Source organism: Rhamphochromis longiceps, linkage group LG10 (genome assembly GCF_057381845.1).
Source record: "Rhamphochromis longiceps isolate RC_006_pf linkage group LG10, R_longiceps_female_GT1.1, whole genome shotgun sequence".
Taxonomy (NCBI): Eukaryota; Metazoa; Chordata; class Actinopteri; order Cichliformes; family Cichlidae; genus Rhamphochromis; species Rhamphochromis longiceps.
Window position 1 is genome coordinate 31,718,708 of NC_140566.1, and position 1,153,433 is coordinate 32,872,140.

At 40.0% G+C, this 1,153,433-nt stretch overlaps 11 protein-coding genes, 6 long non-coding RNA genes and 2 pseudogenes across 25 annotated transcripts; 11 read left to right on the forward strand and 8 right to left on the reverse strand.

The window, feature by feature from the left end:
• Positions 1-962: 962 nt before the first annotated feature.
• On the forward strand, positions 963-4,058 carry LOC146661220 (heart- and neural crest derivatives-expressed protein 1-like). The gene is made up of 2 exons (XM_085421319.1): positions 963-1,785; positions 2,763-4,058. Exons 1-2 carry the CDS (start codon positions 1,306-1,308, stop codon positions 2,856-2,858), a joined length of 576 nt encoding a protein of 191 aa, XP_085277445.1. The 5' UTR covers positions 963-1,305; the 3' UTR covers positions 2,859-4,058.
• A 958-nt stretch (positions 4,059-5,016) lies between these two features.
• On the reverse strand, positions 5,017-13,017 carry sap30l (sap30-like). The gene is made up of 4 exons (XM_085421320.1): positions 12,274-13,017; positions 10,091-10,213; positions 8,676-8,774; positions 5,017-7,273 (listed from the first exon to the last, which is right to left on the reverse strand). The coding sequence occupies exons 1-4, from the start codon at positions 12,457-12,459 to the stop codon at positions 7,145-7,147; spliced, it is 537 nt and encodes a 178-aa protein (XP_085277446.1). The 5' UTR covers positions 12,460-13,017; the 3' UTR covers positions 5,017-7,144.
• A 9-nt stretch (positions 13,018-13,026) lies between these two features.
• Positions 13,027-22,032, forward strand: LOC146661222 (uncharacterized). 2 transcript variants are annotated; one of them, XR_014913583.1, is made up of 2 exons: positions 13,027-13,311; positions 17,525-20,454. XR_014913583.1 is itself a non-coding variant. In XM_085421317.1 (2 exons), exon 2 carries the CDS (start codon positions 20,503-20,505, stop codon positions 21,109-21,111), a length of 609 nt encoding a protein of 202 aa, XP_085277443.1. In that variant the 5' UTR covers positions 13,131-13,311; positions 20,466-20,502; the 3' UTR covers positions 21,112-22,032. The 2 variants fall into 2 exon arrangements, 1 of the variants encoding a protein (XP_085277443.1); XM_085421317.1 differs by lacking the exon at positions 17,525-20,454 and adding an exon at positions 20,466-22,032 and having other exon boundaries at positions 13,131-13,311.
• A 72,579-nt stretch (positions 22,033-94,611) lies between these two features.
• LOC146661223 (uncharacterized) lies at positions 94,612-608,402 on the forward strand. 3 transcript variants are annotated; one of them, XR_014913585.1, is made up of 5 exons: positions 94,612-94,702; positions 97,184-97,256; positions 99,351-99,543; positions 113,925-117,365; positions 608,385-608,402. It is a non-coding gene; the product is annotated as an uncharacterized LOC146661223 (long non-coding RNA). The 3 variants fall into 3 exon arrangements; XR_014913584.1 differs by lacking the exon at positions 608,385-608,402 and having other exon boundaries at positions 113,925-125,939; XR_014913586.1 differs by lacking the exons at positions 97,184-97,256; positions 608,385-608,402 and having other exon boundaries at positions 94,626-94,702; positions 113,925-125,939.
• Positions 211,670-344,814, reverse strand: LOC146661224 (polypeptide N-acetylgalactosaminyltransferase 10-like). Its single transcript, XM_085421321.1, has 12 exons — positions 344,516-344,814; positions 310,909-311,011; positions 309,722-309,860; positions 297,769-297,935; positions 255,460-255,645; positions 250,401-250,584; positions 240,434-240,551; positions 232,531-232,638; positions 223,755-223,976; positions 223,002-223,118; positions 218,038-218,187; positions 211,670-217,296 (listed from the first exon to the last, which is right to left on the reverse strand). The coding sequence occupies exons 1-12, from the start codon at positions 344,672-344,674 to the stop codon at positions 217,132-217,134; spliced, it is 1,818 nt and encodes a 605-aa protein (XP_085277447.1). The 5' UTR covers positions 344,675-344,814; the 3' UTR covers positions 211,670-217,131.
• On the forward strand, positions 518,103-520,868 carry LOC146661225 (uncharacterized). Its single transcript, XR_014913474.1, has 5 exons — positions 518,103-518,361; positions 518,777-518,840; positions 519,217-519,369; positions 519,731-519,820; positions 520,400-520,868. It is a non-coding gene; the product is annotated as an uncharacterized LOC146661225 (long non-coding RNA).
• LOC146661226 (polypeptide N-acetylgalactosaminyltransferase 10-like) lies at positions 577,636-673,635 on the reverse strand. The gene is made up of 14 exons (XM_085421322.1): positions 673,430-673,635; positions 647,645-647,747; positions 642,982-643,120; positions 638,741-638,907; positions 605,913-606,098; positions 602,619-602,802; positions 595,945-596,062; positions 586,934-587,041; positions 584,719-584,940; positions 582,986-583,102; positions 581,353-581,502; positions 580,674-580,908; positions 579,556-579,771; positions 577,636-579,471 (listed from the first exon to the last, which is right to left on the reverse strand). The coding sequence occupies exons 1-12, from the start codon at positions 673,571-673,573 to the stop codon at positions 580,744-580,746; spliced, it is 1,803 nt and encodes a 600-aa protein (XP_085277448.1). The 5' UTR covers positions 673,574-673,635; the 3' UTR covers positions 577,636-579,471; positions 579,556-579,771; positions 580,674-580,743.
• A 5,824-nt stretch (positions 673,636-679,459) lies between these two features.
• Positions 679,460-679,549, forward strand: LOC146661227 (U6 spliceosomal RNA; annotated as a pseudogene).
• A 25,098-nt stretch (positions 679,550-704,647) lies between these two features.
• LOC146661228 (uncharacterized) lies at positions 704,648-713,942 on the forward strand. Its single transcript, XR_014913587.1, has 3 exons — positions 704,648-705,358; positions 707,679-712,756; positions 712,994-713,942. It is a non-coding gene; the product is annotated as an uncharacterized LOC146661228 (long non-coding RNA).
• A 65,168-nt stretch (positions 713,943-779,110) lies between these two features.
• Positions 779,111-784,002, reverse strand: LOC146661229 (microfibrillar-associated protein 3-like; annotated as a pseudogene). Its single transcript, XR_014913475.1, has 3 exons — positions 783,926-784,002; positions 782,690-782,975; positions 779,111-781,327 (listed from the first exon to the last, which is right to left on the reverse strand). The product of XR_014913475.1 is annotated as a microfibrillar-associated protein 3-like (transcript).
• A 629-nt stretch (positions 784,003-784,631) lies between these two features.
• fam114a2 (family with sequence similarity 114 member A2) lies at positions 784,632-793,073 on the forward strand. 2 transcript variants are annotated; one of them, XM_085421323.1, is made up of 14 exons: positions 784,632-784,881; positions 786,408-786,650; positions 787,148-787,247; positions 787,418-787,519; positions 788,053-788,168; positions 788,292-788,426; positions 788,604-788,768; positions 788,892-789,015; positions 789,098-789,183; positions 789,428-789,523; positions 789,658-789,782; positions 789,882-789,954; positions 790,404-790,457; positions 791,390-793,073. In XM_085421323.1, exons 2-14 carry the CDS (start codon positions 786,432-786,434, stop codon positions 791,489-791,491), a joined length of 1,497 nt encoding a protein of 498 aa, XP_085277449.1. In that variant the 5' UTR covers positions 784,632-784,881; positions 786,408-786,431; the 3' UTR covers positions 791,492-793,073. The 2 variants fall into 2 exon arrangements, with proteins under 2 accessions (XP_085277449.1, XP_085277451.1); XM_085421325.1 differs by having other exon boundaries at positions 788,068-788,168.
• Positions 793,074-793,669: 596 nt separating this feature from the next.
• On the forward strand, positions 793,670-800,949 carry cnot8 (CCR4-NOT transcription complex, subunit 8). 2 transcript variants are annotated; one of them, XM_085421327.1, is made up of 7 exons: positions 793,670-793,754; positions 797,176-797,402; positions 797,801-797,994; positions 798,581-798,742; positions 799,361-799,505; positions 799,653-799,763; positions 800,132-800,949. In XM_085421327.1, the coding sequence occupies exons 2-7, from the start codon at positions 797,286-797,288 to the stop codon at positions 800,258-800,260; spliced, it is 858 nt and encodes a 285-aa protein (XP_085277453.1). In that variant the 5' UTR covers positions 793,670-793,754; positions 797,176-797,285; the 3' UTR covers positions 800,261-800,949. The 2 variants fall into 2 exon arrangements, with proteins under 2 accessions (XP_085277453.1, XP_085277454.1); XM_085421328.1 differs by having other exon boundaries at positions 793,693-793,733.
• Positions 800,950-801,865: 916 nt separating this feature from the next.
• Positions 801,866-819,879, reverse strand: gemin5 (gem (nuclear organelle) associated protein 5). The gene is made up of 28 exons (XM_085421326.1): positions 819,607-819,879; positions 817,947-818,101; positions 817,088-817,269; positions 816,482-816,633; positions 816,194-816,286; positions 815,729-815,861; positions 815,018-815,183; positions 814,362-814,574; positions 813,834-813,919; positions 812,516-812,598; positions 811,421-811,557; positions 810,136-810,209; positions 809,111-809,292; positions 808,801-808,940; positions 808,472-808,643; positions 808,177-808,395; positions 808,036-808,092; positions 807,836-807,961; positions 807,556-807,651; positions 807,273-807,410; positions 805,601-805,748; positions 805,370-805,489; positions 805,053-805,263; positions 804,723-804,977; positions 804,349-804,511; positions 803,156-803,660; positions 802,827-802,914; positions 801,866-802,272 (listed from the first exon to the last, which is right to left on the reverse strand). Exons 1-28 carry the CDS (start codon positions 819,746-819,748, stop codon positions 802,108-802,110), a joined length of 4,401 nt encoding a protein of 1,466 aa, XP_085277452.1. The 5' UTR covers positions 819,749-819,879; the 3' UTR covers positions 801,866-802,107.
• Positions 819,880-820,071: 192 nt separating this feature from the next.
• Positions 820,072-826,559, forward strand: mrpl22 (mitochondrial ribosomal protein L22). Its single transcript, XM_085421329.1, has 7 exons — positions 820,072-820,154; positions 820,257-820,299; positions 824,597-824,729; positions 824,810-824,875; positions 825,341-825,418; positions 825,634-825,703; positions 826,263-826,559. Exons 1-7 carry the CDS (start codon positions 820,130-820,132, stop codon positions 826,469-826,471), a joined length of 624 nt encoding a protein of 207 aa, XP_085277455.1. The 5' UTR covers positions 820,072-820,129; the 3' UTR covers positions 826,472-826,559.
• A 16,516-nt stretch (positions 826,560-843,075) lies between these two features.
• LOC146661234 (uncharacterized) lies at positions 843,076-845,405 on the reverse strand. Its single transcript, XR_014913476.1, has 2 exons — positions 844,327-845,405; positions 843,076-843,657 (listed from the first exon to the last, which is right to left on the reverse strand). It is a non-coding gene; the product is annotated as an uncharacterized LOC146661234 (long non-coding RNA).
• A 128,442-nt stretch (positions 845,406-973,847) lies between these two features.
• Positions 973,848-979,954, reverse strand: LOC146661235 (uncharacterized). Its single transcript, XM_085421330.1, has 9 exons — positions 978,426-979,954; positions 977,950-978,068; positions 977,431-977,847; positions 977,122-977,347; positions 976,793-976,942; positions 975,882-976,099; positions 975,640-975,793; positions 975,449-975,558; positions 973,848-974,886 (listed from the first exon to the last, which is right to left on the reverse strand). The coding sequence occupies exons 1-9, from the start codon at positions 978,463-978,465 to the stop codon at positions 974,575-974,577; spliced, it is 1,746 nt and encodes a 581-aa protein (XP_085277456.1). The 5' UTR covers positions 978,466-979,954; the 3' UTR covers positions 973,848-974,574.
• Positions 979,955-1,007,513: 27,559 nt separating this feature from the next.
• LOC146661236 (uncharacterized) lies at positions 1,007,514-1,010,538 on the forward strand. Of its 3 annotated transcripts, XR_014913590.1 has the most exons (6): positions 1,007,514-1,007,553; positions 1,007,675-1,007,807; positions 1,008,227-1,008,290; positions 1,008,667-1,008,819; positions 1,009,181-1,009,268; positions 1,009,853-1,010,538. It is a non-coding gene; the product is annotated as an uncharacterized LOC146661236 (long non-coding RNA). The 3 variants fall into 3 exon arrangements; XR_014913589.1 differs by having other exon boundaries at positions 1,007,520-1,007,807; XR_014913588.1 differs by lacking the exons at positions 1,007,514-1,007,553; positions 1,007,675-1,007,807 and having other exon boundaries at positions 1,007,917-1,008,290.
• Positions 1,010,539-1,029,366: 18,828 nt separating this feature from the next.
• On the forward strand, positions 1,029,367-1,030,123 carry LOC146661237 (uncharacterized). The gene has a single exon (XM_085419742.1). The coding sequence runs from the start codon at positions 1,029,367-1,029,369 to the stop codon at positions 1,030,102-1,030,104; it is 738 nt and encodes a 245-aa protein (XP_085275868.1). The 3' UTR covers positions 1,030,105-1,030,123.
• A 15,960-nt stretch (positions 1,030,124-1,046,083) lies between these two features.
• On the reverse strand, positions 1,046,084-1,073,838 carry LOC146661238 (uncharacterized). The gene is made up of 4 exons (XR_014913591.1): positions 1,072,976-1,073,838; positions 1,069,956-1,070,053; positions 1,050,325-1,050,501; positions 1,046,084-1,050,239 (listed from the first exon to the last, which is right to left on the reverse strand). It is a non-coding gene; the product is annotated as an uncharacterized LOC146661238 (long non-coding RNA).
• Between the last annotated feature and the right edge of the window lie 79,595 nt (positions 1,073,839-1,153,433).

Genomic DNA, 1,153,433 nt, shown 5'->3' on the forward strand with positions numbered 1-1,153,433 from the left:
AAAGCCAGTGCAGGCCTTCTCCTTCAGGTATGACGCGGACAGGCCGCTGATTCTGTGCGCCAAACGTAGCACAAAAAAAAAATTCCTCAAACGGGTCATTTACACTTCTCATTACTCTCTGACATTCACGTCATGTTATTATTGGAAAATAAGACGTGGATAAAAATCTGGTCAGGCCTTTTCACTCTGATAAAAATAGTTCTAAACTTTGACATGTGGCATAAGAAAATGGCCATTACGCCTTAAAGAAAATATTTTTAAAACCCTTAGATAATCTTTAAAGAAGGACCGAAAAAGAAAAATAATTTCATGTTTTTAAAGCAACTAAATTGGTGAGCACACCGGGGTAAAAACGGATAAAATGATGTCAATTTTACATTTTAGGCATAGTTCTACCTTTTTTATTCGCCCATTCTTTTAAATGTTTAGCTGAACAAAAAGATAAAGTCTGCTTTGGATTATTTGGGATTATCATTAAAAACAGTCGAATTGTCTGAATTTCTGAGTTGGCAAATCTTATTTATTTTTATTTTTGAAATTTATACACACGTCTTTAAAAATTTACATTTTATATATATATATTTATTTAAATATCTGACTCCATGTATTCCAACCTGCAGTTGTTAATTCAAATATAAATGTAGATAATACAGTGCTGCTGCAAATCAGTGGCAGAAATGATTAAGCGTGTATGCCCTAAGAGATGTCAGTGCGTAAAGTTCGTGCGTAAACGCTTTCCAAAAGTAAAACAAGACTTTGAATCCTACAAAGATTTACAGATTTACAAAGTACTTTCTGCTGCAACATTTTCGGATAGCCGATAGTTGCTCCTTGTGCAGGGTCTTGAAATTATGGTGCATGTTTTCAGAAGCCTATCCAGACTCTCCTCCCATCCTGGGCGCTGCCCTCCATTGGCTGACTCCTTTTCACGCAGATATCCAAGTCATATAAACCTGGGGCCTCACACCTTCACCAGGGTCAAATTTCTTGGTCAAGTCAGAGCTGCCTCGTTTGGAAACGATTTCAAGAAGGAAACGCAAGTGGAGCCCTGCTCATCGCCGACATTTCTTCTGTGGAATTTAAAACGTTTTTCTCGGCCTGGGCTGAAGCCGCGTTCAGAATGAATACGATGTGAAGGCGGTGGTTGTTTTTGTTTGACTTGTTAATAAATCCAGAGGAAGACGTATTTAAATCTTGAATGATTTCTTTTGGCTGCGGATCCCCGAGCAAAGATCGTTTTGGGGCGGCAGCAGAGAGAGGCCGAAGGGAAACACGGCAACGACCATATTTGCAATCCCGCTCAGCATGAACCTCATCGGGGGTTACCAGCATCACCACCACCTGATGCACGAACCCTTCCCTTTCGTCCAGCGGTGTCACCAGGATGCACCGTACTTCCAGAGCTGGGTGGTGAACCACGGCGAAGTGCCCCCTGATTTCCAGATTCAGGCGCCCTACCCAGCTGCGGAGCTGGGAGCGCCCGGAACGACGCACGATGCCCGGCTGGAAGGGCTCCAGGCCGGGATGGGAAAGAGGAGAGCGTCGGGGCCGAAGAAGGAACGCCGGAGGACGGAAAGCATCAACACAGCTTTCGCCGAACTCAGGGAGTGCATCCCCAACGTGCCGGCGGACACAAAACTGTCAAAAATCAAAACTTTACGCCTGGCGACCAGTTACATCGCTTATCTGATGGACGTCCTGGCCAAAGACTCCGGGGAGACGGAGGGCTTTAAGGCCGAAATTAAGAAATTTGAAAACCGGGATTTGAAACGAAAACGGGAGCTGGTAAGTTACGAGTGTCGAAGTGAAATGCAACCCAACCCAAAGCATTTTTCTGGGATTCGGTAACATGTTAGTCAGTGTAAAAGCAGCTGTAGGCCTGAAAATGATGAATGCTTCAGCATGACCTTTCGGATTGAAGTACCGTTAATGTTTAACCTGCAACCAAAGCCTTTATATCGCTTTATAATTATATCATTTTATTTAATCTCATTTTTCCTTCAAATAATTCCCAGTTATGAGTCCCAGTTGAAATATCGGCCAAATTATATTTTAAACTAACCTAACAAACAATAAAAAAAAACAACATTTAACAGTTTGTGCCTGTAAACATTTATGACGTGTTAAATATAGTGAATGCATAATGTTTTCTAACAGTTTCTAATTGTAGATTTAGACTCAGATATTTAGGCTTGAATATGTGCAGGCCTAAAATATTGACATGAATAACAAGCTATTATTAATTATTAATAACAGTTATTATTATTTGTTATTAATTATATAGCTCCTAATCATAGCCGACGAAAAGTAAATGTCCTTTCCTTATTAGATATACAATAAAATGCTGTTTTAGACAAATGATAAAGTCTTTATCGTTTCTATGTATTTAAAAGATTACTAGTCAATATTGGGGTACGTGACAGGCAATGCCTGATGCTCCGACCCAGGAGCTGACTTACTGTCAATTAGTGAAATCCTGTTATGTCATCGCCCTGAATGCGTCACTAAAACCTCCAGTTTTCTTCAGATTACACGAGGACAAACTTAGACTCCAAATCCAGATTTATTTATAAAGCACATCTAAAAACAGAGTGCATCACATGACACAAAGATTGGAATACAGATAAATATGATGTGCGAAATAGCGCAAAAAGCTCAAATAAAGTAAAAGCAAAGTGGCCCTCAGCTCTCTGTCCTGCTGATTATGTTGTGGTGTTTTGGTCTCCATCCTCATTCTCATCCTCCTCCCCCTCCTCCCACAGACCGACGGCCTGCCGGAGTCCTTAGGAGCCGAGAAGAAGGTGAAAGGCCGGACTGGGTGGCCGCAGCAGGTCTGGGCTCTGGAGCTGAACCAGTGACCTCCACTTCTCAACCCGAAAAAAACTCCTCAGAGACTCTGGATTCAAATCAGATTTAAAATAAAACAAACCACTGAGTGAACCTAAGCACGTCGCTGTGGCCGTGCGGCGATGCGCAAAAAAGAGCGAACTAAAGGACAACACGGGCATAAAAGGTGGAGGGACGGTGGAGAGCTCCAGGAGAGACGTCTTCTTCTCTCGTGCCGTGGTTTCTAAGCCGATTCACAGATCCGATTGTAGGTGTTTGATATTTGTGGTATTTCTGCTTTGTTGATGTTTTCCACCCCTGCGGACCAGATGTCGCGATGGAAGGTGTCAAAAACACATCTGTCTCCCCTTAAATGTGTGTTTACCTGACGTTGTCTTCCCAGTTAAAGGAAATGAAGCAAAAAATAAATAAATTATAAGAAGGTGGAAGAAGTCTTCAGTATGAAGCCATTTAAATTTAGATATGTTTTTTTCAGATCAGAGACACCGGTTTATTTCTCAGTGTTAATAATTTATAGAGTTTTGTTAAACCAGGAAGCAGTTATAAATTTCAGTTTTGTGCGTGTTGGCGTATTTTTTCTTCCTTTTTTCTTAAAAAATTAATATTTCATTTCTTACCCTAAACTTACTGTACTTAATTTACTTAATGCTGACACAAAAACGTGTACAAAATAGGAATAATTTACATGTCAAAAATAAAATTAAAATGTTAACTTTTAAATCATGGATCGAGTAAGTACTAAAAAAAACCGGACGATTTTTATAGATGTCTGGCTTCTAAAGATACAATCAAATAAACGGAAGCCGGAAGAAACACATCATGAAAGGGGGGACACGTTTTTGTTTATCACTGTTCCATCCCGCTGTATTATTTCATTTTCAGGTATTTTCGTCCACAGTAGGTTTTCCCAGCTCAATTATCTCCCAACAGACCCTCTGTGTGTGTGCGCGTGAACTCTCCGGGCTGTTGTTTCGCGTAGGAATCGTATTGAATTTACTGAATCTACCTCAAATACTCTACACGATGTCACTGCTGGGAGAAGTTACCGCAACTTTATTCACTCCGTCATGTAAAACTTAAAAAACAAAACAAAATCAAAAGACCCAATAGGATAAAAGTTTATTAATGTGCGCAGTGGTGATGGAAATGTGCATTAGATGTGAAATTATATATATATAGTTCCGTAAATAAATGATTATTTTAAGACACTAGCTGTGTTTGGTGAAAGTGTTTTTTTCCCCATCATGTTTAAAATTATTATTATTATCATTATTATTATTGTTGTTACGTAATTTTTTTAGCCATGTAGGTGTTGGTCCCAAGTAAGAAAAAAAAAAACAACGAAAAACCAAAGAAACCTAAATCTTGATATGGACAATAAAGTTTTTTTTTTCGAACAGCAGGAATTTTTTTTTTCCTTTATTTAAAATTTAATATTTCTAATTCCTTTTTTAAATTCTTACTTTTACTCATTTTCTTCCCAACTGAGTTTGTTTCACCAACACAAGTTATATGTAGACCCACATCTAAATGATCCATTTGTTAATAGTTTTCTGGTATGTTTTAAATCTACATATAATTTGAAATAACATAAAAAGCGCTATCGTGTTAACCGGATGCTGTTCAACAAATTCATTACTTTGAAAATGTAACGCTGTCCTTATCCTTTAAATAATTTCCACAGGTTGACAGTCTGCTGTTCTCCACAGTTCCCTTCATATTATTTATTTATTTATCATTCTTTTGCAAAAAGCTAAATAAAAGAACAGCGTGAAGTAAGTGTTGTTTCCAAATGTAAGAAAAAAAAAAAATCAATGGACTGCAGTCGCGCTACAGTAGCAACAGTGACGCCTTGTGGTCGATGGGCGTCATTGTAAAAATACAGCATGAGGAAACTGCAACTTTCAACCAAGTAAAAGAAAACGTTTTCTTCATCTTTAAATATAGTGTGGAGGAAAACATGTAGGACAAAGTCAAGGCCTCTGAATCTCCAGTGTATTTCGTTTAAAAAAATAAAAAATAAAAATACAGTGCCAATCTGTTAGAAAGCATTAAATGAAGAGCTCCAATACAGTTTAAACATCAGTCCTAATAAACTTAAAATACTTTGATGCTAAAGTACTATAAGAACTTATCATATAGGATCATACATTAAACCACTGAAGCATAATGTGTATATAACTTTATTTAAAAATATTATCTCCAGCTGTCCAGCGATGCATTACTTACATGTTCTGCTTCATCTTTAGTGACAGAGCATAAGGTATTTCTAGATTGTACTTTTTAAAATAAGTGGCATGGAGTACAAAGTATAATCTTTACATAGAAAACACTTAAAGCACATCGCTGGTTCTATTGTATAATTAGTCTGGTGTTATTGACCTCTGGTCACAACATGTTAAAAGAGCAGAGATGAGGCTTTTTCTTCTTCCTGTACAATACATTTATTTATATTAATAGGAGCAACAAGCAGTCATACTTAAATATGTTTCTTTTTCCTAATACAACAATTAGGTTAACGTGGCATGACCTACACATTAATAAAGATGGATGTTACCTACATGACACTAACAAACCTACAAGCAAAATTTAAAATGTGACACTTAAAAAAAGAGAGCGAGGGAGAGAGAAAAGGACAAATCTGACACAAATCGTGCGCACAATTATCCAAAGTGCACGTACGATCCGTGCCTCCGCCACCATAAAAGACAAAGAGGATGTGTCTGTAAAACAGCAAAGATGTCCGTCACCTGGAGGTTGCAGCAGTGCTTTAAAAATTTTTAAATAAACTTATAGGTCGTCAGCAGCGCGTTTGCTTTATCACATTAAGTGTTTTTAAACACATCAACAGGTGGTTAACGGTGGCTAGCAACCCAACAGCTCCCACTCATTTCCCATCACTTCAGGCAGCTTAAAAAAAAAAAAAAAAAAAACAGAAGGGAAAAAAAGGAACTGAACAAAAGTTAAAAAAATTAAACAAAAAGCCAAACGTATTATTTCTTCTGCTTTAAATGTAAATAACTGAGTCTATACAGAGAAAAAACATGTTGCTGTTTGATGCCGTTTTACTGCCAAATGAATCGTGCTGGACTGAAGCAGCAGCAGCAGGTTCACCACTATGAAAAGGTTTGTTTTAAGTTTTTAAAATTTTAAATCTCACCCGCCGATACGGAAGAAGGGCATCCACATGTAACACATATTCAAAATTGTGAATAAAAGAAGAACATTAATTTTTTTCTCCCACTTTCACCAGGCTAACCTGTCAGCCCACTTTGGAGGAATGAAATTAAGAGCAGAGATTTTATCCGCTGTAAACACCGTCGGATGGCAGCACAATACAGCCCGACCATTCATGCGAAACAGCTTTCACTTAATGTGGAAGGAAAAAAGAAAATAGAAATGATATATGCAACCAGACACAACCTTTGAACAACTTGTGGAATTAAGGCTGAACTAAAGCTTACTTAAACTTAAACTGGGTTACAGAAATAAAGAAATCAGCATGTGTATGTTCACAGGTTCAAAAGAAAAAGAAAAAAAAGAAACCACTAACAAATAGAAGACTGAGTCACAACGTATCACATCCTTACTCGGTTCTTCTTCCTTTAATGTTTTACACAACATTTATAATCATTATCTTCACCATTTGCAGCTTTTAAAGAGTGAACCTGAGCCTTAATGTTCTGGATGTGACTTCAGACCAGGGTGGCATTTCTTTTCCAACAGTCACGTATGAAGAAAGAGGGAAAAATCCCACTTATCATCGCATCATTCAGCTCCATCTCGCAGTCCCGTTTGGCACAAGCATTCCTCACTGTGAGCGTGTTTAACAGTCAACTTGGCAAAGAAAACCAAAATTACCAAAAGTTGTTTTGTTATTTTTTTGACTCTTAAGGCAGGATACTGCATTCAGCTGAGTCGCTTGAGTCGGACGCTGTTCTTTTGTACATATAGACACAGTTGTGTTACAGTATGACGACATAAAACTCTGCAGAGTGAGTCCTTGTAATCAGCAGTCTTTATGGTCCTGGCTTTCGTAAATCAGGGAATACCTTGGAGAGGGCAAAGTCAAAAGGGAGAGACTGGATTTCTGTGAAGAGGGCCAAAAAGCCAAAATGAACTCATCTCACCCTGGATTTCTGTTTTGAGTCCTTTAAGGACAACAGCAGTTCGTGTCCTGTTCTCAGAGGGGAGCAGGAGGGTGCAGAGGAGCCGTTACTGAAGTCCAGGTTTTGTCTGTAGCTACAGTTGTTGTTGTTGTGGTTGTAGCTGCCGCTGTGATTGTTGTGGGGGAAGTTTAGTCCAGGGGTTTTCCACCATCCCCTTTCTGGTCCAAGCGGCTCTTGCTGCTCTTCACCATGTAAATAAAGTAGGTCAGCGTCTCCTTCTCGTTCACTGGAATATTCCGGAAGTGACGGCTCACCGTCTGCAGAAGGGAGAGAAAGAGGGAAGCGGTTAAAAGAAAAGCGATATACATCGTTTGTTTCAGGGTTGGTAAGCGAAAAGACTGAGACTGCATACCTGACTGCTGAAATCTTCCTTCACACCATTAAATTAAATCCCCAGAAAGAAATCTGGATCCAGATTAGTTTGCGATATTTGTAAATGAGAACATGGCGACACGGTTTCTCATTTTTCTGCAATTGTGAAAAATTTAACTTTTCCATATCTCGCACTGGTTTCCCTAGAGCCAGATTTGGAGAAACTTTAAAAGTTGATCACTTCTAAGTTGGCCCCTCCTCTGATATGATGTTTATATGAGTCAGTCACATGATAATGAGCAGCTTTTTTGGGAGTTATTATTTGAGAAATGCTCCATTGTTGTCCAAAAAATGAGAGCGACTTTCATACTTCTTTAAAAAGCAACCCCGTGATTCCTCTTAATCAGCTTTGACTAATAAGTTGTTTAAAACTATGTAAACACACCTCTTACAAACATTGTAGGTGCCCTCTGGACACCTACAATCCTTGCTTTAAGAAGAGTTGGTGCTTTTAACCTCTTCTTGGTTATTCATTTGCACAGAGGGCCAAGTGAAGCATCAATCAAAAGCAAATGGAGTTGAATTTATAGCTCAGGGAACAAAAACATTTTACAGAGTGAAAACAACACTACAGTACAAAGCTGGCTCCAGTGAATTTATAATTACTGGAAATAGTCCTTGCGGTGTCTGCACTGAAAGTGTCGATCACCAAAAGCACCGGGCCTAAACTAAACACTGAAAAATAGCCATTTGTGTTCTTTACCTCGACTTTTACAGAGCCAAACATCCTCTGCACAGCCTCTCACATTGCTATGGTTCTCCTGAACACGGCTGAACACAGGACAGCTGTAACTGGTTGTGGGGCTGTTGACTGGTGTTTTATTAATGATGTGGTAGGCTCATTAATAGGAGGGTTTGAATGTGACTAAAAGCCTGGGGAAACATCCAACTTACAGCCCAGTTTGATTTCATTCATTCCCACTGTTAGCCCAACACCACATGCGACCCCAGCTGACCCCATCTCAGGATGACCGGGAGCGCAAAGCACAGAAGGTAATTATAAGGACGAGGGCGGAGCTGGCTGCACCGAGTCCACCTGTCGATTTGGGAAATCAGTCTAACAATTTGCCATTACAGCTGAATGGGAGCGCCAACACTTCCTATATCACAGCAGCATACACTAATGAGAGCAGCTCAGTGATCAACATTCCCAAAGAAAAGAAAAAAAAAAGAAAAATTAGTGAGATGTACTGGATTAAAAAACACAAATCCACTCTCACGGTAGTCTCCCTGATGAAAGAGTTAGGGTACACAACACCCTAAATGAAAAGCAGCATCTGCTGTTACCTCTGCCAGCTGGGCCTTGTTGAGGCCGGGCCTGGTCTGGAGCTTGTAGTGTCGCTTGTAGCGTCTCAACGTGTTCACTTGCAGCTGGAAAAGGTCCACCTGAAATCACCAAGAGAAGCAGGGACTCAGTGAGTGGGTTCAAAGTGATGAGCTTTTTGGGGTTTTTTTTTAATCTTGCTTTCCATGGTTTATGCAAGGCTCCCAGTGGCTTCTGCCTCTTTTTCAGCTTTTAAAGGAGCTGAAACTTTAATGATGCACAGAGAGAAAGTGGGTCAATGCAGCATGAAAATACATGAAAACAAGTAAATCCAGAACAGATTTATTTTTCTTAAAGAAGGAAATTGTGGCAATCCAAACGTGGTCTGAGCTTAGTGCTGCCTTCTCAAATATGGCTGGACTGGGGAACAGAGAAACATCCACTGTGGGGTTTCAAGCAGTTTAAATGTATCATTACAGGCCACGAGGAGTGCTGTTGAGCACAATGAGAGGGGACTAACTGTGAACCCACAGCTCTCATTACACAACCCAAAAGTTAATACAGGATAAATATTACCCATCCACACCAAGAAAGCTCCACCCACACAGTGACATGGAATCAGGTGAGGCAAAGAAAAAGACTTAGGTGTTTTTACCCAGAGAGAAATAACGTTTGTTTAAAGGTTCACTTTAAATCTGCTGCACAAACATTAACGAGCCATATGTAAGCATTTAATTTTGCTTAACAGAAGTGATTCTTTTTTCAATTATAACTTTAAAAAGTTACTATATATTGTATGTGCTTCTGACAAAAAGTAACACATTGTAAACAATATAGTGACATACACAAAGCCACTTGAATCTTAATGAAAACAGTGATACTAATTTGTAGTCACACCATCCAGTCTTATGTGAGTGATTAACACATTCACCTTAGATGGCAATCTTTGGTTTGAGAGACAAACAGAGGCTCAGGGGAGCTAGCATACTCCTGCCAATCCCTTCCACTCTCTAACTGATGCCTAAAAAACTGGGAGTTTATAAACAATATTAAAGGGCTGCCTGCTTGCAAAGCAGGAAGAATTGCTGCAAACACAGAGGGCAATGTTCCTAAAGTATGCAAAGCAACATCTCTGGAGACGAATGTTGATGTGGATAAATTATAACTGAGGGTTTTTTTTTTTTTTTTAAATCAAGCTTAGAATGTTTACGATGTATACATCAGTTCTGCAAAGTCAGTAAAGAAAGTGAAAACTAGTGCAGGGAAATCATCCAAAGCATTCCTCAAAGTTCACCATGGACTGCTTAGAGAAACAAAACAAGCCAAGCTTTTAAACATGAGGTATGTGGAAAACATCGAAAGCAAGGAAAGAAACTTGAATACTTGGACAACAGAGCTTCAGCATCATTATAATGATTAACGTTTCACTCCCTGTTACCTCGGGCACCTCCACATCATGATCTGGGGATTCCCCTCCATCATCGCTGGTCTTCCTCTTCCTCTTGTTGCGAACACTCTGAATGAAATTCTTGTGAAAGTCACAGATGTAGAGATGTCGCACCTGTGGGAACAGATGGGAGAATTCCATTAATGCAAAGCTTTAGGTTCACCAGTCTCACTGGTCATTTCCAGATTGTTTAATACAGTTTTTCAAAATCATTCTCAAGCTTCTGCTTTAATGTCAACCAAAACAACACTTCTGTTTTTGCTGTTCTACTTTAAACCTCTTGTTTGCAGCCACGCAGAAATCATCCAAAATGTGTCACTCAAAACAGGAAGTGTCTCATTAAAGACCTCCACACTGAAACTGTGACTCTACGCTCTGCTCGTCTTCCATGTGTTGTCTCAGCTGAAAGCCTCTAATGCAACAATCCCTGTATCTCTGTGTGATCATAAGCACGTAACTCCTCAAGGCCACACTTTCACTGTATGACGTGTCACTCGAGTCCCTGCATGTCATGAATAAACTAGGAGAGTTAACACACGAACACAAACGAATAGAAGCTCATTCCCTGAGCTGACACGTGGGTGTAACAAATCACCAACATGCCCACGGCCACCACTTTGTAGGAAACACACAGGACACAAACGAGAGTGGACACAATGAGGAGCAAAGCATGCAGAGTGGCTTAATGCAGCAACAACAGACACCTGTACACTCGTGGATATGACACTGCTGTGCATAACGGGGCAAAACTGGGGCCCGTAGGTTCTTCTTAATCTTTCTCAGTGTTGTGGACAAACTGCACAGCAGATCACACAAGGACGCTATGTAAACCTGCCATATGTTTGTGTTATTCAGCAGCTGCTGTAATGCGAACACTATTCATGAGCTGCTCATTCGCCAACTGTTTGAACCAAAGTGTTTCTCAAAGCGTGAGGGAATCTGACTAAAAGGAAGAATATACACAATCTCATTTCTGTAATGAAAATAAAAGAGTTTGCCATTGTTATTACTGGAATTTCGCTTTGATCCAGATTTGCTGTTTTTGTTAATAACTGATAAAACTTTCTCCAGCTTTTAAAGTGGGGCATACTCAAAAGCTTGACTGTGTTCTCTTCAAATGTGCCAATCTGCTGATTTTCTCCGTTTTGTCACTCTGTTAGATAACCCTTTTTTGTTTTGTTTAAAAATGTGGCTCTGGGCTAATGAATGCTTTTGTTTTTGTTCCCAGACACAGTAAACAAAACCAGTGTTTGTGGAACTACAAGGCAGCCTGTCAGCCCCAACAATATTGAGTTTCAGTGGTCTTATTCCCAGACATCTTTGTGCAAACAATTGACAAAACTGGGGCTGGGAACAGTTGCTGTCTCAAAGTATGAGGCCCTCACTATGGCCTGAGGCACTTTTACTTTAACATGGACCCTACAATTTTTATTGATTATCCTGGTGCTGTAACAACAATTTCCCAATAATTCCAATAAAGTATCTTCCTATAATGTCTGCTCACTCCGAGTAAAGTGCTGTCTGTTGCTAAATATAAGCAAAATATGAAAAGAGAACTTCTAAGAAAAGTCTCTGCTTCACGTCTCAACAAGTGTCTCTCTCACTGTGGGCTCACACAGACCACGTGATAACTGCTGGCACAATCAGCTGTAATAAATGCGTATCAGACAGCGCGTGCCATTAAATAACTGCCATAAAAGAAGCCAAGTCGCTGCAAAGCTCTTCAGCAGAAACACGGTAGCGATGCGGTGTGGAGTTTAACTTTAACAATTGTCGACAGCCGGCATTAAAACTCGACTGTTGCTATAACTGGACTGACATTTAGCAACTCGTTAAGCTTCCCTGGCAACAGCCATTTTATGAGCAGCGGCGGGGGCGTGTTGGAGAAAACTGTTGCGACGACAGAAAGCTCTGAGTTCGGGACACTGCTATCCCACACGACGCTCAAGTAACGAGCACAGCTAACGTTAGCATGACAGCTAAATCTCTCAGCAAGCAGGACCACCAGTCTGCTAACTTTACCTCCAGCAGGACCGGAAAGCTCTGTGGTCACAATAACTGACGCTAACCGGCTAACTAGCATTAGCTGACAGCTGTTCAGATTCCACTAACTTTCAGCCACCCCCGCACTCTGCTCAAGACTTTAAAATACGCAATAACATGCTTTGTCTTACACTCTTGTCGATGTCCAGTTTGAGCTTCTTCTGTGATATGCTCTTCTGGATTCTCTTGCTGAAGGAGGCGTTTCCAGCAGACCGGCCGCAGCGTTCTCCGTCCTCGATCAGGCAGCAGCTCTGACCGTAAAACGGCGGAGCAGGCGGTCCGTCGTGGCTATCTTCCTCTGTGCTGAACCCATTCATTCTGTACTTGTGACGATGTGCCTGCTTTAACCTCAACAATTTAAAAAAAAGGAGCGCCAACAAAAAACAAACAGCGTCAGGTGGGACACTTAGTCTCCTGTTCACCCGTTGCCCTTTTATGAAAGACAATTCTGGCAACGTTAGCTAGCGAGCTACCTTGGCTAAGTGGCTACAATGTAAATTTAACAGCCCCTGATGTTTTGATGCCGACTTGTAAGTTATTTAAAAACACGATCGCTGCCATAGGTTGAAGACATATTCGTATATATCTCCGGCAGACTGGCGCCGTCAGTCTCTGCTTACACTGGCTAGCTCCTGTGCTAGCGGTGCAGCAAGGTGGATGAGCTGCCGCTGATGCAGGAATTCCTTCGGTGAGAGCGCCGCAGTTCGTCCCTGTAACCAGCCGTCGCTTCTGCGCGTACGACAACAACTCCGAGCTATAAAAACACTGGCGGCTACAGCTTTCTAACCAACTTTGACTAAATTACACATTTAACGACGTGCACCTCTAACGATTACGGCACTCTTTCGAGGAGATCCTACAATGGAACATGCTCTGTCTATGGGGCGGAAGTTCCCATACTGAGCGCCCATTGGCTCATTTCGTACAAAGGCGGGCTTAATGTACAAAAAGTGACATTTCCATTGGCTCTGACCAACTTCAATTTTGCAGCCCAGTTCTTCCTGTATCGTTCGGCGTCAGATGTTTTCTACTATGAATCGGAGTTAAAGGTGGCGTTGCTGCCAGTTAAAGGGGCTTTTGACGACACGTCACACTTTCGAAATCAGTTTTTCTTTCGTAATGTTAAAGTTTTATTGATTTTTGACGAGTCACCACTTCTATCACACGAAGTAAGTGTATGCGAAATTGAAGGGGGAACCCCACTTTCGTTAAGTCTGGCTTTGAATCGTTTGCGTTCTTTGGATTCGTGATACGAAGGAGACATTGTTACTAATTTGCATATCGTCACAGTTACTCGTTTACCTCTTCAAACAAACCATCAAAGGTCAATATTAAAAGACTGGTTTGTAGCGGCGTGCTCTCGGGAGCTTAAACAGCATTTAAGCTACATGAGGACAGAGTGAGGACAGAATTGTTCGCATCAACACGGTGCAGTTCCACATTTGACCGCTGGAGGGAGACAAAACCTCACAAATGAATAAAAACCTGAGGAACAACAGACTCCTTCACATGCCGTGCCTTGATTTGGACTACATAGGCCAAAGGTTTTGACTGCTCATCATTCATCATTTTGGTAACATCTCAAGTAATATAACTCCGACTTGACTGTCAAGGATATAAAGCCATTTTAGTGACTAAAAATGTTGGGTTTTATAGTTCAATGGGCAATGGTGTTTTCTTTATTTCTAGCCATCCATTTTTCTTCGTGGGGTACTGGAGCCTAACCCTGCTGTCACAGGGTGAAAGCCAAGGTACACCCTGGAGAGGTCGCCAGTCTGTCACAGGGCTAACACAGAGAGTCAGGCGTTCACGTTCATATTCAGATCTATTTAGAATCACCAATTAATCTAACCTATTCAGCCAAACCACATACATGTTTGTATGGAAAGAGGCTGGAGTAACTGGTGATGACACATGCAAATACTTGAAAGGCCCCAGCTGACAGGTGAATTGCAGCCCACAATTTTTTTTGCTGTGAGGCATCAGTGCTGCCCACCATTCTTTATCTGTAACTGATATCCTTAAATGTTCAAATGCAATTCATTGTGGTTTTCTTTTGCAAAAAGGGGTTGTGTCAAGCGTGGGCTAGTTTCAATTCAGCTTTATTTATATAGTACCAAATCACAGCAACAGTCACTTCAAGTTACTTTCTAAGGTATACTGACTTTTTGTTCAAGTACAGGTCATTCCCAGATCCTAACTTTATCCTAACTTTTAATCCAACTCTGTCATGACATCTGTTGTGCCATATTGCCATCATTTTCCAAATGCCACACCACATTTTGTTTTGTCACAGCAGGAAGTGGACAGTGCAAAAGTTATGACGCAAAAATTAGAATACAATAAGAATAAATACAGTACACAGTACAGTACAGATTAGCTTGACAGACTGGTGGGTGGAGGTGCAGCAGTTGGTGTACAGGGAGAAGAGCAGAGGAGAAAGAACACAGCCCTGAGGGGAGCTGGTGCTGATGGTCCGGGAGTCCGAGACATTCTTTCCCAGCCTCACATGCTGCTTCCTGTCCGTCAGGAAGTCAGTGATCCACCGGCAGATGGGATCAGGCACATTCATCTGGGAAAGCTTGCCTTGGAGATGGTCTGGAAGGATGGTGTTGAAGGCAGAGCTGAAGTCCACAAACAGGATCCTGGCGTAGGTTCCTGGGGAGTCCAGATGCTGCAGGATGAAGTGTAGGGCCATGTTGATCAGAATCAGAATCAGAATCAGAATACTTTATTGATCCCTGGGGGAAATTATTTTTTGTTACAGTGCTCCATTTTAAACCAACATTAAGACAAGACAGACAATACGCTAACTAAGAATAGTACAATATATACATATATATACATACATACATACATAAGTCACTTATAAATAAATATTTGGAAAAGAAACATGTGTAGTTGTAGCAGCAAACAGTGTGTTAAGTGGATGCGTTGTACAGGGAGATGGCCACAGGCAGGAATGATTTCCTGTGTCGTTCAGTGGTGCTTTTCGGTAATCTCAGTCTCTCACTGAACGAGCTCCTGTGACTGACCAACATGTCATGGAGTGGGTGGGAGGTGTTATCCAACATTGTCTTTATCTTGGACAGCATCCGCCTCTCCGACACCACCTTGAGGGAGTCCAGCTCCATCCCCACAACATTGCTGGCCTTACGGATCAGTTTATTAAGTCTGTTGGCATCTGCGACCCTCAGCCTGCTCCCCCAGCATGCAACAGCATAGAGGATCGCACTGGCCACCACAGACTCATAGAAAATCCTCAGCATTTTCTGGCAGATGTTGAAGGACCTCAGTCGCCTCAAAAAATGGCGTCATCTACAGACCTGTTGGCTCTGTATGCAAACTGCAGGGGGTCCAGGAGGGGGGCCGTGAGGGTCTTGAGATAGGAGAGAACCAGGCACTCAAATGACTTCGTGACCACAGATGTCAGAGCCACGGGTCTGTAGTCATTTAGTCCAGTGATCCTAGGTTTCTTGGGGACAGGGATTATGGTAGAGGACTTGAAGCAGGCAGGCACATGACATGCCTGCAGTGAGGAGTTGAAAATGCCAGAAAACACTGGGGCCAGCTCGTTTGCACAGTGTCTGAGGGTGGCAGGAGACACACCGTCTGGGCCGGGAGCTTTTCGAGCATTCAGACTCTTAAACTGCTTCCTCATATCTGCTTCATGAATATGAAGAGTTGTGGTGGGAGGAGGTGGTGTGAAATCCTCTTTTGTGTGGGGTGAGGAGGGGGGTGTTGTAGGTGAAGTGTTTGAAGGTGGTGATGGCTCTATGGAGGGGGGAGAGGTGGGGGAATGAGTGTCCAAAGTGTCTCTATTGTTGGGGCCGTTGGAGGTGTGAAGGCTGCCTGATGGCTCGTCAAAACGGCAGTAAAAGTCGTTGAGGGTGTTGGCTAAGAGCAAGTCATCAGTGGAGTGGGGGGTTTTAGGCTTGTAGTTGGTGATATTCCTAAAACCTTTCCACACAGAGGCCGAGTCATTCTCTGAGATCTGCTGCTGCATCTTCTCAGAGTGCTGGTGTTTAGCAATGTCCACTTCTTTAGTGAACCTGTACTTGGCCTCTCTGTAGCAGTCCCTGTCTCCGCTTCTGAACGCCTTTCTCTTTTCCAGCCACAGCTTTTTGAGTTTAGGAGTAAACCAGGGTTTGTCATTGTTATAACTCACCCTGGTGTGTGATGGCACAATGCTGTCCTCACAGAAGTGGATATAGGAGGTGACAGTGTCCGTAAACTCGTCCAAGCTGTTAGAAGCAGCCTTCATTGTGTCCCAGTCTGTAGACTCCAAACACGTGCGAAGCTCCTCCACAGCCTCGTTGCTCCAGTTTTTTGGTCCTCACGACAGGTTTGGAGAGCTTCAGCCTCTGTACGCGGGGATTAGGTGGATCATGACGTGGTCAGAAAGTCCGAGTGAAGCGCGGGGCACTGCACGATAGGCCCCGCTGATCGTGCTGTAACAGTGGTCTAATGTCCTCTCCTCTCTGGTCGGGCATGCTTGTATTTGGGAAGCTCATGGCTCAGATTGGCTTTGTTAAAGTCCCCAAGAGCAATGATGAGAGAGTTCGGGAATGTCCGCTCCATGTGCAGTATCTGCTCCGCGAGTGCGCACTGAGCTGCCTGCGCATCCGCATCTGGCGGGATGTAAACAGCGGCCAGGATGAATGAAGCAAACTCCCACGGAGAATAAAACGGTTTGCAGTGAATAAAAAGGTATTCCAGAGAGGAAGGGCAGTGCTTGAGCAATCACTGTTACATCTGTGCACCAGCCACTATTAATGTAGATGCAGACACCTCCACCTTTGGTCTTACCAGAGAGAGAGGCCTGCCGGTCCGCGCGCAGCAGATGAAAGCCATCCAGCTTGAGCGCGCTGTCCGGGATGTCCTCACAGAGCCACGACTCCGTAAAACATAAGACACAGGAGGAGGCAAAGTCTCTGTTCATGCTTCTCATCGGGGCCAGCTCGTCTATCTTATTCCTGAGTGAGCGTACATTGGAAAGGAAGATCCCAGGAAGAGCAGTTCGCAGTCCGCGTCTCCTCAGACGCACGAGTGCGCCGGCTCGCTTACCTCTCTTTCGGCGTCTCACTTTCCTGATCAGAGTCTGCAGTAAATCTGCCGCAGATGCGACAAATATTGGAAGTAAATCCACAGGTGTTGTAGTCCTGTAGTTAAGAAGCTCTTCTCTGGTGTAAGAATATCCAGAGGAGTGCCCAGACACAGAAGTTATGCACAAAAACAAAACAGAAGTAACGTACTGAAGCACCAGGGCATCCATACGCGGCGCCATGGATATATATGTATACATATATACATACATACATACACAAGAACTTTACTTACCTGCACAGAGCCTCTGATCACAACCTTATTCATCACCTTCAGGTTAAACTGGAACAACAACCATGAGCCAGACCTTGCTACCAACAAGAGCTGCAGACCTGACTAATGGTGCTGTAGCTGAGCGTGGACAAATAACTGCAGCTGGTTCCCAAAATGATAACAGGCTGGGCTGGCCACACTGGGAGCTGTTAATGCTGTAAATGTGAATCTGTTTGTACTCTGTTGCTTTGCTGATGATGTTCTTTGTTGTCATATGTCTAATGTGATATTTACTCTCATGTGCAAACATCCCGCATGAAGAGGTAGGAAATGACTGAGAGAAGGGGTGCCATATCTAAAATATGAAAAGGATTAAAAACAACTGAATTTCCTCTTTTGTTAGAAAAGCGGCAGATGACAGAGCGCCAAAACATTAGCAGCTTTTTCACTTTGCAACTTAGAGGTTTATATCATCAGGGAACTGGCTCTCGGAGGCAATAACATGTAAAGTGGTCTCTCAGTGTATTCAACGTTGTCCCGACACCTCTCTATCCAAGCCGGTGTGACAAATTGAGCGTTATATGACATCCCATGAGACGCGTGAAAGTGGGCACGCCGTGGAGCAGCGTTCAGTGAATAACTACTGCCTAAAAGCCATCCCAGCTTCTGCGTTGACAGATGAAATGATTATGAAGTAGATGTGCTAGTTTGATTATGAAGTTAAGATTTTGTGTGTGTTTTAACACCATCAGTCACAGAGATGATTAAAGCCATTAAAGAAGAAAAAAAAGCACGGTAAGAGAGGCAAAACACAAAAGCTCAGGGCCGGGGAAGATACCCAGCAATTTATTTAGAGAGGAGATGATTATGGTTTGAATGAGTCACTTCTCCTTGAGTTAAGCAAATACAGGGATTACAAAGAAAGAGAAAAATCTGTGCCAAATCCATTCAGGATTTGGAGTTGGAAGTAGGTAAAGTTTGATATACAGACTGAAAGGTATTACCAAAGAGTTCAGTAAAGATCGGGTAAATTAAAACATCTGTCTTTAAAAGCAAAAAAATAGTTTTTTTCAAGTGCTGTTTGAAGATGGAGGAAACTAGCACATCTACTCAGATTTTTCAATATCACTGTAGGTGCAAGGGCAAATTTCAAAACTCTTTTTAAACATCTATCAAAGAAGATTGGATTTTATCGATTCCACAAGAAGGAAAATTAATGCTGCTGACATCCACAAGCCATCTATAAATGTCAAATATGCTTACACCCCGACATCTATTTACTTTAATATCGGCTCAGCCTCATAACAAAATGTGAAACAGGCACAAAAAGACATATTTACTTTGTTTGTGCACAGAAACACGAGCTTCTGCTTTTTGTTTTTGCCTAGATTTAACAAGTAGCTTTATTTTATTGAACCCCAACCCCAGCTACAGCTGCTTAGCAGATCTGCATGTTGTAATGCCACTAGAGGGCAGTGTCAAAAATATGTGGAAAGTCAGTTATGTGGGCTACTTTTGTTTGTGTTTGTGCTATTGCTGCTCCTTTAGGTTAGTAAAAGGCAAAAATGATAACATACAAAGAATTTCTTTGTAATGAAGCGAAACAGTGGAAATCTCCCACTGCAGCCACTCGATGCTTCTCATCTGTGCTTCTTCAGGTGTTTGTCTTTTCAGCCAATCAGCATTCTACCAAGTCAAACAGATCTACATTGCTACACAGATTGCTACAAAGGATACAAATGCATTACCAGTAGTATTGATGAATAAACCCAACCAGACAGCAAGTGTAAATACCATGACATATTAGTACTGTCATTTCTTGTTTACTGTTACTACAGCTAATATTAGCAAAGAAAGTAGCATCAAGCTGCACAGGGATAAATTTGCTCACTGTGATTCACTTTGGGATCTGCCTACTTCAAGTCAGTAGTGGGGGTTTTTTTCTTGTTCTTTGCTCATAATCACTTGAAGTCTCCAAATGTGCTTGACTTTCTATGGTCTCAGGTCAGTGTTGCTGCAAATCGCTTCCTTTGAGGATGGAGCTTTACTCCCAGGACTAGTGTTTCTAGTAAATCAAGACCAATAAATTGTATTTATCAAGTTATTAAGTTCTGTATGGCATGCTAATGTCTATTGTAGACAGTGCTGTAAAATTATCACCATGAATCCAGGTTGTTTCTGATTTAACCTTGATGAAAGCAATGTCAAAAGAAAACTATGGAAGGACAAGCTGTTTTACTCTGCCCTGTAATAACTAATCTTTAGTCCATATGTGGACACAGTAATGAAGAGAAATAAATGAAGAGAGAATGCATTTGCTTTCTCCTAATGTGGTCTTTAATGCTCTATTAATTTCAAAGTACTACATAAAACACTAAATTAAATTAATTATATACAAAATAAAAAAAAATTGAGGGAGACACTGAAAACTCGTCAGATCTCATTGGCTCAATGTGAAAGAAATCATGCTGAACATCTATGCTGGTATGGACTGGGTAATGTGTTCAGTTTGTATGGCCGCCATATATGATGTTCCCAATGAATGATGGATGTTTTCCAGGGGGATTTCTTCCCAGATCTGGACCAGGGAATCACTGAGTTCCTGGACAGTCTGAAGTGCAGCCTGCAGTGTTGGATGGGCCAAAACATAATGTCCCAGATATAACCCAGATATATGTTCTATTGGATTTAAGTCAAGGCAAGCATGGGGACCAGTCAGTGGTATAAATTCCTTTATCCAAAAAGTCATAATGAATGACAGACAGCATAACATTCTTAATGGCTTCTCCAAACCCTTTCACGTCTGTGACACATGCTCAGGTTGAACCTGCTCTTATCTGTGAAAAGCACAGGACACCAGTGGTGGATCTGCCTATTCTGGTATTCTAGGGCAAATGCCAATTTTCTATCTTGGCTCTCAGCGAAGGTGGTCGCACTTTTTTCCTCTCCTCCTTACCCTTTATGTCCTTGTCTTGTCTCGTGTGCATTACTTTCCCTGGAACAGTCTCTCGCTGTCGTTCTCTAAAACCTAAACGAGAATTATGGATTTGATCAACTGGTCTCTGAATGCTATTGACACCCTCTTCTCAACGAGAAGTCTGGGCTTGGGAGAGCCTGAGTGCCCTGGAGGGACTTTCCCTGCCGGATACACGATGGATGGGTGGCAGACATGGAGGGTCGTGTGCCTGGCGGGACTGTCGATCGAGGACGCTGAAGATATCTATCTATTCGGAACCGTGATAACAGGGTTCTTGCTGATCGGAGTTGGCTTAGCCCTGGTTTATCGGAGAAATAAGAGAGCGGAACCGGCTGTTCAAACCCCCCCAAGGCTGCCCGCTGGAATCAAAGCGATGGTACGAGGCACGACCTCTCACAACGAACGCAGCATGGTTAACACCTTGGAGACGCTTACAGCTGCTGTGAAGGCTCAAAATAACACCATTGAGCGTATGAGGGGATACATCAGAGAGAGGCCTGCTCAAAATGAGACCCTTGAGCGACAGTTGGAACACATCGCGGAACGGATCACTGCAGTTGTGAGGTCTCAGAATCAAAAGAATGACAACACCACGGAACGGAAGTTTGATACCATCATGGGGAGGCTCGCAGCTCTCCAACGGGAGATTGAGAGACCAGCGTCAGAGTGTTAAAGAGCAGCCTGAAAATTCTCCTGGGCTGCTCGCATGGAAATTTACAAAATCAATATCGAAATTGCGGACCCCCATCACGGCGCCAGCTGCAGGCCCAAGGCTGGAGCCGAACAATCACTCCCTGATAATGACTGTGTTATGGCTGTTCTTCCCATCCCATGCAAGGACACCTGGATTGGCTGGAGGACTGTTTACTTAGCCTGATAGGGTGAAGGACACTGTCTCAGCTGAACTATGGACACGCACACACACACACTTACACTGATAAGCACTCACTCATCCCCCTTCCCCTTCCAACACCTTCGATGCTTACCTGTCCCATGATGTGGACGTCGGGTCAGCTGGCGGCGCAGTCGAAAGATTGCAGCAGTTCCCAGATCAGATGTACACACTGTGTTTATTGTGTTATGATATCCCCTACCCAACCCTGTGGCTTGTCATGTCTTTCACTATGTGGTGATGTGTCCATTCTTATGGTCTTTTATTTGGTGCAGAGGAGTTTTTTTGTTTCCTGCTCTCGTGCTGTCCTGCAATGGAAGCGCAGCATGAGTGGGGGTCTCTTTTTTTCCTCTTGTACCATCCCGTTGTTGTGTATATTTCAGTGTTTTTTTTCCTTCTGTAACGCTGCCAATCTCCGACTTGTAACCCCATGTGATGTCTGTGTTATGTGTGTAATGTCGGGGGGGGGGGTCCCATTTTCGCTGCAGGGCAACCTGCTTGCGACAAATAAAGCTTGATGATACTGATACTGATACTGAATTGGACCCAATGGTACTGGCCAGTCAGCACAAGGCCCACTAGAGTCTGTTTCTTAGTCAGAGAGTGTAGGTCACTGTCGGTCATTTTCTTGGTCTCTACCAGTACTTAACCTGTTCCTCTTTGAACAAAGGTGCAGATACCAGTAATTCAGATAAGTTAAGAGTGTTCTATGGCCCTCTCCTAGAGAAATTGTCTCCTGGAACTTCCCCCATGCTCTTAAGGTTGTGCTCCAAGACACAGCAAACCATCTGGCAAATGCAGATACAGATGTGCTATCCTGGAGAAGTTGGACTACCTGTGCAACCTCGGTAGGGTCCAAGTATCACCTCATGCTACCAGCAGTGACACTGATTCTAGCCAAATGGAAAACTAGTGAAAAGTCAGAAAAGATAAAGAAGGAAACAAATTTCAGTGTCCTCCACCTGTTTTTTTTTGTTGCCCCTCTACTGCACCTGTTGTTAATTTCATTAACGCCAAAGCAGCTTAAACTAATTAACAACCCTGTCTGCTACTTAAATGACCAGATCAGTATCCCAGAAGTTTAATCGACTTCATCTTATACCCTGATTAAAACGTGTTCCTTTAATTTTTTGGAGCAGTGTATTTCTGTTCCTATTCCTGAACTGCGTAGACAGTTTTGAAAGAGCATTACGAAACCTCATACTGTATGAAAGGAGAACACAGATCAGTAGATTACATGACTGCTTCACCAATTTTGCTGCTAATGCATGACCTGTTATCAAATCAAACATGCTCTTAGGGGTATTGGGAACTGCAAGATTTACATATAAGATTGAATTATTCAATTAAGATTATCCTACAGATAATACAGTGTTTATGCCTCAGGTGCTCTTCTGGATGTTTTTGTCACAAAGATTTATATTTCTTTCTCCGGTGTCTGCTATGGAGCGGTGAATGGACAACATAAATCATTTGAACTACATCACGTTGGGAAAAGCAGGTTCCTTCAGGTGGTAACAGGTTGCTGACAAAATGAACAAATGGGCAAGTTGTTGGCACAATTTTGAACAATCTTGGTTTTCATTCAGGCTCAAGGTTTTATCTGTCTGTTGCTCTTCACTCATCCGCTTGTATTTGGGGGGAAAAATCCAACCAGTCAGTGGTGACTCACAGAAACACCTTCCTGAGTCAGATGTTCTCTCAGAGCAGCTGCAGTCATATCTCACTCTTGTGGCTACAGGAGGGTAAATTATTTAAATCGGAAAAAGATTGGAAAAAAGGTGCATTTTCTCTCCTCATATTTTCTAATACTATCTGTTTTCAAGAATTAATTTGTCTACATGCATGAACTCGTAGATGTCCATACATGGCAATAAAATGATGCGTCAGAAAGTCATGGGCTTTAAAAAAAATAGTTGCGGCATCTTTTATACATGACTGTTTTCCCCCTATACCTTTGCATTCCCTTTAGCAGATGTAGCACAGTACTTTATGAAAACCACAGCCCAGAAAAGCACCTGCTTCTCCAGCAGATGTGACTGAAAGCCAATTATCCCGCCTGTCACAGAGGGGAATGGAAAATTTCCACCACTGTCTCATTTTCTGACACTCTGTGGAATGTGAAAGGACAAACAGGACTGCTCTGTGTAGACACTATTTCTAGATGGGGATCTGATTAACTGTCTCCGTATTATGACTCGGTGCTTATAAAAACCTGGAACACAGTCTGCATTTGTTTCAGTTGTGTCTCCTGAATTAAAAAAAATATTTTAGAGAACTGCACATCTGGAACTTCTACATAAAGCAAGAAAAAAGACATATTAAACACATTATGTTACAGCATTTGTCCTTAAAGTCTACGTAATTCATTACAAATTGCTTTTTAAATAACACTGCTGACTTGGTCGGGCACAAATAAAAGCTTACACATCAATATACACATTTTCTTGTTACCACTTACTTACAAGTAGCATTTATTTACAAAACTTGAAAATTCTACTTGGTTACTTACAGATCAGTATAGAAGACAAAAATTCAGAGCCCAACACATAAAATCTTGCTAGTTTTTGTGACGAAAGTACTAGCAATAAAGTTGTTCAACATGCTGCAAGTGTTTGAGTTTTTCCTACCTGGATCTGGCAGAGTAATGCCGTAAATAACTACTCACTGACTAAAATCTGCACTTAGTATAATTTGGTAAGGCTTACAGATGAATAAATTTGGGCACATCTAACTTGCTGGACGGTTTGTTACACAGAACCCTCTGAGAAGTCGTGCTCTGAAACCAGTTAGAAAAGAGCAGTCATACATACAGAAACATATCTTACAGGCTGCTACCTGAATCATGCATCACATAAATTTCAACCAGTCAGATAAGAATCAATAAGATCACTGATAGCAGAGGGCTCCAAAGAAAAGAACAACCTACAGTCTGTGCCAGAAAATCACTGCCTCAAATTGCATACTTACACAGCCAAATAACAGGATAAGTTATTAGTGCTAATTGTGATTTCAGTGCTAACTAGCTAGCAGTGGTAGCTTTAGGTTATGTGCCAGTGCTATTTATGCTTATATAAACTTTCATCTTCAGTGCAGTCAGATGACTAACAAGTTGCAGTCAAATGTGATTACCACTTCTGTTAACAACTGCTTCGGTCCAGTACAGGATAACTACCCTATCAAAATTCATGCACTGTGTGCATAATATTCACAGTACAGCACATTAACGTGAGCATCCAAATTGACACACAGCTGGTTAAAAGGGTAAGCATCTGTCTGTTGTTTCACCCTAAACCCACCACGTTGATTCTCAAAGGACGTTAAAGCATGTATGGTTTGGCTACAGAGCTTGAAGGATGATCAGATGGATTTGCTCAGATAGCGTTTGTACAGAGTCATTCTCAGTGGATGGTTGAAGACTGCTTTGGTTTATTGTCCTTTTGTAAAAACCAGACATTTTGAAGTTATCTGAATGCAAACCTTTCTCCTATTTTGTGGAATCCTTCCTATCTTGGTGATGCTTTCTGTGCAATCATGTTCTCTTTTTGTTTGTGGCTTTAGTGATTATGGCCAGAGAGCTTAACTTTTAGTCTGTGTACAAAATGACTGGCTTATGCAGCTGTTGCTTTATGTACTCTATGAACAAACATTTAGACCCTGTTTTTAGGTGGACCAGTTCAAACTACATGTTTGAACTGTGGGTTTAGCTTTGGCTTGACAGCGAGCAGATGTGCACTTTCATCAGATGTGCAAGGTTTTCATCTTGGCTTTCCAGATTCTGTTTTGTAAGCATAATGAACTTTCTTCTTAAATCCTTAATATGTTGAATCTGTGGTTGGGTAATGAGTCAGGGAAATTATCAAACTTGTGGTCATCAGCTTGCAGTTTCTATTCACACTCTGAGTGTTATGTTTTATGCTTTGCCAAAGGTTTTGTGCTCCAACAAACATTTTCCCTTATTCTGGCAGATTAGACATCCACTCAAGTTGAAGTTCAATGAAACTGCAACTGAACTATTTAATCATGGTAGTAAAGACAGAGAAACCCTGACAAGCAAACAAAATAAAATAAATAAATAAAATTAACACCGAGTCAGTGCAGCTGCACTCATGGTTAAGGACAGCTTCTTTATTATTACATTGGCAAAAGGGAAAAAAAACCCCTTTGACTTATTTAGATTCCAGTAATCATGAAAATAAGAGAAAAAAAACTCTTGGAAGTTTGAAACCTTGACAAATAATAATGATGATAATACTTTGGGCCCTAAACTCTTTGCTTTGAATGGTATTGAAAATACCTTTCAATAATGTATGAATAAAATAAGTATACAAAACAGAGAGAAAAGTGGCAACATTAAAGAAAGAACACAATTATTTCCTTAGAAAAACTAAGGAAATACAAGGACGGGTGAATCCATTAACAGTTGGTGACTGCAGAAATAAACTTGTCAAAATTCATTTTCTTCAACTGAAATCATCACATCTCAGTCATAATGTGTCGTCTAAACCTGCTGACATTTCGCTCTTTTGTCAAATGAAATTATTGCGATTGTGACCATAACGAATAAAGAAGCCTCTAGTTTGTGTCATTAATTAGTGCAGATTCTGACAGCTGACAGCGTGTCTGCATGCAGACTTTATGGATTAGAGGATGCCAATTTATTTAATTTTTACATTGATAGAAAAGACCAGGAGATAAATGACAATTAAGGATATTTCATATCTGCGTGGCTATGAGTGAGACCAAACAATTTCATGTGAACTTGCTGTGTCCAGACCGTATCCTGGTCTTTCAGATCATTTCAAGGCACCTGCAGAGTGAGGCTGATAAATCTGGGTACAACATCAAGTTTGACATGTAATCTTGCTGCTGCAATGCGGGACTGAATTTCTTGTTTCACTGCTGTCCTCTTGGCTTGTCATGATAACAGCTGAAGGATCCATCATACAAACGTTTCAGTGCCACAACTCGGCAAGATTTTCTTCTCCACGCTACAATATTTTATGTTCTTGGGTTTGTTGTGTTTTTTCAAAAATTATGTTGATCAATTTGTCATTTCATGCTTTACCACTACTGGTTGGCTCTGTGGAACTGTGAAAAATGAAACCATTAAGGAAATGTCAAAACTTGAATTTGCTTGAATGGCCACCTGAGACTGGTTCCCAAAGTGAAAAAATCACCATAGACTGTCAGCGTTACAGCAGAAATAAATAGGTTTACAACCCAGTAGAAAGAAAAGACCTTTTCTCTATAACTAATTCCATCTATGTAATAGATACTTGAATAATTAATTCTATTAAGGCTGAAAGTAATGGATTTTAGATGTGTGCCTGCCATACAAGCAGCTTTTACTGGTGACTGTTTATTAGCTAATTAGAGTCATCGAGCTGGACTTCTTGGCTCTGATGTTGGCCCATCCAAAAGTTTATGCTCTGATTTTGGTGAATTAAATTTTTGTGTTTCATAATTGTTATCCCTAATCAGCAGCTATATATATTTTCCATGCCACCTGTTAATAAAGTTTGTTAGCTGTTTTTAAACCCCTTGTATTTTACATTAGAAGAGCAGTTTTGGAGCTAAGGGTATGACCATGATTCTTCCACACAGCCCGAAATCACACAGATTGTGCTTACTTTAACTAAAGAACATAAACTTCTGAGATTTGGAATGTAATAAAAAAGACTAAGATCAGTTCTAATGATCATATTACTGCCAGATACCACACTTAACTGCTTTCTCAGTTTAGGATGAAAATAGGTTGGTGAAATTTGGCAGTATCACCATCATCAGAGAGAACTCATTAATGAGAGAGCCATGTCCTTTTCTAATATCTCTGCCACAGTCATTTGTTTTCTTGAGATCCAGTGACTAGAGTCAACAGAAAAGTAAATAATCTTTCCATTTCCACATTGATGCTTTCAGGTTATATCTGCAGTTAACATACATTTTGGAATATTCTCAAACCATGAAGGAATGCAAGTTACTCAGGAAATAAATATTTATTTGCTTTTGGAATAAAAATGTTCTGATATGTTTTCCAGCAGCGGCCTTCAGTTTGAGTTGTGATACTTTAAGAAAAAGAAATTTTGCTCTGACTGTTAGCTTTATCACTCATAAGGATATACAGGCCCTGTATTGATTCATATACTGAGCATCAATATTGGTTTGGAACTTGCCGACCCCTGTGCTGCTCAAAATGCCAGGCATAATAAAGTATAAATTTCAATAAACATCAAGTTTTGCCGGAGCAGCACAGGTCGGGGCTCTTCAATCAAATGAGTGCCAGACTCAGTAGACTCAATAATTAATTCTAGGTCTCTTTCTGTTATCCTTACTGTTTACTATTTTCTGCTAAACTAAAGAATGATGCATACAACCTGTGAAATCAGACACCCTTGCCAAGCAGAGCGGCACTTTGACTTATTGCTTTCTGACCTTTCATGGCATTTGGAAAGGGCAACTGCAGACATGTGACGCATACACATATGCAAATTGATAATGTTAGCTGATGGCAGCAGCAGGCTGTATCAGTGATTCCAGTAGCTTCCTCTGTGCCTTCATCGTGCTCCTCAATGTTTGAACTATAATCAGAACTCCATCAGCATGGTCTGAGTGAAAAGACACAGAAGTCCCAGCGCTCTTTAGGGGAAAAAAAAGACCAGCTGCATTTTTTATGTGACTGAAATTTTAATGGCTTAGACCTCCGACCCCCCCTCATTAAACATTTGTCTCCAGTCAAAGTTAATTTCAGATGCTAAATCACTGAATCCCCCATTGCATATATGCTAATTTCTAAGAGCATCACCCTTGACCTCCACTAACATTTTCATTGCATAAGCAGACATGAAGGGCATTAGAGAGATTCCAATAAATATTAAGTGCTCTTCTGTACTTACATACACACTACACAAGCAGTGTAAATGCCCAGACCTCCCCCACCCCAACCAACTCCCCCGGCTCTTCTGGGAGGCCCATATAGGAGTTCCTAAACTAGGTGAGACAACCTCTCTCCAGTAGGTACTGGGTCTGCTTTGCAGCCTTCTCCCAGTAAGATGTGCCTGAAACACTCAACTGAGGAGGTGCCCAGGAGACATCCTAGTCAGATGACCAAACTACCTCAGATGTCTCCTTTTGATGCGATGAAGTAGCCATTCTTTCAGTCAGTACCTACAGCTCCTGACCATAAATGTGCTTGGAAATCAAGCTAACCAGTAAAACGACATCCTTACTTTCATGTTCCATTCTCCACTGAGACAAGAGACAGGTACTGTGTCTGTCAGACACTGCTTCAGGCTTGGAGGTGCTAATTCTTATCCTAGTACTCGGCTTCAAATCAAATCAAACCAAACCTGACACCCTTCACCCCATTGCTGAAATTCTGTCCATGCAAATTATGAGTCAGTAAATAAAATGGTAAATGGCCTGTATTTATATAGCGCTTTACTAGTCCCTAAGGACCCCAAAGCGCTTTACATATCCAGTCATCCACCCATTCACACACACATTCAGTGACAAAGAGTAGGCCCTATGAAGTCCAGAAAACACAGAATGAGTCCGACATTGTTCCTTCTGAATCTGAGGTTTGACTAATGAATGGACTTTAACATCACAATTAAGCAATAATTTCTTATTAAAAAAAAATAAAAAGACTTAAATGTAACTATAGAGCAGTAAGAGTTTTGGAAAAAGGCTATTCCAATTAATTTGCCATTTCAGTGTCAAGTTGTATGAGATTTTTCCCTTTTGAAGAGAAGAAACATGCTGCTTTTGTACAGGTGTCATATTAAAAGAGTGTGTCAGAGATGGTATTATTGGATTAATAACACTGAAAGTTTGACTCTAAACACTGAGTGACTGAAAACATGAGAGAAAACATGTTTACTTCATTAACAATGTTCCAAAAATGATCTTTTTCCAACATAAGCAAGTGTACTTTCTGCATGTACCCAGCCACACATGGAGCTCAGAATGAGAACCCAGTCTCTGCCCCAGTGTGCAAACCCTGTAGCATTTTGTACGCTTCCTGTGTCTTCCTCAGTCAGGGTCAGATCACCCTCCTGTTTCCCTGCTGTCTGACATCTAAGAGCATCTTTTCACTCATTTCTCAGCCAGTCTATTCCTGCTCTTCATGGACAACTCCTCCTACTCATGTCACAGCTTTAGCATCAATTTGAAAGATGAAGACTAAAAAAAAAAAAAAAATCTAAGTAATTAGCAGGATGTCTCACAAGAGGAAATGTGCCATCATCCACTCAGATCTCACATTATTTTCATTTGTTCTATTTTAGTGGAGGAGAGCTTGTGCTTTAAATGTCTGATTTTCTTTAAATATGTACAAGTGAAGTATGCACATCTATTGACAAAGTTAATGCTGAATGAATTAATGCAGATGCAATCTTTGACCTTTTGTTATAGTCATTGTTTTAAAAAAAACAATAGATTTTTTTTGCTATATGTTAATGTTTTTTTCTTTTTTTTTAGTTAGCCATTTTTTGTTTAGCATCATTAAATTAACTATGTAAAAAAAAGAAAAGAAAAAAAAATTATTTGGACAGCAGATACTTGCATGTGCCTTCAGTCTGGAGCTGGTTTTTATGTGCTGGGCCTCACAACAGTTAAGCCTTGATTGGCTGCACAAAGCTCAGATCTCAACCCCATCCACCCATCCAAACACCTCTGGGATGAACTGGATTGTCGACTGTAAGCCAAGCCTTATCGCACACTGTTGGATCTCACTAATGCTGTTTTGGCTGAATAAGAGCAAATCCCTGCAGCCAGTTTCCAAAATCTGGTGGAAAGCCTGAAACCAAAAGTGCAGAGGCTTAGAGTAGCAGAACAAAGCCCACAGTATTAGAATGACATGTTCAGTAATCACATGTGGATGTACAGTTCAAGCATTCGCATACTGTTGGTCATACTGATAAAAACTGTGATGAGTCCTATAACCAGGGCATGACTTTAAAAAAAAGGGAAGCTGAGTCATGAAGCAGTTTGGATCTACTGCCAGATACAACAGTGGGCTCAGCTGTGACAGCCCTGCCGCTCTGAGACACCTGCAGCTACAACAGAAACAAAAGAAGAAATATTCCATCAGAAACATTCTAGTGCTTAAATTATTAAAGCAGTGCTATCCAACTATACCTAAACATAATAAAAATGTAGGTTTCAAAACTGGAAAAGCAGAAATAAATGTATTTTTATAACAGTCTGCTGGTACAAGAAGTAGGCAGCTACTTTCTCATAGTCAGGGCCCTGGGAAATGGTTGAAATGATTAGGCGAGCCACACGGTGGTCATCTGTAACTGTGGATCTTGCCCTGATGAGTTATACTCAACATAAAAAAGAGTTGCACAAATAATTTGGTCCAAATGGCGCTGCATATCTTTGAAGTTTCTGTCAGAGCTCTCCACTCATGCCAGGTGATGCCATGGATATAATCTCAATATACTGGTGATTGAGAATTAGTCAGCACAACAGAGGTAGAATAATGCATGATGCAACCCATGTTAATATCAGTACGGAGGCTGTGAACAGGCTCAATAGATGCAAAGTCAGTATTGAAATTGTAAGATGTGCTCAGTTTCACAAAACCTCCACAGGTGGCAGCATTGCATCACTTTTATCTTGTTTTTCACTGTAGTCACTCAACTGGGGATGTTGGTTTCATATTTATCCTTACTCTGCAACTCTAATTTAAACATAATGGGTGGGTTGGTGCAATCTGTCAGGAACACCAAATCCACAATCCAGAGATAGTCATCTAGCTGTGTTTGCTGCTTGCTTGTTTCAATTGAGTGTAGAATACCCATCTAAGCAGACTGTTGGCACAAACAGAACAAGTAATCCCAGAATTCTGTCCCAGATGAGCAGAATCAACTTTTTGAGATTCCTTACCTGAATGATTGGACATGCATCAAGACAGAACAAGTCATGTTCAGTAGAAAATCCATCACTCCTTTGTTAACCCACACAATGCCTGCTGGGTAACTGATATTTTCTCCTTTTTCTCCCAGTCTCTTTACAACAAGTTTGTATTTTCTCTGGCAAAATCATCTCCAAAAACCCGATGAAAACACTTTAATCACATCAGTCAACTCAGTAAACTGGAGAAAGCAATACTCACATTTTACAATGTTCCCTTAGGTCCGCCAATCAGCAGCTCCTTAAGGTACCGAAAACTAAGTATAAATTTAAAGGTGATTGTGCTTTTGCTGTAGTTGCTCCAAAGTTGTGGAATGATCTACCCTTGCATGTTAGGCAGGCCTCTTCTCTCTCTGAATTTAAAAGTCTTCTTAAAACATATTTATTCGCTGAAGCCTTTGGCATTGATTAGAGGGGTTGACTCAATTTGTTTTAACATGTTTCAATTTATTTTATTTTTTTTAGTTATTTATTTTATCTTATCTCATTTTAATTTTCTTTACTTATGCTATTAGCATGTACAGCACTTTGTGAACTCGGTTTTATGTTAAAGTGCTTTATAAATAAAGGTGGTGGTGGTATGACTGGCCACACTTGTTATAAATTGACCACATAATTTAGCTTAGCTCAGGTAAACTCTGTTTCGTCTGTCAGATAGTATATCTGGGTAGCTCTAAAAAACAAACATCTATAATTTAGCCAAATATATCAAGTATGAGAAATTGTTTAGAAGTCATTCCAACACGTCTCATTCAAGTCTTAACCAAAGGTGTGAAATAATGGTGTCAGATTTACAAAAAGGTGTCCTTTGGTGTTTGCTGGTTAACACACTGGCTGAGAGACAACTGTCCTCTTTTAAAGGACTGTAGTAGTCAGTTAGAGGCAGAGGGGAGGTGGAAGTGACTACCCAGGGCCCCAGAGGAAAGGACGAGCCCTTCCAAATCTTTTGTTTACATTCTTAAAATTTCTACCTAATAAGTGTTATAATTTAATTGCCTGAATAAATCAGTTGGCTGCCTGAACTTATTATCATTAGAAATAGTAGCGGACGCTCTCCGATGCCGCTTTCACCCCTTACAAATCAAGCAAATTGGTTTAGTCCGCCTCACACTGGGACTTCCCTTTACAACACAGCTAATTTATTTTATCAAGGTGACTGCTAATGTGAACTGTGATCCATTTGTTTCCCCAAGAAAGAAAAATCGGGGGCATCAAAAAAGAAAAGAAAGAATGGAGAGGGGGCAAAAGCCAACTATTAAGTAATTTCTTTTAAAAGAAAGGTGAGCAGTGCACAACTAACATGCTAAGAATGGTTTAGATCAGCAGCTGTTAAAAATATTAAGCTAATGCCAGATGTAACACTACAGCCCCTTTTTCCATTAGTAACTATCGGCTCGAATCGAGGCGGTAGTCTCATCGATTTAAGGATCGATTTAAAGTCTCACACACAACCCGTCGAAAGGGGAGGGGGCGGCTGCTTCCAAACAGAGCACATTTCATTCATGATGTAAATCCAAGGCCATCATGTATTCATGATTTGAATCCTGGGTTTTTGTGAAATCCCATAAATAAACCCTAGACAAAGTGAATCTGTGAACTAAGGTGTAGGTCTATTAGGTTATGTTGTGGCGATTCTCGAGTTGGGGGATCTGTGTTCATACTGGAGTGCAAAATTAAAACCAATGTAAGTTCATCAGGTGCTCAGTTTAGAAAAAATAGAAAAGAAGAGGAAGAGAAACGAGCAAAAGATACAGGTAAGCAGATGTGTCATTGGATAATGGCAGGTCATCCTGAAACAATCAGTCAGAATCAGAATACTTTATTAATCCCTAAGGATTCAGATTCGGGGAACATTGTTGTTTTCTGTGGCCATTTCCTCATCACTAGGTTTAAAAAAATGGCAGTTTTTATTTTTGCGAAGGAGACGCTCTCATGACTCATCGAGTGACGCCTTAACTTAGTACCTTAGTAGGTACTAATAAAGTAGCAGGTACCAGGGTTTTTTTTAGGGTTTTAACCTAATGGAAAACCCTGAAAACCAAGGTGAGCCATGGGGTGCCAACCTGAGTAGGTAATAATGGAAAAAGGGCTTATATGCCTCAGCCAGAGAAGAAGCAGCAGGTTCCCCAGATGATCGGACTGACTTCTGATCTGCCTTAGCATCAAAAGAGTTAGAATGTAATTAGGAGCTTGTATGTGTAGCAGATAGAAAGCAGGAAGATATAATAGAGGATGATAGAAGCGAAGATGGGGAGAAAAATGAAGTTTACCCTGAGGGTGGTGGGAAGAATGAGGAGAGGACAGAACGTGTTAGAAAACTCAGATTGCTGTTTTAAGCTTTATACCACAGTAATCATAAATAATTAACTGAAAAAGAAGAAAACAATGCACTCTTAACCTTGATACTTCAAGTTAAAAACATTAACCATAAATTATTGCAGACAACAGGTTGAGAAATGAAGGGTGAAATGTGAAAAGATTTCACACTGTGAAGACTTCTTGACATATCACAGATTTTATTAAATGTGGTATATGAACACTTCTGTAGTGGTCATTAGGGTAGTCAGTAATGATTGTTCTATACAGCTGTTGGCTCAATTATTTGTTCAGAGTTAGTGGACTAAATCACAAGTGTTCCAGCCAGGAGACCATAGTTCATGTCCCATTTGGAAGCTTTGTGTTTTGCACTCTATTTTGTTTGTTTCCTTTTCACTTGCAGTTTACATTTGCATTCACACACCTGGTTAGGTCTAGGCACCAAAGATTACTTGGATAGATTTAGAAACGGATCAAGGTTTGGTTTAAAATATGCCCTTTCATGCAATTAACCCTCCATATTTAAACCTAACTGTGGCCGTGTCCATACTAATATGTATCCTTTTCTCTCCGTTCTGACCTTCGTCCACACTGAGACGGCGTTTTTAGTCAAGGAAAACAGAGCTTTTTGAAAATGTTCTCCAAAGCAGATACATTTGAAAACGCTGTTTTTGTGGTGCAGTGTAGACTGCGTAAATGGAGACTTTTTAAAACGATGACGCATTTTAGTCATATGATGTAGTCATGTGACCAATTAACCTAAGATAGCGGAGCAGTTTTGTTTGCTCTCAATTTTGACAGCCCTATTAAAGATTATTATCAGTTTGTACATGCTCCAGATAGCTTTTCTTCAAATTCTTTAACTCTCACTCGCTTTTGCAACTTTGTACGTTTGTGTTACTCGCAGCAACAACTCCACCTCATTGTCGGTTCATTTGAAAAACTTGGTGCTTTTCCTCGACATTTTGCTGTGATGTTTCAAAGAGCCGGAAAGTAAAGAAACAGCACACAGAAATGACGTAGGTCGAATCGTCTTATGTGTCACACATGCGCAATACAGCAACGTAAGCATTTTCAGTCGTTTCCGTGTGGATGAACAACTGTTTGGAAATGATTGAAAATGCTAGTGTGGATGTGGAGCGTTTTTAGACAAAAAAGTCATTTTCAAATTTATTCGGATTAGTGTAGACGTAGCCTGTGATTAAAGCTGATACAAAAGGGGTCGTTCACAAGTGTCCCTGTGTAAAGTGTTGGGAGTGACAGGTCATCTCATCTTTGTCAGAAACCTGGTGTGTGATGACACCTTAAACAGTGTATTTTTGAGAGGCCAGGGGCTTTGATAAAAGAACGTTTGACAGCCTGGATTGAGAATGGGATGATTATACTCACATTTCCAAATTTCTTTGAATATAACTTTGTCTGAGCTTGAAACCATAACTTCCTTCTGTCTCACTGCTGATGCTTGATGATATTCAAATAAGCAACATGGGTGAATAAGAGTTCATTTCTCAAACTGGTTTCTTTAACACGACAAGTTCACTGCACTCAAATGGCCTCCGCAGCCACCGGATCTCATCCAATAAAGCACCTTTGGGTTGTGTTAGAGATTCACATGATGGATGTGCAGGTGACAAAACTGCAGCAACTCTTAATGTGGTGCTGGTAAGGAGTAACTAATAAAGTGTCCAGTGGGTATAAATCGAATACACTGGAGGTGTAGAACCAGTGACAAAAACTAAAAACGCCGCTCAATAAAAACAGGGAAGTAATGACATGGAGGGCAAATGTTAATGTAGTGGTATGTATAAGTCAAATTTTATATATTATTTCATTTCTAAATGTATTTCTTTAATTCTGCCAGTGGAGTCCTCCAAACATATTTCCTTTTAAAATAACAAATATGAAACTAATTTCTAACATTATCTTCATATCTACTATCTGTATGTAAAATTTATTTAATTGCCCTAAATTATACCAATTTGGACCAAAAATAAACAAGATGAGACCTTTCTCATAGTTTTATTGTTTGGAGTGGAGTTCCTCAATACATAACATGTCTAATGAATCCCCCCCCTCTCTCTTTGTGTGTGTGTGTGTGTGTGTGTGTATGTGTGTGTGTGTGCGTGCGCAGAATGGAAAATTACACCAAGTCTCTTGAGGTTTAGTAAGAAAAGTCAGTCACAATAAGAGGCTCAGTCAGTCATTTAAAAAAAGCCAAATATTGCATTTCATCTACTGAGAGAAAGCGAGCTGGGGATAAAACACACCTCAGGAGAAGAGAGAATAGGAATTCAGACTTTGTTGGAAGCAATTTCTTTCCTTGGTTTCTGCTTTGTGCGCCTGCTAGGAATCCGGTGAGATCAAAGCTGGGACAGATACTGGGCCAGGATCCCAGTCGATTGTTTGCGAGTCCCTTCAAATGACCCATGCAGCTGTTCCAAAAACAAGCTGCAAGTACTTTTGATTGCTTTCCCTGTGTGAAACTACACAAGCAAAAATGGTTGGCTGTTAATCACATGGAGACAAATGTTTTAATATGAACCTTAAGAAAGAGGGATTTATTCAGAAAATGAGAACAACTGAAGGAAAGGCAGAAGACGGATGTGAATATGAATTTGGCCACTGATCCAGGGTATGCCCTGCTTCTTGCCCTGTGACACGTGGGAACACCTGCGACCTCTCTGCGACCCTGAACTGGAAAAGCAAAAGAAGATGGATGGATGGATTGTTTGTCCCTTAACTGGCAGTACAATCTGCAGTGCTCACTTTATTCTGCTCTGATCATCAGCATTTTCGTTCGCTTGGTGCTTCTACTGACTCTTGCTATGTGGACTCTTTCTTATGAAAGAAGCATAGTTGTGTGCTGTTAATATCTGTTTAGGATAAAGTTTGCATTTGTCTTTTGCTAGATGTGGATGTGCAGGATACATCACTCATTAACTAAATGCAGTCACACAATAAGACCAACCTGCAAACTTGATTTTAATAGAAGTTTACATATCATTTTATTTGGTGGTTACCAATCTGTAACCACCACTCCCACACACCTTGTGAGATGCAGTTCTTGCAACCGTCAACCACCACATGAAAGACCATTAATGAGATGAAAATATTTTTGTTTTCTTTCCTTTGACATATTTTTGAGTTGCTTCATTAAAGCAGAGGCTTTATTATCGTAGCATCAAATGTGCCAGAAGTCACAAGGGTCTTTAGTTTGTGATTGCTGGCTAATGGCAACAAGCCCACTCCATGTGGTTCATTTGATGTCCCATCAGGATGCCTTTTGCCATGCCTTGAATATTAACCAGACTGAAAAGGGCCCAGTGATTGAGCCTGCCTTGTAACGGTGATGATGATGATGATGATGATGATGATGATGAATATAGCAAAGGAGAGGCAGGCATTTTAAGCTGTCCCCAGTCAGAATATTTTCAGTTCAGTTGGACATTAATGTTCACTACAACAAGCATTTGTTCTTTTTATTCACTGTCATAATGTCAGTTATCCACATCATTTTGTCAGAACAACGAACAACGCCTTTTGTTTAAATTAAACACGAAACCCTCATCTCTACACAACCTTCACATTCCAAAGACTTTAGTTGTTCTCCTCTGAGTCCATAAAGAAGGAAACACACAACCACAACATTATCATTCAGACCTCACAAATGCTCATGATCTTGAGTCCACCTCCTGTAGCTCAACCTGTAGCTGGACAGGTTGAGGGCTGTGTCCGACTGGAATGCTCCATGTGCCATTAGAACTAATGTGGTAATTTGACAGAGAGGAACTGGATGTTCCACTGCAGTGCTGGGCTAATGTGGTGTCCAGTTTCATTTCCTGGTTATTAGTGTTGAATGATTATGGCAGCTTTTTGGGGAGTTAAATCACACTGCTGTTTGTTCTCTCCTGCTATGTGAAGCCTCTCAAGAAGTGCCCCCCATGTCTTTCTCTCTTCAATAGTTTTCATTGTCGGAGAGGAAAAACTATATACTATGAACAGTTAAAGGTGGCATTTACAATATAACACATTTCACAATATAACACAAAAATATTGCAACTGTTACCACTGGCTTTATGTTGTCCTATAAGGTAACTGGGCAAAAATATATTACACTGGAACATTTTCTATCTTAAATTGAGAACATAAGCTCAATTTAGTTTTTTGTAGGTGCAAAATAGGAAAATATACATGTAGAGATAGAAAGAACTTTTTTCTCGTTATGTTCTTCAGTAAGCCAAGACATGACATCAGAAGAGTTTCTGGAAATGGGGCGCCAATGATTTTGATGTTTTAATCAAGTTGCAAAAGGTCAACTGGTGTCAAATAGTGACTTCAGACCAAAGGTGAAGCTGTTCTATTGGGGCACAGTTAGATAACAATATTGAAAAATGCAAATAAGCACCAATAGATGGGACTACATATCTGCACAAGTTCAAAATATTAAACATTTCAAATTTATTTTTGCAGTTTGAGATGTCCACTTAGGGGTTTAATCAGGCTGAGGTTTGGTGATGAGAAGCTAACAACATTCACAAACTCAAACTGTTCGGGATCCCATCCCTTTGGGTGGATCAATAATTTATTTATTTTTTTTGTGTCCCGTTTGGATCTTTAGCCATCAGAATTGTTGTCTTAAGGCCAAGAAAGATGCCAAGCGGATTTATTTTACCAAGTGGATCATCATGGCCTTGCCATATTGGTCCATTTGATTGACCTTTATTATAATTATGAATTTATTTTATTTTCGGTTGCTACAAACGGGACAGACATGACTGGGGGATAGGACAGGGAGAAAGAATGAAAGAAAGAGAGGGAGAGAAAGAAAACCAAAGGGGAGAAGAGACGGTGAGAAGGGGGGGAAGAAAGAAAGAAAGAAAAACAAACAAAACACCTGGATCACCTGTATGGAGAAAAAAAAAAGACGAGAAAGCAAACAACAAAGAGCAACAGAATAAAAAAACAGCACCATCACAATAAACTAGCTAGCAGTAGATAACAGTAGATACTAAATATTAAACGATATTGTGCAGCACACAAGATAGACAGCGCACAATGTGCTTTGAGGCAGCAGCCAAGAAAGCTGTAGTCCGCGTCTCTGAACGATCAATAATTCTAAAGAAGATGATGTCCATCTGAATGGATGGGCGGATTTCAATATCCTTTTCTCAAAGGAAACAGCAAAGGCACCCCAACTCCGTAACAGAGGTTCCAAATGCCCTCACTGTAGGAGTCAAGAGTTTAGTTTTCCCCCTTTAATTAATCACATGAGTGTGGTTTCATATATCTTCCTGTTAGACAAACATCTCTTTACACTTATGTTCAGTGTAAATGTTGACTAGATTCCATGATTTGCTCATTTTTTTCCTGCATTCAGTCTGCTTAATAATTTATTTCATGTGGTCACAGGTGTCAGTTTAGAGTGTTTCACTAATTGTCTCCCATGGAGCTTATTATTCCACTATTATTAAACAAGGCTGAGTCCATAAAAGCCACTCAGTGTGTAAAATGTCTAAGTGGAAGAAATTCTAGTGTGGAAGCCTTATAAGACAAAGAGACTGAATTTTACCAAGTAAAGATATTCCTTTATTTTCAGGTGACAAAAACCATCTGCTGGATAGAATAACAGCAACAAATTGTATAAACTTTTTACATCGTAGGCTGCACTTTGGTTTTTGGATTCCTGCATTTGTTGAGAGTGGCGTTCACCAAAGTGGATCACAAATCAAACATCAATGCATAACTTGTCACCAGTCACATACTTTTTTGTCAGACTCTTTGAAGTGGTTAGAATGATGCTCTGTGATCTTTGCTTATCATCATGACACACTGTGACATAAAGTCACTGGTATGTTTTTGCTGTAAGATCTCAAGAAACACCTCACTCATTTTCAGTCAACACATAAACCGCTGGCTGTAAAATATATCACAAATGAGGCAACAAATTATCGCTTCATTTTGAAAGACTCAAAAATGAATATGAGGAACTCACCAGACTAGAAACAGCAGTTTTTATAATGACTCATAAAGCAATTCTTTATAGAAGCTGGTGTCGTAGGTCTGCTGGAATAGATCTGATTCCCATAAACACACCTGAACAACTATTGCAACATCTTTGAGTGAATTAATATCTTCAGGATGTTCATTTTGTATATGTGTGAACTGGAGATATGTTTGTAAAGTTCTGTGGATCACACATGAGACTTCTGTTAAAACATTTAAGGCAGGTTAAAAAGATCAGAATATGGCCATTGATAGTTCGAGGATAGAGTTTGGAATCACACTCTCTTCTAATACTAGCATTAATTAATTTGATTTGTAGTTGATGCAGTTTAGAAGGTATTTGTAATATATTTGTACAAATAACAGGTAATAGAAACTGTGTCTTCAGGCATCTGATTGGCACCATCATCATGAAGCCAAATCAGCATTTCATGTAAATGAGCAAGAATTAAGCTACTTCTTTAATTTTAATAGGTTCCTTCTTCACGTACCTCATAAACATATCTTGCTTGAGGTGTTTATTTTTATGTATGATAGCTGAACATTTTACTCCAGGCTTTATTAACACAGTTCAATTCTTTTTGGATAATTATAATCTGCTGGTGTGCAGAGGCCTCGTTAGCTTGTGTCTGAACTATTGTGCCAATCAATGTTATGTCACTGAAAAACAGTGCTATGGTTTTAATTTGTTTAGTTTGTCAGGCGAGCTAAACATGGTGTTGGAAGAGGAGCAAAACTGTAATGAAACAAAACAACAAAAGAATTATGGCTGCACATGACTCACCCTAAAAGTGATACAAATTTACAAATAAAAAAAACTTCCGCAGCCAAATTAAACTTCTTAATAACTTGCACTTGTTGCAGCTGTCAGACATATGTGGAAGATCTGGATCTTGATGATAGTAGTCTGTTGTTGACCATGCAGTGTTTTTGTCCTTTGACTTGATGGCTTTTCTTCATCTGAAGTGAACTTTGTGGATTTTGTTTGTAGAGGTCAAGATTACCTCAAGACTATGTGGATACATTTTTGGTCTTTGTCAAAACAAAAGTTTTTGTCTCCACTGTGTTTAAAGGCAAAGTTAAAAAAAATCTGTTGCTTTGTTGTTTTATTCATTTTATTTAACTTCATAAAACCATCACTTGGATCTCTGTGCCTCTCCCTACTTGCTCTAGGCTAAGGCCACTTTTCAGCCACAGCAGATGGCTGTGGAAGCCAGCAGCAGCAGTGCTGTCAGAGCATTGAGATTCATGTTGCCAAAATTTATTGTACTTGTCGTATAAACCTGACTCTCGTCCAATTCCATAGCTGCAGCAACACTTGAATTGTATTTAATGACCTTGTAAAGACTCCAACCTAAATTAGAAAGCAAGTTTAAGAATGATACTGTCTTTGTTACTAAACATGCTTTTGATCTGGTCACTTCATTACTGAAGGACAAAGTGTTTGCTATGAAGCCATAAAAGCTGATAATGGTAGAACACAAAGTTGTAGCTATGATAATATGGGCATCGCTAATTCTAAAACGTGTCTCTTTCACACCGTTTCAGCCCCACAACGCCACAAATTTGAAGGCGGACACATCAGACGGCACAACAAACTTATTATCTGACCAAAATGTCATGTTGTAAAAAATGTCTCTCTGTAGAACATCACAATGATGCTGACATCTTGTTTTTATAACTTATTGACTACGATATTCTTGTGTTGGGGCCAAAGATGTGCTTTCTGTGATGAGTGACCTTGACATTTTGATCGCCAGAATTGAATCTGTTCGTTGAATCCAAGTGAATTTAATTAGAATTCCCCTCGGGGTTTTCTTGAGAGATTTGAGACAATTGGATTTACAATCCAAAAAAAACATGGTATAATAAAGATCGGAAATTGTTTGTCTGTGCAGCCTTGCTTGTATCGCTTCGAGTGACGCTGCTTCCACGGTGTATATTTCCCATAAACCTCCCTGGAGTAGCTAATTGATGGCTGCTTGTCTTGCTTGATGCTGTAGCTTCATTCCTTCACACCTCTGTTTCCTTTTCTCTTATATTTACAGTGTAAGCTGTTACTGCCATATTAGCATCGCCACCAGAAAGCTAAAGACCTTTTAAATTTCTTTTTTAATTGCTTTTATTGATAATTATTATTGCTATTTATCTATCAAGCTTAGTTTCTTAGGTGTCTTCTTGGAATCCTGGTTGTTTGGCCCAAAAGACCACTTATAGTTGTGATTACAGAGTTCCTTTTTTAATGTTGTGGCATTTAGACCATCTGGTATATAAATGCACTTGATATCAACATCAGTGCCACAGTCCAACCAACTCCATAAACTGCTTTAGCAGCTGTCAGTCTTCCTGTCTCTCCTGATCGCAGCCATCAGTCTCCTCCCTCATTTCCTGACATTAGTTATCTGAGTCTCGTACACCCTCTCCCTCCTCGACTTTGATACGTTTGTCTCCTCATCTCCTGCCACCTGTGAGTAGCCGATTTAAATTTAAAAGAGCCCAGAGGACTCTCAGCCACAGTTTGTAGGACTCTCAGCTGCCCTGACCTGGATAATATGCAACTCTTTTAATGGCGGGTAATGAAACTTACCACCTTGCCACTTAACACTTCTGCCCTTTTAAAAAAAATTCTCCACTTTTATTATATTCTTTCAAATTGTTCATTTTTAATTCTCTTCTTTCAATTTATGCACATCCTTCTCTTAGTCTCTGTCTCTCTCTAAGGGATCTGATGGTAATTATGTCTCTCTGGCCTGTCTGCCTGTGTGACACGCTCTCACCACTATCATTTTATTCCATCACTGAATGACACTGGGTGAATCAGCACTGCCCTGTATGGACTGATTTGACATGGGTAACACCCAGCCGTCAGAAACGCATCACTCTCCCTTCACTCTTACCAATCTGACCCCCATGTCACCACCCTCCACCCCCTCAGCTGTCAGTGTGTGCTCTTTAGGTAGCATCACGCTCATGGTGACAGGCTTGTCAGGAGCCCTCAGTTCTGGTCAGGACATGTTTCATTTTGCTGCAGCTCCAAGAAAAGAAAAAAATCCCGCTGTTGTCATATTAAGGCTCTGCTCTGACTCAGAGGAACCAAAGGACAGTGCTGACTGAACGGCTTGTTGTGATTACAAAAATAATTCAGAGTTTGCAGTGTTGTCTCACTGTTTTTTTTTTGTTTTTGTTTTTTTAGAGCCTGGTGTTACCTGACATAACACTTTCAAACAGATTCAGTCTCATTTAAATGGCATTTGGTAAACTGTAATTAGAGTGGTACTTGTATACACAGTTACTAAAAGCATTTGAAGTGCTTTTATACAAGATGTGGAATGGTTGATCCAAATATTGATACCAGCACTGGTATTGATGCTAACACTGGCACGACATCATCAATACTTTGTTTCCAGCCTCTAATTCTGTATGTTGCCCACTAAAGTGTGTGTTAAATCATATTTTTGGAAATGAAAACATGCACTACAAAAACTTCCCCAAAAAAACATCTGTTTTTGTGTGGACATTCACATCTTTTTAACTTCTAGACTTATAGTCTATATCACATTTAAACAGAGGTTGACCCATAGTGCTTTAGGGACAGGCACATTTATGAAATGAAAAGCTAAGTGTGTTGTGTTGTGTTTTGTTGATTAATTATTGTGGTAAAGTAAAAATCAGTGATGAAGTGGTCATTAAAATGTATTCAGGATTTAAAAACTGATGATCCATCAGATAAATCTTGACATACTGCTCTCCCATACATACAGTAAGCTGCTTTTTATAAATTAAACGTTTCAGTTTTGGTATGCTTGCCCCGCATTTACTTGGTATTGGATCATATAAAATGCACTGAATCACACATGACTGTTTTTATACTATTAGCTGTATTCCCCCATCATGGACATGCTTTTTAGCTCTAATGCACATACGCTCAACTTTTTGGATACACCATGTACACGTTGACATGTGGACTGCAGTAAATGGAGAACTTCAGCTAGATGTTCTACCTCCTGAGCTACAAAGGCCCACCATGATTGGCCTTCAGGACACTGGTTCACTTTTTGTATGAACACATTCAAACAGAATTTGTGTGCACCATTATTTATATGAACACCTCCAGCAGATCCTTTTCCATCACCTTTTGAGAACAGCTACTAAAATTTAGCATTATAAAGTCTCAGCTGTTCTTGTTTTAAAGACATAATGATTGATTGTTAAGCACAGCCACTAACCCACTTGATTGAAGTAGATAAACCAACTTTGACAGCACATTGTGGTGTGCTGGGGACAACTGCAGACATTCTTCTGTTTTATAGCTAGCAGAGATCTGTTTTAAAATGCATTTTAGAAGGGGGGAGCAGTGCACACTTAGTATTGTTGTTGTTGTTGTTGTTGTTGTTATTATTGTTATTATTATAAATTGTATGAGTATATGTAAAATGGGTTGTGTATCATAAAACAACCTCAGCTTGAATTCACTCTGAAGCTCCAACAAGAGGGAGATTGAATTGGTAAGAGATGCACACTTGACTGTGCACTTTCTCCCTGACCTCTCAGGCTGAATTTCCATCATTGAGGATATCTCCATGACCATTGTGAACAGAACAACTACAAGGACCAGTACCTCCTGTCCAATTAAATCTGAAACTACCTTTTGAGCGCATGGTCAGCCCACCAAATTGACTTTGTAATACAGGCTACGATCAAGCATAAGCTTTCAGCCTGGCTTTGTAGAGGCCAGTAGTCCACATCTACATGTGTTTGCAAATGTGATGGGAAGCTATATTCAAGAGGTACTAATTTCAGTATCGCCAGGCCGTTCTCATCCCTGGAGCAACAATTAGTGACATTTCGTCAGAGTCACTGCTGTTGCTCATTTACACATAAGGATTTCTTTGAGCCCTGATGTACTGGACTATGACAGCAGTGAGAGGGCTCTGTCACATCCCATTCATCTGTCAGCAATTAGGATTACTGTTAACAGGCATATATTAATCCAAGCCAAGATCCTTTATTTTTTTTTTCTTAAACCTAACCAAGTAATCCCTGCTGCCAAAATGTAATTTAAGCAAAAATAAAGGACAAACAAAACAAATCAGAAATTGGAGAATATAAAGTTGTTCCATTAGAACCATCTGCAGTTTATGGTATCATTATCCCAGTAACCTAACCTTAATCCTTAAAATGGGAACATTATCACGTGGCAGCCATTATTACAACGTCTGGTCTTTCACGGGCACTGGTGGCACAGGAAACATGTGGCATGTGACTACTCTGCAACATTTCAGCAAAACTTGTTCCTTTATTTAACCACTCGGTGGTGGTACTGACACCTTTTCAGCGCTTCCACTCCATCGCATGCTTTTCCATGTCTGAAGAGCAGCTGACAGGGTTGTACTGCGTAACTTTTAAAAGGGCATCAGTGCATAATTTATGTAGCCTGTGTGTTTTTAGATGATGGCACCCTTGGAGAAACATGTGGAGCCTCATGTCCTATCAGACCTTCAAACAACCTCTTAAATTTTAAATGTACCCACATTAGCTTTCAGTTGGGTTACAAATGACAGACAACTAATTCATGAATTAAAATCATAGCCCAAAGTTGAGAAGACACATTGAGTCCTGTACACAACACAATTCTTGTCACTGACGAGTGATGGAATGTTAATAATAAACATTATTTATAAGCAACAGTCATTTCCAGTTTGCATTCGTAACCTTGAATTAACAAGGCCGTACTGTTTTCTTACTGTACAATTTCCTTTTTGTTTTTCTCTGCCTGTGTGGGAGTGGGCAGGTCATGCATATTTTATGGATCTACGCCTTTTTCAGTAGGAAATTATATTTGGAAAATGAATAAACAAAAGGGAATTGATGATGCAAGCTGAACTCCAACATAGATCTGTAAAACTTTATTAAGACACTACTCGCCTGCAGGGACTGTGTAGACAGTGAAAGGGTGTCTGTCTGTGTCCTTGTTGTTGTACATGGCAGATTATATTGTGTTCTTGTGTTAAACTGGGGTAGCAGATACACAGGAATCAAAGTAATTAAACAAACGTAGATGTCCATTTTCAATGACTGTTGTAAACAAACAGTTTTCAGGGATCTGGACAATATTAAGAGAAAATGCAATTACCACCTCTAAGATGAATTTTTTTATAACAAATATTGCACACCTGAACATGTGTGGTAATGATGATGCAGGGTGAGAGGAAGTTAATGCAAGCGCACACATCTATGCATGAAGTAGATATCTGACAATATCATTTAGAGTCCTAATATTGGTCCCCTTTGATACAACCTGTTTTTCCACCAAAATTCTGCCTTTTCAAAGCCAGATGGCCATTTGGATTGAGTGGCTTGTTCTTCAAATTGAAGCTTGTCAGCTGCTGTTGTCTGAAGCCCACTTTGAAAAGTCTGTGAAGCATCAGTAAAGGCTCACTGATGTATATTGCCTGAACTTTGATCAAATTATTAAAACAAAAACTGAAAAAAGTAAAGCCAGATGTTCAAAAACCTGCATCTAATACAAAGATCAGTGTGTTTATAGGTTTATTTTATTAAATGAATGGTTTAGGACCAAAATACATCAATGACCTCCTGACCCAGTATGAACCTTCCAGATCCCTCAGGTCATCTGGATCCGGTCTTTTATCAGTTCCCAGAGTCAGAACCAGACACGGAGAAGCTGCATTCAGCTTTTATGCTCCTTATATCTGGAACAAACTCCCAGAAAGCCTCAGATCAGCTGAAACACTCAGTTTATTTAAATCCAGGTTGAAGACTCACCTGTTCTCAGCTGCATTTGAATAAAGCACCAAATCCACACTTTTAAGCTTAAATTTCAAAACTTACATTTAACTACAGATTTTATCTACTGTTCTGATTTTATCTGTTTTGATTTTATATACTGTTTTGTTTGTTTGTTTGTTTGTTTGTTTGTTTGTTAATTAGTTAGTTAGTTTATTTGCTTGTTTTAATCAATTTTAAATCATGCTTTTTATTTGTTCTTGTTTCTAATGTCTCTGTAAAGCACTTTGAATCACCTTGTTGTTGAATTGTGCTATACAAATAAACTTGCCTTGCCTTGCCTAAATCTGTTTTCACAGATTGATTCGTACTCTTAGTTCTCAAAAAGCGTGGACAAAAAAAGCTAATGTAAACAAACCACGTGTGTCTGTGGTGTTTTCTGTTCTCACTCATATCTGTATCGTTGCTTGATCTCTACTCTGTCATCATGCAGCTGCTCCAACCCTGTGGTTAAAAGTGCATCACAGGAGACGCCTTATGTCTAGAAGAACTTGTAAGATGAAGGTGTAAAGAAGGGAACTGGAAAACAAATGGAATAAGAGAGGGAAATGGAGGAATGCCTGGGGTCAGTATCTTAGCAGATATGATCATTAGAGGTGATGACGTGGAACAAGAAAGTGAAGATTTTGATCTAGTTTTGGACTCAGTCTCAGTCTGAGTCGACTGCACTTGCAAGATGCTGCTGTTAGCCGAACAGAAGGTGAAGGTGTGTTTGGAGGCAGCGAGAGAAGGAAGGGCAGGAATGAGAACTTGAGTGGGGACTTGACACCACCATATCTTGACACCAGGTTGAAGGGAAGGAAGGTCAGGTCTAGAAGCTAACAGATTAGCCAGCTAGGTACTTAGAAAACGTACCTTGCAGAGATGCATACCTTAGGTTTGTGTTGTAGTCCTCACTACATTCTTTAGCTTCATTAAACGCTTCTAGTTGCTGCCTTTTCTTACTGTCTGCTTAAGTGGACCAAAATAATCTTGTTTCATTTTGTCTGATTATAAATCTACTGAAGTAAATATTTCCTTAGAAAAATGTTTAAAATCTCATCAGTAATCTCTTTTCATCTCTATTTTCAGATAACCTGACACATGTGACGTTTAATTGACCTCATATTGCATATGAGGTGTTTTCTATAAATGGGTTTGGTTGATGCAGCTGTACATCCTGAAATGCTCTTTTCCCCCTGGCTGCTGAACACAAAAGAGCTGGGGATGGGGGTTAGGGGGGAGGAGCGTGTACTTTATTTGTAAAGTTAGTGAGGGTACACAGGCCCTCCTCCACCACCGCCAGTAACCTATTTTTTCGTTGACATTATACTTTTCTGTTTGCATGCATAGAAATTTGTTTTGCATTTCACACTCCAGCAAACGCACAAAAACAACCAACACTTTCTCTCCCCTTGTGTTTCCTCCTGTTCTCACTATATTTTTATACACCCTTGTCTTTTTATCCCTCTTCTTCCTCTACCTCCTCTTGTCCTTTCATCCGTCTCTCCAAGCTCCTTCCTCCTTTTCTGTAAAAGTAAAAAAATCTAAGTCTGCTTTTTTTTCCTTCTTTTTTTTTTTTTTTTTTTTTTTTTTTTTTAACATTCTGGCTGCAAAACCTTCAGCACATTTGTTATCTCTTATTGCTGCCTCAGTGACTATTTTTTCCTTGTGAGCAGCATTGTCTATTTTGTATATTCAGTGCCTGCACTGGCTGAGGGGTGAACTAAACCCCTGAGGGTAGATGAGGAACCTTTTCAACACCCCAGGGCTATCATGTCATCTTCAGGGTCCGACCCTCAACAAGTTTTGTAGTAAGACTTGTGAACAGAAAAGAAAAACATGTTAAAATCATTGTAAGATGGCCTAGAGGGGAACACAGAGTTATGATGAATTTTGAAAATGATCAATTTTGTTGGTAATGAGCAAACTTGTGAGGTGTGGATCACATCTTGATATAAAACTCTGATGCTAATTCAATGTTAATTATTCTGCTGTTCTCATTATAAATATAACATAATACAACATGTCAACTAGGTTGAATGTGTAGACACTACTCATATTTCAAGAGTACTTCTTCTTTCTATTTAAATGCAAATAACAAATCTGAATCATTAAGTGACTGTCTGGTTCCCGCAGTGAAATGTTTTCAACTGAATAATTGATGCCCATGTCATTAAAAAGCCAGACAACATGCAGCACATCCCTCGAGTACTTTAGAATTACCAGTAAACCATAAAGTCCATTTACAAATGTAACCCATCGCTGAAAGCAGTAACTTCAGACTTGCATGTTCAGTCACTCAAAAAAGAATATAATTAGCCAACATGTTGTGTCCACAATGAGTTGAAGTAGGGACATTAGAAAGCAAAATTACAATCCATGTGTTTCCTCTTAAAAGGATTTAAATATGAAAAGACATTAAATATTAATCCTTACAGCACTGTGAGGCTGTTTGAGTTGCTTTTCCTAAATACGAGCAGGTGTCTGCCAGAAACTTGTTTAACCATTAAAGAAGTGTTGGTGTAAAACTATTATGCACTTTGATCATCCTGTATACTGAAGACTTGATGACTTCTGTTTTAATGCATTCAGATATATTATGTAAAAGTCATCTGCTTATTGATGATTTGTTAGATTAAAATCATAATTTTAATATAGGCAGCTTAAGATTTTTGAGTCGGTGTGCAATGACTTGGCCACATGCCTAGTTTCCACTTGGTGCTCTGTGACCTTATGGTCCCCTTTTTAAAGTTCATTACATTAAAATATGTGGCCTATAATACCTATTGTCATGGAAACGGAGTGATGCACTGAAAAGAAATAACATTTAACAAAGGCGGCACCATGCTTTTGGTTGTCTCATAGTGACAAACATCACAAAATTGTTTATTTCTGGGTCACAATAATTTATTCCAATTACATTTAAACAAACAACATGCTGCTGTGACAACACTGTCAAGTATTTATAGATTCACAATGAATTAAAAAACTTGAGGAAAACAATAGTAGAAGGTGATTAAAATAAATATGCCAAAGAATTAAATTTAATTAAATGGGAACTTATCTGGTGATGTAGAGTCTCAGCTCGGCACACTGGTTTTTCATGTGCACAAGCTGACAAACTAATAATGTTTGGGAGTTAAAGGTTTGAAGATGGTTATTTTTAGCCCTTGTCCATTAGTACCTACTTGTGTCGACTCGGCATGGCTCATGGTTTCTAGGGTTTTCCATTAAGTGATAAAACCTGGTTGTTAGGATGCCTGGGTCGTCGACCCAGGGTTTTTGAGTTTATTATTATTATTATTATTTATAATTTCTAGTCTTTGGTTTCTTAGAGTTCTGTCTTTTGGTTTATGTCTCTGTCGTCTCTAGTTGCTCTGTCCCCCCTGTCAGCTGTATCCCCTTGTCTAGTTCACGTCTCTGTGTATCCTTAGTTGCTATATCCCCGTGTCCAGTCAGTGTCTGTGTCTGCCCTGGTCCCACGTCTCTGTTCCCTCTGTTGTAGTGACTGCATGTGAGTCTGTGTCTTTTGTTCAGTCTCTGTTATGTTTCCTGTTTTACTTTGAAAGTCCATGTCTGATGTTAATGTGTCTGGTTTTGCTTTCTTTGTCTCGTTAGGCCTGATTTGCCCCAGCTGTGTTTCCCTCCTGTTACCCATTCCCTGATTGCTCCCTCTGTGTATTTTAGCCCTGTGTTTCTTTGTGTCTGTGTCGCGATCTACCGTTTACCTAGCTGTGTGTTCTGTCAGTCCTCCGGTTTAAGTTTATTTTGATTTTTCCCCCAGTTATGTTATATTTTGAGTTTTACATTAAAGCTGTTTTGAGTTCACGACTGTCTCCGGAGTCTGCACCTTGGGTCCTATTCCTGTCTGCACACAGCCACTCATAACACTGGTACCAGATAATTGTTTGGTAACTTCTCAACCAGGGTTTCAAACCATCTGAAAATGTGATGTCAGACCATATGCCACGATTGGTTAGTCAGTGGCATCACTGAGTCATGAGAGCGTCCTTTTTTTTTTTTTTTTTTTTTAAAAAACCCGGGAATGAGGGAAATGGTTACACAGAAAAAAAGCATCATGGTCCCAGAGTCTGACGAAAAGCCACAGTCCAAGCAGCAGGTGTACCATTGCCTCAACATCAACCTGTGTTGGTTCCTACCAATGATGTCGCGGGACGTTTGGCTGTGTTGCTATGTTGACCCTGCACACATTACGTGGTACTTGATTCTAACAGTAAATTAGCTGAGCTAAGTTGTGCTGCCTCAAGTCGCATCGAGCCGATCCGAGTAGGTACTAATGGAAAAAGGGCTATTGTAAGCTTCCAAAGATACTGGCATCCAAACATGTGGTATGGCTGTTAAATTAACTGGGAGTTATGTGCAGTACAGCATTTTGCAATTGCTGTGGTGGTTGTTAAAGATGAGCACGCCAAACTGAAGCAGGAAAAAAAGAGCAGTGAAACAGTGAGAGTCAGTTCTTCTTTTCAGTTGGTCTGCTCTTTTCCAATGAAATGACCTTCATCAGTGCAAAACCAATTTGAGTCAAAGATTTTTCATTTCGTCTGACAGACTGATGCACATACCATTGATATTTCAGTTTATTCAGCAATAACGCAGCCACAGTGATATGCTAGGACAGAAAAATGAAATCAAACTATCACTGCACTCTGTCTCATTCTCTTCAGTGGCTTACTCTTAAAGTCAATCTCTGTCTACATATGCCAATTCTTTACAAGAATCACATCGATTCAAATAATGTCACCAACTTTTTTTTTTTTTTTTTTTTTTTTTTTTAACTATTATTAAATTGACAGATTGTGTAAAAAGGATTAGGCAAGAGTGGCAGAGTAATGGTGCGCTCTGTACTTCAGATGTCCAGTAAATTCAGAAGGTAAATCAGTCGTGATGGAGTGTATAAGCTAATGTTTTGACTGAACTGGCCCGTGTGATATCCAAAGTCTTGAGCCCCTGACCACAAACACTCTTTCTCCCTTTGTTTTCAACAACTGCCTGAGGATATGAGGCTACATAGTGCCTGATATGGCACAAGAAAGACAGCAATGGAACTGGAAGACTGGAAGAGCTTTAAATAAAACATAAACTGCTACTCAAGACACGAGTGACATGGTCATACTCCTCAGTTCAAAGCATGGCAGCAGAGCTGTGTTTGCAATCTTCCCTTTTCTACAGTGTAACTAGATTACTATTACTTTTACTACGTTAAAAAAACATTTTTATTTTTTTTTACAGTTCTTGAATCTGATTTTTACAGGTAGACACATTGACAAAAACCATTTGATAAACCTCCAAAAATGCTAATGTTTAATCCCCAAATCAATTTTTTCACACTTGTGCCTTTACACAGTAACAGATGGCTGAATATTTTTTTGGCCCATGCAGATCTCAGAATAAACACAACATGCAGAATAACACGAACTCCCGGGGGAAATGAATCATCATTAAATGTATAAACTGTGTAAACTCAACCATCACTATAACCCCTCCGATCTCTTTGCTGTGAAATGAAAGACATAATCAAAGGTCTTTTCACATATTAAATCTGCACACTCTCCCAACCTTATTCTGCCAACTTTGTCTCATGCACAGCACACTGCAGGACACAGGAGTAACTCTGGCTAGGTGGGATTTTGGATTCCATGTGAGAGTAGGTAGTCAGAATTTCTGCTTTTCCTTTGCACGTTGAGCTGGCATGTTGAAGACTCTAATGTCCAATCTGTTTGGACTACATTTGCATTTAAACCTCCCAAGTGATGCATTTAAAATAAATAAATAAAAAACTAATTCAGGCTTGCAGAGTTTGTGTGAAAATGAGTGTAAGCACTACTTCCATATTTCACTTATTTAAAAAATAAGCAAGGAGAGTATCACGGTTACAATCAGAATTTCTGAAAAATGAATATTGACTGTTTGAGTAATCTCCTTAGTTGTAAAATCCATTAATATTGAGACAGATGTGTCCAAAAACTTTATTATAGATTTATTTTTATTGCACAATCAGCATGTTTTTTTTTGACTAACAAACGAGCAACAAGTAGTCAACTTGAAAGATCAAACAAACTGCATCGTCTATGCCACATTTGACAGGACAGCAGCAAACACATGTTTAAAGAAATCTTTAATTCATCCATGAGCTCTTTACGTCCTAAAAGTGTAATTTTGCAGAGGACAGCTTATTTATGTACTTATGTATTTTCTCTTGAGTCGGTGAATTTTGTTGCATTTTCATGTCGTCTGACTGTTTTCTTCTTCTTTTGCTTCCTGTTTTCTGCAGATAGCTCATTAAGGGTACTTTACTGTTTTTTTCCTGTTTTCTCAGTGGAGTCCAAAAATGACAAGACATATTTTTGTCCAGATTTCTTTTCATGCCTGTGCACTCCTAATATGTTTGTCATCGTTATTCTGTTAAAGGTCTCGTTCAGAGACTTCCTCACCTAAAGAGATAAAAGCATACAGGTAAAAACAGTTGTGAAAATGTGAAAACAAGCTGGGTTGCCCAACTCATTTCACTCCCTAGACACCAGTAATTGTACTTTATTGGTATTGTATCATTTCTACCGAATGTTCAGTGTTTTTCTAAATGTTCTCATATTTTCTATTAAATCTGTAGCTGAGAGCTGCTCCACCATATCATGTGTGTGATTCAGCACAGTGCCATTTACACCACGCTGTAATGCTACTTGGAGCAAAGCTTACATTCAACATCATGAATTCCAGCTTTTCATCTTCTGACCTTACACATTATGTGTGTCTAATGGAAATAGTCACAGTGGCTGCAGTAGCTTAGACTTTGCCCATTTTACTTTATGAATGACCAGTTCTGGGGCGATGGATCTTTATGTGGCTTAGTCCCTGTGTGACTTTGATCAGGTTTTCAGTAAACTGACACAACTTGTGTCTAAATTATGAAATTTCCCCTTGTGGGACTAATAAAGGCATATCAAATAAATCAGATGTGGCAGACGAGTGCAGTTGTCTTTGCAGTTGAGTCAGATGGAAAGCCAGACCCTCTAAAGCCACAATTCAATTATTTTGAGAGCTTTCCAAACTCCTCAGAGATAGAAGTGGCTGAGTCGTAGATGGGACTCGTCCTCTACATGCAGGTCCAGTTAGATAATGAATAACTCATTGAATAATTCATACTGAGGCACAAGTGAAAAACACAAGATAATGCTTTTTTCTTGAGTATGATGGATGAGTAGGGTCTTCAGTGCAGAGAATATTTAGTCTCAGTGGCTGAAACATGAGATCACTGTAGAGCCTTGGTCAACACTCAGGTCTTCAGTTTTGGTTAGAAATGTTGGATTTGCCTTTTGCATGTTGGCCTAATCGTTAAATTGTTGGAGGATCTTTTCGCAGGCGGGTATACCATCTTTTGGCGCATTTCTGGACACCAAAAAATACAGCAACATCAAGTGTAAAATGGCTTACAGGAATCTCCATCTATTTTTAGATCCATTCATTTAACAGTATGTGCAGTTTGGCATTTGAATGCAAGAGATCACAACCAGAAACCAGTACTACGAGAGGAGCCTGAACATTTCTACTAGGGGTGCAACGATATTCGTATCGATATTGAACCGTTCGATACAGTGCTTTCGGTTCGGTACGCATATGTATCGAACAATACAACATTTGTAATTTATTTTATCAATTTTCCTTCTGACGATGCTGTCTGTGTGGAGCGCTCAGTGAATCTGTGTTCGACTACTCCGCCTAGGCTGCACTGTCGAGCGCAGATCCACTGAGCGCTCCACACAGACAGCATAGTCAGAAGGAAGAGCGCAGGGCAAGCTAGCGAGACAGAAGTTAAGCTCTCCTTGCAACAGGCAAATTGACCCTCATTCAGATCTGGCGTTTGGAATTATTTTGGTTTTCATGTGACGTATGACCCTGAAGGTAAGCGAGTCATGGACTAAAGTAAAACAGTATGTTGGATGTGCCATGCAATGCTCAATTACATTGGTGTGAACTAGTGTGTTAGCGCAGTTAGCTCGTTAACGTGTTGGCCGTCTAGCCCCATGCACGGAGCGATCGGCGGTAGCTCGTTAACGGAGATTTGCCGTGTTTTGGCGTTAAGGTCATTTCAACGAGATTAACCTGAAAGCACTAGTGGGAACACAACGAATATGACTGCACATTTACACCGACATCATCCTAGTGCAAAGACAAAAACAACAAGCATGCTACTAACTTTAGCCGAGTCATTTAGACAGCTGTTAGCACATGATTCTCCTTATGCTGCTGAGAATATAGCCCAGAAGAAGCGGATAGTATAGCTTTTATTTTGGAAAGAGCCATTTCTCTGTAATAAACTCTCTTTTCCAAAGATGAGTGATTCCTCAATCAGATACAGGGCTTGCAATATCGCTAGCCCGACGTCCTGGAGCTAGCGATTTTTTCAGTCGGGCTACCAAAATCTATCTCTTCCCTGCCCGTCGGGCTATTGTAGGAAAAATATATGTCAATGCTTTTGCATTCTTTCAGAAATGTAGCTGGGTAATTATGTCATTGGCATCGGTGAGCCACTGTCAATATGTGACATATTGAAGTCGCGTTTGAATTTGCGCTTGTTTTTTTGCTTTCACTTTGCAATCGTGCGAACTGTGTATAGAGAGCGACAGCACTGATCTGTGAGTGATGATAATTTGTGCACCAATTCCTCTGACATCGTCTTATTAATCGTTAGCTTACTATGCAAACATGACAAGTGAAATCTCCCGCAGCAAGCTTAAACATGTGAGAGGTTGATCGTGCAGAGAATCGCTGAGCTTATGTGAGTGAGTGTGTAAAAGCATTTCAGTTCTGCTGAGCCAAATAAGACAGGTCAGGGTGAAGAAGTGACAGCCAAATAAAAGCTTACCACAAAACGGAGAAGTTATGACAAATCAGACTATAAGGCAAAAAGAAAGTGCAGCTTTATGGTTTCATGGACAAAAGAATTTCTGTGGCTGCAATATGACGAGCTATATAACCAGGGCTGCACATAAGTGGTCCGCAGGTGCGCATTCGCTGTCAAAATAAAAAACGCGCACAAGGGTTAGGGTTAAATTTAAAAACTGTACTTTTGAGTTAAAATATATATTTATAATTTTAATAAATGACAAATTAAAAATGCATGAACATTTTTTTGTATCGAAAAAATATCGAACCGTGACACCAAAGTATCGAACCGAACCGTGAATTTTGTGTATCGTTGCACCCCTAATTTCTACTGCTAAAAAACAATCTGGCAGATGGAAATGCTGGTCCTGATATACTGTCCAGTTAGCCAGACGTGGGTGCGTGCCAGAGATCTGCAAGAAACCAATGAGTAGCAGCACCTCCAAGAATCCACAAAAACCTAAAGATACATGCATAAACAGAGGAAGAGGGGCAACAGACAGAATGACAAGAAGAAAGTGGCCGCTTGACACCGGAGGCATAATGGGACAATTATGGCATCTGACAATAAAAAATTAAATCAGACTACACTGTTGAATCTGTTACCAGTTCATCATGGTATCCATATAATCAGACATAAAGCCTTGTTATACTGGAAGGTTAATAATCTTTTTTTCCCTTTCAAAGGGTTTAAGTCAAGTTTATTTATAAAGCACATTTAAAAACAACCAAGGCTGACCAAAGTTCTGTACAATAAAATACAAATATAAAATACAATAAAACACAAGTACATAAAACACCTCACTGATAAAACAATAAATTAAAACAATAAGTTAAACCTTGCTAAAAGCCAATGAGAAGAGGTGAGTTTTAAGAGCAGTTTTAAAAGTTCCTAGGCTTGTGGAGAATCTGATGTGAGGAGGTAAACTGTTCCACAGTCTGGGTGCAGCCACAGCAAAAGCCCTCTCTCCCCTAGTCTTTAATCTGTACCTGGGAACATCTAAAAGCATCAGGTCTGCTGACCTCAAAGATCTCCTGGGGCGGTAAATGCTAAGAAGCTCTGCCAGGTAAGGAGGTGCAGTACCGTTAAGAACCTTAAAAACCAGCAGTAAAATTTTAAAATCAATCCTAAAAGCAACTGGGAGCCAGTGGAGAGAGCAGAGGACCAGAGTGATGTGGTCTCTCTTTTTGGAACCGGTCAGCATGCGAGCTGCAGCGTTCTGTTTAAATATCACTGTTTGCAGAAAAGCTTGTTAGAAATTCTGAAAACTGTCAAACCTGAGGTAACATCTACAGGATTCTAGCTACAATCTGTCACTAAACGGAATTTTAAATCAAGCTTAAACATTAAAAATGCATATGGTAAGTAATCATGCCATTTGTCATTTAATAGTTGTGGAACACACAAGAGAAATTGTGTTACAGAAGCATGACAAAGAATAAAAATAGTACAGTCTATTATTATAATAATAATAAACAGATAAACAACACACTTAAAAAAATGTCACAGGCTCCTGGTAAGGACCTTATTAGGGATGGGAACTGGTAGAAATTCAGTGATTCCAATCCCATTATCGATATCACTTATAAATTAGATTCCTTAAGGGGTTGGTTGATGGGGTCAGCATTCCCTCAGCTTTCTCTATGGGTTCTTGGCTAACTTAGAGTTAGCAGCAAAGTTGTGTTGTGTTAGCAGCATAATGGAGTATTTCTGTCTTTGATGCAGTTTTCCACTTTATTTTTATTGCACAAAAGGATGAGATAAATGGTAAAATAAATCTCCATATCCATGGCCTAAACTGCATCACCATTTGGACTACTGGGAACCAGTTTTCAAAAAGAACTGGTCCTAGATTCCCATCACTAGGCCTTAGACTATGAGAGAGTGCAGGATTTTATTTATATGCACAACAGTGATTTAAAAAAAAGATGTTATCTAAAAAAGTAAGACTACATTTTGTAAGAGAGAAGATAAAATTGCGTTAATACTTGATATGTGCACTATTTTAAACAGAGTAGCCTGCAAAGTGTTACATTTCAAAGGTAACCTTTCCAACACCACCTTTAAAGGTGAATTTTTTCGATCTACTTTCATTTAATTTTTTTATTTCTACTTTTATTGCATACTATATAAATTAACGAGCGATTGTGGCTCAAGAGTTGGGAGTTCACCTTGTAATTTGAAGGTTGCCGGTTCGAGCCCCGGCTTGGACAGTCTCGGTCGTTGTGTCCTTGGGCAAGACACTTCACCCGTTGCCTACTGGTGGTGGTCAGAGGGCCCGGTGGCGCCAGTATCCGGCAGCCTCTCCTCTGTCAGTGCGCCCCAGGGTGGCTGTGGCTACAATGTAGCTTGCCATCACCAGTGTGTGAATGTGTGTGTGAATGGGTGGATGACTGGATATGTAAAGCGCTTTGGGGTCCTTAGGGACTAGTAAAGCGCTATCCAAATACAGGCCATTTACCATTTACCATAATGACTCTAACTGGGAGTTCAACCTAGCACAACAGCAATTTAACCCTTTCTCAGTGCTGTGATATTTTTTGCTTCCGTGTATTCTCAGCTCATCTTCCACTGGAAGGACAGAAGCCTTGTTCTAAAACAAAACCATTCAAAGTGTGCCAAAGTAATGGGTTCAAAATGAATTCAGAACAGGCCAAGATGTGCTGTACTCGCATTTATGTTCCAAATATCCTATAATGCTGCTAAGCTCTGTTTCTCAGACAGTTCCTCTCTGGTAACCTCCTGTGTCTTCACTGACAAAAAAGAACTTGATACTTGACCAATGAATTTAAGCTTCCAAATCAAATTGGCTAAAAAAAACATTTCAACCAGCACAGTTCTCATCCAAGATTGATCCTGTGTGAATCTGCCTTTTACAGTCAGTCATTTATTCGGTTCTGTACCATTGTTTTCTTCCTCCTGTGAAAAAAGGCTGTATGTGGCTGAAATTTAGTGGACGCTGCGGACAGCTTCACAGCATGGAAATTAATTTTCAGAAGTAGCGAGTCGACATCTATTTAAAGAGAGAAACTGTGACAGACTTTTGTTTTTTGTATCAACAGGTGCAGTAACAAAACTTTTTGCCAGATTTTTAGCCTACTGTGCTTAAATTGTTGTATTTCCACTGCCACGTTGCCAGTAATGTATTTACTCATGGATGAGTTTACGGGGTGAGTCATCAGTCTGATGACTCACCCCGGTGAGAGCAACTCCTGCAAAGAAGACTAAAAGAATATCTAAATATTTCTGTGATTATGAGTTTTTAAAATGAATGAAATATAATTCATTAGATTTTAATTAGAAATTGAACATTTTAAAAGGTAAAGCGTGGATATAGTGAGATGGGGATTCAACCAACTTGATTTGGAGTGAAACCTCTGTTTTGGGGCACAGTGGACAGTTTTAGCTTGAATACTTTATTATATTATATTGCTACAACAGATGTTATTGATAAATGTGTGTTTTAAGTTCTAAATCCTTAATTTGTGGTCATAGAAACCAGTACTAATGCAAACCTGAAGAGGAACCTCAGCTTTCTTTAACTTTACTGTGGGATTTCCCTTATAATGAGTAATAAGACCTGAGAGGGTTGTTAGGGACGTTGTTGCTCCTAGTCTTATTTGGAAACAGTTTAGACTGTAAGCACTCTTAATGGCACAGAACTAATTAACCCATCTGCACTACTACGACTCTGCCATTTGTGATGTGCTCTGTGGTGCTGAGCCACATAATGGTCCTCGGGTAAGGATGTAGCGTAAGCTCCAGTCTGGACAGCTCATCAGGCACAGAGGACACACAGCTGGTGAGCGACAGGAAGAACATGACGTGGGAAGCAAAGCAAGTTGCTGAGGTTGTTGGCTACTGAATGGTGGCTGAGAGATTACATGGCATTGCAGATTGGCTGCTGCATGCCTGAGGCAGAGCACTCGGCACAGCAAGGTGCATTGTTTGTGTCACTCGCAAACATGTGCTCTGAAGGAGAACATAATAACCTCATTGTTGGAGCTACATTGCAAAGGGGAAAGTCAAATAATTGTAATTTCCTCAAAGCTGCAATTTAGATTTTGACAAAAGAGGAACTTTGTCATAGTTTTTAAACCAGCGGCACTTTTAGGACTTCCTCTGATTAGTTGATTTCACTGAAAGTCTGCTACAAGAATGACAATACTCATTCGTGGGAGGACGGTGTCTCAGAAAACAAATGTTTGTGGTGCTGCAGGGATATAAGCTTCTCCGTTGCCTTTTTATTCTGTCACATTCAGCAGCCTGCAGAATATTGCTTAAAAACAAATTGGTAATTGTTGTTGGCAATATTTCTTCATGTGAATCTGGAAATGATCTAATTAACCTGTGCAAAGATCAGCAGCCTTGACATACATTCCTGCTTTCAGCTGGAAATTAGTTTTTTAAAGATCTCGCTACTGATTGCATATCTGTGCATATCCAAAATGTATTTTATAATCTGCTGCACCCATACTGCTTATAAAAGTAAGATAATCTCTCTGTGTGGCTTCATTATCTAAGTTTTCTTGTTGATGGTCACAGAGTGTAGACTACTGCTTCAATACTTTGTTTACTATCAGATTTTTCAGCAAAACGAGACTTTGGATATTTTGAGAGTTCTACATCGTCATTACTTTCCTGGAAAACTTGTAGACATTGTAAACAGTCGACATGTCTTCTGCGCTCTAGAGATGGGACTAGCATTTATACAGTCTAACTGGCCACACAAAGTCACATGTAAACACAATGCAAGCACTTTGGCTGCTTGACATTCATGCTCAATTTCTAGAATTGCCAGCTGACCCCAAGTGTAAACCACACAGAGAGAAGTGGAACCAGCAATCTTCTTGCCATGAGCCAAGAAGCCATCCACTGAAATGGATTTTTTTTTTTTTTTTTTTTTTTAAAACCCCGCTGTATTGAAAACTGTTCCCTCCACCGAATAAATGGCTTTTGGAAATCCTGCCCATTTTCTTCCTTCCCACATTGTCTATCTTCAGTTGCCTGAAAGTACCTAACCAGACATGCGAGTGGGAAATGAGGAAAAGTATTAAACAAAAGACATCCTGCGTTGGACCTGTCATTTTAAAGAAAAGTCATTATAATACTGTGTACAATGTGTGGCACAGCTGCTAACCGGACAAAGTTTGCTCCAGGAGCTGATCAGCTTTATAACTAAACCAGCATATGAAAAGTAAGCCCATGATTTGCATGCCAGTGGTGGTGACATGTGGTCATTTAAATGGATAAGGATAAAAACACCACACACAAAGAACACAATTGTGCATCCTTGATTACAGCTCAGTGTCAAAAAGTAAATCTTTCTCCAGTGTTTAATAAGATAAACTGGATCAGAGCGCAGTGTCTTGCTGGACTCTTCCCTGAAGTCTTCAACTTTCTGCATTATATCATGGCTGAAGATTTATAAAATATTATTACTTAGTAACATTTAATATCATCTAAATATATACACCTAATAGGGTTTTTAAAAAACAAAGAAACAAACAAAAAACACACAATTCCTTTAGAGAGGTTTGTGGGTACAGAAGTAAACCATGAACACCTCAGTACACATAAAGCAGCTTCATGGTCAGGTGAAGGCCATTTTCTTATTTTGTGACAAATGGAGCAGACACACTATAAATCTGCTTTCCACTGTAATTTTAAAAATGAAGCTCAAAGAGATGTTGGTGCAAGTGGGAGAGGAAACCATTAGGCTCGAAGAACAACAACAAAAAAAATCTATAAGAAAGAGCAAAAACTTTAGGAGTGGCCAAACGAATAATGCTCAGCTTTACAGCAACAGAATTATTTTCATTGCTTATGAAAAATGATTTCACAACATCTAACAGAGTGAAGAACACTCTTGAGAAAGCAGGTTTATCTTGTCAAAGTCTCCAATCAAGAGATTCCTTCATGAATGTGAATAAAGAGTTTACAGCAACGTGCAAACTAGACAAGATAAACTGCAGTGACCCCATCCGGGGTCACGGTTTTGTTTCTGTTAAAAGGAGGTTTTTTCTTCCTGCTGTTGCCAAAGTGCTTACTCATAGGGGTTCATATGATTGTTGGGGTTTTCTCTGTGTTCTTTGTATTATTATAAAGTCTTTACTTTAAACTCTAAAGCACCTTGAGGCAACTTTTAAAACTGAATAAAGTCTGCGCACAAAGCTGGCACATGATCCAAAACACACCACATCATCTGTCAGACATGGTGGAGGCAATGTTACAGCATTAGTATGTACAAGTGGGTCAGTAGTGTTTGATAGAAGTAGCAGGAAGACTTCTGTAGAGTGTGGAGGGCTATTGTCTGCTCAGATACTAATACTCCAGAACTAGCTGGGCAGAACTTCACAGTATTAATACATAATGACCCAAAGAATTTCTTAAAAGCAACCAAGGAGTTTCTCAAGGCAAAGAAATGGGAAATTCTTCAATGGTCAAGTCAATCACCCAATCTCAACCCAACAGAGCATGCTTTCCACTTAATAGTGGAGGTAGAAGGGCTGATGTGACAGAGGAGGGATGGAGTAAGATGGAGTCAGACCATTGTGGCCTCCCCTGTGGGGAGCAGCTGTAAGAAGAACCCATGTGACCTTGTGGCTACTGCAAAGTCCATGAATAATTCTTTTGTATAATTCCTGCAGTACAAACCTACTCTCACTGACTGTTTATTAATCTGTGCACACTAAACAGTTCTTATCAACATTACACCAAGAAACTATGGAGTGTCCAGTCCCATGTATTAAGATTTATATCAATAACCTCATGCAGGTCATGCTTGATAGATGGCAAGTTACTGAATACACAAAAATGTGCAAACATCTCACTTATTTGGCTTGCAGTACCCACACACATAAAAGTCGTGATGTATATTTCATGCTTGGTTGGCCCTCTCCGCACACTCTACCTCAGCCAAGCGTCGATGAAACATTCATACAGCAAGTCCCATTTACATATCAAGCAAACCACCCTCGGCTAAATTTGGTGGGTGAAAATGCCTGTTTTGCTCCACATCTTAGTTTACCTTGTTTTCCTGTTTTCCTGCTCTCTCTGTGTGACACATTGTGCATATTCTTATGTCGCTGCTGTTTAGCAAAAATTTAAAAAAAGGAAGACCTTTTTATATTTATACACAGAATATACCACAAGTAAGGAAGACGGCAGGTGAAACACTAGGCTTTGAACTTTAAGTCTAATCCCCAAAGAGGTGTCACACAAGATGCAAAAAGATGCAGGTCATTATAGTAAGGTCACAAGCCCTGAACAGGGCCCTGAATAGGCCACCAAACGGGTGTGTTTGCAGCATACTTAGACTTAACTGTAACTTTTTATGTGTCTGTCTTGGAGATCATTTTTAGGGAGTCAACTATTTTGTTGATTTGGCTAATTTGTTTCATTTAAAGCCAGTGTGAGATGATCAGCTTAACTAAACCAGCTTACTACAAACAACTTATTACAAACACATATTCCTGTCCTTTGCATAAGTTAAGATTTGTGACATTTTGCATGTTTGGAGTCTGTAGTTAGTGTGTTGTCTTGTGTAGCTGGTGTGTAGTGTAGTCGATTGTTTCGTTGTTGTCGTAATGTTGTCTGATATGCAAATTTGAATGTGCAGGTGCCTCTCCGTGATTGGTGCATCCAGGGGACGGATCATGTGGATTGGCTAACTTCATGGAGACAACGTATATGATCACACTGCCATTGACGGCCAGTCATTCATCCTCAGCTCACCTCAACCGGGAGACTTTGTGTTACGTGTCCAGCGCTGTTTCTTTATACGGGAGCATGTAGGGGTGGACTGCGTTTTTATTTGATTACCCTTTTCTCATGTTTTTGTTAGTTAGGGAGATAATTCATTGTCATTTGGTTTGATTCCTTTCGTAGCTAAGTTTGGCACATCCTTTAGAAAGGCTCCCTTTTTTTGTTGTTTTGGTGTTAGGTCCACCCGACGCTATAGTCTGCTCCTTTCCTTTGTTAAAATTCACTCACTGTAAACAAATCACCATCAAAAATTGTACTCGTTGTGTGATGTGCTGCTTTGGGTCAGAGGGGGATGGATCACCTTTATGTTATGGTCTGGCCACCCCTAGACGCAGTGTCTAATGCCTAAGTTTACTCTTAGATGGTGCTATACAATCGCACACACATGGGTGAGGGTAACTGCGATAGAGATGTGGACTCCGAACAAGAGCATTGCCACTGCCACACAGCCCTTTTATCATGAGATAATGAGACTTTAATTTCACAGGCCTACATTCATTTTTATACCTTTGCTTATCTTTTGTTTTTTAAGCTGACATTTCAATAACCATACAGCTGAAGTACAGTTTAAGCAGCCTGTAATTAGAATAAAAGAGAAGCAGATATTAAAATCCTGGTCAGACTTTCACTATTATTGGAGCCATCACAGATATAAGTGCACTAAGGTGTCCTAATGAACTGTGAGCTGATAACAAGATAGGATGCATGTTTCCTCTTTAACTGAGCAAAGGCAAAATCCACAATTTCATTTTCTGAATCTATTGTGAATCTTTTTTTTCTGTTGACTCAGAACTACTGGTTCCATTTAGCTGTTCTTTTATTTAGCTGCTTCTTTTTGTGTGGAACCTCTTTAAAAAAGACACACTGACTGTGTCCTCTGTCTTTTGTGTAATTTTCAATTTAAAAAATGTGAAAACATTGCATTTTGCTGTGTTTTTGAATATTTGTTTTGTGCAATATTCACAGTACACTAAAGAAGAGATCATTTGTACTTTTCTGTACTTGAGGCTTTTGGATAAAGAAGCTTAAAATATCTAACACTCTTGAAAGGATGAGCATACACGGTTCATCTTTACTGAAAATAGCTCCGTACCCGTCAGTCAAAGCTATTTGTGATTAACAGGTTTGTTCCTCAGCACTTGATGTTCCTAGAAATGCATTTCTTCTTATTGAAACCATGAATCATAGAAGCAAATTCAGGATCATGTTTTGTGAGTAAATTATCAACTGCACTGAACAGCATCAGCCCGTGCAACGTCGTAGTCTCTCTCTCTCTCTCTCTCTCTCTCTCTCTCTCTCTCTCTCTCTCTCTCTCTCTCTCTCTCTCTCTCTCTCTCTCTTTAAGACCAAATTTCCGAACAGAAAGACACACTTGGAATAACACAGGTGAAGAGTAGTGTCTTGTGGTTCACAGTAAATCTGTCACCTCTACTTCTTGGTTCTTCTTCTTTTTTTTTAAAGAAGGCATATATCATTGTTTTTTAATTCTATACATAAAATAATACCGAAGATCTGCTCGTTTTAACTCTTCTAAGAACATGTTTTTTTAATATTTCATTTTTAACAGAGATTCAAACTTTGCCACAAGCATACAACCCCCATTCACAAAATGTGTCAAATCCATGACCCCAAAACATGGACTTATTACACTCAGGCCAGAAGTGCAAGACCATTTCAATAAAGGCAGCCTGACTAAGATTGTTCAGTCATCATGTTCATGGCCACAAGCATAGTCTTCACTTGTGAAAAATGTGGTGCAGCTAATTTCTCGAGGCACCTTAGGTCCTCTGTGGGTCCTGTGTTAGTTTTTATAAGGCACAAACTTTAGTATAATTTGTTAACATCGTCTCAACTCTTGTATTCCTCAGTTTTGTATTTGTATGCCCAACCCATTTAGGCATCCTGAAACAACTATCCATTTTTCATAAGTAGGTTGTTTTGCATGGTGTTGGAGCTCGTCAGACTTGCTCCAACTTTGATTGCAAATGTTGTTATCCAGCGTCACTGCTGGGACACAGGGTACGGTGTAAAATTTAGGCTTTCAAATCAAATAAGACATTTGGATCTTTTTGCACTTTGGGAAAATAAAATATTATTTTTCAGATATTTTGAGAACTTAACAAGAACCTGAAATGAATATTTTAATTCAGATTTTGCATTAAGGGCACATTAACTTTCTTTGCTTTGTAATCAGAAAACTGTCCAGCAGCTAATGACCATTAAACTATGATCCAACAAATCCTACAACCGTTTTAGTCACAATCCTTGCAGGATCATAATTTTTTTAATCTGTGGAGCCGGTCATGTATTTTTCGTAGTTTGATTGCATGTGAAGCAGGAAATCATTAAGTCTTTAATTTATTTCATATTCACAACAGCAGAATTTCTTAAAGTATTTGCTAACAAAATAATGAGGGCCACACTGTTTTCAACAGACACTTACGTCTAGTGATTTTCATTTAAATGACACACTTTTTACAGCATTACATAGTTTTGAATAAAAATTAGTTTAGAGCTCTCAAAAAGGTGAGAAGCCAAGGACTCAGAGTGTTAGGATGCGTAAATAAAAATTACTAAAAAGAAAAAAGTGTAAATATTTCAAAAATCAAGTGTTTAAAACATAGTGGCTCACAGACATTCAGAACAGCCCAGTTATGAGAAATATGCCATTATTAACCTGCATTAGTCCAAATATATCTCTTCTGAAACTTTTTCCTGAAGTGGAATTTGTATTCTGCAGGTTTAATAAACATTTCTGACTTCAACTCTGAGCTCCATGTAGTTTCCCCCTCTCTCATCCACTCAAACTCTCTTGTAGAGCTAAACAAACAAGGGTGAGATGAGAAACTAAAGTGTTAATCAGTAATTATGTTTTGGAAAAACTGGCAGATCATTTTATTATGGTTTGGGAACAAAGAAACCATTTGGCAGAGCTGCTGTAAATACTGTGTCAGGAAAGATGCTGAGGGCACTGACGTTAAAATGCAAAACTTGGTTATACTTACCTTCAATATCCTATAATATCACCAAACCTAACCATGAAGGTCAAAAACAGAGAGTACAAAAATTCTAAAGCAAATGGGGAAGTAAGCAGGAACACTCTTTACATACAGATTATACATACTCACATGGGGATTAGAGACAGCTGGGAGAAAATGAGATGCACACAATCACAATGGAGTAAGTAAAATTAAATACAGGACACAAGAAGACAACTAGCAAAGGAAAACTAGAAGTAACATTAATGAAACACGGACAGTTGGACACTTAATCTGAGGAGCTGACTCAGATACAAGAAATGGTGGGAAATATTGTTTGTGTATTTCAGGAGTAACAGACGTTTCTAGTTAAGGTTTGAGATCCAGGGCCTGACAGAAATACCACCAGAATAATGCAGAATCCTGTGTGCTACAGAGAACTATTGTTAATCACAAATATTGTTGTCTGAAAAGCGCAAAGCTGTTTTCTGTAAAGGTGAACTGTGTGTTGCTCACTTGCTGAAGTCACACAGGAGTGTTGCAAATCATGTAACAGAATAAAATAAAGTCTAACGAGTTGTATAAAATGATCAAAGTGCATGATAGTTTTACACCAATATATCTTTAATAGTTAAAGACCTTTCTTTGTGAGATGCCTGTTTGTGTTTAGAAAAGCGACTAATCAACCATGCATGAGAATATCATAGGAATCCTACATGTTGTTAAGGAACTGATAGCTCTGCCTGTCTGATAGTGAGCGATTTCTCATTGAATATGTTTCACTGAAAATTAAATGAAAGGCAACACAGGAAGCTGTCAGTGTCAAGGAAATTTCTCACACAAAAAGGAATCAAAATAAATTAAAAAACACTGCAAAACAGAATCAGTGATTCTTCATACCGTGAAACTATGGGAAAGAGTTCTTGAAACTAGGTTAAGGAGAGAGGTGACAATGAGTGAGCAGCAGTGTGTCTTCATGCCAAGAAAGAGCACAACAGGGGTGATGTTTGCTTTAAGAGTGTTGATGGAGAAGTATAGAGAAAGTCAAAGGTGCTGTCACTATATCTTTGTGGATCTAGAGACAGCATATGATAGGAGACCAAGAGAGGAGCTGTGTACTGTGTGAGGAAGTCAGGAGTGGCAGAGAAGAATGGATGTATGGTACTTCTCTGCTGGTGCTAGGAGAGCTGGACGGGGTATCTGCTGGTTGTGCAAAAAGCAGTCCTCCATGAATGAGGACAGTGAAACAGTGGTGAGGTGACCTGTTGACTAATGAGGCCAGGCAGGAGTCTCTGTGGACTCTGGTGTTTGCAGATGACCTTATGATCTGTAGGGAGCATGTGGAATCAAGCCTGGAGAGGTGGAGGTATGCTCTGGAGAGAAAAGGAATTAAAGTCATAAATGTGTGTGAATGAAACCAAGACAGATGTAAGGTCAACATGCAAGGAGTGGAGGAATTTAAATACCTGCATATATCCAAAGAAATGACGAGTGCACATGAGACATGATGTAGAGAGCAAAAGGAAGGGTGGATTTGGTGGTGATGAGTGTCAGAGGTGACATGTGAAAAAGAAAGCTTTGATAGAACTCTGTGCAGTTGTGTGGACAAAAACTGGTGTTATCCTTCCATCACATGTCTGTCGTGTATGTCCTCCATTTAAGCAGCTTTAGCAAGCTCACAGTAACTGTTAAAATGCAAACTGCTTTCCATCAGACCCTAACCTCCTCTTAATAATCAAACATGATCAGTGCTATGTGTGCTAACATTGCATGCTCTTTTTCTGCATATTCATTATAAGGGACTAGGAATTACCAGAACAAAGCCACACAGCAAATCGAAATGACCACTGGTGGAAATACCATTTTATAGCATTTTAGAGCTATAGCATTTCTGACTGAGCTGCTGCAAACTATTAACTTCTGCAGACACATCTCTAAATCTCCTGATCCACTGCTTAAGCTGTGACCGCTGAGAAGGCATATCTTAAAAAACAAAACAAACAAACAAACCAACCCCCAACACACAAAATGTCCAAAAGGTATTTAATATGACATGCAACAGCTCTTTGTAAACTGCAGAAATCAGAAAAAAGACTGAAAATGCTACAGTAAAAGAAACTCCAACATAATTAACTGTGAGTAAATTAATTTAGCCTCATCTAACTGTAAATGACTTTAGTCTAAACAGAAAAATATTTGATTACAGTGCAGCATTTATGTGCGTATGTGTGTTATTCCATTTTCTCCCCTCTTAATTTAGTAGTGTGACAGTGTGGGGTATGCAGTTATGACCTCATCACATGGTGGTTTCAGAGACAACAGCCAAGGTTCTGTGACAAGTCCTCCATTTGGTATTGTTGGGGTTTGCCTAAAATGCTTTTCCTAATCCTAAACTCATTTCACATTACTTTTCTAAATATTTTCTTGAACGCAGTACCAGTTCCATGCAGACCCTTGTCTTACCTGACCTTACTGCAAGCTAGCAAAGTTTTCCCTTACCCAGAACTCAGCGTTTTAATGTCTTTGTTTCCTCCCCACACATTCCACAGTTTAAGCAGATTCTCCTTTAGTTCTGATGGTATAATTGTTTTTATTCTAGTGCAGGAACACAGAAGGATCAGTGATCCTTCAGTATGTCTGGGGTTGTCTAACATGACTGAATTCAGACAGCAGGCGCTCTGTAATTATAGATGTTGTCATTCAGTATGTGCTGCAAGTTGGTGCAAATTAATTTCCCCTTTGTCGTGGTTCCATAGTGTAGGGGTTAAGTGAGGGGAAAATCCCTGTTTTGAGACCAGGAAGAGCGACAAAACCCTGTGAGCGTTGTCAGGAATGGTATTAAAAATCTGCCAGATCAAACACACAGATCCATCCCCGGTGGTGACCCGTTGTGAATAAGGGAACAGTTGTAAGAAGCTGTACATATACTTGAGTGAAATAAATTTTACACTGTGTGTGTGTGTGTGTGTGTGTGTGTGTGTGTGTGTGTGTGTGTGTGTGTGTGTGTGTGTGTGTGTGTGTGTGTGTGCTGGCACCAAAACGTCACATAGAGCAATCCTGTCCTGTGGTTGAAAGGAGGAAATGTAATGGTGTATTTTCAGGAATCTGTGATTTTATTCTGTGTAACCATTTTTCTTTAAATCAAAGAAAATTAAAATTAGATTTGTTATGTGCCTCCATTCTGTGATTGAGCAATTTTGAAACTTAATGAGCTACTGATGGTGACATTTTTTATTTTAATGGATTTCTTCAGGAAGCCACTTAGAGTATATTTGCTACTTTTGCAAAGATGTTAAAACTCCCACAGTAAGAGTTATTTAAATGTTGTGTTTGGTGTTACAATGTGCGTCCTGCAGTGACAGAGTGTGAACCATCAGAACGCATCATCTTCCTGCTTTAACACAAGGGTGAAGCACAGGTTGCAAATAAAATGTGAACATAATCACTGTGACATCATCACTCATTGGTTCTGGATGGGCCATCAAAATATTTCATGGCCAGAAAGCTTGCAGTGTCTCCCAGCACAGTGTCAAGAACATGGAGGAGAATCCAGGAGACAGACAGTTACTCTAGGAGAGCAAAGCTGTAGATTGTCCTTAACCCATCACCAGGACCCACATTTGCTTCTTTGTGCAAGGAGGATGGGATGAAAACTGCCAGAGCTACAAAATGACCAAAAGCGGGCCACTGATATGAATGTGTTTGATTAAACAATCAGACTTAATGAGGGTGGCCTGAGGGCCCGATATCTTCCAGTGGGCCTCGTGCTCACTGTCCAGCACTGTGGAGGCTAATTGGCATTTGCCATAGAATACCAGACTTAGCAGGTCCACCATTGGTGCCCTGTGCTTTTCACAGATGAAAGCAGCTTCACGCTGAGCACATGTGACAAAGGTGAAAGGGTCTGGAAAATCTGTGAAGATTGTTATGCTGCCTCTAACACTGGCTGGGTTGTTGTGTTTCAGGGATGGTCTGGGGAGGCATATCTATCGAGGGTCGCACAGACCTCTCTAGGTTAGGCAACAACACACATAATGCCATTAGGTATTGGAATGAATGCAAACTACAGAGTACCATTTATACTTCCTGCACTTAATTTTCTTGACATTTATTTTCCAGATATCTTTGATGGAAGTGAAAGTCATCAACCTACAGAAGACTGAGTGGCATCCTGTTATTCCTAACCCATGACCCAGTCCATATCAGTGTAGCTATCAGCATGATTTTTGTTCCCAGTAAAATTTAATCTAATTTAGTGTTTCTTTATTTTTTGAGCAGTGTACAGTTTTGAATGATGCATTACACCTAAAAGAACCAAAGTATTTACATAAAAAGAAACATTGCATAGCTAAGTAAATGTGTACTGACCAGTGAACTTGTCTTTCATCGTTGTGTTTGTAGCTAACTGGCATGTTTTTTTGTTTTTGTATGCATAGCTGGAGGCTTTTTCCCACTACATCTGCACCTCCAAACGCTGGAGGATTTGAATTTATTCTTTCCTGGGAGGCTCACTGAACCTGTATTCTCATTCATTTCCCCATCCATACCTCCAAGGCTGCTACCATCTGTATTACCAGACATGCATCCGTACCTCAGAGGCTGACAGGCTCAGGTTGGTTTTTTTTTCTCCCTTATTCCTCTACACCTCAAAGGCTTCAGATGGATGGATTTCCCATTGCTTGGGTGTAAATCTTTCATGTGTGAAATTGTCTGTGCTTAAAGAAGCCATTGGCTGTGCTGAAGAAGCTGTCTGTGCTGCAGTTGTTGGTGGCGACAGCCTGTAGTGTCAAACTATGGCAGAGATCAGTCAAATCAGGGTTTTTCTTTAATTCAATAAACAAATAATGGAAGCTGTAAAAGCTGTCTATACACATATCCCCATGTCTGATGAATCAGAGTTTTATGCAACATCACAGAATGGCTTGTCTTCCTAGAATTACAACACAAATCATTATTGAAAATATCAAAGTTTTATTACCCTGCATTACCTTTGCTTCTCTAAACGGCAGTAAAGCTCAACTTTAAATCTGTTTTTTTCATTTGGTTTTTGTGAAATGGAGAAAAAAAATTCAGCTGCATGAATATTATTGTCAACACTGCCTTCACCAGCAAAACAAAACTATTGGCAATCTGTCTAAACACTTTTAACAGCGTGCATTTGTGTTTAGTACTGCAAGTACTAAAGAAGTACTACACCACTGTTACAAAGCCACACAACCTCTATTAGTTTAATGTGAAACCACATTTGCCAATCAGCCTACTACTAGGAGTCATCTCTAATTTTTTTCTTTTCTGTTTTTTTTTTTTTTTTTTGCAGACATGGTTCTTTAACTATAACCAAATAACACTGCTTCCATAAACACAATCAGTCCTAATCAGTTGCATCAGTCATTTTTTTTGAGAGGCACTGATTAAAAACCTATTTGTTTCTTAATAGCAACTTATCATTGAGTGGCATTTTCTAGCTTTTTAGTGTAGCGCAGGCTACATACTTTAATTCTGTAAAGTTTTACCTTGAAAACATCAATTCAGTCAATTTATAGAGGCAACAACAACTACAGATGCAATTTAATCCTCCGTGGGTAGTTCCAAACAGGACCTTGACACATGCAGTGTGATGGTGTTGGTAGCGTAAAAGGGTCTATAATTCACTGTCAAGATGTATGAGTGGACACATAGATACCTACCTTTATTTAGTCAGGTGGAAAAACTATAAAATGAATAGATATGCACACATGTACACAAACATTGATCCTCATAAAAAAAAAATACAATAAAAATGAAATTAAAGTAAACATTCAGTAGTTTCATTGCTCATGGACAAACAGATTAAAAAGACTACAGAGCATTTGTTATACAAAACATCAGCCAATAGAAGCTTAAACTGTTCTAGGATATCACACTCGTCTAACCTAAGAGTTCTAAGCCTGTTCTCCCTGTGAGCTGCTCAATAGGAGAACACAGAATTTTCCTGTTCTGTAGTCTTAGATTGATATCAAAGGTAATGCATTCTTGTGAACATACGCCATTTTGCTAAGTCTTGAACGTGATGATAAATTACGTGGAAATTTATCAAGAACTGATTTTAAATGGGGGGTGAGGGGGAGACATTGATGTTCTCCAAGTTCTCCGTGTTCTCATTCGTCCTTCTGGCAGAGTATACAATGATGGGTGCTGGAATTGTCATCAGCAATAAATCTAAAAAATACAGCATCAAGGGGCTAAAGTACACCAGCAGCATCATGCATGTAAATTACATCTGCATAGTCAAGGACTGGTAAAAATGTTGCGTGTACAGTCTTCAGCCGGCTGCTAAATGAGACACTGATTGCTTGAGCTTCCTCATCACTTCCTCAACGTGAGTAGCAGAATTTTTCCTTTGTGATCAGATGAAAAGCATGTAGCAATCTCAGTTGTATTTTGCAAAAGCTTAAGTCTACTTGGTGCGTTCTGAATTACACAGAAAAATCTAATTTTAAGTTAAATGTGATTTTGTCAATCAAGAAACGAGCAACAGCGTGTTTGGCTGCACTACCCTAGCTGGCTGTTTTAACCTGTTAACATGTAAAAAGTACACGGTTGATTCCCAGCCTAATGGTGTGCGCCTACAATGAACACAAAGCGATATCTTTGCACTGTGATATTCAAGTTTGTCAAATCTTAAAATTGGACATGGCAGCAAATAAAAGTGGCAATGATATCTCTCACTGTCTCTGATGATGATGTCTCTCAGACAGTAGGAAACTGTGTTCAGCTGGTTTTCTAGTACACTACCTAAATTTTTCATTAATATCTTCAATCCCTCTGTAGATACTGTCAGATAACATGTTCAAGCATTTTTATGATATATTTTCATATACTTGTTTGATTTAAAAATAAGTGTGCTGGCCTGTTTCTGTTTCCGAGCTCTTAAAGAGCATTAAAAATGTGGTCCTCCCAGTACAGACACATATGTGATCTTGTAGAATATGATACATTACTGTAGTTTAAAGAGCATTTAGACTTAGCTCAGTCTTGAAGATCTGCAGCAGTAATATAGATCCAAACAATACTGATGGGGAACATTTTCGCAGTATTTTTACTTGCCAATAACATCATTTTGTGTCATGAGGTGTTTTCTACTTTCTGCAAATTTCCTCCAGCACTCGTCTTTGTCAGTGGCAAATCATTTGATAGATGTCAAAGTAATTTACACTTTTTTAAATGAAGAGGTGCATTTTTTTATTCCATTTTTCTAGCACAGTTATGAAATGGTATGTTTTAATATGATATGCTCCAATTTTCTTTGTGATAAATGAAGAAAAGAAAGAAAAAAGCAAACAAAAAATTTAAATAACGTAAACAAAAAAAATTGCTTCATACAATGTTGTGAAAGCCTGTCAGCTGTGACTCACCGGGTAAATTTTGGGCTCACCAGATGCTAAGAAATGAAGAGCTAGCTTATTATTACCATTTGAAGGTAGCTAGAGCTGTATGATTCAACTTCTTTATATGGACCCAGAAAAAAGAAGAGTGCTTGGACAAAAGTGAGAAACTGTAGGAGTTTCTGATTCTGTACTTACAGCAAGCATTTATTGCTCTGGTCGTTGGGTGAGGAGGATAATGTAGAGCAGGGGAGGGCAACTCCAGGCCTCGAGGGCTGGTGTCCTGCAGGTTTTAGCTCTCACCCTGGGTCAACACACCTGACTCAAATGATTAGTTCATTGCCAGGCCTCTGGAGAACTTCAAAACATGTTGAGGAGGTAATTTAGCCATTTAAATCAGCTGTGTTGGGTCAAAGACACATCTAAAACCTGCAGGACACCGGCCCTTGAGGCCTGGAGTTCCACACCCCTACAAAAATGTGCTTCATGTTTGATCAGTGTTGTTTCACTGGTCCTGTGTTTCACATGCTGTTCCTGGTGATTATAAGACACTGCTCCATTAAACAAGTCTGTAAGTGGTAATAAATTGTAATAGGTTAAGGCTATACAGTGTGTAAGGAATACCCAACGGCCAATCCCACTGAAAAACTGATCCTCAGTGAAATGACAACCAAATAAGACCTTCTGCCATCAATAAATTACTAGACTAAGAACAGTTTGTGTGTTTGTTTGTTTTTTGTAGTGTTTACTATTAAAGAAACAAATATTCTACTTTGCTTCTATATTGCAGCCAAGTTTATCAGCTCTCATGGGGCTGCTGGGCTCAGCACAATATGTGGAACTGTGCAAAAAAAGGTGGAGGTTTCAGAACTTTCAGTGAAATATTGATTGATTTTTTTTTTTTTTTTTGCAACTCTTCCTCAAAAGCTTTAATAGCGTAGCACTTGCGGGAGGAACACAACAAATCAAAGCTGCGTTTGCACACACTGCCGACCTACAACACACACCTGATGTGTCTACTTGGACAGAAAACTGTTTCTGTAAGTGTTTTTCTTTAACCTTGTGCTGTATGACTTAATTCAGACTCATGCTATCAAGTCATCCAAGTCATTCCTGTCCTGCTGTCAGCTGGATGTCTGTTTTATTCCCTGTGTAGGCGGCCGTCACGTCTGTCAAAAATTTTGTTTTGTTGAACTTTTGACCGCAGTTCCCAAAAGAGCTCCCTAGCTGCACTTGTGCCTTGTGGAGCAACAAACTGTCGTTGTGTGGTGCAAACTGTTGAAAATACTGGGTTTCAAAGTGCAGTCTGTGCAGGTTTCTCAGACATTAGACTGTCGATTACAGTCTTTGGTTTTTATTTTTTCTCCATTCACTGTTTCTTAAATTTTCTGTCACTTGCATGACTCCCACTCCAGCCATCCATCCTATCATAGGTACACCCTGGATAGGTTGCCAGTCTGGAGGAGGGCTAACACAGAGAGACAGAGAACCATTCACACCTATAGGCAATTTGGAATCTCCAGTTAACCTAATCCCACTAACTGCATGTCTTTGACTGTGGGACGAAGCCGAATACCCACACGGACAGAACATGCAAACTCCTGACTGAACGTTCTACGTTCTCATATGAAAACAAAGGGGCACTGTGCATTCCAGATTTTAGTCAAAATTATGTAACAGCTGAACTCTCTCTCTTCACGCCCTTGAATCTTTGGTACCCATTTAAAAACAGCTGAAAAACATCTGTTCGCAGAGGCATTTGGGTAACGATTCTGCATTTTCTGTTTTTTTATTCATGTGTGTTTATTTGACTGTTTTCAAAAACTTTGTAAAGCACTTTGCGACAGGTTCTTGTCTTGAAAAGCACTAAATAAATAACCTCAACCTACTTAAGCCTTTGTTTGTTAGAAATTCGAGCAAATTTACAGTTTAAAACTGGCTTTGTCAGAAATGAAAAATGAAGCCAGTGTGAAAGTGCCAAAAACTGGAGTTTCTCTAGGCACCACTTGAGACTGGCTCCAAAACACAACCAATCCCCAAAGACTCCCGAGTTAAAATAGTCAATTTTATAGCACTAAAATACAGTAAAATCCACAAAAAACAAAAAAACAAAAACTGTTTTGGCATTTATAGATAGCCATGCCTTCGTAACAACATGTCTGGGGTAATTAAAGTTTAAAACTCACTCATCTGAATACTATAGGTGGGGACGCAGCCACTTTGACCTGACACAGGCAGCTGAAGTCAATCAGCATCTTCACCTCATCCATTCTGAGTCATTAAACTGGACATCTTCACTGAGTCTTTGCTGTCTGTGCTTTCAGAATCATTTTAATAGATGCTCTGTCTGAGTAAAATTATAACTTGAACTGTGATTCAGACCACCAAAATCTTTGTGCTTAGTTTTAGTGAGTGACTTTCTAAATTTTTGTTGATTACTTTTCCATAATTGTGTCTGTGCATTGCATGATTTGGTTTATGCTTCAACTTTGGACTCCACCCTTCCACCCAACATGTGCCCAACACGCTGCAGAGTTCAAAACCAATGGGTGATGTCATCCATGTATTATGCTGTACATGGTCAGAATGAGTTGATTATGGTTTCGACAGCACAGTTCTGCACTTTCTTGGGTTCCCATCAGTTCCCATCTACCAAACATAAAGTTCATCAGAAGAACAGACAACAGGCACACAAGCAACTACTTCATGCATGATAATATAACTCTGTGTATAACATGTAGTGTCATACCCACCAGTATCGACATGGTGGATGCAGCTCCAGAGCATTTGACCCACCAGCTGCAACAGCAGCTGGCTGACTGACATTTTCCTTAATAATTTATAAGTGGTCCATAAGCAGATGTGTGCCAGCTGCTGCCTCAGGGCTCCTCCTTATTCTCCTCCAGCGTGTTGAGACAGCAGGCTTAGCTTTATTTGGATATTATGATATTTATACTCCAGACATTTGGCGGATGTTCTTAGACAAAGAGAGCTGCTGTGGATAAATGCAAGCTAGTTTACCTTTAAAACCATAAGCATGATAGTAAAGATGTTCACAACAAATGAAAAGGACCTAAACTGATGTTTTTCTTCACCTAAAGATTCCGGAGATTCTGGTCTTAATATTCAAAACACGCCATGCCATTCATTGTGTGTGTGTGTGTGTGTGTGTGTGTGTGTGTGTGTGTGTGTGTGTGTGCGTGTGTGTGCAGCTTCAGGCTTTCTTGTGCTCACAATACAGCTTCGTTAAATTTGTGTTGTTTTAATGAAGCCTGTTTTGTTCCAGATGTCACCCTAAAGATGTTTAAAGTGAAATCATAACGCAGCATTGATGAATTGCATGTTTCCACAGTTGAAATATTGCAGCTCTGAGCTCTGACAGTTTAATTACTGTAATTTAAAGACGAATTGTAGCTTAATCTCTGTCATGGTTTGCAATCAGTATTCGGTGCCAGAAGGAAATGGCATTGCTGCAAATCACATGAAGCCCTCTGGCAGCTGTCCTTGTCAGGGCCTTTTGATTTGGTACAAGTGGACCAGAGGCACTCATTCAAAAACTAATGGAGAAAAGTGAGAAGCGCTGGGGTGTTACTCATCATGATTTAAAGTGCTGCGCTTGTCCTTCTACAAAGTAGCACGGAGAACAATCTGTGAGTCTGTTTTTCTATAAAGAAAAAGATTTGTTTTAGAGCTGCCGTTACTTTATTGAGCGAGAAAAGTAAATGCACGTTAATTTCTTTTTCAGAAAGTGGTGCAGAAACACTTTTGTGTGTAAATTTACTAGGGATATGGCACAAAATGTATTGCCTCCTTCAGAATAAATTGTAATAATTTGTTCCTTATTCTGAGCTGCTGGGAGAGTTGTTGCCCAGTTCAGGTTCTCAGCCGTCACCTGGTGAAAGGTGAACTATACTCTGTGCAGGTCCACAGTCTATCAGGGTCAGGGTTCAGGTTGTGATATTGTTCATGTTGATTAGTATGAAATGGAGGGATGGAGGGCAGTCTGAGCAGATACGTGGAGTTGTACCTGTGCTCCTTATTTATATATAGTGACCATAAGAAATCACAGATAGGGTGCTGAAATTAGTTTCCTCTAGACGACTGCAGAGCTCAGTCTCTTTCAGGTGCAGAGGGGCAGCTGAGGTACTTTGGTTAATTTGAATAGAATGCATCATTGTGTTCATCTGACTGGGAAGAAACCCAAAGGTAAAACTGCAGGTCATTGGGGAGATTACATATTTCATGTAACTCACCTTGTAATCTCTGAGGAGAAAACTGATATCTATAGAGGAGACGAACATTAGGAATACTGTTTTGATTAGCGTTGGTTGGGTGGAAGTATTTCCTTTATTGACAACAACTGTAAACCAATGACTCAAGTGCACTTTGTCTCTCATGCTGATATAAATGCCAACCATTGTTAATATCCTCCATTAAAATTGTCATGTTAGCAATATCAGCACAAACTTTTACGTTTACTTCATGAAAGGTATTGATGAAAAGGAAATTTTAGCCTGTCTTTGCTGTACAGTGAGTATTATTGCAGAGCTCTAGAGCCTTTCAGCTTTGTGCAAAGCCAGAGTAGCTGTAGCTTAGGAGGCAGAGCAGGTCATCTGCTGATAGGAATGGTGGTTGATGGTTCGATCCCCCTAGTCTGCATGCCAAATAACCTTGGGCAAGATATTAACCCCAAGTTGCTCTCCGATGCATCCATCGGGGTAGGAATGTTAGTTAGGAAGCACCTAAAAGCACAGAATAATGATAATAGAATGTATTTGTGGCCTAAGTGGCTGTGTCCTTAAACCACTTGGCCTGAGCGTCCTCACCTTTGGCCTCATAAGTCACAGTTCTGAGTACTTATCATTTTGGAGATTAAAGACACTTCCTGTTTCTTGTTCATCTCTATACTTTACCTTGCATTAAAAACTTTATACAGCCTAAATAGTATAATGTCAGCAGGTCTAATAATAAATATTATACAACTACACTCTGCATGTGTAATTAGTCTAGATCTTGATTAATGCATCATGCACAATGATGGTAATTGTGCTGGTTACACGAGGAAAATGGACTGAAAGCGCTTTTGGTTTGATGGATAAGAAATTGGATTTCCAACAGAAAGGAGGGGCTGGTGTAGCCTTTATGATGAATAAGTCTGCCTTTAAAGTGAATGCTTTCTGCAACAGGGACCTTCGATTTCAGAATTCTCTCCCAACCTAATGATGTGAAGCTCAGTAAACATATGAAACTGATGCTGTTTAAGCAGTTTGTATGTACTGCACTTTTGATTCATTCCAAGGTGCTCACTTTATGCCATTAGAATTGTAAATGATTTTTAGGTTGTTCAGACCCTTTAGCTTTTTTTGGGTGGGGGGTGGGAATCTCACACCTTTTCAGTGGATTCACAGGAAGAAATAAAATGCAGTGTTACTGTAAAGTTGATAAAAGCTTAATATATTCATGAGGGTTTGTTTTCCTTTTAATGAGAACAGCATGTTTCCAAGGCAGCATAAAAACCTACAGCTGTTCTAATGAAGTGTTTTCTTGCATAAGTGAAGAAAGACAATTTAAATTAGTGCAACTATCTCTGTAACCGAACAAATATTTTGCCTGATGAAACTTTGGTGTGCCAATGCATAATTTCACAGATCTTGTTATTCTGCATTATCATGCTCTGCTCATGAGTGGCACCCTGCAAAGTCAAAAACGCATCTTCATATTATGCATTTTGCCCAGTTAAAGTGGTCATTGTGTTTCCGCCTATTTCTGTTTTCTTCTGTCAAAAGCCACTCTGTTGCTCTGCTGCTGATATCAGCCAGTGAGGTACGGCTAGTTCTTTTCAAAATGAGACGTGACAATCTAAAAGAAACGACAGAGTCTCAAAAGTGAATTCAAATGAAAAGTAAATTGCATCCTGTCATGAAAAGAAAAAATATCTTCTTTAAGCAAGCTTTTGAGTTTTACTGAAAAGGTGTCCCCAAAATAAGTTGGGATAAAGAGCTGCTTATTGCATGTGAGTGAACTAGTTTAATGGAGATTTTAGTCAAACATATGGAGTGGGAGATAAAGTCTGACTGGTTATCACATAAGCACAGGCCTGTGAGTCTGGAGCTGAATTAAATGCCTACAGAAAGCATGTAATCCCTGAGCACTAATACTGCCTTTCTTTCCCTCTCAGGGGAGATGCTTGATACTGATGTGACTAATATCCAAACGCTCCTCCTGCCTTCTGATTCCTTCAGACCAGGGAGTCAGGAGAGGTGTGACAGGCCTGCTCTGCTCAGTTGAATAATTACCGGTAACCTGCTTTTCCACAGAGCTTTGGAGCTATAAATGACCACGCTGTCACACACTAATGGAAAATCATGGCCGTGGCAGTGTGGCAGCGGCAGGCTCCGGTCATCAGGGACCTTGGTGGCTGTATTCAGGTCAAATCCTTTAGTTAATGTGCAGGCCTTCCTGGAGTAAAAGCTTTAGTTTGCCCAGTAATACGGTGAAGCTGTTTAAGGTTACCTCAGGATCTGCAAAAGGCAGCTTTGCAAGTGTGGTGGTGCTGCTGCTGCTCCAGGTCACCTGACCAGAAGAAAATCTGCTTGCCATGCTATTATGGAGATATAATAATCCAAAGAAGATTAATTCTATATTTTATTACAAATACAAATACAGTGTGTGTGAGAACATCTTCTCAGCATCACATGTAGTGCATGTGCACTTTACAGCAAGCCAACCCTACTTGTCTACATGCCATACTACTCACAGAATGAGGTGTGAGTGCTTGGATTTGAAATGCTCTTTTTTTGTGAAATAGCTGAGAGGGAGCATCGCATCACTGTTGGCATCATTTCATGTGGTTCGTATCTTGGTAATGCTAGAAATCTTCTACAGCTCTAGAGATTTTCATATGACTGTCCCGCTGATACAGAACAGTGAGTGTGAGTCCGGCTTGAATGTAGCAGACATCTCACCAAGTGAGATAGAGATGAGATCCACCAGCATCGATTTAACAGTGAAAAAAAGAAAAACATGAGTCACTGATTTATCCAGTCCAAATCTTGCATCTTGTCATATGCAGGATTTATAGTTTTTACTGTACCCTGACACCTAATCCTAAAGCACCACAATATGTAAGTGTTAGCTTTTGAACACTGTTCTCTCATTTCTTGGCAATTTACAAAAAAAGACACAAAATCCATCCATCTGTTTATCTTTGTCAGGGTCGTGGGAAGAAGCTTCTTTTTAAGTGTGCCTATGCGAAGGCACACTTATTACTATTGCTCGGATTTATTATTATTATTATTCTTTTTCCGCCTGAAATTTTGGACCTTAACTCGCCCCACAGTTTTGAGACAAGGTTCACATATGATATATCATTGTGTGCAGCTGGAGCTGGAATGAGTTGCTATGACTTTTGGTGTTTATTACTTCTATAGTTTTTTAAATATGAATATTTTAATGCAAGTTTTTTCCCATTGAAATGAATGGAGAACAAGAAAACTTCATTTGTGGTGTGCTGGCTCACTCTAGTGGTATGTCGGGAGTAATGCGAGGCGGCCGCTGTGTCCCTGTGGACGCTTTTATTTTGTATAACTACCGGAAGTAGTTCCTGTGTACTGACGCTAGCTGGGTAGCTAGCGCCGCGTCGCTTAAAAAGCAGCCGGGCTTGTCTTAAACTTAAGAGGCTGACACTCGCTAAACCACCCGATCGCTCGCCAAGCGACTGTTTCACACTGGACTTATTTTTCGTTTATATGGGCCGATGATGCTGGTCGATGAGGAAAAACTAACTGAGTTGTTTGGTGGTGGCTAACGCGGAGCTAGCTAGCCACCGGTATGTGTCTCTTTCCCCTCATATGTGGGGAAAGAAACATGTGAGGCGGCCGCCGATCGACCGGTTTTCAGGTGAGAATGTAGGTGTGTAAACGTCAAATATCTGCTCGTTTTGTCAAAACATCCCATATTAGCAACAGATTTCTCACGATGTTGCTGCTAGCCGGCTAGCTAGTTTGGCCGGCCGGCTAGCTAGCTCGGCTAGCTAGCGCCGCTTCGCTCAAAAGCACCCAGGCTTGGCTTTCAGTGAGGCGTCTCTAACTCCTTTCACCCCCGATCGCTCCGCAAACAGTCTTTGTCTTAGCTGGACTTATTTTTCGTTTATATGGGCCGATGATGCTGGTCGATGTGGAAAAAATAACTGAGTTGTTCATATACCGGTGGCTAGCTAGCTCCGCGTTAGCCACCGGTATATGTCTCTTCCCCTCGTATGCGGGGAAAGAAACACCGATCGACCGGTGGTGGCTAACGCGGAGCTCAATCGTGGATAAGGGAAACCCAATGCAGGAGAAGCAGGCAGCTGGTGAACTGAATTTCAGGTAAGACGTTATTAACTGCACTCTATTTGGGTCAGATATAAACCGAGTTTAGGTGTAGTTTATTTTCGTTGTGCTGACAGTTACAATAACTGTACTGCGTGCTAGCTAGCACGACGGAGTTTCTATACAGCTGTGCGCGCTAAGTTACTGATGTTGAACTTTATGACAGCCTCCCCTATTTTCAGGCGAGAATGTAGGGGTGTAAACTTCAAATATCTGCTCGTTTTATCAAGAAGTCCCATATTTTATCAAGAAGTCCCATATCTCTCACGATGTTACTGCTAGCGCCGCATGGCAGCTAGCTGGCTAGGGCGGCTTGGCTGACACCTAGGCCGGGCTGACTGATACCCAGGCCGGCTCACGCTCTCGTTTCACCGCCGCATGACGGCTAGCTGGCTAGCGCGGCTTGGCTGCCACCCAGGTCGGGCTGGCTGACACCCAGGCTGGGCTGGCTGACACCCAGGCCCGCTCACGCTGTCGTGTCACCCCTAGTCTTTCGTGATGACTCTTGGTTGGCTGCTGGACTTATTTTTCATTTATATGGGCTGGTGATTCAGTATGAGTGTCCGGTGAACTGAATGTCAGGTAAGACGTTATGTATATGTAAGGTAGTGACTGGAATAAGTCACAAGGTGTCGCTGTTGAGCTGCATATATGTTGTAAATTTTAGCAATTTTGACCATTTGTCCTCTGCAGGACACCGTAGTTCAGATTTCTCGTTCGCGTGGGCGCCATCTTGGTTCAGTGTTTACTGTGATGTGCAAAGGTAAGCACTGTCAGTGGCGAACTGCATTGGTTTTGTTTAAAAATAAGTGTTCCACTGTGTAAAATAGCGGTTTGTCATTTAAGCCGAGCAAATATTTTGTTTATTGAGAGGTTCATGTATTGTCTGATGAGAGTATGAGACAAAGATATACTTTTCTTTCTTACTCTCATATAAAATATTTAGCTTTTATTAAATAGTTATCTGAATCTTACAACCAAAGTTTGTATAATAATACACAAGATTGGCTGTAGACCATTGTTAATCATTCAGAACACTGTGTAAAAATAACAAAAAACAAAAAGTGAATGAAAAGTGCATAAATATTTATTTTACGTGTTTGATGTGTGTGGCAGGGCGTGGTCTGCAGTGCCGCTGCAGGGGAGGTGGACCCACCTCAGCGGCATCTGCAATCACGCCTCTCAGGTGTAAAGTCTGTGCTCTCTCTGCTTTTTTTTTTTTTTTTTTTTTTTTTTGTGTATGTGTCGGGCTATGAGATGAAAAGCTACAGCCGGCTGTGTGGGTACAGCATCTATGTGTGAAAAGTGGTCCATAACGTAATGCTTCAAAGTGTGTTCATGCAAACATTGTCGGGTCTGCTTATGAACCTCTGCGCACAGCGTCTACAAATTGGGGCTGTACGAAGTCACCTCATCTTTACACAAAACTGTAAGCTGTCATCTGTGAGGCGCGAGCGGTGTTTGGTTTTACCATAGTTCATGGTGGAGAATGGCTGCTCCGGTGAGTTTTGCTCTCTGTAGCCGTTTGAATGGCAAACTATACTGATTAGCGGCGGCATAGGCACACTTAAAATTTCTTCAGAAATTTTCGCTTTCTAGTTTTATCTAAAATATTGTGTTTGGGTCACTTCTTACCAATTTGCATCACCGAAATCTCACAGTACAGCCTGTTCTCACATCAAGACATAGCACATTGATATTTTGTGAGGACCCCTCCAAGGCATCACGTTGTGATGCACTGGGTATCCTTTGCCTTTTTTCAACATGCAGGGTTCAACATGATACAGTTTAGTATTTCTTCAGTGTCTACAAAAAAGACACAAAAAAAGTTGGCAAAGTTATGTAATTTTGTACATTTTGTACTCAACCTGCTTCATAAACTTTAGCAGTTTTTTGTTCTTCATCAAGTAAGAAAAAAACACTAAACTTACGATATGACCAAGCATCATGTGCAACCTAATCCCATTATTTGAGATTAGGTTTTATATGAACTGCCTGAGCAGTGTAAGCCTCTAAATAATTCTGTATGCTTGAACAAACTCTATGACTGAATTTGCTTTGGAGAAAATGTGCAACATCATTTGTTGTCACACACCAGTTTTTGTAGGAGGAGTTTGAAGCCTGAAGCTGTGCCACTTGCCATAACCTTGAAACTTTCAGGAATATCCGATGTAATCTGATTTACACCAGGCCTATTCCACAGTGTACTGTAAGAACTGCAGGAGGCCTAACCTACTATGACACAAAGATTTTTAATAACTAATGTTATTTAAGACCTTGCTGTAGGGTTGTTGGGTTAGATGTTGGAAACCTCTCCCACCAGTTGAAAAGAGCCAAGCTTGTTAGCCTGCTTGGTTGCTACTTTGTTCACCAGTAAACTTATTTTTGGCCAAGAAAAAACATTTGGCTGGGATCGGCTGTGAATGTGCCAAGCCTGGAGAGCATTAGAATAGTCAAAATCTCCTCAGAGGAATAAGTTAAACTCAGCACAGACACACAGAATTTTATGAGCTACTGTAGAAAAATCTTTAAAAGGGATTTTTCACATTATACACTTCATCAAGATTTACAAGTGAAACAAAATAAAACAGGTTTAAAATAAGATACAAAAGTACAGCTTAGTGTGTAAAAATCAGCACTGTGTTGTAAAAGGTAAAGAAGTCATAACTGCTGACTCAGGGTTTTGAGTCCTTGAGTTCATGATTCCATTTAGTTTTTGTTCCTTGATTTCATAATTTAGGTTGTACTGTTCATATTTTTCATTACCTCCCCAGGTTATCTTTTGGCTTCTAGTTTGGTGCTTAGTTTTCTATTTGTTGTTGTTTCTTTCTTGTATGAAATAGTTCAGAAATCTTTATTTTTTGTTGTGTTTAAGTTCTTCAATGTTTATTTTCTAGCCTTGTTATTTAAGTTTTATCTTCATCTGTTTTTTTTATTATCTCTTGAGTCTTTAATTATTAGTTTTGTTACTGTGTCTACTTTAAGTTTGTACTGTACTCTTACAAAAAACTCCCAACAATACAACATGTCTGAATGTTAACGATGCCTCTTATGTAGATAGCTTTGACTTGTTGACTAAATCAAACCAGTGAAACATGCTGTGGAGCTCTTTTCAAAGCTTCAAGTGTCATTCATCACATGACAGTGGTGTTTTGTTACACTTCGGGACACCTGGCACAAGCTTTGAATGTTCGGTATCATTGGCCCATCTTTAGTTGTGTGGATGCCTTAATAGGCATCCACACTATTGAGTTCCTGTTTCTCTTTATTCTTTATTATTCCGGGTGTTTCCGTACACTTTTCGCCGTGGATCTACTTCCACAATTTTTGTGCTATTTTCACCGTTCAAACTCTAAACTGTTCTGCTCTTTCTGCTAATGCCGGCTATGACTTTTGGTGTTTATTACTATTATACTTTTTAAAATATTACACTTTTTTCCTTTAATTTGTCCCATTGAAATGAATGGGAAACTTCCACAATTCTGCTAAAACTTTCTTGTCTTTGAAACTTAACTACTTCCTCATACTTTCACCTAGAAACTCCATTCAAACTTTAAAACGTTCTCAAATGATTTGGCTATTCCTGTGTGATTCAGCTTTTTCAGATCTTCTACCGTTTTCATCTTATCTCTCTTTAAGTCTTCAGTTGCAAAATTGTGATTTTTCAGAAAATACATGCGTTGCTATGGTTGCTATGCAATTAACTCAGAGGGGACAGTGAAACTGTTTGAATTTTCTCTTCATGTCCAAACAACTTCTTGCTACTCGCTCAATTTCCACTCAAGCCCCACAAATTATACATCAAGACGTAGGTATTTTTGCTGGCTTTCAGAAAATGTCACTATCATTGTTGTGGGACTTATAGATACTTTGCAAATCTCCTCAGAGTAACACAAAGTCAGAAAACTCTCCATATAAACTCAATGGAGAGTTTGTTCAAAATCACCGCTGGATTTCTCTGATGAGAGGCATTTTCAAATTGTCATATCTCCTTAACGAAGCAAAGTTAAGACATGATGCTTGTCCCCGTATATCTTCAGACACTCCTGACGCTCACAATTCAAGAATTTCTTTCTCACCTATTACCGTTCTGAAATGAGTTGGACTTGTTTGAGGGTAGGAAATTTGTCCCTCGCTCAGATTTCATCAGATTTCAAATTCTGGAAATGAGTCACTTTTTTCTCTCGTCATATCTTTTTGATGGATTTCCACAGAGCCCTGAAAATTTCCATGACTGTTCACCAAAGCCTGCTGTTTCTTACGGTGAAAGAATGATTTTGATGCTCCATATAGATTTAGAGTTACCAAAGGTTGTTTGAGAGCAAGTCAAGGCAGTTTTTGCTTCGCCTCTACTCAGTTACAGTGTATTACAAGTCATATATCTTTAATAATTTATATTTTATCTCTGAATTATGAAGACCTGAAGATTCCCCCATCTCTTCTGAATAAAACGATGCCTGAATGACCGTTCTAGCCTCTACGGTTAGGAAATTATGGCCATTTGTTCGAGGGGAATCCTGAATGTCAGAAATACACTGAAGAAAAGTCACACCTCTCTCTGTCTCTGTGTGTGTAAGGGCTGACTACAGCAGGTGCAGCTAATTTAACTGACCTACATATACCAAGCCCAGACTCTCCACAGCTCCTGTTCCCTTTACTGTCTGTGTATGTGTGTCTGTGTATCAATATTTCTCCTATGTTTAGGTATTACTCCTCAATCATAGTATTTCTGCTAAAACAAAGTACTTCTGCTACATCTTAGTACTTCTGCTAAATCATAGTATTTTTGAAAAATCATAGTATTTTTGCAAAATCATGGTATTTGTGCAAAATCATGGTTTTGGGGCCAATCATAATATTTCTGTTATTTTATAATATATGTGCTGAATATATTATATGTGCCAAATCATAGTATTTATCCAAAATTATAGTATTTATGCCAAATTACAGTATTTCTGCTTAAAAGCAGAAATAGTACCTTTTAGCAGGAATTTCTACCAAAAGATAGTACTTCTGCTAAATCAGAGTATTTCTGCCAAATCAGAGTATTCCTGCCAAATCATAGTATTTGTACTGAAACATAGTACTTGTGCCAAATCATAGTATTTGTGCCAAAGCATCGTATTTGTATGGAGTCATAGTATTTCTTCTAAATCATAGTATTTCAATCAAATCTCAGTAGTTGTTGTTAAAACGCAGTATTATTGCCAAATCATAGTATTTGTATCCAATCATAGTATTTCTGCTAAATCATAGCATTTGTGCCAAATCATGGTATTTGTGCAAAAACATAGTATGTCTGCAAAACCACAGTATATCTCTTATGTTATAGTATTACTACTAAGGCATAGTATTTATGCCAAATCATAATATTTAAGCCAAATTACAGTATTTCTGCTAAAACGCAGAAATACTACCTTTTAGCAGGAATTTCTACCAAAAGATAGTACTTCTGCCAAATCATAGTATTTGTACTAAATCATAGTACTTGTGCCAAATCATAGTATTTGTTGCACATCATAGTATTGGAACCAAAACATAGTATTTGTCCCAAAGCATCGTATTTGTATGGAGTAATAGTATTTCTTCAAAATCATAGTATTTCAATCAAATCTCAGTAGTTGTGTTAAAATGCAGTATTATTGCCAAATCATAGTATTTGTACCCAATCATAGTATTTTTGCCAAATTGTGGTATTTGTGCCCAATTAATAATTCTGTTATGTTATAGTATTACTACTAAGTTGTAGAATATCTGTTATGTTATAGTGTATCTGCGGAATATAGTATTTGTGCCAAATCGTAGTATTTATACCAAATCACAGTATTTGTGCTAAAACATAGTATTTCTGCCATATTGTGGCATTTGTGCAAGAACATTGAACTGTTATGTTATAGTATTACTACTAAGTCATAGTATTTCTGCGTTGTTATAGTATTTGTACTAAAACGTAGTATCTCTGCCAAGTCATAGAATTACTGCAATTTCATAGTTTTTTTTAGGAAATCTGTTATGTTATAGTATTACTACTAAGTCATAGTATTTCTGCCAAATCATAGTATTTGTGCCAAAGCATCGTATTTGTATGGAGTCATAGTATTTCAATCAAATCTCAGTAGTTGTTGTTAAAACGCAGTATTATTGCCAAATCATAGTATTTGTACCCAATCTTAGTATTTCTGCTAAATCATAGCATTTGTTCCAAATCATGGTATTTGTGCAGAAAACTTGGTTTGTCTGCAAAACCATAGTATATCTCTTATGTTATAGTATTACTACTAAGGCATAGTATTTCTGCCAAATCATAGTATTTGTACTAAATCATAGTACTTGTGCCAAATCATAGTATTTGTTGCACATCATAGTATTGGAACCCAAACATAGTATTTGTCCCAAAGCATCGTATTTGTATGGAGTAATAGTATTTCTTCAAAATCATAGTATTTCAATCAAATCTCAGTAGTTGTGTTAAAATGCAGTATTATTGCCAAATCATAGTATTTGTACCCAATCATAGTATTTTTGCCAAATTGTGGTATTTGTGCCCAATTAATAATTCTGTTATGTTATAGTATTACTACTAAGTCGTAGAATATCTGTTATGTTATAGTGTATCTGCGGAATATAGTATGTGTGCCAAATCGTAGTATTTATACCAAATCACAGTATTTATGCTAAAACATAGTATTTCTGCCATAGTGTGGTATTTGTGCAAGAACATTGAACTGTTATGTTATAGTATTACTACTAAGTCATAGTATTTCTGCCAAATCATAGTATTTGTGTGAATTTGTATACTGTAATATCACTGTAGTATGTAGTGGCTAAGTAGGGGGTGTTTACAGTGTAAATAGGTCATCTCTTGTGTTGGAGTGCCCTCTTGTGGCGCCTTTTGGGTAGTGCCTTAGTAAACGTGAACCCTGTAAGAAGTGGTATCAGACTGATTTGTAGTGGAGGAATTTGTTGCCAGTGTTCTTAATCATAGAAACCACACCATATCACCTCTCCACATCCTCCTACTGTATGCCATGCCTCCCTGTACCATCCATCTGACCGCCAATAAACTCCACCTGTGGTAATCTAATCCCTGGATGTCAGCCTCTCCTTCTGACCGAGGATAGTTACTATTGCAGCACCACCCAGCATTAAACTGACGTACACCATTCTGTACAATAGTATTTGTGCTAAAAAGTAGTATTTCTGCCAAATCATAGTATTACTGCTATTTCATACTATTTAAGCGAAATTACAGTGTTTCTGCAAAAACATGTTTGAGGGGTGGAAATCTGTCCTCCTCTCATTTTTCAAACTCCGAAAATTAAGCCATTTCTTCTCTCGTCATGTCTCCGCGACGGAGATACAAAGAGCTATGTAAATCGTAGTCAAAGTACACCAAAGTCCGCTGATTCACCCAGTGCAAGAATTATGCTTCTATCCCACCTAGTTTTTGAGTACAAATTTATACACTATCACAGACAGGTAATTCATATTGATAATTTATTACAATTCTGCAAAGTTTTATGATTTTAGCAGCTTTTCTAATATGGACCTCACATTCTTGTTAACAGTCTATGGCAGAAATACATACAAGTACACAGCCTGATGAAGCAGACAGAAGCAGTACCTCTGATTGGTTCAGCATTTTCACCTCTTATCAGCACAAATCTCAGCCTCTTCTGCTGTTTTCATTAGAATTGTAAGCTTTTCCACCGTTTTTCAGTTACGTGAGAACCAGTTTGGCTCAATGAGTAGCTGAAAAATGTCAGCCTCTTCTGCTGTTTTAGCAGGATTTCAGAGTTCAGCTTTTTCACTTGTTTTAAGCACAAATTTCAGTTTCTTTACCTCATTTCACAACAAAGTTCTTCCTCTTCACCTCTTTTCTGCTAATTTGAGCTTCTGCTCCACAGTGCACATTGTCCCTCTCATCATATCTTTGCTTGTGACCAGAACTCATTTGGCTCAGAGGGTAGGGCATCTGCCGTGAGACCCGGTGGCAGAGGTTTGAATCCTACCTGTGACAGTTGCTACACATGTTCCCTGCTTGCATGCGCTCTGCTTTCTTGTGTGTCACTGCTCTCCAGTGTGTCATTACACATACAGCCATCTTCAGCAAGTACTTCTGCTTCTACACCTCTTTTCAGCTCATCTTTTTGCTTCTTTGCCTCTTTTCAGCAGAAATTCTTCTGATTCACCTCTTTTCTGCCAAATGTTTAGCTTTTTCACCTCTTATCAGCACAATTCTAAGCAGCTTCTGCTAATTTCACCACAATTGTCACTCTCTCCACCTCTTCTTTGTGTGAATGAGTTTGGTGCAGTGAGGTGAATTGCCGCCTTTAGACCAGAAGGGCCAGGTTCGAATCCTGCTCAGGGCAATGGTTTTTGTTTTTTTTTTTTTTCAGCTTTTTTCAGCAGACATCTTCAGCGTTAAGGCATCCACACAGCATTTTCGCAGGAAATGCAAATTTTTCTAGTTGCATTTGGGTCTGCTAAAATCAACAATCCACACAGCACATTATAAGAGCTGAATTTGATCATCAGGAAGATTGCTTCTTAGCCTCTGGGCTCTAACTGGAAATACCTGGAAACACATCTCTGTCTAATTTAGAGGTCAGTAGAGGCACATCTTTGATCATGTTAGATCTTTAGAACCTGTAAAATTGAAATAAAGTTTTTTATTTATGTATTAATGTTCAGATTAAATATATTCAGTGGGGTCAAACTTACTGTATCGTAAAAAAAAAAAAGGAAATTGAATAAAAAAAAAATGCACAAGCTAAAAAAACCAACCAAACAATAAAACAAATCACAAAACAAAACCGTCACAAAAACGTGACTGAACAGCTGCAGAGATGACTTGTTAACAGTAAAGGGCTAATAGCAAACACGTATCTACTATATTATATGAATTATGTGGTTAGAACAGATATTACCTGCAGCTCTCTTGCAGCTCTCTTCGGTCCTAGTCTAAGGAGCTTGGAAAGAAAAGCAACTGGACGTCTTTAAGTGTCTTGAAGAATGTCTCCTTTCATCCTAGAAGCTTCTTCAGCTCGAAAACCGAGTGGCTTTTGGTTTTAAAACTTTGTTATCAGCAGTATCAGCTGGTAATGACCCACGCCTTTTTCCAGACATTGATTTCATACCGTGGTGTGAAAAAATGTGTTACACACAAAGGCTTTTAACAAGTTACCAAATTGTAACGTGCAAACATGTAAAACTACACAACTAAACGACCAGTATCAGCTGGTTGGTAGAGTGACCATGTGACACCTACAATTGTATGGTCATGAATGTAATATTTTCTAATACATTTATTGACTTAAAAGGCCTTGTTTCGTAGCGGGGTTGCACTTTTCAGTTGAGGTTATGAGGACGTAATTGCGTGGTATAGCCACAAGGGGGAAGTAGCTGTGAGTATGATAGGCCTTTGCAACTCTACCGTACCTCAGACGAGGAAGAGCCATGCAGACCAAACTCTTGTCTCCTGTCTCTACTTTTCTGTATAAAACAGGTCAGTAGTTCAAGTTAGCTAACTGTGATGCACGTATAAAGGCAAGAAACCGTTTTCTGTCTTAGTTTAAAGACTGGAAGTGTTGTAAGAAAGTATGTTTTCATAGATTTTATAGATTGAGAGAAAGCAAAATTTCCTCCCAGTTGTAATGGAAGTCGCGATTCCACCTGTAGTGTAAAGAAGTAGCTGGTCTTATTACATATGTTTCATTTTGTGGCAAATGTAGACACATCTTTTATCCTGATGTTACTGGAAAGTTTACAGTTGATTAAGATGACTTCAACAAAATGCAGTTCTTACTCATTATGTTGTTAAATGTAAATAGTGTGGTTTAAACTAATTTGTAGGCAATTGCAGAATGTCTGTTTGTTGTTTTTAAATGTAATATATTGTTGAATCTGTTAAGGCAAAGAATTGACAACAGTAATGATAAGCAGGTTAATTGCAGTGTTAACATTACTGCACAGAAATATCGTCGACGCTGGACAGCAGCACAATTTAGTTACAGATTTATTGTAAATAAGGAGGCTGATATAAGAAGATTTATACTTGCGAAATAAACAAGGTAACCAAGCGGGTCTCACATGTGAACCTGATGGAATGTGTTTTTTTGTTACAAGACGAATGTGTGTGTAAACAAACAGAAAAGAATGGTGAAAAAACAGACGCCATAGAAGGCCTGTAACAACCACAATGATTATATTCAGGGGTGCACATAAGTGGTCCGCAGGTGTGCATTTGCTGTCAAAATAAAAGACGCACACCAGATATAAAGTTGCAACGCGTGTTTGCATACATATAGAAGCACTGATTTTGTCCGCCAGAGTGGGATTTTCACGGCTTATTCTGCACCACATCTCTGTGCGTTCATCATTTGTTTGAAGCCAGCTCACCTCCTGCAACCACTTTTCCGAGAATACGCGCTTCTTTTGCGGTTCGGACTCCTTCTTACATTTCTTTGGAGGTGGAGGAACACCAAAGTAATTGCTTAAAGGAGCTTGCTTGTTCGACATCTTTAAGAGTTCTAAACAAATGTCTCTCCTCCTCCAGAAAATCTTATGTACGCACCCCTGATTATATTGAGCCATCAGTGCTGTTAGCCTCTCCCTGAGTATCATGCTGCCCTAACCAATCACAGCATGATATCCAGTACCAGTATAGCCCTAACACTCAGTGTTCTATTAGAAATTAAAATTCTTTAATGTTCTGGTTTGTTTTGAATATGATTGTGCCTGAGGAAGATATATTGATATGGTATTAAACATTTTAATGATTACATTAAATTATTTGTTATGAGAAAGCAAGATCAAATTAGTATGCATTTCTTAACATGTCACTTGTGTTACTTTAACATTTGTATATGATGGTAAGCGCACACATCCTTGTGTTTTAATATCCTTTTCCTATTTCCATTTAATGTCCTAAAACCATCCAACTTGTCGGAGAAATTTTCTCCACTTGAAATTAGCTTCTCCTAATGAAAATTTAATTTGTTATTATGAGTGCAGTTGTTGCCTGAAGCGCTGCCTGTGAGCCTAAGATTTAAAAGCCTTGAATGCACTCAACCTGAAAACAAATGGATTCCAGGCTGGAAGAAATTGGATGTATCCATTAAAGTGACGTTACCCAGGCTGAAAATGGAATTTGACCATTTGTCTCCAGTCAGTGACATCAGTTCAGTCCGGCATGGAGTACCTAATGGCTGATGGTGCATGCAGTATTGGGACAGAGTAATTCCCACTTGACAATAATCATGGGATCCTATCAAGTCAATGACTGCATTTACCACAAACGCCTTCACAAAGACTGGGCAATTTTCTGTCTAGCAGCTCCTCCTGTTATGTCCATGAAATCGATTTTTCTAAAGCTGATGCGAGTTTTGGTGACAGTTTAAACTTTACTAGGAAGAGAAGTTTATACGGTGAATGAAACTTGGGGACCAGGGAGAATGGTCTTATTAATAATGTACAATTTGTCTCCACAGCTTCACATGTTGTGATTTGAAAAATGTTTTTCTCTGCTAAATAAAATGCTTTTTGTACATCATCCAACAATTTTGACCATGAAATTGTTTTGAAATCCCATATAATAAGAGTCATTTTTTTTAGATAGGTAATCGCTGTGCAATGTGAGGGAGGTTGCTCAAAGAGATGAACCCACAGAGATTTATTAAGGTTGCAGCTCTACAGAGCTATTTGACCTATTTATTGTATTTGTTTAGATTTTATGGCACATTTGATTTGTATTCTGCTTCATCGCTTTTATCAACCTCCAGTGGCAGCAGGGATTGAAGCAAATAAGCAATCAGTGTTTTCACTACACACACACATGTGCATGTACACACAGTATATATGTGAGTTAATTGTATTTAATAGATATCTTGTATTCCAAAGATACCACAGTTTGACAGACATAGTGTGGTATTTGTGCACCAACAAGGTGATTTCCAAAGAGCTGTTTACTGAAAATAGGTTTCAATAGCTCTTTGGAAATCACCTTGTAAACAGTGTCATCAAAGTAAACTGCAACATATCCCGCCATGGTGTGCAGGCCACAAGAAGTGTCAGGCCTAAACTATCTAAGCGGAACATTATCTGAAAGTCACATCGATAACAAGTTTTTAAAAAATTCAACCCATTGTGACCTCCCTCATGTATGAAGGAGGTCAGGAGAAAGTTAGAACAGGAAGTGTCTACATTCATCTACACAGTGGAGACTCTGTATCGTTGTATTTCAGATGTTGCTAACATTGATGGAATTATGAACACCAAAAATGATCCACCATGATCAACCATGCAATACCATCTGGAAAGCTTCTCAGCAGCATTATCACAATGATCTCAAACACACTGCCAGCACAGTAAAATCATGCTATGATTGAAAAACATGCAATGGAACACATCAGTCATGGATTAGAGAACAGAACAAAGAGCAGCCAACTTCTAAATAAAGTACAAACTCTGTTTTGCTTTATATACTGTTTCCATTTGTTTTTATGTTTAAATAAATTGCTACAACTATTTCTGATTTTCCTAGAGAAATACACAGTGTTCTCTTTCGCTGTGTGTGTTCTTTCTTTGTCTGTTTTCTGCCCCCTGGTGGCCATCGGTACATTGATGCAACTTTAACAATAGCTTGTTCTTATAAATCATGCATATGTGGCACCCCTGTGAGGGAATGACCACATTAATGTTATTTTGTGTAAAACACTCATGTAACGGGACATTTTTCATTGCTATATGTATTTATTTTCAGTTCTTTAAGAGGATAGAAAATCCATGTAATAGGGATTCATTTTATGTTAGAAAGCAGTGAGGGCGGAACTTTGGTGCTTGCTCCGGGGTTTGGGGGTGCAGTAAGTGGAGCCCACCTTCCGCTGCTTCCTCAGACACGTTCTGGAGGAAAGCAGAGACGCATCGTGTCTTCCTTACTCCGCCCTTCACCTGCTTTTACAGGTCGGTAAATGGTGCTCGCACCGAAAATTTTGTTTATTGTTACCATGGTTACCCACTAGGGTTGCCAACCGTCCCTTAAAATACGGAATCGTCCCGTATTTCGAAACAAAAGTACACGTCCCGTATTGAGCTAATAAGGGACGCACTTTGTCCCGTAATACAGTGAGAATCAAAAGTAGTCTATAAATGTTTATGGAATTAACACTTTGTTTGAAAACATAATTCCCAGCCCCTCTCCTGCTTTGTGACCAATGAGCTGACACCACACTTATGACAATTCGAGTATGACAATTCAGATTACCGCTCATCTCATTGGTCGAGGAAAGGTCGCTTGCGGAGAAAATACCGGAAGACAACAGATGACCACAACAAGAAGCATGGCCAACAGGGGAACAAACGCCGACTCTGCGGTGCAAGTCTCGGATGACAGTACACCTAAAGCTGGGCAAACACTGTGCGATTTTTTTCAGTCACGTTATTCAGCTCCTGCTCAAACTGCACGATTGACTCGCAGGGGTTAGAAGTTCGTATGTCACGATGTACTCTCACACTATACCGCCCGATGCTCTGATGCGACCTGAGTGCTCACACTGTGCCTCCATAACATGAAGGTTATAACAGAAAATCTGTCGCTCGCTCTCTCTGTCTTTCACTCACACACACACACCACCACCATCAACTTTGCTAAATTGCTAATGAAAAACATTGCTCAGGCAGCTGTGATTGAGCAGCAATGTAAATCCAACTGTTTTCACGGTTGTTGTGGTCGTGATAATTTTGTGATGCCACATCGAAAAGGCTCGGATGAGCTTTTCAAAGTTCTACAAGTTGTGCCTCCATTGCTTGTGTCCAGATCACACGCTGCACAGCCGTGCTGCGCCGTCTTTTTCACCAACGTTTACGTTTGCGCGTGAGCAGTGTGAGCACCTGTGGTGACACCCTCACGAGCGATTGATGATCGGGAGCTGGTCGTGAGGTGTTAATCACTTCTCGTTACCCCACGTATACTACACGACGCACGATGAAGGCCAAAATCGGGCCGATCACTCAAAAATCGGCTCAAAATGGGCCAAAAATCGCACAGTGTGAGCCCAGCGTTAGAGCAGCAATGTTTGTTTCCCTCAGAGAAAGGGAAGAATGGGAAAAGGAAAACACCTGGCTGGAAAACGTTAATATGGGCATGTGCAGTGAATATCAGCGCTATGTGGCCAGAAGTGTGATAATATAATTTATTTTGTGTAATAAACAACTGCAAGGATAGATGATTACAACAAATTGATGACTAATACATAAAAGTAATACATAGATGAATAATGATGATGAGTTATGATGCGTAATCATGGGAACAAGCGGGTTTACAAACAGGAGCAGCTGATTAGCATTAGAAAAGCTGAAATAATACCTCAACTGAAGCCAATTGTACTAAATGCACTAAATGTGCACTGTTACAAGAATATTTTTCTTTCTATTGTTTTCTATTATTTTAAGTTAAGCAGGACAGAGTTCTTTTAAAGAAAGATTTACTTATATTCTCAAAAGTTAAGCATGACAGGCTTCTGTTTAAGAAAGAGACCTGTTTTATGTGTTAATGTTGTCATTTTGAGCTAAAAATAAATGGCTAAATGATCATTTGTTTCACATGTGTTCATATCACAAAGAATAGAATATGCATCTACTTAAATCAACTTCAAGTCAAATGGTTAAAAAAATAATTTCACACACAAAAAAAGAGCTAGAAAATTCACCACACTGGGAAGGGTGAAGACAACTGGGTCGCCCGGCCCTGGCCACGAGGTGTCCCTTATTTATTTTTCAGGGAGTTGGCAACCCTATTACCCACGTTAATGTGAATGAGAGAGTTAAGGCGGTCCGCCCGAGTTAATTACATGTAAACGCGGGAGAAAACCAGAGGAGTGTCCCGTGCGACCGCACCGCGAGCCCGCTCGTTAGGTGGAGCGCTCGTGAAGCAGAGTCAGTGCGCTCCTATGCTCGGTGCAAACGTGTTGTAATGCTCCAATCGAATCAGTTCTGTGAGATGTGAATGTTAATAGTTATGTTGAAAGTGACTGAGTAGATTAGCTAGTGTAACACAAGCACTCTGAGCAACTCTGTGTAGCTAACAGAGGCATTCACGGGTTAATTAAACAAGCTGTGTTTCATGATGCACTAAATAGTGATTTTGCCAGTAAATTACTGGAGGGAACAAATGTAATGTATTTACCAATGCTGTTATTGAATAGAACTGTTTAGCCAGTAAGACACTGCAGAAGACAATGTGATGTGTTTATTGATATGATAAAAGGATGTAGTTGTTATGGAAAGAAGTGTGAACTTAAGAAACTGAACCAGTTAAAAAGAGTATATTTCACTGATGTTGTGAAATAAGTAAATGTAATTGATGTGAATGAGGAACCAGCTGAACAGTATATTGAAAGCTCATGTTTAGTGTTTTATAGCATTTATTTGTGTGAAATAAATCAGACTCAGACACGTTCTGGAGGAAAGCAGAGACGCATCGTGTCTTCCTTACTCCGCTCTTCACCTGCTTTTACAGGTAACATATTTGTCATCGTGGTCTTCATCCTTGGGACCCGTAACACATACGAGTTATGTTTTGCTTCAAAAATGTCCCTATTCCTCCCTTTAGGAGCCATATGTCTGTCGTTGTGTGATTCTGCATGTATGTCAGCCTTTTTTTATGTGTGTACATACTTTATCCCTCTTTGAGCTCTGTGCCAGACATCCAGAATCTTAAGTAATGGGATGATGAACAGAATGTTTCGCGTTGCAGAATGGGACACATTTAGATATTCTTTTGATGTTACAAATTGCATTTTCGACACTCAGGCCCATCCAAATGATAAGCATTTGCTCCTGCAATTCACTTTGATACCTTCCTGGCAAGCTCGCTGGTACTGCGAGAAGGCTGGTCAGGTGCCAATGTTGAGAATTGGAGTGACACCATTTTGTTTCACTGGCTGTAAAAGGACAGAAAAATGTAAATGATCTGCAATTCATTCTTCCCTCAAACCACCTCACTGCACGGCGAACAGGTGTTCCACTTTATTTCGGAACTGCACAGTAATATTTTTGCCTTGTCCCCCATCCCCATAACATCTCACTATATTGACTAGTTCTGTGGGACATGTGCTTCATATAGTCAGAATAAGGCTAGCTTGTCTAATGCCATACTCATCAGTGAAAGCACCAAGTAATCAAAAAGTCACAGGCTTTGCAGATTTTTTGAACTATAATGAAATGTAGAAAGAAGTTGCAGTATACTTGATGTGTGCCGTAATTAGTTATGATAAAAATAGCCCAAAACATTCAGATATGGCTCAAAAAAGGTATCCCACTCTATGAATATGTTCAATACGATACCAAACCATTCTAATCAGACAGAAGAGCAGCTGAAATAACTGTGAAATAGAAGAGAATTAGTGAATATATAAGTCTGTCACATGAAACCAGAAGAACAAACTCCATCCATCCATCCATCCATCCATCCATCCATCCATTCGCTTCCGCTTATCCTTTTCAGGGTCGCGGGGGGCGCTGGAGCCTATCCCAGCTGTCATAGGGCGAGAGGCGGGGTACACCCTGGACAGGTCGCCAGTCTGTCGCAGGGCCAACACACAGGGACAGACAACCATTCGCACTCACATTCACTCGCACATTCACACCTAATGGCAATTTGGATTTTCCAATTAACCTATCCCCACAAGCTGCATGTCTTTGGACGGTGGGAGGAAGCCAAACAAACTCAAGCTTCATTTTATCCTTATTGAATTTACTGAACAAGAGAATTGGGAAAATATTTTTCATACACATACTAAATGACAATCTGGCAACATGCACATTAGCAATTTCTTCTGTTTTAATTCTCAAGTTAGTTGTGGAAATTTCAAATTACCTCTCAGCATCACTGACGTGTCTGACTCCTACCTACCTGGCTATGAAATTGAATGTATAGTCATCTAAAAAAAGGCATTGCTAAATGCATTTTACATGATACTAGTCCCTATAAATATCTCTGACTCAAAAGAGACTGATATTTTCAGATAAAACACATTCATTTCCTCTTATATTTAGAAATTCTGGAAACACTGACAGTCACTTTGCACACGAAGAGCTTGTACTGCACATCATTTGAACAGCTGCAACAGAGTAATTATCATATGGGATAATAGTTTGAGTGCTTTCAAAATCAGTTGTTGACACTTTGCATTATAGTGTGTTTGTTGAAGTTGTTAGATTTGAATTGCTAAATCTAGAAATAATGCACAAATGCACTTTTACGATAATGGATTGTGCCTTTGGTACAGGTGAGGAGAGGCATTAGGTTTGAGCAATTTTATTTAGTTCTAAAAAAAAAACAAAAAAACAGTCAAAAGTCAAAACCCACAAAAGAATCATGAATTTCAGTCAATTTGTAAGTAACCAAGGAAATCAGTTAATCTGGGAGTTCATTTAGGAAAAAAAACCTTGTGTTTTTCATGGAAATAAATCAAAACAAGGATGAATCCCCTGCATTTCCACCAAAAGAATCAAAGTTCATGAAATCAAAGTATAAAATCAATAAAGAAAATAACGGAAGCTTGAAGGACAGTCCTGTAGTTTTGCTAGTTTCTGTTTCTGTTTCTCCCAGCTGAGCAACCTGATTCAAGGTTAATCTACATGCTGCCTTACTACTTACAAGGAGGGGAGAAATGCCAGGGGTAGGCCAAGATGCCAGTGATGTGGAGGACTCAAATTCAGTCTGCTTTCTTCTCACGCTGAGTGTTAGGTCTGCAAAAAGAAATGATGGGCTGGACAAGTGGCAAAACTGAGTAACCCCACAGGTAAGATGAATGAAAAATACTCATACAAACAGGCATACTTACATGAACAACAGAACAGTTTCGTAATCACTACAAGGTATTAACCTGTAACTGTCATACTGATTAACCGGTATCCTGTCTAAAGTTGAAATTAAAATTGTACATTAGGAATTGATTGGCAAAGTCTACTTTCTTTTAATGTAATTTCCCCTGTTGTTCACTTGTGTTTATTTTAGGACGTCTTGCATTCCTCACATAGAAACCGTTGCACTCAAGTAAAATACCGTTTTACACATACAAAAAAAGGTTCTTATGTAGCAACCTCCAGGTGGCTAAACCTTCTTCAGCAGCACTGTTAGGGCCCCAGGTTACCCATCGTGTTGGTTGGTTTGCTGCATTTATGCTCACCATGACAGTGCAGGTAGCTGTTTCAGTATTCTTTTGAACAATAGGCACTTAGACAATACTTCCACATCTCCTGCTGTAGAAGGAGAAGAAGTCAAACCTGGAAGAAAAAAACTGCAGCTTTTCTAACTTTTGCAACATCTCCTTCTACATAATCTGTGAATCTCTGAGCGTGTTGGTTAGTATATCATTAAAGTGGTGGTAAAAATCAATGATTGTACATTCAAAAATGTCTTCAACCCAGCAGCAGCAGGGACACAACATACCGTGCTACAAACCTCGAGACTGTGGCTTGTAACAGCAGATGTGAGTCACTTTGATGTCAGTTTTGTGTATGCTGCTTTTCATGAGGCACCATATGATGTATGGACAATGCTGCTGGTAGATGACATAATAAAAAACAGAACAACATAGAACTGAAATCAGGAGAAACAAGCATTGTGACTGATCCAACTCTGAGTCAGGGCTATATATTTCAGAATATAAACAGTTTCTGTCATTTCATTGGCTTGTGATTTTCAGCAGTAAAATGCTAATCATTTTAATATGATTAGCACTTAAATTGAAACTGAGAGCCATTATGGTTTGGTCCTGTCCATGCCAGGTGGAATTTAAGCATTAGAATACCCTTTCAAATGGAAGCAACCTGTTGAGTGTAAAATTCCCAGATGGCTCAGTTTTCTTTTCACTGCTCATAAAAGCACAGTTAAAAAGTTTTCTAACATCCCAGTTTATTTACCTCACCCATTTTCCTTCCGTGCAGTCATAATGCGTGAAGAAGTGATCCGTAAGAACATTTTCTATTCCGCTTATAGTAGTGCTGTCCTGGAAAGCTGCCAGTCGCCGCATTGTTTTAAGCGAGATCCACCCTCAACAAAAATGCAAACCAAAAAGCCTTCGCTGTGTTGAACAGAATCATTGTTTATGTCGGCAACATAAAGAGTTGGCCATGCTGGCGGAGGCTCTAAGCCAAGTCAGTCTGCTGCTGGTAATGAAGCCGTGTTTGTTTATAGTTTGTTTTAGATCATCTTGCTGGTCAGGTAAGACACCATGGGAGGGATGTGTGGTTGATTCAACAAACACACACACACCCACACACATAGACACACAGTAGTCATCTGGTAGTAGGCTGAAAACACATTTGTATACTCTGTATGTCAAGAACATCTGTTTATGCACAGACTCTTGCAGTTTTACATGGGCAAACTCCAATTTAAAAGTGACACGCATCCACAATATAAATAAAACAAACTGCAGCATATCAATAAAACTCCAAGAGGGCAAGAGCAGGGAAAGCCTGAATAATTTATCACAAGAAATTACCTTAAATGGTAAATGGTCTGCACTGATATAGCACCAACCCTGCTAGTGCTGCACAAGCCGCATTACCACATTGCTCACAGCCATCCCGAACTTTAGTTTTTTTTGGAAATGTGTGAAATTGTAAAGCCACAGTAATGTAGAAAAGAAATGTGTTTGGTAGATTGATCACAGTTAGTTTGATCTCAGCACGAACTGTTTAAAAACAAAAAAAAACATGGTTTAAAAATGACTTTGACAGATAAACAAAAGCAGAATACTAAATTAAAACAGCTGTGATGACAAAATCACTGTCACTGATATTATTCAGCAAAGACAAAGTTATCATCTGCAATTAGCCCAACCTGATTCTCCTGAGAATTGCTCAAAGGACTTTTCCCGGAAAAATTTAATGGTATATGATTTTTGATACATGTCAGTCTGAATTTCTTTTTTCTTTTTTTTGTCCCTTGGGTTAAAACTCATAAATTAGTGTTAGTTTGATCACAGGTAGCAAAAGTACAGGCATTCTTTACAGTACAGATAATAATGATAAAAAAAAAATACCCTGGTAAAGATATTTGAATCTCTTAGTATATACATATAAAAAGCAATTCATTAAATAATGATAATTTATAAATTATAATATATAATAGCATTAGCACATGGATTTTTTTTTTACTTTGACTTTAACCCCTGACTACCCATTTTTCTGTTTAAGGGTGGAGGCAAAGTGGGATTTGGGAGGTGGATAATCTTAAAGCTTGATTTAGACTTCTTGCGGGAAACTTACATAGTAAATGGAAACTCCTTTTATCCCTACACTGCACACCATTTAATCCGTTGTGATATGCAGCGTGTGGTTACATTTCATTTTACCCCAAAGTTCGTATTGGGTTAAAATGGGGTTCCAGTTATGACATACATGTAAGTTATGACGTAGATCTGACACAGAAATTACATGTCAGATCAGTTGGATTGGCTCTGTGTGGGAAAAAGTATCACAACTCAAAATCATTTCTATTGTGAGCTTTAGTAGATTTTCTTTGTGTGTAGGCTGTGATCAGCTGACCTGCTCCTCTTTGTGGATTTACACAAATGAATTCAGCAGGATGTAACCCAAGTAATCTTGGTTGACTTCCATCTGCTACCCTGACAGTATACCGTTTATACTGTTTACAGTGAATGAATTCAAATTCGTCTCATTTTCATGTAACTTTTAAAATAACAAAAAAGAAAAATATACACCTCACTTTGTTCTATAGAATGTTTCACAATAACATCACTGACGCCTCACATTGTCATTCGATTGGATGTATAATATCTAATCACATGCACAGTAAGGCCTCAAAGTATCTTTTGCATGGAAACTTGTTGCTGTTTTTGCAATCACAAATGTTCTAAATTTCTGATTGCAGCCACATGTAGGTGCAGTTATCTTTCCAAGCTCCATATTTGTGTCTATTTCTGATGTAGCTTTACCTTTATGTTTTAGACACATAAGCTCTACCAGCAGAATCCTTTTTGCTGCTTTGATTCCTTGTTCAAAGAGCAGAGGCTTCACTGCCAAATCTAACTGTATAATCATTTGACACAAATGGTAAATTCATTGACATAAATCCCCCCACCACCACCACACACACACACACACACACACCCTGCATTATGTAATACTGCCACAAATGCTTTTGATATAGATTACCGAAAGTCCCTGCCAAATTTCACACTGAGAGCAGTTTCACTCTCTCTTGATGGATGTTGGGTGCACAGGAACAAAATTCTTAGGTGCAGAAATGAGACACATTAAAAGTGTCTGGAAAAACTAGTGGAATTATGCAGAACCGAATCGAGCCAAGCCAACCGTTAAGAGATAATTGGCGTAAAACGGTAAAAAGAGAAGCACATGTGAACAGAGAATGAGCCAAATTAAAAGACCACTTCACTCAGATGTGTCCATGACATGTGCGTTTGTTGTCATCTGGGAGCAGGACCCGGGTTTCACTACAGTGCATTCAGCAACAAGTTGAGAGTTCTAAGATGGAATGAAGCAATTCATTTACTAAAACTCCACTAAAGACACAAAATCTGTTTCCTCTTGAGCGGCTTATTAATACGTGCCTAAGAGTGCAAGAGAGAAAAAGCCAATCTGCCCTCCTGTACAAGCCTGATGTCACTACGGTTTGGTAGGCTGGAAGTGACATCTCATTGACCCATCAATGTGTGTGTTGGGTTAACATTGTGAACATATTCTAGCAGAAAGTATTTCCATGTGGGAAGTGAAATTTAAACCACAATAAACAATTAAAACAGCAAAAATAGTAAACTAAAACTTGTTGGCTAATGCTGGGTTAATGTTGTAAATGTTGTTTTAAACCAAACCATGATAGTTTCCAAAACCTTACCAAATAGTATAATGAACCTAATCAAAGAGCATATGGAAATGACACCCTATAATGAACCACATCTAAGTGATGAGTGAAAACAATACAAAACAAAGCTTCCATGCAGGAGACATAACTGTAGGAGACATGCAGGAGACACTAGTCTTATGATTTACAGCACTGCCATCCCTCATACCTCCTTATGCAGGCTTTGTCACTGCGGTGTTAAGCGCGTCAGCTTTGAGCCCTTCAGGCATTTTCTGCAATGACCCTCACAGCGCCACAAGAATTTAAGTTTTAAGATAAAAATAATCCTTTCTGCAGTATTTTAGGTATGTTATAACCTTTACGAATATTTGTTTAAAATTCATGTGGATTTTTTCTTTTGATTAAATATGATTAGGGCTCTGCAAAAGTTTTTGGTTTTTAAAGTCCATGCATATGAAAATCAAATAAACATCTCAAAAATCCTCAATTTTGAATCCAGTCTTACACTTGATCCTTGTCAAGATATATTCAATTAAATCTGAAAAGTGTTCACTTATGAATGGAGCATTCAACTGTAAAACCCTTAGGTTAAGTTAATCAGCCCAGTGGATTTGTTTGTGTCGGTAATGGAAAATTTAAATTATGCAAAAATGCCTTTAAGAAAATATTATTTTATCATCATTATAGCTTAAAGACATTAATAATGTGAGTCTGTCAGTGCCTTTATTTGCAATTATTTGCTCAGGAAGAGAGCAGGCATGACTCACTCGCAAATTTGACTTTGTCTACAAACAATCCACTACAGTAGTAACGAAGGGCATAGCTTAATTTTTGGTAAATTGTAAATCGGTAGGTTCTTATGTAAGCACACCCGCTTCCCTGATATATATGTGTGTATATATATGTGTGTGTATATATATATATATATATATATATACACACACACAGGCAGCATTGGACCCGCAATATAGTCTCATTTTACTATAAATTAAGATCTACAAAGCCTACATTGTAAGGTTGGGTTCCCGTACTGGCAAAAGTTGCAGGTTTGTTAGTCCATAAACATCCTGTTGGTGCCTTTTATGTGTTTTGCACTTTGCCTTTTACACCTTTTTTTGTTTTCCAATTCACTCTTTGCAATCAGTTTCACAAGCTGCAAATAAAAGAAGTTAATAAAATAAAAATACTTGTGTAGTTTAAAAGACAGGGGCTTAGGTGAAAATACAGCCCTTGACGACAGTAACCCTGTATGCTGAACCTGACGAGTGGGGACTGATACACCCTCTCACTGAGGCCATAGCTGATTGCATTAATCCCCTCCCTGGGAACGGGCTGCATGTTTATAATAAGCTCTAAGCAAGCAACACTCTTTGGAGCTGGAAAAAACACGGCAATGTGGATGTGCTGACTTCATAACATCTCTAAGCAGGTTGTGAATTTTTTTAATACCTCATCCATCTGGATGCTGGAGTTAGGGGCATGACCTCTATGATTGATAGGTACTCCTTCACAGGCAGCTCTGGCCGACAGCTCTCTGCTTCAGCTTTTGTAATAAGAGTCACTGAACTGGACCTCACTGCCATGTTTCTAATGTTGGTGCCTCTGGAGCATTTTTATGGATTTAGGTGAAAAATACTATGGCATATTGTGAGATTCAGTTTTAACCCTTTCGTCCACATAAGGTAACTCGCGGCTTCAAAAAAGAACGTGTTAGTTGGAAAAATAGAAAAACATGAAGGCTTCAAAATATAGGACCAAACTATATGAATGACAACCCATATGGAAAAGAAATAGTAAAAACATATATGATTTACTCATGAAAGTGGCCACTTTCTCATTACTTTCATATATTTTTTTAGTAAGTATACAAAACATACAAGTTTCATTATATAATTTTTCAAGGGATCTTATATGTGCTTTCACTCTTGTATGCTTTTCATACAAGTTTCATACAAGACAGATAATAACTTTATAAGATTTATATAAATCTTTTCCATATGGGAACACATGGTTACGCCCATAATTAACACAATCATTCTGACCCTGTAAGTTTGGATTCATTGTTCTGTATGCTGACAAAAATGCACATTTTTAGATTTTGTTTTCTTGTATAAAACAACCATTTAAAAAAAGAAAACAGAAATTGTGTACATTTAAAAAAAAAAAAAGCCTCCATGTAAACAAAGGGAGTGCCTTGTCGTTGATGTTGTTTAGACACGCCAGGGCGCTGTACTGTAGCTGCCAAAGCAAATTACAGGTCTGGTGTTATGCAGGATTAAATGCACTGTCACTAAATGCAGGTGGACTCTTGCTGCAGCCTTGATCAGGAATTTCCACTGCCAGGCTGAGCTTTCCAGGTGAGCAGCTGCAGACAGAGCGATGGACTCCAGATGGCGGACGCTGTTGGTGTCCTTCCTCAGGGTCATTCCACACGACCTCTGCTCCATCACTGTTTTTCTGCCTCATTAGAAACCTCTCTTCTGTTTTTCCTTCATCATCTCACCTCACAGGCTGCTCGACAGATGGCAGCCAAGGCGACAACTACGGTAGATTTATACGCATGGGGAGAGCCAGTGTTGACAGACAGTGTGTTTCTGTATTGATTTTACTTATTTCATTAGGTAATTGGCCCATATCATGATGTGACACCACTTTTCATCAAAGTTGTGAGACTTATATCTGTGTGAGTAATGAATGACTCTGCCTGTGTGTGACTGTGTTCAGGTTTATGCAATTGTGATAGCTGGGGGAAGAAAGAAAAACAGTTTATTTTATAATGAATGGAGCTGAACTCTAGAGTAGCATTTTGAAACAATCCTTATTTATCTTATAGAAGGTCTTGGTGCAACCCATCGCTTAATTGTCTGTCTGAAACAAGCAATTTTGGTTCAGTTCTCCATCTTTTAAGCCACCTTTCATCTAATTGGCTGTCCTTTGTAAAGAAAAGATTTGAACCAGAGCTGTGTACCCAAGATAACTATATCAGAAATATCCTAACATGTGGAAATCAAAGAGTGGGTGAAATTGTGTGAGCAATCTGTTCAATAGGAGCTTCAAATGCTGTAACTTTATATAAAGTCATATGGCTCTATGCAGAGATGCTACTAATTTAATCCACTTGATTAACTGATCATCAGCAGGTGTGACCTCTGCAACAGTGAGTAAGTAAACTGTATTTAAATACAGGGTGGGCCATTTATATGGATACACCGTAAAAACATGGGAATGGTTGGTGATATTAAAGTCCTGTTTGTGGCACTTTAGTATATGTGAGGGGGCAAACTCCTCAAGATGGGTGGTGGCCATTTAGAAGTCGGCCATCTTGGATACAACTTTTGTTTTTTCAATAGGAAGAGGGTCATGTGACACATCAAACTTATTGGTAATGTCACAAGAAAAACAATGGTGTGCTTGGTTTCAACGTAACTTTTTTCTTTCATGAGTTATTTACAAGTTTCTGACCACTTATAAAATGTGTTCAATGTGCTGCCCATTGTGTTGGATTGTCAATGCAACCCTCTTCTCCCACTCTTCACACACTGATAGCAACACCGCAGGAGAAATGCCAGCACAGGCGTCAAGTATCCGTAGTTTCAGGTGCTGCACATCTCGTATCTTCACACCACAGACAACTGCCTTCAGATGACCCCAAAGATAAAAGTCTAAGGGGGTCAGATCGGGAGACCTTGAGGGCCATTCAACTGGCCCACGACGACCAATCCACTTTCCAGGAAACTGTTCATCTAGGAATGCTCGGACCTGGCACCCATAATGTGGTGGTGCACCATCTTGCTGGAAAAACTCAGGGAACGTGCCAGCTTCAAAGAGGGAAACACATCATCATGTAGCAATTTCAAATATCCAGTGGCCTTAAGGTTTCCATTGATGAAGAATGGACCCACTATCGTTGTACCCCATATACCACACCAAACCATCACTTTTGTTGGTCCAACAGTCTTGGAGGGATCCATCCAATGTGGGTTAGTGTCAGACCAAAGCGGTGGTTTTGTTTGTTAACTTCACCATTCACATAAAAGTTTGCCTCATCACTGAACAAAATCTTCTGCGTGAACTGAGGGTCCTGTTCCAATTTTTGTTTTGCCCATTCTGCAAATTCTGTGCGCCGATCTGGGTCATCCTCGTTGACATGCTGCAGTAGCTGGAGTTTGTAAGGGTGCCATTTGTGAGTAGCTAATATCCGCCGAAGGGATGTTCGACTAATGCCACTCTCCAGTGACATGCGGCGAGTGCTACGCTGTGGGCTCTTGCTGAATGAAGCTGGGACAGCCACTGATGTTTCTTCATTAGTGACAGTTTTCTTGCATCCACATTTTGGCAAATCCAACACTGAACCAGTTTCACGAAATTTAGCAAGCAGTTTGCTGACTGTAGCATGGGAGATGGGTGGTCTTGTAGGGTGTCTTGCATTGAAATCTGCTGCAATTACCTGGTTACTGCGTTCACCAGATATCAACACAATTTCGATCCGCTCCTCACGTGTTAACCTCTTCGACATGCCAATGGTTGTGAACAAAGAGAAACTTGTAAATAACTCATGAAAAAATAAAGTTACGTTGAAACCAAGCACACCATTGTTTTTCTTGTGACATTACCAATAAGTTTGATGTGTCACATGACCCTCTTCTTATTGAAAAAACAAAAGTTGTATCCAAGATGGCCGACTTCTAAATGGCCACCATGGTCACCACCCATCTTGAGGAGTTTGCCCCCTCACATATACTAATGTGCCACAAACAGGACTTTAATATCACCAACCATTCCCATGTTTTTACGGTGTATCCATATAAATGGCCCACCCTGTACTCAACCAGACCATGACAAAAACGACTGCTAGAGTCATACAGAAAATGATTGCTTCTAGGTACTGCTGCTTTAGCTGGTTCTTTAAGCTACTGAATCATGGTGGGTACTTTAGTAGCGAATGAACAGAATCAGTGTTTTGATCAGTTGCCTTATAAGCTTTGTTTGCATTATGAAACTCACAAATTCTCACAAATATCTAAATGCTGAAGGGTGGAACAACTCTTCCAAAGAGAGCTTGTTTTTATGGACATGTCTCCACCACTCTTCTTTTAATAAAATACAAACAGACAGTGCTTACATAAAAAATATTTAGGCCATACTTTTTACATCTGAGACAAATTCAGATATAGCCTACACACTAAAACTATACTAAAAGCTGTCGGTTATCTAACATTGCTGGTACAACGTTAATGTGACTATCAGAACATCTTTTTACCATTTATTTTTGGAACAATTAGGTGGGACACATACTCTCTGGATGATGCAAAGCTGCACCCACGAGTGAGCCTATCATGAGTCACACAGTCTGTGTGGCTGCTTTAACCTGTTAACACAGGAGCTGAAATAAAAAGCTACAGGTTCTGGAAAGTTTCATGCACAAGTATGTTAAATTGTTCCTGAGCTCAGCCATCCTAACAAGATGTTTTAAAATTGAAAGCTGGAGTGGTGATGGTAGTGATGCTTGCAAATTGGCCTATTACTGCTTTAAATCTGGCTTTAAAGATAATATCCTGCAGTGGTTTAGAATCTAATATTGCTGCAACGATGTAGCAATTCACTCCAAGGTGCATGAGAGCACAGTGACATCACAGCTGGGTGGTGTTACAGGTACAAAAAGTACCTGTGGTTAGAAACAAAAGCACTTATGCAGGGCCTTGGAGTGGGGGTATGTCACCAGGGTGCAGAGGAGGCTACCCCCCCCCCCCTGTCCCCTTCTGGCTGCCTCTGCCTCAATTTTATCCCACATCTTAGACATTCACATTATTCACACTCTCATTACACATACATATAGGATCTTGGGGGTGGGCACAATCACGGAGTCCAAATCACCATCAGGGTGTATACCTCACCCCTGACGTCGTTGCCCACCTCTCAATTTTAAATACACTTAGTCATTGAGGGTTAGCAGGAGGGACTATGCGCTTACCTGCTGCTCCTTGGCAGGTAGCTCCATGCCCTCCTGGGTTTTAATTGCACCTTAGAACACATATGCATCAACACTACAATGAGCGGGTGGAGGGAGGTTTGGAGTCTTCTCCCACCCCCATTCTCTGCGGCCTGCTAGAGCGGGAGGGCTAGTAGGAGGAGTTGGCCGTCCGACTGCGGTCTGGGGTGTGGGGCCTCCCTGCTGCTGCGGAGTCGGGGTGGTCTGCCTCTCCCCACCGCAGGGAAAAGGGTAACACCACCTGGGTCTGGGTGCAATTCCCCCCTCCAGGGGCAAGGGTACCTAGACCCGGATTGTAGAGTACGCTTGGGGAGTGTGATTGTGTGTACAGCGTCTCTTTATGTCTGTCTCCACGTTGGTTGAGTGTGGAGTGAGTGCATATGAGAGCATGAGGGTGGGAATGGATGTTTGTGTCTGTGTGTGCCTGTATGTCTGTGTCTATATGTCAGGTTGGGTATCAGACGCCACCTCTCTGGGGACACCTCAGGCCCTCCAAGGTTTGGAGGCCTATCTCCACCCACCACCACTTCCCCTGCCGGTGGCGGACTCCCTCAGGTGTCGGTGTGTTGGTGGTTCTTTGTGTCTGGGGGTGGGCGTCCGGGTACACACCGGCTCACTCCTTGGCGGCCGCTTGTCGGGGCCTGGGGCCTGGGGCTCGCTCGGGCCCCCTTTGGAGGTGGGGTGCCCCCGGCCTCTCGGCCTAGGGCTCGGTCACTCAGGCGCAGCTGGGGGCCGGCGGAGCTCACGGGCGCGTCACTGCAACCCCCCCTGGCTTCTGCTCCGCGGCTGCTGAGTGAGCCCTCATCTGGGACTCTCCTAAGCTCTTACTGGAACAGTGGCGCGGCTGCCCCTCTGTTGGTCTTCCATGGTCTTTTGTGTTCTGGGGGCCTCTGGATGTCTGGAGTTTTGATCTCCTCCATACCCGCTTCACACCCTGGAGGACGGGGCTGAGGCCCCCCCACACTCCCTAGCAGATCATTACATGGAGAAACCTTTGGAATGCAAGCATGCTGATCCACACAGGTATGCACACATGGGTATTCACAGACGCGGACTAAAGCTTTCTTGGCTGCTGCCTCAAAGCACACTGTGCGCTGTCTATCTTGCGTGCTGCACAATATCGTTTATTACTTAGTAAATACTGATATCTATGACTAGCTAGTTTATTGTGATGGTGCTTTGTTTTCTCTATTATTATGTTGCTCTTTGTTGTTTGCTATCTCCTCTGTTTGTTTGTTTGTTTGTTTGTTTTTTTTTCTCCATACAGGTGACCCAGGAGTTTTTTTTTTTTTTTTTTTTTTTTTTTTGTGTCTCTCTTCCCCCCCCTTCTCACCGTCTCTTCTCCCCTTTGGTTTTCTTTCTTTCTCTCCCCCTCTCTCTCTCATTCATTCCCCCTGTCCTATTTATTAAAAAAAAAAAAAAAAAAAAAAAAAAAAAAAAAATGACAAAGGATGAACTGAAGCTCTGCAATCACGTAATGTCGCATACTGCTGTTTCTGATGTCATTTGGAAAAAAAAAAAAAAAAAAAAAAAAAAAAAAAAAAGAAACAAAAGCACTTCTGACCGCATTAAACCAGAACAGGAATTAGAAGTGGTGAAAAAAGGCTCATAAATTTAAAGCAGAAAGGATTATGAAAGAATAGTTTTCAATCTGATATTAAATTATGAGTCAATGACAAATTTAACCCACAACATGTTGCACTGGTTACTAGCGCTCCACCATTAAAGAAGTGTCAGTATACCCCTAAAACTGCTATGCTTCCATCTTATTTATCAAGTACACAAATTGTGCAACATTTTAATGGAAATCTGTCAGCAGTAAAAGGTGTAGTGAGATTTGGTTAGGTTCTAATTACAGTGTGTGGTGTAGTAAGGCTTCTATTATCTAAAACATAATGTAGGGAATAAAAATCACTGAAGGGTCAAAGATGTTTCTTTTATAAATGCAGATTTCTCATTTTTTTTAAATAACACCCTTCATGTTGTTCGCAATTGTTTTCTTGCTGTCTTAGTGATGAAATTTGCAGAATCCCATTCGTATTTGTGAAGTCTTATTTTATTTACTTTTTTTCTTGCCACTAGCTGCCATCAGTTGATCCATTGTTGTGTTTGTGCTGAGTGCAGAAATGAGATGAGCAACTTTTTTTTTTTTAAAAAGTCACATTTTGGTATCTGTTTTATTCTTTGTCTTTTGGTGATGATGGGTGAATTATCAATCTCTCCACTCAGTGTTCATTTTGTGTGATGTATTGGAAAGAAAGCTGGTATAATTTACAACCCTTGTCCCACAGTGTAGGTGAACCTCGGATTGGTTAATTGGAAAATGAACAGGGGGAAATGAAACAGGGTGAAAATCAAAGGATCTGTCTGTGCCTGTCAGCACCCAGACTGAATTATTACCCCGAAGGTACAGATTTAAACCTGCACTGCACAGCTGGGGACTAAAAATTAAACCTATTCATCCATCTGTCTGAATACAATTGGCATTTCATAAATATAACCAATGACGTGGTTCATAAAAAACAAGTTTATTAAAAAGGACTGTTCTGTGTCATTAAATTTCAAACGACTGGACTTGAGTATTTCTCTCAGAAAAACAATTCTCATACCACGAGTTTGAACAGACAACTATTTCATCAGCGTGTGTACGTGTATGTCGTTTTAATTCCCCATCCAGAATTGGTAATGAAAAACCCGTTGATAGAACAGCAGTATTTTATGAGAGCAGGTTGCTATTTCTCAAAGTTGCTGGCATGCAGTCAATATGTACAAAGTCTGCTTTGGTGAAGTGGAACACTATTTCACATTAGCAAGACTTGTTTCACGCCCAATCATGAAATAAAATATAATGATGCCTTTTAAAGGAGCTATTTGTTATTATAATTTCCTAAATCTTAAAGTGAATCGATGAATTTTTTTTTCCTTACCTGTCCCAGTTCTAGTGCAGCTGTAGTTCAGATTATGATCCATTACAGCTGTACTATAATGGCCACAGCCAGCAATACTGAGGTATGCACTGCTGTTAGTGGGTGTTAGCCAGCGCTGGTGAAACTTTCTTTGAAGTGAATCTAACATGTCAGACACTTAACAAATAAACTCTCATACAAGGTGAAAATCTAATCAAACTGTTTATCAGAGGGAAAGTGAAATTTTTAGGATACGTGAGTCAAATTTTAGCTGGAATACTGTTAGCTTATAACCAGCTTTTGTTTAGCTGGCCTTAGCCCATGAGTTCTCACCTCCTCCTCGGCCACTGTATTTAAGATGCTTTACTCTTCACAAAGGTTATTGATTGCAGTTATAAAAAAAATAACATTATTATTATTTTTTTGTTGAATTTTAACCAGGTTAAAACCCAAAAAGTGCTCGGTCAGTTTCTTACAGTTTTAGTAAAACCTGATCAATCACTCTGACGATGATAGTCTGACATGGCCTAAGAGAAAATGGTGCAAATTTAACAATAGGTGGGTTTTTTCCCTTTTTTTCACACAATATAAACAAAATGCTGCTGTTGTAAATTAAAGAAACACATTAGCACGGCTCCTTGGGCAGAAATCTGTAATGTTTACAAATACAGAAAGCTACAGGAAAATAATACCACACTTTAGCAGGACATAGGTGGTGACTTTGTCAACTTATTCAGACCTTTGGCTCTGAATAAATTAACAAACTCTCATGATGTGATCCATTCTTAAGGACAAACTACACTCATATTTATGCCCTCTTCCTTTCCAATTTTCACATTATGCAAAGCCATCCAGTGAGCCAGATTGGTTCTGGCCCCCCAAGCCCAGATATTTCCCCATTTTTAAGTCAAGCCAAAGATTGAAATGAATGATTTGTGCTTGCAATTGTAAGCTTCATTTATGCTCACAGGTCTGTGTTTGAATCCCCCTTTAACCTTTTAAATTTAACTTTTTGGGTTAATTGCAAATTGCGAAATACACAGAAAAAAAGGAGTTTATTTTTTAAAGAAGGTTTACATATTTTACTGTTTTATTTTTGTTATGTTCTTTTTAAAACAGAAAATGGTATATAATCTATCTAGTGAGTGGAAAATTGGCACAGCTGTGACCTGAAGCTGGAAAGACCGCCAGATTTAAGGTGCATGTGAGACCAGCTTATCAGCTCATGGATAGATAGCACTTGTCTTGGGGGGATTAGGGTGAAACCTTATGGCCCTACAGAACAGTATGCCAGGACTTGTAATAAAACACATCAGATTCAATCACCCCACAGCTGGAGGACACATTGTTTCATCTTGACTACCTTCCATCGAGTTATTGATTCCCCAGCAGCACCTTGTGATACTTATTAACCCTGTGGATTGTCTCTTGCAGAAAAGGGGAAAATGCTGGAATTATCAAAGAAGAGGACCAGAGGTATGAAGAGAGGGGAAGCAAAGAGACGCAGTGAAGCATAAAACCTGTGTCACAATTGGATTTCCGGAAAAAATGTCAAATTATCTCAGAGCGTGGCATACAAATATGACAAATTTAAAGTTACTCATGTCTGACAAATTATGTTCAGTTACAATGACTGTACTTCTGTATCATCATTTGACAAAACATCAAATTCTGCTTTCCAGATAAATTCTAAAAACCGAAGGAACCAGAAAATTACATCTTCAAACATGGCCAGAATATCATGCCCGGTTTATTGTGGGGAGGATGTGTGTGTGTGTGTGCACACGTGCACTTATGGGGTGAGGGGGTTTAGCGTGACCACCAAAGCTAAAAATGAGTCCACTGATGTTTCTTTGAGGCCCTTTGGATAAAGCCTTCAGCCCAGTTGCTTACATTAATTTGCATGTTCTGTCACAGTAGAGCCAGATGGCGAAGGGAGACCAGTTTGAACTTTCAATGAGAAAATCACAAATTCTGTGGCCTTGCTCCCGCATATAGTGAGTCCTTGAACATCTGCGAGTGCAACCCAACTGCTAACTACCAAGTCACAGCTTGTGAGTGAAATGTGACACTGAACTCAGTATGTCTCCATCTTACATCTGTAACTTCTTTGAAGACGACACACTAGGGGCAAAAAACAAGTTTGTTTATTTTCATATGATGGAAAATTTTAAGATTTGGGGTTAGCCACATTGATAATTGTTATCTACTGGGCATTTATTGAAATTAATCTCTGTGTGTATAAGGTATCAATTAGAAAATGTTATGATGCAAACTATTATATGACAACAAAAAACACAAATTAAAAAGAAAAACGTGATTTCCATAGCCATTTACTCAAACAAGTTTGCCTTCAGACACTGGATCAGAAATCTTTACATCAGTAATGTTAGATTATAATATTATTTTATGCCATGTTATACCCCTAATTAAAGATTGTGAATTATTATGTAGTTTTAGTTTGCATTATTCTCCTGAATTAGAAGAAGCTGATAACTATTGCATTAGTTAAACTGATTTGCATTACATTAAACTGCTGACTTGTTGTGAATGAATGATATTGTTTTATGATGCATTATACTGCTGAGTTATAAGAAATCTAATTTGTCTGAGTAGAAGAGAACAGAGTGTGCTGGAGTTTTCTGCCCCATTTCAGCAGGAGCAGATAAACAGGGAGCCAAGGTCGTAGCTTAGGCGCTGTGTGAGAGAAAGCATGTGAATGTTTAGGCTTTGTATGATAAGGTGGAGGCACCAGAGGCTATAAAAGTTTGAGCAATGCTCCACCATTTTGAGATTTTGAGGCTGTCTGCATCAGTGTCCATCTCCCACGTGTGTGATCATTAAATCATCGTTTGACTCAACCCGACCGGACCAGTGTTGTTATTGTGGTTTTTCTCTTGTCTCCATCCCCAATATTTTGAACCTTAACATTTTGGGGGCTCGTCCTGTGGTATTGGGGTGGAATTTAAAAGTTTGGACGGTCCGAGGTTGTCGAACGGACAGGCATGAGCCAGTGGTCTGATTTGAGTGGACAAAAGCCGGCTTATCTAAAGGTAAGGCACTACCTGTTGAATTATTTCCAAAATGTGCCAAATTGGATATGACTAAATTAAAGTCTACTCACTGAAATCACTGGTAGAGTGTCTGTTTTGATTTTGATGAGAATCACCGTGTGTTATGCAGTTAAAGTTGCTTAAGAGTATTTAATGAAGTTGAAGAAATATGAAACTGTTCCCAGAAGTAACAGAGAATGTTGGGTTTGAGTCCCTGGATATTGAGCTGAAGGCTCAGGTAGTTTGGTAGGGAAATTAGGACAGAAACTGTTCCCAGAAGTAACAGAGACTGGTTAATAGTTTTACAAATTAGGTCAGAAACTGTTCCCAGAAGTAACAGAGACTGTTTAATTGGTCGTAAAAAAGTTATCTTTCTTCGGTGAGACCCGTTATTTTAAATTTGTCGAAATTGTATAGGCGCTCTTTAGAAGTTAGGTCAGAAACTGTTCCCAGAAGTAACAGATACTGTTTGATTGACTACAAAAAAGTTGGACTTTCTTCGGTGAGACCCGTTATTTTAAATTTGTCGAAATTTGTTAGGTGCTGAATCTGTCAGGCCTGTCAGTGATTGTAAATACAAGACGTCTTTTGTAATATAAAATAATAGAGTTTTGCCTGAGCTTGGTGTGAGACTCTGTGTGACGTGCAGCTGCAGCGCTGCGAGCTATTTTTAGACGGTGTGTGAACATGCAAATGAGCGGTGACACGCACAGAGGACTTTTGTTGCTGTTTAGCGTGTTTTTGAGTTTTATAATTTTGATTTGCAAACAATGATACATGCCTGTAATTAAAACGCTGATTTTGCTGATTATGATACTACAAATAAGGTTTTGAATGACTAGGGTGTGAATGAGGTTGGGTTTTAAAGCTGAAACTCAGAGAGGAGTGTGTTGGGAGACTGGCATGTAGTCTGCAGTGCAAAGGTGGGCGTCTTGCCTGCTAGTCTATTTAACAGTGATGAAAATGATATTAAATAAATCTCTCAGTGTGTTGATACAGGTGGCTACGGGGCTGGACCAACTGCCCCCACAAGCACAGCGGCCGAAGCAAAATTATAGTAATGGAAACCAAACTCAGCAAAAATCAGCAGCTGTGGAAAAGACAGCAGCTAGCAGAGAATTAAAGGAGAAGTTAAGAGAAGTTTTTACACATAAAATTGCGGCCAACAGACTTGTGGAGGTTGGGAAGGCGCCTGGAGCATCACAACAAAAAGGTGAAATAAAAACACACACAAGCAGAGAAATGTGAGAGAGAGGCACGTGCTAGAGAAATGCCTCGTTTGAGAAAAAACGTTAAATTAGCCCATGTACAAACGCACATACACGCAATGAAGAAACAGCTTACACCCATGAACATGTGAAGATTTTCCAGCAACTTTAAAGCAGTGAAGCTTAACATACACCCGCCGTTACACAATAAAGTTTATCCACTACTAACAAATAAACCCTCTGGGTTGCAGGACAACAACTTAACTTCAAAAAAAAAAAAAAAAAAATCACAACCAGTGATAACACGACAAATTTAGTGGTTAATAAAAGTCAAATTGTGACATGTTTTCTTCTGATTGATTAATACAAGTGATTACTGAATGAAAGAAAATTCCATGTTTGTGCTTTAAACATGATCTTAAGAATTTTAACATGTACCTGTGTTGTCCTGTCAGCTTGGTGGGTTATGAGAGGATTATATGGTGAGAAAAAACAAAAAAAGGGGGAGAGAAGGCTGACACAGGGCCTGGTCCCGTTGTTTTTCCCCTCTCTGAGTAACACAGCCAATACAACATGATTTTCCTGTTCGTTTGTTTTTGTTTTTGTTTTGTTTTGTTTTTTCTCTTTATGCTTGATTACAGGCTGCTTTGTCGGCCCGGAAAAGCCGAGGCTGACCCTGGACTCCTGCTCTCCCCTCTACCATCGTTGCTCTCTCCTTTACCATCTTCGATGTGACTCTGACCAAATGCTAAAGCAGCTGGACCCACAACAACTTGAAACTGTCAACAGTGCTGCAGGAAAACGATCTCAGGCAGCAGAGACGGAGAGAGTTAAATCCAAGGCCCGTTTCACTACACGGGGAGATTTCCGTCAGCGTCTTTTCTTTCTGAGAAGACTGAGAAAGGCCCGGCTCCCACCACCGATTCTGACCACCTTATATAAAGGAACTATTGAGAGCATCCTGAGCAGCTATATCACTGTCTGGTTCGGGAACAGCACCATGCCGGACAGACAAGCTCTACAGAGGGTTGTGCAATCAGCTGAGCGCATCATTCGCTCCGAGCACCCTGACCTGCACTCAATCTACAGCAGGCGGTGCTGGACCAAGACCAGGAAGATCGTGAAAGACCTCAGCCATCCCAACAACAGACTGTTCTCTCTGTTGCTGTGTACGTGACAAATAAACATCTGGATTTGGAAAACGAGGCACTCGCAAAGTCACCAGCATTGTGCCTGATCGGACACACCCCTCTCACACACTCTTCACACTCTTGCCATATGGAAAAAGACAGCTTCAGCTGACAGAGCTGTGACGAGACGCCCATTAAGCCCAGATGAAAAGTGAGGCCGAGCAAAACCATGCTGACCTTAACCACTCTGCATTAAAACTGTGCAGGACAGTGACGGACCAACAATGACCATCGGGCAGCAAAAAGGGCGTGCCAGAGACAGGAGGAGTAACTGAGGTCAGGAGGCACCTCAGAATGGACAAAACACCAGGAGAAAATAAGCTGAAGGCACAGGTGTCGGGGCTCGGCCAGGAGCTGACCTCTGAGAAGAGCCGAACAGCAGAGCCGCAAAAGGACGTGGAGCAAAGCAAGGAAAACATCGATGTACTTCAATCTGAAGTGGACGGAAAAGATTGTGAGGTTTCTGCCCCTCAGTAAGAACTCAAGACATCAGAGCAGAAACTGAGCATGGCTCAAGAGGAGCTGGCTGATAATGGAACCCATCAGACTTGCAGTCCCAGACGCTGGACGTGAAATCAGGCCGGAGCATCCTGGAGCTAGATGAGCAGTGTGATTTGTCCGGTCTGCTATGGAGCAAACGTTAGGGGGATGGCTTCCTGTCGCCTCTGCCGTCCTCCGATCGCTCAGCGTCCTGGGCTGCCCAGCTCCGGACTGAACGCTCGGGCCGAGACACCCAAACAACCATGGACTCCTTTCCCCTGGAATGGGACCACGACTACGACCTGAGCCGTGGGCTTGAAAGTGCAAGCAGGGATCCCAGAGAGCCTTGAGGCCTGTGTTAAACTAACAGAACAAAGATTGAGGTCTTCCACTGGGGAGGTGGAAGCTGCAGACTCTCCTATACACCTTCTGGATGTCAGCCGTTCCACCTGCAAACAAACGGACAGCAGTCGCACTTCTGCAAGCAACAAACGGACATCCAGACAATTGAGCTGCGTATCAAAACCCTGAAGGAAGACCGAAGCAAAAGGGTCAAGTTAAGGAGGAGCGAAATAAGGAGAAGATGCTGGACACTGGAGAAAAGGACTGCCTCAATTGGGGCCAGAACCAGTATGGACAGAACTCTGAGCAGCAGCACCAATGGATGCAAACAGACTGAAAAGGAGGAGGGCAGGACCCAGGGCACGCTTCAGGCCGTGGTTTACCCAGAACACCAGAACAGGAAAGTGATGAACACAAACACCCACACAAACACACACATCTACATGCATTGACTCAGAATGAAGAGAAACACATACGAACATATGCACTCGTTGATTGAGTGAGAAATGACACACACACCCGCAAAAAATCAAAATGCTAATTCAATTCACTGAGAAGTGATCCACACACACACACATCTACAAGCTTGTGCAATAAAGAGTGATACACACACACACGCTGATGCAACGAAGAATGCTTTACTAACAAATGCTGCACACAAACATCCGAATATGGAGTCGGGTACAACAATAAGAAGCCATTGATTGTTTATGGGTTAAATGCATTTCATGCCACACAGAGGGCATCTGTGTAGATTTAGGGGACACGGTTTAAAGTAGTTTGGTTGTGAAAACAATGTCTGTGCGTGATGTCTGTTTATGGCTTGAGGCCTCCACTGAATTGTGTACTGTGCTTCACACACCCTGATAAGGAGCAGTGGTACAGAGTGAAAATGATGAGTGAATGATGTGAGTTTTATTTCGGAGAGAATATCAAAAGGTTGTGTTGATTTGACTCAGTTGTTTAAGTTTCCGCCAAAGCAAAACATTTGTGTGTAACCAGTGTCTACTATTGAATCAAGTCAATCCAACATGTCTTTGTCAGTGAAAAAAAAGGAGTTACGGTGCCTGTAGGCCTACACAATACAGTGTGTGAAGTTTTGGTTGATTTTTGGGTTTTGTTTGACACTAGGTTGATTCTATCAGTGAGGTTTGGATTGTTCTCTTTCTCTAAGAGAGAGAAAGATGGTTTGAACTTTGGACATGTTTGCAATGGGCCCCAGTATCTGTAATTATATGAGTGTTTTATTGTTTACGTTTGTTTTTGCTTTTGTTACAGTGCACTGAGATAAGAACATCTGAGAGGTGTGATCCACCGGTGGTGATATTTTGGTATTTTGTGAGTTCCTGATTTAACAAATCAGCTCTTTAATCCAGGCCTGAGAGATTGAACTTTAAAGCGCTATAAAATATTCTTATTGAAAACAGTCGCAAAGTATTTTTTCTCCATGATTATAATGAGCTTGGGAGAAAATTCACTTATATGGGACACTGATCCTGAAGCCTAAAAGGATTGCAGCGAGTCAATCCAGTCCAAAGAAGGAAAAACAAACAAGGAGCTGTTTCCTTTAAAATGATGACGTCATCTTGCTGGTGATGGAGCCTCGAATAGGTTGCGCGTGAGACACCATTATCAGCAATATCTGGTATGAATGTGTGTGAATGTATGCATGTGACTGGACTGTGACGGACTGACGACTAAAAGTTTTAACTGACTTGGTACTGAGACAAAAACGGTGCTGACTTTAGGATTATTAAATGTCCACAGACAATTCACCCAGCCTGTAAAAGAAGGGTGGATGTTTTGTTTTGCTTTGTTTTGTCTGCAAGAACAGAAGAATGACAGAGACTAAAGAGCTGTAGCTTCACAGTAGTGTGAACTGCAGACTGAACCCTTTGGTTGCTAATTTTGAGCTACTGATGTTTGCATTAAGGAAATTGTGTTTTAGTAGCTGTGTTTTAATTAAGGTATTACATTATATTGTTGGGAATATTAAATGCTAAAGTGAAGAAAAGGTTTGATCCCACTCATGACTGAGCATGTTATTATTAACCATAGTGGGTCACTATAGAGAGTCAATTAATTTTAGAAAAAAACAAACAAACAAAAAACCCTCCACCGAGGTCTATGAATAATAGGGGAATGATAGACAGCCACACTCAAAATGGAGATATGTAATGATAAACACTGGTCCCCGTCTTTTGGGCGCTTTCTTGAAGTAGTCAACATTTTAAAAGTAAGATAAAATAACAGGGGCATGTGCTGAGGGGTGGTGCTGCACAAGAACAAGAGTAAAATAAAGAAAATATTGTTTTTAGTTTTGAGAAGTGCAAATTAAAATGTACCATTACACTCAGAGGATCAATATGAAGCTTGATATTTGTTAATTTTGAATGAAGTACATGACTGGTGACTGTTCTGTCCTGAGCTTTTGTTTTTACAGCACCCGCTTGATCACACCAACAGTTTCTCGCCACCGAAGAGGGGTACTTGCAAAAAATAAAGAACGGGGAGGAATATCATCAAAACTGGAAAAAGGTAATCCCCAAAGGGGGTGATAACGCCATAACTTTCACTATGGTCAAATTCTCAAAGTTTGACCCTCAAAAATTCTTCAAACATTTAGACACAAAGTGGAGATTTAGATAAATATAATGTCGTAAACCACATAAGCATGAAGTATTTGATTCAATAAGATGGTGAAAAAACAAGCAGCAAAAGGTTGATCATGTTAATGGTGTTTATTCAAGGGTGCAGAGGAGATTATTATTATTAAAGACAACAAATGAAATAACGAAAAGTAGAAGTGGAAAGAATTTGCGTTAACGGTAATAAAATCAAAACAAAAAGGAATACTAACTAAAACTGTACTGAATGTTCACAAAACTAACTAAAATTAACTGGATTTATAGCAAAATGTGTTTGGTTGCATTGATGTGTGCGTGCCCTGCTGTAGTGAAATTAAGGTAGTACGTTAGTCGAGTCGTCTGTGTTGCTGCTCCGTCCACGCGCAGAATCAGGTCAGGAAAAGTCGGGAGACAGCGCCAGAATAGAATTGAGGATGATTTTAATATGACTGTTTTGTAGACATAACAAGAGTCTTGTAGTGGAGAGGGACGTAATGTCCTCCTGAGACCCAGAGAATAAGAAAAAACAGGGAGAAAATATTTTCTTTTTTTCTTTTTTTTCTTTTTTTTCTTTTTTCTTTTAAATGAATCAAGTGTTATTAAAATAACAATCTCATAAGATGAAGATCAGGGACCAACCCAGAAGTCACTGACACTTCACTAGCTGTAAACTATTGGTTCAGGAATAAGTGATGGCACTGAACTTTCTACTTCACAAAAGTCAATTTATTTAGGAAATCTGAGGAAGTACTGATTTTATTTGGAGACACAAAGGAACATTTGGCACTTCCCTCATCTTACATCTGTTTCATTGTTGCACCCAATCATTCTACAACTGAAATGCCTTGGACTGCTAACCATTTCAGGCAAGTGGAGTGAACTATATTTTGCTAGACTCTCATCAGATTGGGGCTTCCCTTTATTGATCTTTGGAGAGAAGTCTTCATTACTGGTATTATTCAGGTCTTGTTCATATGTTTGTCCCAGGTTTCTCAGCCAAGAGGAGCTTAAACTCCAGATACTGTGAGTTCCTTTCACACATTGAGATCACTGATAACTTTCAGCAACGACGTGATCTTGTAGAAACAATTAGGTGTTATGGATTCAACTATAATTGCGACTCTTATTTTTTACTTTATTGGAAAACATTCCTGCATTTTACCCATATTTTATTTTTAACTCAAAATCAAAATTCCAGATTCTACTACATGTTGGTTTTGCACCAGATAGGACGACAGATTTCAGGTGGCCCTGTGTCTTTCTCTATTACATCTGCCACTGCATCTCGATAATCTTTGTGTGGCTTTTAGTGGGTCCTGACCCTCTCATATTTTGAAAAATCTATGTTTGAATCTCCCTTAATAATTCTGTTAAGAATTCTCTCCGCCTTTGTCAAAAGTTGGGTATTAGGAAAAAGTGAAATAAATATAAATATAAAGTCCCAATGTGTAGAGCACACATTAATAAATTAGTCATGTTCCCTGTGAAAGTAAATGAGCCTAATTCTTAAAGACCACTGAAATTATTTACTAGATGTTTATTTTTTGAATAAAATAAAAATCTGAGTTTAACAAAACATTTTAATTGTAAATATCAAGCTTACCTTTCTTTCTTCCATAAAATGTGCTGGTGGGCACGCCAGCCATTTTGAAAAGGTGGGAAAAACAATTGGCAAGGCCACACCCCCACACATGTGACATAATTTTAAAGGTACTGTTGTCCTCTCTAAGAAACATCAGGACTTAGAGGAGTGGCAAGTAGAGTAGGAGAGCTACAAGCAAAAACTAAATGTGTACTACAGTGCGCAAAAAATGAATTACTGGGTCATCAGGGGGTCTTGAGGGACATTTATAAAACAAAAAATCCCACAAACCTTAAAAGTGCACTTGAAAAGCTCACACAAGAAGGTTAACCTAGCTTACCTAGAAGACCTCATCAGGGGGAGCACACTCCCCCTCTTTGAAGAGCTCACCCACTTAACTCGCATTCCAAGAAAATAGCTAACCCCAGATAAGGCAGCGTGATGTATCCCGAGATAACAGGACTGGGACATCTAAATAAAGGTGTGAAACAATCGCATGGAAAAGGTTATCAATTGACTTCAACCAAAATTAGGACCACTCGGTGCGGCAAGAGTTAATAGTCTCAATACCCAAAGATAACCAGAAGAGCATGATTGATATGATGGAACTGGGATTTTGTTACACTTAATTTTTGTAAAACACAAATAAAATTAAACTGAAACTAAGGATTTTCAGAAAATAAAAAATAAAACCTAATGAAAATGGCAAAACGTTTAAAACCCTGGTGCAGAGATTGGCAAATCTGACCAGGAAACGTTATAAAATGGATTGTCAGGACAGTCAGCGTTAAAGCCACTTTTGACAGTCCATACTAGGATGGCATTGGACATCTTCGGGGCGGAGGAGGGTTGGTGTGACCAAGGTGTGGTTTGGCTTGTTGTATGTATATTTGAGATCATATGGCCATGGATGGACCAGTTACCAGGGCATGGAAGGAGGACAGACTCATTAAAGGAGGAGAAGGAATTTCCTGGGATTGGAGATCCTCTGGGTGAGTGGTTGATTAAAAGCATGCATAAAATAGAAGTTATCTGTTGTTATTGATTGGTAATAGATTGATAATTGGCCACATTTACAGCTGTATTGACTTGTTGTGGACGTAGTCGACTTCAGGTTTAAACACTCTAATTAACAGGTTGAAAATAGTGACATTAAAGGAAGAGTATGCAGCACCACCCTGTCAGACGCCAGTGATGGTGGAGCTCACTGATGAATCAGGTGAGCTGGATTCATGGCTGATTCAAAACTAAGATCCCCCTGCTGTGGTCAGTAAGGGGAGAAAAGGGGGAAATAAAATCAAGAATAAAAGAGGCATTTATAAACGTTTAGGTGTCAAGTGAAACGGGACAAAAGGGGGTGTTATACTGTTATTTTCAATGTCAGCATTATTATTGTATGAGAATCATGCAACAAACATTGCATCGATGATCATTTATTGAAGCTTTTGACCTTATACTAACATCTGTGTTCCTGTGATTGTTATAACCTCTGATGAATCTTCTATTTACAGGTGTTAGGATAATGATATACTTTTTCATTGCAGGTGTAACCATGATCATTTTCATACATATTGCAACTTGTTGCTCATTGTGGAGTTGTGCTCAAGTTATTAAGGGTTAAAAGCTACAGTCAGCGCGAATGTCTGACTGATCTATTGAGGGGAAAGGCTTCGAGCATAGAAGGCCGCACGCGCTTACAAAACACTGATATCATGTTATTCTTTGTGATCTTTTCTTAAATTATGTCTTTAAAGTTAGTTTAAATAGTGGCAGTTAATTAAACGAGATTTATTAAAATATTAAATACCTGAGTCAGAACGTTACACGCGGATCACCTTAAGAGTCTGGGAAACTTTGTAGCTGCCTAACTTTTTTTTTTTAATGTTCTAGCTCCGTTGATTTGACACATTGGAATGTGTCAAAAGAGGGGGGGAAGGTTGAGCTTTAACATCAAACAAGGATTATTTGAACATTTTATAACTTCATTTGTGTCTTTAATACCTTAGGAATGGTAAAGCTTAAGCTAATAGCGGTCCGAGAAGACGGACCTTTTAGAGAATCAGTGAAAAAGCATAAACTATCACTTTCATGTTTAATCATTACTCATTGAAATGAACTGAATAGCGCTTAGAAGATTTGTTAATTTTTTGTCTTTTGTTAAAAAGAGGGGTTTCAATAATTTTCAGACACACCTTGCAAATGTGCTTATAACGAGTTGGCACTCGGCCTTTTGAAGGTCAGAAGCTTCGTTCGGCGTGACTGTCCGGACTGATAAAGTGTAGGAAACGCCTTGAGTGCAGAGGGCTAAATGCAAACACGCTTACACACACATAAGATATGATTAGAATAAGTCCCTGGGACATTCTGAATGTTTTAGACCAATTTTGAATCACTAGAAGGTCAGTAGATAACAACATTAGATTATTAGGGTTAGGAAGAGAGGTGTTTTGGTTTTCTGTCTCTTACAGAGAAAGGAACAGACACCAGACGAGGCCACAGAGATACGAGGGTCCTTCGCAGCAGAGACAGATACAGTGACTGCCGAGACATCAACTGGGTCCAAGGGTCATGGCGTTTGGGCTCCAGCTAGTCACTTCAAAAGGATGAATCCCATAAATACAGCAATAACCATGAAGGGGTTGACGGAAATCCGGAAACACCAGACCAACGAGGTTCGAGAGGCTCTTGGGCAAAAGGGGGACGCCTTCCTGTTCTTTTCTGGAGGATACACGGGAGACACAGGACCCGAGGATACACAGATCGTTGTTTGAAATAGGGGCAGAATAATCCCCTGATCTGTGTCACGACTGAAGGGTTGTCTAACCCCTGAGGTTGAAGTAAGAAGAACAGAGGATCACGCAACTGGACGACACTGGTAGCTGCAGCAATAAAATAAAGGTTAAGAGCTCTTCGGACAGAGGTTCTAGTCTACGTCTGAATGGTATAAGGGAACACCAAATAAAGCTGTGGGAGTGTCATCTGGACCTGCTATCCTTGTAGTAATAGTTTGTCTTGCACCTGACTTGCGCAAACACAGAGGTCATCTTACATATGGTTTGCCCGTCAGGGGGACAAAGGACCTCAGGAGTGAGAAGAGATGAACCCGGCCACACTGGGCTACAGGGTGTTTGTGAGGTCATTATTCTAATGACCTCATCAGGGGGAATTGTTAGATTATAATATTATTTTATGCCATGTTATACCCCTAATTAAAGATTGTGAATTATTATGTAGTTTTAGTTTGCATTATTCTCCTGAATTAGAAGAAGCTGATAACTATTGCATTAGTTAAACTGATTTGCATTACATTAAACTGCTGACTTGTTGTGAATGAATGATATTGTTTTATGATGCATTATACTGCTGAGTTATAAGAAATCTAATTTGTCTGAGTAGAAGAGAACAGAGTGTGCTGGAGTTTTCTGCCCCATTTCAGCAGGAGCAGATAAACAGGGAGCCAAGGTCGTAGCTTAGGCGCTGTGTGAGAGAAAGCATGTGAATGTTTAGGCTTTGTATGATAAGGTGGAGGCACCAGAGGCTATAAAAGTTTGAGCAATGCTCCACCATTTTGAGATTTTGAGGCTGTCTGCATCAGTGTCCATCTCCCACGTGTGTGATCATTAAATCATCGTTTGACTCAACCCGACCGGACCAGTGTTGTTATTGTGGTTTTTCTCTTGTCTCCATCCCCAATATTTTGAACCTTAACAGTAACTATTTTTATTTCTATCTCTGTAGTTTAAAGGTTTATGAATGAACGTTTTGCCCCCAAAACACAGTGAAAATCATTTATGAAGAAAACCTAATAAAGCAAGGGTTTAAAGCTTTTCTTTATCTGAGGGGGCGATTGTGGCTCAAGAGTTGTCAGTTCGAGCCCCGGCTCCGACAGTCTTGGTTGTTGTGTCCTTCACCCGTTGCCTACTGGTGGTGCCAGTGGCACACTGCCTCTGTCAGTGCGCCCCAGGGCAGCTGTGGCTACAATGTAGCTTGCCATCACCAGTGTGTGAATGTGTTGACTGAACGTGTAAAGCGCTTTGGGGTCCTTAGGGACTAAGTAAAGCGCTATACAAATACAGGCCATTTACAGTGGGGCAAAAAAGTATTTAGTCAGCCACCGATTGTGCAAGTTCCCCCACTTAAAATGATGACAGAGGTCAGTAATTTGCACCAGAGGTACACTTCAACTGTGAGAGACAGAATGTGAAAAAAAAATCCATGAATTCACATGGTAGGATTTGTAAAGAATTTATTCGTAAATTAGGGTGGAAAATAAGTATTTGGTCACCTCAAACAAGGAAAATCTCTGGCTCTCACAGACCTGTAACGTCTTCTGTGAGAAGCTTTTCTGTCCCCCACTCGTTACCTGTATGAATGGCACCTGTTTGAACTCATCATCTGTATAAAAGACACCTGTCCACAGCCTCAAACAGTCAGACTCCAAACTCCGCCATGGCCAAGACCAAAGAGCTTTCGAAGGACACCAGGAAAAGTATTGTAGACCTGCACCAGACTGGGAAGAGTGAATCTACAATAGGCAAGCAGCTTGGTGTGAAAAAATCAACTGTGGGAGCAATCATCAGAAAAGGGAAGACATACAAGACCACTGATAATCTCCCTCGATCTGGGGCTCCACGCAAGATCTCATCCCGTGGGGTCAAAATGATCATGAGAACGGTGAGCAAAGATCCCAGAACCACACGGGGGGACCTGGTGAATGACCTGCAGAGAGCTGGGACCAAAGTAACAAAGGTCACCATCAGTAACACACTACAACGGCAGGGAATCAAATCCCGCAGTGCCAGACGTGTTCCACTGCTGAAGCCAGTGCATGTCCAGGCCCGTCTGAAGTTTGCCAGAGAGCACATGGATGATACAGCAGAGGATTGGGAGAATGTCATGTGGTCAGATGAAACCAAAGTAGAACTTTTTGGTATAAACTCAACTCGTCGTGTTTGGAGGAAGAAGAATACTGAGTTGCATCCCAAGAACACCATACCTACTGTGAAGCATGGGGGTGGAAACATCATGCTATGGGGCTGTTTTTCTGCCAAGGGGACAGGACGACTGATCCGTGTTAAGGACAGAATGAATGGGGCCATGTATCGTGAGATTTTGAGCCAAAACCTCCTTCCATCAGTGAGAACTTTGAAGATGAAACGAGGCTGGGTCTTCCAACATGACAATGATCCAAAACACACCGCCCGGGCAACAAAGGAGTGGCTCCGTAAGAAGCATTTGAAAGTCCTGGAGTGGCCTAGCCAGTCTCCAGACCTCAACCCCATAGAAAATCTGTGGAGGGAGTTGAAAGTCCGTGTTGCTCGGCAACAGCCCCAAAACATCACTGCTCTCGAGAAGATCTGCATGGAGGAATGGGCCAAGATACCAGCTACTGTGTGTGCAAACCTGGTAAAGACCTATAGTAAACGTTTGACCTCTGTTATTGCCAACAAAGGTTATGTTACAAAGTATTGAGTTGTATTTTTGTTATTGACCAAATACTTATTTTCCACCCTGGTTAACGAATAAATTCTTTACAAATCCTACCATGTGGATTCATGGATATTTTTTTTTTCACATTCTGTCTCTCACAGTTGAAGTGTACCTCTGGTGCAAATTACTGACCTCTGTCACCATTTTAGGTGGGGGAACTTGCACAATCGGTGGCTGACTAAATACTTTTTTGCCCCACTGTACCATTTATCTCATATGCAGACTTCTTGTGTTTATGTATCTGCCCGATTTCCACATTCAAACATGAAATTACGTAAAATCTATAATTATGTGCATAATCATGCTGATATCTATTACACCGATAAAGTAATTTATATACAGCAGTTGTGTTTTTATTAGCAAACACCTATATGTGCATGGGTAGTCTTTATCTTTAAACCTTGGGGTCTCTACAAGAGGTCTGTGAGCTTGAGAATCCTGTGTAGTATCCATCTGCATGTTGTTCCCGGGATCTGCTGGACCTACTCGCCCGGTTTTGGGTTACTGCTCATGGCGACCACTGCTGTGATAGCAATGTCTTCCTGATGTTTCTATGACTTGCTATAGCTACATCTATCACTACGGCCGTCTTCCTCTGGTTGTCCACCACTATGTCCAGTTGGTTAGCCAGCACTGGTTTATCTGTCTGTATCTGGAGGTCCAGGTTTGTCCAGCCACCGTTAGGATTTCTCAATGTCAGCGACTTCTTCAGTCTGCTACTGGTATAAACCCTGCAGGGAATTTCAGCATTAAGTACAGAATTTCATTTGCCTACCTAAAGTAGTGCTCTTGTGTAAGTAATACAATAAAATTAAATTAAATCATGAAAATATTTGACAATTTGGACAGCTTTTGAGATTTACAGGTCAGGGCTATCTCCTACCAAATCAAATCAAATACTGTGCAGCCCCACGCACGCGGCGATCCGCGCTAACTCGCTAACAGAGATTTGAGTTCAGATCAGATTTAATGTGGTTATGGCATTAACGTCATTTTAATGAGATTAACACTGACAGCACTAGTATATATGTATGTCAGCTGATTAATATTGTGCAAAAATGGCATTTATGTACAATATGGAGTGCATAAAGTTTCAAACTTTCGATAATTGACAGTGAAGTGTCTGTGAAGTGTTAGTGTTAGTGTTAGTGGTCAGTGTTCAGCAGACTGATGGCCTGATGGAAAAAGCTGTCCCTCAGTCTGCTGGTTCGGGACCAGATACTGCAGTATCTCTGCCTGACGGAAGTAGTTTTAACCAGTACCAGTATGGTCTCCCCTTAAATCTCTTGAGTCACATGCTCATGAGCTTTATTTAGAGGCTTGATGTCTGAGGTAAGGAAGCCTGACTAACTTCATATAATATCTCTTTTAAAACAGAAAATGCAGCTAAAAAGCAGCTTCTTCTCTGCATTGATTAGAACCACTGCAGATGTTTCATGAATATCATGTCGAAATCTCATCCCGCTTGTTGCAGACCCTTAAGCGAGAAGATACCATGTGGTCTGGCTTGGGAAAGTTCTGCATTTCTCCAGGAGAAACTTGAAAACAATGTACTTTTAACTAAGAATTATAAATGTGTGAGCAGAGTAGACAAAATCTTGGATGTGCAAAATTAGAATTCATTCAACATTGTCATTTGCATCTCCAGAAATATAGCAAATCAAAACTAGAAAGGTAGCAGTCCATTTTACATTTTAACATTCAATTCCAAAGCTGTTTAAACAGCTTCCAGTCTTAGAGGGCTTTCCAAAACCTTTTGATACCACACTGAAAGGATTTGCTCCCATTAAGTCACAAGAGCAATAGTGTTAGACTACTGATGTAGGAAGAGTAAGGCCCGTCTAACAGTCAGTTCTTCCCAAAGGTGTTCATCACACGGCTTTGCACATGGGAACTTTGCAGCATTGTCATGTTCGAGCATATTCATATCATAAATACTTGTGATTTTCCAGCTGTCCAGTATTTCACATTCAGAGGCTCAGAACAGCACTCCGCTGAGAAGAAGAAAAAAACCCCTCATCATTTCAAAATGTAAAATCAAACTCGGTCTGAGAAAATGTGCTTTCTGAGTCCATTTGACTGTACGGCACACATGCTGTACATCAGACACTCGAGACTAAAAGCCTTGTTACGCTTGTGTGTGAGCACTGATTCATGCCTGCAGACTGTGAATGCATTCCCACTAATGAGAGCACACTCCAAAGGGATTCTTCAAAGGCCTGCCTGAGCCTAAAGAGCCTCCTCTTGTAATTCACCTGCACAAACTGAGTTCTGTTCCTCTGAGTGCTCTGCTTTTCGAACGAGACATGTTTGCCTCAGTGCATAGCCAGTGGTAATCAGCGATGTGAAAAGGTGCATAGAAAGCCAAAGAAAACTGTGATTTCCTGCCAGAAATGAAAGGAAATTTTATATCACAAATGTCTTTAGGAAATACAACGTGGGGGATAAATTTTTACCAGCCATGAAAGCAAATGCTAACATTTTTACCTTGTGCCTCTGTCTGTTTCTGTACATGTGAGTCATCGGGGGAAAATCCAACGGTTCTAGCAGGAACAATCGGCAAAGATGCAGTCTTAAAAAAAAAAGCAGAGACGTGTAGTTTGAAGATAGGTGTAGTCAGACCAAACGGAAACCTCATACGCTGAAAGTGCCAAAACTGCAGTTCCCCCATTCCCCACATAAAGATCAATACTGTTTAGTACATCTTGATGCATGCTCAATCATCCAGGTAAGTAAATCATCAGCTGCTTATCCCAGCTGGAATTTTGTCAAAGCTGTGAAGGCACTTGAAGAAACCTCCAGCCGTTCCAGGAGAGAAGGACAACTGCTGCCTAAGCGAAAACCCATAGTGATCCCATATGTGTCAGGAGTATCGGAATTTTTTCTAAACCACCGAGTCTCTGTGGCCTTTAAACCCCAAAACACGCTGCAACAAAAACTGGTCCACCCTAAGGATCAGGTCCCCCGACACAAACAGACTAATATAGTGTACGCTGTAAAGTGCCAGGAGGATTGCCAGAATTTAAACATCGGGGAAACCAAACAACCTCTGGCAAAGCGGATGGCACAACACAGAAGAGCTACCTCGTCAGGCCAGGACTCTGCAGTCTATTTACATCTAAAGGCCAGTGGACACTCTTTCAATGATGAGGATGTACACATCTTGGACAGGGAAGAGCGCTGGTTTGAGGGCAGAGTCAAGGAGGCCATTTACGTGAAAAGGAAAAGACCATCTCTGAATCGAGAAGGGGGTCTTAGGGTACATCTTTCACCATCTTATAATGATGTGATTGCAGCCATTCCCCAACTCTCTGTGAATGGTACTCATGGCCATTGATCAGTGGCTTTGATCAGTGGTTGTTGATCAATGGTTATGAGAATTTCCATATTAATGATTAAGGAACTGACCTCCCAGCCCAGTGTTCCTCAGTGGTGCTGGTTTCAGTCATTATGCAAATGTACTGTTTAGAAGATTGGGGAAACCTGCAGTCAGCTGAGACTGAAGAAGTCACCTGGATGAGTGACGAAACGTTTCTCCCTCTGAAAATGCTACGTCCAGATGAACAGAATCAAACTTTGGGGACTGTTTAGTACATACACGTTGTTTCTCTCTGTAGCTTTTACCCATTTATTATAACGATAGATGGTCATCTGACTAAACTGGACCATGTTTGCGGTTTTTCTAGTCTTTTTCAATTCAATTACCGGCAAATGACACAGCCTGCTGTGCCAGTAATTGCAGTAGCACCCGTCCAATAAGTCACTGCTCCAGTTTTGGTTTGTGCAATGGTGACATCACAGTGGCTGTTTTGTATTTTCCTCCTCCTTCTTCTTAAGATAAGATAAGATAAGATAAGATAAGATAACCTTTATTAGTCCCACACGTGGGAAATTTGTTTTGTCACAGCAGGAAGTGGACAGTGCAAAAGTTATGAGGCAAAAATTAGAATACAATAAGAATAAATACAGTACACAACTGTACAGAATAGAATAAAATAAAATACTATATACAGTAGAATAAAATAAAATAAATATACAATAAGATAAAAATAGAATACAAATACAAATACTATATACAACTGAGTAAAAATACAACGATGACAGAAAGGATTATTGCACTTAGTATTATTGCATATGTATGGATGTGTGTGCTTGATCAGTTAAAGTCTTTATTATGGAGTCTGACAGCAGTGGGGAGGAAAGACCTGCGAAATCTCTCCGTCCCACACCGTGGGTGCCGCAGTCTCCCACTGAAGGAGCTGCTCAGTGCTGTCACAGTCTGCTGCATGGGGTGGGAGATGTTGTCCATCAGGGATGACAGCTTAGCCGCCGTTCTCCTGTCACTTACCACCTCCACTGGGTCCAGAGGGCATCCTAGAACAGAGCTGGCCCTTCGGATCACCCTGTTCAGTCTCTTCCTGTCCCCAGCAGAGATGCTGCCGCCCCAGCAGACCAGACTTACTACTTAGTACTAAAACTGCTTTTGTGCTAGCTTCTGCTATGCCCAACAATGTGCCTCTTTCAGGTGTTCACTAAAAGCCCTTGACACCTAAATATGTTTCCACAGCATAAAGTTTGGACTAAAGCGATGTGAGGAAGCAAGATGAATTGGTGAAGCACATTTTGCCATGGTAACTGGGAAAGAATTCGTGCTCTTATTGTTGTTGTATACCAGTATAAGCATGAAATACGTTTCCTCTCTTTTTGAACATACAGGCTGCTAACTCCTGTCATCTGTGCCAAGTAAACTTTAATTTATTATATAATGATGATGCTCATTACAGCTTACCCCAACATGTTTAAGATAACATACACAGAGCTTAAAGGGTAGGCAAATTCAGCAACAAACAGTCAACCACAAAAAGATAAATGAAGTTGCTCTCAGGTTTCTCTCTGCCTCTCTGAAGCACACATAAACACACACTCCTTTGGTGTGTTTGATGTGCGCTCTATAATCCTCTTCAGTAATAGGAAGGAGCTGTTTTGTGCCACAGGGAAAAGCCATCATGTAGAACAGCTGCTCTGAGCTCAGGCTGATCAAATTATTACCTGGCTAATCTGACCCGCTTGCTGCTTTGTAGTTTACCAGCTACTCGGCATAAACAAATCCCAGGAAAACAACCTCTGCTCCCGGAGTGCCCCGTCAGAAGTTTTGATGCCATTTTGGCATAAAGCTTCTTCACCTGCATTTGGATAATCAATCAAGCATGTGGAGGTCCCTTAGTCACGTCCTCAGGCTGAGCTTCATGAATGATATTTAGTTTAGTATTTTTCTAACCTCCAGCAAACCAAAACAGCTGATAGAGAAGCTGCAGTAGCAGGGTTATTATACTGTTTTCCCCATTGGTCAAAAAGGAAATATGTTTTTGTTCTTATTTTCATCTCTCTCTCTCTATTTAGATGAATCGATAGATAATAGATATTCCTCTAACAAGAGCTAAGCTAGTTTAAGAGTGTAAGATAAAGACCGTATCCTAATTAAATTAATACAGGGCTTTGATGCAAGTTCATCAGCTGGCAGAAAAAACAAGTTTTCTCTCCATCCACCCCCCTTTCAGCCAGCTTACTGATTGGCTGCTCCTCAGAATAGTTTAACAGCATGTAGGTGAGGATTTTCTGCTTACCATAAAAGCTGCGTTCCTGAGATAGTAACATTTTTGCAATTTTTCTCTTGCCCAGTTTTGAAGCGTCTGTGTGAAATGTAGCATCGGTTTCCTATTCTTAGCTGACAGCAGCGTCACCCGATGCGGTCTTCTGCTGCTGCAGCCCATCTGCCTCAAGTTTTGACATGTTGTGCATTCAAAGATGCTCTTCTGCATGTTGCTCGCTGGATATTATCTCTTTTTCAGACCATTGTCTGTAAACCCTAGAAATGGATGTATGGGAAAATCCCAGGAAATCAGCACATCTCAGCAGGAGATCGTGTTTTTGGAACCAGCACTTTGGGGTTTGGACTTTTAATTCTTTATTAAACGCTCCTTTAGCTTCTTAGTTTGTTTATTCTTGACCCTTTTTGGGGGGCTTTAGTAGGAGTTTTGGTTTTAGTAAGTGGGTTTCAGTTAGTATGTTGCTTAGGGATTAGTTTGTATTAGTTTTTCTTTATGTTGTTTTTTTCTTAAACGTCCCTTCTGTGTCAAGTCTGTGTGTTTGTGTCACTGTCTCAGTGTTTGTTATTTGCTGTTTTATTTTGCTAGTCTCATCTTGTGTGCATTGTTTTTAGTTTTGGTTCCCCTTGTTTCATTTGTTAGATTCTGTTCACCTCTGTCTTGTTTTCCCCAGCTGTGTCCTCTCCTCTTAATTACCTTACGTGTGTTACTATAGCCCTTAGTTTTTCCCAGCACAAATAACGTCATGTTCAAAATCACTTGAATCCCTCTCCACCCCAAATTCTAACACTCTGAGCCTCAGCAAGTTGTCATGAGCATTGTCTTCTTAGATATGTGTTAAACATGCATACTTAATAAAGTGGCTGGTGAGTGTGTATGATAGAAAATAAGGAAAACCATGAGAGGTCCACTTCAGATCAACTTAATTATGGTGTTAACAGAATTCTGACTTCTTTCTCCTGCCCTCTTATTGTTATGTTGCGCAGTAGCCTTCCCTAAAATCTAGGACTTGATTCTGTCATCATACTTCTCCTTCTGCTAAAGATGAAACACAGCATGGTGTAGTTTACACATGCACGCACGCACACACAAAAACAATCAAAAGAATTGAATTAACTGCACCTAATACGCATTTCTCCAACAATAACATTGCAGTGAGGTGGAGGGTTTCCATTGCTGCTGATCAAACTCAGATTTTTGTCTTTCGTGTTTCTGTTTGCTTGCTTGATTGTGAGGTTTTTTTTTTTGGGGGGGGGGGGGGGGGTTTACCCATCACAGCTATGCATTTCCAATGAATGGTGGTGTGATTGAAGCAAGACATCTTGTGAGCACAGTGGGTAGTCGGCTGCATTTGTCTAGAACTGACAACACTTGTGTTTTTCATTTGTCAAGGCCATAGTGGCACAGGCAGGAAAATGTGGAGTAAATAACTTTGGCTCTCAAAAGACAATTGGAAATCCTGTCATCACAAACTCTGTCTTTGTTGATTCAGTGCAGAGACACCTGACAAAAATATGCAGCCTGTGGTTCATGCCTGTGTGGAATCCTCAAGTCTTTGCTATGCTCAGCCATTTATTTATTTATTTATTTATTTATTTATTTATTGCCTGTCCCATTTGGTTCTTTTGCCATCAAAATTGTTGTCTAAAGGCAAAGAAAGATGCCCAATGGATTTACTTTACCAAATGGACCATCCCAGCCTTGCACTATTGGTCTATTTGATTCACCTTTGCTTTTATTGTTTATTTTATTTTCATTTGCTGAACACGGGACAGACTTGACTGGGGAAAAGAAAAGGGAGAAAGAAAGAAAGAAAGAAAGAAAGAAAGAAAGAAAGAAAGAAAGAAAGAAAGAAAGAAAGAAAGAAAGAGGGAAAGAAAAACAGCGGGGAAGAGGGACGGTGATAAAGGGCAAAAAACAACAAAACAAACAGACAGAAAATACATATATCAATCAGCTGGATCACCTGTTGAGAAAGAAAAAAGAGAAAACAAGCAAAGAAAAAGAGAGCAATATAATAAACAACATCATCACGATGATTTATGTGAATATAACAGTAAATACTAAATATTAAATATTATTGTGCAGCACGTAAGATTGACAGCGCACAGTGTGCTTTGCGGTAGCAGCCAAAAAGGGTGTAGTTTGTGTGTGTGAGCACCCATGTGTACACCTGTGAGCATGAGCGCGGTTGTATTTAAAAGGTTCCTTCATGTAATGATCTGCTAGAGGGTGTGGGCGGGCCACAGCCCCGTCCTCCAGGGCATGAAGCAGGTATGGAGGAGATCAAGGCTCCAGACATCCAGAGGCCCCAAGAGCAAAGGAGACCAAGGAAGACCAACGGATACATGCTCAGCCATTTCTTCTTTCTCAGTATACATTAGTGGTATTTCTCTGTATGCCTGTAAAGACTGTATTTTCAGCTCTTCCAAATCAGCAAGCAGATTCTTTTCTACTCTAAATATATCAAATGATAGTCCTGCTTACAGCTGCAGGCTTCTGTTCTACTAAAGCTGATGCTGCTAAAATAAACATGTTTAATAATGCAACTACAAAATAATGCTGGAAAGTTTTATCTAACAAAGTCAGAGTAAAGAGCCTAATCAAGACTTTATAATCTCAGTGTTATGGTCTGCTTTATGGCTGTGTCAACTTACCTTGGCAATTAGTGACATCAGCTCAGGGACATCAAATACAGTGTCGCTTGAGATTAATGATCTCAGGAATGTTTTTCCCAGCTGGGAGCTGACTGCAGGAGGCTGTAGTCACTGCAACCAGTGGACAACTTGACAGCAGCTCTTCCGAGTGAGGGAGTATTCATTTGTTTAATCCATCTGGGAGGCTCTGCTGATTGGAAATTACTACCTAGGGATCCTAAGATTTTCATTAAGTCTGCAATAAACGCGTCACTGTTTCTCTATAGTTTCATCTTATTTTTGACATCATTGGGTAATTTGACACTACTCAGATTGACATCTGGTGTTTCCAGCAGGTGCATCTGGCATCTCCATCATAGTGTTTAAATTGCTTACACCCTGGATGTGCATGGTGATGTCAGTCAGTCCTCACAAGAGTGCTCAGAAGTAATTTTCCAATTTTCTTTGTGCTTATGCCATTGCACAGTATGTTCCCAGGACATCACAGGCTTGTTTTTGGGTAGATATTAAGTGTTTAGTTTGTCCGTGCTTAAATATTGCCCATGTTGAAGTGTAGTGGTGGTGAGACTAAAACTTTAACTTTAACTTTAAACATCTGCTGGAGCAAAGATGCACTTTGGCATTGTTTCAATTTGACGTGTACCTTTGTTTTTGTAATCTCACACTGGTACTGAATGCTGCCACCTAGTCGAAGACACGAGTCACATGACCCTGTCAGTTTTTAAGTACAATAGACACTCATCCAGGTCTCATCAAGAAATGTGAACCACCATTGCTTTGCCACCACCAATATTTCCTTTTTTTTTTTTTTATCCGTGTGAGTTTTCATTAGACCCTACCATTTTAGCAACCCCTTGACTTTTAAGGAGGACGAAAGCATTCTGACACATTTTATTGACACAGTATTCCTTTTTGATCTTCTCCTAAACAGAGTTATGGTTATGATTGACACCTCACAGGAATAAAATATTGTTACTTTCCTTGTTCTATTATAACTTTGTCTTTATCTACATCTGAGATCTGCCCCCTTTTTTCCAATTAATTCTTTGTGCGTTAGAGACTGGCTTTGATGTTTGATAGCAAACTAGAAAAAAAAAAAGAGTCCTCATAAATTACTGCAGGGAAAACAGGAAGGAGATGGAATTATTCACAATATGAATACAGAAATGAAAAAATGATGAAAATTGAACTTTTTTCAATTTATTAAAATATCTAACAGTTTATAGGACTAGCTGAAATTGCTGATGTGAATCATGTGAAATTAAAGATTTCCTTTTCATGATAAATGTCATCTGGTTAAATGGAATTAGTATGGAAAACACAACTTGTGAGCTTCTTGTTACAAACCCTCTGAGCCTCCACCTTTGTTGCTCTGAAGCATCTGTCTCTGGACCATTTGGAATAACTCTGAGCTCAACAGTGACTTTTTCTTTCAAAATCAACAACACATCCAAGGTGGCCCTGCATTATGGCAACAAATTTAAATCGAAAGTGTTCAGAGTAGAAATGAAGAAATTGTGTTCCTGGAGGGCTACAGCACCAACCAACCTCATTCGCTACAAATTACAGCAGATGTTCTGGTTATTTTGTGTCTTTCATTTTGTCCAGTTTTGGAAGTGTCAGAGAGAAGGAAAGCTGAACATATAATTTAAAGTTGGTTTGGAAAACTGTGGACTGCAAGAAAAACTCAGAAGCAGAAACAGGCCAGGCTGCTATGCCATCAACTTGTCACCTTGCATCAAGTCCGATATTTGTCTACCGTTTTACTCCCAGGTTTAAAAAAAAAAAAAAAAAAAAAAAAAAAGAAAATCTAGTTAGTGCTCAGTTCTCTTTTAAAATATCTTTGTCACTTTATATTTGGAAACTTGAGATACTTGCAGTAAAATGTTACACACAGGAATGTTTTTTTTTTTGCATGTTTGTTTGTACCACTGTAACACTGACCTGTGAATCATGCAAGCACTAAAAAGGCACCCAAATTTAGGGACAAACAATTGTTATTTATACAAAACACACTACTTACTTACCACGTGTTTCATTATTCACTTTCTTACCAGCAGGCCGTCACAAACATAATGTATTCCCATCTGATTTCAAAATGCCAGTTTCATTACAGTAAAATCATTTTTTGAATTTTTTTTTTTTTTTTTTTGGAATTCCTAAAGAGCGATTAACTGAAATCTGTCATCTGTCAGCATGGTGTTAAGGAATCGAAAGACCTGGACCTAAAATTTGCTTCTGATCATTCAGATGATTTATCTACTGCTCACCAAATCTTCATCAGAAATGGTCTCAGTGAAGTGTGGCTATCAAACTAAGCCAACCAAAAGGCTGATTTATCAACGCCTTTTGGTTGGCTGGGCTAAAAATCAGTGGCACAGGTCCTATGAAGTGATGAATCCAACCTTCATATTTCTGTTTCAAATCATCATGTAAGGAAGAGGTCAGGAGAGAGGCTCTGTCATGGCTTTGGTTTGCTTTTCAGCCCTTGCTAGTGGTCAAAAGTTATGAACTTATGAACAGAGAAAAATACTCTAATATTTTGATCAACCGTGCAATACAACCTGGAAAGTATCTGACTGGCAAGAGCTACATTTGTCAGCATGACAATGATCCCAAATGCTGTAAAAGCATACTTGATTAGGAAAACGCACAATGGAACACCATCTGTCATGGATTGGCTTCAAAGCAATGTGGGATCATCGTGACACAGAATGGAGCAAAAGCCAGACTTCCAAAGAAGAGGTTTGAAAAATGTCTCAAGAAGCCTGGATAACTTCTCCTTAACACTGCTTAAGGACTAGTTCAGCTGCGTTTAAGGAGAGTGGTGGTCATACCAACTACTGACTTTCGTGGTTGTTGGCAAAATATAAAGAAATTGTGTAAAGGTCAAGACTTTTGAACAGGACAACATTAGCTTGAGGAATTTCCTCAGATTCCTTTCATTTGAGAAATTTTATGACCAAGATCTGAAGAGAAAGAAAGAGCAAAGGTCAAGGCATAATATGAGGCAAAAGGACTCCAAGAAAATCTTTTAGGGTTCATGAAATCTAAAAATAAATCCAACTGCACTCGACTCGGATGTTTAAGAGTAGTGCAGCAGTGCTGCCATCATTTCAGTGCTTCTAATTCATTTTATGTAACCAGCTGTGCACCACATTCTGGAGGCACGACATTGCATGTAAGGAACACAGTCGATGAGGTCAAGACTCTTTTATCCACATTAGGGCATCCAGTATGGAAAATATGCCTCTGGGAATTCCCCACAAAAACAAACCACTAAACTAAAGTGAAGACACATTCAGCATCTGCATTGTTTGTCTCAAAATAAGTAAAATGTGATTTTGGTGGTTCATATGTGTGCTTGTCTCTTGTAATGACCACTAATCTGTGAGCTAATTCTTCTTTATGACTGGCTGACATGTGCTGCTGGCTCTGTCTGTTGGTCTTTGCTGTTTTAGACATCATGCATTATGCTATGTAAGTGTTACATAAACTATTATAGCTGCTCAGCCATGGCCAGTAGTTTAAAGGTGGAATTTGGTGATTGTTTCTAAACAAGAGGCCAGTCCAAGGTGTGGGATTCCAGGGCACGCTCTATAATAGAGCGTGCTTTTGGAATGATGAAGGCGAGATTCCAGGCCCTCTTCCTTTAAGCGCTGGAGGTGCACCACATCTTCGTACCACATGAAAGTAATTAGATCACATTGCAGGGCTGCTGTAAAACAATGACAAACCCAAGTGATAGATGATGTGGTGGACAGTGGAAATGAGCATCTCTAAACAACTTCTGGAGACCACCCTGTATGATGCTCCACTTAGTAGCTGGAAACACAAACCAAAGTCTCACTTGTGGCACCTCCTTCATCTCTTTGGTCTTGGTCCTGATTCAGCAGCACTATCAAAGACTTCCTGCTCCACCAAAGATCAGGCCTGGTTCAAAGTGCTTGTGCATACTGGGCCACTGAGGTTAATCCTGGACTTTAATAATAACTTTTAATAATTAATAATTTTGTTGCATTTTTTTCACTGTTGTGATTTTCTCAGTTTAGACAATTTACAGTTTTTTACAGTCGCTAACAAGCGTTTGTCCAAACAGTTGTCACATTTGCAAAACTCTAAACACAATTAGCACAGCATCGGTCTGTTGTGGCCATACCATTCACACATTTCATGTCGTGTTCACCCAATATGCAGTCAGTGAACACATTTCCACAATGCTTACATTTTCTTAACAGACAAGTTATACCTCCCAACAAAACTATGGACTGTTCTTGTAGTATCTACGAATGTTAACACACAACATCCCACAATCGCAAAAACAATATTCCAAACCTTAGATACAGTATAAAAACCTCTGCTTCTGCAATGATATGTCGGTGGATCCGACATACCAGGCGGTTTTATCCCAGGTGCATCGACTTGGATAACATCAGATGTGATGTTGATGAAAACATGTGGCCTAACCCTGAAGATCGCAGAGATTAGATGCAAATCTTTTGCCTTTTTTTAGCCCCCCTCCCCCCCTTTTTATCTTGGCTTTTTGCTGTTGTTTTTTTGTTCAGAATGCTCTTGTGTGTTTCATGGATATTTTGTTCACTGTAAGCAATACTGTAAAACTTTCTCTGTCCTATCATACCGTGTTTCTACTGTACCTCCTGTGGTAAACAGTAAAGAAACAAAAACTTGTTTGCTTTTTACTGGAATGCTTTTGAATGTGAACATTACTGTACATGTGGACATACAGTTACCAACCAAGACATTTCTGGTGTCAATATGGTGGATTGCATGTTTCGCATGCAAATACCTGTGAAACTGAAACATAAAAGTCTATGCAGTTTTTGTAATGTCAATAATAGCCAGTATTTTGAAACCTGGTGTACTTTGATTGACTGCATGTACCTTGTGAAGTGAAAACAAGTGTTATTCTTTGACAGACTAATTTCATTTTGAGTCAGATTTATAGTGTTTTTGTACAGTTAGTGTGTGCAGAGAACGATGTGTTCTAATTTTGAAATGAGGAGTTAGTATATATTTAACAAAGTGTATTTTTGGGAAGGATATTATCCATTTGGCCAATTGTGTTTTGTAGGTGTGGGTCTGTGTTAAGAGTTTAGAAAAAGTATCTGAAGTATGGGTAGGCGCTTGTTAGCGACTGTAAAAAACTGTAATAATTCAGTTACAAATAAATTGTTACGTTGTACATAGTTTGAGAAAATAATTAAAATACAGTTGAAGTATTTACAATGTTGTTTATTTAGAGAACTTTTAACTATGTACAACATAAACAAAATGTATAAATTTTATTTGAATTATTTTTTTCAAACTATGTACAATTATTTATTTATTTATGTATTTATTTATTTATATTAATAATTATGTATTCATTTTTTCTAGCAAACCAAACAGCCTGTCCATTCTCTCTGCTCTTCTTTCCTCCATTTTTTATTGTAAAGCACTTTGGTGTACCGCTGGTCTTTTAAACGTGCTATACAAATAAAGTTGTATTGTATTGTATTCCCTTTGCATTCTCATGTCCTCTCTTTTTAAATCCAAAAATTCATCCTCCCTGTCTTCCTTTCTTTTTTCCACTCTTGACTCCAGCTGGCCCTCATTTTGCTGCTCTTCCTGATCCTGCACTTGGTTGCCCACTGCAGTGTCCTCCTGGATGGAGGCAATTAGGACTGGAGGCCTTCTACCAGGCCTCTGCCCTGGCTTGCCCTTATGGATGAGGTGTTAGGACAATGTAGCAACTCCCCCTGGCTTCTGCTCCGCGGCTGCTGAGTGAACCCTCATCTGGGACTCTCCTCAGCTCTTACTGGAACAGTGGCGCGGCTGCCCCTCTGTTGGTCTTCCTTGGTCTCTTGTGTTCTGGGGGCCTCTGGATGTCTGGAGTTTTGATCTCCTCCATACCCGCTTCACACCCCGGAGGACGGGGCTGTGGCCCCCCCACACTCCCTAGCAGATCGTTACATGGAGAAACCTTTGGAATACAAGCGCGCTGATCCACACAGGTATGCACACGGGTGTTCACTGCTCGTAGACCCAAATTACACCTTTCTTGGCTGCTACTTCGAAGCACATCTGTCCTGCGTGCTGCACAACAACATTGAATATTTAGTATTTACTGCTGTTTACACTTAGCTAGATTAATGCGATGGTGTTGTGTTTAGTATGTTGCTTTGTTTTTTTTGCTTGTTTTCTATTCTTCTCTCAACAGGTGATCCAGGAGATTTTTTTTTTTTTCTCCCCCCCTTTCTCACTGTCCCTCTCCCCTTCTGTTTTTCCTTTCCTTCCTCTTTCTTTCTCCCTTTCCTATCCCTCACTCATGTCTGTCCCGTCTGTAACATCTGAAAATAAAATATAATAAATAATAAAAACAAAGATCGACCAAATGGACCAATACGGCAATGCCACAATGATCCATTTGGCAAAGTAAATCCATTGGGTATCCTTGTTGGTCTTCAGACAACAATTCTGATGGCTAAAGAACCAAATGGGACAGGCAAAAAAAAAAAAAAAAAAAAGGACAATGTAGCAGCAGTGCTCTTCCCACTCACTCCCTCACCTGACGCTGGATACCTGCAATCCTAAAGGCAGAGGAAATCAGAAGTGACAGTTGACAAAAAAGGCAACACTACAGGTTTACATGAGTAAGTTCAACAGATTATAGTTAACAATATTAACATATTTCAATACTACTGTACATACTTTGCAGGCCCCCCAAAAATGGGACAATTAAAAAAAATACACACACACAAGGGTGATTTTGTCCTCCAGGCCCATCTTCTCAAAATTTGCTCTCCAACCCACAGCAGCTGAGTTTTTAGCACTGGTGAAAAGGTATTTGTTGTCTCGGCGGAGTTTAATGAACTCAGCCTTCTGCTACTTTCTCCCTAAAATATAACAGGACATCAGAGTAAATTCTCTAACAGTAAAGGGACCTCTGGCTAATACGTCGGTTCCGTGTCGGGCTTGTAACCAAAAACTAGCTTTAATTTGTTGTCTGGGTCAGCTTTGCTAGCGAGAGGCAGAGAGGCGTTGAAAGGCTGCTCCAACAGAACTTATTGTTTCAGAGAAAAACACGAACAGAGTACAGTCGAGTCTTAATAGCTAACTTACAAATGGGCTACAGTGGCCATGAGGCTACATTCCTTAGGACTATGCCTGTAACACTCTGCCTATTGCCTTCATATTGAATAACTTTTTGAATAATAATTTAAAAAAATATTTCTTCACGTCATTTTGCGGCTGCAAGTAGAGGTTTGAGACACAGGCATTAGAGCTTCTTAATGCGCGTCTTGTTTGGGTTTCCACCGACATGGAATTACCAAAAATAGAGAGGGCATTGCCTAACATATGAAACAGGAAAAGACCGCCATGTAACCCCTTTATGTCAGCCACGTAACTGTATTCTAAATACCACCTTTTTAAACGGTAACTGTAACGGAATACAGTTACTCATATTTTGTTTTTTAAATACTTAACGCTGGTACATGTATTCCGTTACTCCCCAAAACTGCTTATATATCATGTTTAACATGATTAGCGAAAGACTTCAGGGTATGAAAACTATACGCCGGGAGTCTGGTGTTCTCACGGGCTCAGTCAGCTTTCAAGCTGGTGAGTAACAGACGTCTCCAAAAATGTCAGAGCACTTTTAACCCTTATGTTAAAAAACAGCGTGACTGTGCATTTACAGTTATGCAAGTTTAACGACTGCAAAAAAAACCCCAAACAAAACAAACAAACAAATAACTTCACCTTAACATTTAATCTGGGGAAATGAAGGATGCATTTGTCGGCTGCATTTGGGGCAGCCTTCGTAGTTTTCATGTTAGTGTTAGCTTAGGTTCTAGTTTAGTTTTACCCCAGCTCGCTCTGCCTGTGTGTTTTGTTTTGTTTTTTTGCCAACAGCCTAAATAAACTGTTCACTTTTTGTTACACTTCTTTTCATTTCTCCCGTTTCTGCTTTTAAGTCCACACCATAAACACACTGGCTGCTCAGCCATGACACTAACATGGTGTAGCCTGGATTAATTTGGTATATTCACCCAGCCTTTGAATAAAACTGTTATCATTTAGTTCATTGTAAAATATATTTTATAATTTGCAAAAACCAGATAACCTCAGCAACCCATCATGTAGAAATCCAATATCTGAAACGTATCAAATGTAACTGGTAATAAAAGCATGTCCTGTTTATCACATGTCAACTGCTGATCCTACCTTCTGAACATCTCTCATTGTCTGCTTCTGTACTCATCTACCTTCAGTAATGAAGTTATCACACATTAAGGTTTCTTGCTTTACTTAATGGTAATTGTGCTGATGGAATGTCACCAAATGAAAATTTAAGTTGCTTGATATTATTAGTATGCATGTATGTAGAGTATGTAATGGTGGGCTGGAACACTGGCTAGTTCAGGCTCATTTTATCCCTCTCACCTGTCAATCATCTTCTTTGCATCACTGCCTACTGGCTCATCCGTCAAGCATCCAATGGTGGGAAACAGCGCGATCATGCTCACGCAAAACCACCATGAATAGTCACACTTCCTGTCTGACTGTCGCTCCATTTGAAGAAGACATTTTCCACGCCTGAACACCTGCCTGTCTGCCTCCTTTGTAAGACTGGAATAAACAGGAATGAGACAATTTCAATAGAAGGAAAAATTCAAAAGGAGGAAACATGGAAAATGATTTATTTTCTTTTTATAACAAAATGTATTATTGATACACAACGCAACAACTTCAACATTATTCAACATAATTTCTGCATGTTAGAATAAGACAAGGCTTACTGTTTTGTTTAAAGACAGTGTGTGTTCACCAAGAATTCAATTAGACAGCCAAAAACTGAAAAGAACATTAAAGTCTTTAGAATTTCTTTGCCAGCCTCAGATTAGCAAAGGTAATAGCCTAAGAAGTTCCAGATTTTAATTAATCTGTAGTAAACCACATCTTCAATTGTGTTCCACTGCTGCAACGACTCATTGGGGGAAATCAATTTTCTTTCTCTCTCTGTTGTTAATTGGAACGAATGGCATTTGGCTGATTAATTGAAAAGAGGGGCGAAAATGGGCATATGTGCTTTGCCTTGTAATTTGCTACTACTCTTGTTTCATGAAAACTATGAGTAATGATAATGGATAGTATATAATTGCTTGTGTGGGATTGAACAATTGCTACACAAACTCACCTTTGGCTGCAATGATTAATAAAATGGTCAGCTGCAGCATGCAGAGCCAGAGCTAGATCTAAATGCATGTGTCAAAATTTGATTAAGTCAAGTAAGGAAGTGTAGGACTGCAAATTTTTACCCCCAACTTCTTTCTGCATTCAAAGAAATGTGGTCCAATCCATACAGCTGTGCTTTAAAATAATGGTTTGCTGCTTCCCCCCCAAAGTTCATGCAGGTTGGTTCACATTACAGTAACTTTCCAGTCATTTCCAGCCTATTTTGGGGACCTGGGGGAAAAAAGCATTCGTTACACATCACTGTTGCTTCAAACTGCATGAAAATTGATGAGCATTGCGCAGTGTCCCAGGCCCGGAAGAGGAGTTACTCTTTATGATAACACACTGATATGCACACTGATAAGAAATCTGTGTTAAGGAACAAAGCAAAGGGAAAAAAGTGGATTCAACTTTACTCAGTCATGCAGCTAAAGCGATTATTCTGGGTCACAGGTTCAAACAGCTACTGTAGTTCTTTGATATTGTGTTGAGTTGTGTTGTGCCTGAAACTTCAGGTTTGCTTGTTCGCTCCTTTCTTTTTTCCCCATCTCATTCTTTCGCTGTGTTCATACCTCGTAGGAAAGTGACACACTGACACTTCCAAAAACTCTTTTACGACCAGCCTTGGAAGAAACTATGGGAAAGTATTCAGCATTATATAATTACTCCTCTTCAGAAAAAAATGATGTGCTCAGTGGATGAATGAATGCACTGAAAAGACCTTTCTTACTGTAATTCTCTGTACAATCATTATTTGAAATGTTTCTTGCCAAGTTATCAGCAGTTTGCCATGTTAGCAAGCTTGGTTGTGCTGCTAGTTACTGTTAAATAAGAAGCTAATAAAAATACTAGAATTTCACCCACCAAAACTCAAGTATGTGGCTTTGCTAATGAGAAATGTACAAACATAAAATTACTGCCTAAATGACTGCTTAAATTAATCAAGTCTTCACTTACAGCGTCCCCATTCCCACATGATCCCTCAGATCTTTGTGCACAGACAGTTGTGCCTAATTTATTTTTCTTTCCCCATAATGACCATCAGTAAGAGATACTTTTGTTTTTCTTTTTTTACAAATTTTTTTTCTTGAAGTTTGTCATGGAAGGGTTCAGGAAAACTTTAAAGTTGTGTGTGCTTTATGCTTTATTCCTGTGCTAATTTTAGTTTGTACAGGATATTACTTTTATCCAATTATGCTGCTAACACAACTTCTGCTCTTTGCAAAGATCTGCAGACACAGCATGCTAACACTAAGCTAGCCAAGAAACCAAGAATGTTTTAAAGCTGAACCAATCCCGACTGCAGCGCAACAGCCAGACCCTGAACCGGAACAGATGAGCTGTTAGGTGGCTTTTTAAATCGTGCCCAAAAAATACTTAAGGGAGGCCCTGCAGAAAAGCTTGGGCAATACTGTGTTGGACAGCAAAAGCTGAAATAGAGTTGAACTTGTAATCGTTGCTGCAGAAACACTAAGGTGGATATCATGTGGATAGATGGATTCTGATGTATTAGAGACTGCTCACGTTTCTGTGTGAAAGAACGTGTCTCTCAAGTCATGACTGACAATCTTTCTTTAGACAAATAGATGCAGCTGCTTAAAACGTTACATAATATTTAATGGAGGTAGGAAATCATTAAAATGGTTAAATGAATAATTTTTGTAAGTGTTTCAGAGGAACTTATAAAACCAGCAATTCTGATTCTAGGATATGAGTCATTTTAGAGGACAATGACTAATTTGTTCCGATGGTGAAAGCCTGTGTTACACATAGGATGACTTTCTGACATGGTAGACAGAAATATATTGTACAGTTCTGTGCAAAAAGTTGAGCCGCATCTCATTTCTTAATATTTTGCTTGGAAAATATTTGCAGTGATTTGTTGAAATGTCCAAACATAAATGGAAAAAGTATCTCACGCCCTTTTTATTCCTGCTTCGCTTCCTTAAGAGTTGCTTCCTGATAGTCACCCTCCCACTCAGGCCATTTCTGATGAGGCTTCTGTGAACAGCCAATGGATCAGCTGAAGAGCCAGAAGCATCTCTCAGGTTCTGTATCAGGTCTTTGCTAAATTTAAGGACATGACTTTTAGATATCCTTCATGTGCTTTAGATGGTTTTTCAGGCCCGCCACTTCTTTTCTTTCCCCCCACTTGTCTGGTGCATTTTTTCTCCCTCTTCTTTTCTTTGAAGGACAAAGACACCATACCAAGATATTTCAAGTTTTTGCTCTTATTATCTTGTTGCTGCAAAAACACTATTTTATACCTGTCAAACTGAGCCTTGGAAGAAATGATGTGGTTATTTTCCTTTTTGTTAAGCTGCTATTAACAAAATGCCCAAAGATACAATTGAACACTAGTTCTGAGTTCGCTGGTGTGTAGACACAGCATTGATTCATCCCTTAAATTATGTGCCATTTTCATGTTTGAATGATTCGTGGGTTAGAGTGAAGTGGCCTAACCATACATTATAATTGTAGTGTTTAAGGCTCGTCAGTAAACACTCGCAGGGTCTTTACCTTACAATATAAACCACCTTAAGGTGACCCTTGTTGTGATTTGGTGCAATATAAATAAAACAATTTAAACTGAAAAGGTCATGTTTAAGGACTGGACTGAAAATAAGTGAAAAAAAAATCGGCCAATACTCAAAGAAAAACTTTGAAAGACCTTCAGAAAAAGTGGAGAGCTATTTCTAAAGACTACTTTACAAATAGACTAATAACTTTGGCTCCTTGAAAAGCAAATGAGGAGTGAGTCAAGCATATGTAACTCAGGAAAACCAACATATGAAAGGCGTATACCATGACATGTTCTGTGTCTTAACTGGCTGAATTTGCAGTTTGTCTGCAAATCCACTTGCATTTCTTTCTTTATCCATGTCCTCTCTGCCTTAGGGAGGCTCATCAGACATTTTTAGCTGCTTTGTGACTTTCAGAGGCCTTGACAGTCACTGAGCACTGGCCTTCAACTGTGATCTCCTGAGACGGAGTCAAGCAGAGTTTCAGATGTAGAAAATTCACTTTCACTAGAGCAGCAATGGTGTTGGGATCCAGTCTGCTGTGCTGTGCACAACTAGTCTATTTTATGTCTGATAAGTATTTAAAACAACTATGGTGTGTGTCTGTGACAGTTTTGTTTTCAATTTGGGTTTTAAAGACCACAGTCTGTACACTAACTGTTAAATGGTTGTGCAAGGTTCTCTGTTTCATTGTAGGAGTGTCTGTCTCATCAAGACCTTTAAAAATCATATATAATAAATAAAGATGCTTAGAGCTGGGCTGGTCTTTGAGGGTTTAGCATGTTGTAAAATTAGAAAAACAGAAATGTTTTTAGGGTTAAAACACAATCAAAATGCTGATCATTGTTTTGAGTTTTCAGTAGCTTTAAAAGTCTCTGCTTTTGCTGTTTTAAACCATATTAAATGCTTGGCCTGCACAGAGATCAAACCAAAATCAAATTAACAGTAAGTCTAATCATCATGTCTACAACACATAGGCAGTTATTGTCTTTTTCTTTCTTTTTTCCATTTGGCAAAACCCCTAATATTTATCTCTTGCACCCAAGCGTTCAGCAAGGAAACTAGACTGAAGCTCCTGTTGTTCCGTTTTCAGGGTTTAGAAAAATGACAACATGACAGGCATAACATGACAGGCTATTTTAGCATTTTCACAGAGAGGGCGTTCCCTACTGGCTGGTCTTCTATTGCAAGTATGACTGCAGGACCCTTACGATTGGGTTATGCTTGGTGCAATGGCAGAAAGCTCTGCAGAAAATGGTGCTGTTGCAGTGCTGGCAACAACACAAACTACAAAACAAGGTAACAAAAGGAAATTGAACTAAATGGCGACCGTGGCTCAGGGGGTTGGGAATCGCATCTGTAACCGGAAGGTCGCCGGTGCGATCCCTGGGCTCTCTGTCCTGGTCGTTGTGTCCCTGGGCAAGACACTTTACCCTACTTGCCTACTGGTGTTGGCCAGAGGGGCCGATGGCACGATATGGCAGCCTCGCTTCTGTCAGTCTGCCCCAGGGCAGCTGTGGCTACAACTGTAGCTTGCCTCCACCAGTGTATGAATGTGAGAGTGAATGAATAGTGGTATTGTAAAGCGCTTTGGGTGCCTTGAAAAGCGCTATATAAATCCAATCCATTATTATTATAAAAGAGAGTCTGAGTATGGCTTCCTGATTTAATGCATTTTATGTCAGAGTCTGATTGAAAGTGAGTAACTACATTGCATTAGAAGAAACATTTCTCTCCAACATGTAAATATCTGAATATTGCAAATAGTTTAACTACGTTTAGCGGAAGTCCAAAGTGTCACAACGGTGGCTCTAAGTCTTATTAAACTTTAGGTTTCTATATTGCCTGGCAGGCTCCCCTTCCACCAAATAAATATAGGCAAGCATATTCTTTAGTTCTTTTCCTTCTTAAACAGTTTTTGGTCTCCTGCAGCTTAAAATTGGTGCCACCTAGTTTAATATCTCCTGTACTTTTATTATACCACGAGTGCAAATGGAACATAAAAGATGGGGAAACAACACAGCTCTGTTTCCTTCCTCTTTCTCAGAGCTGAGCAGAAATGTCACATGAACAAACAACGAATTTTTGACTGACACAGGTTGCTTCTGAAGCTGACTATGTTTTTAAGAGCTATGAAGAAAAAATAAATCACAATAGCAAATCCTGATGATTCCCTCAGAAATTACTCTGAACAGTGAATTTAATCTTTTGTTACTACAGCTTGCTATTCAAAGCCGCTGTTGCACTTTTACCTTTGCGGTGTGCCTTCTGATCTTCCTGTTTTTGAACTCCGTCTCTGTCTGTCTCCTGTAAAAACAAGCATTGTTATTAGCCCTGCTGCTCCCACATTCCATGAATCTGCTGTAATTGAGACCTTGATCATCCCACACAAGACGACGCATCGATGGAAGGAGAGGGAGAAAGTTGAGGTCCAATTAGCAACTCTGCAGCAGCCCCACTCCCGGGACTTCCAGGTGGTCCCATGGATCTAATTTGGAGAAGACTTTGAGAACGCCAAAGTTATCTCAGCCAGTTTATGCAGAAGAATGTTCTCGCTGAAGAATGGTTTCCACATATTATTCATGCACTGAATACCTGCTCCTGCCAATCATTAGTTATTACTATTCTAGTGAGGTCCCAAAGTACAGTACTGCCAGAAGAATGCCAGAAATTTTACTGTTGAAAATCTTTTCTTTTCTTTTAAACTTGCACATTCATTTTATTGCATTTTTATCTAAAAAGGAAATAAGGCCTTGTCACTGGTAACATCGCCTGACTCTGTATCTGGTCCAATTCTGTCAGTTTGAGTGTATCTGCACTGTAATTTTCAGTAAATGTCTAAAAAAGTTGGAACAGAAGTAACTGTTGTCAGTGAGGCAGAATTATATAGTATTTATCAAGCAAGTCCAGGCACATTTTGCCCAATCTGCCATTTCTCTAAGAAAGTGCCAACTTAATTGTATATCCCTAAGCAACAATCACATTGGCTCATAATGGGAATATCTCTTGTGAAAATATACAGATATGCAGAAAAAAAATCTGTAGAAAATGTCCGTTTCAACTTACAGAGTGCCAGAGCCTTTTTGTGTGTGTGTGTTTCATTGTATGATAACTAAATTTCAAGGAGGAATTGTTTGGGGAAAAAATAGAGAAATATTTAAAAGGAAAGAGTATTAAAGTCTTAATTGAGGGTAGATGGCAAAGTGAAAGTCTTGCTTTCCAAGTTCTAAATAAGTTCATATTACTCCTTATAGCTATTAGTTTTATTTTTGATGCGCCCCGAGGTCATAGCAAATTAGAACAAACATCCTAACGAGTGATTTTGCAGAACTACATTCTATTTATAGAGTTGCTAATTATTTGGCATTATTGCAGGCAAACCAGCCAATGAAATGGATGAAACTAATCCTGACTGGGTTCCAACACTACACATGAGTTCTGTTTTTCCAGCAGTGTATCTAATAGCGGTGACAACTCCAGACTAGTAGGTGGAACTTTTCTTTTTTGAGGACGGCTTCTTTTGCCTTTCACTACAGATGGTCTGTTTATGTTTTGATCGAGAGACTTTTTGGAGGCAGCTACCTTGTCAGATGACCGAACCACCTCAGCTGGCTCCTTTCAATTCGAAGGAGCTGCGGCTCTACTCTGAGCCCCTCCCGAACTTCTCAACCTATCTCTAAGGGAGAGGCCAGCCACCCTTCGGAGGAAGCCCATTTGCGCCGCTTGTATCCGCGGTGTCATTCTTTCGGTCACTACCCACAGCTCGTGACCATAGGTGAGGGTGGGGACGTAGATCGACCGGTGAATTGAGAGCTTCGCTTTTACACTCAGCTCTCTCTTCACCACAACAGACCAATACAGCATCCACATCACTGCAGCCGCAGCACCAATGCGTCTTTAAGTACTTTCAAATCTATTTATCACAATTTGAACAACGAACACGTTTAAAAAGTTAACACATACATGTCATTTTTATTTTTTATATATCCAGCTATAGAACGCTGCATGTTATGTTCTAAATCTGCCTGTTCTCTCTCAGAAACCTGCCTGCAGAAAATGAACCTAAAGTATGTAATGCAAGGATGTCATCACTTTCAAGATGGAATAAGCATGAAGTTCAACTTTAAGTGACAATTATGGACACCTAATATGATAAGGAGATTCTGCAGTTCATTAATCAATGTATAAAACTACTATAGAACATATTTCTAGTGACACAGGACACAAACACAGAAGCAAGATATATAATTAGGATTATTTATAATAAATATGAATAAAACATTGCAATTTCTTTAACCAGAGAGAATAACTAAATCCTTCAGGACAATGTCACTTTAATGCACCGAACAAGCTATGTTATGTCATCCATCATGTGTTCTCCCACATGTTCTCACTGTAATTTCCCCCTCACCAATTTATGCTTGCACTAATCAATCTGAATGTTTGGGGGGAGTGGGGAAATCAAACGCATTTTACTTGCAGTACTCAAGCTGTACTCACAACGTGGAGGCTTAAAAATAGCAGACAAGGTGCAAAAATACATCAGGGTAAGTAAATGGTGGTCGGTCTTTGGGGTTTTGTCCCGATTTGTGATTGAGGTGTGAGACAAACGACCACTGGTCCAAGTGCGTCAAAACAATGATTTATTAAACACATGTGTGGGAAGATACACATCACTACATTGTCAACACAGATCTCCCGTCAAAGCATGCTTTCAGAATAGTTTTATTATGTCAGGGTTCACGCCTCTTCTCACGTCAGAAAGAATATCACATGCATAGGTTATAATTAATGACAGTTAAACAAGTTTCCGTGTTCAACAACATTCTGTCCTGTATAGTTGTCTGACTTCTCCAGATGTTTCCTGTAGACTTATTCATGGCATGCTTATCTTTAACACCTTCCGCATCACTAGTTGCTAAGCAGAGACAAAGCAAGATGTGTTTTCACCTTTACCCTAGAAAGTTTACTTAATGTCTGTGTGTGTGTAAGCGTGTTGTGCATTCATTCACAGCACTCCAAGTCATTCCTACAATATATCAGTTCAGACCATCACGCTGAACGAAGCTTCTGACCTTCTGAGGACTGAGTGCTTAACAACTCTTTCATGAGCACTTATGCAATGTGTGTAATAACATGATAAAAACTATATGTTTAATAAATGGAATAAATGTTTTCATCAAATGCCGCTGCTCAAAGTGTAATAAAAAGGATATAAAAGAATAAACATGAAAGTACCACCTCTTTCCATCCAGACGCTATCTGTCTCTATACCATCCTTTTTCTTTTGAGCTGCTTTTAAGCATGGTTCGTAGCAATCTTCCTTCCAACACAATTTGTTTTGATTGGTGGCCTTCAAAAATGGCGCCGTGCTCCCACAATACATTGTGCCATTATGTCACTTCCAAAGCCCTATACAATTGCTTATCCCAGCTGAGAGGCAGGGTGTTCCCTGTTTAGGCTGCCACCGTCACAGGGCTAAGAAACAGAAGGCAGATGTGAGAATCACCAATTCACCTAACCAGTACAACATGCAAACTCCACAGAAAGGTAAAAAGTTCCAGCCCACATCCATTTTGCAGCAAAGTTGGAGTGCTAGCATTTGCACCACTCTGATCTTAGACTAGTATATACTGCAATCACTTCTTATTGCAGAGGTAACTCATGTACATTAAAGGTTTATGGTAAAACAATGTGATCTACTATATAACAACAATGGTTTTCCAACCACAGAGTCAGTCACGTGACTCTTTTTTCTTTTCTTCTTAGTGGGGGGGTGTCCTTACAATAAACGCTCACTGTCTCCCTAAAATTCTTTCCCTTGCAGCGTCACTTCTTTTCACTAGGCTTCCTAAAATATATCTTTATCAGTAAAGCAGTTAAGGAAATCTGCCTCATCTGAAGTTTTATTTTTTAGAGAATTAAAAGCACCCCTTGAGCTACGCTAATCTCAACTCTGGCAGTGCAAGCATCGTCTCATCAAATGAACTAAAAAGGATTTACAATTTCCCCATTTGAAATAGTGTATGAGTCAGACTCGGTCTGCTGCTTTACAGAAATGCAATACAGATTGAAAGCTCGTCTCACTTTGTAGCTTAAGTAGTTCAAGTTTAATAAGTAGTGTCTTTCTTCAGATCAAAGCCGTAGGTTGTGCCTTAGCCTCAGCTTGTACTCAGACCTTTTCTTCGTGTCTTTTCGTGCTCTTTTTATTCTATGTAATGCTTTCTTTATGACAACAGCTTGCATCACACTCACATGTTTTTCCAGTTGCGCAAATGGTTCACCTTATTGTTTCTCACCTTTCCTTTGTCCTTGGGTGTTTTTTCACCTTCACATAAAAATTCACAAAAAAGAAAACAGAAACTGATATTCTTCCTTTTAAAAAAAACAACAGCTCTTCATCATGTGCTGAGTGAGCTCCTTTCCACCTTTTATCCATGTCAGATTTCTCTTTCTGCTAATTCACTGCCTTCATTAACATTCACTGTGTTCAACCTAGATCATCTATGACTCCCCCCGCCCCCTGTCCTTCTTTCTCCCCAACCAAAGCAGATCTTTTTACTTTTAAGAATAACACAAAGAATGTGCTCCTCTGAGGTCTGCTTCTATCTTTCATTGAAAGTAGCTTCCTTTTCTCCTTGTCTGCACTTTGACTGGATGAAAATTGTAAAAAAAAATAAATAAATAGAACCGTTGCTCTTGCAATCTCCCTTTCCCCCTGAAATCCCTGACCTACTAAAGTGGGCCCATTGGAGCCAAGTCTATAATATATACTTAAAGCAGGAAATTGGATTATATGATTGCAGGACTGTATCCTGAGCTATGTCTCCTTCTTTCAGCTGCTCCTTCTCTGTAGTGAGTTACATGAGAAACTCGAGAGTCCCCAGTGGAAGACATGGAAGTCCTTCAGTCAGACACACAGCAAGCAGATCAGCTCAGTGCTGCTCGGGGAGGGTTCATCATCCTCTGCTGCTGGACATGCTTGACAGGATCAGAGGGGAGCATCTCCCTGGGTCTCATCACAGACATCAGGAACTGTGCTACTCTTTAGTGTTTGCAGGGTTTCAGCTGTTTGATACTGCTTGAGCTTTCATGCATATGGCAAAAAAATGGACTTTCTGTAGCGCTCATGCTGTATCCCAGTGTCACATGATATGCAAACTGTGCAGAACGTATTGCATACTGGTACTTTTTCTGCTTAGGATACATGAAATCTGTTCATTACTGCCTAAACAGGCAGTAACAAGATACTTTTAAATTCAGGTAAAACTGAGGTTTTTTTGCCTGGTCCTAAAAATCTTAAAAGATGGTGTCTACCCGATGCTTAGTCTGGATGGCATTACCTTGGCTGTAAGTCATTTTTGACCAGAATAAGTCCTTAATATAAGGTAAGAGATAAGACAAACCGTCCATTAGTCCCACATGTGGGAAATGGATTGTGTTAAATCAGAAAGTGGACATTGCAAAGTTACAGCAGCAAAACTTAAGAAAAACAATGTAATAAGATAAGATAAGATAAGATAGAACTTTATTAATCCCTCGGGTGGGTTCCTCTGGGAAATTCGATTTCCAAAAAAGCACAGCACCGACAGAAGTTACAGAGTTACAGAATATTATATATATATATATATACACACACACACACACACACACACACACACACACACACACACACACACACACACACATATAAATACAGAGACAATATAAATAAAATATACGAAGGGGATAAATAGAATAAATAGGAATAAAAAAAAAATAGGATAAAATAAAAAGAATAACATACTTTATGCAATAGAATAAAATACTACGTGGTCAATAAATAAATAAAATTACACTTAGTGTTATTGCACATGCGTGGTTGTGTGTCTGGTCAGCTGCAAAGTCTTTGTTGTGGAGTCTGACAGCAGGAAGGAAAGACCTGTGGAATCTCTCCGTCCCACATCATGGGTGCCATAAACTGCCGCTGAAGGAGCTGCTCAGTGCTGTCAGTCTCCTGCATGGGGTGGGAGATGTTTTCCAGCAGTGATGACAGCTTAGCCTCCATTCTCCTGTCACTCACCACCTCCACTGGGTCCGTAGGGCATCCTAGAAGAGAGCCAGCCCTCCGGATCAGCATGTTCAGTCTCTTCCTGTCCCCAGCAGAGATGCTGCTGCCTCAGCAGACCACACTGTAAGGCCACCACAGAGTCATAGGTCTTCAGGAGTGGGCCCTTCACTCCAAAAGACCCGAGCCTCTGCAGCAGGTACAGCCTGCGCTTCCCTTTTCTGTAGAGAGCATCTGAATTGTGAGTCCAGTCCAGTTTATTTTTTTAGAATAACACCAAGGTACCTGTAGCTATTCACAGCCTCAATGGCCATACCTTGGATGTTTAGTGGTTGCAGTGATGTTGCGCCTGCGTAAGACTACCACAAGCTCCTTGGTTTTTCCAGTGTTGCTCTTGTGACCCGTAGGAGGTACCTATTTCAATAGGATGGAGTCGTAGGCATACAGTCCACAAGGGTTTAATGTTGATACAAAAATAAAATTGAACATGTAACAGTATGTAACCCAGTAGAGAAAACCACTTTTGTTGTTATTCTTTCTTGGTTTCTTTTTATTTGTATAAATGTATTTCCATTCTTTTATTTTGAAAAGAAACATTTATTTTGAAAAAAGGAAGTGTGATCCTCCAGCAAACTTTACTTTTCTATTGCCGGATCACAAGGGGTAAATGCCTTTTTCATTGGTTGAAAGTAGTTTTAGCCCCCTCTTCTAAAACACCAGACTATCATTTCACATGAGCTAGGTCTTTTCTCACGTGGAAGTAGATGAGACAGGCCACGGATAGCTCGTGCGGAATTTTCCTTTTTTGTCCTTTTTTTTTTTCTCTCTCATGCGGAATTTTTTTTTTTTTCTTTTTTTTTTTCTCTCTCGTGCGGAATTTTCTAACATTTTGGCTAGGTTTTTTTTCCTTGTTCGTGTGGAAGGAACTACGATTTTGGATTACGTTGGATTCTCTCCGGATGGAGATGGCGAGCCTGAGCCCGGACTGAACTTTGCAGAGGAACTTACTGTTCTTCCTCGATGGAGACTTTGAAGTGGTAACACACAAACGAAAGAGAAAAAGAACTAGACTAAGAATTTTTGACATGACGAATGACCAAAGACAAAAAGACAATTGAACATTGAGCTCAAAGGGACTATTTTTGTTTTGCCAGCTTATTCTTATAATTGTTATTATTACCATTACTACTGTCAATGTGGAATTTGTGTCTTATTTCATTTTTGTGCAAAATAATAACCGTTGCTGCTCAAATTCCTGTCTCCAGCCATTTCACATTCTGTATTCGCCTCACTTTCTATTGTAGCCCTGCCGAACCTAGCAACTCGTCCGTAGTTTGGCTGTCTTAAACTATTTAAAATGAGTCAGTGGTTACAAGTAGCACCAAAAACTATTAATAACTCTACATTATTAAATATGGTTAACACTGTAAAATTGTATGATTGTAAGTGGGGAGACAGGATAAGTGCTGCGGGCACCCGTGCTTATAAAAAAAACAAAAACAAAAAAACAGGCTCCCCTATCAGGGGCAGGTCCCAGTCTCAGGTCTCACCTGTCACAATCTGGAGGTAGTTCTGCTGGCACCAGTCCACAACGCCTTGGGTCAATTCTGTGTACTCCTTGTCGTCCCCATTAGTGATGAGGCCGACTATTTCAGAGTCATCAGAGAACTTCTACCACAACTCCACCCAGTGCTTCCTGCAGAAGTCTGCAGTGTAGATGGTGAAGAGGAACGAAGCCAGAACCATTCCCTGTGGGGCCCCTGTACTGCAGACGACCCTGTCGGACACACAGCCCTGAGTTCTCACATACTGTTGTCGGTCGGTGAGGTAGTCCAGTGTCCATATTGTCAGGTGATGGTCCACTCCTGAGTTCTCCAGCTTGTCAAAGGCCTGGAGTTCGACACCCATGTTGTAGGATCTTTACTTTAGAACAGGGGTGGGCAACTCCAGGCCTCAAGGGTCCTCCAGGTCTTAGATATCACCCTGGGTCAACACACCTGAATCAAATCATTAGTTCATTACCAGGCCTCTGGAGAACTACAAGACATGTTGAGGGGGTAATTTCGCCATTTAAATCAGCTGTGTTGGGTCAAGGACACATCTAAAACCTGCAGGACACCGGCCCTGGAGTTGCCCACACCTGCCTTACGATATAAAGCACTTTGAGGTGACTCTTGTTTTGATTTGACACTATATAAATAAAACTAAACTGAGTTTAAATTGAATTGAACAGAATGAGATGTCAACCTGTAGGATTATTTGCCCTGGGTTAACATTTAAAATAATGGTTTTGAATTCGCAGCTCTTCTAAAACGTGTACACAAGTACACACAGAAAAAGTACACACTGAAACCAGAGGAGACTAAAGTGAAGATTAGATTAGGAACTGAGAGGATAATGAATACATGTGGAATCATGTAGGATCTGCACACATTTCTAAAGAGTTTTCCAGGAATTAACAAAATTAGATTTTTTTTCTGACTGAATTAAATTTGCGATGCTCTGTTGCTAGACTGCACCAGATGTGCGTAGTCTAACATGAAATTGCTCATGATCTTAAAGCCTGCTATTGAAAGTATTTCAGTCAATTAACTTGTCTAAGAACCTAAATACTCAGTTCCTGTGTAACCTTTTATCTTTTCAGATCTTGACACTGTTTTGTTTCTGTTTTTTGTTTTTAATTAACCTGGCTGTGTTGAACATCTGTTGTAGTATCTGGTTATCTTTGCTTGTATCACTTGACAAACCCTAAAACCCCACAGAGATAAATAAGAGACATTATAGATCGTCATCACGCGGTCATCTGATAAAGACCAAAAAACTATAAATCACTAATCTTCAGAAACCTTGATCATCACAACAACCCCAAGCATTTTTAAAAAAGTGATGTATTATTTAAAATTGTCTCAGTCCTGGTTCAGTGACCGAGTGTTTTGTGTAATAATTAATCTTTGATTTCATCATGGTTTATCATTACTAGTCTTTTGGTTTATGATTCTGTATTTCTAGCTCTCTAGTTCTTGGGTTTTGTTCCTGTTCCTCTTGTGTTTAGTGTAGGTTTAGTTCTGTCTTCATGTTTATTTTCTTGTTCTTCAGTCAGTCGTGTCTCATGTTGTTGCTCGTGTCCCTGTGCTTCATGTGCTTCCTGTTTTATTCTGATATTCCCTGTCCTGAGTGCAGTGTATTTAGTATGCTTCCCTTTGTCTGGTTATGTTTGATTACTCCCAGCTGTGCTGTCCTGCTGTGTCTCATTCCCTCATCCCTCCCGTGTGTATTTATGCCTTGTGTTGTCCTCTGCCCTTTGTTGATCGTACTCTCAGTATGCTGTGTGGGGTTGTTTTGTTTGTTTTTCTTACACGCGCCTCATAGTTTTCTAGCTCTGTTTCCCAGTTTAGTTCCTTAGCTTCCCAGTGTCTTTGTGTTTTGATTTTAACTCGTATTTTTAGTTCCTCGCTTTCGGTGTTGTTTTCTGTATGTTTGCTGCTGCAACCTTTAGTTCACCCTTGCATTTATGAGTCCTGCATTTGGGTCCTACGGTCCTGCCTGCCACACAGCAAACCATGACACAAATGGTATTCATTTTACCGTTCTGTGTGCTCTCCGAGCTGTGCATCATACGGTGGTGTTTGTTAAGCAGCTGCATATATCAAATATTTCTGTTTTAGCAGATATTTCTTGAGCTACATCACACGTAAAGCATTAAGTAAATAAAAGCATTTGTGAAAATATCAAACTTCCATCCCATTTGAAATCAAACCTTTGGACACAACCTTCTTTCGTTCAGAATGAGTTGCCATGGTGATTTCACCTGACTGAAAGAGAACCACCTGTGTGACACTGAAACTCTGACCCAAAGCTCAACATTGCTCATAACCCATTAATCTTGCTTTGTGGTACAACCCTCAGATCAAGTATACTCCACTTAAATGAATCTTTTGTATGTCTCTACTACAGTAAAGCCTGCAGTTCTTCAATATTCTTGTAGCATCCAGAGTGAACATGTCTGTTCTGGGTTGCAGGAGTAAATTATGGATGATAAAATTTAATGCAAAAAAAACACACAATGCGAAGCTCAAAATGTCAGAATTAATGTTTTGTTTTGTTTCTTTTATATTCACTTATGTTTATAGATTTGCTGGTTTGGTTGTGTTTTATTTCCCTTCAGGTTTCATTTCAATACCAAAGCTGCAATAACAAATACCAACTGGGTAACCTGGTTTTTGACTCTTTGTGGTAACAGACGGTAGTGTAGAGTGTTGCTGTCCTTGCTGTAAACAAAGGGAAGATTTTAAGGTACATTTTTTAGCAGCATTTTTAGCCTTAACAAGAGAAGCTAATCACTGTATATGGAAAAACGGCAGCAATAAATAAATTTGTTTAAAATCATTAAATGGAAACAGGGATGTCTTATTATAAAATAGCAGAATTACAGTGCTACGCATTTTCAGTATTTTTCTATATTATTTATTTTGTTTATTATGCGTTTATATATATCACTTTAGCTGAAAATATTTGCATGTTTGAGACTTCAAAAGCCCCTGATCTAAAATCAAATAATATGTCATAGAATATTTTCAGAATTCAAATGTATTAATTTTAAGTTTGTCAGTCAAAAAAAATCTGTTCTGTCACATTTTGTCAGACTTACTGCATAGCTGTGACCAAGGCAGAGACTATTGACATGGTCAGGATTTCCAAAACATAAGCAAGCAACACAAGTGAATCCATATGGTGATTTCAAATATCCACTAAATTAAAGAATTACATGTTTCTTCATAGTCTAAATAATTCCTCATGCTTCAGAAGTTCAAAATAATTTAAAAAAGTAGGGTAGCTGAAAAATTCATTTTCACAAAGCTAAAAATATGGCAGCTCATTAAAAGTGCATGTTTTCATATGTGGAGTTTGTTTTCCCCAAACGGGGAGGACATACAGTAATATGCTTCACATACGGTGAATGAAAATATCTGTAGGTTTGCTTTAACACACTGACGTTACGCTCTTCTCGTCATCACACGTTTCATTATTTAGAACATCTGTGTGGCCAGTTATAACAGTTGCAGTGAATTCCAGTGACGGTTCAAAAAAAGACCCCAAATTTAACCAAAACATCCAAAAAAATATCAAAACTTCAGTCAAATCCCGCTTCTGTGCACTTGTCTTGTTCGCCCCACTACAAACACATTTTTCACTTCTGTTTTTTTCTAGAACCGAGGACTTTGACATCCACATAACCTCATGGCATATGTTGTCATCTCAATGTGACAAAATCAAATCTGGCTGTATGAGATACTGAAATCACTACAGACAAGCTAAAGGCTTCCCTTAGACCTTGTTGTTCACAAGGTGAGCTTACCCATGGGTGCTACAGGCTGTACACGCTTATTAGTCCGACGCTGCTTCTTTCAAACCTACAGTGCAGCAAGTGCACTCCTGAGTCAGCGGAAGCAGTCACACTGTGTCCCCGCCGACTTATCTTACCCACTGGCACTGCCAGCTGCCAGAATTTAACAAGCAGACAGAGACAAGTTTGGATGTGGTTTGGGACCATTTACCCTCCTGGTGCTTTACACAACTAGGTCAGTGAACTAAAGACTGCTAGAGCTCCTTCAGCAAATAACACCCTGTGGAGGAAAGAATGACTGAATCCATCCAAACGCATGAAAACAAGCTAGATATGAAAAAAAAAATAGATTGCCCAAAAACTGCCATTAACAGCTTCATACCAAATGAAAAGAGGTAGCCTATATTGTCTCCACTGTCTATCCAGCATTAGAATTTGAAAGGTATTAACATCTTAGTGTGTGTGTGTGTGTGTGTGTGTGTGTGTGTGTGTGTGTGTGTGTGTGTGTGTGTGTGTGTGTGTGTGTGTGTGTGTGTGTGTGTGTGTGTGTGTGTGTGTGTGTGTCTCTGACATAAAAATTTCATGCTAGTTTTTCATGTTACTAGCAAGTAACTTGACCCCTTGAGTGAAAGTGACATGTTTTCATAAGTTATAACAAGTTAACACGCCAGGCCAGAGGCTACAGTTTGGGGAAGGCCTCATTACGGATCAGCAGCAGCTGAACCAGAGGGAACAAAACAAAGGGCAGGTGTGGCACAGGAAAGAGAGTGTATGGGGTGTGGTCTGCATCCTGACCTTCACAAAAATGATCTCCAGTAAGAAATTATCCTGAGATTTTAAAAGTACAATGGGTGGCAGAGGCTTCCGCTAGCATGTATTGGTCCCTGCTCTTGGAAACAGCTTCCAGTCTGTGTTTGAGAGACTGACCTCCATTCTACTTTCCTTCTTGACAAAATTTAGTTAGACATGGTCCTGTGGCCTTGAACTATCCCTTCATTATGCATCTATTATCTCACACTGCTTAATGACCAGCCATGATGCAGTTGCACCTTCTGTTTAGTCCCCTCTCTTCAGCTCTCTATGCATTTATATGTCACTATTACATGCTATTAACCTTGTCTTTATTTTTTGTCCTGTAGTGCTGCTTTGACCCCTCTGTCTCCCCGTTCCTTTCTGTAGGTAAGCGTTTATTATGCTGGCTGTCATCTCTCTGTGCTCATCTTCGCTCCCTTTGTCTCCCAAAACCAGCTGCTGCATTGGTTTTGTCCTTGTACCTAAAAAAAGAGAGAAATGCAAACAAAATCAAAAACCAAACATGCACAGCTCGGACCAAATGTCATGATTAACTTTGGGTTAGTCAAAGTCAGCTTTATTGTCAAAAACCATATCAGGAAATTGAAATTGCAATGCTCCCACGGCCCTCAGTGTACACCAAAACAATATAAAGATAAAAATAAAATAAAAGTATTTTATATACAACGCGATACATTACAATACAAGCTTACATAAACAACAGTGTCTAACACAATAAGAGTGCTTGTGGGTGAGAGTTCGTGTGCAAGTAGGGGTGGGTGGGGCAGTCAGTGAAAAGACAATGGTGGAGGTTTGTATGTTTTGTATGTGTTGAGGGGTGGGGGTTCAGAGGGAACAGGCAATGCAGGTCTGGAGTTTGCGTGTGAGAGTCGAGGGGGACAGAACAGGGAGTGAATTCAGCATCCTGACAGCCTGATGGACGAAGCTGTCTCTCAGTCTGATGTCATCAGGAAGGAGACTAAAGATGTCCTGGTTAGAACCAGCAAACTGAAAAAGCTGTTGGACGGATGAGTGGAGTCAACTGTAATGCAGAGGCCTTTTTGGTGAGGCGGGTGCCGTAGATGTTCTAGAGGGAGGGAATTGAAGTATCCACGATCATCTCCAGTTCTGTCACTACTCGAAACGTTTTCTGGCAGGAGCCACAGACACAGTGATGCAGCTGGTGAGGATACTCTCGACAGTGTCTCTGTAGAAGGTGCTCATAATGGGGTTTGAGGCTCTTTCTCTCTTCAGTTTCTGGAGGTAGAAGTGGAGTCTTTGTTGGGCTTTCATAGAGAAAAAACACCGCATCACTGGCCAGTAGAGATCTTCTGAGATGTGCACACCCAGGAACCTGGTGCTGCTTACTCTCTCCACAGCAGCACCATTAATGGTTAGTGGGGTGCGAGTTCTCCTGAAGTCTATGATGATCTCCTTAGTCTTCTCTAGAGTCAAGGACAGGTTGCTGCAACACTTGGCCAGATCTTCTTCACTCCTGTAGTAGGTCTCATCTCAAAAACATGTTCAAAAATGTTTCCCCTTGTAGGAAATTTAATGTGTTTATGCAGTTTGGGAAGCACAGTCTTTGGGTCTCCATGATTGATATCACCCGCCAGGACGAGAAAAGCATCTGGGTGGGCTGTCTGCTGCTCACTGACATGCTGATGAAGTTCAGCCATACTGTTTGCTGCTGTCTATATCCCTCCCTCCTCCAATAACAACAACAGGAGTGAGACACTGAATGAAAATTCCCTCAGTAGGTAGGACGGTCTGCACTTGATGATCATAAGCTCCAGCAGAAATGAACAGTGTTTCTGTTTGCATCAACGATGCCTGGTGTTGTGATGCTGTTGTGGCTTGCAGAGTCCCAATTCACGAGTCTTGCCTCCTTGTGCGAGCTCTCTGTCTGCCCAAAAGCATGTTAGCCAGTCAAGTTGAATGGCGCTGTCGGGAATGTTATTGTTAAGCCATGTTTCCAGAAACACAAAGACACAACATCCGGCTTGTCCAGGGAGCGCACGTTGGACAGTACGATGGTGGAGATAACGGGTTTGTGTGGATTAGCCACACAAACTCCGACTCAGAGGTACAAATATGAGCAGGGAGGTTATTCCAGAGTCTAGGTGCTACGGTTGGAAAGGCCCGATCACCTCTGGAATTCAGTCGACACCTGATTGGAAGATCTTAGTGCTCTATTGGGATTGTACCTCTCTCTCTCTCTCTCTCTTTCTCTCTCTCTCTCTCTCTCTCTCTCTCTCTGGAACAATGTCCATACAAATACTGTGTTTGCGCTACGTTTGGCAAACACCAAACACGTCAAAGCCCTGACCTCAATCTGATTGAAATGCTGTGGTGAGACCTTAAAAACGCTGCACATAACTGAACGGCTGCAAACCTCAACGAACTGAAGCAACGCTGTGAAGAAGCGTGGACCAAAGTCCTCCACAAAGAAGTGAGAGACTGTCACACAGAAAACAATTACTTCAAGTTCTTGCTGCTAAAGGTGGTTCTGAGAGGTAAAGGACCCTGAGGGATACTTCGGTTTTCACACACTGCTCCTGTATTGTGTCTTTGTAAAATAATAACAGAGTCATATTTCATATTTTGCCATTCACTTGGTTGTATTTACCTAATCGCCTAATCATTTTTAATGTCCTATTATATCCTGATATGTAAATCCTTAGAACCAAAAGAAACTTTATTTGAAGGACTTTTTAGTTTCTTTAATTTTCATAGTGAAAAAAGTAAACACTGACAATGGCTACGTGGAAACATAAACCCACAACAAACCAGCTTATCTCATGGCATTAAAAGTCATGTAGACGTGAATTCACTGCCGACTGAAATGTGCTTTATACCAGCAGGAAAACTGTGAAATTTCACTAGATCACCAAACCTTCCATTTTAATTAGTGCGACACCCACTGGTGTCACTAAAAACACACATTTTAATGAACTTCCTGCTGTTGTAAGAAAATACTGAAGCATACTTACTGTACAAGACATGGAACTGCTGCTGAATAACTTCTTTGTGTTGCTCGAGCTTCAGATAGATTGCAGCACCGATTTAAAAGCTTCTGATACTTTTCTTTTAATTCTTTGGTGACATATCACTCACAATAAATCATTTCCAACTGTGTTTTGCAGAAATATCAAGAAAAACCCTTATTGTTATATGAAAATTAAAAAAGATACCGAAAAGTAACAGCGACAAAGCTTGCTGTATCACACAAAAGGCCTCATCTCAGGTTTCTTTCAAACTGCTTGACAATTTATAACCGAGGACACAAACAGCATGACACTTCGGCTGCTGTGACAAATGCTTCAGGTTAAATGCTCCTTCTCTCACCAGAACTGGACTGCACCATGCCAATATGGCCCAGTTTCTTTCAAACTGCTAAGCCATTTTTAACAGAGACATGTCTCTCACTCCCAACTAAGAGGCTGGAAAAATGAGGCCACAAACTGAAGTTCCTGTAAGCGCCACTTGAAGTGGGTTTCCAAGTCTGTGGATCTTTCTCCTTTCCAAACTGTAACCAGCTAGCTTGGTCTCTAGGCCACTCCTCTACTAACTGAAGTCACAGAACTGGATCTCTCCATCTTTCTGTGGCAGCACGAGGTGGTGGAGAATGGATATGGAGGGGAGAACCAGTAATGTCAGCGGCACGGCAACTGGAAGCTTAAAGCTTTTATAATTTAATGTTGAAAAATAGCACATAAAAAGAGGCAATGAAACAGTTGCACATGTTGCAGTAAAATTCAGAGCTGTGGCTTACCAGTGGGGGAATGAGATGCCAGATAAGGACAGGTCCAGAAAGAAAAATCGCCAATGAATACCAGTCAGTCAGTCACTCTATGGTGCAGCTCAAAGCAAGGGTGCATGGCACACGTAAGGTTCCATCACGAAGGCGCCCCAGTCACCTTCACTTCAGGCCTTCTGTGTCTGTATAAAAGAAAAGTTGTAATGTACTCCAACAAAGAAAACCTAACTACACCCTCTGTGGTTAGCCCTACTGCAGAAACACACTGGTGATCCGCAGCTACATAAAGGGCCTCCTTCCAGTGGTGTAACACAAGAGAATGCAAATTAGTGATGGGAATTCCGGCTCTTTCTAGAGAACCGGCTCTTTCTGCTCGGCTCACTAAAAAGAGCCGGCTCTTTCGGCTCCCAACCGGCTCTTCAGGTTGTTTTGTTGCTTTAATTTATTATCAACAACAATATAAAATTATGCACAAAAGGAATTACTAATGTAAAAAAAAAATGTGGTTTTATTTATATATGTTTATATATAAATATATACAGTGGCCTCTAAAGACAAAGCACATACAAACTCCAACCGTGTTGGGAAGGTTACTTTTAAAATGTATTCCATTACAGATTACCAAATACATGCTCCAAAATGTATTCTGTAACGTATTCCGTTACGTTACTCAATGACTGTAACGTATTCTGAATACTTTAGATTACTCAATATATTATCATGCTTTTTACAACTACGTGAATGTACTATTGCTGTGTGATTTATTACTGTTGTTGAAGGTCCGCGGCTCTGAGCCGTAATAAAGGGACCTCTGGCTAATACGTAAAATAGCCGAAAAATAGCTTTACTTTGTTGTGTGGGTCAACTTTGCTTGCGAGAGACAGAGAGAGGCGTTGAAAGGCTGCTCCAACGGAACTTATTGTTTTCGGAGGAAAACATGAACACAGTGTACAGTTGAGTCTTAATAGCTCACTTACAACTGGGCTCGTCAGGCACTCTTCTTGGCTGAAGTGGTTATTATTATATTTACATGCTTCCAGCTCCCGTTTTTGCTCGGTGACAGCTCGTACTTTTCTTTTTTCTCCCTCCCTCGCTCACAGACACATAACGTGTATGGCAGTCCATTCTCCCTGCAGCACGGACTACATTGCCCATGAGGCTACATTCTTTAGAGCAATGCCTGTAGCTCTCTCACCCAGGAAACAGTCAGAGAGAGAGAGCGTCGCCCTTTAACCATGGCAACCATAATGCTGCCGCCTGGAACAACAGAACGTAGCTGTCAAACAAATCCCAAACAGTCCTGACCCACCACAATATGAAACAGGAAAGTACCACCGTGTAATCCATTTATTTTAACAAAGTAACTGTATTCTAAATACTACCTTTTTAAACGGTAACTGTAACGGAATACTCATATTTTGTATTTTAAATACGTAACGGCGGTACATGTATTCCGTTACTCCCCAACACTGAACTCCAAGATTTTTAAGCCCTATTGGGAGTGTCCCTAAGAGGGTTGTGGACACGCCATAGTTCCTTTGACTAATCACACGAGCCAAGGTGTGAAAACAGGTGTGAGTCACAATCAGCCAAGGTTTCAGGTGAACCCATTGTGAGACCTAAACCCACCCTATTATGTGATTTCCTGAGTGAGCATTAAGGCGTCTAGGAAGGGATCTCAAAACTGGATTATAGATGGCAGACAATGGGTATCGTAAACCCACCCACTCTGTTCAAAGATGGTCGTTCACAGTGGACATAGATGGTTTGAAATAGGAGTGAAAGAAGCCATCTGTCTTCCCTGTCCAAAATGTGAACATTGGCATCCTCGAAAGAGTGACCTTTGTCCTTTAGAATCAGAATCAGAATCAGAATACTTTATTGATCCCTGGGGGAAATTATTTTTTGTTACAGTGCTCCATTTTAAACCAACATTAAGACAAGACAGACAATACGCTAACTAAGAATAGTACAATATATACATATACATACATACATACATACATACATACATACATACATACATACATACATACATACATACATACATACATACATACATAAGTCACTTATAAATAAATATTTGGAAAAGAAACATGTGTAGTTGTAGCAGCAAACAGTGTGTTAAGTGGATGCGTTGTACAGGGAGATGGCCACAGGCAGGAATGATTTCCTGTGTCGTTCAGTGGTGCTTTTCGGTAATCTCAGTCTCTCACTGAACGAGCTCCTGTGACTGACCAACATGTCATGGAGTGGGTGGGAGGTGTTATCCAACATTGTCTTTATCTTGGACAGCATCCGCCTCTCCGACACCACCTTGAGGGAGTCCAGCTCCATCCCCACAACATTGCTGGCCTTACGGATCAGTTTATTAAGTCTGTTGGCATCTGCGACCCTCAGCCTGCTCCCCCAGCATGCAACAGCATAGAGGATCGCACTGGCCACAACAGACTCATAGAAAATCCTCAGCATTTTCTGGCAGATGTTGAAGGACCTCAGTCGCCTCAAAAAATAGAGACAACTCTGGCCCTTCCTGTAAAGTGCTGTGGTGTTTTTAGCCCAGTCCAGTTTATTGTCAATGTGCGGGTTGGACAGCAGAGTCTTGTCTCGTTCAACTGTCTCTTCTATGTTGTGCCATGAATTTATGAAGAGACTGTTTGGTTTCTCTAATGTAGAGGTCTGAACACTCCTCGCTGCACTGCATAACTTATACCACATTGTTAAGTTTGTGTTTGGGAGTTTTGTCTTTAGGATGAGCCAATTTTTGTCTGAGTGTTCAGAATCAGAGAGACTTTATTTATCCCCAAAGGGGTAATTAAGATACAACAGAGCAGCATGACGTTAGAGATAAGGACGGGGCATAAACAGGCAATTAGAATTAGATAATAAATACACCGAATATACAGTTTTAAAATTAAAGTGACTGAATAAGTAACTGTAAGTGAATAAAGTGAATACAGTGCCGGTGGTATAAAAAAAGTGTGTATAGTAGTATAGTGTTTCTCAGAAAAACTCAGAAGAGTCTTCTCCAAGCATGACATCCCAGTGTACTTCAGACACAGCCAAACCTGCTACATAAGGGATGACAATATTGGTCTGTTTGTCCTTGTTTTTAGGCTTTCTGAAAATATTGAGGTGTCACCAAAAAAGAGTGACTGACCCTGAAGTAATTCTACAACTGGCTCCCAGTTTGTAGTGAGGAGGGTTATTAAAAAGAAAGAAAATACAAACAGTTACCATACAGCACTGTAGCACTGAGGCTATGTAGACAGTTCTTTTTAGTTTATTATGAAGATCAAGTCATTTTCTTTCTTTTTTTTCTATTTTTCTTTAATTTGCATTTTTCACAAAAAGAAACAGACAGAATTTCACCAATTTAATCCCCCGACCAAGAAGGTCACTGAGATTAAAATAAAAAAAAATTTTGCTCGTTGCCAGGCAACAGTAGAACCCAGTGACACTATGCTATGAAGATAGTAGTTCTGTAATTGCCACTAGATTGGCGTTATCAAAATTTGAATCTAGTGGTCTGTTAAATTTTTAAAAATATCCATAAATAAACTAAGCATAAAGAAAAACAGCAAAAAAGTGATGACGAAACCCTTCAGTCCAACATTATCCTAACATAAACTTCAAACTAATCCATAAAACTGAGGGATTTACTTCTTGGGGGAGATTATCAGACTTTGACATATAATTTAAATGAATCCATGTCATCCACACAATTCAGTTTCACTTCAGTACACTTGAGGAAGCAGGACACAATCAAAATTGCCATTTCATGTTGCCTCTAGCTGAGCTGTTTTAGTTTGTTTGCAGTAACTTTGAACTATTTGGTCACTGTCTCTGTATTGCTGCTACTTTGTTAGGATGTCATAAAATTAGATCTACAATGTGTATCTTACAAATATGTCAGATATTGGGGAGGGGGGGGGTTGTTTTCCCTGTGTTGAATTTCAAAGTGCTGATCAAAGCAGAGAGACTTTTCACTAAATTAAATGGAGAGAGAGAAAAAAAACCTGTCAGTATCCACAGCTGGAGCTCTTTATTGATTTTCATAGCTCGTGTTTCAGGCTCATTACTCATAGAGCTACAGTAAAACTGCAGCAGGAAACTTCAGAGGAGATGCTGCTGCCCACATGAAATTGCCAAAAGCACCAGAGGAAAGCACCAAATCCCAAACCTAATTGAGGGCTGATCAGTTTCAATTACAAAGGTTTTCCATTCAGTGTGGCATAGCCGCTGTGAATGCTGCTAATGGCGGGAGAGATGCCCACTTACACCCACTCACAATATGTTATTGTGCCATTTTTACACAGAGTTGTGGGGTTGGAGACAATTCTAGAGATAAAAAAAAACAACAACTGAAGCTGTGAAGGACCATTGCCAAGTTAGATGTTCAATCCACAGTTGGACAATTGGAGGCTTTCTCTGTCTTTTTTCTTCATAGATTCCTGTAATTATTGCTTTGGCTTATTGCTGTTTATTTGGCTTGTAAGATGGTTGGCGATGTCTTTGGGTAAAATGGAATTCATCCTTGAAATTTCATTGAATTTGCTGGATGACTGACATGATAAGCAACTTTACTCGTATCCACCAGCTCAGCTGAGCATGGACTGCTTCCTCTAGTTTGTCCAAGAGATGTTGCCCCAAATGATGGATTTTAAAACTTCAGGATCTCGTTCGCTAATGATGGGAAGGTGGCACGTGAGACTGGTGCGGTGTCAGCAGTAATGTAGACGCCTTACCTGACCATCACGGTGAAGAGAGAGCTGAGCCAGAAGGCGAAGCTTTTGATTTACCACTCCATCTACTTTCCAGTCCTCACCTGATTTATCGGGCAGTGACTGAAAGAATGAGGCAAACTGGTTCCTACGTAAGACAGCTGGGCTCAATCTTAGAGATACTGAAAGGAGCTCAGACATCTCTGTTGGTATTATGCAGCGCTATGGTGACAGCGTGTTTTAACACAAAGTTTGACAGACATAAATCCTTGCTGAGCTTGCTGAGAAATCTCAAGCTGAAATTTCCCATACGAGTTCATAAATTCACATTTTTTACCAGTTTTCAAGACATCATGTTGGAAACATAGCCCTCTTCCCACCATTATTAAATTAAATCACTTTTTTGCACATCATCAGCTAAAGTGTCATGCTGATGTTTATTTGGAATAAAATACAAAACATGGAGTTTGGAATGGGTGTACCATTACCTTGGAACCATTTGTTAAGTTTACTAGAAATACTGGAGGTCAGCCCAGAGAGATCTGCAGCACTTAATCTCTTGGGTTTTTTTTCCTTTCTTTCTTTTTTATTACTCATGAAGTACTTTTATACTTTTGGATGCCCTCATATAGCTGTTATGAAAAGAATGAGAATATCTTTATTGATCCCAAAGGGGAACGCCATTTGAATGAGAATTGTGAAGCCTGGTGTCTGCTTGGTTAGGGTTGGTGTTGGTCCATAAAGATAAAGTGAAAGAAAATGTTTTCTTCTTTTTTGAGGTGTACTTTTTGAAAATATTGTAGATTAGTGCAGAGACCTCACTCCTAACCAGTCACAGCAGACGGCTGCACCTCCCAGAGTCTGGTTCTGTTGGAGATTTCTTCCTCTTGAAGGGGAGATTTTCCTTGCCACCATCACCAAGTGCTTGTTCACGGGGATCATCTAATTATGGGGGGTTTCACCTTACAATATAAAGTGCCCTGACGTGACTGCAGTTGTGATTTGTTGCTATAAAAATAAAATACAATTGAACTGAACTGATTTATCTTCAGGTCATCTGCAATGTTTTTTCTGGGTGCTGAAAAACAAGCCAGTATCTCCGCTTACCAGTGTCTTTCTGTATCTGATTAATTAATAATATCAGTATGCTTTGAATGTTGCTTAGTGCAGGTACACTAACAGGCTGTCCAGGCTCAGGCACATAAGAGACTACTCTCTGGAGATGATAAGAACCTATTTCTGTCCCATCTTTTCAAATTTTGAGATATAAGCTGCATTTTTCTACCTTTTCTCTGTTGTACCATCCTTCAGTCTTTGCCAATACAGCGTGATGAAGAAGATGCTGAAGCAGGAGATGAGAGAAAAGTCTAAAACAGGAAGTCAACTCAGCCAACTGATGTTCCCAGAAACTGCAGGTCTAATTTAAAAAAAAATACTAGTTAAAAGGTTTGGTGGTTTGTCTGAGCAATTCTTAGACAACATACTTACCCCAAGTTGGCCTCTGTGTGTGAATGTTAGAAACCACTTAAGTATTAAAAAAGTGCTTGTATGAATGGGTGAATGAGGCATGTTGTATAAAGTGTTTGGAGTGCTCAGGTGCTGTATAAGAACCAGTCCATATATCATTTAACTTTACAAGAGCTGAAGTTATTGGATTACTGTACAGGTACACAGGTCCTTGTAGTTCTCATACGAGTGTTGCAAGGTCAAAAAGGTGTTGCAGTTTTTCCTCAAACCAGAGTAGCCCACTAATGGCAAAGGTACAAGCACTGGAGAGAAAAGGCAGATCGTATCTAAAGATCTTTAAAAACCCTGGGAACTATTGCTCCGAACTGTTTTAAAGTAAATGTAGCTCCTTGGAATCGAAATTTGAAGAAATGAGAGGCAATGCAAGACTTTTGCTGTATGTTACAGTACTGTTTTGATAACTTTTATTTTTACTTTTGACTCAGGACCATTGTTGTGGTTGAAAAGAAGAAAAAAGACATAGTTGTGACGGGGCGTGGTCTGTGGTGCCGCTGCAGGAGAGGCAGCACCTGAGTGGCATCCGCAATCACGCCTCACCACATAAAATGGGAACTGGGTTCTATCATTATGTTGTTGTTGTTGGTATGTGTCTGGCTGCGAGCTGCAAAGCTGCTGCTGAGTGTTTGTAACAGCAACCGGTGAATAAAGAAAGATGCTGCAAAGCATGAATATGTCGTCGGGTCTTCCGTGGTTCTTTCACAATAGTTTGCTAGGCTGGCTAGACACAAGTTATTGCATCAACGGTGACTTTCTAGATGTACCAAAAGGAAACCGATACATGCAGATGGAAATATGGTCAAACAGTAAAGCCTGTGGTAGCTGGAAAGGCCATGGGAGACCAAGCTTCTGTTGTCATCACTCAATAAATATTATTTTCACTGCCGAAGCTAATATAATAAAGCAGACACACACTCTCCAGTTGACTAAACAAAAAGCATGAAATAAACATAAAATAGGAGTTGAATAAAACAAACAAGTTAAAAGTTAAATGATGCATCCAGCAGTTTCATAAATGTGTTTTCCTGCCTCTCCCTCGTACCCAAAAAGCTTGTAGCTGATCAAACAGCTTTTTTTTTTGTTTTTTCTGTCTGTTTTGGATCGTGTAGGACCGAGTCTTCCCCTTTCATCTATTTCTTAATAGTGTTCATTCTGAATTACTGGACCACTAACAGCAGGAGTTTAAATTACAACAGTCTCCCAGCTAATAAAGAGAGAAGTATTGGTAGGGTGATGGATAGCTTGCTGCTTAGTGGCACATCCATCAACTGACAGCATTTCCACGAGGCTGCTTTTGCCCCCCTTTCCTTGGGGGTGACCTATGTTCTTGGATTTAGATCTTGCAAATTAGATAAGAGAAGTTTGTGTTACTAAAGAAAAGGTTCTTCCACTTCCTTTTTTTTTTTTCAAACCCAGATGGGTTGCACTCAGCCTGTTATCTACCACAGATATACCAAAAATGTCATAAAGGGAACCCAGCTGTGGGCTGAAATGCCAAGCAATGACAAATGCTTGTGTTATCATATGTTGTTGGAAAGTAAGAGTTCATGCTTTTCTGACTTCCAGCACATATAATTTCCCACATGTTCATCAGACATTAAAAACATCATGTAAGCTGCGTTTCCCCAGGAACTTAATGTCTTTTACTGCACAGGCATGTTTTAAAGGCAGGCTAATAAACTTACATTGCTGAGAGCAGAGTACTGTGGGTCAGAAATGGTCAGAAAAGCACCAGCTTTATTTTCTATCCCACCAAAAAAAGTGCTGTGACAGATCATCCTGATATGTGCGGCTTCCTGTATTGAGAGACCGTGTATTTAGGCAGGTTTCTGCCCCACCATATTGAATGTCACCTGGATATTAAGGAGCAACTCATGTCACATACGCTAACTGCTTATTATTTTTCACCTGTGACCTAGGCCAGTAGTCTCATTGGTTTTTGTGGGGGGGTTTTTTTTAATCAGGGAACCAATCACTAACCAGAGCCCCTGAGGCAAGAGGAAAGGTCACACACATCAGTTTCTTTCTGCTTTAGACATTGAGCTGAAATGTGAATTTATCTGGTGGCGGCTCTGAGATACCAAGATTCTACCTCAGCAGTCCATTTCAGCTATACCGACTCCAATGCAAAGGAGCTAAAGGGAGGGCAGCAGGTCAAAGCATCTTCAGCAGGCTGACTGAACAAATAAAATAAAAATAGTTTTCATGCAGAGTTAGATATACTAGATAAAAATATTAAAGGCTTCGTTTGAAGGCGCAAAGGGTAAGACAGAGTGTCCTCTTCCTGTTAGGTTGTCTCCTTCCAAACATGCACAACAACCTACAGCTGCAACTAAACAAACCAAAAGGTCCTGTTTGCCACCATGTGTTTGATTTGTCTGTGTTAGGCTACTGTAGAAACATGGCTGTGGAACATTGTGTGGTTAAACAGCTGTCTCTGGAGATTATGCTTCAGTATGAATGCCAGAGGAATGCTTAGTGGAGAGGATTTAAGCTTCAGTGGTAATTTTGAGACCATCCAGTGACATAAAACATGACGACAAGCTACAGATTGTATGTTGTGTTGTGGTTTCTGCACTGCTAATTAAAAAAAATCTATATGTAATTAAGTAAAATAAACTTGCAGCTTATGTCAGTTTCATATCTTTACAGGGATCGCATAACATGAAATGATCCAAAACATTTAAAACATCAGATTCTCTAGAATACCATTGTGAAGTCCCCATTCTAATATTTATATGTTTTTATTACTTATATTGCCCTACTCAACCGTTTAATGACATGCTAAATCAACAATTAATTAACTGATTAAAAATAAATAAATATATAAATAAAACTGAAATCAAAAACATTGTATGAACAACAAAGAAAGGTGAGAATTTCATGTGCTCCTAAACATTTTAAGGCTATTCCAGATAAGAGACATCTAAAACTTGAATGAACAATTTTTACATGCAACACTGCCTGGTTTGGTTTTAGGTTTTGTTTTGTTTTTTTGTGCCCAGACATTGTTTTCTAGGCGAGAATAAATCGGAGGCAAACAGCCATTCAAGGCGAGGGCAGAAGTCTGAAGAAGTTAGATGGCAAAAACTTTGCTTTTAAAAACTTCACACCATCTGATCTGATGCAGCAGCACACAGATGTGAACACAGACCGGGTGAAACACGCAACACAGCAGGTTCACACCTTTACTGCCTCGGAGTCTCAAAGCAGCTGAATAAATGGAACAATAACAGGGCAAGAACAGCCTGCCGACAGAAAAGTTTAAACCGGGGAGCCTGTGGTTCTTTGCTATAAAGCAGAAGGTAGCATAAATCGAAGAGAGACCTGCAAATTTAATTTGGGATGAAGCTGCCTTTAAAACCGAGCGCTGCCTCATTGAGGCACCAATGTGGTTGCAGCACATAACACACAATGGAACACATTAGAGTAAGGCCCCTCACAGACTTATGGATGGGAAATAAACTGCAGTGAGTTTCTGTCAGGAAAATCAAGGTCAGCCACACTTTGTGTCCATCACATTGAAAATTACATCTAGGTCACTTCTTTCATCTGCTGACCCCAAGCAGGTACGTTCCCTTAATCTACACGTGTGGTGTACACACGTTTTGGTTGTTTACTGCATGAATGGTATTCAGTACTGTTGTTTGATGCGACCTCTGAGCTAAAACTAGAACTACCCTCTTGTCCGTGTGCATCAGCCAAAAAAGACCCACTTTAAAGAGTTTAGGAGAATAAACAGACTCATTTAGATAACTGTTGTTATTCTAAGAGTGACTGGATTAAAAATAAAATCCATCACTGAGCATCTTTCCTTCATGCTTTTGGATTATGTTTATTGCTTCTGCCATTTCTTCAGTTTTTAATTTTAATTACTTTCCTTGTTTTGACCTTTAATACTTCCAGTCTTTCTTCAGTTTCCATCCAATTTTTGGCCTCATGATCTCAAATCAGCTTAGACTCTCCTGTGCATATAAGTACTTCTGGGTTTTCTTTCTTTGTACAACTCTGTAAAGTGTTCAGTCTCTACCTCTTTAAGGTTATTTTTCCTGCTTGCTTTATGGTTTTCCTTTCCTGTATTGTTCCTTCTGTCTGTCTGTGCTTTGTTTGCTCAGACTATATTTTTATATCATCTCACTGTAGGGAAAACTTGCACGTTGCGTTACTATAGGCTGTATATTAAAATGAACATAGTTATTGTTACGTCTGTGTTTACTGACGTCCTGTTCTTCTGTTATACACAGCTCTGCATTTAATTAAGAGTTATTATTATTTCTGTCTCTCTACCACACAATGTCTTTTGTTCTGTTTCCCTACCCTCACCCAAACCATATGGCAGATGGCTGCCTCCCTTGCTTCTTCCTCTTATAAGAGAGTTTTTCCTTTCCACTGTCGCCAAAGTGCGGCGGGGGGTCTGATTGTTGGGGTTTCTCTGTATTATTGTAGGTCTTTACCTTACAATATTAAGTTATTTTAGGCAGCTGTTGCTATGCATTTGCGCTATATAAATAAAATTGAAATGAACTGAAATTGTGACACTAAAATGGGTTTTTTGCCATTGCAGGGTGGAGCTCTACAGCATTTTACAATATTAACTTTTTATCCATATATGATAGCATTTGGACCTCTGGAGTTTATAAATGTTAGTGACTGAGCTTATGTTAGCTCATAATTCACCCTTTTGGTACCCTTTAATCTGGTATCCTCTGTTTACAAAAATAACCCAACCTGGCGGTGTTCAAAATGCCAATGACTTTGCTTAAAACTTTGGTATGCAAAACCACTCAGTGATGTCACAGTGGTGGCTACATCCATCTTTTAAATACAGTCTATGGGAATAGCCCAGCAGTGAAGCTTTATAGTACATCTTTTTGTTTGTTTGTTTTTCGCACACTAATTAGTGCATTCATAATTCTGCGAACCATTCAAAAGTCATAGCACTGGTCTTTCCATAATCTTTGTCAGATCATAATTGCTATGTATGGATACTGCAGTTAGAAGTTGCAACAAAGCACACAAAAAACCTCTGCATTGGATGAATGTTGTCACTGAACAATAAGCAAGTACTTGTAGAATCGGTGAGTATGTAATTTTCTCGTCTAATAATAGGCTTTTTATTGCAACAAAGTGTTAGAGTGCTCTTGTTCTGAATGGAGATATTTCTATTGGAAGGACACTTTTTTTTCTTCAGGTGACATTCTCTCTGAGTAAACATGATAATGAAATGCAGAGCAAACACTGAAAACAACAAAGAGTGTGGAATTACTAAAAGCCTTTAAAAAAAAACACGTAATTTAACTTGGTCGTGGCGTGTATGTCCACACGCTGTATTGACTTGTTCTCATTGGTGAATTACTCTCCAATCACGTGCACATGGCATGTAATCATAAATTCAACTGCCATTTGTCTTTGGGAGCAAAGTCTAAACCAAGGGTTCTCAGAGTTCTGCCCGCAGGTGCGATAAGGCAGGAAAAATGAACAATTGTACATTTTCCTATTTCCTTTATTCGCTTCATCTTTCCTTTCAGCTTCACTATGATAAAGCAGCTCACAATGACATCATGAGTGCATTTCTCTTCAACTCTTTTATTCTCTCAACAATGAAAGTATTTCCACTAAAAAGAAATATGACGACGCCAACATTCAGCATAACTAACATTAAATATGTTGTGGATATTATTCTTGTGCAGCCTTCATTAATATCTGGTCTAGACTAAGCTCAAAAATCACATGTAATGTTTCCTCAACTCGACAGTGCTGGTGTGGTATCAATGTGAAGCATGCTGCAAAGTCTGGCAAATAAGCAGTTTAAACATCTGTGTAGATTTTTGAAAGCACAGTTGAACCACATTTTCCCCTCAACCAGATGGTTTCAAATTTCCATTCAACTGCTCCCAAACACGACAGGTGCAGAAGCACCTTCATTCTACAGGGAAAAGGATTAGAACAGTCAGCCTCACAAAGAAAACGTGCCTGCTCATTGAAAAGGCTTGCAGATTGTTGGGATTTTATCTGTTCTGCTTCCAATCTCATTTGGCCGTATTGATTCAGACTGGTGGTGGTAAGTATTTTGTTATCAAAATAGTTTAATATTGTGGCACAGGAAGATTATAGCTTTGTTTGGAGAAATGGGACAATCCTTTCCGCACAAACATTCTTAACGAGCAGTAGGTTGGCTGGAAAATAAAGAAAATACAAATACAGGCTGTGATTGCATGGCTATACATCAGCGGAGGATTGGAGAGGATCCCGAGGAAAACAAAAACCTAAGAGCACTTTTTCTTCCCAGTGTCCTGCTGTCAGTCAGGATTGGGGGACCCTGTGGAGAAGCTTGTTTAGAGCTCTAGAGTGTTTCCTGAGCAAATGATGGTGGACGCAATGTAATAAAGAAAAATAAATCCTGGAGCCCTCTGCTGCTTTGCTCTCCTACTCTGTCTCCTCTACGCTCTACTTCTTTCTCCTTATCTTTAACTTTCCTTTTGTGTCCATCCTGCTCTCCTTTTATTCATCGTCCCAATTCAAAGCTCTTTGTCTTACCTGCCGTACGGTGGGTTGTGGTGCGTTTCTGCTCTCAGAGCCTTCTCTGGCTTTCAGTTATCAGTCATTTATTCTCTAATCTCTCCGTCCAGGAGCAGCCTTGGTCTGACTCCATATGGCAGAGAGCAGAGGCAGCAGATGGCCTTTTATCAGAAAACAGAGACTGACCAGGTTACATGCACAAAAAAAGCACATCTCTAAATGCAAAACCCAGAGAAGCACACACAGACAAACATGTGCAGGTACAGTTGCTCATGCAGAGTTGCCAATGTACAAACAGCTGAAATTTGTAGCCTGTTCTCTTTTCCCAGTGTGTCAGTATCAAAAATAGGCACAAGGTGTCTGGTCACACAGAGTGCAATCAATCCTTAAGGGCCTACTATAACATGAGAATAATAAGCTTTTAATGAGCTGTGTTGAATTTAAAGCCAAACTTTATGTCACAAAGGTAGCTCTGTTTTGACCTGGCTACATAACCTGGCTCTGTTTAGAGTTTGGGTTTAAAATCATCTGTAAGCTCCACGTGTCTGATTCTTTTGATGACAGTATGCTCAAATATCACTATAGAGCCACAGCAGGGAGAAGATAGTATACAGCCTGTTCAAATTCACTTTAGTAACTCAGCCAAATGAAGTTGGGCAGTAAAGTTACAGCAACACATTACCCTGAGAATTAACATGTATTCAGTTCATGATGCAGAGAATGTTTACATTTGCTTTTATGTTTAGTCCTGATGTACTTTTAACACTGCTGATATTTCAGCAAAATGAACATAAATGGGGAAAACTGATTATTATTTTATTATGTTTGAAATATAGGGCAGTACTGAGACAGAAAGAAAAACGATTCAAACACAAAAGTCTTTTGTGAAACAAAAAGGAAATTATGAATTTTCAGTTTCCACAGTTTTAACCATGAGGCCTTGCTGTCTGTTCTCTTTGGCCGAAAAACCCTGAAGACAAGTGTCTATGTGCAGATTTTATTTTATTTTTTTCTGCTGAAAATATGCTTGTTTACTTCCAGTGTTGACCCTGAAGCCATAGTGATTATGAACTTGCAGAGGCAGTACCAACAAGCTGGTATCAATTTGTGTATTCTCTTGCCTTATTTGTAGCACCTGTGTTATATTTTGCTATTTTTTTTAATCTATATTCTTCAGATCTCTCCTCTGGCTGAAAGCAGGTGGCACTCAATCAGTGCATTTTATGCAGAAGAAGAGTCAAATCATGTGGTAAATGCCCCTTTTGTGTAGGAGCCTGAAGCAGAAAGCCTGGGTTAACAAAGAGAGCTGATAACTACCATCATGATATCATCATCTCTGCCTGCATTCGCTGCCTTGACAAAAACCTAAAACCCTTAAGAAAGCTTTTATTAAACTGTAAACTTGCATCATTGTGTCCCCTTATATACAGCCTTATAGAGAGTCTCTGTACAGAGGCAGAAGATATTATAAATCACCTGAGCCGGTGAAGTGCTGTTACTGCTGCAGGTGTCAAGTAACTTCATTGAACTGAGTGACTCGCTGACTCAGAATTAATCATCAGTGTGACTCGCAGGTTCACCGTGCAGATAAAACAATGTGTTGCAGTGTTCTAGGCGTGATGCATGGAAACTATCTGTTGCACAAGTGTTTACATTCACCAGGATATTAAAGATAATTGCTTGTGTTTGGTTCAGAAGACAAAGGGGCAAGAAGAACATCCTGTACAGCCCCGTCTCCTTAATATTACTGCAATCCACCTTTTCATATCAAAATATTAAGTTTGCTATTTTGAAAAAAGAAACTGTAGACTTGGCTTTAGAGTAATGAATATTATAGCCTTAGTTTTTAAGTTGTAATCCTCTTCAGATACTGTTGTGTCTGACTGCACTGTAAGTGCCGTGGATTTACGGTTTCTTGTGGAGCTTTTTAAAACTGTAATATTTTATTGTCAAGTCTTTTAAACCTGCCTTGCAAAGCACTTTGTTCTGCATTTTTGTAAGGCAGGTTCTGCAGTGTATGTAAATCAAGTCTGAGCTGGGGAATCCTGCAGTCAGCTCAGACTGAAGACTGAAGAACCGTTTCTCCCACAGAAAATGCACAGTCCAAATGAACAGAATCAGTCTTTTGGGAACTGAGAACAGTCGTTAGTTTCATTTTCAAAAACTACAAAAAATTGACTTGATATCATTTCAGGGATATCCATTCCCCGAATGTTTTTTAATTTCCCCCAACCCCTAAAAGTCACAGAAGAACAGCTTATAGAAGTATTTCACACACAATGTTGCAAGAAGACAGGTCTGGCTTTGTGTGTGATGATGCCAGAAAATATAGGCTATGGTGCAACAACTAAATCTAGAATTATTGGGAAAACTTTCATGTCACTCCCTAAGGTGGTAGTTCTCAAACAGCGGGCGGGCTCACTGGTAAGGGGCGGGTCCACTGCAGGTGACGTAAACTTTTTTTCTTTTTTTTTTATGCTGTTTTTGTTTCCTCTGTTGCCTTTGTTTTTGAGCAAGAGATCCAGGAATATCCACGAGCAGCTGCTTCGTAGACCCTTGGGCTTTGGCCATCCTACGTAACTGAACTTTTACAGCCCCACACTCCTACCAAACCACTGAAACTCTTAAAAACAAGATATAAAATTTTAAACTGGAGCCAGCGTAGGGAGGTCAATACAGGAGTGATACTATGTCTTTCCTGCCAAACGGCGAACTGCAACATTTTGTACAGCCTGCAGGCAGTGCAGTAATAACTGATCAATGACATCTTTCAAATCTATAGTCGAGCTTATTTAAAGAAATTTGCCTCTGGTACAGTTATGATCATGGACGAAGTACAAGCTCCTCAGGGTTAAGAGCAGTTTTACAAAGATGATAAGAAGGACAGTTGTATATATGCATGATGTTTCTGCCATGAACAATGTAACACTGATTCTTACTTAACACATCACCCGCACTGTTATTCAAAACATATGCGAATTCAAAACATGTGCAACATATGGTCAGCTGCAATGATATCGAATACAAATCTGTTTCTTAGCAGCATGCTAGTAGTATGACTGCACTTAAGCCAGCCAGCATATGATATAACAATGACCTTAAAGTTAACATGGAAGGTTAAATTCAGTTGAAGAACTACAGGAACACATCCATCAGTTACTGATATGTGAAACAGCTAAGAACCACTGGTTTATGGAGACTTTCAGCACCAGAGAAAGCAGCAGCCGCACCCCAACACATGCAATGAAAAATTCAGGACCACGGACAGCGACCAAAACCACAGCGCCTGACGCAACTTTACAGCTGTTTTGTTTGACCTGTAAACAATGCAAACTACTTCAGGTAAATAGCCGAATTCAAGGGAGTTACTGGCAGTAACATACAGAGTTATTAAAGTTTTGTATTTTTAATTAGCTTTTATTTTTATTTCGTTTTGACTTTGTTTTTAATTCAGTTTAGATTGCAGAGGGGATTTTCGTGTTTCACTTTAGTTTTTATTGTTTGAAAATGTTTGTTTTTTATTTTAGTTTTATTAGTTTCAGTCTTTCTAATGCTGTACTGGAGGGAGGGCATGTGTCAGAGGCAAGATTTAGAGAAATTAAGATACCAAAATAAAAACACATGATTTTTTAAAATCTGTTGACTTATAGTGTGTCATAGTGCTTCTATAAACATGTCTTTCAGTGACCCATTGGGCAAGCTGTAATGTTTGTTTTATTTAATATTATATTTTATTTAGTTAGTTTGGTAATAAATAAATAAATATCAGACACTTAGTCTAGTTTTTGTTTTTATTTTAGTTAACGCCAAAGTGTTTGTTTGTTTGTTTGTTTTCACATCAGCCAGAATACTTTATTAAGGAGATGATGTGGTTACAGTTGCTCCAAGACAATAAGAACAATAACAGACTGTATTAATTAAATAAGACAATGTATTCCAAAGTTTACAAAATATAAGAGATAGCTGTAATATATACAAATAATTCGATTATAAATATCCAGAATATTACAGAGGTGAAATATATACATAAATGACATTTTACACTGTGTGTACAGTTATTACAAGTGAGTAGTTTGGCCATATCATCATTTTTATGCATATTTTCCAACTGCAAGCTGTATAGACTCGAGTACTTATTGGATGTAAGCATGTCAGCTGATGTGTATTTGAATAATGAGTGAGAGTGTGGCCTAAGGAGCTCAACACTCTATATAAAGGTGGGCATAATTTTTAGCAGCTTCCCTTCCTCTGGGAAAATGGGCCAAAAGAGATTTAAAGGACTCTGAAAAGTCGGAAATTGTAAAAAGTCTTTCAGAGGAATGCAGCACTGTTGAACTTGCCAAGATGTTGGGGCGTGACCACAGAACCATCAAACATTTTGTTGCAAATAGCAAACAGGGTTTCAAGAACATATTGAGAAAAAAAAGACATATATTAAATACCAAAGATTTGAGAAGAACCAAACATTACATTTTCAATTGACAAAGAGCACTGGAACCTGCCTAATAATTGTGCACATAGTGTACTCTAAACTGTAAAATTATTTTTACTGTAGAGGATGTGCAAAAGACTGTAAATATTGCAGTGTGTACTGTGCATTAGATGGAGGAGTTGTACAGAGATATCCACAGGCGGGAATATTTTCCTGTGTTGTTTAGTGGTGCATTTGGGTAATCTCAGTCTCTCCCTGAGTGTGCTCTTGGGACTGGCCAGCACGTCATGGAGTGGGTGGGAGGTATTGTCCTTATCTTGGACAACATCTGTCTCTCCACCTCCATCCCCACAACATTACTGGCGTGGCAGATCAGTTTATTGGGTCTATTGGCATCTGTGACCCTCAACCATATAACAGTGATGTAATACCTGAACTGCCTTTTTTTTTAGATTACTGTGGCAACAAAGGATCTGCTGTGATTGTGTTTGCTCTGTCCTACTTCTGTTATTGATATTAGAAAAAAACACTGGATAAATCTCTTTTATATTATATGTTTACTGATGAACTTGCTGCCTCAGCAGAGACTATGAAATATTTGCCTGGCTTGTTTAACCCGTGTCTCTTGTCTAAAGTTTCTTATCACCTGGTACCATTCACATTTTTTTTATGTGTGTGATTTTTCATTAAAAATTTTCATTAAAAAAGAGAGGATCTTACCCCCAATTACAGCATTGATAATAATGGTAGCACACCTCATCCTTTGCTCAGTGGAGAATTACGTGCTCAGAACAATGCAGCTCACATCTGTTCTTCATTACGCCTCTATTCAAAGGTGCCTCTCATTATCCCTCCGCCAGAAATAGCATGAAAATAAATACACAAAATTAACCAACAATATGTTCTCACACAAAGAACAAAATTAGGGGGTAAATTAGTTGAAAATAATTACTTGAATCACTGAGTCATCATACAGTCAACACTGAATTCAGCACTGCACAACAGCACTCGCATTTTATTTGTTTAAAATGTGCAGGGAAGCACTAAAGAATTTCCAATAACATTTGACTTGTTCAGTTGTGTGAAATTGTTATACATCTTGCACCAGATTCTCCATCTTATCACAGATGTAATTTCAAAATCAGCAAAATCCAAGCAAATCCATTTCCCCAGCAGTCGGAACCAGAGACAGATGTTTTCCCAATGTGGGGGCAACATTCAGCTGCCTCTTGCTTATCATGTGTGGTTAAATGTCCAGTGGTGTGGGAGACGGAAACATCTGTTTACTCTGAGGGAACTGCTGTTTTACAACTAAAACCATGGTGGAATATCTTTCATGTGAAAGAGCAGATTTTCAGTGAGAAAGAACAAATTAAACTCTGATGCAGTTGTAGAAAAGCTGGAGGATTTACACAACGTACAATCAAAGTTCTGTTACTGTGCCTCTCCAAAAGTCCAAAACTTTACTTCATTAAAGTGTTGCTGCTACTACCACCTTTGTTAGTATGCCTGGGTTTTGGACCCAGTGTCTTACGTGATTACATTTTACTTTTCATTGACTAGTCCTTTAGTGTTTAGTATTTTTCCCCCCAGTTCTTCCTAGTTTAGTTATCTGTATTTCTATGTCTTAGTCTGTTGTTTAATTTAGTCAGTTCACTTTTATTTCCAGTCTGCCTTGGTCTCGTCTCTGTGCATCCTCCCTAGCATCTCCTGTATTTAGTCTTTCATTGTCTCCATGTTGGCTTACCTTAGTCTGTGTCTAGTTTATAGCTTCATGTCAAGTTCATAGTCTCTAATCTGTTTATATTTTGATCTATCTTCTTGCTTTGTAATATTTAATTGTCTTAGCCTGTGACCCTTGTCCTGTCTCCATGTCTATTCTCTCTGTACCCTGTCTCTATGGTTGTCTGCTCTCCAGATTATTTTTTTCTCTTTTCAGTGATGTCTTTGTGTTTGTTGTGTTGACCTTTAGCTTTTATGTCTTGAGTCTGGGTCTCTTGTCCACTGTGCTCTGTGTTCAGGCTTCCCCTGTCTCATTAGTCAGATTTAGTTCACCTGTGACCCTGGTGTATTCCATCTCCTTGATTACCTCATGTGTGTATTTAAGCCCTTAGCTTTCTTCTGTTCTTGGTTGTGATTTCCCTCTAAGCTGTGTGTCCTGTTTGTTTTGTGGTTCCTATGTAGTTTCCTAGCTAGTGTTCCGGTTCCTGCAAGTCCAGCAATAAAGCTGTCTTTGAGTTCAGTTCTGCGTCTGAGTCCTGCATTTGGGGCCACAACTCTGCCTGCCTCACAATATATTGTTACACCACCCAGATGTAATATTAGCTGTACCCTTTTCACTCTGTCAAGTAAACAAACTTTCAATATGGATTTTATTTTGTAGTGATAACGTTTCAGGCAGCAGCACAGTAAATTATGATTTCCTGTTTGTGCCGCCGACGTGAAGCACACCCTTAGACCTGTCCACTGAAAATTGCTGTTTGGTCTGAGTCATAACCAGATATCCAGCTCTCATTACTGGTAATAATCTTTGACATGAAAGTTGGGTTGCTTTGACACAGAGGTGGATGTTTTGCGCTGCACAATTTCAGGTCTGTGCCAAAACTGCTGTTGATGAGTCATCAGGACAAAATCTTAATATGGAGGTACACAGCCAAAGCCAAATTAAAATCTGGTATGGGTTCTGCTTTCTTTAGGCTTAATAGGCAACATCTTTTTATATCCCATAACTGTAGCGTTAGTGGCCACTTAGCCAAAATCCCAGGCTTCAGACTTCTATAAACAGAAGTGGAATCCTGGGGGAGTCTCTAGGATTCGGGCCCCAGGAGCTCAAAGGCAAGTGTCTAGTGGCAACATCTGTGTGCACGGGGTTTGGTTAGGCCTAAGGCACAGCCTGAAAAAATAACATACAATCCTGTAAGTGAATCCTCTAAAGCACAAGTGTCAAACTTCAGTCCTCAAGGGCTGGTGTCCTGAAACTTTTCCATGTGTCCCTGCAGCAACACTCCTGAATAAAATTAATAAAACTGATCAAGACTATAGAACTTGGCTGCATGCTGACATGGTAATTCAGTCATTTGATTCAACAGCTCATGAGTGAATGAACATGGTGCAATAAAAGTACTTTCAGAAGTACATTTTTTTCAAACACTTATAGTTTTGTACTTGAGTAGGGTTAGAGGTTGCCACCTCAGCATGCATTCAAGTTCTATATAGTCTTGCTAATGACCTACTCATTTTATTCAGGTGTGTTGCAGCAGTGACACATTTAAAAGTTTCTGGACTCCGGCCCTCGAGGACTGGAGTTTGATACACCTGCTCTAAATCTAGTTTGATAGATTCCAAGAATATTGAGTCTGTCCAGTGTCTTGGATCTGCCTGGAGTCTTCTCACATGCCCACCTCCTCTTCCTCCAAGAAGATGCCTAAAAGTCCTCACCTAGCAGGCACTCTGTCTACTGTGACCCCTCCCAAACAACCACGTTACTCACCCCATCTCTAGGTGACAGCCCAGACACCCCACAGAGGAAGCTAGTTTCTGCTTGTATCCACTCAATTTTTTCACTCACTACCCAGAGCTTGTGACCATTTGTGAGGTTCAGAATTTAGAGCAACCTTTAAATGGGCTCTGCTCTACAACAAGCAGGATTCCACGTTACTGCAGATGCTGCTTAAATCCGTCTGTCTTTTTCCTGCTCCCCTCTCCCTTCACTTATGAACAAGACCCAATGCATTTCACCTGAGGCAGCATCTCGTCCTTGACCTGAAGTGGGTACTCCAACCTTTTCCTACTAATTCTCATCCGACTCACTCGACTGCAAACCGCCTCAATTGCAACTTGGAGGTCATCTCTCCATGAAGCCCAGAGAAGCGCATCCTCTTCAGGAAGTAGAGATGAGATTGAGACCAATGGGGGTGGTTTGCAGCTAAGTGGGAAGCAGATGGGATGAGAATTAGCATCTCTGAGCCTGAAGCCGAAAGCCCTAAACCCCCCACACTGTGGCTGTATTTAGAAATTCTGTCCATAAATATTATGAACAGATTCTGTGAAAAAAAGGGAAGGCTTGTCTGCTGTATCTGACTTATTGCTGGCAATGTGAACCAAGTTCTCTCTGTGGCTGTACAAGAAACAACTGAGGATAATCAAACGCAACAGGCAGCTATAGCACTGAATTTGCCTCCTGCTAGGCTCGGAGCATGCTGCCCTGTTACAGGAGGAACAAACAGTTGTTACCTTCCTGTCTGTGATTCAGGAGCAAATGCAACTTCTTTTGAGTCATCAGCAGGTGAATTTTTAATCCCAAGAGAGTCATTGCTGCTCAGATTGGGGCTCGTTATGTCACAGCTCTCTCAGGTACAGTAGATCAAGAGACCTCTTCAACATATTAAATTCCAGTCTGGAAAGTCCCCCATCCAGACGATGAAGGCAGCAAACACAATAATCAAAGCAGCAATGTAACACTCCATTAGGAACACATTTGTCTTAAAGTCCTAAAAATTAAGAATGACAAAACAAAAAAACAGTGGGCAGGATGAGGGTTAAACTAGCTGTTTCATTGGTTGGCTAATTTGTCCTGTGCCCAGATGTCATCCATAAATGCCAACAGCTGTCCATCCATTTAGTTCTATAATCACAGGACTGATGGTTGGATTTGGTCATTCAGGAGAAGCACAGACATCAGAAAGTAACCACAGTTGGTGAGCAATAGCAGGGGGTAAATTGAGGATAATGGAAAGTCTGGCTCATGCAGCCTGCTGTGTTCAGGCTTGACCAACAGCTGTGAGGGACAAAGACCAACAAAACACAATGGAAAACACAGAATCTTTCGTATCCATTATAATTGTCCTTGTTCAGGACAGCTGTGTATGCATCAATTTGAGGAGCACCTGGCAGACTGACCTGAACTGCACAAATAGATTTGACAAAATGTGGTTTAAATGATGGTGATGATGATTCTGCAGCTGGCAGGATTACCTGTTCTGTCACCTCTGTGGCTGAGAGGCATTTAAAAAAAGATTATTTATTTGTTTTAATGTGGAAATAAAAACATTTCCCAGTGTGTTCAACATGAATTTGTATTTGCCATTAAAACTTTCATATGTTTCTAACCTCAAACAAAGTGTATATGTTGCCTAAATCTAACCACCCAGCATAAAAACCTCCTGTATCAGTGCTTCCTACACACACACAAAAACGCTGCCAGTGGTCCATAATCAAGTGTGACTATATTTAGAAAAAACGATTAGTAGTGCATGAATTTCTAGGAGAAAAAACCTCTGTAAATTATTCAACAATATTATCATCTAGAGTGTACATATGAGAGCTCTTAATTCTGATATCCTCCTCCTGGATGACGTTTGAGTGACAGTCTTCATGTACTTTCCAAAAGTATCACCAGAGTGATAAATATTGAGTGATTGGTAAGACCGCTGGGAAGATCCTAGAGTCAGTTACAGTAAGTACAGCTGTTTACAAACACTCACCATGGGCATGTACGTCACTGTAACGATGTTTAATGATTTCTTTGAACTGTTCTGTTTTTTCCGAACACAGTTGTTTGCACCTTGACTGGATGCTTTTGGTAGCCATCAACAAGCTTCTGGCAAATTCTGACTGGATGTTTGACCAACCTTCTTGGAGTTCATTTAAATTGGTTGGTTTCTTGGCACAGACCTGGCTTTCAAGCGTAGTCCATACATTTTCAATGGAGTTATGATCAAGACTTTGGGAAGGCCTTGATCGTAATAAGGAAATCCCAAAAAGATGATTCTCTTCATCTGGTCATGGTGTTTTCTGTGTGAGAAATGTTTCGTTACTCATCCGAGTGAGTTTTTTGGTCTTGAACTGAAGAAGTCACTTGGATGACTCACTTTGGGCGGAAGCTGGAGTATCTGGGAGAACACACGCAAACATGGGGGGAACATGTAAAAGTCCACACAGAAAGGTCCCGGCAGGTGGTGGAATCAAACTCAGGACCTTTTTGCTGTGAGGCAACAGCATTAAGCCTTGCCCACTTTGATCTATCCGTGAGAAAAAAACTAAAATCACTTGAAATGTTTTCAGAGGCATTTCAGAATGAGAGCCTTCCATGTTCTTCTAATTATTACCTCCAAAATCAGAAAATATGGGGCCAACAAGACTGAACTCCAATATTACCTTAAAATATAACAGATTTCATACTTTGCATAAAAGGAATTGTTGATAATGAGCTGAATATAATTCATAATCTAGAAGGTTTTTTTTCATTTGTTATTACATTATGATAATGCTGCAACTTTATACAAAATTACAAAAAAACATGCTCAAAATACGGGATTATCGACGAGGTTATTCTTGGAGGGAAAACATCACTAATGGCAGAGTGTTACCTGTAACTCCTGAGGGAGTCCCTGGGAAGAGGTCATTTCTCATGAATAGTAGAGCATTTCACTGCAAGGTGATTCTTGGTGTGAACCTCCTGGTTGGCTGGAGCCTTCTTGTGTGGGGATTGCATGTTCTCCTCATGCCTCTGTGGGTTTTCCAGTTTCCTCTCACAGTCCAAAACACATGTCGTTAGGTTAACTGGATGAAAGTGCAGACGTCCAGAGAGTAGGGGAGACCGGGGATAGTTGTAACATTTTTGACATTTCTGTCTGTAAATTGGAGCTCTTTTAAGGTAGTGGATTCAAAATGTAATGCAAAGTATTTACATGTCTCTGCTATTAAATAGTGCAGCTATTTTCTCTGCAGCACAATTACCCATTGCCTGGTATGGTCTCAAACACAAAGAGTGAAATGTTACAATTAACCCCATAGTCTGGGTTAGTTGTAACATATCCTGGGGTGAAATGTAACACAATGAAATAAGGGTACTGACAAAATATTAACATGTAATCTTTGTTTATTCAACACATGGATGCACTTACATCCATTTATGTAGCTGTGTGTGTGTGTGACAGAATGCAGAAATCTAGCTTTTGAACATATTCCAACCCCCCAAAAAAGACAAATTATGGAATTTTCTGTTTTCTGCAACTGAATATTTCATTAATTTTGGTTGGTCTTCCTTGAGTTTGGCCTCATTGGCTCAGTGGGCATTATAACCTACAACTCTTGCACCAATTTTGAACATAACAATGAAGCTGAAAAAATGTAGTTGTTCACCAGCATCGCAATTCCATTACTTTTTATCATGGCTTACCTTGGTGTGGTTTGCAAAGTGCTTCAGAAAGATGAGGAAATCTGTTTCTTGCACCCATCCTGATTTATTTCCACTACCAATACTTCCTACTGGTCCATCTCTGACACAGTGTGGGAATGTGTATGTGTGGGAACACAAACAGTGGAGGAATTGTGTTGCCAATGGCATTAACCACATATACAAAGGTGACCAGTGAACCTCTCTCTGCTGATGTCGTTGCCCCAACTTGTTTAATATAAGTTAAAGTAATAGTGTGGTAAGTTGTAACATCTGCATTGTTGTTACAACTAACCCAGACTGTTGCTGTTACAACTGACCCAGACTCCTATAGCCATGAACTAGCTAACATTACAGCCAACGGCTAAAACATTAGCACTAAAGACCTACACAGAATATATCCCCATAGACATACAAATAACATAATTTAAGTTTGATGAGTTTAACTGCAAAGCAGATAATGCTATTACAAATTGAAATAAAGTAGAAAAACTTACTTTTTGGCATACAAATTACTTTTTTTCATGTTAAATTGTCTGTGTTTGACAAAATGTGCTGATTTTTCACATGTGATAGCAGAACTGAGTTGGGCATGCACAGGATGAGTCACATCATTTGAAACTTAGCCCTGATTGGAGAAATTGGAAGTGTTACAACTGACCCACGTTACAACTATCCCCGGTCTCCCCTACCTCAGCTGGGACAAGCCCCTTCCCCCGGTGTTGCATTGCAAAGATTGAAAACACTGGACAACAACTTTAACATTTCATCTAGCCCTTGGCACTGATTGGCTAATCACTAACCTTTGCATTAATTAAACCTTCTGGATAAAAATAAATAGTCACTCATCCGCTTTAGCTTTTCTTCTCTCATGGATTTTTTCCCCTTTACATTTTTCCTCACATCCTTTTTGAACAAGAGCAAGAAAAATCTCCCCACATAACACGTTCATTATAACAGAAACTTTTCCTAATTTTACTAAGTAGCACACAGTTTTGCATCTCTTAAGGCAGTGACAGTGATGGTGTGGTGTTTTGAAATATCTGTCATCTTTTTTTCCCTCTTTTTAAATCCGTTTCTTCTCTCTGTTTATGATGCTGTGACATTTAGAGGCAAAACCTATCATGATATCATTTCGAGACATCTGTTAGTATTCATCTTTGATTTTTCTCTATCTCTCCCCCACACACGCGTGAGCGCGCACACACACCGCACGCAGTCATGCACTACAGAGGCTGCCATTGTGAATCCAGAGCACAGCATGGCAATCCGTTAATTACACAGCTCCCAAAGTTCAATGTTTCAGAGGCCATAACTACAAAGGAAAGAATGGAAATGTATAAATAATGAATTCGGCATTCTCTGTGATTAAAGCTGAATATCAAACCAATCAGACAGTCGTTGCAGCCGCTATCTGATTATCATTCTCTGGCTTTTTTTTTTCTTTCTCTGGCTGGAGTGATGCTCACTTTCCTCAGCTTTCATGCAACACCAGGGAAAACAGAAAAGGCGAAAAACAAAATAAGCATGAAATATTTGTTATTCATGAGTTCATTTTATTCAGATTTCCCTCTGTGTGATAGTTCATATCTCGCCCTAATATGGTTTCATGCAGCCGAAGTCTCCAGTGTGGCTCCGTAGATGGTTTTTGTCTCGAGGAGAGACAAAGAGATGACTTTGAACTGTTTGCACAGAAAGTGTGAGAACACAAAACTCTTCCACTCTCACTCTGACTCACAAGGTCATGCACACAACGAGGAGTGTCACATGTGGGCCTGCATCGCTTGACTCAGATGAATGATATATTGCAGCTCAATTTAAAACACTTTCTCGTTGCACTGCAGCACCTTCCAACCTCAGTCCTCCCACAGCACATGACTGTTTTTTGCATTGAACAAAAAATATATTTCAATCAATAAAACTTCAGGCAGTAGCCTTTTTTCCCATTCCATTCCTTGTTCTTACAACCTCTCCTTTTTACCTTTTCCCCCTCTTCTCTGGTCATGTTTATCTTTTTCCATCATTCCCTGCACTCTTGTTTCTTCCGCTGTTCCTCACTTTCTTTCTCAAAATATGACTAGGTAGAAATATTTAAACTTGTTGTGGAAGATTTTTGGACCAGAGTGATGGACAGCTTCTCCATCGCTATTATCAAAGCAAAATGAGGAAATATCTTTTGGAGAGAACCATCCCATTTCTCCAGTAGAATTCCAGACGATATAATAAGGTGCAGTGTACAGTAGCTAATGGCAGTTCAGTGGCCTAATATTCACCAATACCATTTTCTATTGGTCTGTATTTGTACAGTTTTCAAATAGAAATCCATTTTCTGGTCTGGTTGTAATCAGACTTTGATTAGGATGGGGTTTGACAGAGTCCCTAATTAAAATCATAGTGTTGCCAAATTTACATTTTTTTTAAGGGGTTTGGTTTAGTATTGTGTCAGTTGGTGTTTGGCCCTGCAACATATTGGCAATCTTTCCACAATGTGTGATTACTCAGACAGTGAGGATAGGTGCGAGCATCCCCTCTGGGATGGATGGATGTTAGCCCTCCATGAGCAACCCCCATTTAGACAAAAATCCTGAAAACACGGGTATTATGGATAGATATTGGATGCAGGTTTCATTTATCATCTGTTGCCAATTTAAAGGGTAAAAAAAGCAAATTCATGCTCATGCCTTGAAATAGTTGTTTTTGGTACTAGATCGCATTTATGGATCCCGCAGAAAATAAGCAATTGTGTTGCTATATCATAATTCAACAGTAAAAAGTTGACATCTAAAGTGGGGTTGGCTGTTGTTTCCACCAGTGTTTTCCCAGTTCATGTTTTTTGCATTTTAAACAATAAAATTTATTGTAACAATAGTTTTGTGCTATGCCCACTGGTTGTAATTAATTCAACTTTATTTCTTAGATATTTTTTCTCTCATTTTGGCATAGCAATTTTATATAAATACCCATGAGCCTTTGCTTTGTTTGTTATGGAAAAGTGCAAGGGAAGTGAATCAAAATTGTAGGGAGAATTCAATACGGTTCTAAGTCAATTAGAATAAGCTGCAGACTGTTTTTCCCCAGTAGTATAATGTTGGTCCTCTTGAGTTTAAAGCCCAGTGATTGGAAGTTACTTGCCAAAAGTTACCTTGAGTTGTAATTAGTTTGCGAGAGTGCACTAATAAGTGTTAAATTGGTTTCTGTTGGTAGGACACAGGATCAGCATCGTTCTAAATCAAACCCTCTCTCAGTGGTCATATATAATACCATCGCTATTCCTTAATATTCTCTCTGCTTAAAGTGATCAGAATTCCTCACAGGGCTACAGGGCTCTGTTACCAGAGTCAAAGGAATTGCTATTACAGGGCATTTACTGGAATGATCAACGTTGTCTTTGTGAGAAGGATGAGAACGATGAGAGTGGCGTAAACACTTTGTACTTTCTCCAGAAATTGTCTAGTTTTGCAGAGACCAAGTGGAAGCTTAAAGGTGAGTTCTGAAACCTTGTACATGTCCCATTAATGTGGAGTGTTGCAATTCACTCCCTTTTTTGTGCGGTCTTTAATGGTTATACAACGATGCAGCCGACTACATTTGCCTTTAAATGTATTAACCTTAAGTGACTGCATAGCAAATTTATTTTTTCAAGCTCAAAGATACAAAGTACAAAGATTGAGCTATTTGGCCACAATGATGAGGTAGTAGAGTAGTAAAAGTGAGCCTTTCCACCCTAAAAATATACCAACTGTCAAGCATGATGGTGGTAGGTATACTCTCATGCTGCTTTGTTCCCAGTGGTGCTGGTACATTGTTTTTCCCCATTCACTGTGCAAAGGAGGAAGACTACCTCCAAATTCTTCAACTTCCCCTCAAACCAAAGGAAGCTTATGCATAAGTTCGATAAGAAAGATCTGTAGTCACACATCTGTCTGCTTCCCAGGTGTTGGCAGTTAATCTAAGCTTTATAGATTAGCTGCCAACTAACTTCCACTTTCCAACAGTGTCAAGCGGATTGTGACATCACTGGTCTAGTCCAATCATCTTTCTGCCACCCTTCTTCAGGCCAATCGGCCTTCACTCAGCGTACTTTAAATCTCACTACTTATCTGTCATTCTTCCTTGCAGATGGCTTTGTGCAGCCCACATCCTCCACATCTCCACCTCTCCCTCACCACTCAGGCTCCATTTAAGCCTCCATCTTCATCTCCAGCACCACTTGTGCAAAACTTGTGCACGCAGTTCAAGCTACTAACAAATACTACAGATGCAATGCACATAAACCTGCATTTGCTAATAGTGCTAAGTAACTGACTAATAATATATAAACATTTCCTACACCTAAACTGAAACATAAGCTTCTTAGATGCCAAATTATTATAAGCCATGTTGTTATAAGCCAAATTATTAATTAGAAAACGCATTTAAACTGCACTAAACACACGAAGCGTTCCAACAGTTCCAGTTCAGTGGAACGGATTTGAAGCAGTGCATCAGAGTAGACTGGCGGCTGGCTACAACTCCAGGATTGAGCCATATAGGCTATAAGCTTTTTTTTGTTTGCTTTTTATAAATTCCCATAAATGAATATGAAGGCTCAATTCATTTTGAAGAAAGTGGCTATTACCTTATTTGTTCTATGGGTGGTATGAGGATCTATGGTGCTGTTGCATGCTGTGTGAAGAACTAACTTTAACTCAAAACTCCTACAGAGCTGTTTGATTTAATTTTTTTTCATAAGCTGAAAAAAAACCTGTCGAAAATGGACTACACAGGTCTGTATTGTCAACAACCCAGATCCAAAGTCATTTTCTTATTTACCTCATACTTGTGCTGAGATAATCGAGTAAAATTTGGAGTCACAAACGTCCTCCTCCATTTCCTCCTCCGTGTGTCTGAAACCATCAACTGAACGTGGGACACTGATTACCTTAAAGCTACAGCTTGTGATTCCATTACCTCACATCAACTCCAGTTCATCAGGGTTTTTTAAAAAAAAAAATCTTTATATATATGTATTATGATTAGCTCAGGCATTTTCATTACAATGAATGTCTGTTTTGTAAATGAAACTATGTGCTCACCAGTGCAAGCTTGTTTCGTCTCATTTTATTTCATCTAAAATTTGAAAAGACAAACTGATACTTACATCGTTGCAGTTGCATGATGACAGTGGCAGTACACATTTAGATTAACAGAAAAAGGGTTCTGCACTCCACGACACTCCTACATGGGAAAGTAACAGCGTGGTCAGATCCTGAGGGGAAAGATGACACAGCAGCAGGACTAAAGAAAAACCTCTGCAACGGCAGCATTCAACACCCTGGGATGAAAACACATTAGGCATGCTAAGATATGCACAAGGGATCCTTTGGTGTTGCCATCTTGATGCACTGTCTACCTTAAGATAACAGTTCTTTTATTTAAAGTGCAATAAAGTCCACATTAGGAAGTTGTGAGATGGCAGGCTGAAAAATGACACTCACCACAGTGCAGTTAAAAGTAACACCATGATGAGATGGGAGTGACAGATGACTGCCGTGACTTGATATGTCTCATATCTCTGATGGCAGTGGCTGTAGCAAAACAATATGTGTAATATGTGACTCCTTGGAGCACTAACAAAGTTGTGACTGCAAGGTACTAACTTGCCTTGGTGCTGAAATGATGGTGTAACCCATTTATTGAACAACAAAGCCAAGAGCCTGCAGCCACACTAGCCCGCTTAGTGCTAATTTGAAGTTTTAACAGTTCTATTCATCATGTTTGTCTTGTGTTATCATGCTACCATGGTGATGTTCACCCATTAGAGACAAGATGCAGCTAACGTGGATTAGTCAGATCACTGAATGGTACATGAATAACATCAATTATTTTGTTCATTTTTGATTTTCAGTGACATTTTACTTTAACTCTTATTTCATGGCATCAACATAGAGAAAGGTTCGGCTTAAAGTTGGGGTAAACCCTAAAACATAAAAGCCTGAACTACTGATGTCAATGGTTTGGTAGCAATGCTCTTAAATGGAGAAATGGGATATGGAAAATCTATAGGGATATAAAAAAGTAACATAAGTAACTTGTAATGAATTAATCTGGCCTCATTTTATTACCACTCACTGCCAGTTACTATAACAGAGTTGCCATATATTTTGTACCATTGATTGTGCTATAAGATGATGTGATGGCCCTCATGCCTGGGCTAGAATTGCTGTCTGTTTTTCCCTTTGTGTTGATTTGCAGGTTCTTGCTAGGCAGATTTAACCAAGCGTGCCTGGCCAGTCCTCCTGCATCATGTAAGAGCTGTCAGTCTTTGCCCTTACTCATTCATGTTGTTTCTTTTTGTCTAATAAATTCAGGACCCTGACAGTGACCACATCCTGTAATGAAACATCAGTGAGGTATTTGGTGTTTATTCAGACTGTTTATGATGTTTTGTGAAGTAATGATTGCTGAATATAAAGTCTCTCTCTCTCTCTCTCTCTCCCAGCCAAAGCAGCTGCCTGTTGTTTGCCACTTTGTATTTTGCTCCTAAAATGTGATCTGTGGCTTCCCTGGCAGAGAATAATCCTTCCAGTGCCCAGCTAGCATGAGGTTTCAATTTAGGCTCTGAACCCCAATTAGCGGTGATGTGATGCCCCTCAGCTTGTGATTTAGGCTGTTAAGATAGGTGTACTCTTACATAAACATCAAGCCTTCGGTCTGATCCAATAAAAACAAAGGGCTGTGAGGCTGACAGCCACCTTCTCTGCTGTCAGAGAGCGAGCCACCTCACACTGTGCCTGTAATCACTGAGCAGGATCCCTCCACAGTGGCAATCTGACACAGAGCTTATTCACTCTGAAGCTTTCGTTTCTCCTTCAGTCTCCAAGGCTCTTTCACTCCATCTGTGATCAAGCAGGAACTGAATGCTGAAGTCGATACAAATGTAGGTTAACCTGGAGAAAATCTGCCTCTATACGCTAACACTTTTCCTAGTTAAGTATTTTAATACACTATGATTCCCAGCTGGACAAACGGAAATAAATGTAAATTGACCTTAGAAGTCCCAAGAATATTTGGACCAGACGGTCCTTGTTGGCTCATTACAAGCTTCTGCGACTTGGCTCTGCTGCATTTTTAGGCATGGCCAGTGGAAAAAATTCCAAAAGCTGCCTTGAGATGGACTCCTCTTGGAAAGCAAAAGACGGGCAGGCTTCAGGCCACCTGGTGTAGGGACGTTCATGGGGTGACGCAAATGCTCAAACCCAAGTCGGTGACAAGTAGAGAAAACTTATTGCAGCCTTGTGTCACACTAGAGACAGTGTGCAAAAGATGAATATAGTCCTTTTTGGCTCCTCTGTGTTGTTGTGTGTATCCACAGCAGTGTTCTGAGCTAAATGCTCAATTATACGACTGACAGAGGCACAGTTACCATCTTAATCCTGGTTTAAACACGAGTTTAAACCTGGAAAAGTCAAAACACTACCAGTAGTCCTGGTGTGACTGAAGTTCTTGATTGGGATCAAAACCCAGGTGGTATATGTGAGGAGGGAACCTGTGACCACCAGGACTGTTAGGAGGTGGTCAGAGGAGGCAATAGCGGAACTACAGGGCTGTTTCGAGGTGACCGACTGGGAAACACTCTGTGAGCCTCACGCCGAGGACATCAATGGGCTTACTGAGTGTATCACAGGCTACATAACTTTCTGCACCGACTCCATTGTTCCAGCTCAGACTGTTCATTGTTACCCAAATAACAAGCCGTGGGTGACTAAGGACATCAAAGCTCTCCTCAACAACAAGAAGAGGGCTTTCAGAGGGGGCAACAAAGAGGAGGTGAGGAAGATCCAGGTGTTACTAAAGGACAAGATCAGAGAGGCTAAGGACAATTACAGGAGGAAGCTGGAGTGGAAACTCCAGCAGAACAGCATGAGAGAGGTGTGGAGGGGCATGAAGACCATCACTGGATTCAGGCCAACCAACAGCAGGGGAGGTGAGGGAGGTGAGAATAGAGCCGACGAGTTGAATCTGTTTTTCAATAGATTCGACACCACAGTGTCTGCTCCTACCCCCACAACCTCACCTGCAGTCAGCCTGGAATCCAGAACCACACCACTGTGCCAGCCTCTCTCTTCACATGTTGCCTCCTGTGAGATTCCTGACACCCCTCCCCCACCCATCACCTTCACTCAATACCAGGTTGAGATGCAAATGAGGAGACTTCACTCAGGCAAGTCTGCTGGACCAGACGGAGTGAGTCCCCTTGTCCTCAAGACCTGTGCCCCCCAGCTGTGTGGAGTCTTTCATAAACTGTTTATGCTGAGTCTGAGTCTGCAGAGGGTCCCGGTGATGTGGAAGACATCATGCCTCGTCCCTGTACCAAAGACGCCTCGTCCCAGTGGCCCCCAGGATTACAGGCCCGTGGCACTGACCTCCCACATCATGAAGACCCTGGAAAGGCTCATCCTGGACCAGCTGCGACCCATAGTAAGACCACATCTGGTCTTACTATGGACCATTGAGCAGCAGCATCAATAACAGCCTGGTAGCACACCCGGACAGTGTCTTTATTGCGGCTGGGGATTTTAACCACGCGGACCTGAAATCTGTACTTCACAATTTCCACCGTAATGTGAAGTGTGCTACCAGAGGAGATAGAACGTTGGACCAGGTGTACACCAACATGGCGAATGCGTACAGAGCCCAGGCTTATCCCCACCTGGGTCTGTCAGACCATCTCTCCCTTCTGCTACACCCAATATACACACAAAAGATCAAGAGCACTGGGATTACAACCAAAACCGTGAGAACATGGCCGCAGGATGCTATTCCGATGCTTCAGGACTGTTTCCACTGCACAGACTGGGATGTATTCAAGGTGCAGGACACTGACAATCGTGTCGCATTGGACAGTTACACCTCCACTGTCTTGGACTACATCTGTTTCTGTGTGGACAATGTAACAACTTGGAAACGATTCCGTGTGTTCCCTAATAATCCACCCTGGATGACACACGGAGTTCAACAACTTATTCGAACAAGGAACAACGCTTTCAAATCCGGGGACCAGGAGGCATACAGTGCTGCCAGGGCCAACCTGAGAAGAGGCATCAAGACTGCCAAGCAGCAGCACAGGAGGCGTATCGAGGCCAGGTTTGAGAACAACACAAACCCAAGGCAGGTCTGGGAGGGCATCAGGGCTATCACGGACTACAAAAGAAGAACACCATCACCCTCAGCCGACAGTTCTACTCTGGCTGAGGATCTAAATCTCTTTTATGCCCGTTTTGACAGGGAGAACACCGACCCTGTCCTGTCCCCTCTCCCCTCAACTGACCCTGCTCCGGTCCTGAGCACTCATGAGCTGAGGCGTGTGTTCCGGAGCATTAACACCAGGAAGGCGGCCGGGCCGGATGGAGTGCTGGGCCGGGTGCTAAAAGACTGTGCTGCGGACCTGGCGGACGTCTTCACCTCTATATATAACACCTCGTTGTCCTGTTCACTGGTACCATCCTGTTTCAAAGCAGCAACCATCGTTCCCATCCCAAAACAGTCAAATGTCACATGTCTGAACGATTTCAGACCTGTGGCACTCACCCCCATTCCCGCCAAATGCCTGGAGAGACTGGTCATTAAACACATCAGAGCTGCTTTTCCACCATCCCTGGACTCGCACCAGTTTGCATACAGGGAGAACCGGTCAACCGAGGATGCGATCGCCACAGTGCTGCACACATTACTGAAGCACTTGGAACACAGGAACACCTATGCACGGCTCCTCTTTGTAGACTACAGCTCGGCTTTTAATACCATCCGGCCATACAAACTACGTCCCAAACTCCACCAACTGGGACTTAACTCCTCTCTGTGCAACTGGATTGTGGACTTCCTCACTAACCGTAGACAGAGTGTCAGAGTGGGTAAGAACACCTCTTCCACCCTTGTGGTCAACACCGGTGCCCCTCAGGGGTGTGTTCTGAGCCCTCTGCTATACACTCTCTTCACCCATGACTGTATTTCCTCCTGCGCGTCCAATCTCATTGTTAAGTTTGCAGATGACACTACAGTGCTCGGACTTATATCCAACAACGATGAGACAAACTACAGGACAGAGGTGCAACAACTAGAGTCATGGTGCCACGACAATAACTTGGTCTTAAACACCAAAAAGACCAAGGAGATCATTGTAGATTTCCGGAAGAGGGGCCATAACAACCATCTGCCTCTCTTCATTGGCAGTGAGGCGGTGGAGAGGGTGAGCAGTTTTAAATTCTTGGGGGTAACTGTGACCGAGGACCTGTCCTGGGGCAACCATATCACCTCAGTTGTACGGAAGGCCCAACAGCGCCTCTACTACCTGAGGAGACTGCGGAGCGCACACATTCCCAGATCTCTGATGTTGAACTTCTACAACTGTGCCATCAGCAGCGTTCTGACGTATGGATTTCTAGTGTGGTTCCCCAGCTGCACCAAGGCCGATCAGCAAGCACTCCAGCGGGTGGTGAAGGAAGCTGGCAGAATTATTGGAACAAGTCTGCCAGAGATCAGTAATATCTTCCCCACTCGCTGTCTGAGGAGGGTGCACAGTATCCTGCGGGACCAACATCACCCTGCGCGCCACCTTTTCCATCTGCTGCCCTCAGGGAGAAGGTACAGGTCTATACAGGCCAGAACATCCAGACTGGCCAACAGCCTGTATCCACAGGCTGTGAGGCTCCTGAACTCTCTGCCCCCCTCTCACGGACAATAACCATATCCAACTTCTTAATAGCAATGAACTGGTCTGCATTGGTGCATCATATCTTTATTCTCTTCCCCCTCCTGCCCCCCCCCCCCTCTTTCTTAAATAGATAACTATCATATCTGATATCATATCTCACAGTACAATAATATTGAATGGGTTGCATTGTTGTATTTTGTCATGTTTCTCAGGTCTTTGTCTGAATTTCTACGAACATTATTGCTAAGGATTGTCTTATTGCATTGGAGTCACACTGGGTTAAATATGTACACTTGGGTTTTAAGGGGTATTTATTATTTTCTTCTTTTTTTTGGGTTGTATGGAAGCCCCAAACGCAATTTCATTGTTCTTGACAATGACAATAAATAAATAAATAAATACTAAAAAAAATACTTCAGTTCGCTTATCAGCCTCGTCTCGGAACAGAGGACACCATCATCTACCTGCTCAATCGTGTCTACACCCATCTGGACCAGCCGGCGAGCACTGTGAGGGTCATGTTTTTTGACTTTTCCAGTGCTTTCAACACCATCAGGCCGACCCTCCTGGGTGATAAGTTAGCAGCGATGCAGGTGGATGCTTCTCTGGTGTCCTGGATTGTTGATTACCTGACAGGAAGACCACAATATGTACGTCTCCCACAGTGTGTGTCTGACAAGGTGATTAGCAACACAGGGGCACCACAGGGGACTGTCCTCTCCCCCTTCCTCTTCACCCTCTACACCACAGACTTCAGCCACTGCACAGAGACCTCCATCTTCAGAAGTTTTCTGATGACTCTGCGGTGGTTGGATGCATCAGCAGGGATGATGAGACAGAGTACCGGGCTGTGGTCGACTCCTTTGTCACGTGGTGTGAGCAGAATCATCTGCAGCTCAACGTGGCAAAGACCAAGGAACTGATCGTGGACTTCAGGAAGACCAGGAAACACTTGAACCCTGTTTCAATCCAGGGGGTCAGTGTTGACATTGTGGAGGACTATAAATACCTTGGAGTACACATTGACAATAAACTGGACTGGGCTAAAAACACCACAGCACTTTACAGGAAGGGCCAGAGTCGTCTCTATTTTTTGAGGCGACTGAGGTCCTTCAACATCTGCCAGAAAATGCTGAGGATTTTCTATGAGTCTGTTGTGGCCAGTGCGATCCTCTATGCTGTTGCATGCTGGGGGAGCAGGCTGAGGGTCGCAGATGCCAACAGACTTAATAAACTAATCCGTAAGGCCAGCAATGTTGTGGGGATGGAGCTGGACTCCCTCAAGGTGGTGTCGGAGAGGCGGATGCTGTCCAAGATAAAGACAATGTTGGATAACACCTCCCACCCACTCCATGACATGCTGGTCAGTCACAGGAGCTCGTTCAGTGAGAGACTGAGATTACCGAAAAGCACCACTGAACGACACAGGAAATCATTCCTGCCTGTGGCCATCTCCCTGTACAACGCATCCACTTAACACACTGTTTGCTGCTACAACTACACATGTTTCTTTTCCAACTATTTATTTATAAGTGACTTATGTATGTATGTATATATATGTATATATTGTACTATTCTTAGTTAGCGTATTGTCTGTCTTGTCTTAATGTTGGTTTAAAATGGAGCACTGTAACAAAAAATAATTTCCCCCAGGGATCAATAAAGTATTCTGATTCTGATTCTGATTCTGATATAAAAGACAACTGCAGCAATCCTGGTCTGTGGATTAGCATTAGCATTAGCAAACCCAATCTTTCACATTTTAGTTGTTGGCCTGTTTATTGTTTAGTGTAGCCAGAAGTCATCATGTTTAAACTAGAGGATGGAGAGATATATAAGGTATTTCTAGCTAGCACCGTTAGCTAGGTGCATCATACAGGTAGGTACATAATAAATTCTAGTAGTTTATATTTTACAATTTAAATTACTCTCTGGGTTAAGCACAGACCTCTTGGAAGATCCTTTAGCACATAACAGCAAAGCTCAGATACCAGAACTGAAATGCATTCGAGCGCAGGCCGGGGGAAGCGATGGTAGAAAAACAAATGTGACATCTTGTGTTATTGTTGCTGTGCCCACACGTGTCGCTGTCAGTTTATGTCAGGGCTGAAAAACCGACTGCAGAAATTAGATATGAGTGGTTACTCTGAATTGAGCACGAAAGGCGGCAGTGGAAATGAGGCTGTACACGTCTTCAGCCCAGAAATATTTGCACTGTCTGCTTGTCTTTTATCTGTTTTATATTTTATCCACCTGTGTTCCTGTGCCTCCTAGTCACTGTCCAAACTCCACTTGCTTTCACAGTCTTTCTGCCTTTATTTCTTTCTCTGGTGTCTGGATCCTTTTTATGGTACATATGCTCCATTCTCTTTTTACTTTCTCCTGTTTTTTGCTTTCCTTTTCATTTAGAGTCCTTATGTTGGCCGGATGAATTCATTGGCTCAGTTAAATATAGATTACAGTGTTTTGAATCTGAAACACAGATCATTCCTCCTTCCTGTTTTCTATAGGTTTCTATTCATGCACTGGACTATTTTAGTGGTCTACCCATTTTTTTCTATTTGCTGGAATACATTTCAAAAGGCTTTTTCTTGTCATATCACTTATGATCTGTTACAAATTCTGCAGCAAAGTATTCGAATTCCCTGAACATAAACCTGGAAAAAGTGTGAGTGATTGTGGGGATTATTAAAGTGCATCACTTCACCTTTTTATCTCCCCTTCTCCTCCCCACATCTAATTTTCTCTGCTGTTCATTATTATCTCTCTTCTCATCACCTCAGCTCAGCAATCTGACCATGTGCTCATCGCTCACTTTTCTTTTTTTGCCACTTTAATCTCTTGTCTATTTGTACTTGATTTAATAGCTTCTATCTGACTTTGTACCCTCAAAGATAGGAAAGATTAGGAATGAGTATAGAATTTTAAACGGAACCTCATGGAGTTAAAATAGTCTTTGAATACTGAGTAAACAGCTTGGCATTCACACATTAACACGACAGATATGAGCTGCTGATATTTGTACACAGAATCTGTATTTTCTCTTCAGCGCAAATTGAGGTAAAACATTTGGAGCTCATTCACACATCCACACACACAGATGCTCACACACACAGTGAGCTACCATGCAAGGTTTTGGCCCAACCATCAGGAGCAGCACGGAGCTCAGAAGCTTGGTTAAAATAACTGCTGCTAAGCATCAGTGCTCATGGAAGGGACTACAGGCAACAGATGATCGGCACACAAAGTAGGTGATTTAAACATTATTTTCTGTCTCCAGAGTTGACCAGATTTACGGCGTGTGATGCTACGTATTGTTCGGTTTTTAAAAAAAATGCGAGCTGGCAATGAAAAGCTCCAAACTCACACTCATGAGTGAAAACAAGGTAAGACTTTAGCATGTTGGCAAAAGGAGTCCAACCAATAACTGTATGTTAGTCAACAGCTACTGTAGCTGCTAGCTTTTGTTTTAATATGGGCCGACTGACTCTCTCTATTAAAGAATTACTTAACCCAAACCCCTAGGCTTAACCTTAACCCTCATCCTAAGAGATTCTAAAAGAGAGAGAGAGAGATGAATGATTGTATTTGGGGTCTAACTCCAATGACCCTCCATGGCAGAATGGAATCCAGCAGGGACAGGACCCCCAAGAGTCTGGACGCTGGTGGTGACAAAGATGAAAATTTGAGCCTTGGATGGAGCTCTGAGTGACTTGGGTGAGCGTGCATGAGTCAGTTTCTGGAAGGGAGAATGATTTAAACCACGCAGAGTGGCATGTGTGTATACATGTATGTGTGTGTGTATTTATACATACTATACAGTTATCTTGGTCTCCTGCCCTCCTGCTTTCTTTTTGTCAGACAAATTAACATGACAACTTGAAAAACTTGCTAAAAGTATGATAATAATGCAAGAAAGTCAGTAAAAGCTCGAAGATTAGGCAACTAAATTTGCTCTATTGCCAAAGCTGCTCTTAGAATAAATCTTCATCCTCTTACTTTCCAGGCTCTTCAAATGTCAAAACTCTTCCTACCTGTTTCTCGTTGTGTAATCCTTTCATGCTGGGGAAAAAGGATTAGTCACCTCTCGAGTCATTAACATATGTAGACGTCATGCCCCTTTCCCAGTATTTCACCAGACTCTGCTCGGTGTGCTCATCCAGACTTGGACACAATAATGATCTTGCGCTTCTAAAACTTTTTCTCATCTCTGTTCTTTAAAGCAGCAAAGACGATGATGAATGTTGTTGTCATTTCTCTACATAGCTCAAGTTTTAGTAGAAGACAAATCGATGCAAAATCCGTGCAGCCTAGTCTGGCTCCATGTATCCCTGCAACGGCACACGACCCGCATGAGAATCACCAATGGGCCCCATTCATCAATCAGAACCAGCTGAAAACAACCAAAATCAATTCAGCATCAGTATTTTAGAGTGTGTAATGATTCTAAAAATAAATGTTCTGACCTTTATTTAATCAATGCAGGGAGATAAAACTCACTTTTCTTGTCATTGTCACCTTGGCGCTGCACAGTCCTCAGAGCCCACACTACAGCATCGGGGACCATTTGAGGAAACTATGAGGAATCTCAATGAGGAGGAATCTCAATGCATTCTTGATGTGAAAATGTTCCTTTTACACATGTACGTGTTTTCACAGATCTGGTTAGAAGCATTCAAAGTCAACAAATTGTTGCACCTGAAAACGGTCTTTTTTCCTTTTGGTTCTAGTCTGTGTTTTCATTCTTTATTTCATCGCTATTTGAAGTATGTCTTAGAAAACCTTCCTGAAAGACTTTTGCTACAAAAGTTGACCATGGTTAAATTCTTAAATGATCAAAGACATCATACGCTCATCGGAAGAACCACCTGGAGGCATTGGTTATGTTTTTTTTTTTAACCAAACTGTCTGACGCAACAGTTGTTAAATTCAAAGTATGTCAGTAATGTCTCAATAAAGCCCTCACCCGGTCCAAAAAAATGTTTTTATACCTTATAACTAGGGCTGGGCCATATTATACCGTTCACGGTAATACCGGTATAATGTTAGGCAACGATAGGAAAATGAAATATCGCGATAGAATGGGAGTAAAACGCGCATGCGCAGTGCCTTTGTTTTCATACGCACATGGCCGATTGTTGAGTGAAACAGATGAACCAGAATTGGTTTGTAAAAATGGTGCAACTTCCGTGATGTGGAACTGGTTTGGTGTTTGTCCATCAGATACACAACAAAGCAAATTTTTTTGCAGAACATGCAAGCGGCCGTTGTTATTGTCATATTTGTCGGACTAAGATGCTCTTAAATCTGGGAGTAATCTGGGTCCTAAACTCCGTATGCTTCAGGTCAAACAACACTGCAGCATCACTTAGAGTTAAAAACTGTCCCAATTCTTTCATCTTTAATAAAACGATCAGCATTGCTGCTTTACCAGGTGTAACTATAAAGTTTAACTTCCAGGCATCCATGAAAACAAAAGTTATTACATTTAACGGAGTTAGAAGTTAGCAGGAAGCTAGCGGAAGTTAGCTCGCTAGTTTCGCTAGTTACCTAAGCATGATATTGCATGTTCTGACTGAGAGATTTCTGAAAAAAAAAATCAAACGTACAGCTCTGCTATCACTTCCAACATAAATGAAGACAGGAAACTAAACAGCAGTGACGTTTGTAGGGTTACTGAAGTTGGGCTAGCTGGTATATAATGATGTGCTACGTGATCGCTAGCGACACAGCTATGTTAGCATAACATAAACAGTGAAGCTGGAGGACGAACACTAACACTTTTCCACTTATAAAAGTTAACGTGAAGGTTCTTCATGGTTAGAGACAAATGCAATCGCATGGCAGGATGCTGTAAACGGACCAAACTTCAGTCAGGAGAACAACTGAGACAATCCATCCACAATACGAGGTTAGTCATTAATATACTGCAGCAACATGGGAATAGAGCAGCTGCCAGAGAATTCAACATTAATGAATCAATGGTACAGAAGTGGAGGAAGCAAGAAGAATGAGTTTAATAAAGTTTGATTTATCTGACTGCTTTGTTTCACTTAATGTGCCTTATAATCCCGTGCACCTTATGGTCCGAAAAATGCGTACTGCACACTGCAGTTTAATGTTGCAAAGCACCTCTTTTTAACTTCAGTGGATATTATACATGGTTATGCTCAGGATATGTCAGCCCATTTCTACTGGAAATGCCTTTTGGTTAAACTTTCAGCAAGGAATTTGCATTTGCACTGTTACATTTTTATAAAGCTTTAATGTACATAAAAACCAGCTTCTTGTTTAAGTGAAAATAAATGGAAGGTTGTCTTTTTGCGCTAGTAATGTTGTGGAGTTGTATTTTGTCTCGCATCAATTATATCGTCGGTTATATCGTTATCGCAAATTTTCAAATATATATCGTGATAAATATTTTTGGCCATATCGCCCTGCTCTACTTATAACACTTAGTTTTAGATAAAGACTATTTGATGTAAAATCAAAGGATAAAGTTTCATTTAAAACAGAGAAAAGCAAAACACCCGTGTTCATGTTTGCCAGGATCATACATCGCCTTCATTCATCCACGAGTCTGGCCGCACATAAAAATGTAACTTGCCGTTACAGCTCCATCACCTCGAGTTTGGTGTCAGAGAAAGACATTTTGTTGTACTTGCACACCTCTTTTTGATTCAGTGACTTTCTGAAATCTCTAGCAATCTCTCCTTACCAGCAAAGGTAAGAAGTTGTGATTGAAAAGAGAAACTTTGTGCTATTTATGTTTGATTCCCTTTCTAAGTAATCTTTGAAAAGAGAAACTTCCTCCTGGCAGACGCATGCATGGGTCTCACTATATACTCATGCATCTGTCTACTGTATTTAACTGGGCTTAAGCAGAAGATGTGGACAACTTAACCAAAATAGTAGCTTACTGAGGTGTGGCTGCTGCTGTGCACAAGCAACATCTTGGAACCACAAGTGAGAGTTGATCTAGCGGTCCCAGAGGTTTATCCATGGGACGTGGCTGACCCCCTACCACCAAGCCCAAACTCCCCGTGCATTGCAGCACTTATATAAGCAGACATCTACCAGCGACAGCTACTGACATGATGTATTCTTCTACAAATTTATAGCTTATTTTTCATTGAAGATGTTTCTAATAATGTTCAGAATCGAGACATGAGGGAAGGGTTAAGCTGGTGTCACCAAAGCAACACCAAAGACTTGTAGAGCACAGAGAAATGGACACATTTCACAGTATGCTGTTGTTGTTTTTACTGTAGTCTATAGGCCGAACTAAGAAAATATAAGGAAAGAAGCTGCTTTAAGCAAATGTCTGAGAACTGAGAAGAAAAGCAAAAACGGAGAGCTGGAGAGTACTAAAAAGCTTTGCTCTGATGTTCAACATCCAAAACAGCACCTGCATAACAGCTAGCATCAGTTACTCTCTACTCTTAGGAACACACACAGATGTTAGTGGTTTGGAGTTAAGCAGAACTACATTGTGGCGAAGTGTTAAGTCTGCACTATTGTTCTTCATTTGCTTTTTGTTTGAGTTGTGGAGAAGGAGAGCACAGGCAAGAACCCTATCCCACATTTAAGTTCCTTCTGCCTCCCGACCGTGAATTTGCACCTCTGTTTTCTCCCCACAGACGCTCCCACTAACAGTGAATCAATCGATGACGGGCGCCGCTTCAGCCCAAGCTCTGTATCGTTTTGAATTTCATGGACCAGCTAAGTGTGTCTGTCTGTGGAGCTTGTTAGTTTGCTTTGAAGTGAGGTCTGACCGGAGATGTATTATCTCTCAGGCTGGAGTTGTATTATCCTTCACTGACCCAAGACCGAGATAATAAGACTGAGGGGCAAAGGGCTGATAGCTGAGAGAGAGAAGAAGGGCGACGCCATGGGAAACAAACACAATGTTATTTAGTCCCTTGTTCTTCCTTTTTATTATATTTGTTCATGCGGTGGCGTGTGTACGTTTTGCTTTTGTTTTTTTCGTTTCTTCCCATCTCTTATATTATTTTATGTGAGGCGATGATGCCTTCTTCACATTTTGCTGCAGGGAAAAATGTGTTATGATAGGCATGACCAAAGACTTTGTCAACATGTTTTTTTCCCCCCATTTTCCTACAGGAATAACAGATTTATTGGCAGATGTGTAGATGTGCGTGGGTGTGTCTCTTTTTCAACAGCTGTGTAACTTTCCCATTAGCAAGGACGCCCCATGTTCATATGCATAAAACTATGCTTTGAGAACTATGAAACCTGGGTGTAATTGATGCTGCAGGTTATACGCCTGTGATACAGAACAAAATGCTGTGGATGAAGAGGGATGCTACACATACATAATGCAGTTTGTACAGATATTACAGAATTTGCATTACCAAAGGTTCAAATTTACTTACAAAGTTTTAATGCAATTTCTTAAATGGCTGTCCATTTGTATTCCCAGGGCATCAAATGAAGTACATTATATATTTGATATGACATTTAGTTTATTTTGCGAACCCATACTTGGCTAAGCCTTAAGACCACATGGCATCACTGTCATTACAACTCAGTATGTATTTGGACTATGTTGTCATCTGCATTTAGATGAATTAATGAGATAACCCAGCACTGCTTCACAGCAATGCCAGATGCAATATGATGTGGCCACCCTTGCATTGCTGTATTTAAAGGTAGTTGCAATTTAAGCCTTCATGTGTGAGACAGCCTTCCTCCTCCATCCGAAACTTTTCTTGTCAGCGTGGGATGGAACAAAATGACGTGAGACAAGAAATTGCAAAACAAAAGGCAACCATATTCCCCACACCCCCATATAATTGTGCAGTTCAATGTGACAAACCCTCTGTACTCTTTGAAGATGCGTGGAATCAAAACCGTGACACTCTGTCATTGAAACGTCTTCCCATTTTGTTGTGTAATCTGAAGGAGCTGTTGGCCCAGAGAGCAAGCAGCACAGAGAGAGGGTATTAGTGAATTATGGGAGACAATTGGATTGTGTTTTTCTTTTTATAATGGTGCTGAGCCCAATAAAGAAACTTAATGGATATCTTTAGAGGAACACTGTGCTAATGTAATAGCCTGATCTGTCCCAGTTACAGCTCCCGAGTCTCAGGGAATGTTGATTATTTGCTAATTAACTGGAAATAAATATGAATATGAAAACAATTAGTATGCAGATAACATCAGTCTGGTTTGCACACCCTGAATACATTGCATCATCACTGAAACTTTTTTTTTCTCTTTTTTTACTCTCAGAAACCTAAAACCAGTCCTTTGATCAGCATGTTGCTGCTCGAGTGTTGTGACTGTGCAATTACATGAAAGCTCCCATAACACGGACACTAAGTGTTCTTACCAAACCAGAACGTTCTCAGTCCTTCTCAGCCAACATGAAAAGTTTTGAGTTACGACACATCCCAGGAGACTCTGGGAGAAATGGGCCAACTTGCAAAAGCAATATCACTCCAGCCACGGATAAATCACTGAAACCTGAAAGCTATCAGAGTTAGCGGGTTGCTGGGGGAAATGATTATGGGATTAACGCATGTGGAAAGTGTGTTTTTGCACCATCAGTCAGAGAAACTATTAAAGCCATACAGAACCTACAACAAGAAGTGACAAGGGGAGGAAATTAGAAAGCTGTGAGCACCAGACGTTTACGCTGAAGTTATTTAGGGAAGACGATCGCAACTAGAATGAGCAGCCTTTTCGCCCACCTGGTGCTCTGTCATCTCTGACGCTGATTGGTCACTGCCTCACACAGACTGAGAATGTCTTCGTCTCATCTGAGGGCAAAACTGAGAAAGCTATATGGATTGGATGTTAGGAAAGGGGGGGGGGGGGGGTAAAAAAGATGCATGCTACAGCAAGGGGGAGTCAGGACGATGCTGGGGGGAGACATCGTCACCCCAACCCAAGAGATTGGACCAAGCCCCAAGTGCCCTGGGTGGAGGATCGCAGTGACACTCCCGGCTTAAAGAGGTGGTTAGAGGCGAGAGGCTTCTAGTATAAGTCCCCCCCCATTATAAAACTATATAAAAAGACTTGATTTGATGATAACTTCATTTGTGTGTGATAACTGATTTGATGATAACTATTTTATTCAACTATGGAGAATTTTTTTTTTAAAAAATTAAGTCCCAGAAGCACAGACAGACGTTCATCCAAATATAGAAACCTTTTTATTTTACAATTTTCAGAAAAAAATATCATACAATTCCAGTTTAATTGTACAGTTTGTTAAATACCTAAATACACCTTTACAGTTGCAATGTCAGTAGAAAAAAAATATTGGATATTTTTGAGATACAAAATGTACACTTCCCTACACATCAAAGCTCACACACCTACACAACATTGTGTGATGGGCCACGTTGGCCACTGACATTAAAAACATTTGCTCCTGTAAATTACGATTATTCTGCCCAACAGACTTTCGACTGAACATGTGAAGGTGGGAAAAAAAAAAAAACGTAAAAATGCATTTGGATCTTAACGTTATAAAACGTTTCAGCACATTTACGATTGCTCTATCCCAGCAGCTGTGGAAAAGTATTACATTTGAAGTGTTTGTGTACTTGAACTGTGGTTTATACCATTATATGGGTGCCAGCTAGGGACAGGAATTGAGGATCGGGTCTTGTAGGGAACAGTTCCCAGTAGTTCAATTCCTTTCCTTTGATATGTTTCTTAGTGATGGTGTCGACTCTTAAAACCGGTGCCAATGAGAACCGATCTATGTTAAGTGCTAGTGAAATCGATTTGCTAAATTCGTATCCCTAGTGTCTGCAAGGAAGTTTTTCTTTACTTAAATACTTTACCACAGTGGATAAAAGCTGAAATAAAGCAGTGCCTGAAAGTCTTCGACCCAAGTTATCCTTTGATGTAATAAAACAAACTTTACATGTGCAATGGAAAGGTACATATTACTCTGATTGAAAAAAAACCCAAACTTTTAAAAGCTTATTCAATTAAACATAATTGAAGGGATACAGTTGGCAACATCCTGTGAAATTTCCCCAGAGACACAGATCCATTTAAGTTCATTTTTAATTTAATGCACTTTGTACAAAACACAGTAAAGATGAAGAGCATGAACGCAATTTTGCCATCATCTCGTTTCCTCCCCCATCCTTTCCTGCAGAACAGCTGATTATCATTGCTATCATCCTATCTGCAGAATGCAGTTCCCATCATTTTGTGACGACTCACTAAACTGTCAAAAAAAAATTCACAAAAGGTGCTCCTCGTCTTCCTGCCCTCGAGGCAAACATGCCAAGCTTGGGATTATTCTTTCAACAACAGGGACAGAGAGCTGAGTTTAGACTGTAGTGAGATAGCTTAATTTGTTATACTGATAATGTTATTTTAACCTCAGATTTATTAGTGATAGCACCAACATCTCAATCATGGTGGATCCAGGCCTGTGTGACTGGGGCTTTACCAAACATTTTCCTGAAGGGAAAAAAAAAGAAGTCATGTTAATGACGATTCTGGTTGTGAGACCCAAAAGACTCAACTCTAAATACCAGCAATGACCTCTGCTTCTTTTCTGCGCAGCTGAGGCAAGGGGAACATGAAGATTACTCTGCAGGGAAGATTAGGACATCTAAATAAGTCTTTTGCTGTAATTTTGTATTTTATATTTTGTTACTTAAAAATAGGACTTTGGCTATTCTATAAAGCATTTTAGCACGTTCCAGGTCAAATTATATCATGATTTACTGTCAATAAACTGTCAGATACCTGTTTAAACACTGGCCTTCCAGTTGACTAATCATGGCGTTCTATTTGACAGCTAAGTTCTACATTTTCTCTAAAATCAGCTCGTCCTACTGCATTTGATCCTGCTGCCCCTGATGTTTTATTGGAATAAGGGATTTTCTGGCCCTACTACAGCTCTTCATGCCTAAAACATCTTTGAAAAAGCACAAGCTAACACATCAGCTACCTAAAACACTTTTCTTACTAATTCTATACAACACAGCCAAAAGTCTGTAATGATGATAATCTTCTTCTTTTTATCCAAGATTTATGTGACAGTTGGGCTTGGCAGACTCAAGGAAAAACAGATGCAATAAACTGTTCTGCAGGATAAATGTGAGAGAAGAAAAACAAGATGAAATATTAAAGAATAGTACACTTTCTCAGAGAGAACTATAAAGTAACTTTTAGTACTTCGACAGTCTCATTTGAACCAAAAATGTTGCCTTATGTACCCACCTTCTATAAAACTTCCACAAAGAGTGTTCGTATTGACAATTCTTTAGAAAAAACAAACAAACAAACAATCCCAGCAACAGCCCAGCCCATTATCAATTCTAGTATGATGTCAAAGAAAAGAAATTCAAAGAAATCATATCTGGATATACAGTGGATAACAAATTGTTCCTGTTGGATCATCTGCTGGTAATCTTACTCGGTGGTCTGAAACAATAATTCTAAGTCATCTTTTAACAATTTGACAGTGTACAGTGTACAACAAAAAGGTTTACATTTAGTACGCTCCTGCTGCTAATAAATAACAGTTACATGCTGGTAAATGAACCATTTACTGTAACTCAAGAAGGGTTTTTTGAAAAGTAGATCAGGTTTTAACAACTTAACAGTCGAACAGGTTAGAAAACACTTGTGATAGTTATTTATCTTCACCTCTCAATAATCTCATTGCAAATCTACCAGCTCTGCTATCTAAATATGGGTTCTTGGTTAGCATTTGTGTGAACAATTTATGTGATAAGACAGAATTGGAAACAACAAATCATTGTTTGCACTGATTGTGATAAAATCCGTTTTGCATTTGTGTTGGAAAAGGTTTTAATCTGCATACAACAAGGAGCTCAATATATATTTTTCCCCAACATTTTCTAATATCTGACTTAAATACTGAAATATTGTGATATATAGTGAATATTACCATTTCTTTTGGTCTACTACTGCATGTTAATATCTTCCAGAGCCCAATACCTGGATCTGATGATTAAAATGGCACACACTGAACATTGTTCTGCTTCACAAAATGGGATTAGAGAATGTGCGCAGGCGACAGACCAGAACATCCCAAAACATAGTGTCAAACAGGGATTCAAGCAAAATCACCATCAGCTAAACCACAGGATCAAAGAAAGGATGAAAGCACATTTGATTAAAAACAGAATGAAGAAAAGGATTTATAAAGGCGGATGGCGACACTGGTAAACAAAGACAGCAATTTCCTCTCTCATTATAATATTCTGGATTGAACAAGTGGGAAAACAACACAGCATCATATCATGATTTCAATACAACAAAAGGTCTTCTTAGGGTTGTGGTTTACTTTTGACAGCAGGAGCAAATATGCTGGGAAAACAACAAAAAACAGTCTTTTTAGCTCTATTCACAGCCAGCAGTTACACGTGTGTTCACAAAGCCAGTGGTGCGTTCAAGGTCCTGCACCAGAAGTCAATTCATGATCAGTTCAAAGACTTGAGGAGTCTTTTACAGCATAAAAAAAATCCAAGCAAAGTCACTTCCTGAATTGAGGAATTGTTCCCTATTTTCATCTGGACATTTCAGGCCACACACATTTTCTGCAAATACACACAGCAACATCTAGTCCTCTTCTAACAAGGCACTAAGATTTCATTCAAGTTTATCATTCCATAAGTGCTTAATGCATTTTAAACCCCCCTCTCACACTCACACACACACACACGTTAGTCTCAATCCCAGCGCTACCTTGGCGAGGCTATCCTGGATAATTTCCCCTTTTGGTCTCTACTCCCGCTCACACTGTACTCTAAAGTGATGTGTCAGCATGGCGGCCGGCCAATCAGGCAGCCCTGCTGAGAATCAGCTGGCCTGTCAGTCACACGGCCAGCCATCCGGGCGCGCAGGGGTCTATTTGTGGTGCTGCCTGCTGCTCCGCACCTTGACGAGACCCCTTGCTTGGCCGTCTGTGACCGGGTTGCTTTAGTGACTGAGTGGAAAGCGGCAAATAGCGCACAGAAAGCAAAGGAGAAACTCAAAGAGGTGTGACAGCTACTCCCACTCCCACTGTCACCACAATAATGACAAAGAAGCTCTCGTGGTGCAGTCAGACAGAAGTTTGGCTTGGGAAAACTTACAGTGCATATTATAATTATTATTATTATAATAATTGCATATTGTTTTCTCCATTTGCTTTTGGTACAGCCCCAACAAAGTACACACTGTTGAATGTAGCAGGCAAATGAGCCCCAAACTTTAAACATCTTGCTGTGTGCGTAGTGCCAAAAAAGCACACTTGCTTGTATACTGCAAATCCTATGAGATGTAGTATGAATAATGAGTCGTCATCGTAGTGATGCGAAGTAGCACGGCTATTTAGCTAACAAACCGCAGTAACCACGCAACCTTAAAACTAAATTCTGAACAAATACCTCCTGATTTAGTGGTCACTGCTTTGAGGAGCTTTTCTCAAAGCATTCTCAAATAAATGGACCCACTCCAGGGTGAGATCTCACAGGAAGCACTTGTTGGAGCCTTGTTGCAGTGCGATGACCTTACCTTGGATCTTCTGTTTGCCATTGTCGCTTTTATCTCTGCGTAGGCCTCAGACAGCCTGCATTCTTATTGGCTATTTTAAGAGATGCAGGACCTCTATGAAGAAAGCAAAATCTAGTCTGACTGCACCAATACCCAGCAGGAGTCAGCCTGCACATACCCTGGCATCGGATAGCGCTCGCCTCTGAGGAATATAAGAAGAACGTGGCACAGTGACAAATCTGTGAAGGACTAATCAATAAATACAGACAGGAAAGCAGAGAATAAGGAACAAATAAGTGAGGCACGTGCAAAAGGTCTTATCTCCTTGGACCGTCTTTGTCAACTTTCACCCACTACATTCAATGCAGCTCTGCCCGCAAACCAGGAGTTACACACATGAGGGGAAGGATGAGGGAGGGAACAGAAGGTTGTAAAGGAGAATCACTTCACCAGGTGATTTTCAGAGTGGTTCTGCCTGGCTTCACCCAGGTGTCAGTACGACTTTGGCTCAGCAAGAGCCCCTCCCCCCCTTCATCTACCCCCAGGGAGGTTGTCAGAGCTGGAGAGACATAAGGATATTTGAGAGGGAGAATGAAAAAGGTGGGCAAAGGTGCAGTCATGCAGGCAGATAGAGACGGACATGCAGGCAGTGGCAGACCGGGAGAGAAACGAGGGAGGAGAGATTGGAGGATAAAAGGTAGATGGACAGAAAGAGAGGGAGAGAGAACTGCAAACAACAAACCCCCAGAGAGGAAACAGTACAGGGGAAGAGAGGGAGATTTGAAACAGGCAAAAGAAATAAAGAGGAATGGCAGACGATAAAAAAATTAAATAAAAATCAGGAAGTGAGACAGACCTACTGCCACAGCAGCACCCCGACAGAACACACCCATCTCTCACAGAGTAACTTTTACACAAATCCCATCAATCAAACTCAAACCCAATCTTCCCTCACACTAATGCGTTTAACTAACCCCCTCTGCGTGCCGTCCTGCCTCACTCCCAGCACCCCAAAGAGAAACAGCTGTCACCTCATTGCGAGGTAAATGGGAAATACCCCAGTTCGCAATAGCAGCAGCAGCAGCTCCACTTCTGCGTGAGTCCTTCCTCGTGGATGCTGCAGGACTTCACTTGGCGCCCTGATTGAAGTGCTCCAGCACGGTGGCGTTGGTTTTCTCAAATAGCCACTGCTGAGTGGGCGAGGACGGGTCACACGTGTTCATGAAGACACGCCGCTCGTTCAGGCTGCTGTCGATACAGCTGTTGCTGACGGGGTGATACAGACTCTTATCCTGGAGGGAGAAACAAGGGAGATGACGGGCTGCGTCAAAGAGAAACTCTTTGGAAGCTCATTTGAAACATGGACAGTGTTTGAAACAATGACTCCCTGACAGCTATTGCTCTAAATGCTCAACATTTTCATGTCTCGTCTGTTTTATGTCAGCGAGAGGGGATATCTCGACTGTTCAAACCTTCTGTTTGTGAGGGACGGCCAATGAGAATAATCTTGGGTTAAGGGTGGAGGACAGGAACTATAATGGCTTGTTTGTGGTGGAGGATAAAGACTGCACTAAAACTCAGCTCATGTTAAACAGTAACTCATGCAAAGATATTCTAATAGAATCAAATAATGAATATACAGAGCTGGGAATGGGTATAACAGGTCCACTTTAAACCAATGTTTGCAAGTAACGCTTTCAACTTGTGTTGTTTACTGCTGCCAGCATGTTTCTTTGTGGCTACATTAAATCCCACAATGGTTACAAAAATAGAAACGTGGCCCTTTGTAATAGCCGAGCATAAAAGCACAACAACATAATGAGCCCCGTAGATTCGGTTAAAAAGTGCAAAGCTTTGGGAACTGATTAAGCATTCTTGAAGTCATTCATTCTGAAGCAATTACATTTGCAATTTTGCTGTTTTGTACTGTAAGAGGAAAACAAAAAGGCTCAGAGAAAGAGCTCACCACACAAACATTACACATAACCACGCCGAAGGCTCCGACTCTGATCTCCGCTTCATCTCTGTCATACCTTTCTGTAGCGCCACAGCTGGTTGCCTTTCATGCCGTGGCAGTCGTACAGGGTGACGGGGCTGTTGTGGGAAATGGCATCGAAGCAAACTTTTTTCGTGTGCATGGGGTCGCCCACCCGAATGTCCTCTCTCCAGCCAAACGTAAACACCTGCAGGAGATATAACGTAATGATTTTTTCCTTTTTTGAAGTGCGATGATCTTTACGCGACATGAAAAATTCTCAGCACAGGGTGAAGGGACTTGCAGGGGACTTGAAATGAATCGTTTGTTTTGTAGGTCAGAACTTTTGAAAAGAGCGATACAGGGTTAAAATATCAATGTGGGAGAAATCGTTTTTATAACCTACTGTAAGAAACTTTCACTTTCCTATTAAGCTGCTTTTGCTCCTTTGTGCTGTTTTGCTTCTGTAGAGTTCAGAATTGAATTTTATAAAAATCTAAAAGTTTATCATAGTTGTGGCCTTTGATTATTGATGGGAACTTCTGACCTGTTTTATACAGGAGGAGACTTGAACACCTCGGTTTCTGGAGTTTTCTGTATGAAACCTGTGTTCTCCTCTCTCCTGGTTACTCTGGCTTCCTCCCAAAACCCAACAACATGCATGTTAGGTTAATTTGTGATTCTCTGATTGGCTGTAGGTGTGAAGTGCTATGGGTGAAATTGGCTTGCAGTGCAAAGTGCTCTGAATGGTCAGTAAGAGAAGAAAAGTGCGATACAAATGCCAGTCTGTGTCCATTCAGTGTGAATCAGACTTTCAGGGAGCAATCTAAAAATAGCAGCCGTACTGGAAGCAGTGCAGCACTGACAGGAGAGTTCACTACACTTTAGTCACCATTTTTCCCCCATATCCAGTGAGGGTAACACATCTGACTGATGACCGAAAGGTAGCTGGTTCAATTCCAGCCGGAGACACAAATGTCAGGAAACGCATCTGGTGTAAGACTGCCAAATCCAACACGTGGAGTTACCTGCTGTGGTGCCCGTTTGTGAAAAGGGAGCAGCTTTTAAATAGGCAGATTTTTTCAACTCGCACTGCATTTTGTATATATCTATCTATCTATATATCTATATATATATCTATATATATATATATATATATATATATATATATATATATATATTTACTAACCAAATGAAAGAGTTATGTACACAGCAGATATTTTTTTAACCGTTTACTGAAAATGTTTATCCTTTGTCCTCATGTCAACCAGCCCATAAACATGTCTGCATGCAGAAAAATGTCCTAATATAATACACTACACTGGGTGCATTTTAGTGCATGTGGTCTGAAAGAAGACCACAGTTTTGTAAAAGAAGAGTCAGGTTCAGTCTATGACCACAATATAATCAAATCGCTACAAAACCCTCCTCTCTGGACTGCTGGTGTCATAGAAGGTGCTTAAGCAAGGTATCATGTTTTTGACAGATGAGCAATAGTGTACCTTTTGTTATTATGATTCCCCGTCATTCTTCACAGACGCAGACATATTACTAGATTTTGACAGACTGTTTCCATCTTTCTCTGCAAAGGTTATTTTAATGTGTGCAGCCTTTTCCTTTGTCTTTACTATAGTCACGTATATGTACAAAGGAAACACAGACCCAACTGTGGGCTTTGTAACTCTCTAAGCAGTCAATCAAATCTTTTATTCAGAGCACACGTGAAAACAGGAAACAGAGGACGAGCTGCAGAAGTCTGAAGAGGAGAAACAGGTGGCGGGGAAAGGAGGCTTAAAGAAAATTTAGTTCAGAACAATGAAGAAAAGGGGAAACCCCAACTAAACCTGTTCATTATTTTAAATTAAACACTATTTGAAGACAAGCTATTATTATTTTTAAGGAGAAGCCTTATTTTACTTGAAATGAGAACAACACTTTACTACTTTATTATTAGAGTAGCCTTTAGGTCATTGGGAAAATTAGTAATAATTTTTAAAATACTGCTGAATTTTACTGTGTTTTATTTGATAGCCGACACTCATTTCTGTTCATTCTGTACACAAATGAGTGTCGCAGTAATTTCACGAACAGATACATCCTGAAGTTTGCTGACGACACAGTGATCGTCAGTCTTCTAGTGGGGGACGAGTCAGGCCATGGACAGGTTGTAGATGATTTTGTAAATTGGTGTGATGAGTCCTTCTTTTCACTTAATGTGTCTAAAACTAAACTAAAGGAGGGGAAAAAACTATGATTATTGATTTTAGGAAGTCCTCTGATAGCTCATCACATATTATCATTAAAGCTGGGATAGTTGAGAGTTATAAATATCTAGGTGTGGTACTTGACCATAAACTGTGTTTTCAATCTCATGCTGATGCCACTACTAAAAAAGTTCAACAAAGACTTTTCTTTTTAAGGAAAACGAGATCTTTTAATGTCTCATCTGAGATGTTGTCTTTGTTTTATAGAAGTTTTATTGAATCTGTGATGTTCTTTTGTATCGCTGCCTGGTTTGGCAACCTGACGGTGAAGAATAAGAATCGGTTGGGACTTCTGGTAAAAACTGCTTTATTTTTGATTCAATAATTTTGTATTTATCTTATATCTATGAATACAGAGTATATCCATAATTACATACAGTTTTTATTCATGGTTCTAAACCTAAAAAACAAAGACCAACGTGTGCTGTATCAATTGTTCTTTTTCTTGACCCTTAGTTTGTTTTCTGTGACAGTGATGGATTAACGCAGCTTCTTATGATCCTTATCCATTTGTCTACATGTCGATGAGTTCATCAGAATGATTGATATCATAATCTGCTGATATCAAAGCTGCCTTAGCCGTGAAATCAACGATTATGATAAATCTTGATATGTACAATGAATTGAAACGTCTCAGCTAACAACTCATATTAGATTTTTGCATTTAGTTTCATTAAAACCAGCAAATGACTCATTTTGATTTGGTAAATGTAGAAGTATTTCTGGATTCCAGACATATCCAGACCAAAAAAAAAAAAAAAAAAGTCTAATTCGCTCTTACTTAAAACCAAACATACAAAATGAAACTTTTAATCTCCATCTGTGTCCAGGTGACTGTCGCCCCTCTGGCTCCCAAACACTGTCTGAATGATTTGCTCCACTCCTCCTGTACAGGATCGAAAAGCCCCGACAAGGACAGCTGCCAGAGAGGCCACCTGTGAGCTGCAGCGAATGCATTTCGTGCTGGCTCTGAATACAGATTGAGACTGTGACACAAATTAAACTACAATGCATCTTCAGATTAAAGCAATTAAACTGTCAGAGCTCTGAGGCGCAGTATTTTGGCTGTGGAAACAAAAGGGGACATTCAATCCATTAAGTTTGTATTATGAGCTGTGCTTTAAGATCTACGCTGTGACGTGTGAGTGCAGAGTCCTTTTAGAACAATGCAGAGATAATGAAGAAGCTTTTCCATCTATGCGGGCACTATTTTTTTTGACATTTATGTCTCGTTAGCTGACAAAATCCAATTACTTAAGCGATTTCATAAATGTGCCCTTAGGAAAAACCTAAAATCGCTCAACTTTGTAGTTGAAAGGCACATTTGTGGACCACCAGACTACGCTTTCCTTTAGATTTCTTTTTAAATCTACATTGTGGAGTATAGGTGATCGCTATAATGCTTATTACATCCTGGACAGCCTGATGACACAGCAAGAAAATAGCCGTTATAATAAATCACTCCTACCTGTACACCTGCCACCTTCAGCAATGTAAGGACTGGCCCACACTATCGAAGCTAACAGAAAACTCCCAATGCAGGGAATGCTGGGAAATCTGACCACAGTATAATGAATCTTCTGAGTAAGTACGGGGCGGAGAGTGAAACACATCACTGACAAAATGACAAAATTAAAGAGCAACTTCTTTTAATAAAGCGTGCCAGGATCCTGATGAAATCAAGGGTGCAATTACATCAACTATTAAAATTATATGGGGAAAATTAAACCATTAAAAACTTCTAAAATAACGACTTTTGGCCCGGGTATCAAAAGAAGATCAAAGTATGGTTTCTGCATGCCTAATGTTGAATTAATGTATGAAAAAGGAGGCAGTTAAAAGTTTCAAAAACAGGCTTTAAAAATAAAAAGGGAACTGTGTGTGCAAGGGTTTCAAATATTTAAGGGCAGGTCCACAAGAAAAAAAGTAAAATAAAGTAGAACGCAAGTCTTTGATGAAAACAAAACAAAACAAAAAAACCTGAACAAAAACACGAAAGAAAAAAAAACATTATGATGGATGAACCAAAACTCCCATGGAAATAGAAAAAGATAAGATAAGATAACCTTTATTAGTCCCACACGTGGGAAATTTGAAAAATATAAAGAAAAACAACAAAAAACAAAAAGGCCGTTTCTGTTGCAAAATCCTTGGAATCATAACATCCTCTGGGACTCACGGATTGGCAAAACCTGCAGTTTCTCCACCGGCCACTTGGGCTTGTCTTTAAAAAGTCAAACCATGTTGACGCCTATAAATCTGTACGCAAAGGCCACATTTTTTGAGCTTTGTACTGCAAGTTCAGCTTGGTCAGTAGAAAGATCTGACAACATGGCAGACACACTCCAGGTTACCAACGCGAGCAGCACAGGCAGCGATGATGCTGTGCCGAGTTTGCCTAATACAGTTACGCTGCAGCTTACGCTTCCCCTCAGGATATGTCTGGATTCTATTTTGAGATTTTAATTTAATGAAGATGCACATTTTGTTATGATCTGGACAATGTCAGCGCATTAATTCTCTGGATTTGCAGGTTTTCTTTATTGACGCCTACAGTGATTGTATCAATGGGACCGTGTTAGGCGTGCTCACTGTGAGCACACAGGTTGACTTCTTTCTCACCACTCTCCCTGTATACAGAAGAACTTGGGTTAAATGAGTAATAATTAGACGTTAAAGGTGAACTAATAACATGACCTTAATCAGGCTCCATTCAAGCTACACTGATTAATAACTGACTTCAGTGACTTTTTCGTACCTGTCCATGTCTCCAGCTCACATCGCCTTGTCCCTTCACACAACTCTCCAGGCGGATAGGACTCCCCGACACAAAATGTTTACTCTCCATACACATGCTGCTACCCACGTTACGGATCTTCACCAAAAAACACACATAAGAGCAGAGTCACATAAGCATGAAAGACGGCAGAAAGACGGTATTCAGGCAATAAGAGTTGTACATCTTCAACAGAGATCAGAGGTTTTCTTAACTACCAAAATCACAAAGAATATAATGCAAAAAAAAAATCATCAGGGAGCTTCAAGTAGTATTACACCATTAGTTTGGGTTATTTCAGGAGGCAAGAACACTGCAATTAAGCTCTAATTAAATTCATGCACTGAGTGTAACCGGTCCACAGCTCCAGACAGCAGTCTGGTATGACAGACAGATAGGAATATTAGAGCCAAATGGAGAGAATTTCTGACAGCTTCTTGAGTTATTTTAGAGGAAACCGCTGGTAATTACTCTTATCTTTTGGCCTGCCATACCAAAGGAGAAAAGGAAGAATTTGCTTAAGACACCAGTAACAAGACCAACTATCTTTAGACTGAACCTCTGGCACACAAAGTGGCATTTTAAAACTAAACTACATGAAGCTGAGAAAAAAATAGCTTCACATTACATATTCAAAGTACTCACTGTCATGACTTTCTAACACACATTTCTTGGTAGCTCTAGTTCCATCTTTCAATTAGGCTGCCTTTAATTAGAGGATAAGAGCAACTGTACCTCTCCCCATGCAGCAGCAGGAGGCTCCACAGGTGGGTAGTGCTTGGGCAGATCCCAGGCCACCTCACTCATGAACCACTTGAAGTTCTTGCAGTTGAGCCGGTTCCTCAGCTCCTTCTGCACAGTCATGTCTCCTGCCGACAGGTGGCGGTACTCAGGCCTGCGCTGGTAGATGTACTCAGCGTACTCGTCCATCCACACTTCTGCTACTCGCTTCAGGTTCTGAGATCAGAATGGTTTCTCAGTTAACTCTACAGTTACAGACCACATTTCACACTGTTAACTGTCAGAACAACAGACATCAAGTTTTCACACCAATCAAATAAATGACTATATTTATAAAAATGTTGTTGGTTCATTTATTGGCAAAAGCCGAGGCTCACAGAATAACTTTGCTACCATCAGGTTAGTTCTTTGTATATGCAGTAAATTCTTCTTTCAAATTCTGCTTCTTACACAACTACATGATCAAGTTCTGCACGAACTGGACCAACAAATACCCCAATTTGCTAAGCTGTCACAAACTGACTGACAGCAGTGATTTGTGTATGTAGTGCCTGAATTGGCTCATCAGACAGCAGCCTCTTTGGTTGACAATCAAGTAATGCAGGAAATGCAGTTAAAAGTAAAAAAAAATAATAATAAAAACATATATAGCACCTTTCAAGAAAAAAAAAAAACCCAAAACAAAGTGCTTCACAGAAGCTAAAACATAAAAACAAAAATCAACCAAAGGCAAGTTTAAAAAGATACGTTTTTAGCTGTTTTTAAAAGAGACCACCGAATCCACATATCTCAGGCTCAAAGGGAGAGAGTTCCACAGTCTAGGGGCCACAGTTACAAAAGCTCTGTTGCCTTTAGTTTTCAGCCTCGTGTGTTGGACAACCAGCAAGCCCTAATCACATGACCTCAGGGACCTGCTGGGAATGTATGGATGTAAAGGTTCCCTGATATATGTTGGTGCTTGTCCACGCAGAGCCTCGAATGTCAAGGTCAAAACCTTGAAGTGGATTCTGAATTTATTAGGGAGCCAGTGCAGCTGAATCAGCAGGGGTGTGACATGGGAGTACTTGGAGGACTTGGTCAGAAGCTTTGCAGCAGCGTTCTGAACAACTTACAGATGCTCCAAAGAGGCTTTATATAAACAAGCAAACAAAGAATTACAATAATCCAGACGAGATGAAACAAATGCATGAATGACAATTTATAATTCAAAAGTCAAAAGTTACACCGAGGTTCCTGATAGAAGGTTTGGCAAATGTAGCAAGTGGACCCAAGTTTTCCATAACACTAGATGCAAATCCTTTAGGAGCACAAACAAGGACTTCAGTCTTCCCCTCATTTAGTTGAACGAAGTTTTCAGCCATCCAACCTCTAATGGAGTCTAGGCACTTATGCAAAATCTGTAGCATGGAAACATCTTGGGCTTAAAGGAGATATATAAATGAATATCATCTGCATAGCAGTGATAAGAAATGTCCTTAAAAGTGCTCAATAAGTGCTGAAGAGGAAGTAAATACAACAAAAACAATAAAGGCCCCAAAACGGAACCTTGTGGCACACCATAGGCAAGAAAAGTAGAAGAGAAACTGTACTCAGAGGTAGCCACAGAAAAGGATCGTTCATGCAAATAAGATTCAAACCACTCCAAAGCAGACCCTGATATACCCAGCCAGTGTCTTAGCCTATCTAGCAGAACATGATGGTTCACAGTATCAAAGGCGGAGGTCCAACATCAACAAAATGGAGCATTTTCCTGCATCACATCTCATCAAAATGTTGTGGGAGACTAAGAGTTTTACTTCAAAGACGCCCAAGTTAACTTTACAACAACTTTCAGGTAGAGAAAGTTGTTTTTGTCTTTAAAGCCTTTATAGCCAATATTTCCTCTTTTTTCTTAATAACGTGGCTGTTTCAGTGTATTACAATTTGGGCTATTGGCTGCAACAAGTGTCCACATGCACATTACATTCCTTTGTGGCTACTAGTTGGTTACTAATGGATATTCCAGGCTTTGTTTGTGCAGGTAACCCTCTAATATATTTACCATCTTACCATATGTAAATCAATAATATATTTTGTTCCATAAAAGAGCCATGAAAGATTTCACAAAAGCTGCAAATAGGTGAAGAAATCTAATGAATTTTCTTTATGATAAATGCATTGATAAAAAGTCATGAAATATGTTAGAAATTTAAATATTTGTGAAGTTTCAGTTTTTCAAAGTCATCTAATGAGAAACTGGACCAATTGTACTTGCGTCTATTCCCTAACCAACCACCAGTTTGATCATCAAAGTGGTGAAATTCCCTTTAGATTAATTCCAGACTCGTAATCTGCAGAACAGCTATCTGAGATTCTGTGTTAGTTTTGTCACGCTGTGCAGCACATTTAATATTCTCCCCTATGCCTTTTTTTTTCTGCTTTTGCTGTCTGAAAATATTTGTAATAAATATATAAATAAATAAAATCTGCTTTAATGTCTTACAGTTAGCTGGCCTGTTAGCTAAATTCCTGCCTTTCTGGGCATCGTGTCTTCACTGCAACAAACAAAGCCATCATTTGTACATCCTGCCACCCTTGAAGTTTTGATTGATTTGACATGACAAAATGATCAAAGCCGCTCAGTAGAAAGGAGGCCAGTCATCATACAGGACCTGTCATCGTGCCCCGGGAGGCGAGAGATGAAAAAAGTACCTTGTCTCTAGTCACGAAAGCAGATATAACACTGAACTGAATTATGTGCTAATTTACAAGGTGCCTTTATAAAGGATGAAAAACTGTCTGTTTCTTTTCTTTTTTTCTATATACTTGGTGTTGGGAAGCTGTTACGCCTAATTAGGTCTCTAATGACATTACACATGGATCTGAAACATTCTTTGTAGCTTTATGAAATAAGAAAATCTGAAATCAGCTGTGAGACTGGCTTGGCTTTAACAGAAGAAAAGGAGCAATATGCATAATGTGAGTTGATGTTGTGAATCCACACTTAAGTATTACTGCTTTGTCAATTCAACTTGTTTTTATTTTATATTTATATACTGATGACATTATTCACTAAAGATTGAAAAGATGAATTATCAGGAAAGAAAAACCCAAATGCCAACTGCATTCATTCTTCCTCTTTACTCAGAGGGGGGGCATCTTCTTTTGATGCACTACAGTGGCTCCACCTTTTCTCCTCCCCTAAAGAAACCCAAAGGTCAAAGTCACCACTCCAACCAGATTTAAGGGCTAATATGCCTTGGGAATAACCATTTCGATAACCCCAACCTTAAGGTGAAATTCTTAGAAAAAGTGGTAATTTTAAGACTTTTCTTGGTATTTCATCACTAAGAGCTACTCTTAGTGCAAGGAAGTATTGGAGAATAAAAAATAAGGATTACGAAACAAGAAGCCCTTCTGAAAAAGTGAAACACGTAAAGGTCTGATTTAATGTCTTTTTACAAGATCACATCTTGAAAAAATAATTGCTAAAATCATGAGGAAAAACAATTTTTTTTTTTAAACCATCAGATACTGATAGAAAACCAAGGAGGAAAAAAAAATAGAATATGGACTTACTGCAAGCTACATAAACAAAACAAATAAACAGAATATATCCATGTAGGTTGTTTGGGCAAACAAGATGCTTCTTTAGTTTTTATAAGCCGACAGAGTTCCAGATATTTAACTGCTAGCGGAGTTGTGTTGGTTGCTTCATGTGGTGCTGGTAATATCATTGCACAACCACATCCATTACGTTATTCGCCTGAACGATAGGTGCATGGCACGATTGTGCACGGCACGATTGTGCACTCGGCAAACGCACCGTTGGCACAACCTGCCAGGTTATAAAAATCAAGATGTGCACGACCCGTTGAAAACAGCAGCTAACGACAGTAGCGGTGTCGTCAATTTCATGTCAAATTTGTCATATGGTGCTGGTTGCAAGGCACTGAGATTTCCTGACCTACCATATCTTAAGATGTTGGTCATTATGTGAATCATTTGAGAGACACTGTAGAATCTACACATGTCAAGATGCGAGTAGAGCTCGAATCACCCGAGAAGACTTCCAGGACTTCTTGGTACAACATTGAACACTCGGATCCTCAAAAGAGTTTCCCTTCTCTGTGTAGGTGGAGTAAGTGCACAGGACAATAGAAGTCTTGAGAATTTGAGAGAGGAGTAAAGGACTCCATCAATGTCCACTGTGAACCGTCGCTCAACAGAGATTGTTATAAGATCTAATGAGAGCAACTTAAAATGAACAAGAACACCCAAATATAAGACATCAGCTACAAAGAATGCATTATTTATTGTACATTTAGGCCACTAAATTATACATGTAGTGACATAAGCTCACAGAAAAAGCCCCACCCTTTTTGTCTCATTATAAGAGCATTAATATTCATGACTAAGAGGCATAAAACAGGTGAGGAGGAGAGAAATCCGATGCAAAATGAGCGACAGTAATGGCAGCACAGACAACATCTGACACAGGTTCTTTAAGCCTGCTTTGAGTTGCAAACATAAAAGCCTGAGCAATGCGAAATCCATCCATCTGAAGCCTTTGAGGCGTCAGCCTCTGGGGTGCGCACGCATGCCTGGGAGTATAGATGGTAGCAGCCTTGGAGGCAGGGATGGTGAAAGGAATGAGAATACAAGTTCAGCAATCCTCCCAGGAAGGAATAAATACAAATCCTCCAACCCTCGGAGGTACAGATGTAGTGAAGAAAAGCTTCCAGCCACACACACACAGGCACACATAAAATCCCTGTAGCAAAGCTCATCGCCTGCAGCAAAACTCAAGCTCTGTGCTCCCTAGGTGAAGTGCAGTTCAGTGGTTCTATCTTCCTGTGTGCCGACTGGACTTAGCGGGGGCTGAGATTCCCTGATGTGCACACACATACGTGCACACAAAACTCTATAAATATGTCTGGAGATCCTTTGTTCTCTTTATCTGTACCTGCTGAAATGCTTCTCTCACCACGATACTTAAAAAAAAATCAACATAAATGAAAAAAAAAAAAAAAGTCTTGAAGGTTTAATTCTTTCCTGAGGCAAAAGATTTTTAGAGCACGGGAGAAGTGTCTCTTAGTGAGCCATGACTAAATCCTTACACAAACCAAAGTCTTTATTGAGTCCTGTTAAGGGAATTCTTCAGTCCGTTAGTTCTGCATGTCTAGATATACATTCTGGATTTTGTGCAGCAGATCTCTACTATTAAAACTGAAACAGTTAAGGCACTCTGATGGACTGGTGACTGCTCCAGGGTGTATCCGCCTCGCACACTATGGGAGCTGGGACAGACTCTGGCCTCCCTGCAACCCTAAGTTTGATAAAAGTGGCGGGGGGGAAAAGGGTGGATGTTTAGAATGATAAGCTTTTTACTGGGAAAACTCTTTTTACTCAGTTGGGGTTGGTTCAGTTGCTTTGAAGTGAGAGCCACAAACAGTGTGTCATCAACAGCAGGTGGTGTCAAGCTGCCAAGCAGACGGGAGCATTGACCGGCACCGGAACTAAAGTCATGGACTGTTGACGACACAGTCAGCAACAAAATGGATTTTAGCCACCTAAGGGAAATCAATAGTGGTTTAAGTTTATGCCCTATTTACCCACAAAGCCAGAGCACATCATCAGATTGACAACCCCGCCCCCCCAGCAATTTTACCACACAAAATCTTAAACTTTTTCCACCTCCTGCTGTTTTGATTGGTTATTTTATATTATGGTGTCACATTGTGACATTTAACATTTTGGGGTTATGAATTGTTAGCCGTCTGCTGTCTTCCTGCATGTTGCAGGAGAACTTTATGCTTCAGTGAGCAGAGGGATAGAGGGGTGGATTTGCACAAGTCGAATGTTTGCGAAATAGTCGAAGCTCTAATCCAGCGCTATCAAACTCATTTTACATGGTGGGGTACATAAAGTCCAAATATGATCTTAAATAAGAAATGTCTGTTAGTAAGACGACTGTGAAACTGCCAAAAACACAGCTAAAAATGCAAATTTATGCCCTCCTTGGCAGTTTTCACACTTTGCAAAGTCATGCAATGGGCTGTTTGATTACGTGATTATGTTTGCTGTGTTTGACACCCCTGCACTAATCTATTGATTTGTGTTCCTCACACAACATTATACTTGTGCTGCTAAATGAAATTTTCCATCATTTTGCTGATCATACTAGAGCTCGAGTTGACTTGATTTATTTTGATATGATATATAGAAATAAATATCTAGCTCCATCTCTCTGAATGTTTTGTTGGAGGATATATTTGAAGTTATGTTTTCCAAAACAACTGACACATTCTCATAAATTTAGAACTTCTAAATTTATCTTCATAAATTTAGAACTAATCCATTATAAAATATACAGAAGCAGTTCTTTGTAGTTGTTGTTGTTTTTTCCCCCCCAGTCCCTACTGAAGAGTCTGGACAACACAAATGATCCAAAATACGCTCAGTGATTGTTACTGTCATTTGGAGGGGGTCATGTCTGTGGAAGTGAACATGTATATATATAGTAATGAGACTTGGGCACTCTCAAATTTGCCAGCCATGTACAGTAAGTATTTACTTATATAAGGATGTTATTCAGTGTCTATTAAACACTGGTCAGTGTTTTTCACACCAATGTTTAAAAAAAGAAAAATCACAAATAAAAAGTAAACAAAACAAAACAAAAAATAACAGCTTAAGAGCACTTTGTAAATTGTGCTAACCAACCTTATGCTTTTAGAGCTGAACTGATAACTAAGGTCCACAAAACAGAGGTAAATCTTAAAGTGCTGTTTGTGTGTGACAGCGCTTTGTGTCATTATCATGTAAGTCATTTTAAAAATGACTTACATGATAATGACATGTGGAGAAAAAAAATATACTAAAAAACAAAACAAGAAAATGCCAATCTTTTCTCCCCCCAAGCTGACATACAAAAAAAGCTCTGTAGATCTCTCTCTCTCACACACACACACACACACACACACACACACACACACACACACACACACACACACACACACACACACACACACACAAAAACACCTTCCACTCTTCCTAACATTTTTTCCGTCAGATCTTCTATCAGGTGTGTTTGAAAACAGATATAAATGAAGAGCCATACATGCCGAACATGAAGATTTTTTGTTATATTATTTACATTTTTACAATAAGCCATGGCCAAAATAAAATATACCAGCTAATACCAAAATTAAAAATTAAAATGAAATACAACAGTTGGTCAGTGACTTCAGCCATCACTGTGTGGTACAAAAAGAGCCTTTGGTGTTCAGAGTTATCTTGACCTAAGATCGCGCTAATTCATCTAGTCTAATGGGGCAAGTCAGTAGTAAATAAAAACCTGTATTATTATTTGATTCTTTGTAAACTAGTAGAGAAATCAACAAAAACCAGATTCATAACAGCCCCAGGTACAGTCAATACTTTTATACTGTTAAAACCAGCCTGTTTGTTTGCTATCAGTATTCAATACAGCCTCACTGTGGGGCTAATGGTCAGACCAAGAAGGCAAAAACCGAGGCCAAAGGGATTAATTACATATTCATCTGAGCCAAACAGAGCCAGGTGTCAGAATGAGGCTGAGTCATGCATAATGAATAATGTTCAGCTACAGGCCAGAAAGCCATTTTTAACACTTCTCATACTGTTTCACAGTGTTAAAGCTGCCATGGAATAAAGAAAGAATTTTCTCATAATTAGCTCCCCTAAGTTGTATGCTGTGTGTGTAGGTGACAACTTTTAGAAATGCAAAGTAAAGGAAACAAAAGCTGCTAAAAGCCTGCATCACACTCACAGCGGCTTGCAATTCAGTGGTCTTTTCATGTAATGCTAGCCTTCAGTATTGAGTAGATGGTAGATTTTGGATAGTAATCGGGTTTTTACGCCCAGTCACAGATAGGAGTTGTTAATGCTAATGCTTCTGCAACCTCCCAGGAAGGGTTGAGCGATGTGTTAAAAGTATCCAACTGCCACCATCAGTGCAGTAATCACAGGCTGCTGATGTTTGTGTGTGCATGGCAACGATCATTCCCCCATTTCACTGAGAGACTTAAATGAAGAACTTTGAGATGATGGAGTTAAATGAAGAAACAGGTGGAGGTCATGCATGTCAACCGAGTTCGAAAGCAGGGTTTGTGAAATAGCTGCAACTTTTAATACATTCATGCACAAAAACACAAATCAGTGTAACAGTTTTTATACGATGGCCCAACATTTAATGTCCCTGATCACGATTTTTGTCTGTCTGTTGTTTACCGAGTTGTGTCCAAATACACATCAATATTGCGCGTAGACGGAGACGTGAAGAAATCCACTTTTGGAGGTTGGAAGGAGTTTAACACTCACACTAGAGACCAAAGTTGAAGTCATACACATTATAGATTTTCACACAACATCTGTAGAGCCCAACCAATGCAGCATTATTAAGACTGATACTGATATTTAGTTATTTAAACCTGATTCGGATTTTGTTTCCTTTCATATTAAAGAAACTAATGGATTTCCTTTGCATTTACTTTGTGTAGTTATTCATTACACTCTGCTCAGCACCACCTAGACTGACTGGTTATTATGTTTGTGGCGCTCCAAAGCGCATTGGCTTTTGTTGTTTGGACAGTAAAGAGAAGAAAGGGTTTTTGAGGTGAGAAATTCCTAACCGACACCTCTGCACAAGGCAAGACATTTCACCATGAGGTCACTGAACAAATACAAGGCACCAGAAATGGAAAACATCAAGCTTTCCCATAATGCTTAAGACAGATCTGAGACTTACCCTGGCAAGGCTGACACCACCAGGAACTTTGTAGGGGACATACTTCCTGTAGATGTGCCCAACCCTGGAGCAAGGAATGTCCTCCATCCGACCACCACACATCCACACCTACAGAGAGAGAGACGGGGACTCAGCAGTGATAAAGATCATATCTGAGAGTGAATTTGTGTAACTGAACAGCCTGGAATTGAGAGGGGCAGATGAGGTTAACATTTCCGAGATGAAACAAACTATGTGAGAAAGACAAAATGTGGGAAGACACGACCAGGAAAAAGCAACTGAGAGTAGACAAGGTCAAAACATAAAAGGAAAAAAAAGGATAAATGGGAGAAGTAGGAGAGGGACCTTTAAACTGAAGAAGGGTAGGGACTGTATAGGGTACGCACAGGGGTGCAAGGTATGCTGACTTGGTCATGAAATCCTGGAGAGAGGAACAAAAGCAGCAGGTTCAAGTAGCACAAAGAGAGTTGAAAACTTCAAATAACTACAGATATGGATCCTATTTTATAAAGGACTGCAGAGGTGATAGAACTTTGTGCAATCTAGAAACACATGAACTTTTTTCAGAGACCAAAGAGAGGAAATTACACCGAAGAGAATGAGACAAGTCAATCATGCTTAGCTAAATGACAAAGACTCAAATTGGATTTGGTATGCTACTTAGCAAAAGCAGAGCTACCTTTCAAGTCTACAGGGTGTGAAAATCTAGTAATTTAAAACTAGAATTTAAGTGATTAGACACTTTAAATTAATGAGAAGACTTTGGGGTCAAAAGTTTGACTATATGAACTTTTGACCCCAAAGAGTTCGGGATTATCTTTTTTACATTACAAGCTTTGAATTTATTCTCTCAGTGTGCTGTTGATGTCAACCCGTTTTTTATTTAGCTGAATGATGCAGACGTGTAACAGTTGAAAGAAATTAATTATTACCACCTATTAATTAATTACCACCTAATTATCAGAGTTTTGGTATCAACCATAAAATGTAGTCTGATCTTAATCTAAGTCTCAATTATGCACAAACACAATCTGACTAACAGATAAACGTGTCGATAAAATATGCAAGAAAAAAAACTAATAAAGATTCAGCTGAAACATTAACACAGTGTGCTGCACAATAACGATCAAACTAATATCCAATACAGATGTGTTTAGGCTACAACATGTTACTTAGAAATGTGTGCTGCTGACTTCTCCACAAGCTACTGGGAATTAGATGTTCCAGTTAAGGAGATCGGATGGGACATGTGGGTTGTAGAGGTGTTCTCGTCTATATATAGACATGCAAAAATCTGCTCTTCCAAACAAACTAGTGTAACTCATTTTCATAGCACCTTAGAAAACTAACATCAATACCAGTGAATGAAATACCAATAAATATTTGGCCCGTTTAGCCAGTTTAAGGCTTACATACTAGTTGATTATGAATATTATGGACAAAGCATTTCAGGAGATTAGGGAAGAAGATCAAAATCTGTCTAAAAGCCAGATTAAAATACATCTACTTTAAATCAGGATTTAAGATTTATGTAAGATTTTATTGAGTGTACTTTATATGAGATCTCCACCAAAACCTCCCATGACCTTTACAGCACACTGTCCTCCATATCCGCCTAAATCTTGCATTCCTCCTACTTCTGTCGTGACTTGAACCTCTGAAGCCTGAACGTCTGATGATATAACAGTCATAATATGCTGTCTTTATACAATTTGAAATTCAGACACTTTAATCTAGAAAAGTCTTCCTTGCCTTCGGCTGAAGGTCAAGACATTTTCTGAAAGAAACCTCTCTGGTGATGAAGATAGAGGCTGTATTTAAGCTCAGGCATATAGTAACGAGAGCAAAATTATAATTTCCCACCTGAATGTTGTTATACTCTCATTCCCCTCCCGATTCTCCAGAGTGGACATCAGCTGGCTGCTATTTCAATTCAATTACTCCTTGTCAAGTTTGTTGCATCGCTCCAGCTTGGACAAACAGAATCGGGGGAAATAAGAGATTGAATCTACCCTCTCCACACTGTGCTGTAGGGGGGAAAAGTCTGACCTGCTGCACTGGTGCCTTCCATCCCCTTTATCCCTGCACTGAAGCACTTGAGCTTAATAACAGGGGCGCCCCACCGCAGGAGGGATCAAGAGCTCGGGTTCAGTGGCAGTCAGATTAAATTAAAAGTCTTATCACTCACCTCTAACACCTCAACCTCTACAATCTGCTCGCCTCAAAACATGAACACCAGAAACCACAGCACGGCGGCCCAGAGCAGCTTTAAAAGCTGTGTCCTTTTAAAGTACCATCTTGTTTATATAGCTCCTTTCAAAAACAAATTATAGAATGCAATTACACTGGCATAATGCTGAAGGCCCCAACACCTCAATAATATAATTCCATACACATAATCAATCTGATTATACCTGACTTTTGGCACTAACTTACATCTGAAAAGTAAAGTGAGGAATGGTTACCTTAATGAGAGAAAGGGAATCCTTCTTAATGTATTAAGAAGATATTTTGGCTCTGCACTCCAACTGCAGTGGTGCTACGGATCGATGTTTTTTAGGAGAAGATGCCAAGAAATCTAGCATGCCAAGAAATCTAGCATACCAACAAAAAGGACCCGGGAAAAGAATGCAAACGAGTAAACATGGATGAAAGCAATGTAGCTCTTAAATTATTTTTAACAAATCAGCATTGCAAATGTCTCTTGAAGGGCTTTGATGTCTTTTCATTTAAAAGGACAAAGAGGGAAGGAAACGCTATAGCAACAACAGTATGATGGAAGAATGAGTCTCTTTTTTTAGTCCAAATAAAACTAATCTCACCCAAGAATCTCTCAATCTTCCTGTTACCAACTCAAAGCTTTAGTCACTAAATCCATTAACCTTTCATGCAGAGTTTGCTTGCCCAATTAAGCAAAAAATGAACGGCGCATTTATTTAAAGATGAATGGTGTCTGCTAGTAAAGCCTGATGCACAGAAAATGTGTGTGTGGTTCATAAAACTCCTTTCAAGCTTTCACAGCTGTCAGCCGGGCAGCAGTGTTCATCAGCCAGCAAATGGTTTAAAGTTGTGAGTTCATATATTTTTTCCTCCTACATTTGTTTTTAGACCACCTCTAAACTGAAAACTGAACCACAGCTCTTCATCTGCTGATCAGCAGCAAGTTTTGATGCTGCTGATGTCAGAATTCAAATGAACTGTGTTTTTTTAAAATGAACCAAGGCACAACAGCCACACCTAGACCCATGTACAGAACTGGGAGGGCAACAACGACAAGAGTCAAGCTTGAAAAGAACAAAGAGAAACTGAGGTGAAAAAGATAACCGACGGCTAGGATAGCAGTCAGAAGAACGAAACAACAACAGCATTTTGTAAGAAACGTGGCAGTTATCTTGGCTGTAGCTACATGGTAGCATAGCTAGAATCAAACAAAGTCTTTATGATTTTGTTTGTTTAAAAACAGGTTTTGTAATACAACCATGTGATCCGACTGATTGCGGTTGTTACAAGCCTCTGACCGGTATCAAGAACAATGAGGCTGCAGTCTCCTGCATGCAGCGGCTCTAAAACATGGAGCGCTGTAATGTAATAGTAACAAAAGACTAAACCCACTTTATCTTTGAAGGATTTTTATTTTTAACTAGTGCTGTCAACATTAATCTCGTTAACATGACGTTAATGCCATAACCGCATTAATGCGGCAAATCTCTGTTAGAGAGTTACTGCAGATCGCCCCGCGTGTGGGGCTGCACGGTGTCAACGCGTTAGCGCAGTTAGCTCATAAACGTCATTTTAATGAGATGACAGCACTATTTTTAACATTTGACCTTTCTTAGTGTTCATATGGATCAACCACTCCTAAGAGCAACCCTTTGCCTTATTGTTTAGCTTCTCCCTGTATATTATTATTGTGCTTTTGAATTTGCTCGTGCGTCATTTAGCTGGAGTATTTTTCTTGTCATTCCGTAGTGACGTCCAATAGATAAAAGGTAAGTGTTGAACTTGCATTTGATAGCATTTAACTGCAACTACAAATTTATAGTCAAAGAGATGTTGATGCAAGTGAAAGAACCCATGATTAGGCTCTGTATGATGACATTAAGTTGTTAGGCCTCCATCACTCAGGCCCAGAGATCTGCAAGTGATCATGGCGACCAAGTTTGCATCTAGTTGCATGAAAGACACCAGCTTGTTTGCGAACACTGACCAGAGTGATTTCAAGTGTTTCTCATGTTCCACTGCTGCTTGGCCAGTAGTTGGTGAGTGTTTGCAGACAAGTTGAGGTCTGCAAAGTAACTACGGACAACCGGAGCAACTGGGCAAATAAGTCAAAGAGATTATTGATGCAAAATTATAGTATCAGCTTATGTTTAGCACTGAAAGAAATTCAGGAACCTAACCAAAAACTTGTGGAGATGTGGAAAAAATGGTTATTTATTTGACTGAACTAATGCTAATATAATAATGTAAATATATATTCTACCAACAGAATTAAAGTCTTAGAGATAAATCAATGCATGCTTTGACTACAGGGCAGGGCAGCACGGTGGCACGGTGGTTAGCACTGTTGCCGCACAGCAAGAAGGTCCTGAGTTCAATTCCACCATCAGGCTGGGGTCTTTCTGTGTGTTTGTGTGGGTTCCCTCCGGGTACTCCGGCTTCCTCCCACCGTCCAAAGACATGCAGCTTGTGGGGATAGGTTAATTGGAAAATCCAAATTGCCATTGTGTGAATGTGCGAGTGAATGTGAGTGCGAATGGTTGTCTGTCCCTGTGTGTTAGCCCTGCGACAGACTGGCGACCTGTCCAGGGTGTACCCCGCCTCTCGCCCTATGACAGCTGGGATAGGCTCCAGCGCCCCCCCGCGACCCTGAAAAGGAAAAGCGGAAGCGAATGGATGGATGGATGGATGCTTTGACTATTTTTTTATTTTTTTTTTTTGGGCATTTGTCAAGGAGTTTTTGCGTTTACAACAGCGGTCCCCAACCCCTGGGCCTCGGACCGGTACCGGTCCGTGAGTCATTTGGTACCGGGCCGCGAGAGTTGAGGCTCAGGTGTGAAATGTATAATTTTCAGGGTTTTTATCGGTTTTCAGTGTTATTGTTATCGTTTTTATCGTTAGCTCTGTTTTCCTGGGTCTTTTCACGTGTGTTATGAATAAATCTTCTTTTTTTCGGTACCGGTACTAGTTTTATTTTGTTGTATTTATCCGCGACACCTTAAAGGCCGGTCCATGAAAATATTGTCGGACATAAACCGGTCCGTGCCACAAAAAAGGTTGGGGACCGCTGGTTTACAAAATTATTACCACCATCTAAAATGTATGCCACGGTTGTCCTAAACTAACAATATTGCTCTTTACTAATCCAGCAGTTTGCAAAAGCTCAAAATTGTTGTTATCCATGAATTTGACCAGATTAGTTATTTACTCATCTAAAAATCAGTTTTAGTAGATTACGCTTGATTAATTTCCAACTTCTCAGAGACATCCAGTATGCTGGCTCAAGTTTAGTTATAAGAATATGAACTCAGTTGGTTTTATATAATAAATAGTAACAATTTTAGTCTTAAACATGTTTGAAATATTTCTGTATAGTATACTAACTAATAGTGTTCCCTTGTTTTTATGACAGATGCTCTAATAAATTTGTAAATCTATGTATATAATGATGTAAAAAATATATATTTTTTTCCCTTTGGTCATAAATGTTGCCTATGTGAAAGTAAAACTTTTCACATAGGCAACATTTCATGCAAGGCATACGTTAAAATTTCTCTTATTCCGTATCAATAGCAAAATGGCATTATGTTAATATGAAGAGGCAGTCACAAGTAAAACTGTTTTGATGGAAAATTAGATTTAAGTGTTCAATTTGTATAAACAACAATGCCTCTGTGCTGGAAATTTCACTCTAAGGAACAATCGCAGTACTATCACACAGGAGCATATGTCCAATTTCATCAAACTACACAGCAGTGGCCTTTGTGTCTAATTGAGTGAGACGACAAAAGTCCTTACTCATTCAAACCAGAATTCAATTATTGTGACGGGCCGTTTTGTCTGTCCGGCGCACACAGAGAGGAGGGGGAGACCACTGCTTAACATACTGGCCAAGTCGCAAGCAGTTATGGCTGTGTTGTAGAATAATTCATGGTGAAGTACCAGACAAAAACATAATCTAATAGGGACTTCTGAGTATGATTAATGTGGAGAGTTGTAGATGCAACAGATTATATTTGGCTCATGAGTTGAAACCACAATGAGGGAAGCACCATTTGCTTTACAAGTCTTTTAGCTGCTTAGTTAAAGAGATACGGGGAAAACCAAAGAGAGGGAAGCACATGGGACCAAAATTCTTTAAAAGCTGTTTAATGTCAAAATATAGTAATGCTGAGCATATGAGCATTAAAATCAGTAAGCGCTTATTAAGAAGGAGGTGGTTCAGGAAAAATGAAAAATGTTTCATTTACTCCTGCACTTAGCAACAAGACCTCTTTTCTTAATAGCTTTACAGCAATTTAAGTTGTGCAACTATCTTCTTCTCATCCAGGTCTGCCCATTTCTATTGCAGTCTTTATTTAGTCCAGTTGCTTTCTAATGCATTCTAACCTGTTCTCGCCTCTTTTCTCTTCACAAGCTCTCTCCTTCGTCTCTTTTCCTGACATTGACATCTCTTGAAGTGACTGTAACCAATTCTCAATTTAGTGACAATGACGTGGTCTTTCCTGTTGATTCTGATATTATCCCCCCCACCCTCTCCTTTTGTTGCACCTTGCCATTACTGTTCCCATTTCCTCTGAACACTCTGCTCTCTGATTTTCATCAAATTTGACAATATCTCCATGAACACGTATTCTCTCCTGACAGCCTCTTTTTTCCAGTGTGTCTGCTTTCTGAGTATGTCAGTACTCACATGAACTTCAAATTTTTCCCCTTCACAGGCTAACCTTGAATCAGTAAACAGTATTTCATATACTTGTTGGTGATTTTGGGCTTATTCGGCTTTAATCTTTGACAGCAACACTGAGTCACTGCAGATGACTATACTTTCTACCACTTCCTCTGCCCACTCTCAGTGCTAGAGGATGTGCAAAAAGCTAGACAGCATACAGTCTAACTGTTGTTTTCTTACTGACCCCAGTCTCCTGAATCACCACTGCTTCCTGCTAATGGATGATTTGACTTGTCTGTTAAAAACTGGCAGGTCAAAGGAATTCCACAAGAAAACCATAAAAGTTCTGAGGCGCTCTGACAGCAAGCATTTTGGGTCCTCTTAGAAGCGTGATCATCTTTATCCTATGACGAAACAGGACACAGGTAATCCGAGGGCACCAGGGCTCACTGGATGGCTTGAGGTTTATGAAATGATGTGAATTATGCAATTTGACCTTCATGGTCTCTAAATCTCAACCCAGCTGAATGCATAAGGGAGATTTTGCACCAAAATACTAGAGAATGATTCAACACTGTAATCTCAATTTCAAATGAATTTCTTTGCCAAGAATGATGTCATCACTTCTATACAGTTTTATTATGACTTATTAGTCATGTGACTTTTGGATACAAATTTTTAAATAATAGGAAAAAAGCAATTTTTACAAGATCATGAGTCAGTGACAAGCATGACTGAGGTTTCAGTGCTGTCATTTTCTGCTCTCACAGACACACACACACACACACACACACACACACACACACACACAGTTCATAACCCTGGGTTTAGTATATTCAGTACCAAACTGAAATGCCTGAATCCAAACATTAAACCAGGACCAACACGTCTTGGGAATCAAGTCAGCTTTCTTCACGGACGTCAAAGTGATTTTATTGATTATTTTCGACGCTACACTGCACTTGTGTGCACTCTTCTCTTTTTAAATTGTTTTTTTTTTTTTTTTTTTACCTTGAAGGATATCTCGTACTGCTCCCCTCCCCAAATCTCTAGACCGGTGTCGTATCCCCCGAGCTCCCAGAACCACTTCCTGTCGACAGCAAACAGTCCACCTGCCATCACTGGAGACCTAAAAGACACAAAGGCACAGTTGAGCATATATTGGAATACAACAGGAAGTATTAAAATGACTTCAAATCTTCCAGGCTAGCCACACACATAAAGTGCCAGGTTTGAACATCCCGTGACTTGCTAAATGCACACAGGATTAAATAAACAGAAAAGTGTGTTAGAGAATTCCGGCTCTATCCCACTCCAGAGCTGTGTTTTTCACATCCCCACGTGTGTGTGGCAACCCAGTGACACTCTTCACAGCACAAAACCAATTAACCCATCTGAACCAGTGAGAATACTGACTGGGATGACAAGCTCAGCAGTGCCAAACAACATAATAGTCCTCAGCTCAGAGTGCAGTGGGAGCTTCTCCCTGCAGCAAAACTGAACGTAAAATATCGAACAGCTTCTCATCAGGACACCGACAACAACAAGAGGAAAACGGGAGGAGCAGGCGGGCAGAGAAAGAAAAGTTTTATCCACGGGGAATATTCTGTATTGAACTATTAAATAATGCAAGACAGGTGAGAACATAACCTCACAGAGAGCATTATAAATCCAAGAAAAGCCTCGTTTCCTTCTATTTCCTGAAACATTACAAGGCATTTGTGCCCAGAGTTATTATCTAGTGATACACTAGTGCTCAGAATTTCAGAGCTTTATTTTTATTTTAATCCAAATTGTAGCAGTATGGGAATTAATAGCAAAGGGTATAAAAGGAAAATAAATTTGAGGACTACAGAATTAATTTTCCAATCATTCTCATGTTGAAACACCACGTTTGTCTTTGTTGCAACCAAGGTGGATACTATTGTTAGTGAATTATGAGTCTAGAGCGGTTAGCATGGACGATATGATGGGCTTGGACCATAATCTCAGGTCCCATCAGTGTTCAGAGAGATCGCTTGCCAACTTTGGCTTTTTTCCCCTTAAATTAATCATTAAATCAAAGAAATTTCACATGGAAGTTAATCTGCCTCTTACCAGCAGCACTTTTCCATTTTTTTTACCGTTAGTCCAAGTATGTATTATGGTGGTAACGGTGAATATAAACCGTAATGCGTAACTGCTCCTTAACAACCAGCTTTGTGATCGTAGTGATAAAAACTAAAATGGAAACGAGACTGAGCCTAAATCACACATTAAGCGTCGTAAAGGCCATAAAATGCACCAGACAGACTTTCATCACAGGACAAAGGGTGAACAACAGTAGCTGCAGGGGCACAGAGAAACAGTGCTGCATGTCTGTGTGTGAGTGCTGATGGTGGGTATGGTCAGCAGACTGTGAGTTTAGCAAAGAGAGCGTAGACACTGCGTGGGCACTGATTTATGGGGTGGTGATTGTTAGCTCTTGTTCACCGGAGGGAGAAAACACAAACACTCTTCCCAGAGTTGCGTGGAAGGAAACCCAGCGGCTTTTGGGAATGACAGCACTGACATCTCGCAAGCTAGTCAATATGAAGATCGCTTAACCACAAGTTAAAGTTTAATCTGGCAGGGTAACAACCACATGTATGTTCAACTATACTGCTAACAAGCATAAAACATAATAAAACAATTATTGATTTTGCCTGGGAGCCAGTTGCACTCCACTGTACGCCAGGCCAGGCGACATCATCTCAGGTGCAGATGCTTTAAAATGCTTCAGGTGATGGAAACAAACCATGTCCCATTCAAGATAGTCTCATCTATTCCATTCGTATCAATTAGCTTGACTAGGTCAATGGATCAGCAGCTTTTGATTGTTTCAATTGCAGCCTCCCCCTCAAGAACTGGTCATTGACTTCACAGTCAATTATAATTTGTAGTGTATGGTAGGACTGGGCGATATATAGAGGTTTTTTAAAAAAATATCGATATATGAATTTTGGGTCATATTGCCCAGCCCTAGTGTATGGTATTAATGACTGCACCTGTACAGCCTCTAATGTTTGGAATTGAGTTTTAATGGCTTGATTTGTTTAGATTTTGTCCAATGTCATGGTGGACTGACTTGACAGTACATTGTCTTTGTCTATGAGATCAAAAAGCTGTTTTTGGACTGTAGGATATTATTATACATTGCTAAATCTTTGATTCATATAAAATTAAATTGAAAACAAAATCCACATTTGGTTAGCATCATCAGATATACTGCACACCAAAGAAAAACAGGGCATTTCACTTAATTCTATATGCAATTTTGAATACATCTGACATATTATTCTATGCATGAATGTCCAATTAATACCTGTATTATAAAACTGAATTCAGCTTCCGTATCTGTCAGATTCTGTGGAACCTCTAATTCATCATTTCGTGGTCATTTGTCGTGTTTGTTTCTCACAAATGCCTGAACACACACGTGAACATTCACAAAGACCTCTTGAAAACAATGAATTCCATTCTCTTTCAAACAGGGAGCCACTACTCAAAGCCAGAAAAAACCCTGTTGCTGCAAAACACTTAATTTAAAATGATAATGAGTTGACCCAGTCACTACTCACACTGCTGCTCCTGAGTTGCTTAGCAACTACTTTGTTTTGCCGCTGTGCAGAAAAAAAAATCTGTTTGTGGAAGGAAAAAAAAACCGTTTTGGGAGGACATATTTAATTCATTTTATTCAGGCATATAATTTAATCAGCGTTTCGTATACACAGTACTGTGCAAAAGTCTTGAGATGCCCCTCATTTCTTTATATTTTGCTAGAGAAATGAAAAATGCATGCAGTGATTAACTGAAACATAAATCACTTCAGTAACACAGTATATTGGGCAAACAGGACTTTTTCAGTTCTTATGAGCTTTAAAGTCAACACAATACTCTAGCAGCCCATCATGGCTGAGGGCTGAAAAATGAAGTCAGTGACAGTTACTGGTTGGTCTCCAAATGGTATTACATGGAGTATTCACATTTCCATCAGCTTTGACAAGACCCCCAACACCAGTGGCTGAAATGAATTTATGAATTTATGACTGACTTTGGCGTTCCCGAATTAGTTCCTCTATTCAGCACCACCTGTGTCAAAGTTATCTGTATCTCTAAAGCCAAACTAAACATCTCATTCATTGAAACATGGGATTAACAATTGTGGGTTTACAGTTAGGTGCCTTGACTATTTGGCAGTGTTGGGCAAGTTACTTTGAAAAAGTACCGTATTTCCTGGACTACAGAGCGCACCTGAATATTAGCCGCACAAGCTAAAATCAGGGGAAAATCCTGTTTTGTACATACATTAGCCGCACCTGACTAAAAGCCGCAGGTGTTTCAATGTTGACTTATCATATGTAAGAGAATATGCACAAAGCGAATTGTCAGGAAAGAGATGGCTGTTTGGAGACACCCCTTTTATTAATATTTTGAAAATCAAGTTATGGGTACATATTTGCATAACTTTTCAGGTATATGTACAAGTAGCAGTAATTACAAGTACGAAACATGTACTGTGCTTCATGAATGAGTAACAAATGTAGTACATAACAATAACCTACAGCACACCAGAAAAATAGATTGGACTACCTTTTAGGCTCAGTTGCAGTGACACAGCTTTAACAAGAAGAAAAGTCAGTCATTCACCATCATCTTCCTGCCCACTAAAACCACCAAAGTCCTCTTCTCCAGTGTTGGATATGAACAGGCTCAGGGTGGCTTCGTCATCCACACTCAGATTCTTTCCTTCGTTGTCACTTTCAAAACCAAAGAAATCCTCGTTGTCAGTGTCAGAGTCGAACACCCTCTGAAGGGCCGTGGCGGTGTCCTCCTCTCCATCATGCAGCAGTCCAGCCCTTCGAAATCCGTTGGTGATCGTGGATGTTTTCACACTTTTCCACGCTGTCAGATTCCACCGGTGGAGTTGGGCATAACTTGCTTTTTGCAAGTTTATCGCGCTACTTGTACGGCACTATGTTGGCTGGCGGATGGACATGTGACCAACATACCTCTCTTGAACCCGATACTGTGTGTCTGATCACATGCCCTTCCGCCAGGCAACGTAGTGCCGTACAACAGCGGAACAAACAAAACAAGTCGTCTTACGATATGACAAAAATCATGGATAATCCATAGAAAAGCCACACCTGACTAAAAGCCGCAGGGTTCAAAGCTTGTGCAAAAAGTAGCGGCTTATAGCCCGACAATTACGGTAATTAATTATAGTTACTTCTTCAAGAAAAGTAACGTTTGCGTTACTTAAAAAAAATCTCTCTCTCTCTCTCTCTCTCTCTCTCTGATTTTCCCTCTACATTTCACCTTTAAAAACTATTTACTTTCCCTTGTTTGGTATCATTCTTTTCAGCACAACCTCACGTGTCTGAATTTACAGTTATGTTTTCATTTTGACAAACTGTATTAACACAATTGATCTAGAAATCACACAAAAAACATAAAATCCGAGTAGAAAAAGTTATATTTTTTACTCTGACAACCACAAACATGTTTAATGGATCATATTTCATAACTTTAAATGCAAATATAAATTGTCAATTTCAAAATCCTATGCACAAGTTTTGCAAACAACAAAGTTATTTGCAGCCATTTACCTTTGACCTTTTTTTTTATAACCATTTCAAACCATTTACAGAACAATCAGCTGTTCTGCATTCAATAAGATGCCACACAAATTATTTGTGCCACTTCAAAAAAATAATTTGTCCACTATAAAGGAGAACATCACAGCCTGTTACCTGCAGGTCTGACAGCAGCAGGTGTATCACTCCTGTTTCTACCTGCAGACAGCAGTCGCCTCATTGTTCTGACGCAACACAAAACTATCCACAACACTACAAGACATCACAGTAACTACACACTCCAAACACGCTGAACATCACAAATCTCTCACATCTCAAAACTCGCTCTCTCTCTTTTTCTGCTGTCTTTATCTCTCTCTCTCTCTCTCTCTCTCACCTTGTTGCTTTGTCATCTTAAAGTGGTCATGTGATTGGCTTACCACGACTACTTTATTCTTCCTCAGACAAACAGCAGCACTCATGCGATTGTTTTGCCCCTTTAGCCCCAGGTGTTGTGCCAAAAAGTGATCGTCTACCAGACAGTGATTGCCGCCCGCGGGAGCGCGCACAGCTGCTTAAAGCTGTAGCGCCCAGATTACTTACAGCTACTTCCGTGCAACTGATATAAACTGCAGTAAGCTGAACACAGCTTCAACCGTCTGTTTGTTGAAAAATAGTAACGCGACCGCACCGCATTTTCTTGTTAGTAACTGTAACGGCGTTGTAACAACAGGAATAGTAATTCTTTAGATTACTCCTTACTGAAAAAAAGCAACACCGTTAATCCCATCACTGCTCTTAGTACTGTGGTTTTTAGAGGAGTAGCAACTGTGCAGAACCACAGTTAACGTCATTATTTTTGGGTCAATGTGTCTCTCCATAACATGGTTCTTCTATAGTGAGGATAAAGTACAAGAAAGGGGGGACAAAAATACCCCAATCTCTTGATAATAACCACAAAATAAACAAAAATATATTCTGATCCATTTCCAGATCAATCACTACCTGAAAGGTCTTTAAGTATCTCATGCTTTACCTGACTCGGTCAACCTTTTAAGATGGATGAAGTGGATAGCCAGCACTACCGAAGATCCTCTTTGCTTTTGTAATGTGGGTCCATCTTCGCCTTGTCAACGTAATTCAGTGTTGTAGCACACTAAAAACAATCTGTCCAGAGCGTGGGTCCCAGTCTCATGTGCAGACAGCACAGTCTATTTACTTTAAAAATGTCATTACTTTATATTGAACAGACACAAACACAGTGAAAGTCTGCAGACCATCTGCTAGTACCAGGACCCCATACAGACTCTTTTTGATTACCTGTTCACCCACACTGTGAAGTGCAAGCTGAACATCGACCGGTGTGATGGTGGCCACAAATTTGTCCAGCCGGGTTTGCGAAACACTGCTGTAGTGTTTAAAGACGAGAACGGAAATTCCACCACTCTGAATGCCTGTAATTACCTTCCTACGCATGTCAACATTAAACTTTATTTCTTTTCAATAAAAGAAAATCACAATAGAAATGGAAATGGCAAATTGGATTTGCACAGTACAGACTTCAGCCCTCCGCCACAGAGCAGCTCTACTGAATTAATATTGACCGGCATCGACTAAAGTGACCTTAACAGGCCAGAAGCAGCAAGAAAATGCAATACCATAAGTAAAGTACTGGGCTCAACATGTACATTTGCCAGAATATAAAATCTCTGTACCCATTTGACTGCTGTCAGAGTAAATCAGATTGATGATACCACAACAATTATGTTTAAATTAAATCATGATTTCATAACCTTTAAGTTACATTTGATTTTGGCAAAGTTGTTAACAGCATTTGTCAGACCTGTGAAAATTATATTTATTGTCCTGTTAGTTTTGTACTTTTATTTATTGTTTTAACTGCAACTGATGAATGGTAAGTTTGCTCGTTTTAGACCATCTTCTCAGACAAAGTATCAATTCCTACAAAGGAACAGAATCTCTGGGTGTATTTGAGGTAAAGGACAGCATGGTCCAGGTCTTTCTAACAAACAACTGAGATTAAACTACAAATGCTCAAGTTGATATTCTCCATTTCAGTCTACTGACCTTGTTAGCCTGAGCTAACTGCTAAATGAAACTTAAAGAAGCAGAGAGAGAGAGAGAGACAGAGACAGAGAGCGGGGGGGGGGGGGGGGGGGGGGGGAGAGACAAATGAAGGGAGTGTTGATGGCATTAACAAAAGGGACAGGGACAGTGACAGAGGCATGAGGACGGAGATAAAAATCATACTCCATTACCCTCAAACACACACGCACGCACACCTCCGAGATGGATTTTGCCAGCCCACCATGCCTCGTTCTCCACTGCTGCAATGTCAGAGTGAAAATGAAAATCTTTGCGACTCAAATTGGATTTGCACTGATGAAGGTCATTTCATTGGGTAAGAAGAGCAGACTAATTCACGAAATGAGGATTGATTCTGATTGTTCTGCAGCTCATTTCTTCTTTAGTTTCTTATCCTCCTGCATCACCGCCTGATCATGCCTACAGCATTTCCCCAGGATAGTCAAATATTCTCTGGCATCCAAACATAGACAAATGTCTAACTAATCCCTCAAAGCTCACAAATGGAGTGTTTGGCATCCCATGCAGTTATTTGGTTATTTATTTATTTATTTCAGCGTCCATTACTTAAAAGGTACAGAAAGGGGAAGAAAGTATGGCAAAAACCTATTAGGCTTCTTTGCAGAGAGGCAGTGTTGCCGGGGAATCAATTCAACAAAAGTGACCTCAAGGCACTTTATATTGTAAGGTCAAAACATTCCAATAATATCCAATGACACTGTAAACACATTAATCTGTGACTGATCTTTGTTTAAAAGAAACTTTATAGACAACACTCAAATGGTTAACTACATGTGCAGCCAATCATTTAAACAAGAGACTCACAAATTATCAAAAAATAACAACACACACACAAAAATGTCTCAGCTCATTCTGTCCAACCAACAGCTTGAAACGTCAACATAAACAATTTAAAAAAACTCCATATGAGGGACAACTGTAGTCACAATGATGTCACTCATTGGGTTGTGATGTTCACTTTCAGCATCGTGGTCATCACCAATATGTTTTTTGTTTGTTTTTTTAGGATCCTGCTTTTAAGGGAGAGGGTCGAGTGTAGAGCAGGGCGATATGACCAAAAATATTTATCACGATATACATTTGAAAATTTGCGATAACGATATAACTGACGACATAATTCACACTAGACAAAATACTTTACAACTCCTCAACTTTATTGGTGCAAAAAACAAAAACAAAACAAAAAACATCAATGTATTTTCACTTAAACAAGCAGCTGTTTTTTTTTTTATGTGCATTAAAGTTATATAAAAATGTAACAGTGCAAATGCAAATTCCTTGCTGACAGTTTAACCAAAAGGCGTTTCCAGTGGAAACTGGCCGACATATCCTCAGCATAACCATGTGTAATATGCACAAAACTTAAAAAGAGGTTATACACACACAATACGGTAACATTATGTTGAAGCACAGTACGTATCACTCCGCGAGGCGCCTGCCTATGACAGCCGTAATGCTCCGACAATTACGCCGCGGTGTGGCTTCGTAGCTCAGCAAAGTCGTACTGAAACATTTGACAGATTTTTGAGCGCCGTGTACATAAAATCGTTTCGAGGTCAGTAAACACAACCAGAAGTCATACATAAGGCACACGGGATTATAAGGGGCACTGTCGATTTTCAGAAAAATTAAAGGATTGATTTTAAGTGCGCCGTATTTTCCAAAAAAAATACGGTAACAACAACGGCCCGCTAGCATGCTCTACCAAAAATAGTGCTTTGTTGTGTATCTGACGGACGAAAGCTAAACCAGTTCCACACCACTGAAGTTGGAGCATTTTTACAAACCAATTCTGGTTCATCCGTTTCATTCAACGATCCACTTTCGCCCTTCTCATTCTCCATCGCCGCCATGCTTTTTCCGCCATGTGCGTATGAAAACAAAGGCACTGCGCCTGCGCGTTTTACCCATATTCTATCGCGATATTTCATTTTCTTATCTTTGCCCAACATTATACCGGTATTACCGTGAACAGTATGATATGGCCCAGCCCTAGTCGAGTGCCAGTTATCATCTAAGCTAGCAATGTCAATTAGTGCAAAGAGCACCCAGGCACCACATGGGTCCAACACAGACACCAATACCTGCTAATTACTGCAGGTACAAATAATTGGGTAGAATTTCACTCACCAAACCTGAAGCATAGACATTTTCAGTGGGTTTTTAGTACAATTAACCACACAGTGGGCCACATGATTTGCCAGACAACTGCATTACAAATGCTCCAAATAGCACAAACACAGTTGGAAGGTCCACTTCCAACTGTGTTTGTTGGAAGTGGACCTAATGACTTGAATAAGCTGAGCTGCAGCCCAGCGAAGGCACCCGTCTCTCAATATCTCTATATGGCTGAGTTAGAAAAATAAATAAATGAATCACTTCCCATTTCATTTTTATAAAGTTTCGTCTTATTAGCTAGAGTTTGACTTAGTTTGAGGCCATTTGACAAACTGCATTTTTTGGAATTGTCATGCTGTATAAAACATGAGGTGACTGTGAAATGACCTAAATATCCACCGATCTCTAAATTGTTTTAACTCTAGAACTCACAGATCTACATAGATCTGTTTTTAAGCTATTGCTGCATAAAAGCTAATACAATAGCAGCTAAAAGTAAAGGTTAAGTAATTCCTTGAAGAGCTCTGCCCTAACTGAAGTAGCAAAATAATATAAAAATAGCTGAATGTCGCTCTTTTCCCACTCATAAACCCTACCTGACAAGAAAAACCAAGTAAGTCATAGTTCAGTGCTGCAACATAATCAGTCTTTTATAATGACATAGCTTTTGATATAGATATTGTACTGGCATTAAAAATCAGAGACAACATTTAAGACAGCGAGCTGGCAGCTTCACTTCACCGCCACACTCGTTCATTGAAATCCGAGAAAGCTTCCATTTCTCTGTACACTCTGGAATGTAAGACTGGGATTTTGGCATTTATCCACTTTGGAAATGGAATTCATTTTCATGTTTTGCAGCTTAATGGGGCAGTAGTCGAGTGCTTTAGTATCCATCCTATGCAACACTCAGGTGTAAACGCGTGTATGAGCATAGCAGTGCCGACAAAGACCTTCAGTGAATAAACACGGTGTGGTGTAAATCATTCAGAGGTGCACAGCTCAGACAAACCCAGTTGAAAAGCTTTAAGTCCCACTGGGGTCACCCATGGAACAGATGCATGCATTTAGTCATGGCACAATCAGATAATGGGTATAAAAAAAAAAATCCCTAACCAAGTATCAGAGTCACTCACTCAAAGGGTTCACTGGGGTCGTCCTTCTGCAGCTCTGTGGGGATCGGGATCCGCTTGTAATACATTTCCCAGTCAAACGCCCCTCGCATGGCGTCGCCCGCCTGTGTTTCATAGCCAAAGTTGTCGTGGTCGATGACATCAATCATCGGGCATACGATAGTCTTCCTGTTCTGGGCGATTCGGTCTGAGAGGGACAGAAGGAGGCACACACGATGGCGAGCAGGTTATGACAACAGATGGTGCAGAAAAGTCGTTTCCAAGCTTTGTGGCTTTAGACCTTTTACAGCCAAGCAAAGCCTACTCACCCTCCTGTCCACAGACTGCAGGTTATGAGGGGTCGGTGGGCTGTTTAAACAACTGGTGAAACTGTGTGTGTGTGTGTGTGTGTGTGTGTGTGTGTGTGTGTGTGTGTGTGTGTGTGTGTGTGTGTGTGTGTGTGTGTGTGTGTGTGTGTGTGTACAAAATGAAAATTTGCTCCTGTGTTACAAACTGAAATGTATCAATCCTGACCATTTTTACCATGATTTATCTTTTACCATTGGTAAAAAAACATGTTTTTAGGAACAAATAAAATGATTGATAATTTTTTACAAAATATTAATTTATTTTTCTACCATTTACTTTTACAGGAAAAAAGGTTAAAAGGTTTCAGTATAAATCAGTAACCATCGCCTCATATCTCTCAGCTCCATCTAGCTTAGATTTATTGCTTTGTGACTGGCTGAAATCTAATGGATGAATTATAACGCTCACTTATTTTACATGTGTCATTGTGTTGTCATTAGTTGTGTGCGCATAATCGAAGCAGCGTACAGATGTAAAAATGTCGTAAACCTGCGGTTTTTCTAGTCGTCAGTAAGGGAGCCACTCCTCTGACTACAGCAGGTTAGATCCCACAGGAGTCAGAAAATGACCCTACTTCTCATTTGAATGATATCAAACACTTTTCTGATAAGCACATTTACCATTTTAGCTCACACACCTCGGGTAGTTATAACAAACAGACCTGCCCTTCAGACAGCAATACACAGAGTAGAGGCACCTTAGATCAAATGCTGCTGGTCACATGATCACATTACATGGAAACCATATGCAGTCCAAGCCCATAGAATGAGTATTCTTTACTCATTCTAACTCATATCCTGGATTTCAAAATGTGATATGTATGCTTAAATGTCTGTGTGGGCTGGCATAAACATCGAGTGCTACAAGAAAGCATGATCAGGAAAGTTCAGCTGCTAATCACCAAGCGTATGAATCACACTGTGGCTTGCTTGAGTTATGCTGGCACTGAGCATGTACATCTCCCAAGGAGAGAACACTTTACTCTAACAATAAGAACACTTCTGGATTTACACTTTGGCTCCTAAAGGTCTCAATCAATAAATTGATGTTATTTTAGTTTTTTTTATGATCCCTTGTATTTTTATGTCTGGCTGGTTCAGCTTCTGGCTGTCTGTATACAATGATACAACCTTCATTTTTTATTTCATTTTTCATTTATTTTTTAGTGCTTTCCCCCCCAAGTGTTACATTTTTCTTTCTTGGATGAATTTATTTATTTACTTATTCAGAGATTCAATAATATTTCAGACAGTTAACAGTGTGTAATGCACCACCCACACATGACTTTGAGATGTTATTTATCTAGCAACTATGTAATATATGGGCTCTGAATGGACATCTTCACGTGATGAGCTCACATGACCAACAACATTCATTATCTGATGAAGAGCAGATGTGCTTGAAACATTAAAACAAACATGATGGTTGTTGTAATGAGGCAATGAAGAGTGAGAGCTGTTGTCTAATTTTTTGGCCCAGCAAATTTCCCACTTTTTGGTATATTTTATTCTATTTTTTAAAATCGTATTTAATAGATTTTTGGACACTTTTACACTTGTACAGCTGCTGTTATTGTGTATATACCGTATTTCCCGGACTACAAAGCGCACCTAAATATTAGCTGCACAAGCTAAAATCAGGGGAAAATCCTGTTTTGTACATACATTAGCCGCACCTGACTAAAAGCCGCAGGTGTTTCAATGTTGACTTATCATATGTAAGAGAATATGCACAAAGCGAATTGTCAGGAAAGAGATGGCTGTTTGGAGACATCACTTTTATTAATATTTTGAAAAACAAGTTATGGGTACATATTTGCACATGTAGTACATAACAGTAGCCTACAGCACACCAGAAAAATAGATTCGGACTACCTTTTAGGCTCAGGTGCAGTGACACGGCTTTAACAAGAAGAAAAGTCAGTCATTCACCACCATCTTCCTGCGCACTAAAACCACCAAAGTCCTCTTCTCCAATGTCGGATACAAACAGGCTCAGGATGGCTTCATCATCCACTCTCCGCTTCTCTCCTTCGTTGTCACTTTCAAAACCAAAGAAATCCTCATTGTCAGTGTCAGAGTCGAACACCCTCAGAAGGGCCGTGGCGGTGTCCTCCTCTCCATCATGCAGGAGTCCAGCCCTTCAAAATCCGTTGGTGATCGTGGATGTTTTCACACTTTTCCACGCTGTCAGAATCCACCGGTGGAGTTGGGCATAACTTGCTTTTTGGGCATAACTTGCAAGTTTATCGCCGCTCATCATCCACAACTCCCGCTGAACGCGTACCGCTACTTTGAAGTTTGTTTTTCGCGCTACTTCGTACGGCACTACGTTGCCTGGCGGACGGACATGTGACTAACATACCACTCTTGAACCCCGATCCTTCCGCCAGGCAACGTAGTGCCGTACAACAGCGGAACACACAAAACAAATCGTCTTACGATATGACAAAAATCATGGACAATCCATAGAAAAGCCGCACCTGACTAAAAGCCGCAGGGTTCAAAGCTTGTGCAAAAAGTAGCGGCTTATAGCCCGACAATTACGGTACAGTGGGGCAAAAAAGTATTTAGTCAGCCACCGATTGTGCAAGTTCCCCCACCTAAAATGATGACAGAGGTCAGTAATTTGCACCAGAGGTACACTTCAACTGTGAGAGACAGAATGTGAAAAAAAAATCCATGAATCCACATGGTAGGATTTGTAAAGAATTTATTCGTAAATCAGGGTGGAAAATAAGTATTTGGTCAATAACAAAAATACAACTCAATACTTTGTAACATAACCTTTGTTGGCAATAACAGAGGTCAAACGTTTACTATAGGTCTTTACCAGGTTTGCACACACAGTAGCTGGTATTTTGGCCCATTCCTCCATGCAGATCTTCTCGAGAGCAGTGATGTTTTGGGGCTGTCGCCGAGCAACACGGACTTTCAACTCCCGCCACAGATTTTCTATGGGGTTGAGGTCTGGAGACTGGCTAGGCCACTCCAGGACTTTCAAATGCTTCTTACGGAGCCACTCCTTTGTTGCCCGGGCGGTGTGTTTTGGATCATTGTCATGTTGGAAGACCCAGCCTCGTTTCATCTTCAAAGTTCTCACTGATGGAAGGAGGTTTTGGCTCAAAATCTCACGATACATGGCCCCATTCATTCTGTCCTTAACACGGATCAGTCGTCCTGTCCCCTTGGCAGAAAAACAGCCCCATAGCATGATGTTTCCACCCCCATGCTTCACAGTAGGTATGGTGTTCTTGGGATGCAACTCCGTATTCTTCTTCCTCCAAACACGACGAGTTGAGTTTATACCAAAAAGTTCTACTTTGGTTTCATCTGACCACATGACATTCTCCCAATCCTCTGCTGTATCATCCATGTGCTCTCTGGCAAACTTCAGACGGGCCTGGACATGCACTGGCTTCAGCAGCGGAACACGTCTGGCACTGCGGGATTTGATTCCCTGCCGTTGTAGTGTGTTACTGATGGTGACCTTTGTTACTTTGGTCCCAGCTCTCTGCAGGTCATTCACCAGGTCCCCCCGTGTGGTTCTGGGATCTTTGCTCACCGTTCTCATGATCATTTTGACCCCACGGGATGAGATCTTGCGTGGAGCCCCAGATCGAGGGAGATTATCAGTGGTCTTGTATGTCTTCCATTTTCTGATGATTGCTCCCACAGTTGATTTTTTCACACCAAGCTGCTTGCCTATTGTAGATTCACTCTTCCCAGTCTGGTGCAGGTCTACAATACTTTTCCTGGTGTCCTTCGAAAGCTCTTTGGTCTTGGCCATGGCGGAGTTTGGAGTCTGACTGTTTGAGGCTGTGGACAGGTGTCTTTTATACAGATGATGAGTTCAAACAGGTGCCATTCATACAGGTAACGAGTGGGGGACAGAAAAGCTTCTTACAGAAGACGTTACAGGTCTGTGAGAGCCAGAGATTTTCCTTGTTTGAGGTGACCAAATACTTATTTTCCACCCTGATTTACGAATAAATTCTTTACAAATCCTACCATGTGAATTCATGGATTTTTTTTTTCACATTCTGTCTCTCACAGTTGAAGTGTACCTCTGGTGCAAATTACTGACCTCTGTCATCATTTTAAGTGGGGGAACTTGCACAATCGGTGGCTGACTAAATACTTTTTTGCCCCACTGTGTGTGTGTGTGTGTGTGTGTGTGTGTGTGTGTGTGTGTGTGTGTATATATATATATATATATATATATATTTTTTTTATATTTATTTATTTATATTTCTTCATACATTCTTATATAGTTCTATGCTGTGTATTGTGTATTTTGTTGTACAGTTATTTTTTTTTTCAACTTTAATTTATATATTTTATCTTATTCTTTCCCAGTTAAATTTACCCTTCATTCTAAATTGTGTTGTACAGTTATTTCATTTTTAACCTTAATTTATATTTTATTCCTTCCTAGTTAAATTTACCCTTTTTAATTTTTCATATTTATTTCCTCTTATTCATAGCCTTTTCTTTTTTTTAGGTCACGGGCAGTTGTCTAAGCATTTCACTGCATATCGTACTGTGTACGTGACAAATAAAATTTGAATTTGAATTTTTATTTTTCCCCAAAATGAGTTTAACGTCACACGTAAAGAGCAGCCATCACTAAGGTTATGACCTAGGCACACAGTGCAGGCCGGTTGAGGATCGGGCTCATGTTAAGGGTCATGGCTCAATAATGAAGTCCTCACCCAGCAGTGGAGGCAGCCAGTTCACATTGGCTTCACAGTGCGAGTCTAGGAAGGTGAGGACTTCTCCTTTAGCAGCAGCTGCTCCAAGCAGGCGAGTCCGGATCAGACCCTCCCTCTTCTTGGTCCTCAGGATGCGAACCTTTGGCAGCCGTACCATGTACTCCTCTAGTGCCACCTTAAGGTGTTCTGAAGAGACAACATGAGAGAGAGCATAATTTAAAGAGTGGAAAAAAAATGCCATAATGGTATAGAGAGGATCAATATCATACCTTGTTAATGCGTGCAGGTAAATACGGATCTACTGGCATGAACTGCTTCAGAAAACTGTCCACAAATAGGAAACCCTCACAACAAAAATGCTCTTCAAAAAACATGAAAAGAAAACTAACCCATTAGCTGTCACCATCAAACACGACATCTGCTGCTGCCACATGCTCCACACTGAAATGTCCCCCTTAAGGCCTCTACATCATAACGTACTTTCACCCATACAGAGAAAAACTTTATATTACTTACTTTTCTACACTCACTGACTTTTTTTCCCCCTTTTTTTTATATCTGCAGTCATTAGACAGAATGTTACCCTCAAGAGGAAGAAACCAACTGCGAGGAATGAAAAAGGAATTAAATCAGCCCCTCTAATGTGCGGTCATAAAGGCTTTTGGCAAGAAATAAAAAAAAACAAAAACAAAAAACACAAAACAAAAAGAAAAACAGTGCTGCTGCCAAAATTGTGATGATGTTCATTCTACCCAAAACTCATAATGTCCCATTATGGACCCTTTTCCCAACAACAATCCCTTCACTGAGTAAATTACACGATCAAAGTGTTTTATTAAAGTTCATGTCTGAGCCACTGGTCCTATGCATGGCAGCTGTGCCATTTTCCCGTGTTTCTCTAGCAGCAGTGACAGTAAATCTCAACCCAGAGTGAGGTGTCAGTCAAATGGTCAGTTCCATCGCCTAAAATGGCAAATACACTGGAACAGGGTGGATGGTGTGTGTGTGTGTGTGTGTGTGTGTGTGTGTGTGTGTGTGTGTCGGGGGGGGGGGGGGGGGGGGGGGGGGAGATCTATATATATGGAGATATATATAAAGACAGGGCAACTTGAAAGCGTCAATCAATCAGAGACTGGGCTTATACATGCACATTTTCTCCAATCTTTCATCACAGCTCGTCTTTGACAGAAATCAATCCTGCTCTAAATGGAGCCTTTAAGTCTTTCTGCTCAAACGCCCAGTCAGCTGTGACAGGTCAATAAATATAAAAATAAGTCACACTTAAAGCCATGTTTCAATGGCCATCTGTCTAGTGTTAATGTTTCTAAAGCTGTCAACCATTGCAGAGAAAAACCCAGAAAGTCCAGTGTTGTAGTAGAAAACTGAATGTACTCCACCTCAATCCATCCATCCATCGCTTTTCACTTTCTGTTTAAATATTCAGTAACCACCAAAAAAATCATTTGCACTTAACACCACCTCAAAAGGGGAACATCTTGATAAGACGCTATATGTTACAAACCAACTGGACGTGAATGGTCGCAGTTATAATGTTATCCACTGTGAGCAAAGACAAAACAGATGCACTGGAAAAGCAAACCACACAAATTGTGCTTCCTAAATAGTCTCCAACAGACAGACATGACTCAGCACTGTCTTTTAATCCATCTGTCTACTGTTAGACAAATGATTTAATTGCCTCCAAATCTGACGTCTACAGTGACTCTGCAGAGGATCATGTTCCAGCTCACCAAACAGTCAAACTACAGCGCCAGAAAACAAAAACGCAACAAATGTCACATCAAGTCTCTTTGAGCACATGGTTTGAGGTCAAAAATCATTTGCAGAGGCTTGGGTTTTTTGAAGAAGAAGAAAGACGTCATGATCAAAGTGTGCCTTCACCATTCTAAGGTACTGACCAACTCAATTAAAAATGTATTTATTTAGTGCTAACTCACAATATATTAGGACACATTACATTATAAAGTTAAGACCTTGCAAACCCAACAAACTCTGCTTTCATTGAACAATATCCATGCTGCAATCTCTGGGGCTAAAAAAAAGAAGCCTGCACAGAAGTATCAAACACAGCAAAGATGGGTTGTGTTTCCATTCTGTTAAGTTAGAGTCTACCATTTTATTAGCACTAATAGTTTCTCAACACCAATTAACAGAGTAAAACATGTGTTTCTGTGAATTGTTCATACAAGTTTCATGTGCAAATACCTATCCAAGCTCATCATTTTGGTACTTCACCCTCTTGTCCAAACATGGTAGCTTCCAGCTCCCCAAAAAGCTAACACAGAACTAACATAGAAGGGACACCATTGAGGCTTCAAGCAAAGTTTTTGCAGGCACATCACAAGCCCATCACTATATCGCCTCTATTTAAAGAAGTCTAAATCATTCATAGTAATACACGAATGAGGTCCAGTGTGACTCAGACAAATAAATGTGCCTCATTGTACCATTTTTTCTTCTCTTTTGCACCTCTTCTCTGCATCAACATCAAAAATGTGAACAAGAACATTTCTCAGGACTACAAAAAGAGAACATTATATACATAATAAAGGAAGATACGCTTTACATTAAAATATTACCTCTGTCAGTGTTCCTCCTTACAAATGGCCCACTGTCACAAAGGAGCTCCCTCTAACACGTCCACTAATTGGATTTTGAATATCAGAAGGGTAGAAGGAGGAAAGGCGGCAGTCCTTTTACACCTTCAAACTGTAATCTGCAGCTGCTCAAATGACTGACAGTGTCTTTATCTCTGCACTCAGTTGTTTCTTTCCAGCTGTAATTCTTTCACTTTTTGTTCTACCTTTGTTGCTTCACTTCCCAACCTTCATCCCTCATTCCGCTCGTCTCTGTTCTGATGCTGCTTGGCAGCCATTGCCTCTTGTAGAGGTACTCCTAATCCCAACAGACATCAGAGGCACTGAAAATGGGAGAACTGGCCAAAACCAACAAACCAGACGCCAGCTGGTCCTCCGATTTGTCTCCATCCTCACACTTTCCCTTCATCCTTTTTTTTTTTTTAACTTTCATTAACTTTTTAATGAAACTGAGGCTAAGAAGATGACAGCTCATCACTTGAAGCCTAACACCAAAATTCACCATCATTTCCCAGCTAGTCCAAAAAGACAGGACCTGGTCCAAACACTCCCCAATCAGACATTATTAAAGCAAAGCAAAGCGAATTAGACAACAGCAGTAATCAAGACCAGAGTGAGAGGTGCTGTCTATCAAACTGTCACAGAGGTCTCCGCTACGTAATCCTGAAGACCTCAATTGAGATGCAGCCCGCCTCAAGTGGTCTGGCTCTAATTAGCCCTATCCAATTTGAAATATTAAAAAAAATACTTTAAAGCCAGGAAATAATTTATTTAGCAAAGTGATAATGAAATCCAACTTTCTGTCTCTCCCTGTTGGTCCTGTGATAGACCGACAACCCGACGTGCCCCACTTCTCAATCCAATTAAAACTGGCATAAGTTCTGATAGTTGGAAAAGTTCTGAAAGCACTTGCCTAACATTGGGTTGTTTCCTTATACGCCACCAAAATGCCTCTGACCTGTCTGGGGCATTACAACAGGACCTTTGGGGATATCCTGTGGTGTTTGTAACCAAAATGCTGGCAGTAGCTCCTGTGGGACATGTGGGCTGTGGGCTGCAGCCTCTATGGAGGAGGCTAGGTCCACTGAATGCTGCCAATTCTAGATTGGATTGGGATCTGGGGAGGCGGGAGGCTGGAGGTTGGGTCAGTGCCTTGGGCTCATTGTCATGTTTCTTCAGCTGTTCCCGGGCAGTTTGTTTTGTGGCAGAACATAATGTCCTGCTGGGGGAAGCCAATGACACTGAGGAGTGTACAATAGCCTTTAGCTAGGTTGTACATGCCTAGGTAACCTCAAAATGCATGACATATCACAGCCCAAAGACTCACAGGAGGCTATTGCATGATCAATGTTATTCACTTCACCTGTCAGAGGTTTTAATGTTGTGGCTGACAAATATGTATGTAGTGAGATAAAATATAAGCACTGTTGTTCTCCCTCCTGATGACTTATGTGCCTTTAACATAATCTTGTGACACAGATATACATACATCTCCATGGATGTATCACCAGTTACTGGTGGTTGGACGGATTATGGTTGGTTGGAAATTTTTTTGAGGGGGAAGAAAAAAAAAATAAAAAAAAAAAAAAAAAAAAAAATCACCCAACCTTAATACAAAATGTTTCTGTGTGTGTGTTTCAGGTCTCATTATATAATAAAAAAATCAATATAATGTAACAGATTTCAGAATACTTGCCAATTCTGTACTTGTAAAATCTTTCAAATAATTCCTACAGCCAAGTAGAGTAATTGGAGATTAGTAAGTTTATAGGTGATATACTTTATATTAAAATGAGTCATTGCAGCAATAATATAAGCTACACAGTTTTGACATTGGAATAATGGCTGAGGGGCTCCATAGGGTCAATGCCACCATTAGAGAAAAGAAGGCCTTCACCTTCATTACATGGCAATAAATCGGCCCATTAGCTATTAAGCATTAGGAGATTGATTCAGGCTAAACTTTTTCCCTGCATGGGGAGATTCTTACATAGCCTCCCTAATGACAAGCAGGGAGATTAAACAATGAACATTTGCATTTCATGTAAAGCGCATTCAGACTAGGAAAGGAAAGCGGGAAAGGTTATGGTGTCTAATTATGAATGGTTAATTTGACCTGAATAAATTGGAATACGGCTCCTCTGGTTTACTGAAAACTGCCAGGGCTATAAATCACTCTAATGAGAGCAGGCTGACATCGGCAAACACATTAGTCATTATTAGAATGTGAAATCCAGGACATGAAGAGGGCTCGGACATCGTCGATGCCGGGGTCAGTTCTGTAGACCCCATTTACCGAACTAACAAACAATCGCTGCCTTCAATCTCTTTCTGTTCCAGGAATGCATCTTCCTCTTAGTCATTTATTAGAATTAAACCACAAACAATAAAACTAAGAGGGAAAAAAAAGAAGAGGTCAGGGTGAAACGTGGGCACCAGAGCAAGTATTTAACTGGTACAGTGGTTCCCAAGATCTTTCAGCCCCAGAACCACCAGATCACAGAAAAGATTAATATGAATTTGACCAAGATACTGTACATGCAATAAATACCAGTTTTAGTAGCACCTCAAAAGTAATCATGAAGACCACCTTCCAAACACATTATAGCAAAGAAACTATGCTAAACAAGAAAAAAAACTCACTTACAAAAAAAAAAAAAAAAAAAAAAAAAAAAAAAAAAAAAATCACAATATCAACTATAAAAATATTTAATCACATCAACTTAACTTTATCCACAACTTCAACGCGCCTCATTTTGCTTAACAAAAATGTTTTGCAAATTTGCAAAGATTGGAACAAACTACCTTTCAACATTTAAAAAGTGTACAGGGTCTTATGGTGCAATATCTTTTGTTTAATATAAAGATGAAAAATCCCCTGTATTATAACCATGAGAAACCTGGGGTTGGGGGAAATCACAAAAGTTTTGTCATGAAAATTATGCATGAGGGTAAATATTCCGCCTTCAATGGCATATTTACCCATTTTAATGGATAAAAATCCTTAAACATTTGCTGATGTGGATATGACGTGGCAAATGTGTTAATTTAAATTCAGTTTAAACCGTATGTCGACGTTTACAACTCATCATTTACTGATGCATTGCTTTCAGGTTACCGTTTAACAGGTATGGTTTCTGTCTTAACCGGTGTTTAATTGTTGCCTTAGTATTTCATCTTCTTTAAATAGCTACTATCCCACTTGCTAGTTTTTCATTATGTCAAGCTAAAACGTTTGAGAGTTAATCTAGGTTGTTAGCTAGCTATTTCAACTGTTAGCCTAAAATGTCAATATTTAAAAAAAAAAAAAAGTAACCCAAGTGCAGCTAGCCATCAACTGCTGGCCATACTTTAAAATATAACTTTACAACTAGTTTCATAACAATTTAAGCTATCCATTTTATTTATTGATTTTGCTAAAACATATTTATCCACCTTGGTAGGTAAAAAGAAAAAAAAAAAAAAAAAGAACAAACTGCTAACCATAATTAACTATTAACTAAGATGATTATGATGATGGTAGCCATTTCAACTTTGGACATTATACTAGCTAGGAATGTCCTATGTTAACCATATTTTTTTACTATAAATTTCAGTCTTCTTGTTTTATAATTTTAGCTATTTTACCCATTGATGGACTAAATTAGCTACCAATTTGGTTGATTGTTGATCCTCTAGCTAACAATTAACATTGCTATTTTACCAAAATTCTAATTTGTTTTTAAACATATGACAAATTTTTTTCTTGTCTGTTACATATATGAATTCATTCATTTTGACTCTTATTTGGAAACTTTTTCTACATTACTTGTAGCTATTCGGCAACCTGTTTAAAAAAAAGTTTTAAGAGACCCCCTTAGAGTAAGAAGAAAAAACAAAGACTAAAAAGCTGAAGCATCTGTAATCCTGATCAATAATCCAGATTTGTTGAATATTTTGAGGGGTTCAGAAACGCCAGCTGTATAAAATAACCAACACACCCATAACACAGTTCATCATTCCTTCCTGTATATGTTGTGTTGGTAGAAGCTGGGGGGATTTTCAATTCAATTAACCTCAAATTAGAGTGAATCCAATGTGTCATCCAAATCTCATCTTTCCAACGTGCTGGATTACTTCCCAGAAGTCTTGGCACAGCACCAAAGAACCAAGCTGCTAATTTATTCCTCCAAAATATTCGGCTGCTTCTGTGAACTCTATCACACATCCTCTCTTTGAGCCAAAGCTGAAAACATCTGAAGCAGCTTTTTTTTTTTTTTTTGGCAACAGTCATAAAAAAAGAAGGATGCTGACGGAAAGTCCGTGATGACATAAGCCAGTCTGAGGGATTTTTTTCCCCTTCTTTTTCAAGAACACTCCCCCTCATCTTCCCCAGTCACACAAAATATACACTGCTTAAATATCTACTGAGCCAATGATAAGAGATGTATTACAGATGTGCACTTTGCTGTCACATCATAAAATGATGAAAGCAATATTTTGAAAAGCAAGGAGAGGACGGACAATTTCATGTTTCTGCCTTCAAGCACTGTCAAACATTTAGAGCACAGGCACACAAGCTCCTGCTTCACAGCAAACACTACCGCCTCTATGGGGCTGCCTCAGTTCTCCTGCATATTTCAATTCTTTGGTTTTTCCATGTTTCTTCCATTTCCCTTAAATAGGACACTAGAAGTAAGATGTGTTTTATACATGTAGGACCATGTACATGGAAAATGTTGCCTTAAAAAGGAGGATACTAGATCCAAGCAGGAGGTAATTACACTTGTTGGAGACTTCTTTTAGTACAGAAAATGACCTTATTGCCACTTAATCAGTAACCCCCTAGAAAATACTTTGTCGTATTGCCCTCTGTGACTCAGTTCCACCCATTGCTCTAATTCATTTTTAAAACACCAAGATAGCCCAGATGTTCACCTTGAAGCCTGAAGAAGGGACTTCACTAATGGTTGATACCACTTTGGTTTTATTACAGCTAATGGTTGGTTTTCTCTTTTATTTGGATTTTATATCGGTGGACCGCATTTAGAGCGTAGTTATTTCAGACCCACTCTAAATAATATCCTTCACAGTCAAACATATTTCTTCATCCAACCAACAAGCAAGCTCAGAATCTGGATTTAAAGAGACTAAAGGCTAAAAGTTCATCCGTGCTTTCCAGTTGTTTTCTAGGTTATAGGTGGTAATGTTTCAAGGACAATTTCCTGTCTCTGTATTCCTTTTTTTTTTTTTTTTTTTTTTTTAAAGAAAATTTGTTCTTGCATTCCATTTCTTCTGGTCTACGAGTGAAATTGACCTCTTATATGTCTGCAAAAAAATTCAGTCAGTGCGTCTAAGAGGGAATCCATTAAAAGCGAGGCATTAGCAGAGAGCATGCTCTTCTGATCAGGTCAGTCTGCCCTGATTCAGACCATGTTTTGCTTTTCTATCCACAGAAACAGCAGAAAGGAGCCAAATGGCAAAACTGGTTAAAAAATAGTTTCCATGTTGGCCCAGAAGGAATCACAAATGCTTCACATATTGATTCACTGAATTTATAAATTTCTCCAACTAGCTACAAGCAAAAATCAAACATTTTATAATTCAAACCAAGCTCATATTATTGGGGTGTGAAGAGCTTTCTGGGAAGATTGGACCAGTGAGAAAGGAATATGCATGCATTGACGCATTTGACTGTTTTCCATGTTTACTCTCTGAAATACACCAACTCTCTAAATGCTTACGCATTGCGCTTAAAGCTGTAGAAGTAGTCTGCAAAAAACAAAAATAAATGTAAACAATGAAAAAAGATGAAACTGGGCAGAAGTGGGAGCATTTGATATGACAGAGGAAGCCAGTGGCCAAACAGACAGAACAGCAACAGCTACAAAGACAGAGTCACTGCTAACGTGGCAGCACTGATGCTGTGCTCACTCTAAATCTCCAAACCTCATCCTGTCAAGCAGCCCCGTACTGCTGCTGTCGACTGCTATAAAAATATCCCTGTGGGGATTGTTAGTCCTTGAGAGTCATTTCCATGGTCTGAACAGACTGCCAGCTTGGACCTGAGAATTTAAGTTTTGTCACAGATACTATCATCCAGGTTCTGTTGACAATGGAATAGCAAAAAAATATTTTATTGAAAATATAAGCTTTTGGTTCCCAATGTGATTTTTTAAATCAATTAAACTCGATGGCTCAACTACATTTAGCTTTTTCATAACCCAACCTTTGTTTCAGGCCAAGCGAAGAAGAATTCAGAAAGGAAACAAATGCTTTTTTCCTTTGGCATAAGCAATATTTTTCATACTATCAATTCTCAAAACTATGCTTCAGTTCTTTAGTCTTTGTATGATGTGCTTTATTATTTGTTAAGCAACAACAGCCATCAAACTGCTCACTTTGTATTCTTCTATGTACCGTTTAGGAATAAAGGAAAGAAATGGCACGCTGGATGTTTGGATCAATAAGTCATTTTTCAATAACACTTATCATGTGTGCTTAAACACCTTCATGCCAACAAATGTACATGATGCAAACTAAAACACAAACACTTCTCTTTTGAGTGTCAATGGAGGGGTTTTATATACTTATTGGTTTGGTTTGTGATTTTAAGCCTTCCTTAATTGTCTGTTTTGAAGAAGTGTTATGTGGGATTAAAGATACGTCAGCTGCCTCCTGTTGTCACATAATTTGACTGTCTAGTTCTTGATCTGCCAAAAAAATATTTATAGTTATAATCTTGTTTCTCTAGTCTCTTCTTTAATTCCCTCCTAGCAGTTACTTCCTATTATAAAAGGATTGAACTCCCCCCTCCCCGCCTCCAACCAGGTGAACATGCCGAAAACACCAAACCTAGGAGGTGTCCAGGAGATCAGAAGCAACTTAACTGGATTCTTCCAATGTGGAAGGAGCACCAGCTCAAATCTGAGTCCCTCACAAATATCCAAGTTCCTCACCCTCGCTGAAACCATATACCCTTTACAGCAGGAGTGTCCAACTCCAGGCCTCAAGGGCCGGTGTCCTGCAGGTTTTTGATGTGTCCTTGATCCACAGCTGATTTAAATGGCTAAATTACCGCCTCAACATGTCTTGAAGTTCTCCAGAGGCCTGTTAATGAGCTAATCATTTGATTCAGTTGTGCTGACCCAGGGTGAGATCTAAAACCTGCAAGACATCAGCCCTTGGGGCCTGGAGTTGGACACCCCTGCTTCACAGGGAAGCAGTTCTACTGCTCATCTTATTCTGTTAGTCACTTCCCTAAGTTTGCAGGTCAGGTTAGTAACATAAAGCGGCCAGTAAACAATAGCTCTGCCCTGAAGAAAACAGAGGGAACATTTGCTGTAGCAAGGAGTGATCACGTGACTTGGTGTGCATTAAAGGTAAGTTCTATTTATCAAGACAGTCTCAGACCGCAGCAAATGTTACACCAATATGCATGGGAGTAGGGATGGGTATCGAAAACTGCCGTTCCCACTGTTCCAATTCCTTGGAATTGTTTGCCATTTTTGTAAATGATTCCCTTATTGATTCCAGTCGCCCCGAATGACGTCACCACATTGCGGAGCGTCATTTATCTGGCAGGAAACACGGCGCCTAAGCGGCTTAAACGCTCAAAAGTTTGATTATACTTTACGAGAACGGATGACAACAGGGCAACTTGCAATACTTGCAAAGTAGATATTTCATTTAAGGGAGGAAACACTACGAATATGCAAAAGTATTTGTTCACAAAACACATGATGACCTTAAATGAATGTCGTGTTTTTAATTCCGCTCGACTCGTGAATCTCAACCCAGCAGCAGCGGTAACGTTTGCACGTCCTCTCCTGTTAATGCGGCAGGTAAATAATCAACTAACAGTGCATATTATGTTAGCGCGATCTGCCTTATTACAAAACCTGCCATTACTGTGCATTTAGGCGACCACGATGAGACAGACAGAGTCTGGCTGGCTCAGATGCTGGCAGTTGTCGCTGCAGTCTACCGGTAGAGTCTCCTTTCAGGCCAGGACAGACAAGTTTGTGGTCAAAGAAGAAGCTGGGAAAAATCCAAGGCACTTGGACGACGAACTGCAAAATATTCATCAAACTAAACGGATCACCAGAGGAAGCCAAAGTTCTGACCATTAAAAATATGGCGGATCTCGAAAAATATCAGTGAGCAACACGATCTGGACGGCAAACAAGGTAACAGACAACCACACACTCACTTATGACACACACTGGAAGGAAGAACTCAGATACATCTGGAAGAATCAGCTGCATCAGTCAGACAGTTGCAGAATATGATCAATTGGAACTGAAAACATTTAACTATATGGATCACAATACACACGACTTGGAATATGAAATAGATCCAGACAACAACTTTTTCTCATCTAACAATAACAATTGCTGCTACTATACAAATAAAGACTACAATCAGAGGATTAAAACTGAGAATAAATTATCAATTATCCACTTTAACTGTAGAAGTCTCTATGCTAATTTTAGTCATATCAAAGAATATCTTAACCAGTTTTCACATCCATTTAGTGTCATTGCCTTATCAGAAACTTGGATCAATATGGAAAAAGGAACAGACTTTGAACTGGAGGGTTATGAATTCACATTTATAACTAGGCGAAACAAAGGAGGAGGAGGAGGAGTGGCCTTGTATGTGGACAAATCCTTGAAATTTAATGTGGTGGAAAAGATGACGATGGTGATTGATAATGTACTAGAATGTATTACAGTTGAAATTTGTAAAGAAAAAAGTAAAAATGTAATCATTAGCTGTATATACAGAGCTCCAGGTAGTAGTATTGAGACATTTAAAGACTGGATAGAAGAAACATTTATTGAAATAGCTCGCAAAAAAGTTTTCATTTGTGGAGACTTCAATATTGATTTGCTAAACCCAAATAAACATAAAACCACTGAGGAATTTATAAACACAATGCACTGTATGAATCTATTCCCTAAAATTACTAGACCTACCAGGATTACATCACATTGTGCAACTCTCATAGACAACATTTTTGCAAATGACATTGAAAATAAGACTGTAAGTGGACTCCTGATTAACGACATAAGTGACCATCTTCCAATTTTTACAATCTATGATAGGAATTACAAGATCAATAAAATGGACAGTAAAAAAAAGAGTACAGACGAGTAAGAACAGAAGAAAGAATGAATGCATTTAAAAAAGATTTATTGAAGGAAAACTGGGGTGAAGTATATCAGGAACAGGACGTTAATAGTGCTTATAATAAATTCCTTAGAATATTTACATTACTGTACAATACCAACTGTCCAATAAAGCAATATAGTAGGAAACAGAAATATATGGACTGTCCATGGATAACAAAAGGTCTGCAAAATGCATGTATAAAGAAAAATGCTCTATACAGAGAGTTCTTAAGAACGAGAACTAAAGATGCTGAAATCAGATACAAAAGATATAAAAATAGGTTAACTAATATACTTAGATTTAGTAAAAAGGAATACTATAAGAAGCAATTAGATATAAATAGAAATAATAATAAAAGATTATGGGAAATCCTGAACAGTGTTATAAAATGTGGGACTGGACAAAAGAACTATCCCAAGTATTTCATTTGTAATGACCATGAAGAATACAATATGGATGTTGTGGCAAATAGTCTCAATGAATTCTTTGTAACTGCTGGACCAAATTTAGCAAGAACAATCACTCATCCTGGGAAAGCACAGGAAAAACCCGATACACTGATTGACAGAAATCCATATTCTATGTTTCTCACAGCCGTTGATGAAAATGAAGTTCTTGAAATTGTCAAAAAATGTAAAAATCACAAATCTTTGGATTGTAATGATATTGATATGATAGTGGTTAAAAGAGTCATTGAGGCTATTATAAAACCATTTACATACATCTGTAATTTATCATTTCAAACTGGTCGATTTCCAGACAGAATGAAAATAGCAAAAGTTATACCTCTATACAAATCTGGAAACAAACACCATTTCACAAACTACAGGCCTGTCTCTTTACTACCTCAATTCTCAAAAGTTCTTGAAAAACTGTTTAAAAACAGACTGGAAAAATTTATAGATAAACATAAACTACTCACTGAGAGTCAGTACGGATTCAGATCAAGCAGATCAACATCATCGGCACTATTAGATTCAATAGAATACATCACAATTTCCATAGACAAAAAGCAATATGTGGCTGGGTTATTCATAGACTTGACAAAGGCATTTGACACTATAGATCATGATATATTAATAAGAAAACTGGAACGTTATGGTGTCAGAGGGGTAGTTTTAGATTGGGTCCGGAGTTATTTAAGTGACAGAAAGCAGTTTGTGAAAATAAATGGTGGTTGCTCCTTATGTATGGACATTGCTTGTGGTGTACCCCAAGGGTCAGTTTTGGGTCCAAAATTCTTCAACTTGTACATTAACGACATCTGTAAAGTGTCCAAAGTATTAAAAATGGTTCTCTTTGCTGACGATACAAACATTTTTTGCTCTGGTGATGATCTGCAGAATTTATTGGAGGATATGACTAATGAAATAAGTAAAGTGAAGTTCTGGCTTGATAAAAACAAATTATCATTAAATTTGAATAAATCTAAACTTATGTTATTTGGAAATAGTAGTTTAAATACAAATGCAAAGATTCAAATAAATGGTGTTGATATTGAAAGAGTCAGTGAAAATAAATTTCTGGGGGTAATAATAGATGAAAAACTTAACTGGAGAGCTCACGTAAGATATATTCATTCCAAAGTATCACGAAGCATTGCAGTACTAAACAAGGCAAAACAGGTATTCGACAGAACATCACTTCATATTCTCTACTGTTCACTGGTTTCACCATACTTAAGCTATTGTGCAGAGGTCTGGGGCAATAACTATAAAACCACATTACATTCACTTTTTACTCTTCAAAAGAAAGCAATTCGAATCATCCACAATGCAGGTTATAGGGAACATACAAACTCACTATTTTTGCAGTCTGAAATATTGAAAATTGACGATATAGTGAAATTCCAAACAGCACAAATTCTATTCAAAGCAAAAAATAAAGAACTGCCAGGTAATATTCAGAGTATGTTTTTTTTGAAAGAAGGAAGTTATAATTTAAGGGGTTTTTGTAACTTCAAAACAATGAAGGTACGTACTACAAGAAAAGGCTTTTGTGTTTCTGTTCAAGGAGTGAAACTATGGAACAAACTGAATATGGAATTAAAGCAATGTCCAAACATAAAACTGTTCAAAAAGAGTTATAAAAATATGATCTTCTCGATCTATAAAGAAAAGGAAAATATTTAAATTAAGTGAATGTCTCTATTTAAAAACAAACAAACAAAAAATTCATGATGTGATATTATAGTATATAGTATATCAGAAATCTGTTCACTATTTTTATTACAAATTATATCAGTAAGGAAGCTGACTAAATATTCACTGATAATTTATGGGACAGGGGTGGGATTAAATAAGTGTATACTTCTTCCCACTCCCTTTCAACATGTAAATTAATCAGAATGTTTTTTTGTATGTAATTTGTATAGTATATTTTTTTTTCTCTCATTTCTTTTCTAAATGTACTTGTATATTGTTCACATGTTGAAATAAATTACCAATCAATCAATCAATCAATCAAAGGCTTGCACCCATTTGCCACAGCAGATGCCCTCGATTTTCGGTAAGTGAATGTGTTTAATTGTAGGCAGGGACATTACTGGATATTCTTGTGTAATTGCTACAGAATAATTTATGTTATACTTTGTTATTGCTACAGAAGAGTATTCATTTTATTAATTTATATTTACAAATTTTTTTCCTGGGGACCCTGTGACACCCCATGGAAGAACCGTAGGCTGGATCTCTTAAGATCTCACAGTTGGGTTTGTAAGGCCATGTTACCTCTAAATTTCTATCTTGTTCAAAGAGAAGATATAAAACAAAGTTCTAAGCTAATCTTCTTTTTAAAAAAGAATTGATAAGAGAATCGATAAAGAATCGAATCGTTAAACAGAATCGAAAATGGAATCGGAATCGTGAAAATCTTATAAATACCCATCCCTACATAGGAGGTAATAAAACACGTCTCAGATTTGGTGAAAAGCTGAACATTCAGCTAGCGTACAGCCACTAATTGTTCCAGGTGCTTACTTTGGAGTTTCTTCCTTCTCCAAATTGCACAGCAGACAAATGGGCTCTGTTCTCCAGAGAAGGCCATTAAAGCACAGTAACAGCTCTCCAGCTCAAACTATCCCCTGTATTATTGACCATTTTTCATATCATTGTACATTTCTCTCCCCTGTTCCTCCCCTTCTCTTTTGTTTTGTGCTCAACTGTTAACCTATATGGATAATTATTTTGATACTAAGATTGTCTCCTTTACACTGGCAGAGTGCCAGACATTTGCACTAATATACATGCAAATGATCCCTTGCACAGCAGTGTTATTCTCAATTAAAATTTTAATAAGACATAACTGGAGTAACAACCTCTTTGGAAACGACCCCCCCCCCCCCCCCAAAAAAAAAAAAAAAAAAAAAAGAAACACGCAAAATATTTCACTTTTGTGTGGTGGTGTTCATCCTGTAAGTCACAGCTGGGTACAGAACACTGGACACGTTTTGAATCGAAATCTTTTGTGGCAAGAATTTTTGGAAAACAAAGATCTTTATGTGCCGCTCTCTGTCTCGCTCAATTTTTCACTTTTCTCCAACATATCTGGATGCTTACAGGTGCTAATGAAGTCAGCCTCCCCAGAGAACAGCTCTCATCTCTAAAGCATACGCCAATTAAAAAGGCAAACACTTGATAAAACATAACATGCTCCACTACTTCGCACAGCCTCTCCTGTAACATAAAAAAAATATATAAAAAAAATACAAAAAGCACCGCCTTTTACCCCCTGGCCCTCAAAACGGCTTTATTAGAGAAACAACATTAGCTCCCCCAAATTAAACATGACATGACAGGTGAGCAATGCAGACAAGAACACTGAGAACGACTGGGGTCACCTTCTCAGAAGCACATGCTGTACACCATTTATATGGATTTTAAAGTATAGTCTCCATTCCTTGAGGCTACTGCCTGCAGCTCTTCTTTGCACTGGCTGAAACAATAGCGACCACAGAGAGGTAATGTGCCCATCGTAGGGATCTAGTCAGGACACTGAAATAGACTGGTGGCATAGCTTCCAGTTCTGTAGGGTTAGCAGCCAGGAGACATTTGCCTGTGTCCCACTGGACCTTCATGTTTTAAAACATTATTTAGCACTTTTTCATTCATTTAATCTGCCATAGTCCATACCATAGTCTACCACCAGTGAAAAACAAAGACAAAGATTGCAGAGGTTTATGAAGTTCTATTTTGCACATTATCAATGAATACAAAAAAGAAAATACAAAAATACAAAATTTACACCAACTCTCTTTTATAACTGTTCAAAGTCACTTGAGGATTTAGACACAGGCCACCTACAGACTCATTTTTGGAGTCTGTGAACAGCTTTAACAATAAGACACTGCTGAGTCCTCTGAGTCAGGACAGAGGTGGCCTTCTGCACTCCTAGTAAAGCTGCTCCATATCATATCTTCTATGATTATTTCACAATGAACTTTTATATAATATAAAAATGTCATCGTAATGGCAATAATATTGCTATAGCAACACCATGCCTTTCCTGGTGCGCACAACAATAAGACCAGGCCGGGCGTGTCAGCCTCCGATAGTGATTTAGTGCCAGGAAAGCGAGTTACTTCAACAACCTCCAACAAAACAGTACTTTGCACGAAAATGATCCTCTAAAAGTGGAAACAAACTTTTTGACTACTTTAGGAACTTTTGCAACCCAAATCTAAAATGACTCCACCAGTCGTTGGAGCACTCAGTAGATGCGCTCCATATGACATGAGGTGGATGGAAATGACTGACGTAAAGGAGGGCGTTAAAGCAAATGGTTAAAAGGCTCAAACCAAGATCTGTACAAAATGTATGTTTTATTATGTGACAGTTATGGATAAACTTGTGTTAAGCAGTTATTTTACAGTTTGTGCTTACATTTGATTTCTGCTGCTTCACCATTATTACATTATAATGCTGCTGGTGCATCTTGTTTCAATAGATTCTCATTTCAAATTCGGAAGAATGTCATCAGTGACAGTAGCTCACTGGAAAAGAATAATGGAAAATGCCTTTACTTAATGCATCTACTTATGTTGCTGTCTGCATGCTGTGAGCATCAATAAAACGCTGTTCAGCTTTTTATATCATTTCAGAAATTTTGTTAGTGTAAATTCTCAAAATTCTGTGATATTAATTTTAGGGCTATTTTGCCCACCCCTACTGTATTCTTTCTCTAGTAACCACAGCATCACATAATGGAGTGTGCACCTACTCGCCTACATGGTCAGACATGCAGATGACAGATGGTGAGCAGAAAAATCCATGGAGAAACTAGCCCGTTAGCTGAGCTAACCTTGAAAGTACTGGGGAGGTTGGGAAGCTGGAGCAAGCCAACAGTCCCCTGCAGGGAGAGCGAGAGCTGAACATCCTCCCTGCACGGGCTGTGGAAATTCAATTACAGCCTAATGAAGAGTGAGCTGACCTCCCCGCACCGCCACCCCTCCTCCTTCATCCCTCTCTCCTCTCACCAAGCTGAAGCTCATCATTTACTGTAGCTGGGCAGGTTGGCAGGTCTAACTGGTTTCACTGAGACCGCAGGCATCTTTGTCCACAGAATATCCATGTCTCCTGACATTACACTGTTTGTGTACAATGGATTCCTGCCCTATTGTGTTATTTCTGTCCTTCTAAATCCTTCTCTTTTTGCCATCTGTCTTCTTTTTCCTTTACTAAGTTGAGGGCTAACAGGCTACTCAATTTTGTCACAATCATTGTCACAGAAGCTCTCAGCGCTAGCCCACTAATACTGATACAGAACGAATAACCTCCTGTCCAATCAATCTTTTATTTTTCCCTCACATCCTGGTCTTTGTTTTGATTTTGTTTCTATTCTTCCCCTATTTGTTCAAAGGTAACAAGGAAGTATTTACAGAAATAACAGGCTACTTTTAAAGTTCTTCAGGTATCACAAATGAAATAAATGATGAATAATAGTCAGTGTGCCAATAATAGTCAGCAGGGTCATGTTGATACCTATATTTGTACATCAATTGGCTCATTATTTTGGTCAGTACTTGGAGCAATTGTTTCCTAGTTTCTTCAAGCCAATTATCTTTACCACAAAATATCAGAATTGGAAACTGTGCCATTCTCATTTACTCACATGCATATTTGTAAAACTACCAATGACTAAACAAAGCAAATCCTGTGCTCTGCTATTCTGTGTTAAAATGTCAAAAAACAGGAATGAAAAACACATCTGAAAAGCCAGTTTCAATAAACGCAGAGTTTAAGGAGTTACTAAAGCATACAGTAGGAAACGACAACAGGCAGCTTTTCAGCAAGCACTGAAGAAGCCAAAGAAAACGTCCAGAGACGACTCCCAGCCTGTGAAAATAACAAGCTCTTCCCCAATACACTGACCAGCTGTTGTCAGTTGGAGATAATATGAGTTTTTGTGCTCTCATCAAAGTAGTAGAACCCAGGCATGAGATGCACCACATCATAGTAACTGTAAAAAGAAAGCTCCAAGACTTTTGCAGGACCGTCAACCTTTATTAATGATATATAGAGTAGCTGTGTCAGCCCAATGTTGCTCTCAACTGTGCAGTGAATTAGTGGCAATTTTGCTCTGCAGAGAGAGCAGTTCAACATGCAAAGCAGCTCTGGAGTTTTTGAAGCTAGGTTAAGGAGAGAGGTGAGCAGCAGTGTGGCTTCATGCTGAAAAAGAGCACTACAGATGTGATGTTTGCTTTGAGAGTGCTGATGGAGAAGTACAGAGCAGGTCAGAAGGCGCTACTACTGAGTCTCTGTGGATCTAGAGAAGTGTGTGACGGTGATACAGGACATGTATGAGGACAGTGAGGCAGTGGTGAGGTATGTGGAAGGAGTGACAGATTGAATCGAGCTGGGGGTGGGATTCCATCTGAGATTGGCTCCGAGCCCCTTTTTGTTTGTAGTGTGATGGACAGGTTGACAGACGAGGTCAGGGAGGAGTCTCGATGGACTGATGTTTGCAGATGACATTTTGATCTGTAGTGAGAGCTGGGAACAGATGCTGGGAACCTGCAGAGGTGGAGGTATGCACTGGAGAGAAGAGGAATAAAACTTAAAGCAACACAGAACAGATGTAACGGTAAAATAAGGAGTAGAGGTAGTAAATGTAGATGAGTGGGAGGAGTGGGAGATGAGTCCGGGGTGACAGCAGAGGTTATGGAGTTATGAGAAAAAGTAAGAGAGGCAAAGCTAACATGGTCTGGACATGTGCAGACAGTGGATAGACTGGAAAGGATACTTGAAACACCAGGTAAGAGAAAAAGAAACCACCGAAGACTCTTGAGTGTCGGTAAGGGGCCATACAGAGGGCTGGTGTAACAAAGGTGGATGTTAGGAATAGTGTGAGGGAGCCACATAATGTGGAGACTCCTCAAAGTAAGAAGAAGATGGTAGCCAAACAGTAAGAGATGTGTTTAATGATATGCTTTAGATGTGTGTTTCATCCAGTTCACAATGTGCCACAAAACAATAGCAAGAACACCAAAACCAATTCTGAAGGTGGACTTTCTAGCCTGCTGAATAAAGAGGAAAACAGATTATAGTTGGACATTCTGGAAATTTCTCTTTCTCTAACCCTCCTAAGACAATATTTACATGCAGCACAACCAACCTATTGAAAGATCCCTGCAACACTTGACCCAGTAGAACAGCACATAATTCATGCTATAGTCTCTTATAAGCATAAGTAGGTTCTCATTGGTAAAACTGACATCGTATAATCAAGTACTCATTCAGTGCTTAGAACAACCAAGTACCCCAAAGTAACTAAGTGGTTTATCCGCAGCCCTGCTTCACACTATACATTTCTGGCTCTTTGTTGTCTGGGGAGTGTTCAAAGGTTCCCATCAGCAGCACAAACTGTCAGGGTTCAATAAAAATCAAATCAAATGGAATGAAATAATTTCACTGCATTTTCTAATCTATGTTCCTGTGATGAATCCTGTCAGATAATATGCTCGACTTCCAGAGACTTAAAAAAAAGCTGCGGTGATTCTCCCAGTAATGTTCTATAAAACTAAAAGTATGCCATCTATCTAAAAACACAGCAGGTATTAAAATCAGGAAATAAAAAGACACAAAATTGATTGTTTCAAACTATCCACTCAAATGGAAATGCCATTATGAAATTCTAGGACTAATTGACACCAATGACTCAAAGCATTTACTAAGGCAGAGGAACAGTTCATGCATTTAAATGACTGACAGTAACCACCGAAAAGGTTTAGTTTTCTTACCTTTTATGGTGCGAGGAAAAGGGAATGTGTATGATGACTATAATAACTGTAACCCCCAAAAGAGGGGGACTATTTTCCCAAATTTAAAGTTCTCAATTGATATCCGGTTGTTCAGTCTGACGTCACTAGCCGTGTCTGGGCCTAAACTCCGCTGCAGGTCCATATATCAAACGATCACTATGGCATTAGTGAGAGTTGAAAAACTGTCTAAAGTCTTTCATCTTTAATAAAATGATCAGCGTTCTGCTCTACCAGGTGTAACAATTGAGTTTAACATCCAGGCATCCATGAAAACGGAATTTATGACATTTAACGGAGTTAGAAGTTAGCAGGGAGTTAGCTCGCTAGCTTCTATCTAAATACAATATAGCATGTCCTGACTGCGGGGTTTTGGAAACAAATTAAAACGTACAGCTCTGCTATCACTTCCAGCATAAATGAAGACAGAAAACTAAACAGCAGTGACGTTTGTAGGGTTACTGAAGTTGGGCTAGCTGGTATATAATGATGTGCTAGCGACACAGCTATGTTAGCATAATATAAACAAGCTAACTTTTTTTCCACTCGATAAAAGTTAACGTGAGTGTTCTCGGTGGTCAGGAACAAATGTAATCGCATGGCAGGATGCTGTAAAAGGACCAAACTTCAGCCAGGAGAACAACTGAGATAATCCATCCACAATACGAGGTTAGTCATTCATGTACTGCTGCATGGGCTGGGCTGTAGTTACATCCTAAGGTTTTAAAAACTGAGCTTAAATAAATGATTAGCGGTAATAAAAGCCGAGGGAGGTCAACAGTGATCACTGACTGTTTTAGGAGCTTTTTGAGATCAAATAGAAGAAAATACATAACATTAAACATGTTATCAACACAAAAGCCATATTAAACGCAGACTACTTTAGGCCCGGAAGTAGGATTCGTCGCATCATCACTGAACAACCGGATTGCAGTGTCAGTAAAGTACTCTGATCAAAGTGGCCAATGTTTGCCAGGCACTAGCATTTAATTGCTCCCTTTTCAGGTCCTGATGTTCTCAGATGTCCTTGCAAATATAAAGTCAACACTGATCTCACACTAAAAAGTGGAAAAAAAATAAAATAATTATGCATACTGAAAAAAGGCCTCTTCTATACATATTTCTCTTAAACCTCTGTTCTAATTATCCATTGTATTCATTCAAATGTGAAGGTGCCTTTTACAGTCCAATCTATCAACCATGGTCAACCATCAGGTGTGCCAGAGACGACCTAATGTCCAAGGTATTCACTAATATGGTCTGATGAAAGTCATAAATCGCTTCATTCTTCTACAAAGCACCAAGCTCACATCTCTGACATTGTCATTCCCATTAACTCTCACCCATCTTCCCCTCTTTGAATGTTGTTTCACACCTCTTGATTGTCTCACTCTGTGAGTAAATGTATTTCCCATGCCCATTTATCACCTGCCTCTACACAGCACTTTCATTTTCCTGCCAAAACACGATAACTATCATTTAGGACGTGTCATGCCATCTCAAATTGCTGGCAACAAATTTCCTACCAAGGATATAGAACTAATTACATGTTTGGAAACAATTAGAGCCGTTCACTAAACATTTGAGAATACAAATCAGTGTCAAGTTTAATACTTTCGTTCTACCATACCGATTTTTTTCCTCCCTTCATTAAAATTCAGTGTTATCAAATGTTATGTTTGTTGTCTAATTGATCCCATCAGGCAGCGGAGGGAATAATCCAACTATCAATCTCAAGTCAGTGACAGGCTTCCAGTGAATACTGCAGTGTGGCTCGGTGGTCCTGCTGAGCGGGACCGTCACTGTCACAGAACACAGTTAACAGTGATGGATACATCTGGATTCACATGGTGCCTGGTTTAATGAAACTGTGCTACGACGATGTCTGAGCACAATAATATGCCAGAGATAAGACGCCAAAGAGAAAGAATGGAGCTGCAAAATCAAAATCCTTTGGGTTTTTCTTTTTTATCTTTAACAACACAGCAAAAAAAAATATTTTATTTTCTAAATTTAGTTTTTCATTAAGAGGAGAAAAATCATTAAAGTGATAATTGACAACTTTTAGAGCTGACAAATCAGACATTAACGACTCGTTCGAACCAGAGATAAGGCTGCTGAAGTGCCTACCACCGTTTCATGGTTCAATCATTGTAGAGTAAAACAAGACAGGGAAGGGAAAGAGACAAAAAGAAAAAAAAGTCGGTGGCTGCTTGGTTGTTTTATTACATTTGCAGTTGCGATCACCAACTGGTCGACGGTTAAGGGTGCAACACCCTCAACATTCAACAACCACTTTCAATTGCAAGGTGGATGGAAATCTGTCACCAAACAGCCGCGGTGTAATGTCAGACAGACTGATAAAGGATTGCATACAAGTGTCGTCCAATGTATAAACACAAGCAGACTCCCAACATCTTGTAGTCAATCTGAGAGAATCTTTGCAGATCTCTTTGCACTAGGGCAGCGGTCCCCAACCCCCGGGCAGAGTCGTTTAGTACCGGGCTGCCAGAGTTGAGGCTCAGGTGTGAAATTTATGGTTTTCAGGGTTTTTAGCGTTAACTCTGTTTCCCTGGGTCTTTTCCCGTGTTGTAGTTGTGTCTCTTATTTTGATAGAAATATTTACGTGTTACCATAGCGATCAGAGAGCATTAAGGGGCAGAGGGGAGGATGTTACTCTCAGTGTTGTTGGCGCATTTCAGGAGGACGCTGATAATAAAGTTACACAATTACACATGAATTCGTGTTTATTATTATATTTACAAAACACCATCGTTTTTGTCTTGGTCGTATCATTTTATTTTGTAGTATTTATCCGTGAAACCTTAAAGGCCGGTCCGTGAAAATATTGTCTGACATTAAACTGGTCCGTGGCACAAAAAACGTTGGGGACGGTTGTACTAGGGGACCCAAGTCAGCTAGTAGGTAACGGTTGTGTTCAGGTCATGTTCTTATGTCAGAGCAAGGCTGACAACTGCCTACGCCATTTGGCGGTTAAACTGCTTGACATCCATGTACATTTTTGCCAATTTATCAGTTAAAGACAAAGACCTGATCTTAGATTCATAGCAACAATTTCAAGGTCAATGACATCACTGCAGAGAGTTTGGTGGCGCTACGGTCTTCAACCACGGTTTTCTCTAGTGTAGCAACTGTGATTGTTAAAAGTGCAAAGTTGAAATACTGACATGTTTGGAGGTGTTATTGGTTCTGATGGATAAAGTTCTTTGAAAAATCTCAGTACAGCTTTTTATAAGTATCCTTCAACAATGACCTTTCTCAGCTTTCTAATACGGAATTGGGAAAAAAAAAACCAAACATTTCTTTGTTTGCCATTGAACGCCCCATTATGCTCACCAACTAGTTACAAACTTTGTCTGCCATCATTCTCATTTGGTTCAAAGCTTAGTAGAAGCAATGGGCGTGAAACAAAGTAAAATGAAGGGCTGAAATGGCAAAGCAAACAGCTGGAAAACCAACTCTTTCAGGGAACCTGCAGGATCAGGTGAGAATGCACCGTGGGTTAATCACTTTATGCAATGCCAATCAAATTACCTGCAGTAATATCATCTATTGTAGGAAAGGAAGTGTTGATTAGTGCAATTTTAAGGATAAGGGGAGCCTATGTCATGGTGTTTTTAATCATTTACTATACGTACACAGTAGATAAGGTAATCCTCTTTTCTTCATCTGATAATGATTTAGGTTATTACCAAATAAAAGTGCTTTATGTGTTCTTTTAACGATAACGTGTGCGTGGTACTCTGCTGAGTAATCAACCTCAGGCATGCCATGACAGATCATATGATGAGATTCCCTCTCATCTACAGAAGGAAAAAGAAAGGGGGCTGATTTTGGACCAGAAGCAGAATTCTTTCTTTCAGTCGTAGGCTTTAATCAAAACCCAGCAGGTGCTGAGGGTACATCATATCATTTTCTACTGAGACCATTGTAGGAGGGGAAATTGGTCCCTCTTGCTTTTCTATGATGAATTTCTTACTTTATGACTGTTGAATGTCAGTGGCAATCAAAAAAAAAAAGTAAGAAAAAAAAAAAGAGCAACACTTGTTCTTTGATTGAAATACAATGAAAACTGATATTTACTGCCAATCATTTTCTAATGATTAAAGTTTTTCCATGTCGGCAGCAAAAGAGATTAGAAGAGAGCAGAATTGAGGTTAGTAATGTCGCAGCCAACAATCCCAGCAGCCAATCAGGCTCAAGGCTCCACCAGAGTCAGATTTAGGAGCTTTGTTGATCTGATGCCTGGAAGAGAAGGAGATCACTCCCACAGATTACACATATCACAGTCCCAAAAAAGAGGAGAAGAAGAAACAAGCAGAAAACATTACGATGACAACTCAGGATCATTTTAAGACTCACACCAATGCATCACCGTGGCCAGTTTTATATTCCTTTAGCTTCTCACAGGCGTGCACAGCACTGAGTGTACACATATCATGACTAACAGTGGTGGTAATTTAGAAAAGATCCACCAATCCACTCTGTCAGATCAATGTACATTGACTGAGACCTTAACCAGCAAGCTGTGTGTTGATTAGATGCCTGATCTGCACTAAACTCAGCTTTGCTCTTCACCTAATGTAATTTGCTGTACTGAGCTAATATTGATACATAAAGCTATTCATGCTCACATGTATCATACTGCAAAAAAAGCCGTGACAATGTGTAAATTAACATGATGTAGTGATTTATAGGTTTCATTAACCCATATTTCATTTACAAAAGAAAACCTGGTTTAAACTGGGGGGAAAATGACCTCTTTGGAATTTGATGGCTGTCCTTTTGAAACCGTTGCATAAAAAAATTAATTAAAAATAAAATTTTATGATTTTATATATGATGACTTTTCATGAAATGTGTTCATGAAAAGAAGGAAGAAGAGAGAAGAAGAACAATGGAAGAGAAGAAGAAGGCAAAGATGGATGAGGAAGACAGAAGGATGGAGAAAGGAATGGAAGGAGGGAAGGAAGGCAAGAAAAAAAATGAAAGAACGTTTTATCCTAAATTTGAAAAATTATTGAGAAACAGCAGCTGAAGGCAACAGTAAAAAAATACCGTAAAAAAAAAAAATACAGCAATTAAAATACTCAAAATAACAAAAAAACAAATGAAAAGTGATTATAAACTACTTGTTAACTAAATACTCCAAGATTTTACTGCAACACAGCAGACTTGATACAAAGAAATTTATTTCCATTTAGCTCACAAAGGGAATCTGTTTCAGGAAGTCATTTGAAAAGGGAGACTGCTCAGAACTGCTGTTACTACATTACTGACAACATCGAGCAATTAGACAGGAAACATGTTGGTTTAGATCTAAAAAGGGGAAAAAGCACTACAGGAACTACTCTCTGAATGTCAGGTTTGTGTGTTCCAATAAGATCCATTACATAGTTTGCCCATTGGCGGGTTTTGTTCTTTGTCTGCAACTGCAAAATGTCACAGCCGTGAGGTAAAAGACCACAAGAAAACTAATTAAAAAAAAAATAAATGTAAATAAAAAGGACAACAATGCATTAATGTGAGATGACAAATGAACGACGCTGGAAAGTTTTGCAACAGTCAGGGCAAATAAAACAAGCAAGCAAGAGTCAACAGAAATAACCAAGAATTGAAATATGAAGAAATGTCAAAGTCAGATAACATATGATATTAAACCACTAAAAAAAAAAAAAAAAAAAAAAAAAAAAAAAAAAAAAAAAAAAATGTAAACCCACCACACTGAAATGGATTCAAAGCCACATAATGCAGTCATAGCTTGAGCTAAATTTGTGCATTTAACTTCATTTAAAGAAGAGCGTAGTTGCCTACACTCAGCTTTGTAGGTGTGTTCCCATATAGTCCTGATCAAAAGTTTAAGCCCACTTGAAAAAAATGGCACCAAAAATAAAATGAAAGAAAAGAAGAAAAAAAATTCATACTTTGCATGGTTGGATCTTAACAAGGTTCCAAAGTAGAGCTTCAACATGCAACAAGAAGAAGTGGGACTGAGACAAAACATTTTTTGAGCATGCAATTTACTGAAAACAACACTTAAAATGAAACAAGCAGTTTCACAGCTGATCAAAAGTTTAAGACCACATGCCTTTAAAAGGCCAAATCTGTGCAAAAATGTGTCATTTTCTGTCAGGTAGTCACACTGTCATGATGTTCTGATGGCAAAGGGGAAAGGGTTGCTGAATGTGTGCCATCGCTGCTGAGGTGGGATGCAGTAAGACAGGTTTTTGGGATTTCTTAAATGATCCTGATGGTTATGGAACAAAAAAAAGTCAAGTGGAAGACCCCCAAAAAAAATGTAACCAGCACTGCGCTGATGGTTCCAATTGGCCGTCCGTCAAGACACTGGACGATCGTCGACCCAAATTAAGGGTGTTACTGGTGTCGACTGCAGACCCATAACCATCAGAATCTGAGACTGAAGAGCTTCAAAAACAAAGGCCTTGTCTTCTTGAACTAGAGTTTTTTTTGGAGGTGTGGTCCTAAACTTTTAAGTGGTCTTAAACTTTGGATCGGGACTGTATTTTTTTCCCCAATAACTTATGTTGTGTACCGTGTCACTGTACTTCTGCAGTGTGTGGAATAGGGCTGTGCGATATGACCAAAATCTCATATCCCAATATAAGACATCTATCATCCCGATAACGATATAAATCACAAAATTTTTACATTTTCTGTAAATTCTGTGAATCTTGAGCAGCTCGACTTGCATGAAGTGTGTTCAGCTGGGTGCTGTGTACCTAAAGTTGAGACTTTTAGCTATACATTTTTAGACATAAGTTGTAACGGACGCCGTTTTCTTTGCGAGTATTTATTACACGGCGTGCTCTAGAAAGCCTGTTCTAATGTTTGAGTCTAAGGTTTATTTTTTAGCACCTAACGCCTCTTTTTTGTTTCTCATCCGTAAAACTCCGCATACTCTTTCACGATTTAGTTTATTTTGAAAAGCCTCAACAGGATCTTGAGCTTTATTGTGAAAGGTTTATTTGCAAAACAAACAAGCGGAAGGCGGAGCAACGCCATTGTTTTACCATCGTGGTTGCTAACGACAACGCGTAAAAACAGTTGCTTGTCTGTCCGTAGTGTTGTCATATTAAATATAAGAGAGAACTTTAACAAATTAATATAGCCACTATAATGACCATCAAAACGATGAAAAATATTTCCGTAAACAGTTTATTTTGCGACACCATGAAACAAACGATAGCGTAAAATGAAACGATAGATGTTTTTATATTATCATCCGATAAATATCCTTATATTGAACAGCCTTAGTGTGGAATATAGTGCAAACATTAACTAAAAAAAAATAGCATTAAGTGCATTAAACTTGCAAATAAGCAGAGCTGACTTAAAACACAGGATGAGCCACACAAATTTCACATACTGTGCTGGATTAACTTTACTATTTAATTTAGTAACAGCTGTGTTAAAATAAGTTACATTAACTCATCTTATTTTTTATTTTTGGTACAGTTGAAAAGTAAGAAAGGAGAAGCACAAACAAGATGAGACGTCAAAGAGATGAAACAGGGCAGACATGTCTTATCCTAAAGATAAGACAAAACAAATGACAAAACAGAAACGTGAACACTCAAAGAAAAGATTAGAGACATGCAGGGAAAATGCAGAGAAGGAGAACAGCAAAAAGAAGAAGAACGGGAGGGAAGACAGGAGATAAAAGAAGACAGAAGACAAAAACAGCAGGTTTCAGTGTTTTGCGTGTTACCTATGAGTCAGTGTTCTGCCTGAATGAACTTCTCCAGCAGCTCAGAGGTAAGCGTGGGCGAGCGTGTGTGAGAAGGGTACAGCGAGGTAGGGATCACGTTACCCTGACAAGGTGCAACGTATTGAAAAACAGATGAATGTGGATGCAAATATTGCTAAATGTAATATTTTTCTTCCACGCCGGTGGGTGGCAACAGCCAAATCAATCATCACTTTGAAATTACAGCAGAGATTTTACACAAACATTACTTGGCAGCGAACATTTTGTACAGAAAAGTGTGAACGTTTCTTTTTTTTTGTATTTTCCCAAACAGGTTGCATAATTAAAGATGACATTTAAAAGGACAACTTCAAATGTATATTTTAATCTGCTGCTTTGGAGTCTGGCTGTGTTGACCGCATTGGCTTCGGATACACTAAATAGCTTACTTTTTTGTGGGGTTGGTTTACATTGGGCTTTGGTTTAAAGAGAGATTATGTTGTGCAAGTTAGTTTTTTGTTTTGTTTAAAGGTAAACAGTAACGATGAGAATCAAAGAACAAAGGAGTAGCAAAAAGCTTTCCTGTAGCTTAGGCTTGTTCATGAGTCTAGGATCATAACACTCAAGGCAGGGGTCAGATGGGTTTTGTGGGAAGTCTATATATATTTCCCACGGTGCTCAGAGTGCAGATTATTTTAAAAGTTACCTGTGCTGTCCTTGGTGCAGCTGGTTCCCACTGCAGAAGGACAAACCAATGTGGACAAATGTTCACCCTGCTAAGATGTCAAGTTCACACAATGTCTGGAATTAACAAATGTTTTCTCATTAGCTAAAAATAAGTATGAATAATTTGTTTTGTTTAGTACTTGTGATGACATCTATAGACTTAAAATGAGATTAATAAATCTAAAAGAAGGCTTCAAAGTTAAGTAATTTCTTCTTATAAAAGACACAAGATGAATACATAACTAATTCTTCTGCACTGAAGATGCCACTTAAGACAGAACAACACCACATGCAAGTTTATCAGGCAATGCCTGTAAAACATTTTCTTTTTTTTTTTTCTTTTTTTTTCTTAAATGACATCAGAAACAGCAGTATGCGACATTACGTGATGGCAGAGCTTCAGTTCATCCTTTGTCCTTTTTTTTTTTTTTTTTTTTTAATAAATAGGACAGGGGGAATGAATGAGAGAAAGAGGGGGAGAGAAAGAAAGAAAACCAAAGGGGAGAAGAGACGGTGAGAAGGGGGGGGAAGAGAGAGAAAAAAAAAAAAAAAAAGAACTCCTGGGTCACCTGTATGGAGAAAAAAAAAAACAAACAAACAGAGGAGACAGCAAACAACAAAGAGCAACATAATAATAGAGAAAACAAAGCACCATCACAATAAACTAGCTAGTCATAGATATCAATATTTACTAAATAATAAACGATATTGTGCAGCACGCAAGATAGACAGCGCACAGTGTGTTTTGAGGTAGCAGCCAAGAAAGCTTTAGTCCGCGTCTGTGAATACCCATGTGTGCATACCTGTGTGGATCAGCATGCTTGCATTCCAAGGGTTTCTCCATGTAATGATCTGCTAGGGAGTGTGGGGGGGCCACAGCCCCGTCCTCCAGGGTGTGAAGCGGGTATGGAGGAGATCAAAACTCCAGACATCCAGAGGCCCCCAGAACACAAGAGACCATGGAAGACCAACAGAGGGGCAGCCGCGCCACTGTTCTAGTAAGAGCTGAGGAGAGTCCCAGATGAGAGCTCGCCCAGCAGCCGCGGAGCAGAAGTCAGGGGGAGTTGCAGTGACGCGCCCGTGAGCTCCGCCGGCCCCCAGCTGTGCCTGAGTGACCGAGCCCCAGGCCGAGAGGCCGGGGGCACCCCACCTCCAAAGGGGCCCGAGCGAGCCCCAGGCCCCAGGCCCCGACAAGCGGCCGCCAAGGAGTGAGCCGGTGTGTACCCGGACGCCCACCCCCAGACACAAAGAACCACCAACACACCGACACCTGAGGGAGTCCGCCACCGGCAGGGGAAGTGGTGGTGGGTGGAGATAGGCCTCCAAACCTTGGAGGGCCTGAGGTGTCCCCAGAGAGGTGGCGTCTGATACCCAACCTGACATATAGACACAGACATACAGGCACACACAGACACAAACATCCATTCCCACCCTCATGCTCTCATATGCACTCACTCCACACTCAACCAACGTGGAGACAGACATAAAGAGACGCTGTACACACAATCACACTCCCCAAGCGTACTCTACAAACCGGGTCTAGGTACCCTTGCCCCTGGAGGGGGGAATTGCACCCAGACCCAGGTGGTGTTACCCTTTTCCCTGCGGTGGGGAGAGGCAGACCACCCCGACTCCGCAGCAGCAGGGAGGCCCCACACCCCAGACCGCAGTCGGACGGCCAACTCCTCCTACTAGCCCTCCCGCTCCAGCAGGCCGCAGAGAATGGGGGTGGGAGAAGACTCCAAACCTCCCTCCACCCGCTCATTGTAGTGTTGATGCATATGTGTTCTAAGGTGCAATTAAAACCCAGGAGGGCATGGAGCTACCTGCCAAGGAGCAGCAGGTAAGCGCATAGTCCCTCCTGCTAGCCCTCAATGACTAAGTGTATTTAAAATTGAGAGGTGGGCAACGACGTCAGGTGTGAGGTGTACACCCTGATGGTAATTTGGACTCCGTGATTGTGCCCACCCCCAAGATCCTATATGTATGTGTAATGAGAGTGTGAATAATGTGAATGTCTAAGTTGTGGGATAAGATTGAGGCAGAGGCAGCCAGAAAGGGGGGGGGGGGGGGGGGTAGCCTCCTCTGCACCCTGGTGACATACCCCCACTCCAAGGCCCTGCATGTGTGGGTGGCTGTGGAGGAGCGGGAAGAGGGAGGCAGCTGGAGATGGGGAGGGAAGGAAGGGAGGGGCAGGTAACCCCTCCCTGGGGCCAGCTCCCCCGCTGACCCCAGTAGGCACTCCCACCCTCCGCGACCCGCCAGGGAAGGGGGGCCCAGGCCCATCAGACCGGGGCCCAGTGCAGTAGCGCCCTCCGGCTCCACAGAGCCCTGGACAGTCCACCCAACCCCACCACAGAGAAAACTGCACCCACCCCACCATCCACTCATCTTCCAGACTACATAAGACGGTAAACGCCCAGGCTGAGATCTTCCTCCACCTCTCCTGTATCTCCCCCTCCTGCAGAGAGTTCCTGAAGAGAAGAAAGCTCCTGCAAGATGTGACCATCCCCCCCACCAGTTGAAGAGCCCCCCAGGCGGCTCGACGCACCGGCGGCACCCTGCTCCAGGGCCGGGCCCCCATGCACCCACCCGCCCACAACCCCGGCAACACACCAACCAGGACCCAAGACCCCGAGGCCCGGCCCGGGCCCCAGCCCAGAGACGGAGCGCCCCCAGAACCTCACGCCCATCCCGGACCCACCCAGGGGCAGCCAGGTTGCCAGGTCAGTAACCCACGTCCGTCAGCACAGACCCTCCCCTAGCCCCGCTGCACGCAGCCGCGAGGAAACAGTCACCTGAGAGCCAACAGAGCCCCCAACCGGACGTGACCGCTACCCCGGTTGAGCCCCCCAAGGAAGATGCCTCCGGGGAACCCCCCGACGCCCTAAGCCTGTCCCTACCCCCTCACCAATCACAACAGTGAAGGCGGGACCAAACTATGACCCCCCACCCCCACTAGGTGATGGAGCTGATAAAAGGGGCCCAGAGCAATTGATCTAATGTGGTGGCAGAGGCTGTGTCAAGACTAATGTAATCTAATAGATAATTTCTATATTGGTTAGAATTAAGATTATTTTTATTTTTCCAGTTCATGAGGACTGTTTTCTTGGCTATGCATAGGGCAGTGAAGATCATATGGGCTATATTCTTTTCTGAAGTGACATTATCTAAGCTGCCCAGTAAACACACTAAAGGGGAAGTTGGAATGTTACATTTCAGACACTTTGATAAGTCTTCACATATCTCGCGCCAAAACTTTTGCACTGGTGGACAGAACCAAAGAGCGTGGATGTAATTGTCTGGTGTATTGCCTTGACAGTGTGAGCAGTTGTTGGAAGATGTAAAGCCCATCTTGAACATCCGATGACCTGTATAGTGCACTCTATGAAGTATTTTGTATTGTATTAATTGCAGACTGGGATTTTTAATTAATTTAAAAGTTTTTAAGCAAATCTGAGACCAGAAGTTTTGGTCTAGGTTGACTGATAAATCTGCTTCCCACTTTGCAGTAGGAAGGGATATTGATTCATCTAATTTAGAAAGTGTTCTGTATATTTTAGATAATAATTTGGGGGATTTAAGAGTAAGAAAATGTGCCGCACTTAGTGGTGTTTGTAATTCAACTTGACTGAGGTTAAATTTCTTTTTTACTATGGATTTAATTTGTTGATATTCTAAAAACCTTGTCTTGTTGATCCCATATTGTTCAACTAGTCTGTCAAATGGAATAAATTCTGTTCCCTCTAATATATGTTCTAAGTATTTAATTCCTTTACAACTCCATTCTGGGAAATTAATCATATTATTGTTTTGTAATATGTCAGGGTTATTCCAGATAGGTGTACGTTTGCATGGGATTAATGAAGACTCCGTTATTTTTAGAAACTCCCACCATGCTGTTAGAGAAAAGCTGATGTTGATACTTTTAAAGCATTCATGTCTTTTGATGTTTGAGCTAATAAATGGTAGGTCTGAAATCTCTAGATCCTTGCATAGTGCCTGTTCAACATCTAGCCAGGGCTCAACTAAGAAGGTATGTTTTAACCATTCTGAGATGAACTGAAGCCTGTTGGCTAAGAAGTATTGGTGAAAATTAGGCAGATCTAATCCTCCTCCATCCTTGGTTCTTTGTAGCGTTTTTAAGCTGATACGCGGGGGTTTATCTTTCCAAAGGAATTTGGAAATATATGAATCCAGAGATCTGAACCAATCTTGTGATGGTTTGTTAGGGATCATCAAAAATAAGTAATTTATTTTTGGCAAGATCATCATTTTTATAGTGGCGACCCTTCCCATGAGTGATATGGGTAAAGATTTCCATCTAGTCAGATCGCCTTCTACTTTCTTTAGAAGTGGGATGTGGTTTAGTTTAGTTAAGTCTGAAAGCTTAGGAGAGACATTAATACCTAAATATTTAATATTTCCGGATTGCAGTGGGGCAGAGGAAGAATTATGGAAGGAGCAGTTAATGGGGAGAACTGTAGATTTTGGCCAGTTAATTGAATAATCTGAAACTCTTGAAAACCAGTTTATTAAAGTAATTACCTCAGAGAGGTTGGTTTGTGTGTTTTGCAGAAAAAGCAACACATCATCCGCATAGAGACTGATTTTATGTTCTATGTTCTTACATTTTATGCCCTTAATTGTTGTAGCCTGTCTAAATGCTGCTGCTAGAGGTTCGATAAAAATTGCAAAAAGTGAAGGGGAGAGTGGGCATCCCTGTCTGGTGCCCCTCAGGAGACAGAAGCTGGAGGATGTCTGGTCATTTGTTCTGATACGAGCCGTTGGGGAATTGTATAATATTCTTATCCAGTTTATGAAAGAGTTTCCAAAACCAAATTTGTGTAAAGTTGCGAATAAAAATTTCCAATTAACTCTGTCAAATGCTTTTTCTGCATCTAGAGATAATATTATGGTTTCGATGTTTTTATCGTATGAGTAGTCTATTAAATTAAGTAATCTACGAGTGTTTGTTGAGGAGTGCCGACCTTTTATGAAACCAGTTTGGTCAGGATGAATTAAGAGGGGGGTCATTTTCTCTAATCTCTTTGAGAGAGCTTTGCAGATTATTTTAAGGTCTACATTTAAAAGAGAAATTGGACGATAGCTTGAGGGAAATAAAGGGTCTTTGCCTGGTTTTAGCAGGAGACTAATGTTGGCAGAATTCATATTTGGTGGTAGTCTGCCATTTTCCTCGATTTCCTGCAATATGCTGTGGAATACTGGTGCCAAAATTGTCCAGAATTCTTTGTAGAATTCTGCAGGGAAGCCGTCTGGACCTGGAGCCTTATTATTGGGCATACTTATCAGGGCTTCCTGGAGTTCACTTGGCGTCAGTGGCGAATCCAGTTCCATTGCTTGACTGTCTAGTAATTTTGGAAGAGTTACGTTGTCAAGAAACAGATCAATTTCATTTTTAGATGGGTTTATTTGTGGTGAGTATAAAGTTTCATAGAAATCCCTAAAAATGTTGTTTATTCTTCCAGGATCATATATTGTGTTCCCCGATAAATCTTTAGCAGCACATATAGTTATTTTTTCTTTATTTATTTTTAGCTGGTTAGCTAGAAATCGACCTGATTTGTTACTGTGTTCAAAATTCTGCAAGCGAAGTCTTTGTATAAGGAATTGTGTTTTTTTATTAATAGTTTCATTTAATTCTAGTTTTGTTTTGCATATTTTGTTCAATGTTTCCTGATCTTGGTGGGACGCGTAGGCTTCTTCTAGTGATTTGATGTTTTTTTCTAATTCCTGAATATTTTTGTTTTCTTCTTTCTTTTTGTGTGATGAGAAAGAAATTATTTTACCTCTCATCACAGCTTTCCCTGCTTCCCATAGAACAGAAGCAGATATTCCGGGAGTGTCATTAAAGTCTAAGTATGAAGTCCATTCCTTTTTAAAATATTTAATAAAGTCTTCATCTTTAAGTAGTGATATATTAAATCTCCAGTTTTTACTTGGCGTAGTATTATTCTTGTGCATTAGTGTTAAAGATACAGGAGCATGATCGCTGACAGCTATAGGATGAATCTCAGTGTCTGAAATGTCACACAGCAGTGAGCTGCTGACCAAAAAATAATCCAGACGAGAGTAAGAGTGATGAACATGCGAGAAAAAAGTATATTCCTTACTGGTGGGGTGAAGAGAGCGCCATGCATCGCAAAGACCAAAGTCGTTCATATACTGTTTGATTATATTTGTGGACTGCCAATTACGCTGAGTTCCTGTTGTGTTGAGCCTATCCATTTCTTCATTTAGTCCAAGGTTGAGGTCACCGCCAAGAATGAGTGTGCAATCAAGGTGTTCAGAGAGTGCACTAAAAAAAACCGTGGAAGAATGAGGGTTCATCAACATTTGGACCATATATACTAACAATACATAGTTTAATAATTAGAAATCTACCCTCTGGATCTATAACTGTATCGAGTACTGTAAAATTAACATTTTTATGTATTAAAATTGCTACTCCCCGTTGTCTAGAATTATAACCGGCTGCAAACACGTTAGGAAACTCAGGTGTTTTAAGTTCATTTAAACCTGTGACAGGTTTGTGAGTTTCTTGTAATAAAACAACATCTGCCTGTAGTTTTTTAAGCTGGTTAAATATTTTTAACCTCTTTCCTCTGGTGCCAGCTCCATTTACATTCCATGTGACAAACCTCAGCATGCCCTTAATTGTGCGTGTATGTCTAATGATGTATGCTGGGTGTTTCGTTTAGACAGGTGGAGAGAATATGGAAACATCCCTTGTTTATAAATAGAAAGAGAAAAAGAAGTGTGGTGAGAGACTCCATAAGTCTGACTATGTGTGTGAATATTCACTAATATGAACAAGCGTGGCTTGCTTGTGTGTCCTGCAAGACTGTGCGTGCTGTGAGGCTGTTGTGAATGTGCTGCCGTTGAGCTGATGTGTTTGCGTGATCGTGTTGTGAAAATATGGAGAAATAGAGGGTGTTGTTTGTAGGTGAGTGGGGAAGTAGGTGACCACAGCAGTGAAAGACAAGAGAAAGAAAGAAATGTAAAACATTTTCAGCCGCTAGCCCGCTAACAAGGTGACACAAGCACAGCACAACCTGTAATATCCCAAACCTAAACCCCTGAAGATCAACAAGCTATTATTGGCAGTTTGAATTCAATTTTACAATCAAATGCTAACATCAGTAGAAATTTACATGATTATAGACACAAAGATGATTTTGCTCATCTGACTGCAGTGTTTTTATCAACTGCGTGATAAATATGTTGTGTTCAGATGAGCAGAATCAACCTGGGATGTTCTTACCTGGATTACAGCATAGGGACCTGACACCCCTTCTATAGTTTGAACAAAAAAAACTTTTCTTCCTGAACTCTCTGCCCCCCTCTCACGGACAATAACCATATCCAACTTCTTAATAGCAATGAACTGGTCTGCATTGGTGCATCATATCTTTATTCTCTTCCCCCTCCTGCCCCCCCTCTTTCTTAAATAGATAACTATCATATCTGATATCATATCTCACAGTACAATAATATTGAATGGGTTGCATTGTTGTATTTTGTCATGTTTCTCAGGTCTTTGTCTGAATTTCTACGAACATTATTGCTAAGGATTGTCTTATTGCATTGGAGTCACACTGGGTTAAATATGTACACTTGGGTTTTAAGGGGTATTTATTATTTTCTTCTTTTTTTTGGGTTGTATGGAAGCCCCAAACGCAATTTCATTGTTCTTGACAATGACAATAAATAAATAAATACTAAATACTAAATAATAAATGATCACCTCAAGCTGCCATGGTAACTGATGGCCTGCTGAACTGCTCAGATATATTCATGACTTTTTGTAACATTATTTGGCATTTAGAAATGAAGACATAAATGCATGAGCATAATAAATAATGTGGGAAACAAAAAAAAATAAAAAATAAAAAGTGCTCTTATTTTATAATCCACTTTGATGTGTTCTAGTTCAGAGCTACAACAGAAGTTCTCTCCTCCAGCTTGTTCTGATGAGTTTATCCATATCTCTCCATCCTCCATCTCATCCAAATTAAATTCCCCTTTCCCCCCCATTATAATTATTTCCCATTTCATCACAGAGCGATGCATAAATTTGCACATCAACCTCTTGATAAACGCCCATGTCTGCTTTGCAGTGGAACTGAATTTATGTTCTTGTGCACTTTTGTTCGGTTGCCTGAGGACACCACTGTAATCATACCCCATCTATCCCAGTGTGCTGTCTCTGTAATAACTGATTCACTCAGTATGTGTTTTTTTGCGCCTGATAAACTGAAAAAAGAAACATCTGTGAATGTTACATTGCTTATTCAGTTTGGGAGGAGCAGTCTTTGCTGGTTTTGAGAAGCTTCAAGTCACAGTCCCAGCTTTATTGAACTGCTGCCTGTACAAGCAAAATGTACAATACGAGGTTACCACAGTGCACTTCTCTTGTATATAGAACTTTAGACTGTGTCTCCCCAACACTACTTATTTAAGTGGTGTTTTTTTAAACACAATAAATTAACTCTGGAAATAGATTTTCTGCATTTTTACTGCACTGTAACAAACTGTTGTACAATTATAGGACATTTTGACAACAATGTAGCGCATTTTAACACATCTAAACACTGTAAATACTGATGCCTATGGAGAAATTATGTATATACAGCTACAGCTATACCGTAAACCATTCATTCTATATTATACGACATTATTTTCTATATACTAAGACGTTGTTTATGTACATTACAGTACTTTACTTGCCCAGTAGTGGCATAACTCACTTATGAAGTTATTAATTGCTTTAACATACAAAAATCTAAAAGTTTACCGTTTGAATCCACACCTGTAAATGGTATTACAAAAATGTAATGTAATAAGTGTTTTTTCTGTTTTTGGTATTGCTATGACATTATCCTCACTTCATCTCCCATTGGTTAAAATTCATGAATGATCCTGGATTGAACACAGTTGAGAACTGAAGATACTACAAAGATTGTATTTAATATTCCACAATTTGGTTGTATATGTATGATGACAATACAGAGTCTAGTCTAACTTTTTTTTTTTTTTTTTTTAACAGTAAGAAATTATAAAAATAAAATCTTACCAAATCATCAGAAATTGTGCACATTTCCATTTACCCAGTTTCTTCCTTCAATTTTATTTGAATTTTTTATGATAATATGCTCAGAATAAAACTTCTTTAACATATTAGAGGGTAAATAAAGTCTGCTTTTTTTTTTCTTTTTTTTATAAAATGTTGACACCTGGAAATGCCATATGGTACTGCAAAAACAACTGAACAGTGACCTTTGTGTGGTCATAGGCATGAGTCATCACAACAACCTTTGCAATACTCAGTTAGATAATTCACACTATAAAGCCACATTATTGTCACACTTCTAGGTCTCATCATTGATCGTCCTCTGGGCTTCATTTTATAATGACACTGATTTATTTCTCTTCAGATTACTTGTGGATATTCAAGTCTCTTTCAACTAAATACCACTAGGCATCAGAACCCATTAAGGTATTCCTGAAATCATCTATAGGTGTGAATGCTCAGCAGCCACAGTCAATTATTCTGTGTGGCTTTGTTCTTTGTGTTAGGAGGCAGGCTGTGCTTTGCAATCAGTCAATATACAAAAAAGTATAACTGACTGAGTCACTCAAAAAAAAGAAAAGAAATAACCTACAATAAGCTTGTATTAGATTTCACAGTTCTTCCATAGCTGGAGTGAAGAAGTTCAAACCCTCAAATTAGAAAGAGCACAAGGAAAGAGTGGATTTTGAAACTTTACAACACTGCATGAGACAGATTTAATTTGTCAGTTTCTCAGAATCACAAAACAAAAACGTGCTTGTTTATTTGTCATCTAGAGGCAGAATTACAGTGGTGGACCAGCTGCAATAATAATGATTTGGAGTACTGAGTGACCTGAATGTTTTAAAGCTTCAACCAAACCGGGACTCAAATATGTAAATTTATCTATTCTTTTCACAATACATGCATTACCACACAAATTCAAAACAGCTGATGAATTAAGAAACAATAATTCGGCATTATTCATTGGACATCTACATTATTTAGGATTCTCTGATGCTACCAACCCCCCCCCCAAAAAAAACACAAAAAAAAACAAAACAAAAAGTCACGTCAGGAATAACTTCAAAATTTTCAAAGATGCCCCAAACCAGAGTGCCACAGTTTGACAAATTACCAAAAAGACCTGTAAGTAACGCATCTTACACCTATGCATCCCAACAAGGCAGCCACAGTTTAACGATTAAAATATTGACAGTTATAATCTTTTTTTTTTTTTTTTTTTAAAGTATCTCTTCCTAGTGCCTTTTTTCCCCTCAACTTTCATCATCCTTCTTTCCCACCTCCTTTTGCAGCCTTCTGTTACAAAGCAATAACCCTCACTCTCACTAACCTGTCACAGTGCTTGTACTAATTCGACTTGTTTTTAAGTATCTTAAGTCAATGTCTGGTCCCATTTTTTAAAATAATGCATTAGAATAAAAAAAGAAAAAGAAAAAAAGAAAAAAAAAAACAGAAAATCTCCTACCCAAAACTCCCTTCTTAGTATTTACAATAATGATGACTTCCACGTACAGCTCCAGCAACCGCTTCCCTTTCCTTTTTGGTTGACCAAAGAAAGTGAAAATCTATAGCAACACATTAAACTTAAATAAACAATGTTATCTTCAAAAGACGCAAGAAAATGATTTTCAGGGGAGGATTTAATCGAGTATATAACTTTAGAGCTACATCTTTCATCTGCATATTCATTAAACATGATGTTCGGTTCCAATAATAGTCTTTTGAATTCTAACTTTTGAGCACAAGAACTGATCTGAAGCTGACACACACCTACACGCACATTACAAAATTGCAATTTATGTAAACTGGGAACAACAGTACTCTAATTTCACATTTAATTTAATCTATTTTAAGATTCTTACACTTTTAACATCTAAAAATAACATCACAAGAAGTTAAATTAGCTTGAAATGAGCAGAAGTTCACAATCCACTTAAAACTTTCCTGAACCCAAAGAGAAAAGTTCTGTTGCGTCAATACAACACAAAGCTGAGCACAGCAAGCACAGAGATAATATAAATCATCAGGTATCCTCTAAGTCAAACAGGAATAGTTGCATTAATTATGATATTAAAAGGAGAGAAGAGGCTGTTCCTGAAACGCCGCTCTGCAACAAGGCTATAATTACACAACATATAAACCTGGTACTAATTAGCACCTCAGAAAATATAACTGCACTGACAAAAACATCTCATCAATTGTTTATCTTCCTCATGTCAGCAGTGAGGCACCAAAACAAAACAGCGCCAATTAATATAACAGGCCATCAGTAACTCTGCGGGCTAGCCTGCTGCCATGGAGCACGGAGATTGTTAATCAGCCTGAAAGAAAGTGACAGGGTTTGATAAAATGTGAGCGGTTACCTGTCTCCTTAACAACCGACAAGAGCAGTTCACCTCTGAAAGTCGAGTAAAAATCCTCCTTCATGCCAGTTTCTTCTTCTTTTTTCTCCATAAATTATTTAATATCTAAGGAGCTGGAAAAGTGAACCTGAAATTATGCATCACACGGTGGCTTTGCAGCAGGCTTCGTGATTAATATCGTGTTCTCACCTCCATTGAGGCCTTGCTGATAACATTGCACTTGTCCCCCCGATTTATTATGTAAGGGTTCAAAGCTGTACATTAATTCCAGAGTTCAAACTGATTAAGCTGTCTGTGTGAGAATACCGGTTCACACCAGAAAGTAGATTATTCTGCTGCTAACCTCGCTAACACTAGCCGGGCCACAGAACCCCCTCATCATCAGCATCTGTTCAGAGACGGCTGCAGGCAGCAGCTCCGAACACATTAACAATATAAATTCTTTTTATGCAGACAGGGAAGCTTTAGGCTTTGCTTTGAAAACTAACCCACGGTGTCGATTTTAGAAGGAAAATACACAAACAGCCATGACAAACATCTAGCATTAGCTGCTTAAGCTAAACATTTGCCCTGGCATTATTACAATGATACAAAAAAGCTCAGCTGATGTTACGAGCTCGCACATAGAGCTTGGTTAGGACTTGCATTTAATATAACCAAGTGTAATATTAGTTTGGGCCACCACCAAATTAGCTGAACCACACCAACTCCTCTAAGTTGCTGCGCCACTGCAAGCCTCTTTGAAACCCAGCTGTCCCTTTCCTGCTGTTTCTGCCTTATTCAGTATCATAGCTGTTCTAAGTGGTCTGTGTTGGGTTTTTGCTACAGCTGCCTGCGTAAAGTAAGTTGAAACGAGGATAGGAAGTAGAGCAGGGCAATATGACCAAAAATATTTAATCACGATTTACATTTGAAAATTTGTGATAACGATATAACTGACGATATAATTGACACTAGACAAAATACTTTACAACTCCACAACTTTATTAGGGGAAAAAAAAACATCAATGCATTTTCACTTAAACAAGCAGCTGTTTTTTATCTGCATTAAAGTTATATAAAAATTTAACAGTGCAAATGCAAATTCCTTGCTGACAGTTTAACTAAAAGGCATTTCCAGTGGAAACTGGCCGACACATCCTCAGCATAACCATGTATAATATCCACAAAACCTAAAAAGAGGTTATACACACACACAATACAGTAACATTATGTTGAAGCACAGTACGTATCACTCCGCGAGGCGCCTGCCTACGATAGCTGTAATGCTCCGACAATCCATCAAGCGGTGCGGCTTCGTAGCTCAGCAAAGTCGTACTGAAACATTTGACAGATTTTCGAGCGCCGTGTACATAAAATCGTTTCGAGGTCAGTAAACACAACCAGAATTCATACATAAGGCACACAGGATTATAAGGGGCACTGTCGACTTTCAGAAAAATCAAAGGATTGATTTTAAGTGTGCCGTATTTTCCAAAAAACAGTAATAATGACGGCCCGCTAGCATGCTCTACCAAAGATAGTGTTTTGTTGTGTATCTGACGGACGAAAGCCAAACCAGTTCCACACCACTGAAGTTGCAGCATTTTTACAAACCAATCCGCTTTCGCTCTTCTCATTCTCCGTCGCCGCTATGTGCGTATGAAAACATAGGCACTGCGCATGTGCGTTTTACCCATATTCTAGCGCGATATTTCATTTTCTTATCGTTGCCCAACATTATACCGGTATTACCATGAATGGTATGATATGGCCCAGCTTAATAGGAAGGACCTAGAAAACAGCCTTGACCCCAAGTATTACTACTGCAGATAGAAATAATATTCTTGGAATTATACTGAATGGGTTACAAATAAGATTTCTGCAGTATGCATTATGTTTCTTATTTTATTGTACTTTTACTGACCATACTGGCAAGAACAACCAACCAAATGCTCAGAAGTGAATTTAGGCAAGGCTCTCAGCAACAAGACTCTAGTCTTGTTAAGAAATGGCCGACAGGCCCAGTGAGATACATTTCTGAAATCCTGACTCACCACTATGAGAGAGAGTGTCTCCATTTCTCTCCCGGTCTGTTTATAATATACATACGCATGAGTGTCTTGGGATCACTTTCGGGCCTCCGCAGAAGCTGGCCGCCACGTTTACTTCTGAGCAGCTCGGTATTTGTGCAACAGTCAACATTACTAGCAAACAAATGATTCAGTGGTTTGTGTTTGTGCATGGAAAGGAGCAGGGGAGGACAGAACAGCAGAAATAGTTCACCTAAAGTTCAGTTATCTGTAGCAAGCCACACAGACTGTGCGTATGTACACGAACGCAGGTGTTTTCTCCTCAGTAGTGATGAGCGTGTGTGCGCTGTGTACCTTTGTCGCTGAAGTCGTCGACCAGGATGATCTCGGCTATGAGCTGTGGGGGAGAGCGATTCAGCACGCTGTGAACCGTCCTGAGCAGCGACGACCAGCCCTCGTTGTGGAACGGGATGATGATTGTGGTGTTGGGCAGCTTCTCTGCATACAGCTTGTGTTTACAGCTACACAAACACATGGAAGACACAAATAAGAGGGGAAATAGACAAAAGGGAAATATGTAATAATATATTTTTAGCCAGTGTGAAGTATCTCATTAACTACTGGACAAAGTTTGATGACTTCGATGCCCAATTACTGTTAGTAATACTAACAACCACGAACAATCTCGACACACACTTCTTTCTAGGAAAAATCAATCCAAAGCTCAGTGGTATTCTGAAATCGGTTGTTGCTACTGCGGTTCCCGCCTTCTGCTTTCTGTGTAGTACATGCAAAGGGGTGGGGGGCGGGGGATCCTAGAAGGGAACCTTGCCACCAAGTAAACACTGGATGGTACCAGTAATGACAAACCAATCCAATGCTCAGTAGTACTCTGAAATCTCATCTAGAAAATGACAGACAATAGTGAAAAATAGCTATAATTCAAGGCGTGATAACAAAGGCCTCCAACTCCATAAAGGATTATAGGCCTTTTCGTTTGGCCCCAACAGAAATGTAATTTTGGATTGCTCCCTGGAATTGGTCACTATTGGTCTGTTCTGATCAAAGTTGTCCCTATTACAGTATTCACATGGGTAATACATCTACAGGAGATAAATCTTGGAACAAGTGGTTGATGAGCAACGACTGTGTTGGTGTGACCAGTAATGGCCTGCATTTTCCATCCACTTTGTGCCAAAACACTATGGTAGATACACACCATAGTTCAGTTTGTTAAAGCAGAACACTGCATTGACAGTCTGAACATCAAGTTTCACAGCAAAACCCTGTGAACGCTGGAAAAACAAACACGTTACTGGTCACCTGACCGTTGCTTTCAAGCTTGGATGCTGCGAGCTGAAAACTGTTGTTTGGTCTCTGGATTGGAGTTTGAGATCCAGCTCTCATCACCAGTGAAGGTCCTTGACTTGAAAAGGCCAGCTTAAAACAGATTAACAGTTTAAATACTTTCTGTGTACAAGTGCAAGTTTGAAGCACACAATGACATGACCTATGAGCACTGATTGGCCAAATTTAAATCAGGGACAGTTTTTGACTTTTGTGAAGACGACATTTTCAGATGTCTTATTCTGTTGAGCTACAGTCTAACATTCAAGGACATTCAATGAGCTGTTGTGTTACAAGAAGAGGAAGAAATCTTTATTTTTAGAAGTTAGGAGGAAGATTTGCACATTTTTCCTAATAATCTTTTAATATTTTTAATGACCAAAAAAGTTGCAAAAATAGCTTTATTCCTTTTCAACCTGCTCGATGAAGTGTAACCTAAATAAATTGCAGATGGACTGGAGATATACAGTGGGGCAAAAAAGTATTTAGTCAGCCACCGATTGTGCAAGTTCCCCCACTTAAAATGATGACAGAGGTCAGTAATTTGCACCAGAGGTACACTTCAACTGTGAGAGACAGAATGTGAAAAAAAAAAAATCCATGAATTCACATGGTAGGATTTGTAAAGAATTTATTCGTAAATTAGGGTGGAAAATAAGTATTTGGTCACCTCAAACAAGGAAAATCTCTGGCTCTCACAGACCTGTAACGTCTTCTGTGAGAAGCTTTTCTGTCCCCCACTCGTTACCTGTATGAATGGCACCTGTTTGAACTCATCATCTGTATAAAAGACACCTGTCCACAGCCTCAAACAGTCAGACTCCAAACTCCGCCATGGCCAAGACCAAAGAGCTTTCGAAGGACACCAGGAAAAGTATTGTAGACCTGCACCAGACTGGGAAGAGTGAATCTACAATAGGCAAGCAGCTTGGTGTGAAAAAATCAACTGTGGGCGCAATCATCAGAAAATGGAAGACATACAAGACCACTGATAATCTCCCTCAATCTGAGGCTCCACGCAAGATCTCATCCCGTGGGGTCAAAATGATCATGAGAACGGTGAGCAAAGATCCCAGAACCACACGGGGGGACCTGGTGAATGACCTGCAGAGAGCTGGGACCAAAGTAACAAAGGTCACCATCAGTAACACACTACAACGGCAGGGAATCAAATCCCGCAGTGCCAGACGTGTTCCGCTGCTGAAGCCAGTGCATGTCCAGGCCCGTCTGAAGTTTGCCAGAGAGCACATGGATGATACAGCAGAGGATTGGGAGAATGTCATGTCGTTTGACCTCTGTTATTGCCAACAAAGGTTATGTTACAAAGTATTGAGTTGTATTTTTGTTATTGACCAAATACTTATTTTCCACCCTGATTTACGAATAAATTCTTTACAAATCCTACCATGTGGATTCATGGATTTTTTTTTTCACATTCTGTCTCTCACAGTTGAAGTGTACCTCTGGTGCAAATTACTGACCTCTGTCATCATTTTAGGTGGGGGAACTTGCACAATCGGTGGCTGACTAAATACTTTTTTGCCCCACTGTATAATGTAGCATACTAGCGTACTATAGTATTGTGTTAGCAACAGGCATGCCCACACTCATTAGTTCAGTGGCAAGCATTGTAAAATGTTTTATTCTTTTACCTTTAACTCTGCAAGTTCATCGGATTTTCTATACAACCTTTTCTTTGGGTACATTGTACATGTAAGCCCTTCTCTTTGTAACAAAGGTTCATAGAGCCTCATCATCATGTCTGTTTGGCCTTTACCAAAATGCAGTTACCACATAGTTAGAATAATCCTCCATGTGTTTCTGTGCTGGGGTTATTATTTAAAATGCTAATGGAGAGCGTGGTAGAAATTCTTCTGGAACCTGTGGAGCTGCCCTTTACCTTGCTGTACTGCTGTGCGCCCTCTACCAGCCCAACCTGAACAATGAGCTGCTCTTTTAATAAGATCTAATGAAGCATACCACCTGCTGGCTTGCCCCTCTAGACATTTGTCTCTTCTTTCTCTCGCTCTCTGAAAGATCAAGAGGAGAATCTATCGCGGCAGTAATTAAGTCTCTCAAGGCCCGTGTGGCTGCCTGAAACCCATCCTCTGTGTCTCTCCATCATGTCATTCAGGTAGTGAGCGAGAGCGAAATGGATATACGAATCCTGTAGAGGTGCCCGGGCCTGATGTGAATAGATTTGGCACACAGCTGTCGGACACCCGTCACTCTGTTACTTTGACCAGTAAAACAGATACACCTGCTGGCCTCCCCCATCCCCGTTACCCCTGTGTGAAGTATCTGGGTAGGTTTTAATAATCGATTCATCGATTAAAAATCGATTCTGGCTTGGATAACGTGATATCGATTCATTAAAATCCTGAATCGATTTTTTTATATAAATGTATTTTGCCCAAAATTCCAGAATCTCAGGTGAAACGTCACAAAATTTTGACAACCACCAAACAGCTAAGACAGTAAATGAGAGCAGGTACACGGCTTCTGCACAAAGATGTAAACACAAAGCGCGGACCCGCCGACGGATCAGAATCATTGAGATGTCGCCTTTCTCACCTCACGGCACGGACACGGTCGGGGCTGAAAGACGACAGCTCGCCGATTCTGATGTTTCGGCGGGTCTGCGCTTTGTGTTTACGTCCTTTTTGCACTGATTCTAAAGCTGTTAGTTTGATCTCTCTCCAAACAATATTGATCCAAACTACGCTTCACATAAACATCATCATGGACTCCCTCTTACTTTTGCTGTTTTGCTTCCACCACGATAAAAAAAAAAAAAAAAAAAAAAAAAATCACACTTCATGCACAGCTCTCTCTCTCTCTCTCTCTCTCTCTCTCTCTCTGTACTTCAAGAACAGTTTCCCATCTATCCCCGAAATCTGTTTTCTGCATTATTTGCTTGCTTGTTACGCACAAGTCTACCGTTGTTTACAGCGCTGTCGGCCGATGTTTTTTTTTTTTCCCCTTTACTCACTTCCGAAAAGAAACTTTTTTAAATTATGCAAAATGCTTAGCCGTGTCTCTAATAAAACCGCTGTAACTTCAGAGGTTGTTCATAAGTTGATTAATGGTTTTCTTTCGTTTTTGATGTACTGCGGAATATTTTTATAAAATCCCAGGAAAATCACCTTCATGTTTTTCTGTGTTTATCTTCAGCTACTTTGACACAAAGGCATCTGCTGTGATGCTCACACCTTTGATAAAGTCTGGAAAGTGTCAGCTTCCTTTTTATAGATACAAAAATATGTAAATGTACTGATCTGAATTATAATATTTCTGACTGTGTGAGGAAAAATTTCCCAGATTCAAATCAAATCGATTCAGGACCTTGTGAATCGGAATAGAATCGATTCTAGAAATCAGTGACGATACCCAGCCCTACATCTGGGTCCTCATGCTAGTTTCCCACAAGCCCAAGTGGCCTAGACAATAAAAATGTTCAGTCTTCAACAGAACTCTGTTGAGTCAGATTTTAACCATCGCCCGTTGGTGGTTCTGGCTGAGCAAAGATCCAGTTATGAACTCAAAGCTGTCATATATAATGAAAAACCTCTTCTAAAATAATGGTTGTGAAAGACATGTCCAAAATGTTGAACCAGAAAAAAGGCAAGAACAAGAACTCCAAGTTTTTCTATTAAGTTATCATTGTGCCAGCACCTGTACCTTTACTGAATAAAGACTTTCCCTCAGCTCACTTTAGCAGAATCATTATGTTCTGAACCATTGCCAAATTATTTTAGCATATTCAGAAAGCTCCCTTGATGCAATCAGGATAAAAATAACACCAAAGACCTAAAGACGAATTTAAAGTAATCCCTGTGTCTATGTACAACAGCTCAACCTTTAAAATCATCCTACCATTAGCAGGCCGGGCACACCTGAAGCTCTCGACTGGAAATTTCTCACTTATCTGCTTTTTCTGACATTTGATTCCACGCTTGCTTCACGATACTGCTGCCTGTGAGTTTGCAAAGTTTGAACTCTATTCCCTTGACAGCTATAACAAGCAAAGAGTTCTCTGTCCAATATAAACTTGATAAAGTGTGCCACCGTGATGCCGTACTGGTGGAAACTGGCTCTGTGATGGAAAATGCGTCATAAAGGTCACAGGATGTGGAAACTTTATAAATCTGAAGAAAAGGGGGGGGGGGGGGGGGGGGGGGGGAATCACAAAGAACATAAATGCTGTCCTGGAGGGACCTTGCGAGGGAAAGCATTTAAAACTGCTTCCCACAAGAAAGTGACAGCAGGGTCAGAGAACAGCCCTGTCAGGTAGAGGGAAAGAGCTCAAGGCTGATCTGTGACGAATCGGGTCACCAGATCCAAAGCTGTTAAGCAGATGATATTTATAATGTTGCCGTTGAGTTTATTTTCAGTATTTTGTTCTTAAATGAGTCAGAGGAGAAGCTGGAAAGAACCCAGCACTCTGTACTGCAAACACGGGCCCATATGGCTCACCGTGCTTCTACAGCATCTGTCTTTGAATACTTTGAATACTAGAAAATGCTCAGCTTAATGTGCACCTCGTCATCGCATCAAGTCCACGACACCGGGGCAGTAAACAAAGAAGCAAACATCTTGTCTCATCTTATTCATGAAGAGTAAAGCCAAGTAGTAGTTAAGTTAAGTGCTAGCTGTTGCACTTGTTGTTTGTTCATGTTATTCTTCAACTGGTCTTTTCTAGTTTTAGGCATAAATTCTAGAACAAAAGCGTGCTGGGTCCGACTCCCAATTCTGGTCCCCAGCATGGTTTGTTTTTTTCTGCTAATCAGTGCTGCAAAACAGCTTAATATTCTACAATGTCATTGTCCAAACTGAAGCACAGACTTTTTGGATGGACTGTACCACACAGCAGTTTTTATTTGTCAGATATTAAATGCGTTACATAAGGCAACAGCATTAAAAAAAAAAAAAAAAAAAAAAAAAAAAAAACAAGGCCCAGTCAGTGAGCTGAAGTGAGGCCTAGTGGACTGCTAGCAGCCTACTTCGCACGAATATGTCACTCAAAACAGGTAAAACCTTTAATAATGAACAGGCCTCGATAAAATTTAAAAAGATGCGTTATAAAAATCATAACTCCTATAAAGATGTTATGAAGATGTTGAACTAGCAACCGAGATATAACCGCCTTTTGTACCAGGCTAGTAAGGCATTCATTTCTGCTACAAAGCTGCGGCATTTTCCATGGATGTTTACGGGAATAGACCTGCTTTTGAAGAGAGCCTCAAGTGGCCATTTCAGGAATTGCAGAATTTGGCTTTATTAGAAGTTTGAGCAAAGCTTTGCCTTTGGGATCATCTTCCATCTCGGAGTAATCAAACAAAGATGACAGAATTGATTAAAATGACCTCCAATCAATGAAGTTAACACATTACACTTCTTGCTCATAAAATCTGCCTTCTGAATGCTTCTACAAATGAACCCCTCCTTTAACTAGAAACATGAGAACTGATGGGTGGCGTTTGCTATGCACATTCATGTTCCCACAGAACAAAATTGTTTTCACACCATTTTTATTCCACGAGCTTTCTGCAGACTCCAACAGTAAAGCCAGACATTTATTTAAACTCCAAAGGAGATAATCCCATTGGACTCTAATGGCCTCTTGGCCACAGATTAGCAAAATCATCAATATGTTATTAATTCCATCCAGTTCAATAACCATGGCAGGAAATGGGGGTCATAAAGGGTTTTTGAGTTTGTCTCGTTTATTAAGCTTCCCTGTTGCTTCACTGTGACCAATCAAAAAGAGCCAGACTTTCCACTTTCTCCATCCTCTGCACTCATTCTCCTCCCAAGAAAATCCTGGTTGAAAAATATTCGCAGCCCCACAGCAGCCAGACGGAAAGCTGCTCCCGTACAACGTGGCACACATGTTCTGTCACTTCCTAACACCTTGCACACAGGGGGACATCAATGACACTGTTAATTACTATCAAGAACATGGTTTACAAGTACATGGGCGACACATGGTGCATTATCAACTTCTGTGTGTAAAGCCAACTCTCTCCTGTTAATAGGCTGGTCAGGTTGATAATCGGAGCAATTGTTCGAAACAGTGCTCGTCGTAATGAGTTGGACCAAAGCCAGCCTGGATAATAAAGGTGCAAACATTACCAAGTAGGTTTTGGTTAGGGCAGAATTGTCCTGGTGTCTAATAATGGCTTTCTGCTTTACATTGAAATCGGTATTTGCTTCACTTTGGACATTTTGCATTTTTTCCTCTAGAAATCACTAAACTCTTTCAAGCCTCCATAGCAGATTTTGACCACACGCTAAACCCAAATGCACCTACTCTTTAAGTTCAATAAGTAGTGTTAATGTATTCAGAAATTAAATTAATTTAAGCTTCTTGAGTTTCTGTGACAATTTTCTCAGTTTTGACTACTTTTATCATGTCTGCACGTGTCAGGAGAGTTGGATGATGCCTGTATGGAACCTGTGGATTGCTGGGTTGATGAATACGTCCATTTCAGCACAGATACAGTTAAGCTCTGGTCATTGTAAAATGAAAATAACGTGAACATAATGCAGTTGTTGGTGATTGTCAAACATCAAACTTGTGGATCTAAGTGAACATTTGTCACTTAATCAAAAGATTTCAATTTGTTAAAAATTGTTATGTTTAAAAATAAATTAGACTAAAGAGACTTTTTAAACAGTGCATTAAAAGAAGGATATTTAACCATTTGGATTTTGAAGTTGCTAAATAGCATAATATTTATATATACACTATACACTACTATACAATGTAGTGTAAAGTGCTTTGGGGTCCTTAGGGACTGAGTAAAGCGCTATACAAATACAGGCCATTTACCATATACTGCAGAAAAAGTACCCATTCCAAACTCATTAAACTTTCACTCTGGTTAAACAGCTTTACAACATTTTTCCTCTTTTATTGCTGTGGAATTTCATCAGGTCTGAACTTTAGAGTCGATTCTTCTTTGTTCAAGTAACACAACCAGTCAGATGACGTTACGGACGGACATATCAAGGCTCTTTTTGGACATTCAAACTAAACCAAATGTAGTGTTTAAGCCTAAAGTTGTCTTCAGACACAGTTAATCATTGGTAGGAATTTGACCTCCTTATCTGACCCAAACAGCGAATGTACCAACTATATGCTAGCTCTAAGCCAGAGGTGTCACACTTATTTTAGTTCATGGGCCACATACAGCCCGAATCGATCCCTGAGGTAGTAAAACCAAACATCAAAAGGAAGGAAGAAAAGAACAGAATAAAATGCCCTCTCTAAAGAACTACAAGTGCATCCTACAAATATGAAGAACAGCCTGATGTCTCAGTAAAATAAATGTAATTGCATCATAATGTCTCCACATTAATTACATTTACTTTCCTTACAACTGCATACCAGTTTAGTGGTTATTTGTATCCCTCTAATGTCAATCAGCAGTATCCTTCACTCTCATCAGTAGTTGCTTGAATCACTCTGCCGAAGCTTAAAGTAGGTCCAAAGTTAAGTTAAGTTGTTTTTTGTTTCTTTTGGTTCTATGGCCTGTGGTCACCACATTGCTGCCAGCTTCCTGTGAGGATGTGTGGACTTTCCATACATTTTCACTCCTGTATAGTCTTACTGTCTGAACATAGCCATGCTGGTAACAGCAATGCATTTCATTTTAAAATATATTTCACTGCAAGTTTCACTGTTTTTTCTTTCAAGCCAAAAGCCAGCCTGCTGGCTACTCCCAAGGCCTCATGTTTGACATCCGTACTCTCAGCTAAACAGCAATGAACACATTGATTGTGTTTGTGCGAGTATGCCTGTGTTCTGTTCTGTAAAGCACTGTAATACACAGTTTTATGCTTAAACCTAAACATTATGAACGCCTTTCCCGTCCTTTTCAAGGCAAAAAAAAAAAAAAAAGAAACATTTCCACTGACCTTCACTATTAATTAGTGTAAATCAGCATCTTGTTGAGCAGAAAGCTTATCTGAATCACTGATTTCAAATATTAGCCTTGCACAACATGTATCTTACACAAAGAGCTGAGAACCAGCAGGTTTTCAATCCAGCTAAAGGACTGCAGCAGGTGATTCATTTTTTTCCTCTCCGGTTGACGGAATGCCAATCTGTAAAATAACCTGCTGCAGTCTTTGGCTGGAATGAAAACCTGCAGACCCTTGGTCCTGTGTGGCCCATTTTTGCCTCTATGATGAAAATGCTCACACCAACAGAGATGTATTTTTTGTAGAAAATGGCAGTTTTGCCTGAGGCTACTGGCCACTTCGCTAGAAATTTTAAGAAGTGTTTTCTCTTTTTCTTTTCATCTGGTGCCCACCTCACACTCAATAGAAATGACTGATATGGCAGATTGAGATGTGATAAAAATCCCCAACATAAGCCTGTTGGAACAGCACTGAACAACACTCAGTTATTCACTGACTCATGAAGTCTACCTCTGTAAAAACTCTACTGCTAATCAAATGGCAGCTCGTGTAGTAAAACTTTGAGTGTTTTACTACGCAGGCCAGTAATGTGCAGTCTCATATACAGAGTGACGCTAGAGACTCTGCAGATTTATCTTTAAACATGTGAAGAAGCCTTGGATGAACCGGGATGTTCGTCTCCTCCTGAAGGCCCGCAACACCGCCTTTAGGTCAGGAGATGCACACGCCTACAGCACAGCCAGGGCTAATCTAAAGAAGGGCATCAAAAAAGCCAAACACCATTACAAAAAGAAGGTAGAAGAACACTTCTCCAACTCCAACCCCCGACGCATGTGGCAAGGACTCCAGACCATTACAGACTACAGGACCACCAAACCCTCCCCCGCATCCTCTGATGTCTCCTTCCTCAACGAGCTCAACAACTTTTATGCTCGTTTTGAGCGAGGGAACCCCACAACCACAACCAAAGCAGACATGACGCCAGACCACCAACCTCTGACTCTCTCCCCCACCGATGTAGGAGCGGTGCTGAGCAGGATCAATGTCCACAAGGCTGCAGGTCCCGATGGCATCCCCGGGCGTGTTCTCAGAGCGTGTTCTGGGGAGCTTGCAGGAGTGCTCACAGACATATTCAATCTGTCCTTGGCCCACGCTGTGGTACCGGCCTGCTTCAAATCCACCTCCATCGTCCCGATACCCAAAAACTCCAACCCATCTTGCCTCAATGACTACCGCCCAGTAGCACTCACCCCCATCATCACTAAGTGCTTAGAGCAGCTGGTCCTAGCACACTTCAAATCCTGTCTCCCCCCCACCCTGGACCCCCACCAATTCGCATACCGCCAGAACAGGAGCACAGAGGATGCAGTCTCCATCGCACTGCACTCTGTCCTCTCACACCTGGACAACAACAACACCTACGCCAGAATGCTGTTTATAGACTTCAGTTCAGCATTCAATACAATCCACCCCTCACAACTCATCAAGAAACTGACAGACCTGGGTATCAGTTCCCTCATCTGCAAATGGTTACTGGACTTCCTGACCAACCGCCCCCAACATGTCCAGCTGGATAACCACTGCTCATCTACCATCACAATGAACACCGGGGTACCACAAGGCTGTGTGATGAGCCCTTTCCTCTACTCCCTCTTCACCCACGACTGCACACCTGCTGATGGTTCCAACACCATCATTAAGTTTGCAGATGACACCACGGTGATTGGCCTCATCAGTGACAACGATGAGGCCGCCTACAGGGAGGAGGTGGATCGTCTGGCTGAGTGGTGCGACACAAACAACCTGCTGCTTAACACCGAGAAGACCAAGGAGCTCATCGTGGACTACAGGAGGAATGCTGACCCACATCCACCCATCCACATTAAGGGGACGGCTGTGGAGCGTGTGAGCAGCTTCAAGTTCCTGGGAGTCCACATCTCCGAGGATCTCACCTGGACGACCAACTGCTCCAAGCTGGTCAAGAAGGCTCACCAGCGCCTCTTCTTCTTGAGGACTCTGAGGAAGAACCACCTGTCCTCAGACATCCTGGTGAACTTCTATCGTTGCACCATCGAGAGCATCCTGACCAACTGTATAACAGTCTGGTACGGGAACTGCTCTGCCTCGGACCGGAAGGCGTTGCAGAGGGTCGTGAAAACTGCCCAGCGCATCGCCGGAGCACCACTTCCTGCCATAAAAGACATCTACAGGAAGCGGTGTCTGAAAAGGGCTGGGAAAATCATCAAAGACCCCAGTCACCCATCACATGGACTCTTCACCCTCCTGCCCTCTGGGAGGCGCCACAGGAGCCTCCGGACTAAGACCACCAGGTACCGGAACAGCTTCTTCCCCACAGCTGTCAGACTCCTGAACTCTGCCTCCTGACATCTGACCCACGTTAACATATGGACTGAACATACACACACCCACAATGGACAACTGTACCCTCAAACACACAATAATAACATGGAGTGAACCACCACTCACAACCACTAGCACTTTATATAGCCTCTGTAGAAACTATCTACACCCTCACTTATCTTAACTGCACTACTGTATAGCTCTGTGTAAATAATCATTCTGTACATTCGATAATCTTTAATTCTACAACTGTTTACAACTTCCATAGTTCACATTTCTGTATAGCTGTATATCCCAGATTCTGTAAAGTTATTTATTTCATATTCTGTATAGTTTTTCATATTTATATCCTGTTCATAGCCTGTACATAGCTTGTACTCACTACAGCCTGTACATACTTCTAGTTATAGCATATTCACAACATACTTCATACCGTGTACATTATAACATACCATAATAGACCCATTTCTGTAATATACTTACATATCTATACTATTGCTAATATATATTGTAATATATCTATATCACTAAAGCACTTCTGGATGGATGCAAACTGCATTTCGTTGCCCTGTACCTGTGCATGTGCAATGACAATAAAGTTGAATTCTATTCTATAAGACTATAAAGTGACAAGTTTTTTGGTGTTCTACCGAAAACACACATAACTCACTTTGGATGGCGGATGTCAGGAACAGAGCGGTTCAGGGAGATGCGGTCGCTGACGTAAATGTTGAAGCCGTTTTCTCTGTAGGCTTGATCGACCCGGTCAGCATCAGTCAGGGGGAACGGCTTCCCCTGTTCACCGTTACCTACAAATGAACAACATTTCATCACAAAAACTTCAATCTATACAGACCAAAAGGGAGCAAGCAAATCTCACACGTCATTCTCTTCACAGAAATTCAACAAGAGGGGAGAAATTAAACAGTAAGTGAATTTAGGCTTTTAGTGACTGCATCACTACAGGAAGAGAGGCGTGCACGAGATAAAGAAAAGAACTTAACGAACTAGAATTACAGAATTATAACTGGAATTAAAATTATATTCACTGTAATACAAATTTACTCAAATGAATGCTGTGTTTTATTTAAGAACACTTCAAATTAGCAATTGAGTCCATGACCTCATCAGGAAATGTTTTCTCACACACACACACACACACACACACACACACACACACACACCCCTCCCTTTTGGACCCACAGGAGTCGCCCCCTTCTCATGCTTAGAAAGCTCCACCTTTTAGACCTAGAAGCTGCATCCATCCTAGAACACTCTCCACACCCACTTGTTAACTATAGCTGAAGTCAAAACTAATCTAAAATATATTAGTTTGTCTCTGGATATATAAATCGGAGATTAATGTTTGAGAACAAAACGACAAAAGAAAAAGCCACACAGGATAATATTACATCACCATATTTTGGGGATTCATTAAAAGAAGAAGTATGGTCCTGTGGAGAACAAAAAACAACTCTAATCATCTACAGACATGCATGTTTCATTAAGCAGAAATTACCCACGTTTCCCTCCAAAAGGAAAGAAGAGTGGAAAATAACTTTTAGCCTTTAACGGCTCATTTCAGGAGATAAACCCATTTGGACTAATTTACACTCCGTGTGTAAAAGCTGTTTTCCCTGAACAGAAAATTAAACCCAATCAGTGATGATTGTAGAAGATATAAACAGTATTTATGGCACCAGTAATGTATCCAAAGCACAGATTTACACCCTTGCTGGATACCAGGAGAGCAACGCTCTGGATGTGTGTGTGTGTGTGTGTGTGTGCAAATCCAAAAGCATCTTTCTTCATTAAGTTTCATATTTTCAGGAGTTGTAAAAAGAGATTTTGACAAACCAGATCGAGATCCGTCTCTTTTGATTGCTTCATAGTCATGCCAGTCTTTTCGCCGCACACCGTTGCGTCCCAGCTGAGCGCCCTTCCCCGCACGATTCACTCCCTGATGGAAAAAACAGAATTGGACAGAGGGATGGTTATGAGCACCGTCATACACACAGACACATCTGCATTTGCTCTGCTCTGATGGCTGGATTAACCAGTGAACAGTATATTGGCTGCCATGTGGACATACAGCACACATTTCCACAGATGTTCATATTTTGTACTCCAGTGTGTCTTACAACTGTACGGCAAAAGGATATTTTAAGTAGGGAAGAGCTTCCAGAACTTCCTGATTTATAACAATCATTCACAACATGTTCAACCAATTTCAGCTTGAAGCTATTAAGCAAGCAATGTAAGAGAACTTCTAGCTTCAGTCACAACCAGCTGCTTCTTATGCACGCTTGCAAGTTGGTATCTTGGTTTAACTTTGCTCCTCAAGTTCCTCCTATTTTAGTAATTCTTTGGAAATAAGTGCCACATCGTAGACTGTGTATCAATGAAGTAAATGCTTAGGTGAAACGCATTAACTGACCCAGTAAGTAGTAGGACATGCCGAAAACACTTCACCAAGGAGGTATCCAGGTGGCACCCAGGCCAGACACGCAAACCACATCAAATGGTTGCTGGCAGCCCAAAAGAAGTGGTTCTTTTCTGGGCCAAGCTTGTAATGCTGTGTAAATAACTAAATCACTCAGACAAAACCTCCACATCAGGATTGGTACAAGAAGGTGAATATGAAAAAAAAGTGGAAGCAAAAAACAAAAACAGAAACAAAAGAAATACAGAGTGATCCCATCTTTTCAAACTATTGCAGCACCTCCACCTGTAGAATCGCTGAGCTTCTGGACTGATATATATAAAAGAGACATGACTGTCGACTCATCTCTTCATTTCAGTAAAAGTCAGTTGAAACGTGCACGATCAGCAAAAATGGCGGCTTGCGACAGGGGATGTGATGTAAATTTGGCGTCAGCTTTCTCGTAAGGTGCCGTTTGCCCGGCACTAGGCGGCAGGCATGGGGAGGCCCTTAGATGAATGTGGTAACAAGGATGAGCAGAGTTGTGACTGACTAACAGAAGAATAGCACGTCTCTAAAACATCTGCTAATCCAGTGATTGGGGATCAATTTGGATGTGCACCAAAAATAACGTTTGCCAGCGGTTAGTAATGTGGAAGTGCAGTGAAAATTGGAGATTGATTGAAGAGTAAAAACGGCAAAGTCACATAATCATTGATTGTCCAGTTGACTGAAGCTGAATCTCAAGTGCTAGACATTTCTGTTCCAAACCAGCGCACAACCTCCCACGCCAAACCTGCAAAGGCTCAGCCACCTCGCACACAGAAATGGTCAGGAGGATGGTAAAAGACACCTTTTTTGTTGTTAATGAGATAAAATGTGAAAAACCAACATAAGTCGTTTACACAACAGAGCAGCACACTCAGTCTTTTTTACCTCACCCCGTCAGTATCTGTGTCAGCTAAGAGATTTCTCCAGAGCATCAGCTCTCACTATCTAACAATGCTCTGCTGAGAGTTCATCCACAGAAAATGTACTCTTCTATTTCATGCTTGACAACCCTGTGAGGAGAATATCAATGCCCACACACACACACACACACACACACACACACACACACACACACACACACACACACACACACACACACAAAGGTGGAGGCTGTTTCTTCTTGCACTTAGTCATTCTACACGCCGAGTGACTTTCAGTGACTCTGCATTGTGAATTACAGGATCACAGCACAATGGAGAAATAATTAGCTCGATGGGAGGAGGCAATTAGTGAAACACTTTAAATACAAATGGCACCACTGACTGCATGAAATACTATGAATTATTAAACAGACTGCTGGCTTAGAGGAATACGACCCTGAATAACAAACTAATGGACAGTATATAACCACAAAGATTTCGTTTTAGGTTAATCTTTTTGATTAAGCCTTCAGACTCAGGCACAGACTCCCCCCCCACCCCCACCCCTTTGACCCAGAGATCATTTTGACAATTTAAGGGTTATGTTAGGTTTAGATTTTTGTCAAGTTAATATATGCATTACTCAGTAGGGCTGGGCCATATTATACCGTTCACGGTAATACCGGTATAATGTTAGGCAACGATAGGAAAATGAAATATCGCGATAGAATGGGAGTAAAACGCGCATGCGCAGTGCCTTTGTTTTCATACGCACATGGCCGATTGTTGAGTGAAACAGATGAACCAGAATTGGTTTGTAAAAATGGTGCAACTTCCGTGATGTGGAACTGGTTTGGTGTTTGTCCGTCAGATACACGACAAAGCACATTTTTTTGCAGAACATGCAAGCGGCCGTTGTTATTGTCATATTTGTCGGACTAAGATGCTCTTAAATCTGGGAGTAATCTGGGTCCTAAACTCCGTATGCTTCAGGTCAAACAACACTGCAGCATCACTTAGAGTTAAAAACTGTCTAAATTCTTTCATCTTTAATAAAACGATCAGCATTGCTGCTTTACCAGGTGTAACTATAAAGTTTAACTTCCAGGCATCCATGAAAACAAAAGTTATTACATTTAACGGAGTTAGAAGTTAGCAGGAAGCTAGCGGAAGTTAGCTCGCTAGTTTCGCTAGTTACCTAAGCATGATATTGCATGTTCTGACTGAGAGATTTCTGAAAAAAAATCAAACGTACAGCTCTGCTATCACTTCCAACATAAATGAAGACAGGAAACTAAACAGCAGTGACGTTTGTAGGGTTACTGAAGTTGGGCTAGCTGGTATATAATGATGTGCTACGTGATCGCTAGCGACACAGCTATGTTAGCATAACATAAACAGTGAAGCTGGAGGACGAACACTAACACTTTTCCACTTATAAAAGTTAACGTGAAGGTTCTTCATGGTTAGAGACAAATGCAATCGCATGGCAGGATGCTGTAAACGGACCAAACTTCAGTCAGGAGAACAACTGAGATAATCCATCCACAATACGAGGTTAGTCATTAATATACTGCAGCAACATGGAAATAGAGCAGCTGCCAGAGAATTCAACATTAATGAATCAATGGTACAGAAGTGGAGGAAGCAAGAAGAATGAGTTTAATAAAGTTTGATTTATCTGACTGCTTTGTTTCACTTAATGTGCCTTATAATCCCGTGCACCTTATGGTCCGAAAAATGCATACTGCACACTGCAGTTTAATGTTGCAAAGCACCTCTTTTTAACTTCAGTGGATATTATACATGGTTATGCTCAGGATATGTCAGCCCATTTCTACTGGAAATGCCTTTTGGTTAAACTTTCAGCAAGGAATTTGCATTTGCACTGTTACATTTTTATAAAGCTTTAATGTACATAAAAACCAGCTTCTTGTTTAAGTGAAAATAAATGGAAGGTTGTCTTTTTGCGCTAGTAATGTTGTGGAGTTGTATTTTGTCTCGCATCAATTATATCGTCGGTTATATCGTTATCGCAAATTTTCAAATATATATCGTGATAAATATTTTTGGCCATATCGCCCTGCTCTATTACTCAGTATGACCTTGTATGGGAAATTTTCTGCTCCATCTGGGGGCAAAACATTCCCACAAGCTTAACAACGCGTTTCTGGTGTAACAAATATGACGGTTGAAGATGACCAAATCTGACAAAAGAGGAATTTATAGTTACACATCCAGGGGCCATGCTCTAGCTTGGGGCCATGAGTACTACAAAACAAGCAAACCATAGAAACTGGCTGGTAAACTTTGGGGTGGAAAACCTTGAACAGCATATTTATTGTCTTTTTGACCACTCAAATACCAGTTTTCCACCAACACCCTCCTCAAACTAAAAGAGATTCTATGCCAGTCTATCAGACAACAGTTACTGCCAAAATGCTGCCATTGGCGTGGTATCACAAAACTGGCACTAATGTCAGAGGCAATATTTGTATGCAACACTGCGATAAACTGATCCTCATCGACTGTGACATACAGACTGAAGAAAGTGGATATCAAACCACCAGCTAACCCTGTAATGCTTATGTTTTATCAGTTAATTAGTTAACCAAGTAAATAACCTGCCATGCTTCTCACACACCACACGAAGCTCAAAAACCAGCAATCCCCGAGTTGGGAGGCCTTATACTTAGGCAACTGGGGCTGCCTGAAATACAGGAACTACTACTATATCCTCTTTTGATACGTAGCATGGCTGCATAGTTTAATGGTTCACACATTTGGCTAACAAGCAGAAAATCTGCGGTTCAGTCCCAGGATGAGAGAGAGAGAAATCCCTTTGGGGTTGCAGAAGGAAAGGTTTGATTTGATTTGGTAAATCAGACATGCGGAGTTGCCCGCTGTAACAACCCCTTGAGAATAACGGGGCAGCCAGTAATAGCTTCTGTTGATAAATGGCACCGCAAACATTCTCAGTGCCTGAATTAGACTTCCAATTTTAGTATGGTAAACTTGAATTGTACTTGAATACTCTGTAACTTTAATAGCTGTAATAACTGTACTGGACAGCTTTCGTACATTGATTAGAGCAGATTAAATTGTGTGAAGAAAACTGCATCAACTCACGATTCAATCTAAATTCTGACTTTTCCAATGAAGACTTGTGTGCTCCAAGACATCATCCCTTCATGAAGTACTCAACCTCTTAGGTCAACCGAAGAAAACCTTCAGCCCATTTGTAAGATGACTGACTAGACGGTGTGGATAAATGAAATAAGTTTTGTTTGTTTTTAAACTGATTCCGCTCCATTTACTCGTCCTTCCTTTCTTTCATGGTCTCCCTTTTCCGACCCCATGATCTCACTACTTCATTCCCTTTCTGTTGCAGACACCTTCAGTGTGTTGCATATGGATCTGACAAGCAGCAAGAGTCCATCTGTGCAAATTCATACTATAAAGGAACAGTACTGTGCCGCCCCATTTCCTCCTGATTAAAATTTCAGCGCACATCGCCACAATATTCCTCTGGGGTTTTTCCTGCTGCTCAACAAGACCTTGAAAAACAAGACAAGGAGAGGGGGGAAAGTTTTCAGCTAATGTGTGCACATGTTTAGTTTTGTGGACGCAGGACGTGGGCGGGTGGTTAAAGGAAAGAAAGTAATTGAAATAGACGGGAAAAGGATGGGCATGAAAACAACTGTCCACACGTGGGTAATGAAAGAGGAAAAGAAAAAGTAAAAGTCTGCAAAGTTTTAAGGTTTTGTGCTGTGGGTGGCAGGTTAAAACAACACAGTGACTAAAAGAGCTTCACACTAAAAGCAGCCTGCAAGTTTGTCACTGAAAAGCTAGAAATGTGAAGAACAACAGCAGTTAAAAGTGAACATCTCTACTAACTAATAAAGCTGATATCTAGATGCAAAAACCTTCACATCAGAGTCGCACTAAACTGTTAGGTTTGGTTAGAGTCAGGTAGAGGATATAAAAGAGTTCTCTCTACACAACAAGCAAACAGGATTAATTCAGCTCAAGGTGGCCATGGTTAACAGTGATGCCCACATGGTCTGGATGAGTAAAAGAAGGTAAGGAGGGCCACCAGAAAACCCCATAAACTGAGTGTATTCATTTAAAATCTACTTGTTTTTTCTTAGTTAACTGGATTGTGGCACAGCTAGGCATGGAGTATTACAGTTAAGTCATTCTTGTTGCTAAGGTTCATGGAGATGTCATTACTTCGGGAAAATAAAACAACTTGACCTGAATACTTCACTGCGTGTCATACCAACCAACTGGTTACTGCTGCTCCTTGCAAGGTTATATGCTGTGCTCATTATTCAGACTGGACTTAGAGGAAGAGAAACATTCTGAAACATACAAACTATCTGCAATTCTTACAAAAAAAATTTTTCCCCCCCCCCCTTCAAAAACACCAGTTATGTTTAAGGTTACAGTGACTGTTATAAGGATTTAGCCCTCACAGGATTAAGCAGGATTTCATTACATTTCACACATTTTCCTAAAGCTCTACAAGTAACCCCAGAGCTGATTTACAGTAGCAGACAAATTTTAATGAAGCCAAACTCAAATTCAATGGCACATGAAAGAATGCAGCATTGTCCAATCACACAAGCTTGTGGTAAATTACTTTTTGTAATGAGGGTGCCAAATTTGTGTAGTTTAATTTACAACTTTGCAATGGCAGGGATCGTGACCCAGGGTGTTGCATCTATGTCATTTATTTAGGTTGAACCTGAAACACTGCTCAAGGCTCAGCTACGAAAGACACAGGTTAGAGCTCCACGAAGGGTCTAGAGCAGGGGTGTCAAACTCATTTTAACTCATAGGCCACATAATAAGGGGTGGCTCAGGAGGTAGAGCAGGTGCATCCATCGGAGTATGAGTGTGTGTGAATGTACTTAGAAAGCACTGAGCGCTATATAAGAATCAGTCCATACTGACCACTTCGATCTTAAGTGGGCCAGACCAGTGAAACTCCCCTGTCTCTCAGTGTAAAGAAGTTACATTTAACTGCATTTTCTACGCGATAAAGAAAAAGCTGACAACTCTGAACTCAAATTGTAAGAAACTTCTGGTAGCTCGTTGCCCAGCCTGGTCAGGTTTTTTTTTTTCCCCCATTTTTCGTTTTTTGTTTTTTTAACTGTAGTCGTTTTTTTTTTTTTGTTTTTTTTTAAACAACTGACATTTCTATAGTAGAAAGTGAAAAACAAACGTTTCAATCTTTAGTTGTTTATTGCTTCATTACTTTGAGTAGTATGAATGGCCAAGGGAGGTTTTTAATCCGTAGGAAAAAAAAAACTGTAAAACTTATTAAAATACAGTTAAAAGTCCAAAATTTCTGCTTGCTTGTTTACGGCGAGTTAGATTATAAATGGCTTCAAGCACACAGTTGGGCCTGCGAACCTCATTTAGACACTCAGACACTGAGCTGTGACTCTGTGCTACATGCACACATTTCTGCATCTCTGCTCCCCAGAACATCTGCCCACCCCTTCCTTCTTTCTTTCTTGACCCCAGTCCATCTTTGCACGTGATTGGTTACAACATGTGCCCATCAAAATAAAGTCTCGCATTTGCCTGTATGGATTCTTAGCAGGGCTGAAGATTTGGCTCACACATACCGGCTGACGTGAAATTATTTCGTTTGCCGGGGCCACAAGTTTGACACCCGTAGTCTAGGGTGTAGTGCCTGGGTTTTCGATTCCAGGTATAGCACTATAGGTCCTACCTGACGAGTTCATACGGATGCACTGGCCCACTGTGGACAAGCGAGAGCAAACTTTTAATTCGTCAATCAATTAACCTATTTTCATCAGCTCTGGTGATGAGATTGGGTAGTAAAGAACGGTGTGTTGGATACAAGCATCCAGAATGAGTTTCTTTTGCCTTAGCGATAGATGTCCAGCCTCACCCTAAAATATAGCCCCTGCTCCTTTGCTTCAAACAGAAGTAGCTGGCAGACGACCGCAGGACAGACACAGAACTCCAAACTTCCGGGTCTACCCAGACAAACTACTGATACACTACTGTTCAGCGATTTAGGATGTGAAAAAGCTTAAAATTCAAGAACCCGATTTTGGTTTGAACACCTGCTAAATCTTTTGTATTTCATGTTTCGTAAGTACCTGAAGCAAGACTCTCCCAACAAAGCCAGCTGTGCTGCTTTAATGCATGGCTGATTTTGGTTTGAATAGCTGCTAAATCTGCTGAAGAAAATGTAAAACCGCTGATCAAAAGGCAGGCATGCAGCCAGAAGCAGCAAAGAGTTTGTCACAGAACACAAACCCTTTAACGACTTCATTCTTTTGTGAGGTTTTTTTGTTTTTTTTACTGAAGAAAATGTTTATAAATTAGTTTGTCTAGACCCTCTCAAGCATCAGTACATTTCATACAGTTTGTATAAAGTACTTTCATATTCTACCTTGTATATTTGTTAAACAATGTGAAACGACCACATTAAAATATTGTAATATAAATGATTACTTTTATTATGACCTTAGTACCTTTAAACCATCTTTTTGACAATAGTGAAAGTTAAATTTAGTTTCATCTCAGCCGGAGAATGAATATTCATGAGCAACACACAACGGGACCAGAGGCGGCTTGAAAGGGAACGGAAACTAAGGCGATACCAGACATGATCATCTGCGTCTCTGCGGTACTCCACAGCAGAGTATTGCCTCCCTCCTTTCTGCTAATCACCATCATCACAAAGCATCCACGCTGCCACAAACTCATTCCACTCTGGGCACTTTTCGGCTCCATCAATATTTAAGACTCAGCCCAAACACCCTGATAAGTCACTAAAAGAGTGACACCATGATCCTCACAGGGCACATTGTCTCCATGCAGCACTCTCATATTAACTGACAGGCCCCCAAAACGTCTTAAATGCAACGCAAACAGGAACAAATGCTCTAAAGGAAAGCAGAGGGAAGAGAAGAAGAAAAGCTGCGAGAGAGCTGAAAGCACAGGGATGTAACTCCTGTCACCTGGCACCATGAGCCCTCATTAAATTTAATGTAGCCTTTTAGTGGTCTATTTAACTGATGACAAAAGGCCACATGTCAGTCAGTGTTTGCACACAGACTCATAAAAGACAGACCGAGAGTATCAGGCAGCAAATGTGTGAGTATTTGCATAAGACATGGAGACAAAGCCGCGTTCCTTAATCTACCTAAAAATGTGATATCAGTCTGTCCAAATTGACGAATTTGTCTCCTTGGAGCGACACGCATTATTAAAAAGGTGTCTCCCTCTGAATACTGAGCTCTAGACTGCTCCCTGTATTCCTCCTCCCAAACATCAGACGGTTTACAGAGCTCTCGGCGCAGCCTCGGCCATCGTAGAACCGATCTGTTTTTGTTAAAGACAACTGAGCGTGAAGCTGAACCTGTAGATTACAGGTGCATCTACACTCCTACCCTCACCTGTGCCCATGGACTGTTGTTAGTGACAGGAAGAAGTCAATTGTAGATACATGTGGTAGAATTCTGATTCCTTTGAAGCATGCTGAGGAACTCACTCGCTTAGAGGTGGGAACAGAGCTGCCGTTCCTCTGTTCTGGAAAGGGGTTGATGTGTTTCAGGCACAGGGTTAGGATGCCTCGTGGGAGAGGTGTTTTGCACATTTTTCACATACTACAATAGCATCAGTTTACTCAAAGAGAAAAATGTATACCTAAAGAGCATAGGCTGCAACATGAAGGCAAACTGTTATGTGGCAGGGCAACTATGACGACTTGTAGCCACTCAAAGAGGAGCATTTTCCACAGCAATGATGTGATTTAATGTGCCAGTGGCTACTGATGACCTACATGCAAACATCTTGCGTAAAAAGAAGTCCACATGTTTTAATGATATGAGGGAAATTAATAAGGATAGCATATATTCAGCCTGGGCATCACCTGAATTGGGGGCATTTTTAAGGGTAGTGAAACTGTAGTCACTGGTCCATCGGTTTTCCTCCTGGTGACCTCGATGGAGGGATTTTCAGATTATGGCGAGGCTCTCTGAAACGCTGGCTGCCTAACCTCATTTCCATGCAGATGTGGTCTTCTGCTAATCTGCCCAACAGCAGATTATGTCTGCTATTTGGTCAGATAGTGGGACTGATGCTGGTGCTGTGGGTTTAGACTCTCAGCAGCTGTTGAGGGACATCAGAGCCACACAGTTCCAACATGCCAGAGACGCTCACAAAAGCAGCAGTAGGTCTGCTTCTGCCTGAGCAAAGGAATCAAAGGTAGTGTATGTGTGGTCACTCAGAGACAGATGTCTGGCTTACATTCATTTCTGTTTTTCCGCTCTGTGTCTTATTATTTCTTTCCCATCCGTGGGTACAGAGACTGCTTGAGGTTTGGGATTTCACAGATGAACCACAGATGTTGTTTTTTTAATTCATGAAAGCCGGAACAGTTTTTTTTTTTTTTTTTTTTTTAAATCCAACTAGAAAGTTGAACAAAACACTGCCCCTCATGTAAGCTGAATTCAGTCTTTCTACTAAGGTTGTTGTGACACCCACGGCAGAATCGGTTGCACATGTGAGCTGGCGACTGACACGTTTTCAGACTGGTATTTTATTTGTACGGATACAATGCCGAGGTAATAGTGCCACCTTAAAAGGACTGAAAAGGACGGAAGAAAATAAAAGCACTGGTCCCGTATTTCCCTCTTCCTCTCGTTTTGTAATTCATTTTCTTGCCTACTGACTGTAAAAAAAAAAAAAAAATAAAAATAAAATTATTTTTTTAAAAGAAAGACAATTTGAGGAAAGTCAGATGTTTGAATTCCTGTTTGTTGTGTCCACCTGATGGATTTTCCTAACCCACAAAGATTGCAATCAAACTGCAGGCAAAATTAGCTCAAAATCTGATTACTTTGCTTTTTGCTGCACAAAGATCATAGCTATTCAATTCTGGATTTTGACCGCAGCTGAAAGTAGTCCTTAAGCAAATGTCCTCCAAAAATTTCTAATTTATTTTACTCTCAGTGATTCTATTCATATCCAGCCCAGCCACTCCTGGATCCAACCCAGCATCCACGTACACCTTTGTTCAGAAGTTGCAGCCGCCGTTCCACAAAAAAGCCTCATCCGCAGTGACCGCTGAGTGCTACTGCACATGAAATTGTAACAATTGACTTTAGTAAATCCATGTTTATTTTCATATATCCATCCATCCATTCTCTTTTGCGTATCCTTTTCAGGGTCGCGGGTGGGCTGGAGTCTATCCCAGCTACCATAGGGTGAAAGACAGAACACCCTGGATAGGTTGACTGTCTGTCGAAGGGCTTACACACAGAGACAGACAACCATTTGTACCTATGGGCAATTTAGAATGACCAATTAACAGAACCCTACTACTGCATGTCTTTGGACTACAGGAGAAAGCAGGAGTACCCGGAGAGAACCCACGCTAACACGGGGAGAACATGACCCACTATGAGCACCTGGTGACAGCGGGAAGGAAAAACTCCCTTAACCAGGCTTAGGGAGAGACAGCCATTTGCCACGACCCGTTGGAGGTGAGGGGCAGGTGAGGAGAAGGAGACAGAACAAAAGACACACTGTGAAACTAGTAATCGAGGAGGAACAGCTTTAATCAGGAGGAGGACCAAGAAACTGATCATTTTACCAAAGATTCAAATGGTAAATGAAAGGTGACCACTTTTTGGATTTTGGGAGAATCGCAGGCCAATGAAATAGCCTGCTTCAGTTCCAATAGAAGGACTCCAACACAGGCTGAACAGAGCTGGAGGAGGAGATGGGCAAACCTCATGCGCGCTAGCTAGTCGTACACGCACTGGAAAATTCACTACTCTGGTCACACGTCGACGTAATATGACATCACACAGACTAGGAATCAAGTCAGGATCAAGATCACCTAATATTCGTGAATACTTTCTGTTAGTGAATTTTGCAATTTAATCGTGTATTTGCTTCAGAAAGATTTCCTGCATTTGAGGAACTGAATTTTCATGACAAAAAAAGAAAGAAAGAAAGAAATCTGGTGTCTGGGATAATGTTTGAAGTAGAAGGAAAGCTGGTATTACCAGCGGTGCGGTATGTGATGAGAACAGAACTGCCCATTCATTCTCAGAGGAGGATGAATCAGACCACCTTGGGTCAATAGTTCTCTTTTCTCTTTCCTCTCCACCTGCTGAGAGCAGTCAGTAGCTCAGCGTGAGAAGAGGAAACCTTTCTGTGCTTTTTTTTTTTTTTTTTTTTTTTTAAATTCCTTTTCCTGTTCTGTCAGATCACAGGCAGATCCACCTCAACCCCAAGAGACACAATTACCTGCCTTTCCTGTTTCACCTCACCCCCTGCTCCTCCTCTACCTCCACTTCTTCCCTCCTCTTCACGGGCACGTCAGCTTGCGCCAGCTGTCCTGCTTCATCACATAGAAGCATTAGACTGTACTTTCTAAAGGCAGAGCACTGTACCACTGTAAATACCACCAGCCAAAATTGCCTGAGATTCAACAAAACTGTAGATGTGGGCATCTCCTTTGGTGTCAAACCAATATGCAAGAGAACAGGTAATAGATAAATAAACCTTAAGGATAAATTATTACTTCTAAAAAAAATGCAATTTAAGAGATGAGCAACTTGCGACAGTAAAGAGTACAAACATAATACAAGTAGTAGAATATTTTAATGCCATTAAAAATAAAGTGTTTGTAGCTTTTTTTCCCCATCAACCCAAAAACTGAGTTTAAGAAAAGCCGACTGGGAGTTCTGACTCTTCTCAAATGTCCCCTGGGCTCCAGCTCCACTGCTAAAGACCAGGCTCTCAGGGCGGCGACTGAGGCGCTGAGACCTCCCTGAAAAAAGAGCCCAGCTGCTCTGCCACACAGTCTCAGCTACCAACAAGAGTCATTATCCACAGCTTTGCTGCAACCACAGATACTGAGCAGAGGACTGGACAAAGGCCATGACAGATGGCTGCTTCTCTGCCTTCTCCTGGCACAAAACTCTTTAATTCTTGGAAGCGTGACACACAGACACAAAAAAAGGCAATTTTGAGATTTTAAAATGTTGTGTGAACAGTTTCACCGCTTGCATGATGTTTATTTTGCAATTAAAAAAAACAAACTGTCAGTGTTTTATCTAGTTCATTAATGTGAAGACAGTTTGAAGGTACTAAAAAAAAAAAAAAAAAAAAAAAAAAAATTAGTACCAGATGAAATATACATCTATTAATGAAGAGACTGAGGAATGCAATTGAAAAAGAGAAATTACACCAAAGACTCTGTGAGAGAGGTACTGGAATCTATGGAAGGATTCTGCAACAGCAAGGATTGCGAAAATCTGGTTGAGGGGACCAGAATTTTAAAACCATGCTTGATTACAAATGCAACGTCTCTGATTCATAATTGCATGTCTTATGATTTTTCATGTTGGCATTGACTAACCAATGAAAGAAAACAGCACTTGTATATTTTCCTCTAAATGGCTAGACTAATAGTTTACCTATAAACCCATCCCTGTTCCCAGTACCAATAGTCACCAGCTTCACTCTCTGAATGGTTTGTTTTTATGAACCAAGAGTTCTGACAGATCTTGGGAAAATGGCATTTTCTGAGTATGCACGTTGGACATGGAATACTTTACAGAAAGGCCTAAATTTGAACATGAATGAAGTTATACGGATGCAGGGAAGAAGACTTATGGACGTTTGTTTCATGAAGCCACTTAACGTTTTATGTTATGGATATTATATATAGTGCATTTTGTTATAGATTTTATATTTTTTTGTTGTATTTGTACCATTTTTGAGATATGTCGGGTTGTATTTCAGCTACCTAGCCCAGATCACACTTTGATTGTGAGATTGTGATCTCAACGGGACTTCCTGGTAAACTAACAGTAATAAATCCCTAAATTGGACCAAGGTCAGGAAATTGGCAATTTAACACATGCAGTCTGTTTTTTAGGATAACCATTGAAGTTAGTTAATTTAGATAATGCTTAAAAAACAAAACTGCCCAAAAATTTGCCAAGAGGTATTACTGAGATGATTGCCAAGTGACAGGACTTGTTTCTAGAAAGGTTTTAGATTACACCGTGCCATTTAAAAGAACGTAATTATCAGAGGACAGATAATATAATGGATGTTTAAGGCACTCCAATAGTAATGCCATGGCTGTGATCACAGCCTTTGTTGGCTCTTGTCCAAACCTATCAGAGAAAACACATTCAGATAAGCTCCTTAATATCCCATCTGAGCAAGTGAATGAATGGAAATACTTTACACTACTATAATACTGCCAGCTCAAAGAGCATTTTGTTGATCCAACTGAGCTAGATGTCGTCATCCCACGGTCCTCGTTTTTTTTTTTTAAAATGCAAAAGCACAAACTGCTTTCAGTCCTACATCCAATCAAGGTACAGCGATAGAAACCACGTGCACTGATGTGGTATCCTTAAGCAAGGCAATAAATTTCTGTCCTGTCACGCTACATATCATTCCTTTTGCAGAAAACCAAAAGGACGCATTTTTCCAGCAAGTTGTCTACATGAGTGTTTTGGCCCCATGCTACCAGGTGAGCATCATATGAAGGTCTATTTCTCTTCATCGTGTCTATCACTTTATGACCACAGTGTACCCATGTTAGAATGGCTGCCTCAAGAAGGATACTAGGTCACAAAGCTCAAATAATCTCAAACTAATGGGATGTGATGGAATTGCAGATGACAAATCTTCAGCAACCCAGGAGGAGGATCTGAAAACATTTAGGTAGTTCTGAAAGCAAAATGCGGTAAAATTTCAAACGAGCCATGACTATCGTGACTATTTGAATAATCAACAGTCATGACAATTCCAGACTAAATGATAAAATATAGACAAATTGTTGAACAAAACAACTTTCTTACAGCATTAAATCAAAGATAATATGATTTACTACATCCATTTGCAGGCTTTTATACTAAAATTAAAAGCACCATTATATGGATATCATTTTTCCAGCTACCCCTATCTTCGTGCTGCTTCATGTTTTTTCCTGACGAGTAGCCAGGACAATGTTCAGCGCCCCCCCCCCCCCATCCCCTGGCTTCCACTCTGTAAGCAGAACTCAGTCTCATCGCTTCACGTTGCTGCCGGGTTTGGCTGTGTTCAGCGTGGGAGGCCGGCTGCCACTGAGGGGACAGAGGACAGATGTGGCTTACATAATGATCAGCAAATCAGTTCTCAGCGCCCCTAATCCTGCAAGCATCCCTCCATACATCTCCCTACGGCTGCTTCGCCAAGCCATGCCAAGCTTACTGTGCTGTGCAGAGCCAGAGAGCCCCAGGCAAGTTGCTCCTTCCCACTACTGGTTAGAAAGAGCCAATCAATGGACTCAGCAGGGAGAGCTTTTACAGCTCCACTGGAAGGCAATTATCAACATTTTTCAGTAAAGGGACAATCAGGCCACCGGATGATAGCTCGAGGTTCAGCAGACAACAGTCCAATATGAGAACATAATGTGAAACAAAGTAGGGAGAGGCAACGCTTTGTGAATATTTAGAAAGACCCTATTCAGTGGCTGGTTCATAATAGAATAACAAGCTGAACATCTACAAATTTGTTTCAGCCTGCTGCACACATCAGGGCTGGGTACAGAGACAAATGACAAGCACCAGTTCCCCTAAGCAATGAAGGGACCCAACAATGGAAGAAGAAATGGGGAAGGATTCAAGATTCAAATAAAAAAAATGAAAAGTTCACAGTAGTTTCCACTCTACTGGTTTGTGAATGCGGGTGTTCAACAATAATAATTTAAGCTGATTCCTTAATAAGGGATTAACCTCCCTTCAATTATCAGTAGCTTTTCTAAAAACAACATTGAACCAAAAAAAAAAAAAAAAAAAAAAAAAAAAAAACAACACCCTCAGGATGTTTATTATTCTAGGGTTTGAGTAGAATAGTCATTAATATCTTTTTCCCCTCTTCAAATCAAAGGATTGATCAGTTACAGAAAGTTCGGTGATTCATAGATGCAGCTAGTTACCATTTTTCTTACAGGACAATTCTAGATGCAAAAAGAAAAATATTGACCCCAGCAGAGATTTCTGGAAAGTCATCCCACTTTATGCTTTAATATTTCGAGCTACACAAATGAAATACCATTTGACAAATAATGCAGGGCAGGACATTTAACGCACTCAACGATTTAGCCTGTTAGAACCGTGGTTCGCTCTTTGTTCCCCCCAGTTATGCAGAGCAATTAGCATTTTCTAAAGGTTACAGACTTTGTTGCCATCATTCCTTATCATTTGGTTTGCTCAAGAAGGGCAGTAGAAGGTTTCGCTAAAGAAAAAGTTTGCCTCCTTCTATGAAAGCAGCAATTTTCCTAAATGGCACGGTGTAATCTTAATTAAAATACAAAATAAAAATCATTATTACTTTGAGAGATTAAGATTGCATTTTCATTTCACATCAACAGTATTTTTCTTATTCATTAATGTGCAGAAAGAAAAAAACCTGTAAACATTAAGCAAAGACATTAACCACTGAGGCTGGGTGTCGTCCATGTCCAAAAACCACCAGACACACATAAAGAAGAACCCTTCTGACCTCCACTGAAAGGGTAAATCTAACGCCGAGATTATTTATCCGACTTTTATAGAAGCTGAACTGCTGCCAGTAGAATTGGAAACATGCTGACACTAAAGGCGTGTGGGATCTTCTCAGGGGCAGGATGGTAAAATTAAATGACAGCTAAGATGATGAGTTATTTTTCACGCAGCATGACATATTTCTCATGAGCTTAATTCATACGTGCCAGTCAACCGTTCATAGCTGAAAGAAACTCAAATCCCATTTCCACATGCAGCAACACAGGTGATTCACCAATCAGCTCTGTGCTCATCATTTCCGAGAAGGCAGACATCTATGGGCTCAAATTGTGGTCATAAATATTTTGTACTTGTAAATCAGTTTTGTGTAAAAAGAATTTGTGTGTGGGCTTAGCCAAAAAATACGGGTGAAACTCTGCAAGTTACAAGTACGAATTTTGACCCTATTTTTCTTCCTTTCATCTGATTGGCCAATGTCATGTCAATCACAAATGTAACTATCAAATCAGAGAACAGATGGTTTGGCTGTCGGAGGGGCGCTTTTTTGAACTGCAGGTCCTTGAAGGGTAATACAGTTTGAAGCCGGAGGATCTCATTATAAATATCCGATAGCAGTTAGATCCCCTAACTTTCAGCAGCTGTTGAAAGGATAAAGTTTTAGTATATCAGTGGTTAGAAATACCATTATTACTTTAGGATTATTTTAACACAAAGTCAGGGCTGACCCAGGACCATGGCTGTGAGTTACAGTGCACAGCATAAAGGTCCTTTCACATTGGACGCAGGATGTGCTGCTAACTGCCAACTAAAAGCCAAGGATCCAGAATTTGTTGCGCTGGCTGCTGAACTCTGTGGGTTTTTGCAGCAGCTCTACCTGTACTAGATGCACCTGCTCCTTGTCGTTTCTATCTCGGACTTTGTGTCCTCTACAAGAGTTTGTGTTTTTTTTGCTAGTTCTTCAAATGTTCAATAAAAACATGTAAGCTCATTCATAATGAAGAAAGCTTTGTAACTATCCCCACTAGTGAAGACTGTCATGCTGGTTCAGCTTGGCAAACCTGAGGAGAGAGAGGAAAGAAAACGTTGTGCTAACTAGCAACAGCAACTCGTGCTGATCTTCTTGACCTTCCAGTTACTGAGTGGCTCACTGGTTTATTTAGTGATCTGCATTCATGGTTTCTTGTTCTAGTATACGTGTTAACAAATGTTAAATTATGTCCATAATACCACAAATTGTACAAGTAACGGGTATCTGGAGCAATTTTGCAGAAAGAAAACGGCAAAAAGTTGCTCAGTGCAAAGCAGCTGATAGGCGACAGGGTGCTGACATTAAACTGGACTTGTTGTACATTGCATCAGCTACCATATTGCCTCAGCTTAGAAATAAATCTTAACATTTATTGCTTATTTTATCTTTTCCTCACCCACACAGCTTGCATAACTAATCAATTTATTCACTTTACCTAGACAAGGAAAATAGGACATGTTCTCCTTACTATAATTCAAGCCCAGTAGGCTGCTTCTGTTGGTGGCGGTGTTTCTTTTTTATATATATTTATACACACAATTCAAATCTCATGAATTCTGGCAGTGACATCATCTGCTGTTTCGGTGAGTGGCTCAGTAAGAAAGGCCATGGTCCAGCAGAGCAAAAAATGCAGCAATTTCTTCCAGAGACAGCATGTCAATCTTCAAACAGCTGTTCAGAAGTGCTGGTGTGGTGGCAGCCTTTTCTGCAGTTTGAGGAGAAAAAAAAAAAAGTACTTTAAGACTAGGAAACGAGGCCGACTACCTCAGTTCAAACCAGCCCTCTGAAGCCGTCTGAACTAGAGGAAACATCTATTGCACCACAGTCTGTCAGAAATGAAATGAAGGCATCACACTTCACAGGGAACCGGGATGGCAATAGCCTAATGGTGAGAGAAGAAAGGTTTCATTCTGGAAACTTGATGGCATGAATCACGACTGTGGGAATGCAAGCGAGGCAAGCTCGACAAAGCTATGCAAGAAGCAGCTGCTGATGTGCCACCGAGGAGAGAGCCAAAGCCTTCGTTGCTATGTTTACATTCATTCATACATGGATTATTCTGGATAATCAGGCTATGCAGGAACGCTGGAAGCCCCCACCGGGCTCTATATGCGAGCAGGTTTTTCAGATTTTTTTTCTTTTTTTCCTTGAATTTAATCAGGTGTTACTGAAAGCAGAGGGATGGAGAAATGTATGCTTTTAATACTGCTGTGTTAATAGTTTCATTGCGACAACTCTAGTGCTGAAAAATGATCCTTTAATAAATCCAGTATGCTGATAATGACAAGCATTAAGCGAAGAGTCTTGCGAATGAAAAAGTGAGTCAATGGTTTTAATAATTAAATAAATAAAATTTAATTTAAAAAAAAAAAAAAAAAAAAAAAAAAAAAAACACATCCTTATCTCACTAATATGGACTCCAAACTTAGGTTGGGCAGTTATGACATTATAGTAATGAACATAGGCAAGGGGCGTTGGCGCCATTTACATTTGTAGTCCCTGTTCTATTGTCTCATTGGCGAGCTGAGGGGGGAATGCTACACTTTTTTGGATGATTGCCGGCTACCCCCAGAAGCTAAGCAGGCTAACCAGTGGCCAGACTGTCCATGCAGAATTTGACTACAAAGTCCAGAGGATTTGCCACAAGCAGCTGACCTGAATAATGATCAGTGACCACTCACATTTCAAGCAGGGTTTTTTGTGTGTGTGTGTGTGTGTGTGTGTGTGTGTGTGTGTGTGTGTGTGTGTGTGTGTGGGGGGGGGGGGGGGGGGGGGGGGGGGAATATTCACATGCTCAAACGCAAGTGGTCATTCTTCCAGGAAGTGAACTAAAGCAGGAGCACTAGAAGCAGTGCACTGCCAGCCAAGGAGACGTGCTGAAGAGGAATAGGGTGTCATAATTGAAATCAGGTAAGGTCTTGGATTTTTTAATATTGTGCCCCCCTCGTTTATGGGTCAGAATATTAGACTGTTCAATATAATGCAGTATCAGCCATTATCACTTCAACACTAGACATGAGTTTTGTGTTTTAAGCATTCAGAAGTGTTGAAAAACAAACCCCTACATTTCTGGTTCTATCACTGAACAATCTGGGGAAACACTTATTCAATTATGAGCACCATTATATAACCAGTTGTCTTTCACTACAGTCTTAGTTGTGCCATGGTTCAGCTATGCTCCTGCCGAGGCAGTGCTTTCGCTCTGCAAAAACTTTTTTTATGTAAATTTTGTGAGAAAAAAAATAAATATTGGAGGACCTGAATAAATTCAGTCAGGAAGTCTTTATAAGCCGTGTAATGTGTTTCTCTCACAGAAATCCACATTTATTTCACTGACTTATTCTTAATCCTTGAACCTGGAAAAGGAAGCCGGATTTCCCACTGGCATTTCTGATTCACATTCCTCCCCAGAGAGGAGAATAACCACAATACTGAAAGGCATGTGAACACACCGCAGTGCTCTGAGGTTCTGCTCAGTTGTTAATGGACACAGCTGAATGAGAAAAACATACCATAGCAGCAACCTGCCTCGAATGAAGTGGATCACGTGCTAAGGACGCCGACGCCTGCCCTCCTCCTCCATGATGCTTGGCTGACTTAACTGCCATGCCTGCAGTTTGCCTTATCAACTTATCTTTACTGCTGTGCAGCCAGGCAGGTGATGTAGAAAAGATCTTGCTTTGTCTTTTGTGCTTGTGCGCACACACACAGAGCTTTTTATCTCATATGCACAAAGCCCACAGCGGAGTACCTTTAAAAGGCACAGACTCAGAGAACATGCTGCAGAAAGGCACACACACTTCACACTTTAAAGCTCAACACTGAAAGAATACAAGCAAAAACAAAAATAATCTCTCTAGAAAAACTACAATGGTGCATTTTTCCCTTGAGAAAGATAAACTCATCACAAGTCAGGCGTTGCGGTCAAGTGCACACTGAGTTTTTGCAGCAAAGAAAAAGGAAACCGAGTCTCTGCTCTGTGAGCAAACACAACACCGACAACCTGGTCTGAAGAAGAGCTCAAGCAACAGTTAATAACATATTCTCAGTGCTACGAGTTAATCAGGAACGTTTTACAGTTCAGGAATTCAGCTGATGAGTAACACTAATGGCTAGTGCAGTTAGCAGTAGGTGACCTTTAATTCCTACTTCATCTCAATTACAAGCAGCTGATAATGAGGAGTACAAGGGGCAGAGCCAGTGTTCACATGGTTAATGTAACAAACACAGATAATCTACAATGTAGGCAGCGTTTGGAGCGGGACAGATAACCTGCAACAATAGCTCGCTGGCAGTCTGAAAATATTTCCCCATCGCCCACCGGCACAGACACATCGGTAATGGTTTGGACAGGAAGCTTTGGGATTTCCATTCACTGAAAACATTTCATCCATTCTCATGGTACGGTAATCCAGATGGCAACAGCAACCTGTTTGGTTAGTGTAGATTAGGGTTGGGTCATATTTTAAAATCACCCAGAAACCTGATACATTACCAAACGGTGGGTGGATGCATGTGTGCATGTTCAGCCCACCCGCTGACACCTCCAGAAGCAAAACTGAAGCAGAAAAGAAAAACAAAACAACATTCTGCATCATTATTACTGTTTTTAAACGGGAAAAAAAAGGTTCTCTACGCTTTGAGTACCAATTTTAAGAGCCGGATTATCATTGTGTTCTCTTCTTCTTTGTGGCAGTCAAACACTTTCAGTACAAAATATAAATATAATGTGAGTAACCAGAGTGTTGCTTTATACTAGCATCCGTCAGCCTGTGTTAATTTCTGTTTGTTTGTTTTTTTATTTGTTTGCTTTTTAAAACCATCAGCAGCTTGTACATTTTTTATTTGTCAGTGTTAGGAAGTTTTAGTCTATATTATGGCTGGCCTGCAGCTGCACTTTTACAAACCTGGCTCCAAAAAGAAAACAGGTGGGTGTAACTAGGGCTGCTCAATTAATCGAATTTTAATCACGATTACGATCTGGGCTTTCAACGATCATTAAAAATGACTGAGCCGATTATTAGCCCCTCCCTCATTTATCCGCGACACCTTAAAGGCCGGTCCGTGAAAATATTGTCGGGCATAAACCGGTCCGTGGCGCAAAAAAGGTTGGAGACCGCTGATTAAGAGGACCCGAGGGAAGCTCGGAAAGCTAAGCAGAAGTTATTTGGAGAGGAGAGTGACTGCCGCTGGTTGAAAAGAGAGTTTAAAAAAAAAAAAAACTTCAGTGGTGTTGCACACTATTTTATATTATTTTTTTAAAGTCATTGTTAACCCTTTAAAGCCGGTCAGAGCTGCACGCTCCGTTTTGCGTAACTATTGTTAAATCCCTGTAGAACCTGAACCGTGTAAGCTAGCGCAATAATTTGTTTTGCATATGAAACCGGAGGAGTTGTACTTACATCTGATGCCACCAGCTTGTCCTCGGTCACGGTTTCGTTCCACATATAGCTTTGCAAAAATTGCATAAAAAGCGCTTGCAGGAACAAAAACATAATATTCCAGAAACACGCTTTGCCGTTCCTATCAGCTGTTCGTAACACTTCCCACAGTGAAATGATGCACATGCTGTTTTCTTTGCAAATTTGCATCATAGGATTGTTTTTTTGTTTTTCCTGCAGTATATAAAAATTGCTGTATCTCCAAAATAAAACTATGAAGACACTCAAAATAAATTTCCTGTGGTGGGAAACTATTTTTTGCAACTTTATTGTATTTAAAGTTTTGAGGGATAAACCTCTTAAACTTCTCCAAGTAGAAATATATGTAAAAAAACAAAAGCGATTTTCAATTTTTTTTGTAGTTTATTGCACTTTTCTGCAATTTATGTAATTACTATGCACTTAATGCATACATATTATTAAAATATGGGCTATAACAGTTGTATTGATGTATAGCAACTTGAAATGCTCCCACAAATGGCACTACAGCATGTAAAAAAAAATAATATAAGCTCTGGTGGACTTGGTTCTATAGTAGGTCTTAAAGGGTTAAATAAATATCGTCAAATAATCGTGATCTCAATTTCAGTGAAAATAATCGTGATTATCATTTTTGCCATAATCGAGCAGCCCTAGGTGTAACATACGCTATTAAATGATGGTGTCTGCAGCAAATATAGCAACATGACACTCACTCAAGAATAACCTAGAACAGGGGTGTCAACACTGGTGCTTTGTCCTACAGTATTTTACACTTTACCTCTTAAAACCCTACTAGGAGAAACACGTCACATTTCAAGTCTGCTAATAGCATCAGAACTAGTGACAGTATCTGCCTCTACAGCTACCCTTGGAAAAAATTCAGAGTCTATTCTAATGGCCATTAAGCCATAACTTTATTAATATATTTAAGGTGCCAAAGCTCCTCATTAAGGGTACAGGAAGGTCATCAAAGGTCGTCTTCATGAGGGAACAAGTCAACACCCATTACACAAATGCCTTCAGTCCAGGGTTTCCCCACTGGCTGCTACTGCATGCTGAGACTCATTGTCTGTATTCAAGCTCAACACAAAAGATAGGAGGGCAGTCCCAACCTGTGACACAATTCCAACTATTTATCCATTGAGTGGAATTCTTAAGGTGGTCTGACACCAAATTAGTACCACACAAACAGTATCCAATCAAACAACACTCAGCGATAACCTAATAGGAACTAATTCAATATAATCATTCATTTCTGTGCTGAGATTTTTTAAAGTTCCAGAGTTTATAACGCAGGTTTTCTGCTTGTGTTTAAAACTAACAGAAAAACTATTGCATCAGTGATTAAATTATTCAGGCCACCGTTTCTATGTGAAATAATACGGAAGAACAGTTTCTGGAAAAACCTCTGAAAGGGGAAATTAAAACACCTGACCAGTGGTTAGTGTGACTTTATGTAGATTTAAAGACAAATTTATGTTAGAAATAGGCCACTCTAATTATATAAATAAACACATATTATACAGTCCACATAAAACAGTGCACCTTCTTCTGTGTGAGGCTCAGCACAGTGAAGTACAGTGTGGGCCTTAAATTAGCATCCAGGGATTAGCTTAATCATCTGAACATAAAAAAAAAAGCGGCTTCATAACCCACGTGGCTGTAATTAAAAGCCTGACTCCCTGCTCTGTATCCACAGGCTTTCAGCTGCACCTGTCCCTCTTTTGGCTCCTTGTGCTGATCTGGGGCAGCAGATCCCTGCCAGGCATACAAAGCAGCCTCTGCACGCGCTCAGTCTGTGCCGCAGCCAGCAGCGATTCAACGTCTGCCTTGTGTGAGGAACCTGGGGAGGAAACGCTCTCCAACAAAGTCAGACTGTGAACAAACACCTCTTTTACCCGCGTGCTCTGCCTTTTTCTCCTGAGGTGTTTCCTCCCCTCCCTTCCTCCCTCCTTTCTCTCTCTCTCCGCTCAGAGTGATAAAGTACAACAACTTGAGACTGCAGCGAGTAACTCCACTTGTCTTTGCAAATGACTTTCACCCCTCAGTCTCCCTCATTTCCAGAGGCTTAACACATTAAAGATAAAATCTCATTTCCCAGTCTAGCAGCACAGCTAGCCCACAGCTCAGTGAGACTGCATCAGGTACTGATGTTAAGAGCTTTTCTCCTGATCGCAAAATCCTGCAGCCGGGTGATTCGCTCTAATCTCACTACGACCACATCTCATGTTACAATTCGCTGCTTCTATTACATATTTTGCATTTCATTGAAAATTTCAGCTTTTGCAGAGCAGGAAAAAAAAAGCCCTCTGTGGAACTGTATGAAAACAGCACCATCGCATTAGTGTTTGCTGAAACAAGTACTCGATGGATCGTGCAACTAATTAATTTCCAGCAGAACAAGCAGAAAACATTCTCAGTTCCCATCTTCTCCAAAAACAGAATATGCTGCTCATCGTTACCATACGAAACAGTAAACTGTCCAATTTTCATACGTTCAGTCCAGAAAAAGAAGTCACAGCTTCCCACCGAAGATTCAGATAAGATGCAAGTGGCATATTCTCACTGCTGGTTCATATTTCTAATCAATAAATCATACATGCATGCTGCTAACACAACGTCATCTCTGTTACCTACCTCGCCTCGATCATTCATGGCTGTGAGATGATCAGTAGTCTTCACTGTCATTTCAACATATTTTGAGTTTCTGTACCCTCATCCTGTTTGACATCTGTGGGGTTTCTGCTTTGTATTTTTAGCACCCTCTAGGGGTTACACAGCATGGCAAAGGTGTTTGCCTGCACTTTAACGCATTGTATGTTTTTATATGTAAATATGAAAAGAATGCCCCCTGACATTTTCACATTAGAGATTGACCAGAGCTGGATGATTTTTAGCGTTCTCAGCTCAGACTGGTGATCGCAAGTCTGTTTATATGCTGGGCCCTTTCATGCTTTACACACAGCCAGCGTCACAGGCAAATAGTCGCACCTAACAGGTCGGCAGCTGCTAGTGAAGCAAACCGTGGAGTTGTAACAGCTCAACATGGACATTTTAAAAGCAGCTAACAAGGGAAAAAGTGGTTAAAGCTAAAGCTTCCCAGAGCTCAGAGCCAGCCGCAAGCCAGGAGCTTCATTATGAACAGTCACAGGATCAAAGCAGAAACAAGGAAAACTATGGAGCCGAGTGACAAACAGAAGGAGTTGACATCACGTTACGTTGTGAAGTTAGAAACACCAGAAAATGGAGTTGCTGGCTTTTTGTTATACAAACCTGTTGCACCTACTTTTGCTTAGTAAAGTAAAATATGTCAGGCAAAAGTGAGAAAACACAACATTTTCCCCTGTTAATTATCTGTACTTCTTTCCTATAGAAGAGAGTGCTTTATTTCCTGTTGTTGTGAGGAAGTGAGAGAAGATCGTGCAACTTACTAATGTTTAAAAACACCAGAATGACCAAGAAAACTGCAATCAGTGCATTTTTTACTACATACCCGCGCGCCAATCTCCATAAATCAGCCGATATATAGGAATTTACAGTCATCGGTGGGTGAGTGTTTTTGTGCTGGTGATAGCATGATTAAGAGGTGAAAGATCACTCAGCGGGTAAATGACATATAATAACAGTTGTTTCACTGGAATACAAACGTTAAACAAAAGCAGAATAAATATTGGCATTGGTTATGCGCCAGGTTTGCGTGTTGGAATCAGCAGCAGAGTGTTGCATTCAGTGCATCAGCTAAAAAAGAAAAGTTAAAGAATGAAATATGTGACTAAATGCAGCACATCCGTGTTTAAGCTCTAGCTAAAGTAAAGGACCATGCTAGCAACAACAAAGAAGTGCTCGTATCTTTGAACTTGGCAGCATTTTATTTAAATGCACAGCCCAACACAGCAAATCACGTAAGGAGTTAGATTATATGAAAATTAAGTATTTTAATGTAAAACTAAGCAATACATGCACACAAAAATCCTAATTTAAAAAAAAAAAAAAAAAAAAAGGTCCAACAAGTTCTTCATCTTTCTTTTTTGTTTTTTTTAAATCCACATTCACGATCTCAGCAATTACCTCAGAGAGTACAAAATAAATGCAGTGCGGAGCTCTTATTTTCACCAAATCCTAATGTACAGCTGTGTGCAGTGTAATGAACTCGCACAGCGGTTATCATAAACCATGTTAAATTGTCTTAATCCTGCACTCACAGCCCCTCTAATTGCTCTTAACCCCACAGGATTCGGAGCGTTGATGTGATTTCCTTAATTGCAGAGAGCTTGCATTTCCTACACTTGCTGTTAAATAAAGAAATTCAGTGCAGCCTAAAATTACTCCCAATTCCAGAAACGTGCCTGGAAGGCCAGACCTGTGTGCGTGTATTTTTGGTGCAAGAACATGTTTTGCGAGGGCAGCCTAAATCCATTCAATTTCAATTTTGTTTCTGCACACTTTGGATTCAGATTTCCTGTAGGCGCAGCCTCGAGGTTCCCGAGCACTCTGAAATCGCTGCTTGCTATTGGCATGAAACATCATTCCCTCTCTCCCACATAACGTCGATAGAGCAGAAAAGAGATTTTTTCACAGGACCAAAGGCTAAACTCTTATTCAACTTTAATGTTTATCAGAATAGCAACAGTGGAAACAGACACATAGCTCCAGGTCAAACAGTTTGAGGAAAAGCAGGGACCAGGCCCTGAAGACGATCGTTCCGGGGCATCGGAATCTGGGGCATTTAGATGACTTTGTGTCTAGCTGGCCCAGTTCCTAGAATTTAGTTTTGTAGATGAGAAAAATGTCAAGTCTTACTTCTACACGTCTCCCTATAGAAGTTTTGGCTGCCAAAGGAGATATCATTTATTTAACGTGTTATGTTTTTCAAGGGGCTTCATAAGTAACACCCACATTATGCTAATATGTACAGAGAGTCTCTGCGTACAATACACTGCCATTAAAGTATTTGCTCGTCTATAACAATGTAGGTTAAAAATGCAGTTTCCCAATTAAAATCCTTTCATTGGGTCCAATCATACGTCTGTGAAGCCGCAGCTACATAACAGCACGTAAATGGTTCTTTGGAATTAATAAAAAGTAAATAAAGCATCAAAGGTTTGTTTATTTCCCCCAAAAGTACAAATGTCAGACTTTCAATGTTTTTCGAGGCCCGTGGGAAGCCTGGAGGACAGAAGGGTCAAACAAATATCTGATTTGCATTGTGACTGTGGGGTAGGAATACATCACAAGCAGACAGCCAGGGAATTCAAAATCAGACTGAAGCACTGGGGGTATTTATACAGAAACTAGCGTGCGCTCGAGTAATTTGTCCAGTAAGCTGTGGTTCAACAAACTGCAGTTTAAAAAAAAAAAAAAACTTTAAACAAGATGTTCTTGCAATATTTTTCCCCTGTTAGGATTCCCCTTTTCCTGAGGCACTCTACATAAATGTCCTTGTTTACTATGAGCTCTGCTCATTAATAAGACCAGGCTGTCATTGAGTGACCTTCTGCTGACTGTAAAAGCAGTATATGCAAGTACGTGTGAGTCAAGGAGTGTACCGCACTGCACATGTGTCAGAGGCGAAATGCACAAGGTCCTGCAGTGATGAATGAACAGTAACCCACCCTATAGTGTGTGGCTCATAAATGTAGCCTCCAGTGTACAGAAGCCTGTATGATTCTCATTTCGCTGTGACAGGGTTGTGAATCTTGGCCAACTTTCTTTCCAAGTGCACACTATATCTTCTGGACTTATCAGAACTGATCACATCCAGTTAGCAGGAGCCAGTATAAATGGAACCTGACCTAGGACGACTAACAAGTATGTGGAGTTCAATCTAGTTTTAGGCTCAGCTGGGCTTGAGTTTCCTCCAGGTCAGTATTTGTCCTAATGATCATTGAAAATTTTAAATAACTGCATAATCAGTGGCTCCATAGTTGTTTACACACTCGCCTAACAAGTGAAAGCTCAAAGGAAGGAGAAACAAATCCCTTTGCAGTTTACATCAGGAAGGGCATCCAGGCTAAAAAGTCCAACATGTGGAGCTACTTGATGTGGTGAGTACTTATTGCTGCATATTCAACCTTAATGTTATATCTCTGTTTACAGTCAGGAGGCACAAAGAAACTGCCATCAGCTGTTTTGGAATGCAATAGAAAAATCACATGAAATTTCACAAACATCACATCAGTGCCTAAAACAAAACAATAAGTATCTGCAATGGTGAAAATTCAAGTTTTAACCACTTCAGAGCCATAAAATCAGAGCTGTGTGTAGAGCAGAGCTACCTAAAAATCACTGCCGCTATGACATGTTTTTCATCAACACTTTAACACATAAAAAGAAAAAAAGACCCAGCCTGTTTTCATATCACTACATTTACATGTAGTATGCGTGTAATGAAAGTGTCACTCCTATAACTTCCACAGTACACCGAGAAATATTATAAATCAGGTTTCCCAATGCAAAACAGTCAAAAAGAGGTTAAAGTAAAAAGATGTTACCAGAAATGCGAATCAGCCAAAATCAGCAAACGCACACACATACCTCAAAGACTTTCTTTAAAAAAATAATAAATAAATAAAAAAAAAATCGACAACCAAAACTGTAAGACAAAAAACAAGTACTGGTAATTTTAGCAGCACTGCGATGGTGATGTTGACGTAGCCTGCAGCACAAAGGTGTAACACATCTCCAGTGACATTAAAACACAACCGATATACTGTATCAATGACACTCCCCTGGCCTGAGTACATTTATCACTGGCAGTAAATATTGACAGACTGCAACACTATTTGTGAACATCTCTTCTTGCTAACCAGCTGTTTCCAGGCGTTGAACAAACTAAGTAAACACAGCATGAGTCTCTCCATCATCACCTCTATAAACATATAGTGGCAGCGAGGAATCTGCAGCCAAGGGATGACACTTTGTGCCAAAGCTTTCCAGTTTCTGCTTTTAGTCATTTGTAGTCCCGGCATGATTGACCAATGATATTCGAGCAGGCCTTCGATGTTCGCTAGCTTTAATTACCTGCATTCATCCTTAGATTCTATCAGCGAAAGGTGCAATGAATGGAAAGTCTTGGCCCAAACATAGTTATCCGTTACATAACAGCTGGGCACATCTGGTAGCAGCAGCCCCAGTCATAAAATGATCATCAGCGGTTTTCTGAAAAATTGTGGGCGGCACGTTGGTGCAGTGAATAGGAGCGTTGCCTCACAGCAGAGTCTGAACCTGTCATAAAGCTGACGGCTTCCTGTGTGTGCTCCCTGTGCCCGAGTGGGTTCTCTCCAGGTACTCCGGCTCTGTCCCACAATCCACAGAGATACATGTTAAGTGGGTGTGAATTGGTCTCCGTCTCTCTCTTTTAACCCTGTGATAGACTTGTAAGACCTGCCTTACACTTGCACATCGCCCCAACTCACGTTTACCAATAAAGGCTAGATGCTGTACAGCTGTCCCCTGTGTTTGGTTTTTGCTCAAACTATAAGCGGTGACATTTGGAGATTGTTCATTTAAAATGACCTTTTATTCAGATTCATAATCATGCTGGCCGCAGCCAAAAGCTCAGGATTCAGACTGCTCTAAATGCATCACTTTACACATTTTTTCCTAATCTCAGCTCAGCATGATGACAATAACGTTGGTCATCTCAGGCACTCAACTCTGGCTGCAAGCACAGAGCTAGCAGAAGCCAATCAGAAGAAAGCCGAGCTAAAGGAAAACTAGCCTTAGAAGGAGAGCAGTACAGACAGAGGGTGACCTGAAGGCCTACACCAAGCCTGAGTATACAGATTATTTTGTCCACACAATGATGTGAAGCTATTTCAGTAAAGCTACTGTAAAGATAAAAATAGTGGCTACCCCTTAGCCTCCAAGTTGATGCATCTATGATAATCAATTTCTAAATTCTAAGTTGCATCGTTTGAGTAATCATGTTCATGAGATCTTCATAAAACTTGACCTTACAGTCAAAATCACCGAGATTTGATCTCATCCAACATTTCAAGTTGATACACCTATGGTATCAATTTCAAAATCCTAGGTCACTTCCTTCTTTGGTTATGGCAAGACTCTCAGAAAACCTGACCTCAAGGGCACTCATATTCAAACTCATCTGAGATTTTTAGTGGATAAATCTATGGTGTCAATTTGAATATTCCTACGTGGCTCCATTCGAGTTAGTATTCACAAACTTGGATGCCCACAGTGCTGCCTGCCAAAGGGGGATAAAAGTATGTTCTGAAAATGAGCATTAAAGGCCCCCTTTACAAATGAGATTAATGTTTAAAAAAAAAAAAAAAAAAAAAAAAAAAAATCAGGCAACTTGATTTGAATAGCTTTAAAAATATTCAAGACCATTAAGAATAGTATTTAAGTTCGAAAGGTCAATGATGTCACTCCTGATGAGGAAGTTAAGACCTGACCAAAACTCTGCTTATGAAGAAACATTTTTAGCAAAATACCAAAACACTGTGTAAGAACAATTAAAAGCTTTAGCAAGTTAGCATAAATGCTTTTATCAGCCAGTCCACTCATGCAATCAGTTAGCTGCTCAGCACAACCGGCAGCAGGTCAGACCACACAGCCTCTTTTTTTTTTTTAATTCCACCCTCTCTTCTCATCTTCTCTAACCTCCACTTAACCTGAACTGCTGGAGCAGGCAGGAGGAAGCTGAGCCACCTCTGCTTCAACACGAGTCCTTAATATGAGCCAGGAAATGTGCAAATTACCTTTCTGTCACTGTCACGGTGGGGAAGAGCTAAGCCAGCTTGTGTTTTCTGGAGCAGTGTGGACTACTCATTCAGAGACCATATGCACGGGCACATGATTACAGCTTACACTACGTGCACCTGATGCAGACAGAATTATATTAGCAGAGTGCAGAGTGCCATGGATGAACATGTCCATCTACACTGAAGGTGCCACATCGAAAAAGTTGAGTTGGCGTCTTTGTTAAAGACGGAACTTGTTAAATGACTTGCAGCATTCTTGTGCCATTAAATGCTCTTCTATTAATGGTATAAGTTGGCTTCATTCTTCAGATCAGGCCGTCTACTCCCTTATCAAACCGCTGTGGCGGCTGACAGCTGTTATCACACAGCTTGCTAATATGTAACAGGCTTTCCCTGCCTTGCGGATGTCCTTTAATCCCCATTCAAAACATTTCTTTGTCATTTAAGATATCAAATACAAACTTGAGCGGGGGAAAGTAATCCGTAGAGATCTGTGCAGAATAGGCTGGCTTTATCATTCCCACAATGCAATGTTATTCACAGATAACAACAAGACACAGAAGACACCACTGTGGACTTCTGAGGGGGCATTTATTAACATCTGCGGGCTAAATAGCAAAGTGGTTTGATTAATTCAGAGATATGAAAGAAGTTCTAACTGATGCACCAAAGCTGCCTTTTCTCTGTCCTCTCCACTCCAGCCAAGTTTGCTAGACTGGGCAACTGGCAATCGGCAACCACCACAAAGTTCACACTAACACACATGCAAGCCCGTACATCCATGAAAGCCTCTATTCAGCAGATTTTGGCTCATTTGAATTAGAGAAGCTGCCATTGTCTACCAAATGTGGTCTGATTTGTTGGGCCCTTTCATTTTCTTGGGGAAAAAAAAAAGGAAAGTGGACCAACATAACTTACCCAGCATCAGCTTGGGCCTCTCACTTGTTCATTCCTTTTTAACTTATGTCAGCCCATGCTAACTGAATCTGATGACATTATTTCCAAAAGCTTTTTACTCTTCTACCCTACTGCAGAAACATTCTGTTGGCTGTTGAGACAAATTCAATGTCATGTTATCCCCACCTGTATGTTCATTTACAGGCTGAAAGTGGAGGCATCTGTCAACAGATTTTTATTTTGGCTTCTACAGGTTGCCAGTTTAGTGCACTTTTCAAACCAAGTACATCATAATATATCATTAGTCATTGTTAGCTGCTGAACCTTCAGGGTGTGGTTACAAATTTACAACATTACCCATACAACATTAGGATACAAATGCACAATGTAAGAGAAAATCTCAAATATCATGTAACACTAGTTTGGTGTTCCATACAAGCCAAATAATTACTTTCAGAAATCTATATCCAAGTTATTGAGCATGAGCTCCACTAGGAATATTCTGGCAGTCTTTCATTTGTCGTCTTTCTGGGCAGCCAGAGTACCCAGCAACGTCTCCACACACGCTGGATGAGTGATGTTCAAGAAGAACCCCACACAGCTGTGCATTGTTAGTCTGTAGGTGCCAATTAGCATGTGACCAATGCGTAGCATCCAGAGCATCCCCCCTGAGCTGTGCGTCTTGTCTTTTACGACTGCATGCCTGCACAACCAATGTGTTGGTTTAATTCTCATAGTCTCTTAGAGCAAAGGAATCAAAGATACAGTTACAACACAGCTCAAAGTTGCAACATAAAGTGGAAACTGACAGAGTTTGATGAAATATTGGCTTTTATTTTAAATTAAGTAATAACCTAAGCTTTTTTTTTTTAAGAAAAAAAAAAAAAAAAAAAGCACGGTGATTAGAAGTAGTGCCAACTCCTCCAAGCTAACCTCAGACACGCCTTTGTGTCAGCTGACGAGGTGTGTTTAAAGACCTGCTTTTCCAGCTAGACAATCAGCAATTAGACCCAGACAACACCTAAAGTCTCTGGCAGTGCAGCCGCAGAGGGGCATAACAAGCTACTATATGGCATGGCACTCAAGCAGTGCTATATGTGGGTGTGTGCCATCACACTACATTTATGTAGGCTACTGCAAAGACACAGGAAGCACCTACAATTTTGTTGTACATGTACAATGACAACTAAAAGCTATTGTCCTATTCTATTCTAAATGTGACCCATCAGGTTCAGTCAGTTTCATGTAACAGAAATGACTCACTGCACAAAAAAAGGGTTGTGTCAGCAAATACAATGCTGCGATATAACAACGCAAAGTTCTTTTTACACACATGCAGGCGTCTAACATTCCTACTCATACTTTAGCTGATGCTAACCATAGCAGCTACTGCTAAATATCTCAGTCCAACTTTATCAGCTGCTTCAACATCACCTTAAGATGAAGGCCCAATGAGAACCTACGCACTGAACACATAATACACATAATGTGAAAGCATTGAGGGAAAAACTGTGTTTAGGCAAAATGTGAAGTTTCACAGAGCTAGAAAGTTGTCTACTACTTTCTGACCGGAGAGCCTGTAAGGATGTTCATTTATTTCTCATGAGTGGCTGCCCATGAAAATCTTGTCAAACAAGAACTTGCAGAAGCTCTGCAATGAGTAACATTTTGCAAATTGTGGCACAATTTCTCTACAGAGCGCTCAAAAATGGATTCACAACACCGCCACCACGTATCTGCTTCCCAGTATGACAAGCCCGGGAGTGTTTCACGGTTTATGTCACTCTGATTTGAACATCTTTGGTTGTCATTCGCTTACTTGGGCAGTACACGCAGTTTGAAGCTGATACCTTGAGCTGTGGGGGGAAAAGAGGTTGGGCGTCTGTGTTGAAACTAGCCAGCAGACTGTAGAGCCTCGTTTTGCTACATGCGTTTATGTAGGCCTACACATAGGTGGTTCTTTTCATATTCTTTAAATAAAGCGATACATTGTAGGTGATAAAGAACAGAGTCTGGATACAAAGGAACGATCACGTGAAAGTAATCCTTCCCTGCACTTTTTAACCGCGATCTGACGTCTGTCACCCTGTGAACGCAGCACGGCGAGCTTCACATTTTTTGACAACTTCCTGAAGTCTGTGTTATTGTAAGTTTACTGCCACGCTCAGGTCGGGGTTAGCTACGTGGCTTCCCGTTCATCCTAGTCGCTCTAACCGCTGTCTTCCCACTGCTAAGACAGCGCTAAAACACAGTCCATCTTGGCAAGTCATGTTACACGCACGCACAGCATGGGAATGCAGCTAAAAGCTTGATATATCGGGGTTAAACCTTCCGAAGCGAGAACAGGGGCACTGTGGAGTGTGTACTCCGCGGAATCTGCGCCTCCTCAGTGCGAACAAACTCCCATTTGAAGTGTTTCTCGCGGACACCTCCACCGCGGTCACACGGCGACAGAAGCCGCTACGGCCGAGCCTCCCTTACCTGTATCTGGGGGATGCCGCCCGGACCGTCCACTGAGTCGGGCGAGTTGTCGAAGACTCTGTCCTTGTACAAAGACCACAACCCGACATTTGGGAGAAAAAGAAGAGCCGCTATGAGCAGCCCAGCGAACTGCAGCAGCCTCTTCTCTTTCCGCCTCATCTCTCCGGGAGTAAGCGCGTGAATCTACGGCGGTGCGAACTGGCGAGTCCCGAACCCCCGCTTTTCCGAGCGGAGACAACTTTCACTCCGACTGTGGGGACCGACACCGGCACTGTGACGCTCTTCGGCTGGGAGCTCCGCCGCTAGGGGGAGTGAGGAGTTAAACCAGAGCGGGGGGGGGAGGAGGGAAGCTGGAGGTTCAACCTCAACAGATGACTTTTTTTCCCTTTCTTTTTTTCCGAAGAGAAACTAAGACTACTCTTCATACTAAAAGTCTCTGTTGTGTACTTATAGCCAACAGAGTGAAGCTACAGCACCATCATCCCGTCTATGAGCCCGGAAAGTTCTCTAAACAGCCGACGGCCTGTGCTGCCTTTAAATACGCCTCGTAAATATGCCAAACTTTAAGAGCGTTCGCTGCCTTCTCCTTATCAGTCCAGTTTTATTTTTGCAACTTTGCTTGAAAGTGTCGGCACACATGTGAAACCCGCCATATTCGAGTTGCTTCTGCACGTGAAACTGAGAGATTATAAAGTCGTGAACTTTGACCCTGAAGCACCTGATTGTGTGTACGACTGCTAGAGTTGCTTTGATATTGAATTCGTTGACCGATTTGTGTGTATGAGCTGAAAGCTAAATAATCAGAAAGGCAAGTTTTCAAAAAATTATCCTGAACTTGGGAATCCAGCATTGCTTGAGACATAATTACTTGTCTACCACAGAGAGAAGGGGGGAAGTCGTTTAATGATTTAGTATGAATTTAAATAAATCATATGAGTCACATGGTGCGACCTTCTGAATCACCAGATCTCATCTCAGCTGATGCCCCCTGGTAATTTATGAAGCAGCATTAATTTGGGTAATATTTCATTTAATCTTATTTGTGGCATTGTACTGAAATTGTTTGTAGGTTACCTAGAAGATCGTCTTAAATGAATAGAAGTGAATGCAGCTGTCTAAAATTATTTCATGCTTCTGAAGAAAAAAATTCTATGTTTTATGTCACAACTGAAATTATACAACATTTAGGTTTAATTTTATTAGGAAGTCAAGACTGGATATACTCCCTTTGATGGCTACATAAGAAGTCGCTTGTTATGGTGGCTGATTCCTGCTATTGGGTGGCTGCTTCTAGAAATTCTATACAGCTAGTCGTTTGATGTGTAAAGTCCACAGCGCATTTCCACAGGTGTAGTGGAAGTGGACTGGTATTTGTACAGTGCTTTCTAGTCTTACTGACCACTCAAAGCAGTTTAGACTACAAGCCATTTAACCATGCGTAGACCGCTTGATTTAAGGCAATTAACTGCCTCACATCCATGAAAAATGTAAAATCACCACTTTGTCTGACTGGGAGAAGCTGGAGCAGCTGGAGATTACTCATCTATGCAAAAGGAGAATACGCAAACTCCACACCAAAAGGCCCCAGCCAGGATTTGAACCAGGAACTCTGATGAAGTTAGGTGATAATGTGCACCACCATTTCCACCATTATATGAAGAAGGTTCCATGTTTGAGCCACGATCCCAACCTAACCTTGTTAAGGTAACTGGTTCTAAATTGGCTGTAGGTGTGGATGTGAGAGCATGTGGTTGTCTCTCTCTACGTGCTAGCCCTGCGATGGACTGTTAACCTGTTCGGGGTGTACCCCACCTCTTGCGCACTGTCAGTTGGGATACCCTCCTGTGACTCTGAATTGGATAAGTGGTTAAGAGAATGGATGGATGGATATTTGTGCAGTCGATTTCACAGGCAGGACTTTCCAATTTTAGTAGTGTTTGCGAATGACGCTGGTTATTTTGTCTTTGCCACTCAGGAGGGAATTACCTCTGTGCTTTCAGTGATGTCACAGTAAAGAAATACACCCCAAACAGCTATACTGCAAACATATCTACTAAACTGAGCAATGCCACAGATGCAGAGTTGGTATCTTCACTACATCTCGGTGATGTGTGAAACATGTAGTATGTACTATACAAAAACAAACAAACAAAAAATACAGTTTACAAAACTTCTTTTAACAAATTACGAATGTTACAGTTAGAAAAGAAAACCCCTGGCCTTCTGCATGTAGTAACTGACTTATGTGCTCTATTTTATGCATGCACAACTTCATCATATCATTGCAGATCACTAATAAAATACTGTCAGTGGTGTTTTTTTTAATTAAAATCTCAGTGTAACGATTGTATTGGAAGATGTATTGGGAGTAGTTTTCAAAGAAAGCTATTGCACATCGCAGTAAAAAAAAAAAGAGAGCGAGAGAAGGTATTTACTAGGGCTGGGTATCGTCACTGATTTCGAGAATCGATTCGATATCGATTCACAAGGTCCTGAATCGATTTGATCCACGATTCGATTCAATTCGATTTGAATCTGGGAAATTTTGCCTCAGACAGTCAGAAATATTATAATTCAGATCAGTACATTGACATATTTTTGTATCTATAAAAAGGAAGCTGATAACGGTAGACTTGTGCGTAACAAGCAAGCGAATAATGCAGAAAACAGATTTTGGGGATAGACGGGAAACTGTTCTTGAAGTACAGAGAGAGAGAGAGAGAGAGCTGTGCATGAAGTGTGATTTTTATCGTGGTGGAAGCAAACAGCAAAAGTAAGAGGGAGTCCATGATGATGTTTATGTGAAGCTTAGTTTGGATCTTCTTTTGCTGCTGGTTCAGTCAATATTGTTTGGAGAGAGATAAAACTAACAGCTTTAGAATCGGCGCAAAAAGGGCGTAAACACAAAGCGTGGACCCGCCGAAACATCAGAATCAGCGAGCTGTCGGCTTTCAGCCCCGACCGTGTCCGTGCCGTGAGGTGAGAAAGGTGACATCTCGCTGATTCTGATCCGCGGGTCCGCGCTTTGTGTTTACATTTTTGTGCAGAAGCCGTGTTCCTGCTCTCATTTACTGTTTTAAATGTTTGGTGGTTGTTGAAATTTTGTGACGTTTCACCTGAGATTCTGGAATTTTGGGCAAAATACATTTATATAAAAAAATCGATTCAGGATTTTAATGAATCGATATCACGTTATCCAAGCCAGAATTGATTTTAATCGATGAATCGATTATTAAAACCCACCCCTAGTATTTACTGATCCAGCATGGTCCAAATCAACCTTTAGCCCCTTTAATACAGCTGAGGTAGAGCCAGTGGTGGAAGAAATTAAGCAACCGTGCCTGTAATGGAGACAGAAGCAGCCAGCACACTTATTTTTTAAGCATTAGTTGTGTATTGTAGTCTGCTGTGGGCATGTGTGAGTGTAGTTTTGAAATAATTGTTGTTAGCAGAGAAGAGACTGTCACATGAGTTTTCATAGTGCGAGCTTCTAAAGGCAAAGCCATATGCACAGAATATCATTAATTATAAGAGTGTATTAATGAGCTGTCCAAGGTGAAATTAATCAGCTATACTGCCATTGATTTTACCAGCCATAAATGACGACTAAGTCAGCTGCAGCTAATTAACATCAATTCTGTATGAGTTGGCCTAGTTGGATGTTTGGGCATGAAATAAACACAGTATAATAATTATCTTCTCCCCGGTGGACATGTACCTACAACAAGTAATGAATGAACTTCCTGACCCACCAGTATATCACATATTTTGTCAGTCTTGTGGCAAATTGACAAACAGAAAGAAAAAATCAACAACTTTCCCACCTCATCTGCATTAAAACAGCTTCTGACTAACTCCTTGTCTCCAGTCATCTGGAAACCCATAATGCCCTGCAAAGCAACTTGCTACGAGAAAATTGATTTGTGGCCTGTAGCTTTTATTCTGGGTACACTGGGCTTGGTTAGGGCTGATGCAAAAGTTCAAGCTGCAAGCTGGAATTACTTGAGGAATGTCTGGGAGCTGTTCACGTCCCACCATTCAATACCTTTTCAGTCGTTATTTATGTGTGAACAAACAGGAAACAAGGATTTTCTTTTGGGTTTGATCATTCATCCTCTTGTCCTATATCTCTGTCACTGCCTTTAGCTTGAGACTTGTGGCATCAGGACTAGTTTGCAAAGCCTCTTTCAACAGTTTTTCCCACCATCCTCTTAGTCTTATGAAACCAGGCGTCCCAAGAACATGTTGAATTTGACTGTGAGTCATTCTTCAAACTGCCGTGTTAAAATGCTCATCTTTACAGCAAAAATAAGCCAATTTACAGCACAGGGGCAAAAATGTAGTTTTGGTCTGAAGTGCAAACTTCTCCATCCATGAAATCTGTGCAAAGTCTGAACCTTTGAATAATTAACCAGTTTTATTTTATTTTATTTATTTTTCGATGAAGTATAAAGGTTTGCATTATTAGGGGGATGGCCACTTTGACTAACAGTCAAGCACAGAAACAGATGGCATTAGCATAATGAGACAGCTAGTGGCTGAATATTTGAACTGAACAAATTTTTTTTATATATAACAATAATAAGAATATTCTTGCTGCTAATTGGATCAGTAGACTGTCCGAGAAGCCTGTGCTCCATTTTTAAGAGGGAAATACTCCTATACTATTTGTGTGTTATGGAGTATAGATTCATCCAAAGAGTCATGGATGTACTTTGCTAACCAGGCTAGTTGAGGCAGAAATCACCAGACACCCCACAATACGATATTATCATAATACCTCACTCACAAGACAATATTATTGTGTTTTTCCATTTATGATGAGTATTGCACATCTATCACAGTTTATCTCCTTTTTTCAAGGTCGTCACAGTTAAACTTTGTCAGTATCTGTTTTATCTGATAAGATAAAGTTATCTTGACTGTCAAACATGGCAACTCTGTAAAACCTGCTATAAATGTTATGCCATCACTTATGGCTGGTGCTATCAATCTGAGAGTGAATAGGGTGAAGTTGGCAATTACATGCAATCTGTTTCTGATAATACAGCAATTCACTGTGATAAATTATCAAAAATCACACTGCTGCTGTCTACAAAGAAAATGACATTTAACAGAACTTCACAGCAACCTTCCTGCTGTACAGAAATATAACCAGAATACAACCAGCAGGCAGCTAGTTGAGTCGAATCCTCTCGAGTTGTCCTCATTGACAGACTCATTCAGATTGATGGCAACATGTTGGCAAGCCATCTGTATTCATAAATTAGATAGCAATTATCGGTCAACATGCAACAGTTTCTCTGAGTGATTGCAGTCTTTCCAAGTCTGAGTGCAACTGTTTTCTGAAAGGTTGCCTCCCATCAGGCGATCTGTGCAATCCCTTGCTATCAAAATTGACCATAAGTGGGCCTCCCCCTCAGTACAATCACCAGGAAGTCACCATTGTTCAAAAATGTGAACAATGGGGCGATCGTGGCTCAAGAGTTGGCAGTTCGTCGTGTAATCGGAAGGTTGCCGGTTCAAGTCCCGGCTCTGACAGTCTCGGTTGTTGTGTCCTTGGGCAAGACACTTCACCTGTTGCCTACTAGTGGTGGGCCCGGTGGTGCCAGTGTCTGGCAGCCTCGCCTCTGTCAGTGCACCCCAGGGCAGCTGTGGCTATAATATAGCTTGCCATCACCAGTGTGTGAATGGGTGGATGACTGAATGTAGTGTAAAGCACTATACAAATACAGGCCATTTACCAATGTATGTATTTAATAGATGTAAGGAGGTTTACTTACTTTACTGTTTGCTCTGAATTAGAAGGCAGATTTGTGAACCTGAGTGTGTCCAGTGTGGGATGTGTTTTTGTGTTTTTGTTTTTTTCTTTTGGTTGAGCTGATTAACTTTAAGTTTGCTTGGCAAACCTTATCTTTGGAAATACTAAGAACATGAGGGCTCACCTCATGAACCACCATCTAGAGAATTTTAATTTATTTAATAAAATATTTATCTGGTGAATATTTGCTGTCCCTGTATCGATACAACATTGGCACACAAAATATCGTGATACTATGCTGCATCGATCCCCCCCCACCACCCCTATAAGCTAGCTAGCCTAAGTTGATTATTTAAGCCTTAATCCTCTCCTGCAAATATATTGAGTTTTGGGCCCAAAAAACAAACATGAACAGCAACACTGGTACTTCAGAATTTGGAGCCAGTTAACCAGTGGGTAATGCTGTGGTGCCTACGTCCATTCTTTATATACAGTCTGTGTTTGTGATTAAGCAGGTAAATCTACAATCCTGTATTTTATTCACCACAGAATATAGGAAAGAAAAGATTAGAAAATATTTGAACTGAACAAAAAAATTTACCATTTAAGAAAAATATTGGCTCATTTTCAATTTGATGGACATATTTCAGAACATTATTCTGACAGACTGTTGAAAGAAGAGGGTATACTACACAGAAGTAAACATGGCCCCGTCCCAACATCTTTAACAAATGTTGCTGTCATCAAGTTCAAAATGAGCTAATATATATTTTTTAAATGCTGCATTTTCTTATTTTAGACATTTGGTATGTCTTCTTTGTTCTGTTGTGAATAAAATATAGGTTTATAAAGTTTGCAGTTCATGGCATTGTGTTTTTTCTTTACATGTTACACAGTGTTACAGCTTTTTCAGAGTTGAGTTTGTACTATGCATTGGAACGCATTATATCCGTTTCCTACATACTATACAGTATGGCAATACGATGGTCTAGAGGAAGGGGAAAGAAGGTGCTTTCAGTTTAATTTGAGATGCCCTGTTGTATGCCTGCTGACTTTCTCTTATTCAGTGTTTGTTGCATCAGTGTTAGCACCACACCACTGCTGCTTGTCTGTCTCTGCATGTGACCAGCACAGTTAAGGATTTAAAAAAAAAAAACTTGGCAAAACTCAATGTGACACCAGACCACAGGGTGTGGCTGACACCACAACAGGCTTGAACAAAAAGGAAAATATGAAGGATGACCTACTATCAGAGAATTCTTTGAAACATGCACAGCCATACAGCATGCTGTCAGACAGTACTGAACCCAATCTCTGAATAGATTAATTTCTATATTATATAAAGATTACATCCTTCCACCACTATAGGATGTTTTAAAATAATATATAAGCTTTAGATAATAAAGATTAATTTAATTAGGCATTTTGGAAAGCATATATTGTGATCTGATGTGGAAAGACGTACTCTTTTACGGCCCCAATAGATGTTGGGTTGGGTAACATTTTGGATTTATGTGGATAACAATAAGCTGATACTGATGTGCGAAGTGCACAACATTGTGACTGATTAACAAATAGCAAATCTCCTCATAAAACAGGTGTGGGCATTGCCGTAACATGGCCTGTAGCGCACAATTCTTGTTTTATTTAAACATTTGATAATATGACTGCTGTGTTTAAGTCTTGTTAACTGTTAGGATGCAAATTTGCACATATCTATCAGTTGTACAAGAGATGCATTAGGAAGCAATCATGTCACGCCCAGTATGGACAAATACAGCAACAGAAAACTGCATGGGAGTGCTGCTTTAAGAAAGACTCGGGAAGAAAATACAAAGCAATCCTTTAATCAACCCTGTCAGCTTTTCCCCTTAAAGACATAAAGTCCCAGCGACATGTTTGTTAAGATGAATTGTATCCTGCAGGCCCCGGCCATCCTACATGACAAACTACACAGTGATATCACTCTTCTTCAGTGCTAAATAAAATTTGATCTGACGTTAGATCATCCCTAATGACTCCTAGACTGTACTAGCTGGAGACAGAGCTGATTCATCGGAAAGAAATGAAATCATTTCAGGCTCATGTGCAAGCACCACACGTAGGCTGTGACCCAGGGGTTGTTTCTCAATATATATATATTGTTTTACATGTTACCTTGTTGAAAAAGCAATGAAGTACTATATTATTATTTAATTACATCCTGGGGAAATTAATTCATTACATTATGTTTGCATTACTCTCTAACGTGGTCTGAGATCATTAAACAAACAAAACCTTAGACTTAGGGAGCACATCTTTCTTTTACAGTTTGTATTTTGCCATCATGTTCTTGTCCTGTGATGCAATAAAAATAAAACTAATGTCAGCAGCTGCAGACCACGCCATCGTTTTCCTCCTTCCTGTAAGCTGATTGTAGTGCAAGTGTGCAGATAACTGAACAGTGTTTGTGATAAATAATAACCAGATAATGAAATAACTGTGATGTGATTACTGGATTTATGTTGTTATACTGTTGTTCATATTTGTAAGGCTTTTAAGTTCAAAAAAGAGTGAGTGTTGCTGCCTTTGCAGGTACATGACTGTGGACTTAGTTCTAGTTTATGCCCATTAAACGTATTGATTTGTTAGACTTAATGTGATTTGTCACTTTTATGTTCATATAATTTTAATTGTAACAACTGCTTGTCTGTGTGTTGTTTCTGCACGAGGGAAGGAATCTATATTTATTTGGGTTTTCCAACAAACGTGAGCTCAAAGCCAGAGCCGTGTGCTTAAGATGACCATATTAGGAATTGCTGCTCTCATTAACAGTAAACACAACCAATAATTTAAAATCAAGCCATGAACAGAATGTTTAGAACAGTTTGAGCTTTAGGCTCATTATCTGGACAAACACTGACCTCGATATTTGAATTTTTGGCCATTTTTAATGACATCATCCATCTATTTTCCTGCTTAGCCAGTTAATGGTGGCGGAGCCTGTCCCAGCTGTCAGAGGGTGAGAGGTGGGGTAGCCTGGGAGGATATTAAAAAGCCCAGAAAAGACCCATTTGGATGAACTGGGAAATCTTTTATCTAGAGGCAGCAGTGCTGCATAAATATGTTGGATGGTTTTATATGTATACATATTCTTGCTAGAGGAGCACTGGCAGCAGTGGGAGACTTCTTTCTGCACATTAAAATGGCAGATCATCATAACTCATAACATTCCCACTTTGCAGTAAAACCACTTAAAGTCAACTGTGGAATAGCTAGGATTTTAGGAAATTTCATTCATTCATTCATTTCATTTATTTATTCATTTTCAGGCACAACAAATACCTATATTGAACATAAAATACACAAAACAAAAAACAAAACTTGCCTGAAAAAGGAGTGGGACGAAGAAAACTTATTAAATCCCACCCCTATACTCACTCATCAACAAAAAAAAACAATAAACTTCCCGCAGCTACGCCCATCATTGCATACAGACCCATCAACAGCCCCGGGCAGATACAAGCATCTAAGCGGCAGCTCGCAACCAACAATTAGAGCCTTCATAACTGAATACAGAATATATAAATTATAAATTGCATTACCACAGGTAACAGGCAGTAATAACTACAAGTAACAGACACACATACATATACATACATATATATCTACACACACAAGTACATATATGTACATACATACGCACACTTTATTTTTTATTTTTTATTTTGGAATCCATACCAGCAATGGTAAGAGGACAGACATTACAGAGCACACTAAAACCCATCATTGAGTATACTGTGACCAGACCAACTGTTTGTAGAGAAATTTAAATCTATGAATATTTTTGCATTGTTTCAATTGTAAACTCAGACTGTTCCAGATTTTCACACCACATACAGACACACAAAAGCCTTTACGGGTTGTTCGAGTTCTGGGTAATTTGAATTCTCCAAAGCCTCTCACATTATAAACCTTTTCTCGAATTTCAAATCTAGTTTGTAAATTTGCCGGTAAAAGTTTAGTAAAAGCTTTATACAAAATTATGGATGTATTGTAATTAACCAGATCCTGGAATTTAAGTAACTTTGCCTGAAGAAAGAATTTGTGAGTATGATCTAGATAACCAGCCTTGTGAATAATACGCAGTGCTCGTTTCTGTACTGTGACTAATGGATTAGTTGTATTTTTATATGTATTTCCCCACACTTCCACACAATATGTAAGATATGGAAGAACCAGGGTACAGTACAGAGTACGAAGTGCATCTTTATCAAGGAATTGTTTCACTTTGTTCAAAACTGCGAGGCTTCTGGAAATTTTGGTTTTTATGTGTCTGACGTGGGGTTTCCATGAAATTTTGTTATCAATTATAACTCCCAAAAATTTGTTTTCACTCACATTATCAATTGGTACACCTTCAATGATAATTGGTAATTCTATATTATATTTTAAATTACCAAAAAACATTGCTTTAGTTTTATTTATATTTAATGATAATTTATTTATGTCCATCCATTTTTTTATTAATTTTAGCTCCCTGTTTACAGTCATTACAAGATCAGTATAATCATCGCTACTGAAAAATATGTTGGTGTCATCTGCGAACAGTATGAGTTTAAGTACTTGAGAAACATCAAAAATATCATTTATGTATACATTGAAAAGTTTTGGTCCCAACACTGACCCTTGGGGAACACCACATGTAATACCAAGTTTCTCTGAATGGTAATGCCCTATGCTAACATATTGTTCCCGACCTGTTAGGTAACTTTTTAACCAGTTACCAGCTTTCCCTCGAATACCATATCTTTCCAATTTATCCAGTAAAATTGAGTGATTGATTGTGTCGAAGGCCTTTTTGAGGTCAACAAAAATACCAACTGCATATTTATTTTTATCCAGTGTATCAGTAATTTCTTCTACTGCCTCAATTATCGCCATTGAAGTGGTTCTTTGCGTTCTGAAACCATACTGACCAACATTTATTATTTGATGTTTTTCAAGGAATTTTTCTAATCTTGAATTAAAAAGTTTTTCTAGAATTTTTGAGAATTGAGGCAGTAGAGAAATCGGCCTATAATTGGTAAAACTGTGTTTGTCATTACTTTTATATAGTGGTATTACTTTCGCAATTTTCATTTTTTTTGGAAAACAACCGGACTGAAATGATAAATTACAGATATATGTTAAGGGACTAGCAATATTCAGAATAACCTGTTTAACTACAGACATATTTATGTCATGATAATCCATTGAAGACTTACTTTTACATTTTAATGTGATATTTATTACTTCTTGCTCATTTGTAGCTGAGAGGAACAGTGAAAAGGGATTTGATTTTATATTACTGATATTTTCATTTTTATGACACGGGATGTCCGCTGCTAGTTCAGGGCCAACATTTATGAAGAATTTATTGAACCCATCGACAATATTACTCATGTTGTGATTTTCACCATTTGCGTCAGTAAAATATTCAGGATATGATGTTCCAGAAGATCCTTGTTTAATTAAGTTGTTTAACACATCCCAAGTTCCTTTTATATTGTTTTTATTTTCATATAATCTTCTTCTATAATAAAGTTGTTTGCTCGTTCTTATAATATCAGTCAATTTATTTCTATATGCTTTATATCTTTGTTCCACTTCTTTTGTTTTTACTTTGATAAACTGTTTATACAGATTGTTTTTCTTTTTGCAAGCATTAATAATTCCTTTTGTGAGCCAAGGACTTTTTATCTTTTTTTTCTTTGTCATGTGTTCGTTTACAGGACAATGTTTATTGTACCACATAGTAAAAATATCTAGAAAATTATCATAAGCCTTGTCCACATCTGACTCTTCATACACCGAACTCCAATCTTGTTGTGCTAAATCGAAATTGAAGGCATGAATTGCTTCTTCATTTATTGTTCGCTTTGCTATCATGATCTTGGTATCTATTTTTTTTAAATCACAGTCACACAAAGTAAAAACTGGTAAGTGGTCAGTTATATCACAGACAAGCAGACCACTATTAATTTGGAAATCCATGACATTAGTAAAAATGTTGTCAATAATAGTGGCGCTATGTGAAGTTATTCTGCTTGGCTTTGTTATTGTTGGATATAGTGATAAGCTGTACATTGTGTCAGTAAAGTCATCAATGGCTTTTAACCTTGTTGGATTTAGCAAAATTTCACAAAATGACTTTAGTAATGGGGGCATCATATTACAGTAGCGTGCTCAAATAAAGTGAGCTCTTAAATGGTGCTTGATTTTATACATCTGTGGTAATGGGACTGAAAACAGCTAAATTTGGAAATTAACCCTGTAAGTGTATCATCTACATGAGTTTTTGTGAGTGTTTGAGCCTTCTGTATCATCAGCATATAAATTGCACACTACATTATTAAACAAAATGCACAAACAATGTCAGATGTAGCTGGTATTTACTTTTTTTTCTGGCAATTATTTCATGGCTCAGGCTTTGAGAGGCAAAGTCCAACACTTTGGTTTCCTGGCTGAGAAATTTACAACATTGTCACCCAGAGTTCAGATTCGACACTCCGTTTGTTTAGTTTTCACACACTGATTAGTGGAGTTTTCTTTACTTGCTTTTTACTCTTTTTTTAGGTTAAAGATCATAGTCTACTTTAAAATGCCCTCATTAAAAACACATCCTTTATCTTACCTGGTAGATTTAAATTTAATAAAGGGGTCCTTAACAATATGATGAAGTGGGAGTGACATCCATCTCTATATTTTAATAACCCAGTGCATTATGGCATTAGTATCAAAGGACACCATGGGTTGTTGGAGCCTTTGACAAAATTGAATTATTTTAAGCCGTTGGAAGGTCAAGAGTCTGGGTACCAAAGTAGACACTGTAATTGGGCATAAGCATTTAATCTTAATCCGTCCCATAGCTGCTGATGTATTGAAGTGATGGGCCTGCTGACTAACTGGCAAGTCGACACTGGCATCTCTAGAGTATAGCCACAAAAACAGGAAGAAGTCAGAATTTCTCCAAAGCTGGTAATAGAAACAGACATGCTTTGCAGTTGTTTTTTTTGATAACTTTTAGCACTGATCTTCACCCTCAGAATTTTTTGTAGTTGCATTCCACAGGATTATAGATAAAAACATCTTTCTGCAAATCAGTGCCTTTTATTTACCTGACCTGGGCTGCACCATCAAAGCACTGTCTGCTTAAATGGGCTGATGTGTACTAATTGTTTGTCAGAAGGGGCTCGATGGCAGGATGAACACAGCTAATGGGTTTCAGCTCCCAGCAGTCAATCACTAGTCTGCCACCGCGGGAGTAACGGCATGTTAACAGGATACTCTGCTTTGATGCGCTGCAAATTACCTTGATTTTTTTTCTCTCTCTCTGACCTCTTTCAAATCCACACCGAGCCTTTGACACAAAAAGGAGGAGTTACGGAGCAAAAGGCTGCTCGATCAACGTAAATCCCCACCACACTCAGAGGTTGCGGGGTTCATCCATAATTCATGCTGGAAGACACTGAACAGATTGAATTGTCACAACTCGGGCTGGTACAGACGAGGAGAACGAGAAAGGAATGAGCCATTATCTCCCTGTAAGTCCTGAATAGAGAGAGCAGAATTAGTACAGAGAGCAATTCCAACACCTCCAGCTCCACTCTGTCTTTTAATGGAGCTAATCTTTGCCCACAATGACCGGTTACATGCCAGCATGTTGAACATGAGTATTCATACAGGCCAAAAGATACACCCAGCTGGTTTATGATACCATGGTTAGGAGGAATGCCACATCACTTTTTGCTTTTTTTCAGGATGGCAGTAATCAGGCTTTTACTTTGAAGGAAAGGAAAAAAAATGATGTACTTGACCGAAAGGTTAAAACAGACCGTTTTTAAGCCTCATCTTTGGAATTTCATGTACCCGAGGTCTGATTTGGTCAGATTTGGGGTATGTGGTTTACACATTTTCGTGGCAAGTGAAATGTTGCAGGTTCAATTCCAGTTGGAGACGTCCAGCATAAATTTCTGTCAAATCAAACATGCAGAGCATGTCCCTCTGTAGCAACTCTTTTTTTACAAGGGAGCAGCCAAACAGCTGATAACTGTCTGCTGGGCCTTACCATCCGGCCAGGACATCTGACAGTCACAGCAGCCAACTTTGAAGCTCAAAGGTATCAAAAGATAAAAAAGATTACCCATTGCACAGTTATGAAGGGGAAAACTATCCAAATCACAATTATAAACATTACCTTGTGATCACATCTGGCTTCAAATCAACAACATTGCGATGGTGAGGATATGATGGTTAGCACTGGTAACTTAAATCAGGTCCTGGGTTCGAATCCACCATTTGGCCGGGGCCTTTCTGTGTGGACTTTGCATGCTCTCCCCACAATTCTGGGGGTTCTCTCCAGGTACTCTGGCTTCCTCCCACAGTTAGAAAACCTGTAGATAGTGGGGTTAGGTTAACTGGTGATTCTAAATTAACTGTAGGTGTCGGCTCTGCGACACACTGACCTTCTGTCCAGCGTCTATCTCTTGCTGGGATAGGGTCTAGTCCCCCTGTGACCCTAAAGTTGGATAAGAGGATGGATGTAAAAGAAAACAGCACGGTAACCATGTCCATCTTTTTTATAGAGTCTGTGATTAAGCTTTATAATGCATTATTGCTGCAGTGTTAAACTGTGGTTAAGCTAATGTCATACAGAGTTTTTTTTTAACCTTTTGACAAATAAATACATAAATTAAAGAAAAGTATAATTTTAGCTGAATCTGATATTTTTTGGTATTTCTGTGCAATTTATTCCTTCAAAATTCATTGTGCAATTTGTTCAGGTTCTTCAGTAGGGAATCCCACTGATAATGTCGAGGTCTCAAAAACTAATTAAAATTAGTTATCTATTAAAATTAATGTATTAAATATGATACATTTGGCATTACGGAGTTAAAATATGATTAAAGTGTGATGTCGACACATTTTAAGTACGTCCTTGACCTTCATTCACTGTACAGATTTCATTTGACTTTTACAGTACCCAACATCTGTTTATAATCCCACTAAAGTCCTACACAATCCTCGGAGACTTGTTCACTGTGTTTGTAAAGATTGCGTGTGAGTGTGCATCTGTGTGTGAATGGGCCTTGAATTCCCAGACTTAGTTTTCACCTGCTCATTAAACCCATATAAACATTGATGCACGTCTTTCTAATGGACATTCTGCTGCGCAAGACTGATTGAACATATGTTGTTGATGATGTTTCATTTTGATCCCCCAGTGTGGAGCACGGCCTCTCCTTTCTCCTGCAGTGAAACCAGTCAATGATAACTCTGTGATCGACAGGTCCACGGCAGTAGAAATGTAAAGTCTTATTGACCCAGCATGTTAAACGTGCTCCTGGATGTTATCCGGATATTATCAGGATGTCCAAAAAACTCACTGAAAAGCCTTCAGCTAATCCAAAATGCTGCAGCAAGAGTCCTGACAGGGACTAGAAAGAGAGAGCATATTTCTCCTGTTTTGGCTTCCCTTCACTGGCTTCCTGTTAAATCCAGAATTGAATTCAAAATCCTGCTCCTCACATACAAGGTCTTAAATAATCAGGCCCCATCTTATCTCAATGACCTTGTAGTACCATATCACCCTATTAGAGCACTTCGCTCTCGCTCTGCAGGCCTACTTGTTGTTCCTAGAGTATTTAAAAGTAGAATGGGAGGCAGAGCCTTCAGTTTTCAGGCCCCTCTTCTGTGGAACCAGCTTCCAGTTTGGATTCGGGAGACAGACACTATCTCTACTTTCAAGATTAGGCTTAAAACTTTCCTTTTTGCTAAAGCATATAGTTAGGGCTGGACCAGGTGACCCTGAATCCTCCCTTAGTTATGCTGCAATAGACGTAGGCTGCCGGGGGATTCCCATGATGCATTGAGTTTTTCCTTTCCAGTCACCTTTCTCACTCACTATGTGTTAATAGACCTCTCTGCATTGAATCATATCTGTTATTAACCTCTGTCTCTCTTCCACAGCATGTCTTTATCCTGTCTTCCTTCTCTCACCCCAAGCAGTCGCAGCAGATGGCCCCGCCCCTCCCTGAGCCTGGTTCTGCCGGAGGTTTCTTCCTGTTAAAAGGGAGTTTTTCCTTCCCACTGTCGCCAAAGTGCTTGCTCATAGGGGGTCATATGATTGTTGGGTTTTTCTCTGTATCTATGAAGCGCCTTGAGGCGACTTTTGTTGTGATTTGGCGCTATATAAATAAAATTGAATTGAATTGAATTGAATTGAATTGAATTGAATTGAATTGAATTGGATGAATGCGTTGCCTCCGTGGTTTGTCCAGTGCTGGCTTCACAAAAATACTTTGAGGAAAAACTCGACTTTTCAATTCAAGTCAATAACATGTTTTTTCTTCCCAGCAAGAAGTGATATTATGTTAATGTGTGTTCTGTTGGTGATGTTCAAATTCAAATTCAAATTCAAATTCAAATTCAAATTCAAATTTTATTTGTCACGTACACAGTCATACACAGTACGATATGTAGTGAAATGCTTGGACAACTGCTCGTGACCTAAAGAAAACAAAAAAGGAAAAGGCTATGAATAAGATAGGAAATAAATATGAAAAATTAAAAAGGGTAAATTTAACTAGGAAGGAATAAAATATAAATTAAGGTTAAAAATGAAATAACTGTACAACACAAATTAGAATGAAGGGTAAATTTAACTGGGAAGAATAAGATAAAATATATAAATTAAAGTTGAAAATAAAATAACTGTACAACAAAATACACAATACACAATATAGAACTATATAAGAATGTATGAAGAAATCTAAATATAAATAAATATATACACAATAACAGCAGCTGTACAAGTATTAACCGGAAATGAAGAATATAGTGACCAGTGTTGTGCAAAAACAATGTCCAGAAAGTCCAGTGTGTGTGTAAGAACCATATGTGTGGGTCAGTACTGTGTGGTGGTGTGATTGAGAGACCGTATCGCCTGCGGGAAGAAGCTCCTCCTCAGTCTCTCTGTGTTGGTCTTCAGGGAGCGGAATCGCTTTCCTGACCTCAGCAGAGAGAACAGTCTGTTGTTGGGATGGCTGAGGTCCTTCACGATCTTCCTGGCCTTGGTCCGGCACCGCCTGCTGTAGATTGAGTGCAGGTCAGGGAGCTCGGAGCGGATGGTGCGCTCAGCTGACCGCACAACCCTCTGTAGAGCTCGTCTGTCCTGCATGGTGCTGTTCCCGAACCAGGTTAAGATGTTTCCCGCCAGGATGCTCTCTATGGTGCACGAGTAAAAGTTCCTGAGCACCTTGGAGGGCAGTTGGAAGTCTCTCAAGCGTCTGAGGTGGTAGAGACGCTGTCGGGCCTTTTTCACCACGGTGTTGATGTGACAGGACCATGACAGGTCCTGCGTGATGTGAACTCCGAGGTATTTGAAGCTGTCCACTCTCTCCACTGGGCACTCGTTGATGACGGGGGTCTGGTAGTTCCTCTCCTGCTTAGTGCTGAAGTCCACTATCAGCTCCTTTGTCTTACTGACGTTTAGAAGGAGGTTGTTCCTCTGGCACCAGTTCTCCAGATTCCTAATCTCCTTCAGGTAGGCCGTCTCGTTGTTATCAGAGATCAGGCCCACCACGACGGTGTCGTCAGCAAACTTGATGATGGTGGTGGAGCTGGTAGTGGCCACACAGTCATATGTGTACAAAGAGTACAGCAGGGGGCTCAGAACACACCCCTGGGGGGCTCCAGTGCTGAGAGTGGTGGAGGCTGAGACATGTCCACCCATCCTTACTGCCTGTGGTCTGCCAGTTAGGAAGTTGGAGATCCACTGACACATAGATGAGCTGAGTCCCAGATGCTCCAGCTTGGTGGTGAGTGTGGAGGGAATTATGGTATTAAATGCAGAGCTGTAGTCTATGAAGAGCATTTTAACATAATTCCCCCTTCTAGTGTCCAAGTGAGTGAGTGATGTGTGGAGGAGATGAGAGATGGCATCGTCTGTGGAACGATTTGGACGGTAAGCGAACTGTAGTGGGTCCAGTGTGTCTGGTAGTGAAGAAATGATGAAGTCTCTGACCAGGCGTTCAAAGCACTTCATCACTACTGAGGTGAGGGCTACAGGGCGATAGTCATTGAGAGAAGCAGGGTGGGGTTTCTTCGGGACAGGAACAATGATGGACTCTTTGAAGCATGTGGGGATCACCGACTGAGATAAAGAGATGTTGAATATCTCAGTGAACACAGGAGCTAGCTGGTATGCGCAGTCTCTTAGGATACGACCTGGGATGCCGTCTGGTCCTGCTGCTTTCCTGGTGTTTACTCTCTTGAAGGCTCTCCTTACTTCATGCTCGGAGATGACGAGCACGTTTCCGGTGCTGGCAGTATCTTCCTGTCTGCAGCCGTTAGCGCCGCTAACACTAGCATTGTTGGAGACCTTAGCTGCAGCCTCGAAGCGAGCATAGAAAGTTATGTTATGTTATTATGTTAATGTGTGTTCTGTTGGTGATGTTGTGTACCTTTCAAAGAAAAATTGTCCCCACTATGACAAAAGGTAAAGAGTGTGCAAACAGGCAGACTCAGTTCAGTGACTTTATTTTACTGGCTTGGCAGAAAACATGACCAGATTACTAAGTGACAAAAGTATAACAACATAAGTAGAAATGACAGAAAAGACTGATGATATAAGCGAAACACGGCTGAGGGAGGAATGGTACACAAGGTGGGTATGGGAGGCTAGTGACTGCGAGGAAGTACCAAATTAAAAAAATGACTTTGACACAAATGAAATCACAGGTAGAAGATGCGCACGTAGCAAAATGCAGTTAAAAAAGAAACCCTTCCACATGTTATGACATGTTCTGATCAGCCACATATCCCACATGATAATGTAACCCTTTAAAGTTTACCCAGAATGCACTTTTTGAATTTTTCTCCAGAGAATTTTCATTAAACAGATCAAACAGCCTCAGCACCAATGCTTTTTAAAAAAAAAAATTCCTCTGTGTTATACACACGAGACTGGTGCAATTTTCCCACTGAATCTTTGATATAGTCCATATTTGATGTAAAATTTTGGATAATAAAAACAAGATTTGAAATTACACTGGGACACTTGGTGTTGGTCTAAAATTAATTTGGTTACAGTTTTTCAAAGAGCCAAAAAGTATTTTTCAGTCCTAAAAATTTCATGTGGCTCTCTTGTGTCCTTTTGAAGTTCTGAGGGCTTGAAATGCTGGGAAAATTGAAGCAGCATACAGTACAAATGCATCCAGTTATCTAGAGTAAGGGCCTGTAACTTGGCTGTAACTTGGAAAACATTCATTGTATGAAGGTAAAATATTGAATAGCTTTTGTCAGATTTGATGGATTTTTATAAAGCCTGACTGACACTCAGCAATATCTGTGCATAGAATTTTCATTATTGTTAATGTCAGTGAATAATCAAGGTTATAACAAATAAAATCTGATTAAGTGAAAGTCAACTGAACATCATGCAGAAGGATCCTAACTGTAGCTAGTACTAGGGCAGATGTTAATTCCAGGTTCACGACAGGATGCAAACGCTTGTCACAACCTTGGATGTCTGAACCATTACCTGTCACCACCTTGACTCCCATAACCTCACTTGGCATATTATACTATAAAAATAAATTACACTCCTGGGCTACATTCATATTCTCTTCAAAAGGTCAAGGACCTGGTTAAATTATGCATATGTACTGTGTATTAAGCTGTTCTGATCTGTTCCTGATCTGGGAGTTTTTCCAACTTTGACGATGGAAGTGGATCATATAAGAATATGGAGGAGTGTGATTTGCTGTGTTTTGGTGTTCAGAACCTGTACATAAAAAGCTGATAGTAATTTCCAGTATACAACACATAATCTGAAGTGCTCTGGTGTGATGGCAAGCCACACACGGTAAGATCCACACCTCACCACTAGTTTGCTTCACTTTATTTTGTTTTTGCAGTCACTACTTTAAATATATTTTACTTATTGTCCAATGTATTGTTTCTTTATTAAATTGGTTTATTATTTTTCCATCACACCTTACAATGTTTATATAAATATGGATATGGATATATAAATATGTCTGTACATACTTATAGTTATAGCATATTCATAACATACCTTCATACCGTGTACACTGTAACATACCTATAATAGATCCATATTCTGTAATATATCTATATTATTGCTGAAGCACTTTCTGGATGGATGCAAACTGCATTTCGTTGCCTTGTACTTGTGACATGTGCATTGACAATAAAGTTGAGTTCTATTCTATTCTGAGTGCTATTCTATTCTATTGGGTGCACACATACGGACAGCGCAAGGTCAAAGTTCTGTTTTATGTTGTATTAATACATCTTTCTTTGTTTGAGTTACCTAGGGGTTTGGCTTCTCCTTCCTGGTTGGCAAAATGTGTCAAAGGGCTGAGGGACCTGAAGTACTGCTGACAGCCTCATGCTTTATTGCCTGGGGGGTGTTTGGAGTTTGTTTATTTTTTTGTGTTAGTTGGTTATATGGCAGGCTTCCCCTCGAGTGTCAGATGGTTTAGCTAAGCAGTATTTAATTCAATTCAATTTAATTTACACAGCGTCAAATCACAACAAACTGTCGCCTCAAGGAACTTTATATTGCAAGGTAAAGACCCTACAGTAATACATACAGAGAAAAACCCAACAATCATATGACCCCCTATGAACAAGCACTATGGCGACAGTGGGAATGAAAAACTCCTTTTTACCAGGAAGAACCTGTCTCACGGAGGGGCGGGGCCATCTGCTTCAACCGGTTGGGGTGAGAGAAGGAAGACAGGATAAAAGACATGCTGTGGAAGAGAGACAGAGATTAATAACAAGCATGATTCAGTGCAGAGAGGTCTATTAACACATAGTGAGTGAGAAAATTAGTTAATTATTATTTATATTCAATTATTTAAGTTCCCTTATATGTCATTTCAGGAAGGCATTCTGTCTTATGTTTGTTGGAGGTTTTGTTAGTTGTTATTTTGAGTTTAGTTTATTGAGTTGACCTCTTTTATTGATCTGCCCTTTTAAATTTTTGGCTTTGTTAATTATTTTTCATATTTTTGGGTAAATAAAACCCCACTTTTGAATTAAACACCTGTGTCCTCTATGCTTTACTGCTTGGTCCCTGGCATCTGGGAATACAAAAAAACAAAAACAAACAAAATCATGTTTCTAGTGGGACTAGTGCACCTTCCTTTTTTCCATATTGTTACCTGGATGTCCCATTCTCACCGTTTGCATGTCGTGGGTTGCATCAACTTCTTCTTCAGAATGACCCGAATTTCATATCAAGCATCATCACTGATGAGGACAGCTGTGTTTCTGGCTATAATCAAGCAGTTTTCAGTTAAAAAGTCCACACTTTCCAAGCCTGAGGACAACATTCAAAATGTGATGTTCTACTGCAGTGATGGGAATAACGGCGTTACTTTTTTCAGTAACGAGTAATCTAACTAATTACTCGTTATCATTACAATGCTGTTACTGTTACTAACAAGAAAATGTGGTGTGGTCACGTCACTATTTTTCAGCAAACAGTCGGCTGAAGCTGTGTTCAGCTTACCGCACCTTATATCAGTTGCAGTTTCTACTGTAACATTGTGGCGCTTCTAAGGAAAACATTCAGTCTAAACTACCTGCAGTTTGGTCTGTGACAAAGTGCCTTTATATACGAGCAGAGTCTGAAAATGCAGGAAGCTTTGGGCCACACAAACACAATCTTTGACAAACAGCCTGCTGGCCAGACTTGGATAGATTTCCTTTCACTTTACCAACTTCATGAAAATGAAAGTCAAGCTGAAGATCACTAAAGGTTATCTTTGACTTGCACATCACAAGTACAGGGAGAAATAACAGAACTTTGATGGAGTGATCTAAAAACAGCTGCTGCACAGGAAGTCCTCTCAACATGTCTGAGAATCTGACAATGAATAGGAAATTCAACACATTTGAATCAGGTAAAGGTTATTTTTGTCAAGCACCCTAACCCCCCAAGCTCCCTGACCCCCACCCCCATCTTTTGGTAACAGCATCGCAGGTCATTTACCAAAATTTCAGTGACTGGCAACCTTCTGATTTTCATTTTTCCCATTTTTCCCTGTTAAAAATTAACTTAAGTCTAACACCAGATGGATGCATGATCAATTCCACATTTCCAGAGAAGATTTTAATTGGATTTATTTTACCTTCTAATTATCTGTAAGTTTCAGTTCATGCTTGGATGTTTGACAGTTAGTTGTGAAAGATCTGAAACCAGTGAATTCACTGGCAAAGATTTTTGCATTTGATTGATTATATATTATATATATATATTCAAATTTAACAAGAATACAAACACTCAAGTATTAAATAATTGATTTTGGGAATTTGAGAAAACAGCTATTAAAATTTATCTGAAAAATGTCTAAATTCTCGGCACTAACGTACGGTGTATGTGGATCCACCACACTGTGTTTCATGTATCAGAAAACACAAAATATCAACAAAAAATATCAAGTGAGCCTTACACTGTGGAACTTTGAAAGGACCGAGTAAGACAGTTTGTCTTTTTCCGTGCACAGTTTTAAATAACGCCTGTGGCCCAAAGTCTGGCATTTTAAACCTCTCACATGTGCTATCTTGAGGCCACCTGTCCATTAAACCCAAATAATCTTCTAGATATTGATGCAATAAAAAGGCCTCAGTAGAAGCATCTGATTAGATTGGAACAGCTGCTCCATATGGAGAGCTTGGCATGCACACTGTCCTCAACCTTCACAGTGAGAATGTAACACAGCAGTTGCCACTGAAGGTGGCAATTGGTGTTTATTGTTGGCATCTGGATTGCTTGTTATTTGATGGCTTGATTCAGTGGAATCTTCATTAGGGTTTATGGGCTGGAAAAATCAATTCCGGTTAACTAATCCAGTTAATCTTATTATATTCTACTGAATCACTGACTGTGATGCAAATGCTATGCAAACAGGAATGCTGGCATTTTAGGAAGCATTTCAGGAAGCATAATTGTTTCTGTCAGGTGGAAAGATCCATAGCTCCTTTTTTGCACGTCAATATTTTGCGGTTTAAGCACATCAAACAAATTCATGAACTCATGTTTGATCCTCTCTTTACTCGTGACACACATGCACAAACTTTAAAGATGTGGATGGAGGTGCAGAGAAGCAGGCTGATTACCTTGAAAATGTTCAGCAGTAGCTTGAACGTTTGAAAATGACTCTTAAAGAACAACAGATAAACCAACCTGGGTGACAATTTGATTTGCTTCTTTAAAGTTGCACTGATTGATTTTTCTGACCACTTGGTGGCAGAAAAACTTTGCAGGCAGACAGCTGTGATTGTGTGATCAATTAACACATTCATCTGCTGCTTCGAGCCAGTGGCTTAGGTGTTTGATTTAGTCTGTGTACTTGGTGCACTTTTGGCTCCATGGTGACATCTTAATGCACGGCGTTTTGAGCCGCAAAGGCTCGGCAGCTTCTGGGCAGTTTGCAGACATAACATCGATACTCTCTGTTTTGTTTTTTTTCATATATAAATCAATACATGGTCAATGTTTATCCCTGAGTGATAAAGCTCTTTGGAACGAGGGCATATTCGCTTTCTGGAGACTAACAAAAACTGAACCCTTTGGCCTTTTCTGTTTAATCTAGGAAATATTTACCACTTGTTTTGAACCAATGCCCGAATAATTTACATAAAATTCAATGAAAACAAGATTATGCATAAGTTCAATAAAGAAGATCTGTAATCACTCATCTCCCTGCTTTCCTGGATGTTAAACTGCTAGTCTATTCTTTACACCACTGCTACTTTCCCACACTATCAAACTCCAAACTAATATCATTACACTAGTCCAACCAAGTCACTCAGAGCTCCATCCAATCATCTTCATCACGTCCAGTCTAGACTCTGGGAGGTCCTCTCTTAAATCATTGCTGAGATCCTTGGAATCTAATCACCACATACATTAGTTATTTTCTCTATCTCAACAAAACATGTTCAGTTTTTCCAAATGATTTCTCTGTATTGAAATGCATTTATGTATAAGTAATAGCATGGTAACATATTATCTGTGTCACTGCAATTACCCTTCCCTTGTTGATAATTAATGCTTAGTTCTCTGCAGCACAAACGTCAAGGACACTGAGCTTGCAGGCAGAGTGCACAGGTGAGGCTGGAATGATCGGATCACGGGTCCTTATCTGCTCGTCAGTGAAATTGTCACAGAGATCGATAAAATCCTGCAGGGGCGATATCCTTTGAGAGTCAATTAGCTGCCCCCTCTCTCTCCTCCGTCCTTCCATTTTTTTTTCAGTGAAGTCTGAAAGGCAAAATTCATGTATGAATGAATGCATGTGTGTTGCTCTTCAAACACATGAAATTTAAGCTATGATAATCCAAATTTAAAAATAGATTAAAAATAGGTTGCACAGAGTTCAGGGAGGGGCTGAGACAGACTCAGTAGTAGGTAAAGGTTTATCACATGACTGGAAAAGCACAGCTGGAGTGGTGACGGGAACTGCCAAGAAGGTGAGACTTGGTGGTGGAAAGAGGAAGTTACAGTACAGAGTATTCCAAAAAAAGAGGTTAGGAAAAAACTGAGATAGAGAGATGAAGAAAGTAGGCACAAGTACTGGGAGGCTAGGCTTGGAAGGAGCAACAAGACTGTCTTTAACCACTCTGTAATAGTTAACTAATATTTTTAATATTGTATTTTCTTATGTTATTTAAGAATTCTTTAGTGTAATATGTAGTAAGTGATGTGGCATTGCTTAAATGTTTAACTGTAGATATCAATTGTAAAAATACGTTGAAGGTACGATGATGCCAAATGGGTGATGGGTTGTAAAACTAGCTTGCTCAGTGTGCTTTATAATAAAGTACTGCTTTATTAGCTTTATAACAAGGTATTGCATCAGTGCACATATGGTGTTATTCTTGGTTTTAGCTCCAATTCCACCATGAACAGCACAGGTTTGCTTGTAATGGCAGAGCAGGCGATACAGATACATGGGTGCACATGTATAAGCTGACTTTATCCAGTTTTTCACAAACTCCACCATGGGAAATATTATTATTATTATGATTATTAATATTATGATGTGTTATTCAGGAGCAAGTTTCCAAACTAGTTCGCTAAAATTGCTAACTTGCGGATCACAAACAGAGCTGTTGACTGCTACATGATTTTTAGTTAGCAAGATGGCAAAAGATGACTTTTTTTTAAACAAAATACAGAAACAGAAATATAATTCTATGTCTGTTTGTAATGTTTGTGCTTTGAATGACTCATCTCCAGTTTTTTGAGGAATTTGGATTTCAGACCTTCTGATGTATTTCAATCTTTAGTGTGAGCTGCATTTCCTGGGTGACTGCATGAAAAGCACAGGTATGCTCTCGCATTTCTTTTTCATTTTTCAGTGAAATACTGATGAATCTGGTAGAAAGCAAAATGGAATCTAAGAGCATACCTGTGACTGCATGAAAAGCACAAGTATGGCCTCAGATGGGGAAGAAGTGGTATAGTGGTTAGCACCAGTTTCTTTGTTATGTATTTGCATCTTCTTTTTAAAGGCATGCATATCAGGTTAACTGGTAATTCCAAGATGTCTGTACTTGTGAATGTGAGGGTCTGTCACTGTACTGTGGACTAGACTGGCAACCCATCCAGGATGTACCCGTCTTTTCCCCCTCCTATGACAGCTGGGATAATCACCCTATCACCGTGACATGCAGTTTAAAAAAAACTTAAAATGTTGGAATATAAATATAATACATTTTAGTTCCTTTTCTTACAATGTACAAACTTCTGGTTGTCCTTTCTGAATTTCTCACAGGCAAACATTTCTTTCCTTCCTCCTTTGTTTTCCATCATTCCAGACATGATAGTCATTTTTAAATAAGTTCCTTGGGAACATTTACTGCCCACAGCTTTCTAATTTCCTTCCCTTGTCACTTCTTGTTGTGGGTTTTATATTACTTTAATTGTCTCCCTCATTGATGATGCTAAAGCACTATTTCTCTAAACGTTAATCCCTTAATCATTTCCCTTGGCATCCTATGAGCTTTGGTAGTCCGCAGCAATCAGTGATGTCTTCATAGTTTGGGAGATATTGCCTTTGCAGCGTGGCCCATTTCCCTGAGTCTCATGAGATGTCGTGTAATGCTCAAGTTGTCACACCAGCTTTGAAAGCGGGGGAAGGACTATGGATATATTACAGGACCGCATTATATTCGTGATGAATTTGGAGCCTAGACATGTGTCCTAGAGGATATAAACTCTGAAGTGCAAAAGAGAATTCAGATTTTTTTCACTATTTCAGGCATGAAAAGACTTAAGACCTATTTATGTTTTCCGTTGTTATAATATTTAATTGACAAGTGAGGAAAAATGTCTACAACTTGATACAAACTTTAGTTTTCACGGTGAAGTCCCTCTGTGAAGGTGAGAGTGGTGTGGAATTTCATGAATATTCACACCGCCCATTTCCTCATTGTGATAACTTTTCCTTTGACACCAATTTGTCAATACTAGTCATAAAGAGTCCTAGCAGTAGTGTGTTTGTGGTGTTTGAGTTGTTTGGAGGTACTTATGTGTGTTAGTAAAGAGAACCCTTTAACCTTAATTTCATTTCTGGAAAAAGTTGATGGTATTGTGGCAACGTTGCTGTATTGGTAACAAACTTTGCCTATTCAGATTTGTACGTTGGCATGCATGGGTGCACTGTGGAGGCCGTTTGTTGTCTGACCCTTTGGAAAGCATTCAAGGTAAGTGAATTTTGCGGGGAAAAAGAGAGGACTGGTTGTGTCCACTCAGCTGTGCCGTCTTTGTGTTTTAATATCTCTGGGCTGTATCAGCTGTTGTCACCAGTGAAAGGTGAACATGTTTGACACAGAGGTTGATATTTGCTCTCTGTGCTAAATGGTTGACTCATCAATATCACAATTAATACCTCCTTCCTTGAATTCTTTGAGGATAATTTTAGAAAGGGGGGGATTTGTGACTTTCACATGGTTGCCCGTAGTTACATAACAACAGCATGCTGAGCACAAGTGAACATAATGTAAGTTTTGTATGCAAAACTTTATTTTCAGTCATGTATTTTCAAACTTACTGCCAGCTTCTACATTCATCCAGTACAAGACATCCTAATTCCAGTTTTCACTAATTAAACCAACATGCTGTCATTTCCAATGACAAAGCAATGGAGTTACATTTGAAATTAACATCGACTGTGGTATATACTGGCTGACACCAGTGTCAGTAGAGCACCTTGCTAAGAGAAAGCTGCAGTAAATAACATCAAATATTTTCCCTACCTTGTCTCTATAAAACAGCACAGAGTGGCTGGGCTGGAAAAACAAGAGCAGGGTCTGTGCACCTTACTGACGAGACACTGCTGGACTTCTGCTCAACAATTTCTAGCAAAAAAACCCCCCTCTCAGTGCTGTTTGGAGCTGCTGTTATGCGCAGAAACTTTAAAAGCGAGGCTCCGGCTGAAGTGTGCTGTGCATTTATACCGTTTTCTCCAGTTTGTGATGGTCTGCTAACTTGTTATCATCTAGTCTTTGGTCAGGGAAGAACAATGAAAATGTGGTCTGAGATTAACTAAATAAAACTCCTGACAGTGAAATGCCAAATTCCAGACCACATCTCCCTCACAGTGTGGGAAAGTAAACAACACTATCTCAGCAGAATCATGTATAATAAAACCACAGGTAGGAACTAAACTGTAGGTTTTTATATATCATATTTTATTACTGTTCTGATAAAAAAGCGATCACCTGTTGTGTTCCCCGATATCACACTGATTTGTGTCGGCCACAAAAAGCTTGAGGTGCTATGTGCTGAGGAAAGTTGTTTTCTTTTATTCATCAACGGTGTTTTTGTTCTTTTTCTAAAACAGCAGGAAGTCTGAAGAAGAGGAAGAAGGGGAAACGCCAGAGAGCAAAATCCTGAAATATGAACAGCAGGAGACTTTTGAAATAACTCAAAAATAAGCCTACATTTAGTCACACTTGACAGCAGTCATATGCAGACTTCTGTGTCACTTCAAGAAGCCACACCACTTAAATGTATACTTGCTTGTTGAGGTCTGCAGTTTTTGAAAAGCCCTACCTTCCCAAAGGCTGTCAGCATGTACACCCTCTCAACGACAAAAAAGTGAACTAGTAAAAGTCATGCAAAAACTCTATTAGAAAAAAAAATATATATCTCCCCTCATAAATCACCACTTTATTGTAGTACAGGAGTCTGTATGTCCTAATGATCACAGGGACTATCTTGTTGGGGGAAATTTGTCTGTGCTAGGGTCTCTCAAGACTAACTGGTCCTGAGTAAGAGGCCAGAACAAGCCTTTAAAAGACTAATTTGATGAAAAATAAAACCATGGGCCTGGATCTGGGTTACTGGGGCCCTACCCTGGAGCCCGTCCCTGGAGGCAGGAAGGGGCTCACTGGGGAGCTCCTGCTAGTTGAGGTCTAGCTCACTGGGGCCCAGCAGGTAGGTTCAGTTTAACAGAGGCACATGGGTCAGCCCTCCAGGTGGACCCAACACCTCCTGGAGTGCTGTATGGTTTCGGTGCAATGTGTATCTTGGCAGACTGGTCTCCAGTTGCTGAAACTGGTTCTTGGGACATGGAATATCATCTCTCTAGTGGGGAAATAGCCTGAGCTAGTGTGTGAGGCCGAGAGTTGGACTTGGGCTGGACTCTTCCAGTCTGTATGGTTAGACAGATGGCATACACAAACTTGCCTGTGTGTATGTATACAGTGTCATATAAACACCAGCAAAAATAGACATAAATGATCCAGGCAGATGCTTGTAGAGAGAGTCATTTTGGACAGAGCGGCGCAGAGCCCGTCGTTCTCCCCAGTGTTAGCACTTGGCTAAACTCACACCCTGGCTTCTCTTCACATTTAGTTTACAGACATGAGAGTGGTAATTATGTTTTGGAAATGCCTTTTTTAAGATGCTCCAAGTATTTCAATATACTGGCTCCTTCCAATTTAATTACATCAAATACAACCAAGAGCAGCATAGTGAAAAACAAACACAATTCCCAAAACAGGACACATTTTAATCGGTAAAATAAGCAAACAATTACACAGCGTCTCAGTTTTTTTGGAAGTGGGATTGTACATATTTAACCAAGAATAAGGAATTTGATTTAAGCTTTCCCTTACTGTAGTGTTGGCAGTTAAAATAGGTACTTAAAATAAAATACATGTAATTTAGACAAGAAAGGAACATGGTTCAATCAACATGTGTCAAAAACAAAAAATGTAATATGTCTTATTGCTTTCTTACATTTTAAGAACCAAATGTTTTCACAAATTAAAGAGTCCATAAAATATGGATGTGGGGTCAGAAAACAGTATCATGTTCTATAAAGCTGCATAATAGCCAGCAGGGGGCCAATCGTCTAGCAAAAACAAGTCTGAGGTCTATGGCAGAAGGACACTATCACTCACCTGATCCATCTATTAAAAACTTTTTTGATGAGTTTATTTGTTGGACTGGAAAGTTTTGAGTTTTACTTAACACAGCACAATGTTTGTTTTATAAATTATGGTGACATTTAGAGTAAAATAATCAAGAAATAAGGGTTTGGTTCATGCACGGGTGCTTTGTGATTGATCAGATGCTAGGTTACAAATGTCAATGACTTCTATATGTCAGTCAGGTTCCCTTAATTATAATGTACAGTTAAAAAAACAGGTATTTTATTCACTCTATACTAAGCGGGATAAAGTATTTTAAAGGTTTGAAAACACTGTGATGTGAGATCAGTGGGGAAGTGAGTTACAGTGTAGGTCATGTTTTCACATTCACAGGACAGAGGAGCGTGTTTGTGGCATTCATTTGTTACATGCATGTAATTCAAGGTGAGAAAAGTGTGCCCCTCTCATTGTCGCTCACAATGAGAGGGGCACAAAGACTGAATGATAAACGAGGCATTGTTGGGACTGTCATGCTGTGGTCATTGTGAGTGTATGTGTTGTGGCAGGGATATAGAGAGAAGCATGGATCCCTGGGGAGTTTTTACATTGATTCGTCTCTCACCAGAACTGCAGTGCTGTGTAGAAATGACAACAGCATTCATCATCTCACTGGTCATTTGTATAGACAAGGCAGGTCTGCAGTACAAGACAGCTTTGCGAGAGCAAATTATGTCTGTATGTAGCTGGAACAGTGTATGCTTGTTACCAGCAACATGTTTAGAGGATGGTTGAAATATGGCCAAACCACAAGAGTTTTTTACAGCAAGGACTTTTTACAGTATGGAAGAAAACTGATGTGATTTATAGGAAGCATCTTTTATCAGGATTGAGCAATAAAAAAGAAGTGACTCATACGGTATCTTTGAAGGTTACACGTGGCATGATTGTGCAGTAGTTAGCACTGTCGCCTCACAGCACAAAGGTTCTGGGTTTGACCCTGCTGGTCAGTTGTGACCTTTCTGAATGGAAATTGTATGTTTTCCCTGTGCCTGGGTGGCGTAGGGTCCCTCCCACAGTGCAGACATGTGAATTTTAGGTTAATCTTAGGCTACGTCCACACTAGCCCGGATAGATTTGAAAACGGCGTTTTCATCTGAAAACACTCCGTGTCCACACTAGCGTTTTCAGTCATTTTCACAGAGTTGTGCATCCACATTGAAACGGCCGAAAACGCTTACATTCCTGTACTGCGCATGCGTGAAACGCAAGAAAATTCGGCTTGCCTCATTTTTGTCTGCCGTTTATTTACTTTGCGGCTCGAAACGTCGCGGCAAAATGTTGAGGAAAAGCACCGAGTTTTTTAAATGGACTAACAATGAGGTGGAGTTGTTGCTGCGAGTAACACAAAAGTACAAAGCTGCAAAAGCGAGTGAGAATTAAAGAACTTGAAGAAAAGCTATCTGGAGCATGTACAGACTGATATTAATCTGGGGCGATCGTGGCTCAAGAGTTGGGAGTTCACCTTGTAATCGGAAGGTTGCCGGTTCGAGCCCCGGCTTGGACAGTCTCGGTCGTTGTGTCCTTGGGCAAGACACTTCACCCGTTGCCTACTGGTGGTGGTCAGAGGGCCCGGTGGCGCCAGTGTCCGGCAGCCTCGTCTCTGTCAGTGCGCCCCAGGGTGGCTGTAGCTACAATGTAGCTTGCCGTGAATGGGTGGATGACTGGATATGTAAAGCGCTTTGGGGTCCTTAGGGACTAGTAAAGCGCTATATAAATACAGGCCATTAATCTTTAATAGGGCTGTCAAGATTGAGAGCAAACAAAACAAGTGCTGTATAATCCCCTCCACTATCTTTGTTTAATTGGTCACATGACTAAAATTCATCATCGTTTTTAAAAGTCTCAGTTTTTGCTGTCCACATTGTGACGCGAAAGCACCGTCTTCAAATGGATTCGTTTTCAAGAGCGTTGTCAAAAAGATGCGTTTTCCTTTGGGGAAAACGCCGTCTCAGTGTGGACGGAAGGCCAAAACGGAGAGAAAACGATGCGTTTTCAAACGAAAATGCATTAGTGTGGACGTAGCCTTAGTGTGGATGTGAGCCTGAATGGTTCTGTGACTCTCTCTGTCAGTCCTGCCCAGATTGTGATGAACAAAAAAAAGTGGGACCTGCTCCAGGACCGTTTCCACCATAGCTGAAAAACCAGTAAGAAAACGATAGAGGTGAATAAGCTATTCACTTTGTAAATAATACACTCAAAGGATTTAATAATTGCCTTGAGGCGACTGCTGTTGCGATTTGGTGCTATGTAAATAAAATTGAATTGAACTAAATTAATAATGCACCACTTTATTTTTGGCCCAATTTGGGAAAAGCTTTTCTCCATTACAAAACTAGCTGTACAAATGCCTAAAATAAAAGGGTTTCCTTTATGATCGTTCCCAACATGTGGGATTTCATCATCAAGTCATCCAAACTACACTCAGGTCACCTCTTCTCTGATGCAAACTACACCTCCTTTTGTTATTTACCTTCTTAATCGAGGCAATATGACACGATAAAACATGAAAAAATCTGCTCAGGAAACAGAAAGCCAAGAGTGTTCACCAACCTGGTTGCCCAACACCTCTAACCACTGGGCTGAAAGGTGACCATTGTCAACTTCTTTGTGCCAGAAACCACAAAGCAACCGTAGAGTACCAGTGCCTTTACCTCTGCTTGGACTCTATTCTAACAATTGTCCAATTTAAAGAAGAAATTTCTGTCTCTTTTCATCGCAAATAGGGATTCTCAGGTCTGAATGGCTCCCTATGCCTCCCCTCTGCAACCAGTGCAGGAGGACAGTATTACAATGGCAACAGTGAATGCAAGTCAAGCAGGTCATCAAGAGTGAGGCAGTCCAGTGTGGAATCAATGAGCTTTATGTCAATGGAAACAATGCTTGACTCAAGATTTTAAACCCGGGGCTTTGTCAGATGCCACAAATCTGCTGGAGCAGTAAAAAAGCTGACAGCACACTGGATATGCAATAATCAGAACGTTAAACCCCTCAGCATCCCCCCTTCGTTCTTTCATTATTGACAGTCTCACAAGCTGCTGGTTGTGCAACTTTTACAGTGTGTATAGGAATTAGCTCACCATTATTTAGGAATGAGCTCATCCTTTCAAAGATACTACCCCTGAGCCCTATCAACTCGCTTTATTTCCCATCACCATCTAAATTCAGTATTTAAATCTGAGTCCCAGAGCATGATCAACCTAAACATTATTCATCTGTTTCATCGTCATGGCTTAACCGATCTGAACGTGATCCTGTATTCTCAGTGGGCTGATAACAAGAATATATTCATATACAATCTGCACCATCAGTAATTTCAGTGTCATGGCTTTTCGGCTCAAACTTTTTGTGCCATTAACCAATAATGAGAAGAAAAAGCTGTGCATAGCGGATTTTACTGTGCTTATTGGACACCTGGAATAACCATCTGTACAGTTCAGATGGTTAATGATTGAAAATGTGCTTTCAAACTAAAAATCAAGATCTGTAAACATTAATGTGACCTGTGGTGACTAAGAAGCTGAGACCATTTGGGACATAGTTATATGATACAATCTAGATTATGTAATATTCCTCTCTACGTATGGAATAGAAATATAAAACAAGCCTTCACTACTGAAGGGAATGGGGACAGCTAGATTATTCCCAAGTCTTATAGGACTTGTTGTTTTGAATTCCTCAAAAATTCTTCTTTGTCGCATCTCTTTACTCACCTCCCTCCATCAAGTACAGAATGTGATTTGATTTTCTTTCTCTATTTGTTAGATAGCAGGATTACTCAAAGTTCTGGACAGATTTGCGTGGGGAAAGTCTTTAGAGTTATTGATCTATATTCAGATCTGAAACCAGGAATGTTAGTGAACAAATCTTTTGCAAAGACCAGATAAAGAACTGCTAGTGACAAAGACAAAAATAAATAAAATTACAACCTTTTCTAATTTCTCTAATTTGTACGTTCTTGTGTTCTCTGTCATTCCTGCCTGTGTCATGTTAATTTGTCTCGGTACAGCATGTTCTCATCTAGGTTAACTTTTGTTCTTTAATAAATTTTCTCAAAAGTTTCAGCAATCACAGAACTAAGAAGAAAAATATTTTAACTGACACAGATAAACACTTTTTCACCCCCCCCCCTTAAAGTCAGTTTTGCCTTTTTCCAAACTGTAGGGTTAGTGTAGGCTTAGAGTTGGGATTATCACCTATGATTACATGAAACTCAGAAGGTTACGTGTTTCCTCGGAAATGTTATTGTCCCTAAACAACACAGCAGTAGTCGTGTTATAACACAATACTTTTACGGAGTTATGTCAATCATCGTATTTAGCTGACATCACTTTAACATGAGACTCCAGGTTTTGTTAAATGTCTGTTGTCCAAGGATTGAAAGTGTGGATTTGGGAAATGAGAGCAGGTGTTTATACATAGGGAAAATGAATTCAGACAGGCCAGACAATTAAAAAGGCAGGAAACTAAAATAAGGAGTCACACAAGGTACAATAAATAAATAAATAAAAATGGGCAAACAAAGAAAAAACAATGACAAAACTCTTAAAGAACTGATGATACCTTTCATGAGTAAATCATAGTGTGAAACATACACTATATTGTCAAAAGTAGTTGCTTGTCCATTGACATCTGGATTTGGCGATTTTCAGGAGTTGAAAGGAACTCAATGCTACAGCATACCGGGACATTTTGAACAATTTCATCCTCAAACTGTGAAACCAGTTTGGGGATGGCCGCTTCCTGTTCCAATATGTCTGTGCACCGGTGCACAGAGCAAGGTCCTTAAAGACATGGATGAGCGAGTTTGGTGTGGAAGAACTTGACTGGCCTGCACGGAGTCCTGAACTCAACCCAATAGAAAACCTTTGGGATGAATTAGAGCGGAGACTGGTCCAACAACATCCAACGTCCAGTAACAGTGTCTGACCTCACAAATGTGGCTCTGAAAGAATGGTCAAAAATTCCTGTAAATGCTCCTAAACCATGTGGTAACCTTCCCAGAAGGGTTAACGCTGTTATAGCTGCAAAGGTTGCGCCGACATCATGTTAAACACTACAGATTAAGAATGGGATGTCAGTTAAATTCATATGCGTGTGAAGGCAGACGAGAGAATACTTTGGCTGATAGAGTCTGTGTGAGAATGGCCCTGCATTCTCTGCATTCACATCAATAAAAGCATGCAGGGAAATCAAGTCTCGTTAATACTTCACAACTGGACTTTATAATGAAAACAGACATTTGCACTACAGTGCTATGGTGAGATAGTGTCTGATTACTGTGCCTCCCTCATTTCTTATTTTGGAACTGTCAAAAATATATGGAGTGTGACACAAACACTATTACGGTCTCTGATGTCTGTGGAAAAGTACCTACACTCACATACCAGTGCAAATACGTGTTCTGGTTACCAGATTGTGCACAAATATATAAAGGAACTGTATGCTTGGTAAAATCCATATAAGAAGTTGCACCAGATTAAATATATGTGTGACAATTTAACATCTAGATATTCATAAACTGTTACAGAACATTATATTCAGCAACCACTGATAGCCGAGGCAAGACATTATCGAAAAGATGAAAAACTTTAACCAATGTGATGCGATGCAAACCTAAAAATGAACTAGAAGTGTAGGGGCTATTTTGTGTCTTATGTTTTGATCTCATTTTTAGGCAAAACAAATCCAACTTCTGCTCAGTTGTTGTTTACAAAATACTAAAAAGAGGAGCAGATATAATTACTTTTGGGATGTGTGTTTGAAGGGTATTCCTTCTCCTCCTCTTGCACGTAGAAGCAATACACAGAGGAGAGCGCATCCTCGACTTATAAGCTGCACAAACAGCTTTTGATGCAACAGTTAATGTATAACAGTAGGAAGCAGTCAGGGAAACTAGTATCTGATTAATAATTCCTTCTCATGCAGAGAGATTTCGAGACTGAGTCGAGGAAGGAGTGCAAACATATAAACAGTTGGCATATTAATGCACTTGTTGGGGATGAGTAAACTGGAACCACAGGAAAGAAATTATACACTAGTGATTGCTGCATTGCAGAGTCGAACTGCAAACCGAGATTAAAACTCAAAGGCAGTCAAATCCAAATGCTTACTTCATTTGGTGTAATAACGGTCTCTGGAAAAAGTGCATGCATAACTGGGAGAATAGCTTTTTATATGATATTTTACTGAAAACATTTAGCATTGCTCTACAAGTTTGTGCTTATTCAAAAATAGATTTAAAGTATATGGTGGAAAACATAAATGTACTGACTTGATGTGAATGACAAAAAGCATGGAAAAAGAAAAATGTACTATACAGAGATCTCATGAAATAGAAATGGTATACTGAAATTAAATATCAAAAACATACAAGTTGATTCATACAAGATCTTAAAAAACCCCAATAATATCAATAATGAAAATGATTAGTAAAGAATGTGGGGTAAAGTGAACAGTGTGGCTGGGGAAAAACTCAAAATATTAACATTTGCACAAAAAACACAAATTTTGTTTTGGTCAGAGCAAAAAGTTTTTTGAAATTTCTTTGGCCAAACAAGTATGAACATGAAGATATGATTTTCATGAAAACATGAAGATTTTTGAATTTGGTTTAATGACTCACCTTATTCAATTGTTATTCCATGTTTATAAAGAGTCGAATTTGTCTTTTTCAAACAAATTTCAAATTCAAATTCAAATTTTATTTGTCACACACACATAACCATACACAGTATGACATGGGGGTGAAATGCTTGTAGCTGTACAATGCCCGACCATTAAATGACAGAAGAAAAGTTTTACAATATTTACAATTTACAGTTTACTACAAAAATTTACAAATTAGCTTAGGAATTTACAGTAAAGAATGTGCAAATAGCAGAAGAGATTATAAAGATAAGGATTATAAATTATAGGAATTATAGGATTATAGGAAATGTGTGGTGGTGCGTGTGGTGACGTGTGTGAGAGTCCAGTCTTATAGTGACGTGTTTGGGAGAGTCCAGTCCTACACCTGGTTCAGGCCCCGAATAGCCTGGGGGAAGAAGCTCCTCCTCATTCTCTCTGTTTTGGCCTTAAGGGAGCGGAAGTGCTTCCCAGACCTCAACAGTGAGAAGAGTCCATTGTTGGGATGGGAGAGGTCCATCATAATCTTCCTAGCTTTGGACTTGCACCGCTTGGTGTAGATGGACAGCAGGTCAGGGAGCTCTGATTGAATGATGCGTTCTGCCAAGCGCACCACCCTTTGCAGATCTCGTCTGTCCTGCTTGGTGCTGTTCCCAAACCAGGTGCAGATGTTTGCCGTCAGGACGCTCTCGATGGTGCAGGAGTAGAAGTTCTTGAGCACCTTCAGTGGCAGATGGAAGTCTCTAAGTCTTCTGAGGAAGAAGAGACGCTGACGGGCTTTCTTAACCAGGGTGTTGATGTGACAGGACCATGACAGGTCCTGAGTGATGTGGACACCCAGGTATCGGAAACTGTCCACTCTCTCCACTGGCGTGCTACTGATGATGAGGGGTTTGTAATTCCTCGCCTGCTTTGTAGTGAAGTCCACGATCAGCTCCTTAGTCTTGCTGATGTTTAGGAGGAGGTTATTCTCCTGGCACCAGGTCTCCAGGTTCCTAATCTCCTCCAGGTAGGCCGTCTCGATGTTGTCGGAGATCAGGCCCACAACAGCAGTGTCGTCAGCAAACTTGACAATGGAGGTGGTGTCGGATGTGGCTACACAGTCATAAGTGTACAGTGAGTACAGCAGGGGGCTTAAAACACAGCCCTGAGGCACTCCAGTGCTGAGTGAGATGGAGGGGGAGACTTGTTTTCCCACCCTCACTGATTGGGGTCTGTCTGTGAGGAAGTTGAGGATCCACTGACACAGTGATGAGCTGAGTCCTAGATCCGTCAACTTGGTGAAAAGCTTAGAGGGAATTATTGTGTTGAATGCTGAACTGTAGTCCACGAACAGCATCCTAACATAATTCCCTCTGCCAGTGTCCAGAGGTGTCCAAATTTTATAAACAAACTTTATTTGTCATATACACAATCATACAGAGTACAAGATGCAGTGAAATGTTTTGTGTCCGAGCTGCGGACAGAAGGCAGACGTAGCGTAGGGGTGGGTTTTAATAATCGATTCATCGATTAAAATCGATTCTGGCTTGGATAACGTGATATCGATTCATTAAAATCCTGAATCGATTTTTTTATATAAATGTATTTTGCCCAAAATTCCAGAATCTCAGGTGAAACGTCACAAAATTTCAACAACCACCAAACAGCTAAAACAGTAAATGAGAGCAGGAACACGGCTTCTGCACAAAGACGTAAACACAGCGCGGACCCGCCGACGGATCAGAATCATTGAGATGTCGCCTTTCTCACCCGACGGCACGGACACCGTCGGGGCTGAAAGCCGACAGCTCGCTGATTCTGATGTTTCGGCGGGTCTGCGCTTTGTGTTTACGTCCTTTTTGCACTGATTCTAAAGCTGTTAGTTTTATCTCTCTCCAAACAATATTGACTGAACCAGCAGCAAAAGAAGATCCAAACTACGCTTCACATAAACATCGTCATGAATTCACTCTGACTTTTACTGTTTTGCTTCCACCACAATAAAAATCACACTTCATGCACAGCTCTCTCTCTCTCTCTGTACTTCAAGAACAGTTTCCCATCTATCCCCGAAATCTGTTTTCTGCATTATTCGCTTGTTTGTTACGCACAAGTCTACTGTTGTTTACAGCGCTGTCGGACGCTGTTTTATTTTCCTTTTACATACTTCCAAAAAGAAAACCTAATTTCTGCCGTTCAACAGGCTTCTGAACAAATTTAAACTTTTTAAAACTATACAAAATGCAAAATGCTTAGCTGTGTCTCTAATAAAACTGCTGTAACTTCAGAGGTAATGTTCATATGATGATTAATGGTTTTCTTTCGTTTTTGATGTACTGCAGAATATTTTTATAAAATCCCAGGAAAATCACCTTCATGTTTTTCTGTGTTTTATCTTCAGCTACTTTGAGACAAAGGCATCTGCTGTGATGCTCACACCTTTGATAAAGTCTTGCGTGTGTCAGCTTCCTTTTTATAGATACAAAAAATATGTCAATGTACTGATCTGAATTATAATATTTCTGACTGTCTGAGGCAAAATTTCCCAGATTCAAATCGAATTGAATCGAATCGTGCAGTTCTCCTCCGCTCTTTTTTTAGGCTCTAAAACTGCAAATATTGAGTGATATTTTAGTGTAAGCTTTACATTTGCATAACACCTTTATGTTCCATCTCTCCCAAATGGCTCTGTGTTCTATTTACACATTTAAAAGAATTTGAACAAAAAAACCCCAACACTTTACTGTTAGTAAAAATCTGAAAATAAGGAGAGTGATAAATGAGAAGGCGCACAAGTGTGGATGGAAAAACTACCCGTCAAATAATTTACACTGTGTTTTTTTATGCCAGTTGTGTTCTTATGGCAACCAAACCTAAATTAAATAGTTCAAGTGAAGTGAGTCATTCCCTCCATGCACAATAATTAATCTAGGAACCATATACACATTGTACCCTAAAGTGAAAAAAACAGCAGTAATTGCCCTTTGTTTGTGCACAAGGAACATAAAATTAATTGCAGAGCTTCGATATATGGCCAGTTAGGAGTGTTGATCAACAAAACTATGCTCTACTGTAGATGCCATATTCAGAATATGGACAAAACCACAAAAACCTGGATACCTGTGTGTTTGTGCTCACCGTAGATCTATTCTTATATGCAAATATGTATCATCTCATGATTGCATTTGCACTTCTAAACATTTATTTCAAAATTATCTGAAACAGCAAACCACAAAACTGCTCCACCTACAACAGCGGTCCCCAACCTTTTTTGCTCCACGGACCGGTTTATGCCCGACAATATTTTCACGGACCAGCCCTTAAGGTGTCGCGGATAAATACAATAAAATAAAACTAGTATTGTTACCGAAAAAAAGAAGATTTGTTCATAACACACGTGAAAAGACCCAGGAAAACCGTGTTAACGATAAAAACAATAACAAAATAACATACATTTCAGACCTGAGCCTCAACTCTCGCGGCCCGGTACCAAACGACTCACGGACTGCTACCGGTCCGAGGCCCGGGGTTGGGGACCGCTGAGCTACAACATTACAGCTTCTTCCAGGCTTGTGATGCAACAAAGATGCGAATAGCAGTCAGGACACAGCCACAGGGAGACGAAATGATGTGCTGAAGGAGAGTTTTCTCAGCAGTTGTGTGCTTAAAACTAATGTGGTGAAAACATGCAAGGACAGGTGGCAACGGGCACTTTGTTAGCAAAAGAGTCTCTCTGTGTATCCCAGGCAAACATGAAGAGACAATTTGATCAAAAAGCAGTGGAAAGACAGTTTCAGCCTGGGGACAAAGTTCTTGTGTTGCTTCCCGTGCCTAATTCTGCCCTCATGGCTCGTTTCTCATGCCCCTATGTGATAGTGAAAAAAGTGTCTGACACCAGCTATATTCTCAACACCCCAGAACGCAGAAGGAAGACTCGCCTATGTCATGTTAACATGCTGAAATCATACCATACCAGAGACACCAGCATGACAGAACCATCCGACACCGCTGGGACGGCTGTCCCCGGTTCAGTCCCTGTTACCCTGCTAAGTGTAGAAGTTAAGGGTGATGATGATCTGGGTACCCTTTCTGAGGGACAGCAATGTGGGCGGTTGTCAAATTCTGTTTTTTTTAGCTAAGGCCGAGGCCCACCTGTCTCATCTTCCTCCGTCCCAGTGTAAAGATGTACTTGACTTGTTTGTTACACCCCGGCCTAGGCAACCGGCGTGCAACACAGAAAAAATAGAAATAAGGGAAAAATGCCCCCACGCTCACCGCTCTTGAGGAGGGCGAGCCAGCAAAAAAGACTAACACGGGTCTCCAAAAAAATCCCAAAAAAACGAAAGTATTGACACAGACTTTCATCAAAGCAAAAATAGGCCATTTAATTACATCCAACACCAAACAAATACAACCGGGGGGAAGAACGACATGACAAACGGGAACACAGGGCTTAAATATCTAGAGGGAGCAATCAGGGAAATGGACAACAAGAGGGATGCTTTTGACTCAGCAAAATCCCTCCTGTGCAGCACCCCTGTCTTGGTGGCTCCTAACTTCTTTCGACCTTTAAGCTAGAGGTCAATGCCAGTGCCACTGGAGCCGGGGCTGTTCTACTGCAGGATGATGAGGAGGGTGTGTGCCATCCGGTCTGTTATTTCTCTGCGAAGTTCAAATGCCATCAGCTGAACTACTCTACCATAGAGAAGGAAGCCTTAGCTCTGCAGCATTTTGCAGTGTATGTGGGCTCCAGCTCTTCCCCTGTGACAGTGTTCACAGATCACAATCCCCTCGTTTTTCTGAACTGGATGTACAACCACAACCGGCGACTGATGCGCTGGGCACTGCTGGCCCAGGATTATAATCTGGTGATCAAACACAAGAAAGGTACTAACAATATAGTAGCTGATGCACTGTCACGCAGCTCACAATAAGGTGTTGTTGTTGTTTTGGTAGAGCGTGAATGTAAGGGGGGGGGGGGGGGGGATGTTACATCCTGTGAGGCTGTGGGAGTGTGTGGGTGGGGTGTTTGCCCGCTCTCTCTGCCTCCTCCTCTCTTGCCACTCCTACCCCCTCTGTCTCTCTCACTCTCCTCTCTCCCCAGGACACAGCTGCTCTTGATTAGCCTCGTTTGTATATATGGTTGGAAGGGGTCCAATTTTCACTGCATGTAACATGTACGTGTAACATTGCAGCGACAAATAAAGGCTCATCAACGTTAGTATTTATCATGACATTTTGCACTATGTTCCATATAAACATCAAATGTTAAATATGTTTGAACTGGAATAAGCAGAATTTGATTTATGGGATTTCCTTTATTTCCACTGAGCACAAGATTTGTACAATTCTGGATATAAACACCAAATTCAATTGCAGGAGATGTATCAGAACATTATGATGCCACAACATCAATGAAGTGACTTCCAAAAGGTCTTTAGGGGAAGCTTTTAGAGAAGAAAGAAAACACTTACATAAAAGAAATGGATAACTAGTACAAGGCCAAAAAAGAAAACTTAAATGGGTCAGTAATGGAATACAAGTTGAAATAGCTAGGTAATAAATAAATGAATAAATAAATACATACTATGTCCAAAAAAACAGAAACAATTGAAATTGTATGCTAGAGCATAATAGCTAAATGTAGTGAATAAACAGTTAGGTAATCTAAACATATTTTAAATAGAGCTTTAAATAGAATTAACCAATATACTAAGCTAATATTTGCTAATGAGGTTAAATGTATCCCTTTCAGTTGATTCACTTGGCATAACAGGTTACATATATACTATGGGCTATCATGCTTCCCTAATATGATGAATCACAGAAACACAGCAAAATCCAAAACTGTGACAGAAAAGAAGTTTCAACAGCAGCGTTGCTGTATATAATCAAGCAAAGTACAATTTATTTTCACCATTAAATGACTTCAGAACAATACATTTAAACAGATGCTGATGAAGGAAACTTAAATCTATGTAATGCGTCAGTGGGAGTATGTCAGCTAAAAACACAGATGTAATCACAAAGCTTGCAAACAGAAACCTACATCATGTAATTCTTCTCTTTTATTTAATATCCAAGTAAATGTCGAGAAAAAAATATTTTCCACATATGGAAATGTGCTAATTAAATGAAAAGAAAAATAAAGCACATTCAAAGTCTGTGAAAATTCCTAAATGCGGGTGTATGTTTCCCCAACCGACCCCCTGTAGGACTCATCGGGAAATAAACTCTTCTTCTCTTCTTTTAGGAGTGTTTTTGATTCTGCTGAGGTAGAGAGTTTTGCCTAAGAGAAGCTTCCTTCTGTTGAAACCATCAGACAGTGTAAACGGCAGTCTGTGGACGATTAATTATGCCTGGTGCAGAGACACACAGAGAGAGGAAAAAAAAGGGGCCAAAGATGGAGAGTGGAGTGTTCTGAGGTACAAATAAAGATAAGTAAAGAAAAAGTGGAGAGATCTCCACATCCTCTCAGCTTAACTTTTCTCTGAGTGCAAAATAGTCTAAATACTTCAAAGACAAATACTAACTGTTTGAAGTATTTGAGCTGCTGTTTTTTCTTTTTATTTGTCAAAACAGAGTAAGACAAATGTGCTCACATTAGGAAAATAAAAATTTACAGCAAACTGAGTGGGTTACCACCAGTGGGTTCTGCCAGTAACCCATTCAACAAGCTGGGAGGAAACAAAATGAATAGTTAACAGCAAAAGTTGGTAAGACGCCACATTACCATCTCCTGTTATAATCTGTCACTGCAGCTGCTGCCATGTACTACTACAAATAATACTTAGATTCCCAGATTAACTTTGAAGCAAGATTCCAAACATACTAAGATATTAAGACAGAGCTTCAATGACGAAAGGAACAAAGTGACTTGCAACACATTGTCTGGACCCAACTCCGCCCCAACTTTAACCATGGGCTAGTCTGGATTAGATGAAGAGACAGACTGTATCCAAATCCACAAAAATACTGTAGTTCATTTTTTAAGCTGTTTAGAAGAACCTATTGCTCCGATACGTGGAAAAGGTATGGCCACGAACACGTGTGTTATATTTATTTCGGTCAAGTCCTCTATTACTACCATTGTCATTACATTTGGCTATAGGGCTCTATTCTGAAACCTCCCATGTGTGTACCTGGAGTGCTTATAGAAGAGCACTTTAAAAAGTCCCCTTCACGCAGCAGAGCAGGCATTAGTAACAACACATATCACATTGGTTTGATTATGTGCAACATGAAACAATGAGCTGTGGCAGAGGTGGGTTTCAAAGAGGTTTGCAGTATTGCAGGAACTGTATGCAGGCGAAAGCTGACCTATAGTACCTCCTTCTGCGATCTGTGAAGACGACAGATGAGCTCGTTCCTTTGACTTTATTTTAAAATGAAAAGAAAAATGGGATAGTTTCATAAAGATTTTACAGTCAAACAAAGGTAATTCCACACACTAGAGTCCCAACATTATTTTTAAAGCATCCCTCTGTGTGTGTGTGTATACACTCACATCATTTAAAACAGATATGGACAGAGAGTATAAAATTTAACAGAGCAAGTACCTATTTATTTTACACAAGTGAGTCATCTTAGGTGGTCAAATTCTTCCTGATGTTTCTCTCCAGATAAACCCCCCAAAGTGTAAAAATTATATGTCAAAAAATATTTGTCCTTTGTTTTTGTGATTTTCAGTCTAATCAGTAAAATATCATCACGGAGTTTGAATATGAATTTGTCTGTTTCCATACATGCCTTTTCTTCCTTGGGTTTTTATTTCCATACTTGGTACGCAGTACTCGGATAGCTCCTGCAAGTGTTTGACATTCAAGTGTAATCACAGCAAACAGCGACTTGTTCCTCTGAAAAGCCTCATTTCACAGTGAAATTCACCATCTGAAATGAGACGCCTGCTCAGACAAAATGATTTTTGCCATGAAAATGAAACTCCGTGTGGCAGGGGGATTGAAGTGATTTGCAAAGTGGGATGCTTTAGTCACAAAATAGTTACATTTCAAAGACACAATCGTCTGCTGTTCTGAACTATTAAGTCCTGAGCAGTGCGTTTCTACCTAAATTGAAGTGCAGCATTTGGTGATGAAACCCATCAGTTATTTTAAAGTGTTTTTTTCCCTTTTTCTTCATAAGAAACCTCTCTGTCTCTGCATGATAAGGAGAAGTATGTTGATGAAACCCTCTTTTTGATGTGATGTATATTTGAGAAACACATATTTGACATCTTTTTAACATGACAGAAAACACGATTTTCATTTATTTGATATAATTTCTTTTTTTTTTTTTTAGAAAAACGAACCAATGCATGAACTTTAGGGAGTTTTCAGTATTCCAAATGTGAAAAGCAGCTGATTTCCAATTATTGATGCTATTGGATGTAATGCTTTGATTTTCATGGGTTTATGTATGTATAACATGCAATTTTAGTGCAAACTGCTTTGAGTACAGGATTGTGTTTGAGTGCAGTCACACAACATGGTGTGAAATAACATGCAGAGAGCAGCTGATGCTTAAAAGAGGAATACTGGAGTTTTATTTATAGGCCATTTTATGATAGCAGGCAGGGGTTTTCGTCATGATTTTGAGCATATTATCCTTTTTTTCTTCCCTTCTTTGTTTTTTCCTCTTTGGTTATTTTCTTTTTGCCTCTTTCATAGTGTCACCAACCGTGCCGCACAGCCACGACAACGAGGGAAATGCACACGAGTGCCAATTAGAAGAAATAAACATTACTTTAAATGAAAGAAACAAGGTCAGAACTTAAAGTAACCATTCTGTATGTAATCAGTACAATCAGGGACAGAAATGGTGTATGTAACGTTGTTTAGTGCAGAAAACTAAACCAAAACAGCCCCAAACTCCAAAAAGGTGTCCCAGGCAGGAGAGTCACACAGCAGCTGAGCACTGGCACACTGGGCCCAGGTGTTGCCAGTCTCACTGACTGGAAACAAGCCACACCACCTGTCCATGCCTGCAGATGAGACCTGCCACACAACAGGCTGAAGGGCAGAGTGGAGTGGGTCGTCACAGATATACCTGACTCTTGCACCGAGGATTTTTATATTTTTGGACGATTAAATGATTATTCAAGTATTCAGTTTGATTTTTAGCTTCCTTTGTTACTCTGCATTTTAGGTTTGAGTTAGATTAGTATTTTGTAGCCAGAATATAGGCTTGATCCTTGATCTACCGAGTCTCATGCCTCAGTGCCATGCATTTGGGTACTAACCTGACAGCCTCTCTTCCAAATGTAAATGTATGGAAAAACCTTCCACATATCACCTAAACATGTCAATTCAGTACAACTTAAATAGCTGCTAGTTACTTTAAGGTATTTTAATTTAGAGAATCTACAATATTATAGAGAAAACTCCAACAAACAATTCTGTGTGAATGAGCACAACCTCTAAAACAACTCAGCTCTTGGGGCATCTGCTGCTACTGGTTGGAGAGTGAAGGAAAAGAAGACAGGGAAGTGGAGCAGAAAGTAGCGAAATAGTTCAGTACAAATGCCCCAGGTTTACATTCAGTCAGATTCTGAACTGTGTTCATGTTTAAAAGTGAAACGATGAACTGTTAGCCAGTAGTTGTTACCCCGAGGGAACTATATTTGTGTCAAAAGTTTCATGTGAGATGAAACGTAATCATGAGCAAAAAATGTTATTTCACAGGCACAGGTGCACACTGCAATAACAGTGCTCCTGTGTAAACAAACCAGGTGTGTAAAAGAGAGTCTGCATGTGGAGATCTGCAGTGAATCCACAACAGTCACACTGAAGGAGGCCAGAGTTCTAATGTGACCGATCATTTTCAAAGTGGTGATGCTAAACAAACTGTCACTGAGTTCATTTTACTGTGATTACAACTTGGAATAGGAAGTTTGATGAATTAATAACAGTTCTTTGTTGCTGTGGCAACAATCTGTGGAATATGTTAATGCTGGAGAAATCTTAAAAACCAGAGGATTCAAAAGCAAATTCTGAAATTTCTGCCTTTAAATTGTAAATAAATATGGTATAAAACATGTTGCTGATGTAGCCTGAACGCATCAATCACAGATGTTGTAGCGTGACTGCATTGACAGTGACCAGTCACATTAGGGGTCTTCCTCCCGTCGGCTTCTGCTTTCATAATATCAAAAGTCTGATTAATCTGAGCGAACAGAAATCAGCTTTGAGAGCAGACCTGCATGTGAGAGCTGCTTGAATCTGCTGCAGCCTTCATCAAGTGGAGGCTCTTGTCTTAGCGATGGCTTCTTTGTACTTTCTGCTTCTTTGGCTGATGAGTTCTACACGTGCGGGTTGTTGAATTCACGCACAAGGATTTTAATTGCACGAATGGGAATGAATACCTGCACCTGTGAAGGGAAATTGTTTGCTTGTGATTATGTTTTAGCTTGCACGCTATTCATAACACAAATATAATTCCATACAACAGCTTCTTATGAAGAAAAGGGGGTAATGTTTCATTAATGCAGTCAAGACAGGAGTGTTTCTTATGCTAATGATAAAGCCTCGCACTTACTAATGCAACTTAATGCACATTTACTTACACACAAGTGACACTAATTAAGTGTAAACAAGCACTTCATGACAAGTGCATTCACCTGCAAAGGTCTGACTCACCAATAGTGGTGAAGCTCAAGATAGCATCACCGGTTCAGGATGAGTAAATGCAGAAGGTATGGAAACAATAGTGCATGAAGCTGACTGTGTTTGTATCATGCGCCACTGATTCAGAGTTTCATTAAATGTTTACACCTATTGTTGATGAACACACATTTGGAGTGGACTCTGAAAAGCTCTCAGAAGGCACAGAAAGAAAAATCACTCAGTGTGACCAATTCACCTGTGACTCTGTGATATGTGCACACTGATACTGTCATTGTGTTCCTCTCTGTTTTTTATCACTGGACTTGGCTCAGGTCAGTCTGTCAGCCTTCTTGGAGAATCAGGTGAAATGTTAACCGTTCTGTGTTTTTCCACCATGGTTCCACAGTCACTTGTCAGGTCAGAACACAGCAGGATGGTGAGCTCAATTCTCCATTATCCCTCATTATTGTCATACCACAGCAGTGGCTATTGTCAGAGGGGTCCTCTCCCTTTCAGTGCTGTAATACTCATTTCATCATGTGTCAAATCTGACAATGGGACTTGAACACAATGGGTGCTGATGCTCGACTAGAAAGGACGCATCTACACAATTGTGCGTGGTGAGTAGTTCACAGTGAAAATGTGTGTATGAGCGAGAGCTATTAGAAATTCTAATAACCAAATTAAATGCCTCAAAGTGCTATCTGTGTCAAACCTGCAATTTTCCCCGTGAAATTAGTTCAATCATTTCCATCAACAACACTCTGTGTTCTCTGTGAGCTTCGTAAAAGAATATTATTCCTGTGATTAAATGGGATTAATGTGCTTCTGTAGGTGTTTCCCTGTCTGTTTTCATATAGTCTAAAGACTGTTGTAAAATTTTCAGAATGCATTAGTGGAGTAATGTGTATATTCAGGCCAAGCAGTGTATCAATCACTCACCTACAGGTTGTTGAGTTTATTCGAGCTGTAGAAAATGTAATTAGAATGAGTCATTTTCTGGCTTGTCAGCCACATCATCTCCAGTACTCGCTTGTGCCTTTTTTGGCAGTTTTGCAACTCTGAATAACACAAAATGAAACTGTCCTTATTTCTTTATAGTCAAATATGACTGCTGTCAGCCAGGAAGCTTATTTAAGCTGTGACACTGTACTTGTAGGTTAGGGCTCTCGCCTCACAGCAAGACGGTTCCTGGTTTGCCGATGCCTTTCTTTGTGGAGTTTGCACGTTTGCCCTGTAGCTGTTTGGGTCTTCTCCCAGCCCAGGACGTGCAGGGTAGGACATGTAAGGCTACAAAAATAGGGCACTTGTGTTGTGATGGCTCCGGCCTTGTTATTGTTTGTGGGCCTGTTTTTGTTTCCTGTTGTCCAGGTCTTCATAAACAGCTCCTCCTATCCTTCCTCACAGAAGGCTGGCACCCAGTGAAGAACCAAAGCAGAAAGACAACCTGTGTTGTAGTTATTTCTAATTTTAGTTGCATGTTAGCACATAATTATTATTATTTTTGCTATTCTCCTTTCTTTAGTAATTGATATTTTAGTAAATTCCATTAAGAGGGGATCTAAGTTACATATTTAAACATATTTTAAAGTAACACAATAGTTTGTTTTCCTGGTAATTAGTTACTTTAGTAACATTGTAACTCAGTTACTAACTCAGTTACTTTGTTGAAGAAGTAACTAGTAACTATAACTAATTACTTCTTCAAAGTAACCTGCCCAACACCGGTTATGTCCTGAATGAGCCACGTATAACCGTGTGAGGTAGATAAAAACATGTTTAATGTAGACTGCAGTTCAGTGCTTTGAATAGCCAGTAAGACTGGAAACATCCAATTCTATCAGGCTCTTTGTTTATATAGTTTTTGTCCTTTCACAGATTTTTACAAAATGTCAACTTGCTCTAAATGTTCAACAAAAATCAAATTAAAATGATATTTTCTAATAGCAGCAGTCCAAATAACACATTATTTAAAAGTACATGATTTTTTTTATAGCAATCAATGCTGTTAATTTACAGTTTTTGCCCGTTGCCTGAACACATTTTGCAAAACTTTGCTCATTGTGCCAAAACCCTAAACACAAGTAAACATGACACAACACTGGGAAATATACCATTCACATCTGCACCAAATTGAAACTCTACTCTCAAAACCTAAACTCTGCTATCAAAACCTAACATTCCTTTGTCAAAATGTAACTCTGTTGACAAAATGACACATACTTGCATCATATGCAAACACTTACAGAGCAGGAGGAACACACTAGTCTACTTTATATAAAGCACTGCAGTCTTTGATTTCCATTGTTCATTCAGAAGGCATTTTTTCAGGAGACACATTTGCAAACAACCAAAAAAGCAAATAGACCTACTCAATATTGTACATTGCAGTACCATGAATTCAGATAAAGCAAAAAAAACAAAAACAAAAAAACCCCCATAATACAGTAATAGAAAAGACACTATACTGTAAACAAAAAATCATGACAATTGTGCATACGTGGGCTCATGGATCCCGCCGTCTGTTGGGGTCTGGCCACAGGACCTCATCAACATCGCAAGCAATGTCTTCTCCCGCTGGGCACCGGGGAAAATATCCTCTTGCATGTCAAAACCATCCATGGATTGCTGTCACCTGAATGTCGCCGCAGGCCTGTTCCATTGCCTGCAGAAGAGGCATGCAGGCATGTAGTTGGCGGTCATATACACGCCATCTCCAAGCCGAAAAAAATTCCTCTATAGGGTTTAAAAATGGTGAGTAAGGGGGCAAGCATACCACTTCAAGTTGACTTTGGTTGGAGAACCAGGCCTGGACCAGAGCAGCCCGATGGAAACTGACATTATCCCATATCACCACAAACCTGGGCTGATCTGGTCTGTTCTGTACAACTATATCATGGAGAGCATCTAGAAATGTGAGTATGTGTTGGCTATTGTATGGACCTAGTTTTGCATGATGATGCAGAAGCCCTCGAAGGCATATGGCGGCACATAATGTGATGTTTCCCCCGCGCTGCCCTGGGACGTGCACAATTGCCCTTTGGCCAATTACATTACGACCCCGTCGTCTTGTTTTGCTCAGGTCGAATCCAGCTTCATCAATGAAAATGTATTCATGAGGCTGTGCAGCTCCATCCATGGCCAAGATTCTCTGAAAAAAAGGGGAACATATCACTGTACTACAGTGCTACACATACAGCACCCTCACCCCATCACACAGGTACCTGTGTAGCTCTCAGAATGGATCCATGTGGTACTGATATGGTACATATTCAGCTGCTACTGGACTTCACCAATACTCTATTGTAAATGTAAGGGACAGTTACACGTACCCGTACATATTCAGCTCGAAGTCCTTTGACCCTGTCACTGTTCCTCTCGAATGGGACTCTGTAGAGCTGCTTCATGGTGATGCTGTGTTTACCCAAGATGCGTCTGATGGTGGTGATGCTCACATGGTCTATGTTGCTGAACACTCGCCTGTCTGCAAGTATTTTCCGTCGTAGCTGGTGGAGACGGATGGCATTGTCTGCCCTCACTAGGTCCACAACAGCAAGTTCCTGCTGTTGTGTGAACAGGCGTTGGCGTCCTCCCCCAGAAGGTCTTCGAGTCATTCTAGAGAAATACAACCACATATTGTCATCGGTTTGCTTATTTTTCTTACAGTACTTCACTGTATATACTGTATCATCCACTGTACTTCAATATAAGTAATCATGCTATGTTTCACAGAAACTACCACTTTGGCTGCAAAAGGAGCATTAGCACCCTGCAATACCCTGTACACTTGATATGGTAACTGTAGAACAGTACTATGAAAACCATCTGAGTAGAGTAGAAGGCAGTGAGATGAAGACAGACCTGTTTTCTAGTCGGAATTTTCTTATTACAGATGCCACTGTGAAGCGGCTTAGATGTGGGTGGACTCTCTGCCCAGCTTCCCTCATAGTCAGGCCGTGGTTGATGACATGGTCCACCAAAGTTGCTCTTATATCATCAGAAATATGGGTCCGTGCATGGCCTCTTTGACCTCCTCCTCCTCTTCCTCTTGCTCTCCCTCCATCCATGCTTGCAAAGTTCTTGAATTGGCTAAACTGAGGGCTTTTTGTGGTTGGCTAATTGGTGTTCAGTTTTGCAAGTAAGTGCCTTCAGGTGTGTATTTGAGTGGTTGCAATTACCCGATGTGTTTTGTATTTTGGATACATGTGTTTTCCAAATGGCACCCTGAAATTTCATTTTTGAACGAAGTGTCTTATGTATGAAATAGAGTGTAGTATGCAGGACCATGTGTGTTGCATAAAGGAGTAAGTGTGTTGCATAATTGCAACCAGAGTGCAAAGCAGCACTTTTGTTTAAGGTATGGGTACATGTGTTTGGGGTATGGTAACAAAAGCTTCAAGTTGTGTTACTTTAGTCTAAGCATGGGTTTATAGTGTTCAAGCAACGAGCAAAAACTGTAATTAAAGGTAAAAAACCCCAACAGGAACTAAACCTCCAAAAACCCCTCAAAGTGGATCTGATATATGTTTATATTCATTACCTATGTAAAAATAGACGAGTTAGGTGAATGAAGAGGATGTTTTTTCTCTTTTGTTACATCAAAAACTCGAACAGTTTTGTGTAAACAGATATTAACATGTCTCGCTGTTTGTTCACCGTCATGTTGATTTTTCAGCGGTGTGTAACCTGGCTGGGTTCTGTGCTGTGATAAAGGGCGAGCTGCCACCATTTGGAGCCAGACCAGGGCTGCTCCTGGACACAGCGATTAGAACACAAATGACTGATAACTCGGGGGCAGAGGGGCGCAGGAGCCGAGATCTGCATCACAAACCTCCAAAACTGCAGAGATAGACGGAGAGAAAGGATGAAAAGTCGGGAAGGAGATGGGAAGAGTACATTTAGAAGTCAGACTCAACACAGATCTCCAGGGATTCGTAGAGTAGGCTTTGTTTTTGTTGCTTTTGGTCCGTAGTGAAAATGCACTCCATTACTGAACTAATCATAAACCTTGTAAAATCAACTCTTTGGAAATATGGGCTTCATCGAACGGCTCTCTTTCCCCTGTAAGTTGATTATGTTGTTGTGCAGGTGATTGTACTGTTGTGCCTAATTTCTTATAGAAACCCAGAGGGGGGGAAAAAAAAGAGAAACAGGAACTTCAAAAATCAATAGCAAGACAATTTAAGAGAAATAAACTCTGCTCCCTCTCATTTAATCTCATACTTTCTGAGACTTAATAAAAACAAAAGCTTTAGAGTGATGAAGCACACTGGCCACAGCCATATGATCGATCTAGATTTTTTTTCAGGTGACTTCTTGACCTCTTTCTTGTGATGTTCAAGATATTGGATGGATCGGGAATTTCAGATTCCAACAAGGGGACAGAAGAAGGCACGTTATGAAACATGTATTTCCATGAGGTTTGGAGACTTCAGATCGAAACTTGATAGCATGTCTCAGTTTTATTTTTATCTGAATAAAGATGCATAAAAAGATTCAACTTTTAGCTGATCGAGTCTGTAAAAACTGTTAACAGCACCCGGACTCCACTAAGGCTTTGTTTTAAAGGTTTCCCTCATTTAACGATGTATGGATCAGTTCCCCTCCCAGCTAAAATAAAACGAACCTTTAAGTCACCAGATCGCAGAACTGACAGCGCACTATTTTCTGAGTGACGTTAACTGGTGTGTGAAAATGTGCATTTAGGTGATGGACGCATAAAAAGGAAAGCGTAGCTGACCTTCAAATCCCTGACAGCTACAACTCAACTGCTGTTTACTTGATGTCCATAACTCCCCTGAGAGCTGCAGACACCTCGCCGCGGCGTGCTGCATTTCATTGTGAGACGGTGCTGACTTTAAAAAGCAGCTCAATCTTCTCCCAGATTACATTTGTCGCAATTCCCTCTCTTTGTGGAGCTTTCTGCTTAGAGGAGAAGAACTGTAGAGACACAGCAGGAGACACTTTCCTTTCATTGTTCTGCCCTTTGTCCATCTGGAAAGCAGGTACTGGGAGTTTCATTGGGTGTGCGATCGCAGCTTCGAATCGTTTCATCTTATCAGATGTTGTGAGGTTATAAAAGCAAAGTTTCAGTTTGTTACTTCTCAGCTCTCCCTCACCTTTTTGTCTTCACGCCATGAGACTATCATCCCGATAACCCCCATTTGACCCACATCCATAAAGCACCACAATGAAACAAGTGGAACTAATTCATTAAAATTTCAATTTGCTCTCACCTTGAACGTCACCATAAAGCAGCAGTGCCACAGGTAAAATTATTTACACCGAGCTTGATAACCTTCTCTCCTGTTCCGAAGATAAACGTGTATTTTGGTAAGTAGAGCGGACAGACAGTGTAATGAGTGAGACTAATCCATTAAAGTTTGAGCGTGTATCAGTTTAAAACCACTGTACACACTGATAAACCGTGAGCCGCTTTTCCAAATAAAAATATCGCTCTCGTGAAGCCACGCGAGCACCTCTGCGGCTCAAGAGTTGCCGTGGCTCTCCTAAATATATAATTCCTTGCCTGTCCTCACTTTGGTGGAGGGTTTCACATTTGATTCAAATTGCTGATAATAGTTGGCCTTGTCTGTTTGATTTGTTTCAGCATCCACATTTTTCATTTATGAGCCACACCTCACAGTCATGGCTTTGGATAAGCAATAACATAAAATAAAATACAGTGCAGTCTGTGTCAGACTGAGAGTTTATAGAGGCGGAGCCATCTGAGAGTCCAGCAGAATTTTGAGGTCAAGGGCTGTACTAACTATTTTACAAATAATAAAATAAATTCAGCGCAGACTGAACTCTGAAATTTTTAAAAAGAGGCCATCTATTAGTCTTGATCATTTTTCACCATTTTACTCTCTAACATGAAACATATGATATTGTAAGAGTATAAAATAATTGACCTAAAAGTTTGTGTACACAGGTCAAATCTTCGGCTTCTTTCAGCTGATTTCAGTTCACAGTCAAACCCAAACTTGCCCTCCTCCCTTCCAGTTGACATTAAAACTCGCTCTAGCATAAACATGTGTCAAGTCTTATAGTCTTGGTTAAGTTTAAGAAACAGCATCTGTAATGGCATAATAAACGAAAGTCTGCTATATATGTATTATTAGCCCCAGTGGCCTAAAAGATAAGGCGTTTGCCTCCTAAGCCATATGGGTGTCTCAGACGATGGCTTTATGCGTGTCCTCAGTGGCATCTGATTTTAAGACAGAAAAATCCAGTGAATTTTCAGGCCAGCTAAATCTAAAAAGCACTGGTCTACTCTGCAGTAAAAGACAAAGCCAGCGCCTTTGACAGTTTCTCTGCTTTTTCTAATGCCTCCAAATAGCTCATGTGGTGGGTGCAGAGGATAGTGCTGGGAAAGCAGTCGGTCTGTGGATTACACTGAAGATTAGGTCGGGCAGAGATGAGGCTTGCTGCATTCCAGCAGCACCAGGGCAGATTAAAGTCACCCAGAGCAGTGGACATTTTAACCTTAGAAGATGATCCACCAGCTGCAGTGACATTATGGCAGCCCCTCCCACCCACAGAGCCTTATCTAATACAAATGTGACTGTGTGGGCTATTTATGTTGGCCACGTCTGGCTGTGTATACTTGTACTGGAACTTTGTCAGTTACATAACAGCACAGAGCATTCAAACTTGGTTAATGCATAAAAATGATTGTTTTCATAAAAAGTAACTTTAGAGGATTACATATAAAGAAAAGTACATTTAAAAATTACATCACCCAGTATTTAATACTTTTGAAAAAATATTTAGTACCTGCTGACATGGCCTCAGATACAGTCACATAATTATCAGTTAACAACAAACAATCCAACACATGGACACAATTCCTCATAGGGAAACACACAGGAACTGTGAAAAGCTGAAAACGAAAATGTGTAGGAATCGAGGCTTTAATGCTACAAGCCGAGCTGCTCATCACTGTTTTCGTTACCTGAAGATGAAGCTTGGATAACTCAGGTTTAACATCACTTTGCACATAAAGCTCTTAGCTTTGTTTGGTTAAGGACACAGTGGAAAGATCCACCCTTATGTGGGGTGGATCGAATCTATTAAAATCATTCTTTGGACTAAAAGAGTGAATGCACAGCATAATTAAAGAAATTATGTAATGCATGTAATGTAATAACTGCTTAGTAATGTTAATGTGATTATTTCGCATACAGATAAATAATCCCCGCCCCCTTAATAAAACAATAACAACAACAATTGATTTAAATAATCACCTGGCTATTTTATACCTATAACCTCTTCACCTAAGATTATATAAATCACTTGAGGTGCAACTGGCTACAAGTTGTTTTGAGTTTTGAGAGACAACAACGCAGGACCTTAAATGCTTTTCCTTCATTTCAAAGCAGCTTATTATCATTATGACATGTTTTTCTTTTCTTTTAAACGACTTCAAGCAAACAGCAGGGGAGCCTTGAGGCCCGGTGATGGGTGAAGCACTCATTGTCACCTAATTTGCTAAACTATTCTGCTTCCAATTTGCCTATTCAGTCTTTGTTTATGCTCTCTGCCTCTCCCTTTCTCCCTTTATCTCTATTTCCTTGCTGCATGAAGTGAATGCTAATGAGTATTACAAAAGACATTTTCAAATATTGCAGCTCCATGAGTGGGGAGTGTTGCTTCCATTAGTGGCATTACTACCACAACAATGAGTTCTTTTTGTTTCGCTAAATAATTGTATGTATCTTTAAAATGTATTTCATCATCCACAAAATATATATGTGGTATGTTTTGTTTTCTTTCTTCTATTTTTTTTGACATTTTACAGCTATAACTGCCAGGTTCAGTCACTGTCAAGCACACCTGCAAATTACAGTTTTTGCTCGTTGCTTGAACACTATAAACCCATGCTTAGACTAAAGTAACACAACTTGAAGCTTTTGTTACCATACCCCAAACACATGTACCCATACCTTAAACAAAAGTGCTGCTTTGCACTCTGGTTGCAATTATGCAACACACTTACTCCTTTATGCAACACACATGGTCCTGCATACTACACTCTATTTCATACATAAGACACTTCGTTCAAAAATGAAATTTCAGGGTGCCATTTGGAAAACACATGTATCCAAAATACAAAACACATCGGGTAATTGCAACCACTCAAATATACACCTGAAGGCACTTACTTGCAAAACTGAACACCAATTAGCCAACCACAAAAAGCCCTCAGTTTAGCCATTTCAAGAACTTTGCAAGCATGGATGGAGGGAGAGCAAGAGGAAGAGGAGGAGGAGGTCAAAGAGGCCATGCACGAACCCATATTTCTGATGATATAAGAGCAACTTTGGTGGACCATGTCATCAACCACGGCCTGACTATGAGGGAAGCTGGGCAGAGAGTCCACCCACATCTAAGCCGCTTCACAGTGGCATCTGTAATAAGAAAATTCCGACTAGAAAACAGGTCTGTCTTCATCTCACTGCCTTCTACTCTACTCAGATGGTTTTCATAGTACTGTTCTACAGTTACCATATCAAGTGTACAGGGTATTGCAGGGTGCTAATGCTCCTTTTGCAGCCAAAGTGGTAGTTTCTGTGAAACATAGCATGATTACTTATATTGAAGTACAGTGGATGATACAGTATATACAGTGAAGTACTGTAAGAAAAATAAGCAAACCGATGACAATATGTGGTTGTATTTCTCTAGAATGACTCGAAGACCTTCTGGGGGAGGACGCCAACGCCTGTTCACACAACGGCAGGAACTTGCTGTTGTGGACCTAGTGAGGGCAGACAATGCCATCCGTCTCCACCAGCTACGACGGAAAATACTTGCAGACAGGCGAGTGTTCAGCAACATAGACCATGTGAGCATCACCACCATCAGACGCATCTTGGGTAAACACAGCATCACCATGAAGCAGCTCTACAGAGTCCCATTCGAGAGGAACAGTGACAGGGTCAAAGGACTTCGAGCTGAATAGGTACGGGTACGTGTAACTGTCCCTTACATTTACAATACAGTATTGGTGAAGTCCAGTAGCAGCTGAATATGTACCATATCAGTACCACATGGATCCATTCTGAGAGCTACACAGGTACCTGTGTGATGGGGTGAGGGTGCTGTATGTGTAGCACTGTAGTACAGTGATATGTTCCCCTTTTTTTCAGAGAATCTTGGCCATGGATGGAGCTGCACAGCCTCATGAATACATTTTCATTGATGAAGCTGGATTCGACCTGAGCAAAACAAGACGACGGGGTCGTAATGTAATTGGCCAAAGGGCAATTGTGCACGTCCCAGGGCAGCGCGGGGGAAACATCACATTATGTGCCGCCATATGCCTTCGAGGGCTTCTGCATCATCATGCAAAACTAGGTCCATACAATAGCCAACACATACTCACATTTCTAGATGCTCTCCATGATATAGTTGTACAGAACAGACCAGATCAGCCCAGGTTTGTGGTGATATGGGATAATGTCAGTTTCCATCGGGCTGCTCTGGTCCAGGCCTGGTTCTCCAACCAAAGTCAACTTGAAGTGGTATGCTTGCCCCCTTACTCACCATTTTTAAACCCTATAGAGGAATTTTTTTCGGCTTGGAGATGGCGTGTATATGACCGCCAACTACATGCCTGCATGCCTCTTCTGCAGGCAATGGAACAGGCCTGCGGCGACATTCAGGTGACAGCAATCCATGGATGGTTTTGACATGGAAGAGGATATTTTCCCCGGTGCCCAGCGGGAGAAGACATTGCTTGCGATGTTGATGAGGTCCTGTGGCCAGACCCCAACAGACGGCGGGATCCATGAGCCCACGTATGCACAATTGTCATGATTTTTTGTTTACAGTATAGTGTCTTTTCTATTACTGTATTATGGGGGTTTTTTTGTTTTTGTTTTTTTTGCTTTATCTGAATTCATGGTACTGCAATGTACAATATTGAGTAGGTCTATTTGCTTTTTTGGTTGTTTGCAAATGTGTCTCCTGAAAATGTGCCTTCTGAATGAACAATGGAAATCAAAGACTGCAGTGCTTTATATAAAGTAGACTAGTGTGTTCCTCCTGCTCTGTAAGTGTTTGCATATGATGCAAGTATGTGTCATTTTGTCAACAGAGTTACATTTTGACAAAGGAATGTTAGGTTTTGATAGCAGAGTTTAGGTTTTGAGAGTAGAGTTTCAATTTGGTGCAGATGTGAATGGTATATTTCCCAGTGTTGTGTCATGTTTACTTGTGTTTAGGGTTTTGGCACAATGAGCAAAGTTTTGCAAAATGTGTTCAGGCAACGGGCAAAAACTGTAACACAATTTCCATCACTCCCCTGGAAATAAACACCCCGTAGTAATAGAAGAGCTGAACTTCCTCTTTGACTGCTGGAAAAAAGGCTGTTTTTTGTTTACTGCTCCCTGGTGTCCCTGCTCATGCTAAGCATAACAATTTAGCTGTCACTCCCAAATCTTCCCATAAGAACAGTCACAAATGACCCACATGAGTCATATTTAAATGCGACAGTTATGCCGTATTTTACTGTGATATGGCAAACTATCCATTTTTTTGTATCTAAACTGAACTAAGAAGTGAAAGCAGGAGAAAAAATATGAATAAAAACAAAACAAAATAAAATGAGACACTAACCGCAGTATGACAAAGTTGTTTTGTTCTCTCCCGCCACTATTCCAACCCCCGAAATGAGCTCAAGAGAAAAAAACCTCATCCAGTGGTTCAGTGCTGTCTGTGTATGGTTGGTCAGGTTGGTTTATTATATATGCGATTAAACGTGTCCAAAATTCATGTAAGTCTTCATGTAACGGCAGAACAAAGATTGCCACAGACTGTTTTGCCTAGTTTTAATCATAGTTACATTTTTATTGTTTGTATTTATTTGTGTAGTTGTTTTTTTTATCATGCTAGTTCTTGGTTTTCTTTAAACGACTTCTATTGATTTTACCTAAATCATGTTTTACGTGACTGTAAACCAGCGGCTCTGATTTTATTGTTGGCTTTTCCTGACCTAGTGGGAGCCCTAAGCAAACACTGAGGCTGAACTAATAGGAGTGCATGGTTCTTGGTCCCAAGGTGCCGTTGTTGATATTCTAGCTCTTATTATTTTGAGCTGGATCCTTTTCTGGTCCAGTTCGACAAACATTTATCAGGCTTGGGGATACAAAAGTATCTAATATTTATAAAACCAAAGAAACAGAGGGTTCAGTAATAAATTCACAATATAGTGCTTCTCATGCATGGCTGCTAACAACTCCATTATCATCAAAATAGTGATCATATTAGATGGAAGCCTCATGTCTGATTTGCTAATTGTTAGCATTGTATCTGCAAAAAGAATTAATGTGAGGATTTGGGGCATGCACTGTGCTGCTTTAGTGTATTGATATAAACAAAGTTAGCCTATGAGCATCTTTGAGACAGGATTGAATTTATAAAATTATAGCCTGTCATGTTTTTACTACTACTGTGCTTCTCTTTGCACGGTTTTGCAACAATAACATTATTTGAAACCTTGTATGCGAGGGGAAGGATTTTAAATTCGATTCTGGATTAAACAGGGAGCCGATGAAGAGAAGCCAAGAAAAACAACCGCAAAGCCAGTGAAGGCTGAAATTTAACAAACTCTTCTCAATTTCGCAAAAGTATATAAAGCAACTGCTGGGTTGATTTCTATGGAATCACACCGAGTTTCCTCTTTGATTTTCTGTCTCATATGTCGAGGTTAGAGAGACATCAGTGAAAGGCCACATGTTAGAATAACAGTTTAATTTTAGCAGTCGTGTAGACGACCAACTCTGGTTTCCAGATGTTCTTTTTTTTTTTTTTACAAATTCCAATACAAAATGATAATGTTACCCTCTAAAAGAGCTGGTGGTACAAAATTTGTTTTCCCACTGTCCAACGAACAGCCTTGAATTGCAGTTTCTCGGCCGAAATGTGAATTCTCACCTCCAGGCTCGATCGGAGGGGTGTCTGAGGTGCAGCAGAGCATGATGTTCACCGCCTCTGAAGACTGTAGCGACTTTGTTGTTGCAGTGGATTGATGAGGTTTATTTAGAGGAGCAGAATGAACGCTGGGAGACAGAGAGAGGAACACTGACAGATAAGGAGAGGGAGAAGGAGTAAAGAGTGCTAATGGAATTTCCAATCTGAAGGAAATTAGTTACTTCGTACAAGGTGTTCGCGGTGCGAGAAGAACGTGATGGAAGCCAAGAGGAAAGACGTACGGATGAGCACGACTCTCACAGTATTCTCACAACCTCGCACAGGCAAAAGCACCAGCAGTGTCCTTTTATTGTTGCTAAGAAACAAATCTAATCACATAAGCTATTGTCAATCACAGGCTAAAAGCAAACAGCCAACAACTGTTTCAAATGAAACAGTCCAAACCACACATTATTGATTTTCTTTTTTGGTAGAATAAACAGCACAGGGAAAAGAAAAGCATCATTAAATGTACAATTGTCCTCGTTCCACAGCAAGTCAGTGAAATAAAAACATCTTATAAGTCTTATATACGGTTTTACAGAGGTCGGTGTTGTCAAGGACTTCTCAAAATTTCCAGAAGTTCTCAAACTTTGATTCTTCTATGTAGCCCTCAGACACTGTAGATGTCATATAAAAGTGGATAATATTGTTAATATTGAGGTGATTACATTCCTCCATACCAGATTTATTGTTATTTAAAAGGATTAGTCCTTGTAGTCCTTTAGTCCCTCTCCCCAAGGATAAAAAAGGCTGACAGATCCTGACCTTGAGTGTAAATGAACCTCACATTCTAAGATTTTATTTATGGGTTGTTGTTGTTGTTTTTTTTGTTTTTTTAGCATGGTTCTGCACAACCTGAGGACAGCAGAGGGACCATCAACCCTTTTTCTGGAAAAAAAATGACTTGGGGTGCATCTGAAATTAGCAGAGGTGCACTAGTGTGTACAGAAGGAAAAATGGATTTCCTTGATCTATATGTGCATTTTAAGATGTTTGGAGAGTAAAAATGACTTCTGTGGTCTCTGACTCTTTTTGATTCTTTTTCTGTCTCCTGAGCTCCTTTACTGTGTCTCTCTACTCCCTCTCTCTGTTCTCCTTTTATCTCTCTGCCTTCAACTTTACATTGTTTCATGCATTTCGGTCTCAGTGTTCTCGTACTCGGTGTCCTCGTTGTCCTTTCCATCCATTTGTATTAGTTCTCGATGACTTCTCACTTGACTTTTCTGCCAAAGCATACAAAAAGAATTGTGAAATCCACTTCTATTTAGACTTTGTGTTTGAGTTTGAATGGATTTGAATTCAGTTAGATAAAAATTAAATGTGCTATCCCACTGATACCACATTTAAATTCTAAGCAGGTTAGGTGTTTATGGAGCCTGTGGTTTACGCTTTAATTACTGAAACACACGTGCATTATCTTTGCGGTAACTATCTCAGACTGAATGTAATCAGGCCAGCTGTTATACCAGAATATAATGGTCCTCCTGTCCTGCAGACACTGGGCAGTAATGGCTCTTCCTCTTTCACCTCCACATTCATTTGCTTTCTCTTTCAGTCCCTTCATCTTGTCCCACACTGATGTTTATCCATCTGACACTGAATGGATAAAATTGATATTAGCTGGCTAGCTAGCTACTTTTTAGGCTAACTGTGAGCCACTCACGTCTTTACTGTCAGTGTCCCCTGACTGTCCTTTGTCCACCTGCTGTTTTCTGTTTCTCCTCCTTTATTTTCTCTCTATTTCTTAGAGATGGTGGTGACTCTCAAAATGGAGCCAATTAGAATCAATAAGTGATATTGATAATCAAGATCCCTGACACCACTGGCTGAAATGTAGTGCCAAATCATGGCAGAGTAGCCATAATGTTTTAGAGATAGCTACTTGCTGTTGTACTACTCTTATTACTCCATACATGTTCACAAAGGTTCTAAGAAAAAATGTCAAAATTGGATGTATCACTCCATATAACCTGTTGCCACTGATTTTCAGTCCAACCTGGGGGTTTCTGACAGGTTGCTAGCAATGACACTTCTCTTAAATAAGGTGTCTTTTTTATGCTTGAATTATTCAAAAATTCAGAGATTATATTTCTCGGCTTGCTTGGGAACATGGGAGGTGTGGGATTCTCTGCTTAGGCTTCTGCCCCCATGACCTGGCCCAGGATAAGATGGGAGAAGATGGACTAATTAATACGTCCAAGTTAACAAACCCCACATTCCTCTGAAAATGATCAAGAACAATGACTAGACTGAAAATGAGTGTAAAAGGAACTAATGTCCAAAGAAACATTTTGAAACACCTTAAGAAAACCTGGAGAACTACTGTTTAAGACCACTTTAAAACAACAATACAAGCAAGTCTGACTCCTTGGAAGTGAAAATCTAAAGAAACGAGCAGTGGCTTAAGAACTTTGCATAGTGCTGTTACTTCCTGACAGCCCTTTTATGTTTGTGCCTGTTTTGTTAGCTTTATTTTACTTTATCTTGAGCAAACCTGATTTTTTCTTCCCCAGTCGTTATGTTTTATCCTTCCCATCCTCAGCAGTTTATCACAGCACAAGTTCTGTTGACTTGAACAACATTTGCATAAAGGCCATTTGGCTGCTCATATAGTGCTTGAGGTCAGTTCAGCTGAGTGGATAACCAGGTAATGAATCTCCTTCTTTTCTTGTTAATATTGTGTCCCTTACACCATTATTCTCATTGGACCGGAGGATAAGGGAATAGAATAGGAGCGAGAGAGAGCAAGGGGGGAGCCATTGGAGTACATGCATTATGTATCATATCCTACAGTGAAGAAGACAGCACTGTGAGTGGGAGTGTGAGCGGCCAGCAGTGCACTGAGGTGAACACAGTGAATGCTAATGAGGGAGCTGCATTTGCTGGGAGGTACATCTGATTAAAAGCACAAGTCATGGTGAACACAGCCCAGCGGTGTTATCAGAGAAAACACACACAAAGTAACGGATGTCAGAAAGAGATGAGTTTTGTGAGTTATTTTTGGCTTCAACGGAGATGAAAGATCAGATTACTGATAAAAGATCTGCGTCACTGATATGCTGGAAGTAAGGGGAACACATGAGATTTTAACTTCAAATGTTTTCTTTTAAGTCATCGGTTGACAGTTTTCCTAACTAAATTAGGCTCCTACATTATAATTGGTTGTTTGTGTCACAGCTCCATACAGCCACTAGCATACACAAGGTTAAGTGAATATTTATCAGCTGCTTGGTGATTTGTCTGCTGCACACAGCCTATCACATTTATTTGATGCAAAGGAGATCTCTGCAGGGATAACGAAGCGAATTACGTCAAACATGTCTTTTGTGATTTCTCAGGCACTTGAGACAATGCAAAATGTTGTTTAATGCAGATTATCAGAACAGGCGTTTTTTATTTTGTATTGGTTTGTTTTTTCTTCTTTCATCTGCCATCCATATGCCTCATGCTTCTATTTTGATTTTCTTTGTCCAAATTCTAATTTAAATGTCCACAAAGTTGCATAACACGCGAACTATCAGATGCTGCTAAAAGCACTGATATGATTGTATATTTTAATTTAAACTGAACTCTCTGGTATAACTAGAAACCAAACGGCTACATGGCGATACCTCTATGTTGTACAACCTCTTTGGCATATCTGGACATTTCTTCCATTGCTTCTTGGAAATTCAGTGTTGACTGTTTGCAGTGCCACTGCAGTTTCACTATTCAACCAGGTTTCAATTGAAAACTGTTTTCACTTGACTCACAGTGTCCAAATCTGAAGGCAGTACATCCAGTGAGAAGCAATATCTTCCAGCCCTTGCACTATAAATGCATCTCTAATAGTCATTTTACAAGACTGACCTGGCTGGTATTTCTGTAAAATTCTGTAAAACCTTCAAGGGGGAGGTACTTAAGAAGCATCTCGATTTTTAAGGATGAGTCCAGCCAGCCTATGGAGGAAACATATAGATTTGGAAGTGCTGATTCTAGTGTGTGTTGTCAGTTTTATTCTGATTAAGCCAACATCTTCCAAAAGAAAAGTTGCCAAACTGCAGTTCCACAAATGACCATCGTTTCTGTACTGGCTAAAATTTGAGATCCTGTCTCTGAATATCACAAACAAGATTAGTGACAAAGAACAACCTCAGTGTATTCCAACACTATGCTAATGTCTTGGATTATCAGGATGTCCCAAAATCTCCCTGAAAAGCCTTCAGTTAATCCAAAATGCTGCAGCAAGAGTCCTGACAGGGACTAGAAAGAGAGAGCATAATTCTCCTGTATTGGCTTCCCTTCATTGGCTCCCTGTTAAAATCCAGAATTGAATTCAAAATCCTGCTTCTCACATACAAGGTCTTAAATAATCAGGCCCCATCTTATCGTAATGACCTTGTAGTACCATATCACCCTATTAGAGCACTTCACTCTCACACTGCAGGCCTACTTGTTGTTCCTAGAGTATTTAAAAGTAGAATGGGAGGCAGAGCCTTCAGTTTTCAGGCCCCTCTTCTGTGGAACCAGCTTCCAGTTTGGATTTGGGAGACAGACACTATCTCTACTTTTAAGATTAGGCTTAAAACTTTCCTTTTTGCTAAAGCATATAGTTAGAGCTGGACCAGCTGACCCTGAATAGGTGTAGGCTGCTGGGGGATTCCCATGATGCATTGAGTATTTCTTCTTCAGTCAACTTTCTCACTCACTATGTGTTAATAGACCTCTCTGCATTGAATCATACTTGTTATTAATCTCCGTCTCTCTTCCACAGCATGTCTTCTATCTAGTTTTTCCTTCTGGTAGCTCCCCTTACGATAAGGGTTCAGATCGCGCGAACAGGTGTGAAATGTGTGTGTTTAGTTAGTTTGTTTGTTTGCTTGTTTTAATCAATTTTAAATCATGCTTTTTATTTGTTTTTGTTTCTAATGTCTCTGTAAAGCACTTTGAATCACCTTGTTGTTGAATTGTGCTATACAAATAAATTCGCCTTGCCTTGCCTTGCCTTCCCACTGTCACCAAAGTGCTAGCTCATAGGGGGTCATATAATTGTTGGGTTTTTCTCTGTATGGGTTATTGTAGGGTCTACCTTACAACATTAAGCGCCTTGAGGCTACTCCTGAAGACATGCAATGGTAAAGAGTTTTAAAAAGGATCTCACAATACACAAATAATTCTTTTAATTAAGATGGACTCATTAGAATCATAGTCTGCATATACTGTAGAAACACACAAAACTTCCAGGAATGAGTCCTAAGAAGCTGAGTGTAAATGGAATATCCATGGTAAATGTACCAGCATGTATAGATTGTGTTTTTCTAGTCTTTACTAACCACTTATGTACTAATCACTTAGTGGATAAAGGGCAATACCTCCCGGGCCACAGCTTATCCCAGTTTATGTAGCACTAATTTGTGTTGTGTTGATAAATCTGAAAACAAATGATACGCAATAGTACATTAACAGAATCTCTCTAACATAGATGGTGATATATTACAACAGAAACTCCTGTACCTGCAGCCACTGCATGAATCAGACCACACTGCTTTATCTACAGCAGTTCCTGCTGAGTTGTTAAAGTTAATCCTTGGATATGGGAGAGACTCTGAAGAAGGAGATCTGAGATTGTGATTACTGATCAGCTAAACTTCCCGGTTGCTGTGGTTCCTGGTGAAAATAAGATGATGGGGATGTTGAGCAGAATGGTGACTACTGTTATCTGGCTGGATTTATTTGAAATTAAATGAAGAATTAAAAAAACATACATGGTTTTAGATCAGTTAATGGTAACATTTATAGTGTTTTTGAGAAGAAAACACAGCATATTAATGCATTATGGATCTATTTTCCATTAATTTTAAATGCATTTTTATTGTCAAATTGTAATTTTGGTTCATTCACTCATATTTTTAATTCCTTTACTATGAACATGATTAGAGTGGATGCATTCCTTTCAGTGCAAACACCTTTAAAATCTGCTTGTGCAATAACAAAACTGCACAAGCAGAAATTTCCCACCCGTGGGACTAATAAAGGTATCTTATCTTATCTTAACAATAAAGGGACCTGTACAAAGTAGAATAAGGTAAAACAATGACCTGCCCTGCTCTCTAAATTAAGTCAAGTAAGCACACTTGTGCAGGTAAATAGAAAAGCTGTGGTTCTTTAAAACCACTTTAGTGATGAATAGGTGGTGAAGCTGAAAGAGACATGACGGCCTAAAGAGGGTTTTCAGTCTATTCACCCGCACAGATGTAAAGACATGACCTTTGCACAAAAGAGTGAAATTCAGCAGCAGTTTTGTCCTCCAGGTATTTATTTCACAATGGGTTTACCTTTTAAAAGCACATGCCTTGTAATGGATTTGTAATGTGTTGTACAACTCCAGTCTGTTTAAAACTCAGGCATTACAAAAACAGCGTTAAAAAAGGTGCTTATTATAAAAAAACCCCCAACAAAGCTATATATAAACATTCCCAGTTTGCCCTGCTTTTTATAAAGTATTAGTATTTCTTTGCCCGCTTTAGTATTAACCCTCCACGCTGCATTGACTGCAAATGTTTGGTCAAACATTATATCCCTTAAGAGGTCCTTAATTGTACTTTTTGTTAAATAGGCTTGAAGTCTAAGGGAGTTTTCACACCTCCAGTTCGTTTACTCTGGTCCAAATGAGTTGACGAGCATGTAAACTTGTAGCTATTTCCAGTGGTTTTAATTATTTTCACACAGAGAAAAATTCAAGTGAACTCCAAGCCAACCAAAATGTGTCAGTACAAACCAGTGTCCAGATGTCTCTGGGGCAGGAACAACAAACGTAAATACAGGAAGAAGGTGCTTATGTCTGGACTGCTGGAGAACATAGAGAATTTATGTTCATTTAAAAGCTAGTTGCTAGCTTGTACAGACCTTTGCACATCTGCGGTACCTTCCAGTACTGAGAATGCAAAGCTGCAATGTATACCTGGTAGTTGGTTCAGATAGGGGTTGCATCATGTTCACACCATAAACAAACCACTCTGGAATTTGTTTGGACCTGTAAGGAGGCCAGTTGTTCCAACGGTGCACTCGGTGTGGTTATTTTGGTCCTCACACGAGTGCAATTACTCTGTTCATACGTGCACAAATGAACCATTTCAAGTGAGGAAACGAAGGAGAGTTTGATTTAAACGGATTAAATACAGCAATAAAGTTATATAGTTAAGACTTGATCAGGTGACCCTGAGTAATTGTTTGTTTCTTGTTCACTCACTATGTGTGCATACACCAGTCTCAAAGGGGGTAGTAGTCTGATTCTTGGGGTTTTCTCACTGTTATTACCTTAAAATATTAAACGCCTTATTGCAAATGCTATTGTGATGCTATTGTGATTTGGTGGCACATACATAAAATTGAATTGAAATCAGATGACATCAGCCACATTTCCTAATCATTCTCTCCTTTCTGCTGCTCAGTCTATCTCAAAGTTAAAGTATGTTTTGGTCTATTAAGTCGCTTTTCTTTTTATTCCTGGGGCATTATTCACAATATAAATTTTGCTGGGTTAATGTAAACCTGAAAAACCATCCAATCTTTTCAGTCTTTTCATTAATGGAATGCTTTTATTGTGTAAAACTATTAAAATATTTTAGTGCCTGAACTTGAACCAGTGACATGTGGTGAAAATAAATTGGAAACTGGATACAAAGCAAAACAAAAGGCAAATGTTGTGACACCACTTCACCCTACAAATGTACCCTTAAATGTCTTTAAAACAGAGCTTTAACTGTCAGCATACTATATTCCAGAGGCCAGTGCATGAAGGTAAAAATCAAATCAACTGACAACAGTGCTTAAGTGAAGTGAAAGAATACTATGAAACTTTATACTCACCACAAATAAACCCATCTAAAAATGAAATTGATCTGTTTCTTGACAACGTAACTCTTCCAAAATTACTAGATAGTCAAGCAATGGAACTGGATTCGCCACTGACGCCAAGTGGACTCCAGGAAGCCCTGATAAGTATGCCCAATAATAAGGCTCCAGGTCCAGACGGCTTCCCTGCAGAATTCTACAAAGAATTCTGGATAATTTTGGCACCAGTATTCCACGGCATGTTGCAGGAAATCGAGGAAAATGGCAGACTACCACCAAATATGAATTCTGCCAACATTAGTCTCCTGCTAAAATCAGGCAAAGACCCTTTATTTCCCTCAAGCTATCGTCCAATTTCTCTTTTTTTTTTTTTTTTTTTTTTTTACTTTGATTTTTATTAGGTTAATTTGACATTGTGGACATACAGTAAAGAAAATAACAAACAGACATACATATAAACAAACATAGAGTCTGGAGTTTACATATCTTTCTCCATTTATCACGTTGCAGAAAAAAAAAAAAAGAAAACCTATTATGTTATTTCATTTGTGTCACTTCTGAATGTTTTCCACTTCCTCCATAGTCTGTCGTATTTACCTCCCATCAGTCTAATGTTGAGTGTTATTTTTTCCATCTCTGAGATATCCTCTACAATACTGATCCAATCCCGCTGGGTGGGAGGATCTGGATGTAACCACTTCTTTGTAATTGCTTTTTTTGTTGCGGCCAGAATTATTTTGACTAAATACACGTCCTCTTTTTGTATGTATTCTTTTATGTTTCCTAGATACATCACTTGGCAAGTATTTGGGAATGTATAACTCAAAATATTATCCATATTCATTTTTAAGTCTTCCCAATACTTTTTAATTTTAATGCATTTCCAGAATACATGAGAATGATCCGCTTCCATTTCTCCACACAATCTCCAACAATTTTGTAAACTTGAGGTCAGTTTGCTTTTTATTTTGGGTGTAATGAAAAAACGTGTCAAATTTTTCCAACAAAATTCCCTCCACAACGGCGAATTAGTTGTACTGTGTTGCAATTCACACATATTGAGCCATTCTTTCTCTGTTATTTTTATGGTCAGTTCAACTTCCCATTTCTTTTTAATATAGAGTGTTGAATCTTGTCTATTTTCTTCTAATGACCTATAGAAGGTGGAAATAGTTTTAAATTGTTTATGTTCATAGCAATCTTTTACTTTTCCGACAACCCCCAGTGGTTTCCCAAGCCAGTCAGATTTTATTTGTTTTGCGTAGTAGTCCCTAACTTGCAAATATCTAAAGAAATCTCTATTTTCCAATTTGTATTTGTTTTTTAGTTGTTGGAAACTCATTAGTCCTCCGTTTTTCATAAGGGTACAAACCGCTGTAATCCCTTTTAGTTCCCACTGTTTGAATGTTTGGTCCAATTGTCCTGCCTTGAAATTTTTATCATGTCTAAACCATCTGAGTATAAATAATTGTTCTTTTAACTGACATTTTTCTATTACTGTGTGCCATATGTCTAATGTAAATTTCACAATTTGATTCATTCCACTTTTATTCTTTGTCATTAAATGTTTGTCAGAGATAAAAATCTGAATGTTGTTTCCCTCGATTTCTTTCTCAATTTCCTTCCATCTTGCGTCCAATTTCTCTTTTAAATGTAGACCTTAAAATAATCTGCAAAGCTCTCTCAAAGAGATTAGAGAAAATGACCCCCCTCTTAATTCATCCTGACCAAACTGGTTTCATAAAAGGTCGGCACTCCTCAACAAACACTCGTAGATTACTTAATTTAATAGACTACTCATACGATAAAAACATCGAAACCATAATATTATCTCTAGATGCAGAAAAAGCATTTGACAGAGTTAACTGGAAATTTTTATTCGCAACTTTACACAAATTTGGTTTTGGAAACTCTTTCATAAACTGGATAAGAATATTATACAATTCCCCAACAAATCAAATCAAATCAAATCAAATCAAATCAAATCACTTTTATTGTCACATCACATGTGCAGGCACACTGGCACAGCACATGCGAGTGAAATTCTTGTGTGCGAGCCCCACAAGCAACAGAGATGTGCAAACACAACAACACAAACGAGCAAAATACAAGAATGGCCAACCTGAAACTAATAAATATATGTACAATATATAATAGTGTATGCATTTCTGGATGTGTATACTAAATATTTTCCTACGTGTGTGTGTGTGTGTGTGTGTGTGTGTGTGTGTGTGTGTGTGTGTGTGTGTGTGTATACACATTTTTACAAATTAAATAGTAAAAAAAAAAAAAAAAATAATAATAATAATAAAATATATAAAATATACAGAGTTGAATATGTGCAAAACAAGTGGCATTTATATACAGTGTGGAGTGCATAATGTTAAAGTTCCAGTAGTGAAGCTGAGGTGTCTATGACGTGTTCAGCAGTCTGATGGCCTGATGGAAAAAGCTGTCTCTCAGTCTGCTGGTACGGGACCGGATGCTGCAGAACCTCCTTCCTGATGGAAGCAGTCTGAACAGTTTATGGCTCGTATCAGAACAAATGACCAGACATCCTCCAGCTTCTATCTTCTGAGGGGCACCAGACAGGGATGCCCACTCTCCCCTTCACTTTTTGCAATTTTTATCGAACCTCTAGCAGCAGCATTTAGACAGGCTACAACAATTAAGGGCATAAAATGTAAGAACATAGAACATAAAATCAGTCTCTATGCGGATGATGTGTTGCTTTTTCTGCAAAACACACAAACCAACCTCTCTGAGGTAATTACTTTAATAAACTGGTTTTCAAGAGTTTCAGATTATTCAATTAACTGGCCAAAATCTACAGTTCTCCCCATTAACTGCTCCTTCCATAATTCTTCCTCTGTCCCACTGCAATCCGGAAATATTAAATATTTAGGTATTAATGTCTCTCCTAAGCTTTCAGACTTAACTAAATTAAACCACATCCCACTTCTAAAGAAAGTAGAAGGCGATCTGACTAGATGGAAATCTTTACCCATATCACTCATGGGAAGGGTCGCCACTATAAAAATGATGATCTTGCCAAAAATAAATTACTTATTTTTGATGATCCCTAACAAACCATCACAAGATTGGTTCAGATCTCTGGATTCATATATTTCCAAATTCCTTTGGAAAGATAAACCCCCGCGTATCAGCTTAAAAACGCTACAAAGAACCAAGGATAGAGGAGGATTAGATCTGCCTAATTTTCACCAATACTTCTTAGCCAACAGGCTTCAGTTCATCTCAGAATGGTTAAAACATACCTTCTTAGTTGAGCCCTGGCTAGATGTTGAACAGGCACTATGCAAGGATCTAGAGATTTCAGATCTACCATTTATTAGCTCAAACATCAAAAGACATGAATGCTTTAAAAGTATCAACATCAGCTCTTCTCTGACAGCATGGTGGGAGTTTCTAAAAATAACGGAGTCTTCATTAATCCCATGCAAACGTACACCTATCTGGAATAACCCTGACATATTACAAAACAATAATATGATTAATTTCCCAGAATGGAGTTGTAAAGGAATTAAATACTTAGAACATATATTAGAGGGAACAGAATTTATTCCATTTGACAGACTAGTTGCACAATATGGGATCAACAAGACAAGATTTTTAGAATATCAACAAATTAAATCCATAGTAAAAAAGAAATTTAACCTCAGTCAAGTTGAATTACAAACACCACTAAGTGCGGCACATTTTCTTACTCTTAAATCCCCCAAATTATTATCTAAAATATACAGAACACTTTCTAAATTAGATGAATCAATATCCCTTCCTATTGCAAAGTGGGAAGCAGATTTATCAGTCAACCTAGACCAAAACTTCTGGTCTCAGATTTGCTTAAAAACCTTTAAATTAATTAAAAATCCCAGTCTGCAATTAATACAATACAAAATACTACATAGAGTGCACTATACAGGTCATCGGATGTTCAAGATGGGCTTTACATCTTCCAACAACTGCTCACACTGTCAAGGCAATACACCAGACAATTACATCCACGCTCTTTGGTTCTGTCCACCAGTGCAAAAGTTTTGGCGCGAGATATGTGAAGACTTATCAAAGTGTCTGAAATGTAACATTCCAACCTCCCCCTTAGTGTGTTTACTGGGCAGCTTAGATAATGTCACTTCAGAAAAGAATATAGCCCATATGATCTTCACTGCCCTATGCATAGCCAAGAAAACAGTCCTCATGAACTGGAAAAATAAAAATAATCTTAATTCTAACCAATATAGAAATTATCTATTAGATTACATTAGTCTTGACACAGCCTCTGCCACCACATCAGATCAATTGCTCTGGGCCCCTTTTATCAGCTCCATCACCTAGTGGGGGTGGGGGGGTCATAATTTGGTCCCACCTTCACTGTTGTGATTGGTGTGGGGGTAGGGACAGGCTTAGGGCGTCGGGGGGTTCCCCGGAGGCATCTTCCTTGGGGGGCTCAACCCGGGGTAGCGGTCATGTCCGGTTGGGGGCTCTGTTGGCTCTCAGGTGACTGTTTCCTCGCGGCTGCGTGCAGCGGGGCTAGGGGAGGGTCTGTGCTGACGGACGTGGGTTACTGACCTGGTAGCCTGGCTGGCCCAGGGTGGGTCCGGGATGGGCGTGAGGTTCTGGGGGCGCTCCGTCTCTGGGCTGGGGCCCGGGCCGGGCCTCGGGGGCTTGGATCCTGGTTGGTGTGTTACCGGGGTTGTGGGCGGGTGGGTGCATGGGGGCCCGGCCCTGGAGCAGGGTGCCGCCGGTGCGTCGAACCACCTGGGGGGCTCTTCAACTGGTGGGGGAGATGGTCACATCTTGCAGGAGCTTTCCTCTCTTCAGGAACTCTCTCTGCAGGAGGGGGAGATACAGGAGAGGTGGAGGAAGATCTCAGCCTGGGCGTTTACTGTCTTATGTAGTCTGGAAGATGAGTGGATGGTGGGGTGGGTGCAGTTTTCTCTGTGGTGGGGTTGGGTGGACTGTCCCGGGCTCTGTGGGGCTGGGAGGCGCTGCTGCACTGGGCCCCGGTCTGGATGGGCCTGGGCCCCCTTTCCCTGGCGGGTCGCGGAGTGTGGGAGTGCCTACTGGGGTCAGCGGGGGAGCTGGCCCCAGGGAGGGGTTACCTGCCCCTCCCTTCCTTCCCTCCCCATCTCCAGCTGCCTCTCTCTTCCCGCTCCACCACAACCACCCACACATGCAGGGCCTTGGAGTAGGGGTATGTCACCAGGGTGCAGAGGAGGCTACCCCCCCCTCTGTCCCCTTCTGGCTGCCTCTGCCTCAATTTTATCCCACAACTTATACATTCACATTATTCACACTCTCATTACACATACATATAGGATCTTGGGGGTGGGCACAATCACGGAGTCCAAATTACCATCAGGGTGTACACCTCACCCCTGGCGTCGTTGCCCACCTCTCAATTTTAAATACACTTAGACATTGAGGGCTATCAGGAGGGACTATGCGCTTACCTGCTGCTCCTTGGCAGGTAGCTCCATGCCCTCCTGGGTTTTAATTTCACCTTAGAACACACATGCATCAACACTACAATGAGCGGGTGGAGGGAGGTTTGGAGTCTTCTCCCACCCCCATTCTCTGCGGCCTGCTGGAGCGGGAGGGCTAGGTGGAGTTGGCCGTCCGACTGCGGTCTGGAGTGTGGGGCCTCCCTGCTGCTACGGAGTCGGGGTGGTCTGCCTCTCCCCACCGCAGGGAAAAGGGTAACACCACCTGGGTCTGGGTGCAGTTCCCCCCTCCAGGGGCAAGGGTACCTAGACCTGGTTTGTAGAGTACGCTTGGGGAGTGTGATCGGGTGTACAGCGTCTCTTTATGTCTGTCTCCACGTTGGTTGAGTGTGGAGTGAGTGCATATGAGAGCATGAGGGGGGGAATGGATGTTTGTGTCTGTGTGTGCCTGTATGTCTGTGTCTATATGTCAGGTTGGGTATCAGACGCCACCTCTCTGGGGACACCTCAGGCCCTCCAAGGTTTGGAGGCCTATCTCCACCTACCACCACTTCCCCTGCCGGTGGCGGACTCCCTCAGGTGTCGGTGCGTTGGTGGTTCTTTGTGTCTGGGGGTGGGCGCCCAGGTACACACCGGCTCACTCCTTGGCGGCCGCTTATCGGGGCCTGGAGCTCGCTCGGGCCCCTTCGGGGGTGGGGTGCCCCCGGTCTCTTGGCGTGGGGCTCGGTCACTCAGGCACAGCTGGCGGCCGGCGGAGCTCACGGGCGCGTCACTGCAACTCCCCCTGGCTTCTGCTCCGCGGCTGCTGAGTGAACCCTCATCTGGGACTCTCCTCAGCTCTTACTGGAACAGTGGCGCGGCTGCCCCTCTGTTGGTCTTCCATGGTTTCTTGTGTTCTGGGGGCCTCTGGATGGCTGGAGTTTTGATCTCCTCCATACCTGCCTCACACCCTGGAGGACGGGGCTGTGGCCCCCTCACACTCCCTAGCAGATCGTTACATGGAGAAACCTTTGGAATACAAGCGCGCTGATCCACACAGGTATGCACACGGGTGTTCACTGCTCGTAGACCCAAATTACAACTTTCTTGGCTGCTACTTCGAAGCACATCTGTCCTGCGTGCTGCACAACAACATTGAATATTTAGTATTTACTGCTGTTTACACTTAGCTAGATTAATGCGATGGTGTTGTGTTTAGTATGTTGCTTTGTTTCTTTTTTTTTTTGTCTTTTTTTGCTTGTTTTCTATTCTTCTCTCAACAGGTGATCCAGGAGATTTTTTTTCTCCCCCCCTTTCTCACTGTCCCTCTCCCCTTCTGTTTTTCCTTTCCTTCCTCTTTCTTTCTCCCTTTCCTATCTCTCACTCATGTCTGTCCCGTCTGTAACATCTGAAAATAAAATATAATAAATAATAAAAACAAAGATCGACCAAATGGACCAATACGGCAATGCCACGATGATCCATTTGGCAAAGTAAATCCATTGGGTATCCTTGTTGGTCTTCAGACAACAATTCTGATGGCTAAAGAACCAAATGGGACAGGCGGAAAAAAAAAAAAAAAAAAAAAAAAAAGAAGTGAAAGAATACTTGGGTGGAAGTCTTACCTTTGGCACACAGAAAAAAAAACCCACAGAAAAAAAAAATCCAATAACTGTCACACAAATTAAAGAGACCCAGAAGCAGAGCACAGATATTGATGTTCCAGCAAACAGGAAATGTTTAATGCAAGTACTGAGTCACACATTGAGTCTTGGCCTTGAGGTCAGGGCATAGTTGAGGGAAGTCAGGAAGTCTGGCTGGCTGTTATGAGTGGAGAGTGACGGGCAAGGCTGAGTAGTAACCACGAGACAAAAGCCACAGGAAAGTTTGAACAGAAGCAAATTTACACAAAGGAAAAACTAGAATTATACAGTTTACACCCTAATAATTAAACTAACAAACTGGCAGGGTGTAGACTGGAAGCAATGGTACATGCAACACACCTGAATAAAATTAGTAGGTCACTAGCAAGACTCTATAGAACATGGCTGCATGCTGAGGTGGCTATTCAGCCATTTCAGTCACGTTACAGCAGATATGTGGTAACACATATGTGGACGCCAGCTCCTAGGAGGTTAAATTTACTTGAGTAGAGTCAAGGGTTGCCACCTCAGCATGCACTCAAGTCTTGCTAATGATCCACTAAATTTATTCAGGTGTTTCAGCAGGGACACATTTAAAAAGGTGGAAAAAACAGTGTCAAGGTAAATTAACAAATAAAACAAGATTGTATTAAAAGGTTTAAATTAAAGAGATGGCTTTACCATGTCTTTCAAGACAAAAACAAACCCCAAAATGATGGGGAAATCGGAAAGAAAGGGATTTAAGAGTCATAAAACCCCCTCCGACTTCTCTACAGCCTGAAGACACCACAATTCACTAGTAGCTCAGCACATTAGCTGGCCAGCTGGGGTCAGCCTGCTAATCTCCCTAGCTTTTATACTCTAGTGCTCATTGATAAATGAGGGCCACCAGTGTGTCTGCAACTGGCCCTGTGCTGGCCCATGTGTGGGCCACCTCTGGCAAACCTGATCTGGGCCACCAAATGGCCGTCATCCTTTGCGGTATGTGGGCCATATGTAAGCACATTGTTTGGGCCAGATCCACCAGATCCAGGCCATACCAATGTTGCTATGTGCGATACTAGCGATACTAGGCATATTTTTTTTGGTTTTGTTTCTCAGGTCAAAAATAAATTTGCTCCCTTGCAATGTGAATATTGTGGAGTGCTGCCTGGGGCTGTTACTGTATTAGAAGGCAACATGTTTTGAGATTCCTGCAGGAAGCAAAACTGGAAGCTTTGGCTAAAGATAGAGTCATCATGGGAGCAAAAGCTTGTAACATGAGTGAAAACCTTAAGACGACTGGGAAATCCCTGAGTAGGGATGAGTACCGGTGTCCGGTGCCATGATGGCACCGGTTCTGACATAAACGGTAGTAACCAGACCGAAAAGCAACGCACCTTTCGGTGCTTTATTTCGGTGCTTTATTTCGGTGCTTTCTTTTCCTGAGCTGTGATACACTTCAGATTCTAGTCAATCATTTTACGTTTCCGAGGATAGTAGGCGGGTCCACGTACGTACGTTCTTTTAGAGTAGAGCAACAGATTAAAAATGCCCAAGGCGAGGCGGTCAAAAGTCTGGCTGTACTTCACAGCAAAATATGCAAACTCAGCAGCCTGCAACAAGTGCTTTAAGCTGATACTGTGATACTGTCAGAGGAGGTAACACCTCGAATCCGATGAAACACCTGGCGACGCATAGCGTTTTTTTTTAAAAGCCGAGAAATGTGCCGTATTTGATAGCTTGCTGCGAGACCTCACACGAGCACATCTACTGCGGGTGTGGTGCCTGTTATCGGACCCGGATTTAGCAACATCCCCCAAAAACCCGAGGAGGAGAGTCCTGGGCCCTAGCCCTGCCAGTGTAGCAGAAATGATGATGGATGATGATGGCAGCAGCAGCCGTTCTTCTCTGCGTGAGTAGCTTAATGTTGTTCGTGTGTAATTTACGTTGAGTAGGCTAACCACGTTATTAGATTAATGCATGTAAGGTGAACTAGCAAACATCATCATAGCTACATGCGGCTGTCTTCTTCTTTGATGGCAGATACTCCCTTCACCCTGGCAAAAAAGGCTAAAATGACCAAAGAAAAAGAGGGAAACAGCTAAACATGAGAGGTTTTTGGACAAAGTTTGTGTTTTTTCCATTGTTTAAGCACTGCTTCCAGCCAAGAGTGATACCATATATGCCCTATAGCTGCAGAAAAGGCTAACATTGTTATCTTTTTACAAAAAAACAGCTGAACATGAGAGGTTTTTGGACCAATTTTGTGTTCTCCATTCTTTAAGCACCGGTTTGAGCAGCGTTTGAGCAGCGTTTGAGCACCGGCACCGTTTCAAAAGTACCGATTTGGCACCGGTATCGGATAAAACCTAAATGATATATATGTATTTTTTTTGAGGTTTACTGGGTGACATTGTTTTGGAAGATGTTTTCTACTGTCAACATAGTGCTTGCTTTGCCTATCGCTTTCTGCAGTAGTTTGTTTCTCTGTTTTCCCGGCAGTCAGAACAGAAAAAAAGTGTGAAGGGTTAGTACTTCTTTTTTTTGTCAGTAGGGTTGGGTGAAAACTTACCTTTAAGCTAAAGCCAAGGCACTTTGTTAAGGATGAACTCTGTGCTCAATGAAAGCGAGAATCTCTCTGCTAGTACATGAAAACATTATCTGGTAATCTTTGCCCGTTGGCGCAGGCAGTTATTCATGAACACTTAATACTTTTGGATCACCCTCCTGCTGATTATTTCTTTCTTCCTAAGAGAACAAATGGGAATTGACTGCTGGTGTGACTAGTTTTCCAGGGAGAAGGCCCAGATGCAGAGCATTTGAGGCCAGATGTGTACTTTGAATAAAACTTAACAAACAAAACCACGATATTCTTTGGCTGTTATTAAAAAGATAAACACATTGGAGCTCATGATGGTTTCATATGAAACAAACAAGCCAACAAAAACTACACATTTCTTTATAATTAACTATAAAATTGAACTGTCAGCTTGGGGTTGGAATCCCATTAAGTTGAAATGTTTTACATTACAATAAGGAAATGTTAGGTTACAGTGTCAGTATTGAGAGCTGATACTGCTGACATTTCCTTGAAATGTGTTCCTGGGAAACACTGAAACCTGTTGCAGTTTCTGGGCTGTAGCACCAGCTTCATTACCTTAACTTTACTAGACATGCATGTGTTCAAGATTCAAGATCCAAGACTCTTGATTTCTTTTCAAAATGTTAAGTAGAGCTTCTCAGCAGTTACCAAACATTTATTAGTGCATCTGAATATCTTAGAATATAATATTTTTTCAAAATGTAATTAAAATCTTTCATGTTATTTATATTCATTATATGCAAAATGAAATATTTCTGAAGGTGTCTGACCTCAGGATCTCATCTCTGCATTTTGCACATGACGTCGTTCAGTGTGCAATCACCTCCAGCTTGCACTGGGGTCGTTTGCAGATGAGTGTGAAGAAACAGCTAGCACGCCCACTCTGGGTCAGGGGCAAGTTGATGCCTCAAGTGGAAACATGTAAGTTTCTCAGGGCCTTATTAACAAATGAGGCTAGAAGGATTGATAGATCAGATCAGAACAAATGGATTAGTGGTGTCTGCAGTGATGCAAATGCTGTCTGTTGTGGTGAAGACTGAGGTGAGAGTAAAAAAGCAAGACTTGTCGATTGATCGACTGGGTGTGAATGAGACTGCACATACAAATGATCAAAATGAGTTTCTTAGAAAGGTGGCTGGACTCAGCCTTAGGATGAGGATCTTGGTCAATCGAAGGTCCTTGGAGTAGAGTTGCTGCTCTTCCACAATGAAGAGCCAGTTGATGTGTTCTGGGCACATGTCACCAGGCTGGCGTTTGATTGCTTTGGTGTTCATCCACAACTGAAGGCAGTGACCTTGTAGAGTGGAAGTCTGGGCATGTCTGCTTAGACTGCTGACTTCGAGATGTAGTGATATAATTGCACATGTCCTTTTCAAGGTCACTCCACGTGACAAGAGACCCGACCTGGAGCACTGTCAGAAAAATCTTACTAATAAATATACATTAATTAGTGTGTAATTACAATCCTACAATCCAACAAATTAATTCGTTCTCATAAGAATTAATCCAATAAACATTCTTTTGAACATTTTATTTTTGGTTATTTAATTTGTCCAATTACTTTTGAGTCCCTGAAATGAAGGGATTGTGTTAAAAAATGCTTTGTTTCGTCACATTTTTATGGAATCTTTTTGCTCAACTCAATGAATTAAAGAATAAAGTCTTCACTGCAACCAAATCTCAGTTGTTTTATTTATTTAGTTTTATAATTGTACACAGTGTGTCAGAGACCTAATGTTATGCTTGAATGTCCTAAAACATTTTCCATCTGATAAGCAATTTACTTACATTCTCAAGTTATATGAGAATGTATTATTTATTTGCTAAGTGTCCAAGTCCAACAATGTTAGATTAACCTCAAAGAAAGTTTTACTAATGCCAGCTAACAGTGAGAAAAACAGCAATGCTTTCCAACAGAAAAGTTCAAGATCTTTCTCACCACAGTATTGCTGTCGTTAGCCGTAAGTGAGCTTCACCGACTCATCAACCTGTATCAGACTGCTTTCATAAAATTTACAGCTTCCTGCATTTAACTGTGACAATTAGACATGAACACAAGCTGAGGTAAACAGTGGACTGATAGCCTTGCTCACTTTTTTTATTTTTGCATTGTTGAGGAGACTATGAGGTAAAAGTGTTAAATACGGCCGAACAATAATTGCAGCAATTCTGATTTATTGCTAAGTGTTGATCTCATTTAACTATCTTAAAATATAGTGAAAAAGTGTGTTTTTTCCGCAAAGAATAGTAGAAACATGCCAGCCATGATCATTATGGGGAACCGTTTAAATTTAATGTTTTGAGCTCTTGTGGCTGACTAAATCATGTTTGTCCTACAGCGGCCACAGTAGTCGGGATTAAGTACTTAAAAGATAGGAAGAAGTTGAGAAAGAAGGTAAGAAAACAGAATTCAGCTGACTTCAATCTACTGAGATTTAGCTGTGAGATTTTAAATACTGTGACTTTAAAATCTCTGAGCAGCAACAAGGAATGAGTTGGAAGACTGAATCCCCATAAAGATGATCTCTTTGTAATCCCTAACATTTTGATTTAACTGTAAGAAGCTGATGACAATTAGATGATGAAAAGCCAACAGCAGGGCTATGCCTTTAAAAAATGCTCTGCATTTGCCCGTGTTGAATTTAGGCACATGGCTTACCCAGTCATCCTCAATGACCTTATCCCTCATGCTTTCTAAGGCCATATGAGAATGTCGCAGTGCTTCATCGCAAGTGAGAAAGGCCTCTAATTATTTGCACGACATAGTCCCTTGGCATTAAAACAAAGCTGTTTTAGGCAAACTGTACTGGGTGCCCTTTTTTAAGCCAGAGTGCTGTGGCAGATTGATACAGAGAAACACACCTGCCTCTTTGCTTCAAGATTGTTTGCACAGAACACATTATCTTCTGGTGCTGGAGCAAGGTTCTGTTGCTATTCATGTGTCTGTCTGTTAGAGGATTGGCTCAACTAAACTGGCTGGAATGAAAGCAATCAGGAATCCCAGCAGCTAGTCTGCTGACTGAGTCTCTGTGGGCAATTTCTGGGTGCATTTGTTTTACACACACAGTTTACCTGAATTCAACCGAAGCAACCTCAACAATGACTGTTTAATAGAACTTGAACCACAAGCAGGCTCCAAACAGAAATGTTTGGATTCTTGACATGTCAGGATAAAGACTTTCACCCAGTCTTTATCCTGACATGTCTTGACACATGTCAACAGCCATATATATATATATATATATATATATATATATATATATATATGTATGTGTGTGTGTGTGTGTGTGTGTGTGTTTTAACTGTGAATCATGACAACATTATGCTGGCCTAAGTAAATCCTTGTACAATAAATTACTTCCATGAGATGCATTTGCAATGCTAAGATGCCGCAGTAATGGATTCCCTCATTTGAGATAAATGAACTTTGATGGGAGGACAGCACATTTGACTCATTACTTTTGGTGGGTGGTAGGCAGTTTCTTTACATCAGAGTAATTATGCTGAGCTATTAGGCTTTGGAGGGACAGTGCAAGCCAGCCAAGCCACCTCTTTATGTTTGCAGATTCTAGCAGGGTGTGCAGTTGCTTTCCTCCAACAGACAGGGCTCTGCTGTCGCTTTTCTTTCAATATATATATATATATATATATATATATATATATATATATATATATATATATATATATAAAAACACCCAGCACGCCCCTGCGGGCGGTTTATCCTTCAAGCTCGGGTCCTCTACCAGAGGCCTGGGAGCTTGAGGGTCCTGCGCAGTATCTTAGCTGTTCCCAGGACTGCGCTCTTCTGGACAGAGATCTCCGATGTTGTTCCCGGGATCTGCTGGAGCCACTCGCCTAGCTTGGGAGTCACCGCACCTAGTGCTCCGATTACCACGGGGACCACCGTTACCTTCACCCTCCACATCCTCTCGAGCTCTTCTCTGAGCCCTTGGTATTTCTCCAGCTTCTCGTGTTCCTTCTTCCTGATATTGCTGTCATTCGGAACCGCTACATCGATCACTACGGCCATCTTCTTCTGTTTGTCTACCACCACTATGTCCGGTTGGTTAGCCACCACCATTTTGTCCGTCTGTATCTGGAAGTCCCACAGGATCTTAGCTCGGTCATTCTCCACCACCCTTGGGGGCATCTCCCATTTTGACCTCGGGACTTCCAGGTTATACTCGGCACAGATGTTCCTGTACACTATGCCGGCCACTTGGTTATGGCGTTCCATGTATGCCTTGCCTGCTAGCATCTTGCACCCTGCTGTTATGTGCTGGATTGTCTCTGGGGCATCTTTACACAGCCTGCACCTGGGGTCTTGCCTGGTGTGATAGACCCCAGCCTCTATGGATCTTGTGCTCAGAGCTTATATATATATATATATATATATATATATATATATATATATATATATATATATATATATATATGGCACTTAAACAAGGAGGAGAGCTGAACCATTGCTTTCATTAGGGTGACATTTCCAACCAGCCTTCTTCACCGTTATCTGTCCTGTCATATGTTTACTTCTGCATGTGATTTACATTCTCTCGCTATTGTTCTGGAACAGCGCAGGCTGTAGAGGCTCTCGAAGGGCCCTGATTTAACAAGAACCTTCCCACCATTTCTCCATCCACGGTGATTCATTTACTGTCTAATATTTACTCCATCACAAGCAGGTGCAGCCACAAAGGAAGATTTCATCTAGATTTAAAGTCCCTCTCTGCAAGCATTTCTCAGGCCAGCTCACTCTAATGACAGACACGCAGCCTTCCACAAATCAGCTTATTTATAGGCTAACACAGAGGCCTGTCACTCCTAAATTATGGCCCCCTGTTGTCCCCCCCTCTCTGCTAGCTAGTTTCTTTTCCTCTAGCTACTGTAACTCATGTATCCTAATTTAATGGAAATTTAAACTATGTTTGCCATATTTGCTTTACATATTTTAAGAATAATGACTGCTATGGTAACAAAATATTCACTGAAAAACATTCTCGAAGGAAAGCATTTAATCAACAAATGGATCAAACATTTCTTAAAATATTGTGCTGGATTATTTTGTAAACATTCAGCCAATAAGAAAGCAGCACTAAGATCTTGTGCATGCTAAATGTTGGGAGAGTTGTGTATACAGTACAATTTAAGCTTTGCCCACGTGGCAACCTCTGGTTCTGGAGAATAAAGTGTGGCACAAAAAAATTGCATTTCCTCAAATGACAACTTGAGGCTGGTGCCTAAAGTGAGTCAACTCCCACAGAATTATATTTTAAAATGTGCATCCTTTAATTGTATGCTTGTGTATGGCTATGATGACAATATTACATTCACTTTGTTATGTTCTGATACTACAACTACAAATAATAATCATAATAACAACAATAGCAGTAGTCTAAGGAGTTATCTGCTCAGTTTTTTTAAGCTCGTTTTTGCTAGCTAAAGTTAGCTTCTTTTTTTTTTAACACATCTCTTATTTTAATTATCCTACTACTATCTAGATCAGGAAATCCGGTTCGAATTCCCCTTGGCCCAGAGAATATCCTTATAACCATTATCAAGTGTTACTCTGCGTTACTACTTCAACTCTTCAATATTCAGCCCAACAGTCATCAGTGACTGTATGCTGTAGGAAGGTAAATGATGTACGTTTAAAAAAAATGCTAAAAATATTTTAACTTTTTTATTAAATGAAATAGACAAATGTTCCCGACATGGTTGATACACTTAAAGGGAAAATCCAAATGGTTGCTTAATTTGAATGAAGGCCTTTGGATTTCTGGGTGGTGTTACAGACATAATAATAACCCTGTGTTTTTATTAACATATTCCTTAGTGCATATTAATATGAAAAATAGTTTTGTTATATTCTAACTGTGAAGTTTTTTTTTTTTTTAAGTAAATGACACTGAACAAAATGCGAAGCCCTAAAATCATCCATCCATTTTCCTCTGCTTATCCAATTCAGGATCCATATATTTATTTTAAACAAAATCTCAAAATCTGACCTTTGCTATTTATCACAGTTCCCTGCTTAGTCTCTTTGTCTTTGAGCCAGCATGCTGCTAATCACTTCATCAGAGCCTTAATAGCATTAAATAGCTGCCTGAAGCGAGGGCAGCAAAAATATCTCATCCAGATGCTGAAAAGCAGACACAGAAACAGTCCTTTAATGGTTCAAGTACAACCTCTCATTAGGAAATCAAGACAACACAATTGCATTAAGTGGAGTAAAAAGGTTTACTTTCTAATGAATGCAGGTATACAAGTACAGCTCCTGCACTCACTTTTCTCCCTTATATTTAATTGATGCCATTTCTTCCTGCGGAGCATGCAGCTGGCCTAAATTTTCGACTAATTTTCCAAACATCTACCTCCTTTTTTTTTGCTAATGAAAAAAACAACAACACCATATGCCATGTGACTCCTGCTACCCCCGAATAAACACAGGACTCACAAAATTATTTGCAATTTGTGACCCCTGTCTTCCATCTTTCAGCCGGGCTTCCTAATATTCATTCCTTCTCTCCTTGATGCCAGTCAATTAAGGGTAACAGCATGGTGCTAATCACTTCATCAAAGCCGGAGACGCATACAAAGATGCCTGAAGTGTAGGCAGGAACGGAAACAGATTTATTCGGTAAACAAAAAAGGTGAAGGCACAAGCTGTGGATGCTGGAAGCAGTGGAGATGTAAGAATTCATTTATTTCCCTCCAGTCCCTCTTCTTATTAATGCAAATGTGTACTTTCTTACTGCTCATTTTAGAATTTCATATTTTTCTTTAAATACATTGTAAAGGTAGAATTTATTTCATGGCTTCCATGCCCATAATGATTATCTACACTTTCTCTTCTCAAGATTTTCTTGACTTTGGGAATGAATCAAATCAATTAACACAACAGAGCCACATACTCTTCTATATTGTTCTTTTCGCTTTATGTTATTTTACTGGGTCAAAAAAGCCAGAACAAAGCCTCAAGAAACACAACAAACTGTTCAAACATATGATTTACCTTGGAGTTCATGTGATGGCAGCATAACCAGCACTGATGCAAAAACCCATTTAGTGCTACCATGCTACATGACCTCATGTAGATCAAATGTTGGTATTTAACATCATCTAAAGAGGTAATTTCTCCGTCACCAGACTGTATTCACACCAATATTCTGTTGGATCACAAGTATGCTTTTTGGTTCCTGAAATGTTAAAAATGTATACATCCACCATGTCGACAGAGCCATGCAGGCAGATGAAAGCACCCGAGGTCGTGATCTAGACAACTCACAACCACCATCTCCCACGACACACACACACACACACACCATCTTCCCTGCTAAAAGGTCACTTCTGTTATTAAAGGTTGTTTTTCACGTCGGTTCTACTTTATTAGATAAGAAAGCTGCTCGCGACTGGAGAGATGGAGAGAAGTGTGGCAACAAAGTTCACGTATATCTGCCTGCTGGAGACCAAGTCTCTGTGCTCTGACATCTCCATAATAGATGCTCACTAAATGGCAAACAGAAAACAGCGGGTCAACCTTTCCCTCGTCTTGAGTATAGAAAAAAAGGGAGAGAAGAGAGAGATGGGGGGTGGGGTTAGGGAGAAGTGAATGCAATGTGGCCTATTGTTTCGTTATTCTGTCTGCACAGAGTGATTATGGACACTGGTGGCATATTTTCATGATGGATGGTACAGCCAGGGCCAGCAGGTGCCTATCCTGCTGGTATTGTGCAAACTAATGAAATGACAAATTGTTATGTCGGAAAAATTTGTGTATTTGTCCCTGTTTTGCTTTCCTTTTTTTCTTTTTTCCCCCTCTGAGAGCGTTATGCAGACGCGGATGTGCTTTCTCTCCTTTCCATTGAATCCCATTCATTAGAATTCCATCACAAAGGTGCATCAAGCATAATCAGATGCAGTCATCTCTGTGATTAGGGATATCTGTGCATGTTTGTACAAAAACAAACTCCACGGTCTCATTAGTGTATGTGAAAAATGTGTATGTCAAAGTCAATGAAAAGTCAGTGAAACTGTGCCTTAATATCAGACAAACCCATCAATGCACACAGCCACTGATTGCTTTCTCCAGCTACTGTAGTAAATTGCAATTGGAAAGGCTGGGTTATTATTGTCCCATCACTTGCTTGTATCCGCTGTCCAATTCAAAGAGAAAAATATGATCTAATATCACTTTGAGAGAAGTTTATAATGCTTAAAGCCTCCATTACACTAAGATTTATTTGAGTGCACAAGGAATCGCTTTAAATCACACTACTATACATCATTAATGTGTACCTGAGCAGCATAAAATGCTCCAGTGTATGGTCTCCAAAAAACGAAGAAAAACATGGGGCCATACATGGGTCTGGATGGCCATATGCAGACAATGGTATTGTTCATCTTGCTAAGACACTTTGATTGGTTGCATCTCTGTCCAAGGTGCTGAAGTTTACCCAGTGTTCTTTGCTGGAGCTTGTCTCCTTATGCTTGTAGATGTCCCTATTAATACTAACATTTTGACCCATTATTCTACCCATTATTATATAGTGGATGAAACTTTTTTTTTTTCTTTTTTTTTAATAGAAAAATATGCAATATAAAATTGTCTTGAGTTTCATGATGATTTTACTTTTTTATCAAGTGATTAAAACTAACTAAAATAATGCAGAGGATAACTCTGCAATACCTTTAAATAAATCTGGAAATAGGTCAAAAAGTGGAAGGTGTCTTGAGGAGTCAAGGAAATGGCCTGAATTCGGTATAAAAGTGAAAGGACTCTTGCCCTCGTCGACACTTCCACAAACTCCTCCGATCACCTGATGCAGGATCTTCCTCCCTTGGTGCAGCAGAGTTAAGCATTCCAGAGGCTCAGGCAATAAGGCATGACACCCTGAGAAACATACATGACATACATCGGGGAGAGTGGCGCGGTTGCCCCTCTGTTGGTCTTCCTTGTTCTCTTGTGCTCTGAGGGCCTCTGGATGTCTGGAGTTTTGATCTCCTCCATACCTGCCTCATGCCCTGGAGGACGGGGCTGTGGCCCCCCCACACCCTCTAGCAAATCATTACATGAAGGAACCTTTTAAATACAAGCGTGTTCATGCTCACAGGTGTACACACGGGCGCTCACACACAAAAACAGCACCTTTTTTGGCTCCTACCTCAAAGCAAACGGTGTGCTGTCGATCTTACGTGCTGCACAATAATATTCAATATTTAGTATTTACTGGTATATTCACATAGATCATCGCGATGATGTTGTTTATTATATTGCTCTCTTCTTTGTTGCTTGTTTTCTCTTTTTTCTTTCTCAACAGGTGATCCAGGTGATTGATATATGCATTTTTTGTCTGTTTGTTTTGTTGTTTTGTTGTTTTTTGCCCTTTATCACCATTCCTCTTCCCCGCTGTTTTACTTTCCCTCTTTCTTTCTTCCTTGCGCACACCAGCTCACCCTCATCTTCACCAGACTCTTCAACCTCTCACTGGATCAGGCAGCCATCCCATCCTGTCTAAAATCAGCCACAATCATCCCAGTGCCGAAGAAGTCTCCCATCTCCAGCCTGAATGATTACCGCCCTGTGGCCCTCACACCGGTAATCATGAAATGCTTTGAGAGACTAGTCCTTCAACACATCAAGGATTACCTCCCCCCAGAATTCGACCCTCACCAGTTTGCATACCGTGCAAACAGATCCACAGAAGACGCCATCGCCACAGCCCTCCACGCTGTGCTGAGTCACCTAGAGCAGCGGCAAAGCTACGTCCGAATGCTCTTTGTGGACTACAGCTCAGCCTCTAATACAATCATCCTGGACATCCTCATCACCAAACTGGTCGCTCTTGGCCTCCCTCCTCTCACATGTGCCTGGATAAAGGATTTCCTCACAAACCGGCCCCAGACTGTAAGACTCGGCCCTCATCTCTCCTCCACTCGCACACTGAGCACCGGCTCCCCACAGGGCTGTGTGCTGAGCCCCCTCCTGTATTCTCTCTACACCCACGACTGCAGTTCGACCCACAACAACACTCTCATCATCAAGTTTGCTGATGACACCACGGTAGTCGGACTCATCTCGAAGGGAGACGAGGCAGAGTACAGAGAGGAATTCCTGAAGCTGGCAGCATGGTGTTCAGAGAACAGCCTGGCACTGAACACTAAGAAAACCAAAGAGCTCATTGTTGACTTCAGGAGACACAGCACTGACTTGGCCCCCGTCTACATCAACGGGGAGTGTGTGGAGAGGGTCCACACTTTCCGGTTCCTTGGTGTCCTCATCTCTGCTGACATCTCCTGGACAGGAAACATCTCAGCGGTCATCAAGAAGGCCCAACAGTGGCTCACTTCCTGAGAGTCCTCAGGAAGTACAAGCTGAACTCCAACCTGCTGCTGACCTTCTACCGCTCGTCCATTGAGAGCCTACTAACCTACTGCATCACGGTATGGTACGGCAGCTGCACCAAAGCAGATAGAGTGAGGCTTCAGAGTGTGGTCAAGACAGCACAAAAGATCATCGGCTGCCCTCTCCCCTCCCCGATGGACATTTATTCCTCCCGCTGCCTCAGCAGAGCAGCAAACATTATCAAGGACAGCTCCCACCCTGGCTTCAACATGTTCAGCCTGCTTCCCTCAGGGAAGCGCTACAGGTGCATCAGCACCAAAACCCACAGACTCAAAAACAGTTTCTTCCCCAAAGCGATAACCACCCTGAACTCACACATGCACAGATAACACAGCCCCCACTTCCCACTTCCTCTATGGACCACCACTGTGCAATACCAATTCTATGTGCAATAACTCAACTGTATATACATAACACTATTTATTACATATTAGTCATGTCTTGTATATTGCACATTTTATATAAAAACACCCAGCACGCCCCTGCGGGCGGTTTATCCTTCAAGCTCGGGTCCTCTACCAGAGGCCTGGGAGCTTGAGGGTCCTGCGCAGTATCTTAGCTGTTCCCAGGACTGCGCTCTTCTGGACAGAGATCTCCGATGTTGTTCCCGGGATCTGCTGGAGCCACTCGCCTAATTCATGTAGCCCCTTCCGCCGGGGTTACTTGCATAGTAGCATTCCAACAACGCCCTGTTTTCGTCTCTTGCCCACCGATGCCTTCTTGTTCCAGTAGCCCACTTTTCGTCAGGGTGCCCTGGTTCCTCAACACCTGACGCGGACCTTGTTGATCCGGGCGACGTCCGAGCCGGCATGCCTTCATATTTATCTGTCTCACTCATGTCTGCGGTAGGCTTGCTTAGCATAGGGGGTCTAACCTTAGGACCCTTACTGGATACAGACGCCCCAGGAAGGAATCGAACTTGCGATACTTTGTTCCAAAGGCGTGTAGTCTAACCACTACGCTATCCAGCTGCTATATATATATATATATATATATATATATATGTGATTCCCTATGTTAATACTGTCCATATGTACATAGCGCTGCAGAACTGTACCCCCCCTCCCCCCCCGGCATGCTTACACTGAGTAGGAGATGCTCTGTATCTCATTGTACAACTGTATAGTGACAATAAAGGCATTCTATTCTATTCTATTCTTTTCTTTTCCCCAGTCAAGTCTGTCCCGTGTGTAGCAAGTGAAAATGAAATAAAATAAACAATAAATCTAAAATCTAAAAAACAAACAAACCATGTCTTAGCAATTTTGAAACAATAACTAGGTGTCATCTAGACCTCTATTAAGAACTCTTGCCAGTTATGTTAACCTCAGCTGACCATGAATTGATGAATTTGAGTTTTTGTGATAGAATTATAAAATTTGTTATCTTTTCACTTATTCTTTCACTTTTTAATCTTTCATTTACAAACGTTAAAACCTTAATCAACTTCCTTTTTGCTGCAAAACATGGAGTTTAAGAGTTTTGTATCTATTCTCTCTCTGCCCAAAATAAAAGCTTTGTGGAGCAAATCAATCTCACTGATGAAGTAAAAGAAGCTCTTCCATGGTTCTTCATAGTTGTGGTTTTATTAGTTGGAATTTTACAATAACTGTCCTCAAGCCAGGTTCTCTGAACAGCAGCAAGTCTAAGAAAGAGAGTGTTTTCCTTAATCTGATAAAATGCTGTGAATTGACTGTGCAAACATGAAGATGACATAGGAACAGTGCAACTAGAGTCTATAGCGTTGTCAAGGTCTCAGAAGCATTTAGAGAAGTATAATTTATGTGACCTGAGCCGATGTCCTTTGCATATTATTCTAGTGTTTATTGCCTTAGACATTGGATGAGTGAACAACAGTATAAACATTTCAAGTCTTCTTCAGCTCATTTTGTATACATTTGTGCACAGCTACATAGACTACGTACTGCAGGGGTGGGCAACTCCAGGCCTCAAGGGCCGGTGTCCCTGCAGGTTTTAGATGTATCCTTGAACCAACACAGCTGATTTAAATGGCTAAATTAGCTCCTGCAGTTCTCCAGAGGCCTGGTAACGAACTAATCATGTGATTCAGGTGTGTTGACCCAAGGTGACATCTAAAACCTGCAGGACACCGGCCCTCGAGGCCTCGAATTGCCCACCCCTGACGTACTGTTTGATTTCCATCATCTCAATCTGCCACACAACATCCTGAAATGACAACGGAAAAACCTTTAAAAAAATGATATGAGGAAACACTCTGCAAAGGAACCTCAAGGCAGATAAAAATTGCATTACCAACTGAGAAACCCCTTTGCACTTTCTTGTAGATGTGATGTTGTCCAAATGGTGTGTGTGTGTGTGTGTGTGTGTGTCTGTGTGTGTAACATTTACCTCTGAATGTATTGATCTTGCCTTATTTCATAGCAGATTGAACCTTGTAGAATGTCCTCCACAACAAAAAAACCCATCACAAGCTCAGCTCATTTCCCTCAGTGTGAGACCTTCAGCGAAGCAAAGAACCAGGTACTGCTGTATGGCAGCACCGTCATCATGTTGTGGAGATGCTGTGGTAAGTTTGCAGGTGTCTCATTAAAAAGCCAGACTTAAGGGTTTGGGGGAAGCATTTTTACCAAATTACAAGTTCAGATTTGTTGGAATGTTTCCATCCCTCACACAAGAGACCTCAGGCTGAGTTGGTCATTTTCACACTTTTGATATTACTTTTACACAGATGGTCAAAGGAGCTTGCAAAGAAAAGCGTCTGGAATTCTTTAAGTTGCTTGAAGACGTTTCACCTCTCATCCGAGAAGCTTCTTCAGTTCTAAGGTCAAATGGTGGAGAGTCCCAGATATAAACCTAGTGGGAGTGACCCCCCACAGAGGGAGAAAAGGACCCCCTGATGATCCTCTAATCGCCTGAGCCAAGGTGGGAAACTGGGCGTGGGTCCCAATCAGCCAGAGTTTCGGGTGTGTTCATTGTGAAGTTTATATCTGGGACTCTCCACCATTTGACCTTAGAACTGAAGAAGCTTCTCGGATGAGAGGTGAAACGTCTTCAAGCAACTTAAAGAAGTCCAGACGCTTTTCTTTGCAAGCTCCTTTGACTACGATGACCTGGATGACTGAGAACCTTCACAGACATATTTTACACAGATGCTTTTTCTTTTGCTCTTTACTTTGTTTTGTGATTAGGTTTGTCGAATGAGCACCTAAAGTACTTGGTTAAGAATAACCAATATAAAAAACATGTTTTTTGCTAAGGAAAAGATGATGGTTTGGATTAAAATATTATTAATATAAATAATGGTTTCCAAATCCAGAGGCCTTGAGTAAGTTTGAATTCTGTCCTGTCCAGAGTCTGGTTCAGAATCCAAGGTCATCATGTGGGTCATTTAGCCTTCAAATAGTTCCCTCAAGTGCTGAACGAGCAGTTGGAATGTGTGCTGATAACAAACAGACTTGTTTTTTCATTTCTTACCTTTTAAAAATGCATCTCAAACTTCTTTACTGCTATATCTCTATGGTTTAGCTAGCATACATTGCTAACTTTCAGAACTCTTGAGAAGCTCCATGATCCACCGTTGCTGTAAAAAAAATAGTTCATTGGAGGGAAGGGAGATGATGTGACTCTTCCATTCGACAGCTCTACAAGAAACATACTTCCAAGTTAACTTCATTAGTTTTTAAGTTATGCTGCTGACTGTAAAAAATAAATAAATAAGAATTCAATTTCTATGAAATTTGTGTGCAATTTTATGGCTGGTAGGGCATTACCTTTCTTTGTCATGGCCTGTGTGCCTATAACTACTCTTATTCAGGTAGTGTGTTCCCTGGTGTGACATTTTTTTCACCCTTTATAAATTACACAGTACATATTTAATGTACAATAAAACAATTTCTGATTTTACTCATAAATACACTGCCTAGACAGTGTTTCTGTGATCAAAGCCCGTGTTTGTTACAAATTACAGAAAAGAAAGAAAGCCCAACTCCTGCAGGATGATAACAATATTGATTTGTGTTGGAAATAAATCTGACCTTTTACACCATTTAGTGCTGTATGAAAGTCTTTTATTTATATGTTTTGTCCCCCCCGAGTTTAACTGGAATGTCACAGTCTGCTGCTGGGCAAATGGCATTGAAGCACTTCATCACAGCAGGTTAACTAGCATCTCCCGTCTCACTGTGACACCAACTTCACGCAGCTCAATACTTTACTGCGGCACCAAATACAGCTCTCCACTAAATCAGATAGCAGCTTTAAGTCTTGGCTGTCTGGCGTGGCTGTTTATAGGATGAGACTGTCAGGCAAACCCAGAAAATATGAGAAGAATACCCTGGAACACTCGTAAATACTTTAAAAAATATGTTGAAGGGAAAAATTGTGGCGCTAATTAAAAACAAATAACAAAAATGTCTTTAACAGGAAAGAATGTACTAGTCTGAACAAATGACAGGCTGATTGTTTATTATTCCAGACATGTTGTAATCTCACTTTTCCAGGCTGGCGCGACTGCTGTGAAATACTTTTGCAGAACAACAGCCTCATTTAGTACAAAAATCAGACTTTATACTGAAAATACATTAATTTCTTTGTGCAGTTCAGAATACTTTAATGACATGTCAACAACTGGAAAGTTATAAGGTATAAAAAAGAACTTCATTCAGTGTTAGAGAACATGTTCAGGTAAAAAAACACTAATTTAATGGATTTGACAAACAGCTGGTCTTGGTTTTCCCTTTTTGTCATTCCCTAATAAAATGAGGAATATATTATTTATTTATTTATTTATTATCACTGATTCAAGAAATTGTCTGTTTTAGGTTTGTCTTAAATAGTTATTCTTTTACTGCTTCGATCTGATTGATTCCTGTCTGCAAACCACCAAACTGATATTTATGATAGGGGACTATCTCAGAAAAGAAACAAGTATTTGTTGCATAATAGTACACACAGTATTACATAAAATACATAACAAAAATGCATACACAGCAACGTGAGGATACAAATAAAATTTATACATGTATTTGTATAACAACTAACACTGAAACATGATTTACTGCATGTAAAATATAAAATAAAGCATATTTTCCTTTAAAGGACACACAGGCTATGCAGCTGTAAGCAACAATTACACTATGCTGAAAGCAGCAAAAGAGAAAAATGACTTTCTCAAGACATGCACAATAAATAAATAAATAAATAAAATATAATAAAAAGCAGCACAGAGCAGCTGAATAGAAGTGAAGTAAGCAGAGGTTTAGCTACAAAGAAAAACACTTTGTGGTGGTGCCGGCTGAGAGGTTCTAGTAGTGGAAAAAGCGTCAAACCAATGTTTGTGGTACAGGTTGTTCATGCAGTGCAAGTGTATTTGAGTCCATAAAAAGTGCCAGTTGAAAAAGGTGAAAAAACTAACAGCACAGGGGGTAGACAACATTTTTACAAATGCTTAGTAGTGCAGCAGATAACTTGAAGTTATGGAGAAATATTTCACAAGTGGATACAATTATCAAAAAAAACAAACAAAAACAAAACTCTTTTATGGTCACTCAGAGGAGCCATTCAAAATGTACAAGCTGTCAGGGGGTATGTGGATGTTACCCAGCATTTTTGAGATTATGATTTTTTTGGAATTCTTTGTGTTTGTTTTATTTTTTCTGTCATTTGGTATTATGTTATTTCTAGCACCAACTGTATGTTTACTTAAGTTTGTTTCCATGTTGTCTGGTCCAGGTGTCTACGTCTCTCCATGTTTCCTGTTTACCCTGTGGCGTCATGTTCATTTGTGTCAGCTGTGTTCCCCATGTGTGTCCACTTCCCTCTTCAGAAAACTATGAATACAAACATGGTGGGTGAGAACACAGACGACGCGACACTGAACACAGCAAGGCTGAGGACTAAATACACACATGAGGTGATCAGGGAAAGTGGAGACACAGCTGACTAGAATGAAACATAATGACAACACAGGGGAGAGTAAAATAAATGCAGTGAACAAGGAACAGACTCTTTCAAAATAAAACAGGAAACACGACCCCGGACCATGACAGTTATCAGCCTGAATAAATGGCTCGCTTTTTCTTAAACTTCATCGTGTCTCTCGCCAGTCTGCTTTTGGGTCCACTCCTCAAACACATCTGGCCATTGACAGAAGCTAGCCATGAACTGTGGAAAAAATGTGTCCCTTTTTTTTTAAAGACAGGTGTGGATGGGAGTGGTTCTGCTGGAGGTTTCTTCCTGTTAAAAAGGAGTTTTTTCTTCCCACTGCTCCCACTTGGCAGCTTGCCGTTTGATTGTTGGTGTTTTTTCTCTATTACTGTAATGTCTTGCAATATAAAGCACCTTGAGGCGGCTATTGTTGGGATTTGTCTGTCGGGGGTATAGCTCACTTTTGCCCAATTTCAGCTGGCCCCCTCAAATGGATGATAGTTAGATAACTAATAAAAATAATTGAGGGCTTCATGTGTGTAAATCTGATTTAATAACCACTGGAGAACATGAACATCATGCAACATGTTCTGTAAGCTGGAAGTATACTGTTCATTTAATTTGACTAGGATGTTTCTAATTTGGACTTCCCTATAGTCAGTAACACATGCTATAAAGTAAAATCCTTGAAACACTTTGAAAACTGGCAAATTGAATTTTTCAGTTTAATGCTCCCCATGGGAAACACACAAATACATCACAGTGACTACGGTTGGTTGTGGTTTGTTTTGTTCACAGTAAAATGGATATGATGAAAAATTGTTCTACTGACATTGCTTATGGAGCACTTATTTGCTTTTTATCTATGTGTGGCAGATGCTGGGATGATTTTTCAAGCTGCTGCCTTTCACATAATTATTTTAATTAATTAATTATTTATAGACCAGTGCACCTGCAGAACACACACAGATCATTAGGCTTCCTTACAGCTTTGAGAAATTCTATATGAAAAATCTTTTACATTAGTAATATGCTGCTAATTGCTATTCAAAGCCATAAGTTCATTGTGCGTACAGAAGAGGAATGTACATTTTGCTCAGTGATAACTGCGAAATCTCTCAGGTATAAACTTTTGCAGATTTTTCTCCACACTGGATGGTTCTGCAGGCTGGCACTGACAGACAGGTGATATGCTGCATACTGAGATAAGCATCAGTCAAACACACAAACACTTTCAGCCAAACCCTGGAAAAATCAATATCTTCACCTTTTGGAAATGATAAGAATAATCCGCAGATGGATCGACAGAAGCGTCAGTGGACCATTTGGCCATCTGTTTGTGGTGTGTGTGTGTCTTCCAAGAGCTATGCCAGCTTGTCCAGTCCTGCAGGTGACCTTGCCTAGAGCTCTAGTTGACCTCTGCTTGCCTCCCTCCTGCTGACTCATGGTTCTCATCCAGACAATGGCCTGTGGGCAGTTATGGTAGCCAGATGGTGGCTGCTGCTACAGGGCTTCATTTATTTAAAAAAACAAACAAACCACTTTCATCTGACCTTTTTTACTTTTAGCTTTGAATTAAAAGACTCGTTTTATCATTCAAATTAAAATGCCTACATAATGCTAATTTCCTGGCTCATAATTTCATATTAGGGAGTCTACTAGGATTTGTTTATTTACGTGTTATATTGTTTCAGCCACTGTTTTTTGCCTACCTAAAACAAGCTCCCCCACAGTTTAAATGAAAGCACACAGCTGTCAAAGATACATTTGTGGAACACATTTCATTTATTGATTAAAAAAGGGTTTTCCATTTGTCAAGTTTTGTGTAAAATCCTTAATCTTTAACTTTCTTTCTTCCTTAAGTGCTGAGCATGGTGGTGGTGAGATCATAATTTGAGCTTGTTTTGCAGCCACAGGACTTTATTACCAAATATGAGTCAAATATTGAATCATTGGGTGGAGTTTCTTCAGTAGATGGCTGTAGCACCAATAAGGTGGTGGTGTTTGTATGTGCCAAACCTCCAATCAGGTTTCTATATTTGTGTGTGTTTTATGGTAATTGGTAAATTTGGTATGCTAATAATAATTTAAAAAATGATACTCTGACCATTTAACCATTTTTTTTCCATTTTTCTTATCAAGATTAAACAAATCTGACCAATAAGATGGCTTCATTTGGCAACAAGTGCGCTCATAGTTCAAACGTTAACCAGTGCTGAATACACAATGACATTTCAGTAGTAAAAAACAAACAAAAAACTATTTTACCTTTGACACTGCTTACTCAGGTATATGAAAGTATTCCTCTGCCTCTCCCACAATTGAGGCCGCAATTGCGGGATTCCCAACAAGAATTCAGACTCTCCCAATGACAGCTCATCACTGCCCATGGTTGCCTACGACCACATTCAGCTTGTATATCCTGCTTATTGCAGGAGTTAAGTTCTAAAAATAACCCGCGATAGGTGACAACTTTTTTTTCTTTACAATTATTATAGACTCTGTGAAAACTTACAAACATACAGTACTAATATATTATACACACACACACACACACACACACACACACACACACACACACACACACACACACACACACACACACACACACACACACACACACAGCAAGTTCAGATGCAAAAAATCGGTTTTGAGGTGAGTGCAGCAAATGTGTCTTTCCTATTCATTAATTGATTGAATCTCTCGTTTCCCCAGTTTCTCATCTATGATTCTAAACCAAAATCCTGTGATCTTCATTTGACCATCAAAGCTCTGATTTAGACCAGAATAAATGAGTGATTTTTCTGAAAATTGACGGAAGTGCTACTGTTTATCTCTGGATACTCAACAGTGAAACCAAAAAGTGCTTCCAGGAGATAGACATGAATTATAGTTGTCACTCTCAAACGCTGTGACTGATCAGACTTTGGTGAGTTATTGTGGCAATAAAAATGTCATGCTACCTCAGTATTTGTTACTTAGAGGCCAAAAAGAGGTTTTGCTTGTCAGGAACACAGACATTTATGTTGGTTAAGGATTTTTCCGCTCAGAACTTTTTCATACCACATCCTTGTCTCATGAATGCTGCAATGAATACAGCGCAGTCTATGAGCTACAGCTTAAAAAAAATCCATTAAAGCACCATCAGCCTTGTGTGGTTTCTTTGATGTCACTGGGACAAAAAGGACATGAATTATTTTGCTATTTTAAAGCTCGGCTCTTTCAGATAGGAGCCTTCAAATCCATCAGCAGTTGTTTCAAAGATGTGCCAGCGAGTTAATAAATTATACAATATATGTAATTAAAGAACAATTGTTTATGTGCTGATGAATATGTGTAATCTACAAGCTGTGATAGAAGAGGTAGTTAGTGCAGGCTTTGAATCTGTTATTTAGAGTAATAATTCAGTCTTAGTAGTGACATGGCACACAGATCCTCCCCTAACTTTCCACTTCCACCCTTTTCACTTCCCAAAGAACTAATCAAAGTTTTACCTGCTCCCTGGAGAGAACAGCTGTAAATTTTGCCCATTTTTTTTTTATTCAAAGCCATCAGAATGAGCTGCTCAGTTCACCATCCACCAAATCAAACTGTGTAGGCAAACATATTTGACAGACTGTCTGTGTCACCTGACAGAAAGCAGCACCCCACATTGTTTCTTATAATAATTCAAATAAATGACATCATTACCTTCAGAACACCACAGCCAAAGTAATTTAAGTATTATCCAGAGAGTAGAAAGCCGCATCATGTGACAGCAGCCGAACAATGATATATTGCAGCCTTATAGCCTCTCAGCTCTGTGTGATTTAATACAAAGTTTCTGCATAAATAATATGAAACTAGATAAAATTTACATGTGCATATATAAATATTGCAGCAAGGCTTTTACCAAGCCAGACACTAAATATAATCCTTTCTTATTAAAAAATATGAGTTTTATGATTCAATATATGAATCGTAAAAACCTCCTCTGTGCAGCAGTGCTAAACAGAATCATTAAAAAACTGCTGGTCATCCACAAACTGCCTTTAAATATTTAACTGAAGTGTGAATAGCAAGTAATATTAGAACTTGTGTTAAAGAAACGGGCACATTTATTTTGATTGCATTGTTGAGACTGCAGAAATGTCACAATAGAGATTGAAAATGTGACGTCACTCAGGGGTAAAACCGCAAAGAATTCTGGGAACTCGTGGCAAGAGGTACTAGCGCACGCTGGCTTTCAATTGAAATCAGTTATACAGCGATAAAAACAAACACAAAAAATGGCAAGAAGCTGTTGTATTATTAACTGCAATAGCCGGTCACATGACAGCCACGGGAAGCCGACGGGTAAAGAGATCGGTTGTTATCGGATTACGTCGTTGAAGAGAAATTGTTCGAGCCATGTTTCCGAAGTAACAAAGAGCCGACGGATGGCCTGGATTGCAGCCATTCAAAGATCAAATATAACGTCCCAGAACCCTCCAGCTCACATGTTAGTCTGCTCCAAGCATTTACACAGAGGTCAGTCTGCTGTTGTAGTTAATGCGTCATTTTTCATAACATAACTGGTGATATAGGTTACAAGCAAGTCTGGCGCTGAACAGAAATTGTGGCGCTATGCTCCTTTATTTATTGTGCATAAATAGTGAATTGTCCTGACACAATATTGCGTTTCGCTTCATTTATTACCATGGTACACTGATTAAAACCTATACTTTTATTCACAGGATAAAACAGTTGTCTTGTATCACTAATTGTCCAGTGCGATTACAGCATACAATATTATTGTCACTGCTGCATTTCTGTAATGAACCAGAAATTATTTCCACTACTAATTAATTACCGTTGGGCTCAAAGGTTATATTAATAAACGGTTAACGAATGTGTATTTATGAAGACGATTTGTGAGACTGGTAAATTTATGATATGTACGATGGTCTTTCGTTCTACACGGTGCATTTCAAGGTCCTGCACCCATCCGTCGGTAAACTGTACCTGGGCTTGTTGCAGTGACCTGAAGTTACTAAACTTCATGAGTGTGTGCACTCACTCCAAGAACCGTATAATTATAAATATGAGCGTGGTGAAAGTTGGGCAGCACGCTAACATATTTTGTCCACTCTGTGTGCTCGTAAGGGTCTGACCCTTTCACTGGTTTGATTTTTTTTCCTCGTATCTTTTCTTTGACTTTTCATTAAGTCTGTCTTTGTACGGACCGGCATTGTTCTCCTTCGTTTTGTACATTCCTTTTTGGGGGGCAAAGAAAAAGCAAGAATTTATTGGAACCGGAGAATGAACGTTTTGCGGTGCTGCAAATGCTTGCATTTGATGTGGTACTTGGATTGTTTTGCCACGAGTTCACGGCATGCAATGCGCGAAAGTCACGTGGTCTGTCAATCTCTATAAATCAGTAATAATTAAAAGTGTAAAGGGAAACTAGTTATTTAGCCACACCCAGCTTCTAAAAAGCTTTAATTATAGACAGAATACAGGAAGTATAAAAGATTCATGTACCTAACTTAACATCACCTGCTGGTTTGTGATGTCCCATTGTGAAGCCTCTACAGTTGCGTTTTTGCCTATGAAAGCTGTTTGTTTTGGTGTTTTGAAACTTGCAAGTCAAATAATGGTTCTGACTGTAAACCCACAAGCTCATTGGCTAGCAACTTGTCAAGCACATGTTTTTGGCCAGTGAGCTTATTCTGGATGATTTTCTTTTCTGAATCCTAAAATTGTAAAAAGAAAAAAAAAGACTTATGTTATTCAGTATGACCGAAAATAAGTGACTGAGCCAATAAATTACCATTAAAGTATTTACAGAGGTATGGTCTGATGGCTGTTTTCCAATTTACTTCTATAAGCCCATTAGTCTTTGTGCAACCACAGATGTGTCCCTCTGTTGAACATTAAAAAGAATGCAGGTTTTAGGCACTTCTGTGTTGGACTGCCTTTCCAAACCCAGAAGCTCCTTCTACCAATGCTATAGCTCAAATATGGAATAACTGTCATGGCTGTGTGCAGGCAGGCAGGGAGAGAGGACCCAAAATGCAGGACTCACAAACGCAGGAACTAAAGGGTGAACCTTAAGCAGCTGTATTGATGTGCACAAACTGAACTGAACTGGGAATACAAAACTAAACTAGCAAGCAGGCAGGTATGCAAACTGATCGCACAGGGGAGGTATGAGGGTATGACGCAACAAAAATACAAGAGGTGAACAGAGCTAAGAGGAAACAGCTGGGAGACACGGCTGATGCTGATTACACTGACGAGACGGGGAGAGCGCAAAGCTGAACACACAGACATAAGGCACAGACCTACGAAGTAAAACAGGAAGCACACCACAGACAGAGAGATCCAGACGAGACACAGAACATACGCAGACTCATGAGCAGACAAAATAACACCATGGACAGACAGAAGGAACACAGAGAAGAGGGAGCACAGAATAAACACTGGGAAGCCAAAAAACAAAACCTAAAAACAAGAACTCAGGAAGTTAACAGGATAACCCCACACTTTGCATGTTTCATATAAAAATGAGAAGGAAAGATGGACATTGTCTTGATGTTATGTGTAGACAAAATAAAATAAAAAATCAATCCAGATGTAGATGAGAAGTAGTGATGGATGGATGGATGGATATTCTTATGGATCCAGGAACTCAATTCGTGCAGGAAGTGGAGTCAAGTTTCAGACTTAGCACAAGTCCAATAGTTATTGCAGTTTCATTACATACCCCGTGGGCTGGACTGCATCAGTTTTCACTGTGAAAAACACAGCATCCATATAAGACACTTGTAGTTATGTATGTAATTTACATAACCACAAACAGTACTGGCTATACTCTGTTGTGGGTGATTAAAAGAACAATAAATACATCTTGAATAAAGGGTTTACCTGCAAAAGAAACCATGTACAGAACAAAATAAGAAACTATAACTACATAAAAGCTAAACACGACACAAACCCACCAAAGCAAGCTGTAGAAGACTTGAAAGAAATACAGAAGCACTTTTCCGTGTCATGGAAACAGCATGATGCACATTAATACATTTTTTTCATCCACATGTGAGAGAGTGTAGCGCTATATTTTATATTTATGAAGTACATACATGAAGTATATAGTTTTGCTCGAGCGATACATTTCCAGCTCACTGCACTTTTGCCTCAGTGTCTACCTCCTGTAGTGACTTTTATTTCTGCCTCTTGAGTCTTTTCATTGACATTGCATGGAACAGAACCATCTCTGCAGTGTACTTTGCAGCGAGGAGAAGATGAAAATCATTTCCACAACGTGTTTAACCAGTGTAGTCCAAAGAGTGGAAGCAGGGGAAAGGAAAACATTTGAGCTACTGCAAAGATTTGTTTACATTTTCTATCTTCAGTAACATCTGTGTAGTAAGGGGACAGCATTTTAGGAACTGCTACTTACTGCAAAAAAACTTTTTTCCTTTTAAGTGAAACTTGTACCCAAGATATTTCATAGCAGAGAACAGACAAGAGAATAAATTACTGTCAGTTCTATCCTTAGCTCTATCAATTTGACAAGCTAACTGACAGATAAATGTCATATTTGTGCATTAGTCTCTTGACAGATTGCCTGATGAGCTGACTGATCACCATACGGGATTTGTTTCTTTGATTTATTGATGTGGCCCACATACTCTATGAACTGTTTAGAATATAATTTTATTGCAATTTTCTGTTCCTACCAAATAAATTCAGTCATTCCTGCTGTCATGTTCTTCAAAATGTCAGGTTGCTATATTACTACATCCAAAATACTTGATTCTTTGTCATCTCACTATATATGTGCAAACTGGTGAGGTTTTTACTTCAGTACTTATAATTAACTGTTTTCTCTGACAGCTTTTCATATTTTGTCTGAAACCTTTCATCAGACTTCCATATCTGTACCTTACTGTGCTCTGTAAAGATGTACAGCCTAACTGTTTATATGTATGCAGGGAAACAAGAAAAGGAAAGCTACAGTGATAGGGGGTGGGAATCCATTATCATGTGAAGCATTAATCCTCATTTCAGGTTATTTGCATTTTTGAACTCGGGAGTGACATCACAATTGAGTTGGCGCGTTCAAGGAAAAACAGGATTTGTTGTGGTTCTTAGTAAGGTAGAGCCATTAAGATATCACTAGCAATACAACATATTACTTATTTTTTTATGCCGAACAAACACATTCATTCATAGAGCCTAATCAGTGGCTTAGTGAGTCAAAAATACACAACAGTGGCAGTACAGATTAAACTTTCCCAGTTTTACTACTGCTTATGTTCAGTGCTGCCATTATGGATTTTGGGGTATGTTGATTCACTCCAACTTTCCAAGTGGAAAATCTGAGTTCAGGAGATGTTCCAGAAAAAAAAATTCAACTGTGAAGTCAGAATTGCTGATTTTTTCACGAGCGGACAATAACTCTGTTAGCTACAGGATTACCAGACAGTCAACACAACTCTCTATATCCAAAACGCTTATTATTGTACCAAACAACTCCATCAAACTGGACTCATGGAGATGAAACCATATCCTGAAATTACCATGGGTGATACATAGCTATATAAAAAAGACCTGCTGAGTAGCAATGTTGTTCATATTCTCTGTTACGAAGAGTAATAAACTAAAACTTCCAGCACCTAAAAACTGTAACGAGCAATATAGAAACAACTATTTTAGGACAACACTCACCCCACCAAGTCCACTGACTGTATTAGAAAAATATTCTGACTGTCTTGGGCTGTGAGGTGTGTAAAAGCCTCAAATACAAAGAAAACTCACAAAAACAGATCAGTATTTGCCTTTCCATTGTCCCCATCAGCTGTAACACAAGCCAGGGGTTGCAGAAACCCCACATGGTTGAACTCACATTGTACCTGTACAACACAAAGGAGAAGAAGAAGGGTAACATCAAAAACATCAGAGAAGCAACTAAAATACGTGTTGCTAGCAAAACTGCGCCTTGGTCAAATCGAAAAATCAATCACGTTTAAAAAATATGGGAAAAACAAAGCACAATGAATCACTGTGCACAGTTCTCACCCGACTGGAGAAAAACCACCTCCTTTGATGAGGAGTCTGAGCAGACAACACCACAGTTTCATATGATCATCATAACATTGGTCAATGTTAAAACTGCCAGAAGAACCTAGGATGTGTGCTGTCACATACCAGGTTTATGTAGAAGGTCTCACATATCCATTATCACAACTCATGACTACACAGAAATTGTGATCTTCTCCAAGATCTAACAAAAGTAGTTTTTGATGCTTAAATGTATCCAGTGAGTAAAAAAGATGATTCCCCACTTCAGTGCACGCCAGTGTAAAACCTTTTGAGATGAAAAAATGTAAAATGTAAAATGTAAAAAAACAAACAAAAAGAGGAAACCCTCACTTCTCTGGAAATCCCTTAAAGAACTCTCTAAAAGGGGGTATTAAAATATATTTGTATGTGCAGTTTAAACACAATAAACATAGTAACTAGGTCACGTAAAACTGTAACAACATTTTAATTAGGTTCACTTAGACAACTTAACAAATAACTTGGGTTCCCTGTACCTGCCTTTAGCATTTATTTGGACAGATACCACTGAGTTTAATTGGAAAATAATGAGCGCTTTACCTTAGCTTGGGGCCAGCTGCTTCTCTGCGATAGCGTGGCTACGCTTGCCAGATACATATCAAAATTAATTTTGTTAGAGAGAAGTTCTTATCATTTAAATTACCGTGCCTGTCGGCAAAGTGATTTGTCACATCAAAAGAGGTTCTGAGAAGAAGAAATTCTGCACCATCCAGTGAAACTCTAAATGACTTGTTGGCATCTCTTTGATGGGAAGTGACCAGTCGAAGAGATAAAAAGGAATAAGTAGCTGTGATTGTGATTAATGATGTGCCCGAATAGTGTCAAAATGCAGCATACATGGGAAAATCTTTGATAATAAAACATTAATAACACCTGAATCATATCATTGTTTTATAATATTATTATGAATAATATTGTGATTTTATGTATCTCTAACTGACAGAAAAGAATTGCTTGGTAGAACAATGGTAAATGGTTTTTGTTGGAGACTTTTCACATTTGACTTTTCAAATAAATTCAGAGAAAATAGTGAGATATTTTTAAAGGTCATGTCTCACCAAAATAACGTCTGTGGACGTCTTGTGTTTAGACAGTTAGACAGCTGAATTGAGGAACGCAATGCCATTTACTGTTAGAGCAAGATTGATTCTATCTCAGTACTGGGGGCATATTAATATTTATTCAAGTTCCATTCATGTTTTATACAATACCAACAGGAAAGGCATATCTGCAAGTTGTAATATAAATAATTTGTGGCAAAACTGTTGGTAAAGTAATGGTCACCACGAGGTTAATCATATCAACCTCTGGCTCTTGGCTTAATTTAAACTCTTAATTTCAAAGGCTTTTTCAGATTTATAGACCGACCATTATGATGTTAGGTTTGTTGACCTTTAGAGAAGGCAAGATGCCAAATGTGTCCAAAGAATTTGTGTCCATTGGTTTCTTTAAACAGAATAATGCATATTTAAGTCTGGATTGTTTTCAGATATAATCCCATGAGGTAAATGTGTCCCTGCTTAAATGCTGTCAAACAGAAGATAAATGGGAAGTCTTTCTTGGACAAATAAAGACCAAGTCTGATATCAATTTGAATTGCAGTATTTTGGTAAACCAATATTATCTCTAACCTTCGTCAAATAGATTATTCCAAAAAGTGCCACAGAGTTGACAAGCTGCCCCTTTCAACCTTGGAGCGCATTTGTTCCTTTGAGCGCACACAATATTGTTCCCAAATTCACCCTCCTCTGAGTGACAATATGTTGGCTACATTCCAGTAGGAGTGATTTTCACAATATGTCCAGACCCTCCTGGGAAATTTTGCTTTCAGCACCCACCAATTCCCTACACTCCCCGAATAAAATGGGTTTCCGGCTATTGCAAGAGAGAAAATTGCCTGCTCTGTGCAGAAAGACATTTGCTGTAAACGCAGTTATCAACTTGATAGCCCCCCTGTGATTATTGTGAAGTGGAATTACCCTGTTTTATCACAGAATGCACCTTCTGCCATTAGGTCTGACAACGCCTCCCATTAGGTTTTGATGCTGTGATTGGTGACAAATGGTCAGGCTCCATTTTCACCACCTGTGAAACAGAACACCCACACAAATATCAAATTAATTTGTAATTCTCCCATCACACTGATTCTGAATACATTTACATGCATCTTGAGTGCTCTCAGGAAGTGGATATGCACAAGTCAGGGTTACTTTTGATCCTCTCCACAGGCCCTAATGGTGCTTGGGAAATGATCAAATAAAAACTCTTTCTTAAGTGAGAGCTCATTCATTTTAAGTGACGCAAATTACTCCTAATTTGATTTGGGGATTATGCATCTGACACTTCACTGTATTTACTCGTAATCACTGAAGTGCCAGGCTGGATATTTTGTCTTAAAATATACACCTTATTTAACATGTTTTCTTATTGTCTGTCACTGTCCTATTTGCAGATTTTACCAATTAAGAATCCTTCCTTTGGTAATAGAGCACTAAAAGGCCCCTGTCGTTTTTCCCAACAGATTTGCTGCACTGAGCTCGAGCAATGTACACAGAGCCATCATGAAGGAGATATCCAGACTGCGTCACAGATATTGTTCTCATCCATTCAGCTGTATTGTGAAGCTGAGCACTGAGTGTTTTGTGAGCCCTTAATACGTTTTGTTTGTGCTAAACAAACAGAGCAACTCTGCCATTCCTTAAAGCCTGGCCATTGAGGATTTTATCTCTGCTAATGCTAGAAATAATTAAATCAATAATCCGCCGTCTGTGATCTCGATATGCTCTTGTACATAGTTTATAGAGAGGATCAACACTGGATATGTTCTGATGTGCTGTCGTTTCCTATTGTTCTGACAAATAATTTGCAAACAGCAAACAGACTGAAACTTGCATAGTAAGGCTGAGTACAAACCCCCAATGCATTAAAATGATCTGAGGAGCTGAACAAAAAAAAAAAAAAAAGAGAGAGAGAGCATTTGTGTAGCTCTGTCGTGAATCATTATTTGTTAATATAGATTCCTTCTTGGGTCAAATACATATTCCATCAGGATGCTGAGGTGCAAGTAATTATTATTATTTTGACTGTAACATTTGTTGTTGATTTGTTGTTCTGGGGTGCAAATAGATTTCCAGAGGTTCACCTGATATTACAAATTTTGGTCACAAGGTGGCAGCATGCTGAAAGATGGCAGTTTACAGTTTTTTCTGATTGCTTAAGCACATTTTTTGTAACTATTGGCTAATTTTGCAAAACTCTTCACACAAATAAGAAAACCTGTCACCCAATAATCAAAACATTGTAGTTCTCTTGCAAAAGCAAACACAGCTAGATTAACTCTTCACACCTTCGTAAAAATGGTGTTTCCGTATCAAACAGTACACACAAGCCATCATCTACTAAGCACACAATGCGCCAACTGCACACTGATGGTATGAATAAAAAACACATCTGGCTTTTGCTTTCTCTGTGCACAAGGTAGGCTATGTCAGATTGAGCTCATACTTCTGTCATAGATCCATAAGCATAGAGGGATCCAAACTTCAAGTACTGCTGTTTATTCAAACACATCAAAAAAACACAAGTGTTTATTTCCAAGTATAGGATTATTTGCAATCGCCATAATGACTATATGGGTTACTTGGTCTGCAGTGAACATGCTTCCTCTGCCCCCAGCATCTGGTCATCTAGCAATTCTGTAAAGTAACAATTTCAGTATTTTTACATCAATGGTATTGGTGTGTTTCTCATTGGCATATGGCAGTGCTACAAATCTTTGTGCGAAGTGACTGTACTAACCGATTCTCATTTCAAGATGTCCTTATGGTACTTGCTACAGTGTAGCGGCTCGAGTTAGGCTGGACCCGTTGGCCAGCTACCCTCAGGGTCTTTCCACGGTTGATTACATGGTCCACTATTGTAGCTCTACAATTCTATTTCTTACTCTTCCTACCCTTCCTCTCCCCCCTCCTCATCTTCCTCTCCCCCCTCCTCGTCTTCCTCTTGCTCCTCCTTGTCCTTGTCGTCCTCTTCATCCTACTTCTTCACCTCCACGTCCTCTTCCTCGGCCTCCTCTACTTCTCACTCTTCCTGCTCCCTCCATTGTACTCCGCACACACAGCTTACCTGTATTATAGTGCTTAGGCTGATTGCAAAGTGAACTAATATCTAAAAAAGTTTCCACATGTGAAAGTGTGCCAGACAGTTGGCAAGTTAGTGTTAATGATAGCCATACATGTGTATACTTTTGCTAGGAGTGTGTTGGAAATTTGGTAATTGAGTGTTGTGCAGTGAATTGTGCCTACAGTTTTGCAAAGTGTGTGTTACAAAATTGCAAACTGAGTGCAAAGCAGTTTTTGTGCTTTTAGTTTTGCAAACTCAGTGAGTGGTTTTGCTATAAGTCTGAATAGTTTTAGAGATTGTGCTACAGGAATCACAGTTAGGGTTTAAGCATTCAGAAAAAACTGTAAGTCTGGACTTTGAAATCATAGTTTAGAAATTGCATTTTTACTTAGTTTATCTTTGTCTAATATTAAATGTTGTTTGAAACATGTATTATTTGTCAGCTAGTTCGATATTAAAAAAAACTTTCAGCCTTGATGATTTTTGGAGTTTATTATTTCTAAGCAGCTTTACAGATGTGTATTTCTGAGAAAATTATATCATCCTGAAATGTGAGGCACACTTAAATAAAAGAAACTGGCAATGAAATCATTTAGACATTTTTAATCAGTGAGCAGACTGGATTTTGGATTAGTTAATTGTGATCAATTACACTGTGTAAAAGAGAGGTGACTGTCCTAATGAGTCTGTTTTTTGTTTGATTTTGCTACTGAAACATCCTAATTAAAATTGGATGATACTCATTTCAACTTTTCAAAGTGCTAAAAATATGACAAGTCATCAATATAAACTAAACTACAGCTTAAGTGAAACCTGCTGAGATGATATACAGCCTAGTGTTCCTCATATTTCAGCTGAGGCGGGAGCTGTGGTGCAGAGGGACACACGTAGTCACTGAGGACAATCAGGAGAGGAAAGACAAAACGCAAAGCTATGTGAAGGGAAGGAGGGAAGAAGATAACCAGAGAGGATGAAAGGGGCACAAGAAAGAAGATAGGAAAAATCTAAGAGAAACGTAGAATGATGGAAAAAAAAGGGAGAACTGGAGGGAGAAGAAGTAAAGGAAAGAGAAAAGACATTCAGGAAATACAAAGCTTTATTTTCTATTTTGGGGTATATTTATTGCTGTGTGTATCCTTGGAACTGAACAAATTTGCCATTAAAATTAGGTTTTATTTCAATGCAACTTAAAAAAAAAAATCAGATTCAAAATCCTTCTGGAGGTTTTAGTGCCCTTGTGCACATAATATTTCATGAGAGTGGTGTCCTGCTAACACAAAAAATAAAATATTTTTTATGTATGACCAGCACTTGTTTCAAGTGTTGTTACAGCTTGAAGTCACTTGATCTGATAACCAATGACCTATGAAGTCATAAAGCTTTTTATTTAGCTCTTATCTGTCAAGGAAAAGATATCACTCGGTGAAACACTTCCAATGGTCGGAACAGACGCGTTCAATATCAAAGTAATAAATTCTACATGCACACCTACTCCATATTCCACCGACACAACTTACATTTAACATAACTTGTTTGCATTAATACCTCTGTGTTTAAATACATTGTACAAGTTGTACTTTCTGATGACCTGATGAAGGTCAATGCAAGTATCAGAATTGGGGGAGAAATGTGATTTAGGGTGACTGTGAATGTTGCATAGTTGTTAGTACGTTAATCCAAGTCTTCCAGAAACTGCTGGATTTCATTCTTAGAGACAGCATAGAGCTCACTGTTCTCAAACAACACCCCACGCCACAGTGACCAGATGCCAATCCGACAGAGCACCTGTGAGATGTGGTGGAATGGGAGGTTTGAAGGAACGTGCAATTGAAAAATGGGCAGCAGTTGTTTAATGCCATCATGTCAGTATGGATTAAAACCTCTGGAGAATGTTTCCAGCACCTTACTGGATCTCTGCCAACCCTGCACTGGGTCCGATCGAGCAGAAGCAAGGTGTAACTAAGGAGTGGGTGGTAAGTGTATATCTGAATGTAAATTAGACATGTGATTGTAATTTGTATGAAAACACAGTGCCATGATATTATAGTTTATTTAGCATTTTATTTGTGTGTGTGTGTGTGTGTGTGTGTGTGTGTGTGTGTGTGTGTGTGTGTGTGTGTGTGTGTGTGTGTGTGTGTGTGTGTGTGTCTTGGGCATCATTTTTGTTAATTCATTTCATCTTTGTTTTCAAATCACCCCGGAGCATTTAGTCTGCATAGTGTTTTTATTTTATTTTAGCGTTCTGATTTCCTACCCTCCTCATTCTCAGTGGTGGGGTAATTCTAAAGCGTGCTGCGGAATGTCTGGTGGAAGCTTCATCTTCAATAGATGCGATCAGCTCCAGCAGCTGTGCGGAGCCAGAGTGCAGCACAGTCGTGCCTGTATTCCCAGGGTGACATTCCCATCCTGCTCATTTTTTGGGCTCACAGCATTAGATCTGTATTAATTCAACCCATTTTTTTTTTCTTTTAAAGGAATCAGAAAGCAGCTTATTAACTAATGGACCAACTAACTTGGGTTTTTTTTCTGCCATTATAGAAATATATATTTTAACTTTACATTATATTTCAGTTTTAGTTTCAAGATGATCATGTAAACTGCAAACATGAAGTTTGAATAAATCCTTGTGGGCATTTGTGTGAGTGGGTTTAAAAGTCTTATAAAGAAATATGATGACAACCTTGTTTATTTGAACTGCCATCTCAGTAACATATAATACATATAATGAAACTCAAATCCTAGAGTGGTCATTTATAGCAGCAAAAATATGAATCAACCAGAACTGGCGCTGCCTTCTTTACTGAAGCTAATTAACTGTTAATGTTTAAATCCTGCACCACTCACTGAGAAAAACAGAATAAAGTGGTCCCCATCCGGGGGTTCTCCTGCCTCTCGACAGCAGGTACATTGTCCTAGAGCCCTGCGACCTTGGATTAGATAAATGAAAGGCAACAGATGGGAAATGTTCTCAGCAGTGCTGCAGCTTTGAATGCAGATACCTGTTCCTCATGTTAGCAGAGCACCTTAAATATGAACAAACTGGAAACGAGAGATAATTATACTTTATAAAACCGAGTGAAACACAAGTTGGTAGCTGCAACAAAATACAGCATCTCTCTCTCCCAGCTTCCTGTGGCTTAAACATTCATGTATGGGTAAAAGCTAGGTACAGAAAGCAAAGTGATGGCGATTCTGGGGAAGACAACAAAGTCGTTTATGTTTGAAAGAAGTCAGATATTAAAGAAATGGCTTTTGCATACAGAGAAGCAGTAAATGGAAGTCATTTAATCCATTGTATGACACTTCCTTGTATAACCGGAATGAGTTTTAGACCTGATGAGTGTTTGTCTTCAACTGACAAACATATTGATTAAACAAAGCAGTTGTGACAGATGCAGTGATTGCTGTGTCCTTCCCAGAATCCGTTTGAACTTCTCAGGGTGATTTTTTTCCTCCCTCACCTGCCTCTGTTGTTATAATTCAGCCCAGAACTCTCTGTGAAATGAGAGCTAAGTCTAGAATGCAAATTATCTGATGGAGACATTACCTCCAGCCTCAACAAAGGCCTTTTCTACCAATGAAGAAGAAATGTGAACTGGAAAGGATTTGCTATGTTTAAAAGATTGTGCCAGAGATAAAACCTAAAAAATGCCTTGATGTCAAATGCAGTTGTGAGAACTTTGTTTTGTAGATGGCTGAATTTCTTAAAAATAAGTCTCCAAAATTCCCTAAGTGTTTGTAGTGGTAATCATTTGTACTTAAAGCAATGCTGCTGCTTTGGCACGTGCTTCATTACTGCTACAGCAGCCAAGTTTCATTGTTCAGAGTAAAATAAACATGTATGCTGCCAAAATATTTTAGTTTTGCAGCCCACATCCCCATGTTAAAAAACAAAATTAAGATTTTAATGGACTAAACAATTTTTAATAAACACTCTTATATGATGACGTGGCAGCAGAGTGTGGTTTAGCTCAGCTGGCGGTGGATGGGAAGAGTTGGAAGTTAAGGGTTTGGTGTCAAGAAGAAGCTAAGTTTTGTACAGACAGCTGCTTGTGTAACTAGAGGCTACGACGATTCAGCAGGCCTATCCTTAGTGTGCACGGTAACACCGAGCTGTGCCAAGGCACACAAGGGTATAAAACACTGACCTGTAGTGTGAACTGATTGCTCACTATTATTTTATTTAAACAAATAGGAAAACTGAGTCAATTTGTGACTGTTGGAGAACTTATGGAAGATAGAGCTGTCCAAGCAGTGCCAACAACTTTATAACCCAGCACTTTATACAAAGTGGCCAGTGAGCTGGGCAACTAGCCAAGGTTGTGAAGGTTGGGTTATGTGCAGCTGAAGGACTGTGTGCTGCATGTGCTAACATTTGGGCTGGAAACACTAAACACAAGACTAACTGAACTTGGCCAAATGAGAAGGTAAAAGCAATATCATGTAAACTTTTATTTGTGCATTGGTTTTAAAAGCATATTTTTGAGTGTCAAACAACTTACAACATAATAAAGAAAAATAAAATCACATTTCTGCAATTCAGGATAGCTATTTTCCAACCGATGACACATTCTTATACAACAAGCATTACCGTTATGTGGCTTCAGAGATGTCACCCTGAGAATAAGGCATTCTCCCAGCACCAGACATCTACATTTATTTAAACTATGACATTTAAACACAGAAAATTGACTTCACTGCTCTAACATGCACTTAAACACAGAAATTTAGATTTTAGATGTTAAATTCAATGTTAATATTTACGTAACATAATGAAATTTTTGTTCATATAAGCTGGAAATAATATTCAAAATCCATTATACGAATTAAGACATACCGTTTGAAAAATATGAAACTAACTTGCTATTTATTTTTTAATAGCAAGAAAACATTTCACACCATCAGATGCTTTCTTTATTTAAATTAGGCTCCAGTGGAAAATACAGTGAGAGATCAGAATCAGAATCAGAATCAGAATACTTTATTGATCCCTGGGGGAAATTATTTATGGACACATTGTTCACATTAAACCCTCAGCTGAGGATTGTATAATTTCTACAAAGTTACATCTCTTCTTACTTGGATGAAAACCATTTATTTGCCTGAGTGTATATGACAGTCTACAAATCTAATTTATTAAGTCTATTATACAAGGGTACTCTAATGAATACACATTTAACTAAAACCATTAATCAAGTGCACTCTTACAGACTTGATTTATGGTGGCCTTAGACAGCTGTAGTGACCATAGACTTAATGTGTCTTTGGCCTTTAGAGCCTCTTAATCTGGTCGTTTAGATTAAGGCAATCTCTGAGGGTCTGTGTCTCAGGTGAGGATTAGCAGCACAAGCAACCAAACGTTTCCTCAGTGAGAAACTAATATAATTACGGTTTAATTGTTCATTAGGCACATCATAGCTTTGACCTGTTGCTTATGCCGTAATTGTGCACACCCACAGTTTTCCTGTAAGATTATGAGCTTGGAGAAAACTGGACTTGCGTAACATCCAAATATAGCAGCAGTGGAAAGATGTTCTTGGTCGGATTTGATGTAACAAACGTTGGTGAGACATATGGACCACAGTGAAAGAACATTAGGGAAGTTTCTACTGCAAAGATATACATTTAAGTTTAACACAACCTCCATTTTCAATTAAAAATAAAAATCCAAAAACTCCATAGCTACTTTTCAAGCCTTGGAGGAATACTTATTTATATGAAAAAGAAGTACAAAACTGTATCACACCTTACAGATAAAGCAGAAATGAGAGCAACGCTGCCAGCTCACTTTCTCCCTGAGTAAGGATTAGAGAGCTGTGGCCACAAGCGAAACAAACACAAAGGCAAAATCTTGTTAGATTATCTGCTGTAGTGTGAAATTTGTCTGTGAGAACATCAGAAGATACTGGGTACAACAGATAACAGCCACAGCATATCAGCACATTAACTTTGTAAATTATCCTTTGATGGATTTTACACAGTTAAAGAACTGTGAGGGCTCCAACTTTCTCAGAAATATAGTGAGTATTATCTGAAATATAACCAAAAGAACTCCCATACAAAAGTACATCAAACTCAGTTTTTAAAGCCCAGATGTAATGAGAGGAAAAGTGAAAGATGGAAAAAAGCTTTTATAAATTAAAAATAAATTGCAAATAACATAAAAAAGTAACAACATGAGGTTTTCTTAACTCATTCATTGCCAATTGAAAAACTTACGTTGACTGCCATTGACGTCTATAGACGTCAATTACGTTTTTCAATGGGAGGGGCTAGAATACAACCTTCTAGGGGAGGGGGCAGGTGTGGGATTTGAAGGGGAAGGTGACTGGAAAGGCAGAAAAACCCCAAGGGCACCTTACAACACCGACCCTGATAGCAGGCTAGACGGTGACCTAGGCAGGCACCAACTTGAAAAACTGAAGCCCACCAGCAGTAAAAGTAGACCTGCAAGGAGGTGCAGGGTTTGCGCACGTAAGGGATTGCGCAGTGAGACAAAAATGTGGTGCAAGTCTTGTTGTGTGCCCTTGCATCCCGGAAAGTGTTATAATGATTACCACACAAAAGTGAATTATTCATTGTGAATAAATGTTTCACTATGTACATTTTATTTTTTCATATATTTGTAAATAAATTGTTTTGATAAAACATAACCTTTCTCAGTGTTATTTCTGTTTTATAGAAGTGAAAAACTATTTTATATGTTAGAGGTGTCACAAAGCAAGAAATATTAGTGTCAAAGGCACTTTTCTGCTTGAAATGTATTTTTCACAAAAAGCTCGTTTTCTCCCTTTTTTTGGTCAAAACAGGCATTTTTGGTGGAACCCACCTCTCTTCTACAGCTGATTACTAAAGAATGGAAAATGGTAGAAACAAGCTTTTTTTTGGATGAAAGAAGAGAGTCTGTTCTTCATTTTGGTAGGTTCAGCGTTTATATGATCATAACACACAGTTTTCTGTGGCTCTTCAAAAATGAGTAAAAATGCTCAAAAACCCTGGCAGTGGGGAGTTACCTGATTTGAAAATGGCTGGCAGTGAATGAGTTAACATGGGAGGGTGAAAGGCATTTTGTAATGAACAAAGAAAGCACGAGAGGAACAGACAGTAAGTAAAGAATCAGTGATTGTGATTTGGTATCAATCAATAGCCACAGATTGGTTCTTAAAAAGCACTTTTCTACTCAAGCACTCAAAGTGCTTTTTTCTGTTCATAATTGCTTTCTATCAAACATTCACACTGAACACATGAGAGACCAACTATGCAATCCAAGGAAACTTTGGCATGTAGACTGGAGTAGCCGAGGATCAAACCAACAACCTCCCAATTACAGATGCATTACTGTGCTTCCTGAGCCACAGCCACCTCGTAAGATGTGCTATTGCACCGGGAATTAGCGCAGCAGCTGGTATCAGACTTATCCTCCAATGGATCCTTGTTAAAGTATTTAAAGCATACTCCTTCCAGTTACAGAACCTTGAAAGAATCCTGCATTGTTATTTTTTTCACTACCTCCAAGAAGTCGGGGTTGGGGAATGTGTGCATGTGATACTTTCCTTGGATGTAGGATGCCTGTATTATTATAGGGTCTTTAATATATAAAGGAATATAAAGTACCTTGAGGCAACTGTCATTGTGATTTAGCGCTGAATAAATTTAATTGAATTTGATGTCTAACCCTTATTCCCTGTTACTCCTGGTCACTATGGTAGGCAAATAAGTGAATAGATTAAAATCTGTACACATTTGGAGTAACAGCTGATTTGGTGTAAACATCAAACTGTCACAAGGCTTGATTTTCTGCTCCCAAGTATATCAACTGGTAAATCTTGAACTTTTGGGAAAGTAGCTGGCTGGATTAACAGCATCAGCACCAAACTGACTGGGATCAGCCAACAGCTGAATGCAGGGCTGCAACTCGTCATGCTCCTGGCAAATAAGGGGAAGCCTTAAAAGCCGGAAAGAGAACCCAGGCAGGGACAGAGAGAACATACAAACCCCACACAGAAAAACCCCGGCTGGCCAGAGTGATGCTGTAACTACTATTATGTACTAGGTACTAGGTGCTTACAGCCACAAGGGGAATAATCAGTGCAAACAAAGTACATAACTCCTCCTTAATCTACTAAATACTAAATGGTTGTGATTGCATGAAAGCATTATACATTGAAGCAGTGTTAAAAATTTACTTCATTTGTGTGGACCCAAAATTTACTTGCTTAGTGCAGATGGTTACTCATAAACATTTCCTCTCAGGTCCTCTTGGTGCTGCAAACACTTTGTATGCATGTTGATGAGATTGTGCAGAACAACAATTCTGTATCGTTGACTAAACAGGACTCAGCCCAACTGCACATGCAAAACATATCTATAGGCCTAAGAATACCAAAAACAGACAAAAAAAAATCAACTACCATTTGAAATGACATGTAAGTGTTGCTGAAACAACACATTGTATCCATGCCATCACTTGACCATCTTCATTTAAACTGGAAACACTACACTTTCAACCATATCTTTTTGTCATATCTCACAAGTCTCTTTTTTCTTTCTTTTTTTAACATTACTCTGTCAGGTTTTTTTTAGAGACTCCAAAGCCATTGCTACATTCACCATCTAGATGGGGAACTTGGAGGTTATCAGAATGTTGGTGGCATAGCTGGTAGGAGAGCTAATACTGCTTCACAGCAAGCCCCAATCTGAAGTGCAATGAACCTCCTGTGAGTGAGGAAAATTCCACCTGCAAATATGACTGTCCTGTGCTTGGCTGGAAAATCCACTTGAAAAAGGTGTGACCTTGGCTCCTGAAACAAAAAACAGCAAGGTGCTGTTTGCTTCCCATGCAGCACGCCCTAAGCAAAGCACGAGACAAACTGTGCATTATAACAGTCCATAGCTTAATAATTTGGCTGTGGTGTTGTAGTCTAAATGGTACATGAAGCTTAAGCAATAAAAGTAAAAATTCAAATTAGCTCTCTCTTCCTTGTATTACACACAAATTTAACAATGAGTCATCAACAGAGTATGATGCTACAAAGGCAGCTTAGCCCTATACATTACCCTTAGGGTGAAGCATTGCAAAAAACCCACCAGTCCTTTTATTTTTTTTTTAACAAATTACTGTGGACTTTTATGTACAAATCATTAGAATCTTCCCCCAGGTATGTGTCTGAGCCTGTTATTAGTCATATTAATGCTGTCTGCATATTTCTTTTGCAATGCTGCTTTTTTTTGGTGTGGAAACTGAAACACACATAATTCAACTTTAGTGAGCATCAGTGTGGCAATTTATTCGTTATTGGAGTTTTTAGTGTGTTATTATGTCTCACATTAGCAGCAGGAGAGTTCAGCAATTGGCCTATTAGCGAATGTGTACGGTGGTAATGGAAGGCTGCATCTTCTTGCATTGACTTTAAAAAAAATCTTAAGTGTAAACAGGACAATCCTGATAAACAGGATATTGCAAGAACAAGTGGAGAAATCTCACTTTGTTTATTCTCGTGGTTCTTTTCTTGAGGGCCTCACTTTTCTTCTTCAGACCGTAACTGACCCGAATATGTCCACGTTGGTCCCCTGTGACCCAAGTCTGCTGCTGCGACACCACTGCAGCCATAATTTTCCATTAGTGTGAGACAGAGGGGCCGTTTATAGCAGCAAAGCCCTGTGGAGAAGCATGTTAGTGGTAATTATTCAGCTGATAGGTTATGAGCAAAGCAAGCCTGTCACACCTCTCCAGGCTCCTTGAACTGGACAAATCACAAGACAGGAGGAGCGTTTGCCACCACGGATGTTAGTCACACCAACAACAAGCATCTCATCAGGGACAGAGAGAGGCTTTGGTTCACTTCCATTAGACTGTGATATCCTTGAGTTTGTTTGAAAGAAACTGAGCAAGAAAAAAAAAACAAGCTTAACAATGCCCATCTCAACCTTTTAAATACTCTTTCATGGGAATCATACTGGATTTAACAGGTCGATATGTACCTGCATTCACCTCATCCAGAGAGCAATGATATTAAAAACAGTAGCAAAAGCTGTAGTGTCATTTCAACTTTTCACATAAATGCCCAATAAATCATTTGGCTATTTTAGTCTTACGCTTTGATCTTCATGCTTTAATTTCTCTAATGCTTCAATCATTAAGGAAGAAGATTGTTGGTACTACACAATCACATAGCTACTACTACAAATCCAATAATATTTCATCAGAAAGTTACAAAACTTCCATTTTGCTTTTAAAAGCAAAATACAAATTTGTTTCTCCAAGATTTTTATGCAACGATGTTCCTAGATATCAGTGTTGCTGCTTTAAAACAGAAGCAAGAATGAGAAAACTTAGCACAAAATGAGTGCAAAGATTTTTGTTCATATTGTGACCATTTAGGGATTTAGATTTTGAGTTCAGTTACAAAATAATTCATTTAGAATTTGTCACCTGGAGGCTACATGTGGCTTCCTGTCTTAAGGTTAACATAAAACAGAATATTTTATGGACACAGAGTCAAACTAAGTGTCCTCTTTTTCTTTTGTCTCTAGCTGGTGGTCAGCAGGGAAGGTTGTCCATGAAGCCAATACGTTGCTGTGGATGCCGTAGGGTTTCCATCTTGGTCAACGATGTTCTTCCAGGTCTTCTGATCTCTGGCTTTGACCTTTGCTTGCTCGAGGGTTAGATGTCTTTGTTTAAGATAGCTTTCAATTTGCTTGTTCCAAGTCTTCTTGGGTACATCACGCTTGATTCTCCAGTGGGCGGGGCACTGCTGCAGCAGAAAGCAATATGGCAGGCGATGATTGCTCATGTGGCAGACATAGCTAGACCCTTGCAGTCATCGCTTCTGGATCAGCTCTTCCATCGAGGGCTGCTGGTGACACTGACTACATATCACGCTGTTGCTGAGACAGTCACAGAGCGACACTCGGAGAATCTGATGCAAACAGCGCAAAGCTTAGTGTACTTAAGCTTATGTATTGATTAAAGAGTTACTGAAGCCTGCTGTTCTCCCACATTACAGAGTGACTGGACATCACTGCCCACCAAAAAACCAGGATTGTAATTCTTACCTTTATATCAGCCTGTGACAAATGCTGAATGCATGAAGACTATGTATTTTATTCAGGTTAAGACTCTTTAGTGTCACTTTCAGTGAAATTACTGAATGGTAACAGGAGAAACTGAATGAGTATTAGTATGCGTGTTATCTTTTATGACAATGTTTCCCTGATTTATCCAACATAAATTATCCCAAAGGAGACAATAATCTAATGAGATACAGAAAGCAATATTTGTTCTCTCTCTAACATATACAAGCTTCATTTCCAGAAGCTAGTTTCATTCATGAGTTTCAAAGATGAATTCTATTGTCAACATCTGTCAGGACTGTCAATTTTCCAAAAATGATGTGTCAGTGTGACACTCCTCAGCATGAATGACAGTGCAGAGAGGAGAGTCTGGAGAGCTGCCATAAGTTAAATTTTCTCACAGATGACCTGCTATAGAAAACCCGACTGACTGTGACTGGATGCTGCCCAACCATGTCGCAGAGATCCAGAGAAAATCAGTGCATAGGATGTGATTGTTATTGATTTTTGCACACAGCTGGCTGTAGAGAGCAAAGATCGCTTGTCGATAACAGTGTTTTAGAGATTATTCTGCTGTACAATTACACATGGGGTAAGGGAATGTTACTAGCTTAGTATCACAGACTAATAGCTGCTCCAACTCATTCTCAACCCACAGTGTTGAAGCTGGAGTACTGTAATACAGTGATGGAAACAGGGATCTGTTTAGGAGTGACTGACCCAACAGTTATTTAGCCATTTTTGAACAACCAGGGTGAAGCAGAGACACTTAAGCTTCTGACAAAGCTAACCTGCCACAATCAGGGAACATTGCCGCTTCCATTCACCCAAAGAAGTATAAGAGACGATTATATGAAGGCAGCAGGCTAAATAAGAGCCCAATTGCTAACAATAGTTGGATATTATAGAAATGAACAAAGGATCACATCTAGCAATTTAACAGCTTGTTCCAGAGACTGAAGTTGGTTCAGAGAGAAAAGAACAGATTTAAACTGTGACTTTTCTTAGACATCTCAATGATGTGCCTCTGAGATTATCTCAAAATGTTTGGTATCAGAATCAGAGATGGGCAGTAACGCGTTACTTGTAACAAGTAAAGTAAGGGATTATTATTGCAAAAACGGTAATTAGATTACCGTTACTTTCCCTTAGGGACTCTGCGTTACTGCGTTACTAAAACCGTGATTTTTTGCGAGAATGTCTCAAGACAGTGACGTAAGCGAGTGCGCCGTTAGTGACAACAGCTGTGCGCAGATCAACAATGGATCACATATCGATTGTGGGAGAGAGTATAAGCGTGCAGCGTTTAAAGCGTGGAAGTACTGACCTTACTTTGAGTTTGATTCCATAAAAAGTGACAAAAACATTAGTCTCCGCTGTGCGTGGGAAGAAAACTTCTTTTTACAGTGAAAAAAACCCCTAAACTTCCAAGCAAGCACCGAGTGCGCTACGACGTAATGGGAAACTCACAGAGAAACTCGCGGATTCTTCAACTGACCGCGGCACACCTGCACCAGGGTAAACCTCCACCTACCGCAGTCCTGCTTTACAGGTGAAAATAGAGCAACAGGACCGCTGAGTCTTTGACTTTATTTATTTTCTGCTGTGTTTTACTTGCATCTATTTGAAAGAGTGAGTGTAAACAAAAAAAACATTTTATTTTATGTGCTGGATTGGGCAGAAAATAGGTTTACATATTAAACAAATTTCTTCCAGTCAGAGAATGTTGCATATAATTAAATTTTTGCTTGATGCATAAAGTTAAAAGATTAAAACTAATAAAACAAGTTTTAAAAAGAGACTTTTCCATTTGATTACATTTTGTATGATGGATTATGCAGAAAAGTAGAATTGGGCTGAAAGATCTATCGCTTTATCACCTACTCAGGTTGTAAATCGTGTTTTTAAAAAGTAACTAAGTAACTAAGTAATTAATTACTTTTGAAAATAAGTAATCAGTAAAGTAACAGGATTACTGATTACTTCCCCCAAAAAGTAATTAGTTACTGATTACTGTTTTCAAGTAACTTGACCAACACTGATCAGAATGTGGTGATTTGCTTAGCAAAACTCAACCAGTTTCCCAGACAATAACCAACCAGGTACGGAAACTATTTGAGATCATGTGTAAATTTTAGTTTACTACACTGCTTCTTTTTTATTTCCAAGTATTGCTTCTCTGTTCACTTACATCCACATATGTTGACATATATTGCCCTAATTTTTACCTTCTCTCCACTGTTTCCCCCAAATTAGCATTACTTTGCTTTTAAAAGCAATTGCAGTCTTACATTTCTGCACACTAAATATCTAAATATTAAGATAAATTTGTATTTTACAGTGTCTAGAGGATCTGAATATTCATGTTTTCACTATTTTGTCTTTATTACACAAAATACACCAAGTCAAATCTGCTGAAATTCTGCAGACATGGAGGATGAGCTTAACATAAAAACATGTCACCTTTAGGTTTAAAGTGAAATGCAGTAAATTTAATTCAGTAAATGACGAGTAAAATCTGTAGAATGCTATTTCATTTATTGATAGTTAGTTCTAGTTGATTTTGCCTAAACACTTTGCTGCTATTGGTTTTTTATCTCACTTTGTAGCAGCCTGAAGAAAAACAATTAAATGGACATTTCCTCTGCGGACTGCATCATTACATGATGTTGAGTGAGGTTAATGCGATGAATTAGCAAGGGCAACAAGTGATGGAGGCTGCCTCTAATCTGTATGATCATAGCAGTTCTTGTTTCATTTGATGCTCATCAGTTTTCAGTCTTCTTTAAATCAATAGCACTTGTCAGATTCAGAAACAGAATATAAATAAATCCATGTCTTCAAGCTAAACCACATGCTGTCGAATGATTTTCAAGTTAAAGAAATTGCAACACAGACCTCAGCATATTACATCAAAAGAATATGGCTCTGTGAATGGTTTTGTATAATTGCATATTACAAAGCCATCCATGCAAAAAGTGGAAACACATTGTTGGGATTAATCAAAAGATTACATAATTTCAAGAAGGTAAAGTTGTTATCAGGGATTGCTGCTTGAGCAAAGAGTACTTTGGAAACAACATACGTTATTAGGGAAACGTAGCTAGGACCAGGTTGGACCCTCTTTTACATTCAGCACTTCTTTAATTCTTCATAGCATCGATTCAACAATGAGCTTGAAACATTCCCTAGAGATTTCCACACATTGACAGCGTCATACAGATGCTGCATGTTTGTCAGCTGCATGTCCATGATGGGAAAATCCTGTTTCACTTCAGCTGTCCTGTTTGATCGTAATTTGGTGAGTGTGGAGGCTATTTGACTTCAGTGAACTCAGTGTCATGTTCAAGAAACCTGTTTGAGATGATTTGGCACCCATGATCTGATAGCTGGAAATGGCTAGTAGAAGATGCGTACACTGCTGTCATAAAGGGATGGAGATAACCAGCAACAATACTAAAGTAGGCTGTGTCATTTAAACATGCTCAGCTGACACTAAGGGTTTCAAAGTATACCAAGAAAATATCTCCTGTATCATTACACCACTAGCACCAGCCTAAGGCAGGATGGATCCATGCCTGTCACGGCCAGAATGGCAAACTGACATTAAACAAAAAGCGAGCCCATATTATGGCTGATGCAAAAACAGAAAAACGAGGCAAAAAAGTGGAACTAAACTAAAACCTAAACTGGAAAAACTGTGACTAACTATGAAAACAATGACAAAAAAAAAGGGAATACGCAAAAGTGCAACTGTGAAATAATCCATAAATGCCCAATAAATCATTTGGCTATTTTAGTCTTACGCTTTGATCTTCATGCTTTAATTTCTCTAATGCTTCAATCATTAAGGAAGAAGATTGTTGGTACTACACAATCACATAGCTACTACTACAAATCCAATAATATTTCATCAGAAAGTTACAAAACTTCCATTTTGCTTTTAAAAGCAAAATACAAATTTGTTTCTCCAAGATTTTTATGCAACGATGTTCCTAGATATCAGTGTTGCTGCTTTAAAACAGAAGCAAGAATGAGAAAACTTAGCACAAAATGAGTGCAAAGATTTTTGTTCATATTGTGACCATTTAGGGATTTAGATTTTGAGTTCAGTTACAAAATAATTCATTTAGAATTTGTCACCTGGAGGCTACATGTGGCTTCCTGTCTTAAGGTTAACATAAAACAGAATATTTTATGGACACAGAGTCAAACTAAGTGTCCTCTTTTTCTTTTGTCTCTAGCTGGTGGTCAGCAGGGAAGGTTGTCCATGAAGCCAATACGTTGCTGTGGATGCCGTAGGGTTTCCATCTTGGTCAACGATGTTCTTCCAGGTCTTCTGATCTCTGGCTTTGACCTTTGCTTGCTCGAGGGTTAGATGTCTTTGTTTAAGATAGCTTTCAATTTGCTTGTTCCAAGTCTTCTTGGGTACATCACGCTTGATTCTCCAGTGGGCGGGGCACTGCTGCAGCAGAAAGCAATATGGCAGGCGATGATTGCTCATGTGGCAGACATAGCTAGACCCTTGCAGTCATCGCTTCTGGATCAGCTCTTCCATCGAGGGCTGCTGGTGACACTGACTACATATCACGCTGTTGCTGAGACAGTCACAGAGCGACACTCGGAGAATCTGATGCAAACAGCGCAAAGCTTAGTGTACTTAAGCTTATGTATTGATTAAAGAGTTACTGAAGCCTGCTGTTCTCCCACATTACAGAGTGACTGGACATCACTGCCCACCAAAAAACCAGGATTGTAATTCTTACCTTTATATCAGCCTGTGACAAATGCTGAATGCATGAAGACTATGTATTTTATTCAGGTTAAGACTCTTTAGTGTCACTTTCAGTGAAATTACTGAATGGTAACAGGAGAAACTGAATGAGTATTAGTATGCGTGAGCATGAACATGAACAGTAGGAAGCAGAAAATCTGTGACATAACATGACTTGACATAAAGACAAACAGACGACCCAACACTTAACAGAGGAAGATGGAGGACTTCAATACACAGCAGGGTAATGAGGAAAGTAGAAACACCTGGGAAGACACAGCTGACACAATTAAACCTGATGCCACAGGGAAAAGTAAAACTAAAAACACTGAACATGGAAACACCAGACTCTTCAAAATAAACCAGGAAACATGGAGAGACGTAGACATGGCAACAAAAGCTTGACAATAGGATGAGGAACACAGACATGAAGGAGATGAAAGCACAGGCATAACTAAAAGTAAAACAGAGGACAACAGCAACTTAAACAGAAGACAAGAAAGACACATAAACAGGTACATGGACGGACCAAAAACTAGAATAAAACTCAACTAAACGCTAACTAAATAATAACACAATAACTTAATTTATATCACAAACTTACTATAAGAAAATCAACAATACAAAATAACCTCAAAACGCTGGGTCACAGACTCAGCCCCTGACAAGGCTTTCATATTCTTTACACCAAATTCTGACCTTACCATCCAAATATAGCAACAGAAATCAAGACTCATCAGATCAAGCCATGTTTTCCCAATCTTCTATTGGCCATATTTTGGTGAGCCTGTTTCAACTGTAGCCTTAGTTTTGAAAAGAGTGGCCTTCTGTTACTATATACCATCTACTTGAAGAGTGGGCATGTTGTGGGTTCAGAGATGCTCTTCTACATGGTTGTAATGAATAGTTATATGAGTTATTGTTGCCTTCCTATCAGCCCAAAAAACTATTTCTTTTTAGTAATTGGAAATTATGACATAATTATTTCAATAAAGTTGAAAAAAAGACAGGCCAAAGTATAACAATATAACAAATAATAAAGAAATCTCCTTTCAGCTTAATCACAAGGGTCACCACAGCAAGTAGCTCTGTACGTTTCATTTGGTTTGTACATTGGACACAACCGCTAAAGCCCCTTTTCCACTCGTACCTACTCAGACAGACTTGGCATGGTTTGCTACAGTTTTCAGGGTTTTCCATTAGGTCATATTACCAGGTACCAGGTACTTTTTTAGTAGCTGCTTGGCCGGGGTCCCAAGAGATCCAAGCAGGTACTAAAATGTGATGTCATCAGACTGCATGTCACTGATTGGCTGGTCAGTAGCATCACTTGATGTGTCATGAGAGCGTCTCATTCACAAAAGTTTGAAACCTGGCAATGAGGAAAATGGCTACAAAAAACAACGCCGTGTTCACCGAGTATAAAGAAAAGCCACAGACCGTGCGGCAGGTATATTCTTGCCTCGACGTCCACCTTTGTTGTAACATTCATGTTGCATATTAATTATGTCGTGGGATACTCTGACGCATTGCTATGACGACAACCACACACATAAGGTAGTACTGAATTGCAATGGAAACAGTTGATCCGAGTCGAATCGTGGTGATCTGATCCTAGTAAGTAACAATGGAAAAGGGACTTAAGGCATTTGTGTCTCTTCCCAGGAAAGAAACGAGATCTTTCACTTAAACCGCTGATATACAGAGAGTTGCTCATATTTTAAATGGTGATTATCACCCCTGTTATATCTGGTGGATTCACACACCATATGGACAGACTCTCTAGTAGCTTTGGGCCTTAGATAACAGCTGATAGCAAGGCACAGAGGCCAAGTATTGGAAGGAGAACATTCTTATTGTTACAACACATAGTGTAAGATTTACGTTTTCACATAAAGAATTGTTCCCAAATGCTTCATGACATAGTGGGTATAAGTTACCAGGATTTTTAGAGCATTCACCTTATCTAATAACATTCCTCTGAATTAAAGGTGTAGCTATAAAGCAATCATCAGCTTAAACTATGAGAAAAGGCAGAGAAAAAAGAAAAACAAGAACCGAGCAAATGAATGTTGGATCTTAACCCGAATCTCCCCAGCTAAGTAATGAATTCATAATTATGCCGCAATAGGCAATTCTTTCTTATTTAATATAGCAGGCCCGAGTCTGATAAAAGAGAGTAATACAAATCAGTTAACACCATGGCCCTTCACAAGCCTTTTACTGAGCTCTTAGAAGCAAAGGAGCAGTTGAAATATTTTCTCTCCTCTTAAATCAAAAGCACTTTGACTTAGACAGCCACCAAAAGAGCCATATCTGTAAGTAGTTTTCCCAGCTGTGAATGCAAATTATAACCATGAGATTAAACTATGAGACTTTCTTATATTGCAGCAGTTGAAGTGTCATTGTCCAGACCTGTAGTATTTCATCTGTGGAAACAAAGTGATTTGTCAAAGCTTTATTAGGTCTGTCCTCTAGGATGACTGCAGGAAAAGATATGCTCCAGTAGAGCAACAGATAGATAAATTAAAGAGCGTAGTGTGTGATACAATCAGAGACAGAACATGGATCTGCATTTTTTTTTTATACTTGGATATTTAAAGGGCAACATGCAAGGACCACAGAATACAGACTGCCATTATTCAAAACATACATGCCCCTAACCTGACATTGCCCTCAGACAGGTGAAGTTCTTCAAGTAGCACAACTGTGTGATTAATATTAACTAAGAGAATTTTTTTAACCTTCTCCTCTATAGTTGAAATGTGTCCCTGCTCTGAGAAACAGCCGCAAGCAGACTTGGGCAGAGATGACAGCATCTTTAGCCATTTCCCACTGTTGTCCTTTACCACGTGTAGCACACAGCAGGAAATAGTCTGCTTCAGGGCGTTTAGCACTTCTGATAATGTACTCAGTGTGGTTTAGGCAAAGACCTGCCTGAACAGAGCAAAAAGGACACGACATATGATGGCCACGTGAGAGGGGAGAATGCCATGGAATATCACCTGTGCTATTTGCACTTTGACACAATCTGACATCACATGGACCTGAGAGCTGGCGAGTTAAAGTCTGGCTAATCTACCGTCTGATTGTGCTAGACATTTGAGTTCTCACATGCACCTCATTTGGGTCATGTCTTGAAAGGTTCGTGGCTCCAGTGCACTTGTGAAAATGGAATCAAAGTGTGGAAGAATTCAACTGAGACCCAGAAGTACGTCATACACAGCAGTAGCTTCACACCAGAGCCTGTTAGTGTGTTGACTGTTGACAATTCTCATCATGAAAGTATGCACCAGCTTATTAGAGAATGGATTCAGGACTTTGAACATGGCAATATCAAAAATACTGGAATCAGCTTGTGTTTTGACAATTCACTAGCTGGGCCCAAGTCCTCATCTTAGGTTTGACAGCATTTTAGTAGGTAAAGGTGAATGCTTGGAAATGAACTGAGCAGCAGTTTGGGGAAGGCCACAAAGGGGACTGGCGACGGCTCACGGGCCTGGCAGATCCCCATGTACTAAATAGGAGTGAAAAAGTTAAAGAACTGAGAACAAGGAGGGAGGGAGGGTGGGGCACGTAAACGAGAATGAACAGTTGCAGAACTGGGGGAACCCATATAGATGACAACTGGAAGGAGCGTGTTTGGAGGCGTGGTCCCGCTCCTGAAATTCCGATTAATAACCTCAAATTAAATAATGCTCAATAATGATGATACTATCAAAAGTAAATTTATCTTCAGTCAAATTACATACGCTTCACATTTCACACAGTAACTGGTTGCTCCAAACCAAGTCCTTTATCCATACTGGCTATTCAAGTAAAAGAGATTTGTACACTTTGTAACAAAGTTTTGAAATAATTCAATTAATCAAGTGTCTGACTTTAATTCAAAGACACAACTTTCAGAGTCATCCTCAAGTAACATTATTTGTTAGTATAGAATGGACTATAGTATGATATTACAACATCACTTTATGTTGCCTCCAGCTATTTCTGACGTTACAATAAATGTTAACCCTCTAATGATGTTTTCATTATGATGGGGAGCTGTTAACTTACTGTTACTTATCTGATGACATAGTAAAACACTTTTAAACAAGCAAAGAAGAAGATTCACTGTGAGCTAAGAGGGGAAGAATGTTTTTAGGCACAGGAGAGCTAATTAGCATGCATACTATGAAGCAGCGAGACCATGCAGTGCCCTATGGTCTACGGTAGTGTAAAATGTAGATAACATAATAACCTGTACTTTAATAGACCTTTTGAATCAGATTTGGATGTAGCCAAGAAACAGATTTGGACATGGCAACAGTTCATGGATTTTACAGAAGGATTTCACAAGCAGTATTAATCAGGGAGAAGAGTCTCTGGCAACCTTTTAAAAAAAAATAAAAAAAGAATAACTTGATACCTGAATGTGTGAATCCTGCTAACTCCCAAGTTGCAGAACAATGTATGTAGCGATATGTAAAGTTTGTAAGAAAACAATATCTCAGGAAGATCAGATTTTAGGCTGGTATTCCATGGAATATTACTTTTGTCATTATTATGATTGTTTAATGATCTTTTCCTAAACAGCTGAAGTGACCCTGTGACAATGATAATTCTAATGGAAACATGACACAGACCAGCATGTATGAAGTTCAGACAAGCCATAATGTGGATAATGGATCTTTTTTTAAATTTATTTATTTATTTTTTACAATTATACAAATTTAAATGTATGTGCAAGATGTGAGACACGTTTTTATTCACATGAACTCGGGTTTTTTTTTAATATAGGTTATTAGTTTGTTAACCTTAAAACTCGACTGCATAAATTCCTTTTCTGATTGCTTCAGATATATAAAATCACACAATGATTTCAACATTTATATTTAACTGAGTATGCAAACCTTTGGAAAAATGCATTTAAAAAGGGAAGCATTCCTAGAATGTCATCTTGAGGCACCCATCAGCAGATCATAGGTCATACAGCAAAACATCCATCCAGCATAATAATAAATGAAAAACTACAGGCTCACTCAATCTTGTCAATACAAAAATATTTTGATACAAGCATATGTTTGGGATTCTGAGGGCTTGGGGTTAAACCTACTCACTATGTAAAGTTGCGCTCATTCCTCCTACAGCAACAGCAGACACTCACTCAGCACTCACTTCAAATCCTCCTCGGTGAGCCCACAGTGGGACACGTATTGATTCTGACACACAACCACACATAAGCATTGCCTTAAGTGTTCATAGGAGGGATTAGTACATAAATAGAGGAGGTGTGCAAAATGTATGAAGGGTGTGGGTGGGGGTTTGGGGGGTGGGAGTGGGGGCAGATATGTTGAAAAGCAATAGCACAGCTGGAGAATTGATGGAAAGAAGACAGGTTTAGACAAAGTTTTCTGTGACAGACACTTGAGGGAATAACCCATCTGCTAAATATTTCACAAGTTAAAGTTGCTTCAACTTTACTTATAGAAACTTTCTATTGTGTGAATATGTTTTGTGGGTTTTTTTCTTCTTCTTAGTAGGCTGTGAGGATTCTACGTGTATGTGATTGTAATTGCTTAATTCTGCAGTCCTCATGGTTGATTTGTTTCTGGATTGAGATGCTATGCGTAATCGGAATTAACCTCAATCCCTTTCTAGATAGGATTAGTTTTACTATAAAATAAAGTAAAAAAGACATATTATTATTCTTTTAAGGTTTTTCTTTTTACTATTTTAACATTAAAAGACTCCTGTCGCATCGCTCAGCGCTTTGCTACTTTCAAGTATTATTTAATGCAACATGGTGTTCTTTTTGTAAGTTGTGGTCATATGTAGAGTCAAGTAGATGCTAAAGCAAGGTATGGTTGAAGATGGGACTTCCATAAGTTAATGACTTGCTACTATTTGGTGTTGTGATTTCAAAACACCAACTTTTCAGGTGCACAAAACAAAACTTCACAAATCAGTCAGAGATGTTAGCTGCACAGTGCACAATGCATTCCCTTGATGGGATATGTCATGTTTGTTTGAACTCTTCCAATACCCTGTAAATAATTTCTATATTAATACAGATATTGCTGTAATTCTCTAAATAAGACCACAACATTAGCATACCTAAGGTACTGTCAGGTGCTCTTCCTAGCATGACCTCAAAGGGCCTGGATTTCTCCTCGCAGGATGTTTTGCTTGGTTTCTTTAAATGTATAAACCACTGCACTATGGCGTCATGGAAACACAAGTGTAACTGATCATTGAGGAGTCACATCATGTGACAGGATCATCTTGGATGTGCAAAAATAAGTGGCCTGTATTTGTATAGTGCTTTACTAGTCCCTAAGGACCCCAAAGCACTTTACATATCCAGTCATCCACCCATTCACGCACACATTCACACACTGGTGATGGCAGCTACATTGTAGCCACAGCTGCTCTGGGGCGCACTGACAGAGGCGAGGCTGCCGGACACTGGCACCACCGGGCCCTCTGACCACCACCAGTAGGCAACGGGTCAAGTGTCTTGCCCAAGGACACAACGACCGAGACTGTCCAAGCCGGGGCTCGAACCGGCAACCTTCTGATTACAAGGCGAACTCCCAACTCCTGAGCCCCGATCGCCCTTTGGAGTGTGTATCCAGTTGTTTGTATTACTACATGGGCATAACATTCACTAGTACAGTGATAGGTTTCTATTTCAACTATGCTGTCTTTGTCCAGCCTCGAGTCTGCATACCATGCAACTGTTTACCTTTTTCATTATTTAATATATTTTATAAAAGCAAATCTGTCAGCTCTGTAAGGGAAGTTTCTGTACCTAACAAGCTTTTTCAGTGTACAACAAAGTAATGCAATATATATATCACTCTATAGGGCTGTCACACCTACAGTACGTACACCTCTCTCCCTGGTTCTTTTCAGGCTCACTCTCACTCCACCATGAGCTACTCAGAAAGCAACACTGAATAATTCTCTTTTCACCTCTATCTGGCCTTGAGAGGCAGTGACTGGGACCCTGCAGCTCAACACCGCTGAGTCTGTGGCCCTGTAGTACATAGCATGGCACTCTCCTTGTTGGTTATTCAGCCTGCTGCTGTTTTCCATGCCCTTTGTGTCCCCCTAACACTGTAAGTACACTTGTTTTTAGCTTGCTGATCAGTATCATGTTTGGTGCACACTAAATGTTTAGTTGTGAATCTATATCTTTTAACCCACAGAGCGACTCGCTACAGGTGTATTATAACTGCCTGGGTCAGGTATGTGCCCAAGTGTCTCTCCTAAGCTATTTCTGCCTTTCTACACCAAAGGCTTCAGAGTATTTCTTTTTCAGATCCCTTCATATACACCCTCTAACTGTTGTTTGGTTTTCAGGTGGCCTAGGGAAGAGCAAAGAGAAGAAAATGATGTAGCTTCAAGCGTTTTCTCCTTCCCTTACTGCACATTCAGAATTCACCCAGTACGTTCCCATCATACAATCTGCAATGGTACATTGCAGATGTGCATTTTTCCCTCCAAAGGAGGGAAAAATCCACTACAATGCACTGCAAATCAGTAAATGCTCTTAAAATGGATACATTATTGAAACAAATTATAACATCAGCGGAGGAAATATGATTTTGGTCGCAGTTAATTGCACGGACAACTTTTAATTTTATTGTTTGCTAACTGCTTGTTCCTATCATTCATCAGGTGCAAACACAAATTCTTTTTCTTTGCTTAAAAATCATCTCCAGGTGAAAGGTTCCTTGAGTCGCATCATATAATTAGATCGCTTCACAAATATGTCATCTTAACCACTTACAGTTGCAGTTTTCCATCATGTGCGCTAGACCTCCTCTGCTGTTTTAAGGCAGATACCCTTCAGCTTGAATTCACTTTTGATGAATGAGAGATGAAGCTGCTAAATCTGGCACAAAGGACAGATGTTAAGTGGTAATTATGGACAAAGAATCCAACCTTTTTATTTTGGTTGGCTGCATGCACAATGACATATAGCGCAGTTCAGGTCATCTGCACATACTCTCTCCCTCGAAGACCTCCGGACATCACAGCAGAGCTCAGCGTTGACAGTCGGACCCTCGGGGACATGCACAACCCTGTGAATGTCAAGCATGCTCCTGACCTGATGTGTTGCCCTCAAACTTAGACACTGCACTCTCTTTAGCTTGGCTGATATACAGTTCTCATTGATGCGATGAAGCTGGAGCTCAACTTTTATGGCCAATGATATGGTGAATTTATGGCTGGTCTATGTCTTCCTTCTCTCTTCGATCCTTGATCCTGAGTTTCTTTCTGTTTGCACCTTCAGGAACTCCACAGTACATATACTACACATACACTCATTGCTTAAGTTGAAATTGTGGCTAAAACAACAACCCACTGTTACTATTATTTAGTTTTAATATGTTTTGTCGAAGCTCCCCTATCACATCCCTGTGTTTGTCAAAAAAAAATACAGTTTTTCTGGTATACAGTTTATATATAATAAAAAGCTATTTTCTGCATTGCTGATTGAAAGCTACTGGATGTTTACACTTGCAATTTAATAAAAGGACATTGACATATGTAAGTAATGAACACAGAGATACCCCAGTGTCAGAAACATGCACAGAAACACTGACACAGTCATTAATGTGAGACTGTTGAGAGATATTTTTTAAAATCAAACGGTGTTCAAGGTTAGGTACACTTCTCAACTGATTGAATATACCTGATAATATATTGCAATTGGGGAATATGTAGTAACTGTATATCAAATGGGATGAAAAGTTAAGTCCATGTGAAAGTGGATTATACCTGCTTTACTAAACAAAAAGCCAAAAGCAAGAGTACACTTTATGGTTGGCCTATCTTCTGATTAACATGTTGCAATATGAGGATGCAGTACTTCCCAGGTTATTTAGTCATGATGTTGCACAGCTTCAAAATTCCAGTGTGCAATTAGGTTTTCAAGCTAGATTTCACATACCAGTGTACTGCAGATATGCTGATTATTTACAGTCTATGGGATTAAGAAATTGCTGTAATAAGAATGTCTCCGCACTAAATATTTGCTGATGTGAAAAATGCCATTGGCTGTACTATGAGGAACATGTAGATATTACTGAAGCTTTATTGCAGATGGTTTCTGATGTTCTAAAATTTAATCTTTGAAAGATATTAGAAAAAAAATCTACTGTAAATCAACTTCCACTTTTACAGCACTTTTTCAGAATGATATGCTTACCAGTATTCTGTTATTTATTTATTTAATCATTGGATGCTGTTTTTTCTGATGTCACAAAGAGTGGACACTTTAGAAAAAGAATAGCTAGACTCAAATGCCCTCCACAGTCTAGTGCCACAGGGGAGCTTGTAGAGCACACATTTCCTGTCAATGTGTCCTGCCCTGCAGCAAGTGATGTCCTCCATTCAACCATGAGACATCCACACCTGCAGAGAGAGACAGAGAGATGTACTGTAACATGGACAGATATCCTAAGGACAGTGTATCATTCATGTCTTCATGCACATAGTTTGAATGTACATGTTGAAAAGGTGTTGAAAAATAGTGGGACAAGGAGGGAAATAGTGTGACAGAAATGCTGGTGTGGAGGCAAGTCTGAAAAAAAGTGACAGGAAGTAGAGCTGAAACAAGTGTGGGCATACTGAAAGAAAAAATGTGCAGAGCTTGTGGCATTATGGTAGAACCTCAGCCTGTTGAGGTGTTCGTATGACACCTTTACTTATGTGTGACAGGCTTCACAACCTGACCACAAACCAAAAGATATTTTTTTATATATTCCAAATGCTTGATTTGTTTCCGGTTTGTTTGTTTTCAGGGGCTGATTTTTGTTTCTCACTATTTCATTCACGCATTTCAACAGAAATCCTGTCCACTGTCTAGCTAAACTCCACTCTACCTAACTTTCAGTTTGATAATAAATGTTATGTATTTCAAAAATAGACCGTATCAAATTCCCCATTCACCCGAATATACTCCCAAAGTCCTAGCTGTATAACACCCACCCAGCACGCCCCTGCGGGCGGTTTATCCTTCAAGCTCGGGTCCTCTACCAGAGGCCTGGGAGCTTGAGGGTCCTGCGCAGTATCTTAGCTGTTCCCAGGACTGCGCTCTTCTGGACAGAGATCTCCGATGTTGTTCCCGGGATCTGCTGGAGCCACTCGCCTATCTTGGGAGTCACCGCACCTAGTGCTCCGATTACCACGGGGACCACCGTTACCTTCACCCTCCACATCCTCTCGAGCTCTTCTCTGAGCCCTTGGTATTTCTCCAGCTTCTCGTGTTCCTTCTTCCTGATATTGCTGTCATTCGGAACCGCTACATCGATCACTACGGCCGTCTTCTTCTGTTTGTCTACCACCACTATGTCCGGTTGGTTAGCCACCACCATTTTGTCCGTCTGTATCTGGAAGTCCCACAGGATCTTAGCTCGGTCATTCTCCACCACCCTTGGGGGCATCTCCCATTTTGACCTCGGGACTTCCAGGTTATACTCCGCACAGATGTTCCTGTACACTATGCCGGCCACTTGGTTATGGCGTTCCATGTATGCCTTGCCTGCTAGCATCTTGCACCCTGCTGTTATGTGCTGGATTGTCTCTGGGGCATCTTTACACAGCCTGCACCTGGGGTCTTGCCTGGTGTGATAGACCCCAGCCTCTATGGATCTTGTGCTCAGAGCTTGTTCTTGTGCTGCCATGATTAGTGCCTCTGTGCTGTCTTTCAGTCCAGCTTTGTCCAGCCACTGGTAGGATTTCTGGATATCAGCCACCTCCTCTATCTGCCGGTGGTACATACCGTGCAGGGCTCTGTCCTTCCATGATGGTTCCTCGTCTCCCTCCTCTTTCTTGGGTTTCTGCTGCCTGAGGTATTCACTGAGCACTCGGTCAGTTGGGGCCATCTTCCCAATGTATTCTTGGATGTTCGTTGTCTCATCCTGGACTGTGGTGCTGACACTCACCAGTCCCCGGCCCCCTTCCTTCCGCTTAGCGTACAGCCTCAGGGTGCTGGACTTGGGGTGAAACCCTCCATGCATGGTAAGGAGCTTTCTTGTCTTTATGTCAGTGGCTTCTATCTCCTCCTTTGGCCAGCCTATTACCCCAGCAGGGTACCTGATCACGGGCAGGGCGTACGTGTTGATGGCCCGGATCTTGTTCTTACCATTCAGCTGACTCCTCAGGACTTGCCTGACCCTCTGCAGGTACTTGGTGGTTGCAGCTTTTCTAGCGGCCTCTTCATGGTTCCCATTCGCCTGCGGGATCCCCAAGTACTTGTAACTGTCCTCTATGTCTGCAATGTTGCCTTCTGGTAGTTCAATCCCCTCAGTTCTGACTACCTTCCCTCTCTTTGTTACCATCCGACTACACTTCTCCAGTCCGAACGACATTCCAATGTCATTGCTGTATAGCCTGGTAGTGTGGATCAGTGAATCGATGTCTCGTTCACTCTTGGCATACAGCTTGATGTCATCCATGTACAGGAGGTGGCTGACAACTGCTCCGTTCCGTAGTCGGTATCCGTAGCCAGTCTTGTTAATGATCTCACTGAGGGGGTTCAGGCCTATGCAGAACAGCAGTGGGGACAGAGCATCTCCTTGGTAGATCCCGCACTTGATGGTGACTTGTGCTATGGGCTTGGAGTTGGCCTCTAGTGTTGTACGCCACATCCCCATTGAGTTCCTGATGAAGGCTCTTAGGGTCCCATTGATCTTGTACAATTCTAGGCATTCCAGTATCCAGCTGTGGGGCATTGAGTCATAGGCCTTCTTGTAATCAATCCAGGCAGTGCACAGGTTGGTCAGTCTGGTCTTGCAGTCTCGGCTGATTGTTCTGTCTACCAGTAGCTGGTGTTTTGCGCCTCTGGTATTCTTGCCAATTCCTTTCTGTGTCCCGCTCATGTATTGACCCATGTGCCTGTTCATCTTAGCCGATATGATGCCTGACAGGAGCTTCCATGTAGTACTGAGGCAGGTTATTGGTCGGTAGTTGGAGGGGACCGGTCCCTTCTTGGGGTCCTTGGGGATCAGGACCGTCCGGCCTTCAGTTAGCCATTCCGGGTGTCTCTCGTTAACTAGCAGCTGGTTCATTTGTGCTGCCAGACGCTCGTGGAGTGCAGTTAGCTTCTTCAGCCAGTAGGCGTGAACCATGTCGGGCCCTGGTGCTGTCCAACTCTTCATACTGGAGACCCTTTCTTGGATATCTGCCACTGTGATGGTTACTGGACCCTGTTCAGGGAGGTCGCTGTGGTCTGCCCTCAGATCCTCTAGCCACTGAGCATTGCCGTTATGGGTTGCATCCTTCTCCCATATGCTCTTCCAGTATTGCTCCGTCTCCAGCCTTGGTGGTGCTGTTCTCTTATTATTATTGTTCCCTTGCCACTGAGAGTACACCTTTGCTGGTTCTGTGGAGAACAGCTGGTTTATTCTCCTGCCTTCTATCTCTCTGGTGTACCTCCTCAAGCGGCTGGCCAAGGCTGTGAGTCTTTGCTTGGCAGTTTCCAAGGCCTCAGGTATGGACAGCTTGCTGTATTTCTTAGGCACCTTATTCGTCGCACCTTTCTGCAACTCCGTTAGTTGGCTAACCTCTCTCCGTGCTACTTTGATCTTGCCCTCTAGCCTCCTTCTCCATGGAGGGTACTGCCCCTTATGGCTGTTCAACTTGTAGCCAAGCATCTCACTGATCACTGCTGCCGTATTGTAGATCAGCTTGTTAGTGTCGGTAATCGTGGTTGTAGGTATTGCCCGTAGTGCTGCATTAACATCATCTAGCAGACCTTCTGAGGGTACTTCACGTAATCTTGGTAACCGGCTACGGGGGATCCAGGTTTCAAGCTTGGCCATGATCCTATTTTTCAGGTCAGTTCCTCTATATATATATATATATATATATATATATATATATATATATATATATATATATATATATACACACACACACACACACACACACACACACCGATCAGGCATAGCATGATGACCACCTGCCTAATATTGTATTCAGCCCACTTTCCCTACAAAAACTTCCCTGAGCGGTCAAGTGCCGGACTTCACTAGACCACAGCACACTGTCAGGGGTGATGAAGACTCATAATGTCATACCTCGATGTCTGTGTGTGTGTGTGTGTGTGCGTTGCTATAGGGAAATAGCAAAAAGCAAAATAATTAACAGAAATAATAGTCCTTCCCTAACAAAACGCTTTAATGTGCTTTCATGTACTAGCCATTCAAGGCCAAATAGGACATATAATACAATAATATAAAATAAAATAAAAAGAGACACCAGGAAATGATCATATCTGTATTCCATGCAACACTGACAAGTTTTAGATTTAGATTTTAAACACATCATAAAACACACAGATCACGTTCACTCAAACCAGAATGAGGATAATGGCTTTTCACAGGCCAGTGCGCAGAGAGCATAAAATCACCCAGTACCACTGGTTACACATACCAGAAGGAAATTTTTCATTTAAAACAATTTAGATTTGATTAGGAAACTCTGATTTAACTTAGTGAGTTGACAGCCACCTTAGTAACCACCTTTACTCATAGAAAAAGAACATACATCCTGGGTCTGTTGAATTGGTTTCATATTAAACGCTGAGCTTGACTTTGTGGCCTGCTGGAGCCAAAACTATGCTCCATTAGTAGCAGTGTTAAAGCTGCACTTCTGGACAGCTTCACACTTACTGCAAAGAATGGGCTCCACTGAAGCTGCATTCATTCATTCATTTGTACTTTCACATATATTAAACAAATTTGGCCACAGGGTTTCTGCCTATCCAAGAGGACAGCATGTGCAGTTCTTTGCTTCTCCCAAAGTTTTATAACAATGAAAGAAAGAATGAGTAATGGCCACAAAAAGAAAGACAAAGAGGCTTTTAACAAAAGAGGATTAGAACAAAACAGTGTGAAAGAGTGAGTGTGCGTGTGAGGAGGGTGGGGGAGTGGCAGGGAGCTGAAAAGCCGGGCTAAGACATGAAACATACGGAGAGAGCGATAACAGGACAAGGAAGGAGAGGTACTTGCTCCAGCTAGATTTAGCTGAGCAGGGTCCCTTGATATGTAAATGCGCTTCTGCAGTATGAATGTTTGATGGCAGCTGAGGGTTGACGTGCAGCAGTGGCCAACAAAGCATGAAATATACATTACAACTCGAGGCATTGTACTGGAAGAGAAAGGTGTGAGGCACACACACATTTACTATACACAATGTTCAGAGGAATCTTGTGCTGTCACCAATACACACAGAAATACACTCTAAGGACAAGAGTTCACCCTTGGGTCAGAAGCTTGAAGGGTGATAGAGGAAGCAAATTTACAGGAGAGTGTTGATGTGTTTTTAAATCGAGGGAGCGCCGTTACAGAATATGTTTATGGGTTGCATGTATGAGATGGGTGGTTATGAATTTGTATAAATGCTGTTGAAAGAAAAGCAAAACATTATGCAGCGTGTGCTGGAGAATAATCTATTATTTATTTCAGTGTGTAATTTTAAATACATGCTCCTCGGATGCTTTTTCACTCCTTGTGGTCTGCCATTTGATCTGTGCTCTTTCCCGCAAGGCTGAGCTATAGATGCAGCTTTTAATGAAGACAGCATGCTCGTTGGAGTGGCTAATTGGTGTTGTTTTTAACCACAAGTTGAGCTTACATTTTTAGACTCACTCTAACTATAGACACTTCCATTTTAGATTTGTCATTTTCAGTTATCTGAGGATTATAATTGGTTGGCTTCTGTTAGTACCCAAAGGTGCTTAGTAGTTAAATGCCACAGCATCCACAAGTTTTTCTTCTGACCATCTCCATCCCTTTATGACCACAGTGAACCCATCTTCTGATGGCTGATTCCAGCAGCATAACAAACATCATCACAAAGTTGTATAAGCTTTAATAACTTTAAATAAACATAATAAAAGATGTGCATTTGCAGCTTGTTTAGGGACATTGCTAACCCATGAGGTTGCCCTGTGATTGCTGAAGTACTAATCTAGCACCTGCTATCCAAATATAAGCTCTGTGCTAAAAAAGTCAATGGTGTCACTCCCCAATGTTGAGCTTGCGGTCAGAGCCCTGATAAAATCAGCTTGTGCATATTAATGTGAAGATTCAATCATCTGACAAACCCAGAAACATGAGTCAAAAACAGTTGGCTAAAGTCCAAGTTTATAAGTAGAATAATCAAACAAAGTTCATAACAGACAGAAAAGCAAACAAAGTACAAGGCCAACAAGTACACAACTATGGCAGATGGGCAGGCTGGACAACATGGGCACAACCACTTTACAGTAGTGCACCAGGGTATTAATCAGGAGTGTCAGGTGAAGCTGAAGACATATGGAAGTGTCTGACTCTGAAAGGAGTTCTCTTTACTATGTGTGTTAATTATCTGGTTCAAAATATTTACATTTTGATTTTAAAGGTTGACAATATTTTAATTAAAATAAAGGAGTAGAAATCAGCCGTTTTGATGTGCATTCTGGATCTTGAGAGACAAAACCAACCAAACCAATCACACCTATGGCCAATTTAATATCACCAATTAATACAACATGCAATATGCTCACACCAAAGTATTTAGTGTAAGTAAATCCTGTGAGCCAAAAGTTAATGTTTTAGATTAGTCTAAATGATGGCTTTCACACACCTTTTACGGCTCTTGACTCTGTGTGTTGTCAGTGAGGGTATGTATCCCTGATATTGAGATTATTTCGAACTATTAACACTCATACATAACACTATTGTCATGAACCGAAGTTCCGAGCGCAGGCAGGACCCAGTAGCAGAACACACACACTAGGGTAGGAGCGAATAAAGAAAGTAATTTTTATTGCAACTAAAGGTGTCCCGTGAGGGTAGCCAGAAAAACAACGTATGGAACCAGAAGAAACCGAGGGACCGCGCAGGGAACGCCGAGAGCGGGGCTGTGAGAGGCTGTAAAACAAAAAGAGAGACAGATTACTGGGGTGCGGAAAAAAGGCAGCATACGAGGGAAGGTGGAGTGTGCGTCTCACGGTGATAGCCGGGCCGAGTGAACCAGAGGGGGGGTGGAGCTCCAAAAGGGGTCGAGACGGCGAAGCTGATGGTGAACCAAATCTCAGGCGGACAGGTGGACAGGCAGGTGGCTCGAAAACAAAAACACGCCGAGTTGTGATCTGGGTACACAGGGAAAAAACAGTGTTAGGTCCGATGGAGAGTTTGTCATAAGAGTTCTTTTCCCGCAGGCGTACGTTACCGCTGAGAGGCGACTACGGACTGGCGTGGAGCAGCAGGTAGGGCAGGATTAAATAGTCCACCTGGTGATCGCCTGGGATGGGATGCAGGTGTGGGGTTAGCAGCCATGCTCGTGGGCGTGGGCATCCCAGCAGCACCCCGGACGCCGGGCCGCGGACCATGACAACTATACAAAAATGTTGATGTTTTATGATATTTTTCAATACAACATTCTAACGTCAACCTGTTTTCAGTACAATATGATGACATGAGCCTATTATTGCATCATTCTGTTGTGTGTGTGTGTGTTGTTAAGTTCTCCCCATACCCTTTTATATGGCTGACTGAATTTTTTTTCCAAGGTCAACTTTGACATGGGTGCTAACAATGCTTAGCAGTCTAACATCCACAGCTTTCTAAGCCTTGGGGGGGAAATGACCACCTAGATTGGCTAACAAACAAACAAACAAACAAACAAACAAACAAACAAACAAACAAACAAATAGAACTGATTACAGACTCCCTCACTTTGTACGGATAATGATTTTTGTGAACTATATGTTTAAAAATCCATTTTTTTTTTACATTTCTGGAAAGGGACAGAAAGGCACATTTGTAGCTACCCGGTGTTCACAGTTGCAGTAAGTGTACATTAACATGTGACTGTGTGGAACAGGAAAAAAAATAACGAGAAATGAAAAAAAAATCGACGCTTTTATTTCTGTGCTGGTCTCTCCAGTGAAACTGAACCTTTTATGCCAACTTGGAGCAAATAAATCCTGTACGACTGTTACTTTTACCGAAATGCTGAAATAGAGAAAATAAAACACTATTTTACAATTACCTTCCATTCCTAGATTTTATTGTCTACCTCTGCACAGCATAACAATCATTCTTCCCTATAATTACCTTTTACTCCCCTCCATCACTGTTTTTGACATATTAGATTCAAATCTTCCTTATCCTATATATCTATGTATGATGCCAGACGCCCCGACGTCCCATTGGCACACCAAATATTTCATTCATCTTTGTTTTCACCACACTGTTTAATTCTAACGGCAGGGACCAGCAGTTTGAAGTATTGGATACTTAAGTTGTGTGCCACAGGACCTGTTGTGAAAGCCTTTTGCCATATCATCCCTAACATAAACTGTGCCATATGGTTCTTAGATGATGGTGGCTTGCAGCGCAGCTATTAAACACGTCACTTTCATTACAATATCCCATTTTAAAAGTGACTTGAAGTCATTTGGTTTGATTTTGATGGATATGAGTGTGCATCACTGCTTAAACCTTGCTGCTTGCAGCATGTATGCCATCACATTGGCGGGTTAGAGTTTAGAAGATTACATCTTGAGGTAAAAAAAACCCCCAAAAGAAACAAAAAAACTAAACTCAACCAGCTTTTGGTGGAAGACAACTTTAGTCTCTGCCAAGATCTCCGGTTGCCAAAATTGAGTGCACAGAGACATCGAAGCCACTCATCTGAATAACAAGTGTGTCAAACTGGCTTCCTTCCCCAGATGCAGGAAGAAGCTCATAGTCCCAAATGCTAGTCCATAATACTGGTAGAAACCAATGCTAGTCCATAAACAGCACCAAGTGCTAACAGCAATGTACTTTGTGTGCCTTTTGTTGCTGGAGGTGCACACACAGCCCTCCCTAAAATCCCTGAACATCTCTCAAGTTTTAAGACTTTACAGTGAAGTGTTTTACTGGGTTGAAGACGAGATCAGGTTACCAAGCCCACCTGTAATGATTATTGTCAACACAGAGGAGGTCTCATTTGTATTTTTTCAGAAAGCCTGGCTGCCTGCATACGTGAAGTATTGAGCTGCATGACAATCTATCACTTAGCATTTCCAAAGTGAGAGAGTAACATTCATTTACACATGCAGCACATCAGTTTATGTTTGATCAATTTGGTAAATGGTAAATGGTCTGTATTTGTATAGCGCTTTACTAGTCCCTAAGGACCCCAAAGCGCTTTACACATCCAGTCATCCACCCATTCACACACACATTCACACCGTGGATGTTTTCTTACAACTAAATTTAGAATGTGGTTTCTCCAATTATCACAGCAACCATCAGTACTTAGCAATATAACTATTATTGGTAGTGGTTGGGTTGTTTAAAACATTGCATTTGAAATTCCTGCAACTCAATAACACTGAATAAATCCATAAATTCACAATAGATACATAACTGTGGTAATGCTAGGTCCTCATCTACAATGAGATGCTGCACCAGCAGCTTTCCCAACACCTTCATGCACGAGAGCATGACGTGAACAAAGAAAAATAATATGTGCATGGAGCATGTAGGCAGGACTGTGGTGTGATGCTGGTGAATGAGAAGCTCCTCAGCCTCAGCTGGGAGGAACATCATATTGCAGTACAAGAAAATTTGACATTCTTTATTACATTACCTATTAAAGTGCCATCAGATTTAATTTCTCATCAGTGGATGGTGCTAGTCCTGAGCCACTTGACTGTGCCTGAATGACAGCATGTTGTCACTTAAACAGACTGATGCCATTTGTGTTGTATTCCGTTGCTAACATTTTTTCTCATTTCAGTTTTTGTTAACAGTTCGGAAAAGGGTGGAGTGCCCACTCCAGGTCGGAGATGAGTTCCCGCCCCAAGTGAAGGAGTTCAAGTATCTCGGGGTCTTGTTCGTGAGTGATGTGAGAGGAGGGAGCTGGAGAATGACAGACGGATTGGTGCGGCGGCTGCAGTGATGCGGACGCTGCACCGGTCCGTCGTGGTGAAGAGAGAGCTGAGTGTAAAAGTGAAGCTCTCAATTTACTGGTTGATCTATGCCCCTACCTTCACCTATGGTCACGAACTGTGGGTAGTGAACGAAAGAACGAGATTGCGGATACAAGCGGCGGAAATGAGCTTCCTCCGAAGGGTGGCTGGCCTCTCCCTTAGAGATAGGGTGAGAAGTTCGGCCATCCGGGAGGGGCTCAGAGTAGAGCCGCTGCTGCTCCACATCGAAAGGAGCCAGCTGAGGTGGTTCGGGCATCTGACAAGGATGCCCCCTGGGCGCCTCCTGGGTGAGGTGTTCTGGGCATGTCCCACCAGGAGGATCTGGACACGCTGGAGAGATTATATCTCTTGGCTGGCCTGGGAACACCTTGATGTTCCCCCGGATAAGCTAGAGGAGGTGGCAGGGGAGTGGGAGGTCTGGACTTCTCTGTTAGGGTGCTGCCCCCGCAACCCGGCCCCAGATATAGCTAAAGAAGATGGATGGATGGACAGTTTTTGTTAGTTTAAAATTTTATCATGACAAAACCACAATGGAGAATTTTTCTGAAGCAACATATTTCAGAAGAAAGAGAGTAATGTAAAATGTTTAAAAATAAATAAATGCACAAAAAGCAATTCATAAGTAAGCGCTTATTCAAAATTTATATTTCAGTTTGATTCATCTGAGCTAAATGTCAGAGTGAGTTAATATAAATATGCCTCCTTAGCTTTTGTGTTTGCAGAATCTTCTGATGTAAAATAGATCTTTTCAATCTCTTCAGTTATTTTATGTCCAGTTCATAGAATTTTCCCTTTGCGCAGTGGAGGCTTAAAGCAACAGCCAGCTGCATCTGATCAGAGGAGAAGCTGGAAACAACCATTAAACATTTTGGTTTTCAATTCCCGTACCCCGACCGAGCCTTCAGTCTATTCACTGTCTAGACTATAAATCAAGCTCATTAGTTAGATATGGAGCAGGAATGAAACCTCCTGCTACCAAATAAATAACTTTTTATATAACTTTCCATTTTCAAATGCAGCCTAGTCCAAGTTCATACGAAGATGTAAAAACAGGGAGAATTCCATTACTTAGATTTTTTTGAATCATTAGCAGGATGTGTGACAGCCATAACTTTTAATATAGCTCTACCGTAATGCTGACCACTATTAATTTAAAGCACTAAAGAGAATGATGAGTGGAGAATAGATGTATATGTAATGCTCTGCATATTATAGATGATTAATTTCACCATTGAAGTTAACTGACTTATGCTTAAGGTATTTGATTGCATTGCCATAGCATCTATATAGAACAGTGGTATTTGAATGACTGAGAGAGAAAGTGAGTGCCTTGCAGCATATTATTGCCCATATCCGTATTTTTATTTCTGTACTCATGGTTAAAGGTATTCTGCTGGGGCCAAGAACCAATTAACCCACCTGTACCGCTGTGGGTTCTGACTGGTGTGACAAGCTCTGCAGTGCCAAACTACATAATGGTACTCAGCTCGGGGTGCAGTGGGAGATCCTCCCTGCTGCTGAGCTGAATGAAACAAACTGAGCAGATCAGGATGCAGGGGACAGACAGCTCTGCTGCTAAGCAATGAGGACAATGTGACAACAGGTGATGATGCAGCCATTGTGTGAGGCCAACTTGTCCTTGCATGCTTGCTGGCATGACTTTGCTGTTTTGGTTTCCGTAACTTTCTCCCTCATTCATTCTTTCAAGGACAAAGAAGATATAGTAATATGTGTAATTTCTAGAACAGGAAGCAATCTTTTCTTTGCCTTTTCTTTTATTGATGTACAAAATACGAGCATCCTTAGCTATGTTCCTGAAATATACATCAACAGACGACATGTTTGCATTAAACAGAGATTGTGAGCTAGAACTTCAAGTTGTTCCTCATTAATAGGCTGCTACTACAGTTACCTGAACAGAAAGCCACATTGTTTATTAAAGAACTGAAATGGGGGTTGTGAGGTACCTCAGGGAGGTAGACTGGTTTAAGTTAAGACTGGTTATTATGCAAGGGTGGTGAAGGGCATGTTTAAGGACAACAAAGTAGATGTGAGGTGTGGTAAGAAAGACAGTTGGATCCAAGGGATCGTATCAGGGAATTGGCTCTGTCCCTTCAGGTTTGTGATGCTGATGGACAGGCTGACTGAGGAGGTCAGCCAGGAGTATCCATGGACTATGAACAACATTGTGTTACTGTACCAAGAGTCAAGGATAATGTGGAAGAGAGTCTGAAGAGGGAGCTCTGAAGAAGAGAGGAATTAAAGACCGTACAAGCAACACAATGGGTGGCAGAGTTGAAGATGTTCAAATTTTCGTTGGCTGTGATCGGGGCAAAAGAGATTAGAAATGAGTATACTACAGGGGGAGCTTGAGTTTAGCAATATGGAGACAATTTAGAGAGGCTTAAATGGTTTGGGCATGTGCAGAGAAGGGACAGTAGCAGAGGTGGCAAAAGTACAGACATTCTGTACTTAAGTAGCAGTACAGATACTGTCATGGTCCGGGTGAGTGCGGGGTTTTCCCCCTCCGCTGGGCTCCACCTTCAGGCAGAGACTCCAATCAGCTTCAACACCTGGTTCCAAACAAGTCACCAGCATATAAGACCAGCACTCACAACAGACCTCTGTCAGATCTTCTGCTAACTCACGTTAGTGCTAGGCCGCCAAGCCCTTGTGAGAGCCCTTAACAATTGCATTTCTCCTCACTGTGTTTTCTTTGTCACTTCCCAAGCTAAACTACTCACATCTCCGCCTGAACGCTGGTTTTGTCATCTGGTTGCTTCCTTTTCATCATTAGACTCCACCTGCCTGCCTCCCTGCCAAGTCCCTTGCCTCCTCCTCGCATGACACTTTAACCTGCAACACGTAAGTCCTCACCACCACAGTCTAATCCTTCGGCTATGATTCACTAGACTGCCACTGACTGCTTGTCTCCTCTCATTATAGTGACTGCGTAGCTCCATCCAAGCCACTGCCCCTTTTTCCATTCCCAGGATCTGTCCATGAAATCTAGCACCTAGTCATAGCACTCAGTCGGAGTTTCATGTTCATAGTTTGACCTCATAGTTCTCAGTTCATAGCTTCCACAGTTCATAGCATTCATAGTTTCCTGCTTTGTAAGTTAACTAAGCACTGTAAATAAAGCACTGTGTTCACGCCCGTTTTGCCTCCCTCTGTGTCTGCATTTAAGTCCACACCCACAGCCTGGCCCTCTCGGCCGTAACAGATACTCTAGTAAAAGCACTGAATCAACTTCTTTACTCAAGTAAAAGTGAAAAAGCACAGTCTCTGAAATGTATTAAAGTAAGAAAGTAAAAAGTAATTCATAAAAAATTATACCATGTATATTATTGCAAATGAACTTTTTACCATCTTAATATAATAATAAAATAATATTAGTACATGAGAATATAAATGCTATTCAAATCTATATTCTAATGAATATACTCTGTTATGTAGGATACAAGCATTTTAAACAAGAAAATGAGAACAGTCAGGGGTTTAAGTGAGATCTAACATGTGGAGGAACCCCAAGACTGCAGTGTATAGGCACAAAAAGTTCTATTGTGAGCTCCAGCAAATTGTCTCAGTGTGCAGGCTGTGATCAGCTGACCTGCTGCTCTTTATAAATTTACGCAACTGAATTCAACAAGATGTCAGCAGGTTCAAGCTATCCCGGCTGTTATATTTCTTACACTAACAGTATGCTGTATATTGTCTGTGTGCTAGACAGTATACATATGGTAATCAGTTGGAATTCAGTGAATTTAACTAAGTATCATCTTAAATTAGTCCTCTACACTTGATGTAACCCAACACTAACCATGAGGGCCACAGCCACTATCTAACACAGTGTTTTACAATATATTCACCATAGCAGAGCAAACAAACCTTTTTTATCTCTTGGAGATAAAGTATCTGAATTTCAGGATCACGCCTCCAAACACGCTCTTTCCTGTTCTTATCTATATATATTCCTCCAGTTCTACAAACTGTTTGTTCTTGTTTCTGTGCCCCACCCTCTCTCCCCTTTTAATTCTTTAAATTCTTCACATCTATTTATTACATGGGGATCTGCGAGGCCCAGGACCCGCCGCCAGTCCCCTTCAAGGCCTTCCGCAAACTGCAGCTTAATTCATGTCCAAGCCATTCACCTTTATCTACTAAAACACTGTCAAACCTCAATGAGGACGTGGGCCCAGCAAGTGAAATACAAAATAAAGTCTATTTTCATGCAACATTTGAATAATACAGAGTAAACATAAAGCATTTTAAATTACCTGACAGTTAAAAAACATTACTCCCTTAATGCTGGATCCTGTTCTGTAGCATTAGCTAATTGCTAGGCTCACTTTAACCTTTAAGTATAAAATGCTGTAATGTACACTGCGGAACCTAAAGCAAGAAGTCGCTATCGAAAATGTAAGGAGTAGAAAGTACATTTGTGTAAAAATTTTGGGAGTAAAAGAAAAAAGTTGTTAGAAAAATAAATACTGAAGTAAAATACAGATACAAGAAAATTCAACTTAAGCACAGTGATGAAGTATTTGCACTAAACCTTCCCACTCTGGATAGTAGATACAGTGCACAAACGATGTTGAAAATGTAGCTACCAGCCAGGGAAGAAAGAGACTTTACAGATGTACAAATGAAGTTAATCTGTCATTTTTTTTTGCTATTGAACATTTTTATTGTATGAGCCATCACCTTGAAAAGTTCCCAAATATTATTGCTTTAAAAAAACAAAATAAAATCAGTTGCAGCTGTGCACTGTTCGAAATAACCTTTCTTAGCGCCTGTGGTTGTCTATATCAAAAGGCAAAAGCCTAAAGAGTGACAGGTCTCTTGTAAATCACAAAATAGCAGCTGACGGAAAGATGAACGAGGGTAACCGAGGGTCGAAAAAGTCTTTTAAAGTGTTGTTGGAAATTTTCAGCAAAGTAATCAGTTCTTTGGATGAAAATATCAGGAAGCTTAGAGCAAGGAATCAGCTGGGTAAAGGAGAATACAAAAGTGAGAGGACATCCCAGTTTTCTGCCTAAAATGCTTAAAAACAGTGAAGGATGCATGATGGATGCTTTAAGCTGTATTGATGTCCACTATACAAAAACAGAGATCAAAAAGGATCATTAAATTCATATTAGTCATCTGTAGTTTTTAATGCCTGACTACTAACAAGTGTGCTTCATCGCCAAGGAAAATCTTACTCTTCTTCTTGCCCAAAACCATCATTTTCAGGATGGCTGGTGTTTATTAAAGGTAAAGCAGATAAATGCACACAACAAAATTAACACGAAAACATTCTCACAATTTCTACGAATAAGTGATAACATGCTCAATTGTTCAACCACACAGCAATTTCTGACTTTGGTTAATTTTGGCCACCCGAAAAGAATAACAATTGTTTTCTTATAAATAAATTTTTAAAAAGTAACACTTCAGCTGTCTTTATATCTCATAGCAGTGTAAGAAAGCCTTTGCTCTTTATAGTTCAGCTCTAATGATGCAAGTTTACTTTCTTCCCCAATTACTTGTAATTTGTTCATAATCATTTGAGCCATTAGCATGTGGCGGTTTTCATCAAGATAGCCATATTTTAATAATAACAAGGACACAAGGTCCACTTCACACTGACATACTACATAATTTCAGGCCTTGCTGCTGTAAATAACAGTCTGGAACATTCATTCACCCTTTGACTCCATCTGCACTCTGCCTTCACTCCTCTCGCTTCCCTTTTCATCTTCTGGATGCTCGGTGCAATAAAGTCCAGACAGAGTAATTACAGTGTGCCAACAAACAACACAGAACCATCCGACAGAGTGCAACTTCATATGCTTTTAAGCTACTTATTTTCCCCCAGTAGCAAATTGGACACTTTGTGCTAAATCGACCGGCCTCTCCCTCGCACGATCCCTGTCAGGGTTTAATTGTGTAAACAAAAGCCCACACAGTCTGTCACCCTCCTCTACGCCCACTTTCTACTGGAACAATATTTGATGAAAAAGTCTCTCTGCTTGTCTTGCTGATTGTGATGGGTTCTCCTTTTTCCTCCCCCCCCCAAATTACACGAAATAGTATTGCGTTGATGTACATTTGATAATCAATCAAAGTCTTTTGTGTAAAAGTTCAATTTGTGCAAATTGACCTGACATTCAAGACATTTGAGACCAGACAGATGAGTAATTGTGTTTGGGGAAATTAAAACAATATTAGGAAATGTATATTCAAGAACATAAAAAGCACAAACAGGATAACTTGTGTACAGAAACACAAATTGATATAATATATGCTGTGAGTATTTCACAAACTGCTGAGACACCAGGTTGGAATGTGAAAAAACAGGAACGTTTCTGTTATCTATTGCAGAACTTTCATCCTCAAACCTCAAAATTAAAGCAGCAAGCTCATGAAATTTTAAAGGTTGTGTAGTCAAATCACACTTTGGGAATAAAATTGACAAGATACAAAACGTGATAAACCTCAAGTTAATTTGGTATTTTAAGCTTTTTTCCCCCTTTTCTTTTCTTTTCTTTTCTACAATATCTGCAAAATTTGCAGTTAAACCATAGAGTTTGCAGTTATAAGACATAAATTCTGTTGAATTTCTGTTAAACAGTTTTTCGTGGCTAACGCGCTTGGTTAGTGCTGGTGAACAGTGGTGGTTTTGCTTGATAAAATGATAAACCATTACATTAGCGGGTAGGTTCTGGTGTCCAGCATTAAGAAGATTGAACGCATTCTCAAGGGCACAATATTTTGTACAGTTTCCCATGCAAGAAGCTAAAATGTTTTTATTTTTATTGCAAGGGGAAATTTGAGATTAAAATGTAATCTAAATAACAGCATTTCCATACCGAAATCAAATATATTAAAAACCACAAAATATAGACTAGCATGTGAGGACATAACTCTTCTGTTTCTTGGCTCGAGACTTGTTGAACTTTTTATTTATTTCCCTTCTTTTTTCTTTAAAAAAAAAAAGTTGTGTTATTTTTAAACATATTCTGAGTATTTCAAATTAGTATTTATGGACACATTAAAATTTGACTGCTCTCATTATCTTGGAGCTGACTAACAAGCTCCGGGATAATGAGATGTGCCATGACCCAGTCCTTGATGATTCTGTTAACCTGGTAATGCCAAGCATCCCAGTTTTCTGGAGTTATTGAAAGCTCTACATCATCAATGTGATCCCCCCTGAGAAACCTAAAAAACCCTCCACAATAGATTTTTAAGCACAAATTAAAACTCATGTGCAAACTGATATTTAATTTACTTTCTTTAAATTGTCAGAAGGTTCAGTGAACATTCCAGTTTCCAAAAAATGTAATTTCATGGTTGAGGCATTGCAAGGTTAAATGTTGTGATGTGTCTTATATTCAGTTCAACATATCTAAGACACAAGATATAATTTTAGAAAAAAAAATTATACAGTGGAGGTCATTTTAATTAAGTGTGGGTGAATGTGTTTAGTCTTATACAATCCTCAAAAAAATCAAAGGAACATTTCTTAATCAGACCCTTGCATTTGGCTAGGGTTAATGTCACTATAGGTAGCATGAGGATATACCTGGACCCTACAGAAGTTACACAGGTAGTCCCACTCCTCCAGGATACGACAGCAATACATTTCATTCAGAAGGTTTGCTGTGTCTCCCACCACAATCTCAAGAGCATGGGGGAGATTCCAGGATACAGACAGCGACTCTGGGAGAGCTGGACAGGGCCATAGAAGGTTCGTAACCCATCATCAGGACCGATATCGGCTCAGTGCAAAGTGGAACAGGGTGAAGACTGGCAAAGCTACAAAATTACCAACAGTATGCTATTGGTGTGAATGTCTCTGAACAATTAATCAGAAACGGGCTTCATGATGGCAACCTGAGGACCCGACGTCCTCTAGTAGACCCTGTGCTCACTTCCTGACACTTTGGAGCCCAATTGGCATTTGTCATATATACTGGAATTGGCAGGTCCATCATTGCCGCCCTGTGCAAGGGTCAGGAGCAGCCACGGAGAATGTTATGGTGCCTGTTACAGCTTTGAGCACGGCTGGTTAGGTGGCAGTACAGTGATGGTCTGGGGAGGTATATCCAAGGATGATTGCACACACTTCTAGAGGCGAGGCACTGGCACCCTGACTGCCATTTTTATTGGTATGAAATCCTCGCACCCTTTGTCAAACCTTACACTGGTGCAGTCGGACCCAGGTTCTTCCTGGTGCCAGTTAATGCCTCATATCGCGAGGGTTTACAGGTTCCTAGAGGAAGAATAGTTACCACTGACTGGTCCCCACATTTGCCTAACCACGTTATATCTCAGACTGTCCAGAAACACAGTGATACCTTGGTCCAGATCTGGGAGGAGATCCCCCAGGACACCCTCCGTTTTCTTATTAAGAGCATGCACAAGTTCAATTTTGAGTTTTTGCAATTACATTTTGGCAAAATGGAAAAGACTGATGCATCATTTTCCCCTTTAATTTTTGGTGTGCCCTTTTGGTCAGCCCTCCGCATGTTGATCGTTTTCATGGCCATCAAACAATGTGGGATCCTTTCATTCCTAACACATTACTCAGTCCACATCAGTATAGATATCCAGCATTTTTCCCCATTTAGATCTGATGTGTTTTTAAAGGGTTCCTTTAATGTAAAAAAAAAAAAGGTGCCAGCAGTTTTCATTTGTTTAAGAAAATCTTTCATTTCCATGTTGATAAAACAATCATTTTATTTCAGTACATTACTACTCAGTGAGTCAATTTTGTCTTTTTTCTTGGTGTTATGTTTTTGTATATTTATCTGTAAAGGAAATTAACTCACTAAATTGTTAAATGGTCTAACAGACTTACAGGTGAGCCACAGCTGAGCCAGCATCTTGGTACACCAGACAGTGATGGGCTGGTTCTGTTTTACTTGATGACTAACTTATAAGGTATATCTTGACCTTGTGATGACTTGCACTCTTTGCATGGTCAGTTGCAAGTGCTTCCTTCTGTTTGAAGGCTTCTAGTCCCACAGTGCAGAACAACACAATATAAAAACAGTTTTGTTCCAGCAGCTATCAGTCACATAAAGCAAATCACAAGTTTGCTATCATTCCTTACTCCATCCGTGCATTTAAAAGATAGATTTGTTTATATTTGTCCAAAAAAATGATCCTCTGATTTTATTTGGTTTGTCATTATTTGTCATGAAAATGCACATATTTTAATGTAGTCATATTTTCCGGAGCTTTATTTTCTTCATGTGACCTTTGACTTTTTCCATGTGTTCCTTCCTTACTAGTCACATGAAGTTGCTGTGCTGAATGTATTTTTAGTTAAACAACTTTGGGAGAATTAACCCATCTCAACTGGTAAAGCAAAAGCCGACTTGTCATTCACAAAACACAGTGCAGAGTGTCAGGCCAGACCTGCTACACTTACTATTTCTTTACATTTATTTCTTGATTCTGTTGTTTTATAGACTCACTAACTGCAGAGCAAATCTACTTACAGGTAAAAACAAAGTTAGCATCTTAAGCGAGCATATATCGGATAGTTTGAACAGCTAGAAAATCTTTAAGCTAAACCTGGTTAAAAAGAGAAGTTGCTAAAGCATGTAACTTTTCCTTGAAGCTTAATTGCACCTCTTGCCCTCTTACGCTGACCGTGTTCCCATTCTAGGACTTGTAATCCATCAAGAGCTCTCTACTTTCAAATGACTTCGGGCCTGAGGCTGATGCATCCATGAAGCTCCCAATGGACACCAAAGGGGGAGAATGTAGATTCAGCACTTCAAATTAGCTGCTCTTCTCACAATAAACTCAAACATACAGCTAGGTAACACTGCCTAAATAATTCTTTATGCAATTAAACAAGATTATGGATTGGTAAAAACACACTGTTTTGCAGAATGACACTGCATGAAGAAGTCATTTCCAATTTATTTATTTTGCTCAAAAGCTGCAGGAAAAAGTTTTTCTAAATATTGCCCTCACCTCCATTAGCCTTTATCTGCATGAAAGAGATAGTAGCAACATTCCATTCAGGTGATCCGATCCTTTTCACATGTGTACAATGCATGCAGACTGTTTTTTACAACATTTGTAAAAGAAAGGGGGCCCTCTCAGGAGCTCAGTGAATACCAGCTTAGTACCATGATAGGATGCCACCTGCGGAGCAAATCCAGTCATTAAATTTCCTTGTTACTTGTCAACTGTTGGTGATATTATTATAAACTGGATGTGACTGAGAACACCAGCAACAGCAGATCCTGAGGCTGCAACTTCTGCAGAGTAAGTCGCTACAGACCTCCAAACTTCATGTGGCCTTCAGTTTTCCTCAAGAACAGAGTGTAGAGAGCTTCATGGAATGGTTTTCCCTGGCTGAGCAGCTTCATCCAGTTCCTACATCCACCAGTGTACAAGCACGGTCCATAAAAACATGGATGAGTGAGTCTGGTGTGGAAGAACTTGACTGGCCTGCACAGAGTCCTGACCTCAGTTCCATAGAAAACCTTTGTAATGAATTAGAGACTACAAGCCAGGCCTTCTCGTCCAACATCAGTGTCTGACCTCACAAATCTGGTTCTGGAAAAATAATATTCCCATGAACACACTCTTAAACCTTGTGGAAAGCCTTCGCAAAAGAGTCAAAGCTGTATTAGCTGCATAGGGTGGCCCGACATCATATTAAACCCTATGTATTAAGAATGGGATGTCACTGAAGTTCATATGTGTGTAAAGGCAATATATTGTAGATTTACTACAGATGTTTTATGGAAAATTTTCTCTAAAGCTTTTTCAAATTAAACTACACTTTTAATAAAACCAGTATATTCACAACAGAGTTAGAGGTGCAAAAAAAGACAGTTGGAAAGTTGTAAATTGGAAAGTTAAAATTTCCCACTTTGACCAAAAGTTGAAATGTCTGTCAGATGGCTGTAGGATAATGGTCTTTAAATAATGAGTACAACACGCAGCTGCAAAGTTTGTTTCTTTAGTGTATGCACTCTTAAATTCACAGATGCTCCTGCCAAACTAAGAGGCAAACCCTGACTGTTCTTTCACAAAGTCTTGTGCTGCAGCAGTTTAGCAAGTGGGGAAAAAAGCAGTTATATCTCTGATTACAATGGATGGATCTATACGCTGCCATAGTTAAGGAAGCATCCATTCATCATTTAGTCTTGTGAGTTGAGGTCTAGCTGGCTGTAGTTAAAAAAACCAAATAGAATGAGAAACAGGAAAAGGAGAGATACCCCATGGAAAGCAAATGCCAAACGCCAATCTTAATGAAGCGGGTTCTGTGTGATGCCTAGCAGACTGCAGCTAATGATGAGGCTTAGTTAGGTGTGGGAAATGATGAAGATGACGGAGTGGGAGTGGGGGTGGTTTTGAGGGGGGAAAGACAGAAGCGTAAGCATCAGTCTTATCTGAAACCTGTCTTATCTTATGTCTGTCTGGCCACAGCTAATGATTAGTTAGGTGAGGGAAGTTGAAAGAAGATGAGGTGGTGAGTAATGCAAAGGATGTGGGGGAGGCAACAGTAAGGTGTGAATGTGGGAAAACCTTACGATGTAACTACAGCCCAGCCCATGCAACAGTATATTAGTGACTAACCTTGCATTGTGGATGGATTATCTCAGTTATTCTCCTGACTGAATACTTCAGTATTTACATTTTTTACAACTATTTTCAGTTGCGGATGATAAAGGATTCAGTAAGTTTATACATGCAGGCCCATATGTTTTGCATATTTAATTTATATTTTATTTCGTTGTGGTTTGCAGTGTTTTGTGTTGTTTCACTTTAAATTTGTTTAAAAGGAAAAAGCTGAAAATTTAAATAGTTAAAAGCTGAAATGTAAATAGTTGGCTTTTGTATTATATTTTTATTACATTTTATGTGGAGTGAATAAATAAAAGTATATTTACGGTGGCCCCTAGAGACAAAACATGTACAAACTCCAAAACACAACCGAAGTGCTTCAGGATGCTAGGGGCAGTGTTGAGCTTTTGTTACCTAGTGGCTGTGTTTGTGTATGAATACACAAACTCACACTAGATTTTGTATGTATTTTGTCTCTAAGGGCCACCTTATATATTTATATATAAACATATATAAATAAAACCAAGTTGTTTTACATTAGTAATTCCTTTTGTGCATAATTTTATATTGTTGCAACAAAACAACCTGAAGAGCCGGTTAGGAGCCGAAAGAGCCGGTTCTCTAAAAAGAGCCATAATTCCCATCACTACTAAATAACTATTTGTGAGATGATATTTAATTCAGTTCACATGCGCTTGTCTAAGAGTATCATCCTCACAGTGGAGAGTTTTTTAATACCATGTACTCAACTATAAAAATAAATATTTATTATGACTCAAATATCCATTTAAATTCAGTATTTAACAGCAATTCTAGGCATCTCTGTACAATACAAGTGAAATAACTTTGACTTTTGCTAGGTCAATCCAACATCACTCAGATGTTTTTTTGGAATGACTGTACTTCATTCTCTACATTACAGTTAAGGTTCAGAGAAATAATTGCTCTAAAACTCCAAATTGAAGCTGTTAATAACTTCAGAACTAACTTCGGTCTCTCAGCTGAACAGAACACAGAAGCTTTGCTTAGCTATTGTATACCAGCAGCATTTATTAACTGCTTACTGAACAGTCATTTAGAAGCGTGCCCATACAGCTGGCGCTTTAGCATCATTTAAAAGTATATGCACACCAGTGCAACTCAATTTGTGCCCTTGTATTCATCCATAAAATCCACTGTTACTATGGTCGTACTCAACATCCTACACAACTACGTGCGCGCAATCCAATAAAAACAGACAAACTGGAATGTACATGTTTTACAGTGAAGCTGTTAAATAGAACACCACATGCCTAGAGATCTGCTTGTCACCATTTGGCAACTTTTACTTTGAAGGAGAATACTGTTTGCTTCCAGTTTATGTTGCATGTTTTCCAAATAAGTACAAGTAGTAATGTTTGAGCCAAATCCATCTGTAACCTCAGTGTACTTGAAGCATGTCTCAAGTCCTAAAATGCATCAACCGGACTCAGGACACTTGACAAAACCCAAAGCTTTAAGATACTTTAGTGTGTCCCTTGTCATTTGCTGTATAAAAAAAGTGTGACACACAATTGGAAGTTACAAACCATGGCATGATGAGGACCCTAAAGTAAGCAGTCCTAAAATGATTCTAGTTATTTAACGCATGTGGCCATATGATGAATGAGAAAGGTAGTGTGAATATCTTTTAACTAATATAAGCACAAATATCTTCATGACAACTTTAAAGACATAAAACAGGGGTGTAATAAAACATTAAAAGACGATGCGACTGTGTTAATGTTATATTTAATTGGCATTTAAATGAAGGCTGTCTCATTTTGCTCTCTGGTGGGAAGGAACAAAAAGTGGGGAAAAAACATGAGGATGAGCAATCTGACAACTAAGAAGAGTGGCTGGTGTCACAATCATCCAACTTCTTGTCTGCAGACCAGTCTCTCAGTTTTGCATAGTGAGGGAGGTATGTGCACATAGGCTTACAGTGCATAATTTATGCCCACTGCAAATGCCCAGTGTCATGAGCATCATTTACTGTAATTGTCATCACCTACTCACCTTAACCTAAGTGCTAATGTAACCACATTAATAATGAGAAATAAATTTGTTCTCTGGTGTAGTTGTGATGCACTGAGAAAGGCAAAACAGTGGCCTTTCAGGTTTTAAAATGCTATTAAGGTGTGAAAAGCCAGTGTTTTTTGTACACTCTACACCATCTTAAGTTACACAACAACGAGCACAAACTCGTCTTTACTCAGGGTAGCCAGAGATAAACATTTATCAATTTTCACACATCATTTGAATTTATCTTGAAATGATATTTACATTTGATGATGTCCCTGCATCATGTTCATTTATATCTACATTAATTATTGTGTGGAGGGGAATACAGGTGTTCAACATCATTACCTCCACTTTGATTTGTCTCTGGACGGTTTGCATGCCGTCTGCTAACATTACCTTTTGTGTTTCTAAATAGAGTGGTGTTTATGTGTTTAAGGGGCCGCAGGGTACAAGGTACTGTTTATCTATGCATGCATGCCATCTGTATCCACTGCAGAGGGAAAAAAAAGAGTCAAGGCTACTGATTCATGCTCCCACAATGCACTTACAATAATTACTCTTTAAGAAATAACTCCCAATACAAATTGTTACTTGGCATTTTTTAATGATAGAGCATGCAAATGTCTCTCAGAAATTAATCACTTTTTTCTCTTTCACGCAGTGTTAATTATTGTCATTTCTCTTTAAATGGACTTTGTTTTGCGTACAGAGTAGTCGCCTAAGGTGTACAACTTCATTAGCACCTGTATTAGGAAAGTAAATGTTGATGCTTTGCATCTTCTTTATAAGGTCATTGTTAACATTGCCAATTTCAACATCATCATCCTCTTCTCCCGACTAATCATCCGTCATCTACAAAGGTGAGAGAGAAGAAGTGCTAGAGGGAGAAAGACAGAGACCAAAAAAAAAGAGGTGAGAAAAGGCATATTGTTATGTTTTAATAGCTTTCCCTGGGGAGTAGAGGTCCCATTTCCTGTTCTGCTAATGAAAGGAGAAAGAAGCACAACAGGGAGGGGGGAGGAAGAAGGTGCATGGAAAAAAAAGTAAGGATGAAAAGGAAACGGAAAGAACACATTTGACATGAGTGGATCCTGATTTCATGCAGAAAAATCGAATAAGGACGTAAAAAGACCATACATAAGTATTGCTTTAATATAGAATAGAATAGAATAGAATAGAATTCAACTTTATTGTCATTGCACATGCACAGGTACAGGGCAACGAAATGCAGTTTGCATCCATCCAGAAGTGCTTAGTGATATAGATATATTACAATATATATTAGCAATAGTATAGATATGCAAGTATATTACAGAAATGGGTCTATTATGTTATAATGTACACGGTATGAAGTATGTTGTGAATATTCTATAACTATAAGTATGTACAGGCTGTAGTGAGTACAAGCTATGTACAGGATATGGACAGGATATAAATATGAAAAACTATGCAGAATATGAAATAAATAACTTTACAGGAATCTGAGATATACAGCTATACAGAAATGGGAACTATGCAAGTTGTAAACAGTTGTAGGGTTAAAAATTATCGTATGTACAGAATGATTGTTTACACAGGGCTATACAGTAGTGCAGTTAAGGTAAGTGAGGGTGTGGATAATTTCTACAGAGGCTATATAAAGTGCTAGTGGTTGTGAGTGGTGGTTCACTCCATGTTATTATTGTGTGTTTGAGGGTACAGTTGTCCATTGTGTGTGTGTGTGTGTGTGTATGTTCAGTCCATGAGTTAACGTGGGTCAGATGTCAGGAGGCAGAGTTCAGGAGTCTGACAGCTGTGGGGAAGAAGCTGTTCCGGTACCTGGTGGTCTTAGTCCGGAGGCTCCTGTAGCGCCTCCCAGAGGGCAGGAGGGTGAAGAGTCCATGTGATGGGTGACTGGGGTCTCTGATGATTTTCCCAGCCCTTTTCAGACACCGCTTCCTGTAGATGTCTTTTATGGCAGGAAGTGGTGCTCCGGCGATGCGCTGGGCAGTTTTCATGACCCTCTGCAACGCCTTCCGGTCCGAGGCAGAGCAGTTCCCGTACCAGACTGTTATACAGTTGGTCAGGATGCTCTCGATGGTGCAACGATAGAAGTTCACCAGGATGTCTGAGGACAGGTGGTTCTTCCTCAGAGTCCTCAAGAAGAAGAGGCGCTGATGAGCCTTCTTGACCAGCTTGGAGCAGTTGGTCGTCCAGGTGAGATCCTCGGAGATGTGGACTCCCAGGAACTTGAAGCTGCTCACACGCTCCACAGCCGTCCCCTTAATGTGGATGGGTGGATGTGGGTCAGCATTCCTCCTGTAGTCCACGATGAGCTCCTTGGTCTTCTCGGTGTTAAGCAGCAGGTTGTTTGTGTCGCACCACTCAGCCAGACGATCCACCTCCTCCCTGTAGGCGGCCTCATCGTTGTCACTGATGAGGCCAATCACCGTGGTGTCATCTGCAAACTTAATGATGGTGTTGGAACCATCAGCAGGTCTGCAGTCGTGGGTGAAGAGGGAGTAGAGGAAAGGGCTCATCACACAGCCTTGTGGTACACCGGTGTTCATCGTGATTGTAGATGAGCAGTGGTTATCCAGCCGGACATGTTGGGGGCGGTTGGTCAGGAAGTCCAGTAACCATTTGCAGATGAGGGAACTGATGCCCAGGTCTGTCAGTTTCCTGATGAGTTGTGAGGGGTGGATTGTATTGAATGCTGAACTGAAGTCTATAAACAGCATTCTGGCGTAGGTGTTGTTGTTGTCCAGGTGTGAGAGGACAGAGTGCAGTGCGATGGAGACTGCATCCTCTGTGCTCCTGTTCTGGCGGTATGCGAATTGGTGGGGGTCCAGGGTGGGGGGGAGACAGGATTTGAAGTGTGCTAGGACCAGCTGCTCTAAGCACTTAGTGATGATGGGGGTGAGTGCTACTGGGCGGTAGTCATTGAGGCAAGATGGGTTGGAGTTTTTGGGTATCGGGACGATGGAGGTGGATTTGAAGCAGGCCGGTACCACAGCGTGGGCCAAGGACAGGTTGAATATGTCTGTCAGCACTCCTGCAAGCTCCTCAGAACACGCTCTGAGAACACGCCCGGGGATGCCATCGGGACAGCCAAAAGGGGGTGATGTGCCACAAAACATTTTTTTTTCCAGTTATTAACAATGAAGGGAAGCGGTTTCTCAAAAAGCATCCAAGTCACATTTTAGAGGAATAAAGGTCAGGCCGGCTACCATCAACTAATTCTTGTTCATTATATTCATTCAATTTAGTGTCACTGCATGTTTTCCCCAGTCATCCAATCACCTCTCCAGCTACTTCATGCACCCCAGGGGGGCCATTCCCACAGTGTGAGAACAGCAGGTCTAGAGCATATTATTAAATTGAAGGGTTGCCCAACTGAGAGTGCATTAGTGCCTGGTGATATTATCTTTAGCTTTTGTGACTCTTTTCCTCCTATTATGCTGGTATTGCTGTAGATTCTTCAATTTCATTTGCTCTGACATGATGGCCTGTATTTATATAGTGCTTTTACTAGTCCCTAAGGACCCCAAAGCGCTTTACATATCCAGTCATCCACCCATTCACACACACATTCACACACTGGTGTTTTTTAATTGACATTTTGGAATCACTATACAAGTACCATCAACTTCAGCAATTTGTCACTACATATGTTTTTCTTTTTCTTTTTTCTATATTTAAACAACTAAAATATCCATACAAAAAGAATGAACGAAGAAGAAGAAAAAAAAGAAAAGAAAAAGAAGCAAAACAGGAAACAATAAATGAATAAGTAAAAAATACATAAGGAAAAAGAAAAAGGAAAGAAAAAAATGTGGGAAGTGTGTTTTGTTTCCATTAATATAACTAATATTTCCTCTAGTCTTCTAGTAGTTAACAAAGTCAAAATCTAAAGCAAAAGCAAGAACTGGCCTGCGTTTTTTAATGTAGTCCATCCATTTCTTCCATCGTGATACAAACAGGTCCCTCTTGTAGTTCACATCTGCTGTCATTTTCTCCATTCTGTAAATGTCCATTGTGATGTTCATCCACATGTTCATAGTTGGGCTCTCAGATGAAAGCCATTTTTTTGTGATGGCTTTTTTGCCTGCTGCCAGTAAAATATTAAACAAGTGTTTATCGTTCTTTGTCCATCCTTCTGGCACAAGTCCAAAAAATAGAGTTTTACTTTCCAAAGGTGAAGATCTTCCAAATGTCTCTTGTATTGCTGCATGTATTCCCTTCCAATACGTTTTAATAACATGACAGTCCCAGAAAATATGATAGTGATTTGCATTTGTATTTCCACAATTTCTCCAGCAAGCGGGAGGGTTACCTTCATAGTGAGATTTTTGGTGAGGTGTAATAAAATATCTTATCAGGCATTTCCACCCAAATTCCCTCCAGCTCTGTGAGCTGCTACATTTCCATTGATATGCCCATATTGTTGTCCATTCTTCCTCCTTTATCTCTATTCCTCCCTCCATTTCCCATTTTGTTTTGATATATAAGGTTGAGTGTAATTTCATATTTGTTAATCCTTTATAGAGGTCACCTATAATACCTCTATTTTTATTTGAACTATATGCCCTTTTAAATACGTCTAGCAGCTGTTTACTTAATTCAGCCTTAGCTTTTATCTTTTTGTTGACAAAATGCCTCATCTGTAGATATCTATAAAAATCCTGTGTTTCTAATGAATATTTATCTTTATCAAAACTAATTAGTCACTTATACTTCTAACCATTGCAGAATAATTGCACAATCAAAGAAAGTGATCCTCACTGTGCAGGAGTTACTTTCTAGATAGCACTTGCATTCTCTGCAGCATGTAGAAGATTACAGATGTTCTGACCTTTGGTCTTGGGTGAGCCAAGACTAGTCTCTCTAGCACCTTCATCATGTGAAGCTGATGAAGGTGTTGGAGCACTATTAGGATAATGATGCTCTAATGATGCTACAAAGGATGCTAATTCAAGACTCCCTGGTTCAAACTTGGGTTGTAAATGTGACTGTGAGGATCACAGAAAAGGCCAAAAAGTCTTGCTTTGTTGTAGTTTGTCCAGCTGTTTCCAATACCTGGCCAGAAGTGACTGTCAAGCAGGGGTGATTAGCAAATGTTGAAAGGGGGTCTGATCCACAAAATTGTCTTTGGGGAAAAAGTGCATAATCACTGAAGGTAATGTAGCTGTGTGGAGGCCAGAGCTTGTTTTTGAGGAGGCAGCAGAGGGAATTGAACTAAAGCTGTTGGAAAAAAAAATAGTTTAGCTCTTTTTCTGTCTCCAGGCAGTACTTCTGAATAACATAAAACTCTGTCTATATTTAATATTTCTACAGTAATACAATGCTTTTGTCAGTTTAGATATTTAGATGGTAAGAAGCCCAACAAGGGACAATTGTTGGAAATTAGCAGTAGCTATAAACCTATGTGCGGTACATCAGTTTCATGTCTTGCACTTGAACTATATTAAACTGCACTGTCCCTTTTAAATAAAACAAATTCAAATAACAGTAGGTGCACTACAGTACTGTCAAATGCTTTGTTTTAGTGAATTTATGTTAAAGAAATTTAATTATTGAATGTAACCTGGTCTCATTTTACCATTACCATTAAGGGTATATAGGCTAGTGTAATTGTTCAACATCTGAAACTTCTTGTGGCTTATTTTCAGTAAAAGAATCAGCCTTTCTTCAGCACAACACTCAGTACCTGCGGGCATCCTGTTAATGGGTATAAATCGGTTGAAAACTGTACATTTGTTCTCAGGGTTTGTCAGTGTGATCACTGCCTGAGGCTTTGGAACATCTCAAAGCTGAAAGAACAGCTGGAGTGGCCCTCAGCAAAACAGCCCTTAATACTTCATTCTCTGCTTGCTCTCTCCCCTCTCCTGTAGTACATCATACATTCACTTTGGTTCGGGAGTTTTTACTGGGCTAGTATTTGAAGTTACTGAAGAAAGCTACATTTGTTATGATAATGTTAAAAATGGAAACCCACATGTTGCCTGTCTTTTCAGTTTTTTGATATGGCTACATTTTCTCACTCATCTGCTCTTCTTTGTCTTTCTGTGTGCCTGCCAGGCCTGAGAGTGACTCCTCCCGAACATATAAATAATATCCATGACAGCACATCTTCAATTCAGCATGTTACCGTGGTTTTACTGTGCCCTCCAGAATTATTGGTGGCCTTAGTGAAGATTAGCTCATTACTTTTTACAGCTTTTTGGCTCATCTTCAGCAAGGGTCTCAATAATTCTGGTAAGACATTTTTTTCCCTCTTATAACGCTTCCCCTTCTTATTCCTCCTTTACACACACACACACACACACACACACACACACACACACACACACACACACACACACACACACACACACACACACACCACTTTATCTCACATTTGCTGCTTATCCATAATTAATATGATAGACTTTTTAGTAAAAACACATTTCATAATTAGGTAAACAATAGGGATTGGTTCATCAATAGGCTCAATAGACTGATCTATAGACTTTGAAATTTGATCAGTGCATCTAGATTTCAATTCCTAGCGTTGTGAGCTTACAACCTGCAAAAACAAAAAAACATGAAGATGCGTTTTTTGATTTTCTTAAATGAGTGGACACAATCTGCACTTTTGCTTCAGACATCGAACCATACGATTATATAAAAATCTATATTATAACTTGATTTTTTTGTGTTTTATTGTGAAGTGTAACAGAATGAAGTGTCCTGAAATCCACTGTATTATTTTATTTATTTATTTATTTTAAAATATGCATGGAGTTGTGAAAATATTTTTATTTACATTTTGGTCCCTGCTGTCAATCAAACTGTGGTCGTTGTGGTTTGAAGTCTGATCTGCATGCTTATGAGCTCTTGGTAGTAACCAAAATAATGACTTTGGAAGTATAAGCAGCCAAAATGAGATTCACCCATTGGGAAGGTGGTTGATCTATTTTTATTTTATTTGTTTTACATTACGTAGAGTAGAAAAGTTGGCCTGAAACATTTAGAAGGAAGTTTATGATAATTAAAGAGTTTGGTGAGGTGTAACTGCTGGGATTAAACATGATTACGAGAAATATGTTTAGCAATATAAATATAAGTAGCAATGGATGGTTCTGTTTTCCATTATTTTGTATACTCATCATTTTCTGATACCAGAAGTTAGGAAGTTTAAATTAAATTTCCAAATTCCCCCTAAATCATCCGCTTCTGAGTAACCTTTCCTGGCCGCTTTAATAATTGTACTGCAGAAAAGCAGCTTTAAATCTTGCTAACCGAGCACTGTGAGATTGGCTGATGTGATGGAGTTCACAAGGGCAGCAGAATATTTTGTTGGAGGAATAAATTTTCCATTGCAGCCTTTGGTGTTTTGCCAAAGCGCCCCTGGATTGAGAATGCTGTAATTGAGCCACTCTGTTTTAAGCTTAATTGCTTTAAAACAATCATCAGCAGGACAACTCTAGTGATACATTTTTGCAGTAACCGAAATTGGTAGTGCAAGCATATGCATCTAAAACACACACGGATGTCATCTCACAATTCTACGTGAACAGTGTTGGGGGGTTTCTTTCATCTATTCTCTTCCAATACTGTCTGAGGCTTTTCTCTTCTTCCTGTTTCTCTTTTTTGAAGAAATGAAGAGCTTAGAATCTTTTGTTGCAATTCTATGAATTCCTATCCAACAAGATAGCCACTCAGAGCCATCTTAAAGGCTGGCTCAGAGCTGACACGGTCCAGAAATGAAGTAGCTTATTGTACCCCTTCTTGTACCCAGAACCTTTCATCACAGCTAACCGTGAGGCCAATATGTGACACAGTTACAGAATAAAACTCATTAGAATGGATCAAAGGGTTTATATTTGTGTTAAATAATCGGTAAAACCTAAAAGTAAAATTAAGATTGTACCTCCTTTCTTTTGGTTTTACAAATTTATATATTTTTTTGTTTGGGATCACATACAGACCATTTTGCAACTCGAGTTACATAATTAACTTGAGATTCATTAATTTGTCCAAAGAGGTAGATTTACCTTGAACAGACCAGCAGTGACAGAAACAGACTTTTTCTGTACTTATTTTTCTGACAGTGTACAATGGCTTTCTTATTCCAAATTCAAGTAAAACACTATACCCTGCAGCCTAATCGTGTTAGTAAATATGAAGCCATGTGAGATTGCAGTTCTCTATTCACTCCTCCTGTGGAACAGAAGAGACTTCAGGATGAGCCCAGACATCTCGCAAGTGTCCGTCTATAATATGACCGTCCAGATCTCAGGAAAACTGCCACGTTATGGACACAAAGTCTCATTTCTCTCCTCAGCCCATCAGTTACCTGATGACACTGAAAAGCACTAACCCCTTTTACATCAAGTGATCTGAAACACACAGTTTTCACACACACACACACACACACACACACACTCACAGACAGTGACAATCACGTTTTCTGGAGCTGAGAGAAGCCAGTATAGCTGCAGGGCAAAGAGGTGCACACTAGTGACTAGTGGTTTCATTTCTTTTCCTTCCCCTCTCCATATACTTTTAGTACATTATTTAACACGTCGGGAAATGGAAATTTGAACAGGAAATTATGCATCACACAGTGGTTTTTTACTTCCCTACTCTTAAATTCAAGCAATAATATTGCACCTGTCTCTAGATTTATTATGTGAGGGTGCAAAGTCGTGCATTGACTCCATACTTCAAACTGATTAAGCTTCCTGTGTGAGAGTACTAATACATGTACGTGCTGTTTTACATAATTCTGTTATTTTTCTTTTGCAGAGCCATGAAAAAATATCAGTGTTCAGTGAATTGCATGGCTTTTTATTTCTATAGTCTCCTTATTGGTTACTGATGATTGCATTTTTAAATGGAAAGTATTTCCATATGGTAAAAAGAGACAAGAATGTATTCATTTATTTTCAACGCACAACACTGAGAAGTCTCGTACATAATCTAATTTCTGGTATACAACTAGAAAAAAACAACAGCTGGCAAGTTTTTGACACCTTTTATGTCACGGTCGCAGTGGCTGACCGTATGGAGACTGTGTGGAGGACTCGGGCGCAGACACTGGCGAAGATATGAAACTGAGTTTTGAACGAAAAGCGAGCCTTTATTTCGGCTGAAGACATGGGGTTCAAACAAGGCAGAATCACAGTGATGAGAACTAAACTGAGGACCTAATACTATGATAAATTATGAAGACACGGAAAGCTATGGCTAAGAAGACAAAAGACTGGGCATGAAAACATGGAGGGTGGGAACACAGACGACACGACACAGACTGCATGAAACACAGAGACTAAATACACATAAGGGATGATCAGGGGAAGTGGCCACACATGGGAGCACAGCTGACACACATGAACCTAAAGACAGGACAGGAGAAGTGAAACTAAATATACTGACATTGAATACAGACTTTCAAAGTAAAACAGGAAACATGGAGATTAGACATGACATGAACTAAACATAACCACGCAGACATGACGCATGACAGGTAGACGCACAAACCAGGGAGACTGAGTACAGGGGGAGATGACATGAATAGAAATTAACTAGATGAACTAAACTAGGGCACAAATGAATACCAGAGATATATAAAAAAAACTCAAACCCTGGGTCACACGACCCAGGACCATGACACTTTCAAATGTATTTTGGTAATGCAATCATAGCTTTCAGCCTATAAGCTACAGTTAAAGGTCTTGAATAGAGAGCTGACTGAAAGCCAGTGATCTGGCAGAGAATTAGTAAAAGTCTGAAATATTTAATTAATTGTTCAAAAAATTAACAGCACTAAAAACAATATGGAAAAAGACTAGTGCTGTCAGCGTTAATCTCAATAAGACGAGGTTAACGCCAGCTGGAGTTACGTCATATTAGCGAGATTAACTTAACTTAACTGTTTCAGTTCCACCAGCAGCTTCTGCTGTTGGTGTTGTTGGGAGGAATCGGAGATCAGAGGTACATGTGAGAATCCAACTGTCCAATGTAGTTGGATCAGACATTTGCCATTCTTTAACCTGCCAGCTTCCCAGTACAAAGTCAATGTGCTATCGAACTGGGCAGCTAATAATGCAGTGCATTCACCGCTAAGTAGTCTTACTCTTAGTTCTATACAGGCAAGTCCTTCTATATACACTTGGCATGTCTAGTAATACAAATGTGTAACCATTTCTTGCTGCATGCAAAATGTGAAAAAAGGCAATTCGTAAATTATCTGACTTTGAGAAATGATTAGGAAGTCAGGGTTAAGTTAAGAGTCAGAAATATGTGTGTGGTGGAAAGAAAATTTTCAGTTTACTGTGAAGTAACCCCAAACTCACACTTAGTGCTCAGTTTAGTGAGGCTTACTGTTACACAGTAAAACGAATGAACAATGGAAATTTTGCAGTGGAGGAGACCACAGTGGAGTTCTGTCAGAGAAGAGAAGAAGTTTAGTGTTTGTTGCCAAGGATATGTTGAGGAAGAATAAGCGAATTGAGCTCTGGGTCATTTGTTGGTTTTCCTTGTGAAAATGGCAGAGTGGAGAGGGTGGCTGGTCAGGAACTTTCCAGGAGTTTCGGTGGAGGGTTGACAGGCAGGTGAGTAGATATTGATATTAATCCTTTCCTTGAAGGAGCGGACCAGCATGGATTAGCAGCTGAGTTATTGACACAAGTGGGCTTTTTCAGCCAACTGAACAGGTTACTGAGGAGGAGAGAAGACAGCACAATATACTAAAACTTATAGCTGGCGTGAGAAGCCTGATTACCTCAACAACAATCCGGAGAAGAATGAAGCTTGAACTGCTCCTTGACCTGACTGGTAAAGAGTGAAATACAAACAGGTGTGGGTTAAAGTGCAGGTAACCATCAGAGCCCACCAGGGCGGACCACCACAGCAGGACCTGCCGAGTATAATGACGGTGTAGTGTGGGGATAAGCAATGATGTGTTTAGGTAGGTGATGATGACGTGTGTTTATGTGTGTTTGTATGAGTGTGACCGAAGCTTTGAGGGGATTTTGGCACATTCTAATGGAGTGCCAGGATGTAACAGGATGTAATGGTACTCCAAAAGTCGAATGACAAAAATGTGATATTCACCTCTGTTTCACATCCACCACTAACTGCTTCATGAAGTTCTACATTGAACACCTAGAAACACACGCCATGCATGCATACATGCATGAACACACACACATACTCTCACTGCATAGGTTATCAGAGAGGTATGTATGTGTTACATGGCTTCAGTAAACCTTTGCAGATAGAGTCTCCCTCAATTCCAACATTCTGCACCATTTTAAGTCTGCAATCTGGTGTCGACTGCACATTGTTATAATATGGAAATATAATATGCATTTAAAGCAGAATTCAATCAATTACTGGCTTTTCAGCCCAGATTTTTCTGAGAGTGATTTTATTCTTCTGTTGCTGAATAAGCACTACTGAGAGTTGCAAGTTTACACAAAGACAATTCATTATTCTATTTCATGCTCAGTGGGTCAGTGTGGAGAATATCAATTCTGAAACAATGTAAGGAGGATTTTGCACATGCATGAGCTTCTTGTGTCAGTTTGCGTTTGAGCTACTAAACAGGAAAGTGCAGATACAGTCATTTACTTTTACAAATTGTTTTGCACTGTAGAAATGATTTTTTTGGAGCTCTGCATAGCTCAGTACAAAGGAAAAATAATTACCTCAAATGTAAGAGGATAAAGTTAGCAGTTGAAGAGATTGAAATCTGCTTAAATTCCTAATCTCTTTGGGATTAAGATATAAATATAAATACAAGGACTAATTGCATGGAGTCTATTGATTTAGGCATAGATACAACAGAAACAAAGCCAGCTGCCACATAATTATATGTGTATGTGTGTGTTCATGGAATACAGGGAGACTAATTACTGCACAGACATGTACACATGTTTGATTTCTTCCCACACAACAGGAGTGTGTGTCCCACTAGGTTGCACTAGGTTTTGACCAGCAGACTATGACCTTACCCAATGCACATAGATGGATAGACACAGATGCATGTGTGTATCATAATATTAAAAAAACAATAAGAATAATAAAAATAAACAATGCAATATATCAAATTTATTAGAACACCGATGGAGGTTCATATCACAGCAGCCCCAAATTAACACTGCTGGTCATTACATAAATCATTTCTTATGTTTCTGTGATGCTTAATTAATCAAAATTAAAAGGCTAAAAAGCAAAACTCTATATTACTAAAATATGATTGCTCTTGTTATCCATGAATTTTAAATTGTACAGTTTTACAATAAAGCTGAAGAATGTGAATGCATCATTATTTTGTTGATTAACATTGCAATTTGCAGTTACTTATATTTCTAAATAGAAAGAAAAATAGTTTTAGTGGTTGACTGTCATGCTTGAGTTTTTTCCTGTGCCGACTCACATTTGAGTATCAAACTTGTGTGTTCAGTTTGCTATTTTTCTAATAAATAATATTATGATTTTTAGTGTTAAACAAGTTTTTGAAAATTTTCTCTGTTTTTTTGTTGGTTTGATTAATTTGTTTTGCACTTTATAATTGCATTGAATCAAATCACCAGGTCTGCAACCAAAAAACTGCACAGGATTTTTTGACTGTTTCTTATAGATTTTTACTCATTTAAACCGGGAAAAATATTTGGGAATAATATGAAATCTGGTATCCTAAACTTCTAAGATCGAATCTCAAGAGAAATACGTATAGAAAATGCGAGGAATTGAGGAGGGTCAGTAGGACGGGGAGGGCACAGTGGGTTTGAATGTGTGAGGAGCTCAAATGATCATGTACCAACAGGTTTATTTTGTTCATAGCAAAAGGTAAGGAACCTCAGAAAAAATATGCATAGTTAATTGTAATAAAATATAGATTTTTTTTCATTGCCGTTGTGCTTTTTTTAAATGTAAACTGCTCATGTTTTGCAAAAAAAACAAAAAACAAAACTGTATGTGACGGAGAGAAATGTTTGGATTCAGCACCCTAAAAAACATAAAATTTACCAAAAATATCCCATGTAACTGAAAAAAACGTTTTTGCAGAACTGTGTTATTAATATAACCTGTGTTATGAACATTAGAAATATAAACAGTTATTATATTTCTATCTAAAAGAGACTAAGGGCCTTTTAAAGTACTATTGACCAGATCAGTGTTTGCTACACATACAGTTTGCTTGGGTGGGCCAAGTGTGCTCTGTCACATTTAGAGTACTGCCTCATCACTGGCGAACACATGACCAAAGGTACAAGCTGTGATGAAAAATACTGAAAATTGTATGAAAAATAATGACCAGATTTAGTTCAAGATCATCTTCTCGTCCTTCTGGATCAGTTTAGATCACCTCATGGAGTTCTCAGAGAGCCAGGTGCTAAGACTGTGGGGGTTAGGCAAAGACTCTGTTGGTGTGGCCATAAAAAAAGACTGTTTGTGCGTCTGTAGTCCAGGAAAGCATCAGTGGAGTTCATCAGACAGACTCAGCAGAGAGGCAAGGTCAGCTGCTAATGTTCTTGATAAATTACACAAGTCTGACAGTTTTGATTCTATTTTGGTGATTAAAATAATTTCGTTTTTCATCTGAACTGTCTTCATTTGTCAATGACATCTGCAGGGAAGCTGAAGAAATCAACAGAATCAAGATGACGCAAGCAGAGGGAGATTATTCATTTATACACTATTCATAAAGTCCTCCACGGTAAGCCCTGAATATTACAGTCAGGGACTGTTTAAATATATGAACAGTTTAAATAAGAATAATTAAAATAATTGATCTCCTGGCTGCTTACAGTGGCACTGAGAAAGGCAAAGTGCAAGCCAGCAGGAAAAGAGGACATATTCATTGCTGATAAATAGGGTTTCATCAGTTTTCCTCAACCCCCGCCCCCAGCATGGGAAACATGGATTGGTGTCTCAGATATAATAACATACATGGTCCAGTGAAGACTGAGGCACCATGCTGGCACAAAATCATTTCACTCCAGGCCTATTATTCAAGGAACAGCAGAACTCCAGCAGGGAATCGGAGGAGCTACATTATGCAATGAGTCACACAACCTATTTTGTCTCTATCGGCCAAATGCTCATTAGCAGACAACGTCTCATAAGTGCCAGGGAACGATCTTAAATCAAGCAATAATTTCAGATGGAAATAAAACACCGCTGAGAGAGACACTGTCAGAATGGGAAACAGGGGCACGGGCAGTTTACAGGAAATACTTAATAAACTTGTTTATATTTAAATAGTTTACTCACTCAAGAGCCAATGCAAATTAGTCCCAGCAGGTCTGTGTTTCTATCTTCCGGTTTCCATTTCAGTTCTGAAACAATAAAATAATGAGGCAGCCCTCAGAGGTCTCTTAGATCAACATTTGAAAACTTTAAAACAATACTTTTAAAATATGGTTGAAGACCTTCACTGAAACTGGTACAATGTTGATACTTGAACTCATCTATTTTGTTGTGTTGACTCATAACTGGACTTTCCTGAAAGATTACAAATCATTGCTTCACTCAAACTAAGTTATAAACAAACTTTACCACACAGAAACCTTCTGCACACATCTGTGATAAGGTGACGATAAGCTAGCAATATCTCTGCATTAGAATATTCATACAATTCATTCTTGTAGGAGTATCATATTAATAAGGTAATGCAGTAATATTACCATCTTACAAGAATTAATCTAACCTTATATCCCCAACATGCTTCTTTGTGTAAAGGTAACAATGAAAACAGTATGTTTACGGGTGTAGCTTATTACCTGGAAATGTTCAGTAATTTCTCTGTAACAACCATGAATCAGGACAGATGGATTGTTTCTATCTAGCTCCATTTTATTAACTCTATAATCTATGTAGACAAATAAAACTAGATTTTAAAGAAAGATCTATGTAAACTTTGAAAAATCTCTGAATCAAGCATTGCAGATTGGACTTTATTCAGGCATTGACTACATATTAGACAACAAAAACCAAATACCCTATTTTAGATTATATCTAAAATGGAGCATTTCTTATAAATGTATCTGTATTTTTTATTTTTTGTGGGCAAACAAGGTGTGGAAATAACAGCACAGTAATAAGTGTATGATGACATATGACATGTTGCTGCCAGCTCAAAGAGCAGCTTACTATCACATCTGACAGATAAGCAGTCCTGTCAACCCGTGTCTCCATGTGCTCACTGCTGGTGAGTTAAAAATGAAATGTGAAAAGCCTGTAAGTACTTTAAAAAATAACATTAACTTCTCTTTCCAGCTACTTTCCAGACTCTCTTGAACATATGGACAAAATACAGAAAAGCTTTCTTTAATTATTCATTATGATCATCCAGTGTAATCCAGTTTGAATGCATTTATATATTGCCATTCACAGCAATAGGGCTTTCAGCGAACATCGCATTACAAGTTCATAGCATGAACAGAATTATTCCTCTGTTAGCCATGCAATTAAGCAAGATGGGTCAAGGAATAACAGAAATATGCGTGTTGTATTTAAACAATCAGAAGTGTCCTGTGCAAGTAAAGAACAGTTACAATACAGCACTCATCACCCTGAATTTTGATTTTCACATATTTTTTAGTGTCTCCACAGATTCATTAGGCATAGTGGATGAAAAGATGTATTGCAGTATGTAAAGTATGCATGGCTGTATTCAGTGTTAGCATTTTTAAGATTCCTACGTTCACGGACATACAGTCATGCATCAGATGTTTATCTCTTGAAGATCTCAGTCAGCGGAACATTTATAAGAAAGATTTCTTCATAATGCATGTGATTGTAATTAAATGGCTGCCTCCTTCCCCCATCACTAAAAGTTGCCTGCTGCGCCTGTCTCATCCACTGATCTGGGGCAGCATATTCTTGACAGGCATGCAGAGCTGCACCTGTACACACCCAGTCCACTAGTAAGTCTGTTTTTTTTCTTTTTTGGGAATATAGAAAAACCTGGCACTTGCAGTGGAAGTCTTCAAGTTTTGGCATTTTCTCTCTTGGGAATTAACTACTGCAAAGCAAACAGCAGCAGAATGCTGTGCAGGCACTTGGCTTGTGTATGTCTGCATGCAGCAACATTACAAAAAGCAGTTTTACTTACCTTTTAGAGAGAACCAAAATACGGAGGGTCATCACAAGTCAGTTGTCAACCAAGTTAACTAGAATGTAACTACCAGTAGGCAGAAAGACTTAGATGTACATTAAAAGAGCAGAATCATAATTGCTGTGATCCACAAAGCTACGCTCTTTTGCTTGTTCCCCCCTGTTTGTCTGCCTGTCTGTCTATCTGTTTCTCCTCTAGAGTCTTGTTATTTCAGTCTTTGGTCAGTGGAGGATGTCAAAGACCCAGTGTGATTCACAATAGATCATGTATTAACCCTGACTTCAAAACAAAATAACAAGCAACACTATCAGGACAGGGGAATCTGAAAGCCTGCCATGCTCACTGTATGAACAAAGAGAAAATCCAATAGCAGTGGTTACGTCTTCTAATGAGCCTGAGGGGCTTGACAACAGCATAGAAGTTCATGAATTAGGAGCAATTGATTTTGCTGCTAATACTGATAATGTAAGAAACACAGTTTTAACTAACAGTGCTGGGTGTTACCGTTACCAAAATGTATTACTCTGTAAGAAAGTTACTCATTATATTGCCAAACTTTGTGCACCTTATACGTTGCATCAGTGCACCAACAAATGAAGCATGCTGAGACTAATCCAGGATAGCAACAGACTAAGATAGTAGCTAAAACCCTCTGGACCCAAATATATTCTGAAGCTGTCAAACCTCCAACCTTCAAGGCCGAACTTCCAAGCTTTGACTTCTTTCAAAAGGTATTAAAGCAGAGGAAATGTGGTTCTGTTTCTGTCACTGATGTGGCAAAGTAAGGTGCAAATAAAGTAATAAATATTGCAAATACTTTCTACATACAGTATATCTGTATCCAGAAGAGTCACACTGTTGGCCTAATCAATACATATTTTTAAGGCACATATGTATTGATTTTATTTTCTCAGACCCAGAAGCTATGTGCAATCGAAATAGAGTATACAACATACATTTTAAGTTTCGCACCAAGTGAGGTCTGAGGTGGTGCCTGGTTAAAAGCTGGGTCATTTTGTTGCTTACTATTCCTACTGCATATTGAGATGTTTTCATTCTTATGGGAGAGCCTTGAATCAAAGTGCTGGGAGTTTGTGACATATGTGTGAGTGTGTATGAAGTTAGAAAAGGCGACAACAGGAAGCAGACAGGGTGAAATTGGTGCTAGGCGCAAAGCTGGTCAGCCTCTTGATGGGTCATTAAAGTGACATGGAAGTAAGTGCAGAGAATCACTGGAATGAATCATTGCTTTCAGACTTTAAATGCTACAGATTTCCTATTTTCCTCTCTTTCTATGTTTTTTTGTTTTTTGTTTTTGTTTTGTTGTTGTTGGATTTTATCTCTTCAACACATTTAACACATGTCGACCTCTGAATGGAAAATTATTACAAATACATTTTTCTAATATTGCATGGCACCCAAATGGATTTTGGTGTTGCTGTCTTGACCGGATGTTCACTGTGGTTCAAGGAATTGACTGGAGGAGCATTGTAACTTATTGGTTTTTAGCCTGTGTTTTTTAAAATTTGCAACAGGACCATGTATGTGATCATCCCATCACCTGGGTGTAGGTAAGGTAAATGGCCTGTATTTGTATAGCGCTTAAGGACCCTAAAGCGCTTTACACACCCATTCACACACTGGTGATGGCAAGCTACATTGTAGCCACAGCCACCCTGGGGCGCACTGACAGAGGCGAGCCTGCCGGACACTGGTGCCACTGGGCCCTCTGACCACCACCAGTAGGCAACAGGTGAAGTGTTTTGCCCAAGGACACAACAACCGAGACTGTCCTAGCCGGGGCTCAAACTGGCAACCTTCCGATTACAAGGCGAACTCCCAACTCTTGAGCGACGATCGCCCCATGGTAAAGATACCGGTTAAATACTGAAAATACTGAACTGAGTTCAGAGTTCAGTATTTTCAGTATTTAGATGCTTATCATCTTGTTTTTAGCCTTATCTGTCTTGATTAACATATTCCTGCATGCTCACAAACACACGTTCAGCACAGTGTCATTTGATAACTCAAGCATGGATACTTAGAATGTTGCAAAATGGATGCACACACACACACACACGCATGCCACACTCACACACCACTCACTGCACAGCATCACAGTGATGCTCCTCTTAAATCAGCTCATTTGAATGCAAAGCCAGAGTTTTCTTTCCAATTACACACTTGCACTGGAGCAAAGTAAAGCTGGGAAGGGTTTTAGAAATTACAGTTATTAGATTATGATGAGCAAAGTTCAGTTGAAAGGCTTAAGTCTCTGCAGTTTATAGAGAAGGGAAGTTCTCCACACAGTACTTGCGATGCACTTCAAGCAGAACACTGTATAATCCCAGCATGTGTATTTATATATGATTGAAAAGGGAATAGAATTTCTAATTTTTTCTTTTTACTGTAAGTAAACATCTTGTCGAGGTAGATATACGTACAATATTCAATTAATTTCAGTTCAGCTTTTGTTTGTATAGTGCTAATTCACAGCAACAGTGACCTCAAGGTGCTTTATATTGCACTGAAAAAAAGGGACTGGCCATCTCTTGGATTTATGTAAGCATCTTGCATGTATTTAACACAATTGCCTCATGTTTTAAAGATAAATGTAACTATATAGTGTAAAAACGACATGATATGCAGAAAGGGTGTATTAAATTGTTCATATCATGTTCAGGTGAAGTAAGTCAATAAGATAGCAACGTTAAATCTCGTGAAACCACGCGTGATTTCATCTCGCGGGCTTTGGATCGTGGTTTAAAAAATGCATCCATCTCAGTCAAGTCGAGCAGCCAACTCTACGTTTTTTGGTATGTCTTGATTTTTTGAATTAATATTTACCATATTTCAGCCAAATGTAGTTAACGTCTAGAGTGTCGCCATGTAACATGCTAAAAAAAAGAGCCGTTAGCTTATTTGCTGTTTTATCTGTTGTCAAAGAATTGGCGCTTTTTCATTTGAATTTGTCTTTGGCACAAGAGCCGTAATATCACATTAAACCTAATTGCGAGGCACTCATAACATAATTTGGTTTTCTGTGTGAATAGATTTGTCAACTGACTCTTCAGTTACATTGTGTATTTACTGCACCGTGGTGTTAGTGAGATTTTGGACATTGAACAGCTTTAGCTAATATCATCAGCGGTATTATGCTAGCTTACATCCCTACCCCTCCTGCCCTCACCTGCTGTCCTTTTGTTTTTGTTTTTGTTGATGCACATTGAGAGACCACATCTATTCTGCATTTCACCAGGAGTCAGCTGATGGATTGTGGGTTCAAGGTGTTATGGTAAGAAAGTATATTCTATTTTCGCTTAAGGTTTCTGTAACTTAATTATAATAGGTTTTTTATAATTATTAGGTGCATGCATACTCAAATAGACCACCCTATTAATACAACTGAGAAATCCAAAATCTGCCATAGGTTTAACTTATACCTGTATGTATTGTCAGAAAGGTGATTACTGGACTCACATTAATGCACACTTGAACTAAAATGAGGTTGTAACTTGTGGGTTCTTGGGTTGCAAATCAGAAATAAACATCTTTGGATTTTTTTAATCCCATAAGATCTGGAAGCACAGTTTTTATTCAACAAAACATTACTGATTATTAACCAAGCACAGTGCCTGCTGTTATTTCAAAATAATTTTATGTCATTTCAGATGAAATGCAGCATTCCAGTGCATCCCAACCATGCCTTTACAGTCAAGGTTTCTGACGGAGCTGAGTTTCTCTCTGACAGTCTGCTGAAAGTGTTTGCAAAGTGATCGGGGGAACAGGGCACAAAGCTAAAGGATGTAGCTGCCATAATGACAGTAAGAACTTTAAAATTCTTTAACTACAAAGTGTATATGTATTGCATTAGGTCAGTAAAAGATTTTTATGCTGCATCCATTGAAACAGTCAACTATTACCTGTGAGTACTGATTCCACCGAAAGGATGCCATAATTTTCGTCATGCATTTACTGGCCCACTGAGAAAAATTGATCTTTTTAAAAAAATAAATGTTCTGGAAACTATATATCCATAAAGTTGATGTCAAACAGGAACTTTTGATATTGCTTTGTAGATGCTGGTGTTGCATGTTGACTGGTTTAAGTTTTTGTCTGGGATCATTTTCTTCTGTGCTACTGAAAAGTTCACAAATCTCTGTTTTCTTTGTTATAATACTTTAGGATGACATTAATGCTCGAAGGGAGTCCCTCATCAAAGTGCTCCGCATCTGTGTGAAAGACAATTGCAACATCTTGGTGCAGGAGTTCATGGTGAGTGTTTTATGAGTAGATTGTGGCTTTGCAACATTTAAAAATGCATTTAGTTATCCACTTGATCCTCATTGGACTGGTTAGGACCAGTAGTCCTCTTTAATAATTTGAAGTTCACATGAGGCCTGGTAGTGAACTCGGCCGCCGGCCCTTGAGGCCCCACCCCTGTATTAGGGGTCACATCAGTGTGAAAAAACTTTAAATTTGTCATTCTAGTGAACAAAGGAAAATCCCACCAATATTTACATTAGCTTTTGTTTGAAAAAAAAAAAAAAAAAGACCAACAGCTAACCAAATTGTGGGGCTGAAAGTCTAAATTCTAACATCTTCTGAGTGACAAAACCTGGATTTCTGATGGGCCGGTGTCTTTCTAACAAAAACGAATGTAAAATTATGTTTTTCACCCTCTCTTAGAAACTCTGTTAGACCATGAATGGCAGCATGGCAGGCCACTCTTTGGCTATAGCTATTTACTATGTTGCTTGCATTGGTTTAAATTACTCTAACATTAGAACTGGTAGATTCAAAAGAGATGAGTTTAAAAGGGAATCTTAAAAAAAATGTTTTGTGTTTAACCAGGACTTGACTGAGGCCACTGCACAGATTGAGAAAACCACAATGAACATCTGTCTCCAGAGGATGCACCAGGCAATGACTTTTCTGATGTTGGCATCATCATCGAGGGTATAGTAGTTCTTCAAGATCTGGATAACGTGACCTTTGCAGTAGCCATGCTGTTTGGACCTTTTTTATTCCTTCAATATGAGTTACCCATCACAACTCTGCTACACTTTTGAGGTGATTCAAAGGGTGGTAATGGAGTTGGAAGCAACTCAGCTCTCAAGAAAAGTTCACAACTAAGACAAAACTGCTCCTGCAACGAAGCTCACTGTTATGCATGTGAGGTGACCAGCTCTAGGTGAGAAGACATTTAAATCTCACACTTGTTCTGCTGCATTTTTGAAGCTCAATTCCAGGAACAGATCGCAGGGTTCATTTTTATATACACTGCAACTGCCATGAGGACGAGCCGTTTTTTTGTTGTTGTTGTTGTTGTTTGTTTTTCCTTTTACTCTGTACAAGTTCTCTGTTTGGCAGCATTTTTAAATTTCTCTTTGTATTTTTTCTTTCTTTTACTAGTGAAGAGATGTAGCATGAACAGTTATGCAGTCTAAATATCCCATATGGGCCGTGTGAAATGGTATTTTCAGTTTCATTCAGTTGAAGTAAGGAACGTTGAATATTTCTAAGTGTGCTGTTTTGAACCAAGATGTCACAGTATGATCAGTGCTGTAATTTTTGACAGTCACTGTATCAATGTTATTTTTGCATCTCTTGAATAAAGGTTTTGACCTGCAAGTGCTAATTTCTTTAGTTATTGGGGTAAAATGGGTAATGTTAATAGGAAGGTGTTTGCCAATTCAGTAACCTAATTTAATGTTAATGGAAACTAACATTACCTCAAATTGTTTAGTTATAATTGTTGTTTAACTGAATCTTGACGTCAGAGGCCTTAAATAGAATGTTTTGATTTGTTCTTTCCCAACATTTTTCAAAAGAAAGAGTCTAATTTCTTTGCTGTGATTGATTCCAGAGAACACGGAAGAACTGACATTATTTAACTGTTGGTTTATATAGATTCAGTAGTGGAGTAATGTCAGTTTAATTCTTTACCTACTGTCAATGCAGTGAAATTAGACATTTTGTTTTGAAAGGTTACTGGTGGATGCAGCATCCAGCAACCATCTTGGAAGAGGACAATATAATCTGTTATAAGGCCTCCATTTGAAAATTGTGTATTTGATACTAGAATATAATAGCAAAATGTAATTTGAAGATAACATGTAGTATTTAAGTGACCAAGTAGTATTGGGTAAAAGTTATTGAATGGTGTTGGGATAAAGTGAGAAAATTGTGAAGGATTAAAATATTTCAAGAGCTCAAATTACTTCATCAAAACATGTTTAAGTCACATTTTATCAACACAAATTGCACAGGTTTATTGAACATGAATAAATTGTGTTAATTTAACTCAATTGTTTAAGTTGCTGCCAAAGCAAAACATCTGTGTGCAACAAATGTCCACCATTGAATTAAGTAAATCCAACAACATATTTTTTTCAGTGTGTAAGGTAAGGACCAACCAACATTACCCCAACGATCAGACGACCCCCTATGACTAAGCACTTGGCAAAAGTAGGAAAGAAAAACTAAATTTTAACAGGAAAAAACCTCCAGTAGAACCAGGAACAAGGCAGAACAGTCATCCATTGAGACTGGGCCTCTGAGATATTTGGGACTGACTTTGAAAACTCACTGCTTTTGAAAGAAAAACTTCTTTTTTTAAATGGATGGATGGATGGAGTATTTTATGCTGTCCATGGAGGACTCCAGCTACTTACCGAGCAGTAATAAAGAAGTAATAAAGCAGTGAAAAGAGGAACACAAACTGGAACTGCTAACTTTTACTTTCAAGCAGTCTCGATTACACCTAGTGACATCTCCTCTGACCACTGGCCATATCCACAGGGAATATGCATTTTTCTCTAGCAACCACTTAATGTTGTTAATGTTGCTTCCTTCCTGTAGAACTGGGAAAGTGTGATTGTGACACAAATTTAAGATGAATCATCAAAAATATTGCGTTGCCAGCCACATATTTATTAGTATATTCTCTCTTCTTTAAAAGAGAAAAAACAAGGAAAAAAGACCCATTTTTCTTATACTTTTTGTGTCTGAAATATTTAGAAGAATATTGTCTGGGATCAGCTGAATATACCATAGCAAAAAACTATAAAAACGACTGCAGTGTAACCAGCGGAGGGTAGATTATCTTTGTTTTTGGTTTTTTGTTTTTGTTTCTTTTTTTCTTTTTTTGCCTGTCCCGTTTGGCTCTTTTGCCATCAGAATTGTTGTCTAAAGGCAAAGAAAGATGCCCAACAGATTTACTTTACCAAATTGACCATCCCAGCCTTGCCGTAATGGTTCATTTGATTCACCTTTTATTGTTTCTTTTATTTTCACTTACTGAATACAGGACAGACTTGACTGGGGGGAAGAAGGGGAGAAAGAAAGAGGGAAAGAGAAACAGCTGAGAAGAGGGACGGGGGAGAAGGGCAAAAGACAAAAACCAACAGAACGGGCAAAAAATAAATAAATAAAAAAAAATGCATATATCAGTCACCTGGGTCACCTGCTGAGAAAGAAAAAAGAAAACAAGCAGAAGAGAACAAGAGTAATAGAATAAACAATCATCACAATGATATATGGGAATATGACAGTAAATACTAAATATTAAATTCAAATTCAAATTCAAATTTTATTTGTCACACACACACACACAACCATACACAGTATGACATGGGGGTGAAATGCTTGTAGCTGTACAATGCCCGACCATTAAATGACAGAAGAAAAGTTCTACAATATTTACAATTTACTACAAAAATTTACAAAAATTATAAACATTATTGTGCAGCACATAAGATCAACAGAACACAGTGTGCTTTGAGGTAGGAGCCAAAAAGGGTGTAGTTTGTGGGTGTGATCACCCGTGTGTACACCTGTGAGCATGGACGCGCTTGTTTTTTTAAAAGGTTCCTTCATGTAATGATCTGCTAGAGGGTGTGGGGGGCCACAGCCCCGTCCTCCAGGGCATGAAGCAGGTATGGAGGAGATCAAAACTCCAGACAATTATCTTTGTTTAAAGTAACCACGCATTTTGTTGGTATGTGTCTGCTAACTTAAAGTGTCCCTGAAGAGGCAGATAGCCATCTAACATATATGTGACAGTTGGAGAGAGCTGACCAGGAACAAACGTCATTTGTGAGGATTTTAGTTAGTCACTTCCTACTTTTGGCAACAGAGCAACACTTTGCTTTTATAGACCAGGGGCAGAGGGTCTATCAAGCTGTGTTTGTGGGAAAACAGATGAAAACACTCCTACACTGAGCCTTCCAGACGATTGTGTTTCAGTGATCATTTTGACCAGGATGATACTGCCAGCAAAATAGGAGCAGACATCTTACACCAAAGCACATCTCTCAGAAGAGTAATGTTGTTACAAGAGCAGGGATACTTGCTGCATAGCAAAGGTAGGGTTAGGTGAATTACTTTGATATCGCTACATGTGAAAGCTTTGTTGTATAACTTAAACTAACACTTCTAACAGTCTGAGTGTGTCTGTGGCAAACAAGCATTTTGACTCAGACGAATCGCCATGTGGGATTACTTACTGACATTTCAATGTAGTATAACAGTGGCCTGATTCCAAGTGTTTTATTTCCTATTGCTGGATCGGATCCAGAAACAAGGGTTTAAAAATGCATGGATTTTACAGTCTAAACTTCAAAAGGTAGTTTTGTGTCGGTTCATTAAATTCTCCTCCAATCTACTTTCCCATCTTTTCAGCTGCCAAGCTATACCTCATTCTTCCACCCACAAAGGTAAACATCCCCACCTTGCCAACCAACCTACCCATCCCTCAGTGTAATCTCTGTCCATCCAGCCACCCATCAGTCCATCATTCACTCTTTATCTGTTGTGCTTTCCATACTGAAGCCACCATGGGGAGAGCTTTTTTTCACTTTGACAGTCCAAAAGACAAAGTGCTCTTCAGGCTGACAGCAACTTGGTCAGATAGGAGAAGGTAAGTGGCACCTTCTGTTCGTCACTGCCAGCAGAGTGAGCACCCCACAGTGTGACTGTGATCCTCTGGCAGCATCGCTCCACGGTGGCAATCAGAGACGGAGTGATTCCAACCAGAAGACTCCCCACTGGTCTGCCCGTTTTCTGGCTTTCATCAAGTTCAGTCCCCTTTTCTGGCTCCAACAGAGTCTCATTAAATTCTGTGAAAATGAACACATGCTCTGAAATAATAATTAGCTGTTTCCTTCATTTACAAACACAGGTTCCATCACTTTGATTTATACATTGACAGGCATTGCTCATTGGCATGTAGATTCAAGCATGAAGCCAAATATCAACTATTATATTGTTTCAATTTTAGTTCATAGTCCTTTAAGTTTGCCAGTAAATTTATGAGGGAACTATTTACACACATCTACACTGAACCTTTTAAATTATATTTTAGGACAAATGTTTATCATATTCATTTTACTTATTTGATACATGAGATAAGGTTGTTGGTATACCAAAAGAAATTCTTAGAAGTTATTGTCATATTCCAACAAGCCTCATCCAAGAGATTTGCTTTAGAAAGCACTGTCGTCTACATGTCATATGTGAATGTATTTTTAATAGTCATATAACCTTCTTAATATTTGCAATTTAAGTTTAAAAATTCACTCCTGTCCTCCTCAGACATCAACCTACCAGCAGGGAAACTTCTGAATAGGCACCCCTCGCTAACTGGATGCATTTCAACAATGTTTTTCTCTTTCGTACTTCAGTGCATTTCCTTTCCAAATACTTTTATCAGCCTTCACCATTATGCTGATCACAGCCAGCTTATTCAGCCTTATTCTCATTTTCTAGCTTATTTACTCCCCAGTGCTGCCTTAATACCTACATCAGTCTCCAAACAGCCTCAGTGTCGTCAGCAGGACAGCCAGCCTAAAGTGGTCTGTTGGGATGAACTTGTTTAGTGAGGTTTCCTTATATTAATTACAAAATAAAAGTTATTTGTATAAGTATGAAAATGTATATCTTTATCCCATTACTAAAAGGTTTTGATTCAGGCTTGATTCGTAGCCAGTCTGCAGCCAGTGTGAGTCTCATTAGCTTCACCAGGGAGCAGGACTGGAGGAAGCGATGCCTCATTTATTTATTTTTCATGTGTTTAGTTTTCCTTCCAGATCAGGTACTGCTAATTGAATATTTCATCTAAAAAAAGCCAAGCATTTAAAAGTCAAATTTCAGTGACACAAAAAAATTTAATTAAAAGAAATTGTCAGTGTGTGCTTGCTGTTGTGCATGAGTCATGTATTATGTAAACATGACTCACAGTGTTCCATTGCCTGGCTACATATGCTGATTAATTTGCAGCAACTTTACCACAGAAGTGAAAGAGTGAAATTTATCTGTTCAATAATCACAGTAAGATCATGGATTTGGGACACAAATGAGCAAATTTACTTTAACAGCTAGAATAAGTGAAGTACCACTTCTATAAATGCTCATTTGAGTGATGTATTTTAAACAAGCTTTTTATATGTTAATGATTTCCCTTTAGTAAAATAATGGGTTTAGCGACAACAAAGCAAGCCAAACAGATCAGCGTTTGGGTATTTATGCAAGAAATACAATATACATCTGGGTTGATGTGATCAAAAAACTACAGGATTTACCATTGTTAGTGTATATCCCAGCTGTATTACAACCAGGCACTTTAACCAGCTGTAAATGATAAATCTCTGTAACTATAATACGTCTGTGCAAGTTCACATTCTAGAGAACTTTCAGAAAGTTATTCATTTCACCATCATTCTAATACTTTCTCTCAGTTTTTGCGAGGTAAATAAAACATTTGTTTCTTTTGTTTTTATTAAATAATCTACCAAAACACATAACGCTTGATTGAATTTGATTGATTAGTTACGATTGTTCTCCCCCCCCCCATTGTGCAGAAGTGCTGAAATATTTTATTGCTCTTTATCTGAGTTCTCTTTGAAGACAACCTCATATTGATTTGTTAGCTGGTGTGAAGTCTGTGCAAAACAATAAACAATACCTCAGAGTGCATTCATCAGTATTTTTGGTCATCTGGATGTAAAAGCCTCATAGATTTGGTCAAGTGAGGCACAACAAACAGAATTTTGTATTTTTCTCTGTATGCCTGTTATGCCAATGTCTGTCATTTGGCCAGTAAACACTATGGCAGGGGTGGGCAATTATTTTTCCAAGGGCTTCATGACAATCTGGGACTGCACCAATAAGCTTACAAAGAGATAAAAATAATATTGAGCAGAACTGAGTTCAGCTGATTCTGTGGCCCTTCATAAAATTCCCAGTTTCTCATGTGGATTCATGGGAAAATTAATTAAATAATTTATTAAAGGAGAAAGTTGGTGAATCCAATTTTGTAATTCAGAGAAATTCTTACCACATAATTCTTCATCTCTTACGGCCATGTCTTTCCATGAAATATCACCCAGTTGCTTTCTGTCTTGTACATACGAGATTTAGCAAACTACAGATGGGCAGCAGTGCCTCTGACAGCCTTTCCATGCAAACCACTGTTGTTATTTGAGTTCTCCTGTTTGTGGACTCATGAGCATTACTCCATATGAGAGTAACAACTACTCCCCAACTCCATTCTCATCATATATGCACAAGTCACATTTTGAAAAAGTTTCTGGACTGTTTTATATGAATGTATATTTAAGGCAGTTCAGTACTTTTGGAATTGTGATGTGCACTGCCTTTTGCTTCTATATTGCTGTGCAGTATATTTATTTCTAATATCCTGTAACAATATGTATCTAGCTAAATTTTTCCTTATCTTAAATTTAAAATGATATATACTTTTAGATTTAGACGTATTTATTTCTTTATATTGCATTAGTCCGATGGTGAGTCTGTGCACCAAAATTTAAAAAGTAGCTTTTCTTTTCTATTCTCTAAGAAAAGACTTTTGTTTCTTAAGGATTACACTTGGATAATAGTAATCTTATTTATTTATTTATTTATTTATTTAATGGACACAATTTGACTAATGATTGGTCATTTGCATGAGACACACAGAGTCCCCTCTCAACTGACTGTCAATAATCCCAGCGAACCAACACCTTATTCCAATTTTACCTTGAATTGTAAAATCCTCAATAAAAAATAAGCAGTTTTCATTTTCTTTCTTTCTTTCTTTTCTCTTTCTTTTAATTTGTCTGAACCATCAACAAAAACACTAGACTGAGAAAAGATGCCTTGTACCACATTTAGATGCTAGCCAATTTCCATCTTCAGTCCTCGGGCAGATGGAAACTAGCCAGGGACTGAAAATTTCCATCTGCTCAAAAACTAATTCAAACACCAACTTGTGTCCAAGATACAATACAACAGTATAATACAAATCCTAAAATCTATCCACTATGACACCAGTGAAATACGGACAGTTGGAATGTATGTATGTGGAATATTTATGATTATCAGAATGGGGAAAGGTTTTTTTTAAGTGACTTTTAGTGTGGTATGGTTTCCAGAGAAGAATGACCCAACTGCCTCCAGCTGATAGGGAGGCAACAGTAGCTAAAATGACCACTCATTACAACCAAGGGATGCAGAAAAGCATCTTATAACATACGACACATCCAGCCTTGAAGCAGATGGGTGACTGCAGCAGAAGACCGCACCAGCTGCCACACCTCTCAGCTAAGAATAGGAAATTGAACCTAAAATTTGCATAGGCTTACTAAATGTGGACAAGACTGGAAAAATCTTTCCTGGTCTGTTGAGTCTCCAACAAGGTCATAATTTGGCATGTGCAGAAATATAGAAAAAGGGCTGAAAATCCTTTTCCTGCAACTCTGATAGGCATTAATCTAATGGCTGCTGTGGCCCAACAGCAATAATGTTAATGATCTTAATGACACTTACTAGACTATAATTTACAGCAGCGTACGAGGTATTTTCTTAAAAGTGCCACGTTCATTCTCTCCAGAAGAAGAACACTTCTGCTATTACTTGCATCTGAATGCACAATATTCCAGACAAAGAAGCTAGAGATAAAGCATGCTCCCAAATGCATGAATATGTTTAATTCTCTTGTGGCCTTTTTTAATTTTATCATGCATACTTCAGCATTCTGGGATACCTCATTCTGCAGTTTTTTATTATCAATAACAACATCAGTATGTTTGTTCAGTCCAATTCTTTTTTCCCCCTTTTTCTTTAGCATGTAATAAGCAATGCAGCTTTGTCGAGATGCTAAGTAATGCAATATTTTCAACCTTGTTTCTCATCCAAGGTGAGACCTATTTGTCTGTCTGTCTGTCAGCAAGATTACACTAATAATACTAGGGCAGAATTTCATGGATTTTGGTGACAATGTGGAGCAAAGCCAAAGAAAAACCCATTTAGTTTTGGCATAGATTCAGATCAGTCTGTTAATAAAAATAAAAAAAGTGTGAGATAAGGCACTGGCTGAGCTCTTCAATTGCCCTTCTAGTTTAATGATAAACCCAGGGGATGCATTATTTGTTGAGGTTAGTGTGTTTGTTATTCACTTCCAGTATAGCTGAAATGATCTCAGGTGCTGTCAACTTTTTGAATGGGTTGAATGCAGATTAAAAAAAATGTAGGAATGAAGTCCCCCCCTGCAGTTGTGAGTTAAACTCTTACTTCTCATCTCTCACGCTCTTTGGTGTTTGTGCTGAGGCAGGGAATTTGAGTTTCCTCTTCGAGACATTTCCTCAGGCTATAAGACTGTGTAAACATCAGTCTGAAATGATTAATTATGCCAGGCAGGAAGAGATAGAGGGGGGGAAAGGGCAGAAGGGAACGGAGGGGGGGGAAATCACAACAAAAGGGAGATCATATAGATAAGGCTCCTGCTTCTCCTTGACCTGACTCTCCAGTGGTACCTGCCTGTCTTTACAATAGGAAAAGGTATAAATATTTCAAGTCAAATAGAAGATGGTATAAACTCAGCGTTCATCTTTTATTCATCAAAGCCAAGGGGCGTACATGCACATTCACCAGTCTTGATGCCTGCTGGGGCCAAATGCTCTGATGGTATATATGTTTGCTCATTTCTTCACTTCTTCCACATAAAACCAGGCACTCAGTCTAAAGCCTTTTGTCCACTGTTCCTTTTCAACCCAAGTGCTGTCATCTTTATAGATATCTGCATTGCTCCAGTGCTTCCTGCTGCATGTATATGAGCTTGTACCTGACTTCTCTACAAGCATTTCAATTTGGACCAGACCTTCCAAACATGGGAAAAACATTGAAGTTGGATCCTTCATTGTTAACACATTTAAAATTTGGTGTGTTTCTTAATTCAGATTCAAATTGTTAATACGTTACATGCAACTTAAGGAGCAAATTGTTTTAAGATTGTCAAGGGCCAATAAGCATAACTCAGTTGTGCAGACTATTAATTTTTATCTCTTGATAACTGCAACTGGTAGGACTAGATGCTACATGCAATGGAAATGTAAAAATAAAGGCATAGTAAAAATGACAATGTTTTATCACTATTCAATCAACACTAATGCAAATGCAAATAAAATATAAGTTTGTTTGCAAAATTTCAAATACTAAATCTATTTTGTTTTTTTCATCTGCAGTTTTTAAACATGAGCACTGGAAATACAAAGGTTAGTCCCGCAAATGTAAATTGCAAACTTTGTCTTCCATTGTGCATCTGAGAGTTAAGGCACATCATTGCCTTTCTTTTTACAAAACTCTTTGATTCCCACTCTCAGGTCTCTTTTTAGCACTTTCACCAGGCTGAGCTACTTGACAGCTGTGTTCAGTCTTATGCTCCTCCAAAAGTGCAACAAACTGTGAATCACTGTTCTTGCCTGACGTTATCCATTTTAGTTACAGCTCACTGGTTAGGGTTTAACAGTGGCTTACATAACATCTCCTGGTATCAAATACAATACAGCACCACCAATTTGGAAATCTCAAATCTGCATCACTGCCAGCTCCTAAAAAAACCATTACCTCCAAAGATGACTAACTCAGCTGTGTCAAAGACACCACAGCTCTTGTCTAGAGCCAAGGAGAAAGTGTCAGAATTGCTCAATCAAAGCTGGGATAAACTCCAGCCCTAAATTAGACAAGTGCAAGAGGATGGATGGACGGTATAATGACATTTTGCAACCAAACAAATGCTCTGAACATCCAGCAGCGTTTAAATGTCCATTTTCAAGAAGGATTTCCTTATTGTCAAAACCAAAAGAATTATCCCAGACAAAAACAAACAAACAATACCAAAAATGTAAGCTTCCTGCTATGAGGAGGTCCTAGTCACTGTTTACACTTTAAGGAAAGAAATGGTTGAGAAACCTGAAAACACCCCAGCAAAACTGGCAATGAATCCTCTCTATAAACCAGAGAAAATTATAAAAACCAACAGGTCTGCTGCCAGGGTGTGATGTTACACATACCAGAGATGATTGAAGATCTTACTGAGGACATCAAGCAGGATTTAAACACCAGCAGTGCAGGTATGATAGGACAGTGGCGTGAAATAATATTTCAACTGTTATATCAGAGATATGGAAGGTGCAGGGTTAAAGAATATTTCTTCTGATGAAAGAAAGCTAAATTGGATATTGATCCTGTAGGAGGTAACGGTGGGGAATAGAAATGAAATAGAAAACATGATTCCGTTTTTAGAGAAGGGATACAAGGATCAGCAGACAAAAGAAAAATCAGAAGAAGAGGAGATGAGAGTTTAACAGACTGTGGCAGTGAATAGGAAATCTATTCAGATAATGACTTTGAATGGGATAAAGACTCTGTTTATAATACCTCTAATTTCATCCAGAGCGCATACAGACTGTAAATTTTCCTGCACGGATGAGAACAACATGCTTTGAGCATCTAAGATTATGTAGCTCTGTCCTCACCAGCATTATTAATCTTAACTTTGTAAGATTGTGTAGTCTGACTTAGATACAGCAAGTGGACATTTTAATTATGCCAACTTTATTTGGCTGACAAAATATATAAAGGGTCACATCAGCCTAAGCGGAAGGGAGTGCACTTTTGCACAGAACACAAGCTGCGCAGCCCGTTGTCACTTTCTGGGATTCAAAACTGGCTCTTTGTGAGCAGACGCTGTCTTCTAGCCTCAGGGCTCTAAAGCCCTGACCGTGGCAATACTAAGACATGTGTCACTCCCACCTTGTCACTTATATGCACTTATTTAGGGCATCTTGGCATCACAATTAATTACCTTTTGTTTAATTTAAACAGCACTATTCTCTCACCAAGTATTTAGCTGAGGATAGCACCAGACAAGGAGACTGAATGAAGCAGGAAGGTCACACACAAACGTGCTATCTATGATGCAGACTGTGGTACTGTAGTAAAACACTGCTTGACTGGACTGAAACTGAGTAATAATTAAATGAACTGAAAGTGGGCAGTTCCTCATGCCGGATTCCTGATGCAACCTTAAAAGGATTTGAGGCTCTTTAGGTAATTGTGTAAACCACTGCACTAATAAGGCAATAAAAGTTAGCTGTCTTCATACACAGAAATTAACTTTAACTACTTACATTCAGAGTTCAACCAGAAGCTCATAGATCTGAAACAGAAATATTTTGACTACCAGTAACGTATTTGCTGGTGGTGAGTTAACTGCAAACTGACACGGGCGGATAGAGTGACAACCTTACCAGAGTGTACCCCACCTCTCGCCCTATAGTAGCTGAGATAGGCTCCAGCAAAACATTTGTCACTGAAATGAATGAATCATCATGACAAATGACTGTCATGTCACCTCTCATCAAATTAACTTATCAAATGTTTTTATTCCATTTGTATTTAGAATATAACACTGGTTTCACTTTTAATGTGAGCAACATTCCTCCTAATCTACAAATGTCTGTATCAAAATAAAATTGTTCCTCCTCATTCACTCATGTGCATCCCTTATTTGCGGTTTATTGAATTTAGGAGATGCAGCATTTTGACTGCTTGTCAGTCTTGCTTTTATGCAGGAATATAAGGCAAGTTTGGCAAGGCAAGTTTATTTGTATAGCACAATTCAACAACAAGGTGATTCAAAGTGCTTTACAGAGACATTAGAAACAAGAACAAATAAAAAGCATGATTTAAAATTGATTAAAACAAGCAAATAAACTAACTAACTAATTAACAAACAAACAAACAAACAAACAAACAAACAAAACAGTATATAAAATCAAAACAGATAAAATCAGAACAGTAGATAAAATCAGTAGTTAAATGTAAGTTTTGAAATTTAAGCTTAAAGTGTGGATTTGGTGCTTTATTCAAATGCAGCTGAGAACAGGTGAGTCTTCAACCTGGATTTAAATAAACTGAGTGTTTCAGCTGATCTGAGGCTTTCTGGGAGTTTGTTCCAGATATAAGGAGCATAAAAGCTGAATGCAGCTTCTCCGTGTCTGGTTCTGACTCTGGGAACTGATAAAAGACCGGATCCAGATGACCTGAGGGATCTGGATGGTTCATACTGGGTCAGGAGGTCATTGATGTATTTTGGTCCTAAACCATTCAGAGCTTTATAGGCCAGCATCAGAACTTTAAAGTCTATCCTCTGATGGACAGGCAGCCAGTGTAAGGACCTCAGAGCTGGACTGATGTGGTCCACTTTTTTGGTCTTAGTGAGGACTCGAGCAGCAGAGTTCTGAATGAGCTGTAGTTGTCTGACTGATTTTTTAGGTAGACCTGTAAAGATGCTGTTACAGTAATCAAGCCTACTAAAGATGAATGCATGGACTAGTTTTTCCAGGTCCTGTTGAGACATCAGATCTTTTATCCTTGATATATTCTTGAGGTGATAGTAAGCTGACTTTGTTATTGTCTTAATGTGTTTTTCTAAGTTTAGGTCTGCATCCATCACTACACCCAAATTTCTCGCCTGGTTTGTGGTTTTTAGGTGTATAGATTGAAGTTCTCTGGTGACCTGTAATCGTTTTTCTTTGGCGCCAAAGACTATTACCTCAGTTTTGTTTTTGTTTAGCTGGAGAAAATTGTGGCACAACCAGTCATTGATTTCCTCAATGCATTTACCAAGAGCCTGCACAGGGCCTCGGTCTCCTGGTGACATTGTGATATATATTTGTGTGTCATCTGCATAGCTGTGATAGTTTATTTTGTTGTTGTTTATAATCTGTGCCAGTGGGAGCATGTAGATGTTAAACAGAAGGGGTCCCAAGATGGAACCTTGGGGAACTCCACATGTGATACTTGTCTGCTCAGATGTGAAGTTACCTATTGATACAAAGTATTTCCTGTTTTCTACGTATGTTTTGAACCAGTTTAGTACAGTTCCTGAAAGACCTGTCCAGTTCTCCAGTCGTTTGAGTAATATGTTGTGGTCAACTGTATCAAATGCTGCACTGAGATCCAGTAAAACTAGGACTGACATATAACCAGAACAACCAGTTGGCAACCAACTGAGTCAAATTCTCAAAAGTCAAAAATGAGTTGTGCCCATTATTGCAATGTGTTTGTAGTCAGTATGCATTTAAAAATTGCATGGGAGACATTGGCAAACCTATGCCAATCTGTCTAAGAGTGTCCAAGTCAGACAGGAATTGTTTGACTTGCAATTTCATCTAATCTTAGCAACTGCTTTCTGGCTTGGACTGTCTGCGATCACTCTTAGACAGATCGGCAAAGGTTTGTCTCCCACCAGGTGAAAGAATTCAGTGCAAACTCCCAATTTTTTCTTTGTCACAAAGAGGCTACCATCATATTTTCCTCTATTGTGACTCAGCCATTAGACTCTGAGAAAAGCTAATGCTATATTATTCTGTGGGCTGTCTGAACTAATGTCATTTTTGATTTCTATTGCCTAAACCTAAATAAACATCGAAAGAATGCAAAAGCAAAATGTAAGTGTGGCAGGTGAATGATAAATCAAACCACATTCTTCACTTTCACACACTTTATTCCCGGTTGTCGTAATTTACACATGGCTGCTTTTCAGCTACCGCCTACACACCAACAACAACAACCCAGTCAGGAGCCAGTTCAATAATTTTATGTGCAGGGGAGGTGTGATTAACCAATGCAGCTCAGGTGTGTCCGCCTCCCCCACAGCCACACCACCGACAACGCCCCGCCACAGTAAGTCAAAACAAGCCAAAACAGAAATTGAGAAATTGACAACAAAGTGGAAACACAGTTTAATACAAAAAAAAAAAAAAAAAAAACCCCTCGCAAAACAATTGCTGCAGTTGTATTCTCATTCTTTAAAACAGGACTATTTGCCATAAAATGTGGGTTCAGCCCTTGAGTCAGAGCACTGACTTTTTGGATATCTCTGTCGAATCAGCATCAATATAAGTCTAGGATTAGAACATGTGGGGGTCAAATTTTGCTTGCTGTTTTCGTCGATTTCTAGAATGTAATTGTTATGTGAGCTCTACCATTTAATCTGCTATGATTGAACACAGGCACATTTTACAAATGATGCACTTGCAGGTATCATGGCAAATGCTGACTCAAGCCTGAATTTAGGAAGTGATGAAATTGCGTTTGAGTTGAAATATGTTTATGTTTAACCACAGCATTCGAGTTGCACAGTCTGTGGGTGTATTTACAGCTAACCCATGTGCAGTGCATTGGCTTTTTGGAGTGTATTAATAGTATTTGCAAAATCAGTCTGTGAACCAATGGTCATGAATGTCATTAATGTAAAGTATGTCTCAAATATTATGAGCTTAAAATGTAGCACCATCAAAGAAACATTTATCTGTGAATGAAATCTGCTGTCAACTCACACTTGCAGTCAGACTCCGGCCAGTCAGACAGAGCAGGAGAGCGAAGAGGAGAATGTCTCTGGGGCTTAGACGTGTCAGACAGCTCCGCAGAAAATATCAGCCTCTCCTTTATTACTTTCAGTCTGCTTCTCAGAAAGCTTCTCCATCACTGGCTTACAGAGCATTCAAGAGTTCTAAACTAAACAACAACAAACTTTTTTTTCCACACACAGTGGCTGAATCCTGACTCTGGAGATTTTGTGCAAATCAGATGTTTGACTCAGCTAATCAGCTGTAATCGTTACTTTCATTCTAAAAAATGTGATGATTTTAGGAAATGCATATGAAAGCAAATATGTGAAATAACACAGACGTATGTTTTCTTCATTGAGATTTTTTATGTATAGATGCAAAATTTATACAAATTTTTATACTGGCTTTGGATCTGGAATGTGACGTTATAGATCTGCTATATAAAAAAATCATTGACAGTCCGAATGACTCACACATAAGTACCTTTTTGGTGTCTGGTCCCCACCCATCCCTCTATGCCTTCAGGTGAATGAACAGAAAACATAGAACAAACCCACTACTAACCTTTCCCACAAACACTCGGCATGTTTTTCTCAGCACTGTCAGGCAAAGGGTGAAAGTGTGGTTAATGCTACACAAAAGAAGAGCGGTTGTTGAATATATATGGATGTAGGGCAGTGTGTGAGTGTGCTAGTGCAGAGCAACAGAGCCTGTCAGGCAGTCTTCCTCATTAGCACCGACTGAAACAGACATACTAGAGCTGCGAGGTGCAGCAAACAGCCTCAGTCTGTCCACCCTCGGTTTTGAAGGAGGCAGTGCTTTGTCCCCAATACTGCCATTCTGATAGCACCTTTTGCTCCCTAAACGTTCAGCTTCTGACTGTTGTCGGCCATTGTTTGTGAAATCCAGAGCAGGAACTGTTCCAGCCCTGTGGGAAAGTTTTAACAGAAGCGAACAATATCATCTTATTCGACACTTTAACAGAGACAGAGAAAAGTTTGCAGTTTGGGCTGATGTGGGAGGAAGCGCAGCATGCTTTTAGTCTTCCTCTGTCAGCAGTTTCTGCTTGAAACTGAGCTCATTGCGTGGGTTCAGTGAGTTATCTATACACACACAGGAATATGGAATCTCAATGACACAAATATCACAGCTTTTCACTGAAAGAATTTCACTGTGAAGAAGGAAAAAAAACTTTTGAAACTTTCTATCGCTTTTTTACACTGTTGTGTAACTGTACACATCCAATTTTGGCATGTTTTGAAAAAAGCAAACAAAATTAACAATATCACAAAAATAAATGTAGTAGTGGCAGACTCATTAGATTTCTTCATTACTGCAAAGATTCCATCTCCTTCATTTGCTTAAAATAAGTGAAATGCTAGAGCAGCGTGACTTTTCAAACAAATCTTAGCTAGTTTCTGACAGTTGAAAGATAATGTATTTGTAACATGTTTTTGTTTGTTTTGTTTTTTAACTAAGTTTTATAGAGTATATATAGACTTGTGATTCGCAGACTTTTTCCTGCATGCAGTGTTTTCCTCATGGCTCCAGACTTGGACTTTACCAGCATTTATCTTTATATGGAATTGCAAGTGTCAGAAATGAAATGCTAATTTGTATACAGGCCCTTGCTACCTTATCACGGAGCAGTTCACATTATTGTCAACCATGGCAATCTACAACAAGACAAGAAGTAGCAAGGGGGGCTTCGGTGTAGCACGATACACTGCCTCTTTTCAACTAATTTCAGCTAGAGACAGAAACCTTCAGCAACCCCTATGCATTCAGAAAATAATCCCTTTTCCTTTGTGACCCATGGTTGCCAACTAGTTTTTAGGTCTATTTGATTGGGCCCTAATGAAATTGATTCTTCTTTTGTTAAGTTTCCATTTAAGGACATACTGCACAACATCCTTTTGAAAAGATTTGAAACAAGAAATGGGAACAAATTGCATGGTAACACTCTTGAGTTGGGAAATTCATCATTATTATAATTCATATTGGTAGCTAATTATTAGTATAACTTATTTTGGTCAGATGTGTTCATTTAAAAAAAGATGAAATACTTCTTCATCTTCATGTTCTTGGATTTCATCACCTAACTTTCACTGTCTCTCACTTTCTAAATGCTCCCTCACCACAGCCCCAAAATGATGCTATCACCAGTGAACTCCCCAGACAGTAATACCATTTTCTAAGAAAGCAGGAAGGACTGAAAGCAATTTCAGCCACGGCTCTTCAGTATTTGTCCAAAGAAAGCGAATGAAAAGTTTGGAACACACAAAATTAAAAACTATCTTTCACACGAAGCACACACTTGTCTCGCTGTAAAGACATTTGTCAGTTGCTCATGGCACAGCGATCTGGTAATTTGGTGCTCAATCAAAATTTGAGGCAGGACTGTCAGGAGCTCCTGAGACCGTGCAGTGGTGCCAATCGGCCCCCTTCATGCATGTATGCTGCATTAGTAATGGAAAGCAATATTTATGCAGGGAAAGATGTGGGTTGACTCAATGAGTGCAGAAAGATAGGTTCTTTTTACAAATGCAGTGAAAACACACATTGATTCAGAAGTGGAACACACTGGAGGCCAGTTATAAAATGTTTTTGTAAGATTTTGCATATTCACAACAGATGCATTTGGTGTGCTTTACAAAACTGTGCAGCATCTTCTACAATTAGCATGTAGGTAAGTTTGGTTAATTGTAGTCTGCTCATTCTGTATAATTAGGCATCTTGTTATTTGATGTAAATGACTGTTTTTGTACATCTTTGCCATGTCTTCATTACTTGTTGTATCACCTGTTTTCTGTGTTGGCTAAAGCACAGAGCATTTGATTTCCAAAGCACCAGTTCTATTGAGGGTGAAGTTGCAGGCTGTGTAAATGTTCCCTAGAGGCTGAGCAGCACATAGTCTCAAGATGTAAGATGCAAGTTGGGGCAGCATATGCTGAGAGACACAACCAAGGGGCTGGGCTGGGATGGTGTACAGAAACATCTGTGCTGCATATGGATTAGAACTCGCCAAGTCCCAATGGGAAACAGCACCAAAGGTGGTTGAGAATGACAGGTCCAAGGTCCTGTGAGACTTCAAGTTCCAGACAGGTAAGCAGCTGCTGGCCAACCAACCAGACAAAGTGGTGGTTGACAAGGAGCAGAAGACTGCAGTTGTGATAGATGTTACAATCCCAGCAGAGTGCAAAGTAGACACGTTGAAGGTGAAGCTCAAAGTGTTTCCAGTGGTAATAGGAGTTGGTTCCAGGGGAGTCCAAGCACAACATCAGAGGTCTCTGTCCAGAAGAGTGCAATCTTAGGAAGAGTTCAGATACTGAACAGAACCCCCGTATTCCCGGGGCTTTTGTAGAAGACCCAAGTATGAAGGTATTCTTACTAAATATCCTATCAATGACATGATATTAGTATCATTTATAATATCTACAAATATGTTAAACAAAAGAACCAAGCTTCTGTTTAAAAACATAGTTGGGAGATTATATATTAGTCTCACTTTTGATTTTTCAGTTGTTTGAAATTTCCTGTTATCAAGTTAGACTTTTTTATAGTTTATCTCTTGCAAATGTTGTTTTACATAGGAAATATTTATGGCCAAAAGGCAGGGGAATTTAAAACGGTTACCTTTTAAAACACTGCAAAAATCAAGAAAAGACAACAGATGCACAGAAATAGAGAAATAAATCAGCATCATAAGATTCACTGAAATCTTGCTTTAATTTTGGATTTCCTGTAATTATAGAAATAATGAAATATAAACTGTCTTTTACAGTCTGCTGTGTATAAAGTGTATGTACATGTATTTTTTTCTCAGTTTCTTCTGCTAGGTTTCTCTAGTGGCCAGATGAACAGCCATTTGTGTAGTTGTCATTTTGTATCTCAGGGACTGCAGGTTTGCTGCAGGGTCTTGCAGAGCTTGTTGGTGGGCACGTGGGCTGCAGCCGTCCTCTGGCTGTCTTTTCGAATGAGATGAATGTGAAATGATTCCTTAAGCGATGCTGACTGTTGCACCTCGCTCATATCTTATCCATGCAAACAGATGCTCGTTAGCTACAGGGGGATTTCATTCTGACAAAAACAATATGAGGATGTGAGATGTGATTTGTGAGCTGGAAGGATCGTGCAGGCTTCGGAACCAAATCAAAATACATATTGCATAGAACTGTATACAGGACATATTCCAAACACTGTTAGGTAAGGGTTCAGGAACCCAAGTGCGTTATGGTATGTGATTATTCTGTATAGATTTTTGACATGGCTCACACCAGTGCATGGAAGATTTAACCTTCTTAGTAGAAGAAGAGGCTCCTTCAAAGTTTCTATAATACCACCTGATGTGTAACATGAACGATTTATAGAAGAGAAAGAAAAGCATTTTCAGAGCGCAGAGAACATTTTTGTGGTGCATTTTCTTTCTTTAGCATTGTGTAAAATGAAGCGTTTCTCATTTTAAGGCAAAGTGTTTCTCAACAGACAAGAGAGCCGTCTGGGAATGCATGATGCATAATCTCCTTAGGAGCATGCACAGGTAAAATTGGAATCTGTTCTCTTGGCACATTCTCTGGATATTTCTATAAAATGAACATGAGAAAAATATTCATGAATTCATGTTTATTTACCTTTTTATTTTAAGACCGAGGAAGAGGCATGAAGGAAAGATATAAAGACTGGAGCATGCTGTTGTTCTTAAAACAAAAATATTTTACAATAATAACTTCATTATAACTGTCAAATGATAATAAGTATCTGGTTAATAGTTGCATTGTGGCAAAAATATCTGCATGGCTATTGTAAAGATGAAACTGATGTTTATGCTGTTTCAAAGAAGGCACGAGTAGGCAGTTGCTTGGGGAGTGATAAAAAAAAGACACTTTGATCCTGGAAAGTGTAGTTGTTGTTATGTTTTACTCTGCTTTTACTTTAGTTTTCACTCGCTGCACTACTTACTAAAGTTTGACACAATTAATTCTACTCAGAACACACACACATGATGATTTACGATCTTGACTAAACTATACTGCATCAGTCACATCCTGCATTTAATCATTAGGTATTACTAATCTCTGGCTCTCTTCCACAGTGTGTCTTTGTCCTGTCTTCCTCCACTCACCCACTACTCATGGCAGATGGATGCCCCTCCCTGAGCCTCGTTCTGCCAGAGGTTTTTTCCTGTTAAAGGGAGTTTGTTGTTTTTTCAGGAGGCCTTCCCAGAAAAAGTTGAAACTGTTATAGCTGTTATAGCTGCAAATGGTGGGCAACATCATATTAAGCCCTATAGACTGGGGTGTCATGATAGGATATAATTTCAGTTCATATGCATGTAAAGACAGATGATTTTTCTTCTCCTTTTTGGGGTCTCTGCAGGTTTCACCCTACTGTCCTCCTCTGTCCTCTGATGCCATCACTTCAAATTAGAAATACACAGGTTTGATTCTTATCTTAACTCCTTTGTAATTGTCTGTCTGTTCAGTGTAAGCTAAGTGTACATACGTCAAGTGTTCCAGCTTTATTGTGTTCCTCATGTATAACTTTGGACTGTTTCATGGAGCTTGCTCTTTGGATTCACTTTGCCCGCCTTCCTGTGCATAATTGTTGCCAGTTTTAGATTGAAGATTTGGGTTATGGATTTTGCTCTGAACCCCCTCCCCTGTTTCCTTGGCTTCCATGACCAGAACTGGCCTTTCCAAAGCAACAGTGGGATCTGAAACCTGAACATCTTTTTTTTTTTCTCCTTTCAGTGGCAGTATACATGTTAGTCTTTCTGATATTTGAAATTGCTTTGGACTATATCGGATTACTGAGACTTGGTTTACCAAAATATCTGTCAGAAACAAAGCATTTTAAGCTCCCATTTTAACCAATTTTCTTCTGATTAGCTGCCCCCCCCCCAAAAAAAACCACATTTATTGGAAAAGAAAAGAAATCAGTCTGTATTAGGGGCTAGAATTGGCCGAATTGGGGGAGAAAAAGGATTAATGCATCCAAACTACAGAGACTGAATCAATCTCCCACTTGCAGTGATGGAGACGTTCATGGCTTGAGTATCTTTTCCCAGCTAACCATACCAGGTATGAGTATAGGCAGCCAGAGGATATTGTTGCTGAATTATACCATGTATAATACTGTTCCAATGCTCTTCCTTAGTGGATAAGGACTAAAAGAGCTGTATAGCTGGAAGCTGCTGACCAGTGGATCTTGAACATGTCTAAAATGTCCAGAGCAAATGGAACAAGCTCTCAGAAATTCCCAGACTGTGAAATTACCATCAGTGAATGTGGCTTAGTAATTTAATTCTGTCATCTCCTCTCAGTCAAGAAAAAGCACATCTGTTTAAAGTACCGCTACCATCCTTCTTTACCTCCAGACTAAAAATTGGAATATTTGAGTTCAATTTTTCATTACAGAAACAAGCAAATCACTGAATAGTTGTCTGACAAAGTACCCAGTATACATATAAAGGAAATTATTTTGATTTAGGCAGCAGCATGAATTATTTTATTACTTACAGGAAATTGACAAATAACAAATAAAGTTGGGCTACAGAAGCAAATGGTTCTATTTCTGTTTATTCTGACTTGAGGATAAATGTGATCAACATTCAACTCCTTCAGTAAAAAACTCTTTGACACTTAAGCCATCAGCGATTTATAGTAAGTGTTCCAAACCAAAACGCACAAACTTTAACAAGAGTGATGAATGCCTTTCATTCCCCAGAAAACATTAAAATTGATTTTCAAGTCCTGCATTTTTTAAATACATTAAGGTTCCTTATTTGAAATATAAATGTTTTTTCCTAGAAAAGTCATAATTCTGCTGCTATAGAGCAGTAATGTTCACATGTTCTTGTAACAACGAATAACTACAACCTCTGCTCTTTAGAATCACTCTTGCAGGAAGACACGTTTTCCCAAAGGGCCGTCTGTTTGCTCAGTATATCCTCGGGCTAAATCCTGAAAGTCAGTGCTTAGAAGCATCAGTTGAGGATCTGGATTTGACAAGGATTCTTCGAGTGGCAACATGAGCTGCACTTGTGCTTGTCATGGTCACGGGGTTGTTTTATCTTTTGAATTTTGGAATCCTGTTTTGATTTCCTTAGAATTCAAGACATGGCAATCTTCAATTCTTGATTTCTTAAGCTCCTTAACTTATCTTAAAACTACCTGTTAATCTTACTGTGTTTTATTTAATTTGTTTTATTGTCTATATTAGTACCGAACATTCTTGTTTATTTTAGCCTTTTGTGTACAACACTTTGTGACCGCCTGTCTAAGCGCTTAATAAACTTTCCGTAATTAGATTTCAGGTTCTTTGCTTGAACTTACATGAAGATTTTAATGTTTCTGTTGTAAAAAAAAAAAAGTATTTTCTAGAGAAAGATATATATACTGCAGTAAAATATATAATAAGCTCAAGTTATTCATGTCCAATTATTTATAAATTAGTACCTGTTATCCATTACTGACTCCTAGATAATGTCTAATCAAAGTAAATATCCTGCCTTATCTGATTTTTCTGCACTACAAACATTTTAAAAGTATTTTTGAAAAAGATGAAAGAAAACAAACTGAATATGTACAAAGTACAATACTATTCCCTTAAAAACATTGCCCAGAAAGTGAGTAGCACTGATGGAGGTTTGCGCTCTCTGAGTGCTTCTTGTGTTTATTAATGACACGTTTCAGTTTTGCAATCCTGTATTTTGGTTCATGTCTTAATTTTTAGTAGTGGTAATTTTAGTTCCCATGTGTCTTCATCTGTTCCTCTGTCCGTGTGGTCTTTCTTTTGGTGCCTCTTTCCTTTTTTTGTAATCATGTCATGTGCTGTTTATGTGTCTGTGTTTAATATTATAATGTTAGTTTTTTGGGTCCTTTATTCCCGTCCCATATTTCCCTTGCTTTGCTGCTTTTTCTGACCTGTATTTATTACTCTCGCCTGCGTCTCATTCCCCTCTGGTTTTTCAACCCCTAATCAGCCATTGCTGTATAAATAGTTCTACCACCCACTTTGACCTTGTCAGATCATTTGTTAATATTCCCTGTTGCATTACACGATGTCCTCTCTTCTGTGCGTATGCGTGTGTGTGTGTGTGTATGTATGTGTGTGTCTGTGTGGGCATGTCTTGGCATTTCAAAGCTTAGAGTGTTGAGCTAGATTTCTGCTTGATCAGCCAATAAATGACTCATATTTGTTTCACTTTGTCTGTATTGGGTAATCAGGTTGTCATAACACCTCACTTTCCATGGGTTAACTGATAAAATAAAGTGATAATCAGAGACCAGCGTTCATGTTAACATTAACATGGTGGTTAATGTTAACAGGGCATGGCTCCTGCCAATGTTAACCATTTACCTCTATAAATAAACTTACTAACTTACTTTTCTAAGATAAATTACATAAATGGGAAATTTTTGTCACAGTCCCTCCCTGGACCTGCTTTCTCTGTTTCTCAGTCATTTGTTGCTCTCTCTGTCTGTGTAAATGGGAGTTATTACACCCATTCCATCTAATTCAGTGGTGGGCATGGTCTCAGGGATTCCCCAGTAAGCACATCTGCTCTCCATCTTTAATCAGTGGAGTTCTTAACGTCTCACACCACCACTCATCACCAGTTTGTTTTTCTAAACATATGTAAACCTGTTGGAAAGCCTGCTAAATACTTACCCGAGTACCTGCCTGACCCACTCTCACTCTGCCTGCTGTCACTACTTACCTGGACTAAAGCTCTGCGTTTTGGAACGCATCCCCCAAGACAGAGGGGATTAGCTCTGATTCCTTTTTGGTTACTTGCAGAATCTTAACTGAGCATTGTTCACAGTTTTTCCACCTCTTGAGAAACAGAGGAGTAATTCTGATTCCTGTTTGGCAAATTGCCTAAAGAAGCTTATTTGATTTCACAGTTTCAGCTTGTGAACATGCGTAGAGACTTGCTTGAAAATACTTGTCTGATCAAAGTGCCATGTGAAAAACTTACCTGAGACTTCACTGTGCTTCATCCTGAAAACTCAGTGTGTTAAAACTGTTAAACTTTTTCACTCTGCCCTGTGTTTGAGACCTTTAGGTAATTGTATGTGGTTGCTAGGTAACACGGTGATTTCATTGTGCTGGGTGTACCGTATTCCAATGTAATGCATTACTGTAATTGTATTTCTTGGTGTACAAGAAAGAAGAAAAAAGTGGACTACAACTTTTGACCAGCGGTGATATGGAACAAGAGTGTGATGGTAAAGTGCAAATTTCATCCAGGACAGAAGCATCTGCATGCTGCTAACACAGTATTAGCTCGTTGCAAACATCTGCACAGACAGCATGCTAGCACAAATTTAGCAAAGACCTCAGAGTGGTATAGCTGAGTATATGCTGACCACAGCCCAGCAGCTAAAGCCTGAACTTCAACAGGTGACAAACACAGGGATGAAGTCATTTTTATAGCACTGTGGTCCCTATTTGTACTGGTAAATGTTCTTTTTTAAGTAGAATTAGTGTAGCAATCATTTTAAAGTCACTTTAGAGATAATGCAACAAATTATTTTCTTTAAAAAGTAATTATGTAATGTACTGCATTATCTTTAAGAAAAGTAATGCATTGCCTTTTTGGCGGAGGGGCAGCAACCTGTGTGCGGTTCATATCTAATATTATCTAATATAAATAAGACAATGAAGATACTCACGTTCCAATTTTGGTTGCTGGAGTCCTAATAGTGTAGGATGAGCTTATAGAGGTTTTATGAATGCGCATATGTAATTTCATTTTGTATGAGCATTTAGGGTTATTTTAAGTAGTATTTTTTTCTTCTAATAAAAAATGACTTTCCAAAAAAGACAAAGACAAGACAGCTAAATGGAGTGTTTAACTACAGGCTATCAAAGACAAATAGTTAAGCTTTACTGAAGAGAATTAAATTAAAATATTATCTAGTCAGTGGTAAATACCGTAGCGGAACCACATGGATAAATTAACATCTGTATTTACTTAATGAATGCATGCACTATGTCAAGAGAGGGTCAAGAGTATGCAGTTTGTCATTTTGTTTGCCTGAGAGAGCTACTAATTAGATTCTTGATCCTTGGAAGAAGCTGTGCTAATAGGTGAGAGTTACTTGTGTGATTCTGAAAGGAAAATCTGCCAGCTGCAGTTCATTTTTTCTGTGGGCTCATAGTTTGGCAGTAATACATACTTTACTTTTAATTTTTAATCAAAGGTTAACGGGTAAAAGCAGTGGACCTGCATGACGGCCATGATGGAACACTTGTGTGCTAGCCACAGGCTGTTCTGTTGTTAGATGTGACCCTTGGAATCGAGGGAGATGATACATCAGCTTACTATACCGAACCTGCTATCTCCATAATAGATATGTACAGCTTTAAGCACTGAATAAAATTAAATAAAATCAGAGCCCTTGAGGCAGATTCACCTTACCGTACTCACAAAGCTCTGAAGAAGATGTGGGCTGAAGCTTATTGTATTCCTGATAACTAAAAGGTGAGTAGGAGGGAAAGAAATTACTCCAACTACACTGAAATCATTTTAAAGGTGTGGGTGTTGATGATCTTAAACCAAAGAAACCTTTGCAGAAACCTTTGGTGAGGGAATCAACTAATGATTACATTTTCGTTCTTGCTTTCGCTCATCTATTAAAGTCACACTCAGTAATAAAGAAGTAATAAAATGATGCAAGTCTAGTGTATGTACATATGACATCATAGGGGAAAAATCCTTTAGGAGTACTAGTCCTGTACTGTGTTAAACAGTCTTGCTTGTTCCTGGTTTAAACTGAAACGGTTGTAATATAATCTTGTTCTGTCAGGGGAAAGGAGGAAATGTGGAAAGTTCTTTTGAAGACAAATTGTACTGAACCAGAATTTTAAAGTGACTGCAATATGGAAACCAGTCTCTATCTTCTGAAGACTCAAGGTTAAGTAAGACCTCAAATGGTAGGGAGCCATGTGAATGGGTTAAATGCAGAGACTAATTTCCCCACAGGGGATTAATAAAGTATACATTAAAACTGAACTGTGCAGGGAGAGTATTACCCATGACAAGACTGGCAAGATTACCCATCAACCATATAGCACCTTGCTATCCCCAAAACAGCTAGGAAATTTGTCTATGTGCAGAATGCTTGTAAGTAATGACATCCGATGCGTTATTCTTCACTCAGGAAAACAGGATGTATGCAGCTAAAGCATTAGTTTATACTAGTTATAAGGCAAACAGGAACAAAGCAAAACAAATGAAAATGTTTCCAGTACCAAAAACCTTTCCAACATTCTGCATATTCATATTTCAGCTATCTGTTTTTAGAGTACCAAAGAGAGTACCAAATGACTCAACTGTCATTAAAACCAGTGTAAACCAGCAGTTTTCCAAAGAAAATTATTTACACAGGGTGCCATCGTTTTGGTGCCATCCCTGCACCGAACATGAAACAGAAATGAGTAGCTTTTTACTTTAATGTGCTTTGGATTCAGGACATAGACACTCAGACACTTTTTTGTTAGGGACCCAGTAACAATCTCTAAGGACACTATTTCCTTATTTTACACATTGAGGAAGGATTTTTAATTTGATCAACCAGATGCTAAAAGTTAAAACACATGGCTTTCCCTGAGGAGCCGCAGACCCTTTCCTATAAATAGAAATTACAAAACTACATTCCTCAGCAAGTTCCATGGGGAATCTTCTAATATACATACTGTACATTGTGTGTCTGTAAGCAGAAGAACCTCTGGAGACCATTCGTGGAGCCTTTGAAAATTCTTCCACTAGTTCACTTTGCATGGCTTAGGGAATAAACTTGCACTCAGTAAGTATAGATCAACAGTCAAAAAGACAGTCAGTGATGATGAGTAGCACTGATGAGCACGCTGATGTACGGAGCCCCCCAGGGGACATGGGAGAAAAAAAAAATTAGGGAGGAAAAAAAAAAAATTAGGGAGAAAAAAAAATTTTAAGACGGACTTTTGCGAGATCTCGCAAAAGTATTGCGAGCGCTCGCAAAAGTCCGTCTTAATTTTTTTTTTTCTCCCTAATTTTTTTTTTTTCCTCCGTAATTTTTTTTTCTCCCATGTCCCCTGGGGGGCTCCGTACTGATGAAACCCACTATTAAACCATTTTAACTGCAAATGTAGATGGTGTCTGTTCATTAACACCGTCCTTTGTTAGAATTTCAGCGTTGTGCAATTTAAAAGGTCATATCTGTTTTATTTAAATGTTTCTGGACTTTCTCGCTGAATGATTCCAAGATTACTGAATTGAATATAACGCTTGTGTTTCACAGAATTAATTATTTGCTGAAAGAAACATCATCACCTCTGTTAACAGCTATTATTTACATTTACATGTGAAGAATAGAATAGAATAGAATAGAATAGAATAGCTACTTTTTCTTATCTTCACTCATCTATTATTATTGTTTTATACATGTCTGACAGCTTTACAAATTGTGGTAATAGTGGTATCTCTGCGTCTCTATAGAAATGACAAGATATGACAAATAATGTGTAATATCTTTTGAGCCGATGAGTTTATTTTGACTTTATTTTTATGGTCTTTCTTGCTCCTCCTGGATCATGAATTATGGTAACTGTAGTAGAATTTATGATTCTGTGGTTCAATTTCTGTAAGAGACTTGGGACACTCTAGCTATACTATGCATTTAAATGTATTGCATTATCTCCAAGATGATCCTACTCGATCAAGTTTTCAGTCCTGTAAGCTGTGATATTACAGTTAATGTGGAAGTGAGGGGAAAAACAAAAGAGATATTATTTTACGTGTTATGAAAAATTGTCAAAAGCACCCTTTATTATTATATTTTTTCTTCTCACATAAGAGAAATCAAAATTACTTTGACTGCTCAGTCTCCTCCTCTGTCTACTCTACACTGACTAATAGAGAGCAGCAAAGCGTTGTGTTCCTTTGGGGATCAGAGCTTCACTTGTTTTAGTGTGCTTAAATCCACGGGGTTAATAAGCATCACAGGGTGCTGCCAGAGAAAGGAGAGGAATCGATAACCTGATAGAAGGCGGCCAAGACAAAACAAGGTGTCCTCTGTCTATGATGCAACCGGGCTGATTGAATCCGACGTGTTGTATTACAAGTCCTGGCATGCTGCTCTGTAGTTTACCTCCAATTAAGGCCATGGACCCGCTTACCCTCTCACCTATGTGGGATGAACGCTATGTGCCTGTGAACATTGATAGAATGGTGTGACCTGCATCTCGAAGCAGGAGGTGGTCTTTGCACATCTCAGATGCCTGTAGTCACTTGCTTGTCAGCCTTATGTCTTAGTCATTAAGGCAGATTTAAAGTCTTTCAAAAGCTTTGAATGGATTGTAGATTGCTTCAAATGCCCAAACTAGTACATCTTAGTTAATCCATATGCTTCAATTTCTACAAAGAATATATCCAAACACACTTTTTAAAAGCAGGTTGAGAGGTGCCCTAGCAGGTGACTGTCACAGTGGGGTGTGCCGGTGTGATGATAAGGTGGACTCAGAAGCAGACACGGTGGGAGATGAAACTAATTTTCAAAAAAACAGCAAACCTTTATTTGGCTGATACATGAATAAATCAAACAAAGACGATAACCTAGACTAGACTATGAACTAAACTATGATTGTAACTAGGACTGTAACCTTGACTATGATTAACATGGGGGTTACAGACGACCTGACAACGAGCAGCAAGAGACAATAGACTTAAATACACACATGTAGTGATCAGGAGAAGTGGCCACATTGGAAAACAGCTGACACAAACGAATCATAATGACACCACGGGGGAAGTGTAAACCAAGCACATAGAACATGGAAACAAGACTTTCAAAATAATCAGGAAACATGACAAGACGCAGACAAGACCCGAACTTGATGACATGAACCACACAGACATAAAACGTGATAGATAAGACACACTCAACAACAAAAGGAACTTTAACACAAAGGAGTCTAAATGAACAAAGAACTACAACTAGGCAACCTAGCAGCTAAAGACCAAATGAGCTAAAACATAAACAATGAATATCAAAATACAATGAAACACAAAACACTGGGTCACATGACGCAGAGACATCTGTTGTTGTGATTCCTGACACGAGAATAAAGTATTCCACCCAGGCTCTATTGTCCATATCCTGTGAGTAATTAGTTTGTCTCTTTTTGCCAAATCATTGTTGGGTCATGTTTTCAATATATCTTGTCTCAGGAAATGCAGGGGTACCCTTTGGAGAGAGTGGGAAGGAAGACAGTGGAAAACCTTGATGAATGAACTAATATTTATTTTAAAAACTGTACTTCCTTAGTTTAAACATTTTATGATTTAGATGTTGCACTTTAAATAAAGGATGTTTAAGTGATTTTTTTTTTTTTACCTCTTACAAAGCATCTAAACATTTTTGGAGCTGGGGTTGCATTTAAGATAAATATTTCTTTTTTTCCCTTGCTTGACAGTCCATCCATCTGTTCGCCTTTTTGAACATCATAACAAAACTGCTTGTGATTGACCTCAAACTTGGAAAGTAATATTGCATTCCTCTGACGCTCCTTCTGTTATGTTTTGCCACGTGACCTATAAATTATTACTGCTAATTTGATAACGGCTTTTTTCCCCCTCTTCTCCATGCTGATGGACAGATGGACTCACAGGTGTATATGATCAGAGCCAGGCAGTGAATGATGGTGCATCATAGAGTGCATGTGTATTATTGTCAGACAATAATCTTCCTGTCAGCTCTATGTTCACACTAAACAAGTCTAAGATAAAAAACTGTTTACTCCACTGTCTGTCCATCTGCTTGGCTTGCTTAATTTTTTTTTAAAACAGTTATTCAAAGTAAGAGGCTTGAGTGTTGGTTTGGAAATAGATGAATTCCATTATTTAATTACCTCAGATGCCAGAAGGAATTAGCACCAACAGATGAAGTTTGGGTACCTAGTAAGTTAAATATGGTCTTTATTGATGCCTGTAGGGGTATGGATGTAACCCAGTACCTACGCACGGGACATCACGTTGGCCAGGAAAATAGTCAAATACCACTAGATGGCACCTATTGTGAAGAGGGACCAGCAGATGACAATTGACTCAAATGGAGTGTTTTGGCAATGTGTGTGTTTAGAAATTAGGCAGCAGTAGCTTGTAAACCGTAGTAGTCTGTCTGAGAGTGATTACAGTGATTGTAAACTGGTTGCTACACCTACTTCTAATGATTCACCAAATGCAAAAAACAAAACTATTTTTGAGTAGAGCTCTTGTTGGTCATCAGTGTGCTGAGTGTGTCAAAACAATAACCCTTCATCTTGAAATCTGACGTCAAAAATTTGTTAGATGCACCTTCAGTTTTGACTCATCAGGCTAAACAGCAGGAATTCACCAGTTGAGAGCCACCATCTTAGCATTTTATATTTTAGGGGATTTTCAGCCTTTGTTGAGATAAGAGAGTGTAGAGAAGACAGGAAAGCTGTAAGAGAGAGCAGGGGGGTGACCTACAGTCGATGGCCTCAAAGCAGACACTACCCCCAGCCCCTGCAGTGGCCTTATGGCATATGGGTCGCCGGCTCAACCCACTGAGCTATACTGATGCCTCTGAGCCAATTTCATAAAATCTCCATTTATTAAACTCTTGAATTGGTCATTTGGATTCTAATGCTAGAGATACATTCTATAAAAGGCTTTGATTCAGATTCATGCTGAAAGGAAGTGTGGGCTGAGGCTGAGGGCATCTCATTTTAGTCCTGGTGTTTGATTAATGTGTCCCTTCGTTTCAGAGCAGCTATTTACTGAGAAATCTGATGAGACAATCAGATTCATACTGTAACATTATTTCTACAGTGCAGTGAATGAATGCACTTTTTATGGGGCCATTGTTTTAATGATGGATTGCACACTGCAGCTAGAGAAAATTGAATACACTACAGTCTGAGTTTTAACAACATCACTGAAGTTTTGCTTGCTTTGCTCTTTTACAAATACAGCATGTTGAAAGCTGATGACATAAAACTAATTTCCTTTCCCAATTTTATGCCACTGAATTCCATTAAACCTGAATTAACAAATGTGAAATTCATTATGCTGAACCACCTATGCTGAATGAACAACTTGCTCTGGCATTTGGCAAGTGGCGGGTGTCGCATAGTTGACTTCTCTGCACGTGTACTGCAGAGTTTATTGCTCAAGAAAGTAGGACATGTAAGATCTGAAGAACAATTTTGCACAGAAGTTTAAGAAATCAAAAAGTGTCAGGCCTAACAGAAAGCTACTAACAGCAGATGAGCATTATCTGCTGTTAGTGGCATTTGCATTATGAATAAAATCACAACTTGATTGCACAATCGACAGGGAAGAGATAAATAAGATGGAGTGAGAAACGTAAAGGACATTTACATTCAAATACAATCCTCTGCTAATACAGTACCATTAACAAGCTGCCCACAAATTACAATTGTGAAAACTGAGCTGGTTGCATGGCGGTGCAGTTGTTTGCACCATCAGCTCATACTGGCCAGCTGAGGCCTTCCTGTGTGGGTGTTTAGGTGTTCTCTAGCTTTGTTAGGCAGCTCTAAATTGGCCGTAGGTGTGAATGATTGTCTTTCAAATGTTAGATGTTAGTGACCTGTCCATAGTGTACCCTTCCTTTCTCTATCCATCCATCCATCCATCCATTCGCTTCCGCTTATCCTTTTCAGGGTCGCGGGGGGCGCTGGAGCCTATCCCAGCTGTCATAGGACGAGAGGCAGGGTACACCCTGGACAGGTCGCCAGTCTGTCGCAGGGCTAACACACAGGGACAGACAACCATTCGCGCTCACATTCACTCCTGCATTCACACCTATGGGCAATTTGGATTAACCAGTTAACCCATCCCCACTAACAGCATGTCTTTGGACAGTGGGAGGAAGCCGGAGTACCCGGAGGGAACCCACGCAAACACGGGGAGAACATGCAAACACAGAAAGACGGTGATGGTGGAATTGAACTCAGGATCTTCTTGCTGTGTAGCAACAGTGCTAACCACCGTGCTGCCCTCCCCCTTCCTCTCTCCCTATTACAAATGGGAGAGACTCAAGATCGGCTAAACGATTAACAAAACAGATAATAAAATCGGAGCATTTTTATGCCCTGAAGTGGGCAGTTTGACTGCATATGACAGCATTGAAACTTGTCCCATCTAAAATACTTTTTTTCTACTGTTGTATCAGAAGCCTGAAATTGACCAACACCTGTTATTCCTGTTTCACTGTCTAATTGAACTTCACCAAACCCTTCACTTACCAAATATCATTGCTTCTGCAGAACAGTTCTGAGGAGTGCTAATTTAATAATTGAAAATTGACTTTCTAATGTTTAGTTAGCCTTTTAACTTATCCTAAACTTGCACAAAGAAATAAAACGTGCCAATAAATGTTTTTTAAACGGAACAAAAAGAAAGTTATTTCAAAGGAGCCCCAAACGTTTCAGCTGTGATATATGTGGCCTATGTTGTAGCATGAGATGCAAGGGAAAAAGCACAAGCTTACTTACAAACATACAGACTAAAAATACCATTTACCTTCAGTTGTATTTTGAATTTCATGTCCTTGACAGATTTCTCATATAAAGCAGGTAATTCTTGGACTTTATCCACCACACATAGAAAATGTCATATGCAGCGCATTGAGGCACAGATGGCCTTTAATTTCTGTGAAGGTTTTTTTATTATCATCATTATTATTATGACACCACAAATGTAATTTGGCTAATCTGTCCAGTTTTAATGCCAAGGACTTGTGTTTCAGGTGAACCAAACTCATAAAAAAGGCTCGAAAGACTTTTCAGACTTTCCAGATGGAAAGGGCTGATTGTTTGATCTAGGTGGAATAAATTTTGGATGAAAACAGTGAATGTGCATTTGTGTGTGTGTGTGTGTGTGTGTGTGTGTGTGTGTGTGTGTGTGTGTGTGTGTGTGTGTTTCGTTTACCCAGCTGTGGCCTTACCGCAAAACACTGCCAGCCTGCAGAGCAGCAGGTGCCACGAAAGAAAACTTCACCCACTGATTTTGCTGATAAGCACACCTTCAATCACAGCTGGAGGACTAATCAGTGAAATCACCTGTGTGATGGCTGTTTTGAATGCAGCCCTGCAGAATCAGTGTTTGCTGATATGTGGGTTGGAGATGTGTGGTTGGAGAACAGTAATTTATGGAATAAGATTTAACACTAACACGTTGGTGTGGAAGCTGAAAATTATGCACAGTGCTGTGCATAAAATGACAAATGTGTTATTATTCACATACATTCAGATGCAACTTTAATGTCAGTGTGGAAGTAGTACACGCTGAACTGTCCATTTATAGGAAAATCCTCATCCCACTTTAAATCTTATGTGTAACATAAATGAGGGTTTAATGGGCTAAAGATGTTTTTATTTATTGTAGAAATTATGACTCTACTTTATTCTTGCCCTCCTGTCCTTCCTGTTCTTGTTCATTTCAGAATTTGAGAGTTTTTATTGGTTATTTGGTTATGTTTACATGTACACAAGTAATTTTAAACACGGGAATTTTTTTAAATTTTATTTTAAATAATATCTGGAAACATGCAACATCATAAAAATGCAACATCAAGAGCATGCCAAACCAATCAGCACTGTTATAGAAATAATATGGAAAAACAGTTTTAAGTTGAATGGTTCCTGAAAATCTTCACTCTGGAAAAATTTTTTAAACTCAATTTACAGTCAACTAAAATGTTGTTTACATGTGGAAGAAATGGCAAAAGGTGTAGAAAAAGCAAAGTTCACTGATGTATGTGCAGACATGGTGAGTGCAAATTCATTTTGCATGGAGCAACAATCAGCACATTTCTTTATCAGCTCATGTAGCTTTGTCCATCAGCCTTCAGGTGCCAAGTCTCACTTATTAATTCACGTTCTGAATGTTATTTATTCAGATTTTCACTAATAAAGTATTTATGACCATGATTTTCCCAAATTATGGTAGGAAATCAAACATGAGATGACTGTGCTGGACAGATGACAGAGGGTCTCTGAACAGAGAATAACATGGAGATAGTGGTGGGTTACACAACTGAGTCCCAAAAGGCAGTATAGCCCAGTCTTTTCTTTTTGACCTTCACCTCACAAATACTTGCCACACTGCAGTGGTTTCTCCAGTCTCTAACAACAACTGCAACAAAATGTCATCTGGTCAACATCAGTGTTCCTGCATTATTTGGTAAATCTAATCTTTGTGCGAGTAGCATGCTGCGTTGGAGTTCCATGTTCTGAAATTTGAAAACAGTGATCAAATGTTGGGCATTTCTGTGTGCCAGTTAAACAATAAGCAAACTAGAGAGTGAATATTATAATTAAAATTCTTTTTTGACTCATTTTGGCATGTAGTTTGTGCATTTTTCATTTCATTGTCCAGCTCTACTGCTACTTTTCCCATCTTGTGATTGTCCTGCCAAAAAAACAAACCCTGGACTGCAGTATATCACAAGCACATCACATTTATTTCATGTTACTCACATAGCTGCCCACAGCTACAAAGGGCTCCCTCGTTCCTTGCCGTCACAGAAAGCAAAAAGTACCTCTGATGCCAGAAACAGTTTAGTTGAAAACCTGAGCATCTTTAAAAGGGAGTGCCAGAGTAAATGAGTCAGCAGAGGAGTTCCTGTCTAGATGGTGAGCTGGTAATTTAACTAATTAAATGCAGATTTCAGTGGCTCTCTGACTGTTAAGTGAAGTTTTGTAGCCACAGCTGAACAGAACGTTAGATGCAGATTTTGAATTCAAAATGTGGGTCTGATGTCTTAAGTACCTCAGGTAGGTGTGTGTGTGTGTGTGTGTGTGTGTGTGTGTGTACTTTCTTTTTTAATTAAATTTCACAGTTCATTAAGCTTTCTTTCAATTATTCAGAGTTAATTGATCAAACTTTAATAAAAGTTGCACATGCACCTGGGGAAGCTGTCAGTGTACAACATCTAGTTTTTGAGTTAGATGATGAGAAAAGAATACTTTCTCAAAGCTCGTAAAATGAGGCAGGCTGATGGAACATCTACATACAGACTTTATGGACACAAACGGTTTTTTGTTTGTTTGTTTGTTTTTAACTTTGGCGTTTTAAGTGGTTCCAAATCATATCATATATGCCATTTTTTCCAACCTTGGATTTCTTTAAGTGTTTAATAGAGAGAGCGACGAGCTGTCGTTGTGATACCAGGGGGAATGCACTGCTGCTCTGTGACCTTATATTTGAACACTAACTCTTGTTCAGCTCTAATGCAATCAACACCGTGGCGATCTGTCAGACAGGCTGTGTGATGTTGTGCTGGTGGCAAGCAGAGTTGGTGTAATGAGCCACAAAAGCAGTGACGGTGGAGAAGCCCTGCGGTGGGATCTTGCATTTATCTTGGTCTGCAGAGGGTCACCTGATGACCTTTTCAGACCAAACCTTTTCGCAGAATGATTTAATGTCTTCATATTTTCTTTCAAATAGGACACTCAGAATGCAGATGCAGGTAAAGGTAGCGAATGCACAATTGTCCTGAACTAGCCTTTGTTACATTTTAAAGCAGAGCCTTCAGTCACTCACTGCAGACTTAGGACTTATTTAATTTTTTTACTAGATAAACACGTAACCCTGGTTACTGAGTTGAGCCTTGCTCCTTCTGTGTTATCTCTTGTCAGACTGCGTAATGTTTGGCTATAAATATACATGTATGTGTGATATTCCCAAAGCAGTAATTACGGTGTGAATCATAATCATGTTCTTAACAGCCTTTAGTTCAACCTCATGATTTCAAACTTGTCTTGAAAATCTCAGATCTGCAGTTTCAGAAACAAACAGCTTTTCAAACTGTATCACACTTCCATTCCTTTCTGTTTCCTGTAGCTTGTCACCTGCTGCTGTACAATGCAGTCCACTGAACATATCGCATTTTTTATCTTTTTATTTATTTGGTTGTTTGTTACTCTCCTCTCACAGAGGTGAGAGTAAGACTAAAACAGTCACTTTGTTCAAAAGACATTTTCTTGTCAAATGGAAGTGGCCACCTGAGCAGCTATGCACAGATTTCTGGTCAACAGCTTTAGATGTTTAGCAAAATGACGTAATCATAATGCCAACATGCAGCTCTTTGTTTACTGCCAACAGGTTCTGAGTCTGGTAGGAGAGGATGGTAGGCGTTATTTTTACTGGGGACAAGGATATTTATACTAAACTAGTTAGACTGCTGGATACAAAATGCACGGATGTGAAATAAATGTTAGAGTAAGAATTTGATACCACTTTAAATTATTACCTCTGCCAACATTGTTTGATGATTCTGAGTTCTCTGACCTTCTTTCAACAAGTCGTCACCAGGTGTTTATTCCTGCTGTCTGAAATGACCCATTTTATATTTTTTTATATGTGTTAAGACGTGCAGTGTAACTTTCACTAGCTATTTTATTTTGCTTCCACATATCTTTTGGTTTTTATTAAAAACATTCACTTTTACATTAAAACGTGTGTTCCACTCACCAGGTTACATGATGTGAAGTTATGCCCCATCTAAAGTTCACATTTTACATAATGTTATTCTTTACATTGTAACACACACCTTGATATAACACATTTGTTTTTTCATGTTATCCCTGTGCAGGTTTCCTCCACTTCCTCCCACAAAGTCCTCTTAGAAAGGCCTCAGATGACCAGGAGATTTGAATCCATGGCTTTCATGCTGTGAGGTGGCACTCACACTGGTAATAACCACTGATCTACCATGCTGCCTATTTTCTAGGGGATGGCAGTCTCGCTTTCTCACCTCGCCCTGGGGAAACACAGAGACACTACATCCATTTTACTACAGCAGACAGCATACAGTGCAGAGCAGGGAGCGAGATGATATGAGGCTGCATCATTATCCCCGAAGGCACATTCTGCTGCTGTTTTTGGGGTTTCTGCTCAGTCATAATCTGTTTCTCCTGGTACAAGATTTTCTCACCATCATAAACAATGGAGAGAGAACTGACTTTCTACTACAATACTTTCTTTCTGGAAACCAAAAGACTGACACTTTATCTTCCATAAAATGTGTATACATATTTTTCTTTAACTTCGTCCTTACCTGTGTTGTTCATAAATAATTGTGATTTTAGAGTCGTATATAGGACTGAAGGACTTTACTAAAGGTGTAGTTTGAGTTCTTTGTGTTGGATTTGGTTGTCGTAACACATATTTGCCTTTGGATTCTATTGTGATGGCTGCATATCCCAGAAAAAGAGCCACAGCTGAACCTTGGGGTGTGTGTATGACGCTTCACATCACAACACAAAAGTGTTTTCACGAATCCTGACATGACAGGCCTCACTTTGCTGTGTTTGTTTGCCTACATTTCCATATATATTTTTTCTGGCATCATCAATGTTCCAAGTGATAAAAACAAACTATTCAGTGTCCCTTCATAGACTCGTGAAAGATGTTCCACAGCCAGTCTGTGCTGCTCTACAACTGTTCATTCTGTACGGCTGTTCAGCTGAAGTTAGTTTCATTGAAAGCAGCGCAGCCATCAGTGGGGATAGGTGGTATTTAATAGCAAAAGAATGTTTGGCTTGCACTTTATTGCTTTGACTCTTAAATGTCACTGATGAAGGACCGTCCGTATTAAACCACATGATTTTATTTCAAAAGCAAGGATGGCTTTTTGAACGCAATATTTTCTTCAATGGTGTTTGACTGATAAAGTATTTCAGCTCTTTCTCAGATGATATCATATTTCTTTATCCAGATTCACTAGAAAGTGAAAGAATCATATGTAACTTGAGCTAAAAAGAAAGAGAAGCTTTTGCTCATTTATTATTTATTCACTTTTCTGTAGCTCATAGCTTGTCATTCAAGTTTAGTAAAACTGGCAGGCTATGTTTACGTTCACTTCCAGTCTATTATTTACGCAAGATAATCACCAGCGCATAAAAGAATGAATGTGAGTGGGTGGGTACTGTCAAAACAATACAGTAGGTCTATAGTTTATTGAATATTGTATTCAATCCAGCCTGAATGTGCTTTACTTTGGGTTAAACCACAGTTTAGATGTTTGTTTGTGTGTTATGTTTGGTGTGAGTCAGCCACGGGCATCATGTTCAAACCCGTCTCTAAATAGTGAAATATGGAACCTATAGACTTTCTTGAGGCTGGGGTTTTCAAGGGTCTCCGAGGCTGAGTCCAGCTGCTTTACTTATGAAACTTGTTTCAGGCTCTTGTTTTTGCAGAACCTCAGACTCCCACAGAACACCCCACATGGTACAACCCAGCGGACCCTCTCCAAAACACATGTAGACTGGATGATCAAATGCCTTTGATACCTTCAGATGTCCTGCAAGAGTGAAGCTCTGGTCCACCGTTTGATGGCTGGGATGGAATCCAGACTGAATCCCAAATTCAAGGTTCAGCAGTTGGTCAGGGCCTCCTTTCCTCAGCCTGGGAACTTTACAGACTTTTGTTATACTCATGTTCAAGTCTTCAATGAAGGTCTTTGCCTATCTGAAGCTCCATGTACCTATTATTTTGTGCAAGTCTTGTACTTATCTGGATGATAGAAAAAGGAAGGAGCTTTATCTTAATTAGGTTATAGCAAGCAGCTCATCCATTGAGGTTCACTGTGACACATCAAAGTCAGCTGCCAGTTCTCTGGCAATGCAACCCAATTAAAGGCCACTGCCATCACGTCCATCCACCGCAGACTGAAGTTTGATGTTATTCATCATAATTGGCATTTCCTGATTCCGACAGTGTGATTTGTGAGAGTGAGGGCAAGCTCATGATGTCTCTGTTTCTTATTAAACATACATGTTGGACCATGAATGGTATGGTTGAAGCGTGTGTTGAAAAGTGGAGCATTTAAAAAAGGAACTGCATGGACTGTCAGATCGTCTTTTCATACTTGCGTGTTTGATATAGTTGCGCTTCCTGTTTTGACTTTTATATCCCCTCGTTCATAGTTACCTCCAGTGATTCTTTATGCATTTCTTTGTTTGTGTCTCTCCGAGTTTGTGAATGTGTACTTCTGTATTCTGAGTTTTACTTACTTAACTGAGTTTTAGTTTATTCTTGTAGGACTTTTGTTCTTTTGCTTACTGTCTTTGTGTGTTTCCCTTCTATTATATATGTCCTGCTCTCTTAAATTTCACAGAGGTTTGCTAGTTTCTTGTGTATTTTTAATCCTGACGACCTCTTATTAGTTGCCAGTCTGTCTATATTTTCACACTCGCTCATATTTCTTGTGTCTGTGATTTCTTGCTTGGTATCCTGCTTTGTTTGGACTTTTTTGATCCACCCTGCTGAACTTAGTGTTTTTTGTTTTTTCTGGAAGTTTTTATCAGCTTCATTAAAAGTTGATTTGTTTTGCTTCCATCCAGTTTCTCTTTTGACAGTCAGAATGTGGGTTCTCACAACTACAATCCATATTGCATTAACGTCAACATATTCAGGGAAAGAGAGATGTTTTATATTTTTAAAAAGTATAGGTTCGACAGTGACACTTTTTTCCAAAGAAGGGGAAAAAAGCATTAAAAAAGTGCAGACTGAGAGTTTTTCCATTTGTGAGTCAACACAGATCTGAAGTGTCACACAGCATGTGACAAGCACAGCTGTGACTGAATTCAGGAAGAAATAATCCTGTGAATATTCTGCTATTAGACTTTTTTTGCTGAATCGCACCAGTTACTGCTCTGCATGACAAACACGTTTCTGCTTTATTAAGGCCAAAGCGTGAATTTTTCTTTCAAAAACAGATTGAAACTAGGCAGAGCCCGCCTCCTCCTGTCTTTTTGGAAAGCTCCAAAGAACAGAGAATCCACAGAAGGCAGAGGAACACAATACCTGCAGAGGTGTAAAATCAATGCCTGTGTTGGTGTGATTAAAAGTCTCTGCCTGAAATGAATATTTTTTCCAATGCGTAAAGGTCATTGAGAAGTTGAGCATGTTACATAAATAAAGGTATGTAAATTTCATGAAAACATATTTAAAGTATTAAAACCAAAAGTACTTTATAGAGAAAGAAAACTATGGTGTATATATTAATGTGAAAGAAACATGTACTTGTCGTATACTTGCATGCTCTAGCAGCACAATGGACACCATGGGAGGGCTAAAAACTAGCCAATAAGCATTATGGGTGGGTGGGAGAAGTGTCATTATCAAGCTGTGTGCTGATTATGACACTATATGGATATTTTCTTTTTGTCCTTTTTGTTTTTTGGCACCTCTGTGGTGTTGTTAATGAACAACAAATGGAGGAATATTTGCTTCTTCTTATAAATCTCCTTTTCCTGATCTGATACTTTAGGTCTCAGATTTTTGTGGTAATTTCCCTATTGTATTCCTGTTTTTAATATACCACCGAGAGATGAGCTGGGAACTGCACGCTCACATCTCAGACGGACATATCAGGTCATTTTCTTGCATTTTTTGTGCTTGAGTCTTTCATTTGAGGCTCCAAACAAGTCATCATTTTTTAAAAATAATTTTAAACCCACAATTCACGAGCTTATGTTTATACGCGTGATTAGGCATCATTATTACCGTTGTAAAATGATAATATAAGAGCAACTAAAACTGTCAATAAGAGTAGTTCTTTGCATTTCTTAGACGTCACAAATGTTGATGAAGACCTGAGCATTTGCTGTGCGCAAACATTGGGTTCGAATATGATTTCTACAGTGCTCTAACGATTAATAATATCATGTGATTAGTGCCTTGCTCAAGCACACTTGAAAAGAACACACACATCAACTGAATCAAATATGATGTCTCGCTTGGCTGCTGGGTCCATCCCTCACTGAGCATACTGACAGCTTTTGGAAAAGCAACCCTAATGTAAGAATCCATATTAAATTCATGAGGACGACTGCTAATATTTAATATTTCAGAGCATAAAAACAGAGGACAGCTTGTGCTGCGAGCTGTTTGTATATGTGTAAACGCTTACAGTTTATAGAAAGAAGAGCCTCAATGTGACAGATTATTAAAAAAACTGTCAGACTGTCATGAGATGTAACTACTCGCACCTATTAGGGCATCTATTTTTCATCACAGAGTGGCTCACCAAGCACTGCAAAATGTACAATTTTCTCTACAACAATGCATCAGATGTACTCAGAAACAAGCTCTTTTCACGTGTTGTTGTGGTTTCTCCTGGGAAATTTAACTTTCATCATTCAGATGCTCTCCTTCCTGAAATAGATTTCAGGCCATTACTGGAGCGGATGGAAAAGAGAAAAATGTGCCAAGTTTTTCAAGAAAATTTGTTTTGCATAAATGCCATCATTGACATCACAGGTCGCCTCGAGTATTGTAAAATAGACTGACCCCGTCATTCTCCAGAATGGGCCTTCGGCCAAGCTAACAGTCAGCGTCAACATCTAGAGACAAATGGACTCCAGTCCTTGCTCTGGTAATGTCGTGCTAATGAACAGAACCAATTTCCATCAAATTAAAATTCATTTGCATAAGGCTTAAGTGCATCTGGCGGATACATTTCCATAAGCCTGACAGGGCTTAGGGGCAGCACTTGAGGCGTTGCTCTGCTTGTAATAACTGAATTAAATTTTTATTAGAAGCAGCTAATTTCAAGTGAAGGAAATTACTCTGACAAGTCGGGTGGTTTTTTGGGACAGTGCACAGAGGCGAGGCAGGCATATTAGCGAGGCTTTTCACTCTTCACGCTTCTTTATGTGACAGATTCGTGCTGCTGAACATGGAGCGAGGTTCTGAATGCCACATTGTGTGTGTATGTGGTATTTAGATTGAATGTCTGCTTCAAAAATTGCTCCATGAAGGATTAATGAATTTTGTGAGCTGGATGAAACTGAAGTAAGTAGGTCATGTTTAGAATTTCACGTCTGAAGGAACTCTTGACAAGCAGGTTTCACAAGCGCTGGTGCTGACCATTGCTAAATTTAGATAACCTGCACTCACTAATATTTCTTATACCAACATACGTAGAATCAAGTGCATAATAAAGAAAGCTCATCATCATGGCTAAAATTAGGAGGGAATTTTGACCTACTTCTGCTTCTCCACTGGGTTTTGATTCCACTCCATTTATTTATTAATTTTTTTATCTCGTTGCTTTATGTACATTTACTGTATGAGTTACTCAGTGCTCTCCTCAATCACAGATACAACAGGCAGCTAGTTTTACCACTCTGTTCTGTAAGCTACAATGGGATCCACAAAACATAGATTCACATGAGGTTGTGACAAAATAGCTAAATTGTTGCATTTCGCTGCTAAAATAAACTAAACTAAGAGATTTTCCTCAGTTACTGAGATATCAGTAACTTTCATCATCGGTTCTCCATTCATGTGTTTTAAGTCAGTTCACTGCAAAATAATATGTTTCATATACACCAATCAGTCATAACATTAGGACCAGTGACAGGTGAAATGAATAACACTGATTATCTCTTCACTTTGGCACCGAGCAGAAGTTATGAAGCAAGTGAACATTTTGTCTTCAAAGCTGATGCGTTAGAAGCAGAAATGGGCAAGCGTGAGAATCTGAATAATTCTGATTCTTTGTGCAGTGTTCTCTGGGAAACCTTGGGTGTTCATGTGGATGTTAGCTTGACACATATCATCTGCCTAAGCACTGTTGCAGACTATGTACATACTTTCATGGAAACAGTATATTCTGATGGCTGTGGTCTCTTTCAGCACAATAAGGTGCTTTGCCAAAAAGCAAAAAAGATTCAGGAATGGTTTGAGGAGCACAACAATGAGTTTGAGCTGTTGGCCTGGCTTCCAACTTCCTCGGATCTCAATCCAATCGAGCATTTGTGGATGTGCTGGACAAATAAGTCCCATTCATGGAGGCCCCCAAATCGCAACTTACAGGACTTGAAAAACCTGTTGCTGACATCTCAGTGCCAGATAAGCACACCTTCAGGGGTTGAGTGAAGTCCTTGGCTTGTCGGGGTCAGGGCTGCTTTGGCAGCAAAATGGAGACCAACACAGTATCAGGTGGTCATAATGTTATGCTTGACTGGTATATAGTGTTTTCCATGCAGCTGTAATAAGCCCATGGGTCAGAAGATGCAGAAAAGGTGTGTTATGAGCAGTGTTGGCAAGTCACTTTGAAAAAGTAATTAATTATATTTACTAGTTACTTCTTCAAAAAAGCAACTGAGTTAGTAACTGAGTTACAAGATTCTAAAAGTAATTAATTACTTGAAAAGTAACTATTGCATTACTGGTACTGGTACTCTGGTTTTACGTGTCCTATGAACACAATTTAAAAACTGGTATATATCACCTTGTTGCTTTGTCATCTTGAAGTGGTCATGTGATTGGCTTACCACAACTACTTTATTCTTCCTCAGACAAACAGCAGCACTCATGCGATTGTTTTGCCCCCTTAGCTCCAGGTGTTTTGCCAAAAAGTGATCGTCTACCAGACAGTGATTGCCGCCCGCGGGAGCGCGCACAGCTGCTTAAAGCTGTAGCGCCCAGATTACTTACAGCTACTTCCGTGCAACTGATATAAACTGCAGTAAGCTGAACACAGCTTCAACCGTCTGTTTGTTGAAAAATAGTAACGCGGCCGCACCGCATTTGCTATTAACGCCATTATTCCCATCACTGGTTCAGTTCATGTCGTTTCTTCTAGATTTCTTTCTAACAAAACATCCATCAGCTAAATATTAATAGGTGTGAGCGGTCCAGTGTGAGTTAAAACAGGGCAGAAGAAAGTGAAAAAAATGATCAATCACAGCATCGCCTCTTGTCCTTCTTACACTTTCAGTCAGAACTGGTATGTCTCTGTCTAATGCTTGCATGCCAAGCAGAGTCAGTGTGATGCTATGTGATGCCCTGCTAGAGAATTAGATTAGGAATAGTCTCACAGCACCAGATTTGAAATCCATTTTCATCCAGTCTTTTATATAAAAAGAAACAATCATGTTAATGGTAAGAAATTAATTCACCATTTGACCTTTTTGTTTACAAGAAAATTTAAAAAGAAAGTACTTTGTTAAACTCCCACTTCCTTTATCTCTATTCCAGGGGGAAACCAGTGTCTTATTAAAGGCCTCAATCGAACAGTCCCAGAGACCTGTCAGCAAGCATGTGACACCCAGAGGTAACAGGAAAATATCTAAATCCTGTCAAAATGTGCAGATTTCACTTATAAGGAAAATGATATCAATTTCCAGTTTGCATCACAATTCGTTTTAGATTTCAGGACTGCTTGGTGCAGCACCACATAATTCTTTAACTACACACTAGCACCAGACAGCAATCTCTGGCAAAAGCTTGCCAACCGGTTATGCAATACACACTTTACACTAGTGACCACTGGTTTCCAGGGTGTCACTCAGCTAGGGTCTGTAAAGCGGGATTAGCAATCAATTTCACAGCAATTGCCAGCAACCTTTGACAACACTTGCCAGAAGAGGGAAAACATATTCAGCATATTAGTTTTCAACATGCCGAACAGTAGTAAATTCTTAAATTTGTCACTACTATCTAAAACGTGTGAGGAAAAAAAGGATATTGACAATCATCTATGTTGTTTGATTTTAACTATCAATGCAAACCATGTTGAAACCACTTTAAATTTAAAGCTACTCTCCAAAACAAATCCTGTTTTGGTTCCACACATGAGCCTTTGTTTTCCACACATGGGTAGACAGAATTGAATGATAAAAGGCAGGCATGTACAGACTCAGTCTAAATTCTAGACTGCATATAGATTAAAGCAAAAAACTTGTCTACTTTAATTCAATGAACAATTAATTCTATAAATAAGATTTAATTTGGTATTTAGTTTATAAATCATTTCCAGATAGTGTTTCATGTATAATTGATTCCCCTGATTTAGCTTTTGGGTCTCTGCTCATTTTATCATATAATCAAGCATATAGCAAAAGACTTGAAGACAGTAGATTGGTTTTCTGATCTCTTAGGCATTTCTTTGATCTTATAATTACAGATATGCAGCTAATGGGCTCTTTTGAAATAAAGAATTGCCTTACTTTAGAGTATTCTTTTTCTTCCCCATATATGGTTTATTTCATTGTCAGAGGAACAAGCACCTCTGTGCTTTAAACCCTGATGTGAAATATGTAATTATCTCTACTGGATGGATGAGGTGAATAGAGCCGGTGTTTCTGAGGTGCAGAAAGAAGCCCACGAGCAACTGAGGTCTGAGGAAAATCAATGTGTAGATTAATCACAATCGACCACCTGGGTTACAGAACGTGAAGATGTCACCGCGGAGATTCACGAGATCGATAAAACATAGCAGTTATTTAAGGGTGAATTCCAAAATTAATTGGGAGGAAGTATGTGGGGCCTGAACTGAGAAGATGTCTGGCCAACACAAATGCTGCGTGTCACATTTTGAAGGAGATAAAGACAGTAAATTACTGTTTTTAAGATTTTTAAGAGAAGCATGGTTGCTATTGTGATGCTTAAAGTTGGGAGAGAAAAAAACACTAATTTTCACTCTATCGTCATTGATTTCTGCAAAATGCTTTATCTTGCAAATTTGATGAGGACTGTTGAAGCAGAAATTTCCGAAATCTTCCAATTTAAGTGGAAGTCGATGAGACAGGTTTGGGTGTAAATGAGTACACCGAGTAAATTAAAACCACTTGATCACAAAATACCTCCTGGAGCACAGAGAACATCAGAGTGCAGAGATGTAGCAGGGTGAAATGGCGGATTTTTCTTTGGTTGTCATCATCCTATCAGAGAAAGCCCTCGAGCATTTGGATAAATGACTCAAATTGAGGATTGAGCACACTGCATGCCATAAGGTGTTACTTTAAACAAGATGAAATGGAATTAAAATGATAGGCTATCTCAGGAGTGCAGAAGGAAGTGTTTTTCCTTTTCAGCATTCTGACTTTCAAGAGGGCACGTCAGCGTGATTTTTTTGGAACCCAGACTTAACACCCATCTTAGCTCCACCCTTTCTCTGTGAATATGTCAGTTTGATAAAGAATGCCATGTTATTTCCTCGAAGATTGGCCTAATTTGCAGATGTCATTCCACAATGGCCTTGGAGCCAGTCTCAGTACGGTTTTTAGAGCGCAATGTCTCCTGCAATATACTGAAAGGAATGACATTAAAGTAAAGTATGTGATAACGTGCTATTTTTTAGGCGTTGCCATGTAAGACTATCCCCCAGAGCCACACTGTTCTTTGTATTCCATTATATATAAAGTTGTGGACAGAGCTTTGTACTTCAGGAAATGTTTTGGTTATTCAGAGACTTCATCTTTGGGGTAACATGACATTTATTATCATGCTGTGAAAAAGTATTTACACCATTTCAGATTTCTTTTCCTTTTTTTGCTTATTGGTCCCACTTGTTTGATTAAGATCATCAGACAAATTTGAATATTAGATAAACATTTGTTTATTTATCATTTATAATCAAAGGAACAAAAGTTATCTAAACGTTCCTACGATTGTGGCTCAAGAGTTGGGAGTTCGCCTTGTAATCGGAAGGTTGCCGGTTCGAGCCCCGGCTTGGACAGTCTCGGTTGTTGTGTCCTTGGGCAAGACACTTCACCCGTTGCCTACTGGTGGTGGTCAGAGGGCCTGGTGGTACCAGTGTCCAGCAACCTCGCCTCTGTCAGTGCGCCCCAGGGTGGCTGTGGCTACAATGTGTGTGAATGGGTGGATGACTGGTTGTGTAAAGCGCTTTGGGGTCCTTAGGGACTAGGAAAGCGCTATACAAATACAGGCCGTTTACCATTTACTCTGTGCGCAGATTTGTTTTAATTCAGCCACACTGGAGGGATTTTGAGCATGTTTAAGGTCATGCCAAATCATATCAGGTGGGTGAAAGTCCAGACTTTCATCATCACTTCATTACTGGAAATTCTCCTTCAGGATTTCCTGGTAGAGAGCAGAATTCACAGTTCTGTCAGTTATAGCAAGTCATCCAGAAGAAGCAAAGGAGCCCAAGACCAATCACAACCACCACCATATTTAACGCCCATGGTCTCATCATATGATGTTCTTTTAACCAGATGTATCGGTTCAACTTTTTTCTCATCAGTCCCCAAGATTCAGTGATCATCAAAATGAATAAGCGTTTGCCTTTTTTTTTTGTACGGTCTCTTTCTATTTGTTGAGTCATGAACACTGGCTTTAAGTGAAAAAAGCAATGATTGCAGTTGTTGTTCTGTTTGATGTTGTTTTTGGTCCTGGATGAGTCATCGAAGGACTTTTGGTGTAATGCTGGTAGGCCGGCCACTGCTGGGAAGGTTCACCACTATTCCAGGTTTTCTCCATTTATGGATAATGGCTCTCACCGTGGTTCACTGCAGTCCCAAAGTCTTTGAAATGGTTTTGTAACTCTTTCCAATTTCTCCGCTGTGCCATTGTTCATTATTCTACAAGAGGGAGCAATTTCCCACAAGGCTAGGTATGTTTGGACATGTTTTTCCCTTAATAAATGGAATTATCATTAAAAATAGAATTTTGAATTTACTTGGCTCTCTTAGTTTTAACATTAAAAATTGTTTTATCTAAAAAAAAAAGTTAAGTGTAACAAAGAAAAAAAGAAAAGAAAACTATGTGTAAACACATAGCGAGTGAAAAAGTGACTGAAGAAGAAACACTCAATGCATCATGGGAACACCTAATGAAAGTAACAAAGGGAGGACTCAGGGTCACCTGAGCCAACCTGAACTAAATGCTATATTTGCCTAAGGAATTAAGTTGTCAAAAGATTTGGAGATTGCTGGCATTTGCATTTAAAGTTTCTTTCTGTGGACCTAAATAAGCTCTCACTGCAAGAGCAGCACACTGGTGAGATACAAGAAAAACGAACTACAGAGGACAGCTGCTGTGGATGATTAGAAGACCCTTTCTATGGTATAGATAAATCACTTCACCACATCAAGCCAAGTGAAGAACACTCTCTAGGAGGTAGGCGCATCATTAGCCAAGTGGACAAGAGTTCACTAGAAGGCGTGAACCAGAAATCACCAGTTTCAAGAACAGAGAGGCCAGAATAGCGTTATTTTGGCCGCACAGAACTCAGCGAAATGGAAAAGGCTTGGAACAGCTCCTGATTCAAAATATATATAACCTTATCTTAAAAAAAAAAAAAAAAAAAAACACAGTGGAGGCATTATGATTGGAATGCATGATCTCTGTTTATTTTACTGTTTATTGGTGATTTTACAAAAGACAGAAACAGCAGCCATATGAACTGAGAAGTTTATGGAGCGATACTTTCTGCTTACATATAGACAAATGCAATAATCGTGTTTTGACAGCACCTCACAGAGCAGATGGGCAGTCAGTGGATCTCAGCTTGATCGAGCTGCATTTCACTCAGTGAGGACAAAACTAAGGCAGAAAAACCCAGAAACAAACAAGTGAAGTCAGCTGCAGCAAAGGCCTGGAAAGGGGTGCCATAAAATGAATTCATTCTTATTTGATGTGATGGATCACCCCGACAGCCTGCAAAACTTCAATATTATATTTTCAGTTATGTTAATATATCCAATGCGATTTATTCCTTTGAAGAAAAGTGAGCCAGCACTTCAGTTGCATGTTGACTGTTTACTCGTACTAAAACTTGTATCATTGTCCAAAGAAATTCCTGACCTACCAGTGTGTGGAGAGCATGGCATACTACTAAAGAACTAGTACTAGAGAAATCCTCAGAGGTCCTTCTGTGCCGCAAGAAACTGAAACTAAATAAAGAGCTGCCTGATATTTCCTGCAGCAGTGGTTGTCAAGGTGAAACATTGCAGTGGTGCTATGTAAAATAACTTATGGAAATAATAAAAAAGTGATCCTCAACAGGAAATGTTGCCTGGATGGTAGCACTAAGATTAACTGGTCAGTGGTTGTTGATCAATGGTCATGAGAATTTGCATAATTAAGATTAAGGAACTGACCTCCCAGCCCATTGTTCCTCAGTGGGCTGGTTTCAGTCATTATACTGAGACTGAAGAAGTCACTTGGATGACTGACGAAACGTTTCTCCCACAAAACGCTACGTCCAGATGAACAGAATCAACTTTTGGAGATTTACTTACCTGGATGATCGAGCATGCATCAAGACGAAGCCATCTGATGTATATTCTGATTTTCACCCAGTATTATTTTAGGGCCTCACCCCACCCCAGTGAACCTAGTTGGATAAGCAGATAAAAAACTAAATTGATGGATAATTGGAAATACTACAGAAAGAAAAGGATGTAGACAACAGTAATCTGGTTCTGAATGAATGGTATCACCTGCCCAAACACTCAAAAAATGCACATTTCGTGTAAAGATCTCAAAATAGTACATACATGTATCTCTCCTCCCTTTTCCCCCTTTGTTGTTATTCCATTAAGAGTCCCAACAGTTGCTTGCACACACAGCCTATTTGTTCTACTGTCTTCATGCATATTGTGGCACGCTGCAGAGGAACAGAGAATAGAAACAGGCTTTGATTCTCTACTATCTGGCAGCTGCTTTCACCCTGGTTCTCTTCTCCAAGCTGCCTGATTGTCTCTGGCACAGTAGCGGTGGGCGTTGCTGACTTGTTCTATTTGTCTGCATACAATTGTGTTAGCTGGGTTCATCACATGATAACAAAAATGAGAATGAGGGAGAAATAATGTTCATTTATTAGAACCATGTCCTTTCAATAAATACTACTACTATATTCTAGCAGAAAATCCTGATTCTACTGCCCAAAGATCCTAAGCTATTGTCTATTTTGTCTGCTCATCGTTCGTCCAAGGACAGAAGAGGCAGTGAAAAGGCAGCTCCGTGGATAAAGACAACATTAGTGCTGTAGCGTGCAGCCAAGTGTTCTGGGTCAAAATTCTCTTCTTCTGTAACCTGCTACAATCACACACACAAATATTTCAAGGATTTCTCTCTGGTGCAGCTTGTATTCTGCTGATTATGTGCCATGGAACAAACCTGATACTAATCAGCACCGATGTTAGCCAGTGACAAACAACAAAGAAAAAGCTCCAACTTGGCAGCGTTTGCCAAGTTTGGCTAAAGTGGTTTAAAGTGGTAAATAATGTGCACTTTACTGTCATCACTACTGGCCATTTAAGGCATTGTTGCTTTCCCGTATGCAGCCTTGGCTAAAGAAAATCTACTTGCAAATACTTGAAACTTGCACAAGGTGTGTCCATCACAACAGACACCATCTCAGTCCTGTTTTTTGTCATAGTTATGACTTCCAACACAAAATTTAAAACTTTAAGACCTTCTGGTGATACTGTATTTCAGGCCTAATCACACCTAGAGACTTGTTGACAACCATCTTGCAGCCACCTGCTGTGAGCCAGTTTCACCTGGTAACAGCCAGCAACTTCCAGCCACACATCACCAATCGGTCAGGAAGTACACATTCTGCCTGAGCGACTGGAGGTTGCCCGGGGGTTTTCTAGTTCCAGTCCTACCCCAGCATTTTCTAACGACCTCTTTCACTCCTTTAGCACATTAGCATAGAAGATCTGCCACATTAAGTGATGGTTTGACAATGCTCTGTGAAGGCGATGTTGTGTCTAACATTGAGGAAACCCCATGGACTTACAGCAGGAAGTTCTGTGTTTATTTCAGAAATGCTACACTCAACAAAAATATAAATGCAACACCTTTGTTACTGCTCCCATTCCCCATGGGATGGACGTAGAGACCTAAAATTCATTCCAGATACACAATATAACCATCCCTCCCAAACAGTGGTCACAAATCAGTCCAAATGTGTGGTAGTGGGCACATCTGCTATATTGAGATAATCCATCCCACCTCACAGGTGTGCCACATCAGGATGCTGATCTGACATCATGAGTAGTGCACAGGTGTACCTCAGACTGCCCACAACAAAAGGCCACCCTGGAATGTGCAGTTTTGTCTCACAGCAAAATGCCACAGATGCCACAAGCAATGAGGGAGCGTGCAATTGGCATGCTGACTAGAGATGGCACGATACCACTTTTTTATGTCCGATACCGATACCGATATCATAAATTTGGATATCTGCCGATACCGATATGAATCCGATATAGTGTTTTTTAATCAACAAAACTGTTTTTTAAAATATCTTGCTGCATTTTGCAAGTCTGCAAGTTCATACTCAAGTTTAAAACAACAACTACACTAAAGCTATTCTGTTATACCTGTATACAAAAAAAATATTTCATAGTTCAGCAATACTGATCAATCTAATAAACTTAGACCTACACCATCCTCCCTATTCTGGTATTTTAAAGAGTACTTAGCGTAAATATTAAGCAACCTAACTAATAGGGTTCCAACTCCCAGCAACAACAAAAATAAATAAATAAAAAATAGGGAACCACCCCTCACGCGCCACTTCATGATGCTTAATTGACGTAATCAACCTTAATTTGATGCAGTGTAAAAAAAAAATGCACAGAAATCAATTATTTTTCAAGAAATATTAAATAGATTCAACATCTTTCTTCAACAAAATTGCAGACTGCACAGATGGTACCCTCCCAAAGGAAAAAGCACTATAGCTTACTATATATATTAGACTTAATAGTTACTATATACAGTAATTGACTTCTATTCATTTTACATCAAATTAAAACTTTGGGTGTCAGATAATTATTTATTAAAAGCTCGACATTTTAAATGAGAATAAGAAAGAAAAGTATGTCTTTGTGCCCCCTTTCCCCAGTTAATGCCCTATCGGCCCCCCTGGCTAAACTTTGCTAGATCCGCCCCTGCACAGTTACCAGCCGTCAGCTATGTAGAAAAAGATCCTCGAGTAGAAAGTAATATTAAATAAATTCTAACAACAGCTGATCAAGCTTAAACGTGCTGCTGTTGTTCAGCCGCTGGTTTCCTCTTTCTGGTGCAAAGTGGACCAAAAACAAACAAGAGAGACGGACTCGCGACAGAAAAGCCGATCAGCTGATCATTTAAGCAGTTTCACGATTGAAGTAGCAGCCGGAGAGCGAGAGGCAGTCGCTCGTTAAGCTTAACGCAGGAATGCTTTACAAACATTCAGAGATGGACTTACACACTTGCTTTACTTCTCTCGGTGATAACTTTGTCGGAGATGAAATGCCAGGTTGCTAGCGAAGCTCCAAATGCTATCCAGACCACCATCAGGTCCCGCATGCCACAGCCGCTCTATCACGTGATGCCTACTGCTCCGACGTGCTAACGTTCTGAGGTGAGTTACGGCGTGTTGCAAGTTTTGTGAGGTGCTTTCGTGATATTTAATGGATCGGATTACATTTTTTATTTTTCTCCGATATCCGATCCAGTAATTTAGGTCAGTATCGGACCGATACCGATACGTAATATCGGATCGGTCCATCTCTAATGCTGACAGCAGGAATGTCAACCAGATCTGTCGCCCGTGCATTGAATGTTCATTTCTCAACCATAAGCCGTCTCCACAGGCGTTTCAGAGAATATGGCAGCACATCCAACCGGCCTCACAACCGCAGACCTCGTGTAACCACATCAGCCCAGGACCTCCACATCCAGCAGGTTCACTTCCAAGATCGTCTGAGACCAGCCACCCAGACAGCTGCTGGAACAATTGGTTTGCACAACCAAACAATTTCTGCACAAACTGTCAGAAACCGTCTCAGGGACGCTCAACTGCATGCCCGTCGTCCTCATCGGGGTCTTGACCTGACTCCAGCTCGTCGCCGTAACAGACTTGTGTGGGCAAATGCTCACATTCGATGGCGTCTGGCACGTTGGAGAGGTGTGCGCTTCACGGATGAATCATGGTTCACATTGTTCAGGGCAGATGGCAGCTGAGAATGTCCCAGTTCTTGCATGGCCAGCATGCTCACCGGACATGTCACCCATTGAGCATGTTCGGGATGTGCTTGACCGGCGTATACGACAGCGTGTACCAGTTCCCACGAATATCCAACAACCTCGCACAGCCATTGAAGTGGAGTGGACCAACATTCCACAGGCCACAATTGACAATCTGATAGACTCCATGCGACGATGTGTTGCACTGCATGAGGCAAATGGTGGTCACACCAAATACTGACCGGTTCTGGGTCCCCAGACCCCCAATAGCGCAAAAAACTGCACATTCCAGGGTGGCCTTTTGTTGTGGGCAGTCTGAGGTACACCTGTGCACTACTCATGATGTCAGATCAGCATCCTGATGTGGCACACCTGTGAGGTGGGATGGATTATCTCAATATAGCAGATGTGCCCACTACCACACATTTGGACTGATTTGTGACCACTGTTTGGGAGGGATGGTTATATTGTGTATCTGGAATGAATTTTAGGTCTCTACGTCCATCCCATGGGGAATGGGAGCAGTAACAAAGGTGTTGCGTTTATATTTTTGTTGAGTGTAGCTTTTCACGTGTAGACACGTGTAAAAGTCCACTGGACTCACATTATACACATTGTGGGCAATTTTTCAAAAAACAGTATTAATGATGTGAAAGGATATGTCTGTGAAGGTTCTCAGTCATCCAGGTCATCGTAGTCTAAGGAGCTTGCAAAGAAAAGCGTCTGGACTTCTTTAAGTTGCTTGAATACGTTTCACCTCTCCTCCAAGAAGCTTCTTCATTTCAGTTCTGGATCATTAGGGGGTCCATTGTCTCTCTTGGGGGGACACTCCCACAGAGCTTAAATCTGGAACTCTCCACCATTTGACTCTAGAACTGGAGAAGCTTCTCAGATGAGAGGTGAAACGTCTTCAATCAACTTAAAAAAGTTCAGGCGCTTTTCTTTCCAAGCTCCTTAGATGATGTGAAAGGATATATCTTTAAAAAAAGGTCCTTCCTTAACCAAAACCAGGAAGCAAATGAAAACAGTGTGAGGCAAAGTGCAAAACTCTCTGCTGACAAATTTGTGACTTGTACCCATCATTACCCTTCCAACCTTTAAATCTACATTTTTCAAAGTCGTCCACTTTCAAGCTATTTGATAGAGTGGTATGAGAACACACAGTGTTTTGAGTTTTAGCTATAGTGTGCTCTAACATGCTGCACTACTAATATATTATAAGTACCTTGAATTATATGTTATCGCCATAACAATCTGCCCCCTGCTCTCTGCTTCTGATCATTTCTCTTGCAAGCATTATTCCTGTGATAGTTTCAGACAGCTGTCAGGGGGTGAGAAAAAAACAGTGAGTAGTATTCAGCATACGCCGTTTCTTTTATGTAAATTATAATCTTTTTTCTGAGCTGAAGAATCATTTAGCGGCAGTTTGGCTCCTGTACATGAGAGCTGCATTTGGACACCTGCCTGGCGTTCAGGCAACCTGAACAGAATATATAGCATACTGTCTAAATCTGTTAAAAGACGGAAGTGGCGGTAGCATATGTGTCGCCAACAACCAGCAAGGAACTGGCTGTTGTACAACAAAGTGCAATTTCTGCTTGTCGCTGTCAAAAAGCTGTTACTCTACAGCTTCAGTCAGCAGTTTACTCACCCAGACTGAAGGGGTTTATGAAAATATAACAACAGGCATTTAACTGCGTGACTGCGCTTCAGACAGATGAGGAAAAAAGAACAAAAAGAAAAGCTTTACCCGGAAGAGGTGATGATGATGAAGAAGGTGTAACACTAATTCTGACTGTATCATATCAAAAGTTGTACTTTAAATGTTTCTGCCAATGACTGTTCCTTTGATTGTTCAGCAATCCACCAACGCAAGACATTTCTATGATTATGTGAGAGACACATTCTGGCTTTCATTCAACCATGCACATAAAATAAACTTGGTTTTGGCTTTGTGACAACCGGACGAAAATAGATCCTCTCTTAATATGCAATTAACAAGCAGTTTGTTTTCATTCGGTGTCACATCACCTAAAAAAGCTTTAAGGATGAAACTAATATGTGCTTTTTTGTGTTCCAAACAGTCAAGCTTGTGGAGGATTTGGCTCAAAAACATCGCCACCAGGTCTCTGGTGGCCTGAGGGTGCCACTGCGACACTACAGTCATGACTTTCTATTTGTGTGTGACAGCGGGGCCATTAATAGCAGCAAAGCCCTGTGGGGAAGCAAGTTAGCTGTAATTATTCAGCTATGAGCAGAACTGGTCTGTCACACTTTCCACAGCTCCCTCGCGGAGCAAATCTTAGGCAAGGAGGAGATTTGGGATATTGCAGTCACACTAGACGGAAGTGTTTCCCCACAGAGTAAAACTGCACTTTCGTAAGGGATCATTGCAAGTTTCACTCAAGACTCTCTAAAAGCTTTATCTCCTACATGTGATTAATACATTTATTACCCTGGTTAATACACATCAAAATAAATGCTCCTAGTTCTGCAAATATATTATCAAGATTGACAAGATATATCTCGACTCTAAAGGAGAAAAATGGTCCTATTCTTTCATCACATTTTTGTTTTAGGGTTTGTCTCTAGCTTGCATCTTTACATTTCATGCTGTGCACTATTCATATCACACATCATCAAAAAGCAGTGAGAGCAATTGCAGGGTTATAATATGATAGAGGTGAATGTGAAGCTGAATGTGCTACTGGTTCAAAAGAGTGCATTATAGCTCCAGAATAAGTGGCTGTAAACTTACAAGAAAGATTACTATATTGAAGATTATCTGCCATTTGCTTGTGATTATTTATAGATTTGTGCAGAGTTTGTAATGTCAACATTTCAGTCAGAACAACACCTCTGAAGATAATAAAGGGAATGAAAGTATTTCAAATGCTATTTTCACATGAGAAAGACCAAAGAGCTTGTCCACTATTTTGTGAAGGTAAGATTGATTACATGGCAAAACAATATAGATTTAACTGATCATTAAAGAAAGACAAAGGACAAATTCAAAGACATATCCCTTCTGACTCGGTCTAAGATATGATAGCACTACCTCTGTAAAACAAAATAGATTTTAACTGGCACTGAGAAATATGAACATATTACTCCAGTATCAGCAAATTTATAGTGGCTGCCTGTTCCATTTTGTATTGATCTTAAAATCTTACTAAGCTTTAAATAGCCATGTTCTGATTTTTATGAAGAACTTGTTAGTCTCCTATATGCCTGGGTGCTTACTTAGATTGGTGCATGGAGTGCTGGTTATTCCAAGGTCTCAGTTCATAAACAAAGGTCAGTATTTAGTTTTTTTATGCTTTTAACAAATCTGATATTTTTTAATAAAGAAAAATGCAAAACATGGCTTCTGTGAAGCCATTCATAACTATCAAGAAAAATGCCACCCACCTGTCTTTTCAGTCATTTTAGATATTGACTGTATAAAAACTAATATTTGTGATGTTTGTCATGTTTTTGTAGCAACAGAATCTTCAATGAACTTAAAAAAAATAAATAAATAAAACTTCCCTGATTAATCACAGCTGAATTCATCTGCTGGACTCTACAGTATGTGTGTGCTCTAAATTGGTGTAAAAATGTGCATTTTAATATGTCTAATGATGACCATGATATGTTTATTGGATGCTGGGTCTTCAACTCTTCTGCCTAAATTTAAGAATTTGTTCATACTTGTACTGTTTATATGATTCTGCAGCTGCACAAATATGTATTCATGACTGTATTCATGAAGTAAAACTGTTTTGTTTTTTCTCCATGATAAGATAGAATAAGTACATGCTAGAAGTTTAATAATTCATCCTAACTTACTCTCCGATTTCTGCTTCATTTTCATCTCATCAATATTACTCTACCCTCACTGCATGCAAAAATCTCCAGGTTAGGGGTATTTCTGCAGTGGCTTCCACTGTTTGTCTGACCTTGATGGCATTAGACAGCCAATAATTTCTCGGGAACCATACTCCGGTATTGGATTTGCCACTCAGGTTGATGACTCACTCTGTCAATAAAAAAGTGAAAGTGCCGAATGAACTTTGGGCCTCAGCAGCTGCTGTCCTTTGCAGATAATTGTTAGCTTGCTGTGCAGGTTTTATCCCCAGACTGAGCAGAGATGATGAGTTTGCGTGACCTCTGTTTTATCAGATTTCCAATAAGATGTTTTCAGACATATACAGGTGCTGAGTCAAGGATCTGCCTGATCATAGGTTATCCATAGGTTGCCTGTTACTCTAGAGTAGCCGGGAACATATTCTCTCTGTTAAAAAATGACTAGTTTCTCACACAGATTGGGTATATCAATGGTATGATTGTTCCTTTCAGTCATATAGTTTGTGCAACAATGTTTGCATATTATTTTGGGACATATTTGAATTTATCCAACAGGTTGAACACAGTGCTTAGTTTTGAGTTGATTTTTTTCTTCTGTTCATTGTATTTTTATTCAGTTACATGAATGGATTTCTGTTGTTTGTTCTGCCTGTTTTGCATACCATTTATTGGCACCACTGACTGATACGCATTTTATTGACGCACATATTCTGCCTGCAGGCTTGTCTACTAAAAATGACACTCTTATACAACTATACAATTTTCTCATCTCTGCATGCAATTTCTCATGTGTCACATTTGCAAGTAAATTAGTAATCAGCATATGTGTCTTTTATTTCTTTCTTCTCTAAAATGTCATGTTTTTCTGCAGCTGATGGTGGAGACAACTCATCACTATGATAGTTGAGAAAATGGAAGTGAAGCTTCTAACTTAGCCACTGTTGTGATATGATTTATTTCAACCTGAACTATGTGAAATTAAACTAGTGGAAATGGCAAAAGATTTTTTAAAAAGCAATGCAAAAGTGAAACCTTTGCTCCAATTTAAGTTTTAAAAATAGTTTAGTAAGAAAGACAACTTAACTATGTATAGCAGTTATTAAAACCATTTCACAGCTTTATACACAATAAAAACACGCTGATAAACTATAAAAAGAGCAGAGGGTAATAAAACTTACAGTAGAATCATGCGATACACAAGTGCAAAGTCAGTAATAAAATACTGTGTATTTAAGAAAAAAATATTTTAAAAAATAATTAACAATATTTCTTAAAGCTAACTATGTAGCGTGCTTCAGTTCGGCTGGTCATTCCACAACTGCAGAGTCCCTTTTAGTCTCCAAGCATGAGGTGAAAACAGTCAGCAGGTCCTTGCATGAGGATCCCAGGCTGTGCACCAGAGTCCTGAAATCCCGAGATTTTGAATCCAGTTTGCAAGAGTTTCCTAGATGAAGATAGTTATTACTATCGACTAAAAATAGCATATTTTTTGATGATAGAGATCTGAACAGATTTGAGCTCCTGGAAAAAAAATCTATGCAAGAATGTGGACATCATGCACACTCCATGCGGAGAGGTACAAACCCAAAATCTTATGCTGTAAACCACTGTGCTGCCAATTCTGGACCTCTCTGACCGAATGATCTGTAGATGTGTTTATGAAAAAATGGCCGCCCCTCCCTGAGCCTGGTTCTGCTGGAGGTTTCTTCCTGTTAAAAGGGAGTTTTTCCTTCCCACTGTCACCAAAGTGCTTGCTCATAGGGGGTCATTTGATTGTTGGGTTTTTCTCTGTATGTATTATTGTAGGGTCGACCTTACAATATAAAGCGCCTTGAGGCGACTGTTGTTGTGATTTGGCGCTATATAAATAAAATTTAATTGAATTGAATTAAAAGAGTGCACACTGGTTTCTTGCATTTTGTTTAGAAATCAACAATAAAATGATAATGAAACTTTTGGGAGACAGGGCTGTACCCTGAGAATTCCTTTAGCTGTTAGAGAATTGCCAACACATGCAAACAAGCAAAGTGCAACTTCACTTTTGTTTTCTGTAAATGGCATAAATATCTGTTGGTTTACAACTGTTAATCAGTACACATGAGAAAACTGCTTAACCTTGCCTCAGTAGTAGTTTAGCATAGCAGAACATTTAATGAAAATATAATTTTAAAAAAGAAGTTTTTACCTGTAATTTACCAGACAACACAAAATACATTTTGAAATGATGTTCACGTAATATTTAGTTTGTTTATAACATTATACAAAAAAGTTCACTTTAAAGTCTTTGTGCCTTTGAAAAAAGTATATTTTTAGTAAATCTACACACTGTGCAGGATTTTGTCCCTCCTCATTTTCTCAAGTTGTGCCTTTAAAGAACTTGGTGCCGTGAGTAAAAAGATAGCATTGACAAAAATATATAAATAAATGAAATAAAAACTGGATAGCTCATCCATTAAATCCAGCAGTATCGGCATCAGTATCAGTATTTTTACCGCAGTCAAATTAAGTTTTTTCCTCTTATACATTTTTGAGGTCCAAGTCTTCCATCTTTAAAAGCTCCACATTTTCAGGGTTTCCACAAGGCAGTCAGGTCTCACCATCGTTCTCCCATCCTGACGATAAACAGAATCAAAATATTATCAAAATCACAGATTTTATAATAGGCATTTTAAAATGAACTGTGTCTTTGCACTCACTGAGCGTTTCGGGTGCTGGTGCTCAGGCAAGCATGTCCTTCTTTTATCTCCTTTCCCACGACAAGCTTGCGCTTCATGATTGGATTCTGGATGTCACTGCTTGTGGTCCCACCAGCTCTTCAGCTCTCAGGGACTGCACTAGATCACTGTACCACAGGGTATGTCTGGAAAGCTGTGTCTTATTCACTTGTAGCTTTCATTCATACCTTGACAACACTGAAACAAAGGGAAGATATACAGGTTCCATAAATTCTGAGACCATTATAGCTCTATTTAACAGGCTTACTGGGTAATCCTTAAGGAAGTTAAAAAAAAGGCAAACTAGCAAAACATTAATGATAATCGTAATGGTGGTTTCGTGTCTAGTTTCTTCACCGTTGTTAAATATTATTGAAGTTGCATCAATAAATGTTCATCACATTGGGCGACATGAAATATAAATATTTTTTAAAGGAGTAAACTTCTTTAAAATCAATCATAGGATTAACACACTGCAGGCCACAAAGTCAAAAAGTCACGATTTTTACTTTTAGTGTGAACGGCCATGATTTTGGGTTTGCTTCGCACACTTTACAGTTTAACTGTGAAGTTTTGGCAAATGTTTGCAGGCAGATCAGCATCTTCCATGCAAAGTACATAAGACACCAGCATTATGCTAGAGAACAAAGCTATAGCGAAGAGATTTTCGGTACAGCACCGTATCTTTTTGCAACCAATTTCACCTAGGGAATGCCAGCAACCACTTGCAAACTGGTTGGGGAACACACAGGTTCCTTACTGACTGACGGTTGCCCAGGTGCAGCAAGGTCTGTGTGACCAGGGCTTTATGATTTATGAGCATGTTTTCCTTCTGTAGTGAGCCTTGACCCTGTTGCCTTACACCGGTTATGCTGGCTGCAAACATAACTACTGGAAGCAACACATACAACCCTGTATGGTGTTTTATGTTTATCAGCCAGGCAAGGACCACTTTTAACATAAAAGTATACTCTAAAATGTACTACCAATAATTTCACGAGTCTTCAGGCCACTACAGTAACAGTGTGAGAAATTAAAAAGCAAAGTAATTTGTCCATTTCAAAACAAAATCAAACATCTCTTCCCTCAGAAAGACTCACTTGAACAAAAATGACCTTTGAGTCATGATCGTTCTTTTTGGAAGACGTGTCATTTCACTGTTCAGTAAGCTCAGTTGGTGCCCTGGTTGAAGTGCTCCAGCACAGTGGTGTTGGTTCTTTCAAACAACCACAGCTGGCTGAGAGAGGCAGGGTCACACGTGTTCATGAAGACTCGCCGCTCACTCGGACTGCTATCAATACAGCTGTTACTGACGGGATGATACAGACTCTTATCCTGGAGGAAAGATAAACATATACATATTATACAAGAAGCTAACTTCTTCACAGGACATTTATTTCCTTCTTTATACAAAGAGAAAAATCTAATACTCTGTGATTAATACACATTTTAAAGCCTTATACTCCACAACGATTAAACCTATTTCTCAAACTTGTTGGTGTTCTATATGGCATATGTACACATTACTACCGGCAGGATGTTACACTTTGCTCCTGCAAAATTTAAAGTGTCTATCGACCTTTTACCAGGCACACACTGAAATACTTGACATTTCAATTTTTATTTATTTTTTTATTTTTACTTTGGTGACTTTTTAACAAATATAAAACCTTCCTAAGGCCAGGACAGTTGGAGAGCATTGAATAGGATGAATTAGTAAATACACTAATTTTCTACAAGCAGTGAACTCTAGAATTTCTCTATTTCTGTTCATCATACCTTTCTGTACCGCCAAAGCTGGTTTCCCTTCATGCCGTGACAGTCATACAGGGTGACTGGGCTGCTGTGGGAGATGGCATCAAAGCACAGCTTCCTTGTATGTATGGGGTCACCCACCCGGATATCCTCCCTCCAGCCAAATGTTAACACCTGCAGGGAGCACATCTGAGCTGTAACAACATCTGACTGTCCTTCCTTTGTCTACGTGAAATTTCTACCTTTTTTTCTGTCAGATTGATTTTCTTGTTGAAATTGGGGTTATTATGGTAGTGTTGCAGTGTTACATGGTGTAGAGATAGTAAAGCCGATAAAATAAGCATTTTGGATTTATTTGATTTATACAATAGTTTCTCCACATCAGTGTTCAATCGATCTAGCCCAAATAGTTGGAGGTTACATTTACACTCAGGTCCATAAGTTTGTGGATGATGATACATTTTTTAGTAGTAATGCTGTACAAAACCACAGTACACTTAATCAATTAAGATATACAGTACACATATGAATCACTTCCTTTTGTCACTAAAGTTTTTACTGTCTCACCCATTAAGAGTTCATTTCCTATGATCTGTTACCAAATCCAAGTTCAACATTTGGAATCAAATCCAGTTTTTATTTTTATTGAACTTTTGATATTAAAAGAAAAATGTTTTGCCATCCTAAAACATATGGACTGCACCCTATGACCATACAAGCTGCAAAATGTTATGGATGTGATAACTGTACACATTTGGTCACCACATTCTAATTAGAAGTTTTGAAAAAACAAGCTGTTTTTCCACAGGGAAGCATATCACTTTGCAAAAGTTAGAATGAGGTAACTCATTCTCACTCACTCACTATGTGTTAATAGACCTCTCTGCATTGAATCATATCTGTTATTAACCTCTGTCTCTCTTCCACAGCATGTCTTTATCCTGTTTTCCTTCTCTCACCCCAACCGGTCGCAGCAGATGGCCCCGCCCCTCCCTGAGCCTGGTTCTGCTGGAGGTTTCTTCCTGTTAAAAGGGAGTTTTTCCTTCCCACTGTCGGCGAAGTGCTTGCTCATAGGGGGTCATATGATTGTTGGGTTTTTCTCTGTATCTATGAAGTGCCTTGAGGTGACTTTTGTTGTGATTTGGTGCTATATAAATAAAATTGAATTGAATTGAATTAATAGTACTATTAAAATGTATCTCAATTAAGTGATTAGACTTAATTTTGTACAATTATAGGATAAAAATGACAGGGCCAAATGTAATTCAAATATAACAATTTAAATAATGGGACAAATGATCGTTCTTTTGCAGTATTATTTTGACACCGACGTCTTTTCTCCACCTGTTAATTTTCTTTTTTATTTGCTGTTTGTTTAATTTAGCCCAATTAGGGTTTGGCTAAAAATGAATAGCATGACATTAAAAAGGTCCACTTTCTGTCTGTCTGTTTAGTTTTTTTTTCCTCCTTAATATACCTTGTTGGTAAAAACACACTTTCATTAACATGCTACTAAAGTAAGAAAACAAATGAAAATAATTTACCTGAAAAAAACAAACAGCTTGTTAACAACCCATCATGTTGCTAGAACATCATCTCAGAGGCTTTAGGATATGAACTGAAAACCCAATAAGCTCATTTAAGAGGGTGCCCTTACCTGTCCGTGACTCCACCCCACCTCACCACGGCCTTTCACACAGTTCTCCAAGCGGATGGGGCTCCCTGACACAAAGTGTTTGACCTCCATACACATTCCACTGCCCACATTCTGTATCTGAAAAGCACATATATAACTATGATAAACTGACATAAACCAGAAACCCATAAACATGCTGAGATTACAATACACAGTATAATCTCCGCTCTTAGTCCTACACAAGTAAATCCATACACTGACTGTAGTCAGCAGATTGATTTTCAGTTTTATCTTTTTTCTTAAGTTCTTTTTTGTGCACTTCCCATGTAAAGGCTTGGAGGCATTTTTTGCCTTCCAGGAGTGTAACTAGGCACCGATAGGAATTGCAGCTTGTTAAAAATACTAAAAAATAGTGTGTTATTGCAAACGTGTTTCATCACTGTTTCTTGTCTTTTTATACCACTGAGAATTCTTTAGCGCGTACCTCAATCCTTTATACCTTTTTAACAATTCTTATCAGTAATCTATTTTTCTTAAATCAAAAAACCCTCAAAACATTACAAGTTGAAACCAGTAGAAACGATTTTCCTGCCTTAAGCTAGTTTTTCGTGAACTTGTTACAGTCACATAATACATTCATGATGAAATTTTACAGTGAAATTATAGATTTTTGTTAAGTCTGTTGAAAATTTCAAACTTTGGTAATCTGTTCCTAAAAGAAATTATTTTTGGCTTTGGCTGATCATAGGATAGGGTAACTAGAGTTGTTCATATTTCCAACAGCTTTACTTCTGTGGCTTCAGTTTGGGTACATTGAGAGCAGAATCTGAATATTGTGAATACACTAATTTTTCTTTCCATGAAATGAGTTAGCAAAAGAGCCCTAAGGCATGAAACATGATTCCCAGACAACAAACAGGGAACTAGAAGATGACGATATTTTCAAAAGAAAGCTGGAAAAATACTTTGACCTTTTCATTACGCAGAGTTAATTTTCATACATTTTGTAATAATTTTCATCTTGATTTGATATAATTATTCATCTTGCTTTTGCCACGAAAATATTCTCTGCAGCACAACTGAAACATGCTCATTAACTGTCTGTTTTCTGATACTAAATGATTTATTTGAGCTACACACCGCAGTATTATATAATATATCTATTTGAATTTATTTATAGCAGCAGAATACAATTTAGCATCCAGGTTCTGAGCTAATTACTTTCAGCAAATAGTTTGCGTACAAAAATTGGTGAGTGATTAGTAAATATTCCCTTTGTGGCTACAGGCGGATGCTCGGCTATTTAAAGGGGAGTTAATGGATTGGAGAAATAGGGAATTTTGCAGCAGATGTCAGAGGCATGTTACACATGTATGACCAAGTGCAGCTAGATGTGACTGTGTGGAGTCATGTTCCTTGAGCCAGCTGGTTACAATTGGGGGCTTGTCCGGGATTCTAAATGAAAAATCAAACACGAAACATACCCTATGCCTGTATAGTCTCTGGAATTATGAAAACACAATGGGAACAAAGTTGGATTCACAGATTTTTTAAAATGTATTTATTATTTTTTATTATGACATCTAACTGCAGACATGTATTCAGTTTAGCGATTCCATATTCATTGTACACACAAAAACCTTTCCAGATGTGTTTTTTCATTTATTTTTTAGTTTGTATCTCTATGCATACATCTATTTATTTAATTTCTCTACATATATGAAAGCAGTTTCATGAACTAATCCAGCTCTTACCTCTCCCCAAGCAGCAGCAGGAGGTTCTACTGGTGGATAGTGTTTGGGAAGATCCCAGGCCACTTCATTCATAAACCACTTAAAGCTTTTACAGTTTAATCGGGTCCTCAGCTCTTTCTGCGCTGTCATGTCACCTGCAGACAGGTGCCGATACTCAGGTCGACGCTGGTACACATACTCTGCGTATTCGTCCATCCAAACTTCTGCTACACGTTTTAGATTCTGAAATCAAGTTAAAAGGAGTTTCACATGGTTGGATTAATTCTTTAAAATAGTTTTTTGTTAGCAGACAATTCAAATTTCACACAATAGGAACCTCTAACACATTATCAATAATGGGAGTCATAAAAAAGGTTTAAGGGTCCACTTATGAGTAATGCAAACTTTAACATTCCCATTCTCTTCAATTTGTTGTGGCTTTATACTTTAATGCAGCGGTCCCCAATCCCCGGGCCTCGGACCGGTACCAGTCCGTGAGTCGTTTGGTACCGAGCCGCGACAGTTGAGGCTCAGGTGTGAAATGTATGGTTTTCAGGGTTTTTAACAGTTTTCAGCATTATTTTGTTATCGTTTTTATTGTTAACTCGGTTTTCCTCCATCTTTTCACGTGTGTTATGAATAAACCTTTTTTTTTTGGTACTAGTTTTATTTTGTTGTATTTATCCGCAACACCTTAAAGGCCGGTCCTTGAAAATATTGTCGGGCATAAACCGGTCCGTGCCACAGAAAAGGCTGGGAACCACTGCTTTAATGCATCAACTATGTGTTGTGTCAATGGATTCTGAAGCTGTCTGTGTTTCCACCTGCAAACAAGTACCCTAGTATAGGTCCTTTAGTTCCTGACAGTGAGACCAATTATATGGAGAGCTGCCATGGACTGGTGTGAACTATGTTTACCTAGTATGCTGCGTTTTTTTTTTACTGTATATTTGTCTCTAGGAATCTGCCAAGACAACGGCATTTTATTGCTGCCGTTTTTGACCATTGTATTTGAGCTACATATATTGAAACTGACCTATAGAGTGCTCTCTTTGATTCAGCTTTGATTGAAATGATACCTCAACAAACGGGAAAAAAAGAACTATCCGCTTTTATGTAAAGGGTCAGGTGATTCAGGGACATCAACATTTCAATGAAGCTAAGTTAGAGACTGTTCCTCAGAAAAACAAAACAAAGCCAGTTACTTTCAGCTACACACTGAGCTATACCGAGCCATGTTTCAGGCTGAGAGCAGAGGCATACATAATGAATGGTGTTTGGCTACACCTCAGATGATTAAGCACTTTTAGACAATTTCCTATTCTGTGTAGGTGCTGAAAAAAAAATAACAAAAGAACTTAAGCTCATTCTTCACAGTAGCACCTGGAAAGGCTATAAGTTGTAGATAGTGGATACCCTGCATATTTCTGCCTCTTGCCTGGTGGTCTTTTATGAGTGAATGCTGAGCAGACTGTAAAGTACACTGAGATGAAAGAGTAGTGTACTTAGCAGAGGATGCAGAAAATACAAACCCTGCACCACTCTGTGTGTGCATGCAAATGTATAGCATGTGTGTTTACATGCAGGGTTAATGTATGTTTCTGTTTACTTGTTTATTGGGGTTAATTAGCTAAAGGTTCATTTAAAAGGCAGGGATGCATTCAGCTTCACTGCTCAGTGGACTTCAGAGGCACAGAAGTTGCTACAGTGTGTGTGTGTGTGTGTGTGTGTGTGTGTGTGTGTGTGTGTGTGTGTGTGTGTGTTTGTACTTTTATGAATACACACTTACACATACACATATCTACTAAAAACATCCCATCTTCCATATAACGTCATAATTAGCAGAGATCCAAAAATCATGTTTCTGTATTGCTTTTAAACCCTGAGTGTGAATACAACAAAACACTAGTTTGTCAAAAATCTGTTTACCTAAATGTTTACTCTTGTTTGAAGCATGCTGGTTGACAGTTAATCATTCATTCCTTATTAAAAATCTTACTGGCAACAATAAGAATTTTTTTAAAGGGTAGGGGGTGGTGAGTGTGAGCAAGCATGTGATGGGATGCACCATAATCCAGATTGAATACTCCTTCTAGTACTCCTTAGGATATTATAGCATTATACTACCATATACTACTGTAATTCAGTAAAATCAGAATTATTAGTATATGTATTTTGCTTTTATAGTATGCAGAAAATCCATCACTGATCCACTGCACATAGTGAGAAGAATTACCTTTGCCAAGCTGATCCCACCAGGCACTTTGTAGGGGACATACTTCCTATAGATGTGTCCTACCCTGGAGCAAGGGATGTCCTCCATCCGACCACCACACATCCACAGCTTCAGAGACACAAAGAGAGGGAAAGAATACTTTCATCTGATGAATCTTTATGGTGTTTAGAAGCTTTGCTCTTTAAGATTCAAAGAGATGCACAAAGGTAAAGCAAGGTGAAGGAAGGAGATGACGACAGAGATGAGCAGAAGACTGATGGCTGAGCAGAAGGAGGAATAAGGTACAGTGATTCGAAGAGGCTTATAAATCCTGGGAGACCAACAGGAGAGAGAAGATGTAATAAAGATGAGAGGACAGAGCAGAGGAGGCAGGGGGCACAAAAACAAATTATGCCAAGATGGTGACCTGACTTCACCTAAGAAGGAGGACCAGATGAGAAAAGGTCTTTCTGACAAATCACTGATACAATGCTTATGTTACGACACTATTAGAATATTGTTGGTATTCAAAAAACACAACTGGTTTACTAAAACTTCTGCCGTTTTATGGGAAAACAACATTTTTGTTACTTTTTTAATAGCTTTTAAGTACCTTTGTTTTTGCTTCAGACAACACTTCAGACAAAGCATCATTGCTTCTTTTTCTTTTTAGCTGTCTATCTGACATAACAGAGACATTCAACAGTGTGTCTTCATTTTAATCCTCCAGCAATAACAAAGGCAACTGTGATGATTTGCTTACTTGGCTTTCAATGAGGAAAACAGACCATGAGAAGAAAGGGAGGCTATGAAAGGGGCGAGAAATAAAAGAAAGACTTAAATACAGCAGGCAGGATGGAAAATGGGTTTTGTTTTAGCAAAACTAAATGAATAGAAATGAGAAGCTCATTTGAAACATAAGTAAATACTATCAACACAAGTTTGAAGACAGCCAAAGAGAGAGGCAGAGAGAAAGAGTGGTTTGGTGCTGCTGGTCCTGCAAAAAAGTCTGCTAATATGAGACTAAACAGGCTAAACGTGGGGAAAGTTTGACAACTTAGACATGAGCGAAGGAAAAAAACATGTTTTATACATCACTTCTAGTTATACAGACATACATTTCATTAGTTTGCATTTTTTAAATCGTTGAAGGATCGCGGCAAACCCTTTGAATGAACTGAGCCGATCTCTAACTGTAAACCTATTACTACACAGCAGTTCATATGTAGATGTGTAGATACAAAGAATTTTTTTTCTGTAGTTTCCTGAGATGTGTGGCTCAGTGGCTCCCACCCTGCAGAGATGATAACATTGAAACTATAGAGGAACGTAGAGCAGATTGCATCTCAAATGCTGAAGACTGAAATATCAGCTAGTTGTCCTTCCAAGTCATCAAGTGCTGTCAATTCATCAAACCCACAGGCATCTCAAAAATATGCACAGTGTCCTTTGGCACTGAGTTATGGTATTACTCAGACATGTCTCAGTAGCAACATGTCACATATGGATGCTTCTAAAGAATCTCTTGCTGTTACATTTAAATGAACTATTTAATGGATTTTTTCAAAGTTAATGTTAATGCTGCTAAGGTGTTTATGTAATAAACAAAAAGCTGATCTTTTCTTAAACCTAGCCAGCAACTTATGGGGAAGTGAAAACTAAACTTTTAAGCAAATCAAAATAAAACAGAGCAAAAACAGAATTACCTTTGCTGGTGGATCAAAGCACCATGTGCAAATCTGAGATTCTGCCAGATGTTTTTATTGTTGCACAGCTTTTCATATGGCCTGGTCTAGAACCAAAATCAATAAGCTAGCATACACAAACTGTAGATTATGTGAGGAAAAACATTTTTCGAAATGTGTATTTTGAAGTGACCTCACTCTCACCTTATGATTATGAGTTTTTTATTTTTTGTCCTGTCTACATCCCCTCACCCACAACTGGTCACAGCAGATGGCTGCCCCTCCCTGAGCCTGCTGGTGATTTCTTCCTGCCAAAGGGGGGCTTTTCCTTCCCACTGTCGCCACATGCTTGCTCATTGGGGATTGTCTGACTCTGAGGTTTGCAGCTGAATTACTGTACGGTCTTTACCTTGCAAAAAACTGCCTTGAGGCAACTGTTCTTGTGATTTGGTGCCGTACAAATAAAATTTAAGTGAATTTACAGGAGGCAAGGAAAAATAGAAGCCGGTAATTGAATCCCAAATGTTCAAGGAATGTTTAGTGTTTAACTTCAAACAAGTTTGATTATTATTCAAGGATTTTTAGTGATTAAAATACATTAAAAATATTTTTGGTTTCCAATGGATGAATCCTTTTCTACGGGCTGCTCTATGAGATTTTTAGCAGTACCTGCATAGCAACACTTTTTTTTTTCTTCTAGCAGTTTTTAATATCGCTTTTGCAATACAAGTAGATGAAATACCTATCCCGTAGGAACCGCCATAAAGACATGAATCTATTTGTGTTGGGTTTTAACTTTGAGACACTAATGTGTGCCAGTGAATTATTGATATACTTTGAATTATTCTGACAGTCTAAAAATATTAAACTGACAATCTGGTTGGCAACAAAAGGTAAATATTTCAGGTTCTGAAAGCAATTAACATAAACCTTGGCACACATGGCTTGAAAGTTGTATTTTGCTTTTCATTATGAAGACGTTCATTAAACATTAACATGTTTAATTGTTTTGCCAACTGCCGTTTCCAAGGGCAGGAATTAACAGTCAAGCTCAAGCCAAAACATAAAACCTACTCTGGCTCTCTATGTCAGGTTCAAACTTTAACCTCCTAAGAACCGAACTCTTCCATGGCATGCATTTTTAATCTCTCTTTGATATTTGGGCTGATTGGGACCCAATGAATGTAAAAATAAAGAATTGCCAGATTTTTCTTTTTTCCTAATTTTTGTTTCTAAGAAAAATGAGAGCTACATATGAGGATATTCATATAAAATTTAGATAGAACGGTAGCAGCATAATGTCCTCGTAAGTGGATACCAGGCCCTTGTAGAGCAAAACTGATTGTTTTGGTCTAAATAACCCAAAATGTGATATCCACATATGTGAACGCCAGGTCCTAGGAGGTTAAACACATTCGGGGCTCAAATTTTAATTAAACTTGCAGACTAAGCTTACAGACATTAAAACAATAAGACAAAACCACTGACTATCTAGAAATCTACAAAGAAAAAGCGCTATCAGGCCAGTTAATGTTCCTCTATAGCAGCTCGACTTTCATTAATGAGGCGTGTAATCTCGTCACATGAAAATGTGTTTCACGGTCCAAGTAACATTAAACTCATATATCGTCCAGGCATGAAGTTCTCATGACCCTGTGCTGTTATCACTGTCACTCTAGTACAGCTAGAGTCTCTCTGCTCACATGAGTGTTCACAGCTCAGTTCAAGAAAAGAAACTACAGAACCACTGAATTCACTCCAAATGCATAAATAAAATATGTTGCTGCAAGAAAAAAAATCCAGCACTGACTTAAAGTGCAACAAGAACTTGAGCTGTCTGTACTCGTGTCCAAGAATAAATAAAACATGAATGCATACAGTTTGATTTTCTTCTGTGTTTCAGTGGCCTGGTCATGTGTTTTGCTTCCACTGCATGAATAATAATGATCTAACAAAATGCTCGCAGCACTAAATCTAAAGTCAGTATACAATAGCATCAATTGCATTTTAATGCTCTGGGACTAGAACAACAATCTGAATGGACTGACCTTGTGTGGTTTTTTTGTTTGTTTGTGTGTGTGTGTGTGTGTGTGTGTGTGTGTGTGTGTGTGTGTGTGTGTGTGTGTGTGTCAGTGTTTTCTTTCAACAGGATGTTTTATGAGATGCCTTATGAGTCTGGCGTGACACCTGGACTAGATTTACACTGGATGGCATTACCTTGGCATGCTGAGGAACCTCGGAATAGTCTTTGACTGAGATTTGTCCTTTCACTCACACAGCTTCTTTGTTTTTTAGTTTTTTTTTTAAACCTGCACAGCGTTATAAAAATGGGAGCATCCCGTCTCAGGGTAATGCTGAAAAACTAGTCCAAGCATTTGTTACAACTGTAATCTGCTTGCCCTAAACGCACTCTGAAATGCCTTCACTTGATCCAAAACACTGCAGCAAGAGTCTTAAGAAGACCTAGAAAGAGAGCTAGTTCCCCAACAGAAGCTTCTTGTCAAAACCAGAATCAAGTTAAATTTGCCCAATCTTATCCTGAAAACCTCACAGTGAGCAGACAAAACAGAACATCAGCTTTTGACATTATTCTTCAACCAACTAGAGGCTGGACCAGGGTCACCTGAACTATTACCTTGCAGGCCTACTATAGATTGCTACAGGGCATCCTGAGCACTTCTCCATCTCTTCCTTTCTCTTACTCTCCATCCATTAGCTGTACGTTTTCTCTGTTCCAAAGTTTGAGTTTGTCCTGTTTATTATTTTATTTCTATCTATCACGACGTGTTTCCCCAAAGGGATGAGTTATATTTCTGTCTATATTATAGATCTCATCCCTTGAGTTGACTTTTATTGTGATTTTCTGAAATCACAAGTAAATTTAATTGACCAAAGACCAATATAAAAAAAACTATAATAAGCAGGAAGGGGAAAAATCCACATCAAACATAATATGAGCAAATACATATTATTTGATGATGTTGCCGTGGAAACAAGAACCAGAAAGCCAGTGTACTTTTTATTCTTTCAATAAGATGATTTTATCACAGGCAAGGGTAGAAAAGTTAGTCTGTAGCTGTCTATGTCCATCCAGCGCTAAATCCTGTCATGGTCCTGAGTCTGAGGACTCAGTGTTTTGTGTTCCTTATGCTTTTGTTCATTCAGAGTGTGTATTCTGTTGTGATTTTGCCATTTGTTAGGTTTCTGTTCTTTGCCTGCCTGCTTCCACTTCTCTGTGTTCCCTCTGTCTGTCCATGGTGTTATTGTGTCTGCTCATGAGTCTGCCTGTCAAGTTCAGTGTCCGGTCTGGTTCTCTGTGTCTGTTAGTTTCCTGTTTTATTCTGAAAGTTCATGTCTCATGTCAGTGTGTTCAGTTTTACCTCTCCCCTGTCTCGTTAGCCTTATTGCTCCCAGCTGTGTCTCCCTCCTGTGGCCCATTCCCTGATTACTCCCCGTGTATTTAAGCCCTGTGTTTTCCTGTGCTCTCTGTCGCGTCGTCTGTTTAACTCCATGTCAGTCTGCATTATTCTGTTACCTGGGATTCAGTCTGCGGCTCTCTGCCATCTCTCTTTGTGCATTTCGCTCCTCCTCCCGTGAGTGTCTGGTTTAAGTTTTGTTCTTTAGTTTTCCCAGTTTAGGTTTGTTTACTCCCCGCTCTGCTCTTCCTGTTTTGTCACTTTATCACCTCTGCAAATAAATTTTCACTCGCACCCCAGTCAGTGCCTGCATCTTGGATCCTTTTCTCAATTCACCACACGACTGCTGTGCAGCCGTGACAAATCCATAAATATGAAATAACATTCTTTTAAAAACATTTTTTTTTCAATTTATGTTTTTAGAAAAGTTTTACCCTGCCAACTATTTGGAAGTTGGCAAATGTTTTCTTTGAACAAATACCCCTTTTCTGGCTCCATCCATGGAGGTTTAATTATTTCTGCCTCCAGAGCAGCTCTGTCTCTAAATGTTTGCATAAATGAAGCTCGTCCGAAGCAATATAAAGACTCCGCAGTTGGTTTTATGCCTGCACTGTCCCTCTCACCCTCCCTGTGAGGTCACATTGCTTCTGCTCTTTGGGCCTTTATGTTCTGACATTATCTTGGTGTGTGAGCTGGAAATGCTTGGTGTTCCCACACCGCTGTCACCAGGATGGAGCTTTAGATTAACTGTACCACTGAGTAAAGTAATTGTGTTTCACATGCAAGCAGGGCCCGGCTGTCTGTGGGAGCAGCGGTTTGGTTGTAAGGATTAGTATGAGAGCCTGTTAATCTTCTCACCTCAGGAGACTGGCTGTCTGCACTATATCAGCTAATGGGGATCTTAATAAAAAGGAAACCAAATTGAATATCTGAGCATATAAAGTAGACTTAAGAGGCACAGCAAGGCATGCGCTAATAGGAAAAATTAATAGTGATAATCTTGACCAAAATAATAACCTTGGTAAAGGGTATTATCTTAATGATTACTTAAGTTAGACAGAAAACTGTATTAAAACATAAAAGCTGTTCTCACCAGGCTCAGCCCTGGGCCATTGATGGCATTAGTCTAGGCCTATCATTTGTTTCACATGCCCGGCTTCTAATCCTCACCTTTTGTTCAGACCTAAAGACACTCAACTGCAGTACAATCCATCATATTATAGTTTTAAAAATGGATTATACTTTTGCATCATGACGCATGGGTATCCAGGTATAGGTGACCTTGGTTTTTGGAATTAATCAGTCATTCAGAAACCGATTTTATTTCCACCCAGACATCCGTACATCAGTTTTCCTCTTCTTCATCTTCTTATTTTGTATAGTGTTGTCATTTATGGTAAGCATTGGGCAAATTCCTTCTCTTATATTCACAACTTTATATACCTACAGTGACTTCACCCATTGGTTTCTTGAAATTTAGACCCCAGACGGTTGTTCTTATCATTGTTTTTTGGAGTCAGAAACCAAAAATTTTGACAAATGAGCGCATTGCTATAATCTAATTCTAACCAGTAAACCTTAAGTTAAAAGATAAGGCCAGCACAGAAGCGCTAAAAGAATCATTGTCTGACATGGCCATTTACAGCTGGCTCCAAAAGCAGGTAAGTCTCCCCATTTCAGACTCCCAAGGTACTACACCCAACTCAATCAAGATAAAAAAAAAAAAGCATGTTTACAGCCTGGTACACACAATGTTGAGGATTCTGTAGATGCTTTCACCTTTCATAGAAACTATACAGTGTCTTAGTGTTATTTTTAAAAATTATGGGCATATAAACAGCACAAAAAGGACAGAAATATGTGTTTGGTTGATTATTTCTTTGTAGTAACGGTGCTTCTAATCTGTAACTCACACGAAAACATTGGCGGACTTGTGACAAATGCTGACAAAAGCAATCTGTGACCAGCATGAGGATGAAGTGCCAAGCTGTTGTGGCTGTGAATGTTTCTTCCAGATGCTACTGAGTGAATAAATAAATGAAAACATTTGTAAATTGCCAGTATGTCTTGTTTCTTAAGAGTTCAATAATCCAATCCAGTAAATGACACCCAACAGGAGTCAATAGAATCTTTGATTTGAAGTTTTTCATGGGTGCAACCCACATATTCAAAGCTGCTTCTCAACCCACAAATGCAATTTTCCAAATGAGGTACCATTTAAGGATAATTAGACTGGTGTTAATCAACCAAACACAAATGTCCTTACTTTTGTGCTAAGCTTAGTCAGATGCAGATGTAGTCAAAAGCATAATATATAGTGTATCTAAAGACTATATGTTTTATTAGTTATATTTTTATAATTAAATTGATAAAAATGTGAATGAAAACATGAACAAAATCAAGAGGTCCAGTTCAGTGATTGGTTTACACATTCAATTAACAAGGAAAAGAAAACTGCTTTGATCCCAGGAGGAGACACAAATACCTTTGGGGTTGCATCAAGATGGGATAAATCAAAGAAGCTACCCGCTGTGGTGATGCCTTGTGTCTAAAGGGGCAGCCGAAAGTAGTTCTCTTTCACTCGAGTGGCTCAACTTACCGTGGTCTGAACTTACTCTGATACTAAATGAAGCTTATGCGTAAATTCACTAAGGAAGCTCCCTAATCAGTCATCTGCCTGCTTTCCTGGGTGTTAAGCTGCTTTCTGTTCATTACATCACTACCACTTTCCCACGCCGTCAATCTCAACACAGTCATCATTACTTTAGTCCAATCATCTCCTTGCCCTTGAGCCAATCAGGCTCTGCGTGTGTTCATTTCTTTCTCCCTTTCAAACTCTCATTCATGCAACCCATCTCCACAAGCACCTCAGTCAGAGCTCCGCCCAAGCCTCAGTCTTCATCTTCACCACCACCATCGTAAATCCTGTAACTGCTGGGATTTTGTTCTGCTATGCCATGTGTAATTGAGTCTAATTGCCAAATACGTTAATTTCTATATCTCATGTTCAGTTATTCCAAGTGATTTTTGCTCATGAAAATAAGCTCACTTTACTTCTGTTTCCAAAACAACCAAGTTGGCAGTGATACACAGCTAAATGAAAGCCTCCAAACACAGGACACATCTTTTATAGGCCACAGTCTGTGCTTTGCACCAATTCATCGGTCCTAGTGACCATACTTCTAATAATGCAAACTTTAAGCTATAATAATAATAATAATAATAATAATAATAATAATAATAATAATAATAATAATAATGGCTGGACTGGTGTAGTGATTCACTGAGCTGGTGTGAGAAACATACTGATGTTATAAATGTGTGCACAACTATTTGTTCTATCTGGTTCTGAGAAACACAAAGGGATTTTCTGTGTTTCTGTCTTCTTCTACTATGAATCTGATCACAGAAATGTTTGGTGAGAGGAGAAGAACACTCCCGTGGACATCTTCCTACCACCTCCACCACCCCCCTCTGTCAACAGCGTTGACGCTAAAGTAGACATAAAAGTAAATAGGCATTACGAGTGTTTTCAGTGCTGTCTGAGCTTGTTAAGATGTGGCTGAAGCATGTTTAAAAGAGTTAAAAGGAAACATTAGAAATACACTCTCAGCTTGACCCCCAAAGCCAGAACAAAAACAACTCCCTTGGTCCTTTTGAAAAAAAAAAAGTTTAGTATTTTATAGATTTGCCGGAGGGCAATGAAAGGATTATAACATTGTCTGGGAACACCTTTAATTTGCAGGCAATCTTTTATTTAATTTTTTTTTTTTTGAACTGATGTAATCATGAAAGGCTAAAACTATGGCAGAGTGGCTCCATACAGAACCATTAACAAACAGGTTACAGGCAAGAATATAATCTGGCTTCACATCCTCAATTTAACGTCAAAAACATAATATAATGGATAATATTATCTATACATATTTACCTTAAAGGAGATCTCATACTGCTCTCCTCCCCAGATCTCCAGACCAGTGTCGTATCCTCCCAGCTCCCAGAACCATTTTCTATCCACAGCAAACAGTCCACCTGCCATCACTGGTGACCTAAAAGACCCAATGTAACACAAACAGTCACTGCTTGCGTTGCATTTCGTGAACAGCTTTTACTTAAAACCCCACACTTATCCATAAAGAGTAGAAGCATCACAGTAATATCAATCCTGCCAAGGACAACATCTAAACAGACAAATCTAACAGCCCTACCTTTTGTGTGAGGCGAAGTGTGGATTTATTCAAAATGACAAACATGTTATCAACAGTGCGTATAAATACAGCGCTACTTCAGACCCGTTTCATGAATAATGTGTAGGTTAGTATAGTACTTAAGGTCAGTTAGGGCAGCTTTGTTGAGTAAAATGACATGGTTAAAAGACGTGTATTACACGTGTCAATGCTCTATTTAATGCAAAATACAGTAAATAATGACCAATGTTGGGCAATTAATTATATAGTTACTTCTTCAAAAAAGTAACTGAGTTTTTTGCAGCTGTTTACTTAAAAATGCAGCCAAGACTTTTTTTAAACAAACATTTCAAATTATTTACAGAACAATCAGCTGTTCTGCATCAAGTCTGATGCCACACAAATTAAATCATTTCTGTCCACTATGAGATAAAGGAGAACAACAGCCTGAAACCTGCAGGCCTGACAACAGGAGATGTATCACTGCTGTAACACCTGTAACATTCAGCAGTCGCCTCATTGTTCTGACACACACAACAAAACTATTGACTACACTACACACTAACTACACAAGATTTGCGCTAAACGTCACAAATCTCTCACATCTCATTTTTTGATTGGTCGACATGGCACATTTTTCAACCAATAGGAAAGGGTTGGGGTTTCTTTTGGTTTTGTTTGTTCTCACAGTGGAGAGTGCTTTCGAGGGTTTTCCTTACTTTTAATGAGCAGCCAGTCACTTACTGACTAACACCGCAAAACAGAATTATTAAAGTTTTAATCTTAATTTCAATTCAGATTAGATTTTTTTTGTGTGCACAACGCAGATTTTCTGTTCGCAGAGACCGTGCCAGCAGTGCGCAAGCACGTGCGCAGCTTAGAGGGAACATTGGCTACAAGTCCAGGTATGGTTATAAAACATACAGGTTGAAAAGGAATACATCCATAAACCTTCTCAGTGCCTAGCAGGTCCATATTCAACATCCTCTATGCATTACATCCACTATCCCTCCTCTGCACATGTCCAGACCAACTCAGCTTCTCTTCACTAACGTTGTCTCCAAAGTTCACAACCAGAGCTCTTGCTCTGATAAACTCGTTTCTATTCCTGTCCTAACCCTAACCCACTCCCAACAAAAATCTACCAGCTCCATCTTTAACTGTTACAAAATAACACTTTTTAAAAAATGAAACTACATGCTTTGGAAGAAAAAAAAAAGAGTTGATTGTATAGGAAAACATGCATCCTTCTAATATGAATAAAGTTCAGCATCTAACTTGATAGTGAATTAAATCTACAATGGACAGGTAAAGGAAATTTAATATGCTTGAATGTGGCATTAAAAGTTTTCTTGTGGAGTCTAGAGAAGGTTTTCAACCAGACTGACTCCCTCCTTCACCCTTCAGGCCACCCTTAGAGCAAAATCTACAGCTGCTTTTCTTGCAGTGGTGTTGGTATGTATGTATTCATGGGAATCATGAACTCTGACATTTACACAAGATTTTTTAATGCAAAACTAAGCAACCTAGTCAACAAATTATACACCGGAAATGGAACTGTTAGAAGTATAATGGCTCGAAGCTCACCATCCACCTGCTAACAGAATATAAGGAGAAAATGACAGTTTTGAAACAGCTCCAACAGTGCTTGGACCAAAATCACATAAAGTCTGTTTTTGTGGCCTTGAAGAAAAAAAACATCTAAGCTGGTAATTGCTTTCAATGGTATATGACTTTTGGAAGCAAAAATAAAACGAGTGAGAATATTCAGAGGAATACAGACAGTAAGTCAGAGTGCATGTATTCCAAGTGGCACCCATTTCTCACCAGAAAATGAAGATGCTCTGCAATTAACCCACTATAGCACTGTGGTTTCTGTCTGCTGTGTCAAGATCTGTGCTGCTAAGCGCGAGACTTGTTAGCTGTTATGTGGCTGCTATACATGATTGTTGCTGCTGCACACCTGAGGCACAAAAACTGGGGCAGCAGGTAGGCACACAAACACAAGAGTACGTCAGATTTCTTGTGAAGAACTTCACCAACTAGATCCGATCTTTAACCCACAACTTTCCACTCAACACCTGACCCCAAATGGTGCAGCACTAAATCAATCAAACACTGAAGCGCATCATTCTCATCTTTCTATCCCCCAAACGAGATGCGGTCCACTTCACTGCAGAAATATCACAGCACACACACTCGCGGGTACACGCAGGTTGTCATAGCTACAAGCTTTTCATCAGGTGGAAATCGGAGGTGAGTGAGCCAGCAGGTAGTCTGCTCTTGCCAAAGTCGTCCCTGAGGAGGATCAATTAAAGGCAAACAGTGCAGCTACTGTACTGTCAGCGGTGAGAAACACTCTAGGGCTTCTCACACCTCGTGAGCAGTGAGCACAGATATGAGTCCCTTGGTGATAACAGCCAGGTTTCTGCAGTTTTCCCTCTTCAAGGGTGAAAATAATTAAATGAATGAATAAGCAGTGATTACAGAAATCTCTGTACTCCTCTCCAACACTGTTTAATGTCTTTAACACATCATAATTACTCTGGGCACACTGTGTCGGGTTTGCCTCTAACACTCGTGCAGCTTGTTTACGGTCCTTCATTTTTAAAATTAAAATAAAAACCATTTGGCGTGATGAAAACATTTATGCTTCCTGTGCCCTCTGTGGGGCACGCTACCCTAAATTAGCACTCACAGCTCCACAATGCACACACATGATAAACGAATGCCTAAGTGCAGTGTAATAAAATTAACAGATTTTCCAATTTACTTTCTCAATGACAGCAATATTAAACGAAATACTGAAAACTTGGTGGTTTACTCGGTCCATCCCTGCTTTGGCCAGCACATCAAGGTCACCTGATGCTTGATGCTTCCTACAAAACACTGGTATGCCTCTTGGGTCTCTAAATTCCCCTTTTGTTGTTTTAATCACAAAAACCTATCAGCATAAGAATATTTTGCCTGGAAACTGTCCCTGCACAATCACTTTTTTGTCCTGGGACATTTGTTGTCTATTGCAATGCTGTCAACCCTCTCTTGTCATGTTAGTTTCAGGCCAAAAACAATCAACTAGATTTTTAAATTGCTGTTTTATCATGTTTTACTTTGTCAGAGGTTTCTTCCTATTAAATGGGTGTTTTTCCTCCCCGTGTTCACCAAGTGTTACAGTCAGGTGGGCCAATGTGTTTGAGGAGCGGATCCAAAAGCATACGTATGGAAGACAAAACAAAAGGGTAACAAAAGGTGAGCCATTTATTTAGGCTGGTAGTAAAACCTAGAAATCAACTGGACAATGGTGAACTAAGGCAAAGACCAAAAGCTAAACTAAACTGGAAAAAGCTAGAGCTAAACATGAAAACTATGGCAAATACATAAACATAAATCTGAACAGGGGCATACCAAGAGCACAAACATGAACTTGAGCAGGAGCATGAAGACACAAGAAAGCCAGAGGGATACAGGGGACTTAAATACACAGGAGGGTAATGAGGGAAGTGAAAACACCCGGGGACAAATGAGCCTGAATGCCAGAGATGAAGTACGACTAAACGCACTAAACATGGAACACCAGACTCTTCACAATAAAACAGGAACAAGAAAGGGACGTAGACAAGACAACATGAGCTTGACAACATGGAACACGCAGACATGAGACACATGACAGACTGCACGGAAAACAGAAAAGACACATAAACAAGGAGACAGAGAAGAAACATAACTACACCAAAACTTAACTAAACACTAAATAGAATAATAACACAAGAACTTCACAATGTAACCACCAGAAATACAAAATAAACTCAAAAAAACAAAATAAACTCAAAATGCTGAGTCGTGGACCCAGCCTCCCACACTAAGTGTTTGGTCAAGCGGAAATTGTTTGGATTCTCTCTGCATTACTTTATATTTGACCTTTAAACAGCCTCGAGTCTCAAAGACTTACATATCATGATTTATCATATCACAGATGATATGATATGATGATACTTTTTAGCCCAATATTTAACCAGTCTTCTACACACTGACTATATTAGAGGGATTAATAAAAAAGGTGTTTTACACAGTTATTTACACAGTGTTTTACGCCTACATCAATCAAGATTTAAGAGATTCTGTTTGATCCGACAGGGCAAGAAGGAAAAAAAACTCAAATTACACAACGCTGCCTGAAAAAAAAGTGTTGCTCCAAACCATTGGTCTAAATCCACATCAATGTAAATATGAGCATAGTCAGTGTGGAAAAATGTGGGGGTAAGGACTTAATTACAGCTGAGACAAAGTGAAGCAAAGGAGCTGAGACGGAGTTGCCAGTCTAATTTCAGCTTCTGTCTTAATTAAGAAAGCTCAGCACTTTGTCGTGTCACAATTATCCTCAGAAACACATCTTTCTTTCTCACACTGTCACATTTGGACACATTGGCAACATACAGCAGGGGAAACCAGTGGATTTTTTTTGTTTTGCTCCAGTCATAAAAGCAGAATTACCAAAAAGCTGCTGCATGCCAACCAGTCAAATTGCATTTTACATGCATGTCTGTGCATGTGTGTAACATGTTACATTTAACATCTAAAACGGTATTTTGTGAGGTCACAATGACCTTGACTTTTTGACATTTAAGCAGAGTTATTCTAATGGTTATTAGTTATCCTTCTAGTTCATCTAATCACTTCATTCTTGTGTCCAAGTGAAACTTTGAGCCAAACTTGCAGAAGCTCCCTTGAGGACTTCCTGAGAAGGGGACAGACAAGTCGAAAACATAAAGCCTCAAAAATTGTTTCCTGTGGTTGTTAAAGTGTCCCAAACCTACAAAACACAGATTATACATATTCATAAGGGAAAAACATCACAAATGGGCATCTGGCACCTGTCTCTAGATGTTCTCACTCGTGAAGCGCTGTTCTATAACAGTGTGATCGTACATAAGAGAACCACTAAGCATACGGTTCAGTTCATCTGTTGCTATATTCTGTATAGTTAGATGAGCACTGCAGTGTACCAGTGAAGTGTCTTCTTGGGAGGGTTTGACTTCCAGTGCAGCATCTGATGTGTGAGAGCACGGATTTTGGGAACATAAATGTAAGAGACAAAAATGTCTGTACATCATTACTAAATACAGAAGGGAAAAAGTGTTGTCAATATTTAAAGTGAGCCAATTGGATAAATGATGGATGGATGAATGAATATGAAGATGTTTTTTCACCTCTCATGTGAAAGGTTTTAGTTTTACAAGCTGATGGAGGTTCTCAGGCATCGTAGCTCTATCTACTTAACATTCAAACCTCTATTTTAGCTCCAGGTTGCGTTCAAATTAAGTGCTTAGAACTACAATGACTGGATGACTCAGAACCCCACACAGATACCTCAAGCATAGAAAATACATAAAAAGACTGCGTTAGGCCACCTCTAGAGGTGGAGAGACTGTTCATCAGCATGGCTAAATACACGGACCAGTTTTAGTTAAAGCAAAAACAAAAGTGGAATCAATTTACATTCTACAGTGTTAAAAATGTATACAAAATTACACAAATGTTTTTCACCACAAAAATGAATGTATTCATAGTTAGGGGCAGTTTGCATTACAGAACTTTGATATAATTTGTGTTACTTTCATATTCTGCATAAACTGGCTTATCTGATAAACTTAGCCTTGTGCTAAGCTAGCATAATTTAGCAAACAGCTAGTAGGCCAAAGTATTCCTTGTTAAAAATATTTTACTGTAATCAATACTTATGTTCAAGCAGACAAAAAAATAAGAGCTGATCTCCACTTTAAAAAACATCCGATATATATGCCTGATTCCGCCATTCTTTTTAAAAATCCAGCAGTAACATTACTGGAGTAGGAGTGAATGCATCTTACGTAACTGTTTGAAGTACAATATTTTGAAAATGAAAATTCTAAACAAAGCAAACAAAAGTCATCTTCTTAATGGAAGTATCAACATCCTTATCAATACAGTAAACTAGTATCAATTTGGTGATGGGAGGCATCCTGCTAAAAATATTATCATTTCTATAGAGACATTCACTCCCCGTATCATGTCTACTTTCTGTCTGGGCAGCCCATTAGTGATTGTGTGATCCTGGCAACTCACTTACACCAGAGTAGGGAAAAAATAAGCCTCACAAACCAACATCATCTTTACTCACAAGACAAAGTACGACATACGCCTTTATTAGAAAGAGACTTTCAACAGCTCAGCCTGGATAATGAGAAGATTATGCACAATAAAGCATTTTAGAGGAGTGGACTTCAATTACTGTCATTTTATCATTCATCATTTAGGTCATTTAAATAAAATCCTTCAAAATCTAAATGCATATTTAAATGAAATAGGTATGCCGTGGAAGGAAAGCTTTAAGTCACTGATTAGATTTAAAGTGCACTACTTTTAAACTTGCGTTACTCACTCAAAGGGTTCACTGGGGTCATCCCTCTGCATCTCTGGAGGGATTGGAATCCGTTTGTAGTACATTTCCCAGTCAAACGCCCCTCGCATGGCGTCCCCTGCCTGCGTGTCATAGCCAAAGTTGTCGTGGTCGATGACGTCAATCATTGGACATACAATAGCCTTCCTGTTCTGGGCAATTCGATCTGTGAGATGCACATAGAGAGCCATTTGAATAATGTGAGTTAAATAAAAAAAATAAATAAGACAAGTTACGTGTTTATTTGCTGTATGTTGTGATATGGACAATAATAAATGAAACTCAGTCTTGGTTAACCCTTGTTCTGTTTGGTCCTCTGTTTGTGTTATAATATTTAGTTTTTGTTTAGAGATTCATCCTTTGGTCATAACCTCTCTATCCCCTTTTTCTCTCCTTTGTTTGTATCTAAACTCACCGGCTACTTTACTGCCTTGGACCTCCCTTTGCTTTCACAACCATCTTAATTCTTCATAGCATAGTAGTAGAGTGAATTTTGAACACTGTTATGTTCAAGAAACCAATCTGAGATGATTTGAGCTTTGTGACATGGTGTGTTATCTTGCTGGAAGGAGCCAGCAGAAGATGAGTACAATGTTTTCATAAAGGGATAGAAAATAATCAGCAACAATATTCAGGTAAGGTGCAGTCACTTATCAGAGTAGGTGATATTTTTCCAGTCCTGATAGCCAGTTTGGGTGAGCCCATGTGGAGTCCACATTGTGGACTGTGGACTCTGTTTCCTGTTCTTGGCTTAGAGGAAGGGTGCCTGGTGCAGTCTTCTGCTGCTGTAGCCCATTTCAAGGTTTGACACGTCGTGCATTCAGAGATGTGTGTATTATTGTAGGGTCTACCTTACAATATAAAGCGCCTTAAGGTTTGTTGTTGTGATTTGGCACTGCATAAATAAAACTGAATTGAACAGAATAGAATAGAGATGCTTTTCTGCATACCCTGGTATATTCTCTATAGACAATAGTGAATCCTCAGCTTGTCTGACATCAACAACCACACCAAGTCACTTAGATTAACTTTCTTTTCCATTCTGATGCTTGGTTTGAACTTCAGCAGGTCTTCTTGTCCATGTTTACGTGCCTAATGCACGGAGTTGCTGCCATATGAGTGTGAGTGTATGTGTTCTTCCTTTTACTAACTTCCACATAACATTTACATTTGGATACAGCTGTGAACGGATTCTTGGCAACAGCACTCCATAAGTTAAGGTCTTTGATGATCCAGAAGGGGATAGGAAAATTGTCCACCACAGATGTAGTTTTTAAAAATGCAGCTTTATACCTGAGTTTGAATTTTTTACAGCAAACAATATACGGTAACTTTATATTTGGATTCAACAATTATTAAAATACAGAAAATATTTATAGTTTCCGCTCCTCTTTCAGATGAAAAGCATGTATCATATCAATATTTGTATTCATAATTGCCAATTCAAAGTAATGATACTGCTGCACCTAATGCAAACCTGCAGTGCAACTACAGTATGTTCACTTTTCCACAGCCTCCAGTCCTAACTCTTTCACTCCTGACAACAATCAAAGTGCCACAGTGGGCTGTAATGAACATGGCTGCTTGTTTATGTTACGCACTGGCAGACACACGTCCTATTCCCGCTTGATGTGTAAACAGCTTGACAGAGAGGTAACATGGGTCATAAGGTTTGCTGTGAAATGGTTCCAACTGGGAATGGCACCATGCTGGGAAACCGAGTTGAACATGGGTCCTTAATGGAAAAAGGTAATTGATAAAGTGAGAATGAGGTAGTGAGCAAGTCCATCAGCCAGAAGAGGAAGCACTCAGTCTCGCAGCAGGGATAGTGTGAGTGCATGTGTGTGTGTGTGCATATATTTCTGTGTTTGAGAATGATTGGCTCTCTCTTAGTGAAAGCAATTTTGCAGCAATAACGTGACTTTGTACATTCCTGTGCTCCGTGACCTTGGGAGTGATACATTTTTCCGAGAGCGATGAAATTTGGAAATTGACATTTGTCAGATTTTGACATTTATAGATGTGTCCTTTTTGTTTCAAAAGTGAGGCATTTTTAAAACAAAAAGTTATTTTTTAAGAAAATTTGAATATTTGTGAAAGTAAAGTAATTTAAAAATATTTGAAAATTAAACTGTCAAAAAGGTTGAAATGTTCTTTTGGAAATTAAGTGATATTTTTGGAGCAATTTTTGAAAGTGAAACGTTTTGGAAAACAGAAATTTCAGGACGTTTTTGTTTATTTAATTTATTTGTTTATTACATGAAAATCACAGTGCTACATTTAAACATTCAGCCAATATTCAAATGCTGAATGACTCTAATATGTTGCCTGGACTGGCTTTTAGTTGTTTACCAGAACGTCTGTAAACATGTTTTTTTTGTTTAATGCAGTAAATGTTATTATTGTGGCCAAAATAATTTATAATAATACATCTGTGTAGAAAATGTGGAAATTCATCCTTATATTTTTGATATTTTAATGGTTCAAGAGGGCAATGTGAACTGGGAGTGTGCAAGAAGCTGGTGGATACAACTGATATATAAAGTAAACACCATTACTATAATGATATATGCTGTAGTTAGCTTGTACACAAAATATCATTAGGCTACAAACTGTGGACACAGCTCTGAGTCACGGCGAGGACCCAGTAGTGCAGTTTAACAGTGAACGAGAGACAGCAAGAACGGACAAAAACTTGGTGATTAAACTATGAATTTATTTCTCAAACTGCACCTGTGTGGTGTCTCACTTTTCAGTGGCACTGCTGTGGGAGATGAGTCTCAGTATGTTGAAAAAAATGTGCCAACAGAAAAGTGAATGGCCTCATTTGTAGTCACCTTACTTTAGTCAACCATAAAGAAAGTAGCTGAGGTAGCAGAATATTAGTCACTGGAAATGTGAACGGGAACAAACCTGGATAAACTATTAAGTGAGTCTGAAACTCTACATACGCACTGCAGTGTTTATGATGTACACATTTTATGTATACATGAACTCATTTTTAAACGTAATGTTTATCCTTAGAACCCTATATCATGGCAGCTCTATCATAACTACGTGATCACAATCACATGCATTTGCTATTTTTATTACAACAATGTGGTCTGATGTCGTACTTTGAAGGAAGTCGTCAGACTGAATTGCTATTGGGTGTGGAAATAACACCCTATCTGGCTTGCAAATATTGGTATAAGACCTCGTACCGATTTTTGGATGGGAGATATGTCATCGGCACCTCATGATTGCTGGATGGATGTGTGCAAGCGTGTTTCTCACCCAGCAGTGGAGGCAGCCAGTTGACATTAGCTTCGCAGTGTGAGTCCAGGAAGGTGATGACTTCTGCCTTGGCAGCAGCGGCTCCAAGAAGACGAGTTCTGATCAGCCCCTCTCTCTTCTTCGTCCTCAAGATTTGAACCTTAGGCATCCGTTTCATGTACTCCTCCAGTGCCACCTTTAGGTGCTCTGCAAAGAGAGGAAGGTAGAGATGATTTGAGGTAAAGGACCACTCTGCTTCAGTAGATTCTTTATCACTTTTAGTCTTTTAAAACCAATCGACCACTTTTTGCTACCAAAAAGTCGTAATTTTTTTTTATCAATACCAAGAAAGGAAAGACTCTCATATTTTCAGTTTTCTAAATACAATATTTTAATGTCATTTGAACACTGCAACAAGCCGTACATGCTGTAATTATTTTCATTCTTTTCACACTTTACCTTCACATCGATCAAGCTCAACAACAAAATCCTTCATCACCGTGCTTTGTGTAAGAAGCTGATGCATATGCTTGAGCATTTAGTTTTTCAGCACAGCACTGTCCTTTGTTTTGTACTGCAAATGTTTGTTCAGGATTAAAATAAATACTATAGTAGCATTGATCATTTTGTTTGGAGTAGAAAATTTAAATAGGGACACATGTCCACAATGCATAGACAACGAACTCTCTCAATGTATTTCTTAAGTGTGAAAGAGTTGGGCAGCACGGTGGCACGGTGGTTAGCACTGTTGCCGCACAGCAAGAAGGTCCTGAGTTCAATTCCAACATCAGGCCGGGGTCTTTCTGTGTGGAGTTTGCATGTTCTCCCCGTGTCTGCGTGGGTTCCCTCCGGGTACTCCGGCTTCCTCCCACCGTCCAAAGACATGAAGCTTGTGGGGATAGGTTAATTGGATAACCCAAATTGTCACTAGGTGTGAATGTGCAAATGAATGTGAGTGCGAATGGTTGTTTGTCCTTGTGTGTTAGCCTTGCGACAGACTGGCGACCTGTCCAGGGTGTACCCCGCCTCTCGCCCTATGACAGCTGGGATTGGCTCCAGCACCCCCCGCGACCCTGAAAAGGATAAGCGGAAGTGAATGGATGGATGGATGGATGAAAGAGTTGTGCTGTGTGTATTACCAGTAACAACATTTCAGTGCTCTTAGTTTTTCCTTGGTCCATCCATTGGTGTTACATCTTCTCTGTATCTGTGTGAGTAAATGTGTGAATGTGTGTGTACCAGTCTTGTGATTTTTCTTTTTCTGTCACTTCTTGTTTTGTTTGGTTATCACCCTCATTGTGCATCTTTGTAGTCTTTGTTTTCCAGCTCCTGTGATTGTGTGCTCAGTCCTAATTGATTCGACCTGCCCTTCACCCACTCAGACAGTAACATCCTGTCGCTCCCATCTGTCCTTTGTCAGTTCAACTGCTGACCTTCCTGCATGTCCTCTTTTATTTTTATCTGAATTACTCTTTGGTAGAATCAGCAGCCATCAGATTTGCATCTGCTACCTTTCACCATTTCCAGTTAGTTTCCCTTTTTTGTTTGTTCAGCCTGTCTGTGTAGTTCTGTCTCTGCAGTTTGGTTCTCCTTGAATCAAGAACTGGCATGTAACACAAAGACTGGCGACCTACTGAGTTTACCTTCCCTCCTGCCCATGCTCCATGCTGGTAGCCGGGATACACTCCAACGCAGTGCAATTCTGCACACAGTAAGCAGTTTATACAACAGCTGTTTTGTTTTGTTTTTTGCAGAGGTACCAAAAGAAAGTTTGGGGATAGGAAAGTTTTACTGTTCACTCACTGTGTCTACTTCACAAATCTTCAAAAAGAAGAAAAAAAAAATTTGTTCTCTGCTTCAGTTTTCTGCCTGTGGGATTTTGCCATTTTAAATGCAGAAATTACAGACAGAACATTTAACCACAGGAGCAACGAATCAGACTGATGAGATGCAGGGCTGTGATGTTTTACCTATGTAGGACAAATATCTGCAAACATGAGTGAAGGTAATCTCAGTTCAGGAAATAGACAAAACAACAACTCTAGCAATCCATTTAATGAGCAAGATCAGACAGCGTTCAAAACCGGCTGCCAGGAGATGCACGAACAATGAAATGTGAAAATCTCATTATTAAGATCTCATTTGGACAATTGCTTGCACATGTGGCTATAAATATATGACTATAAAGAGATAAACTTTACAAATATTTGCTCATACTCACAACGTTTCTCAAAGAATAGTTCTTTATACTTAAAATGTAACAAGCGAATAAAAGCGCATTATAACCTGACATTTGGTTAGGTTAAGATGTGTCACACATTTTTTGCAGAACAATCTGCAATTTGCTAAAAAAGACTGCTGAAACATTTTGGCTGTTAAAATTCAGTCTGTCATTGATTGTAATCATGTCAATGATCTGTAAATGCATAGTTAAGTGTAAGTACCATTATTCATTGAAATGGGCTGGGATAATGGTCTCCCTGAAGAGAGAAGGCTTTGTTTTTGTTTTTTTTGTTGTTACGTTTTAATGCTCTTCATACAAAATTTAAAGGCCTTTAAAAAAATCTAACCTAAAATGTGAGATATTTTATATTATTAGTATGACTGTCTGTGTAGGTGGCCTGGGCTGTTTTGTTTGTATAATAAGTACAATTAATTGCAACATTTTGACAAACCAGAGCATTACAAGTATGAAATACTATTTTACCCAACTGATATCATGGATTATTCTATGAGAACACTTAATTCTGTTATGGTGTCATGGTCTTGGGGCTGTGGTATTTTTGTGATTATTTAGAGTGTTTCTCTCTGACTTATGTTAATGATTTGAGTTTTTGAATTTCCATTTCTTTAGTGTAAAGCTACTGTGTGTAGGTATATATCTAACCTTTGCATTAGTTATTTCCTGTTTTGTTTTGGTACTTATTTGGCTCGTGTGCTTTGTATTCAGTTTTACTTTCTCCTCTTGGATTGTGTCTGTTGTGTGCTCCCATGTCTCATTTCCCTGATTGGCCTTCATTGTGTCTGTGTGAGTAAAGAGAGTCCTGTCTTCTGCTTGTCCTTTGTAGGTTTCGCTTTCCTGAATAACTAGGAAGTTGGAATTTCTGAGTTCCGAGATTTCCCACTCAACCAAGAGTTAACAATCCATTCAGAATCAGAATCCTTCACTTAATCCCTAAGGAAATTATGTAGAACAAAAACTCTCTAGCCACATAATTGAAAGGAAATCTATTAAACAGACGAACATTAAGAACAAAGTAAAGGACAAAAAATAAGTAAGAAAAAGTTAAAGTAAAGAGAAAAGCAGGAGCAACTGTAACAGGCTGCATGCATTGTTGATGCATGCACACTCATGATGGCGCACATCCAAGATGGCGGCCCTGGATGTAAACAATAGCAAATTTGTGAAACTTTCTATATCTATCTATGCTGTCACTGTTGTGTATTTGTGACTCACTACATAAGCCATACTGACCACGCTCTATCCAGTGATGTTTTTAAGCGCAAAAAACTTTTTCGTCACTTTATCTGGAACGAGCTAACTTGGACTCCAGAAGCAATACTCTTAAATTCCGACATCAGAGTTTTGAGTAATCTGGAGCATGGAATATATTCTGAAATCCAAATCCAAGAAAAATCAACAAACTACTGTTTGTTGATTTTGTTTGGATTTTTGTACAGACTTGTTGTGGGCCTTCTGCCAATAAAGCTGCCTTTTTGTTTAACAAGTCTGAATTTAGGTTATTTTCGTGCAATTTTATGACATGAAGAATCACAGTTGATTATCCAATGGGTTGGACATCAAATACCTATGCTCTGTCAGATTCTGTTGGTAAAAGATGAGCATAAGATGCGTAGGAGAGAACCAGCCTCACTGAAGATTGGAATTTGAAGCTTCGGGGACAGCAGTTGTGTTAGCCACACATCGTCAGCTAGAAGAAGATGACGCTTAGAGGCCTGTTTGTTAATTTACTTTTTCTTTGGTTTAGGCTCTAAAACACCATAAACTTTGTTAGTTTGCTAGGTTTGGGATGACAGTGTAGTTTGGGTTAAAATACACCCTTTCATAGCATTAAACACTGCAGATATGGCATCAACTCCTCACAAGGTTTCTGTCGGTCCCCTGATGCACTAGATTTATGCCATTACTAACACTCAAAAGCAGTATTTGATGCCCTGAATGAGGTTGGCATTTCACACCATGAGATGCCCTAACCCTGACCTTATCCCCAATCCTAACCTTTTCACGTTCAAAAAGCCTAAAACACAAAGACATTAAACACAAACGATGCTATTTATACACAATCCCTTAACGTCATGTTTTAATGCTAGGTGATCATTCTTGAGGATAAAAGCAGAAGCCCAGTGGTTTGAATAGAAAACCTTCTTGAAGTACAGAAAACGTGACATATGGTTTTGACAGCTTCTTTACAAACAGTCACAATACTGCCTGTCTAAAGAAGAAGACAGATAGACTAAGAGTAGCTGAAACGTTGACCTTTTAACGTCATCCTTTAGAAACTCTTTGCTTTCATGCCAAATGCAGAAATCGTACTGAGCTGAATTTGATGGAGAGGAAGAGAAATATAAAATTGCTCTGCCTGCTGCCTTTTTTAAATACATGAAGATGACCTGCAGTGGAAGGAAGAATGACTGCAGATGGTTTTATATTTTCAATATGAAGAAAGGTTAAGAAAGAAGAGCTAAACTTTCAACAGACATTAAAAAGACTGTAAATTGGTAAATAAAACAATCTCCACCCAACCCTCATTCTCCCAACTAATATTCCAGGATTTTATTTATTTATCTTTGTTTTGTTTTATTTCCAGAAGATGAAGCACTTTAGAACAGCAGCAGGGAAGTGGAGCAGGAGGTTGACAGATGAATTGGTGTTTCCATCAGTACTGATGCAGACACTGTACTGGTCAATTGTGGCGAAGAGAGAGCTGAGTGAGGCAGTTGATTTTCTAGATGATGTGCGTTCCTACCCTCACCTATATCATCATAAGCTCTGGGTAGTGACCAAAAGAATGAGATCGCGGTGGAAATGGGATAGTGGTGGTTGGTCATGTGGATAGGGAAAGGAGCTCAGAGTAGAACATTTCAGTTGAGGTGGTTCGGGCAACTAATTAGGATATCACCTGGGTACCTCTTAGGCCCTGGGCGCACCTCGGTGTCACCCCGCCCACCAGTGGTGGTGGCAAAGGAGAGGGAGGTCTGGGTGCCTCTGCTTAGACTGGTGCTCAGGTGGACCAGCATCAGAGCAGCTGAAAATGGATGGATGGAAAAGCAACAAGTCACATCAACAAACAGCTAGGAGGATGTGACGGGAATCGCACATTCTTTGTCAAGATTTCATGTTTTTTTTTAAACACTATTTCTTGCATCTTTCGGTGTCTCACCTGTTCACCTTTCCTGAAACAATCCTATTTCCCCCCAAGCTTAAGCTGGGGATCTTTTGCTTGTTAGGCTAATTTGTAAACTACTAGAGTATTTTAATGATGATGATGTTAATGCAGCACTACGGGCAATACCTACAACCACAATTACCGACACTAACAAGCTGATCTACAATACGGCATCAGTGAGATGCTTGGCTACAAGTTGAACAGCGACAAGGGGCAGTACCCTCCATGGAGAAGGAGGCTAGAGGGCAAGATCAAAATAGCCAACTAACGGAGGTGCAGAAAGGTGCGACAAATAAGGTGCCTAAGAAATACAGCAAGCTGTCCATACCTGAGGCCTTGGAAACTGCCAAGCAAAGACTCACAGCCTTGGCCAGCCGCTTGAGGAGGTACACCAGAGAGATAGAAGGCAGGAGAATAAACCAGCTGTTCTCCACAGAACCAGCAAAGGTGTACTCTCAGTGGCAAGGGAACAATAAGAGACGGAGCAATACTGGAAGAGCATATGGGAGAAGGACGCAACCCATAACGGCAATGCTCAGTGGCTAGTGGATCTGAGGGCAGACCACAGCGACCTCCCTGAACAGGGTCCAGTAACCATCACAGTGGCAGATATCCAAGAAAGGGTCTCCAGTATGAAGAGTTGGACAGCACCAGGCTGGCTGAAGAAGCTGACTGCACTCCACGAGCGTCTGGCAGCACAAATGAACCAGCTGCTAGTTAACGAGAGACACCCGGAATGGCTAACCGAAGGCCGGACGGTCCTGATCCCCAAGGGACCGGTCCCCTCCAACTACCGACCAATAACCTGCCTCAGTACTACATGGAAGCTAGAATGCCTAGAATTGCACAAGATCAATGGGACCCTAAGAGCCTTCATCAGGAACTCAATGGGGATGTGGCGTACAACACTAGAGGCCAACTCCAAGCCCATAGCACAAGTCACCATCAAGTGCGGGATCTACCAAGGAGATGCTCTGTCCCCACTGCTGTTCTGCATAGGCCTGAACCCCCTCAGTGAGATCATTAACAAGACTGGCTACGGATACCGACTACGGAACGGAGCAGTTGTCAGCCACCTCCTGTACATGGATGACATCAAGCTGTATGCCAAGAGTGAACGAGACATCGATTCACTGATCCACACTACCAGGCTATACAGCAATGACATTGGAATGTCGTTCGGACTGGAGAAGTGTAGTCGGATGGTAACAAAGAGAGGGAAGGTAGTCAGAACTGAGGGGATTGAACTACCAGAAGGCAACATTGCAGACATCAGAATCAGAATACTTTATTCATCCCGAGGGAAATTAGGGGACAGTTACAAGTACCTGGGGATCCCGCAGGCGAATGGGAACCATGAAGAGGCCGCTAGAAAAGCTGCAACCACCAAGTACCTGCAGAGGGTCAGGCAAGTCCTGAGGAGTCAGCTGAATGGTAAGAACAAGATCCGGGCCATCAACACGTACGCCCTGCCCGTGATCAGGTACCCTGCTGGGGTAATAGGCTGGCCAAAGGAGGAGATAGAAGCCACTGACATAAAGACAAGAAAGCTCCTTACCATGCATGGAGGATTTCACCCCAAGTCCAGCACCCTGAGGCTGTACGCTAAGAGGAAGGAAGGGGGCCGGGGACTGGTGAGTGTCAGCACCACAGTCCAGGATGAGACAACGAACATCCAAGAATACATTGGGAAGATGGCCCCAACTGACCGAGTGCTCAGTGAATACCCCAGGCAGCAGAAACCCAAGAGAGAGGAGGGAGACGAGGAACCATCATGGAAGGACAGGCCCCTGCACGGTATGTACCACCGGCAGATAGAGGAGGTGGCTGATATCCAGAAATCCTACCAGTGGCTGGACAAAGCTGGACTGAAAGACAGCACAGAGGCACTAATCATGGCAACACAAGAACAAGCTCTGAGTACAAGATCCATAGAGGCTGGGGTCTATCACACCAGGCAAGATGCTAGCAGGCAAGGCATACATGGAACGCCATAACCAAGTGGCCGGCATAGTGTACAGGAACATCTGTGCCGAGTATAACCTGGAAGTCCCGAGGTCAAAATGGGAGATGCCCCCAAGGGTGGTGGAGAATGACCGAGCTAAGATCCTGTGGGACTTCCAGATACAGACGGACAAAATGGTGGTGGCTAACCAACCGGACATAGTGGTGGTAGACAAGCAGAAGAAGACGGCCGTAGTGATCGATGTAGCGGTTCCGAATGACAGCAATATCAGGAAGAAGGAACACAAGAAGCTGGAGAAATACCAAGGGCTCAGAGAAGAGCTCGAGAGGATGTGGAGGGTGAAGGTAACAGTGGTCCCCGTGGTAATCGGAGCACTAGGTGCGGTGAATCCCAAGCTAGGCGAGTGGCTCCAGCAGATCCCGGGAACAACATCGGAGATCTCTGTCCAGAAGAGCGCAGTCCTGGGAACAGCTAAGATACTGCGCAGGACCCTCAAGCTCCCAGGCCTCTGGTAGAGGACCCGAGCTTGAAGGATAAACCGCCCGCAGGGGCGTGCTGGGTGTTTTTATATATATATATATATATATATATATATATATATATATATACTGTCTTTGCACCGATCCATATAGCCACCATTTACTGCACGAATGATGCTTTGAATGACACAAACAAGAAGTACTATGTTACTTATTTGAATAGCTAAATGCTATTAGCAAATGAAAAACTGCAGTCCTCACTTGAAAAAGCAAGTCAATCCAGTTTTGATGAGTGACATTCAGAGAATGGTCACTTCTGAGTGATAGAAACCAACATTTACATCTAACATTGAGGCTTCAGGGGAGAGCTTCACAAGCTAATGGCTAACTATGGCGTATAAAGTCTATGCCTTTATGTTCTATATCCTTTTGGTGAAGACTTTGACTGATCTGCAACTCCAAGCAAATCCTCTTTGCACTGTAACCAATGACAACTAGTGGTTATGCAGTCAGCTATTGACTGGACAACTGATTAACTATATTTATTCTATTTTTAATACAAATGGATCAAACTAATCTGATGTATACATGCTGCTGTATTTTTTACATTTACTTCATATGTTTTGCCCACTTTGATGTTGCTGTTTGAAGACTTTTACTTTTTATTATTCCATCAAAAACTAATCCTAAATTAGTTCTCTCTGCCCTTCCTTGAATTTCATGTTGTTGTTTCCCCTTCCTGCCTTCCATTGGACTGCAGTGAAGATCATTACTTTCAGCCCATGTTACACAGCAGCTGACCTACACCCTATAAAATGTGACATTGCAACAAGGGCGGAAGGTCTCTGTAAGGTCAGCATCAAACTGAGAGGAAAAAGCAGAGTCTCCTCACTTTATGCTCATGCAATAAATCAACCCATTAACTACTGACCATTAAAAGGCTGACTCTTGCTCTTTATGAACACTCACCCCGCTCAAAGTAACGTTTACATCATCCTTCCAATGACAGGAACCGAGGCAAAATTAATCAAAGAACACTCACCCCATGTGTGAAGAGAGCTTGTATGGGGAGAGGTGAGGAAGACAGATCAGAGCATTTAATTATGATTGGTTAATTTTCCCTCAATAAATTGTGATACAGCTCGTACTGTTTACCATAACCAAGGAGGCAATTAATCACTCTAATGAGAGTGAGCTGATGTTGGCAAACACATTAGTCTTTATTAGAATGTGAAGCAGAGGAAACTGGAAGGCTGAGGCGTTGGGGCCATTTCACAGTGTATACAGCAGAGGCATGAATCACTCATCATACAGCAGGCTGGTGATAGGAGTTCAGCCTATTTATTTGGCACAGAGTGGATTCCACCTGAACTCCCGTGATATTATCCATCCATTTTTGTTAGTTTACCTCCCTGGAGTCTGTCACACACATTTTACATGAACAGTCCTGGAGTTTTCCCGCCATCTTTCATCATCTCACATAGGGCCAAACTCAAACATGAATATGTGCTTAGAAGTTGAAAGACATGACAGCAGCCCTCAGGCTTTTGTATGGTGGCCCTGAGAGGTCAAACACACTGCACCTTAAGAAAACACCATGACACAGAAAAATGCTGCAAAAGCAGAAAAAAGGAGAGTTTTTTTTGGGGAGACAATAACGTGACGGAACAACTGTGGAAGTGAGACCAGAGGGTTCATCTGTGAAAAGATACAGTTAATGTGTGTTTTATTTGCATGATTCATATAATATTGTAGAAGCATGTTTGCTAACAGCTTGTCACTTCTGCAGCTGCTCCCTCACATTATTTTCTCCCCCAAAAGACTCCCCTTGTGTTTTGTGAGCTTTCTTCTTATTTTGTATTTATTTAATTTTGTTGTGACCTTTAAAAAAAAAAACAGTTGTGTTTTGTGTGCTTTTATAGAATCTATTAGCTGGTGTTTTTTTCACGCTGCAGTGCATTTGACCTCTCAGAGCCACCGTACCTTCGTCTCGGTGATGACATGAGGTTAAAATGTCAAATGTGTCAGAATAAACTTGTGGATTATGTTTGTCTTACTTTGGTTCATGAACTTAAACACTGACCAAGTGGAGCCTCCTCATAGGACTAGTGAGTCACTGCATTATCCTTTGAATATATTAGCTGTACTGTTATTATTAAAATGCCTTAATTAAATAAAATGATAGCCCACAAATCCATCACTTTGCTGAATTGTTTTATAACATCTGTAAATTCACTAATCTTTGCTCAACTGAAATCCCAGAAATTACAATTACTAACTAGTGTTGTCTCACATATAGATATGGGTTAGCTTGAATTCCAGAAAGGCTGCAATCATTGTTTTAAAGGATACTAACACTTAATAAAACGTAAGAATATCTGACTTTATGTAACCAAGATGTAACACATACACACCCTTCCCGCCCCCTAAAACACAAACCTCTGAAAGCTAAAAATAACTACTATTAAGTAAGGTTACTTTTTTATTGGATATTTTTCATTTTAGCACTCTAATATTGTAATGTTCTCATGAAGTATATATAAAGAAATAATAAAAAAAATATTTGCACCGAAGAGAGATCAGGTTTTAAGTCATAGGGCCTATGAGTTCAAAGTCAAACACACAACACTGCAGTCCACACACGAGCAACATCCTTTCTAATGGATTAAAAAAAAAAATCAATTAATGCTGAAACACAGCAGGTCCAACATGGCACACTGAGCTGTTTTCAGGGTGGTGGATTAATCCCTAGAAGCGCTGGCACACCACCAAAGACTGGAGCCGCTTGTTTATTCCCCCAGCAAAATATTCCAGTGCCCTTGTGAACTCCATCACACTCTGTCAATTTTCTCTCATGAAATAAATTATTCTCAAGGGAGTGGCTGCGCCTATTGTAGGTCAGTTTTGCCACACTGTTAGGGACAGGAAGCACGAGGAAGTGCACGGCAAACAAATGATGTCAAGTTTGCGACCAGTGTTTCGCTGATCTGCATGTAATTTCACATTCTGTTTTACTCCGAGGAAAGCCTGATGAATTTCCTTAAGTAATTTCTTGAGTCAGCATTGGCTAGGGCTGAAGTGAGGAAAGTAAGTCAGGAAAATGCACTGAATGAATAAAACAACACCTCTTGTTCTGCTGCAGCAAGTTTGAAAGACTTAAACTGTCTACTGGGATTTCAACCTTTGCTGCAATGCCAAATTGGTGGTGTACGCCTTTAAGAAATTTGAAGAAGCCTCTGTTACCAATAACAACGAGCAAATAAATTCTCACTGTAAACCAGCAGTTGGCAGCAATCACTGCTTTCAAACAAAGTAGATCAAACAATGTAGACAGACTAACCGGAATACAATTATTAATTTATTTATTTTATATAGTAAGGAGCTTGGTCTGGCCTGATGACGTGAGATACATCCTGAACACAGTCTGCGCACAGACAGAAGAATGGCTGCCTTTATACTTCCATTTGTCAAAGGCTGAGGGTGTGGTACACATCTGCACAAGCTGTTTTCTTTTCATTGGGGACCTGACACGCTGGCTGCAGAAAAAGCTAGCAGTCGATATTCAGATGGATGAGGACAGATGGATGGATGGATAGTCCTTATTAGATGGCAGAAGTTTGGTTGCAAGTCAAAGATTTCACAGGCAGGGGAGCACAGATTTTGTCTCATTTGCGAGCTTTGTGCTTTTGCACTTTGTTTTCAGTCACATTTTAGTTTCACATTTTGCTGCTTGGCACCAACAGCTTGCCAACATTAAGTTTTTTCACATTGTAAACTTTGCACATTGAAAATTATTTTCAGATGTATTCAGTGCCTTTACATGTGATGCCAAAGGGCCCTCAAGAAACCACATGTTTTACGTCAATGGCATAACCCTTTAACAAGTCAGCATAGGACAGTGCATCGGGAACAAGTTATAGATGCAAGTGTGGTTTTTTTAAAAGTTCCTTTTTCTACCAAATACAATTTCAATCTTTATTAAAATCAGTGATCTTAGAGCATAATCACACCAACACACTGTCACACTGTCCTGATCACTATCACACTGCAATCAGGAAAGAAACAGATTAAATCAGCACAGAGTCAGGAAAGAATAAAATAACATAATAGAGGTTCACACAGACAATAATCGGGTGTCAAGCTTTTAAATGGCACCTGGGACTGTGAGATAATAACATTGTATTTTGAGAACATTTTTTGTTACTTTAGGAATTCATAGTTCAGATGCCACAGCGGCAAGAAATCACAAAGGAGCTCAGAACCAGCCTGTTTTCCATTGCAAAACAGTGTCCTTCAAGTCCTTACAAAAACAGAGTTTACTCATGCCACAGGCATGCCATCGAAGTACATGAACAGCTTTAAAGTACATTGACAAAACCATAACTGTCAGAAATCAGTAAGAAAAAAAGTATACAAATTACCCACTGTGATGTGTAGTTGTTTTTTTATTTATTTATTATCTAAGATCAAAATTAAAACAGATAAACACAACAACTTGATTTTTTTCCTTTTTTTCCCTTTTCAAAGCACAACCTCACTGAAAGATTGAAAGACAGAGATTTGTCAGTAAGAAAAAAAATGCTTTTATTATAGATGATAACTTACTGAAAAAAATAATGCAAAAGTAATAAAAGAGATCCTTGTGTAACTGAAAGTAAACACAATAGCATCTTACTAAAAGAAGGTTACATAATAATAATAATAATAATAATAATAATAATAATAATAATAATAATAATAATACTTTAAGACTGTATGTATTAAAGCCTGTTAGGCTTATGTAGGCTTTCCACAGATCTTCTAGCATCTGCTGAAAAATTGTCAAACAACAATCTTGCATAATTTACTGACCCTAGCAATCTCAGAATTGAGAGCTTGTTTTTACGACTCTTCATAGTTATCTTTAATCTGAACCTTTAATTGTGCAAGAGTTGGAAGTCTGCTGGTTTCATAAGCTCCATCTAAATGTGCTACTTTATTAAGTAGATATGAAAAAAATCAGTGGGAATGACAAGTGAAAATAAAACTTGTTTAGAATGAGTATCACTCATCTGGAGATTAACAAATATAACAAAAGAAATGTGGGTTTGTACAAGGAATGGCTTTATTTATATAAAACAAGCAACCCTTGTATCTTGCCACAAGACTCTTGTGTGCATTCATCATATTGTTTCTAAACTCACCATCAGCCTTTTTACTTCATTCATTTTTGATCGTGTCTTACTTAGATATAAGAAATACACTTTAACGTTTTTTTAATGTCCATATTATGACATTACTACTTTGAAAAAGAGAGAACAAACAAAAAAAAAATGTATCATGATGGCAAATATTCCTCCCCATTGCTTTGTAAGGATGGAAATTGTGTTTCTGTACTTGTGTTTTTCAGTTTTTAGAAGAGCTCAATTTAGTTATAGGAAGAACATATCACTTATTCAATCAGCAGCAAAGAAAGGAAGGCACTAAAGGTTGGCTTAAAAAGAAGTGAATATGGTATGCTGCTTTAAAAGGCAGGCCAAGACTACATTTTACAGGTTTATAACTTAACGCAGAGGCCAGCATATACAATAGCAGCGCTACAGTATATTTCATTTAGTTTGTCTTCACACAGTAAGCATGACTTATCTGGTTGTCTCCTCTTCAGAAAGACGTTTGAATCGATCAGCTCCCAGTGATGGCTCCACATCTCTAAATGGCAACACTCAATTAGCTGCTTTTGTCCTCTGTCGTCTGTCTCCCTCTCAACCTCCCTCTTCATATCACTCTCTCCCGCGTATCTCCGTCACACTTCACTGAGCGCCATTACCTCATTATCTCCCTTCACCCTCATTCACTCACACACACACACACACACACACACACACACACACACACACACACACACACACACACACACACACACACACACACACACACACGAATGAATAAACATGGCAAAATTTGTTCTGTGTTTCTGCAATGCCTCCTCTTTCTCCCCCTTTAGTCACCCCCCATCGCTGCCTGTCCCATAAATCATCTCCTATCTCCTCATCACCATTGCTTCCTCTCCCCACTGCTCCATCATGATGGTGAGGCTGCTACTGTTGATAAGACTGTAGCTTGACACTGCTGACAGTAGCTTTCTCAGGCAGCCAAAACAACAAATCTAACTAGACTGTTCCAAAATTTTAACTGATTGTGTATTCAGTAATGTTTATATAATATCCATAGCTAAATCTATATACTGTATCTACAATAATAATAATAATAATGGATTGCATTTATATAGCGCTGTACAATTCCACTATTCATTCACTCTCACACACTGGTGGAGGCAGCTACAGTTGTAGCCACAGCTGCCCTGTGGCAGACTGACAGAAGCGAGGCTGCCGTATCGCGCCATCAGCCCCTCTGGCCATCACCAGTAGGCGGAGTGTCTTGCCCAAGGACACAACGGCAGAGACTGTCCGAGCCAGGGCTCGAACCGGCAACCTTCCGGTTACAAGACAAACTGCCAACTCTTTGAGCCACGATCGCCCCAGTATCTGTCTCTCTATATATAGCCAAAAAATGTCAGTGGGTCAGAAGGTGCATGAGTCAGCCTGTGTACCACCTCAAATGTCTTAAAAACTCCAGGACATATTGCTTTGGAATCTAGTGCAAATAATTAAGACCCAAGAAAATAATCGTAATTAAAATTTTTGATCTTGAGAAAGCGGCAGCACGGTGGTTAGCACTGTTGCCTCACAGCAAGAAGTTCAATTCCACCATCAGGCCGGGGTCTTTCTGTGTGGAGTTTGCATGTTCTCCTCGTGTTTGCGTGGGTTCTCTCCGGGTACTCCGGCTTCCTCCCACCGTCCAAAGACATGCAGCTTGTGGGGATAGGTTAATTGGCTTATCCAAATTGCCACTAGGTGTGAATGTGAGTGTGAATGGTTGTCTGTCCCTATGTGTTAGCCCTGCAACAGACTGGCAACCTGTCCAGGGTGTACCCCGCCTTTCGCCCTATGACAGCTGGGATAGGCTACAGCGCCCCCCGCGACCCTGAAAAGGATAAGCGGAAGCGAATGGATGGATGGATCTTGAGAAAATAGAAAACGGTCCATGATCAAGCACGTAGAATGGCACAGGAAAAAAGGAAAGTTTAAAGCTTTTGATTGGGTGGACTTTTTACAGCCTACCTCTAAAGTCACTCGCTCTTTCCTCTTAGCATATACTAGATCATCTGTAACGTGCACAAGTGAAAGTCAAATAGATAGATGGATAATAGATCCAAATAGATGGATTGCCATTAAACTGACCGAGCAGAATGACCACTTTCAAACATTATATAATACAAGTAAGTGCTGATTTATCACGTAATCTAATCGGGATACCATAATGAGACTGACTCATTGCACATAGGATAACTTACTTTCTCTACACTTTCCTCCCCTCAGCCCTAACCAGTCATGGCAGAATGACGCCCCTCCCTGGGCCTGCTTCTGCCTCATGTTTCTTCCTGTTAAAAGGGAGTTTTTCCTTTCCACGTTCGCCAAAGCACTTGTACATAGGGGGCCATTTGCTTGTTGGGGTTTTCTCTGTATTACAGTAGGATTGTTATCTTACATTATGAAGCATCTTGAGGCACCTGTTGTTGCGATTTGGCGCTATATAAATAACTGACCTGAATTGAACTACAATTAGCAAAATGCTAATCTGGGCTATAAAAACCTTGAAGAGCAGCTACATGTTATTATTTTTCTGATTTTCAGTCGACTTGCTGAAAAGAAACAATGTTAGAAATTCTGTATGTTTTTGAAAATGGTCCAGTTCATTCTAGCCCGAGTTGGTTCTTGTTTGCTGTTCTGCGCCATGTTTAATAGCTTGCAATATTAGTAACCAACCATGTCAACAAAATATCCAAATACACACAAAATAAAAACAAACACAAGTACTGAGGGAACCCATCCACCACCAGAACGTTCTTATAAAGAAAAAAAAAAGACAAACAAATCAAATCACAAGAAAACACATTATTAATAAAAAAACACAATTCCTTATACAAAGACTTCGCTTGCAGAATTTTGAACACAGTAACAAATCAGGTCGATTTCTAGCTAACCAGCTAAAAATAAATAAAGAAAAAATAACTATATGTGCTGCTAAAGATTTATCGGGGAACACAATATATGATCCTGGAAGAATAAACAACATTTTTAGGGATTTCTATGAAACTTTATACTCACCACAAATAAACCCATCTAAAAATGAAATTGATCTGTTTCTTGACAACGTAACTCTTCCAAAATTACTAGACAGTCAAGCAATGGAACTGGATTCGCCACTGACGCCAAGTGAACTCCAGGAAGCCCTGATAAGTATGCCCAATAATAAGGCTCCAGGTCCAGACGGCCTCCCTGCAGAATTCTACAAAGAATTCTGGACAATTTTGGCACCAGTATTCCACAGCATGTTGCAGGAAATCGAGGAAAAGGGCAGACTACCACCAAATATGAATTCTGCCAACATTAGTCTCCTGCTAAAACCAGGCAAAGACCCTTTATTTCCCTCAAGCTATCGTCCAATTTCTCTTTTAAATGTAGACCTTAAAATAATCTGCAAAGCTCTCTCAAAGAGATTAGAGAAAATGACCCCCCTCTTAATTCATCCTGACCAAACTGGTTTCATAAAAGGTCGGCACTCCTCAACAAACACTCGTAGATTACTTAATTTAATAGACTACTCATACGATAAAAACATCGAAACCATAATATTATCTCTAGATGCAGAAAAAGCATTTGACAGAGTTAACTGGAAATTTTTATTCGCAACTTTACACAAATTTGGTTTTGGAAACTCTTTCATAAACTGGATAAGAATATTATACAATTCCCCAACGGCTCGTATCAGAACAAATGACCAGACATCCTCCAGCTTCTGTCTCCTGAGGGGCACCAGACAGGGATGCCCACTCTCCCCTTCACTTTTTGCAATTTTTATCGAACCTCTAGCAGCAGCATTTAGACAGGCTACAACAATTAAGGGCATAACATGTAAGAACATAGAACATAAAATCAGTCTCTATGCGGATGATGTGTTGCTTTTTCTGCAAAACACACAAACCAACCTCTCTGAGGTAATTACTTTAATAAACTGGTTTTCAAGAGTTTCAGATTATTCAATTAACTGGCCAAAATCTACAGTTCTCCCCATTAACTGCTCCTTCCATAATTCTACCTCTGCCCCACTGCAATCCGGAAATATTAAATATTTAGGTATTAATGTCTCTCCTAAGCTTTCAGACTTAACTAAACTAAACCACATCCCACTTCTAAAGAAAGTAGAAGGCGATCTGACTAGATGGAAATCTTTACCCATATCACTCATGGGAAGGGTCGCCACTATAAAAATGATGATCTTGCCAAAAATAAATTACTTATTTTTGATGATCCCTAACAAACCATCACAAGATTGGTTCAGATCTCTGGATTCATATATTTCCAAATTCCTTTGGAAAGATAAACCCCCGCGTATTAGCTTAAAAACGCTACAAAGAACCAAGGATAGAGGAGGATTAGATCTGCCTAATTTTCACCAATACTTCTTAGCCAACAGGCTTCAGTTCATCTCAGAATGGTTAAAACATACCTTCTTAGTTGAGCCCTGGCTAGATGTTGAACAGGCACTATGCAAGGATCTAGAGATTTCAGACCTACCATTTATTAGCTCAAACATCAAAAGACATGAATGCTTTAAAAGTATCAACATCAGCTTTTCTCTAACAGCATGGTGGGAGTTTCTAAAAATAACGGAGTCTTCATTAATCCCATGCAAACGTACACCTATCTGGAATAACCCTGACATATTACAAAACAATAATATGATTAATTTCCCAGAATGGAGTTGTAAAGGAATTAAATACTTAGAACATATATTAGAGGGAACAGAATTTATTCCATTTGACAGACTAGTTGAACAATATGGGATCAACAAGACAAGGTTTTTAGAATATCAACAAATTAAATCCATAGTAAAAAAGAAATTTAACCTCAGTCAAGTTGAATTACAAACACCACTAAGTGCGGCACATTTTCTTACTCTTAAATCCCCCAAATTATTATCTAAAATATACAGAACACTTTCTAAATTAGATGAATCAATATCCCTTCCTACTGCAAAGTGGGAAGCAGATTTATCAGTCAACCTAGACCAAAACTTCTGGTCTCAGATTTGCTTAAAAACTTTCAAATTAATTAAAAATCCCAGTCTGCAATTAATACAATACAAAATACTTCATAGAGTGCACTATACAGGTCATCGGATGTTCAAGATGGGCTTTACATCTTCCAACAACTGCTCACACTGTCAAGGCAATACACCAGACAATTACATCCACGCTCTTTGGTTCTGTCCACCAGTGCAAAAGTTTTGGCGCGAGATATGTGAAGACTTATCAAAGTGTCTGAAATGTAACATTCCAACTTCCCCCTTAGTGTGTCTACTGGGCAGCTTAGATAATGTCACTTCAGAAAAGAATATAGCCCATATGATCTTCACTGCCCTATGCATAGCCAAGAAAACAGTCCTCATGAACTGGAAAAATAAAAATAATCTTAATTCTAACCAATATAGAAATTATCTATTAGATTACATTAGTCTTGACACAGCCTCTGCCACCACATTAGATCAATTGCTCTGGGCCCCTTTTATCAGCTCCATCACCTAGTGGGGGTGGGGGGTCATAGTTTGGTCCCGCCTTCACTGTTGTGATTGGTGTGGGGGTAGGGACAGGCTTAGGGCGTCGGGGGGTTCCCCGGAGGCATCTTCCTTGGGGGGCTCAACCCGGGGTAGCGGTCACGTCCGGTTGGGGGCTCTGTTGGCTCTCAGGTGACTGTTTCCTCACGGCTGCGTGCAGCGGGGCTAGGGGAGGGTCTGTGCTGACGGACGTGGGTTACTGACCTGGCAACCTGGCTGCCCCTGGGTGGGTCCGGGATGGGCGTGAGGTTCTGGGGGCGCTCCGTCTCTGGGCTGGGGCCCGGGCTGGGCCTCGGGGGCTTGGGTCCTGGTTGGTGTGTTGCCGGGGTTGTGGGCGGGTGGGTGCATGGGGGCCCGGCCCTGGAGCAGGGTGCCGCCGGTGCGTCGAGCCGCCTGGGGGGCTCTTCATCTGGTGGGGGGGATGGTCACATCTTGCAGGAGCTTTCTTCTCTTCAGGAACTCTCTGCGGGAGGGGGAGATACAGGAGAGGTGGAGGAAGATCTCAGCCTGGGCGTTTACCGTCTTATGTAGTCTGGAAGATGTGTGGATGGTGGGGTGGGTGCAGTTTTCTCTGTGGTGGGGTTGGGTGGACTGTCCAGGGCTCTGTGGAGCCGGAGGGCGCTACTGCACTGGGCCCCGGTCTGATGGGCCTGGGCCCCCCTTCCCTGGCGGGTCGCGGAGGGTGGGAGTGCCTACTGGGGTCAGCGGGGGAGCTGGCCCCAGGGAGGGGTTACCTGCCCCTCCCTTCCTTCCCTCCCCATCTCCAGCTGCCTCCCTCTTCCCGCTCCTCCACAACCACCCACACATGCAGGGCCTTGGAGTGGGGGTATGTCACCAGGGTGCAGAGGAGGCTACCCCCCCCCCCCCGTCCCCTTCTGGCTGCCTCTGCCTCAATTTTATCCCACAACTTAGACATTCACATTATTCACACTCTCATTACACATACATATAGGATCTTGGGGGTGGGCACAATCACGGAGTCCAATTTACCATCAGGGTGTATACCTCACCCCTGACGTCGTTGCCCACCTCTCAATTTTAAATACACTTAGTCATTGAGGGCTAGCAGGAGGGACTATGCGCTTACCTGCTGCTCCATGGCAGGTAGCTCCATGCCCTCCTGGGTTTTAATTGCACCTTAGAACACATATGCATCAACACTACAATGAGCGGGTGGAGGGAGGTTTGGAGTCTTCTCCCACCCCCATTCTCTGCGGCCTGCTGGAGCGGGAGGGCTAGTAGGAGGAGTTGGCCGTCCGACTGCGGTCTGGGGTGTGGGGCCTCCCTGCTGCTGCGGAGTCGGGGTGGTCTGCCTCTCCCCACCGCAGGGAAAAGGGTAACACCACCTGGGTCTGGGTGCAATTCCCCCCTCCAGGGGCAAGGGTACCTAGACCCGGTTTGTAGAGTACGCTTGGGGAGTGTGATCGTGTGTACAGCGTCTCTTTATGTCTGTCTCCACGTTGGTTGAGTGTGGAATAAGTGCATATGAGAGCATGAGGGTGGGAATGGATGTTTGTGTCTGTGTGTGCCTGTATGTCTGTGTCTATATGTCAGGTTGGGTATCAGACGCCACCTCTCTGGGGACACCTCAGGCCCTCCAAGGTTTGGAGGCCTATCTCCACCCACCACCACTTCCCCTGCCGGTGGCGGACTCCCTCAGGTGTCGGTGTGTTGGTGGTTCTTTGTGTCTGGGGGTGGGCGTCCGGGTACACACCGGCTCACTCCTTGGCGGCCGCTTGTCGGGGCCTGGGGCCTGGGGCTCGCTCGGGCCCCCTTTGGAGGTGGGGTGCCCCCGGCCTCTCGGCCTGGGGCTCGGTCACTCAGGCGCAGCTGGGGGCCGGCGGAGCTCACGGGCGCGTCACTGCAACTCCCCCTGACTTCTGCTCCGCGGCTGCTGGGCGAGCCCTCATCTGGGACTCTCCTCAGCTCTTACTGGAATAGTGGCGCGGCTGCCCCTCTGTTGGTCTTCCATGGTCTCTTGTGTTCTGGGGGCCTCTGGATGTCTGGAGTTTTGATCTCCTCCATACCCGCTTCACACCCTGGAGGACGGGGCTGTGGCCCCCCCACACTCCCTAGCAGATCATTACATGGAGAAACCTTTGGAATACAAGCATGCTGATCCACACAGGTATGCACACATGGGTATTCACAGACGCGGACTAAAGCTTTCTTGGCTGCTGCCTCAAAGCACACTGTGCGCTGTCTTTCTTGCGTGCTGCACAATATCGTTTATTATTTAGTAAATATTGATATCTATGGCTAGCTAGTTTATTGTGATGGTGCTTTGTTTTCTCTATTATTATGTTGCTCTTTGTTGTTTGCTGTCTCCTCTGTTTGTTTTTTTTGTTTGTTTTTTTTTTTTCTCCATACAGGTGACCCAGGAGTTCTTTTTTTTTTTTTTTTTTTTTTTCTCTCTCTTCCCCCCCCTTCTCACCGTCTCTTCTCCCCTTTGGTTTTCTTTCTTTCTCTCCCCCTCTTTCTCTCATTCATTCCCCCTGTCCTATTTATTAAAAAAAAAAAAAAAAAAAAAAAAAAAAATGACAAAGGATGAACTGAAGCTCTGCCATCACGTAATGTCGCATACTGCTGTTTCTGATGTCATTTAAAAAAAGAAAAAAAGAAAACACATTTGAAAGGCTGTTGAATTTTATAACGAAAATAAATAAAGATAGAGGAAAAACTGAGACATGGTGGAAATCTGACAGATTTCAGCACTCAGACTCTATTAGTGTCACATTTTTCTTTGGCTGGACTCACAGTATTAAAAAAACAACATGAAACAGCATCAGATTCTATCTTGTTGTCATCATTCCAGCCGGCAGAAAAATGGGCCTTCTTTTATTTACTGCTTTATCTTGACAACAAGAGCAACTGGGCAGGTGCAAAAATGTTTCTGGTTTCATTCAACAAGCAGCTGAGACTGGCAGGACTGTGAAACCACACTGGCACATTTGGGAATCATTTTCCATCGCAACACAATCAAAATCTGTCAGTGACATATTTCTGCAAACTTAGCAGCAGGCTTCTTGTGGTCAGCTCTACAGTTGCTGCAGGTTGGAGGCTGTACTGTTGCCTGCTGTGGAAGCCCTGCTATGTGACCACCAGACCGCCTCAACATCTGACTGGAGATAGATCAAAAGTCGCTCTGCATAGTTACAGAGTACAGGCCACTCCTTATTTGAAATAAAGTATTGCAGTGATTTGCTCAATTGATCCCATCAGGGAGTAGAAAGTGGGGAAATAATTGGACGATCAATCTGCCAATGGCAGGTCTCCATCACAGAGTAGCTGATGTGCAGTGAGATTGTGATACCACTGAATAGAACTCGGGGTTTGATTCTGGCTGTAATTCTGAGACACAAGTCCTTTTCATTCAGAATAAAAATCAATGTCACTGAAAAAAGCAACAGAGTATTAATAAGAGAGCCGAAGAAATTACAGAACAGACTCCTGATGACAACCAACAAGCATTTTCATCAGTCAAAATTTTCTACCTTTATTTTCACTGTCACTCAAAAAAACCTGCATGTGGTGAATCATCAGTCAAACCTGATAAAGCAGCAAAAGAATTTAAAAAGTGACTCTACCAAAAATTTAAGCGTACTTGCACTGTTCTTCATTTTTATGCATATTCACCTGTTGCTTCATGTTCTCTTTTTTAAATCATGTGTCCTGTATTCCTCTGTTAATCTGCGGTCTTCTTGTGCATCTGTCACTTCTTGCATGGTCTTTGTCTTCTTGCCTTGTTAGTCCCCAAACTGTTCACCCGTGCCACATCAACAATCAGACCTTTCTGTATATCTAGTCTTGTCTGCCCCGCTATATTTTGACACACACCTGACGTAAGGCTTAAAACCCACAAATTTAGACTTTGAATATACATTAAGTCACATAACCTTAAAGTCAATGGGACCAACAGGACGGCAGGCATGACATGGAATATTTACTTTATTTATTTCTGTGCTAAATCTATGTCATAGGTACATGTTAGTGTATGCCACTCTTTTTCAGGTTTCCTGTTTTCCTCTAATGACAAACATCTCTGAAACCCTATGATGCAATGCAATCTACACCACAAACTAATGTGTGCCTCCAAAGAAATGTAATTACACATGTCGAGATGTCAGCACAGCCCACAATGACCTGTTCTATTGCGTACTGTGTACTCCTATGTATTTCCAGCAGCTTCTCCACAAGGGGATCAGTGAGAGAGTAGTAATCACTGCCTCAAAATAAGGACTCACAGATGTCAGCAAATTCCTGGAGGGAGACTGAAAAGTATTGGAATGGGCATGAGGGAAAGTGTAAAGAAAAGGAAAAGCTTGAGGGTCAAATATGTTAGCTGCTAAGAGGAAATAAAAAATGATCACAACAAAACCAGAGACCTATGTCCCAGCACTGTATTTCTTTCTTTCATGGCTGACACCATATATTTAATACTGGGGACATAACCACAAGGTCATTAACACATGTTTCATACACAAGCATAAATGCTGGCAATGACAGTTAGATTAAAAAGACTTTTATAAAGTTTCACTGCAGAAGTCTAAATCAGTCCTGAAGCAGCAGGTAGCTTGGATGAGATGGACGAACGTAATCGAATGTGAAAAGATATCTGGTGAGCAGAGTCCCAGTGCATAAAATTTTCAATCCAAGCTGTAGATGACATCTTACCTTGCCCTACAAACCTTGACTGAAACACTTTCCTGTCCACTCAAACACATCCTGTCCAGCTGCCAAGAAGCCCTAGGGGATGGTCACTACCGGTTGGACCATCACCAGATGCTAATGGCAATTGCTGGGACTCTTCTCAGCCATAATAATAATCAGGCCCCACTGTCTCCCCATAAAGTAGGTAATATTAGTCAAGGCAGGAGAAACTGAAACTCCAATCTTGAGCTGCCACTGGTTTTCTTTCCACTACAAAAGAATTGCAGAAAGTGACAGAGACCAAACAACTTATGCTTCTCCCACATATCACATCAACATCCCTGCAACCAGACATTGTAACTTTGTTAGTGGCTTCAAACAGCATGCCCTGATAAAATTAACTATGTGCAAGGAAGATTGTATAGCTGAGGTTTTTGAGAGTAAGCTGGACAAGTACCAGAGGCTTTTTGCCAAGACAATGTTGGCAAGGATATTGCCATCCAGTGGAAGTAGACTGGAGAGGCTTTGCAGGTCGCTTTCTCTACAGTTTAAAGCTTGCGGAACATGAGCGGAACGCACAGAAGGTCAGTTATTAGGATTTCAACAGAGCATCAGAAAGAGCTTCCAGGTAGACATGGATCAAGAGGGCAGAGCGATGACGCAGTTTTGCTGTAAGGCAATTCAAGGCTAGGTTTTATCTTCTGTATTTTTCACTCATAATCATGCTTAGAGAGTTTTCAGATAGTTTCTTTATTCAGGTTTCTTTGACAGCCATTACTCTCTCTTATAATAATTTCACTTAATAATTCGAAGCTGCTTTTTCTCTTTGACCATAGAGATTATTTTTGGACCAACAGTGGGAGACCTATCAAAACATGCCAAGTAGTTTACCCAAGGTAGTTGTTAGAATGAGATGAAAAGTTTTCTACTGCATCTGTTTTCTCCACTCAGTAGTCATCGAAAAATAGGAGAACAAGTGGATGACTAAACTCTAAAAGCAATTCTTTCAAGGTTGTAACAGTTCTTGTTTTAAAAATTTTTTTTTTTTTAAAAAGGTAGTACATTAGGGATTTTGGGTTGAGGTTTTAGTACAAGGACACACTCCTCTGCTACAAATGAACATTCAAAGTTTATTAACCCATTATAACCCATTGGTTGTTTGGTTTTAGGTCAAAATAGCGTAAGTCATGAACCAGTGGCAATATTGAAAATTACCAAAAGTTTTTTCAATGATATTATGGACATTACGGTACTTTGTAACTAAAAACTGAAAAGCTATAAACTGAAACTAGAACCACTAACAAACAGTGGGGTGTGAGATCAGTTTCTTAAACATTAATATGTAAATTGTCATGACCATTGATGGGGAAACTCAGTTACACTCAATGTAATTCAGGTAGTTTTTTTTACACATATGCAAGCAGGAAGAGTTGTTTTCTCATATTCCATCTTCATTCCTCTTGGAGATATGAGTTAAATTTATGGATACATTTTTTATTATTATTCCCAATTTCCATGCTATCAAGTAAAGTCATTCAACACTGTATGTCACCTCTCCTTGTGAGCCAATTAGCCCTTTCCTTACAGCTTGTCTGTCATACAACCCTCCTCATCTCCATCTAAAAATCACACAGGCTATCAGGGGCGTCCCATCCAAATTTCCCTTTGGTCCTGCCTTCAAATGCGATTCTGTTCTAAAATGTTGCATCGCATCAGATTCCAGTTACCTACTGAAAAGTTATATTGATGGATATTTTTACTTTAAAATAGTCTCTCCTATTGAAATACTGCCAGATAATAACTTGCATTGATGCACATCCACTTAATCAGAACAGTGTGGCATGTGTAAAGATGATCGATATAGTCTGCATTTATATTCATCAAAAATCTATGTGTATCTGGAGATAGATGTCTCCTGTATATCTGATGAACTCTCCACGAAAGATTCATTTCACCTCTCTAACAATTTGAAACATCTCGGGCCTGTTATTTCTGACTGAAGTAATTATGCTCTCAAAAATGACTATGCAAATTATAAAGAGATATAATTTTTGCTTCACTTACAAAAACAAACATAAAAATAGAACCTAGCCCTAACAAATGCAATCTGTCTTTTTAGAAAGCTTTAGAAAGCCAAATGAAGAGTCCAAGAATGAAAAGCAGAGGTGGGGCTTGACCCTTAGGCTGTAATGGTGACTACAGTTGGAAATAAAGACAGATTTAGGAGCTTTGTTGATTTGATCTAACAGCTCTACATTGTAATGCTTACATATAGCAGACATACTGTACATGCATTTCCTCTCTTTGTCTTCCATAGATTCTCTTCCTTGATCTGAGGAGAACGGAGGCAGCTCTTTGTTCTTCTCTGCATGTGTGTGTGTGTGTGTGTGAGAGAGAGTGTGAGAGAGAGAGAGAGAGAGAGAGAGAGAGAGAGAGAGAGAGAGAGAGAGAGAGAGAGAGAGAGAGAGAGAGAGAGAGAGAGAGAGAAATGAGGGAGAAAAAGAGGGAGAGAGAGAGACAAGTTACAGCTACTTTCCCTGCCATGTCTGGCCATAAATCCGTGAAATGACTTGGGCTCCACCAGCAGCATTCATCGCTCATGCTCAACCGCAAATGCTAAGCTGCAAGCGACATAATTCAACCTTTTACTGAGTGAAACCATCTTTACACAGCAGAGGTGAAACTGTTGAACTTTGTTACAGTTGGAGAATTGAATCGATTTCCAATGTTGAAATAATCATGTCGGAATCCATCTGACTCAGTACTTCTAATGATAATGTAACTATATGGACTTTTTATGTTGATTAGCTTTTAGCCTTAGCCACCACCCTTTGGTTACTTAGGTGTGGTTACTTAATCCCAGACATGAGCCACATGTGGACCTATTCTAGGTAAGTTTTTGTGCTCTGTTGTAGTCTAGTATTTTTTGTGGATTAGCATTGTCCTGATGAAATAAGCAGAGCTTATACTAAAGCAAAACAAAAATACCCCCCAAAAAATCAGTGCCGACTGAGGGCCTGACGATCCCGGGCATCCGATTTTGATTTCTGGCCTTGACCCTTGTGTGCAGATATTTCTCCAGATTCTCAGACTCTTCACAATTTTACATTGAAGGACATTATTCAGATAGCCTTTAACATTGTTTGGGTGCACATGCAGATTGGTGAACTTCCGCACATCTTTTCTTCAGAGAAAATCTGCCTGTCAAAGATGATCTTTTAGATGAATATTTATATGCTCTGCAAATTACTGCATTTTTTTTATTTTAGTCACATTTTATACAATTACTGGACTGGACTGGATATACTGGACTGGTAACAATGAGAGGTTGAGAGAGGCAGAGGTTGATTTGCGGGGGGGTCATTTTTGCCCTGTCCTCAACTGAAATCTGAAGAAATGTAAAAAATAGATATAAAAAAATTAAATTAAAAATTAAATTAAATTAAAAATAAGAAATTCAAGAGAGGAGAGACTGGAGGTTGGCTCCCTCACAATGGGTAAGGCCATATACAAGGAAGGTAACATATGCTTTAGCACAAAATCTGCTTCAGGGCGGAAATTAAGGGAATAAAAAGAAAATGAAGGTGCTGCCTCTTGATGTTTTCACTGCTATTTGATAGCAGGGGGTTATTTCATGGAAATTTACCTTTTCCTTGGAAGGCAGTTAAGTTTTGGCAGTTTCAAAAAAGTGAAATGGTGCTTTCCTTCACCCTCACACCCAATTTCTAACCATACCACTGGAGCTCTTGTTGCTATGATACCTCTCCAACATAAATGCCACCTGACAAAAAGAAGTTATTGTGCCATGAAACAGATGGCAGCTAATGCTGGCATTAGTGCACAACTCGTGAGAGTTGCTTGGAGGTCTTCTTTTATCCTTTATAACTCTAAATGGAAAAATTTCACAGTGTTAATAGTCCATAAGCTATTTTGATGTCATATGCTGTTTAGTGATTAGATTAGGGTGGACCATTGCAATTTATCAGTTTTCCTAACAATGCTGGAATGAGAATACTGAGCCTGGAATGAGATTATATTTGTTCTATCTACTATAAAAGGCAGAATTAAAAATGAAACTGGTGAATGATGAGGCTCTGTCATATCTTGTAGTGCCTCATAGCAAAATGTTATCCCAATATCATTACTCAAAAAAGTAATTATTACATATATTACACAGAACACTTGTTTTAAAAGTAATACATTTGGGTATTTAATTACTCTCAGGATAAGCTAATTCTTTATACTATTCACTAAATTACTTACTCTGTAAAATGACCTCAACAAACTGCCTTATAATTACCATTTAACAATATAAACCTATAGGCTATGTTCCTACACACAAGTAAAAATCCTTATTCTAATGAGGACACATATATGATTTTTCTCAGTTTCTGTATTACACAAAACCGACAGCACAAAGCAAAGATGAAAACTAGCACAAAGAGACTTCAAAGCGATCTCCACAGTGATTCTACTATAGAAACATGAACAGGTAGAAATGGAGCCTGCAGCCTGACTGCTCATCAGTTTGTTACTTGTTGAAGTTCAGTGTCTGGCTGTTGGGCTTCACTCAGCATTCACTCAGCTTTGTCACTCTGGGTTCTTGGCTAGCTTAGCATGCTTTCTAGCTACCTTAGCATGTTTGTGATGGTGCTTACAGGGAACAGAAGTTGTGTAACTCTAACTGTTGTGCAACTGTTTGCATTCTCTTCTTTTTGTGCAATTAAAATAAAAGTAATGTTGATCTCCACGCTGTCCAGCACTTAAGTCTAACATCACTTCTGGGTCCAAACTCCTCTTCAATTCCCAAACTCAAACACTACGCGATCACTGAGACAGAAAAAAAAAAAAAAAAAACCCTCTGAATTCTTTCATCTTTAATATATTGATCACTGCGGTTGCTCTACCAAGTGTAACAATAAAGTTTTAACATCCAGGCATCCATGAAAATTTATGAAGTTTAACGATTTAGCTTATTAGTTTCCATCTAAAGATGATATACAACTTCTGACTGAGGGATTTGTGAAAACTAAAACGTACAGCTCTGCTATCACTTTGGACATAAATGAAGACAGAAAACTAAGCAACAGTGATGTTTGTAGGGTTACTGAAGTTAGGCTAGCTAATAATAAGGGTGTGTAAAGTGGTGGCGAGTTAGGATAATATAATAAACACATTAGCATAGTGAAGCTAGAGGATGAATGCTAACTTTTTTGAGCTATGATTAAATGCAATTGCATGGTTCGCATGGCAGGAAAAAGATGCTGAAAACACACCAAATTTCAGTCAGGAGAACTGAAATAGTCCATCCACAAAACATTAATATACTGCTGCATGGTTTGAATTACATGCTATGAAAAACTCCTGATCCTCAGCTTCATGTATCCATTCAAATCCTTGCTAGCCTCAGAATGATTCCTTTCTGACCAGTTCAAATATTTAATGTCTGGCAAACCATGAGCAGATGGGCTGTAGTTACTTTGTAGAAGTAACTAAAAACTGGGCTTTAAAACGTACTTCAAATTGATAGTGATGATAATAAAAACCCAGAGAGGCCAACAGTGATCACTGACTACTTTTAGGGCCTTGTTCAGATTAAATAGAACAAGATACAAGCGTTAAAACACGTTAAAAAGACAACATCCTTAATCCCTAATGAATGCAGTGTAGTTTGGCCCCAGAAGCAGGGATTTTACGTCTTCATTTAACAACTGGATTTTCCTCCTCTGATACACAAACTGAAATCAGATGATTGTAGCCCAAGTGCAAGAACCAATAAGTGGGATTGAAAGGCAAGCAGGCTCACAATTCCAAGGAACTGGACTACTGGGAACTACTTGTTCTTTGCTGGATTTCAATTATATGACCACGAATTCTTTTACCTTTTACTTCTAGTTTCTTCAAATTATATACATATATAAAATATGAGCTTACCACTCATATTTGAAAACTGGTCAACGCAAAAGTGACTTGGAAGACTGTAAACAACTACAAACATCTGCAGCAGACTGATAAGAGAGCGATAATCTCATGTGGAAAATAAGGCTGAGGGAGATCCTTTAATGATTGCATTAATATAAACTGGGGGTCATTTCTATAATTACAACATGTGTAATCTTACACACCTTGCAGGCAAACTTCAAAGTGTTAAAAATAACTGCCATCTCATGTTTTAATTTGCCTCAGGATAACTGTTACAAGAAATGCTGGTACAGACTGAAGTAACCACATTAGTATGACTGCAGGCTCTGTAGCTGCCGTTAAGCATAGAGAGGTAACTCGGCATCAACAGAACTCACCTGGAGGGTTTCATACCATCTGTTTGTGAGTGTGTATTTTATACCTTCATGCAGACTGATTGGCTACTATTTGGTGAATGAGAATTAGATCCCCTTGTATTTCCTATCAATTTTCAAAACAGGAAGCCGAAAAAAAAAAGCTATAAGGATGAGTTAACTTTGCCTTTCTACGCGTCTTAAAGTCATACTTGTGCTATATACAACCTCATTAAACCGGCTAAAAACCCTTAAAGTAGCTCAACCTAATTTTTGCAAACTGCTACCAAAAATAGTTTCAGTTTTTAGATAATTGTTATGATTATTTTTAAATGTGTATTATTACTAAAATTATCATTGTTAACCAACAAGTGGACAGAGCTGAACTGTTTTATTCCTTCATTCAGATGAAAATTGGTGATCGGAGAATAACTTCCACATCCTTTCCTCCCACTCAACAAAATCATAAATTATGTATGTGTGTGTTGTTGTAGCCTATGACCCAAACGTGATGGGAAGGATTTGAACATCATTTTAACCTTGTTCAATAATTGCTTTTTTAATTTTACCACACTTAAGTTGGTGAATAAAAAAAGAATATAAAATGAGCAAACCTTGCGTGGGGAGTTTGATGTGAACAGGTATCACACACCCCGGACTGTGATTTGACTCACACTTTTCATTTTTTATTCATTTATTTTGTTTGTGCCTTCTTTAGGAACACTTTCTCTTATTTTTAAGTGCCATGTTTACCACACAAATCCTCAAACTTACTTTATACTCACTTTAACAATAATCAATTGACATTCATCCATACACATGCGATTACAAAACACCTGACGTGGGGTATCATTGATTCATCCTCCATTTTTAGTTTGAGTTATTTTTGAGCTTCATAAAATTAATGTGTGAACCAGAAATTAATAACTACCTTATAAGTCTGAACCACACTTACTTCAGACTAAATGACTTTTCCTCTTCCTCCTCTCCATATATATTTTTTTGTATACGAGGGTTTAAAGCTTGACACCGTTTCGTGTGTGCACAGAATCGGTCCAGGATTACTCTCTTTGACATTGTAACACTACTCAACCAGAAACCTGAAGCAACTGAAGTTCACTTTGGTCTCATGCCTCTTAAGCCTTAATTGCTGCCAAACTCATTTCTTATCAAATGACAGTAGTGGTTAGAAGGAACGTCAGAGCAGACGGTCTGCAGAGGTTAAAACCCTTCCCCGTGGCTGTGTAATGTTTTCCCATCAATCCTGATGACATGAGCGCTCACACCCATCCCATTTTTTTCCCTTCACAAAACGAAATTTTTTTGCTTCCCACCTGTCAGGTTGTGTGAGGGGAATGATATAGGACACATTTAAGGTCTTAGCTATTCTATGTTTTGTATGTATCTATTACATATTTTACTTCAAAGTTTACTTCACTGGATTGTTATAAGTCAATTTAAAATTAAAAACCAATTTACAAGGGCTTCTAAGAGACAGTCTTAATGTACTGCTTCACTTATTCAAAAAAAAATATCTTATCATATCTTTTTTTCTGAATAGCTGTATCACAACAAAACACCAGTATGGTTTTTATTGTTTAGCCATATGTTTTGGAACACAACTTCAACATGTATCAAAACAAATGGATACTGATCCATCAATAGCTTTATACACAATGGAGTTTGTACAGCTGCGCATCTGTAACATTGATTAGCCAGACTACACCAAAAATAAATAAATAAATAATAAAACCACAGGGCCTTGACAGAGGACCTCGTGGAGTGTCTTGTGGGTAGCTTGACCCTGAAAATGGAGTGATTTCAGTTTCTGTCTGCTTTTTGGATGTTCAGCTGCTCTGGCTTCTTAGGTTACAAGGAAACAGCGCAATCACAAATATGTGTGTTGCATTATTTATGAGGACATCTTGATTTTGTTTGAAAAAACATGTTCCTGCCAAACTGAAATTAGGACTACTGATGATTTTGAATGGTTCTAATTATGTGTCATCTTTTGGAAAACTCGAAGGCTTGAAATCCACTCAACATTTAATTTACCTATACAAATATTTGAGCACAATAACACTTTTGATTGAAATGACTTAAGCGTCCAGAAACGTGAACATTGAAATCGTTATTGTTTCCACTCCACTTGGCAGCAGCAGGAGGAGGGTTTAGTCTTGGAGCTCTGATGGGTGGTAACCTTTAAATGAGTCTGAGGCAGCAGAACATCTCATTACCGTGGAGACGAGAGGTAAACACATCCTTCGACGAAGGACCGTGACAAAGAGCGCTAATTAACAAGGAGTTAAACACTTTAAAAGGCCTGATGAAAGAGTGAGAGGAAACACACAGAAATGCATACACAGACACACACACAGACACCTTAATCTATGCGATGATAAGCAGAACACATTTACCGCAAATAGCTGTTGAAGAAACATTCAAAGCCAAATGTATACTGCTAATCCTATGCCAATTATAAGTTTAAATGAAGACATTCTATAAGAATGTAATCACAATCATGTGTTAACCTTATGTTGTACGGGTGAACCGATGTTCATTAGGAACAGGAACTATTCGGTATTTGCTGGGAACTACATCAATGCTTAACTGAGGTAGAGTTATGACAGTAGAACAAATACCAAAACACTGTTTGGTTGATCTTTAAGATGGAGTGTCTTGCTCAAGGAAGCTGCTTTGCAGCCTTAAAATCTTCAGGATATTATCTGAGAAATATGTGAAAACATAACATTTCAGACAGTTGAGGGATATCGTGATCTCTAACCATCTCATCTAACCAGCATCTTTATCATCTGCTTTATCATCTTTATCATCTGGCCTTTCAAAGAAGGCTAGTTGGTGTGCACACTCTGACCAAAAATACAGAAAAGTTATAAGAAAGTATCTGTTACATATAGTCTAGAAAAAGGAACTGGGGACAACATCTCGACTCGATACTCCCATTCATGTGTTAAAAAAGGTGAAAGATTGTATGTAAACTCCCAAGTTCCATGTTTCATTCCCATGCAGACAAGTAAGATTGAGGGTAGGCTTTTTACCAGATTAGCAACTTTTACAGACATCTTTTCATAGACAGATTTTTCTCTTCAGTTCTAGAAATATTTCCGGGTTTTCTATTATTTTTTCCATGTGGCACCAGGCAGGTTTCTAGAGCTTTTTTTTCTCTAAAAGAAAATGAAACCTTCATTAAAATACTGCATTTACTGCACGTGTGAGAAATATGTAAGAAACAAAGTCAGAAAGAGGGCAAATCCTTTCCCACAGCACGGTATATCGGGCTTTTACAGCTTAGTGTTCTTTGTAACCTTTCAGAGTTTAGAGAAGCTCTCACTACCTTTGTCACTGAAGTCATCCACCAGTATGACCTCTGTGATGAGCTGCGGGGGAGAGCGGTTGAGCACACTGTGAACAGTCCTTAGCAGAGATGACCAGCCCTCATTGTGGAAAGGGATGATGATACTGGTGTTGGGAAGCTTTTCTGCATACAGCTTCTGTCTGCAGCTAGACACACACACACACGTACACAGACAAAATAGAAATAGATGTAGCACACTTGCAAATACATATATAAACACAGCGTATTCAAGAAAGGACAAGAGCATCTTATTCATATCCTGCATACTGCCTGGAATCATTCTGTTTTTTGTTTTTCTTTTTCTTGCACACTTGTCTCTTCAGTACATCTCAGGTCACAAAGAACATGTATATATATCAGCACTCAAATGAATGTGTATGGGCATGGTGAGCAGATGGCAGCTCTACTCATTTCACTGAAATACAGGTGCAATTTTCTCTGAAAGCTCAACTCAATTCCCTTTCTATCATCTGCTATTACAGAGACAATTGCATTTGTTCACCTCTTAGTAAGAAGAAAACAAAGAACAGCAGAAAACAATTTCAAGGACTGCTTTCCAATACACTCCGGACATAGTAGTGGTGGACAAGCAGACGAAGACGACCACAGTGATAGACGTAGCAATACCGAAAAACAGCAACATCAGGAAGAAGGAACACAAAAAGCTGGAAAAGTACCAAGGGCTCAGAGAAGAGCTCGAGAAGATGTGGAGGGCGAAGGTAACAGTGGTCCCAGTGGTATCAAAGCACTCTATGGAGTGACCGCAAAGCTAGACGAGTGGCTCCAGCAGATCCCAGGAACAACATCCGAGACCTCTTTTATGGTTGAATGTCCCTTAGTAAGGAGGCAAGTTTTGTCCAAAACCCGACATTTTTGCTAGCCATCAACAAGCTGGCATAATTCTGTCTGAATATTTGGCCACTCTTCTTTTCAGAATTGGTAGATTATTTAAATTTGAGGTTGGAGCTTTGAGAAGAGCATTCTAGAAGTGTAATGCTAGCCTGCAAGAATTTGAAGGCAGTCATTTATTATTCCATTTATGCAATGTACCAGCACTACTGGGTGACAATTTGCAGAGTTCTGGAAGTCTTCCCAGACATAGTGACACATCCACATAACCTGTAACCTGTACTCATCAGTTGTTTGAACTGATGAGCTTGGAATCAGCAGTTGTTTAAAAATGTCTTGAAAAGACCTTCCAACCTCATGTAAATTCACAATTCTCCTTCTTAGATCTTCACTGAGTTCCTTTCGCTTTCTCATTGTTCGAAGTATTAGTCAATCCAGTGAGAACTATCAAACAAGTCCTTATCATGCTTTCAAAGACAAATTAGTTTTTATGGTCATGATCATGTTCACTAAGGGGATGTTAATAGGCTTTGGCCTTATCAAAAACACTGTAGAACTTTCAGCACTATTTAATTAAACATTGAAGTGAAATAAAAGTGTCTAAATTCTTTTACATTTAACAGAAAAATGAGACATCAGTCTATATTGTTACAAAACTAATCTTAATTTTGAGTTTTTCTTTTGGAATACTTTAACTGCTGAGTTTAACAGGTTTTAGTCTTTGAAAGAAAAGGGAAACAAAAGACCTAAAGTCATATCATGTGGAACACACAGTATGAATAGGGAAAAACAAGGCTGTGTTCCACTGCCTGTCAGTAATTTTACCAGCCTTGTTTAGTCAGTGAAACAGAAGCATTAAGAACTAGAAACCTTTCCTTTAACATACCAAGCAGTGACTGTGCAAGTACAATAGTTAGGCACTGTGGCAGGAACGCTTTAAGTTAGTTACATCTAATAGATTGTGATGAAGCCGGAGCCTCACAAAAGTGACCGGCTGAGCGAATCTGACTATATTCACATGTTTATTTTGTGTTCTTCTTCTTTTTTTTGACAGAGAAACTTCAAAGTAAATTTCATGTCTCTACTGTTAAACTTCATCCATCCAATAAGAGCTTCTTTCATCAGCTCAGATTTACAAACATCGAAAATTTGGTCTGCTGTTGGTCTTCAGGAGGTATTGTGGACTTTACATCAGAGATTGTAGTGTTATATTCATTTTTTCACATTTACTTTCATGATGTTTTAAAAGTGCAACCATCATTTTAGATCAATTGTTTTTGAAGCTTTTTGGTTAAAGCCAATGATCTAATCTTTAATTGAGAGTTGCATAAAAAAAGGTTACAAATTTGTTCTCATCATGTATATTTACATGGTTGTCATGTGTTCCAAGGTAGTCATGTGATCAAAGAGAATAAACTGGAGCTAGGATGACAGCTTTGTGACATTTTCTAAAGCAAAGACCTTCAGATATGCTGCTAAATACATACTTAATTACTCGTGTCAAGAATGTCACCGACACGTTCCTCCTGTATCAGGGACAGTTGAACTTAGAGCAGTTATCAGCTGGCAACATGTGCTCTGACGATGGGCTGCAGCTTCCATCTTGTGCATTAGCATCGCAGCAAGAGGCAGGACCCCTGCAGAGGTGTTAATCATAAGAGGACAGTTATATTCCTGCTCTGACAGAGAGAAAGTGTAAGTGTGTAGTGAACTGTGTCAGTCGATCAATGTCTGTGTTGAACATCAGCCTGCGTGTTATTCATTCAAATAAGAACACTGGGAGACAGGCAGGCTGACTGATCGACAGGCAGCTGGCCGACGAATCTTAACAAACCTTGTCCAATTCCACAAGGGGAAGGAGTAAGTGTGTGCTTCAATTAAATCTTTTCAGTGTGCAGAAATCGAATGTGTCAGTCTCAGGTCTGGGACTGGGTGACTCTGGGGCAGTGACAACATGCCAATCACTAAGAGGCAGATGGTGCCTATAGGGCAGACCAGGTGGAGGGGTTGGGTACAGGTGTGTCTGTCTGATTGGTCACACAGGAGTGATGAATGATGGCAGCCAGTTGGAGCAGCACCAGTAATCAATGACACTCCTTCATTTAAGATATTACCATGCTAATAATTCAATTACAGCCCCACGAAACCAAGATGACTGCAGCAGCTGTCATGTAAACACCTGAAGTTTTTATGACCTTCCTAAATCTAAACACACTTCAAACATAGTGATTTCAAATCGGAAGAGAGTGTTCATAGGTATGAAAGTAACTGTGAATAGTATCAGACTAAATGTGGTCGCTCAGAATACAGAATAAGTACCTGTGTAAGGTGTACCTTTACTCGTTCTTTCTTTGTGTAGATCCACACCAGTTGGATTTGGAAATAAAGTGCATACTTGCATAAGAAATTAGCTTACTATGCGGGGATGTTTTGTGATGATAGATTCACGTTTAGTATAAGCAGGAAAACACAGGTCATCACAAGAGATGTGGCAGGTCAAGGAAAGAACGGCTTCTACAAACACTAAAAGAAAGAAACAGTCCTTGTGGAAAGCAGCTTTGAAAGCTTCCTTTCAAAGCTGCTTTCCACATGAAGGAGGAGGAAGGGTCAAGAGTCAGTGGAAAGTTCTCGTCAGGTAAAAGCAAAGCTGTGATTAAAGGTCTTTCACAATGCCAGTCTATGCTTGAAGGAAGCACACAGTTCACAGGAGTCTGGACAGGTTCTTGTTTCTTTCTCTCTCTTTTTTTAAATTCCACTTTTTTCTTGGTGTACCAAAGCCCCAGAAGTAATCCCTGACAAACACTAAACCAAACATGCTCCCTGTGACCTGCTGTTCCTGAGAAGATGAATTGATTCTTTGGGCTTTATTAAATAGGTCAAAATGTTGGCTTCTTATAAACACTTCTGGCGAGACACCAGTTCAAATAATCCATGCAGTGGCATCTGTCATATCTAATCGTAGACATGCATGTCAGTAACACATAATCATTTTCAGGCTCCTCTTGGACTTGAAGGCATTATAAAAATGGAGGAAAAAACACATTATGTTCAAAATTGTTCTTCATTTTCCAAAGTTTCATTGTAGATTTGATACAAGAGGCCCACAAGGTGAGTAATGAGGGCACACATGCTGATTTAACTCTGAACAATTTAGCCTTCAATTCTAAAAGAAAATATTGCTTGCTTTTGCTTATTTTCAGAACCCAGTCTAAAAGAAATGGACATTCATGGAAAAACAACATTTGAATGGAGAGGATGACTACATCAGAAATCCAAAGTATTCAATAAAAACTCAGAAGATTCGATTTCTGGCTTTGGAGTGCATCCATTTACCTGAAGTGCACACAGACACACACAGACACGCAACTCACTTTTCATGGCGGATGTCAGGGAGAGAGCGGTTGAGAGAGATTCGGTCGCTGACATAAATGTTGAAGCCGTTTTCCCTGTAGGCTTGGTCGACTCTGTCATTTTCTGACAGAGGGAACGGCTTCCCCTGCTCACCATTACCTATCAAACACACATGTATAGGTCAACAAATAAAGAGAAGAAAAAATAACACATTAAAAACGAAAACACCACAAACACAGAAGAGAAGTCCAACTCGGTACCTCGAACATGAAACCTCTCAAACAGTTTGCAACCAATTCAGCACATACCTGTCACTCAAAGTGTCCATGTCCAAGTCATAACTTTTCATTTTAAAGGATAAGTTGTTTTTTTTAACCTCCTAAGACCCGAACTCTTCCACGGCATGCACTTTTAATTTCTCTTTGATATTTGGGCTGATTGGGACCTGATGAATGTAAAAACAAAGCATTACCAGATTTTTTTTTTACCTAATTTTTGTTTTTAAGAAAAATGAGAGCTACATATGAGGATATTCGTTTAAAATTTCGATAGAACAGTAGCAGTATAATGTCCTCGTAAGTGGATATCAGGCCCTTGTAGAGCAAAATTGAGTAATTTGGTCTAAATAACCCAAAATGTGATGTCCACATATGTGGACACCAGGTCCTAGGAGGTTAAAATATCATGCACAGTTGACATAAAAAGGGGAGATTTTTTCTAACAATCAAAATCACCTTTTATAAGATCTAACTAGGCTGTAAACATGTTTATTTCTGCTTTCAAGTTCAGCATTTTAATATATGGTTCTCTAAGACTGGACTTACTTTTGCAGCTAGCCTCAAGTGGTCGTTTAAGTACTTCCAAAATTTAAGTTGTCAAGGTTTATATTTGAAGAATATACATCACTATAGGATTGAGATCTATAAGGTCTATTTATTAATATATATGAGGTACGCAACTCTGAAAGATATTCTTAATAGATAACCAGAACTGTGTTGTTTCTTTGGCTTTAAAGGAGGTTTTTTTCCCTGTTTCTTGGTTATTCAAATCATTTGAATAACAAACATATATGTATATATACACACACACACACACTTGTATTTTTTTTTCAACACTTGATTTTCCAGCTTGTAACAATAATGTCTGTCTATGTCAGTGTTATCATTTATGTTGTTGAACAACTAGGACAAACAAGTATATATTTGTGTATTAAAGAAAGTAGATTAATATCAGACATGAAGGTAAAATCAAAGTGTTTAACACTTTGCAAAGTATTAAAACTTGAACTAAATTTTTAATATTGATGGGAAGACAGCAAGATGTGCTAAAGCTTAAGCCCACACAAAGAACCTAGCAGCTACATTTAAAAAATGATTTGGTACAAGTGAATTCAGAATTACAGTCATCAAAATATAAATAAATGGTAAGCATAATCATTGCATTCGTCTTAGCCTGAAATATACTCAAACCAGGCTCAGCAATCCTGCATAATTAAAAAAACAAAAAACAAACCAAAAACACACATGAGAAATATTCTGCAGTGTCTATTCGTATCTTTCTGCAGAAAATACTTTCTTGCATTTTGGGGACTAAAGTGGCAGAACTACCTAAATAAAACTGTAGAAATTATCTGCCATCCAAACATAAAGAAATGTACAGTATTTTCTGAATGTCATCTGTACAGCAGTGATAAGGTTTACTATATCATATTCACCATATTATATGCCCAAGGCATAATGTTTGCAAAGTAAACAAAAGAAGAAAGAACATCGGCACAAAAGTCAAAAAGGAAAAAAAAATACAGATTCAGCCTCAGAAAGCATCATATTCAGCAGAAATCCACTGAGATCCAACAGTATCTACAGTCATATTGCATTAGGCTTTCCATCTACTCCTCATCAAGTTTGAAAAAATAGTTTTAGCTAAAGTTGTTTGGAGAGCAAGGAGTTTGGATTGCTTCAATTCAATTTAAATTCATTTAAATTCAATTAAATGGTAGAAATGGGGATGACATTTGTTCTGTTGCACCTAATTAATGAGTGGCTAATTATTCGTACTGATGATGTTAGCACCTTGAGTGAAGTGAGTGAAGAAGCACGTAGCCGACATTTATTCAGCATAACTTGGGTCTGCAAAGAAAAATGCAACTCTAACTTGCTGAATCATTTCCAGACGTGGACACTCTCCTCATATTTCATTGTTTATAATTTAAAGAATTTCCAAAGTATGAGAAAAATGCATATTTTCGCCTTGTGTGTTCCCACGTAATAGTCTTCAATTTGAATATAATTAGTTCATGGCTGTTGTGTTAACAAGGTGCAACAAGCTGTCAATATCGGCTAATCAGTTAATTGTTTAGAGTATGACACATCAAGTGTTTGTACAGTAACTATATAATACATATATTCAGCACATAGTTCAGATGTTTGACATGAACACATACTTGTGTGCCTAATCGTATTCTGTAATCTTTATCAATGCACAAACATTGTGAAGCTTAAGCTCATATCAAAAGTGCATCAAATTACACTGTGCTGCTTGTTTCATTAGCCACTTATCAATGCTCTCCACAAAAATATACACACAGGCGCACAGACGCTCTATAGTCAGAGAAGAGCAACAAATTAAACTGAACTGCCTTGTTCCATTAGGCAGAAATGATCTGTCTATATTCCTGAAGGTAACAACTGTGGAAAATAACTCCTCACTTTAATGGCTCATTTCAGCGATAAACCCTCTTCTACCTAGTTCTGTACTTTTCCCGGTTATTAGAAAGATCTTTGAAATTGGGATTTCTAGCCTTCCTCAGGCAAATACAAACCACACAGAGACAAATTATTTTTTAATATTTTTTGGGGGGTTGTTTTGTGTGGTCTTTCTGGCATCAGATTTATCGTTTTCATTACTTTCATTATGTTAGCAAATACAGTCACTCAGCTGATCATGGGTCTGCGCTAAGGAGAAGAAGCAAAAAGAAGAAATAGATGGAAGAAAATTGGAAGTGTATTATTCTCTGTTTTAATATTGGTCTTTATTTATTGAGAATTTACATATGAGCTGAAAAAAAAAGAGCGTGAATGAGTGACTTGAATGCAATAATGTCAAGCATTGATTGCAAACACTCTGAAGGGTTTCCATTGTATAAGAAGCTTTAATGTGCCCTCCTAAATTGTGCACATATAAGAAGAGGACATTCATGGGGTTCACTAATGTTGCTTGCAGAACAAGGCACATGAAAGGTTTGAAAATCATCTGTTGGATCTCTTCTTAGGGTACAGTATATCCAAGGACTTTAAGATCTTTTGGTCATGTTCAAGAGTTATGGGAAGGTGGAGCATGAGATGTAGTGTCAGCAAGGACACAGGCGCTGTAGTGGTCATTAAGATTATAGGAGAGTTGAGCTGAAAAGCAAAGCTTTTGTTTTGTAAATCTACATTTAAACTATATGTAGTAATGAGCTATGGTTAGTGGCCAAAACAATGATATCCAGGATCTCAAATTTCCTCTCTAAGACATCTGGGCTAAGCCTTAGAAATAGTGTGAAGAGTTCAGACACCAAGAGAGAGTAAAGTTGGTTCAGCCTGAACCAACTGAGATCTAATCTAATCACGGTGCCTCCTGAGCACCTTCCTGTGAAGGTTTTCTGGGGATACCTAGCTGAGAGAAAATCTAAGGTAGACCCAGAACTCACCGAGGGGATTATTTATCTCATCTAGCCTGAGAGCATCTCAAGCATTCTCCAGGAGGGACTGAAAAGCCCTGATGGGAAGAAGGATATCTGCAAACCTTTCTTAGCCTGCAATTTCATACCCGACTTTGCATAAACCGAAGAAAAAAAAGAAACAGATATAATTAATCTTTTCTTGATCAATATGAAGCACCACATGTCTGTAGGCCAACCAGCTCGAATAAATCACACACACTTGATAATAGGGATGCTGTGCTTTTCTGAGGGACGAACTTAACTGATCTAGCTCCCACATTTTCTTTTCATGCCCATATTATACATCAGATTGCACCTTTATGTCATTCTTTCCTTAAAAATATGAAAGTGCAAGGATTTTCTATTCATTAAAGCTTCAGAATGTATAGACATTTTCCTCAGTGTTAGAACCGTATCAACAATGGCATGTATGAGTTTTAAGCTTGTAGACTAGATGTTTGAAGGTTAACCAGATGCATCTGAGATGTTAGGATGTTTACATTTGTCTTTATTATCAATGCTGTTTTCTCCAAGCTGTTGAAGAGCATCACTGTCTATTGAGAAAATTAATGACTCATTAAATCTTTAAACAAGGGTACCTGAAAAAGCTGAACTCACTTTGCATATTTCTAATTTCTCTATATGCTTTAATGTGGTAGTTCAAACAAGGCTCAAACAACTAATTTTCTTCCATAATAACTACAATGTAATTCTATAAAAAGATTTCAAAAGGGATGATAATCTATGTTTCCCACTCGAGGTCTTGTTGTACAAGATTAACTGTGTTTAATAATGAACTCAGAACAGCACTTAGAGCATTGATTCGCACTGGTTCTGAGAATGAGTGAGAAATCCACTTCGAGGGAATTAAGAGAAAAGCAGCACAACTTTAGAGTTTTAGTGTATGTGTGTGTGGCCTTCTGCTAAAACAGAGCAGATGTTCTGAAAAACAGCAGCATCAGCAAAAAGTTTGTACCTACCCATGCGTGCAGCATCTCTCCTTATTGCCTCGTAGTCGTGCCAGTCGATCCGCCGCACACCGTCAAGTCCCACCTGAGTGACCTTACGCAGCTGGTTCAACCACTGCAGTGGTACAAAAAAAAACATAAAAGCCTTTAAGACTTGCGTCACAACTTTTCAGCTAAACTTACCATGTGGATGTCAAGTTTTTATCACTTACAAATGGCTCCAATGATGGATCTTTCCTCAAAATCATTACACAAGTATTCCAAATGAACGTCATTCAAGAAAGCTTGCTGAAGCATTTTATTGTTGTCATTATGTTGATATGTTTCCATAGAAAACCGAGTGCTTTCTTAAATATAGACGCAGTGCAACTGATATTAGAGGAAGAGTGCAAAGGATGTTCACTTTATTGGATGTTAAACAGTAATATTGGTATCAAAAACTGCTTAAATACAATATATGGTTAATTCACGCTTTTTATATCTCGCCAGCCTTCCTGTTGTCTTTCCTTCTTAAAGGAAAGACATCTGCTGACAGTTGGGGCTTTATAAAAAGAGGAGGGGGAGGGGGATGTGCTTTTTATTTGTTTAACACAGAAAATGACATTCAGTTTTCCTGTCATCACACACGCACACTCTTATCACCATAAGCCATTATTTTCTACACAGAATTAAAATGCAAAAAACAGCCATTTACAAAATTCTTCCCGCGTTAGAAATGACTTCTCAGTGTCTCGAGATATTACAGGATCACAGCACAATGGTTAATCAATTAGCTCCGTGGGAGGATGCAATTAGTGAATTGTTGTTAATACAAATGATAAGTCTGACTGCATGGAGTATTATTAACCAGGCTGTTAGCTGATACCACAGCAGAGTCAGACAAACAACGATGATGAATGTACAGCTGTTCGTTTATTTCCTCTTTGCTCTTCTGCTCAGTGTTAACACAGTCAGCCAATCAGCCAATATCCTCTGTATTTCAGTAAGTATACTTTAATAATTTATCCCAAAAATGTAATATAGTATGCAATTTTACAACACCATTTTTAAACAAAGTATATAATCACAGTGGATGGACCAATTTAGACAAAAGCCCAGATGATTACAAAGGTCATGACTAAATATGACTCTCTGACCCCAAATACATGTTTGATCATCCTTAATGCCAGACTCAGATTGTTAGGGGAAAAAAATTAGTTACCAAAATCATTATGATTCATGCTCTTGGCGCTGGGAACCTGATTAGGAGTTGAACTTGGCCGGCTGTGAGACAGGGAAAAATCGGGTCATCTACTAATTGAAAGGCCAGTGGTTTGAGTCCTGGCTTCTACAGCCAACGTATCAAAGTGTCCTTGGGCAAGGTACTGAAAGCCAAAGACTGCCCTTAATGCAATATTGTATGAATTGAGTGTATGAATTTCCATCTAAATATGGCTTGTAGTGTCATGCACATTGAGTGGTCGATTAGACTAGAAAAGCACTACATAAAAGCTTATTTATCATTTATTGTCACTGAAGTTCTCCAACTTGTGGTGATGACAGGTGGAAAAACCTCAGGGAAGGTTTTCAAGTTAACTGTTTTCAACTGTTCTCTTTCCTCGGGCATCAATTAGGGCTGTTTTCTCAAAGCCGGTCGCATGAGTCATTCACCCACAAGGTGTCCGTTGGCGGCTGAGCTGGACGCATAAGGTTATGGCATTAGTGAGAGGCATCTGTCTCTTCCAAAACGTCATTTTATCAAAGTTTACACACTAACGACGAGAGACTAATCTCAACTTTTTCTCAAGAAGTTAAAGGAATTATGAGTGGGAGTGAAAATACTGTTAACATATGACATTCTGTGAAATACACAAGAAGGGGTCTCATACATTAGACCAACGAGACTAAATATCGACCACAAGATTACCAATTCCTTTATTTGTGTACAGACTTGACAGCTGAACTCTTCAGTTCTAAAATTAAATGACTGTAAAGCTTCAATTTAATGCAACAGCTCAGTCATTTCATGTGCTTTTACAATGATAATAAACTATGGTTTTTAGTGACACTGTTAGAGAGGTATTCATTTTTTTATAATACCTGTTTCCTTAGTCTTTTTTATTGAGGGTGTGGTTTGTAGCAATGTTATATCAGACTGCACATTATGAGATGTGACCAACCCATCTGCAATGCCTAATTAAGCATTCAGTGAATGTACAGCTGAGATTTAAGTGTGAATGCAAATAGAACTGCAAATTGCAGGCAAAGTGAAACGTGCTGCTAAAGCCAGAATTCGGCCAACCAACAATAATACAGAAAAAGCTAAACACAAGCTAAAGAGAAACCTGCCAAACCAAAGAAAACTACTGGAGCTACTGTTAAACACTGCCTTGTCCTTCAAGCATTATTTGAGACAGTAAATATTTGAAGCATGATAGTTCCCAGTAAACTGTATTCTCTCTTAAATTTAATACTTGTGATTAGGGCTGCACGATTAATCGTTAGAAAATCGCGATCTCGATTCATACTTATGTGCGATCTCATTTCCAAATGACAACGATTTAAAAAAAAAAAAAAGAAAAAGAAAAAGAAAAAAAACGACGACTGTACCGCATTTTGATCCGGGACGTAATCTGCATGAAAACAAGCGCTCACTCTTCCTGCTCAACAAATGAAAAGGGCGGAGCCTTATACCACGTGATACAGAAGCTGTGCTGTGTGATGCTAAAATTAGCAGGGGAAAAACAACGGAGAGCACGTCAGGGAAGACGAGAAAGTGACAGGAGAAAATCCGTCCCGGTCAACCACCCAAACATCAATAACGGGAACCTTATACAGCGCTTCCCTATACCCGTCGAACTCCCGCAGGCACAAAGAAATTACGGAGGCTATCACTTATCACCTGACCAAAGATATGGCTCCCATCAACACTGTGCAAAACGAGGGATTTAGGAAAATGATCAACATCCTAGACAAACGCTACACAGTGCCGTCCCACGACTATTTTTCTATTGTTGCACTACCTGCTCTATACACGCAGTGTCGAGCAACAGTGGAGACGGAATTTCAAGCAGTACAACATTTTGCGGCAACAACAAAACGTGAGACATTTATTGTTTTTATGTTCAGTTTCAACTGTTACGAAGTTGATGTGCAGTTAATAAGCGCTATAAATATTTATACTGGAAAAGAAAATCGTGAGAGAATCGTGATCTCAATTCTAAGCCAAAAAAAAAATCGTGATTCTCATTTTATGCAAAATCGTGGAGCCCTACTCGTGATGAAAATATAGGTCCAAATCATGCTAATGAAGATGGTCTTAGCCATAGTTGAATCTGGCAATGTCTGGTGGAATCACTGTTGAAAAACCCGCAACCTGATTGTTTTTGCAATGAGGTTGTTGAATTAAAGACACCATCGCCTCCTTCCAGCTGAAGTTAATGATGGAGCACATCACTAAATTAATTTATTTAGCATCGATTTGGAGCTGCCAGCTAAAACCTCGCATTAACTTTTCTAATTGTCTCAAACTCCATCCTCATTCCTCTTTTTTGGTTCATATTTTCTCCCAGTGTGTCGTGCCAGGACCTGACAGTAGAGCTGGGCGATAGAACGATAACGATATGTATCGCGATATAACTTTTACTCGATAGAGAAATTAAGCTATCGCGATAGACCTCGCCGCTCTTGTCCTCTTAAAAAAAAAAAAAAAAAAAAGGTCAGCCAATCCAAATTAAGTAGCGCAGAGCCGAACCAATCACAGCCGCAGCGTCACGTCGCGTGACTTGTTACGTACAGCACAAGTGCCAAGCCGCACGTGTGTTTGTTTGGGAAGCAGCCAGCGGGTAATGGAGCCAGCGCGTAATGGAGGAAATGAGTGTGCCGACTAGAAAAATCAACTGAGCGTGACCGAAGAGAAAACAGATGATGGTTCCAATGCCGGAGAGATTGTCGAACGGAAGAGCCAAAGAAGTTCCGTAGTGTGAAGGTATTTCGGCTATTTCAAGTCTGACAAAAAACAGAGTAGCGTTCACTGTAAATTGTGCCGAAAGCAAGTCTGGAAATACAATAAACTGGTGCATGCGTCACACTGTGCGCCACGTTATTGTTTCGGTGAAATGAATTTCTACAATACTGTTACTGTTAATTCTACTCTCTGCAGTGTTTAAATGCTTACATATACACACAGTTACTGTCCCTCCACACATACGACTCGGTTCTGCTTCTATGCCCCAGCTTTGTTTACTTTTTCCCACTGAGGCTTCTAGACTTCTGATTGGCCAACATTTCTGCACGGTTAGGAATCTAGCGCCACCTGCTGCTTTGGCATGTTCATAGCAGCGTTTTCCTTCATTTCTGCCTTTATGTGTGGACGGGATTATTTTTTAAAACGAAAACGGAAAATCTCAGTTTTCAAAAATACCCGTGTACGTGTGGACGTAGCCTCAGTCTCTGACTGGAAGCGCTAATTCGTCATTTGGCTTTTGTCAGACTAAAGTAACTGTTAAAACTGTTTGAAAAGCTAAGCTATACAACAAGGAGAGATTGAGAATTTCCTTTTAGTTCTCAGTTTATTTGATATTGACAAAAGTTAGTCAGTTTTGTCTGTTCTTCTGTAAAACAAACTAAGATTTATTTTTAGAATTAATATTTTGTTTCTAAGTGGAATTGACAATTTAGTCTGTTTTGTTTGTTCTATTTTGAAACTTAAACGCTTTAGCGGCTGCCTTTTGTGTAGTTTGCAATATTTGCCTTTATTTATCTGAAAAAGTCTCATGTTCCTTAAGTACATCTACCCTGTTGAACTTATTATGAGAAATAAATATTTAAATCAAAACAAGCTGCTGATTATTTCACATTTTACTTGTGAGCAACGGCACATTTAAATCTTACAAATATAGTTATTTGGCTTATATCGTGATAGATATCGTTATCGCCTGAAATGAAAAAAACATATCGTGATATGAAAAAATCTCATATCGCCCAGCTCTACCTGACAGGCAGTTAGAGTCCATCTGTGTGTTTCCCACTGAAAGGAAGCGACACTGCGCTGCCCCATTTCCTTTTGATTAAAATTTCAGCACACGTCGGCGTGATATTCCACTGGGGCTTTCTGCTCTAACAAGACCTTGAAAAACAAGACAAGGAGAATGAGAAACTTTTGTAATCTGAGTCTCTGCGAGAATCTTAGTGTGACTTTGCCTAGGTGTTATGCTGTTTTTCTCAGCCTCAGCCCAGGCACACCACATAAACACATGCAAAATAAGAGACAAGATGTGGGTGAGAAGCTGATTGAGATAAACAAAAAGACAGAAAGGAATTTAAAAAAGAAAAAAAAATCTATTTCTTCTTGCTCCATTTCTTCCCATATCTACCGCTTTCTCACACCTGCACGTGCACTCCAGAAGCAGATGCAGAGGACCACAAAAGAACAAACAGCCGAGGGAATTTAAATCCCAGAAAAGCTGTCGTAATCACTCAACACAATAATGCAGGAAATGGAACTGGACACCACATTAACCCAGCTTTCTAGTGGAATATCCATTGCCTTCCCACAATAAAGGTGCACACATTTCAATTTATTTCATTTCAATTGAATATGGTTCAGTTGGAAATCACCATCATTCTGTATATGATGATGATGATGATGATGATGCGCCCACCCAGCTGCAAATACCAGACTGCAATGAGTACAGAATATTCTTGCATGAGCTGCTGGAGACAAGCCAGAAAATGAAAATAATGTACCTTTAGAAGTCAACTGCATTAAAATAAATTTCCCCTGATAGTTTGTAGGGATTTTTTTTCCTCTGGCCTGTGGTAATACACATGTAACCTGCTAATGACAAGGTCGCAATCATATTTTGCAACTGTCTATTATTAAGTTTTGATCTCTAATTGGTTTTACTGTTGATTTCATCATGTTTTGATGTTTGTTAATTATGGTTTCCTGTTTAGCATTCATTTTCATCCTAGTATATTAAGCTTCAATTCTCGTTATACCGGTTCACTTCTAATTCTTGTTTTACATTAGTGAGTTTTTATTCTTGTTTTAATTTTTTAGTGTTAGAGTTTTGAATTATGTTTCATTGACTTTAACATCTTGTCTTGAGTTTATTTCTGTCAGTGTCTGTGACGTCTTCTTTTTCTGTGTTGTGCTTTTTTCTTTTTCATTTTTGCAGCTTTACTTTAAATACCATTTCTGTCATTTATCATGTCAGTTTTACTTCCTGTCTGTCCTTCTTTTCTTGATTGTTTTCACCTGTGTAATTACTTCCACCTGCATCTCATTTCTCGCCTGTTAGCCATCCTTAATCGGTTCTCATAGTGTTTGCAGTCTTCCCTTTGTCACAATCCGTTAATATATCCTCATTTTAACTTTCTGTATTAACCTAAATAAAGTCCTCTGTTTCTGCATCTTGCTTTTGGGCAACATGCATCGTGACAGCTTAGTCGACTCTTTCTTCCTACCGTCTGCTGTATATCTGACAACCAAAGGGACCATGCGGGTACTGAACATTACAGGTCAGAGAAAAGGGGAGCCCTTACTGTTTAGATTCTCTCTTGCCATCATGACAGAATCTAAATAGTACCGGACAGTCCAAAGCCACCTAATAAATCTGAATTTTCTGAGTTGGTGTTCCGAGAAAGTCAGTCAAGGGTCCCAATTTGCTTGAGCCAGAGGGTACCGCTTTGCTTTCATGGATCCTTCTATCTTTGTCGGTAAGACTCGACTGCTGCTATCCCATTGAGTCTAGGGCATCCAATGTTATCTAAGCCTGAGTGCCAACTTTAACATCATTGGCCTATCTGCTTTGTCACCAGCCGGCTGTTCAGAAGGTCTCTGCCACTTCCAGTGACGTATGCCAGCAGCATATATTCTGAGAAATTGCCCCCAGGTCGACCCTCTGAACTGCCCTTCATATAGGTCGATCCCCTGCTCTTCCTGTCCCCCTGGTTGACACCTTGAACTGCTTGTTTGCACTGTCCTGTGGCTGAGTCACCTCTCTGAACCTGCCTCTTCAACTCTCCTCCTTCCTGTTTTAGTTTTGATTACTGTTGGAGATGGAATTTTGTTATTTTTACATTCTAAGTTCTGTTGTTTAGGGTTTTTTTGTTAAGTTCACTCATGTTCTTGTATTTATTAGCTTAGTCTCTTTAGAGTCTTCTTGTTTCTTGTTGTTATGTGTCCATCTCTGTGTTAGATGTGTCCCTGTTGAATTACTTGCAGATTTATTTTGTAGCTCTCCATCCCCAGCGTTGTGCATTTAGTTTACTTATGTTCTACTTTTTCTTCATCCTTAATTAGTGTCACATGTATCTAGTTTTACCAGCATTTCCCTGATATCTGTGATTAGCCGTCAATATGTGTTTAAACCCTGATTTTGTCTGCTGGTTTTTGGATTTTATTGCCTTGGTTTTTGAACTCTTATTAAGGCTGATTTCAGAAAAATCTGTCTTTTTTTCATGCTACCAGCAAGATTCACATTTGGATGGTCTGTGCCAAACAATTACCGCTGAAGGTTTTACAACAAATGCAACACGCTACAATTAAATAGGTTGTATCATTCTACAATAGCAAAGTACGCACATTAATCTTTACAATTAAAAGTCAATTAAAAACAATTAAGTCACAATTTATAACTATATATAATAATTCTGATAGAATACGGTTACAATGCTTGATGTATCATCAATATTTTTATTGCCAACTACAAAATTAAATCCTTCTTCACCAAAACCAACCAGTTTCTGAGCTTTATTCATCCCAAGGCTCCTAAATTACATTTTTTTAATCCTTATATTTATGACAACACAACGTCCAGTCACAACACACTGAAATCAGACATGTAGCTGTTTTCTAAAGATTCAAGTAAACCCAACCAGAACTCTCTTGTGTCTCACAGCGCCTCACCTGCTGCTAAGTAACTAAACACAACCCACAGGGATTTCTGACCTTTGCTTGCCCACGCCAACAGTTGAAAAAGATTCAGTTCAGTTGTATTTTTTAGCATCAAACGCATCAACTGCAGCCGTCTCATACAAGCTGCTATAAGTAGCTCTGTTCAAAAAGAAAAACAGTAAACACAGCTGTCTTTATTCTTCTCCGAGTTTTCGCTGCCTCCCTGCTGTGTGTGCTGCTGCTACTGTTTCTGATGGCTATCATCACAGAGATGAGGTTCACACTGGCACAAATACTTTTCTGCACTTTCTAACACATAATTATTCAAGGTGCAGTATAAAGTAGCAATCGACCACTGGATTAACCATAGCACTAACACGTAGCCAAGTAAAAAAAAACTGTTCTTTTTAGGCCAAAATTCACATTTTTGTTAAGAGAGGGGAAGAAAGTAAGCTATTTCACATACTGCACTGCTCTCTTCATCGTGTATCTCTTACATACAGCACTTCAAACAGTGCTGTATGCTTCCCAAACACAGTTAAGTCATTACCACACATGCAATGCAGCCTTGCACTTATTTAGACATTACCCAGTGGGGGTGCATGTCAGAACAGTTTAACTCAGTCAAACCAGAAAGGAAACTGGCTTTGACCTGCCAGCTCCTTAGCACAAAGTCCATTTGATTTATGCAGCAGAACAACTTTAGACAATGTTCCAACCTTTTCTCATCACTGGTTACTTTATTTTAAAAAAAAACCTCTCCTAGTCCTGCACTGGTTTGTTGTCATTTTGCAGTTTCTGCCCGAGTCCAGAAGGACCTGAGCTTTATATTTCTCTGAGAACGTTCTAACTGCCTGTGTTAACTCCCGTGTCTTCCTCTATTTCTAATGTGAGATCCTGTGGCTGAAACATGGATTATGGTGACCCTCTAATGTACTCCTAATGTGTGGAAAAACAAGTCAGTGACCTCTCCCTCACCGCACTCTCACTCACCAACTGGACTTTCCTTGTAGAATCTCCCTGTTTGGACTTCTTGTACTAATAGCTCTCTCCTCTCTTCCAGAGTCAGACCAGCTACCCAGAGTGACCTCAGAATCTCTCTATTAAACTGATAATCCAGTCTATTTGAGTCTCGTGTCTGAGGTCACCATTACAAATGGGCTGAAGTGTCCTATGACATAAATGTGGTGACTGAGTGGAAAATAAGAGACTGTAAAAGAATGACCAAATGACCAACATGACAGCTAACAGAAGCAAACTTCCACTCGAGGACGTTGAAACTGTCATTGTATGCATACATTTTAGATGTTTTTAAATCAGGATTTATTTAAACTAACCACCACGCGTACAACACAAGACTCCAGTCAAGCTGTTCTTACTTTCTTGACAGCTTTCTGGTGAGAGAGCCAATATTACATTATAATGTAAACAACAACAGGGTTCTTTGTATTTGCCCTTTAAAAAAAGAAAATCAAATTTGGTACAATGTTTTGATTTAATGTCCACTTCTGCCAAGAAACAGTGCCGACATTAATTTTACCCTCTTCTCTGCAGTCATACGACATAACAGCCCAGAATATGTACTGATATAGAAACTGGCATACTGAAAGTAATACAAACAATACCCGTGAGGTTTATTCAGATAAGACCTACCACGGTGCTCTTGAGGAAGACAGCATTCAGAGCAACAACCGTTACAGCTGATAAAAATAATAATAAAATGAACCTTGACATTCAAATCTCTTGTGCCAGACCTTTTGATTCGCAAAGTTTTCCACTGTGTTTTAATAGAAAGTTTAGAAAGTACATGCGACCTCACTTCAGACCATCAGTGGCATTTTGTTCTGTCACGTGTTTCTCTGCAGAAATGTTTCGGCCCTGTGCCACACAACTTCACCAGAAGAATATAAAACATGCTTAGGTGAGTCTTTGCAGAACATGTGACATCTTGACAGTGACAGTCCAGATGCTTAGAATTAGTCTCGCATGTTCTCCCTGTGTCTGCGTGGGTTCTCTGCCTTCCTGACACAGTCCAAAGACATACGTAGGGGCTGCGTTTATTAGTGATTCTAAACTCACCATAGGTTTGAACACAAACACAGGTTTGCTGTCTGTGTCTAAAAAATAAAATAAAAAATACAGTATCACCACCACTATCTTAAAACCACTGTTATTTCTAATGGCTTTTTAAGAGCTTGGCAGTTAGACCTTGCTAAGAATTGGCAATATCTCCCTGAACTCCAGATAAATAATTTCCAACAGATTATATCGGACAGGTTTTCAGAACAAACAACACATTTTGAAATTGTAGCTGCAGCTGGCAAATTTTATTACAGATTTAAGTTCATTTCAGTTCCCTAACAGGGCTCTACACTAACTTTCTGACACAGCTGCAGGCGCACCAGCACAAAAGTTAGACGCACCCAAATCTTTCAACCGCATCGCTTAACATCGCAGTTTTACATGTGCACTTCTTTGGGGGCGGAAAATTGCTGTCCGTACAGACAATGATTAACTAACAATCTTGTGCTTGTGCTTAAAGTGCTTTGGCAATATTGTAGACAATGTTAAACGTAATCATCATCTCAGCCTCCTCTGACGACCTGTTTGCTGCTGCCTGCCACTGAAAGGCAGTGGAGAGAGGGGACACTTGGGCGGTGCATTTATCACGACATATAATATGTTTTCTGGATACACTGTCCTTTTTAAGCGTTCAAAGACTGATGGCTCCGTGTCAGAGCACTGGCTATGAATTTCGGACGGATCAGGCCTTAATGAAAAACTTATCAATGGTTCTTTTCATCTTTTCTCATTACCCATAGCTACATCCACTTATGTCGGGCCTAGGCTACTCACTAGGGCTGGGTGTCATCACTGATTTCTATAATCCATTCGATTCTGATTCACAAGGTCCCGATTTGATTCAATTTTGCCTCAGACAGTCAGAAACATTATAATTCTGATCATTTAACAGTACTGACACTTGTGAGACTTCATCAGAATTGTGAGCATCACAGCAGATGCTTTGTGTCAAAGTAACTGAGAATAAAACACAGAAAAACATGAAGGAGATTTTCCTGGCCTGGCTTTTTATATAACAGATAACCTTCAAAATATTCTGCAATTTTGCATAATTTTAAAAAGTTTTCTTCAGTATTGAACAGCAGAAATTAGGCTTTGTCCGAGGTCATTTAAGAAAAAAATAAAAAAATTAAAATTAAAAAAAAAGGACAGCGGCTGACCGCGCTGTAAACAGCGGTAGACTGGTGGGTTATAAGCGAATGAATAATGCAGAAAACAGAGGTTTGAGATGCGTAGTTTGCTGCTTCTTTTGCTGGTGGTTCAGTGAATTTTGGTTGGAGAGAGACAAACCCTGCAGCGCAGAATCTAACGCAAAAAAGACGTACACACAGCGCGGACCTGGTGCATCAGAATCAGTGAGCTGTCAGCTTTCAGCCCCGACACCGTGTCCGTCTACGTGCCGTTGAGTGAGAAAGCTGATTCCGATGCATCAGGTCCACGCTCTGTGTTTACATCTTTGTGTGGAATCCATTTATCTGCTCTCATTTGCTGTTTGGTGGTCGTTGAAATTGTTTTATGAGCTTTAACCTGAGATTCTGGCAAAATACATTTATATTTAAAAGTCGATTCAGGATTTAATGAATCGATATCGCTTTATTCAAGCTACTCACCCCCATGTCATACTGTGTATGGTTGCGTGTGTGTGACAAATAAAATTTGAATTTGAATTTGAATTCTCTATCCGCCTGCACTTTCAAATGTACAGACGCACTACATGAATATCTGGACCATGACCAATCAGAGAGGTCCCGCCCCTGATTATCTCTGATTGGTTTACACCACAATAGGGGCATAATGTGTGGCTGTTGTTGACCACACAGAGACTTTGAGAGTTGCAGAGACTTTTTTTTCGTTACTCAAACAGTTGGTGGCACTGGTGCGACCTAAGATATTTTTTTTGTCGCACCATTGAAAAAATGCCTAATGTAATTGAAAACTACTTCTCTGGCTGTTGACTGTGTCTCTCGTGTTTCCAAGTTTGCTTTAAATAGAAATCTGTGCTGAAAATAAATGGATCTAAAGTTGAATGTCCAGGGCAGAAGTTCACCATCATCACTGCTGCTGGCCAGTGTTGTAGGATGATAACTAATCAATGTGTTAGTCAGACAGACACACTACATCACTACAGAGATCTGTGTAAGAACATAAAGAACATGTCTACTGAAACCGAATCAGCAGGAAAAGGGGTAAGAGTTTTGGTATTGGAAGCTGTGAGCTTGGTTAAATATTGGAATGTCGGCCGGAGCGGGAATAAATAAATAAAAGTGTTGAAATGCAAACTAATCCATATAATCTGATGATGATTTTTCTTTTTTTGATTTAAGTTATATATTTGTCAACAATGATCAGCACACAGAACATGAAGACTTAAGCCACATATACAGTGACTGTACCAGAAGTTAACAAATGATAGGCATTCAGTCTAGAGAAACATAGTCTGGTTTGCTGGAGGTAAGTTTTCTAAAGCCCATGTATAGGAATTTATTTTATTTATGTATTAATCACATTATTTTATTGTATGATGCCTTGGTGCTACTGGATTTAAACATATTTCACACTCATACTGCAAGACAAATGGTGGGGGTGTAGTAAGGAAGTTGGGGGAAGCAGACCACTCCCCAGGAAGAGTCTTTTGTCTCTTTGAGGACTCTGGGAGGTAGCAAGGGAGTGTGAACCTTAAGGTGTGAAACAGCTGTGTACTGCCTTTTGTTCCTGGAGAAGGTATTTAACTGAGAACCATGTTAGGCTCAGGAAGACTCTGCTGACCGTCTGCCCCGCGGTCATGCAGGCTCTCCACCAAGCTTGGTTTTTCTCTTCTTTGTGTTTTGATTAATGAGTCTTAGCTACTGCTCACCGCTCGTCTGCAGGCTTTATTTAATGGAAAACGTCCACAACACCCAACAGCCACTTATTTTACTTTATTTACTCTTAAAAATTCACAGTCTGGTTCCCACAGTGGATGTATTTGTCCTGAACAAGCATTCTGAAATATATTTCATACTTCATGATAGCATTCATTCGTTTTGGAAATATACATTGTGCTTTATTGTTTAAATTAGTTAGAAAGGCAAACATACATATAATACATCTCAGTTGTAAAAGACAACATAACGACTTCCAGCTACTATGTTTAGGAGAAACCAGTATCAAAAAGTATAGCTTTAAAGGTCTTCCTGCAGCTGGTTATTTTGTTATTATATAAAACAAGAACATAAACAAGCAGTCCCTGAGCGAGACCTCAATCTCACCTTCCTACCTCTGGCTAGACACTGGAGAGCCCTGCGATCAAACCCAGCTGCACAAAAAGCACAGGAAGGAGGCAAATCAATATACAACTCCAAGCGTATGTCTAGCCCCGCTAAACATAGAAATGGAAGGGAAGTGAGTTTTTGTCTGACTTCACCATCAGAGACACTTAACTCTGTGACTGTGTTTGAATGACTCAGAACCAGCTTCCTCCATCTTTGTTCCCTGTCACAAATGCATACAGTTTAGAGGAATATTAAGAAATTATGAACTTGAATAATGTTTACCCACAAACATGGGAAAAATACTTTGTAAGCAGCAAATATTAGGTGCAAGATGAATGTTTTCATGCTGTAGTTGCTATCTATCCAAAAAAATATAACCGACTTCCTCCCAGAGGGCAATTTATATTGTTACCATTTTCAGTTTTTTGTGCAAAAGTAAAAAAAGAAAGAAAGAAAAAGACGAGTCAGAAAGACTAGTACAATCGTGTGTGAACTGAGGTTAAACCTTTGAGTTCGGGGGAAAATTGTCACGGCTGGTGGAGTGAGCCGTGTGGTGTGGAGGAAAAGGAGGACCCAAAATGCAGCAGTGACTGATGATACGAATGATGTTTATTTACAAAGTGGTAGTGGCAGAAACAGGCAGTGAGGTATGACAAAACAACTGAAGAAACCTAAACTGGGAGAACTAACTGACAAACCTGAGACCATACAAAAGGGGCGATGGGCAGAGAGACGCAGAGACAGGAACACCATAGAACACAGCGATACACGGATAAATGCAGACGAGCCGACAATGAACACAGACCGACACCCACTAAATATACATACACACAAGGTAATCAGGTAATCACACACAGGAGGGAAGAACAGCTGAACCTAATACACATGAGGACCGGAGGAGACAAGCTGAACACAATGACAACAGACACAGACTTTCAGAACAAAACAGGAAATCTAGAACCCGAACCAGACACAAGGGGGGAGGGCACAGAATAACTAGAACAGAGGAAAACAATCACAAAACACAAAACGCTGGGTCAACGACCCAGGACCATGACAAAAATGGCCTCCTCCAATGTCACAAACTTCAGGCTATATTCAGGCTTTCAGGTATTTTCATGTCCCTCTAGTAATAAAGATTATAAATATCAAAAGTGGTTCCTAGTTTTATTATAAGCTTTATGCTTCCTTTTTCATAAGATGGCTCAAGATTACCATCATTACCAGAGTCTCTTGGACTTGCTCAAAAAATGTTCTTCCTCCAACTTGAAAACAGATTGTTTGCTGATTTTCTACCACTTTCTGATCTGTTCTAAACAAACAGTCAGCGGGAAAATGAAAGACAGATAAACGCTATCGGACTGTTTTTGTCTGGCATTAAGAAAAATAAAGTATTACCAGCTGAGCAGTGCATCTGATAAAAAACAGTGCTGGCAATTCAATGTGCGAGGTCAATACTCCCCTCATGTGATACAATTACCTGCTTTTCATGTTTTGCTTTACCCTCTTCTTCTCCTCCATCATATTTAGGCATTTGACAGACAAGTTGATCTGAGCTAGAGGGTCAAAATCACTTTTTCCATCTTCTAAGAAAGCGCAACTTCTCTATTCACTTAAAAATCCATTTCCATCTTACAATCGTAGAACTGTACAATCAGAAGTACCAAAGGTAATTAATGGGTCGTGATTCTGTGTATAAAGTATCTTTGTGCTTGTTTTTTTCTTTGCCAGCTAACACACTCTACAAAACTCACAGCTTTTAAACAACACTTTGAGCAACACTTCAGGTATCCACTGAGTTTTACTGTTATGTTACTTGAGTCCTGAGAGCCATAGTTACAAAATCGTACTCTGCTATTTCAGGTAAGTTGCAAAAGATCTAGACTATGCTTCTGGCTGATTAACCTCATTGTGACTCACATGCAAATCCTTCAAGGCTTCTGCTCTCTGTCTCATCTGAGCTAGACATGAGCTTGAGGCAGAGGACCTCCCGACAGTGATCCCTGCAGCGAGGCACTCCAAACTCCCCTTGCAGAGGAGCTCAGCAAGGCCACTGCACAGTCCATTATCTCCCAAAAGGAGTCATTATCCAAAGTCCTGCTGAGATGGAGAGAGCAGGCAGAGGACCACAGAGAGGCCAGAACTCCTGGAGTTCTCTGCTTCCTGTGGTTTCAAACTTTCTGCTCAGATATTGATGGATTACGACGCAAACACTGGTCTTACAGAATTTTTTTGGACCGCCTGCTGCTCCCACCAAGCAACATGAAGACCAAATAAAGTCTTGTGCTCCTTTCTTTGGTCAAATCAGAGAGAAATCAAAGATGAAAATATGTGGAATGTAGACAAAGGTTTGTTGTTTTTCCCAAAAGTAACATGGAAAAATTGGCAGGGACTTACTTTACTCTTTCAAAAAGTGCTTCAGTCGATGGCTTCGTTTGCAAAGAACAGTTATTTTTCTCATTATCAGAGCCTTATCTCACAAATATTATCGTGGCTAAATGGACATACTGTAGGCTGTAAGAAAGCCTTAAAACAACAGACTCATTGTAGAATTACATTTCCAAGCACCACAGGAGTCTGCCTGTATTGTCTACTACTTATTTCAGTGTGTAGAGTTTGTATCGGCTCATGTTTCATATTACAATGCAACAAAGAACAGAAAAAGGACACACTAGGAGATTCAAACTAAGATACAACGTCAGCTGGATATTTGTACACAGAAAAAGAACTTCCATAGCCCTCATTAAGAAACAGTTTAAAACTGTTCTGATATCACCAAAGAGCTGAATGCAGTGTTTTCCCCACACAGCTTAAAGGATGTTAATGTAAGCTGCTGACAGATCCAGCTGGTAAACATTTCAGATATCTGATTTTAAACTGCTCTTAATACTACTGAGCAAGTTAATATATTTTATGCATAAACTACTGCTAAAAGGTATTTGCTTGTTCCAGTGCTTGCTTCCATTCTGCTGTAAGCAGATGGAACTCTGGGCCAAATCAATGCTGCAGGTTTTTTTGGCTCTTCGACTTCAGAATCAGCAAAAATCTAAATAAATCGAGATGCATTACAGTAGCTGCCATCCACTGAACTAAGCTAGACAAGTCACTCTAACTGTGAGGTTCTATTGTATTAATGGGACTTCAGTGTGATCAGTCTGGTGCTTTGCAGTCTTGTCATTTTTTCTTAGCCGTTTGGCCCTTTCATGGCTGCAGGGTAGCTGGAGCTGAAACCAAGGCCAACACATAGAGACACACAGTCATTCACACTCACATTTATACCTACAACCAATTTAAAACCATAAGTTAACCTATGAACCTGGAGTCTGTTCACCTTCAAAGTAAAAGTGGTGCCTTACTACTAGAACCAAAAAGGTACCACTATTACTCTGAAGGTAAATGTTCTCTTCCCAGTTTGTATCACACTTTTTCAAGTTTCACCAACTTCAATGCAAACCACAGGTGACTTTGACAATCTGCTAGCGACAACTTCACAACAACATTTTTGGTCTAGCACCCTTTTTGTAACCAGTTCCACCCAGGGACAGCCACCAATCACTCACCAAGGATTAGACACATTTTTCCCTAACAACCAGAGATTGCCAGCAGGTCATCTAGGCCTGTGTAACTGAGGCCTAACATGAGACATAACTAGAGAGAACCCACATAGGCACAGAAAGAATATAAAAACTGTACACAAAAAGGTATCCACTAGCCCGCTCTGGATTCAAACCCTTGATCTTGGTGTAGTGGGATGGCAAGGCTAACCACTACTTTACAAAACAGTGGTTAAAAGTAATTCAATGAGTAATCAATTCAGTTTTATATATGTAAATCCAAATCACAAGAAACATCATCTCCGGGTGATATAAGGTACAAACAATAAAAGATAATTTAATGTCGTTTGTTATTTTTAACAGGATGAACTAAACTGTATTTATTTCCAGTGGTTTCGGTTATTTCAAAACCCGTTAGTTTTTGAAAAACTACAAGACAAATACCACAAAAATACACCCTGCATAATATGCTGGAAATGCTGGGATTGCAGCCTTCACTGGTTGTTGTGTGAATTCACATCAGCTGTTCATATAAGCTCCTTATTAAAATGTCTGAGGGAGACGAAAGCAGCAAAGAAGCAGTACTTAATGGTCACCGCACAGAATTTCTGGTCCTGCAAGCTCAAAGAGCAGCTTCCTGTCACATCTATAGCCAGAGGCAAAGCTGGCAGAAAGGCCCCAGTATCAGCCCCCAAGCACAGAACAGCACTAAGCTTCAGAAGTACACTAAAATGGTGAGCATGTTTGCCTCCAGGTGAGAAAACAAATGAATGTTCAACAACAACTGAAGAATTTCCACTACATTAAAGCTTAAATAATCACTGAGGTGAGTCCGTAACTCCGTTCTCACTACAAACTGGAATCTGTGATGTTTCATATCACAGAGGAAACAAGCAATAATTCAGCAATAAATAAGGAATGACACATGCATCAACTTTCCTGAAATACGCGAAGTGTTACACTGATAAAGAAAGAAAATTATTTTCATGGATGCATAGCACATCTGCAGTAATGACTGAGCTCAGGTTCAATTAAAATGTCACAATAAACTGAACCTCTGTGTCTTTGGTTATGAAGCTCAACGTTAGATGACCATCAGCTGCAGTGGCAACCCTGCAGTCCTCCATTCCACACCATCCTAAATATCACCCCGTCAGCAGAACTCGTACTACAGATGAGTAACTTTGCTTTGCATGTTGCCTTTCAGCTTTGCTGCCACTAACTAAAGAAACAGATGTGATTTGCACTGGCTTCCCTAATCCCACATGCTCTCTATCTGCCCCATTAGAAGCATCGACTTAGGCTGATTTGCAGGGCCACAGTCATGCTGGGTTCTCTTTTTTGAGCAGAGAACACAGAGACAGGTTGTTCCTTCCTTCACTACAGCGATCAATGCTCGGTATGGTTAAGAGGAGCAAATCAATTGGTTTAATAGAAAGAGCTGTCACTGTGCTGCTGAAAGGCATTTAGCCACACTGGTGAGTACAGTTATCTCAAGGCCATTTTGTTTTTAAATCAAACAGTGGATTTTTTTGTTTCTTTTCAGAATAAAACTTTTTCAGCATAGTAATAAAATGAAAATTCAACGCTACGCAACAAAGCATAGACAAAGTGCTGAAGTGCGGAACAACAGGTGCAGCCAAAGCTTTCAGTCGCATTAAGTGATTAGTCTTATTCAGCGCTCGGTGAAAGTAGGGCTGACGGTTCAAACACAGAGCATTCGTTCACACTGCATTCATATTGCATTTAAACATATTGCTTACATCCCAGTTTGGAAGAGTTTGCCTCATTCTCCTTGAAAACCACTCAGGTTCTCATGTATCAGTTTAGGTCACTGATGAAGCAGGAGACCACATGTTACATGGCTGAAATGTAGCAGCCCTTTGCTACATGCCCTCTCCCGCTCTCTCTTCCCCTCTTTCCTGCCCACTCTTCACTACTAAACTAGTAAATAAGAACAGGCTACATATTACTGCATTGACAACCAAATCTATAGGGAATAAAAATCAACATATCGCAAAAAAAAAAATGTTTTCAGAGTCAGTGTTGAGAATTTTTAGGTTAAGTCACATCAGTGTGCCTCAGCTTCCCCAAGTGTCTTTCAGTGACAGAGCCCAAGGTTGTCCATTTTTTACCTTACATTTTTACTTTCGGTTGTTATTGACAAAATTCTGGGATATTTTCAAGCGAATAATAAGCAAGGGTTTGAGAGGTTACGAACTGACTAAGAGATAAAAATAAGGGAAGAAGACCCACAGTAAGCATGTCAGTAATTTTCTGTTCAGTGTAAATCAAATGTAAGGCATGCTCCTTAAGTGGAAATCCTTAACCTTGGTGGTGCAAAGCTGTGGAAAGACTGTTGGCTTTAATTGTACCAGTTTGAGATATTATAGCTGTGACTGAATCTACACATAAATTGTGGAAATGAGTCCTGGGTCCGGGTAGTGGTTTGAGAATTCCCAAATGATGTTTTGTTACTCTTTACGGTTTCATGACTGAGGGTCAAGCAGAAATGCAAAAATGTGGATATGAAAAAGTGCAAATGAGGACATAGCACCAGAAAAGCCTTCTATGTCCGGCTCCCTGGGTAAATCCATCTAAGAAAAAAAAACAATAAATGTAAATGTTGTTCATTTATATCCTGTTATAACTAATACATCCGTGGGACAGATTGGTTATGAATGAGAATGTGGCTCACCCTTTTTGTATTGAATACACTCTGATCTCATTCTGATGGTTTAAGCGATGTGTAGTCGACAAGTGAAGCAGACAGAAACCAACAAGGGGAAGAAAATATCAGCTACAAACGTCTCTAACAAGACTTATGTGGGAAAAGCCTGAATGGGATTAGAGTATTGATTTTTATCTACTTCAGTGAAGCCATAACAGCCCACAGGGAGCACTCAGACGCCGAGCACAGACACACATATTGTTCCTTCCTTTTGCCCTTATTTGTTTTTTGTTCCATTTGTCTTTAGCTATTAAAAGTTTACAAGAAACAAACAGAAGACAAGATGAATGTTTGCAGCCGGTTTCCAACAGTGTAAAGGAGTTTCTGTGCCATTAGAGGTTAAAATAAGATAAATGTTAGGGTTGGATGATGATGTGCTGGCAGCCTAACCCGTTTGTCTCCCTCCTTTTCGCTCAGTCCATGCCTTTCAGTACACATGATACAGAAATAATGGCACTTTATGTCAAGTGGGAGTAAACTGGCTTCCTAATTCACAACAGCGAGCGTGATCGATGACTCAGATTTTTCTGAGCTCCAATACATCAAATGCATAAAAAGAAAAACAATAAGACAGCTCATATTAACTAAAATCCCTGATGAAGGGAATTAAATGCAAAATTAACACTTTATGCGCCTCCCTGCGTATTCAGGGTGTTGTTTAACATTCACACTACCAAATCTATAACTGCACAAACCTCTTAAGTTTCCTGATGTTGTAAATTCATCTAAGTGGCAAATGACAAGCTTTTCCATCTCTAACTTCAATCCCACATGACATGAACGCAGCACAAGTGAGTAAATCAGACAGCATTATTGTTCTGATGTTGATGTTCTCGCAGCATGATATGATTTTTTTTTTTTTTTTTTTTTTTTTTTTTTTAACAGAGGAAATACATTTTGACAAAAACCACCACAAAGAGATTCATATACCTAAATTACATAAAAATTGCAAATCAATATCAATCAATATTTTATTTCTATAGCACATTTTAAAAGGACAGTGTCCATCAAAGTGCTTCACACAAGGTAGCAAAGCAGATTAAAACAAAGGCAACAAAACAAGTTAAAAACAATTATAGTTACAGTTACATAGCACAACTGGAGACCAGGTGGAAGTCCAAACTAATTTGCATCAAAAGCTAGCTGGAACAGGTGAGTTTTTAAGCATGATTTAAACGACTGAATGGAATCTGATATGCGGACATTGATAGGAAGATTATTCCAGAGTTTGGGTGCGAAAGCTCGGTCCCCTCTAGTCTTTCGTCGGGGCCTTTGTTGCACTAAGAGCAGTTGGTTAGAGGATCTGAGCATTCTCTTGGGGCTATACACGTCGAGAAGGTCTGCTGGGTAACTGGGCACCAGTTAAGAGGCGTGCTGTGGCATTTTGAACTAATTGCAAATGCTGGAGGAGAGAGAGAATTGGAGGCCCATGTACAGAGAATTGCAATAGACCAGTCTCGAAGTAATGAAGGCATGGATAAGCTTTTCAAGGTCTTTATGTGGAATATAGGGCTTTGACTTGGAGATTTGACGTAGCTGGTTTTTACCACACTATATTAATGCACAAATATTCCCCATTAACTTGTTGCTTACATAGTTGCATATTACATTTTCCTTAGATGAATATATTTTATAAGTCAGGAATTCCCTTAAATTACAATGCTGTGATTGCAGCCATTCCCCAACTCTCTGTGAATGGTACTCATGGCCATTGATCAGTGGTTGTTGATCAATGGTCATGAGAATTTGCATAATTAAGATTAAGGAACTGACCTCCCAGCCCATTGTTCCTCAGTGGGCTGGTTTCAGTCATTATGCAAATGTACTGTTTCTAAGGTTGGGGAAACCTGCAGTCAGCTGAGACTGAAGAAGTCACGTGAATGAGTGACGAAACGTTTCTCCCACAAAACGCTACGTCCAGATGAACAGAATCAACTTTTGGAGATCCCTTAAATTAAATTCTTTTTTTTTTCTTTTTTTTTCCCACGGAGACACGATTAGGAAAGCACACTATTGATATTTATGTACGGAATATTTATGTACAGAACGTGTGATTAATATATTTCATTTTGTATTGCCGTTATAAGGTGTAGAAACATGAAAGGTGTCATGGATGTTTATATACAGGGGTGCACATAAGTGGTCCGCATGTGCGCATCCGTTGGAGGTGGAGGAACACCAAAGTAATTACTTAAAGGAGCTTGCTTCGACATCTTTAAGAATTCTAAACAAATGTCTGTCCTCCTCCAGAAAATCTTATGTAAGTGTAACCCAGATCATTGTTTGAGTATGGGATTTCTGATTATTTGTGGTCACTGAACGCACCACTGTGCCGTGCGCATAGCCACTCTCTAGTCCAGCTACAGAGTTTTTCCTTCCGTTCGTCCGATGAGGCGCATGCTGCTCTCGTGCCCTCTACGAGCTGGAAATTCGGGAAAAAGTCTTGTAGCAGTTACAAACGTGAAGCGGAGCTGAGTCCGACAGCATTCGCCATTACACGAACTCCTCTGGCTGGTTTGTTTGCCCTTTTGGTGCCCTGGATCCTACTGGATGAACTGCCTTGTGGAAGTCCTCATCTGATGACTCTGCCGAACCGTCCTGGCAAATAGATGGTCGTTGCTGCTTGCTGGATGCTATTATTGGATGCTACACCGTTCCAACAGAGCGGTAGGAATAATTCAAAGGGCCCCAACGATGCGCTTTATTTTTCCCTGAGCTCAGGTGATTTTCTTTTGGCCAAAGGACCTTAAAGGATACATATTTGTTTTTATTTATTTATTTTATTTTTCTTATGACACTGAGTGGAAAGACACTACAAAAAAAAAAAAAGGGGTTTATTATTTAAAATTGTGTCTAATAAATGTGTTTATGTTAAGTAAGTGTGGTGTCCATTGTGTGCTGGAAGCCTTATTGTTCCTGTGGTGGAGCAGCTACTACCAATCTCCTTTACGAAACTAGCCTCTGACAGGATACAGGTATTTGGGATACATTTGATTTCTTGTAACCTATTTTTAGAGAAACTGTGATTCTGGGTTAAACATCGGGGTGAAATTGATGACACCGACACCTAGTGAACTGCCCAAGGTCAACAGTCCTGATTTCCACGCATTAAAGGTTTGGCGTAAGTACAGATTGCGTTACATATGCAAACGCACATTGCAATTTTGTTCTTCCAAGATGGGTTATTGGAGTCTAATCGCCAAATACATTAATTCCTCTATCTCAATCAATAATGTTCAATTCTTCCACGTGATCTCTCCTTATTGAAATAGGGGTCTGGCTCTCTGTGTTCAGTCACTGGGAGGTTACTAAGTAAAAGCCGTATTTACTAAGTTCAGCATATGAATCCTTGAGTGAAAAATAAAAACTCAATTTTTTTTCTTAAGTAATTATTTTCATAAGTTTACAACTTGAATCTCTAAAATTCAGGGTTATAACTCATGTTATTATTATTATTTTAATCTTCAGTAGCCCTAATATTTCCCCTACTGTTTAGCTGTTAAATTGAAAAATGGAAAGGAAGCCTTTTCTGTCATAGGCACTATATAAAATGGACTGTGCTACTGTGAGATCACCCACTAGTTTTGAATTAGCAGTTTTGCCCCTGACATGTTGTTTTGTGAAGACAAAAGTCATGCTGCATCTACAAAACGCATAGGCACAATGCAGATGACCTACTGATCATTTTTGCAAACTAATAAAATAATAAATTTTCATTGAGTAAAACTGAAGCTCAGATTTCTTTGACTATAATATGAGACAGATAAGTACATTAAAAGGCTTCAACAGGTACCAACAGCACAGACGTGGCAGAAACATCCAGTTTATTCATTCATGTATCGGGACGGCTATCGGTAAAATGAGCCACAGCCCGCACTGCAGCATCCAGGTGGATGAGTTATAAAATTCACACCAGTCAGAGTTCTTATGAAGGGGAAAATATGCAGACAGGCCAAACTCTTTTTAGAGCCAGACAGTAAACAAGTGTTTTTAATGCTAAAAAAAAAAAAAGGGGGGGAACTTGCTCAGTTTTACATCTACTATGTGAACTTCAAATTTTCATAATTGGCACTGGCTACAGCCCAAGAGGTAGATTTCTCTGTTCAGTCAAAGGGAACTGAATACGTCAGGCAGTAGATGATCAATTCTAATCACTGGCTCTCATCTACTCCATTGCAACAGTGGGAATGGAACAGAAATTAATGCAAGCATCAATAACAGGAAAGCTGTGATTGGGCACCTTACACTGATGACTGAATGCAAAAACATCAAAAACATTAACGCAGGCTGGATTTCCACAAATCTACACATAAATCATGCTTAAGTGGTCATTTTTACTTCATGGTTTTGAATGTTGTTTAATCCCTCAGAGAAACTGAGCTGATATATCTTCATCACTGAGGGAATGTTAAAGAAAAAAAAAAACATTTCATGCGTTCAGTGTAAATTTGACGCTGAACATGTGGCTTTTCTTCTCACACATCAAGGAATGAATGGTTTTGTCAAAGTATTATGTACAGAGACGCTGGATATGTTGAGTCTAAATACTATGAAAAAGTTTTAAATGAATTTGCAATGTTGAAGCTTTTTTTATGACAGCCACTTCTTCTCACTTAAAGGACTACCAATCAAGAGAAAATTAATTAGAGCCAAAAATTTCATTGGACTGATTTTAAATTCCAAAAGCCTGTCAGCAGTATGAGCATTAGCAGCCTTCCTCTGTTTTCATTTTATAATTTACAAGAAAGAAAAAGAGAACCTCCTTGACACTACTGGAAGCTTGCTGCATAAACATTCGTCTTGTCTCTCTTATTAGAGGTGAGGCGCATCGAAGCGTTTGCCAATGACTGACGGGCAGGAAGCCAGTGTTGCTGTGCTCTTCACTCGATACATGCCTTCTACATATGATTCTCAAATAAAGGCACCTCAATGTCAAATAAGAGTGAAAAACAGTTTTTAAATTTACAACATCCTCCATGTTTATAACTTTACAACAATGCTGAATTGTAATGGAAGTGCCTGAAATGTCAAGCAGATGCCTCACGCCAGCCGCATACCTTTATTATTTTATTTTATTTTTGTACCCTGCCTCTCAGGTGTGGAAGCCTTAGTAAAATAAATATTGCATTTTCTTTTAAATAGAGTACAGTACAGACACTACAGCAACCAGGATCATCATGGTTTTAAAAGACAAAGCACTTTCACCAATCAGAAAGAATAGTCATGAATATAATTTTACGATCTGGTAGATGCTCCTTATTATTCTTCACATGACATGCCAACAAATTAGTTCCTTAATATTAATCAATAATGAGGGATTCAAAGCTGACTGCCAGGAAGCTCATGCTGAAGCACGTATAATCCCACAATGAAAGCATCTACATTTGTTCATCATAAAGAAAACTCTCAGTTCCACTACACTAAAACCAAGCTAAGCACAGAAAAACAATCAATATCCAGACAGTGAAGATGATTAACTTTGAATGCCAGACTGTTACACATCTCATTGTTTAATGTGTTGAAATAAAGCAATAGTGCTGAAATCGTCCTAACACCCAACAAACTTTGTCTTGCGATCCTTTAGGTGCCTTGGCTCTGTCCATGGTGCTGAACCTGAGCAACGCTTGTACGCTCTCCATGGTGCTGAACCTGGGAACACATGGGTTTCTTTATTCTATGTTTCTTTTTTAGATAGTGGTAAAAGAATGTGTCTTGTGGATATTCTCAATAGTTTTCTAGTTTTCTTTTTTTCATATTTCCCACTTTTAAAGTCGCCTATATGAATATTTTCTCTGTTTCAGATTTCCCTTTCTCAACCAGTCTACTGAAGCTACGCTCTGTCCACACTTTACAAGGCTTTAAAGTAAGGCGAGGGTTGCTTTGTAATCTCACTCTTCTGCAAATTCTACTGCACGTCTTACTATTTTGAGTGAATGACGGCTACCTTAAGCAACACTGTGCTACACTGTGTTTCACGTCTCACTACATTATCCTGAACCTGATCCTGATTTTACAACATATACGGAAGATTGGATTACATATTTTCCTTACTTGAAGTGAATTCTTACGCGTTTTCTGTAGTTTAAAAGTCTCCTGTATGAGAGTGTGTTCTTTGTTTCAGATGTCCCAGTCTCAACGAGAATAAACCGAGGCTATACCGTCTCCCTGCTTGTCTTTTAAACCGAGAACAAGTGGACACAGTGAGGAAACACGATGCATGTATGTTTTTTAAGACTGCCTTTAAAGTCTTAGCACCCCTGCGTGACACGGGGAGCGTTAAAGCCGAGCTTCTCTTACCTGTATCGGTGCATCCACTGTGTAGAGAGAGTTGTCAAACACTCGGTCCCTGTACAAAGACCACAACCCGACGTTAGGGAGGAATAACAGAGCCGCTATGAGCAGCCCGGCGAACTGCAGCAGCCTCTTCTCCTTCCGCCTCATCTCTGCGGGAGAAAGCGCGCGAAGCAACGGCGGTGCGAACAGCAGGGTCCCGTCTCACCACTTTTCCAAGCGGAGACAACTTTCGCTCTGACTCGAGGAGCGAGCTGCTTTTAAGCTAACTCTAATACCCCACCAGCCGGGACATCCGGGTGAGAGTTTCAAAATAAAAGCACACGACTTACGAAACGCTTTCACTTTGGTCTAACGACAAAAACTAACTTTCAAAGAGCGACGAATGGTGGCATTTGAAGATTATATCAAATGAATCCTTTCTCTTCTATTATACTCTGTCTTGAATGTCAAACCAGTTTCAAGATTTCAGCGACAGAAAGCCATATTTCTCTTTCTAGTTCATTCCATCTCTCAATGATGCACTCACAACACTACATTAAAGGTCACATTGTGGGATCTGAAAACGGTTATGTAGATGGCTTCTTGTGCCTTTGTAGTTTCCTGTGTGAAACGTGGACACAGGCATTTTATATCTGACATTGAATCACATCTTTAGTTTGTAAGCAGCAGATATGAATGTGACCAGACATTTAATGAGCATTTATGTCAGGAGTCTTTCAAGCTTGAGCACAAATGGTGCTTTTCTCTACAAAAGTCATAGTTTTTAGTGGAAAGACATAGATGGTAGAGCAGCTTGAGGAAACGTCTACTGCCTCAAAAGTCTCGTTTTTTTTTTTAACCTTTTTTTTTAACCTTTTTAACCTGAAGCTGTTGAACAATTGTTCCTGCAAGCTGGAAAATGGGGGTTGACTGGTGTTAAAAAAAAATCCACCAAATTGCACAGTGTGAAGACTCTCCGTGTGCGGTGTAGAATTACACAGCAGGAAGGCACACAGAAAATGTTCCACCTTGCATTTCTGAAAGACCCAAATTGGCTAAGCTTTCTTCTGACATTTCGTCCAGACTCTGCTGTCTTTATGAATCGCTGCGATATGTAGAAATATTTTCTTTGTATTTCTTTTTTAAGTTTACGAGTATTATATTTAATTGGTCATCGAGGTTAACAAAAGTATAGCAATCGGAGTCAGTAGGTCTTTTCAATACAGTAGATATGAATGTAGCAGAGCAGTAAACAATTAGCTTAATTCTTATTGACTGGATTGATGCTTTTGTTTTGAAAGGCTAATTAGCAATTTTCCAGTGGTTTCCTGCTCTGTAAAACCTGCTACACTTTATAAACCACGGCTTGGTGGGAAACCCCAGTTGCTCATGTTTGACTGTGTTTTAATAATCAGGTATGCAATAAAACATAAAACAAAAGATAAAACATCAAGAGCCATTTCAATTCTTCTTTTTGATAAACACAGCAATTTCTTTTTCTCACAGTGACCCTCTTATGTCCTGCCTGCTGATCTCACCCAGCAAACAAACTGGAAAGTCCCACTAAAACGGGAGCGCAGCCTTTAGGACTCATGTTATGATGTTCTTCAAAGACAATGGAAACTAAAGACCAGTAGTGACAGTAGTGAAGGATTTTTTTATTCTGTATCACTGGAATGGCTATAAATAGAAAGTCACTTCAGGCATATTTCATGTTCACATGTCATGTAATACATAGAAAATGACTAAAGCCTGGGGCAGGGTTCAGGTCATTTTCATGGTTTCGTAAAAGTGTGAAATGGCAGATGAAAAGGAAAAAAAATGCATAGCGTTAACATGTAGGGTGACTTCATGTGTACTGTTACACTATTTCATGGTATCATTTTTACCTGCTTCTGCTTTCCAACATGTACTGTGTTTTTGTCCTTTTAAAGTCCTGTTAATTCTATCAATCAAACAATAGAAACACAGGGCTGCTGCTATTTTAGTGATTTCCTTTGCAAACTCTTCCCGTATTCTTTCTTCCATTTATCCTTTTTTCTTAGTGCTGCATTTGCAGACAGAGGAAGTCAATGTACATAATTAATGCACTATGAACAAAGTCAGTCCCTCATCAATTTTCATTAATTAACACAAATGATGATTGAGCCTGGCCTGGTAATGAGACATTCCACTATTCTAGTTGAGCTCATGCAGAAGGTGACAGGTTTTTTTTTTTCTTTTTTGTTTTACCAATTACAGCAACCACAATCAAGAAACATGATCCCAGATCACTTTATGAAGCCGCATGAGATGAAATTAGATGAGATGTGATGAGATCTTGCCACTCTGTGTTCATCAAATATCCTGTATGATCTCATATTTAACTGTTTTGGTCTAATCAAACTAAAATGAGAGCACATTGCCTGTATTTTACAGTCTTCTTTAGCCCTTTAAAACCAGAACAATAAAATAACTGCCAGAAATCTTTAATTTCTTGATAATGGAGTTTTTGTTGAACCTTTAGACAGAATATATAATAATATATTAAATTTTAATCTGCATATATATGTTTTAATTAGTATCACATTTGCTACATAAGCCATATTTTTGCAATTTAGTCATTAAAATTGTGCCATGCAATTTACATAATTTTTCGGGGGTAAAAAACAAAAAACAGTGCCAAACAACTGTGTGACCTGTGTAGCTCCACATTGAGCTACACGTCTGCTCTTTTTATATGTTTTGTGGTATCTGCTTTGACTTTTTTTCTCCCTCTTTACAACATTTCTTTTTGTCAGAATTTTATTGTTAAGCTGGGTACACCATTTTTTTCTGTTTTCACTTAAGGCAGATCATATTCAATCAACAACTTCCACTGCATATAAATGTCAGGGGTAGACATTTGTTCAAACACAAGTAAGAGAAATGAGACACTGTAGACCGACTCAGAGAGTATTAGAAAGCGTGCGCACGGGTGTGAATGCCTCTGAGAAGACACACACACTGAGCGCAGGCTTGGTTCTTTATTTATAGTGAAAGTAAGTTACATAGTACTTCCTCTTTTAACAGAAAGGGGAGAGGTCAGGCATTATCTCAGCTTATCTGACCTTGCACACATACACTGAAAATAACGATGCAGAAGTATATCATGCTTATCTGACATCACACACTGAGGTAAGGAATGCATTATGTTCTCTTTTAACAATAAGCTTGGTTATGTGAAAACATATGAACACACAGAATATAAGGCACACTTGATTATATTGTATTATAGAGATTTGGTTATATTGTATAATGTAGAAAATCTCTTAACAACAGCATACAATAAATGCATAAATAATTAAATGTACTGATTTTTAAGTAATTTTTTTAAACACTCAAGCATCATTTTTGGGTGGCTGTAGCTCAGGAGGTCCTCTACTAATTGGAAGGCTGGAGTTTTGATTCCTGGCTGCTCCAACGTGCATGCTAAATATCCTTGGGCAAGATACTAATGCCAAGTTGCTCTACTATGCATCCATCAGAGTGTGAATTGAGCATTGAAAAATGTGCTTGTGTGTGAATGAGGCACGGTGTAGGCTATAGAGTCCTTTGAGTGCTCAGCTAGATTAGAAGGGCATTATATAAGAACCAGTCAGTTTTATACATTTGAGTTCATGTCACCATAGACTGTATGTTAAAGATGCATACAGTAGCCATCACAGATTGATTTCTCACACCTTGACTTGAGATGGCAAATGCTCCATGTGAGACTTGGACTGAATAGAATTTGATATCCTTAAGCAGTCAGATGAATCGCCAGTTGCTATATATTAGAAAGAATGCACTTTGTTGACAGTCCGTTCCTGTCATGTTTATTTATTTATGCATTATTTATTTCAAATGCATATGATGGTGACCAATGAAGGCAAGGAATGAAAAAAAAGACTTCTGCATGTGCCCCCCCCCCCAGGTTTGCCCTGCTTTGTTTTCTAACCACGTACGATTGTACAATAGTTAGTCATCTAAAGCCTCTCGACCCAACTCAACCAGCTAAACAGTGAAAAAAAGCTGGTCAGTACAGAAGTGAGAGTAAAGGTTTTCTTTTCAGTTGATAAACACTGAAATTTGTGACTGAAATTTTGATCACCTCTTCCTGACCTTAAACTGCCCCATGATCCCTTCTTATTTCAAACGTCAGTTGATGCTCCCTTTTTTAACCTCTGACACACACGATGAACAAATCCTCATTTCTAAGCTACTCTAATCTCCTATAACCCCCAAATTTGACAGGCACAGACAGAGTATACACAGACTGGAAAGAGCTAGTTTAAGTTAAATGAAGATTAGCTACATTCTTTAACAGAGTGGACTTGAAGCCAGGAGTTTGACCCTCTCTGCCCGCTAATCGCGTCCTTTGTATTCCTGATCTGGACGCTGAGAAAAAGGAGAACAGCTCATTCCTCTCTCGTTCTCTCCATCTGTACTGGCCGGAGTTGTGACAATTCAATCTGTTCTCCGTCTTCCTGCATGAATTATGGATGAACCTTGCAACCTCTCAATGTGGTGGGGATTTAGGCTTAATAACCCCTCCTGCTCATGTCACTCTCTCAGTGTGGATTTGAAAGAGGTTGGGGGAAAAAAATCAAGGTAATTTGGAGAGCATCAAAGCAGAGGAAATGGGGGTATTATTATCCTCTAATGGCAAACCACTGATTGACTCTTCCTTGCTGAAAGCCATTAACAAGGCCCATTCAGAAAGGGCTGGGCTATGACTTCCTTGATAAGCAATTACCGATGCATCATTCTTTTCCAAGGAACTGAGCCATGAAATCCGAACCCACAGGTCAAATAAACAGAACATTTTCAGCTAGATTTTTTTTCCCCATTGGAGCAACAACAAACAAAAGCCTCAATTACAAAATGCCACTACAGTCTTCCACCTTGTTATCAAAGTATAGGAAATTCTGCCCACAATTCCTCACTAATATAGTAGTGTTAAAGTGAGTTAACCTCCTGACCTGATGAATGTAAAAACAAACAATTACCAGATTTTTTTTTACCTAATTTTTGTTTCTAAGAAAAATGAGAGCCACAAATGAGGATATTTGTTTAAAATTTCGATAGGCTCCAGGCCCCGATAAGCGGTCGCCAAGGAGTGAGCCGGTGTGTACCTGGACGCCCATCCCCGGACACAAAGAACCACCAACGCACCGACGTCTGAGGGAGTCCGCCACTGGCAGGGGAAGTGGTGGTGGGGGAGATAGGCCTCCAAACCTTGGAGGGCCTGAGATGTCCCCACAGAGGTGGCGTCTGATACCCAACCTGACATATAGACACAGACATACAGGCACACACATATACAAACATCCATTCCCACCCTCATGCTCTCATATGCACTCACTCCACACTCAACCGACGTGGAGACAGACATAAAGAGACGCTGTACACACGATCACACTCCCCAAGCGTACTCTACAAACCGGGTCTAGGTACCCTTGCCCCTGGAGGGGGGAACTGCACCCAGACCCAGGTGGTGTTACCCTTTTCCCTGTGGTGGGGAGAAGCAGACCGCCCCGACTCCGCAGCAGCAGGGAGGCCCCACACTCCAGACCCCAGTCGGACGACCAACTCCTCCTCCTAGCCCCCCGCTCCAGCAGGCTGCAGAGAACGGGGGTGAGAGAAGACTCCAAACCTCCCTCCGCCTGCTCATTGTAGTGTCGATGCATGTGTGTTCTAAGGTGCATTTAAAACCCAGGAGGGCATGGAGCTACCTGCCAGAGAGCAGCAGGTAAGCGCATGGTCCCTCCTGCTAGCCCTCAATGTCTACGTGTATTTAAAATTGAAAGGTGGGCGACGACGCCAGGGGTGAGGTGTACACCCTGATAGTAATTTGGATTCCGTGTATCGTGCCCACCCCCAAGATCCTATATGTATGTGTAATGAGAGTGTGAGTAATGTGAATGTCTAAGTTGTGGGATAAAATTGAGGCAGAGGCAGCCAGAAGGGGACGGGGGGGGGGGGGGGGGGGGTAGCCTCCTCTGCACCCTGGTGACATACCCCTACTCCAAGGCCCTGCATGTGTGGGTGGATGTGGTGGAGCGGCAAGCGCGTACGCTAAATTGGATACGATACAGAGAAGATTAGCATGGCCCCTGCGCAAGGATGACACGCAAATTCGTGGAGCGGGAAGAGGGAGGCAGCTGGAGATGGGGAGGGAAGGAAGGGAGGGGCAGGTAACCCCTCCCTGGGGCCAGCTCCCCCTGCAGAGAGTTCCTGAGGAGAGGAAAGCTCCTGCAAGATGTGACAACCTGCCCCACCAGTTGAAGAGCCCCCCAGGTGGCTCGACGCATCGGCGGCACCCTGCACCAGGGCTGGGCCCCGACACACCCACCCGCCCACAACCCCGGCAACACACCAACCAGGACCCAAGCCCCCGAGGCCCGGCCAGGGCCCCACCCCAGAGACGGAGCGCCCCCAGAACCTCACGCCCATCCCGGACCCACCCAGGGGCAGCCAGGCTACTAGGTCAGTAACCCACGTCCGTCAGCACAGACCCTCCCCTAGCCCCGCTGCACGCAGCCACGAGGAAACCGTCACCTAAGAGCCAACAGAGCCCCTAATTGGCCATGACCGCTACCCCGGGTTGAGCCCCCCCAAGGAAGATGCCCCCAGGGAACCCCCCGACGCCCTAAGCCTGTCCCTACCCCCACACCAATCACAACAGTGAAGGTGGGACCAAACTATGACCCCCCACCCCCACTAGGTGATGGAGCTGATCAAAGGAGAAAAAACCGAAAAAAAAGCCAAACCGAAATTGCTAAAAAACAAAAGTGCAGTTCTTTAAATGGCCACTTGAGGCTGACTTTAAAGGTGCATTGGTTGCTGTAGACTCCCATGATAAACCATTAGAGGAAAAACAAATATTTATTGCCTGGGATTTTTTTTTTAAAAAAGTCTCTATGACAAATATATTTTATAAAACTATTTCTTTGAAATTTTACACACGATGTGTGACGCATTATCAGGTGCATCATCATCGCTTGTGGTGTTGGCGTCTTTTGACAGTTTGCTTTTCAATTGCCTGACAATTAATAATTCAAGGTTCAAGGTTCAAGGTTCTTTATTTGTCACATGCATAGTTATACAAGTATAACACACAGTGAAATGTAGCCTGACACACTCCTCGACATGTGCAAAAAAATTTTTTTTGGGGGGGGGGAGAGGAAAAACATATATATATATATATATACTACGATATATATCGGCATCGGTGGGCAAGAGACGAAAACAGGGCGTTGTTGGAATGCTACTATGCAAGTAACCCCGGCGGAAGGGGCTACATGAATAGGATGAGGGACCTATGGATTCTTCGATACCCAACATCCACAATGACGGCGAAACAACTAGTAGCTCAGTGTTCCAACATTCGAAAGAAGGGACTGCTCTCACAGCTAGAGATTGACGAGGTACAACACAAATGCTACGGCAAGGAGGAGTCAGGACGCCAGGTCAGGGGGGAGATATCATCACCCCCACCCGAGATTGGGTACATAGCACTTGGGGCTATGTAAGTGCGATAGGAGAAGGATCGTTGAGTGCGAGAGGAACTGACCTGAAAAATAGGATCATGGCCAAGCTTGAAACCTGGATCCCGCGTAGCCGGTTACCAAGATTACGTGAAGTTCCCTCAGAAGGTCTGCTAGATGATGTTAATGCAGCACTACGGGCAATACCTACAACCACGATTACCGACACTAACAAGCTGATCTACAATACGGCAACAGTGATCAGTGAGATGCTTGGCTACAAGTTGAACAGCGACAAGGGGCAGTACCCTCCATGGAGAAGGAGGCTAGAGGGCAAGATCAAAGTAGCACGGAGGGAGGTTAGCCAACTAACGGAGTTGCAGAAAGGTGCGACAAATAAGGTGCCTAAGAAATACAGCAAGCTGTCCATACTGAGGCCTTGGAAACTGCCAAGCAAAGACTCACAGCCTTGGCCAGCCGCTTGAGGAGGTACACCAGAGAGATAGAAGGCAGGAGAATAAACCAGCTGTTCTCCACAGAACCAGCAAAGGTGTACTCTCAGTGGCAAGGGAACAATAAGAGAACAGCACCACCAAGGCTGGAGACGGAGCAATACTGGAAGAGCATATGGGAGAAGGATGCAACCCATAACGGCAATGCTCAGTGGCTAGAGGATCTGAGGGCTGACCACAGCGACCTCCCTGAACAGGGTCCAGTAACCATCACAGTGGCAGATATCCAAGAAAGGGTCTCCAGTATGAAGAGTTGGACAGCACCAGGGCCCGACATGGTTCACGCCTACTGGCTGAAGAAGCTGACTGCACTCCACGAGCGTCTGGCAGCACAAATGAACCAGCTGCTAGTTAACGAGAGACACCCGGAATGGCTAACTGAAGGCCGGACGGTCCTGATCCCCAAGGACCCCAAGAAGGGACCGGTCCCCTCCAACTACCGACCAATAACCTGCCTCAGTACTACATGGAAGCTCCTGTCAGGCATCATATCGGCTAAGATGAACAGGCACATGGGTCAATACATGAGCGGGACACAGAAAGGAATTGGCAAGAATACCAGAGGCGCAAAACACCAGCTACTGGTAGACAGAACAATCAGCCGAGACTGCAAGACCAGACTGACCAACCTGTGCACTGCCTGGATTGATTACAAGAAGGCCTATGACTCAATGCCCCACAGCTGGATACTGGAATGCCTAGAATTGTACAAAATCAATGGGACCCTAAGAGCCTTCATCAGGAACTCAATGGGGATGTGGCGTACAACACTAGAGGCCAACTCCAAGCCCATAGCACAAGTCACCATCAAGTGCGGGATCTACCAAGGAGATGCTCTGTCCCCACTGCTGTTCTGCATAGGCCTGAACCCCCTCAGTGAGATCATTAACAAGACTGGCTACGGATACCGACTACAGAACGGAGCAGTTGTCAGCCACCTCCTGTACATGGATGACATCAAGCTGTATGCCAAGAGTGAACGAGACATCGATTCACTGATCCACACTACCAGGCTATACAGCAATGACATTGGAATGTCGTTCGGACTGGAGAAGTGTAGTCGGATGGTAACAAAGAGAGGGAAGGTAGTCAGAACTGAGGGGATTGAACTACCAGAAGGCAACATTGCAGACATAGAGGACAGTTACAAGTACTTGGGGATCCCACAGGCGAATGGGAACCATGAAGAGGCCGCTAGAAAAGCTGCAACCACCAAGTACCTGCAGAGGGTCAGGCAAGTCCTGAGGAGTCAGCTGAATGGTAAGAACAAGATCCGGGCCATCAACACGTACGCCCTGCCCGTGATCAGGTACCCTGCTGGGGTAATAGGCTGGCCAAAGGAGGAGATAGAAGCCACTGACATAAAGACAAGAAAGCTCCTTACCATGCATGGAGGGTTTCACCCCAAATCCAGCACCCTGAGGCTGTACGCTAAGCGGAAGGAAGGGGGCCGGGGACTGGTGAGTGTCAGCACCACAGTCCAGGATGAGACAACGAACATCCAAGAATACATTAGGAAGATGGCCCCAACTGACCGAGTGCTCAGTGAATACCTCAGGCAGCAGAAACCCAAGAAAGAGGAGGGAGACGAGGAACCATCATGGAAGGACAGGCCCCTGCACGGTATGTACCACCGGCAGATAGAGGAGGTGGCTGATATCCAGAAATCCTACCAGTGGCTGGACAAAGCTGGACTGAAAGACAGCACAGAGGCACTAATCATGGCAGCACAAGAACAAGCTCTGAGCACAAGATCCATAGAGGCTGGGGTCTATCACACCAGGCAAGACCCCAGGTGCAGGCTGTGTAAAGATGCCCCAGAGACAATCCAGCACATAACAGCAGGGTGCAAGATGCTAGCAGGCAAGGCATACATGGAACGCCATAACCAAGTGGTCGGCATAGTGTACAGGAACATCTGTGCCGAGTATAACCTGGAAGTCCCGAGGTCAAAATGGGAGATGCCCCCAAGGGTGGTGGAGAATGACCGAGCTAAGATCCTGTGGGACTTCCAGATACAGACGGACAAAATGGTGGTGGCTAACCAACCGGACATAGTGGTGGTAGACAAACAGAAGAAGACGGCCGTAGTGATCGATGTAGCGGTTCCGAATGACAGCAATATCAGGAAGAAGGAACACGAGAAGCTGGAGAAATACCAAGGGCTCAGAGAAGAGCTCGAGAGGATGTGGAGGGTGAAGGTAACGGTGGTCCCCGTGGTAATCGGAGCACTAGGTGCGGTGACTCCCAAGCTAGGCGAGTGGCTCCAGCAGATCCCGGGAACAACATCGGAGATCTCTGTCCAGAAGAGCGCAGTCCTGGGAACAGCTAAGATACTGCGCAGGACCCTCAAGCTCCCAGGCCTCTGGTACACTGCAAAAACTCAAAATCTTACCAAGTATATTTGTCTTATTTCTAGTCAAAATTATCTCATTACACTTAAAATAAGACACAATCAGCTACAGGGCAACATTTCAGTAAGCTAAAGGAACTTGTTTCAAGACAGTGAATCTTGAAACTAGAGAAAAACTAGAGATTTTTCATTTGTTCCACTGGCAGATTTTTTCACTTAATATAAGATATTTTAGCTTAAAATAAGTGAAAAAATCTGCCAGTGGAACAAGTGAAAAATCTCTAGTTTTTCTCTAGTTTCAAGATTCACTGTCTTGAAACAAGTTCCTTTAGCTTACTGAAATGTTGCCCTGTAGCTGATTGTGTCTTATTTTAAGTGTAATGAGATAATTTTGACTAGAAATAAGACAAATATACTTGGTAAGATTTTGAGTTTTTGCAGTGTAGAGGACCCGAGCTTGAAAGATAAACCGCCCGCAGGGGCGTGCTGGGTGTTTTTATATATATATATATATATATATATATATATATATATATATATATATATATATATATATATATATATATATATATATATATGTAGTATATACATTGGGTGAATGTGCAGCAGTAGCAGCAAGCAGGTGAATTCTGTACATTAATATGAATAGACATCTGACTATTGAATAGACATATATAGACTATATGAATAGACATCTGACTATAATGTGGCTCATTCCCTGCTGAATTTTACTACAGACTATGCAAGAAGTACATTTCAATGCACACATAATCTTGTTGGATAGTTACATACTTCTGGTATTTTAATCATCATCATTGTATGCTATATTCAGTAGAAGCAATTGCAGGGAGGTTTTTGGTGCAGCATCCTGTTTGTGACTGATTTTACGTGGCAACAAGCAGGAACCTCACCCTTGTCAGGTGTTGAGGAATACACATTTCCCTCTACAAACCCAACAGAAAGCGTCCCTGACTGATCTGAAGGCCATATTTTTAAAAAAAAAATTTTTTTTGCCCAAGTTGGGTTGCATTAACTGATAGCCAATTAACCCAAATAACAATAATGATAATAATAAAGATGTCAAGGGCCTAAATGCTAAAGTAGAGGTTTCCAAACAAAGTTTCAAAAACAAATGAGTTGCATCCCATTGGCATCTTTTGTATGCAGTCTTTGTTTTTCATTCACTGTAGTTTTTTTCTTTTCAGTCACTGTAGTTCATTAAAATAGCAACTATGTTTCATAAGGACAATAAATTGCAGGCAAGCATTGCTGCCTGCAATTTATTGCTCCTGCATGAAAGACTACATTTACAGCACATAAAGAGAAGTTTTCCTCAGCTGCTCAGTTTTGGGTGACATTTGAGTCTTAAGCGCCATTTGAATCCAGTTAACCTCTAGTGGGATTTTGTGGTAGCTGATGATTTAAGTCATTGATCTGTATGTGATCTCGGCCTTGCCAAAATTACAGGATTTGGTCTGTGACAGAATTTCCACAGGAAAGTTATGTAACCTTTCACGGTTGTCATTTCTAATTTGATTGAGTAGTGAGTCTCATCCAGCATGAAGAAGAAGACTATAAAGACACTGGAGGGAAGATGAAAGTGAATGTCTCAACGCTGTTTCCTCTGTTTTACCCCACGTTTCTCTCTTTTTTTTCTCAAAAAAATCTGTTTTACATACTTTTTTCACCTGTCTTCACAAGCTGTGGGTAGTGACCAAAAGAATGAGATTGCCGAAACAAGTGGAGGAAATGAGCTTCCTCTGATGGGTGACTGGCCTATTGAAAAGCGGGCATACACTGTGTGATTTTTTTCAGTTGCGTTATTCAGCTCCTGCTCAAACTGTACGACTGAATTTCAGGGGTTAGACGTTCGTAGGTCACGATGCATGTTCTCACACTATACGGCCCAATGCTCTGATGTGACCTGAGTGCTCACCATGTCCATGACATGAAGTGATAACATGAAGGTTGTAGCACAAAATCTGTCTCTCGCTCTCCCTCTCTGTCTTACACACACACACACACACACACACACACACACACACACACACACAGACACACACACACACACACACACACACAATTTTCACAGTTGTTGCTGTTGTGATAATTTTAGGAGGCCACATCAAAAAGCCTCAGATGAGCTTGCCAAAGTTCTACAAGTTGGGCCTCCATCATTTGTGTCCAGATCACATGCTGCACTGCTAGTTGTGAGGTGTTAATCGCTTTTCATTACCCCATGTATACTACACGATGCACAACCCACACAATGGTTGCACAAGTGAAAAATGGTCTCAAAATGGGCCAAAAATTGTACAGTTTATGCTCAGCTTTAGAGATAGGGTGAGAAGTTCAGCCATTCTTGAAGGGCTCAGAGTAGAGCTGCTGCTCCTCCACATCAAAAGGAACCAGTTGAGGTGGTTCGCACATCTGACAAGGATGCCTCCTGGGTGCTTCCTGGATAAGGTTTTCCGGGCATGTCCCACTAGGAGGAGGCCCCGGGGGAGATCCAGGACATGCTGGAGAGATTATATCTCTCTGCAGGCCCCGGACAAGCTGGAGGAGGTGGCTGGGGAGAAAGAGGTCTGGGCTTCTCTGCTTAGGCTGCTGCCCCACGACTGGCCCTGGATAAGCGGAAGAAGATATTGAACCACCAACCTTCCAATAAGTAGATGACTTGTTCTACCTCCTGAGGTCATATCTGACAAGGATAGGCAAAGGAAGGAAGGAAGGTAGGAAGGATGGATGGATGGATGGATACTTTTGTTTTCACAAGCCATATCTGACCCACAGTTGGTAAAATGAAGGAGGACAGAAAACATTTTTACCAGTAAAAAAAACCCCCAAAAATACCACAGAGGCTGTGTTTGTTAAAATACACCTTCCTCTTATGAGATTTAAAGTACAGAAGGACCAGAGAACAGGAACACATTAAACAAATTGGGCTGCAGTTGTCTTTTTATATTTATATATTTTTATATTTGTATAAAAAAAACATTACAGTATACTGCGGCTTGGCAGCGTGTTTTTAATTCTATTTCATGCACATTGCATCCATCAGCTTATATTTTTATAGTTTATATATCCTATTAGATTAGGCAAGGCAAGGCAAGGCAAGTTTATTTGTATAGCACAATTCAACAACAAGGTGATTCTAAGTGCTTTACAGAGACATTAGAAACAAGAACAAATAAAAAGCATGATTTAAAATTGATTAAAACAAGCAAATAAACTAACTAACTAATTAACAAACAAACAAACAAACAAACAAACAACAGTATATAAAATCAAAACAGATAAAATCAGAACAGTAGATAAAATCAGTAGTTAAATGTAAGTTTTGAAATTTAAGCTTAAAGTGTGGATTTGGTGCTTTATTCAAATGCAGCTGAGAACAGGTGAGTCTTCAACCTGGATTTAAATAAACTGAGTGTTTCAGCTGATCTGAGGCTTTCTGGGAGTTTGTTCCAGATATAAGGAGCATAAAAGCTGAATGCAGCTTCTCCGTGTCTGGTTCTGACTCTGGGAACTGATAAAAGACCGGATCCAGATGACCTGAGGGATCTGGATGGTTCATACTGGGTCAGGAGGTCATTGATGTATTTTGGTCCTAAACCATTCAGAGCTTTATAGGCCAGCATCAGAACTTTAAAGTCTATCCTCTGACGGACAGGCAGCCAGTGTAAGGACCTCAGAGCTGGACTGATGTGGTCCACTTTTTTGGTCTTAGTGAGGACTCGAGCAGCAGAGTTCTGAATGAGCTGTAGTTGTCTGACTGATTTTTTAGGTAGACCTGTAAAGATGCTGTTACAGTAATCAAGCCTACTAAAGATGAATGCTAGGTCTGCATCCATCACTACACCCAAATTTCTCGCCTGGTTTGTGGTTTTTAGATGTATAGATTGAAGTTCTCTGGTGACCTGTAATCGTTTTTCTTTGGCGCCAAAGACTATTACCTCAGTTTTGTTTTTGTTTAGCTGGAGAAAATTGTGGCACAACCAGTCATTGATTTCCTCAATGCATTTACCAAGAGCCTGTACAGGGCCTCGGTCTCCTGGTGACATTGTGATATATATTTGTGTGTCATCTGCATAGCTGTGATAGTTTATTTTGTTGTTGTTTATAATCTGTGCCAGTGGGAGCATGTAGATGTTAAACAGAAGGGGTCCCAAGATGGAACCTTGGGGAACTCCACATGTGATACTTGTCTGCTCAGATGTGAAGTTACCTATTGATACAAAGTATTTCCTGTTTTCTACGTATGTTTTGAACCAGTTTAGTACAGTTCCTGAAAGACCTGTCCAGTTCTCCAGTCGTTTGAGTAATATGTTGTGGTCAACTGTATCAAATGCTGCACTGAGATCCAGTAAAACTAGGACTGACATTTTTCCACTGTCTGTATTCAGACATATGTCATTAAACACTTTGGTCAGAGCGGTTTCAGTGCTGTGGTTCTGTTTAAAACCTGACTGGAAGGCATCGTAGCAATTATTCTGTTTTAAGAAGTAACTGAGCTGTTGAGAAACTGCTTTTTCAATGATCTTACTTAAAAACGGGAGATTTGAGATCGGCCTGTAGTTGTTCATTTGTGTCTTGTCAAGATTGTCCTTTTTCAGTATAGGTTTGATTACAGCAGTTTTTAGTGATTCTGGAAACACACCTGATAATAAAGAAAAGTTGACGATCTGTAACAGGTCTGACTCTAAAGTCTTTGAGACCTTTTTGAAAAAACTTGTTGGCAGGACATCTAAACAGCAGGAGGAGGAGTTCAGTTGACCTAAGATGTCCTCCAGGTCTTTGCTGTTAATAGGTTGAAACTGTTTCATGGTGTTTAAACAGTTTTTTGGTGGACACAGTACATATCCTGGATCTGCTGTTGATGTACCAATTGCTTGTCTAATTTTTTGGATTTTTTCAGTGAAGAATTTGGCAAAGTCATTGCAGGCCATGGTCGAATGAAGTTCAGCTGCCACTGACACAGGAGGGTTTGTTAGCCTGTCAACTGTAGAAAATAAGACCCGAGCATTATGGCTGTTTTTAGTGATGATGTCAGAGAAGTAGGACCTCCTTGCATTCCTCAGTTGTAAATTATAATTGTGAAGTTTCTCTTTATAAATGTCATAATGAACCTGGAGGTTTGTTTTTCTCCATCTGCGCTCAGCTTTCCTACACTCTCTTTTTTCATTTTTCACCAGTGTGGAGTTTCTCCATGGAGACTTTTTCCTTCCAGAGATAACCTTCACCTTAATGGGAGCAATAGTGTCCATTACATTTAACATGTTAGCATTGAAGCTATTGACGAGCTCATTGACTGACCCTCTGGGCAGGTCAGGTGTTAATGGGAAGACCTGGTTAAAAATTGCACTACTGTGTTCAGTTATACACCGTTTTGTGATCACTGTTGTTGATATATTTGTGTGGGCTGAGATTTTACTTTCAAAGAAAACACAGTAATGATCAGACAGGCCCACATCAGACACAGTAACCTTTGAAATGCTCAGGCCTTTGGAGATCAGTAGGTCAAGAGTGTGTCCTCTATTATGTGTGGCCTCTGTTACATGCTGAGTCAGCCCAAAGTTGCCCAGAGTGTTACTCAGGTCTTTAGTCCCTTTGTCCTGAGGGTTGTCCACATGAATGTTAAAATCCCCAGCAATAATTACACAGTCAAAATCAACACAGATCACAGACAGCAGTTCACTGAGGTCATTAAAAAAGTCTGTGCAGTATTTGGGAGGCCTGTAAACATTAAGAAACACAACTTTGGATGGGGCCTTCAGCTGTAAAGCCACATATTCAAAAGACTGAAAAATTCCAGGAGATAGCTGCTTACATTGAAATGATTCATTAAATAAGACAGCAACCCCTCCTCCTCTCCTGCTCGCCCTGACCTCACTGATAAAACTGTAGTTAGGAGGGGTTGTCTCGATGAGAACAGCTCCACTGTTACTTTGGTCCAACCAAGTTTCAGTTAAAAACATAAAATCAAGGCTGTGCTCAGTGATTAAATCATTAATTAAAAATGTTTTCCCAGCTAGAGATCTAATGTTTAATAAAGCCAACTTAAGTGTTTTAGAGGTATTACTTGTCCCCTCGTGTTTGGGAGCAGTCTGTGGCACACAAGGTATGTTTACTATGTTTAAAGATCTTTTAGATTAGTGTATCTTTGTGAAATTGTGGGATTCCAACAATGCAGAGTGTTTGACCTTCAGAGATATAAACATTTCACACACATTATGTCTTTTTACATAGATTTCATACCTATACTATTTATTTGTTTCACTCTATTCAGTTAGAGTCTAGAACCGTGTTTCATGACCTGCAAAACAAATGAATAGGTGGTTACTTTTGACAAAGTTGTAGCACAAATATAAAACATGAGGGCACACACTGTTGACAAAACAAGCTCTCTTTTCTATAGTAGGTGTGTGTATGCATGTGTGTTAGGTCATTAATACAGCTATCGAACCACAATGTTTCAAATGATGAATGCTGCCTCTTGTGCCATGTGTGTAAAATTTTTGTGTCTGCCTTTGGAATTGACAGTGCTGTTTTTACTCGAGCCCAACAGTGATTAGCCGAGCATTACTGCTGGCGCTGTTCTCCGGGAGACAAAAGCAGATAAATGTAGGCAATTATTTCTGCTTCAGCAGCTTTAGCTAAAGTACCATCTCACCTTTCTGTAAGCGAGAAACTGAAATCCTACCTGGGGAAAATTAAAGATGATCCATTCGCTCGCTCCCTCTCTTTCCCTCCCCGGCTTGTAAAATATAACAACTGCAATGCACACTATCTGCAGGGATTCGATAAGGTTGTTGAGTGATACAAGTGATTCAAAAACTGCTTCTTTTGGGTAATGAGTCATCAGCTTTACTACCTCACTGTCTCCAGTCTGCAAAGTGCATCCTATTGTCAGCTGTTTACGATGTCTGCAGGCAAGCCAGTCTCACATTAAGATGTGTAATAGCTACATTAGTCCACAGGGTAAAACATATTAGTTCTATAATTGTTGCATTCCTGCAGTTTTTTTAATTGTCATTGTTACTTCACTACATCAACTTTTTAGTGACTGCCAAGATTATTTTGCTTTATAGATGGAAAGAGTCAACATTTCTCCAAACCCTGAATTGGACAAGCAGTCAAGAAAATAGTTCTCATTTATAATGTAATCGTTCTAATATAGAACTATTATTTATTTATTTATTTATTTATTTTCACTGTTCATTTTAAAACCTGCTCTTTCGTTAGATTTAAGCACCAAAAAGCAAGATAGCTTACATAATAATAATAGTAAATAAAAGCTATTGACAATTAAGCTATTACAAATTTAGGTGCAACTGGAGCTCATCTGCCAGCTCAGCTTGAAATCGATCGAATCAATACTTTCAGCAAACCTCCTTAAAAACAGACAAATGTACAAAGACACAGTAGCACGTATTGGCAGCAGGTATTACATTTGTTATATTTATCTACGTTTTTATTGCCATCTGGTTAGCTAATGTTTGCCTTGCCTGTAACAGTCAGTCACAGTGCTATTCCTTTTCTACCCCTTTATGCATCATAGTTGTTAGACTAGTTGTGTGTTTATAGCGTCAAACTTTAAATCACTGTTAAAATGCACATCATGACAATGTCAATACTGCATTTCACTGCATCTTTGCATTCTGCTAATCAGCATTTCACTGCAATGACATGAATTTGAATCAAATCTAGCTTTCATGTCAGAAGCAAAATCCATTGTATTTTATACATGTACAGTACAGAAAATGTCAAAGGCAAAGCTATTCAGTTTCTTGTGTGAGTGTATGTAAATGGGCAGAGGAATTTATTTCTCTTGCAATGGAGGGCCACCTAAAATCTTGCCTAGGGCACCAAAGTGGTTAGAAGCAGGACTGATGTAGGATATAGATGTAGGAGGACATCAAGCACCCATGAGTGCCTTGAAAACTGCCACTATTCCATTCCATTCTGTCCATTCAATCAAACTCTATTGGTCTATTAACCATGTACTAACTCTGTTGCCATTTCAGACCTGCCACTCCCACCTCTCTGCTTTCCCTCCAGTATGATCACCTTTGGGCTTTTAAACCATCTCCAAATCCTGGAGTTTGATTTTGTCTCATCCTTCAGCCCTGGTGGTTTTTTAGGCCCAATTTCCTGAATCATCAGAAAAAAAAGGTATCCTCTGAGCTTTACTCCTTAAAAAACATAGAACAGCACATATAAATATACAAAAGGCAATAAAAAACAAGAGACACAAGTAGTGAGACTGTTCATTAATCAGCAGATGCTATAATGATCCATTGACTGTTAGCTTATTTTCAAGCAAAGGTGCAAAGCAATAATTATCACGTAAGGTGCCTGGCTCCTTGAACCAGGGTTATCAGGGGTTTTTCTCATATTTCTCTCTTCTTCAAGTCTTGAATGAAGAGTAGATAGAACTGAAACAAACATTTATTTTTAGGTCCATTCTGCTACTGATACATACTTTAGGTTTCTGAATATTAAACTTGTTTCTGCCTTTCATAGTGTGTAACTTGAAGGCCCTGAGCACTTTCTCGCACACTGAAAACACTGGGATGATAAAAAAAATTTGAACATTACCTAATAAGACTGATTCAGGACAGACAGTTATTCTAAACTTTTCTAGCAGTCCTTCACAAACAGGGAACAGTCTGTCTATTCTCTCCATCTGTCAGCTGCTGCTGGCTCTTCCTCCTCCTCTTCCTCACACACTGCTGAGTTTTCCTGGTGGATCATCAGGGGTGCAAAGCCTCACAGATGATGTGCAGCAGTGGGTCCCTCAGTCTGTCCTCACTCTGGACACTTGCAGTTGTCACACATGGAAATCAAATGTGTGATAAGCTGCAGGATTAAAACACAAGTGTAACTTATAAACACATGTTCATACTTTTATTACACAATCAGAGAGAAAGAAACAGAGAGAGAGTGCAGGACAGACAGGTGACAGTCTCAGGTGTACACACTGCTACAAAACAGCACAAGAGAAGGAGGATTTAGTGTTTGTGTTATTACGAGTGCTAAACAAGAAGAGTTCCCAGATGGTACAGTGGACACATGTGACTCCTGTGATTAAAGCATCTTTCTTTCAGCTTAACGAGTGAACCGTCAGCTCGTTCAAACACACGTTAAAGTCCGTTTGGCTCGACACCACCGAACAGAGGCAGCAATACAACATAGCTAACATTAACAGTTTGGGGAAATTTGGGGAAATCGACGGTGCATTTGGCGACCACATTTGGAGTACACTTCGGATTGGGGGGGTGTCTAAACTCATAGGCTGCATCCTCCTGAGGCCGCATTTGTAGGCCGATTACGTCACAGTGACGCGACGAAGGCTGTCCAAATTCGTAGATGTCATGGTCCTGGGCCATGTTGGCCCAATATTCTTAGTTTGTGTGTTTTGTATTTTGTTCCCTATTTATGCCTTGGTTCCTAGGTTATTTAGTTAAGATGTTCCTTATTTGGTTACCTCCTGTGTGCCCCTGTGTATCTGTGAGCCCTCGTCTCTCCTTGTGTTTTATTCCATGTTTCCCCCAGCCTGTTATGTCTGTGTTCTCCCCGTGCTCTCTCTCCTCCTGTCTGAACCTCTGTGTACTTCCTGTTTTACTTTGACAGTCTCTCGTCAGTATGCGTCATGTTGTGTTCACCCCGCCCTGTCTCGTTACGATTATCTGTGTCAGCTGTGTTCCCCATGTGCTCCCACTTCCCTCGTTAACCCTCTGTGTATTTATGTGCATGTCTCCATCAGGTCAGTGTCGCGTCGTCAATGTCTTCTCCCCGAACCTGTGTGTCTTTCTGTGTTCCCATGGTTTTCTGTTAGCATTCCCAGTTTAGTTCTGTTCCTTTGTGAAACCTGCAATAAAGCAGTGATTTTGAGTTCAGTTCCTGCCTCCGTGAGTTTTGCGTTTGGGTCCTCATCTGCCTCCACACAGCCGGTTCATGACAGTAGACTCCTCCGAATACAACTGACAAATGCGTCCTCCTTTTCCCCGAATTTGAAGGATGGGTCGGGCGTGTGCTTCATGGCCCACCATATCCCAGAATTCATAGCGCGGCTCAGCCAATTCCAGTTTTCAACAATGCAACAGCTCCTAAGTTTTTAATATTATTCTTATTACTTTTTCTGGGGTCGTGTCCAAATTCATGGGTTGCAGGACCCGGCCTTCACAGTCTACGTGGGCCATGTTAAGTCAAATTGTTGAATGTTGTCATTGTGTTTCTTAAATTTGTAAAGTCTTAGTTCAAGCAGTATAGGATCAAAGACATTCCTTTGATCCTTTTTTATTGTAAGCGTCCTGCTTTTATGATCCTTTTGGTGAGCAGGAGGCCACACACACACACACACACACACACACACACACACACACACACACACACACACACACACACACACACACACACACACACACAGTGCCTTGTCTTTTGTAACCAAGGGGGTTCTACAATGGGAGGTGCTTGTGTTGTATTGTGTAAACTGTAACTGGGAATAAATAGCTGCCTTCCCTCGCTAGCAAGTAAAAGACCAGTTAAAGATGTTCTGTCTTGTTTTGTCCTTCACGAGAATAAGTTAAAAAAAAAGCACCCCTCGGACAGCCAAACCCATCTGTTCTCTGATTGGATTGTTACATTTGTGATTGACATGACATTGACCAATCAGATGAAAGGAAGAAAAATAGAGTCAAAATTCGTACTTGTAAATTGCAGAGGTTTTTTTTTGGCTAAGTCCACACACAAATCTTTTTTACACATACAAATCCTGATTTACAAGTACAAAATATTTATGACTACAGTTTGAGCCCATAGAAGCCACGTTAATGACAACGTGTACAACCATTGGAGATGTGAGCAGGACAGACGGAAAAAGTGTGGACTATACCACAAATTAAGAACACTAACAGTTTGTTTTCTTCCTGAATACTATCGTTGTTTATATTTACTACAGGAAGAAATGGTAAAAACTGTGTTTTATAAGGAAAACGCTCAAAAGCACTCATTGTCTGTGAGCAAAAACAACACCCCCAAAAACAACTAGGAAGGGGGAGGTTTTAGGAGTGACGGAGGTGTTTTGAGATGTGAGAGATTTGCAACGTTTAGTGCAAATCTTGTGTAGTTAGTGTGTAGTGTAGTCAGTAGTTTTGTTGTGTGTGTCAGAACAAAGAGGCGACTGCTGAATGTTACAGGTGTTACAGGAGTGATACATCTCCTGCTGTCAGGCCTGCAGGTATCAGGCTGTTGTTCTCCTTTATCTCATAGTGGACAGAAATTATTTTTTGGAGTGGCACAAATAATTTGTGTGGCATCAGATTTGATGCAGAACAGCTGATTGTTCTGTAAATAGTTTGAAATGTTTATTTTAAAAAAGTCTTGGCAGCATTTTTAGGTAAACAGCTGCAAAAAACTTTGTTTGCAAAACTTTTTTGAAGAAGTAACAATTTATTAATTGCCCAACATTGGTCATTATATACTGTATTTTACAGACAGAGAGTTACAGGACTATCTCCCAGACCACAGACTCATACTCATAATACAAGTCAGAGCAAAATAAATAAATAAATAAAGTTGTGTTTTCAAAATTGGAGTTAAAGTTACTTTTACTTCCAATAGTGTTAACATACTGCACAGGTCATGAACAAGATTTTTTTTTTAAATTTTCATTGTAGCAGTTAATTAAAAGTAGTCTAACATAAATGTAAATGCTGTAATTTAATTATTTTAATAAAACATGTAACTTGGATGGATTCGATGCTGGCGTGACCACAGTGCTCACGTCTGCTGTCGCTCACAGTGGTCCAAGGGACCGCTCAGGGAGTTTGTGTGTTTGCTCAATGTTAGCCTGATTTTGTTCAGCTGTGTTCCCTGGTGTGTCCTCTTGCCCTAATTACCTGGTGTGTATATTTTGTCTGAGTTTCCCTTTATCCTCTGTCACACGTTGGTTGTGTTCGCCCTTGCAGTATGGTTTAACTGAACATCATTGATTTGGTTTTTCCAAGTTTTCTGGCTCACATTAGTTTACCACCTAGTTTAAGTTAAATAAAACCACTTTTAGTTTACCCCTTGTGTTTCCAAGTCTTGTGGCTCCAACTCGGTCAGTCAGACTGTTGGTTAACCGTCAACACAATGGCATTTCTACACAAGTCAAACCCAAAGCAACATTATAAGTTAAAATTTGAGCAGCATATGAGTTTTGATTATTTAAAAATAATTAAATATATACAGCACCTGAGTCAGCAGGATTTGAAGAACTGATAATATTTGCTTTAAACAAAATGTATTTCATCCATGTAAACACAACTAATGAATGTCAGTGGTGCTATTGTAAATATTGTTTTACTGTTTGTTGTAGGCACATTAAAGGGGGGAAAAAAAAAGAAAGATTGAATTTAATCATTAATATTGCCTACATGACCAGAGCAAAATTCCCAGACTAAAACTGTCTTGCTGCCTTTGCTTTTTTTCTATCAGTGATAAAGAGGCTGGATGGAATACTCCATACACAATTTATGAAAGTGCCCTTTCTTAATGCCGTGAAAGGTCAAGAAGTGGTAATTCACTAGAGAAATTACCGTTGCACATGGCAAGACTGGCGAAATAATATCAGGCACTACTGGTATGCTGAGTGGAAGAGTAGAACTGAAGCAGAATTGTTTTATGGTTCCACTTTACTATTCTCATCTGATGCTTTCTATATAATTGCACAGCTTCCCCAGCGAAATCTGCACAGTGCAGCAATCTATCATGTGGGGAAGCTCAGAAGACATTAGGAAGAAGAATCTCTCCACAGAGGAAGCCATAAAACCTATACATACTTTAAAATACACTATTTCGTTTGAAACTATCTGTCCTGTACACCGGAACAAGGAGGGAAGGGACAAAGTCATCCACAAGATCTTAAACTCAAACAAGTGCAAAGAAATATACTGTGTGTGTGGAAAAAGTCTATAACCATTTGCAAATGAGATTTCCAAAACTGTCTTGATGACGTGCAACAATGAAATACAGCCAGAATAATTGACAAATTATTTAAACAGATTTAATAGAAAATGGTAAAAAGACAACATGTCACATTTTGAAGCATGAATTGTATTTATATTATTTTAAAACAGTGATTTTGAACTTGATCCAAAGCTTTCAAAAAGGTTGGGGCAGGTGTATGATTTCAACGGGATTGCATCACCGCTTTTTTCACTCTGTAAGAGTTGAAGGCTGAATGTTTTCCTATTCTGGCCTGATATAAGGCAGGTCAGTTTATCACTTGGTACCATGCTGCTGGTATACATGCAGAATGCAATGAAGTACTGTTGTCATGCTGTAACAAGCAAAAGTTATTTCTGTAAAAACCTTCTACAGAGTTCTAGTGTTGTTGTCCACTCCAGTCAGTATTGCATTTTTCTACGTGTTTTACTTTTTAATTCTATTTCATTGCTATCTTTAAAAAGTGATTCTAATTTCAGGTTCATGATATTTAAAACGCCATCATCTGTATAAGCTTCCCATATGAGTCGCTAAGTACGATATCAACACTTACACTAGTTTGAAAAATGCAGGAACTTGGAACTACCAAAATGCAATAAAAGGGGTAAAAGTGCTGTTCTCAGTGTGCGAGCTGTTAATTTTCTGGCCCAGTACCTGCCCCATTATTTGGCGTGGATGTGCGTGTAATGTAATGGCGCGTAAAGTGCTTTTTTTTCCCCACTCATATGTGCGTCTTTGGAATCAGAGCAGATGGATCAAGTTCTCCATGTTATGTAATGTAACATATACCTCTAATACCCTCATAGATGCTAGTTTTTGAACTGTGAGTTGATATCAAGTCAGGTCATTGGACAGACCACAGATCAGTTTTCTACTTCGTTTTAGTTCATCTTTAAGTTGTTTGCACTTTTTTCCCTTAAATGCATCATTGAGTTTTAACTTATATTTGTGGATCTTCTGCCACTGGTTTTCAAAAGCAACTTCTGCCAGTTATTTTCAAAAGCAGTTTTGAAAACCATGCTGTGATTTCGTGGAGGCCGTGGTGTCCCAAAGATTGCAGCTGTTTGATATCAGGTTTCAGCCTCATGTTCTGTGTACAGAGATTTCCCCAGATTTTCTTAATCTTAATGAAACCCCACAGGCCTGCTGTGCCAGGGAAGAGGATCTTAAACTATTGCTCAAAAAGCAGTGGATGAGGGGTGTTATCAGTGGCGCCACTACCAGGTGCTGAGAGTTATTGCAAAGGCTATCAGAACAAGGGTCTTTTTCCAGCAATGCTGCTTTTATCAAGGCTGGGGAGAAGATGCAACAAGACACAAACCCTACAGAGGTTTCTGGGAACAGCACAGGACTGACAGCTTAAGGTCGACCTGAGGACATCATAGCAAGGCTACCCTCAGGCCTGACATGGTTCTAATGTCAAACTTCCAGGCAGGTGGTCCTGGTGGAAGTGAGTGCCCCCTGGGAAAACTGGATGGGAGAAGCGCTTGAGGAGAAAGTGGCCAATTACGAGATGGAAGACCAATTGTTACCCCACTGATTTTGGTTGCTGAGGTTTTTCCAACCTGTCACTCTACCAGGCCCTCAAGTTGCTGAGGATCAGAGGAATATATAGCAACTTGAGGGATCCATCAGGTACATCACTTATATAGCTGGGGAGGCATCAAGCTGAACATGAGACAAAGAAGCTAGTGACTCATCGCCCTAAGCTGGCTCACCTGACCAGGTGTGTGATGTTGAAAAGACCGAAAACACCTGATAACTCATAGGGTATGTCACTGATGACGTGCGTAAAATCAATTTCACTTACATGCATTCACGAATGAATATGACCGTTGTACAGAAGCAAATTGATGGAAAGTTCAATAAAGTGGCCTACAACATTAAATTATGCCACAACTCTTTGATTGCACTGAATTCTATAAAAAAAAAAAACAAATTTGTTGCTTTAACGGATTCATTTAGGCACTAAAAATCTTCCAGCTGGACTTTTTGTTTTATTAAAACATTATCACTTTTGTTCAGTGGCGTGTGCCAGCCAAATTAAACATTTTCCATGCAGGGATCCTTCTGTGTTGACAATAATGGAGTCTGCTCTCTTTGTGTTAAAATAATTATCTGCTATGTGTGTTTCCTCAGGCTCATGGTGTAACTAGCAGACAAAAAAAAGATGAGATTGTTTCCTTCCTAGAGCTTCTCCTGGACCGGTGCCCTCTATATTCTCTGATCCCTCATCACTTACATCCCTTACATCACATTAAGTCTCTCAGTGTTTGTTTATATACCCTTATTTATAGCTCTGGCTGTAGTTCTCCTACCTTCTTTGGAAAAATCACAGGTGCTGCCAGGCAGTCATATATCTGTCTCTCCTAGTAGCTTCTGTTCAATGCCAGCTGTGGGATCAGAGGAGAGATCATCAACTGCAGCTTCTATTATTCCCATTCTCACACTTCTGTTGCCTGTAGTTGTTTTTTGGGGCTCTCCTGTGAGCCACTTCTGGACTCCAACCCAGTCATAAAGTGGTTCTCTCACCATGCAGTGTTGTCCAATGTTTATGTGTTTCTATATTAATGTATTCCAGTATTTCCAGCTTCTTTTTTTCCAGAATAATTTTGGTTCGCCCAGTCTTTGTTTTACATCATTGTGTGTTTGAATCATCTCTTTTCCATCTTTTTTTATGTTGTCTCACTGATTCATTAAAAAAATGCATTATCAGAATGTGTAACCTTTTTATTCCACATCATTATTTCTAGTAAGGCGAGTACTTTTGCAAAGAAACTTCTGCCTCCTGCTGCCAGTCATTCCCACATTTACAAACCTGCGTAAAAGGAGACAAACTCCTGTCACTTGGCCTGCCCAGCTCTTATTTCCCTCTCAGCATGCGTTCATGTACCTGTCATTTGTCTGTCTTAGAAATAATCTTTTCTTGTTTTCACACTTCCACCTTTGTCATCTACAGCCAAGTACACCTTGTTCTTGTAGATGGGGGAGAGCCGGTCTTTAGACCCTATCCTAAAAGTGAATGTAAATGGTAGAATAGGTGATGGGGGGAAAAAAACAAATGTGTGAAGCTTGACGAATCTTCGACAAGTCCCAGGAATCCAGTGATTTAGTCCTTTGCTCTGGCGCTATGTTTTCTGGTCTAGGTGCAGGCCCACTGAGGGGATGATGATATTTTTTGAGCTAGTGGGTATTTGAGTTAACTGAATCCGCTTTCTGGTGTCATGGCTGATCACTGAAATGATAGTGTGCATTGGTTTTGGCTCAGTGTACATATATTAATAACAGCTTCAAATCAGAACCTGACTTTTCAGCTAAAGAGTCTAAAGCTAGCCCCCTTATGGAGTGACAGGTGGAACCTCTGACATTGAGGATCAGGGCTGGTTCCTGTCTACTATAGTCAACCAGAACAAAAATAGGTGGGCAGGGCTCACACTGATTCTTTAAAAGAATAACATGACTAATATACACACTGAGAGGCAGTCTCTTTAAACCCTCCGAACAAAACCTTTCCAGCCTTTTGTGTCCAAATTCTTGCAAATACTGCTTTCATCAATGCTACTACAGCTGCAGTAAAAGCAAGGTGATAGTCAATGTTTAAATTTTATATTCACCCTCCAGTTCGCATAGAAACATAAGCATCTCTCCATGAGGGAAAATCAAGGTTCTCGTTAGAAAAGCTCATTTCCATATTGCTACACAAAAAACATTGCTTACATAAAAGTACATGAGAATGTAATGAATAACAGTTCAGCGCCATAATGCACATTTAATTGACACAAAGGGTTTCCTCTCAGTGGCTTCAGCACAGTCATAAAAAATGTAAATGAGGAAAAATCTCTGACTGATTTTTAAAGAACTCGTTTGTTTTTCTGACCACAACAGTAATGATCTACTGTTTCATGAGAAATGTTAACCCAGTGAGAGAGAGCACTGCAACACATCTTACAGCAACACAACTGCTACACAGGTAGACTGGTTCTACACAGACTGCACAGAGGAGAGTGAAAAATGAACGATCTGACTCAGCTGCTGGAGTTACAGCAGGTTAGATGTTTAAGCATGTCATTTTTTTTATTTTTTTAATGCATTTGTTTATTTTTTACAAGCCATATGTCTGTGCTTTTCTGGTCTTGCTCTGAGCTGAGAGCAGAACACCTCCACACGCTCAGACACACAACAGTCTGTTTTGGACCTCTTTGTGTTTGTACCTCTGATCACGTAAGAGTAGGGTTGCCAACTCCCTGAAAAATAAATAAGGGACACCTCGTGGCCAGGGCCGGGCGACCCAGTTGTCTTCACCCTTCCCAGTGTGGTGAATTTTCTAGCTCTTTTTTTGTGTGTGAAATTATTTTTTTAACCATTTGACTTGAAGTTGATTTAAGTAGATGTGTATTCTTTGTGATATGAACACATGTGAAACAAATGATCATTTAGCCATTTATTTTTAGCTCAAAATGACAACATTAACACATAAAACAGGTCTCTTTCTTAAACAGAAGCCTGTCATGCTTAACTTTTGAGAATATAAGTAAATCTTTCTTTAAAAGAACTCTGTCCTGCTTAACTTAAAATAATAGAAAACAATAGAAAGAAAAATATTCTTGTAACAGTGCACATTTAGTGCATTTAGTACAATTGGCTTCAGTTGAGGTATTATTTCAGCTTTTCTAATGCTAATCAGCTGCTCCTGTTTGTAAACCTGCTTGTTCCCATGATTACGCATCATAACTCATCATCATTATTCATCTATGTATTACTTTTATGTATTAGTCATCTATTTGTTGTAATCATCTATCCTTGCAGTCGTTTATTACACAAAATAAATTATATTATCACACTTCTGGCCACATAGCGCTGATATTCACTGCACATGCCCATATTAACGTTTTCCAGCCAGGTGTTTTCCTTTTCCCATTCTTCCCTTTCTCTGAGGGGAACAAACATTGCTGCTCTAATGCTGGGCTCACACTGTGCGATTTTTGGCCCATTTTGAGCCGATTTTTGAGTGATCGGACCGATTTTGGCCTTCATCGTGCATCGTGTAGTATACGTGGGGTAACGAGAAGTGATTAACACCTCACGACCAGCTCCCGATCATCAATCGCTCGTGAGGGTGTCACCACAGGCGCTCACACTGCTCACGCGCAAACGTAAACGTTGGTGAAAAAGACGGCGCAGCACGGCTGTGCAGCGTGTGATCTGGACACAAGCGATGGAGGCACAACTTGTAGAACTTTGGAAAGCTCATCCGAGCCTTTTCGATGTGGCATCACAAAATTATCACGACCACAACAACCGTGAAAACAGTTGGATTTACATGCTGCTCAATCACAGCTGCCTGATCATGTTTTTCATTAGCAATTTAGCAAAGTTGATGGTGGTGGCGTGTCTGTGTGAGTGTAAGACGGAGAGAGAGAGAGCGCGACAGATTTTCTGTTATAACCTTCATTTTATGGACGCACAGTGTGAGCACTCAGGTCGCATCAGAGCATCGGGCCGTATAGTGTGAGACCTGCATCGTAACCTATGAACTTCTAACCCCTGCGAGTCAATCGTGCAGTTTGAGCAGGAGCTGAATAACGTGACTGAAAAAATCGCACAGTGTCTGCCCAGCTTTAGGTGTACTGTCGTCCGAGACTTGCACCGCAGTGATGGCGTTTGTTTCCCTGTTGGCCATGCTTCTTGTTGTGGTCATCTGTTGTCTTCCGGTATTTTCTCCGTAAGCGACCTTTCCTCGACCAATGAGATGAGCGGTAATCTGAATTGTCATACTCGAATTGTCATAAGTGTGGTGTCAGCTCATTGGTCACAAAGCAGGAGAGGGGCTGGGAATTATGTTTTCAAACAAAGCGTTAATTCCATTAAAAGTTATAGACTACTTTTGATTCTCACTGTATTACGGGACAAAGTGCGTCCCTTATTAGCTCAATACGGGACGTGTACTTTTGTTTCTAAATATGGGACGGTTGGCAACCCTACGTAAGAGAGTGGGCGGCGGGATACTCCAGAGGAGGGAGTAGGCTGGCTGCCCAGTCGGGAGGTTTTTTTATGTTTAGTTTTCTCAATTGAGTGGACACGACACCCTGTTTGGGTGGGCTGAAATAACTGTGTTCTCCTAAAACCTCCCTTGTCTGGTATTCTCTTTGCTACCAGAGTGTCTGTTGCCATCATTCCTGAACCTTAAGAAAACAAACAAACAAAAAAACAGACGAGTTGGGGAAGTAATTTAAATATAAATAATTATTATTGTTACTATTATTGTAGCAACTGTTGTTATCAAAAAGGGAAAAACTAATTTCTCACTGACCATATCTGCAAAGATTAGACCTTGTAGAACAGGGGTGTCAAACTCAAATACACAGTGGGCCAAAATTCAAAACTGGAACAAGGTCGCGGGCTAACGTTAATATTTATTGAAAAAAAAAACTTCCTCCAGATTTAAGAATGAATCTCTTCTTATGGACTCAAACAAGTTTTGCTGAAAAACTGAATATGGAACAAGCAAAGCTTAATACAACAAAAAAAACACACCCAGCACGCCCCTGCGGGCGGTTTATCCTTCAAGCTCGGGTCCTCTACCAGAGGCCTGGGAGCTTGAGGGTCCTGCGCAGTATCTTAGCTGTTCCCAGGACTGCGCTCTTCTGGACAGAGATCTCCGATGTTATTCCCGGGATCTGCTGGAGCCACTCGCCTAGCTTGGGAGTCACCGCACCTAGTGCTCCGATTACCACGGGGACCACCGTTACCTTCACCCTCCACATCCTCTCGAGCTCTTCTCTGAGCCCTTGGTATTTCTCCAGCTTCTCGTGTTCCTTCTTCCTGATATTGCTGTCATTCGGAACCGCTACATCGATCACTACGGCCGTCTTCTTCTGTTTGTCTACCACCACTATGTCCGGTTGGTTAGCCACCACCATTTTGTCCGTCTGTATCTGGAAGTCCCACAGGATCTTAGCTCGGTCATTCTCCACCACCCTTGGGGGCATCTCCCATTTTGACCTCGGGACTTCCAGGTTATACTCGGCACAGATGTTCCTGTACACTATGCCGGCCACTTGGTTATGGCGTTCCATGTATGCCTTGCCTGCTAGCATCTTGCACCCTGCTGTTATGTGCTGGATTGTCTCTGGGGCATCTTTACACAGCCTGCACCTGGGGTCTTGCCTGGTGTGATAGACCCCAGCCTCTATGGATCTTGTACTCAGAGCTTGTTCTTGTGCTGCCATGATTAGTGCCTCTGTGCTGTCTTTCAGTCCAGCTTTGTCCAGCCACTGGTAGGATTTCTGGATATCAGCCACCTCCTCTATCTGCCGGTGGTACATACCGTGCAGGGGCCTGTCCTTCCATGATGGTTCCTCGTCTCCCTCCTCTCTCTTGGGTTTCTGCTGCCTGGGGTATTCACTGAGCACTCGGTCAGTTGGGGCCATCTTCCCAATGTATTCTTGGATGTTCGTTGTCTCATCCTGGACTGTGGTGCTGACACTCACCAGTCCCCGGCCCCCTTCCTTCCTCTTAGCGTACAGCCTCAGGGTGCTGGACTTGGGGTGAAACCCTCCATGCATGGTAAGGAGCTTTCTTGTCTTTATGTCAGTGGCTTCTATCTCCTCCTTTGGCCAGCCTATTACCCCAGCAGGGTACCTGATCACGGGCAGGGCGTACGTGTTGATGGCCCGGATCTTGTTCTTACCATTCAGCTGACTCCTCAGGACTTGCCTGACCCTCTGCAGGTACTTGGTGGTTGCAGCTTTTCTAGCGGCCTCTTCATGGTTCCCATTCGCCTGCGGGATCCCCAGGTACTTGTAACTGTCCTCTATGTCTGCAATGATGCCTTCTGGTAGTTCAATCCCCTCAGTTCTGACTACCTTCCCTCTCTTTGTTACTGTGATATTATTCTGTTATCATATGTTACCTTATATATGTAATCAAAAGTAGTTGAAGTATGATACTGCTGTAGATCATATTATACCCTTTAACATAGAGTGTGTGATCAGTATGTAGTCTTAGTTTGCATTATACTTCTGACCTAAAAGAGTGTGAAAATCATTAGATCTATTGGATTGACCTGTATTACTCGACACTGTTGAATGTGTTACACTGTTTCTTGACATTTCATACTGCTGAATCATGAAGAGAATGTTGTGTGCAGAGGACCTTGTGCCGATAATAGAAGAGACAGACCACATTCCACACCCCCACCTTACAGAAAGCAGAGAAACAACTGCCGAGGTCATAACTTAGGCGCTGTAACAGAGAAAGAATGTGATGTTTTGGCTTTTACGACTAGCTGGGGGCCACTAGAGACTATAAAAAGCTGAGCAACCCGTCACCATTTTGAGACATGTGCCTGACCCTCTGGTAGCATCTCTCCCGTCCGGACGTTGTAATGCTCTGACTGTTGAATTGTATGGAAATAAATGATTGTTGATTGAGCATTGATACACCGAGTATTGTCCTTCCTTCAGCCCAAAGATTCAAAGAATTGGGAGAATTCAACAACTTGGTGCCGTGTGACCCGGATCTTTGGTGTGCTGAGGAGGTGTAGATTTGGCCTTTGGTGAGATCGTGGGGCAAAGTGAACAGAAGGCCGGCCTAAAACAGAAAGGTAAGCACAGCCTGTTGTATTATAAATACCAAATGTGCATATTGGGCTTTCCAAATTAATCTGTTCGCTGAGTCACATGTATTTTCACAGTAAATTTGTCGGTGTCTGGTTTTTGGCGCGAGAAACTAATAAGACACTACGTTGAGCTAGTTGCAGTAAACTGCTTCTACCGAGAAACTAATAAGATACTACGTTGAGCTAGTTGCAGCCACTTTACCTTCCACATTTAATTTTGTCTAATACTGGCTTCTGTAGCAATAATACATTAGAATTTCTTCTGAAGACGCGGCCATTAGTTCAGTACATTGAAGTCGAGGTTTTGGAGTTGTTTATGGTGTCGGTAAAGTCCTGGCTCTTGCCGGCTATGAAATAGAAGTTGATTTAAGGAAAAGCAGATGCTGGCTCACGGTGCAGTTGAACACTGGCAACGCGGAAGCGAAACACGTCCGTAGGTTTGGTTTATGATACGGCCGTGGAGTGCAGTAGTGGTTGGTGCTAGTTTTAGTACATTGGATAGAGGTTTGACGGTGGTTTGTGGCGTCAGTCGAGTCTCAAGGGCTGCGGTCATAAAACAAAGTAAAATTTTACTTGCCAAGAAGTACATAGAGCAAAACCTGGTTTATGATGTCAGGTATAACTTCGGGGATGCAAGCATCACTTTTATGATGCGACTTTGCCCCGTTGTGGCGGTCATAAGCGCAGAGAAAGGGGTATTTTGGTCTATGGTGCAGTGTGCTTTAAGAAGATCTAATAGTTGAGCTCAGAGGTTTCTGTGCAAATTTCTGCTGATGAGAGGCGCTCTCTGTGTGTGCTTTTTGTGTGTGTGAAGTCTGAACACAGTGACAGTGACGGTTGATGTGTTTGATTAGGAGGACGCTAGAGCAAAGACACATTTTAGGATCAAAGGTTGATGCCTAGTGTACCTGTGGAAATAATTTTGTTCATGGTTTGGCAACCCCCCTGTCTGTAGATGTGCAGGCAGGTTAAGTGCCGAGGTGGCGACTTGGGAACTGAGGACTCCCGCATAGCTACGGAATAACACTGGGACCGCAGCGTAATCGCGGGTTCACATTTATTCCGGACTAGAACAAGACACATTTTGCGAACAAAGGTTGAGTCTAGATTAGTAAAGAAATATAAAAAGGTTGAATTCCTCATTTCAGTGGTTGAAATTGTTGTGTGCCTGTCCCCTGACGAGTGTGAAATTAAAATAAAGAGGGAATTTGGAGCCACATAGAGATAGACGGGCATAATTGGGTGTATTACTCTGTGGTGTAATAAAAATAAAAAGGAGAGATAGTAAGAGGTGTGCAGTGGAGAATTATGGAGGAGTAGAGAGAGGAATGTGTTGGGAGACTGGCGTACAGTTTACGCTGTCAAGGTAGGCGTGTGGCCTGCTTATCTGTTTAACATGTGATGAAAATGAAATTAAATAAATCTCTTAGTGTGTTAATACAGGAAGCTGCGGACCTGGACCAACTGCCCCCACAAGCACAGCGGCCGAAGCAAAATTATAGGTAATGGGAACCACACCCAGCACGAATCAGCAGCTGTGAAACAGACAGCAGCAAGGAGAGAATTAGAGGAGAAATTAAGAGAAGTTTTAACACATAAAATTGGGGCCAACGGACTTGTGGAGGTTGGGAAGGCGTCCGGAGCATCACAACAAAAAGGTGAAACAAAAACACGCACAAGCAGAGAAATCTGAGAGAAAGGCTCCTTTTAAGGTAACGCCTAGTTTGAGAAAAGATAAAATTAACCTGCCTGCCTACAAATGCACACACACGCAATGAAGAAACAGCTTACACTCATGAACACGTGAAGATTTTCCAGCAAGGCTAAAGCAGCGAAACTTAACATACACCTGTTGTTAAAGGATAAATACATTACTGACAAATAAACTCTCTGGGTTGCAGGACAACAATTTAACTTCAAAGAAAAAGACACTGGTCTGACCAACCAGTGAAGACATGACAAATTTAGTGGTAAAAGATTCAAATTGTGACATGTTTTCTGCTGATTGATTGATACAAGTGATTACTGAATGAAAGAAAATTTCTTTTTGGGCTTTTAAACATGATCTTAAGAATTTTAACAGGTGCATGTTGTCCTGTCAACTTGGTGGGTTAGGAGTTGATTATATCGGGAGAGAAAAAACAAAAAAAAAAAAAGGGGGAGAGAAGGCTGACACAGGGCCTGGTCCCGGTGTTTCTCCCCTCTCGTTGTAATACAGCCAACACAACATCATTTTCCTGTTCGTTTGCTTTTGTTTTTGCCTGTTTTTGTTTTTTGTTTTTTCTCTATATATATTTAATTACAGGCTGCTTTGCCGGCCCTGAAAGCCGAGGCTGACTGGACTCCTGCTCTCCCCCATACGTGACACTGACCAAATGCTGCAACAGCTGGACCCACAACAACGACCTGAGAATGTCAACAGACCTGCAGGAATGTGATCTCATGCAGCCGAGACGGAGAGCACTAAACCTAAGGCCCGTTTCACTACACGGGGGAAAATTCCCAGACTGCGTCAGCTGACAGAGCTCAGCTGTGACGAGACGCCCGCCAAGCCCGAATGAAAAGTAAGGCCGAGCGAAAGAATGCTGACCTTGATAACTTTGCATTCACACTGTGCAGGACAGTGATGGACCAACACGGATGATCGGGCGGCAAAAAGGGCGTGACCGAGACAAGAGGAGTAACTGAGGACAGAAGGCACCTCAGAATGGACAAAAAACACAGAAGAAGATGCAGGTTTCACCTGCGGTGAACATCGACACTGGAGAAAGGACTGCCCCAATTGGGGTCAGAACCAGGATGGACAGAACTTTGAGCAGCAGCAGCAGCAATGGTCGCAAACAAACTGAAAAGGAGGGGGGCAGGACCCCAGGGCATGCTTCAGGCAGTGGTTTACCCAGAACACCAGAACAGGAAAGTGATGAAAAAACACACACACACATACACACACACACACACATTGGAATGCTGATTCACTGAGAAGTGATCCACATACACACACACACGCTGATGCAATGAAGAATGCTTTGCTTATGCTGATATGCAAAATGCTGCACACAAACATCCCAATGCATAATTTTTATGAGGAGCCATTGATTTCCATTGATTACTTAGAATGTGTTATATGTCACCCAGAGGGCATTTGTGTAGATTTTAGGAATAAGGTCTAAAACGGTTTGGTTATGAAAACAATGTCTGTGCGTGATGTCTGTTTATGGCTCAAGGCCTTGACTGAATTCTTTGCTGTGCTTCACACAGCCCTGATGAGGAACAGTGGCACAGAGTGAAAATGATGAATTAATAGTGTAAGTTTAGGTTGGAGTACGGCATTTTCTGTGATTGAGATTAATTCAAGGAGGAACAAAAGGTGTTATGGCACCTGAGGTTCTCATTCCCACACAATATTGTCCCGGCAGGAAGCAAAACATTCCTGTGAATTTCTGGTTGATTTTTTGGTTTTGCTTAGCGCTAGCTTGATGTTATCAGTGAGCTTTGGCTTGTGTTCTTTCTCGTAAGCAAGAGAGGGATAGCTTTATGCTGGACATGTCTGCAACGGGCCCTAGTTTGTGTTATTTTAGTAGTATTTTGTTGGTTATGTCTGTTTTCGTTTTTGTTACAGTGCACTGAGATAAGAAAATCTGAGAGGTGTGATCCACCGGTGGTGATATGTTGATATTTTGTGAGTTCATGATTTAACAATCAGCTCTTTAAACCAGGCCTGAAAGATTGAAATTTAAAGCGCTATAAAATATTATTACTGTAAACAGTTGCAAAGTGCGCTTCTCCATGATTGTAATTGGCTTGGGAGAAATTCACCTATAGGGAACACTGATCTAAAAGGATTGCACCGAGTCAATCCGGTCCAAAAAACAACAAGGAATTGTTTTCCTTTTAAAATGATGACGTCATCTTGCTGGTGATGGAGGCTCGAATAGGTTGCGCGTGAGACTCGGTTATCAGCAACATCTGGTATGAATGTGTGTGGAGGTATGCATGTGAATGGACTGTGATGGACTGACGACTAAAAGCTTTGACTGACTTGATACTGAGACAATGACTGCACCCACTTTAGGATTAGTAAATGCCAATAAACAATTCACCCAGCCGACAAGAGAAGGGTGGATGCTTCGCTTTGTTTTGTTTTGTTTTTTCAGGAGCAGGAGGATAAGAGAGACTGGAGGAGGAGACTGTAGCTTCACATAAGTATGAACTGCAGACTTAACACTTTGGTTGCTGATTTTGAGTTACTGATGTTTGCATTAAGAAAACTGTGCTATATTAGCTGTGTTTTGATTAAGGTATCATGTTATATTATTGGGAATGCCAAATGCTACAGTGGAGATAACTATTGATATCACTCATGACTCGAATATGTTACTATTAACCACAGCAGGCCACTGTAAAAAAGTCAATTAAATTTTATAGAGGAAAATCGCCAAAACCTTAACAATACCTATGAATGACTGGCCACATTCAGAATAGAGATATGCCATAACAAACATTGGTCCACGTGATTTAGGTTCTCATTTGAAATAGTAAGTTATTAGATGTAGAATATAATTGACAGGGACATTTGATAGGATGTGGTACTGCAAAAGAACAAGAGCAAAGTAAAGAAAGAAAACCTATTGTGTTTAGTTTGGATAAATTCAGATTAAAATGTACCATTATGCTCAGAGGATCGATATGAAATTCAATATATGCTAATTTTGTAGGAAGTACATGACTGATAACTGTTCTGTCCTGAGCTTTTGTTTCTATAGCACCCACTTGACTACACCAACAGTTTCTCGCCACCAACAGGGGGTATTTGCAAAGAATAGGGAGGAATATCATCAAAACTGGGAAAGGTAAGCCCTGAAGGGGGTGATGACACCATAACTTTCACTTATGGTCAAATTCTTAAAATTTGACCCCAAACTGGAAAATTCTTCAAACATTTAGAGACAGAGTGGATAAACATAATGTCGCAAACCACATAAGGATGGAGCATTTGAATCAATAAGATGGTGAAATAACACGCAGTAAAATGTGGATCATGTTGATTATGTTTATTCCAGTGTGCAGAGGAGTCAATTCCCTTCACAAAGTTTATAAATTCACTTGAACCAAAATTAGGAGCACCCGGTGCTGCAAGAGTTAATAGTCACAATACCCAAGGATAAGCACAAGAGCATGACTGATATGATGGGACTGGGATTTTGCTACACTTAATTATTGCAGACACAACTAAAACTAGAACTGTAACTAATCAAAACTAAACTAAACTAGCAAACAATTGGTAAAAACTGATTAAAACTGATATAAAATTGAAAATCTGAAGTCGAAGCTAAATAAAAATAAAAACTGATGAAAATTGCAAAACTATTACAACCCTGGTCCAGACTAAGATGGTGTTGGACATCTTCAGGGCAGAAAAGGGTTGGTGTGACCAAGGTGTGGTTTGGCTTGTTGTATGTACATTTCAAAAGGTTACAGCTCTGGATGGACCAGTTACCTGGGCATGGAAGGATGACAGACTTTATTACATAAGGAGAAGGGAAATGTCCGGGATTGAAGATACTTTCTGAGATATGATGTCACTAACCTTCTCTTTTAAGTGCCTAGCTCCGGTGAATTGACACATGGGAGTGTGTCAAAAAGGGGGAAGTTGAGTCCGAACATCAAACAATGGTTTTATGAACATCTTAAGACGTTATTTCTGTGTTTAATAAATTAGCTATGGTAAAACTTAAGCTTATAATGTGTTAGACTTAGAAAGGGTTCATTAATTTTTGATTACTTTTACACACACATAGATTATGATTAGAATAGGTCCTGAACATAATATTTTAAACCAAATTTGAATCATTAGAACAACAATGGATAACAATATTAGATTATTAAGCCTAGGGAGAGAGGTGTTTTGGTTTTCTGTCTCTTGCAGAGAAAGGAACGGACACCAGACGGGGACACGGAGATGTGAGGACCCTTCACAGCAGAGACAGATGTGGGGACTGCCGAGACAGCAACTGGGGTCAAGTGTCATGACGTTTGGGCTCCTGGAGAAGATGGATCCCACAAACACAGCAATAACCATGAAGGGGTTGGCGAAAACCAGGAACACCAGACCAACGAGGTTCGAGAGGCTCTTGGCAAAAAGGGGGACACGGCGGTGACCCCAAAACACACAGATCTTTGTTTGAAATCGGGGCAGAATAATCCCCAGAACTGTGCAATGACTAAAGGGTGGTCTAACCCCGGAGGTCGAAGAAAGAAGCTGAGAATCACCCAACTGGAAGACACTGGTAGCTGCAGCAATAAAAATAAAGGTTAAAAGCTCCTTAGACAGAGGTTCTAGTCTAAGTACATTTGAAAGGTATAAGGGGGCATTAAGAAGGGGGTGGAAAACTGGAGCACCAAAATAAAGCTGTGGGAGAATTGGGGAGTGATGGGAGTGTCATCTGTAACTGCTGTTATGGTTGTAAATCTAACTTTGCTTGCATCTGAACTGCGTGAACACAGAGGTCATCCCACATATGGTCCACCCGTTAAAGGGGGACAGAGGGCCTCAGGACCAAGAAGAACTGGACCTTGCAATGCTGGAGTGTATGTTGTAAGTGATCTCTTTGAAGAAAAGAGATCAAAGGGGGAATTGTGATATTATTCTGTTATCATATGTTACCTTATATATGTAATCAAAAGTAGTTGAAGTATGATACTGCTGTAGATCATATTATACCCTTTAACATAGAGTGTGTGATCAGTATGTAGTCTTAGTTTGCATTATACTTCTGACCTAAAAGAGTGTGAAAATCATTAGATCTATTGGATTGACCTGTATTACTCGACACTGTTGAATGTGTTACACTGTTTCTTGACATTTCATACTGCTGAATCATGAAGAGAATGTTGTGTGCAGAGGACCTTGTGCCGATAATAGAAGAGACAGACCACATTCCACACCCCCACCTTACAGAAAGCAGAGAAACAACTGCCGAGGTCATAACTTAGGCGCTGTAACAGAGAAAGAATGTGATGTTTTGGCTTTTACGACTAGCTGGGGGCCACTAGAGACTATAAAAAGCTGAGCAACCCGTCACCATTTTGAGACATGTGCCTGACCCTCTGGTAGCATCTCTCCCGTCCGGACGTTGTAATGCTCTGACTGTTGAATTGTATGGAAATAAATGATTGTTGATTGAGCATTGATACACCGAGTATTGTCCTTCCTTCAGCCCAAAGATTCAAAGAATTGGGTGATCTCAACATTACCATCCGACTACACTTCTCCAGTCCAAACGACATTCCAATGTCATTGCTGTATAGCCTGGTAGTGTGGATCAGTGAATCGATGTCTCGTTCACTCTTGGCATACAGCTTGATGTCATCCATGTACAGGAGGTGGCTGACAACTCAGAGGATCAATATGAAATTCAATATATGCTAATTTTGTAGGAAGTACATGACTGATAACTGTTCTGTCCTGAGCTTTTGTTTCTATAGCACCCACTTGACTACACCAACAGTTTCTCGCTACCAACAGGGGGTATTTGCAAAGAATAGGGAGGAATATCATCAAAACTGGGAAAGGTAAGCCCTGAAGGGGGTGATGACACCAGATGACATCATGTACAGGAGGTGGCTGACAACTGCTCCGTTCTGTAGTCGGTATCCGTAGCCAGTCTTGTTAATGATCTCACTGAGGGGGTTCAGGCCTATGCAGAACAGCAGTGGGGACAGAGCATCTCCTTGGTAGATCCCGCACTTGATGGTGACTTGTGCTATGGGCTTGGAGTTGGCCTCTAGTGTTGTACGCCACATCCCCATTGAGTTCCTGATGAAGGCTCTTAGGGTCCCATTGATCTTGTGCAATTCTAGGCATTCTAGCTTCCATGTAGTACTGAGGCAGGTTATTGGTCGGTAGTTGGAGGGGACCGGTCCCTTCTTGGGGTCCTTGGGGATCAGGACCGTCCGGCCTTCGGTTAGCCATTCCGGGTGTCTCTCGTTAACTAGCAGCTGGTTCATTTGTGCTGCCAGACGCTCGTGGAGTGCAGTCAGCTTCTTCAGCCAGTAGGCGTGAACCATGTCGGGCCCTGGTGCTGTCCAACTCTTCATACTGGAGACCCTTTCTTGGATATCTGCCACTGTGATGGTTACTGGACCCTGTTCAGGGAGGTCGCTGTGGTCTGCCCTCAGATCCACTAGCCACTGAGCATTGCCGTTATGGGTTGCGTCCTTCTCCCATATGCTCTTCCAGTATTGCTCCGTCTCTTATTGTTCCCTTGCCACTGAGAGTACACCTTTGCTGGTTCTGTGGAGAACAGCTGGTTTATTCTCCTGCCTTCTATCTCTCTGGTGTACCTCCTCAAGCGGCTGGCCAAGGCTGTGAGTCTTTGCTTGGCAGTTTCCAAGGCCTCAGGTATGGACAGCTTGCTGTATTTCTTAGGCACCTTATTTGTCGCACCTTTCTGCAACTCCGTTAGTTGGCTAACCTCCCTCCGTGCTACTTTGATCTTGCCCTCTAGCCTCCTTCTCCATGGAGGGTGCTGCCCCTTGTCGCTGTTCAACTTGTAGCCAAGCATCTCACTGATCACTGCTGCCGTATTGTAGATCAGCTTGTTAGTGTCGGTAATCGTGGTTGTAGGTATTGCCCGTAGTGCTGCATTAACATCATCTAGCAGACCTTCTGAGGGTACTTCACGTAATCTTGGTAACCGGCTACGGGGGATCCAGGTTTCAAGCTTGGCCATGATCCTATTTTTCAGGTCAGTTCCTCTCGCACTCAACGATCCTTCTCCTATCGCACTTGGGGCTATGTACCCAATCTCGGGTGGGGGTGATGATATCGTCCCCCTGACCTGGCGTCCTGACTCCTCCTTGCCGTAGCATTTGTGTTGTACCTCGTCAATCTCTAGCTGTGAGAGCAGTCCCTTCTTTCGAATGTTGGAACACTGAGCTACTAGTTGTTTCGCCGTCATTGTGGATGTTGGGTATCGAAGAATCCATAGGTCCCTCATCCTATTCATGTAGCCCCTTCCGCCGGGGTTACTTGCGTAGTAGCATTCCAACAACGCCCTGTTTTCGTCTCTTGCCCACCGATGCCTTCTTGTTCCAGTAGCCCACTTTTCGTCAGGGTGCCCTGGTTCCTCAACACCTGACGCGGACCTTGTTGATCCGGGCGACGTCCGAGCCGGCATGCCTTCATATTTATCTGTCTCGCTCATGTCTGCGGTAGGCTTGCGTAGCATAGGGGGTCTAGCCTTAGGACCCTTACTGGATACAGACGCCCCAGGCAGTAATCGAACTTGCGATCCTCTGTTCCAAAGGCGTGTAGTCTAACCACTACGCTATCCAGCTGCTTATATATATATATATATATATATATATATATATATATATATATATATATATATATATATATATATATATATATATATATATATATATATATATATATATATATATATATCTTCTTCCACTTCAATGGCTGTGCGAGGTTGTTGGATATTCGTGGGAACTGGTACACGCTGTCGTATACGCCGGTCAAGCACATCCCGAACATGCTCAATGGGTGACATGTCCGGTGAGTATGCTGGCCATGCAAGAACTGGGACATTCTCAGCTGCCATCTGCCCTGAACAATGTGAACCATGATTCATCCGTGAAGCGCACACCTCTCCAACGTGCCAGACGCCATCGAATGTGAGCATTTGCCCACACAAGTCTGTTACGGCGACGAGCTGGAGTCAGGTCAAGACCCCGATGAGGACGACGGGCATGCAGTTGAGCGTCCCTGAGACGGTTTCTGACAGTTTGTGCAGAAATTGTTTGGTTGTGCAAACCAATTGTTCCAGCAGCTGTCTGGGTGGCTGGTCTCAGACGATCTTGGAGGTGAACCTGCTGGATGTGGAGGTCCTGGGCTGGTGTGGTTACACGAGGTCTGCGGTTGTGAGGCCGGTTGGATGTGCTGCCATATTCTCTGAAACGCCTGTGGAGACGGCTTATGGTTGAGAAATGAACATTCAATGCACGGGCGACAGATCTGGTTGACATTCCTGCTGTCAGCATGCCAATTGCACGCTCCCTCATTGCTTGTGGCATCTGTGGCATTTTGCTGTGAGTCAAAACTGCACATTCCAGGGTGGCCTTTTGTTGTGGGCAGTCTGAGGTACACCTGTGCACTACTCATGATGTCAGATCAGCATCCTGATGTGGCACACCTGTGAGGTGGGATGGATTATCTCAATATAGCAGATGTGCCCACTACCACACATTTGGACTGATTTGTGACCACTGTTTGGGAGGGATGGTTATATTGTGTATTTGGAATGAATTTTAGGTCTCTACGTCCATCCCATGGGGAATGGGAGCAGTAACAAAGGTGTTGCGTTTATATTTTTGTTCAGTATATATATATATATATATATATATAATGGATACTTTATTGATCCCCATGGGGAAATTACTTGTTTTTCTCTGCATTTGACCCATTCACTCAGTGAAGCAGTGGGCAGCCCACTAAGCAGGCGCCCGGGGAGCAGTGTGTATGGACGGTACCTTGCTCAGGGGTACCTCAGGGTAGCCGTTAAGTGGATTCGAACCGCCGACCTTCCGATCATGGGGCGACCACTTTACCTACTGAGCTATCCCTGCCATATATATATATATATATATATATATATATATATATATATATATATATATATATTAGGGGTGCAACGATACACAAAATTCACGGTTCGGTTCGGTTCGATACTTTGGTGTCATGGTTCGATATTTTTTCGATACAAAAAAAAAATGTTCATGCCTTTTTAATTTGTCATTTATTAAAATTATAAATATATATTTTAACACAAAAGTACAGTTTTTAAATTTAACCCTAACCCTTGTGCGTGTTGTTTTTTAGCTCGTCATATTGCAGCCACAGAAATTCTTTTGTCCATGAAACCATAAAGCTGCACTTTCTTTTTGCCTTATAGTCTGATTTGTCATAACTTCTCCGTTTTGTGGTAAGCTTTTCTTTGGCTGTCACTTCTTCACCCTGACCTGTCTTATTTGGCTCAGCAGAACTAAAATATATATCTGTCTGTGAAGGTTCTCAATCATCCAGGTCATCGTAGTGAAATATATATCCTGCCGCACTCACATAAGCTCAGCGATTCTCTGCGCGATCAACCTCTCACATGTTTAAGCTGCGGGAGATTTCACTTGTCATGTTTGCATAGTAAGCTAACGATTAATAAGACGATGTCAGAGGAATTGGTGCACAAATTATCATCACTCACAGATCAGTGCTGTTGCTCTCTATACACAGTTCGCGCGATTGCAAAGTGAAAGCAAAAAAACAAGCGCAAATTCAAACACGATTTCAACATGTCACATATTGACAGTGGCTCACCCAATGACATAATTACCCAGCTACATTTCTGAAAGAATGCAAAAGCATTGACATATATTTTTCCTTCCTACAATAGCCCGACAGGCAGGGGAGAGATAGCCCCGGGACGTCGGGCTAGCGATATTGCGAGCCCTGTATCTGATTGAGGAATCACTCATCTTTGGAAAAGAGAGTTTATTACAGAGAAATGTCTCTTTCCAAAATAAAAGCTATACTATCCGCTTCTTCTGGGCTATATTCTCAGCAGCATATTAAACATATCAGGTCTCCATAAGGAGAATCCTGTGCTAACAGCTGTCTAAATGACTCGGCTAAAGTTTGTAGCATGCATGCTTGTTGTTTTTGTCTTTGCACTAGGATGATGTCGGTGTAAATGTGCAGTCATATTCGTTGTGTTCCCACTAGTGCTTTCAGGTTAATCTCGTTGAAATAACCTTAACGCCACAACACGGCAAATCTCCGTTAACGAGCTACCCTATACAGAGGGGCTAGACGGCCAACACGTTAACGAGCTAACTGCGCTAACACACTAGCTCCCACCCATGTAATTGAGCATTGCATGGCACATCCAACATACTGTTTTACTTTAGTCCATGACTCGCTTACCTTCAGGGTCATACGTCACATGAAAACCAAAATAATTCCAAACGCCAGATCTGAATGAGGGTGGGGAGGTCCACTTCTGTCTCGCTAGCTTGCCCTGCGCTCTTCCTTCTGACGATGCTGTCTGTGTTGAGTGCTCAGTGAATCTGCGTTCGACTACTCCGCCTAGGCTGCACTCTCGAGCCTAGGCGGAGTAGTCAAATGCAGATTCACTGAGCACTCAACACAGACAGCATCGTCAGAAGGAAAGTTGATAAAATAAATTACAAATTTTGTATTGTTCTTTTTTTTTCTCCCCTTTGGTTTTCTTTCTTTCTCTCCCCCTCTTTCTTTCATTCTTTCCCCCTGTCCTATCCCACAGTCATGTCTGTCCCGTTTGCAACTGAAAATAAAATAAATTCATAATTATAATAAAGGTCAATCAAATGGACCAATATGATGATCCACTTAAAATAAATCCTCTTGGCATCTTTCTTGGCCTCAAGACAACAATTCTGATGGCTATAGATCCAAACGGGACACAAAAAAAAAAAAAAAAAAAAAAATTGAAAAAAAAAAAAATTGAAAAAAATTGTATTGTTCGATACATATGCGTACCGAACCGAAAGCACTGTATCGAACGGTTCAATATCGATACGAATATCGTTGCACCCCTAATATATATATATATATATATTAATATATATTAATTATATAATAATTTGGTATGGCTTCGCGGGCCAAATGTAATTAGGGTGCACGCCAAATTTGGCCCGCGGGCCAGAGTTTGACACCTATGTTGTAGAATAATACCTTATTCTGTGGTTATGCTAATCAAAGAGTTGCAACGGTTACACGAGGAACATTTGGCAGAGACCAAAGTGAAGAACTTCAGGAGCGTCTCTGCCTCAGGCACTGGGCAGCTTGCAGACACTAACTGAATTATTAATTTATTTTTTTTATTTTTTAAAGAATCCAAAATTTTATTTCAATATTATTGCACGATTGAACCATAAATGCTACACGTGTTGTTATTGTCTGTGACATGTTAATGTCATGTCACATCAGATTAAAGCTGATTCTGAGTGCTTGAAGATAATGTGAGGCCATCAGTCAGAAGGTTGAAGCTGGTTAAATGGACCTCTCAAAAGATGATCGTAAACATACGAACAAACCCAAAAGGAATATGTAAGGGGACAGTGTCTCTATAAGCGTTTCTATGGAGGTCTCAGAATGCTAGATGCCACAAAGATATGAAAACACCGTTTTCATATCTTTGTGGGGACATCTAATTGACATAATGCTTTCCCTAGCCACTTACCCTAACCTTAAACATCAAAATTGAAGGCCTAACCCTTAGCCTAAACCTAACCTTAACCTAATTGTAACCCTGAAACTAAAACCACATTAGAATGAAAAATGCTTTCAAACTCGCGAGGACCGGGATTTTGTCCCCATAAGGGCTTTTGGCCCCACAAGCATAGTAAACCCTTGGCCTCATCAAGAAGGAGAGAAAGGTTTTAAAAAGGGGCAGTACATGCAAAGTAGCCTTCAAAGATGCTCCAAATGAAAGAATGTTGTGGTGATCCCAGCAATTGGTGAATAATTGTGCAAAACATCTACAAGAAGTTGTTTCTCTCCAAGTGAGCGTTGTTACTTTTGGTTTAGTGTTGGAATGTTGAATGTTGTAGAAAGCATCATTGATTGTAGTGTTTGAATTGAACTATCTGCTTCATAACTCATAGTAATGCATGGGCTGTGAAATAAGAGTATCAGTGCAACCATCAAACAGATGCTTCTTTTACTATTGTCTCTTGGAGCTTTTCAGTGAAACAGCCTCACAATTACACTGAGAGCTTTTCCTGCTTTTTATTCCATAATACAGGCACCACTGAAAGTGATGCTCCCATTATGGGGGCTTGAGTTTCACCTTTGACAATAGAGGACCTAGAGTTTGATGTGAACAATTTCATCTTCCTCCATTAGGAACAAAAGTGAGAGTGCCTGCATTCAGCAACGTGGTTCTTCACTGACTTTTTGCAGCTCTTTTTGCTGTAAATCCTCACAATGCACTTCAGCCACGCATCCCCATTTTCAAAATTATAACCACCGGGGGAAAAAAAAGTGCAATTTCAACCGTGCAGCTCTAATACTTTGATCTTGCTGTGTTTAGAAGGCTGTCTCTCCCCCTCTGTTTGCTCATCTCTGTCTCCTTTGTTTGTCTCCTTCTAATTCTTCATGAACCACATTGAGTGTTGATCATACAGCCAAACAAATATGTCTGCTTCGCTGCACTCCAAACACCCTTGAAAAGCCTCCCACTCTTCTGTCGATCATCTGCTTTGTCTTTCATTTCCTAAGTTTTTTTTCTTCCAAGTGCTACCATAATACTTTAATCATCTGAAGAATCCGTGGCCTTAATGTAACTGGCATATAGTGTTTGTCAACTTCAGAACTGTGAATTTCCATAGGATGGAAAGATGCAAAGAGTTCTAACGCCTTAGATTAAGTCGACCTTAAAAGAAAATGGATGCACAGACAAGAAAGCATTGCATGGTTCTTTATCTGCACATCTATTGTTGTTGAAGGATGATTGATTGTTTATGATATTACCTCACCATATACATAACAGAACATTTATATTTGTGGGCACCAAATTTTGAACAGGCCTGACATCAGCAGTCTGGGGGGAAACATTGTGCACTGCCCCTGGGGCAGGAGGAAATTTGAATTTTACCGAGCTGAAGATGTCATGTTAATTTAAGTTATAGTGTGTGTGCGTGTGTGTGAGTGATGAGTTGAGCCGTATGGCATTTAGATGAAATTAATACTTAATTGAAACTCTGACAGAAAAGATACCGAGGCTAAAAAGTGCAAGAAGTTTTGGTGGACGTGGTATTGCTTGACTCAAAGATGACCTGGGACCTTCTAGGTGGTTCCAGGTCATCTTTGAGTTTCACCAAATTAAAAATGGTGCGCCTTGATAAAACCCCGCTTTGTTTTTTGAAATAAATGAACACATACACACATACACATTTTTACTCAGTTGTATATAGTATTTGTATTTGTATTCTATTTTTATCTTATTGTATATTTATTTTATTTTATTCTACTGTATATAGTATTTTATTTTATTCTATTCTGTACAGTTGTGTACTGTATTTATTCTTATTGTATTCTAATTTTTGCCTCATAACTTTTGCACTGTCCACTTCCTGCTGTGACAAAACAAATTTCCCACGTGTGGGACTAATAAAGGTTATCTTATCTTATCTTATCTTATCTTATAGTGAAAATCCACTGACTCCTGTTCTCTGTGAAACGTCCTCCTGACAGCAACTATTGATGCCATGTCAACTTAATTAAGACATTTTCCATACCAAATAAGGTGGCAATAATCAATAAACTGACATCCACATACAATACTGTTTAAAGTACCCATCAATTCTTTATATCATTCATCTTTTGTTCTACGAAAATTGGAAACAGTTGAAGTGATTTATTGAAACATGTGCAAGCATACATTGAAATCAGTAAATAAGGCACAAAAGGAAATTTCACATTTCTAATGAGGATGAAAATCAGTTTTTGCCTGAATTGTCTCAGACAAGCTTCGTACATTTCTTTTTTCTTTTTCTTTTTTTAGCCTTCAGGGATAGTTCTCCCATCCCAATCTTTGGATGTTAGCAGACTTGTCTTCAGTTCTCTGTCAAGATGATCCTGATGGTGTGATACTGCATGTGTTGTTGTTCATCTGAGGCTGTATTTGACTAGTTTTAACACCAGTTAGTGATCTGATCTGTTTTTGTAAAATATATTTATTACATCGTGATAGTCCCCTCTCCTTCCATTCTAAGGGTTTAACTTTCTCTTTGCTGAGACTGCATACAGCACATTTAAACATCCCAGACATCGTCCTGTGCTGCACAGCAAACAAATATAGAATAACACAGAACTAAAATATCTATGAAATAGGTTTAAAGATAAGACTTCACAGGTCCTTGCAATGTGTAAACTGATGTGTAAAATCAGCCAAGTGCCCTTTAACTAGATGGAGGAGCCAGTGTACCTGCCTGCAGCGAAATGAGGTAAATGAAGTGTTGGACATTTAAGAATCAAGATAATTAATTATCAAACCAATAATTGACTTTTCAGTCATGAATAACACCTCATTACTCACTTTAGACAGTGTGTACACCTCATGCGCTTCACAAACAGATCATGAAGAGCTCTTAGTGAATGAATAAAAGAGCATTATCAAACCTTTATTCATCACCACTTGTAGGTGAGAAAATCTGGGTTTAAAAATAATAGACTCAATAGATTTCTTTTTTTATCCCACAGTAAATTCTACAATACATAATTGATTTTTCAGTGTGTAAGAGATGGTGCTGCTTCTTGTATGGTTATACTTTCATAAGCTCGACAAGTTACCAGCTTCATTTTAAAGCCCAGAGTGACTGTGATTTGCAGTGCAGCTCTCTGGCATGTGGCTGTGTTCGCTCTCCGGCTGTCAACATATTTTAAAAAACAGCTGCGGTATAGGGCAACACATCTTTCATTGATTCATTGACAGGTGGAGGTACACATAATGCGAACCCTGACTGGGCATGTGACACAAGCACTGACAGGCTCGCACACTCAGGGAGAGAGACAAGTCGATTAAATGACATGTTTAAAAGGTATAACTGATTCGAGATTCATCAATGGCATTGTGACTGTTTCTCATCGATTTCACATGCTTTTAACCACCACCTGGCTGTTACTAGCCATTTTCAATCCCATACATATCAACAGTTGGTGGCCTCCTCCACCTACTAGAAGTACATTATATAACGATTAAATGGAGGCTGTGTCACCCTGCTGAGTGGAAATAGTACTGTACAATGTATTCTCTTGTTTTAAGCATTACTGGTTAGGTGAAGTACTTTGAGTTTAGGAAAAGAAATGGAAACAAAATACAGCTGTTACCTGTTGTTTTTAAATGCTTTCACAATCTTGCCCTGCCTTACTCCTCTGAGCTTCTTGGACTGGACTGATTCTTATATAGCGCTTTTCTACTCTCCCGGAGTACTCAAAGCACTCTATACAACACGCTACATTCATCCAGTCACACCCATTCTCACAAGCACTACCTCTATACTGAGTGCTTTCTAACTACACTCACACACATTCATACTCCGATAGATGCATCTTCCCTAAACACTCTGTCGGTCTGTTAGGTCAGCTGACCAGCTGTTCCTGGAAGTACAGAGATCCAGGAGGAAGCTCAGAGGGAACACGGCATTTTCTAGTGGGATAACTTGCACTTGCACATTAGAGAGGCCCCTCCATTGTCCACTCTTAAAACACGTCTTAAAAACCGTTTTTAATCTTTGGCTTTTGACCTCAGTGACACTTGGTTTTTTCTTGTAAATTAGTTATTAACTAATTGATTATTTTACTTTTTTCTTTTATTTGGCTTTTATTTAGTTCCAATATACACTAGTTTGCATCAGGTGTGGTTGTTTTTAAGAGAGATGGAACACGGGATAGCAATAATTTCTTACTGAATGAGCAAGAGCGACCTGGTGATACTATGTATGTCACTGATAACAACCAATAACAGCGATTATGCTATTTGTTAATCGTAAATTCTATTTAGCTAAAGTATTTCTTTATATATTATTTGCATTTGTATTTATTGACTGCTTGTTTGTAAAATTTCTACTAACAGTGCATTTACCCACTTACTGTCTCTGTGTTTGCAGGGACACTAAATAGTGATATACATATGCAAACATATATTCCATTCCATCTGGCAAAATTCCCATCATATCTTCTTTTTTACTTGAATTGACATCTTTACAGGCGCTCCTAAATCCTCTTCTTCTTTTTGATTGAGCATGAGAATGAAACTCATACTATCTTTTTTCTCTCGTGGAGCTTCTTTTGCATTTAACAGCTTTAGATCCCCATCTGCATGAAACCACATTAGGGCAGAGATTTGAATTGCACAAGCGAGGGAAGATATGGTCAGAATGAGTTCATGAATAAGGGAATTCTCCCATTCCGCCTTTTTCTTTCTGCCTCTATTTCCTTTGTGACTTTTTCTCATGAAAAATGAGCAAAGTGATCGTTTCCATATTGATTAGCAGGGAACGATTTAGCTTCTTATTCCAGTGGCTTTCATGTGCATGTGGAGAAGGGGCTGAAAATTACTTTGTGGAATTCGTGCCACAGACACAAGCATCCCTGCTGCTCTATCAGAAGTATTTTCACAATGTCTTTTCCATGTGTGTTCCTCTGTATTTTCCAGTGATGTGATTTTAAACATGACTAGATGTGTTTGTAAAGTAAAACATGTATGCATGTGTGCCTCTGTCTATGCATTTACATTTTTGCATACATAGTAAAGTGAGTTTCTTGCTTCAGTCCTGCAATCAGTGGATTGACATTTCAAGGAACAACTGCATTGACCAATGTTGGTCATTTTTAAAATGCTGCCCTTATTTTACCGAGTTTAGAAAGAAAAAAAAAACTTTTTCAAGGTTGATTTAAATTCAGTAAAATGTGAGTCCAATTAAAATCCCACAGTATACAACTATTCCTCAAAGCTTTGGGTTAAGCAGGCTAAAATTTTGTTTTCTGTCCTTCCCTGAAGGTTTTCACTTGTCTTATTTTCTGTTTACCCAAGCGTGTGTGTGTATATAGTTTTCTTCTCCCGTTGTATTTTTCAGATTGTCTTGGTCTTTGTACCTCATGTCTGATTTTCTGTTTGGGACTCTTCATGACCAAATATTGCTTGCTAGTATCTTGGAGAAATGAAAAGCTTTAAGAAATATCACAAGTTGGCATTTTGGCATCAGTGTTATTGTTTCATCACATATGAATGTTTCTTAAATCCTGCTTGGCAACTCAGTTGGTAATTATAGGCGTGTGCAGTATTCATTTCATTAAGTGGCATATTTTAACCCAATTATGATAATTTGTCCCAGAGACAAATGTAAATGTAATAGTTTTGGTGAATGAAAGCACAATTTAAATTCAAGTGAAAACCAATCATCAGGTGAAACAAAGTGAAAAACACTGAAAGTGGAAAATTGGAAAGTGGTCCAGATCGTTGCCCACCTCTCAATTTTAAATACACGTAGACATTGAGGGCTAGCAGGAGGGACCATGCGCTTACCTACTGCTCTCTGGCAGGTAGCTCCATGCCCTCCTGGGTTTTAAATGCACCTTAGAACACACATGCATCGACACTACAATGAGCGGGTGGAGGGAGGTTTGGAGTCTTCTCTCACCCCCATTCTCTGCGGCCTGCTGGAGCGGGGGGACTAGGAGGAGGAGTTGGCCGTCCGACTGCGGTCTGGAGTGTGGGGCCTCCCTGCTGCTGCGGAGTCGGGGCGGTCTGCCTCCCCCCACCACAGGGAAAAGGGTAACACCACCTGGGTCTGGGTGCAGTTCCCCCCTCCAGGGGCAAGGGTACCTAGACCCGGTTTCTAGAGTACGCTTGGGGAGTGTGATCGTGTGTACAGCGTCTCTTTATGTCTGTCTCCACGTTGGTTGAGTGTGGAGTAAGTGCATATGAGAGCATGAGGGTGGGAATGGTTGTTTGTATCTGTGTGTGCCTGTATGTCTGTGTCCATATGTCAGGTTGGGTATCAGACGCCACCTCTCTGGGGACATCTCAGGCCCTCCAAGGTTTGGAGGCCTATCTCCCCCTACCACCACTTCCCCTGCCAGTGGCGGACTCCCTCAGACATTGGTGCGTTGGTGGTTCTTTGTGTCCGGGGATGGGCGTCCGGGTACACACCGGCTCACTCCTTGGCGGCCGCTTATCAGGGCCTGGAGCCTGGGGCTTGCTCGGGCCCCTTCGGAGGTGGGGTGCCCCCGGCCTCTCGGCCTGGGGCTCGGTCACTCAGGCACAGCTGGCTGCCGGCGGAGCTCACGGGCGCGTCACTGCAACTCCCCCTGGCTTCTGCTCCGCGGCTGCTGAGTGAGCCCTCATCTGGGACTCTCCTCAGCTCTTACTGGGACAGTGGCGCGGCTGCCCCTCTGTTGGTCTTCCTTGGTCTCTTGTGCTCTGGGGGCCTCTGGATGTCTGGAGTTTTGATCTCCTCCATACCTGCTTCATACCCTGGAGGACGGGGCTGTGGCCCCCCCACACCCTCTAGCAGATCATTACATGAAGGAACCTTTTAAAAAAAACAAGCGCGTCCATGCTCACAGGTGTACACACGGGTGATCACACCCACAAACTACACCCTTTTTGGCTCCTACCTCAAAGCACACTGTGTTCTGTTGATCTTATGTGCTGCAAAATCATGTTTAATATTTAGTATTTACTGTCATATTCCCATATATCATTGTGATGTTGTTTATTCTATTACTCTTGTTCTCCTCTGCTTGTTTTCTTTTTTCTTTCTCAGCAGGTGATCGATATATGCATTTTTTTTCTCTGCCCGTTCTGTTGGTTTTTGTTTTTTGCCCTTCTCCCCCGTCCCTCTTCTCAGCTGTTTCTCTTTCCCTCTTTCTTTCTCCCCTTCTTTCCCCCAGTCAAGTCTGTCCCATATTCAACAAGTGAAAATAAAATAAACAATAAAAGGTGAATCAAATGGACCATTATGGCAAAGCTGGGATGGTCAATTTGGTAAAGTAAAAAAAAAAGAAAAAGAAAAAAAAAAGGAAAGTGGTCCAGATCAATCCCAGACAAGCCCCCATTCGTTACAGCAGGCTTAAATACTGCTACAAGTAGTGGGAGATGTGACAAGGTGGTAACTTGATAAATTAATGTATTTACTATTTACGTTCTAAATTAAAAAACAAACAAACATTGAACAAGACTCAACACTGAAGTATGTGGATGACTGGCAGCGTAGGCATATGATAAAACAGAACCCAAAGAGCTTGCTGTACTGTCGCGTGTTCAGAATATTGAGGATGAGAACAAAACAACACTGGTCCAGGAGGGTTAGGTCAAATGATGATTTTAATGAACACACGCGTGGGGAGATGAACACATCATTATCATTATTTCAACTTTCAATTCTCATGAGACTTTCACCAAAATCAAAACATACATTCACCGGCAATTTTACTGAATAAACATTTAATTTTGTCGTCCAATTCAGCACACTTCGGATAAAATCAACAGGCCTGTGCCTACCTCTCTTTATAAAGGCGCCTGTCCACTCAGCTCGATTGCCGGATCATGCCTGTCCGTCTGACCACCCTCGGACCCCGGATTTCTCCGTCCACACCTCCAAAATCCCCTCCTCAATATCACGTCGGGGATCACCAAAACTGTCGCGTGTTCAGAATATTGAGAATGAGAACAAAACAACACTGGACCAGGAGGGTTAGATCAAACGATGATTTTAATGAACTCACGCGTGGGGAGATGAACACCGTTACACACTCAGCATCGATCTCCACCTAACAATACACAAGCAGTTGTTTTTATAGCATCAGGGTATTCTTACACCCCCTCATGCGTCAAGCAGATACATCAGGTGGAAATCACAGCCATTTTTGCCCTTCCCCTTTACTCTGCATTTATTCATTGCACAGAACAGAAAAAAAGTCTCAAGCCAATCATAAGTCAACTTATTGATAATACAGTAGATTATTGGACCTAATTGATGGGCTACCTTTATAGTGTGTGTCCTCAGTCCCAACTAGTTCCATTTTAGCCTTTAAGCTGTATTGACTCCTTGAACAGATTTGCTTTCACTGTCAGATGTAACTTTACCAATGAATCTGACCAGGACCAGACAGAAATCAAGTAATTGATAATAAATTAGACTCTAGGATGATTCAATTCTGGCCCTTATAGGTTATACAAAGTAACACAATGTGACAAGCCCAGACCAGGTTTGATTCACAGCAAATGTGGGTTAATGCTTTGAAGTAAATATTTTACAAAAAGCTGTGGACATAAAAACAGTTAACAGCTTTGACAAGATTAACTGAAGACATTTAATAGTCGTGTTCAAACTAATAAAGTCGGGCTTGTTGACAAAAAATAAATATATATGGTGTATATATGGTTCATAAACCCATTGTATTTGTTTCTTAAATGAAAATGTGGAGCTTTTAGTTTATTTTCTGTTGATGTATTGGGTCAAGCACATATAGAGACCAAAAGAAGCATTCCATCCCCAGTTAAACATTTTGATATTCTGGGAAATAAGGTGGTTGGTTCTCTTTCAGAGTCCTAGATAACTATATTGTCTCCATTCATCATATTTAATTATGATGAATGGAGTCATATTTGTCCCATATAGTCTAGATAAAAGATGGATGAAGCTCCCAACATGCCACCCATTGGCTTTTGGACTCAAAATAAGCATTTTGATTCTTGCCACTTTTTAAAAATTGGACACGATAGGCAAAGAATTTTGCTAAAGCATACCATGTTTCATGATCTATTTTACACTACATGGATCCATCATTTACAAAATAAACATTATGTTGTAATAAATGAGACATCAGACCATGTCTCTCAGGAAAGTGTTTGAGGTCATAAATCATGACAGAAGTAGGTCTCTGTGTCATGGAGTCAGTCCATCCATCCGTCCATCCACTTCAGGAACATCCCAACTCTCACTGAGAAACATGCAGATACACCGTGATTGGTTGCTAGCCTATTGCAGACAATATAAATGGTCTTCTTTTCTAAACCCAGGACTCACAGGAAGAGTCACGTCCTGCCAGCCATTAAAAGGAATGAATTTTCAAGGCACTTGGTATTGGCTGAACTTTTCAGACCTGAAGATGTTCTATCTTTTATATATAGTCAATAATGTGTCCATTAAATATAAGGCTACATCTTGACTCAGTACAAACACTAGAAAATTGGGAGACAACCAGTCTTTACCTGTCCAAAGTCTGCATCTGATGGTTGCCAGCCAATCTTTGGTGACCTTTAGAAGTGCTTAGACAGGTTTTATTACCTTGTGACTGACGATGAGAGCATACTGTCATTATTCACGGTGTCAGCTGTGTTTTTAAGTTTGTGTCCCTTTGCAGAATTTCCAACACATTTTGAAGGAACAGGAGAAAAACAATTTCAAACCCAACATGAAGAGCACTGCATCACTTTGAATGAACAACGTGGAGCTGTTCAGCATGACAGATGGAGCAACCATAGAAAACACTTTACTTCCACAGCTGTACCCTCTTCAATAAAATGCAAAAATAAACCTTTGATGGAAGAGAGTGATGGAGTTGGGGGGGGGGGGAAAAGTATGATGGCATATTTCAAATCGTGGATAAATTCAGTCTTTTGTGGTCAGAATGTGCCCAGGTGTCTCTTTAGAGTCTCTCCTGTTGACTCAGATCTTAATTGCAGCAACATTTACTTAACTTATTGACACATCTGTGAAGGCAGCACAGACTGTAACTAGACTGTGTTTATAGCTTTTTGTGTGCATTATGCACACATGTCTACCTTCTGCCAAATTTCTGACAATCCATTTTAGTTCAGCTTCCATGCACATATTAGATTGTGTTTGTCACACAGTATGTAATCTGCTTGCAGAAATTTAGGTACTGCTGCTGTTTGTACTGTAGTTTCATGTATATTTGAGTGTTTCCTGTTGTGTGGTAGTGTATAGCCTGCCTGATTCTAGCATGGCCCTGTGCTGTGATGAAGGGCCAGCTGCCACCTCAGCTCTCTGCCATATGGAGGCAGACCAAGGCTGCTCCTGGATGGAGAGATTAGAGAATAAATGACAAGGGCCAGAGGAGCTCTGAAAGAAAAGATGTAAATCGCAGCCGACAACCACTAGGGGAAGAAATAAGTAAAAGTGTGGAGGTAATTGACAGATAGTGATGGGGTTGGTGTTGCATCAGCAAAAACTGCATTGTGAATTTAATTATTATGCATTGATATGGAGGCTGTAAATAACAAGGTTGTCTCCATAGACCTGGTTGATGCAAATGTTTATTTGATACATTTAAGTCTGCAACATGCTGAGCAGTCACTGCTGTATTGTCTAATTAATTGTGATAACGTAGTATACAGAACACTAAATTAGTTCTGTGTATATCTTCACTGATTGCTAGCTGCAGATGATGAAGGGAGAACGATCAAGACTGCTGAAAGGTCTCGACTGCCTCACTCTTACTTCACGTTCTGCATATTTTTTACCAATAAAGACCAGATGGCACAAGAACAGCACCTAAAAAAATTACTGGGCCTCACGCTGGAACCAGCACAACAGTTGTCATGGAAGGTGGCCACCCCAAGAAAAATGTAAAAGGATTCTCACATGTAGCCTGCAGTCTCTGTCAGCCATGACCAAAGTTTTTGTTATTGCTTGACAAACTAGCTTTCTAGCTTTATGGTCATTTTAATTGATGGGACTATGTATACAAATGTCTCCAATTCCTAAACAATTATTGCAATTTTTGTTACTTTTACGCTGAAAGTGTGCACTTCAATCGCATCTCAGTTGACTGATTTAAAAAATCTAGTGCAGTGGCACAAAAATGATCTTTTTATCCAAAAATATTTATGGACATTTGTTAACTGTGGTATTAACTGTGAAAAAATTCATTTTTAAATTTATCTTAACATTTATTTTTATTTGTCATAGTTGGTGCTTGGTTCATTGTTCAGCTTCGGTGGTTGCTACTGATGGCAATAAAGAAAAGCACGAGCTGTGAGAAACGTTTTAGTTCAAATAAAACCACGAGCTGGTGAGGTAGTAATATTATTGCATGTCTTAGCTTTGTATTTAGTCAACAGCATAGTTTCTACACTGAGTCAGGAAATACAAGGGCATGCATTCCACGCAGACAGCAATATAACAGTCCCTGCTCCATTCATGTTTGCCACTTCTCTCTGCTTCTGTGCTATAGAAGGAGAGAGAGCTGGCAAACTGCAATTTCTATTCTATTTGTTTTTCATTTCCTCACCTTTATCTTGTATTATCAGCTACGTTAAGGGACTTTGTTAGTCTGTTTCTTCTGACCGACAATATGTAGATCAGCTCTTGTTGATTTTTAATCGCTGTAATTGCAGAAGAAGAAATCCAGGACTTAATGAGGCATAAAAAAAACTAAACAAAATTTAAATCAATTATTAGTTTTATTATAAGGGAGTTTTTCCTTCCCACTGTCATCAACTGCTTGCTTACAAGTGGTCGTTTGATTGTTGTTGGCTATTTTCTGAGTTACAGGCCACTGAATTACACACAATTCTTAATTTTCCTTGTTTTTTTATAGCATTTGTCAGAGTTAGAAAACACATTTAAATGCCATATAAAACCAGTATGTTCAGTATACTGGTTCTAAACATCAGAATTTAACGTTGGGGAACAAACAGTTCAAACTTTAAAAACTACATTTTAGGTAAACTTTAAAGGGTCCTATCACCATAAAGGACTTTTACAAATAGATTTCAAGCTCATCTGTTTCTTCTGATTCCTTCTGTGTCTAAATATCCCCCAAATGTTAAACGTGAGATTCTTTTTGCTAAGACATCTGAAAAAGTTCCCTCTGATGCAGCCTACCTGCTGTCTGCAGGCTGCGACAGGCAAAGTCAACATTTGTCCAATAATTTGTAGTCCATTAAGTTTTTTTGGAGCTGAAATGCTAGCCTGTAAATGTTACAACCCAGTGGATTTGTTTTTTCAAGTTCTTTGTTTTACACTGGCCTTCAAGCTTCAGATTTACATCCAGTCAAAAAGTACTTGGCTGAGCACTGATTATTTAGAGCCAAGCAAAGATTTGTTTGTAGGACACAGAAAAACGTTATTTTTCTTTTATTGTTTCATTTTCCAATCTAGCAATGGCAGCACATTACGCCAGAAAGCATTACTTTAATTGGACCATCATAGAGAGATGTATGAGTGGGTGTATATGTCAGCTGGTCATTGCCATAATGGAATGGAGATATCTTTTTAGAGCCATCAGATTGCAGTGTTTAAGTGGCTGCTATTTTCAGGCTGATGTTTGCTGCCATGTAAAAAGCTTCATTTAACTGATGGACACAAAAGCAATGTACTGCTGAGTATTCAGTTTCCTCATTTAATCCTGTGCTTCGCCTGTGATTGGTAGATCCATAGTAAGCTGCCAGCATCAGCTTGTTGTAGTTTAGTGTATCTTTTTGTTTTTTAAAGAAATGAAACCTCCAGTTTTGCTTCCAGCATTGAACTGCAATTTTTAAAATCTGCTCTGTAATGGAGAGGTGACCTCGGTTCAAATGTCTTTACCCAGTAAGGCTCAGTTTACATCCCTTTTAGAATGTTTGTGGGACTATTAGAGTAGCTTTACACGTTTCCCTGTCCAAAACTCTCCTTATTTATACAGGACCGTATTTAAACTGGTTCCCAGTTCATCCACTATATGGATGTAGCCACTATGACATCACTTCTTGAGTCCTCATTTTAAAGATTTACTGTTAGCCTTTTGGCCATCGTCGTGCTGTTTTTATTTTAATTGCAGAAGCTGTCTCAGTAAAACTGAAGGACAAACCTCTTAGTCTGTGCCTCACAGCCATACTATCGGTCATTTAATTGAACAAAACACTCGTAACTAAAATATCCATTTGGATGAGTTTTAAAATCACAGAGTTGTTTAGGTGGCGACCATCCATAGAGACTCAATCCAGTGTTTAAACTAAGTTAAAAATATGATTTTAATGCTGTACAGTTAGCCGTTTTAACATGAGTGTCCATGTGGAGACTATTGGGATAGACTTCAATTTGCAGACAGCCTCAAGTGGCATCCAGAGGAACTGCAGTTTTTGCCACTTCTACATTGACTTTATTACTTTTTACTATTATACTTTAACTCCAGGCCTCAGGGGCTGGTGTCTGCAGGTTTTTGAAATATCCTTGATCCAACACAGCTGTTTTAAATGGTTAAATTATGTCCTCAACATGTCTTGAAGTTCTCCAGAGGCCTGGTAATGAACTAATCATTTGATTCAGGTGCACTGACCCAGGGTGAGATCTAAAACTTGCAGGACACTGGCTCTTGAGGCCTGGAGTTCCCAAGCCCTGCTCTAGAAGGTGTTTCTTATACCATAGGCCAGGGGTCTCGAACTCCAGGCCCTGAGGGCCGGTGTCCTGCAGGTTTTAGATGTGTCCTTGATCCAACACAGCTGATTTAAATGTCTAAATGACCTCCTCAACATGTCTTGTAGTTCTCCAGAGGCCTGGTAATAAACTAATCATTTGATTCAGGTGTGTTGACCCAGGGTGATATCTAACACCTGCAGGACACCGGCCTTCGAGGCCTGGAGTTCGAGACCCCTGCCATAGGCTAACGTCTGACCAAGTCTTTGTCCAGCTCTTTATCTATGGCGGTCCTACCCAAACACATTTTCACGTTCAGAGCAAACTCACACTAGCCTGTTGTAACCATGCCAGAATGTGTTTGATCTCCAAGGTTTATCTATCCATTTATCTATCCCACTTGTAAAGTCAGGCACAGGTATAGATGACTTGGCCTTGGGCACACTGCATATGTGGCATCAGCATGATGTGAGCATGGCTCTCTGCTTCCTCACAGCTGCCTCTGTTCTTTAATATATTTGTTAATGTCTTAACAACATGATTTCCACAATTAAGCCACAAAATAAAGACCAAGTTTGCACTTGACAGAGGAGTGAAACTGAAGTGTAGCAGGCCCAGAACGTTAATTGCAGTGGGGACAGTTGTGCTTGGTGTGCTATTTGTAAATACCGCCTTAAATGGTATTACTTTAACCAAGTTGTTTAGACGCCAATTCAGTTTTTTTTTTATCCATTTCTAAGTATGGGGCTACACAAACAAGGTATTAGTTTTGAGCCCTCATTATGTAACTCTACATACCTGCCCAAGCTAATGATGACAGTGAGTGACTGTCACAAAAAAAGGTCAATACTTTACAGCAATTTGCCAGGCAGACAGAAAAAAAAAAATCACACAATTATGGGAGTTTTAAAATCTCTTTTGAATCCTGTTGAAAAAGCTGAGCTGCTTTATGAGTTTAGAAATTACATTCACAGCCTGCTTTGTGCCACAGAAGAAATCAGCCACTGAATCAAACCAAAGCTTCGTCACAAACTTGTCCACTTGACTAATTAACATGTAGGACTTCAGTGATACGTTTTTCACATGCCGATACCCATTTCTCAAGATTTCAATGTAAATCAATGCTGACATTAGCAGAGTAATATACACACACAATAAAAAAAATGAATGGCGCATTTTAGAACATTTCTATTTAATATAAATAAATAAATAATCTGGGTCCTTGAGAAAAGTGTTCAATTCATTTTAACATTACAGCACATTATTATGGACCCCCAGGGTGACCTTAATTCCACAGTCATTCCCATTTGCAATTCAGAGATAAAATTCCACGCCTTTTCACAGAGAAGATACAGAATGACCTTCATTACTCAGCAAACCTATTTAGAAAGCACAAAATAACCTCTATTTTACAGCAAAACCCATCTGAGTTGTACTGATAGAACTTAATTCTCTTAAAACGGCACAAGGCTCAGCTCTGGACCGACAGAACGACCTTCACTTCACATTACAACTCTGCGGCCCTGCAGACAGAAATCTGGTACATAACTAACGCATCTGAAGAAACAAAAAAGACGGAAAGTCGTTTCAGTCTTCGGTCTAACAGCTGGTTCTCAGGGTGTAAAATAAAATATGCTGGTTTGTCAAAACCAGCAACATCTAAGAGATATGCACAAGTTGTCCTTTAGAGTTTACGACTCTCTGGTTTCACATTTAAATGTCCTGAGCACCCTTAAGCATATTTTTTAACATATAGGGTTAATAAAAGAGGGATGTTTTAAAACAAACAACCTTTGCTAACTAGCTTAGCCCTAACCTTTGTTGTGCTTTCATCTAACCAAGCTCCTGCCTTAGAGCCCTGTCACTTCCCTCTTCCATCCTCTTATTTGACTTTTGTTACACTTTCAAACAGCCTGAAAATTAAGATGCAGACAAGTGGAGCTTCTTAGATAGTCACTAGTGGCAGGCTCTGAATGATATACAATATAAAAGATTGAAGTAGCTGTGGAGGCTGAAAATTTAGGCTTTTGTGAAAGTGGATGTTTTTTAATGGCTACCAGGAGACCCTCTTGTGGCTGCATGATAACTTCCAATTATATAGAATATGGAAAAAAAAATCTTTCATCAGTTACTTTTGTCTGTGACCTTAGGAAACACTTTGAGTTTATGGGCACAATTGCTCGTTGGGGATTTTTATAATAAATTAAAAAATTTTGTTTTGTCACACAGGGGAATTATTTAGAGTTATATTAGCCGGTTCACCCTCAGATCCAACCCATCCAGTTGCAAAACACCAAGATAATGAGAGCAAGTTGTGAGTGCCTCAAAAGTGGATTAGTCCCCACTCAGTTTTGTAGAATTAAATTCTATTTTGGATGTTAGCTTACAAATAAGCAGTCTGTTAACCTAGTTCTTCATGCCACTTTCACACTTCTACCTCAATATGGCAGTAACTAAAACACAGAGGCCTCAAAGTTTGGAATCCGAAAAATATTGGATGATGTCAAATTGTCCTTCTTTTGTGTACAAGTTGTCCTTCTTTTAGTCTGTAGTATTGAGGCTTACTTGAAGGACCAAAATGCAGTAAAATATCAAAAAGTTTAGCAGTTTTAATTAGTCTTTAGAGAATGTATATATTCAGCTAATCGGGTGGGTAAGAGTGGGTGAGGCCCAGGTGGGTAAGTACACAGCAGGCTTTCCAACAGGCAAATAAGTACAAGGTCAACAATGACACAAAGTAGAGGCACAGTAAGAGGACTGTCACTACACTGCCTTAAAACTAACATAACAATCCGGCAACGATTGGAGTTGGAAGCCAGTTTAAAATGCTGTTGATTGTAGATCAGGGGTCTCGAACTCCAGGCCCCGAGGGCCGGTGTCCTGCAGGTTTTAGATGTGTCCTTGATCCAACACAGCTGATTTAAATGTCTAAATGACCTCCTCAACATGTCTTGAAGTTCTCCAGAGGCCTGGTAATAAACTAATCATTTGATTCAGGTGTGTTGACCCAGGGTGAACCTGCAGGACACCGGCCCTCGAGGCCTGGAGATCGAGACCCCTGTTGTAGATGATAATCACTAAACAGTGTCTGCTTAGGGTTTCCTGAGACCACACCCATCGCTCTAAGCTATTGGTCAGCTTCCATGCGCACCACCCACAACACTCACACAGACAGAGAAGAGAAAGAAATAACAACCAGATAGATACATAGAGTTATAGATATATACACTGAACAAAAATATAAACGCAACACCTTTGTTACTGCTCCCATTCCCCATGGGATGGACGTAGAGACCTAAAATTCATTCCAGATACACAATATAACCATCCCTCCCAAACAGTGGTCACAAATCAGTCCAAATGTGTGGTAGTGGGCACATCTGCTATATTGAGATAATCCATCCCACCTCACAGGTGTGCCACATCAGGATGCTGATCTGACATCATGAGTAGTGCACAGGTGTACCTCAGACTGCCCACAACAAAAGGCCACCCTGGAATGTGCAGTTTTTTGCGCTATTGGGGGTCTGGGGACCCAGAACCAGTCAGTATCTGGTGTGAACACCATTTGCCTCATGCAGTGCAACACATCGTCGCATGGAGTCTATCAGATTGTCAATTGTGGCCTGTGGAATGTTGGTCCACTCCACTTCAATGGCTGTGCGAGGTTGTTGGATATTCGTGGGAACTGGTACACGCTGTCGTATACGCCGGTCAAGCACATCCCGAACATGCTCAATGGGTGACATGTCCGGTGAGTATGCTGGCCATGCAAGAACTGGGACATTCTCAGCTGCCATCTGCCCTGAACAATGTGAACCATGATTCATCCGTGAAGCGCACACCTCTCCAACGTGCCAGACGCCATCGAATGTGAGCATTTGCCCACACAAGTCTGTTACGGCGACGAGCTGGAGTCAGGTCAAGACCCCGATGAGGACGACGGGCATGCAGTTGAGCGTCCCTGAGACGGTTTCTGACAGTTTGTGCAGAAATTGTTTGGTTGTGCAAACCAATTGTTCCAGCAGCTGTCTGGGTGGCTGGTCTCAGACGATCTTGGAGGTGAACCTGCTGGATGTGGAGGTCCTGGGCTGGTGTGGTTACACGAGGTCTGCGGTTGTGAGGCCGGTTGGATGTGCTGCCATATTCTCTGAAACGCCTGTGGAGACGGCTTATGGTTGAGAAATGAACATTCAATGCACGGGCGACAGATCTGGTTGACATTCCTGCTGTCAGCATGCCAATTGCACGCTCCCTCATTGCTTGTGGCATCTGTGGCATTTTGCTGTGAGTCAAAACTGCACATTCCAGGGTGGCCTTTTGTTGTGGGCAGTCTGAGGTACACCTGTGCACTACTCATGATGTCAGATCAGCATCCTGATGTGGCACACCTGTGAGGTGGGATGGATTATCTCAATATAGCAGATGTGCCCACTACCACACATTTGGACTGATTTGTGACCACTGTTTGGGAGGGATGGTTATATTGTGTATCTGGAATGAATTTTAGGTCTCTACGTCCATCCCATGGGGAATGGGAGCAAAAACAAAAGTGTTGCGTTTATATTTTTGTTCAGTGTATATAATTCAGACATATACAATAGAGGGATTTATTTACTCCTTTTAAAGATGATTACATCTATATTTTCAGCTCGAACATGATGTTTGGTACCAGCATTTATTATCATTATTATTATTGATTACATTTTCTTCTGTTTGCCTTTGCTGACACAATTAGGAATGGATTTAATGAGCAATCCAACTGCCTGTTATACGTATCTAGTCGGGGGGATATCATTGTTATGGTTAATTGAAAACATTGTCACCAGCTGACACAGACTACCCTAATTCTGGTGCAGCCTAATAGGAATTTTTTTTGTGAAATGGAATCCAATTCAGTACTATAAGAATTAAACTGGAGGGCTGTGACACTGCCTTGTCCTTAAGATTAATCATACAGAGTGGCATTGTTTCTTACTGTCATAAAGTTTTATAAGTTGGAATAGAGTTGCTGAAAACCTGTGCACATTGTTTTGGTTGTATTTTCAACTTCGCTGCTGTTACTTGATGAGTCAAACAGTTAAACACCCTTTCAGTGAGTAAATGTCATTAGAGAGAAATCTGTTTTTTTTTCCCCCCTTCCTTCCAGAGGAGATATTATTGGCTCGGTTCCATTGAGAAGGTGAAGATGGGGGCTTTTTGTAGGCCAGGTCTATTTTGGATTATGGAAATGTTGAGAACAATGTTTCTCCAATTTTTCATCTGACTAACAGATGGAGAGGGGAGACATGGGGGCAGAGAGAGAGGGAGTGAAACAGGATGGCTGGGGGTGGAAATAAGAAATAGAGGGCACTGGAGCATATCCAGAATGTATCATACTCAGCAGCAAAGGGTTGGTTACAGAGTGGGAGGGAAGAGGGTTTTAGGATCACTGCTATGGGCGTCTCTTCTCAGCTCAGCACTGTGTGGATGTACGTTTGCCGAGGTGAAAATACAGAGCTGACAGGAGAAAGAATCAGTTCATGGAATCCTCAATGTGTCCTCTCTCCTTTCCAGCTGTGCACATACGGCTTTTTAAAAGACAGAATGAGGTGGCGAGGAGATGAGAGCAAATCCCTCATCTACTGTGGAAATGCAGAGTGGCCTTCACAGTCACCTTTGAGTCTGCATGCATATTGAAATAATGGAGTTGGGGGCGTTTCAGAGTCACAGAAAAATCATTCTTAAAAGTCATCATCTTCATGCATGAAAGTATATTCAAAGTTTTGAGAATCACACAGATTTCTTTCTTTTTCAATCTTTAAAGAATCACTGATGTGATGCATGACTTTTTAGCTTCTTTTGCAATCTGAAAAATGGAAAAAAAAAATCTCCACATGAGACACAGCCACAAAAATAGTCCAAAAGTGCAAAATGGATGGCTCCCTCCGAGTCATAAATATTTCAGTGCTGTGATATATTATACCGAGCTTGATATGCTAGCGTGTGCGTAAGCTAGAACCAATGCTCTCGTTACATTTGATTTAAGAAACAAATTGTTCCCATGTTTTCTAACGCATGTTCTACGCTTGGTTGAGTTCATTCATGACTCTTTTTCACTGTATTCTTGCTTTGTCTGGACACTGATAAAGAAACACAGTCTGAGTTAAATGAAGAAGAAGTTATTTAACGTCAGGTCATTTGATATCAGTCAAATACACCAGAGGATTTATGTAATGCTACTGAGACCTCCTTTTAAATGAGAACAAACGACAACAGTGAGTCAGCAGGTGTTCACTTCACAGCAATACGCACTGACTCACGTAACATAACACAGTATTATCGTATGTGTAGATATAAAATACACAACTGTGAAGCCAGAATAACATAGAAAATAACAAAGAACACGACAGGAAGGTTAAATATAACAAAATTGGCATTACAATGTAAATGTTGAGCACAAATCCAACCATAGTGACTTTTTAGATTTCTTTCACTTTAGCGTAGAAAATGTAAACGTCATGAGTGAATGAAATACAGGAAGTATCTGTCTGCATTTACAGACAGATACATTGATGCATTGAGTTTTTCCTTTCCAGTCACCTTTCTCACTCACTATGTATTAACAGACCTCTCTGCATTGAATCATATCTGTTATTAACCTCTGTCTCTCTTCCACAGCATGTCTTTTATCCTGTCTTCCTTCTCTCACCCCAACCGGTCGCAGCAGATGGCCGCCCCTCCCTGAGCCTGGTTCTGCCGGAGGTTTCTTCCTGTTAAAAGGGAGTTTTTCCTTCCCACTGTCGCCAAAGTGCTTACTCATAGGGGGTCATATGATTGTTGGGTTTTTTTTCTCTGTATCTATGAAACGCCTTGAGGCGACTTATGTTGTGATTTGGCGCTATATAAATAAAATTGAACTGAATTGAATTGTAAAGGTGAGGCAGTAGACTCCAGTGTTAAAATGCCCAACTCTACTGTAGAAACAAAAAAACAATTTGCAGCCTGACTCTATCACCATTTCCCCTCATTAATGGGGGATAGATTATTATTTTACTCAGTGGCTGCATGAAACTTTATTGGAGGCTTAGTCAAGCAGCAGCGCAGTGGCTGACAGACGGTTGCTGATGCAGGCATTTTTTAGCTAGGCTTTGCTCTAACTAGCTTCGCTTGACTATATTTGTGACTTTTAAAGCATTTTCATGAATTATCTGACAAGTAACAGATAACATGTTTGTAGATAATAAAGTCTGTCAAAGGATCCACATTCTAGTCTACAAACCAATCTCTTGTATACACAGAAAAATAACATGTTTTCATCACATTTGTCTTTCCAATATGTCAGGCCAAAATGCCTATATTGTTAATGGTAGTCTTCATAGCCAAAACTATGTGATCATCCTCAGAAAGTGACGGAGAAATGCACCGACAACACACAGTGCCATTATGTTCTCCAACATCACCATTTTGGCCCCCATATGTCCCTTAGCAACATGTTGCTACCAGTGTCAGCCAAGCCTTAGGCCTGGGTGAGTAAGGTTTTGCAGACACGTGACCAGTAACCATGTGATGTCTTGTCCACTATGATGGGCATGTGACAGTCATGGTGACAATATAGGGTCGAGTGAATACAACCCCAGTCACATTGGCCTAGAAAGTGGTGTGTGACCATCTGGCAGCCACCGGTCACAAGAGAAAAACGAGTATTCACCAATCATTTACTGGAGGATGATTGCAGGCACTGCTAAAATGACTCAGAATGTCCTAGTCACACAGGTCTAGAGACTGGTCAGTGACCCCCTGGCAACCAGCTGTCACTAAAGGAAAATGTATATTCCCCTTGGTGTTGAGAAAAAGTTCCTTGGGATTATTTTAGTAGCTAGCATATTGCTATGGTTGCAGTTTGAAGTGACTGAAGGAAGATGATATATTGGTTTCCACAGTTTTTAAAGACAAGTCAAAGTAAAAGCTTACTACTTTTACTACTATTGCTCAGCTAGTACTTTGGAGTACTTTCAGAAAATATGTCGATCTGTAAATATGCAAGCAACCGAAGCAAGCTCCTTCTTTGGGGCGATCGTGGCTCAAGAGTTGGGAGTTCGCCTTGTAATCGGAAGGTTGCCGGTTCGAACCCCGGCTTGGACAGTCTCGGTCGTTGTGTCCTTGGGCAAGACACTTCACCCGTTGCCTACTGGTGGTAGTCAGAGGGCCCGGTGGCGCCAGTGTCCGGCAGCCTCACCTCTGTCAGTGCGCCCCAGGGTGGCTGTGGCTACAATGTAGCTTGCCATCACCAGTGTGTGAATGTGTGTGTGAATGGGTGGATGACTGGATATGTAAAGCGCTTTGGGGTCCTTAGGGACTAGTAAAGCACTATACAAATACAGGCCATTTACCATTTTTACCATTTCTTTGCATCCAATTTCACCCAGCGGCAGCCAGAAACCTCCACCACCCACAGCCAACCAGTTGGAGAATTCACATTTTTACCTAATAACTGGTAGCGGTATGCCATAAATGGTGGACAGCTCTTGAGCAACACGTGCATGACATCACATGAAAACCCACTTGCAACCACTTCCTGACTGTTTCCACTGGGAAAAGGTATTAATTGTTTTTAAAGCTTCAAATTTGGTGAATTGTTTACATTTGCATAAAAATTTGAAGAATTATTCTATTTTTAATTAGTAAATATTTGCTGCACTCTACAACCTGTCAGTGTTTTCTTACTAAACTGAAGAGTCTGAGCTTATTCTTATGGGCTTTGCAGCTTCTGTCCAGTCAGTCACAAGATTATGTTCCACAGCAGGACATTTCATAACTGGACAACATTTTTTTGTGTATTTAGGCTCTCTACAATAAGCTTTAAAAATGAGCAGATTTCAAAAGATCACAACCCTTTTCTACTGTCAGCACTCTCAAAGCATTTCTTACACTTAACTGTCAAGAAAACACCACAATTTTTCTCAAATTGTACACAAAAACAAAACCCCAAACCCTTATGCGTACACATAAAAAATGCAATAAAAACGAAAGAGACTAAAAGTGCAAAATGATGGCAAAAGCAAATGTAGTGATCCAGGAAAAGATGGAGAAAAAAGATGAAGATGACAGCAGAAGGAAATGGGTGGTAACTAATTCAGGAGATAGGTTGTGAGACAAAAATCTGCTCAGCCGCAGCAGAGAACACTTCATTTTGATCATATGGATGCCCGTGTGTCTTGTGAGTCTTGTCTTACTGTATGGCCATGTGTGTCAATCACATTCTGTTTTTAGCTCCTGCTCTGTTTTGGATTAAATCACTTGTCTTGAACTCTTGTCTTTTCACAGCTAGAAAAACAAAATATCAGAGGATAATGCATGCTTTCAGGCTGTGTTTACTGGCACTGTGGTGCTATTTTCCTGATGGATGTTACAGATGCAATCTGTCAGTTGCTTTTATTTGTGTGCAGTTAAGTAGCAGAGCCTTCAACAGGTTGGATGCAACTGTATATGGTTGTTGTTATTTTTCTCCCTGCAGGGTTGACTCTGCCTTCAACTGTCTGCAGTCAAACTAAACTTTAATACTGCTAAAGTCCTGTAGATAGTAGATGGTAGATAGTCGGTGTGTGTACATGTTTTCAGTTTAGCTTTAAATTATTGAAATTATTAGAAAAACCATGATATGATTCAAGATGATGACATACTGAAACGCTACACTGAAATTCATTATAACTGTACCTAACATTAAGATTTCATTATGTGTTGCTCCTATTACAACAGCAATACGGCTTCAAAGATGACTCACGCTGTATCAGCATTATGCTGTTCTGATTGGTTGTATTCAGGATTCAGCACTGTATCTTCAAACCCGTCTAACAGTCAGCTGTACCAACATTACTGCCAGGCATGTTCATCAACTACTGCAGGACTACTGCACTGGCATTCAAAAACAAAGAAATATATAAATCAGCTATTTACATTTTCTTTGCATTACTAAGTAAATTCAATACAAAAATGTATATACCCTAGAAATCAGCTGGCAGCTAGACGCCTAGGTTTCTCAGTGTTTTTGTGCATTTACCCAAAAGGGGAAAAATACGAAACTGAAGTTTTAATATATGAGTGAAAGAAAGAAGCAGGCGATAATAATTACCACTGGCAGACAAAACCAGAAGGGAGCCTATAAAACTGTGCGTTGAGAAGAAATTTAAAGCAAGTCACTGATTTTGTGAGCTTGATGACCTCAGGCAACTTGTTCTAAAGTCGAGGGGCCTGATGGCAAAAGTGCGGTCACCTTCAGATTTAAGTCTTTGAAACAGTAACAAGGGCCTCAACTGAGGATCTAAGGATGAAGCCTGCTCAATGGATTCAGTCTTTGTGCTATGTAGCTTGGAGCTAGATCCAGGAAAGCTTTAAAAGCAATCAGTAAAATCTTAAAATCAATTCTAAATTGCACAGGAAGCCATCGGCGTCAAACCAGGACTGGGGTGATGTGATGTTATTTGCTAGCACATCACACCAGCCGCAACCTTAGTGAGTAACTACACATTTTTTCTTTCCTTTCTTTCATTCAAAACTCAAACTGCTGGCATTTTTTAAGGCTGAAAAAAAAATCTGATTTAAGTTTTGCTAATTTACAATGCAGGCTGGTTACAGAGTATCTGTATAAAGAAGGACCTTTTCATGACTTTAAAATCTTTTTATGACAGGATTGTCAAAAATCTCTGTGGCCGATTGTTCAGTTCTTTTAAGAAGCAGACGTGTTGTTTTGGCTAATAATTTGTTGTTAATATTAAAAAAAAACAACAACACATTTTTCTTCAACAAGTGAGTCCCATCCCATAAGGTTGGTGCCATTTACTCTCTAACGTTTGTTGTATATAAAGCTGTCTGAAGTTCCAGGGTGAAATATTCACCCAGTTTACATCTTTGAACTTATAAGGCACCATATGGAAAAGTAAAAATTATTTTAATTGGCACAATATAAGAAAAAAAAATCCAATAAATTAGCTGCAAGCTGTGATTTTGTTTCAGAAGCGCTTGGCATTGATTGACAGGTTGGGTTTTTCACCACTTGAAAAAAACATATATGCTCCATTAGGATTTGTTTCCTTTTTATTTCTTTTTTCTTCAAGGAACTTTTGAGTTTTCTTGCACTGGGCTAAAGCAAGTTCTTCACCGTAAATGAAAACCCCGAGACACCGCGTGTCTCTCAGGGGTTTAAGTCTAGCGCAGAGATTCTAATTGGTCCCCGTCTAGCTCTTTCTGCCAACATTAGTGTGTGTGGGATGCTCCTTCACAATGGGTTTAGAGGAAGTCAGCACTCATGATGACGCTGCTTTCAGGTAGACAGACAGACAGTTCATGTGGGGGAGGAAAGTGAAAAGAGAAGTAGTGAAAATTGGCAGAGATGTGAGCTGTGATTGCAGTGGAGTGTGACTCTCACTGTAAGAGTGCAGGTGGGCCTTTATGTGCATTTTTTTAAAAGTAAGTAAAGATCTTTCTAAAGCAGCAGAGATACACTGTTCGTAACATTTGACTGAAGTCAAATTGAAGCTGCCAATGTAAATAACTGTTTTCTGTCAGACATTAATTTATAGTGTTGTGTGTGTATTCAAGGTCACTTTGAGATGAAGTGTAGAGTTGCGTTTTTCCACCATTATATACATATATATATGTGAGTATTTTACTGCATCTCTCAACACTCATAGGTGAAGCCAACCACAGTCTATTTTGCCCTTTCTTTAGAAAATAATTCCTCTACTGCTGGATTCAGCTCCATACGGCATCCTTTTACACACACACACACACACACACACACACACACACACATACACACACACACACACACACACACATATATATATATATATATATATATATATATATATATATATATATATATATATATATATATATATATATATATATATAGGTAACGGTGGTCCCCGTGGTAATCGGAAATATCCAGTGACGATTTGAGAAAGTGTTTTCTCTCACTGAGATGTGCCATTTTTTCCCTTGTTTGTTCTGAAGAAAAAAAAAAAAAAAAAAAATATATATATATATATATATATATATATATATATATATATATATATTCACTCGACCCTATATTGTCACCATATATAAGTGTGTGTGTATCAAAAGAATCATCTGATTTTAATTCTGCAGCTCGTCATCAGTGACCATTGAAACACATACTGTTAGAAAGAGGGATTCATGAGTTTCACATTGTTGCTGGTAGCTAGCTTAACAACAGTGACTGTCATATGGTCCTTTGTCTTGTACACACACATTGGGCACTTGTACACATTGTAAGTTTTGTGTGTAAAACTTAATGTTCAGCCATGGATTGTAAAATTTGCAACAAGCTTTTATGTCCATTACGCTAACAAATATAGCTGTTTGAAATAACATTATTCTTTTTTGATACACCCTGAGGTTGGTCCTCAAGAGTCTGAACTATGAATCACCTCACGTCTTTGGGAGATTCTTTGTGAATAAAGCTAAACTTGAAAAAATTTGTTTTTCCTCATTTGTGTGACAATGTTGGTCTGAGATGTGTTTTTATGTGCTGAACTGAACTGAATTGACATGTTTTATTTATATAGCACCGCCAAATCAACAGTAGTAGGTGCTTTATATTGGAAGGTAAAGACAATACAATAATACAGAGAAAAGCCCAACAATCAGATGACCACCTATGAGCAAGCACTTGGTGACAGGGGGAAGGAAAAACTCCCTTTTAACAGGAACAAACCTGGCACACCCATCTGCTGCTGCTGGTAATACTATTGATTCCAACGCTAGATGAACCCCAGACTCTGGCTCAGTTCACATGACTTCCACATCCACTCTCAGTGTCTTTATACTGGTACTTTTGCCTTTGTTCTTGATCTCCGACTGTGTGCTGTTGGGCATGTTATGGTTTTGATATTTGGTTGCTGTTTTGGTCGGAGAGTTTTTCTCTTGTTTATTTTTGTACCTTTTCTCCTTCCATGTTTCTTAGTACTTGACCATTTCCAAGTAGCTAGTTTGTTTCTTTGTTTCCTCGTGTGCTCTTCTTGTCTCTGCTTAAGTCTTCACATTGGTATTTTGTCGGTCACTTTCTTTGTGTATTTTGGTTACTTTTGCTTTTTGCCTTTGTATGCATCCCTTCATTCTCAATGCCGTGGATCCTGCTTGTTTTTTTAAGTGCAATGAAATGTGAAAACGTAACTTAAATCAGTATTTGGTGTGACCAACCTTTGCTTTTGAGCTTCTGGATAAATAATCTTTGTGATATTTTTGTTGGTTCTACTTTGCGATAAAGGGGAGTTCCAAAGTTGGCCATTGTAATAGCCTTCAGACAACTGAAAATAGCTCAGAATTATAGGTTGTGAATTCTGCTGAGGACTTAATTTTCTAATCAACCAACAAAAGAAAAAGCAAAAGTGTAGCAGTAGAAATGTGTGTGTGTGACCTGTCCACTGGCTGTTATATCGATTGAGGAAAGACAGTTTGTGGAAAGAAATGCCACCACAATTCCTTGAGAATTAATGTCCAAATCCAAGAGAGCAGTGGGTTACACATTGGGTCATGTAAGAGAGTTCTAAAACGGCACCAGTTCTCCCAAGTCATCTGAAGCTTTTTGGAGAGCTTTACACATTCACATGTTCTGTGGACTGTCTCAATGTCTTCTGTCTCATCACATACAAAGTAAGTGATGCTGAGATCAGATGCAGTCTGCTGCAGAACTAGCTGTTTGGTGTGTTGTGCATCAGATAATAGATCAGATAATGGTATTGAATGATGGATGACTATATAAACATCTTAAGTTCTTTAAACCTTTCCAACACATTCTACTGGGCCTCAAGTAATGTAGTTTACACTCCTGTATAGGCTGTAACACGACAACACAGACTGCATTTGGCCTTGACTTGTGGTTTTGACCAGAGGAGTAGTGCTATTTGTTTAAGTATGCACATACACACATACGTTTAAGTCATTATTTGTTTCTAAGGCAGTTTCACCTCTGGGGCAGTTTTACATACATTATCCAACTATAACTGTGGAAAGGTGTCAAATGTTAGATTTAACAACATAAGAAGTCATCTCTGACCAACTCTCTCTCTAACTTTGAGACCATCTCTCACCCTTACAATTCTCTAGTGAAGTCTTTCGCTTTAATGTCAGAGTTACAGAAATGCCTGTCAGGTGGAGTGCAGGATTCAGTGCAGAGTGGCTTATTACAAACTATTCCACTGAGTAAACCGGATATGTGTGTTACAGTTGTCCTAAAGGATGCGTATAAGAACACAAAATGTCATTTACTGTCAGATCATGTACTGAAGTTACATAATAACTGCATCATGTGCATAAAGGTGCACATTGCAGATGCCTTTTCGTCTGTATGCCAGTTGATGAACGATTCTTTTTGAGTCCCAATAATTGTACCGTTTTGACAGACATTTCAGTATTGTATATTACAGATATAGTCATATTTGTATTACAAGCCACAAAAGTCATGTGTGGTGTAGCAGAGCTGTTTTACTGCACTTGTATTAATTATGGAGCAGTTGCTATAATCCAACAAAAATCCATCGGCTCACTTTGAAAAAATATCGTAATTGCCTGCGTGTGGCTTGTATTGTGTGGAATTGTTTGTGGTCTCCATAGCTGTGGATGTGAGTCTGTGTCCCTGAATTATACAGTGATGGGCTGGCAACCTGTCCAGAGTGCACCCTGCTTTTTGGCCTCTCAAGCTCCTACAACCTCAACTTGGATGAGAGATTAAGAAAATGGATAGATGGTCTGCATTTACAGTATTTCAACTGAACCATAAATGTCCAAAGTACCGCAAATTAGCCCCAAATATATGTCATTGTTCTGAGGTAAAGCCAATCCTTTTGCAGTGTGCAGATTATGTAAGAGCTTCCAGCTCAATTTGTATCCATTATATTTGTTTCTCTTTGAAATGTAGTTTGATAATCTCTATATTTTAAATGTAACCAGGTTTGTGTCATTGCTGGAGTTCATCAGATCAAAGTGTATCTGTATGTATATATTAGAAGGCAGAGTGGTTCCCCAAAGCAACTGGTCGCTTTGTTTCAGCAACATGCTGCAAGGCAAATCCAATCAATTTCCACGCCACACTGAGCAAGAGGCACTGTGAAAATAGCTGCTTTCTATTCTACACGTCACATGACCATGTGTTGATTTAACTCTCTTTCATCTTTTCACATATTGCAATCAAAGCGGTTTCATAGCGCCTAATGAAACACAGATGGTAATCTTGGTTGATAATTTAGATGAAAAAAAAAGATCAAAATCAGCATATGTCGCACAAGTTATTGATTTATATAAAACGGAAGCCATTTGTTATTGGAAAAGGCTTTAATCTCAGCAAATTCCCCACATGCGAGAAATGATAGTGTTGATTCAAGCGTCGTATTTGCTGTGTTATATTACAATATCCATCCATAAGCAAATTGTGTAAACAGTCTCCTCAGCCATGCAGACACCAAAGATCCATTTAGATGCTTTAAAACTGCTTCTACGTCATAACGGCATTCCCAATGTGTTCTCCAACATTTTTTCTAGTTCCTCCGTCATTCCCTTATCTTGCTTTTATTTCTCTATCTTGTGATTGTGCTTGAAAATTGTATGCTACAGATGCTCAACAGTGTTCTTTCTGATGATTCTCAAAGTTTTTATGAACTTACTGTCAGTGTTATGCATGTTATTTTACAGTGAAAGATGTCACATGGCTACAGTGCTTGGGTACAGAGTTAAATCAATTAAATTCATAACTGTGGAGTGCAGTTTCAGTTTGATTATAGGTATTAAATGACCTGTTGCTGAGTTTTCCACATTAAGAAAACAGAAAAATGATTTCAGAGTTGCAAATCGTCAAGCCCCGCATGTGCTGTCATTCTCAGTCCCTAAAAGTTGACAAACTGGAGTATTTCACCACCTGGCTGTCAATTTAAGCAGAAAGTAAAACTCTATATTTGTTGTTTTTTTCTTCAATAAAATGCGCATTTATGTGGCAATGGCTTTGAAAGTTGTTCTCATTTGTACTGACAGTTCAGCTTAATGTGAGGATTACCAATGCTGATTAAATTGTGCCCTTGTCCTTTTCAAATATGCCACTTTTTCACTATTTGGGCCACAGCCATCATCCATCTGGCTTGTAGCCTACACCCCCCAGGCTATGTCTCTAGCATCTTATACGCCCCCTCAGTATGTTCAACATGCGCATTTGTCTCGCCCTCTAAAAAAAGAAGCAAACGTCTTTCGTTTTTAAACAACCCCTTTAATGCATCCAACAAGTGTGGGTCTTTTTTTCTTGTGTTTGCCTCCACAATTTAAATTATGTGTTGATGTTTACTGAGGTCAGAATTGTTTGCTCAACTGCTCATGTTAGGATAATGATGCATGCTCTTTTTGGTTTTACTCCATTAAAATGAGCATGATTCCTGAAAATCAACCCAAAGCAGACATTGAATGCATCGCTGCACATTGGTTGTGCAGAGGTATGTTTCTGATAACCATCTGAGCTATTAAAGTGAATTAATAAATCATTAAAATGAAAAGGTCACGCACACATATTTGAAGAGGTACCTTCCCCAAGCAAGGCACAGCCGAAGACAAAGTACATCATGTGTACATCATGGCTCAGGAGAATAAATATTCTACTGTAGTTGAATATTAATTCATTTCTTTATCTTGTGAATATCTCTCCCCCTCACCACACTTCAGGTGCAGAAATGTTTCTTGCGTAAATCCATCTTTGCTTCATTGATGCATCAAATTATTCAAAAAGACAGCTTGATAGCGATTTACAGCTTTGTTTTCAGGATGTGTGCAAAAGTAATTTCAAATAAACTAAATGCAGCTTCGTCTGGAGGCATTTGAGCAGAGCAAAGGTCATATCTACATCTACACAGGTACCTTCATCTGAAGTTCGTGTGTGACTAATGTAGCTTTTAGAACAAAAAAAAAGAAGAGGTAATTTGCTGAAAGAGGTTTATTTTAATGTTTCATTCTCTCTGGTCCATTTTTTTCTTTTGCTTCTTTATTCAAATTGTAGCTAAATGACTTCTCTCATGACTTCCAAATGTATTATGAGATGCCGGCACTAATCAGTGTTGATGATAAATTGTAATGTCAACCACTTAATATGCTGATATATTCCCAAAATGCCCTGGGATAATAGACTGAGCCTTGTGTGTTCTTACCAAAGATTGCTAGAAAAGTCGCATTAATTAACAGCAATAAATCTGGCTCTTAACTTTGATAATGACCTTGCTCTTTCTCTTTGTCTCAGAAGCATCATTGATTTCAGCATGTTATCTGATTGCGTACCAGTTCAGGTATAAGGGTATTATTAATTCAGTTATGAAAGCATCAAGCAGAGGTGATGAAAAACATACATCACAAGAGTGTGGACAGTAGCTTTGGATAATCATGTATTTCTTTTATAAAATCAGAGCATTCAGCTAGGTTGGCAGTTCAGCCTTTCAAAATGCAAATGGTTATTCTCTTGGAATTATTGTGTTTGCTAAATTTCTCAGAAATGTGTTAATGGGTCTGATGCTTCTCTGCAAGCAGGTCTGGAGGAAACATACGTATGATTAAGCAAAATTACAGACTCTTTGTTCATTCTCTGAATCATGATGCAAAATGCTGTCCTAAATTTCCAGGGGACTGTAGTAATGCTTTCATGTTGCCAGAAAACAAAGAGAGAGTGAATCAGAATGTCGTGACTAGTCATGATTTACTGAAATGTTTTTTTTTCAATTTCTGTTTTCAGCTTTATTGGGTGAACTTTTGCACCTGAGCCAAATGTAAACCTGTTTTATTTTTGTATGGCTTTTTTCTCATTTTATTTGATCTAAATACCAAGCAAACGAAGTGCACAGAAATGTACTTGATGCCATTTCAAGTGAATGCCCTGGAAATACTTTAATCTCAAAAGAATGAATGTATTTAAAATCTGAAGAATAAGATAAACAGTAAGTCACAGTGGAGTAATATTTGAAATCAATTGAAAATATTTATTTCATGAAACCATTATTTGGTTAGGACTCGCAAAGGCCCAGAGACCAGTCGACAACCCCAAGGCAAACTCTGACTGCTCGGAAAAAATGAGTATTGCCAGACCAGCTGGGAAGTGTTTGCTTGCGGTTTCTGGCTGCCACTGAGTGAGATCAATTCAAAGTATAGTGCTCCACCACAGACCTCCCTGTGAAGATGTTAACTTGTCTGCAAATACTTGCCAACTAACCACTAAGCAGCAGTGAAGGAAAAAAACGGAAAAAATGAAAAAATGCGACCATTTGCCTTCAAAGTAAAAGTGGCACCACTGATGTCAACGTGGTTGAGGAAGACACATTTTCCCCTAGTGACGAGTGGTTACTTTGCAGTCACATATTAATCTTTAAGCATGCCTGAGTGAGATTTAAGTTGGTTTCAGTGCCTGCTAACAGCCTCTTCCAGCTGGTCAAGGAATATTTATTTTTGTACATGTATAAATTAGGGGGTGATGACCATATAGGTCAGGGGTGGGCAACTCCAGGGACTCGAGGGCCAGTGTCCTGCAGGTTTTAGATGTGTCCTTGATCCAACACAGCTGATTCAAATGGCTAAATGACCTCCTCATCATGTCCTGAAGTTCTCCAGAGGCCTGGTAATGAACTAATCAGGTGTGTAGACCTAGGGTGATATCTAAAACCTTCAGGACGCTGGCCCTCGAGGCCTGCAATTGCCCACCCCTGATGTAGACGGATGCTGGGGTTGTGAAGGGGTCAAAACAGCAGGCAGCAATGCTTGGTCGCAGTTTTGCAGCTTAAAACAATATATTAAAGACAAGATAGTGGCTAAAAGCATATCATCTCTTTGCAGTTCCATCCAGATCAACATTAAATTCATATTAAATTCATACAGTATATTGTATAAATTGCGTATTATTGTGTAAATTTGCTACAGTGACTACTGGCTGACTTAGCAGGGAGTTAGCAAGGAGCACTCACTCACAGTCCTATTAATTACATTCAGTAAGAGAGAAAGACAGAGAATGAGAGATTTTGTCTTTTCCTAATCAGACAGCAGATGAGCCACGGTTTCAAACACCGTGTTAAGCTCTCACCCGGCACTGTTGCATCAGAATTTCTGCTCCGAGGATTTTATCCATCTGCCTGCGCAGAAGGCAGAGAAAAGAGGACAAATTATCTTGTCCTTTACATTTAGGAATGTGTTATGATGCAAAAAACGTTGTTGACAGCCCATGCAACGCGATGACCAATGTGTTGCTTCAACAATAAATCCCACAACTGTGCACTGCGCTTAAGAGAACAGAGCTTTTATGTCACGGTACCCTCAGGGTTTTGTGTTTTATCTTGCGTCACATTTGGATCAGATAAGATTATAGTAATCTCCTTCAAGCATGTAGATTTAACCCACAAATACCTGACATTGGGAGATACTTAATTAAGGATAATTAATGCAAAATCCTGCCATAAATCTCATAAATTGCGTTACATTAAAGATAAAAGGTAATGTTGCATAACATACTAAGTAGGAATGTTATATTCCATTGGTAAAATACTTAAGTGAGTAGGAAGCATATTTCAGCAAGTGAAGACCTATGAAAACAACATGAGAATTGATTTGGAGTATTCATAAACAGACAATGCTTCTCTGTGAAATTATGTTTATTTTGACATTCACTATTCTTTTGTCTTGATGGAAAGACCATTAGAATACAGGTGTTGTGTTGTTTACAGAACAAGCTGATTGCCAAGTGCCTCCACAAGAGAACATTAAATCACTATGCCATTCATCACTAATACATAGCTGAGCCGGTTGAGATGCCCAGAATCAATCATCTAAATGGGGCCATGAAAGCATAGAGTGTGCTATTAAATGAGTTGTATCGGCAGCAAGGCTCATGGCTTTCCTCTGCATAATCAGTGCCACTGCTGGAAGGAAGAAAAACACTTTAACATTACAACATCTGTCTAATCACTGAACTTGAAACTAGTTTTCAAACTACAGGGCGTGGTGATCTATCTTGAAGTGTTTTTTTCCAAACTGGTTAGCTCATGGTAAGTGAATAATGTGTCAAACAGAAGTACTTCAAGGAGCCATTCATCCTATTAGCAATCATCAATACATTAAAGGTCAGAAAAATAGTCAAATCTAAATAACAAGTTTCAAGATTCATGAGTTGGTCTTTGTGAGAGCACATTTGTGCATTAATTGCAGTACTTCCAGTCCGACTCGTGGCTGAACCACAATTGATTGGTAACCTGTCGATGACTGTAAGTGTTCTAAGGATGGGTATGTACAGTGAGTGCATGAATTCATGGCCACTCGATATATAGATAGGGGCCAAGAAAACCAGCCCTGTGTCAATGAAAGACAGAAAAAAGCAGACCACATTTCCAAACATGGATATAAACAATGCAGGTTCAAAATAATCAGCTTTACAAATACTATATGTTGAAATACAGAATACACCCTTCTGCTTGTTTCCCATAAAAATGCTTGTATACCTCTGTGTTGACTTTGATGAGAGACATATCTGTCATGGTCTGTGGGAGTGTCTGGGGTTTTTCTTACTGTGGCTGCCAGTCTCCTGTCCAGGAGATTCGTGTAAATAGTTCCCCAGTGTGTTGTTTCTGCATTTGGGTCCACTCCTTATGCAAACCTTCAGTTCACGACAATATCAGTCAGAAATATTTAAAATTTACAAAATATCAAACACAAAAAATACTCAGTAAGTGTCTTTATATGTGGAACACACATATGATAACAAAAGATGTATATGAGTATTATACGGGTTTGGCTGGATGGAGGAATGCTAAGGTTTTAATGCTAGCAAGCATAGTTTGCTAGCTGAACTGGAAACAAAACAGAAATACAACACTACAATTTCACTCACCAAAATTGGAGCACAGACAGTATGATGTCCTAACTAATCACATATCAGTCAATGCCACGTTTTTCAATAACTACAATTTTTCAAAAGGAAAGAAAAGAAAAAGGGATTTAAAAAGGACGAACAAACCAGATATGATCAAGAGGTAAAGGTCAGAATTAGCAGTGGTAAGGCCTAGGGTTGGCTGGCTAATGGCAGTAGCCACCTACTCTAATGATGAACACTTTATGGCTAAAGAAAATTTTAATGAATAAGCAGTGTTGGGAAGGTTACTTTTAAAATGTATTCCACTACGGATTACAGATTACATGCCCCAAAATATATTTTGTGACGTATTCCTTTCTGTTACTCAATGAGAGTAACGTATTCTAAATACTTTGGATTACTTAATATATTATCAAGATTTTTACAACTACATGAATGTACTATTGCTGTGTGATTTATTACTATTATTGAAGGATACTCACCATACCAATACCAACTACATTTTTAAATCTTAATATAAAATGAGTAACATTAGGGTGGACATTAGGTAAGGCTGCACTTTTTGCAGTGATCTCTTATAGAAAACTACTCTAGAAAACTAAACAGGTCCGCGGCTCACAAAATCCCTCTGAACAGTTGTTATAAAAGATAACTTCATGTAGTGAAAAATATATATATTTTAATATATATATATTTACTTCACACCAGTAAAATTTGTTGTTCTCTCACTGTGAATCTTGCAGTAGTTCCTTACCCTCCTTCTATTCTTGTTAACAGTGGCTTGGACTGGTGGTGGCAGTGGTGGATAGTGTCTCTGACTCTCAGTGTATTCGCAAGGTGAATGCGCAGTCAAGACACAAGGATTGTGTGTGTGTGTGTGTGTGTGTGTGTGTGTGTGTGTGTGTGTGTGTGTGTGTGTGTGTGTGTGTGTGTGTGTGTGTGTGTGTGTGTGTGTGTGAGTCATCAATCAAAACCATTCAAGTAATAGTGATAAGTGTCCCCTGGTTGCAGTGAAGCTGAGGTGATTGACTCTGGCATGTTTTATTATAAGTCAGAGCACTTTGCTCTCCACTTCACTACCAATTAGGACCACTCACCTTTTGAGTCCTGACCTCTGCAGGACAAAATATATTTCTCCCTTTGCACACTGATGAGACCTGAAACTGGCCTAAACTGACTTGAATCCTAATACTCTGCCCTCACCGCTGACACATTATATTCCTGACATCAGGTTATTGTTTCACCTTGACTTTAGCCTCCAGTTTGTGTGTTTTCAACCTCTGGACACACTTGGATGTAATATCCTGTAACCTGGCTGTGGACTGTTAACTGAAGTAGCTATTTATTAGTTCACTGATGAATCGTAATGATAAAGATATGATACAAACAAAGTTAAGTTCAGAGAAACATGGTGTTGTCTTGAAATTGCCAGACTCCATGATCGTAGACTCTGGGTCAAGCCAAGGTAAGGTCCTGTAGTTGGTTGTGAGTCTGGTTTAACACGTGCAGTAACCTCAAGGGGCTGAAAAAAATTAGCACTTTGACAGATGAGCTGACACGGGCAGCTGTAGGCGATAGCTGTCTGCTGGGCCTCACTTCCAATAATTCAAGTCACTGAACTGGACCTCCTGACTGTGTTTGTGCTCTGGGTGTCTACTGCAGCATTTTTACCAGGATTATCTGACAAATAATTTGGTCCGCTCTGTTGTACAGATGTCCTCTGTGAAATCACAGAGTTTGGGTATTTGCTGGTAAGGAGAATTTAGTGTTTTAAAACAATGTTAAGTAGGAAAGACATCAACAAAGGTTGCTGCCCATCAATTTGGAAAAAGTTGTTTTTTCAGTCAATTTGAAGTTCATGATTCTACAGTGAGAGATTAATAACATTTGGAAAACAAAGCAAGCACAGTTGGCAATCTTCACAGGAGCAAATTCACAACAGCTCAGTGCTCAAACTGCAAAAAAAGGCAAGTTAGTGTCAGCATCAGTTAGAGTGTTTAATGTTAAAGCTCACAATTAGAAAAAGACTAAAAATCAATGGTTTGTTCAGAAAGGTTGTGAGGGAAAAGCATCTTTTCCTCCTAAAAAGAAAATCACTGCACAAATTATGTTTGCACAGTTGCATCTGAACAAACCACAATACTTCTAGAACAATGACCAAACTGGATTGCACTGAGTGGAAAATAAAGCAAATATGATGTCAACAGCTAAACAGCAGAAAAAGAAAAGAAACAGGATATTGCCCAAAACTCCAGGACCTGTGCGAGAGCTGTGCATAAACAAATGTCCACAAACCTCAAATAATAAAAGCAATTTTGCAAAGTATGAACGATGTGTGAAACTGATAAAAATAATTCAGAAACTTATTACTTTAGGCTATGGTTGGTAAAACTAGGGTGTACTTGGTTCTTCACAGGATTATATCTAGAAATATTTCTGTCTCCAAAACAGCAAACATGGCAGCAACCAGAACACTAATGTTGAGCCAAGAGACCTATAGTTGGCATACAGGTGATCTCTGGTCTCATAAACTGGTTTATATACAGTCTACCGTCTGTTGGTTGCAGTTTCAACCAATCATCCACAACATTAAAACCCCTGGCAGAGTAAGCACGTCATAACAAGGCAATATATTACTGAGAATCCTTGACTCCTGGTTTTTTTTTGTAACCTTTACATAGACTACCCACACTGCAAGTATTGCTCAGTAACAGTACTAGGAATATGAAAAAGATTCCAAGGTGATGACTCCCCCCACCCCCACCCCAACTCCTCAGATATGTCCAAGCAAACATCCATGGAACAAGCCCCTCACAGGCACCTTGTAACCCTCAGCTGCTAACGTCCAAGAGCCAGATGCTTTCTCTAAATTAAAGTCTTGATTGTTGCAGTTAATATTTAGTTAATTTTCTTTGTAATGTATCCATTATATTTGCTGTCATTCAATCCTGTGTTTGCAATTAACCCGTGTGGTTCTTAGAGTAACTAAAGGGACTGTCTCGACAACAGTCTTAAATCTAAGTCTTATAATTATGATGAAAAGTTTTCGGATGTCAACTTCACTTCTGTGAACTTGTAATAGTCAGGTCCTCCCGTTTTTGTTCTTTCAGCACTGTTGATTGTGTAAAAATAAAAATAGCTTATTATAACTGCAGTACAGTTGTTATTCCATCTTGAGTAGCTCCGATAGCCAGCCCTCAGAATATGATGGAGCTCCAGGTCCAACTTAACAAGCTCATCAGGTCCAGCGGCCACTAAAATGATGAGCAGCTCCAGCAATAAACGTCTTTAACTGCCAGAAGTCCTTTCAGTGGGTATTTTTAACCACATCCGTCTGTATTCCATCATGGTGAATATATATTCTCTTTGCTACCTCATTAAGGAAAATTTGATAAAGGGATGAGTTCCTAAAGGACATTTCTGCTTTTCTTCACTTACAGATCTTATTTTGTGTTGCAGGGGAAATATGAAGTGCATACATTTAGCACGTAGAACGCCCCATTTGAACATTAAAATGTTAGTAAAAGTGCAGCTAAGTAATAAGAAGCCTTTGTGATTGTAACTAATGTTTATGATGCTATTGAGACTGGGACTGTGCCTTTAATTTAGATATTCAATCAAAAGAGTTTGGCTTTGTTAATCATAACTTAGAATTGTCATGTGTTTGTTTTGGTTTTCCACAGGTCATATAAACACTGAATATCAAACACAGACAGCAGCCATAGACATTGTCTGTGCGTTAACTAACAGAGAAATGCTGAAATGCACAAGAAATGTTTCATTTCCTCTGCAGTTGCTTATGGTAAGAGCTTTTCATCCCCTTCATTTTTCATATCATAAAAATCTGCTGTTGCTCAAACAAAGAGAGTTGCTCTCATGAACCTGCATTATGTTTGGCTATTTTTATGCTGACTGATTCAATACCATAACACAGCAATTAGACTTAAAAGCTCCCAAGGTTTGGCTAAGAAAGCAGCCATTGCTTTTGCATTCTGTGAATAGCTCTGGGTACATATTCCTTCAATTCTGCTCGATTTCTTTTCACTTCCTTTGTCATGCTTTCCTTTACTTCTGCTTTTATCCTCTGACACTAAGCAGAAGTCTTCCACATTAATGTATTAAATTGATATGTTTTCCTATGGTGCCATACGGGGCCAGGATAAAAGCAGCATCGTGCGCACAATAAAGAAAAAAAGGGCAATTCGGGTCGTGGTGTGATTGATCATTGGCATTCTGAGAAGCTTTGATAGCCTTCATGTTGTGGTCTACAGTTGCAGGCAACACGTTTTGATCTTTAATGCCTTTAGTGAGATGAAAAGAAACTTTGAATCACTGAAACTAGCTCCTTCTCTTTTTTTTTTTTTGTAAAGAAGAGGAATCTTACTTATATGTGAATTTTTTCCTGTTCCTCTCTATTCAAAATGTGATCTCACAGAAATCTACATTTTCTCCTTGCGTTCTTACAGTTCGCCACCTGGTTCACTCTCCTCTGGTGACATCCGAGCACAGTGGCACATCACAAACATCTGACATCTGCCGTAAAAAAAAAAAAAAACTTCCAAGACTTACTCTCTTATGTTCAGGGGCTGAGGTGGATAATGTTTAATTAATGACGAGAAGCATTTCTGTAAAAGGAAGGGGTTGTCTGTCATGCAGCATCTGGAGGAAAACAAACAGTGAAGGAAAAACCTGCAGCCTTGTCATCGTGATCTCTGGAGCCTCTTTGCTTCTGTATTGCACTCCACTCTCTGCCATCCATCACTGCTCTTAGCACCATGTGTTCATCTGGCTTTGTTTTCCTCTCCTGTGGATTTGGGTGCTGATGATGAAAACATAACTGTCCTCCTTTGCTTTATAAGGAATGCGTGCCGATGCACCGTGAATGTATTTACTGTGTGTGCATATGCATCAGGGAGAGGTGATTGTGTGTCTGTCTAAATGCGAATGCTTAAAGCTACATGTATTTCTCGGCATATGGCCCTGAAGTAAACAAAAGCTAGCAGGCCGTGTGACTTTGTGCAGGTGCTGCTGGGAGCTGAAGTGCCTGAAATCCTCCAGATGTCATTTCACTTATGTTGATATTTGTTCTAAACTTGCTGTGACAGCACCTAGGATGGAGTACTTAAACTTAACACTGGTACGCTGTTTCTCTGAAGGTACACATAAATGTCTTGACAAATCGACAGACAGACGGGATGTTACTGCAGGTTAAAGATGCTTCAAGGAGTGGTGGGCAGCAGACCAGACAAATCACGGCAACCTGTCATGCAGACTTGCATGTCAAGCAAGCTGGTGAGTCGAGGTCGAGCCCCTGTTGAAAATAACCAGCGTACATACAAGTGCTAAAGAGGCTAAAGAGTTTTTCATCAAACTAGCTGCAAGGCTTTGGAACAAGTTTAGTCAACCTGCCCACCCCCCATTTCCCCAAAAGGCTGGGAGAATGTAATTGATTCTTTTTGCTTGTCTGCTTGTTTGTTGGTTTTGTCTAAAGTTTTCAAGATATAATTTTCGAAAGTTGTGTAACGAATGACAACTCAAGCTGATTTACTTTAGGTGAAAATCGGCTCAAGGTCAAGATCACACCAAATGTGAAAATCAGTAAAAAAGTTATATTACTTATAATTTTTTTTATGGATCATCTTTAAACTTCACAATAATATACTAGGCCTTGGGTGACACGAGTACCTAGGTTGACCTTTTTGTTAGTGCCCAAGGTCAAGGTTGACCTTGAAGGAAAATTTCAAGAAACCATATTGAGTAATGTATCATATGAAAGGGGATGGAGACAAAGAGAGAACTGAGTTTTGTTTTGTTTTTTTAATGTATTCCTGGATTCAGGTGTAATTTTCCTCCATATTTATTGGACTGGATTAGCCTTCACTTCTCTCTCAGGTCAGGTCTTGCCACAGGGTCATGTGGTTCTTCTACCTAAACCAATCTGTCCTTAAACATGGATACCATGTTCCATGTTTAAGGACAGATGTCCTTAAACATGGAACATCACCAATGGAATGTCATTGGTGATGATGTTCTAAATCATCACCAATGACTCCAGACACAACCAACAAACATACTATTTTAAGAACATAACACTATTGTAGTATTATTTCTGTTAAGGTCAGACTTATCATGTATGTGGTCCAAACATGAAGGTTTGGGCCACTTCTTGCACTGTTCCAAATACTAAATTGGGGCTTCGGAGTTTGTCTTTCCCAGAGGTTTTCAAACTTTTTGTGCCCAGTGGACAAAAGACAAGCCAAATTTCACAGCTCATCTCTACTCATGTCTACATTTCTATGTCATCTGAAATAATTTTATATCTTTTTAATGTAATGTCAGATGAAGGCACTTTGGAGCATGACACCTTTACTTTGCAATAAGCGCCTTAAGCATATAACTTGCATCCATCACCTTGTTAGACGCAATCTTGCTGCTTCTGGTTAGATCCTGTGCTCTAGTTTCACTCGGAAGTAATGTTTCACTTCTATGCAAATCTGTTGTTCATTGGTTGGGAGAAGCTAACCATCTTTTGTTTGACTGTTTTCTTCAGGTAGATTTATGTAGTTGTCTTCAAAGAAGTGATGGATTTTAACTGCTGTCACATTATATGCTCCTCACTAATACCCGATTCTCTGATGTGTCAAATCAATTTAGAAAACACTGCTCTTATCCAACTCTAAACCATAAACATCACAACCAGCTATTTTCTGGAATTTTTGGATGTAAAGTTGGTCAGAGTAAGAACTGAATGTCCGGTCTTCTTTTATCTCTTACAGTGTTCAGCCGGTGTGCTGCTTCCTGTTTAACTACAAAGTGCAAGAGTTGTGTCCACAGCAATTCAGGAAGACTCTACAGAATCTTTGTCAGACCATCTATCGATTTATTCTCTTCCCCTTGTCCTTATCAGGGTCACAGGGAGCGTTGGAGGCTATCCCAGGTACTCAAGGGCGAGAGGCAGGGTACACCCTGGACAAGTTCGCAATTCTGACACAAGGCTAACACTGTCGTTACCACACCCCTCACAAATCAGTTAGTGTTGAGGAATGCAAAGCTGCAGTCTGGCAGCAAAGTCGCAACAGTGAGGGATATTAGTCATTCAAGCTGACAGGTATATGTTTCTGAATTATGTATATTTACAAAAAAGGATATATCTGCTCAAGCGGTCTGACTTGTTGAATACCCAAGTATTCAATTTTTCATTTAAAGGACTGAACATTGGTAATACTTTTCTGTTTTGTTGTGTTTTGCCATTGTAGACCATGGTGCAGTAACTGATGTGAATACAGTCTGTTTACACATGCAATCACTCACAAACTTTATGTCTTTATATTTTGTGCAGTTACAGTTCTGTGTTGTTGGGTTTTTTTAATCATTGGAAGGTAGTGGTGCACTGTAGCTCATGTATAATTAAACATTTGTAGGAGGATAATGGCTCCACTGTGAGCACTTGCCTCACCTGTTAAAGAATAGGTATTCTTGTCACAGGCCCTGTCAGCTGGAATTTTCCACATGCAAATGCTTGTCATGTCCACGACTATGAAAAAAGCAAATTGTAAGATCAAAAGATTTTGTATTTGCTCAGAGCTGTATCACTGTTTAAACTGACACATCTGATATGGATCTAAAAAAAAATGCCGCATGACCCGATCAAAGCAAGGTTTGCCTATTCTGATTAAGTCAGAGCCGCACAAAGACGAACCCGCAGTCCCTTCATCCGCAGGTAACCTACAGCCTTTTGAAACACAAGCTCTGCTCGGGACTTTACCCTAAATCTATTTAGGGCACCAAGCCTCATTAGTGCCATTTTTAATCCAGTTGATATCTACGTAACACTGGAAAGGGTAAAGGCTCCTTGAGGAACAATTTAATTCCAACATAGTGATGAATAGATTCACTTTCATAGAGAGAGAAGTAATACAGAGCAAAAACTGATGTGACAGAATAGATTTGCAGTCCTCTGTAGTCCTGTCTCTGGTGGTTTTCCATCAGTTAGTTTTTTCCTTATGCGTTCAAGTTCTGAGCACCATACATACATAGCTGGAGTGTAGTAGTTCACCGTGACCTCTCGTATCTGCTAGTTTTGAAGGCCCTTCCAAACTAAAGAGGGATTACACCACAAGGTAGTAAGATTCATTCAGCCTTCAAACAGGAATAATGATATTATATTTCTGACTTTGGAACGGGTGCACACTGTGCATTTTGTTAATGTTCTCCAGGTCACAGCAATCCTGTGGCTCCTGTGTAACAATAACATTTGTGTTTTCTGCATTTTAATTTCCCACTGAGACGTACACAGCTGAAGTTTTTCAGTAAACTTATTTCTTTTTTATGTGTATTCCTTTGGAAGACAGGGATTGTTCTAATGTACTAATGAGCTGTCATAGACTAAGTAAACAAACTTCTTTCAAATACCCAAGTGAGCTCAACATTAAGTTGAGGGACAGTTTCTCTGTCAAAAGATGCTATATTTTGCAAGGGGTGAGGTTTGAAATCATTATTAGAAAAAAAGCTAAGTTTTAAGACTGTCAGGCATTTTCTTTTCTACTCTTTGATCTGTATGATGTCAGTTAGGGGGATATCCTTCTTATTGGCGACTGTCAAGCCTTTGAGTCGCCGAGCAGCTGAATAGGGGAATAATGTTGACGCGCCCGCTGTTTAAAACGTAAGTCAAAGTTCCAGGTTAAAACTCCTTTATTTGTTATCAAATCATTAAAATCCGTAGAAAAACAGTGATCAAAAACATTCTAAGCTTGAGCGGTCAGCAAAAGTCGACTTCCCCCATCACCCACTCATTCACAAAAATTCCCTCGGGCCGTGAACAGGTGATATAGCAATCATTATTACCGACACCACGTGATCCAAAGCTACGCCTATCCACAACACTTCTTATCGTCATTTCAAGCACTTAGGTGTGACCACATTAACCCCACCCACCTCCTCCTATGTGTTTATGAAGTACAACCAAGAAAATTGAAAAAGGAGTGGCGCCAAAACCGCTTGTTTTGGGCAATGGATGAGGGCTCAGTATCAGATAAATAAGGATTATTTTGGACTGTGAATCAAGCAAAGCTGCTCTAGTAGAGTCCAAAATTGGATGTGGTTGGCTGTTGAAAAACTATTGAAAAATTGTTACACTAACTTCACTAAATCTTATTTTTATATAATTTGACAGTATTGTTTTTAGGGAATATCATGTCAGTATAGCACATTGGAATTTGAATTCACTAAACTGTTATTTGGTGTCAGTTTCCGTTTACCTTCATGGACTTCACAGATGCAACTAGTGCAACATCTTCTTATCTGTTTGCAAATTAAATCAGCTCAATGGTCTTAGCAAAGAAAGAATGAAAACGATAGTTGCTATAAAACATTTAAAAAAGTAGCTTGTAGCTTTGGTGATTTTTGGTCATTTACTGGCTGACTCCTTTAGGACAATGAAAATAACCTTCATCAAAAATTTGTGATGTTCATGTTTGATTTTTCTCCCTTATATCTTGTGTAAAGTCAGAAGCTGTAAAAAATATCATGTTCTTGCACAGCATTATGGTAACAGTTGCTAAAATTGCAGAATTTCTGCCTTACCCAAATCTGGGAACCCACCACAGTCTGCAGGCTACGGCCTATATTTTAGTGCTTCTGGTGTAGCCAGCAGATATCTGGATAGTGGAGAACAGATATTCTGGCCTGTTCCCTTTATGAATGCAGACAATTGCTATGTTTATGGGATGGCATATTGGCAATTGCATTGCCTCCTTTGCCCTCAGCACAGACTGTTTCCCTGCATGCAACCAGAGCCTGCTCAAACATGATTAGTTAACACTACTTGGAGCTACAAACAGACTACAAACAAAAACCAAAAAGCTTCCAGTACTGAAAATCTTGCATATTCATGTACAGGAGTACAGGAGCTGTGTATAAATTAGACTTACCCTTCTTAGCACTCCATGAAGCATCAAAAAGCAAAAAAGTTAACCTTTATATAATTCAGAGTCACTTTACCATAAACCTTTCTTTAAATAATCAGCACACTGTAGAGGTTTTCTTTGTGGGGATGCTTGCTTTAATTGGAGAGGTTTTTGTTTGTTTTTAACTTCTCTACTCCTGAGGTCAACTAGCTTGTACCTCACTAGCAGCTGTCAGTGGGAAATGCTATGGATGTGTTTTAATCTATATCACAACTACGGCTAAAAGGAGGAGGAAGAAAAAGTGATAAACGGATAAAAATGCGACATCTGAATGTCATATTGTTATTCAGAGCACGGGCCTCCCTCGGGCCGCATTCATAAATATGTTATGAGGAGGCCTGCCGCTACTATACAGTCCAGCAGTGATGGATATTCAGGGTGAAGGGGTTCTTGTGAGAGCAGCATGTAAAGGATGACTGGGCCGGAGTTAGTAACGCACCATTAACTGACTCACAGGATGCTCACAGACTGAGAAGAGAAGGAAACCCGGTTAGTCAGGAAATCAATATAAAACACATCAGTATGGGAGTCGGTGAGAAGCGGAGAAGACGTCTTTGGCATATTAGGATCAGTTTAAACACACTGTGCAACAAATACACTGGAACATACTTGTAGATGGTTGTACTAAAACAAGTTTGACTACATGTCGGCGCAAGGTGCTAAGACAACAGAGCCTTCAGTGCTATAGGTGAGCAGACAAGCTGCTTCTGTGCTTCTCCTCCAGGAAGACCTCAAAGAAACAAGTGGAGCTAATTTAAAGTTTTTTCCTTGTGTTTTGAATCTTGCAGGCAACAGTTGTAGTATAAATACAGGACATGACGGATGTAGTACTCTATACTAAAGTGATGGTACAGTAACTTATGGGGCGATCGTGGCTCAAGAGTTGGGAGTTCGCCTTGTAATCGGAAGGTTGCCGGTTCGAGCCCCGGCTTGGACAGTCTCGGTCGTTGTGTGCTTGGGCGAGACACTTCACCCGTTGCCTACTGGTGGTGGTCAGAGGGCCCGGTGGCGCCAGTGTCCGGCAGCCTCGCCTCTGTCAGTGCGCCCCAGGGTGGCTGTGGCTACAATGTAGCTTGCCATCACCAGTGTGTGAATGGGTGTGTGAATGGGTGGATGACTGGATATGTAAAGCGCTTTGGGGTCCTTAGGGACTAGTAAAGCGCTATATAAATACAGGCCATTTACTTATCATGTTTTATTAAGATCCCTACAAGAGAGCACAATGATTTGGGGCAAATTAACAAACCCCTGTAGAAAAATGACTTCCTACTGTGTCTTTTGTTTAGGCTGTATCTGTATTGTGCTCAAGAATACCAGAGGCGCAAAACACCAGCTATTGGCAGACCAAGCAGTCAGCTGAGACTGCAGGACCAGACGGACCAACCTGTGCACTGCCTGGATTGATTACAAGAAGGCCTATGACTCAATGCCACACACCTGGATCCTGGAATGCCTAGAACTTGTTAAGGTTCAAAATTGAGGAAGGAGAGTACTAACCACCCTTGGTCCAGAAGCTCTTGGTCCAACAATGATTTTAATGAACACACGTGTGGGAAGACACTCTGTACGCAGACAGCCAGTAGTCCTCGACTTAATCAAAGCATGAACAGATATTTTATAGCATCAGGGTTTGATTTACTGACGCCCCTTCATGCGTCACAGATACATTTTATACATAGATCAGATCAACACCACAATGACTTTTAACCCAGAAGATCATCTTCTATTTTCATGGCTGGTACTTTCCGTTCTTGTCTTAAAGTGAATTGTTCCTCTTTCTTGTCGAGACATAACTAATCTCTCCTCTAAATAAATCTAACTAATGTGTGTGTATGTGTTGACCTCACATGCTCTTTGTGTCACCTCTTCACCTACTAACTGTCTGTGTCTCGTCCTCAAATGCTCTTTCTCAATTCACCTGTTGCACTTCTGACCTTTTACCAGACCAGAGGCTCACTGAGACTATATGTATGTCTTCTACTAAATAAATGTTTTAACCAAGAACCTCTACTAAAACCTTAATATAAAATGATCTGATATATAAGTGTTTTGTAAGCATGTATTGCAATTCCTTCTATGGCTCCAAGTCACTTGCACAATAGATTGTCCGGACATCGCGCCGAACAAAGCTTCCAACCCCCAATTAATTGACCGAGCTCCAACTCTTTAATAAGCACAGATATGCATTGTGTATAAAATAGTCATAACTGCACCTGAAATACAAGGTCAACATAATAACTGTATGCATAACATCTTAAGGCCTTCTTAAAGCTATCTGTTACATTGTTAAAGCCTCGTCTTAGCCTGCTGCTCAAAATAACTTTCACTTCTGCAAAACTCTCCAAGCCTGTTTCCTGTCCTGTTACTTTTAGCCTTTCTGAAAGACACACTGTTCAACCCCTGAATGCAATATAAACTCCAGATTATATTATTAATGCAATGGTAATAATGATGATTATTTAACAATAGCAGTAAAATAATTTCCCTGCTCCACAAACTATATAAGATCAACAGGACCCTGAGAGCCTTCATCAGGAACTCAATGGGGATGTGGAGGCCAACCTCAAGCCCATAGCACAAGTCACCATCAAGTGCGGGATCTACCAAGGAGATGCTCTGTCCCCACTGCTGTTCTGCATTGACCTTAACCCCCTCAGTGAGATCATTAACAAGACTGGCTACGGATACCGACTACAGAACGGAGCAGTTGTCAGCCACCTCCTGTACATGGATGACATCAAGCTGTATGCCAAGAGTGAACGAGACATCGATTCACTGATCCACACCACCAGGCTATACAGCAATGACATCGGAATGTCGTTCGGGCTGGAGAAGTGTAGTCGGATGGTAACAAAGAGAGGGAAGGTAGCCAGAACAGAGGGGATCAAACTACCAGAAGGCAACATTGCAGACATAGAGGACAGTTACAAGTACCTGGGGATCCCGCAGGCGAATGGGAACCATGAAGAGGCCGCTAGGAAAGCTGCAACCACCAAGTACCTGCAGAGGGTCAGGCAAGTCCTGAGGAGTCAGCTGAATGGTAAGAACAAGATCCGGGCCATCAACACGTACGCCCTGCCCGTGATCAGGTACCCTGCTGGGGTAATAGGCTGGCCAAAGGAGGAGATAGAAGCCACTGACATCAAGACAAGAAAGCTCCTTACCATGCATGGAGGGTTTCACCCCAAGTCCAGCACCCTGAGGCTGTACGCTAAGTGGAAGGAAGGGGGCCGGGGACTGGTGAGTGTCAGCACCACAGTCCAGGATGAGACAACGAACATCCACGAATACATCACAAAGATGGCCCCAACTGACCGAGTGCTCAGTGAATACCTCAGGCAGCAGAAACCCAAGAAAGTGGAGGAAGGCAGGGTGCAAGATGGTAGCAGGCAGGGCATACATGGAACGCCATAACCAAGTGGCCGGCATAGTATACAGAAACATCTGTGCCGAATATGGCCTGGAAGTTCCGAGGTCAAAATGCTGAGATGCCCCCAATGGTGGTGAAGAATGACCGAGCTAAGATCCTGTGGGACGTCCAGATACAGACGGACAAAATGGTGGTGGCTAACCAACCGGACATAGTGGTGGTAGACAAACAGAAGAAGACGGCCGTAGTGATCGATGTAGCGGTTCCGAATGACAGCAATATCAGGAAGAAGGAACACGAGAAGCTGGAGAAATACCAAGGGCTCAGAGAAGAGCTCGAGAGGATGTGGAGGGTGAAGGTAACGGTGGTCCCAGTGGTAATCGGAGCACTAGGTGCGGTGACTCCCAAACTAGGCGAGTGGCTCCAGCAGATCCCGGGAACAACATCGGAGATCTCTGTCCAGAAGAGCGCAGTCCTGGGAACAGCTAAGATACTGCGCAGGACCCTCAAGCTCCCAGGCCTCTGGTAGAGGATAAACCGTCCGCAGGGGCGAGCTGTGTGTTTTTATTTTTTTATATATATATATATATATATATATATATATATATATATATATATATATATATATTATCGTTTAGTATTAAGCTTTGCTTGTTCTTCCATATTCAGTTTTTCAGCAAAACTTGTTTGAGTCCATAAGAAAAGATTGATTCTTATATCTGAAGGAAGACTTTTTTTCAATAAATATTAATGTTAGCCTGCGACTTTGTTCCAGTTTTGAATTTTGGCCCACTGTGTATATGAGTTTGACACCCCTGCTTTAGAGCCCATGGACACATGAATGACGCAGGAGCCGAGATCCCTGCAGGAGAGCGTCTGAGCCTGCCTCAGCGAGGAGTCGCATGCTGTGATTGGATGAATGGAAGTTAGGCAGAAGCACAGAGGACAGGCTGGCACAGAGAAAACAATGAACCTGGATCAGTTTCACTGTTTAAACTTTTGACCAGCAAACCAATCTTTTCAGCATGTGTTATCACAATATACAGACAAAAAGTGTCTTCCTGTGAGAGCAGGAGCTGCATTCAGTTGAAACAAAGCTTTTTCAGAGGAAAATGTACTAAAATATCATAGAAGGTATTAAAAAGATGGATCTAGCCACTGCTGTTGTAAAGCATTTACCTGGTATCAGAAGTGACCATATTCAGAGGGCAGACAAGTTATCACCTGATCCAGCAGAGACAGATACTTAACAATCAGTGCCAAGTAACATACAAATAAAATGCAAGTGTCGGTAATCAAAGATGGAGCTTTTTTTTAAGGAACAGCTGGCAGTTTTAAACACCTGGCACACCCCTAAAAATTACTTTAAGTCTTAATTCAAATTTAAATATGCTTGTTATTAAAGAAAAAAATCAACCTTGGACAGTTTTCACAAATAAAGAAAATGACTAAAGTGACAAAGACAGCTTTTTGTTTGTAGTTGGACAGTTTAACAACTCATCTGTAGGGATGAATTCATTTCTAAGGGCAGCCTCATGTGCCCATGAGCCGCCTTTTTATCAGTTTGTAAAATACCTACTATTCACACTTAAAGTGCAGCTTTTATGTCATTTTTCAAATGTCAGAAATCTTCCTCAACTAACTATACAAAGTTGTCTTGGATGTCTACAGCATTAAGATACGTCAGTATCTCTGTGCACATTTTGTGGTGGCAGATTTCTCTAGGTGTTACTGTTAAAATTACTCCACTCTACTATCACCAGGCTTTCACAGCTTGAAGTAACTTGTCTTGTCTCTCCATTACACTGGCATATCCAGACTCCTAATTGGTTTTCCTGTCTCAGCAGCTTAGTCGTCTGTTAATGATATCGAAACCTGTGGTGTGAAGATGCAAGAGACCTCCTGTAGGAGGGTTTTTTTTAAGAAAGTGCTTTTCTTGTGAAGCGCCGTGGGAGGTGGAGGGCAAAGGAGACGTGTTTGTGTTGGGAATATGCATGGGTTTGTGTGTGTGTGTGTGTGTGTGTGTGTGTGTGTGTGTGTGTGTGTGTGTGTGTGTGTGTGTGTGTGTGTGTGTGTGTGTGTGTGTGTGTGTGTGTGTGCATGTGAATGAGTTTGAGGCTGTCTGTTGTTTACGGGTGGGTAGTTTTGCTTAAGATTTTGTTTACACAAGCTGTTGCTCCCATGTGGCGTTTCTTCTCGTATAAAAGCTTCCTGAAAAACTCAATGTGTTAAAAGTGCTGCCAAATGAACAAACACACACTGACAGCATTTGTCTGCGGCACCATTCAGCTGCGAGACGCAAAACGATAAAATAAAACCATTACAGCAGATGAGATGGTCGTTCCATCCTTGCCAAGATCCATTTGAGTTTTGAGGGTATGATTTTTCCTCATTCGGGGAGTCAATGGAGCTCTGAGTCACACGAAAACCTCGAGAAAAAAAATGACGTCCTAACTGCTAGAAATCCGACACGCCGCGTGAAAGAAAAATGGGCTGATATTTTTCTGCACAAGCGAGCGGTTCTGGTCTTTTCAGCATGATTCATGTGAATCAGTTCTGACTTCTGCCAAATAAATTAATTGACACTAACAGACAGTGGCCTCCTAGGTTTGCAGTTGGACATGAAATAAGACGTTACATAAATTGTCAGTGTCATACAAGAGCAGCCACTCAGGGGAGCTTAATAAGAACATCAGAGAAATAAGCATGAGGCTGTGGAGGGTGGAGAAATGGGCCATTAAAGCGATAGGACTTCTCGTGGGAATGACGAGGACAAGACGGCTTTCTTTGTGCTCACTGAATGACGCAAGGGCACGCTCCTTTAATCCTAAAAACTCAACCTTCGTTTCCTCCTCATCTGCAGCCATCTTCACTGCATGAATCCACTCTAACGGTCCTGAAAGGCTACAGAAAGCCTTTCCTTTATAAAGAAAGAGATTTCTTTGACAGATTTCTGCAACGCAAGGTTTTGGGGGAAATGGCATATTTTTTATGTTTAATGGAAATGGACTAGACTAGTGTCGGTCCCTTAGATCCAGTGTTTAGATACAATGAAATTCATCAGATACCCCTCTCTTTGCATTTTTTTCACAAAACAAAAGACATGGCTGTTTCTCATCGTCAGAGTACAAAACACAAGTTGGCCTTAGTATCAGCAGCCTTTCTCTGGTGCATCTCATTGTGGCGCTACAGAGAGGAAAGGGACAAAACTGCTATATGCAGGAGAAATCAATCACTGTAATTATCAGCCTAACCAGTCAGTCAGTGAAGCCTGGCTTTTCAGACAGGAAGTAAACTCTCCATGTTTCTGTTTGCTGTCTGTCTGAAAACCCAAGGCCAAATAAACAACAAAGAAGGAAACCGGAGAAAAAAGGATTCATAAAAAGAAAGCATAAAAACTACAAACTTCAGAAATGGCTTAAATCCTTCAGAGCAAAGATTTCAAAGATTAAGCAAAAGCCAAGGATAGAAGTGCATGATGGACTGATTAGATTTTAGATGTTAAAAACTTCCCAACACTTGGTTTTTTTTGCCATAACTCAAGATTTCTTAAACTAAGTATGATTTAATTTCACACATGTGGTAGTAATTATAGTAGTGATTATTTTTGACATTTTTGTCTCGTTTAAGCCCCCACAGCCCTTCAGATTACAACAAAATGAAAGTAATTATGTGTTGACCATTAGCTGCAATTTATTTGTTTATGTTCAGCTCAGATGTACCTGAGCAAATATGACCTGAGTAGAAATGTAGTAAACAGCCACAGGGGACCAAAGCATAAGAGACAAAGAAAAAACAGTTGCTGATGAAATTATAAATGTAGAGCTTCAGTGTGAGATCTTTTGTAGTCAACATGTGAATTCAGTGACACACACATATCAGCAGACACAGAATATCTTCCCTGCTGTAGCTCCATCAGGCTTGTTGTAACAGGCATATTCATGTGTTGTGCTTGTTTCACTGGCTCCGCCTTCAGTTTGGTCTGTTGCCATGAAACACGTGATGCGATTACGATCATGTGACTTATTTGGCCAGGAAACCAAGTCCCACTATTTGCCTAGTCTGTATGTTTAGGATATTTTTTAATCACAGTTTATCTAAATCAAAGCAAACTAAAACACAAAATCACCCCCTTAAATCTCAAAGCTATTGTTTATTTTAAACTGTAATATGCTGCAGTACTGTGGAGCACTGAAACTACAAGAAAAATACAATTTATTTAAAAAATAAATAAAATAAAGGGAGAAATGAATTAATTCAAATCAGTTTGCCTTTGTCTTTATCCACATTAATTTCACCCTGACACACTGTGAATGACAGACTGCATAGAATAGAAATGCATAAAGAAAAGTTTAGTGAAAGATCATAGTGGGGAAATGCAAAGTTTAAAAAGAATACAGGGAGAAAGTAACTAAAGAGAATAAAAGAGAAAGAGTAACTATAATATATAATGTAACTAAAATAAAGGCAAATGAAATCAAAGCATAAATGCATTTGTTTTTTTCATTGTTTTGGTCAGTTTAAATTGTGTAATAATATATGATAGACTTCTCTACATTACAGAAAGGAAACAAAACACATTACTGTTCAAAAACTTTACTGACTTTACTTCTCCATCACTCCCTTAGAGCCTACTGAAATCATGAAACATCACACCGTATATTGTAATAGTAATGTGTGATGTCTTTGAAGACTGAGCACAGGCTGTATAATTGACTTGCCATTTATTATGACCTAAATATGACAGAACGATATTGCCATGCAGCTCATATGGAGCCCATGTTGGCAAGCCCTGAATGAACACTCTGCAGCCTGAGACTGCCTCTGAAGGCTTGGTTTAGGCTGATTTATGCTAATATAACCCAAGCTAAAACCCTCCATTTGAACAGTGGCTTGAATAGTAACTTGCAGTCATTACAGTAATGTTATCCAGTAGATTCCAGAGTCTTATTTCACAGAGGAGCATATCCCACCTGTCTGACAAAAAGATGGTCAATAAATATTTCATAAGTTTCATTATTGCATATTTATAGAGTGTGTGGCACTCAGTAAATCTGCCTGAGTCTGTGCCGAGGAACGATCTTTAGCCCATCAGCCACATAGTCGAGACGTGCGGAGCGAGGAAGGCCGAGTCATCTAATTTACCTGCCCTGCCAAGTGAAGCCCAGAGAGTCGTCACTGCAGGCCTGATAACTACAAGGCCAGAATGTTGTTAGCTGAGCTAGTGTGGTGTGAAGTTTGTATGTGAGAGCACAATATGTGCAAAAGCAACAACAAAAGCTGCAACACAAAACCGACTGTCGAAATTCCAAATTACACGCCAGAGGTTGTTTGCTAAATGAAACTAAAATAAAAATCTAGCCATTAACATCACAGCTGTCACTTGAAGGACAATAGTTCGTCTCAGTCGGCTACACATGTCAGTTATCAGTACAAAGTTATTCAAAACTAGAATTTACTACTAAAGAATTTTAAAAAGCTATGTAATGTCTGTGTGAAAATGTCGAAATGTCTTGTGAAATTCAGTTTATGTGTCAGACACCGTTCACACATATATATATTTGTGTGTGTGATGATAAAAGCATGAAAAACAACATAGAAGCCCATTTGGTGGGTGATTTTCCAGGAAATGAAGGACTGGTATGTGACAGACTAAACCTAATCCAGGTCTTTTTTGTTTTGGGTCAAGAGTACTCAAAAAGAAAAAAATACATAACAAACATGTGTTCTCCAACAGTGACAGCTCACTGATGGCTAACTCTACAACCACTGTACTACAATAAAATGTATTTGTGCTGAAACAACGTCTTTGCATTTCTAAACAATCTGGAATTTTATTGGGATTTTTTTCATTCAAAAAAGAAAAATAATGTCGACGTGAATGGAAGCAAAGATCGAATAAGTATGAAATATGAATACACTTAAAACTGCAACTTTGTGGACGTGAAGCCTGTTGATTTTTGCCTGCTGGATGAATGCAAAAATAGCCACATGATGCATAAAGTATCGCCGTTGGCTGCTTTTAGGCTTTAAATTGTAGGCTTGAACAGACGTTACAAAAATTACTAAAATTACCTTTGCTGATTTAAAGAATGATAATGGAAAGGAACGGGCCTCTGTGGTGATTTCTCTACACCAGAGCTGTGATTTAATGCTCTTAAGTATTGACTTGGTAAAACTCACATAATGCAAGAAATTATAGCCTGCAAGCAGCCATGTTTGCTACTTTTGGGAATCAAATTGCTCTCGGTGCAAAAGGAGCGGAAAAAAACAAGCAAATTTCTTGGCTTTTGTTCTGTTTAGTTTTTTTCATTGCTCTTTTTCAAGTTACAGTATGTGTCATTATTAATACCTAAAAAGCACAAGTGAGGTCAGAATATATGTTTGGTTTTCTTTTTGCATCATTTCCTTATGCACCAACCATTTGATAAAGTTTTGTACTTCAAACAGAGAAAATGGATACAATGTTTAGCAAGTGTACTTATATACAACCCCTCATTACGAAAGTGGGTGATTGTATTTGTTTCTTTCATTCTTTTTGCAAGTTTCTAGAAAATGCTTTGGAAATTATAGCTCAAATAAAGGTGCGCTACTTTCTATCCATTCCTTGGGACATTTAGTTTTGGATCAAGGAAGGAAAAATATCAGAGAAATGACCTCTCGGACAAGCCCAGAAGTTTCTACTGTGACAGTCTTAAGGCGCAGTGTGTGTAGCCCAGACTGACCTACAACTCCCTAAAAGTTTCATGCGCACACAATCACTCCCACTGACTTCTCTCAGTGTGACCTTCATTTGGCCAACGTCATCACTCGCCACTTTCATGTTTTCCCTCGAGATGTTTTCACTTTCTGCAGATTGTATCTGTCAAAGAATACAAGGAGACATTGGAAGACGTGACCCCAATACCTTCACCCCAGTCCCCATTGAGCTGCTATGATGTTGCTTCTGCCATTATTTCCCATTAGCCCTTGACAGCTGTGTGGTTTGTTGCAGTGAGACCCTGCAGAGATTCGGGTCAGATATCAGTTCCCCTTCACTTTGTTACCACGTTTGCTTGGCTCCATTGCCAGGCTTCGACACGCTGGCTTTTTTTTAAATTATTATTATCTGAAAATAAGGATGTCTAACCTGCATTTGGGATGCTTTGTGTAAATGCAAAAACAGAAATACAGTTTAAAAGTAGCCTAAGTATAAAAGCTTCCTTTATGCAGCCCTTTGTTAAAATAAATAAATAAAAAAGCAGGACTGACAGAAAGTACAAGAAATAGCTTTCTCCATGGTGCAAAACAGTCTGAGTGTGGAGTGATGCACACTTCTCACCCTCATTGGTCATGCAAGGTGCCACCAAAGCAATGGTAGGAGGTAAATGGACTGGAATTGGAATAGTGTTTGAATAATAATCTTATGGCATGTTTGGTTATTTGGAAACTCACCAAATAACCAAACTTAAATGTCTTTCTCCCTATAACATCATCATGCAGCTAACATTGGTATTGGAAATGATGATGTTATAGGGAGAAAGACATTTAAGTTTAGCTGACAGTGTTGTTTGTTTGTTTGATTGATTGATTTAGGCATTGACATGATATGTTGGGGTCTTATTTAATTTTGTTGCCATTCATGTCTGTTGAATGATCTTGAATCACTGTGGTCAGAAATTCAATAAAATGCAAATGTTCATAAATTGTTAGCAACCTTTGTTGTTCAAAATTTACACAGTAAAACTTTATACATGTAGTTGCACCCGTTCAAATATCTAATCAGCCAATCCGATTGGCAGGGGTTTGTTGGATTTAGTCATTTAGAAAAGGTCAGGATGACCTGCTGAAGTTCAAGCCGAGCATCAGAAAGGGGGACAAAGGTGATTTTAGTGACTTTTAACATGTTGTGTTTTTTTAGCAGTAGGCTATTCTGGGTATTATAAACTGCTGGTCTACTGGGAATTTCCCACACATCTCTAGGGTTTACAAAGGATGGGACAAAAAAGAAAAAGAAAAACATCCAATGAGCAGCTGTTCCCTGGGAGAAAAGGCTTTGTTGATGCCAGAGGTCAGCAGAGAATAGCCAGACTTCTTCGAGCTGATAGGAATTCAACTGTAACTGAAAAAAACACTCAATACAACCAAGGTATGCACAAGAGCATCTCTAAACACACAACAGGTCAAGGCTTGAAGCAGATGGGCATCAGAATACTACACATGCTGCCACTCCAGACAGCTAAAATTGGGAAATAGAAGACTAGAAAAACGTTGCCTAGGACTTGGTGTAAACAACATGAAAACATGGATCCATCCTGCCTTGTGTCAATAGTTGGTGGGGGTGTGATCATGTAGGGGATGCTTCTTGGCACACTTTGGGCTCCTTTAGTACCAACTGGGCATCGTTCAAACACCACAGCCTGCTCTAGTTCTGTTGTCCATCTCTTAATGAGAACAGCATTAAGAGATCTCAAAGCTGGTTTCTTCAACATGGCAAGGAGTTCACTTTTGGGATGTGATAGAACAAGTGAGTTAAATCATAGATGTGCAGCCAGTAAATCTACAACTGTGTGATACTGTCATGCCAATACACACCAAAAACTGTGAGGAATGTTTCCAGCACCTTATTGAATCTCTGCCACATGAATTAATTACAAATACCGTGGTAGCATCACCTTAGTAACAATAGAGAAGCCACATTTATTTCCACAAATGTGCAGTATTTACCAAATGTGCAAACTGGAGAGAGACTCCTACAGTGTTCCTGGCTTACATTTCTCTGTCTTTCCAGCCCAGCATCCTGCTGTGTTCATTATCCATCCATTCATTGGAAAAACTGTTTCTGTCTTACATTCAGAACACTCTGAAGCCACATCTTTGCTACACAAGGATCACTTTTTCATATGTTTACCTCATCATTTAAAACTTTGACTATGTTTATTAGAACCACCCAACAGTGTGCCACTATACTGCAGATAATCTACAAAGATCATCTGCTCATGTTTAATAAAACTTTAAAAAGAAATCTCTGGATTTTGCTTTACGCTCTCATTTTCAGGTCAATGAGGTCACATTTTTTATAATAATATACAGATATATAATAGATCATTTATACCAGCTACTATAAATTAGCACCACATGGCCAAAAACGATGCTATAGACCACACAAATGTGGTTAATATTTTGCTTTTAAAGGTCTGTTCTACTCCATCTAATCTGCTGAAAAACACAAATGCAAAAGCACACGGTGACATTTTAGAGAACAGAGCTTTTAAACACGGCGATATCCTCACAGCATGAAGAAGCATTACAAATATTTTTTTTATCCATGTTGGTAACAATTAACTTGACTGGGATCCACAGAACCCTTACCTCACCAGCCATTAATATTAACGGGTGTAATGCAGGTAGTGAAGCTTTGATTGAGGCAGATCTGGAATGGCAGATATCCTTAACATGCTGTTATAAAAGTACAGCAGAGCAAAAAAGTTTTAAGTATCCTTTGTCCTTCAGTGTACAAGCAGCTCAAATCTGAGAGGATGCAAGATGAAGGGAAAGCACACATACACAGAGCAAATAGTAGAGATAATCATGCCTGCTGCATCTAATGAACAGATATAACAAGCACTTCTCTCATTGTGTCATCTAATTTATCAGCTATTGTCCTGCGCTCCTTTTTTCTGTCAAGCTCCTTCAGGCTGATTGCAAATAAAATAGAATTAGCAATCATTTTCTTCTAACCCGATTTAATGAGCAATTTAATTTCAAGAGACCCAGATTTACTGCATGCACCGGCTTCATTCGTTTAAGTATGTATACATAATCAAACACACATGCTCAAGTATGTGGAGGAATTTTTTTTTCTTTTGTATTTCCCTCACACACACGCGCACACGCAGAAAGTGCCATCCTTTTTGGTCCAATCGATTCATTTAGTTTACCTCAATGACACCGGAGCCTGCTGGAAATATCCTGTCCTTAAAATCTTCCTTCCCCCCTCCTTAAACGTCTGCTTTGGCCCGACATGATGAATGATCGCTCGGGCCAATCAATTCTATTTAGATAAGCTCGCCTCCAGATAGGACAGGAAAAGGAAGAAGGATGGATTTTTTTGAGTTATTCAACACGGAGGCCCAAGGTTATTGTTATTTGGGATGTCCGCCAAACTGATATTTCACGGGTAGGGCGGACTTGGTAACTGTACGAGCTTGAGGAGTCTCACAAAGATGATCGAGGTGCAGAAAAATGGCGTTTGCTTTTCTGTGATAACCGGACGGCGGATCTAAAAGAATAGACTTGGTGTTGTCTTTGTCTTAACAATCTTTAATTTTCACAACTGTCCACTCTGATGTTGGCTTTCCAAAACCTTTAACCACTTTTCCAAAGTTACTGCAAAAAGTTAGGTTTTCCTGCAAATTGTTTTCCTGAGCCATTCATTGGTAGATATGCTTCATCATCATCATCATCATCATCATCATCATTTTACTATTGAAAACACAAACCTATGGTTCAAATGCAACCTTTGGACAGATGGCCTCACATTTCCTTCAATCAGGTTTTTTGATATGAGACAGAACTCATAGCTGAATCAGTGACTGCAAGCTGCCCAGTCCCTCAGGCAGCATTTCCCCTGTCATGCTTCATGGCCGGTGTGAGGTTCATTTCCCGAAAAGCTGTCTTCGGTAGGTGCCAAATATGCCTGCTGTTATTGTGGTCAAACAACTGTCACGAAACTGGCCAACCTTAGTTTTCTTTAAATGTTCTTTCTGGAATTCTAAAGCTTTTTCCTGGACCTGCAGCTCATGCAGGTCAAATGTATGTCAGATCTCTTTGTACCTGAAGAATCTGCAGATCCTCTGATGGCTTTTTTGTTTTCAGGCCACTCTCTGAATTCAGTGGCCTGTCTGTCCTAGAAAAGTTGTCATTACCAGACCCATTCTAATTATGTGTTTGTGAGGATTTGATTAACGTAGGGGTGTCATTGTGTTTTTATGTGACCTGAGAACACCTACACCTTTATCTTTATACACATTTGTTCTTAAAAGAATAAAAAGTTTATTCAAATAATTTGCAAAAGTACTTTATATGGCAAAAAAACATATTTCTTTACTTCCCCTTTACCCACATATATGTTAGTCTTTTATATAAGCTGTGATAATTGCTTTAAAACTGTACTTGACTGTGCACCTCCACAAAATATAGAGTTCAATGCAAAAGTTTTGAGCCATCCATTATTTCTTTATATGTTGCTAGGAACATGAAACATGGAAATACAGCATATGAAGCAAAAACAGAGTTTGTGTAGTTCTAGTGAGCTTGAAAGTCAGTACTCTGTAACAATACTCCCACATCGCCTCAGTAATGTTGAGGTGTGGGCTCTGGAGAGGCCAGTCCACGGCTGATAGCACTTCCATTCTGGCATTATTTTACTGCATTGGGAGTGTGTTCGGGATCATTGTGATGCTGAAAAATGAAGCTGTTGCCAATCAGATGCTTTCCAGATGGTTCATAAAAAAGTTATGGTACTTTTTCTGTATTCAAAATTATTACAATTTTGAAAGATCCCAAGACCACTGGCTGAAATCCAGCTGATGACAGGGCCTCCACCATGTTTTACAGATCCATTCATCTGTCCATGATCTGGGTGGATTTCAAAAACGAGCATGGATAAATGTTCATACGTCTTCCCTTGTTAACCTGCACACCCCTGTACAGTCTCATTTATTTCAAAGTCTGAGGATATTCCAGTTATTCTAAAGATTTTAAAATAGTGAGATTAAAGTAGGCATCACTGCCTGGGGAACATTTGAATTCAAGGCCTTAAGTCAAGCTAACACACCAGATCAGCTCCATTTAAATAAAAATGGATAACAATCCAGCCTTATTAATTTACATGTGTCTGGATGATTTTACCAGATCTTCCAGCTTCACCCAGATGTAAAGACTTTCACCTAAAGTTCCTGCAAAATGACAGCGTCTGCAACAAGAACAACAGCTTTCTAAACTGGATCCGGTGTTTAATCCAAGCAAGACACTGACATATGGGCCTCAAATCAACACTTTGCCCATGAGATGTGACAGTTCAGCTACCAGCACTAAATCTCTCTCTGCTGGTATCAAGTCTTCATTGACATCTGTTGGCAAGCACAAGCTTCCTTCAGGAGTGTTACAGCTTGTGAAAGTAGCAGGGTTGGAGATGCTTAACCCAACAGCTCCACTGTGTGGCTCATTTGGAGCATTGCCTGTAAATAACTACCAGACATTTACACATTTTAATTGTGAATTACAGGCTTTTGCTTTCCCTTTATGAACTGCAGTAGAATTATGTGCAAACACAATTCAGGTTCTGCCACTGACTCAGTGCTGATTCATACTATATAATACAGGCTTTTATTTCCTTTTTTTTTTTAACATGCGCAGTAAAGAAGCCTGCAAAGCTGTAAATATTTTCACAGATACCATGGAAACAAATACCAATACTGGTGTTGGAGGCACACTGCCAAACACATTTCTGTGCTGTTAATAAAGTTTTAATGAAAACAATGAATTGTGCCAGGAGTCATTATTTACCTTTTGTACTTCATTAATCTGTCAACATGTCACACTCCTTAAATCAGTATGGGTGCCACTATGACTCACTATTTACTCACACGACACAGACGTGTGTTACAGACATGTAAGAAGCTCTATGTGAAGGGTTTTCAACATTTTCTTAACAGCTGATTTAGTTTCAGGGTGTGAAATCTCAGAACTATAAAACAGATTCTATGGAAAAGGCTAAAATACTGAAAACATCCTTAAGTTAAATTGTTTTTCAAATGGAAAAAATATATACATATTTCTACATACACGGGCTATGTATGTCAGTGAACATCTTGTACCAGACATATCAGTGCTTCCCTTCTATACTTGATTAATCTGAAGTTTCACAATGAAATAAATGACTCTGCAGATGCTGAATGTCACTATGCCACAGAAAGTTATAATAAATATAAACTGACTTCATAATAAAAATGTTTTTGCTGGCATAGAGAGATCGGGAAATGATTTATATATATGACCATTAAACAATCAGGAATTTTTCATCACAGCCACGATGATTGCATCCTAGATTTGCAGCTTATTCTAAAAAAAAAAAAAAAAAAAAAAAAAAAAAATTTAAAGAATCACATTTATGCTACTTTCCCTTTAATGCTTCATATTACTTATTCAATTTTGAAAAAACCCAACCTGCAATTAGCCGCTATCCTTACTCACAAATGACTACACAAACACATATGTGACACAGGAATAAGTCTTGGGATGATTATTTCTCCGGCTTTTACATCTGCCTTCGAGTTTCAAGTGAGTGACAGGAAGCGCTGACATGAAAACAATCGACACGGCGATACGAGAACATTTCATTGCAGCATTTTGCTCTGTGGAAGCTCACTGACTGTCAAAGCGAACGCAAGTGAAGAGTAGCAAATGATATCTGAAAGAGGATAATGAGCGCTTGCTGCTTCATCGGCTGTGTGCAGAAAAACTCAAAGAAGGCAAAGTTAAAGGTGAGCCAACACGCAGGGTTGAAAAAAAAAAAAAAAAAAAAAAAAAAATAGGAATACAATATATTCAAGAGGGTAAAGGAGGAAAAAAAAATTACTATTCTCTGCTGTATCAAACTGAGGCAAAATGAGACCGAGGAACTGTTAGGGAACAGCTTTTGATTCTTGAGAACAAAGCTGGACCTTTTGCACTTTCCTCATCATCACTAATTAAACAAACGTTAGTGTGTGTTTGTGTGTGTTGCATTATGTGCAAAAAGGGAGATTACTGCAAGCATAACGTAGGAATAGATGTGCAAAATGAAGGAAATTCAGTTTTAAGCAGGAAGGAAAACAGTATTTTAATGTCCACAGATGAATTCATAACTTATCATAAACAAGATGTTTCAATACAAGACTTGGTGACACAATTAAATAAGAAAGGGAGGAGATAAGAATGTTATCTAATAATCAGCTGCACAATTTAACAATTTCTTGATCACTAATTTGCAATCAGAAATTAGTTTTTGATGGGATTCACATTACTTATATCACACAGATGTTCGTATGCCTGGTGGGAGCACATGAGCGGGTCCTCTATCCTCACTGACGGTCTTCTCAGAAGTTGTATGGACAGACACTTTGACGTAGTCACCACCTCCATCATTCCTTTGCTTGAAAGCAGTGCCTGCTCCTCTGCATCCTTGTCGGGGTTGGGGGGGGCAGTAATCTGTCTGTTCCCTCTCGCCACAGTCGACTCTATGTGTTCTGACGCAGGGTTCCCGGTCTCCCCCGTCTCCTCTACCACCGCCCGGCAGTTTAGGATGAGTGGCGGCAAAGGCACGCTGCGGGCCAGCTCCTCGATGTGACGGGCAAACTCCATAGTTTTGAACTGCGTGACCTTGGCGAGCTCCACCGTCTTGGCTGAAGTGACAATGGGGATGCTCTTGGCAACCTCGAATGCCTTCTGCAGCTTCTCTGTGCCCTCTGTCCGGAAGAACTCATTGATGACCCTCTCCATCTCCTTGAGGTGGCTGCTGACCATGCACAGGCGGGCCACGTTGAGGATCATGGTGATGGTGAAGGCCACCAGGCACACAACGACGAAATGCAGCCCCAAGCCACTGTCAGAGTAGGCAACGCGAAGAGTCACCGTGTAGTTTTGGGTGCCGCCGCTGGCGCTCGAGGCAACGCAGGTGTAGCTGCCGCGGTCCTCAAACAAGACCTCGGTGATGTTCAGGATGCCTTCCTCTTGAATCTGCCACCTTCCACCTGCGGCAATAACGCACAACATATTTTTACTTTTACCACAAAGTTTCTCATTAAAACGTTCAAATCTCCTTCATCTCCTTAATCAGCAGCATTACCTAAGGCAATTTGTCAAAGACAAGAAATAGAAGGCAGTCATTCTTTTTCTCCAAACTCTAATCAGTACACATCTCTGTCACCTGCTGACAAATAGTTCAGCAAGTCAACCAGAATGACAATTTCTGGATTTCTTTAGTATTTGAAAATTAAAATACCTACAGAGACCTTTTGGTGACATGGTAACAAGTGTACAAATACAGAAGGTGGTTTTATTCAATGCCAGTGTCCTGGGTCTACAATTATTTAAATACAACATCGTGTAACACATTATAGCACATCGGGATGTTATGTTAAAATTCATGGAAGTCCAATTATTAAAATGGCAGCACGAGTTAGGTTTGCAAAGTTACATCTGAACAGACTCAAAGACTTCGGGAACAATGTCCTTTAGACAGACAAGGCCAACGTGGATGTGTTTGGCAATAATACCCAGCATCATGTTTGTGCTGATAAGCTGTATTTGATTTTTGTTAAACACCTCACACTAACTGTTTGCTAAAGGCCAACTGTTTGACAGCTAAAACTAGGCCAAAACTGGCTCATGCAACAGGACAATGATCCTAAGCACAGCAGCAAATCCACAAGTTGCACAGGCCCAGCCAAAGTCCGGACCTCAACCGGACTAAACTGCTATGAACGGACCTTCAATTTATTTCTGTTAAAGGTGGTTCAGCAAACTACTGAATCATGAGATGTACTTAATTCATCACACACTGCTTCTGCAGTTTGTGTTAGATAAATAATGATGCAGTGTGTCACATAGTGTAGGCCAGCAGGGGGTTTTCTACGGAAGAGGATTAGGGCCACTAAGTGGGTACGTCTTTTTTTTTTCTTCTTTTCCTGAATTCTGAGAAAAAAGTCAGAATTCTGACTTTAATCTCAGATTTTTTTTCCAGTGGCCCTAATCCTCTTCCGTAGTTTTCAGTGTCTGAACACACAAAATTTTATATATGAAATGAAGCATACTTCCTTTTTCCACATACTGTTTGTGACTAAAGTATTATTCATGGTAAAAACAGTAACAATGATTGACTAAGTGATTGATATGCTGGTTGAAAGGCAGTGCTTATGTGTCTTACTTTACATAAAACCTTTTTGTCACTTTCAGAATTAAATGCCACTGAAATATCAGCACGAGCACTAACTCTGAAAGTATGTTTTTCAGTTCATTTGATTGCTTTCAGATAAAAAAAAAAAAAAAAGCCATGCAGGACGAAAAGAACTCGAAGCTGATCAAAATCTCGCTGCTTCATTTCCTCGTCCTACCTGCGTCGTCACCCTGCAGGGGTCCTTTAGAGTTGTACCAGCTGATGTTATCATGGGTCCCGGTCACGTTACACGTAATCAGCATGCTCGACCCCTCCTTCACCACGATGGGTGGGATGCTAGCCCGCTGCATTGAGGTCACCACCTCTGACCCATTGTGAGCTCCACCTGCTTTCCAGCAATTGAGCAGTAAGAATGTGGCGAGCCAGTGAGAGAGGTGAGGATTATGAGGCAAAAACATGTTGAAAAGAGCCACAGGTTCAGCTCACATTGGGACGAGACAAACCTGCAAAACAGGAAAAGTCAACGGTCAAATCTGATGTAGCGTCATATGACAACAGGCCCTTAGCTCTTTAGTGTCTTTATAATATGTACGTCTGCATTTCACAAATTTGAATGTTTAGTATATTAGTATTTTATGCAGTAATCATCAGGACATAAAACCTTTACAGGACAATTTTAATTAAAAGGAAATCACTTGAGTTTAAATGTTGTGTTTAAGCTCTTCTTCCAGTGAGGTTTTTTTTTTTTTTGCTTGTTTGTTTGTTTTTTAATCTTTTTTTTTTTCAGAGCACTTTGTTGAATTCTTGATCTCATTTTTCTCCATGTCCCAACATTTAAGTTACAAAATCATCACCCTTTTATTTGAATAACATTATAATTCTTTTCTGAACCCTGTGTAAGTGTACTGAAAAGAAATCTCGGTTATAACATTAAGTATACGGCGAACGGGACAGGCGTGAGGCACATTTACAGTGATGCTTAATGAGTGCGCTAAACTAACAATTCAGAATAAATTATCGGAAAAGTGGGCAATTCCTTAATTCGTTTACAGACTGAAAGTATCAGTAAAAGGTACTGTGGTGCTATAATACACCGAGTTTTAAACAGAAATATAACATAGGTCAGACACAGCTTGATTAAATAACAAACTGGTTCTTGTTACCGCACTAGCGTCCCAGGCACGATAATGGTTTTCGAACTAAAACCATTCAAATTCCCACCTGTTGCCCACAGAAACCAAGGCAGCCAAATCCACCATCAGCAAGTGGCAAAAAACATCAGATATGTATAGGATTCAGTACCACGTACGAAAGTGACCCAGTTCGGATGTCGGATTTGTGCTGTTCACACCGTCATACCATGATCGGATATGGGTCGCATAGGGTCAAAAAAGTCGGATTTGATGCGCTTTCGCCTGCAGTGTGAAGTTTTACAATTATTTTAGTAATTTACCTTGAGTGTGCCAGCCAAGGAAGCACAATCCATCCGATCCATTCACTTCCTAGTACAGGTATGAGTGAATGGGCGTGGTTTTCTGTCAACTCTTCCATGCAGGTAGGTGAGATCACGTCACTGTCGCCTATTTATTTATTTTACATTTTTACACGATTTATAAGAAATAATCTAAGTCAAACAGTTTATGTACTGAACGTTTTGTTATTTATTCAATGATTCATTAGCAGTTTTTATCTTTAATCGTGTTTCTCTATTTTTTTCAATAAGTAATAACAAGGGATTTAATAGTCATTTGTATTTGTATATTGTTGTTAGAATTAAACATTATTATTATTATTATTATTATTATTATTATTATTATTATTATTATTATTATTATTAAAGTAGCAATACATTAACTAAGCGCATTTTATTTTGACGTTTCCGGAAGTCTTGTTTTCTTTTTTTAATCCAGGACGACAGACCCCCCTAATGGGACTGATTCATTTCAAAATAATATTGCAAAAACTGAACCCTAAACTACTAACCTAACTTTTCGGTTCGAGTTTGTACTTTTTGTAAATTAAACTTTGAGCACATTTTTTTTTCTCTTCTATAAAGATTAATACGTTTGACGTTACAGTCAATTTGTGAGCATCAATGTGCTACATACTTTTATTTTGAAGAGAATAACAGGAATTCGTGTTTTTCATTGTGGCTAACAGCTAGACTTTGAAAACAAAATATGACGTGGCTAATCCGGGTGGAAAAACCACAGCACGAAAATCTGAGCCATTGAAGTGTTTGTCAGAAAACTAGAAGTTGCTAAAGGTGTAGATACTAAAGTGCAAACCGAAACAATAAAAGGCGGATCTTAATTTTTAATTTGGAAGCGGAAACTACTACAACTATTAGCTGATTGAGCTAACGTCACCTGCTAACATTACGACTTTGACAGCTGAGCAGGAGAAAAGGTGAGTTAATAGCAAGGAACTTAAGGTAGCTTGTTTTTTCTCATTAAATTATTAGTTTATTATAGTTGAACCAGCAGTCGATGCTAGAAAAACAGCTGACGCTCGTGTAAAGGATACTTGCAAGACACGAACTCGATGTTCTCCTAAACTGTTAGCAAGCGTTTTGAAAGGGAGAACTTAACAGTAAATCCAGTAAACATCCAGTACGTATTGATCCCAGCGCTAAACTATTACCACGGACTACAAGAAAACGTGACACACACATTTTTATGGATTATCTTTATACTTGTACAAACTCCTACTTTTTCTTCTGTGTGATGATTGTTTTCTTTGTCACTTTGGACTTTCTATGTACTTATATATGATTCAGCATCACTACCTCCAGCTCCCATGGATAGCTAAAAGCAATGCAAAGTCGGATTAATGCATTAATCTCATATTGTAAGAATAATTAGATTTGTCCTGACAGCTCCACGATTTAACGCTTGGAGATGTGAAAAGCTTCTGCTTCAAACCCATAAGAAAATACATCTCCTTAGAGTTGGTTAAAGCCTTGGTTAAGGGCCAAGCTAAAGAAACATTTAGTGCACCTCGTTTTTATGAGTAGAACAGCTTATGAACAGAGCAGTATGTAGTGTTTCTTCCTCTTGTGAAGCCCCGGTCAAAATATTTCTGTTTTTATGAAAAGACGCAGAGATTCCCTCACAAGTTTGATTTACTGGAGTCACTGTTACAAGACTAAGTCTTTTGAAATTAGTGATTATCTCCCTGACATTAGAATGTATCACCCCCCCCCCCCCCCCCTTAAAACAGTTAATTTCATATAAAAGGTCTCTTTTTTTTCTACCTTTCTTTTCTTTTTTCATTTCTTTTGTACGTACATTTTGATAAAATCCTGATTTTGAAGCTGTGATTTTGTTGAAATGTTTCGATTGCAGATCTTATCCAAGTTTAAGTGTCGTTGGGTTTTTTGTTTTGTTTTTTTCTTTTTAACTGTAAAAACTTATAAAGTTATAAAGGTTTAAAAATTCTGAAAAAGTAACACAAATTGAAATCCCAGCCCATGTACATCAAGGGACTTTTAATTTGAAAATATTCATAATATGAAGGTAAAATTTTCAGTACTTTTTTAATGTGTGTTAGTGTGGGAAAAAAAAAAAGGAACCCGGACTCCTCTGGGAGGTGAACTGAATTTACTCATGATTGAAACTGAATACTACTACTGCTATCACTACTACTACTATTAATAATGATGATAATAATAATAATAATAATAATAATAATAATAATAATAATAATAATAATAATAATAATAATAATAATTAAACAAAAAAATTAAACTCACAAGTGAAGTTGACTGACTCAGTTGAAAGGTCGACTGACACGTGATGAGGTGAGAAGTGCACAAGAGAGTTAACTACAAACCAGTACCTGGCATTTCCGCTACTATCCAAAGCAACAAGCAAATCATTTTGTTTATTGCCAGAGTTTATGCAGTGCCTTTTTTTCCTCCTCTTTCTTTCCAGGTATGCACTGAGACATTTGGTAACATGTCAGACAGTGAAGCTTCTTGTGCAGCAGCCAAGGGTGCAGAGGCAGCGCCGGAAAAGCAGAATGTCTCTCCCGCTCGAACCCCTGACAGCTCCTCTCCATCCACACCTGACATCTCCACTGATGTAGCTCCGACGAGAAAAGCCAGGAGGAGGCCAGAAACCCAGCCTGCGGCCAAAGTTCAGGAGACTCCAAAAGAGGATGAGCAGCCAGCAGAGGTAGTAGAAATTGAAGTACTGCTCATACTCGAAGAACTAAAGATGATTGCAAAAAGAGAAGAGCTGAAGCCATAATTTCCATCATGACTTCTTTTTCATCCTGCAACATATCATGTCACATAAACATCTTCAAAAGAAGCTTGTGTGTTTGGTCGTTGACACTGTAAAGCTATCTCACAGGGAAGTGTGATACCTGATGAGCGTGGGTGCAATAACACTTTCACATGAGATTCTTAATGACCCTGCTGATGTGCGATGTCATCTAATTATCTATTGGATGATTTAACAACCTAATGGGCTTAGACTAAATGGTCTGATGTGTTGGATAGTTATTCTTGTGTGAAATGTGAGTTTTAAACAAGCTGCGTTTGTCATAATCTTTAATGGTTTTCTGTGAAACCACTAAAAGGCACTTGTTGAAGTCATCTTTCTGTTTTACTCATTCACAACATCTGTTTTGTGTCTTTTCTTCTTTCTCCTTCTGTCCTCATTCTCAGACATCCAATCAGTCGACCGTGTCTCAGGGTGGCTGGGGTTACTGGGGCAGCTGGGGCAAATCCATCTTATCCACAGCAACAGCTACTGTGACCACTGTGGGTGAGTATCCAACACATCACTCAGTCTTTACAAGTACACAGTTGGCTCCTCTGAAAAATAGTACAACACCAAGTCATTTGTTGTTTAAACGTAGTCTTGCTTTGGCCTTTTTCATTCTGTTACTGTTAAAGCTTCTCTGCTATATGTACTGATGTCTTCTGTCTGTTTAGGCCAAGGTATCACTCAGGTGATCGAGAAGGCTGAGACATCACTGGGAATCCCCAGTCCAACCGAACTGTCAGCTCAGGTGGAGGAAGAAGAGAAACAGAAGGGTAAGGCCGCATTATTGTGAATATGAAAAATGTTTGTTAGAACCTGGAGGATCAATAAAGCCAGGCTCTCCAGTCAAGATGATCAAGATGTATCAAAACACTTTAATGGGCACATTTGATTTGACTTTTCATCTGCTGCTAATGAACCAATCAGATGTTGATCACTTCAGTCAGAGAGGACTGGCTGATGGAGATCTGCCAAGAATTCAAAATTAATATAAAAGCAAAATGCAACACCGGTACTTCAGATAAGACAGGAGCTGGCAGAGTGTGGCAGAAAATTGTTGATCCTGTAGATTGCTAAGTGGATATATTTGCTTTAGTACTCCGTTTCTGATGTTACAGCAGCAAATTAATAGAGTTTTACTTTCATTTTGATTTAAACATCTTTAGGCTACTGAGTTCCTTCAAGTCCCATAGCTTTGTGAAGGAAAGATTTGTCCAAATGAAAATGAAATTAATTGAATTGACCCATTTAAATTATTATTTTTTTCTCTCGTGTAATCCTTGGACATTGATTTTTATGTCGTTAGTGTCTTCTCCTGTAGATGGCACCAGCATGGAGCCCGACAAAGCAGTAGATGAATCGTCAGCAGTGGGAAGTGCGATGGGAATGTTGTCGTCACTCAGTAGCGTCGTCCAGAGCACGGTAAGCTGATGCTTAAAACTAGAGAGCACTTGTGTGTTGGTGCGACTGTTCTCACTTGACAAAAGTTAGGAATTTATTTTAGCTCATATTTTAAAGAAAAGTTTAAACTGGGCTTCCTCACAGGGTAAGACCGTGATAACAGGAGGTCTAGATGCTCTTGAGTTCATTGGGAAGAAGACGATGGACGTGATAGCAGAAGGTGATCCTGGCTTTAAAAAGACCAAAGGACTGATGAGACGGAACGCCACTCTCTCTCAGGTAGGTAGTAAATACAAAACCAAGCTAAAATCCTAAAATCTCACTCAAACTTAATGGACAAGAGGGAACATATATATATATGAAGACTTTAAAGCTTAGTGGATGACATAGATTTCTGGAGCCGTGTCCCTTATCATGTGTCACACTCTCTCAACTCTGTCACTCTTTGTTTCTCAGGTGCTGAGGGAGGCGAAGGAGCGAGAGGAGCTGCAGTCAGCAGACAAAGACTCGGCAAATTCAGACAAGAAGGTGGTCGCTCACTACGGGATGCTGTTTGATGAATTTCAGGGTCTGTCACACCTTGAAGCTCTGGAGATTCTATCTCGAGAGAGTGAGTCAAAGGTACAATGAAAGTCTCTGCCAAAATATCACTTCTGCTGTAGCTAAAAACATACAAAGACACTGTTTCTATGCTTTACATTTCTGGGGAATCTAGTAAAGTATTTTCTCTTGTGTGTGCTGTAGGTGAAGTCGGTGCTCTTGACTCTATCAGGAGACGAGCTGGTTGAGCTCAGAGATGAGCTCGACCAAATCAAAAGCTCCTTCTCCCTGGTGGAGTTCGATGATGAGGAAGTTGATGAGAGTAAAGGTAATGTCTTTTAAATCAGCTATAAAAGTTTCACAGCTGCAAGAAGAACCTGAAATAAATGATGGTGCATTTCTAATTGCAGATGAAGACGGATTAGAGTTTGAGAGGGAGTTAAAGGAGGCCATGGAGGGCCTCAGTGTTTCTGCAACTGCAGACAAACTGAGCAAGGTACAGCTCAAACAATTCACTGTGCAGAATCATATTCCTGCCAGTTTCTGACTCATTATTCGAAATGTTACAAGGACCTTAACTTGTCTCCCTTGTCGTTAATTTGATGGGAAAAGTAACAGAAATATGTCAGATACACTCATAGCTTTTAAATCTATTAGACTGGTCTCTTTCTGATTTACAGTAACTGCTAATTCTCAACTCGCCAATTTCCTGTTAAAGTATGATTGCTAACATCCAACAGGCCTGTAAGAGCTCCGCCAGCCTGATTAGTGAGCTGACCAAACAGCATGTGGAAACAGATGTAAATGAGGAGGATGTGAAGAAGCATAGTGTGGAGGTATGTCTTACTGACATCATCAACATATATATATTTTTTCAGTGTCCAACATTGCAAGTATTGGACGTTTGAGGGTAATACTTGACTGCAGGATTTGACCAAGTAGCAATGGTGTGTGTGTTGGATCTTGTCAGGAGGTTCATGCTGCAGCTATCAGGAGTCTGGCCGAGCTGACGGCCAGATCCATCGAGCTTTTCCACAAACTGGCTGAGATGATCCTTTTCTCCAATGGCAGTGCAGAGGCCAGCGTCCTGTCACAGTAAGACAGCATGAGCGGGGGACTCAGGGGTGGGGATATTTCACTTTTTCTGTGCACTTTAATTAACTGTATACCTTTTGTCATGCTGTCTGTTCTCAGGTTAACTGTTGTCCTGTGTAAAGAAATCTCACTGCTGTCCAAGAAGTTTACTTCCTGCCTGACAGCAGCAGGGGTAAGTTTCAAGATCCTATCCATCTGTTTTAACGTCAGGGCGTCACTGATACCTGATGCTTGTAAAGCATTTGTCCCACCACACTTAGATTTTCATATTTACTATGTAAATTTAAAGTCTTAAAAGTAACAGATGTTTTATTTTCCACTGATGTCATTTATTGTTAATCTGACCTCCACGTGTTTATTATTTCTTCATATTATCACACTGTTGATAAGGAATCATAGTAAGCAGTTCAGCTGATGTCTCACAGTTATTATATTATAAATATCATTTTAGAAGGAGATCTGCATTAGCCACAAACTTCATCATTTTGTTTCCATCCACATTTTTCTGTTTTTATGTCAAACCCTAATTTATGCTTCTCTTTGCAGTGTTTTCTCTTCCAAACCACTAATTCTTTGTTCCACAGAGAGATCATTTTAATTTAATTTTTTTCTGTTTTACAGTCAAACGAGAAGGGAGAAGTCCTCAACCCCCTGATAACAGGAGTATTTTTAGAGGTTTGTCATATTACTGCAGCCAACATATGTTCATTAATGAATTGTCCAAAATGTTTTTGTTTTTCGAATACATACAACACACCAGGGGTTCTGGCACTGTCTACTTTATAGAGATCCTCATCTTTTGGGATTCTTCGCAGTTCAGTATGTCAGTTAAAGGTCCGTTCGTGTAAAACAAGAAGCGTTCTCGTCTTTCCTTTTAAATTTGATTTGGTGTCCCACAGGGGTCAATTCTCGAACCTTCTTCATTTAGTCTGTATTTCCTTAGTTGTGTTGTCTGTAAAATTCCTGATGACTTACTTTAGATGTCTGATTTTTCCAGCCAGTAGGGTTCTGGAGAAACCTCAATATAATCATTTCCTGTAATTTAAAACTAAGAAGTCGTATCAGCTCATTGCTTCAGCAGAAGAACAGAACAGAACAGAATCAGTTATCTGACTGTCGTTGTTACTTAATTGCAAGAAAAGTATATCAAAAATATTTACTATAGCTAAAATAAACAAAACAATTTATTTATCTGCTGCTCAGAGCACTTTAACTTTTGGTTGTCTTGACAAGGACTGTGCTACAATGATATTAGAGTAAATTAAGACTTTTGTCAAAGAAATATTATTTCAGCTCATGACTGAAACATGACTAGATGTCAGGAGAAGATTTACAGCTATTCAACACGAAAGCTACGTTCTAATAGTCAGAGAAAACTGTGCTGAGACTTGATTTTATGGTGTTTTATACAAAGTGTGACCAAAAGCAAAAGCTGATTTAAAATTGGTTGGCTAGTTCCTCCACACCACTTCATCCTGCTTCATCAGGATCTCTGCTTGTAGAAGTTTGAGTTTTAAAACCCCATATAGATTAACAGACATTAGTATGGACATTTGGAGATTGATATTTCATACTAACGTGTTCTTTGTTTTTTAAATCCCACACAGGCATCCAACAGTGCATCTTACATCCAGGATGCCTTCCAGCTCCTTATGCCAATACTGGAGATATCTCACATCGAGAGGAGAGTTCAGCTTACGCAGCAGTGACCCGCTAACCTGACCTCTGCACTCCACTACAGCCACTAAGCTGGGGCTCAGAGTCTCAGCAGAGAACTGACATATCTTTAAAATGTTTAAGTTGTCTGGTTTTTCAGCTCAAGACAAAATCTACTTTGAGATTAGGAGAGAAAATGTTTTCTTGTCAAACAGTGTTACCTTTCTGCGCATTGCTGGTTTATTTGGACTGTATGTTATATGAAGTCATTGGTGTACAGAAGAAGAAGAACAGTGTGGATTTATAATGAACGCAGAACAATTTTTACTTTCATTGCACAAAATACACTACCTTTTCTTGGGTGTTATTCATTCACTTAGTTCAGGCATCTCATACAGGATACCAACCAGTGATAACTTGTTTCCAAAAGAACATCTTAACAAAATAAATGGTAAGATGTAGACATGAGGCTTCACTCTTACTGCAAAGCAAATCATTGCTGGTCCTGGAGCAGCTGGACTCTAAGTGTGTTTGCTAAAATCTTCAAGACACAATAATTTTAGTTTTTGGCAACTTGTCCTTAAATCAGGGGCAGACTGAATGTGATAAGCCTACAGTTCTGTTGCTTTTTGGCTAACTGAAGGATGATATTTGGAGTTTTCTTTCCCTTTGTTTTAAACCCACATCCTTCTAGGTTTACATCCAATATCAATTTTAAATTTTGCACCATCGCATGTCAGCACTCGTTCTAGCCAACGTCTCTTTTTCTCTATAGACAGCCTCAGATTTAAAGAAGACTTTGAGCCAACATTTCTTTTACGACTGCACCACTTTTACTAGATTTGATAGAAAAGTCGTGGAGCATTTAAAAAAAAAAAGACCAACAAGCTGGTCACATAGCTTCAATAGTTTACATTAATGCCCTTGCATTCTGTAAGAGCATTTTAAATAAACCTTTAAGAAATCGTCTAAATGTTTAAGCGATGCTGAGTTGAGATTCAGAGTTGCAGTTTGTTTAGGAGAAATAGAATAATAAATCTTGAAAGGGACGTATTATTTTCATTTCCTGCTCTATACTTTTGGTCTCTTTTTAAGCAGCTTTGTTCACAAATTCAAAATGAACCTCATTTTTCTTATACTGTACAGTTTATCATTTAACTTGAAACTCCCGTTGAACCAACTTTATATTGATTGGTTACCTCTTGTACAAAAATGTACAAGCTCAAATGTTGACAATCAAAAAAGTTTGAACATCCTGTCCTGCCACAGCTTATAATTTACTCCATGTCTGCTTTGTCCTTACTGTCCATCCCCAAAGCCTGTAGGTACCATGTAGAAAACCATTGTTTCATCAATTTTTCCATCAATGAAATAAAAAAGCAGTGCACAGCAAAATAAAACTCATTAGTGAGGTATACAAACATGATGATTGTAAGTGTCAGTGTTATAAGCCTGCTTTCCCCTTTTGTCATCTATCCAACATGAAAACTTCTGTCTGCCAAGAAGATAGAGGACTGCTAACAGCTGAGTGTTGTGGGCATGTAAATTTATGGTTTCGGAGTAATATGGAGCAATATACTGTACGCTATGGCATATTACTGAGATGAGATTCAAATAAATGTGCTTCCTTCAAGCTTTTTGTGTTTAAATTGCAGGGTTACATGTTGTCAGTGGTTTTTGACTTTTTGTGTGCGCACATACTTTCTTTGGCTTCTCGTGACTAAATTAATCTCGTGACAGAATCCTTGGTCTGATGAGAAACCAGACATGTTTTTTGTTAATCCTTTATAGAAATTATCATTTCAATTTTTCAGTCTGGCTAATTGACTGTTTTCACTGTGGTTGTGTCTTTGGTAGAAAATAGTTCTTATGGTGGAGGGATTATCCAGATCAATGTAAAAGCACCTCTTTCACAGTTTACAACATTACAATTAGATTACCAGTGAAATTTATTAATGTATATGTTATAAGAAGTAGATATATGAATATCTGAGTTAAAGCACAACAAAAAAATTTAAAGGTAATCCTGAAGTGTCTGAAGTGAAACCATCTAGACGTTAGGGAATTCAAAGTAAAAATATATTTCAAAGCAAAAAATAAATAAAGATGAAAATATCCAAAAATGGAAACAAATGTACCCCAGCATGTCATCTTATCACTTTATATTCTCCGGTTCGATGGGTGGCGCAGTGCCCATTTGAAGGTTCTCACCTAATAAACGCAAAGAGGAAGAAGCAGCAACAGCAGAAAGAAAGCGAAGAAGAAGATAGGGGTGCTATCACCTAGCTTGGAAGGGTACGTTGAAGAAATTTTCAGGTAAATTATTTTCTTTATTCTTCCACAGCAGCGCTGTGGTGTAGTTGAAGTGCGTTCAACTATAGTGAGACTATGAGATGTAGAAAAGCAGAGCTGCTTTTATGTAATCTCCGTTTCCGTGATGGTAGCTTTCCCGACAACGCGAGGCTTAGCTCGTAAACGTTAGCCATTCGTGCTAAACGCCGTGCTAGCTTCAATATTTTTTTTTTGCAGTGTCGTCAGTTTTATTAAAAAAAAAATTAAGCTGCACGTTATTAAAAGCTCTCAAACTTTTAGCAACAATTTCCCCCAAAAAAGACCCTTGTGCTTTTTTCATTTTAGCATTTAGCATTTGGGTTAGCTAGTCTAGTATCGTAAACAAAAGCCAATGTGAGTTCTTCATGATGTCATGGTAACACAAAGGCGCTTTATACCTGTCACTGTAACAGCAGGCATCACTATAATGGGACACCTTTCAGTAACAGGTCCTTCAAGAACAAAGTGTCGCCGCTCGTTGGTCAGCACAGGGTACTTATATGGGTAGTTATTTTGGAGCATTGTCTAAGTTCATGAGCTCGATACTTCTAAAAACTGGATGTGTAGAATAACCCACACTTAAAACGGGTAGAAGGCTGAAAGAGCCTTCAATTAAAATACCTTTGATTTGTTCTTAGTGCTGCGTGTTTAAACGGCACATCCTCGGTTGTTTTTTCGTGTTTCACACCCATATGACTATAGTACTGATTACTGTTTTTAGTGGTTATATTAATTTTTTTACGTTACGTTGTATACCGTAGTCTTTGTAGTAAAGTTCAGGATTTTATTTACGTACTTATCTATATATGTATGTATTTATTCTCTTTATGTCCACCAGTGAGATTTTGACCAGGAATTTGCTACAAACAAACAAACAAACAAAAAACCCCCACTGATTTTAAACATTTTTTTTAAAAGTGGGTTTAATTTACTAACGTTTTACATATTTCAAAACGAAGTTTGTGATGACATATGACTAGCTGAAGCACCGTTTATAGTATTTATTTCACTATTTAAATTGTAAGAGGAAGTATAACTGCTGAACAGTTTTTTACTAAAGTAAAGTAACCATATTTTTTCAGGAGTTGCACAATGTTTTTAGAGATCCACTTGCAACTTGAAAAATAGAGGAATAGGTGCCCCTCTGTCACCATGCAACCGTATCACTAATTTCCATCCACTGTTTGCTCTTCCTGTCATATGGATTGTTACTACGGAGAGCTCAAGCTGTGCTTGATGAAGAAGTCATTTGTTTATTTTTGGGTCACACATTTCCAGCTGCTAGTTTCTCTCATGTACCTTCATATCCTGGTTGTATACAACAGCGTATGCGCACTAAACGCATGGGATCATCCTGTGCTTGATGTCACAATGTTTTTATCACACAAAAATTTGTACTGGCTTCATCGGATATGGTATAACCATCGTACCCATTTTATCTCTTTTGTGTGGATTAATTTATCTAATATAAGCAATCTAACTACCGTATTTCCCGGACTACAAAGCGCACCTGAATATTAGCCGCACAAGCTAAAATCAGGGGAAAATCCTGTTTTGTACATACATTAGCCGCACCTGACTAAAAGCCGCAGGTGTTTCAATGTTGACTTATCATATGTAAGAGAATATGCACAAAGGGAATTGTCAGGAAAGAGATGGCTGTTTGGAGACACACCCCTTTTATTAATATTTTGAAAAACAAGTTATGAGTACATATTTGCATAACCTTTTAGGTATATGTACAAGTAGCAGTAATTACAAGTAGGAAACATGTACTGTGCTTCATAAATGAGTAACAAATGTAGTACATAACAATAACCTACAGCACACCAGAAAAATAGATTCAGACTACCTTTTAGGCTCAGGTGCAGTGACACAGCTTTAACAAGAAGAAAAGTCAGTCATTCACCATCATCTTCCTGCCCACTAAAACCACCAAAGTCCTCTTCTCCAGTGTTGGATACGAACAGGCTCAGGGTGGCTTCATCATCCACTCTCAGCTTCTTTCCTTCGTTGTCACTTTCAAAACCAAAGAAATCCTCGTTGTCAGTGTCAGAGTCGAACACCCTCAGAAGGGCCGTGGCGGGGTCCTCCTCTCCATCATGCAGCAGTCCAGCCCTTCGAAATCCGTTGGTGATCATTGATGTTTTCACACTTTTCCACGCTGTCAGAATCCACCGGTGGAGTTGAGCATAACTTGCTTTTCGCAAGTTTATCGCCGCACATCATCCACGACTCCCGCTGAACGTGTAGCGCTACTTTGAAGTTTGTTTTTCGCGCTACTTGTACGGCACTATGTTGTCTGGCGGATGGACACGTGACCAACACACCACTCTTGAACCCCGATACTGTGTGTCTGATCACATGCCCTTCCGCCAGGCAACGTAGTGCCGTACAACAGCGGAACAAACAAAACAAATCGTCTTACGATATGACAAAAATCATGGATAATCCATAGAAAAGCCGCACCTGACTAAAAGCCGCAGGGTTCAAAGCTTGTGCAAAAAGTAGCGGCTTATAGCCCGACAATTACGGTAAGTGGTCGGAGGTAGTTATCAACCCGACAAGTTTACCCAGGGTTTCTCTATCTAGTTAAAAGCATGTTTACATAAAAAAGCTGGTGGAGGCAGCATATAACCAATCATACTGATGAATAAGCAAGAGAACAACTAATTTTCCAGTGGAGGTCATAACTATACTATTAGAAAATGTGAACACCGTAAAAACTTACTACAAGCTGAAAGCGACAGTTTCATTGTTTCACTTCTGGTTTTTATAGGTAAATGATAATTATGAAAACAGAGTTCACACGTAGACTTAAACCTATGTGCAAATTTGTAATTTGCAATAAAGTTGTGTCAAAATTTTGCATAGCTGTCAAGGAAAAATCAAGAGAACCCAAATTTCTCATCACGGAAACACAAAAACTTGACTCTTCATGCACTGAGGTCTGGTGGATCTTTAAACCTTTTTTTTCTGTTTGTTTATTTTGGTTTTCCCAAAGATTTTTCCAGAGAATTGATTGAATTGGTTGAACTGTCAGTAGGCGTGGATTTCATATCTCAAACATACCCTGTTGAACAAATTTGGCCGTGAGTTCTTTAGCACTGGACTAGCCTCATAACACTGGAAAGAGTTAACCCTGAAGTTGTGTTAATAAGACCCAATCCTGCTTTATAAGACCGACCTCAGGTGTCTGACTGTCTGGCAACCCTACGATCATGAACTGATGTACAAATTGATGAATAAAATTTACCAGAATACAGATAATTAAGTGACTTGACTGCAAACCTCTCTATTAATGTGAAAATGAAAAGTATTCCCATATGTGTGTGTTCTTTTCTCGTGTTACAAGCATTAATTGGCCTTCTCTTCTGATACCAGTTTTCTTTTCATCTTCCCCCAGAGTTGTGTTTTTTTTCTTTTTTCTTTTTTTTTTTCCTTTTTCGGTGTACTGCCGCCCGCCGCCTCGGTAACGAGTGCTTTTGTTGGGCTTTTTTCACCTGACCTGCCAACATGCCAGCCGCACTTACAGATTCCAGTCAGATAATCTGTGAGGTCTGGGCGAGCAATGTTGAGGACGAAATGAGGAAGATTCGGCAGATTATTCAAAGCTACAATTACATTGCAATGGTGAGTCTCTGGCGTGATGGCCTAATTTCTTTGTCCAATGTTTTTACACAGTTGAATTTGAGGTGAATTTTGTGATATAGTCTTTTTTTAATTTAGTAGCTGTGGTTTTACAAATGACATTTGTCTCTAGATACCTGCCCTATTGGTATCTTTTTTTCCTGCTCCCATTTATTTATTTTTAAAATCTCTGTTTATTGATGTTTTCTGTGGGGGGGGGCAGTTGATCTCAAATATTATTTTCGTATTTAATCGTAAAATTTACCTAAATGTCCTTAAAAGACTCATGGCTACTCATTTCCTTAGCTTTCACTGCTCTCAGGCTCTTATTTCAGTGAGTAATGACAGATTTCTGAGTGAAGAAAAACTGTAAACAAACACTTGTTGATATTGTTCACCAGGACACAGAGTTCCCCGGAGTTGTTGTCAGACCGATTGGAGAGTTTCGGAGCACAGTGGATTACCAGTACCAGCTGCTGAGGTGCAATGTCGACCTCCTGAAGATCATCCAGCTTGGGCTCACGTTCATGAATGAGGAAGGAGATTATCCCCCTGGCACAACAACGTGGCAGTTTAACTTCAAGTTTAACCTTACGTGAGTGGACTCTCTTTAAATCCTCGTTCTTTTCATTGTGTTGCAACCATCTGAACGTTTTAGTGTACTGACTGTGACTGAATGTAGAGAAGAAGGGCTGACTTAACCACCTGCTGCATTATAACTTCATCTCCACCATATGTCTACATGTCTTTGGAACTAAGTTGAAATCATGTTAGAGCAATTGTAAATTGATTGTTGCACTCAGACTGTATGTAAAAGATGGACACAGCTGGCTTTTACAGCACCTTCTGGTTAAAGTCCTGTAGTTAAGGGTCAAACTGCACACTGACAGTTTCAGACATACCCTGCTTTGCTGCCCTCTTTGACAATACAAAATGAGCATTATGTCATATTTGGTAAGTTTTGAAATAGTAACTGACAATTTGCTCTGTGACTTCCTGATGAGATCAAAAGAGCCAAAGGGTTGTTTTTTTTCCCCGTAGATGTCTATACAACCGCAGGTCTTTTTGCAGCTGCGGGATTCGCCACCTGCTGGCTGTTTAAAAAGGCACATTTCAAAGCGTGAAGCTTTTTTAAACAGTGTGAATTTACTAAATGTGTTTTTCTCCGGTTCTCCTTCCAGAGAAGACATGTACTCGCAAGACTCCATAGACCTGCTTCAGAACTCTGGCCTCCAGTTTAAAAAACACGAAGAGGAGGGAATCGACACGCTCTACTTTGCTGAGCTCCTCATGACGTCCGGCCTGGTGCTGTGTGAAAACGTCAAGTGGCTCTCCTTCCACAGGTCAGTCGTGTGTTTGCACCCTACACCACCTTTTAGTTGTATACAATAAAAAAATGATTTTAACAATAAATAAATGGTGTAACGTTGCTCTCTGCAGACCTTTCTAAAACCATGAATGAAGCTCAGCATGTGTAGTGTTAAAGCAAACTGAACCGTTTTCTTAGAGGTATTTCTGTGATATTTCTGTGATATTTCTGCATCTGTGAGGTGTTCAACGAGTTTCTGAATCTCTGTTTCTTTTAGCGTTGTTTCTATCCCAGGAACTTTAACCAAAGAGTAGGAGGTTTGAAGGAAATGGATTCCATGGCCACCGGGATCTAAATTAAACTCTGAGAAATAATTTTAGTGTCCCAAAGAAGCAATAAGCTGAAAGAAGGGAACATTTGACTTCCTTTAAAGCTCCTGGGACTAAAAGTTGTGGATACTGGTGGAAATGAAAAGGCTGAACCTGATCAGTTTAGACATCTGTTACATTCTCCAAGACACAGTCCACCTAATTTCTCAATTTCATTTCGGGAAATAATTTTAAATAAGTCTCGTTCCTGCAGAGAAGACTGTAAGTAATTCTTTAGACATCATCAGTGTAACCCAGCTGTCCTCTTGTCCTTTGGTCCTCAGTGGGTATGACTTTGGCTACTTGGTGAAGCTCCTGACGGATGCACGCCTTCCCGAGGAGGAGCACGACTTCTTTCAGATCCTCAACTTGTTTTTCCCAGCGATCTATGACGTCAAGTACTTGATGAAAAGCTGCAAGAACCTGAAGGTAAACCTGGATAATTGAGTCACTACATCTGAGTTGGTGCTTCGGCTAGACTTGAAGCTGTTAATGGCTTCGCTTTTAAATAGAAGACATCTGTCAGATCAGATCAGGATGAGTTTTGACAGATATCTGACCGTGGTGTGTTTGCAGGGAGGGCTACAGGAAGTGGCAGACCAACTGGAGCTGAAGAGGATTGGACGGCAACATCAGGCTGGGTCCGACTCACTGCTTACAGGCATGGCGTTCTTCAGGATGAAGGAGGTACGCTCTCACAGATACCGGTTTGATCTCTGGTAGAACTCACGATGGCATCTGCAGCATTATTAAATGCTCATGTTTGCTCTTTATCCGAACTTTGAGTTACTTTGGAGATCTGAGTCAAAAGATCAGATATTACAGTAGTTTAATGTAATTTACCACTTTAAATATTTAATGTTATTCACTAAACTCAAACTGGACTTATTTAGCATGTTTGTGAATCCAAACGTCCTTTCTTTGAAAATAAATATGAATTTAAACTAATGGAAATCAGATACAAATTAAGCAAGTTTTGATCAAACAACATTCCTGTTTGCACACCTGAGACAGTGTTTGAGTCATGTCAGTGAAACTTTATATTTTGTCTGCAGCTTTTCTTCGAAGACAACATCGACGACGCAAAGTATTGTGGGAGATTGTACGGCCTGGGCTCGGGCTCCACCCAACCCCAGAACGCCATCTCCAGCTCGGGCCAGGAGGAGACCAACAACAAGCACTGACTGAGCGCTCGACCCTCCAAGTGGAACATGCACTTGTTTTAAAACCCAACCAGCAGACCCCCCACCACATGCTCTCAGACGTCCCTCGGCAAGACTTTACTAAATGCATATTTGTTTGAGCGTCGCCCTGCCAAGTGACAGTGGCTCCTTCACCGCTTTCTTTTTAGTCACTTTTATGAGTATATGGCCATATATTCATAAGACTTTTTTAAAAAAGCTTTTTTTGTTTTCTTCTCTCTCACAGCATCAGTGACATCTTTCTTTACAGCATGGGACCAGCTGCTCGATCTTACTGTGATTTTTAGACCAAACATTGACACGAAAGGTCGGGTCTTTTTCATCAGCCGGACTCTTCTCTTGTTGCAGGGATTTTTTTTTCTTTCCTTCTTTCTTTTTAAGTTAATGCTGGAAGGGCCTGTAAATTAAAATGTATAATTTTGATGCAAATAAATGTTTTAGCTCTTTTCCACTTTGAGAAACTTTTAACAGTGGGAGTTGGAGTGTATAATTGTGCTTGGGTACTCACATGCTTCACTGGCCAAACTGCTGTCCTTCTGTACATTCACCCTCAGATCAAACTGTCCACGGTCACTTGTGCAGGTGTTGTGGTCACTTTTCTTTTTTTACATTCTTCATTGTTTTAAACAGTTGTACATTAAATTGTTTTGTATTTTCAATGCAAGCAAAAAGCATTTGCTCTTTTCTTAAGTAGATTTACAGAAACACAGTGTGTGTCTGTGTGTAGAAGGGTTAATGATATATAGATGGACTCCATCACAGTTTGTGCTCATAGAGAAAATTCTGATAATTTTGGAGAGAGAAGATGAGCATTTTGCACAAATGTACAGCTTTCTGAAAACAGGAAAATCATCTCCTCCTAAATTTTGCTTCAACTCCTAAACCATTTGGTGCTACAGAGAAAATTCTGATGGTTTTTGAAAGGTGAGCTTTAATTTTACAGGCAAAATTAAGAAATACGTCCAAGCAGCCTGTACGATACAACAAAGACTTCTGTGATGTTCTTTTGAAGATGTTCATTGAAAACGAAATTTGACATGTCAGTGTGTATATCAAAGGTGTGCTAAGACGACCATTAGTATGAGTTTTTCTAAGGGAAGCTGTGTAGTGAGAGACCACCTTCACTACCTTCTGATGCACACACAGTTCTAAAAGCTTTTCATGATCATTTTAAATCAGTTTCTTTTTTTAAGACTTCAGTCTCTAGAAGCGGCAGATATTTTATGCATCGGTTTTTACAGTTAGGACTAAATATGTAGAAACACCAGTGAAAACAGTGTTTGGTTATTTTGCTCCAAAATAAGGCTTTAAAAACTTTCCACACAGTCACCTCTGCCATCATCTCTTTTGGTGAATTCTCCACTGGGTTTAAACTCAGGGCTCTTGTTCAGTCCGGCTGGACATTTATGTTCTTATGCTTTCAAAGGTAATAGATATTACTCCATCCAGCCCAGTTCTTATCAATATACAGTAGATCCATCAATCTGTGATTGTAACTATTATAGAAATAATTTGACCTTGTCCGGCTTCAGAATTGGTGAGACTCCTTCAGGCACTTTTAAATGTGGAATCAAGCTGACTCAGGACTTTTTATTAAGTTTGTTTTTATTGTAGAAAAAAACTGCAGAAATGCTGCTTTGAGTGTATCAGAAAACTCAAAGAAACATATCAGAGTGTGTAAAGTCTGCAGTTTGGAACCACGTGCTTTTTGAGGTGTCTGACTGAACACATCTGAGCATGCTTTGTGTGGATGCAGGTAAACAGTCAGTGTAGCAGCGGAGACATGAAGTCAGACCATCAGGCGGGTCCCCAAACTGCCAGCAAATGAATCAGATGAGGAATCGCTGCGAGGCTTTCAGGACAGAGGGACTTGTCCCATATTTACGAAGCAGATCTTTAGCTTCTTGTAGGAGCGAGTCCGAGAAAGACATTGAAGATTTGCTGAGATGCAGAAGAACCAGACAGCATTCCACAACATCTGGGTGAGGGTACACCTGAAAGACAAAAACATTCATTCTGTAGCCCTGGGGATCAGTGTTTCATCCTAATAATATATTAAATTGCAAATATAATAATACATCTAAAAACTGAAGAGCATCTTACATCACAATAAAGAGTTCCTGTGACATGTGAAGAGAAATCTGCAACATAGTGAACTATTTGTGCAACTTAAACTCTTCATACTAAGCACTTCTTGCTGTTAAGATGTCAAACTGTCTGGTTGTGCTAATCAGAAATGGAAAAAAAACAAGGAGCATGATGGGATAGCCAGCAGGTACCCTGAGGGTAGAGCTGTGAGCAGAGAAACAGGTCAAAACTGACACATGAAACTTCTCCCCTCTCTCTCTGTGATCTCTCTCTGTAGGTGGGAGATCATAGAGGGAGCACAAAGGTCCTTGGTATATCTTACTACTTGACTGTCATGTTGAAATGACAAATACTGCACGCACAGAATCAACATTAACATCCTCTCTAAAAGGTTTACTTCCACGACTGCCTTCAGGATACTTTGGGAGAGACGACTCTCTCTTGTAAGCTTTGGTTATACCTTGAGTGTGTTTGGCAGCTCAGCCAGCTCTTTCTGATGCTTGGACATCTTCGAGGATAATGACAGCAGAGTCTCCGGGTCCTCAGAACTGGGGAGAAGAAACAGCCGCCTGATTCAGCAATCAAAGTTAATCACAAAGAAAATAAGACCACGAGATGGCTGAGACTGATGGGAATGAGGTTAGTTTTAGACATGGCCCTGCCAGATTTCAAAGAAAAAGTGATGCGCAGTAAAACTAGTTTTATAATCATGGCTATAGTGCTATGATCATGGGTCTGATAATCACATATAAACAATAAAAACATAAGAAGCTGGCACAAAGCTCTCACCCCTGCTCAGCCTCAGCAGAGTCCTGACTGTCTGAGGATTCCCTGGTGGTGGAAATCACTGCAGGGCTGTCATCCCGTTTCTCCCCAGAGTCGAGCTGCCCTCCCTGGGTCTGGCTGTGCTGCTGCACCATGGCGGCGAGCTGCTGCTGGATCTGTCTCACAGCTCTCTGTGTGGCCTGGCAGGCAGCGTGAGGCTCACACAGAAGGAGTGATGGATCTAAGCCCAGTTTATGAAAACCCCCACTCACAGGACGGTGGGTCTCTGCCGACTCCAACAGCCCTCCGTTTGACACCTCATCCTTCATTTCATCTTCAGGAGACGAGTCAGCCAACGACAGGGAGAGGCCGTTCTGGATCTCCTGGCTGCCTCCCGAGGTCCTCCACCAGCATTCATACAGGCGGTGGTAAAGGACAAAAGCCTGAAGACTGCTGGCAGCAGCTTTGGCTGCTTCTTCCGTGTGATGAAGCACTTTGGGATGTTTCCGAAAACTAACACTGACATCGCCTGACCAACAGAGAGAAAAGCAATTTTCAGGAAATGTATTCATTATTAATGCAGATTAACCTGTTTATTCCTTTTATTTATTTATTTACTTAAAAGCAGAAAAGAGTACAACATACAAACTGCTCACAGGGGCTCGTCTGATTGTTTCTCTGTATTCTTTCAGGGTCTTTTAACATTACAATATTTAAGTGCCCTGAGGTGACTGCTACGATTTAGTGCTATATAAATAAAATTGAACTGGGTGGCTTTGCAGTATCTGCAACAGCTACAGAGCAATGCAAAAGGCTACCACTGCTACATGCCCAGAAAGGCCGCTGAGCTCAGTGTGGTCACCCTGTTCACATATATACAGAGGCTCCTCCCTCTGCTACCACCAAAAATACAGTCTACTCCTGTGAGAGACACTGCAAGGTAAAGCTGCTAATGCCTGTCAAACACAGTTATTTTACATTGTCCTAACATTTAAATTCATGCATAAAAGTCTCATGAATCTAAGCTCAGATGTTACAACACTTATCACCACAAGGTGTCGCCAAAACGACTGCGACAGAACTTAAGAAATGCTCATCTTCTGGCTAAAATGTCAGTTTGCCCTTATTCTGTCTCAGTAGTGCAGCCACCACATTTAGGATTGATATGATGTACCCTGATGGACAGATGACTTCACTGTTCTGTTAATAGGACGTACCATCTGGGAACAGCAGCCTGCAGAGCTCTGCAGAGACACAGAAGTGTCCGGCCTCTCTCGGCCAAGCCACTGCGTGCCACAGCTCTGTCACCAGCTGATCATCATCAGCCAGTAACCAGCTGAGCACAGCACAGGTCAGGTGGAGGGATGAATGCAGCAGGACCTGCAGATGGAAAGGCACATGGACAAGATTTTAGTCTAAATTCATTAAAAGACTTCCTTTAGTTTTCTTTCAGTTCTCTGCTTCAAATATGCTTCTACGTCATATTTAAGCTGTTTTTTATATCTTCTGTTGTGCATGCTTCAGTTCTTCTATACATAATACATTTGTTTCCAGCCGTATCATCAATTATGTACCTAGTTTGTGTCTGTACCTGTCTGAGAGGACTGTTAGCAGTGGGCATTGGGCTCTCTGCAGACTTGAGCTCCTGCAGAAGAGCCCCAACGCTCTGATGTGAAACAGCAAACTGCTCCTCCCACACATCTCTCACTCGATCCATGATGCTAATGTGACGCTCACCCGGTGACGCCCACGGGTGACGGGAGGCGCAGGATGCTGCAGGACTAACTTCAGAGTCTCCCAGCATCTCAGAGAGCAGCTCAGCCACACAGAGATGCAGCCTGTGGACCTGCAGAGGGTTGGAACAGGTTTCACAGACTTTCAGTTCATCTTCTAAACCCAAATTCACACTCCGACTACTAACCAGGAGGCTGTCTTGCAAACTCAGAACCTCCTGTGCTCCGACCCAGTCTCGAGCGGCTGCCAGATCTTTGGCACATCTCAGCGACAGAGACTGAGCCAGAGAGGAGTCTCCTGAGATTCTTGCTAGACTGGCCGCGGTCCTCAGTGACAAGACGTCATTCTTCCTGGCGATGACCTTGGCGGCGTCAAAGCTGGCATCGGCAGCGAGGTAGCTGGGAGATGATGTCAAACCAATGAGAGAGGACCCATTTAACAATGTTTGCAAAGCAATTTAAATAATCATTAAGAGCAACTTTAAACTTTCTAAACACTTCTCACCACTTAGCTGCTGCAGAAAAATGCCCATCTTTCTCCAGCACTGCAGCCCAACACGTGTACAGCTCCTTCAGGAGAGGTTCGTCTGCTGGCAGCCGGGCTTTAACCAGCGCTATGGCCTCCCTGATAATAACAGATGAACAAAACATATCACCAGAATATGTAGCAAACAAACCTGGAACAGAACTTTTTTATTTAGAGGAACAAAACAAAGCAACAGTAAATAAAGCAAACCTGTAAAGCTTGTGGGAGCGCAGCAAGTCGACTGCCTCGTAGAGTTTGTTGATGGACAGCAGGTGGGACGCCGCTTTCAGGTACTGCTCCTGCAGACACAGCTGCTTGACGAAGGCCTCCACTGTCCGGCTCCACACCACGAACCCAGCTGGAGGAGCAAATAAAACACTTCCCATTACACCAAAAGCAGAGAAAGTGGATCAAGAGCTGAGTAAAGAAACCGAGCCGTTTATATTTTTAGCAAATATCGACCCCATTTGTTGACATGGCCATAAGATGACATTTACCCTGTCAGCAGCTGATATTTATCCCTTGGCTTACATACATTTTGCACTGACTAAATGTTCAAAAACGAACCCTTCAGCTGATCCAGAAAGCTGCAGCGAGTGCGTTAACAGGGACAACAAAGAGAAAGCATATTTCCCCCCACACTGGCTTCTCTTCCTCCCTCTGGAAGTCACAATCAAATTTATGTCAAATCAAATGCTTCTCCTCACATACAAAATCTTATAATCAAACCGTGTCATATGTAAAAGACCTCATAGTACCGTACGATCCTAACAGAACACTTCGCTCTCAGACTACGGGTTTACTTGTGGTTCCCAGAGTATTTAAAAGTAGAATGGGAGGCAGAGCCTTCAGCTTTCAGGCCCCTCGTCTGTGAAACCAGCTCCCAGCTGGGATTCAGGAGACAGACACCATCTCTACTTTTAAAATTAGGCTTAAAAACTTTCCTTTTTAATATAGTATACAGTTAGGGCTGGATCAGGTGACCCAGAATTCTCATTTAGTTATGCTGCAATAGGGTCTAGGCTGCTGGGGGCATCCCATAATGCACTGTTTATTCTGCACTCACCCTTTTCACTCACTCTGTGTTTATACCCCGCTCTGCTTTTAATCTTTAGTTATTATTATATTTCTCTCCCGCTAAAAGGGAGTTTTTCCTTCCTATTGCCACCAAGTTCTTGCTCATAAAGAGTTATTGGATTGTTGGGTTTGCCCTGTATTACTGTATTATACTACATCGCCTTGAGGTGACTATTGTTGTGAACTGGTGCTATATAAATAAAACAGACTTGAAATGAATTTTTTTCTTAGTTTCTTCAGAAAAATAAAAACAAAAGAAAAATAAGACTGAAATAAATATTAGCATCAGTTGTATAACTGAGACTACATACGAGTCACTGAGCCTTCAGTAGGAAGGAGGAACCAGGGAACAACTACCAGAGTCAAGAAAGCAAACAAACGATGGTGGGAATGAAGAATGAAGACTTTCCTCAGAGTCTAAAATAAGAAAATTACTCCCCCCCCCCCCAAATAAATAAATAAAACACAGCACAGAGAGGGCCCAGCTGCAGGTGGCATGAAGAGGACACTCTCCATTTTTAACATTTTTCTTTTAGTGGGCTTCTGTTGATCAAAGTCACTGACACTGTGGAAGTGGTCACAGTTGAAAAGAATAGAGAAGGTTAAAAAATATATAAATGAACAAACATAAAATAATAAAATATGTTAGTCCTTTTGTTACGACGTTATGGGTCCCAGATATAGTATAAACACTTTGATGATACACCTGAGGACCAATACATTTTTTTCTCTGCCTACATCTGTGCCAGTGTCACACACTCTGCAAAGGCTCAGTCTCAGGTTAAGTCAATATTCTTGCATTTACCCATGGGAGCGATGGAGAGCAGGTGGTCGTTCAGCTCTCCTTTCTCTGTGGCGAGCTGCAGCGCCCCCTCCAGGTCGCCACTCCACAGCCGCAGGTACACTACGGAGTCGAAGTGACCCGCCTCCACGTGGCCCTCCTCTGAAGGGCAACATCAACGTCACAACGGATGAGTCATCCAACACATCATGTAAAAGAACTCCTCTCCATTTAAAGCTTGTTCCGAGAGCTGAACACGCATTCACCACTTTAACTTTAAAGACTCAGACGAAAAACTAAAGCGCACCTTCTGCATCAAACATGCGGTACAGAGCCTGTCTGTCAGCAAACAGGCCCAGATGGATATGATCTCCCTGGCCTGGGACACAGCCTGTGGGAGGTGCTGGAATATAAATGCACACGCTCATTGAACAGTCCAGATGATATTTGCTTATCAGCTTCATTTTGCTTTCATGCAAGCAGAAAAAAAAAGGTTAAAAGGGTTACATTTTTAAATAAAACGTTATTAAAAGTATAGTCTTTACAGTAATCACTGTCTAAAACGATAAACTGCATGGTGGTCTTACTGTTGTGGTGTCTGACAGAAGCCAGAGTGATGCAGTCCTGCAGCAGCTCGTCTTTGGGCCGGTGGTCCATGGATGTACTGAGAGGCAACATGGAGCGAGGCTTTTTCTTCTTCAGCCCAGTTAAGTCTTAAGATAGACACACGCACGGTTACATACAGAAATGTGCCAAACACCCGTTTCAAAAGGACATCTGTGCATACCTGGCTTGTCTTTACTCTTTACAGCAGCCGAGGATTTTCTCTGCATCTCAAATGTGGCTGAAAGACAGAAAATATTTGGAGCTTCAACGCAAAAGTAGCAGAAAATCTTGAAATGGCAACTGCTGTTTTCTGAACTGCTACCTGGTGAAGGTGCTGGGCTGCTTGTTGAGCTGGCTTCATCTTCGTCATCTTCACCTGACACCCCTTGTCCCGTCACTGCCCTCTCTCCGATTGTCACCGGCGCTCCATTGACCTCTGGCTGTGCAGCTCCCTCAGCCCCCGATGGCCCAGCCTTCTTGTTCTTCTTCTTCTGCTTCGTATTGGCCTTCATCTTCTCTTTCAGGTCGACCATCTTTTTCCCTGAAAGCATATGCGTGTCACGGCCTGCTGGTCAGACAGAAAGGCCGTTTTGTGCTGGTTACGGTTCTGGCGTTACCTTTAGGCGGCTTTGTGAACTCTTGTTTGGAGACGCTCCACTCCTGCAAGGTGAAGTCCTTCCCTCCAGTCCAGATCACATCTGGATCCACAGGGGACCAGTCCACACACAGCAGATAACCAACGTGTCCTCTGTAGTTAGAGACAGCTGCTTCCTCCAGAACATCCCACACCTAAAGAACAAGAATATTCAACAATAAAACCCAAAGATGTGTCGACATGCTGAGAGCAACATAAAAACACGTCTACCAACTGAAAAGCCAACGTGTTGAGGTAGAGATTCTTATGCATCTACCACCATCATTTACAGGTTTACACCCATCCACTGACCTGCGCTGTGCCATCATATGAGACAGTGACGAGCCGAGCGTTGTGATGCGGACTCCAGGCCATGCTGGTGATTTTAGCCGTATGGCCACACAACCTCCGATAGGGCTCCGTCAGCACCACGGGGCTTTCTGGAGGATTTTCTGCACAACAAACAAAACACTGATGTAAATACAACCACAGCCATCAAAGCCTTAAATATGTCATTTACCTTTTTACTCGCTCTTTACTGACAGTTTAGATTCTTCCAAATTGACATAATGAGGATTGCAGTACAGTTCGGTTGACATACTACATGTTAAAGAGGACTCACCTATAACAGAGCAGAGATCGTGCACGTAAACGATGGCGTTGCTGGAGCCCGAGGCCAGGAGGCAGTGCAGCTCAAGTGCAGAGCTGTGGTCGTGATGCCACCGTAACGTGTTAATGATCTTGTGGTGCTGCTGGATGCTGCACAGCAACTTCAGACTGGGAGCCTGATATACGTCGATACACCTGCAGCACAGAGCAGCTGGTCAGCTGGTCGCAAAAAGCACAAAAACACTTCAAGCAGAAATGAAAAGCAACTGTAGTCCCGAGACGACAAGCAAACAAAGAAGGCAGTACGGGATGCAACGTATGAGATTACAGAAGAAATATCTGACTTTGTTCACCAACCAGCTACCAGCTGTGCTTTTCATCTATTGGCAGGTTGTGTACAGTGGGTTTACCAGCTGTTGATATGCTTTTTTAGACATCAGCTACTTCAACGTAGCCAAGATATCTGCAAAAAATTACATTTTTACAGCTGAATATTGACCATTATTAGTTACATTACAGCTATTGAAAAAATGCTAAAGTGCATCTCCTGACTTCAGGAGTGCCCTCCTGAATTTTTATTATCTTAAACACACCATCCATACATTCTAACACCTACAGAAAACACATTTTATGACCTCATCCTTTGGACTTTTTAATGACCTGTGAGAACTTTGTGCAGAGTTGTGCAATAACTCTGTAGGTTCATGAATCCAGTTGCTTGTGAAGACGTATGATGAGCCACAAAGTGAAACAAACAAGCTGCAAGCCATTTTCTATTGCATCTAATAAATCAAATGTGGTTTGCTTTGAACCTGGCTGGTTCAGGAAGTGTAGACATCTACATGTGTCAGTGTGGCACCCAATCATAATCCCTGAGAGCGACATAGATAAGAGGGGGCAACAGTTCAAACAGAACAAAATTCATTATTCTGTAGCCTCGAGTCCAGACACTGTCAGCAGACAGTTGGACCCTCAGAGGACTCCCGCCGGCTGCTGATGGTGTGTTACAAGATGGGTCACGCCAGACCGTTCACTCACCCATCCTCGTTGCCGATGGCAACAACTTTCCCATCTGGCTTCCAGCTGAGGTCGGTGTGTGGAGACAGCTTGTGCTGTTGGGAAGCAAATTTTACCTTTGTAACTTATTCAAATCTCCTTTATTTACATTCAGCAGCAGACATGAAACAAACTGTTGCAGGCATGAAGGACCTGCAGAGTGAACTTGTGCTGTCAGCTTTCTTAGTGTGTCAGGTTTTATTTTGCCTGACATGTTGTTGGTTCACTGAGGGCTTAATGAAATCTCTGCACAGATAAAAGTCCTGCTAACAGACTACAAAGCAACAAAAACACGTCTCTATACATGTGACTGCTTTACTGTCCATCTTACCAACTGCACACAAAGCTCTCTTTGCTTGGTGCTGGAAGTGAGATGATGGTGAGGAGGGTGTCAGGCTGGGTTATTTGTGCCTTTATCTGCAATGTAGCCTATAACAGAGGCTTTTATTTCTAGAGTCCTGTTTGATAACTGATCTTATTTCAGTACAAAGTTAGGTTGTTGGGAATTACATCAGGAATCAGTGACCACCAAAGTGATTAGCAATAGATTGCTGAAGATTTGCTTTATTATATTTTAATCTCAGCAGCACTTATTCACCATCCTCTCGAAACATGAAAAAAAAAAAAGAAAAAAAAAAGAAAGAGGGAAATTCTAGTTTTAAATCATCCTGATTTATCATCCTGATTTAAAACTAGAGGTTAAATTAACGGCGCTTTTGCAGAAAGGCTAGTTTTTGTTTCACAGGGCGTCCACGTTTGTCAGTGAAGGATTTCATCGTATTGGGAGCACACGACAAAGAGTGGAGGAGAGAGAGGTGAGCAATGTTGTGCATATAAAAACAGATTAAACAAGTTTGTAGAACCAGGAATGTGCTACGATCCTGCAATTAGCTCTAAGTGTGTCCAGTGTTAACCAGTGTTACAAGCTAGCATTATCTCAGGGAGGTGGCGAATGAGATGAGCCCTCATGTGCATAATATTTCCAGAATATTTTAATTTAATTAATAAAATATTGGTATTTGTCATCCCTGGATCCATACAATATCACCACATAATCCTATATCAATTTTTTTACCCCACCCCTTACAAATATGATCCGTTCATGTGCGTGACAGTGGTTTCCACCACTGCATTATGGGTAACTACGTGTTAAAGAAAGAATCGTTAGGATCAAAAAGGATCAGTGAGTAATACTTCTGAGTTATTTATCTGAGGATAAAGGGACTGCATAATTACATCATCATCATCACATCAAAGCCCCTCCCACCTTGATGTCGTTAGTATCTCTGATGAGCTTGTCGATGTCCGACGCCTCTCCGTTCAGCTTGTATGGATCGTGCTGGAGTATGACGCCCTCGCCGGCACAGCTGTACAGACTAAAGGAAGGTTTTCCTCCTGCTGTCCCTGAACGCCACACAGAACATAAAACTCAGTGTCTTCATGACGGAGGTCTACTGTGGACAAACTGTGGGTTTCAAGTGTTTTTTGATAGCGTTTACCGCTACATAACAGTGTGTTAAAGCCAATTACTTAAAGACATTTTACTGCATTACAGTAAATACTTTTAGTTTTTAACTAGAACTTAAATGATTAGTTAATTGGACACCTCATTAATTCGAGCAAATCGTAAATTTGTAATGGCATCTTTAACTTGAAATGACTTCACGACTGCAATCTTCACACAGGAGAGCTGAACTTAAACATTTTAAGGACCACAAGTCTCAAAGATATAAATGAATTAAAGACTTGGTTACTATAACTACCCATTCAATATATACACAGGCATTATTATAGGTAATATAGATAAGATAGACTAATCTGTGAACACCAGGTATGTAGAAGCCTTAATGTAAAGAGCAAAGGAAGCATGGCGGCTGACAGCCCTGAGAAGCAGCTGGTCCTGATCTACTCTGCACACCTATTGTAAGTCATCCTGACAATTTGAACCAATCACAAGTCCACGAATGGAGCTGAACTGGTGCCAATGCTGTGGGTAAACTAATTAGCAGCTACTTTTGTTTGTTTAGGAGCCATCAGCAGAATTTTTGGCAGTGCAACAATTACATTTATGGCTTTGAAGCCCAGTGACTGATACGCTAATCAAAATGTCATCTGCCGACAGCTGGTAAAATTAACTTCCTACGTCTTGATTTCCCCACATGCGGCTCAAGAGGAAGGAGGTGAGGAGTAAGTGTTTTCTCAGCTCACTCAATTACAGGGTCGATTACGAAAAGGCGTGCAGAGATGGTCGGGCTTTTTCGCTGACTCTCTGCTTATTTGGTGTCCCACTGCCAGGCTTTTTGCTGGGTCAGAGCGTTCAGAGCAAACAACAGCAGTTGCTAAGAGTTCATTAAGAACTTACCAAATGACATTGGGGGGACCGGGGGCCCCCAGGCCAACGTGTACACCGTTTTTCTGTGATAGGAGCTCGATATCTGAGGAGGCCTGGGAGGAGATGAAGCAGAACAAACGCTCGGTTAGGGATGTGTGATGTGTATAGCTGCAGGAAAACAGGCCTCAAGGGAGTATAAGAAGAAACCACAAGACTCGCACCAGAAAACAAGCAAAAGATGGACTTTGAAAAGTTTTCTGAAAGTCACAAAGTCAAACTCCAACTGAAATCACAACAGTTCTGACGTTTTGCATAAAAATAAATAAATAAGAAAGCAATTTTCTTACAAATTATTTAAAGTTCTGTTTGTTTCTTCAAGTTGATTTATTCTGCATTTCCTTTTTTTTCTGTCAAATGCTGGTATAATACTGGTGGATGAAAGTTAGCAACACCACAGATTCAAATAATGAGATCACCACAAACCTCTTTCACATTCATTTTTACAGGTGCTTTTTTCTAAGCATAGCATTCATGCACTTGCTCTTGGAGAGATGCATCACAGGAAACGTTTGGAGTTCGGCTTTTTGCCCGCAGACACTCTGAGATGCAGGTCGGAGGAGCCAGACCGACCTTCGGATCAGCAGACAACCTGCTGTACCTCCTGAACTACAGCTGCCACATTTTAAATAGGTGTTTTACTTGTGCTTTGGGTCTTTTGGTTGATGGGATTTCACTGTATGGTCATTTCAGACACTGGTAAAGCCCTGTAATCCACTAAATGATGCCCCAAAGATTGGTACCAGTGCCAAAATCAAAACACTTCTGAAATTACTTCTTAGGAGTATAAGCTCTTTAATATGTGCAAATTTGATTAACAATTAGGCAAGTCTGATGCAGTTTGTAGATCACAGTATCAGTTTTATTTTGTTTTGCTTTCAAAGGAAAGGCTTGAAGTTTGTTTTGGGAATCTCGGAAAAGGGAAGGGGAGGTGGTGTTCCATACAAGCCCTCAGTTCCGGTTGTGGAAGCCAGACGAGGGGCAGCCAATTAAAAGAAAGTGAGATACATAATGATGTTTTGAAAAGGGAATCAAGCAAAGATCATATTTTACAAATGAACATAAATGATCCTCTGTGGAAAAACACAGCATGGATCACCAAAGTTTAACACATACGCTTCTTCATAAACAATGAAAGTGTTTTGAATACCACCGACACACACTGATATATGCTTCTGTACGTGCTGTCACCGATCGTCTATCAAGGCAACAGCATGAAACAAGCACAAGCAATAAACACGATAAGCATGGGGCGGGGTCAGACAGCTAATCTTAGAGAAATGAACCTTACTTGTTGGAGAAGACGTCATAGATACCAACTTTCCCATCATCTGTTCCAAAAGACAAAGATCCCTCTTTTGTCGGATGCCACGCCAGCTACAACAAATGAAACCCTTTTTTTATGCACTTCATCTTTTGTGTCAGCGAACAGCAACAAGCTTGTAATAATTTAGCCACTATCATCAGCCTCAGACATGATGGAAGCTTGAAGAACAAAATAAAATTTAAAGGCTGCTTAAAGCCGATAACATAAGTCTGACTTTAATGTCCTCTCAAAGTCTCATCAGCAGCTCCGCTGGATCATTTTTTAAAGCAGACACTCGGACAGCCGACAAATTGTTTTTTCATCCGAGAAGTTGTTTCTTTACTGATCTGAGATCTCATCCTTTAACGTCTTTCAGAAAACTTCCTCACACACACAGACTTTAAAGTGAAGTAAACCATTTATATTCTTCCTGGGTATAAACTGATCATGTCTCTTATTGTCCCTAATAGTTAACCATAAATCAGCTGTGCTTTGCAAAAAGAAACTCCTTACCGCTGTGACTTTGGACTTGATCCCCTGCCAGAAGGACCTGACGTCGTACTTGTTCTGAGTGGTCAGCGTGTTCCACACCCGGATCATGTTGTCACCGACACCGAGCGCCAGACATCCAGTACCCACGGGGGAGAAGGTCAGGGCGTAGACGAAACCGCCCAGGGTGGGCAGAGTCCAGCAGCACTCCAGAGAGGCCAGGTCCCAGCACTTAACCTGGAAGAATGAACCAGCTTTCAATGAACTTCCCTCTTTAAAGGCAGTTTAATAATAAATGACAGAAATCCTTATTTGCTTTCATGCAAAATTCCCACTTTAAAAAACAGGCCAGATGAACGCTGGAACACAGCAGTGCACTCATGGCTAAAAAAGCTTCTTCGAGTGAATCTTAACTAGTGCTGGGAGATTAATCAGACCGTGGTGTCAGACGGTTGTTGCCTTTGGCTTTCGTTCTCCCTCTGGCCACCAAGGAGGTCTCCTGATTCGCGTGAGCCCACTGCCAATTGGGTTTTGTTGCTCGATTACTTTCCACAGAGGAGGATACGGGCTGGCAGCAACAGCTGTCCTCGCAAGAGCTTTACAGTTAAAAAACACCCACTGGCCTGTACTGAATTCCATACTGGCACAGGCCATGTACTGTAAGTTCAAAGGTCACTCACCTCTCTGTCCATGGAGGTGCTGATGAGCAGCTCTCTGCCATCCTGCAGGTGAACCGAACTCATGTTAAAGACGATCCTGCTGTGGTTCTGACCCTCTGAGGATGTGCCGAACAGGGTCCACCTCTGCTTCCCTGTCTTGGTTAAATCCCACATGACCAACTCACCACTGGGGAGACACCAAATTAAGCCTATCAACTCAATTATCAGCCAAGCTCTTGGATACAGCTAATGAAGAAGCCCAAAAAAAAGGAAACTAAATCCAGCATTGACAAAGCACTTTACCGTTTTACATTTTAATGGGTCTGTTTTATGTTCTATTTTGCTTTGTTCCTGACATTTTGCCAAGAGACTTTCGACAAACACACCTCCAGACAATATCCTGAAAATTAGAGGCCAAATAAAAAGGTCTAAAAAGCAATTACAAGTGATTTTGCTCCCAATTGTTACAATCCTGAAATAACAATCTTCAATTTCTGCTGCTTGCAGCTACATCACAGTTTCATTGAAACAGAGAGAAAAAAAAGTCTGTGTTTTTTATACTGAAGGAAAAAATATTAAAGCAGGCAAGTTATGTAAATGTTAAAGTGATGAGGAAAAATTCAAAACGGGCCACAGTTTTACAATCACTTCTTGTCGTGATCATTTTGTTACTCAGTCAACAACCAAAAAAATCTTCTTTAAACCGTTTGACTGATTGCACACACACTGTACCTGAAGCAACTGGACACGAGCTGCGTCGGCCGTCCCTTCGGCCAATGAACGCTGAGCCAGAGACGCTCTTTCACCCCGGGGTCGACTGCGGTGCCTCTCCTCTTCAGGTAGGGCAGCTTCAGAGTCATGACACCTGCAAGGTGAAGGTGAAGATGCTAAAAGGATTACGTCTTACACCAGGTATGATCTAATCACCTGCGGTAAACCTTTGTCATATCATGGAGTTATCAAAAAAAAAAAAAAAAAAAAAAGCTTTTTATGCTGCGTGTGGGGAGGGAAATAAAATCTAACACGAGCTTCAGAGGTGATCAGAATTTGTATACACTGTGCTTTTTTTCCTAAACTCTAACCCTCGTGTTTAAGTGAAATTTTAAACACTCATAGTGAATGAAACATTTTCTTCTTCAAGGCTGATTTCTGCAGCATCAATTAAAAAAGAAATCTTAAAAATGAACATAAATCCACCTTTTCCCTTGGCTGTACTCCAGAGCCTTACAGTCTGGTCTTTGCTCCCAGATGCGAGATAGCAGCCACCTCCTCCAGACACTCCATTGGTTGCTATTACATGAGAGGAAAAAAAAAAGTCTCATATACTTGTGTTGAATTGGCTTCTTCGTGCACAACGAACATATTTTAAAAAGAAAAATAAAGAGGATAATTTAAATACTGCCCAAATCACAACAGCGGTTGCCTCAGGGTGCTTTATATTGTAAGCTAAAGACCCGACAATAATACAAAGAAACACAACGTTACCTTCACCGTCTTCAGGTCTGGTGTAGAGGGCATCTTCATGGGCCAAAGGTGACCACGCCAGCGCATGGATCTCATCGTCGTGTCCACGGAGACGGTGAATCACCTCGCCTTTCTTACTCACATCAATCAGCACGATCATCCCATCTTTGTACCTACAGCAGCATTGTCACAGTTACCGACATCATGTTCACTGAATTTAAATTTTGATTCATTTACAATCAAGACTTCAAATGATCATGAAAACATGTTTATTGAGATTTTTGTCTGTTACCTACAGCTTTGTGAAAGACTTTAAAAGAACTGTAATCTAGATGCTCGACTGATCAAAAATGTTTCTTCAGACATTTTTTTCCTCAAACAAACCTGAGCTCAGAAAGTTGCCCTTCACACGAGTAAAATTTAAAGCGAGTTCTCTCTTTTATGGATAAAAACTACTTTGAAACACTTAGTAGTAGACCCACTTCACTCACTTTATAATGTTAATGTAACCTTTGACAGTCAGTTTGGTAAAATGCAGAAAAACTACCCTCGTTCATGCAAAGCGCTTTAATGTTCATGATCCAGCAGACTAATCTGTCCAGCGGTCGTCTTTCTTGGTATCCTTACCCAACAGCCACATAGTTCCAGGTATGAGGAGAGCAGGTGAGGCAGAAGATGGTTCTGGGCTCAGGGAAGAAGCTGGTCGTGTCACCCGTGTGGTACCAGTGACAGACCACCACGCCTTTCTCATCCCCGGACACCACCAGGTTTTTATCCACAGGGGACCAGTGCAGCGCTGATACGGAGCTCTGTGGACAAAAAGAGACCCGAGTGAGTGCGTGTCACAAGTTCTTCTTAGTCAGGTGTGTGCTGACGGGCAGTGAGCTGCTTCCAAAGACATTTATAGCAAATACTAAACACCAGATACTATTATCTAAATGTAAAACCCTTTGTTAACATTTTGGCATGATGAATCAATATACTAACGTTTTTTTATGCGTTTCATGATTTGTCAAATAAATATCCTTTCTGGGTTTAAACATCTTCCCAATGATATTTAACCAACATGTCATTACATGCAGTTTATTATTCAGATGAATCCACAGACAAAATACTGCTTTAAGGCATCTGCTCAAGCAAAGAATGGAAAATAAATATGCAATGCCCTCAGTAACCTTGACGACTGTTTTAAAAATGCCCTCGAGAGAGAATCACAGAGCTGCTGCAGACGATGTTTTTGCTGCGCATCCCACTGAGTCCTGTCGAGCTCTGATGCTTAACTTTCTTTCTCCAGACCTGGTCAGGGGTCCAGTCTCATCAAGGAGATTGGACCATTTCATATAAATGTGAAAAAAACAACATGAGACGGCACAACACACATACAAGCTGCTTCCAAGTTGGTGTAGAGCACACAACATCCTGTAGGGGGCGCAAGCACGACACAAAACCTCTTTCTGTGTTAGTGGACACAGGACAGGACACTCACCTGATGAGCTGTGTGCTCCCTAATAAGAGTCTTGCTGCTGGAGTCCCAGAAACGGACACTGCCATCGCTGGAGGAGCTGACACAGATGTGACTCTGCCCTGCATGCTGGCAAAACGAGAAGCCGGACACCAAGTCCTTATGGCCCACGAGCTCACCTGAAAAAACACACAGAAAAGGACACTGATTTCACTGCGACTGGAGGATTAATCTGTTTAATTTCAATTATGATTTTAGCTTCCAACAGTTATAAACCCAAGACAAACTGGAGAAAATATACTAATAATTATTACTTTTTTGCTTTCAGCTTCTAACTTAATCTATAATAGTAAATCATGAGGTTTTACTAGATACAAACTTTACATTAGAAATGTATAAAATAGAGTACAGCTACTAAAGCTCTGAACTTGATGCCCTCTGTGCCCCCTTTAGACTCACCCCTGCATGCTAAAAGTATCACTGCTAGAAAGAGAGCACAGACTTGTGCTGGATTTAAAGTGCCAATCTAAATAAACAGTCCATCTGCATACACGTGCCTTTATTTTTGGCTTCTTCTTAATTTAGTTGTGCAGGCACTTTCGTAAATCAGTGGTGAGTGGGAGAAGTGGAAAAGATTGATTTTCTTCACATTTAAGTGATCCAAATAGATGATTTGATGAAGGACCTTTACTGGTATTTCAATAAGAAAATAAAATATACAATAGGTCTATTTTAGTGAGGGCTTTGTGGTGAAAAACAGCCAGTATTCTGAGCCTGCCTGACCACCCTGTGTCCTTCATCATCCTGCACACCCTCATTTAACAACAACAAAAGGTGAGGCAACAATGAGACAAACTCAAAACAGGAGTGGTTGTACAAGTGGAGGCCAATTACATTTTTCCCGCTTCATCTTTTTTGACTGTTTTGGTTTTTGTTTTTTTTTTACTAGCATTGCATTTGGCTGGGGTCAGTGTCAGTAGAAAACAGTGGACCCTATAGAACCTGGGCAAGTACTCCAACTTCTCCAGGATGGCACATCACTAAGTTTCACTGCCAGGAGGTTTGTAGTGTCTCCCAGCACAGTCTCAAGAACGTGGAGGAGATTATAGGACACACAAAGATACTGTAGGAGAGCTGGACACAATGCTCGGCCTCTTGTGGTAAGAGTATACAGGCAGTTCCTGGAGAATGAAGAAACCACACTGACTGGCCCGCACCTAAATCCAATAAAACACATTTTTGCCATTGTGTTTTCTTCAACCTGACGCCACCTGGGTGTACAGACTAGCACCAGGACAAGCTCCTGGTACAGATCACAGAAAAGATCCCAAAGGATATCCATCGTCTCATTAGGAGCATGCCCTGACATTCTCAGAAATTAATACAAGCACATGAGGGCCATACAAACTACCACAATCGATTAGCCTGTCACTACATTTTTTCACACTGACTTTTGTGGTGTTTTTGGTAAGTTCATCATTTTTATTTCCATCGAATGTTGTAAAATCCTTTCATTGGTTACTGCAGCCCATCAAAGCCCGAGATCCTCTAATCTCTCCGATTTGGTCAGGCAGATACGTTGTACCTGAGTTTAACGCGGTGTTTCTGGCTGCGGGGACTAAAACATGAATGCCACGATCAAGTCTGTGCTATGTGTGGTGTCCAGCGGTGACTGCTCACTCACCTGCCACTCTGCACGAAGATACAGACACATCTATCAAGTAGATGATGTTTTTGGCCCCGACGCCCAGCAAACCGCTGCTGCTGACATCACTGCAGCGCGAGCAGTACCAGTTGGGAGAGGCGGGAAGCGACCGTTCCCGCATGACGCCCTGGATACTTTAAAAATATTTTTTTTTCTTTAATAAAGTCCTAGAAACCTAATCCAAACTTCTCACATGTTACCTGCACTATCGTAGCTACAACACTTATGACCGTACACACAGCGTGGTGTCGTAAATCCTACCGGTGCTTACGACGGAAGCCTAGCTGGGACAATCTAAAATCCCAGGTTGTCGAGTTAAAAGCAATAATTTCCAAAATTTATTTTGAACAAAAACAAAAGCTATTTATTAATTTCCCTTTTAACACGACATTTAAATGACGATAAATAACTACAGTAAAGGAATTACATGCGTTGTGAAAACGCAATAGACTAATATTGACACTGCCATAAAGCGAAGGCATGAATGTCGTAAAAAACCAACATGGCGGCTGCAATGACAGGACGTGGTGAGAGAAATGCAGATATATTAGCCAATAGTTGACCGTTTCGTTGTATTTATAATAAACCTCGTCTACAGTTTAAGTAAAGTGATGTCTTCTCGTTTTCAGGTGTCTCTTTTATTAGGAGTATACCTTCGGTGTTACTCTCACGGTAAGTGCATCAATACGAGTGGCAGGTTAGCTGTACCGCTAACGCTCTCTGCAGAAGGACAAATTCAGCTCAGATTGGCTTTTTATGTTACCCAGTCCTGCATCATTAGAGTGGGAATTCCGGGTATCAATTGAAGACAGTGTAGGAAGTTATCTTAATTTTACAGCCGCTATTTCTTCAAGTTTAGGTAACCAAGAAACTCAGCATAGTTAGTCTTGGGAGAAAAAGAAGGCTATTGGATTTCTTTAGGTTTGTAAAGACGTTTCATCTCTCATCCAAGATGTTGCTTCAGTTTATAAAAAAAAAAAGAAAAGAAATGATGTATAGTCCCGCTTATTTAATTTTCTAGGTGGGTTTATATCCTTTGAAGGTAGTCCTGAGGGTCGTTGATCTATTTTTGATCACCCATCACGAGACCATGACTATTATGTGAACACTGGCATCACTGAAAGAGTGACCTTCATGCTTTTGGTGCACATGTACAGTTGGGTCTTGTCCTGTTGTGAACCGACTGTTGGGTTTCTCCTGTGTGCAGATCTGAGCACTCCTTGCTGTACTGCATGCACTATGTGGCTTAGCTTGTGTGACAGTTGAGATAAACCAGTTTTTGTCTCAGAGAAAGTCACAAATATTTTCTACAAATAGGACATCCCAGTGCTCTTCAGAACCAGCAACACCCTTACTATTTACTCCCCAGTCAACTCTAGCGTGCAATATAATGCAGTTAATGTGGAACAGGGTCATTAAACTGAAATGTCTGATTTAGAGGATATGGAAAACAAAAATCTTAACCTTTAAACCTTTAATTAGCGTATTGAATTTATGTGTTCACAAAAATGTCAGCTTAATGATTTGAAAAAAAAAAATGTTTTTGTACATTTGCTTACAGACTGCATGTGCTGACTTATTATTATTAATGATGATAATAATAATAATAATAATAATAATAATAATGATGCAACAAATAAGGATCTTTTATTAGGATTCGTTATGACGTATTATTTTCAGTCAGGTTTGTTGTAGTTGTGATTGTATGATATTTGTACCACAATTTATTTGCTTAACAGTTAAAATATTTGATGGATGTAAAATTATTAACAAGCTGAATATGGCAAACACACAGCAACACCATCGAGTTCAGCTAAAACCTTCATATGAAATTATGAAACAACAAAGAAGAATTCTGATGAATGAAGAGACTGTTCTTCCCACGAGCAATTCCTTATAGAACTTTAGGAAATTCTTACAGTGTAACACCAGTGACACAACTCCAGGGGTCCGTTACTTTCTCCTGATATTTTCTAATATTTTATATTTCGTGTTGTTATGTTTATTGTATATTTGATCGTTGAATGAAACTGATGAACCAGTTTGTAAAAATGCTGCAACTTCAGTGGTGTGGAACTGGTTTAGCTTTCGTCCGTCAGACACACAACAAAGCACTATTTTTGGTAGAGCATGCTAGCAGGCCGTTGTTGTTACAGTGTTTTTTGGAAAATACAGGGAGTGCAGAATTATTAGGCAAGTTGTATTTTTGAGGAATAATTTTATTATTGAACAACAACCATGTTCTCAATGAACCCAAAAAACTCATTGATATCAAAGCTGAATGTTTTTGGAAGTAGTTTTTAGTTTGTTTTTACTTTTAGCTATTTTAGGGGGATATCTGTGTGTGCAGGTGACTATTACTGTGCATAATTATTAGGCAACTTAACAAAAAACAAATATATACCCATTTCAATTATTTATTTTTACCAGTGAAACCAATATAACATCTCCACATTCACAAATATACATTTCTGACATTCAAAAACAAAACAAAAACAAATCAGCGACCAATATAGCCACCTTTCTTTGCAAGGACACTCAAAAGCCTGCCATCCATGGATTCTGTCAGTGTTTTGATCTGTTCACCATCAACATTGCGTGCAGCAGCAACCACAGCCTCCCAGACACTGTTCAGAGAGGTGTACTGTTTTCCCTCCTTGTAAATCTCACATTTGATGATGGACCACAGGTTCTCAATGGGGTTCAGATCAGGTGAACAAGGAGGCCATGTCATTAGTTTTTCTTCTTTTATACCCTTTCTTGCCAGCCACGCTGTGGAGTACTTGGACGCGTGTGATGGAGCATTGTCCTGCATGAAAATCATGTTTTTCTTGAAGGATGCAGACTTCTTCCTGTACCACTGCTTGAAGAAGGTGTCTTCCAGAAACTGGCAGTAGGACTGGGAGTTGAGCTTGACTCCATCCTCAACCCGAAAAGGCCCCACAAGCTCATCTTTGATGATACCAGCCCAAACCAGTACTCCACCTCCACCTTGCTGGCGTCTGAGTCGGACTGGAGCTCTCTGCCCTTTACCAATCCAGCCACGGGCCCATCCATCTGGCCCATCAAGACTCACTCTCATTTCATCAGTCCATAAAACCTTAGAAAAACCAGTCTTGAGATATTTCTTGGCCCAGTCTTGACGTTTCAGCTTGTGTGTCTTGTTCAGTGGTGGTCGTCTTTCAGCCTTTCTTACCTTGGCCATGTCTCTGAGTATTGCACACCTTGTGCTTTTGGGCACTCCAGTGATGTTGCAGCTCTGAAATATGGCCAAACTGGTGGCAAGTGGCATCTTGGCAGCTGCACGCTTGACTTTTCTCAGTTCATGGGCAGTTATTTTGCGCCTTGGTTTTTCCACACGCTTCTTGCGACCCTGTTGACTATTTTGAATGAAACGCTTGATTGTTCGATGATCACGCTTCAGAAGCTTTGCAATTTTGAGACTGCTGCATCCCTCTGCAAGATATCTCACTATTTTTGACTTTTCTGAGCCTGTCAAGTCCTTCTTTTGACCCATTTTGCCAAAGGAAAGGACGTTGCCTAATAATTATGCACACCTGATATAGGGTGTTGATGTCATTAGACCACACCCCTTCTCATTACAGAGATGCACATCACCTAATATGCTTAATTGGTAGTAGGCTTTCGAGCCTATACAGCTTGGAGTAAGACAACATGCATGAAGAGGATGATGTGGACAAAATACTCATTTGCCTAATAATTCTGCACTCCCTGTACGGCACACTTACAATCAATCCTTTGATTTTTCTGAAAATCAACAGTGCCCCTTATAATCCCATGTGCCTTATGTATGAATTGTAGTTGTGTTTACTGACCTCGAAACTATTTTATGTACACGGTGCTCGAAAATCTGTCAAATATTTAGTACGACTTTGCTAAGCTACGAAGCTGAACTGCTTGATGGATTGTCGGAGCATTACGGCTATCGTAGGCAGGAGCCTCGCGGAGTGATACGTACTGTGCTTCAACATAATATTACCGTATTGTGTGTGTATAACCTCTTTTTAAGTTTTGTGGATATTATACATGGTTATGCTGAGGATATGTTGGCCAGTTTCCACTGGAAATGGCTTTTGGTTAAACTGTCAGCGAGGAATTTGCATTTGCACTGTTACATTTTTATATAACTTTGATGCACATAAAAAAAAAAAAAAAAAAAAAAAAAAAAAAAAAAAATTTAAAAAAAGCTGCTAGTTTAAGTAAAAATACATTGATGGGTTTGTTTTTTGGTTTTTAGGGTTTTTTTTGCACTAATAAAGTTGTTGAGTTGTAAAGTATTTTCAGATGTATATCGTGATAAATATTTTTGGTTATATCACCCTGCTCTAATGTCCACTATCATCTCATTGGTCTTATAGGCATTAATCTTGAGATTGTTCTCCTTACAGCAGTCAACAGGTGGTTAATCTCATCCTGGCAGTCAGATTTGTCATAATTAAAAAATTACTGTGAAGGCTAATGAACTGCAGGCTATTTTATTAAAAAAAAAAAAAAAAAAATCCATTCTTAAGCCTCCCATAATTGTCTGACTGGGATTTGATCTGAGTGAAGTTGAGTGCAGTTACCAAAGGGAAGGAAGGGGGGGAGAAAAGTAAATAGCATACATAGGTTTAATAAAAGAAAACCCCAAAGCACCAAAGACAGGATCCATCTCTTACCGGCTCAATAGTGGAAACAATATTAACAACACCAGAAAGTCTTTATTACAAAGCATCACTTTCCAGTTCCTCCAGGGGAGTAAGTGATAAGTGGAGTGTTCCTTCCCCCTCTCCTATCCTCCTCATCTCTCTTCCTGGGGAGAATGATGTCAGGACTACCCTGCTTGGCCTGCTGCCACAATGACTTGACTTTAAATAAGTGGAAAATAACAGATGGACAGATGTGGTGTACACCTGCCTCACACTACTGGACTGAACCCACCTCAGAAACATTTTCTCCACGTTCCCAGGTTACAGATTCTAGGTGGCTCCCAGCAGATCTCATGTCTCCACACCAGCGCATCCCTGGAATCCAAAACCTGGGAGAGGAGGAACCTAAAAGTGTATCCACCTCAGCTGCCTGATGAGCCTCGCAGACCAGCAGTGAGTCTTTCTGCCAGTGTGTGATGCAGAGTGAAAAGATGTCCTGAACAGGAGCTGATAGAAGTCTTTTCTTCCCACAGGAGATTCACCACAGTAGGAGGCAGATTAAGTACAGCAAAGACAAAATGTGGTATTTGGCCAAAATGGTAAGACATACTATATATTCAAATCATTCAACAGCTCCATCCTGATCTGTAGTGTACAGCCATAAGTAATGACGTGAACTTAGAGTTAGCATCATATTTTAAAGTTGTCATCTGATCAGAAATGCTCAAGGAGCTATTTCAGCTTCTTTATTTAAAACACTGTAATTTTGAAAAATCACTTTTCTTGTGTCATGATCATCATATATTCAGTTTGTTCTTCATACTTCACATTAGTCCAAGACAATTGGATTCTTTTAAATATGTTCTATCTCAAAACGCTAGACTGTGTATGTGCACACATTCCACTGTGTTTGTGGCACATGTTCTCATAGACTTGCTCTGGTTTGTAGGCTTAAGCTCAATGCCAGAGTTAAAAAGCAGTCCAGCATCTTGCCGTCCTAACAGCTGTTCAGAAACTTTGATTTGATTATTTAGTCCAGCCTCTTTTTAATTTTTTTTTCCCAGATCAGAGGGATGAGCATCGATGAGGCCATTGCACAGCTGGAGTTTAATGACAAGAAAGGAGCAAAAATAATGAAAGAGGTTTGGAGCTGCATGGTCACCCTTTTAACTGGTTGTTACCGTGTGTTTGTGTGCACACAATCTCAGAGTGAAGATTAATCAAATTCCTGTTGGATTAAAGCGTTCCTGGTTTCACTGCTTATGCTACAGATGTTTGAGCTGTGTTCACACACCATTCTAACATCATCCTTTATGAGCTTGAAGTTTATGAATAAATGTTTGCCTGTGTGTTTCAGGTCCTTCTTGAAGCTCAGGAGATGGCAGTGAAGAATCACAATGTAGAGTACAAATCCAACCTGTTTGTAGGTGAGTGTGAACATCTGCACATTAGTACCAGAGCAAAGCCTCTAGGTAGATGGTCTGCTGTGTAAATGCAGTGTGCTAACCTCTATGAGGCTCTTGTGTCTTAACATAAAGTTGTCAAGAATAAAAACATGCACTAAATATGCATGCTTTTAAGTTAAAGATGCAATATTGTTTAAATATTTTATTATTATTTTTGGGACATTTTTCAAAGATTTTTTTTTTTTTTTTCTGAAACTACTTGAAAATGTCAAATCAATTCACACACTCTCACCAAAGGCAAGAAGATGCCTTTAAAAGTGAGCAAATGACCTTTAGTAATGGAAAGCAGGTAGCTTGTTTCCTTGTTTAAGATGAGATGCTGTGCAGAGTAATTCATGTGGAGTTGCAAACATTATTACAGAGAAGCCTGAAGTCCACCGGCACAGCCTTCATTACTTTGGCCTGTTTTCGTCGCGGGGCACTCTTCCAAATTAAAACTTATCCCTTCTCTTTCTCTTCCTCCAAATCTTTTGCCCTCTTTCAACTTCACTCTGTTCCCATCCTTTCTTTGCTCCTGCAGCCGAGTCGTATTCTGGCAAAGGGAAGTACCTGAAACGGATCCGTTACCACGGCAGGGGTATGTTTGGCATAATGGACAAAGTTTATTGCCACTACTTCGTCAAACTGGTGGAGGGCGCACCACCCAAAATTGAGAAGAAGACTAGCTTTGACCAGGCCAAAGAGTACGTCCAGTCCCTGAAGAACCGAACCATCATCCACAGTCTGTAGAGCAGACATCTGACACCATTTCAATCTCACTGTAACCATTTTTATGTGTATGTATCATTTTTTTTCTGTAAATAAATACATGAGAATTTCTGAGCCTTATTTTTACAACAATATTTTTTATGAAAAATACAATTAGCGTGCAGAAATAAGAAAAGACTTAAATTATTTATTTTTTATTATGTTTCATAATCTGCCTAAAGTAATCAAGTGTATTATCAGGAAAAACAAGCTTTTATTTTGTAGAAAGAAAGGGCTGAATTTATACAAGTGTGTATTATATAACTGAAGGGGAGTACATTTCAGTTCCTGCCATTACACATTAAGAATTCCCACTTCTTCAACATCTGCTTATAAAGTCAAAGAGTTCAGTGAAATGTGGGCTGATACAGTCAGAAGTTTCAATATAACATCAAACATATTGATGATATATTCCAGTAGGGTTTAAATTACTAAAATACCTGATTAACCCCAAATATTTTATGTAAATAAAAGTATTTTTGTGTCTCGTTCTTATGACAAATAGGCATCCCAAATAATATATTTTAATGTAGATTCTGTATTAAAATGCTAATTCAAATCAACATCAGTTTGAGGGCTAGTACCAACTCCAGTGCTCGTATTGGTTTCGGCTGTAACTGTGCTGAGCTGAACACGCATTTCAAACTAAGTTTTGTGCGTTTTTGATTGACCTTCTTTTCGTCCACACCTGCAACCTCATAATAAATAAAAACTCTGTTTTAGAATTAAAGGTTTGCTGCTGGGAGACATACAAATGCAGTTTTGCAGGATGCCACAATAACATTTAAAAACAAAATATCAGAAGCTTGTCAGCGATGCACATATGATCATTTCTATAGAATTATTTTCTATTATTTTATAGAAATTGCCTTTCAGTGTGGGGTTTGCATGTTGTCTCTGGTCCTGAGTGGGTTCTCTTTGAGAAGTTTGGTTTCCTCCCACAGTCCAAAGACATGCATGTTACATTAACTGCTGACTCTAAATTTAAGTGTAAATGGGTGTGTGTGTGTGTGTGTGTGTGTGTGTGTGTGTGTGTGTGCGTGTGTGTGTTAACCCTGGGCTGGTCACCTGATCAGAGCGTACTTAGCTCTCACCAACCCCACAACCCTGAACAGGATAAATTAAATATTCTAATTATTACTTTATAATGAAGCAGTTAGCTCTACATCAAATATATTGCTTTAGATTTCACAGTGTTTGTTGGGGGCAGTGTTGTGCCACAGCATCTGTTAGAAATAATCTGTTGGTGCTGTAGCCATCTAGAGCTGAAAACCAGCTGTGCAGCCAATTTAAAAGTTGCACATTCCTGGAAGTTTGTGAGCAGATGTAAGAAAAAAAAAGAGGATTTTTTACTTTTAACAGCTTTGCACACACCACAGCAACGTCTGACATGAACACTGCAATTTGCCTCTGATGTAGCAGTGACACTCCCTCAGCTGTGCCTTTCATCCCACTGCTGCCACAAAATGGCTGCATGTGTGGAAAAAGCATCCTACAGCACCTCAAGAAAATCTCATAGTTCCTGCAGTGCATGCCCAGGTGAAAACAGACCCCAAGTGTCACCCTGTCACAGCCTTCCTCCTCTGTATGTGGTAAGCATGTTTGGGTGACAGCAGTTGCTACGGCTCCTCCCCTGAAGCAAATCTGCCAGCATTGCTGGTTTTCATCCCTTCACTTCGATGCCAGCTCTGTGAGAGTCTGACTCGCAGACACTATCAGAGCTGCAGGAATCCATAAGCTGAAAGTGAGTTGCTTGGCTGGGAAGCCTCGTCTGAAGAATGGAGGAAAAATATTCAGTGTTTACAATGAGATTTCACAGGTAGCAACAGGTGTCTTTATAAAGCTCGGCCTCGTTGTTAACTGTTCAACCTCAATTTGCTACTTGAATCCACTCCTCCGCTGCCTTTGCTTTCTTATCTAAAGCTCCCAAGGAATGCAATTATGTTTGCTTAATGCGGTGTCTTTCATGTGTTCATCTATTTATTGCTTGCCTTTTTCTTTTGGATTTCTCAGACACGCTCGTCATTAATGTCTGTTATTCTCCAAAATAAATTGAATTGAATGCGTTGGAAATGACGCTCAGGAGGAGACATCAAAGTGTTTCCTCATTGGGAATTTGTACTTTCGAAAGGTCGCAGTGTTTTGTCGAAGCCCAGAGCCTTGGTCTCTGCTGTTCCTAATTGGCTTTTATGTTCCTGTCCGTGATGTGAGTTTGTGTATTTGCCTGTCACCGTCCCTCCAAAGCCCACATCAGGTCTGAACAGTTCTGAGTACATTTTCAAATAAAATGCCATTTGCTGGCCCCAATTTCAGCAGACAAGTGCCCTCAATCTCAGGTTGGAGGCTGTCTTGGTCCCACAGCACACATACACAAAAGCACTGACTTCAGCAAACAGCAACAGGCTTTATCTCCTTTTTTTTCTCTTCATTCTCTCTCAGCTGAGGTTACAACCTGAATGTTCTTTTTTTACAGTGTACACACACACACACACACACACACACACACACACACACACACACACACACACACACACACACACACACACATACTGAGTTTTTGTGATGGAAACCAACATTCATCTTTGATTTTTTACAATATCAGACAATATTCATTTTTGACACTAATCAATGACATTATCCATCCATCAATAAACCTTACTGCTGATGCATCTTATGACAGGTTACAGGAGCCTATTCCAGGTGGTGGCAAACACCCAGACAGCATCAATGCATCTAAACATGTTATAATCAAATTTGCATTTCTTAGATAAGCTGATAAATACATTGTTTACCATTTACTGCCCCGCAAAGACCTTTCAGCACCTCCCAGTATCAGCAGCTCTCATTTTAACTCTCAGGAATTCACCTGTCCATTTGCAAGTAGGAGGCCAGCGAGGTGTTCTACAGCCCAGGTCAGCAGTACATAAAAGAGGCTAAGCTGTTTCATTTGAGGAGGAGACGTGAGGGCTTTAATGACCCAGAAGGATGATGCAGAGCATGGAGAGCAGATCACAGTCTCTGGAGAAGCTGGTCCTCTGAGCAGTGCATGAATGTAAAGAGTCAAAACAGAAGTACCATCTAAGCAAGGAGTTGTTTTAATGATTATGTTTTAAATACACTGAAGAAAGTTCGGTGAATTGAATTTATCCACACAGTCAGTTAATTAAGCAGCGATCATTAGAGTCGCTTCAGGAGTACAAAATATTTGATAAGATTTCGCCTGGTGACCCGAAGAAGATCCTCTGGTTCTTCTGAGCTTTCTCAGTGTCCTGGTGTGGTAGTGCCTTGGCCAGATCTACATGCAGTAGCTGTTGGGTGTCAGGACTCTGGAGATTTGTTGAATTCCCACAATTCCTCTGTTTGCTTAGTCAAACAGACACAAACAGTAGACCATAAATCCCTCATTAGAGGTAACAGGTAACAACCGGTGACTTTCATTTGCATGACAAACAAGTGGATTTAGCAATATCATCACTTATAATTATTATATGAGTGGGAATGCTTGTCTGTTTCTGTGTGTTGGCCTTGCAGCAGACTGGTGACCTGTCTGGGGTCCCTGTGAACCAGAACTGAATCAGCTGATCCTGTTTCTGTTACTGTTAAACATTCTGGAAATGGATGCTGGGGACGATACTTCTTCCACTATGTCAAAGTCATAGTATATAAATGTAGATCTGTTTAAAAAAAACATATAAAAAGCTACATCTTTGCAGGGGTGGAGCTAAAAGTGCAGCTGGGGTGGCACCGCACCCCTCTCATGTACCTCACAGTGGTTTGGTCCACTGACTGTGTTTGCACCAATGGTTTGCACAGGCAGTGGACTTCTTTCAGGATTTGTGAGGCACTGCTATTTGCTTCTACCACTCAGTAAAACAAAACACATTTAACCAGGCCATTTTTTATCTGCTCCATTACCTCACTGTTAAATCTTGAGCTTCAATGTCCCCCCCCCATATTGTTGGGGTGGATTTTAAAACACATGAGCCACACGTACAGTCTTACATTCATTCCAACATACACACTTCCATACATACATTAGATTTAGACTATGGGTAAATAAACCAACAGACAAAGACTTTTAATCCCACGCTGGGGAAATGCGCATGTTACTGCGAGGGTCATCAAAAAATACAAATAAAAAGTAAAAAATAAATGAAATAAAAAATTCATCTTACTGATGTCAATGTGCAAGTAGGATTGAGATTAAGGAAATGCTGATACAAAAATGAGCTTTTTTATTGAACCAGGAAGTTTGCCTTAGTTTGTCTTTCTTTTTGGGTTTTTTTTCCCCCCATTCCTGATAGAGTTTTCAGATTCCCCACGAGCATGACAGAATTTCTTCCCCTAGTTCCCAGAAATAAACTTCTAATCAGTATTTATGATCGTGAAGACTAACGTGTGGAAAGGTGGTGGTGCAGGATTACGCAGCATACCAGGCTCATCAGTAACAGCAGTGAGTGGACTCTGCTTGGTTTGGTGATTTAAATAATGTTTGAACTAAACTGCATGTGAATCAGTTCAGACTAGTCTCCAATAACCACAACAGCACGCAGGGTAAGTCAATGCAAAAGTTATGCACGGTTTCCAGAATCCTAATACCTTTTGTCCAAAGTGACTGATATGATGAAATATTTATGAGGGTTTTTTTGTGCGCTGTGGTTTTCACACGTCACATAAATAAATGATCAAAAATGAGGAACTATGATTCCATACAGCAACACCTCTCCCGTCACCCCTCCACAGGGATGCCATGTTGGAGTTCGGTGGTTACATGGGGTGAATTATGTATCATATCTTTCCAAGCATGAACTCATCCTGCAACAAGACAAGCAAACGTGCTGCCAGCACTGGGAATTAAGTTGAGGAGAGATTTAAGTTGTCTGGAGTTCATTATTCATGACGGGTGAAATTGTGCATTGAAAACACTTCTGTACACAGGCGTATGCGCTACACAACCCAGACCACCTCACACACACACACACACACACACACACACACACACACACACACACACACACACACACACACACACCTTGATGAAAGAATGAGATGCCATGATGCTTTCTTTCATTTGTTTTTAATGTTTGTTGTCGGTCAGTGTGCTGGGCGGCTCAGCAGAGGCTCGGATTGAGAAACAAATAGAAATCAGAAGCCAGTTGTGTGGGGAGTGCCTGAGGGTGTTATTCATTTCCTTTTAACTTTTCCATTTTATGTTTTTTTCCCAGCCTCTCTGCGGTGGCAGTGTGCAGAGAACGACAGCCGCAAAATAGTGTTAGCTCCCAAATGAAATCTTCGGCATAAAAGCGGCAGAGCAGGCTGCCTGCTGGCCGGCGCTGGATGCTTTGCCCTTGAGAAACAAATCCAGAAATGGAACACTTTGTTAGCTCTCTGGACAGCCTCCAATGAAATGACGTTCACCTCTTTTCCCCTAGAAGAAGAAGACAAAAACAGCAACAACATCCTTACCTTATAGTCTTTATCTTTGTGATTCTGTGACAGGGACGCATCTGTTCTTAGAGTAAAGAGAGGAAGCAGAAAGTGAAGTACTTAAGTCCTCATCTGTTCTGTTGTTACAGCTTATTTGTTTTTGGAATGAATAGGAAGCTACCAACACAGTCTCCTCACTCTTCAACATGAATGGTAAATAACATGAGGGATACTCTACTTACAATCTTATGATCTTTTGAACATTAAATATTCCCAGCAGGTTAGCAGCGGGCTGAAAAACTGCACCGTGAGTGTGGTCACCTTGAATCCTTGTCAGCTAGAGCGCACTCTGGTGTTTTCCACCGTTGAAAAAGTATACTGCCATCATTTTTTTCTAATTGTAGTTTTTTTTATGTTCCTGTAGACTTTTTTACTCTAAAAACACATGAAATACAATAAATCTGCATCCACAAAAATAATATTGGTGATGCCTCTGAGTTTGTCATTTCACAGCCATGTGGAAGATAAACGGTGAACAGATTTACTTAATAAGTACCACAGACTGTATGTAAATGATGGCAGTGAGAGACATCACAACCACATGGCAGGTGTGAAATAGTGAAAGGCTAGCATGCACAATCAAAGGCTAGCGACTTGTCAGTTGCACAGTAGAGCATATCCTGGTTTTATACATTTAAAATGTACCATGATTTACGAAATGAATATGTGTTATGTTCAATGTTACTTGAGACTAGCGAATAAGCTCATAATGTCAGCAGGAAAATTGCTAATTGCAATTAACACATTGCAGGGAAGGCATTTTAGTATACGTACAATCAGCTGTCCTGTTGCTGGTTATACAGATATCTGCGTCTTGTCCTACTGACCCTCATAGAGAATACAAGTTTAGCGCACTTATGCATCTGTGGTTGTAATGTCATACAGGCTAAACTGTATAAAACCATATCACACACCAACAGCAATCATGGTCTAAAGCAGGGGTGGGCAATCTCAGTCCACGAGGGCCGGTGTCCTGCAGGTTTTAGATCTCACCTTGGGTCAACACACCTGAATCACATGATTAGTTTGTTACCAGGCCTCTGGAGAACTTCAGGACATGTTGAGGAGCTAATTTAGCCATTTAAATCAGCTGTGTTGGTTCGAGGACACATCTAAAACCTGCAGGGACACCGGCCCTCGTGGACTGAGATTGGCCACCCCTGGGCTAAAGGCTCCATAACTAAAATAACCAGCATAACATTTCTCATCTTACACATTTATATTCAGTCTTTGCACTTGTCAGGGAAAATGTGCCTCACTTGAGTTCACAGTAAGATAAGATAAGATAACTCTTTATTGTCATTGCACAGTCATACATAGTACAAATTGGAAAAACTGTCCTACGTCGGCACTACATATAACACAACACGACACGATATGACACATCACAACGTAACAAACAACACAACACAGTATATTAACTTAGTATAAAAAAGAAGAATAAGTGTATGTGTATTGCACACTGTTATTATTGCACATTAATTATTATTGCACCTTGTTATAAATATAAATATTATTGTTATCGTTTTAAACATTGTTACCTCCCCCTAAAAAGTCCAGGGAGGTATCCAGTCAGGTCAGCTATTTACATTGATCAGGGCTACTGCCCTGTTGTAAAAGCTGTCCTTGAGTCTATTTGTTCGGGACCTCAGCAGCCTGAACCTCCTGCCAGACGGCAGCAGCTTAAACACCCGGTGTCCTGGGTGTGTGCAGTCCCGTAGGATGCTGCGTGCCCTCTTGAGACAGCGAGTGCTGTACAGGTCCTTCAGGGAGGGAAGAGGATGTCCAATGATTTTTTGGGCCATGTTGATGACCCTCTGGAGTGCCTTTCTGTGTGCTGTGGTGCAGCTGGAGAACCACACACCGATGCAATATGTCAGCACACTTTCAATGGAGCAGCGGTAGAAGACGGTCTAAATAAAGTACTAAATAAAGTGATTTTGTGCTGATGAATTATGAGGTCATTGCAATACTTCAATATTTGTTGCTTTTGAGAAATGAAATATTAACAGTTTTGCAGTATAGTGAACTATATAGAATAGTTTAGTATATAATGCAGATGTGGGAGTACAGTGTGTTCCTGAGTCAGGGACAGTCAAAAACTTCATTCCCGTTCTATTCTATATCACTATTTCCTCCTTTATTCTCCCATTGAGCCAGCATGTGTATTTGGATTATTATGAGTCTGATCCCAGTTTAAATCATATTATATCTGCCTTCAGCATAAGCACTCTGGCTATTCAAAGGTATTTGTTTTTATACATGATGCAAAGGAACAGCAAATGAGAGCTATATTGCAGTCCTCTCTTTTCTTTAAGTGTTTTAGAAGTGATCACATCGATTTCTAACTTTGTCCACAGTGTCAGTGATCTACTGTTTGAATATCATTAAACACCTAGTCGGCCCAACATAAGTAACCCCTCTGCTAGCCGGCCCTTTAAAATAACCCTACAATGATTCATTATGGTGATAAAAGGTATGGCCCACTTTTTATTTTCATTATAAAATCTAGTCACCCCCCCTCATGCTTAAAGTGCTCAAGCATTGGATGTTTAAATTACTATATGATTTAAAACATGAGATAACTTTAACATTATCAATAATTTCCATAATCCACAATGATCAGTAAATACTTGATGTGTTTCCTCCAGTATTTTCCTTGCACTGGGTGTCACTGTTGCATCATGACTGACTTCACCTGCATATTGCAACTCAAGGCCTGAGAGTCACGCTTCACATGGGGCAGAGGACAGCTTCCCTCCGTGTGTTTTCAGGCTTCTTCGAGCGATCGCATCCCACATGACACACCCACCGAGCGACACACAGAAACCAATCTGACAGAATCCTACTGGGTGTACGCACCGCATGTCTTTCAATTCATCAAGATGAATTTCAATATTTCAATTTGTCACCCGTGCTGCAGCTCTCAGCACAAAGTGGTATAATACAGAGACGATGAGCATCAGGCAGAGACAGAGAACATACTATTAAAGACTGTTACAGTAAAATTGACTTGAGGTAATTCAAATAGTGTGCATGTGCATTGGAAGATTTCATTACAGCTCCACAATACTTAATCAAATGTCCACACAGATGCTCTACAGTTCATTGTTTTCTCCTTTACTGAACAGAAACTCGCATGTATTTCCACATGCAAGAACTTGGCATGCACGCACAGTGTTGTTGATTCATTTAATGCACGACAGTCAGTTTTTGTATCTTTTTCTATTGTACTTGTGAAACGTGTTAATTATCTGTCAAATGTTGGTGCAAAAATGTGATGAGAAGTCGTTCTGCTGGGGGTTTTTTTGTAACATTTGACTTTCTCTACAGGAGAACAGTCAAAGTGTGCATCTGCTGTGTTTTCTGTCTTTCTGTGCTTTGATAGCTGATGGAAGGGAATGAAAACAAGTCATTTGCAGGAGGTCCCTGGGTGACAACAGGAATGCAGTGGTTTGATTATTTACAGACCCCCAGAACATCAAATCAAATCAAATCACTTTTTTATTGTCACATCACATGTGCAGGCACACTGGCACAGCACATGCGAGTGAAATTCTTGTGTGCGAGCCCCACAAGCAACAGAGATGTGCAAACACAACAACACAAACGAGCAAAATACAAGAATGGCCAACCTGAAACTAATAAATATATGTACAATATATAATAGTGTATGCATTTCTGGATGTGTATACTAAATATTTTCCTACGTGTGTGTGTGTGTGTGTGTGTGTGTGTGTGTGTGTGTGTGTGTGTGTGTGTACACATTTTTACAAATTAAATAGTAAAAAAATAAAATAAAATAATAATAATAATAATAATAATAATTATTATTATTAAACATGACAGTATTTATTTGAAATCTTGGTGATAGAGCTTTTGGAAACATGTCTCAGAAACTATAATTAATGCTTGTGGAAAATAATAACGCTATAAACGCGTGGTGGTGAGTCATAATGTGTTTACTTTTTCTTCCAATCTACCCTTGTCTAAGAAGGTATTTCCACAGCAACAGGCAATTCATCAACACTGTCACAAACAGAAGGAGAAATTTGCATGTCTGCTACTGGTTCTCATTTTTCCTCTTATTGGATAGATCCTGGTCTGGGAATACTGCAGATTCTTTACCCTCTTGAGGAGACTTCATGATATGTGGGAGTTTTCCCATCTACATGATGTGTTTTGGAATATTCATATGCAGTGTCCAATGGAAGATGCTTTCAGAGTATGGGGTATTTGGCATTGAGCCTTTTGTTAAATGCTATTCAGACCATGTACTATTCAGACTGTGCTCAGAGCATCTGGTAATAAGTCAGACTTGTTTTTGAACTTCACCAAAGCTGCACTTTGTCACCAGTTCTGCTCATAATTTTTATGAGGACAGAATTTGGAGACACAGCCAAAGATCAGAGGATGGTGCAAGGAAGTAGTCTGCACATTTCTGGCTTGATTGAGTGATATCCTCCAACTCATACCTCAATAGTGTGCAGCACAAGCTGAAGTGGCAGGAATCAGAATTAGCACCTTTAAGTCTGAGGCCATGGTTCTCAGCTGAAAAAGGGTGGAGTGCCCACTCTGGGCTATGGATGAGTTGCTGTCCCTCCAAAGTGTAGAAGGTGAAATATCTGTGGGTCTTGGGAACAAGAGTAACAAGAGTAATTCAGGAATTTGAAAGATGAACTGGTGCAGTAATGTGGACGCTGTGCTGATCTGCTCTGGCAAAGAGAAAGCTGAGCACCAAGGCAGAACTGTGGATTTACAAGCCCACCTACGTTCTTATTCTCTCACCTAAGCTTTAAACTGTTCCTAGTGAACAAAGAATTAAGACAGCAGATACAAGCAGTGCATCTTTGTTTCTTGTTCTTTGCTTCTTTTGAAATCACCTGCCACTTAACCCCCCAGAAGAAATAAAATTAAAATAAAGAAAAACATTACTGTGTTTAGGTCATGGTTCCCATGGCTTTGAGTTTTAGGATGTTTACATTTTCTCTAACTTGCTAATTTTTATTTTGACATCTGTATTATGGTTCTGCATTCTGTGTTCTTGATATTTGTCTTTGTGTTATTTCTTAGGGTTTACATGTCTTGTCCCCCCCTTATCTTATACAAGTTCCCTCTGGTGTAATTTAATGCTGCTCTGTGCTCCTGCTCTGAAGTTCTTTAGGTTTAGTCTGTGCTTTTGGTTTTCAGATGGCCTGGTGTAATGGTTCTGTTCCTGTTATCTGTGCCTTTAGTTGCATGGATGTTTTATTTTTCTCTTTTGTATTCCTCTTCTGTCCTCCAACCTTGTCTCTGTGTTTGTTTATCTTCTGTCTCTGTGTCAAGTGCATATGTCCTCATCCTGGTCTCAGTGTTAGTAATTTGCTGTTTTATTTTGATAGTCTCTTGTGCTTTGTATTAAATTCCGCTTCCTCTGTCTCATTATCTGCGATTGGTTTCAACTGTCCTCCCACCTGTTGCCTGTTCGCTCGTTGTCTTGTGTGTGTGTGTGTGTGTGTGTATTGTTGCATTCTCCCTCATGGCTGTGTCCATCCTCATATTATGTTTTCCTAAAAGACTCTCAGTTGTTTGATTATTTGCTCTTAACCCTCTTTTCTTTGTATTTTGTAAGAGCTCAGCAATAAAGCTACTTTTAATTTTTGTTTCTCATCTTTCTAGTTTTGCGTTTTGGGGCCACACAGCCAACCCTAACAATGTACACTCTTAGAGAGATACTCCCATACAGCTTATGACAAAATTTAATCCGAAGTGATTGATGGCCCTAATCATGACCTTTTGACCTCCCCCCTCCCCCCCGGAAGTGTGTAATGAGCGTGACGAATTGCATCCGGAGAAGGGGGGGTGAACCCCGGAAGCGCGCCATCTGTTGCTAAGCGTGTCGAATTGCATCCTGAGAAGGGAGGGGGAAACCTCCGGAAGCGCGCCATCTGTTGCTAAGCGTGTCGAATTGCATCCTGAGAAGGGAGGGGGAAACCTCCGGAAGCGCGCCATCTGTTGCTAAGCGTGTCGAATTGCATCCTGAGAAGGGAGGGGGGAAACCTCCGGAAGAGCGCCATCTGTTGTTGGGAAAAAAAAGTTTTTAGAGGGAGGGAGTGCAGCGGGGGAGGAGAATAAAAAAGCAGAGAGGTGGAGTCCGTCACAATTTCTAAGGCACAGACACAAGATGGATTTCCTTCTGCAGCCCAGCAGCGTTCCTGTGTCCGATGAGATCTGCTCTCCCAAAGAAGAAGGCTTTGAATATGACATATTCAAATACAGCATATTTACTATGGAAGGCCTCGATCCGGACCTTATGACCCTACCGGAAATACTCCGGAAGTGTCTAGTCATTTTCAGACCTGATGCGTCATGTTCCCTAAGCACAGCGGTGATGCAGCAGCTGATTCTGTGCTGTATAGAGAGACAGAGCGGCAGCTAGTTTTCCGCAAACTCATAGTCTGAATTCTGTTTCAATATTATGACAATTTTCTCTGTTTTTTTTTACAATAGCGGGTGTAATTTTACTTTCTTAAGCTGCACCGGCGTTTGTAATGGAAATAAAGAGTGACTTCCTGTAGAGATTTCAATAGTATTTTATTTTCCTATAATACAGACGCTGTAAAAAACCTTTAAGATACACCATAGCTTGTGATGAAAAGAAGAACTTTCTATCCGCTTGTAACCTACAGGCTGCCTATGTGTAAAAAACGAATAAATATTCCTTAGTGAATACTACTTTTCCTTTTGAGAGACTGAAAAACAAACCATAATTGCAGCGACAGGCGATCTTGTTTCACACACACACACACACACACACACACACACACACACACACACACACACACACACACACACACACACACACACACACACACACACACACACACACACACACCGCGGGTCAAGGAGGAGTGAGACAGCGGAAGAGTTTTTTCCTTCATTACTTTTACAATGGGTTTTCTCAATAGATAGAAAATGATGACGTTGAGGAGTCAACAGCCGATATTATCATTGCTTGTAACCCGGTAAATAATTTCGTACATCTCCTCCCCTAAAATAAGCCTTAGCGGAAAAAAAAGCTCATATTCGAATAAGTTTATTAAAGCACCCCCCTCTGTGGGAAAGAGTCAACCATGAGGCGAGTTTTGTCAACAGCAAGAACAACTGTTGCCCATAAAGTAAAACAAATATCCGCCTCAAAGTCGTATTTTACCGTTGCAGAATGTGGAAAACAGACAGCCCTCACAGGAGGCACCCAGGGGCCCACCTCACACACCATAGTTAAAATATTTAAATTTCAACTAAATTTGTAGTAATGATCGGATTTCCTCACTTATCTACACCACACTCCTTGTCCTTGATTTCTTATCGTTTCTTATCGTTCCTCTGTCCCTTAATAGAAACCACATATATAGAAACTATCCTCCCTTTCAGTTGTCTTTTGCACTTCCATATCGCAAAGCAGTTACTGTAGGTTATTTTCTGCTTATGCATTAATGTAATTAATTAACTTATTTATCCTTAAGTAAGGTAATGACTTGAGTTCTAATGCTTTTTGTCTCTTGAGTTAGCTGTCAATGTGGGATTTTTTTCCCCTTTTGTCCAGTTAAAGCTGCCTTTCATTCTTCAACACAGCTTAAACTCTAATAGGTAAGCTTTCTTGTAATTTCTTAGTTCTGCAGGCTTCTTGAAAGACATCCGAGACTCTTCTTTGGATGCTGGCTGCCTTTTGTTTTGTTTTCTGTCAAGATGATCCCACACCGCTTCGATTATCTTGAGGTTCGAACCCTGGAGAGATCAATCCATGACTGATGCGTTGTTTCATCCAGGCATACTTTGACTACATTGGCAGTATGTTTGCGATCATTGTCGTACTGAAAAATGAAGTTGAAGCCAATCAGACACTACGTGGTATTACATGGTCGATCAAAATCTGGTGGAACTTTTCTACATTCATAATTTGATTAATTTGGATAAGAGCTCCAACAACACTGGCTGAAATCCAGCCTCAAAGCACGGTAGAGTATCCACGCTGTGTTAAAGACGGCTATAGACATTCACTGTTGTATCTCTCTTCGGACCTCTTCCATGCATATTTCAAATTTGGATTCATTACTCCATAAGACATATTACAGCTGATTTCTTTTTCCAGTCAATTTCTTGTGTAATTTGGCACACCTCAGCCTTATTTTTCTCTGTTCTCCTTCCTTAAGAATGGCTTATTAACAGCCACCCTTCCAACTCAGATAACTTTTGATGAGGTTTCATGAAATGTTTACAGCACTTGAGTTACTCGCCACGGCCATCCTAAATGCTAAAAACACTAAACTTTAATTCTAAATTACGTAATTAACGTTAACCAGAAAAAACAAGCCAAAGTCGAAATGTTGCTGAGCTGACCTGTGGTATGCTATGTCTTCTAAAGCACGTATAATGTAAACAGAACTGGTCTTTGCACAGAAGCCTGTGGAGCTTCATAATTAACCTCAGTGTGTGAAGAGGACTCTCCATTTAATAATAGCTGTAATAAAATGTTCTGGCCGACGGTGTTAAACGCTGCACTTGGGTCTAGCAGGGAAGATTTCAACTTTTCAATATGAATGAAGGCTGAAAACTGATTAGATTAATGTCTGATGATCTTTTCTGTGCTTCTTCAAGTTTGTAACACCAAACATATTAAAGGATGATGTAAGGCTCACAGGAAGAGTTTAATTAGACACACATTTACTATTTTCTTTATACTCTTTCTTTCTTGACATGTTTAATATGATTACTATCAGAGGAGAAAATGAACCTTGTGTAGTCTAAAAACTTTTTTATTTAATCAAACTGTAATGTTGTTGAACTCTGACGGACGTGTCTTTTAATCTTGTCAACAAATCCTTAATCATCTAAATCTGCCATTTATCATCTTGTAAAATGTTCCCTCTGCTTCTGTTGCACATCTCCCCCCGACACTCTCTGCTTCACCAGCCCTGTGCAGGTGGTCCAACCCCTGCCTGCCTCCTTAAACTGGGGTGTTTAAATCTCTTTACCTCTGTTGTGAACTTCACACAAAGTTTGTGGTAACAAAATCAAACTGACGAGGATCTCGTTTGAAAAACACACACACTCACGAGACAAAATAAAAACAGACTGCTCAAAGCAAAAGCAGAGCCCTCACAGCTGGTAGTACAAACACAGTGACAACATGCGTATTAGATACCCTCAGTGCCAAAAGCATAAATATGAAAAAATGTGATCACCAAGAATATCCTAAAAACGGCATTGAGGTGCGTGTTACAGTAAAGAAAAAAAAAAAGTAGCCAAATTTTCATCGGAAAATGTTGAATTTTAGTAAAAACAATGCTCTGTAGTTTGATACTGTCGTTACAGACAAAGCAGATGTTTAAAGCCTTTGGACGCACATTTGAAACGCACTCATTCTCCTTATCAGCTGGAAATATTAAAGCCGTAAAATGACTTTTTCAAACGGATAAAAACTATTGAACAGCAGCAATGTTGAGCCTGTTCCAAAATTTGAATGTACATGTGTTGAAGGTGCGGGTCTTGTTGAATTATTAAACATACTTTCTTTAATTTTTCGAGCCACAAAAACAACAACTTTTAATTTTCTTCTGCTTGAGTCTCGGCCTCGGGTAGCTCTACTTATCATTGCTCAGTCAGTTGTCTGTTTGTGCTACTTTTTTTCAAGGAGCAGTGGATTATTGGTAAGGGTGACTTTATGTGTTTAGTTACTTAAGTGGAAGTACTGTGGAAAGTTTTACCTTACATACATAGATCTACCAGTACAGCTTCTGAGGTATCTGTTTACAAAATGTTATATTCTATTCAAAGGTTCTTTGCAATTTTACATTGATAAACATTATCCTTAACACATTTGGCCCACATAAAGTACTATGGCCATCACACGGTCATTTAGAACTGTTTAAATAACTCGTGTCTTAAGTCCTTCCATCAAACAGAAAATTTAAAAAAAAAAAAAAAAAAAAAAAAAAAACATGGTTCACTTTTATATCACAAAATGTTAGAAATATAAGCCGTTCATAACAACCTGAAAGGCTGGGAGTTTAAAATGCAAACCGATGGAAGCAGAAGTAGAAGACTATAATGTCTCAGAGCACACGGTGTCTATTAATGTGTAGACATGTATAAATAAGAGCTTAATAAAGATGCTTAATTTCTTAAGAAATAAACAGGTGGAGTGATCTTTATCAAAAGTGGATGTTGCATCTGTGGCTAAACCACTGTACCCAAAAAAACTTTAAAAATCTGCTGTGTGTGAGGCTGTGTAAGTAAAGCTTGCCCTTCACACCTGCGTGTAATAAACCATTTGTTGGGGGTTGTGGATTTGTCACCTCAGCATTGTGAAAGTGGGGAAACATGTTTCTGGCTGTGCATAAGATTCCTCCTTACAACTTAGAATCTCAGTTCTAAATGAAATTCAGATGTTTTTTTAAGTATGGCTAATGTATTATTTGACTTCTAAGGCACGCACACACACACACACACACACACACACACAAGAACAACACAGAGAAGAAGAAGAGGGGGTCGTTTTACTACACATCATAAAAACGCAATCATTCATCTTCCAACTGTATCTTTCTGTTCTGGCTTTAGAATCATAGGTTGTTTACTGAGCCGTACTTTGGGAGTCATACTGTTGTGATACTGAGGAGAAAAGGGTAAGGTTTGATAGACTAAACCATTACACACACAAAACTTGAATAACCTAAAGAGTGTGTGAGACTGCTAGCTGTGTTGTTCAGCATTAAACTCATCTACAAATGTGTTAGTAAAGAGCGACTTGTACTTCTGTCCCATTAAGCAACGGTTTAACAAATTTCACTGCAAACTATAAAAGGAATCTGGATTTATATAGAACATAGTAGTGATGGATTAAGTGCAGGAAACACTAGTATAAGGTGTCTATTGAACAAATCTCCTTCAGCGTTCAAAATGACCAAAGTGAGGCCTACAGGCGTTTCTCTCGATTGGTTGTGTTCAGGGGAAAAAGCAGCTAAATACACTGAGACTGCTCCACATTGTTAGCGAGTTAACTCTGGATATCTGTAGGTTTTGTCAAACTTGGAGTGAACAAAAGCAGAAAAACAGTAAAAGATGCAGACAGTGAAAGTCTGGTTTATTTCATGAACACAATGAAACATTTTACAGTCCACAGAGCAAAGTAGCATACATGATAAATAGATACACATAACATGAGAAGTAAAACTCGTCGTCTTACCACATGTTATATTCTGTAAACTTAAAATAACCACAGAAATTAGAGTTTAGTGTTTTAAGTCATCTATTAAAAAACATGAGTCAACATTACTGAAGTGACGCTTTAACGATGCGTCTTATCACCGTGTTTATGATGATAAAACATGTTCTCTCGTTAGTAGTTGTCTGCGCTGTCACTTGTCATGAAAATGTCCAGAGCCAGGGTTCCTCTTTAATTACCATTGATCATTAATAGGGTCACAAAAGATTTGTCACATTATCCCCATAAACAAAATTGCTTTTATAGAAATCATTGTGATACAAATATTTAGATTCTTGATTCACAATGTGCACGAACTCAAAATCTTTAGAGGTTCATATTTATAAAGTATCGCAAATAATACATTTATACCATTGTATGAGCTACACTTCTTGTAAAAAACTGATTGAAAAAAGCTCCTGTCGTGACCTTCCTTCTGTGAGGACACACACACACACAGAGAGAGAGAGAGAGGAGGAGATCATTAGGATTGGAGGCGTTTTTGGATTTTCACTTATTGTTGGCTTTACAGTCACATAAAATTCATTCCAATTTTTTTGCCTTTGCTTCAATTAAGGTGTTTCTTTAAATCTACAGCAGCTTCCTTTTCAAAAAGTTTACTGACATAGTAAGGAAGTAGCTAGGGAACTCAGTAAGTATGAGCAACAACAGCTTAGGGACTGTTTCTACAATAAAGAGGAATTCATCATCATCCGCAGTTCATCAAAAAAAAAAAAAAAGTGCCATTAAAAACAATTCAGCAGATCCTCAAAGTATGGATACAATCTGTTTTCAGCTGTAGAGGTGCGCTTCACGTACTTATCAACATGCAGTTTAGAGGCTTGCATTAGAGTGCTTTGGTACTTGGGCCTCTTTTATTTAGCACGGTTATACCATTGTGTATTTAGCTATATAAATATGCTCAAGAGTCTATTGTATGTTTGTCATGCAATTAAAAATTCAAAAATATAATTTTTAAATCAGTAACTTTGCAAATTTAGAGGAAATGTTTTTGGATAACAAATGTGTCACATTTTCAACAGGGTTTGAATAATCAGCGTTAACACAGAGACATTTATGCGCTGGGTATAACAGACATCCTTACCTTGGAGCAGAGAAACACGGTGTATTGTTGCTTTTCTCTATTGTATAAGCAGCGCCCGACTGTCAGAAACGCTCTGTGCGGGTAGCAAAGTCGGATCCGACGCACATCCAGGAATCCGTGTGAAAGAAAGGTCTCGCTGCAGCTAGGCTCTCAGGATAGTCAGGCTTTTATTTATATTTGCATTCTGGTGCGTTAAAGCAGCCTCTGTGTCCCGCTTGGATCCTCATTCCGAAAATTCAGATATTTAAATAAAATGGTGAATTGGCTAGTGATGAGGAGCCACTTAGATCCATAAAATGAGGTTTGATTAAATTAAACTCTTATGAACAGCTATGAACTCTACCTCTCTGCTGATGTGTTCCAAACAAGCAATGTTTTCTACACGTCCAAACTGTGTGCTAACTACCTCACACCGCTGTGTCTGGGATCCGAAAAAATAAAAAGTTAAAACGCTATACCTTGGGGGGAATTGTGAAGTGCTGAGGAAACTACTGTGTGTCTGATGGGGTGTTTTTATATAGGTGGACTTGGTTTCAGTTGGCCTCTGACATGATAAGATAAAATAAAGGAAACTGATTGTAATGGAACTACAGTGCTGGGATGCTCTTGATAAGGCAGCCTCTTTTATTGTTTTATGACTTGTTTTGCTGACTGTTGAGGGCCTAACTGTAACCAACTCTGTCTAACTGTTGCAGAGTTAAGAATCTGTAGTTTTTAGAAGTAACACAAGAAAAGTTTATTTCTAAAGGAATACCTGTTGTTTGTGGTGCTCTATTTAAAACTATTAGTGTCATGAACCAAAGTTCAGCGCACAAGCTGGACCCAGAAGCAGAGCCAACACACACAGGAGTACGAGAAAATAAACTTTATTTTAACTGAAGGTGTCCCGGGAGGGTAGAAGGAAAACACGCGTGAAACTCGAGAAACCAAGGGACCGGGAGATGAGTCGCGCAGGAACGCCGAAAACGGGACTGTGGGAGGCTGCAACAGAAAAAGGACAAGAATTATTGGGGCGCGGGGAAATAGCAGCATACGTGGGGGAAGAGTATGAGTCTTACGGTGACAGCGGGGCCGTGGGAGCCGGAGGGAGGGGTGGGTGTGTGTGTGTGTGTGTGTGTGTGTGTGTGTGTGTGTGTGTGTGTGTGTGTGTGTGCGTGCCTTAGAAGTCAAATAATACATTAGCCATACTTAAAAAAACATCTGAATTTCATTTAGAACTGAGATTCTAAGTTGTAAGGAGGAATCTTATGCACAGCCAGAAACATGTTTCCCCACTTTCACAATGCTGAGGTGCCAAATCCACAACCCCCAACAAATGGTTTATTACACGCAGGTGTGAAGGGCAAGCTTTACTTACACAGCCTCACACACAGTAGATTTTTAAAGTTTTTTTGGGTACAGTGGTTTAGCCACAGATGCAACATCCACTTTTGATAAAGATCACTCCACCTGTTTATTTCTTAAGAAATTAAGCATCTTTATTAAGCTCTTATTTATACATGTCTACACATTAATAGACACCGTGTGCTCTGAGACATTATAGTCTTCTACTTCTGCTTCCATCGGTTTGCATTTTAAACTCCCAGCCTTTCAGGTTGTTATGAACGGCTTATATTTCTAACATTTTGTGATATAAAAGTGAACCATGTTTTTTTTTTTTTTTTTTTTTTTTTAATTTTCTGTTTGATGGAAGGACTTAAGACACGAGTTATTTAAACAGTTCTAAATGACAGTGTGATGGCCATAGTACTTTATGTGGGCCAAATGTGTTAAGGATAATGTTTATCAATGTAAAATTGCAAAGAACCTTTGAATAGATTATAACATTTTGTAAACAGATACCTCAGAAGCTGTACTGGTAGATCTATGTATGTAAGGTAAAACTTTCCACAGTACTTCCACTTAAGTAACTAAACACATAAAGTCACCCTTACCAGTAATCCACTGCTCCTTGAAAAAAAGTAGCACAAACAGACAACTGACTGAGCAATGATAAGTAGAGCTACCCGAGGCCGAGACTCAAGCAGAAGAAAATTAAAAGTTGTTGTTTTTGTGGCTCGAAAAATTAAAGAAAGTATGTTTAATAATTCAACAAGACCCGCACCTTCAACACATGTACATTCAAATTTTGGAACAGGCTCAACATTGCTGCTGTTCAATAGTTTTTATCCGTTAGAAAAAGTCATTTTACGGCTTTAATATTTCCAGCTGATAAGGAGAATGAGTGCGTTTCAAATGTGCGTCCAAAGGCTTTAAACATCTGCTTTGTCTGTAACGACAGTATCAAACTACAGAGCATTGTTTTTACTAAAATTCAACATTTTCCGATGAAAATTTGGCTACTTTTTTTTTTCTTTACTGTAACACGCACCTCAATGCCATTTTTAGGATATTCTTGGTGATCACATTTTTTCATATTTATGCTTTTGGCACTGAGGGTATCTAATACGCATGTTGTCACTGTGTTTGTACTACCAGCTGTGAGGGCTCTGCTTTTGCTTTGAGCAGTCTGTTTTTATTTTGTCTCGTGAGTGTGTGTGTTTTTCAAACGAGATCCTCGTCAGTTTGATTTTGTTACCACAAACTTTGTGTGAAGTTCACAACAGAGGTAAAGAGATTTAAACACCCCAGTTTAAGGAGGCAGGCAGGGGTTGGACCACCTGCACAGGACAGGTGAAGCAGAGAGTGTCGGGGGGAGATGTGCAACAGAAGCAGAGGGAACATTTTACAAGATGATAAATGGCAGATTTAGATGATTAAGGATTTGTTGACAAGATTAAAAGACACGTCCGTCAGAGTTCAACAACATTACAGTTTGATTAAATAAAAAAGTTTTTAGACTACACAAGGTTCATTTTCTCCTCTGATAGTAATCATATTAAACATGTCAAGAAAGAAAGAGTATAAAGAAAAATAGTAAATGTGTGTCTAATTAAACTCTTCCTGTGAGCCTTACATCATCCTTTAATATGTTTGGTGTTACAAACTTGAAGAAGCACAGAAAAGATCATCAGACATTAATCTAATCAGTTTTCAGCCTTCATTCATATTGAAAAGTTGAAATCTTCCCTGCTAGACCCAAGTGCAGCGTTTAACACCGTCGGCCAGAACATTTTATTACAGCTATTATTAAATGGAGAGTCCTCTTCACACACTGAGGTTAATTATGAAGCTCCACAGGCTTCTGTGCAAAGACCAGTTCTGTTTACATTATACGTGCTTTAGAAGACATAGCATACCACAGGTCAGCTCAGCAACATTTCGACTTTGGCTTGTTTTTTCTGGTTAACGTTAATTACGTAATTTAGAATTAAAGTTTAGTGTTTTTAGCATTTAGGATGGCCGTGGCGAGTAACTCAAGTGCTGTAAACATTTCATGAAACCTCATCAAAAGTTATCTGAGTTGGAAGGGTGGCTGTTAATAAGCCATTCTTAAGGAAGGAGAACAGAGAAAAATAAGGCTGAGGTGTGCCAAATTACACAAGAAATTGACTGGAAAAAGAAATCAGCTGTAATATGTCTTATGGAGTAATGAATCCAAATTTGAAATATGCATGGAAGAGGTCCGAAGAGAGATACAACAGTGAATGTCTATAGCCGTCTTTAACACAGCGTGGATACTCTACCGTGCTTTGAGGCTGGATTTCAGCCAGTGTTGTTGGAGCTCTTATCCAAATTAATCAAATTATGAATGTAGAAAAGTTCCACCAGATTTTGATCGACCATGTAATACCACGTAGTGTCTGATTGGCTTCAACTTCATTTTTCAGTACGACAATGATCGCAAACATACTGCCAATGTAGTCAAAGTATGCCTGGATGAAACAACGCATCAGTCATGGATTGATCTCTCCAGGGTTCGAACCTCAAGATAATCGAAGCGGTGTGGGATCATCTTGACAGAAAACAAAACAAAAGGCAGCCAGCATCCAAAGAAGAGTCTCGGATGTCTTTCAAGAAGCCTGCAGAACTAAGAAATTACAAGAAAGCTTACCTATTAGAGTTTAAGCTGTGTTGAAGAATGAAAGGCAGCTTTAACTGGACAAAAGGGGAAAAAAATCCCACATTGACAGCTAACTCAAGAGACAAAAAGCATTAGAACTCAAGTCATTACCTTACTTAAGGATAAATAAGTTAATTAATTACATTAATGCATAAGCAGAAAATAACCTACAGTAACTGCTTTGCGATATGGAAGTGCAAAAGACAACTGAAAGGGAGGATAGTTTCTATATATGTGGTTTCTATTAAGGGACAGAGGAACGATAAGAAACGATAAGAAATCAAGGACAAGGAGTGTGGTGTAGATAAGTGAGGAAATCCGATCATTACTACAAATTTAGTTGAAATTTAAATATTTTAACTATGGTGTGTGAGGTGGGCCCCTGGGTGCCTCCTGTGAGGGCTGTCTGTTTTCCACATTCTGCAACGGTAAAATACGACTTTGAGGCGGATATTTGTTTTACTTTATGGGCAACAGTTGTTCTTGCTGTTGACAAAACTCGCCTCATGGTTGACTCTTTCCCACAGAGGGGGGTGCTTTAATAAACTTATTCGAATATGAGCTTTTTTTTCCGCTAAGGCTTATTTTAGGGGAGGAGATGTACGAAATTATTTACCGGGTTACAAGCAATGATAATATCGGCTGTTGACTCCTCAACGTCATCATTTTCTATCTATTGAGAAAACCCATTGTAAAAGTAATGAAGGAAAAAACTCTTCCGCTGTCTCACTCCTCCTTGACCCGCGGTGTGTGTGTGTGTGTGTGTGTGTGTGTGTGTGTGTGTGTGTGTGTGTGTGTGTGTGTGTGTGTGTGTGTGTGTGTGTGTGTGTGTGTGTGTGAGAAACAAGATCGCCTGTCGCTGCAATTATGGTTTGTTTTTCAGTCTCTCAAAAGGAAAAGTAGTATTCACTAAGGAATATTTATTCGTTTTTTACACATAGGCAGCCTGTAGGTTACAAGCGGATAGAAAGTTCTTCTTTTCATCACAAGCTATGGTGTATCTTAAAGGTTTTTTACAGCGTCTGTATTAAACTCATGGACTGAACATACACACACCCACAATGGACAACTGTACCCTCAAACACAATAATAACATGGAGTGAACCACCACTCACAACCACTAGCACTTTATATAGCCTCTGTAGAAACTATCTACACCCTCACTTATCTTAACTTCACTACTGTATAGCTCTGTGTAAATAATCATTCTGTACATTCGATAATCTTTAATCCTACAACTGTTTACAACTTGCATAGTTCCCATTTCTGTATAGCTGTATATCCCAGATTCTGTAAAGTTATTTATTTCATATTCTGTATAGTTTTTTCATATTTATATCCTGTTCATATCCTGTACATAGCTTGTACTCACTACAGCCTGTACATACTTATAGTTATAGAATATTCACAACATACTTCATACCGTGTACATTATAACATACCATAATAGACCCATTTCTGTAATATACTCACATATCTATATTATTGCTAATATATATTGTAATATATCTATATCACTAAAGCACTTCTGGATGGATGCAAACTGCATTTCGTTGCCCTGTACCTGTGCATGTGCAATGACAATAAAGTTGAATTCTATTCTATTCTATTCTATTCTATTCTATAGGAAAATAAAATACTATTGAAATCTCTACAGGAAGTCACTCTTTATTTCCATTACAAACGCCGGTGCAGCTTAAGAAAGTAAAATTACACCCGCTATTGTAAAAAAAAACAGAGAAAATTGTCATAATATTGAAACAGAATTCAGACTATGAGTTTGCGGAAAACTAGCTGCCGCTCTGTCTCTCTATACAGCACAGAATCAGCTGCTGCATCACCGCTGTGCTTAGGGAACATGACGCATCAGGTCTGAAAATGACTAGACACTTCCGGAGTATTTCCGGTAGGGTCATAAGGTCCGGATCGAGGCCTTCCATAGTAAATATGCTGTATTTGAATATGTCATATTCAAAGCCTTCTTCTTTGGGAGAGCAGATCTCATCGGACACAGGAACGCTGCTGGGCTGCAGAAGGAAATCCATCTTGCGTCTGTGCCTTAGAAATTGTGACGGACTCCACCTCTCTGCTTTTTTATTCTCCTCCCCCGCTGCACTCCCTCCCTCTAAAAACTTTTTTTTCCCAACAACAGATGGCGCTCTTCCGGAGGTTTCCCCCCTCCCTTCTCAGGATGCAATTCGACACGCTTAGCAACAGATGGCGCGCTTCCGGGGTTCACCCCCCCTTCTCCGGATGCAATTTGTCACGCTCATTACACACTTCCGGGGGGGAGGGGGGAGGTCAAAAGGTCATGATTAGGGCCATCAATCACTTCGGATTAAATTTTGTCATAAGCTGTATGGGAGTATCTCTCTACTCTTCAGTAGTGCTAGCTGGATGCTTGACCTTGACCACAACCTACTGAGGTGCTGCACTGAAAACCTCCTTAGTATGGTTTTGTTTTTTAGCAGATTGTATTTTGCATAGAAAGTGCAAGTTTGCCTGCAAGCATTCACCTGCTTCTATACAACCTACAAACTAATAACTGAACTGTGGCAGTTTGCTATTTATCAAAGTAATCACAAGGAGATTTTTTTGCAGCAGCCTGTTTGGTGGATTGATTTCACCCAGCGACACTTGTCGACCAGTTGGAGAATACACAGTTTGACTTTGCACCTGGTGGTTGCCTCAGGGCTCACTGGCCAGTCTCTAGACCCACGTGACTAAAGATTCAGTTAACAAGACAATACTGTTGTCTAATTAAGACAGCAGATACAAGCAGTGAGATTCAGCTTCATCCAAAGTGGTAATTTGTGGTTATTGTGAAAGATACGCTGAGCAGCTCGGGTATTTGGGAGGAGCTCAGAGCAAAGCGGCTGCTCCTCCACGCTGAAAGAAGCCAGTTGAAGTGGTTCGGGCATTAGGATGCCTCATGGAACCTGCCTAAGTATGACGTCTCAGGAAGATAAAATTCAGAAGAGACCCCAGGGCAGACACAGGACACGCTGGAGAGATTATGACTCTCAGCTGACTTGGGAACACCTCTGTATCTCCCAGCAGAGCTGAAGGAAATGGCAGATGGAGCCAGAGACCCAGCCCTGACATTAGGCCTGATAAGAAGATGGGTGTATGGATCGTTCAGCAGATGTACATGGTGGATCAAGCATATCATCATATGACCTTAAACACACCTCAATAACATTTTTAAAAGCAGAAATTTAAAGACATAACCTGCAGTCAAATAGTTCATAAAGAAGCCAGTTTAAATGGGATTGACTTGCCAACTCGTACAGTTTCATTAAATCAGCAGTCAAATCATCAGGCACATTTTCCCTGTGCCTGCTTAGGTTTTCGCTGCATATTAGGTTAAACTGGTGATTCTAAATTGTCAGTAGGTGTGGGTGTTGGCATGAACTGTGGCCTGTCTCTCTGTGTTATCCTGGTAATGGACTTGCAGCCTGTGCTGGGTGTTTCTCGCCTCTCACCCACTGTCAGCTGGGACAGGCTTCAGCCCGACTGCAGCCCTGTTGTTGGTGGTTAAGAAAATGGATAGAAGGGTGAATCTGAATGCCGATGTAGCTATCACAGCGGTGTGTTTATGCGATGCAGCCCCTCTTACCAGTTAGAGATGATTATTAGCTGTGGTCATGAATCTGACTAAGTTTACCAAAATTCTAAGTACGCTAATGTAGTGCAATGAATGCAGTGTCTTAAGCTAATGCTGTTCTAAACGTAACTCTGTAGCTACAGTGTTGCATTTTCTCTGACAAGTAAATAGCTCATATTTGTTTTCTGACTTGCCACTAGGAAAGTCACCGGATGCCTGGCGATGCTGGACATCAGACACCAGTCATAAAAAGGCCCATAAGTGCAGAAACCATAAGAGGGAGGATGATGCATGTGTGAGACTGTGTACTGGAGGGGTAGCGAATATACTGAAAGTGTGGGAGGCCTGGTCGAACATCAGAAGCTACAGTGCCTCCTTCCTAAAATTCACTAAAGCTAAACATTAACTCTGTGCTGAGCCAAACCTTCTTTATTAACAAGGAACATTGCACCTCTATCCAGTTAATGAAATATTGATTTGGAAATTGTATTGTAAGACGATGGAAAGCTTTTAAAGGGCTTAGTGCCTTTGCTCTGAGCCAACTTCATCAATTATTATTTTTTAATGGTATTATTTGAAAAACGCTCCTAAAGACGAGAGCAGTTTTCCCCAGGCTTTGCATGCACCGTGTCCATGATTAGCGTCATGTTTCCATACAGAGGGAACACGGGACCCTGAAAGGCTGCATGTTTTTTTAATGAAAGATGTTGGCGTCAAACTGAGTTTCATAACGATGACAGTGGGACATTGCTGATTTAATGATGTGTTTGTTCCTATTCCAGTCAAGCTGTTAAAAGAAAAAAAAGAAAAAAAGATGGGAATTAATCACATTTCCAAATGCTTTCCGCAATCAGCGACTCAGTTTAATGGGATTGTGTGTCCCTGGTGTCCGAGCTGGGCCAATTTTACGAACCTCGCGAATCAAAAAAATGGCAAAAATGTTGAATCCATCTGTACATTACAGATAACAAAATAATCCAAACCAAATGGAATCTACTTGGTGCCAGAATTTAGTTATTTTGGTATCTGTGTTGAGCAGCTGACTTTGGTGAACCTTACAATTCAAACTGTGCGATAAAAGCATCAGAGCATTGATTTTTTTATTTTTAAAGCTGGAAATACATAAAAATGTGCACATGAATACCAAACAACTCAAAACAAATGCTGGTTCAGTTTAGTCAGTAAAAATGTTCAGAGTACAAAATTGAGCATAACGGCAGTTGAGGCAAAAGTCCTGGCAGAGCAGGGACGTCTAACTCATTTTACACCGAGGGCCACATACAGCCCACTTTGACCTTGAGTGGGCCGGATGAGTGAAACTCCACTTTATATCAGTGAAAGGACATTTAATGACACATTTAATACTTGAGATGTGCTAATATAAGATAAAGAAGCTGAAATTTCAACAACACATCTGAGTTCTTCTACATGATAAAAGTGTAAAATTACAGAAAAAGTTCTGGTAGCTCTAAAAAACTTGTCCTGCTTTTGACTGAACGCAGATAATAATATCAAATCTCTTCCAAAAAATGACTTAACCAGATGAAAATATACGCCAGATCTCTCTGAATAGAAGTAAAAATACTAATGTTACATTGGGAAAAACAAATCATTTGTATTTATGTTTGTGATATTAGTGACCACAACATAAAATAACATTAACATAATTAATAAGAGCACACAGTCAGTTTCTGATATGATGATTATTAAATTTTTGAGAAAACCTGATCTTGACTTTAGTTTGGCCGACTGTTACAGTCAGGCTTTTCACTTTGAGCCTGACTAGAGGCCTGCAGCTGACAGCCTGGTCACTAGGCAACAATGTGTAGTCCCCCATCTGGCTGGGATGTGGTTGCACGTAACTTAAATAGAAGAAGTGCAGATTAAAAAGTATTCTGGTAAAAACAGAAATACAGAGTCAACTTCTTTAAGTAGGAAAGTGCAGATTCTGAAGACTCTATGTACCAAAAGTAAAAGCAGCTTTTTGGATGATTTTTACTACCAGTTATTTTTGTGCAAAGCTAACTGAACTGCACGCCATATTAATATAAGGAAAAAAAAAAATTAAGCCTCTCTTTGATGCTTTATTTCCTCTCTCTGGGAGCAACTGCAGCTTCAACTTGCAGACACATGGTTGGTTTTCTGTTAAGCAATTTTCTTCGTTTCTTTTGAAATCACCTGCCACTTAACCCCCTCCAGAAGAAATAAAATTAAAATAAAGAAAAACATTACTATGTTTAGGTCATGGTTCCCATGGCTTTGAGTTTTGGGATGTTTACATTTTCTCTAACTTGCTAATTTTTATTTTGACATCTGTATTATGGTTCTGCATTCTGCATATTTGTCTTTGTGTTATTTCTTAGGGTTTACATGTCTTGTCCCCCCCTTATCTTATACAAGTTCCCTCTGGTGTAATTTAATGCTGCTCTGTGCTCCTGCTCTGAAGTTCTTTAGGTTTAGTCTGTGCTTTTGGTTTTCAGATGGCCTGGTGTAATGGTTCTGTTCCTGTTATCTGTGCCTTTAGTTGCATGGATGTTTTATTTTTCTCTTTTGTATTCCTCTTCTGTCCTCCAACCTTGTCTCTGTGTTTGTTTATCTTCTGTCTCTGTGTCAAGTGCATATGTCCTCATCCTGGTCTCAGTGTTAGTAATTTGCTGTTTTATTTTGATAGTCTCTTGTGCTTTGTATTAAATTCCGCTTCCTCTGTCTCATTATCTGCGATTGGTTTCAACTGTCCTCCCACCTGTTGCCTGTTCGCTCGTTGTCTTGTGTGTGTATATTGTTGCATTCTCCCTCATGGCTGTGTCCATCCTCATAGTATGTTTTCCTAAAAGACTCTCAGTTGTTCGATTATTTGCTCTTAACCCTCTTTTCTTTGTATTTTGTAAGAGCTCAGCAATAAAGCTGCTTTTCATTTTTGTTTCTCATCTTTCTAGTTTTGCATTTTGGGGCCACACAGCCAACCCTAACAATGTACACTCTTCAGTAGTGCTAGCTGGATGCTTGACCTTGACCACAACCTACTGAGGTGCTGCACTGAAAACCTCCTTAGTATGGTTTTGTTTTTTAGCAGATTGTATTTTGCATAGAAAGTGCAAGTTTGCCTGCAAGCATTCACCTGCTTCTATACAACCTACAAACTACTAACTGAACTGTGGCAGTTTGCTATTTATCAAAGTAATCACAAGGAGATTTTTTGCAGCAGCCTGTTTGGTGGATTGATTTCACCCAGCGACACTTGTCGACCAGTTGGAGAATACACAGTTTGACTTTGCACCTGGTGGTTGCCTCAGGGCTCACTGGCCAGTCTCTAGACCCACGTGACTAAAGATTCAGTTAACAAGACAATATATGTGTTTAACCTAGAGAGGTTAGAAGAGGCTCTATCTAGGAAGTCTTTGAATCTTTCATATCACAGACAGTGAACATGGCTAGGAAAAGCTGAGCTCCACTAACAGGATCACTTCCACTGTTTTGCTTACCCATCCATCCAGCCTGAGCTCCTCACTAGCCAACTTTCATAACATCATCTGAATTCCACTTTTGTCCTTCTCTATCACGTTAATAAAAAATTGATTTGGACGTTGTATCATAAGGTAGAAGCTTTTAAAGTGCTTGGTGCATTTGCACAGAGCCAATTTCATCAATTTTTTTCTTTTAATGGTATGTTATTATTTAAAAATGCTCCTAAAGCAAAAAGCAGATTTCCCTGGGCTGACTGTGCATCGTGTCTGTGATTAGTGTCATATTTTTGTACCAAGGGAACGTGTTGTTTTAATGAAAGCTCTTGTCATCAGTTTTATAATGATGATGACATTTGTACACTGCTCGTTTAATGATGAATTTGTTCCTGTTCCAGTTGAGAATAAGTTAAAAGAGAAATTTTAAAAGCATAACGAATTAGTCACATTTCCAAATGTAGTTCACAATCAGTGATTCAGTATAATGAGATGGTGTGCCCCTGGTGTCAAAGCTGGGCCAGTTCTGAAGCGTGAATCAAAGAATGGCACAAAATTGAATGTGTCTGCACAGTTGAACCCAGCTGTACAGTACAGATAACAAACTAATCCCAACCAAATGGAATCCACTTGGTGTTTACATATGGTTATTTTGGTATCTGTGCTGAGCAGCAAATTTTGGTGAATTTCAAACACTCAAAGTATCATATAAAACTAACAACTACCAGTATGAATAAAAGCTGAAAACATTTACTGTATGTTCTGTTCATGAATAAGAAACAACCCAAAGCAAACACTATTTGAAGGATTTTATTGAACCAAACTACAAAATATCTATATGACTAAAATGCTTAAAAAATATATAATTGTAACTGGGTGATGATAAACCATTAAACTGACCTAACTGGTTTTTTACTTCACATTTCTGTACTTCATGTTTGCAAAGCAAACAGTGATATATCACACAAACAGTGCACAACTGGCACTAAGCAGACTTATAGCTACCTTGATGAGCACCTGCAAGCATGGATTAAGTATTTATGTTTTAATCCACCCAGATATTTGGTAGATTAAAACTGCCTCTAGCCTGGATTGATTTAAGAACCAGCGATGAACTCTATCCCTCTCCTGCCCGGTACACTGCTGAGAATATATGCCTGCTTCTACCGACTACTCCGAGTGATCAAACTCTGTGCAGAACCTTAAAAAAATATGTTGATATGTACACCGCAATACAGCAGTACTTTTTAGTGAGCTTACCTGAATATTTGCCTTTGACTGCGCTTCAGCAGTATAAAACACTGCAACACAAATGACCCAAGTCACAAGAAGACAGGTTAGTCACTTTTGGGTTTATTTTGTTTGGTTTTTGAAATACTGCCTGATGCAAATGCATTTGAATTACAAACGTTAAAGAGCAAAATACCTTTTTGGCCGAACAGATTTTAGCGGACAATTTTTTTCTTTTTTGTAGGGCAATTAAATGGTATAAGTTGAAACTCATCTCACTTATAGCAAAACTCAGTCGAATTATATCAGAATAAAAGGCCACTAAGAAAGTGCGTGCTTCATCAAGGCCAATGACCTCCTGTATGTAACAGTTTTAAAGAAAATGATTTGGATCACCTCCAAATTTTAATGGATTCACACTGAGCTCGTGCTCACTAAGTTTAATGAAATCTTCCATACAGGTAAGTGGAAATACAAACTGGCAGACTCTGGAAATGGCTATATTGATACATTAGTGCATTGGTCACATCTATACTGTATGTAAAACAATATGGGGGCGGGGGGTGAGGCTTCATGCAGTTTAACACTTTAGCCCAGCGGTCCCCAACCCCCGGGCCACAGACTGGTACTGGTCCGTGAGTCGTTTGGTACTGGTCCGTGAGAGTTGAGGCTCGGGTGTGAAATTTATGGTTTTCAGCGTTATTATTTTTTTTTTTTTTCGTTTTTATCGTTAACTCAGTTTCCCTGGGTCTTTTCCCCTGTGTTATGAATAAATCTTATATTTTTTTTTGTACTGGTACTAGTTTTATTTTGTTGTATTTATCTGCGACACCTTTAAGGCCGGTCGGAATATTGTCGAACGTAAACCGGTCTGTGGCGCAAAAAAGGTTTGGGACCTGCTTTAGCCAACTATTGTCCAACCACTGTCCGACCTTAATAATGATTTTGGTGCTCAGAGTACATTAGAAGAAACCAATGTGTAAAGTCAAGATCAGGGTTTGCTTACTAAGCAATAGATATTTACTACAAACCAGTTCTCGTAGAAATCAGCTTCACCATTCCTGGAAATCTTGTCCTGGAACCTGGTTGCAAAGTGGGAGTTAGATGATCATATGAAGATATACATTCACTGGCTACATTGTTAGCTACATCTGTTGAAATACTTGTTTATAGATATGTCTAATCAGCCAGTCACATCAATGACATGGGAGCAACTCAGTGCATTAAACGTGTTTACATGGTGAAGAAAATCTGCTGAAGTTCAAATTAGACATCACCATCAGAAAGACAGGTGAAGTGAAAATGGCAAATTGAACAACAGAAGATGGCCAGACTGCTTTGAGCTGCCAGGAAGGCAACAATAACTCAAACAACCAGTTGTTACAACCAAGGTATGCAGAAGAGCATCTCTGAATACATAACATGATAAACCTTGAAGCAGATGGGCCACAGCAGCAGAAGATCACACTTGGTACCACTCCTGTCAGCTAAGAACAGAAACTGAGGCTACAGTTCACATGGAGTCACCAAAACTGGACAATGGGAGATTAGAGAAATGTGTCTGGTCTGAAGAGTCTCAATTTCTGCTGTGACATTTAGATGGTAGAGTAAGCATTTACTGTAAACACCACGCAATGGTTTTCTTGGCACACTTTGCACCCCTTAGCACTAATTGAACATCATTTAAATGACGCAGCCTACTTGAGTGTTGTTGCTAGCCATGTTCATCCCTCTATGACCACAGTGCACCCACCTTCTTATAGCTGCTTCCAGCATATCACAAAGCTCAAATCATCTCAGACTGGATTAGAAGAACATGTCTTGAACATGACAGTGTGTTTGCTTTACTTCAGTGGCCTCCACAGTTACCAGATCTCAATCCAGTTGATCACCTTTGGGATGCTGTGTTATATTATCATGTCAATATGGACCGAAATCTGTGGGGAATGTTTCAGCACCTTGTTGAATCAATACCATGAGAAATTAAAGCAGCTCTGAAGGTAAAGGGAGTCCAACCCTGAATTAGCCAGCTGCAACTAATAAAGTGTGTATATTGTTTATGAAGTGTGCATATTCCCTCTACAGGGAACTGCAATCCTCGATCTTTAAATATAATATAGCAATATATTACTAAAAGCGAGAATGATTAATGTACTAAAACCTTTTATTTGTTGAGCTCATATGATTTGCAAGAGAACCACCGACTGAACTAAACAATATTTTTTTAATATATCTGTTGTGTCCTCGCTCCCAAGACCATTTAACAACAATAGAGTTGCAGCTGTGTGCAGCACAATTAAATTAAATACACAACTGCAGGCTAATTACAGCCACATTTACTTTCATAATTATTAGCCCTGTCAATATTCATATTCACACAGTGGACACCTTTGTACATTTATCTCTTAGAATTGGTTGACAATGATAGTTTCTTTTGTTCATGCGAGAAATTTGGGCTATAAACCTGTTTACCTTTGCACATGTATGTTTTAGCATTTATGATTGTTGCAGTAGTTAAGATTTAGCGAAAATGAGGAACTTGACTCATAGTATACCCCGAAGGTGCGTTTAAACTGCATGTAAACCCAGTTTCTACTTTGTTCTGAATTTTATCACCAAAAATATGACTTCTATAAAAATAAGGATCTGTGTACTTTAAAAATCTACACCTTTAAGTCATTCCATTACCTATGATAAGAGGATTGAGTGACTTTGACACAAAACGGATTTTCATTGTTCCATCCATTAGAAAAATCTTGAACTTCACATGTTCAAAGTAGGTAGAGAGTAGCTGCTGGACAGGATTTCATCTATTTCATTGGTGCTTTAGAGGGTCTGTGCTGCAGTGTGTGAATTAGCAGGAGGTCATCATGGTTTATTACACCGAGTCCATCAGAGCCATTTCCACTCAGCTGACTTGTAACACGCGTCCAGACTAATCAGCAGCGCGGACAGCACCTCTTACACTTTACTCTGCTGAACCGCCACTTCACACCATTAAAATGCACAGCAGCTTTCACACTCCTGTGCTCTCAGCTCTGCCTTTGTTTTCACTCCGTGCTGCAGAAGCCATCCACCGTTTATTAACCATTGCAATATGAGCTTTAATCAGATTCGTACCACACAGACAAGTTTGTTTCTTTGCTGTCTTTGACCCTTTGAAATGCTGCGTGTTACTGCAGTCAGAAAACATTCACAGTTTTCAACAATGCTGTGTTTTAAGTACCAAAGAGAAGTCTTTACACACCCTGAGGTCAGCTACTGTAGAACCTATCATTGTGAAATCTGCGCTGCAGAGTAAGATTTTCTTTTAATATATTTAAACTTTCTATATTAAATGTTATGTTGAACTTTACACATGAGTTCCAATAATCCATTAGATGACATTTAGATATATAGATCACTCCCCTGCAGGATTAGCATTTTTTCAGTTGTGTTTTTTTTTCCTCTGGAAAGATTTCTACATGTTCGTATGAGCAGTATAAGTTTAACATGTGAGTATTTTCCACAGCTCTGGACAGCGGCGGAAGCAGATTTACTTACATAATGTTATTATTAACCCGATTTTATTGTTCATATTCACACAGTTGACACTTTCTTTGGACCTTTATCTTCTAGATTGGGTTAAAGATGATGTTTTTTGTTCCTTTGAAAAATTTGGATTATAAACCAGATTTTATTTGTAAATGGCGATCTGGTGCAAACAACCCATTCTCAGATAAATACACCGATATCTACATTCACAAAAACTAAATACTAAATACATTAAATATTATTCTTTTTAAAACACATTATGGAAAAAGTAATTTGTAACTCTACTCATTACATTACTTTTTCTCCATATAATGACCTGAAATGAAGGGTAATAATTGCAACTGTAATGTAATTGCTACATTTAGTACAATAGTGGGTTACATTACAGCATTACCAAAAAGGTAATGTGATTTCTGTAGTACATTACTTTGAAAAGTAATGTTACAAAGTAACACTTTACACCAAACTCTTTTTAGCACTATGCTTAATTTAGGAAGCCAAGATGTCTAGAACAAGAGCTGTTACAAGCAGTTCTATTATATAAAACAAAATATGGCAATAAATTAGTGGATTAAAGGATCAAGTGGTTCTGCTAAGTAACAAGTTAGAAAAAGAACATCACCGAGTGAGCAACTGTTTATAATTTAACACTTAGAGAGAGAATTTGATGGAGAGGGAGCTGTTGCTTAGGTAAACTGGGGGATGAATGGTTAACTGAGCCAGTGAAGGTTGGTCAAGAAGGGATAATCGTGCTTAACACAGCACGTCTTTATTGAACACAGCCCACGACCACTACAACGCCAGGTGCCACCATAAACCACAGTCCTGAGTGTGGACTAGCACATTTTCTTAAGACATAAGACCCTCACCCCAACAAATTAGATAGTCAACCAACATTAGAAAAAAATAAAATTCAAGTGGAAAATAATTGGCACTTAAGTGGCAATGAACCATTAAACTCAAACATAACATAATCTAGAATGATTAAATCTGTATCTTGTTCATACTCAATAAATTTTACAAACCCAGCAGTTGCAGGTTTGTGTCTGAGAAAATGTTCTGTTACTAGTCTAATCAAGAAAAATTCAAAAACTGAAGTATAAATGAAGCACTGGCTGATTTACTAAATCGTATAACATACCTCTGGGGTAAACATCAAGCCCCGGGCTATCAGCTAATGAGCTAAACCAACTCATTTAGCCTGGAAGAAATACTGTTTGGTTTAGCATTCATATCAAACACCAGGACCTACTGTAGCTAGTGCCAAAGAACAATCTGGAATGATTAAAGCTCAGAATATGGCTACCTAATGGTACATATACTGCAAGCATGTTCCTTGGTGGCCTTAGTCTTGGTGGGTCTCTTGGTTAGGCCAGACAAAGCAGCCTACATCTAATGCATGACTACTGCCTTAAAAGTCCCAAGCACAAGAAAAAGTTTGCGTTTTATAGAAGGAGGATACGATTCATTGTCTATTATGTGCGTTAGACAGCTTTAGAGCGATTGTCTCTCTTTTGTTTGTTTTAATTCTGTTATAAAATCATCTCTCACACAGAGCCGTGTCGGAGTGTTGCAGTAAGCGCTGATGCATTTGAGTGTGCTGATCATCTAAAACTGCAGAGTCATTTGCTAAACAGAAAACCCTTTATTCTAAGAAATGATCGAGTATTTTCCCCACTCCCTTCGTACGGGACCACCACTGAGCCCAGAAGTACACGAGGTCTTGATACAAGACCACATGTTGTTGTGTTGCCTCTGCTGCAGAGTGACTAACATTTTCATTAATCACTATCTCAACACCTCCCCTCCTCTTAAACAATTGAGCATATGGGCTGCCTTGTCTGCCACAGAGGCCACAAAAAAAGCGGCACCCGCCCTGCGGTGCATCAAGGTCCCACATGATGAAGAAACACGAGCTGCTGATCTCCCTCTAATTTAATGATAACTATCACCTGTTCTCCTAGCGAGGCACCATACTCTCTCTGATTTCTGAGTAATTGGTCTGTGCCTTTTGCTTGATTAATTTGATTGCTACATTTTTCACTGTCCCCTCTCTTGTGATTGTCGTGGCACTACAGGTGCTGGGTTTCATTAATTATGCCCGTAATTGGTTTGGAAATGCTGCATGCAAGTTTGTTTTGGGGGAAGGTTGCGGTTTGTTGTGAGCAGCGAAACCTCACAGAGCAATTTGTGTGTCTCTGTTACTTAAGATAAATGAACCTCATCTTTCAGCAGATTGCGGTGAAGATTCCAGGAGGATCGAAACTCAAGGACGACAAGTTGTTGGTGTGGCTGGAGAAGCAGTGGAAAAAGTGCACGCTCTTATTTCCTTTCCTTTTGCTCAAGGCTAAGTATAAGCAAGCATGACTGCCTATTAGTTATGAGAGTTAATGTACAATTAGCACCTGAACATGTTTTCCAGATGTAGGCTCTACTCCATCAAATTTCATCATCAATGAGATTGTCGTGGCTTGTTTGAACGGCCTACTGTAATATGTTTAGAGCATAAACTGTACATAAAAATGGACATAGCCATGTCACATGACCCACTGAAGTATAAAGTCTTGTTCTTGATTCTACAACCTGAGTATTTTTGTCATCTTAGCTTTTTAAAAACCTGAGAAGAGGGTAGATCTGATTGCTTTATCAGCCTTTTTGAGGGCCACAATTTACAAAACGAATGTCCTATTTAACTCTGTAATGCTTCACACTACTGACTGAGACAATATCCTTAGTAGTATGTCTGGAAAAAGTATGGATAACAGGGAAAGTAGGAGCATTTCTGTACAATCAGGATTCAAAAAGTAAATAAATCCAGAATTGGCATTTACTGGCCATTACAAAGAAAGCATGTTTATGTCATTTCTGCTCCAGTTTCCCTTTTAAATGTTGTTGTCTTCACTGGTTTGCACTTGTGTTTTGGTCTCTCACTGAGGTCAAGAATTGGTTGGGCAGGCATGGTTCCACCTCTGGTTGGAGCTGTGATCTCCCACTCTGTACCTGTTGCCCAACCACTTCATCCTTCAACCCCTTAACACCCAGCTCCTACATCCAGTCTCTTCCAGATTGTCTGCACACCTTGTGTAATAATCAGGCTCCATGCTTTTCCTGCATCCCCTTGAGTTCGCTAGTTTAACATCTTTGTGTTGATGTATTTGGAGTGTTCTCCACATGGCCGAGGAGCGTCCCCCTTTCATGGATCATATCACCTGCCAAACCAAGGTGTAATTCAGTGCTGAAAACTCTCAACGGTACACTCTGCCTTCGTTACCTGCCCAGCCTCCCTCCTGTGACCTCCAGCACCCACTGTGAGCAAACCAATGCCCCTCCCTGCAGTCACTCTGTCTGTGAACACAAACCAGCTCTCCCACCTCCTGAGCAATATTCGGAACTCTCCCCCGAATGTATCACCTGGACTAATCGCTCTCCCCCTCTTTCAGTGAACTCCTGTTAAAATCTCTGTGCGAGTAATTCCTTTGTGTACAATAAAGACTGAGCTGTCTCAGTCCACTCACTCTGCAGCATTCCTAGCCCTTGGCATTCACACAAAGAAGCTACATCCATTTCACTGTCTATACTGTCCATAGTTTGAGGCCTAGATGGCAACTACCCTGAGATCTCCTAAAATACATATGATGTATTTGCAAAATAGTGCAAAAATATATACATTTAGTGAACTTTTTTGTTATTGTATATAGAAGATTACATCAAAAGTGTCCTCTGGTGCATCTGTAGATGAATTGCAGGCAGTTTCTGTAGACTGTAGAGTAGGACTGATGGGGATAGCTCTCCTAGATCTGCTCTGAGGAAACTCTACACTATACAGCAACACAGAGGCATGACCAAGGGTGGGAAGTGGGATTGTTCCAGTGCTTCCCTGTAAAAAAAACAACAACAACGAGAAAAAAAAACAACTATGCTTGTAAGCAGTGTTGGGTAAGTTACTTTAAAATAGTAACTTAGTTACATTACTAGTTACTTCTCTCAAAAGTAACTCAGTTACTTCAAGTTACTTGTTACTTTCAAAGTAACTAGTTACTAGGAAAAGTAACTTTGGTTTTACTCAGAATTCTCTTGTTAATGTGTTTCTTCCATAACTTTGCCAGTCTTCTAGCTTGCTTACTTGCCACAAGTGCACTGTGCCACCTACCAATAGAAAGGATATGATAATGTGCATATTTCCACGAGAGAAATCCCACGCCTGGACCGTCATTGACTGCTGCCATGATTCTAGCCTACGTCACAGAGTCATGTGCGCCTTTTACATCCAAAACAAAAACTGCAGTCGTGGTGCTTTCGATTGTACTCAGAACTCAGAAATTCTGCCTTCTGAATAGGAAGATGTAGGTAACACCAGACTGCAGATGAGCTGCATACAGGGCTGGACTGGGAAAGAAAATTGGCCCGGGCATTTTGACTAGAAACTGGCCCACCATTATAGGAAAAATCATAAAGCCTTTGAATGAAAACAAACACTGTTGTGACAGTGATGTTCACTGTTCTGATGGTATATATGCATCAATCTATCAATCGTTTGTTGTAAGATTCAGATAATTATTTTTTAAAAGCTAGATATTTTAAATGAGAATAAGAAAGAAAAGTATTTCCTTGTGCCCCCCATTCCCTGTTAATGCCCTACATGCCCCCTTGGCCACACTTTGCTAGATCCGCACCTGCACAGTTACCAGCTGTCAGCTACCTAAAAAAGGATCCTGGTGTTATTTGTCTCTCAGAAACAGTTCATAACTTCCCTTCAACTCATTCATGTCACCTAAAAGGTAAACCTGTTTCTCCATCACCTGTTCAGCTCTGATGATCCAGTAAGGACATCTCCTGGTTTCATCTTCATGTTTCCCTCTCACCAGATAACCAAACCATATCATGACCAGCAGCTTTTTTGCAGCTGTGGCTCCAGCAAACATCAGCTGATACTAGAAATTAATATTAAATAAATTCTAACAACAGCTGATCAAGCTTAAACGTGCTGCTGTTGTTTAGCGCGACATCCGCTGGTTTCCTCTTTCGGCGCAAAGTGGGCGATAAACAAACAAGAGAGCCGATCAGCTGATCATTGATCAGTTTCATGATTGAAGTAGAAACGGGAGAGGGAGGGGGAGAGAATGAGAGAAGAAGAGGCAGCTGTGCAGCAAAGACACAGAATAACTCCAGCTTTGTGCCTTTTTCATTGTAGCTGAATTACGGGACAAACTGTTCCTTTTCACCTCAATAAGAAACGCGTAATATTTTCTCTGAATACCAGACGGGACGGTTGGCAACTCTAATAACTTATGAACAAAATAAGGTTCAACATCATTAACTTCATAGCACCCACCCAGCTGTATAGAAACTCCGTCATGCTAGCTAGCACGCAGTACGGAAAAAGTCAGAATAACGAAAATAAACTCCACCTAAACTTGGTTCATATCTGACCCAGAGAGACTGCAGGTCATAACTTCTTACCTGAAGTTCAGTTCACACTTGGACCGGCGGCCGCCTCGGGTCTCTTTTCCTTCTGCGTCCCTTTTCCTTCATCCACCTGCTGCCTCCACCACTTGCTAATGTTACTGAATCTGTGGAAACTCCGCGATGCCACCACACGAAGTAACGAGTAACGACCCTATCTAAATCCCAGTAACGAGTAACGCGTTCCTGATTTTGGCATAATAACTAGTTACCGTGCTCGTTACCACAATAATAACGTAGTTACTGTAACGCGTTACTTAATAACGCGTTAGTCCCAACACTGCTTGTAAGTAATTGCAAACGAGTTTCATGTTTACATTTTGGCACTTGATATTCAAATTTGACATCAGCATTAAAAAGTTAAAGTTCCAGTGCAGAAACTTGCCACCACTAGTGCCAAGTCTGTGATAGTGCAAGACACTGAACAAAATTAGGAAAATTTAAATATTCTTCTCAGCATATTTGTGTTTGGTACTGTTAGCCTTTTAGCTTTTTTTCATCAAGATCTTGTGAATATAATTTGCAATAAAATCCTTTGAACACTTTTGGTCTTTCAGTTACTAAAGGTGTTAAGAGAGCTCATAGTGAAACAAACAAAGGGAGGAAAAAAAAAAGAAAATGAGGCCAGACAACAATTAGGGTAAATTCAAAACGGGAAAAGCAGAACAACTGGAAGAAACACAGATGAAATTAGCAAATGCAGAGCAAACACTGAGCCATTACCAACATCCACACTCAGAGACTCACAGATGCTGAGGTGTGCTTCTGCTTATCAGCCCTTTTTGAGCCCTTTCTGCACAGTTTCCATTGACTTTGCCTGACAGAATTACTCAGAGCACAGTGACAGTGATTTTGATGTGGTCAGACCTTTAATCTACTGATTCAGGTTGCTGGACTTGAGTTAAGTTCCTGAACACAACATTTATTTTGTACTTTTCATCAGTCCATCCTCATATGTAATCATTAAAAGGCCAGTAAAAGCATAGCATTTTAACTCATTCACTGCCATTGACGTCTATAGCCGTCAATGGCAGTGAATGAGTCAATGGGTTTAACTCATTCACTGCCAATGGCTGGCAGTGAATGAGTTAACACTGGATGAGTGCTACAGTAGAGAGCTACTTTACCTTTCATGCCCAAGTTGACTCAGTTCTTCACATGAATTTCAAATATGTTATTATTCACAAATGTGTTGCTTGCTTGCTTATATATATATATATATATATATATACATACATACATACATACATACATACATACATACATACATACATACATACATACATACATACAGTGGGGCAAAAAAGTATTTAGTCAGCCACCGATTGTGCAAGTTCCCCCACTTAAAATGATGACAGAGGTCAGTAATTTGCACCAGAGGTACACTTCAACTATGAGAGACAGAATGTGAAAAAAAATCCATGAATTCACATGGTAGGATTTGTAAAGAATTTATTCGTAAATTAGGGTGGAAAATAAGTATTTGGTCACCTCAAACAAGGAAAATCTCTGGCTCTCACAGACCTGTAACGTCTTCTGTAAGAAGCTTTTCTGTCCCCCACTCGTTACCTGTATAAATGGCAGCTGTTTGAACTCATCATCTGTATAAAAGACACCTGTCCACAGCCTCAAACAGTCAGACTCCAAACTCCGCCATGGCCAAGACCAAAGAGCTTCCGAAGGACACCAGGAAAAGTATTGTAGACCTGCACCAGACTGGGAAGAGTGAATCTACAATAGGCAAGCAGCTTGGTGTGAAAAAATCAACTGTGGGAGCAATCATCAGAAAATGGAAGACATACAAGACCACTGATAATCTCCCTCGATCTGGGGCTCCACGCAAGATCTCATCCCGTGGGGTCAAAATGATCATGAGAACGGTGAGCAAAGATCCCAGAACCACACGGGGGGACCTGGTGAATGACCTGCAGAGAGCTGGGACCAAAGTAACAAAGGTCACCATCAGTAACACACTACAACGGCAGGGAATCAAATCCCGCAGTGCCAGACGTGTTCCGCTGCTGAAGCCAGTGCATGTCCAGGCCCGTCTGAAGTTTGCCAGAGAGCACATGGATGATACAGCAGAGGATTGGGAGAATGTCATGTGGTCAGATGAAACCAAAGTAGAACTTTTTGGTATAAACTCAACTCGTCGTGTTTGGAGGAAGAAGAATACTGAGTTGCATCCCAAGAACACCATACCTACTGTGAAGCATGGGGGTGGAAACATCATGCTATGGGGCTGTTTTTCTGCCAAGGGGACAGGACGACTGATCCGTGTTAAGGACAGAATGAATGGGGCCATGTATCGTGAGATTTTGAGCCAAAACCTCCTTCCATCAGTGAGAACTTTGAAGATGAAACGAGGCTGGGTCTTCCAACATGACAATGATCCAAAACACACCGCCCGGGCAACAAAGGAGTGGCTCCGTAAGAAGCATTTGAAAGTCCTGGAGTGGCCTAGCCAGTCTCCAGACCTCAACCCCATAGAAAATCTGTGGAGGGAGTTGAAAGTCCGTGTTGCTCGGCAACAGCCCCAAAACATCACTGCTCTCGAGAAGATCTGCATGGAGGAATGGGCCAAAATACCAGCTACTGTGTGTGCAAACCTGGTAAAGACCTATAGTAAACGTTTGACCTCTGTAACATAACCTTTGTTGGCAATAACAAAGTATTGAGTTGTATTTTTGTTATTGGCCAAATACTTATTTTCCACCCTGATTTACGAATAAATTCTTTACAAATCCTACCATGTGGATTCATGGATTTTTTTTTTTTCACATTCTGTCTCTCACAGTTGAAGTGTACCTCTGGTGCAAATTACTGACCTCTGTCATCATTTTAGGTGGGGGAACTTGCACAATCGGTGGCTGACTAAATACTTTTTTGCCCCACTGTGTGTGTGTGTGTGTGTGTGTGTGTGTGTGTGTGTGTGTGTGTGTGTGTGTGTGTGTGTATATATATATATACACATATATATATATATATATATATATATATATATATATATATATATATATATGTGTATGTTCTTCCTCTACACCCCCCCACCCCCCCAATTTTTGCACATGTCGAGGAGCGTGTCAGGCTACATTTCACTGTGTGTTATACTTGTATAACTATGCATGTGACAAATAAAGAACCTTGAACCTTGTTAAAATATAACAGTTGCCAACTTTGTTAAACTTTTAACTCCCTGTGCTTTTAAACATGAAAAAAAAAGACTTGTGAAAAGTTTGTGAAATAATCACGAAACCCTTTCAAAAACAGCCGTGAGACCGGGCTGGACGTTGGGTGGGGACTCGAAGAAGCATTATAAAAAAACAAACATCAAACAAACTAGCAAGTGAGGAGATGAAACCTGAAATTTCACAAAGTCTACATGAGTCGTACGTACAAGGATAAACAGGATCACCCCCCTTAACTATTTCTTATTATTGTAAAAATCATGTTAAGCTGTGTTATTAACATCATCTTTGATGTAAAAGCAAACATCCTGGAGTCAAACCAGTGATCACAAGGATACATGAGGGGACCCTCGTGTTGTAACTGGTAATTACATGATTGGTGTTCTTACTGGTGTTTTATTTTCAATGCTGTGTTCTTTAGTAAATCTGAAAAAAGTCATTCCCAAAGGAGTGTTGTCCAAGGGTTATGAGATTAAAGGCCGATTTTGTTTTCTACATCACCCAAAAGTCTAAACACTGTTAGAGGAATTTATTCTTTTTAGTGGTTCAGCTGAAGGGACTCTTTCAGAAATCATTCTGTCTGGTGGGATAAACTACAAGTTGCTGCAATAACAGCAGAAGTGCTTAAATTTGACCTGGCAGAGTTCACACCATTCCTTCCTGCAGTTAGTCTAGTGGAACAAAAATCATCAGACAGACGATGGTCACTCAGGCTTGTTGTCATACACGCAGTAAAGCCACAGATGGACGTGATCGATGGACCTTTTGCTGGTGACTGTAAAATGGACCAATGACTTTGAGTAAATTCGGGTGACTTCAGAAGGCCCAGATTGAGATTGATTTTTCAGACACAGTCTTGACAACGATGAGCATGTCAGATGCACAACAACCGACAGGCTCGTAAACGGAGGCTTGCTTATATTGGTTATACTCGTAAACAGAGCTTTGGCTGTATTGGTTATATGAGGGACTGTTTACTCTGAGGTGTTTTTAAATGTCAGAGCTTGAGAGTGATAAAGGTTTATGTGTGATTTCATAGCCAGGGAGAATTTTGATGTGCGTTATTTGTCTAGGCATGTGGAGCATCTCAACAAGGAAGGTTGGGTCATTCAAATCTGTTTACAGGTATCTGTATGTTCTCCTTTACTTCCCTTTGTCCTTCTGCTTCTCTCCCCTCTAAGTTTCCTCTAAATTTCATTGGTTTTACTTCTCTCTTCATGGTTGCATCTCATTTCTTCTTTAACCCATCATCCGAGTTGCCAAACAAGCATGTGACTACATTCTTAAAATGATTCATTGAGTGAAAATGTGATACGTATCACATCCAGTAAATCAAGCATGATCTTGTAATTGCCTGTGGGAGGGACCTTTTGGTGTTTAACAGAACATAAACAAATCCATTTAACTGTTATTGACCCTGGGACAGTAGCAGAAATCAGCAGACAAAACCATGATTATCTTCACAACTACAAAGCACAATAATGCAGATTCGTCATTCTCAATTTTCCAGTTAGTTGCAAAATAAAATGTACAAATAAAAAGATTGCAGCTACACTGGTTCTTGGTCATAAGCAGTGAAATTCAACCTTCAAGTCTGATAAATGTATGGTATCAAAAGTTGCTGTTCTTCAACTGGCCACTTGGGGTTGACTTGAAAAAGAGAGTCAATCCCTCCTATGTTAATTTGCCCAAATTTAGGGCTCAAATAAACATATGGTGTAGCCTGTGTTGGTCTCTAAAGCTAATTTCATTCATAAAAACTTAAGGGTAACAGTAATGTTTTAAAATTATTATAATTTTTAACAAACCACCTGCTTAAATTTTATTGAGCCTTAAAGTTTGCACTATTATGCAGGTAGTTGTGAAGGCTTGATTATGCTTTCTGCACCCATGAGGTCAACTAGCGCCTTAGCACTAGGGTTCATGTAGTGTTTAGATTATCCTCCTAGGACCTGGTGTCCTGACGGCCACTTACGAGGACATTGTACTGACACTGTTCTATCAACATTTAAAACGAATGTCCTCATATGTGGATCTCATTTTTCTCAGAAACAAAAATCAGGTTAAAAAAAAAAATCTGGTAATTCTTTGCTATTTGGGCTGACTGGGACCTGATGAATTTAAAAACAAAGAGAAATTGTAATTGCATGCCATGAAAGAGTTTGGGTCTTGGATAGGGATGGGTATTGATAAGATTTTAACGATTCCGATTCCATTTTCGATTCTGTTTAACGATTCGATTCTCTTATCGATTCTTTTTTTTTTAAAAAGGAGAACACTAAAGTCGATTAGCTTAGAACTGTGTTTTATATCTTCTCTTTGAACAAGATAGAAATTTAGGAGTAACATGGCCTTACAAACCCAACAGTGAGATCTTAAGAGATCCACAGCCTACGGCTCTTCAATGGGGTGTCACAGGGTCCCCAGGAAAAAAAATGTATATGTAAAATAATAAAATAAATATTCTCCTGTAGCAATAACAAAGTTTAACATAAATTATTCTGTAGCAATTACACAAGAATATCCAGTAATGTCCTGCCTACAATTAAACACATTCACTTACCAAAGTGAAATCGGGGGCATCTGCTGTGGCAAATGGGTGCAAGCCTTTGACCACAAACTTAGACACTGCTCGGTGACATTCGTCTATCCTGCCTGAAAGGAGACGCTACCGGTAGACTGCAGCGAGAACTGCCAGCATCTGAGCCAGCCAGACTCTGTCTCTCTCATCATGGTTATCTAAATGCAACGCACAGTAATAGCAGGTTTTGTAATAAGGTAAATCGCGCTAACATAATGTGCAATGCTAATTGATTAGTTACCTGCAGTATTAACGGGAGAGGACGTGGAAACACTACCGCTGCTGCTGGGTTGAGCTTCGCTAGTCTGGAGCGGATCAAAAACACGACATTCGTTGAACGCAATCGCGTGTTTTTTGAGCAAATGCTTTTGCATGTTCGTAGTGTTTCCTCCCTTTGATGAAATCTCTACTTTGCAAGTATTGCACGTTGCCCTGTTGTCATCCTTTCTCATAAAGTGTAACCAAACTTTTGAGCGTTTGTGCCGCTCAGGCGCCGTGTTTCCTACTGGGTAAAAGACGCTACTCAACGTGATGACGTCATTCGGGGCGACTGGAATCGATAAGGGAATCGTTTATAAAAGTGGCAAACGATTCCAAGGAATTGAAACAGTGGGAACCGGTTCTCAACAAGAACCGGTTTTCGATACCCATCCCTAGTCTTGGAGGTTAAAATGCTCCAACTATCTGCACTGCACTCGCAGTGGAAAATGCTTCAGTTGTCCAGGATGGAAGATGAAAAGAAATATACAGTTGTGCAGAAGTTTGCATAATCCCATCATGACAATGAATCTCATAGTAAGTTTGAGCTTTTAGTGAATTCTTTGCACTATTCTTTTTCCGGGGGGTGGAATGATTGTACAACATGCATCCATAATTACTTTTTAAAAAAAGAACTAAGCCACAAGATTTACTTCATTTTGAACATTCTCTAATGCACACAGGGTCTAATTATACAGACAGGCTTAAATATTTACATGCATAAATACTAAAATTTGGTTAATTGTCCCCTAGAAAGTTGGAAAGACAAAGACGCGAGAAGCCAAATGCTAGCCTGCTTTATCTATTCCAAAACCAGTTTTGATGTGTATTTGGGATCACTGTCCTAGTTTTAACTATAAAGCTGTTTGAAGTGAAGTTGAAGAATTCGGAGGTACAATTATTATCAATTATTATCAATTATTGCATTCACTTTGAAGCTAATCAGATTTCCTAGCATTTGCTGATTATTTAGCATGCTAGCTTCTGGCATCAACAGGCCCAGATCACTAGAGCCAAAATATGAAGTCATATCTTTTAAAACAATGGTTGTTGTTGGAGGCATTACTCCTTATGATACATTGGGAGTATATTTTTATTGCTGAAGGTTATCTTCTGCCATCTACCAGCCAAGACTTTTTATAGATATTGCCCTCTACTGGTCTAAACAGGTACATAGTAATTTCTTAGTCTCCCCAATACCTCATGAAAATGAGCTGCCTCAGGCTGAAATTAATTTGATTCACTTTAATATAAAAGTACATTTTATTTGAACTTGCATGGATTAATGTATTGAAATGTTCCATCTTCTATAGAGAAGAGCAAGCAAGCTTTATGTGTGCATGAGGAAGAGTTAAGACAAAACATATATAACTAAATAAATTGCACTTTGGTGTGCCATTTCTCGAAAAATTTCTCTCTCATTTCGTCTTGTCACTGTACATTCCTGCAGTGTAGTCATACAGCCTCAGGAAAAGTATTAATTTTTCACTAGAACTGAAATATTTCCATCTTGCACAGGTACATCTTTGCAGCAGACTGTGCAGCCTAGAGTCAATTTGTGCTTATTTGCTTCCACTTCTGTTTTTTCCCAGATTTAATAACCATGTAAGATTGTTTTATATATATATATTTTGCATATGTAAAATATGCTGCAGTAGCTGTTGTCAGTCTTTTCGGAAACTACCTAAATTGGATGACCAGGGATTGGTCCAAAGAGAGCTCTATGCAGCTGGACAAAATTTAACTCCTCATCTTCGCCACACTCGCACAGTACACACAAACAGGTCTGCACATACACACTCGACCTGCGCGGCAGCTTAACTCCCCTTAATCATGTAATGCACTCTGTGTCTAGACACCTGGATCCTCTACAGGCTGATCTCGATAATGGACTCCAACACTTGACCCTGAGTGTAAGTCTCTGTGTATGTGAAAACGGTCGTTTGCCTAATGTGGCCTGCACTGTCAACTCAGCCATTCTTAGCAGGGGGGAATGCAAGGAGTCCCTGTACAGGGGCAGCCATTGTTAAAGTCTCACACTGAGCTGATTCACCTGCATATCTGCAGAGTACTAGTTGGAAACACTGACGCTATTAGTTCATTTGGACATATACTGTCTGGACTGCAAGCTTTTGTCTTTGCTAATGATTCACTGTGTGAGAGGAGTCAGCACAGGCGATGTGTTTTGCAGCATTAGTGCATGTTTGCTAGGTTGGGGTTATAGCAGGGCCACCCTATTTTCTCTACCTTATAAATTTCAAATTGCTATTTCCTATTTCCATTTCCTATTTCCATTTCAAGAAATCATCTATGCAAGTTATGTCTCAGTGCTCCCTTTGCAATCATGCATTGCAGACAGAATGAAACAGCTGTGCTAAATACAGTACACACATTAGTATCAGCACATTTGTGTTCTTCAGACCTAACATATACTCTACATGCTCTTCATTGTGAGCATGTTCAGTTAACTGTAAAGTTGTAAAAACAAGTGGACAGTTAGCAGATACTGATTTATAGGCAACGGTGTGTTCTTTCAACTTGACAGAAGAGCTCACGAGTATCTCATACTTTACTGATTTTTACCACGGTTCAAACTAAGGCAGTTAATGTGAGGTGTAAAGAAGTCTTTCATAGTTTCTTCAACGTTGGCTTCACTTTTAAATTGGCAGCATGCATCTTTAATATACTTTTTGTAGATTCTCCCATTGTCCAGCATTCATGTGATTAAAAAAAAAAATGCTAAGAGTCATTAAAAGACAAAGCATTTAATCTTTTATTATGTTTTATTATTAAAACCTTTTTTTTTTATGAAACAACAAAACTGGCTCATGTAAAGCTGTCAGCTCAAAACAAGCATCGTTAAGACAGAACAGAAAGGAAAAACTATGACAAGACCCTTTTTATTTTAATATTTTTCTTTCATTTAATGTGGCCAAAGAATGTAAAATGTTGTGTGGCTTCACTTGGATACCTATAGAAATAATCAATGTCATTAGAGCTTAAAGAACCCAACAAAAAGGTCAAACAATTAAAGACTTATTGTTAACAGCTCTTTTCTCCCCGATTCTGTGAGGATACTTGTCCTTTCCATCTCTGTATGCCTTTAGCAGCCATTAACTTGTTTTCAGAGGGACTTTGTGTTGTAGCGAGCCATTATGTTCGCTCCATGCTGTGTGTTTACTGTTGTGTGCAGCTGTTTAGGTGGCTGTTTGTGGGTCTGCCATTCAAAAACCCAGATAGCCTTGTCTTCAGTGGTTGAAAAGGACGTTCTGGGGAGCTAGCTTTTATTCTCTCTCATGAATCCACAAGCAACAGTAATCAGATCAGCTCTCAGACTGCAGCAAACTTGCGGCCATTGATTTCTGGGGGTTTTGTTCATCCTTCTGTGAAGCTGCTCCTGTCACACGCAGTCTAAGTAGCGATGGCACCTCCGCCTCGCTGCAGCAGGAGCCTCCGTGGAGCCTGCTGGACTCCAGCCTGTCACAAGCTGTTTAGGAGGCGGCGGATGGCGCCAACCTTTAATCAGCTTCGGGGTCTCCATTGCCTCAGCCGCCAACACGCTGATACAGACAATCCAATCACCCATAATGCCCATCAAAAGACAAAGTGCTGGTGCCATCGTGGACTTTTCTGGTTTTCTTCTTTAGACGCACCCATAAATAAAGTTGTGGCGATGATAGCAGAACCAATGGACAATAAAAGTGAAGAAAACTAAAAGGTTTAAAGAGCATCATCTCTTTACATACATCTCTTTCAACTTCCTGTATAGAAATGCTTAAAAAAAAAAAAAAGAGCTCTGTAATTCATCAAAACTCCCCATAGAAAGTCTCCACGTGGAACGCTCATGCCATTACAAGTGAAATCTGTCGTCTTACAAAAGGAGCTGAAGGAAATGTTTGACACATTTGTCTACATACATGTGTTGGGTATGAGTTGGATGTTTGAAGTTCCAACAGTGAGGCTGAAAGTCAGATCCCCCTGCCCCAGTTTGACTTTATAGAAGTTACAAAGTCATGATGGCTTTAATGGATGACCTGAAGAGTGCACTGAGAAGTTCAGCAATCAAGAGAAAAAGCTTAAAATCAATGAAAAAAAGCAGCTTTAAATACCACATGGTCAAAACCAATTAAACCAAGCAACGGTTGGAAAAATTGGACAATTAAAGATATGAGAAAAAGTTTCACCAAAAAAGTTTAAAAGTGCAATAAATCTATACAAATCACAGTGCTACTGGAAAAAAGAAAAGCACAAAGAAAAATAGCCTTTTCCTCAAATACCACTTGGTAAAGTCAAGATTGTGAACATCAGGGCTGCATTTCATAGCATAATGCTGATGTAATAGAAGTTTGTTGTGCACTCAAACAATTAAGCATCTAGAGGACTACGGTAGTTTAAAAATGCAGTGATGAGAGTTAAACAAGTATGTTTTCGATGTCAGACAAGAACAGAAATCCCCACAAGCACAGAGGGAACCTTAGGGAACTCCCTATAGACCCAGCAGAACCATTATGTGGCATGTGTTTTTATTTTCATAACCAGATTTTTCATAACCTCTGTATTGGAAAATACTTTTGAAACCAAATTAGAGAAAATTTACCATCTTATTGATTTTCAAGGAAATTTTGTCTCATTCAAAAGTGATACTAAGACTCAAAACCAGTTGTACCCCTTCTTTGGTTTTCACTGAGCATTTTAAAACTACCAGCTTATCAAAATATATCAAAATTCTGTGCGTGCGGTTACCACCCTTTGTTTTAAACACATTTGGAGGAGAACGAGCCAAGTGCTGATGGGAAAAATGTTCAAATGTGCTTAGAGAAGGTGTGAGTGGGCAAATGTCAGTATGTGTTGGAGCCAAGGTTTTTACCCAGAGTTTTAATTAAGAGAAAAATATATACAGACTAACTTGCTTCCTGTCTCAAAGAAAATGAGGTATATACAGATTGAGCTGATGAAGTCAGCTACACTTCATCATCATGGATGGATTCATTTCGAAAACATCATTTTTTTTCTACGCAGGGTGTTAACAATTTGTGTGATGCATGAAATACAGAGCATTAAGTGCATCACAGGTCATTGTAACATGTGGAGCAGCAGCAGCCGCCATAGTGCAGTTTATGTTGCTTTTAGTGCCACAGAAAATTGAGAAAAAAAAACAAACCTCAACAAAACAAAAAACCTTGACCGTGCTACTTTTTGTGCCACTTTGTCATCCTTATCAAAATGCAAGCGCAAGTAATCTTACATAAGTTGATATGGTATCCCTTAGAGGCTAAAACTCCCAGATTTATAGCCCAGAAACCGTAAGGGCTGAGGTGTAGTTGAGTTAAATCTAAACTTATGTGCTGGAAGAAATATTACCAAATACTACAAATATGCAATGACCTAGGCGTTAGGGCAACACAGGCATGGGAAGGGGTGTTACTTTATTCTTATTCAAGTCTAACTTATTCAATTCTTGAATAAGAATCTCATTTGTTTTTCAGATACAGATAAAAAAAACGCACCAACACCACACAGAAGGTCCTGACCCTGAATTTAAACTACTGTAAGGTATGAGTTGAAACTTGCAGTTCACAAAAAAGTACAAAGTCCTGCTTTTGGGTAATTTGGCCAATATACAGTAAAAAAACCAACCTTTCATTAAGATTGTTTCAAAAGTCTAAAATATAAAGTCCAAATGGTGAAAGCAAATGTCTAAAAAGCCTCTTGAAAAAGGGAAGGAAACACAAAGGAAGCTAAACAAGATACTATGATAAAGACTAAGGAGTAGGCAGGACTATTTATACACATGAGGGTAACCAGAAAAAAACTGAAAGCTAACAAGACACAGCTGAATCCTATCGAGACAGCAAGACAGGCGGAGGAGGTAAATAGACACAGCTCTTAGGAGACCGTGAGAAATAATAAGCGGGAAGACAAGAAACAATGGGGAACAAACTTTAACACAAACATAAACTGGAAATACGATGAACATCAAACACAGACAATCACAAAGCTAAAACCAAACAAGGAAAAAAAGTCTAATAGAAACAAAAACCCAAGAACAGAATAGAGACCATGACAGAACTACCATGTTGTGCCATGCTTTGATGAATTTATTTAATAATAGCTAGTCTTGTAATGTTTCCAGTCACTTTTAAAAGTACAAAAAATTGCATGCATTTTTATTCATTTTAAATAAAGTTACAGCTGAAAACAAAAGGGCTTGTAAACAACATGTTGTTGGTTCGGGAATGAAATTGTTCTTCAGGTAGATATGGGACAAGTGGAGATGTTTGGCTATTAAACACAATGGCATATATGGAGGAAGCACAACTGTCGAGCACAGTGATGGTTTGGGCACCTTACAGTCACTGAGTTGTCCATGTGAGGCCATCTGTCCAGCAGCTAGAGCTTGGCCAAAGTTCAATGCAAGAGGACAATGATCCCATGCACACCAGCAAATATCCAATGGAACAGCTGAAAAAGAAAAGAATCAAGATGTTGGGAAGATGCAGTTGACATCCAGACCTCAGTCGGACCTTAAGGCAGCTGTGCATAAACAAATACCTGCAAATCACAATATCGTGATATCACTCCACAGTGATGTATTGCTGCTAAATGCGGTTCAACAAGGTGTTTAGTCATAGGGCATACTTGCTTACTAGGTTTTAGTTTCTGATATTTCCACCTGTTATATCACTGTAGCTGTTTTTCTATGCCCGCTCTTTTAATTTATTCCCAGATTCCTGTCTCTCTCTCACATAATGTAAAAGTATATCCACATTTGGGTGGCATGGTGGTGCAGTGGTGAACACCTCACAATAACAAGGTTAGCAATGGATGTGAGGCAATTAACATGTTTTAAGTTTATAGAGTTTGTAGAGTGTATGAATGAGTGAATGAATGGTAGCTTGTAATCTAAAGCACTTTTAGTAGTTTTTATAGTCAGTAAGACCATAAACGCACTATATTCTAGATCATTTCCATTTTGACCTTAAAGGAATGATTTCAATTGATCAATTTAATTGTGCAGGATACCACTGTTACGTTTGGCAAATGCATTCGCTCTTTTGTTTATCAATACACATAACAGTGGCCCTGTGCATATGCTTTCACATCATGCCTGCATAACACCAAACCAAGGACAAGAATTTAAAACAGGACCTTCAAAAACAACACGGAGACACTGCTAGATTATTAACATAAAACTTCATTAACAATTAATGTTCAACATTTCTTTTATTCTCCTTCTAGAATCCCTTTGGAAAAAAAACAGTTTTATTCAGTGTCTATTCCCCTCAAGGTTATGGTGGCATACAGGCCTGTTGTTTCATAAATCAGGGGATAATGTCATTGGCTGAGATCGAGTCAGGGAGGCGATTAATTCGCCCTTCTCCTCAAGCAGCACTTAAGGTGGCATTACTAACACTCCAAATGTATTATTTCAATCAGAGGACTCTATCCTAACTGGAAACTGGATGAACTAATAGAGGGGAGCTATCCTTTTTGTTCCTCCTCCCTCATTTTCTCCATTTATTCTTTTACTGATTTGCCCAAAACTCTGATGAAAGTCCTACATTTCTTCTTTCTTCCTCTCTTATTTCAGATTTCCATTTGCTGCCTTTATCTACTTATTACATTAACACTCACTTTCACAGGCCACAAAGAGGCCTGTGAAATATCATAACTCACGTTGTTATAAAGCCTGATTATACACTATTGCGCATGTAGCAAAACTCAACCCCTTCAACATCTTTTTGTTTCTCCTTCAGTGAGGCTGCTTGAATGATAAAAAATACAGTAAAAGTGCAGATTTTTATTCAAATGCTTGATGAGTTTAGAGAAACAGCTATAGTCGAGGGGAACAAAAACAACCTCCTTAATGCAGCTTTTTTGCAATAATGTACATTAATGGTTTTTATCCACTGAATCCCATGTATATTTCTAAATCAGCGTAGCAGCAAACAAATTCAATAAAATGATTTAATCATATGTAAACCAAGCAGCAACCTTCAGGATTAAGAAAACATTGAAGTGCCAAAACTACATTTTCTTAGATGGTTACTTGAGTCTGGCTTCAAACGCGTGTCAGCGCCCACATACCCTCGTGTTAAAAAGTTCAACTTGGGATCCTGGTTTAGTTCACTGAGTTGAGCAGGCGAGACAAATGCCACAATGTTAATGTAGAGCCCCAGGTTTGAGTCTGCCCTGGGGTCATGTACTGCATGGCTTTCCCTGCTATGTCTCCCAACATTCCTGACTTCTCTCCGCTGTATTACCAACATAATGCTAAAAAAACCCAACCCTAAAATGTATTTTGAAAAGTTAAACTTGAGAGAAAATATATATATGTTTACAGTCGGGTAGAAGAAACGTATGCAACAGCCAGTTTCCTGTAACATCTGTCAGGAGAGTAGATTATAGAGTGGAGTAGATTACATTAGTGCAAATACAACAATGTTTGTGGTGGTACATTTCTGAGAATTTACAATACTAACAAATAATATGGCTGTTTTTTTGGTTTTTGATTTTGATTTTTTTGGAAGTGTTTGATTTCCTGAACTAGAAGTGGAAAGAAAAAAATCCAGTGTGCCAGTTTTCTGTAGCTCTTTCTGCCACAATCACCTGACCTCATGTAGAAGATGAGGAGAAAATGGAGCGCAATCAGTAACATTTGATATGGACATTAACACTATTTCATTTTGTAAGAAGTAATCAGCAAACTTTGCTCACACCAGGTAGCCTACATTTTCTGTTATCTCAATGGTAAATGGTACTTATACAGAATCTAATTGAGAGCTTAAGGTAACTCAAATATGCTAAATATTTAACACAAGATTTAAATCACCTTTCCATTTGCTATTTGGCTACCCAATTTCCTTCGGGGTCAACCTTCAGGATCAATAAAGTTTTATTGAATTTAATTGAATTGAAATTGTGCTTCGATTTTTAATATGAAATGGTAAAGATGCCTTCATATCAAACTTAGACAAAAGTGATGAGGATGATTTTTACTGCGTCATTTGCAGCGGGTCCCCCTTTTTTGCAAATCTCCATATAGTGTGGGAGCGACTCTGTAATTTCTGTAGGATGTTGCAGTCAGCAGCCTGGTTCATTGCCAGGGGGAAGAAAATTATTTAGCAGGAGGATGGTCTGATGTTCCCAGTGCTGCTAGTTAGCCTATATCTCCGTCTAGCATTAGGTGATATCACAGTCTCTCACAACAAATATGGGCACTTTTATTCCTAAACAAACAAACAAAAATAGCAGTATGTGCTAAATGCTAAATTCAAGACTTCAGAATGGAAGTTCAAAAGCCAGTAAATTTCATTTTGTTCTTCTTGTCTTTTCTCTATGTTTCTCCAGTTCATGGTACTCTAAGGAGCTTGGGAAGAAAACTGACTGGATTTCTTTAAGTTTCTTGAAGACAGTTCACCTCTCATCTGAGAAGCTTTAGTTCTAGGACCTTGTTTAGTTCTTCACACATGTAAAGAAAGCTCTTAAAACATGTGGTCATCCCTACTGGGCTTTCATCAAATTTAGCAAAGACAGACAGTAAAGAAGATCTGACATCAACTAGGGAGAAACAGAAGGACAAATGGAACAACATTGTCATCCCCTATGTAGCAGGTATATCAGAGAAACTCAGGAGAGTCTCCTCCAAGCACGACATGCCAGTGTACTTCAGACCCAGCCATACACTCAGACAAACACTGGTTCATCCCAAAGACAAAACTCCCAAACACAAATTAAACAGCATAGTGCTGTGCAGTGCAGCGAGGAGTTTCTTCTTCACTGAAGAAACCAAATAGCCACTCCATAAACCCATGAAGACTCAGCTGTACATCTGCATCTAAAGGACAAAGGTCACTCTTTCGAAGATGCCAGTGTTTACATATTGGACAAAGAAGGGAAGGAAGAAGAAAGAAGCCATCTATGTGCACTGTGAACAACCATCCTCGAACAGAGGGGGTGGCTTACAACACCAACTGCTATTTACAATCCAGTTTTGAGATCCCTTCCCAGATACATTAACACCCACTCACATCTTGCATCAGTTGATCTCAACAGGTCACAAGATAGGTTGAGACAAGGACTCACAATGGGTTCACCCGAAACCTCTGCTGATAATGACCCACGCACCTTGGCTCATGTCATGAGGCACATGATCAATAGTTAGTCAACGACCCTCTTAGGGACACTCCCAATAGGGTTTAAAGTCTGGGACTCTCCACCAATTGCTCTTAGAACTGAAGTAGCTTGTTGGATGAGAGGTGAAACGTCTTCAAGAAACTGAAAGAAGTCCAGACGCTTTTCTTTCCAAGCTCCTCAGACTGTTGCATACTGCATCATCGACAGAGGTTCTTTAGGAAATAACAGTCCCACTGACCTGGGCATGCACTACTGCTTTTTAAACGTAAAAACGTACCTTTGTGCTCGTTCGGGAAGCATATTACTGAACGCTTATTAAAATTACTGAAGGTGAGGTGGAAACAATTAATTGTAATTATAATAGCTGATTTTATGGCAGTTTCATAAGTCACTCTGACACATTGCTCACAATGAAAAACAACATAATATGCAATATTAATTAATTGAATAGATGGATGCAAACAAAGTTAGAAGTGGTTAGGATAAAATAAATAAAACCTCTCGCTCTCTCGCCCCTTTACCCGTTTCTGCTCTCTCTCTGCCTGGAAATTGCAGCTCCCCACGGTTCTCCATTTCAATTAAGCAATTTAACTGATTGCAATTACACACTGTCAAGGGCTCTCATATCACTTTGAAGGAATAACAATTTTAATTCAATACCATCCCTTAACAAATTTCCCCCAAGTTTTATACAGTATGGCAGGAGCCAGTTGCAATTTTCCTAATCCAACTTTTGTGTTACTTATTTTCCCTCCTTTATGCGATGCTCATTTATTTGTCTTCCTGCAGGAAAATGAATCCACGGAAAGAATGCTTCCTCACAGTTAACCCTTTAGAGCCGATCGGAGCGGGAACGCTCTGTTATGCGTAACTATTTTTAAATCCCGGTAGCACTGCAACCACGTAAGCTAGGGCAAAAATTTTTTTTGCATATGAAACCGGAGGAGTTGTACTTACATATTGTGCCATCAGCTTGTCCTAGGTCACGGTTTCCTTCCACATATAGCTTTGCAAAAACTGCATAAAAAGCGCTTGCAGGAACAAAAACATAATATTCCAGAAACACGCTGTGCCGGTCCGATCAGCTGTTCAAAACACTTCCTAGGTTGGAATAGACGTCAGCGCGAACTTTTGCATTTCCGCCATTACCTGGCCGAAACCGGAAGTGACGTCATTTTCGCGAAAATGTAGTCTTTTTTGCGATCAGGGCCTCAGGGCCTATACTGCTCTTTTTAAAAGTTATCTTTGACTTTATGACTTTCTGTGTCGTTTCTGGGATGCTTAGGACTCATATTGCACTGCTGGAAATAGTTTATTTTGATGCATATGCTGCCTTTTTGCAAATTTGCAGTATAATATTTATTTTCGTTTTTCCTGCAGTGTATAAAAATTGGTGTATTTCAAAAATAAAACTATGAAGACACTCAAAATAAATTTCCTGTGGTGGGAAACTATTTTGTGCAACTTTTTTGTATTTACAGTTTTGAGGGATAAGCCTCTTAAATTTCTCTAACTACAAATATATGTTAAAAAATCAAAAATGATTTTCAATTTTTTTGTAGTTTATTGCACTTTTTTGCAATTTATGTAATTACTATGCACTTAATGAATACATATTATTAAAATATGGGCTATAATGGTTGTATTGATGTATAGCAACTTGAAATGCTCCCAAAAATGGCTCCACAGCATGTAAAAATATAATATAAGCTCTGGCGGACTTGGTTCTATGGTAGGTCTTAAAGGGTTAAGCCACGACAGATCATAATAAAGCTCACGATAATCCATCATTAAAGGGCAGTGGTCCCCTCCAGGATATCTGAGTGACATTTGCACCCTGTAGGCTCCCGGTTTGCTACCAGTTTCCAGCTCTCGCTAACAATGATCTTTATCATCATTTATTTAGACAGAATCGCTGAGGAAAGGAAATTAAATATGGCCCCTGCTATAGTATGTGCTTCTGTTTCTCACAATGGTAACCAAACCATGTTGACAGTTGAGACTGCCTCACAAATACTCTGCTATATCAGTCTTGGATTAATATTTGAGTCAGCTAACAAGGCATTTTTCCATAAAAGTGATAAAAAAAAAAAATATATATATATATATATATATATATATATATATATATATATATATATATATATATATATATATATATATATATATATATATATATATGCAGGCTGTGTAAAGATGCCCCAGAGACAATCCAGCACATAACAGCAGGGTGCAAGATGCTAGCAGGCAAGGCATACATGGAACGCCATAACCAAGTGGCCGGCATAGTGTACAGGAACATCTGTGCCGAGTATAACCTAGAAGTCCCGAGGTCAAAATGGGAGATGCCCCCAAGGGTGGTGGAGAATGACCGAGCTAAGATCCTGTGGGACTTCCAGATACAGACGGACAAAATGGTGGTGGCTAACCAACCGGACATAGTGGTGGTAGACAAACAGAAGAAGACGGCCGTAGTGATCGATGTAGCGGTTCCGAATGACAGCAATATCAGGAAGAAGGAACACGAGAAGCTGGAGAAATACCAAGGGCTCAGAGAAGAGCTCGAGAGGATGTGGAGGGTGAAGGTAACGGTGGTCCCCGTGGTAATCGGAGCACTAGGTGCGGTGACTCCCAAGCTAGGCGAGTGGCTCCAGCAGATCCCGGGAATAACATCGGAGATCTCTGTCCAGAAGAGCGCAGTCCTGGGAACAGCTAAGATACTGCGCAGGACCCTCAAGCTCCCAGGCCTCTGGTAGAGGACCCGAGCTTGAAGGATAAACCGCCCGCAGGGGCGTGCTGGGTGTTTTTTTTTTTATATATATATATATATATATCTTAGCTGGGAACAGCTGCGCAGTATCTTAGCTGGGAACAGCTAAGATACTGCGCAGGACCCTTAAGCTCCCAGGCCTCTGGTAGAGGACCCGAGCTTGAAGGATAAACCTCCCGCAGGGGCGTGCTGGGTGTTTGGTATATGACTGGCAAAGAAACACTAACATGTTCTTTGTAAGGAAGTAAACATGGTGCACACACATCTGCACTGCAACTGCATACAGGGCTCGAAGTAAGAAAACTGTAGATTTTACTGTTTCTTTTTCTTGTGTAATTATGTATCACAGCAGCTCTTATGTATGAAGGAGTGTTACGGAGGTGTTAAGAAAAAAAATGTCATGGAATTTTTAAATATATTTTTGCAAAGAAAAAGTCTCAACTCCTCCTGTCCATCAAATTTAAAAGCTGAACAGGCTTATAAAGTTGTTTATTATTGATATTTATAGTGAGGATTCAGTTTGAAATTAATTTAGTGACCAAGCACTGGTTGTTGCTTAGTTGAAAGGAGACAAACATTTAAGCAATGGTTTATTCTAAAGGCCACAAGTTTTGAAAATAAATTTTTGTTGTTGTTGTTATCTAAACAGAACAAATTTGGGGTCTTAAAGTATTTTAAACACATTCAGTTCAATATGATTAAAAAAAACTGTTTGGCAAAAAAAGAGCTGAAGGAGAAACACATTTTCATGCATTCATCTTCTTTCGCGCTCATTCAAACTAAAAATGCGCATAACAGATAACAGTCAGCAGAACCACTGACTCAGCTTACCCCATTTTCCCCTCTGATGAACGTCAGAACCAAACGAACACACTGAGTGGAACTTGAGTGCTAGTCTCTGGTTTTGGTCCCTAAGATGTTGGTTTCTGGCTTCTAATTCTTAATTAACATATTTGAATCTTAGTTACATTTTGTGTTATTTCCTGTTCTGATGTGAGTCTGAGTGAGTAATACAAGCATGTCTGGTTGTCAGATTGATGTGAAGTTGTAGGTTCCCCTAGGGGAACCTGTCTACTTTTTTTATACCAGGGGTCTCAAATTCGCAGCCCGGGGGCCACTTGTGGCCCAAGTCACCCCCACGTATGTTGTAGTGAAGAAATATAATACAATTTGACCCTTGAAGCTACTTTTCTTGTTAGGGAGGATTTCTTTGTTGTTGAATGCAATGTTAAAATAAGTTCTTTAAAAGGCAAAAATGATTTAAAATGAAGGCAATATGACCAGAGAGCACAAACATGTTAAGGGATTGGTTGTGTTAGTTCAGTCAGAGTCAAAAACTAATGTGTACACTTATGTCTGCATTTTTATTTTGTTAAATATGAACAAAATTGTAGCAGAAGTGCTGTGCGTGTCTGGCCAGAAAAAGAGTACCAATGTGTTTATTTGGTAGATCAATGAAAGGTTCAGTTAGTTAAGAGTGAGAAAAACAAAATATGTGTTCACATTTGCAGCTTTGTCTTATTATACAATATTTGAAATGTAAAAAACAAACAAAACAAAACATTTTCAGAAATATTTGTCGTGTTTTCTTGTTTGTTTGTTTGGTTTTTTTGTACTACTTGAACTCTAAAGTGGCCCACACATGAGATGACAGTGCAAGCAGTGGCCCACAGCTCTTATTCATATGTTTACTGTTTGTGTTTAGTTCATGCCTGTCATTATTTTTGTTGCCATTTGTAACAGTGCCTTTGGTAACTGTTCGTACCTCCCTCTGGCTCACATCCATGTCTGGGTTGGCCTCTTTCATTTCCTGTTTTACTTTGAAGCTTAGTTTCCTTTTGATTCTGTGTTAATTTCACTTGATTTTCTGATTGTTTTCACTTGTTGTCTTGTTCTCCTCGTGTGTGCTTTGTCAAGAAAATTGTTATGTCAGCCATTATCAAATCCAAAGACTTTTATAGAAAGATAGAACAGGAGAAGCGTCAACGCCACATGACATTTCCTGCTAAGGTGCAGCACTGCTGCCAATCAAAATGTGTGAACACTTAACACTGGTTGATTAAATCACTACAACTACTGCCTCCCAGGGTATGGGCCGCCAAGGAGATCTCCAGAGATTTCTAGTCCCTGTTTTTTTTTTTTTTTGGCGTTTCTGTAGCGGTTGAGGTTTTCTCAGGGTGGGAATGCTAACTCCACTCCCAACCCTCCTCCTCTTTCATCCGGGCTTGGCACCAGCAATGGCAGAGTGATTACATCCCTGTGAGCTAAATAGCTTTTTTTGTGTCATGTGTTTTTATGTCTTATAAACATTCAAATTCAAGGATCAGGTAACTTTCCTTCCTAAATATTATTTTACATTTCACCTGGAAAAAATAGGTGTGTGCTTAGCTCTTAAAACATTTTAAGAAATCCAATGAGAGAGAGAGAGAGAGAGAGAGAGAGAGAGACTGATTTCTTAGCAATAAAAATTCACTTCACTGCTGAAACAAAATTCTAAAGATGAAAATGTTGCACTTTCTGTTTATGACCAGGAAAAGAAAAGTTTTTTATGCTTTATGAAATAGATATCAAATCACCATTACTTTAATTCTCTCCTGAAAATGGGGTCAGAAACAGCCATTATGTTTATAAATCAGTTTTAATTTGTCACTGAACACAAATAATAAGAATATGAAAAGAAAGCAGCACAGAGGCGGTGGGAGCTATGCTTCACACATTAGTGAGTATCTATTTTAATCTATTTTAATTTTGTTTTCACAAAAGCAAAAACCAACAACAAAAGAAAAAAAAAAGAAGCTGCTTGGGAAAAAAAGCATGCATCTTTACAAAAGTGAATTAAAGATGAACCATTCTCAGGCATGAATCACATCCCAATAATAGCCTAATGTTGCACAACATGCTGAATATAAGGAAAACAGCAACGGATGTCAAAAATAGCATATTGTGAAAATTACACACGCCTCTGTATTTCACACAAAGCTATGGATGTTGCTTCTGAGCCAGAATCACAGACTTCTCCTTCCCTCAGCTGTCACTGACAAAAGGCCTAAGAACAAAATGTGTCCAGTCCAGGTTTGACAACACTGACCATTCCCTGAACTCAAACCTGAATTTCAGATGAGCTCATATATATTCAGCTGAATCTCATCACCCTCCTGGTGGTCTGGAGACTGTGGGCTCATCTGGAGGCTGACCACTGAAATAACACTGAAAGTCTAATCCCTGCTGGTGACCCTTACAGACTGCAGTGTTTGTTATACAACAGTGTGACACTGGTGGATGGAATGAACTATGAATGGTTTTACTGCAAAGTCTAGCAGTAGTGTGACAAACGTAGACGCAGTGTACAGAAAAGGTGCAGTGCTTTGCATGCATCATTGTGCATTATTTCCTGTCTATCTGTTGTCAGGAGGAAACAAAAAAAGATCCTTGTGTTCTTCTAACCCATCACACGTGCCAGGGAAACTTTATATTGTAAGGTAAAGGCTTTGGTGACAGTGGGAAGGAAAAACTCCCTTTTAACAGGAAGAAGATTATGGAACAACCAGGTTCAGGGAGTGGTGGCCATCTGCCATGATCAGTAGGGGGGGGACAAAGACACGCTGTGGAAGAGAAGCAGAGATTAATAACAACCAATGATTAAATGCAGAGAGCTGTATAAACAGATAGTGAGTGAAAAGATGACTGAAGGAGAAGCACAGTGCATGATGGGAAGCCCTCAGCAGCTTAGACCAAAGGAATGATATAGGATCACTGGATCCAGCCTTTAACCCTAATCTTAAATGCAGAGAGGGTCTCTTTCTCCCAAATCCAAACTGGGAGCTGGTTCCACAGAAGAGGAGCCCGAAGGCTGAAGGCTCTGCAGTCTTAGAATGAAGACTTCATACTGTGCAATTTTATAGCAAATAATTTTTGCATGATGGTTGAAGACATTAAGATAGTCTGTGCTAATTAAGCTAGCAGAAAACTAGATTATATGTTTAGCTAAGTTGTGCATCATCTTAGTGATGTCAGATGCTTTTTTTCAGTGTACCTTTCTTGTCTGTATATATAACCCATAGATTAATTTCAAGTCTTCATAGTAGTGACCACAGCATTCCTTTGCACATTGTTTATTTCCAAAGTGCCCATAATAACTCATACTGCAGAGACCATAGGGCGAGAGTAATGTTTGTCCACAGCACACTTTACATGCACTATCACCTTATTGAACATATATTTCCTGCTTGTGTTGCAGAAACCAAATCCTGTATTCAAGCAAAATAAAATGTAGAACGGCACAGTCTGTGTCCATGTCATCGCTGGAGCACACAGGGTGAAAGCAGGTGTGCATTAGAACTGAGCCTGATCTCAGCAATTCATTTTACTTTGAAATTTGCCCAACAGGTGGTACCGAATAACATCACTACCACAGTATTACTGCAGGTGTGCTGCAAGTATCCTGAGAGATCATTCAGATCATTCTTAATGTTACGGGTCCTCTTATGTAACACAGATTACCACTAATGGAAGTTGTGGTTACACCAGCATGAAAGTACTTAATATTCAATATTTTATATATTCACACATAATTAACGTACTGCGATGAAACCGAACAAAGCTACCTTCTCTCTTTCTTCGGTTTTAAGGGAAGTTCAGGGAATCCTCTAATGACATCCACCAGGATTTCACATGAAAACCAATGAGTCAGATGAAATGGTTTAACCCCAGTGGATACTGGCAGTGAGGAACTGTGACCTCCTGGCCTCTGAGAGTCCACTCTTCATTAATAGTCAGGTAAATATCTACTCATGACCCAAGGCAGCCACTCACTTCCACCTCAGCTAGAAACCTGGCTTGCCTGTGGCAACAATGAGTCTGTTTGAGTTTGTTTGTTTGCAGTGATGAAGATTTAGACTCTTTTTTTCAGTTGGAAGTTCCTGTCCTGCGGATACTCCTCAGATTCCAAGCCTGCGTCCTTTCTTTGTTCAGCACGTCTGTCTTTCCATCTTTTCTCTTTGTGTTTCTTTTCCCTTTATGATTTGTTTGCTCCATTTTAGGAACAGACTGTTATCATGTAAACTCCTGGCTGTGAAGTTCGATGTGAGAACACATACTAATTCAGTTAGCGTCCTTGATTCAGGTCGTGTTTTCTGATTTAGAATTCTTTTAAGCTTCTGCATGTTTCAGCAGGTTGCTGCAGTGGGCTGTCCTGTCACTGAAAAAAGGTTCCTGGCTTGAATCCTGGCTCGAGTGTTTCTATGTAGAGTTCTCCATGTGCCTGTATGGGCCTCCTGACACAGTCTGTTTACATACATTGTAAATTGACCGTGGATGTGAGGTAGATGCAATGTAGAGAATAAACTGCTATGTGAATACAGACTATAGTTATAGGTCTAAAGTGCTTTTATGACTAGAAAAGTGCATACACTAGATTTCCTAGTGATGACTTTTCAGTTTTCTCTATCCTGCTATGCTCAACAGTGTCAGTACTCTTTGTAAGTCCAGATAGATACATCCTGGCATCCTTCACTTGGGTCCAAGCCTCTGGGAGTCTGGACCCAAATGGAGTTTTAGGAAGTGTCTTACAACTTAGTTTTTGAGGAAAAAAAACATCCTTTGTTTCCCTCCTGGCTTGTCCACAGCCTCCCTGCCTGCAGGTAAGGACGAGATGCTGTGACGCTGCTGGCCTGAGAACACAACACTGTGTGTGTGTGTGTGTGTGTGTGTGCGCTTGTGCAGCAGGATCATTTTAAGGAGGTCTCATAAGTCTACCACAAAAGATTTATGGTGTTATGAAACCATAATTCCTGTTTATATTTTGGGAGTAAGAAAAAAAAAAGACCCCACGAAGACGAACTGCTGCCTGGCTAACTAATGTTATAGCTGTGTTATTTATTTATTTATCTAAACAATCACTTTGCTTCTTTAATGTTTGTTATTTGCATGCCCTCTAAGTACTGTGTTTGTTTGTCTGTGTGCAGTGATGTAGATTGTCCTTTTGAAATAGACAAACTGTGATAGGCTCTGTTGAAAAATGGAGACAGAGATTGACACTTTTTAATACAGACCACAAATATGGGCATTATTCCCATGTAATTAAGTGTAATTTCATTTTAAATTATTTTGCAATTATATCTATCTATAAATACTTAAAGTAGAGTACACTAGAACAAGTCTGGGTTTTACACAAAACAAAGAATTAGTTCTACTATAAGTACATTAAATTCATGCATGAGTAATTTTACATCATGTGTGAGTAAAGTCCTGCACAGCTATAAATTTTACATTAAAGCAGACTAATAATCCTATAAGTAATATAAAAAATTGAATTATTTCATTGTAATTTCCTTAATTAAGATACACTGCACTTTTTACATCTTTATTTATTCTATTTTATTTATTTTTACTTACATTAAAATTCCATTGAATTACAGGGGAGTTACAGTACGCTCTCAGCCATGGACCGTACTAACCTGTCCGAGAGCACAAAAAGGAGATTTTTGCAGAACCTTGCATGTGTTGATGATGAATGAACAGAAACAAATCCAACATTATTTACGGACAAGTGAAGAGAACAGCTGTGACAGTGCAGGTGGAGATATTGAAGTTGTCCTGCAGTACAGAACCTGGTGAATGTGCTGTTCTCATTGCTTCACCTCACATAATTGGCTTGCCCTTCCCGACTGTCACGCGACGATCAACGACCTTAATGCTGTTTGATGACACGCTAATCCGGATGACAGTACGAAGCTGCTATATAGGCATCGTCTCCTCACCATGAAGCCATTGGATGCTCGCCCTTTTTCCAGTGAGGAAGGAGACAGTCATGAATTTGATGCAGTGCCAACTTCTGACCTCTCCTATCCGACCAGGGAGACAGGAGAGAACGTGTTACTTTTTTGTGTGCATTAGTGATAACAGTGTGATAAGCTGTGTATTTGTGTGAGTGATATTGGTCATGAATGTGGTTCCAGGCTTAATAGTGAACTCTCGGTGCCTGGATCACGACTCAATCCACTGACTGTAAATCACATTTAGACTCTGAATGCACACATACTAATTCAGTTAACATCACCAGCAAGAGTTCTCTACAGTTTCTGCACAGTTTAACCAAGTAAACAGATGCAGCCACCCAGATTATGTGAGTAAGCAGGTACCAGGCGCCTGAAAAAATTAAAAACAGACGATTCTGAAGAGATTATTGTGACCCATCCATTGCTGATATAAAGAGATTTGGTCTTCTGATATTAACAAAATAAAGGAGTTACTTCAACTCACTAGAGATTTCATTTTAACATCATCATCATTATTATTATTATTATTATTATTATTATTATTATTATTATTATTATTATTATTATTATTATTTCAGTAAATATTTTTATGGAAAAAAACAAACAAACCCTCAAATGGCAAATCTGGTTACTTGGACCCCAGAAAGCAATCAGTTCTGGGCCAATTCTGGATTTCATCCACCAGTGTCATCTGGCAGTTGCACCGATAATCTGTGTGTGTGTTTGTGTGTGTTTGTTTGTGCGTGTCAAAGCTGGTCCACATGTGGAAGTAGTATTCTTATTCGTTTGACTCTCTATTGGCTGTTCTCAGGCTGAGGCTGTATATGCTGTGCTGTGCTTTGTTATTTGGGATCAGTTATATCAGGTTCCTAATGCACTGTGTGTAAAATTCAGAAGCTACAGCGTAACTATGGTGTTAATTGTGAGTCATTGTTCAATTACGTTTTCAAGTTTTGTGTTTCCTTTTAGCTCTTTGGTTTCTACCAACTTGTGAACGAACCAGACAGTTTTAGAAATATACTATTGATTATACTTCATATTTTAAAACAATGCCATGTTGTACCTGTAAGAGTACAGCAGCGGCACCCTCTGAAGTACTACATACCCGTGAAAGGGAACTTGTTTGTACCATTGTGGTTTGTGGATACAGCTCTTACAGCTCTTCTGACAAATCTGTTCCTCAGTATAATGATGCAAATGTGTTAATCTTTTTCTTTTATTATTCATTTACAACACTTAATCAGAACTCAAAGATTTATTTATCTCAAATCTTAATTACAAGCCAATGACCAAGACGCACGAACTGTTTAAATCCAGAGCCTTCTTATTGTTAAATGACATTGCTAACTTCTGCAACCTCTGCTAACCTTGTCACATTTAAATGAATGCTAATTTGTTAGTATGAATTTAACATTTGATATGATTCCTGCACATAGACTTTCTCCTCTTACTGCACTTAAAATATATAAAATTGTCTAATAATTAGTCCTGGGGGTAGATTTGTGTAACCTGTATACAAAAGTGGATTTTTAATATATTTTTGTCTGTAGCTGTTTTAATAATAATAATTATAATAATAATAATAATAAAGTAAAACAGTAGTACGTTAGTAGTATTAGTATCACCACCCTTTCAATAACACGACGAGCCTTTTAATCAATGTGTTGTGTTTTCTGCTGTAAAGTATTTCCAATCAACAGATTAAGACTATCAAGGCAGTGCTTTTCACACAAGGTTGCCTCTGTTGTACGAGATCAGTGCCTCAGGACCTGCTCGTTACTTCTCATTAAATGTTTGTATGTGTGCGTTTGTGTGAGTGCCTCTTAGTTTGTTACTCCACCGGAGCCCAAAGGCACATATCTGGCCAGGTGTGTTTTATATAAGTTTATATTATAAGCTTAGGTTTGTGTGTGTGTGTGTGTGTGTGTGTGTGTGTGCGTGCGTGTGTGTGTGTGTCACCCTCTTCAACTGTACTGGCTGTAAGCAGGTGCTCAGGTGTCCTTGGTTTGTACTTGACACTCGCCTCATGAATCAGTCTACACTCCAGGGTTATCTGGCAATAGTGTGGGCAATAATGTGTGTGTGTGTGTGTGCGTGCGTGCGTGCGTGTGTGTGTGTGTGTGTGTCAGAAACACGGTTAGGACTAGCCAGGAAGGTATTAACTTCTGATTGATTCATTTGGCTCTAATCCACCTTGCAGTGAAAGGTGCAGCTCACCTTTGTCCATTTTGAGACATTATTTTCTTGATACTGTCAAACACCTCTGGGGTGGATGTAGAGGTGCTCATAAAAAAAAACATCTCTGCAGTTTTAGTTTTAATTTCAGCCCCTTTCCAGTTGGTTTGTACGGCCTGTCATTTTGGTTTCCAAACATTTCCCTTCTGAAGTTTTCCAAAGTAACGACTGAAAAGCGAAGCTGAGAGTATAGGTTTATATTTCCTCCTGACTTGCTCTTACTTAGAGCAATTAGTGAGCAGAAAAGTGAAAGTAATGGGCAGAAAAAGGGAGCAGCAATTATGATTAATTATCTGGTGTTCACATGCACACACAACATCTAATAATACTATTTACAGACGTCCTCATCATAACTGCTTTTGCCCTAATGACTCAGGCTACTGCAGTTTTCAAGTAAATACAGTATTTTTGTCTTTAGAGATATCAATATATCCTGATAGGATCTGCAGGAGCTTCCACCTACAGATTCATCAACAGTTGCTTCTTGGACGTAAGGAGTTGACTAACTCTTTGATTATCAATGAAGGGGATCTGTTTTGGTCATTTCCACCTCAACATTTTCAATATCAATTACTCTTAGAGCTGAGTAGCTTTGCGTCAAAAGTCAAAATAATCCATATTTATTTTATTGTTGTCCCTTATCTGACGTTCTGCTAGCTCAGCGGTACTATGACTTGAAAAAGTGTGATGCAAATACAACTTTTACTCAAAGGAAAAGCTGCACACAGCATGTTCTAAAAGGCATATTTTTCACTTTAAACCTTCTTCCTGTTTTTCTGCTGGAACCTTATTAATGTCCAAAATGTTGGACAAATTAGCGTCAAGTTAGTGGTCATGTGTCTGCAAAACCTCAGTGCTGGGCTTTCATTAAGCCACTCAGTTCATGTTGTCTAAAGCAAACATTTGCATTTTTCATCTTCTAGCTTCCAGTTCCATCCCTTTAACCAACCTTCTTCTGATTGGCTGCCCCTCAGCAGATGAGTGGGGCTTCTGTGGTAACAGCCAGAGTTTTGTGCCTGAGCCATGTTAAAGATATGCCTTCTCACTGACAGAGCGCTAAACTTTTGACTTTTGAGAGATTGGCTTTCGAGGTGCCATCATCAGCTGATACATCATTTAAAATGAGAGTCCAGCTATTGCATAGATTGCATTCTTTTTTTTTTTTTTTTTTTTTTTCCGCCTGTCCCATTTGGTTCTTTAGCCATCAGAATTGTTGTCTGAAGACCAACAAGGATACCCAATGGATTTACTTTGCCAAATGGATCATCGTGGCATTGCCGTATTGGTCCATTTGGTCGATCTTTGTTTTTATTATTTATTATATTTTATTTACAGATGTTACAGACGGGACAGACATGAGTGAGAGATAGGAAAGCACCCTGGTGACATACCCCTACTCCAAGGCCCTGCATGTGTGGGTGGTTGTGGTGGAGCGGGAAGAGGGAGGCAGCTGGAGATGGGGAGGGAAGGAAGGGAGGGGCAGGTAACCCCTCCCTGGGGCCAGCTCCCTCGCTGACCCCAGTAGGCACTCCCACACTCCGCGACCCGCCAGGGAAAGGGGGCCCAGGCCCATCCAGACCGGGGCCCAGTGCAGCAGCGCCTCCCGGCCCCACAGAGCCCGGGACAGTCCACCCAACCCCACCACAGAGAAAACTGCACCCACCCCACCATCCACTCATCTTCCAGACTACATAAGACAGTAAACGCCCAGGCTGAGATCTTCCTCCACCTCTCCTGTATCTCCCCCTCCTGCAGAGAGAGTTCCTGAAGAGAGGAAAGCTCCTGCAAGATGTGACCATCTCCCCCACCAGTTGAAGAGCCCCCCAGGTGGTTCGACGCACCGGCGGCACCCTGCTCCAGGGCCGGGCCCCCATGCACCCACCCGCCCACAACCCCGGCAACACACCAACCAGGATCCAAGCCCCCGAGGCCCGGCCCGGGCCCCAGCCCAGAGATGGAGCGCCCCCAGAACCTCACGCCCATCCCAGACCCACCCAGGGCCAGCCAGGCTACCAGGTCAGTAACCCACGTCTGTCAGCACAGACCCTCCCCTAGCCCCGCTGCACGCAGCCGCGAGGAAACAGTCACCTGAGAGCCAACAGAGCCCCCAACCGGACATGACCGCTACCCCGGGTTGAGCCCCCCAAGGAAGATGCCTCCGGGGAACCCCCCGACGCCCTAAGCCTGTCCCTACCCCCTCACCAATCACAACAGTGAAGGCGGGACCAAATTATGACCCCCCACCCCCACTAGGTGATGGAGCTGATAAAAGGGGCCCAGAGCAATTGATCTAATGTGGTGGCAGAGGCTGTGTCAAGACTAATGTAATCTAATAGATAATTTCTATATTGGTTAGAATTAAGATTATTTTTATTTTTCCAGTTCATGAGGACTGTTTTCTTGGCTATGCATAGGGCAGTGAAGATCATATGGGCTATATTCTTTTCTGAAGTGACATTATCTAAGCTGCCCAGTAAACACACTAAGGGGGAAGTTGGAATGTTACATTTCAGACACTTTGATAAGTCTTCACATATCTCGCGCCAAAACTTTTGCACTGGTGGACAGAACCAAAGAGCGTGGATGTAATTGTCTGGTGTATTGCCTTGACAGTGTGAGCAGTTGTTGGAAGATGTAAAGCCCATCTTGAACATCCGATGACCTGTATAGTGCACTCTATGTAGTATTTTGTATTGTATTAATTGCAGACTGGGATTTTTAATTAATTTAAAGGTTTTTAAGCAAATCTGAGACCAGAAGTTTTGGTCTAAGCTGACTGATAAATCTGCTTCCCACTTTGCAATAGGAAGGGATATTGATTCATCTAATTTAGAAAGTGTTCTGTATATTTTAGATAATAATTTGGGGGATTTAAGAGTAAGAAAATGTGCCGCACTTAGTGGTGTTTGTAATTCAACTTGACTGAGGTTAAATTTCTTTTTTACTATGCATAGATTGCATTCTTGATCCAGATATTTCAGTAGCTTTTCTGTTACGCATCACCGTTGTTTCCTTTTAATATAAAATGTAAAGCTGTCATGTAGAATATAATAATCTGTAGATATCCTTGTTTTGGCACATTTAAACCATAACAAAGTTTGTAGAAATGCAGAATAATTTTTTCAGTAATTATAGAAATACAGAGTTTGGTGTAAAGAAGAGAAACTCTGGACAGCCATAAATAGCTGGTGTACTGGGGGGCTGTGTTTCTATTTGCAACTACCATATATCTGCTCAGTTAATGTTTCTCCCATAAATTTTCCCGTGATTAGCCATAATGTGAGTGAAATGAGATCTTTTCTCATTCTTTTTCAAATGAAAGTTAGTAATTACTCATTAACCTCCTGATAAGTGTTCCCGAACGTGCGTCATTAACATTTCTCCTAGTTCTTTTCCCGCAGTTTGACTGGCAGTATTATATGAAACGTACCCCACTCGCTGCTCTCCAGGATGTGAGGCAATTAAAGAACAGTATTTCTCCTTCTCATAAAGTAGGTCGCGGCTAATTGCATTTGACGATGAAGAGCGGGAACATAGTGAGGCAGAAATTACATGCAAGGCTTGTCACAACAGCTGGATTAATAAACATGAAGACAAAAGGCCTGTGGAGTTTGTCTTCGCATGTCTGTTTGGCAGCACAGATTGCATGAACAAGTTAAAAATTAATAACAAAGTTAATAACACAGTTTTCTGTGTGCACAGTAAAGTATTAGCTGATTTTAGTATATTTTTAAATTTTGTATGTTTAAGAAAATACTACTAAAACTGTAGCACAGCAGCATAGCATCAGTAAAACATTACAGTGCATCAGGTAACTGTCTGACTGACAGGAAAGAAATTTATTATGGAATATTCTAAATATCAATGCTTTCCCTCTATTAACTTTTGCTACTTGCTATTACTTTGGTTTATTTTGGTTTATTTTTCTTGCTATGGTTGCCTTTTAATCTTGGTCTTAGTTCCTTTATTTAACTTCCTTATATAAAAGTCTCACTAAAAGATCTAATTTAAAAAAAAAAAAGCATGAAAAACGTATTAAAGTACTGAGTACAAATAACAAATATATAATACAACTTTAGCATGCTTCAGAAAGCACAAATAATTGTCATTAAAATGCAAATACTGGCTTTGAGTTTGAAAAACAATATCCTTATAAGCAAAAGCAATAAGTTTGAAGCAAAAGCCATGACCAAATGTGTTATTAACAAAAAATATTACACTTGGGGAATTAAATTTTAATGACGCTGTGACTTTTACCCATCCTGCTCTATTTTCAAATATTCTATCACAGTATTAGGTGCATGCCTGATTTAAAATTGGTTCATTTCCACTTCAAAATCATGTTTTTTGTGCAGCTCTCCGCTGCCTACGTTTTTGGTCCTCATTTTGACCCCTCACACTTGTAAATTTGAGATCTCATAACAGACTGCAAAGTTGTGCAGAGTGCAGATATTAACTTTTGTGTCAAACTGACCTGACCTTTGCGGAGCTTCACTGGTTATGAAAGCTGAGTTTTCAGCTACAACACAGACACCAACCACACATTTTCAGTGAATGCGTCTAAACTTCAAGCACAACGGGAGCGATGACTGTGCCATACTTCCTATTTTATTTTGATATTATTTTGGTTCTGTTGTGCACGATGAAGTCATCCCCAGTGCTAAATGGAAAGGTGTCAACACTGAGTTCAAATGTCAAGCAAATGTGAGAACAGGCAAGGAAAATGAACACAACAGATTTATTGATTCTCACTTAGAGTTTTTGCCAGGACATTTATTATTTGTTGATCTTCTTCCCTGGAACTAAATTCAGGTTAAAGGGTGACTGTTCTGACAGACTGGAGGAGATGCAGTACACACTGCACTACACAGCTGCATCGTCCAGTGGTGCATAGGAAGATAACCTTGAAGGGGAAATTGTGTCACGGTCCTGGGTTCTGTTTTATATTTCTAGCTCTTTAGCTCTTCTTTGTTTTGTGATTTCTAGTTCTTAGGTTTGGGTTCCTGTCGCCCTCATGTTTAGTGTAGGGTTAGTTCTGTCATGTTTCCACGTCTTAGTGTCTAGTCTGCATCTTTGTGAACTGTCTCATGTTTCCTGTTTTACTTTGGTAGTCCTTGTCCTTTGTTAATGTTTTCAGTTTTCCTTCCTCTTCATCTGGTCATGTTTGATTACTCCCAGCTGTGCTCTCCTCCTGTGTCTCATACCCTCATTATTTTCCTCTGTGTTTCTAGCCAGAGCCAAGTTTACAGTTTCTGGTTTGTTTTCTAGTTGAGTTTTGTATTTATTTTTTTCCAGCAATAAAAGCTGCCGTTTTGAGTTTATTCCTCCGTCTTGAGTCCTGCATTAGGGTCTTTCATCCTGCCTGTCGCGCAGCACACAACATGACAAGTTGGTCAAATTAATATCAGGTTTTATGGCTTTGTGGATCTTTATGGTTCCAATAAAGAAATTCAAAAGTATTGGAAGATGATTAACAGTATACATTTAATGAAAACAATTTGTATGAAAAAAATCATTGATATGTTAAAAACACACATGACAGCTGTGACAAAAGTTCAAAATTAAACATTACTAAGCCTAATTTTAAAATTTTCTCATTTTTAGATGCATTAAACTGTGCTCTCGTGAAGCTTAAATGTAAGTAGTTGTGGTGAGAAACTGAATTTATTTACTACGGAGCCCCGCAGGGGACATGGGAGAAAAAAAAAATTAGGGAGAAAAAAAAAATTAAGACGGACTTTTGCGAGATCTCGCAAAACAAACTCGGGATCTCGCAAAACTAACTCGGGATCTCGCAAAACTTTCTCGCGAAAGTTGAATTCCAACAATGGCGGCAGCTACTTAGTTGTAATATTACTCTTTCTGGGTCACAAAATACACTTTTAAGATATTTTGAGGCGTGAATGTAGTTGTGTAAACGTCAGATACCTGCTCGGTTTACAAGACATCACATATTTGCAAAAGTGCTCCGACGTTTTTGGAGATCTGACACCCACTAGCTCGAAGCTAACGGGAGGTCGAGACCTACTACAGCCGGGAGGAACACCGCTTTCCCGGCACATCGTGCCTCGACCTCCCGGTCGGCTTCGAGCTGGCGGCCTCCGAAGAATGCGGCTAAAACTTTTGCGAGATCTCGCAATACTTTTGCGAGATCCCGAGTTTGTTTTGCGAGATCTCGCAAAAGTCCGTCTTAATTGTTTTTTTTTCTCCCTAATTTTTTTTTTCTCCCTAATTTTTTTTTTCTCCCATGTCCCCTGCGGGGCTCCGTAATTTACAGATACTATTTGCAATGTTACTGACATATATAATACTGAGGCCAGACCCTAAATCCCTGTTATGGTAGTATCACAGAAACACATTGTAACAGACACTAATCTATCAGGTCCATATCAAGCAGCTGATATTATAAACTTCAGGGTTTTAAATTGATACTAAAAACTTTCCTGACATTGCATTTAATTAGTATAATGGGAAAACAATAATAGCATCAATCAGTCGTGAAAATAAGAATCAGCTGCGCTAATTGTTAATGTGTCGTAATGTAATTAACTTCGTTTCTCTTTGTCACATTAATGCTGTGTGTTGTGTCTGTCACCTATCAACCTCTCAGCCTGTTTACAGACATTTTTAAGATAAATGGCTTTGTCCTTTGACTGTCCTGCTGTTATTGTACAACGTGATGGACGGAAAGCACCGGCGAGCAGCAGGTGGCTACATGGCTCCATTATTGGCTCTTTGACCCAGAGAACAAAATAACGGCACAAAGACTGTTGGCTTGCAGGGAGCCTCTCTGCAGAGCACCAAACGAGGCACTTTGAATTGCTTGCTCACCTCTGATGACTCATGACTCATTGTCTCAGTTGGTTGTGAGCTGGAAAATCACAGAGAAATCCACAATGGCACAGCCAGTGCCCAAGAACACCTTTTCATCAGCCTAAAACACAAACAGCCGTGCCAGTTTTTGGTGTCATTCCCTTAAAACTGAAGAGCAGCCAAGGTTATTTGTTGTGAAAAAAAAATACTTTAAAGTGATATTCAGCTATTATCTTGGGGCAAAAAACTCATATTTTGTAGCAGCAGAAAAAAGAGCCAAAAAAGCCATGATTAGGTTAGTTTGCTTCTTAAAATACTTTTCCTTCAGGATAAAATCATATTACTACAAAACTTACTTGAGTTAAATTAACAACAAAATGAAACAACTGTCTGATAAGAAGAGCAGTTCATAGATCACACAATTTTAATTAGTTAACACAAAACAATCTAATAAGTATTGAAATTGTTTTCTGGGCTGCATCATACATCTAGGAGCATAGATACCAATTTGTAGCCTGATTTTATAAAACCAAGTGCTGTTGTTCAATAAATCGTAAAATGTTCGTTTTAACGTTATCACTCAAAGCACCACTGGGAAGGAAAGATACTGGGAGGTTGGGCCTCAAACCTCTGATGTTGCAAGGACAAAACACAGCACACACAGTGAGCACAAGAAATCCATGGTCACACTGTGTACCACTAACATCGTTTTGACTCTGCTGTCAAAGAGCCAAGCAGAGAAACACAGGAGTCAGTCGTGTAGCTGTAAGGATGCTTGAGGACAGATGAGAGTCACAAAAATTCTGACTTTTGTTTCAGGCATGTCTTCTCATTTTGTACAGGTGAGCATGCCATCTGTTCATTGTGCTGGTGGAATGAGCCACTCTGGAGTGAACTATTGAATCCAGTCTTTTTGAGTGTTTTTGACTGGTGATCCTGTGCATGCAGTCCCAGTGAATACTGAAATCTAGACACAGATCTCTCTCCTTCCCCTTAGACAGGAAATTTAAAGGTACCTAAATTACTGCTGAGAGGTTTTGCAACGACGGCTGTCAAGTGACTTGACTGAAACACCGACCTTCCACAGGATGAGTGATGTGGTCGAGCTCCTGAGCTTCAGCCACTCTGGAAAAGAAACTTTGCATTGTTTCTTTTTTTTTTTGTTAAGCGTTGTACATCTCCAGTGCACCAATTTACCACAACTCCAGATGTGAGTCCAAGCAGTAATCTTGAGGGCTTTATTCATTAGTCCACCGGGGCTGATAGATAATGAAAGCAGAGAAGACTTTCTTCTGTTGTTGCAATTCTATATCAGCTTGGATAAATATTTATTACAGTACATGTGTGGGAATACAGAAAGATAGAAGCCTTTATTTGATAAGAACAGACTCAAAATTTATTGGATGCTCAAGAACTATTTCACTAAAACCAGGATTATTCTGATACCTCAACCTTAGGTCTTTGTCCAAATGTTGACCTTGGAAGATCTTTAGCTCTGTCCACCCTCCAACCAACCCAAACATCCTGACGAAGCCAGTGTGTAGATTATAAACCCAAGATTTGTTTACTAGAAAATTCTGCAGCTCAACACAGTGGAGAATTTTTTTGGCAGTGCTGAGCTGGACTACAGTCAACATGTCTCAGAAAAAACTAAGCAGAAGCTTAAATCTACTGTTTTCTACATCAGGATACTTTGCTGTATGGCATTATAAACCTAGCATTACCATTTACCAGATGAAAACAAGGCCACATTTAAACAAGCATTGTTTAAACTTAATGATGCTGTTTTACCATTCATTGTTTTACATTTGTACTTTAAAAATTATCTGCTCTTGAAGGATTTAAACATATCACAAAATAATATTTAGAAACAGTAATTTATTCGTAACCATGAATCCAAAGTCCTTCTTTCGGCTGTTCTCCTGGTTATTTGATCCCAATCTATACCTAAAATTGTTTTACATAAATTTTAGATGATTGCTTGTGCTTCAAACTTGAAACAATTGATTCCCGTTGGGCTGATATTTAAAGTTTATAGACTCTAAAGGAAGAAAAGACAAAAAAGGACAGATATTTCAAACAGGAACATAAGAAATCCACCTCAGCCAACCTTCCAGTGTTTTTCTGTGATTTTCAGAATGACTTCAGAAATCACTTTGAATGTCTGTCTGATCTTCATCACTCTCCCTCATTCACCAAAGATGGTCCTGCACGGTCATCTGGGTTGTTCCGACTCCCCGTCACTCACTCACTTTATATCTTATTTTTTTCATCAGATTATCTGAATGTCTTTCTTAGTTTGTGTTATATTATCTAAAGGAAAGTTTATGTCATATAGAAAATGTTTCCCTTCAGTATATCAGACAGCAATGCAACAAAACGTTATATCTTTTACAATTATATGCTTTGGTGAAATGTCAGGAATAAAAGTCTTTCCACACAAAACAATAAGAAATAAAAACAAGAATTAAACTCACATAAATCAGAATAAAGGACATAACAAATAAACCACAGCTCTGCTGTGTGCAACGTATGCACTGTACAGAGATGATAATAGATGATGATGTGTTGAATAAAAAGCTCAGTAGCGAGAAGACCTGTACAGGAAATTACAAAATTGTCCAGTGGGGATAAGAAAAAAGAAATCTTGTCTGGCAATATGATTTCACAGGGTAACGGAAGCCTTTAATTGTGACCACAAACATTTGAGTGAGATTAATTACTGCACTTGTGGTTTTGATAAAATGCAAAGCTGAACCTTAATAAGGTTGAAGGTCAGTCAAGGTTAAGTAAGGTTTGCTTTTTTTCCCCTTGGATCTCAACCTATTATTCTCTTCTTCAGCCCCGGCTGTTCTTCCACTCCGTCTGTCTTCCCTTCAGCCTTTTTGTTCTCCTTTTGTTATTCCTCATTGGATCGCTCGTCCACTTCAAGTACATCTTTACTTCAAACCCATCTGTTAATTAGCTGACCTGAATATATCTCCATCGCTCTCTCTAGAAAAACACAGCTGCATTTCTACTGCCCGCTGCCTTATCCACCAGACCGCCTCGGCCGCAACGTATGACACGACATGTTTAGTTTTCTGATTGATAAGTGTAATTTTAGAAGACCTCAGGAAGGACGATTGATTTGAAATCATGAAAATGTAAAAATGTGTCTGAGCTTCAATAATGTTCTGTTTATCACAGCTGCCTCAATCTGCTCTGCATTCATGTAGTGATGAATGTGCTAATTAATTACCCATTATACACATCAAGTTGCTTCATTATTAATTGAAGGAAAACCATGAGCCATTTAGTAGAGTTCATTGCTTGTGTATGGAATAAGCATATCTGCATTTTGATCAGTGTGTTTTAATATAAAAGGGTTTTGTTAAATAGCTTTAACATGCAGGATTCTTAATCAATCTGCTTCCTGTGTGGAGTTTGCACCAGGAAATTATACTGACTCTTTGAACCCACCCACTAAGGATTAGTTTTGCCTCCAGCACTTTTTATCAATCCTAACAATTCAGCTTGTTTGTGACGAGTTGCATACACAAAGTAACCCTTATGTTGCTTGTAAGTGTGTGTGTATTTGCTGCCGGTAGTGGTGGGTCCTACCTATTGCTCCACACAAAGTGCAGGACTCACAGCTTCTCAGTGTTTGCTCTGACTGCTGCTCTTGCTGATTCCTCGTCTCTCCATTTGACCTTAAGCACAGATCGCACCAACCCCGGCAGCACCTCTCAAAGAAACTGCATTTTCCTTCCACCATCGAGTTTCAACATCCTGAAATATAGCTTTAAGACTTTGCATTTTAAATGTATTAATGCCCACAATCCTTCCTCAAAACATGACACATGTAGAACTGGAGTGTTTTTCAACCTCAGCTGTGCATTTATATATGAACTGTGAAACAGGAAGCAGCACAGCTTTCACCTCAGCGTGACCCACAGGACTTCTCGATTTAAAAGGTAAAGTCATTTTTTAAGTGTATTTAATAGAAAAACTAAATGTTGTGTTCATAAATATACCTTAAGTGTGTAATTACGTCTTCCAACAACTTGATGCATTCTCATTAACTTAGAATTAATCCAGTAAAAATACATGGGAGTCGGTTTGTGGAAGTGGCCATATTGTCCCACCATCTTGAATACAGTGGCCGAGATGGACATCACCATTGCTCCTAACTGCATTTCATGTATGTGGCTGCAGAGCGACCACATGTGTAGTACGCCAAAGTCGGAGGACAAAGAACACGAGTTCATCCACATGTCATGGAGGTAAATCTCAATTTGTGTCTGCATCTTCAGACGTCTTCTGTTTTATCATCTGAGAAGGGGTCCCCTCAACAGGGAAGTGAAAACAACACGACCGGCATCTAAATAAAATGTCATACTTTCTCTTCACCTTAGCAGCATCATTAAACTGAAGTCTGGGCTCTAATACAGAAAAACATGCAAAAAATGTTTATTTGTTACAATATTGTTGCATGTACTTATTGTTAGCAGATTAGACATGCAACACTCTCGTCTCTAGACAGCTCACAAGAGCTGACCAAACAACTACAGCAATTGATTATGAGCTAACATTATAGCAGCTAATGTTACGCTCGAATGTTCTACACGTCACATTTTTTCTCTTATAAATAGCTTGATTACATTCTCACTGGCTTGTGATTTAAGACAATACAGTACTATTAAAGGCTGGCCTGCTGTCTCATTTCATGTCTGTTATCCAACCATCAGGATGTGAAATGTGTGTAGTTGATGACAGACACCAGATACTTTTTAGCCTAGATATCATACATGCTTCATATGGTTTGAAAGAAGAATACAGTTACAGATCAAGTGTTGATGTTCTATCCTGAGGGCATTAAATGTAAACATAACAGGGTTTCAAATAGAGAGGATAAAAACGTCTCACAGTGCAAATAGAAACATTCTGGCTGAACCAGACTAACAATGACCGACCAAATGAGACCAGAGCAGATGATCATTGAAAACAATAAATAATTGGCAGGTTGATGTTGCCAGTCACTGTAACAAGCTAAAAGAGAAAGAAAACAAAAATATAATGACATACTTCACTGTAACTCCAAAACAAAGAAACAAAAAAACACTGAAATATTTCCTTCCTTTATCTCATTCCAACTCGGCTGTAAATCATGGTCTCACTGCTCCTTGCTACTCTCTTCCTTTCTATCTGTAAGTGCAGAACAGATGAAGATGGATCAGGCACCAGAGAGCTCAGCAGAAACTAACACTGGGGCTTCTCGCAGACAGACCCCTCATTCGTCCTGACAGACCTGGCAGTCTGAGAGGCAGCGCAAACAGCCTGTTCACATGCCTTCTGTATTCCACTCATCACCAGCACTGCAAACACAATGTATCACACAATGTCAAGGATGCACACACACTTTTTATCAACTTTTGTTTATCCAGGGAATGTCATCTCCTCTTCCTGCTTCACATCCGTGTTTCCACTATTTCAGACGAGTAAATCCCCAGACGCCAGTGTGCAGCTGCTAAGGAGCTTGACTTAAAGATTTAGGAGTTAGATGCCAGTGGTGAGGAGCTGTACTTAAATTATTTGCAGTGACATTTTCACAGAACACTAGGAATTCAAAATGGTCCCAGGAGAAGAAAAACTCAGAGACAACTTATTTGAGTCCTTAAAGGGCGCTATTGTTCTTTTTCTCATCAGATACTCTGCTGGGATAATAAGCTGGGCAAGGGCGCAGACAGAAGCCACTGACATCATGACAAGAAAACTTCTTACCATGCATGCAGGGTTTCACCCCAAATCTAGAACCCTGAGATTGTTCTGTGTCAGAACCACTTTCCAGGATGAAACAACGAACACTCATGAGTGCATCACAAAAGTGATCATGTACTTAGTGACTACCTCGTGCAGCAGAAACCCAAGAAAGAAGAGGAACAAGAGGAGGAACCATGATGCAAGGACAGGCATGACATGTACCACCAGCAGGTAGAAGAAGTGTCTTATACTGGACCAGGCAAGAGCGCAGGTGCAGGCTGTGCAAAGATCCTGTGGGACTTCCAGATACAAACAGACAAACTGGTGATGGCTAACCAACCGGAGGTAGTAGTGATGGACAAGCAGAGGAAGACGGCCGTAGTGATAAATGTAACTATACCGAATGACACCAGCATCAGGAGGAAGGAACACGAGAAGCTGCAGAAATAACAAGGGCTCAGAGAACAGTTCGAGAAGATAGAGAGTGAAGGTAACAGTGGTCCCAGTGGTAATCAGAGCACTCAGTGACCCCTAAGCTAGCCAAGTGGCTCCAGCAGAACCCGGGAACAACATCGGAGATCTCTGTCCAGAAGAGTGGTTGCCCAGTACAAAATTACTAAGGATGTTTTTAAATACTGTGTAAGGCAAAGTAATTCTAATAAAGTTCAAGAATAATTATGCTGGAAACGAGCGTAATTGTTTCCCTTCAATTATCCAAAGCCTTCTCTTCTCTTTGGCTTTTCCCTCTAACTTCTTCCATTAAGTGGATGTGTTTGTGGCTGTGGTGCCACAGGTTCATGGCAGGTCTTTGGTCTGTGGTGACTTGACTCAGTCGTGTTATTCTGCTTGCCCTCTTGGTCAACACATTTTCAAAGGAGAACGAGGCTAAAACAAGAGTTAGCCATGCATGAATTGATTCATCTCTAACCTTAACCTAACAGTTTTTGTTGATGCCAGACTGGATAATTGCCTACTTGCTGGTCCCTGCTTGGTCATGTATGATGGCTTCCTGTTGTTTACTGTGGAGAAAATTCCAGCAATTGATTTCCAGGAAAATAATGAATGATACTGCCGTCTTGTCCTTCATCTGGTTAAAAGGATTTTTTTTTTATTGAGACAAAAAATGCATATTCAATGGAGGTATATATTTTCTTTTTACACACAAGGCCATAACATGGATTCAGTATTAACGGGCTTGCGGAAACAAATTGTCATTTTGACATTGTCTTTATTTTTTAAGTAGTTACATTTGATCGCTGCTGTATGTTTGATTAGCTGGCAAGAAGGGGGTTGAAGTCAGGATTTACAGTAAAGTGAAGGAAAATTGTCTGTGGGAGAAAACACTCACCTGCCAGTGTTAATCCCCCTGCTAAAAATAAACGTGGTCATACGACTACACATGGCATATGACAATTAGATTTGCTAAAGGTCAAAACAGATAACTATGAAACTGCAAACAGTGAATGTGTCTTTATGCACGCGCACACACACACACACACACACACACACACACACACACACACACACACACACACACACACACACACACACACACACCTGTCAGTTGGCTTCTGAGCCTCGGTTTCATCTGTCTCTTTGCTGGAGGGCCTCTGGAAACCCACTGTGTTTCTGTTCACTGTCTGAATTCAATAACTCAGTGACCTTGTGCAGAGGCATTATGGGAAATAGGGGCAGTGCCGTTGCCAGCTAAAAGCCTTGTAACGTCAAAGTAAAAACAGTCCAGGGGCGTATTATACACAATTTGTTCTCTTCACATATGATCAAGGACGCAGAGAGCTGGCAGTTGTTGGGCGTACCTGGAAAACTTTTTGCAGTTCGATGCTGAGTTTGTCACAAAGTAACAAACGCTGACAAAAATGTGCATTTTGCTCCCTTTAATTTTGAAGCCAGGTCACTTAATTCTAAAAGATAAATGGTCTTATGAACTTTTGGGGGAGAATTGTGAGGGGAAAAAAATAATAATTACACACAACACGATGATAATAAAGCATTTTTTAAGATAAGGCATTTAAAAGTGCATTAATCCAGCTCTTGTTTAATATAAATAATGGAGAAGCTCTTTGGATTCACTTGTACTCGGTAATTGGCACTGTCAGGTAAACATGAATAATGCATTTCATCGCTGCATTTAAAAGATTCAAAATAATAGTGACTGATCGCCGAGCGGCTGCATAATCTCCGTCATTGTCTGTCTGCAGACGAGAGGGATTTTTTTTTTTTACATTCAGTGTCTTCTAACTGATGCAGATCATTTGTGACAAGTACATCCAGTTCTGTTCTGAAAAAGAAAGAGATGGATTTGGAACCTGAAAAGTTGTTTTCCACTGGGAGCTGTGAAGGATGTTTTTGAGTGGCTCCCTCTATTTGGTAAAACCTTCATTTGGTAAAAAGGCCCGAAAGGGTGAAGCTCAGAGGCGCCCTTTTCGATCATGATGATCTGATCTTCTCTTTACTATCTTCTGTTTTGCCTCTATGGAGGCCTCAGGGACGGCCTGCCAGCTTGTAAAATTCAGGATGGAGCATAATTTAACTGTGTTCCCTTTTCAGAAGAAAGGAGTAGATTTGGAAGAGTGTATAAAGGAAACTCTGAAAGGATAAAGCCTAGAATAGAGAATGATAAACCGCTGTGTCCTCATCTCTCTTCTCCTTGACATCAACTATTTTCACGATAAATGTATTTCAGAAAAACAGTTTCTACAAGAAACCAAACAACAGCAAATATTTAAAAGGTCTGAGTGGAGTACCCTATCCTGTCATCTGTGTCGGAAAATTAAACTTTCAGGAAAAACATAATTAGGTGTGTGATTGCTCGATTGTATTTTTAACAGATTGCCAAGAACTGGGGGAATAATTTTCATATTGTTACTTTAGTCTGCTGTTAGTGACAAAACTGGTACCAGAACTAAAAGATTTCTGAACTCATCTTTGAAGGTTAATACGTTTAATTTTCTTAGTTTTTTGCATGACTGCTACAAAGGCAAAACACACAGTTTACTTGTATCAAAGAGGATTTTAACGGGTGCAAAAATAAGGAAGGCAGGCACGACAAAAGGATCAGACGAAAATCAAACTACAAGATTCAGGCACCTTGAAAGCTGGCAAAAAACAAACAGACTACAGAACGCTGGAATGCCCGGGAAAAGTGCCAGAAATGTTTGTTCACACAAACATTTTGATTCTTTTTTTGTTTGGGGCTTTGATCATACCGATGGATAAGGACGGCATGCTCATGAACAATCTGTCATCAGACATTAATAACGGTAACATGGCAGTGATGGTCTGAAGGCTTTAAAAGAGGCTCTCTTTCTAGTGAATTCATCGATATTTTAGCAGAAGTCCATCCATCCATTCGCTTCCGCTTCTCCTTTTCAGAGTCGCGGGGGGCGCCGGAGCCAATCCCAGCTGTCATAGGGCGAGAGGCAGGGTACACCCTGGACAGGTCGCCAGTCTGTCGCAGGGCCAACACACAGGGACAGACAACCATTCACACTCACATTCATTCGAACATTCACACCTAGTGACAATTTGGATTATCCAATTAACCTATCCCCACAAGCTGCATGTCTTTGGACAGTGGGAGGAAGCCGGAGTACCCGGAGAGAACCCACGCAAACACGGGGAGAACATGCAAACTCCACACAGAAAGACCCCGGCCTGGTGTTGGAATTGAACTCAGGACCTTCTTGCTGTGCGGCAACAGTGCTAACCACCGTGCCACCGTGCTTTTTAGCAGAAGCTATTTCCATAATCACATGAAAAGCTGATGAAAATCAGTGATTTCCTTCAGTGCTGCTGAATAAAGAAGCAATAATGGTAAATTAAAATTAAGTAAAATGAAAGGGAAGGCAGATCTGACAAAAGATTGCAGAATAAAAAACTGCAAAAGTTAAAAACAAACAAAAAAAAAATCAAACAAAGGGGAACATTTTATCCCAATTTCCATATGTATAAATGTATTTCATGCTGTGCTTTGAAATAGCCTCTCAGCTTAAAAACACAGAAGGAAGCTTGTTTTAAAAAGTCTGATGTCTGACTGCCTATCATTTGCAAACAACAGATTTGAACAGATGCACAGAGCTCTGTATGCTTTGTGCATCTGTGGTTTTCCCCCTCTTTGACATCATAATGAGTGTTTATGGCAGTGCTAACCTTGAGCTTTTGGCTCACAGGGTTTAGCTGTAGATACATTGTTTCAGGACACACACACAGCACTTGTAATGTCAAAACACAGATCGTGTGTCATCTCAACTAAGCCATTATGTTTGATGTGTTAATACACAAATGCAGTTACTCCCTTCAGTATTGTTACTCTCCTCTTCTATCTCCTCTAACTACGTCTACTACAACTACAGTTGTGACTCAGTCCTGTTTATGGGGACTTTGCAACACTAAACCTTGCTTCCTGTATCCCCTTCTCCTTGGCACACCTATCTTTAGTGATGGTAACATCAGCAAAAATAAATGTGGATAAAATAGATAGCAAAACCAGTGCTCAAACTCTGATGTCAGCACAAAGACACAGATGCCTTCAGTTAGTCGTTAGATTTAACTACTGTCAGCACGATTTATTCAGTTAGAAAGTTTGAAAGATTTGAATTCTCTGACATATAATAAACTATCATCCACTTTGACATTCTTGGTTACTGTGCGCCACAGGGATCTTATCGTAGGCCAAAAAAACCTTTTTTCGGGTTCCCTTGACAAAAAGCCATTTTTACAAAGCTTTCAGATTATAGCAGAAAAGAAGCTTTAGAAAGTTTGATGCCATTTTGAAGCATAAATACAATCAAAAGAAATAAAAACTAATAATGCCTCCACCACTCAGCTTCTAGGTTCTGCATGATTATATTGAATATTTCCAACAAATTCTGTAGTGACACTTAGCCACTGTTTTAGTAAACGCCTTCTCTTAGGCGCATGAGAGCTTCAATATTGTCAAATTGACTATCTGTGAAAATGGAAGCTATTAACCTACATTTAGGCTTGCATTAATTAAAGATGACGTCCACGTGCTGGTCTTTGTTAACAAAAATGTTGATGAAGGTAAAACTCTCGCCCTTTCTAGAACAATAAAAGACATGAAAGTCTTGCAAAAAGTGAAAACAATCTTCTGTCCCGTCCTTTGATGAAGATGCTAAAGGGCAGGCGCTGATTTCCTTTGCCTTAAAACTTTCAGTTAAAAATGCTTTCCTTCAAAAGAAAGCCAAGTATCGGCTAGCTGCTAGTTAGCCTGGTTGATACTGCAGCATCTAACATTGCCTACTAATCCATGAAAGGGCTCAAAGGCAGGGTGTCAGTCTTCTTTTTTACCTATCTGTTATATTATATTGTTATGATCCAATGTTGTCAGTGTTTTGTTTTATGCGTGACTCCTCCCACCAGAGGATGGCTGTGGGTTTTTTCCCCTTTCTCTTTCTCTTTTAGGAGTTGGACACCTGGGCGTGCCTGCCGAGTAGTTGGGTGGAGTCTCTTCCTGTCTTTGGATTGGATAATTGGCTATCACCTCCAGTATTTAGCTACCAGATGACAGCCACCTGGCCCTCTCTACTAGCCTCCACCATCCAACAAATAGCATGAGCTTTTGAGTCGGTTTTTTTTGATAGCGTGTCTGTGCCCAGTGATTTGCAAGTATAACAGTGTGTGTGTGTATGTGTCTGGTGTTGTTATTTTAATTTTGGAAAGTAGCAATTGAGTATTTTGTTCACCTTGTATATATTGTTCACTGCAGCAGCCTAGTAGGCGTGAGAAGCCATTTTTGTTGATTAAGTTTTCTCCTGTTTTTCATGTAGAAAGTTAGGTAAGTGAATTGTCTTTTGTTTGGTTTTCATTTTGTGTAGGAAAGCATAGGGACCATTAGGGAGTTTTGTTTGTTATTTTTGGCACTGCTCACTGCTGAAGCAAATAAATGGCTGCTTAGCATTTTAGAAGATACTATTGTTTGGGTTCTTGCTTTGGTGGAGCGGGAGTGGGCCAATTTCTTGTTGCGTTCAATACACGTCTAGACAAAGAATGTAACAATATGAAGACTAACTACACATGACCAAGCACACATCTTTATCCTAATAAAGAACTGCACCTTCTCACTGGTGGAAATTGACCACTGGAACTTTCATACGATCACTCTCCAAGTTGAAGTGAGTGTGATGAACAGTTGTCAATTACCACACTTGAATTGAATGCAAACATTTGAAATTGAATTTGGCACAATGCATCTCAGTGGTTTCCCTATTTCATTATTCTAGTGAAATCAGTGAAAGCTGATTTTAAAAAAAGATGAAAAATCCCCAGATAAATACTCAATCCATGAATGTAAGAAATTACCAGTATTTGGCTTCTGGCACTCCTTCATTTTCCAACCTGGGTTTAAAAAAGTTATTCAGTATTCATGCCTTGGATATTTGGGAAATATCTTGCATCACCAGTGAATCTGGTGGCTTTGAATATAAAACCAGTTAGACTCTGTAAAATGACACAATTATGTTGCACTATGTGTCCAATTTGCAAACAGTTACTCATATGTTTAATTTTGCCATCTCAACTTTTTGTTCTTTTTGTTTTGGATTGAGGAGACTGTCCACTTAGATTTCACAACGCTGAACTTCACTTCACAGTCAGAATTCTTGAAGAACCAAAAAAACAAAAGAAATAAAAGACAAAAAAATATTTGAAAATAGAGAGTCCTCCTTTTGTAGGTCTTCCATCCCTCTGTCTGTCTGTCTGCCTAGCTTTCTACCTCATTTGTCTTAGCTAATCACACCATGTTCTGTTTCCTCCTCTCTGGACTCTTTGACTCTTTGCAGACCAGACGTTGGAGACTCGCCTCTCGAGTTATTGCATTCACAAACTTGGCTGTCCACACTGCCCCGTGGGGCGATGACAATACTGCATACTCCAGCTATAATATGAATGTCTTCATGCAGAAACAAACACACAGAAATCGGACATACTGCACATGTTCACAAAATCAAATCAAATCACTTTTATTGTCACATCACATGTGCAGGCACACTGGCACAGCACATGCGAGTGAAATTCTTGTGTGCGAGCCCCACAAGCAACAGAGATGTGCCAACACAAACGAGCAAAATACAAGAATGGCCAACCTGAAACTAATAAATATATGTACAATATATAATAGTGTATGCATTTCTGGATGTGTATACTAAATATTTTCCTACGTGTGTGTGTGTGTGTGTGTGTGTGTGTGTATACACATTTTTACAAATTAAATAGTAAAAAAAAAAAAAAATAATAATAATAATAATAATAAAATATATAAAATATACAGAGTTGAATATGTGCAAAACAAGTGGCATTTATATACAGTGTGGAGTGCATAATGTTGAAGTTCCAGTAGTGAAGCTGAGGTGTCTATGAAGTGTTCAGCAGTCTGATGGCCTGATGGAAAAAGCTGTCTCTCAGTCTGCTGGTACGGGACCGGATGCTGCAGAACCTCCTTCCTGATGGAAGCAGTCTGAACAGTTTATGGCTGGGGTGACTGGAGTCCTTGATGATCCTCCCCGCTTTCCTCAGGCAGCGCTTCCTGTAGATGTCTTGGAGGGAGGGAAGCTCACCTCCAATTATCCGTTCAGAGCACCGCACTACTCGCTGGAGAGCTTTGCAGTTGTAGGCAGTGCTGTTGCCATACCAGGTGGTGATGCATCCAGTGAGGATGCTCTCAATGGCACAGTGATAGAAGGTCCTGAGGATGCGGGGGCTCATGCCGAATCTTTTCAGTCTCCTGAGAAAGAAGAGGCGCTGCTGCGCCTTCTTCACTGTTTTGTTTGTGTGTACTGACCACGTAAGATCCTCAGCCAGATGTACTCCAAGGAACCGGAAGCTGCTCACTCTCTCCACAGCAGCGCCGTTGATGGTGATGGGGGTGTGTACTTCTCTGCACCTCCGGAAGTCCACTATCAACTCCTTTGTCTTTGCGACGTTGAGGGTGAGATGGTTGTCTTGACACCAGTGGGTCAGGGCGCTGACCTCCTCCCTGTAAGCCGTCTCATCACCGTTGGTGATAAGACCCACCACTGTAGTGTCGTCCGCAAACTTCACAATGATGTTGGAATTGTTAGTGGCTGTGCAGTCGTAGGTGTAGAGTGAGTACAGGAGAGGGCTCAGTACACACCCCTGTGGAGCACCAGTGTTCAGTGTGATGGGGGATGAGGTGATGCTGCCCAGTCTGACCACCTGGCGTCTGTCAGACAGGAAGCTAAGGATCCAGCTGCAGAGGGAGCTGCTCAGTCCTAGATCCTGCAGTTTCCTGTCCAGCTTCGAGGGAACGATGGTATTGAATGCTGAGCTGTAATCTACAAACAGCATTCTCACATACGTGTCTCTCTTCTCCAGGTGTGACAGGGCAGTGTGTAGTGTCAGGGCTATGGCATCATCAGTGGACCTGTTGTGGCGGTATGCAAACTGTAGAGGGTCCAGTGAGTCGGGTAGTGCAGAGCAGATGAAGTCCCTGACCAGCTTCTCGAAGCATTTGCTTACGATGGGGGTCAGGGCTACAGGTCGCCAGTCGTTCAATGAGGAGATGGTGGAGGATTTGGGTACAGGGACGATGGTGGCCATTTTGAAGCAGGCTGGGACTACAGACAGAGAGAGGGAAAGGTTGAAGATGTGCGTGAACACTCCAGCCAGCTGAGCCGCGCATGACCTGAGGACGCGGCCGGGAATCCCGTCCGGACCAGTAGCTTTGTTCATGTTCACTGATGAGGAAAAGTTCAAGTTATTTTTAGTTCCACATATTTAAGTTTCATTATTTGTTTTTAGCCAAAGTAATACGTAGTATTAGATGAGAAGGCTACTCATATAGCTAATTTAACTAATATTATGTGGCAAATACAATCACATCAAAAAAACAGAAAACTTTCACGAGTGTGTTGAATGTTAGAACTTTAACATGACTGTGTGTATTGCCTTGATTGCTGACAAAACTGAAAATGCACCAGTACACTAAATGCAGATTTCTTTGTATCTTCATTTAGTTTCATGAACAAATGTAGTTTTATGTAGTTCACAAATGGAAAATGACTGACAAATACATGGAAAAAAAAAGAAACGCACACAATGAGACTGACGGTGGATGAGTTGAAAGACGAAACTATAAGTGTATTATACCACAGCAGTCTTGTTCTTTTTACACACTTTCATCCTGGATCGTTATATAACGCAGGTTATTGCTGAGACTCACTCTGGAAGACATTACCTTGGAGTAATTTTTACCCAGGCTATATCCTGAGCAACTAAACCAAGAATGTCAAAATCATTTTACATCATGGGCCACATACAGGCCACTCTGGTCTCAAGTGTCCCAGACGGGTGAAACGTCTCTTTCTGTGAGTATAAAGACGTTTGACTACACATTTAAAATCCCCGAGACACATTTAATATAAGAAAAACAATTTTAACAGAATTTCTCAGTTTTCCTGCACGACAGAGAAACGTTTCTCCACTAAATAAAAGAAATCTGTCAGCAAAAAAAAAAAATGTGTATAGTTACAGATTGCCCAGACTGTCTTGTAATTCCAAACTGATTTTTTTTGCTAATTGATCAAAAATTTTCTCTTTTCATTTCTTCTTTTTTATTTTTTTTTACTGTGGACACATTTTGAAAGCCAAAAACACATCTAGCAGAAAAATGTTTCTGTCATATAATTGTTTATCTATTACTTAGGTAAATGGACTGGTTCCAAAATCATTGTCCTCTTTCATGTCTCAGTGGCCCGAATTCGAGTCTGCCAGGCCGATTCTGGCCTCATGTTTGACATCTATGAATTAAACAAATTGGTAGGACAGCTTTATTTTATCTCCAACAATGTAAACTGTTTCAAAATGAACAAAAAAATCTAGTTCACGCATTTATTACTTCTAAGCTGTACTACAGTTTACTTAGACAATGCTGCATATCATTAAATATTTGGCTTCTCTCTCCCACAGTATGTTTTGTTGCTCTCTTTTCATTTGTCTTACCTTTCTCCTAAACTGGCAGAAACAGATGATTATAGTCTGATTATACCGAAGGTTTCTACCTGTTTACAGGAACTTTTTCCTTCTTACTTACGCTTAGTGTTTGCTCATAGGAGGTTTACCTGATTGTTGGGGATTCTTCCCTAATACTTTAACCTTACAATATCAAGTGCCTTGATGTGACTGTTGTTATGACATGGCACAACATGTATAAATAAATAAATTCAAATAGAATTTAAGTTAACCCCAAAAAAGGAAGAAAAGGCTCTTAATTGTTTGTAAAAAGACACTCCAAAGCCCAATAGGAGAACTTATTTTATGTTATTCTGTAGCCTGTTCAGCTGTTTAATAAAACTGTATGGTTTTGGATTTCCAACTATTTCATTAAATCTAATCTTTGAAATGAAAAATGTGAAAAAGAGTAAAGTGAATTATCATCCCTTACTGGAAAACTATTACCAGCCATTTACATACATTAATGCACTCATTCACATTTCATATTAAAAAATGAAAAAAAGAGGCTGAATGTTTTGAAATGTTGACAGATACTGCGCATAACTCGATCAAAACCTTGTCAAATGTTTTCCTGGACATGGACAAAGCAGAGAATACCAAACAGAAGTGCAGAATTTATTTGGAGATAATATTTTATTGCATGTGGAAGACAAATTGTGTCAATACAGCAGTTAGTTCCTAAATTTGTGTGGGCAGTTTGCAGCTGCAGAGAAACGGTGTATTTGATGCTTGAAGAGAGCAGCAAGAATAAACTGAAAAGGGATGAAAGATGTTAAGTTTGTTTAAAAACATGAGAATTATGCGTGCAATTGTCACAACTGCTTAACCGATTTACAGGAACACTCAGATACCTGAAGTTTAAATGGCTTGTGTGTTATTCTCTGATGACCGAAACTATTGCTAATCCATTATATGTGCTCTGGTGTAAATGAACGGTTTTGTGGGTGGTGGCCATAGACCACTGTACTCCCTGTATCCCTTCTAGGTATATTTTTCTCTGAATTTGCTTCTTGTTAGTGTCCTTGGTACTACTGTTAGCATGAGATGGTACTTTGAGCTCATCAAGGTTGCACAGGTAGTCCACCTCCTCCAGGAGAGCGTGTCCAGATGAGGTGTAGCAAGAAGGTTTGCTGTTTCTCCTGGCACAGTCTCAAGAGTTTGGAGGACATAAACAAATACACCATTACACAAGAGGAGCTCAACAGAGCAGCAGAAAGGCATCAACCCAGCAGCAATTCTAGTATCTACTCCTTTGTGAGATGAGGAGCAGTAGGAACACTATTAGAGCCCTAGAAAATGACCTCCAGTAGACCACTCTTGTGCATTTTTCTGATCAGACTGTCAGAAACAGATTTAGTAGGAGCAGAATTGGGTTCCAGCAGTTGTAGCATGACTGATATATGCCAGAGAACACCAGAAATGGCCAGTCCACTAATGTTATCCCATTCTCTTCACAGATGAGAGCAGGTTCACACCAAGCAAATGTGGGTGAAATATCATCCACATTGATCGGTTTGGTAATCGGTCAGTGAATGTCTGGGAAGGCTTAACCTTGGAGGGTCACACAGACCCGGGTTTGTCCTCGTGGAGATCAGTTCCAGCATCATGTGGTCAGAGTATGTAGGTAGTTCCACTGTGACAAACGCATTGATACCACTGACTGGCCTTCAGATCCCCCACACTGCAATCCAGCTGAGGACCTCTGGCAGGCTATTAATCAGTTCACAAAAAGCCACCAAATAGAACCACAGACTGGCCAGGAGCTCACTGATGCCCTGATCCAGGTCTTGGAGGAGATCCTGAAAGGCAAATTGATTTTTATCCCTTCCAACTCCTGGAGTCCAGGCTTTTTTCCCCATTTAAAAGTATTTCAAGTGCATGTTCATGAGTTCATATGAGACTAGAGAGATGAAAAATCTGTTTCAGATTCACAACAAAGCAAAAAATGTGTCTCCAGGAACACCAGTCCATGGATTTGAGGTTGTGACTGTTGCACAAACTGCATGTTTCATGTGTATTTTGAATGCATGGTGTTCACCTGTTGAATTATTCTCAGTAAAAGTCACATCCGATCATCATTCAGGCAGCATTTTAGCTTCTCCAAAAGCATTTGAGCAGTTCTGCTTTGCTCCACAGCACGAGCACCTTTTTTCACCAATGACACTTTTATAATGACAAGTTCAAGATTACATTTTTATGTCCCCCCACTTTACCTGAATAAATTAGCGTGATCTTTGTGTCTTGGAGGTATTTGACACTTCACTTTATGCATCTCTCATTTAATACCAACAGTCAAACTGTCCACTCAACAGGCTCTGCCATGAACTTTAAAAAAAAGACAGAACACATTCATTTCAGCAGGAGCGAGAGACCAAAGAAGAGGTGAGAGATAGAGACTCTCAGCGTGTTAAACCCAAATACTATTATACTTGTTATAATTCATTATTATTTCAATGACAGAGGTCTTGGTCTGAAGGTGACTTCATTACATTACAGGTTATTGCCTCATATATCAAACTCGGGTTGCCCTAATTTTTAGGCAGCAGAAGTGTCTGACTGACTGTGAAATTGACTGCCTTCCATCACAGAGTAATTAGATTAGCCTGCTGGTTATGTATAAAACAAGAGCAGACAGTGCTAGCTGCTCTCCTGAGGTTTCTGTCGGGGACGAGGACAGTGCTCCCATGATTAGGACACACAGGTGTACCAAATAGGATGATATTTTATGTTTGTGGGACTGCGCTATAAACTGGGGACTGAGTTCAGACTTATGTCACTTTGACAGTGAGGTGATTTAAAGCTCTTGGACACTGTCAGTCTCTTCACCTTTTTATTTATTTATTTTTAATTAGATTGAATGTACTATGGTCGTGTCTGGATATTGCATCAACCTAACCTCGAGAACAAACATGCACCTGAGCTGAAGTGGCATATCTACAGTAGGTGGCACAAAAAGATGGAAGTTGTCCATGACTTAATGAAAACAAGCAGCTTGAAGCAACTGTGAGCACCTTGGGACAACATTTGTTGTGATTTGGCACTATATAAATACAACTGAATTCAGCTGAATTGATCAAATCAAATGTTGATGAAAATGTGCAAAAGCAACTCTCTGTGTTTATAATTTGCCCTCTCCCTCTGGCTTGCTCACAGAGGTTCATCTGACTGTTGGGGTTTTCTCTCTGTTATTGTAGGGTCTTTGTCTTACAATATAAAGCGCCTTGTTTTGATTAACTGCAGCAAAGTTACAGTTCATCTAATGTCCACTTGAATCTGGTTCCAACAGCAAGTCAACCTCATGGTTGCCTTAAATTGCTGGTTGTCCAAAAATAATGTGGGCTTTTTAGAGAATTGGGAAACTCTGGAGAAAACCCTGTCTTATTTGGAGAGTTAGTATCCATGCTACTTTGGATGGAGGAGCTGTCTTTTCTAGAAATCTGGCCAAATTTATTAAACACCTCAACTGAGTTGCAGCCTCTCTTAAACTTCTCTTCTCCTGTTTTCCCCCCAAACCCCAAAGTCTAAGCAAGAAAGAAAGAAATGAAACATAAAAATAACAAAGAAAGAACATTATTTATTTATAAGAACGTTATAGTATCCAAAACTGCACCAAAGAATAAAATGGTAAAAAGTGGATTATTAAACATTATATCTCTCTCAGTGTTATTACTTGAGTTAATAAGTGATTAACAAATAGATTTACTCTGCCTTACAGAAGCTTAGCCTTGTCTACCCTAACTGGAAAGCTCAAAAACAGTTCTATTTGTTATTACCTATTGTCCACCTGGTCCTTACTCGGAGTTTCTATCTGATTTCTCCAACATTTTATCTGATTTAGTGCTAAGCTTAAGTAAAATAATTATCCTGGGTGATTTTAATATCCATGTAGATTCTGAAAAAGTAACTCAAAAGTAACTGTAAAGAGGTTACTTTTGATGACACAAATGTATAATTTTTCCTGTGGTGGTTCTGACTAACAGATAGATCCTACCATGGTCAGCAGTTAGTGGATAGCTTTCATTAACCTTGCTAGTTGCTTAATTTTAGATATGTTTGTGTTGTGTTTGTACCTTGGGAAGTATTTTTAATGTAATTTAAAAAAAATAGTATGGTTTACTTTTAACAAGAGACTGTTATCCAAATATGTTGGGCATCAACCCTATTCAGTGGGCATCTCTGTCTGTACAATGCGCCCGTACAGTCTTGCTAACCTTGCATTTCTAGCATTTGCTGATAATTTTAGCATTTTAGCTTCTTACTTTCTGCAAGAACAATAGGAAGCTAGAGTGGTTTGTTGACTTAGATTGAGTGGTTGTGTGGTGAAAATTAGATTAAATTAGTGACTGGATGTGTCAAGATTGTGGACAAAAGGAGAGCTTAACAGATGTTAAAAACCTGCGTGCTATTTCACATGTGAACAGTAACAGGTTTACAGTAACTCACACATAAATATCTGCCATTACAGAAACATATTTAGTCACTTCTGTACAATAGTTTAATATTTAAAACAGATTATGACAGCATTTAATTCAGCTGTCATATACAAACATGCTTAGTCCTACTGATTGTTGGCCGTAAAAAAAGGAAACCTCACTTTTCATTCTATTTATTTTCAGTTATCTTTTATTGCTTAAACCCTTTCATGTCTTAATTAAGTCTTCTTTGTAAGCCTTACTAATCAGTTTTATTTTGCATTATTTGACTTTGCATTTGGAGATATGATCATTTTATACGCACAAAGTTTAAATTACTTTTGCACAGAAACTTTCTTCCACCATATTTCCCCTGAGGAAAGTTATGCCATAGGTTTGCCAGCTTCATGCGTTAAGCACAAATATGTGTGTCTATCAGCCCGTGTGTCTATGAAACGAGTCTTCATGTAAGTGCAAGTGTTGTTGTGTGTACTCACAGGGTTTGTTTTCACAAGAAACTCAAATTAGGAGCAACACAAGCTATAACTAGCTCATGGCTTTTGCTGAGATTGCTGCATAATTCAGGCTCACCGCCTTTGTTCAGCACCACCCATAAAAACAAGATCGTTAACCTGCTCTGTTTCTGCTCTCTGCTGTTAGAGACATCTTATTTGTAGTGTTTACATGATGTAGATGTCTGTGTTTGGTCATTAATTTTTCAGTAGAGTGTCTTAACTCTCTGGTTCAGCCTTGATCCACCATGCTTCATCGAACTGCCTGTCTTAAAGCTAGAATGTTTGCGTAGTCATCAGCTGCCCTGAAACGGCATATTTTAAGATGATAAGTTGAATGTGTGCATTTGAGCCTGTACATGTAGAGATTTGTGTTTGTGTAGCAGGTCCTGAAAATACACCGTGAGCTCACACATGGGTGAAAGACACGATGAGGCCTAATTCATTCCTGAAGCAAAAAATACAGAAAATTATTAATTTATGAAACATTCGCTATTCACTCAGAAAGCACCTACACTGGCACACTGCTTCAGTGCCATTCCCTTATATTTATTGTTATTCTATTATTTATTGTTATTATATTTCTGCCCTGGACAGATACAATGGTGTGTGGCATTAAAAAAGAAGCATTTTTTTTAATTGATTTTTTTCAAGGCTTTTTTATGTATTTACTGAGGAAAAACTTCTAATACTACACTCACTAACCATGAGGGGAAAACTATTCGAACCATTTCTTTCAGTATCTGATGTGATTCTGGTGTCTCTGGTACACTGTTAGAAAAAAAAAACATCTTAAAAAAACAGTAATAGGTTGCTGGGGTGCCAAAATAATACCGTAAAATAACAGAAAATAACTTACTCGTAAAAATACGGTTATTTCCAGTAATGAAAATACAATTTGTTGCCCTAATTTTACATAGGATTTTGCCTTTTTCAAGTGCTTTTAAACATTAAATTAGGAACAATTTAATGTGATTAAACAATGAAATTACCTGTAAACAAGGTCAATGAATGTGACAATATGAATAATAATACTTAAATGTACAGGAATATACAGTTAACAGTTGGTTTAAATAACATTGCATTCATATCGCGCTTTTTGAGACCCTCAAAGCGCTTTACAATTCCACTTTAGAATTCCCCTCTGGCCATCACCAGTAGGTGGTAGGTGAAGTGTCTTGCCCAAGGACACAACGACCGAAAGTGTCCGAGCCGGGGCTCGAACCAGCAACCTTCTGATTACAATGCGAACTGCCAACTCTTGAGCCACAATCGCCCTAAATAGCAATAATAATAATTATTATTTGATGTAAAAAAAAGTTTATAGGAATCATTTTATATATTTTTCCATAGCATTACATTTGAATTTAACAGTTCAATCTTTCAAATAACGGACAAATATTTGTGAAATTATGATACATTTGTGAATGTATTTTAACAATCTAAATATGCATATGTACAGACAAATTTACAAAACAAGAAAATTATGTTTTATTACATTACAGTGATTTTACGTTAATTTACATTTGAAATGTGAAATCACAGTCTATTGATGTAAGTTTAATGATATTCTAGAAGAACAGTACAAACTGTAAAATACACAGTAAAATACTTTTATATTAGGATTTTTTTTTACAGTGTAACTGTAGGTCAGCTCTGCTTATGTTGAGTTTCACTTCCTCCCCTCTATCATGGTCTTAATTGTCTTAATCTGTTCCCCGTCACCGTCCCAAATCAGTTCCCTGTGTATAAATAGTCCTGTCCCTCACTGTGTCATGCCGTCTGTTTAACCTGCCTTATTGCACTGTGATATTCCTGTGATATGTATTATGAAGGGACTTCAGCACACCCATCATTACATTATGTCGATTCACAGCCTTCATTACCCTAACAGGTGACTAGGATAAGGAGTTACACAAAAGCTGGTTATGATCCTGCTAAGTTAACCAAATATTCCCCAATTTACATGCAAGCATGTTCATATGCACCTTTTTTTCCTGTATCCCCCCATTTTGGTTTCATATCTCCTTTTATGAATTTTCCCTGCACTTTGGGTCCACTTCCAGTCCAGTCCAAACTGCAGCTTGTGAAGCTTCGGGCATTTCTGCATTTGTGTAAAATAACAACAACGATGACACGAGTATAAATAATGCATTGAAAAAAATGAAAAAAACCTATAACTAATTTAATCTAAATAATATTAATAACTTTAATCGCTGGAAAGCCTTTTATGGACGGCACACAGAACCTTCTCACGTATCTCACAATCAGCAGCGTCCTTGTGGAGTTTGCATTCACTTGTGTGACTCACACTGTCCCTCTGTTAGCCCTGCGATTGGGCTATCTTGGGTGTACCTTGCCTCTCACCCACGATCAGCTGGCATATGATCAATAGTTTTGCATTTGGACATAAAAATGTAAACTGTGAAATCATCCGCATACAACGTCTTAGTTCAACATTCACTGTCAGCATTTCATATAGCATTAGCCGTGCTTTTGGAAAGATTACAATGGTAAGATATGACTTGAGTAAACATTATTTTCTATAGAATTCCCCTTTCACCCTAAATCACTTCTACCAACATTTGACGTCGTATTTGCTCCCTGTAAGTTTGTAGGCAAACATTACCCTTCAACATTAACTGTAAATTGGTTGCATATGAATTGCAGGAGCTGATGATTTGCAGCAGGCAGAGTATTCAGAAGCTACAATGCATTCTAGTGCCCACACTGAATTCATTCATATTTATAAAGTTCAATGATGTTATGGAATACAATGCACAGTATTCCATTAAAAGCTCACCACTGTTAAAGAATATAGGCAGTTTATCTGCAAACCACATTACTGACACAAATAGGTGCAATATGACACATGTTGTATGTGCCAGCTGTCATTTGCCAGTGTTTATCCTTTGGAGGTCAGAAGGCTGTTTGTAGTAATGGAGCATTTTGTGGATGAAAAGACAGCAGCACGGTGAGGAAAGGTATTGATGAGAAAACCAATGGAACTGTTCTTCCTTCGTGATTCATTGGATCATACATCAACATTGGGAAGCCTCGCTGCTGATAGGGTCACGGTGCCCTTTTTATGATTTTGGATGCCTCCACAAACCACACGAACACAAAAAAGTTGAACCCACTTAAAAAATCTATTATAAAACTATTCAGTTTTGTATACTAGAGCCCATCACTAAATATCTAAAAGGATGCTTAAATGTATTATACCTACATTTTTGTACATGTTTAGTAGCTACAGACTGATGTTCTTTACATTTAAAAATTAAGATTTTAAAAATATTGAAGTGGAACTGCCTCTTTGATTCATATTGATATGTTTGCTCATTGGACGGTAGCTATTCATTCAAATATCTTTAAAATGACATCTGAAATTGCTTTATTCACATGGGATGTCATTAATAAAAAAGGAGTCAGTAGAAAAAAATCGATCTGTCCATTTTGTGCTGCTTATCTGGATGTGGGGGTCAGCAGCCTATCCAGGAGCTTCACTTTCATGCTTCCCACTTCTCTCTCTCTCCTCACTGACAAACAAAACCCCAAGACTATTTAAACCCCTCCACTTGGGACAGCAACTCCGTAGTTTCAGCTGAGAACAATTGGCTTGGACCTGAAGGTGATAGTTCTCATTCCCAATGTTTCACACTTGGTTTAGGGTTAGGGGTTAGTATGCAAATCATATGATCCATACATTGTGTTTTCTTTTTGTAACCAGTTCTTTTTCTTGTATTTATGATGGTCTACTTTAATTCTATTTTGGCAGATACTGTCAAGCAAAACTATGTGCTGTTTTAAAATCAATATATATATTGACATTTCACTTGGCCTCACGCCTGCTACGAGTGCAATGATACCTGGTGGTATAGAATTCTGCTTTGACTTGAGGTAGAGGTTTGCTCTTGTGAAAACCACAACAACTGGAAAATAATTAAAAAAAAACCCAGTTCTCCTTATCAAAATAACCAATTTGACTATTCCAAACATAACTTATTTGGACTTTTTGCTTTAAGGAAAGAACAGAACCAACCAACCTGAGTCCTGTGCAGTATCTTAGCTGTTCCTAGGACTGCGCTCTTCTGGACAAAGATCTGGAATGTTGTTCCTGGGATCTGCTGGAGCCACTTGCCTAGCTTGGGCATCAATGCACCAAGGGCTCCGATTATTACTGGGAGCACTACTGCCTTCATCTCCACGTCTACTTGAATTCTTCTCTCAGTTCTTGGTATTTTTCGAGCTTCTCATGTTCCTTCTTGCTGATGTTGCTGTCACTCGGTGTCGCTACATCTATCACTACGGCCATTTTCCTCTACATTTCCACAACTACTAAATCTGGTTGCTTAGCCTTCACCAGTTTGTCTCGGTCATCCTTAGCTTGCATTATTTTGACCTCAGGACTTCCAGGCCATACTGGAATGTAGTACAAAGATGTTTCTGTGTACTATACCGGCCACTTTGTTATGGCGTTCCATGTATGCCCTGACTGCTAGCATCTTGCACCCTGCTGTTACATGCTGGATTGCCTCAGGGGCGTCTTCACTGAATATATATGCAGCATCAGTAGACTTAGGATCTGAGCAGCTCATTTAGATCATGTATTTTTCCTGGAGTCTGAGTCATTAGTAGGTAATTGCCAGTTGATTGTTCTGTGACCTTTGCTTTTCTTTCTTCTTCATTCCTTCTTTTTACATTTTCTGGATTTATATTATTTAGTTTTCTCCATATGCCTTTGTCTTTCGGCTTAGCCCTGATTTCCCTTGAATTATCTGAAAGAAAAAAACATATAGAGCTTAAAATACAGGAGAAAAAAAATGAACAGCTGGTCTGCATCAGGAAGAAGTCATTAGTAAGGTGTTTGTCAAGCCAGGGGAAGCAGAGCATGAATGGAAGGGGATGCTCTGCTTTTATTTTTTCTCTTCACATTTCACCTTCTGTCTCAAAACTGCCTTCAAGAGACAAGGTCAACGATAATAACCTTGAAGAGAACTTTAATTATATTCCAGGAGATACTTTTTTTTTCAGCCTCCATGAATAAATGATTGATGTACAGGCAGATGACCAATTAAGTTAAAATTAATAACATTAAGTGTCTTTTTAAGGTGTAATAGGAACAGCTTCATTTTGTCTACTAGAGTTAGTGAAAAACACATTTCATCCACATCAAACCATTTATGTGTAGGGGCATTGTCATTTTGAAATAGATGGTCAGGACCACTCAGGACAACTCAGAAGTGTTTTGCAGAGGCACTTTATTGTACGTGAATCCAAACAATATCGCCGAAGGACCCCTACAGAGCCACCTTACTGTATTTCAGGACTCTACTGTTATCTAGGTATAAGCTACATGTGTATTTTCATGCTTGTCAAGAAAATTGTGATGGATGGCTCTTCTGACCAAGTTGCTTAAATCCACATCTCTGAAGGCCATGTGCCTTTTCTGGCTTTTGCTCCACTCAACTCTCAAATGTGCCTTCATCTTTGTAATAATGGGTTATGCACAACAACCCTACTATTATGTCCCTCTCGATGCAGTTGGGGACAGATTGTTTTAGATTAGAGAGTCAGATCACGTTCTGCAACTGCATATCGCGCTAATGCATGAGCATCATAGTCATCAAATGTGGGCGGTTGACCTTATTTACCCGGGTCTTTCCTACTGTTGAAACTCAAGGCAGTGGAGGAGTCTTTTAGACTGAAGCTGTAAGCTCATTTCAATATCAGTTTGATCAGAAACTAAATCCACTGGACCTGTTCAGCATGTTAATACACACCACAGAGCCTGATTTGGAAGGTAATTGCTTAATTGTAGCATGAAGTCCATTTATGTGGATATGTTTATGTTTCTCCACTCATTTATTAATCCTTTAATCTGTATGGGTGTGATGTATTCAAAAACAATACTAGTTATAAGACTATGAAGTTATGAAACAAATCTCTACCAAACCTGGCTTTAAGATCTAGGCGAGACAATTCTCCGATTGTGTGACATTTCATTCATTCTGTCAGTTTATTCTTATTGAGAGGAAACCAGAGGGCAGAAAAAGAGAACAAAAGTGGAAAAAATGTAAATTAAATATCACATTTACGTCTAGTTTTTCTTTTTCTCTTGACATTTATGCCGCCAGCTGTCGCTTTTGTCTTCGTGCCATCAGAGTGTAGCCGATGTGATATATTTTAAAGGTCTCTGGTCAGTTCATTCCACCTACTCTGTCTCAGCAATAAAATTAGCGAGACAGCAGGGGTTTCAGCATGATTTAACCTGAGGCCAGCGAAAGCTCAAGTGGGTCTGACAGCTTTGTAACTTAATGATCTATAAAACCAATTGATGAACTTTTGAAGTGGCGAAAGGGAATTGACAGCTGAAATGACCAGAGGTGTTAGCGACTAACTACAGCACCATTTTCATGATGGCTAAATCCAAGAAAAATATTTTTGATTCATTTATGTTGACATAAACTGACTTTTGACTTGAATTGACTTTTGTAAATTAATTGTCCATGATGATACCATATCCACAAAATTAACTAACTGTAAAATTAGGTTTAATGATTGATGCATCTTTCACCATCAACGTAACCTTCAGCATTCTAGTTCATGTGAAATGTCTTAGAGAGTTCAAGAGATTAATGTAAACACAATTTAAAATGATCAAATATAAAATGAACAACAACAGCCAGAAGTATGAAGATCGAAGCAAATACAGAAAATTCCATTACATCTCCGACATGTGGAGCTCTGGAGAGCACCAGACCAATGAAACGGGAGACTCTGATGTTACTGTTACTGTAAGTCACCGGTCACCCAGAACACAAAAAATGTAGTCAGTATACTCAGAGGAGCAAGTAACAACAGATACTACCATGTCTGCATATATATGTTATCACTACTAGCTGCTCTCTGAACTTTGAGGTGTCCTGTGAGCCATTCCATCCATCATTAAACCCATTTTCTATTGCTTACCCAGGTCTGGATCACAGCCGGATAAGCATTTCCTTACATGCACCTTTTTCAGCTTTTCCAGGGGCACACCGAGGTGTTTTTAAGCAAGCCATCTCTGAGAAAGAGCCAGACACCATTCAGCGGAAGCTCACTAATGACTCTTATACGTAAAATCTCATTCTTTTGGTCAAAGCACAAAGACTTGTGAACACTGAGCCATTGTTTGTATAAAATGGAGACTTACTTTCTTTTTTTCCCACATTATAGCTATTTAGCATTAGAGCTAACTTAGCTATCCCTTAGAATGGCAGCCGTACCGCAAATATCTCCGTTTTGAATTTGGCTCAAAATTTTGGTTGCTGCAGTGCATTTAATATCTGGAATTTTTGAATTACACATTGTGCAGGGGAGAATTTGTCAGAGAAAAACTGCTTCTCTTTGTATTTACACTGTTTCCATTTATCAAAAGTGGAAAACGTCTGTCACCAGACATCAGTCTGCTTTCATAAGGATTTCCACCCTCAGACTGCCTTCTTTAATGTTGTTCTCCAGCAATCATGATGAATTACAACAATTATCCATAGCCCCAGAAAACCGTGTGTAATTGATGGCGGATGCTTAGAGGGGCAAAACAAAGGTAGAAAAAAGAGCTCTCCCACTGTATTCATGCTTTATCAGAAAGCAACACACAGATAAGGGCCTTACATTAAAGCCTGGCAAAAGAAAAATAGTTGCTATATTTGTATATATACACATATACCCACAGGGGAGTTAAATAAGCAAATACCTATATCTGCAGGAACTCCAAAATAGTACCTTAGGTGCTGCAGTTTTAGAGGTGAATGGAAGGTTGTGCGACACAGCTTTTAGTCTGTAATCAAAAGGTCACAGACTCAATGACATCCAGTGTTTCCATCAGCTTTTACTTGACACTCTGTACAATTTCTTGATGGACTCCAGCTTTTGTAAAAGTTAATTTTTGCAATAAATCTTATCATCATCCTCCACTTATAGCCTCCATCTACCAATGGATTCTCCAGTGTTTATAGGTGAGTTTGTCAAAAGAAGGGAGAACTGGTCTGAACATTTCCTTACATAAAAGTGGCTGATCTAATAAAAAATGAAAAGCTGAATACAGTACTTATAGCTTATCAAAACACTGATGTCAAAGGTCTCATGTCCAAATCCTGCACGAGGCCCCAATTCATGTCACCTCCTATTATTTGAGGTTCAAGTGGAGTCGTTTTTCCAGGAATGGCCAATGCCCAAAACGACATATACAAGCTTACCATCAGTGCAGTTCAGGTTTATTTATATAGCGCCAAATCACAACAGCAATCACCTCAAGGTTATATCACGAGGTAAAGACTCAATGATAATAAAGAAAACCCCTACAACCAGACGATGCCCTATGAGCAAGCACACGGTGACAGTGGGAAGGAAAACTTCCAAGAATTGTCAACTCTCAAAACAATAACTAAATGCTGCCTCTTGGGAACAGAGGGATGTCAGTCACTGGGCTCCACCTGTGACAACATCACAGTGCAGCCACACACACACATTCTGAAGGAGAGATGTCTCTCACAAAATAACAACAAATAACAAACAGCGTGCATATGATCATAACATCCTGTGTGACTCGTGGTGTTTGCTCTCTCCCCTCACCTGTGTGGTCAGGCCTGAAGGAGAATTAACAAATGGGGCAGGAAACAGGTTCTCTCTCTCTCTCCTCTGTCGTTGGTTTTTGTTTTTGATATCTGTTCACATGTGGAACATTGCTTCTGTTAATTTTCCTTCTTTTGAACAGTAGTCTGGGCTTCATGGGCATTGCTGCAGGTTTAAGTTAAAGGGAGGACCACAGATCATGCAGCCCCTTTGTGAGTTCGTCCGAGTGGTTTCCTTGTCTTTTTTTAATGTTGGCCTTAATTTTCATGCTTGTTGTTGTTTAGTGCTGATCATAGATTATGGTTTAACTTAATTGGTATTTCTTTTGTTAGTAAATGGTAAAAACTGGGGTAAATAGCTGGCCCTTTCAACGATCCTTTGTGGGGTCACAATAGTGAGAAAACAAGTGTTAAACAAAGGGACTCATTCAGAGTTTTAATCAGTAATGCAGATGGATTATACCCCAGCGTGTCAGTGAAATAGTACAATGAGTATCACAATAAACTTGTAGGTCATGGCACAAAAGTTTAGAAGTAGCAACCTTTTTTTTTTTACCTTTTGGGACCTGATATATGAAAAAAAGGCTATCCTCTGCAAAGTTGATCTGTTTTGAATATATGTCATAGTCACTTTCGGTATTAGGTGCCAAATAAATCCTGTTCAAATCCTTATGGACTGTGCTGTGCTGTATAGTATAGCGCGTGACTCCAAGCCACAGTGGCAACAGCTGCCAAAACAGGAACTTTGCTGCTGAGCTTTGCGTACGGTTCGAGTACAGCATGTACCATACACCAGCACAGTAATGTTTCATCGCTAGTTTTGTGGCTATGACTCCAGTCTGCAAATACCACTGCCTTTACCTACAACCATACCGCCAACACACCCTTATGTTAGCTCTTGAAAGGCCACATGCAAATTAACTAAACTTTCTCAATGCAGAACTTTTAAACTGAAGAGAATATAGCATGCACAGCACCAGCAGTGCCAACAGGGAATGATTTGATCTTTATTGTCTTGCTTAACGGCACTGTGATCGAAGAACTCGTGACAACCACTCCATGAAAGCGTAACCTTTCATCCATGGTTTCAGTAGCTAGTAGGCTACAGTGCAGCTTCAAAATATGCCCATTACATGTTTGAGCTTTGTGTGTGTTTGACTTTTCAAAAACGGATGAACAAAAATAGTACAGTTGGATGTTAGGAGGGAGGGCAGGACACACTCAGTGAACAAAAGGAACAGAGGCCACTTTGTGCAGGTCCCATTTAAATTTGGTTTGCTTTCGTAACCAGCATCCATGCAGTGAGTCTGAGGAGCAGCGCTGACACTCATGTTGCTGTTTGGAAACAAGGACGCCTTTTAAGGATGCGCTCACTGAACAGATGAAAACTCTTTTGAATGTTTAATCGATGACCCTGTTATAACAGGTAATACTCACAGCTAAATCATTCCAGCACCAACATTTTGAAAACCTAACAGAAAAGCATTAGCCAAAATTTAAAAACCACCTATCCAAACAACTTCAAAGTTGACACGTCACTTACTGTTCCACAACCATGAGCCTGCCAAGTTTGATACAGTTGCCAAGATCTGCAAATCAGAAAAGAACAATATTCAAACAGACAACATTCATTTCCCAGACATCAAATATGCCACTTTTTCAAACTTCCTGGCATCTGAAAACAAATGCACAAGGTGTCTTTTGGTCCTGGTGCCTTGACGCACTGACTCCAATTTCAATTCTGTTCAATTTAATTCCTCTGAAATTGCTGAAAAGTGGAGCCAAAGGGAAACCCAGTGTTTTTTAACCAGTGCTGACCACAGCCCTCATTTTGTATGCAGGTAGCTGACAAAAGAGATGCAATCAAAGGTAAACTGAAATTACAGGCCACTAAGTATTCTGACATTAAGTGAAAACACAGATTTTAATGATTAAAATATATTTCATTTAAAATGTAATTGCATACAATAATTACAACCGGTTTACACTACTATATAACCTGCTATAAATCTGTACCAAAAACGAATTAATAAAAAAATACACAAAGACACAGCATTCATAGTTTCAAGGTTCCCTAAAAGTATCATTGATGCAAAAATCCATCTGTATAGTCACAGGTCAAATCTGACCCCAAACATTAAAGTACAAAGATGTGTAGCACCTTTGCAAGACCATCCAACTTTCAAATATTTTCATTTTTCTTTACTTTGGGTCACTTTGGGAAACAAATTTCAGACATTTATTGACCAAACAATATGTAAGGGTTAAATATGAATATGATACCCTTTTATACTCCTCCACCTTTTCCAAGTTTAAATATCCCTGTGTTTGTGCGTGTGCGTATGTAAATATATATAAGCTTAAACATCAAAGAGCAGCTCAAACAAAAACATTTTGAATCCAAAAAATGCTCCTACTCAAATACTCTTTTCATGGAGGTTATTTTTGTTTGTCTCTGTGGCGTTTCAGACATGGGTTGTACATAAGAAAAATCTGAGGAACTTCAGAAATGAATATTTTTTCAGGTTTACCTTCGATGTCAGTTTTTTCTGCCTCTCAGTCACACTAACAGATTCGGTGTAGATCTCTTTTTTGTCAAAAGCCTGAAGGTCTCAGGAACATTTGCATTGTGCACATTATTTACATATTAAATGCCCTGATTAGGTAATCAGTGCCAACTGTCAACGCATACATTTCCATATGTTTTCCCTGTTTGTTCCTGTTCTTCAGAAACAGACTGCAAAAGCCACTGGCTATGATGACCTGCTTTCCCAGTTTGTCTGAAGTACTTTTACAAACATAGGTGCTTTGGTTTAATGAGGGCATCAATAAGTTGATATTTGCACAAAGTTGAACCTTTCCCACATTGTACCACGGGGCTTATTTTTGAGGATACGATGCTTTCACGTCTCTGTTATGTGGAACCTGATGTGTGAGGTACATGAGAGAAAGGAGAGGAGATCGTCCTGGTTATTATAACTTTGTTACAACTGTCTCAGCTCCACCGGGAGAGAAAATGCAGTTGAAGCATTTCTGCATTTTCTCACTGTGACTACACCTGGAAAAAAGGGAACTACTTTGCCTGCTTTTGTTCGGTCTCATGTTCTCTCCTTGCATCCTTTCCTGTGCCCTTCCACGTAAAGAGCACAACCAGCATTAAGTGATAAAAGCAGAGAGCAGCATAGAGGAACGAGGGAAAAGAAGGAAAACCGAGGGATGTAGACACGGAGGGTGGCAGAATGCAAGACGGGAAGATATGAGCGGTATAAGGAGGATGTAACCGAGATAATAATACATTTGAGCTGAAGAGCGGTTGGGAGGAAGCTAACAATTTTCTGCCTGAATTGCCTTGGCTCATCATGGCTGTCTGGGGAAATGTGTCAGTAACATTGTGCGTGTGCATTTGTGTGTGATATGATAAACATTTGCTGCTCCTGGTGCTGCTTCCAGCCTTTCTCCAGCAGCCCACACCACCTCTCCAGACCTTGAACTTCTGGCAGCATCTCCTTTAACACAGTGTAAAATGGACTCGCACACTGCGTATTAGCTCTTGCATCAGGCTTCTCCCGCAGCGCTGGGCTTCTCTTGAAACACAGACGAGATTTCATTAATTTGTCAGCTTCTTTTCAGGACATCATCCAGGATTTGCTGGCAGAGGAAAGGGCCGTGGGAGTGTGTTTACTCTTCTGTTTGGTTCATTTAACCTCATAAATCAAAGACCATATTAAGCTCTGCATTGCTTCCTTTTCCTGGGCATCAGTGTTAGAGTTATCTTTGTCCAGGAAAGAAGAAACAATAAGAGCACTCGTGCTACAAAACGTTGTATGGTCTTGGAGAGAAGCATCCTCTTTTACTTCATAGAAGGTCAACACAAAATAACTATTCTATCAACTTTATATTGAATGCATTTGATATTTCTATAGAGGAAGTCATTCTAGTCATGTTTTGACAGACAGCATGAAAGGCCAGGGATGCAAATAGTGCTAAGCTGAACCAATCAAATGCTTGGAATAAAGTCAAAGCCACACAGGCTGCCACACAGAGTGTAGGACAAGAAGCAGCGAAGGACGTGTGCTAATGTTTGGGCTACTCCAGTCAATAGACAACAGAATGTTCGAAGTGTGAGTGAGATAAAATGACAGCAGCAAACTTTAACAAATCCTTACAGCAACAGTGGTACAGAACGTGACACCCCAACAGCTCATAAAACAAGGTCACTGTTGAAAATAATTCAGTAGTGTGGAGATCTAAAGTCCGACAGAGAACCAGAGCAGAACACACTGAAAACTATTTCTGCAAAGGAAAGTAGTGCCACAAATCGTTTTCACCATCTGAAGCAGTGCTAGTGGCGATGTGATGCCAGTAAACACAGTGCACAGCTGATTAAAGTGACTGACCCTTGGGACCAATAATTAAAGAACCAACAAGTGTTTTAGCTATTCGGCTGCATAATTATCATCTTATATCAACTAATTACTGTTGGCTAAATCAGTCAATGCTGTGTGTCAACATGTAGGCATTTCTTCAAGCTGGAAGTAAAAAATAAAGTCTGTGCACTTTTTGTACATATTGTGCACTGTGTACTATTAAAGCTTGGTTTTTGGTTGGAATGCCTCACCTACTTCATTTTCACCTTCATGGTCCACACTTCATGATGTGTCCTTGTATAACAGTGAAAGAAAAAAAAGTAAAAACCCAAGCATATCAGATTTTTATTTTCCTTTTCAAAAACAAAGCTAGAATTTTATATAATTTCAGTCAACCTGCAACCGTTTAGTTGTCCCCATTAGATAAGATAAGATAGGATAGGATAGATCTTAATTGTCACTGTTACCAGAACAAAGAAACACAGTTAGGCGTCTCTCCATTGGCAGCTTGTAGGTTTTTACAGTCACATTCTTCAGGTAAGAGAATAAAATAACTAAAGATAAAATAATTTTAAGAGGTACCCACACAGGGAATGTGTGCAATGCACAAAAACACAAGTATCTACACAAAAAGATATGCACAAGTTATATACAGACACAAAATATGTAAATATATCTGGAGCTACGGTGTAACAGGGGAACAGCATTATATAAAATCTGTCATATGTGTAATACTTTCTGCCCTCATGCATCCATAAAAACCTTGATTACATACATGAACATTAATTGTTGGACCTGTCAAGTGGAATAGTGACTTTGTCCTTATATGTCAAGCTGTGAAAAATTGCACACCGCTCCAGTGGTGTTACATGTTTCTTTTCCAAGTTATGGAAAAATTTATGACCGTATAATAGCCTAAAATGACACAGTGACCATTTTGGAAGATAAATATTAACCCTTTAAGACCTACCAAGTCCATGTGTGAATTCATGGATTTTTTTTTCACATTCTGTCTCTCACAGTTGAAGTGTACCTCTGGTGCAAATTACTGACCTCTGTCATCATTTTAAGTGGGGGAACTTGCACAATCGGTGGCTGACTAAATACTTTTTTGCCCCACTGTAAGTACAACTCCTCTGGTTTCATATGCAAAAAAAAATATTGCGCTAGCTTACATGGTTGCAGTGCTACCGGGATTTAAAAATAGTTACGCAAAACGGAGCGTGCCCGCTCTGACCGGCTTTAAAGGGTTAAGTAGCCTATTTTGCCACGACACTGAACAAGTTTGTCAGTCTTCTCCGAAAGAATGTTACGGCCTAAGTTCCTTTTTCTTTTCCTATAAAAGATATAATTTAAAGAACACAGAAAATAAACACATTAACATTAGTCCAACACAGCACTGCATCGTCAACGTGTGATTTTAAAATTAATGTTTTGTTTTTTTAAATGAATACCTACATACTTCCTGTAGTACCTGAAAGAACCTGAGGTTTAAGTTAGCACTGTGTAGAATTGTCAGTTTGTCAGCGAGCTCACATAACAAGAGGTGTTTGATTCATTACGACTCCTAATCTGCACCAAATGAACCAATAAGCAACTGTCTACTTTATTCACGAAGAATCCCGGACAGCTAGGAAGGATATACTTTTTTTTTTTTTATAATAAAACAAAACACAGGCAGTCCAAACGAGACAAGAATTGCTAAAGAAAACTGACAATCTTGGGAACTACTAAGTGAACATACTGATTTTTAGTACTGCATGCTCACTGGTGCTGTTTATTGGTAACATAATGGCAGCATATTGTGTGACACTGGCTTATAATGTCAGGGATTTTGAAAACACTTTAGGCAAGTGGAATTATTTTTCCCCATTGAATATTCCCTGTGATAAGTACTGACAGGCTAAACAATCAATGGCAGCACCGACATCTTAATAAAATGTCATCCTCTTCCTCCTCACCTCAAGCCTCATCTTCTGAACTTAGGTCCAGGCTCTAACGCACGAAAAGATGCATATACATGCTCATTTACATGCTCAAATATTTAGAGTTAACATTTAAAATTGTTTTAAATATAAAAAGTTACAAATATTTTACTAAATGTTGTAAAAAATGACGATGATAAATGTGGAAAAATGTTGCCATTAATTTCAGCATGTTTTACAAACGGCACCCCACAGTTTATGCTCAGATTTGAGTGTGAAATGTTGGTACACATGGTTTATACTGCCTGTGTATGACCACTGCCTGCAAGGATGTCCACAGAATGGCTTGTGGTGCTTGAGCAAAAGTTATATATATTGTGGTAACTAATAAGCTGACATTTGTACTGCAGCTGTTTGCAAGTGTTTCTTATATTTCTGAAGAATTTAAAGCTATAAAAAGAAAAAGCTGTGTAAATACAGATAGCCACCAAAGGGGGATCTATAACAGCCTCAGCACATTACCTCCATTACATTTATCCAAGGCACACGATTCACTTTCCTTGATCATTCAGAACTACTTTGCTATCAATTGAGCCAGCATCTCTTGTCCTTAAATAGGGCCACAGAGGTGAGACAAATCCTTTGCATTTAAGTGTTCTTCACATACAATTTTTTTAACCTCACCATTTATAAAAATTCTGCCCAGTGTAGCAGCGATAAAATTGGATGTGCTCTATAAGAATAAATAACCATTTGCAGATTTGTTTTCAGTGCACTCAGCAGAATTTCTGACCTCACTATAGCCCCCGAGTGTGCAGCAAAGCAATTTAAATTACGCAAGAAGCAAATCAGCTTCTTGTGTAATTTACACACACACACACTCACACACCCAGACTGTAAAAACTCAGACGTACACTGTCTTGACAGGATGAAAACCACCATGGGTGCTTTCACCCATAGAACTACAGACTCCAAAGCATAAACACTCCCATTTAGACTTAGACGGTAAGTCCAGGCAGTACTAAAGCTACCCGACAACAGATAAACAATGGCAAATTAAAAGAAGGAGTCCCTCGCTGATACTAAATACTCCATAAACCTCCCTGTGCAACCTCTAACGTCTTCAATGATTATATGGCAGCCAAACTTAAAACAAGAGGGGACGAAGGCAGAGCGAGCAGAAGGGGAGACACAGGGAGGCAGTGGAAATAAAATTTATGGAGTTTTTGAGAAGATAGAAAAAGAAAATAGTGGATTTATGCATGCAGCGATGAGATGCAGAAAGAATAACAAGAAGAGATGAAAAAAAGTGACAACCAAGCAACACGAGCCACAACCAAAAACTAGCATGAACATCTGAAAGTAAGACTGCCGGGGGAGACAAATATTTTCTCATTCTGTTATGGAGGTGTACTTTGATTATTGGAGATCAATCACATCAGATTACAAGAACTTGAGAAACGCCTTAACTTTGAGGAGTGAACAAAAACAACAGTGAAAGCAAGGCAAGGCTGAACTTAAAGGTTTGCTCAGACTTAACAAGAACAGGTGGGAGTTTCCAGCAGTCGAAATATACCTTTTAGATCCCCTTACTATTCTACATAGTAAGGGGATCTTTGAGGATTGTTGAAATACCTACGGAACAGCAGTAAGTGGATTTCTCAACGATTCACAGGAATTTCTGTTTGAAAAAAACTGGATGCTTAGCTTTTTGACATTCGATGCAATCCACGAGAGCTCGAGCTAATTTAGTGCCCTGTTTGATTTGAACAAAACGATGCACGACATGCAAATTCCAACTCTTTTCACTCAGATTGAATCATTTAACTGTTAAGCAGATGTGTAATTGAAACTTTGGGCAGAGGGCAGAATGATAACCCTTGTAATACCCCATCCACAACCTCCCCCTGTGGAGTTGTTTCCTTTTTGATGTATCATAATAGAGGTGCACGTAATGGATCACGGGCCTCAAGGAAAGCACCCTAGCTTCTGATGCTACCTTGTCAAAGAAGAGAAACAAGATCAGGTAGGTGGCCTTGTTTGATTCATCATCACCCACCTCCCCACCCAACCTTCTGTCTGACCTATTCATTAACATCCTTGCTGGATACAGATCCATTCTTCCTCTCCTTTGTTCTCTCAACTTTCTAATTTTCATCTTATAATCTTGACGCTTCTATATACGCTCTCCTCTGTCCTCTTCCCTTCTCTTTTCCCTCACATCTTTCTCGTTTTCACTCTAAGCCCGTCTGTCCTTTGCCGTCTCTCTCATCTTGTCATCCTGAGCCATCTTGTTAAGTCATCCCTTCATCATTCCTCTCCCTTTCACCTTTCTCACCTTTCTCACCTCACAGCATTTGTCTAACCCCATCGTCGCTCACTCTCATTTTTCCCAGGCCTCCACTGCTTCACCACCATTATTACCTGTTCCTCGTCCACATCACAACTTCTCCTTGGGTTAGTTTTCATCCTTATTACAAGTGACCATGACTCAGATTTTATAAAGTAAGAATAATTTAGTTAGTATCAACAATTTACAATTTTCAGAGTGTTTTTGGGGGACACAATAACAGCTAAAGTGACAAGCTAACAGTAAACTGCTTATAGCAAACATGTATCTACAGTATTATACGAGTCATGATTAAAACACACATGACCTGCATGTTTTTCCTCCCTGACAACAGTGATGAATCCTCTGCTTCTAAGCCTGTCTCAGTCCTTCACATTATTTGGTTCCTGTCACTTTCAGAGCTGTGTCTCCAAAAACACTTCTGTTTTAGTTTTTTCTTCTTCTTTGTGTTTTATTCCACTTCCATTGTATGCCTTTTCTCTTTCTCTTGTGTTTTTGTGCACTTGCAGTGTTTTTCTGTTTGCTCATGTGTATTTTAGGCCAGAATTTTCAATAAGTAAAAACATGAGACTATTATGAAAAAGAGGCCATTAGTCAGATCTTTTTGTGGTCATGCATAAGAGAGGTCATCCAGAGACAAAGTAAAAAATGGACCCACCACATCCACAAGTGAATGTGTAAATATTATCTTGTTGTTTTCCAGTCAGTCCTTTTCTGATCAGTTTCTCATTGTACACTGTGATTTCACCACCAGGTCTCAAATCTGAGAGAGAAAACAGCAGCTTCTGTTTCAAACTAACCTGAATTTCATGCGAAGCGTCACTGCTGTTGTAAAGATCTCGGTCTCTGAGACACAGTAGTTTCCACCAGTTATAGAGTCCAAATTTTTTCAAGCCCTAAGGCAGTGCAGAGGTTGCCAAGCGAAATTTGGAGATGACTTGTGATTTTTTCCCAGTCTTACTTCATCCATCACTTATTGCTGACTATAAACTTGCTGCACTGAAACTCTGTAGATCATCAATATATGTTGTAGTGCTATATGTTAGGTGTGGCTAAGCCATTGGGTCATACTAACTGGAACTGGTGGATATAACTGAGCCTTTATTGAGCAGAAGATGCTTGAAGGCCTCTGACGTGGATTTTGCAAATCAAATCTGAATATCTTTATTTATATCAGTACTTTATCCCATTGGACCCTCATGCTGTGAAGCAACAGTGCTAACAACAGCACCACTGTGCTGCCCTTCAGCTTTCCTTGCTTGTCATAACTAGCTTGACAAAAAAGCAATACCTAGTCATAATTTTGAACCATGAAAACATTGTATAAAATGTATTTTTCTTCAGTCGATTAAGTCAAAAGTCATTCATTTGGTATTGATCACAGAATACCACGAAGGCCTCACTCAAATGCAACGCCTGGAGTCGTAAAGTGCTGTCTGCAGCCACGTGAAGCAGAGGGAGATGGTACAACAGATGGTATAGCCCCCACAGAGCTGTGATCTCAGCACTGTCAGTCTGGGATTATGTGAGGAGACAAAATACTGGATCAGGCTAAGCCCTAAAGTGCACCTGCAGGTAAACTGGTGCAGCTCCAGTGACAAAAGGTGGTTTGCAACAAATACTGTTTTGATTTATTTCTGCTTAGTGGACTAATCGGTGCTTTAAAGCTTTAACTTTTAATATGATATCTTTACAGGTACATATACACAGTGCAACTGTAACCATATTCTCATTTTCTTCCACACCACTAATTTGGCTTTGGGACTTTGATATCTGTAAGTTATATTCTACCGGCATAATGAAAGGGGCACATTGCATTCCTCATGTAACCACATGTAGCTCATCCCACCAAGACTCCTGCCTTTTTAGTTGACATCAACATGATAGTATGTAGAGCAGTATACTAGCTGAGGCAGAGAGCTGCTGATTGTGTGTCTGCTTTCACTGGAGCTCCTGTGCTATTGCAATTAGCTGCTTGCTGTTGCATTTCCTGTGGGCTTTTATTCTCCATTAGAACTAAAATAACACTTAATCAGATCTCAAATTGTTCTTGACGTCGATTGAGGCCACTGCACTATTTTAATCCATTTGTGCAATGAATTAAAAAGAACATAAAATTTGCATTTTAATAATGAATACTGAACACTCATTTTGTAAAGGTTTGGTATGTTTGAGTGATAATGAAAAGCAGTTTTTGTTTGGCTGAGGGTGACAGAAAGGCCGAATTTACTTTGTTTTAGTGAACAGCAGCGTTGACATAGTGTATAGGTTAAACCAGTCTTAACTTTGCATTGTTTTTCTCCTTTTGCAGTGCAAAGATGTTAGTAAAGATAGCCGGTCACTCTGAGTGGCCTGTAGGTGAGAATGTGACAGAAAAGCCTTGAACCCTCTGACAGGCTTCAGGTCTGACCTATTGTGAGCTTGGCCCAGGACACTGAAGACGCAGGTCTGTATCCCTGTGAATCAGAAGCTTACTGAGCAATTCGACTAGTCACAGATTACACTCAATGCCAAATTTATGTGCCAATGCTAAGAGTGTGATTTATTAGGGTATGTGGACTGTAACGCAGTTTTATACAGAAGACTGAGTTTTGCATCATTAGGCTTACTTCATAGCTGCCATTTGTAGATTACATAAAAGGCGACTTAATCCTGGGTCCAATATGGACCAGTTTTCAATGGAGAGTCGGTTGAATAAACTATAAGTGGGTATGGATCGATAAGCATTACAGTCAAATTTCCATTCGCTTTGCCAGTTGAAACCACATGCACCCTGAATTCATTTTTGCATGTTGTCCATAAGTTGCAGCAGCCTCAATGTTTCTGCTTGACCCTGACAGTAGGACAGAAGTCATGTAAGCCTACAGAGCATACTGTAAAGAGCAATCCAAAACTGTATTTCTGAGCCAAGCCTGAAAGTTTCCTCCACACCGTGGAAGTCTTAGATCCTGATTATTTTTAGATATTTAGTTAAAATGATCCATGTGTCTCCTATCTGTTCCTATTTCAGATTAATATGTATTTGATGGAAACTATTCAGCGTTCAAAATTTCTCACAGCTCCAACAACTGCTCCCAAAAATTCCTGGATCCAGATTGAGATTGAAGTTTATCACTTTCAAGCTCCACCTCTGAGATTTTAATGCTAATCCATCCACACTTGAGTTATCCCACTAAAAACCAGGTGTAAAAAGACAGTTCAGTTAATATAAATATTTCAATTAAATATATATGTTAGGTAGACCTTCCTAGTCCTTCCAAACTGTCACCAGCCTGAACTGTTAGATCCACGCTTTCATGTTTACACCAAACTGTGATCCAAATATTGCAGCAGAAATTAAGACTTGTCACACCAAGTCAACATTTTCTCCAATCATCTGTTGTACAATTTCAATGAGATTGCATCTGATAGGAGTTGCATCCAGTGTGGTCTTCTGCTGCTGCTGTAACCCATCTGCTTCAGTGTTCACCGCATTCAGAGATGCTCTTCTGCACACCTCGGTTGTAACAAGTGGTTATTTGACTTACTGCTGCTTTCCTATCAGCTCAAAGCAGTCTGGCCACTCTCCTCTGACATCAACAGGGCATTTTCTCCCACTGGATATTTTCTCTGTTTCAGGCCATTCTCTGTAAGCCCTAGAGATGATTGCTCTGTCAGTAGGTCAACAGTTTGTAAAACACTCAGACCAGCCCGTCCTCTCACAAGTACAGCCGTGGCTGCCCCAGAATCCACAAGCACACCTGATTCCCATCTAAAATCACCAGCAGCACATAACTCTGGTCCTTCTCTCCTCACTGATGGTGGAGTTCATGCCTCCAAGCAAGCCTCTTTGCTTGCTTGGTTCCTCACCTGCTAACTCACATGTGCTCACCTGTCCAGTTCTTTTACATTTTACATCAATTACATTTTAATAATTAATCTAAAACACACACAAACATGTATTAAATGTCTTTAAAAGCCTAAAAAAGAGCTGAAACAGTAAATTCCTGAAAGGCTGTGTCCTAACTTGACTGACTTTAATGTATTTGTACTTTTGTATGAAAAATTCTACTTCAAATCCACTATGTTTTGAAAATACATGTACTTTTTATTCAGTGTCATTTATTTTAATTTTGCTGATTACTTTAGAGGAAAATATGTCCTTAATAACAATTCTGCTAATAGTATTTAAATTACATTATTTTAAGTAAAATGATTAAAACGATATACATCAAGGACTCAGTAATTATAATAATTATATAATTTACACGACTCTAAATAGGTCGTTTTACATAATGAACATGATTGTAAAAATTTTAGCATCAGCCTGTTTAAACAGAACGACTTTTACTGAAGCAAAGGGTTTAAATTCTTGTCTCAGCACTGTGGCGCTTAGAAGGCGGCGGCCATCCTCCTGCTGTTTCCACCACTTTCTTCACATTTCCATCCTTTTGTTGCCACTGTCAGAACCTGCTCATTTCGTTCTTAAGATGGTCTCAGTCTAAACATTTGATATCTTTTCTGTTTTAATTTACTTTTTAGACAGCTCCCACTCATTTATTAAAACAGGATTTGTAATCTGGAGCTGTGCCTCTGAGCTGAGTCCGATGAAGTGGGTAGTTTTGTGCAACAGATGCAGAAAACGTCATGTTTCTCATTGGTGAGGGCAAAACTCATTTTTGGACGACATCCTGGTTATCCCTGCTAATGACATTCAGAGTCTTAGACACCAATGGCCTACTTTGTGAAAAGAAATCTGCACTAAAGTGTAATGGACTCTCTTAGTTTTATTAATTGGTCCTGCAGTACCTGCATAATGTTGATGAAATCGGCACTGAGATGGGTCTAATATCATGTTAATGAAGACTTTATCATGGTGTCTAGAAGCCTGCTGTTGAAGGAAAAAGCGAGTGCGACTATGGAGTCGACTTCATCCCAAAAATGAACAAATTAAGTTCAAAATAGCAGCGTGAAGAAAAATAGCATTGAACCAATATTTGAGGTCACTGTTTTAGTTACAGTCATATTCAGTCCTCTGGCTCTCCCGCCGTGATCTGATGAGTCTGCATAATAAGAAGACGGACGGCAGATGAAACAGCTCGGGGTTATTGTGATGGTGGAATATCAATCTATTTCCAGTAACATCTGATGAGTGCAGAAGCTGTAATATGTTTATCTCTTATCACATTAAAAAAACAGCACAGTGTTATTTAAACAGCTTGATGATGTTTTGGAAACTGATGATGATGATGATGATAATAAGACAGCTGAGCTCAAACACAGGTACAGTATGAATGCTCTGAAATCACAGCACTGCACTCGCTGCTTCTCATTAACAGGATGTGGGGTGAGGTTAGATTCATGAATTGATTTGCATACAAGGAAAACATGCTGGCTGAAAAAAATCAAATATTCAAAAACCATTTTTTTACTTCTTTCATTGTGCCAATCTTGACTGAGACCCATTTACTCATAAGCAGGAGTCACATTGACATGACCTTAAATTCTAATGAAACAGAACAACAGCGTGACTTGAGAATAACTGTAGTCATGGGAGAGCCTGAGTATTACTGTGCACCTGACAAAAAAAACAACTAATTTACTTGCTTAATTTAATTTGTGTTTTCCTCTGCTGCTTCGTTAAGTGCATGCATGAAAACTGCTTGACTAAGATCACGATTTAGGTCAGGGATGAAACACGTTTAGCCCTTGTTGTCTCTCAAACATATATGGTGCTGGCAGCGAAGACACTTTTACGCTAGTTTCAAGTAGGGATGGACCGATCCGATTGGTATCGGTCCGATCCTGACCTAAATTACTGGATGGAATATCTGGGACAAATAAAAAATGTAACCCGATCCATTAAATATCACAAAAGTACCTCACAAAACTTGTGATATGGGGTAACCCAGGTATTGACCTTAGCACGTTGGAGCAGTATGCGTCACGTGATAGAGCAGCTGTTGTGTGCGACACCTGTTGGCAGTCTGGAGTTACTTTACAATGAAAGCATCTGGAGCCTCGCTACGTGCTGCTAAACCGGCATTTCATCTCCGAGCAAGCTATCACAGAGAAGTAAAGCAAGTGTGTAAGTTCATCTCCGAATGTTTGTAAAGCATTCCTGCATTAAGCTTAACAACCAATATATGGAGCTCGGACGTCTGTGTGTTGTTATTACAAAGTCTGAGCGTACAAAGACTAGACTTCAGTTTTACTTTGAAAAAAGCAGTGTTGCAGGCTAAACAGTAAATATATATATTTTTATACTTGTGTTAAGTTTTGTATATAAATTACACAAAATTCAGTCTCAGGTTAAAAGTGATAGACACAGCTTTCACACTGACATCCATCTTGATAAAAGCTGAGTGTCATGAAGCCATGTTTGCATTTATTTGCACTGCTTTCCACTCTGGATGTCTATTTATGTTAAGCTTTAAGTATAAAAGGGTCCATTCTACAACCTGTTCTTTTTAGTTGTTGAATATAAACATTATTTTGTGCTGATATTGTGCTTCTTTATTTAAAGAACCAAAGAGTTTTTGAAATCTACATAAAATTGCATTTTAAATTACAGTGTGCAGTGTATTTATTGCATACAAGTGTAATAGAATAGCTTTAGTGTTTTGTCTTTTTAAATTTGAGTATGAACTTATACAAAATGCAGCAAGATATAAAAAAAACAGTTTTATTGATTATGAAATAGACTATCGGATTCATGTTAGTATCGGCAGATATCCAAATTTATGACATAAATCGGACATTAAAAAATGGCATCATGCCATCTCTAGTTTCAAGTCACACTGACTGCCACAAAAAGTATAATTTACGTGTCCCTACAGTCAAACAAAGAGACTATTTTGGTTCCTATTTGCTTTGTGACAGTAGGAAAATATACAGTTTTCACAACTTACGTAGATGAAAGAAATACAAACACAGATGTAAGGAAGAAATTCTCTTCTGAAGACTAATTTATATTTACTTGGCTTTTAAGTTTCTATAGGTTAATTGATTCTAACATACATGCAGAGGCCACTGATTTTAATCCCGAGCCTACTGCCCATAATCCAGTCCACCTGCTGAAACTCCAAGAATTCCAAAATAAGTCCAACAGTTTATTTGTGTAAAAGCAAAAAATGTTGAGACCATTTCTTTGACCTGAAAGACGCCTACATTGCAAGACCAACATCCTGCAAGCACATTTATATCTTATAACAGTCAATACTGTGTTTTTTTGTTTTGTGAATTTCAGAAATATCTTATTTACAGAACCTGCAATCTGGCACTGGCTATCATAAGATCCAAAACAATCATTACTTAAAAAGTGTTTTTGCTGAATTGTTTTCCATTCTTATAAAATAACTCCCTCAGAAAGCCACCGACTGCAGTGATGTACTTTCCCCCCCAGGTTTCACAGAGGCCATTTTGAGTAGGAAATAATGTGCTTCTTTAACTTTTTATAGCTGAACTTTTCTCGGGCCTCTTAGGTCGTGTAAACAAACAGAAGTGCATCAGCATTTTGTTTTTGTTTTTTTGGTGCACCTTACAATAGATGGCACTGTGTGACAGCACTAATGTTTGAGTCCATATGGGCGAGTAGGGGTTGTTTGCTTCGCTCATGTTTGCCATGTGTGCCCTGTACAGACAAAACTGCTGAGAAAGTGACTCTGCCAACCTCCTACCGCCTGTAAATCAAATAAACTTTCCCCAACATCTGGAGTGGCATGCAAATAAAATGATCAATATTCTGCACAGTGTGCCACGTGGGCCTGAACAACACCTTGCAGAATAATCAATATCCCATGCACCACCCACAAACTCCTAAAAATTCTTCCATGTTCCCTGCCATATAAAAACATGGTGAATAAAAACTTTGCGAGAAGCTGTAGCAACGTGTCTCTGCCACATGACAGATGGGATGCTCAGAAGGGATATTTTGAATGCCTTTGCTTAATTTTGGTCACATACAGTATATTGCACATATAAAACTCTCAAATCCAGGAGTGTGGCTTATTCCCAGGTAGCTACATAGTGCGGCTATACTCTCTTTTTTTTTTTTTTTTTACCATTTTTTATTTCTCTCTGGCTGTTTTGATATATGCAAGGCTGGCTTTTCTTTCTCAGACAGTCAGGGGATTCAGCACAGAATTATTGGAAAATCTTTGATAGTTACTTTATGTAAGAATTTAGTATATTGTCCTCAGTAGTAGTGATTGATTCATGGTAGACTATGATAATAAGCAGTTAGGTGTGAGCTAGAGCTTTCAAAAATAGTTCTTTTTTTAGTTTAGTCTCCACCAATTATGCTAGAGTTGGCTGTAATTGTGTCTTACGCCAAGGAAAAGTCTGATTGTTCGACCGTTTGCAAGACTTCTTTAGTGACCCAGAACTTGACTGTCTATTGGCGACTACTTTCAATTGCAAGACAATTGAAGTCTCCAATCATTCTCAGATAGACTGGCAAAGGTTTGCAAACAGTTGTAATGTTGTAAAGACAGATTGACAACACATTGCAATCAGTCTGAGTTAGTCTGTGCTGATAAGCACGTGGCAAGTTCATTGCACACAGTAGTAATAATGTTGGTCATGGTGCAGTCTCCACTGTTTTCCCTGCTGTAGCTGTTGCATAAAGTAGCTGTTGCTTTGAACCCACAACATGTAGGCAAAGGAGCTCTCACTGCAAGTTAAACAAGCCATCCTCCAAGTCATCCTGTGAAAAACAAATAAATCTATCAGAGAGGCTAAATCGCAAGTTTTGGTGCTTTCTGTGAAATAAAAAACCCACTGAAGATCCACAATGTCTGAAGACAACCGTGATGGATCCTTTTCCTTTTACATAAAAAACAATGTCAAAGTATCTAAGCATGCACACTAGGTTAACCTAGCAGACCAGTAAAGAAAAGGTAGGAATAAAGTATTAGGAAGATAGATTGGACTTCCTCATGATCCACACTTATGTTTCATAGATGGGCATGGCACTGGGCCGCTAATGTCTCACATAAGCAACCGTCTGAAGAGAAATATAAAGCACTGTACTGTCCACTCAGATTCAGCTGTCAGTAATCAACAGCTGAAGTCGCATCCTTGTCTAAGCAGCTCAGACTGAACTGTAAATCAGCTAAGTAACAGAAAACGAGAGCTGTAGACTCCAGACTTGGACCCAAGTCACAAAAATGAAGACCCGAGAACCTACTTAGTCACTTGGCTCGTTTTATACTTGCCTGATGGTTATACTTGCTTGATTACAATCTGCCTGGTTGTTTATATTTTATGACCCTGCGTTCTCATATTTCAACAGTCCCTTTACTACCAGAACCATAATGTGATGGACAAACTAATGCCCATGTTGGCCACTAATAATAAATAAAATGTATAATAATCCCAGTCACTGTGTAGCTCATAAATACAAGCATTCTGAAGCAGCTGTGGTCCTTTTAAAATGGCTTCATCGTCACCTCCTCTGCTTCTGCCACAACCAGTGTGTCATAAACCTTTGATTTTAGATTTACAGCCCGCAGCGACAGGAAGGAGCTGAACAGATGTCTGCAAAAGGTGCCAGTGTGTGCCTGCAAGAGTGTTCTTGCTTGTTTTCATGTGTTTTAGGCATCATGCTGGTGACACCCTGCATGATGTGAACAGAAAAGGTGAGCGGTTGACCGTGAAAAGAGGGATGGATGCTTGCTAATAAAATAATGAGCGTGCGTGTCACTTTATGATGGTAATCATTATTCTAAAAAAGGAACCCAGCAGTAAAAGCTGGATGGGAGGGAAATCAGAGCAGAGGCAGTGACAAGGTAAAAGGTGAGCTAAGGGTGACATCTGCGATGGCTGACAGGACGAGCTGAAGAGCTGCTGTCACTTGAGAGGGCTGAAAGAGCGAGGCAACATATATACCGAGAGAGACAGGTGTAGTCACAAGAGGTACAACTACAGTGTCCTCTGTTGTTTGATGATAAGCTGTCAGCACAATGGAGAGGAGAAAAAACACAAAAGGGCAAAAGTAAAGGATGGAGGGATGGTGTGATGAGCAGAAGAATAATGGAGAACAGCAGACAGATTGATGATTAATGAACAGTAGAGGGCTCGGGTGTTTTTGGATGGATGGGGAATATAGACATATATAGTTGAGCGAGATGACAGAACAAAGGTGATGGAAAGAAAAAAGGAGAGATGGGGAATGCATGAAAGAAAAGAGAAACTGATGAACAAAGACTTGAGAGACTGGTGATGCTGTAGATGTTTTACATGTTAAAAATTGTAAGTAACAAGGAAATAGAGGCTGTATTATAGTGTTTCCCAAGCCTATGAATTTGCATTGGTTTCTGAGGGTCTTGCTTCACTTTGGTCCACTTTGAGGCCTACAAATACCGAGTGAGCTTTTTACAGGGAACAAAGAAATAACAAGGGCCGTACTAAAAACAGTAAATACTCAGGGGCCATGCTAACACATTGATGTTTTATGATGTTTTCATTGCAAATATGGTGGCGTCATTATGATGTCATAGGTTGTCGTATTGAAAAATTAAAAAGCCGTGTATATTATTGTGAAGTTTGAAGATGACCTATAAAAAACTGTAATATAAAGTATTTAACTGGTTCTAACATTTGGTGTGACCTTTTTTCACCAAAATTCAATCTGTTTGATCTGAGCTGTTATGTGTATATACCATCACACAAAATTTGAAAATGATATCTTGAAAACTTTGGATGCTACACTGCTAACAAACAGACAGACAGCCAAACAACCTGAACCCTTCACGTCTCTTTGGGGGGGGAGAATTATACTGTGGCCTGTGGCCCAAAAAGTACAGTCTATTTATGATGTAAAATGAGGCAATACTGTTTGTTTTTCTGCAGAATTACGTAGAAAATATGCAGTACTTGAAGTTACTTGTGTGGCACTTAAAAATACTTTCCCCTTTCCTCTTAAATACACAGACGTTAAACAGTACTTACAACTACTTACACAGTACATGAAATTACTAACCAAATAATATTTGTCTCCTTTCCTGTAAAATACCTGAAGTTGTGCAATACTTAAAATTACCCACTTCAAATGACTTACCTGTATCACTGGTTTTACAAGAAACAAGTAATTTTTAGTGTGTAAGTACATTGCAAGTAAGGTAAGTTCAGGGGCAATGGAAGAGTGCAAGAGAGGACAGTAATAGTTCATGTTGGACTTACTTATGTTGACCAGTATTATACACTTTATTAGCAAATCTGGAATCCATTCTTGAAATTACAGGTGAAGAAAGCAGGAGGGGGCAAGTTTCAAGTAAGTGGAAACAAGAGATGGCCAGTTGTCCTTAGTACATGAACCTTGATTTAAAGGACTGCTCTGGTCTAAACAAGTATCAAACCAGGCAGGGGCACTAGGAGAGGAAACGAAAGAATGAAGGTCAGAAAACATGTTGTGTACCGTGGTTTGGTTTACTCTGATTACCACCGCGGGGGCAACAATAATCTGGCAGAGCTTTTAAGACCAGAGACGTGATAAGCAAATGAGGAACAGGTGTGCTTCCAGACCCAGGAGGCAGGAGCAGCTCCACCTGTAGGCGGGGCAGCGAGCCAGCGCGCCTGCCCAACTTCACCTGAGATAAAAAAAGAAAGAAAAGGAGAAGAAAGGAGCTCCAGGATCTACTGATGTTCTTATAATCCACATTCGAGGGGCAGTGGGGTGGCTATAGCTAGGTAGAGCAGGTCAGCTACTAACCGGAAGGTTGGTGGTTCGATCCCAGGCTCCACCAGTGTGCCAAATGTCCTTGGACAAGATACTAAACCCATGTTGCTCTCTGATGCATTCATCGGAGTGTGAATGTGTATGAATGTTACACAAAAAAAGTCATTAGGTGAATGAATTACTTGTATAAAGCGCTTTGAGTGCTCAGAGTAGAAAAGCCTTTTAGGGACTCTTTACTCTTTACCAGTCACATAAGTATATGGTTATCGGTCAAAAGCAAATTGTAAGTCTATGTGGCCCTGACCTTGAAGTCTTTATTAAACCTGTTAGACTCATATAATACTAAGCGTTTTTGATTTGTCAAGGGGAAACATTTTGCTCTCCTTTCCTGCCAAGTTGCAGCTTGCTACATTGAGAAATTGAAACAGAATTACAAGACAGTAAAAGACCACAACAACTGTGTGCACAAAGAGCTGCACTGACACACATTTGCCACACTCAGATTGGCATAATAACATTACAGCGGGTGGATTGCACTGCACATTAAATTGCACGTTCCCTAGGAATAGGAGAACTAGTGGGTGCAGTGAGAGAATGAAGTGAACCAGGTGGAGGGGAAATGCAATGCCAGGTAGAAGGATGGGGGTGTTTAGAAATGGAATAATGGAGGCTAAAGGCATAAACTGAAAAAATGGAATCAGAAAAGGGAGGATATATAGAATAAAACAGAAATATTCAGAAATGGGAATAAAGGGAAGGGAAACACTGATAAGAATGATGAGATAGAGAAATTCAACATGAAGAAGAGGAGCGCTGATGGAGATGGATGAGAAAAGAAAGCGTAAAGTGAGCGATGTAAAGATGAATAACTGGAGAGTGGTAAAGAGATGGAATGATCCCTTCATCCCTCTGGGTCTATCTCCATCTATCTCTCGACTCCTCATCCTCCCAATTCTTCAGCTGTCACTGACAAGCTCCACTCCCACTGGACTCAGCATCTGTCTAATCACTAAGTGAAATGCCAGCTTGAAGAAAAAAAAATCCTCCCTCTGTGATGCACTTTCAGATTCATCATAGGCAACAGACCAGTCAGATGTGAAATCATCTGTATTCACAAGACAAACAGCGCCCTCACCTCCACCTACCGCGTGACTTTAACACGGAGGAGCTGACCGTAGCAGGATCGCGGTGGGCACAGCGGAGATTTGTCACTCCGGTCGAGGCCTGAAGCTTAATGTCCCAACTAAAGTGTTACAGAATAGATGTTGACACAAAAGTGGCAGGTTCAGAAACCGACATGACTGCAGGGATTTGGCAGGAGGATGCTGGAGGACCGCCGTAAGTAAATGTGACACGATGGCATACATCAGAAACACTGTGACATTACAGAGACGCTGTCTGGGGAAAGAAAGAGGGAAGAGTGACATTGCTCTATTTGTCTCTCTATTCTTTTTCTTTTTGCCTACGTCTCGCCTTCTGGCTTATTTATACTTCCATCATGTCAGTTTCTGTATTTCACACATTTTCCTTCTTGGGTGATTCAAGCTCTTCTCTGGACTTTCCTGTTTGGTTTAGTCTGAAGGGTCTACAGTAACGCACACAGTCCCCCGTAGCTATGTACAGAAATTAGTGACAGTTTAGATAGATACATATCGTTAGCTTCATAGCATAATTGCCTAAGTCATTTGACTAAGTCAATGACTTAGGCACTTATGCTATGAAGCTAACGATATAATAGTTCAAAGTTCAAAACCAGTGAAAGCAGGAAAAGAGAAGAATTTTAAGTTCTCAGATTGCTGATTTCCTCTGATGCCCTTAAATGTGAAACAAATCTCCAAATTTTTGGACAGATCACTGATTCCTGCTCATGTTCTTGTGAACAGACAATTTGGAAGTTACTCCTGGAGGAAGCTGGAGCAGCCCAAGAGTATCTGGAGGTACGGGGAGAATAAGCCAGTAGACTGAAGCTTAGGGTTAACCACATCACTTCCTATGAGCAGCTAAGTCTCCATGAGCCTAGCCACCAATCTGGAAGATTACAACTGGAGGACTTACGAGCAGAAAGGATATTCTTTAAAAGAAAAAGTGTGTCTCATTCACTAATATTTGCATCAAAATCATCTTGGCCTGCACAAAACACAGGTTCATGAAGCTGCATACTTGTCTTACCACCATGCCAACACACCATCTGCATTATATCTGCATAATACCACGCACACATGCCCACTGCAAGAAAGGCAGAGAAAAGTCCAATTAAAGAAATGAAAACAATCGTGTTTGAGGAAGAAGCACGAAAAGGTGCAGCATTTCTTTCCCCATCACAACCAGAGAGATGATGGGAGAGAATATGAACTGTTTTGTTGTTGAAAACACCACAATATGAAAAAAATATCCCAAAATGTTGAGAAAGGGGAACCGGTCATTCGCTAAAACTCGCTACAATGGGGAAAAATGAAATCTGTAATCTACAACATCTGTGAAATGATCACAAACAATTAGATTCACAGTGCAGAAATGAAGTCATTTTAATGAAAGATAAATACTTATTAATCATCTTAACTAATTAGTATCCAAATACGTTTAAATTAATTACATTTTTACACTTTTTTTAAATCCAGTACTGTTTTCTTTATGTGCATTTTAATTTTCTTGTTATTATTATTATGATTACAGTTAGTGTATTAGCAGTACTGATATTAGTGAGGTCACATTTAAATTAAAAATGAGAGCCGGGTCTTTGTCATTCGTTCATGTATATAGTCTGGTTCACTTTGCTCACAGAATGCAAACAAACTTTGTACCACAAATACTGATGAATCACACAGTTATTCATGTAATGTTCACTCACTCACAGATTTATTTGTGGATGGGGCCAAGTGAGATCATTAAGCCCAGCCGCTCCCAACCAGTCAATCCTTTGCAGACTTCCTCTCTCCTGTTACAGATGATAACTTTTACCACACACTAAGGGTCAGAGGTGAAAGTGCTCCAAGATATGCCACCTTGAACATTTATCGTGTTTATTACCAAGCGTTTAGTGAACCTGTCTAACAAACAGGCACCAACTGTGAGACAATTCTCTGGAAAATTCATTTACAGGCAGCTACACTGACCTACAGTAAACAATGTTATTTTACAGTCTACCTTCTTTATTCTACATAATTAAACTGCATTAATGTATATAACTTCTAAAATATCATTAAACAACCTGTGCAGATGTGCTGGAAACATTTAATGAGAATGACAAAGATGTTGTATCTGTAGAAGACAGTCACTGAGTGATGCAGAGTCTTAAGGATATATTTTATTAACTCCCTAAACTCTGCAGTATTATCAAAGAAAAAGGCAGTCTTCCATCCAAGTTCATAGTCATTGTAGATATACTTTGTTAGATTAAAACTTAGTGTAGTCCAAAAAAGAAATACAATTGCATTAATGTGTAATTGTTGTAACTGTTGTGTAGTTGTCTTTTTCAGACTGATGGGAATACACTGGTTTGATTCTATAAGGACAAACCAAGCAAAATAAATTCATGCTGAAGAGGATATGTTAAAATAATGAAGCAACATAATGAGCAACAAGATGAGACTGCTTTAAAACCTCCATGATTTGGCTTAAGAGCCAAGGTGAATGGAGACAGCAGCTAACTAAATGCATCATATCCATCCGTCTGCATGTGAACAATGGCATAATACGGTCCTCCTCTGCGAAAAGGCCAAATAGTAATTGGATCCTTGTGACACTTAAGAAAATGTAATAAGAGCAAGGAAAGATCTGTTGAGGTGCACTGGAGAAAAAAAAGTGATGAGAAAGAGAGCGAATTAAGAAAAGGCACATTCGGAGTGAGCGCAGCGACGGTTTGAGGAAGGCCACAGAATGAGAGCAAGACGTGGGAATAAAAACAGATTTAATAAGAGAGACAGTGTATGTGTGATTATAGCACACATTGTGAGTCTTAATATTCCAGTTAATCTCCATCTTGCTGGATCTCTTCTTTAACTGCCCCGCTCTGTTGTTTACGTGCTACGTTTCCATACATTTTCCATATAATTGCATTTTTCCCCCCTTTTCTTTTTGTGACAGAAAACTCGCTCACCCTCCCCAGTTTTTGCATTTCTAGGTCCTTGACTAGTGAGCTAATTAGTTTTGCAGTAATTACCTGCTTCAGTGCATTGTAATAGTCTCTTTATTGTTTGGGGGGGGGGGGGGGAGGAATTACACAGTACAAGCAGAAAAGGTACAATGAATCGAAAGGCTCTCAGATTTTGATTTTGTTGTTCTTTAAACTTGCGACCAGCCTGAATGTCAAATCTTTTGATGTGAAAGGGCAGAAGAATAGAAAACAGAGCTAAGCCTTTTATCTGCCTGCACCTTATTCAGATAGCTGTTACTTTAGAATTGAAAGTAGGGCACTGGAAAGCATATGTGGCTTTGGGAAAAAGCACCAGCACTTCCTGAGCGCTCAACCAGGCAGTGCAACTCCCAAATCAACCAAACCATTAACACAACACGTCATTTCTCTCAGACGTCCTTGATTTTGTTGTTGACACATCATTTACAAAGGCAACATTAGTGCTCAAAAAATTAAAATGTTGCAGCATTCCTGCTATTTTTTACATGTACAGTTCAACCCCAAATTAACCTTAACACCCATTTAACTGCTAGTCTGTTTGAGTGTGCTCAGTTTCAATGATACTAGCTGCACAGATGTCTAGGGATGGGTATTGATAAGATTTTAACGATTCCGATTCCATTTTCGATTCTGTTTAACGATTCGATTCTTTATCGATTCTCTTATCGATTCTTTTTTTTTTTTTTTTTAAAAAAAGGAGAACACTAAGGTCGATTAGCTCAGAGCTTTGTTTTATATCTTCTTTTTGAACAAGATAGAAATTTAGGAGTAACATGGCCTTACAAACCCAACAGTGAGATCTTGAGAGATCCAGCCTACGGCTCTTCAATGGGGTGTCACAGGGTCCCCAGGAAAAAAAATTGTAAATGTAAAATAATAAAATAAATATTCTTGTGAGACATATCACATATTGACGGGGTCGGGTTATGTTAAAAAGTATAAATTGTTATACTTTGTTCATTGGTTCAAAGGTACCCCACACTTCTTTTTTTGTTTGCTTGTTTGTTCTGGTGTATTTTTCATTTGAACTGTTACTCTGCCAGAGTACTCATATTTACAAGATGGCATTGAACGCCCCATTGGTGTATCAGGAAAACTATTTTGTACGTATGTTCCTTGAAGGGGATTGAAGTCGTTCTTTTTTCCACCGCAGCGAAGGGCTAGGAGTAGGAGAGGAGCTGCTGTATGTTTTTGTTATCGAATCGATCTGATTGTGAAATAAAGCATATGCAGTGAGAAAGCAACTCCAGGAGTCATCCCTGCCTTAAAGCTGCAACATTCTTCTGTAGCAATAACAAAGTATAACATAAATTGTTCTGTGGCAATTACACAAGAATATCCAGTAATGTCCCTGCCCACAATTAAACACATTCACTTACCAAAAATCGGGGGCATCTGCTGTGGCAAATGGGTGCAAGCCTTTGACCACAAACTTAGACACTGCTCGGTGACATTAGTCTATCCTGGCCTGAAAGGAGACGCTACCGGTAGACTGCAGCGAGAACTGCCAGCATCTGAGCCAGACTCTGTCTGTCTCTCTCATCATGGTCACCTACATGTACAGTAATGGCAGGTCTTGTAATAAGGCAGATTGCGCTAACATAATATGCACTGTTAGTTGATTATTTACCTGCCGCATTAACGGGAGAGGACGTGCAAACGTTAGCGCTGCTGCTGGGTTGAGAGTCACGAGTCCGGAGCGGAATTAAAAACGCGTGTCATCGCGTGTTTTGTGAGCAAATGCTTTTGCATATTCGTAGTGTTTCCTCCCTTAAATGAAATATCTACTTTGCAAGTTGCCCTGTTGTCATCGGTTCTCATAAAGTATAATCAAACTTTTGAGCGTTTGAGCCGCCGTGTTTCCTGCCAGGTAAATGACGCTCCGCAACGTGGTGACGTCATTCGGGGCGACTGGAATCGATAAGGGAATCGTTTGCAAAAATGGCAAACAATTCCAAGGAATTGAAACAGTGGGAACCGGTTCTCAACAAGAACCGGTTTTCGATACCCATCCCTACAGATGTCTGATGGATTTTACATTGCTCAAAGGATAGGACCAAAGGAATACTTGTGTATGTATTTTCCTGAAATAGTTACACATTTAGTTTAAAAAAAAATCCACAAAAAATGCATCTATCCTCAGCGTAACAGCAGTTCTTCGTGGTTGCTCTCACAAGAGAATCTGAAAAGATTACAGCAAAGAAGACCCTCGAGGATAACGTCTTCCTTCTGCTCGCGCCAATAAGAGTTTTAATCTTTACAAATAGAATGCCGAAGATGGCAGGGGAAGAGAATTTCACATTTTTGGTTGCATAAAGATCTTTGTGCGATTCCAGTTTAATATTTTGTGATGCCATAACTCTGGAAAACAGCTGGACTGTGAACAGATTTATTTTGATGAAAACAATTATCAGCAACTGAGTTTTCTTTTGAAAAATTTCAAGTAAATATTATTTGACATTAGCAATGATAGGAAATTGCATGTGGCTTAGATTATCCACTGTTTTCAATGTATTGTAACGATGGTTAAGTGTTACTGGACAGTGACATGTTGGTTTTCTCTGCACACTGTTGTTGTTCCTTTAAGATTCATGTTTGGTTGGGCTGCAGGAAGTAGTGAGGGTGGTGTACAGGAAGGGGTGGGGGGACCTGGTTGTTCTGTGTGTGTGCCAGGCTGAAGAGAGGTGTAGTTCGAGAGCGCTTCCCCCTGAGTTAACAACCCGCTGGCTTATGTGCCGAATAAACGGACAAACTGAGACCCCAACCGTCTGGTTCTTGTGAACGTTACATTGGTGTCAGAAGTGAAGAAAGAAAAAAGAACCCCAGAACGCCCGAGACCCTGTTGCCGGCGACGCTTGCCGTTACGAGACGAGGATGTTGCCGGGCAGGATTAAGAAGGAGACGGAGGAGAGGGAGGTTCGTCCGCGCTCGCCCGCCCATGGAGTGAGGGAAACGGCGCTGCGGCTGTCTGCCGAGGCTGGATTTTCTCCAGGTTTGACTAGGCTCGGGAACTGTTCGCACAGCGGCCGCGATTCCGGCGGGAAGGAGTCGACCTCGCTTGGCGCGCCGTCACGTGATGTAAACAAACATGGCGGCGCCCAGCAAGCTGCAGCGAATATAAAAACGCCTAAGTTCAGCGGCAAGACGCCATGGGAAGTGTTTATCGCACAGTTCGAGCTGTTAGCTGTTGCAGCTGGCTGGTCTGAGGAACATAAAGCTCTCCAATTGGCTTTGTGCCTGTGTGAGGATGCAGCTGCATGCCTGCTGCTGCTGACCGAGGAGCAGAGGGGAGATTATAATGCTCTGGTCGGAGCACTTCAGAGGCGCTTCGGGCAGTATAACCAACCAGTGCTGCTGAGGTCGGAGTTCCACAACAGACGCAGATTGCCAGGTGAGCCCCTCCGCATTTTGGCCCATGAAGTCGAGTGCCTTTGCCGGAGGGCGTATGACACGGGCCCGTGTAGGCGGGAGTACACGGGCCTGGGAGAACGACATCCCCACACCACCGCCACCTCCACCCGGTGCGGCCATCACTGTGGGCTGGACCCAGGTTGGCGGCTTTTGCCATGTTCCAGTGACGATTGCGGGGGTGTCCTGTACGGCCCTGCTGGACACGGGATCCAATGCAACGCTGGTCCGACCCGATATTGTCCCAACCGGAGCTGCTGTACAACCGACTAACGTGCAACTTAAGACTGTGACCGGTGATCTGGCCCCAATGAGAGGGAAGGGAGTGTTCCAGTTCAAGGTGGGGGACCTCGGTGTGTCTTATGCTGCCTGGGTGGCTGACGTGCAGGACGCCTGCATCCTTGGGCTGGATTTTTTACGAGCCATTGGTGGTGTACTGGACTTAGGCAAAGGCCTCCTCGTACTCCCTGATGGGAAGAAGGTGCCGCTTATTCCTCCCCCGGTCTGCACAGCATCTGCCGCGGCGTCCACCTCCACCGCAGAGACCCCTGCAGACCCGCCAGCAGAACAGCGAGCGGAGGAGGAGGAGGAGGAGAGGCTCTCAGCAGTGAGGAGTATCTGGTCAAAGAACTGTGAGGGGCTGACTCCACAGCAGCAAGAGAGTCTATGGCAGGTACTAAAAGAGTTTAGTGACATTTTTGCCCTGAAAGAAAGTGATGTTGGCTTGACACACTTGGTAGAGCACGTCATTGAGACCGGGGATGCCCAGCCTATTAAAGTGCGCCCCCGCCGCCTGCCCCTGGCTCATCAGGAGGCTGCAGACAGGGAGCTGTGTGAAATGATGAAGGCGGGCATCATAGAACCATCTGATAGCCCGTGGGCCTCCGCGGTGGTGATGGTGCCTAAGAAAAAAAGTCCTAGGATGCGTTTCTGTGTGGACTACAGACCACTCAACAAAGTGACGAAGAAAGACTCTTACCCCCTTCCCAGGATTGATGAGTCCCTCGACTTAGTAGCCGGGTCCTCCTGGTTTTCCACCCTGGACCTGCGGAGTGGCTACTGGCAGGTGCCACTGTCCCCGGAATCCAGACCGAAGACAGCCTTCTGCACTAACAGGGGACTATGGCAGTTCAAAGTCCTGAGTTTTGGCCTTTGCAACGCTCCTGCGACCTTCGAGAGGCTCATGGACAGTGTGCTGGCTGGCGTCCCACGGCAACGGTGTCTGGTTTACCTGGATGATCTTCTAGTGCACGGGAGCTCCTTTGATGCTGCCCTGGATGCCCTGAGACAAGTGTTGGAGAGGGTGGCGGCTGCAGGCCTGAAGCTGCATCCCGACAAGTGCCACTTCATGAGGAGGGAGGTGGAGTTTCTGGGCCACAAGCTGGGTCGTGAGGGCATCAGCACTTTGGAGGAAAAAATTCACACCATTACCGAGTGGCCCACACCAGCAGACCAGAAACAGCTCAAAAGCTTCCTAGGACTGGCGTCTTATTACAGGAGGTTTGTGAAGGGCTTTTCCTCCATAGCCGCACCACTCTTCCACCTGCTGCAGAAGGACCGTGACTTCATCTGGACCCAGGACTGTCAGCAGGCGTTCGACACCCTCCGCAGATCGCTGACAGAGTCCCCAGTCCTTGCCCCCCCTGACCCCGCCCTGCCTTTTGTCCTGGACACTGACGCAAGTAATGTGGGGCTGGGAGCGGTGTTGTCGCAGGTTGGACCGGAAGGGGAGAAGGTGGTGGCGTACTTCAGCCGGGTCCTGAACAGGAGCGAGCGGCGCTACTGTGTCACACGACGAGAGCTGTTGGCTGTGGTGGCGGGGGTGAGACACTTTAAATACTACCTGTGCGGCACAGCATTTGTTGTCAGAACTGATCATGCTGCCCTTCAGTGGCTGATGTCTTTCAGGGAGCCAGAGGGACAGGTGGCTCGCTGGCTGGAGGAGCTCCAAGCCTTCAATTTCACCGTGGAGCACAGAGCAGGGACGCACCATTCTAACGCAGACGCCCTCTCTCGCCGCCCATGTGCTGCAGCTGGCTGCCGTTACTGTGAGAAGCGAGAGGAAATAGAGCGGGAACTCACGACAATAGACGGAGCAGCACAGCTCGCCTGCAGGGTTCTTCTGGTGGTGGATGCAGCGGAGTGGAGGGCACGGCAGGAACAAGACACAGACCTGCTGCCGGTCCTGCAGTGGCTGGAGAAGGGGGAGCAACCCCTTTGGGATGAGGTCACTGGGTTTTCCATCTGTACCAGGGGGCTGTGGGCCAAGTTTGCAGCTCTCAGGCTGAAGGAGGGGGTGTTGGAGCGTGCCTGGAAGGATCCTGCCACGGGGGAGGAGAGGTGGCAGGTTGTGGTGCCAAGGTCGCTGAGGTCAGCTGTGCTGGGAGCCTGCCATGGGAGCACTGGCTCTGGCCACTTTGGGGTCTCCAAGACTCTTCGCCGCCTCCGCCAGGGCTATTACTGGGGTCAACAGCGGAGGGATGTGGAGGACTTTTGCCGCAGCTGTGATGCATGTTCCTCACACAAAGGGCCACAAGACCAGTCCTGGGCTCAGCTTCAGCAGCAACCAGCAGGAGCCCCAATGGAGCGAGTAGCTGTGGACGTCATGGGCCCATTTCCTCGCACAGACAGAGGAAACCGCTATGTTCTTGTGGCCATGGACTATTTTACCAAGTGGCCGGAAGCATACGCCATCCCAGATCAGGAGGCTGAGACGGTCGCTGATGTATTAGTGGAGGGGATGTTCAGCCGCTTTGGAACAGCAGAGACCCTCCACAGTGACCAGGGGCGTAACTTTGAGTCCAAGGTATTTGCTGCCATGTGTGAACGCCTTGGGACTAAGAAAACCCGCACCACCCCACTTCACCCCCAAAGCGATGGGCTGGTGGAAAGGTTTAACAGGACGCTGGCCCAGCAGCTAGCCATCCTTACCTCAGAACACCAACGGGACTGGGATTACCATCTTCCCCTTACCCTCATGGCCTACAGGTCGGCAGTGCAGGACTCCACCCAATGTACACCTGCCCTGCTCATGTTAGGGAGAGAGCTGAGAACTCCTGCAGAGTTGGCTTTTGGGAAACCCCCGGACGCGCCAGAGGCACCACCGGGCCGGGACTACGCAAGGAAGCTGCAGGACCGGCTGGATTCTGCACATTCCTACGCCCGAGAGCAGCTGGCGAAGGCAGGCCTGCGCCAAAAGAGGAATTACGACATCACCACTAAAGGGAGGCACTTCCGTGCTGGGGAGCTGGTATGGGTCTACAGCCCAAAGAGGAAGAAGGGACGGTGTCCTAAACTGGATAGCAGCTGGGTGGGTCCTTGCAGCGTCCTAGAGCGAGTGGGGGAGGTTGTTTACAGGGTGCAGTTGCCTCCTAGGGGGAGGATAGTAGCGCTGCACAGAGACCGGATGGCCCCCTACAGAGGACAGTCCCTCCCCTCCTTTCCAGAGGGACGTGTACAGAGCGTCCATGACCCTGCTCAGAGGGGCCCCCGACCGGGGCTGCGTTCCCCCCCCTCGGACTCTTCACCCCAAAGCCCCGAAGCTCCGCGTCCTCCTCAGGGGCTCAGGAGGTCAAGGAGGGAACGTAGGCTACCGCCCCGCCTCAGAGACTGTGTCGTTCCCTCGGGGACGAGGAACTTATTGCTGGGGGGGCAGTGTAACGATGGTTAAGTGTTACTGGACAGTGACATGTTGGTTTTCTCTGCACACTGTTGTTGTTCCTTTAAGATTCATGTTTGGTTGGGCTGCAGGAAGTAGTGAGGGTGGTGTACAGGAAGGGGTGGGGGGACCTGGTTGTTCTGTGTGTGTGCCAGGCTGAAGAGAGGTGTAGTTCGAGAGCGCTTCCCCCTGAGTTAACAACCCGCTGGCTTATGTGCCGAATAAACGGACAAACTGAGACCCCAACCGTCTGGTTCTTGTGAACGTTACAGTATTGATGATTTTCCATAGGTGACTAGCAATGGGTTCATAAACAATAGTTACGTGGTAACTAAGCCATCGTCAAAACTTTAGTCAGATAACTGCGGTTGAAAATATAGATGTTACCATACTAACATTAAAACATCCAACAGATAAAAACATAAGCCTCTGTTAGACGTTTGTTTTCTCCTCCACATAGCTCCTGAGCCTCATTTTTCACTGTCTCCTGTGATTGTTTTAGAAAACTGATTAAATTCTCAGAGTTCTATTCAAAGGCGTTCTGGCTCCTAATTTGCCGTATTGTCAAAATGCATAGACACAGCTCTGTCACTTGCAAGTGAAGTGAAAGCAGATGTATTGTGTATTCAAGGATGCTCCAGTCTGACAGCAAAGAAGTAAATCAAATCTTTTTTCTTTCTTTGCATGCAATAAACACATATACCTCACCAAAGACAATTTCCCTCTATCACTCCATTTTCTCCCCCCGAACTCCCAGTTTTTTATATTTTCCTCGCTTGGCGGTGCAGTTGCAGTGAGACAGATGACATGCCTCGTGTGTGTGTATGACTGCCACTTGAACAACCACCACTTCACAGCTGTGTGTGTGTACGTGCTCATAAATTGGCACTTGGGGTGTCAGCAATCTGGCACTGCGATGGACTCTCATGAATTCAGAGGCTTACTAGAGCTGCTGTTTATTTATTCAGGGCATCATACGGAATAGAGGGAGAGTTGGGATGAGAATGCTGGGGCAGAGTAACAAACATGAAAGTAAATATGATGTATAATTGACATATCCCTGACATCTCTTAGCTTCACTGGACCTGCTTAGGTTGGACAAGCTGTGCTCCTATTATTCTGATGGAGTCTAGTGACCTCACACAGAGTAAATCACAACTCTTCCACCTGCAGTGTGAGCAGGGGTCAGCCCGAGTAATTGAAAAAACCTGTCAGCAGGACAGGGCCTTAAAAGCTTCAAGCTTGATGCTAAAGAATTCATCATACTATTTTTTTTCTTTCGCAGGCACAGTATTAATGGGCGATACACATTTTAGGCCATAAAAAGAACATATAAGCGGAAAAAAAAAGACCAGGATTATTTTTTCTTAAATGGAAACTATCCATTATTAAAAAGTATGCAAAAAAATATTTAATTGGAAGCACAGTTTGTGCTAAACCAGTTCTCCCCTACACCTCCCCCAAGTTCTGCCAGCTACTGATGCTACTGTACTTCTGAGATAAATGAAACAAGGAGAGGAGAGGTTAGCCAATGAAAGACAAAACCAAGAGAAAGAGGAGGGGGGAGAATACCCTGGTTCATCACTTTTAAGGAAACTGACAGCAGACAGTTACTTTGTTCCACTAAATCAGGATGAAAACGTTACAGTTTACATCAAAGTTGCTGAGAAAATGTTCAGCAAGATGGCGTGCATGCTAATGGAGAGGCTAGCTGTAGCATCCAACTGTGGTTGAGTTTCCCTCGTGAAAATGCTTTGGCTTCAAGATCAAGTACTTTTAAGCTTTTAGTGAATTTTTACTGTGACAGTTGTATTTCACATAATGATTTAAAATATGCTGTATACGTACACTCTGTGTAAATACTGAAGACATATTTAGGCCCAGGGGTCTGGAAGTTGATGATCCAGACATGTATCAGCGAGGGATCTTCCTGGCAACTGATGTGCGTTAAATTAAATTAGAAGAAAATATTAGACAAGTCTAAAAGACAGAAAACATTTAAAGCTGAGCAGACTTTAAATGGATGAGGTTAAACCTTGGCCAAAACAAATATTTTGTGTGTATTTTCAAATTCAAATTCAAATTCAAATTTTATTTGTCACGTACACAGTCATACACAGTACGATATGTAGTGAAATGCTTGGACAACTGCTCGTGACCTAAAGAAAACAAAAAAGGAAAAGGCTATGAATAAGATAGGAAATAAATATGAAAAATTAAAAAGGGTAAATTTAACTAAGAAGGAATAAAATATAAATTAAGGTTAAAAATGAAATAACTGTACAACACAAATTAGAATGAAGGGTAAATTTAACTGGGAGAATAAGATAAGATAAAATAAAGATAAAGATAAAATAAGATAAGATAAGATAAAATAATATTTTATCTTATTATCTTATTCTCCCAGTTAAATTTAATTTATTTTCATAAATTAAAGTTGAAAATAAAATAACTGTACAACAAAATACACAATATAGAACTATGTAAGAATGTATGAAGAAATCTAAATATAAATAAATATATACACAATAACAGCAGCTGTACAAGTATTAACCGGAAATGAAGAATATAGTGACCAGTGTTGTGCAAAAACAATGTGTGCAAAAACAATGTCCAGAATGTCCAGTGTGTGTGTAAGAACTATATGTGTGGGTCAGTACTGTGTGGTGGTGTGATTGAGAGACCGTATCGCCTGCGGGAAGAAGCTCCTCCTCAGTCTCTCTGTGTTGGTCTTCAGGGAGCGGAATCGCTTTCCTGACCTCAGCAGAGAGAACAGTCTGTTGTTGGGATGGCTGAGGTCCTTCACCATCTTCCTGGCCTTGGTCCAGCACCGCCTGCTGTAGACTGAGTGCAGGTCAGGGAGCTCGGAGCGGATGGTGCGCTCAGCTGACCGCACAACCCTCTGTAGAGCTCGTCTGTCCAGAGGGTTGAAAATATATAAAAATATTAATCAGATTTTTCGTTAAATAAATAATATTATCATTAATAAAACCTTTTAACTGTTGCTGAAACGTGGTGCTTTTGATTGTGCTAACCTTAGCAGTGCTAGCCTTGGTCTGTTTCATGCTGGTGTGCTGCTACAACTTTGGTTGCTTGGTTTAGGGAGGGGGAAGACATGTGTCAGTGCTGCAGCCCCAGGTAGTCCAACTTGTGTAATAATACCTTTGAAATTGTAAATGAAAATAATATATTTAACCGATTATTAGATTTCAATGCCTCGTTGAGTAGTCTTGCACATCCTTTAGCTTGAGCTTTTCCTGTGAGTGCCCTTTCCTGCCATCCTTCTGTTTAGCTGTTTCTAATTCCTGTCACATATAGATGCACAAGTTTTGGATATTTGCTTGGTTTTATATAGTCAACACAAAAAGTTCACACATTACAAACAAATTTAACCCAGCTGTCACTGCAAAGGGCAAACCACAACCTTATTCAGACTCAGTGGAACACTTGCACCAAGAGCTGGCTGCAAATTTTAGATCTCTTGGTTGAGAAGACAGTGAAATGTAACACAACGGTTATGGCAAATTGATACATTTGTGCTGTTTACCAAATACGAATGACAGATAATTGCAGCAGAACTCAAATATATTTTTTGCTTCACTTGGACCGCGTGCAGCTCACCAAATAGCTGCATATCAGTGTCAGGCTCATTAAGAAGCTGGTTTATCAGTGTGGATCCACTGTGTGACTGTTTACTCTCATGACTACAGAAATGCACCACTCCTGATCAAACAGCAGAGGTTAGGACAAACATCAAAATCAAGAGAAGTAAAGATGAGTAAACAAATGTAAAACTGAGGTATTATAATTTTATATTTCTGTCTTCTTTTCAGTTTATTATTAATAATTTTGCTATTATTATTATCTAGTTATGCTAAATAGGTGTCATTAATATCCGATGAAGTCTACTAACACAGATGGTAAATCACCATGGTGCTGAAAGGCGCCTTTGATGTTTTTAGTTCAACAGCGCTAACATTGTATGTAAAGTTATTTTCATTCTATTGTTAAAAGAAAACCACAACACTAAAATATTCTTCATACCTATGAAGTACAAAAGGCATTTATTAGTTTATTTGCCAGAAAGAGTGTAGTTGTTGTAACAGTGCCACTGAAAAAAATCGACTTTTTCAAACAACAAGCTATTGTCCTCTAGTAAAAAGAAAGCTCAGAGCTTTCTGTTTACATTTTTTAGCTGCACATTTTTGTTGGAGTAGTAATTTGAGCCTTTCTTTACAAAGTTGGAAAAAATTATAGTTGGATTACACAACTCTTTAGTGAAGGATCATTGTGTCCTAATTTGTGTAACAGCCAACCCGCTTCTATCCTTCCTCTTTATTCTTTTCCCTTTGCGCACCCCCTCTCCTTCTCCCCATCAAAATAAAGAAAGAGGTCACCATCTGTGGCAGCAGTATGGCCAAGTCAGAAGCATCATCTATTAATCAAAGCTACATTTACTAGCATACTTAATAAGGCCTGCCAAATTCGCATAGGAACATAATGTGAGTAAATATTTAAAAAGCTTACCGTATGTCAATTTGTGCCAGTATCGCCTCCATTGAACTGTGGATGTGAACAACTTGTAGGTGTCTTGGAAAATCAAATATGTAAACAGTTGAGGGGATAAAAAGCTGTTCCTTCCTCTGGCGGTCGGGAGAAAAGAAGCAAAGGAGCTGCTGAGTGGAATATGAGTATTAGTATTCAGTGCCATTAACTGAGTGGAGGACAAATGAAATCATATGAAATGGATATAGCCACTAATTGATTTGTAGATTCTTGTTTTAGAGCCTTTAGTTATTCATTATAGTCGTGACTATCTGGGTGTTATGGTCCCAGAAATGATCAGACTTGGACAAGAGGTTAAAGTGCTTGATTAACAGCTTATACTATTGGTTAGTAAGGTGCTTCCATAATTTGTATGGGTCTATCGTCAAGGCACTTGCTAAAAACACTAAAAGGAGTCCAGCCCAATCTAGACTTCTTGGACTGAGTTTTAGTACAACTATTTGTTAGAAATATGCACCGCATTGCTCCGAAAGGCCCCAAAACCACAAACAAGTTGGAAAGGTCACGTTAGCAGACCGCAAGCATCCCTCACATCTAAAGCAGTAACTGAATTTAAATGGGGGATACTATCTATTTAAACTGTACTAGTGACTCACTTTTCAAAAAAGACTCAAGTGGCTGTTGCAGAAAGTGCAGTTTCTAGCACTTTCAAATTCCGTATCTGGTTTTACCCCCAAGTCACCCCAAATACTTTGGCTGGTTTTCATCAGTAATAATTACAGTCTGTAAGTGTCACTGTTTACCTCAGGTGTCAATTTGCAGTCATCCACATTCTCTGTAGGAGGCTGCAAAGCTTTAAGAAAGGAGTCTGATACAAGTTGAAGAGTCAGTGAAGCACCGTTCTGTGTGATGATAGTGATATTGAGGCAAGTTGTTCAGGATATCCTAAAGTATTGTCTTGGTAAGCACTGATGTTAGCTATTAGCTAGTAACCAGTGTTACTGAAAGGTGATCATCTAAGGTTGTTAGACAGACATTCAGTGAAAAAAACTCTGATATGTCTGGAGACGGAGAGGGGCATGTCTGATCTGCTGGCAGTAACTGTCACGATCCTGGGTCTTATGACCCAGCGGTTTCAGTTTGTGTGTTTTGTTATTTGGTATTATGGTTTGAGTCCACCTTGTTACTGTCACAGGAAAGAGATAATGAAAAAAAATGGAAATGGAAATTTACAAAGGTTAAATGGCCATTTGTAATTCAAACAATCTATTTGTGATCTTTAAATCAAAACTAACTTATAAATGTCAGAAACTAATAACTATAGCTTAAGAAGTGTCATGGAGTAAAGGATATTACTTTTCAACATTGCATACATTAACATATAAGGGACAAAAGATCTAGATTTTATGCTGCAAAGCATTTGCTAGAATCCAGGTTAATAGAGAAAATGCATTTCAACCCTGTTAGGAAAAAACTTGACTTTCATTTGTTAGAATCTCATCTCAGGCTGTAATTTTATTAGACATGTAGGCAGTTCTGTGAATATGTGATTTAAGATGAATAATGTACACATACACACGCTAAGAAGAAAAATGAATAAAGAACATTTTATTATAGTATCCACAGCGCTGATCCGAGAGTGTCCTCCAGAGCACATGCAGAAACATATTCCTAGTAAAGATATGGAGCTATGGCTGTGATTAATATTAATTCTGAATTTCATATTCCACGTGGGAACCTAAAAGTCATGTAATTATGAAAGTGAAAAATTAATACAGTTTAAAATTTTGAGAGGTACATCCATAGAAGAAATGAATTATAAATGGTGCGTGGAGTCACTCTCTCCATCCGTCGCTATCACAGCTTGAGGTCATCCGGTGTCAAACAACCATTCCAATAATGTGTTAAGATTCACAGCGATCCTTCTGCTGGGGAAATGTTCCTGTAATCCCTTTGACATGCTAAACATCCAACAAAATGCTGACCTTTTTAAGAATACCTGAGTGGTTGGCATTTGCAGTGACAAGTGAAGTTGTGTTACCGCACAGTTACAAGGTGGGATGTAAAGGAAAATCAATGACACACGCACAAGGGCAGCAGGCAGCAACCTTGTAGTGCTGCAGTTAAAAGGAGATTCACTTAGACTTTCTGGGCATTGATCAAATGTAAAGAGAGTGAAGAAAGAGTAATAGTATAACAGTAATGTGAGAGTCGTTTCTGACTTGAACAATTTATAAATGAGCACATGGATGGAATAGTTTTTTGGTCAGAAATCCAGTTCAGACATTTGACTTAGCTGACATGATGCCTAGTATACAGCTGTGACACTGCCTCTGTGCAGTTGCTTAGCTATAGAGACTAGAACCAGTCTTCTTTAAGCATGGGAGTCTATGGGGATAGATTCACTTTTGGAGACATTCAGAAACTGAAATTCAAGTATCTTGGGGTCTTGTTCACGAGTGAGAGGAGATTGACAGATGGATTGGTGTTGCAGCTGCAGTGACACAGACGCCGCACCAGTCGATCATGGTAAAAAGAGAGCTGAGCGTAACTATGATGTCTCCTGGGCGAGATGTTCTGGGTATGTCCCACCGGCAGCAGGACCTGCGGCAGACCCAGGACAGCCGAGAGATAATATATCTCGGCTGGACTGGGAGAAGGTAGCCGGGGAGAGGGAGGTCTGGGCTTCTGTGCTTGTGAAGCACTGTGTGACATCTGTCTGTGAAAAGTGCTATAAAAATAAACTCAACTTGCTCACCTTCCTGGTGTTGATACCCCAAATTTGTTTTCTACCAACTGGTCTAATATACAAAATGGGTTTTCATTACATGTGCTTAGTACAGGTCTAGAAAATACAAGTTGTTGGGTTCCCTGAAAGTCATCTTGTCTTTAATAATAATTAGAAAATGATTGCATGCTGACAGTGTAAAATAAACATTGTATAAATTACACAAATCATTTTTCATGTTTTGTCAAAAAGACGTACTTTGTCTATGACCTTAACACATTTTCTTGGTTAGACCAAAGAAGGACCTTTTGAAGATGTTGTTAAATCGTTGATTGTCCAAAGATTATTATAAGGTCTTGAATAAAAAGTCAGTACTTGGTTTTCTCACTTTTAGTATTGTGAGGTGAAAAGACATCCCAGCAATTACATCTTGCAAAGTCTTGAATACTTAAAAATAAACCTACTGGACTTCATTCTATGATGTTGTCTTGCCTTTCATCCAAGAATCTTCTTCAGAACTTAAGAAGTCTCGTACATGAGACACGAAATATCATCACGAACGAAGTTAGTCCAATCGTCTTCTTTCTAAACACTCAAGACCCACATGACCTGGATGATTGAAAGCCTACATGATTATTCCCCTCCTATAAGGTTCACACTCTACAATTGTACACACCACAATGATTTATAGTGGAGTTCTCTGTAAAACTGAACCTTTTCAACAATGCACCCACCTCAAAAGTGCCGCATGTCATTGTAAACTCTGATACATCAAAGTGACTCAAAGGGGAGAGGGTATAAAACAAAAAAGCCCCAAGGAATCCTTTCATCATGGTAAAAAGTGTCTCTTCCACAAAGGCATCAACTTTGGTCAGCTACATGTTTGATTGCATTTAAGTAGCCACTGATGGACGCTGTGTACAAAGAAAGGAATGACATGTCTGCTGCAAACACAACCATAAAATAGAAAAAGATCAGGTAAAAAAAACAAAAAGTATGACTCAGTGGGTGAAAACACACACGGAGGATATAGACGTCAGCATTCTTTTAGCATATGAAGGGTATAGCTATTGGGAAGGTGTCACTCTAGAGGACTGATGGTGCTTGTGGTTTTCCTCCAGAGGATTTCAAAAATCCCCCCCGTCCAAAACCACTCTGTTACGAGATTTCTCAAACACACATGTGGCGCAGTTCCTGCCTAGTGGGAGGCTGCCATCCCCTAGGGTGAAGAAGAAAAGGTTTGTCTCACGTCGGCACATCGCAACAGCTGTTGCAGTTGACCTTTGGGTCTTGATCAAAGAGGCCTGCTTTGTCTGGTGTTAATATCAAATGATGAACATTCAGCTCCTGCGCTGCCCTTTATTTTTGCTGCCAAACAGACAGCAGGAACACATCAGCCAGCCCTGATTGGTATTCACAGACGCTTGTATAAATAATTATGAGGCTGCTGAATGCTGTTGGACAGTAAAGAGAAGACAGGCTGCTCAATTCTCAGTTTCTTTTCTGTCCTTTCTGGTATCTTTAAGAAGCCCATGCTTTGAAATGTGCTCTTTTATAGCTAAGTCAAATGTTTCATTATACTCAATGTACTTCATATTTTGAAATGCAATATTAATGATTAATATTTCTTCTCATTTATTTATTGTTCGTTGAGGTAGAAATTGTTTGCTTTTTATTATAGTGAGAAAACTTAAAAAAAAAAGAACTACAAAAGATTTCTATCTTGCAAAAAACAAAATATCATTTAATGAAATTTCAGACTGGTTGTTTTCTTAACCGTCCCCAGGTGGCAACATCTGAAAAAAGAAGCCAACAACTGTAGTTCATGAACGGGTACTTTAATCTGATTTCAAATAAGAGTCTGTCCAGGGTGTACCCCATTTCTCCCCAAATCACAGGTCAAATCACCAATCTGTTGCAAGGCTAACACAGAAAGAAATACAACCATTGTTGCAACAACATCCTATTATAGAATCACTAATTATCCTAACCTCGTGCATGTCTTTGGACCGTAACTGGAAGCTGCAGTGTCTGGAGAGGAACCATACAGACATGGCGAGAACACTGAAATTGAAAGGCCCACCAAGGAGACCCAAGACCTCTTTCCTGTGAGGTGACAGTGCTATCTGAAAGTCTGATGTGAAAGTGGCTGTTCAGTATGAGGGTGACTATCTACAGACGTGTGTGGAAATACTGGCACTGAACACAATCAAAGGCTACCAGGATATTATACATTTTATTATTAATTATATCACTAATGGAGAAAACTGTAATCATTCTTATTCTGACCAGTAACTATTATTTAAGTAAATGTGCTCTTATGGCCATAAACAGATGCATCACATATTGGACACAACATACTTAATCCATAAACATTTAATCTCATTAGTAAAAGGAGGTTGTTAGCTGGATGTATATACCCTCACTGAATACAGCCCGTTCCATCATCCTCTAAGTGAAGAGTAAGCAGCGCCCTCATATCACCACAGCGTTCGCAGGAAAGTGATTATAATGAGCAATGTGAAAGCAAAAGCTGTCAGGAATCACGGAGATGGATTAAAACAGAAAATGGCTCTACTGCTGAGGATTTCAGATGAAACAGGACAAACAATCATTGAACGAGGCATAATTTCTACCATGTGGACATGTTTTCACACACGTTGGCAAGCACAGCCGCATATAAAACTTCTGCAGCCACAGTTTAGTGCTCTCGGCCAATCAATACCTCTGGCCGATCAATCGCCTGAGATGAGAACAAGAGCAGAGGTGGTGGTCGAGGAGCAAACCTGTGACATTTCATTGTAAATGAACGCTTGAACTCCCGTCATTATTTTATGCACTGACAGCATTTTTTATAATCCTAACTCTTGCTGAGCACCTTCTTTACATGAACTCTTGATACACTCTCTCTAGTTCCATGAACAAAGCAATTACTGGAATTTTCATGTTCACAGGTAGAGAGGGGCGCCAGGAAGCAGGATGAAACGGATGCAGTCGCCAGCTCAGCCACGCTCCTGCTGCTTTTTTGTGTCTATTTGACCCCACATCACATAAAAAAAAATTGAAGCATAAATTACATTAAGTGTATGTTTAGGAATGAGATCATGGTTAAATTGTTCACATCGTTTATATTCAGTCATGTAAGAAGTGGATGTCGTCTATGCATTTCATATTATTCACTTAACATTTGTCCATGACATACTGCGTAGAGGTGTGGGGAAATAAAAAGACAAATATCAACTCAGTTACTTTATTATAATTTTTTTTTTAAAAACTATAAATGATAACAAACAAACCCAATCGAGAGTCAACAAACCATTATTTGATCCATTATTTGAACATTTTGTAGTTTCACATTCAAATGCACAAAACAAATAATGGCTAATTGCCACTTAGTATCCAGAAGCAGTTTTTTGTTTTTTTTTAAAAAAGAAGAAGAAATACAAATTAAGAGGAAATGCAATTTTGTGAAACCTGTGGTTAGGACCAGTGTGAAGTCTTATTTTGTATTTAGTGTGTTGGTCATACTCTGGTACTGTTGTCCTGGTAAAATTTTAAAAGGATATACAGAAAACATAATTATTCAGTATTATGATAAACGTTTAGTGAGAAGAAGCATTAAATATGAGAAGTTCTTATTTACCACGAATGGTCTCATTATATAGATGTTATGTAAGCTTTAGCTTCAAACTGAACCATTTCACTTTGTTGTTTGATTTTTTTTAAATAATTTATTTCTTGTGTAATAAATGTAGAAAATAAAGACAAGTATATCTCTAAAATTGAGGTCTCTGCTAAGCAACTTTTATTTGATTTATTTGTTTATCACCACAGAGTAAGTATATGTATAAGACAGAAACAGAATGACTCCCTGCGTATTGCTGGGTGAGAGTCAAAGCACTTGGTTAAGTTAATTCCCTTTTTGCAAAGGTCTCTTCATCTCTGCAGCTGATGATCATCTCTTGGAAAAAATTTGATGTCACCTTTTTTTTGCTTTTATCCTGAATTTAAATGTCCTCACACAGGGCTCATCCTTATCATCTCTGCTTCGGTATTAAAAATCCACTTAACAAGTTCAGAGTCCTTTGCTCTCTTTTCATTTTGAGATAGTACACTCACAACCCCCACAGCGTGATTAGTATGAAGGCCCTGCACGTTCTTTTCCACACTTCATTAGGAGACATGTGTAGTCCCCTCAATGCAGGGATCAAATACATACCACCCCAATCTGGCTTCTTTTTTTAGCTTTCAGTCAAATTCTATATTAAATTCCAAGTTGCATTGCCTACTTAAAGGGCTTTTCATGGCTGGTGTATATATGTATATATATGTGAACCCAGGCTTTTTATCTGCTCCTGATTTCTTTTGTGAATCCTAAAGTGACGAAGCCTTTGATGTTTCAGCTTATTCCCCTTTCTATGACTTGTCATTTTTCTGGTTTCTTGCTAAATCAGAATTTAGCATTTTAATTGATATTTTCATTGTGAATGGCCACAGTCTCTGTTTTGTGCCTCCGATTCTCACTTCCTGTTTTATTTTGGTAATAACTCTACTTTTGTGTCTCTTTGCTTTCACTCCTTTGTCTTGCAATAACAGAAGATGAAGGTATGTACTGATAACACACGCATGTGTGTGCAGCACTTGTGTAATGCTCCCTAGTCACCAGCTTATTACATCTTTTTTTTTTTATTGCCATTCCCAAGGGTTGTTGTGTTTTCCGGTTTGAATTTTTACATGAACTTTCCCATAAATTACCTCTTGCCTATTTTTTTTTTTAGCTTCCCAAGTATGAGCATTAAGATTTTGAATTTTAGTCTACCCAGGTAAGCTCTGGTTAAGTCTTAGTTTCCATTATTATGAAGGCAGTTCACATATAACTGAAGTGCATGGATGGTGTAATTGCTCCACAAATCTGCTCCGGAGCAGGTTATGTTCAAAATTAGAGACCAACAGGTATTACAATAACCATTTACTGACCAATCAGTTCTGTGGAAAGTATCGGCACTGGTCCCTCAGATCTCCTGACTTTTACACACACATGTACATATGTGTGTGTCTGTGTGTGTTAGCAGCTGCTTCAGATCCATTGCTGCCCTCAGTAGATTAAAACTCCCCGTCATTACGCTGATTGATTTTCTTTAATGTCGAGCACAACTATGAGGAAGTGTGTTGTCTGTAAGTAACTCCACAGCCTGAAATGAAATTCAAAGCTGTGTTCTACACCACAGCTAAATAAGAGAGAGAGAGCCAGGGACTGCGTGGAGATTTAGATGTTACACCACACTGTGCACTGCAAAAATGGCTAGTCTATATTTAGGAAAAAAATACTACATTTGATACAAAAAGCACTGAAAACAAGTGAAATTATCTGTCCATGCAGCAAGTTTATTTTACTTAATAAGAAATCTTGAAATAAGATTTTTTAATCCAGAAATAAAAGAACACATTTGAGAATTGAAGAGGGTTAAAATAAGCTTTAAAGAGCTCAATTTAAGATAAAATTACTTGATATCAAGTCCCAAATATTAGTTAAATATGCTAAATTACAGTCTTTTTTTATGTTTTGAATTCTTACTTGCAGCAAATGAATGCACTGCAACGAGAAAAATAGTTCTAATACTATGAAAAACTACTCAATATTAGTGAAATATGATTAATTTGTTTCTTGATTCAGGTTGGCTTATCTTAAAATAGAGCCGAATCAATATTAAATCCAGGCAAAAAAAACCTTAAAACAGACCTTTTTCCTACTCCTTGGCTTCTACTGAAATCACAACCAGGACAAGAGTGATATGCCAACATTTATTTCTCTCATGAGAACAAAATCCTTTTTTTTAAACAAAATAGGGCTGCTGCACAATCCCTAAAAGTCTAAATCAACCCTTTAAAAGGCCTAAACACAGAAAAAAAATTACAGTTTTGGCCTTAAACTTTTGTGACAGTCACATAGTCTCACAATGTTATAAATAATGGCATTACTGACTTAAAACTTTACATGCCTCAGGTAAAGTGTCACTAAGAAAAAAAAACAACAACTTTCATTTGTAAAGCATCTTAAGTAAAGCCGTTTCTCAGGACATTGCTAGGCAAATTAGGAACAAAGTTGTACAAACGTACTACAAAACTAAACAAACTGCAAATGACCTGATAAAATCCTGCTTGGTATTCACCTATTTTTCAAAGAACGACTTCCACTCAGCTATTGCTTTCTTATATGCACTAGTGGCATCTTGATCATGGATGGCATCAGTGATTACCTCAGTTTGTATGACAGAGAGGACCGTTGCAACACATTTTGGGTATGTTAAGTGCAAGGTGTAGTAATATGCCATCAACACCAACATTCCTTCCCAGAAATCCTCCAAGGGGAGAGTGGTCACTGGTATGTTTCCTACAGCAACAATGCTGGTTGTTCCATCAAAAAGCAGCACTGGGGAGGAGAGAGGCCGCTTCTCCAGGTATAGCATTGCATCTTCACCCGGCTAGAAAAGCACAAAAAAAGGACAAATTCTTCAAGATTTTCAATGAAAGGGTTGCTGTGCATCCAAACAACTTAAGACACAAATAGCAATATCAAGAGTTTAGAATGCTCCAACTGATTTACTGTTGGAATAGAAGAAATAAATATAAAATATCTGACTTACATAAATATGAAATTTTGGAAATGTATTAATTCTGAGCATGAATTTTCTCTAATTTGCAGCATTTTTATCATGTCTATTTGTGCTTTTTTTCTCATTTGTTTTTTAAAACAATTTCTTTTAACTTTGTTACATATTCTAGTTTTTGAAGGCCTTTTTAAATATATCATTTTACTGCTTCTACTTGTATCCTAACTGCAATGTGCTTTTGCTCTGTGCTGCCTCTCTGGAGTAGGTTTTGAATAACAATTAAGAAATCCTGAATAAGGAGTAATTTAATCCCTGCTGAATTGAACTTCGACCTACTCTTATTAAGCAGGAAAAGCAAAATAATAATATTAATAATAACAATACAAGTAAATGGAGTACAAGTTACAGTGGCTGGTATTGCAGCTGTTCTCACCTTGAGGATATGAAGGAGAGCCTCACTGGCACTTCCCAGCCGCTTTGGTGGTGTAGTTTTTGAAGGAAAAAGAGATGGAAGTGCATTGAAGAGAGTGACAGTAAAATCCACTGTGAACAGAGAAAAGTATCTCAACAAAGCAATCCGAACATATCTGATGTGTGGATTTAATGTATGAAAAGGCCACTTACCTCCACGTACATCCAAGGGGAGAGGAGGTTTCAGGACCTTCTTCCAAATGCCATAGAACTGCACTTTCGAACAAAACTCTGCCCATCGACCCTTCATTTGATCTATGTATTTGCAGTTGGAGCCACCAATGATGCGATGCAGTTCATCCATCGCCTATGACAAAGTTGTGCTCAGTTAGTCAAGAACTAACTAAACCTATCCAGAGAAAGCAAGGAATTTAACTGAAGGTAGTTGAACTTACATTTTGTATGTCTTTGAAGCACGGGTATGCTTCAAATATTTTTCTGGGCCTGTCTTCTTCCCTTGTAATATCTGCGTCAATAAAAGTTCGTCTGGCCTCAAACTCCAGGTCCAAAATTTGAGCAACGTCACTTTGGTTGGGTTTTGCATTGGGTTTCCTGTACATGTTGCTCAAGGTTTTGTAATGTCTTGCCTGCATCTTCAGGCTGTCATGGTCTGCTAGGGAAAGCAAAGAGCAATTGTAAGACATGGTGTAACTAGACTTCACAAAATTCAGATTTTTCTAATCAGTCATTTCTAGTTGCATGGTTGTTTTTAAGTATAATATTTCTGAGAATTAATGTTTAGGTTAAATATGTTTGAGTAATGAACTGACCCTATATGTCCTGATCATTTCCCTTTGTGTCCTTTTCTTATAATGATCATGGATTTATGTTAATTGTTAGTTTGAACAGAATCAAATATTAAAACGACAGTTTAAGATGCCCGTGAATAAAACTGTGGTGAAAATAAGGTAAAGGTTGTTTACTGTGTATATCGTTCACATCAGTGTGAACAGTGATTATGAGCTGATGGATAAAAATATTTTAGGTAATTTGATCTATGACAGAAACACTGTGATAAGGCATGATAGATGTGACCAGCATGAGGATTTACATGTGTAAATAATCAGCACTGAGTAACACCCATTACAACACAAAGTGTTAAAATACTTACTATGGCTAACTGGCAAACTGGAATGAGGGATCTATCATATGTTGATTTTACACACCAACTCGAGTTAATGCCAAACCACTATGATTTATGGAATAAACACTTAGAACGGGGTTCATTGCTGCAACCATATTTTGGAAAGAGCTGTAAGAGGAACCACAGTCAGACAGAGGTAGATAAGGGTGATGGTGGACTTACCAACAACATCATCTGGAGGTGCAGTTGAAGGACCTATATCAGCCCTGGGTGCAGAGCATGAGGCTGACTTGGATAATAGTGGTAAAGCCAGGGTAGTATTGTTTGACGTAGTTGGTACAGTGGAGGGTAGCGGCAATTGGGATTCTTTCTCTGAGGAAAAAACAGAAGATGAACAGAATGTAATAACAGGGAATAGCTAGAAAGTTAAGGAAAATACTCAACACTGTATAAATCTTGTGATGCACTCTGAACAGAAAACTGAGGGCAGGTGGTCTCTTTGAAGTTTTAGATGTCCAAAAGTCATTAGTACAGCAGACCAAAGTACACACCTGCATTTGAGTTATCCTCACTGAGGTCATCATTGCTCTCAAGAAGTATGGTATAGTCACTTGAACCACTTGCTTCACCACTTAGGTCACCTTCAGTCCCATTGTCTGTGTCATCTGAGCTGAAAAGAGTCTTCCTGGGCCTGCCTCGTTGTGGCATGGAGCCCTGCCTCTTCCTTGGAGACTTCATATTTTGGAGTCGTTTGTACAGTTTGGTGTAGATGGTCAGCTGTGGTAAAATAATATATATTTGTACATCATTTTATTATCTCACTCAATTTTAGATATTGTAGTGGGTAAAGAATGACTTACGTATGGCATGTGTGTGTCAGCATCACGTAACATGGGGTAATAGTCGACAATCTTCTGCGACATTGCTCTCATTTCGAGTTTGGAGGGGTATGTTACTTCTTTCCCCATGGGACTAGCACGGAGGATTGCAACCATGCTGGTGACGGTGTTCCTTACAAGTCTGCAACATAGCTCCTTTGACATCCTACAGTCCTTTTCCTTTCCACTGTGGAGCAATGCAAAGTACTGACTGCGCACCATGTCCAACTCTGAATCTGTATACACCACATACTCTGGTGGGTCTGGCATTTTCATTTTTTTGTCAGCAGTGTAGGAAATGGGAGTGGAAGTTTGAGGCTGACATTGTGACACATCAAAGCCTAAGGGGTTACTCTCGCTTCGATGGAAAGTGTTGGCATCTTGGTCAGTACTCTTAAACTATAACAGTTGTGGGATATAAACAAAAATACACAATTAGGCAAATTAATGCTAGACAATATGGACAGTAATCATCTTCTTAGTGGTATAATGTGTATTTACCTTTTGGCTGATAAAATCCCAAATCTTCTTTCTACGGAAGAAATTTTCATGGCCCGGAAAAAGATCCTTTAGGTCATCCCGGGTAAAGCTTCTCAAAGTTTCCTCATCAATATTCGCAGCTGTAAAAGAGAAAAACAACTTCAAAAGTGATATTTATTTCTCTTTTCCTGGGCGTGGCTTATTACATATTGAGGTCATTTTTTTGTCAATAAATGTATTTTAGCAATAAGTAATATTAACAGGATAAAATGTCAAACTTAAAACAGTTTATCAAATATTTGGGAATGCAATAAAACTATTTTTGGCTGTCTTCAAGAATGATGTTCCAAGTCTATTTAGGCAAAGACAGCTCAAGGCTATAATGTGGATAAAGTTCAGAGTAGAGTGCAATCCTAGCTCCAAGTTTCAGAAATGATGCTAACAGATGCTAAGGCTGCTTAGCTAACGTACCAAAATAACTGAAAAATAAGACTTACCCTGCAACACAGACAGTATGGCATCGTCAAAGTTGTCCATGCCGTGACAGCAGTTCTCTAGTTCGGTTCCAAAGCCTCCACTCACAGTACCTGGAAATATCCTACGGCTTAAATAAGAACATTTAGCTAAAGTTAACACATTAGCTAGATTGCTAACTAGCAGCCCTCACAAAACACGACTTTATCTTAATAACACCGTTGTACCATAGTATTTTTCAAATCAACTTAATGTTACCAACCTTAAATTACTGTTCACTTTGTTTAGATAAATAATTTTGATCTTCCTAACGGTCCTGATGGTTAACAAAGCAGGGGAAAAGAGTTTGTCCCGCGTGAAAGTAACGTCACGACAGGAACTGAGAATGCGCATGCATAAAATTATTTATATTTAATTTTTTTTAAGTAAAAAAAAAGAAAATAAAAATATAAATTCAGTCTTAAACACTTATTGCCTAAAAATAAATATAACTGATGTAATTTAAACCTGAAAAATTGGATAATTAAGGATGCATATATTTTTAAAATTGCCTACCTTTCCCATGGTCCCACACTCTCATCTGTGGCCTTCAGTGGAGAGCGGTAAAGTAAAGCTGCATTGCTACTGCGCGAAAACAGTTCACCATGGCGCTCTGGAGATGTATGATCTGTTTTATCTTTGTTTCTTTAACTCTGAAGGTGCTCCTTAGCCACATAAATGCAGCTCATGGTCGAAGGCAGGATTTTTGGGTTTACTGTGGAATAGATGGCTGTGAACAAGATTTCAGAGTTTTTAACTCATTCTTTCGCCACATTAAACGGACGCACCCTCTGTATTTGACGAATGGAAGCCCACCAAGAGGATGGAGGATCCCCCCAACATCCCACTCTTTAGGATCGGAAAATTTTGGTGTTTCAGTCTTTGCCAACTGTAGTACTGCAACAACAACCAGCACCGTGGAAATATCAACTGGTGGATCTTGGCCTGAAGTGCAGGAGCCTCAGGTTGTTGACAGCCCGATCACGGTAAGTGTTAAACTAAATAAAATGTAGTGTGGCTTCTGATGACAAATTTAGCTATGTCTAACTCCTCGTATTTGGTCCTATATTACTTTTAATCATTTTCTCCATTTTTAATCAAGAGAAATTTAACGAGATCTCGCGATATTATACCGCTAGATATTGTTCTTCAAACTGTTACAAGCGATTTCCACCATGGTTGGATTTTAAATCACAATTTCATCCTGCAGGATGAAATGAAAAACAAATAAACAGAATAGCAGTTCAGTGTAGATAGTACAGGCTATGCTGCAGCCGGAGAAGGCACACACTCTGCGGCTGGCATGTCTCCTGGTGAAGTTTGCATCAAAGACACTCTCAGCGCGTTTAAATCGTTCAATGTGACAGCAATTTGGGTATCTCGTAGGAATTACAGTTTCAGGTAAGACACAGAGTATTTGGAAGCACTGTAAAAAAATCTGTTGGCTAGAAATACTGCCAAAACATGGATAAGAATGATTTTTTTGAAAATTAAATAAATTAATAAATGCATACAATAAAATATATCCATATACTAAAACTAACATAAATTCTAAGTGCAAATCTAAATTACGTGATTTAAAAATACATAAATAATTTAATAAATACAACAAACATGTAAAGAAACTAATATCTAAGTGCGAACAAAAATTCATTATTTAAAAAGATAAAATCTCATTCTCATGAATCCAATCCCTAGCCTCATCAAAACAATGGACAACCCCTTTTTTATTGTTTCTTTGTCTTTGATTTCTTTTCCATTTTTTTTCTTTATTCCAAAGAATGAATATTATATTATCTTATATTATATTGAATATTCACAACTGTAACACTAATCACTGTCATGCACTTTGTTTTTTAATGGACCAATCATTAGGTGTAACTGATTATACCTGTTATGTAAGAATTTCTATAATTGGCCAGGAGTTTGGACTAACTTTGTTTTTCTGCTCTAAAGGAAGAAGCTGTTGCTAAAACATCCTTTACCAGACATGATATTACCAGATCTGCTGCAGCTTTTGCTATCAGTGTTCAAGAACAGTGCCACTTATCACAGGTATGTTATAGTCTTAATGGATCAATACATTACATAAGGCAATCAATGTCTTACTTGTTCATAATGGAATTCAGAATTTTTTTTTTAATATAAATGCAGAATAAGTTACTTTTGTTTCAAATGTTTTCACAGAGAACGGTCAAACATATCATCTCAGGAGTGCAACAGTATCAGGCTGTTCTTTTGGATACGCTCAAGGAAAGAATGAAGACAGTGTTTGAAGATAATGCCGAGGGAACCACTCAGCTTCAAGATGAGGCTTTGGCTACATTTGATAAATTCATGGATCCTTTCTCCACCATTGCATATGGACAGTGTAGAGCCATAGGGGAAATGTTCTGTCCAGTCAACGCCGAGGAAGTAGTAGTATCCCAGAAGATATGTTGGGTAAAGCAAGGTCTTTCAAGGGTCATGTCCTTAAGGAACAAAAGTTTTTACTATGTACCATTAATTGAAAGTCTAAAGCAGTTAATGACTAATGAGAGAATCTTTACCATGTTGAACACTGCACCACAAAGAAGCAGAGAGGGATTCTTCTATGATTTTAGAGACGGGTCCCTCTTTACATCTCACCCCTTGTTTTCTCAGAGGCCAAATGCATTGCAATTAATACTGTACACAGATGAAATTGAAATATGTAACCCCTTAGGGTCCCATGCTTCTGCAAACAAATTGGTCATGTTTTATTATACTTTAGGAAATATTGATCCAAAATTTAGGTCAAAGTTAGCTGCAATACGACTTCTTGCTATTGCTAAAGCAAGTGACATTTCTCAGTGGGGTATTGATGTTGTACTGAAAAGAATACTTCAAGATCTATCACTGCTTTACAATGGTGTAAGGATTGAAATGTCAAATGGTGAAATTGAATTGTTTGGTGCTGTTATAGCCATTTGCGGAGACACGCTAGCCCAGCATGAGATTGCTGGCTTTAAAGAAGGGATTGGTTTTGCTTATAGCAAATGTAGACACTGTGAATGCAACTTTGATGATATGCAAAGTGTTTTTGAGGAGAAGAAGTTTGTTCAAAGAACTCTGGAGAAACATATCAGGCAGTGTTTTGAAATAGATAAAGCAAGCACAGATTTATTGAAAGCGTCCCTCAAAACTACTTATGGAATTAATAGAAGAAGCAGACTAGTTGATGTTCCTGCATTTGACCTGATCAAACAAACTCCACAGGACATAATGCATGTTATTTTTGAAGGTGTTGCATCAATGGAAGTTAAATTTGTATTAAAACACCTAATTCTCTCAGGACAATTGGAATTAGACAAGTTTAATTCAGACATTCAAAATTTTCCTTACTCACCTCTTGAAATACGGGATAAACCATGTCCTATTAGCTTTGGCACTTTAGCGGCTAACGACAACAAATTGAAACAGTCTTGTGGACAGATGCTAATTCTTTTAAAAATATTACTTTTTCTTTTGTATGGTGTGGAGAGTGAGTATGTTGTATTTATTAGAAAGTTAATTATGATAGTTCAAATAGTTCTTGCTCCCATTATTTCTTTACAAACTGTATTGCAACTGAGAAATATGATTGAAGAACACCTGTATCAGTTCAAGCAACTTTTTCCCGAAGCCAATATAATACCTAAGCAACATTATATGTTGCATCTTCCCAGTCAAATCTTATCCCTTGGACCTTTAATAAGGAGTATGTGCATGCGCTTTGAGGCAAAGCACTCCTATTTTAAACAGTGGGCTTCTAAGTTAAATTTTAAAAATGTTTGTAAATCCCTAGCAAACCACAATCAATTTCTTGAGTGTTGTCAAAATGAAATAGGCACTGAACATCCTATTTTTGCGAAAGAAAAGGAATCCGGGCCAGTATCAGCTGTTAAAAATAATGAATATGTTAGGAAAAAAATTAAAGAATTTTTTGGAATAGATGTCATGCAGTCTGTTGTCTCAGTGAAATGGTATGTTCTAAATGGCAATAAATACATTGCTGGGAAGTCCATGATTATTGCAGATGTGGATGGCACTTTCCCTGTGTTTGGACTGATAAAGGATATCTTTTTGATTGACTCATCTTTTATTGCTTTTGAGTACCAATGCTATGAAACTTTGAATTTAAATGAAGACTTATTGGCATATGAAGTAACTGTGCCCATTGTTGCTCAAGCTACAGAATTAGCCCATGAGCTCATTGATTACACTTCATACTTTTCTATTAGTTTTAAGGACAGTGTGTTTGTTCCAATCAAATACAGTCTTTCTGATATTATTTCCCATAGAAATCACCCTTAAGATTAGGGTTGCACCAAGTATTGGCTTAGTGTAGTTTGTGATGATATAAGTTGACAGTCATTAAATGTTCCCTAAACCAATGTCAATGTTGTACCACATAATGCTGGCATGCTGGGACAAACAGCTGTCTTTGAAATGTGATTTGTATCATAAATTGTGGTTAATTTTTTTCCCTTATATGTACAACTTTGAAGTCAGACATGATTTTGAATAAATAATATTTTCAACAGATGCCTTGTGTGAATTTCCTAAATCAAGCAAATTGAGTTTGTCACTCTATCTTGAAACAAGTGATATTTTGAGAGACATCTGGTGAGAGACCTAATGTAGGCTATTTTAAGAGTTATTCTTCCCATTTCTGGATTTCTGTACTAATATAGACACAATTATATGGTTATTCTCGATTTAAGTTTATTATCTAAAATCCAGACTTAGAAACAAGTAAATCTTTTTTAAAACAAGGCAAATAATCTGGCCTGTCTAAAAATAAGATTTTAAATCATGGCAAGCACCAGATAATTTGCAGTGTGCATCCATTTTGGACCAAACTCATTACCCATACTTCAGCACTCAACTTCCCACCCTTCCAAATAAATGTTTGAGACTTCATGTACACATCCACCAGGACCATGGTTTGTTAAAACTTCTGGCAACTTGTCTTTTAAACTTTAATTTCACAACATGTGGCTTAGCAAGTCTTCATTTTTGGGGGGCAAAGGGGCATAAGTTCACTCTATTTTGTATTTCTCCTGTGAAGGTGTCCTCATTTAGTCAAAAACAGCTTTAGGAGTCGTACTCTATGGTTTGCTTCAGTGTGAGTGATCACTGCATTTTTTTGTTTTTTGTCAAATATTAATGAAGCATCTCAATTTAGAGCAAAGTTCTTTGAAAGTGGCAATGCTGAATGTTCATGTAAAAGCAACCTCTGCTGTGGGTTTATGAATTATTTAATGACCTTTCTGTAATGAAACAGGTGACAAACAATCTCTCAGGCAGGTGAAACACTTAGATGCTCACACAGATACAGTAAGAGCCTCCTCGTGGATCCACTCTGACTCACAACCCATAATGTTGTCATTTTATTTCTAAAAAAGGCGCTTGGCCTGAATGTATATATGATTGCATTTCCTCTGAGTGTGTCCCAAAGGTTCAAATTTTGTGCAGAGGCACAACATCGAGTATTATCACCTGAAGACAGTTTCATCTGATCTGCCCAGCTTCATCTACATATCTTTTTTTTTTTCATATCTGTGTGGATTTAATCAGAGGAGTCAATGAGGAATAACACCTCTTACCTGGATTCAGCTATGAAGCCTAAAAGAGCAGGTCAGCCTTATTTAAAAGGTTGAATTTTGAGTAATATTATCATTTCTCAGAGGCTGAGCAGCAGCTGTGCAGGGGGAAATTATCTTAGTGGCTGAATTAAAGTTACCAAATTTAAAGTGGAAAGGGGGACCTCCAGGATGTTCCACCCGCACAAATATTCATATAAAAGGTGTTACAGATGAGCCAGTCTTAACCTTCTCAAACCTTTAGACGGACATCCACAGTTTGGAAACATTTCACACTTTATAAGTTACAAAGAGTTGTATCATTAAATATCTTCATCGATGTCTGCAGGAGAAAATTCACAGTATTTGCAAAGAAACCCACAGCCTACTGTCATAGGTGTTTTCACTTATCGTGCCTGATTAGAAAACACTGTGTGAACATATACAGTCGGGGCGACACCCTTTTGACTGCTTAGCTGAGGTAAATTCACAGAGTTTAGTGGTATCATGTAATTGCCTGCAAAGCTTCAGACTCCTCCGGTTTAAATAGAGGTGAAATGACATGATAAGTATATTATTTCTTTTTCTTTGTTAATCTTAGTCTTAATGACACCACATACATTTAGTGAGTCACTTAGCCAGTCTTTTGCCATAATTTTGTATTTTTCTCCTTCCATCAGTCTTCAAAAAGTCTTCATGCAAATTATTAGATTTCTCGGGTTTGCTGTCAGTGGTGATTTTTAATCTGTCTTCCCATTTGATAAAATGGCATGTCAGGAAAGAGTAGCACAAGGCCAAAGTCACTTTTAACATGAAGTATGATTAAAGGAGGCGATGAAGAGCGGCTGCAGGATGATTAATGTAACAGCTCCCGTCTCCTTTGCTTTGCTGGCTCTCTGAACAGTTATAATACAGTTTCTGTCAGTTTTAGTGCCTGTTCATATAAAATAAATGGAAAAATAATTTAGAATTTTAGATTTACGGAATAATTACAAGAGGAGCAATACAGTTGGTTAATTGCATTATGAAGTTATAAACCTATGAAGAATAACTATGAAAACTGGGAAGATTGGGTTACATTTTTTTTTTTTAATTTGGATGATAAAAAAAACAAATTACTGAGATTAGATAAAACTCCGATTTTGTAACAGTGAGATGAAAATGCCTGGAGTAATTTTTTTTTCCAAGGACAGCTATTTCAAGCTCAGTTCCTCCTTTGCCTTTTCTGCTGAACTACATTCCACATTTGTCCCTGTGGCAGAACCAGTGCTGGACTCAGTGGTTTTAGAAGTACACTTTTAAGTGTCAGGAATCAAACAGCGGGCCATGATGGCTCTTGTGTTTGGATTTTCATATTGAATTAACTGCCCCGGTGGAACGCCGACCTTCTCTCTGTGTGGATCGAAGCTTCTCTTGATTCATCTCTCCTGCTGGGTGCCCTGCGGGACCTCATCGTGTTTAACATAGCTGGGTTCACACAGGAATAAAGGCTAAGGTGAGCTTTGATGGCACATTTCGTTTCTCTCCTCAGCAGTCAGCACTTTGAGAGCTGGAGGGAAAATGAATTGTGGCACGTGTTGCTCACCTCACTTGAGTTGAAACGACAGCTCTGTCACTTATCACAAGAACCTCAGCAGGGTGTGCTGAACTCTCCACAGGTAGATGAAAAACTAAACTGATATAACCCCATTTCGGCTTTGTTTGGTCGTAACATTAATTTAGTGTGTGATATAAAAAGGAATTGTTTCCTGCACAGAGGCTTCAGGTTTTAAGATAATGTTAACTATGTACTATGTATAATTCACTGAAAAACAACTTAATTTTAAAGCCCTGAAGACATGTCAAGAACTTTCAACCAGCTAAAAAGAAAAGAAAAGACACGATTGTACAGGGAAAACAAATGTTTGCATTCATTTATTAATACAAAAACACAGCCTATCAACCAAGTCTGTAATGGTTACTCAGGGACAGAGAATGAACAGTCTAGCAAAAAAACATTTAAAATTGTATATTTTGGCAATTTGTTAGTGGACGTCTGCCCCAAAATGACATAATTTAAATAAATAAATAAACAAATAGTGCCAATTTCTTTGGCTGAATCAATGAAAATCCCACATACAACACAGTTTCACATGGGAAAAAAAATAGCATTTTACCAGCAAGGTGATTCTCAAAGAGCCAGTAGCTGAAAAGTTGGTAAATCTTGGCACGGTGTGCAATCCGTCCTTAAAAAATCTGAGGAAACTGGGCAAGTGGTAGAGCTATCTATAGCAGGTGAAAAGGATCTGAAAGTCATGTCCTTAAGAGGAAATAAAGTCAAGCAAAGACATGACAAAGGGTGACGTAGAACAGCGATGTAGAAATCCTACAAACATTTAGACTAGATAACATTTAACAATCTATTGGAGACAGTGGGGAGGAAGACAGGACAAAACAGACTGTGGAAGAGAGCTAATAACACTAAGTAACATAAAAAAGTGTGCATTTGAAAGAGCATTAACCCTCTCAGGCTCAAATTAAACTTTTTGTTGCTAATGCACAACCAAGTCCTGCAGTGGTACTCCTGAGTAACAAAAACTCATAAAACATGTATGTGGGGTAATCAGGTTGTTAGTTTTTAACTGTTGCAAATCGGCAACGCCTGCCTTGAGAGGGTTAAGGGAAAAGACAGACAGAACAAGAGCAGAACATTCTGGGTCACTGCTGATGTCAACATCACATAAAGCAGATGAATTATTTTGTTTCCTTCTGCAGTTACAACTGAGGAACTAAAACGCAGCAGTCATTGAGGCTAAACAGAAAACAATCTGCAACTAACTTTAACTGCTCGAGTATAATCAAATGCAATAAGGGAGGGTGGTGCTTTCTTTTGTGTTAAATCTTTTCCAGAACAACTTTTTGCATTTGGTTTTATGTTATTCTGAAGGCTGAATGCTCCCTCTGCTGCTACACTGGAAACTGAAATTACCAGCATCATTACTGCCAGGCGTTTATAGTCGGAGGAACATTTCTCTTAGGGAAGTGGTCAGGAGTCACAGAAAGTCTTTGAAAGTGGTCCTATTTGATCCACAAACTAGGCCCAGACCTTGCCTGGTATGCAGGGGAAGACAGTTTAGAATTCTAGGGTGGTTATCATTGGCAAGACAAAGGTCAGAGGTTACCTGAATAATCCAGTTGTGGTTTGAGTTTCTTGCATCTCTGAGATGACTTTTTTTGTGTGTAATCCCTGACTAAACTTCTAATCAAAGTCACCCATTTGTTTCAGCCTATGTTTAGCTGCTGTAGGATGGTCTCTATATGTTGAAACAGTGGTGTGTGGTGACTTTTACAGAGATTACAAGCAGAGATTTGCATCTCTTATATTGCTTCTTTCATAAAGGTAGACCTCTGCCCGCTCTGAGATACACCCTCTGGTTTTTCTTTCAGGGTCTTAATTTGACTGATCAGAAGAGGAGACAGGAAATAGAGCATAGGAATGCAACAGCAAAGGACTTAAACTCAACTGCAAAATGTATGGGCACCTGTTCAATCAGTGAGCACACAGAGTGAGCACACAGTCTCTGCTTTTTCTGACTGCTGTGTTTGCACCTTTGTTGTTTTTAATGAGGTTATCAGTGAGAAACTTTGGAGGCGAGCTTTAGGCTGCCCACCATGTTCAAATCAGTATTCATGTTTTCTATGAACTAAACCAAAATGAAAATAGTTTTCTTGCACTTTTGGTTTGTGTGGGCTGAGCCCAACCATGCCCATACACGGCCTAGCTCTAAGAATTCACCTAACCGAGAGCAAATCCTCCAACATAAACACCTTCTCCATCTTTGACCCTGTAGTCGTCAAAGATGTGCTTTAAGGCCATGAAGGAGGATGACTGAGTGTCTGTTATGTTATGAAAGAGATATTTCCATAGCATTATTCTTGCATGTGTTCTTTAATGTTACCATAGATCTACTCTGTTCTGCCAAAATGACAAACAGGCCTCAGAATTTTCCATCACTGTGAAAAATGTGTTAATGATGTGCAATATTTTGGTTAATGTAAGCTCTGGTCAAACATAGAATGCAATACATATTTAAAGTCAAGTCAAAAGTCATTATATTTCTAATGTAAATAAGAAATGTTAGGTGGTGATGCTTAAAATATCCTGAAAAACCTATAAATGCATGAAAAAATATAAATCATTGTCTCAACAGTTGATGCAAATATGGTCATTACTTAAGATAAAAAAAGTGTTGTGCAGTGAGGAGCGGCTGATGCGTTCGTTTCTACTGTACAGTAACTGACGGCTAACAAGCACCGAGTTAGCCCAGTCTGACAAATGCGGAATCTAAAATTAGCTCCAGGCCTTTTGGTGAACCGGGAATACATAATATCCCATCTGTGTGTGAGAGCATGCGTGTCTGTGATCTGATTCAACTAATTATGACAAAATAAAGGGGAGTTTACATCAGTGTGAGAAACAGTGTACTGTAAATCTGCCCGAGGATAACTGAACTCATTATCTTCCAGCACTGTCATCGTCGCGTCTTTGACTTTGTGGGTGTTGAAAGGGCAGCTTGAGGTTGTTACAGAGGCGCTGGCATGCCGGTTGGTGCACGCAGAAGCTGTATGTGATGAATGGGGTTTACCAGCCCAGAAGACAAGGGCTGCAGACAGAGACATGAGATGCGGAACATGGATTTATCTGCAGCAAGAGAAAAATCAATTAAAGCTCAACAGAGAGTGTGTGAGTGCATGTGTTTGTGTCTGTTCACGCTATTTGCACATGTTTGTGGTGTGAACCAGACAGAGACGGAGAGTAAAAACTCCAGTTAAAGTCATCCTAGAAGTCATTTTAGCACCAACTTTTTTTTTATCCACTGCTAAATCCCAGAGACTCTGATTGTAGGAATCGCACCTGCAGGAGCCAAATGTGCACTTGCATATAAGTATCCGAATCTGTATTGACCTACTTAAAGCTCCAGATGGGTGGGATGCGCATTGTAGAAGTGCAGACACAGATTGCCAATTTCCTTGTCAGATGTGAGGTAGGGTGAACGAGAGGCCAAGGTCCCAAAAACTTCAAGTAGAGTCTGTGTAAAGTTGGGTCACCCTGAAAAATTGCTATGCTACTTTGGAATCAGACAATAACCAGGTATCACCATATACTCAGATGACAATGATAATAATGCAGTTTGATCACCTTTCATTCCTTCAGTGATACAGCTGGTTATGGCAAAAGTCAAATGGGTCAATCCCACCTGCTTATTTTCAAGTGGACTTTTTATGTCTTCTATTCCAAATCATAATAATTTTTTCATAAACCTGGCCAAGTACCTTTTAGAGCCTGTGAAAGTGAAAGTAGGAAGCATGTGTGTGGAAAACACAAATGTTCCTCCACTATGCGAACACTGTAGGCCTCTAAAAACAGGTCTGGTGTGTAAATTATCACCACCACAGGAGACCTTACGCATAATGATGTTGGATGTTTTGCATCTGGGATAAAGTGGCATTGGACTTTAAGGGTTGATTTAAACCAGCGGTCCCCAACCCCCGGGCCTCGGACCGGTACCGGTCCGTGAGTCGTTTGGTACCGGGCCGCGAGAGTTGAGGCTCAGGTGTGAAATGTATAGTTTTCAGGGTTTTTATCGGTTTTCAGTGTTATTTTGTTATCGTTTTTATCGTTTACTTGGTTTTCCTGGGTCTTTTCACGTGTGTTATGAATAAATTTTCTTTTTTTTGGTACCGGTACTAGTTTTATTTTGTTGTATTTATCCGCGACACCTTAAAGGCCGGTCCATGAAAATGTTGTTGGGCATAAACCGGTCCGTGGCGCAAAGAAGGTTGGGGACCGCTGGTTTAAACCATTTCATTTAAAAACAAAAGTTAAAATAGAAGTAGAGGGCTAAACATTTGTGACTAGCAAGACATTTGAGTAGCACATAGATTGTATATAAAAGAGGGGCATAACAACCATTTTTTTAATTCTTTAGCCTCAAGCTGTGTATTCTTCTAAACCAGATGTGACCAGCTGGGAGAAGATCTAACAAAAAAAAATTTAAAAATGCATTTTGTTACCCTTTAAGCATCAAATTCACTTCTATCCAATGACTGTGATACTGAAGTGAGTTGTTGAGAATATGTTGAACTCTTCTTTTTGTAATGGCTGTTGTTTTTGCTGCTGCTAGCTGTTTTTAGTGTCTTTGAAGTGGACCTAGCATTATTGGATGCTGAATAAACTCTCAAACAATGTGACAATATGATCAAACTGTTTATCAGAAGAAAATGGGTGACTTTTAGGACTCTCAAACTGAACATTAGCAGGTATAATGTTAGGTTATAACTAGCTGGTGCTTTCACTTTGGCATTGTTTTTAGATGATACAACATAGGTACGGTCTTAATATCTTAAATTTAAAGCTGTCATGAAATGGCTGTGTAAAGCAGACAGGATAAGACCCAAATGAAGACTCATAGGCAGGACTTTGACTCAAAAACACAGCCTGTACTGCTGAACGGGAAAATAATACAAAACTAAGCACACAGAGAGGCACACGGAGAAACACACAGCCATGAGGGAGATCGCGACATTGGACAGAGGGAAACAGAGAGCTTAAATACACCAGGAATGACAAGGGAACAAAAAACACAGCTGTGATAAATTAGACACAATGAGACAGAAGAAGCAAGAGGGGGCAAGAGAGACACGACGGCTCTGGAACATGGTAAAATAAACATTTTACCATGGGGTGGACATGGAATAAAACACAAGGAGAGGAACATTGGAACAGAGAAGGGAAACAAGACACAAGGACACACACATAAACACCAAACACATCGAAAGGGACACAGAGGACAAAGACACAAGGGGAACCTAATAGACAAGAACTAAATGAGGAAACTTAGACAATTCAAAATAAACTCACAACTAACAAAATGAACATAAAACCTAATACAAAATGACATCAAAAGGACCCAGGACCATGACAGAAGGTGCACACACCAATTAGAAGTTGCCTCCACAGCATATGGCTGGTCTCTAGCCCCATATATAAAATACAGTTAGGTGTAATATTGATGCACGTCTTGGCCACTGTACTCAAGACAGCAGGACAACATAGCGGCTTCCTCAAAACAGCACCCACTCTAATGTATTTTAATGGGTAAATTCTATGTTTGTGAGAATGCATCAGTTTGCAGGAAGACATAATTACACACAAATCAGTGTATATTTATCAGTGCAACGTTCTTTTATTCTATTAAATAAACTCAAAATGATCGACTTTACCTTTAATAAAAGTTAGGAAGTTAGAAGATCTGTGTAAAAAGTTATGAGTGCGCTTTAAATGCATGTGAAATATCTGTTCATCCACAATGTTATATTTAAGTGTTTCTTCTTGGAAACCTGGCGATGGAGGATTCTGAGCAATTATTTGTGGTAATTAGGTCAGGAGGAGGCAGCGGCGTGCTGGGAGGAATCACAGCCCTCGGCGACCCTGCCGGGGAAACTTCACCTCATAAGCTATTATTGGCAGCACTGCAGAAAAATGTCAAGGAAATAAAACACAGCTCATCATATGTCACGACTATGTCTTGTAAACGTTACTTAAACCAAATAAATGTTGGCTCGCGCTGATAAATCTGTCACTCCGTGTAGCTTCTCCAACAGCTAGTTCCTCATTTTAAAATGAGACTGATACATAAAAGCCCAGAAGCCTGGCGGGTATTACTTTCTATACAAGAAATCCTATTTACCGGTTATTAGTTGACATGTATTCGTAGTGTATGACTCATTAACTATGTTTTTTCTCTCAGTAGTCTCCTATGTAACGCTTATTAGCACCAGACCGCAAATTAGCTGCTCATAATTAACATGTTTAACTCTGTAAAATGCTCCTAATGTAAATGAGTAGTAAAACATAACCAAATTACTTATTACTCATGCCCCAAGTGCCCCAAACTGAACAAGAGTAATTAAGATTATGGGTCCCATCTGAAGTGATTTCCTGCTCATACTGTAGCTAACTTCATTGCACTTCACCTTCATCATCTCTTCAAGGGAAACTGTCAATTGCAGAAAAGTGCAACAGAAGACATGCAGAGCATCACAACAGTGTATACATAAAAACCATAAAAACAGTTCAAAAAAGTTGATAATATTTTAGAAAACTTAATAAAATGCACCACTGATCATAAAAGTAAAGAATCTGTCTGTCAGGGATGATTTTGGTGTTTTATAATGCACCACATGCAGTTGGAGCAGTATGTCCACTGTTTAATTAATTCTCATATTTTCATTTTCCACAGTGTTGAGATTTCATGTGGTTTTGCCCACCCTGTGATGTTTTATATAGCTACTCATCGGTTGCATAAAATGCACAAAAAATTGATTCATGAAATTGAAACAGTGTGATGTTTGCCACGGCCAATGTGCTACGTATGCTAGCTGTAACTTTTAAATGTATTATTTTGGTAAATTTTACAAAGTTTCAGAGATCCATATGAAAAAATAAATTTCCACATGACTCTATGGAGTGCTGTAAAACACTAAATACCACATGTCATTAAAGAGCTCACAGAACCAACTTCAGTACCAATAACTTGCAGTCATTATTTTGCGTATGGATTTATATGGTTTTCAAATTTTTGTTGAGGAGTATCTTTTTTTCAGCATTTAAGTTCATGGAGGTCTGAAGGGATTCATCACAAAAGTTAGGTATTCTGCTGTAGATTTACTGTTGTCAGGCAGAATGACCCACTTTCAACCAAGCTTTAGCTGTTGGCCTCCTGTTTGACTTTGTTGAGATACAGAAAAGTTCAAATTAAATTCAATGACTGCATGTTTTGTTCAGGTGTAATTTTGCAAACCTAAGATGTGTTGTCATCATCTTTTCAGAGACAAGCGTCTTTGTCCTGGTAATCCAATCCAATGTTTTTCGAAACTGTGCTGTACAGGCCTCACTCAGCGTGTTAGTCACTGAGATGTAACTCTTTGTTGTACTTTCATTTTATTTCTAAATAAGTGAACATTAAATCACGATTACCTGAACTTTCATTTTTCTGCAGTAGCTCAAATATTTTAACATGGACATGATAAACTGTAAAGTTCAGAATAATATGAAATTTGGTGCTCCACAGAGTGAGAAATAGATATATAATAACATGTATTCAGTCAGTTTGCCTCTCTTATGGTCTCGGACATATACTGACTCTACACGTGTGCAAAAAAAGAAAGAAAAGAGAAAATAACAATGTGGTTCTGATTCAGTTTTAGTCATTGGATTGAAAGTGATGGTAAAATTTCTTCAAAACCTCATATTGTAAGTGGTTTTTGTGAGTCAAAAGAAAATATGATAGCTTGGAATGTGCACAAAAACCACGTCACCTTTAGGTGCTTGCACTTTCACCAAAACAGCAAAAGAAAGAAGAGGAAAAACTCCGTGCAGGCAAGGGGAATGGCACCGTATAAAGAGACGGAGTGTAGTGTTTATGGTTGATATTTAACATTGTTTCTGAAAAAAGAAAAGGAAAAACATCTTGAGAATGGGACAGGAAATTGACCATGTTTGAAATATGTGCCTCCCCCCTCGTCCAATCCCACATGCCTTTGTCCTCACCTCAGCAAATCACAGATATTCCTGTAAGGTCTAGCTGATTGAGAACATATTTGCATACCCAGCTTCTTATTGTATGCTACTTTAACTATCGCTGTGCCATTACCATGTCCAAATCAGTGCACTGCTATAGTGATCTAATTTTAGTTTTCTTTTGCCATTTGACGACACAGTTTGTTTAAATCAAGGCCCAGCTCAACACGACAGTTAGGTGTGTCACCATAGATTGGAGTTGTTTCCCTTTTCTAGCATAGAGAAAGTGTCACAAGCTACATGGATGAAAGAACATGAGTAGATGGCCCTGAGATTAGCAGATCTACCTGGCTCTTTCCAGTTGTTTTTTATATGTGCGTACAGTAGTCCAGTAAGATATATTTGCTAACTCAACATTTCTAGCTGAATAAAACATCTTAAAGATGTTGAAAATCATTCCCTGATAATTATACTCATTTTATAATAGCGAAGACTGTGAGCTCTTGGGAATTCCATAAATGAAACAGCTCTGAATCAGCTTACAGGTTTGGGATTTTTCATAGCAGTAAAGCCTCTAAGGTTATCACGACTGAGTCAACCGTGTCTAATGGAGTAAAAATTTTATGTCAAAATGTTTTTAATGTAAATCAAGTTACATAATATTCTTTTCATGCTACGTGGGCACTAACCTTCATACATATTTTTTATTTTTTTATTTTATTTTTTTTACAGTGAGTGTATTTACTTTTTTTTTCTTACATCTTTCGTGAGTTTGTGAGTCATTTCCCTTCTCCCAAACTACACTGCGGGAATGTCTAAACCCTCAGTTTCTTATTCGCCTGGCACTTCCAATACAAACCCAAATTTCCATCAGCTCCATCCTTGTGGGTGGCTCACATTGAAATCCCCTTGTGTCCCCTTTGTTTGCCCCTGCTGGGCTTCCTTCTACAAAGAGAAACATGGCTTCGGGGCATCAGCCAGCTCTGGCAGCTTAATAATTCATGGCTTGTCAGTATGAATCATGGCACACTCCCCCACTGCAATCACTGGGATCATTTGCTCAGCAAACCCTGCTAAATGGCTCTGCCATTTGTCACAACAGTAATTAAATGTTTCACATTGATCCGGCCACCTGTGGTTACATCTGACCCAAAACAAAGGGAAACACACAGGTGGCACCGCTTGTGGCTAACATGTTGTGTGAAGTAAGTGATGAGCTCCACTCAAATGAAATTAGCATTGTAAGACTTAAATCTTCATACCACATTTGTTTTTTTGAACTGACTAAATACAGTTTTATTTTACAGAATCACAAATGAGATGCTCAAAGCCAGCTTTTGTTTTGATGTTTTAAATGATCTGAAGTTCAAATGAAAATAAGAAGCAGAGAAATGCAGAAGTTAAAGCTTTACTTGGACACTAGCTTGTCAAACAGTCCCCTACACTGCATCTCCTACATACCACAGATTGTTGTAGAACAGCTGCAGCTTAAGTTCATCAGTACACAGGAACTGTTCAGGCACAGTACTGAGTTGTAAGACACCCACATTCCGTACTGGCACGTGTTAAGTGGAATATGTGATAAAGTAAAATGTGTGCACAAGATGACTGCTGAGTTAATAAGATGTATACATACATTTGATGCTGAGATGGATAACTGCAAAATGCATCCTAAAATCCATACAGACCCTTGAAAACTGAGGCTAGTCCCTACTCCAAAAGGAAAAAATGCAATCATGATAGAAATGTGATGAAATATTTGGTTGGTAGTCCAAAATAGTGGTCTTTAATAAGCATTAATAATCCACTACATCCAAAAAAGTGTTAAAATATGCATGAAAGAATGCAAAAATGCACTGGCAAAAGACTACATCTGCTATGGCTACACAGGAAGGATCAGAGGCAGGAAGTGCTGCTAAAGGTTCAATAAGTTTTAATGATGTACCCTGGTAAGTATTACAGGTCAAGGTTTGGCATGTATTCAATTAATGGATTAATCAGTGCAGTTCTCCACTGTTTCTACATAAAGCTACAAACATAAACATAAAGGTAAGTTTTGATGGTAGCCTTAACACCTCTGCTGCACTGAGTAGGCAAAGACCTAGCAAAGAGTGGGGAAGTGAACCAGAGTTAATACTGCAGGTAAGTGTGACACAGGTGTGCCAACCTTAGCCTAAAGAAGACGCATCTACTGCAGGAGGAGGTAAGGAAAGTCGATGCACAGATCCATCCACACACTAGATAGAACCAAAGTAGAGCAGGGGGAAAGAGAGATGGCAGGTCAGCAAGTGCAGGACAGGGGGAACCATGACAACACTGCTATATAATTATATGGAGACTAAGCTACGGGTTCTCTGGACAACTAGCATGAACATGATGTTGGAAATGGGTGCTGATTTGACAGTTCTTAGTAGCTAATGTGGCTGCATAACGTGTTCTTTCACCAAGCAATATGGGTTTCATCAGGAAACTATTCACTTGAAAAAAGTCTCTATAATCCACGCAAGCCATCACTCAAATCTCTCTGTGTAGCCTGATATCACATACATGTCTCAGTGTGCTTTACTGTGAAAGAGAAAAGAATTGAGATCAGTCCTTTGACAACCCAACTCTTTTGACATTTGACAGGAGAGTAAATGTAATGAGCAAACAATGCCAAAATACAAGGATTTATGGGTAAAAGGATACGGCAGCTGACATCTGACTGCCAACAGTGTTTAATGAACAAACTGAACTGTGGCAGGCTGGACTGATGCACATATCCAGATAATTCCTTATGTGTTTCCCAAATGATGCAGACTCGAGACAGAAGGGCAATTACAGTACAGAGCACAGACGATGAGAAATAATTCTTCTCATGTCCACAAACTGAAAAGTTGTTGGCTAAACTTTGTGCTTCGAAGGATTAACGGTGTATCACTGTCACAAGGAATATAGCCACACAAATATGGCAAATAGATAATATCAACAGCAGCAACTGCTACCAATAAAAGCAATCACAAAAAGTTTTCGCCAGTTGGTTGAGAAATGCACATTTTTCCATGTTTTTCACAGTTGCCAGGGGGGTCACTAACCAGTCTCCAACAACTACATGCCACCCAGTCAGGGAATACACATTTTTCCCTAAAGGTGCCTACAACACCAGAAATATTAACCTATATGTTCTTCAGATGTTCAGTACTTTTAATTTTCTTTTTCCCTTCTAAAGTGTGGCAAGAATCTATCACAATTCATATATATTTTTGTTTGTTTTTTTCCTTTTATTTACACCCCCTGTTATTTCTGAATCCCAATCTAGGCTTCAGACATCGAAGGAAGTCGAGCGCTCAGTCAGTGTATATGTGAAAAAAGATCAACAAATTCTGTTTAAAGAAAAATGACATAGCCACACAAACACACACACACACAACAGTGAGTTCACAGTGGATAAAACAGAAACACAGCTTTCGAGATTTTCTCAACTGTCAATTCAGCTTGGGTTGCTTGGAAACTAATTTGCAACCCATTGACAACCTGTCCTTTTATTACACATGTGGAAGGTTTTCTTCCCCCCCCCCCATTTGAATACATATAGTGCCATACCTGGAAAGTCTGCAAGCTCAGTAAGCAGATTAAACTTTAGTGGTCAGTTTGAAAAACCTCCACGATTGTTGTAAAAGGAGGGAAAAGCGTTGCAGATTCATTTTCCTGGTCTGGTTTTTCTAGGTTAGCTTCGGAGCCTTTAGGCTACCAATGCTGTCCAAGCTGGAGACGTCCTAAAAAGCTTAGCTCCATTTATTTTGGTCATGCCGTTTCTGGCTAAGGTCTTACCTACGGGCTTTATCGCACAGGATTTCACACTAAACTCTCACCAAATGACAGCGGTATCACTGGAGACACATTCACAGTCAAAGATTCTTCTGTTTGATTAAAAAAGTTCAATTTCTGGAGGCATGAATCAGCTTAAAGTCAACCTAAGGAAATGCAGATGCTTATTTGACATGTTGAAAGCTGCCGGCAAGTAATTCTGAAAGAAGTGAGCCTGAAACTAGTGAGGGTCTTGGAGCAAGGATGTTTAATGACAAAACACTGAAAAGTCTGTGTGGAAAGCAAAGGAGAGTGAAACAGCTTATTTTGTCGCTTTGGAGTTCAGTATGTGGTTGCTAGTCTGTCAAAACCCACCGATTATTGATTGATTGACCTTGCATCAGGCTTCTGAGACATTTTTATCAGTAGGTGATGCAAGTAATTCTTTATGCCACTTCTGAATCATGTGCAGGCACTAAATAGAAGCAGCTGGTGGGAGGACAAAGACACTTCAGTTGCAGTGAGTTTCTTACAGCTCAGTTTGGTGGACAGAACTTAGAGATCCCTCAGCAAACTCGTGACAATATGCTGTAATCAGTTCATTTAATCTGTTTCGGTTGTTCTTATATTGGATTTTGTTTTTTAATTTGTCACAAATTAACCAGCGCAATCAGAAGTGAAACAACAGCTCATTTTCACGTTCTTCTCATTTTAAGATCGTAGCATGAAAGATGTGTAAAAGCCAGGTGGTTGGGTGCTTAAAATAGAGCACAACGGCTTTTTAACACATGCCACCGATATAAGAACTTCACGGGGGGTTGTTTTTGTGGGATCATTTTAATTTCCTTTAACCGTCAATGAGTGCAATGCTGGAACAAATCATTTAAAAGAAATAGCTTGCCAAATCGTTGTGTATTATCACATCAATCCAATGCTATTTCCGTCATAATTGTTCCCCATGTTGCAAATCGTTACATCATTTCTAAAATGTAACATGGCTGCATTCATTCATTCAATAATAGTAGATTTTAAGAACACAGAACATCTGTGTTTAAAATTTAATCTAATTTAAGATGGTAACTGAAGCAGAGGAAAATATATAAATCAAGAATGAAAAGAGCAAAAAGGAGAAAAAACAACAACAACCTCTTGATTCTTTTGCTTTGATGTAGTTACTTATCTAAGGTGGAAAGTTTTTTTTTCTTTGTTTTTTTTTTTTTTTTTGTGTTTGTTTGTTTGTTTGTTTGTTTTATTATTTTCTTCAAGCCCTGTGTACAGGAGCTGCATACAAAAAGATATTTTGTGAAAAGGGTTGGCGTAATAAGCAAATGCTTCAGCCAATACCTTTTGATTAGCCTTGTCTCATGCTTTCTTTCTTTATGGTAGATTTTTGTTCTGTTTTCACTGTTTGTTTGTTTGTTTTTTTCACTGTTTTCACTGAGATCTGAATTTGAATGCTAATCAATAAAATCAAAATCAAATGAAAAAAATCAAATGAAAGGATGAGGTGTGGTGATGAAATGTCTCTCTCATAAACAGAGAGATCAAAAGAATATAGTGTCATTTGTCTAGAACTGTATGTGGTTACTGTGCGTGTGTTATTTGTACATGGCTTAATCAAGGTAAAAAACAATGCACAGCTGTTTTTGTTTGCCCTGCTGCCTTTTCAGAGAACTGATGAACTGAAGCAGGAAGACTGAAGTGAGAAACTGCTCGGGGCCCCAAAGGCCACAGCCATTTCTGCGAATTGGAACTTTGATCAAGCACAAACTTCCTGGTCTCAAAAATAACTCCAGCCTCATTTGAAAAGGGGCGTTAATGCTCATCAACTCCCATGTTAAAATGTCCAACAATAGAAAGCACACAACGATTAGACATAACATTATGACCACTGACAGGTGAAGTGAATAACACTATCTCATCATCGTGGCACCTGTTAAGGTGTGGGATATATCAGGGACCAAGTGAACATGTCGTCCTCAAAGTTGATGTGTTAGTATCAGGAACATATGAGCTACTATAGCTCGGATTGCAAAAAAATGCTGGTTCTGATAGAAATGTGTCAGATTACACAGAGCATCATAGTTTTTTGTGTATGGGGGTGCATGGCTGCAGATCAGCCAGGGAGCCTTTGCTCACCTACAGTGGGGCAAAAAAGTATTTAGTCAGCCACCGATTGTGCAAGTTCCCCCACTTAAAATGATGACAGAGGTCAGTAATTTGCACCAGAGGTACACTTCAACTGTGAGAGACAGAATGTGAAAAAAAAAAAAAAAATCCATGAATCCACATGGTAGGATTTGTAAAGAATTTATTCTGTATGAATGGCAGCTGTTTGAACTCATCATCTGTATAAAAGACACCTGTCCACAGCCTCAAACAGTCAGACTCCAAACTCCGCCATGGCCAAGACCAAAGAGCTTCCGAAGGACACCAGGAAAAGTATTGTAGACCTGCACCAGACTGGGAAGAGTGAATCTACAATAGGCAAGCAGCTTGGTGTGAAAAAATCAACTGTGGGAGCAATCATCAGAAAATGGAAGACATACAAGACCACTGATAATCTCCCTCGATCTGGGGCTCCACGCAAGATCTCATCCCGTGGGGTCAAAATGATCATGAGAACGGTGAGCAAAGATCCCAGAACCACACGGGGGGACCTGGTGAATGACCTGCAGAGAGCTGGGACCAAAGTAACAAAGGTCACCATCAGTAACACACTACAACGGCAGGGAATCAAATCCCGCAGTGCCAGACGTGTTCCGCTGCTGAAGCCAGTGCATGTCCAGGCCCGTCTGAAGTTTGCCAGAGAGCACATGGATGATACAGCAGAGGATTGGGAGAATGTCATGTGGTCAGATGAAACCAAAGTAGAACTTTTTGGTATAAATGTTACGGGCCCCAGGAATGGTGCCACAATAACAAAGAAGAAATCCCTGCAAACACAGGTAAAGTTCAGGAGCAATGAAGACAGTGCACTCGGTTTGCCTCTCAGATTGCATCTGACTCGTGGGCGGAAGTCCATCCCCCTAAAGCAACCGGGTTGCACCTGTCTTGGAATAATAGTTCCGCCTGGGGTGTTGCTCCATTTCTTTGTACCTTCTATACAGTTTATGTGACAAAATAATGCACTGGTTAGGTTGGTCATGTTGTCAAAGTCATTTTGGATATTAATAGCCACAGAAAATAACTGATAAACAAATTAAATAAATTAAATTAAATGATTAACACAAAAGTGGCCATGCATTTTGGGTGTGCCACACACTCCCCTACAAACAAAAGTGGCTCCCGACACTTGCAATTAACAGTGTAAACTTCCATTAACTCTGAATCAAGCTTTAACTCTTCACTCAATATACTCACAAATTACAAATACATATGGGTGTGCAATGATTTTCTACATTTTCTGAATACCCAACACTATATGTACCCAAGGTCCTATGCCCGTCTTAAACTCAGCAGCAGATTGGGTAAGTGACAGCGGAGTGTACACCAGGCATAATATGGATGGGTTGGACTGAATGCCAGTACGATTGTGGACACTGGTGCATATAGAACACTGGCTGTACACCCACAGAACTAACAGCAAGGCATGGCTGATACGTTGGCTGGCCAAGGGAAGAATAGGTCAGTATCTGGCCAGGTCTCCTCTGCCTTGTAGATCTCCTTAGTACGGGCTGAGGTTCAGGTTGAGACCCTTGAGTGTTTTCACTGGAGTCATTGGTCTGGGGCGCCAGCTGCTCTTCGCCAAACTCTGGTTCCTCCACAGGGGGCGAAATGTCATTCTCTCTCTCCTGCTCCATCTCTCCTACACTCACTCGGTCAAACTCTGATCCCATAGGAACATCGCCACCCTGCATGTCACCAGGTGTCTCAGGACTAACCAATGACCCACTCACTGGGACCTGATTAGGAATGTCCCGATTGGTCCTTAATGATTCTCTGGGTACCCGCAGCCAGTAACAAGGTGCCTCCTCATCTGTTTCGGATCCACTTACATCACCAGCCTCTATTTGGTCGACCATTTCACGTGGCTGATTTGACTTTCCTTTTGCCCTTGGCGGTCTATCAGGCATGCGATCATCTGTAATGTCTGCTGGTAGATCATTAACTTGAAGCAACAAATTTCTGTGGAGGGTGCGAGTATGGTGACCTCTGTTTTCAGGGCTGACCTTATAAACTGGGTTGTCACCAACCTGCTCTCTGACAATGTAGATAGTTTTCTCCCAATAGGGTTTCAGTTTGCATGGACCTCCCCTTTCTGCAACGTTGTGAACAAGAACCCTGTCACCTGGTTGTAGGGTTACACCCCTGTTCCGTTTGTCATAATAGTGCTTGCCTTTGGCACTCGAATGTTGGCTGTTCGTGCTGGCTATCTTGTACGCTTCGATCATTTTCTCCTTCCATCGTTTTGCATATCCACTTGGAGTGTCGGCCTCGTCCTCAGCTACCAACCCAAAGAGGAGATCGACGGGGAGACGTGGATGGCGACCATAAAGGAGGTAATATGGAGAAAACCCAGTGGACTCATGTTTGGTGCAGTTGTATGCGTGCACAACGTGAGACAGGTGATCTTTCCAGTTCTCTCTCTCTTTCTCGCCCAACGTCCTGAGCATTTGTAGCAGAGTCCGATTGAACCTCTCTGCAGGGTTGCCCTGTGGATGGTATGGGGAAGTCCTAGAATGGTTTACACCGGCCAGTTGCCTGAGAGTCCTAAACAACTCATTCTCAAACTCCCGGCCCTGATCATGGTGAAGCTTAGCTGGATAGCCAAACCGTAGGATGAAGTCACCGAAGATTCGCTCCGCAGCTGTCTTTCCAGCCTTGTTTTTAGTGGGGTATGCTTGTGCGAATCTGGTGAAGTGGTCGACTACAACCAGTATGTATTCATACCCACCCCGGCTGGTCTCAAGGTGCAGAAAGTCAATGCATACGAGCTCTAGGGGCGAGCTCGATGTAAGGCTCCCCATAGGTGCCCTGTCAGGTAAGGCTGGCTTTTTTTGCTTAATGCAACGACATCGTCTGGTGATATATTCCTCAACCTCTCTCTTCATAAAGGGCCAATAAAAGCGATCTCTTACTAGGCTAAGGACTCTTTCCACACCAACATGTCCCATGTTGTCATGGAGGTGTGAGAGGACAGTTTGTTTGTAGATGGCAGGCAGGACTAACTGCTTTCGGCTGGGAGTCTTCCTATAGAGTAAGCCATTTTCCACCTGCAGCCTACTCCATTCTCGTGACAATTTCCTTGTGGACTTGTCCAATGTTCTACGAACCTCATCAGTTAGATCTCTGTTATTCTCCTTTAACTCTAACATTTTGCTGATAACAGGATCTTTCCGCTGCTCATCTGAGAGCTCTTTGCAGCTGATGACTGGAAATGTTCCAGTGTCTGCATGTGTCTGGTGTTGTGATGTTATGTTGAGGGCTGCCACCCATGCTACATCCCCTTTTTCTGCAGTCCTAGTTCCCTCCCAGGTGGCACACACTGCCTCTTCTGGTAGTCTTTCTGAGCACTGATCCATAAAAACACTGATATCAAGTGGACAGCGCGAAAGCGTGTCTGCATCAATGTTCTGTTTGCCTGGCCGATACCTGATTTCAAAATGGAAATCGGCAAGCTGCCCCACCCAGCGATGACCCACAGCATTGAGCTTGGCTGTGCTCATAATGTAGGTCAGGGGGTTGTTGTCCGTGAAGACCGTGAAATGGGGCGCATAGTACAGGTAGTCGACAAATTTTTCACATACTGCCCATTTCAAGGCCAGAAACTCCAGTTTCCCACTATGGAGGTGGTAATTCTGTTCTGCTGGGGTCAGTGTGCGTGACCCATAACCTATCACCCTCATCTTATCATCTTGTTTCTGGTACAGGACCGCCCCCAGGCCCTGTTGGGACGCGTCTGTGTGCAGTATGAAAGGGTGATCAAAGTCTGGGTAGGCTAGCACTGGTGGGCTTGTTAGAATGTCTATGAGACGCTCAAGAATCTGTTGGTGTTGGCTGCCCCACTCTACTGGAGTCCGTGAAGATAACTGCGGCCCCTTCCCCTTTTCTCTTACAAGGTTAGTTAGAGGTGGGCTGGGGTTTGTCTTGAGCAATTCATAAAGCGGTCTGGCTATGCGGGAGAAGTCCTGCACATAAGCCCGGTAGTAGCTCAGAAAACCCAGTAGCTGCCTGACATCACCGACTGTTTGAGGGGCTTTTTGCTTTAGTGCCTGTACTGCCTCTAGGTCCTTTGGGTCTATCCTCACTCCATCTGCCGACACCAGGCGGCCTACATACCTGACCTCTTTGCGGAGTAGCTCACATTTCTCAGGGCGGAGCTTAACTCCATGGCGTTGCAGAGCTTGAAGTACACGCCGCAAGACCTCAACATGTTCCTCAAAGGACCTGGAGAAACATAGCACATCATCCAGATAAGGGATGCAACACTCATCCCTGAGTGTGTCCAACATTTCCTCCATGCTTCTTTGGAAGGCTGCTGGTGCATTAGAAAGGCCAAACGGGATCCTGACCCACTCATATAAGCCCCATGGGGTGGTGAATGCAGTCAGGTGCCTGGACCCCTCCGCGATAAAGCCTTGGTGGTAAGCCTTGCCCTGATCTAGGATGGAAAACCACCTGTAGCCTCCGAGTGAGTCAATCAGGTCCTGTATGCGGGGGAGGGGGTGCCGATCTGGCACAGTCTTTTTGTTGAGAAGCCGGTAATCAATGCACAGGCGCAATGATCCGTCTTTCTTTCTCACACAAACAATAGGGGCAGCATATGGCGAGTGTGATTTTACAATCCACCCCTTCACAAGCAGCTCCTGTATATATTCTTTAACCTCCCTGTACAATGGCTTTGGGACTGACGCATAAGCCTTTTGGACTGGGGTGTCATCTTTGAGTCTAACTGACATTTGGAGAGAGGGTATACATCCAATGTCACTGCCGTCCCATGCAAAAGCAGCTGATTCCTCATTCAACATTTTCTCGACTATTCTCTGCTGTTCTGAACTAAGGTGACTGAGGTCAACCGGTGGTCGCCACAGGTCAGCAGGGGGAGTACCAGGAGAGGCCACATTAACTTCAGCCTTCAATACACAAGCTTGTGTTGGACCCCCATCTCCAACGTCCTGTTCGCCTGGCTCCAGAACTTTGGCAACATGTTGGATGGAGCCAAGTTGGGACCTCTTTGGCAGAGTGATTACTTGGTTTGTGTGGTTGGAAATTGGCACTCTAACAAATGGTTGTTTGGTGTTACTGATTTCCAACAATCCTTCCCCCACACTCAGCTGCTCTAGCGTGGCGCTATCCTCTAGTGGCTCATACAGGACAACAGGGTTGGAAATGTCAAAGGTAGATGGTACTTTACATCGCACATTTACCGTTTTACCAGGTGGAACATAAACATTTTCCTTCCCTACCCTAATGGTGGTTATACTGTGGTTTGACTCTTTCTGCAGATTGATAAAGTTGACCATGGCTCTTGCCTGTTCTTCCTCCACTCCTAGGGCTTTGCGGAGAAGGCTGAGGATCATAGTGTGTGCATCTGCATCACACTTATGACTATTAATCATCCCTTGGAGGACATTGGCTCCCAGTAGTGGCTGGGGGAGGGGGAGCTGGCTGATTAGGAAGGGTACTTCCATTGTAAGGTTGGGATCGGTGTTCCCCGGGAGATTAACTGTTAGCTCCACCCACCCATCATATGGGATTGGCTGTCCATTTGCTGCACACAGGTCAAGGCTTTCCCCAGGATCAAGAAGTTCTTGTAAGGGCCTCACTGCATATTGGGGAATGAACGTCTCCTTCCAGGATCTATCAATGATGCTCACTTGTGAGCCAGTATCAAATAGTACTGTCACAGCATAGCCGTTGACAAAACAATTTAGTAGGCTCCTTTTACCAATCAATGGCACTGTTCGGGCTGTACTGTCAGTAACTGCTTGGCTTTTCGGTGGGGAGGGCTGGCTTTCTTTGCAGCGTTTTTTTCCCTTCAGACGTCTCAGTTTGCTAGTGGGCATTACTGAGTGGGACTGGGGATTTGGGATGGTCTCTGTCTGTCCCTCAACAGAGACCGGCTCCCGTTTCCCGGCTGGTTGGTTCGTTTTAAACAGCCAATTGCCCTATGCCCGGCATCCCCACACACAAAGCAGTGATTACAGTTTTCTGAGCCTTGCTGCATACATTTGGTGCAGCTGGGTATTTTACCTCTCCTTGCAGCTGAAGGTTGACTTGGTGGAGGAGTGAGTGCCTGGTTAACAAGAGGTTGGGTGCCATGGAATTGGTCCTGGCCTGGCGTTTGGAAAGGTGCAGTCTTTGATTGGGTTGTATGAATAGCTGCCGCTTGTTGGCCCATTAAAGTCACAACCATGTTAGTCAAAGCCTCTACTTGTGCACTAAGCTGTTGGATCGCATCATTATCCCCACTGTTTGCACTCACATCCCCTCCTTCCACCTGGACACTATGTGTATGTGTTGTTTTTTGACGGGGGGCATGACCTAACCTACGCTGGTGTTCATTTTCATCGCTAATCATCTTCATAACCTGTCTGAGAATCTCCTCATCAGTGACGTTGCTGTTTGAAAGGAGTGGCCTTAGTTGCTGTCTGATGTCAGTATGTTTTGTGTCCAGGCCTTGGTGGATACTGTGAAGAAAGACTTCCTGAATAGTTTTGGGTTCATAACGAATGTCTGTACTGACCTGTTTTGATTGGAACAGGATCTTCTGTTTGAGTCCAATCATGCGGTACAAGAACTGTTGTGGGGTTTCTTGTTCACTCTGTCTTGCACACATAAGCTCTTGGAACAATTCAGTGCTGGCCTTTTCACCCAGGTGTGATCTGAGAAAGCCCTTGAGTTCATTCACAGTGATTTCATCTTTGTTGATGAGCATATCCTTGAAGACACCTGGCTTTACAATTCTCAGTACACCCCGGATAACCTCAGTCTCTGTGAAACCCTCTCTAATGCCTTCATCTATCTGTTTACACATGCTGCTATAAGTTATGTCAGCATTGTGGTCCCCAATCTGGCCACCATGTACCTTAAATTCCCTCCGTTGGAGGTAAGAGAGGTCCTTTAAGGAAACCATTCTCTCAGTGGTTACATGTGATGAGGGGTGAGGTATTGCTGCATGTGTTACTGGGTCACCTATACTGTGTGCCCCACTAGGATGTGTGTTACTTGCATTTCTAAAATGCTGTGGCTCTCCACCCCGCTCATCATTTATGATTCTAGGCTGGGTTGGACTCAGATTGGTGGTGCGAGCCTGTGCACCAAAGTCAGTCTGCTGTGATGTTGTAGGCTCTCTGGGGATGGAAAGTAAGGGGGTGGTATGCTGTTGAGTGTTAGTAACTGGTGGTAACTGGCCTAAGGTAGCATGTGTCACTGTAGTGCGCTCGACTGTCTTAGCACTAACAACTGGTGACTCCAGTGGCTGCGCCACCCCATTAGCAGTGTTCAATAGGCCACGATTTTCAACCATACTGCATACAAGATCATTTAGCACCAGCAACTGACTCATTCCCTCATCCTCAGAATTTAACAAAGCATCTGACTGCATATAGTTGATAATGCAATCCACACAACCTTCTTCATCAGTGGACTCTAATTCACTACTCTGGCTGTCTGTGACCAGGTCCCTTGCGAGCTGATAGGCTTCTGCACCTGAAAGCTTATACAAGTTCTTTTTGATGCTCCAAACCAGCTCCTTGCGCGCTGCTGCCATGATGAGCTTCGACTAATGAGACACAGAGGTGCAGTTCCGTTGGTGGAGTGAAGACCCTCGTACAGATCTTGACTTCTCTTTGTGGACACCCACCAGCTGTCGTCTCGGCTACAGCGATGCCATCTCACGTTGACTTTCTGGTTCTAGTATCTCTGGACCCTCTTCCTTAGAAGACTCAACAGGAAGTGGATCCCGGACGAGCCCCCACAATTTGTTACGGGCCCCAGGAATGGTGCCACAATAACAAAGAAGAAATCCCTGCAAACACAGGTAAAGTTCAGGAGCAATGAAGACAGTGCACTCGGTTTGCCTCTCAGATTGCATCTGACTCGTGGGCGGAAGTCCATCCCCCTAAAGCAACCGGGTTGCACCTGTCTTGGAATAATAGTTCCGCCTGGGGTGTTGCTCCATTTCTTTGTACCTTCTACACTGAAAAAAAGGGACTGGCCATCTCTTGGATTTATGTAAGCATCTTGCATGTATTTAACACAATTGCCTCATGTTTTAAAGATAAATGTAACTATATAGTGTAAAAACTACATGATATGCAGAAAGGGTGTATTAAATTGTTCATATCATGTTCAGGTGAAGTAAGTCAATAAGATAGCAACGTTAAATCTCGTGAAACCACGCGTGATTTCATCTCGCGGGCTTTGGATCGTGGTTTAAAAAATGCATCCATCTCAGTCAAGTCGAGCAGCCAACTCTACGTTTTTTGGTATGTCTTGATTTTTTGAATTAATATTTACCATATTTCAGCCAAATGTAGTTAACGTCTAGAGTGTCGCCATGTAACATGCTAAAAAAGAGCCGTTAGCTTATTTGCTGTTTTATCTGTTATCAAAGAATTGGCGCTTTTTCATTTGAATTTGTCTTTGGCACAAGAGCCGTAATATCACATTAAACCTAATTACGAGGCACTCATAACATAATTTGGTTTTCTGTGTGAATAGATTTGTCAACTGACTCTTCAGTTACATTGTGTATTTACTGCACCGTGGTGTTAGTGAGATTTTGGACATTGAACAGCTTTAGCTAATATCATCAGCGGTATTATGCTAGCTTACATCCCTACCCCTCCTGCCCTCACCTGCTGTCCTTTTGTTTTTGTTTTTGTTTTTGTTGATGCACATTGAGAGACCACATCTATTCTGCATTTCACCAGGAGTCAGCTGATGGATTGTGGGTTCAAGGTGTTATGGTAAGAAAGTATATTCTATTTTCGCTTAAGGTTTCTGTAACTTAATTATAATAGGTTTTTTATAATTATTAGGTGCATGCATACTCAAATAGACCACCCTATTAATACAACTGAGAAATCCAAAATCTGCCATAGGTTTAACTTATACCTGTATGTATTGTCAGAAAGGTGATTACTGGACTCACATTAATGCACACTTGAACTAAAATGAGGTTGTAACTTGTGGGTTCTTGGGTTGCAAATCAGAAATAAACATCTTTGGATTTTTTTAATCCCATAAGATCTGGAAACACAGTTTTTATTCAACAAAACATTACTGATTATTAACCAAGCACAGTGCCTGCTGTTATTTCAAAATAATTTTATGTCATTTCAGATGAAATGCAGCATTCCAGTGCATCCCAACCATGCCTTTACAGTCAAGGTTTCTGACGGAGCTGAGTTTCTCTCTGACAGTCTGCTGAAAGTGTTTGCAAAGTGATCGGGGGAACAGGGCACAAAGCTAAAGGATGTAGCTGCCATGATGACAGTAAGAACTTTAAAATTCTTTAACTACAAAGTGTATATGTATTGCATTAGGTCAGTAAAAGATTTTTATGCTGCATCCATTGAAACAGTCAACTATTACCTGTGAGTACTGATTCCACCGAAAGGATGCCATAATTTTCGTCATGCATTTACTGGCCCACTGAGAAAAATTGATCTTTTTAAAAAAATAAATGTTCTGGAAACTATATATCCATAAAGTTGATGTCAAACAGGAACTTTTGATATTGCTTTGTAGATGCTGGTGTTGCATGTTGACTGGTTTAAGTTTTGGTCTGGGATCATTTTCTTCTGTGCTACTGAAAAGTTCACAAATCTCTGTTTTCTTTGTTATAATACTTTAGGATGACATTAATGCTCAAAGGGAGTCTCATCAAAGTGCTCCGCATCTGTGTGAAAGACAATTGCAACATCTTGGTGCAGGAGTTCATGGTGAGTGTTTTATGAGTAGATTGTGGCTTTGCAACATTTAAAAATGCATTTAGTTATCCACTTGATCCTCATTGGACCAGTTAGGACCAGTAGTCCTCTTTAATAATTTGAAGTTCACATGAGGCCTGGTAGTGAACTCAGCCGCCGGCCCTTGAGGCCCCACCCCTGTATTAGGGGTCACATCAGTGTGAAAAAACTTTAAATTTGTCATTCTAGTGAACAAAGGAAAATCCCACCAATATTTACATTAGCTTTTGTTTGAAAAAAAAAAAAAAGACCAACAGCTAACCAAATTGTGGGGCTGAAAGTCTAAATTCTAACATCTTCTGAGTGACAAAACCTGGATTTCTGATGGGCCGGTGTCTTTCTAAGAAAAACTAATGTAAAGCATTTGAAATTATGTTTTTCACCCTCTCTTAGAAACTCTGTTAGACCATGAATGGCAGCATGGCAGGCCACTCTTTGGCTATAGCTATTTACTATGTTGCTTGCATTGGTTTAAATTACTCTAACATTAGAACTGGTAGATTCAAAAGAGATGAGTTTAAAAAGGAATCTTAAAGAAATGTTTTGTGTTTAACCAGGACTTGACTGAGGCCACTGCACAGATTGAGAAAACCACAATGAACATCTGTCTCCAGAGGATGCACCAGGCAATGACTTTTCTGACGTTGGCATCATCATCGAGGGTATAGTAGTTCTTCAAGATCTGGATAACGTGACCTTTGCAGTAGCCATGCTGTTTGGACCTTTTTTATTCCTTCAATATGAGTTACCCATCACAACTCTGCTACACTTTTGAGGTGATTCAAAGGGTGGTAATGGAGTTGGAAGCAACTCAGCTCTCAAGAAAAGCTCACAACTAAGACAAAACTGCTCCTGCAACGAAGCTCACTGTTATGCATGTGAGGTGACCAGCTCTAGGTGAGAAGACATTTAAATCTCACACTTGTTCTGCTGCATTTTTGAAGCTCAATTCCAGGAACAGATCGCAGGGTTCATTTTTATATACACTGCAACTGCCATGAGGACGAGCCGTTTTTTTGTTGTTGTTGTTGTTTGTTTTTCCTTTTGCTCTGTACAAGTTCTCTGTCTGTTTGGCAGCATTTTTAAATTTCTCTTTGTATTTTTTCTTTCTTTTACTAGTGAAGAGATGTAGCATGAACAGTTATGCAGTCTAAATATCCCATATGGGCCGTGTGAAATGGTATTTTCAGTTTCATTCAGTTGAAGTAAGGAACGTTGAATATTTCTAAGTGTGCTGTTTTGAACCAAGATGTCACAGTATGATCAGTGCCGTAATTTTTGACAGTCACTGTATCAATGTTATTTTTGCATCTCTTGAATAAAGGTTTTGACCTGCAAGTGCTAATTTCTTTAGTTATTGGGGTAAAATGGGTAATGTTAATAGGAAGGTGTTTGCCAATTCAGTAACCTAATTTAATGTTAATGGAAACTAACATTACCTCAAATTGTTTAGTTATAATTGTTGTTTAACTGAATCTTGACGTTAGAGGCCTTAAATAGAATGTTTTGTATTGTTCTTTCCCAACATTTTTCAAAAGAAAGAGTCTAATTTCTTTGCTGTGATTGATTCCAGAGAACACGGAAGAACTGACATTATTTAACTGTTGGTTTATATAGATTCAGTAGTGGAGTAATGTCAGTTTAATTCTTTACCTACTGTCAATGCAGTGAAATTAGACATTTTGTTTTGAAAGGTTACTGGTGGATGCCAGCAACCATCTTGGAAGAGAACAATATAATCTGTTATAAGGCCTCCATTTGAAAATTGTGTATTTGATACTAGAATATAATAGCAAAATGTAATTTGAAGATAACATGTAGTATTTAAGTGACCAAGTAGTATTGGGTAAAAGTTATTGAATGGTGTTGGGATAAAGTGAGAAAATTGTGAAGGATTAAAATATTTCAAGAGCTCAAATTACTTCATCAAAACATGTTTAAGTCACATTTTATCAACACAAATTGCACAGGTTTATTGAACATGAATAAATTGTGTTAATTTAACTCAATTGTTTAAGTTGCTGCCAAAGCAAAACATCTGTGTGCAACAAATGTCCACCATTGAATTAAGTAAATCCAACAACATATTTTTTTCAGTGTATACAGTTTATGTGACAAAATAATGCACTGGTTAGGTTGGTCATGTTGTCAAAGTCATTTTGGATATTAATAGCCACAGAAAATAACTGATAAACAAATTAAATAAATTAAATTAAATGATTAACACAAAAGTGGCCATGCATTTTGGGTGTGCCACATAAACTCAACTCGTCGTGTTTGGAGGAAGAAGAATACTGAGTTGCATCCCAAGAACACCATACCTACTGTGAAGCATGGGGGTGGAAACATCATGCTATGGGGCTGTTTTTCTGCCAAGGGGACAGGACGACTGATCCGTGTTAAGGACAGAATGAATGGGGCCATGTATCGTGAGATTTTGAGCCAAAACCTCCTTCCATCAGTGAGAACTTTGAAGATGAAACGAGGCTGGGTCTTCCAACATGACAATGATCCAAAACACACCGCCTGGGCAACAAAGGAGTGGCTCCGTAAGAAGCATTTGAAAGTCCTGGAGTGGCCTAGCCAGTCTCCAGACCTCAACCCCATAGAAAATCTGTGGCGGGAGTTGAAAGTCCGTGTTGCTCGGTGACAGCCCCAAAACATCACTGCTCTCGAGAAGATCTGCATGGAGGAATGGGCCAAAATACCAGCTACTGTGTGTGCAAACCTGGTAAAGACCTATAGTAAACGTTTGACCTCTTTTATTGCCAACAAAGGTTATGTTACAAAGTATTGAGTTGTATTTTTGTTATTGACCAAATACTTATTTTCCACCCTGATTTACGAATAAATTCTTTACAAATCCTACCATGTGGATTCATGGATTTTTTTTTTTTTCACATTCTGTCTCTCACAGTTGAAGTGTACCTCTGGTGCAAATTACTGACCTCTGTCATCATTGTAGGTGGAGGAACTTGCACAATCGGTGGCTGACTAAATACTTTTTTGCCCCACTGTATATCCACCCCCAAAAGCACCATCAATCGGCACGTGAGCATGTCCACTGGACCACGGAGCAGTTGGAGAAGGTCTGATGTGAAGGATCACATTGATGGTCGGGTCCATGTGTGTGGCTTACCTGGGAAAAACCTGTCACCAGGATGCACTAAAAAAAAGCCAAGCTAGCAGAGGCAGTGGTTTGATGCTTTGGGAAATGTTCTGCTGGGAGGTCTTAAGTGCTCCCATGCATATGATTGTTGCCGACTGTGTACTCTCTTTCATGACTGTGGCCACAGCAGGATAATGTACAAAAGTGGGTCAGAAGGAGGAGAGGAGCACAACAACAAGTTTGAGGTGTTGACTTAATCTTCAGATTCTCTAGATCTCAATCCAATTACGCATCTACTGGATGAGCTGGACAAATAAGACTAACGCACATCGCAACTTACAGGTTCTTATATACCGGTAGCACTTTTCTGCTTTACTTACACAGCATGCCTCATTCACCCATTCACACAGGAACTTTTTTTCTGTGCTTAAATGCTTTCTAGGTAACATTCACACCAACAGATTCATTGGAGGGCAATTTGGGGTTAGTATTCTTCCCAAAAGAAGTTGGTGGTTCGATGATTGGCATCCATGACAATCTTCCAAAGCCCTAAACCCGAGGCTTTGCATTATAGCATTCGTATTTTAATCCAAATATTGCATAAAATATACATTTTGTCCAGATTAGGGGAATTCATTGGTGACTGCACTTTAATAATGATGCTTATCTTTTGGTTCAATAAGGAAGCTCTGTAATGACTCATCTGCCTGCTTTCATGGGTGCTTGTCTGCTTATCTATTCTTTCCATCACTTCTGCTTTCCAAAGTTGTCCAACTCAATTGTGACATCATTACTGTCCAGTCCAAACATTTTTTTGCCCACCTTCTCTGCCAGCCTCCATTTTGCATGTTTTAAATCTGAGTAGTGTTCTGTCATTTTTCCTTTCAAACGTGTTTGCGAAATCCGCCTCCTCCTCATCTCCACCTCACGCCAGTCACTCAGAGCCTCAGCCAAAACTCTATCTTCATCTTCACCACCACCAATATCTAGAATTGGCAGGTGGTTCCGTCCTGATTTCATTTCACTGCAGGGATTTCATTCTTCTGTGATGGGTCATTGTAGTCTAATCACCTGATGACTTAGTGGAATTCTGCTTCCCAATAACTCAAGCTCAGTTCCTCCATTCAGTGATCTCTCCTTAAGCAACTATTAATAATAAATTTTGCTCCATTTTGTGTAGTACTTTGTCTCAGTAGTTTTAGGATTTTAATTGTTTTTGTTGATATTATGCTCTTTTTGTAATAAACTTGATTTGAGTCCAACCTTTGTGTTCTGTAAACCCACCAGAAAATGACAAAAAAAGGAAGAAGTGAGCAGCATTAGGAAAAAATCCAAATCCAAATCTTGCTTACATTGCTTGTTGCACGTGTTACATTTGGAGTGGTAATTTCAGTGTGTTGCCTTTCTTGCTACACTGCACAATTAATGGCTCCAAATGCAGTATGTAAATCGCTACAAATCAAATTATCCACTGAATCATCAACTTATTTTGAAATTAGAGTCAGTCTTTCTCCTGATTTACCCTGTGGCTTCAAAGACTCTGGGTAATATCAAAGACATGCCACTAAATGCCTTTAATTTCATTTGCTCCTCAGGCATATAATTATGTTGCTATTGCCAGTGATGTAGATGCTCTCCATATATGACAGCTGAAGTCAACGGTCATTACCATTAGATACTTATTGAGCTGTCAACTTCTGCCACTTCCCAATATGACAGTAAACACCATTAGTATAGGATGCTTGACACATTTAATGAGCAACAGATGAGCCTATGGACAGAAAACTCGGTAGGATCATAATCTACAGTTTTGTCAGGTATTTTCTGTCATTCATATATATATATATATATATATATATATATATATATATATATATATATATATATATATATTTATTATGGAATGCCCTTTAGGAAAATATTATATATATATTCCAACCAAAGTCTGAATATATGGTATGATCTTTTGAATATATAGAATGAAACTTGAATATATAGAATGAAGCTTGAATATATAGAATGATCTTTTGAATATATAGAATGAAGCTTGAATATATAGAATGATCTTTTGAATATATAGAATGAAACTTGAATATATAGAATGATCTTTTGAAAATATAGAATGAAGCTTGAATATATAGAATGAAACTTGAATATATAGAATGAAACTTGAATATATAGAATGATCTTTTGAATATATAGAATGAAACTTGAATATATAGAATGATCTTTTGAAAATATAGAATGAAGCTTGAATATATAGAATGAAACTTGAATATATAGAATGATCTTTTGAAAATATAGAATGAAGCTTGAATATATAGAATGAAACTTGAATATATAGAATGATCTTTTGAAAATATAGAATGAAGCTTGAATATATAGAATGAAACTTGAATATATAGAATGAAGCTTGAATATATAGAATGAAACTTGAATATATAGAATGATCTTTTGAAAATATAGAATGAAGCTTGAATATATAGAATGATCTTTTGAATATATAGAATGATCTTTTGAATATATAGAATGATCTTTTGAATATATAGAATGAAGCTTGAATATATAGAATGATCTTTTGAAAATATAGAATGAAACTTGAATATATAGAATGAAACTTGAATATATAGAATGTATGAACCTCATTTTTAGAGATGATGTGTTTCTGAATTCTCTGCCTTTACAAAATGGCATCAGCTGAACTATTTCAGTACTTTTTAGAGCTTGACAACTGTTTTGCGACAGCTGTTCAAATTGCAAATGGTAGAAATAATTTGAATTTATACTACATCACCTTGAAGAACACATTTTCATTATTGCAACATTTCTAGTGCTCATGAATAATGTTCAACAAAATGTTTCTGGGAGAAGATTATGCACACTTCTTGAGGGAATTTATCAATCACTGATGGAGATGTCAACTGAGCTAACACTTCGAGCAGAAGCTGAAGCACATGTTATGGGCTCATTATATCATTCTACATCTCAAAGAGGAAGGTCAAGGTAAGTGATAAAAATGGAAACAAATTCATTCATAATGTGTATGGCACTTGAAAGAGTCAAGAGATGGCAAACAAGATAATGAATGCAAGAAATAAGAAAGAAGTTAACATATTTCTTCTTTTGTTTCTAACTCTTTTAGGTACAACATACCAGCTACTGAGCTGACTGATATGCGAGACTTGGGGTTTAGTTGGATGGCCATATCTCAAATGTTGTCAGTAAATGTTCGAACACTGTACAACCACAGGATAAAACTAGTGGACTATGGAAATTTGCAATTTGAACAGCTGTCGCAAAACAGTTGTCAAGCTCTAAAAAGTACTGAAATTGTTCAGCTGATGCCATTTTGTAAAGGCAGAGAATTCAGAAACACATCATCTCTAAAAATGAGGTTCATACATTCTATATATTCAAGTTTCATTCTATATATTCAAGTTTCATTCTATATATTCAAAAGATCATTCCATATATTCAAGTTTCATTCTATATATTCAAGTTTCATTCAATATATTCAGAAGATCATTCTATATATTCAAGTTTCATTCTATATATTCAAAAGATCATTCTATATATTCAAGTTTCATTCTATATATTCAAAAGATCATTCTATATATTCAAGTTTCATTCTATATATTCAAAAGATCATTCTATATATTCAAGTTTCATTCTATATATTCAAAAGATCATTCTATATATTCAAGTTTCATTCTATATATTCAAGTTTCATTCTATATATTCAGAAGATCATTCTATATATTCAAGTTTCATTCCATATATTCAGACTTTGGTTGGAATATATATATATAATATTTTCCTAAAGGGCATTCCATAATATATATATATATATATATATATATATATATATATATATATATATATATATATATATATATATATATATATATATATATATATATATATACACACATACACACACACACACACACACTTTCACATTATTGGAGTTTCAAATAATGAGGTCAGTGTTTTTTCATGTAATCCCTGTGACCCAAAACGTTTGTCTGTCAGCACAGAACCCTGTCGACCTGCTGTGCACATTTTCTCTGTGCAAGGATCAACCAATCAAAAGAAAGTTAGTTTGTTGCTAATATCAGACAGAGCATGAAGAGAGGTTAGGCTGCTAAATTAGACCAAATATATTAATCAACAGCGCAGTTACTGATCTGAATGCTGAACTAATTAAACGAGTTGTCAAATGAAATTTTATTTATCGTATAAAGAACAAAAAACAAAACTTTTTTGTCATTCTAATTAGTTTTTAAACTGTGCTTACTCCTGTGTTGTGCCACTTTATGCGAGTATAATCAAAGTCCCACTCCATAATGGTACAACCCTCTGTGTATGTAAAGTAAACCTCATAAGACCTTTATCTATCTAACTGAGCAGTGAAAGAAGAGGCAGGAACATGCATGCTGGTCTCACATCAATCTCCTTCAAAGAGCACATTGTTACACAATGGCTGAGAAGCTGCTGACCTCTCAGCTTGACAAGCTCCAGTCTTTGTTAACAGGAAATTGACACACCCATAAAAATGGCAGAAATTGGAGATTCCAATGACTCTGAGTCAGCTTCTAGAAACAGTAGTCAACTGAGGCCGCAAGGAGATGGATGCAAATGGGAAGCATGGGATCCTTTATTTAAAATGTAAGGAGAGAGATCGCTTTCACTTTGATATGTTTTATCGAATGTTCACTTTTAGAGCTCTGTTTATGTTGCTTGCCATCAGTGAACAGCTCTAGGTTTTGCAGGCAGCTTGTGCTGCTGTTGTTTTCGTTGCACATTGAGGCCCGTGATAAAAATGATGGCACTTGAACGGGATGCGCCTTGGTGTTGTTTCAGCTGGGGGCGCACCTCCCAGTTTTCAAATGAGCTGGAGGCATGACTGAACAAGCACGTCGGTCTCTACAGGCATCTCTATAATACATCAATCCAGGAGCATAGAGATTCCCACATGACACACAGGGAGATTGCAGCAACAGTTGGAAAATATGACACTTTCTGCAGAAAACTTAAAAAAAAAATCTTCTGCAATTACTTTGTATTTTGAATTATTTCTCGTCCAGTTCCAGTGGTGAAACATTAACTGGAACCCATCATTTAGAACAGTCCTTCTCAAATAGTGGGAAGGTGCGATGTCAGGGAGGGGGGCCATGTGTGACCATGCACTGTAAAAAAATATTCCGTAGAAAAACGGAAAATGTCCTGGTAATTTTCTGCCAGTACATTTTCTGTTTTTTTACGGAAGTGTGACGGACTTTTATGTAAATGATAAAACAGAAAATTCTGTAGATTTACAGTATACTCTCTGTACTATTTACGGACATTTCCTTCAGCTATAAAACGGAAAATTCAGTTTATTCACAGTCAAAGGACTGTGACTACGATGACCTGGATGACTGAGAACCTTCACAGACATATCAGTTTATTCACAGTGTATTTTCTGTATCATTACCTGAAATTTCTGTTTATATTACTATTTCCAAGCTTCTTTTCACTGTAACTCATTAAATATAGTTCTTTATATCCTTAAATGTGCATTTCTATGTATTCCTTCATATTTATACAGTAGATTGTACTGTATTTTTACAGATTGTTTTTTAACACTGTGGGGAACATGCTTTCTTTTTGCCGTAGTAGAATAAAGTGCAATTGCGCATCCACTGCAGTAGGTGGCAGGGGTTTTTGCACCAAGCATGCATAAGAAGTGCAGTAAACAAACCCTCAAGGAAAAAAGGAAAAATATTTAACAGTGATGAAAAGAAATGCGTAGAGAGGCGAAATAATGAGACAAACAAAAGTATGTAGCGCTTGGCTTCACTGTGAACACGGTGAGAGACTAGGAAAGACCAGTATGTCTACTGAATAGTTAATGAGTAGTAGTAGTTAATGTTCCTGATCAATTTAAATTTATTTATTGATTTTGTTTAATTTTATTTTTCAGAATCAAATGGTTCAAGTCGGTCAAAAAATGTTTATAGTTTTGTTTATAGAGTTGCAGTACTACTACATGCACTTTAAATCTTTCCTGTTGCAGACTAAAAATAATTTCTCAAAAGTTATTCTTTGTTTTAAGGTGATATTTTTTTCTTTTTCCTTTTCTTCAATATGGGGAGTGTAACAAAAATAAGTGAGACGCACTGATTTAGAAGGACACTTCAGCAAGCTTAACCCATCTCAAACACAAGTTCCTGTAGCTGCGTATGATGCTGTGTTGGGATCACAGTTTACATGAATCACTTTCAATTTATCTCTAAATCTCTATAAAACAACATAACCACAGTGCTGTACAAAAAAAATAAAATAAGAGAACACGAATAAAACAATGAATTAGTACAAAGAAAGGCTGAAAGCTCTGTCTCCTCTGGATTTAGTTAGCTGATCTAAGAGCATGTGACAGCATGTAAGGGTGAAGCAGCTCAAACAAAGACATTTTTAAATGGATTTGAAACTGAATGGGAAGCCAATGAAAGGAATCAAACTGGGGTTATGTGCTCTTGTTTGCTTTTACCAGTTAAAAATCATGCAGCAGCATTTTGTACCAGGTGTAGACAGGAGAGGGAGGCCTGGCTAATTCCAGTCAAAAGAGAATTACAATAATCCAGGTGCATGCATCAGTGTCCCTAGGTCAGGGGTGGGGAACTACAGGCATCCAGATCTCCAGATCACCCTGGGTCAACATACCTGAATCAAATCAAATTACCAGGCCTGTGGTGAACTTAGAGACATGTTGAGCAAGTAATTTAGCCATTTAAATCAGCTGTGTTGGATCAAGGACACATCTAAAACCTGCAGGACACCCACCCTGCTCCCCGTTCCCTACCCCTGCTCTAGGTGGTATCTCGACAGAATGGGCTTAATTTTTGACAGCCTCAACTGAAACCACAGCATTGACCTGTGAATCAAGTTTTTGGCTGGGGTCCATTTTTACACCTAAATTAGTGATGCTGGATTTTTCATGTCGGGTCAAAGAGGAAAGGTCAAAGTCAGGGACACAGCTGGAGCCACTTGATTTAAAAAGCATGACCTCAGTCACTGCTTTATGCTGCTCTGTCTTCTCCGCCCTCTAATTCTCCAATTTCATGTGCATTATTTTCTTTTGTTATTTTGGTTATGAATTTCCTTGAATATCTCTGGCTGATTTGCTTCCTTTGCTTTCTGTTCTTGGTGATTATAATCACCGTCCTCATTTGTTTTCACCTGTCTTCAATTGGTCCTCTGTGTATAAATGCAGTCCTGGGTCTCCTTTGTCAATATCTACCCTCACTTTTCTGCTGTCCCCTATTATTCCTTTAGTTTTCCTTTTGGAACCTGCTTGTTTTATATATCAGACAACTGTTTGACTTCCTGACTAACATTGCAGTTTTTCATTACCTCCTCTGAAATGTTTGTACATTCTTTTGTTTGTCAAAAGCCCCTTTCTCAGTACTCATCCCAGTCCCTGGAATGCCATCTACAGTAAACACATAACATGTAAAAGCTGTGATGATGAATAAAGCTTATAATTTGAAAAATGTTTAAAACATTGTGTAAAATATGAATAAAATTACAATGCAAAAACAGAGGGGAGAAGAGACGGTGAGAAAGGGGGGAAGAAAGAAAGAAAAACAAACAAAACACCTGGATCAGCTGTATGGAGAAAAAAAAACCAGAAGAGAAAACAAACAAAAGAGCAACATAATAAATACAGCACCATCACAATAAACTAGCTAGCAGTAGATAACAGTAGATACTAAATATTAAACGCTATTGTGCAGCACGCAAGATAGACAGCGCACAATGTGCTTTTAGGCAGCAGCCAAGAAAGGTGTAGGGGAGGTGGTCCGCTTGCCTCCACCCCAGAGAAAAGGGTTACATCTCCTGGGTCTAGGTGCGGCTTGCCCCTCTGGGGGTGGGGGTACCTGGACCTGGGACATAGAGTATGTTTGGGGAGTGTGACTGTCTATGCAGTGTCTATTTGTGTCTGTCTACACGTTGGATTGTGTATATGGGGGTGGGAATGCACGTTTGTGTCCGCGTGCGCCTGTTCGTCTGTGTTTATATGTCAGGTTGGGTCTTAGACTCGACCTCTCTGGGAACATCTCAGGCCCTCCAAAGTACGGATGCCTATCTCCCCTCACCACACTCCCTGCTGGTAGCTGATGCCCTCAGACGTTGGTGTGTTGGTGGTTCTTGTCGACTGGGGCTGGGCGCTCATGCATGTACTGGCTCACTCCTGGTGGCCGATTGGCGGGGCCTGGCGCCTGTGACCTGGCTGGGCCCCTTCCGGGGAGTGGGTTGCCCTCAGGCCTCTGGCCTCTGGGCCTGAAGCCCGGTCTTCTCTGGCACAGCTGGCTGCCAGCAGAGTCCGCGGGCACGCCACTGCAACGCCCTCTGGCCTCTGCTCCGTGGCTGCTGGGTGACCTCTCGTTTGGGGCTCTACTCAGCTCTTCCCAGGAGGGTGGCATGGATCCCCTACTTTGGTGGTCCTCCTCAGGCCCTCGTACTCTGGGGCCTCTGGATGTCTGGGGCCTGGTCTCCTCTATACCTGCTTCATGCCCTGGGGGATGGGGCGATGGCTCCCCACACTCCCTAGCAGATTGTTACATGGAGAAACCTTTGGAATACAAGCATGCTGATCCACACAGGTGTACACACGGGTGTTCACAGACGCGGACTACACCTTTGGAGGAACATTTTCTAACTAATAAGGTTGACTGGAGGATGGGAAGAAGTTCACCTATCTGCCTCTACACGTTGGGGACACGTTGTTGCTGTGGTGCATGTTCTTTAATGTAAAAATTGCAAAGAATTTGAAAACTTTCATTACTCACAGTGCAAAAATCTCTGTGTGCAAGGTACAAGGCCAACAATCAATATGCTCTGTCGGTAACGTTTGCCAGTGCCATCCACATGGGCAGGTAAAGGTCTATTTTGCAAAAAAGAAGCCACATGTGAACATGATCTAAAATCACCTTCATCGTCTATGGGCCAAAGCTGCTTTATAATGGAATAAGGTAAGCAGCAGAAAATGGATGGACGGATTTTGTGTAGCTTCAAGCTGCCAGCATCAGATGTAGAGTACAGGGAGTGCAGAATTATTAGGCAAGTTGTATTTTTGAGGAATAATTTTATTATTGAACAACAACCATGTTCTCAATGAACCCAAAAAACTCATTGATATCAAAGCTGAATGTTTTTGGAAGTAGTTTTTAGTTTGTTTTTAGTTTTAGCTATTTTAGGGGGATATCTGTGTGTGCAGGTGACTATTACTGTGCATAATTATTAGGCAACTTAACAAAAACAAATATATACCCATTTCAATTATTTATTTTTACCAGTGACACCAATATAACATCTCCACATTCACAAATATACATTTCTGACATTCAAAAACAAAACAAAAACAAATCAGCGACCAATATAGCCACCTTTCTTTGCAAGGACACTCAAAAGCCTGCCATCCATGGATTCTGTCAGTGTTTTGATCTGTTCACCATCAACATTGCGTGCAGCAGCAACCACAGCCTCCCAGACACTGTTCAGAGAGGTGTACTGTTTTCCCTCCTTGTAAATCTCACATTTGATGATGGACCACAGGTTCTCAATGGGGTTCAGATCAGGTGAACAAGGTGGCCATGTCATTAGTTTTTCTTCTTTTATACCCTTTCTTGCCAGTCACGCTGTGGAGTACTTGGACGCGTGTGATGGAGCATTGTCCTGCATGAAAATCATGTTTTTCTTGAAGGATGCAGACTTCTTCCTGTACCACTGCTTGAAGAAGGTGTCTTCCAGAAACTGGCAGTAGGACTGGGAGTTGAGCTTGACTCCATCCTCAACCTGAAAAGGCCCCACAAGCTCATCTTTGATGATACCAGCCCAAACCAGTACTCCACCTCCACCTTGCTGGCGTCTGAGTCGGACTGGAGCTCTCTGCCCTTTACCAATCCAGCCACGGGCCCATCCATCTGGCCCATCAAGACTCACTCTCATTTCATCAGTCCATAAAACCTTAGAAAAACCAGTCTTGAGATATTTCTTGGCCCAGTCTTGACGTTTCAGCTTGTGTGTCTTGTTCAGTGGTGGTCGTCTTTCAGCCTTTCTTACCTTGGCCATGTCTCTGAGTATTGCACACCTTGTGCTTTTGGGCACTCCAGTGATGTTGCAGCTCTGAAATATGGCCAAACTGGTGGCAAGTGGCATCTTGGCAGCTGCACGCTTGACTTTTCTCAGTTCATGGGCAGTTATTTTGTGCCTTGGTTTTTCCACACACTTCTTGCGACCCTGTTGACTATTTTGAATGAAACGCTTGATTGTTCGATGATCACGCTTCAGAAGCTTTGCAATTTTGAGACTGCTGCATCCCTCTGCAAGATATCTCACTATTTTTGACTTTTCTGAGCCTGTCAAGTCCTTCTTTTGACCCATTTTGCCAAAGGAAAGGACGTTGCCTAATAATTATGCACACCTGATATAGGGTGTTGATGTCATTAGACCACACCCCTTCTCATTACAGAGATGCACATCACCTAATATGCTTAATTGGTAGTAGGCTTTCGAGCCTATACAGCTTGGAGTAAGACAACATGCATGAAGAGGATGATGTGGACAAAATACTCATTTGCCTAATAATTCTGCACTCCCTGTATAGCACAAGGTCTTCTGGCATGAGTCCTGTGATCATGGTCATCATGCCAATAGTTAAAAAAATAAAATAAAATTTTGTTAAATCTTTGACCAAAGTTTTGAATTTCTCATAGAGTAACGTTTTCAATGATGCTGTGAAAAAAGAATCATGTAATCCAAGGCCAGACTTATTCTGAAGCCAACCTATAAAACAGCAAAAAGCAAAAGATAATAATAAAGTAAAAAGAACTTATCTGCTCCTTAAGAGTTCACTCATAGTACCTTTGTGTGTGGTGTTAAATCTGACCAAACATTAACAGATTTGATTGTTCTAAATAAACACAGTGAAACTAAACTTTTCATGAGTAAAAGCGGCACAGAAATGTTGAGGAAATGTGCCTGACCACACTATTGCACTTTTATCCCAACAGTTCCATAACATCAATGTTCAGGTTTCAAAATATAATAGACCATATACTACACACACACATTTATGTTAACCCACTGCATGTCATATTTCATCCTAAACACAGTATTTGGCTGGGTTCTCTATTAATGGGATTGTTCATGAAAGTGAACCTTGTTGTAACTTTCAGTGATATCGCTTCCTTTTTCTTGAGTTGATATTCCTACAACCAGGACCCTTTGGCTTACAAACCTGCCTCTGGAATTAGAAAGATAACATTGTCTGAGTTAATTAATTAAAGATATAACTTTGCTCCCAGGTGTTCTTCCTGTTCTCCCCCTGCCAGGAGGCAGCTTCCCACTCTCACTGTCTGAAATTATAAATAATTTTGGCAATAGGTCCAGAGCATGGGGAGGATAAATGAATCCATGGTTAAAAAGTCTTTCTAAAGCTTCGAGATGTTATGAAAGTAATTCAAAAATGTGCCTTAAAAGTTGACCTTCATCTATTTTGGAAGAAGATGGATCCATTGGAAAGGAAAGACTCGGGGACATTTCTTTCATCCGTGTCTAGGAGAGTTTTTGCCTTGTAGATTGTCACTAACACTTTAAAGCCTTTAAAAATTAAAAGAGAAGCAATCAATACTTAATAAACTAAAATTACTGAAATTATAGTGAGCTTCCTTTTAAGAAGAACAGATGGGAGTTACTGCAGCTCCTCAGGCCACACATTCATTTAAGCATATTTGTAAAGAACTGTAAACCGCTCAGAAACATGTTTGGTGCAGCCTTGTGTCAGTTTCCAATTAGCTCAAAGGATTTCAGCGAAAAATCTCAGTATACATCAGCCTCACGAACCATCCTGCTTTTCATTTCCCCAAAAAGCTGAACCAACCCAAACGGCACTACTTTTAATTAACGACTAAGTTAATGAGTGGGTAAGGAAATTGAATTAGAGAGGATGTGTGGAAGCTTTTTAGTTGCCAAATCTTTAAGCCGTGTGATATTTTCACTGCTGTAAGAACGGACTGAAGCAGGTTTTTATACGAATGCCTCACATCTGTAGTTTGGCCAGCTGATATTATAGTGTCTCTTGGTTAAGTTGTTGTGTGCATTAAGTGAAGTTAGAGGTAAACATAATTAAGAAGAACAAACTAACTTGACCTTTTATTTTTAAACTCAAGAAAACGTAGAAATATCCGGCATTACAAGTGTACAAGGTCATTCTCAAAAGTGATTTTATACTCATTTTGTTTTAATGACTATCGCCTTCTTTGGAGCTAGTCAATTTAGCCTTCAGTATAGGATAAATGTAGCTAATAGGATCCAAAGGTTAGCAGCCCACTTTGACTTTTTACTGATGTATTATTTGTGACAGCTGAAATGCTGTCAATTTGAACAGGTTTCCTGTGTGTGGTAATCAGGCTCTCTGGTGCTAGCTGGAATTTCTAGTGAAGTCTTTGTGTTAATGTTTTGTGTGTCTTTGATTCCTGGCAACGGTCCCAATTAGTTGAATATGTCTCTCTGCAATCCAGAACTGAACTGTTCCTGTGAACAGGAGAATTGTGTTTTCTCTTACCAACTTACCGTTCACCCCTAAACTTTTTGATTAGGCAAATCCAAAACCTTCACTTTGATTTTTGTGAGCTATTCAGAGGTTGACTGGTGGGCTGGTGTGTTTCACTGTCCTGCTGTATTACTGAAGTGCACTTGACTTTCAGAGCACAAACTGATTGCCGAACATTCTCCTTCAGAATTTTCTGTGGAGAGCAGAATTCATGGTTCCTAAAGCAGCCTCAGACCATCACACAACTACCACAATGTTTGAGAGTTGATATGTTATTTTTGTGAAATGCTATGTTAGTTTTATACCAGATATAACACAATGTGAAGATTCTCGTGAGTCCACAGAATATTTTCCTAAAAGTTTTGGGGATCATCAAAATATTCTCTGGCAAATGTGAGACGAGCCTTCGTGTTCTTCTTAAATTTTGCCTGACTCACCGGTGGGTGCCTTTTTTTTTGCCCACTCTCTTTCTTATTGTTGAATTAATAAATTCTGACCTTTATGGAGGCGAGTGCAGCCTACAGTTCTTTAGATATTCTCGGTTCTTTTGTGGCTTCCTGGACAAGTCGCCTATGTGCTCTTGGAGTCATCCTGGTAGGCTGGCGACTCCTGAGAAGGCTCACCACTGTGGATAATACCTCACACTGTGATTTACTGGAGTCCTAAAGTCTTAAAAATGCCTCTGTTGTATTTTTCAGGTGAATAGATTCAAAAGACTATTTCTCAGCTATTTCTTTAGATCATGGCATTGTGTGTTGCTTTTTTGAGGTCTTTTAGTGTATTTCATTTTGTATATATCTGAATTTGTTCTTGTTTGGACTCAAGATGGGTGATTCTAAACAGACGTTCTGTGTTTTAAAAAACATCCAAAAGACCTCAGAAAGTTCGAGCTATTGGCGCCAATGGGAAAGACTAAGAAATGGAGACATAATAATTTCCAACTTTTTTATTTCATCCATCCATCCATCCATCTTCATCCGCTTGGTCCGGGGCCGGGTCGCGGGGGCAGCAGCCTAAGCAAAGAGGCCCAGACCTCCCTCTCCCCAGCCACCTCCTCCAGCTTATCCGGGGGAATACCAAGGCGTTCCCAGGCCAGCCGAGAGATATAATCTCTCCAGCGTGTCCTGGGTCTGCCCCGGGGCCTCCTCCCGGTGGGACATGCCTGGAACACCTCACCCAGGAGGCGCCCAGGGGGCATCCTTGTCAGATGCCTGAACCACCTCAGCTGGCTCCTTTTGATGTGGAGCAGCAGCTGCTCTACTCTGAGCCCCTCCCGGATGGCCGAACTTCTCACCCTATCTCTAAGGGAGAGGCCAGCCACCCTTCGGAGGAAGCTCATTTCTGCCGCTTGTATCCGCGATCTCGTTCTTTCGGTCACTACCCACAGCTCGTGGCCATAGGTGAGGGTAGGGACGTAGATCGACCGGTAAATTGAGAGCTTCGCTTTTACACTCAGCTCCCTCTTCACCATGATGGACCGGTGCAGCGTCCGCATTACTGCAGCTGCAGCCCCAATCCATCTGTCGATCTCCGGCTCCCTTCTCCCATCACTCGCGAATAAGACCCCGAGATACTTGAACTCCTCCACTTGGGGCAGGAACTCATCCCCGACCCGGAGTGGGCACTCCACCCTTTTCCGGCTGAGAACCATGGCCTCGGATTTGGAGGTGCTGATCCTCATTCCCGCTGCTTCACACTCGGCTGCGAACCGTTCCAGTGCGAGCTGGAGGCCCTCACCCGATGAAGCCAACAGAACCACATCATCTGCAAAAATCAGAGATGAGATTCTGAGGCCACCAAAGTGAAAGCCCTCAGCCACTTGGCTGCGCCTAGAAATCCTGTCCATAAAAATTATGAACAGAACCGGAGACAAAGGGCAGCCCTGGCGGAGCCCATCACCCACCAGGAACGAGTCCGACTTATTGCCGGCAATGCGAACCAAGCTCTTGCAACGGTTGTATAGGGATCGAATGGCCCGTAGCAATGGGCCAGACACCCCATATTCCCGCAACACCTCCCACAGGACACCCCGAGGGACACGGTCGAATGCCTTCTCCAAGTCCACAAAACACATGTAGACTGGTTGGGCAAACTCCCATGCACCCTCAAGTATCCTGGAGAGGATAAAGAGCTGGTCCAGTGTTCCGTGACCAGGACGAAAACCGCATTGTTCCTCCTGTATCCGAGGTTCGACTAACGGACGAACTCTCCTTTCCAGCACCCTGGCATAGACTTTCCCAGGGAGGCTGAGGAGTGTGATCCCCCTGTAGTTGGAACACACCCTCCGGTCCCCTTTCTTAAAGATGGGGACCACCACCCCGGTCTGCCAGTCCACAGGTACTGCCCCTGATCTCCACGCAACATTGCAGAGGCGTGTCAACCAGGACAGCCCTACAACGTCCAGAGCCTTCAGGAACTCGGGGCGGACCTCATCAACACCAGGGGCTCTGCCACCAAGGAGTTGTTTAACTGCCTCAGTGACCTCGCCCCCGGAAATTGGCGGGTCATTCCCCTCATCCCCAGACTCTGCTTCCTCCTCGGAAGACGTGTCAGTGGGATTAAGGAGGTCCTCGAAGTATTCTTTCCACCGCCTGACAATTTTCTCAGTCGACGTCAGCAGCGCTCCGCCAGCACTATACACAGTGCAGGTAGAGCACCGCTTTCCCCTCCTGAGACGTCTGACGGTTTGCCAGAATCTCTTCGAGGCAGTCCGAAAGTCTTTTTCCATGGCCTCTCCGAACTCCTCCCACACCCGAGTTTTTGCTTCAGCCACTGCCCGAGCCGCATTCCGCTTGGCCTGTCGATACCTGTCGGCTGCCTCCGGAGTCCCACAGGCTAACCAAGCCCGATAGGACTCCTTCTTCAGCCTGGTGGCTCCCTTCACCTCTGGTGTCCACCATTTGGTTCGGGGATTACCACCACGGCAGGCACCAACCACCTTGCGGCCGCAGCTCAATGCAGCAGCTTCGGCAATGGAGACGCTGAACATGGTCCATTCGGACTCAATGTCCCCAGTCTCCCTCGGAATGCTGTTGAAGCTCTGCCGGAGGTGTGCATTGAAGATCTCGCGGACTGGGGCCTCTGCTAGACGTTCCCAGCACACCCTCACTACGCGTTTAGGTGCACCAGGTCTGTCCAGCGTCTTCCCCCGCCACCTGATCCAACTCACCACCAGGTGGTGATCAGTTGACAGCTCAGCCCCTCTCTTTACCCGAGTGTCCAGAACATATGGTCGCAGGTCTGCTGATACGATTACAAAATCGATCATCGACCTACGGCCTAGAGCGTCCTGGTGCCACGTGCACTTATGGACACTCTTATGTTCGAACAGGGTGTTCGTTATGGCCAAACTGTGATTAGCACAGCCTTTTTATTTCAGCGTTTTCAAATTATTTGATTGGAAAGGACCTTGTCCTTTTGAAATTTGTCACAATTAACAGCACAGCTTACATCACTGTAGGGTATGTTTTTAATGTTGTACACCTCTACAGTAGGGTATGGTAGAGGAAATAATAATAAATAATAATACATTTTATTTATAGGCGCCTTTCAGACCCTCAAGGTCACCTGACAATAGTACAAAACATTAGTAGCAATACAATATAATAAGATATAGCAAAATAAAATGTAAACATAAGGTAAATGAGAAAAAAAAACAAGTGTGAAAGTATAAAAGCTAAGCAAGGAAAAATAGACTAAGACGGGATCAAGGGTATGCAATTCTGGATAGATGGGTTTTGAGACGTGATTTAAAAGTAGAGAGAGAAATGCCCAAACCCTCGCTCAATATTTAGAGGATGTTCATAAAAGAAACAGATGACTAATTTTGAAATACAGGGTAAAAGAGATGCAGACTCAACAGTGCCTCCAATATGTGCAAGTATTCAATATTTACAAAGTCATACAACCAGCAGACATTTTCTGTTGAACATGATATAATCCTACAAATCACAATACATAACATACAGACCATAGCAGACCAGGCTCCATCTCTGCCATCATGTTTAAAAGGGAGTCACACTAACTGTAGGACACTCTTCAACTGAATGAGATGCCTTTTGTTTTTTATAGTGGATTCACAGAGTAAGTTTTTGGATATACCACTGTAGGGACTTCTCAGTAATTCTCAGTTGTTGTCTAATTATACAATGTTTTAAGGTAAACATTGTGCAACTATGCATAACTTTCAGTAATTTTCTATTTTGTAGCAAGCTAGTAACATCTTAGCCGAAGCCTGTCTATGAAGCACAGAAGTGTTCTTCTGCTCTCTGAGGGAGATAAGCAGATGCAGGCCTGTTCAGCAGCACAAGGTGGATTTAGCATCCCGTGCCGAAGGCCGTCATTCACAGACAGCTGCTATTAGAATGATAGTGCCTAGCCAAATGGAGCGAGCAAGACAACAAGCAATGGGGCCTAAGAGAACACCGAACGCCGATGAAATTGAGGACATCAAAAAGTCATTGGACTTTCTAACTGAGGAAACATCGGCTATCAAGCTACAACAGAAATATATCCTAGACTTAGTCGAGGAAATAAGGTCGCTACGTAACCAGAATGCAGAGAAGGAGAAACGGATCGTCTATCTGGAGAGCAGGGTCGCGGACCTGGAGCAATATACCAGAATGAACGACGTGATCATCACAGGGCTGTACATAAAACCCCGGTCATATGCTCGGGCTGTGACTGCTGGCAGTAAAGAGGAGCAAGGAGATCTGGATGGGAGCTCTGCGGAGCAACAAGTAGCTGGTTTCTTGCAGTCGAAAGGGATCGACCTGGACTGTAATAACATCGAGGCATGCCACCCCTTGCCCAGGAGAAATGCTAGTGATAAACCAGCTATCATCATAAGATTTGTAAACAGGAAACACAAGAATGCACTGCTGAAGCAGGGGAGGAAACTAAAAGGATCGAACGTCTACATGAATGACCATCTAACCAAATCCAATGCTGACATAGCGAAGAAAGCACGATACCTAAAGAAACTGGGTAAAATTCAGAACACCTGGACTGCAAACTGTAAAATATTTATAAAGCTCAACGGTACACCGGAGGAAGCCAAGGTGCTGGTCATCAAATGCATCCAGGATCTGGAAAAATATTAACAGGTCACTTGACTACAAAGGCAAGGAGCGGGACAAACAATCTGCAGTCATCAAAGCAGGTAATAGAAGACAACAACGGAAGCTAAAGCGTAACGTATTCAAGGATGAAACAATCAATTAATTCATTATCTGGGAATTATACATTGCTACCACAAAGGATTGCTAATCAGGAGATAAATTCACCAGTAAACACGGAATACAAAACACACTTCACAGAGCAGGACATTGATCCAGAACTGAACTTTTTTAACATCAAAAATACCTGCTACTATCATACTGAAGAACAATTCAACAAAACTGTCAAGGTCGACGGCAAAATATCTATAATCCACTTTAATAGTAGAAGTTTATATGCAAATTTTCACAAAATAAGGGAATATTTAAGCAAATTTACACATCCATTCAGTGTGATTGCAGTATCTGAAACATGGATTAATAAACAGAAAGGAGAGGACTTTGTAATAGATGGATATGAATTAAATCTTACAAATAGAAAGAATAAGAATGGCGGTGGTGTGGCCTTGTTTGTGGATAAAAATTTAAAATACAAGATGGTAGAAAAAATGACGGTGGCGGTAGATAATATATTAGAGTGTGTAACAATAGAAATTAGTATGGGAAAAGAGAAAAATGTCATTGTAAGCTGTATATATAGAACACCAGGTTCTAATATTGAAATTTTTAAGGAGTGGGTAGATAAAACATTCATTAGGACAAATCAAAAAGTCATGTTCATTTGTGGGGATTTTAACATAGATCTACTAAATCCAAACAAGCAGAGAGCGACAGAGGAATTTATTAATACAATGTATAGCTTGGGACTTTTTCCAGTGATCACTAAGCCCAGCAGGATTACAGCACAGTCGGCAACCCTAATAGACAATATATTTACTAATGAAATAGAAAATAGAACCATAAGTGGTCTCCTAATTAATGACATCAGTGATCATCTACCTGTTTTTATAGTGTATAACAGCAATTACAGGAAGGTTAAACAGCAAAACACAATAAAATACAAACGAGTGAGAACAGAAGAGTCAATAAACGCATTCAAAAGTGATTTACTCAAGCAAGAATGGGAGATGCTGTATAAGGAAAAAAATATTGATAAAGCTTATGAGATTTTTTTAGGAAAATTTAAACTGTTATATAATAGTCATTGCCCAGTAAAGAAATATAGTAAAAAACAAAAATATGCAGAGTGCCCATGGATTACAAAAGGATTGCAAAATGCATGTAAGAAGAAAAATACCTTATACAGAGAATTTATAATGAACAGAAGTACAGAAGCTGAAAATAAATACAAGAAATATAAAAATAAATTAACGAGTATTTTAAGGTCATGTAAAAAGGAATACTATGAAAAATTACTGATTATGAATAAAAATAATATTAAAGGGATCTGGAAAACATTAAATACCATCATCAAAAAGGGCTCGGGGCAGGCAGACTATCCTTCGTATTTCGCAAATAATGATAGAAATATTACTAATATGAGAGATGTGGTAAATGAGTTCAATAAATTCTTTGTAAGTGTTGGGCCAGACTTGGCTGAAACAATTCCTGATATGACAGATTCTGTAGAGAAAGAAACTAGACTCATTGACCGCAATCCTCATTCAATGTTCTTAACGGTGGTGGAAGAAATGGAAATCATTGATATTGTTGGGAAATCACAAACAAAAAACTCTACAGACTCTGACGACATTGATATGGAAATCGTTAAGAGAGTGATAGAGGGCATTTCCAAACCCTTAACACACATTTGCAATTTGTCCTTACAAACTGGTGCATTCCCAAAACAAATGAAAACAGCTAAAGTAACACCACTGTTTAAAAATGGTGACAGACACCAATTCACAAATTATAGGCCTGTCTCTCTACTTTCTCAATTTTCAAAAATACTGGAAAAAGTCTTTAGTAATAGACTTGACAAATTTATAGATAAACACAAAATAATAACGGATAGTCAGTATGGTTTCAGATCAAATAGATCAACATCATTGGCATTAATGGAACTGATCGAAAATATCACCAACAATATAGATAAAAGACAATGTATAGTTAGTGTATTCATTGACCTAAAAAAAAGCTTTTGACACAATTAATCATGACATATTACTTGATAAACTGGAGTACTACGGCATTAGAGGAGTGGTGTTAGAATGGGTAAAGAGTTATTTGAGAGACAGGCAGCAATTTGTGAAAATTGGGGAATATCAATCAGAGTGTATGGACATTGTTTGTGGAGTTCCGCAGGGGTCAGTATTGGGACCAAAGCTGTTTATCCTCTATATCAATGATATATGCAGAACATCAGATATACTACAGTTTATTCTATTTGCAGATGATACAAATATTTTTTGTGCTGGAGAGAACTTACATCAGCTTTTGGAAATTGTCACACAAGAAATGATTAAACTGAAAACATGGTTTGATAGAAATAAGCTATCATTAAATTTGGAAAAAACTACATTTATGTTATTCGGAAATTGTAAAAAAGATGCAGGAGCAAAATTATTAGTAAACAATGTTGAAATAGAGCAAGTTTCGGATACAAAATTTCTGGGTGTGATAATAGATAACAAAATCTGCTGGAAACCTCACATAAAGCATATACAAGCCAAACTGTCAAGAAGCATCTCCGTACTAAGTAAAGTTAAATATTTTTTGCCTTCCAAATCACTCCGGGTACTTTATTGTTCACTTATATTGCCATATTTGGAATACTGTGTGGAAATTTGGGGAAACACATATAAAACTGCACTTCAACCAATATGTAAAATTCAAAAAAAAGCAATCAGGATGATTAATAAAGCAGGATTTAGAGACCATACTAACATCATGTTTTTGAAATTAAAAATACTGAAGTTTATGGATCTTATAAAATATAAAACTGCAAAAATTATGTACAAGGCCAGATACAATACGTTACCAGGAAATATACAGAGGATGTTCTATGACAGAGAAGGAGACTATGAATTGAGGGGGAAATTGAATCTAAGGATTCTTAAAGCACGGTCAAAGGTTAAAACCTTTTGTGTTACTATTTATGGGGTAAAACTGTGGAATAGTTTTACTATAGATCTACAGCAATGCTCAGGAATTAGTAAGTTCATGAAAAAACTTCGAAAACTGATTTTGGAAGAATATGATACCGATAAAGATGATCACCCATTGTATGTATAAAAATATCAAATTATATCCAAATTATATCAGTCACGGTAGCCAAGTTTATATAGGTTCTCCTCGTGTATCGTGTGGAGTATGTGATGATGGGAATTAGGTGAATTATGTGGGATCAATAAGATGTTGAGCAGGGGTAGGAATTAATAAGTATGTTCATACTTCTTCCTACTCCTTTTCAGACCAAACATTGTTACATTATGTCAGACGATTTTGTTTTATTTCATTATATATTTTTTGTTTATCTGAACACATACGTGTGTGTGTGTATATCTACATATATATTCGTATCTGTAAATGAAAATATATGTAGTGTGTATATATTGTTTTTTGTTTTATATGTCTGAAACAAATAAAGATACAATACAATACAATACAAAATGCTATTCTGCGTCCCTTCCATTCCTCTGTGGTGCTCTGCTCGTCTGCGTCGATTGGCAACACCTTTGGAGTGAGCTGAAGTGCTAACACTACTCCTCGTCTTGCTGCCTGGCGCGCCCCAAGAATGTTTCCTCGTTTGCACTCTGAAAATATGGCTAGGAGCCACAACTGATGCCTGGAAATGAATAATAAACTGTGTGAGGACTCCACAGGGCTGAGGAAGGACACGTGCTTCAGCGGAATTTTGGTTTCTTGACAGGTTGCGATTTGGGCATTTGCGTACCACCCTGCAGGATCTTGTCTCAGCTGGTGCAAGCTTCTGAGGGACCTTCTTGTTTGGATAACTTCTTTGTTGGTTATTTTCTTTTTTTCTTTTTTAAATTATCCTTGTCTGTTTTCATTAATTTGCTCCCTCCATTTTTTTTAATCATTGTTATGCTCTAGTCATCATGTTCTTAAACTGGGTATCATCACATAACTCAGCTTTACAAAAGCTTGGCTTCAGGGCCAATGACATACTCTTTTGATTTACTTTTGTTCATTCTGTCAGAAAAAGAAGAAAAGCTCAAAAGATTAGAGGAAACTTGGTTACAAATTCTGTCTTCTACTCCAATGTTTACTCTTTTGATCTCGTTTGATTTCTTTTCTTTTTTTTTAAATGACTGAGCCTGGTTTCCTGGTTTCCAGGAGTTGGTGCTACAGTAGTGACAAAAAAGGTCAGTTTCAGGCGCTTCAGTTATCATTTGTTGTCCCTAACCTATGTAGTGGCTTTCCTGATTTACATAAATTAGTATCCATGTCCTGCTGATGCTGTGACTCCATTCACTCAGTCACAGCATCACTGACACCTGTCACCTGATTGGTTGTCGTGGCGCGACTTGACGCTGGAGTTCAGATTTTTCCAACTTGAGCGGCACATGCAATAAGCGCGAATGCACAAAATGCACCACATAAAATGCAGCGCGTATTTTACTTCGTGCTTCAAACGCTTCAGTCGCACTAATTGTTCGCGCGAATCAGGCAGAAAAGCGTTTGTGCCGCAAATCTACTTCTGAAGTTTTGCGGGACCCCCAGTCGCACTTCATCGCGCTTCTCCATTGACTTTACATGTAAACCTGACTCTTTGGTTGCTTCTATCACGTTCGGTGTGTACTAGACTAGTGTTAGACATTGATTTTAGACCAGAAAAAGGGAAAACATGGAAAAATGTTCTTTAAAAAATAGTAGCACTAAGCAACAGAACATGTCCAGCAAACTAAAAATGTGATAGAAAGCTAAGACTTTTTTCAGCCTCTGAGTATTTACTGTAAATTAATGGACTGTATGGTCCACCCTGATGATGGTGGTAGAGACAACAGAGAAATCAAGAAAGTGCTAATGATCCTAAAATGTAATGAAAGCCAGATCAGTAATCTTGGTGCTGCACAAAACCAGCCAACAGTGCAACCAAGAAGAACTGGACTTTACAATATTTCAAAATTTTCTATTAACTTCACCATCTACAAATACCTCACAGAACTATGCCATGTCTGAAAGTTGTAGATTATTGAACAGTTCCTGATGCCTAACCTGAAATGCATCAGGAATGGTCTGTCCTCATCCAGCAAATAGCTCAGCTATAAAGGAAAATCCACCCACACTGTGTAGCCATATGCACTTGGGGGGCGCAGCCAGGCTAGTCAGCCAGTAACATTTACCCTCAGTGATACTACACCTTTCTATCTTTAGCCTGTGGCAATGTGTGGATTGTGATTAATCGACAGGTTCCTGTAAACTTGAACATGAACATGTAACAAGTAATTGTCGATTTGTGTCATTACTAAACCACATGTTAACATGATACATTTTCTAGGGAAACATTGAAAATCAGGCAAAAGTCCTTTTTTAAAAAATATATTTAGAGGCTGCGTCACAGCTATGTTCATATCCATCCAACAATCAACTTTCAATTTGACTCAAATCCACTAAGCATGAGAGTACCAGACGAAATATCAGAATGCAAATCCTGTAGGACTCGACAGAAAAACAATATTCTGTTTAATTTTGAACCGGAACGAAAGACCAACATGTTTGAACAGAAGTTTAAAATATATTATTATTTTTTCCATATATGTGAAACGTGTAAACCTCTCTGCTTTGGCAATTTTCCAAGAGTGAAAAGATAAAAACCAGCATTACTATTAGAGGTAGATGTTTATTAGTCAAGAAAAAGTCAAATGGACCAATTCTCCCGACTTAAATAACTCACACTCTCTTGAACTCTTAGATTTGAGCTCACCACCCAAACATGAAGATCCAAGAGATGATATTGTTGAAAGGCACTACAGGTAGTGTTTGAAGTAATTACGTAAGGCCTCAAAGGCAACCTGAATGAAGTAGTTTGCAATGTCAGCATTAAGGAATAGCTCCTCTTGTGCTGTGCTTGTAATGTGATGGCCAGCGAGCACTTGTTGTAATCTAGACTTTAGAATAACTAGCAGGGTTGTGCCAGAGACCTATTATATTAGCTTTGTATGAAACTATATCCCAGGTTGAAAACCTGAATTTAAAAGTTCTCAAAAGTTCCAAAGCCCGGAAACCAAAGTCAACCTTCTGTCTTCAGAGATTTAGATAAATATTTCATTACTACTGGGTTTTTCCCTTCTCATTTATAGCCTTTTGGCTACTGATAATTTAGGCACTGAGACTATAACATACATATAGGATCTTGGGGGTGGGCACAATCACGGAGTCCAAATCACCATCAGGGTGTATACCTCACCCCTGACGTCGTTGCCCACCTCTCAATTTTAAATACACTTAGTCATTGAGGGTTAGCAGGAGGGACTATGCGCTTACCTGCTGCTCCTTGGCAGGTAGCTCCATGCCCTCCTGGGTTTTAATTGCACCTTAGAACACATATGCATCAACACTACAATGAGCGGGTGGAGGGAGGTTTGGAGTCTTCTCCCACCCCCATTCTCTGCGGCCTGCTGGAGCGGGAGGGCTAGTAGGAGGAGTTGGCCGTCCGACTGCGGTCTGGGGTGTGGGGCCTCCCTGCTGCTGCGGAGTCGGGGTGGTCTGCCTCTCCCCACCGCAGGGAAAAGGGTAACACCACCTGGGTCTGGGTGCAATTCCCCCCTCCAGGGGCAAGGGTACCTAGACCCGGTTTGTAGAGTACGCTTGGGGAGTGTGATTGTGTGTACAGTGTCTCTTTATGTCTGTCTCCACGTTGGTTGAGTGTGGAGTGAGTGCATATGAGAGCATGAGGGTGGGAATGGATGTTTGTGTCTGTGTGTGCCTGTATGTCTGTGTCTATATGTCAGGTTGGGTATCAGACGCCACCTCTCTGGGGACACCTCAGGCCCTCCAAGGTTTGGAGGCCTATCTCCACCCACCACCACTTCCCCTGCCGGTGGCGGACTCCCTCAGGTGTCGGTGTGTTGGTGGTTCTTTGTGTCTGGGGGTGGGCGTCCGGGTGCACACCGGCTCACTCCTTGGCGGCCGCTTGTCGGGGCCTGGGGCTCGCTCGGGCCCCTTTGGAGGTGGGGTGCCCCCGGCCTCTCGGCCTAGGGCTCGGTCACTCAGGCGCAGCTGGGGGCCGGCGGAGCTCACGGGCGCGTCACTGCAACTCCCCCTGACTTCTGCTCCGCGGCTGCTGGGCGAGCCCTCATCTGGGACTCTCCTCAGCTCTTACTGGAATAGTGGCGCGGCTGCCCCTCTGTTGGTCTTCCATGGTCTCTTGTGTTCTGGGGGCCTCTGGATGTCTGGAGTTTTGATCTCCTCCATACCCGCTTCACACCCTGGAGGACGGGGCTGTGGCCCCCCCACACTCCCTAGCAGATCATTACATGGAGAAACCTTTGGAATGCAAGCATGCTGATCCACACAGGTATGCACACATGGGTATTCACAGACGCGGACTAAAGCTTTCTTGGCTGCTGCCTCAAAGCACACTGTGCGCTGTCTATCTTGCGTGCTGCACAATATCGTTTATTACTTAGTAAATACTGATATCTATGACTAGCTAGTTTATTGTGATGGTGCTTTGTTTTCTCTATTATTATGTTGCTCTTTGTTGTTTGCTGTCTCCTCTGTTTGTTTTTTTTGTTTGTTTTTTTGTTTTTTTTTCTCCATACAGGTGACCCAGGAGTTCTTTTTTTTTTTCTCTCTCTTCCCCCCCCTTCTCACCGTCTCTTCTCCCCTTTGGTTTTCTTTCTTTCTCTCCCCCTCTCTCTCTCATTCATTCCCCCTGTCCTATTTATTAAAAAAAAAAAAAAAAAATGACAAAGGATGAACTGAAGCTCTGCCATCACGTAATGTCGCATACTGCTGTTTCTGATGTCATTTAGAAAAAAAAAAAAAAAAAAAAAAAAAAAAAGAGATTTAGATAAATATTTCATTACTACTGGGTTTTTCCCTTCTCATTTATAGCCTTTTGGCTACTGATAATTTAGGCACTGAGACTATAACAGCAAGCTACAGCTGTGATCATAGTGAAGTTTCTTCTATAGTGTGTTCTTTGTTTTGTTGGATTTCTTTTTTTTTTTAATTTATACTCTTCAATTTACTGAACAAAGGCTTTTAAACTAAAGTTCCAGAGATAAAACCTAACATCAAAGCCAGGAAACATGTGTTCTGATCCATAAAGAAGACTATTATCAAAGAATAAGAAAGGGATGTAGGAACAGCAGCAGCATTGAAGGGATGCATATCAAACAAATGCACACAATGTATTTACTAAAAGATGCAGCAAAAAACAAGAAATAATTTACCAACTATTCTGTTAGGCTACACTGAGTGAAGAGGAGCTGAAACAGCTTGAAAACAATTATAGAGACAATATCCTGAGGAACATTTCCCAGGTTATTCGTCTATAAAATGTGGTTATTATACCTTCCAAAAGGAGCCTGTACATGAGATGAATATTTGTGAACGTCCTGTGAGTTCAGCAGAGATCCTGGCCTTCAGTGTCACTTACACTTTATTAACTGATGAGAGATCATTTGGTTTTCCATGAATTCGATGCAGGGCAATCTTTCCTTACAAGGCTGACATATGAGGCATATAAGTCTGTCCGCTATTTCCCTTGGCAGACCTGCAAACACAGATGTCGTTAGTCCGAGTAGATCATTGATCAGGTGACATTGATCCCATGATTACCCTGCTAAGGACAGCCAGTCAGAAGAAGGGTGACTTAACCCTTTAAGACCTACCATAGAACCAAGTCCGCCAGAGCTTATATTATATTTTTACATGCTGTGGAGCCATTTTTGGGAGCATTTCAAGTTGCTATACATCAATACAACCATTATAGCCCAGATTTTAATAATATGTATGCATTAAGTGCATAGTAATTACATAAATTGCAAAAAAGGTCAATAAACTACAAAAAAATTGAAAATCGTTTTTGCTTTTTTAACATATATTTGTAGTTAGAGAAATTTAAGAGGCTTATCCCTCAAAACTGTAAATACAAAAAAGTTGCACAAAATAGTTTCCCACCACAGGAAATTTATTTTGAGTGTCTTCATAGTTTTATTTTTGAAATACACCAATTTTTATTATATTATACTGCAAATTTGCAAAAAAGCAGCATATGCATCAAAATAAACTATTTCCAGCAGTGCAATGTGAGTCCTAATCATCCCAGAAACGACACAGAAAGTCATAAAGTCAAAGATAACTTTTAAAAAGACCAGTATATGCACTGAGGCCCTGATCATAAAAAAGACTACATTTCCGCGAAAATGACATCACTTCCGGTTTCGGGCAGGTAATGGCGGAAATGCAAAAGTTCGCGCTGACGTCTATTCCAACATAGGAAGTGTTATGAACAGCTGATTGGATCGGCACAGCGTGTTTCTGGAATATTATGTTTTTGTTCCTGCAAGCGCTTTTTATGCAGTTTTTGCAAAGCTTTATGTGGAAGGAAACCGTGACCTAGGACAAGCTGATGGCATCAGATGTAAGTACAACTCCTCCGGTTTCATATGCAAAAAAAATTATTGCGCTAGCTTACGTGGTTGCAGAGCTACCGGGATTTAAAAATAGTTACGCAAAACAGAGCGTGCCCGCTCCGACCGGCTGTAAAGGGTTAAAGAGAGTGTGGCCTTAAAGAGGAGGAACTGAACATACTGCTTCAGACAGTTGATGAACTAAGATGTCCAGCTGTAAAAAGCTGATGGGGTCACCCCATCGGCAGGCTGGCGGACTGGCAGGCGGTTGGCATGGACATCCATTTTTATAAATATGATATCTTGAGAATGAAGGCATGTTGGATTTCCAAATAAATACCATAAGTGCATCTACTAAAAATCTTGGAAAAGTTTGATTTTAAAAACCTTGTTAATGCAATAAAACATGAGAAACATGCAAAGCTACAGTAATAAAGCTAAAACATATAGCTGTCACGGTGGCTGACTGAGGTACGACCCAAAAACAGGATTCAGACCACAGGGAATAAATGAATAGATGATTTTTAAACTAAATTACAAAATAACAAAACTAGGAAAAACAGACAAGTACAAATACTCCAAGGAGGACACAGCATATAGCAGAGGCGAATGGAGACAACATGTACACAAGGAGGATAACGAGCGAAGAGGCCACAGGTGGGACACAGCTGACACTTATGACTGACAAGACAGGGGAAACATAGCTGAACATAATAGACATGAAACATAAGACCATCAAAATAAAACAGGAAGTACAAACACTGAGACCAAGACATGTGGGCTTGACACATGGGGAGAAAACAGACAGACATGGGTACATGACTGGGAAAGCTGAAAGACACAGAGATGAGACTACGGAAGACTGAGCTCAAGAGAGACCAATATAGAACTAGTACATAGCCCATAACAGGACCATGACATATAGCTATGGATTAGAAGATTAGCTTAACAGGTTTCTTTGAAGATTGTGACGTTCACCGAATTTAGGTGATTCTTTTTTATCGAAAGTTAGAAGCAGTTTTTGGTGTAATGCTAACAAACAAGAAAGGACTTGAGGCTCCACCTCAGCTCTCCACAGAGCAATGACCTGAATCATCCATGTCGTCAGTTCAGCTGCTACACTTTTATGGTCCTCATATTGTGCTCTGCTGACTCACTACCAGAAAACCAAGGCTTGCTGGGATGATTTCTGATGTTATTTCCATTTTGGGATAACAAATAAAGAATGTAGGTCCTTTCTACAGCTACTTTTATATATTTGATTCATAACTTGTGAACACTGGTAAAAACAGCTTGCAGGAAGTAGCCACCACTGACAGGAGCTCTTGATTCTTTCCATCTAATCAGCTTTCATGTTGCAGAATTCTCTCATTAGCCTCATTAGTTAAACCATTATAAAGTCTAATAAAAAAAAATAGCTTGTACTGTGTGGTAGCTTGCCTATATACTTCCCTTGACTCAAATCTGAGTCTTTCACTGATTTGGTTTAATCTCATCATCGGCAGGATGCCCAGGATGTCCTTTCTGCTCTTGGTCACCCATCTGATTACGCCTACACCAATAGCACTCCTGCCAATCCCATCAATCAGCTTTGAGGCATCAACTTTCCCATTTAGCTCAGCAGCTAATTGTCAAAGAGGATGTGGAGCAGAAGGAAATGTTTTAGCTAAGCCTGCACTATAATTAGCAACCAACCTGGTGTTCTTCCAGTGTCTTCCAGAAGTGCTACTCCTGTCTAATTAGAGTCATTCAAACCTCTGCCGCATTGACAATTACATGCTGTGCTCCTTTTCCTTTTAGCTGTGGCACAAGTGGCGATGCTGCTCATCATCACTTGTGCCACAAGTAATGAATGCCATTTTAGAAGCACGAGGAGCATGTTTTAAGGGGGAAATCTTAGTCTGTGGGAGGGGCCATCACCCCAGAGAATGCACTGTCGCAATGATCAAGGCTTAGTCTATAATTGGTTGCTGATGAAATAAAGATAAAAATGATGCCAGCAATGATTCATCCAGTCTTGTGATAACATACATTTTTGATTCTAATAAACTTGATTACATCCTTACATGCTCGTGTACATTTCATGCTTTTGGGTCCTTTAATGTGAGAATGACACTAAACTGCAGTGCAGAAGAATATCAGAAAAAACGCCCGTGGACTTATGGTCTTGTCAGACTTATTCATGTACCAGAGTATCAGTAACGTTTATGTTTTTCTCAGGATGACAAATCTAAAGGTGGGCTGTGAAGAAGGCCACCAAGATTAGTGTGCAGACACCCACACCTAAGAACAGGTCTAATCAGGCAGCGTAAGTGAAAACACCATGCCCATGTGTGGGTGGACCATGGCTTCTAAAATCTGGCACTTAAATAAGACTATGAGAAATACTGATACTGACTCAACCACTTATCTCTGATTTTGTGGCTATATCGAGGTGATTACTGATCTTAATGTGTTTCATTTTCATAAGAAAAGTATTTATTAGATGAAGATGCACTATATTCTTTAAAATCCAAACCACCTACAGTTATGATTACTGCACATTACTGATATAATCACATGTATTACGCCACATGACAAATCTGTGAGGTTTTCTATCTTACATGTAGTTACCTTTCCTTAATAAAAAATAAATAAATAAACATTTTTTACGGAGCCCCGCAAGGAACATGGGAGAAAAAAAATGATAAGTAGGGTGGGTAGTGAGTGAAGATTGTGTTAATATTACCTATCCTAGAGCAAGCCATTGGTTAGTGAGGTCAGCACTTCTCTAGTTCAAAGTCATAAAGGCTTGGGCTGCGTGTTCTGCTAACGCCAAAGTTGTTTTCACCGTAGACTATGAGAGTTTAAGGCACTTCAGCTTCATTTTCATACCTGGAACAGTCAATTGGTCATTTTGGGAGAAGGTGTTTCCGCAAGTGGAAGTTATGTATTCTGGTGCGTTGACTATAACATGAGATGCAAAAATGCCACATCTTCAAAACAAATGTTGCATACAAGGTCAACATATCAGTCTTAGTCTGAGGGTGAAGATCTTGATTTAGCCTCACATGTGGTTAAGTGATTGTGGCTACTGTAAATTAGATCATAGAGACAATCACTTTTTTACTGAAAGGAAAATCACAAAGTGCTTCACATAAAATAAAACCACCAATAACAGCAAAAAGGAATAAATAATAAAACAAAATGAAATGCTCTCCAATTGCCAGTTTTAAAAGAGTCTTCGGATGCTTTTTAAATGAGTCCCAGATCAAAGCGATGGATAACAGAAGACCTGACAGTCCTGCCAGTGACATATACCTGCAAAAGTTTGCATATATAGGTGGGCATCAAGTAGAGCAGGGCGATATGACCAAAAATATTTATCACGATATACATTTGAAAATTTGCAATAACGATATAACTGATGATATAATTGACACTAGACAAAATACTTTACAACTCCACAACTTTATTAGTGCAAAAAAAAAACCCCATCAATGTATTTTCACTTAAACAAGCAGCTGTTTTTTGTGTGCATTAAAGTTATATAAAAACGTAACAGTGCAAATGCAAATTCCTCGCTGACAGTTTAACCAAAAGGTATTTCCAGTGGAAACTGGCCGACATATCCTCAGCATAACCATGTGTAATCTCCACAAAACTTAAAAAGAGGTTATACACACACAATACAGTAACATTATGTTGAAGCACAGTACGTATCACTCCGCCAGGCTCCTGCCTACGATAGCTGTAATGCTCCGACAATCCATCAAGCGGTGCGGCTTCGTAGCTTAGCAAAGTCGTACTACAACATTTGACAGATTTTCGAGCACAGTGTACCACATAAAATCGTTTTGAGGTCAGTAAACACAAAAAGAATTCAAACATAAGGCGCACGCGATTATAAGGGGCACTGTCGATTTTCAGAAAAATCTAAGGATTGATTTTAAGTGTGCCGTATTTTCCAAAAAATACAGTAACAACAACGGCCGGCTAGCATGCGCTACCAAAAATAGTGCTTTGTTGTGTATCTGACGGACAAAAGCTAAACTAGTTCCACCACTGAAGTTGCAGCATTTTTACAAACCAATTCTGTTTCATCCGTTTCATTCAACGATCTGCTTTCGCTCTTCTCATTCTCCATCACCGCCATGCTTTTTCCGCCATATGCGTATGTAAACAAAGGCACTGCGCCTGCGCGTTTTACCCATATTCTATTGCAGTATTTCATTTTCTTATCGTTGCCCAAGTATTACTGTGAACGGTTTAAGCCCCAGCAGCAAGGTAAACACCACAATCTTGAACTGAACTCTAAATTGGATGGGTAGCCAGTGCAAACAGATCAGCAGTGGTGTGACCTGTAAATATTAAGAGGATCTGGTAAGGAGCCTTGCAGCAGCATTCTGTTCGAGCTGTAGACAATCCAAGGAGGTTTTTGAAGAAGCAAGTCAAGATTGAATCACAGAAATCCAAGCAAGGTTAAATAAAAGCATGAATAAGGCTCCATGTTAGATTTGGATATAATATGTTGAAATTTACTAATATTTTTCAGCTGATGAAAACAAGACTGAACCAAATCCTTAACATCTCAGGTCTCTAATAGATCAGTTAACATACCAGGAGATCGAATTTCCCGTGGGACCTGTGGGACCAGACTGGCAGAGGCACAAATAAAGATCTCTGATTTATTCTCATTCAACTTGAGAAAATTATCTGACGTCCAAGATTTGATGCAATTCAAAACATTTTGTACAATAAAGCTTTAGAACCACAATGAAGTTTAAAAGTGAATATCATCAGTGTAACAATGATAAGAAATATCAGTAAATCTGATCTAAAAAAAAGTAAATACAATGAAAAAAATGTGGCCAAGAACAGAACCCTGTGGAACACCATGTAAGAGAAAGACTGGTGATGGTTTATAAGTAGATGTAGCAACAGAGACACTTCTATAAGTAAGATATGAAGGATAGCATCTTTCAAGTGTGAGTGATGAAACGTTTCTCCCACTGAAAACGCTACGTCCAGATGAACAGAATCAACCGTTTGGGGTCTTCACAGAAGTTTGCATGCCTCCCTGTTTTTTGTAACCACGAAGACTGATCTGTGGAGAATTTACTTTGCAGTATAACTACACACGAACAACAGGCGGTGGACTTCAGAGAAGTATAACAGGAATGACTGCCTGGCCATTGGGTCTCCAGTTGTCTGTGACTGTGTCTGCAGTGGAGTTTAATCGAGGCCTTTTGATCGATCAGGCATCTGACGCCACCGTCGTATGCCTGGGAATATCTTCAGATATCTGAGGAGCAGCTGGTTGAGCAGTTGTGGGGATGAACATAATCTGCAGTATGATCATTGCTTTAACACAGTCAACTGGTGATGTGTGCAGTGCAAGCACTTTGTTGTATTTATTTAGTTTAAACTTAAATAAAACCTTTCCTATAGCAGCATGTAGAGGAAGTCCTGTTCAGTTAATATAGACAGTCAAGATATAGCACCAGGGTCTGCACTCTTAAAAAACACTTACAGGAAACTAATATGACCTACGAACCTATGATGACCTGGATGACTGAGAACCTTCACAGACATAATATTCAGGTGGTTCTGTTGATCCATGAATCAGGAACTTTTGAACATTTACCAAATACTTCACCATCATATGGAAAAAAGTGCTATGCTACTTTAATCTGTTTATTTCTTTCTGTCAAAGAAAAACTGATTTCCCTCAAAGCTTTCGTTTCTTTTCGTTTTTCCTTTCCCCCCCAACTCCTCCCTTACCCTGTCTCCTCTGCAGGATGATGGATGTGGCTTTGCAAATCATGAGCTCTCCACTGTCCCTCATCCACTGGGAGACCCTGTCTCAGCTCCATGTGCATTGTTCCCTGTCGTTCTCCCTTGTTTTCTCCTTCCTCTCTGCGTCTCTGATTTGTTTCCTCTTTCTGTCTCTCCTTCACATCTCCTCTCGCCTCTGTTTGATGATTGATGTCGCTTCATCAGCTTCTGCTATCCGAGGGGCTCTCGGGCCTGTGATGCCAGAGGACCCAGAGGACAGCGGCCAAGCCAAACCTTCCGAACGAGCTGCTCATTAAACTCATCATGGGAAACTAATGAGGATGAATTTGGAGCCTGGATGCGATTTAGTACCAAGGGAGTGCTGGGCTTCTCTCAAAGTGTCTGTTCATCTGTTATACTAAGATTACTGAGGCTGTTTCTTCTGTTTGGCTTTTGTTCTGTTCTTTTTCAATTTACCATTTAATTAAATACAAAACAAATATGAATATTATGAGATTATGAAAACATGTGGAGTGTGGTTACCCTGTGGGGTCTAAATCTTTATCTGTGTTGACTGTAACTCCAACCCTAATCATATATTATCAGAATATTTTGGGTGGATTTTTATTTTTTGTTTGTTTTTGTTTTTTATTGTTCTTTGCAAATAGGAAGACAAACAAAGCAATCACTTTAGGGTTAGGCTTTGAGGCAAGGCAAGGCAAGTTTATTTGTATAGCACAATTCAACAACAAGGTGATTCAAAGTGCTTTACAGAGACATTAGAAACAAGAACAAATAAAAAGCATGATTTAAAATTGATTAAAACAAGCAAATAAACTAACTAATTAACAAACAAACAAACAACAGTATATAAAATCAAAACAGATAAAATCAGAACAGTAGATAAAATCAGTAGTTAAATGTAAGTTTTGAAATTTAAGCTTAAAGTGTGGATTTGGTGCTTTATTCAAATGCAGCTGAGAACAGGTGAGTCTTCAACCTGGATTTAAATAAACTGAGTGTTTCAGCTGATCTGAGGCTTTCTGGGAGTTTGTTCCAGATATAAGGAGCATAAAAGCTGAATGCAGCTTCTCCGTGTCTGGTTCTGACTCTGGGAACTGATAAAAGACCGGATCCAGATGACCTGAGGGATCTGGATGGTTCATACTGGGTCAGGAGGTCATTGATGTATTTTGGTCCTAAACCATTCAGAGCTTTATAGGCCAGCATCAGAACTTTAAAGTCTATCCTCTGATGGACAGGCAGCCAGTGTAAGGACCTCAGAGCTGGACTGATGTGGTCCACTTTTTTGGTCTTAGTGAGGACTCGAGCAGCAGAGTTCTGAATGAGCTGTAGTTGTCTGACTGATTTTTTAGGTAGACCTGTAAAGATGCTGTTACAGTAATCAAGCCTACTAAAGATGAATGCATGGACTAGTTTTTCCAGGTCCTGTTGAGACATCAGATCTTTTATCCTTGATATATTCTTGAGGTGATAGTAAGCTGACTTTGTTATTGTCTTAATGTGTTTTTCTAAGTTTAGGTCTGCATCCATCACTACACCCAAATTTCTCGCCTGGTTTGTGGTTTTTAGATGTATAGATTGAAGTTCTCTGGTGACCTGTAATCGTTTTTCTTTGGCGCCAAAGACTATTACCTCAGTTTTGTTTTTGTTTAGCTGGAGAAAATTGTGGCACAACCAGTCATTGATTTCCTCAATGCATTTACCAAGAGCCTGTACAGGGCCTCGGTCTCCTGGTGACATTGTGATATATATTTGTGTGTCATCTGCATAGCTGTGATAGTTTATTTTGTTGTTGTTGAGTAGAGTTTCTCACCAATGAACCCTAACCTGCAACCATAAAAAGGTCGATTAATGAATTAAACTGTCACTTTGAAGCTAATAGCTGGTGTCTCGCAGACATTCAGACTCTGGTTGCCTGGTAACCCTCTGATTTAGTCATATGTCAATCATAGGTGTCATTCACACTCACCTCAAAATTGAGAAAAGATTATCTCAGGAATGGCATGCTTTGTGTTGTCTGTAGTTAGTTTTTGCCTGTAGTCACCTGATGTCACTGAACTTCTACAGTCTCTGGTCACCACCTTGCTGCCAGTCACTTCCTGTGTAGACACAGCTTTGGATTTTAGAGGGTTACTGGACATATCAGATATATTAGTGTTCATATTGTAACAACCTCTGTGTTCTGAGGTTTTATGCAACTTGGGTTTAATATCTTTCCCGAGGATTTTTGACATGCTGACTAGATTAGCCAGGGATTCAACACCAACCTTCCAATTAGAAGATGACCTATTTGACCTCCTGAGCTACAACCAACCATAGCAGAAGAAAATCTTATGTCTGTATTGTTTCATATGCTTTTTTTAGTTTACACAAGTTTCAGAATAGAGGTCTCGTTAATATTTCTGTCCACTGCAGCTCTGGCAGGTTTGAACAGGTGAATTTGCACAAAAAAAAAAGCATAATTCAATAGCTTTAACAGTTGGAGCAGATCAGAACAACTGCTATACAACAAGTTATATCCACCAAACATAAAGATTTATACATAGAACTTCATCTGTGACTGAATTACTACTGATTTATGGCAAAAATGTTCCTGTTGTGCCACCTGGTTCCTCTGCCAGTCTGATCAGTCAGTTTTTCAGATTTAGGCAAACATACAAAAACCGTTGTTCTTGCTGTTATTACGTCTTTGTGTCTCACACTTTTACATCAGTGTCACCTCCCACTTTTGTTTCATTTTCAGTCTGAGCACACTTTGTGGCCCGTGATCCCCAAGCCCCCTGTGCTCTAACCATAACTTACATTCTGTATGCACAGGGCTGTGAGAGCGGTTGTAGGACTACATCTATATTCCATGTATAAAATATTCAGCCAGAAGGACTTCTCTTGGTGCTCAAAACTTCTTAAAGAAACCCCAACATTTAATACAGGTATATCAAAACATTTTCTAATAAAAAATGTAATACGTTGTACAGATTGCTGTTTATCGTTTTTCCGATTTATTTACAGCTACAAGCTTATACATTTGTCGAAAGCAACAAGCAAAATGCAGCAGTCTTTGTGTGTTTATATTCAGTTTAAAAGTGCTTTTCTTCATTACATTCCCTAATTTGGATTCACAATGGTCCAGGGACTATCAACCCATCTGTGTCATTTAATTATAGGTGTATGAAATGAGAGCATTTCCTCCCGTACTCCTTTAATGTTTCCTGGAATTGATAAGAGTGAGGAAGCTCATCACATTACATTGCAGAGCTGTGATCCTCCTTTGTTGCGGCTCACTCACACTAATGGGCCTCATCAGCTTCACAGGCAGATACTCGACTATTAGCCAAGAAGAGGCAAAAACCGTAATGGGAAACATAGACATGGATAAGAAGGAAAAGAAGATGGGATGTAGTCAGGAAAGGAGAAAAAACAGGAGGGAGTGGGACGTGGAATAAAGAGAACAAGAAAAAATGGCATTAAAGGCTAACCGAACTAACACTTTACAGTGATGGAAACTGAAAATCCTACTTGATGTTGGAGCTACAATAGTTAAGTCCTGGGTGTGAAACTAAAGTTCCCTATTATCAGTAAATACGTTAAGGGTTTTCAAATGTTTCTAGAGGTGTTGTTGGACAATCTGATGGGTATAAAGTGACCAAAGCCATAAATTTATGGGAAAAATGACTCAAATGACCCTGTAGAGACATAACATTACTTCTACCCATATATACATTCAGCACACGATTTACACCTTCCCCATCCATTCACCTGCCATGCATCTATCAACCTTCATCCATCCACTCTACCATTGTCCATCTACCTCTCTATTCATCTCTCTCTCTACACATTCATTCATACACTCATCTTTTGTATACTCTGGACAAGGAAGTGGATCCAAAGGCTTTCCCTCAGGTCCAGAGGCCTATTGGTGGTGACATGGTGCCATCCATAATGCATTTCTCCTTAAAGGAAGCCTGTCTAGCAGGCAGAGGATTTGGAGTTTGTGTATTCACTTGCAAACATTCGGATCCATTATGGATTTCAGGACCACTCTCTGAACACAGTGTGGCTCTGATTTATCTACATGAGATGCTACAATAACAAGGGGACAAACTCTGCTTCTGATTTTAAAGTAGGTACCCTGAACACACACACACACACACGCACGCACACACACAGTGTCACATGTACACACTTGTCCTACAAAAATGGGCTCACATGCACGTATTTTGCTTCCAGCTGGCATTTTCAATGTGGCCTGGCTTACTGGGTGCTCACCTACAACAGAAAGGTCAGTAGGTGAGGGCTGTGCCACCTGGAAAGCAAATCTAGGGAATGAACTAAAATCAGCCCCAAAAGAGTTGGCACACTGCTTAAAATTAATAGATGAAAACAGAATATAATGACTTCCAGATCTCATAAACCTATATTTTATTCATGATAGGACAGGAAAAGTATCAAATGGAACTTGGAACACTGTCATGATACATGGAACCATACTTGAGCGCAATCACCTTTTTGCTCAGGAGGAGCTGAGCTTCCTAATGTCTTGATGCATGCTCAGTCATCCAGGTAAATAAATCCTAAAAGACTGATTCTGTTCATCTGGATGTTGTTACGGCCGAGACCGTTTTGGACGAGTGACAGGACTCAAACGCAGGACGCCGAACAGCTCGTAAGTAGATTTTAAAAATAATGTTTAATGTTTCCAAAAATATTCATAAACAAAAAGGTGAGAGTGGACAAGTACGACGTTCCACCACTGAAACTAAGTAATGATCTGGTCCGGGTCAGAGAGGACAGCTATTCCGGGGATTGGACTGGAAAGCAAGTCACATTCGATCCAGGAAAAGGTCGGGGTCACTGTAACAGAGTGCAGATGTTCAGATACGGATAAGGAGACATATGAATATGTTGCTGGTTCAGAATCCTTCTTCGTACTGCGTACTTGCCAAAGGAGGTCGAAGATGACGTAGAGGGGTGAGTAGTCCGGGTGTGAAATCCAAAAAACTCCTGGCGTGGAGGCAGAGAGGCAGGTAGGTAATTCGGGTGTAGCCTGTGGGACTGCCAGATGGTCCAGCATCCAAATAGGTGCTCTTCGACAGGGGTTGACAGTTGGGTGTAGCTGAGAGAGAGGCGCACAAAAAACAAACATACAGTGAGGCAAGGTGATTCACAAAATACATAGGGAATGATGGTGGTGGCCTGCACTGACTGATGTTAGCAGAGAATCTGGCGAAGAGAGATTGAGTACGCTGGCCTTAAGAGTCCCCGGCTAAATTACCCACAGGTGTAAGCGATCAGCAAAAACACTGAGGCCCCTCCCCGGGGTGGAGACGCCGGCTCGGAGGGAGACACACTGGCACACACCCGGACCATGACAGATGTATTGTTTTCGTTTCGACCAATGGGCTTTGATCAGGGGTTTTTGATCAATGGGCATGACAATTTGCATATTACTAATGAAGGAACTGACCTCCCAGCCCATTGTTCATTCAGTGGACTAGTTTCAATGATTGTGCAAATGTACTGTTTATAAGATTGGGGAAACCTGCAGCTTGCTGAGACTGAAGAAGTCACTTGGATGAGTGATGAAAGTTTCTTCCACTGATTCTGTTCATCTGGACGTAGCGTTTTCAACCTTTTGGTTATGGGCTTCCTAATGCACATGTGCTTATGGAGGTATGGATCTATACACAATTAAATATCATCATAAGTTTACACCCAATGCTCAGCTGTAAAATCTAAAAACTCTCTTCAACTTTCAACTTAATTCATTCACCAGTTTAATATATTTTCTGTATTCTTTCAGTGTTGTGCTCCCTGAATGGCTTTTAACTTCATCTTCTTGGACTCTACATGCACACAGGTTTAGCTATATATGTTGACCTAATGTGAATTGAAACTGCTAAGGAATAAATTCTACATGAATGAGTCTTATTTAGATTTCTTCGTGCCCTCATAAACTATGCACTATGACTAAATGCAACTTGTGTTTTTTTCCTGGTGATAGGCTGGTCCCAAGAGGGCACTCAATACATGCACTGAGGACAGACAAAACTACTTAATGTCTGGAAGTGTGCAGGCGATAGAACTGCCATATGTTCACATCAGCTGCAAGCAGATGTTTAAAAATTCAGGGTGGGAAGTGGAAAGGGAAGGCTGCTGTAAAACTAAGTGGAAGCAAATTAGCACAAATTAACAACAGGACATTGATTTTTAGCTCTTAAAGGTTAATGTGGTTTGTGACTCTGCTGTCTGAGAGACTGTCCAGGGAGAGAAAGTGAGCCAGCGTAGAAGAAAGCAGGAGAAAGGAGAGAGAAAAGCAATATTGTTCCATATTATCTGAAAGAATAAAATGTGTAAAAGATGAGCAGAGGAGGCCAAATAATTAGTGAAGAAACAAAGAACTGAGGCAATCAGGAATTTGTAATAAACCCAAGAACAAAGTTTTACTTTTTAATGAATGTCTGTTGCATATATCCTTACACCACAAACCTAAAATCCAACTTTTGAGTAAAACATCTAAAGAATTTGTATTATAAGAATACATTATAAGTATTATAAGTGCAAGAATCTTGTTTTTCTTAAAGTATTTTTATTTAGTGGCAGTTCACTAAACTTGATCAATTCTGTTTCTAAAGAAGCATTATCAGTATATTATCATGGACGAGACATTATCCAGACACACATGTTTGCTCTACTTTTATTATTATTAACAGTTTTAAATTTTGAACAGGTATAGGATTAACTCACCAGTTTCACTTTCTGCGTTGCCAAATTGCGTTTGTTGGTTTTCATATGCTATTCCACACCATTATGTGCTAGCTAATAACACCTTAGCCATGGTGCTTATTCTATTATGTTTGCATTCAATGGTAGCGTTTAACCACTCAATGTATGCATTGAATATATACAACATAATCTTTAGGCTAAATGTAATGGAGTCAGAGTCCAGTTGGGACTGAAGCAAGGGCGTAGATTTGGTTTTGGCATTGGTGGGGACGGATGATTCAACCGCTGAACCCTGCCCTGTTTCTATTTTTTTTCCCTTTGTCTTTGATTCTTGATAATAAAAAAAGGAGAAATATACTTGCCTACATATGCTATTCTACATGCTTTTAAACCATTTAAAATTACAATTCATAGTTTTATATGTGAATTATATAAAGTTAATTTACTATTAAACAAATGACTAAGTATTTTAGACTTCAGTTTACTTCAGCCATATTCTATATAAATCAGGTATCATACAAAAATAAAAATAGCTTCAAATAAAGTCATGACAATAAAAGAATATGACTTTAAGGACTTGAATTAAAAGTCTGTCTTGGTCTTTCATTGATTAATAGGCTGGTGTGAAAAATTGCTGCCACACCGCCCCCTCGGCTGTGCTTCGAGATTTCTGGTAGTTAGTTTAAATGAATCAACACCCCCGAGTCATTCTAACATAATCATCCTGCTGCAACCAGGTTTCTGTAAGGCAGAGTAAATCGATTTGTTGATCAATTAAGTCATGTACTAACAGATACTTGGAGGAGAGAGACCTAATATTTAATAATCCACATTTCACTGTTTCTGTCATGAACCAACAGGTTCGCCCAGGAAAGTGGACCCAAAAATGCAGACAAACACTGGTGGGGAATGCTTACAGTGATATTTATTTGAAAAAAAGTGACCTAAAGTGACGAGGAGGCCCCAATAAGGCTAGTTGCAGAAAAGAGGAAGAGGTCAGAGAGCCGAATGAATATTCTGTAACAGAGGGAGAGGTAGTTATAATCGGAAGAGAAAACTGGAGCTTGATAACTAGAAACTGGAGAATAGTTCGCCTTACTGTGCCAGTCCGGGTTAGTATCACTGAGGGGAGGGCACAGAGGTCCGTGGAAAGCGTCTGGAGGGTCTCAAGCTGAAGTGTGGGGGTTAGAGGGCAGGCAGGCGAGCAGGCTGGGAGACAGGGACTGTCCCAGTATGGTGAAGCCAGGGTTGAAACTCTGCACCGAGAAGAGTAGAACAAACTGGCGAGGAGGAGCCAGTTGAGTCAGCTGAAGTAGGTCTCCCGCTGATTGCTTGCAGCTGAGGCTCAGTTGAAGCACTGAAGTCCCGCCCCAAATGGATGCAGTTAAACATAGGTTGACATTACTCTCAACTTTCTGGCATTACTCCTGATTACAGCAGGCAGAACAGTCAGGTTTTGGCTGTTGCAATCATGCCCCCTGTTCATACTGGGGCATTTAAGACATCCCTTTCAAATGTGTTTCCAGTCTAAGTAATAGAGAACAAAAACCAAGGTTCCTTGGTATGTGCAGAATATTATAAAATGAATTTGAGTTTTGTGTACTATTGGTTTTTCTTTTGATCCTTAAACGAGCAAAATTCCCTTCAGGCCAAAAGACTACTGAGGATTAAATGTCACCTCAGCATACTGAGGTGAATCCATGAACTCTGAGAGGAGGTGGTGTTTAGACAGCACAGGATGAAGTGAGAGAAGAAAAAGGGCATGGAAACACACAGATAACATCGCAGTGACATTTTCTGTTGGTCACTCTGCCAGACTGGTAGTGAGACTGCCCCTCCCACTCTATCCACAAACTACTACTGTAAAACAGTTCATACACTGAACAGCTTGTTGAAGTAGTCAAAGATCATGCAGGCTATACACTGAGGTGAAGGAAACGAGGAACTACAAAAAGGCAGCGAAAAGACAGCCAGGTATCGTCAGGGTAATAAGATCTGCACGTCTGGAAACGTCACAAAATAAAGGTGTAAAAATGCCACAACCTGATCCAAACACATCACTGTGTGTTTTAAGCTGTATGTACTCTATCTGTGTAATATATGCTGTATTCAATCATGTGACTGCAGAGACATGTACACTGTGTGCGCTAAGATGTGTGTTGTCCATGCATGGATCTTTACACAAAGTAAAATGCCATCATTTATATTCATACCCTTTGCCTGAGGAGAAAGAGAGCAGCGCACTCTGTATTCGACACTAATGCACATAAGACACAGACCCATTTTATAAATAACAATTCCTCCTTCAGGCTTTTTCTGTCCCTTTGCACTTCTACAGTTTTCCTATGAGATTCATATCAGATATTTTTTAACGTATTATTAAAACACATAAAATACTCTCAGCTTTAAGTTACCTATTTACATTTATACCATGACAGATTTATTGCTTAAAACCTTTCACTAAAGAAATAGAAAGGGAGCACCTTTTCACATGCATTCACAATGATGTTGAACAATATGACAAAGCGGATTATTCATTCTGGAAAAGAAAACATATAAGAGTTAAATTATTGGGTTTACTGCTGTGCAGCAGTTCAGTTATGGTCTCAGTTATTTTTGGCACTTTTAATTGAGAGTCAATTAGAAAGTGCAGCTTCATAGCAAACATTTACATAACATTTAAATGTTTCACTCTGGCAAGTAGAGATTTATTTGGCCCCAGTCTTGCTACATTCCTTTGATGTATATTATTGTATTTTGGAGTTTTGTGGTTCTGTTTCATGTTATGATACTTGACAATTTATTAAAAGCTAAATAAATATGAAGTCGAATGAGATTTTTTTTTGTTTTATCACACATATAGATGTAAAAACACTTGCAGTATATACAGTATGTGTTCCAAAAAAGTCTAGTCCTCTAATGACACTGAACAAAGTCTGAGAAAATTCTAATTCAATAGGGGAGGCCGTGTTGGTGGGGCTCTTTTAATCAAAAGGTGTTAGGGTACCTGGGTCTGGTGAGCCAGTGTTCAATATTCTGTAATTTAGTGGTTTTTCATGGTTTAGTCTTTTGTGCTTCTTGCTCCCTTAGTTATTCTTTAATATTTTGTGATTTCTAGTCTTTAGGTTTTGTTACTGTGCCTCCTCTGTGTTCCTTATGTTACATCTAGTTATCGTTGTCTCTAGGTTCGTGTATTTCCTGTTTTACTTTGACATTCCCGTATCCTGTGTTTGTGTATTCTGTTTTGCTTCCTCCTGGTCTCCTTTTTGTGATTAGTCACAGCTGTGTTTCCCTCCTGATCCTCACTCCCACGTTACTCCTTTGTATTTAGTGTCTGCATCTTCCTCTGTTTGGCGTTGCATTCTCCTTCATCCCTCGCTGTGTGTTCCCCTCGCCTGGTTGGTTCATGTGGTTTTCCAAACTTGTTTTGTATTTCTCGGTGCCTGCAATAAAGCTGTCTTTTGAGTTTAGTTTCTGCCTTTGAGTCTGCATTTTTGGTCCTCCATTCCAGCCTGCCACACACAGCAACCACTGAAAAAGGAAAGTAACATATTTTTTGGACCATAAGGCTCACCGGATTATAAGGCACAATAAGCGAAATAAAACAGTCAGAAAAGTCAAATTTTACTCAACTCATTCTTCCTCCACTTCTGTACTCTTGATTCATTAATTTTGAATTCTCTCACAGCTGCTCTATTCCCATGTTGTTGCAGTATATTAATGACTAACCTCGTATTGTGGATGGATTATCTCAGTTGTTCTCCTGACTGAAGTTTGGTCCAAAAGTTTTCTGTCTTCATTTATGTTGGAAGTGACAGCAGAGCTGTACATTTTATTTTTTCAGAAATCTCTCAGTCAGAACATGCTATATTATGTTTAGGTGGAAATTAGCAAGCTAGGCAAAAAAGGCACAAAAAAAAAGGAAACTAGCAAGCTAACTTCCTGCTAAATTTCATAAATTCTGTTTTCATGGATTCCTGGATGTTAAACTTAATTGTTACACCTGGTAAAGCAGCAACACTGATAATTTTATCAAAGATGAAAGAATTTAGACTGTTTTTAACTCTGTGGTGCTCCAGTGTTTGTTTGACTTTGGGACCTGAAGCAGACGTCGTTTTGGACCCAGATTACTCCACGAGGCTCCTGACTATGGTAGCCGTAACGCTCCGACAATCCATCAAGCGGTGCGGCTTCGTAGCCTACCAAAGTCATACTAAAACATTTTTGACAGATTTTTGAGCGCCGTGTACCACATAAAATCGGTTCGAGGTCAGTAAGCACAACCAGAATTCATACATAAGGCGCACCGGATTATAAGCCGCACTGTCGATTTTTGAGAAAATTATAGGATTTTAAGTGTGCCTTATAGTGCAGAAAATATGGTAGTAATACTGCCGCCAAATACTGCAGTTCTGCATAAAGTTAGCCAGCATAGGCACACATGTTAAAATTCAGACACCAAAATAGCATGACTATAGTACAAAACATGTTTTTTGCCATGATATCCTTTTCTTATAACTCATCCTTGGAATGCAGTTGAGACTTAAATCTGGGGGATTAGCACCAGAAACAGACAGTTGTTCCCACGTAGGCTTCTGAAGCTGACTAGTGTCTGCTAACCTTCACCTTCAGCGGACTCTCTGAATTGGACCTCGAGTATGTTTGTGCTGTTGTTGCTGCACCACAGCCAGATCCCATGAAAGTACTTCAGAAGGCACCAAGTTTGTAATCCAGTATCAGTGAGTGAAATGTTGGTGTTAGGTCTGTTTCTTGGCACTCGTCTGAGCATGCTAACAAAACATGTCAGTGGTAAGTGATAAATCAAGCCTGAATGTGCTCACTTGTTGCTCCAAAAAACATGAAATCAGATGAAAGATTACAGTCGAAGTTTCAAAATGCTGAGTTCGGAAACCAGAGGGTTACATTATCGTGGCTGTACAATTTGTTTTATATCTAGTTCACTCTTTCAGTTGGGAGACCATGGTCACATTCTGTGTAAGACCAGTTTGTGTTTACATAGATCTCTTATTATTATGACTGAGGTTTTTGGGGGTATTATTCTTATGGTTTGGTCTACTACCAAAACTACTTGGTAATGTTCATGAAAACAACATGGATTTTTGTCAAAATGAACCCTTTAACAAAGTTAGACAGCAAACCTTTCCCAACTGTAAGCTTTGTCTTTTTGCTGAGCAGGTCACAAAGATGCACCTGTAGTCACATGACCTCAAAACGTAACCTTTAAGTAAACAGCTTTTGCTTTAACATCCTTCAAACATCTGTGACTACCGGCGTTTCCCCAGTGGAGTTAGGCTGCTTTCTTTCTTTCTTTCTTTTTTCCAAGTAGTGCACAGGATTTCAGATTTATGAGAGTGTTTTATTGATGCTGACACGGTATATGTGGCACATTTGACAAGATGAACTCTTATTAGTGGAGAGCTACTCTACCTCCTCATACATAGTGAGAGGTACAAGAGGAGGTCAGGAGGAGGTGGAGTGCGTACATGTTTACTGATGGTCTGTGTGGCAGCTCTGTGATGAAGAGATCAGCCATAGAGGGCTCGGATCCTTCTGAGCAGGTGACCTTTCCATCACACGTACAGAGTAAAACGGAGAGAGACAGAAAGACATGAAGATGCCGGAGCTCTAAGCGACACTGACATTTGTACACTGCAGTGTTTTGTTGTGGTTTGACCTGCTGGGATCTGCCTAAACACTTGTGTAACTGCTGCGCAGTGGCACTTCACACAGTTTATTTTAATTTGCATTATTATTGATAGAGATGTGAATGGTAACAGTGTTGTTGATCATACAGTATTACAATCTAAATAACCTTAAGCAATCTCGAGCAAGAACCTGTGTGAGGGGCTACAAGGCATTACTGTTAAATTTACTGATATAGCACCTTATAGGAGTCACACTCAGACACTGAGGGTCACCTGAAGAATACTTTGTAAATTCATGAATAAAACTGTGTGCATGCTGTTTCATCAAATATAAAACTGAGACAGTCACTGGAGAAAAAAGGTGTATTTGATGATCCTAGATCTAGTAGTGGGACTTGAAACAAGAGGCACCAATTAATACAAAAAGACAACAATGCATGCAAAGTGAGGTCAAGTCATGCCTGCTAGCAATCTATGTAGATGCTGCTCCCTCTCTCAGCTGTGTCAGAGCTCCTTTTGGCTCTGTGACCTTAGCTCAGACATGACAGCTCGGCGTGCAATAACAGCCAACTAACAGGAGAACCAGAAACAACAGCATGAAGAAGTTTCAGTAAATGTTAATAGAGAAGGGTAAGGCTTTTCTAAGTTACTGTATTATAAAAATAATTTTAGTATCCCAGAGGACAGCTTTTCCAGGCATTTGCTTTATAGAAACAGAGGTGGCACATGCCTGAGGCCGACTGGGGTCCCCAAGGACCGACAACGCCCAGGCAAAGAGTGAAGGTTTGTCTCCTGCTTAGGTAGACTGCCAGCAGACTAGCTGATCATGAAAAGGTGAGCAAGACGAAGCTTTATTGTCCCAGGTGAGCTTTATTGACCCACCTTACCTTACAGTGTCTGGGTTACCCACCTTACCTTACAGGTAAGGTGGGTACACACACACACACACACACACACACACACACACAGGAGAGACAGAAAGGAAGAGAGAGAGAGAGACCAAGCATGGAGAGTAACAGAGAGAACCAGCAGAGACGCCCATGGGGACTGGAGGACCACGACAATTAGTGAGCTAGCCTGGTGTGTCCATCTCTGCCGTCTGTTATGTGACTGAGTGTAACTGAACACAGAAGCTTGTAGTTTCAGTATTAAAACTTTATATTAGTCAGCCTGGTCTTGGGCAATGTTACTGAAACAAACAGTGAATGAATGTCTTGTAAAATAGCAGTAATGGAGTGATTTAGAGTTTTTTTGGCATCATTTCTTTTGGAGGTTTAATTATTGTTTGTCACTTGTCTTTTTTCTTATTTAATGATATCAACCAAAAGATGATGTTAACTACAAGTTCAGAATTCTACTTTTAACTGATTATACTGTTTTTTTGTTGTTGTTGGTTCAGTTCAGTTTGTAACTTAATGGCAACAAACTCTGTTTGGGCCCCCTGTGATTTTCTATCTGAGGCCTCAACGAACCCCAGAACAGCCACTGTGTATAAATCACACCACCTGTTTTCCAACAGATAAAAAAAAAAAAATGTAAAGCCGTTATAATATAACATGATTGTAGAACTCATAATATAATAATGAATAATGGCTTTGCAAGGTTTTACTGGATACAAAATACATTTTAAAGGATTTTATTAATTAAAAAAAAAAGAAAAGTTCATCTCATTCTTGCTTATATTATTGTAAACTCTGCTTAGATTACAGTTTACATTGTTTCCCAATAGATTACAGCTCATTTGTGTATTAGTTACAGAACAAAATGATAACTTTATATTTTATTCTTTGTTAAATTAAAAGGCAACATTGTCATTAAATACCTGCTGATATTTTGCAATAAAAATGGTAATGAAGAATGCTTGCCAGTTGTTATTTAAATGAGACCAGAATGGGGTGAAAAATAATCATCAACACTGAATTAGATTCACTTGTTAGAAACGAGACAAACTTTCACCTGAACCCAGAGCAGTTTTACAATTTCCACCTTTTACAGCTGATATGAGGTTAATGCCTTTGTTTTTGAACAGCTGGTTACTTACCGTGCCTTTTTTATGTAGCCTTTCAAAAGCTCTGCAAAATCCTTCAAATCAGTGATTCAACTGTTTGTTCTTCTCTAGCACTGCTCCTAATATTGATTAGACACGATATTGCAAAATTTTTGAATGCGTAACCACAGGTTAAAATGCAGCTTTTACAATGCTAACAAACCTCTGTTGAACTTTAAAATGTCATGACACAGTAACAAATTATCACATAAATGTTTTCCCCTGAAAACTGTCTTCAGTGCAGTGTCTCCAGTGGTGGTACTTTATCCAATATCATACCCCAAAAGTAGGTTTTCCTCAGGCACTCAAAACAGTAAATACATGCTACCGCTGCAAGCTGCTGCAGATTGAACTGCCAGAGAAGAATTTAACGTTTTTCTTGACACTGAACTGCTCAAACATCTTTTACTTGTGTGGGCCACAAAGTTTTGTAAACATTTGCGTCCTCTATACTGTGGCGTGTCATTAGTCTACCTGCTTTTACACATGAACAGCTGTTGGACTTCATAGCTTCACATTTTGTATTAAAGACAAAATCAATATAAGAATCAAGTTTTTCAAGCTGTTCAGCTAATGTTTTATTAATTTATTTATTCATTTTTCAGAGCTTGATTAGCTGAGTGTAAGTGGTGGGCATTTAAGCACAAATGCACCACTTACATCTTCCATAATCAGTGTTAATGTTAAGACCTGCTTTCAAACCTTTTTGTGCTACACAATTCAATATTGATATTATTAAAGTTTATTACATAACATCTACAACTGCAACACAATTGCCCTGTTATGTCACACCACTCTCACACAAATCCATTGCTTAACTTTTACTTAAGCTCATGCAAATTGAAGCGGTGGTTATCTGCTGTTTGATTTGACTTGATTTGACAGATAACTGCTCCTTTTTCTAGACAAACCTTCGAGTAAAACCCCTCTGCCTTTAAATGCAGTGTGACACTTCCAAAATGAGGCAGTGTACACCACACAGGGTAGTTAGTTTATCTGCACCTTCCCCTTTCTCTCTGAAACAGTTTCATATGATCTCTATGGAAGTCTCATCAAATAAATGAAAGGTAAGAAACAACTTAATAACCATAACCAAAGGTTTGTAGTTAGTGAAAGAAGGCTACTTTTTAAATATCTTTTCATTTCCAATCAGTCTCAGTATCAGCCCTGGGGTCTTCTTCCGTTTTGACATACTTGTGTAAATGCATATCTGGAAAACTTCCAGTAAGTTTAGATGCTCAAACCACATTAACTGGCTTCTTCTAATGGGCTGAATATGGTTCTGTATTGGCAGTGTGTTAGCAGCCCATATGAAGCTATGGAAAGCCGGTCCACATCCACCATCTATGCTTTAAACCAGGGCTGCCCAATCCCAGTCCTCGAGAGCTACTATCCTGCAGCTTTTAGATGCATCCCTACTCCAACATAGCTGAATCAAATGGTTTGATTACCTCTTCAGCATGCCATCATGTTTGGCAAAGGCCTGATAACAAGCCATTCATTTGATTCGGGTGTGTGGGAACAAGGATGCATCTAAAAGCTGCAGGACGGTAGCTCTCGAGGACCGGGATTGGGCACCCCTGCTTTAAACGCTCAATTTAAAAAAAAAAAAAATCTTTGTTTTTTCATTTTTTCCTGTTTCCAGTGAATGCCACTTTCAGTCCCTTCCAAGTTCCAACTGCCGTGTCAGCCAGTCAGCATTTGGCCTCCACGCAGTAAAGCATCATGCTGTTACTTTTTTCCTTAGAGAACTGCGCAGGAACACTTTTGCAAAGGATGACACCCCACTCTACAGGGTCTCGTAGGCCAGGGGTGAGGAACTCAAAGGCTGGTGTCCTGCAGGTTTTAGGTGTGATATCTAAAACCTGCAGGACACTGGTCCTTGAGGCCTGGAGTTCCCAACTCCTGCCAGGCAAATACCTATGCAAATAGACAGAACGGTGATACCATAAAACTAACATGATGCAGAGAAGTAGCAGAGGAGCCCCTCCTGAATGACTTCTGAATTAACCCTAGAAACCCTTCAGAGTCTATGTTCTTGAATCTATGTTTTTATTTTTTTGGTCACCACCAGCAGATTGAACAGTAAATCATCACCTTCATTTTCAGATGTGATCTGGCTGAGGAAACATTCCTTTACTCCACTTGGCAGTATAGTAAATTACAACATTTTTGGCAGCGTCTGTGAGGTTTTAAAATCTAAGATTTATGGGGTTACCTTTCCTCTAGATCCTGTAAATTACCTCTTGGGCAACCTCTCAGGTTGCCAGAGTCCCTTTGCCTCTTTTCTGTAAGCCTGATGGCTTACAGAAATTCTACTGCTCACTGCCAAAAAAATGACAATGAACTGGAAGTCACATCTACCATTGTCAACTGGATGTGGATTTCAGAAGTTAATAACTGTATTCCTCTCATGGAGAATGATGGACTGTCTGGCAGCGTGGTCTCTCTAACTCCAATGCACCAAGGTTATACAAGGCTATTGTGGTTAAAGCTATTTTAACTGTCTCACTTTTTATGTAGGTCTAACTTAGTTTAGATTGCCTTTGCTTTCTCCATGTATTGTGTGATTTGTTCTCAATGTAAAACCAATCACATTGATCCCTGCAACAGTCTCCCATCAATCTCAGTGTCCTAAGTTATTTTAATGAATTCATGCAATTGTAGAAACAAATTTCAGCTGCACAACAAGATGCATTGATTGTTGACAGAGATCCCCCTGCTACCAGCTTCTTCACTAATCCCCAAACTGGGGACTTTGATAATCCTGCCTGCTCGTCATGCAAAATCTGCCTGATGATCTTTACCATTTAATCAATACTGTGGATGCCTATACCTCCTGTGTTGATGCTGAAAAGAAATAAGGCTGGCCTGCTTGACAGTATTTATGTAGTGATGTTAAATTTACTATCATGTAATTAAATGGCTGCAAAATTTACATTCAGGCAATCAAAATAAGAACAGCCCAGTCACTTGTATAAGCAAATAATGGGCTCGTGGCTAATGTGGTGGAGCCAGTTCTGCTCGAGGCATTCATACATCATTTTGAAGGAGCCTTCATGAGCTTTGTGGTCCACGTCCACTTTTGAAGCTAGTGTGTAGATTGTGGATCGATACCTCACGTGTCAACAGCGAGCTGCTCGCAGTGTCATGCTGTTTCCTCCTCATTATGCCTGAGTTAGGTACGTTTATCCAGCCACTGTGGGTCAAATCCACAAATCAGTAAATAAAAAGTGACGTTATGATGTGAGCTTGATGTTATACTCTACCTGCCTGGATTGTTTTTCTTTCCTCTAACGCAGATCCTGTCCATCACCATTTTCTGCAGCTCCTTATTACTCTCAGATCTACAGTAGCACCTGTGAAGCTGCGTGAACAGCTAAAGTAATGGGACACATTTTATAAAAAAGATTTTTGCAAAAAAAATCTTAAATGCTCATGTTTTTTGCTTCTTTGTTATAGTTTTATTTATTTTAACTTTTTTTTGCAGTGCTTTTGTGCTTACATGCACACACTGAAGTGTCTGATTTCACAATTGTTGTCACAAACAACCAAAATCAACCCATTGCAACACTTGTTAGAGTGTTTTCCACAGACACCGGAGTGCTTTTGTTGATAGCTGGAGGCCACAAGAATTTTAAGAGTTACGAATTACTAGGAAGCAGCATCGTAACTTGTTAAAAATACTATTATGTTTTCAGTGACAGATGAAAAAAGAAATCAGTTGTGCATTTGTCCTGTGTCTGGCAGCATATCCAGCTTAAAAGAAAAACTTTTAAAAGAATTACTACAGCTTTGTCATAAACACTGCAATGAAACTGAGTGAGAGTCATTTATGGCCTGTGATTTTTTTTTAAAGCAGCATGTTTTCTTGGTGGCAAACATACTTCCCTGTACATAATTTAAAAGGAGTCATGCCAGGGAACAGGAACAGCTGTTCTTGAAATGAAGGGAACTAAGAACAGGTGGATGGAAACCAGGTCTGCACTGGAGAGGTACTAGGCATTGTGCATTAAAATAAATATCTTTATAGCCACAACTTGGCAACTGACGCATGAACAAATGATTTATTTAAGTCGTGAACACTTGTTTTGGCATTTCAGCCAATCGCGGCATACCCCAGCCTCCCAGGGGAGTGTTTTGACTTTCAGGAACCAATAAAAAAGGAAAGAAAGTTATCTGCTGTCTGTATAAATATGCAAAAGTTGATATTTGAGAAATTTGTCAAACTCTGTCAGTGGTGGATAAGTAGCTAATCAACATGCAACTCATCACTTCACTGTTTTCCTATTCAAAACATACCCTTTCCCCAGTCTTTCCACCTCAGTGCATTTCAAGTGAAACTTGTTGAGCCTGCAGCTTGACATTAAAGATTATGGCAGAAGTGCAGCTAATTTTTTATTTTATATTCACAATTTTTTGAAAGACCCATCTTCTAAAGACCAACATGCCCGGGTGTATTGACAGGCTGACCTTCGGTTCTGCAGATAATGAGAGTGAAAACCAAGTAAACAGCTTTCTGCTTTTCTCTTCTCCCAGAGAGACTCTGCTCCATTTTTGGCTGAGGGAGGAGGAGGAATGAGAAGAAGGCTGCTAAAATCTCTGCACTACTCTGCTCATTACTGAGGAAGCAGGGAGGAGAAGGAGGAGGGAAAGATTTAGGGAAGAGAGACATATATACCACACAGAGAGACAGACCACAACTGGGTGGTGAAAAAAAGAAGAAGTAGAAGACTGGCATGTTTCTCTTCACCTTATTCTCCTCTCATCCCTCTATTCCTCATCCCACTTAGCAGAGACTTAAAAAGATGGGGTCTTTCAAAGAGGCAGAATTATACTGAGCTTTTTCTATGTTGTTATGTTGAGCTGTTGGGGCTTTTTTAAGAGGAAACACAAATAGGTGAGCAGGCAGGCCAGAGCTCGCCTGGGGAGATTAAAATCTGCAACTGAGGGCCCATCTTGCCGAAAGCTGTCAAATCTGTTTACTGGTTATCACCACGGTGACTGGCTGGGGACGCCGGTTAAGGCGCAATGCCACAGAGGATCTTTCTCACTTGTGTTTTTCTCTTCAAATACTTATGAGCGTGTCAGAATACTGGCAGATGGGTGTTTAGTAAATGGATGGCTCAAATCACCACTGCTGTCTGCTCTTTTATTAAAAAGATATCAAAAGGACAACAAGTTGATTTAAGATTCAAAAGCCACAACACAGACCTTTATTGGACTGGAGTTACATTTACTGTGCCCGAGTAACAAAATACAACAGCTAAAAAAAGATGCAGATGGTCAACAATGTTTTTGGGGAAATTCGATGAAAATTATTTTGTGAAATGTCAACCTGGAAACACATTGGCTATTGACTAATGACTTAAGTTTGATTCATATAGGGCAAGCTTAATTCAGTTCAATTCAATTTATATGTCATCAAATCACAACAACAGTTGTCTCAATGTGCTTTATACTGTAAGACTCTACCATTATATAGAAAAAGAACGCTATATGAGCAAGCACTTTGGTGACAGTGGAAAGGTAAAACTCCCTTTTAACAGGAAGAAACCGCCAGTAGAACCAAGCTAAGAGAGGGGTGACCATCTGCCGGTTGGGAGTGAGGGGAGGAGGACAGGGCAAAGACATTTTGAGGAATAAAAACAGAGGTTAATAGTAACTAATGATTAAATGCAGAGCTCAGTGCTCTATCGTGCGGAGTATATTTGAGCAAGAAGCCAAAGAAAAAAAAATTGGTAATACCCTACGACCAAAGACTTCACAAAAAGCTGGGTGGATGAGGGCGGGCTATTAATAGGATCAGACATGATGGAGATGAAACCAATGCTTAATGAAGAGCATTTAATATATGCATTGAAGGACATAACCTGGTCAAAAACGACGTTCCTAAGATTTTCCAGGCCAGTACAAAAACCTCAGTTTTGTCTGAATTTAATTGAAGGAAATTATGGGACATTGAGACCTTTACGTCTTTAAAACATGCCTGTAATTTAAATGATTTGTGCTATCTGATTTCACGTATAGACATATATAGATGGGTATCGTCTGCATAGCAATGAAAACGTATGCAATTCAATTCAATTTTATTTATATAGTGGCAAATCACAACAGCAGTGTTTTCTAATAGCACAACATAACAATAATAATAATAATAATAACTCTGTGACTAACTTAAGACTACTTATTTACATGCACAAGTTGAAATCTGTCAAATAGATACAACTCTAACAATCGCCGCACATTTCCTTTAGTAGTCTCTGTATTAAAATGTTATGATTCACAGTGCACCAGTCTTTTGTGCAGGACTAAGTGCACTGAGAACATTACTGAATAAAGATAAATGTGACTGTTTCAGGACTTTTTTCCGCAACTTTTTTCCCTTCAACCAGCTTAGAGGTGACTGACAGCAGCAATCACACTTACACAGCCTAAATGGTGCTTGCTGAAATTAAACCGGGATGGTACATAGTACTCTGTGTCCTGTTTAGCTGCCACTGCCTCGGGGGAGAGAAAAAAAATATGATTTTTTTACTGGCGCGTCTAAAGAAACTGATTAAGGATGCAATCTCTGTAGAAACCACCAATGTCCTCGCTTCACATCAGATTAAATTGTCCATCTAATTGGGGCAACGTGGCTTCTTTTTAAAGGAAGATGAATAAGCATGCCAGGATACAAGGATGCAAAGATGGTAACACACTCAAGGAAGATGGAGAAGGGGAAAGTGAGATGCAGGTGTAAAAATGCAAGAGGAAAAGGGAGTGAGCTGCACAAACTGATGAAGTGGAAAGCACGGTGACCAAAAAATCAACTGCTACACCTCAGCTTTTTTCACATCATTACATATTGGCATATGCTAAAATCTCTTCATGTTAATTAACCTCTTTAATTTAGCTCCAGTAGTTACTGTAAGCTTGTCAATGCAGCCAATCAATGCATGCATAATTACATGAAATGGATACGGCGCTCAACCAGTTCACTCGACCTTCAGCTGACGACAGATCACAGCTCCGCTCATGCTCCAGATTAATTTCAATAATTCCCTGTATGTTTCCCAAGACTGCATTTTGCTAGTGAGTCGATAAACATCAAATGAGAGGTGATAGTCGAGGTTAATTGCTCAAACAAAAGGTCAAGTCTATTATTGATAGAGTCTACACGGGGTGAACAGCAGAGGCCGCGATGCTGAAGAGAAAGATTTGTGACCAAGCTGCTCAAGATGGAAGCAGAGCGAGCGGCACCGAGCCTGAGTAAATGTATAGTGACAGTTTGACTCAGCATTTAAATTGCTTGAGGAAAACCATGCAGATGGAGCGCAAACATCAGATAGTTTCAGGGTTTTTCGTTTAGATTCTCTCAGTCTTGAGACATTTTTAGCCACATCAACAAGAATTAAATAAAGTAAGTATCTGTAAAGTTTTCTTTATTACTTGAATTACTTTTCATGGTTTTGCACTCAAATCTAGTTTAGTTTGCATTGGTTTATTTTAGTTAACTATAGTAACTTTGATCAGAGCTGCTGGAAAAGTCACTGGTTGACAACAAGCCTCATTAGGTAAACCAGGGGTGTCCAGCTCCAGTCCTCAAGTGCTACTGTCCTGCAGCTTTTAGATGCATCCCTACTCTAACACAGCTGAATCAAATGATGGGATTACCTCTTCAGCATGCCATCAAGTTTAGCAAAGGCCTGGTAACAAGCAATTCATTTGATTGACGTATGTCGGAACAAGGATGCATCTAAAAGCTGCAGGACAGTAGCTCTCGAGGACTGGAGTTGGGCACCCCTGAGGTAAGCTGCATCACACTGTTGCCTGAATGGAAGCTCAGTCTGCTGTCACACACGCTTTATTCTGATTTTGAGCACCAGGTCGTAAAATGTCTCTGTCTATTAAAGAGTTATATAAGGGGCAGTTTGTGCCAAATTCAGTTAATACAGAGGTCCCCAACCCCCGGGCCATGGACTGGAGTCTTTGTTACAGGGCCGTGATAGTTGAGGCTCGGGTGTGAAATTTATGTTGTTCAGGGTTTTTATCAGTTTTTATCGTCAACTCTGTTTCCCTGGTACCAAAAATTTTTTGGTACCGCTACTGGTTTTATTTTGCTGTATTTATCCGCAACACCTTAAAGGCCGTATGTTGTCGGACATAAACCGGTCGTGGTGCAAAAAAGGTTGGGGACCGCTGAGCTAATAATACGATGCTGTTTTGCATGTCTATAATTGTATTGACGTTTCATTTGTATATACACGTTTGTATGTGTCCTGATTGTTATCAATGTTTTTATTATGACAATTACTCTGATGAGGACAATAAAGTTATTCTGATTCTAATTATAATGTTCTCTCTCAGAGGCATCAGGAACTTGAGTATTGTGCACTGTGCACTTCACACAATGATGTGAGTGTCTTCATTTGGTGAATCATCTGGGCTCCATGTGAAATCTTCGGGTTTCCTTCAGAAAACTCCAACACAGTTGGAGAAACCATCACTTCAACCTGCTCATACCTACACACTATAATTTAATGTTACTGCTATAACATTTCATATGCTGCTTGTATTCAAAAGGCTCAGAGAAAAGGCCCAAAAGAGTCAAAAGCCATATCTGATTTGGATTATGTAGATCCCATGCAGCGTGAGCTTTTGTTCCATGTGCAGGGAGCTTCCAGCGTGGCTGCAATTTTTATATCTCTCCCTGGAAGTCCTGTTTTGATCACTTATACAGTGTGTGCTGAGATTTCACTACAGACCAAAAACTTGCACAGACAGCAAAGGCAACTTGTGCTTCCAACTGAAACTGATTGGAATTTCATGTGCTGGGAGAGAATTTGTCATTTTTCTCAATATTCATCATACTATTCACCATAAAGTCATCCCCCAGGATAGCCTCTACTGTACTGACCTGAGGCACATGAGGGAGGGCATTCAGAGGAACAGCTCTGACCTGCGGTGCATGCCAACCTGTCATCTCGTGCCAGCTAAGAGCGCATCTAAAATGCAGGAGTTTTTTTGGCCATACAAACAATCTTTGCTCACCACCTGGACCACTCATCAGATTTGCCTCCCAGCAACTTTGTCCACTTCACGAAAAATGAAAATCAAGTTGAAGGGTCGCCATTTGACACAGTGGAAGAGATCCAGCACACATCTCAGAGGCACACATGCAAGGGAACATTCAAGTGAGAAATCTAAAAATAGCAGCTGCACAGAGAACAGGGCAGACTGCCACGCTATGCTCCTGAACATGAGAGTCAATTTCTCACATTTTTTCCTCACACTTTGTATATTATGAGTATATTATCTTAGTTTTGCCATATGCAACATGTATAACTTAAAATGTACTTAGTCAAGACGGCGCAATAATCCAGTCCAATTTTATTTATATAACACCAAATCACAACAATGCTCACCTCCAGCATTGTTTTTGATTTGTATTTAAAGGTAAAGAACCTACAATAATACAAAGAAAACTGAGAAAACTCCAACAATCAGATGACCCCCCAATGAGCAAGCACTTGGTGAGAGTGGGGAAAAAACTCCCTTTAAAAGACAGAAACCTCCAGCAGGACCAGGCTCAGGCAAGGGTGGCCATCTGCCACCGGGTGGAGGGGAGAGAGGGAAGACAAGGCAAAAGAATCACTGTGGCAGAGAGCCAGAGGATAATAATAACCAGTGATTAAATGCAGAGTTGTGTATAAATGCATGGGCCGTGAAAAGACGTGAGTGAAGAAGAAACAGTGCATCATTGGAATTCCCACAGCAGTTTAGGTCTATTGCAGCATGGTCAGGGTCAGCTGATCCCACCCTAACTTTAAGCTTTCTCCAAAAGGAAAATGTAATCCTAAGCTTAAAAGTAGAGTGTTTATAATAATTGTAATTGATGGATGTTTTCAAAAGTGTAACTTTACATTTCCTATTAACATTTGCATTACGTTGGCAAATTTAATTGTCGGATAAGGCAAATATGTGCATAAAACTTTACAGGAATCCTCCCACTTTCGTTATCACCTCTTTAGTAAATTCACTCTTGACTCATACTCAAGGCAAGTATCCAAGTGATGTACAAAATAAATCTTTAAAAAATAAAATTTTAAATCCCGCTTTATAGTGGCTTCATTCATTTGGGGTTACCTCCTGAGGACGTGGTGATATCCTCTTCTTGGTGTATAAAGAGCCTTTGATGTGCCTCAGCTGAGTCAGTGAAGAACAGCTGTCATGATTTCTCCCTGCTGGAAAATAAAAAGTATTACCATAGTTAGGAAGCTACATCAAAGGACGTACAGCACTTTAAATGCTAAACGTGTGTCAGGTTAGTCCTCACTTTCTCTTTGCATTTACATTTCATGTAAAATCTGTATCCAGTGTGACTTAATCTGAGTGCAACAGTTAGATAAACTTCACATCCTTGATCAACAGCAGAACAAGCATCATATTAAAGGTTTAAGCAATTTCTAAAGAATGCTGCTGAAGAACACTGTATGTTAACTCATGCATTATGTATGTATATATATAGTCATGAGAACAGAGGCTTTTCTAGTCTAGAGCGATATAGAAGCCATCGGTGCATCTCTATCAGACATAATGTGAGCCTTATGGTGATGTTTTTTCTCTGTTTTAAAGCACATTCTTTTTTTGGCTTTGTTTTGATGAATGTTCTAAATGAAACAAAGGTGAATAAATTTCAGGTTGAATTCAGAGAAATAAACATTTTGGTTGCTATTGTTTTGCAAGGTTCATCAGTTTCTTTGAGCTGAACAGAAGTTTATTATATTTACAAATGATATTGGAAGTAAGTGCAGAAGATAAACAATAAGAATGTGGGTCTGAGTCTGATTCGTATCCAGAGTTTTGGAGTTCTGTTTACTTTCCTTCATATTTCCAGTGCGTACTGTGTTTTATTGTGTTCTTGGACCTTGAATGCCTGTTGAGATGGATTCTGGTTTTAATGTTTGTTCTGAATCTTTGGTTTTCAGCTTCATTTTCTGTTTTATTATGTGTAGTTCCTCTCACTGTTTTCCTATCTGTTCTTTCCTCCGCCTCGTCTTTTATTTGTGCCTTTGTCCTATGGTGTTTCCTTGCCTCTGACTTTTTTTGTATTCATGCTTAATTATGATTTTTCTGGGTTCTTATTATAATTTGTCAGATGGTTTCTTTGGAGTCTTGCGTTGAGCTTTGCTTCCTTCTATCTTCCCATGATTCCAGATCGTCTGCGCCTGTGTCTCGTTTCCTGACCTGTGCTCTACACTGTAAAAAATGGCAGTGAATTTGACATAAAAACCATGTAAAATCCCTACAGAAAAGTATAGTAAACTCAAAAACACAATGTTTCTGCTTCAATCACAGTGGACTTTTGTAAACTATTAAATATAATGTTTTTGTTATATTTACAACATCAATGTGTGATTATAATCAAATGTATTGGTTAAAACTGCAAATACTTTGAACAAAAACAGTGAAATACTTTAATACTCGTAACAAAACAATTATGTTAATTTGACATGCAAATATTGTAAAAATTATAGTTTTAGTCAGTTGTTTTTAAAAATACAAGAATTATATGTAAGTCACTTTACAAGTTTATACTGCATGGATGAACTGGGCCTACTTTTAACATGATTCATGAAATGATGCAAATTCAGGGATAGGACTAATAAAAATGTTTTCACAGAAGATGTCATTGTGAACCTGAGAGGTTGCCTCTCTATTTATAGGCTACATGAAAATATACAATTACAATTGTTTACATTATGTGTTTTTTTTGTTTTAAATCATTCGGGCTATTTGCAGCCTATTGTAGAATAACCTATAAGAAAGTATTATTTAACGCCTAAGTAATGCTTCTGTTCAGTCATAATGCTTGTATTCTTTATGTTTCTTTTAATTGCAGTGTGATACTTAGACTAGCAATGGTTAGCAATGTCTCATTATTACAAGCTAAACAAACTTACAGTGCCTCCCATAGGATTTCTATGGTGCCTCCTCTCCACAGAGCTGTAAGCTACTGTAGGCTAGTGATGTGCGGATCGATCCTGAAATATCGATTCCTCCGATACCAATCATTTATGTTCTATCCAATCCAATCGATTCTCAAATTAAAATGTCGATATTTTAGTAATTTAGGATAAATTTGTAGTTTATCATTAACAGGAACACAGTGGAAAGAAACTATAACATTCGGATTGTCTACATTCAAAGGAATTACTTCCTCTTCCGACTTTCGTAGTCATGTGCGAAATACGGCTGTATAAATGTCTTGCAGCCCCTTGGCGTGCGCACTCACAGCAATGGCTGAGCGTAATTGGAGTCATGTGTGGACTTATTTTACCTCCACAAACAGCTGAGACCTGGTTTGCGATACATGTGGCAAAAAAGTGCTCCAAGAGTGAGGTGTTGTGGCCATACTAGGGAGACATTCAAAAGGGCTGTTGGGGGGGGGGGAATACCAAGCACCACTATTTGCGCCATTATTCAGCACTGTTGTTGAAATTTGGTCCATTGATGAGGTTATGGACACCTAGGTTCAAATGTAAACACAGTTACTTCAAAAGATGTGCCAGACACTTGAAAAGCTTCAAAAATATTTGTCAAACTTTGTCAACACGTCATCAGATGTATCAGGCTTATCTTTTAGCTGGGCAATAATGCCGTGAACTGCTGCAAGTGAAGGAGAGCTGTGCGTTTTATCCCAACCTCTGCAGTCACACTATTCAGCATGCGGTCAGGGAGTTAGCTTTTTCAGAAAGCAATACCACAGTTACCACAGACATTCAGTACAAGGGCACTGCATATAAAAAGGGACAGTTTCTTGTGTACAGAAATGACGAGTGTATGGAGTTTGGTGAACTTCTACTCATCTTGATTCAAAATGACTCATCTGTGTATGTTCTAATCATTAGAAGATGCCTTTTAGAATCTAATGGATATCCACAAAGGCATCTTCCTCTCAGAATACCATCTGTATTCTGTGACAAAGGACAGTCTTGGGTTACAGTGTATCAACAATAATGACCTGCCTGATTTCTATCCTTTGGTATCATACATTCTTGAAGGATACCGAGTCATTCCACTAAAGCACAGTATTCTGGCACAATAATGTCCAACTAATAGCTCACTTCTCACTGTAAATAGGTTAACATTAATATAAGTGTTACCTGATCCATACCCTGCTCCATTAGGTGTATGAACTGTATGTGATTTTCTATTTTGTTTGGAGGTGGCATTTCTTCTTCAGTGCAAGTATGAGTGACTCAGAGCGAACCTTCCCAGATGTCGCCATCACGGAAGTCCTACCAGAACTTCAAGCGGTGAACAAAAACATCCTGGAAGATAGGGCTGTTCGATATAACGATATATATCGGATGATGATATAAAAACATCTATCGTTTCATTTTAGCTATCTTTTGTTTCGTGGTGTCGCAAAATAAACTGTTTACGGTAATATTTTTTCATGGTTCTGATGGTCACTGTCGTGGCTATATTAATTTCTTCCTTCTCTCTTTCTCTTATATTTAATATAATCACACTACGGACGGACAAGCGCCTGTTTTTATGCGTTGTGGTTAGCAACAACGACGGTAACAGCATCGCGTGTCTGCTTGTTTATGTTCCACATAAACCTTTCACAATAAAGCTAAAGATCCTGTTGAGACTTTTCAAAATAAACTGAAACACGTGAAAGAGCAGATTATTTACGGATGAGAAGTAAAAAAGAGCCGCCAGGTGCTAAAAAATAAACCTTAGACTCAAACGTTAGAACAGGCTTTTCCCCGCAGCACGCCGTGTAATAAATACTCACAAAGAAAACGGCGGCCGTTACAACTTATGTCTAAAAATGTATCGTTTCATGCATCGGTTAAAACACTCGACTCCAGCTACATGACGCGCAGCTGGAAACACTTCCCGCAAGTCGAGCTGCCCGAGATTCACAGAATTTACAGAAAATGTTATATTTTTGTGATTTATATCGTTATCGGACGATAGAATTCTTATATCGGGATATGAGATTTTGGTCATATCGCACAGCCCTACTAGAAGAGCACTTGCAGTCCATTGGAGTTGAGACAAGTGATGATCTACGCTTCGTAACGGAGGCAGATTTGATGACAGCATTGAGACCTGTACAAGCAAGAAAGCTTCTTTCTGCTTGGAAACAGAAATGTAAGTAAAAACAACAGACAACTATTCAAAATCAAAAGTAGAGATGGTCATGGACAGACATGCAGTGTGAATCATAATTGTATTTTTTTTGTCATTTAAAGCCCAAACTCCAGAGAACGGCTCGCTATCATCTGTGGAAGCTTCATCCACCCAGTCACTGTCATTGCTCTCCGTTTCACCCCAAAGTCTATCGTCGACCTCCTCCAGCAGCCCAGGATGTGACACACATTGGGATGACAACTTTGAAATTCCATGGAGTAAACTTCCTGCAGAAGTGATGCTCTTTCTTGAGAGGGGGAAAAGGCCTCGCCCAAAACTGAGGAGGCAAATGGTCCGGATTGTTGTGACTGAAATGATGGAAAAATGCCCTCATGTAGGTAGAAAACATTCAATTGACATTGCAAAAAAAAATGGTGGCAAAATATCCCAATTCTCTGCAAGATGTAATAGAGGGTGATATTGTTGGCGCAGGCTACCTTACCCTTATCAAACCGTTGCAGAACAGAATTGAAAATGTAAGGCGCACTTCAACACCCAAAATAAGAAAAAGAAAACATCAGACTGACTCAGACCACACAGACGAGATCCCTTTAGAAGAAAGAGCAGCAATGCAGGATACATACGGGTGCATTCAATGGGATGTAGAATTTCTGCCTCTTGAAAAAACTTCAGAGAGCCAACAGCAAAAGATGGAAAAACTCAAGGTGATGTTCCAGCAAGCTGACGCCAATCCAGAAGAGGTAAAAAGTCTAATGAAGTCCACTTACTACACACAGCGTCAACATGTCAATCAGGGGAAAAGTATCAAATGCCTTAGAGAGGAGTGGCCAGTGGTTTGATGAACTTGGCATGTCTGTCCACTTCAAGGAACTTACTGGGATTGACCTCAAAAAGACATTCACACGAAATTTGGATTTGAAGAGGAAAAGGCTTCTGGACTACATGACCACAGTTGCTGTCAGCAAAAGCAAGGCGTTCCTTCAGACTTATGCAAGGCTTCAGAGGATGCGGGGACCACAGAGTGGCTGCTCAGATGATGTGAAAGAGATGGTCCTGCTTCTGCTCAGCTACTTTGAAGAGAAGGAGTCGTCCATGCTTTTCTGTGTTGAAGATGCATGTCTGGCAGATGAGGTACAACTGGAGCAAGTGCCTGTGACACCCACCATTATTGTGTGTGGTAAGTCTGTTTCAAGCCTGTTACCACTGGGCATACATGCCAACCCTCCCGATTTTTCCGAGAATCCCGAATTTCAGTGCCCCTCCCGAAAATCTACCGAAGCCACCATTCTGCTGAATTTCTCCTGATTTTCCACCCGAACAACAAAATTGAAAAACCATATGCCAGAATTCATAGCGCGGGCCAGCCAATTCCAGTTTACAACAATGGCGGTATTTACTTAGTTTTAATATTAATCTTATTTCTCTTTCTGAGTCGCAAAATGAACTTTTAGCATATTTTCAGGCGAGAATGTAGCTGTGTAAACTTCAAATATCTGAGCCGGCGAGGACAGTGAACTCCCGGCACATCGTTTTCAACCCCCCGCGGTCTTTCGCTACTCAGGTTAAACATGATATATAAGTCACTTTGATAACTTAAAACTGTTATTGTTTGGCTTTTTCAGTGTTTTATTTGTTCGTGAGTAAATCGGTTTGGCTGAGATTAAAGTTATTAGATTAGATTAAATAAAACTTTATTAATCCCTCGGGACGGTTCCTCCGGGGTTTTCACACAGCTGAATAAATGTCAAACAGAAAACTGATTAAACAGAAGTGTGAGATGGTCGAGAATTTACGCCACCATCCGGTTATATTTTAGATAACAAGGAGCATGTTCCTATCACATCTATCACACCTGTGCTCTTCTGTTCCTTGTCAGCCACCATTATGTCTGGTTAAACTTGGGTAACACTTTATAACACGACCCACAAATAAGGCACAAATACAGTGTACTTGCGTACAATTTGTAGGCAACATGTCAGGTTTTTGCAAGAAACAATGAAACAAGTACACTGTAAGTGCAGGGTACTTATACTTTAGTTACTCCATAACATGGACAGCGCCCCAGAAAGTACAGGGCACTTACAGTGTATTTGTACTTACCTGAACTTGAAGTCCCACAGCACCTTAGTGTTGTTGTTCTCAGCTACTTTTAGCAATCTTCCATCAGGAGTTGGGTACTAACTGATATCCTTCACGCTATCTCAACCACTCACTTTTTATATTCTGCTGCTATGAGCTGGACCGTCTACACTTGCAACTTGGGTCCTCTCGGCTGTGTGGAATAGGCAGATAGTGTGCCACATGATGCTGCAGTGTATGAGGGGATAGTTCTCACTGACCCTCACAGAGAAGGACAAGGATCTCTTCTCTTTCACAGTTTGCTTTATTACATACTTGTGACCCATTAGAGGTCATGACCATCCACACATCATTTCCAAGACAGCATTGTTGTTGTTTTTTTTTTTTTTCAACAACAGTCAAGCAGGTCCTGTACAGTGAAGTGTGATTTCTAACAAGCTGCCAGTAAGGATAATTCCTGCATCCTATGACTCATGTCTTAATTAATTACTCCCACTCAAATCAGGGAATAAAAAGAGAAAGAAGGAAAGAGTGTGAAGAATAATTAGAGCAAATGAGAGAAGACAGAGAGATGAAAGCAAAAAGAAGAGGTCGCTGAAAGGCTATACGAGTGTAGAGGTAACTGCCCATCATAATTCAAAATGTTCCACTGCTGCTTCATTTGTGTGCAGCGTAATTGAGCTGGTCATTTGCTGCTTATCATGGCAGCATTACCATGAAATGGTCTCGACTAATTGAAAGCCCAGGAAGATGGGTCCCAATGGTGAGGAAATAGATGACCGTGAACTTTTAGCCATAATGAAATTATTCCATGTCTCTATTCCAATAATAATATGTTACAGAGAGATTAAACACAACAGGTTATGCACCCTTTTGTGGATGTCATAACTGTCAAAGTTGACATTCTGGTGAATCTAGCTCTCCTGACAGATGGGATTCAGTCTACAGAAATTAATCCTGTATGTTCTCGGAGCGCACGAAGCACACGCTGCCTTTAGACCGATGTGCCAAACCAGCTTAAATATCTGCTTTAACTGCCCTAGGGTCATGCTGGGAAACCCTTTGAATATTCACTCTGACTTTCATTGACATCATATAAAACCAAATGTGATCCCTGTCTCTGTGTAGGCTCTGGCAGACTCACAGGTCAGAGTTCACCTTTGTTCATCTAAATCTATGATAAAACACATTTGCTTATCCAGCCAGCTGACACCGATATTGTTATATTTTAAAAGTTGGAGAATTCGGGATCTTAAAAGTACAGCAGCCCCACATTTAGAACTTTGCTAGATGAGACAGCAGCATAACTATATTACTTCAAATTGAAGTAATTGTGACGTTTTAAGTTTTAAAAAGTTCTGTTTTTATAATGAACTTGTGTGTTTTGTGGACCTGGAGGATGCTTTAACCACATTTCTTAGGGTCCTTTAGGAGTTCGGGGTATTTTGACCATCCTAGTAAGACGTAATGGTGTTACGTCTACGGTGATACAGAGAGTTTACCTGCTGATCTACATTTCTACGTTCACCTTTGGTCCTGAGCTCTGGGTAGTGACCAAAACAATGAAGCTTGGGATACAAGCAGCAGAAATGAGGTTCCTCTGAAAAGTGTCTGGGATCAGTCTTAGAGATATGATGGATGGATTGATGGAAATAAAAAGAAGTCATGTATTATTTAAAAACAATTATTTAAGGGATTCACTCCGTACATTTTTTCATCCTGTATCCTGTGCAGTGCATCCAGGCTTTCAGATATCCTGAGTGACAGCGTCTTGATTTAGAAGCCAAGTAATACAATTTTGATATTTGCCATCATGTGAAGAGAGCACACGTTTAGCAAACATAGTTAGCTTCATGTGCAGCATCTGACTCATCAACACAAATGTAATCACCATACTCGGGGGACACACTGAAGTCCTCAGTTCTTCTACATGAGCTGTTAATTGTGCTAATGACACAGATGAAAACACAAATACATGGATGTACACAAAGGTACATAATACTCCTGCCACACACACAGACAGAAAGACAACATCCCAGCAGGTGGCTCACGTAGATCCATCTGTCCAGACTGAGGGATTCCAAGCAGCTGGTCTTGATGACATTTGCTTGAGGTCTTATCTAATTGGATTCTCTAAATGGCAGCAGTACAGAGGACCGGTCACAGGATAGGACAGTGTCATCATTGCTCCAGTTTAGCTTTCCATCATTTCTGTCGTCCTTCTAAAATAAATCTTAAACAGTACTCAAACTACATCTGTGCTGTATAAAGGAGTGTAGATGTTCTATCTTCATGTTATGAAACACTTCTCGCAGGCAAATTGTCTTAAAACCTTTAAATAAGAGGTAAGAAAAAAATGTGAAAATCAAAATTCTTCTGATTGCTTCTTTCTTGCCATCCTGTGCCTTGACCTTGTGTCTCTGATTTTGTGGGATTATGTTTCACAGGAAACAATTTTTTTTAAGAATTTGGAATTTAGAAAGGCAATCAGAAACTCAGCCTTTTTGCAACAGCACACAAACAGTTTTTTTCTTTTTAATTCTGCCTTTGTGGAGCAGTTACTGCTGCTGATCTAAAGCCGTCCAACTCCAAGTGGGTGTCCACTTTTTGGTGGGCTTCTGCTCGCTTTTCTCCCACACTCGCTGCTGCTTTTTGGCAACGAGCAAAAACAGTAACTATGGAAATTCATACATGCAATAGACGCATTTTGTGATGAGGCAGTTCGCTAGCTCAGCGGCTTCCTATTACACCTGTATATTACCTGTTACTCCACAGTCATGCAGTCTTTCAGTTTATGCATTCATTTAAAAACTGGACATCTTCATTTTTCTTCTTAGCTTTTTTCTTTCTTTGAAAATCCTTTGACTATTTGATTAAATTCAAAGGCATTCCATGAATAATGTTAATAGGCCTGTGTTCACATTTACCATCATTTGTTTTTATCTGTTGTAAACTGTAGACCTGTATGCCCATTACAATCCATATTTTGTAAACCAAACGAAATCCATGTTTTATGACTATTGGACTTTGTTTGTGTGTTTGTTGTGGTGGCCTTTCTGGCTGATAAAACAGACACTTCTTCCACTCTAGGTGCTCAATGCCATTGAGTGTGTATAGCTGTGTGTTAATACATGTGAGTGCTTTGCTTCACACTGTGGCCTTAACCTCCAGAGAGGAACATACACGCAAGCCTGCACAAACAACTTTACCACCTTGACCTGTCAACCACACGCACAGACGTAGCAAGACAAACACTTATTTATCCCAAGGTCAGCAGTGGGTGACGGTAGATTAAAGAAGGAACTTATGTGCTTATGTGGATGGACAGATAAATGGACAGCAGGTGGCCACAGATGGATGGCCGGACAGCCTGAGCCTTTTCCTCTGTGGCTGCCAGGTATCATTGATCAGCCCTTTCCTTCATGCTGCATTTTTAATTGCTTGGTGAGAAAACAAATTAGGCGAGGTTGTGGGGTGCTTGGGGCACAGAGGTGAAGCCCGGCTGTAATCACTCAGGGGTCTCATCAAAGACCATCGATAGCCGCCGAGGACACAGGGACCAAGAGCTGAGATAAAAAGAAAAACTGTCCTGTCACGGTGTGTCTGAAGTGATTTACACTGGTTTGATTTGCTTAGGAAGAAAGATGGAGCTGAGCAGTTTTAATTGTGACCTGGAATGACCTGAAAAAAGTCCATTATATTATTTTATTGCTACATTTTATGATTGATGTATAAATGTTCTTAAAAGTACAGTAGGCCCATGTGGCTTTTTTCATCCTCTAACATATTGATTTGACGTTCAGCCTCACTGGCTTATCGCTCCAGTGACTCTGGTCAGTGGCATCACTGAAGAACACTAGCTAACATTAGATTAGATATGGATTCCACTAATGTCACCGAAGGTCCCAGTACAACACCGATTTCAACACAAAGTCCATATGAGGACAGAACAGTGATGCTGTCTTCAGGTATTTTTCTCAGAAAGAAAGTACATTAGGAAGCAAGCTAAGGCTGGTCAGCTAGCACATAAGTCATAGATGGACATAGCTACTGGTTTCTGTAGTCCCATTTTGAAGAGATGAGAATTTTCACCTCTGACATCTTGTTTGCAAAAACTGAATGTGGTGGGAGAGGTGGGTACAGTGAAATTGTAGATTGATCTCTGTTTTGACAGAGAAGAGGGACTGAGTCCAAACTCTCCAAAATGTTACTGTCCAGGAACGTGTTTACAGAGCTCAAGTTAGAAAGCTGTTTTCCATAGACTTCTGTAAGATTAGATGGCAATAGTCTTGGTTGCCAAAAGTCATCTGCTGGTTTTCAGATAGAATTCAGGTTTAAAGCACTTCTGCATTTCCTTCATTTTTCCTACTCGGACACTCAGAGGCCGAAAGGTTACTAGTACGCAAGAGTACAAGGAAAAAGGACTAAACCTGGATGAATACATTCAGGACCACAACAACTAACAGAGGACTTTGGTCACCAAAAGTTTGACTGATGACTCCTACTGGTCTCCAAACACCACACATTACAACATTTGTAACTTTCCCTTTGAAGTTGTGATGCATTTTTCAGTACCAAAACAACTGCCTTGTGTTTCTGTACACCTACAGTATGCAGTCAGTTTCACTCACCAGCTGCCAGGGATTGCGAATTTTCCCTCACCACCACTGGTTTTCTGTCACGGGCCACACCGTGTGGAGTGAGGTGAGGACACAAAAACCGGACTTAACAGAAGGCGAGCCTTTATTTAGGGCCGAAAACTTAAGGAACAAGGCAGCAAAGCAACTGAGGGAAAACCTGAACATAGACTGGGAAAACTATGGCTAAACAAAGTACAAACTAGGACTAGTTAAGGCTGGGGAACTATGACAAGGGGTAGGGGAGATAACACAGACGACGCGACACAGACTGTAAGAAACACAGAGACTAAATACACATGAGGGATGATCAGGGGAAGTGGCCACACATGGGAACGCAGCTGACACACATGAACTTAACGACAGGACAGGAGGAGTGAGCTGAATACACAGACAGTGAATGCAGGCCTTCAAAGTAAAACAGGAAACATGAGACATGAACCGGGGAGACGTAGTACAGGGGGAGGTGACATAACTGACAGCATGAACTTGACAGTACAAGACACACAGACATAAACACACGAAGGGCAAGGGAGACGTAATGCAAGGGTGACATAATTACAAAAAGGGCTGGACTACCTTAAAGAACCTAAGCAAACAATAAACATCAAAATAGGTTAAGCATAACACACTGGGTCACACGACCCAGGACCATGACAGTTTTCAGGAGGTTTCCAACTCCTCTGTAGGCCCGTGTGGCTTGGACCTACAGTAAACAGTCCAAGCTCCTGGCACTGCATGAAAAGTGATGTTTTTGTCAGAAAGCAGCACTGCGAGTTGCTGTAGAAGTGCAAGTTAATGACTTTTGACTGGAATTTGGAGGCAACACAGAAATATTCCATCGTCCCCTTGAATTGTGGGAGTCTTTCATTTGTAAATGGTAATGCTATGAGGTGCTGTGTGGAAGTCATCATAGTGTGAAGGGGATCACTTACTTCATCAGGTAATTGCAGTCACCAGATTCATCAACAAACTATCATTTTCTATCATCTTCGTATACAAATATGTTTTCTATCTTTATTTCTTGACTGCTTTGACCTCTTTTAAGTGGCTTCACTGCAGCTCCTCACAGCTTTGATTTTTCATGGAGTGGAGACAAGGCATTGTTGCATCTTGTCTTTAGCATGTTATGTTAATTCAATTCATTTTTTTTATGTAGCACCAAATAACAACAACAGTCACCTCAAGGCTACAATATGTTTGCCTTTACGGGGCACACAGACATTAAGATATTTAGGTGTGAAAATCTATTCATTTCTTTCTTATTTAACTGGCACTTTTTCCTTTCTATATGATGCATCACTGCAGTCTCACAACATCTAAGCACACTGTCATCAGTGGTTCTTGTTTGCCTTGGGAAAGCAGAAAGCGTAGCATTCCCTTTGAGTGCAGTTACTGTTATAACAAACGTGTTGTTATTTGTATGTTGACTGATGGGTAATGTTAAAATAGCAGCGTGTGAGCCAGTGAGCAATAAAGGCTGTGTCACTCTGTATTTTCATATTAATTCATTGAGTAGATGCGCCTGTGACAAATTTCCTCTGGGAGTCTAAAATCTATCTTATCTGTCATCCTACCTCACCTAGTTATTGAAAATAAGAATTATGCATTCCCAGGTGTGTGATATGTTGCAGGTGAAATGATATAGAGTGAGGTGTAATGTATCCCTCTCTCTCTCGCTCTCTTTTTACTGTCACTGTTCTTAGCTCACTCGTCCTTCTTGTTCTCAGGTTATCTTGTGCGATTGTGGCTCCACGGTCATGTGTGATGGGGTTCACAGAGGAAAGATCCATAGTCTGATAGAAAATCAAAGGTGCTTTATTGGGATCCAGGTATATCGGTGCATATTCAAAGTGTAATAAAATAAAAGCAGAGTAGAAAATGCTTTGATTTACAGTCGGATGTTCCCTCGATCCGTTTCATCCCCAGAGGCTGCTGCTCGGCAGCACGGCCTGTGCTCCGAGGCCGCTCTGCAGGTGCTTATCACACAGTGTCAGATCTCTACACACATCACGCATCAGGTGGATGCTGCTGCCACTGTGTGTGGTAACAGGTCGGAACACCTGTGCGAAAATGATTAAAGTATTTCATCCAATCAGCTCACGTGTCTTTAAATACACGTTTGGCTCTGTCCTGGCCTCAGCCTTAAAAGCTGTTCTGTCAGACACGATGTTTATGTTAGCTGTTAGCTGGGATTTTCTCTATTGTTTGGCTCATGGCTGCTATCATTTCTAGTTAATGTAGAAGCTGCTGTTTTATTTCTTGGGGCAGAAAATAGCTACTTTTTTCTTTAAATAACTTTACTTCCATTTGCAATACAAAGCGAGACGTATTTTTAAAGAATCATACATTATTTGATAAAGTACCTCATTAATTTGTCTTTTGGGGATTTGAACTATCATCAAACAACGGAGAAGCAGTTTTTTTCTCCCTAACAGGAAACTAAGTTTCAAAGGTTTAATGTTTTAAGTGTCACTACTACTCATTAAAATAAATTCATTCATTCATTTAAAAATAGAGCTGAACTTTAGTAGATAAGTAGTGACTCTGTCATTGTCCAGGTGACAGAGGATTTTTTGGTTTAATTGTCTCTGTGTTGCTTCCTCTAGCCTGCATCAGTAGATATGTGAAAACAAATGTGTGAGTCTTAATTATTTACCTGTGAGGTACAGAAGCTCAGCTAATTAGGTTGCTCATTAGTAGTACAATTTTTCTTTAGCGTTTAAGGCAAACAAACAATTTAGCCCTTTCTGGAGCTCCACAAATACCAATGTATTTGTAGCACTGCTTGTTTTTGGCATATGGAAACTGGAAAGTGTAACTAGCCTGAAGGACGCAAAGGGAAAAAAAAAAAAGAAATAGTTTATATCTCCTAACAGTATTTCATTATATTCCATTTATATTCATTTATATTATAGTCCATCTTACCCTATCCCAGCATCCTCCACTCACACACCAACCCTCTGCATGTCGTCCTTCATTACATCCATGAGTCTTCCTTGTGGTCTCCCTCTTTTCCTCCTGCCTGGCAGCTCCATCTCCATCTCCATTGTCCAGTATATCCACTGTGCACAGGTCCGAACCATCTCAGCCTTCCCCTCTAACCTGAGCTGTCCCTCTGATGGACTCATTTCTAATCCTGTCCATCAAAATTTTAACATCTTCAGCTCTGCCACTTGTATTTTTCTTAGCCACCTTAGTGCCTCCATAGTCTAGTGCCTCCATAGTTTAGTGCCTCCATAGTTTAGTGCCTCCATAGTGCACCATACATGATATGACTATGATTGTTCCTCTCCAGAGCATGCCTCCACCTCTGCAGGTTCTCTGCTCACTGCTGTCATTACAAATCATGATGTCTCATCTATCAGCCCTACTTGCTAACAAGTAGGGCTTCTAGGTAATCCTACACCCACTTTGAATATCACTCCAACCACACACACACACACACGCATGCACAGGTTTATGAAACGCTCTTAGCAAGCCTTAATGACATCCTTCCTCCATTAGTCTGCTGGAAAGGTGGTTTATTTTTTATTTCTTGTTAATGTCTGTTCTGCACGAGTATTAATTTTGACAAGTTCTGTTTATATTTGTTTTTATGTTTTTAAAGTTAATAGTTGTTGACTAGATTCTCCAAACTGAAGGCAAAAACCTCTTTAAAACTATTACTCGCCGTACCAGCCTCATCTTTCTCTCTCTCTCTCAGGTGCACCAGGTGGGAGTGATTAATGATTGCTCTGTTCTTTATTTAACAGACTGTGTGCTTAGTCTTGTCTCCAAGACCAAGCAGCTTTCCAGAACCCTCTGGTGCTCGTTTTGGCATTTTTGTTTATTTGATGGAGGCCGTGGTATTCTTTTCACAGCTTTACTTATTACTTTAACTTTAACTTATTGTGTTAGTTTGTGGAAGGAAGTTCTGGGTTCTAGCCTGTTCTATTCCTTATTGGTAAATTCAATCTCAGCAGTAGCAACTTTTTCTTACGTTGTGAGCGCTGATATTCCCATCAATGAGCTTGGCGTCTTAAACATGGCAGTGGTGTCGATGCTCTATCGAGCATTTTAATGGATTTATCTGACAAATGCCATCCAAGAATACTGCACTCCAGTTTTGGTGTTTTCTACTATTTTATTGGTCAGTTACTTGGAGAGATAATTGGCTTGTGGCAATGCTCGGTCTGTCTGTTTATTGCATGTGTACAACTTGTGAGTGCAGCTTAATCAAGCTTGGTAGTGTTCCTTAGCTACCATATCTTTGTTCTCCAGTATCTTGTCTAAATATAGTCACTTCTGGCTCACATGTTTATTTAAACCACTAAAGCTGGACTCCAAAACCACTGAGCAGGTTACACCCATTCCCATATATCTTTATTATGGAAAAACCAGGGCAAATTTGGGATTTTAAAGACTAAAAGCACTTTATATCTTTGAATCTTTTATTTTCATCTTTGTTGGTAATAAGGTGGAGAATAAATGGCAAAAGTATTAATGATACAAATCAATCCCAACATACATCCCACTGTCTCATCCCAGTGAATCTACTCAAGTTATACTGGGCTTCCTCTTCTTTGATACCGTCTGATACCGTGAGCTGTACTTTTTACTAGTGATTGAGTTTTAGCTTCCAGTGATTTTACACTTTTCTTTGACTACACTGAAACTATTTTGTGTAATCTTTAAAACACAATTCACAGGAAAAAACACATCAAAACGTGATTTTAATGATTTACAAATTAAAGGACATCAAGGGATGTAAGTTCAAACTTACAGCTTCAAATACCTCGGAGTTCACATCACACAGGACCTATCATGGTCCTGTCACATCAACACCGTGGTGAAAAAGGCCCGACAGCGTCTCTACCACCTCAGACGCTTGAGAGACTTCCAACTGCCCTCCAAGGTGCTCAGGAACTTTTACTCGTGCACCATAGAGAGCATCCTGGCGGGAAACATCTTAACCTGGTTCGGGAACAGCACCATGCAGGACAGACGAGCTCTACAGAGGGTTGTGCGGTCAGCTGAGCGCACCATCCGCTCCGAGCTCCCTGACCTGCACTCAATCTACAGCAGGCAGTGCTGGACCAAGGCCAGGAAGATCGTGAAGGACCTCAGCCATCCCAACAACAGACTGTTCTCTCTGTTGAGGTCAGGAAAGCGATTCCGCTCCCTGAAGACCAACACAGAGAGACTGAGGAGGAGCTTCTTCCCGCAGGCGATACGGTCTCTCAATCACACCACCACACAGTACTGACCCACACATACAGTTCTTACACACACACTGGACTTTCTGGACATTGTTTTTGCACAACACTGGTCACTATATTCTTCATTTCCGGTTAATACTTGTACAGCTGCTGTTATTGTGTATATATTTATTTATATTTAGATTTCTTCATACATTCTTATATAGTTCTATATTGTGTATTGTGTATTTTGTTGTACAGTTATTTTATTTTCAACTTTAATTTATATATTTTATCTTATTCTTCCCAGTTAAATTTACCCTTCATTCTAATTTGTGTTGTACAGTTATTTCATTTTTAACCTTAATTTATATTTTATTCCTTCCTAGTTAAATTTACCCTTTTTAATTTTTCATATTTATTTCCTATCTTATTCATAGCCTTTCCTTTTTTGTTTTCTTTAGGTCACGAGCAGTTGTCCAAGCATTTCACTACATATCGTACTGTGTATGACTGTGTACGTGACAAATAAAATTTGAATTTGAATTTGAATTTGAAACTACATCACATGTTGAGTGCGTGTTAATTGCACATGAAAAGTATACATTCAATCAAATTAAGCAAAGCTTTAATGTGTGTCTGTTTGAATCTACAGATGATCAGCTATTCAATCCATAAATGAATCATTCCTGTGAGCTCAACTTTGCAGTCCATAGTGGCACTAGGCACCAAACTGAAGCATTGGCCTTGTACATAACCTGTTATCTGGAGCATTAAAGGCACATGCCATCGCTCCTCAGCCACTGAATATTTATTTAGGAATGCAGGTTTGCTATCAAGGTCAAACAGCCTTGACTCTGCCTTCACAGCACAGTCATTTACCTCCCCTGAGGTGGTGTAGGGAGGAGTGATAGCAAGCAGAAAGATACAGGAAGAGAAAGAGAGGAGGATGCAAAGACACTGCAACTTTTCATGTTTGTATCTGCTTGCATTTTCTCCTCGCACTTGCCCAGGGCACAGACGTCTAACGCAGGGAGAGGACACGGTCGGTCAGCAGCGCAACTCTGTATATATTTTTTCTCCATCAAATTCGTGGCTCACGAGAAAAAAACAACAACTTTTCTTTGGTCTTTACTCAAAATTCCCATCACATCTTTTTTTTTAAAATTCCAGTCTTCTCACTGCTCTCTGTAAGCCTTTGCCAAAAATCCCTACACGTAGATAGTGCCCAATCTAAATGACTGCAGTACCTGGCTTAGAATTGATGGAGACAAGGAAAGAGGAAATATTTTTGAAGATTTATCTCTCCACCTGTGTAATGACTTTCTGTATTGTTATGTTTATCTACAAAAGAACACAGGGGGAAGTGATGAATGTCTCTGATATGAGTTGACACCTCTCAGAGTGTGATTAAAAACCGTTTTGATGCTGTTGCGGTGCATGTTAGCTCATCTTCTCCTCAGTGGGGGAACCAGAAGAAGGTGGCAGAACAGAAATTGTGGCTGGTGCTTTAATAACTGAACCGCCTCTTCAGTGTTTGTCTGATTTGGTTGCTTGTTGCCTCGTCTCCTTGTCCTCCTCCTCCTTCTTTGTTCCCGTGAGAGATCCTCCTCAATTTGAGGACATCAAATGCTGCAGTTTTTTGTAGCATTTTAGAAATAAACACAAGGTGTTCTTTGACACTCATGCCTTGAGACACCAGCTGCACCAATAGTGAACTGGGCTCCAGTTAGTGACGCTGACAAAACCACCTGTACATCAGGTTCACTAACTAAAGTGACTGATGAAAAATAAAGCCTGTGCGGTGTCTCAAACCAATATTCTCTGCAATAGCCAGCAGTCTGTGTTGTTTATGACTGTAAAAAAAAAAAATCACCCTCCTCTTAGTTTATTACCAATTCAGTTTGGGTTTATTTATAGAGGTTATAAGGGATTAAAAGCTTTAAATCTTAAAGAGTAGAGAGGATGTCTGCCCACAGATTACATAGATTTACAGTCTTAGTTGCTGGTTTAAACTCTTTTGAACAGTGATGATGCTAATTTTTGGAAATTATGGTGCACATTATTGAGAAGAGTCTCCTTGGTTTACCTGCACGATACATCAATTGCTCATCATATCTAGCTGCGAGAAATGGATGAATGAATGCACCGTTTTGAATGTTCAGGGCTATTTCCCAACCTCACCCAGTAGTTTTGATACCCAAACCTAGCTAAACGATAAACAGAAACAAGGTTCTCAAATCCAGAACATACTCCAATGTCCTCGACAACTTTAGAGTTTGAGCCATGAGTGGTTGGGTCATAGCAGTAGCATACATCCTGCAGGGAAGCAATTTCTCTTTTTTCTGTTGACAAAACAACAACTTTAATCTTGTTGGTTGGCAACCATGTCCAACATGGGTGGAGATGTGTGGGGAAAATGCCATTCTTTGTTAGCCAATTACACTGAATTGAGAAAACTAACCACTTTATCTTGCTTTATAAAATGTAACAGTTTATATTCATCATTATGATAAGACAGTTGGGGGTTGAGGGGGTCAACACTTTAACAATAGTCATTGTGGGCTTGTTGCACTTCATCATCTTTGACTGTCTGTGATTTGGTTCATTGCCCTTCATTTCTCCTCTTGTTAGAACCCTTTGTTGTAGTCTCTTTGCTTTTGTGGTCTCATTCATATAGAATTAATTGACAGAACTTGAGGGATAAGCTTCTACTTTACTGTCTTGTAAACTTGTTTTTGCCTCTTTTGTGATGTACGCCCAACTCCTTCGTCTTCCACTCTCCCGTCACATCTTCTTTTCTCCCTAACCTGATCCTCCTAATTCCTTGCAGACAGGCTCAAGGGGATTTGAATGTTTGGGGAAAAAAAGGCTGATGAGGAAAGAAAAGAAAGATAAGAGGATAAAATTGAGAGGAACCCTTGAGCCTGTCTGATTCTCGACACCTGTCAGATAAATGGAGCCTGGCTGCCAAGGCCTTCTTTGGGTTGCTGGGTCAACAAAACCTGATATGGCAACATGGTCATGTCATCTGTCATTATCCATCACTTCCATCTTAGTCTTTTCCCCCTTGACTTCACTCTCTGTTAATATGCTGCCAGCCAGCCCTTACCTGAAACACGGGAAGCAGCTGTTAGATATTCTTTCTTTCTGAGCCGGTAAAATCGAGTTTACTGCAGAGGTCACTCTATGTTCATTCTCAACCGTCCACAGACAAAATGGAGATATTAAATTCTGTCTGGTCAATGTCTGGTCAGAAAATGATGCTGTACTTAAATATTTCTTTTGATGTATGAAGCACAACATCACTTTTATTCCAGACTTGAAAGAAAGGTACAAAAACCTTTACAAAATAGCTGTGATCTGCTTTAATTTGTAATGGTTACTTCCAATACTTTTAGCGAAAAAACATCAAAACACATACAGAAGTTTGAGTTTAGTCTTCTTCTTCAAAATCTTACCCTGTTCTCATTTCCAGGGCATCAAGCCATGCACAAGCTGTCTCAGCATCCAGTTTAGGTGATATTTTTAAAAAAAGGGTCCCTGTCCCAGATTTTCGCAAACAGGCCCCATGGCGTCTCATTTAACTGCGCTGAGCAGACGCATTAGTCAAAGAGCACTAAACTTTGATTCAGGTTCAAAGTGCTCCATAGATGACTTATAAGCTGATAATAAGAAAGAGCAAATGTAATAAAACAAAGGAAATGCAAATTCACCAAAAGCATTTAAAATTAGAGCATCTATGTAAGGCTTAATTGGATTAACTAGAAAATGTCCTGGTCCTGGGTCTGTGATCCAGTGTCTTGATTTTGTATTATTAGTTTTAGTAGTCTGTGGTTTCTTCTTGGTTCATGTTTACCATTGTTTTGGTTTCTGTTTTGTATTTCTAGTTCTCTATGCTCCTCGTGTCTCTCTGGTCCCTGTACTTCCCTCTGTTTCGTGTCCCTGAGTCTGTGTATGGAAGTTCAGTCTGTGGGTTTCCTGTTTTACTTTGAAGGTCTGCGTCCCTTGTCTCGTTTTGCCCAATTAGGTTCAGCTGTGTCTCCCTCCTGTTTGCAATTCAAGTTCAAGTTCAAGTTCAAATTTTATTCACCACATGCAGTGACAGGTTTCCCTGCAGTGGAATGAACCCGCCCCCGACCTTACACACACAACACAGACATCACATGGGGATACAAGTCAGAGAACGGTTGCATTACAGAACCACTGAAATGTACACTACAATGGGAAAGTACAAGAGGAAAAAAAGAGACCTCTACTCATGCTGGGCTATAGGAGGCAGCATGAGAACAAGAAACAAAAAAGCTCCTCTGCACAGAAAGCACATAAATGTCCACAGCACAACATTATAGAGCACGTGACCAGCAACAGGGTTGGGTAGGGGATGAGGAGTAATCCCAGGCAACACAGCAGCCATCCTGCCACTCACCATTCTGAGAAGTTGCGCCTCGTCCCATCGTTTCAATCCCAGCGGGCAGCCTTGGGGGGGTTTGAACAGCCGGTTCCGCTTTCTTAATTCTCCGATAAGCCAGGGCCAAGCCAGCTCCAATCAGCAAGAACCCTGTTTTCATGGTTCCCAATAGGTAGATATCTTCAGCGTCCTCGATCGACAGTCCCGTCAGGCACACGACCCTCCATGTCTGCCACCCGTCCATCGTGTATCCGGCAAGGAAAGTCCCTCCAGGACACTCGGGCTCTCTCGAGCCCAGACTTCTCGTGAGAAAAGGGTGTCAATAGCATTCAGAGACCAGCTGATCAAATCCATAATTCTCTTTTAGGTTTTAGAAACAGACTGTGAGAGAGTGTTCAGGGAAAGTAATACAAAAAAAACGAGACTAGACAAGGACATAGAGGCTAAGCAGGGAAGATAAGGGAGAGGAGAAGAGTAAAAGTGCGACCACCTTCGTCAAGAGCCAAACGAGAATCATAGTTTTCACCAGTGTTACTAGTTACTTCTTCAAAAAAGTAACTGAGTTAGTAATTGAGTTACAATATTCTAAAAGTAATTAATTACTTGAAAAGTAACTATTGCGTTACTTTAAAAAACTTTTAACCCTCTGGGGTCCAGGGTATAATTGGCCATTTTTGACTACTTTTGATTTTCTCTCTACATTTCACCTTTAACAACTATTTACTTTGCCTTGTTTATTATCATTCTTTTCAGCACAACCTCACGTGTCTGAATTTACAGTTATGTTTTCATTTTGACTACTGTATTAACACAATTGATCTAAAATCAGACAAAAACATAAAATCAGAGTAGAAACACAAACATGTTTAATGAATCATATTTCATAACTTTAAATTCAAATATAAATTGTCAATTTTAAAATCATATGCACAAGTTTTGCAAAGAACTTTGTTGTTTGCAAAACTTGTGCATATGATACATTTACCTTTTACCTTGATTTTTTTAATAACCATTTCAAACTATTTACATAACAATCAGCTGTTCTGCATTCAGTAAGATGCCACACAAATTATTTGTGCCACTCCAAAAAAATTATTTCTGTCCACTATAAAGAAGAACATCACAGCCTGATACCTGCAGGTCTGACAGCAGCAGGTGTATCACTCCTGTTTCTACCTGGAGACAGCAGTCGCCTCATTGTTCTGACACACAACACAAAACTATCCACAACACTACACACTAACTACACAAGACAACACAGTAAGTACACACTGCAAACACGCTAAACGTCACAAATCTCTCCATCTCAAAACTCGCTCTCTCTCTCTTTCTGCTGTCTCTCTCTCTCTCTCCTCACTCCTAAAACGTCCCTTGTTTTATTTTTTTTGTGCGTGTTTTTGCTCATAAGCAGAGAGTGCTCGCTGCGCTGTCCTTAGACAGTAAACGTGACGAAACTATTGAGGAAAAACAGGCGTATATGTTGCTTATCATGACTCTGGTTTTATGTGTCCTATCAACACAATTTATAAACTGGTATATATCACTGATGATTGGCTTACCACGACTACTTTATTCTTCCTCAGTCAAACAGCAGCACTCATACAATTGTTTTGCCCCCTTAAATCCAGGTGTTGTGCCAAAAAGTGATCGTGATTATTGTCCGCGGGAGCTGCTTAAAGCTGTAGCGTCCACATTACTTACGTAATCAGCTGCTTCCGTCTGTTTGTTGAAAAATAGTAACGCGATCGCACCGCTTAACTGAAGGTTAAGGTTAACTGACGGAAGCAGCTTTAACAGATGTGTAAACCGGAACCTGGAAACTTAGAAACTTGGGAACTGGGAATCAGGAGCTGAGGAGAGATGCACAACCACATAGAGACAATGTTACAACATGCAGAGAAAGACAGAGGACTTAGATATGGGAAACAGGAGGGAAACACAGCTCAAACTAATCAGACTAACGAAACAAGTGAAACAAAACTGAGCATAATGCACACAGGACAGGACTATCAAAGTAAAACAGGAAACATTAGACAGACTGAGACACGATTTGACTGAATGCAGGAACAAGAGGAGGCAAGAAACACGACTGGGAAACAGATGAATAAACATGGAGACAGAACAGAAAACACATAAACACTGGGTCATAGACTCAGTACCAGTTATTCAAATTTAAGACGAAGTGTTCTTATTCCATGCATAAGGTCTCCTGTCAATACCAGATGGGGCTTTAGTTCTCTTGGAAGCTGAAGCTAGAAGAGTTGAGCATTTTTAAAAAATGCACATTTAGAATTCATAGACAAAACAGAGATAAGCGCTTAAGCACCTGCAAAATGGTGCATATCCAGAATGGAGATAAACAGAAACGGCATTTAATTGACCGAAGATGATACATCATCATCATCATTTTCAGTTAGTTTCTGAAGGAGTAAAAAAAAGAGAAAAACACTTTCCAGACTTAAGACAAGTTTACTTTTTTAGACAAATTATCCTGAAGAACTCCTGACTGCTCGAGCACTTTTAAATGATGGCTTGCCTGAAGAGCTCAGGAGGTGTAATTTTTAGTTTTCAAATCACTTCAGAAAAGACATTTAAAAGCTTCCCTGTGAACAGCACTGGCCTTTTATTAAATGTAACCTCAGGTTTATGATTCAGTTCTACTGTATCGTGTGTTCTCTGTGCTCTCTGTTTTTCTCTTCCCCCTCTGTAAAGTGTGGTTGAGCTGTGTCACAGTTATTCTATTGCTTTATGCAGCATGTGGACACTTGAGCTTCTGCAATCATTTAAACATAATTCCCACCATTATGTTACCATCATTACAAAGTTCGCAGTGAAGAGGCGGGAAGGCAGAAGAGGAAAAAAATATGACACAAAGTATAATTATCTTGTCATCTCTTGTTTAATGTCACGACAAGGCGTCTTTCCTGTCATTGTCAGCCATCTCTCTGCTTCATAGTCAAGATGATAGGTTAGAAAAAGTCAGAGTTATAATGCAGTTATTTTACTGTGTGTAAAAATCTTTTTCCTACTGTGCACTTTCTGACCATTTGCAAAAACATTCATAGTTTTTAAGGGTTTGGAATTTATCTTTGCAGCCTTACAATCTGCTTGGTAAGTGAAGTCATCCAGGAGAAATGATAGAAGTTTCTGTTTGCCTGTGCAGGCCAGCGTTTATCTGAAGAAAGTCAACTGTCCCTCTGAAGCAGAAGTTGTCAACAGTGCCGTGGTGCTGCGCCGCTACAGAAGGATGGCAGGCAAACAGAAATCATTAAAGCACAACAACACAATGTTTAGCTTTAGCAGCAGTGGAAAGAGTACTTCTTTTTTTCACTGAGCCTCTTCAAATAGGAAATAAAGATTATACTTTAATTATAACTAAAAGAAGCATTTCCTAAGCTATAAAACTAGAAAATGTCAAACTAACCCAACCTCGGTAGTGACGCAGTTCAGCAACCAATGACGTACAGTCTGAACAGCACAGCCTCCCCTTTTACACAGAACAACTTGAGCTGAGTGATTGTCTGAATGACGATTATATCCTTTAAAGGCTGAAATGCATTCATTTTCTGCCACTACCCTTGTCCAGGTCACAGGTAAGGATAAGCAGCAGGTCCGACAAAAACGATCACTAGTTTTTGAACCTTGACAGAGTGACTCACTGACTGTAAAAAGAAATAAAATGTTTTTGTGGATTAACATTTTCCTCGCTGTTAATTTTGTCATAAATGTGAAATTAGAATTTTGTCATTAGTTGTAACAAACTGGTCAACATACCAACAAACTTGCTATGGTGAGTTGGAAGATTAATTACCATCACCTATTTAATGTGAGCAGTGGTTAGCATCACTTTACTCCTTACATCAAAATGTGCAAAAGCTCCACTAGTCCACAGTGAAAAATGAATCGCTTTCAAAATAAAGGCTCTAACTGCCTTCACGTGTTGGCCTAGTCTCTTCCGTTAGGCTCCAATGTCACGTTTCTTCCCTTCACAGATATAAAGGCTGACAAAGTTCAAGTCAGCAAGCAGGAGCAGGTGGTGGAAACAGTCACGACATTTTCACCCAGTAGACTAGGGTTTGTTTATCTCTGCACAAGCCATGGTATGTTTTGAGTTTATGAGTGTTACATAAAATGTCATGATGTGTGCGTAAGGTGCTGTAAATCTGTGCCAGCCCCAGTGTTACTAATCCTGCGCATGCATGTTCAAGAAAAACCTCATTTCAAGAGTCGCTCTTCATGCATGCAAACCTGCTGCATACACACACACAGAGCTCTACGGCATGCACACCCAAACAAACCCCTCGTTCCTCCTTTCCCTTCCTTCCTCTTTCCCCGCTCAAACACACACACACACACACACATCATCTAACTGCTCCATTATTCTGGCTCGCACATCATGTCTGCCCTGAGTCAAAGTAGCAGTCCCAGGGCTCACAGGCAACACTGTCTCTGCATGCTAATATCAACAGTGATGATCATGAAGCAGATAAGCAAAGAAAGGATCTTATGGGAGCACAGGGAAGGATGGCACGTTGCCCGCTTCAGCTGTTTCTCTCTTGTTGACTCTCAGCTCCTTGTGCCATCATACTCGCTCCCACTTGCTTTACCTGCTGTTATATCAGTGTTACCATCACCTGCATCACCTGAGCTGTTGACCCACTTGACCTCCTGTTGGTTATTGTATTAATACAGTCTGAAAAATCTGCCCTAGCTCTGTTTCTGCCAGTTTGCCCTTGTACCCCTTTTTCTGTTGGAAACTGAAAATCGTATTGTCCTAAGTAAAGACACCCTGCTTCCCAGTTTCTCAGGAGGTCCACTTAGTGACTGCCTACCCAGGCTTTTACCTGGACTTTTGAAATGACTAAGTTTCACTTGGTGTTCAACTAATTCTAAACAAAATGTACAGAAAACCTCTAAAAGCTCCACTTTCAAACTCGGCACAGACATGGCACGCCCTGTGGAGACCTCATTACTGTCCGTACTGCTATATCGAAGCCACATCTGGAGTAGGAGAGTATTCTATTTCTCTATGTATTGAACCAAAATCTATAGTCAGTACGGCAAATCAAATCAAATCAAATCAAATCAAATCAAATCACTTTTATTGTCACATCACATGTGCAGGCACACTGGCACAGCACATGCAAGTGAAATTCTTGTGTGCGAGCCCCACAAGCAACAGAGATGTGCAAACACAACAACACAAACGAGCAAAATACAAGAATGGCCAACCTGAAACTAATAAATATATGTACAGGAGAACTAGTGAAAAAAGAAATCGAGATCATCTCGTGAGGCTGAACGTTACTGTAAATCCTAATTCTTCAGACAGATGTTGAGCTGATTAAAGACATCACAAATCATCTACAGACGAAAGCACACGGTCGAGTCGGAAGAGTGTTACATACACACTTGTATCCATGTCCGCATATTCATTCATGCAAATTTTCATGCAACTTATTGGGAATAACCAACTGAAGTGCCTGTCTCTGGACTTTGTGTGGAAAGCAGAGAAAATCCACACAGACACAGTGAAAACAGGTAAATTCTACACAGGACCCAAAGAAGGTTTGAATCCAGAACCTTGTTGCTGTGAGGTGACAGTTCTACCCATCATGAGCAGCTCCCAAGAAAACTGTCTGGTCACTCCACTGTGTTCACCAGCAGTAGCCATTTGCTGAGTGTTAGCACACAAGAGGCATCCAAGGTTTTCTTTCTCAGGAACATCTGCCCCTTCCTGCGGAACAGGAGGCCGTTACGAGTGCTGAGACCAAACCAACACGTCCACCCATCCATTAGGATTAGGTTAATCATCTCAAAGTCAATATTTGCCCGGCAATCGTCACAGGAAAGAAGTCAAACTGCACGGTCATACAATAATTATGAAACCATTGTTGTACTTTTTCTTCAAATGTGAGCCATGGATAAGAAGATCATTTTAATCAGATTTTCCCAGATCACTGAGTCATAGCGCACAAAGCTGATTCATTTTGTTCATTTTCAATGTTTCAAACTTACAAAGCGCCTACATCACAAAACAGAGCTCCATGTGTACACAAAAGGAGCAACAACAGATAAAAGGGGAAAGGGTTTAGTGAGGGGAAAGTACAAAGAAGGTAGTGAAGGAAGAGCTGAAGCAGAGGGACCTTAGAGATGGCTGGATAGAAAATGAATCTTCTGAGGTGCAAAGTTTGCTGCAATCCTGCTGCAATACTTTGACAATTTCCTCATCCCTTTGTTGTTGATGTGTTTTGGAATGAATTTTTTAGATGAGCAAGGGAGTAGCTCTGATATGAGGGTTACGGCTGACAAGATGACAATTTTTATGATAGACTGCAGATCAAAGAAGGTTTAACACTCCAGTCAATCAAATGTTGAGGGTGTCAAGATGGATAGAGAGAAAGGCCTGATTACACTTGTTTCTGAAAAGTCTGGCGGCGCAATGAAGTGTGTGTATATTTGAAGATTTAAAAAAAAGTCACCTCAAACAAAACTTAGTGTTAGTAGAAACAACTCGCAAATGCTCTGACATTCAAAGCAGTTTCATTTGTCAGTGTCAGTTTAGGAAGAGACTGGTGCTTATACTGTACAGTAGAGCGCTTTCCTGTGAATATTTAAGCTAGCCTCATTCACCCATTCACACAAATGCTTTTTTTCTCCATCTATCATCCACAAACACACTCTAGTGTGTGGATTGGGGGAAATTTGAGGTTTGGGATCTTGGATAGAGACGCTAAACTTCTATTTAGACACCATGTTGGGTTCTCACTAAGAGGACTATCCCAAAAAAAGCCTTTTGTCATGTTACACCTTCACAATGAATAACATCTTAATGTTTTGGGAGTTTTGTCCGTTATGTCGCAGAAAGCCACACTCATAGCTCACAGGTTTATATCGGAGAGAAAACACATTTTCTGGGACTTCTATTGTATTCTACATGAGTGAATTACATGAAGCAATGATTTTGTCAGTGTTACAGATGTCAGGAAAAAGCTAGCAAGCAGTGTATGCTCCAAGGTACTGCAGGTGCTGAAAGCATAGCTTTGATTTTTATTATCATTATGATTTCTCAGTAAGATTAAATACAGTACAGATCTGTTTAGAAAGTCAAAGCTACAGCCTCGCACATCCTCAGGTGACTTTTTAAAATCAGCTAATCACCTACATGGGTGTGATTTGATCAAATTGTTTTTGGTAGCACTTCAATGTCAGCAGATTTTGAAACTCTGCCAGATTCTCATTATTGCATAAAAGTGTGTGACATCACTTTCATCTACCTGAGCCTTCCACACTTCAAACTAGTGAGAGGAGCAAAGGGAAATCACACAAAAGCACAAGTCTTTAATGTTGTTGGAGCCACATTAATAATATTCTAAGAGACAGAGAGAGAGAGAGAGTTTGTGTCTGGTTTGTGAGATATCGATATAAAATGTGACAAAATGCTTATTTGTGCAGTTTGGTCATTTTTCTTTATTTCAATTAATGAATGAAAGGGTTATTTGTGGTTGCTTGGCAGACAGCTCCAGCTTTACATTTTACCCTTTGATTCATTTAATGTCATTGTGTTTTATCCTGGAACAGTCAACAACTAAATAAATTAATATCCATTTTATGCTTTATGGAGAGTGAGTCTGCTACTCCCCACCTGACCGCAGGTGGGCAAAGGAAAATGTTGTGGATAGAGTCCATTCAGACGTGGACTAACCAAAGGTAGCATTGACAGAAGATTGTGTGTGCTCATATAGCACTTGATATATCACAGCCCAGGGCTTCAAAGTGAAATATACTGATAATTTTGAATTAGCTGGGAAATCTATGGTGTCCCACAGAGGTCAGATGCACTCCACCTTAAGAAATGTGTGCTTCTGCAACATATTTCTAATCGGTGGTATTTTCTTAAGTTGCATTCTTGAAACTCCTGATCTGGCTTTTAGTTATCATTTGGAAAGTGTTGCCATCACAGGAGTATGCCTTACTGTAAAGTCACATGTTGTACCATGACAGTTACTCGCCTTCCACTGTCATCCATTCTCACTCACTGTTACAGATGTAAATAAAGAAAAAAGGTTGATATTTCTATTAAATTTATATACAAAAGATTGTTAAAATTAAATACTTTCATTGGCAATGTTGTGTTGAGTAGTCCTAAGCCATCAGCATTCAATGTTGTTAATTTATGCACATACTCTTAGTTGTAGCTAGAAAAACATGCAAAAGTGTATAGCATCAGTTACACCAGCTTGTATGTCCAGAGATTTCAAATCAAATAACTTGTCTGCAGCTCTCATTTTTAAGTCCCATCACTTTTTACATGTAACAGGCTTAAAACATTTTAACACCGAAGAAGAGCATCTGCAAAACTGGAATATTACATTTTAAACATTGTGTTATTAGCATGCATGGTTACTATTTAATTGAATTCAATACAGTTTTATCTATATAGTACTAAATTGCAACAACAGTTGCCTCAAGGCGCTTTGTATTGTAAGATAAAGACCCTGCAATGACACAGGGAATATCCCAACAATTAGACGGCCCCATGTGAGCAAGCACTTTGGAGACAGTGGGAAGGAAAAACTCACTTTTAAGAGGAAGAGACAGCTGGCAGAACCAGGCTCAGGGAGGGGCAGCCATGTGCCGTAACCAGTAATGGGAGAAAGAACAAAGACAGAGAGCAAAGATTAATGAGAACTAATGACTGTAGAGCAGAGGGGTGGTGAGTTAAGAACACAGTCTAGGCCTATTGCAGCCTGTAATATATAGTGTATATGTGCACCATATATTACATAAATTAACTCTATGTTTAGCATTTGTAACAAACCAAATTTTTTGCAAGGTTAGGAGGATTATTAATTTTGCATAGGCCACTGCCTGTTTTATACAATTCAGTTAAAGTACCTTAAAATCAATTGCTACCCTGCAGACAGGGTGACATCAAAAAAGAGAAAAGGAGACACAATAAATAAGTGAGACCTGAGAGTTGTAGCAGCGCAAAGCAGCTTCAGTCAAGCAGCCCGCTCAGATCGATGCCAGCTCTCAAACAACAGCGGCCTGTCAGTCCTCTTTCCACATGGTGGCCTTTTGCTAACCTCCAACTTGAAATAGCCTGCTCCCATCATTCCCCAGTGTAGCAGAGCAGATGAAGTCCCAGTTGACCAGTCTGTCTGCACACTGAAGCATGGTGATAACTTCCAACAGGTTGGGTGGCTTCGCTTCCGTCTTACTTCGCACTGCCCTTTGCCCCCAACATCCCTGCTGCTCCTGTAATGATGGAGACCTGCAGCCCTCACTACGAGGCTCAGAAAATCAGAGTATGGGAAGCATGGCTAAAAACATAGTGTTCTTACTACAAGACCAAAATCTGATGTGATGAGTGTCTGTGTGTGTAGAAGCAATGACGGTTGGGCGGGGGAACATTTCATTTTCACTTGGGGTTAGCGTTAGATCTTTGTTGGCAGATTCTGAAGGTGAGCGACACCAGGTGGAGCTTCAAAGGCAGGTTGTTTGTTCTCTGATCACTTCTTAACAATAAAAAAAAACAAACACCCCCACTCCAAGGTTACAACATTTTTCTTGGTCTGACTAACTTTGCCTTTGTGATCTGTAAACAAATCACATCACTCTGAGTCAGAAGGCATGTTTTATTCATCAAACCACTGAACCTGTTGGTTGTGGTAGTTTTGAGAGCTGCAGACTTGACAGTTAAGATTCTGAGCTCAGACTGAAGTTCCAAAACAAAGACTCAAAAGTTGACTTAAATCAGTTTAATTATTAGGCCATTAGAGTTCTCTGCTTTAGATGCTTCGAGACTTTTAGCTGGAAAACCAGTTACCTTTTTCTCTATAAACAAATTCTTAAGACACATAAAATTTGTGCAAATACTTATTGCGTTAAAATATTTTTTGTACTCACCTTTTCTTAATGCAGCCACTGACAGTTACATTACATTTGACATGTCTTGAATATTTAAACAGATTGTTGACCGAGGTTAACAGTAGCCACAGACTTCTGTCTTGCCCTGCCAGTGAAAACACACGTCTAGACACTGGTTGGCGAACCCTTGGGAACCTACTGCTTGGCAAGTGGTTGCTGGCTGTAACTGGGTAAAATAAGTTGCAAAGACAATGTTGCACTAAATACCTCTGATTGACTTAGTCACTACAAAATTGCTGCTGTCACCCATAGTTTGCATGGAAGGTGTCAGCTTGTCTGCAAAGACTTGCTAACCACAGAGACCAAACCCTGGGTGTTAGATAAGGTGCTTATGCATAGATAAAAGCAGTGTAAGTTATGTTTGTGTGATTGGGTGAAAGAGATTTGTTGTACAAATCACTTGGAGTCTTAAATTAAAGAGAAAGACACTATATTGCATGCATGGATCATTTGTGTGCTATCATACCCAGAATGCCTGTCAGTTCTTTGGAAAATCTCATAGTATCTGGTTAGTAGTAACAGTGACTTACTAAACTTTTTCATCCATCCTTCCAGCCACTCACCCATTTAAACTATTTCAGGGTCTGTCAGGGGGCGGAGTCTGTGACCCAGCATTTTCAGTTATTTTGTATTTTTTGATTACTTATGAGATAATGTTACGTTCTGGGGTTATTCATGGTTTTTCATGTTTCCGTTCAGATTTTCTCTGACTCAAGTCTTGTTTTTTGTTTTTTTTTCATGTTCCTGCTCAGATTCATGTTCATGTTCCCATGTCATAGTTTTCATAGTTAGCCTTAGCTGTTCCCAGTTTAGTTTCTGGTTCAGTTTTGCCCCAGCAACTGAATGTGTTGCTGGGGACTCCTGCTAGAGACGGGACTATGATGAGGACAGTTCACTGCAGAGAAAGTGCAGTGTCCTTTGGCAGGTGCATGTATGTCTGTACACGGACTTTATCAGTGAGATAATATCATGAGACGCAGTCACAGAACTTTACAGCTGCATAAAAAGTCAGAATAAAGAACAAAATCAAAGGTGAGTTTGGTCCAGTGGGTTTAAAAATAGGGGTCAGTGGTAAAAAAGCTAAAGAGCTTGTTTCCCCTTTCCCTCTCATACAGTCTTCTTAAATGTTGTGTTTGTATGCTTATCTGATTTAAAGTCACATATATCACATTTTCCATGATTAGCATGCACTGAGAACTCGTTGAAGCCGCTCCTGGTGTGATTTCATTGCAAGATCGTCTTTTTTTGTCCTGTTGATTCATGAGGACAGACTAAAGGCAAAATCCTTTTTTCAAAATTATCCTGCAACTTTAATTCCTGTTATGTATTGCAAAGCAGTCTGCAACAGTGACTTTTGCTGTAATTTAGAGCTGTGGTTGAGCTATTATGGTAAAGCAGTCCTCCTCTAAATGACTACTTTCTGTAGTTTTCTCTGTCATATTTACAATTACTGAAAAGATGATAGTGTGGGTATGTTTTTGATGATTAGCTTTTGTCTGCCTGTCAGAGTCTGTCAGAAGAGCGGCTCCATTACTGTTGCTTCCTATCCTTTAATAATTTTGTGGTTGTTCATGTAGCAACTGCTTCTCATTGCTGTACAGCCGCTTACGGTTACCTGCTGTAATGTTTTCCTTCACTTGCAGTCAATCATCCGTCAGGCCTTCAATGAGCTTTCGCTCATTTGTAAACCTCATATTATGTTGAATGAGTGAAGGTTGGTGAGACTGCAGTGGCAAAGTGAATTTTGTCTTAATATAGTTTTTTAAAAGTTTTTTTTATAAATATGTAAGGTCATCACATTGCACTTAGGTTGTAAATGCCAAAGCTTGTTGGTCTCACAGTCAGAAGGCAATAAAACAAACTCACTATATATTATTATGCATTATTTTTTCTTTCCTTAAGCAGCCTGAAAAGTTTCAGGGTTTGGGAAGTCGTGGGTGCTTCTGGGTGTGTTTTTGTTTTCCAGGTGGAGAAGTGGGCAGGTCAGTGTTCTCTGGGCTGAGTTGATCTTCCTCACCTGGCATGAATCCTCTCATTATGGCTGTGATTTAAGTACCTGCTGTTTCAATTGGTCTAAGTCAGTTCATACGGTGGTAGCTAGGCTCACTCAGATATGAATTTATGTTTGTGTGTTACTGCCACCAACCCATCACACGGTTTGTCTGCTAGTGTCCTGCCTGAAGCCCACAGCCTGTTCTCTGAAGTATAAGTCAGTGTTTCCACAATCTCAACCTTTAATTGATACTCCTTGAGGATTCTTGGAACCACCTGTCGCTCACCTCCATGCCCACTCTCCACAGGAGCCCAGCTGAACCCCGAACCCCCACCTGCTCACCTGAAATCTCAAGTAAGGCCTCAGCTTGCAAATCTTCACTGTTGCTGCAACTCACAAGCTCATCCACTTTCACCTAGATCTCTCTCTCTCTGCAGATGATACCTGTGCTGATCAGTAGAGGCTAGGATCCACTCAGTATCTCACAACCCTACACCTGCATTTTTTTTTAAACATTAAATCCATAAATATGCTCTATTGCAGTCCTGTTCTATTACAACAAGGTCTGGGTGGTATAGAAGCAAAATGCAAAGAAAAGACAGATGGCTCAGTCATTTTAACAGCCCTGTGAGAGATTTGGTATTCAGGAGTCCGGGTGATATAGGCTGGATGAAAGCACGACCAAAACTCATCGGTAAAAAAAGACGAGAACTGATAAAATTAATGAAAGACTACAGACAGCAGGTGTTCTCAGAACATAACCGTGCCGTCTTATGACAGCATAAAAGTAAACATGAGTTTTCGTCATGATTTTCCAGCTGCATTGAGGTTTGTTGAAGTGAATGCCAAGTGACAAAAACTGTGGTGAACAGCAATTGAGTTTGATGTTGTAGACACTCCACCCCACTGTGAGACATCCTTTATCGAAATGTCTTATAAATATCTCAGCAAGCTGCACGCTTGGCTGCTTGGTACAATTGTCATAATCATTTGTGTTTTACAACAGCAAGCTGTTGAATATTAAGAGCATGTACAATGGTTTAAACCAAATGTATTATTGATTCCTCTAAACTTTTCCTCTCTGCAGTTTTTAACCTTTCTCCTTATTTTTTTTTTTTTCTCTCTTCCGCTCTTCGTTCATCCGGTCGCATTTGTTTCGACTCCTGTAATTCCTCTCAGCTTTCAAAATGGTTTTTTTTAGTAGATCCTTGTAAAGAGGATGATAAAAAGTTCTAGCTGAAATGATCCTCTGTTGCTACCACTAGACTGATCTTTGCATCATAGGGTGGAGGACTTAGGGGAAAGTCATGAATCTCTCCTGGGAGATAATGACATGTGCAGTCATGTACAAAATGCTATGCTGATTTAATATTTATAATAATAATAATAATGGATGTCATAATGCTTTCTCCAGTCTCATCGACCTGTCAAAAAAATATACAGCACGTCTACTATCCTGTTAGGAGGACCCGCTCTACCTCCCAAGTATATAAATGTGTTGGACATGCTTTCATTTTGCATCTGGTACTGCTCTTTTCTTGTCTCTTTCCTTATTGTCCAGCCTACGATGACTCCCTGAGCCTTTTTTTTTTTTTCCTTTTACTGTTAAAAAGGATTTCTTTCTCCCCACCGTCACCAAGTGACTCACAGGTCATAGTCTGATCTTTGTATAACATTACCAGGTCTTCACTTTTCAATATAAAGTTGCTTGACGTGATCTTCCAGGTGTGGGTCTGCCTTCTGTTTTTCTTTCTCTCCTGTCTGCTAAGGTTGTGTGTTTGTGAGCCTATACCAGGGGTGGGCAATTCCAGGCCTCGAGTGCTGGTGTCCTGCAGGTTTTAGATCTCACCCTGGGTCAACACACCTGAATCAAATGATTAGTTCGTTACCAGGCCTCTGGAGAACTGCAGGAGCTAATTTAGCCATTTAAATCAGCTGTGTTGGTTCAAGGACACATCTAAAACCTGCAGGACACTGGCCCTCGAGGCCTGGAATTGCCCACCCCTGACCTAGAGGGTATAGGCCAGGGGTGGGCAACTCCAGGCCTCGAGGGCCAGTGTCCTGCAGGTTTTAGATCTCACCCTGGGTCAACACACCTGAATCAAATGATTAGCTCATTGCAGTCCTCTGGAGAACTTCAAGACATGTTGAGGAGGTAATTTAGCCATATAAATCAGCTGTGTTGCATCAACGACACATCTAAAACCTGCAGGACACCGGCCCTTGAGGCATGGAGTTCCCCCACCCCTGCTCTAGGTCCAGGGAAAATGGCAGTATATGATTATTCCATTCAATTCAGTTTTATTTATTTAGCGCCAAATCACAACAACAGTTGCTTCAAGTCAATTACAGCTCTATCTGCTGTTTACCAAATATCAACTGCAGCTTCTATGGATCCCCCCCTTCCTTTCTTGTTCCAAATTCATCCTCAGAGTCACTCTTGTTGTCCTAGGTAGCAGTTACTGAACCAGCAAGAACACCATTCATGAATTCACCTGGATGAAGATTTTTCCAGGCAGTCTGTGCCTTCAGACTTTTGAACTGAAGTGCTGCACATGACAGGTGTATTTGTGGTAATAGAGGGCTTGCAGCAGAAATCAAAAGTGACAAAAAGTGCCATTTTGACATGCTTCTGGGGCAGATATGAACAAGGGTCACTCGGGGGAGAGCAAACATGTCATTTCCATTTGAGAATCTCCTAAGAAAAAGCCAATTCAGAAGGATGAGGAGAAATAAGTCTCGTTGAAGAATACAAATAAAACATTCATATTTTTCTGATAAGTGATACAGGTTAAAATAAGGTCACTGTTTTCCTTAAGCCGTCTTTAAAAGGCAAGGCAGGCAAGAAAAAGGAAAATTACAGGTTTTGCAAGGACAAATCTTCCAGAAAAATGAAAGGAATGGTTATTTAGCACGGAGCGTTTTAGAGGAGAAAGGCTTTATGCTGACTTTTGTGCTGAGAAATGCTGTAAGCAGCACGAGCCCTTCATCTCTGTTTTCTGTGTTAAAAACATTCCAGCATATACGTGAAATGAAAAAGCTTCAAGGGAAATACGAAAAGCACGCAGCACCTTTTAGTCTTTGTACTGTGCATGTAAGTTTCTATTTGAGAAACAAAAGATGGTTTAAAGCAGAGGTGCCAAAATTATTTTAGCGTGTGGGCCACATACAGCCTAATTTAATCACACCATTTACACCAGAGCAGTGAAAACACTGCAAAATAACACAAAACGAACACAACTCAACCACCACCTTGATTTAGACAGATTAAAAATGTGAGTAATATTTAGAATTATAAAAGCCCGGGAATCGAATCATGAGTCATGCAATCAGTGAGATTTAAAAACTCAAACTTCAGTGTAATTTTTCCGAAATTGTCACTCTTCAACATCCAATAAGGGGGCCAGATCTGACCCCAGGCCGGCTCTAATCCCACTGGCTTTACGGCGACACACTGAAATACACTGGCTACAGTAACAGCAGCAATCGAGACATATGTTTGGAGTATACTCTATTGCTCGTCTACATGCTGCTGCCAGAGGAGGTTTTGTCTGTTTTGGTGTTACTTGTTGTCTAAATCATTCTAATGATTACGGTGGATTTAGCTGGAAGGTGTCACAGCGGGTCTGCAGAGGTGTGTTTGTAGGGTTTTCTGACTGTCTATATAAACTGTCTATTTACTGCGTACTAAATAAAACCGTGAGCATAGGATTAGTTCACGTGGGCCACAAAGACAAGCTCAGACAGTCTTAATGCCAGCGACAGCAGCCCACATCAGCTGAGGGCTCGGCTCATACTATTGCATCTTATTGCTAACTTTCACAGAAGGGATTCTATTTAACTTTTATATACTGTTTCATGCTTTCAGTTATTTGGAGCAGATAGAGGTCAAGGGTCCAAGACTTCCCTGTTAATTAGCCTGAAGAATTAAGAAATGGATGATTAATGCATAACTAATGTTTCAGAGAGCAGAGTCTGTTTTTAGGAACACGTGTTTTTTGGAGAAAAACTGTCATGTCCTGTTTTACCTTAGTCATGAAAACACAAATACAACATTGTATGTAAATATATAATCATTAACAGAAAATGTGATTCACAATATTAGTTTAACATTAATAACAGAACTGTAATGGAGTTGATCGTAACAGTAATTATTAGAAAAATAGGATTTCCATTTATTTAACCCAAAATTATATTTACAAAAGTGATAAATATTGAGCTCATAAAAGAAGTCAAAGAAACAAAACTAAAGTCATGCAAAGACTACAAAGTTAAGACACCAAATGACTGCCCAAACAAGCATAACTGACCTAAAAGTGAAATGACACAGGGGTGTATATAATGGCTGATCAGCCCACTATGACACACGAGGGGTAACTACACAACACAATCATAAACCACACAAATGATGCAGTACAGTCTAGTTTGTTAATAAAATAAAGATCAAAGAAGAAAATCTAAACTCAATATTTATCCATCCATCCATCCATTCGCTACCGCTTATCCTTTTCAGGGTCGCGGGGGGTGCTGGAGCCAATCCCAGCTGTCATAGGGCGAGAGGCGGGGTACACCCTGGACAGGTCGCCAGTCTGTCGCAGGGCTAACACACAAGGACAGACAACCATTCACACTCACATTCACACTCACATTCACACCTAGTGGCAATTTGGATTATCCAATTAACCTATCCCCACAAGCTGCATGTCTTTGGACGGTGGGAGGAAGCCGGAGTACCCGGAGAGAACCCACGCAAACACGGGGAGAACATGCAAACTCCACACAGAAAGACCCCGGCCTGATGGTGGAATTGAACTCAGGACCTTCTTGCTGTACGGCAACAGTGCTAACCACCGTGCTGCCCACTCAATATTTAATTAAGTACAAATACTTGTTTTTTTAATTAAAGAAAACACACATTCTCCCCTTCAGCAGGACGTGGTGGTGCAGTCCAATTATCCATCCTTGTATTTAACAGCTTCAAACCCTGGCCACCACCTTTTGTCTGGCAACTCCCGGGAATCATGGCAGGTAAGAAGTAAAGGAAACAAAGGTTAGTCAAAAATCAAAGTAATGAACTGGTATGAATACATAAGTAAACTAAATGTGCGCGCTTAGAAATAGAACAAATGTATCCAAACCAAGTAATAAACTTCTTGGAAACTAAAGTGTTATTGTGTTCAAATGAAAAAATGAGAATAAACAAGTGTTACCGACTTTAGAGTGTGGCCATGGGTTTGGCCATCACATGACTTATGAGTGCCTTGACAAATACATGTTCTCATGATGGTTTCAAGGTGTCGCTTGAACACAGTCACCACATATTCACTTAAAATGTTGACGCTTGAGATATAGTTTCAGTTCCAAGATTCCCCAAAGCAATATATATATTATGTTTTTTATTTTAAAAAAAAATGTAGGAGTTTCATACTCTTATGTCTTTTGTCACTTTAGGAAAGATCATCAAATTACAGGCAAAAAAAACGACATTTATACATTTAAACTGCCAAATGTTAACGCAGGTCGAGTTTAGCCTGAAAAGTATGTGAGGGTTAAGCTGCTGTTGCATGCCATGCTGTACCTCTGCAAGCCACTCTGCAACCCACCACCCCTGCAGCTCCTGCTTTTCATGTGCGGTCTGACATGAGTTGTTGTCAAGCTGCTGTGATTGTTAGACTTCTTTGTGCTGCGTTGAGCTCTTTCCTCCCCTGCCTTCAGCTTTCCTTGTATGCACATGAAAACACACCAAGGTGAGCTTATGCTTTTCAAGCTGTGCAGATGAAAATAGTGTTTTTTGTTCAAAAGGAGACGATCTGAGTGAAGTGTGTTTCGCAAGGTTCCACATATGAGAAAGCGTTACCATTATTATTTTTTTCTTTAATATTTTGCCTTTACTTTTTCGTGTGTGGTTTTGGGTTTTTTTTTCTTCTTTTTAGGAATATATTTATTCTCTTTGAATAACATAGTTAGAAGACACACAACTTTAACATCTCTACATAGAGAGAAAATAATGTGGAAAGCAGAAAGGCAAAGAAAATTTAAAAACATATCACTTCTTAGTCGAATCCAATATGTGCTTTATATCCAGCGAAGAGCAAAAAGCATTTTGATGAAGACTGTATATAACCCTGGATTACAAACTCCTGTTTTTATCAAAGTATCACGTTTTTTTTCTGTAGTTTTTTGTCTTTGTCTGGAGCAGCAATGTCATCGTGGGCCACATACAATATGTTTATCTTAAGTGTGCTTGAACAGTGAAATTCCCCTTTCCGTCAATATAAAGAAGTTTGTACCCTATTCCTGAGATATGTTGGCATTAGAAAAAGAAGTCCCATTTCCAAACTTTGTGCCCTCCTTCTCTTGTTCCAAAGCTGTGCAGTGGGCCAGATTGGAGGCTTTGCTTGGCCAATTTTGGTCCCCGGGTCTTAGGTTTGACACCCTTGGTCTGGAGTGTTTTCACCGCGGCAGTCTTTTCACAATAAAAGAGATAACTGTGCCTTTTATATTACATTATTCTTTAAAATAACACATTTGATTATTAATTTAATAAGATAAGATAAGATAACCTTTATTAGTCCCACACGTGGGAAATTTGTTTTGTCACAGCAGGAAGTGGACAGTGCAAAAGTTATGAGGCAAAAATTAGAATACAATAAGAATAAATACAGTACACAACTGTACAGAATAGAATAAAATAATATACTATATACAGTAGAATAAAATAAATATACAATAAGATAAAAATAGAATACAAATACTATATACAACTGAGTAAAAATACAACGATGACAGAAAGGATTATTGCACTTAGTGTTATTGCACATGTATGGATGTGTGTGCTTGATCAGTTAAAGTCTTTATTATGGAGTCTGACAGCAGTGGGGAGGAAAGACCTGCGAAATCTCTCCGTCCCACACCGTGGGTGCCGCAGTCTCCCACTGAAGGAGCTGCTCAGTGCTGTCACAGTCTGCTGCATGGGGTGGGAGATGTTGTCCAACAGGGATGACAGCTTAGCCGCCGTTCTCCTGTCACTCACCACCTCCACTGGGTCCAGAGGGCATCCTAGAACAGAGCTGGCCCTTCGGATCACCCTGTTCAGTCTCTTCCTGTCCCCAGCAGAGATGCTGCCGCCCCAGCAGACCACACCATAAAAGATAGCAGAAGCCACAACAGAGTCATAGAAGGTCTTCAGGAGTGGGCCCTCCACTCCAAACGACCTGAGTCTCCGCAGCAGGTACAGCCTGCTCTGCCCTTTCCTGTAGAGGGCGTCTGAGTTATGAGTCCAGTCTATTGTTCAGATGAACACCAAGGTACCTGTAGCTGTCCACAGCCTCAATGTCCATACCTTGGATGTTCAGTGGTTGCAGTGGAGAATGCTTGTGCCTGCGGAAGTCTACCACCAGTTCCTTGGTTTTACTGCCGTTGATCTGGAGGTAGTTCAGCTGGCACCAGTCCACAAAGTCTTGGGTCAGACCTCTGTACTACTTGTCGTCCCCATCAGTGATGAGGCCGACTATTGCAGAGTCATCAGAGAACTTCTGCAGGAAGCACTGGGTGGAATTGTGGGAGAAGTCTGCAGTGTAGATGGTGAAGAGGAACGGAGCCAGAACCGTTCCCTGTGGGGCCCCCGTACTGCAGACGACCCTGTCCGACACACAGCCCTGAGTCCTCACATACTGTGGTCGGTCGGTGAGGTAGTCCAGGATCCAGGTAGTGAGGTGATGGTCCACTCCAGAGTTCACCAGCTTGTCCTTTAGAACCGAGGGAAGAATGGTGTTGAAGGCACTGGAGAAATCAAAGAACATGATTCTCACAGTGCTTCCAGCGGTCTCCAGGTGAGCGAGGGAACGATGTATTTTTAACCGCCATATTATCTTTACTCACTGTTTCCTCGGCTCTAGCGAGGCCTTGGCGAGTTTGTGCTGCACTCGAGTCGAAGGTCAGAAGCTTTGCTGTTGGTGGCAGCTTGTAACAGTCGCCTGCTCTCAATCCTCAGATGGTAAGGTGGTTAGAAAAGCCCTCCAGCTGCTCCCACAGGGGTGGGACAAAGTGTCAGCTCATCACACAGAGGAGGAAGGAGAGAGAGAGGAGGGCTTTAAATCTCTCCTTCTCTTTTTCACTCTCTCCACATTTCCCATGGCTTCCATGTCGCTGTTACTCTCCCTTCCTGGATTATTTCTGTATAATTTGTTTGCAGCATATATTTTGGATTTAAATCATTTGTAATTTGCATCTGTTTGCACACAATACCCACCCACTCACACAAACATGTACACACACATGCACATTTGAATTGCCTGAAAATGTAAATTCCTTCAACCAAGTTTTAACAGTAAAAATTTGGCACAGCAATAATAATGAGCATCATCATTAAACACATTCTGAGACTGGCATCTTATTACACACTGTATATAAAAGATTTAAATAGAATGGACCCTCAAGTCTCAGTGTTAGCATTCTGGTCACAACCATGTTGGTTTTTTGGAATCAAAAGTGACCATATTTCGAAGAGAGGGCGGCGTGTTAAACCACTAGATTACTTTTGATTGTCAGTGTACTGACAACAGGTGGCGTCACAAAGACACAAGTGTTTGCCACGCTGTATCACTTTCCTGTTTTGTACCATCAGCTCAGCACATGGACCAATGAGCACAGAGGAATTAACTATTCTAAAAAATGCAAATGCTGCTCTTATTTCCTGTTTCTGTGAAGTAGGTATTTAGGATTTTGCACCTTTACTCATCCTGAAGCTAACTTTAACTTGTACAGTTTTTTTTTTCTTCAAATGCTGTGAATTAACACCCACATTTAACATAAAGGCAAACCACCAATCATACTTCAGTACTGATGCCAATCATTGAATGACTCCTATGAGAAAAGCACAAACATGCTCTAATTTCAAGCAAGACTTTTGGTGCATGACAATAAATATGAAGACTTTTATTGTGGTTGCATCTGCATTAGCATGGCATCATTATAAAATGATTAGGGTAAAACTGATAATGCATTCAATTAAAATATTCCACTGAATGATACATTGACTTAACTACATGCACAAATTGCTTACACTTGCAGTTTTTCCTGGAAGTCCAGGACTTGAGCTTCCAGGCTCTGCGTTTTTACTCGATTTGGAAGGTGGGTGGAGCGCGCTGGTGCTGCTCAGTTTGTACTGAGGTGTTACTTTGGGATGTAGTGTATAGCTCTCGCTCGAGGAGGTGTGTATGTGTGTTCACGAGTGTGTCTGCATGTCAGTGCCAAGCCTGGTGATCCCTGAGCTTGGCACCATCTGGGCTGGAGGCTTGAGCTGGACAGACAGGCAGACTGGGTGGGGGGTGTTGTTGTTGTTGAAGCTGATCCCTGGGGTTTGAAAAGCTGGTTCCATCTAACCTCTAACCTCCCACCACTGCCTCTGGCTGTGGCACACAAAAACAGAGACACGGCATGAACAGATATGACAAAGGCATACAAATACGACACGGCACGCACATACACGAGTTATTCGAGGCACACATGCAGATCGTGGCAGAAAAAATAAGAAACGGGACGATGAATGGCTTTCAGAGTTGCCCCCCCCCCAAAAAAAAATGAGATGGAAAGAATAATCTATAAGGAGACAGAATGAGTGGGTGAGCATGCACACGAGGTCTCAAATGTTCAAAGGAAATTATGATGACTTTTCAAAGCAGTGTAGTGTATATTGTCATCATATGCATGCATCAACTTAAAGTTGTGCCTTTGGGGCCCATACATTGGCGTGTATGTTGTTGTGGTTATACTGTGAAAGGAATAGTTATTATGTTATTGTGTTTATTTTCTCCCTTTGCCTACAGTGTAGGTTTCTCTCTTTCTTTTCTTTCCCCCTCCCGGTGTGTAACTCCACAATGTGTGCGAGTTGACATGTTTCACTGGGGTTATGAGGTCCACTTAGGGGTGTGCCCACTTACTGGTTCCTGCTGAATTCCTGGCTGGTACACCTCTTCTGTGTCAACTAATCATCTAAATGTGGTATTTAAGGACTTCATCCACCCACTCTCCGCCAGATTATATCAGTGGTTTAAGCGGTAGCGTGTCAGGCTCAATCAAGCTCCTTGGTTTGCATTGTTCCCCTTCTACTTACATGTATCTTTTACCTCAGCCTGCCTCATCTTTGGAAACCCATCCACCTGCTGTCTCTTGCATGTCTGGTTGTAGCTCTGCAGTAAAAATCTTTGCGTATTCTTATGACTAAGGCTTCTATCGTCTGTGTTTTTGAGTCTGCCAGAGTCCGTCTCTGTGCTCATTCTTCTACTCTTTCCCTCTTTTTGTCCTGTTAGGCAGCTTTCCCTGTGACACCATTAGTTAAATGGCTTCTGTTGTTTTCTGCACACATGCTTTTTCCACCCAGCCTGCATGTGCTGCACACATAAGATAATAGAAAACGGTCGGTGCATGACAAGCTGGAATCATGCATCAGCAGTTAGACGTCATTCGCAAGGATAACAACAGCACAAAGACCAAAGCTAGAGGTGAACTTGGAATTTTAAATTCACCACTGAAACATGTGGCTTGTAGCTTTCCTGAAATTAAACTTCCGTTTGCTTTTAATTTTCCTCTTTTTCACTTTAAGAAGTATTTGCTTAAGTAAGTAAAGTCAGCTAGAAGTCCTCTACTCAGTCATACAAAGATCAAAGGGAAGCACAAAAACCTTCAAACAATTTCCAGTTGTCAACCAGAGCTGCTGGACCAAATGCCATAAGAGGTGTGATCAGCGCAGAAAGAGAGAGAAGAGAACCAGGATCAGAGTTAAGACAAAGAAGCTTCAAGCTAAGGCTGTTCTTCTGGTTGGTGTTCAGAAATCAAATCTTGGTGCTGAAACATCACAGTGGATGGACTGTGCTTACCAGCTGTGTAAAGATGTTGCCCATGTTATTTGTCTGTAGAATTCACCAGTGTCTATTTGCTGCTGTTCAAATTCCTCTAGTTGTGCATGAATTGTGTGATCATCAGTGGGGCTGAAGACTGGAAGGATCGAAACTTAAATGAATAGAAATCTGTGGGAGACATTTATAATGGTCAAAGTGAGAAGAAGCCCAGAAGGATCCAATCAACAGCTGAGCAGGAAGCATAAAAACTGTTGTTAAAGCATGTTGTTGCACTGATACATGTACAGCAGAGGTTCACCACAGTTACAGCTGCATGTTCATTGTGAGCTGCAAGTGAGCATACTTGTCATTTTTCTTCCCTACCCTAGTCACGAATGAGCATTGCTCTTGTTAGTTGCTCCAGCGGGATGAGCCATCATTTTCAAAAGTCCGTACCAAAATTGCTGCCGAGTGGCCAAACTTGCTTGTAGAAGCAGTGTCCCTTCTCTTTTTACAGGAAGACTCTTTTGGCCACATTTTAAATGATCTTGACTTTAAACTGAGACCATAATCGGGATGTGTGTTACAGTGCAGGGTGTATGAATGCAGTATAAATGTGTGGAGTGTTAAGATCACAAAGTGAATATCTCTGCAGCACTGACAGAAATAGATTTAAAGAATTTGCAGGAGCCTCTGAAAGCTGGACTCAGTTTGCTCCTTGTCTACAAATTAGTCCTGAGCTATACTGCTAATTTTGCTATCGACCCAATACCAAGTAAATCCTGATACCGATACTGATACTTTTAACTTCTAAAGGGAGCTTATGCAGGAGAGAATAGTTAACACAACAAAACACACCTTTCAGCTTATAATAATGTATTTTTAATTTCTGGAGACCTGAGATGTGGACGTGCCCGTCTCTAAAGCCCTCAGTTCAGCTTTTCTTGTTTAAATGTGCTACAGGCTACAAATAAAATAGACATGGTAGTCAGCACAAAAAGGTTCAGATATTTTTCATAGCGCACGTTTGAGGGTTGTTGTTTTTCTTTAACATAAGTCAGTGTGCTACATGCTGAACTTGGTGAGGCAGGACTCAAACTGTGCAATCAAAAGGGGAATGTATTTTTACCACAAAGTTGTGTAAGTATATACAGTGATCTGGGTAAAGGGGGCTCCAAACGCTGCCCTGCAGGAGGAGGTGAAAACAGCAAACCCAGGAAAAAACGGAGGACCATGACAGAAACAAAGCATCGACCAGCTTTGGGACCTATCCTAACGATATCTGTATCGATCGGCTAACCTCTACCATAAATGAACCAGTAGAGATTTTGAAAGACCAAACCGCAGGTGACTCTAGCTTTTCCCGGTCACACCAGCACTGAGATTAATATTTAAATAAAGCTCCATTCAAATAAACCTGATATTTTTGTACATTAAATATGTCTGGTCTTCCCAATTTAGCATAAACAAATAAGCACGAGTCACCCAGTGAGTCAGACGGCTTGTCAGTAAATCTGCCACTCAGGCTGTCACCGATTCCCAGTGGCCATGTAATCAGCGAGCAGCGTCATAGTTTCCACACCATAATTCCAGCTTTATTTCCTCCTGTACGCCTTTCACCGCCTCTCATTGTGTACGATGCACTTTATTAAAAAGCTTAATGCTGAAATTGGCTCATTTAAATATCTGAGAAAAGCTTTATACTTGCATTTAGTGTGCAAATATGTTTTAACTGATGTCTCATAATTTAATTTCACGTTCCAAATACCGTCCCTGCATTTTTTTCTTTTCTTTTTTAGGAGCTTTATTATATTTTGATTTTTCATTAATGACGCGATGGAAGCATTTCTCCCTTTTCTCAGCCCATTTCTCCGGCTTCTTTTAGTGTGCAGTCCTGTGGGTGTATATTAGAACCAGAGTCCTTTAAAATCAATGCTGGAATGAAGACAAAATCCACGACAAACTTTCAAACTCCAATCACTTCATGCTGCCTGCAAATGTACTGCAAAACGGACTCTGAATCCAATAAAGAACTGAACAAGCAATACTTAGTGAGCCTGCGATAAACTGAGAGCTTGAAACCAGCGAGCAGTCATTTTTATTTTATTTCCAAAACCTTTATCTCCTGTCCTCATCCCTCAAATATTCCAAATTATTAGCAAATATTCTCGAGCACACCCCTCCCTAATATAATTACATTAGAGTCCTGCTAATTTCTTTCCCCGTCGTCTTCTCGCTCCCTCTCTGTCTCGCTGCTTCACTCATTCTGATTATCTTCTCCCGCTCACTTTATCCCTCTCTCACTTTCTGGCTCACAAATCTCGAAAATTGAGATCTGAAGGCTGGTGCAGTGGGAAGCCTTGATACAAGGCTACCACTCTCAGTCAAATGAAGACACTCCTTTGGCATCAAGAGGCGGGAGCACAACCTGCCCACACTTGTCTCTCTGAGAGATTTTGGTCTGGAGGGCCAGTGCTTCCTTTTTATTCTGGCAGTAACACGAGATGTAATGTGGTAGGGGGGTATGTTTATGTATTTAAATGTATACGTCAGAGCAGACTGTACGGTTGTGCACTTCTTGGAAAATGCTTTCAGCTAGAAAGGTAAAAGACAAATATGGACTGCGCTTGCATTTACATTTTGATTCCTTTTGATTTTCCACAGTTAAGTCAGTTCTAGATGTAGCTCAGGATAATTTCATGCATTTCCATCCTGCATGCACTGCTGGGGCCCAACCGAACAGCTTCAGCTGCAGCCCACTGCACAAGCTTCTGCCTGCACATGTAAATGCACCTGGTGCGATGAGCACCAGCTTTCTGGTAAATCCTGACATTTTATTTCTTTTCTCACAAGTGAAAAACGCACTGAGAACAAATTACAGGAAATTAAAGGAGATGTTGATTTGTTTGGTTGGAGGATGATCTGTGAGTTTACTGGAAAACATGACAATTTTTTAAAATTGACAAAAATCTTAGAAGCTATGATTCTTATGTGTACTGTCAACATATAGTAAGTTTATAAAGGTTTAAAATATCATGGCACATTTGACCTCTGACCTCTCCTTCAAGGTCAATAGATGAGTGATTAATTATAGTGATATGCCGTCATTTGTAAGATCCATGTTTTCTACTGCCATTCTTTGTACTGGCTACATTTAGCTTATGATACTGTAACCCAGTGAGTTTACACGACTCAGTAATGCACTACAACATGTTATTGTTAATTGGGATTTATCATTACTCTGTTAATCACTGAGTTGATCAAAAATAAATCAATAATAAAAGATAAATACTATAAATATAAGAATAAAACCCAAAGAGTATATTTAACACCCCTACTGGTTAGGAAGGAACAAGCCCCGCCTTCCCCTGCTCTGTACCGTCACGTGCTCAGACACAGAGAGAGACGGAGGTGCACGAGACCATCACTGATTTTCACCGCCAAGCTTTTCGCTGGAAAATAACTATTAACTTGATAAATTGAGCAAATATCCATACCGGAGATCTGCATGGACCTTGGAGAAACGGACCTGATTTATTGTGAACATTTCGGACCTTGAAACCATCGCGATCTGCGCGGGAGCGGATGAAGTGGACAAGATCCTCTCTGAGAGTTGAACAAGATCCTCTCTGAGAGTTGAACAAGATCCTCTCTGAGAGTTGAACATTAGAAGTGTGCTGGCTAGGTTTTTTTATGGGATCGTGAGACCTGGATCTCTTCCTGACGAGGAAGATGGCGAGCCTTTCCCTTTGAACCGAACCGAACCACAGCCATTCTGAGTTGGCCCAGAAGGGCAGGTTGCTCTTCTCTCACGAACAATTGCAACAGTGCGGTAGGACGAAATCGCACCAATCACAAACTTTTGACCTGTTGGATTTGACTTGACTGAACACTGACTATTAAGCCGGCAAGACTGACATATCTGAGCTCAGATAGGATTCTGACTGTTATTATTATTGCTGTCACTGTATTTTATTTTATGTTTTCATTCCTGTTCATAAAATTCTGTTAAATTGTTGCTAAATAGTTTAATACAATTCATAGCAACTTTACCTGTGGCTCCAGTCATTCTTCTCCACGCAACTCCCTTTATCCCTCCTGCGAATCTAGCTATTGGCCCATTCTCTCCATCTTACTTTAATTTCCCCTACCCTATCCTGTACTTGGCTACAATACCAAGATATGGAAGCTTATCATATTATAATTTGTAAACTAAACGCAGTGTAGACTACAGTGTAGCCAGTTGTTGTATTTCTAATGACCTGCAGGAGGCAGCGCCTCTGGTCATTAAAAAAACCACCTGGCTGTAGCTCAGGTGGCAGAGCAGGTCAGCCACTAATCAGATCCCAGGCTGCCTCCTAGCTGCATGCCAAATATCCTTGGGCAAGATACTAACCCCATGTTTGCCTACTGGTGGTGGTCAGAGGGCCCGGTGGCGCCAGTGTCCGGCAGCCTCGCCTCTGTCAGTGCGCCCCAGGGCAGCTGTGGCTACAATGTAGCTTGCCATCGCCAGTGTGTGAATGTGTGTGTGAATGGGTGAATGACTGAATGTAGTGTGAAGCGCTTTGGGGTCCTGTGGACTAGAAAAGCGCTATACAAATGCAGGCCATTTACCATTTAAAAAAAAAAGAGTGGAAAACAGACAAATGTGACGGGATGTTTGATTCCAGAGTCGGAGGCCACCTCCGTGTTCTCTATAACATGTCTTCAGTAACTTCTGTCATCTGCATGGGTTAAAGTCGCTTCTTCCTTTGTGCTGTTTTTGTTTATATTACAGCCTTGTGTCATTGCTATAGTTAATTCCTGTGTTACTTTGATGATCACTGACTTTGTGTGTTGTGGGGTGTTTCTCCTCCTGTGTTTCTGCACTTCTGTAAATGCCTTCCTTTTTTTCTTACCTGACTCTTGTCACTCGTGCTCTTGTGTACTGATAATTCAGCATGTCTCCTTGTTGTGTGTTTTATCATCTGAATGTTCCCGTTTCCTTTTCGTACCTGGACCTTTTTTTGGTCAGTGGTTGTTTTCTGTTTTTTCCGTCTATTTTTGTACATCCAACAAGTAATTTTTTTAATACATTTAGACTTTTGTTTCTGCAATCAGTTTAAATGCCCTTCATTTAGTTCAAATTCTTGGCCAAACTCTGATAAAAGATAATACTGCAGAATCCAGCAATAGAGGGACATTTACACAATGAAACAAAGGGTATTACTAAAAACCAAAAATATCTGCCTCTATGGATTTCGGTGTAGATTGTGGTTAGCAGATCACTAATGTGTCATGCGTGTCTCAACACACATGACACATTAGTGCATGTAAGCCTGAAAAGTGAACAGATCCTAAAATCCATTTTCAAATCTAGTGGGAGTGGGATGTACAGAGAGTAACACAGGGCTTCTATCGATTCTTGTTAAGAGCCTGGTGGCTGGAGTGTCTGGAGCCAATTAATGGGTTTTTGGTGAGGACGCTGCTAAAATAGTCAAGGTGTGAGAGGAGATGAGGGCATGTAACATGTGCGCAGTCTTTAAAGGAGAAAAGAGAGGGTGTATTTTATTTAAATAACATACAACTTTAACTGCACCAGCTTTGTTGCAGATTGTGCAAAATTGAAGTTTGACTGTTAAACCAAACAGCAAAGTTCGGCAGATCACTTGTTTTGCCATGTGTTGAAAACCAGTTTTTATCGTTACAATCTCAGCATGCTACAGTCACTGGTTCGTTAACAGTGTAATTAAATTTTTGTGGATCTGTAAGACATCAGCATTGGAAGCAGATAGAGATAAAATGACAGTGGTCTCATACTTGATCCCTGACAAGGGATCCCTGATCGCCACCACTGACAATAGAAACTGAGAGCAAGTAGATATTGATCTAATTTGTGGGACAAGTAGAACCAATATTTAACGGATATGAAGAGAACAATTTCAAAGCTGTAATGGGCGTTCCCACCCACAGGCTCAGTCTGTCCAATAGAAAGCTGTGGTCAGTCAAAACTTATTCCTAAAACCCGAATAAACAATGATGGAACGCATCCGAACATCAACACTCATCAAAATGATATTAGTCACTCTGAGAAGGATTGTTTTTCTCTTAAGCAGTCTGGAGATGGAGCTCCTATGTTGGGAGGTCAAATTCAGCTCAGATTCTTCTTTTACAAGTTTCAGAAAAGCAATTTTGAGGTTTTGTCTGGAACAAACACCAGGTTTATCACATCAACTGGGCAGAACTTTTAGATCTTATATATGACTGTAAGCAAGAATGTTAATGGGATTGTAATGAATCACCGCTGTCAGTTTGTTTGGATACCAAATAATCAACAATATCTATATGGCAGTTCAATTTAGGTCAAAGTGCTAGACTAATGGACTGAATCATTTCACAGTTGCATGGCTAAATGCACAACTTCTCATAAATGAAGCTGCAATAATCAGAAGCGATGGTGATAACATAAAACGATAGTACAGATTATCTGAGCTGCTCGTGCAATTTAATATTGTGCATAATTGGTGCTTCACGTATAAGAATTTTGCTGCCCTATTACTTGAAACCTCCCTTTAAGCAGAAACATTTTAAATCTCAAATAACTCCATTGTGTAAAGGTTACATTTATGGTCTTTTCCATTTAGAGAAAGTACGTTTTTTGTTCCTGTGACATGGTGCGAAGACGCAGAGAAAACCACTACAATAGTACTTACTCATTAACTTCAGTTCATTTAAGTGTGGCATCTTTTGTTAAAAGGAATTAAAGTGAGCGGCTTCAGTCTGAGGGTGTCACATTTATTAAAAGGAAATTAGTAATCTTCTGCTTCTTTTATTAGCATCCAGATTTGTGCATTTATATTTTTGAGACCAAACACTGAATACATTGTATGATTTGTTATAGTTTTTTATTCATATTTGTCTGGATTGTTTTAAGCACATTTCTTTAAATGTAATCTTGAAAATGTGGCGTTCACAGATGTCATTGAGATGAGGTGGGCAAGGAAAGTTGGGCATGCAGAAGACACTGAGGATCGTTGTCTCCATCCTGCGTGGTTCCCTTCTTTACTGTAAGCGTCTAAGGCGATGTTAGTATTAGTTTGCAGTTATCTTCAATACGAGCATTGGTTATATTTCTTTTTCGGCTATTAGTGATTACGGGTCTATATCACAAATAACTATTGCAGTAAACTCACAAACAAACCAAATGGACTGAACTATGTTAATATTAAACATTAGCTCCAAGAAAGTTCCTAGAAAACTTAAGTAGTGGTGTACTTTCAAAAATGTTTATCAATTTGATACCAGTGTCACCAATACCAATTAAAAGACTGGTATGGATATGTCAGTAGTTGGGTTAATATGTTCAAGACACGACTGTCATTACGCAGGTATCAGTAAAGGCTCTGTTTCTTGACCCAAAGCTGGTACAAAAGAGAATCACCAAAGCCAGCAGTCTTCATCCACCTCGCAGTTATTTGGGAAATTCAGTCTGGACTAAACTCTATAATATTTCCGATACACGCTTGTTTGCCGATTAGTTGCAAATCCACAGACAGGATTAGCTCACCTGCCCTTCAGAGATCTCAACACTACTCCTCTGATGTTAACCATCACTCCACATTTAATAAATAATAATGAAGTAGAGGTTGAAGAACTATGCCCTCGTGCATTTTCGTTTGCTCTGTAGTTTTTACTTTCATGCTTATTCATATAAGAATCTGCACTCGAGTACAGTTCTGCACTGGTGAGTGCAGACTTGTGGCATTGGTAATGTTTCAGTTCACATTAATTGTGACTTGATTTCCAGTGTTTGTGTAGCAGTGAACAGTGTAAAGGTTTAGCTTGCGAGAGGCCTTTTTGACCCCGGCTCCTGCAGTGATTAATGGTTTCTGGGTTAGCCTTCAGTTTCTGGGTTGTTGCAGAAAGGTTCATTAAACCGCGTTCCTGCAGCTGAGCGGCGTAAAGAGCACAAGAATGCAATGAAAAGGGATATCTGTCTTCAAGGATTTAATGTTAAATTATGTACTTCTACCTTTTCCAAAAAATTAAAAGTAAAATGATCCTGTTAAGATTTTACCAGTTTTTCATTTTTTTAAACTAAGGCGAATTAGTATATTTTATAATTAGAAACACTGATGCACTGTCCTGTTTGTATTTCACTTGAAATATCCGAGTCGTATAATTCCCCATCTTTATTTTTCTCTTTTGAGGCAATATAAAGTGAAGAGTTACATTTTGCAGTGTAAAAATAACAGGGTTTTTTTTTTCTTTCTTTTTTGGTCTATTATTTTTCATCATATGTCAGACATCTCCCCTGGGAGAAAATCTTAAGTCTCTATGTGTTGAAGTGCTGTATTTCAATAAATCTCACGGCAGGAGTCCACCAAATGTAATGGAGGGAAGTGATTTCTCTTTTTTTTTATCATCTTTGTCCTTTTCAAAGTCCCGCTGTTTTGTAGGAGATCGTGATGCCTTTCAGGGTACAGATTTATCAAGCAGAATAGCAAGGACTCGTGTCAGTCAGGGCTACTTGTTTGTGTGTCACACACCTAACAAACAGCATGTTGGAGGTCTCATTGCCCTCCACAGAGCTCTTTGTCTTGTCATCCCACCACAGCCAGGCAGGTTTTTTTTTTTTTTTTTTTTTTTTTTTTTTTCCCCCTGCTCAGCTTCACAATTCAGCCAGAACGATGGGGACTCCCACAATGATTGAACATAATGACGTGTGAACCCATTAAGCAGCTAATCAGAAACTGCAACGAAGCTGATGATGATGAAGGTGAAGCCGTCATCAACCCCCCCCCCCCCCATCCAAACTGATGTGAAAAATCCTGCAGCGTATTAGAGCAAGGCTACACTGCACACACAACGGGTAATGCCAACATGAATGCAGCAAGGTGTTTATGAATGTCGCAGCTGTATCTGCAGACTGGATCTGATTCGCTGTGTTTGCTGAAGTGTGCGATCGAATATCGAGCCCTTTTTAAAAACGAATTCAAAGAGTTTTCTGGATGTGTAGTGACTCGGTCACACAGAGGTAAAAATAGCACAACCTCCTTGTGACTTGGAAAAATCAGCGTTTGCTTGGTGATTGCATTTTTTCTATTCGGTAACCAATTGGAAGAAGGTGAAGCAACCAGCAACAATTTGAAAGATCAATTGCAATAATGACATCAGACTGATATCGGACTCTGTCTTACTGTGCCCATTGTTCTTGCAGGCTTTATGGCAAATGGCAGCAGCTCGTTTTCCCTGGTGTGGCTGTAGTAGCTTAATCAGATATAAATTCAAAGAGTATTTCTGATGCATGGTAAAAACACTGTATATAAAAGATGGATGTAAGCACTGTGATGTTGTCCATAGTTTGTGCAAACTGGGCCTTATCACTGTAAAAATCTCAGTTTCTTGCTACTATTAATTATTTTAAGTAGAAAAGAGGGTTGAAGGTTAAATTATAAACTCGAGCCAGCTAGCTAGTTAGCATGGATTCACCAGCACAACCACATCCATAGTTTGTGTTGGAGTTTTGGTGAATTTGTCACCAGAACTGCAGCATAGGCATGTTGGGTGGCTTGTACAGGAACACCACAAAGGTGCCCATATTGTTTGTCAGATAATTGCAAAAGCAAAGTTTAGAGGAGTAATTTAGTGGCATTAATGTACGTGAAGTCCAAATGATTGCATATGGCTAAAGCTGCTTGTGTTGGCATGCACTCATTCAGAGTGAACAGGCAATTTTTCAAAAAGAATTCAGCCTATACAGTTGGTTTGGAAAAGAATAAACTATTTTTTGTAAAATTAGACTCTAAATCTGTCCAAGAGGAAGAAGTGACCATGTCTATTGGCTAAAATATGAATTGTCAGGGTTCTCGAGCCTTATCTAGAAAAATCGAACAGGCACATCTACAGAACAGACAATAACAGAATCACAGTATAGAAACTCATCACAGATTCTTTTAATATGGACCAAAGGATCCACTCGTTAACAAAACACCTAGCTAACATGTCAGACTTTATTATCTAGTTTTCTCGCTGCAGATCAACCCTAATAATCAAATGCAAATGATGTGTGATTTAAAAAAAAAGAATATTATTTTAAAATAAAGACTCAATATGATGATATGAAATTCTTAACTAACCCATATTACAGAAAGACACATGCATGCACACTTAGAAAGTGCTCTGCAAGACTTCTAAAAAAAAAACTACAAATTTAAGCCCAAATGCAGATAAGACTGCACATTAAACTAATATTACATTGCTTCACAGTAGTTCTCCAAAACACTTTGCAGGGATGGGATGGGGATGGAAGATGACAGTAGATGAGATCCGCAGATGTGTCCCTGGCAGGAACATGGCCACCAAGAGCTAATTTTGGTGCTGGTGCACAGCATACATGCAATAAGTGCACTTCATCGTTCTGTTCTCAGCTTGTCTCTCTTTGTTTCCTCTTTCCCTCCTCCAACTTTTCAGCCTGTCAGTTTCATTCAGTCTGCTGTTCTTTGAAACCTGCAACAGAAAACCACATCTTATTAGGTTCATCCTTCTTTTGGTTTGTTTGTTTTATTATGGATGCTGTTTTTCCTTTTTTACCGAATGAGCCACACTATCAAGCAGAATGTACATTCTTAAAAATGTGACTGCATGTTTAAGTAAATGCTTTGCATGCATGCATCAAGACATAAATGCTTTGCAGATCCACTAAATAGTTTGTGGAAACAGCAGGGTGAGAAGTAACAGCAGCTGCAACAAACAATGCTGTGCAATATCACCGGGGTGACCGTGGTGCAGGAGGTTGGGAAGCGCATCTGTAACCGGAAGGTTGCCTGTTCAATCCCCGGGCTCTCTGTCCTGGTCGTTGTGTCCTTGGGCTAGACACTTTACCCTACCGCCTACTGGTGTTGGCCAGAGGGGCCGATGGTGCAATATGGCAGCCTCGCTTCTGTCAGTGGCTACAACTGTAGCTGCCTCCACCAGTGTGTGAATGTGAGAGTGAATGAATAGTGGCATTGTAAAGCACTTTGGGTGCCTTGAAAAGCGCTATATAAATCCAATCCATTATTATTATTATATTTTAAAAATGCATGCAACATTGCAATGCCTAGGGTAAGTTTAGATATGAAATACAGTGATGAAAATAACCATGATTAAGCCTTTAATTTAATGACAAATGGTTTTACAAATGCAGTTAGTTGAGAACGAGTGTCCAGGGCTGAACTCGAGGTGTGACCAGAACTAGAAGCCGGTTGGCTTTTCGTGAAAATTTGCTTTCAAACTTGAAAGAAAAAAAAAACTTAAACTTTTCTGACCTTCACCACTTCGAGTACCCTCATCGTCTCACTATTCTGTTATTGTTAGTTGTATTATATTCTTCTCCATTATAACTTGCGGTCATCAGAACTGTTTTACAGACTTCTGGAAATCTTGAGGGCCAGAAAGCTCAAACCTTCAGCTTCTAAAAGAATCTTTTAAAGAAATCTCTCAAATGCACAAAAAACAGGCCTCCTTTCAAAACAGCTTTGAAAATGAAATGAAATCATTTCTTCGAGCAAATATCCATTAATAAGGAGTTATCCATATTTTTATTACTGATTTTATAATGTAAGTCATTTCTTTTTAGGCAGCAGTATAAGTGATGTGCATGACTCAGCTTTTGTTAGTCTCTGTTTTGTTCGTACATTCTTACAGCTCAGCCAGCGAAATGGAAGAGAGAGACTTGACAATCATTAATGTTTTGTTATTGTTTCTAAAAACATGTCGACCTGACCCCGAATTTTCTCACTTTCCCGAGCAACAACTGTGCGAGATTAGTCACATCTTTTTACATGGAAATGACTTGTGTGTAATTTCTTTCATCACTTTGTGCTTTCTGCTCTGGGCATATATACATTTACCCCCATAGCATCTGCACATTTACTACTTCCAAGAGAGCATTAAAGCAATGAGTTCACATCACATTCATGCATAATTTAGATGAGCGTGAGCTTTGTTTCTAGCTGTGTAGCTTCCATTTGGTACAAAGAGCTGTTTATCCATCTCTGTTTCACCATCAGCAGTCTCAGCCTGCTTTCACTTGCCAAGTACATCCTGACAGGCAAAAGGAATTAGCAAGTGATGTTTCACAGTTATTTTAACAGGCAGCGAGCCTACAGCAAGGCGCCATCTGAACAAAGAGCACCTCTCCACACGCAAAAGCACACTAACAGAAGATAAAGAAGATAAAAATCTTTTTAGTTGTCAAAGCAATCATTCAAATAAATGAGCATTCAATTTTGGAGTGCTTCGGTGATATTAAAATTTACATTTTGTTCGTATTTATAATGTCATAACTCCAGCATGCGACACTCCCACAGCCCGGCAAACTAAATGAGTACATTTATGGGGATGCACAGCCTCAATATATAAAAAAACAAAAGAATTGAAGGAATTATTTTTGCTAGAACTTTGTGCAAGAAGGAATCAATGCCTCCAGCATCTTTTTATCAATAGCTTTTTTTTCCACTCTCGATTTGTAAAAGTAAATCATGAGCTCATACATACACTCAGTGTTTTGTTATAGAATTAATTTTGGTGAAGCTGCTTCATAAAACACATTAATTAAAATTCAGGAAATTAAGCATCAGATGGGAAATATTTCCTGGGGGACAACATCCACACCGCCCTCACGTGTGAAGGACCAATGTTTCAATGCAACTTTGCAAAGGAAAGCTTGTTCTTACTGCTTTATGCAATCATTTTCTTAGACATGCTTTTTCTTGGGTACTGTTTAACTCAGGGATGTCAAACTCCTTTTACATTGTGGGGCACTTTGAAAAAGAAGTGCAGTTTCAACAATACATCAGTTTTTTTGTTTTGTTTGTTTTACATGATAAAGAAATTGACTTTTTTTTTTTTAGCTCATTGTGCAGACTGTCATGTAATCATAAACTGGAAGATTTACTGTTTAAAAAAAAATCACAAATTTCTCAGTTTATAGTGGAAAAAACTGATTTTTGTTTTTTTTAATAGTTTATCTATTACATATTTACTTTGGTGTAGTATCCATGGTGACAGGGGAGCTTTTATCAGTGGAAAATGTCCTAAAACCTGCTAAAATACATCTAAAATCGTTACATTTTCTAAAGCCATCCCCTGGGCCAGATTGGAGACTTCACAGGGCCAATTCTGGTCCACGTGCCTTATGTTTGATACCCCTGGTGCAGTTTTAGCTTTATAGATGGATACAAATCTTTCTGACCAATACTTTTTTGTGAGACTCACAGGTTTCGTTGTCACATCACAAAACTCGGAAAAAGGCTCAAAATAACAGAAAATGAGCAACAAGGAAAAAAAGCCTCAGATTTTCCTTTCAGCAGCTTCACCGGCCATCTGAGGTTTCTCTGTCTTTATTGTGGCTGCATTTTCTCTTCTCTGTGCATCCCTTGTGTCTTTGTGGTGACTCCCTGTAGGGCACAGTGTAGGCTGCAAAAGACAGTGACATGTTAACCTGTACTCTATCCATGAGGACAGCTCACCAGCTGTCTTCACAGCCACTAGACAAAAAGATAAAAGCCAGACTTTTAGAAAAGTGTCCTACAGAACTGAGCCAATCAAAAATGTGTCTGAAAAAATGGGATGAAAACTTCTGTGTAGGCTGCACCGGTATTTTTCTACTTTCACATCTTTATCATTCCATTCCAAACTCATGTGGCTTTCTACAGATGACTCACGACTGCCTCCTGATTTTGAGCCAGTATATTGTTTCATTGAGTCTGTGAAACATAAAATGACAATTAGGAGGAAGTCACTGCCAAAAGTAGAAAACTGAAGTGATCGTCTTACCAGTTTACACTTTCTCTGGCATTCGCTTTGCACTGATGTGTGCTGGATGAGGCCACAGCTGCTGCCGCTGCCGCTGCTGAGTCAAGACTATTAGTTTAATTCCTCTTAAATAACCAGCGTGGAGTCTGCGACAGCGATCGTTCCACAATGTAAAGAAAACAGCTGAATTACATTCTTCTTTTTTTTCATACTCTTTTGCATCAGGCTGTAAAACTGACTGCAGTGATTACAGTGATAAGGCAGTAACACTGCATTATCTGACTTCAATAAAACTGCATCACTGAGAAAACATTCATCTTTATCTTCTTCTTTTTGGCAGTTTATACAGAGTATCTGAGTCCAATAATTACTAAGTACAAACACTTGAAATGTCAGCACAACAATGATTTTAAGATATTAAGTATAATTTTACCTACAATCAGTATTATATTACTTTCAATGACTAATAGTGGAGCACTTTTGTGTAACCAAAGCTAAACTCTGGCGCATTTCCTCTACCACATGACCAACAGTGAGCCTGTGAAACTCCCTCTGAGTGACAGATTTAGCGCTTCAGCTGAATAACAGCTAGCCGTTGGTGTTTGGGTATTTTGCTCCTCATACATTTTGCAGAGTCTTGTTTAGCTTGCATGCAGCTCTTCAAAATGTTGATTTCCTCAGCAGCTTTGGAAGGTTCTAGTCTCACAAAAATAAAATTACACATAAATTAAATAAAATATAGAATTCAACTAAGCAAAGGTAATGCTAGGACAGTGCTTTACTTCATTATGCCCAAAACCTTCAATGCCATATATGGGTAGTTTTCATTCATTGTAATCTGTGATAAACAGAGAACAATGAAATAATACTGATTATGCAGCCATTTAAAGAACTGCCTATAGCATCTGCAGTGGTAAATCGTAGGTAGACGGAGTACTTTGGTTGGATTTTTGGAACCTAAACAGTGCATAACTGTCCAAAAGGCAGACCTCAAACTTTCACGCTACTGACAACTGTTTGTTTTTTGAGCTTCTGCCATTCCCTCAACCTCCAAATGTGGAATTGTATTGCTCTTTTGGAACAATCGAACTTCAGGAGGTGCAGGGGCGTCAAACGGCCGCTGGTTATGTCCAGGTGTTGCAGAAAGCATCCCTCATGACTGAGGGCCTTTGTCTTTGTGGTAATGATTGGGTTTTTCAACAGGACAACGCTACAGTACGCAATGCCCACAGGACATGGGAATTCTTCCAGGAGAATAACATCACTCTTTTGGACCATCCTGCGTGTTCCCCTGATCTAAATCCAATTAAAACCCATTGGGGATGAATGGCCAGGAAAGTTTACAAAAATCGAGAACAGTTCCAGACAGTAGACCCCTTTTGTGCAGCCGTCTTCACCACTTGGAGAAATGTTCCCACTCACTCACTTTTGCCATTTTTCAAGTGGTCTTAAACTTTTGATCAGGACTGTAACTGTCCACTACTAGGCAGAGGAGGCCCCCTACTGGCCTCACGTATGGGACTGATAACAAGTGATAAGTTATTCAGCGGGCTGATAACGTATAAAAAAAGTGGACATCCCAACATTCAGTTAGAGAGATTTTACACAGACGTTAGAGCGAAACGTATTCGCCTTTTTCCTTTGACAGCTTCAGAAAGTCCTCGCTGCTCGGCAGCCAGAACTTCATGTTTAGAATTATGAGTCAAATTTTAAAAAATCTTTGACGAAAATTTGTCCCATAATAAGATTTAAAAAGTCTTTCCACCCCACAGGTCATAGTTCTGCATGTCTGCTATCAGTGAGCGTCCTGCATCAAAGAGAACAACAGGCACATATTTGTATTTAGGATTCTTAAGCTGATCTGTCTCTCCTTTGTCACATTTCTGGCCTTGAACACTTGTGTTATCTCCACTAAGCTGTTGCCTTGAATGCTTCTTCAGCAGGTGTTTTTTAAGAATGCTTGTTTACTTTTTAAAAGCATGCCATGCAGTTGACGATAATAGCATCGACTGACACCCCTGCTCTAAAAACCTAAAAGCTGGAGCTGAAGCTAACCCTACCTTACTTAAGCTCAAAATTAGGGACAAAACGGTTTATTTTAATTGCTATTGGCAAAGGTCACCTATAATTATCCTCTTCATTTGACCATAAACTGTGTCCTGAGACGCTCTGTCTTCAGGGGCAATACGCTGGCTTTCCAGCTGCTAATATAGACGGCTGCTTACAGAAGCATGTCTTTATAATTGCATGCACTGCTCAGACATGCTGTTTGCTGCACTCAACCAAAGAAGAAGAAAAACAGATTTTGATAAATGTGCCTCTACAATGAAAAGAATTTATGTACTGTGTTTTTTTTCCCTTAACCTTCCATCACTTAACAAACAGCCCAGTATTATTTTCATAACAAGTATTGATTGCATCAGCGCAAAAAGCTTTCTCAGCAAATTAGGTGTGTGCGTGTATCAGGTGCAATGTATGTGTGTATATTTGTGGAAAATTCTGCTCTTTAAGCAATTGTGTGTGTGTGTGTGTGTGTGTGTGTGTGTGTGTGTGTGTGTGTGTGTGTGTGTGTGTGTGTGTGTGTGTGTGTGTGTGTGTGTGTGCGCGCGCGCAGTGGGGCGTATATATTGTGCTCATTTTAGAATGACACCTACACAAATATAAGCACATATTGTACTTGCATGTTTTTGCAAGCTCAGAAATGTCAAAGGTGCATTACAAGCATTGCTTTTCTACTTCAGAGCACTAACAGGATAACATTTTCAACTTTAAAATGTCACCTGAGGAGGCAATTTTGTGCATACATATTTTTAATACAATAAATTCAAGTGCACGACAAAGGAAAAGCAAAAACAATCCCATTTTCATTCTCAGAGCCTTGAATAACATTGCTTTGTCTGTGCCGTGACCAAACCAGCTTTAGTGCAGATCTGTCAGTTGGATCTCATCACACTCCGTCTATTTAAATAGACCGGGTAACCATCATAAATCAAATTGTGGTGGCCGCTTGTGTTTTTTACCTACAGAAGTAGTAGACCAAGTAGTGTTTTGTGATTAAACCTAATCAGCAAATTCAAGGAAAAGAACGTGTGATGATGAAGTGCAAAACAGAAAGCTCCTGGTGTCCTGGCTGATAAATGGTAGGTGTCCACTGGTGTGTATGCACCGTGTTCATGCTGTCACAAAAGGAAGATGCTCATTGAGTTAGCTTCTAGCAGAGAGTGGCTGTAGGAGGACAGCAGGTGTCAGTGATGACAAACTCTGACCTGCACCTGATTGGATGAACACGTCATCCAGGCAGTCTGCTTCCACCCTTCAAATGTTCTCTTTATGCACACAGTTCTCTAAAAACGTCTTGGGTGCAAAATGAGCTCCACAGAATCAATTTTCATTTTTGATCGGCAAAAGCTACATTCAAAGCTTCTCTTTATTTATTTTTTTTATTTTTTTTTTGGCGGATTTTCCCAGAGGCATCAAATCATGCTACATGCATAGCATGCCCTAAGCTTCATCTCTTCAGGGAGATTAGAAGTTGGCACCTTGATGCTTGAAATTCACTTCACTTCATTTTGGTGACTGCAGAGAGGGGGCCAACAACTTCAGGCCACCATATTTGTCAGTCAAGTGAACCATACTCCTGATTTTAGGCCTGGAAAGTATCAGAATGGAAGAATTTAATTTTTTACGACTTTAAGAGGAAACTGTTATTTTCATGGCTGAAGGCATGGTAACATGGCACTCTATGGAGAGCTGAAGGAATAGTGAGTTTTACTGCTTGACCCTGACAGACGCCGGTCCCCTAACATGAGAATGTGTTGACAGGAAACAACGCATCTGCATGGAAAAATACTACAGTGCTTCACACACATTCCCTACAGTTACAACACAATCTGCAGTAAGCACAAAGTGTGTATATGAAATGTGCAAATACATGATCAAACACATAAATATGTCTATAAAGTCAAAAATTAAAGACGGAGCACAAAATAGGCAATAAAGTGAAATCCATATCCAAATAAAGAGAAGGCTGAAACAAGTCTATAAATAGTTTATAAGTTTATACAGTGCAGCTGTGTAAATATACGTTGCGTGTGTGTGTGTGTGTGTGCGTGTGTGTGTGTGTGCGCCTACACCAGGGTCTTAAAGTGTCCACGTGTTTCCTTCCCGTGCGTGAGCGCGTGCGTCTTTAAATATTCTAATCAATGTTTACGACCCCTGGCAAGAGGCGGGCTGTCAGTGTGCCAGCTTCACTGCAGGTGGAGGACTCTGCCAACCCCCAGCAGACACCACCACCTCCACTCTGTGCACGAATTCCATTTTGCTTTGGGAGAGAATCCCTCCTCTCAGGTTTCTTTAACCTTTTAAACACCCTGATTCTTCCCTCTGTCAGTGATTTTAGAACTCAGCCTCTTCTCTGCATCCTCTCTCGTGTGTTGCTCTTCTTTTTTTTTTTTTTTTTTTTTTTTTTTTTTTTTTTTTCCCTCTCTCTCCATTTCAAACCATGATCCCCGCTCAGCTCCTGCAAGGAAAACTCCACCTACTCAGTTCTGTTAATGTAGTCACTGACGGTGCAAGCAGCTCCCTCCCCTCTGCTCACTTTCTCTCTCACTTTCTCTCTTCCAGGCATCTCCCCCTCAACCTTCCTCCTCCTCCTCCTCTGAGCATCCTCTCCTCTCACATCGCTCTTTGCCTCCACTTGCGCTCGCAGCCTCCTGCCTGTTCGCATCTCTCCGCTCTCTTCTCTCCGCCTGTCCTCCTGTATTGCGCGCGCACACATATATGCATGCATGCGCACACTTTCACTCTTTCTTTCTCTCTCTCTGTCTGTCTCAGTCACATCGGTCCTGTGCAGACTTGAGTAAGCCCCGGAGAGGAGATGATGCCGGTGGTGATTCTGTTGGAGCTCTTTTGGTGATTTTTTTCCAGGGTTTTTTTTCCCCCATTTAAACAAACAGAAAACTAGACTCAGAGAAATGTTGATGCAACAGCACCTCTTCTCTCCGCGCTTTGTTGATCTGCCTGCCGTCTGCCCAGCATCAGCCCATTTTGGGGGGATTTAAGCGACAGAGAGTGTGCTGCGCCGGCTGTGCGCTCTGCGGCTCTGGTGCACTGGATCTTCTTCCTCACCGCTTTAATTCACACAGAAGGATGATCAGTTCTTTGCGCCGACAGGAATATTACTACTTCAGCTGTCAATACTCTTATCCACTTCTTTGCCCCGGCCAGATCACAGTCTGAAGCGCTCCGGTCCCCTGAAGGGAAGAAGAAGCATGTCAGAGGCACCTGTGTTGCACATGGAAATGAGCCGTCTGCTGCTGCTGCTGCTGCTGGACTCCAGCCTCTAAACTAAAGAGATTATCCCCAAAATAACAGAAGAAATTGGATCCTAAGAGTTTCCTTCTGACCAGCTGAGAATTCCTGTAGCTGCTTAACCAGCTCTATGATTTTCTGACTTCCCAAGCCTTTGATTTTGGCATCTGACTAAGAGGTAAGGCTGCTATTACTTTGCAATGTGGCTTACTCTAGCCTGCTCATCCTCAGCAACCTTGATTCTGCACTTTGGAGAGAAACGGCTCAGTCTCGGTGATGTGGCAGATTCTGTTGTTGCTTTGCTTGGTTACTTTGCAGTCTTCCAGAGCTAATTTTCACCAGAAGCTGAGTCCACTATTGGGCTTGCCCCAGCTTTCTGTCATTAGTTGGGGCTGGCACTCTGTCCTGTTTACTACTGTCTGCATCATCCACTGTCTGTAGCAGTGTGGCTCTCGCCGTGTGTTTCTGCTCAGTAGAAATGAATGGCACTGCAGCTGAGAAGCCAGAGGTGTTTCGTGTTAAGTGGATTTCTAGAAGCAGAGAGTTTGTCATGATCTGTCTGCTGCTGTGAGTGCACAGGAATTAGAGATGAGCTGCAGGTATTTCGAGTATATTGAATCCTTTTTTAGAGCGCAAGGTTCATTATATTATACTTGTTGTCCTTCCTAAAACCAGCCAGCTCAAGTTTGTAGGTATAGTTTTTCATTTTTTCACATCTTAGATATCAGAATCTCTTCTGCTGATTTCTGTCGGTTTATTCTGGCTACACTTTTACAGCAGAATTACTCAGCGGCTCGCATCGACACGCTTAGCACTTATTTGAAGTGGTACATGTAATTGGCATTGGACATGGACCTTCTTCCTGCATGTAGGGATCTACTTGGCATCCAGATTATATGCAAAGTACTCAAAAGTATTCAGTAATGCCTAGGTTAGTCCCTGTCGGATAGAATTACTGTGTGGTGTCTGTATATGGAAACACAGATGTGGGGTAATTGCATTCAGGGATTCGCTGTACAGTCTGTTCAGTTTCAGAGTGTGTGCCAACTTCAGCTGAATTAAGCAGCATTTTTCACACAGAGAGGATTCGACACTGTAAGTCTAAAATTTGGCACCAGCGTGTTCCCTCGTGTGATGGTGTCACTGGACCACGTCTTCGTACAGAAATCCAAAGGGAAACTGCATTCCCAGGTATCCTGTAGTCCTTGGATCGTCGCTCCTCGGGTTTTCTCGGTGGATATGTTGACTAGATTGAATTGCTTTTGTTGAAAATGGGATATAAGCTGCTGGCTCATCGGCTCCAAGAATAGTCGGATGCATTTACGGTCCATCTAGCGTACATACCATAAAAATTGAATATCTTGAGTGCTTTGAGCCATAATGCTGAAAGTCCTCGAAAAGCTACTGAAAATGTGTGTATCTGTAAATAGTAACAGCAGAGTCTTCTCTCAAAGGACGTCCACGGTGCAAAACACATCCAAGGACATAAATGATTTGGTGTTCTAGTCAGATTGTTGGGTTTGAAACAACTGCAAACTTCTTGCTGGTGTACAGTTTATCATCTCTTAGAAATCTGTCATTTTCTGTGTGTGCAATTGTTTTGGCTCTTCTGGAGAGCTCATCAGAGATTACTTGCATCCTTTCCTACAATCCTGTCTGAATCGCTCTCTTTTAAAAAGCACATCGAAGGCTGCAAACAAGAACCATACATGTCGGTAGTAGATAAAGTAAAAGTGGTGGAACGAAAGTGCTCTTGGGCATCATCAAAGTGCTCATAATGTCTCTTACAAGAAAAGCGTTCAACATGTTTTAAAGAAAACAAAGGTATCCCAAGCAACTGGAAGTCGTCTTCACTGAACGCACTCGTACTTTCAGTGAGCGTTAACATGAATCACTGTTGAGCGAGTGGGTGCCGTGAAGTGACAGCCCCTTGCTATTGGCACGGTTAGGACTAATGGCAGTTCAGACAACACAACTGCTAGCAGCACTGCTGAGACCATATGAATATTTAATTGACTTTCATCACCAACTATTGCTAAAACTTTCCTAGTAAATCTCTAAATGTCCCAGTGAGTTGAAGGATGTCACTGAAGTATCTGCAAGTCAATGAAAACAAGAAATTGTTACCACATCATAAGACAATGTGCAAAATAACACAAAAGTTCCTACAGAGCTGAATCATTTGTAACTCATGCAGATTTGAATGCTCTAGAAAAACGGGTCAAAAACTAAATGTGTACTTGCATTGTTTTTATGAAATGAGTCAGTCTTTGGTTCTTTATTAGTTTGTAGTAATTTAATTTGGTAAGGCGCAGTGATGGGGACTGCATGTATGGTTCATTTCAATTAAATTTTATTTATACAGCATCAAATCACAGCAACAGTCGCCTTGTGGTGCTTCATATTGTAAGCTAGACCAATATATAGTACATAGAGAGAAAAACCCAACAATCATATGAGCAAACACTTTGGCGACAGTGGGAAGGAAAAACTCCCTTTTAACAGGAAGAAACCTCCAGCAGAACCAGGCTCAGGGAGGGGCGGGGCCATCTGCTGCGACCGGTTGGGGTGAGAGAAGGAAGACAGGATAAAGACATGCTGTGGAAGAGAGACAGAGGTTAATAACAGATATGATTCAGTGCAGAGAGGTCGAGTAGGATGGCTCAGGGCAGTTTATCAAGTTAAATAGATAAACTTTATTTTTTTGTATTTTTTTGTGGTTTCATTTCTAAATATGAATATTGTTTTAACAACTGAACTAAATCTTGTCATTGGTGCTGAATCAGGTGACCATCCCTTAGTTAGGTTGCCCTAGGTCTGCGCTACTGGCTTCCCATAATGCACTGAGTGTTTCTTCTACACTCACCTTTTTTCACTAACTGTCTTTACACACCTCTCTGCATTTAATCATTAGATATTATTATTTCTGTCTCTCTTTCCCTGCGTGTCTTTTGTCTTGATCTCCTCCCGTCACTCCAAGCTGGTCAGAGGCTACTCCTGTCTGAGCCTGGTACTGCTGGAGGTTTCTTCCTATTAAAAGGGAGTTTTTCCTTCCCACTGTCACCAAGCACCTTGCAATGACTGTTGCTGTGATTTGGCGCTATATAAATAAAAGTGAATTGAATTGGACCTTAACTTTGAGTTCTTGTGAAGGGTAACAAATTTTTTACTATAAATTTATTATTTTTGAATATAATTTTCTTCTTCCAAGGCTGTCTATTAACAGCCTTTTTTTGACCCAGCTGTCTTGTATTTAAAAACTCAACGTAGTGAATAATATGTTGAAATTCTAGCCTTAATTACAGCAACATGCATCCAGCTGTCAGCTCTGTGATTACTCAGGCAAGCCACAACTGATCATGTCACCGTAAAAGAGGAAGCTTATTAATAAATATAGTAACAGTCCCACTTTCGGAATAGCCTCTTTGTCCTGTTATATCGTACAAACATTTCACATCTTCATACTACCTGTAAACGAATAAACGCTGACACATGGTCACTTGTCGCTGCAGATCCTTCTTGAAAGATCTCATGATTTGTAATTTAATGATGTCAGCGTGTGATAATTATCTGCTGTGTCAACATCGATTTGGTTCTGGCCGAGCACCAGATTTACTAATGGTTTGCGGCAGGCAATTTACTGCTGTTTGCGCTATTATTTAATGTTGAAAAAAGGCATCTCGTTTTTGATATTGCTGTAATAGTTGACTATAAGAGGGTTAATATAGCAGAATAAGCATTTAATTGGTGCAAGTGAGTTGTGCAAAGCTATGAGCTAGGTGTCAAAGCTGCGTCTCTGTCCTTGGGACCTTCAGAGTCCTGGTTTCCTGTTGCTCTTTCAATGTTGAACTTAAGTTGGAGCTTCAGAGAGGAAAATGGTATAATTGCTCAATACACTAGCAACTTTTTATTCACACATAATGAAAACTGCAGCGAGCACAAACAGTGCTTTACAGTGTGGGCTGTAAAAGTGCTGTGTGTCTTTACTCAGCAGTGTGCACACAGAGCTCTGCAGCCACACAAGTCTACATTTAAGTAGTTTTCTTTTAATTTTTTCTATCAAAATACACATTAAAGTCTGCCATTACATCATGTGTACCATGCTACATTTTATGTTTTTTCTTTATTGTGTATCTGTCTGCTTTTAAGCTTTCAGAATTTCACTATGTGACTGCAGAGCAGCAAAATATTTTAAATCACAACAAAAATAGTTTGTCGTTAATCAAAAAAAGAGCTAAATCTTAGTTTCATTTATTACACTAAAGAACCGGCTAATGCAGGGACTTGAACCAGGGCATATTCTACCACAACCAATGGTTTCACAGACACACATCATGTTTTGTGCCAAAGTTTGAATTGTTTTTGTCATTTCTCCTGAGACATTTATGAGAAAAAACAGACAGTAAAAGGAAACAGATGAGACTAGTGGAGGAGGACGGGAAGGTGAGAGATGACAAGGCAGAAAATTGTTGAAAGAGTAAGAAAGAATAAAGGGAGGGATTTATAGGAACAGTGGGGGACTGCAGGTGGTGATCAAGAGCAGACAACAACAGTGTTCCCGTCAGAAGCCGGCACTATGATATGGGTCACTTGGACATGACAGCTGGTAAAGAAACATGAATAATAAATTTTGGGAAAGGTGTAGTGATGAATACTGCATTAGAGCAGAAGAAGCTCTGAGCTGTTTCTTCCCTCTAATCCAGCAATCACTCAAGGATTACTTAGGGTAGAAATGCTGGCCTGTGTGCACGCAAATTATACACACACACGCGCACAGCACGTGATCATGTGATGCATAACTACATTAGACCTCAGAGGACAACACCTAGAAGCTGATCTGGTGCCAGAGGACAACCTTCCGTGTCCTTCAGCATCACGACACCTTAAACAAATCAACTCATTTTAGTGGTCTGATGACAGCCTTTAGTGTCCTTGTTTAGCCTTGGGACACATACGTGTGTGTGTGTGTGTGTGTGTGTGTGTGTGTGTGTGTGTGTGTGTGTGTGTGTCAACAGATGGATAGATAATGTATTTTTATGTGCACAGTTGTGCACTGCCAGTTATGTCCAGTATTGTACCACATTTGTGAAACTTTTCTAAGAACAGTGAACATTAGTAACAATAATAAATACAAAATATGAAAGTAACATGAAAGTAACAACTGGTGCTGATAAAAAAGAATAAATAAATACATTTAAAAAGCACAGAACAATGCTCTACCTTGAATTGGAACACAGCTATATATAAAAAAAACTACATAATGTAGTAATTCATCAAAGCAAGCACACACAGGGGGCAGTTTGTTGTTGAAAGAGTTTGGTGATGGCCTCTTCTTCTTCCAACAGTGCACAAACAAGGTCCATAGAGATGGATGAGTTTGGTGTGGAAGAACTAGACTGGCCTGCACAGAGTCCTGATAGAAAACCTCTGGGATGAATTGGTGGATCCTGAGAGTCAGGCCTCCTTGACCAAAAATTCCTATAAACACTCCTAAACCTTCTAGAATGTTTTCCCAGATGATTTGAAGCAAAAAGGTGGACTAACATCATCATATTAAACTGTATGGATTAAGAATGGGATGTCACTTAAGTTCATATGTGTGTGAAGACAGACAAGCAAATACTTTTGGCAATATAGTGTACTCCTCAATGTGAATGTCATCCAGTCTTTTGCTCTCTGCTTACTTGTTAGTGAACCGTTTGGCTCTTTTGCTGCTAAATGTCCCCGTCTGCCATTTGGTGCTAAGCAGGTAGAGTGCAGTGAGTTTTAAGAGCTTATTTTTGCTGAAAAAGTCTCTGTTGTAGCTGAAAAATGTTATGAGCGCAGTCTGAGTGAACTATAGCGGTAAATTTACAGACTGAACAGCAACACAATGAGCTGAAACTTGATATAAAGCTCGATAAAGCAGAGAGGAGCTGCAAATTCAGCTGATAATTCTCACTAGCTTCATCATGATGGGAGACCCCTTTCACGTTTGATATAGTTTTATTATAAAACACTGATTACAGCCACTGTAAAGATAGCATAAGGTAGGTTAGTAAAAATGCCATTTGTGCCGGTTCTTTATTACGTTACATCTTTAGCGGTTTTCTTCTTTTCTGTCTTGTTTTTCCTTGTAGCATTTTGTCTGTTTTCAGTTTCACTGACATTTTGCTCTCCCCTGCTTTAATATTTATTATTAGTAGTATTAGTATATGTTACTACTCCAGCCCTGCAGTTAATAAGCTCCATACCATAGCACCATACAGCATTAAAAATGAAGGACTATTTCTGTTTGTCAGCACTGTTCAACAAATCTTTGTATTTGTGTTTTTCTTGGTGTACTGTACATGTGTTCATGCATGAGTGTCTATGCCCATCGATGCTCTCTAGGGGGCTAAAGGAAATTGGAGGCTTACTTCCTTTCCACTAATTACCCTGCAACAGTCCCCACTAATTGTCAGGGCCTCACGTGTATTTGATGTCAGCAGTGTGAAGCCATGTGCACAAAGTGGGAAGATGGTGACAGGAAGGAAAAGGCAGAACAAAGCAGGTCAATAGATTTGCTTTGAAGATGTGTACAAGCCTTTCAAACAACTTCTGGATGTGGATCAATTTGGCTGGAAGGGAGGAGGATTGCAAGATTGTAATATCAACATGGGCACAGATAATATACTCCATTTAAAAATCGTGGACTGCGAGCTGCTTCTTGTGATATTTAAAATAAATAAGTGCACATAATAAAGTGAATACCTGCACATTCTAATGCAATCCAGTGCAATGGTGCAGCAACCCACACTGCCTTTGTAAACAAGTAATAATCAAAGAGGTATTGATTCAGTGTGTAGTGTGTGAAGTCAAGTGGGAGCCCGCAGGACCCTCTGGGCTTGTGAAGAGCATTCTCATTCATTCAGAGTTAACCCTCCCACCACTGGTCAAAATTTAATGTCTCAACCCCCCCACTGCTCTTTTCTTTTTCTTTTTTTTTTTTTTTTTGTGCACATCTGCGCTGGTATAGACTGCAACCAGGAAACAGCTGGATGTTTGCACGCTCAAGCCTGACACGGCCTCATCTGAGACCGACTGAGAGTACTTGTATTTTACTACTTATATTTATAGTCAAGCATTCAAAATTAATGTTGCAAACAATGTTGAGAAAAAGTCACATGATGGAAGCAGGTTCTAAGAATAGATACCAACTAGAGATCTCAAAGTCCCTGCCTGAGATTTGCATGCAGGGATTTTCAGAGCTCAGGAGGGCTCGATTACAAAGTCATCTTTTCTAAAGGAACTTTAGTAGTGCTCAGGTGGCAAACAAGGAGAAGATGGACCATTTAAGCTTTGGCAAATCAGTAAACTTCTTATGTTGTTAAACTGTCAGCCATACCACACAAATCTAATCACATGACTAACATGAAACAATGCTTGAAACCCACTTATGTTTAACTTTGAATAGCATCTTTAATGATGACCAGAAAACAAATAGTATTCCTGTTTTGTTGGGCACACTGATCTCAATTAATAATCATTTTAATGCTATGGCAACTGTTCTTATTGTTAAACCACAATAGAAATTCCAGGTTTAAAATTTGATTGCATTGGGTCTGAACAATGCTGTTATATTTCAGGCTCAGAGAGGCAACGTCAGGGACAGCTCCGGGTTTTCAGTGTTATGAATGTGGTTTTTCTTGTTAGTATATCACTATAGTAACCAATGCTGTAACTCTGACCCAGTCCAGAGACCTGCTCTGGACTGTTCAAGATTACACTGCCTGCTGACGGGTTAATTCTCTGGAAGAATATCATCACTGTTCCTGGAAAATCTCCAGACTTTACTGTGCAACTTATAAATTAATTTAATACATTTAATAACGTTTTCTTTTAAAAGTGTCCAATTGCTTTCTTTTCCTGATGAAGGGAATTAGAAGAAACTTTATTCTTGCTTTATTATATATTGCCTGCAAATGATTTAAAACCGTTTATTATTCTATAAGTACGTTAAGTACAAGTACATTTATTTGTACTTGCTGACTCCATATAAAATTGACACGCAGTCTAAGCCTACATTTAAATTCAGTTTTTATTTTTATTCTTTATTTGCTCTCAGACCCCCTAAACACCATCTGGGCTTAACAGTACTTCCACACATCTGAACTTTAATTTAATGGAATAACAACTGTGATCCAACAGATTCTCCCGGGTACACCAGGAGAATCTGATGGATTACACCAGTGTCTTAATGATAAGAGCTGTGATACTGATTAGTCTGTTAAATTTCACAGTCACACATTTTTGCTGGCTTTCTTTCCTGGCTTCACGGAGGCTAAACTCTATTAAAATAGTAGCACGTTCCCAGTCTTACTCCCTGAAATGCTTAATGCTCGCACATATTCATACAGCACATTCATTCATACAGTCTGTGCCAGCAGTTGTTTCCAGCCTGTAATATCTACTTAAGCACTTCATGTTTTTCTAAAATTATTTTATCTTTATTGGTCGTGTTTCCATCACAGCTACATTTACGTGAACCTGTTCATAGCTAGACTGAGAAACCCTGGGCTGACTTACAGTATGGACTGGCACTTTTCGACTTTATTTGAGCCTCCTTCACATACAACACCTTTTCTATACCTCTGTGATTTGACCAACATTCATACCCCAGTGCATGCATCGAAGGAAACTTGGGGTTCATTACCTTATCTCAGGATGGAGAAGCCAGGAATTGAACCGCTGACCTTATCTGCTCACCAGATAACCTATTGCAGACTTTTCAAGAAGCCAAAGGTCTGGGACACAGAATTAACAGGACTTTTGGAGAAGGACAGCTTTGTTGTCAGAGCAGGAGATTGCTGTATTCCCAGTTCCAAAAAGAAAAGTTCAGGTGTGCTTCTGAAATGCCATCACCATCACAGCACATAGTATGCAGATAGATATTGATTGTGGTGCAGTTCCAAACGTGTTTTGCAGTCTGGCATCAACAACTCAGTCATTACAGGAGACGGAAATGACAATACAGTTTAGCACGTCACACTGCAAAAGAAACCCTGCTGCAGGTGATTTACAGCAGTGACACTACGTGTGCAACAAACTTCAGTATAACTTTCATTTCGTGTAGAGTAACAAACACAAGGAAGGAGAAAAACGTTACAAAGTAATGCAGTACCGAAAAGAGGGTTCAAGCTCTGGCTGCCAGTGAAGTTTCAGATGATTTTCAGAATATTAAGGAAGTGTGTGAATTAAAAAAAAAAAAAAAAAAAAGGTTTAAATATGTAACGAATGTAAATTATTAGTATTTATGCCATTTTCAAACCAAGGTGTTTGTGGGAACTGAGTAGTAATGGCTGTTTCTTTTTTACATTATTATTGCAGTGCAGGCAAATGCGTGAAAACTGGTTGCTTGAAGCTAAATGTTAGAAAGCAAACAGTAAAATCTGGTTTCACATGAATATTTAATGCTCGAAAGAGGAAAAATTAATAAATCTCAAATAAAAACAAAGGATTTTATGTTTCTCCTGACAGATGGAGCTTGATTGTGCTTACCTTGAGGACTGTGTGTGTGTGTGTGTCTACTTTTAATGTAGAGATGTGTGTAAATGCATGCATTGCTCCAATGCTTGTCTGTGTGTCCAAATCTGTTACTAAAAGCATGGCGGTCTCCGACAACTCTCTCCCATCTCCTGTCTGCTCCGTGAATAGCTTTGTCTCACGCTGCAGCTGAGCGGTGATGACAGGCCTGCCTCAGCGACATGGAACTTTTCGCTTTCAGTCAAGAGTCTGAGTCCTCAGAGGACCTGATTTGTCAGGCAGAGAAAAACAAAAGTCAACAAACGGTCCATCCGAAGGTTAGTAAACTCTGCGTGGAGGAGACAGGCGTGAACAGACAGGCTAAGTGTTGAGGGAGCATTGCATAAGAAGAGCAAATAGATTCGATGATGAGTGAAACTGCACAAAGATGAAGCTGTTTGCTTTCATACATTTTACAGTAGAGTTGCGGTAAACACAAGTGGTTTAAAGTCCTGTGAAGGGAGTCGCCTTTCTGTGGAAAAAGTGTCATATGAAGTCAACACATTAGGCAGTGTGGGCTGTAAAAGTGCTCATGTCTGCTCTGAGGTCGGGCATGTCATCATGCGAGCCTGAGCAAGCCGGAGAAACGACCGTCTTCTAAAGCCAGCTTCAAGTGGCCAATAGGGAGACTGCAGATTTTGGCACTGCCAGTTACTAGATGTCTACAGTAAACCTGAGATAAATATGACTAAAAATGAAACCCTTCTGATTTTACAACCTTTGTTTTTGATGTTTTTGACAGAATGACACGAATGGAAGTAATTCAAATTGAGACTTTGCACAGTTCATAGCTGAAAATGATCCTGATTGGTCTTTCAGTGCTGCAGCTCCTCAATTCCTCTCAAGCGTTTCACCTCCTTTCAAGCCAGACATTGGTGTGCAAAAAAATGGGTCTGGAAATGGGGTCAATGGACCGTTTTTCCAAAAAATTCTATCTCGAAAAGAATTTAAATATTTTAATCGTCCTGATTTTGAACCATTACAATTTTCTGGCAATTGAACAAGTTTTTAGCAGGAAATGTTCTAACAAATGTGATGATTTGAGATGGAATGACATGGGTCAGGGAAATGAAGAATGTATTTAACAAAATCATTTTGTGAGTTATAGAGAACCATTTAGAAATGGCAGAATTTAGTTTTATCTGGATTAGACTGACTGTTGACACAGGCTGGCCCCTGTGATTGGCTGCCCCTCGTAAACAACAAGCTTTGAGGAGGAGGTGGGTGAACCTGTGCGCTGAACATGTTAGAGGAAATGTGTGCTGAAAGGTCTAAGGTCTGAGTGTTCAGAGTAATCAGAAGAGGTTACTTTGTGATACCCTGCAATATACTTTGGGAACACTGACTATTGTAACAGAATGCACTAAAATAAAGAAAAGAATAATGAGTTCCCTTTGATATTAGATGAGCTTTATTTTTGAGTGAGTAACTTCCCGTCAAGACCAACAGAAAACCAACAAGTTTTTAAAGTCTCTTTTCTGTTGTGTGGCTGCAGGAGGAGCTGAGGGCAGGACGATGTTGTTGTTTTATAAAATTATACTGAAAGACTTATTTGTGTGTGCAGAACCATCTGCACTCATTTCTTTTGTTTTGTTTTTTTTGGCACCAACACACCTGCACCTGTGTGGATAATTCATGACTCAACTTCTGTCAGACAATTGGCAGCTGCTGATGTTGTTTTCCGAGATAAAGTTAACTTCATCAACCTTTCATGGAGATCCCTGCTGAAAACATGTTTCTTTGTTTAAAGTTGAACGATGTCAGTAGCAACACGTACAATCGTGTCACTGTGCCCCAGCTGTCTCCCTCACACTCTGTTTAACTTGTCCTTAAAATACTAGTTCAGATCTACAGTTCAGTGGATGTTACTGTAATCCAATTACTTTTTTCAAGTAACAAGTAAATTAAGGGATTACTATTGCAAAAAAAGTAATAAGATTACTGTTACTTTACCCTAAGTCCTCTGCATTACTGCATTACAAAACTGTCGTGATTTTGTTTGCGAGAGTGTCTCATGACAATGACGTACAAGCGACGTCCGTGGCAGCAACAGGCGTGTGCAGATCAACAATGGATAACGTGGAGTGCGGGAGAGAGTACGACCATGCAGCATTTACAGCGTGGAAGTACTGACATTGGTTTGAGTTAGGTTCTGTAAAAAGTGTCAAAAACATTAGCGTCTGCTGTGCACTCTGCTTGGGAAGAAAACTTTCTACAGAGAAAAATAAAACTTCAAATCTGAGGGAGCACCGAGCACGCTGCCACGGGAATGTGAAATTCACAGAGAAACCCCCGGATCCTCCCCACTGACATGACCGCTGCAGCATCAGTCAAACCTCCACCCGCCCCACTCCTGCTGAACAGGTGAGAATAGACTTATAAGCGACAGGACTCAGTGCTGCTGAGTCTTTGATTTGATTTATTGTTTGCTGTGTTTTACTTGCATCTATTTAAAAGAGTGAGTGTAAACACGAAACATTTTATTTTATATGCTATATGTTAAACACATTTCTTCCAGTCAGAGAACGTTGCATATAACTTAATTTTTGGTTAATGCAATGTGCATAAAATTAAAAGATTTTTAAAAGAGACTTTTCCATTTGATTCAATTTTATATCCTGAAATATGCAGAAAAAAATCAAGTTTTTACGTATTCAGGTTGTGTGTCATGTTTTTAAAAAGTAACTAAGTAATAAAGTAATTAATTACTTTTGAAAATAAGTAATCAGTAAAGTAACGGGATTGCTTTCTTAGAGAAGTAATCCATAATTAGTAACTAATTACTATTTTCAAGTAACTTGACGAACACTGCTCATGACTTTAGTAATGAAGTTCACAAACACCTCATTTTCTCAATAATGACAATTTCATATGTGATCTGGACTTCAGCTCCTGAATCAAGGCTACTTTAAAAAGCGAGCACACAATTTTAGCACCGTTATTGTTGGATTTTTGGGGGGTATAAATGGTGGTGCTTTGACACCATAGTATCTAAGCAATGCCCTTATGGTATTCAATGTCCTTTCATACGTACAGTTTCTTATTTTTATGACATTTTTGACACACCTACCCAAACAGTCAAATGTGCTCCAAAACCTGTTGCCCAGGAGCTTCTAAGGAGCTTGGAAAGCAAAGCGGCAGGACTTCATTACATTTCATCTCTCATCCAAGAAGCTTCTTCAGTTCTAGGACCAAATGGTGAGATTCCAGATTTTAAACACTAGTGGGAGTTGTCCCTTAAGAGGTTTGTTGACACACTATTGATAATGTTCCTGATCACATGAGCCAAGGTGTGAAAAAAGGTGTGGACCAACCAATCAGGAGTGAATCTCTTGCGAAGCATATTCTGACTTTAAATGAAAATGTTGCATTAATTAAGATTTGAAACTAGTGACTGGCATCATCTGGAACCGATCGGGTTCACGTCTGTGCAATCTGATTTCTGTATTTCCTTAATGAAAGAATACATTTGTTACATTTTTCAGGACTGTGCTTGTTTTTATAAAAACATGTGGGTAAGAGCTACTGGCCTTTCAAAATAGAAACAAAATGCATTGCATTGTTACACAGAAGGCTCTTAAACAGGAAAAAAGTACTTGAGCAAACGAGGCATGTTGTTTAATGTTGACTGTGCAAGCTGAGTAGACACGTTCTGCATAAGAACCAAATAAGGCAATGCTATACATAATAGTTTATGCTAATTCACAGATATTAACACTTATCTTTGATCTCTGATGATTCTTGGAGAACTCTGCACAAAATTCTAGCAACATTGTTATGGATTAAATACTGATTATGGAAAAACAGAGTCCAGCACACCTCTTTCTGCACTCTGACTAACAAGCAAGCTCCTTCGAGGTGCTTGATGTTGGCACGGGGCTGACGAATATGCATTGATTTGTTTGTCGAAAGGGGGTGAATAATTCTGATGAGCTATTGATTGTAGTAAATCAAGACATTCGTCACCTTGGTTAAGGGCAGAGGTGCCTTGCTGATAGGTTGTATAATGTATATGATTGGTGAACCTTGAAACAAGGCATTGAAAAATGACCACTTTGCTAACTGGCTGTTAAAGCTCATCATTCATCGAGGAATTTTAGTGACAAGCTCAAGGGTACACGATTGCTGAACAAAACAAAAACATACTTAAACTGTATTTTTATTATTTTCCAAAGTGGTTTCTGACTCTGAAGTTAAGCTCTGGTGGCTCTACGACATGACGCTGAAGCAGCCGGTGCTTTCACACAAAGGCGGGAGGATTGCATAACCAGTGCGCCAAGAGATTTTGGACTGCACGAATACCAGCAGCTTGTGAAGAATGGCTATTGTTTCAGAAAGAGTGAATGAAGGGGAGAGTGAGAGAGGAGTTCAAAAGGCAGAAAATAAGAGACAAACTCGAAGAAGGCGACGAAGTAGAACATCGGAGATGGGAGGGAGAAAATAAAGGGAAGATGAGGAAAACTGCAGAGAATGACAGGACGGTGAGAAGATGAGAGAGGAGGCTGGTCAAAGTGAAAGGGAGAAAGCTGAAGTTGAGAGAGAGATAATGAAGGAGACCGATGTTAAAAGTGTAGGAAACGAACAAGAATCCAATTACATGTGGCTTCAAGGAGTCAGAGCGTCTCATCATACATGTTGCTCTAGAGCTCTGACAGGACAGACCTGACTCACCCCAGTCTCTCTACAGTAGGACTGTGGGCACAATTGATTGGGAGGAAATGGCTCCTCATTATTTGTAGTTCATCAGTCAATGGTAGAGAGGCCTCTGGTTCAGAGTTTAAGAATAAACATAGCACATGGATTAGAAAAGTTGCTGTTTGTGACGATTTTTCCCTTTCAGTTCTCAGAAGTCTGGCGTCATAGTCACTTTGTTCAGCCTGCTAGTCTGTGTTAGTTATTTGGCAAATCTAGATTGTATCCACAACTTTAGAATAAAATATGGAATAAAACTACATTTTAATGATCATTTGAAGTGAAATTTCAACTAAGCTTCTACAGATCAGGTGTTCCAGACACAGCAGCTGCTAGATTTCTTCTCCATGTCTTAGATTGGTGTTTGACAGCAACTTGAGAAAACCTCTGTGCACTCATTTCGAAGCATGATCTAAGTTAACATGATCACATGGACATGTTTTGTTGTTGTTTCATTTTAGATTTGATGTGAATCTTTGTATAAACTTCTTAAATAAGGTTTAAAATGCCTTCATTTTTCTTTCTTCTGCAGTCTTTTCCTGTAGATTGCAGTGTTCTTTGAATGGCCGTGTCTCTAAAGACGTCACAGCGTCAACTCTGCATGTTAATAAATTACACTTGTGTGTTGCAACACAAGGGCTTTCAAGGCATCCACATCCCTGGAACATCCATATAATTTCCTCTGGGATTAATAAAATATTCTGATTGTGATTCTGACAAAGTGTTGAGGCAGTAAGTCTACACGTGTGTGTCCTAAAGAACAGACTGTAGGATCATGTTTTGCCTGAACAAAACCTTTAAAGTCGCCCTCTCTCGCCTTTTGCTTTGAATATTGATTAACCTTGGGGTCTGAATAAACTTCCTTCCTTCCTTCTTTCCCTCCTTCCTGGTGTACGGACTCCCTCCTTTGTAGCTGAACTCATCACTTGCATGGTTAAGCTTAATTTAGACTTTTCTACTTTAAGATGTAACTGGAAGCCCCTCTTAACCCTCACCGCAGCCTTTCGCGCCATTGAAGTTGTTCCATCAACCCAAAGTTCAGTTACATATCTGGGAGGTTATGTTGCCACAGATTTGATGCATATTTCCTGCTGAAGCATGATTCACACATTAATTGGAACATTCAGAATTTATTGGAACGAACGTTGAAATGCTGCATGGTGATTGAGCTTTTGTGCCCAAACGCTCTCGCTACACCTCTGAAGATCCTTTGAAGTCTGAAGTGCGTTAAAGACATGTCTGTTCACTTGGATACTTGAGTAACACTTTAGCGTTTTGATTCGCTAGTGCTCTCAAACCCAGTTCTTTCATTATATAAATTTCCCGTCTTCTTTACATTTGAAATCCTTGTATTTCATGGCTGTTTGTTCTGTTGTTTAAATTTTGCATTGCTTTAGATTTTCTGCAGAGCTCCCTTGGACTCTTGTCTGCACTCTATAAATAAATATTGCTCTCTTGCTTGCTTTTTTCTGGGGTTGAGCTTGAACTGCAACAACAGTGGGTCTTATCAGTTGTAGCACTCGCCTTTGTTCTTGTTTCCTTTCTGCTACCCGCAGTCTAACAGACACATTAAATTTCACAACGTTAGCAAGTGCACCTTTTCATCCAGGACTCTTGTGTGCTTTATATCGTGTCTTAGCAAAATAACTGAGTTATAGAAAGGGTAAAGGTAAGGCTGTGACAGCTTGAGTTTTTATTTTGATGCAGTTTGAGCTCCTTGTTGTGTTCCCTATTTATCCATCAGGGTTATTGGTGCTCATGCTCCCCCGCTGGGCTTTGTTTTATTTCAAGTAAACCGCTCTTACCGCTGCTGTAAGGAACCGGCTCCATGGTGTGTTTTTGCACAGTGGAGAAGCAAAGAAGACATACTCTATAAACATGCTGCAAATTCTGATCGCATGTTTTGCATATTAGTGCAACACAATAGCTGTAAATATATTCATTTAGGCACTTTTCAATCATTGTTCAGTTTAGAAAAAAGCTCTAGTGATAAATGATTTCATATTGTAGTTTCTACAAGCCACTGTCATGCATGTCCAATAATTCCATATTCTTTGGGGGAGCTCAACCAAATCAGCTCTGTGAGCAGATATGCTTTAATGTACAGGCTTTTACTTGCAGTGTGTACTTGCAGTTGTTGTGTGTATTTATTTATGCACTTTAACGTTCCATGGCGTTTTACATGAAAGAGGAAATCACCACCGGCTTCCAGACAAGACTCGCTTTCCCTGAGCCGGGGAGAAAATTGAATGAGTCAGGATGTAAAATTTATTCATTATTTGATTTCCATCTCCTGACGCCGGCCACTGAATTCCTCTCTGTAACCGGCTAAGCACAAGTGCCTCTGGCGCATGGCTACAAGTGCACAATAACACCACCTATCATTTTAATGCAGATGTTCCCAGCAGAAGAACGTTTCGGCGGAGTGGAATATAATGTCCGTCAGAAATGAAGCTGCTTTTTTTTTTTTTTTTTTTTACTCTTTCTTTATTTTTAATGGGCAGCGGAGCCACACAGTAAACTGCTTCTTACTGAGTGCGATGTGAGTATGAATGGGCTTTTGTAATGGATCATTGGTAATGCATCTGGGTATTTTTAATTATTTATTTTTCCGGTGGAGATGTGTGTAAATGCATGCTTTGCTCGTGTGTGTGTGTGTGTGTGTGTGTGTGTGTGTGTGTGTGTGTCATTGTTTACCAGAGGGCAGTGTTAGCTTCAGGGACCCACGACCTGAATTGCAGAGAATAGCAGTATTGTGAGCTAATATTGACTGTATGAATGATGGTCATATTAACCTGTTGAATGGATGGCTGCTTTGACTAATGACTACCTGATTTTTCATTTTCTTAATTCCACACTTTGCAAGGATGGCTTGTGTAAATTAAAAGATTCAGATGGGGATGGAGGGGGAAGGCAGGGGAAATGAAAAATGGACAATTTTGAAAAAGTCCACAAAGGCACAGAGAGTTTCACACCAAATAGTTTTCCAATTGAGATCAGTGAAGGGAGGGGGAGTTATCTCCAGCTTGTCATTGTGCCGTGTGTAGAAATGGAAAGATTTCACCTCCTCGATTGAAACAAACCCAAAAGACTGGTGTTGAATTTTGAGAGCGTCGAATTAATTTACTCGAGTTGAACAAAACGGCATGATGGGATTTGTAAAAATAGTGTATGGCTTTATTGTGATGGAGGTTCATCCTCGATCAGGCTTCAGAAAATCTGTGTGGGGGAAATAATAGAGGACGATTCTTCTGCTACTCTCTTAGTTCAGTGCAACAGGCACTCAAGGAAGAAACCAAAGGATTGAAGAAGCCTTACTGATGTGCCCAGATTGTGCTGGCAAAAAAAAAAACATTTCAAATGAATACAGAAAAGGGCAGCTGTCGATCCAGAGCGTGAGAAATAGCTTCCTGTTACTGCTTCCTGTTAAAAGGAAGTTTTTCCTGTCCACTGTCACCAAAGTGCTTTCTGATAGCTAATCATCTGATTCTGTAATATTGTAGGGCCTTTCCTTACAATATAAAGTGTCTTGAAGTGACTGCTATTGTGAATTAGCATTGTAAATAGAAGTATGTTGAAATTCATCCATGTAGTGTATATTTTTCTCTCTACATCTAAGCTCATAATATTCTTGCTAATCAAGCCCAAACCAAGCAGATCGGGGCCTATGCCAGAGTGAGTAAGCCACAGCTGGTCCTGTGTAATGACTCTCATGTCTCTTGTGGATTTGAGCTGGCTGCTTGGCCACACTCACGATATCTTGAGGAGAAGAGTGGCTGGAGCTGGCAAAGGCACAGAACATTTACCCGTTCCTGGTCAAAACCGACGCCCTCCCCCTCCTTTTAAGGTCTGACTAATGCAAATCGGTTCTGAAAAATGTATATGTTTGTGTGAAACGTTGCAGTGAAACATTTACTACCCACATAACCAAATGCTGTACAAACACCCCTGGAAGGTACAGTAAGTTATTTATGCGTTTAATCCTTCCCTAATGTGTGTTCCCTTACACTTTGCGTTAAGTTAATACATAATCAAACATCCCCAATGGCAGTTTCCTTTGCTAACACCATTTATACTCCAAGTACAGGAGGACTTTTTATTTCACACACAGCCACTGATGTTACCGAAACCAAACACGGTAACCCCGCCCCCCACCTTCTCTCATTTATTTCCCTCAAAACAATTTATTTCTTTATTTCTTTCTACATTTCTTTTCCAGTTCTGTCATTCAGAGCTGTGGGTTAAACCTTTAGCTTCTTTGGTTGATTGACATTAGAGCACCGATGAGCCGGCATGGTGGGAGAAATTTTAATCTTTATCTATTTTGATCCTCCGCACAAATCTTCCTTATTGAACTCAATCAAAAGCTTTATTAGGAAATAGTTGGGTTTGAATGTTAATTATTTTTGTCATAGCCAAAGAGATGTGTAGTGCAAGTCAAGTTTTGGATGCTGCTGTCAATGTAGCTGGCATACGGGTATGAAAACATCCAGGAGGCATCGTTTCTGTTTTTTTGCCTCAAACTGGAGAAAAAGCGCTTCAGCCCTGCCTCTGTCTATTACCTTAGAAAGACAGATCCTTTGTCTTTTTTTTCTTTTCCTCCAGATGATGAGGAATGAAGTTGCTTTAGCTGCTCCTCAGCGCTGAATAAGCTCCTCCTGTTGCTGATATCAAACTGTAGCCCCAGTTAATGGTGATGCATTATGTCGGGCTCTTGTCTGATGAAGTGTACTTAATGTGCAGCAGTGTGGCAGCTTCCTGTCATGTGGCATCAGACCCATCAGGGTCAGGGTGAACATCTGCTTTGTCCTTGCACTCTTACAAGTAGGCTTTTTCTATTGCTGCGTGTCAGCGAACCTTTTTAGCTGCAGAGCAGCAGATTGCCCACAATCCTCCGGTTTTTCTGCTCCTTTGTGGGCTCAAGAGGTGCTTTTGTTCTCTGCTAACTGGAAGAGGCACGACACAAAAAGTCTTTCCGGCTTCAGTTTGTGTGTCTGTGTGTATCTGATTGTGAAGCTTGTAAAAATCCCTCTCCGTGCATTTATCACATGTTGGTACTACAGGCAATTTACTCTTAAATGTTACGAAATAAAGGCAAATTACCTTTTTTAACTTAAGCACTCAATGTGATTTTTATTTCCCAGTAACTTCTAATGGAAAAAAAGTGAAAATCACGATTTACCCAAACAGCAGGCAAACTGCGATTTTGCTGCGGATGTTTTTGCAACAAAAACACAGCTTTATATGGAAGAAATAAAGATTAAACAAGCAAAAACCAACATTTCTCTGAGTGCATTTTTATAGCCTAACCTGAATATAAATGAAATGACAGTTTTAATAGCTTTGGGATCAGGAGTACATCTGTACTGTATATTCAAAAATAAGAGGAGAGGGAAAAGATAAAATTGCAACAGAACAACCCACTTGACACCTCTTTAAATGAAATATCACAAGTAATCACTGAAAACGTCAGTGTGTGTGTGAGGATCCTCTGTAATTCCTACCTCACCTTCTTCAGAGGGCAAATGCTGCTCCAGATAGGTTGATGCATCGACCCTCTCCACTACAGGGGGACAGAATAAAGCACAAGTGTTCCAAAAAGGGTCCTTATTAAAACACTCCACCACTCATTTCTTCCTCTCATGGCCTCTCGCCTGCAGCAATAACAGCGGCACCTGCAAACCGCCTCTTCTGACCTGCAGGTGCTCCGGACCTGCTCCCTTGCCAGGAAAAAAAGCTAATTTTGACTTCAGGCTCTTGGTTTGAATTTTACGATGCAGAATTAAAAGACTGAGGGAGGGAAATAAAGTCTTGGATTCTAATTAAGGGAGTTTTGTGCATTCCAGAGAGAGATGATTACAGAGAATAAAAGCTTTTAACAAGCATGGCATAAGGTAATCCACCACTCTCGCCCCTCACATCACCCATCAGCCAGTAAATGACGCCCCGGGCATGTCAGATTGATTGGCTGAAATTCAGTAACAGCATAATCAAAATGAGAGCCAGGACTGTGAGCCACCACAGTAGCTCTAATATTACATTTGAAATGCATTGTGTGTGAGGTATTTTGTATGTCCCGTCCATCTAGGCTCTCATATTGTTAAAGTCTTTGCAGTTTTCGAAATCCAGAAAAATAATTCTAACCTGTGTAGCAAACAGAAACTATCTGTTTTCTGTCCCGGCTGGATGCATGGGAAGCATTTCGAAAAATACACTTTGATATGTTGTTCGGACCGTCCTGACCCGCAGCTGGTCAAGTGTACAAATTAAATTTGGCATTTTTGCTTATTCCACAAAAAGTACCATGGCTAATTGAGTGGTAATAACTTAGAAATTACCACATTATTCTTGTTTTTTTCACTGTTACCCTACTATTACCACTTTATTACGGAGTTATATTTCCATATTATTACCCCCAGTTTTGGGGCTCTTATTATCCTATTACATAAATTTCAGTGTACTATTACTCAACTGTAACCACTGTAGCTACATATTACTTGGATATTACATGGTTATTAGTATGGTAATTTTATAGTATAACTTGGAAAATAACACATTATTACCCTGTTGTTTCCCCCTCATTACCCTACTATTACCCCTTTATTACCTAGCTGTAGTAAAAAGTGCTACCAAAATAACTGTCACAATCCCGAAAACTTTGACTGCAGCTCCGAGGACTTTCTTTCCCTTCATGAGCAAATTTTCAGAAAAGAGTTCCTGGTTTGTTTTAAATGATTTAGACCACACACATACTGCTCCAGCAAATTCCAACTGCCTCATAAATGGAAGCCCATCACATACTATGACAATGGCATCTGGTCTGGCATATGAACAATTGCTATCTTGTGTTTTTGGAGCCATTGAGGCTATATTTGGAGAATAAGCAGATTATCAGCAATACTAATTGCTAGTGTTAGCTAATTGCTAACACTAATACGTTTGGTTAGCTTCCCTATAATTTATGGGTGAATTCCATGGAGCTAACAAATCGCAATGAAAATTGGAGCATAACTTTATTAGTCTTACGTCCTTATGTCAGTGAAATGGAACGGAGCCA

Coding starts and splice junctions, on each gene's coding strand:
- LOC146661220 (XM_085421319.1), top strand. CDS start 1,306: ATGAACCTCATCGGGGGTTACCAGCATCACCACCACCTGATGCACGAA. Junction 1,786..2,762: donor TGAAACGAAAACGGGAGCTG/GTAAGTTACGAG, acceptor CTCCTCCCACAG/ACCGACGGCCTGCCGGAGTC.
- sap30l (XM_085421320.1), bottom strand. CDS start 12,459: ATGAATGGGTTCAGCACAGAGGAAGATAGCCACGACGGACCGCCTGCT. Junction 10,214..12,273: donor AACTGGACATCGACAAGAGT/GTAAGACAAAGC, acceptor CTGTTCCCACAG/GTGCGACATCTCTACATCTG. Junction 8,775..10,090: donor ATGATGTGGAGGTGCCCGAG/GTAACAGGGAGT, acceptor TGGTGATTTCAG/GTGGACCTTTTCCAGCTGCA.
- LOC146661222 (XM_085421317.1), top strand. CDS start 20,503: ATGGATTTGATCAACTGGTCTCTGAATGCTATTGACACCCTCTTCTCA.
- LOC146661224 (XM_085421321.1), bottom strand. CDS start 344,674: ATGAGGCGGAAAGAGAAGAGGCTGCTGCAGTTCGCTGGGCTGCTCATA. Junction 297,936..309,721: donor CCTGACATCCGCCATCCAAA/GTGAGTTATGTG, acceptor GTGTTTGTGTAG/CTGTAAACACAAGCTGTATG. Junction 255,646..297,768: donor CGACGACTTCAGCGACAAAG/GTACACAGCGCA, acceptor TTGTCTCTTCAG/AACACCTTAAGGTGGCACTA.
- LOC146661226 (XM_085421322.1), bottom strand. CDS start 673,573: ATGAGGCGGAAGGAGAAGAGGCTGCTGCAGTTCGCCGGGCTGCTCATA. Junction 643,121..647,644: donor GAGAGATGCTGCACGCATGG/GTAGGTACAAAC, acceptor TGTGTTTGATAG/GTAATGGTGAGCAGGGGAAG. Junction 606,099..638,740: donor GGATGACTTCAGTGACAAAG/GTAGTGAGAGCT, acceptor CTCTCTTTGCAG/AGCACCTAAAGGTGGCACTG.
- fam114a2 (XM_085421323.1), top strand. CDS start 786,432: ATGTCAGACAGTGAAGCTTCTTGTGCAGCAGCCAAGGGTGCAGAGGCA. Junction 787,248..787,417: donor AGCTACTGTGACCACTGTGG/GTGAGTATCCAA, acceptor CTGTCTGTTTAG/GCCAAGGTATCACTCAGGTG. Junction 787,520..788,052: donor GGAAGAAGAGAAACAGAAGG/GTAAGGCCGCAT, acceptor TTATGTCGTTAG/TGTCTTCTCCTGTAGATGGC.
- cnot8 (XM_085421327.1), top strand. CDS start 797,286: ATGCCAGCCGCACTTACAGATTCCAGTCAGATAATCTGTGAGGTCTGG. Junction 797,403..797,800: donor GCTACAATTACATTGCAATG/GTGAGTCTCTGG, acceptor ATTGTTCACCAG/GACACAGAGTTCCCCGGAGT. Junction 798,743..799,360: donor AAGTGGCTCTCCTTCCACAG/GTCAGTCGTGTG, acceptor TTTGGTCCTCAG/TGGGTATGACTTTGGCTACT.
- gemin5 (XM_085421326.1), bottom strand. CDS start 819,748: ATGCGGGAACGGTCGCTTCCCGCCTCTCCCAACTGGTACTGCTCGCGC. Junction 808,093..808,176: donor CAGCCCAGCACCTTCACCAG/GTAGCAGTTCAG, acceptor TCTGTCTTTCAG/CCACATTTGAGATGCAGAGA. Junction 805,264..805,369: donor TTTTCTGCAGCAGCTAAGTG/GTGAGAAGTGTT, acceptor ATCATCTCCCAG/CTACCTCGCTGCCGATGCCA.
- mrpl22 (XM_085421329.1), top strand. CDS start 820,130: ATGGCGGCTGCAATGACAGGACGTG. Junction 824,876..825,340: donor TGTGGTATTTGGCCAAAATG/GTAAGACATACT, acceptor TTTTTTTCCCAG/ATCAGAGGGATGAGCATCGA. Junction 825,704..826,262: donor CAAATCCAACCTGTTTGTAG/GTGAGTGTGAAC, acceptor TTGCTCCTGCAG/CCGAGTCGTATTCTGGCAAA.
- LOC146661235 (XM_085421330.1), bottom strand. CDS start 978,465: ATGGACAACTTTGACGATGCCATACTGTCTGTGTTGCAGG. Junction 977,848..977,949: donor GGGATTTTATCAGCCAAAAG/GTAAATACACAT, acceptor CAACTGTTATAG/TTTAAGAGTACTGACCAAGA. Junction 976,100..976,792: donor ACCTCCAGATGATGTTGTTG/GTAAGTCCACCA, acceptor TGCTTTCCCTAG/CAGACCATGACAGCCTGAAG.
- LOC146661237 (XM_085419742.1), top strand. CDS start 1,029,367: ATGATAGTGCCTAGCCAAATGGAGCGAGCAAGACAACAAGCAATGGGG.